The following is a 1,153,433-nucleotide window of genomic DNA, read 5'->3' on the forward strand; positions in this document are numbered from 1 at the left end:
ACAGACTGATAGCCTACTGTTTTTTTATTTATGGTATTTTATTCATTATCTTCTCAAAAGTGGTGTTATTATCAGAAATGAGCTGTGTATTTCCAGAACTGTTAATCCATCAGTTCTTTAATTCATTTCAGAAAGGCTGAAAGAATATTGATGAGGGCTGATTGCTGTAATCAGACATCGTTTAAACGTGTAAATGTGTGCAAATTGGAGCCAAAGTTATAGTTTGCTAATCAAGGGTATTAAGTTTCAACTAAAACTACACATGTTGCTTAAACTATAGCATTAACTCATACACAATGTAGTAAGGTGACCAGATTTCTGAAATGGAAACTGGGGACATTTTCTATTTGAGTGGTCAACATATCACTAAAAATCTAATAATTAATAATTTCTATGATTTAGTTTGATTATTACGATTTTTGGTTTTAATACAATTCACAGCACTCGCAAAAAAACAAACAAGGAAAACAGTTAATAGTAACCATTGTAAATCACAAGACGTTCAAAACAATATTATAACGTGACTTAAAAACACATTACAAAAATAAAAAAATATATCATGAATAAAAGTATTTAATAAATAAAATTGTATTTAATATATACAATGTATTTATGTATTTAAGTTTATACTGTATAAATTAGTCTACTTTTTTACTTCAAATGTTTTATGCTTGTGCTTAAAAAAATACCTCATCATTATTTTTGATATTTTGAGATTTGACGATAATATTGCGCTCGCGCGACCAAGTAGAGTCAGTGTATCTCACAGCACCATCTGCTGGTGAAAATAATCACTACACGATTTCTCCTATAATCAACAGCTGCTGTATATTGTTTGGGTGCTTTTTGCAAAGTATCTGCAAGTTGTTTTGAACAAGCTGTAAAACGGGGACATTTCTGGGGACAGCGCCGGTCGGGGACAGAACACCAAAAACTGGGACTGTCCCCCAAAAACTGGGACGTCTAGCCATCCTACGATGTAGGCCTATATCAAAAAGTTTATGTGTTGAAATAGAAAAATGGCACCGTTTAGAGCAGATGTGCACCCACAACAACCTTTTTTTATTCACAAAAACAAGACAACATGGAGATGCCAAAGGACTGCATATAGCTTCTATTCAGATACATTCAGAATTATTAAAGACAAAATACAGATGAAAAATAATAAAAATCTGAATGTTTTGAAGGTGATTGAAGGTGGTTTGATGCCATCAGTAAACAGTCCCCAAAGTGTACTAGCCTGACAAGCCAGACCCACATGAACAGGTCCCTTACATGACAACGAGATGCGTTTAGCAACTTAGCCATTGTTTAAAGTCACCTAAATAGTGTTTTAGCCGGCTAGTCTCGAACTGAAGTTCTGTGGGAACTCAGTTGTAGCCGGAAAAAGATATATAGTCCAGTTGGGTGGAGCCCTTGAATTTTATTGTGAAAATCTCACGATACATGACCCCATTCATTCTTTCCTTTACACTGATCAATCGTCCTAGGTCCCCTTGCAGAAAAACAGCCCCAAAGCATGATGTTTCCACCCCCATGCTTCACAGTAGGTATGGTGCACCCCAGCCATCTTGTTTTTATCTGATCATATGCCATTCTCCCAGTCCATCTAGATCATCCAAATGCTCTCTAGCAAACTTCAGATGGGCCTGGACATGCACTGGCTTAAGCAGGGAGACACGTCTGGCATTGCTGGATTTGAGTCCCTGGCAGTGTAGTGTGTTACTAATGGTAGCCTTTGTTACTTTAGTCCCAGCTCTCTGCAGGTCATTCACTAGGTCCCCATGTGGTTCTGGGAGTTTTGCTCACTATTCTTGTGATATCTTGCGTGGAGCCCCAGATCGGGGGTTATTATCAGTGGTCTTGTATGTCTTCCATTTTCTAATAATTGCTCCCACAGTTGATTTCTTCACACTAAGCTGCTTATCTATTGCAGATTCAGCCTGGTGCAGGCAAGGCCGGCATTTGCTATAGGTGAGCTAGGCGGTTGCCTAGGCGACAATTGTGTTGGGGGCGCAAGCGCGCTCTAGTGCCGCCCCTAGGCTTACTTCCCATTAAGCATAGAATCGGAACAAGTGAAATACAACATATTTAGGGATGTCCCGATCCGATCACATGATCGGAAATCGGGCCCGATCACGTGATTTCAGACTCGATCGGAATCGGACATTACCTCCCAGGATCAGGACTCGGATATATATGTATATTCTCATTATTATTTTTAAAGCAGCACTAGGTAACTTTTCAACCTTCATAATATATTTTTTAAGACTCTTGTGATGATAAATCGACTTACAATAGGTTGAATGACACGTCTGCCATAGCCTGATGGGGTCTGTATCGTTTTTAATCGTACTTTTAAGCTTCAGGTTTCGGGTAGTAACCAGAGAACAAAAAGAACTACAAAATTCGACTGCTTTACGGCATATACGTCACTTCCACTAACACACACACTTCCTTAAATTCGGACGTGCGAGCCCAACTTTGTTCGTCGGATAATATAGTCATGTCCGAAGCAGCAGAGACAAATAAGAAAGAAAAGGTTTTGTTGGAGGAAAGCAATAAGAGGAAATGAAAAAGTGATGTGATTAAAGGCAGGACTAGGATCAACATGTGACCAGCGTTTGCTCGTCGGCGTGAGCTGAAGGAGGCGTGCCCGACCGATGCTGTCATGCTTGTTACGGTGAGCTAGCACTCAAACATTGAACTGAAGTATCATATAGATTCTGTAAAACGGTAACCAATAGACTACTACCGTATTTTCCGGACTATAAGTCGCACTTTTTTTCATAGTTTGGCTGGTCCTGCGACTTATAGTCAGGTGCGACTTATATATCAAATTTAGTTCATACTGACTGACAAGAATAAACATATAGCCGCGAGAATGCGCTCTATGCTGCTCCTGTAGCCTAATATTTATAGACAACAACTTAGAAAGACTGAACACAAACAAAATGCCCCCATAAAGAAAATCTTATTCTGCAAAACACAAACAGCATGTTGTAAAATATGCAGCGGAGAACGAGTCTCACAGCGTTCGTCTCTCGCGGCTGAGCCTCTCCCGGCAGAGAGTTCAAGCGTCTGTGGACTCGTTCCTTCAGCTCTGGCCATCTTGCTTACAGTCCGCAAGTAGATTTCTTTTTCTTCTTCATCACAGTTAAAGTAACCTCTGCTTTTCGCCAGTCCCTTACAAGTTTCTCACTCACTTCAAACTTTCTTTCTTCTGCTCGGGTTATGCAGTGAAGCGGGCACGAGCGAGTGCACGCGAGCAGGTGCTCGCATGCGCGCGCGGGTGCTCGCGTGCTCGCATGCGCGCGGCTCCAGCTCTGCCCTAATGCGACTTATAGTCCAGTGCGACTTATATATGTTTTTTTCCGCGTCATGACGCATTTTTTGACTGATGCGACTTATACTCCGGAGCGACTTATAGTCCGGAAAATACGGTATAATGACGCTGGCTTGTAAACGTGAGCATCGTGATTATTTGGCGTTTGAAAAAAATAAAACCCATGAAATTATATTCATATGACATGCTGAAACATGCCACTGACTGTAACGTTACCTGGGATGAAGACATTTCACACGCGACGCCAGAAGAACTCTGAACTCCTCTTGCAGTGTTCAGGGGAACTGCTGCACCAACCCGCGGCGCCACTTTTATGAAGTTATTTGGCCCGCACCGCACCACTGTATATATTTTTACAACCCGCCGCGCACCCGCGACCATTAAATAGACATACGGGGTCCGCGGGTTATGAGACGACCCACGCATCACTAGTTCAGGGCTATCAGGGTTGTCATGTCAACAAATGCACGCGCGATGGCATCCCCTGTTGTAGGATGACAGATCTTACGACAGTAGTTGAGGACATTATTTTTTCCAAACTGTAGGGGGACCTCGAGAGCAGAAGTAGCCAAGTGCGGCTTTAACACACCAATAGTTATGCGGTGGCACAGAGTTAGACCCTTTTAACTACACACAGAAACAGCAACGCGTGCAGCATGACATCACGTTTGTTGTTTAAATCAAGCCTGCAGCACTGGCAGCACCCCTCTCAGAAACTGAAGCCTCCGCGCCTCTATCGCCCCAAGGTGGCCGGTCCCAGTATAGCCGCACTTCCGTGTTTTCTAATGGACACGAGGCAAACTAATCAAATTACACTTCAAATATTTTTTCCCCAAAATTAGTTTTTTGTCATTGTAGGCAATTATCATCACAATGATTTCATTTCAAGTGTTTGTTTTTTAAAGTTTAGTTTTAGTTGTTATTTGATGCTATTAAAACGGGTTTGTGACGTCATGATTGACAGCTGAGATCAACGTCTTCTCTAAGTGAAGTTGTCACTAAAGCACTAGCTGACTTTTTGGGGATTTTTGGGAGCAGATTGGAGCTTTAGCTTTAATTTCTACAATTCCATAACTGTTTATTTCATACCAATATAATTATTTGTTCTGCATCTGTGATCGTATGGGCGGGGTTATGATATTGCCGTTGTACTTCCTGCTCTCTACTGCGCAACTCAGATCCCGGACTTTTTTTATATTTACTGTTGCACTTAAACCCAAAAGTGAAGAATTTATGTTATTTATTACTTGATTGTTTAAGCTACCTCACAGAAGTGCTGTTTGTAAACAGAGTTTGTTGAATATTAAAATAAGGTGAATTAAATTTTAAAAAAAGGAACATCCTAGATCGTTTTTTTTTTCTCTCTTTTTTCTTTTTTTATGTATTATAAAGTATCAGATCGGGACACGGTATCGGAAGATACCCAAAATCAAATGACAAGGACTCGAGGGCAAAAAAAACCTGATCGGGACATCCCTAAACATAATGTTTATTAAACATGATCAGCCTAGGGCACCCTCTCAGCCACACGTTTAATACTTATAAACCTGATTATTAGATCTAATTGATGGTGAAAAGTATCACAAGTTTTGCACAAATTACTTTTGTAAATTTTAAAACAAATAAAATAAAATAAAATAAAAATAATTACAAATGCTCTATAGCCTCTTTACATTCATTTTAATGCATTAGTACCCTTTAAGAGGGTATAGTTAATCCAGTTTATAGGTCATAATTTGCCCAAGCTTCCTTACAGGTGCTTAAGGGTGTTTTTGCCCAGTTTATGAAGTTAATATTTGTTAAATAACCTTGAACAGTCTTTCTAGCATTTGTGTATGAACAGTTTATTACAGTGGATCCTTCAAGTCCTAATTTGCTCGATTAAGTGTGTGTGTATGTTGGGGGGGGGGGGGGGGGGGTGTCAGAATAAACATAAAACACACATCATTAGTCGTGTTTCCATTACAGATTTGTGCAAAACTTGTGATAATTTCAAAATGTTGATAAAAAAATGACTGCGAAATGACAGCGTTTCCATCAACCGCTAGCCTGGATGCCAGCCGAATTTAGCCCCGCCCACAACATTTTTAGGTCGGGCAGTTCGGTCTGGCCTTGCTCCATAGAGGAGTGATTATCCCCGAATAGAAACTGTTCGGATCAATGAAATCTTCAGACGATGATGGACAGATCATAAACAGTAACATAATCATGCACGTCATCAAAGGGCCTTGGATTATATTTGTTCAAATCCTAAACGGAGAGCTTGTTTGTATATGCATTCACCTTCACAAGTTCTCTCAAAAATGATGATCATGTTGGGTAAGTACTCTGTGTATCATTAAATTATTTTATTTTTTTACAACACGGGCAAAGATCGTTTATTGCAGCGCATGTGCAGACAGGGTTGCCAAGTTTTTACAACAAAACCCGTAAACTACTAGCCCAAACACTGCCCCTAGCCCTAAACCCATCATAGGAAACATTCTGCAATTTTAATTTCTTAAAAAAACGTATGCTGTGTAATTTATAAGCCTTTTGAAAAGTGGGGACCACTGGCTGGTTCCCACAATGTAGGTAATCTCAGCTATTACTATCCTTATGGGGCCATTTGGTCCCCACAATGTAATATAAATATAAATGTGTGTATGTATGTATCCTCCACTAAACTATGCATGCTCATGTTTTCACCATGAATTCAACTTTTAAAGAAATTTTTATATTTAGTGTGCATTTTATTTTTTAGCTATTTTAGATAAACCTGTATATAAATATCATTACTAATTTCAGAAAATAAATTTTAAAAACGCCATATATCCCCTTACAATTGCACAACATGAGTAAAAACATTAGGCTATTAAAAAAATGATATATGTTTATAAACAATTGACATGATTTTTTACAGATTCTGATCACCCAGAACAGTTGCTTACATAAAGTTTAAGGTAAAAAAATAACTGGAATTAATTAACAAACATTCATATTTAGATAATGCATTTAGATGGTCTATAGCTATATCACATACAGTCCCTGACAAAAGTCTTGTCGCTTATCTATTTTCTAGAAATACCTGATATTAACCTGACTTTTAATTAATTAATTGGTGTTAGAAATAGCTCATATGAAAAGCTAAAACCCTCCCAAATGATGTTTAATGCACTGAAATAAATAATTTTCATAGAAAAAATATTTATCATTTAATCAAGACAGAAAAGTCAAATTTTGGCAAGACAAAAGTTTTGTCGCCTATACAGAAATTGAACAAATTTACTGCAAATACAAAAATATGTCAGCAAATTAAGTTGTGGTGCAAAATTTGAAAGTCTTGTATGACTTCCATGAGCTTGAAGGACTGCATCCATGCGGTTTGGCAAGGATTCATACAATTTATTGATGAAGTCATCAGGAATAGCTAAGAAAGCAGTCTTGCATGCCTCCCAGAGTTCATCAATATTCTTTGGTTTCGTCTTCCATGCATCCTCTTTCATCCTACCCCACATATGCTCAATGATGTTCACGTCTGGTGACTGGGCTGGCCAATCCTGGAGCATCTTGATCTTCTTCGCCTTGAGGAACTTTGATGGGGAGATGGAAGTATGCGATGGAGCACCGTCCTGCTGCAGAATTTGGCCTCTTTTATGGTTGGGAATAAGAGGTAGCTAAGATTTCTTGGCATTTTAGACTATTGATGTTGCCTTCCACCCTGCAGATCTCTCGCACACCCCCATACTGGATGTAACCCCAGACCATGATTTTTCCGCCACCAAACTTCAATGTTTTCTGGGTGAATCTCGGATCCATTCGGGCACCAGTAGGTCTCCTGCAATATTTGCGACGACTGTGGTGTAATTCAACAGAAGATTCATCTGAAAAATCCACCTTCTGCCAATTTTCCTGCGTCCATCCTTTTAGCAGGCTGTGGGCCTTGGCAAATGCCACACTGTTTTTCAATTGTCTTTTGTTTAGTGCTGGCTTCTGGGCACTGATTCGACCATGGAGGCCATTTCGAGACAGAATCCGACAAACTGTTCTGGTTGACACAGGGACTTCAGGTGACCAGGTCTCGTGGAGCTCTACTGCAGTGGAAAATGGGCTGGCCTTGGATTTTCGAGCCAACAAACGGTCCTCTCAAGCAGTTGTTTTGCGGGGTCTGCCTGACCTGGGCTTGTCAAAAACGTCTCCAGTCTCTTCAAATCTTTTTTTAATCCTCTGTACTTGATGCTGAGACACATTGAAGGTGTCTGCCACATCAGCAGTGGATCTGGTCTTCAGCCTCTTGATAATCAAAACTTTAGTCTAGGGTGAATCTTAGGCATGTTTGCAGAGGTCTAGTTGCAGTTGATGTGAAGGTCTAGCGTACTGGGGTTCTTTTTATACACACTTGAGACCTAATTGATGTATTATTAGTCACAGGTGAAGCTCATATGCCAAGATGACAACACTTATGTCTTTGCAAAAATTGACTCAATGGGCTTTACCAAGCTGTGAATATTAGAATACTTTTTGAAAGTTTAGTTTTTCACTGAAACATTATCACAAAAGCTGGTGGGATTAAAATGAGCCACTTCTTGTAAAAAAAAATCTTGATTAGAAATATATTTCAGCGGCACTTTAGGTCAATTTGTATACAAGCGACAAGACTTTTGTCAAGGACTGTAGTTGCTTCAACTTGCGGACATAGAAAACAATCCGCGGGGAAAAAACACGGACTTAGCAACACAGAGCAGTTGAGCTCTGTTGACGTCGCTTTGTTGCTCTGATTGGTTGTAGGTCTATCCAATTAAGGTCTTTCCTAGTTCGGTTGAAACGCGCCCCATAATCACAGCCCAGTGGAGCAGTTTCAGACTCATATTCTGACTAGAAGAGTGTGACCACATCAGGCTAATTAGCCACAGTTATGAGACTAAAACATATTTTCCTCTCACGATAGGTCATTCCAAAAATTATGGAACCTATGTTGGTAGGTTTGTATATCTAATTCACTGCAATAGCCATTATTTTTATTGGAAGGAGACGTGTGTGTGTTATCCAAGCATTAATGGAAAGGAGCACGCAGTGTTGTAGTCGAGACCAGCTCATTCGAGTCCGAGTCAAGTCCGAGTTCAGAGAGGGTCGAGTCCGAGTTGAGTCCGAGTTCAGAGAGGGTCGAGTCCAAGTTGAGCCCGAGTTCAGAGAGGGTCGAGTCCGAGTCGAGACAGAGTTCAAAAATGTCGGTCCAAAACCCCTTTGCTTGTACCGCAGAATTTACACATCGCAGAGTCTTATTACATATGAACTCTTTGTGGCTCTAATATGCAAAGTGAATAACAGATGATGCAGCAGACATTTCCACACATAGTTAAGAGCTAGCTTGCTCCTTCCTGACCTGAGTCCTGCTACCTTTGTGTTAGTCACGTCAAGGGCGTATATTTGGTTTGAACATTTGGTGGTTGAACGTTGGTATGCTGCCTGTTATTTAAATATATATATAAAATATTTTTTTTTATGTGTATTGTTATTGGATAATTTCTGTCTGTCTGTCTATCTGTACAGCCTAACTTTACAATGCTGCTGTTTTTCTTTACCTGATCACCTGCTCCGATCTCCCTTTTCTACCCTGCTGGTATATTTACCTCGAATCTGTTATAAAAACATGTTAAAAACATGTTAAGAGATTATACACATCATAAGCTTATGAAATTTCTGTATAATCATTCCTACAATTCTAGAGATTATAAAAAGAAAGAAATTAAGTATTAAAACCGCCAGTAACGTTAGGCGGCAGCGATTCACTGTTTAAATGAGTGAGCCACTTAAATCGTTCATTCAAACAATTTGTTCAAAAGTCAGATTAATTTAGGAAGAAAACACACACCGATGTGAATACTTTTGTCATTGATAATTACAGACGCTATTGAAAAATAAACTAGCAAAACAGATGGCTGCGTTGGTAACTTGTTATACTGATATAGCTAAATACATTGCAATGGATTAGCTAGCTAAATATATGTACTTAGCTAGTACACAATATTCTCATACCTCATTCTCAGTACATGCTTTATTTATTTTTTTGCCTCCCTCTCTGACCAGCAGTTAAATATAGTCCGCTGTGCAGCACTTCTCTTTATTGATGGCGCTAACGTTTGCTCTCCCATTCAATCTGTCATGTCACAACATAAGAAAACTAAGGTGAAGACTCAGATGCGCAAAGATGTGATTTATTATGAAAAAAACAAATACAAGATAAAAACTCACGAGGGGGAAAAACACATAATCAGAACTGTAACATAACTCAAAAACATACCAAATTGAGAAATCACGGGGAACCGGAAGACGCAGACATAAAATACAAAAATACAACAACAGACTGACAAACACAAGGAGCTATAAAGGGAAGAAATCAAGAGGGGAATAAGGGAACACAGGTGGGGCCAATAAACACTAATCAGAAAACAAGGGGGAGGGATCTGACCATTACACGAGCACATGCTCAACATAACAAAACCCACATGTGCACACAAGACAGGACAGGCATGTGACATTACCCCCTCCTTAAGGAGCGGCTACCAGACGCTCCACTAGGGACAGGGATGGGAGAAACAGACCAGGAGGGCACGGGAGGGACGGACCAGGGCGGGACGGGAGGGACAGGGGAAACAGACAACGAAGGAACAGACAAGGGAGGGGTAAACAAGGGAGTAACAAGGAAAACAAAAAGTTCAAATGGCCAGGGCAGCACACCGAGTTCGGAAGGTCCACCGAGTTCAGGCAGCCAGGGCGGTGAGAGCAGGGCGCCAGGGAGGCGCGGTGAGAGCAGGATGCCTGGGAGGTGCGGTGAGAGCCGGGCGCCTCAGCGCCGCAGGGAGAGCCGGACGCCTCAGCGCCGCAGGGAGAGCCGGGCGCCTCAGCGAGAGCCGGGAGCCTCAGCGGCGCAGGCGGAGCAGGGCGCCTCAGCGGCACAGGCAGAGCAGGACGCCGTGGAAACTTCTCCGGTCCAGCAGTGTTCAACGGAACAGAGTCCACCGGCATAGGGACCACCGGAACATGATCCGCCGGCACAGGGACCACCGGAACACGATCCACCGGTACAGGGACCACGGGAAACCGATCCACCGGCACAGGGACCACCGGAACACGATCCACCGGCACAGGGACCACCGGAACACGATCCACCGGAACTGGGACCATTGAAACAGGCACGGAGGGAGCCTTCCTTCTCCTCCTCCGTTTCTAGACCACCGGAAAACAATCCACCAGCACTGAAAACACCGGAATACGATCCACCGGCACTGGGACCACCGGAACACGATCCATCGGCACTGGGACATCGGTATCCTGGATTTTGAAAAAAAATTTGACTCTTCAACCATCCCTAGTTCCATGAATTTTCCAGTAGTCCTGTAATTTTCCTGTAGCCAATTTCCTGTAGTTATTCCCAGATAACAGGATATTTGTGGATAGCATGAAGTCCCCCCCCCCCCCTTGCATGCCATATTTCAAAAGAGGCTGTGAATTCCATTTCCAGAGCACGTGTCCAAAGGGGCAGAGCTACAATCAGCAAGTAAAATATGATCCACCAAAAAAAAAAAAAAAAAAAAAAAAAAACACAAGAAAAGAAAAACACTTACTAAATCAAATACTACTAAAACAAACAACAAATTAACCTACAAATAACTGAAAGTTCTCAATTATTCAACCAGCAACTTTTATTTGTAACTCCATGAAGCGATGAGCATTTTGATTACTGAAATAGCTATGTTACTGAAATCAGAGTTCAATTTCTTCCCAGAGTCAGTCACTGTTCCTCCTCAGTACACACATAGGAACAACGAAGGCATATACTGTTTGCTTGCCCATTCCAAGACAAGACCAGTTCCTCGAGGCTTCATTTCAATCTGAAATGGTGGTCTTCCTGTGCATTTTCCCCCAGTAATTTTATTAGAAAAGGTGCATGCTTTCAGTGGAAATTGCATAAATGAAGCAAGCATCGTCAGGTTGTCAAGGTAGGCAATGCAGGCTTTTTGTCCAACCAGGTCATCATTTTCAATCTCGTCCCGTCCACTGATATTTCTGGAAGATGCTTAATATTACCGACATTTGAAGCTGCGCCACCAACTCTGCATAAAAAGGCAAAATATGAAAAGGTCTTATATTTTTGTATAGTGAAAACTGACTATTACTACAAGTACAACCCTACAACATACCAATTGTGCCTCAAATGAAGCTAGTGAATATAACATACCGTAGTTGAAGAAAAGGAATACAATCCTCATCAGAGCTGTACCCATCCTCACATAATCTTGGGTCTTTCCAACTCTCATCCATTTCTATACTGTACATAAACACACAAAAGCAAAAATTCAAAAAGACAAAATCAATAACAAACTGAAAACGCAGTCATAAGACACTTACATTCTGATTCTTGGATCATTTGCTGCCTCCTCATCTGGAGAGTCATGCTGCTCTTCTTTCTCTACAACATCTAGAGATTGCATGCTGCAGTAAAATAGAGGTAGACAATTAGTATAGATAATTAGATGTATTGGGGAAAAGTAAATTGCATTCTGTCCACATTAGTTCAAGCAAACAACATTGTCACTGTTTCACTGTAGTTGGTGGCAGGCAGCACTGGCCTACAGTACTCAACAATCCTCAAACTGTTTCAGTTTGCAATGGAGACATGACGTGTAAGACAAGGGTGAGAGCATGCCGTGATACATTTTCATGTGCTTAATTTTAACCAAGTAAAACACGACTAGTATGTGACTGTTGTGCAACAGTAGGCAAGTTTTGATGGAAAGGGCGCAAGAGATATGAGACTTCAAACCAGAGGCTCACAGCACTAACTCCAAGGAATATAGCCTACAGCTATAAAAACTCACCTGGCCTCTAATATAGCGACCTCATCTTCTCTAAGGCATTCTTCCAGGATGTGTACCCCTTCAATGGGAAATTCACCCCAGACAAATCAGAAAATATGATCAGAAAATATGAATTTTGTATTCTTCATACAAAATTGAAAAGGCTACGCAAAAAATGATGGCCCAGTAAAACCTGCAATAATACCTATCATAGTCCGACTCCTCGGTAATACTCGAGACCACAGGCTCTGGAGGTTCGCAGGATAGTTTGTGGGGAGTAGATGTATTTGATGTTTTTGAAAGCTTTAGGGAAATAACAGAGAACATTTTTCTAATTCAATTTCACAGCAACAAATAAACATTATATAATTGTAACTTAAAGATGAATGAAGTTTACATGCTAAATCAGATGATGATTTCTAAAACTAGGTGCTTGTCTATGGAAGTAAAACTGTGCGACTGGATTTTGAATTCTAATTTTTAGCACTGAATTTTTTGATATCGAATTTTTAACACTGAATTTTATTTTGCATCTAAATCAGACTTTGAATTTTAAAAGCCATCGAATTTCTAGCTCTGTTTTTTTTGCCTATGACATTTTTTCAATGTTTTAAAAAAATTCAGTGTAAAAAGAAATTCAACGTCTCAAAAAATTCAGTGTAAAAAAATTCAACGTCTCAAAAGATTCAGTGTAAAAAAATTCAATGTCTCAAAAGATTCAGTGTAAAAAAAAAAATTAATGTCTCAAAAGATTCAGTGTAAAATAATTCAACGTCTCAAAAAATTCTGTGTAAAAATATTCAGTCAACATCCGGGTAACCAAGGAGAAGCAATCGATCCCTGTATCAAATCATCCAACATCCAGCCAATCATTTACGCTCCATTGGTCATGTGACGCTGAAACAGGAAGGCGGGGAAGTTCACTATCAGGTGAGCTCCAGAGCTCAGCAGCATGGCTCAGAACACACATGATGGCGCTTCGGTGAGTTTACTCATGACCAATGGAGCGTAAATGATTGGCTGGATGTTGGATGATTTGATACAGGGATCGATTGCTTCTCCTTGGTTACCCAGATGTTGACTCTGAATATTTTTAAACTGAATTTTTTGAGACGTTGAATTATTTTACACTGAATCTTTTGAGACGGTGAATTTTTTTACACTGAATTTTTTGAGACGTTGAATTTCTTTTTACACTGAATTTTTTTAAAACATTGAAAAAATGTCAGGCAAAAAAAAAAAAAACAGAGGTAGAAATTCGATGGCTTTTAAAATTCAAAGTCTGATTTAGATGCAAAATAAAATTCAGTGTTAAAAATTCGATGTCAAAAAATTCAGTGCTAAAAATTAAATTCAAAATCCAGTGGCACAGTTTTACTTCCATACTTGTCCTAGCAGAAGTGAGCAAGTATGACTATGGCTAATCATTCTGAATGAATTTGCATTCTACAAGACACGTCTGTGTGGTTACACTCAGCAATGTTGTCTAGTTGCTAGTGATGAGCAAGAATGTGAGAAGAAAAAAAAAAAGAAGAAAAATTCACATACAAGGCTAATTACTTTGCTGATTATTTGAACAAGCAACACATTTGAGTTCAACTTTTGGTGAAGTAACTTAGTCATCATGCCAGGGTTCCTACACAATTTTATTTTCAAAATTCCATACTTTTCCAAACTCAGATTTCCAGACTTCCCAACAGATTTTTCTGACCATATTTAACTTGTTCTGACAAATTGGTTTAAAATTCAACTGTTAACAAGTATGTTACATTCTAAAGATTTTGTATGTTGCCTTTTATTAGGATAGGAAAGTAGCTAGACAGGAAGTAAGGTGGAGAGAGGGGGGCGGGATTGGGAAAAGTCCATTAAGCAGGACTCGAACTTGAGTCTCCCGAAGCACAACAGCACTACATGGCGACCCACAATGCTATCGGTGCTGACAAATATGTTACACTCTGAGTCAAAAACCTATGTAGGCTATCATGTTAAATTTGTAAGTTTGAAAATTGTAGCTACTGTTGCTTGTACAAATCAATTTAACACCAAACCAGTCAAGTTCAAGGCACAGCATTTTATTAAAACAGCAATGCTAAATCAGTTATTCATATATATGTAATTTTGTACATTTAAATAACTGTAAACCCCTACAGAAACAGAAGGAACGTTCATGTACTATTAACCAGAAAATTAGAAAATAGAGCTAAAGTCAATTGACAATGGCTAATTGGCTGTTAGGTACAGCAAACGTGTAAAGACTGTTTAGGTCATTTACCTACCCTCATGTATTCTAAACTAATACGACTTTTGTTAATCTTCAAAATCTTGGACACATGAAGATATTTGGATTAGTTCACCTCAAAATCAAAATTTCCTAATCATTTACTCACCCAATGTCATCCAAAATGGCAACCAACTCAGTTGGATGCTCAAAAACGTAAATTTCTTTTTCACTGAAGATAGTAAGCAGGGCCGTTTCTAGCCTTTCTGGCACCCTAGGCGAGAGTCATATGTTGCAACCCCCCCCCCCCCCCCCCCCGTTTTTTTTTTTTTTTAACTACCTATTTCATGGGCATATTGTACATGCATTAATCGAATAATGTAGCTAGGTTTATTATCACTGAGATCACAGATGTTGGGGGGTTCGGGGGGCATGCTCCCCCGAGAAAATTTTGATTTCTATGATCTACATAAGTGTATTTTAAGATGTTCTGAAGGCCAAAAAATTAGACAACAATAGCTTGAAAACCATGTCACTTGGCACCGCTGCGGATTGAAGAACACAGTGAGTGACACAAAGACTAAAAGACGGGACGAAGCCGTAGCCGAAGCCTCGTGCCAGTTTCATATGTTTTAAAGGTTAATCACATATTTTTTTAGGGGGGGCTGATGCATAAGTTCATAAAAAAGAGCCTAGTGAGGCCCATGGTTATGACAGTATTAGCCTACTTGATCAATTTACACTAAACAGCTATCTCTGATGTAAAAAAAAAAAAAATGATTCAAATGAACTGCTATAATGTTCTGCACCTGAAATGAGCATGGCGTGTGGTCCGTCCAGTACTAATATTCAGTGTAATGTTTTGCTCAACCTTATGATAGAGCGACCAGCTTAGTAGAGAACAAGTCCTACAAATAACCAATAAGTAGGCTAACATACCTGTATATTTCACTTTCTTTTTTTATATTTCCTCTTTTTTCTTTTTACGATACTGAGCCCCTGATGGCTTTGACCTTTTCATGATGATGAAACTAAAGCACGCTGTAACGAGTAGAAAGTCTTGAGCTCCCATGTGTGGGGATTATTATGAAAGTTCACCGGGGAATAAAGTGATGTTAATCGCCTCCGTGTTTACATCCACTCCAGTTACATTAAGTGAGCTATCCGCATTTTTCACTCGGACACAAGCGTTAAGTTACAACGCCACGGATGACGACGTTCCCTGCCGCCCTCTACAATACATGATCTTTTTTCATTACAGCAGCGCCACTATCACCATGGCGACTTCACTCCAATAATCGCAACTAATCATAATGCCTTGAAATAGCAAAAGTACGAAATATTAATAATAAAATATATATGAAATAACTAAAAAATCTTGTTGGGGCGGGGGCTCATTGGCGCCCCCCAGCTGTTGGCGCCTTAGGCGACCGCCTAGTTTGCCTATGCCTAGAAACGGCACTGATAGTAAGGCATGGATATCTTGGATGGTATTGAGGTGAGTAAATGATTAGGACATTTTCATTTTGAGGTGAACTAATCCTTTAAATATCTTCATGTGCCCAAGATTTCCAAGATTAACACAAGTCGTATTAGTTTAGAATACATGAGGCTAAGTAAATGACCTAAACAGTCTTTACAAGTTTGCTGTATGACATTAAGTGCCCAGTACACTTCAGCAAACAGAACTTCTGGCCCACTCACAAAGGTTCTCATTGAACTATTGGATGAAGTTGTAGCTGTGACACTACAATAAAAAGTTTCAGCACATTTAGTAGCGAACAGGGTTGAAACTAACCTAGAAATCTAGACACAGCAAATCTTATCTGCCGCGAGTGTCGTCTAGCAACTCTCAATACTCTTCTGAGCTGTAAACGCCTAACTCTTGCTGGGCCAATCACATCGTGTATAGAGTCGGTGGGCAGGGCCATAATGACGACGGCCGAGTTGCGTTTGCGTGCATCTAGTAAACACAGAAGCTGGTGAACGGCGGTCTTTCGAATCAGCTTTGACCGCGACTCTGGAAGACTTGGAGTTAAGCTTTTCTCTGAGAAAAGAACGGCACTGAAGTCATTCTTAAATAGGGAAGATGTGGTTGGAGTTTTGCCGACCGGATACGGCGAATGTTTAATCTATCAAAGAGCTCCGCTTCACCTTCGTTGAAATTGTAACTGCAGTGTAACTGTTCATGCCACCTGAGCTGCATTAAACATCTAAATGTAAATTCAGTTGCAGCTTCTCTGCCACCTCTGCATTTGATTTCAATTGATTTGTTATAGTCCTAAATTGCCAATGTAGTTAAACGATGTCACTTATAACTTTTTTTATAACAATGAAAAGATATGCACTCCAGTATAATGTTTGCAACACTATACAATTATTTAATTTATTAGAAAGCCTTGTAAGATGTTGTTGTCCAAAGTCTTCCAAGTATTCAACCATATTATATATTTTTTTCAGCATTAACGTTACATTTAATAGTTTACCATCTTACAGTCACCTGTAAATATGTATTCTTTCTACAGATCCACTCACGTTTACAACATGCATTAGTTCTCTCAAACTGACAACTTGCTTGAATGATAAGCAACCTTAAACGCTTTATAACGTGAATATATATTCACCTCTGACACGTATTTATATAAACACAGATGTATATTATAATTTTTCTTTTGAAGTTGAATTTAAATGGTTTGAGTGACACGGATGCGCGCACTCGTTCATTTATCAAAGGTCAAATACAACTGTTTTTGGAAAAAGACAAACTTGAGCAATAGGAATAACGTTACACGCATACTGAATTGATTCCCTGGTCATTATAGATCACTTAACAACAAAACACAATCTAATCTTAATGATTGCATGCTCCCTCGATATTTTGCTTATTTGATTGTGACGCGGATGCACGAGCTCATTCAGCGGCCCAGATTGGATACTCTAGTAAATATAGAAGTTATGCGAAGTGGAAATACACAACATTAATTTGTCACACTAAGAAAATATCAAATATAAACAGTAACGTTAAAGAGAAACAACACTCACGCCGTGTCATGCGAAAACGCAACCGCACTCTGTCAACGCACCTGACTAGTTCAAATGCTCACCTTTGATCGCTAGTTACATTATGGGATTCGTGATGTGGTTGGTCTTGGTTCCACCTTGGTCTGGGACATTAACGTTGTGAGACTTTGTGTGGTGGTGGATGCTGTGATGAGACGACGATGCTTTTGGCCTAGCATATGGCTTACAATTGCCGCCTCCCCCATGTTAGAGATGTCAAATGATTTGACATAAATTTTACAAATAGCTTTCTTGTAAATTTTTAATCTTTGGCTAACCATGCTTTATATTTAGGATTGGCAAGCCAGCCCTCGGAAAACTTGCATTTTCCCATTTTGTTTGCCGTGAAGTCCACACAATGTAAAAGCCAAAGACAAAGTTCCAGGTATTTTTGGTCAAGCGGTTTGAGGTAGGGGTGCTGTGATGGCAACAGCCGCCTAACAACGTAACAGCACAAACTCCAATGGATCAAGTGCGATCGGCAGCGCTGGCAGACTGATCCAAGTGCCAAGGGGGAAAAAAAGATTGTATATAATATTATATATTTATTATATACATTTTAGAAAAGGAAAGGGGAACAATAGTCTGGAAACATTCATATTTTTCAATACTCAGATTTATTTTTTCCATACTTTTCCAGACCTGGACATTTCTCAAATCAAATTCCATACTTTTCCAAACCCCATAGGAACCCTGCCATGCACTGATTACAACAACCCTTCTTGTTTGTAGAATCTAACCACAAAGAAGTATTGCACAAAAACAACATGAGGGTGGAAATTCGTCCTTACAAGTTTAACTCTGTAACGTTAGCTAACAATAATCAGAAAATGACACAATCAAGTAACTTTATACATATAACAAAAGAGAAGCTATAAACAATGACAATATTACAAATCTTCCTCCTTTCATACTTTGTACACGTTGAGTAGACTGCACTGTTTAGCGCAAACATTTGCTATTTGCATTTCATCGATTGTAAAGTTCAAATCAGAACGAGAATGCTAGCTATAGGCTGTAGCTAAGTAAGCTAACCATCAAAACATAATAGGGGTGTCCTCGACTAAGGATTTAGACAATCGAATCAGAATTGTCGAATCTTTCCATGGTCGACTGATAGTCGAATCATCTATGTGTGTGTGAATGGGTTGGGAGGGGCACGACACTTGTCAGCAGAAGGGTAAAACTATTTTTATTTTCCTTTACACATTGCACACAGCAACAACTTTTAATAAAGCATAAAGCGACCAAAACTGCCTGCCAACTGACAATGGCTTTCTTATTTAGGTTTAAATAGCCTATACGGTAATGTGGTGAATAAACATTAATAAACCGTTTTCTCATAACATGTTAAAGCCGCGATCGAAATACAGAACATCACACAAATATATAAAAGAACATTTTGATAAATAAACCTAAAAAAATACCTGCCTAGAGAGGAAAATAACACTTTGAGTGCGTTTATATGCAGGTTTTGAAGCCGATTGTGCCTAAAGCGGGTGAAGACGTAGGCAACGTGAAGCTCAGCCCCGCACGCCTCAGGCTCTCACACCGCCACCTGACGTGCACATTATATACACGCGAGCTCAATTTTGAATTGACTGACAGATGAGCTGCACGAAAGCGCTCTGTGGTGCAGCAGGATTTTAAACAACTTCCCGAGTGGCCGCGGACAGGCGCTGAATGCTGCCGCCGATGTGTGATGTACACTGCCGCCGATGTACACTCATTGAACGTGTTCTAATTTTAAAGGCGCGGTGCGAAGCTCAGTGCCCTTAAAGGGGTCGCACACCGATGCTCAGCCCAGCGCCGTGACACGTCTTTAAAATATTGAGGACCCCCATATTGCCAAAATGGCATGATCCTCGTTTCATAACACCCTCGAAGATTCGACCGTGAGATCGGTGTTCGAATCAGGCTCCGCATATAGATGCATCGAATCTTCGACTATTCGGGTCACCCCTAAAACATAGAATTATATCGTTTACTAGCTAACGTTACCAGATTGATAATTAGCTACTCTACTACCATTACTTGATTCATGAAGATAAACGGAGGATAATATAGTTTCCATTACATTGTCAGGAAGACAACAACAACAAAAAAACAATAGATAGTATGCAAGCAATAAGTTACACTTACTAGTCCAAAAGCATAACAGCCAAGTCAGCATCGGTCGGGCACCCCTCCTCCTCCTTCAGCTCACGCCAACGAGCAAACGCTGGGCCAATGTCGATCCTCGTCCTGCCTTTAATCCGATGGTTTTCTCGTTTCCTTTTTTTGCTTTCCTCCGACAAAACCTTTTTTGCGCTGCTTCGGCCATAACTATAACATTCGGCACACAAACAATAGTTTGGCTCGCAAGTCCGATTTTCAGGAAGTGGGGGTGGTAGTGGAAGTGACGTATATGCCGTAAAGCAGTCGAATTTTGTAGTTACTACCCGAAACCCGAAGATTAAAAGTACGATTAAAAACGATGCAGACCACATCAGGCTATGGCAGACGTGTCATTCAACCTATTGTAAGTCAATGTATCATCACAAGATTCATGAAAATATATTATGAAGGTTGAAAAGTTACCGCTTTAATATAACATGATGACTCTTACTGAAATATGTTGTAGAAAACTCATGAAAGATCTATGTTATTTAAAATATCCATTATATATTTGGACAATGGGCGGCGCCATTTTGTTTGTCGCCATGCTATATAATGCATTGTAGAATGCATTGTAACCCTAAAATAAACAACAAAAAACTAAATTTCCATTTAAAATTGGAGTGTTTTGACCCCTGCCACCCCAACCCTGTAGAATGTCAAATATTTACTTGAAAAAGTGATGGATCTGAACATGAACTTTGCTCATTTAGATGACTTTGGGAGATGCGGATTCTCATGAGTCTGTAGATTAGATGATTGGGTGAAACTCTTTCCACATGAAGAGCACTGGTACGGCTTCTCTCCTGTATGAAGTCTCTCATGATTTATCACACTGTTATCCCTGAAATTGTTTTAATTCAAATTATTTAGGTACAATAAACATAAACTCCAACAGATTTGCTCAATAACAACATGTTTTTAGTTTGTTGTACGATTTGCATGATGTTGTTCATTCTATTCTGGTTGTTTAAATTGAATGTACTGAACAGAGCCTATTTTGGTCTGTTGTCAATGCGACGCAATACAAGGAAGACGCTGATTGGCTCTTTGAACTGACGTCAGGCATGGACGCAGCTGCGCGCATTTTTATCAACGTTTGCTGGTGAGTAGGACACAGTGTTGCCAAGTCCGCGGTTTTCCCGCGGAATTGGGCTACTTTTAACCACTTGCCGCGGGTTGATTTTTTATTCCGCGGGTTAAAGGTTTAACATATTGCATCAGTTATATTTAGCTGAAATGGTTGTGTTGAAATAAATATTTTACTTTAGCCAATTCATATTCCACCAATGATAACAAGGATTCTAGGATGATGACATAAGCAATATCGTATCAGCATAACTGTGCTGATAAGCGCACACTTTGTGAGGTACAGTGGCACTGCTGGGCTTGTTCGCTAATGTGTGTGTGTGTGTGTGTGCGCGCGTGCTGCGGCTGTTTTCGTTTCCATGGTAACCGAATGCGTGCTCTCCAGGGTTGTTGCTGGTAAAAAATAATTTAAAAAATAAATGTCATACACAGAAGAATTTTCTGTAAATTAACATTTAATGAGGAATATATGAGTAATAAAATAGACTGTTTATAATTACTTATACAATTATCTTTTAGTATAAATGGTGTGTAGTGCATAACACTACCATAAAATGTGTATTGGAGTGTTATATTTAGATTTTTTTGGTATTGGGCTAGTTGGATTGGCCATTGGGCTACTTTTGGGCTATTTTTGATTGGCCATTGGGCTGGTTTTGTTGCGAAAACCTGGCAACCCTGGTAGGACATGTCATTTTACATTTTGGTCTCAAACAGCTATAATACTATTAATCCCTAATAAATAAGATGTATAACAGTTAGCCAGTAAAACTAAATGTAAGTTTAGGCTGTGTCAATACATGTCACATAGTAACTGTTACATGTCAACGTTCGTCACCAATTGCATCCGCCACTTTTTACAACGTTAATTCTTACGACATGCTCTCTGGGAAAGTGATAATCACATTTAAAATTGAATACTTATTCTTTTTTGGTCAATAATTCTCATCAAACAAACAACTGAACGCTTCAACAGCTGAGATATTCAAACGATATCTCGTTCGGTGGTGTTTGTGAATCTTGGCAGTTTAACTTGCCTTGTTAGAAATGCTCAACGTGGTTTTAACGTAAATACAGCGTAACTTTATTAGTTAGGTTTTATACGTTTTTGCATGTCTTTGTGAGTGAAGTATTAAACAAAACAGCTTCAATTGACAAACCTGCGAAAAAATACTAATCCATATCTGTCTTAAAGAAATGCAACCTCGTGCTCATCAGCGTGGTGTTAGCTAGTACATCAGTTACATGCTAAATAAATAGATGGCTAGATAGTACTTTGTTTCAAGAGACAATTTTGTCAATAACAGATCAAAAGATGTAAATTTGCCTTGTCAGCTAGTAAAAAGCACTCTAATGTGGATTTGTGTTTCTCTGCAGATTTCAAGAAGTTCAAAGCAAGCCTAATAAAGATGATCTGGAAATGTAAGTATTGCATATATGCTTGTGACAAAAGGGGATACTTATTAAAACATTACAGACTTAAACATGGGAGCTATGCAAGAAGCCAGCCTTTTCCATGCTTATATCAGGAATGTTTATGTACTTTTAAGTTTTTTTCAATAGCCTTAAAATACACTTATCTCGTTTTCATACAGCGACTGAAAAACAACAATCTGTGGGGAAATTTGAAGCTAAGTTTCGCTGTCAGCTTTGTGATTTTCTTGAACCCTGTAAGATTACAGAATATTTTGCCCACCTTCGGCACAGACATCTCAAAGACCACCAAAAAGTTAAATGTCCATTTCAAGGCTGTAGCTTTGAAAGCAGGGTATATTCCACATTCAGTGCACACAAAAGTAAGCATCACCAAGATCAAAATGAGAAAATGTTTAAACCAGAGCTAATAGTAAAAATAGAGAGTAATGAAAATGAAAATGATGACAGTGTAGTTGACACTCATGAGTGTGCTGTGCAGGAGATGCTTCCAGATTAATTGGGCCAAGATGATTTCAATGCAGAAGCAAACGAAACACTATCACAAGACTTAGGAGAACAATTGGAACATAATTTAGCAGCTCTTTTAAAAAAAAAAAATGCAAACCCTCCTTCACATACCAGAGAACTCTGTTCAGGAAGTAATTCAACAGCTTTGCCATATAATCCAGTTGTCCCAGCCACTTTTGCACAAGCATGTGAAGGCTGTTTTTCAGAAACACTTTGGACATGTAGATGAGTCAGTTGTGAAAGAGGTAGTTGAGACTGTGGCAGAGAGTGACATATTGTCCAAATCATGGCTAGATAATTATTTGACAGTTGTTAAATCTTCACAGTTCCCTGATGTTAACACATGCTTTTTTTGTTTTACTATTTCAGGTGTATCAAGAATTCAGCCGGGTAGTTGGGAAGAACCTTAAAAAAGAATTTTATGGCTCTCTTGATCGTCACTGTCCACAACTGATTCAGGTCAAAGAGAGGTCTCGCTGGGCAGATTTTGAGCGATCTTCTGCATCAAGCCAAGGTTTGTAAATTTAAGTTAATGCCATTGTTTAATTTTGAAAGCCAGATTACTTAAAAGGGATCGTTCACCTAAAAATTTAAATTTAATGTTTATCTGCTTACACCAAGGGCATCCAAGATGTAGGTGGGTTTGTTTCTTCAGCAGAACACAAATGAAAATGTTTAACTCCAACCATTGCAATCTAAACATGCGCAGACAAATCCTTATTAAACACAGTGACTTGTGATGACACATTGATGTCTTAAGACACAGAAAGATCAGTTTGTGCGAGAAAGCGAACAGTATTTATATAATTTTTACCTCTAATACATCACTATGTCCAACAGTTTTAAGCGCGTGATCACTTCCATTGAGTGAGGTCAATGTACACAATATGGTATAGAGATACACGAGAGAGAGATGATCACGCGCTGAAGGCTGTTGGACATAGTGGTGTGGTAAAAATTATATACTTTTCGGTTTATCCCACAAACCGATTGTTTTTTGTATTAAGACATCAACGTGCCATCATGAGCCGCTGTGTTTAAAAAGGATTTGTCCATGCATGTTTTTTTTTTTTACTCTCATAGATTCTGCTACCATTCACATGCATTATATGATTACATTATACAGACAGCAACAGTTGGAGTTAAATCTTAATTTGTGTTCTGCTGAAGAAACAAACACACCTACATCTTGGAGTCCTTTGGTGTAAGCAGATAGACATATAATTTTAATTTTTGGGTGAACTATACCTTTAAGACTGTTCAGTAACGCAGACAAAATTATGATTAATGTAAATTGCCTTCCTTTTATGTTGACAAATTATATTTTCTTTTCAACCTCCACACCTCAGGCTACTGATATCGTTGACATGCGACGTGTTGCTATGAGAGGGCTTCTGGTACTCCTTGGCGATGACCCAACTGAGTTCTTCAAAGCAGGCTTTGTAAGTATTTTTAATGCAGTTTTACTTTTTGTAATATTTTTCTTGATGTGCATTTAAAACCCCACCAAAAAACAAAGTTATAGTTTAGTTAAATGATGAATGTAAGGATGAGGTTTTAGTTTTAAGTCATTAAGGATAAATTTAAATTCCTGTCATAACACTTATAAAACTCTAAAATACAATCCTGGTTAATCTCATAATTTTACATAATTTTTAATGTAATCAGTAGTTAATGTCATCCAAAAATTTATACAAATGTAAACGAAAACACACATGTAATGTGTAAATATTACTGACCTTCTGGAAACATTTTTATACATAATTTGCAAAAAAATATGCCTGCATACAACTAATAAAAACATTATCAATAAAATTAATATCTAGTGCTAACATGTGTCTTGGTAATGTTCATGTTCTTGTCCAGGCTTCTGATGATGGAGACTCGTACCAGCATGTGCCAGTTGGAATCCTCAGCTTAGAAAATGAAGATGTGGCTCTGCAACCCCTGTCCTTCCGCCTCCACCCATCCTCGGTGGGAATCATTTTGGAGGGGAATGTTGTAATGGACAATTTAGACAACATACCCCAGACCAGGTCTTCTTTTTGGTTTAACTTATGCCCTGCACCTAGACTACCCAAAGTGCATGGGCAACACCTTTTTTTCATTCAGCAAGTTTTGCTTGCTTTGGGCAAGAAGGAGTTGAAGGGCAAGATTCTGGCTGTTACAAATCAGCTTACCATGTAAAAGGGTAAAGAAAAACATACTGTACTTATTAAAATTTTGGGAAAGTTTTGAAATACTGTTGTAAAGATTTACAATTGGGTAATTGGTACTTCACCAATTTTACTTTTGTCACTCTTTGAAAACTGATTTTGATAAGTGAATTCCAATAAATTGTAAGTCCAAATAAATCATTGTTATCCTTTGTCCTTGTTTGATATCTTTATTAAATCATTGACCGTAAATAGCTATTTAAATTAAAGTTTTGGGTTCTGCAACATTCATCCATGATAAATGTTAGCATATACAGGTTGATTGAACTTAAAACATTTATGGAAACTCGTTGCCCTAAAAAAGTTGATTTTGTCTTGTTGAAAAAACAAAAAAATTCCAGTTTAATGTACGTAAAATTTCAATAGCACTGAATTAAAAATTATTAGTTCAATTAACTAAAAGTTTTTAATTAAATGCTGTTAAAATCTTAAGTACATTAAACTGGAAATGTTTAGTTTTTTCAACAAGACAAAATCAACTTTTTTAGGGCAACGAGTTTCCATAAATGTTTTAAGTTAAATCAACCTGTATAGGCTTGCAGTGCAGGCTTCTTGACCAAGAGAAAATCTTTTCACACTGTGAGCACTTGTACGGGATTCTCTCCTGTATGAACTCTCTCATGTGATTTTAAACCACTGGACGTAGTGAAGGTCTTTTCACAGTAAGAGCACATATAAGGCATCACACCAGTATGAATGCGCTCATGCTCTTTTAAAGACGCAAGATGTGTAAAACTCTTGCCACATAAAGAACAAACATGAGGCTTCACACCAGTATGAACATTAAGGTGTTTTGTTAAGCTTGATGCCCAAACAAATGCTTCAGGGTTGCCAACTCTCACGCATCTGGCGTGATACTCACGCTTTCAGGCTCTGTCTCACGCTCTCACTCCGCCCAACACAATCTCACGCCAAATTGCCAAACCTGCTTTTGATATTAAACAAAGCTATAAGCTTTAATTTTTTTAAATGTGTTTTAATGAAATTCAAACAATAAATAGCGTTTTGGCGCTAATGTGGCATAATGTTAAAGCCAGAGTCGTTGAAAAGCGGAGTTGCATGCTCTCGTCTCCCTGCGGTGCGCGCTGGTCACGTGGCCCATGAGCGCTCAATACTTTTAGCGCTGTGCCAATGAATTTAAATGGCTTAAGCGGATACACAACAGTTTCACCATATAGATGTTTGCTGCAAGTTTTGGTAAACAGTACAGCATAGTGTTAGTGTTTATTGATTATTAAGTCAGCCATATTTACAGGATCGTTTTATTATGGAGAGTTATAGAGATTCAACATTGTTAACATTAATGTTATTCTTGTATTTAGCCCTCAGGTATTCCTTACTAATAGGTCACACTCATACTCATTAAATAATATTTATTGAATATTTTGAGGAGATCTTTTGGTACTAAATACTATTTGTGCAACAATTATTGTCAATAAATGACCACTTAAAATATTTTTCTTCTAATATTTGTATTTCTTCTAAAATTTATATTACAATTAGTGTAGTAATTAATATTAAAATAGAGAATTCCAATTCAAAGAGGCAAATTAGAGTCATTTTGTGGCTAAAAAATATTAATGTTTATTTGTAATGCCATTAGGTGCCTTATGGCTCTTTAATAAATATACATGTATCTAATCTAGTTGCTCAAAAATATATTGCAGTCTTTGCATTCTAATAAATATTTAGATATGATGATCAAACACTAGATTTCTTTAAATGTGAAATTTCAAAACTTAAATAACTTGCATCCTAATCTTTTTAATGAATAATGATACTTATATAAGCAGTCACAAGTGAATATTAAGGAATGGCACATATAATTTGACCCAAGAAATGTTTAAACTAGTGCCAAACCCCCCCCCCCCCCCCCCCCCCGGCCCTCAAAAAATCTCACTCCAACCTAAACTTAAAAGTTGGCAACCCTGAATGCTTTATCACACTGATCACAGCTGAATGATCTCACTCCAGTGTGACGGCATAGATGATCTTTGAGAGTCTTTTTGAGCCCAAAACTCTTTCCACATTGAGTGCATGTGAACGGTTTTTCTCCAGTGTGAATTCTCATGTGCTGGTTTAGGCGTCCTTTCTGAACGAAACACTTTCCACACTGAGTGCATGTGTAAGGTCTCTCTCCAGTGTTAATTCTCATGTGTCTCTTAAGCTCTGATTTATCTGTGAAACTCTTTCCACACTCAGAACTGGTGCAAGATCCCTTGACTTCAGTTTTTCGAGCTTGTTTGTGTGTAAAATTCTTTTCAGTTTGTAAACGAGTGTGTTTACCAGAGGTGTGGACTCGAGTCATGTAACTTGGACTCGAGTCAGACTCTAGTCATGAATTTGATGACTTCGGATTCGACAAAATGCACAAAGACTTGCAACTCGACTTGGACTTTAACATCAATGACTCGTGACTTCACTTGGACTTGAGCCTTATGACTCGAGAAGACTTGCTACTTCCCATGAAAACCTGGGGCAATGTTTTTTTCACACGGCCGCGCCGCGCAGTGTATCTGCATCTGTGAAAAAAATGTGCACCTGTATGCATGCAGAGAGCACACGCGCTGCCTGCCCGACATCCAATCACTGTAGTCCCACATTGGTTTGATTCAACAGTATCCATAGCTACCAAGTCCGCGTATAACACGTGACATATTTGGGCTTCTTTTTTTGGCAAGTCGCGGTAAAAAATCTCGAGTTGCGGGTCGCGGTTTTTTGGGCTTATTTAAAAAAATGTGGTTGCTTGTTAGGAAAATATGACAAGCAACTTCGTTTCTTTACATTTATGGTCGCTGTTTTGTCCAAATACATTGCCTGACACTGTCTTCTCACAGCTAATAGCCATAGTGCAACGATACAAGTGCTGTATTCATTCGTCCTCATACATCCCGCCTCCTTCCCCTCTTTGAAGAAAAATTGCGTTCAAAGTGCAGGCATGTGATGTGATGTTATAAATGTAATGATAGTTCGTAGACGTAAATAGACGAATACATTTTATTTTTATTTTTTACAAACAATGCAACCAGCAGAGATATACAGAGATGGAGAGGAAACAGGAGGTAAGCCACCTAATTTAATTTTTAAAATATTTTTTTATAATGTAGGCTATTTATTATGACTATTATTATTTGGCTATTATAAAAATAAATAATAAAAAAAGTATAGGCTACTAATAATAACAGTAGGTATGGTTCGAATGTATATTATTATAAACATGTCTCTATATTGCAGCACTCTCAGTGTTTTCCTATGAACTCCCAATCATAGACTGTAAAAAAAGTGCATATTAATCCTAAATAGTAGCTATGTGACATTAGTAATTTTCAACACTCTTTAGGGCAGATTACACATTGAGATGCAGGGCTTATCCTTTTTACGGTTTATAGTGTGCATGTTCACCACTGCTCCTTATATGTGTGCAATAACTCCGACTGGAGTTACCATAATCCTTCACGTCACTTTTTCTCTTTTTCCATCTACAAACCTCTTCTGTTCACAGTCTTTATTGCAACTTGAAGAATTTTGTAAAATCCCATCTCTATTTGCTTTTTAAACGCCACGAGATTTCAATTTAATATGTTGCAGGCACATTTATTGATACATTATTAATCATAAATTATACTGATGATAATAAATAATATAATAATATTGGGCTTGTTTTGGGCCCCCCACCCCTCTAGGTATTCTTCATACCTGAGAAGAATATGAAACAGATGCCAGAAAATCTATAGCCTCACATGTTGTATTTGAACTCTTTACTCATATCAATGTTGTTGTGTCAATATTCATTGTCTATTATACACTACGGTATACAATAATATTTCAGTTTCAGTGTATGCAATATTAAGAATATTTTCACTGCTTCAAAAGTCATAAGAAAGCCCTTTCCCTCAAGAAACTGAAGTCATATGCTTTGCCATGGCAAGCGGGCATAAAAAGTATAGCAAAACAAAATAATTGAATAAATAAAATTATTAAAGTAAACCAAATTAAACCAAAAATAAGCTAAACAATATTCCCATAATGGCCCTAAGTTTAGGCTAAAAGGACCCATATCTATTTGAAAGTTTAACTGTTTTGCAATATGAGGTCAACACAATACAGGACTGAAGCTGCTGTGCATTGTTCTAGTGCAATATGCTGTTGAAATACAAGCATTTTCTGTGAAAATGTACATTTTCAGTTTTTTTACTGTATTTGCTTAATGTCATTGTATAAAAAGAGGTTTAAATAAATACAAATCTTTCAGACATACATCATTTGTATAATTTTTATTTTTGTGGTAAGATGACTTGAAGTGACTCGAAACTAAAATGGTAGGACTTGGACTCGACTTGAGACTTGTTGGCTTTGACTTCTGACTCGACTCGAGACTTGACTCATCTTTGACTCGACTTGACTCGGGACTCGAGGGCAAAGACTTGAGACTTACTTGTGACTTGCATAACAATGACTTTGTCCCACCTCTGCTATTTAGAGCAGATTGCACATTGAGATGCAGGGCTTATCCTTTTTACGGTTTATAGTGTGCATGTTCACCACTGCTCCATATATGTGTGCAATAACTCCGACTGGAGTTACCATGATTAACCTTCACGTCACTTTTTCTCTTGTTCCATCTCCAAACCTCTTCTACTTACAGTCTTTATTGCAACTTGAAGAATTTTGTAAAATCCCATGTGTATTAGCTTTTTAAACTCCCAGAGATTTCAATTTAATATGTTGCAGGCTCATCTATTGATAAATTATTGATCATAAATATTATTAATTATACTGATGATAATAATATTATAATATTTGGCTTGTTCTGGGCCCCCCAGCCAGAATACCTCTAGGTATTCTTCATACCTGAGAAGAATATGAAACAGATGTCAGAAAATCCCTTAAAGCCTCACATGTTGTATTTGAAACTACTCTTTACTCATATTAGAGGATGGATGCCCGAGCATCCATAAAATTGCTTATTATGCAAGCAGCCAATGGGCCTGTTTAACTTGATGCAATGGTTTGTTTCTGTGACTAAAATAAATGTAAAATATTACCCTAACATCCGTCTTCCTGCATGCAGAAATTTGTTTATGTCGCCGTGACAACAACGCGCAACACGTGCGTGCATATTGCCCGCGGCATCCTTGTCATTCCAGTGAGCGCAACTTCAGCGCTGCTGGCAGGAGGACAGCCTTGAAGCCATCCGCAGTTGATACAATCCTTTTTCTGCATAAAACCTCGATTAGCCTAAACTTTGATGGATAGATTACCGTATTTTCCGGACTATAAGTCGCTCCGGAGTATAAGTCGCATCAGTCAAAAAATGCGTCATGACGCGGAAAAAAACATATATAAGTCGCACTGGACTATAAGTCGCATTAGGGCAGAGCTGGAGCCGCGCGCATGCGAGCACGCGAGCACCCGCGCGCGCATGCGAGCACCTGCTCGCGTGCACTCGCTCGTGCCCGCTTCACTGCATAACCCGAGCAGAAGAAAGAAAGTTTGAAGTGAGTGAGAAACTTGTAAGGGACTGGCGAAAAGCAGAGGTTACTTTAATTGTGATGAAGAAGAAAAAGAAATCTACTTGCGGACTGTAAGCAAGATGGCCAGAGCTGAAGGAACGAGTCCACAGAGGCTTGAACTCTCTGCCGCGCGAGACGAACGCTGTGAGAATCGTTCTCCGCTGCATGTTTTACTACATGCTGTTTGTATTTTGCAGAATAAGATTTTCTTTATGGGAGCATTTTGTTTGTGTTCAGTCTTTCTAAGTTGTTGTGTATAAGTAAATATTAGGCTACAGGAGCAGCATAGAGCGCATTCTCGCGGCTATATGTTTATTCTTGTCAGTCAGTATGAATTAAATTTGATATATAACGTTAAGTCGCACCTGACTATAAGTCGCAGGACCAGCCAAACTATGAAAAAAAGTGCGACTTATAGTCCGGAAAATACGGTATGTAAATAGATCCCATGTTGCAGTTTAGGAAGCATACAGTTTGAGAAAATTGGTAAGATGACTTTCATTTCAATAAGCATGTCAATTACGTTAATGTTTCGTTCTGTTAGCTTGGGCCATTTTTAGCAGACCTTTGTTCATTTAATTTCAGTTGTCTATTTGATTGGGCTCTGTGTAACGTTTGATGCCCCATGCGCGTGCTGATGCGCTTGTCTGTAACGTTAAAGATTTCAGAATGCCTTCCTTACAGTTGCTTAATAAAAGCGGGCTTTCCACACAAACAAACGTGCGTGTCATTAGTATATGAGGGGAAAAATAGATTTTAACTGTCGGGCTCGGACATAAATATTTTAATGCCTGTCGGGCTCGGGTCGGGTTCGGTTACTGCTCTGTCGGACGCGGGTCGGGCTCGGACAGAAAAATATTGTTCCCAGATAGCAAAATTGCTCTGGACCAGATCCGGCCCACACTTTACACTTTCATCTGGCTCACTACCCGCGTGGAATGATGGCACTTGGGCGGTCCGCTCCCGTTTGCCAGATTTAGGCCGCAATCAAGCCATAGCAACGCCGCATGTCAGCCATGAACAAAACGCATGAAGCGGAACTGGCCCACATCTGGCCCAGATAGCAAAATTGCTCTGGCCCAGATCCGGCCCACACTTGACACTTTCATCTGGCCCACTACCCGCGTGGAATGATGGCACTTGGGCGGTCCGCTCCCGTTTGCCAGATTTAGGCCGCAATCAAGCCATAGCAACGCCGCATGTCAGCCATGAACAAAACGCATGAAGCGGAACTGGCCCACATCTGGCCCAGATAGCAAAATTGCTCTGGCCCAGATCCGGCCCACACTTGACACTTTCATCTGGCCCACTACCCGTGTGGAATGATGGCACTTGGGCGGTCCGCTCCCGTTTGCCAGGTTTAGGCCGCAATCAAGCCATAACAACGCCGCATGTCAGCCATGAACAAAACGCATGAAGCGGAACTGGCCCACATCTGGCCCAGATAGGAAAATTGCTCTGGCCCAGATCCGGCCCACACTTGACACTTTCATCTGGCCCACTACCCGCGTGGAATGATGGCACTTGGGCGGTCCACTCCCGTTTGTCAGATTTAGGCCACAATCAAGCCATAACAACGCCGCATGTCAGCCATGAACAAAACGCATGAAGCAGAACTGGCCCACATCTGTGTTAATATTCATTGTCTATTATACACTACGGTATACATTAATATTTCAATTTCAGTGTATGCAATATTACGAATATTTTCTCTGCTTCAGAAGTCATAAGAAAGTCCTTTCCCTCCAGAAACTGAAATCATATGTTTTATAGCAGTGGTTTTCAAAGCAGTGGATGGGGACCCCTGGGTGCCACGAGGGGATGATAGGGGGGATAAAAAGTATAGCAAAAAAAATTTTTTGAATAAATTAAATTATTAAAGTAAAACAAATTAAACCAAAAATAAGCTAAACAATATTCCCATAATGGCCCTAAGTTTAGGCTAAAAGGACCCATGTCTATTTGAAAGTTGAACTGTTTTGCAATATGAGGTCAATACAATACAGCACTAAATATGCTGTTGAAATACAAGCATTTTTTGTGAAAATTTACATTTTCTGTTTTTTACTGTATTTGCTTAATGTCATTGTATAAAAAGAGGTAAATACAAATCTTACAGACATACATGATTTGTATAATTTTTATTTCTGTGGTAAGATGACTTGAAGTGACTCGAAACTAAAATGGTAGGACTTTGGACTCGACTTGAGACTTGTTGGCTTTGACTTCTGACTCGACTCGACTCGAGACTTGCCTCATCTTTGACTCGACTTGACTCGGGACTCGAGGGCAAAGACTTGAGACTTACTTGTGACTTGCATAACAATGACTTTGTCCCACCTCTGGTGTTTACATCTTCATTTGAGAAATGATGAGGTTTTTGATGTTTGTCCTCATTTACTTCCACAGAGTCTAAAATAAACATTACATTTCCATAAGTCAATAAATGAAGGAAAAATTTGAGAAAATGAAATATGGTTCAGTCTCTATTTAGCACAAATCCAGTTTACCGAGTCTAATAAACTAAGCAAAAAAGAAGCGTCCCCTTTTTCAAGATACTGTATTTTCAAGGTAATTTTGTAAAATCCAAAATAAGCTTTACAGACCTTTATTTGACAGTGTTTATATAATATTTTTCATGCTTGTTCAATGAACGATAAGTATTGCAATGCAACTGTGGAACATTATTTAAAGGGATAGTTTACTCAAAAAATAAAATTCTTTTAAACATTTTTTCTAAATATCTTTTTTGTTCAGTAGAACAAATAAATCTTTACAGGTTTGGAACTTGTGAGTAAATGATAGAATTTTCATTTTTGTGTGAACTATCCCTTTAATGCTGCGTTCACACCGCACGCGAATGACACGATTCGCGTGAGTGATTTACATGTTAAGTCAATGCAGAGACGCGAATAGGCATTCTGCGGCGCGATTCGCGCGAATGAAGCGCCAATGATCATGCAATTGAGCGTTTTAAACGCGTGATTCGCGCGAACCGCGTGAAACACGCAAATCGCTCAAGTTGAAAAATCTGAACTTTGGCGGATATTCGCGCCGCGTTAACCAATGAGGAGCCTGCTTACTGCTGTCACGTGGTGAAGTGCCGGATGGGAAACCCATAGGGGAACCCCGAGGCCAGAATAATTTAAAAATACTACTGTATTGTGTCACAGAATATACTTTTAATAGTTTTTCAGGCGAGAATGTAGTTGTTTAAAGCTCAAATATGTGATTTATTTATTAAGAGAGCTCCTATTTGAAAATTTGGTCTGGTGTTTTCGGAGGTGTGAGACCCAGGCGATCACCGGAGCTCAGCGCTCATCAACCCCAGTGAGAGCAGCCTTAACTCGGATAGTCTTTCTGCCGACTGCCACTGCCTGACAGAACCCCCTCCCATGACGCGAATTCGCGTCTGTTGTGTAGTGAATGTCACACGCGAATGAAGCGAATTTCACGCGCGAATGAAGCGAATGGATTCAAATTGTTCGCGTCATTCGCGTGCGGTGTGAACGCAGCATAAGACCCAATCAATCGGTTTCATAGACAAGGCTTAAAGGGATACTTCACCTCTTTTTTATATTAAACTATGTTATTCCCTTAACTAAAACGAGTTGATAGATACCGCTCTCGTCTCAGTGCGTGCACTTAATCTCTCTGAAGCGTGATGACATTCTGATAGCATTTAGCTTAGCCCTGCAGTAAAAAGTCCCGGCCGAAACATCTTCCCTCACATCTCCCTTTATTGACAGAAATGAGAGAGTGAGTGGGAGGTGTGAGGAAAGATGTTTCGGCCGGGACTTTTTGTGGCAAGCCAAAGTACTCTCAGAAGTGCTATTCCGCCATACGTTATAGTTCTCCTTTTTAATCCGATTAGAGAAGCGCCACGTTTTATTTGTCATCCTTACTTGATCATTCAACTATTCGTGTAACTGAATTTAAATAGGGAAAACGTGGAGGTGTTTGGTACTTTTTTTTATTTTTTTATTTTTTATTTTTTTATTATGCAAACAGACAAGTACAATATTTACAAAAGAGAAGTAAGATGCAAAATACAAATACAAGGGCCAACAAAACATAACATGCCAGTACGATGTGTGCGTGTGTATGTATGTGTGTATGTGTGTGTGTGAGTGTGTGTGTGTGTGTGTGTGTGTGTGTGTGTGTGTGTGTGTGTTTGTGCGTGTAACTGGTGTGGGAGTGTTAATGTATGAATAAAGAATCATGTAGGGAAGTACAACAGACATAACCAAAAAATATATGTGTATAAATAAGGAAATAAAATGGGGTATGAAGAAGGTGACAACAGCAATAGTAATAGCAATATTAATAGGGGTGTGCATTGGCACTGCCTTCACGATTCGATTCGATTACGATTCACCAGGTAACGATTCGATTCAATTCGATTCTACGATGCATTGTGATGCATCAAAATTCTACTGCACATAAAGCAAATTTTTCATCAGTCATGATGCAATACTAGCAGATATTAAACAACAGATTGTATTGGCTGCTATGTGTCTCCTGTATCTTTGACATAAAAGTTATTAAATAAAATAAAATGTAATTAAATAAAATTAAATAAAATGCAATTAGCCATTAAATGCATGACTGTTTCACCAAACATTCTTACATATTCAGGTTGTTAGCGACCCGGATCTATATTTAACATGGATAGACCTCTACCTGTCGTGATAATATATAAAACTCCTGATTTTAGAGTAACAGCTACAGAAGAATAAAATAAAACCTATTTCGTTACCTTTTGGAGCTTGGAAGGATTCAGTTTGAGCAGATGTTTAATACCATCATCATATGTCCTCGTCAGAGTTTACCAGTAGATTCAGCATCTGCGTCATATTCGCGATCTCCAGCATATTCTCCAAACTCATTTTCAACGTCTTCAAAATCAATATTTTGATCACTGACAGCTTCTTGACCACATCCATCATCAAGAGACAGTGACACTAACATATGATTGTGTTTAGTACTTGCTCTCTGAAGTAAATCACTAACCCATTTCAAGTTTTGCAGATTATAATTATTGTTTCGTTTTCTGTCAGAGGTAACTATGAGTGAAACGTCACTTCATCATTGGGTATCAGACATTGCCACCTTGTGGAATAAAGGGGAATTGCACATAATCGATTATGGCACTTTGCCGCATCGATGCTGAATCGTTCATGCCCCGCATCGCGATGCATCGCCGAATCGATTATTGTTGACACCCCTAAATATTAATAATAATAATAATAACAATAATAATGATAAATCCAATTAATTAGAAATGACAAATAGTATTAATAGTATTATCAGTAGTAGTAATGACAAACATATATACCAATATACTCATTTCATCCGGAATGAGGATGTTTGGTACTTCTAACTTGATCTCTGTTTGGTTCCATAGTGAATGAACTGGGCTTAGTGGGCTTAGCTAATTGCTATCAGAATGTCACAGCTAGTCAGAGCAATTAAGGGTGTACTCACATTAGTCAGTTTGAACCGTGCCCGGGTGCGTTTGACCACCAAAGCATGGTTTGTTTGACTAGTGTGAGTGCTCCGAACCGTGCCCGGGCGCAGCTTGATTAGCCGGCCCTGGCCCGCTTGGAAGAGGTGGGCCAGAGCACGGATCAGTTGGACTCGGGCGCGGTTCGCATGCAGTGTGAGTGCTAACCGTGCTGGAGTCCGTAATCAAAGCTGCAAAGTCCTTGCTGCACTTCAGCTGGTACCTTGCAAACCTCATAATACGAGCAGCACAATTACGTGAACATTTTTCGCGCCACTAAGGCGACACATCGGTTTAACAACAGGCTGTGAGAGGGCTGTGGACCAAACGACACAAAATTATCCACAAAGAAAACAGAGCGATGGACTCCAATGTGTTCAGAGAGCGCCGCTCTTCCTGTTTATCCCGAAACCGTCGCACCATAAGGACGTAAGCGTGCTCCGGCACGAATGCTGAAACCCTATGTGAGTGCAGGCCAGATGGGAGGGGGGGACAATCGTACTCGGGCCCGGTTCATGGCAACCGTGCCTAGTGTGAGTACACCCTAAGTGCACGCACTGAGAAGAGAGAGGTATGTATCAACTCATTTTAGTTAAGGGAATAACATAGTTTAAAATGAAAAAGCGGTGAAGTAACCCTTTAAGCTTAGTGTTAGACTAAAATACATGTTTTTACAGCCATTTTAACTGAAAGTAACTTGCACTGACATATCTCTGCCACTGCAATGTTCTCGATAATGCACAACAGTAATGTTTTTAAGGCAAATTTATAAAAAGCTATTTGTTCAGTTTATGTCTCAGTTCTTGAATCTTTTTACGTTCATACTAAGAATTGTTGGGGGGAAAATGTTGAAAGTACGCTTCTTTATTTGCTGTATTGTTATATATTTGTAGTTGTTGTTAAAAACCTGCTTGTTTCTCTGTATCTTCATCTTTTATTGTGCAGGGTTTTTCCTCAAACTCCATTTTTACAATAGTATATCAGTAGTTTCTTCTGGAGTAATTCCTCCTGCTTCTGCTGCTTCTTCTGTGGGAAGATGGGAATATTCCTCAGCATTTATACTCTCATGAATGTCTGTGGGAACAGCTTTACTGACTGAAGGTGTGAATTGGTCGTCGTTTCTCATTTAGCAGATGCTCATCTCACTCATAATCACTCTCAATTATACAGGACAACTCCGGTGAGAAATGACCCTAGGGGTAATTAACAGATGGTTACCCAGTAGATCGTTCTCTGGGATGCGTTTTGATGACAATCGAATTAAAGAGTTTTATCTCTAAAACCAGATTAGTTTATAACTCTTGTCTATGGGGCACAGAGTAGTGAAATTAAATCGCTAGTTAATACCACTAACAAGGCTAAAAATAGCCTCACACTAACACGGTAGAATAATGAGGGTCCCTACATGCAAACCGAAGGATTGAGAACTTTGTAAGTGTGCAAACAGTTTAATAAGGAGATACTTTATAAACACAATACATTACGCATTTATGGGCAGGCGCCATCTTAGAAAACAGTCTCGATGAGTCAAACCACGAACGAATCAAATGATTCTGACAGTTTTTGCCTTTGAAATTACTGGGGGAAAAATTACCCCAATCAACCTGAATACGCACTATACTCCTTCAAATCAATTACATTGCATTATGGGGCTTGAAACCCCAAATAGTATAACATTATTCATTAATTATTCAAAGTTATTTGACATTGTAAAAAAAAAAAAAGTTGTTTCAATGTAGCTAGCTACTTTTAGTGTAGCTAACTACTTTTTCAAAATGGTAGCTTGAATGTAACTTAACTACTTTTACTTACAAGTAGCTTGTAAAGCTACAGTTTCAGAGTAGCTTGCCCAATACTGTGCTTTCTAGAATGTCGTCACACAGTTACATGTAAACAAATTTATCGATCACTAACCAGCATTTGTCTCATTTCAACCATAAACATACAAAAAACATTAACACTCACCAAATCCTTGTTTAGTGATAACTTATGTCAAATATTTGGTCTCAAAAAAGCGATGTTCAGACAAAAACAGCCACAGGAACTCTGCTCTAACACTCTTCTCAAAATGGAGGATTCAATTCTTCCTCTTCTTCTTCTTGATTTATTGGCGGTCGGCAGACCAGCTTTCGGTGCATTATCGCCACAACTGAACTGGAGTGTGGAGCATCTTCTTCTTCTTCTTCTTCTGGCGGTTGGCAAACAAACGATAGGTGCATTCCCGCCACCTACTGGACTGGAGTGTGGGCCATTGATGGATATGGAAGAACTAAATAAAAAAAGCTATAAAAAAAACGACATTACCTTTTAAATCCTATTAAACAGATGTACCTTTCTTAAATAATCCATTAATGCATTGTATATTTTATGATTATTCGATTCGTTATTAAGCAGTGTTTTAAGTGTAAGATTGCCTATCCCCATTTCTCTTAATTCTTCCAACAGAATTACTCATTTTCATTTTCATAAGCAGTACAATATAATAGTACATGTTCTACTGTTTCTGCTGATCCACATGAATTACAATTCCCAGACTCATGTTTACTCATTATATATAGATTGTAATTTAGAGCCGTATGCCCAAGTCAAAGTCTGGAAATAACTGTATCTTCTCTTCTACTGCCAAAATGATTCCTTTTACCCTTTACTTGATTTTGAATATTATAAAGATGTCTTCCTTTTCCCTCCTCATTCCAATGTTCTTGCCATTTTGCTTTTATTTCAATTCTAATTTTAGCCTTAACTTCATCTTTACTTAATGGTATCTTGATTTCTGTGTTTTTTCAGAGCCTGTTTTGCAACTTGATCAACTTCCTCGTTTCCATCCACTCCCACATGTGCTGGCACCCACAAAAAAACACATCTTAATTCCTCATTTATTCACTCTATACATACTTAAAATAATTTCATATAAAATATCTTGTCTTGATGATCTTCCACTAATAAGGCTAGACAATGAAGAGAAAGAATCTGAACATATCACCGCGTTCACTGGCCTAGTATCCTCCATCCACTTGATAGCTAATAATATTGCTACCATCTCTGTTGTATAAATTTCTATTTGGTCAGATACTCTTTTGCCAATTTTAACTTGACAATGTGGTACATATACAGCTGCTGAAGCTCGACCTGTTTCGGGATCTTTAGAACCATCAGTAAAAATTTTAATCTCAGAGTTGTAATTCTGCTCAATATACTGCTTTACCATTACATCCTTTGCCATTACTCTTCATTATTAAAGAGGGGGTGAAACACTCAGTTTCAGTCAATCTCAAGTCAATCTTGAGTACCTATAGAGTAGTATTGCATCCTTCATATCTCCGAAAAGTCTTTAGTTTTATTATATTTATAAAAGAAATATAGGCTAACGAGTATAGGTAACGAGTCTTTCTGGAAAAAACAGAGCGCCTGGAGGCGTATTGTGTGGGCGGAGCTAAAGAATGACGAATGCGCACAAAGCGATGACGTCCTCAAAGCTTGGAGAAACCCATGGCTATCGATTCTCAGCTAATACAGATATGATCCAGAATCAAGAAGAAGGAGGCTGAATTAAATTGAACAGGAGAAACAGCAACAGCAGGACGTCCGTCTCTGGTATGTACTGTATTTAGTGCCCTGTCAACATTTGCACTTGTTTACTCGCAGTTTATGAGGACATGATTCGGTTTATGGACTATTGTATGCGACTAAACATTAGCAGTAGCAAGCAAAACGGTTTTGCACGTCAGACTAGTGTAACGTTATACATAGAACAACAATGGAGTAATCGTTAGCGTATTTGAATGACGAAGCACGTGATCGTGTCGTTTACTGATGTTTACTCACGTGACGATAGCCAACAGCACAGACATTTGAAGCAGTTTTACTCACCGGCTGCTTCCAAAGCAGGACCGAACCTTTATCGCTGGGACCGCTCCGTCAAAAACACACTTCTTTGGTATGATTTGGTGAAGTCCTGTGACAGCAGTGACCGTGGAAATCCACTTTGCGATGCGACTGAAGCGATGTTGTGAAGCTTCCCGTCATTTCTGCGGTCAAATCGGTTCAAATGCAGCGCTGCCTTCCCGGAATGCTGTGCTGAACAAGATGGGCCGCCGTGTTCGGTCGCCGTTCTGGTCGCTCCTCTGAGACTTTGCTTTTATTTATTATTCTACAATCTTTTGTTCTCGATTTTTACTAATCTATCATTAGCCTTGGTCTGCTATGATAGCAAAACACTTTTGGATATAGTTTATCGCTACACTGACCTGGTTCAAGACGCTTTCATCAATCCTCTGTGGCCACCTAAAATTCTTCGGAAGGCTGAGTTGAACAAAGGCCACTCGACTCGTAGGCCAAGATTCAAAAAACACTGCGGGAAACGCGCTGGGATCCGCAACAGACTGAGGAAGAGAGCATTCAGTCCACCTCTCCCGAGCATTCCATAAGATGGACGATCTTAGAGCCAGGATAAGTTTTCAACGGGACATGAGAGACATCTATTGTTTGTCCGAAACATGGCTCACGCCCACGGTCCCGGACACAGCTGTGACGTCGTAGGAGAACTTCTCTGAGAACACCTGAGTACAAACAAAGGCTCGTTCAGGAACCCCCGGTGAGGCGGGAAGTTAAACGCTGGTCACCTCATTCAGAGATCACGCTACAGGCAGTTCTTGATGACGTCGACTGGGACATGTTCCAGGCGAGTTCATCGGACGTCAGCGAGTTCACTGATGTGGCGCTCTGCTTCATCAACACACTGACAGAGCAAGCCACACAAACAATAACTATAACGTCCTTCTCTAATCAGAAACCGTGGGTGGACAGTTCAATCCGCGCTGCAGTGAACGCCCGCACTGCCGCATACAACGCCGGTCTACTAACAGGGAATATGAGTGATTATAAATCATCCTGCTATGCTCTCCGATGCGCCGTTAAAGCCGCAAAGCTCCGTTATAGGGATCGGGTGGAGTCTTATTTCCAGCTCAACGACTCCCGGGGGATGTGGCAGGGACTGAGGACCATCTGTGCTTTTGGAACGAAATCCTCTGCAGAAGTGAGAGCTGATCCGTTGCTTGTGAACGAGTTAAACTCTTTCTATGCTCGCTTTGATGGCAATTGTGGCAGCGCAACGCCGCCGAGTGACGCGTCAGAGAGAATCACTCAGAGCTGCAATAATCACGGGATCTCTGTCTCGGAGGATGAGGTTCGTAGGACACTCAAGCGTGTGGATGTTAAGAAAGCTGCTGGGCCGGATGGCGTTTTAGGTCGTGTCCTGCGGTCCTGTGCTGATCAGCTTGCCGGACTCTTCACATCCATCTTCAATGAGTCCCTTGCTACATCTGTGGTCCCAACCTCCTTCAAAAAATCCACCATCATCCCTGTCCCTAAGAACAGTAAACCCTCTTGCCTAAATGACTATCGCCCAGTGGTTCTCACGTCTTTAGTCATGAAGGTCTTTGAGAGACTCATCAAAAACAACATCTGCTCCTCCATCCCTGACACCTTGGACCCTCTTCAGTTTGCCTATCGTCCCAATAGATCGACTGAAGATGCCATCTCTCATGTCCTCCACTCCTCCCTCAAACACATCGACAGCAAGAATGGGAACTATGTAAGACTGCTATTTATTCACTATAGTTCAGCCTTTAACACCAGCTAGTTCCCATTAAGCTAACCACCAAACTCCTGGATCTCGGACTGAACTCTTCTCTCTGTCACTGGATTGAAGATTTCCTCACTGGCAGACCTCAGGTTGTGAGAGTAGGACAGTTCACCTCCACCTCCATCACTGTGAGTGTGGGAGCTCCACAGGGCTGTGTCCTCAGTCCATTGCTCTACTCTCTCTACACGCATGACTGTTTGTCCACACACAGTCATCAAGTTTGCGGATGATACTGTTGTCCTGGGCCTCATTTCCGACAACAAAGAGACCGCATACTTCGACGAGGTGGAGCAACTGACATCATGTTGCCAAGACAACTGTCTCCTTCTGAATGTTAACAAGACCAAATAACTGATTGTGGACTTCAGGAAGAGACAGCAACGGTCATATTCCCCTCTCATGATTAGCGGGACACCAGTAGAGAGAGTGAGCAGCTTCAAATACCTGGGTGTGAATATCCAGTCACAGGTGAAAAAGGCAAGGCAAAGACTGTACCACCTGCGCCAGCTGAGGAAATTCCGGGTCTCACCAGCTATCCTGAAAACTTTCTATTCAGGGGCGATAGAAAGTTTACTGACTCAGTGCATCACAGCGTGGTATGGTAACATCACCAGTCATGACTGCAAAGCCCTGCAAAGAGTGGTGCGCTTGTCCGAGCGCATCTCAGGGTCAGCTCTCCCGTCTCTGCAGGACATCTACATCAAACAATGCAGAGGTAGAGCTACAAAAATCATCAACGACATTAATCACCCAGCTAATGGGTCCTGCACACTGTGCGATTTTCAAAATCCTTTGCGGATGTCCCTTGTCAGACTGTACGAGCATGATCCCCGTGTCACACTGTAAGATCTCAGTTGACATTAATGTCAGACTGCACGATAGTTTAGGCGCGCTAAAAACGGACGCGCGCAAGAAATCTCACCCGGAGCTTTATATCATCAATGAATGACGCGTTCAGTGACAGTGAGCTGCATTACACGCGGGACTGAAATGCTGGCTACAAATAAATTTCTAGCTCTCGTTTTGGTCATAGTTTGCCTTGAAAACCGAGATATTTGACTGTTGTCGTAGGAGAAGTCACACTGCAGGATTCTGTGCCAAATCTTCTGACACTGCCAGAATTTAGTCTGAGGTAAAATTTGATCGCAGAGCCCATTAATCGGCGGCCGGTGAACATGTCAAACTAACGACCAAAGACGTCAGATTTTAGCCTAGGATCTGAGGAATCTTTTAGGATTTCCTAAATTTGTCTCAGACGGCCAAATCGTTGCCAAAATCGCACAGTGTGCACCCGGCTTAACCCCCACTTCACCCGGCTGCCATCTGGTAAGCGCTTCCGTAGCTTGATGGCCAAAACTGAGAGGCTCAGGAGGAGTTTCTTCCCACAGGCCATCAGACTCCTGAACGCTGTCATTTAACAACATGTGACTTCACCTCACTTCAGTACTAACAAACTCACATACTGATATTGCACTGCACTTTATTCTTGTTGTTACCATGTAACTACTCATTATAATGCTGTTTGCACATTACACTCCTGCATTTCTGTTATCCACGTATTTATTTTTCTAGTCTCCAGTTTACTTTATCTCACTTATTTTATTCCACATCTCTTATTTCTTTTACTTGATTTATTCATAATTCTACATACATAGATATCACCTTATCCTATTCCTATTTTATAATTTATTGTGCTTTTTTTGTTAATTGTTATTTGCTGTCCATGGAGCAGACCTGTTTACATTTCACTGCCGGTTGTATTCTGTATATAACTGTGTGTGTGACAAATAAAACTCTTGAACTTGACACATTATGGTTGTGAGAGTAGCAGTATCCAAAAATATGAAAAAGTTGAAAATGGGGTCTTCAGGAATGTAGTTGATCCTGTAGATGCCTGATTTTAATGCTTTTTATAAATATTTGACGGTGGTGACGAATATGTGGGATACATTGTGAGCAATCACAAAATAATAGTCAATATTGTTCACAACTCACTGTTTATAGTTTTTAATACATATTACAATGTACTCTTTCATGTGGTAAATTTATTATTCAATTAAATTATTAATTAAGTTTTTTTTAAATCAAGTTGAAATGACTATCTCTTATCCGAGGACAGCTGATTTTGTAGGCAATGGGCCAGCATATAATCATTAAATTAATAAAAAATAAACCTGTAAAAGAACCTTACATATGTGAAATGGACACCCTGATTATAACATTGATTCCTTTTCTTCATGAAAATGTTAGTAATTTCAAACAGAATTAGCACTTTTCTCATTGGGACATGTTTTTGCCAAAGTTTCAAGAATTAGTGATAGGATAGACTTACAAGTCAATGAATGAATGCGTGGCACTGTTTCCACAATTGCACATTTTACACGTTGCACGCACAGATTATGTTAAAGGTGCACTATGCAACTTTCCGTCCACTGGAGGGCGCCTATTTAAAACAAATGCATAGTTTGATGACGCAAAGTGTGAGCGCAGCATCTTGGGAGATGTGGTCTTCACCTCACAGCCGGTGGAAAATAGGACTCGGGCAGAAATCACGTTCATTCATGCGGTTATTAACGTTACTGTAGTCTAAAGCAGAGCAGGACAGAGTGTTGTGGACCTGAGCACAGCTGCTGGAGCGATTGTTAAACAAATACCCGCCTCGCGAATACCGGGACTTTTATTATGACGGGACGGGACACAGTCGCCGGGCGCCTGCACAGATCCGCTCTTCCGGTTATGATTTTGAGGTAATGCATCTCTGTTTATTAATTAGATACATTTAAGTGTGTTTAAAACGATGTTATGACGTTACTCCGTGCGTTCACTTGTTCACACTGCAAAAAGTAAAACGCTCCTGCCAAATAAAAGCCGAAACCGAGGGTAGCGCAGATATGACGCAATTGACAGGCGACTTCCTCAAATGCAATGCTGAAACGCCCCTGTCCTCAGTTAAAATAGCAATTTTCTCAAAATGTACAAATAGTTGGAAACATCTGGGATATTGTAGGTACTCAACTGAACAAAATATATAACACCGGCCTAGTAGTTTTTGGATATTTTACTGCAAAAATACTACATAGTGCACCTTTAATCATAATGATCCAAAAACAATCCCATAGAGAGACGAACACCACACAACAACGACGCAAAAAAATAATAATAATTGCACAAGTCAGAATTTGGTTCGAAGTTGGACTAAAATCACAGTGTATGCCAATCTTAAGAAATAAAGATGAATAAAAATATGATATGGTTTGGTGAAAAACAACGCAATGTATTAAGATTATCCTGGCCAGTTCACTCTGACTCACCCAGGAGAAGCACACAAGTTGTAAGAAATAAAGATAAAACACGAAATGAAAAATTGAGATGAATTGTATTCATATTTTTGTACTTACCTCTAAAAAACGCTGTTGTGTCCTGTGTCTGTCTTTTTCGCGCTTGAAGTCCGTTAAACAGCGCTTTGTTCTGAATGGTGGTTGGCAACCAGATTAAAGGTGCATTACCGCCACCTACTGGATTGGATTGTGGCGCATTCGATAGGTAGGGAAAAATATTCTAAATTCTTTATTAACTGTATTCTTTTGATAAATAATTAAATGCATGTAAATTCTACATCATTTTCAATAATAACAATTTTAACAACAAGCCTAATTTTTTTTAATTAAAACAGATTTATTTCTATCACTGTATGTCCACAAGAATTAAGGACTCAATTGCATGCGCTGTAGCTAGCAGAAAAACAGTAGGGCCTGACGCAAAATGCGGCACTAGCTTCTCGAAGCGGCACTTTGGGTGGTATCTCCAGTGGCCATGGACGTTCACCGCCAGATGTCAGTGTAGTGGCATCTCCAGCGGCCGTCAGTGTACCGGCATTTCCAGCGTCCATGGACGTTCACCGGGAGATGTCAGTGCAGCGGCATCTCCAGTGGCCAGCGACTTTCTTCGACAGCACATGCCGGATATATATTTTGATTTAATATATATATAAAATCAACATTATATAACTTGGCACTTTATTAAAAAACATGTTGTTCAATAGTAGGCTACTAATATTATTATTTATAAGAGTCATTGAGTAATTGAATGTGGCTCAATCGTAAACTTTTGTAGAGACGATTTATTTTAGGGATTAATGTGTTAAAAAAAATTAACAAGCTATTAGCCTACAATTATAACATTATGGCCTTTATTTTGGCATTTGCATTAAAGGGTTACTAAACTTTTTTTTTCTTTTTTTTTAAAGGTTTTATTTGAACAATCAACAACATACATACACATATCAACACAACCAACAACAACATGACATATATACACATACATTGTGTTTTTACATCTTGCGTATATAAAAGAGGAGAGAGAAAGAACAACATCAGTATATCATAAGTAAAACCTGACGACAGCACCAGTTTGTCCAGTTACAGCTATAATTGGTTTTGGAGATATTTTATGAAAGGACGCCACATGGTAGTGAACTTAGACCCAGAGCCCCTTAGATTAAGTCCTATTTTTTCCAATATTAGGAATTGTAACACATCTCTGGCCCACTGTGTAAAAGAAGGAGGGAAGGACTGTTTCCAATTAATCCAAATTAAGCGCCTTGCCAGCAGAGAGGTAAAGGCTATACAGTTCAATTTGCTTTTTGATAAAGTGTTTTTTTCACACACAATACCAAAGATGGCAGTTAAAGGATTTGCACAAACATCTTTGCTAAATATTCTAGAATAAGATACAAAAATCTGCGACCAGAAAACAGACAGCCTGGGACATAACCAGAACATATGAGCTAAGGTAGCAGGGGACTGCTTACATTTTGTACAGGAAGGGTCAACAGAGGGATACATCTTAGCCAACTTGGCCCTGGATAGATGAAGTCTATGTACCACTTTGAATTGTATAAGGCTGTGTCTAGCATAGATTCTGTATTTAGCCTCATTCCATTCCTCGTCCGTCAGATAAATATTGAGGTCTAGTTGCCAGGAATCTCTTTTTGCATTAACAGAAGAGGATAATAATGATATAAGTTTTATATATAAGCTAGAAATAGTGCCTCTTTGCTCTGGGTCATCAGGAAAGAGTTGGTCAATAGGTTTTGGATCGGGAAGGGAAGGAAAGGAGATAAAATTCTTGCATGTGAAATCACGTGCCTGTAAGTATCTGAAAAAGTGGGTTTTGGGTAAATTAAATTGAGATTCTAATTGCACAAAAGATAAGAAGGAACCATCAGGGAAAAGATTTCTAAACGTTGAGATTCCTTTTTCTTGCCATAGCAAGAATGCCTGGTCATTTAGAGACTGAGTAAAACGATGGTTCCTGGCAACTGGAGCACAAATTGAACCTCTCTGCCATCCAAAAATGTGCGAATTTGAACCCAAATCTGGATGGAGTTCCATACCATAGGGTGCAAAAAATGAGAATCTAGACCAAGTGGTAAGGGTGAGAAAAGGACGGCTGGAAGTGAAAAAGGAAGGCAGGCTGAGGATTCTATCTGGACCCAGTCTGGTAAGTGACTTATGTGATGTGAATCTTGCCAGTATGTCATAGCTCTTAGGTTACAAGCCCAATAATATAATTGAAAGTTTGGGAGGCCAGTGTGGGAATGGCCAGTGTGGGAATTATCAGGCACATGGGAGGAAAGGCATACAGCAGCACTCTGGGCCACGGGTGGGCCAGTGCTTCCACCCCGAGGGGCACGTCCAAGTCTTTTAGCGAGAAGAACATAAGACAATGGCTGTTTCTGCGCAAGGTGCATAGGTCTATGGACACCCATCCGAATCTCATCCATATCATGTCTATCTGAGGGTGGAGGCGCCAATCTCCGACGAGCGGGTTCCCTCGATAGAAGATCCGCGCCTCTGTTAAGAATCCCTGGAACATGAGTCACGCGTAACGACAGGAAAAATCACCTGCTCCATACCAAAAGCTTTTAAGCTAGGGCATGAAGCTTCGGCTAGTGCACGCCACCTTGACGGTTGACATAAGCCACTGCCGTGGTATTGTCGCAGCTCTGAACGTAGTTTGCTCGGCCACAAACCGTTCACAGTTCTGCCTTCTTGGGTGGAACCCCAGCCTGTTAAGGACGCGTCCGTTGTCACGACTTTCCGCAGCATGACAGTCCCCAGAGGGGTACCCTGTGCGTAAAAGTCTGCACTCTTCCAGTGGCACAGAGCTGCAGCGCAGGTGCGCGCCACTGTTACAGAGCGGCAAAGATCATGTAACGGGCTGAAATGAACCCATTTTATGAACGCCCTCATTCTCAGGAGTCCTAGTGGCAAAACCTGGATAGATGAAGCCATAAGACCCTGTAGCCTGAGACATGTGCGATATCGCCCCTTTGCCCTTTCTCTGAACTGTGACAGACAGTTTATCAGAGAGAGAAAGTCCAGGAGTTCAGCTCCATGCCCAGGAAGATCACCCTCTGGCTGGGTGTAAAATTACTTTTGTTCACATTTACCCTGAAGCCCAGGGATGTGATGTGTGCGAGCACACGGAAGGTGTCCTGCAACACCTTTTCCCTCGAATCGGCTATGATGAGCCAATCATCTATGTATGTCAAGAAATGTAGACCAGACATTCTTAGGGGAGTAAAGCCCACTTCCGCACACAGTCAGAAGCAGCGAGGCCTTAGACTCATTCCGAACGGCAGGGCCAAATTCATAACAAATGCCCTGATTGGCGAAACAAAGAAACTTCCTGTGTGGTGGGTAAATGCTTATGTGGAAAAAAGCATCCTTCAGATCGACCGATGTGAACCAGTCATTCCGTTTAATTCCGAGCGAACCATAGGTTAACATTCTGAAATTGTATTTTCTCAAATGTTTGTTCAACACCCTGAGGTCCAGAATTGGACGAAGAGAACCGTCCTTATTAGGGACCAGGAAATAACGAGAATAAAAACCCTGGTTTATCAGATTGTGGGGTACCACCTGAATCGCACCTTTGCTCAGCAGAGAGGAGATTTCCTCCTTCAGAACATGCGCTGTGGTTTCCTCAGTGTGAGAAAAACGAACGCTGCTGAAACGTGGGGGTTTCACTGCAAACCGCAGATGATAACCCTGCGATATTGTATGCAACACCCATTAGGGTGGTTCTGCAGTTCGCCAAGCCGGCACACAGCTAGCGAGGAGCCCACTTGCGCCGTGCTTGCTTCATTGCCCAGCTGGCTTATTTGTGATGCAATGGCACCCTCTAGTGGAGAAACTAGGGACGGAATGCGTGAATTCAGAGAGCTATCCACTCCTTGCAGAGAAAACATTCCCTGCAGAGAGTGTATCTCTCTGTAACAAATTAATTTGATTGGTTAGATTTACTGTGTTTTTTGTGATTTTTTTGTGTTTTGTTTTTGGGGGATAACTGGGGCTGAAACCTTTATTAACTGGGTGAGAGGAACACAATGAGTGAGGTGTGGTGACACTGCTTGGGCACATTTCCTCACAAAAGACCCCCTGAACGGGGGGAACACACATCGTCCACTAAAGACATGGGCTGGGCAGCCATGGAAAGGGGGCACCCCTCAGAAGAGACCCTCTGTCTTTTGGACAGGGGTTCTGGGCAGGAAGAGGGTCCAAAGAGCTTGTTGCTCGCGAACGTAGACCACAATCCCCCATCGGCCAAACATCAGGCCGGCCGCTTGCGTTTGGAGTCGGTGGGGGTAGAGCTCAGGGATTTTCCCGCAGCGGCAGGAGGTGGTTTCCCCCAGGACTTAGCAGAGGGTGGGTTGCTCTGCCGTGGCATGGGCTTGTTGGGGGGCCTTCCTTTGCCTTACTGAAAGCCACTTCCCAGGGCCGGGGGGTTAGGCAAACGCGCAGGGCGAGCCTGGCATGGGGTGGCCTTCCTAGGAAGGCACAGCTTGAAGGCCTCGTCCTCCTTCTTTTTGTCGTCACACTGTTGTTGCATCAGTGTGACGGCGGGGCCAAAGAGAGCCCTTCTCACTATCCGGGAGCCCCGAGAGGTTGAGCCAGAGCGCGCATTCTCCCACTACAGAGAGCGCCATAGAGCGCCTGCAGGCTTGGACGGCCTGACGAGCGTTACGGAGGACGACATTGTTAAGCGGGATAATCTCCTTCCATAGCACCGGCGAAGGAGATCCCTTATCCAGCTGCTGGCCCAGGTCGTCCAGAATCTCCGCCTGGTAGGCGGAGAGGAGGGAAGAGACATTAAGGGCCCTCACAGCCAAGGCCGAGGATTTATAAGCGTCCTGGTGCACCAACGCAGAAAACCGGTCCATCTTGTTAGGAAGGGCCGGCTTAGGGGCGAGGAGTGGACTGGGTTGAGGTGCCTGGCGATGGAGGGTTCGATAGCAGGCGGTTCACCCATACCGAGAGCAGCCATATCCTTAACCTCCAGACCCACAAGACCGTGTTTGAAGTCAATCCAGTAGTGCCTCATGTGCTTCGCGCATGCTAGGAGAATGGGAAAAAGTTGTTTCCTAGGGCCATGGTGAGCTCCCTGTACTTTCCCGTCATAAATATCCCTCTCCTGGTCGGTGGCACTCTGTGGCGCCAGCCACTCGATGTTGAGACGAGCGGCCGCTCGCTCACACACATCCAGGAGGATGGACTGAGGCAAGGCCGCAGGGGCGCTGGCCTGGGGAAAACCAGAGGGCGGGATGGCCTCCTTGCCCTCTGAAGCCCCAAGAAGGCCCGCATCATCTTTGTTACCGGACCCGGCCTGATCGTCGGCAAGCGAGGAGTTTCCCGCTAAGATGTCCTCTTCGGGGAACTCAGGATTGGGCTGGTCAGCCCAGATAAGAGCAGTCGCATCCCGGGGGGTCCCGGGTAGCGCGCTGTCGTCACCGTGTCCCACATCCAAATCTGAGCAGTCAAGCTTTCCGCACTGGGTAACGGCAACTTTAAGGTGGCATCGCATAAGTTTCTTAGGCAGCACTAGGCAGTGACTGCAGTTCTCCGGGTTCTCTAAAGCCCAAGCAAACCACGCAGAATTGGTGAAGGTCCTTAGCAGCAATAAGAGCGCCACACGCAGTCGGGCAGGCCCATGATGAGCTAACATTACCATCGGAAGAAGCAGAGATAGAGAGCGACATACCGGCGAAAAAACTCCATGGCGGCGTGGTTTCTTGGTGAGCTGTGTTAACGGCAAAGCTTAACTCAGGTAACCACTGGTCCCAGGCTTGATGGCCTGCCGTCATATATGGCATGCCGTCATATGCCCCACATATGATGCAATCATAGTTTTTAATGTCCTGTTTATCCTCTCTGTCAAGTTTGTCTGTGGGTGGTAACTGGTGGTGAGTTTTTGGATACTTCCCCAGGTCCTGCATAACTCAGCTAGTATGTTGGAAGTGAATTGTGCTCCCCTGTCAGATACCAAGTATTTGGGGACACCCCAGCATGTAAAGACTTCTTCCCTTAGAATTCTGACAATCTTCGGTGTCTTGCTATCCCTAAGGCGGAACAACAAGACCACAATCCCCCATCGGCCAAACATCAGGCCTGCCGCTTGCGTTTGGAGTCGGTGGGGGTAGAGCTCAGGGATTTTCCCACAGCGGCAGGAGGTGGTTTCCCCCAGGACTTAGCAGAGGGTGGGTTGCCTCCGAGAGCAGCCATATCCTTAACCTCCAGACCTGCGAGACCGTGTTTGAAGTCAAGCGGGTCGCTCCATTAGTGCCTCATGTGCTTCACGCATGCTGGGAGAACAGGAAAAAGTTGTTTCCTAGGGCCAGAGGGAGCTCCCAGTACTTTCCCGTCATAAATATCCCTCTCCTGGTCGGTGGCACTCTGTGGCGCCGGCCACTCGATGTTGAGATGGGGGACCGCTGCTCACACGCGTCCAGGAGGATGGACTGAGGCAAGGCCGCAGTCGCGTCCCAGGGGGTCCCGGGTAGGGCGCTGTCGTCACAGTGTCCCACATCCGTGTCTGAGCAGTCAAGCTCGCCACACTGGGTAGCGGCAACTTTAAGGCGGTATCGCAGAAGTTTCTTAGGCAGCACTAGGCAGTGACTGCAGTTAAGATAAGAGCTCCACACGCGGCCGGGTAGGCCCGTGATGAGCTAACGTTACCGACCGGAAGAAGCAGAGATAGAGAGCGACATACCGGCGAAAAACTCCATGGCGGCCGCCGTGGAACAGGAAGACGAGTGCGAGCGTGGGCGGCTCTGATAGCAGACACAGCGAACTGGTAGAAATACAAACTGTCACGCCTGGCGGATGCTGATCCGAGGATATTTCCTCCTTTAGACAAAAGGTGAACAGCGCAAATCCAACCGAACTGTGTCAGTGGAGAGATCGCGAGAAGCGAATGTCAACTGATGTACAGTAGCGTATGCAGCCTACATATGGCCGCAGGTAAGGGGTGGGCCTTACTGGGCATTGGCTGCGCGCTTCTGCCTGTCTTGTCAGACTTGGTTCAATTGGATGCTCTTGCAGAGGTCAGGTACAGATGCCCTTCCCATAAGTGGATCTTGAAACGAGATGATGAAAGAGAACCTTATTATGGCAAAATTATGGCAAACCTATGTTGTATGTTCAACATGACATCATGACTTCGCGTAAATATACTTTCTAAAGGCAAGTGGCGTGTTATCTATACGCATTTTGAGCTATCCGCATGTATGTCTACGCCGTGTGATTTCGCGTCTATGTCTACGCCTAAATGAAGCATCATCTCCGCGTGTATGTCTACGCCTAAACGAAGCATCATCTCCGTGTGTATATCGACCCCTAAACGAAGCATCATCTCCGCGTGTATGTTTACGCCGTGTGATTCTGCCAACCTGATCTGCCAGAATTAGTATTTATAGCCTAATTTTAAATTTTGAAGCAACTAACTCCACTCCTACCCTAAACCTACTCACTCTCAACAATAATGTAACAGGCAAATAAATTTACAGTCACATGTATTTATTGCAAAAATGGACCAAAAAACAATATAAAATAATTAACTCATGTTGCATTCCAGGTCTTCTGATGTCATACGATATCTTCATGTGAAGAACAGAGTTGATAATAATGTTTTAGTCATTGAAATGATGATCATGCCCCTTCGTGAACAGAACACACATGCACTCATTAATATTTCTGATTCAAATGATACACGAGACTAGCCTGACGTGGTCATACTCAATTCTAGTCAGAATATGAGTCTGAAACTGCTCCATTGGGCTGTGATTATGGGGCGTGTTTCAACCGAACCAGGAAAGACCTCAATTGGATAGACCTACAACCAATCAGAGCAACGAAGCGACTCCAAAAGTCAACAGAGCTCAACTGTACAGTGTTGCCAAGTCCGCGTTTTTTTTCCGCGGGATGTTTTTGATGTCCGCGGGTTGAAGCGACCATTATGTGATATATAGACCCATGGGTGAGAATTTTAGCAGGCAACCTTGCCAAAATAACACACATTTTACCCCACCCACATTCTGATCCCTTTTGGGGTTTTTCTTCACACAAATCAATCGTTTGGCCCCGGAACACTCAGAATATTTGTACTTTCTGAATAAATTGTGCCTGCAGTTGTATCTGCCTGTTATCCTGGTTTTTATAATACACAAATGGGTAGAGTTTGAGTTAAACCTTCAAAATGTGTCTGAATATGTGTGTGTGTCCACAAGGTAAATGGATTTATAAACATACTAAATTATATTTTTTTGATAATGAAAAAATGCAGAATGTTTCTTGTGATGGGTAGTTTTAGGGGCTGTGTGTGTGTGTGTGTGTGATGGGTAGGTTTAGGGGCTGTGTGTGTGTGATGGGTAGGTTTAGGGGTAGGGGCAGTGTAGGGGGGTAGAATGAAACGGCGTTGATAAACACGCTAAAAAGTGATTATGCGTCTTTATAGCACCCCAAAATTGCATACAAATTGATGTGTCATACATACACCATTTCATGAGATCAGTCTGCTATGTTTGTATATCCCACCCACCGCACTAGCCATTATTTTTAATAATTATCCAAGCATTAATGGCAAGGAAAGCCCCTTACTTAAGCGGCACGTATATGAGGTGTTGTGTGTTTCTCCCTCAGATCTGCTTCAAGGAGTTCATGATAATGTGGCAATTCTGTGTTTAGAATCCAGTATTCCTGTAATTCTCTTGTCTTATAAGAGTTTATTAAAGAACTCTGTCTCGTCTTCTATCCAAACATTCTTCTATCCATCTATAAAAAAGGAATGACTTTTACGCTTGCCAGGTTATTGTGACGCATTGCCACATATACAGTAGAGAAGAGGGAAATGTTTGAATTTGCATGGTGGTAACTCAAAGTTTTATTTTTTACTTCTTTGTTATTTTGGCTTGAAATTTCATTTGTTGGAAATATGAACTGAAATGCTTTTGAGATGAAAAACTCTGCATTTAATAAACAAAATACATTTTTGAAATGAAGACAGCGTTTGGAGTACAGTGCAGGCAAGTCCACGGCCTTTGATGTTTTTTCTGAGTGTCCACAAATAAAAGTAGACCGTTTATAGTTTATAACGAGTTATTAGTGTTGTCACGATACCAAAATTATGACTTCGATACGATACCAGACCAAAATACCTCGATACCAATACTAAATCGATACCACGGTAAAAACAAAACAAAACAAAAACACACAAAAAACAGATAATATGATTAATATGACACCAGACCTTATTATTCATTGGTTTTTTAATTTTTACAAAAAAATCCCTTTGTTTAGCATGTTTCTGGCCTGGTTTTTGACCATTCCTCCTCTTATAGCTATAATTACGGCCAGTGTGAACATCCTTACAGGGATCATATTATCACTCATGTTATCTATCACTAACCTTTCACTTCTGAACAGGTTGGGATGACCAAAATCTTATTTTATGATACCAGTAATTTAATATTTTTTTTAGTGTAATTTTATAATTATAATATAGATTTTTAATTGTATCTTTGTTTTTAAAAATAATCAAAAAACCTAAATTACAGACAATATGACAAAAACACTGCTTTATTTTTCAGCTATTAGGTCTATTTAACAGTAGCAAGTCAAGAAAGAAATTACATAATCAAATATAAAACTGCTTACATAGTCTTCACTCAATAATTTAACAATAAACTGATTCTTAATAAATATATTTTAGTTATTTAGCCAAGCATGTGGTGTTTTTTTCTTTTTCTTTGGTGTTTGACATTAATCACAAAGAATGTCTGTATTAAGACCTACACGGATCTAATTATTTGATGGGCAATGGAACGCGCCTATTGTTGTCAGTGGTGAATCTGACCAATTGTGGAACCGCTGTGTCCACAATCAGAGCTTGTGTAGCATGTCTCTCTTTATGAATGAGTCATTGAATCATTGGTTAACCCGAATGATTTACTTAAAATGCAAAATCATTAAGAAATTTTGTCCTTGAAAAAATTGCTCATGACTTAAAGAGAGATAACACATAGTTTCATCTCATGTCAATCTTGAGTAGCCTACCTACAGAGTAGCATTGCATCCTTCATAACTCAAAAAAGTATTTAGTTTTATTAGATTTATAAAAGAGAAATAAGCTGTAGCGACTCTTTCCGAAAAAAGCCAAGCTCCGGGGGCTTGCAATGCGTGGCGCCAAAGAGTCACGAGCATATGCACACACACACACACACACACACCACATCATCGCATCACAGACTCTCTATTTATTTCGGTTAAATCACAAAATAAAATGTACACAAACGTGTCCCTGCTCAGAATCACAGAGCATTTTTTAAGACTTGTATGGCTTAAGTAACATAAATGATGACTCTTACTGAAATATGTATTAGAAAACCCATGAAAGAGCTATGTTATTTAAAATAGCCATTATATTTTTGGACAATGGGCGACACCATTTTGTTTGTCACTATATTTACTCCCTAATATAAACAACAAAAAACAAATTTTCCATTTAAAATTGGATTGCTTTGACCCCTGCCACCCCACCCCAGTAGAATATCAAACTGTTTACTTGAAAGGGATGGATCTGATCATGAATTTTGCTCAATTAGAAGTCTTTGGGGTGATGCTTTTTCTCATGAGTCCGTAGATTAGATGATTGGGTGAAACTCTTTCCACATGAAGAGCACTGGTATGGTTTCTCTCCTGTATGAACTATCTGGTGTTTTTTTAACCCACTGGACGTAGTGAAGGTCTTCTCACAGTCAAAGCACATATAAGGCTTCACACCAGTATGAATACTCTCATGGTTTTTTAAAGACGTAAGATGTGTAAAACACTTTCCACATAATGAACAAACATGAGGCTTCACACCAGTATGAACTTTAAGGTGTGCTTTTAAGTTTGATGCCCAAACAAATGTTTTATCACACTGATCACAGCTGAATGCTCTCACTCCAGTGTGACGGCGTAGATGATCTTTGAGAGTCGTTTTGTGCCCAAAACTCTTTCCACACTGAGTGCATGGGAACGGTTTTTCTCCAGTGTGAATTCTCATGTGCTGGTTTAGGTCTGCTTTATGAATGAAACTCTTTCCACACTGAGTGCATGTGAATGGTTTTTCTCCAGTGTGAATTCTCATGTGCTGGTTTAGGTCTGCTTTATGAATGAAACTCTTTCCACACTGAGTGCATGTGAATGTTTTTTCTCCAGTGTGAATTCTCATGTGCTGGTTTAGGTCTGCTTTATGAATGAAACTCTTTCCACACTGAGTGCATGTGAACGGTTTTTCTCCAGTGTGAATTCTCATGTGCTTGTTTAGGTCTGCTTTCTGAATGAAACTCTTTCCACACTGAGTGCATGTGAATGGTTTTTCTCCATTGTGATTTCTCATGTGCTGATTTAGGTGTCCTTTATGAACGAAACTCTTTCCACACTGAGTGCATGTGAACGGTTTTTCTCCAGTGTGAATTCTCATGTGCTCATTTAGGTGTCCTTTCTGAACGAAACTCTTTCCACACTGAGTGCATGTGAACAGTTTTTCTCCAGTGTGAATTCTCATGTGCAGATTTAGCTGTCCTTTATGAATGAAACTCTTTCCACACTGTGTGCATGTGAACGGTTTTTCTCCAGTGTGAATTCTCATGTGCTGATTTAGGCGTCCTTTATTATTGAAACTCTTTCCACACTGAGTGCATGTGAATGGTTTTTCTCCAGTGTGAATTCTCATGTGCTCATTTAGGCGTCCTTTATGAATGAAACTCTTTCCACACTGAGTGCATGTGAAGGGTTTTTCTCCAGTGTGAATTTTCATGTGCTGATTTAGGTATCCTTTATGAACGAAACTCTTTCCACATTGAGTGCATGTGAAGGGTTTTTCTCCAGTGTGAATTCTCATGTGCTCATTTAGGTGTCCTTTGTGAATGAAACTCTTTCCACACTGAGTGCATGTGAAGGGTTTTTCTCCAGTGTGAATTCTCATGTGCTGATTTAGGCGTCCTTTAAGAACGAAGCTCTTTCCACACTGAGTGCATGTGAAGGGTTTTTCTCCAGTGTGAATTCTCATGTGCTCATTAAGGCGTCCTTTCTGAACAAAACTCTTTCCACACTGAGTGCATGTGTAAGGTCTCTCTCCAGTGTAAATTTGCATGTGTCTCTTAAACTCTGATTTATCTGTGGAACTCTTTCCACACTCAGAGCTTTTTGGAGCTCGTTTGTGTGTCAATATCTTTTCAGTCTTTGAAATGACTGTGTTTACATCTTCATTTGAGAAATGATGAGGTTTTTGCTGGTTGTCCTCATTCACTTCCACCGAATCTAAAATAAACATTAAATTCCCATAATTCAATATAAGAAGGAAAAATGAGAGAAAAAGAAACATGGTTCAGTCTTAATTTAGCACAAATCCAGTTTACTACGGAGTCTAATAAACTAAGCAAAAAAGAAGCGTCCCCTTTTCAAGATACTATATTTTAAAGATACATTTGAAAAATCCAAATAAGCTTTAGAGATCTTTATTTAAATAATGTTTTTCATGCATGTTCAATGAACCATAAATAATTATTGCAATTGTAATGGTAGTCACTGTGCAAGTAATCCTCACTCATCTGTCCTGTCAAGAAACGCTCTAGCGACTAACACTAGAGTTACAGCCTTTAGCCTCCTTGTTAGAGCGTCCGACTAATGCCGGCGGACCCGGATTCGAGTCCTGCTTGGAGCGGGCGGCTCGAACAAGAGGGGTTACACAATGCACCTATTGAAGATTCTAGATTCTACTAAGGGATAGTTTACTCCAAAATTAAAATTCTGTCACACATTTTTCCAAATATCTTCTTTTGTGTTTAGCAGAACAAAGATATTTATACAGGTTTGGAATAACTTGTGAGTAAATGAAGACAGAATTTTCATGTTTGGGTGAACCAACCCTTTAAGACAATCCACCGGTTTCACAGACAAGGCTTACACTTAGTCTCAGACTAAAATACATGTTTTTACAGCTGTTTTAACTGAAAGTAACTTGCACTGACATATCTCTGCCACTGCCATTGTCTTAAGATGCACACCAGTAATGTTTTTAAGGCACATTTATGAAAGCTATTTGTTCCGTTTATCTCAGTTCTTGCATCTTTTTATGTTATTACTAAGACATTTGTTGGAAAAAAAGAAGTTGAAAGTAGGATGACGCTTTTTTTCTGTTTTGTTATATATTGTAGTTGTATTGTTATATACAAACCTATTTGTTTCTCTGTGTCTTCATCTTTTATTCTGCATGGTTCTTCCTCAAACTCCATCTTTACAATAGTATGTCTGTAGTTTCTCCTGGAGTAATTCCTCCTGCTTCTGCTTCTTCTGTGGGAAGATGGGAATATTCCTCAGCATTTAAACTCTCATGAATGGCAGTGGGAGCGGCTTCACTGACTGAAGGTGTGAATTGGTCGCTGTTGCCCATTTAGCAGATGCTCATCTCACTCATAATCACTCTCAATTATTCAGCTTTAAGTGTTTTGATCAAATAGTGCAAACATTTGCATAAGTCTGCTGTTCCCATATGGAAAAGTTTCGCTAAAAACGTGTGATTCTTATATGTTCCAACAGAAAACTATAAGGATCATATGCTGCAAAAACCACATATACAAATTGTACAATATTCATGTATTTTCAATCATATATGTCCTACACTGTAAAAAAATATATATGCTGGATTGTGTTAAACACAACCCCTGCAAATCAGTAAAAAAATGGGTAACCCTAACACAAAGAAAATATTTCCTTATATATGTGAATGATAAATATATTAAATTATTTAACAGCATATTAAAAATACACAGGATAAATATATTACAATATTTAATAATACATGAGGAATTGCTGCTTTCAATTAGAAAAATATGTGACAATATATTTACTTATACCCTACTTATATATTTACTATATCATAATGTATGTCATTTTATTTGATGGGCATGTGATGATATACCCCAAAAATATATTGAACAAAATAATATATATATTACAAAATAAAAGGAACTGTAATCTGTTACAGTTACTGAGGAAAAAAAAAGTGCTATTATATTACAGTTACTTATGAAAATGTTAACAATTACTAAGGATGTATATATATAATATATATATACACACACACACACACACACACACACACACTTAACAATAACACAAGTCAAGCACACCGGCAGGTTCCTAAATATTTAGCAAAGAGCTATAACTGTACTGCAAAGTGCACTGTAACACTGGTGATCCACTGGAGAGACGAGGTTGCTGAACCTAGGGATGGCTGACGCGAACCTGACGTTTCGACACTGTGTCGAGATCCCGAAGCGTATGGCGCTCGCTTTGTGTCATTTCTTTCCTAACCACGCTTAAAGGCGTGTTAACGTGCGTGTGACATGCGTGTGGAGAACGTCTGCCCGTCTACACGTCTGCCCCTCCAATGCCCGATAATTAAGCTATTATTAAAAAAGATTAAGCAATTTAGATGAAGTAGTAATTATTAAATTACATTAAGTAAAAGCACATAGCTATAACATTATAGTAATGAATTGTTCCAATTCTTTCAAAAACACAAATATATATAGTTAATAATACCCACACAACTCCTGTCAGACTAGTGCAAGTGTTTTCTACTGGTGTGCTGTTTGGAACTATATTTTCATTGACTATTGTGTGAAATCATGCCTGTCCTTAACAGTTTATCTGCAGGCATTCTGGTTTTCTAATGATTTATTTTTTTATAAGCTAAGAAATGCACATATTAAACAAATATTTACAGATTTGTTTTACTTGGTATTTTCCCTTAACTTTTGTCTCAATTGGCAGTTAAGTTTCATTATATATATATAAATGTATTATACAATTCTGTCATTATTGGAATTCTTGTAAGAACAGATTGACATTAATAGAAGTCAAATAAACCGCAGCTTTTTGACTGTCTCAGTTTGGGTAAATCCACTTGTGGTTCATTTATCCCCCCCCCCCCCCCCCCAGCTAAACAGCAGTTAAAAAACATAATGAATAATTTCTGAACATTAACTCTGTCATTATTCACCGTTTTTAAAAGAATTCATAAAAGTATAGAATATAATAGTTTAGGCCTATTTCTAATAGTGTTACAACCATAACGCACCCCATCTGCGAAACTGGGATTTAAACAGCGGCTCATGTTTTCTGCTGGTTAGATCAGCATTAAAGAACGATCTCAACTGTTAAATAACAGATATAAGATTACAATAATATCAGATGTCTTATTTTTAAATAAACACAAAAAGTTGAAAAAATAACTTAAATTTACTATGGTCTATGGTTAAAAAAAATGTTCAGTAATATCTTCCAGATTTTTAAACTTTGGATTTAAACAATATTTTCTCTATATAATATTAATATGGCAACTAGTAAACACACTAAGTTTAATCATCCTAGTATGTATGGAAAGGGTTAAACCATGCGTGTTACATCTAACCCCACATAAGGTTGTGCCCCCCCCCCCCCCCCCCCCCCAATTGTATAAAAGTCTGACTACAGCTATGGAATAACAGTCATGTTTACAATACTTCAATAATGATTAACCAATATCAGGGGTGGGACCCATTTTCAGCCCGGGAGCCCAAGAACACAAATGTAAAAGAAGCAAACAATACACACTATAAATAAGATTTTATAAACAAAAACACAACAACAACATTGGGTGGGCCAGGCTGGTAATGATCAGCCAGGCTTTTTTAGGCTACCCCAAAAACTGGTGAGTGAATAATTGCAGAGGTCATGAATTTACAAAAATCTTCATATTCATGCCCAATGGGCAACTTCAATGTAATCACGTTGACACATTTACTAAATACATTAGCACATACTTGCCCTGAATGTCCTTTTTGTTTTTCTCAGTCACTTTGGTACATTTCTTGAATCATCCTTAAGATTTGCAAACCAGTAAAGGCATTTCTTAAAATAATTTATTCAAGCAGCAGCAATAAATGGATTACCCTCAAAATCCTTCTCAAAGTGAGGGCAGTGATTGTGTGTGTGTGTGTGTGTGTGTGTGTGTGTGTGTGTGTGTGTGTGTGTGTGTGTGTGTGTGTGTGTGTGTGTGTGTGTGTGTGTGTGTGTGTGTGTGTGTTTGTGTGTGTGTGTGTGTGTGTGTGTGTGTGTGTGTGTGTGTGTGTGTGTGTGTGTGTGTGTGTTACATTGTCTTTATAAAGTATATTTACTGTATCATCTAAAATACAAATGGACTACTGCAATACAGTAAGTATACAGTACAGAAAGCTGTCTGATTATACCCGTTCTGTCTACAAACGTTTTAATTATTAAAGACACTGTTGTTCTCCCAACATTCGGCTATATAACTTTTGACACACCTCAGTTGTTTAAGGTCATGGTTGAGAACATAATCTGGAATAGTGTCCCTTATTTCAACATGTCCACAATCTCCACCTCTTCTACTGTTCTGCCTACCCTTCTACCACACATCCTTACTCTTCTTCTTCCCAGCTGTTGGCCTGTTTGTTTCATTTGTTGTTCTTCCATTATTTTCATGTGTAACACACTCTGTCTATTTATGCTTGCCAAATGAAGCTTCATGAGATGCACTCTGATCTACTTCAAAGAACTGGCTGATCATTGGTTGATTTAATGCTTTGCATTGCCCTTCATTAGAGAAATTCAAAATGTATGGCCGAGAAAAGCTTGCTATCATCAAAACATTAAAATATAGCATGTCATGGGAACCAACAACTTCACATCTTCACATTTAGGCTATATTAAAAAGGTTTATAATGATTCACTTCTGGGTAATAGAATATATATAAATTATATTACCCAGAACTGAATCATTCTTTTCATTTTATATATATATATATATATATATATATATATATATATATATATATATATATATATATATATATATATATATATATATATATATATATATATATATATACAGGGAGTGCAGAATTATTAGGCAAATGAGTATTTTGACCACATCATCCTCGTTATGCATGTTGTCTTACTCCAAGCTGTAAAGGCTGGAAAGCCTACTACCAATTAAGCATATTAGGTGATGTGCATCTCTGTAATGAGAAGGGGTGTGGTCTAATGACATCAACACCCTATATCAGGTGTGCATAATTATTAGGCAACTTCCTTTCCTTTGGCAAAATGGGTCAAAAGAAGGACTTGACAGGCTCAGAAAAGTCAAAAATAGTGAGATATATTGCAGAGGGATGCAGCAGTCTTAAAATAGCCAAGCTTCTGAAGCGTGATCATCGAACAAACAAGCGTTTCATTCAAAATAGTCAACAGGGTCGCAAGAAGCGTGTGGAAAACCCAAGGCGCAAAATAACTGCCCGTGAACTGAGAAAAGTCAAGCGTGCAGCTGCCAAGATGCCACTTGCCACCAGTTTGGCCATATTTCAGAGCTTCAGCATCACTGGAGTGCCCAAAAGCACAAGGTGTGCAATACTCAGAGACATGGCCAAGGTAAGAAAGGCAGAAAGTCGACCACCACTGAACAAGACACACAAGCTGAAACGTCAAGACTGGGCCAAGAAATATCTCAAGACGGATTTTTCTGAGGTTTTATGGACTGATGAAATGAGAGTGAGTCTTGATGGGCCAGATGGATGGGCCCGTGGCTGGATTGGTAAAGGGCAGAGAGCTCCAGTCCGACTCAGACGCCAGCAAGGTGGAGGTGGAGTACTGGTTTGGGCTGGTATCATCAAAGATGAGCTTGTGGGGCCTTTTCGGGTTGAGGATGGAGTCAAGCTCAACTCCCAGTCCTACTGCCAGTTTCTAGAAGACACCTTCTTCAAGCAGTGGTACAGGAAGAAGTCTGCATCCTTCAAGAAAAACATGATTTTCATGCAGGACAATGCTCCATCACACGCGTCCAAGTACTCCACAGCGTGGCTGGCAAGAAAGGGTATAAAAGAAGAAAATCTAATGATATGGCCTCCTTGTTCACCTGATCTGAACCCCATTGAGAACCTGTGGTCCATCATCAAATGTGCGATTTACAAGGAGGGAAAACAGTACACCTCTCTGAACAGTGTCTGGGAGGCTGTGGTTGCTGCTGCACGCAATGTTGATGGTGAACAGATCAAAACACTGACAGAATCCATGGATGGCAGGCTTTTGAGTGTCCTTGCAAAGAAAGGTGGCTATATTGGTCACTGATTTGTTTTTGTTTGGTTTTTGAATGTCAGAAATGTATATTTGTGAATGTTGAGATGTTATATTGGTTTCACTGGTAAAAATAAATAATTGAAATGGGTATAAATTTGTTTTTTGTTAAGTTGCCTAATAATTATGCACAGTAATAGTCACCTGCACACACAGATATCCCCCTAAAATAGCTCAAACTAAAACTTCCAAAAATATTCAGCTTTGATATTAATGAGTTTTTTGTGTTCATTGAGAACATGGTTGTTGTTCAATAATAAAATTAATCCTCAAATATACAACTTGCCTAATAATTCTGCACTCCCTATATATATATATATATATAATGAAAATTAACTGCCAATTGAGACAAAAATTTTGAGGAAAAATACCAAGTAAAACACAAATTTTGAGGAAAAATACCAAGTAAAACACAAATTTGTAAATATATATATATATATTTTTTTATGTTTCCGTAATAAGCAGTTTTAGCTTAGAAAAAAGAAATCATTAGAAAACCAGAAGAATGCCTGCAGATAAACTGTTAAGGACAGGCATGATTTCTCACAATAGTCAATGAAAATATAGTTCCAAACAGCACACCAGTAGAAAACACTTGCACTAGTCTGACAGGAGTTGTGTGGGTATTATTACATATATATTTGTTTTTGAAAGAATAGGTTGAACATTTTCCAATAATCTTAATAGTACAGTTCATTGCTGCCATCTATTGGAGGTTTTCATTTCGGCAACCCGGTTCAAATGAGCTTTCAAGAAGTGCACGATTTTTGAAAAGAAATTCAGAATATACTCAAGTAATGCATCTACTCTACTATGATTCTTTTTATTTATTATTGTATATAGGCTATGCTAAACCCATGTTAGTTTTTACTGTTGTGATGTTAGTTTTTATATTTATTATTATTATAATTTTTTTTATTAAATCACAAACCAAATAGTATTTTCTTGATATTCTTCAAGGAAAGATATGCTTATGCACTATATGTTAAATAGCAATTAATGTGCTTATCGGGCATTAGACGTGCAGACGTTTAGACGTGCAGACGTTCTCCACACGTTCAGACGTCCAGACGTTCTCCACACGTTCAGACGTAATCCACACGTTAACTTCTAACGTGACGCCACCGTGACGTCTGCATAGATCAACAGCTACACGTTACTGACGTGTCTACGTCAGGTAATATTTGCGTGTACGTCTCCATATAAAACAAATGGAGACGTACACGCACGTATACACGTGTGTTATCTGTCGTGCTTTTCAGTCTCGTCGCCGAATGGAACATTCCGAGCGCCATAAAGCGCAGATGTTTCGAAACGATGCTCCGAGCTGTGATTCGACACACCCATGTCACGTGACTACCGCTAAACGAAGCGCTGAAGTGTTTCATCAGGTGCGCCTGTCGAAACTGCTTTGATTAAAAGGGGCGGGAACAAACCACACAGTCACACATCTGAATGAACCTCATTCCCCACAGTTTAAAAGTGAAGATAATCCATCTTCACCTCATGGGTTTTGTGAGAGAAGATACATTTTGTGATATAAGTGAGATTTATAGTGCACTTTGGTTAGTTATATTTAGGCTAGATTTAAATGAGATATATTGACTGATAGTTATAGACAGCGACAGATAGTTAGGATAGATAAAGGCTAGTGACACATTCATATAGGCTACGTTAGACTTATAGATATATAATATAGAATATATAGATATAGAATATATTCTTAAGTGATATATATAGATAGTCTAGATATGGAGGCTCCACATAAGAGATGTCACATAGACACTACATCTGGTGTGGGAGCGTTTCCATTTGGAAACGCCACATAAAGTGAGATGTGTGTAGTGTGTATTTTATTGGCCCAGAATGCATGATCCATTAACTTAATTTTCAGTAATTTTCCCTCATTTGTATGTACTTGCAAAAATAAAAATAAAAAATTGTGCATGCCAGCAACAAGTGTCCCGTCTTGTGAGATAATTTTTTCAAAGGCTGGAATATATATACACACACACAAGTTGACTAAATCCTTCACCAGCAGAGCAATTCATATTTATGAATAAAAATGTTATGTAACAAATGACACATTTTATTTTTTTAATAATCTTAATTTTTCATGACAAAAAACAAAAACAAAAGACTAAAGTTATTTACAATGAGGAGGCTACAGGTTACAAAGCCAAGTAGTTGTCAGACAGATGTTAAAAACGTGTTTGTTGTTTTGTTTTGCTAGTAGTAGATCACTGTCAAGGTTATTTTAGATAAATACACGCAAGTGTCCACTAGATGGCGTCATGGAGACGAGTGTCAGGTGTTGTTTCGAAGCTTCGGCACATTTGCTTCAACTGTTTCAGTGCTTCACGAAGCCTCGGTCTGCCCATCACTAGCTGAACCTAAGTGCAGTTTTATTAAACAAATCCAAACATAAACAAAAGTCTTGGCGAACAACGTAAAACTTGACTTAGACTTAGACTTGACACAAATAAACACTCACCAAACATGGGTTACACATACATCAATAACTGACAAAGACTATGGCAAACATGAGGGCTTAAATACACAAGGGCTAGTGACAAAACAAGGGACACCTGTGAACAATGATTAACTCATAAACCAATGAAAACAAGACACGAGAACACAAGGCAGGAACACATGAGGGCATGGAATCACATGGCAAAAGACCACATGACAAAACCAGGAAGTGCATGACAACATGACAGTGAACATGAAAACCTAAAACATGAAACATGAAACCTACACCAAAACACCTTGTGACATGCACAGACATTATTTTTAATAAAAGTAACAGTTTTATTAGTTTTTGGCCAGACGTCAACCTCACTATATCCACTATCTCAACCTATCTCCCTCTATTAAATTGAGCAAAAACACATGAAATAACAATTAATTTTAACATTAAACCTCCTTTAAACCAGAAGTAAAGCATGATGGGAAATAGAAATTTGTCTTGTCATTCTGTAAAAGTGTTTATATGTGTGTACATGTATGCATTAACATTAATATGGGAAATTCAATATACAGTAAGGCTACACAATAAAGGATACAACTTAATGGATATTACATGTAATGCTATTTATATCTTAATTACTAAATATTGTATGTGTTAAAATATAGCCATACAAGGTCAATGCATACATTGCAGTAGCTATATTAAAAAAGGCTTTAGTTTCCTTTATTACTTTTTATTTCCTTTAATATAGGCTATTTTGCATATAATTGCAGTTTATTCCCATATATTTGTTTCGTAATGTTCTACCTATACAAACTATTTGTTTACAGTAATATCAGCAATATTTTAAAAAAAATAATTAAACACTCAAAAATAGCTTTAGTTCTGTCATCGCAAACTGCGCATGCGTCAACGCGCCACGACCAGGCGGAAATCAATCCGTGATATGATTGCCTCCCAGCGGGACCGCGAAGTGTCGAGCTCCAGGTAAGATTTGTGTTTGTCATGTCATTCTCAATCCAAATTTTAACTTATTTAATGGCAAGATTTGCCAAATTATGCTGCGCACATGCAAAAATTAAATTACAGTATTTAATGTGCAAAAACAAGTGAACATTTTTATATTTGTATTAAAGTTATTAAACTATATGATTGGTCTCCTCATTTGTTAGTCCCTTTGAATAAAAGCATCTGCTAAATGATCAAATGTAAAAAAAAAACGACTATTCTTGTTGTTTAACTATGTAATTTGGTAACTAAACCCTAAAGCTCATGGTTTGCATAGATAACGTTATACAACGATTGTGTGTGACACCGTGAAAGCTGTGTGACACTGACAAAAAGCAAAAGTTAGAATAAATGTAATGTGATTTGTTTACCGGTATGTTCCTTTTGTGATCATTAATAGTCTATTTTGTGCCAATTCACTTTAAAAGAGATGTATCAGGAGATGTAAAAGGAAGAATGTATCAGACAGGCGTCAGACGAGTTTTACTGCAAGAAATCAGAGGCTATATCGATAGTAACATTTGACAGGGATAAAGGCAGAGAAATGGCTCAAATCTGTAACCGTGGCTAGTGTAGTGGTAAGATGCATGTCATCAAGTTTTGACACAACTCAATCAGAAGATCGAATCTGCCTTTTGCCACACTCGCTCTACTTCCTTTTCCCATCACATATCAGATCGGAAAGGCATTTATTTTCAAAAAGAATTGAGAAAATGTTAGTGGAAATAAAGCATCTAACATGTGTTTATTAATAAGTGTTTTTCGGTTAGAGTGTGTGGCAAAAGGCGGACTCGAACCACTGATCGATATGCGTCAAAACTTAACGACATGCGCCTTACCCCTACACTACAGCCACAGTTAAGGAGTGTACCCACATCTCTGTCTTTATCCCCTTCGAACAGACGCACAGTACATCCACAAAGACGACCCCGGCAAACAGAAAGTGTGCCCGAACGACTTATTTCATTGGAGGCAACAAGATTTGCAAGAATACTTTTCTGTTTCTTATGGATTGTTCCAGAAACACCGAAGTTTGTCGTTTTGTGTTCATTCTAAGAACACACACACACGTTATCTCATGTTTAGACCTTCCCATACCTACCTATTGTTCTTAACTGTCGTTTTAATTGTAATCGTTAACATCGTATCACTTGCCAAAAAACCCATTACTATAATGGGCTTTTAGATGGTAATGTTAGCATCTTTATTATTAGTAGTATAGGGTCTGATTTTTCCCGTTGCCTCTGTCGTTACAGCAACCATGCAGCTTTACAGGGGGTATGGCTTATCTAAATGAGATGTAAATGAGCCCTATTGTCACTCCCAGCAGGTGAGAACAGGTGAGAACTGCAAAACTTTAGAGGCTGTTTTCTCTCGTTTACACTTTTCTAAAGGCATACATTCATATGGCCACAACTTCTCCAAATATTATCAGATTTTGTGTGTTACACATCGTTGGAAAGCTTGGAGACTACACTTTCAGAATCTGTGAATAACTCAAAATGCCCCAGAACCGACTTGTGTCCCTACTTTCCGTGACTGGTCACATATTACAATTGCAATCACAAAAACACAATACTATATTATGACTATACGATAGTAGCACGACCCTCCAGCTAACGACATATTACAATTATGACTGGATTAGGGTTATATAGAATGAATAGAGGAAACAAACATATGAGTATAGTATCTTACTTATTGGACACATTTTGTAAATTGATGGTTAAAACAGAAAGTAAGGAGATTTAGATGCTCCATATGGTGTGGAAATGAATGGGTCTTTATCATCGCTGAAGTGAGCCACAATACGATCGCAAATGGACAAACTAGCGAACATGACACACAAGCATATTCAAGCAAAAGCTAGTGTAACCCTACGATAGTAGTTCTGCTTATAGGCAGGCTAAAAACCTATTGAAGGAGTTATCTAAATCTAGACTCAATGATATATGTATTTTTCTAAGTCAATGGCAATCACACTATATATAACTGCTCTTGCTCCCGTTTTTTCCAGCCTCTACTTTTTGCAACGCGAAGGCACGAAAACAGTAGAAGAAGAACTTTTCATTGTGCACTGCCACCTAGTGGCAAACTAGATATCGCACTTTACTCTAGTTTGAAGTGTATTATAGGTAATTTCAGGACTTTATTAGGCAAAATTAACAGGGTTACACCCTCCCCCTCTAAACCACATGAGTCCCTGCATGTGTGTTAAATCTGACAAGGTATCTGATGGTCAGGAATAATGTCTTGGAGTTTTCCAAAAAACTGACTAAGAGCAAGGATTAGGGGTTTCCCTAGCTCTTCATAAGTGAACTTGGGTGGGGGATGTCTTTCTCTGTGTGAACGTCTGGGCTCACCTTGTTCCTCCCCACAAGTAACTTCTGTGTGCCTTTTAGAGGTTACAGGGAACCCGTTCTCTGTATCGGTCGGAATTTGACCACTGTCTGTGTCGTGAGCTAGCGTCGGGTCTGTGATCACTGTGCTTTGCAATATTCCATCTTATGGAATATCTATAATGACATGGTCACTTTGGGTTGGGGACTGATAGACAGCTGCATTTGTGTCAGGAGGTACAACTAAATGATCAAGGGTTGGTTGGGGTTCTGTTGATTTGAATTTAGGAGCCATGGGGCTCAGAGAAGACTGATATCCACTGACGGGGGTGAATTCAAACTCTTGCACATAGGGTCCCCATGTGGTGAACTGTGGAGGTTCATTCACATAGTAGCCATCATCCTCTTCTTCTCTGTCCGAATATTCACATTCCATCTCTTGGCTTTGTCTACTCTTACGGCGGATTGGAGTTTGTTTGCTTTGACATGGCACTGAATCAGGAGAAGTCTCAACTGGCAGAAACCCACATGGTAGAAGTAAGTCCCTGTGAAGTGTACGCCGAGGGCCATTTCCTGTTTCTGGCTTCACTACGTACACAGGACCACCTTCAATCTGCTTCACAACAATATGGATGGGCCTTTCCCATTTATCAGCTAACTTGTGTTTACCACGGACATTGACATTCTTTACCAGGACACGGTCTCCTTCTTCTAATTCAGCAGTTTTCACTTTGGCATCAAATCTGTGCTTATTTCTTTCTCCAGACTTTTTGGAGTTCTCTGCAGCTAGTGCATAGCTTTCTTTGAGTCTCTGGCGCAAGTTTTGGACATACTCTGAGTGAGTTGTATGAGTCTCAGTTGGAGGTTTCAGGCCAAGTATGAGGTCAACTGGCAGAGTCGGCTGCCAGCCGAACATCAGTTCATACGGTGAGTAACCTGTTGCATCATTCCTGGTGCAGTTGTACGCATGTACAACAGGCCTCACAAAGTCTCGCCAGTGATGTTTGTCTTTCTCGTCAAGGGTACCGAGCATGCTGATTAGGGTCCTGTTAAAACGCTCCACAGGATTCCCCTGAGGGTGGTATGGGGTGGTGCGCACTTTCTCGGCCCCTATCAGTGAACACAGCTCCTTGATCGTATGGCAGAGTCCTGCAACGGGTCGGGTACCCGCGGGTATCCGCGGGTACCCGCATAAAAGTGTCTAAAACGGGTGGATTGTGACATTTATAAAATTCACGGGCGGGTATGCGGGCGGATAATTAACTCTGTGCGGGCGGGTAGTTGCGCGTATGGGCGGATGAAAAATATGTGCAATATTTCTGTGGCAAAGTGAACGAGAGAGCGAGAGCGAGACCAGGGCGTGATTGTGAATGAGCGTCACCTGCGAGCCACACCGGTCTCGAGTCCTCTGAGGGAGCTCGGAAGCATATAAGGACGAGAGATCACCACACCTGGATTTGACGTTGAGTTGTTTACTTTTTATTATGTGTGTGCGCTTGGCAGATGTCGAGGGGCTGCCCACGTTACTTTCGTTTTGTTTGGTTAAAGTCTTTTAAATGTTCGCCGGTTTCCGCCTCCTTCTTCCCCCATCGAACATATTGTAGGCTTTTACAATTTCTATGTCCAAATTATCATTACACACACACGCAACAACGATATGCCATTTGACCCATCACGTCACCACCACTGCGACATTGAAACTTTTGTTGATGCCTCTCGTAGCGCAGATGAAGCGAGCGTTGCAGGAGTAGCAATAGATGAAGTAAAAGTAAAGTTGGTGAGTGGAGTAGCTATATGCAATTGTTGACAATGAGTCTTTAAAGGCACTTTTGCCTGTTTCATTAGACCATTCATGACGCTGTTGATGTTGAGAGAGGGGCAGGATAAAAAATAAAGCATTTTAATTTGAATGTTTTAGCGTGTGTGATTTATTGCGGGCACGGGTCGGGTAACGGGCCAAATATTAACGGGTCTGGGCGGGTACGGATTTAATTTTGATATTTTCACGGGTCACGGGTCGGATCTGGTGCTAAACCTTGCGGGTACGGGCGGGGGCGGGTCTCCAAAAATGGACCCGTGCAGGACTCTGTCGTATGGGATTCAAAGTCGCGTCCCTGATCACTATGAAGGCGACTAGGGAACCCATAGTAGACCAGGAAGTTTTCCCAGAGAGCTTTAGCAACAGTTCTGGCCTTTTGGTCTTTTGTTGGCACTGCTACTGCGAAGCGGGTGAAATGGTCAGTGATGACAAGTACGTTTCTGATGTCACGGTCATCGGGTTCAAGGGACAAGTAGTCCATGCAAACAAGCTCTAGCGGGTAAGTCGTTTTAATATTTACCATGGGTGCTGCTCTCTGTGGCGGAGTTTTTCTTCTGAAACAACGTTCGCATGTGTGACACTTCTTCTCAACTGATTCTTTCATTTTAGGCCAATAACATCTGGCACGAGCAAGACTGAACACACGCTCTGGCCCTAGGTGACCAACCTCATCGTGAAAGCCTTTGAGAGCTCTTTCTCTGAATTCCTCAAGTAAAATGAGCTGGTGAATTTTGTTTCCTCTGTCAAAACACTTCCTGTAAAGGACATCATCAATGAGCTCAAGCTTATCCCACTCCCGAAGGAGTAACTTGACTTCAGGTGACTCAGCTTTTACAGATTTGAAGTGGGGCTTTTGCCTTTTTTTGACCAAGGTGACGACTTTCCCAATTGATGGATCGTTTCTTTGTGCTTCATGCCAGTTTTCTTTTGTCATGCCAGGTACAGTGTCCTGTCCACTATAAGTAAATAGATCAGGTAAGGAGGAGGCATCAACAACAAGGGACTCAGCAAGGATAGGTAAGTGCATGGTTACTGAATGACGTTGACATACAGCTGAGACTGCATCAGATGGAATCTCCCCCTCTATAAGGCGTTTTGTCATTGAGTTAATCCGTTCTTTTTCCTGCAGGTACTCATGATCCTCTTGAGGAGCTGCTTGAGGTCTCCTTGACAGTCCGTCCGCATCACCATTAGCACGTCCAGCTCGATATTTGATGTTGAATCTAAAGGTTGAGAGGGCCGCTAGCCAGCGGTGTCCGGCTGCATCGAGTTTTGCGGATGAAAGGACATAGGTAAGCGGATTGTTATCTGTTAGGACTGAAAAGTCTGTACCATACAGGTAATCACAGAATTTCTCACAAACTGCCCACTTTAACGCTAGAAATTCTAGCTTGTGAGTAGGGTAGTTCTTCTCGCTTTTAGATAAGCCTCTGCTGGCATACGCTATTACTCTAAGCTTTCCATCTTGAGCTTGATAAAGAGCTGCTCCTAACCCCTCACAGCAAGCATCGGTATGTAGCACATATGGAAGCTTGGGATTTGCGAAAGCGAGTACAGGGGCTGACGTCAACTTTTCAACCAGTGTTCTGAATGAGGACTCACACTCAGGCGTCCACTCTGAGCCAAAGGGTGCTCTGGGGCTAATACCAGGGTTAGCCCTCAGTGTTTTATAAACTTTACCTCTCTTTTTAGGTGGACAGTACCCAGCGGTGAGAGCGTTGAGAGGCCTGGCGATTTTTGAGTAGCCCTCCACAAATCTTCTGTAATACCCTGAAAATCCGAGGAAACGTTTCAGTTCTTCTCTGTTTCCAGGGCGGGGCCAATCCTTGAGAGCTGACACTTTATCTGGATCTGTGTGGACTCCTTGAGCGTCAACAATATGGCCCAGGTATTTTACAGAGGACTTAAAAAACTGACACTTCTCTGGGGATAGTTTTAGGCCATAGCCTTTGAGACGATGAAGCACCTTCAGGAGCCTTGCCTCATGCTCTTCTAAAGTCTGGGAGAAGACAATGACGTCGTCTAAGAAAACCAAAACCTCGCTCAGATGTAGGTCTCCAACACACTTTTCCATCAGGCGTTGAAAGGTGCTAGGTGCGTTTGTGACACCTTGCGGCATACGGTTGAATTCGTAAAACCCTAATGGGCATGTGAACGCAGTTTTGTGTTTATCTTCTTCAACCATTTCCACCTGGTAATAACCAGACTTTAGATCCATCACCGAGAACCACCTCGCTCCACTCAGGGCAGAAAACGTCTCCTCGATGTTAGGAAGAGCATAAGCATCCTTTATAGTGCGGCTGTTAAGCTTCCTATAGTCGATGCATAGTCTGATCTTTCCGTTTTTCTTTTTCACGACAACCACTGGGGATGCAAAGGGACTTTCGGATTCCCTTATTATACCAGCATCCAGAAGCTCTCTAAGGTGTTGTCTGACAGCTTCTCGATCGCTGGGGTGTATCGGCCTGGACCTTTCCTTGAAGGGCGTCTCGTCCTGCAGACGGATGGTATGTTTCACGGCAACGGTATGGCCAAATGACAGCTCATCAAGCGCAAAAACTTCAGGGATGGAGTTCAGTTTATCTCGAATGCGTGTTTTCCACTCCTCTGGCATCGGGGAGTCATCCAGATTGAATGAATGCTTGCCAACTGATGTTTGTGAATCAACTTTTGCAGAGGAGGTCATGGGCATTACACTTTGAACTGCAGACACTTCACCAATAACACACTTTGGAGGTAGAGTGACAGTGTGATCTGTGGTGTTGTTGAGGACTACAGGGATCCTGTTTGAAGCTCTTGTATATATGTTTATTAGTGCACACTGAATGAACAACCCACCCGGCAGGAAGGAAGATTCAGGGGGTTCAACGACAAATGTCATATTGGGATTGGCTTTTCCGACTCTTACATCTCCAAAAAGATACATTTTGTGTCTTGCCGGAATAGTAATGGGCTTTTCTCCATGCAACTTCACTATACAAGCTTTTGCTTCACTCTTGCGTACTCGGGCCACATGTTGGAGTACTGCTGCAAAACTGTCTGATCTTCTGAGAAACTTGGATTTGTCATAGCTTATTCCGCGTTGGTATAACTCGAGCAAGACATTTGTGCCAATTAAGACAGGAATCTTGCTATTAAACTGATTTTCAGGGACAATGAGTGCTAGAACAGACATTTGTTCTTCTGTTCCAGTAACATTCTCAGGGAAGGTTAAGTGTACCTCCACGTACCCCAAATAAGGCACTGCTTGACCTCCAGCCCCTTCAACCTCAAGAAGATGGTGTATCGACTGAACAGGTAAGTTTGACATGTATTTAGAATGAAAGGCCTCTGAAATTGTTGTTACTTGGGATCCAGTGTCGAGAATGGCATCACATTTCATGTCTCCAACAGAGATGTTTGAAGTGCAACGAGGTCCCACAAGTCCAGGTGGCAATTTGCAGCCAGAAGAACTATTGCTTTCAGAAGAGCACTCATTATGAGTCATTGCTATGGGACATTCTTTGTCCTCAGCTCCTGGTCGCCCCAAGGCAGGAGCCTCTAGAAGTTTAAAGATGTTTCGTTGGCTGCCTGCTTGGCCCAGAATTTGCTTCGTTTTTCTTTGAGCTCTGCATTCTTTTTCCGGACGAGGCTTGGATTGGGTTCAAAAGTGCACTTTGCAGCAATGTGGCCATCACCCCCACATTTAAAACAGAACCAGGGCTTAGGTGGTGTCGGAGATTGGGGGTTTGAGTCTCTATTGAAAGTTTGCGCAAGTAAACTTTGAGTCTTAGCAGGCGGTTCACTTTGGGCTGGACGGCTCTGCACTCCCTCATACCTTTCTCCTTTCTTTCCTTGCTGTATTAGCTTCGCAACCTGTATCCTCAACTCTGCAACTTCCTTTTCTAGTTTAGAATCTCCCTCATGTTTCTTTGTTGTAGTGGGGGCAGCTTCAGGTTCAAATACTGGCAAGCTCATAACTGAATGAACATGCACAGCAGCTTTTGTGCTTCCAAGGTGCTTTTTCATGCGATCCATCTTTGCTGCTCTCCTATCCTCCTCCGTTCTCAAAAGCAACAACAATTCTGGGAATGGGGGGGGATTGGGTTTCCTGTGCTCGAGCTGCAGTCCAATGATCAGACTTTGGTCCCAGCATCCCCTACAGAACTGTCGGAGTAAGTACTTGTCAGACTCTGCAGCTGAAACTCCCCCTCTAGATACAGCTTTGGTGAGGAGAGTTTGGAGACGGCCCAAATAGACAGAGGGTTTTTCACCTGAATTTTGGTTAGAGCCCAGGAATGTCGCAAATAGCTCCTCTCCATCCTCAACTACTCCAAATGCTGATTCGAGCTGGATGAGGTAAGCTTGGGGGGTTGCATCCGTCCCAAGCGGCTTAACAATGTCCGCTGCTGGGCTGAGGAGGCTCTCCAATATTCTCCTTACTTTCTGTCACTGCATGAAAACCCTGGAATACGGCATTATCCGGGCATGGTAAACTCCTGTGTAATTTGAGGTTTACCGGACGTATGTGGGAAAAAGCGGATCAGAGTAACACGGAACGTCTCAGGTTACGTATGTAACCCTAGTTCCCTGAGGGAACGAGACGCTGCGTCGAAACGCTGTGAGAACGCCTCTGCGTTAATGCGTCGTGAAGCGCCTGTAGAACCATTCCATCGGAAAAAAGATCGATCGTCGGCGTGATGACGTCATCGACCGGAAGCTATAAAACGTCCGTGAAAACAAACAGGAACTAACTTCTGATAAAGCCTGAAGTAAGTGATCACGGACACGCCGGGAGTATGGCAGAGCGACGCAGCGTCTCGTTCCCTCAGGGAACTAGGGTTACATACGTAACCTGAGACGTTCCCTTTCGGGGAACTCGAGCTGCGTCGAAACGCTGTGAGAACGCTTATACCCACATCGCCATAGGACCAAGTGTCTCGTATGTGTGAAACCGAAGCGCACACGGTTACGAGAGAACCTGTGCCCCTACTGTAGATGCCAGGTCTAGCTCGTAGAACCTGACGAAGGTAGAAGGAGACGACCATCCGGCCGCGTTACATATATCATGGAGGGAAGCCCCCGACAAAAGTGCTTTAGAAGCAGCCATACCCCTGGTAGAATGTGCCCGGACAGCCAAAGGAGATGGCTGCCCGGCAGCTTCATAAGCAAGTGAAATGGCCTCGGCCACCCACTTGCTCATCCTCTGCTTGGATACAGGAGCCCCCTTCTTAGGGGGTCCGAAGCAAACAAACAATTGTTCAGTTTTTCTCCACAGGGCAGCTCTGTGGACATAAGTATCCAGTGCCCTCACCGGACACAGCAGATTTAATCTTTCCTGGTCTGACGTCAAGAATGGAGGAGGACAGAAGGCTTGTAGAGTGATGGGGCCCCGTGGGCTCGTAGGAACCTTGGGGACATAACCCGGCCTGGGATGCAGAAATGCTTTCACCATCCCAGGCGCGAACTCTAGACATGAGGGCCCTACTGACAGGGACTGAATATCTCCTATCCTTTTAAGAGATGAAATGGCCAAAAGGAAGATAGTTTTCAGGGTGAGGAACTTATCCGAAACCTCCTCCAAAGGTTCGAACGGAGGTCCGGACAAGCCCCTCAAAACAATGGCCAAGTCCCATGCCGGGACCCTCGAGTGCATAACTGGCCTCAACCTTAATGTGCCACGAAGGAAGCGTGTAATTAGAGGGTGTCTTCCCAAAGACACTCCACTGCAAGGGACGTGGACAGCGCCCAAGGCCGCCACGTACACCTTAAGTGTGGAGGGGGTCAACCCTGCAGAGAACCTTTCCTGCAGGAACTCCAGCACTGTACCAACCGGGCAGTTAACTGGATCCCACTGGCGTTCTCTGCACCAAGCTGAGAAAAGTCTCCATTTCAAAGCGTACAGCTTCCTCGTGGACGGAGCTCTGGAGTGTAGGATGGTCTCTACGACCTCGGCCGAGAGACCCTCCTCTATGAGCCTAGCCCCCTCAGAGGCCAGGCCCACAGTTTCCACATCTCCGGGCGTGGGTGCAGGAATCTCCCGCCCGCCTGAGAGAGTAGATCCCTCCTGGTCGGAATCTCCATCGGAGAGCCTTCCAGGAGAGATATCAGGTCCGAAAACCATACTCGGGTCGGCCAGTTCGGGGCCACTAGGAGCAGAGTCCTGCACGGGTCCATTTTTGGAGACCCGCCCCCGCCCGTACCCGCAAGGTTTAGCACCAGATCCGACCCGTGACCCGTGAAAATATCAAAATTAAATCCGTACCCGCCCAGACCCGTTAATATTTGGCCCGTTACCCGACCCGTGCCCGCAATAAATCACACACGCTAAAACATTCAAATTAAAATGCTTTATTTTTTATCCTGCCCCTCTCTCAACATCAACAGCGTCATGAATGGTCTAATGAAACAGGCAAAAGTGCCTTTAAAGACTCATTGTCAACAATTGCATATAGCTACTCCACTCACCAACTTTACTTTTACTTCATCTATTGCTACTCCTGCAACGCTCGCTTCATCTGCGCTACGAGAGGCATCAACAAAAGTTTCAATGTCGCAGTGGTGGTGACGTGATGGGTCAAATGGCATATCGTTGTTGCGTGTGTGTGTAATGATAATTTGGACATAGAAATTGTAAAAGCCTACAATATGTTCGATGGGGGAAGAAGGAGGCGGAAACCGGCGAACATTTAAAAGACTTTAACCAAACAAAACGAAAGTAACGTGGGCAGCCCCTCGACATCTGCCAAGCGCACACACATAATAAAAAGTAAACAACTCAACGTCAAATCCAGGTGTGGTGATCTCTCGTCCTTATATGCTTCCGAGCTCCCTCAGAGGACTCGAGACCGGTGTGGCTCGCAGGTGACGCTCATTCACAATCACGCCCTGGTCTCGCTCTCGCTCTCTCGTTCACTTTGCCACAGAAATATTGCACATATTTTTCATCCGCCCATACGCGCAACTACCCGCCCGCACAGAGTTAATTATCCGCCCGCATACCCGCCCGTGAATTTTATAAATGTCACAATCCACCCGTTTTAGACACTTTTATGCGGGTACCCGCGGATACCCGCGGGTACCCGACCCGTTGCAGGACTCTGACTAGGAGTACCTGGGCCCCGTCCCGGCGTACCCTCTCCAGAACTCCTGGAAGCAGAACAATCGGGGGGAAGGCGTACAGAGGCAGCCTCGGCCACTCCTGTACCATGGCATCCAGCCCCAGCGGAGCCGGATGGGTCAGAGAAAATCACCGCGGGCAGTGAGAGTTCTCTGCCGAAGCGAACAGGTCTATCTCTGCTTTCCCATAAACCTTCCATAGGAGCTCCACCACCTCTGGGTGGAGTCTCCATTCCCCGGGCCTCGGCCCCTGTCTCGACAGGTTGTCTGCTTCCTGGTTTAGGGCCCCCGGGATATATACTGCCTTGATTGACAGCAATTTCCCTTGGGCCCACAGGAGGATCCGATGTGCCAATTTGTCCAACGGACGAGACCTCAGACCCCCCTGGTGATTTATATAGGCCACCACGGACGTGTTGTCTGTTCTGACTAGTACGTGGTGGCCCCTGAGGTCGGGCAGGAACTGTTTCAATGCAAGAAACACTGCGAGCATCTCCAGCCGATTTATGTGCCAGTGCCGCTGATGTTCCTGCCATAGACCCTGGGATGAGCGACCACTCATGGTCGCCCCCCAGCCCGTGAGGGAGGCGTCTGTCGTTAGCGTTACGCGACGAACATGAGCCCCCAACACGGGACCCTGAGATAAAAACCCCGGGTTTTTCCACATGACCAGAGCACGTAGGCATCGCCGCGTGACTTTGATCGTGCGGAGCGGATTTCCCCTCGGGGAGAACCCTTGTGTTTTGAGCCACCACTGCAGTGGCCTCATGTACAGTAGGCCAAGAGGTATCACGTTGGACGCTGCTGCCATGAGACCTAACAGTTTCTGGAACTGTTTCACAGTGACGGCTCGGCCTAGCTTCTGTTCTTTGGCGGCTGCCAGGATCGACGCTATGCGTGTTGGCGATAATTGCGCCCGCATAATTATCGAGTCCCAGTTCACACCTAGAAAAGTGGTTCTCTGAGCCGGAGAAAGCACACTCTTCTTGGCGTTCAGCCTCAACCCCAGCTTCGACATATGGGCGAGAACAGCATCTCGATGCTGAACCGCCATCTGCTCTGTATTCGCTAGAATCAGCCAGTCGTCGATGTAGTTCAGTATGCGGATGCCCTGAAGACGCAGCGGCGCCAGAGCTGCATCCACACACTTGGTGAACGTGCGGGGTGACAGTGCTAGACCGAAGGGAAGTACACGATATTGGTATGCCTCTCCCCCGAAGGCAAACCTCAGGAACTTCCTGTGATGTGGACGGATGGAGACATGAAAATACGCATCTTTGAGGTCTATGGTGACAAACCAATCCTCCGATCTGACCTGCGCTACAATCTGTCTGAGTGTAAGCATCTTGAATTTGAGCTTGGCCACCGAGCGATTCAATAGCCGCAGATCTAATATCGGGCGTAAGCCCCCATCCTTCTTCGGCACGATGAAGTAACGGCTGTAAAAGCCAGACTCCCTGCTGGGAGGGGAAACCCTCTCTATAGCCCCTTTTTGCAGGAGTGTCTCTACTTCCTGTGCCATTACCAGAGCCTGCTCCGGGCCCACCACTGTAGGTAGGACACCGCAGAAAGGAGGTGGCCGACTTCTGAATTGAATGGCATACCCCTTTTCTACTATCTGCAGGACCCACTGAGATATATTTGATAGACGTTTCCATTCGTCTAGAAAATCTACTAAGGGAACCAGCCTCTCGAGGCTGGCCTCTGGTGTATTTTGAGCAACAAGCACAGTGCCCTGAAGCGGCGGACCGGCAGGGAACAACTGACTTGACTGCTCGGGGACCCCCCGAAGGGGGTGCGGACCACCCTCGGGTGGCCCGCGGAGACCGACTGCGCCCCGGCATTGCGGCAGGGTTGGCAGCGCGGCCCCCCGAGGGTGCCGTAGGGAAACGGGTACCGTAGGCAGGGGTAAGCACCGTTTCCCTACGGGGGGAACCACCCTCAGCGTCCTGACGCTTCTGGCGTCAGGAACGCTTCGACGAAGCCTTCTTGGCGATCAGGACTGTCCGCAGATCAGCCCTGCCCCTCGAAGGCTTCGTCTGAGAGCGCCGCCCCTGGTCCCCGCGCTGAGGGGGAGCCCGAGCGGCGACGCTCTGCTTTTGTTGTGCCCTGTGAGCTGAGCTCGTACTCGGCTTGGGCTGCCTGATGTCAGCGGCAGCCCCAGGGACCTGGACTCGGAGAGGGAGAAACTGCTTCAGCGCCGCAGCTTGTTTCTTTGACTCCTGGAACCTCTCGGTGACAGTGTGTACTGCGTCACCGAAGAGGCCACCAGGAGACAGCGGCGCGTCGAGCAGAAAGCTCTTCTCCCTCTCTTTGATTTCGGTGGGGTTGAGCCATAAATGTCTCTCCGTAGCCACCAATGCTGCCATCGAGCGGCCAACACATCTGGCCGTCTCTTTGGTGGCCCGGAGAGTTATATCAGCTGCTGTTCTAAGCTCATTTATGACGTCACCCCCCACTTCATCGCGTCCATCTAGATCCCTGAGCAGGTCAGCCTGATAAGCCTGCATAATTGCCATGGTGTGAAGGCATGCAGCAGCCTGACCTGCCGCCGAGTACGCTTTGCCCACCAGTGCCGACGTTGTTTTCAATGGTCTGGTGGGCAAAGTCGGGGCCTTTAGGGACGATGCCGAGGAAGGCGAGAGATGGCTCGCAAGCGTCTCTTCTACCTTTGGCATCGCCCCATAGCCGTAGTGCTTCAGCCCCATGATGTTACTATAGACCGTAGTCTGAGGGCTGAACACACGGTATGATGCCGGTCTCCTCCATGATGTTGCCACCTCGGTGTGCAAATCATGGAAGAATGGCAGGCCCCGCCGCTGAGGTTCTGAAGCGCGAGCGGGCAGGAATCTTTCGTCTAATTTACTAGAACGTCTCTTTCCTGCCTCAGATCTTTCTACGGGCCAGTCAATGTTTAATCTGGCCACGGCTCGCGTTAGAACCTCAACGAGCTCATCACTCGCAGGAGACTGAAGTGGCGAATCTTCAGTCGCGATGCTCTCAACGTCCACCTCCTCGGAGCTGGATAGTTGGAGCACCGGCGGCTCTCTCGGGGGGGAAGAAACCGCAATGCGTGCTTCCAAGCCCCGAGAAGAACCGCTGGATGGAGCGGGTGAGGGCAGAGATAAGGCAGCGCCCGTCTCAAACCCCTCCGCAACATCCAATTGTGAACCCCACGACTGCAGCCTCCGCTCTGCCTCGGCAGCAGCGGGACCAGAGCCGCGGGGAACACGAGCCGAGGCACCCTCCTCGAAGAGTGCCCGGCGGGAGCGCAGCGTTCTCAGTGGCATACGCTCACAGTGCTCGCAAGCAGCCCCCTCGAGGGCTGCCTGGGCATGCTGCGCTCCCAAGCAGGCAACACAAAGAGAGTGTGTATCCCCACTCGTGATGTAGCGTGGGCAGGGATGAACACACCTCTTAAAGTTACTGCTTTCGCTCGCCATTTCTCTATCTATTTTATTTTCTCTTTTTTGTAAAATATATGGAATATTTAACAAAGGGTGGAAAAACTCTTTCAATAGACAGACAAAAACACCAAATAGACAGACAGGTTCACACAGATCGCTTACTGAAGGCACAGAAGCTAGTTCCTGTTTGTTTTCACGGACGTTTTATAGCTTCCGGTCGATGACGTCATCACGCCGACGATCGATCTTTTTTCCGATGGAATGGTTCTACAGGCGCTTCACGACGCATTAACGCAGAGGCGTTCTCACAGCGTTTCGACGCAGCTCGAGTTCCCCGAAAGGGAACAGTATATTTCAAGATACACCCGGAAACCTCACATATGCGGACATATACAGGCATCCGTGAAATTTCACGGAAATATACAGCTGAAACACTGCTGGGTGCTAGGACTGGTGACTGTTAGGTGTGAAGAAGGCCTTTCATATGTTAATGACACTGAGGTGTTGTCTGTTCTCAGAGGGAGGGGTGCCAGGGGAGAACTTCAGGATTGAGGATTATGACTCTTAATCAAAGTTTTTATAAAAACACTACAAAATAAACACCCCGAACATATAGTCACAAAAACAGAGTATTTAAATTAAGGAATTAAATGGAACAAATAAAGGAAAATTAACCAACCATTTTAGAATAACACACATTTATTGTGAAGTTTTACAAAATGCAGTTAATAACAATAACATTTAATAAAAAGGAATGTACATTAATGTGAAATAATGAAAACATGGCTTTAAAAACACAAAAAACCCAGATATGCTCAAAATAAAATTAAAGGAATAAAAAGGTCGTTGGAAGTCGCATGGGGCTAAATCTCAAACATTGTGCAAATGGGAATTATGGCTGATACCTTTTCTTTTGTCTGACTTAACTGCACAATGTATGTACACATCTCCCTGCAATACGTTCCACAGGTAGGACCGCTGCTGCACAATCAGTCTGTGTGCCATATATACAGGGTTCCCAAAGAAACATCTGTCTGGATGAGGGTGCAACCACGAAACCATTGCAACAACATGGCGTATAGGACGTGTGTTAGTTTTTAACACTGATTATAAGAAATCTCTTAATGACTCCAGCACGCAGCTCTGCATTTGGGTCGAGGACTGGTTCGTCCAAAAATTTGTATTTCTCTCCACGCCTCTCTTTTTAAAAAACCCAGGTCTTTTTTACCAAGGTCTCTAATGACTGAGTTACTTTCTTGTAACAATAGGTTAGTTTGGGGTACAGATATTCCTTGCCATTGAAGCTTTTCATCTTTTTGGACAGACAGCATATTCAGTGAAGTTGTCGTGGTATATTTTCTTAGTTAATATAAAGTCTTGGGAATCATACCAGCAAATTGCATTAATCAATCAACTTTATTTATATAGCGTTTTTACAATGACGATTGTTTCAAATAAGCCTCACAGTGTCAAACGAGACAGTATTGCAACAAAATTTTAGTTAGCTGTAGGGTCAACAATGTTGGCAGATCAATATTATAGTTTATAGAACTAAATAAGACCTAATTAATTCATTTTATTTGTATATTTAGTTTAATAACTTAGATCATAAATTTAGTGTTATAATTTGTGTGTCCCCAACTGAGTAAACCAAAGGCCACAGTGACAAACCCAGGAGACACCAATCAACACTGAGAATATTTCCAATGAGCCATCAGTTGTCTGAGGCATAGCAGCAGTGCAGTGATGGCATTGTCTGAAATGTTGAACAATGCTTGCCAGGTTAAAAGCATTATTGCTAATAGCTTTACAAGTAGGCTAATAAAGCAGAGCTGTCTCTATTGTCATTATCTTCTTCAGGTTTGTCATCTTTAAAATCCAAATGTTCACTGTGCTGACCATCTGTAAAGACATGTTGCCCTTCATGGTCACTGTCATCATCTGAAGACGTTTCACTGAGCTCCAAGGAAAGCCTGAGCAGCTCATTGTGTTCTTCTTCTTCTTCAAAAAAAAGACATTTGTTAGAGGTTTTTTTTTTTTAGAAAAAATTAATAGAAGTGTAACAATAAACATCTGTCTGTGTGCATCAATTTAAATGTAAGGAGCCTTGCCTTCAGATCTGCCGAATCTTGGTTCTCATGTAAATGCTTGGTTTCTTCAAATATGCAGAAATCAACTTCAATGTCCCCTGTAACAATTAAAGAACAATACAACGATTTTAGCTACACACAAATTTACATACACAAGCTAAATACAAAGATATAGTTTAAACAGTGAAACATCACAACACCAATTGATTAATGGCTGGAGCTATGCATTTGTCTAGCATTATCTTAAAGTTAGCAGCTGTTTACTAAAATCCCTTAGAATCACATATCATGCACTTTACAGTACAGCATGTGTACGGGTCATGATGGGCCATAGAAATGTTAATGGACCATTCGTAATAGTTTATCCAAATAACTTTAGTTATTGTTATGAATGGCCCATCATGATTTAAATGTTCAGCAAATACAGCTATGACCAAATTTGTAATAAATAAAAGTTACAATGTATTAACAAGACTTATGCCTATACTGAAAAAAAACAAACTTACTATATTCTGAAAACAAGCAAATCACTATTGTGTGTCAACTCTAACCAAAGCAGATCATGAACATCAGTGTAATGTTGCACGACATCTGTAAATATATAAAACAAATGCTGATGATCACCATCTTATTTTACTTGTCATTTGGTTTTACATTAAAAAAAATGTTCAGTAACTTACCCAAATGAATACCAGCATCTTCCCAGTCCACAGGTCTCATTTCGGCTGGATGAAGTTCATCACATGCACTCACTTCCAGCACTGTGTTGTGATTTGTCTCAGCTGTAATCGCTCCATTGTGAAAAAAAAAACTTTTTTTTGTGAAGATAAAAATATGCATGTGAAACATTCTCGTTGCAGTGGTCGCAAAACCGCCGAGCTCTCGTTCTCGTATTATTATCAACAGGTGGTTGTCCTTCCATGTTGATAGATAATTATGTCCAGCATTATATTTTTGCACCAAATTAAAGATACACCTGCGACGCGTCATACCGAGGGCGTGGTTTGAGTGGGGATTAGCAACCCAGACAGCAAAATGTATTTGGGCCAGATTTGGGCCAGGTCTTCATTAGCATTTGGCGCTGGTCCGCTAAACGGACCTGGGCCGGGGTCATCCTTTCCAACGGCCCAATACCGGAACAGGTTGGAATTACGGATCAGAGACAGATCTGGGCCAGAACTGGCCCAGTACAGTTATTAAAGCCATGACGTGTGGTGCGGATCTGGCCCAGATCCGCTACTCATATTTTACATCTGGGGCTCATCTGGCCCTGGTCTGTGATGCATATTTAAGCTATCAGACAAACACGGCCCACACAATTTGTACATTTCAAAATATTTTTATTTTATTTTAAAAAGGCAAAAAGAGAACAGTATGAACAACGGTAATCAACAACCATCTACGTGAATCCAGATGAAAAAAAAGAAAACACAAAACAATGCCAACCAATATATAATCAAGTGAGAGAAAAAAGATTAATGTTAAGTATTCAAATGACAAAAAAATATATATAATAAATAAATACAAAACCAAGTAAAACCTATTTTGAACACAATATTAATGTGCACACATTTTACAGCACATTTGTTGGGTGCGATCGGGCACGGCGGCCACCCCCGCGGTCGCAAGCCAGATTAAACCATCTGATGGCGTGGTGATTGATCTCCATGTCAGTCGCTTTCTCTGACATGCGATTCTTCTTCACAGCTCCTGTAAGACGTACAAAAAGCACACAAAGCAAAGAAACAAATAGTGAATATTAGATTCAATATTCAAAGATTCTTTATTACATGACATTATAGTAAAATGCTCGTGCAAATAAATAATAAATGTGACTAAGTGGTGTAGAGTGAGTGAATAAATGAGAGAGTGGTGATTAAGTAAAGACAGTGAATACTTACGAGCCATAATGGCCTTGGTTGCCATCTCGCTGAATTTTTTTTTATTATTCATTCCTTTCCAGTTTATTAATTTGGCTACACTGTCTGCAAAAATGTGTGCCAAAATGTTAAAAATTATGTTTTTAGTATCTCTTCCCCCAATGGAGGCCAGCATCCCCACCTGTGGAAACAAGAGACAAAATTGAAGTAAGAGACTGATAAATGAGCAACATATCAAAGAGTGTGGGACATATTTCATGTCATGAATTACATTGAGGGAATAAGCTTTCTAGTTTATGGTTGAATCCGTTTTCCCGTTGTGGGATAGGCTAAAATGTGTTAGCTGTAAACCTGTAGGCTACCATCTAAATCCAAAAAATCCCATTCATTCCAATGGGAAAATGTACTTTGAATAAAGAATTAACACATCCTTCCTGAATAAAATTATTGATTTATTTCAAAAAAAGAAAGAAAGAAATGACTGACCCCAAATTACAAAAGATACAACTAAAAATCTATATTATAATTATAAAATTACATCTAAAAAATATGAAATTACTCATATCATGAAAATAAGATTTTGGTAATCCCAACCTGTTGAGAAGTGAAAGGTTAGTGAATGATAACATGATTGATAATGTAAGGATGTTCAGACTGGCCAACGTTATTAAGAGGAGGAATGGGCAAAAACCAGGGCAGGAAAATGCTGGCCAAGTGCATTTTTTAGTAAGTTCTGTTGTCATATTATTCATATTATCTGTTTTTTGTTTTGTTTTGTTTTGACCGTGCTATCGATTTAGTATCAGTATCGAGGTATTTTAGTATCAAAGTCATAATTTTGGTATCGTGACAAAACGAATATATAGGCCTATATATAAATATATATATATGGGCGTAGATTACGCGGGGGACGGGGGGGGGGGACGTGTCCCCCTCACTTTTAATAAAATGTATTTTCGTCCCCCGCACTTTTACTGGGTCTCCTAGTCGACCCGCTCCGAGCGGGATTCGAACCGGCGTTCCCTGCGCGGCTGTGGGCAAGTTAACAGGGACGCTAAAGACTTTCTCTACCTCGGTTGATAGAGCTTTTTGAGGTCACGGGCAAGTGTATTTACATAGAAATCGATGTGAATACATTAAGATTTAAATTCAGAGACAAAAAATGACCTGTCATTTTATTCGTATCTAGAAATGAGGAGGGCGCTCTCTCACAGAAAGTCCAAAAGTGGATTCGTAAAAGTAATACCCTGTCACGCTGGAGCTGCAGCTGAAGGAAAACAATCGTTATGAGTGATGAAACGTGACGACGACAATCAGACGAGTGCGACAATATATGCTTTATGTGTTTTTCATGTCATCTCAATATAGGCTATTATTGACAATAAAGTATCATATGAATAATGCAGCTTTTTTAATGTTTTAATTTTAGTATCTTCTGCTCACCAAGGCTGCATTTATTTAATCAAAAATAGTTAAAACAGTAATATTGTGAAATATTATTACAAATTAAAACAGCTTTAATGTGAATATATAGTAATTTATTCCTGTGATCAAAGCTGAATTTATCATCATTACTCCAGTCTTCAGTGTCAAATAAAAAAGTGGGTCCTCTCTCTCTCTTTTTTTTTTTTACCGGAGTAACGTTAGATGCCATATTATTTACATTAAACACAAACATACTATAGTTTACTGAACGATTGATTGGGCCAGACAAAATTACGGAACTCGCCAGGTTTTTAACCCTGGCTATAGTGTAGGGGTAACACGCATGTCTTTAAGTTTTGACGCAAATCGATCGGAGGTTCGAACCCGCCTTTAGCCACACTCGCTCTACTCCCTTTTCCCATCACATATCAGATCGGAAAGGTATTTATTTTCAATAAAAATTGAGCAAATATTAGACACGTGGAAATAAAGCGTCTAACGTGTTTAACAATAAGTGTTTCTCGGTTAGTAGACAGACATGTGCTGAATTAGAGATGATAAAAGTGAGTGGGTCAAATATCATTGGTCGTAAAAAGTGGGTGGGTCTTGTCCTCACACACACACACACACACACACACACAAAGGTTCCGATAATATATATATATATATATATATATATATATATATATATATATATATATATATATATATATATATATATATATATATCCGTGTATACCAAGTGTTAGTGACTAGACTAGTTAGTTAAATGTTATATAAGCATAAATACCAAGTGATGCTTTTTGGCTGTGTTGCCTGGGTTTTTCAACCACCCTTCAAATTGATCAACCTCCTCGAGGGAGGCTAGGGGCAAGGAGATCTCCTCTGGCATCTCCACAACCGGCTCAGCAGCTGCCATTCTGGCCATGATCACACTTATGTTCATGGACAGCTGGTTCATCTGCTGCTTCATGGTTTCTATTACTGTCAGCATGTGGAGGTCAGCAGCTACAAAAACAACACCACATTTAGGATGACAACAATGTAGCAAAAGCAGACAACACAGAAAATACTACATAATTGAATCAACTAATTTTTTAGAAGTATTATTTTAACATTGGTTGAAACTTTCTGAGTGAATCTCTCAATGTTAAAATTTTCCGTATTGGTTTTGTTTGATATATGTCCATTTCATGTGATTCAACATTTTGTAAGCATATGTTAAATTGTTAATGCTATGTTGCTATGTCTGCGCTATAATTCACTTACGTGTACAGATAATTGGGTCCTTCCCAGAACGGCCCATATTCAGGCTGGGCACAAATATTTCAGTGGCTCTTTCTCTGTAGCTAGTTGACAAAGCATCAGATGACATCCCAGGAGGTGGAGCAGAGTAGTTCTGAGATGAACAGTTGAAAGGAGATTGAATAAACTGCTGAGGAGGTATAGAAAATGCGGGGGGCCTTGAAGGGGAGTGTGGTGGCGGTGGAGAAAATGGAGGGTCGAGTGATGGAGGAGGAGAACAGGAGGATGGCCCAGGAGGGGGTGGTAGTGGAGGTTGGGCGAAGTAGGATTGCCCTGGAGCTGGTTGGTTGCTAAGCAATAATCATACAAACATAAGGGAAGGGATATAAGGGAGATATATTAGTGACATTTGGAACAGAGGAGTTCTAAAAAAAACAGCAATTTAATAGTTCAACAAATTGATTTCCACAAACGGACAAATACTGGTTCTATTTACCATCGTGACATTAATGGGGGTCCTGAAGATGGGCGATGTAGAGTTGATGATGGTGTTGGTGCTTTCTTGGGTGCAGGATCTTTGTCACTATCAGTATCACCATAATGGTGGCTAATTTTTAGGAGAGATACATTTCAGTGACACCGACACTTGCACTTTCCACACAGAACACACACACACAAAACTACATAAATCCCATCAATTGGTACTTGCATTTTCACACACTAGCACCTATTACACTAACACCGTGGACACTTTGCACTTATACTCCCCTCTTTTTGCTATTTTTTAAATTACTTTCCTGATCCTTCTTTCTTTCACCCCATGTACAGAAAAGTTGAACATTCAAATGCTAATTCAGTACATGTCTTACGTGAGTATTTCTATGTACGTGACAAATAAAATCATTGTATCCTTGTATTATATCCATTTAAACCTGACAAATATCATAAAAATGATTCTCGCTTACATAGGTTTAAGTGTTCTTTTGCCTCTACCAACTTCCTCATTGTCATCATCGGAGTCTAGTTCCGATGTGTCACGTGTCAGTGACTGTCTCATCCCTTGCCAGGCCGATAGGAAATCACCTGAAAGAATATTTACATAGGTAAATCACCTGCATTAATCTTGACTCAAGATATTAAGAAAATAGTTACTATTGGGAGACACAGTACAAGGTAATAATAACAACTACGTGATTCAAATGTATACCATATGTCTTCAGAAGTTTGACTGGATGCTTTGCCCAGTTGTGACCTGGCACCTCAGCGAACTTTACAGCTTTGTTTATCCTCTCATCGCTTGTGTAATTTGGCCAGAAAGTATAGCCATCATTGTACCATGATTGAGGCACCACTGACACAGACTTCTTGCCATCAAAATATTGCACAAGACAGAACATTCTTTTGAGAGAGAGAGAGAGAGAGAGAGAGAGAGAGAAAACAACATTAGCCATTTACTGTGCCAAACAAAAAGCAGTGAAAACTTTTCATAAACACTGTATATTGATGGTGTGTCTGTTGTGTATTCATGTTTATTAACAAAACATATTTTACTGATGTTATGAAAGTTTACTTACATGTACATAAAAAATTGACGTAACGTAGAAGATGACGCTTAAGAAACTAAAGTCACAACCACAACTAAGAACAGACTATCAGCTGCAATACAGCCCTACCCTGAAATTTTAAACTAGAATTTATCAAACAACTGATCCTAACTCAAAAACAGCAAACTACTTTATTGTTTCACAGAATGTAGAATTGGTATGGCTGCAAAACCTCTTCTATGGGGGAGTAATACACATTTATATGCAACTGCACACACTTTGGCATACATGTATTGTTCTGACAATTGAGAGACACTGCAGATATTCAGAAAGTCTGAACTGAATGGATAGGTAAAGAGGGTGGACTTGTCAGAAAACCTTCTATAAACTAAATAGATGCCATCATGACACTCAACAATATTGTCAACCTTGCAAATGTCACCAGCAATGGCAAATACATTGTTTCCTGTTGAGACTTTGATAGTCCACTGGTTAGAAATCATTTGGCTGTACTGCCCTTTAACCTTTCTAGAGGCAAGCTCATTTGGAACTGGTCCAACAAAATGTGGCTTTTTCAAGGAGGCCGATGTTCTGTCAATTATTGGATTTTGTTGATTTTGCTCAGACAATCGACGTAGCATTTGGGCGAGGGGGCGTTGGGGTTTTCTGACAAGCTTCTTTAGTTTCTGCAAATGGTTCTCATATGGGAAAGCTGATATTTTGTCGAGACAACCATGCTGTCTCACATCTTGGGCTAAGTGTACTAATGAATGTACATTGTACACAATTGCCTCTTTGCCATATATTTCCCCAAAATGCGTCACAAACATATGGAGCAATTTTTCAGCATACTGCCAGTGCATCAAGGACAAGGTTGGACTGATTAAAATGGCAATGCTGGAAAACAACAACATAAAATTCTTGCAAATATTTGTGTCCAAGTATGAAGGCAGAATGACAGGTCCGATGTATAACAAAAACATCCTAAATTCCATTGCCTTCCACCTGTCAATGTCCCTCAATGTTCTGGGTTTTCGTGCAAATTCCAAAGGAATATAGTTGCGCAAGCCTGTTAAAGTGTCAGACATCCGGTCAACAATTGAAGAAGGTAAACGGAATCTGAGAGCTCCTCTAAGCCAAATGTTCAGAAGCTTCCTAACGACACCTAAACAAACAGAATGCATATAATCACCAGGGAACTGAGATACCATCCCTACGTTCAACCCCTGGAAAGGGTTAGGGCGCTGGTGATGCTCTTCATTATGTTTTTGGGCAAATGATTCATCTGTCCTTAGTGGGCAAGAGACTAAGGGAAAGGTCATTCTGCCAGATAGATACTCTCCTTTCTGGGCACATTTATCACATCCAAAATATCCATTGTGGCTCTTAATGTTTTTTTAAAAAGCCCGGGCAGGCGTATCACATATGACAGAATCTAACTTCACAAAAATCCTTTTGCCCTCAAAGTCAATACCACTCTCCAACTCTTTCAACTCAGAAACAAAATCTTCCAAAAAGACTTCTGCTGGCTTTGGTTTATGTGGTCCACAGAACAATGCAATCACAACAGGTTCTTTAATTGAAAAACTTAGTAAACACCCTAAAATTGGCCACACCTGAATCCCAGTACTCTTGAATAAGGGCAATCCATCAATATTGACTTGGAGTTTTAGTGTGCAGCTATCTGCAATTGACTCAAATGCCTGCCGTAGCTTCTGCTTAAAGGAGGACAGGATGCCAATATAGTAATAGAGTCCTTCACATTTGTTTTCTATGCTATACGTCATTCTGGTCTTGAGGAGGGTTCTAGCATCCTTTGGCAGGTCCGGGTGATGGAGCCTCAGCAGGCAAAGTAGAGCTGTAAGAGCCACCAGGGAAACTCCAAAAGTTAACGCCCAGTTGCGTAGACTATCACCAAAGTTACAGGTCTGATCTGTTTCATCAGAATCTTGATCTGAGTAAGACTCCTCCTCAGATCCAGGCAGATCCATCCTAAAGGACTGAACGTGGGATGTGTCCTCCTCTCCAATGTCCTCCTCTATCATCTGTTCATTTCCAGTCTCCTCTCTCTCCTCCATGTCACCCTGCATATTCTCCAAGACTGTCTCTGCTACTCTTTCCCTACATCCAGACTGTCCTCCCACTATATTTTCCACTATATTTTCCCCACTACAACACTGGGAAGCAAAACTTTCGCTCTGGGTATCCCTAATTTGTTGAAGCCGTCTCTGAACTTCTCTACGTGCTCTCCATCTCATGGCGGCCCCAGAGAGGAGTGTTTCTCTTGAATCCATCCCTCGCAAACTGTTGAAATTTGCAGGGGGAAAAAAATCCTTAATCGAAAGTACGCATGTGGTGGAGACCATGTGTCAAGTGCAAAAACATTGGAAATAATTGACAACTTACATTGCAGTTTGCAAAGGGGGCAGGAACAAAACCTAAAGGGCACACAGATAAAAAGGGCACACAGATAAGTGAGAGACAAATAAATTTTTATCTACACAAAAGATTTATCTTTTAGACCTTGGTAAACACTGACTGCTACTGCAAAAAAATCTGTGTAGTATAGTGCAAATAAAAAAAATTAACAATACTGTCCTCTTCAAACTATTAAAATATGAGTTTGAAATGAATGTAGCTCAGCCTAATTGTATTTGTAATCATATTAGGGAGCAGGTACAATCTTACCATGCAGTGCATGCAGTACCCGGAAGCACTTCCCAAAATGATAGTGAAGTTACATTTAATACATGTCGTTAAACAGGTTATTGGAGGGCAGCAGCACAGAATTATGTTGTTGTATTTTTAATTTCAGGACTACATATTACCTCGCTGTGAAACAAGTGTGCCAGCTTGTACAGACAGAAAGAAAAAAATAAATAGCTAAGAAATACATCCGGACTTCACCCGGAGGTAATTCCTTTAAAATTATTGTAAGATGCTAACCTATCACTGTCTACCGCAGTATACTGTAGCACATCAGAGCACATTACATGTTCATGAGTGTGGTTAATGCCTAGTAGTGCTACAGCTGTATGCTAACTTTTTTGGTGCTACAGAGGTAGGACATTTTGTAGCACAACCCAAACAGTTGTAGCACATGTAGAGGGGTGGGCGATATGGCAAAAGTATCATATCAAATTTTTTATGATATTAAAAAATTAGTCATAATTTTATCACAGTTCTTTTGCATGTTGTTTTTACTATTTTGCAAGTGACTGAGCAGTACACAAATTATAAAAATACAAATCCATATACATTTTTGACATTGACGAATAACATAAATGTTATTTTGAAGAATGTGGGTAACCAAACATTTGCTGATCACCATTGTATTAGATTTCCATTGTTTTTTTGTTTGTTTGTTTTTCATATTATGAAAGTCATAGAGCACCAGCAGCTGTTTGGAAGCACATTCTTGTAAAATGTTTTCTTACTAAAGAAGAAAATCCTCCCAAGTAACCATAATTGCCAATTCACGCGACTTTGGGCTTCTTTTTTTTGGTAAGTCTCGTTTAAAAAATCACGCGTCTAGTTTTGCGATTTTGTGGGCTTATTTTAACAAATAATAAGTAACTTGGTATCTTTACATTTATGGTTACTGTTTTGTCCAATACATTGGCTGAAACATGTCTTCTCACAGCTTATAGGCCAAGCCAAGTGCAACGATACAAGTGCTTAGTAGTAATTCGTCCTCATTCATCCTGCCTCCTTCTGGTTTGCTCAGTGGTCTAATGGCACTCATCAATGTCAAAATGATTGAGATGGCCAATCAAATCAAAGTAGGCGGAGTTTGTGTTCTTTTTTGGCAATTGTCCTATTAGTAAGCCCCTCCCCTCAAACGCGGATGAGCCAATAACAGTTGAGCATAAGTTGCATACTATATATATATGCTTACATATATATATATGTGTGCGTGTGTGTGTATATGTGTATATATGAGAGAGAGAGAGAGAGAGAGAGAGAGAGAGAGAGAGAGAGAGAGAGAGAGAACCGCATTTATATGTTTATATATTTAACTGCGGTTGCTTATTTGTCTCTCTCGCGAGAGTTGGCAACTGCAAAGTAACTTCGAAATACGGCGGGAGATTCATCGGGAGGATTGCAGTGATGTTCAAATTTTGCAGTGTGGGCCACACTGACCATATAACGTTACAGTCGATGAAGGACTGGCGAACTGAGTAGCTGCTAAATTATTAGCTTAGATAACATGACAACTGGACGACCGAGGCAGAGCAGAGATCAACTTTGCAGTTGTGCAGTCATGGATGAATATTCTGAATCTGAAGAATCGATAATGGAGGAGGACGGGGCAGGATTTACGAAGAAATACAAATCCAAAACGCAAGAAATAAGATAGCGGGAATATAATGGTAACTATACAAGATACAATTTAAAAAAAAGACCAAAGCAAATCAGGAACACCCAGGAACGGAAGAAGAACTTGCCGCGGATATTACACTTAATATTTTGCAGCGCTAAGGTTGTTACAGGTAAGCAATTTTACTATGTTCTTATTTTTTGTTCTTATTTTTTTGCGAATGTTGTATTGTTTTTAGTGGTCTGATTTGTCAGTAATGTGTGCATTCAGCTAAGTAACGGTACTTAACAGAAACAGATAAAGTGCATGCACATAGAGGCGCCCGTTGCGCCATTAACGTTTGTGGGAGATTCTAGCTGCAAGGAAAAATAAAGATATTCCTTTATATGATCAATGTTTTAGGGAGGTTTATTGCGATTCATTTGCTTAACTGGCAAGCTCAGTGTAACTTTAGCAGAAAACAGCTTATAGTTTTGCGTTTTGCTTATAGTTTTGCGAACCGCGCCGAAAACGACGCGTGCATGCGAGAAATAGAATCAAGGCCGTGTCCGTTTTTATTTCGGATCCACCATGCTAACAAGGTAGCTTACAGACACTGCCTATTTTTCAAGCGTTTCCAGGCAGAATACAATAAGAAAATAGATGTAATTTTATTAAAGTAAATTGATGCCATAAAAAAGTGCATGTGCAGGGTAAGATTTGTGAAAGTGTACATAAAATTGCAAGTGTAAATTAAATTTGCATGCGCAGGATAAGTTTTGTAAAGGTGTAAATCGTCTTTCAAGTGTAAGAAAAAAATATTTGCAGCATTTTACTGTTATTTTTAAGTGTAATTCGTGTATTGTGAAATTTCATCTTCATTTGGCCCATCATCGTTCTCGCTGGCAAAAGTGTACTTTTATGCACACATACATGTTAATAAATAAATAAATGAATAAACCTACATGGGTATTAAAGAATGGGTATTAAATGGTTTTATTGTAAAGTTTAACATCAGCTCAGTGGTGTAAGCAGATTATATAATATATAAAATTTCAATGCAATTCCAAACCAATCCAATAACGAAAGAATGTAAATCCCGCCTACTTTGATTTGATTGGCCATTTGAGCGTTAAACCACATTCATTTCGACTGTCTGATTAGCCTCTGTTCATGTCAATCACGCGGTCTCAACCAATTATACTGCATGAGAGAGGGCCGAGCTAACTCTCATATAATACACACACACACACACACACACACACACACACACACACACACACACACACGAAGTGAGGCATAAAGCGCGTCACATGCAACGACTCCCCCAAAATGGTTTTCAGAGCAACGCGCGGGCCACACTAACACTAAACTTTGATGTCAAGTAGGGGGGTGATATACAAAATGCAAGTGGCCCGCGGGCCGGGAGTTTGAGACCCCTGATTTACAGTGAGATGACTCTAAGCTTTCAAATGATACCACATATGACATCGTAGCTCCTCCACAGACATTTAAAATTGAAAGTATATACATGACGATGTCATTCCCGTCCCTGTACAGGGTCCACGGAGTTTAAGTGGTTAAGCAATCATGCTTTATTTATTTATTTATGTATTTTTTTATTTATGTTTTTATGTTTTTTTTTATGTATTTATTTATTTATTTATTTTTTATTTATTTATTTGTATGTATGTGTGCATAAAGTACAATTTTGCCAGCGAGAACGATGATGAGCCAAATGAAGATAAAGATGTGTTCTAGCGTCTAGGGTGTTTATGAACCAATCAGATAAGAGTAAATCGAGAGTCAGCAGCAGCTCATTTGATTGGCTACAGAAGAAGTTGGTTCCGCCTTCTTCCTCGCGCTTGCAAAATTCAATGCGTGACCGTGGAGAGCCACTTTTGAGACACGACTGAAGCGTGATGTTGTGACCCTTCCCCTCATTTGTGCGTTCAAACTGGTTTAAATGCAGCGCTGCCTTCCCGGACTATGCTATGCCTTACAGTCGCTTGACAGCACCTAAGCAATAAAGGGGAGCGTGGCGCGACAGTGAGTGTTGCACGAACAAGTGGATTTGCACCTTGAGAGAATCTGCAAGCGCACCTAAAAGAAAGATGGAACTGTACAAATCACTTCGGATTTAAGAATAACAGTAAAATGTTGCAAATATTACAGACATCTCAGAAAACACTAAACCGTTAACAGCACTAATAGTGTAGTAGGGTAATACACATGGTAATACACTTAAGGTTCGAATGCGCCTTTTGCCGAGCTCGCTCTCCCTTTTCCCATCACATATCAGATTGAAAAGGCATTTAATTTCATTAAAAATTAAGAAAATATTACAACAGTGAAAATAAAGCGGCTAACATGTGTTTAATATTAAGTGTTTTTCACTTAGGACTAGGTATACAAACATGTTTTGAATTACAGACGATAAAAGTGAGTGGCTCCAATATCATTGGTCTTAAAAAGTCTTGTTCCACCTAATTTCCGACTTCCATTTAAATTCATAATATTTTAGACCATTCGTATTGCCACCGCTGCGGAGTAGCACAGTACCTGTGTGTCCCGTCATAGACAGAAACAGAGAAAAGCCGGTTACATTGTTCTTCTGCGAGACACATGCAAAAGACCCTCATTATCATGTCCTCAGTGGTCCTGCGCTGGATATCCATTGTAATGAATAGCAATGCAAACAGGTAGCTGGGTCCAGATGGCTCTTTCAACGTCATAGTTCCCAATCTCGAATGGTTCCAACTTCCAATATGTACCGTTTAGTAAAAGAAGTGTAGTATCCACATTCTCATAATTTGAGGAGTTTAATGCATTATGGTTCCTATCATTGTGCGTACAATGGGTTTCCCCTTTTCCTGATGTTCCCACTTTTCTGTGATTTTCCTCACTGTAAAGGGAGCACCAGCCTGCCTACCACTTTTACACTTGACTTGGCACTTTTTCTAATGACTTGGAAGGACCAAGTGTCAGTGTCAAATGAATACCACAGAGGATGGGCTAGTGCCACAGATGTACCCTGTTGCTTATTGCTATTGGAAATGGGAAGTCCATCTTTATTGAAGGGTAAGTTGACTGAGTTTCAACCAGCTTTATAATGCTAAAATGTCAGTATGCTTCAGTTCTATTTTCTAGTACAGTTCTGTATGTAAGGGATAATTCACTGCTATCATATTGTGGAGGCACAGAATGTGACGCTTGCATGATGGTCATTTGTCAGCATTTGACTGGAAGGGTAAAAATGAGAAGTGGCACGTTAGATCTAGCATTTTCACTTTTAATTAGACACTGAGATAAAGTCAAATCTAAACAAACTTTTATTTTGTATGCAATTAATCAGAATCAAGCATTTGAACAGACCATGGTGCAATTATTATTACTTATTAAGTATTATTATTATTATTACAAAAAAAACAAATAGTTTCTATGCACAGTTCTGATGCATGATACATGAAATTGAACATAATGTCCTTTAACTGAATATAAGAAGGAAACTGCTAAAGTAACTACAACATTAACAACACTGAAATAAGAGCATGTGGTTTATATATCAATCAAAGCACTGGTGTGTTTTCTTTCAGAGCCATCATAAAGAAAATGTTCTGTATAAATATTCTTTCTATTCCGTGAAGAAAAGTTAGTTTAGGATTAGCTGGAAAAGTGCCTGATATTCTAGTGTCTCCATGGAAGCATTTCATATTTAATGCCTGGAAACACTTTAATAAGGTTGTATAGCCATGAACACTATCATAAACTATAGTTAGCATAAACTAACAATACTTGTAAAGCTTTTTAAAACTTTGTCTTATGTACATTTCTACAAATGTCATTATATACAGGCTATTACGGTAAAGTAAAGTGTGTAATAATAAAACAATAAAGTAATAATATGAACTAACATCAACAAGGGACAAAAGTTTTTTTTTTTTGTAAAAAACTTTACAATAAGGTATACAATAAGGTTTACCATAAACAACAACTCTGTTTAGCATTAGTTAATCTTTGTTAACGGTAAATCCAGCTGTTCTTAGTTTGATCATATTAGTAAAAAAAAAGTCAAAAGCAAATCGAATTAATTGAAGTGTATCAAATTATAATGTGAATCGCCTCGAAGCGAATCTTTCTGAATTGGCAAAAATCGTTCCTGAAATGAATTGAATCAACCTGTGAATCGCGAACCGAATAAATTCGCTGCCTACCCAAAAAATTCACAGCCCTACTGAAAACACATGACACAACCAAGATCACTACATAAATAATAAAAATAGTGAATCAAAATCAAACATTGTTGAGAGGACCTTTAAGTGAAGCTAAAGAATATTACTTAGAATTATTACTTACCTTCAAATGAAAGATGACGGAATTTTTTTTGGAGGAGGCAGTGCAAAATGCAAAGGCTCTGGCTGGCTGTTACAAAGTCTAAAAAAACAAAAGAAATAACAAAATATAATTAAAATAATTACTTGGTCCTGTGCAGTGCTGACTAGTGTTGGGCGATATGCCTAATTTTCCAATCGTCATATCGTCAGCCTGTGAGATCGCCGATACACGATCTTATCGCGTTGGGGCGGAGCAATCAGTGGCTTAACTTTGTTTTAAAAAGTGGGTGGGACAGTCTCACGAAAATGCGTATAAATAGTAGGAGTGTGCAATCTCGTGAATGAATACGTCAAAATGAGCTTTGGCTTACAAATGGTAGGCTACGCAGGTTTTTGTGTGCATATGATACACACTTTATGGCGTATTATAAGGGGATGCATCTAAACACAATATAGCGTTAGTGTCCAGATTTTTCACGTGAATAAAGGCATAGATTTGCACACTTTAAATCCTCGTATTTTATTCTCATTAAAACCGAATATCATCAGTGATTGTACATCAAGAGCAGGGACAGATTTTGTGCATTTTGTTTAGTGATTTTACCAGAACGAATAAAAAAGTTAGATTAAAGTGCTCTGCACATGCACAAGCCACGAGAGAAATCTGCAGCACTGAAAACAGCGGCAACGAGCGCCAGATCGCCTCTTATTTAACAAACGAAATGATGCTCTTCTAGTTAACCAGATGTGTTGTGTTTGTATTAGTTAGGTTCATCCGTGAAGCAATCCGTGTGCAACTGGTCTGCTGTTGCATACCACAAACAGCATTTATTCATTATTTTTTATTTAAAATCCAAAAGTTTTTACTGAACATGGCTCGTCAGAATTGCAATTCTCTTTGTTTACTCTTCTAAGTCAGGTTCACGTACTAGCCTACATAAACAGCATTTTATTAAATTAATTTATTCATATTTAGATTTAGCTCATACAAGTGGCAAAACATTTAAACATAGGTTATAGCCTAAATCACAAACATTTTAAATTAGAAACTTACAATAGGCTATTCAAAAACAGCCGACTCTCGTCTCATCTTTCGTTCTTAAACCTTTTAAAGGAAATCCTGCAGTCTCGTTTCCTTGCTTAACTTGAGAAAAAAAGCCATGTGTTGACTTTGAAACAAGAGTATATTTTAAATTATATGCATCTGTGGTTAAATTAGGCCTACTAGATTTTCGCGTCAGTACATGTTTATTTTAATGCGAACAATGTTCTATCACTTTAATGCAGCAGCGCAGCGCAGCAAAGAATAGACTCGGTACGAAAACGATCCGTGCACTGCTGCAGACGCACCGCTCCTGGAACGGACTGACGGACAGCATCCGCGTGCAGTGTGACGCCCGTTTCACACATACTCCGTCTGCAGTGCGTGTGCGTTGCGTATTTTTTTCCGTACCCATGTTAACGGATGACAGCGTTCACACTGCACGCGGATGCAGTCCGTCAGTCCGTTCCAGGAGCGTTGCGTCTGCAGCAGTACACGGATCGTTTTCGTACCGAGTCTATTTTTTGCTGCGCTGCGCTGCGTTGCGTTGCTGCATTAAAGTGATAGAACATTTTTCGCATTAAAATAAACATGTACTGACGCGAAAATCTTGTAATTTCAAAGCGGATGCATATCATTTAAAATATACTCTTGTTTCAAAGTCAACACATGGCTTTTTTTCTCAAGTAAAGCAACAAAACGACACCTTACCTGGCATTGAGGTAAAAAAAATGTGCCATAATGGAGAGCACTCTTACTTTCTTGGAGGTGAAAAGCAAAGTTCTTTTTGACCTGCAGGATTTCTTTTAAAAGGGTGTAAAAACGAAAGAAAAGACGAGAGTCGGCTGTTTTTGAATAGACTATTCTAAGTTTCTAATTTAAAATGTTTATGATTTTAGGCTATAACCTATGTTTAAATGTTTTGCCTTTTGTGTGAGCTAAATCTAAAGTATATTTATATATAAATATGAATTAATGAATTGAAAAAATGTTGTTTAAATGTAGTAGGCTATGTAACCTGACTTCTGTTAAAGAGTAAACAAAGAGGATTGGAATTCTGACGAGGCATGTTCAGTAAAAACTTTTGGATTTAAAAAAATAATGAATAAATGCTGTTTGTGATATGCAACAGCGGATCAGTTGCGGACTGCAAACGCAGCATATGTGAAAACACTACAGGGTGTGGGGCTCCTGCAACGCACACGCAACGCAACACGCACTGCACACGCACTGCAGACGGAGTATGTGTGAAACGGGCGTGAAAGTTGTAATCCGTTAACATGGGTACGGAAAAAAATACGCACCGCACACGCACTGCAGACGGAGTATGTGCGAAACAGGCTCCATCGGAACGCGTGTTCAGTGCAGCGGGCAACATACTCCCCACCGCAACCTTCTCAAACCTGAGAGAGTAAACCAGCTGGTTTTCTTATACAAAACATTTTTGGGAATAGATAATTGCATAACAATAATTGTTGTCTTAATTGTTTCTGGCCTTGTGTTTGTTTTAGCAATAAGTTCATTCGAGTAGCCTATACATTGGAGGTGATTTAATTGTTTTGCCGTTTTATTTGAGTTCTTTCATTGTGTTTTTTATTCATTAAAGCCTATTTCGTTATTTATTATTTTTAGGCTACCGTCAACCTGGTGTCGCAGCCTGTCTATTTTAATGGACTATTTATTTCTGTAGCCCATACAGCGGGCAAGGGCTAAAACACATTATTAGAAAATACATTGTCTTCTGACATTTAAGTATTTCACTGCACTTTAACAAGAAATCTTAGCTTAACGGCCAGTGCAATATTTTTTGTTCAATGTTGTTCAGTCGTTAAGTCGTTTGAAATAAAGCTGCTTTTACTTTTTGACTGATCCCTGTTCAAATGTATAGGCTATATAGCCTATAATTATAATATAGCAATTTGTTATTGTATTATTATAAGTATAAAATAAATGTACATTTATGAAAAAAAAATGCTTTAGCCTGATGATGATGCCGTTTTCGCCGTGGCTTATGTGAATTTGTGAATAGGGCCGCTAGGTTGATCAGCTTGCAATTAAATTCTGAAACTATGTAGTTTTTAGTCTTTAAAAAAACATTTTTTAAATCTTAATTAGTTGTTTATGGAACTGTCATATGAAATCAGTGTCATTTTCAATCCTGATGGTATTCAGGAAAACAGCACATGTGGTTGTGTGATGTTGTTTAACTGTATCATATGTTATAAATATAAAAGGTTCACATTTTGAATGTTTACAGCGATTTCTCTGTGTGAGCAGCGCTAGTTTGTTTTGATTTCTCCTCGAGATGCGCAAGCGTCAAAAGCGTGTTGTTACCGTCAGTTCATTATATATTATCCACTTTCAATCATCACCTACAATAAATAAATGCAGAATCATTCTTGCATTTTGGTGATTCTTTCTTTTTTTTTTTTCCACATTTTTCACATTTTTTTTCACAAACATTAATTCACTAAATGTTGATACATTAGTGTAAAAGCAGTCGCTAAAAGCATAACGATATCTTCATATTATATCTTGAAAGATACATATATTAAGACCGATGGCTATAACTTGCTGCATGACATCTTCAGTTAATCTGTACTTACTGAGGAGGTGTTTGATAGTAAAAATTCATACTTACAAAGCCAAAGACTGTCTGGGCTTCTAAACGAGTCCTTGGGTGGATTTAGCAGCTATTGAGACACAAGCAAAAGAGAAGAAACATATGTTTTGTACAAATTAAAATGAGTGCGTTGTGATTATATAGTGGCACAGGGATAAAAACATCGAAAGACTCTCTTTATGTAGAAATTACCTTTTAAGTAAATGTAACAGTGGATTGCTGTGATGGACTAGATGCAGGATGACTATTAAATATTTATATAATTTATACATATAAACCTAATAATGAGAAGGTGTTTGACAGTCAAAACATATACTTACAAAGCCAAAGATAGCCTACACTTGGTGTTGTGGCTCTGAAAAGAGCCTTTGGGGGTTTATTTTAGCGTCTGTTGAGACACAAGCAAAGGGGGTAAAAAGAAGAAACATGAATATAGCGACATATTGCAAATGTCTGTAACTTACAAGTTAAAGATCCATTTAGTTTTCATTGATCATTATTGACTTACGTTATTTGCAAATTAGAAATCCAGGATTTCTGCTAAATTTCACTGTTCATATAAAAAAGACGAATCGCGAGTCTTTTCTGGCAGCTCGCGCGCTCATTAAGCCTGAGACAGCGCGTTAATTTCCAAACAAAGTGAAGATTATTATTATTAATGATAATTGTACAAATAATTTATTGTAAAGTTATGTTAACATGACAGAGCGTAAAAAAACAAAGGAGCTTCTAATGGGTGATACGATTGATAGCGCACACGATCAACGTCACTCAGGTAAATTAACGGATTTTAACGACAACTATTAATATTATTATAACTTATAGCCTATAACGGCGTTTAACAATGCGGACGAGTGGTTATAGCACAAAAAAAGACGGAATCGCAGTTTGTGTGAGAAGTAAATGTGGTAACATTACATTTACTGGAAAAGACAGTCCGTCAATTTGATGACAATTTATAGTTTGTTTTTTTTTTTTAAGCGGCCGTTATTAACGCTAACGTACCTTGAGAAAAACGAACTTCCGCTCAGACTATCCAATTTTATTATTATATTATGAACTTAAACTTATATATAATGTTGTTTCGTTGGACATATGTTTTGAATAATTTAATTTAAATAAAACGGTTAAGTAAACAAAAATTTACCTCAGGAAAAACGGACGGTTTTTACCCTAAGAAAAACGAACTTCCACTCAGAATAACGTTACCCCATTATATTATAATGAACTTATATGTAATTTTGTTTCGTTAGACATATGTTTTTAATAATTAAATTTAAATAAAACGGTTAAGTAAAAAACCTTTACCTCAGAAAAACTGGCGGTGCTGGAGATATGCGTATGCCGGTGATGATTGTCCACTCAGAAGTGAGTCGGGCTATGTGCGCGATGGTCTTATATATGCCCGCTGCCAGGTTTCCCGGGCTTGGCACGCGAGCAATAATTTGTGAATTAAGTATTACATTTTATATATTTTATTTTTTGAAGAATTTAATGTATATTTAGATCATTATACATTTCGTTATATTACTAATAATTGCGTTATTTTTTCAAGTAAATGTACTTTTTCAATTAAATGTATACGTTATGTCACTGTTTAATGTTTGTTGTTTTTGGTTTTTGTGAGCATTATTTAGTTTATCACATAAAAAATTGTGAAAAAGATTTTGGAAGTGCAAAGGGACCTGTTGCGTTATTTTTCCAGTTGTAAGATTATCTTGTTTAATTTGTCTTATAGATACATTACTTTAAATGTGACAATAAACCCACCAGTAGGTTGCAGGAAGTCACTGTTAATGAGTTAGTCATTGAGATTCAAACAATTCATTCAAACAGCTGATTCATTCAGGAACAAATCATTTAATGAGTGAGTGAGAGAATAATTGATTCAACAGATGCACTCAAAAAGTGGATTCATGCAGTAAGGAATGTGCTTCTTTGAGACGCAGTTACAGTGGTGTGACTTTGTTTCAAACTATTTACATTGGGAAACCAGCAAAATTAGGCAATATGATGTCTAATATGGTAATTTAATATTGTATTGTTTATTGAACTTCAATATCATATTTGTTTCTATGTTGATACCTGGAGAAAAATGGCACTTTTTGTATGATATTGATTAACTATATTAGGCCTAATTATAATTATATAAATTAACAATACACACGGGCATTTTTGCCACCTTATCTTGAATTTGGGAAACATGTTAGCATTTGAATAGACTAAGTCACGAAGTGAAACCGTAAATAATCAAACCTACTAGATTACATGTAGTGTATGTGTGCACCCTCTGGGTGTGTGTGCGGGATATACTTGATAATGTTAGATCACACATTGTTAAAAAATCAATTATGATATTATCGCAGAAAATAATAGTGCACACCCCTAGTATGAACTTTAACTTGCGGCATATACACTGTAAAAAATTTCACGTGCTTTCAACTAATTATTATTTAGTAACTAGTTCCACAGATTTTTTACGTTCACTTAATATTTTTTAATTGGCTCAAACTTGCCTGCAACATTAAAATGTACGTTTACTCAATTATTTTTAAAGTGAATTGAATTAATAATTTTTAGTTGGCGCAAACTTGACTTCAACTTTAAAATGTACGTTTACTCAACCTGTTTAATAATTAATTCAACTAAAACGTTTTAATTAGGGGTTTCATATTTAAACTGTTTTAATAATTACTAGATATTGCTGTGGAACTAGTTACAAAATGAAAAACACATTGTATCCTCTGCATTTATAACATTTGTTATACAAACAATACATTTGCATTACAACAAAATGAATTATAAAATTTCTTTAAAATAATAAAAAAATGACCAAAGCCCTTGTAACTTTTCTTTAGTGCACCTTTAATGTCTTTAATACACCTTCAGTTTTGAAACTACACACACAAAGTAGATACAGTGGAGCGTTCTTGCTATTTCCCAGTGTTTCAACTGCTTGGATGAGAATCATTTATAACGACGACAAAGCATCAATAGATATCTTGGTCACACCCTGTTGGAGAAAGAAAGTGAAAAATCAATTTATGCTCTTTAAACATTTTATCAATAACTAAGAATTTACTTGCATGTGTGACTTAACTAAATTTGCAAACTAAAGTAGTTTTTCCCCCTATATTGTAATGTACATCATGGATTTCATTCTTTATTCGTGGTTATGTCGTTCTCTTAACTTTACGGGACAATTGTAAAAGTTGGAACACCAAAAATCACGTTCAACACAACCACGTAACCCTAAATAGCGTAAATTATTGGGCTTACATTACACGTTTGACATGTTTCAGTAAATTTGCTCGTATAAAAATCAGTACTAATGAGCTTGGCCTATCTCATGAGAGAAAGGCCGTAACACAAAAATAGCACACACAACACGCAGAGATTAAATCTAAAATACATTATAGAATTATAGTTTAACATTAAATTAAGCTGCATTACGTAAACATGGTTAGAGACCACATATGTTTGACACATTTGTCTGCAATTTAATCATTAACGTTACCACTTACCTGACGCGTGAACTGCACCCTCAAAATTGCTGCTGCTGTGCTGCTGCTGTCTCCTGCTGGTGAAACCCGCGAACTGCGCGAAGTCCTTTGATCTGTAACAATCCTTCCGCGAATTCAAACGAGCAATACAGATCCTTCCGTGAAGTCAAATGAGCTCTTGTACGTTCATTAAATTTAGGCAGATTAAATGCAACAATTAACTACATATGCTATGACCTATATATTTATATGTAATTGGCCCAATGTAAATAGAAGTGTTGTATCCATCTTGAACAAAACATCGAAAATAGCTTGGCTACATCTAATTTCACAAATGTTGTTTTGATATAGGCTATTATCAAATGTTTCTAACAGCTCATTTCAACAGCACAAACAAAAATCTATTTACCGTAGTAAAATATTGTGTGTAAAATATTGTGTTGGCCCTAATAGCCTACTTTTATAAAATATTGACTGGATTTGCGTTTTTTAGTCCAGTCAACATTTGCAATTCTAAATGTTACCTGGATTCGAAAATATCAATTAATTTAATGTTTTTTAAATATATTTCTGCAGACTTAATATAATATGTCTTCTTAACTAAGCACAGGTAAGAAAATTAGTTCAACATGTATTTTCCTGCACTTCCAACATTGTATTAATTGGCGTTTTTAGAGTGTACTGACAATTTTCTTTCTGTCTTGCATGTTAAAAAAACCCTCCAAAATAGACGTAAATATTTACCTTCATATCTACGTCCAAGAGGGGTCATCGTTGTTAGACGTCCAGATACCGCCCCGGATTTGCACGTTGTGTAGACGCATATACGGTCCTGGACCAACAAACGCAATATAAATATGATCTACGTCTGGCGGACATCTCGTTTGCTGGGTGGTCCTTTATCACACTTCCACGTTCTTACCTGTGTTTTCCCATCTTCTTTTCTAGTGATATGTATGTGCATTGGGGAGCAAGACTCATCCAATTCATCTTTCTTCAATTACCTCAAAACCTTTCCTGACCTAAGTCGCTTGACTGGAATGAACTGCAAGCATCAATCCATTGCTTCTGCTGATACATGTACTAGATGATAGGTTATGCACTATGAAGTGATCGCCACGAAGTTAATTTTGTTTGTTGTATTTGCTCAGCAGACATTCACACCTTTTTGTCTCCACAACCTACAGCTGATTGGTCAGGATTTACTTCAGCACCCTCCTGCCAGTGTACAAAGAGCAAACTAGCACAGGTCAGTTACCTTTCATCTGTCAATGTCCCCTCTTAAATGTGAACGTGTTAGAAACAGACAACTTTAGTGATACATGTAGTCAATCGGAAATTGCTTTATACACTAGAAGTCTCGATAGTGTATTAGGTCAAGCCACCACTAGGTGAAAAGGTGACTAAGGAAAAATACAATAGCGGAAGTTTTGATCATGCTGTCTGCAACGTACTTGTGTGTGTGTGTGTGTGTGTGTGTGTGTGTGTGTGTGTGTGTGTGTGATGCACGGGTCGCGGTTATATCCACCAAATGTGCGGGCCAAAATATGCAAATATAAATTTCCAATCAATCGTGGGCGGATGAGAGATAAACCATTGTGTTTGTTTGATAAAGACATTTTGCGAGCCCTGTGACAAAAAATATTCCAGTTGGTTTATTCACATGCATATATAGTGCCACATAGAAATTGTAACATTTAATCATGGTGACACTGCAACAATACACGCTACCATGCCCTACAATACAATTGGCCTCAAAAACATTGATGCCATGCTACCCTCAGTTTGCCCTGGCTATGACTTAAAACAAATGTGTGGGCCCTTGTAATTACTATTATTAATCTATTATTATTTTTGCAGGTGTTAATTTTTTACAGATTTCCTCATTGGCTGGTTTAGAAGGACCGAGTATACAGAAAAGACAGGATGGGTGGAAGGTAAATGAGACGAGTGTTTCCCCTATATATGTATTTACTATGACAGTTGGATGGGGCTAGTATGAAGCACAATAGAACTCACCACATATAGGTGGCAAAAATATTGGGAAAACACTGTAAAAATACAACCTATATACATTAATCCTCACAGTGTCGGTCCAAAACACAGATTTCCTCTCTGAGCTGAGGTATAAATGTTCATTGTAAAACTTTGGTTTGTTCTATTTGTTCCTATTTTAATAAAAATGTTCAACACTGTTGTGTAATTGTAGTGTTTTGTTTTTTTCTAGACCAAAAGATTGTGGCCCGACGATGTGTATGTAATGGTATACATTGAAAAACTTTGCCTGATTGCCTAATGTTTTTTCCTCTAGTGAGTACAAAAGTGTTCTAACACACCTAATGGCATAGTTTTTTGTTTTTGTTTTTTTAATAATTTATATTATTCTGTCCACATTTTCATAGTATTTTATAACTGTTCTCTTATACAACATGATACAGATTTATTTAATATGCAGCATTTTGGTCCCCCGTACCCCAATGTGTCTTTCAGTGACAGGGCTCTTGGTTATTTAAAAGTAACCACCCTGCAACGTTCTGGGATTGGAAACGTTATTTCCCTTTCGAAAGGGAACTCGAGCTGCGTCAGCTGACGCTATGGGGAACGCCTCCAGCGTGACCGGTGTCTGAGCTACTATCAAACCACAGCAATCCTATTGACCGGCGACAGCCTATGATGTCATCAAGGTGCGACCAGGAAGTATATAAGGGCGCCTTGCAAACATGACACCAGCATTTTCGTCTTCAGGGACTGTTTTTGTCTGAATGCTTCAAGTCAAAGGTAATCCAGATTCATTTATTTTCTGCCTGGGATTAAGAGCATGCACAGTCAAGCTCTTGTGGAGTCATTTGTTCGATTGTGTGTAATGTGAGCGAAGTTTTCAATCCGAGATCGCTCCGTTCTCGTCTAGCGCTCTTCCTGAGGGAAGAGCGTTTTTGCCTCTGAGATTAGTGATGTGATCCCCGCTCACGCTGAGGCTGAGTGCGGATGCACGTCACAGTCCCTCGGATGGGGTCGCCGATCGCCGCGAGGGGATGTTTCCCTCCGGCGATCTAGCGACTGACGAGACTAATCACGAATGCTCGTAGGGATGGCTGGTGAAAAGGGAAATTAATTTCTCAGCCATCCTGACTGTGTATGCTGAGCCGATGGCTGTTATGAGCGCGCTGCATGCAGGCTGCGGCCGTCATGTGGGCGCATTAAAGGAGAGATCGCTCGTTTAAACGGAACGATCGATTTCTCCCCGGCCATAAAACCGTCGGCTCAGTTGAGCTTTTCCATTCCTTCCTGATCTCCTGACTGAGATCGTGAGGGTATGGAAGAACCCATATTCAGTGTATTCACGGACATCAGCGGGTGTTAAATGCTGATGTTTGGAGGATGGGTGGATGGGTGGATATGGGTATGTGTTCTAGCTCCAACCCTGCCATCTGAGCTTCTTTCAACTATGTTTCAGGAAGTTTAGATGGCGGGGCATACACGGCAGCGGGTCAGCCTGGTGCTACTTTTACGCCGTGTCGGTGTTGCAAGTATACTGGGAAGACCTGCTGAGGGATCTCAATCAGGGAAAATACCCTGACCGCGGCGCAGCTGTGCGCCATATCAGCGATAGCAGGGCCTGAGGGCCAGTGTCACAGAAGCGAGGGTGGTGGTGTTCGAGGACCCGCACACCGCTGAGATCCGGGTCCCAGGCAGGCGGGAGGCGTCACGGTATACGGACCAGTGACGGGGCCTGAGTGCCAACATCGCCTCTCATGCTCCCCGCGGTTAAGGGCGGGGCGCAAAGAGGCGGACTCCCACATAAGAGGAATAGTATCACAACGCTGTTGGCGTGAATGAAATATCCCTCCCTTAGGTGGGTGAGTTAAGAATTACATCTCATTTACTGCTCTTCTTCATTTTCTCCCCAGGCGCTTCTTACATCCGGCCCTGAGGGGGGCCATGACGATGATACTCTAGACCCCGCCTGGCTGGGCTGTGAGAAGCGCACCCTCAGGCGGTTGTGCTCCTAAACATGCATACTCTGAGTAAAACTTATGTGTGGATATCGTCGCGCAGGAGGCGAGCTAGTAAGTCCCCCTTGCGAGGGAAACATTTATTATTTATGTTGTGTGAGACTTCATGCTCCCCGCCAAGGGTTTGGGGATCACGGTATCGATGGAGGACACCATAGGGCCCTGTAGTTCCCCTGTCCGGTGGCTAGAACGATTTTTTAGATGCCGTTATGTGGTATGTCTAGAGCTAGCTTTGCTAGGAGAGAATAGCCGCCATTGTATGTACAGCTGTGCGAACAGTTTTTTTGCCTTCTCTCTGTGTGATGAAGCAGTATTGAGGCAACCGCTCATTCTTGTAGGAATGGGCTGTTGTTTTAGGCGAGTGTGCTCTCCTAGTCAAACAGGAAGCTCTTAGCCACCCCAGGGTAAAGCGGTCAACGTTGCCCCTCGTGGAATTTCATAGACGGGAGGGTGAGTTTAGGCTTACGCACGAACTACAGATTTATGTCTAGCCTCGCAGGGCTTGGACGGGGTATTATTGAGGTTTTTTCGCTCCCCCGAGCCGCGTATAATACTCTTATGTAGGCTGGCCCTCTCCGGGCCACTGCATCGGTTGGCCTAGGCTTTTGCGGGATGGGGGGCATTTCTTTCCAAAGAAGGAAAGTAATTATCGCCCGAGGCCCTTGGTTTGAATATTGCAGGGCATTTTCTTTCACATCCCTAGTCAGCCTCCTCTTACATTAGAGTCGTCCGGCCAAGGCCCGCCCCCTTCTCTGCGTTTTGGGGTTTTTAGTAATGCAGGTTGGTGTGAAGTAGAATGAACAGCGACTTAGCCAGTGGTCGTGGGGCGGGGTTTGGCGTCCCACGCTTGTACGCAGGTGGGCTAGTTTTGCGAAAACCCCGCTTTCCAGAGCTTGTGTGGCTGCCACCTTCTGGCGGCCCCTGGCCCCATCCTGGAGGATGTTGGGCCGGTGGGTAGCATATTTGTGAATATTTTTTGCCCTCTGCTCTGTGTCTTCTGCTCCACCTTTTAGGGCTCGGGTTGAGCTGCACTCGCAACCTGCGTGCTTCGTAATGGTTCGGTCGGATGCTCCCCTGGAAGCCGAAGCATTGCCATGGCTGACGCCCTAGCGTGAACGGTAGGCCGCTGCATGAAGGAAGAGCGGCCGCCCTGACGCAGGTGACGTAAGTTGTACTCCCCTCGCTTTGAGGGTCTAGGTACTTTCTGCTGAGTACACTGCTTTTGGCAATGTGTTTAGGCTATGTCTGTAGGCACTGCCGGATGGGACTGCGTCATCGCATGGAGGACCCCGTGAGCTCCGGGATGAAGCCAGCCCCGGGAGGGGCATGGGCTACCAGCTGGCTGTGAGCAGCCAGCTTGGGCAGTCCTGGCAGTGGACTCTGAGCAGGAGGCCTCAGCAGGCCTCCTTGCGGGTGAGTCGCGACATCGGGCCAATGTGCGCCTGGGAGGAATATCCCCGACGATGTCGGCTTCAGCAGTACCTCGTCGACAAGCAGGACCATCATGGCCTCCCTGGGGTGATTCCCCAGGTGGTAACTGGATGTCTAGGTCTTCGTCAGCCAAGCAGACAGCCACTGTCAGCCCGACTTGGAGCGGCCAGCATTCATCCGACCTGCCAGCGAGCATTCGTCGCTGGCATGGCTACAAGCCCAGTTAGTAGGCCTCCCTAGGCCTCCCTGAGGGCCTGCTGGGGTGCAGCAGGCCTTGCCGGGCTTCCCTTGAGGGGGTATTCCCGTGCTTCAGGTGTTAGACGGCAGGTAGTAGGCCTCACCAGGCCTCCCTGAGGGCCTGCTGTGGTAGCAGTAAGCCTCGTCTGGCTTCCCCCAAGGGGTCGTTCCTGGGCTTCAGTCACTGGATGATAGGTAGTAGGCCTCGCGGGGCCTCCCTGAGGGCCTGCTGGGATGCAGCAGGCCTCATCTGGCTTCCCCTGAGGGGGTACTCCAGGGAACTAGCGCTGGATAACAGTTCCTGGGCTCCAGTCACCAGATGGCAGGTAGCAGGCCTCACCAGGCCTCCCGGAGGGCCTGCTGGGTTGCAGCAGGCCTCATCTGGCTTCCCCTGAGGGGGTGGTCCAGGGCCTCGGCCACTGGGTGACAGGGATTAGGCCTCGCTAGGCCTCCCGGAGGGTGAGCCCCGGTTCCCGGTTCCTATGACAGTGAGCATGGTTGCTAGCCAGGGCGGCTAGCATGATCTGCTATCAGGTAGCAGGTCTCACCAGGCCTCCCTGAGGTCGTTCCCTGGTCTCAGTGCCGGCTACGAGTAGCCTGGCAAGTAGTAGGCCCTGCGGGGCCTCCCAGGGGGAATGAGTTCCTTGGATGGAGACACATAACTGGCTCAAGCTGACAGCTAGTGGTTCCTGCCATCAGGCTTCGGTCCTAGCCGGCAGCACCTGATGGCGGGCGCATACTCTAGCACGACGAGTTTATACTGCTGCTATGCGGTCCTTACAGGACAGGGACTTGCATAGGTTGCCTACAGCATGGTACCTACCAGGCAGGCTTAAGAGCTCCCCTCTTAGGAGGGTTGTCTGTGAGCTTACGGCCGCCTGGGCCTGGTCAGTTGGTCGTAGGCCCCTCGGGGCCTCCCTGTGAGATCAGCCTGTAGGCCTTCTCAGGCCTCCTGAGCACCCCTGTAATGTATGTGCTCGGTAGATCCTAGGATCGAGCAGCTGACTCCCCTCGCTAGCAAGGGTGGGAAAGCACTACGCTGAGCGCTGTTCTCCAGGATAGCCCGTCTCTGAGTTCCGGCCTGAGGGGACACTGCCAGTTCGCAGTCCCTCAGCTTGATGCCTCTCCAGAGGCGAGTTTCCAGAGGCTCTGTTGTTAACAGACTGGGCTGGCAGACGGAAGCGTCCCGCATAGTGACGCCAGGTCAAGCCTCCCTGGTGGCATTCGGTGAAGTTCTTCCCGAATAGTGACTGGCTGGGGCGCCCTCGGGTCCCCTAGCCACATTCCCTTAAAGGAACCCCTTCTGTCGAACAGGTTGGTTCCAGGCCTTTGAGCGGCCGGGGTAGGGTACATGAAGGTGCCCCAAGGCCACAGCTCGGGCTATGACCGTAGGGAATGCTGTCACTGACAGCCTAATGTGACCAGAGGGGGAGTGGTTCAGGCATTTCAGTTGAATTTGCTTGTCCTGACAGTTGTCACTGCCAGTAGGCATGCACTCCCCTCGGCATGGCGGCGTGGGTATATCGTTCCCCATAGCGTCAGCTGACGCAGCTCGAGTTCCCTTTCGAAAGGGAACGTCCCCGGTTACGAATGTAACCTTAGTTCCCTGAGAACAGGGAACGAGACGCTGCGTCACTTTTGCCATGCCTCGGGGCCTGCCTGCGAACAGTCCCTTCAGACGAAGAAGCTGGTGTCATGTTTGCAAGGCGCCCTTATATACTTCCTGGTCGCACCTTGATGACATCATAGGCTGTCGCCGGTCAATAGGATTGCTGTGGTTTGATAGTAGCTCAGACACCGGTCACGCTGGAGGCGTTCCCCATAGCGTCAGCTGACGCAGCGTCTCGTTCCCTGTTCTCAGGGAACTAAGGTTACATTCGTAACCGGGGACGTTTCTGTGTTATTTTATGGTTGCTAAAAAATAAAACCTGAAAAGAACGTTACCCGAACCTTATATTTCAGTGGTTCTCAAACTTTTTATACCAAGTACCACCTCAGAAAATATTTGGCTCTCCAAGGACCACCATAATGACCAACATAAAAATACAGTATAGCGTAGTAGCTCTAACTATTTAGCTACAGCTCTGCACAGTTAAAAAATTAGGCAGTTTATTCCAAATAAGAATAATTATTGTTGTCAGCCACTTAACCACTTAACATTGTAAATACACAGTTTGTACATTAACAGTGCACTGTGCTTACATACAGGTAGATAAAATAATTAAATAATGATTAAATTACAAATGTGCTGTACCTAAAACTTTATTTAAAACTGTACTGTACTTAAATGTGAAAAACTTTACTAAAATAAAGATTAAATTAAAATGTATTGTTTTAACATTAATTTATATTTTAAGTCCCTGTAAAGTCAAAATTAAATATTTGTTCTGAGTTTGTCACACCACAGAAAAATGTGTTATCAAAATCTTTAAGCAGCATTCTCTGCTTTCAAACACTGGGCCCGCTGGCTGTGCTGAAACCACGCCCACTTGCGGGAAAGCTGCAGTATGCACCCAAGACAACACTGGTGGGCATGTACTGCCAACGACGGCACCAGATGTTGGCGGGACGGGAGGATGAAGGCTGGGGCGAGAGATAGTCGGTTTGGCCCCATTCTGCAGTGAATTATCAATGAATCCCAGTTGTCTCAGATGAAAGTTTCTAAAACTATCCGGTATAAAATGGACACTGCAGAGGCAGGTGTTGGAGGTGATCAAGGATAGCTGTTCACAAAATTAATCTACCTTTTCCTGATATCATCGATTTTGTTTTATAAGCTTTTTTAATTTTGTAATTTACCACAACTAGATAATATGCATTTACATGACGAAGGCATAACTACCTAGCTAACTGTAGGCTTTAGTAACTAACGGTAGTGACAGTAACTTGCGATTGAACGTGCGAACTGATGCAGATGTGCTCTAGTTATTATAGTGTTGGGGGAATGGACAGGCTCAGTGGCTCCAGTGCATCATCGAGCCACCGTTTTTAGTCATACACAGTTCACAGTCTTTGTAACGTGTTTCAGCAATATATTTCTAATATTTATGTGTTTAGAAACAAAATTTAGAATTGCCTTAAAGGGGACTTTAAATTTGTGATTCCTCTGCGTACCACTAAAGGGAGCCTGAGTACCACTTTTGATTCCCCCAAAAAATAACCAAACGAACAAAAACTTAACGTGAACGCTCTTGCTGGGGTCCGGCCCACACCCGCCGGACGGACTCAATTCAGCTGTGGCGCGTATGGTCTGCGCAGCTGCCCCGGTTCGGCACCCAACCCGCCGAACGGACTCAATTCAGCTGTGGCGCGTATGGTCTGCGCAGCTGCCCCGGATCGGCGCCGCGCCCGCCGGACGGACTGCCATAGTTGAATCTACAGACAGGTCTGGCGCAAAGTTGGTGCAGATCTGCATAGTGAGTGTGACTGCTGCGCGAATCTGCTGATTCGAAAACGGATCTGGCACAGATGTAAATGCTGTCTGGGAAGCAAACAACACGCGCCAAAGAGGGAGCGTTTGGAGGTTTGAAATCAAACACTCACAATAAAGGTGGGGACGGAGGCGCACCCAATAGTAGTGTATTGTTTCATGCGCGCGAAAGTTGAAACCTCCGCATTGTTTCCGGAAGTACAGAGAACGGATTGTTGTGTTTTTGTGGTGTTTGGTTGAGATTTGGAATCGATCATTTTTGACAGATTTAATATGGAGAGTAAAAGCAACCTTAGTTTTTCTACTCCACTGAACAAAGGAGGACAAGCAGCCTCAAGCTCAAGCCCAGTTACTGTGAATGCCTTGATGAAGCAGCTGATCTCCGGCCAGAATGCTATATCTCGTCAGCTTACTACTTTAATATCTGCACAGCCTGAACGGGCTGATCTTCTCCAAGAGGCTCTCCAGCGTCTTTATTCTCTCGAGCAATAGTATGAGCAGCACGGACTAACTTACAGGAAGAGGCTAACAACACAGTGAAAAGATTTAAAAGGGCATGTAACGTGAGGTAAGTTCAGTTATTGTTATATAATGTGTCTGTAAACCAAAGTTGGCTTACAATTAACGTTAGCCTAATAACGTCATGTGTTTTGTCTCCAGCAGTTACTTTGATGGCCATCTTATTCAAACTTGAAAATATTGTGGTTCTTGCAGATTGTGAATCCGTTTAAACGCATTTTAATTTCAAACTTAACAGGAATCTGTAAGGTGCCTTTGTGTGAAACCCAATTCAGAGAACAGCCCACACAAATACGATCCACAAACTGGGTAAGACTGCTTATTGTATACTGTAAATGTTAGGTTAACCTACTTCTAACGTCATATGGATTTGAAATGCCAAAACTGAATTTCATTAATTATAACTGCAACTTTTCCCCCCAGAATAGTCATCACAACCTCGCTTTGACCATTTTCCTTTGAAGAATTAAGGACAACTTTTACAGAGGTAGACCCTGAATGTGTAAAAGGTAATCTTAAAGATTGTATTATTTTTTAAAGTAATTTTATATTAATATTTACCATGTGTGCTTTGTTTTGCTTACTTTTATTGGTATTACAATTATTCATGATTTATTTAGCAGGTTGCAAGACATATTGAGACACAACGGAGGAAGTATTCTGTGGCTCAGCCTGAAAAGGCCCAAAAAAAGACACACTATGAAGAACATGGCAAAGAACCGTCAAAGAAAGTGAAGGGTAAGTTAAGAAACTTGCTAAGCATTTATTTTCTCTTTAGGAGATATGATTTTGTCAATATTGTGATTAAACTTATACATTAAACCCAATACTTTGATCAAATCTGAGTGTGACATAACCATACTCATTAGTGAATAATGCAAATTGCATGTAAACAGGAGTGAAGAGTTCAGTGTCCCCTATCATCAGTGTCATGTGAGCACCTTCCACGATTAAGACCTTACTCTTAGAATGCATAGTTGCATTATTGTTGCACATGTAAACACAGTCTGTGTTTTAGTGGTTAAATTACTGTCATGTTTTGCAGTTGCTGGAGACCAGGTCCAGGGTTGTACAAGCTAACGCAGAAAGAGACCTGTGAGAGACCGCAACAATAGAGCAGATGTCTGATAAAGATGATGCTGTTGTTGATGGAAGGCCAGTGTGGATGATGAGGTCTCCACCAAACAGAACCACGGTTGTCTGCGCTCTGCCAAGTGCTACGAACCAGACTAGAGGCTGACCCACGCTACACGTCACATCATCAGTGCATCATTATAATGTATTTTTACAATGCTCTTTGGAAATGTTTCTACGTATGTATATTGTTTACTTAGAACATAAATTATATGCTTTTTTTTTCTTTTATTCCTTTACATCGCCGTCCTTTAAATAGAATTTGCTCACTTTTTTTCCCCCATTCATTTTATAATATATGTTTACAATGCTCTTTGGGAGTTTTTTTTTTTTTTTCACTTATTTTTATTGTTTACTTTTTTTTTTACATTTATGTATATTATATAACCTTTTTTTAACATTCTGGTTCTAATTTTATAATTTTTACATTTTTGCATTCTCATTTTATAATGTTACATTTTTTAGATACACTGTGTATTTATTTCTTTATATCGCCAACTTTTAAATATGTTGTGTTAATTTTATTTTTCATGCCTTTTTTACCCTTTCATTTTAACTTATGTTTATTTTATATAGTTATATTTATATTGTTTATTTGTTCCTTTTAGATGCCTTTATTTTTGTATTTTTTTTTTGTTCTTTACATTTTCATCCCTTTTAAAAACATTTTGTTCACTTGTTTTTGTTTCTCCATTCTATTCTTTTGCTTGTTTAAAAAGCTCTTGGTAATGTTTTATGTACCTTAATAAATATTCCATATTTTCCTAAATTGTTTTTTGTGTGTATTTTTCCTTTGGGGGGAGAGGGGGGTGGGGTTTATGGTGTATGAGCAGTATCTGCATAGCTGACCTATAACCAATCAAATCACTAAACTATAAGGCCTTGGGTGGGCTAAGTTTTAAAAGTAACCAATAAAATCACTTTACTGGGTTTTCAATGTGCCCTGTCCTCCAATAGCAGTTTGGGTTTTGGGAGTGGTTTTAAAAGAACAACCAATCCAGTTTGAGTTGAAAGGCCAATAGGGGATGGGAGGCAAAGCTGCTCAGAGGTGTGAAAATGTCTCCTGAAAAAACCTGATGGGATTACTTGCCATGGCAACAAATGGCTGTAGCATGGAAGTATACGGCCACAACATACATCCGATTTGGTATCATTCCGGATGTATACGGATATATACCGATCCATGGAATTTGACCTATCCGGCCAGTATACTCCCGGATTCTTCCGAATTTCAGCAGTGTATACAGGAGTATACGGGTCCGGATACACCTTTTTTCATGCAGTGTCTTAAAGGAAGACCCTACCTGCTTAGCTCAGCCCAGCCCTGCTTAGCTTCAGTGGGAAACCAGTCTTGGGCTACAGGGTGATATGGCTGCTGGCGTGATAAAAAGTGAGCAGCATGAGGAAGAGCAGCATGAGGCATTCTTAAAAATGTATTTAGTTTTGTATAAATTGTGTTAAAATTTTAATCGATGTTTCATCAACTAATTGCCTGTACATTAAATAAGAAGCAAACCAAGATCATCTGGAATGGATAGACGTGTGTAACTGAACTGTGTTTCCTCGGTCTTTGAGTAAGGCTGAAATTATAGCGTGTTTCTGTTTAACAACATTTATTGAATATATGTCTTAATTACAGTAGGCCTATTATGATATTATTTGTGGCTGCACTGGGGTCCGTTATTAAGAGGATAAAGTTACGCGACTGTCCTTATTATGTCATATTAACATCATAAGATCTTGTTATTATGAGAAAAGATGTTGATAAAACACATAACATCTCATTATTATGACACAATTGAGTGGGAAAATAATATATAGGCCTTATGTGGCAGTAATGCCTCACCGCACCAGGTGACCTGTAAATGTGGAAAAAACGTGTCCATTGCAGTTTTGAGAAAATGTCCTTTTTCGATTTTTTTTTTGCAATATATGGGAGTTTTTGTGAAATTAAAGCATTTCCATTGAGCATATTTTAATTCGCAGTTTCAATTTGCGCAATTTGATGGATAATGGAACGCGCCTATTGTTGTCAGTGGTGAATCTGACCAATCGTGGAACAGCTGAATCAGAGCTTGTGTAGCATGTCTCTCTTTATGAATGAGTCATCGAATCATTGGTTAACCCGAATGATTTACTTAAAATGCTAATTCATTAAGAAATTTTATCCTTGAAAAAATTTGCTCATGACTTAAAGGGGGGATAACACATAGTTTCATCTCATGTTAATCTTGAGTAGCCTACCTACAGAGTAGCATTGCATCCTTCATAACTCAAAAAAGTCTTTAGTTTTATTAGATTTATAAAAGAGAAATAAGCTTTACCGACTCTTTCCGAAAAAAGCCGAGCTCCATGAGGCTTGCAATGCGTGGCGCTAAAGAGTCACAAGCAAATGCACACACACACACACACACACACCACATCATCGCATCACCGACTCTCTATTTATTCCGGTTAAATCACAAAATAAAATGTACACAAACGTGTTCCTGCTCAGAATCACAGAACATTTTTTTAAGACTTGTATGGCTTAAGTAACATAAATTATGTCTCTTACTGAAATATGTATTAGAAAACCCATGAAAGATCTATGTTATTTAAAATATCCATTATATTTTTGGACAATGGGTGACACCATTTTGTTTGTCACTATATTTACTCCCTAATATAAACAACAACAACAAAAAAAACCGAATTTTCCATTTAAAATTGGATTGTTTTGACCCCTGCCACCCCACCCCAGTAGAATATCGAACTATTTACTTGAAAGTGATGAATCTGATCATGAACTTTGCTCATTTAGAAGACTTTGGGCGATGCCTTTTCTCATGAGTCCGTAGATTAGATGATTGGGTGAAACTCTTTCCACATGAAGAGCACTGGTATGGTTTCTCTCCAGTATGAACTCTCTGGTGTTTATCTAACCCACTGGACGTAGTGAAGGTCTTCTCACAGTCAAAGCATATATAAGGCTTCACACCAGTATGAATACTCTCATGGTTTTTTAAAGACGTAAGATGTGTAAAACACTTTCCACATAAAGAACAAACATGAGGCTTCACACCAGTATGAACATTAAGATGTGCTTTTAAACTTGATGCCCAAACAAATGTTTTATCACACTGATCACAGCTGAATGATCTCACTCCAGTGTGACGGCGAAGATGATCTTTGAGAGCCTTTTTGTGCCCAAAACTCTTTCCACATTGAGTGCATGTGAACGGTTTTTCTCCAGTGTGAATTCTCATGTGCTGGTTTAGGCGTCCTTTATTATTGAAACTCTTTCCACACTGAGTGCATGTGAACGGTTTTTCTCCAGTGTGAATTCTCATGTGCTCATTTAGGTGTCCTTTATGAATTAAACTTTTTCCACATTGAGTGCATGTGAATGGTTTTTCTCCGGTGTGATTTCTCATGTGCTGATTTAGCTGTCCTTTATGAACGAAACTCTTTCCACATTGAGTGCATGTGAACGGTTTTTCTCCGGTGTGAATTTTCATGTGCTGATTTAGGCGTCCTTTAAGAACGAAGCTCTTTCCACACTGAGTGCATGTGAACGGTTTTTCTCCGGTGTGAATTCTCATGTGCTGATTTAGGCGTCCTTTAAGAACGAAGCTCTTTCCACACTGAGTGCATGTGAACGGTTTTTCTCCAGTGTGAATTCTCATGTGCTGATTTAGGCGTCCTTTAAGAACGAAGCTCTTTCCACACTGAGTGCATGTGAACGTTTTTTCTCCGGTGTGAATTCTCATGTGCTCATTTAGGTTTCCTTTATGAATGAAACTCTTAACACACTGAGTGCATGTGTAAGGTCTCTCTCCAGTGTAAATTTGCATGTGTCTCTTAAACTCTGATTTATCTGTGAAACTCTTTCCACACTCAGAGCTTTTTCGAGCTTGTTTGTGTGTAAAAATCTTTTCAGTCTCTGAAACGACTGTGTTTACATTTTCATTTGAGAAATGATGAGGTTTTTGCTGCTTGTCCTCATTCACTTCCACCGAATCTAAAATAAACATTAAATTACCATAATTCAATATAAGAAGGAAAAATGAGAGAAAAATAAATATATGGTTCAGTCTTCCCTTACGAAACAAAAATATATTGCAATATACTAGAATTTATATTGCAATACATTAGAAAATATATTTCAATGTATCAGAAACTTCCTCATATATTTGAAAATATATAGCAATATATGGATGGACAACCTATGCTATATATTGATTCATATTGTAACAAAGTTCGATAATAGAAGGAAGGAAGAGGACACGGGGGTCGGCTGGACGGTTGATGCTTCTTTAATTATAGTCAAAACTTAGTATAACTTCAACAACACACTGCTGTGTGAATTCTCATAGACATTCGATCACTTCCGGGTCGGCACTTCCGGCTTCCGGCAACTCAGTCTCTGGGGTTTCGCAACAACCGTCCGATCTCTCTCTCTCTCTGGTCTCTGGTTCCGCCGAGGTTTTATACCCTCTCCGCGCTCATTACTAGAACAAGAGACAGGTGTTATTAATCTGCGTCCAACCCACTCACTTACCGCTCGTCCCGCGGCTCTCTCTCCCGCTGCAGACCTCGCTGAACCACGCCCCCCTTGCCACATACCCCCACCGCCCGACTCAGGCCGGGGAGCCGTCCGGCCTGCAGCCCCCCCCCCCCCCCATTTCTGGAGAGGAAATCGGCCACAGCCATCTGAGCACCCGGCCTGTGGACCACCTTGAACTTAAACGGCTGAAGAGCTAGATACCAACGGGTGATCCGCGCGTTGGTATCCTTCATGCGGTGGAGCCACTGGAGAGGAGCGTGGTCCGAACAGAGGGTGAACTCCCGCCCCAGGAGGTAGTAGCGGAGGGTGAGAACGGCCCACCTGATGGCCAGACACTCCTTCTCTATGGTGCTGTACTTAGCTTCCCTCTTGGAGAGCTTACGGCTAATGTACAGCACCGGCCGCTCTCCCCCCTCCACCTCCTGGGCCAGGACTGCGCCCAGCCCCCTGTCCGACGCGTCAGTCTGCAACAAGAAAGGGAGAGAAAAGTCAGGGGAGTGTAAGAGCGGCCCGCCACATAGAGCCGCCTTTACGCGGGTAAAAGCCTGTTGACACGGCTCCGTCCACTGGACCGTATCTGGTAGCCCCTTTTTAGTAATGTCAGTCAAAGGGCTGGTGAGGTCCGAATAATTTGGTATGAACCGTCTATAATATCCCGCCAGCCCCAAGAACTGCCTAACCTCCTTTTTGGTCTTGGGTCTCGGACAGGTTGCAATTGCTGCGGTCTTATCAATTTGGGGACGCACCTGTCCATGACCCAAGTGGAAGCCCAGATACCTTACTTCCACCCGCCCAATCGCACACTTCTTTGGGTTAGCCGTGAGCCCCGCTCCCCTCAGCGACCTCAAGACCGCCCTGACATGCTGCATATGCCGCTGCCAATCGTGACTGTAAATCACGATATCATCTAGATAGGCAGCAGCATATGCGGCATGGGGACGCAAAATCCTGTCCATGAGGCGCTGAAAGGTAGCGGGTGCCCCGAACAACCCGAAAGGAAGCGTGACAAATTGGTGCAATCCAAACGGCGTGGTGAAAGCTGTCTTTTCTTTGGACAATGGAGACAAGGGGATCTGCCAATAGCCCTTTGTTAAGTCCAGCGTCGAATAAAATCGAGCCGTGCCCAACCGATCAAGCAACTCGTCAACCCGCGGCATTGGATACGCGTCGAATTTCGACACAGCGTTCACCTTGCGGTAGTCCACACAGAACCTGACCGAGCCGTCTGTCTTGGGAACCAAAACTATCGGGCTCGCCCAGTCACTGTTGGACTCCTCGATTACTCCCATGTCGAGCATTGCGCCTAATTCTTCCTGAACTACCTTTTTCTTGTGTTCAGGCAAGCGATACGGCCGGCTGCGAACTACCACGCCCGGCTCGGTCTCGATATGGTGCTGAATCAAGTCGGTACGTCCCGGTAGGGGCGAGAACACGTCCGCGAACTCCGCCTGTAATTTTGATAAATCAGTGAGTTGTAACGGTGAGAGGTGATCTCCCCCAGGGGCCAGCGCGACTGATTGCGCTTTAATGCTCGCCTCTGGCCCGAGATCATCCTCTCCCCCGATCACCGTTGCCAACAACACTGATTCCACCTCATTCCATTTTTTTAGCAGGTTGAGGTGGTATATTTGACGTGCCCCGTTCCTATCGGATCGTATCACTTCATAATCGAGCTCTCCTACCTGTCGTGCGACCTCAAACGGCCCCTGCCACTTTGACATTAATTTTGATCTCGACGTAGGGAGTAGAACGAGCACTTTCTCTCCCGGTGTAAATTTGCGTAGTTTTGTACCCCTGTTATATGACCGGCTCTGGCGGTCCTGGGCTTGCAACAAATTCTCCCTCGATAGCCGCCCCAAAGTGTGGAGTTTTGTTCGCAAGTCCAGCACATACTGAATTTCGTTCTTGGCCAAAGAAGGCCCCTCCTCCCAAGTTTCTCGTAGGACGTCCAGCACCCCCCGTGGCTGTCGTCCGTAGAGAAGCTCGAAGGGGGAAAACCCCGTGGAGGCTTGCGGGACCTCCCGCACAGCAAATAAGAGGGGTTCTAACCACCGATCCCAATTTTTGGCGTCTTCCTGTACGAATTTACGGATCATGGATTTAAGAGTGCGATTAAATCGTTCGACCAAGCCGTCTGTTTGTGGGTGATAGACGCTTGTTCGAATGGATTTAATGCCCAATAATCCGTACAATTCGCTTAACGTGCGTGACATAAACGCCGTGCCTTGATCAGTGAGGATTTCTTTCGGAATCCCCACTCGGGAGATTAAACGAAACAGTGCGTCCGCAACACTCTTCGCAGAGATGTTGCGGAGAGCCACTGCTTCCGGATATCGTGTGGCGTAGTCCACGATAACTAGCGCAAAACGATGTCCGCGTGTGGATCGCTCTAATGGCCCGATGAGGTCCATCGCAATTCTCTCGAAGGGGACCTGCATTAATGGAAGGGGGCGCAATGGCGCTTTTGGGGCGGCCAGTGGGTTCACCAACTGACATTCAGGACAAGACGCGCACCACCTGCGCACGTTGTCATGAATGCCTGGCCAAAAAAATCGGGTCATTAAACGATTCAGCGTGGCCGCCTGTCCCAGGTGGCCCGCCATCGGGTTAGAGTGAGCCGCCTGGAAAAGCATTTCCCGGCGGCTCTTTGGCACTAACAATTGGGTTGTATCTACTTTTGTTTGAGTGTCTTGGGTCACTCGATACAACCGATCCTTTATTATGGCAAAATAAGGATAGGAGACCGGCAAGGCAGGTTGGAGAGACTGTCCGTCGATCGATCGGACCTGCTGAAAAGCGTTCTTAAGGGTTTCATCCTGGGACTGCTCCAGAGGAAAGTCATCGCGGTCCGAGAGAATTAGTCTCTCAATCCCGCTCGGTTCCTCTGGAGTTGTCGCCGAGGGTCCCGGTTCAGTCTCCCCAAGCTGTACTCGCACCGCCCCCTTCCTTGCCTTTTTCTCCCAAGCGGCATCCGCACACAACGATCCCAATAAAGCCGTAAAGGCGGGCCAATCCGTCCCCAGAATTAGCGGATGCCGGAGGTGTGGACTAACCGCCACCTCTACACTATGCTTTTGACCCCGAAACTGTATCGTGACTGGGACAACCGGATATTCCACCACATCCCCGTGCACACACCTCACCTTAACCATGCGGCTTGTATCCAATGCCCCAGGCTGCATCAGGCTTTGATGGATCGAGGTTTGGTTGCATCCTGAATCCACCAAGGCCTGATATGTACCCCCCTTGATACTTACAGGAATTTGGTACTCTCCTGCTTGATCGGGGGTGGTCCGCTGGACGTCCGGATCACCGCACCTCCAGCAGGCCAGCCCAGGCCTACCCGGTGCCCCTGCGGCGGGGAGTGGGTTGGAGAATGAGCGCGGGGAGGGTGTGGAACCAGAGCCATTGTCACCCCCCACCCCCAGGAGCTCCGCCCCCCTGGGCGGAGCCCGCGAATTCCCGGATGGTCCAGGGCCTGGAGGACGGGACCTAGGGAGAGGGATAGGGCGAGAGGGAGATACAGAGGGGGGAGAGAGAGAGCGAGAGGTTAGAAGGGGTTCGCCGACCCCCGGGCACGCCACCAGGTGGTCCTCCGCCAAGTGGATGGCCGTCTCCAGCGACGTGGGCCGGTGGCACTGGACCCAATCGGCAGTTTTCCTGGGGAGCCGAGCGATGAGCTGCTCCAGCACCACCAGATCGACGATATGGTCCACGTCGCTTCCACCGGCCAATAGCCATTTGCGGCACGCGTCCCGGAGCTGTTGGGCCACCGCGAAGGGTCGGTCGGCCTCACCCCACTCCAGCGAGCGGAACCGCTGACGATGCTGCTCGGGGGTCCGGCCGACCCGCTGGATGATGGCCCTCTTCAGGTCTTCATACTCCAGGAGGTTCGCCACCGGCAGTTGTTGGGCGGCCGCCTGGGCTTCTCCGGTCAGCAGAGGTATGAGATGCACCGGCCACTGTGCCCGGGGCCACCCGCAGGCCTCCGCGGCCTTCTGAAAGAGGTCTATGAAAGCCTCGGGATCGTCCTGTGGCCCCATCTTGTGTAGGGGCACGTGGACCGGTGTGCTGGCGAGCCCGGCGGCTTCGGTGCGAACCTCCCGGTCGAACCAGCTCCGGAACCTCTCGCGGTCCTCTTGCTGGCCGCGGACAATGGCCTCGAAGCGGCGCTCCTGGTCTGCCCGCATGTCCAGCATGGACTGATGTTGTTCCTGATGGAGGGCCGCGAGAGCGGTGATGATGTCCGCAAACGGCGAGGCGGAGGGCGTCGGTGTTGTCATGGCGGCGGCGCGGTCCTACTTCCTTCCCGGGTTTCGGCACCAGTGTAACAAAGTTCGATAATAGAAGGAAGGAAGAGGACACGGGGGTCGGCTGGACGGTTGATGCTTCTTTAATTATAGTCAAAACTTAGTATAACTTCAACAACACACTGCTGTGTGAATTCTCATAGACATTCGATCACTTCCGGGTCGGCACTTCCGGCTTCCGGCAACTCAGTCTCTGGGGTTTCGCAACAACCGTCCGATCTCTCTCTCTCTCTGGTCTCTGGTTCCGCCGAGGTTTTATACCCTCTCCGCGCTCATTACTAGAACAAGAGACAGGTGTTATTAATCTGCGTCCAACCCACTCACTTACCGCTCGTCCCGCGGCTCTCTCTCCCGCTGCAGACCTCGCTGAACCACGCCCCCCTTGCCACACATATATTAAAATACATTGATATACAAACAAAACTGAATTATTTCATGTATGTTTATTGAAACAAAGTATTTTTTGTGAGTTAAGCAAGCTCCTGCATATGTTTACAGAGGTTGATTAACAATAGCCCAAATCAGATGGTGTATGACATTCAATATATTTTCTATATTTAGAAAATATTTCTATTAGGGCCGGGACTTTAACGCGTTAATTAAGATTAATTAATTACGTGACTTTAACGCATTAATTACGTGACTTTAACGCGTTAATTAATTACGCAAAAAAAAAAATTTTTTACCACACTTATTTTTGCACCGCGGAACGTTTTTCAATGAATGAGTTTCCACGGACCAATTATACTGGAACACCAACAAGCGCTCCGGAGTCACGACAACAACGAACCATGTGAACATGAACGAAGCTATGGAACGAAGAAGCTGATGAGACCGCTTTGCTTGGCCCCGTGGATGGGAAATTTTGTTTAAAAAAACGAAAGAATGGAAGCGTCGTCAAGAGCATGGTTGTGTGCAAGCTATACAACAAGGAATTCGCGTATCACCGCAGCACATTGAGCCTCAAATATCACAAAAATGCTTTTGCTAAACTGGCAAACATGCACTGGTCTGCTGGACTGAAATAAATAAACAATATTTTGTTGATTAAGCTTATGTATTCAGTCATTATTCAATGGTATACTAAAAATACATGTGAAAAATTACTTCTCATTGTTCTCAGGTCAAATATTTATATGCAATTAAAATGCGATTAATTAATTACAAAGCCTCTAATTAATTAGATTAATTTTTTTAATCGAGTCGTGGCCCTAATTTCTATATTATATTTTAATCTGTTATATTTTAAAATATAGGACAGACAGTGTACATTAGATTATTTCATATTTACCATGTATACAATATATATGATAATTATATACTATGTAATATAAATCAATATATTTAAGACATATGTTCCCATATAAATCTGATTATATTATCCAGTACATTGAGGTATATTATCTCATATAATTTTACATATATATTTACATATATATACAATGACTTCCAATATATAATTTCATATATTGTAGGATATATTTCAATATACATAGCAATATATTGAATAGTATAATGATATGTATTTATTCAATATATGAAAACGGCAATAATTGCAGTATTGTCCCATATATTGCAATATATAACTTGCATATATAATATATTATTATATAATATATCATATGATATATTACCATGTAAATTTCACAATATATGGAGACACATGAAATATATTGTCAACTAATATATTGAGAAATATATTGTCAACTAATATATTGAGAAATATATTTTTGTTGCGTAAGGGTTAATTTAGCACAAATCCAGTTTACTACGGAGTCTAATAAACTAAGCAAAAAAGAAGCGTCCCCTTTTCAAGATACTATATTTTAAAGATACATTTGAAAAATCCAAATAAGATTTAGAGATCTTTATTTAAATAATGTTTCTTCATGCATGTTCAATGAACCATAAACAATTATTGCAATTGTAATGGTAGTCACTGTGCAAGTAAACCTCACTCATCTGTCCTGTCAAGAAACGCTCTAGCGACTGACACTAGAGTTACAGCCTTTAGCCTCCTTGTTAGAGCGTCCGACTCTCATGCTGGCCTGACCTGGATTCGAGTCCTGCTTGAGGCGGGCGGCTCGAACAAGAGGGGTTACACAATGCACCTGTGGAAGATTCTTTAAAGGGATAGTTTACTCCAAAATTTAAATTCTGTCACACATTTTCCCAAATATCTTCTTTTGTGTTCAGCAGAACAAAGATATTTATACAGGTTTGGAACAACTTGTGAGTAAATGAAGACAGAATTTTCATGATTGAGTGAGCTAACCCTTTAAGACAATCCACCGGTTTCACAGACAAGGTTTACGCTTAGTCTCAGACTAAAATACATGTTTTTACAGCTGTTTTAACTGAAAGTAACTTGCACTGACATATCTCTGCCACAGCCATTGTCTCAAGATGCACACCAGTAATGTTTTTAAGGCACATTTATGAAAGCTATTTGTTCCGTTTATCTCAGTTCTTGCATCTTTTTATGTTATTACTAAGACATTTGTTGGAAAAATAGCAGTTGAAAGTAGGATGACGCTTTTTTCTGTATTGTTATATATTGTAGTTCTATTGTCATATACAAACCTGTTTGTTCCTCTGTATCATCATCTTTTATTCTGCATGGTTCTTCCTCAAACTCCATCTTTACAATAGTATGTCTGTAGTTTCTCCTGGAGTAATTCCTCCTGCTTCTGCTTCTTCTCCTTCTGTGGGAAGATGGGAATATTCCTCAACATTTAAACTCTCATGAATGGCTGTGGGAGCGGCTTTACTGACTGAAGGTGTGAATTGGTCGCTGTTGCTCATTTAGCAGATGCTCATCTCACTTATAATCACTCTCAATTATCCAGCTGTAAGTGTTTTGATCAAATAGTCATTTGGAAACGTTTGCATAGTTACTCTTATGAAAAAGAAGTCTGCTGTTAGTATACTTTTTTAAACTAAAAAATAAGAAAACATACACCCAGTCTACGTTTTATGTTCTTCTCAGAAATATGCTTAATTGCACCTAAAGTGGTACTTCACCACTGTAAAGATGAATGTGTATTTAAACTGGGTCATTTAGAAGTTGGTGCCTTCTAGAATGAGAAATGCCAGAAAATGTATTTTTGGCTCATATGGATGAAAGACAACAACTCCCAGAAAACACTTCCTTCGCTGACCTACGAGGCCACTCCCACTGGTTACATCACTTGCCCACCCCACCATTGTTTTTATTTTTATAGAAATAAAATAATTTAGTTCAGTTAGAGAATAGATACTAGAATGAAAAACTGAACATGTCTGCTCAATACAGCACGAGCCGAATGAGTGTCGCAGCAGAACATGAGTCAGATTTCATTCACCAAGAAAGTGAAGAGCGCTGACAGACATGATGATCGCGGAAGATTTGGTTTCAAAACGGAATGCACCTATTTAAGGGAGTTTGTCATTGTACTGTTTTGTTGTCGTGTTTTTCATGAAGAATAATAGCCTAACAGACCAGAGATTCTCAGTGCGCTCATGTCACGCTTTAAGTTGTGTCAAGCGTCAACTCAACCCTTGCATGCAGATGACTGCTGGGCAGAAGCGATAGTCTACAGTTTAAAACATGTAAAATATTTTTATTTTTCTTACAAACACTTATTGTTTAACTTCAGAAGACACTGATTCATCCATTGGGATTGTATGGATTACTGTAGTTATTGCAGTATGTGCTGTTTGATGCTTCAATTTTTAGGGACCCAAATTAGTTTTCATTAGCAGAGTGTCACAACGTTCTATTTGTGTTCGTTTTCATGGACTATCAGTTGTTTTCATTGGTCACATGCCTCCCTTTGTTATATTTTCCCGCCACAATCTGTTACCATGGACACTGAGCACATTATTCACAGCTGTTCGTCATTTTAATTAATCATTTGTGTATTTAAGTTCCAGCTTGTTTTCAGTTCGTTTGTTTGGTATTGTCTGTATTCAAGTCCACACTGTTCCGCACCTTGCCTTCTTCTTTGTTAATAAACCTAGTATTTACCTTAACTGTAATCTTGTCGTCATCTTCTTCGGATCCGAGCCTTATAGAATACCAAACCTTATAGAATACCGAGAGATTCCCTCGACGTCACTCCCGTCGGCCATCAGCCACTTACGGCCTGAGTACCGGAGCTGGTGCACGAACATGAAGGGCCGGCCGAACTCATCCAGGGTCAGGGTCTGGAAACGTTGACGGTGTTGTTCTGGGGTCCGGCCGACCTGCTGAAGAATGACGCCTCCTCCGCCACAGTATGGTATGGTACAAAATTGTATTAAAACACTGTTAAGCCTCTGGCAACTCTATAGCAAAACTGAATTAGCTTGTGCTGTTACACGCATATACATTTATCTATGTATCACAGCTCATGCATGTAATAAAGTTAAGTAAGCAAATACGGCCAAATCAAAATAAATTTCACAAAAGCTATGGACAGCAAATAGTTTTCTGACATTAGAAAGTCTATGGCTACAAGATTTCCCAAACACTAAAAGTTATAAACATTAATGGCAAAAGTGTCTGTAATGTAGTTCATTTGTTTAAGGAAAAAGGAGGCGGGAACTGGCGAACATTCAACAACTTAAATCAAACAAATAAACAAAACGAAAGAAACGTGGCCAGCCCCTCAGGACGACTGCCCCCATACACATTATAAAACATAAACAAAACCATAACATAAAATCCAGGCCTGGTCCTAACATGTATGCATGTTTTTTTTTTAAAAAACAAAACACACAATAGATATGTGTCCACAGGCCTTTTGACTAATGGGTGTTATTGCCTGGAGTTTTTGCTTCAAACTGATGTGAGAATCATAGTGCCTACTCATTCACGTAAAACAATATATTGATTTGCACTTCTTCTTTACAAACCCTGCATGTGAAGGGGTGTGAATGATCGTGAATTATGTTGTGATTTACACCTGAGAAGACAAAAGAACCCATAATGAGCCGCATAATGAGCTGCATAATAAATGAGCCATTGAGTCACAATCCAAAAAATGCTTTGCTTAATTAGTATTTTTTACTTGTTTCCAGTCCAAATATGATATATATTTTTTAAACCAATATAATTCTACAAGAGAAGTAAAATTACTGCGGTGAGTTTAGCTTCAAACAAGCTCAATTATCACCTAATGGGATAAGAAAAATAATCTTATTTCTGTTTGGAACTTTGAGATTTCAATGATTATTAAAGGTGTCATTAATTGGCTTTTTTGTGTTTTTATACTGTTGTCTGAGGTCAACTAATGACGTTTATGTGTTTTTTACATTCAAAAACATAATGTACCTAAAATGGCGGAACCTAAAATGGCGGAAATTTTTCTAAGAGCCCAGTGTACCGCCTGTGTACTCACCTGCACGCCCAAAGCTAAGAGCCCAGTGTACTGTCCTGTATACTCACCTGCACGTCCAAAGCTAAGAGCCCAGTGTACTGTCCTGTATACTCACCTGCACGTCCAAAGCTAAGAGCCCAGTGTACTGTCCTGTATACTCACCTGTACGCCCAAAGCTAAGAGCCCAGTGTACTGTCCTGTATACTCACCTGTACGTCCAAAGCTAAGAGCCCAGTGTACTGCCTGTATACTCACCTGCACGCCCAAAGCTAAGAGCCCAGTGTACTGCCTGTATACTCACCTGTACGTCCAAAGCTAAGAGCCCAGTGTACCGCCTGTGTACTCACCTGCACGCCCAAAGCTAAGAGCCCAGTGTACTGTCCTGTATACTCACCTGCACGTCCAAAGCTAAGAGCCCAGTGTACCGTCTGTATACTCACCTGCACGTCCAAAGCTAAGAGCCCAGTGTACTGTCCTGTATACTCACCTGCACGTCCAAAGCTAAGAGCCCAGTGTACCGTCTGTATACTCACCTGTACGCCCAAAGCTAAGAGCCCAGTGTACTGTCCTGTATACTCACCTGTACGTCCAAAGCTAAGAGGCCAGTGTACCGCCTGTATACTCACCTGCACGTCCAAAGCTAAGAGCCCAGTGTACTGTCCTGTATACTCACCTGTACGTCCATACTAAGAGCCCAGTGTACTGTCCTGTATACTCACCTGTACGCCCAAAGCTAAGAGCCCAGTGTACCATCTGTATACTCACCTGTACGCCCAAAGCTAAGAGCCCAGTGTACTGTCCTGTATACTCACCTGTACGCCCAAAGCTAAGAGCCCAGTGTACTGTCCTGTATACTCACCTGTACGTCCAAAGCTAAGAGCCCAGTGTACCGCCTGTATACTCACCTGTACGTCCAAAGCTAAGAGCCCAGTGTACTGCCTGTATACTCTCCCGTACGTCCGAAGCTAAGAGCCTAGTGTACCGCCTGTATACTCACCGTAAGCCTAGGCTCGTACGAGGAAGAGAGAGAGCTGGGAAGATCCGTGGAGAGTGAGAGTCGACTCAGATCCCAAGGCCCCAGTCCTAGAGGGCCGGTTCCCCTTTTGTTTAGTATCCCTTTCTCCCCCCTTTCCTATAACCCTTTTAAATCAATAAACATTGTTTTAACCTACCTGTCCTCGTCTGTCTGGTCATTGGGGTGTTTTGGGACCTCCTCGGGGTGGAAACTTAGGGAGGAGTGAGACTCGCACTAGTGGTGGTCCGCTCCGACCTGTGACACTATAAAAAAACAAGTTCGGTGTTTCCCACAGATTCGAAAGCAATGTGCGGTGGTGGAGGTAAAGTTTTATATTAACGTTTTAAAATTTCACATTTAAAGAAATCTAGTATTTGACCATGTCTAACATGTATTAAATGTAAAACCTACAAATAAGTATGCAGTTGTGATCTGCAATACTTTAAGCAACTTGACTATTATTTAATTAAAGAGCCATACAGGCACTTTGTGGGTAATGGCATTACAAATGAAAATTATTATTTTTCCGGCCACAAAATTACTCTAATTGGCCTCTTTGCATTAAATTTCTCTATTTTAACCTTAATTACTACTAATTGTAATATAAATAATATAAATATTGAGTGGTCATTAATGGACCATAATTATTGCACAAATAATATTTAGGACCAAAAGATCTCCTCAAAATATGCAATAAATATTTCTAAACTAAAATATAGTTTAATTAATAACATTTATTTACTTGAAAAATGGTGTACGGTCACATTTGACTATAATAGTTAGGAATATCTCAGGGCTAAATACAAGAAGAGCATAACTTTACAATGTTGCATCTCCGTCACTCTCCATTTTAAAATGACACTGTAAATGCAGTTGATGTAATAATCAATGCACACTATGCTGTACTCTTTACCAAAAATGTCTGCAAATACATGTATAGTAAAGCTGCTGTCTATTCCAGTGTTTCCCAAACTTTTTTAAGTCATGGTACAGATTGCTCACGTATATCACGGTTTTAGGTTCACGGTTTCAGTACAGTTCGATGCTATGTTCGGGGGAAAAGGACTACTGTCAAATGAAAATAAGAACAAATAACTTAAATACAAGCAGCAGCACAAATAAATACTATTGAGCAAATATAAGAATAAAATAACCCATGATTTTCAGGTTTTTCAGGTAGGTTTAAGGTAGAGAAATGGAATAAAGTAATCAAATGTAAAATAACTGCATGTTTAACAGTTTAAATTAAAAATTAATCCTTACTAAACTTACAAAAGCTATTCAGACAGCAGTAAAGGCTACTGCCCCTTTAAGACCTAATGGAATGATAGTTGTCTTTTCTGTATACATTTCACTTAAGGCATATAGAGAGTAGGCTACAGACTACTTCTGCTTGGATGCTCATCAAGATGGACATTTTGTCATACTTTTTGTGTGAGTTTATCCGTTCAAGCACAGGCTTTGAAAGATAACTCAATATTTATGTGCTGTGAGACGTGTGCACGCTTTGGGACGAACGCACAGAGACAAATCTTCTCATTCGCGTCTTCTGGCTACATCCGGTAATGACGGTAAAAATGACTGGTCATATTCAGACATACGGCAGCACTCGCATACATTGAACAAAGATTACAAAGAGAGACCGTTTTGCCTACAATTTTCTTTTATTATCGCTGTTGTTGTAGTGTATAACTGAGGAGCCAGCACGTCTATCCATCGACAGAAACAACCCATATAAGTTACAACCCATATTAAAGATGCGTCATCAGATGTGAGATGTACCCGGTGCAAGTGTGTCCCGGCACCTTTTACACCGCACTAGGGCTGTCAAAATTGCTCAAAAATGATGTTCAAATATTCCTTCTAAACAAACACAAATATTCAAACTATTCGAACATCTGGGCGCGCATTTTGTCAATGCGCATTACGTCAATAATAGGACAAATTAATACAAAGAGACATTAACTACTTGTATAGGTAGTCTATTTAAGTTTATACATATTTGACAACGTATTACTTACACAAAAACAATTAGATTGTTATTATAAATTATATAATTATTATTATTATATATAATTATTATAATATAAATTAACTAATGGCCAAGACCGCAGAGCGCAGACCTCTCTACCTCTCGCCCTCACTGCGGATAACGGTTTAAATGAACAAACTGAGTGCTGATCAAGAGTTTTGTGCAAGCAATTTAAGGTTGCGAGACTCGCGACTCTTGTCCCAAATATAGCAGGCTTCATTCAGTGATTGAAACAAATATTATTAATATTAATTGAAGTTTTACAGCATATTGAGCGCTCCGAGCGAGCTGTGCTGTGGTAAACATGGAACTTTTCACTGACATGGTAAATAATCACACTAGTGAAAGCAGTGCATTTATCCTTTATTTATGCAATATCTCTTCAGTCAGTACAGTAGCCTACATTTTAGTAATGTTTCTGTTTAACGTTAAATAAAATGAGGCATGGTATGCTAACAGTATCTTACATAGCTTGCATATAACTTTATCTCGCCGCTACATACATCGCCATACAATTTTACCTCCTACCGAACAAAATCCAACGTACTTCCAGACATGGCTCTTTAGATTATGGAGTTAAAATCTCTTTCTCTGCTGCGGTCGAGTTGGGATCTACACTTTCTGCCATCTTCCCTGCAAGACGCGCCCACTTTCAGCAGTGACAGTGCGACTCCTGTGACCTGTCCCTGAACCCCCATGCGCGCGCTCACTCGCAAAGCAGACAGCCACGCCTCTACTACCGCGGCGGGGGATTTCTTTCCGCCTTTTTTTTTTTTTTAAATTCAAATATTAATTTTCACCTTCGAAATTCGTTTTTTAAAAACTATTTGAATATATATTCGAATTAATTCGAATATTAATTTTCACCTTCGAAATTCGTTTTTTAAAAACTATTTGAATATATATTCGAATTTAGAATATTCGTTGACAGCCCTACACCGCACCCCTGCTAACGGCATCTCGGTTGGGAAACACTGGTCAATTCAAATGTATTGATTGACACAGTGCTGGTTTGTTTAGAACTATTGAGAGCGCTGTGACCATGCGCGCTGCCGCGTGATGAACGCGTGTCGCAACTCTGTTATTCAACTGCTCTGGTTTTAACTGTTTGTAGTAAAGTTCGTTATTCAGGAAGGAAGAAGACAGGGGTCGTCTTTGACTGGGACTCGCTTTCTTTATTCAGTCTTTCAAAATAAATCAAAAACACACTTTCAGTGTGGTATCTCAGGTTCTCCACGATATGGATCGCTCCGTGTATATCACTGTCTCTGTATATCATTCAGTCTCTGTATATCACTCAGTTTCCCCAGTAAGCACATGCAAAGTCCCCGTCCAACTGTCTCTTGACTCTCTCCCGACCGTGGCTTAAATGCGCTCTCTCCACGCCAATCACTGCAATCAGAAACAGTTGTTCGTCATCTGTGCTTGACCTACTTACCTGCCGTTGTGCTCTGTGCTCTCTCTCCTGCTGCAGACCTTGCAGAACCACGCCCCCTTCGCCACATACCCCCACCGCCCGACTCAGGCCGGGTAGCCATCACAAAGAGCCGCCTTTAACTGAGGGAAAGCCTGCTGGCACTGCTCCGTCCACCGAACTGTATCTGGTTCTTCCTTTTTAGTTAGATCAGTCAGCGGGCTGGCGAGGTCCGAATAATTAGGTACAAACCTCCTATAATATCCCATCCCATTCGATCCATCAGGCACTGAAAAGTCGCCGGTGCCCTAAATAACCCGAAAGGAAGTGTAACGAATTGGTGCAATCCAAACAGCATGGTAAAAGTGTTTTTTTCTTTGGTTACTGGAGACAAGGGGATCTGCCAGTAACCCTTTGCCAAGTCCAGCGCTGAATAAAAAAGTGAGCTGTACCAAGCCGATCAAGCAATTCGTCAATCCGTGGCATGGGATATGCATCAAATTTCGACACCGCGTTGGCTATTCTATAATCCCCGCAGAACCGGACCGAGCCGTCAGGTTTTGGTACCAAAACGATCGGGCTCGCTCAGTCCCTGTTGGATTCTTCTATCACCCCCATCTCTTGCATTGCCTCTAATTCGGCCTGAACCACTTTCTTTTTGTGTTCAGGCAATCTATATGGTCGACTGCGTACAACCACGCCCGGCTTGGTCTCAACGTGGTGTTGGATGAGGTCGGTCTGCCCCGGTAGGGGCGAGAACACGTCGGCGAAATCTGCCTGTAATTGTTTGAGGTCTATGAGCTGGGAGGGTGAGAGGCAGGGGCGTGGGACTGGGGGGATAAAGGGTACTGAGTAACCAGGGCCCGAGGCAGGGAAGTCCATTTTATATACATACACATATATGGTACGGGGGCCCAGCAAGATGGTTTGTACCCAGGGCCCAAAATTTGGTGCTACGCCAATGGTGAGAGGTGATCTCCCCCCGGGACCAGAGCGTGAGATTGTGTCTTTTGAACCGCCTCTGGTCTGAGATCATCCTCTCCACTCACTACTGTTGCCAGCATCACAGCCTCTGCCTCAACCCATTTTTTAAATAAATTGAGTTGATATCTGACGTGCCCCGTCCCTGTCGTGATCCCCTTCTCGTCGTGTGACCTCAAACGGTCCTTGCCACTTGGCGAGTAATTTAGAACTCAAGGTGGGGAGTAATAGAAGTACTTTCTCTCCCGGTGAAAATTGTCTAAATCTAGCCTCTTTGTTGTACAACTGTCTTTGTTTGTCCTGGGCCTGTAACAAATTCTCCATTGAAAGCTGCCCCAGCGTGTGGAGTTTTGTTCTCAGGTCCAACACAAACTGAATTTTGTTTTTATTCGCGGATGGCCCGTCCTCCCAAGCTTCCCTAATGACATCCAAAACCCCTCGGGGCTGGCGGCCATAGCGAAGCTTGAAGGGGGAAAACCCCGTGGAGGCTTGGGGGAGCTTGCGGACAGCGAACAAGAGAGGTTCTAGCCATTTGTCCCAATTTTTGGCGTCATCGTGAACGAATTTACGAATCATTGTTTTCAATGTGCGATTAAATCTTTCGACCAGCCCGTCTGTTTGTGGGTGATAGACACTGGTTCGAATAGCTTTAATGCCCAATAATTCGTAAAGTTCGCGTATTGTCCGTGACATGAATGCCGTGCCTTGATAGATGAGAATCTCTTTCGGGATTCCCACGCGGGAGATTAGGGAGAACAGTGAACTCGCAACACTTTTCGCCGAAATGTTACGCAGTGGCACTGCCTCGGGATATCGCGTTGCATAATCCACTAGGACTAATGCAAAGTGATGTCAGCGGGCTGACCGCTCTAATGGCCCAATAAGGGTCCATGTAAAAAAGGCCACCAGGAAGGTTATATTGATATATATATATTAGTATGCCAAGTCACATCATCCATCCAGCGAGCCAATCAGCGCTCAGAACAGAACGTGCAGAGCAGTGCACCCGCCCAATAAGTTGAGTCAGATCGATCAGTGATGCAAAGGGATGCGAGCTGTACTGTAGCGATTCATATTTGCTAAAGTTGTGTGCGTGCCTGCAAAGTAAGTAGCAGTCTGTTTATGTATATATATATATAGATATATAGATATAGAGATATTGTTTCTTACTCCGTTGAGGACCGGTTCGATTGCCTCGAGTGTGTAAGTTAATGTATGCGAGTGACAAATGCGAACTAACGTGTAAAGATGTTCGTGTGTATATTTACATACCAGTTTCCTCACATATATCATTGTCATGTAGCAAAGACATATTCTGTGCCATTTATTTAACATATGGTTTATTTAATATGTATATATCGCTCATTTCCAAGAGTTAGAGCACTCTGTAAGCGCATGCGCACTAATAAGCTAGACTGAGTGGCTCTGTCTCTGTATTCAGCATTCAGCGCTAAAAGGTGTCGAATTTCAACTGCACTATATCAGTAATTTGTTATGGTGTTTATTTTTCCTATATAATGGCACATTTCATTCTTACTATTTACTGTATTAACCATTGTATTTAAATATTCCTTGTGGAGATTACTGTTCCCATTTATTGGGATTGCTGTTATTTGTCATTGTTATTTTGTACTTATTTTCCCTTTTATCTTCCAATTGTAGAAAACCACACACATGCAAAGAAGAATTTATTCGATGTACTGAGTTGTGGTGACAATAAATGGGTTATTCCCGTACACCAGATCTTCTGTGTTAAACGTCTCTCACCGGACGCTCTGTAGTGGGTCTGTTATCAACCGGCAAATTCACATCAGGAGAGCTTCTAATAGCCATCCTTTTTACAGTCCATACCAATTCTTTTGAAGGGGACCTGCATCAACGGAAGGGGGCACAATGGTGCTTTTGGTTGGGCCGGTGGGTTTACCAACTGACATTCCCGACAAGACGCACACCACCACCGGCGTACATTCTCGTGAATGCCCGGCCAAAAGAATCGGGCCATGAGGCGGTTTAGTGTCGCTGTTTGCCCTAAATGCCAATGGATTGTGATGAGCTGCCTGGAAAAGCATTTCCCGACGGCTTTTTGGAATCAACACCTGGGTTGTAGTCTGTTTTGTCTGGGCATCTTGGGTCACCCATTTATCAGGACGAAGGGGATGGCCGTCGATGGCACAGACCTGATTAAATGCATTTTCCATGCATTTTGGCCCATGTGTCCTATCAAAAGATGGCCTGTGGCCCATGTGTCCTATCAATAAGATGGCCTGTGGCCCATGTGTCCTATCAAAAAGACTGCCTGTGGCCCATGCGTCCTATCAAAAAGATGGCTGTGGCCCACATGTCCTATCAAAGATGGCCTATAGCCCTTGTCTCTATGTAATATGGCTGCAATAAGTTACACGTCAGTAAGTCATTGTAGCCGTGACTCTCTCGTCAGGAATTAGGATTGCCGACGGTCTGAATCTTTTACCGTTAATGTCTTAAAAACCTAATTGTTTTCTCATTTTCTCTCCTCTAGGAATTCAGGATCCAGAACCCGTGAGTAAAACTCCATAAAACTTTCTTGGGGGTGGGCCCTGTTCGCGGTGGATCCTTCTTCCACCTATCTTTGGGGGTGGGCTGCGCCCCCGCCTTCATCTCAGGCGGGATACGCAGATTCCGTACCCTCGGAATGAAAATTATGAATGGGGCCTACGCCAAAGAACTTTGATTGCTTGCTGAGCTCCTAATAAATGTCTACTGTTACAGCATTAATTCTTCCGAGTCTTTCTGGCAGAAATGAAGTTAGCGCAAGTTCTGCCAGGAAGACTTAATCGTTATGTCACTAACTACCTTCTCATCTATCCTATCAAATCCTGTTTTGTAGCATATAAAGGTCGTACTTACTCATGTCTGAGTTCGCAGATACTGATGCTCCAATTCCACCATCCTCCCCACCACCACCAAGATGGGACCTCTTCTTCCAATTCCCCCCTCACAACAGCCGGGCCCTCCTACCATCCTCAAACCAGACGGGCTATCCCATCTACCTAGAGTCCCCAGGAAGTACTTTTCCTCCATCTACCCCACCACCACCAGATGGCCCCCTTCATTATCCCGGGGGGGTGGGCTGTGCCCCCGCCTTCATCTCAGGCAGGATAAGCAGATTCTGTACCCTCGGAATGAAAATTACGAACGGGGCCTACGCCAAAGAACTTTGATTGCTTGCTGAGCTCCTTAATAAATGTCTACTGCTACAGCATTAATTCTTCCGAGTTTTTCTGGCAGAACTAGTTCCACAGATTTTTTACGTTTACTCAATTTCGTTCTAGAAATTGTTACCTGAATTAATATTTTTTAATTGGCTAAAACTTGACTTCAACATTAAAATGTACGTTTGCTCAATTATTTTTAAAGGTAATTTAATTAATATTTTTTAGTTGGCTCAAACTTCAACATTAAAATATGTTTACTCAACCTGTTTTATAATTAATTTATAACTAAAACATTTTAATTGGGGGTTTCATTTTTTAAATTGCTGCACTGTCGGAAAAAAGGGTACGGGTAAGGTCTGTTTGTGAACACTTAGGGTACAAATGGTGAAGTTGTACCCTCAATGGGTCATAATTACACCTTATGGTACTCATATGTACCATTTTGGTGATAAAAAGGTACACATATGTTTCCAACTGTCAAAGGGTCCATGTTTGAACCATTTAATCCACAAACAAAGGTACAATTACATGTGTGACAAAATGAGGACGCCAAAGTGGACGAAACAGTAAAAGCTTATTAGAGGCTTAACATCCACAGTGATCTGATTTGAACAATTCAGTGAACAAAAAATTATTCAACCACAAATAGATTCAACATTGAGCAAGAGATTAATTTTCTAATTTCCGGAGATATACAAAATATAAAAATATATATTTAAAAGCCCACATCTTTAAAGGTGCACTATGCAACTTTTCGTCCACTGGAGGGCGCCTATTCGAAACGGCTCGCGAGTACCGGGACTTTTATTATGACGGGACCGGACACAGTCGCCAGGCGCCTGCACTTCCGCTTTTTCCGGTCAGGTAAAAACAGCTATTTTTTATCATATCTGGCCATCCATCCACTCTCTTCCCTGAACTGAAATGAAGTAGTGGGCTGTACTTTTCACACAATTGACATCAGGTTCAAGTACGCCAGGTTGGCTGGTGGTTATTGTAATACGGTTTGTACATGGGAAGGAAGGAGGCGGGAACCGGCGAACGTTCAACAAACTTTATTAACTCAAAATCAATAAACAAAATGAAAGTAAAACGATCACGGCGGCCGCGGCACCTGGGGGTAAGGACAGAGAGGCGAGAGAAATGTAGACGGGAGCACGAGGACGAGAGAGGGGAGAGAGGGGAGAGAGGGAAAAAAGAAAGAAAGAGGAAAAAAAAAATTTGGTCCGGTTCCCAGACACACTGCCGTTCGGCCCTCCGCCCGCCGAGAGGCTCTTCCTCGCGGTGCTGTGCGATGGCACTGGACGCCTGGTGGGCAGCTCGATCCTCCTCCGCCCCCTGGCGGCCGGCGGTGACTCCTCCTTCTGAGGGACCCGGCAGCGAGCCCCGCGCTCCCTGCTCCTCCCCTCTCAGGCGGATGGCAGCAGGCTCCGGCTCACGGCAAGCGCGGCGACTCCTCCGCTCCCTCTCGGACGGCAGCCACCCCACCTCGACCCAGGGGCACGGCAGCGAGGTCTCTGTCCCACCTTCCTCGCTCCAGCACCATCGCCTCGGGCAGCCCTCGCGGTCTTTCATCATTCGCGCTGCCCGAACCGCGATCCCCCTCAGCAACGAGGGCTCTCCGACAGCGCGTCCCTCCTTCCTCCCGGGCTTCGGCACCAATGTAATACGGTTTGTAGATGGGAAGGAAGGAGGCGTGAACCGGCGAAGATTTCACAAACATTTATTAAAATAAATAAACAAAATGTAAGTAAAACCGCGGACAGCCCCTCACGGACGACTGCCCGCAAACACACAAAATAAAACGTGGGCAGCCCCTCACGGACGACTGCCCACAAACACATAATAACACTAGGGTTGCCACCTTCAATACAGAAAAATAAGGGACGCCTGCCGGTGGCCACACCCCTCGGGGCCACGATGACCACAGTCCCGATGGTGTGCCAGTGCAGTGGTCGTATATCATAACTTAAAACCTAATTTGTATATATATATATATATATATATATATATATATATATATATCTTAAGATTGATACCAGTGGACATTATAATCTGCGATTGAAATCAGTGTGAACAGATGCACTCAGTATAATACACAGCTATGACAATGAAAAACAAACTCAGCTGCTGTAAAGGGGAGTAGGATAAGAATTTGCAAATTAACTCGAGTAATTTTATAGTGTTGTGAACAAAGATTTTGACTAAAATATTTGTCATTTGTAGTAACACCATCCAAACAGTGAAACCACACCTAAATAACTGTAAATGATATAATATCTATAATCATTTCTTATTTTAATAAAACACTACACAACATTTTTATTTTTGGTAAGTTAAGTAAATATATTTATGTATTATTCCGTTTTTATAGTCTATTGTTAATTCTATAGTATTGGATGATGCAATTATAATTTGTTAAGCATAACAAATAGTTGTTTATTTTATTCCTAAAAGGTCCTATTTTGATTTTATATATATATATATATATATATATATATATATATATATATATATATATATATATATATATATATATATATATATATATCTCATCTCTTATTAAAGTAATGCTTGTGTCTGACTATAGCCTACAACTTAACCTTAATAAACAAATCATACCATAACATCATTAATGTAGCCTACATTATTAACATTATATCTTAATAGGCAGCATTTATGAAATCTAACGTTATCAATCAAAAAATTGAGGTGATAAAAAAAAAAAAACATAACACTGTCTGCCTCAGGAGATGCTTGAGGTATGAAGAACTGTGCGACAGTGCTTTGATTTCGGTGAGCTCTTGCATTTAGTGAATGTTGCTCTCCCGTTGCATGCTGTCTCACATCTGACGGGCCAGCGTGCGCCACTGAAAACACTCGCCGACAAATAATTATTGTGCAATTGGCTTGGTATTCATTGCCGCGGACACTTTCCAGCCAAATATTTATTTCTTCCCACTCTCGTCTGTACCTCTGCATCCACTTGCGTTTCTGCTCTGAAACTTTTACAGCTGGACGCGGGGAGGTATTTGGACCTGCCTCCGCCATCGTTTCAAATGGATTCTGCCCATATAGAAAATAACCTATACCTCTTCTGGCTCTGATTGGCCGTGATTCACGACCGTGAACCTGAAACAAACCAATCAAACAAACCAACGACGGCAGCGACCCAATTAGGGGCAGAATAGGACGTGTCTTCACACAATGCGGGTGGACCTATGTAAAATACGGGACAAATCGCGTCCCGTATTGCTTTGATACGGGACGCGTCATTTTTCCTGAAAATACGGGACGATTCCGTATTTCAAGGGACAGGTGGCAACCCTAAATAACACGTAAAACATAACATAAAGTCCAGGCCTGGTCCTCTCTCGTCTTCCGCAGCTCTTGCTCCTCCTTATATGCTCCCGTCACATGGCTGCGAGACGAGACCGGTGTGCCACGCAGCTGGCCCTCGTGAACATTAATCACCGGCCCGCTCTCGCGGTCCCTCGCCCCGCTGCCTGTCACACCACAGTCATGTTGCCCGCATACCGCCTCCCATGGCCGAGACTGGTATTACGATACCTGTCGGGCCGGGGCTAGTAATGCTACTGCTAATTAAGGTTGATATCTCTGCAGCACTAGAACTTGACATTTTTTTAATGACATCATCGCCCTTATTTCTTCTCATTCTTGATTATGCACAATCTAGATTAAACTATTTAACGTTTATTTAACATGGATAATGGATACCTTTATATGGATACTTTTACATTGACTCAAAGTTCAAGCACGCATATTTGCAGCCTGTCCTCTTTAAATTCGTGTTGTCCAATGGGATTGTAGCCCGGGCGCATTGCATACAATGCGCAAAGAAGTTGAGATTGCATGGCGGTTATTCGACAATATGGCTCATTTCTAATTCTGACACTGTCAACAGAGGGTTTTCTTCAAAAAATGAAAGAAGCTGGAATACATGTTACTGAAGACGAAGCACAGAAACTCAGAGGTAAGTTTAGGTTTAAGTAACTTTACAGTGAAAATTATTTGGTTCACTTTCGAGTCATGTTCACCTTCACATTGCCTCTGTAACGTTAGAACGTTAACGTCAGACCTGCCTTACGCGTGAGGGAAAAATGTATTCGAAAACACTGACCTGACAAACCAATGCATTACGTTTTTTAGCTTATTGTTGTTATTTAAAATTATTTTTAATCATAAATTAAGATATAACATACTCTACCGCGAGACATTGCTCAATGTGTTGTGAAAAAAAGCAATGAAATGGCCATATAACAAATTAAACTACCGCACTTTGGGTGAATAGACTTTTCTATTCATTAAAGCTTGGTCTCAATATGTAACCACAGATTTTAAAATTCAGTTTCCCAGCATTGTCTTACTACACTAACGTTAATACGTGTTCTCTCTGGATACGAGCGAAAGCCTGTCTGGGTTAATTTTAACTTGTCTCCTGGACATTCTAAAATCATATGACTTACGAATATTATCGAAGTTGATTTTATATCAGTTTTATTCTATAAATAACGCTCTTAACTTATGTCCACGTGAGTTATAATCATTTAGTCCTGTCAGTCATCAAGAGCGAACAACGTAAGCAGCAGACAACTGAGGCGTGCCCAGAATTGTGCGTTGGACGGTCGACATCGAGCCCTTCCAAGGACAGCAAGTGGAATTAGTTTACCCTTATTAAGCAGAACTGGTTACGGTAACTAGTGAAATAAGTTTCTAGTCTTTGAGCTGCTAATTTAAAGGATTTTGCCTCTAATCTCACTCTCAGAAAAAAGTTAATTTATCTGTTACTATGTTAAAAGGTACATATAAGTACCTTTTATATTTTGTACCATAGGGTACTACTCCAGTGAAATATTTGTACCTTTTCTCAGTGTGTACAAGTAGTGTTATGTATTTTTCAAAATTACAGTAGATTTTTTTATATACTGCTGAATGGTTATACGACAATTCACCATGACGTCACAACAGTAATAAACGATCTTCCGGGTGGTAAAAGCCTATGGCAACATGAAGGTGAAGGAGGTGGTAACAGTAACACTAGAACCAGTGCCAGCAGAATCCTATCAACAAACTTTGATTAAAGGAATGTAAGTATAATATTTTTTGTGAAGTTTGTGTATTATATTTGCCTTATGTTTAGTGATCAGCCGATATTGATTTTTTTTCTTTTTATGCCTGATGCCGATATTTTAGAAATCATGGTGGCCAAGCAAATGTGAGTTATTAAATTTATAGCATTTGATACAGTTAATTTGTGCCCAATTTTTTAAACAGCATGCAGAACACCATTTTATTTGGTCTCTATGTAAACTGAAAATAGTAAGTCATAACAGCAGGGACATCTGAAAAGAAATGACTTCACTGGGCCCACTTCTAAACAACGAGACGGCAGCGCGATTATTTGGACTTTTGCAGCAAATTTTTACACAGCACTATAATATGGTTGTCAGTCCCATATTTTGTGCTTCTCAGCGCTGTCAAAATAAGTAACATCGACCAGCCAGAAAAACGTACAAGCCGATGGTGAAATTTATAAATGCCAATTATCAGACAATATGTGCTTTGGCAATATATCGGCCGACCACTACTTATCTTCGTTGGTACATTAGTAACCATATGCATGTGTCAGAGTAGAAAATTGTTCAGCATTGTGGCTAATCATCAGTATTACTACTAATGCAAGTTTTTAACTACTACTCCACCCTCACTGCAGAAATGCAACTAGAGGAAGACTGCCTGCTGGATTTGCCATTCCAGCCTTTTCTGGAGATCTTCAGGCCAAGCTTGATTACAAAGAACAATGCCAGAAGGACAGACACAGAATCATTAGAGTTCTTCATGAATGAACACACAATGTAAGTCAGCAACTTGTAAAGCAACATAAATACTTTGAATGTGTGAAGCAGTGCTTCGTTGACATGCATTTGAAGTATTTGTTACTTAAGTAATAAGAATTAAAAATGTTTAAAAAAAAAAATTCTAATTGATTTTAAATTAATCTTTTAGGTATCCAACAAATGCAGAACATGTGCAGGTGGCAAAATAACTTAAGGTGAAATACCCTTTTCTAAAGGATATTGAAGGGAATGGCTATGTAAGTTACAAGGAATGGTAGACTTTACATCATGTGAAATGACTTTACCGGTGAAAATATTAGTTCCTTAAGGTTATTGTTCCATTTATTATTATTTCCATTTATTCCATTTATTATATGGTCTTAGATTTTGTTTACATCTTAGCTATTCTAATTGACAGAAAGTGGTAGATTCTGTTTATATGAATTCAAAGTATCTTGCCTGTATTAACTATACCATATTTTTCCCTCATGTGTTAGGACACTTGGCACCAGTCTCTCAAGGGCAAATTTAAAGCTGAGCATGCAGCTTTGGTCCATGAAGATGAGGTAAGAAAGAGTAAGGAGAAGTTTGGGCACAAAAATGTGAGACTCCCTGTACAATCTCCAGCAGAATCTCGCAGATCTGTGTCAGGGGTAAGTGGATTCCTGTATTTAAAAGTAGTTATTTAACAAGAGCCAAATATAATTTGACAACTAAAGAGTAATTTAATTAAAAACTATACAATAGGTTGTCTGCCTTTAGGTCATGAATAAAGACTTAATTTAACTACATCTTCTCTTCTGTATCATTCTCATGTGCTGTTTACATTCAGCACTTCCAGGTTCAACTTCAGAATTCCAACTCTTTATTGGCCGATGCTTTCAAAGGGTTAGTTCACTAAAAAATAAAATGTATGTCATTAACTCCTCACCCTAATGTCGTTCCACACTGGTAAGACCTCCGTTCATCTTCAGACACAGTTTAAAGGGGGGGTGAAACACTCAGTTTCAGTCAATCTCATGTCAATCTTGAGTACCTATAGAGTAGTATTGCATCCTTCATATCTCCGAAAAGTCTTTAGTTTTATTATATTTGTAAAAGAAATATGGGCTGTACCGAGTCTTTCTGGAAAAAAAACGAGCGCCTGGAGGCGTATCGTGTGGGCGGAGCTAAAGAATGACGAATGCGCAAAGCGGTGACGTCCTCAAGCGTGGAGAAACCCTTGCTATCGATCTCAGCTAATAGATATGATCCAGAATCTAATTCGGAGGCTGAAATATAAACAGCAACAGCAGGACGTCCGTCTCTGTGGTATGTACTGTATTTAGTGGCCTGTCAACATTTGTCTATACTCTCAGTTTATGAGGACATGATTCGGTTTATGGACTATTGTATGCGACCAAACCTTAGTAGCAAGCAAAACGGTTTTGCACGTCAGACTAGTGTAACGTACAGAGAACAAAAATGAAGTCCGTTAGCGCATTTGAATGACGAAGCACGCGATCGTGTCGTTTACTGATGTTTACTCACGCAACGATAAGCAACAGCACAGACATTTGAAGCAGTTTTACTCACCAGCTGCTTCCAAAGCAGGACCGAACCTTTATCGCTGGGACGGCTCCGTCAAAAACACACTTCTTGGAGTGTGGAGATCCACTTTGCGATGCGACTGAAGCATTTCTGCATTCAAATTGGTTCAAATGCAGCGCTGCCTTCCCGGAATGCTCTGCTGAAGCGTTGAAGTCGCTTAATGTCAAAGTGGAGGAATGAAGTGGAGCACGGCGCGGACTATAACCGACATAAGTGTTCATGGATGACTGGATCTGCAGCTGAGAGCAGTGTTTACGGCCGTGCATTTCCTCTCTCGCTCTATTCACCCGCGCGCGCGCACCCTACAGGGAGAAGAGCCCGTATGGCCCATATAAGGACCTTCCGCTCTATTAACGTCAAGTCGACCCATACTCGAAAAAAACTCTCCGAAACTTGTAAGAAACCGGAAGGAGTATTTTTAGTTCATTAGTTTTTGAAACTTTGTCTATGTTTAGGATGGGAATCCAAGTCTTTAACAGTGTAAAAAGTTCAGTAAGCATGAAACAGCATTTCACACTGACTGGAGATCAGTCTGTTGTTCAGCAAGAGGCAGCTTCCGACATGCTTCACCATAATTTTCTATGAAAAACATAATTTAAATATCAAAACAAAAAATTGTTTACCATTTAACCTTTTTAACTGAATGTATTGTATAGAAAAGGATTTATACATACTTGCACTATACAACATTTTAACTTTATATGCAGACCAAGACTCGTGGGGTTGCTCCAAACACTTGGTTGCCCTTTGAATTCCTTCACCTTTGTAAGGAGACCATACACAAACACCATTTTTCACCCAGATTGCAGGCACAACCTTGACTTCGTCAGTGTCAACAAAACTGACAATGTGGTACATGATTTCTGCAAGTAAAACAAACATGTACAAGTTATTTTAAAAAGACAAAGGAATACAGTAAATCAACCATGACTCTTAAGTGTCATACCTTCTTGTGTAGATTGTGTTCAGGCGTAGCACAAAATCTCTCACAAATCTGGGAAAAAAAGAAGACAGGAACACATGCATACCATACACACACTTACACTTCATTTTAAATGTAGAAGGGGGAAACGGCAAACTTGCCCCGTCCCTCAAGCGGCAACCTCACATACTTATGTATATTTTGTCCAAGCCTAGCACATTTCAGCTCCAATGACAAATCTGAAACAACAAAAATTCCTATTTCACAGGAATCTATTGGGTAGTCAAACAAGCTTTCGTTCTTTGAATACTCCCTAAAAACAACAAACTCGCTACCTTGAAACAAAATGACGTTTTGTACCAGAACAACAACATTGTTAATGTCAATACAGTTATCACTGTCTGAAATTTTAATGACCACACCATCCCTACTTAATTCTCTGAATTGCTTAATAGTTCCATCAAACATCTGTGGTACTGGCCCATCCGTGTGCATGAATTTTGTCTGCGTTTTCAATCGTTGTACTTCACTGCAGCTTTTTGACTCTACGGCATTCATTTCAGACAACCTTCTAATTACTTGATTTAAGGGGCTGTGTGGTTTCCTGATCATTTTTTTTCAATTTCTGCAAGTAATTTTCAAAAGGAAATGCAGATATTAGGCCTAAATGACCATGAAGTCTGACATCTCCACTAAGGTGAATCAATCCATGTATATTGGACACTACATATTCTGGGCCATACAACTTACTGAAATGTTAAACAAATGACACAAGCAATGTGTTAGCAAAGTCATTCATGGAAAAACAGAAGGATGGATTTGCTAAAATGCAAATTGCTGCAGACAAAAGCATGAAATTATTATAGACTTGATCTGCCAGAAAACCTCTAAGAACAATTAGAGTTGCTTTCCATTTCAGTCTTTCTTCCAGACTCCTTGGTTTTCTGGCAAACTCAACTGGGAAAAAAGCTTTTAAATTACATAATCGGTCAGAGATAGCTTTAACCTGACTTCCAGTAAGACGACATTGTAAAGGTCCAATACTGCTTCACAAATCCAAAAGTCTTCGTACCACACCAAGACACACCAAATACATATAATCATGGGGAAAACAACTAACCATCCCTATATTGGTTTTGACCAGAGGTGAATGTCCTAAGTGGTGATCTTCATCCACAGTGCACTTAAAAGACTCATCCCATATGAAAAAAACCTATATGGTTCATATATAGTGACCATATATGTTCCTTACTTAAATCAGTCAGAATCATCTTATATGTTTAATGTAAGTCCCATATATGTCATACACAAAATCAGACCGTTTATGGCCCATTTCATACTAAAAAGCACACAGAAAACTTTTGGGCCATGTATGAATCCTGCAAAAATCTTATATGAGTTTTACATGTAAACTGTATGCAATGGTATATGGTATTAGTAGAAAATACATGATATTCATATACAAATCATATAAAGTTCTTATACTGAATCATATGCTAGTCATATTAAAGTCATATAGGATTTATTTATATTTTGTGTCATTTGTTTATATGCTTTTTATACAGATTTCATATTTTTTTAATAGGGAAATGATGTGTTAGCTCTTCAAGTTTATATAATATACATATAAACTACATACAATAATCATACATGATTTCAGTCAATATTACAACATCTCTGCATATACTAACCATATATAATTTCAATCAATGACATACACACATTTGTGATGGAAACACTTTTATTTCAACACAAAATTAAACACTCAAATTATACTCCACATGAGTAATTTACAATTCCAACTTGATAGCAAACTGAACTTTGCTCAGGAAAAAAACAAAACCCAAAAAACAACAACAAAATACATTGAAGACTGTGTCATGGCCATCAATCAAAGATAATGAACGGATAAGTTCACCCCAAAATAAAAATTGACTGATCATTTACTCACCCCCATCTCATCCAAGATGTTCATGTCTTTATTTCTTCAGTGGAAAAGAAATTAAGTTTCTTGAAGAAAACATTCCAGGATTGTTCATCATATAATGCTTTTCAGTTGCAACCAAAATGTTGAAGGTCCAAATCAACGCCGTTTCAAAGGGCTTCATAGCCTCTGCGTGATCCCAGAGGAGAAATAGGGTCTTATCTAGTCAAACGATCAGTCATTTAAAAAAAAAAAATGTATATACTTTTCAACCTTAATTGTTCAACTTGCTCAGCTCTGCGAGGTGCCAAGGATGACGTAATCACGAAATCTGAAAATAAATGAACGTCTTATGGGTTTGGAACGACATGAGGGTCATTTTAACAACATACATTTTTGGGTGAACTAAACGTTAAAAATTGACAAAGTTGAATAAATACTGTAATAATGTATTGCTCATTGTTAGTTCATGTTAGTTAATACATTACAATAAAGTCTCATTTGTTAACATCAGTTCAAGTCTTACAACTCAGAGTACATAAACTTCTTTAACACTTCCCATTCAGAACTGAACCTGTCCTCATGGGATGAAACAGTCTGTGGCTGAACCTGTTCTTCTTGCGTGGTCTTCAAATGTTTTCATGAAGATCTTTCTGTGGAAGAAAAAGAAAATCTTCTTTACCACCCCATTTACATACAGGAATATTACAAACACGTTTCAATATAATGTTTTTTTCAGTATAACAATATATTCTTATACAGTTACTTACTTTCTATTACAAAATTGTAATATTGTACATCATTTAGATTCATATATGTTGCAGTTACATGAATGCAAATTATAGAAGTTTATATTTTAGCTATATTTTAAATACATTAGAGCAATTTGCAAACTCAAGTTCACTAAAACATTAACTCTTTTAAAGTGAATTGGCACAAAATAGACTATTAATGATCACAAAAGGAACATCCGGTAAACAAATCACATTACATTTATTCTAACTTTTGCTTTTTGTCAGTGTCACACAGCTTTCACTGTGTCACACAATCGTTGTATAACGTTATCTATGCAAACCATGAGCTTTAGGGTTTAACTTAGTTATCAAATGACATAGTTAAACAACTAGAATAGTCGTTTTTTACATTTGATCATTTAGCAGACGCTTTTATTCAAAGGGACTAACAAATGATGAGACCAATCATATATAGTTTAATAACTTTAATACAAATATAAGCATTTTTCACTTGTTTTTGCACATTAAATACTTGTAATTTAATTTTTGCACGTGCGCACATCATAATTAGGCTTAACGTTACCTGTACGTTACGGCTGTGGCACCGACATGATAACAGAAACGAACAATTTACAAATCTTTTAGCAAATCTTGCCATTAAATAAGTTAACATTTGCATTGAGAACGACATGACAAACACCATTCTTACCTGGAGCTCGACACTTCGCGGTCCCGCTGGGAGGCAATCATATCACGGACACGGAGACAACAAGAACCCGCGATTGATTTCCTCCTGGCCGCTGCGCGTTGACGCATGCAGCGGCCAGAAATTTATTTTATTTATTGAAATTGTCAGAGCAGAGCAACGCGGAGTCCAATGAACAGTTTTCACACCCAAATCTTGCTCTCTATAGCCTTTACTCTGGTTTCCTGAAAAAGAAAATATTAGGATTAATTTTTTAAAATATTGAAATGTATATTTCGTGTGTGTGTGTGTGTGTGTGTGTGTGTGTGTGTGTGTGTGTCAAATTATTACCTTACTCGTAACTTGTGTTCATCATTTAATTTTTCTCTGAGTGCTAGCTGCCCTGATAAACTTTATTGGAACATCTGGGAATTTTTTCTGTACTGTGTCTGTAAGTGCAAGTCCACTCATTAGTGATTACAATTTGTCTCTGTAACTGCAACATCATGTTTGTGCAAAAAAAAAAAAAAAAAAAACTTTTACTCACCCAGGATTAGCACTACTTTGTCCTGGTCAAGAGCTGGTTTTGCTATAGTGCCTTTGTTAGCATTGCCAGTCCTTCCAGACAGCCCATGTGTGGCCAATGTCTCTCTCCCAAACACTGCCACTGCCACTGCCAGATCTTTCACCATGGAAGTACATGATGTGCCACCCCTTCCACAACTTGCCAGGACAGATGGACTAAGTCCTAACCCCTGTGTCTGTCAAGAAATAAAAAGTCAAGGACACTAAGACTAAATGCATGTAAAATTGACAACATACACATGGCTGTGCAAAAGTGCTTGTCAGATAATTCATTAAAAAAGTTATATCTTTTGCTTTCTATCTAGTCTATCTATCTAGTGTTTTAAAGGCAAAGGGTTGATCTTACCACATTTGGATTTAGCTACAAAAGTTAATTGATACATGAAGTTAACATGCCTTCTACGACTTCTGCACAACACTGTTCATGCAGGCTATGAACAAACAAATATATTTGTATTCACCTTTTCAGGGGGATTTTTCTGGCTTGAATGATCTGTTTTTTGGTGATTAAGAGTGTCCCAGTTCATGGACTCAATCATTGGAAGAATTTCTTAAAAAAAAAAAAAAAAACAGTGGGGGAAAAAATTATTAGCAGATAACAACACTGACAGAAAAATGTATAAACAGATGGATAGACATAAATACAGATAAAAAACAAATGAATACTTTGTTGCAGAGATACATTCAGTGCTCTTAGATTTTCATTTTCTTTTTGTAATTTGAGAATTTCTTTCTCAAGTTGAGTTTCTCTGCTTGAATGTTCTCTTGCTTGACTGTCCATGCTGTTTATCTCTTGCATTAGCATGTTATCCTTTCTGTGAACAAACTAAAGACAGACACACAATATTGGTATCTCAGTATTTGATATTTTTTTTAAAGCATAATGAAAAGTAAAAGTAGAAATTTAAAAGATGTAGGCATTACTTGATGTTTGCATGGAGGCTCTGCATCGGATGATGGGGACTGAGTTGGAGTATACATTTTTTTTTTCTTTGCCACTCTTTTTTCAGCATTTGGCAAACATGATTGTTTATTTCTTTTCCCCTCTAGCCTGAACATCTTCCTCCTGAGATTTTCTTTGCTCTCTAAAGGGACAAAAAATACTCATAGAAAATGATATATCTTCTACATAATGAGTCTTGTTTGCAGAACATTTTACCATCAATGTCTATAATTGTGGCTGGCGAACTTTCATCTTCGTAGGCCACATCCACAACATCCCCAGGTTCAAACTTTTTTTTCAGTATGTCCTTTTTAGGGACAATGTCATAGGTGGGAGGCTCCTCCCTCCATTCCACCAGAACCCATGTTTTGCTCATTTTCTAAGATCAATAAATAAATAGATAAATAACAGTAACACAAACAAATTAATGTCAACATAAATACATTTATACTTTAATTAAATATAAATTAATCCAAAGGTCTACAAACATAGTCGCATCATTCACATTCATTCATTGCCTTCAGCTGACTGTATCCATGACAACAGTGTTACCTTAAATGTCCTGCCAGCGATCTCATCCGCTACTGATCAAATTGATTTCTAAGGTAACAAAAAAGTACATAGACATAATTTATTAGCAGTGAAAATACAAAACAATGTTTTTGTTAGCAATGTATAAAGCTAATTTCATATAGTTATTTATTAAAATGAGTTTTCATATAAGCCATATATGGTTTTAGTTACATAGGCCTATATACATTTATGTAGCCATATAATGAAAAAAACGGCAGAAAAAAAACGGAATTTCTTTTTTTCATATGTTAATTACTGTTACAAATACACAGCAATATATTAATGTAAAACAACATTAATTTAGAGCAGTATAACAATACAATTATTTAATAAAAGTAGGACTATACCTTGACAAGACGGTTGGTGACAGTTGATTGACGTGAATTCGAATCATTACGTGAAGTGAGTCGAGTAGGGCGCCAATGAAGCACGTCATCTCAGTGAATCGAATCTTTAAGAAGATTCATTTACCGGCCTTTATGTAGGCCTACGATCGTCTTTTTTGTAAGTGAAAGACTGAAACATTATTCAACAGGTTCCTTAAAACAGTCTTTCACGGTCAAACTTTTATTTAAAAAAAAAAAAAATTCTAAAATTTTTTTTATGTTTCTTGTAATGTTCATATAGGCAAAAAAAAAAAAAAAAATAGCAAATAGTTTTGTCAAATAGCATACACAGATTCGTTATGGACTATACTATTATTATTTTTTTTAGAAAATGTTCTGATATTATATTTTGAATGACACACCCCTATAAATCTTCAGTTATTGCATAAAATATTCTTTATTGTATTTACAAATAACACTAACTTATTTCTTTTTAAAGGACACATGGAGTATAAAGTGTACTTAAATGATGAGGCACCCGTTCCAGCAGCCACAAAAAGACGATGGACACAGAATAATACAATAGGTTGCTGAATTCAGAATAATCTGCAATTAAATTAATTAGAGATGCACCTGCCACTGAGTAAATACTTATTTTTATGAACATTTTCTAAATGTAAAACTACTGAAATGCTTATTTGGACGAAATGCATTCAATAGAGTCTCAGTGAGGGTAAAGTGAGAGGTTTGATTTAGAAATGAGGTTTGAATAGAACAGTTTGAATAGAGAATCGTTAGTAATTATAATGCAGACAAAAGAATAATAATTGGAGCCATAACCAGTCCGCAGAAGTGTGAATGTGTGCCGGGGAGACAAACTGAATGGGGCAGTTTGCACCTCTAAACAATAGAGGCAAAATAGCGAATGAAAGCTGAGAAGATGTGGCAATAAACATCAGTTGATATTTCAGCGATATCTCAAAATAAAATCACATGAAACGATCTTGTAAAACGTTTAATAAAATTCAGAGTTTTAGACTGATCATCTTCAGATCTGAAATATAACATGGTCAGACTTGTGGCTTTAGCTGTAGTGCATTTCTAGATTTCTCCAAGGCCCACTTCAATTTTATTTTCATAAAGATATTTCATACAAATAAATTTCTAATAACTTTACAAAACTTTGAAGCTTATTATAGCTTTTTTTGATTATAAAAAATATTATCATTTTGACTTTACAGTAAACTGCTAGGTGTCTGCTTTCAAATGAGACCATAATTATGCTTTTAGTGCAAAGGATTCACAAACTGTATTTGTTTTAGTCTGAGTATACATTTCTTAGGATTTTTTCAAAATTTGGAAGTCACCTTTTCCTCATGTTGCTTCGCTCACTATAAGCCCACATATTTTCCATTAAAATCCAACCACACAAAACACCTGCACACCAAAAATCTAGTTTTGCGCTGTAGATGACCGACTAAAATCCACATGCTAGTTGAGATGTTAAATAAGAACCAACTTACCTTGATCGTGTATTAAAACTCCAAGATAAAAACAAGATTGTTTGATTGTCGAAGAATGGTCGGCAATTTGAATTTTACCGCGAGACTGCGTTCTACTTAACTTCCGGATCCTCAGGTAGGTGGGAATCGGGATGGAAACACGTGATGCACTCTGGGAAAAGTAGTCCTTTTTTAGAGCGGATTTAACACCATATATGTAAATCAACTACTATTACCATGATCCACTGCAAACTGCTTCATCGTATCAGGAACCACAGACGTTGCATTGACCCGTCTGCCATATTAGACTGAGCAAATCATCAGCTCTAAAAACGGACTCGAGAGCCGCGGACAGGGGCGTAGCACCAAATTTTGGGCCCTGGGTACAAACCATCTTGCTGGGCCCCCGTACCATGTATGTGTATGTATAGAACGGACTTCCCTGCCTTGGGCCCTGGTTACTCAGTACCCTTTATCCCCCCAGTCCCACGCCCCTGGCCGCGGATTTTAAAAAACACAAATGTTTTAGTTTTCAACCGATTTCACTGGCTTACAGGGAAAAAACGTTTCTTCTCCAAATACTTTTAATCTGTATCTGGATATTATATAGATCATTCATGGTTAAGGAATTGTCAAGCATTTAGGATTTTTGCCACAAAAACCATAGTTTAAACGTGCAGTATGCAACTTTTGGCCACTAGGGGTCACTCATTCAAAATAATAACAACAGACGCACTTTGATGACGTCAGGAAAGTGCGTGGGCTCATGGGAGTTGTTGTCATTGTCACTGTCAACCAGCGAATCTGGCATCTCCAGCAGAAAACATGTTCACTGACAAGGTAATGTATTGTTATATTACATCTGTTGTTACGTTTAGTTACGGCTTTTCACTTTATGTAATGTCAATCTAATGAAATAGCAGCGAGCTACCGTTACTTAACAAACTTATCAGTAACGTTAGTTAATGTGTGAGACAGAATGTTGTGCAGGCGGTCGCTATGTCAACATACCTATAAGTTGAGTGACTTATAGGTATGTTGACATATTAACCGCGCATCATAATTTGAGTTACTCAAATTATAGATATGTTGACATGGCATCCGCGCTTGTCGAACATTCTGTCTATCAACTTGTGTCGCTGCTACTAACGTTTAGATCAGGCATCTACTACCCTCGTCCTGGATAGATGTTCTCCAGACTCTTTTTGCTACAAAACATGTTTCATCACATGTAATTGTAATAATTATAGGTTTCATAAGCCGAATCAGGTGTCATTGTGTGTGTTTGGATTGAAAACCTAACGTTGGTTGGAGACTTCAGCTCGCTGTGAAATTAATTCACAATTAGGTACACATGACATCATCGTGTCACCAAAAAAATACGGATAGAAATATACTTTTGAATCAGTTTTAAAAAATAGCTGTTTCAGTCTCCAAAAACACAGGATCCGTCTGTTTGAAACGCCGATCCAATACAAAATGTATATGTATTCAGCTAAACGCGTCTCAATGTGGTCAAGATCGCTATGCAATATGCAAACATACAGCATGCTATGATTATATGATTATTATGTTAGCTGAATGGTTACTTAACTTACCTGTTTATTAAAACGCAAGTGAGATCAGCATCTCTCTGCAGTCCGAGCTTGTCACAAAGATTTCACCATCTTTCAAAGGCTTCTCCAAGGTTTACACGTCTCTTGCTTCTTCTACTGTCCCAAAATCTTCTCGGGTCATTTTTTTCACCCATACGTTTGCGCTTTGTTGAGCTGGCAGAACGTACAGGCAAAGAGTAGTCATGATCCATTATCATACAGACTTTTTTATACGGGTGTTCCCCTTATACTGTCAGTGTTCCTCTTTGAGTTTGGCGGTTCTGCCGAGTTCTGCAGGAAGCGGATATGACGTGATAGACGGGCGACATAACGGAAATAAAGACACGGTCCGTGTCTTAGAATTAAAATATTAATTTCTCTGGATTTAGAAGTTAATTGGGACTGTCGGGATAATGTAAACACACAACTTTAAAAAATATATAACATAGATATAGTGATTTTTTATATTTTTAATGCTGAAACATTACATATTGTGCCTTTAACCATGAAATTTTTTAGTAAAACTGCTGTGGTTATACAAATATAATCAATTCGCCAAAAAACAACCTTTTAATTACTACAAAGTATTCATTCAATCTCGTTTTAGCCCCATTCTGCACATTGTCACCTCCTGGACTGTCCATTAAAATAATGTTGCTAAAAGAATAATCAAGTCTTCTTTCCTTTAAAAACTGCCTTCTTGTGTGTAAAATTGGTCTATTTAAATAAATATATACATATTTTTAACTAAGCATACAAACATATTTCATTTTATCATTTTTGACAACATTATCCTTATAATGATGTATAAAATATGAACCAATTAACACCACATCTTCGCGACTGTAGAACACATTCATGCCAGATATCTTTTATTTATTCTCCGGCTAACCAAAACCTAACCAAACCAAACAAACCGAACTTAAGCCAGGGCCCAACCAAACAGATACAATTTTATTTGTTTTTCTTTTGGTTAGCCAGACTCCAGCCAGAGCTTAGCCTAGTATGTTTGATACAATAGCTTGAAAAAAAAAACTGTGCCAGAATTAAGCCAGAAGCGCCTAATGTAAGCCAGACTCGGCCCAGACTTTGTTGCTATCTGGGTGGGAGGGGGGTCTCCTCGGCTACGTCAGGCTCTGTGGAGGGAGAAACAGAAGGGTAGTGAGGTTTAAGCAGGGAAACGTGAAACGTGGGGTGAATTCTGAACTCAGGTGGGAGCTGGAGCTGGTATGTGACGGGGTTGATCTGCTTCACTATGGAATAGGGACCAATGAACCTGGGACTGAGCTTCCTGCATTGCAGACGTAGATGGATGTCTCGTGTGGACAGCCAAACCTTCTGTCCTGGTTGGAAGGTGGGAGTGGTAGAACGACGAAGGTCCGCTGTCATCTTACCTCTGCGCAGGGCTCGCTGGAGTTGATGGTGAGCAGAGTCCCAGACCCTCTCGCTCTCCCGGAACCAGTAGTCGACCGCGGGGACATCCGATGGTTCCCCCGACCAGGGGAACAAGGGGGGTTGGTATCCCAGTACGCACTGGAAGGGCGTGAGTCCGGTGGTAGCCTGGCGAAGGGAGTTCTGGGCGTACTCTGCCCAACCCAGGAACTGGTTCCAGGAGTTCTGGTGGCTGTGGCAGAAGGTACGGAGGAATCTGCCAATCTCCTGGATCTTCCTCTCCGTCTGCCCATTCGTCTGTGGATGATAACCAGAAGAGAGACTTACGGTCACACCTAGGAGCGACAGGAATGCTTTCCAGACCCGGGAAATGAACTGCGGTCCTCGATCCGACACGATATCCTCTGGGATTCCGTAGTATCTGAAAATCACATTAAACATTAATTCTGCAGTTTCTAGGGCCGTGGGCAGGCCCTTCAGGGGAATGAGCCGACAGGACTTGGAGAATCTGTCCACAACCACAAGGATGCATGTGTAGCCATCTGACACTAGGAGATCTGTGATAAAATCCACCCCTAGGTGTGGAGCTTACCGGCAGGGAGGTGCCGTGGACTCTTCGAGATGGCACACTCCCGGCACCCTCTCACGTACCTTCTCACCTCTTCTGCCATGTTGGGCCACCAGAAGCTGTCTCGTGGTAGCGAGAGGGTTTCATTGATCCCTGGGTGGCCAGTGCCCAATGATGTGTGAGCCGAGTGAATTAGTGGAGTGCACTGTGTCTGTGGGATATACTGGAGTCCTGGTGGGCAACCCGGTGGGGGTTGGAGGAGGAAAGGGTCTCCTCTGACCAACTGATGGGGCTCACGAATATCCTGTTGGACAAGACTGGTTCTGACCTCTCCAAGGATTCTTCGGGAGCGTGAAGGCAGGAGAGGGCATCGGCCTTCACATTCTTTGACCCGGGGCGATAGGGGATAGACAAGTTGAACCTGGTGAAAAAGAGCGCCCACCGGGCTTGGCGCAGATTAAGCCATTTGGCATCTCTTAAGTACTCGAGGTTCTTATGGTCGGTCAATACCAGAAACGGATGTTGAGCTCCCTCCAGCCAATGCCTCCACTCCTCCAGGGCCAGCTTGATGGCAAGCAACTCCCTGTTCCCGATGTCGTAATTGACCACCGCCAGGTTGAACTCCCGGGAGAAGAAGGCACATGGATGGAGTCAGCTGCTGCAAGAGTACCGCTCTCGCTCCTGTGGTGGAGGCATCGACTTCCACGACGAAGGCCTTGGTAGGATCTGGATGTACTAGGAGGGGAGCGGTGATGAAGGTTTTCTTCAGGTCTTCAAACGCCTTTGTGGCCGCAGGGTTCCAGGACTTGGGCTTACTGCGCAGGAGGTGAGTGAGTGGACTGGAGATGATACTGTAGTTCTGGACGAATCTTCTATAGAAATTGGCAAAACCTAGGAAACGTTGAAGCTCGCCAGGGTTGGCCAGGTCCTGATGGCATCCACCTTCCCCTCGTCCATCCGGATGCCACTGCTATCGATGTTGTATCCGGGGAACTGCACTGAGGGCTGGTGGAAGGAACACTTTTCGGCTTTCAAGTAGAGCTGGAATTCCCTCAGGCGTTGCAGGACCTCCGCAACGTGGTGGCGATGGTTGGCCAAGCTCCGGGAGTAAATCAGGATGTCGTCGATGTATACCAATACGGACTTATGGAGAAACTCCCGGAGCACCTTGTGTATGAAGTCCTGGAATACGGAGGGGGCGTTAGCTAGTCCGTAGGGCATGACCAAGTACTCGTAGTGGCCAGTAGGGGTCATGAAGGCCGTCTTCCATTCGTCCCCCTCACGTATCCGGATGAGGTTATACGTGCTGCGGAGGTCCAACTTTTGAAAACAGTGGCACCACGGAGATGTTCCAGTGCTGTGGGGACGAGAGGAAGGGGATAATGGAATTTTACTGTAATCTTGTTTAATGCCTGGTAATCAATGCAGGGCCGCAAGCCTCTGTCCTTCTTGGCCACGAAGAAGAAGCTGGAAGCAGCAGGGGATGTAGATGGTCGGATGCAGCCCTGGTCGAGTGCCTCCTGGATGTATTCCTCCATGGCCTTCTCCTCCGGCAGGGATAGGGGGTAGATCTTCCCCTTGGAAGCCTGGTGAGGGCAGAACACATCGCTAAAGGGGGCGTAGCAGGGTGGAATCTTCACTGACTGCTGCTTGATGGGGCTTTCGATGGACGTAGCACAGACGGGAAGCCTCCTGGAATGAGACATGGAAGGAACGGGAAGTGCAGACAGGCAGCTAGAGAAGCATTGTTTGCCCCACTTTAGGATCTCACCGGACTTCCAAGAGATGGCAGCGATATGCTGCTCCAGCCATGGGCGCCCTAAGATCACATCAGCGGTGGAATCCTCCAGAACCAGTAGATGTATCTTCTCCACACGAAGGATGCCGGTTTTGAGCTGCAGGGGACCGGCGAGGAGACCAACTTTGCGTCGACTGAGTGGTTTTCCGGTTATGGATTCAACCAGGTAGGTGGACAGAGTGTGAGTCGTCGGGAGGTGGAGCTGACGGCAGAGGGCATCGGAGATGAAGTTCGCAGTGGAACCGGAGTCGAGGAGGGCAGAGACTGGCAAGGAGACATCGCCAATAATGAGGTTCACAACTGTGGTTAATGGCTGACTCTCGTATGAAGAAGGGTAGATCACACTCACCAAACGACGAGGAGGACGTGTGGGACATTTGACGATGAAATGATCAGGCGCTCCACAATATAAACATAATCCTTGCCCTATCTGTCTCCTCCATTCCGTTGGGATTAACCATGTGTTCTCCACTTGCATCGGTTCAGATACTGGTTCTGGAGGGCTGACGGATTCTGGTCGGCAGAGGGACGGCAGACTCGGGAACTGGCCCTGGTGTTCTTCCGAGACACGCCTGCATACGAGTGGCGAAGCAGATGGAAAGTTGGATGAAACGTTCGAGCCCGATGGTATCCCCGTATGCAGCGAGATGCAACCGCACACGTGGATCCAGCCCTTGACGATAGGTGGTGAGAAGAGCCTGTTCGTTCCACCCGCTGTTGGCGGCCAAGGTCCGAAACTGTAAAGCATATTCATTCACAGACATGTCATGTTGCTTTAAATGATACAATTTCTCACCAACTGAAGCATGCCAGGCGGGCTTTCCGAAGACATCCTTAAAGTGAGAAAGGAAACTTGACAATGATTGTACGATGGCATTATCTTGTGAATACAATGTTTCCGCCCAGCGCAGTGCCCTGCCGCTCAATTTGAAAACGATGAACGCCACACGGGCAAGATCATTCGGGTACAGGTGGGGTTGCATCTCCAGGACCAGTGAGCACTGCAGGAGGAATCCGTTGCAGTCCTCCGCCGATCCAGAGAAGGGCGCTGGTTTGGCCATGGGACTGGCGAACAACGGGGACGTGGAAGTGGTGCTGGTGGATGCAGAAGCGCTCGCCGGCGCTGAGGATGGTGGACTGGAGGGTAGAGCTCGGCGAACTGCATCCACCAGTTCTTGAAAGAGATCCGGGTGACTCATACTGGTGCTCGCGGTGTTGGTCCGGTCTTCTGTTACGGGGTACAGACACTACAGAGACAAGATGTTAGTGAGTCAGGTTTATTGAGCAACCAGTAGAGTAATAACTTGACGGAATGTTGACAGGATGGTGAATGTCTTTGGTTTGAGTTCTCAGGGTGCACTTCGGAGGTCTTAGGAGAGGCTCAGGAGGGGAACGATGGAGAACACAGAACACACACACGCTGGACACAGGAGATCGCTGGAGACTTGGGAGATGATGTTGGAGAAGGGTAAGTATCTTCGAGGGAGTCCTTAACCCTCTGGGGTTCTTCATTTATGGGTCACACTCAGGACCTTCGGGTCTAAAAGGACCCGGAGGTCGGGAATAATAAAAAAAAAAAATTGAGTAAAATCAATGAAATATATTTTTGTTCAATAATATTTTTTCTTTTCTTTTTTGGTGTTTTGAGATAATTTTATGATTTATAAATAATATTTATGCAATAATTATGACCCATTTTTCCCATTGAATATAATAGAATTTTTTTTTTTTTTTTTTTCCTTTTTTTATTAAAGCTGTATTTCATTTTACAGTCAAGCCTAGGCCTCATGAAAGCATTTTTTTTTATTTGATTGGTGCCATCTGGTGGACACAGTGAGCATTTTTATCACGCAATAGCACATTTTTACCACTAGAGTGCATTACAGAACCTGTGTGTGTGTGTGTGTGTGAGTTTTTGTTTGTCTGTTTTGCACTCTTGATGTTATAGAGATTCACCCCTTCACTGTTGAGTCCTTTTTTTCTGCATCCTGGCTGATTTGTAGATTATATGCACAAAAAACTCTGTATTTTCATATTTTTGCCAATTTCCCATTCATTTCCTATGGGGGTCTTTTTTGACCCGAAGGCCCCGAGTGTGACTATTTTTTTTACGACCACTTAGACTTTTCCAATCCTGTCCCCAATTTTTTTTTCTGTCCATATACCAAGTACCAATACCCTCACCAAGTTTCGTACCATTCAGATGAAGCTACGATTTTTAACATTTCTTTCAAAAAAAAATTCGGGTCAGAAATGACCGAAGAACCCCAGAGGGTTAAGGTAAGCATAAGAGGTTACTACCTTATTGCAAACGAGACCGGACAGTGTCTGGATGCGTGTGTGTGTCTTTTGTGCTGCTGGTGATTGGAGTGATGATGGGCTGCAGGTGTGTGTGATTAGAACTCAGGTGATCATGATCGCTGTGTGACTGTGACGTGGGAGCCTGGCGTGTCTGGGACACCTATCCTATAGAAACACATTAAAATTATTCTGAGGATTGAGACCATGAAAAATCAGCTTAAAATATGATGCAGGTAATTAATAATTCCTATAGACTTTTTTTTTTCTCCAAACAGTTGAACAAAACCATGAGGTAGTTTAAATTATCTTAAAAGTTAGTTCATATTCTAACCACTAGATTGCAGCATTAAAAATACATTTTCCCCAAGCAGTTTCATATTTCCAGGGTGGTGTTTCATATTATGAGACAGAGGATGCCCGTCTAAATATATATAACAAGTAAATAAATAATACATCTGCAGTTTTTTTTAAAATGATTTATTACTAAGTTTCCAAGTAATGTTGAATACAGTATTAAACCCCTTGATTAAGGAGTACAAAAACAAGTTGAGGGGAAACAAATCATTTAAAGGGGTACTTCAGCGCTGGGAAGATGAATCTGTATTTAAACTGGGTCATCAATGTAGTAGAAATGTGAAATTATTTTTGAATTTGGTGTCTTCTAGACTGAGAAAAGACAGAAAATGTATTTTTGTCCCATGGGGATGAAAGACTACAATTCCCAGAATGCTTCGCTGCCCTGTGCCATTGCCAACGCTACCAACTTGATTACAGTGACTGAGTTATAGAAGACTCTACAATTAAAAACTGAACGTGTCTGTTCAATATAATGAGTGAGTCACCGCGCGAGTATCAGAGCACTGAGCACTAACTGCACGAGTGATGAGAGCTGAGGTAATCGCGACTACACTCGCGGCATACATTCACAACGCGAGTTCAGTCTGGCGCGTTTCAGTTCATGCCTTTACAAGCTTAACTTTCATAGAAATTAATTTGAGAAGTTAAAAGACTTACATTGCAGACCATAGCTCCGTTTAAATGAGTGCCTGCAGGAATGAGCTGCCAGCTGAGCTCTCCCTGCAAGCTGAGTGTTATCTCCCATCCCCCATGCGCGGATTCAAAACATGCGGAAATGGCTCCCTCTGCTGACTGTAGTCTTTAGCCTTTGGGCAAACATTCCTCCTATGATGCAAAAATCGTCAATTTGCATTATAGGAGGAATTTTTCCAGAAATAAAATACATAAATCTCTTGTCTCAGGGAGATATGAGGGGGGAAAGCACAATAATTTGAATATACTCCAGGGTTTCTACTGATACAAAGCCATATGCTAATCGCTGAAGTAACCCTTTAATGTGTTGAAATGTAAACTGAAAAACATCTGCTTCATGTTTAGTTAATGGACAACTTACTAACACATGCAGTCAATTTAATTACAATGTATTCTTCAAAATAAAACATCAAATTAAAAAAAGAATATTCTCAAATATAAACTCATCAAAAAGTCAGTAAATTCCACTTAAACATTTATTTACAAAAGACAATGGGCAAAAAGTATTTAGTCAGCCACCAATTGTGCAAGTTCTTCCACTTAAAAAGATGAGAGAGACCTGTAATTTTCATCATAGGTACACTTGAGAAAAAAATCCAGAAAATCACATTGTCTGATTTTTAAAGAATGCTTTTTTTTTAATTGCAAATTATGGTGGAAAATAAGTATTTGGTCAATAACAATAAGTTAATCTCAATACTTTGTTATATCCCCTTTGTTGGCAATGACAGGGGTCAAATGTTTTCTGTAAGTCAGCACACGGTTTTTACACACTGTTGCTGGTAGTTTGACCCTTTCCTTTATGCAGATCTCCTCTAGAGCAGTGATGTTTTGGGGCTGTCATTGGGCTATACAGATTTTCTTTTCTTTTGTTTATTCTGTTGTTTTAGAAGAATTTTACATGTGTATATAGTAAACAAGATGAACAATAAACATAGGGTGTACATATTACAGGATTACACTGATACAGGAAAAGCATTGAATCACACAAAATCTGGTCTTCTTTGCAAAATATAAGCCCTCCATTTCTCCCACATGTTGTCAAAATAGACTTTTTAAAACCTTTTCTGAAAAGTAATCCTCTCCATGTTAACCATTGTATATACAATATAATAGTCATCTAGTGTTGGGAGAATCAGAATCAACCATTTCTTTTTTTGATAGCTTTCTGTGCTGCTAAACTCAACATACCAAAGAGACGTTTGGTCTCTTTATTCATGTCTAGTGTGTACAAAAAGCAAAATACCAGTTTGTCTCTATTAAGTGTCATTTGCATTTTGAAGACTGAGCAAAACTCGGCCGTGATTGTGGTCCAGAAATTTCTGTATCAGTGGGCATGACCAAAACAAGTGAAAATGGCTTACACCCCTGGACCCCACAGTTTCTCCAGCAAATTGAGGTGCCCATGTAATGAGAACTTTGTGCGGGAGTAATAAAATATCTGCACAGGCTCTTCCAGCCAAAACACCTCCATGAATTTGAGCTGTTAATTTTCCATTGAAATTCATAGTGTTTTAACCAAATGTCATCAGATATAAAAAGATTTGAATCCCTTTCCCATTTTTGTTTAATACAAACCAACTCTTTCGATCTGCTCCTTAATTAATTTTTTGTCTCAAAGTATAGATTAAATTGGACCAACACTAGACATGTTTAATTCTATTTCTTTTACCATCTAACATGGTAATCTATGTTGCACCAACATATCAGGATCCTTAGCTGGGCTGATGTGTAATAGTCTTTAAAGCAGGGCAGGGACAACCCCCCTTATCCTTTGCTATTTGAAGAGTTTGAAGCTTTAGCCTAGATTGTTTCCCCTGCCAAACAAATTTTGAGATTAATTTGTCCCAGTCTTTGAACTGCTTATCGGTTATAACAATTGGAAGTGTTTGAAACAAATATAGCAGCCATGGCAAAATATTAATTTTAACCGTATCAATGAGTGATTCAAAATTGGAATTAAACCCCATCTCCTAATATCTTTATTTATTTTCTGGCATAGGGGCTTCAGGTTTACATCATAAAGTTTTGATAAATCTTTTGGTATATTTATTCACCCCTAGATACTTTATATAATCCATATCCCAATTTAACTGAAATTTAGAGGACACTGTTTGACTGGGCTTGTAATTAAAACAAAGTATCTGAGTTTTAGAAATATTAATTTTATATCCAGAAACAGTGCTAAATGAATCCAAATAAGATATTAGGTTAAATAAAGAGGAATCAGGATTTGTCAGGTAAATTAGAACGTAACCTGCGAAGAGTGAGATTTTATGTTCTTGATCAAACATCTTTACTCCTGTGATATTACTGTTCTGAATAACTCATTGGCTCAAAGCCTCAATAAAAATAGCAAAGCAAAACGGACTTATTGAAGACCCCTGTCTTGCTCCTCTTTCTAATTCAAATGGTTTTGAGAGAGCTCCATTTAGTTTAATTCTTGTTTTTGGAGATATGTATAGGGCTTGAATTGTTTCTATGAATGATTGGTGGAATCCAAATTTTTCTAATACTTTGTACAAAAATTTCCAATTAGCCCGGCCAAATGCCTTTTCTGCACCAAGGCTTATCAGTAACATCTTAACTATTTTTTAACTACATGATCAATTATGTGCAATGTTCGACGAATATTATCCTGTGTCTGTCGCTGTTTAATAAAACCGGTTTGATCCAAGCTTACTATCTGAGGGAGAATATTTTCAAGTCTTCTGAAAATAATATGTGTAAATATTTTATAATCTTGATTAAACACACTGTGGCAAGCAGCAAGGAGAGGGACCGTGAGAGCGGGCCGGTGGGGAGTGATAATGAGCGCCAGCTGCGGTCTCGGCTCACCATGGCGGAGTGACGAGAGTGTAAAAGGAGGAGCAAAGACAGTGGTAGACGAGAGAGGACCAGGCCTGGACTTTATGTTGAGTTTTGTTATGTGTGTGCGGGAAGTCGTCCGTGAGGGGCTGCCCGCGGTTTACTTTCGTTTTGTTTAATTATTTGATTAAAGATGTTGAACGTTCACCGGTTCCCACCTCCTCTCTTCCCATATTAATGAACTTTATTACACACATTAATAGGGTGGTAGCTTCCACACTCCAATCTATCCCTTCCATCTTTAGCTATCACGGAAATAGATGCTTCATTCCATGAGGGAGGTATTATTCCTGTTGTCAAGACATAGTTAAAGGTTTTCAAAATCGGAATCAAGAGATCTTTCATCTCCATATACCATTCCAAGGGGAAGCCGTCTGGTCCTGGTGCTTTATTATATTTAGAGTTCGAAATTGCTTTTTTAATTTCCAATTCTGTTATATCTGAGGTCAAAAATTTGATCTGGTCTTCACTTACTTTGGGCAAAATTGTTTTATCGAGAAAATCTGACATACATTCCACTTTGGGTTGAGCATATAATTGGCTGTAAAATAACAAAAAGGCCTGTTGGATAGTATCCAATTTAGAAATTATATTATTTGTTTGGGGGTCTCTTATTTTGTGAATGGTATTTTCTAATTGTTGTTTCTTTAATTTATAAACCAATAGTCTGGTTGGTACACATATGCTTTGCTGTCAAAAAAGAAATGAACAAAAAATAATGAAATTAATCAAATTCTGTCAAGTGAAATAAAATACAAAAATTTACTATGAAGTTCATAGTAAATTTTTGTATTTTATTTCACTTGACAGAATATAACCTTGTATGAAAATTCCATATGAAAAGGTAATGTAGGATTTAAAATGTTTTTAAAAGACATAAGAGCACAAATTTAGCAGATAAAGTGGCCGTTTTGTTGGCTGTTTGTAAAAAAACGCTGTTTTTCTTCAACATCGCGTCATATTATGTCACGAAAGGAAGTCGTCTGCCAAGCTCTGCATTGGCTCAGTGCAAAAAGTTCTATTTTGGTTTCATCTGACCATATGACATTCTCCCAATCCTCTTCTGGATCATCCAAATGCTCTCTAGCAAACTTAAGATGGGCCCGGACATGTACTGGCTTAAGCAGGGGGACATGTCTGGCACTGCAGGTTTTGAGTCCCTGGCGGCATAGTATGTTACTGATGGTAGCCTTTGTTACTTTGGTACCAGCTCTCTGCAGGTCATTCACTAGGTCCTCCTGTGTGGTTCTGGGATTTTTGCTTACCATTCTTGTGATAATTTTGACCCTACGGGGTGAGATCTTGTGTGGAGCCCCAGATCGAGGGAGATTATCAATGGTCTTGTTTGTCTTCTATTTTCTAATAATTGCTCCCACAGTTGATTTCTTTGAGGTCATCACGTTCTCCTCCTCAGCCACAAACCTAGGGGTTCGGTTTGACCCACAGCTGACCTTCAATGACCACATTAAACACGTTTGTAAAACCTCCTTCCACCACGTTCGAAACATCTCCAAACTTCGTCCCCTTCTAACCCTTCCAGATGCAGAGAAACTTGTTCATGCCTTTTTCTCCACCAGGCTGGACTACTGCAACAATACTCTTCAGTGGGATTTCTGGCAGAAATATCCAAAAGCTACAATACATCCAGAACAGCGCTGCCAGAGTCCTTATGAGAGTCCATAAATATTATCACAAAACTCCCATTTTACACTCCCACCCTCAGATCATCAGGCCACCTGCTTCTTCAAGTCCCCACCGCCAGGCTTCATACCATGCAAGGCCAAGCTTTCTGCTCGGCTGTACCGCGGGTTTGGAACCGCCTCCCCACTATATCACTATATTTACTATATATCACTATATTTACTCCCTAATATAAACAACAAAAAACTAATTTTCCATTTAAAATTGGATTGTTTTGACCCCTGCCTCCCTACCCCAGTAGAATATCAAACTATTTACTTGAAAGTGATGAATCTGATCATGAACTTTGCTCATTTAGTTAACTTTGGGCGATGCTTTTTCTCATGAGTCCGTAGACTATATAATTGGGTGAAACTCTTTCCACATGAAGAGCACTGGTACGGGTTCTCTGCTGTATGAACTCTTTGGTGTTTTTTTAAAGCACTGTACGTAGTGAAGGTCTTCTCACAGTCAATGCACATATAAGGTCTCACACCAGTATGAATACTCTCATGTTTTTTTAAAGACGTAAGCTGTGTAAAACACTTTCCACATAAAGAACAAACATGAGGCTTCACACCAGTATGAACATTAAGGTGTTTTGTTAAGCTTGATGCAAAAAAAAAAGTTTTATCACACTGATCACAGCTGAAGGATCTCACTCCAGTGTGACAGCGTAGATGATCTTCGAGAGTCTTTTTGTACCCAAAACTCTTTCCACACTGAGTGCATGTAAATGGTTTTTCTCCAGTGTGAATTCTCATGTGCTCATTTAAGTGTCCTTTATGAATGAAACTCTTTCCACACTGAGAACATGTAAATGGTTTTTCTCCAGTGTGATTTCTCATGTGCTGATTTAGGTGTCCTTTCTGAATGAAACTCTTTCCACACTGAGTGCATGTAAATGGTTTTTCTCCAGTGTGATTTCTCATGTGCTGATTTAGGTGTCCTTTCTGAATGAAACTCTTTCCACACTGAGTGCATGTGAACGGTTTTTCTCCAGTGTGAATTCTCATGTGCTCATTTAGGTGTCCTTTCTGAACGAAACTCTTTCCACACTGAGTGCATGTGAAGGGTTTTTCTCCAGTGTGATTTTTCATGTGCTCATTAAGGCGTCCTTTCTGAACAAAACTCTTTCCACACTGAGTGCATGTGTAAGGTCTCTCTCCAGTGACAATTCTCATGTGTCTCTTAAGCTCTGATTTATCTGTGAAACTCTTTCCACACTCAGAACTGGAGAAAGATCCTTTGACTTCAGTTTTTCGAGCTGGTTTGTTTGTAAAAATCTTTTTAGTCTCTGAAACGACTGTGTTTACATCTTCATTTGAGAAATGATGAGGTTTTTGCTGTTTGTCCTCATTCACTTCCACCGAATCTAAAATAAACATTAAATTCCCATAATTCAATAAAAGTAGGCAAAAAGAGAGAAAGGGAAATATGGTCTCAATTTAGCAGAAATCCAGTTTACTACTGAGTCTAATAAACTAAATAAAAAAGAAACATCCTCTTTTCAAGATAGTGTATTATAAAGATAATTTTAACGATAGTCACTGTGCAAGTAAACCTCACTCCTCCGTCCCCGAGACGCTCTAGCGACTGACGCTAGAGTTGCAGCCTTTAGCCTCCTTGTTAGAGTGTCCGGCTCATGCCGGCGGACCCAGATTCGATTCAAGTCCTGCTTGGAGCGGGTGGTTCGAACAAGAGGGGTTACACGATGCACCTTTGGAAGATTCTTTAAAGGGATGGTTTACTCAAAAATTAAAACTCTGTCACACATGTTTCCAAATATTTTCTTTTGTATTCAGCAGAACAAATACATTTATAAAGGTTTGGAACAACATGGGCGTAAATTATGACAGAATTTTCATGTTTGGGTGAACCAACCCTTTAAGACAATCCACCGGTTTCACAGACAAGGTTTACGCTTAATCTCAGACTAAAATACATGTTTTTACAGCTGTTTTAACTGAAAGTAACTTGCACTGACATATCTCTGCCACTGCCATTGTCTTAAGATGCACACCAGTAATGTTTTTAAGGCACATATATGAAAGCTATTTTTTCGGTTTAAGTCTCAATACTTGCATCTTTTTATGTTCATACTAAGACATTTGTTGGGGAAAAAAGCAGTAAGAGGACACTTCTTTTTTTCTGTATTGTTATATATTGTAGTTGTATATACAAACCTGTTTGTTCCTCTGTATCTTCATCTTTTATTCTGCATGGTTTTTCCTCAAACTCCATCTTTACAATAGTATGTCTGTAGTTTCTCCTGGAGTAATTCCTCCTGCTTCTGCTTCTTCTCCTTCTGTGGGAAGATGGGAATATTCCTCAGCATTTAAACTCTCATGAATGGCTGTGGGAGCGGCTTCACTGACTGAAGGTGTGAATTGGTCGCTGTTGCTCATTTAGCAGATGCTCATCTCACTCATAATCACTCTCAATTATTCAGCTTTAAGTGTTTTGATCAAATAGTCAATTGGAAACTTTTGCATATTTACTCTTACGACAAAGAAGTATGCTGTTAGTATACTTCTTTTAAACTGAAAAATAAGAAAATATACTTTCAGTCTACATTTTATGTACTTCTCAGAAATATGCTTAATTGCACCTAAAGTGGTACTTCCCCTTACGAAAGGAAAATATATTTACCAATATATTATTTTGAAATATATTATAATATATTGTAAATACATGGAATAATATATTGATGGTATTATACAATATATATTCCTGTAATATATTGCAAAATATACAAATGATTGCCGCTTTCATATATTGTAATATATTGGAGAATATAAATTTTAAATACCATATATGTGAATATATTGCCTAATGTATTACATGATATTTTCCAATATTCTGCAATATATTTTTGTTTCGTTAGGGTCACCACTTTAAAGATGAATGTGTATTTAAACTGGGTCATTTAGAAGTTGGTGCCTTCTAGACAGAGAAATGCCAGAAAATGTATTTTTGGCTCATATGGATGAAGGACAACAACTCCCCGAATGCACTTCCTTCGCTGCCCTATGAGGCCACTCCCACCAGTTACATCACTTGCCCACCCCCACCATTGTTTTTATTTTTATAGTAATAAAATAATTTTGTTCAGTTAGAGAATAGATACTAGAATTAAAAACTGAACATGTCTGCTCAATACAGCACGAGCCGAATGAGTGTCGCAACAGAACATGAGTCAGATTTCATTCACCACGAAAGCAAAGAGCTGACAGACATGATGATCGCGGAAGATTTGGTTTCAAAATGAAATGCGCCTATCTAAGTGACTTTGTCATTGTAAATATATTTTTTTTTTTTCATGAAGAACAATAGGCTAACCAGACCAGAGATTCTCGGCGCGTTCACGTCATGCTGTAAGTTGTGTGAAGTGTGAATTTAACCCTCGCATGCAGATGACTGCTGTTCCAGCTGGATCTCACAAAAAATGTGTATAAATAGTACGAGTGTGCAATGTCGTGGAATGTATATGCCAAAACTTATTTTGGCGTGCATATGATACGCTGTTTTTCGCGTGCATATGATACGCACTTTATGGCGTATTATACATACGAACCCCCCACCCCACTACCCTAAACCTACCCAAGAGAGCGTGTCATATATATGCCATAAAGTGCGTATCATATGCACGCGAAAAACAGCGTATCATATGCACGCCAAAATGAGTTTTGCCGTATACATTCCACGACATTGCACACTCGTACTATTTATACGCATTTTTTGTGAGATCGGGTTGGCTGGTCGGATGTGATAGTCTACAGTTTAAAACATTTAAAATATATATTTTTTTCTTAAAAACAATTATCATTACAATTCAGAAGAGATTGAACACCATTGGGATCGTATGGATTACTGTAGTTATTGCAGTATGTGCTGTTTGATACTTCAATTTTTAGGAACCCAAATAAGTTTTCATTAGCAGAGTGTCACAGCGTTTGGTTTGTGTTAGTTTTCATGGCCTATCTGTTGTTTTCATTGGTCACATGTCTTCGTTACACAGAGATTATTTTTCTGTGTTCATAAGAAGAAATAAAATCGTATACATCTCAGATGGCATGAGGGTAAAAGACGAGTAAATGGTGAGGACATTTCTGCATGCACTATATTTTTAGTGTAACAGTTTAATACAGAATAATAGCTAGAGGCATGGGATTCCTTCTTAAAATTCATCTGTAAAAATTATCTTTCAGTATTTCCTTTTACTGAAACACTAAAGTATCAAGATGAATATTTCCTGTACTACTGTCTGTAACTTTTACTGAGAGAAAGCACATACTATCAGTACGTTCTGGGAAAGAACTGGAGCTCGATCAACTCCAACCTTGGAGAGACTGTTTATCTGTGTTTGTTCGCAATATTATGTGTTACAGATCAGTGTTGAGGTGGATTATGGGCATCCTAAGAGATGGGGTGGACTTGTTGTTCTGGGCAAGCTGGCGCCTGCTCCTGGAAGGTCATTACATCTCTAATTCCGGGGTGAAATCGTCAACAAGTGATCTATGGAGACGTGAATCTGATTAACTGACAACGTGTGGAAATTTACCATGACTGTTAATTTTCTCTGAGCCAATTAGAATTATCCACCTTGCAGTAATGATGTGGATAGACCTTGAAAACAGTATAGCAGTTGGGACAATCGTATGTACGATAGACGAAACAGGTAGACAGTGGGAGCATGGTCTACAAACTCCTTGTGAGACTTAAAGCTATTCTTTAGTACATTTTTCTTTAATTAATAGCACTCCTGACTCTTGGTCTTCATTTTTCACTACTGGTCTTGGGTCCTAAACTGTTCCTCTAACACCCTGTAACTACATGAAACAAGAGGGGAACAAGCACCATTTTAATTTACAGCCCATAGATTCATACTTTAGAGTGCGGATCGGGCTATTTTTTTTCCTTATATACTAATGACACGTACGTTTGTTTGAGTGGAAAGCTCGCTTTTATTAAGCAACTGTAGGAAGGCATTCTGAAATGTTTACAGACGAGCGCATCAGCACGCGCATGGGGCATCAAACGTTACACAGAGCCCAATCAAATAGCCAACTGAAACTAAATGAACAAAGGTCTGCTAAAAATGGCCCAAGCTAACAGAACAACATTAACTTAACACAATTGAAATGCTTATTGAAATGAAAGTCATCTTACAAATTTTCTCAAACTGTATGGTTCCTAAACTGCAACATGGGATCTATTTACATAATCTATCCATCAAAGTTTAGGCTAATCGAGGTTTTATGCAGAAAAAGGATTGTATCAACTGTGGATGGCTTCAAGGCTGTCCTGCTGCCAGCAGCGCTGAAGTTGCGCTCACTGGAATGACAAGGATGCCGCGAGCAATATGCATGCACGTGTTGCGTGTTGTTGTCACGGCGACATAAACAAATTTCCGCATGCAGGAAGACGGATTGCATCAAGTTAAACAGGCCCATTGGCAACTTGCATAATAAGCAGTTTTAAATTTAAAAGGTTCAATGCCTTATCGTGCTGACGTGACCGAGCCCGAACCCCGAACGCCATTTCTAAATATCTGTCCGAACCCGGCCCGACCCGTCGGGTACCGTCGGAACCCGTCAGGCTCGGGTCGGGTATCCATCCTCTATCATACTTACCCCATAACTACACGGAATACAAGCACCACTTACCCTGTAACTACATGGGTAATTACCGCTTAATTAATTTGATCATTTTCCTGATAGTTACCCCTTTATTCCCCAAATATTATATATTGTTCCCTTATACCTACACATACTTACTTTATAGTAGCTCTATAATTACCAAAAGTTATGCTATAAATTTGTTTTACTTACACAGTACTTTCTAGGCTGTGATCTAAAGTGTTACCATTTGGACTATACTGTACATATTCTTGATAAAGATATACAGTTGCAATCAAAATCATTCAACCACCAGGAGACTGCAATAATTTACAAATGTAGGCTTTTCTAAACATACAATATATATTTTTTAATATATAACATTTTAGTGGCAAATTAAAATTGATAACTCAATAATAATGCAATGCTTTTGAGTTATTTTTTAAAATGTATTTTTTAAAACAGCTATGTCGTAATTCAACTCCTATTCAATGCTGCTGTTTTTATGTCACTTATTTGTAAGGTATGGTACAAAATTGTGTTAAAACACAGTTAGGCCTTTGGCAACTCTATAGCGAGACTGAATTAGCTTGTGCTATTACACACAAATACATGTATCTATGTATCACAGCTCATGCATGTGCTAAAGTTAAGCAGCAAATACGGCCAAATCAAAATAACTCTCACAAAAGCTTTGGAGAGCAAATAGTTTTCTTACATTATAAAGTCTATGGCTACAAGAAGATTTCCCAAACACTAAAAGTTCAGACAGAGCCGGCAGGCTTAAAATTTGTTGTACCAAAAACCATTGAGGGTTTTGAAGAAAAAAATATCATTAATTATATTGGACATTAGAGGAATGAACAATTTTGGGGCCCTTTAAAAGTTTTGACATGCTCTGACATTTGTGTTTTTTACAGTTGCTTATAAACATATTCATGGGAAAAGTGTCATTACACTGTATTCAGCACAAACTATGCTACCATAAGAGGTGAGCAAATGCTTGTATTTTTGAGAGAATAACATTTATGTGTGTTTTAATTAAAAAACACACACACAATAGATAGTCCTTTTGACTAATGGGTGTTGTTGCCTAGAGTTTTTGCTTCAAACTGATGTGAGAATCATTGTGCCTACTCATTCATGTAAAACAATATATTTACACATTTTCTTTACAAAGCCTGCACGTGAAGGGGTGTGAATGATCATGAATAATGATGTTATTTACACCTGAGGAGACAAAAGAACCTATAATGAGCTGCATAATGAATGAGCCATTGAGTCAGACTGCAAAAAGTGCATTTCTTTAAAAGTATTTTTTTTTATTCGTTTCCAGTCCAAATATTAAAAAAAACTACAAAAAAACAACAATATGATTGTACTAGATAAGTAAAATGACATATATATATATATATATATATATATATATATATATATATATATATATATATATATATATATATATATATATATATATATAATGTGTGTGTGTATTTATATACATATATTTCTTGTTTTCTGGGGGGAAAATTAAGTTAAAATTAAGTTTAAGTTATCTTAAAATAAGCTAAATTATCATAGTGTTGTAAAAAAATTTAAGAATTTAATGATACACAGAATACTTACCCAACATGATCATCATTATGAGGAAAATTGTGAAGGTGAATGCATATACAAACAAGCTCTCCGTTTAGGATTCAAACAAATATAACCCAAGCCCCTTTGATGACGTGCATGATTACGTTCTGTTTATCATCTGTCCGTCATCGTCTAAAGCCCGCCCTTATGATTTCATTGGTCTGAACAGTTTCTGTTCGAAGATAATTACTCCTCTATGGATCGAGTCCAGACCGAACCGCCCAACCTAAAAATGTTGTGGGCGGGGCTAAGTTTGGCTGGCATCCAGGCTACTTATTTCTGTTTGGACTTGTAGATTTCAAAGATCATTAAAGGAGTCATGAACTGGCTTTTTATTTTTTTATTTTATATCTTAGGTCAACTTAATATGTTCATGTGGTTTTACATTCAAAAACATAATGAATAAATACAAGGCTATTTTCTAAATAGGCTAAAAAACAAGTTTTACTCACATAAGTGTGTTGCACTGTTACTGTCTGATCCAATATAGAATGTACAGCATTGTTTTAATCTTAATCAGTCCCTCCAGGATTTCACTAGCCTGGATGCCAGCCGAACTCAGCCCCGCCCACAATTTTTTTAGGTCGGGCAGTTCGGTCTGGCCTTGCTCAATAGAGGAGTAATTATCCCCGAACAGAAACAGTTCGGACCAATGTAATCATCAGGGAGGGCTTTAGACGATGATGGACAGATGATCAAACGTAATCATCCACATCATGAAAGGGGCTTGGATTATATTTTTTCGAATCCTAAACGGAGAGCTTGTTTGTATATGCATTCACCTTCACAATTTCTCTCAGAAATGATGATCAAGTTGGGTAAGTACTCTGTGCATCATTAAATTATGTTTTTTTTTTTTTACAACAACGGCAAAGATCGTGTATTCCAGCCTGATACCAGCACGCGTGCAGACAGGGTTGCCAAGTTTTTCCAACAAAACCTGCCAACTACTAGCCCTAAACAATAGCTTCTCGGGGGTTCTCCAGAGGAAAAATGCCGTTTGGGGGGAAAAATGTGTGTTATTATGGCAAGGTTGCCTGCTAAAATTTGCGCTCATGGGTCTATATATCACATAATAGTCGCTTCAACCCGTGGACATAGAAAACAACCCGCAAAACAAAAACGCGGACTTGGCAACACAATGGGCAACACAGTGCAGTTGAGCTCTGTTGACATTTGACAATGCGTCGCTTCGTTGCTCTGATTTGTTGTAGGTCTATCCAATTGATGTCTTTCCTGGTTTGGTTGAAACACGCCTCACAGCCCAATGGAGCAGTTTCAGACTCATATTCTGACTAGAATTTAATGAATAAAAAGTTTTTCTTAATTAATGAGATCCCTCACGGACGACTGCCCGCACAAACATAACAAAACATAAACAAAACTCAACGTAAAGTCCCGGCCTGGTCCTCTCTCGTCTTCCACTGTCTTTGCTCCCTCCCTTTATACTCCCGTCACTCCGCCATGTTGAGACGAGACCGGTGTGTCGCGCAACTGGCGCTCCTTACCACTCGCCACCGGCCCGCTTTCACGGTCCCTCCCCTCGCTGCTTGCCACAGATATGTTATGCTTTGCGAGCCCGATTTCACAAAAATGCGTATAAATAGTACGAGTGTGCAATCTTGTGGAATGTATACGCCAAAATGAGTTTTTGATGAAGCATCTGACTGCCTTCTATCTAGCGCGCGCGAGAGAGAGAGAGAGAGAGAGAGAGAGAGAGAGAGAGAGAGAGAGAGAGAAAGCGTGTGCCAGGGAAAATCGCTCGTGTTGGTCAGACGGCACAAGACAGCGCGACCGCGATCTCACTGCTGCTGAGAGAGCTGCTGTTTTCACAGCAAACTTGAGAAACTGAGCAAATTGCACTACACACACACACAACACACAGTTGGTTCGGTGGGTCTGTTCCATAGACCGTAAAAAAATATGGACGACTCGACATCATCCGTTTCCGCTTGCCATATTTGAAGCTTTCAGGCAGCCTTGCACGGCGCGGACATCTTGGGACCGAGTCTGCGCAGTAGCGATTTCGGGACCGGAGTTGCGCAGTAGAGCGCAGGAAGTAGAGCAGGAAGTACAGTCGCGATATCAAAAGCCCGCCCACACGCTCGCAGATGCAGAACAATTAATTATGTTGGTGTGAAATAAACAGTTATGGAAATGTAGAAATTAAAGCTAAAGCTCTAATCTGCTCCCAAAAATTTCGAAAAAAGTCCGTTAGTGCCTCAGTGACAACTTCACTCAGAGAAGCCGTCAGTCTCGGCTGTCAATCATGACGTCACACCCCCGTTTTTATAGCATCAAATAACTAACTCAGACTAAACTTATTTTTAAAACGAACACCTGAAATGAAATCATCGTGATGATAACTGCCTTCAGTGACATATACTAACTTTGGGGGAACATTTTTGAAGTGTAATTTTATTATTTAGTTTGCCTAGTGTCCATTAGAAAACACAGAGGGGCGGCTATACTGGGACCGGTCGCCGGGGGGCGATCGAGGCGCGAAAGCTTCAGTAAATGAGAGGGAGACTGCAGGCTTGGTCTGTTCCTTTTCTGGTGAGAGCAGAAACAGGCTGCACACAAAACCTGTCATTCTGCCGCGGTCGATCCCTGGGTGCTTCAACACTAAAAGAGCAAATTTTCCTCACAAAAGAGCTACACGGGTGACGTGCCGTCTTTTCACCTGTGCGTTTCTGGATGCGATCGTTCCCTGTCGCCCGCCGTCGGTCACAAGTGCTGTATCACGTGCCTGGGCTTAGAGCACGCTGAGGTGGCGTTTGTGGATAGCTCGTGTTCACGGTTATTTTTTCATGTTGATTTAATTATCTGAATGAAAAAACAAATTCCTTGACATTGCAATATGTTTATTGCTCTTAAAATTCCAAAGTAAAAGACTATATAAGAGCACTGCATTCAATAAAACCTTGAAAACAAAATGTTCACACACACACACACACACACACACACACACACACACACACACACACACACACACACACACACACACACACACACACGTTGGTCTATGTGGTGTACAGGGACTCTACAAAGGCGTAATGGTTTTTATACTGTACAAACCATATTTTCTATCCCCTTACACTGCCCCAGCCCCTAAATCTACCTATCACAGGAAACATTCTGCATTTTTACTTTCTCAAAAAAAAAACATCATTTAGTATGTTTTTAAGGCCATTTGAATAATGAGGACATTTGATATGTCCTCATAAACCACATAAACAGGCTCACACACACACATACACACACGTTTCTAGGGTGCGTCTCAATCAGCTCCCTAGTTTAGTTGTCAGGGCACTGATCCAGGGCACAAAGTCAATGGGCTGATCCAGTCAGCCCATTGACTTATGTCCTGATCAGTGCTCTGACTAGTGAACTAGGGAGCTGATTGAGACGCCGGGGCTAGTCACCGCTTTATGGGGCCCTCAAACACACACACGATCCTAGTCTTAACATTACGGGGCCCTGTCTCAAAATATTGAGTTTACATTTCAATTCAGACACACACACATGTTTCTAGTCTCTGCTTTATGGGACCCTCAAACACACACACACGTTTAGTCTCTGCTTTATTGGGCCCTCGCGTGTGGATCTCACTCAGTGATTTTGCATCCTTGTAACTTCACCTGTCATTTGTTAAAATAAAGTTATTGCAGGTATTATTCAACACTTTAGTTGCTGTTACATTTGTTAAAATAAAGTTATTGCAGGTATTATTCAACACTTTAGTTGCTGTTACATGTTCAGGATGAGTATTTTGAATACGACCCATTGTACCACCTGATATGCTGCTGTGACGCTTGCTATTACATTAGGGACTTTAGTTATATATTTATAATTTTTTTGCTCTGATTTCCAGGAGCCAAAGAATCAGACTGAACATCCAGAAGCGCCTCACTCATCCAATGAGAACAGAGCGGAGGATGACGCTGCCATCTCACAAGTAAGGGTTTAATGTAGACACTTTCATCAAAGTCTGTTCATACTGAGCTCTTTTATTGTGCCTTTGTCATTCAGCTTGGTCACATGTTCTCATTGGGTGATGGAGTTAGATATCTGACTGAAGAAACACTGTTTAATGTAGCAGGAGAGACAAACTAGAGAGGATTCTAGCTGAGCATTTACATACACACGTTTCTAGTCTGCACTTTATGGGGCCCTCAAACACACACATTTCTAGTCTGCGCTTTATGGGGCCCTCGTGTGTGGATCTCACTCAAAGTGATTTTGCATCCTTGTAACTTCACCTGTCATTTGTTAAAATAAAGTTATTGCAGGTATTATTCAACACTTTAGTTGCTGTTACATGTTCAGGATGAGTGTTTTGAATACGGCCCATTGTACCACCTGATATGATGCTGTGACGCTTGCTGGTACCTCTAGAATAGACTGATGCTTGTGTTCAGGTTTTAACTTTGCCAGTTTCTACATGAACTGACTTTTGTCACTTGTAAATGTCTGAATACAGCATGTTAGGCACTTCATAGTTATTTTGTTCTGATTTCCAGGAGCCAAAGAATCAGACTGAACATCCAGAAGCACCTCAATCATCCAATGAGAGCAGAGCGGAGGATGATGCTGCCATCACACAAGTAAGGATTTAATGTAGACACTTTCATCACAGTCTGTTCATACTGAGCTCTGTGTAGTTCAGGCACTACTACTATAAGCTCCTCATCTGTTCCTTTTTGGTAAATGTAGGTGTAACAATGTTCGTGGATGGAAGGAAGAGGACAAGGGGGTCGGCGTGACTACTGACGCTTTTATTAGGTAAATAACTCAAAACAATGTGCACACTTCAGCGTGTGTCTTTCTCAGTCTCTATCTTAGTTCACTTCCGGGTTCGCGGTTCAGCATTCGGTTTCCGGTTTCTCAGTGTCTCAGGGTGTGGAGCGTCAGCAGTTCGTCTCTCTCTCCCCTGCTTCCGTTTCTCCAGGCGTTTTATTCTCTCTCCACGCCCATTACTGAAACAAGATACAGGTGTTATCAATCTGCGTCCAACCCACTCACTTACCGCTCGTCCCGAGGCTCTCTCTCCCGCTGCAGACCTCGCTGAACCACGCCCCCCTTGCCACATACCCCCACCGCCCGACTCAGGCCGGGGAGCCGTCCAACCATTGACAACAACACGGATTCGACCTCATTCCATTTTTTTAAGGAGATTGAGGTGATAAATTTGATGAGCCCCGTTCCTATCGGACCGTATTACTTCATAATTGAGATCCCCGACTTGTCGTGCGACCTCAAATGGCCCCTGCCACTTAGACATCAATTTTGAGCTCGACGTGGGGAGTAATACAAGTACCCTCTCTCCCGGCGTGAATTTGCGTAGTTTAGCTCCCCTGTTATACGACCGGCTCTGGCGGTCCTGGGCTTGCAACAAATTCTCCCTGGATAGCCGCCCCAGTGTGTGGAGTTTTGTTCGCAAGTCCAGCACATACTGAATTTCATTTTTCGCCAAAGATGGTCCCTCCTCCCAAGTTTCTTGCAGGCCATCCAGCAGTCCCCGAGGCTGGCGCCCGTAGAGAAGCTCGAAGGGGGAAAACCCTGTGGAGGCTTGCGGGACCTCCCGCACGGCGAATAAAAGGGGTTCTAACCACTTGTCCCAATTTTTGGCATCTTCCTGTACGAACTTACGGTTCATGGTTTTAAGCGTGCGATTAAACCGTTCGACCAAGCCATCCGTTTGTGGGTGATAGACGCTTGTTCGAATTGATTTAGTGCCCAGTAACCTGTACAATTCACGTAGTGTACGTGACATAAACGCCGTGCCTTGATCAGTGAGGATTTCTTTCGGAACTCTGGGTATCGTGTTGCGTAGTCCACGATGACTAACGCAAAACGATGCCCGCGTGCGGATCGCTCTAATGGCCCGATGAGGTCCCTCCCAATTCTTTCGAAGGGGACCTGCATTAATGGAAGGGGGCGCAAAGGCGCTTTTGGAGCGGCCAGTGGGTTTACCAGCTGACATTCCGGACAAGACGTGCACCACCTGCGCACATTGTCATGTATGCCTGGCCAAAAGAATCGGGTCATGAGGCGATTTAGTGTGGCCGCCTGTCCCAAGTGGCCCGCCATAGGATTGGAGTGAGCCACCCGGAAAAGCATTTCCCGGTGGCTCTTCGGAACTAATATTTGGGTTGTATCTACCTTTGTCTGAGTGTCTTGGGTCACTCGATACAACCGATCTTTCAGTATGGCAAAATAGGGATAGGTGACGGGCAAGGCGGGTTGGAGAGACTGGCTGTTGATGAAGCGGACCTGTCGGAAGGCATGTTTTAGTGTTTCATCCTGGGACTGCTCCAGAGGAAAGTCATTGCGGTCCGAGAGAATTAGTCTCTCGATCGCGCTCGGTTCCTCTGGAGCCGTCTCCCGTGGTCCCGTCTCAGTCTCCCCAAGCTGCACTCGCGCCGTCGCTACCCGAGCCTTTTTCCCCCAAGCAGCATCCGCACATAACGACCCCAATAAAACCGCAAATGCGGGCCAATTCGTCCCCAGGATTATCCGATGCCGGAGGTGAGGACTAACCGCCACCTCTACACTATGATTTTCTCCCCTGAACCGAATCGTGATTGGGACAACCGGGTGTTCCACCACATGCCTGTGCACACACCGCACCTTAACCACGCGTCTTGTATCCAATGCCCCCGGCTGCATCAGGCTTTGATGGATAGAGGTTTGGTTACATCCTGATTCCACCAAGGCCTGATATGTACCCCCCTTGATACTCACAGGAATTTGGTACTCTCCAGCTTAATCGGGCGTGGCCTGAGGGACGTCCGGAACCCGGATCATTGTCCCAATCTCCATCATCGGACACCTGTCTACAAAATGATCCGGATCCCCGCAATGCCAACAGGCCAGCCCAGGCCTACCCGCCGCTCCAGTGGCGGGGAGTGGGTTGGAGAATGGACGTGGAGAGAGTGGAGACCCGGAAGCATTATCCCCCCCCACCCCCATAATTCGAATTCGAACACCCCCCCGAACTGCCCAGGGCCCATTCCCCCCCGGCCTCTGGGGGGAATGCGAGGAGGGCCCGGTGGGCGGGACCTAGGGAGAGGGACAGGGCAAACGAGAGAGACAGATGGGGGAGAGAGAGAGGAAGAGGTTAGTATGGGGTCGCCGACCCCCGGGCACGCCACCATGTGGTCCTCTGCCAGATTGATGGCCGTCTCCAGCGACGTGGGCCGGTGGCAATGGACCCACTTGGCCGTTTTCTTGGGAAGCCGAGTGATGAATTGCTCCAGTACCACGAGATCGACAACATGGTCCACGTTGCTTCCGCCGGCCAGTAGCCACTTGCGGCAGGAGTCCCGGAGCTGCTGGGCCAAAGCGAAGGGCCGGCCGGCCTCACCCCAGTCCAGGGAGCGGAAGCGCTGGCGGTGCTGCTCTGGCGACCGGCCGACCCGCTGGATGATGGCCTTCTTGAGGTCATCATAAACCAGGAGGTTCGCCACCGGAAGGTGTTGGGCAGCCATCTGGGCTTCTCTGGACAAGAGTGGTATCAAGCGCACCGGCCACTGCGCAAGGAGCCACCCGCAGGCCTCCGCTGCCTTGGGCCTCGGGATCGTCCTGTGGCCCCATCTTGTGCATTGGCACGTGGACCGGTGCGCTGGTCTGCCCGGCGGCCTCGGCGCGAGCCTCCCGGTCGAGCCAGCTCCGGAACCTCCTGCTGGCCTTGGACGATCGCCTGGAAGCGCCGTTCCTGATCCGTCCTAAGGTCCAGCAGAGCCTGATGTTGTTCGCGGTGAAGGACCGCGAGGGATGAGATGATGTCCGCAAGTGGGGTGGAGGACGAAGTCTGCATGGCGGCGGCGCTGTCCTGCTTCCTCCCGGGTTTCGGCACCAGTGTAACAATCTTCGTGGATGGAAGCAAGAGAACAAGGGGGTCGGCGTGACTGCTGAGGCTTTTTATTACAACCATGCCCCCCTTGCCACAGTAGGTATTTAAAGAGTTTTTCCTAGTGAATTATTCTGACAGTGAAGAGTCAGAAGAGGACTGTGTTCAAGACATCCCTCCCACTCCACACTGCAGTGCTGTTCGAAAGAAGACGAGGAGTGAAAACAGTCAGGTATCACTCAGATACAGTACCATACATGTTTGTGTAAGATTTACGGTACCATGCAAAATTCAACAGTACAAGTATAGGTTCTTAATGAATCTTAACTGTCTTTTACATTCTTAAAGGGGGGGTGAAACACTCAGTTTCAGTCAATCTCATGTCAATCTTGAGTACCTATAGAGTAGTATTGCATCCTTCATATCTCCGAAAAGTCCTTAGTTTAATTATATTTATTAAAGAAATATGGGCTGTACCGAGTCTTTCTGAAAAAAAAACGAGTGCCTGGAGGCGTATCGTGTGGGCGGAGCTAAAGAATGACAAGCGTGCAAAGCGGTGACGTCCTCAAGCGTGGAGAAACTCATGGCTATCGAGCTCAGCTAATAGATATATGATCCATAATCATTCGGAGTCTGAAATAAATTGAACAGGAGGAACAGCAACAGCAGGACATCTGTCTCTGTGGTATGTACTGTATTTAGTGGCCTGTCAACATTTGTGTGTCTTTACTCGCAGTTTATGAGGACATGATACGGTTTATGGACTATTGTATGCGACTCAACCTTAGCAAGCAAAACGGTTTTGCACGTCAGACTAGTGTAACGTTATACATAGGCAACGCATACGACGAAGCACGCGATTGTGTCGTTTACTGATGTTTACTCACGCGACGAGCCAACAGCATAGACATTTGAAGCAGTTTTACTCACCGGCTGCTTCCAAAGCAGGACCGAACCTTTATCGCTGGGACTGCTCCGTCAAAAACACACTTCTTTGGTATGATTTGGTAAAGTCCTGACAGCAGTGAATGGTGGAGATCCACTTTTGCGATGCGACTGAAGCAATGTTGTGAAGCTTCCCGTCATTTCTGCGTTCAAATCGGGTCAAATGCAACGCTGCCTTCCTGGAATGCTGTGCTAAAGCGTTGAAGTAACCCATAGGAAAGTGGAGCACGGCACCTGGATCGACTGGATCTGCACCTGAGAGAGTCTTTATGGGCGTGCATTTCCTCTCTCGCTCTAGTCACGCGCGCAGGCACCCTACCGGGAGAAGAGCCCGTACGGCCCATACAAGGAACTTCTGATCTAATAACGTCAACCCGAGCCATACTCGAAAAAAATTCTCAGAAACTTGTGAGAAACCGGAAGGAGTATTTTTAACACAGAAATACTCCATCAAACGTCCAACATTAGTTATTGAAACTTTGTCTATGTTTAGGATGGGAATCCAAGTCTTTAACAGTGTAAAAAGCACAGTATGCATGAAACTGCATTTCACCCCCCCCCCCCCTTAATGTATTTCAGATAAGTCTCTTATCAAGACTTACAATTTAAATTGGCTTTAAATGATATCCTTTAAAACGGCTCATTTTCTTTTTTTTCCTTTTTCTTTTGAAAAATGTACTTTTCCTGTTAATTTTTATTTTTGATAATAGAAATAGAAGTCCATATGTGGGTAGTTTTAACATTTTAAACTATAATAAATTACAAACTTGCTGTAATATTTCGGTAGTACAGTTTTTTAGTGAGATTTCTTTGAAAAACATTAAGAATCTTTGTTTCCAAACTTTTGACCAAATGTGCATCATAAATAGTTGAAGTGTTCTTTACCTGTGACACAGCTAGAGAAAAAAATTGTAACCTTTCACTGAAATAACTCTCTTTGTAGATGGATGAAGTACCTGATTTTTCGGATCTTCTATTTGATTCAAATGAAAGTAATGAAGATGAGACAGATGAGGATTCAAATTTACAGTCCGACAATGACATCAGTTCCAAAAGACAGAAAGGATATCGGTATGTCTCTGACACTCTGGATACCAACTGCATGATAATCCATTTCTACGGTAAATTGTTTTAATAGAATTTGGACAACAATGGACAATCATAACTTGACACAACTTCCTTTTTGCAGATGGAGAGAGTGCCAGATTTTTCTGCTTCAAGTGATGATGGCATGGATGAACCTTCCTCGAAGTCTGAAATGGCTTCAAAAAGGCTGAAGAGAAACTGCCGTCATCCTGTAAGTCTTATTCATCCTCTTATTTATCATCTGACCCTAATAAACTTAATGTAAAAGTAGCATATGGGAAATATGAGGCCATTTGAATATATTGCTGCAAATAATGCCAAACATTAATGTAAATTTCTCTATAGTTGGCACATTTTTTTTGAACGTTTTTAATCCAATTGGTCAAATGAACAGAAATCAACAGTACATTTGTAATTTACTTAGATAAAACAATGCTCTCCCTTACAGAACACGTCTTTCCAACAGTTAATCATATAGTCAGTTTATCATACTGAAGGCTTAAAACTTAGGCTTGCATGTGTGCATGACTTAAGAAACCATTAGATGTTAAGAGACATCAAATGGAAATTAAGGGTTGCTAACAATTTCAAGACTTGTCATAAAGGCTATGTCTATCCAAATAGCTAAATAAGCTAAACATTCTTTGTTTGTAATATACAAGTCCTTCGCAAAAAAAGTTCATTATTTTCCATAATGTAATGATAAAAATTAAACTTTCATATATTTTAGATTCATTGCACACCAACTGAAATATTTCAGGTCTTTTATTGTTTTAATACTGATGATTTTGGCATACAGCTGAAAACCCCAAATTCCTATCTAAAAAAAATAGCATATTTCATCCGACCAATAAAAGAAAAGTGTTTTTAATACAAAAAAAAGTCAACCTTCAAATAATTATGTTCAGTTATGTGTAACCAACACTTGAGGTATACATTTTATATCGATTCTACAACTGGACCAATATGATCAGAAGACTAGGTTTGTCTGCTGAGAGAGATGGTGCAACAGGAGTGAACAAATTCAGACGATCAAGAGTTTTGGTAAGAGCAAGATTTAACTGTATTGAAAACAACAACAATTGATTTCATTTGAATGCAATGACAGATAAGTATTTACGCTACACTAAATGTGCACATTTCCCTTCTTTCCAGGAATGATATGGATGTTTCACTCTATGGAAGCCGCAAATCAACCTTAAGTCAGCCTTCAATTAGGTCAATTGAAATTTGCATATGTAGTCAGATTAAAATGAACTTTGCCTCTTTCGTCTCTGAGTCTTTTTCTTGAATTAAACCCTATTTAGTTTTCACTCTCTAAACAAGAATCCAATCAGTTTAACATGAACAAATAAAAATAAAACATAAAAACAATTCAGTTATTGACTGAATACCCAATAACCACAAGGTTCATTCACAACGAATTGGAAAACCTCAAAACGAAAAGAAAAAAAATGAAAATAATATCAGTCCATGAATTCAGTTCAGTTTCTTAGGAAAATGGAAAAATCCTTGATGTGTGTGTAATTCACAGTCTGTGCAGCTGATCCAGGATTAGGACGAATACAAAAAAAAAACAAGTTTGTTGTGCAATTCCTCTCCTACCGTTCGATGACAACACGTTCAAGTTCAGAAGAAGTTCTAAGGATTCACTCTACAGGTGGCCCGCCAGTCCAACTCCACCAAGATGCATAAAGTGCAGAAAGGAGTTGAGACGATTCACGAATCAGAAGGATTCACACTTGGATCAATCCACATCAGGCAACATTCAGCTGCTGGCTCCACAAACTCAACAAACATCACAGGAAGAAAAAAAACCTGGCCTTGAACATACAGGCCACAAGGAAAATTAATAACGGATGCTATAAAAGCACATATTACTCAGTTCGAACCCAATTCCTAATAAAACATCAAATAATATCCACTTGTATAGTGTTACATCAATTTGCATAACTACTTATTTATGGAATTATTTCTCTTACCATTAAAAGCATTTTGTTTAACCCTTGTGCATGTATCTTTCAGTTAACACTAGGCCTGCACGATATTGGAAAAAAATTACATTGCGATATTTTTTCCCCCAATGATATATATTGCGATATTGAGAGCCATCAATCCAGGCTAAAGTCAATACCATTCCGTGATATTAATAATTTCACTAATAAGCAAGCTTCATTACAAGTGACAAAAAGAAATGTTGGAAAATATGTGTAAACATGAAACTAAACCTCCAGTAGGTGGCAGCAGATGACCGTCTTAATGAGTGAGTCACTGAGTCGTTCATTCAAACGATTCATTCGAACGCTGAATCGTTCACACTTGTTGCTATGAGTGAGATGTGTTACGGGTCTGCTGTGAACGATTTTCGCTGCTGAAATAGAACAAAAACACTAAATATTGCAGCTAAAATGTAGGTGACTAAGTGATTGTTAATTAGTTGTTTATGGAGAAATATGAAATCATATGAAATCAGTGTCATTTTCAGTCGTTATGGTATTCAGGAGAACGCTCAAGTGTTGTGATTTCTCCTCGAGAGGCTGCACGAGCGTCAACAGCGCGACCTTATTATCGTCAGTTCATTATATATTATCCACAATCAATCGCCATTTACACCAAATAAATGCACAAACATTCTTGCATTTTGGTGATTCGCTAGTTATTTTTTGTTTTAATCCGGCTCTTGTACGTCATTCAAGTAAAATTCTCTTTCACTTGTCCCTTCAAAACACCCACATGTCCTGGACAAGCGTTAATGTCGAGCCCTGCTTTGTATTCGTCGTAAAGATCTTTGTGGTGCCGTTTTAAAGTGATCAGACAAATTGGTGGTGTTTTCTTGTTTTGTGGCCACAAGACACTCCATGCAAAGTACCTCTTTTTGTTCAACATCCTCTTTTATGTAGCCGAAATAGTCCCAAAAAGATGATTTCTGGTACAAACCTTTTTTTTCCCTCTTTGGATCCTCTTCGTTGCGCATTTTAGCAGTGAATGTTTGGCCGTGAGCGGTAAGCACCGGCACAGCGAACCAATCACTGTGCAGGCATGAGGAACGTGCATGTCACTCCAGCAACAAACTCGTGTTTACTGTGTGCTTCCTTAATACACCATGGGCTACTACCATAGACCATAAAAAAATACTTCTACCCTTCACATCGAATGTTCCGGCGATGTGACTATCGCACACGCGCACATCGCGATGTCGATGTTAAAACAGAATATCGTTCAGCCCTAGTTAACACACAAACTGCACCTTAACACAACATACAGTGTCTTTTCTGCTTCAAGTTTACACATAAGGCTGTAATCGCCATCAATATTACACCAGTAACAGGCCTAAACTCACCAAGGAACTCACTCATCACATGTAAATCGGCCAATGGGAAATTTCCAGAGCACACGTGTTCCAAAGTGTCACTCTTCACACAATCTGGGATTGTGAACCAAAAAAGCATCCGTTTGCATCAGCGGTTATAGAGAAAAGAGAAAGATCTCAAACGTGCTGGATATAATAATCCCGCGACGGCAGAGCTTTAGTGACGTCAGACGCGATCTCATTGGATACATCGTAATGTGAAAATATTATTGATTTTAAACCTTTCAATATTTTATACGTATACATATTTGTTTATATATATACATATACATACAATTTTATGTAATTAGTCAAAATAATTACATTTATGGTTTCAGCCTCTGTATAATTTTTTTCTCAGCCACTAACCACTAGTAACCTGGGCCTGGTTTTTCAAAAGGTTTAATCCGGATAAAATTGATCCGGATTTAGTAATCCTTTTTGTGTGATCCGTGATCACGTAATCCAGCTTACTTTTGGAGCCAATTTTTTAAAGCAACATCGGATTGGATCAATCTGATCTGGATAGGAACTTTTCAGGATCACTAAATCTGGATAACCAGTGCTCAAACATGATAGGAAATCAAAAAGTAGAACTATATGTAAAGAGCAACAAGTAGAATAGCCAGTGTAAGGTCAGTATAAGTTTAATTTTATTTGTAATGAATACACACACATTTAAAAAAACTAAAAACAAGAAAAACCCCACTCTTCCAGCAGTCCGCTCATCTGAGACCTTCAACACAAACACTGGACATTGAGGATATTTATAACAAGTATCAAGTATAGATGTACTGTAATCATTGCATGCATCACTAATAAATATTCTAAAAACAAAAATATTTTCGATTGTGATGAATATATATATAGATTATGTCACTGTTTATTTTCTGGCGGACAATACAGTTGTGAAGTTTCAAATACTTCCGGTTCCGGGAGAATAACAACAACAACAAGCAAGATGGCTGAGGCGGAGGGAGATGACCACGATAGACGGGTTATTAAAAACGGTCCCAAAGCTTGGAAGGCGGACATCTGGGCACATTTCGGATTTTATGAAGGGAATGGGAAACTAGACAAGTCTTACGCGGTGTGTAAAATCTGCCACACTAAAATTAAGCACGTTGGCAATACAACTAACTTTACAAACCATGTCGATTGTTGGCATCCTTGACAACAACAACACAAAAAGTCAACACATCCCAGCCAAGAATTGACGAGTCGCTGGTGTCAGCATTGCCACACAACTCCAAGAGAGCAAAGAGGATCACACGATCGGTGGCATGTTTTATAGCGAAGGATCTACGACCCTTGTGTGCAGTAGAATTTTGATGCATCGCAATGCATCGTAGAATCGAATTGAATCGAATCGTTACCTGGTGAATCGTAATCGAATCGAATCGTGAAGGCAGTGCCAATGCACACCCCTAATATATATATATATATATATATATATATATATATATATATATATATATATATATATATATATATATATATCAATTAGTGACAGAATAAAAATAGTATTATTTGATACATTTTTAAAGTTTTCATTACATTTTGGGCATGAAATCCACACTGAATCCACCCTTCTGATGGGATCAGTTTAATCCAGATTTTTGGTATCAAAATGATCCAAATCCTACAAAAAAGTTCTGAAAAACCCAAACTAAAGGTTTGATCTGGATCAAAACCAAGATTGGATTACGTGATCTAATCCGATTATGTAATCCGTTTTTTCTTTTGAAAAACACATTTTCAATATTTGATCCAATCCGTTATCCAAAATCCTAGTGGATTACTTTTGAATAACTGGGCCCTGGGTTACATATGCACTCAATACTTGGTCGGGAATCCTTCTGCAGAATTGACTACTTCAATGCGGCGTGGCATGGAGGCAATTAGCCTGTGGCACTGCTGAGGTGTTATGGAGGCCCAGGATGCTTCGATAGCGGCCTTAAACTCATCCAGAGTGTTGGGTCTTGCGTCTCTCAACTTTCTCTTCACAATATCCCACAGATTCTCTATGGGGTTCAGGTCAGGAGAGTTGGCAGGCCAATGGAGCACAGTAATACCATGGTTAGTAAACCATTTACCAGTGGTCTTGGCACTGTGAGCAGGTGCCAGGTCGTGCTGAAAAACCAAATCTTCATCTCCATAAAGCTTTTCAGCAGATGGAAGCATGAAGTGCTCCAAAATTTTCTGATAGCTAGCTGCATTGACCCTGCCCTTGATAAAACACAGTGGACCAACACCAGCAGCTGACATGGCACCCCAGACCATCATTGACTGTGGGTACTTGACACTGGACACTGGGCATTTTGGCATTTCTGGTTCAAAAGTGGCTTGACCTGGGGAATGCGGCACCGTAATTTCCTGCACACGCCTGTGCACGGTGGCTCTGGATGTTTCTAGTCTAGACTCAGTCCTCTGCTTCCGCAGGTCCCCCAAGGTCTGGAATCGGACCTTCTCCACAATCTTCCTCAGGGTCCGGTCACCTCTTCTCGTTGTGCAGCGTTTTTTGCCACACTTTTTCCTTCCCAGAGACATCCCACTGAGGTGCCTTGATACAGCACTCTGGGAACAGCCTATTCGTTCAGAAATTTCTTTCTGTGTCTTACCCTCTCGCTTGAGGGTGTCAATGATGGCCTTCTGGACAGCAGTCAGGTCGGCAGTCTTACCCATGATTGCAGTTTTGAGTAATGAACCAGGCTGGGAGTTTTTAAAAGCCTCAGGACTCTTCTGCAGGTGTTTAGAGTTAATTAGTTGATTCAGATGATTAGGTTAATAGCTCGTATAGAGAACCTTTTCATGATATGGTAATTGTTTGAGATAGGAATTTTGGGTTTTCATGAGCTGTATGCCAACATCATCAGTATTAAAACAATAAAAGACCTGAAATATTTCAGTTGGTGTGCAATGAATCTAAAATATTATGAACGTTTAATTTTTTGAGAAGGATCTAATGTCTATCAATGACATCTAATGTCTTCTCAATAAATGTACTTGTGCCTGATGAACTATACTCATACACATCTAGGATAAAGGTACATTTTTTATTTTATTTTTTACGAATCCTTTTAACTTTTTTGTTTGAGTCCAGGCAGAGCAGAAGCAAGTCAAGTCAGAGCCGCTTTGAGTCCAGTCAGAGCAGAAGCAAGTCAAGTTAGATCCGCTTTGAGTCCAGTCAGAGCAGAAGCAAGTCCAGTCAGAGCCAGTGTGAGTCCGGTCAGAGCAGAAGCTTTGGAACTAGTCATGACTCGTCGTAAAGATTTTCTAGTGGCAGAAAAAAAGAAGCAGAGAGAAAACAGTGGCAACATGTAGTAACAAGGAGATGATCGTGTGTTTCAATTCCATTGGAAGAAGAGCCATCTGTCTATTTTAATCCAGTTTTAAAAAAGGAGGATGGTTCTAGAAGATATAACAAGAAACATCCAGGCTTTTATTGTGGGCGCATAGTTCAGAAAATGTCAAGACACTTGTCGCGTAGGAACAGCGATGTTGTTGAGGTTGCGAAGGCATTAAGTTTGCCAAAGAACTCGAAAGAAAGGCGACGGCAATTAGATTTATCCGAAACAAGGGGAACTTTGAAAGAAACGTTGAAGTTTTGGAGAGCCCCAAAGGCAAACTCATCACGTGCAAGCAACCAAAGAAAAAAAGAAAGGACAAGAATTTTTGCACTTTGTTTACTGCTATGGATGGTTCAGAAAAACAGTGATGTGGTGACATTTTCAGGTCTGCAATTTTAAGCCTCAGGGTAAGACATTTAAACGAGGTAAAACAAGAGTTCTAGCATTGTGCTTTTGCTGAACCTGCTCCGACTGAATTTAGCGAGACATACTGGAAGTTCTTAAGCGATATGAATCAAGATGAGGTTGCAGTTGCAATTAAGGAAGACCACTGCATTCTTGAATATGGTTTCAGACTGTTCAACAAGAATGAAAATGTAATCAGCCATCACCAATATTCTATATTCGACAGAAACTTAGGGAGCTTGGAAGACTGGTACTGGAAGCAAAAAAGCTTGCACACGTGAAGGCTATCAAAGAACTCATAAAACCTGAAAAGTACACTCATGTTGTCAGAGCTGCAAGATGCCTCGCTGGATTCAGTGATAAAACTAGCACATATCGAACTCCATCTCTTGCCTGCAAAGTTGGGCATGGCTTGCACGCGCTAGCCATGTTTATCAAATCTGAAGCACTGAAGATGAAAGATCAACAGACTGCCAAAGATGCTGAGGAATTTGCGATGCTTTATCAAGAGCTGGAAATTTGACATTGCGAGTCAAGCGCTATATCAGCTTAACCAGGCCAAGTGGAATTCTCCTTAGATTCTTCCATTCACGCAGGATGTCCAAAAGCTGGTAAAGGACACAAAGATGTTAATCTAGCCCTAACAGCTCTCGGGCAGAGGCTTTGCAAACATTTTGTCCGAATTGCCATAGTCGGAAAGAGAGGAAGGAAATTCCCTGTTCTCCTTTCTCCAGTCATGAAGGAATCACTTGATACTCTGACTGAGATGCGAGACAAATGTGGAGTGTTGACAGAAAACACATACTTGTTTGCATTGCCACACTCTGTCCATTACTTGAGGGGTTCAGATTGTCGACTGTTCTGAATCTCGAAACAACAGAGCTTGACCAGTAGGCAGATTTCCTTGGCCACAAGATTGAGGTACACAGAAAGCATTAACGTCTTCCAGAAGGGACCCTCCATGCTATCTAAAATCAGTAAGGTACTTTTAGCTTTGGAACAAGGATGGCCAGGAGAGTACAAAAGGAAGAATCTGGATGAAATTCAGCTTGACGTGACTGGTATTAAAGTCTTTTTCCTCTTTTTGAATTGAATATACCCTTTGTCCTATTTAATTTAATTCTATTACTTATTCAGAGTAGAAGCATTTGACCATATCATAGTGACAGGGTTTTTCTAGGGTTTATAGTTATTCAACCTAAACAGTCAGCAATTTCTGTAGTATTTTTGCTTACTTTTGTTGGAGCGATCACAGTTTCAGCTTTCTAACTCATTCATATTCTATCATTTACCATTTTAGAGACTGTTGACATGGACATGGATGGGTGTTCTCAAGAAGAAGGTATATTTGTATGATTTTTTTTTACTGGTTGTGAATAATCTCATTTAAATTAATCCGCAACTAGTTAGTTACTACAATCTTTAAAGGACAACTCCGGTGAGAAAGGAATCAAGGGGTAATTAACAGATGGTTACTGAGTAGATCGTTCTCTGGGATGCGTTTTAATGAAAATCGAATGTAAAGAGTTTTATCTTTAAAAACAGATTAGCTTATAACGCTAGTCTATGGGGCACAGGGTCGACACAGGGTGGTAAAATTAAATTGCTAGTTAATACCACTAACAAGGCTCAAAATAGCCTCACACTAACACGGTAGCATAATGAGGGTCCCTACATGCAAACCGAAGCATTGAGAACTTTGTAAGTGTACAAACAGTTTAATAAGAAGATAATTTATAAACATAGTGCCTTACACGTTCACGGACAGGCACCATCTTGGAAAACCGTCTCGACTAATCGATCCACGAGGTTCTAAGTGAGCTGGTCGATAGGAATTAAGTTTGTGAAATGTAATAACATGGACATTTTTAGTTTTATTTATTTATTTTCTCTGTTGTGTTCAGTGTTTTCTTCCGGAAACAACGGACCATATGAGATTCCAAGTCACAGTTCATCACTTAGCAGAGAGCGCTCGTGGCTCGATGAGTCGAGACTGTTTTCCAAGATGGCGCCTGTCCGTGAACGCGTAATGTACTATGTTTATAAAGTGTCTTCTTATTAAACTGTTTGTAGTATACTGTTTCCACAGTATATTCCCATCAACAACCGAAGCTGGCCAAAAAGAGAGGTGAGCTTAGAAAAATAAAGCAGATTGATTGTGTAAATATACAGTGTTATATATATATATATATATATATATATATATATATATATATTAGGCATTTGACAATTTATCAGGTATCAATTTTCATGCTGTGATTAAGGTTATCACTGTGTGCTGTATTAGCACGTTATTTGATTCCATGAGGAAAAAAGGTTGAAAATATAAAAACTTCAGTGTTGTCCTCTTTAAAACGACTTTATTTTAAATAAAATTACCTTTAAACATTTAAATAAAAATAAATAGAACATGCAGCAATAATGATTAAATAAAATGGTGTAAAATAACCTTTGTTAGTTGGTTTTAAATATATTTCAGAGCAAAAGAAAAGAAATATAAAGTATGATTTTCAAGCATTTCCTGGTATCTCTTGTGGTCTGCCATGTTTTAGTCCTCCAGATTAAAATGCAGCATTGGTATAATGTCCTGGGCTGTTTACTCTGTTATGGCATGATTTCTTTGGCCTGAAGAGATGCGGATGTTTCAAATGACATTTTCATTCAATACTTTATGTACTGTTTAATAAAGTGTCTATTCTTATTTACTCACAAAAAAAATTATTGCAATGCTAAAGCCGGTTTGAAAGACCGTTGTTCGCCGGCTTTTTTGTTTACAAGTAGGGGAGACCAGGGACAGTTGTAACGCTTTGAATTCCTCCAATCAGAGACGACCTAGAGTGATGACACTCACTCTGCACATGCTCAGTTAGTTTCCCTCCAATTTTTTAAAATGGAGGGAGCAACATTGAATCTTTCTGACGGAGTTATTCACAAAAGACTGTTTTTGAGGTAAAAAATGTACTTTTCTTTCTGATGTACTTTTTTGGATAATGTTATAAGATCAAATGTCTATGAATTTGTAGTGGACAGCAGAATTTCAGGGCCCAGTTTATGGCTGGGTCCCTCTTTGCCCATAACAGTGGACAAAGGTTTGCTACATTTTGATTGGATCTTGTTGGACTAGCACAAACAAGATGTCCAACGCCATCAGATAAAGATGCTTGGACAACAGCCAGATACCTCTTTGAGGGCAAGAAGAAGACCTCTAGTACCAAGTCCAGGAAGAACAGGAAGTCTCATTGGTCCACATGCAGTTTCTGCCCTTCACCCATCCAGAGACGGATCCTTAATGTCCTGATTTGTGACGGCCATAAACATTCCTCAGGACCTCAGCAGTAGTGGGTGAAACAAAGAAAGACCAAAACTGATCCATCCAAATCCATTCACAACTATATTTGGAAACCTTAAGACTGATGTAAACTACACACATCCATCTCATACTTATTCAGAGAAATAAGTATTCTCAGTGACAGCTATTTGTAATGCAACATCTTCCACAAATTCAGCTGTTAATGAACAAATTAATGAACACATGACAGTTCAATCTTTTTCCATCATGTTTGGTGTCTATGTGTTTAGTATATTGCCAAGGGTATTCTGATGGTGGTTTGGAAAGTGAGAAATGCATTGATGAACTTTAAAGACCCTTTAAAGACTTCTAATTGTGTACAGTATGCAAATGAGTTCCACAGGGGAAAGAAGGGTGGGCCACACTGTGTGCCCTCTCTGATGCCAGCAGCCAATTGCAACACTGGAATGGAAATTCCAGTGCCAAATTGCAATCTCCTCCTATTCGGAAAAGGATAAAGGTACCCTTTCAATAGACACTCCTTGTTCTGAGTCTGTCTGCCGAGGATTAGACTGTGACAGAGCAACCAGGTTCTGAGTCTCCTCCACGCGAGAGACAAACAGTTCACCAAGTTCTGAGTCTGTCTGCCGAGGATTAGACTGTGACAGAGCTACCAGGTTCTGAGTCTCCGCGCGAGAGACAAACAGTTCACCAAGTTCTGAGTCTGTCTGCCGAGGATTAGACTGTGACAGAGCAACCAAGTTCTGAGTCTGTCCGTTGAGGATTAGACTGTGACAGAGCAATCAGGTTCTGAGTCTCCTCCACGCGAGAGACAAACAGTTCACCAAGTTCCGAGTCTCCACATCTGAGAGACAAACAGTTCACCAAGTTCTGAGTCTGTCCGCCGAGGATTAGACTTTGACAGAGCAACCAAGTTCTGAGCCTCTGGTTTAACCAGAGAGACAACACAAGATCCGAGGATCTGAATCTACAGCTTGTGAGGCAGTGACAGATACAACGATCTGAGCCTCCAGCCTGTGAGGAAAGAGACATTAACCAACACTACGTTCAGAGTTTAATCCAGCGAGATGACTACAGCATGTCTCAAGTCTCCATGCTAAAGAGATCAGAGCAGATTGACCAACTTCTGAGTGTCTGGTCCAAAGAAGCAGAAGACACACAGAGACATTTGCAACAAGGTTAAGCTCAGGAGAGCAAACCTTCACTTCAAGGTTCCTTCGTCTGCGTGTTCCAGGTTAAGGACCTTCTGCACCTACTTCAGGGCCTCATCTGCGTGTTCCAGATTTTAAGACCCTTTGGTGCCCCAGGAGATCAGCATCCTACAGATCTTCGTGTTCAAGGCTGTTGGAACAGATTCCAGCTCCTTTCTTCACTGCACTGTCTCCCAGCAAAACCATTGGAAGAAGTCATCACCATCGGACTGCTTACTCAACCACATGGAACGTAAATATCACTTATCCAAACCTCTTTCTAGAGACCTTGGCATTGTTGTATATTATTAGTATATGATTTTCTAATTTACATTAGAGGTAATATAACTGATGCTAGTTAATAACAAATAATCTGTCGTTTATTTGTTTAATGCATAATAAGGTTCTTCACCTTAGTTTCAGAGAAACAACAGTTTATCTTTCCATAAGATAACGTAACTCTTCTATAGCCACACTTAACTTACTCACATGTATTTTATGCATTTTACGCACTTTATTCCTTTATCATTCATTGTATTCATTTAGTAGTTGTGTTAATTATCTTTTGTTAATAAAATCTATTTTATTACAATTGTGTCTTCCTTGTGCTGATAAGGCAGAAAAGGCTCTACAAGTTAGAAATCTCACCAATCTTTCAGATAAATCAGCTGACCAACTCTCCCCCCTTTTCATTCATTATAAATGACTGGGCAGCCTCCTGTGCGGAGTGTTCTCATACAGCCAAGGTAAAAGACCTTGACTAGTGTCCCAAACTAACAGGGGGGAAGGTGGTCATCTGATGTACTCATAACCACACCTTAAGTGACGTGTGATCCAAATTCACAACGTCAGCGGTGACGTGAGTACCAATCACTCTCTTACTTAGTGTCCTTGGGTGGACAAAAGTAAAAATCACTACAAATTCAAACAAGTATTATTAGAATCACTGTGTTGTAAGCTAAAAATAGAAATGGCTAACAAGTGTCAATGGACACTGTTAATTGCAAATTAGATGTAAAATATAAGGTAATTATTATTACGGTAATATTAATGATTAAGTAACCTTAATTATTAAGGTAATTATCTTTTTTTTATATAAACATTGCTTACAGCATGCCAAATATCAGAAAGAGGAAGACAGACAGGGGAGTCCCATTGCCTGTGCTGGAAAGGGCTTCTGATGAAATCAGACCGGGAAAGTCAGTCAGGGGAGTGGTCAAATCATATGGCATTTGCCATGTGACCCTGCACCGATTCCACAAAAAGAGGAGCCAGGGATCAAAGACCCTTCCCGGAGTTGGTTACTGGACTCCGAAAAGGGATTTTACAGTAGAGCAGGAGCTCCTCTTAAGGGAGTACCTAATGCAGGCAGCTGATTTGTATTATGGGTTGAGGTCAAAGGAGGTAGGCTAGATAGGCTATATATTAAGCTAGAGTAGGCTATGCTATAAACATTTGTTGTGCATTAAACAAATTAACAATTTATATAATATAGGTCCGGAAGTTTGCGTATGATTTGGCAAAGACCTACAGTTGCAGGTACCCCGAAACCTGGGCAGAAAACGGGATGGCTGGAGCCGACTGGTTCACAACATTTTTGAAGAGACACCCCACTCTCTCCATTAGAAGCCCTCAGGCTACAAGCCTCTCACGGGCTACGAGTTTCAATTCCACAAAGATCAATACTTTTTTTGACAACTTGTTTTCTGTCCTGAACAAACATAGATTTGCTGCACAGGACATCTGGAATATGGATGAAACAGGTGTGGTGCAAATTATCTATATTTCCCTTAGAAACACCTTCCAGTAGCTCACAGCCTTACAGCTTAAAATAATTACAGAATAAAAGTACTAAATTACATTATTTTTTCTATACAGGAATCACCCCAGTACAAAATCCTGAAAAATTGTCGCCAGAAAGGGAGTCAAGCAAGTAGGTGCAGTTACCTCTGCAGAACGGGGAACACTAATTACACTTGCCTGTGCAGTGAATGCCATGGGGAATTCCATCCCACCAATGTTCATCTTCCTCTGGAAAAAAATCCATCCCTTCTCTACCAACAATTGCCCTCCTGGCTGTATTGGGACAGCAAATGGGTCTGGGTGGATGCAAGGGGAGGACTTTTTGGTCTTCCTCAAGCACTTCCAGACTCACACCGAGTCCTCACTGGAGTCAAAAGTGCTTCTAATTCTGGACAACCACACATCCCACCTTTCTGTGGAGGGGATTGATTTTTACAGGAGCCATGGCATCATCCTCCTCTCATTCCCCCCACACTGTTCCCATAAGCTGCAGCCTTTGGATCGCAGTGTGTATGGGCCACTGAAGAGGCTGGTTTACAACTGCTGTGACAGCTGGATGAAAACTCCCCCAGGAGCCACAATGACCATCTATGATCTGCCGGGCATTGTGAAGAGTGCCTTTCCCCGTGCTGCGTCACCGTCAAATATTCAGGCAGGGTTTGCATGCACTGGGATTTGGCCTTTTAATAGGAATATTTTCAGTGACAGTGACTTTGCACCATCCCTAGTCACAGACCGCCCACTGCCAGCAGTGACACCAGAGGCTCCATCTTCCTCTGCAACTCTATCACCCAATGTGGCAATGGTGGCATCCTCCATGCCACTTGGAGCATCATCCCCTGTCACACCATGTGTGGTGTCCGAGCCTGAGCCATCATCCTCTGCTATGGACACAACTTTCACCCGTGTCGATCCGTCCACACTCAAAAGCTGGCCCAAGAAAGCCGACGACAAAGGGCAGGAAAAGAAGGGAAACCGCTATCCTTACAGACACTCCCGTAAAAAAAAACAAAAAACTTGAGGCTGAGGTAAGCAGGTCTGCTGCTAAAAAATAATAATTTTGGCAACAATAAAAAATCCAAACCAAAGAAGCAGAAAATGCAGGACTCATCAGATGATGAAAATAAATTTTGTATTGTGTGCTTGGAAAGCTTCTCCAGGTCAAGGGAGGTCTGGTTCCAGTGCTGGTCCTGTAAAGCCTGGGCACACAAGGACTGCACAGACGGAAGGGATTTCTACACTTGCCACAACTGTGATTCAGACCAGGCCTACCGAGCCCCCCACCCCCTCTCTCTGTTGTTGAGAATGTTTTTGTTCAAGTTTAAACTTCGTTGAGGTGTTCTACCCATTAAATAATTTTCTTGCATTATAATTTGACAGTTTCCCCTCTTTTTTGTCATGTAGTATGAAAAATGTAATCATTACTTAAAAACATGAAATAAATAGTCACAAAAACATTTTGAGTATAGAACTGGTTCATTATTTTAGACATGTTACAATCGTCCACCTGTACATATTTCATAAAAGTAAATACATTGTTTCAAAAGTTGACAGATTGAAGTTTATAATATAACAAATTGGTTATTCCAGTATAAATGTTTTTTGATATATTGGTAAAAGTTGCAAAAAGTGTTACAACTGTCCCTGGTCTCCCCTAGCACGCGGAACTATCGCAACTCTGCCGTCATTATGTTAAGCCCGCCCACCGACTCTATGTACGATGTGATTGGCCTGACTAGTTTGGTTTTTGGTTATTTTGGTTGCTAGACGCCCTGGCTGCAAATTATATTTGCTCCCACTAGGGTGCGTCTAGATTTCTAGGCAACATTTGTACATAAACACTACTGATCCTCACAAAGCTTCTTCTGTGAGAGTCCATTATAAAAACTCACAAATTTTGACAACTACGCAACTATATTGAACTGTGGTCATGCAGAAATATGTTATATGGTTCAGTGAGACGAGGGTGTACATAGGCTACACGGTTTTGTTTGCGCCTCAATATCGTCCTGTCACTCTAATCATCTTTACCTTTATTACAATCATCATCCATCAAAACTTTATTAGCGGCACCGATTATCACCTTCAGAGGATCACTGTGGCCCTCTTTAGAGGTCTAGAGTTCAAAACTATTGTCATAACCAATCCTATAGAACAACCCATTTAAGTTATTCTCAGGATTGCGACGATGCAAAATCAGCTTAAAATATGATGCAGGTAAATGGACTGCATTTATATAGCACAAGTGCAAATGGACTGCATGTATATAGTGATGGAATATGAACTGCTGTCTCCATATTTACATCATGCAGGTAATTAATAATTCCTATAGACAACAAATTTTAATTTATTTCTTCTCCAAACGTCTAAAAAAATCACAAGGTAGTTTAAATTATCTTAAAAGTTAGTTCATATTGTAACCACTAGATGGCAGCATTAAACAGTTAATTTTTCCAAAGCAGTTTCATATTTCCACTGTGGTGTGTCATATAATGCAAGATGGCGCCGCCGTGTTCGGTCGCCGTTCAGGTCGCTCCTCTGAGACTTTGCTTTTATTTATTATTCTACACTCTTTTGTTCTCGATTTTTACTAATCTATCATCAGCCTTGGTCTGCTATGATAGCAAAACACTTTTGGATATAGGTTATCGCTACACTGACCTGGTTCAAGACGCTTTCATCAATCCTCTGTGGCCACCTGAGATTCTTCGGAACGCCGAGTTGAACAAAGGCCACCCGACTCGTAGGCGAAGATTCAAAAAACACCGCGGGAAACGCGCTGGGATCCGCAACAGACTGAGGAAGAGAGCATTCAGTCCCCCTCTCCCGAGCATTCTGCTCGCAAATGTCCAATCCTTGGAGAATAAGATGGACGATCTTAGAGCCAGGATAAGTTTCCAACGGGACATGAGAGACTGCAACATCTATTGTTTGTCCAAAACATGGCTCACGCCCGCGGTCCCGGACACAGCTGTGACGCCGTCTGAGAACTTCTCTGTTTTCCGGATGGACAGAACAGCCGAGGCCGGTAAAACCAAAGGCGGCGGAGTGTGTTTCATGGTAAACAAGAAATGGTGCGATCCCAGAAACATCTCCATCCTTTCGCGATCCTGCTCGCCTCACCTGGAACATTTATCAATAATTTGCCGCCCATTCTATCTGCCTAGGGAGTTTTCTTCAGTCGTCGCCACTGTGGTTTATATTCCACCACAGGCAGACACGGGACTGGCTTTATCTGGCCTCCATGATGCCATCAGCGGCTCCACAAACAGCCACCCCGATGCGGCTTTCGTCATCGCGGGTGATTTTAACAAAGCCAACCTTAAGAAAGTATTGCCTAACTTTCACCAACATGTCTCCTGTCCCACACGAGGAGCAAACACACTGGATCACTGCTATTCTCTGTATAAGAATGCCTACAAGGCTCGTTCACTACCAGCCTTTGGTAAATCGGACCATGCCGCCATTTTCCTTACACCTGAGTACAAACAAAGGCTCGTTCAGGAACCCCCGGTGAGGCGGGAAGTTAAACGCTGGTCGCCTCATTCAGAGATCACGCTACAGGCAGCTCTTGACGACGTTGACTGGGACATGTTCCGGGCGAGTTCATCGGACGTCAGCGAGTTCACTGATGTGGCGCTCTGCTTCATCAACACACTGACAGAGCAAGCCACACAAACAATAACTATAACGTCCTTCTCTAATCAGAAACCGTGGGTGGACAGTTCAATCTGCGCTGCAGTGAACGCCCGCACTGCCGCATACAACGCCGGTCTACTAACAGGGAATATGAGGGATTATAAATCATCCTGTTATGCTCTCCGACGCGCCGTTAAAGCCGCAAAGCTCTGTTATAGGGATCGCGTGGAGTCTTATTTCCAACTCAACGACTCCCGGCGGATGTGGCAGGGACTGAGGACCATCTGTGCTTTTGGAACGAAATCCTCTGCAGAAGTGAGAGCTGATCCGTTGCTTGTGAACGAGTTAAACTCTTTCTACGCTCGCTTTGATGGCAATCGCGGCAGCGCGACACCGCCGAGTGACGCGTCAGACAGAATCACTCAGAGCTGCAACAATCACGTGATCTCTGTCTCGGAGGATGACGTTCGTAGGACACTCAAACGTGTGGATGTTTGGAAAGCTGCTGGTCCGGATGGTGTTTCAGGTCGTGTCCTGCGGTCCTGTGCTGATCAGCTCGCTGGACTCCTCACATCCATCTTCAATGAGTCCCTTGCTACATCTGTGGTCCCAACCTCATTCAAAAAATCCACCATCATCCCTGTCCCTAAGAACAGTAAACCCTCTTGCCTAAATGACTATCGGCCAGTGGCTCTCACATCTTTAGTCATGAAGGTCTTTGAGAGACTCATCAAAAACAACATTTGCTCCTCCATCCCTGACACCTTGGACCCTCTTCAGTTCGCTTATCGTCCCAATAGATCGACTGAAGATGCCATCTCTCACGTCCTCCACTCCTCCCTCACACACATCGACAGCAAGAATGGGAACTATGTAAGACTGCTATTTATTGACTATAGTTCAGCCTTTAACACCATAGTTCCCATTAAGCTAACTAACAAACTCCTGGATCTCGGACTGAACTCTTCTCTCTGTCACTGCATTGAAGATTTCCTCACTGGCAGACCTCAGGTGGTGAGAGTAGGACAGTTCACCTCCACCTCCATCACCGTGAGTGTGGGAGCTCCACAGGGCTGTTTCCTCAGTCCCCTGCTCTACTCTCTCTACACGCATGACTGTTTGTCCACACACAGCTCCACCTCTGTCATCAAGTTCGCGGATGATACTGTTGTCCTGGGCCTCATTTCCAACAACAATGAGACCGCATACTTGGATGAGGTGGAGCAACTGACATCATGGTGCCAAGACAACTGTCTCCTTCTGAATGTGAACAAGACCAAAGAACTGATTGTGGACTTCAGGAAGAGACAGCAGCGGTCATATTCCCCTCTCATGATCAGCGGGACACTAGTTGAGAGAGTGAGCAGCTTCAAATACCTGGGTGTCAACATCTCCGAGGACCTGACCTGGACTGCACATATCCAGTCTCAGGTGAAAAAGGCCAGGCAAAGACTGTACCACCTGCGCCAGCTGAGGAAATTCCGGGTCTCACCAGCTATCCTGAAAACTTTCTATTCAGGGGCGATAGAAAGTTTACTGACTCAGTGCATCACAGCGTGGTATGGTAACAGCACAAGTCACGACTGCAAAGCCCTGCAAAGAGTGGTGCGCTTGTCCGAGCGCATCTCAGGGTCAGCTCTCCCGTCTCTGCAGGACATCTACATCAAACGATGCAGAGGCAGAGCTACAAAAATCATCAAGGACATTAATCACCCGGCCAACCCCCACTTCACCCGGCTGCCTTCTGGTAAGCGCTTCCGTAGCCTGATGTCCAAAACTGAGAGACTCAGGAGAAGTTTCTTCCCACAGGCCACAGGCCGACTCCTGAACGCTGTCACTTAACTACATGTGACTTCACCTCACTTCAGTATTAACAAACTCACATACTGATATTGCACTGCACTTTATTCTTGTGTTTCATGTAACTACTCATTATAATGCTGTTTGCACATTACACTCCTGCACTTCTGTTATCCACGTATTTATTTTTATAGTCTCCAGTTTACTTTATCTCACTTATTTTATTCCACATCTCTTATTTCTTTTACTTGATTTATTCATAATTCTACATATGTATATATATAGCACCTTATCCTATTCCTATTTTATCCTATCCCTATTTTATAGTTTATTGTGCTTTTTTTTTTGTTAATTGTTATTTGCTGTCCATGGAGCGGACCTGTTTACATTTCACTGCCGGTTGTATTCTGTATAACTGTGTATGTGACAAATAAAACTCTTGAACTTGAACTTGAATTATGCCCGTTTAAATATAGATATAATAAAATAATACATCTGCAGTTTTTTTAAATGCTTTATTACTAAGCAGATAAGTAATGTTGAATACAGGGTTAAACCCCTTGATTAAAGAGTACAAATACAAGTTGAGGGGAAATAAAACAATTTTTGTTGATATGTAAACTAAAAAACATATTCATTTTTAGTTACTGGACAACTTACTAACACATGTAGTCAATTCAGTTACAATGCATTCTTCAAAATAAAACACATCAATTCACTGCCAATTTTTTTTTAACAATCTCTAATATAAACTTATCATAAAGTCAGTAAATTCCACTTTTTATGTGGAGTAAAATATCCATGTTTAAACTACAATAAATATACTTGTATGATACAATTATTACACACAACATTTTTGACACTCCAAAGATAAAGTCATCATTGTGTTAAATGAGAAGACCATCAAAAAAAAAAAAAGTAGCAAAAAAATTTGCTTTTTTGATTCAACATAGAAAATTATCACAAATAAACTTTTAGGCTACAGTGACAATTTTTTTTGTTTTTAGAAGCTGCATCTGAAAGAACTAGTATTACAGTACGCACTGCCTTTGCGAACTTTATCACACACTAAGTGGATAAGACAGGATATTTGTCAAATGCACAGATATTTCTAGAAGAAAGGGGAGGCCACACATGGAACTCAATTTAACAAATAAACATTTAATAGAAAATAAGTCAAATTAATAATACAACAATTTAGAAAAAAAAGAGAAAACAATCTGAAACTGAAGAGGAAAGATGAACGGCCTCGATCCAACTCCATCATTCCTTCTGTACTTGCGGTTTCTCAAGCGCAATCTCTGGTAACACACTAAAGACTTCGTAACAAAGTCCATCTCACTACAGTGGCTGTACAATAATTGTACCAAGTGGCGAGAACAGTTTTTGAGCGCAAAAAAATCAAAATAATGATTTTATCTGCCAAGATATTGTCTTCAGTGTGGGTCTCGGACGTGAACTCACCTTGAACTCACGCGATAGCGGCGCTCCTCCTCTTCCGGATCATGTATTCGCTATGATTCGAACGGCAGAGCTGCGTCATATTCTCGCGCATGCGTCGAGTTCACGTCAATAATTTGGTGGATTATATCGTTATTTTGATTTGTGCGCACACAATAACTATTTTTGTCGCATTGTTAAATTATTGTACAGCCACTGTGGTGAGATGGACTTTGTAACGAAGTCTTTAGTGCCTTTTATGGGTCTTATGAGTGGGTCAGTCGAAATGTACTAAATCCCAATGGAGGCCTTTTTGAAGCCTTTCTCAGCCATCAGCTTTCAACAAAAATATCTTCATTTGTGTTCTGAAGATGAACGAAGGTGTTATAGATGTCCAACGACATGAGGGTGAGTAATTAATGAAATAATTTTCATTTTTGGGTGAACTAACCCTTTAACAATACCAATAAAGTGATCTGTTTATCACACATTTGAGACTTGTATGGCTTAATATAACAAATGATGACTCTTACTGAAATATGTTGTAGAAACCCCATGAAAGGTCAATGTTATTTAAAATATCCATTATATATTTGGACAATGGGCATTTTGTTTGTCGCTATGCTATATAATGCATTGTAGAATGCATTATAACCCTAAAATAAACAACAAAAAACTCACTAAAATTTCCATTTTAAATAGGAGTGTTTTGACCCCTGCCACCCCAACCCTGTAGAATGTCAAATATTTACTTGAAAAAGTGATGGATCTGAACATAAACTTTGCTCATTTAGATGACTTTGGGAGATGTGTATTCTCATGAGTGCGTAGAGTAGATAATTGGGTGAAACTCTTTCCACATGAAGAGCACTGGTACGGCTTCTCTCCTGTATGAAGTCTCTCATGATTTATTAGGTTTCTTGACCAAGAGAAAATCTTTTCACACTGTGAGCACTTGTACGGCTTCTCTCCTGTATGAACTCTCACATGTGATTTTAAGCCACTGGACGTAGTGAAGGTCTTCTCACAGTCAGAGCACACATAAGGTCTCACACCAGTATGAATACTCTCATGCTTTTTTAAAGACGTAAGATGTGTAAAACACTTTCCACAAAAAGAACAAACATGAGGCTTCACACCAGTATGAACATTAAGGTGTTTTGTTAAGCATGATGCCAAAACAAATGTTTTATCACACTGATCACAGCTGAATGATCTCACTCCAGTGTGACGGCGTAGATGGTCTTTGAGAGTATTTTTGAACCCAAAACTCTTTCCACACTGAGTGCATGTGAAGGGTTTTTCTCCAGTGTGATTTCTCATGTGCTCATTTAGTCGTCCTCTATGAATGAAACTCCTTCCACACTGAGTGCATGTGAACGGTTTTTCTCCAGTGTGAATTCTCATGTGCTGATTTAGGTGTCCTTTATGAATGAAACTCTTTCCACACTGAGTGCATGTAAATGTTTTTTCTCCAATGTGAATTCTCATGTGCTGATTTAGGTATCCTTTCTGAACAAAACTCTTTCCACATTGAGTGCATGTGAACAGTTTTTCTCCAGTGTGAATTCTCATGTGCTGATTTAGGTTTCTTTTACAAATGAAACTCTTTCCACACTGAGTGCATATGAATAGTTTTTCTACAGTGTGAATTCTCATGTGCTGATTTAGGTTTCCTTTCTGAACAAAACTCTTTCCACACTGAGTGCATGTGAACGGTTTTTCTCCAGTGTGAATTCTCATGTGCTCATTTAGGCATCCTTTATTACTGAAACTCTTTCCACACTGAGTGCATGTGAACGGCTTTTCTCCAGTGTTAATTCTCATGTGTCTCTTAAGCTCTGATTTATCTGTGAAACTCTTTCCACACTCAGAACTGGTGCAAGATCCTTCGACTTCAGTTTTTCGAGCTTGTTTGTGTGTGAAATTATTTTCAGTCTTGTAAACGACTGTGTTTACATCTTCATTTGAGAAATGATGAGGTTTTTGCTGTTTGTCCTCATTCACTTCCACCGAGTCTAAAATAAACATTAAATTAATTTAAATCTCAATTGGGCACAAATTACCGAGTCTAATTTGTAAAAAAATAAGTCCAACTAAGCAAAAAATAAGCATCCCCCTTTTCAGGATATTGTATTTTAAAGATAATTTTGTAAAATCCAAGTAGATTTAAAAAATAAGTTTTACATATCTTTTTTTTTGACTGCGTTTAAATAATGTTTTACATGCCTGTTCAATGAACCATAAACAATTATTGCAATACCACTGTGGAACATTCCTTAAACGGATAGTTTACTCAAATTAAAATTCGGTCAATTTTTTTTCCTAAATATCTTCTTGTGAGTAAATGACAATTTTCATTTTTGTGAACTAACCCTTTATGACACAATCCACCGGTTTGACAAGGCTTAAGCTTAGTTTCAGATGTTAACTTTATGTTAACTGTTTATTAAAAAGAAAAATACACAAGGCAGAAATATATACGAACCTGGAAACATGCAAACTAAAGCCACGTGTCTTTTAAATTTACGTTTCAAATTTGAAATACATATTTGTACTAAAATACATGTTTGAGCGGTTTTAACTGATAGTAACTTGCACTGACATATCTCTTCCACTGCAATTTTTTCAAGATACACACCAGTAATGTTTTAAGGCACATTTATAAAAAGCTATTTGTTCTGTTTATGTCTCAGTTCTGAGTCTTTTTATGTACATGCAAAGATTTGTTGCGAAAAACCTGTTGAAAGTAGGAGGATGCTTCTTTCTTTGCTGTATTGTTATATATTGTAGTTGTTGCTTTATACAAACCTGTTTGTTTCTCTGTATCTTCATCTTTTATTCTGCATGGTTCTTCCTCAAACTCCATATTTACAATAGTATGTCAGTAGTTTCTCCTGGAGTAATTGCTTCTGCTTCTTCTGTGGGAAGATGGGGATATTCCTCAGCATTTAAAGGGGGGGGGGGGAATGCTGTTTCATGCATACTGAGCTTTTTACACTGTTAACTGTGACTTGGATTCCCATCCTAAACATAGACAAAGTTTCAAAAACTAATGCTGGACGTTTGATAGAGTATTTCTGTGTATTTCATTTTTGGGTGAACTAACCCTTTCAGCATTCATTTTCAACATTTAGCAGCAATAGATAAAGGTTTAAAGCAGTTTGGAACTGTTTTTCTTCGCGGAAGCTTTGCGTAAGAGCTAATAAAATATTTCATCTCAAGACAATACTCTGTGTCTAATTTATTTGAGACTAGTAGCCGTGTAATAAGCGGGATAATGTACACCCAGCCGGTTGTTATCGCAGAATAAACCCCTTCAGAGTGATGCAAGATGTGAGGGTTTATTCTGCGAGGGTTTACACTGGCTGGGTGTACTTTATCCCTTACTTATGTTAGAGTTGACTGTCAAGTAATGTTTCAAACTATTTCAGAAATTATATTACAAGATGCTGTTCATAACATTATATTCACTTTACATATTGAATGCAGTGGCACAAAAAGACAAAGGGACATTCAGGTCAGACAGAGCAACTTGGAGACTATTGCAGGAGTTATTAGTGTATGCATTACCGTAGTAATCTGTGTACCGTGAACTTCTGGAGGCAGTTAAAGATGTTGCAGCTAGGCAGGGGCGTTTTGTCTGTTGTCCAGAGGCCTCTGGTACCCAGTCATCATCTGAAGTTTCATCAATGTTGAATCACACAAAAAGGATTAAAAATACACCCAACACAACTGTTTAAAAAATACATACAAAAAATATAGCAATTTACTCCCATGCCCACCCTATTGTTGTCCTGATGGCTCATTTACACCAGCTTACAGATTTTATATTCAAATTCAAAGTTTCATTCGCATACAGCAATTTACCTTCATACCCACTATATTGTTGCCCTTATTGCACATTTACACCAGCTTACAAATTTTCTATTCAAATTCAAAGAACCTTTCACATGCAGTGATCTACTTACATACACACTTTATTGTTTCCCTTATTGAAACATTTACATTACCATCTAAACAGTGGTGGAAATGGGTAAAATTCACTGGGCAGACCGTAGTTTGGAAATATGTGTGTGTTTTTTTGGGGGGTTTGCACAATTTAAGATACCTTCTAATTGAGCTGTCCCAGGTTAAGTGACGGATATGTGAACAGGGACAATGTTGTCATCTCAAAATCGTTTCAGTTTTTAGCACATCATTGTTGTGTGAACTCATAGGCATCGGAGGCTAATTAAATTAAAAAGTTGGTGAGTCCCAATACACAAATCCGCCGCGAACTTTATGGGCGCCGCCATCTTGCCTGCCGCCATTACTGCGTGCCTGCGAAGTGCGTGACGGTGTGACACTTGCCGGTGTCCTCTAATGACATTTCAATGAAAGCGGATCCTGCACATTAAATAAAATGTCTGGTGAAAGGGAACATTGGGTAGATGATGTCAGGCATTGGCCAAAACTTACAGAAAGGTAATTTATTGACAACAGGATGTATTAATGTATAAATGCGTCTGCCAAATGTAATGTAATTAAGACAGCAATAAAACTGAACACTGTCATTGTGAGCTGTGTTGCTAATATTAGGGCCCTGCTTTCCGTGATCACGGAATTGTTTTACACAAACACGTTTTAAGAACATGAAATAACGAGCAGTTATGAGGACTTAACGTTATGCTGCACTTAGAGCAGCGCGCGGCAGTAATGCACGACGCGCTGTAAATGATAACAGAAAATAAATAAAACATACGTGCCTGTCACAAAGGGACTTTAAGTCACAATTACACAAATGTAACTTCGTAGTTTTCTCTATTGTTACTGACATATTATGGTACGAGTCCACTGCCTGAAAACCTCACGACACTGATTCATACGCAGCGGCTGATCCGTGATGTAGGATGCAGTATCTGGCCAATCCATCCCGAACTCATGCCCTGTAGTTTAGGTTCTGACGCTTATCGCATGCCAGATGATTAATAAAATAATCTTATACCTGTAGGAAGATGTATTCTATTGCTACAACTGGTCGTGGCTATTTATTGCAGCTTGTGAACATATGCATGAGCACATCGGTAGGTCACGCAAGTTTACGTGCTGATTTAATAAGGCCATATTTTTTGTAACTGATCATTTCATTAATGTCTAACGTTAATTGTGACTAGGTCCGTTTGTAATGGACACGTATGCTTTAATTATTCTCTGTCTTTAAGTGGTTTTCTTTACGTTCATCACAGCGCGCCGTGCATTACTGCCGCGCGCTGCTATTTATTTATATATTAATTAATTAATTTTATTATTATTGAAAGTATCAAGATTTACAAACAAATATCTCTGCATAAAATCAACTTCTTCGAATTCGAAATAGGATACAGAAAAGATATAGCCTGAGGGAGCAGCTCTTAATATCCTGAATACAAACAGGGGGGAAAATAATAATAGTATGCATTCGTAACAAAAATAAAATTAATTTATAAGGGAAAAAAAGGTAGGCTATTATAACATGACATGAGGGGAGAATCAGTCATTGTTAAGCTATTAACCTCATTTGAGAAGTGTTTTCGTGTACGCACTGCTCTAAGTCCTTAGCAGCAAGGCACGCAGTAATGGCGGCGATGCTTTACTTCCGTGTTTCGCCGGATTTGTGTATAGCAGCTGGTGAAAAATATAATAGGTGGGGCATTTTTTTTTTGCGGGGGGTCTGGGGGTTCTCCCCCAGAAAAATGTATTATTTCCTAGATGTGATAGCCTCAAACGCACCATAATGCAGGATATCTCTTGCCTATATAATAAAAGACCTCAAACCAGTCAATACCAATAAAAAGACAATATTAATTTAACTGCCATAGAAATCAACAGTTTCACAGGTAGTCTAATGATAATGAACAATTGCATGTTTATTATGCTCCGTGTCCAGATAGAAATAGTGCCGTTTACTAGACGATTGATTGGGCTAGACATAATTACAGAAATCACTGAGTTATTTACCATGGCTATAGTGTAGGGTAAGATGCATGACTTCAAGTTGACGCAAATCAATCAGAGGTTCGAATCCGCCTTTTGCCACACTCGCTCTACTAGCCTACCTTTTCCCATCACATATCAGATCGGAAAGGCATTTAATTTTCAACAAAAATGGAGAAAATTATTAAAAAAGGGGAAATAAAGCGTTTAACGTGTTTAATGATAAGTGTTTCTAAACAGACGTGCTGAATTAGAGACGATAAAAGTGAGTGCATGGGTCCAATATCATTGGTCTTAAAAAGTGGGTGGGTCTTGTCCAGCAGCACAAATAAATACCGTCAAGCAAAGATACTGATAAAATAAACAATGCTTTTTTTTTTTTTTTTCTCAGTCCCGTGTTTCTTTTATTTCGATGTCTGTTCTCATCATTCATTGTTAGATTCTTCAGACATGTTCATTATTTGGCATTTATTTAAACATTGGAACAATAAATAAATAATAATGATAATACTAAAAATAAAATACTAAAAATAAAAATATAAAATATATTTATTTATAATAAATAAATAAACGTACAACAAAAAACAGAAAAAACAATAGTAAAATAAAAAATTAATAAACATTACAGGACATTTAGAACAAAACTAGAACATAAAATGAAACAAGTGAGACACACATTTTGATACATCACAGTTCACAGCCTTTCATTTTGTAATTTAACTTTGCTACTTTAACAAGAGTAATTCGTTATTTTGCTGGAATACAAGAACTGCCTTACACAATGGGCATGACCCAAACAGAAGAGATGGATATAGTTTAATCATCCCATGTTGTCTGGCCTACTTGGTTACAATAGTGCAATAGTGCAATTTTGTAAAAGTCTTTTAGTTTCCCTTTAAAGGGATACTTCACCGTTTTTTCATATTAAACTATGTTATTCCCTTAACTAAGATGAGTTGATACATACCTCTGTCGTCTGAGTGCGTGCACTTAATCTCTCTGAGGCGGGGTGACATTCTGATAGCATTTAGCTTAGCACACTAATCACACTTCATTCTTATGGTACCAAACAGAGATCAAGTTAGAAGCAACCAATCAACTCCACGTTTCCCCTATTTAAATACAGTTACACGAATAGTTGGACGACCGAGTATGGTGACACAAAATAAAACGTGGCGCTTTTTTAACCGAGTTAAAAAGGAGAACTATAATGTATGGCGGAATAGCACTTCTGAGAGTACTTCAACTCGGCGCAGTAAAAAGTCCCGGCCGAAACATCCTCCCTCACATCGCCCCCTCCCTCTCTCATTTCCGTAAATAGAACCAACGTGACTTTTACTTCTACCTGTGCAACTAGCAAACTGCAATCATGGAGTTTGTAGAGGATGAAAACTGGTTTGTAGCAGACCCAGAGCCATATATGTTTGAACCTGAGTACACAGAAGAGGAACTATCTCTTATGGACCGTGAGAGGGAAGAAAGATATGAACTAGAACAGACTGGAGCCGGCGAAAGAACACGAGCAAACAGCAATTGGTGGTGCAAGTGTGACTGTTGCGGACATATGCCGACTGAAATTGAAAGCCTGTGCTGTTCAGAATGGGCCCAGGAGTTGCCATCGATGGTGTGGGGCAATGTAGAGTCAGAATACCCTGGACAAATCACCTGTGTCGCGGCAAGCGACGCGTTTGCAGCAATGATTCACCCGGCAGTCGTACATTTTTTCTTTCAACGTGACAAAGTAAATTGGAGGAAACGACCCACGCCGAGTGGACCAGATGGCCAGCTATCCTCAGAGTAAGTGCTATCTGAAACCATTGAAATATGCATCATGTTTTCATATATAAATGTAACGTTATACCTATTCTATCGCTGTCTTCTCAGTCAATATAGGTTGGTGTCCTACCGGATAGTGCTGGAATGGGCGCTACAGGGCGAAACTTTGGGCAGAGGGCATCGGAAACCACTACCATCATGTGTGGTCGGGGCTATACGACAAAGATATCCTTCTGAGTCCGGTGTCTACGTTGGATTTCACGAAGTACATGCGGCAATGGATATGTAACGTTGGACCTACTGTAACTGAACATTATGTGCTGGGCCGAGTTCAGATCCAGATTATGTTTATATGTTTCACAGACATCTGTGGGACAATTGCACTGCAGCTTACGTCAGAATAGTAGACGTAATGTTTGTTTATTTTTCTATATTACAACAATTATGTATGTCTTGCTATCACTATTTATTTTAAATTTTTTAATTTGTATTCAATTCAGTTTTATATATTTGATGTATATTAATAAAGCTTTGAACCTACAACATCTCCAGTGATACTTTTATCTTGGTTGCTAAATCAAATGGCTACTGATATAATCACACATGAAACATCCAGGATCTTTTTTCAATTAAATTCAATACCATAGTAAATAAAAGAGCTCATGTGTTCTCCAGGCAAAAGGTGTTTTGTCAGATTTGTTCAATCATAAGTGAAGTCAAAACAAGGGAAAAAACGTAATTTATTTCAAAATATATAAATAAAAAATTGTCTTCATATTACTGCAATAAATGACACTTTTTTTTATTCTCCAAATTAAATAATTCACATAGTAAATACGATAGGCCATGTGTTCTCCAAGCAAACAGTTTTTTGTAAACATAAGTGAAGACAAAAAGTGGGAAAATACGTTTAAAAAAAAATTCACAATATAAAAAAAAAATTGCTCTCATATCACTGCAATAACTGATATGTGCCTTCAACACTTGCTATGCAAGTACAAGTCCCCTCCTGTGTTTTTTCAATGGCACAGGTTCCTTTTCATGTCAGCAGTAAACCACAATGGCTTACAATGTACAAAAAGTTACAATGGCTCTGATGGACCTCTGAATCTTGAGGCGTGTGATTGTATGACCTTCTCTTTGTTGGGCTTTGGTAGCAATGCAATGTTGGCAGCTAGACGAGGTACTTTGATACGGGATGATGCGTCTTTGAATCTGATAGTGGGGTCAAGTCTTCTTTGGATCACTCTGTCCATTAGGTCATCTCTGAATTTTTGAGTCGTCTTCGCATAGATTGGTCTAGCAATCCACTGCTTTGACTGCTTTTGAAAGACAACATTGTGTCTTGTGAGGCCTGAAATCAAAATAGTGTGAACAAACGTGCTGGAAGTATAGTAAATTCAGAATTTTAATATTTATTATGTTATTATACATGTTAGTACTGTGACTTTTAAAAAAACTAAATTACACTAGTCAGTCATATCTGTGTCATCAGTTATGAGAAGATCATGTTCATGCATGAATGGATGACACATTGAGAGGTCCAGGGAAATAGACAGTATCATTATAGTATTTTGCATTCCTTTAGTACCCACCGGCTGCTGTTGTTGCCTGTTCCCGCTTTGTGGAGTGATTCTCATTGTGATCCATAATCGCTAGCATAGTGCGTGCCTTCATTGAAGGGTATTGAAAATGAATTCGCTTTGGACAGTACTTCAAAAGGGCATTGTGGAACACCTCAAGTTGTCCTTAAAAATAAAATAAAATGCTTTACAACGGAAAAACAAGAGCATGAAGAGCACCCTCCCCCCTCCCCTCATACAGACCTATGGCAAAATAGTTTACCAGAATCTATTCTCACTAAGACAGACATGACTTGGAACCATATTACTTTTCTGCATGTCAAACTATTTGAAACACATACCTGTGTGTTTGAATAGTGTCATCTGTTGTAGGTCTTTTAGGAGACGTGTGTCCATAATCATTGCTTGAAGAGCTTTGAAGGCAGGGGAATTCACTTTTAGCCACCTCTTCGTTCTTTGTTCCTCTGCTGACAAGTCCTTATGGAAACATCTGTATTCCGTTCCGTTTTCTTCCCAGCGATGGACCCCAGTGATGTGGTGTTGGAGAGACATCCATCGTCTGAGCAGCTCCTGACAACACAAAAGCAGAGGCACACTTTTAACCATCTGTAATACAATACAGTTGTCTTCTGTGTTGAAGACCAAAAGTTTGATTGGCATTTGACCTGCACATAGCATTGGATGTATGTAATAACATAAAAAAAAATCACTTAGTGCTGAGCTATTTCTGTATGCTTGGGTACCTTTGCATCTCCTTTGGAGGTGCAACAGCTCCACCACATGTGGTTGCTGACACTCCTGATCCAAGGAGCAAGATCTTTGCACTCCTTTCTGTTTGATGCTGCAACCATTTTTTTTTTAAATCCTGAAAAATGAGAGAAAAGAATTACAATGGGTAATCACATTCATTGCATTGACTATGTAGTGTTTTTCAGAATTTTGTATTCTTTCATTAGTACCAATTTAGGTATATTTAGCTCTAGAAACATGGACATGAAGTTGTAATCAAACCAGCGGTAGTGCACCGCACACATTCTACAGACCCCTACAAAGTCTTGTGTGAAACATTGGTAAATGACAAAAATGGAGCCAAAATATTTGGGGTTATTCTCTAGCTCTACAGCTTAGACAATCAGTACACTAACCTTTGGCGACATGCCACGGATCAAACTGATGAATGATGTGAGGATATTCTTCTCTAAGCATTTTTCTTATGGACGGATGCCGGTCTGTGATGACCACTTTTACATCAATGCCCTCATCCAGGATCCTATCCAGGCCTTTCTTGAAGGCCAGTGGTTCCATTGCGACTGAACTGGAGGCCTGGGAAACCTAGAGAGCACAAATGTATAGATGATAAAATCTAAAAAAATATTAGAGAATTGGCTATAGACTTGTGAAACTAATTGACAATTTACCTGCATCAGCTCAAACGCCACGATCTGGTTAGTGGATTCGTCCATGAAAGAATATGTGTTGTATTTGCTGGAGTGTCCGGGGCTGTCACTTCTACCGTCTCCACATAGCTGCACTCCTTCACCGTCTTCAGTTTGGCAAAATAATCTTGCTTTGATTATGTTCTCCTGTTGTGTGTATGATTCCTCAATCACTGGGAGCAGGTAGCTTGCCTGTATGTTGTAGAAAGTTGTCTGCAGGGGCAACTGCAGGTTGAAAAGTCCAGCCCAGTCAGCTATGTCTGTGTACGTACAGCCAGTAAAGATAGTGGCAGCTGCTGCGAGAAGGTTATTTTCTGCCATTCTACGTATATTGGGACATGACTCCCATTGTCCTATATGCCCATTGCTGCATTGCCAATTTATAGCGATTCTACTGCCGAACTGTGTTATTGTCTGGTTCAGGTCACACATCACAGCACCACATGTTATACATTTCTGAAAGAGTTCCATGAGTTTGGACTCATTTACAATCCACTTCCTCTCCTTCCATCCTCTGGGTTGTCCAAAGAGGCTTGATGAACTTCCTGTGGTGGTGGTGGAGGGGCTTGAATTTGCCTCAAAGCTGGTGTCTGTGGGATCGACAGCAGGCTCTGAGGTCATGCTGACATCAAACACTGATGTTCCACTCATATCCATCACAGTAGCTTCAATGTGGTGTGGTTCCTGTTGTAGTCAAATCAGAATCAAAATAAACATTGGTTTTGCATACCAGTGCCATATCCAGTATATCTTGAGTAAACAATTACATGACTTGATAGGAAACAAAGTGTAATGGTTTCCATAAATTACATTACGGATAATCGATAGCAGACATAGAAGTTGTCCACTCACCTCAAATACAATACTTTTTCTTGGACCACACATGGTCATAATTGTGGATGATGATGCGGTGTCCTAGACATGAAACAGATTTCAAATATATGTAGGTCATATTGCAATCATACAGTAACTGTATAAAACATGAAGATTCATTAGCTTACAGATTTCATTGACCATGTGGGAGCCAGGGCAACAGCTGGTTTGCGTGAATGTGAAGGACTGGTAAACTGTACAGACAAGGGAACTTGGAACGCAGCAGTAGGCTCTTCAGCTCTGTGCTTCTGGGGGGTTGAATGAGGTACACCAACAAAAAAGGTTTCGTCTTGTTCTGGCAGATCTTGCTGTAAGTCACTCAACTCTGCCTGTATAATAATTGACACAGTTATGACAGAAATTGCAAATTTCAAATTAAAATCAAATTAAAGCACTAACATCATATTATATATATATATATATATATATATATATATATATATATATATATATATAATATGTATATTATATAAGAGGTATGTATATATATATATATATAATATAGACTTTTTAATTTATATATATATATATATATATATAAATAGAAAACACACACACACACACACACACATACATATACATACATATATGTGTGTGTGTGTGTTTTCTTTACGTTTATCAGAGTGAGAAGAAAGTATTGTTACAGTGCATAACATAAGTAGACAGTAGCCTACACTTTCAGTGTTTCACCTGAGACAAAAATACCCCTCCCACTACCATTAGTCAAGCTATTACCATGGTAGACATAAGCTTGCAGTCTCATGATACAGAGAATCAGATTTGGTGACACTAAGTTATAACGTTACACTACGGGCTTAGGCTTATACTTAATTTTTATTTCTGAGCTCACTTCTCAAGTACATCAAACAGTCAAAAACTCTGTATTGCCTGTCTCACAAGCGCACTGATTTCGCAGCAAAGTTACTTGTTTACTAGGTTAAACACCACTAAAGTTTGATAAGCTAAGGTTACTGCCACTTCAGGACAACCAAATACCATGCAAAAGGACACTTACAGTGTTAGGTGATGATCCACTTTGTTGTGTTCTTGCTTTGATTATTGTCGGTGTGGCAGAATCCTTTAGGCGTAATCCTGTGGAGGTATAGTCCTCCTGTGTGAAATGCTCGGAGCAAACACGCCATTTCTTCAGAATATCCAGCGGTGTTGTTGCATCGATGTTCAACGCAGCTAACCAAGCTTTCCGCCGTTTGTGGTGAATTGGAAATCGATGAAACATGACGGCACTAAATACCTTCGCCTTGTTCTCACAACCCTTTACGACACACGTTATAACCATGATCTTCCTACAAACGGGTACTTCGTCAACTCTGCTCAAACTACTTCTACTGATGCAGGCGTGCAGGTAACGTTGGTTCTATTTACGGAAATGAGAGAGGGAGGGGGCGATGTGAGGGAGGATGTTTCGGCCGGGACTTTTTACTGCGCCGAGTTGAAGTACTCTCAGAAGTGCTATTCCGCCATACATTATAGTTCTCCTTTTTAACTCGGTTAAAAAAGCGCCACGTTTTATTTTGTGTCACCATACTCGGTCGTCCAACTATTCGTGTAACTGTATTTAAATAGGGGAAACGTGGAGTTGATTGGTTGCTTCTAACTTGATCTCTGTTTGGTACCATAAGAATGAAGTGTGATTAGTGTGCTAAGCTAAATGCTATCAGAATGTCACCCCGCCTCAGAGAGATTAAGTGCACGCACTCAGACGACAGAGGTATGTATCAACTCATCTTAGTTAAGGGAATAACATAGTTTAATATGAAAAAACGGTGAAGTATCCCTTTAACTACATAAGTCAGTTTTTCCATGACAAGGTTGTTGGTCATTTCTTAAACCATTGGTTAAGGGAGGGTCAAATAAACAATGCTTGTCAGGTTTTTTTAGGTAGGTCTAACATTTGTTTTTTGTTTTTAGGTAGAGAAATTGAATAAAGTAATCAAATGTAAAATATCTGCATATTTAACTGTTTAAATTAAAGATTGATCCTTCTTACAAAATCTATTTAATTTAGAGCAGTGAGTGATGTTTATATCTTTTGTTTGTCATTAAACAGACAGCAGTTAAGGCTACTGCCCCTTTAAGACCTACTGCAGGGAAATGCTCATCTTTCTCGACTGTATAAAGTTCTCTTAAGCCATATTTTGCTTGGATACTCATCAAGATGAACATGTTGACATACTTTTTGTGCGAGTTTGTCCGTTCAAGCTTAAGACTTAAAAGAGAACTCTATATTTGCGTGCCGTGAGACGAGCTTTCGCTTTGCGCGCTTTCGGATGAGTGTACAGAGACAGATCTTCTCACAGTACGCGCGCTCATTCGCGTCTTCTTTTGAATATACCCGAGTGATGACGGAGAAAATTACTCCTCATATTAAACATACGACAGCACACGCGATCGCATGCATGAACAGTTTACAAAGAGAGACCGTTTTGCCCACGTTTTTTCTTTTATTATCACTGTTGTAATGTATCACCGAGGAGCCAGCACATGTATCCATCGTCAAAAACATACATAAAGCATTATTTTCAAGTTAGTCCATATTATAGGTGAGTCATCAGACGTGAGATGAACCGCGGTGCAAGTGCACCTTTTACACGGCACCCCTGCTCTCTTCAGAAGGCACCCCGGTTGGGAAACACTGCCTTAACAGAGCGTTATTCATTTAAAGTAACGGTTTCTATTCAGATTATCGGGCAAAATCATTTCAGATAATTTACCTCAGGCGGTCTGTTTTGAACTGAAGTTCTGTAAGAAATAATCCGAATAAAATGCGCACAGAATTAAATGGAGAATTATTTCCATCGGCTGCATGTCTGCCGGTACTGGCTAATCACAAAAGTCGACATTGCGCTGCCATTATCACAGAATATTCATTTTTTTATCATTATACATTACGTTACCTTTATGTGGCTATTATATTGTAGACTATTGAGTGGCTAAAATATTTTAATTCATTTCCACACACACAAAAAAAGGTAAACCTAACCATTTTGTTCTCCAACTGGAACTCCGCCCCCCCTCGAAATTCACTCCCCGGACTACGTCCCCCCGCGTACCCCCCCATTTCCACCCCTGCATCTAAAGAATCAGACTGCATTCAGACAATAATGATACCACAAAACATTTTGTTCTCTCACAAAACTACTTGCTTCACATTATTTGCTTACCACAAAGTACTGCGCCACGTCTGTCTTATTTTTTTCCCTCTTCACCTGGAACTTCTGGAGGCAGCTAAAGATGTTGATGATGATGCCAGGCAGGGATGTTTTGTCTGTTGTCCAGAGGCCTCTGGTACCCAGTCATCACCTAAAGTTGAATCACACGAAAAGGATTAGGAATACACCCAACACAATGTAACCAAGGGCGACCACTTTCTTGATCATAAAAAACACTGTCTCACAAAAAATAACTTATTTTATTAATACAAAAATTTATTATAACAAACGAAAATTTAATCAACACAAAGAACATTGTATATAATAAGTTATTTTCCCCGACTTCAAAGATGTCAATGACCAGCCAATCTTTCATAAAACCCTACACGATCCCAGCTTAAATTACACAATTCAAAATAAAAATAAAACAAATTACATTAGCGTCCCCAAAAATCATATGACACAAAAGAAACTGGAAACAAAAACATACTCCAAACCAGAAACAACGTACACTGCACAGCAACCATAAATCTCATGCAAATAAATTAATGTGGTCTCAAAGCATCAATGTGGTAACAAGGCTGTGAAGGTTGGCTGCAACATGAGGCTGGGAAATAGTTTTCAAACAAAAACACAAGGGAAAAAAGCGCTACTAGCCAGTCCAATTCATCACAACCATAAGTGCTCAATGCGCCGGAGGCATACAGCGCGCACATAAGTTACAGGGACTGGCTAGCTGAGGAAAATAAACATTTAAGGACGCTATATAGCTATATAACAAACTTCTACAGTTAGCCTACCTGCCACACGGCCGCAAACTCCACTCCTAACGTCCACGATCACACAAGAACGGGCGAGACTAACAGCAAGCAGACCCACGATCCTTACATTTGCAGTACACAAGAAGTGCTACCGGACGCGATATTTTTTTCCCCAGGATGGTAGGGGAAGGTACCGCCTTTTTCGTCTATGATTGGCTAGAAGGGCTCTCCTCTGATTGGTTACACATCTCATGGCAGGCTGTAAGCTAGTCTGTTTTTATCGTCTTTAAAACAGAAGTAAACGAAGTCAATCACATAGCCTACACACACACGTTTGTTTTTGTGACATAACCGTATTTTCTATCCCCTTACACTGCCACTGTCCCTAACCCCATCACAGGAAACATTCTGAATTTTTACTTTCTCAAAAAAAAAAAAAATTCATCCTATATGATTTATAAGCATTTAGAAAGTGGGGACATGGCCAATGTCCTCATCCTCTCCTTGTAAAACCTGTCATACCCATGTCATACACATTTGTGTTCTCATATGTCACAAAACATGCCCACACACACACACACACACAATTACTAGTTTAACATGCACTAAAATTGTCTATTACTAGCAAGTTTATGCAATTATGTTCACAGTAAATAAAATCTGTCATATTTGTATCATACTGTGGTGTCTCTTCTATGAAATTGGTCTCTTCTATAAAATTGCCAATGAAATTGTGGACTTGAAATATAAATCTGAAGACACGGATATGTGCTTTTCTTAGTATGTTGGATTGACTTCGATCGTTTCTGTTGTAAAGACGATCAAAACAGACTAGCTGACAGCCTACCATGAACGTGAGATATATAACCAATCGAAGGAGAGCCCTTCTAGCCAATCATAGACGAAAAAGGCGGAACCTTCCCCTACCATCCTGGGGAAAAAAGAATAATCGCTTCCTGCGCTCATGTCTCTTCTTCTCCTGGACTCGGATGTGTGTCATCGATTGTGTTGCAGGATCGCCCTCTACTGGAGGAACTCCAATGATGGAAATTCAAGACATTTTAACTAATCTTGAAAAGTAAGGAGGTAGCAATATTATTTAAACTCCCAAATAAAATAAAATAATAATAATACTACTAATATTTATTTCTCACGTGTGGACATTCTTTTTTTATTTCAATCTTTTTTATTGGTATTTAACAAGACATAGTTATACATTCAATGAAAAATAAGAGATCACAAATTGTCTCATTATAAACCCCTTTTAGAACCCTCCCACCCGAATTATACATGCAATATAAAAGCAAAAAAAATTAAAAAAAATAATAAATAAAAAAAAAATAATAATAATAAAAAATAATAAAAAAAACAATAAAAAAGAACATGCGTAATAGACATAAATAGCGATATGAAAATAAACAATCCTCTCTCTAGTATCTGTCCTACCTCTTTCCAATAGAAGTCAGTTATTGTGTATTGGCGCTAGTATCCGGAGAACAGAGTAAACCTTTTATGTGGTCTAAAACAGGTTCCCAAGTCTTATGAAAAGTTTTGAGAGATCCTGAAAGCAAAAATCTTAGCTTCTCAAGCCTTATACAGTTAAAGATTTCTTGAATCCACCTATCATGCGATGGAGGGGTGACATGTTTCCATTTAAGAAGAATGGCTCGTCTGGCTAAAATAGTAGTGAAGGCGATAACCTGGCGAGATGAGAGAGTCAAGTCGGGTCTCAAGGAGATGCCAAAAAGAGCAGTCAAGGGGTTTGGGTCCAAATCTATGTTAAGAGCATTATTAAGCGTGTCAAAGACATTGGACCAGAAGTCTGTCAACCGAGGACAGCTCCAGAACATGTGAATGTGGTTGGCAGGAGACTGCTTGCAACGATTGCAAGCATCACTCCTGTCTGGAAATTTTTTTGCCAGCTTGGCATTAGTTAGATGAGCCCGGTGCAGCACTTTGCACTGGAATAGGCCATGTCTGGCACATATAGAAGAGGAATGAACTAACTTTAAAATGTTGAACCACTGATCATCTGTGATAGAGATACCTAGGTCATTCTCCCACGATTCTCTCAGAGAAACAGTGGGGTCCACATTAAGTGAACTTATTAAGTTGTAAATAACTGAAATTAGATGCTTCTGGCCTGCTCTTAGAGCGAGAAAATTATCAAGAGGGCATTCAGGAGGACGGTTGGGAAAGTGAGGAAACAACTTCTGAACAAAGTGTCTAATCTGAAAGAACCGAAACAAATGACTATTGGGCAGACTGTATTTAGCAGACAAAAATAAAAAGGATGCAAACCGCCCATCATCATACAAGTCATTGAGGTGGGGAGAAGAAGTAATTATTTAAGATAGGTGTGTGAATAGATGCTCTGTGTAAGCCAAAATGTTTCCTAAACTGGACCCAAATTTTTATCGTGCTTGAGACGACTGGATTAGCTGAAATTCTACTGGACATTCTTTTTTTTAACGGAAGCCCCGAATGGCCAAGATTGTAGGCTATTATATCAACTGAATTAAACTGTCTTTTTGTTTTGTTTTGTTTTTTAAATATAAATCTGGAGTATTGCACCTCTTTTTAATGGACTAACATGTCTAGAAGTAACGCACATGATACCAGTCACAGCCTACCCTACAGGATAGTAGGATACCATAATAACAAACAAATTATGTAATGTAATTTTATTTCAACGTCATTAGTTGACCTCAGACAATAGTTTAAAAAAATAAAAAAGTCAGTTCATGACCCCTTTAAAGAAGGGCAAACAAGGGCGAGCTTTAGATGATGACGACAGCGCAGATACGGGGAAGCAGATTTTGTACATTAAAGATGGATGCCGCCGTGGAATATCACTCATTCAAATCAACTATTACGTTTGTTTTAAGCGAATTAAACTTTTCCTTTTCGTTAAAACCCGAGCAAAGAACAACATTTGGCTACTTTGATGAGGAGGATGGCGAGTGTGATCATCATTGTGAAACCAGAAATTGAGGGTATGCCACTGGAAATGGAACTGGACACAGGTGAAGCAGTGTCATTGATTTCAACAGAGACTTATGATCGCATATTGAAACACCTGCCATTATGCTCAACTGACATTGTTCTTCGTACATACACAGGACAAGCATTGCATCCTGAAAGTGTAATTGATGTAAAAATGGCCAATTAAGCAGACAGCTGTTCTTCCATTGTATATTGTGCAGGGGGACTATCCACCACTTTATGGCAGAGAGTGGTTGCGTCAGATCAAACTGAACTGGAACGAAATAAAAACTGTCAAATTGAAGACACTAGAAGTTGTGCTGCAGAAACATTCCACTGTTTTCTCTAAACATTTGGGAGAAATGTAGAGCATTAAAGCTAAAATAACATTGAAACCTGAACACAAACCCGAGTTTTGTCAGCCCATGAGTTGTTCCGTATGCTCTTCGTCCAAAAGTTGAAGCGGAATTGAACCGTCTCACTGAAATGGGAGTACTGTTACCAGTACAGTACAGTGAACGGGCTACTCCATAGTCCCTGTTGTAAACACATTTTAGGACTTGAGACTTGCTTGACAAATATTGACTAGATTAAAAAGTTTGAAGACAAACTTTAAGATGGCTTGGAAGAGAGTTGATCAGAAAGTTTGAAATAGTTTAATAAGTTTAAAGTTTGAAATAGTTTGATAAGTTTAGACAGACAGACAGATAGATAGATAGATAGATAGATAGATAGATAGATAGATAGATAGATAGATAGATAGATAGATAGATAGATAGATAGATAGATAGATAGATAGATAGATAGATAGATAGAAATATTATTTGTATAGACTATTAATATAAGCATTTTACGCTACACATAGAGCCTCAATGGTTCATTTTTATCATGAACATATTTAAAAAATCTTCTCCATTATAACAACAACTTGTAATAATAAGAAAATTCTAATGTAATAACACCAGGTAGTCACCAGGAAAATGCATATTCGACCATGGTTAAAACAAATTCTAGTACACAATCAAAATAAATCTGTGAAAATGTAAAATGTAAAAAAGTGAAATGTAAAAATAAATTAAAAGTGTTGCGGCATAACAGTTATAGATGGTCACATGACATTTACACGATTTCTTTTTTTATACTTTTTCAGCATTGAGCATTACAAACAATCACACCTCTGGAGAGCTCATGATGCAATAAACAAGCAGATTACTGTTATTTCGCGGGAGTTTTTACCGCCAATCAGTCTGTCAGTGAGAGATTCGTTGTGCGGCAACTGACTGAATTCTGCCAATTCTCTTCTGGAAAAGTGCAGATAAAATCCAAGTAAGGTATTCATTTATAATCATTTCGTTTTTCATGCTACTAGAATAACAATGTTGCGATTTTCTAATGCGTAAAAAGCAACTACCTATTCCATGAAAGGTTCTTGTCTGTGCATAGACTACAATAATGACGATTACTCTATTATTTTAATCAACATTAATTATTATTACAATATATCACTTGAAACAGTCGACAATAATTATGTTTTGCAGTTACAAAGTAAAATATTTGCTTCCACATCTCAATCTTTCTGGGAATGCTTTCTGCTTCTTAGATATGCATCATCTTCTGTGACGAATTCTTACATTTGATCAATAAATGTAATTACTTATTGTATGTGATTAAATTAGAGTAACAAGACACAATAGAGCTGATGAATTAAGTATCAAAATTCATCTTTGAAACGCTGAGGAAATACAGGAGCAATATCTGAAAAAGCAGATATTTTAATGCAGCTCACTATAGCTAATAAATATGCCATGCTTTTTACTTTATTAAATATTTATCAGGGTAGGTTTATTTTGTATGTCATAGCATTCCTTGATGTAGAAGCAAACAGTGCCATGTCTTTGTTTGGAACTATTTTAGAAATATTAGAGATAGATAGATAGATAGATAGATAGATAGATAGATAGATAGATAGATAGATAGATAGATAGATAGATAGATAGATAGATAGATAGATAGATAGATAGATAGACAGAATATAGATTTAGATAATTTTTAATCGTAATTATATTATTTATAACAACAATTCTATATCAAATAATAATAATAGTAATAATAAGAACAACTGGTATATCATAGTAACCAGAGGAATCATATAGGAAATCAAATTGCTACATTATGAGACACAATTACCCTGTCCCCTGCTAAATGGACAAAAAATGCATATTTAAAACAACATATTCAAAATCCCCCCTACACAGTAAAAAAAATCTTTATTTTACGACTGTCACTATTGAAGTTAAATGTGAGCATTTTTTTTGCATTTTTTTTTTGTATAGCGTTGACAACAACCAGTCACACACGTCTCTGTTTTGCTCGGTGCAATAACCAATCAGATGAGTTTAGATTAGTCACCCATTGTAGAAAAAACGCTGATTCGCGGGAGTTTTTACCACTTTCAAGCCATGCAGTTAATCAGTCAGTCAGTGTGCGATAGACGCTCTGACTGAATGCTGCAAATTCTGTCGCGGAAAAGTGCAGACACGATGTAAGTAAGATATTCATTTATAATCGTTTCGATTTTCATGTTATTAAAATAAAATGTCTTGATTTTCTAATGCGTAAAAAACTTTTCAGTTAACGTACAACCTTCAACAGCTTCAACCTTTCTGAGAATGCTGCATCTTTTTGGCCGAATTCGACACAAAAGAGCTGATGAATTCAGTATCCGAATTCCAGGGTGCGAACTACGGGGGAGCTAGGGGGAGCTCGGCTCCCTTAAATAAGACATGGGCTCCCCTGAAAAGGTGATTTGTGAAATTTTGGGGGGTCTCAAAAAATATTGACACTGTGCTATTTTGAGGTGCAATTTCAGTTTTGTGTGCCATCGTGGATTATTATATGTAAAATTGCTCAAAAAATATAATTAATTCATGGATGATGGCGATTTAAATCTAATTCACGTCAATAAAAATAACTATATGCTATTCTAGTCCTGACCATCAAGGTGGGGTGGCGCTATGGTGCAAATTCCACTCGTTTAGTACATTTAGTAACAGCAAAGGAAGCGTACCCCAGGCCTTTGTGGTTGATTAGTGTTAAGTTAAGGCATGTTTTTTCCAATTATGTGTTGTAGCCTAATTGAATGGAGGAATTATGGTATTCTTTTGTAGCCTGACGAGAAACTTTAACCGTTGTTCATGTGAACTCAAAGACAGCCGGATGCTTGGTTTATAGGCTATTTGAGGGTGTCTTTTTTACTTTTCAATTCGTGTTTTTTTTCTTTTTCTTCTTCATTAAAATCAAAGATGTTCATCGATGATTGTATATTAAGAGTCTCCGGAATGGCATTAAGCGATAGATTGTCATGCTTGTCTATGTGTGACGACTGTGTGCACGAACCAAAAGAGAACGCAAGCAAACCCCGCCTACTTTGATTTGATTGGCCATCTCAATAATTTTTACATTGACGAGCACCGTTAGATCCGAGGCAAACCAGACTAAAATGTAACTTTTAAACCTTTTTGGCATCCTAACATACAGATATCTGTGTACTGAAGTGAAGCAGAGCAGTGCAAGAATATCAAAAATATAGATCAATGACTATGGTGGTTACCCCCCCCCCCCCCCCCATACACAAGTGGGCTCCCCCAAAGGCCATGGTATAGTTCGAACACTGCCAAATTCATCTTTGCAACACTTGAGGAAATGCAGAATCAGCATCTGAAACTACACAAAGCACCTCACAGGGGATTAATAATGACTAAATTAATAAATAGCTAATTAACAAAGGACAATAATAATGCGTTGTTCTAAACATAAAACGCTAAATATATATATATTTTTTGCAATAATTTCAAACTATACTTAAATGTGAAATGTACCACCAGATTGCAGCAAGTCCTTTTTATTGAGTAAGTCATTGCGATTCAAACGTTTCATTCAGATGACTGATTTATTTAGGAACAAATTTAGAAATTGTTAACCCTAATTCTTTTTCTCTGTTTCCATCTGTTTAACTGGCAAATAAAGGCATATAACCAGTCAATTTTTCTCTATATATATTTTTTTTAGTGCATATCTGCTAATCCATCCCTGCCCAGTAAAACAACCTACTGCTGTCAAAAAGTCTTATGAGCTAGACATCTGCAGGCCATTGTGGCTTCTGTTGAGTAAGTAATTTTTGTACTGTCACATTCTCATTATTTGCATTAAAGTAAGAGCTCTCAAAGTTAATGTATGCAATAATTTAAATATACGTTGTTGTTTTTTTCATTGATGAATTGGACAAATCATTCAACATGCTTAGCATAAATGTCTCATTAATAATATTAGAAAAAACATCCAGGATGCACCTAATGAATTAAGAGAATGTTCAGAGGTGTTAAAAACAAACAAACTACAATGAGGATTGTGATTATTTCAGTGTGCCTGTTTTTCTGCCCCATTAAGACTTGCTCACTGTACTTCACCTCTCAGGTGCTGTGAAGCATACTGTTTTTGCCGGGAGTCTCCCGTATTTCACACCATCTGCCGGGAAGTAGAATCAAGCATCGTTGGTGGAAACGGGAGAAGACTCAGCTGGTAAATATTTATTTTCTGTAATCCCCTGGCTAGCGTTCCATTAGCAGATGGGAGTTTTACTTACTCAAACATGTTCTGAGGGCTGAAAGGAACATGATTGGTTTAAAGATTCAACCAATGAAATTGAAGCAGAGGCAGGATCAAGTGTTTTTTTTTTTTTTTTCAAAAATTGGAGGGAATTCTACAGATATCGTTGATAGACCGTTGATGGAAGATTGCGCTTGTCAGGTAATGCCTAGTTCAGACTGCACGATTTTAGCCCCGATTTTGAGTCGCCGACAGGTTTTGCAGAATCGCCGACAAATGCCCGAGATCATAGGCAAATCGGTGCTCGTGCACGCGAGTGACAATCACGCAGTGTGAATAATCAAAGACGCGATCAGAGAGAATCGCCGACGAGTCGCCGACGCCCGCGAGATATTTGGCATGCTTAATATCTGGACCTGTTGGCGATTCAAGCTCCAGCTGTGTGAAATGACTTCTGATTGAAAATTACATCAGCGATGACCGACAGCCACCCTGCTGAAAAAAACAATAGAAACCATTACAAAAATCCTACTGGTTTCCACTAAAAAACCATTACAACCCATCAGCTTTTAACCATTAAAAATGGTTTCCATCACGTAGTGTGTTTTGGGCATATTCCATTAGGATTTAATGGTTTGTATAGGTTTCCATTACAAATTTGTGTTGGTCTTTATTTGCACTTTTAATGGTTTCCATTGCAGTTTGTACTGGTTCTGATGGTTCCATTACAAATTTGTGTTGGTCTTTATTTGCATATTTAATGGTTTCCATTGCAGTTTGTACTGGTTCTGATGGTTTCCATTACAAATTTGTGTTGGTCTTTATTTGCATATTTAATGGTTTCCATTGCAGTTTGTACTGGTTCTGATGGTTCCATTACAAATTTGTGTTGGTCTTTATTTGCACTTTTAATGGTTTCCATTGCAGTTTGTACTGGTTCTGATGGTTTCCATTACAAATTTGTGTTGGTCTTTATTTGCACATATTTAATGGTTTCCATTGCAGTTTGTACTGGTTCTGATTTGTATGTTTGACTGGTAGCTGTTTAAATTATTTAAATTATTACTAAAATTATACACTGGTTTTGCCCTTGTTGCTTAAAAAAACTAAAATATATAATTTTAATTGATATAAACTGCACACAAACTTTTCAATAGCTAACAGCTAAGGTTGTGTTTTTCAAAGAATGAAGAACATGCACCTGAAATCAAAATTATACATAGGATTAAGACCAACTTTTTTACTCAACCCAGCTGAAAATAAACATCTGACACAAAAAATGAACATGACGTTTTTATTTATTTATGTACATGAAATTCTCGTTCACTGAGGCTGATTTAGACCTGCAAAAAGAAGGAGAATGCATTAGGACAATGGACCTCTTTAACCACATCATCAGTACATGAGATTATCCATACATTATATATTTATATATGGGAATCTCAAAGAAGTTGTAAGAAGTTGTTGATGAAAACAATCATGCCTAAATTCATTTAACACTTTGAGTACTTTGAGCAGATTCAAGATCTTGACAGCTGTGAGCTTTTGTTCATTAGTCATTTCATGGTCATAGCATGACGATCATCTGTTATTTAACCTTCTCCGCCAGGTATATATTTTAACCTGCTAGCCAGCACCCGCACTTTTGAAAAAAAATCCCAAGAAATGGCACATCCAAACTTAAACACATACAGTAAAAAACTGATGACTTTCATGATCATGCCATGTGATTTTATTTTGAGAACACTCTAACTGCTAACTGATGTTTATTGTCATCTTCCAAGCATTCAGTGAATTGTCTCTTGTTTTGTGGTGCAAACTAACTGCCTCATTCAGTTTCAGTCTCTCCTGCACACATTCACACACCTCCGGCCCGGTTATGGTTCTTTTTATCTCTGTTATAATTACTAAAAAATTTCCACAGATTTTATCCCTCTTTTTTTTTTTTATCAAACTTCTCACTTCACTTTCTTTAGAGGAAAGTGCTGAACTCCTGTCAGAGAAGATGGGGTGAGGTGTGTTTTTTTTTTTTTTTTTTTTTTTTTAAAGCACTATTCACACCCAGTGGTAATTCAGGGAAATAAGTTCTCTGATGCGCCACTTGAAACATTGGATGGATTCTGTCTTTTGAACTTTTAGCATCTATCTTATGCGAGTTGATTTAGATTAATATGTGCGAGGGAGAGAGACAGTGCTTAGTTTGAAGACAGAGAAAAAAAAAGTCCAATTTAAGAAAAAAACAGCAATCATAATCAAGGACTGGAACTATCCATTTTATAACACTATATGAGCACTCAAGAAGTATAGGAACTGATAAAAAAAAAAGCTGCTCAAAACATACCCAATGTGATAATAAAAATATAAATGAAAAAAAAAGATATTATTAGAGAACATTGGTATTGCATTCAGAAATGGTATGTACTTACCATTGACAGTTTTTGTACGGTTTATGTCACTTATCTTCTCCGCCAGGTATTTGCGTGCACATGGCAGGCGCTTTTTTATTTCTTCTGAGGTGTGGCCTCTTTCATTCAACCTCTGAGACAGACACTCTGTTTGAAACACACACACACACACACACACACACACACACACACACTGAAATTAAAGAACTGAAGGACTTTAAATCTGACCACTCTCAAATAAAAATCAAGTAGCATAAAATGCTTGATAGCTCAAACCTGAAATCACACAGTGACAGCCTAAAGCCCAATTTATACTTCTGCGTCGAGTGTACGCAGTAGCTTGTACGACATACCCTGACGTGCACCTCTCCAAAAATGTAACAACGCGTCAATTCAATGTGGACCGCAAGCGCTGTGATTGATTGGTGTGTCAGAACCCCTCCGCTCCCTCTGCATGTGTAACTGCATGTTGACGGATCACCATACTATGGAAGCCCGTTTCCGCCACTAAATAATAAAAAAAATAATAATAATTGCGACTTTTTATCTCACAATTCTGACTTTTTTTCTCACAATTGCGAGTTATAAAGTCAGAATTCTGAGATATAAAGTCGCAATTGCGAGTTATAAAGTCATTGATCTGCCGCGTCCCGACACAGAACGGATGTGAGGTGATAACGTTCATATTCTGATGTGTTATTATGGAAATATAATCCCCAGAACATCACCACCCTCAGAATGTGCTGTAATTCACGATTTCCTTAGAGAACGAGTGTGTTCCATAATACGAGTGTATTTCATAAATAACGAATCATTAATAGCATATTTCATTAATAACGCATCAGAATATGCTGTAATGCAGGATTTCGTTTGAGAAAGAATTTTATTGACCTCCATATGCTCGATTTTGATCATATTTGAAATAATAAATTAATTGTAAAAGGCTCTGTTACCACTTCAGTTCAAACCTCAATGTCAAGGTTATTGGTGCATGTGCGCGCACACACACACACACACACACACACACGATTGAATGGTGTTGAACCTGACAGAGAAACAGTGAGTTCTCCTGCCGAACAGTTGCAACAGAAATATGAGGTTGAGATGGAGCAGTTTTCATTAAAAGCCTACTCCTGTAAATAATCTTATAATCTTATATGTTTTAATAAAAGGCCCACGTGTCAAATTCAACCAGAGTACCTTTGCATTTATTTTCTATTCTCAAAATCCTGCATTACAGCATATGATGCGTTATTAATGAAATATGATCCCAGAATAGCGCCAACCTCAGGTGACTGTATGTAGCCTACCGACTGAGCACTGACGTGTTGTGATCGGGCAACAGTTTTCATTAAACGTTAAAAAGATAAAATGATACTGTTTCAATAAATGGCTCACGTGACACCAGAATCAGAAAGAATCAATATAGGAGCTTTATTGCCATTTTTGCACACACAAAAAATCTGTCTTAGTGACAGAAGTTTCCAGTATACCCCAGTAGCTATACACAATAGAGAATAAAAATAAGTGAATGAGTGAGATACACATATGCATAATACACACAAATAGACAAATTTGTATGTACATGTGTGCTATGGAACAGAATAGGCTATAATATAGAATTAACAGTCAGGGAATGGAGTAAGAGGTTCTTGTCAAATACATATAGTAAGCTATATAACTGCTTGTACTCAACTAACACTATACATTTAGCCTACAATACTAAGCCTGTACTAGGAATCCTTTCACTTGACCTGTTACTTGACCACAATATTCACCCTACAAATAATCCATTGCTTGCTTTGATAATTAGAGCAAATCACGCCATAACCAAAAAGATGTTTGCACTACCTAATATGTGCTCTATAGTAAGTGTTGTTAAAAATACAGACTTCGGTACGAAGTTGGTACTGAAAATTAAAAAATGTGACGATACCAACATTTCCATTTTAAAAATTTCAGTACGGACGTGGTACTTTTCAAAACACTACTCTAAAGATAACAAATATATTTCTAAATGTATGTTTCTAATTATGCATATGTTGTTAAAGGTGGTTCCCTCCTTTTCATTGTTCCTAAAAAAAGATTAATTGTGACATAAAAAATCCTTTGCTAATCAGCAAAGTAATTCAACTGTAATTGCCTTTAAAATGTGTAGTATAATTTTCAGCATCATTACTCTTTAATATCATGTTATCTTTTAGAAATCATTCTAATATGATGATTTGTTGCGCAATATTTCTGATTATTATGACAGCGTGACAGTAAATTAATTTATAATGTTACACAAGATTTTATTTAATAAATGCTTTAATAAATAATAGCATTAACCATCTTCTCATATTTATTTCTATATTGAATGTAATTGTCTCTTCAATTTAATAAGATAGTTTGAAGAGACCAACAAACAAAAAAACTAATGTTTGAATTAAAATAATTTGCATAATAAAATGTGAGTGTAAGTAATAAGGGTTGTGCTTTGATTAGATTGTGCTTTACACACTAGTAAACTGTTCAAGGCTCACCTCAACTTCAAACAGCAACCTCGGGTCATCCTTCAACAGTGCAAGAGCAAAATAGCTGGTTCCAACTGTAGGCCTTTAAACAAAATAACATCATTAGATTAACATAACATGGGGGATGCTTTTAGCCAATACTTTTTTTGTTTGTTTTAACCTTCATTCCTGTTTAATGCCCACGGTATATTTAGTTTTTTATATGTACGCTTAGTCGAACACACAGCCATTCAAAGTATACTTAATTTGACTAGTACAAATACACAGGCATTCATCACATGCACATTGGGACAAGTTGCAATACCCCTCTTTGAACTATAATGTATGGCGGAATAGCACTTAGTACTCAGCGCAGTAAAAAGTCCCGGGTCAAACATCCTACCTCACATCACAGGGGGTGATGTGAGGGACAATGTTTCAGCCGGGACTTTTTTTGAATACATACAAATGTCCTTTATGTATTATGTATATGTATAAGGCCATATTAAATTACCTTTTTACGAAGAGTACGCATGTGCGGGCGCACTCTAGTACATAAGAAAGAGTCTTTGATTGAATCAGGAAATGAAGCAAAATAACTGAGAGAAATAAGAATTAGGCCTCAGGTGCCATGTCCATAATGTATAGCAAAAGATCTAGCATGAATTCTATCTCAAAATAATTAATTAAAAGCAGTTATTACTCCACCACCTGCGTTACTTCGTTATACGGGAAATGCACTCCAGACCAACAGAACTGTAGTTAGAGCCAATTTCTTTTTTTGTTGAATTATAGCACCACCCTAATTACCTTTTTTTAGCCTGCCATCTTCACAGTCCTCAATCTTTCGCCTGAACTTGTCCTTAAGGGGACTCCGTGAAACTTGAAGGTCTCTGTGCTATTACAGAGAGCTGTGTAAGAATTTGTTGGCTAAAGTAAAAAAAAAGACATTAAAAAATAGTCATACATAAGGAGGCAATCAACACACTACTGTACTTACCATTTTCACCAGTCTGAAACGAGTCTCCTCTTTGCTATGGTTGGACACAACATTTTTCCACACCATCCTTTCTTTGAGGAGCTCTATGTTTGGTTGAAGCTTCTCTAGATGTCCCCTAATACTTTGTTCATCTTCTCCTGCATCAACCTATAGGGGTATTGAAATTGGTACAAATGTGGGTACAAATACAAAACACACTTACACAGGAATCTATAAAAAAATAATAAAATTTGTCTTAGATGAACAGACACCAAAGTTCTGCTGCTACACCAAATGTGAATTGAGAAAGTTTGTTTGACAGCCACCATTTAAATGTTTATACTTTAAAAAACTAATTTGAGTAGAAATATGTAATTTGTTTAGCAAATATTTTAACTTTATTATTATAAAAAAAAAATCCTTGTGTAATTTAAGTGTTTGTACAAATCTGTTCAATTTTACCTTCAATATTATAGTAGGCTTCAACTGACTCCCATAGTTTACAGCATCAGTTAAGAGATGTGTATCCTATTCCTTGAGAAAATTTGCCATGCATGTGGCATACCTGTTATGTAGCCAAAAATAATCGATATTGAACCAAGCTGTTCTTGTGACAATTTATTTAATTTAACTCTTATTTTTTTCTAAATTTCATAAACTAAATAGTTTTTCAGTTATCACAACTGTTATAACAGAAACACTGGCACTGGTTATTCAATAAACAGATATTATTGTTACTAAACTCTGCTCAAAAGAAATGTAATTACAAATTGATCCATATCGTGATGTGTATCGTATTGTGACATTGATGATCCACAGCCTTAACTGAAAATGATCTTCAAACCAATTCATTAACAGTTACATGCAAATATTCATGACATGAAATTGGCCAATGTTAATAATTAAGCTAATGATAAATAGCCTAAATAAATAGAGCTAACGTTAACTTTTAGCTAGTTTAGCTAGTTTTAGTAGTTAAGCTTTTTAGCTTAAAGCCCACCTCTAGGACCGTGGCTGTCATCTCTATCAGCAATTCAAAAAAAAAAAAAAAAAAAAAAAAAAAAAAGATTAAATACGAACGACCACGTTAGCCTTAATTATTACTTAACGTTACACTTCAGTGTTAGTTAAGCAACAAATATCCCTAACCGTATCTCCTTATCGTTAACTTAAACCCCCCTCTGTCTCTCGAGCTTTGTCGGTTGACGTTAACTTACACCAAAGGCGTTTCAGTGTATTTGGTTGAAATAACTTAACGTTACTAAAACGTTACTGCTGCAACTCTGGCTCGAGTGTAAGAAATTATTATCCTTTTTCTTTTTGAGCGTCACTAGGATGTTATTCGCTTTGTTTATTGCGAAAAAAAAATCGTTAACTAAGTTAAATTAGTCAACACAGTTGGTCAGGCTCCACACAGTCGGCTAACATTACTCAAAACACGGTACAACATTTTAAAATAGCAACAAAATGTCCCCCTAACAAGGAACTCAACTTTAATAGCATATTTATGTGACAGTTGGAGGTATGACACTCACCTGGTCAAGATTATTTCTCTCTCCATAACGACGCCGGCTCCAAAGGTCCAACGAGCAACGACACAAATGACGCAGTTTCTCGAGTAGGACCGCTCGCGCACAAACGGCGTACATCTGATTGGCGCGTTTATATATATATATATATATATATATATATATATATATATATATATATATATATATATATATATATATATATATATATATATATATATATATATATATATATATATATATATATATGTATATATATATATATATAATTGGCACGTTTATATATATATATATATATATATATATATATATATATATATATATATATATATATATATATATATATATAAACGTGCCAATTACAGGGGCTTTATATATATATATATATATATATATATATATATATATATATATATATAATTATATATATATATATATATATATATATATATATATATATATATATATATATATATAATTTTATTTTTATGTTTTGTTCATTTGTGTAGTCTAGCTTTAATAACATATTATGATGTCCGTATATATATATATATATATATATATATATATATATATATATATATATATATATATATATATATATATATATGGACATCATAATATGTTATTAAAGCTAGACTACACAAATGAACAAAACATAAAATTAAAATAAAATTAAGTAAATTAAGTATAAAATATTATACTTAAATAAAATATAATTAAGATAACTTTGTTTTGGCGCTGTAAATAACATTTTATAGTGGTATGATAAAGTGAAATCAGTTTCTAGCAGAGAATTTTTTTTTCAAGAGGTTTTTTATAATTTTTATTTATAATGTATTGGCTATTAATAAGCGATGTATGGGTGATGATTTGAAAATGGTTCAAGTGTGGATTTGATTTGGTAGCCGCCTACTGTTATAATTTGTGTGTATTGATTACCTAATGTGTTTTAATTTTAAAAAGTTGGGCAGGCCCCATATTCATTAGCTTAATTTTTAATACCAATGGCAAAAAGCTGTTTTAAATCACTTTGCTGGGGTCAAAAAGTGTTGTGTTTGAGGGCTCAAATATATTTGATTTGGGGGCCTTTGGGCCAAAAAGGTTGAGAACCATGTTAACTTCATGTGAATATTATTATTTTATTTAATGTTGTTTTGTAATCAATTCCCCAACTAAATTAAGAAACTAAAAGAAAGACAGAAACTAGAGGGGCTTTTTAAAATTTGATTTATGATGACAGTGGTGCTATATAGCACCTTAACCACCCCAAAGAACCACTGAAGAACAGCTGAAGAACCACACAGGGGCTTTACAGGTTCTTTATATGGTATTGGTGCTATATAGCACCTTATCCACCCTAAAGAACCGCTGAAGAACCACTGAAGAACCTTTTTTTTTTTAGAGTGAATGAGCAAAAAGTTAATTTATTTGCGTGTCTAGTTTGTGCTGTAATATTTGTAAAAAATAAAAAAATAAAAAATAAAAAGATCTGCATCTAGCCTTCATTATGTGTACACAATTAAGTCATTATTATCAAACTAAAGAAACCACTACATTTATTGGAGTCCTAATGGTTTATACTGGTGTCCAGTAGATATCAACATGTAAACTAAAACTTGCCAAAAGTGTTCTATTGGTCCTTAATGGTATCCAATAGACAATGCATGCCACCAATAGAAGAAATCAAATTACCAATAGAGACCCACTAGAACCATTACAGTTTCCATTAAAACTAATAAAGACAAATAGGCATACACATGGCACCAATAGAAGAAAGCAAATTACCAATAGAGACCCACTAGGACCATTACAGTTTCCATTAAAACCAATACAGTTTCCAATATAACCATTAAAACCATTACAAATTCTGTGATGGTTTCTATTGTTTTTTTCAGCAGGGCAATGAGAGTGAGATACAGGGCAGCGGGAGGTTCAGGGAGGAGTTATCAAGTTTAAAGACCACAACAATGACGTCGGTTCAGAAAAAGAGTCCTTCTCGTTGTATTTGGACACAAGAAATGGAACAAAAATTAGTCGAAATTTGGCAGGAGCACCCGTGTCTGTTTGACGTGTCTTCCGAGCTGTACCACAACCGAGTTGAAAAGGAACAAAGTTGGAGAGAAATTGCTAACTCCCTTCAACAGCCAGGTGAGCAAAATTAGTACATTTTCTATCCCACTATAGGGGCTTCTTTCTCATATTGTAGTTAATAAAAAAGATATAGTATGTTTTCTTGACGTAGTAAATGTTATAGTGTTTTTGAACCATAGCCTATAGTAAATATAGTACAGTTCATTGGTAAATACTGAGGTATACTATATAGTGGAACAATTTACTATAGCCTAGTTAATATTACAGTAATATAAATTAACCAAGTATAGTAAATATATAATATACTACAATTTACTGTAGTATCTTTACTATAGAATGGTTCAAAAACACTATAGTATTTACTACAGTAATAAATAGTAAACCACTAGCTACTATAGTATTTTTTTCATACCTTTATTTACAAATATGTAAACATTTCATATTCTGGAACGTTTAACTAAATAATTACTTATTTATTTTTACAGTTGAGGAGGTGAAGACCAGGGCTTTATCCTTGAGAACACAGTTCTCCAGGTTAATTAAACCCAAACCTAGTGGGAGTGGGAACAAACCCCTGACACCTAGGCAACAGTGGCTTCTCAGGGTCATGGATTTTATAAAAAAACATATTGTTCACCGTCCATGTGAAACCACTGTAAGTTTACAAACACATTTTGCTGTATGTACAGATTGAAACATTTTATATTTTACTCAGTTTATTTTGCATACATCTTTATCTGTACTTTTCATCCATTACATACCAGTTTTATTGTGAGCAAAAGCCTACATAAATAAAAGTCAATGTGCCTAAAATATGTAACTGTGCAATGTTCAGTACTAAATAATGCATACTCTACATGCCTTTTTCATGAAATTATTACAAAAAAGTATATGAGCTCTGACAGTTGAAAAAGTATTAAGTCCAAAAATTATAACATTCATTAGTAAAAAATAAATATATGAAAATGGAGTGATTACTATTATTTGCTATTTTTACAGAACTGTAATATTCACTGACACCACTGTTTACGTTTCTTCCAGCTTGATTTGCTACCCGGTGACCAGGATAACGCTGAAGACCCTGACAACTATGAACTTGAGGATAGCACAGAATCCCTCAATGAATTGCAGATACCACTATCTAGACACAGTACACCTACATCTCATACCTCATCCTCTGTTGAATGTTTTGATTCCCCATCAACTGCCAGCACAAATGCAGGAGTTGAATCAAACACAAAGGGAATCAAACGCAAAGCCAGATCAGTATCTGATGTTGAGCTGCAGAAGCTAGCCGTGTTGAAGCAAATGGCATCCAAAGTTGAGGTTGACCCGACACCAGATGCATTCACTACTTTTGGAAACCAGGTAGCAGCTGAATTAAGGCTACTCCGAGATACAGCTATTGTAACCACATTGAAAAGGAATATTATGAACATGATATATGATGGGCAAGATAGTGAAAGAAATAGATCCGCTTCCTCACATTCACCATCAGCACCATACACATTCCTCCCCACTGTTTCACCTTTGCCACCGGTACAGACCTACACACAACACATGGCTTTTCAGGGTCCTCGACCTCAAAGTTTTTTGCAAACATTGCCACCCTTTGATGTCAGTGAAAGTTTGTGAAAAGCTGTTCTTTTGAATTAACTTGTTTTACTTCTACATTATATTAGATGGGTTACTTTACTGCTGCTTTATGTTAATACAAATGTATTGTACTTTTACAAAAGTAATGTTAAGTTTGTAGAATTAAAAACTAAAAAAATCAGAGTTTCCACGGTAATGCTCAGGATTTTATTGAAAAGCAACAGCATGTTTATGTTTGTACTTTTATCAATGAATGTTTCAGAGAAATAAAAAGGCTGAGTCTGCACATGCTATTTGACACATTGATGTCAAACTACACATTAGTTGTAAGGTCTGAAGATATATACAAAGCATTTTGTGCCTAATAGCCAAGATCAAGAACAGAAGCACCATGTTTTTTTAAGAAAGCCACTTGAAAATAAACAACATTAAAATGTGCTACAGTATGAAAACTATCAGAATAAAGCACACAATGTACTCTACGGTACAAAAATAATACTGACTTCCTTACAATACTACATGTGTTTCTGCTGCCAAGGAACACAACCTGCAGGTGATACAAAGTAGTCACACAGAAGGTTTCGTTGCATTTTTGCCACAACAGATGCATTGCGCTCCCTTCCATGATCCACTGGTTGGAAAGACCCTGTTCCTTCATTCCTCCAGTTTCCTTCAACTATGCTGTGGTCATTGTTCTCCCAGTCTGCAAAGGCTGGAGGCGTGTACGCCTCAGACCTGCGCTCACGGAGGAAGTTATGGATGCATAGGCAGGCCATAGTTATTTTAACTACCTTGCCTGGCTCCAAGCATATGGTGCTCCTAAAAACTCGTAACCTGTTAGCAAGAATGCCAAATGCATTTTCTACCACTCGACGTGCTCTTGATAGACGGTAGTTCAGTATCCGTTGACTGTGGTCCATTTGCCTGTAAGGATATGGCTTCATGAGATCGGGCCTTAAAGGATATGCCTCATCACCCACGAACATGTATGGCATCATTATGTCACTGCTGGGCAATGGTTCAGGTGGAGGAAAGTTCAGCCGGCCCTGATCCATCGCTTGGCGCAAGTCTGACTGAGCGAATAATCCGGCATCAGAAACTCTACCTTGGGTACCCACACTGGCATATATGAACTTGTAATTGGCATCCACAGCAGCCATCATAATCACAGAGAAGCTGGACTTGTAATTATGGTAGAGACTGCCACTTTTTGCTGGAGGCTGTATCCGGATGTGTTTACCATCTAGCGCACCAAGGCAATGTGGGAATTGCCATTTTGAGTGAAAGTCATGGGCTATTCCCCGCCATTCTGCCTCTGTTGATGGTGTCTATAAAAAAAACAACAAAAGAACAAAATTTCTAAATTAATTAATAATCCTTCATAATGTAAAGATCATTCTGTGAATTCAAGGTTTTATTGAGTGAAAGAGTACAATTATACTGAAATTAATGATTGAAATCAAACGTTGACGCTCCTAATCTCATATTTACATTATGAGAGTGTAGCCTGGATTTCACACAGGTTCACATGTAAGTGATGCATTTATTTTTATGTTGCATAATGACATAGATGTGTACTTTTTATGGTAATTTCAGTAAAAGGTATTAACTAGTAATGTACTACATGTGCCCTTTAAGTACAGTATTTTAGTAAATCTTGGTAATCAGAGAATACCTTCAGAAAGTCTTTTTTCATGGCCTTGTACAGAGCAGCACAGGTTTCCATAACTATCTCAGAAATAGTGCTGACCCCAACCCTGTACTGGAAACTGAGGGAAGTGAACGATTCACCTGTACAAGAAAAAGTACAGAATATTCAGTAAAAAAATAAAAAAAAATTAAAAAAAAAATAAAGTACTATTGCTGAATCAATTGCTCTGGCACACACACCTGTTGCCAAAAACCGCATGGTCACAGCTAGGCGCTCTCTTGGGGATATTGCCCGTCTCATCTGCGTGTGTTGCTTGGTTATGAGAGGTCCGACCATCCCCAGCAGGATATCAAACTCCTCTGCTGTCATCCGCAGCAGCTTCCTGAACCCAGTCTGATCATCCATCTATTTGTATAGCAAGCACAATCTTAACGTTTAATATAGTTTATAGCTTTTCAATCAGAGAAAAATGAAAAATTCTAACATAATGAAGTATTGTACATTTAAACTTTACAATTATGTCAATAAAACGATCGATACACAAACATTTGCTAGACCAGCCACACATTGCACAATTATTATTTTACCTCCAACTCTCTTTGCAGAACAAACAATCCTTGCTCTTCGCGTCTCCCCAACCATTTCCTCCTCCATAATCTTCTTTTCTTTTTCTTCTTTTCGCTGCAAATCAGCGCACAGGCAATTTGTATCGCAAGCTTCTTGTAGGTTACCATTTTTATTAATAATCCCAGTCTCACGTGAGAACTCCGGTCTGATGCACACGTGATCTCGCGTTGTTTCCTTGTCACTTCTCGCGTGTGTTTGGTTGTGAAACGTAGTTTGCGGACGGGACAGAGCTGTCGGCGATTGTTCCTCCTGTACAGTCATGCAGTGTGAACTCCCCTGTCGCCGATCCATCGTGCAGTGTGAAGACAGCAGTGACTGAATGCTACCCCAGATAATCGTGCAGTGTGAATACAGCAGTGACCCGACGAGTTTGAAAATCGTGCAGTCTGAACTAGGCTTAAGTGAATTTACGATATATATATATATATATTTTTTATATAATATATTTTTGTATATAAACAGAAATAACTTAATTAACTTAAATATCGCATCTATACCAGCAAGCAGGCTCCTGGTTGGTTAACGCGTCGCGCGAATTGACGACAAAGTTCAGATTTTTCGGCCTTCAGACAATGCACAAACGCAAATGAGGGAGAATCGCGTCCATCGCGCCGTGCGAAACGCGCCGTAGGACCTCCAGACGCGCGTCAACGCGCCTTTCCATTGACTTAAATCACTCGCGCCAGACGCTCTATCTATGTAACGTTAGACCAGACGCGATCTTTTTTCGCGTCGCGCTGTGACGCATTTAGTGCACTATATGCTGCTCTCAGGGCTGCGGTACTCAATAGGTTCATAGTGTTATTTTTAGTGTACTATATGCTGCTCTCAGGGCTGCGGTACTCAATAGGTTCATAGTGTTATTTTTAGTGTACTATATGCTGCTCTCAGGGCTGCAGTACTCAATAGGTTCATGGTGTTATTTTTAGTGTACTATAACGTATGCTGCTCTCAGGGCTGCAGTACTCAATAGGTTCATGGTGTTATTTTTAGTGTACTATAACGTATGCTGCTCTCAGGGCTGTGGTACTCAATAGGTTCATGGTGTTATTTTTAGTGTACTATATGCTGCTCTCAGGGCTGTGGTACTCAATAGGTTCATGGTGTTATTTTTAGTGTAGATATGCTGCTCTCAGGGCTGCGGTACTCAATAGGTTCATGGTGTTATTTTTAGTGTACTATAACGTATGCTGCTCTCAGGGCTGTGGTACTCAATAGGTTCATGGTGTTATTTTTAGTGTACTATATGCTGCTCTTAGGGCTGTGGTACTCAATAGGTTCATGGTGTTATTTTTAGTGTACTATATGCTGCTCTCAGGGCTGCGGTACTCAATAGGTTCATGGTGTTATTTTTAGTGTACTATATGCTGCTCTCAGGGCTGTGGTACTCAATAGGTTCATGGTGTTATTTTTAGTGTACTATAACGTATGCTGCTCTCAGGGCTGTGGTACTCAATAGGTTCATGGTGTTATTTTTAGTGTACTATATGCTGCTCTCAGGGCTGCGGTACTCAATAGGTTCATGGTGTTATTTTTAGTGTACTATATGCTGCTCTCAGGGCTGTGGTACTCAATAGGTTCATAGTGTTATTTTTAGTGTACTATATGCTGCTCTCAGGGCTGTGGTACTCAATAGGTTCATGGTGTTATTTTTAGTGTACTATATGCTGCTCCCAGGGCTGTGGTACTCAATAGGTTCAGTGTTATTTTTAGTGTACTATATGCTGCTCTCAGGGCTGTGGTACTCAATAGGTTCATGGTGTTATTTTTAGTGTACTATATGCTGCTCTCAGGGCTGTGGTACTCAATAGGTTCATGGTGTTATTTTTAGTGTACTATATGCTGCTCTCAGGGCTGTGGTACTCAATATGTTCATGGTGTTATTTTTAGTGTACTATATGCTGCTCCCAGGGCTGTGGTACTCAATAGGTTCAGTGTTATTTTTAGTGTACTATATGCTGCTCTCAGGGCTGCGGTACTCAATAGGTTCATGGTGTTATTTTTAGTGTACTATATGCTGCTCCCAGGGCTGTGGTACTCAATAGGTTCAGTGTTATTTTTAGTGTACTATATGCTGCTCTCAGGGCTGTGGTACTCAATAGGTTCATGGTGTTATTTTTAGTGTACTATATGCTGCTCTCAGGGCTGCGGTACTCAATAGGTTCATGGTGTTATTTTTAGTGTACTATATGCTGCTCTCAGGGCTGTGGTACTCAATAGGTTCATAGTGTTATTTTTAGTGTACTATATGCTGCTCTCAGGGCTGTGGTACTCAATAGGTTCATGGTGTTATTTTTAGTGTACTATATGCTGCTCCCAGGGCTGTGGTACTCAATAGGTTCAGTGTTATTTTTAGTGTACTATATGCTGCTCTCAGGGCTGTGGTACTCAATAGGTTCATGGTGTTATTTTTAGTGTACTATATGCTGCTCTCAGGGCTGCGGTACTCAATAGGTTCATGGTGTTATTTTTAGTGTACTATATGCTGCTCTCAGGGCTGCGGTACTCAATAGGTTCATGGTGTTATTTTTAGTGTACTATATGCTGCTCTCAGGGCTGCGGTACTCAATAGGTTCATAGTGTTATTTTTAGTGTACTATATGCTGCTCTCAGGGCTGCGGTACTCAATAGGTTCATGGTGTTATTTTTAGTGTACTATATGCTGCTCTCAGGGCTGTGGTACTCAATAGGTTCATGGTGTTATTTTTAGTGTAGATATGCTGCTCTCAGGGCTGCGGTACTCAATAGGTTCATGGTGTTATTTTTAGTGTACTATAACGTATGCTGCTCTCAGGGCTGTGGTACTCAATAGGTTCATGGTGTTATTTTTAGTGTCCTATAACGTATGCTGCTCTTAGGGCTGTGGTACTCAATAGGTTCATGGTGTTATTTTTAGTGTACTATATGCTGCTCTCAGGGCTGCGGTACTCAATAGGTTCATGGTGTTATTTTTAGTGTACTATATGCTGCTCTCAGGGCTGTGGTACTCAATAGGTTCATGGTGTTATTTTTAGTGTACTATAACGTATGCTGCTCTCAGGGCTGCGGTACTCAATAGGTTCATGGTGTTATTTTTAGTGTACTATATGCTGCTCTCAGGGCTGCGGTACTCAATAGGTTCATGGTGTTATTTTTAGTGTACTATATGCTGCTCTCAGGGCTGCGGTACTCAATAGGTTCATGGTGTTATTTTTAGTGCACTATATGCTGCTCTCAGGGCTGTGGTACTCAATAGGTTCAGTGTTATTTTTAGTGTACTATATGCTGCTCTCAGGGCTGCGGTACTCAATAGGTTCATGGTGTTATTTTTAGTGTACTATATGCTGCTCTCAGGGCTGCTGTACTTAATAGGTTCATGATGTTATTTTTAGTGTACTATATGCTGCTCTCAGGGCTGTGGTACTCAATAGGTTCATAGTGTTATTTTTAGTGCACTATATGCTGCTCTCAGGGCTGCGGTACTCAATAGGTTCATGGTGTTATTTTTAGTGTACTATATGCTGCTCTCAGGGCTGCGGTACTCAATAGGTTCAGTGTTATTTTTAGTGTACTATATGCTGCTCTCAGGGCTGTGGTACTCAATAGGTTCATAGTGTTATTTTTAGTGTACTATATGCTGCTCTCAGGGCTGCGGTACTCAATAGGTTCATGGTGTTATTTTTAGTGTACTATATGCTGCTCTCAGGGCTGCAGTACTCAATAGGTTCATGGTGTTATTTTTTAGTGTACTATATGCTGCTCTCAGGGCTGTGGTACTCAATAGGTTCATGGTGTTATTTTTAGTGTACTATATGCTGCTCTCAGGGCTGCGGTACTCAATAGGTTCAGTGTTATTTTTAGTGTACTATATGCTGCTCTCAGGGCTGTGGTACTCAATAGGTTCATAGTGTTATTTTTAGTGCACTATATGCTGCTCTCAGGGCTGCGGTACTCAATAGGTTCATGGTGTTATTTTTAGTGTACTATATGCTGCTCTCAGGGCTGCGGTACTCAATAGGTTCAGTGTTATTTTTAGTGTACTATATGCTGCTCTCAGGGCTGTGGTACTCAATAGGTTCATGGTGTTATTTTTAGTGTACTATATGCTGCTCTCAGGGCTGCAGTACTCAATAGGTTCATGGTGTTATTTTTTAGTGTACTATATGCTGCTATCAGGGCTGTGGTACTCAATAGGTTCATGGTGTTATTTTTAGTGTACTATATGCTGCTCTCAGGGCTGCGGTACTCAATAGGTTCAGTGTTATTTTTAGTGTACTATATGCTGCTCTCAGGGCTGTGGTACTCAATAGGTTCATAGTGTTATTTTTAGTGTACTATATGCTGCTCTCAGGGCTGTGGTACTCAATAGGTTCATGGTGTTATTTTTAGTGTACTATATGCTGCTCTCAGGGCTGTGGTACTCAATAGGTTCATGGTGTTATTTTTAGTGTACTATATGCTGCTCTCAGGGCTGTGGTACTCAATAGGTTCAGTGTTATTTTTAGTGTACTATATGCTGCTCTCAGGGCTGTGGTACTCAATAGGTTCATGGTGTTATTTTTAGTGTACTATATGCTGCTCTCAGGGCTGCGGTACTCAATAGGTTCATGGTGTTATTTTTAGTGTACTATATGCTGCTCTCAGGGCTGTGGTACTCAATAGGTTCATGGTGTTATTTTTAGTGTACTATATGCTGCTCTCAGGGCTGTGGTACTCAATAGGTTCATGGTGTTATTTTTAGTGTACTATATGCTGCTCTCAGGGCTGTGGTACTCAATATGTTCATGGTGTTATTTTTAGTGTACTATATGCTGCTCCCAGGGCTGTGGTACTCAATAGGTTCAGTGTTATTTTTAGTGTACTATATGCTGCTCTCAGGGCTGCAGTACTCAATAGGTTCATGGTGTTATTTTTAGTGTACTATATGCTGCTCCCAGGGCTGTGGTACTCAATAGGTTCAGTGTTATTTTTAGTGTACTATATGCTGCTCTCAGGGCTGTGGTACTCAATAGGTTCATGGTGTTATTTTTAGTGTACTATATGCTGCTCTCAGGGCTGCGGTACTCAATAGGTTCATGGTGTTATTTTTAGTGTACTATATGCTGCTCTCAGGGCTGTGGTACTCAATAGGTTCATAGTGTTATTTTTAGTGTACTATATGCTGCTCTCAGGGCTGTGGTACTCAATAGGTTCATGGTGTTATTTTTAGTGTACTATATGCTGCTCCCAGGGCTGTGGTACTCAGTAGGTTCAGTGTTATTTTTAGTGTACTATATGCTGCTCTCAGGGCTGTGGTACTCAATAGGTTCATGGTGTTATTTTTAGTGTAGATATGCTGCTCTCAGGGCTGCGGTACTCAATAGGTTCATGGTGTTATTTTTAGTGTACTATAACGTATGCTGCTCTCAGGGCTGTGGTACTCAATAGGTTCATGGTGTTATTTTTAGTGTCCTATAACGTATGCTGCTCTTAGGGCTGTGGTACTCAATAGGTTCATGGTGTTATTTTTAGTGTACTATATGCTGCTCTCAGGGCTGCGGTACTCAATAGGTTCATGGTGTTATTTTTAGTGTACTATATGCTGCTCTCAGGGCTGCGGTACTCAATAGGTTCATGGTGTTATTTTTAGTGTACTATATGCTGCTCTCAGGGCTGTGGTACTCAATAGGTTCATGGTGTTATTTTTAGTGTAGATATGCTGCTCTCAGGGCTGCGGTACTCAATAGGTTCATGGTGTTATTTTTAGTGTACTATAACGTATGCTGCTCTCAGGGCTGTGGTACTCAATAGGTTCATGGTGTTATTTTTAGTGTCCTATAACGTATGCTGCTCTTAGGGCTGTGGTACTCAATAGGTTCATGGTGTTATTTTTAGTGTACTATATGCTGCTCTCAGGGCTGCGGTACTCAATAGGTTCATGGTGTTATTTTTAGTGTACTATATGCTGCTCTCAGGGCTGTGGTACTCAATAGGTTCATGGTGTTATTTTTAGTGTACTATAACGTATGCTGCTCTCAGGGCTGTGGTACTCAATATGTTCATGGTGTTATTTTTAGTGTACTATATGCTGCTCCCAGGGCTGTGGTACTCAATAGGTTCAGTGTTATTTTTAGTGTACTATATGCTGCTCTCAGGGCTGCGGTACTCAATAGGTTCATGGTGTTATTTTTAGTGCACTATATGCTGCTCTCAGGGCTGTGGTACTCAATAGGTTCAGTGTTATTTTTAGTGTACTATATGCTGCTCTCAGGGCTGCGGTACTCAATAGGTTCATGGTGTTATTTTTAGTGTACTATATGCTGCTCTCAGGGCTGCTGTACTTAATAGGTTCATGATGTTATTTTTAGTGTACTATATGCTGCTCTCAGGGCTGTGGTACTCAATAGGTTCATAGTGTTATTTTTAGTGCACTATATGCTGCTCTCAGGGCTGTGGTACTCAATAGGTTCATGGTGTTATTTTTAGTGTAGATATGCTGCTCTCAGGGCTGCGGTACTCAATAGGTTCATGGTGTTATTTTTAGTGTACTATAACGTATGCTGCTCTCAGGGCTGTGGTACTCAATAGGTTCATGGTGTTATTTTTAGTGTCCTATAACGTATGCTGCTCTTAGGGCTGTGGTACTCAATAGGTTCATGGTGTTATTTTTAGTGTACTATATGCTGCTCTCAGGGCTGCGGTACTCAATAGGTTCATGGTGTTATTTTTAGTGTACTATATGCTGCTCTCAGGGCTGCGGTACTCAATAGGTTCATGGTGTTATTTTTAGTGTACTATATGCTGCTCTCAGGGCTGTGGTACTCAATAGGTTCATGGTGTTATTTTTAGTGTAGATATGCTGCTCTCAGGGCTGCGGTACTCAATAGGTTCATGGTGTTATTTTTAGTGTACTATAACGTATGCTGCTCTCAGGGCTGTGGTACTCAATAGGTTCATGGTGTTATTTTTAGTGTCCTATAACGTATGCTGCTCTTAGGGCTGTGGTACTCAATAGGTTCATGGTGTTATTTTTAGTGTACTATATGCTGCTCTCAGGGCTGCGGTACTCAATAGGTTCATGGTGTTATTTTTAGTGTACTATATGCTGCTCTCAGGGCTGTGGTACTCAATAGGTTCATGGTGTTATTTTTAGTGTACTATATGCTGCTCTCAGGGCTGTGGTACTCAATATGTTCATGGTGTTATTTTTAGTGTACTATATGCTGCTCCCAGGGCTGTGGTACTCAATAGGTTCAGTGTTATTTTTAGTGTACTATATGCTGCTCTCAGGGCTGCGGTACTCAATAGGTTCATGGTGTTATTTTTAGTGTACTATATGCTGCTCCCAGGGCTGTGGTACTCAATAGGTTCAGTGTTATTTTTAGTGTACTATATGCTGCTCTCAGGGCTGTGGTACTCAATAGGTTCATGGTGTTATTTTTAGTGTACTATATGCTGCTCTCAGGGCTGCGGTACTCAATAGGTTCATGGTGTTATTTTTAGTGTACTATATGCTGCTCTCAGGGCTGTGGTACTCAATAGGTTCATAGTGTTATTTTTAGTGTACTATATGCTGCTCTCAGGGCTGTGGTACTCAATAGGTTCATGGTGTTATTTTTAGTGTACTATATGCTGCTCCCAGGGCTGTGGTACTCAATAGGTTCAGTGTTATTTTTAGTGTACTATATGCTGCTCTCAGGGCTGTGGTACTCAATAGGTTCATGGTGTTATTTTTAGTGTAGATATGCTGCTCTCAGGGCTGCGGTACTCAATAGGTTCATGGTGTTATTTTTAGTGTACTATAACGTATGCTGCTCTCAGGGCTGTGGTACTCAATAGGTTCATGGTGTTATTTTTAGTGTCCTATAACGTATGCTGCTCTTAGGGCTGTGGTACTCAATAGGTTCATGGTGTTATTTTTAGTGTACTATATGCTGCTCTCAGGGCTGCGGTACTCAATAGGTTCATGGTGTTATTTTTAGTGTACTATATGCTGCTCTCAGGGCTGTGGTACTCAATAGGTTCATGGTGTTATTTTTAGTGTACTATAACGTATGCTGCTCTCAGGGCTGCGGTACTCAATAGGTTCATGGTGTTATTTTTAGTGTACTATATGCTGCTCTCAGGGCTGCGGTACTCAATAGGTTCATGGTGTTATTTTTAGTGTACTATATGCTGCTCTCAGGGCTGCGGTACTCAATAGGTTCATGGTGTTATTTTTAGTGCACTATATGCTGCTCTCAGGGCTGTGGTACTCAATAGGTTCAGTGTTATTTTTAGTGTACTATATGCTGCTCTCAGGGCTGCGGTACTCAATAGGTTCATGGTGTTATTTTTAGTGTACTATATGCTGCTCTCAGGGCTGCTGTACTTAATAGGTTCATGATGTTATTTTTAGTGTACTATATGCTGCTCTCAGGGCTGTGGTACTCAATAGGTTCATAGTGTTATTTTTAGTGCACTATATGCTGCTCTCAGGGCTGCGGTACTCAATAGGTTCATGGTGTTATTTTTAGTGTACTATATGCTGCTCTCAGGGCTGCGGTACTCAATAGGTTCAGTGTTATTTTTAGTGTACTATATGCTGCTCTCAGGGCTGTGGTACTCAATAGGTTCATAGTGTTATTTTTAGTGCACTATATGCTGCTCTCAGGGCTGCGGTACTCAATAGGTTCATGGTGTTATTTTTAGTGTACTATATGCTGCTCTCAGGGCTGCAGTACTCAATAGGTTCATGGTGTTATTTTTAGTGTACTATATGCTGCTCTCAGGGCTGTGGTACTCAATAGGTTCATGGTGTTATTTTTAGTGTACTATATGCTGCTCTCAGGGCTGCGGTACTCAATAGGTTCAGTGTTATTTTTAGTGTACTATATGCTGCTCTCAGGGCTGTGGTACTCAATAGGTTCATAGTGTTATTTTTAGTGTACTATATGCTGCTCTCAGGGCTGTGGTACTCAATAGGTTCATGGTGTTATTTTTAGTGTACTATATGCTGCTCTCAGGGCTGTGGTACTCAATAGGTTCATGGTGTTATTTTTAGTGTACTATATGCTGCTCTCAGGGCTGTGGTACTCAATAGGTTCAGTGTTATTTTTAGTGTACTATATGCTGCTCTCAGGGCTGTGGTACTCAATAGGTTCATGGTGTTATTTTTAGTGTACTATATGCTGCTCTCAGGGCTGCGGTACTCAATAGGTTCATGGTGTTATTTTTAGTGTACTATATGCTGCTCTCAGGGCTGTGGTACTCAATAGGTTCATGGTGTTATTTTTAGTGTACTATATGCTGCTCTCAGGGCTGTGGTACTCAATAGGTTCATGGTGTTATTTTTAGTGTACTATATGCTGCTCTCAGGGCTGTGGTACTCAATATGTTCATGGTGTTATTTTTAGTGTACTATATGCTGCTCCCAGGGCTGTGGTACTCAATAGGTTCAGTGTTATTTTTAGTGTACTATATGCTGCTCTCAGGGCTGCGGTACTCAATAGGTTCATGGTGTTATTTTTAGTGTACTATATGCTGCTCCCAGGGCTGCGGTACTCAATAGGTTCATGGTGTTATTTTTAGTGTACTATATGCTGCTCTCAGGGCTGTGGTACTCAATAGGTTCATAGTGTTATTTTTAGTGTACTATATGCTGCTCTCAGGGCTGTGGTACTCAATAGGTTCATGGTGTTATTTTTAGTGTACTATATGCTGCTCTCAGGGCTGCGGTACTCAATAGGTTCATGGTGTTATTTTTAGTGTACTATATGCTGCTCTCAGGGCTGTGGTACTCAATAGGTTCATAGTGTTATTTTTAGTGTACTATATGCTGCTCTCAGGGCTGTGGTACTCAATAGGTTCATGGTGTTATTTTTAGTGTACTATATGCTGCTCCCAGGGCTGTGGTACTCAATAGGTTCAGTGTTATTTTTAGTGTACTATATGCTGCTCTCAGGGCTGTGGTACTCAATAGGTTCATGGTGTTATTTTTAGTGTACTATATGCTGCTCTCAGGGCTGCGGTACTCAATAGGTTCATAGTGTTATTTTTAGTGTACTATATGCTGCTCTCAGGGCTGCGGTACTCAATAGGTTCATGGTGTTATTTTTAGTGTACTATATGCTGCTCTCAGGGCTGCGGTACTCAATAGGTTCATAGTGTTATTTTTAGTGTACTATATGCTGCTCCCAGGGCTGTGGTACTCAATAGGTTCATAGTGTTATTTTTAGTGTACTATATGCTGCTCTCAGGGCTGCGGTACTCAATAGGTTCATGGTGTTATTTTTAGTGTACTATATGCTGCTCCCAGGGCTGTGGTACTCAATAGGTTCAGTGTTATTTTTAGTGTACTATATGCTGCTCTCAGGGCTGCGGTACTCAATAGGTTCATGGTGTTATTTTTAGTGTACTATATGCTGCTCTCAGGGCTGTGGTACTCAATAGGTTCATAGTGTTATTTTTAGTGTACTATATGCTGCTCTTAGGGCTGTGGTACTCAATATGTTCATGGTGTTATTTTTAGTGTACTATATGCTGCTCTTAGGGCTGTGGTACTCAATAGGTTCATGGTGTTATTTTTAGTGTACTATATGCTGCTCTTAGGGCTGTGGTACTCAATAGGTTCATGGTGTTATTTTTAGTGTCCTATAACGTATGCTGCTCTTAGGGCTGTGGTACTCAATAGGTTCATGGTGTTATTTTTAGTGTACTATATGCTGCTCTTAGGGCTGTGGTACTCAATGTGTGCATGGTGTTATTTTTAGTGTACTATATGCTGCTCTTAGGGCTGTGGTACTCAATATGTTCATGGTGTTATTTTTAGTGTACTATATGCTGCTCTTAGGGCTGTGGTACTCAATAGGTTCATGGTGTTATTTTTAGTGTACTATATGCTGCTCTCAGGGCTGCGGTACTCAATAGGTTCAGTGTTATTTTTAGTGTACTATATGCTGCTCTCAGGGCTGCGGTACTCAATAGGTTCATAGTGTTATTTTTAGTGTACTATATGCTGCTCTCAGGGCTGCGGTACTCAATAGGTTCATGGTGTTATTTTTAGTGTACTATAACGTATGCTGCTCTCAGGGCTGTGGTACTCAATAGGTTCATGGTGTTATTTTTAGTGTACTATATGCTGCTCTTAGGGCTGTGGTACTCAATAGGTTCATGGTGTTATTTTTAGTGTACTATAACGTATGCTGCTCTTAGGGCTGTGGTACTCAATAGGTTCATGGTGTTATTTTTAGTGTACTATATGCTGCTCTTAGGGCTGTGGTACTCAATAGGTTCATGGTGTTATTTTTAGTGTACTATATGCTGCTCTTAGGGCTGTGGTACTCAATAGGTTCATGGTGTTATTTTTAGTGCACTATATGCTGCTCTCTAATACTTATTTTTCACATAAAAAAGTTAAAATTGTAAAAACAACAACAACAAAAAAAGACAAATCTGACCGTGTGTGTGTGTGTGTGTGTGTGTGTGTGTGTGTGTGTGTGTGTGTGTGTGTGTGTGTGTGTGTGTGTGTGTGTGTGTGTGTGTGTGTGTGTGTGTGTGTTTGCGTTAATGTAATTCAGTTCCATAAAACCACCGAGTGCAAAGGTCCTTTCGGCTCTGCTTGCAGGTTTAATTTTATCTTAATATGTGATGCTTTACGATTGGTGCCAATGTTCTCTATAGGTAATGCTAATGTCATTCAATGTTTTAATATCAGCTTATCCCTCTACTTTAAAGGAGCATTTCTTTCTGAGAAAAATGAATGGTAAGTGTGCATTTTCTTTTGTTATGTGTATAGTGCATTTTTTAAGTTAGAGGCTATCTGCATACAATGTATCTTAATTAACAATGATGGGGAAACGGTGAAGTCTACAAGTAAAGTTTTTATAGGCCTGTATTTTCTGTAGAAAATGTTGTTCTGTGATGTTTGCACATTATTTTAACACAAAAATATAGAATACTAAAACAATGTAGTTAAAAAAATGTAATAAAGTGGAAAATAATCATTTATGCAGTTTTACAAATTATGAAGTCTGGAGGACTGCATGGAAGATGCATCGGAAAGATTGGACCTTATCCACTGTACATGGAGAGTTTTGAGTCTCTCATTGAAAACAACCAAGTATCTGATGAGGTAACATTTCTCTTTTATTTTATAATTCAACTTGTGTGTAAGAAATGTTTAAGTTCACCCTAGAGCTGAACGATTCTGCTCTCAGGGCTGCAGTACTCAATAGATTAATTTTACTGTTATTTTTAGAGAACTATGCTTTTGAAATATCACTTGTAATGTAGTGCTTTTTCCTCACTCTTTGTTATTTGTTTGATGGATCCTTAGATCATGGATGCCGTGTTCCATCTGTTCAGCAGGGTAAGATGTTAACTTAACTAATTTGAACACATATTCTATATATGGGGAAGATGCCAGTCTACCTTCAGTATCATCATCCTACAGATATGTGTGCTAACATAAATCTATCACATATTGCATCATGAAAATGTCTTCACATTTTACGATAGATATTTTTGCTATGACCCACCCCTATCTAGGAGTAATTTCAATACATACAATAATTATTGGAACAGTACCAGCAACAATGGTCTCTCCATTCACAAGTGTTGCTGTTACTGTTCAGATAAGAATTTATCTTTTTTCCATGCACTTTGTTGATCTTGTTAATTATTGTACTTAAACTTTGTACTTGTTTAAAACATCTGTAGTACTTGAATAATTATTTGGAAAATTATTGTCAATAACTTTTTAAAATTCATCTATAAGCGGCCAAATGTTTTGGCCATTAATAACCAGACCCTGGGTCACATTCTGGAGGGTGACGCCCGGGCAAGGAGCAGTTATTTTACAAAGGTAAGAAGTGCCCTGACAACTTGAAAAGCCAGTTCTTAACAGTTTTATGGGTACACTGTAACTAATATAGACACAAATTCATTGCTAGTCTAACACAATAGTTAATTTGCTCATGTTGACATAAAGATATAGCATACAATTTACTTTACATTTGCATCTCCTTTTAAGAAGAACATATTTGAAAATATAACCGAGGTTGTTGGACCCTTTTTGGAGGACGGAAATCATTGGACGTTTTTTGTAAGTTACTCACCAATTAATTATGTGTATTATAAACATGTCGGGCATATTGGCTCCTAGTGTAACATACTTGTATTTTCTAGCACTGCAACATATCGGATTGCTCTATAACGTACCTCAATTCACTTGGGGAAACGGATGTCAAATATAATAAATTAGCAGAAAATTGGAGGTAAGGGCATTTAATCCACTCAAAAAACTAATATACATGATGTTTTTCTATAGAAACTTTATTTTGCACATCTACTTAACATATTTTAATCTGTATCTACATTTCAGCACATTTGCTGCATCAAAAGGCCTCCAGGGGCCATGGAAAAGGGTAGTGAGGAAGCATAGCTTGCAGCAGGATATAATTTCATGCGGTGTTTTCACAGCTGTGGTAAAATGCGTTTAATTTATTATTGTTCGTATTATTACTATTGCAACAAATCATTGTCAGTTTTTTAGATCATGAAACTGTTGTCATTTGTAATGATATTGTATATATTCCATATGACTAAATGGTTTATTGGTTTTAGATAGAATGGCCTTTTCATTCTACCACAAAATTACAATTGATTATGGCATTGAACGTATTATTCTTTCTGGAACACCTTTAGTTTGCTGAGGCCATTCTAGGAGGCTCAGTGGGGTACATCGTGTGCTCTACTGTTCAGGAAGAGAGGGAGCGTCTAGCGACATTTCTTTTCACTTCACTTGGTAAGTGCCATGCCCATGAATGAATTCAGAGTTCCTATTGGTTGTTTCCTGTTGAAAGATTAACAATGAAGCAAATATGTTCATGTGTTTTAGATAAGTCAGGTATTTGTGGTATCTGTCACCACAAGGTACCCAGGAAGAACAAGGCAAGTGATGCAAATGACATCTAAAATATTTGAAAATAAGACTGAAGAGATCAAATTGTTTAATTAATTGGGGAGTAAAAAAAATAAATGTTCCACAGAATTGGATAACCTTGATCTAACCTTTTTTCATGGAATCGATATTTCTAGGAAAAATGTTCAACCTGTCTGGTAAAGATTCATAAAAAGTGTCTACCTGGGAAACAGGAGGATGCAAAGTGTCTTTTTTGCAAAGGTAGCACATTTTGGATTGAATGACCCTTGTGACTTCATTATAAAACAATCCTTCTAATATAACATAGTTTAGGGTTAGTTAACCCAAAAATGAAAAAATGCAGTTATTAATTTACACTCATGTTGTTCCACACCCGTAATGCAGAGTTTACAATGCCGATTGTAGCCCTTTTTTTCTATCATCGACAGGTTTTGTGTAATCGCCGACAAATGTCGAAATCATAGTCAAACGAGTGACAAATATGCAGTGTCAATTATCGATCAGAGAATCGCTGACAAGTCACGAACTCCCATGAAATATTCTGCATGCTCAATAGTTGATGCATCAAATGCATCACAAACTTTCTGGAGTTTATCATTTTTAATAACAATTCCAGTCTTGCCTGAGAACTCCGGTCTGACACACGTTTGATGTTGCATTGTTTCCTTGTCACATCTAGCATGTGTTTGGTGTTGAAGCATACTTTTAGATTTGTCGGTGATTCTTCTTATGGTAATAGTCATGCAGTGTGAAATACCCTGGCGCTAATAGAGGTCTCACTGAGCCAACAGATTTAATTACAAATATCTTAATTTGTGTTCCAAAGATGAACTAAGGTGTTATGGGTGTGGAACTAGTGACATACATTTTAAGGCAAACTAACCCTATATGGCATTTTACAGGCTGATAAAATATTACTAAAATTCACTAATATATAGTCTGTTCACTGTTATTTTATTGTTATAACTGTTATAATATTATGTCTAAATGTATTAATTATGTTAGAAGACAGCTCAGCAGAAAAAAACAAAGCAACTAAGGGACAAGACAGCTCAGTAGAAAGAAACGAAGAACCCGAGGGACAAGACAGCTCAGTAGAAAGAAACGAAGAACCCGAGGGACAAGACAGCTCAGTAGAAAGAAACGAAGAACCTGAGGGACAAGACAGCTCAGTAGAAAGAAACGAAGAACCCGAGGGACAAGACAGCTCAGTAGAAAGAAACGAAGAACCTGAGGGACAATACAGTGCAGAAGAGAGAAACCAAGAACCTGAGGGACAATACAGTGCAGAAGAGAGAAACCAAGAACCTGAGGGACAAGACAGTGCAGAAGAGAGAAACCAAGAACCTGAGGGACAAGACAGTGCAGAAGAGAAAAACCAAGAACCTGAGGGACAAGACAGTGCAGAAGAGAAAAACCAAGAACCTGAGGGACAAGACAGTGCAGAAGAGAGAAACAGAACCAGTGCCAGAATTGAGGGACAAGACAGCTTAGGAGAAAGTAACCAAAATGAAGGATTTCCGGAAGAAAGCAGCTCAGGACTCAACCAAGTTCAGACAGGTAACAGTTTAAGTAGGATCTTGGACAAATACAAACTTGCTTAAATGTTTGTGGACACTTTTTCCTTCATAAATTTGTATTTTGGTAGGTATTGAGGTATTATGCCATGTGCAGCTGCTCTGTAACTGCTTTATCCTCTGGAAGGTTTTAGCCATTGTAAACACGGCAGTGAACAATGTGATTTGTGTTGTTTTGTGTAGTAAAGAACCAGTTTGACGCTGATATAAACACTTTAAAGTTGGTATAAAGGAAACCAGGATAAACACATTTTATGATGCTGTAGACGAGTAAAAAAACCCAATGCATTTATTTGGCAATAGACATAGCAATTACTTTTAACGTACATGGGAAGCATGCTATGCGGTGTTGTCATACTAATACTGTTGCTCTTCTTTTTAAAAATTGTATTCGCTCTCCCAGGGGGATTCCTGGTGGAAAGTGTTTTAAAAGTGTCAGACGCGCACCAAACAAAAAGGTAAAAAATAATTAGTAAATAAAAAATGAGAAAAAGACTATTGCTTTAAATGGGTTATTAATTATAGCAAATGATACTGTATATCAATTATTTCCATTCTTTTCTTTGCATAACAATAAATTCAAATCCTAAATTCAAAGGATTCAGTTTCGTTTGTATTCGGATGCATCTGAGATATATATATGTATATATATATATATATATATATATATATATATATATATATATTATTATTATTTTTTTTTTTTTAAAGATAAAGCAATTCTGCCTTTTAAAGAATCATTATATTGTAATGCATTGATATTTCAGATACCTGGTCACACCAGAGGAGCTACAGAGGAGGTGCTCTCCTCCAGAGAGTTACTCAGCAAACACAGTTGTGGCTTATTTACGCAAAGCAAAGGGACAAAAAAAGAAAATCACAGAGAAGTTGGTGGAGTTGGAGGTGAACCCCTCAAAGCGTACCAAGTTAACATCTCAGTGCTCAAAACTTTGTGAAGGTAAAAATGTATTAGTAGTAATCACTAAGATTTCTAAGATCAATATCCTTGTTTTGTGGTTTTGGATAATTAAATCATAAGTTTCTTTATAATAGTAATGTTTTATAATATAACTTTTACTATGTGTAAAGATAAGATAATTATTGATTAATTAATCGTTTTTGTACCATTCTATGCAAACTCACTTTTGTATGAGAAACATCCCAGTAGATCAGCAGGTTCTGAAATATGACACCAATAACCAGAGCTCTTGATCTATATTTGCATTTTGTTGTTGTTTTGTTTACATTATGCTGCTGCCATATGATTGGTTAATTAGATAACTGCATGAATATACGGGTGGTGTTAATAAGGTGGACAGCGAGTGCATCCGCATACTTTGCTTTTTTTGTACTCCTTGTAAGTTGGACATAATTACAATAATTACAGACATAATGATGTTTAATTGTATTTTAGATGAATGCAGTGATCTGGCTGGTGACATAATGCACTTGGCAACAAAATTCATCCCCCAGAAAAAAGTGGGTGAAGCCTTATTAGAAGAGGGGAATGTCCATGCAGCCATGGCCAAAACAGAAGACTGCAGGTAATCTAATAACAATTTACTGCTACACTTGACGTTACAGGGATGGTTTACCCAAAAATTGTAATTGTCAAAATCCAATGGCTCAGTGAGACCTCCATTGACAGCAATAGCACTCCCTTTTTCAATGCCCAGAAAGTGACTAAAACATTTGAAAAACTATAGGGGTGACTACAGGGGTTTAACCTTATAAAATCTTATGATAGGCAATCTCAAAACACTGCTTCATAAGCTTCAGAGCTTTACGAATCAGTGGTTCAGCGCACCAAAATCAGATGTTTCAGATAAAATCACCCACCACTAGATATTGTGGAATAAAGTCATTATTTTGGGCTCTTCATAATAAAAAGGTTAAACAATTACCTTGCTGTCATTGGAGAACTCACTGAGCCACCAGATTTGAGCAGCAATACCTTAATTTGTTTTCTGAAGATTTAAGATTTAAACTAAATAGCTTTCTCTATTTTCTTTTGCAGGAAGACCATGAAAGATCTAAAGCATGCATTAGAAAAGAACTGGAAAACATTTGACCTGGCCACACATGGCCTTGGTCCAGCTGTCATTAAGGGAACCTTTTCGATTATTGATGCATGTCTTAAGGAAAAGATGAAAGCATTGAAAACCACAGTTGAATAAGGATTCCAACACTTTATTTTGTCACTTGCAGTTTAAAATGCTTGTTTCTTTATGTACAAAAAATAAAACATTAAAAAAAAAAAATTTCTTCTTTTAAACTTGCAGTTAATATTTGTTTCTTCACTTTGTTATTATACAAAACATCTGTCCAACACACATTGACAAAAGTAGTAGCAAGAAAAAAAAAACATGTTTTGGATAGGCAAAAGCAGTTGTATGAAAAGCCATGAAGCCACCATTTATTATCTCTCTACAAGATCAACCACGTTTCTTCTTCTTTTTGACTGTGTAGGTGACAGCGAGTACTTTTGCTTTTTTGACCCTTTGACGATAATTATGAAGTGCAGTCACTTTTCTTTTTCTTGACAGTTTACTAAACTGTGAAAAAACTAACTTGTGCGCTCTTTCAACTAAACTGTACACTTCATTATCCTCACAAAATGTGTCAGATTTGCTCCACTCATGGAGATCTGTAAGCATGGCTTGTATTGTAACCTGCTTTCTCTCGCTGGATCTAAAGCAGTGTGAATCATCAGATACGTTCGGACAAGATGTTGGATACAGAATGTTATGAACCAGTATACATACACATACCTCCCCATGGCTATTTGCAACACATGTGCAAAATTTGGTCCCTTTACAACTTACAATTTCTACACTCCCATCAAAATGATAGACAGTAAGGTTTTCATTGTCCCTCAGGTAGGATTCACTGTCAACAATGTTTTTTGCTACTTCTGCCCTAAGATCTTGAACTATGAGTCCTTGTTTCTCTGCAATGTTCTGTGAGAAAAGTAAGTGTTTGCACAAACATCCACATTGGAATCTTTTGCAATCACATTTGTACATGACCAAGTCCACACTGTGATATTGTGTGCTTGTGTCGGGTGGAACCAAAAACACTCCATTTTTAATCTCCACTTTTTCACCCAGGCCTTTTGCAATCATAGAATGGGCAGCATTGGTGGTCTCTTCAGTGATTGCTCCTTTGATTCGTCCAGTTTCTGTGAGGTCATCCAGGTAACTGAACAATAAAATAAGAACAAGGTAGAACAATGGTAAACTCCTACAAAAATTAAGGGGGGGGGGGGGGGGGGGGGTCATTTAATAATGTGCTTTACGGGATTGAGTTTTGCAACATTAAGCAATGCCGTGGGAGCTGACAGAACTTTTTAATGATTGTTTTCATGAGTGATATGTGCTGAGGAAAGATAATGTCATAGCGAATAGTGAATGCTTATTCAAGAGCTTCCTTTATTCAAACACGTTGATAATGGCCAACAGGTAGTGGCCAGAGGTATTGTCTATGCAATATGATCACATTATGAACGTCACATGATTTCTGTAATTGGCCATAACAATTTAGCACCATAATGTACCTGTAATATTTTTGGACATCACCACACAGCAAGCGAAGAAGCTGATCAATCCGGCTATTTATTCTTCCCTTAAGGAACTGGTACTTCATTGTAAGAAAAAATCTGTGAACAAAATTTTAACTTAAAATATCTTTAATGAATATTTTTCCCGATTATCGTGGTATTTAAAATGTCATTTGAGGGCATGGTGTTATAATTTTAGTGGCTTACCTCTCTGCCTTGTTGTTGGTTTCGCTGTTATGGTGATAAAATGATCTGCCAAAATTGGACCATAAATCACCAAAACGAATCCACTGCATTTTGAGGTAGGTTGATACATGAGAACTACCTAGACATGCATCAAGCTCCTCACACTTTCTGGCTGACATGCTGTTGAACTCTTCTTCCTGTAAAGAAAAAGACACAACATTGTAAAGTTATGCCACCGTATGCTTACACATTTAAAGGGGCAGTTCACTCAACATTTAAAATGGTCATTTTGTGATAAAATTGTGACTTTATGTCAAACCTGCTTGACTTTATTTCTTCAATAGAACAGAATATACATTTTGAAGGTGTTAAGGTATATATCATTTTTCATGTAATAAAACTTAATGCCCCACAGACTTTCATATTCTATTGGGCGGAAATGAAATATTGTATTGCAAAAAAAAACAAAAAAAAAACATGAATATGGATTGACATGAAGGTGAATAAAAAGTTTTTTGTTTTTTTTTGTGGGAATGTTTTTAAAAGAAATTTTCACACAAAGTTACACATAATATAAACTTGACCAATCCCATTGAAATCTATAGTATAAAACTCAAGATTTATTTCCATGTAATGAAATGATTTATAAAGAACGATTTATTATATAAAATTATTACCGTTAAACAGGATTTCATCGCCACCATTGCTTGAATCACAAGATTCCGCTGATTCACAGGCAAGTTCCCTCCATCTCTTTTAACCATCCACCTATGAACGGCCTACACAAACATTAAAAGGCTAGTCATATAATGACCTTTGAAAAAAAACTGTATTTGTAAAATTAATAGGTCTGTGACTTTATTTTAACTCAGTACAGCCAATTAAAGGCCAGAGATTCTTTCCAGTACAAAAGATTTATAACAAACCTACCTGGAGTACATGAAACCAGCAAAGAAGGACCTTGGTTGTTGGAAAAACTCTTCTTATGGCATTGAGTTCCTTAAGGTCACGGTCAATCATTATCGACCTACATTATAAGGAATTGAAAATGGATGAAGATGTGTCAGCAGTTTGTAAAATGAACAGCTTCTGTAAAAAGGTAGATTAAAATTTATGGTCTTTAAATTGTGTTCCATCCAATAGTAATGTTTGTACAAAATACCTCAATACATCAGCACATTTTGCTGCCAAATTTTTACTACTAACTCTACTGTTTTTTACTTCTTACCTGGGAAGAAATCCAGGATTGTGTTTTGCAAGCTTTTCTAAGCAGAGAGCAAGTATGTCCCCTGATTCTTCACTAATAATAAAGTAAGCAAATGGGACTGCTCTTCCAATACTGTTGGTCAAAAGAAGCGCATAAAATGCATAACCATATGATGTTATGGCTTTGTAAGTAGCGTCCATGAATACCATGGTATGGGGATGTTCGCTTAGTAGATCCTTTTGCCAGGGTGTCTGCACTACAATTACTAGTGGTTGATTTTCACTCAAAGGCTGGTAGTAACAAATGTTTTCTTGCAGCTCTGAGGTGATCAGCTTGTCCACACTGATGCAGTCTTTCGCATCAGGCAAACTCAGAGCATTATTGGTCTTCTTGATTAAGCGAATATCTTCAGGTGTAACATAATATCGCCGATTATATTTGTCCTTATGTCCATGACGCTCTGCCCAGTCCACGCATTTTAAAAGAGTTTCTGAATTTGACATTCCTTGATCAAGCCACATTTCAATAAAGGCTAATAACTCTGGGTCAATGCGATTTTTTACTCCCTCTACTTTCATGCAAACGTTATGTCCATTGTGTTGCAGCATTGTGTTGACCACAGCACCAGAAAAATTACAATCTTTGATGATTTTAAATGACACGTAAGCTTTGCAAGAATTAGCGCGTGTCTTTGTTGGTTCTCCTTTGCTTTTCCCACTTGCTTTGGTCGATCTTTCACATGCAAAGTAAAAGTAGTCTTTATGTGTAGACACAGGGGACTTGAAGGTACTTTTTGTTTCCTCCTCCAGTTTCTTAATGTAACCCTGCATGAAATCAGCCTCCTCCCCAGAAAAAGGTATGACATCTTGAATGACTCTGGCATCCCTTACTTTCTTTAACTTTCTCCGTATCCCTTTAAGCCAAATATTCTCCATTTAACCTGAAAAAGTAATAATAAAATATTTGTTAATATTTTCTGTTTTAATATAGTGCACTAAAAATAACACCATGAACCTATTGAGTACCGCAGCCCTGAGAGCAGCATATAGTACACTAAAAATAACACTATGAACCTATTGAGTACCACAGCCCTGAGAGCAGCATATAGTACACTAAAAATAACACCATGAACCTATTGAGTACCGCAGCCCTGAGAGCAGCATATAGTACACTAAAAATAACACCATGAACCTATTGAGTACCACAGCCCTGAGAGCAGCATATAGTACACTAAAAATAACACCATGAACCTATTGAGTACCACAGCCCTGAGAGCAGCATATAGTACACTAAAAATAACACCATGAACCTATTGAGTACCACAGCCCTGAGAGCAGCATATAGTACACTAAAAATAACACCATGAACCTATTGAGTACCGCAGCCCTGAGAGCAGCATATAGTACACTAAAAATAACACCATGAACCTATTGAGTACCGCAGCCCTGAGAGCAGCATATAGTACACTAAAAATAACACCATGAACCTATTGAGTACCACAGCCCTGAGAGCAGCATATAGTACACTAAAAATAACACTGAACCTATTGAGTACCACAGCCCTGAGAGCAGCATATAGTACACTAAAAATAACACCATGAACCTATTGAGTACCACAGCCCTGAGAGCAGCATATAGTACACTAAAAATAACACCATGAACCTATTGAGTACCACAGCCCTGAGAGCAGCATATAGTACACTAAATATAACACTATGAACCTATTGAGTACCACAGCCCTGAGAGCAGCATATAGTACACTAAAAATAACACTGAACCTATTGAGTACCGCAGCCCTGAGAGCAGCATATAGTACACTAAAAATAACACCATGAACCTATTGAGTACCACAGCCCTGAGAGCAGCATATAGTACACTAAAAATAACACCATGAACCTATTGAGTACTGCAGCCCTGAGAGCAGCATATAGTACACTAAAAATAACACCATGAACCTATTGAGTACCGCAGCCCTGAGAGCAGCATATAGTACACTAAAAATAACACTATGAACCTATTGAGTACCACAGCCCTGAGAGCAGCATATAGTACACTAAAAATAACACCATGAACCTATTGAGTACCGCAGCCCTGAGAGCAGCATATAGTGCACTAAAAATAACACTATGAACCTATTGAGTACCACAGCCCTGAGAGCAGCATATAGTACACTAAAAATAACATCATGAACCTATTGAGTACCACAGCCCTGAGAGCAGCATATAGTACACTAAAAATAACACCATGAACCTATTGAGTACCGCAGCCCTGAGAGCAGCATATAGTGCACTAAAAATAACACTATGAACCTATTGAGTACCACAGCCCTGAGAGCAGCATATAGTACACTAAAAATAACACTATGAACCTATTGAGTACCGCAGCCCTGAGAGCAGCATATAGTACACTAAAAATAACACCATGAACCTATTGAGTACCGCAGCCCTGAGAGCAGCATATAGTGCACTAAAAATAACACTATGAACCTATTGAGTACCACAGCCCTGAGAGCAGCATATAGTACACTAAAAATAACATCATGAACCTATTAAGTACAGCAGCCCTGAGAGCAGCATATAGTACACTAAAAATAACACCATGAACCTATTGAGTACCGCAGCCCTGAGAGCAGCATATAGTACACTAAAAATAACACTGAACCTATTGAGTACCACAGCCCTGAGAGCAGCATATAGTGCACTAAAAATAACACCATGAACCTATTGAGTACCGCAGCCCTGAGAGCAGCATATAGTACACTAAAAATAACACCATGAACCTATTGAGTACCGCAGCCCTGAGAGCAGCATACGTTATAGTACACTAAAAATAACACCATGAACCTATTGAGTACTGCAGCCCTGAGAGCAGCATACGTTATAGTACACTAAAAATAACACCATGAACCTATTGAGTACAGCAGCCCTGAGAGCAGCATATAGTACACTAAAAATAACACCATGAACCTATTGAGTACCGCAGCCCTGAAAGCAGCATATAGTACACTAAAAATAACACTATGAACCTATTGAGTACCACAGCCCTGAGAGCAGCATATAGTACACTAAAAATAACACTATGAACCTATTGAGTACCGCAGCCCTGAGAGCAGCATACGTTATGGTACACTAAAAATAACACCATGAACCTATTGAGTACCACAGCCCTAAGAGCAGCATATAGTACACTAAAAATAACACCATGAACCTATTGAGTACCACAGCCCTGAGAGCAGCATATAGTACACTAAAAATAACACCATGAACCTATTGAGTACCACAGCCCTAAGAGCAGCATATAGTACACTAAAAATAACACCATGAACCTATTGAGTACCACAGCCCTGAGAGCAGCATATAGTACACTAAAAATAACACTATGAACCTATTGAGTACTGCAGCCCTGAGAGCAGCATACACGTTATGGTACACTAAAAATAACACCATGAACCTATTGAGTACTGCAGCCCTGAGAGCAGCATACACGTTATGGTACACTAAAAATAACACCATGAACCTATTTAGTACCACAGCCCTGAGAGCAGCATATAGTACACTAAAAATAACACTATGAACCTATTGAGTACCGCAGCCCTGAGAGCAGCATATAGTACACTAAAAATAACACTATGAACCTATTGAGTACCGCAGCCCTGAGAGCAGCATATAGTGCACTAAATGCGTCACAGCGCGACGCGAAAAAAGATCGCGTCTGGTCTAACGTTACATAGATAGAGCGTCTGGCGCGAGTGATTTAAGTCAATGGAAAGGCGCGTTGACGCGCGTCTGGAGGTCCTACGGCGCGTTTCGCACGGCGCGATGGACGCGATTCTGCCTCATTTGCGTTTGTGCATTGTCTGAAGGCCGAAAAATCTGAACTTTGTCGTCAATTCGCGCGACGCGTTAACCAACCAGGAGCCTGCTTGCTGGTATAGATGCGATATTTAAGTTAATTAAGTTATTTTTGTTTATATACAAACATATAAAAAATATATATATATCGTAAATTCACTTACCTGACAAGCGCAATCTTCCATCAACGGTCTATCAACGATATCTGTAGAATTCCCTCCAATTTTTGAAAAAAAAAAAAAAAAACACTTGATCCTGCCTCTGCTTCAATTTCATTGGTTGAATCTTTAAACCAATCATGTTCCTTTCAGCCCTCAGAACATGTTTGAGTAAGTAAAACTCCCATCTGCGTTACATTATATTATCACAATTTTAAAAAAAATCTCCGAAAAATCTTCATCTTGTTTCAAAGATGAGACTGAGTAACTGGACAATTAATAGAAGCATGAAAACGTAGCATGAATTGGACGGGGGGGATTTTGGATTTTTTTTTTTCTATTTTGTGAACTTCAAAATTTTTCCGTTAGAGAGCTCGATAGTGGCTGTCAGGGGCAGCTCGCAGAGCAGGTAATCGCTGGTCCCGTCATACAAATTGGATTGCATTTTAAATTCCCGATAATCGAGTAGAGGAGGATGTACATGTCCCTCCTCTGACAGTCCAATAAATTCTACCTCCATCACCTTCAACATTCTCTCAGAGACCTGCAAAGAGAAATTTGTACATTAGTGGAATTAACATGTGATCTCTTTAGAAGACATGAATTGCATGATCGCTGTCATTTTTTTACAATCTCTTTTAGAAAGTTGTGAAGCATCAGAGTTTGCATAAACTTTAAATGAAGAGATAAAATACAGTATAACAGTAATTTTGTAAAATATTATTACAATTATAAGAATAATTTTCTATTTTAATATACTTCAAAATATAATATGTAATCAGTCCAGGTACGGGGTTATGGGAAATGTAGTGCAGGAAGGCTAATACGCAGGTGAAGGAGCCCTCTGGTGGCGATCGGAGGGAGCCACAGAGGCCAAGTTTGACAATATCAATGTACATTTAATACACTATTAGTAGTGTATTAAATGTTGCATTATAACAAGTGACTGTAACATTGCTAGATTCAAATAAAGACTTATTTTAAATAGGGGTGCGCCAAAATATCGATATGGCGATATCTCGCGATATTTACTCCCGCGATCGATTATCGATGCCCTCTCGCCAAGTATCGATCTTAAAGCCGTTATAAAACGCTCTATTAATTTACCCCTTGATGAGCGCCTTCTTCGGAAAATAGATAAGGGGGCGCGCGTTGCGAGTTTGGCTGTTGTGGACGGAAAAACACGTGCACACTCACTTGAAAATGGCGGAGTCAAGCGAGGAAAGTAGAAGTGAGAAGAAGTTAAAAGATGCTCCAGCAACATTTAAATCCAAAGTGTGGACTCACTTTGGATTTTATAGCAGTGCGGACGGGTCAAAGCTTGAAAGGGACTACGCAATATGTAAGAACTGTTTTACAAAAGTCCGCTACACGGGAAACACCACCAACATGCACAGCCACCTCACGCGGCATCATCCGGAGCTCTGTGAGAGAGCCGTGGTTGGTGCTGGCTCAAATCCGACACACCCCGGCGTAAACACCTTATTCCAGGCAAAACTACCACCTTGTTCTGCGAGGGCAAAATCAATCACACATGGGATCGCTGTTTACATGTGTAAAGGGCTCCGTCCGTACAGCGAGGTGGAGAACGAGGGGTTCTGCTTTTTGATGAAAATCTTAGAGCCACGCTTTGATATTCCCTCTCGGAAATATTTTGCTGAAAAAATTATTCCTGCACTTTATGACCAGACCAGGGCAAATGTCAAGTCGGCACTCGAGTCGGCAGAAAGAGTGGGGCTCACGTATGACGGGTGGACATCGAGAGCCACGGAGTCCTACATGACGTTCACTGTACATTTTATAAACGAAGACTGGGAAATGAAATCATATGTCCTGCAAACCCGAGCAATGCACAAAACCCACACTGGGACACACATTGCCGATGTACTGAAAGCCGCAGTGGGGGAGTGGAATCTTGACGCTAAGAAGCCAGTGGTTGTCACCGACAATGCATCAAACATGCGTTCAGCAATGCAATTAACAGAATACCAACATGTTAGATGTTTTGCTCATGTTTTAAATCTTGCATCCCAACGTGCGCTGAAAACAGCTGCTGTTGCCAAGGTGCTTGGCAAAGTTAGGAGGATCTCAACATTCTTTCATAGAAGCACAACTGGAGCAGAAACACTGAAAAGAAACCAGAAACTCCTTGGCCTCCCCCATCACAAGCTCATCACGGACATGCCTGTTCGTTGGAATATTGCATATGAAATGGTCTCCAGGTTTCTTGAGCAACAGCCAGCTGTCTGTGCTGCCCTCTTATCACCAGAGGTAAGACACGTTTGCAATGTAGAAGTTGTAATCTGTATGTGTAATAAATGTGAATAATTTATCCTATACGTTTGTAAATACATACTAAAAAAAAGTGTGTGTATGTGTATATATATATATATATACACATATATATATATATAATATATGTAAACTCAAAATTTAGATTGCATTATACAGTTCATACTTTATTTGCTTTAAAATAAAGAACATTAATTATATATGTTTTATTAATAAATTGTATTTTGCCTTTTTTTTATCAAGGTGAGAAAGAATGTGACTGACTGTGCACTGACAGAGAATGACATCTCAAGCGCTGAGGAGATGGTGGAAGCACTTAGACCAATGCTTGTGGCAACAAACATCATGTGTGAGGAAAAGAATCCCACCATTTCAGTGGTTGCTCCTCTTCATGCCCAACTACTGCAAGACACAACAAGCACGGAAAAAGATTCTTCTCTGGTTCGAGAGATTAAGGCAGCCATCAATCAACCCAGCTAGCAGGGAACGTTCTCAGAACTTTGGCTAACATTCCCTACAAGTTTGGTTAATGTTCTGAAGAAAACATTTGAATGTAATGTTTAACGAATATTTTAAGAATGTTTTCTCATTTAAAAAATGTTCCTATAACGTTAAATGTAAACCAAGATATAACATTTTAACTGCAACATTCAAATGATGTTTTAGGAATGTTTCTGAGGTAACAAGTTGTACAATGATCTCAATATATAATTGTCCTAATGTTTCATAACAAACAAAGGAAGAACATTCTCTCATCCACATTAGGAAACTGTTTTGAGGATATCATAGAGAGATGAGATGTTGAATGTTCTTCATAAATGTTCTTCTAATGTGACGAGTTCACAAAATTACAACATTTTGCTTGCAACCTTTCGAGTATATTTTGGGAATGTTCTTAAATTGAAGTTTTTATAATGATCTCAATATAACATTGTCCTAATGTTTCATAACAAACAAAGGAAGAATATTCTCTCATCCACATTAGGAAACTGTTTTGAGGATATCATAGAGAGATGAGATGTTGAATGTTCTTCATAAATGTTCTTCTAATGTGACGAGTTCACAAAATTACAACATTTTGCTTGCAACCTTTCGAGTATATTTTGGGAATGTTCTTAAATTGAAGTTTTTATAATGATCTCAATATATCATTGTCTTAATGTTTTATAACAAACAAAGGAAGAACATTCTCTCATCCACATTAGGAAACTGTTTTGAGGATATCATAGAGAGATGAGATGTTGAATGTTCTTCATAAATGTTCTTCTAATGTGACGAGTTCACAAAATTACAACATTTTGCTTGCAACCTTTCGAGTATATTTTGGGAATGTTCTTAAATTGAAGTTTTTATAATGATCTCAATATAACATTGTACTAATGTTTCATAACAATCAAAGGAAGAATATTCTCTCATCCACATTAGGAAACTGTTTTGAGGATATCATAGAGAGATGAGATATTGAATGTTCTTCATAAATGTTCTTCTAATGTGACGAGTTCACAAAATTACAACATTTTGCTTGCAACCTTTCGAGTATATTTTGGGAATGTTCTTAAATTGAAGTTTTTATAATGATCTCAATATATCATTGTCTTAATGTTTTATAACAAACAAAGGAAGAACATTCTCTCATCCACATTAGGAAACTGTTTTGAGGATATCATAGAGAGATGAGATGTTGAATGTTCCCTTTCAGTCGGTCACGTTCGACGTACGTCAGAACTGAACCGACGAATGGGATCTTACTTTAGAGACCAATCCTACTTCGAGCATCTAACAACGAGCCAATGAAATTTGGCATGCGATCACGCATTCCACGCTCCGCCCCACAGCGCGGGTATAAAACAGGAAGTGGAATGATAGATCAGCGCTTTCTACTTCGGAGCCGAGCAGTGCTTACTGTTTCCTACGAAGAGTGCCTGACTACGAGTCAAAGAGTGTTGAGTGAGAGAGTCTGCCAGTGCGGGTGATACGGCGCGTCAGTGAGAGACCGTCTGATCAGTGATCAAGCGATCTAAAGGAGCTTGTTGGTTCGCTGAGCGTTTCCCATACAAACTGTTGGTTCGCTGAGCGTTTCCCATACAAACTGTTGGTTCGCTGGGCGTTACACACACACAAATACACATCACTGAGAGCTCACACAGGCTTGCAGAACGAACTGTGTGGAGCCGCGGTCATCTCCCTGAGTGCTTCAGCACACTAAAAGAGCAGCTTTCCATTCACAAAAGAGCAACACGGTTTGACCCTGCGTCTTTTTCAAGATGTCATTCAAACCTTGTATTCCTGGTATGCAACTGTTTCCTGTCCTCTTTGACGGCCACAAGCGCATGTGAGATTGCGATCGTGGGTGATTCATGTTCTGGTAAAAGAACATGGTCACGTCGGCACGTTGTTCGTCTCCCCCTTCTCATAAAGGGCTCGAGTGTTCAGCGCGCCGTGTGCCGTCGAGCGGCCGGCTGACAGCGGTGGTTGTCACAACAACCGGCGCGCGTCAGTCGGCGCTCTAGATGCGCGGTCGAGACTATGAAACCTCAGATGGGGTCGAGTCCCTTCGCCTATCCCCCGATCTAGTTCATTTCTAGTGTTACTGGAAAGGGGCTACTTTGGCTGATAAGCGCTGGTGGCCTGAGGATTACAGTGGGGATTCCCCGCCGGGTAAATCCCCTCGGGCCCCCACTCCTCTATCGCATCAAAAGCATGCTGAGACTCTGTTTGTGGGTGGTACGGATTCTCTCATGAGAACACGACCACGTCAGGGCATTGTTCGCCTTGCCTTCTTCATAGAGGCTTGAGCGCTCAGTGCGCTGTGTGCCGTTCTGACGGCCACGTTCACGGTCTCGCATGCCTGCTGGTAGTTGAAGGTGGAATCGCTGATCCTAAAGAGAAAAGGGCTTAGCGTTTCATTTTTGGCTCTGGCAGAGGACAGATGTCAATTGCTGCATCGGAGAGAGGGAAATATGGAGGGTCAAAAGGGCCAAAAATGAGACAAAAAAAAAAAAAAAAAAAGTATCATTGTTTTCCCTCTCTCACTGCCCTCTGCCCTGCACGCACGAGGGTAGTCCCAGCCCAGGGGTTGTGCAGGAACTGCGTGCAGTGTTGGACCTCGCCCTATGGGCGATGAAAATCACTGCACGCTCCCTGGGTCAGGCGATGTCCACACTAGTGGTCCAGGAATAGGGGGCTAACCTGGCAGATATGCGCAAGAAAAGCCTGTCTGTCGGGCTGGCCTCCTCGGCGACACCATCGAGAACTTTGCCCAGCAGTTCTTGGTGGCCCAAAAGCAGACGGAGGCGTTGCACCAGGGTGCCGACGACCAGCTGCTCGGTCGTCGGTCGCAGCGCCTCTGCCGGCTCGTCGTCGAGGGCATCCCCTCCTGCGTCCGCCTCCACCCTGCTAGAGCCGAGCAGCAGCCTCCACTGGAGGAGCAGGGTGCTGGACGCGAGGGACGCCCAACCCGTCCAGGGCCCGCTAACCGGCAGGCAAGCGCAAGGGGACGCGGCCCTGAGACGGGCCGGCTAGGGAGAACAGGAGCTGCTCGGGGGAGACGATGTTCGCATCCCTCCCCCACCCCCCCCGGAGGAGGACTGGGGGGCCCTGACTGGTTTCGGTTCTGCCACTGGCTCTCCGGAGTCCAGCGGTACCCACATTTTAAGAGCAGTTTCCTCTCTCTCTGGGCCCCAAGAGGGTCAGGTTGGCAGTGTGCGACGCCCACGGGCCTTGTCACTCCTTTCCTACCCTCCCGTCGCCAGGGGGCAGTTGTGTGGGCCTCGAGGACGCCCCCGGGCCTTCTCACCCACACACTTCCTCTCTCGTGAGCACTCAGTCAACACTCCGGGCCGCCCACGGGCCTCCCTGGTCGGGGCTGAGTGCTTCGCTTCACTTCCCTGCCTCCGGGCAGTGGGCAGCAGAGTGGGCTCCGAGGACGCCTCCGGGCCTTCTCACCCACTCTCTGTCCAAAGCAGGAGTGCTCAGGCAACACTTCGGGCCGCCTCCGGGCCTCCCGAGTCGGGCCAGAGTACTCTGCTTCGCTGCCCCACCCCGGGCACGTCTGTGGTGCCGTTGGGCCAGCTTGCACGGTCTCTGGGGGCCTGGCTAGGTCTCCCCGGGCCGTCTCGCTGGCTCATCCGTACCATCAGACTCGGCTACGCGATTCACTTCGCGTGCCGGCCGCCCAAGTACAGGGGCATCCTCTTCACCTCCGTGCGAAGCAGCGATGCTCATGTCTTGAGGTCAGAGATCGAGGTCCTACTGGCGAAGGACGCAATCGAGCCGGTTCCTCCAGCCGATATGAAGACGGGGTTCTACAGCCCCTACTTCATTGTGCCCAAGAAAGGGGGTGGGTTACGACCAATCCTGGACCTGCGAGTTCTGAATCGGGCCCTGCACAAGCTCCCGTTCAGGATGTTGACGCAGAAACGCATTTTCCAATGCATCCGTCCCCAGGATTGGTTTGCAGCGATCGACCTGAAGGACGCGTACTTCCATGTGTCTATTCTCCCTCGACACAGACCGTTCCTACGCTTTGCGTTCGAGGGTAAAGCATATCAGTACAAGGTCCTGCCCTTCGGGCTGTCCCTGTCGCCCCGCGTCTTCACAAATGTCGCGGAGGCAGGCATTGTTCCGCTCAGAGAACGCGGCGTTCGGATTCTCAACTACCTCGACGATTGGCTGATCCTAGCCCAGTCGAAGGACCAGTTGTGCGAACACAGGGACCTGGTGCTCAGTCACCTCAGCCAGTTGGGCCTTCGGGTCAACCGAGAGAAGAGCAAACTCTGTCCTACACAGAGGATCTCTTATCTTTGTATGGAGCTGGACTCGGTCAACCGGACTGCGCGCCTCACCGAGGAGCGAGTCCAGTCGGTGTTGAACTGCTTGAATATGTTCAAGAGCAGGACAGCGGTCCCACTGAAATTCTTTCAGAGGCTCCTGGGGCATATGGCATCTGCAGCCGCGGTCACGCCGCTCGGATTGCTTCATATGAGACCGCTTCAACGCTGGCTCAATGGCCGAGTCCCGAGGTGGGCGTGGCAGAGCGGTCAGTACCGGGTCCCAGTGACTCCTTACTGCCGCCAAACCTTCAGCCCGTGGTCCAACACTTTGTTTCTCCGGGCCGGGGTGCCCCTAGAACAAGTGTCCAGGCATGCAGTGCTATTCACGGATGCCTCCACCACAGGCTGGGGGGCCAAGTACAACGGGCATGCAGTTGCTGGTTTGTGGACGGGGCCGCAATTGCATTGGCATATCAATTGCCTCGAGTTACTGGCAGTACATTTGGCACTCCGCCGCCTCAAGGGGCCGCTGCGTGGCAAGCATGTACTGGTCCGTACGGACAGCACCACGGCCGTAGCGTACATCAACCGTCAGGTTGGTCTATGCTCCCGTCGTCTGCTCCAACTCGCCCGCCACCTCCTCCTGTGGAGTCAGAAGCAGCTGAGGTCGGTTCGGGCCATTCATGCCCCTGGTGTGCTGAACCAGACAGCCGACGAGCTCTCTCGTCAGCCGACACCTCCGGGAGAGTGGCGACTCCACCCCCAGGCGGTCCAGCTGATATGGGACCAGTTCGGAGCCGCACAGGTCGACCTGTTTGCCTCTCCGGACTCGACCCATTGCCAGTGGTACTATTCCCTGACCGGGGGTACCCTCGGCACAGATGCACTGGCGCACAGCTGGCCCCGGGACCTACGCAAGTATGCGTTTCCCCCAGTGAGCCTTCTTGCACAGACTCTGTGCAAGGTCAGGGAGGACGAGGAGCAGGTCTTGTTAGTTGCGCCGTATTGGCCCAACCGGACCTGGTTCCCAGAACTCACACTCCTCGCAACAGCCCCTCCTTGGCCGATTCCCCTGAGGAAGGACCTTCTTTCTCAGGGACGGGGCACGCTATGGCACCCGCGTCCAGACCTCTGGAATCTTCATGTCTGGTCCCTGGACGGGACGCGGAGGTTCTAGATGGACTACCACAAGCAGTCGTAGATACCATCGCTTCAGCTAGAGCCCCCTCTACGAGGCGCCTCTATGCTCTGAAGTGGAACCTGTTCGTTGAGTGGTGCGCTTCCCGCCGGGAAGACCCCCGAAGGTGTTCGATCAGTGTCGTGCTTTCCTTCCTGCAAGATGGGTTGGAGAGAAGGCTGTCTCCCTCCACCCTCAAGGTAAATGCTGCGGCAATAGCAGCGTACCATGATGTAGTAGAAGGTAAGTCCGTGGGGAAGCACGACCTAATCGTCAGGTTCCTCAGAGGTGCGAGGAGACTAAATCCTCCTCGTCCATCCTCGATACCCTCTTGGGACTTAGCTCTAGTGCTCAGAGCACTTCAGAGCCCTCCCTTCGAGCCTTTGGCATTTGTGAGCTTAAGATCTTGTCAATGAAGACAGTGCTCCTGACGGCATTGGCCTCGATCAAGAGGGTAGGGGACCTGCATGCACTTTCGGTCAACGAATCGTGCCTAGAGTTCGGGCCAGGTAACTCTCACGTTGTCCTGAGACCCTGGCCCGGATATGTGCCCAAGGTTCCTACCACTCCCTTCCGGGATCAGGTGGTGAACCTGCAAGCGCTGCCTTCGGAGGAGGCAGACCCAGCCCTGGCTTTGTTGTGTCCGGTCCGCGCCCTTCGCGCTTACGTTGACCGGACCCAAAGCCTTCGGACCTCAGAGCAACTCTTCGTCTGTTACGGAGGCCAGCAGAAGGGAAAGGCTGTCTTCAAGCAGAGGTTAGCCCACTGGATAGTGGATGCTATAGTCTTGGCCTACCAGTCCCAAGACGTGCCTTGCCCGTTCGGTGTAAGAGCTCACTCCACTCGGAGCGTTGCTTCTTCCTGGGCGCTGGCTCAAGGCGCCTCGCTGACAGACATATGTAGAGCTGCGGGCTGGGCGACACCTAACACGTTTGCTAGATTCTATAGCTTACGTGTAGAGCCGGTATCTTCCCGCATCCGTTCTTCATAAATGTTCTTCTAATGTGATGAGTTCACAAAATTACAACATTTTGCTTGCAACCTTTCGAGTATATTTTGGGAATGTTCTTAAATTGAAGTTTTTATAATGATCTCAATATATCATTGTCCTAATGTTTCATAACAAACAAAGGAAGAACATTCTCTCATCCACATTAGGAAATTGTTTTGAGGATATCATAGAGAGATGAGATGTTGAATGTTCTTCATAAATGTTCTTCTAATGTGACGAGTTCACAAAATTACAACATTTTGCTTGCAACCTTTTGAGTATATTTTGGGAATGTTCTTAAATTGAAGTTTTTTATAATGATCTCAATATATCATTGTCCTAATGTTTCATAACAAACAAAGGAAGAACATTCTCTCATCCACATTAGGAAACTGTTTTGAGGATATCATTGAGAGATGAGATGTTGAATGTTCTTTATAAATGTTCTTCTAATGTGACGAGTTCACAAAATTACAACATTTTAATTGCAACATTTCGAGGCAGGTTGACTCTTCAGGGAACTCCGGTAAAACAGTTTTAAGATATCTTAGAACCTAGCAGTAGTTTTGGGAGTTCATCTTCCCGAAAGGTTCATTTAGCTCATTGATGGACCTGGTCAGCTAACCATGACTCCCTCGCCACCCTTCTGTTGTCTGACTTGAACTAGAACTGGCCAAGATTCACTCCAAACCTTTAAAGAATCAATATTCATATTTCATTAAACTTGTGACAGCTTGTAATTTTTATTAATTGTTGGTCATGCTTCAACCTTCCTTACCTTAGCAAAGTCTTTGATAGCTTTAGGCTAGTTTTGGTGATTTACAGGTTGCTGTTCTGGATTCAGGTGGCACTACAGTCTAAAAGGTGTTAATTCTTAAAACTTAATTATTTTCCTTAATTCTTTCTTTTGCAGTATGTGCATCTGTCCTTCTCAGTACGTTTTTGTGACCCTGCAATATTAAGGCATTTAATTGTCTGATAACTGTTTAATTTGCTTTTTTTTTTTACTTTTCAGTGTCAGTTAAATCTTTTTTTTTGGCCCATTTGCCTGTAAAAAAAAAAAAAAAAAAAAAACACGGACAAAAAAAGTCCACCTACTTACACTTAAAACCTTAAGTTCAGCTGCTGCCTTAAAAATGTATAAGTAATCAAATTATATGGCTGCACATGTCATTTTGACTTAAATTAGGCCTATACTAAACTGACTTTAACAATTAGTTGAATGTCATATAACAAGTTGAAATTGTTTGAAATATTTTGATGAGTTCAAGTATTGGAAAAACATGTTTCCCTGACTTATCAATGTTTTCTTTAGTGTAGCCTATGCAACATTTAAATATAAGGTGGTTTCTTTAGTTACACCACCTAACAATTACACCACCTAAATGATTATAGAGTCTCAATAGTATGCCATTGTGGAATTCTAAAATATATATTCGACTTGCCTTAAAACTATGCACGCACTCAGTATGCTTTAAATGTTAAAAAAAATAAAGTAAAATAAAGTTTAGACAACTACAATATACTTCATGAACAATAGCCTCTATTATTATTTATAATGATATCAATTTATTTTATTAATGTTAAATACTTGTATCTTTATAATTATTATCATGGTTGTTGTAATTGAAGTTATGAAACCCATGCATTTCATATTGCTTGCGCCGCACGAGGACGTTTTGTTACTGCGGTGACGCAAGCACAGCGCGCACGCCACGGTCAAAGTTAAAAATAGTTAAACTCAAAAATAAAAAAAAATAGTTCAACTTAATTGCCACTGCGCTCTGTGACGATTACCAGCGCGGCCAATAGAAACGGGGGCATCCAAAAAGTTTTGAAAACTTCGCCTACTTTGCTCTGGCGTAGCGCAACGCAAATCGCGAAGGGTAACGCTGGCCACGCATTCCGCGTCCCATGTGAAAGACGAAGGCAGCGCATTAATCTAGAACCGTGATTAAACTGACTGGAACAGCTGTTTGGACGCACACCTTCGAGCCAATTCGAATCTTCTAATGGATTAGTTCCACTCATCCTTCGAAGAACAAGCTTGAAAACCTTTATTTACCTGGCTTCCTGCTGTAAAAAGGTAAGGTAATGATAACTCAAAGTAATGTAACAGTTATATTATTATAGGTATTGTATTCATTAGGCTAATTTGTAAACCTACTAGGCCCATCTTCCTTGTTTTGTTTAAGTAATTTTTAACCTGATGTGGAAGGAAAGTTAGCCTGGGAAAAGATGATTTTAGCAGATAACTTATCTTGAACTGGGTGACTGAAAGGGTTTTCATTTTGATGAGAGACAGGGAGAGATCCTGGCTAAAAGTATTAGTTTTAGTGAATGTGTTCATGCATTTTGTTAATGCTAACTAGTGCATAAGTAGGCTACATAGGTTATAGGGGAAACTGGCTCGTTTCGGATGATTAGGCCTATTAAGATACATAATGTTAAACAAGACTACACTTTAAAATGAATAACATTTCTCTAATCGCATTATTACTGGTGTGGCAGTGGCTCAGTAGTTCATGTAGATCAGGGGTGTCCAACCCTGCTCCTGGAGAGCTACCATCCTGCAGATATCAGTTCCAGCACTGCTCCGACACACCTGTATGTAATTATCTAGCACCCTGATTACCATGATTGGCTGGTTCAGGTGTGTTTGATTCAGGTTGGAGCACAAATCTGCAGGATGGTAGCTACCAGGACCAGGGTTGGACACCCCTGATGTATGCTGCGTTCCAGTTCGTTTTTATCATGCCCTTCACTCGCAAACTTCCCTCCGTCTCGTTCACTCGGATGTGCGTCATGCCTACGTTGCATGAGTGCCCACTACTGGCGGAAACTCTGCAATGGACTGAACTGGAACGCCCTAAGCCCTTGATCACTTGGAATCCACATATGGAGTTTATATATTATTTATTTTTTACCTTTACGAAATTGCTTAATGCAGCATTCTATATGTATATGAATGTGTTTGGGTTGTTTTAAATGTTTTTAAAAATAGTTATAGTTGTTTGTGGTGGGGTAAATTAAACGTGATATGTGGTGACGTCACAATCGCGTTGCATTGTGGTATATGAAGCTGCCTGAAGTGTACATATGAAGTAGACTCGCTCACTCGGTAAAAATCGAGGGAGCAAGGGTCTGTCCATACAAACTTCCCTTGTCCACTTCACGAAGTGGAACACACTTCAAAATGGCGGCAGGGATTCCTCCAAGGGGAAGTGCTTAGGGAAGTTTGCAAGTGCATGTCTTAAAGTGGAGTGGAACGCAGCATTAGATTGTGTACAAACCGGAAGGTTAGTGGTTCAATCCCTGGTTCCACTTGACCAAGGGTGTGTTTCAATCAGCTCCCTAGTTCAGTAGTCAGGGCACTGATCAGGGTCAGAGCCCATTGACTTATGTCCTAATCAGTGCCCCGACTACTGAACCAGGGAGCTGATTGAGACGCACTCCAAGTGTCGAGATGTCCATAAGCAAGACACCTAACCCCAGTTGCTCCCGACGTCGGTGTATGAATGAGTGAATATGAGGCAACATGTAAAGCGCTTTGGATGGCCATGGGTCTCTTAAAAAAGCTCTATATTAAATCCAGTCCATTATGATGTTGCCTAAGGCCTATTATTTATTTTGTTTGCTGTACTTTCAAAAACGGAACTTAAATTCACAAAGGTCAACAATTGTATGTATGCGCTGTAATCCAAATCTTTAGAATCTCCAAATCCCGGCATAAATTTGCATAAATTAAAAATTCTGTTTGGGGCAGGGTTACAGAATATAAAATGTTAATATATATATATATATATATATATATATATATATATATATATATATATATATATATATATATATATATATATAATTATTTTACATTGTTGGAAAAACATAGTAATGTTTACATTATTGTCAATACATCAATTTTGTACATTTCAGCGTTGTACATTTTATACAGTTAATGTTACATATTAATGATGAGACCAGGCTGGGAAAATGTTGTTGATGTTAGTCGTCTTCTTGTGAAACTTTTCCAGGGGTGTTGTGTTATAGTTCTGCCTATTATTATTATTATTATTATTATTATTATTATTATTATTATTATCAACTGAATATGATTCACTTCACAAATGTTTACTCATGCTGCCATTTCTCTGTGTTCTTCTTTATTTACAGTGAAAGCATCATGGATGCAACATTGTGCTCGGTATGTTTTTTTTAATCAAATTTTTTTTCTGTTCCTCTTTAGCTTTCATGTATATTGAGTTGCAATGTCAGATAGAAAGTACTCATCTCTTTGGAAAAGGGCAAGAAGATTAGAAGAAAAATGTGCAAGTGCTCAAACAGCTGCATCAGAGTTTTTGCCAAAAAATGACTCTCCTCATTGTCCTTCAACGCTTTCCCAAGAACTTACAGAAGAAGAGAGTTCTGTCAAACTGAAAAGTGCAGATGAGAGAGATCTGGATGATATCCTGTCCCAGAGCAGCTATAGGGAAACTAACCTACCACTTAGACAATGCATTGCACAGTGGACAAATGAATTTCATGTAAAACACAATGCAGTGGATTCTTTGCTAAAACTTTTAATTTGAAAATGGACACCAAGACCTGCCAAGGACCGCAAAAACACTGCTTGGCACCAGTGAAAGTGTTGAGTTCGAGATCAAATCAGGAATGCAGTATATATACCTTGGCTGCAAAGACCAGCTCCTGAGTCATTTGAAAATGTATCCTTTACAGGATATTTCTGAATTAGATTTCATTGACTTTTCGCTCAATATTGATGGCTTGCCACTTTTCAAAAGTAGCAAGAAGACTCTGTGGCCAGTGTTGTGCCAATTGAATTTATCTCCTCCCTCAGTATTTCCGTTTGCTTTGTTTTGGTTTGTCAAAGCCCAAAAATCTTGACTTTCTTGATGATGTTGTTGGTGACCTTCGCAGCATTATAGAAAATGGACTAGAGACAGACAGTGGTTTGATTAGGATGAAGCTGCGTTGTGTTACATGTGATGCCCCAGCCAAGGCTCTTGTGAAGTCCATAAAGCTGTGTTCAGGCTATTATGGGTGTGACAAATGTACACAAAAAGGAGTGTGGGATGGCAATCGGGTGATCTATCCTGAAATAAACCATCCAACATTGAGAACTGACAAAACATTTCGAGATCAGTCTCTGGAGGAGCACCACACGTCTTCAGTTCTGTCACCATTTTGCCAGCTCCCAATTAACATGATTGAACAGTTCCCAGCTGATTATATGCACCAGTGTTACCTTGGGGTTATGCGCAAAATGATCCTCATGTGGCTGAGGGGACCACTGGGAATCAGACTGTCATCTGGTCATATTAAGCAGGTCAGTTCACAGCTTCTGAAGCTTAAAGCAAGCATTCCAAATGTGTTTGCAAGGAAACCAAGAGGCTTAGAAGAGGTTGACAGATGGAAGGCCACAGAGTTGAGACAGTTTACCCTCTATACAGGAAAAATTGTGCTTAAAGGCATAACTGCAGAACAGCTCTATGAGCACTTCCTGGTTTTTAGTGTGGCATTATCTGTCACGGCTGTAATGAGAGACAGAGAGGATCCAATAGCGAATCAAAAAACAAGTTTATTGTTCCACAGGACGGCAAGCGTCAACAATAAACCAAGCTCAGATAACAGGCAAAAGTAATAAAGAGACAGGCTCCAGGGCACAGGCAGGCGAACTGCGGCGAAGGTCAGGTGCAGGCGGTCAGGCAGACGATACGGCAGAGCAGGGAAGCAGCGGACAACCAGAGGCCGAATCCTGGACCAGGAACAGAGATAATCCCCCAGGGGAAACAGAAGCCGAAGCCAGCCACGCCAGAACGCCTGTAACAATCTGACAATGGGTGCCAGTGAGAGAGCAGTTTATATAGTGAGACTGATGAGTGCAGTAGGTGAAAGTGATGAGTCCCATAATCAGTGGCCACGCCTCCCACACAACCTCACAAGACACAAAGAAGGAGACAATGAATTCATAAACCGTGACAGTACCCCTCCCCCTAGGAGCGCCTCCTGGAGCTCCCAGGAGGACCTACCTGTCGATTGTAATCATCGATAAGGGAGTGATCCAGTATGTCCCTAGCAGGAACCCAACTTCTCTCCTCCGGACCGTAACCTTCCCAGTCCACCAAGTACTGGAATCCGCGTCCCCTCCGTCTAGCGTCCAGAATACGATTGACCGTATAAGTTGGTTCCCCATCTACGAGTCGCGGCGGGGGGGAACCGGGGTAGGCGGATTAATAGGAGCATGAAAAACAGGCTTTAATTTGGAAACATGAAACACGGGGTGAATTCTCCCGTACGCAGGAGGTAGTTTGAGGCGGACTGTCACCGGGCTAAGAATCTTGGTGACAGTAAACGGGCCAATGAATTTAGGAGCTAGCTTATTACTCACGGAGCGGAGAGGAATGTTCTTAGAAGAAAGCCACACTTTTTGACCCACGACGTAGACGGGAGGCTTAGACCGGTGACGATCGGCTTGGGCCTTGGTGCGTCTACCCACCCGGAGCAGAGTCTCACGGGCTCTACTCCAAGTGTCTCGACACCTCTGGACGAAGGCGTGCGCGGAGGGGACCGCGACCTCGGATTCCAGACTGGGAAAGATAGGTGGCTGGTACCCTAAACTACATTCAAAAGGCGAAAGGCCCGTACCTGACACTGGTAATGAATTATGTGCGTACTCAATCCATGAGATGAGTTGACTCCAGGAGGAAGGATTTCTGGAGGCCAAACATCGTAACCCTCTCTCAAGGTCCTGGTTGGCCCGCTCTGTCTGGCCATTGCTCTGAGGATGAAACCCCGAAGACAAACTAACCGTCGCCCCTAATAATTTACAAAATTCTCGCCAAAATTTGGACACGAACTGGGGTCCCCTGTCGGAAACCACGTCCATCGGAAGGCCATGTAAACGAAAGACGTGATCGACGACAGCTACCGCTGTCTCCTTGGCTGAAGGTAATTTGGGCAAGGGAACAAAATGTACCATCTTCGAGAATCGGTCCACGACGGTTAAAACGGTGATAAAATCTAGAGCGATATGGGACCAGGGTCTCGAAGGGACAGACAGCGGTTGAAGGAGCCCATCGGGAGGGCGGTTAGATGTCTTCCCCATGGCACAGACTGAACAGGCCAAAACAAAATCTCGGATGTCACGAGCCATACCGGGCCACCAGAATCGTTGCTTAACCAAAAATTTGGTTTTATTAACTCCTGGATGACAAGCAACATTGGAGCAGTGTCCCCATCGAACAACGTCGGACCGAACTCCCTCCGGAACGAATAATCGGTTCGGTGGTCCACCGTGCGGAGGCGTTACCCCTTCTAAGGCCGTCCTGACCTTCGATTCGACCTCCCATACGAGTGTGGAGACTCTAAGTCTCTCAGGTAAAATGCACTCGGGAGTAGACGGGCGTTCGGAGCGGTCAAAAACGCGCGACAAAGCATCGGGTTTGATGTTTTTGGAACCCGGGCGGTACGAAAGAGAAAAGTCAAAACGTCCGAAAAAAAGGGACCACCGAGCCTGCCTGGAGTTGAGTCTCTTAGCAGATCTGATGTATTCCAGATTCTTATGGTCGGTCCAAACGATAAAAGGAACCCCCGACCCCTCTAGCCAATGACGCCACTCCTCCAATGCCAGTTTGACTGCCAACAGCTCTCTATTACCAATGTCATAATTGCGTTTGGCTGGTGACAAGCGATGAGAAAACGCGCAAGGGTGCATCTTATCATCCGAGGAAGAGCGCTGGGATAGAACCGCTCCTACCCCCACCTCTGACGCATCAACCTCCACCACAAACTGGCGTGATGGATCAGGGGTCACTAAAATGGGAGCCGAAACAAAGCGGCTCTTCAGGTTGGTAAATGCAGTCTCGGCTGCAACCGACCACCTGAACGCCGTTCGGGTGGAGGTCAAGGCAGTCAGAGGCCCGGCTAGCTGGCTGAAGTTGCGAATAAAACGCCGATAAAAATTGGCGAACCCCAGAAACCTCTGTAGGGCCTTACGGGAATCTGGACTTGGCCAATCTATCACAGCCCTAACCTTATCGGGATCCATCCGCATTCCCTCGGACAAGATGATGTAACCTAAAAATGGTACAGACTGTGCATGAAACGCGCATTTCTCCGCCTTGACAAAAAGCCCATTCTCTAGCAACCTCTGTAACACTAGTCTGACGTGCTGGACATGTTCCTGGAGAGAAGAAGAAAAAATCAGTATGCCATCCAGGTAAACATAAAGAAACTGATCTACCATGTCTCCCAGCACGTCATTGACCAGTGTCTGGAAGACTGCGGGAGAGTCGGACAGCCCGAAGGGCATGACCAAATATTCAAAGTGCCCCCTGGGGGTGTTAAATGCAGTCTTCCATTCATCCCCCTTCCTGATGCGCACCAAATGATAGGCATTGCGTAAATCCAATTTCGTGAATATGGATGCTCCCTGTAACCTCTCGAAAGCTGAAGACATCAACGGCAAAGGATAGGTATTCTTTACCGTGATGTTATTCAGCCCCCGGTAGTCAATGCAAGGTCGCAGAGAACCATCCTTTTTACCCACGAAAAAGAACCCCGCCCCCGCTGGAGAAGAGGAAGGACGGATGAACTTGGAAGCTAGAGAATCAGAAATGTATTTCTCCATGGCCTCCCTTTCAGGAGTAGAAAGTGAATCTAACTTGCCCTTAGGCGGAGACTTGCCTGGAAGTAGATCTATAGCACAGTCATAGGGACGATGAGGAGGAAGAGAAGCAGCCCGGGACTTACTGAACACCTCCTTCAGGTCGAGGTACTCCTTAGGCACGTTAGATAAATCCACCGTCTCCTCCTGCAACACAGAACTAGACATACACGAACGAGCAGACACAAGACAAGAGGCATAACACTGATTACTCCAGGATGTGATAGTATTATGTCCCCAGTCAACCCTGGGACTGTGTTTCTGTAACCAGGGATGACCGAGGACAACAGGTGCATGAGGAGTGTCAGTGAGGAGGAATGTGATAGTCTCTGTGTGGTTCCCAGAAATGGTGAGTGTAATGTTTTCAGTGATGTGGGGGATGGTGGGTAAAGTCTGGCCATTGAGGGCGTGAACAGAAATGGTACTGGAAAGGGGGGTGACGGGAATCCTGAGTCGTTGTGCCAGAGTCTGATCGATAAAATTACCCTCTGCTCCCGAATCCACGAGGGCTTGGCAGATGTGAAAACTGGCTGCCCACTGCAATCTTCCCGGAAGGAGAGTCGCGGACGAGGCTTTCTCCAACGCAGCTCCACCCGACAGTAACCTCCTTACTACTGCCGGGCTCGATCTTTTACTGGACACTGGTTGAGGAAATGCCCCGCCGCACCACAGTAGAGACAGAGACCCCCCGCTCTGCGACGCTCTCTCTCCTCCCGGGAAAGCCGAGCTCTACCCACCTGCATGGGCTCGGGATCGTTGGTGGGGTTGACCGTGTAGGCGCCACTGGGCTCACGAAACTCAGATGTCCTCCGCATATGAGAGCGGGATTCCAGGCGTGAGTCAACTCGAAGTGCTAACGTCATCAGTCCATCGAGATCCGTAGGTAAATCCAAGGCGTACACCTCTCGCTGTACACGGTCAGCCAGCCCATGCAGGAAACGGTCCCACTGCGCTTCCTTGTTCCAACCACACTCAGCGGCCAGGGTACGAAAGTCGATGATGTAATCAGAAACGGGTCTGCTGCCTTGTTGCAGATCGGAAAGCTTGCGGGCCGCCTCGCGTCCCACGGCGGCTCGGTCAAAGACCCGTTTCATCTCCTCCGTGAGTGCGAGGAACGAGGAACAACTGGGATGGCGATTCTCCCAAACCGCCGTTCCCCAGCGTGCCGCACGGCCCGTGAGCAGGTTGATTACCAACGCCACCTTGGAAGTCTCTGAAGCGAACGTGGTGGATTGCAGAGAAAAGAACAATGAACATCTTGTTAGGAATGATCTACAAAGATCGGGCTCACCAGCGTAGCGTTCGGGCGTCAGAATCCGGGGCTCGTGCGGGTTGATGTTAGCTGGTGGCTGGGGAAACGGCGGCGGTGGTGGGGGCGCAGTGGGAATCCGTAGCTGTTGAAGTTGGTTGGAGAGCTCGGACACCTGCTCCGCCATCGCCTGTAATGCCTGGGTGGTAGCAGTCGCCTGTTGCTCCTGGCGATCCATCCGCAGACTGTTCGCGTTGAGATACTCTTGTAATTCGTTCATCTTCGCTGGATCCATAATGGTCAGATTGTTCTGTCACGGCTGTAATGAGAGACAGAGAGGATCCAATAGCGAATCAAAAAACAAGTTTATTGTTCCACAGGACGGCAAGCGTCAACAATAAACCAAGCTCAGATAACAGGCAAAAGTAATAAAGAGATAGGCTCCAGGGCACAGGCAGGCGAACTGCGGCGAAGGTCAGGTGCAGGCGGTCAGGCAGACGATACGGCAGAGCAGGGAAGCAGCGGACAACCAGAGGCCGAATCCTGGACCAGGAACAGAGATAATCCCCCAGGGGAAACAGAAGCCGAAGCCAGCCACGCCAGAAACGCCTGTAACAATCTGACAATGGGTGCCAGTGAGAGAGCAGTTTATATAGTGAGACTGATGAGTGCAGCAGGTGAAAGTGATGAGTCCCATAATCAGTGGCCACGCCTCCCACACAACCTCACAAGACACAAAGAAGGAGACAATGAATTCATAAACCGTGACATTATCCATCCTTGTTTGCCCAAGACTAGCAAAACAGTACAATCACAATGCAGAGGAGTTGTTGGTGTACTTCATTGCACAGGGAAGACATTTGTATGGAGATGAGTTTCTTGTTTACAATGTCCACAGTTTGGTACACCTGGCATCAGATGCAAACCGTTATGGCAGTCTAGATGAGTGCAGTGCTTTCTCTTTTGAGAATTACTTGCATCAGCTGAAAAGATTGGTCCGTTCTGGGCGAAATCCTCTCTCACAGATTGTGAGGCGGCTTGGGGAAGCAGACAAATCGAGGAAGATACTTCATGAACCAAAGAAGACTATAGGAATAAAGAAACCCAACAATGTCTTCACTCTTAGTGATCTAGAGTGCTGTGAAGTTGTTGAAGTGTCTGGTGAGACAGAGCATGGGGAGAAGATGTTGCTCTGTCGTGTCTATGATCAACTTGAGCCATTCTTCATGCAGCCCTGTGATTCAAGGTTGATTGGAGTCTACACAGCCAGAGATAGTCACACTCGGATGAAAACATTTTCTGAGAAGCATTTGGGCAGGCAGGCATTTATGACTGAGGCAGACAGTGGTTTGAGGATTGTACTTACCTTGCTCCATTCATTCTGAGAAGTTCTCAGACTTAAAGGATTAAATCACTTTTTTAGAATGAAATGTCCTGATAATTTACTCACCCGCATATCATCCAAGATGTTTATGTCTTGCTTTCTCCAGTTAAAATAACAATTAAGGTTTTTGAGGAAAACATTCCAGGATTTTTCTCCATGGGTTTCACCGCGGTCAAAATGTTTGAAGGTCCAAATTTCAGTTTCAGCTTCAAAGGCTCTGCACAATCCCTGCCAAGGAATAAGAGTCTCATCCAGCGAAACGATTGGTCATTTTCTAAAAACAAATCTGACCGTATATACATTTTAACCACAAATGCTCATCTTGCTCTAGCTCTGTGATGTACCACACATTACGTCATCATGTTGGAAAGGTCACACATGACGAAGGCGTGAGTACCGACCCAGTGTTTTACCTTTTTTTTTGTAAAGTGCGATGTTGGATGATTTTGAAGTTGGAGAAGATGAGATGGAGTTTTTCACCCCACAGTCGGATTTCACGTCGCGCATTACCTTTCCAATATGATATCGTAATGTGTGGCGCATCGCAGAGCAAGCATTTTTGGTAAAAAGTAAATAAATATATAAATCAAATAAATAAATAAAAATATTTACAACATGACAGATTGTTTCACTAGATGAGACCCTATTCCTCAGTTGGGATGGTGTAGTGCCAACTTGCTGGTTGCAATTCCATTATATAGAGAACAATCCTGGAATGTTTTCCTCAAAATCCTTAATTTCTGTTGGACTGAAGAAAGAAAGACATTGACATATTGGATGACATGGGGATGAGTCAATTATCAGGACATTTTAATTCTGAAGTGAACTAGTCCTTTAATACACAGTAACATAGTTGTTCATGTATTATGTAGCAAAAATATTTAGTAATAGCTTTATAATTAATATTGCTCACAGAGGACACATTTAGCTGTGTGGCATATAACTGCTAGTTGCCATTTTTTTGTTTTGTAAGACACCCCAGAATTTTTTATTTTATTTTATTTTTTCATTGTGTGGAAATCCAACACATCCAGATTCATACATCCAAGTGGTACGAACTTGTAAGTGTTTATGAATATAAATTTGCTTGGCCAAAGATCACAATGTAACAACATTTTAATTTTCCCCCCAGAACACAGTCAAACAGTTTGCAGTTGTGAAATTTGTGAAATCCAACACAGTGGATGCTGTGCCAAATAACTGGCTAGAGACAACTGAAAAGGTATTTCCTAATAATAGATAAGTTCATGTAATAGATAATGATGTAAGCTTGTACTGTCTTTAAAAAAGGGATTCTACGCTAGGGAAATATTTAAACTGGCACAGATGAACTATCAAATGCTGTTGTCAGTCATTCCTGGAAATGGCAAGTATGACTAAACATTCTGCAAATAATGCTGGTAGGTGGTCAGTTAGCCTCTTTGCAGCAACATAATACTGAAGAATATATCCTGGAGATTAAATAAATCCTTTATGTTGTATTTGACTTAAAGTGGGCTTAGTCACACCTCTGATGTAGTGTTTATTATACATAGATGCGCATTTATTTTGTATTTTTTGACTGTGTTTTGCTACTGGCCACAGAAGGATGTTACTGCCAAAGTCAAAAGGAGAGAGATACCAGACAAAACACTTTGGGCCAAATGTAAAGTCTCAGTTTTAACATACACAGGTATTGTATTGTTTCACAAGGTATCTTGAGAACTTAGCCCACAGACATCTACTAAAAAAGGACAGATTTTTCTCCACACAATGGACTTCAATCGCAACCAGAATCCAAATCAATGCATTTCCAAAGGGCTTTAAAATGCTTAAAATGACTCACCTCGATCCCAACTGAAGAATATGGTCTTATCTAGCAAATTTTATATATATATATATATATATATATATATATATATATATATATATATACTTTTTAACCAATATTGTTGTTGCTGGACTGCGACACGTGGGGCATGACGTCATCACGGAAAGGTCACGACATTAAACATTCATTACACATCCAGGATACGCACATGAAAGGACCATTTTAAACAATAATCTGACACAGACTTAAATGTCATTCAACATACAATAAAATGTGATCTATCCTCCTTCTCCATGCTAGTAAAAATGGGGCAGTATGAACACTTGACCTTTCCAATGTGATTAGGGCTGCAACTAACGATTATTTTAATAATCGATTAATCTGGTGATTATTTTTCGGTTAATCAGATAAAAAAATTTAAATAAAAAAACAAAACATACTTTTCCAACCCTTTATTCAAAACCAGTACAGATAGTACAAATTCACAGTGCAAAAAAACTTTACAAAGCGCACAAACAGGTTGCTCATTGAACATCCCTGAGCTGTTAAAGCTGTATATATAAATTTTTTTTTTTTTATTGACTAACACAAGAAACATGCACATGTAAGCTAATATTAAAGTTCTTAGTCAAGAGCAGTGAGTGATTTCCTCTTTGTGTTTTGTTGTTTTATTAACATTAAATGGATAGATCTCCCAAAATGTTTAATTGTCATAATTTACTCTCTGAAGTTGTTTTAAACCCAAATAAGTTTCTTTCTTCTGTTAAAAATAAGTTATTTTGAAGAATGTGGGTAACCAAACAGTTGATGTACCTCAGTGACTTCTATGGTATATTCTTTTCCTTTGGCAGTCAATGGGGACCAACAACTGTCTGGTTAGCCACATTCTTCAAAATATCTTCTTTTGTGTTCAGCACAAGAAAGGCAGCATGTTTACTATTAGGGCTACTGTCTCTTTAAGACCTATATGCGAGAAGTGTAATATACACGCATTTCTCTCAATTTTCTCTGTTTGCTTTCACTTTAGACATAACCAACTGTGTTTATGTAAACCTTGTGTGTATTTAACAGTATTAGCGCAATAAGACGCGATATATAACCTAGTCCAGTAACCAAGTAGCCAGTAACCAAGCGCTGTTTGACAGGCTTTTAGTGCCTGTGCGTGTCAGGTTTTTGCGCTCAGAAAAGCGCATGTTAGAACAGCGCATCAGCATGCGAATGACATGTTTAACCGGAAGGGTTTTAAAGCACATGAAAATAATGAACATTTTGTGAACTGCAGTGTCCTGTTCCTCTGCTTTAACATTTGATGTGTCGCGTTGTACAGTTGGTCTATGTTGAGACGGAGCCACCAGAACTGCAACTGATAGAATGCACGATACTACGATATTTCTACAAAAGCAAATCACATGACACAAAGAATCGATAATCAAATTCGTTGCCAACCCTTCTAATAATTGAATTTTATTAATTCGTTGTTGCAGCCCTGAACGTGATGACGTCATTCCCGGCGCGTCACAGTCCAGCATAAGACCAACAATTGTGGTTAAAAAGTATATAAATTATTATTATTATTATTATTATTATTATTATTTTTAAATGACCGATTGTTGCGCTAGATGACACTATTCCTCTGCTGGGATCGAGGAGAGCCATTTGAAGCACTTTAAAGCCCTTTGAAACTGCATTGATTTGGACTTCAACATTCTGGTTGCAATTGAAGAAAGAGTGATGTAAACATCTTGGATTTTAATAAATTTCATAAAATTTATATTAAATTTTTTTTTAATAAAATTTAATAAATGTAATAAAATTTTCTGATAAATTTTCAGAAAATATTATTTTTGTGGTGAATCCTTTAAATGGATAATTCACCCAAGAATGAAAATGACTTGAATATGAATAAAGAGACCACTTAACATTGATTTCTGAACTTGAGGTATCTTAATTTTTTTCAATACAGATATACTGTATACACACACACACATATTGTATAGAATATCTCTGCTCTGATCTCTACCGATATTTTGTAGACACCTACAATAAGGCCAGAGACAAGGTCAATCAAGCAACAATGACCTCAAATTTGGACAGTGACCAAGAAGTAGAAACAGGAAGAAAGATTGTCACTCCTGCTCGCTACCTCGACTCAGGTAAAAGACTGCTTGTTGGCTCTTTGTATTTGTTTCCATTTTTCAAAAGAATATCTAATGTTATGGTGTATGTATATATATATATATATATATATATATATATATATATATATATATATATATATATATATATATATATATATATATATATATATATATATATATATATATATATAGTATGTACAGTACAGGCCAAAAGTTTGGTCACATTACTATTTGTAATGTTTTTGAAAGAAGTTTGTTTTGCTCATCAAGCCTGCATTTATTTGATCAAAAATACAGAAAAAAATGTAATATTGTGATATATTATTACAATTTAAAATATATGGTTTTCAATTTATTATACTTTAAATTCTCATTTATTTCTGTGATGCAAAGCTGAATTTTCAGGATCATTACTCCAGTCTTTAGTGTCACGTGACATCCAGTCTATCAGATTATCCTTCAGAAATCATTCTAATATTCTGATTTATTATGAGTGTTTGAAACAGTTCTGCTGCCTAATATATTTGATGAATAAAAGGTTCAAAAGAACTGCATTTATTCAAAATAAAAACATTTTCAAATAATATAAATCTCCTTTACTATCAATTCTTATCAATTTAACACATCCTTGCTGAATAAAAGTATTGATTTATTTAAAAAATCTATTTTTAAAACATTTGCTTCTTTTTTTTCTTTCTTTTTATTCATCAAGGTATTATAAAAAAGTATCACAGGTTATGAAAAAATATTAACCAGCAGAACTGTTTCCAACTTTGAAAATGAATCATCATATTAGAATGATTTCTGAAGGATCATGTGACACTGAAGACTGGAGGAATGAAACAGAAAAATCAGCTTTGATCACAGAAATAAATTATCATAGAGCAAGTATAATAAATTGAAAACCAATTATTTTAAATTGTAATAATATATCACAATTACATTTTTTTTTCTGTATTTTTGATCAAATAAATGCAGGCTTGATGAGCAGAAGAAACTTCCTTCAAAAACATTACAGATAGTAATGTGTCCAAACTTTTGGCCTGTACTGTATTTGTGTATATATATATATATATATATATATATATATATATATATATATATATATATATATATATATATATATATATATATATATATATATATATATATATATATAATATAAAAAATATATATCCATTAGATACAGATATAGATGAGCCCTTTGCCAAGAGAGTGAAGACAATAACTGACACTGCCACGATGAATCAGACTCCACAGATGCCAAAAATGCCTTCCTGTAAGTAAATGGTACTGAGTAACCACAAAGTGTTTGATGTCTGTGAATAATCTTTTTGCCTTGTTTTCCTCAGAAATTTTTTATATATACTTTCAGTGAACTGCTTTGACTTTCTAACTTGCTACCTTGTGTTTTTAGTCACCCCATCAATGGATTTCTTTTCAGCCAGACACAACGAGGACAGCCCAAGTAAATTTCCATTTTAACATTAATCCATTTCGTTTTTACCCCTGTCTGGCTGTACATTTAGGAATTTTCTCACAAACACAGATATCACTGGAGGGGTGTAAAATGGCGGGTTCATTATTATTCTTAAAGAAAAACACTACAAAACAGTGTAATGACAAACGTTTAAGTAGGCTCTTTTACATTTCGCTTTGAAACCAAATCTGCTTTTTTAATTGTTCTGTATTCTCTCTAACTGAACTGAATGATTTTTAAGTACTATAAGAAATCAAAACAACGGTGGGGGCAGTGCAGTTGTGGACATGTGATGTAACCAGTGTTGTGGCTGAACACCAACAATCTCAGCAAGCCTACTTTAAACATTTGTAAAACCTACAGCAGATTTTATGCTTTCTAAAAGCAAGGATTATGTTATAAAAACAAAACATACACACGAGAGTATGATGAATCATATTGATTATGGTTTAGAAGCCTGGAAAGGACCTCATGGTGTGTTTTTTTTTTTTGTTTAGAAAAGGCTCTCATACTGAATGCAAGACAGAAAATATAGAATTCGTCATATTGACTGATATACTGTAAGTCTATTGAAATGTTCCCAACTGTCAACTTGAGATTTGAATCCATAGTGGAAGGAAGAGTTCTGCACACAATAGGAAAGACACTCCGTCATTGTTTCTTATTTATTAACTAACTTATGCCGTCAAACTGTTGTATGAACACAATATCACACATGTAGCCGTGCGATATGGCTGTATATCAGCAAGCTGTGATTACTTATGGCCGAATTACAGCTGAGCTGATATGCCATATGTGTCTGATTTTAATAAATTAAATAATTTTGCCTATAAATGTATCATTGTATCCCTTTATCAAGGAAAAACACATTTGCTAATTTTTCATTGTGGCCATAAAGTTTATAAATGGTCTCCTAAGATTTATTTATAATGGTCTTAAAAAGTCTTAAATTAGACACGATGAAACCTGCAGAAACACAGATGTAACCAGCTTTTCTTTTTTTCTATTTTTGCCAGCTTTTCACACAAATTTGGATGTGACCCCAACAAGGACTATGTTACAGAGCAATGACCAAGGTATGCCTGTCATCACTAGACAACTTTGTTATCGTGACATCATGTAATTGTACATCATTTAAACTTGTTATTTTGCACAAATTTAGGTCCCTCTATCACAAGCACTCCGAATACAACTCCAAACACTCAGAGTAAGTTGGATTCTTGATCATTGCCATGCAAGTACTCAAAGAATTACACAAACTACTTGCCATTGTCAGCTACCAAAGGCACTGGTACTATCAGTAATCTGGGACTTGTCAGAGCTTAGTAAATTCTGGGACAGATTTTTGTTTCCATTACTACTTAATGAACAATCAACAATGATGAAGTAGGTACAATTACACTACCTATGTAATTTCTCATGAGTAAATGTGAGATGGCAGCCAAATGGAATGTTATGTTAATCATGTTTTTAATTTTTACTCTTATGGTGAAGGTAACCACTGGGCTCAGCTGTACCTAAGTTCTTGTGGTCAAAAAGGACCATTTCTCAGATGTATTTTTATATTTCAGATGATTCTAGCACACCAGCATATGTGAGGGCCATCTTTATGAGACTGAGATCGAACTCTCTCTACAGACCATTCAGTCCATTTTAACCAAAACCATGAGTTCTGATGACCCTGAAATTGAAGAGCTGACCAGGTCACTACAGACTCCAGCTCAACTTGAAGAAGCTTCTGACAAGCTAAAGGACCTCGCTCACAGAAAGAAAGTGGTATGTGAAAATAGGACATTGCATTGGGTGGCAGTTCTCCTCTGGCAGGGCGTTATTTTGATTCAGGCAGCTGTACAGGTCAGTTTTGATCTGAACAGTCTGAGATTGTGTGTTTTTGTGTTCATTGGAAAGGGCAATCGACACTCAGTCATGATCAGTTAACAAGCTCATTCTATTTGTTTGGACAAGGTGTTTAAAAAAACTACAGATGAATTTGACAACTTTTTTAACCTAATGAAAGGAACACTGAGAGGAAAGGAATTCACTTGGAGATATGCCTTGTCCTATCAGAAAATTGTTTTTCTGCATTGTTTCTCTTTACAGGTTGATTATCTGTCACTGCAGGGAGGTAAAACTCCTGGTGACTCTGTGAGATGAATGATGAGAGAAATTGGAACAAATGGCCTTTGGGCAAATTACAGTTTGAAGGGTCGAAAGGGGAAAAGAAATTTTCAGGATTTGGCTATATATCCCATCATAATCCGTAAGTTTCAAAAGAGAAAAGAGGAGACGTTTTTTTCATAATCCTCCACTCCACAAGCGTTCGTTCTCGCTGTTGCTAGATGTGAAGACTTTAAATCCACCCAATTATACATTTCTTGCTCTGTTTTATTTAATCTTTGCAATCTGGCAACCATGTGCACATACACTACACTGTAAAAGAAGCACTGATTATCATAAAACACTGGCAAACATGTACAGTAAATAGGAGTATAGTATTCTCCATTGAGATATTCTGCTTTAATGATTATGTCATACAGTAGTCTATTTCTTCACAAGCTACTTGTGGGTTTTGCGACAAAATCTGCCATCAAACCTAATAAATCCAAAAAATTACTGTAAAGGGTTTGTTGAAATTTCAGCTTAAATTGGGTGCTTACTACAGGATGTTAATAAATAAAAGGGTTGATCTTGAAACTACAAGGCTACAACTACTTTGTCAATTACTGATTCAGCTACATTAAAGTACTTATACTTTTCTCATTCTTGTTTTTCCCTCTTTTCCTTTCTTTATATTTAGAGGCCTGCCACAAGATCCACCCGACAACTCTGCAAAAAACAATAGAAAATTGTATAGCTGATACACTGAGATATGCTCCTCACAGAGTGACTCAGGTCAGTGTTAAGCATTTGTTCAAAACACAAGGATGTAAAGTATTCGCTATTCAACGAATTATGCTGTTTTTCCAGATAAATTTAGGTGACTTTATTTTTTATAAGTATTATATAGAAATTAGTAATTCCACTATCGTGACAACAATAACTTGATTAGCTCAAAGATGAAAATGTATTAGCTTAGCAAAATTTTCTGGCTAAGCAAGAAAGCCATGTTTGGTGAACTTGAAAAAAGTAACTGACCCACTGCATAGTTTACAGTGTCATTGTAGCTGACATGTAGCTACAAATTTACATGATATAAATGTGATTTTAGTGACAGGGTAGTTGAAGATGGAAATGCAAATTTTCAAATCGAGTTTTTTCATTTGACAAAACCAAAGAAAATACACCTTTGTCAGAAAAATGTACATAATTAATGGCATAGAATTGACATTTACTTGAATGTTGTTACCTGTTTTTATTAGTTTGGTTCATTTATCCATCTTTGTTTTATAAATCAATTAATTTCATAATAGGAAAATATATGAATATAAATAAAAAAATGATAAATGATTTGTTAAAAAAAGTTGTTGCTAACTATTTTATTTTACTTTATTTTTTATTTCTATATTTACTTAATTGTAATGCATTAATTTGTATTTATTTCCCTATTTATTTGTACATGCATGAAAGACAACAGCATCTACTTTAAGATATCATAAATTATTATGATTTTAATTAATAAAATTGTCTATGCAGCGGGATAATGGAGGACCCTCCATGGATGAAAGCCAATTAATGAGTCAAGAACATGCAGCAGCAGCAGAGGGGAGCGGCCTGATTGAATTTGCTGACTAGAAGAACTGTTTACAAATACAAAATTTATAAAAATTAAAAAAAATTGTTGTTTAATCATAGTTGTTTCTTGAGCAGTTTTTGTAAATTATTATTATTATTTGTATCATGGTACAATACAAATGTTTTAAAAAAAATTATTCATAGTTGTATTTCATGATGTACAGTACACATTAATCTGTAAAGAGAACACAGCTTAAACACTTGCTAGCTGTTAACATAGGATTCCATTCATTATGCTAAGCTAAGCTAGCGGCAACCCTGCCAAACGAAAACAATGCATGCACTGAGACAAATGCATTTGCCCACATATCTAAATGTAGGAAAGAAGTTCAATAAGCCCTATTTCTAAAAACGGTGGGAGTATTCATTTAAAGATAATAAAGTTTAAAATGTTACAGAACATTTGCATGTTATTGAAGCATGAAGTTCGACTCTAAATAAAATCCCCTTTTGTCTGGGCACATTTAACAAACTAGAAAAAAAAAACTTTATAACAATGTTAGGGCATAATGTTCCAACAATGTTATCACTAAAAATTTGTTTGTAAAGTACATTATTGTATCTTTTAGGAGAACATTCTAGAAACGTTTTAAGCCTTTGGGGTAGACAATGTTCTAAAAATATTATCACTTAACATTTTAACAAGGATATTCCCAAACCATTTTATAGAACATTATCACACCTCTTAGGAGAACATTGTGTGAAGTACAATAACATTTACCACTTTATAAAATGTTAGAGGATAATGTTCTAAAATTTTTATTTCTAAACATTTAAGGAATATCACAAAACATTTATAATGTTTTTATAGAATGTTATCCTAACTTTCAAAAGAACATTCTAAAAACAAAAATAAAACATACAACATAAAACTGTATAAAAACGTTAGGCAATAATGTTATAAGAATGTTACCCACTAAACATTTTTAGAATATTTTTAGAGGAATGTTCTCCTAACTTTGTAAAGAACATTCTGGGAACAAAAATAAAACTACCCGCTGAAAACTTTATAAAAACGTTAGGCAATAATGTTATAAGAATGTTACCACTAAACATTTTTACAATGTTTTTAGAAGAATGTTCTCCTAACTTTGAAAAGAACATTCTGGGAACAAAAATAAAACTACCCGCAGAAAACATTTATAGAACAATACATGGTAATGTTCTCAGAACATTCTGATAACAAAAAATTTCTAGCTGGGAAGCTCTTTCTAAAAGATATCAATCAGAGGTGGAAAAAGATCTCCTACACATGTCCTCAGCCCTGGACCCTAGATTTAAATCCCTTTTATTTCTGTCACCTGAAGAAGTGCGAGACACTTATGCAAAACTACAATCAAAAGCTGCAGCTTTAAAGGAGGATGATCCAGTGCCTTGTGGTGATGTTCAGGGGGATTCAGAGCAAGAGGAGACCTGCACAGCAAAGAAAAGAAAGTCTGCACTTGTTGATCTTCTTGGTCAGACCTTCAAGAAGACCTCTAATGTCTCTACATCAGCAACCTCAATTGCAGAGAAGGAGATAAAACAATATCAAGATGCTCCTTCTCTGCCTCTCACTGAAGATCCACTGTTGTGGTGGAAATATCAGCAACATGTGTTCCCTCTCCTCTCCAAGCTGGCCCAAATGCATTTGTGTATTCCTGGGACCAGTGTAGCAGCTGAGAGGGTCTTTTCAACTGCAGGAGATATAATCAGTGCCCAAAGAAGTTCACTCACTCCTGAACATGCTGACCAACTCCTCTTTCTTAAGAAAAATATGAACATATAAAACACATCACATGAAGCTGTTTTCTATTTTGTTTTGAATTTTACATTTTTTTTGGATGCATTTTAAGTTACATTTTAGATGTACTTTATCCCAGATATATTTATTTTATTTTTTTATTTGAAAGCAGTAGCCCAAATGTTTCTTGCACTTAATAGTGTCACTATTCATGTTTATGGAGGACAATTATATAGTATTGTTTACACTGAATCTGTCCTCAGCCTTACAGCTATTTTGCACCCAAATGGTGTCACCGTTTGTTGAAGACATAGTATTACTGATTGCAGCAATGTTATACAAAAATAGTGTCTGTGACTGTTTTGTTGCAACTAATAAGACACAAGTTGTTTTTGTTATCGTTTCAACAAAAAAAAATGGAGATTAATTTTCCTAATTTAATTATTTTTTTCTTATGAAATATATCGTGAGTTATTATTGACAATATATCAATTATCACCATATTGTGATATTATCGGTATCGTGGACAATGTATCGCGTATCATATCGTATCGTATCGTGAGGTACCCAGTGATTCCCAGCCCTAATTTGAAAGGATGTTGGTAACCAAACAGTTGCTGGTCCCCACAGACTTCAATAGAATTGAGGGGGAAAAATAGCCTAATCTAGGGAAAAAATAGCCTAATCTAGCCTTAGATTAAAAATAAATGAACCAAACTAATTTCATTTTTTACTCACCCTCTCAATTTTTCCGCTAATCACCTTTAGTGAACATCTTCACTGCTGGTCAAAAATGAGGGTGGGCAAAGAGCCTCCTGTGCCCTTGTTTTCTCAGTCTCCGACAAAGTAAGTGGAGCACTTTTAAATTTTCCGGAAGTGGGTCCCATGAAAACACATTACTGCCCATATTTATACGGCAGGGTGTAATTTTTTAGGACTTCCTCAAATTCTGCAAGCACTCCACTTTTCGGAGCCAAATAAATTCTATGTCCAGTAGTGACTACGCTAGTTGATGTAACTTTGTATTGGGAGATCTTGACATCACCCCCTTCCTGGACAAATGTTGTACCCCTTTGCACAGTGCGGTTTGCCACACTGATGCATCTCATTGGTTCAGGCCGACTGTACGGGCTGTTTTGTTGAGACATCTGTAGATAAAAATAATACGTGTCATGATCATATAAAATATTTCTTCAGAACTTCAATATAATATAATCAATATAATGTAATTTGAATTGGTCTTAACTTCAGACTACATTCTGACAGGATGTATTTTACATGGTAATTTGTAATAAAATCCCTGTTTTATAGCATCGAATTCAATGAAAATCATCAATGTAACTTTATTTGAGGTTAAAAAATACTTCAGAAAACACTTTTCTGTCAGAAACCCCCCCACTCGCAGACCAAATTCTTACAGGATGTATTTTACATGGTAGTTTCTTATAAAATCCCTGTTTTATAGCATCAAATTCAATTAAAGGGGGGTGAAACACTCAGTTTCAGTCAATCTCATGTCAATCTTGAGTACCTATAGAGTAGCATTGCATCCTTCATATCTCCGAAAAGTCCCCGGAATGCTGTGCTGAAGCGTTGAAGTCGCTTGACGTCACCCATAGGAATAAAGTGGAGCGCGGCGCGCGACATAAGTCTTCACGGAGGACTGGATCTGCACCTGAGAGACTGTTTATGGCGTGCATTTCCTCTCTCTCGCTCTAGTCACGCGCGCGCGCACCCTACGACCACTCGCAGACCAAATTCTTACAGGATGTATTTTACATGATCATTTCTTCATAACTTTTCAACCTCTGTTTTCTGGCTGTCTTGTCACTGTCATTTTATTGTAAGAGTTAATTTTTTAGTTGTGAAGTTTATAACTTATAAACATAATTTGTAAAAAATTAAAACGTTTCTTACCTTAGAAAAAGCTGACTTGTAGATGTTAATTGCTGAAAAATGTGAAGTGAATACAATTTTAAAGGGAACAGTGGCCTTAAACTTGACAGCAGTCCAATCAACCAATCAGAATGCACAGGATAACCTTTGGCCAATTATTTTTTTCTCTCACTCTCTCCCCTCCCCCTCCCTGTTTCTGTGTTAGGAAGAATGTGTGTGCACTCTCTCACAGACTAAGGGGGTGGGGTTTGATCAGGGTTGGAGCCAAACTCTGCAGGACAGCTGCCCTCCAGGCAGTGTTGCCAACTTAGCGCCTTTGTCGCTATATTTAGCGAGTATTCAGACCCCTCTAGCGACAAATTTTCAAAAAAGCGACTAGCGACAAATCTAACGACTTTTTCTGGAGTTATTGGAGACTTTTGGAGACTCTGAAGTGAATGCACATATCATTCTTACTCTTCTCAAGGAGCAGCGGGTGCTGCCGCGGGCCCCACCCCCGTCCCAAAACACTCACAGGCGGCCTAGTCCTCGCGCAACCGCCGCTCCCAGCTGCAGTCAGAGCAGGAGTTGTTTACCCTTTCACGTCCAGACTGCAAATGAAACGCGCATGCGCGTCAACTTGGCAAGCTGCGGCTGGTGGATCCCGCCCTGGCTTACATTCAGCACACGAAAATGTTCTTTGTCGAAAAAATAATTAAATCACTGCACACAAAAAAATCGCTGCATTTTATTTGACTCACACAACCTCAGTCACTCACAACTCTGGTCCACTGTGTGTACACCTCTCTCTGAATAAAGCTAAGCTTGCTAGCATATCATGTCGCAATCTAAACTGTATAGTCAGAAATACAGAAAGGAGTGGGAATCAAACCCTGAATTCCGAGGTTGGTTAAAGCCGTTTATCGGTGATAATACAAGGGCATATTGTCTGTATTGTAAGGCTGATTTCTATGCCAAAATTAGTGATATTAAAAAACACAAGGCAACTCAAAAACACACTCAAAAGGCAAAGCCTTATAGTTCCACCCAAAAAAAACTGCCATGTATGATACAAAAAATTGACTCTACTAAAAAGGCTGAGGCCACCATGGCATTAGCTATTGCTGAACACTGCTCCATGCTGGCATGTGATCATATTGGAGAAGCATGTAGAGCTGCTTTCTCAGACTCCCCTGCTGCTGCCCATTTCAAAATGCACAGGACAAAGTTCACAGAAATGATTAATGGTGTTCTAGCACCATATTTTCTCCAAAAGTTGGTCACAGATGTGGGTGATCAGCGTTTTAGCCTCCTCCTCGATGAGTCCACAGATGTAAGTGTTTCTAAATACCTGGGAGTTGTGATAAGGTACTTTAGTGTCACCAAGCAGACAATTGTCTCAACATTTCTGGGGCTTGTTGAATTGGAGGGAGGAGATGCCAGATCCATAGCCTGTGCTGTTGTGGGTTTCCTCGAGAAGTGTGGTCTTAAAAAAGAGAAACTCCTGGGGATAGGGACTGACAATGCCTCCGTTATGACAGGGATTAACAATGGGGTCCATAAAGTCCTGAGGGAAGAGTATGGCCTCAAAGATCTGGTTCTTATTCGCTGTGTGTGCCACTCGCTGCAGCTTGCTGTAAGTCATGCTTCCAATGACACCATCCCCCGTAGTGTGGAGTACTTAGTAAGAGAGACGTATAACTGGTTTTCAGTGTCTCCAAAGCGCAAGGAGGCCTACAAGGCCATATATGAGACCATCAACTGTGGGGAAAAACCTTTGCAGATAACCAAGGTGTGTGCCACACGTTGGCTCTCTATTGAACCTGCGGTTTCACGCATTTTGGACCAGTGGAAGGAGGAGCTTAGGCTGCATTTCTCAGTCACCAAGTCCAATGAACACTACTACATGGCGGAGGTTTTATATTCAATGTACAGTGATCCTCAAAACATTTTGTATATGACTTTTTTGAAGTCAGTGCTGGGTGAGGTACAGTTGGCCATCAAGGCTTTTGAGGGAGAGCAAGTGGATCCTCTTAAGCTACTTGACAGCTTGGTAAGCCTGATCAAGTCCATGAGCAGCAGGGTGATGAATCCACTGGCAAATGTTCATGTGCTCAAAGGGCCAATAGATGGATACATCAGTCCCAAACCATACCTTGGTTACCTTTTTGAGTCAAAGGCAGCAGAGCTCCATGTCGCGCCTGATGATTTAAGCAATGTCCGTAAGCGGTGTGTAGCCTTCGCCATCTCTTTCACTAATGAGTTGAGGGTGAGACTGCCGGACAACATCGAAGCATTGCAGTACATGTCAGTTTTTAATGTGGAGGAAACTTTAAAGCACAATAAGAGACCTGGAGAAATAGAAAAAATATCCAAGCTCCTCGTCCATCTTAGTAAATGGAATGAGACAAAAAACACACTGGGTTTCTGGAATGAGATTTGGAAGTTCAGAGCTGCAGCTAATATCATCCCATTTCAAGAACTTGCCATGGCTGCTGTGTCTGTGTTGTCCTTACCACACTCAAATGCTGAAGTCGATAGAGTATTCAGCCAGATGAGTGTGGTCAAAAGCAAGCTTAGAAATCGGATGTCCTTGCAGACCCTTAACTCCATCTTGTACATTCGATATGGACTGAAGCTGTCTGGTGAGGCTTGCTATGAACACCAGCTGCCTGATAATGTTTTGCAGCTTTTTGGCACATCTGCTGCTTACTCATTTAAGTCAGCTCCCTCACTTGCTGAACCTGCTATAGGGAGCCTTGACCAAAATGACGATGACCCACTCTTTCTGTGAGCCAGCACAGCCTGTGTGTATTTGAAGGGGGATCTAAAAATAAAATAGAAAATACAATTAACCTGAATTAGGGCCAGTTACCATTTTCTCAGATTGCCATTGACAGTTTTTTTCTATGATCACTTTTTGGTCCATTTAGATTGTTAATCTAGATTAATTTAAATTTAAGAGAGAGAGAAAAAAAGAAAAAAAAAAGAAAGAAAAAAAATTATATATATATATATATATATATATATATATATATATATATATATATATATATATAATACACCTAAAAAAAATTTATGGTTAAAAATGTTCATGTTTTTCTGTGACTTGTTGTAGGCTTCTAAGTGGACCATATGGTTAATAATTAAACTTAAGAAAAAAATTAAATAAAAAGTAAGGTTAAAAATGTTCATGTTTTTCTGTGACTTGTTGTAGGCTCCTAAGTAGACCGTAAGGTTAAAAACTAAACTTAAGGGGGGGGCTTGTCTCTCCAGCGATTTTATTCCTTTCTCTCCTACAGCGTTCATCACAATCACATGCACAATGCACATGGTCAATATGCAAGTGAAGCGATGGTGTCATTTAGCGAGACATTATTGGACAGCCAATAACTACTTTCCTTACTGAAGAGTTGATTTGGCAACAGAGACGTGAATCAATCCATGAGCAAGCTTCAAACGAGCACAGTGTTGCCACGGACCAAACGGTTATCTGCTTCTCTTTCATTTTAAATTTAAAGAATTTAGTTTGACCGTTTTGATTTCCATTCTTCTTGTGTGCTTATCACTAAATTGAGATAAGAAATGAGAAGAGCTTTATTGGGACAGTCGGCTATATCATATAAAAATACAGTAGAAGGGACTATGTGAGCACGAATTTGTCAAGAAAGCACATTAGGCAGGCAGAATGCAAGAAAGTATGCAATTTAGTGGGATGACGTCATGACGTCATGAATATGCTAATTTACGCACAACGTCATCTAGCGACATTCAGCGACTTTTTGGCCAGGCTTTAGCTACTTTCCTTTGAAAATAGTTGGCAACACTGCCTCCAGGACAGTGTGTGAGGTAGAGGTCTTCACGGGTCCAAAAATTCGTACCCGAAGAGACCCGTAATGTGCTACACAGAACCGAACGTGACCCATCTATTATATCAAAAGCTGGACCCAGACCCGTGCAGATCCGAGAAATGCCAAAAATGCTTATTCCACTGTAAACTGCTCTTAACAAATCAATCCACAAGGTGTGAAAAAAATGCAACTTTTTGTTTCTGCCTACCTAACGTTATAGCCGTTGTCACCCTTCCTTGTACCTGATTGTGATGTATTACAATATTCTATAATAGTGAAAACGCGGAGGTGTTTGGTTGCTTCTAACTTGATCTCTTTTTGGTGCCATAGTGAATGAACAGGGCTTAGTGGGCTAAGCTAAATGCTATCAAACCGTCACCGCGCGTCAGAGAGATTAAGTGCACGCACTGAGATGAGAGAGGTGTGTATCAACTCGTCTTAGTTAAGGGAGTAACATAGTTTAATATGAAAAAGCGGTGGAGTATCACTTTAAAGGACAGGGTGTAATTTTTTAAGACATAGGTATCCCCTTCCTCAAAACTCTAATAAACTCTATTTCCAGTACTGACTACACTTGTTGATGTCACTTTGTACTAAGAGATCTTTACATCACCCCCTTCCTGGACAAATGCTGTACCCCTCTGCACCGTGCGGTTTGCCACACAGATGCATTTCATTGGTTCTGATCTGTAGATAAAAATAATACTTGCATGAGCCTGTATCTATGTAGTTATTTAATGAATTTGTTTAATGCTTAATGTTAAGCTTGTTTTTAATTGTATTTATTATAATAATGCATGTATTTAATGAACTTATTTAATTGACTTAATTCTGATAAATTGTATTTATTATAATAATGTAGGCCTATACTTATTTCAAATTCCACTTCAAATAATTTTGAAAAGAATCGTGTGTATGTTCTCTGTACATCATGTTAACTTGATTAATATAATCATAATTTGGATTGTTGTTCTGTTTTTTCAACAGGGTGTATGTTGTTCATTTTTAAATGTATTTGAATGAAATGTTTTTGATAAAATGTTTTTAAATAAATTATTTAATAAACTTATTTTAATTGTATTTCTCTGTACATCATGTTAACTTGATTAATATGATAATTTGTATTGTTGTTCTGTTTTTTTTCTACAGGGTGTATGTTGTTAATTTTTTTAAGTATTTTAATGAAATGTTTTTTGACAAAATGTTTTTAAATAAATTATTTAATTAACTTATTTTAAATTGTATTTATTATAATAATGCGTCTATTTAAATTAACTTATTTTAATATAATTTTATTTAATTAACTTATTTTTAATGAATTATATTAGAATAATATATAACGTATTTTTTCCAACGAAACTAACCCTAATTTACTTAATTGATTAACTAATTTAATAGTATTGTTGGTATTCTTTACTTTATTAAATGTTTATAAAATGGAAAAAATTAAGGAAGTTATATCATTTTAAACCGCAAATAAGATGACTGTTAACTCTTCAGTGATTAATAATAACCAATGAGACTGCTGCAACTGTGCGTAGGACGTAGCCTAGAAATCTAGACGCACCCTATCTGCAGCAAATTTAATCTGCCCGCAAGTGTCGTCTAGGAACTCTCAATACCCTTCTGAGCTGTATTCCTCACAATCTGGACGGGCCAATCACATCGTGTATAGAGTCGGCGGGCGGGGCCATATTGACAACGGCCGAGTTGTGTTTGCACGCTTCTAGTAAACACAGAAACTGGCGAACGGCGGCGGTCTTTTGACTCAGCTTTGACTGCGATTCTGGAAGACTTGGAGTTAAGCTTTTCTCGGAGAAAAGAACAAAGAACGGCACTGAAGTCATTCTTAAAAAGGGAAGATGTGTTCGGAGTTTAGCAACAAGCTCTGTTTCACCTTCGTTGCTCTGGTTGGTTGTAGCGCTATCCTATCGCGTGCAGAGGGAGTTTGAAAGACAACCGTTTATCCCGCCCCTCGGATTGAGCCCTGTCTATGGTGAGTTTCCAGACCAAACATCTTGATGTGGGTCTGGCTTGTCAGGCTACGTAGGACGGCTCTCCAGCTCATGAACTCATTGCTTCCGACAGGTAAGGTTAAGCGTCTTAAATTTATAAGAAACATCTGAGGATTTGTTTTCTTTTTTATTCGTAAAAGTCATCAAAATATTGATGAATTAATTAATTGGAATAAAAATACGTCCGTTTTAGGCTATTACGAGTAAATAATTGCTGTCTAAACTATAAATCAGCCAGCCTAGCCAGCAATTAGGTTACCGTTATTCTCTGAGGTAATTTATGTTTTACATGGTTTTCTTGACTTTTAAAACTTGGTCGAGTTAATTGACTGGAATTTTTTTTAATCCGTTTGGTTAATTTTACTTATTGGTGTTATGAAATGTTCTACCTTAAATAGCCGAGCTATGAATATAAAGGCCGGGCTAACGTTAAGTCGTTTAACATGTAACATTAACGTGGTCATTCTGGTCTGGTTATCAAACATTATTGATTTAATATTTTTCTAAATTCACAGGTGACTGATTTAATTTTTGACCCATCATCTTCTTGTCTATCTATGTAAGTAACATCAAATATTTCAGATTAAGTTATAATTTTTTAGTTGATGGATAAAATGTTGATGGTTTCTGTCTTTTTTTTTCATCAGTGTCATTCATACTTGCTGAAGCTCACCGTGTAAGTACTGCAATATTTGTTCATCAGTAATATGTTTATCCATGCAGACCTATGTAATATTTGACTTTTATTTTAATTTTATTTTTGTTCCCTTTTCCTTGTAAAATCAGAGCATTGCTAATGCTCAGGTATTCTATTTGACGAACGGACAGATATGATCATCTGCACATTGACTCAGATATTCAGTGATGTTTTTTTCTTCTAATTTTCTTCCTCTTTGTTTTTCTCATTACAGCAGCCAACATCCAGAAACGCAATTTAATCAAACCCAAAGGCTCTTTTTAGAGCCACCCCCCCCCCCCTGCACATCACAGGTGTGTACATGTTATTTTACATTTTTTGTTGTATGTTTTTTTTTATTTGTATTTTTTTTACTGTTTTGTTTGTATGTTATATGGAACCATGTACTACTACTGTTCTGTTACAATTTCCAATGAAGCTTGCTTTCGCATGCACCATCCATAGTGTGCAAGAATGACAACTGACTGCTGTTGTGTCTCTGAAACATGTATTTGAACCAGGCATGTCCTATGTTGCACTCAGCAGAACAACATCGCTCAGTGGACTGCACATCACTGACTTTGATAACAAGAAAATCTTCTGTGATCCACAAATAAGTGCCTCCTTGGAGAACATGCCAAAAGCAGATTTTCACAATATCCAGCCCATTATACAAATTATACAGGATTCAAATCTGAATTCAGCTCTGAAGATCATCATAACACAGAGGGACTGGAGTGTCATAAGATTTAAAATGCCACCATGATCTTCTCTTGGCTGATGTTTTGTGCCTCACTGAAACACCTGTCAGGTTCAGCTGTTCCTGCACATCTACATCTGGATGGATACACCATGTACAAACGCAACAGGCATGCATCCTACACAAACTATGCACATTTGGCAAATAAGAATGGTGGTGGAGTGGCCATTTACGTGAAGAACAGTTTTCAAGCTTGTCCTCTGATGTATATACAGAATGTCATTTCTTGGAATATTTGGTGTTGAAGATAGAAGCCCCCAAACGAGCACTTCTTGAAGTGATCTACAGACCTCCTAATTATAATTTAGCAGAGTTTTTGGCAAACCTGAACGCCCTCTTGACATCTCTGGAGATCATGGATTTCAAGCCTCTTATTGTGTGTGGCGATTTCAATGAAGATCAGATGAGTCTTTGCAACAAACCTATTCTCAATTTGTTTTAAGATAAAAGATCCACACAGCTAATCAGCAGAAAAAAACAACAGAAAAAAAACACTCTTTTGGACCCTGTGTTCATAAGCGGCACACACTCAAACTTCAGAGCCGGCGTTCTGCAGACATATTACAGCTATCATGACCCTGTGTATTGCGTTTTAGAATAGATACATATCAAAATCTGCATAAATCTTTTATTCAAACAATTAGGTAAGATACCATTATGATTTCAATGTATATTACTAAACTGTTTAATTTTCGTGTGTGTGTGTGTGTGTGTGTGTTAGTGTGTGTGTGTTAGATAAAGAATGAATGGAGAGTGAATGTCCTGGTAACACTTTACAATAACAGGCCATGAATAAGCATGTATTAATACATGAATTAATAGTTAATTCAACATGAGTCATAATGATTCATGCATGAATACAGCAGCATTAATTACATGTTAGTACATGTTTGGTAATTAATGCATTAATTAACATGTATGGGTAAACTAAATCAAACAGGTTCCTTAAAATAAATAAGAAGTACTCTGACTTTTAATTAAACATTTTTTTAATTTTGTGATTTAATACTGTCATAATTTAAACTGTAAACTGTATTAAAATCTGCCATCTGCAGCTTTGTGACAAATAACATGATTATTTAGCCATCAATTTCACAGATTTGTATAATCAAACGTGGAAAATAGACTAATAACTACCACTAATAATTTTCATTTGATATACAAACCGTTTTCGGATTTTTATAGTTCAATTACATTTAGTCTTTTTTAGCTATAGTTTTCTTCCTGGAACTACAGTATGTAGGGTTTGTTTCTGGTGGGACATTCATTAGTGGCGCTCTCGGTGCTCCTAGCGTGTTAGTTGTGTTCCTTCGGTAATGCTGGCATTTTATCAAATAATAATGTCGACTGCTTTGGTTAACCGAAATAATAATTTAAGAGATGTTTGTATGATTGTTTTATTGGGATATTTCTGGAGGTGTGTACAGTAATTAACTGTATTTTTTAATTGTTTAAATGTTTATGATTCGATTAGCATCAGCCAGTGGATGTGCTCTGCTTTACCTGTAAACGTGCCCTGTGTGTGTCTTTACAGGTATGTTTGGGCTTTATTTTAAGTCCATATAAGTTTAATTATATAAATAAAATAACTAGCCTACAAATACTTTGTATATTTATTTTATTTTTGTACCAGGGGTAAAAAGGAATAAGGTTTCTTTGTGTATATGTTAGTTCATTTTGTAATTAATGAAGTGTTAGTGCATCATAGTGTCATGACTTTACTTCAGGGGGCACATCATTACTAACTCATGGTTAACTAACCATACACTAACATCAACTCATGGCTTGTTAAAGGGGGGGTGAAACTCAGTTTCAGTCAGTGTCATGTCAATCTTGAGTACCTATAGAGTAGCATTGCATCCTGCATATCTCCGAAAAGTCTTTATTTTTTTAATAATTATATAAGAAAGATGCGCTGTTCCGAGTCTTTCCGAAAAAAGCAGAGCGGGTGGGGGCGTGTCGTGTGAGCGGAGCTAAATAATGACGTGTGCTCGCTGCTGCTATGTTGAGTCGAGTGCGTCGTAAAGCTGTGTCAACAGCGGGAAAAAAACTTTATTCAAAATAAAAATATGGCTTTTAATCAGATACAGCCATACATCTATGATCCGGAATCAGACCCAGAGGCTGCAGTTGAACAGGAGCAGCAGCAAAAACGACTAGAGCAGGACGTCTGTATGTGGTACAAGTTATACACTAACTAATATGCTTAGCGGCTTGTGTTATTTACATATTTATACTTGAATTATATCGTCGTATTTTTGTCTTTGAAGGTGTACATGTGGGAAGTGCAGTTGTGCACGTGTGTTTGTGTGTTTACGCGTGGTTTGTGTAGACAGTAAGCGGACTAAAAAAACACAGACATTTGAAGCAGTCTCACTCACCCTTCTAACGTTGGGACTGCTCCATCATTCAGCATTAGGCGATTGGGAAAATCCGGCGTCAAGCTGGGCCTTGTTTATGAAACAGTCGGCACCGAAATGCAGCGAACAGATATAAACATTCGCGCAACTCAGTTGCTGATCCGGAAAAGCAAATTACATCCACTGTTGCCTTAACGCGGGGTTTTTGGCGAATCTGTGCAGGACTGTCTTGGTCTGGCAACCAAAAACGCACTTTTTTGGTGACATTGTTATGTGCACATCACCTGTCCAGCATCCTACAAGCCAGCGCTTTGATGGGCGTAGCCTGTTACTTTCGCTCTCTCCCTCTCTCTCTCTCTCACGCGCTTCCGGTAGAATTGTCCGTAAGGCCCATACAAGGAAATTCCGCCCCCATTAACGTCAAAGGGGACGCATGATCTCAAAAAACTTGCCGAAACTTATGACTAACCGGAAGTAGTATTTTTGACAAAGAAATACTCCCATCAAACGTCCACCTTAACTTTTGAAACTTTGTCTATGTTTAGTATGGGATTCCAAGTCTTTAACAGTGTAAAAAGATCAGTATGCATGAAACAGCATTTCACCCCCCCTTTAATGTATGACTATGTCATGACTTTACTTGAGGGGGCACATCATGATTAATTCATTATTAACTAACCATACACTAACATCAACTCATAGCTTGTTAATGCGTCATTATGTCATGACTTTACTTGAGGGGGCACATCATGATTAATTCATTATTTACTAACCATACACTAACATCAACTCATAGTTTGTTAATGCGTCATTGTGTCATGACTTCATGATTAATTCACTATTAACTACTTACCAAATTCAGCTCGCTCATGATTTATCATAAACTTACTATAAAATTCACATGTAACTAGTATAACTAGTATTCAGCCCAGTTAAGAGAACGGAGGTACCGAATCATCATGGCCAATGTCTGGGTGGAGAGAGAACTGTACGGATCCCAGCAGACGTTCCCTCACTTCCGGACATAACTGCTTGTTTCCTGTCTGGTTATTTTTTGGGGACTGATTCCTCAGAAACTGTTATAAGTCACAGTATGTTTAGTTTGATAAGAAAGAGATCACAAAACAGACTGAGACCTTTTAAGATGAAATATAGCAGATTTAGATGATCAGTGAAAGTAATGAAAAACTAATCTTGGCTTTTAGTAATATTTATGATGAAGCTTTTGATAAAAAGGGTTTAAATTATGACAATAATTCATTTGAAAATGTATTTCAAAGTCAAAATATTTGTTATTCCTTCTTAGAAAGCCTGTTTAATTTAGTTTACCCATACTTGTTAATTAATGCGTCAATTACCAAACATGTACTAACATGTATTAATGCTGCTGTATTCATGCATGAATCATTATGACTCATGTCTTAATTAAGGATAGCTCCTCATTTGTTCATGATTAGTTAATATCTTAACTAATCATGAATTCATGTTGAATTAACTATTAATTCATGTATTAATACATGCTTATTCATGTCCTGTTATTGTAAAGTGTTACCAAGTTGGGCTTACAGGTTAGGACAGTTCTTTTTTTTTTGGTGAACTATCCCAAATATAAAGAGTAATTCGGCAGTTCTATCTTTGTTCAAAATGTATCTTTGTCTTTGTAGAACATGAGACTGAAGTGCCACTTGAGGATGTGTTGATGTTTTCAACTGGCCTGACATCACTTCCACCTGCTGGAATGGCACCACAGCCATGGATTGTGTTTCTTGAAGATTCACCATTCCCAATGGCAAACACATGCACAAACACACTAAAGTTACCAATCAAGTTAGACACAGTCATTTTCAAAATCAGATGGATTTTGGAATTCAGAATTCCCCAGGTTTTGGATGCTTTTAAAGGAACAGTTCACTCAAAAATGTAATTAAAGGGTTAGTTCACCCAATAAAGGAAATTCTCTAATTAATTCCTCTCCCTCGTCGTTCGACTCCTATCAGACCTTCGTTCATCTTCAGACGCAGATGATATTAGTGTTGAAATTCGATGGCATCCTAGTCCACCTGCAGAACATTTTGTAAACAGAACTGAAGGAAGCACTGGTGTTCGTTGCTGCCATTGAAGTGTCCTTCATTCCTGAGGTCCCCAAACAGTTCTATACAGATTAAAACGATTGTATTTTGTACGAGACTGTATTAACTAGATTAAACGTTTGTTTGTTTTTAGAAATATGGAGTAGGCTACTGCACCGCTTTTTAATGGAATAAAGGCTAGAAGGAAGGATACTAATAACAAACAAATTATGTAATGTTATTTCAAACGAATGAGGAAAATAAAATGGGCTGAATCGAAACTAAACGATTTTTAGAATAGAACAGAATAATCTGCCATCCTTCTGAAGGATCCTTCTCTTTTGATCATTTAAACATGTTAATTACACAAATAAAATGTGTATTAAGTGAAGCAAAGATTTTGCTGAAAGATCCAGCCCACGGTTTATTATCCATTGATCAGATGCCCGTGAAAGTTGTGTTCGTTGCTACAGCAACCGTAGACTCTGGGTGCTGTGCAGTATTTCAGAATGAAACTTGTGATCACGAGAAAACAACTTTTGTTATCTCGAGATCACGAGAAAATTATGTCGTTATCACGAGAAAACAACTTTTGTTATCTTGAGATCACAAGATAATTAACTCGTGATCACGACATAAGACAGAAAAAAAATTTATTATCCATGGCCGTTCAGGGCTTCCGTATTTTTCACTTGTTTTTGCACATTAAATACTTGTAATTGTTAAAATTTTGCACGTGCGCAGCATAATTATGCTTAACATATGTTACCTAACATTAGGGCTGTGGCACCGACATGATAACAGAAACAAACAATTTACAAATCTTTTAGCAAATCTTGCCATTAATAAGTTAACATTTGCATTGAGAATGACATGACAAACAAATCTTACTTGGAGCTCGACATTTCGCAGCCCCGCTGGGATGCAATCATATCATAGACGGACCCGGGATTGATTTCCACCTCGCCGCGGCGCGTTGACGCATGCGCAGTTTGCGATGACAGAACTAAGACTGTTTATTTATTTAATTTTTTAATATTGCTGATATTACTGTTAACAAATAGTTTGTATAGGTAGAACACCATTACGAAACAAATATATGGGAATATACTGCAATTATATGCAAAATAGCACCGTTACTTTTGTATTTTTAGAATGATTATAGGCAAATATCATTCATGATTCTGATCACCAACATGATTAACGTCACGTGATTTCAGCAGTTTGACACGCGATCCAAATCATGAATCAATAAGCTGATTCATGACCATTTGAATCTTTATTTGAGGTTTGAAAACAAACCCGGAAGAGAAGACAATGCTGAATAAAGTTGTAGTTTTTATTATTTTTGGACCAAAATGTATTTTCGATGCTTCAAGAGATTCTAACTAACTGATGGTACATATGGACTACTTTGATTATGTTTTTATTCCCTTTCTGGACATTGACAGTAAAGTGTGCATACACTTGGATACGCTTTTGGACTAAATATAAAATAGCTTAAACTATGTTCCAAAGATGAACGGAGGTCTTACGGGTGTGGGACAACATTAGGGTGAGTCATTCATGACATAAATTTCATTTTTGTGTGAACTAACCCTTTAACTAGTTGCCTGTGATGCATCAAAAAGGGAGGATGTTACACGAAGACGGCGCGGCGGAAGAATTTGTCATCTGTAAAACGAAGACCGTTCAGTGCATGTAAACAAGCAACGTAAGTGATTTAGTAAGGAAGTAAACATTGTTAGTTATAGTCTATTTGTTAACAAAAATGCTATGGTGTAAGTTCTGTGATCATGCTTTAGAATCGTTGTCAGGATTTTGCCAGAACATGAAAATCCAAAGTCATGTTCCTAATACTTTTTTCAAATGTGGTTTTCCTGATTGCTCCAGAACATTTAAAAAGTTCACTGCTTTCAAGGCTCATGTATTCAGGGATCACAAAGAGAGGCCCTCAAAGACATCTATTGAGCAGTTAGGAATTGATGCTTTAGTCTGTGACGTTGGTGTCTATCAAGAAAAGTGCAGTGATTTGAAAAACTTTGTTTTACACTTGATATTCAATACAAAAGTATTCCTGTATTAATGAACGCTACCCAAAAATACTACTAAAACAGAACTAAATGGTGAACCCTGTGAAGGGTGTTTTTAGTTATTTTAATAGTTATGTAACAGGCCGGGGAGGCCTGAACCTCCCTTGTCTCCCGCCACCTCTATTGGAGCGAACCACCCCGAGGAGATATCCAAAGACACCACGAGACTAGACAAGGTAACCAGTAATAAATGTTATATTTATTTGAATTTAAAAATAGGCTAAATTCTAAACTAAAAGCACAGGCTGATTCGACTCACTGCTCATCAGGCTGCGTAGGGAGTTCACACAGCGGTTCCTCTTCAGCAGACAGAGGTAAGTAATGGGGCAAATACTAGTAAGGGAGTCGCACAGCAATTCGTCTTCGGAAAGCCAGAAGGAAGTAACGGAGCAGACACTGGTAAAAGGGGTTCGCACAGCGATTCCTCTTCGGACAGCCAGAGGCCGGTAATTAAACAGACACTGGTAAGGGGTTGCACAGTAATTCCTCTTTGGAAAATCAGTAGTAAGGGGTTCGCATAGCAATTCCTCTCTGCCAGACAGAGAGGTAAGCAGTGAGGCAGACATGAATAAGGGGTTCACACAGCGGTTCTCTTTCGAGTCAGGGAGTCAGACAACAATGTATGAATGTTCAATAAATCCTCTTCAAATCAAGCAAACATCAGGTCCTCACGCCAGAGATCTCCTTCCGTATAACCAGCCTGTTAAACAGATAAATGGACTGCATTTATATAGCGCTTTTAACAGACCCTATGGCCATCCAAAGCGCTTTACATTTTTGCCTCACATTCACCCATTCACACACCGACGGTGTGATACTGTTTCCTTTTCGGACAATCAGAGGTAAGGGGTTCGCATAGCGATTCCTCTTTGGCAGAAAGAGGTAAGCAGTGAGGCAGACATAAATGAGGGGTTCAATACACTGATAATGCTTCCTCTTTGGGTCAGGGAGTCGAACAGCAATGTGGAAATACTCAACCAATTCTCTTCCAATCGGACAGGATGGAACTGCACTCCTGTACAGCATACACTCAACACACAGCAGTTGATTAGTTTCAATTCGGCACTCTAGATAAATAAGTAGGTCTATTGGGAACATGGACAGCCACAAAATTATAATGTTCACAATTGTATATGCATCACTCACTTCTAATGTTCACACGTGTTCACTTCACACTAAGCACTGCAACTCACAACTCACAGTGTATAAGGTCTCCACTCGCGGTCCCAGGCGACTCCCTCCTCTCAATCGACAAAACTGTACATCAAACAGACATGTATAGTCCAGGTGCCAGAAAGTAAAAATCCTGCCATGGTTTTGGATCTGCCTCTACATGTAGAACAGATGTTTTCACTAACAAGCTCATCTACCTGGTAGAGGAACTGGTTTAGTAATGGTTGGAACAGCTGCCGGACAGGATTTCTATTTTCTGGCACCTGGACTATACACCTCTGACATCCAAACTGTGTGAGAAGTGTACTATGAACACACAACTTACGTTAGAGGCTTCAAACCAGGTTTCAATGAACTCCGGGAAAATTTAACCAAATGATGGTGTACAGTGGGTGCTGAAGGCATTAGGGTTTTAAATAAGGATTCCAGATGACACTTAACTGCTTGCCTAAGTCACGTAGATCCACTGCATCTCGTCCTCAGTTAGTATTATCTCCCTTTACCGATCCAGATTCATCAAATCGCTGATTTAAGGCTCCTTCTTCCCAAAATTGGATCGCTTCCCGTCCGCTTCCCCTGCTCGCTTCCCCTGCCCGCTTCCCCTGCCCGCTTCCCCTTCCCACTTCCCCTGCCCGCTTCCCCTTCCCACTTCCCCTTCCCGCTTCCCCAGCTTTTCCTTCTCTAATCTCCCTCTCCACACAGAACCCTGCTTTTATAATCCCCCTCGCGAATACATGTCTCTCTCAGGGCCCAATCTCTGCTTGTTACACAGCTGGTGCTCATTTCCCCTTCAACTATGCCCGTCCAGACTGTTTACACGGAGGAACCCGGAACCACCCTGGTGTTGCACCAAAAATCGCTCCCACAGGGAAACACTGGGCAACAATAGTTTCGCTTTGCGTCACCCCGTGACAGTTATGTTGACAACTACAACTACATAGAACAAATGTGCAACCCACAGTATTTAATTGTAATTATTATCATTATTTATTTATTTCATTTTTCATTTACAGGTTAATCTCTTAGCAACCAGCGCTGGATGTTAAGATTTGAAGGTCAAGTTGTGTGTGAAGGAGCACAGCCCAACTTCATCACTGGCCTGGCAGCGTTGTTTGCCTCCTTCTATAACTTCAACTTGCAGTACCAGGAAAAAGCAGCATGCACCCTTGAGTTTGTTCAGAGGGTAGTCGTTAGCATATTTGCCATTAATCTATTTTAGACTGAATTGTCACTAACCTTGTCTTGATATCATTTTTTAAGTACTTCATTTTTTGTTCACAAACATTTTGTACAGCTGACTACAGGGATGAACAACATTACACTGGTTTCACTAACATTATCATGCAGTCATAATCACATTGCAAGGTTTGCAATTGAGTTAAAGTATTGAAGTCATACTGGTTTAGACTGGATTCTGGCAATGTGCTGCATTTTTATGTGGCTGCATTTCCACTGATACTCAGATTGGACCTGATATAGGAACTGAGGAGGGGATGATAGTGTTAAGCTCTACATTGTAACCAATGCAGAATTTTTTTTTAAATTAATCACAACATCCAACATTGCATTTTTCTGTAACAATTGTTTTCTTCTGTTTTTTTTAGAAGCTTTCATGACATCAATCCATAACATGGATAAAAAACTAAGAAAGGAAAAGTAACTTCAAAGAAAACTGGCCCAGTTGTGCAAAAAAAGAACACCACTGTAAACCCACAGGTTTCCTCACTTCTGCGAAAACTTGCAGACTTTGAATGGGATTTTGTTTAGATCCTGAAGAAACTTTCCATTTGTTATAAGTAAGTACATTAAAAGTAAATACGATTACGGCATTGTGAATGTTCTGTTATTTGAGAATTGCACTTATAAAAATACAACTGGCATTTCAGCCAACATGTTTATTTGTTTTTCAAATATGTTTTAATTTTTTTTTATGACTCTTTCTTGGGTCACTTTACATTTCTTAAAAAAACTTTCAATTAGTTCAAATTATGCAAGATTACTGCATTGTTAAGTGCTTATTGTCAACAGTTTAAGTATCAAACTTGCCTTTTACGTTTTAATAAAATACAGCTGGCAATTTTTTAGTGTTTACTTTTAACTAAAATAAACGTTTTAAAACCCAGATAATGTTGGTTTCTTTTTCCTATTGTAACTACTCTTATGCAACTTTAAAGTATTTTCTTAAACATTTCTAACTATGTAATACATTTGTTATTGCTGTAGAGAACAGTTTAATACTGTAAAATTACATGATATAACATTAGGATAATGTATTTGATAATTTACAATACAGTACTGTAAATCATTTTTACAGAAATAGTTCTGTAAAAATGCAATAAGTGGCTGGCAACCCAGCTGCCAGTATTTTAGTGTAAATTTACAGCTAAAAGTTTTACAGTGTAGTAGCCAAATCAAACACAGAACCATGTTTAAGTTTTACAGTGTAGTAGCCAAATCAAACACAGAACCATGTTTAGCATGCCTGTAGATAAACAATACATAAAAGCTCTAATCAAAGAATAATTTACACTAATTCCAAGTTCGCTGTCAAGATTTAAAAAATGTTTGTAACTTAAGGTGTTTGTCGGATAACGTTTGTTACAAACAGACAGGACACGGAGAACTGGGAACAGTGAAACACAGTTTATGTAACACAACCTAGAATATGAGCGGAAGAGGTGAGTGATGGCAAGTCGAATCCAAGGAGATTGACACAAGGGTAATACTGTACGTCTCTGTTGTAGGTGTTTGGCAGATTGGGAGACTGGAGCGATGGAGCCAGGGATCCAGGAGACAAGACGAGGAGTAGGGCTTTAGTTTTTAGTTTTTACAAAACGAATTTCGAAGGTGAAAATTAATATTCACCAAAAAAAAAAAACACTAGTAGAGGCGTGGCTGTCTGCATTGCGAGTGAGCGCCCACCCGAGGGTTCAGGCACAGGTCACAGGAGTCGCACTGTCACTGCTGAAAGTTGACGCGTCTTGCAGTGAAGATGGCAGAAAGTGCCGCACTCAACTCGACCGCAGCAGAGAAAGCGATTTTAACTCCAAAATCTAAAAATCCATGTCTGGAAGTACTTTGGATTTTGGTCGGTAGGAGGTAAAATTGTTGAAGCGTGAGATAAAGTTATATGCAAGCTATATAAGATACAGTTAACATACGATGTCTCATTTTATTTACCATTAAACAGAAACGCTAAAGTGTAGGCTACTGTACTGACTGAATAGATATTGCATGAATAAAGGATCGATGCACTGCTTTCACTGGTGTGATTATTTACCGTTTCATGTCAAGGAATAGTTCCATGTTTAACCCAGCACAGCTCGCTCCGAGTGTTTAATTTTAATTAATTAATATTAATAATATTTGTTTCAATCACTGAATAAGGCCTGCTATATTTGGGACAAGAGTGTGAGTGTCACAACCTTAAATTGCTTGCACAAAACTCTTGATCAGCACTCAAAGTTTATTCATTTAAACCGTTATCCGCAGAGAGGGCGAGAGAGAGAGAGAGAAGCCTGCGCTCTGCGGTCTTGGCCATTAGTTAATTTACTTGTCTCATTGTATTAATTTGTCCTGTTATTGACGTAATGCGTGTCATTGAAAAAATCCGCAACCAGATTTTGTGTTTGTTTTAGAGTGAATATTCAAATGTCATGGTAAATGGACTGCATTTATATAGCACTTTTATCCAAAGCGCTTTACATTTTGCCTCACATTCACCCATTCATACACCGACGGCGATGCCATGTAAGGCGCCATCCAGCTCGTCGGACACTTCGCCACTTGGTCAGGTGGGACCGGGGATTGAACCACCAACCTTCTGGTTTGTAGACAACCTACATGAACCAGTGAGCCACTGCCGCCCCAGTTTTGAGCAATTTTTGAGCAATTTTGACAGCCCTAACGAGGAGACACTCGGGAGACAAGGAGACAAAGGTAAGTATTCAGGTGAGTCCGTGGAAGCAAGCATCAGCATGAGCGTGTGCAAACGAGAACGGACAGTGACTGAGTGAATGCGTGGGGTATAATTGCAGGAGGTGATTGCCGTGATGATGACGTGCAAGTGCGTGCAATCAGTTCTCTGGTGACTGTGATCATTGTGTCTGGGTGAGGGTGGAGCCTGATGTGCTTGTAACAACGTTAAGTATGAATGAGCATTTAACAAACTGGTTTGCAGAGCCAAACAGCATAGTCATTTGTTTATTTCCTTGCTACAACGCACAATTAACAATACAAACTATTACAGGAAAACACATCAACAAAAAATAAATCATACTTACAGGTTGTGGCTTCTGTTTTTAAAGCTGGAACTGCTCCATCTTTCAGGACAAGCTGTTGTGCGAATCCTGCTTTGAACTCGTGAAGATTATGGAAGCTTTCCTACGTAAAATGTGCAGCACAGAGATTTGAGATTTGGGTAATAATTATGAAGGACCTAATTAAAAATTAATTTTAACTATTGGTCCCTAACTCCCCCAACCCCTAGGAAGGCTGAACAAAGTGGACCTGCAATCCGGATGAAAATAATACAGTTTTGTCTGCATTGCGGCAACAACACTCTAGCCTACTAACTATACCACAACAACTCTTCTCCACAGAAATAAAAATGGCCTTGTTCCCCTTATTTAATATTCTTGGAGGAGGGGTTTATGTAAATATTGGTGTTAGTGATGTCAGCAACCCTGGAAAGTCTGTAGTCCCTACTGGCCATTTGCTATAGTCCTTAGAAATAAATTTCTTTAAAAGCAAATATCTCCTTTTGCTTTAAACTTTGAACGTTGTAACTGTAGATGTTGTTTATGCTCAAACAGCAACATTACACACTAGCTTAAGTTAGAAAGGTGAAATCGTGTTTTACCACCCCTTTAAAACTGCCTCGGCCCAGAGAAAACACCTGCGCTTTTGCATCATGTTTGCATTAATATGGCTTCTTTTTTGAACTATAGTTTTAGCCGGCAATGGCGAATGGCATGTATCTGGAAGTATTCCTGAGCCCATGTTGTGATTTTCCGTTACAGTAGCATTCCTGTATGTGATGCAGTGCCTTCTAAGGGCCTGAAGATCACGGGCAGCCAGTATGGTTTCTGGCCTTGACCCTTACACAGAGATTTTTCCAGATTCTCTGAATCTTTGGGTGATATTATGCACTGTATAATATCTGAAGCTGAGAACTTCAATCTCTTTGCAATTTTTCACTGAGAAATTCTTTTCTGATATTGTTCCACTATTTTCGCCGCAGCATTGGGGGAATTGGTGATCCTCTGCCACTCTAAGAGGCTCTGTTTACACCCAATTATGTTGCCAATTGACCTAATAAGCTGCAAATTGGTCCTCCAGCGGTTCCTTATATGTACATTTTACTTTTTCAGCCTCTTATTGCTACCTGTCCCAACTTTTTGGGAATGTCTAGCTCTAATGACATCCAAAATGTCTCACTTTCAATATTTGATATGTTATATATTTTCTATTGTGAATAAAATATAAGTTTGAGATTTGTAAATTATTGCATTGCTTTTTTATTAACAAATTGTACAGTGTACTTTGTACTTTTTTTGGAATTAGGTTTGTATAAAACACACTCGAAAATGAAGATCAAGATAGCTAGTAATATTTAATAAATCTACATGGTGATCCAACTGAACAAAACAACATACAACACATCCAATAACAACAATGGACAATGAACTGAGAACAGAACCAAACATATACAGGTGATAATGAGGGTGATGATGAGTGCACAGCTGAACGTAATGAGTGTCTGTGACAACAAATGAGAAATGAAGGCAGACAAAGACGAAACAACAAGTCCAAACTAACGTGACTGTGACAATGTAATTTCAGTATCTGCAATTAAGTGTGTGTATAAAAATTAGACATAAAATGTCTAAGAAAAGGTTCTTAGACATTAACACATTAAACCGTACGACTTTAATACGGAACGCTTTATTGATGCCTTAAATACGGGATTATTCGGTATTATACAGAACGTTTGGCAACCCTAGAGGTATGATTCACATTAGCAGCACCATTTCCATATACTGCCCATGTTCCTGAGACTGCTGTTGAAGTACATAAACAATCTCCAGCCAAAGAAGTGTGTTATTAATGGTGCATAAATGTGTGTGAGAGAATCTTACTTGGGCATGGAAGGTTTAAGACAAATTGTGGGAGGTCCTGGTTTGGAATAATGTTTGTAATCCAATGTTGATACTGTGAGACGCGGGTGTACACATTGGGTACGTCGGGTAAACCACAGCCAATACCCCAGCTGGTGATCCCAAACTGAACCCATTTTGAACAGAGCTGACTCATTATTGGACCTCCAGAGTCCCCCTGCAGACAGGAAGAGAGCGAAATCAAGTATTAGATGTTTAAAGATACAGTAAATCTTGAGACATTCAAGGAGAAATTGTATGCAGTAATGAGTAATAATCATCTTGTTGTTGTACACAGTATGCGTCTATGCCACCACCAGGAACGCCAGCACAAATCATATTTTGGGTGATTTCTATATGATTACTCCATTGCATCAGCTGGTCATAGCACTGATTATAGTCCTCCACAAAAACTTCACTCTCCTGCAGAATCCCAGGATAAGGTCGATTCACTGGATGCACACATACACAAACACATCATCATACTGTCTTCATCTGAATTAATTAGTCAAATCTAGTAACTGTCAGGACCTACAGAGTATACCTCCATCTGCAGGTTGTCCCCAGCCTATGATCCGACTACTGGTGCCAGGAGGGAACTCACTGCCCTGGGCTAGAAGATACACTGGACTAATATAGTCATTAAAGGTGATCGGAGAAGACAAGTGCAGCAGAGCGATGTCATTGTCGTCATTCGTTGTGTTGTACAAGATGTGAATGTAGATTTTTTGTATATTTCTCACAATTTCATTCTTATTTTCTTCACGCTGTGTCATCTTTCCCAAGTACACACGTACACTGTCCTCAGGAACATTGTCATCAAGCCTATAAAACAAACATAATGCAAGAGCAATCACAAAAGATAGGTGTTTTAAAGTCTGTATGTATGTTATGTGTTGATATGGCTCTGACCAAACGAAACAATGAGCTGCCGACAGCACCCATTCACGACTGATGAGGGAGCCTCCACAAAAATGTGAGGTGGGGTCATGCAAACTAACCATCCACGGCCAAGCACCCGGACGGGCATCAGCACCACCCATAACACGAGGGTGCAAATTGACATGTGCACAAACTGTGAGAAAGAGAGAGATTGCTCAGAGACAGATATTAAACTCTAGATGGCAAAAGCTGTTCTGTTAGAATTTTTTTTATTAAAGTGCCCCATTATGTTTTTTCAAATATTCCCTTTCATGCCGTGTAATATCACTGTTTGTGAATGTAAACGTTCTGCCAAGTCGTAAAGTCTAAAGTGCACGGTAAATAAAGTTATTGTCTCCTAAATGAAAGAATCGACTCTTAACTGTCTATTTGAATCGTTTTCTAGTCCTACATCACTAAAAATTATATTTGCATAATGCCCACCTATGTTGTATGTTGTCCGCGAATTTTTTTTTACTGACGACTGCTTCTCAAATCTCAGAGTTCAATACTGGATTCGCAAAAACACTTGCTTTTGAAAGATGGGTCAGTACTCAGCTTTATTGGACCAACTTCTCAAAATCACAACCTAAGGAAGTATGAATAATTATTGATGTATATATTTTCTATGGGGTGTTCAAAATACGCTGTTTTGTTTTGTGTGTACGTTTCTGGCTAACCAACGTTATTACTGTCTTACTGAAATACTTCTGCTAATCATCTGTGGGCCACTATTACATAAATCTAAGTCTAATGCAGGTGTCTGTCGTTCTTAATACTTTGAGTAAAGATAAAGGATGGAGCAAGAATGGTTTTGCTATCTTTAATGTTACATCAGTCATTCACGTTAGTGCTGGGCTAATGCATGTGCTGTTATTGATACAGTTCACACATGTGCACCGTAATAAATTGGAAATGGGTTTGATGATGGACATACATTTGTTAATGCTGATGGTGAGGAATATACAGCTGCAACATCTCATAATGTACCTCAAAATGAGTAGCATATCACTGAGAAACGTCCTGCTTAAGACATCCTAGCAATGGAGGTTCAGGTTAAATAACTAGTTCTTCCAATGCTTCATCGCGCTTCATCATCAACGTTCAGGGTTGCGTTTCCCAAAAGCATCGTTAGCCAACTATGGTTGCTAGTTCCGTCATTATCAGCATAGTACAACCAGTTGGTGTTTTTTGAAAACCATCGTTGCAACAAACATTCGAGAACAGCATCGCAAACTTGTGTGGTTGCGACAATGGATCTCAAGCTGTGGTTCGAGTTTATTGTTTGCATGACATGTGGACTTAAAAAATCCTTAACTTGAGCAAAGTAAGCAAGCTTTTTTAGTACAATCTATATGTTTTATATTAAATACATGCAAATGTCATTTATGTCTTAGTTTTTCAAGAGATTTAAAACACATTTTTTGAAGAGTGCGCATATGCGGACATGCTCTAGTACATAAGAACGCGCCTATTTGAATTTGAAAATAGAGGAACATACCTGAGAAAAGAATAAGTCCTCAGGTGCCATGTCCATAATTTATAGCAAAAAACCTACCATTAATTAGATCATAAACTAGTGATTAAAAGCACTAGATTTTAATCACTAGTTTATGATCATTAAAAGCAGTCTCCGCCATCTGCGTGACATCAACCAACATGGTTGAACAACAGATTTGCGACAATACGGTTTCGGGAAACAGTCGACTAGTTGACTTTTTCAACGATGCAACGAACTATAGTAGTTAAGCAGTGAGTTATGTTGTTGTACAGAAAACGCATCCCTATTGATATGGTAAAATTGACGCCATCGTTACTGTCTTTAAAGTGTGAACAATTACTGAGCTTTAGAAAGCCTCCGCACAGAGCTGAAGTTTATGGTAATGACTGTTGCCCATTCTGACATGCACTGTATGCGGAAGACCAATCACATCAGACTGGGCTATCTGACCAATCAGAGCAGAGTAGCTTGCGGAAAGGAGGGATTTAGAAAGACTGATTCCTCTGATGAGTCTGATAATCACTAAAAAATGTGGTGATGTGCAATGTATATTATGAGAAAACTTATAACTTATGCATGTAAACCTGTTTTAAGAGATTCCAAAACTAATTTAAAGGAGCCTTTAAAATAGCATAACGGATGCTTTAAAGTTGCTGTAAGATGTAGTTGATGTTTGATAACTTCTGCCAGATTTAACCACTTAAGTGGACCTCCATCTCTACAAAACTTCACCCTTTAAAGACATGCCAATCATAATATATATGATTTCAGGACACCTTATCAGTGATAGGTAAGAGTGTCAGGCAAGAAGGACATTTTTACATGTTATTCCATATAAAAATCACTTTATCCAACAGAACCCGCAATAGTGACAGAGCGGTAGAGAAATAATATTTGTCTTACCTTGGACACAAACAAGCAGTGCCACAGACACACATGTCTTCCATGTCATCTTCTCACTGACTCTCTTTTTAATAGTAGGGTGGATGTCTGGCAGTTTGTTTCCCCTTTGTGCCTCTCACAGTTCCTTTAATAATGTCTCTAGTATCTCATATCACTCTTCTGCCCAGTCATTTGCCACACCCCTCTTTCCATTTTCCACAATCTTCATTCATTCCTGTAAAAAACTTACCTTTAGTCTGTTGAATAATTCCACAAATGCACAGAGCATCTGTTAACAGAACAATGCCTATTACTGATGAAACTTTTCATCATGATCCTGCATAGCCAAGCACTAGGTAACTTCTGTACAGTTGATTTCTTGTGCAAGCATGTGCAATTTAAATAAAATTTTGTTTTTTTTGTTGTTGTTTTTTGCAAGAAAAACACATTAAATAGGTAATCAAATGACTGTGTATGGATTGAAATGGGAAAAGGCATTCCCTAAAAACCGGTAGCCCCAGAAGTGCCTAAATACTTCAAATGTTCAGTAGTATTATCATTTTTAAATAATAAAGACATTTTTACAGCTCGTTCAAAACAACGTGTGTAGTGATTATATTTCACCAACAGATGGGAGCTACGCTGTCTCGGTCACACTCGCCGCTACTTCATGAAGAACATAACCAAAATGTAAACTGAGTAGAGCGCCATTATCATCAAATAACAAAGGAAACATCGCTTTTGAAGGTAGTAACGTACTAACTATTCATGTTAAATTAAAGCAATACTGTTTGTATGTGTTTTATAACAGGGACTCAACAGGGTGCGGGATTGTTTTACATGATTTTAAACGTCTCCAAAAGTTTACGCGTGATTTCTACACATCTTAACTATATAAACCTAACCATTTACACTTGCAACAAATACATTTGCAGAATGCACATACTTTATGCCTAAAATAAACCTAGAATGCAAAATAACTAGCCCAATTAAGGACAGTACAGTCATTTTCAAGCACAAACGTAACATTTGAACTAAAAAAGTTGTAATTTATACATATGTATTCATACATGTAATTTATATTTCTAGTTTTCACAGTAAACTCATGCAAATATTAAATACAATAATTAAAAAAGTTAAAGTATTTGTTAAATGACTTTATAATATCATATTTCAGTTGTTTTATTTATGTAATGTGTTTTTTAAGTCATAATTTTGTTATAATATTGTTTTGAACTGCTTGCTACAATGGTTACTATTAACAAGTTTTCATTTATTAATGTTAATAATAACATAGCGAACCCACAACAATTAAAAAAAAAGTTTTTTTATGTATTGTCCCTGTTGTTTTTTAAATTAATAGATAATAACAAATGTAATTTCAGTGATATTTTAACCACTCAAATAGGATAAGCAGAAGTTTCCATTTCATAAATCTGATCCCCTCATGGCATACGCTTAACTCAAGGTCACATCAGAGTGCTTTAACTCACTGGGGTGGCAAACAGACATACACAACTTTACTGTTCAAGAATAGTCCAATATTTTTGCATGTCAGTTGAGATAGAGACATATTTCACATATCTATATAGGTTAGTACTAATCTGTTAGATTAATGTTAAGGTTCACTATCTGCACCCTCAAAGCAGCTATCAGTCATCAGATGGAAACAGGCGCCTTAACCCTTCATGTGTGGCATGATCTCGGGAGAATGGTCAAGCTGACACAGTGACAGTTTCTCAAGTTTATTAAGGAAAAATGGTCAAATTTAAATACAAGATAAAGCAGAGTCATCCATGATGTCCAGGCCATCCAATCATAGTACTCAAAGATCAACCCCTACCATATATGGCATATTAAGAAATATAATAAGTCAGAGAAGTCAAATGTATGTGTGTGTGTTGAGCTCCCATGTGCGTGTAATTGTTTAAGTGTGTCCAAGGCCTAGTCCTTGTTTTGTCTCGTTGTGTCTATGATGCGCACAAAACATAACAGAAAGAAGCAGTCTTACACAAGGATTGGAAGCACATGCAGTTTAACCCCTTACTAGACACCCCCATTTTGACAAGTGGGGCATAAATGACATACCCAAAATAAAAAGGTTGCATAAGTCATCCAAATAGACACAACCAACAAAGCCAACAGTAAAAAAAATTATATTAAATATTTTAGATCAAAACATCCAAAAACCCCTAGAACAATGTTATATATTTTGTTGACTTGTGTATTTACATAATCCCAAATGTTTCCAAGAATGAGAAATACGCAGTTTTAATCAGGACGCAGGATGTGTCTGTGCGTCGCCTATCAATGACATCATACCTGCGTTACACTATGGTAGAAACCATAGAAAAAACAAAGACGCTTTAATATATGATGTCTTTTATTAGACAGGTGAGCAACTGTTTGGATGCATTCACTGACAGAAAACAAATCATTGTTATATCTCTCAACACAGTCTTATTTTTCAAATTTGGTTTTCTTGATTTACTGCGTGTACCATGTTTACCATGCCTAATATTTATATAGCTCACTGCAGTGTAAACAAGTGTCTCATAGAAGCCGCAGAGCGAATGCAGAGTAGCATTATATTTTCTAAGATTTTAATCGATAACTATAATTAGATGATATGTGTGTTATTGTGCTGGTACCTTGTGAGGTTTAGGACTGCCATGGTCAGCTGACTGCTACAGTTTTTGATATTCTTCAAATTCTGCTAGGTGGTCTGTTCACAGCAGTGACAGAAATAATACTTTCCCAAAAAATTTAAATAGATGTTTACCTTATATGGACACACTTACCTTTGTAAATGTATTTTTAAAACCTAATTATATGCATGCATTATCTTTTGTGTCCTTACATGGCTGACATCGCCATCCGTGTATGAATGGGTGAACGTGAGGCAAAAATGTAAAGCGCTTTGGATAAAAGCGCTATATAAATGCAGTCCATTTACAAAAATAATATAATGAGAATGTACAAGATAAATCCATTTTCCACAACGTGTTTTTGTCTTACCCTAAATCATTATGGTACACTTATTATAATAAAATATTATAAGTATTTATATTGGAACTATTTCAGGCCAGACTGGTAGGTACCGCTGCGGAGGAGCACAGTCCCTGTGTGATCCGCCATAGACATAAACAGAGAGAAGTAGCTCCGGCTGCAATGTTCTTCCGCAAGACGCATGCAATTCTGTTTATTAACCACTAGGGTGCAAAAAGTTACAGACTGCAGCTTTAAAGAAGAAGTTACGGGAGTTTGGAGTCTGACTGTTTGAGGTTGTGGACAGGTGTCTTTATACTGATAGCGAGTTCAAACAGGTGCGATTAATACAGGTAACGAGTGGCGAACAGAGGAGCCTCTTAAAGAAGTAGTTACAGGTCTGTGAGAGCCAGAAATCTTGCTTTTTTGTAGGTGACCAAATACTTATTTCCCACCAATTAAAAAAAAATTAATCTTTAAAAATCAGACAATGTGATTTTCTGGATTTCTTTTCTCATTTTGTCTCTAATAGTTGTAGTGTACCTATGATGAAAATTACAGGCCTCTCTCATCATTTTAAGTGGGAGAACATGCACAATTGGTGGCTGACTAAATTCTTTTTTGCCCCCCTGTATGTGTGTTTTAAGTTGTGTTGATATATATATATATCTGATTGGCTTAATCACTTGGTCTCCATTCCACCAATCAGCTGGTGTGTGGTGAGCATTCTGGCACATTATGACTGCCATTCAATCATAGCAGGTGGATGCTGCACATTGGTGGTGGTTGAGGAGATTCCACCCTTCTATATGTAAAGCACTTTGAGTATCTAGAAAAGACATATATAAATGTATTAGGAAAACCATACTAATACTGTGTTTGACCCCCTTTCGCCTTCAGAACTGCTCTTATTCTACGTGTCATTGATTCAACAAGGTGCTGAAAGTATTCTTTAGAAATGTTGGCCCATATTGATAGGATAGCATCTTGGAGTTGATGGAGATTTGTGGGATGCACATCCAGGGCACGAAGCTCCCGTTCCACCACATCCCAAAGATGCTCTATTGGGTTGAGATCTGTTGACTTGCCATTTTATTACAGTAGTTCTTACTGAAGAAATAAATTTGAAATGATTTGAGTTTTGTGACATGGTGCATTATCCTGCAAGAAGTAGCCATCAGAGGATGGGTACATGGTGGTCATAAAGAGATAGCCATGGTCAGAAACAATGCTCAGGTAGGCTATGGCATTTAAACAATGCCAAATTGGCACTAAAGGGCCTAAAGTGTGACAAGAAAACATCCCCCACACCATTACACCACCACCAGAAGCCTGCACAGTGGTAACAAGGCATTACGGATCCATGTTCTCATTCTGTTTACGCCAAATTTTGACTTTACCATCTGAATGTCTCAACAGAAATTGAGACTCATCAGACCAGGCAACATTTTTTCAGTCTTCAACTGTCCAATTTTGGTGAGTGTGCAAATTGTAGCCTCTTTTTCCTATTTGTAGAGGAGATGAGTGGTACCCGGTGGGGTCGTCTGCTGTTGTAGCCCATTCCCCTCTAGGTTGTGTGAGTGTGTAAATATTTTAAACATTTGTGTTCAAAACCATTCAACCCCCAAAAGTCAAATTTTGTGCAGAATGTTTTATTCTTTATAACCTCTAATAAACGCTGCTTTTAAAGGGGGGGTGAAATGCTGTTTCATGCATACTGAGCTTTTTACACTGTTAAAGACTTGGATTCCCATCCTAAACATAGACAAAGTTTCAAAAACTAATGTTGGACGTTTGATAGAGTATTTCTGTGTCAAAAATACTCCTTCCGATTTCTCACAAGTTTCGGCGAGTTTTTTTCGAGTATGGGTCTACTTGACGTTAATAAGAGCGGAAGGTCCTTGTATGGGCCGTACGGGCTCTTCTCCCGGTAGGGTGCGCACGCGCGTGACTAGAGCACGCTGTAAACAGTCTCTCAGATGCAGATCCAGTCGTCCGTGAACACTCATGTCGAGCCGCGCTTCTCTTTATTCCTATGGGTGACGTCGAGCGACTTCAACGCTTCAGCACAGCATTCCGGGAAGGCAGCGCTGCATTTGAACCGATTTGAAGCTTCACAACATCGTTTCAGTTGCGTCTCAAAATGGATTTACACGCCACTGCTGTCAGGACTTTACCAAATCATACCAAAGAAGTGTGTTTCTGACGGAGCGGTCCCAGCGATAAAGCTTCGGCCCTGCTTTGGAAGCAGCCGGTGAGTTAACTTAAACTGCTTCAAATGTCTCTGCTTTTGGCTACGGACGCATGAGTAAACATCAGTAAACGACACGATCGCGTGCTTTGTCATTCAAATGCGCTAACGGTTACTCCATTGTTGTTCTCTGTATAACGTTACAGTATTCTGACGTGCAAAACTGTTTTGCTTGCTACTTCTAAGGTCTAGTCGCATACAATAGTCCATAAACCGAATCATGTCCTCATACACTGCGAGTAAACACACAGAAATGTGGAGAGGCCATTAAATACAGTAACTTACATACCACAGAGACGGACGTCCTGATGTTGCAGTTTCTCCTGTTCAATTTATTTCTCCCTCAGATTTGATTGTGGATCATTATCTGTATTAGCTGAGATAGATGGGTTTCTCCACGCTTGAGGACGTCACCGCTTTGTGCACATTCGTCATTCTTTAGCTCCGCCCACACGATACGCCTCCAGGCGCTCGGTTTTTTCCGGAAAGACTCGGTACAGCCCATATTTCTTTTATAAATATGATAAAACGAAAGACTTTTCGGAGATATGAAGCATGCAATACTACTCTATAGGTACTCAAGATTGACATGAGATTGACTGAAACTGAGTGTTTCACCCCCCCTTTAAGTGCTTAAGAAGCGTCTGTCACGTCTCTATTGCGATCTCGGCCCATTCCTCGCTTGAATAAGCTTCCAGATCACTGATAATCTCTGGTTTTCACGTTACCACTTTCTTCAAATTCCACCAAATATCTTCAATGAGATGTAAATCTGAAGACTATACAGGCTACTCAAGAGCACGACTGAACCCTGAACCAAGCTTCAGCAGATTTTGATGTGTACTTTGGGACGGCTGTCCCTTAGGAAAGTCCATTGATCATTAAACTCCAATCTTCACCGAAGGCATCACCATCTTTGCCAAAATGGCTTGATACATCAAAGAATTAATGATGCCCTTCATACAGTCAAGATTTTTACTTCCTACAACAGCAAAGCACCCAATAACAAGACTGGACCGCCTCCATGTTTGACCGTGGAGATGGTGTTCTTCTGCTCATGAGCTTTGCCTTTTTGGCACCAGACATACCACTGATTATTGGTCCAAACAGTTCCAGTGTGGTCACATCCCTCCACAACACTGCTCCAGAACTCCACAGGTCCATCCAAATGAATGTTAGCATTTTCAAGTCAGCTTTTTAATGTTGTTCTCGGGCAATAGTGGCATTCAGTCAGATGTACCCACATGAAGGCCATGTGTGTCTAGTGTTCTTCTTATACTCTGCATTGATACGTTTGTTTGTTTTTCTCCACCTTTTTAATCAGGTCATCTTTCAAGTTTGTGGCAGTAAATTGAGGGTTTTCTCTCAGTTGCTCTGATCAAACATTTTATTCCCTTAAAGCTACACTGTGTGATATTTTCCCCCATCTTGTGGTTAAAAGGTATATGACCATCCAGTGAATAATAGTTTCTGTTCCTCTCAATTTTGATTTCGTTTCAACTCCTACGGTAGCCGATTTAGTCATGGCTTCCAGTTAGACCTCTTCGGTGAGTGTTGCTTCAACTCAAGTGATGAGGTTACTTTTGAAAACTATTATAATTTGCCGTTATTTAATTTGCCAAATGATCTATGATCAAATTAATCTATGTAAAATGAATAATAGTTTTACGTTTTCGTTATTTTTAACCATTTCATTGCTATGCTAACATCAGCTATCAGGTTCCCAGACGAATGCAAGCTAATCTTAGTAAAGTAACTTTTATCAGTGCTATCGTTATTCTGTATATTGTACGACATCACTAGCGTAAGGCAAACAAATTATAATGCAATTAAAATCTTAATCTCATGTTATCCGTCATAGAACACGGATTTATGTTATAAGGTAAACAATACTTTTTCATCATTGACGCGAGGAAAACTATCCTAGACGTCGTTCTAGTGTTATGCACAGCACACTATGATATAATTAGCCAAGCAACAATAAAACTTCCAATATACACAAATAGGCTGAATTAATATTACCTGTCGAGAAGAAAGCAGGCAACGTCGGCGTTCTTTTTAAAATCGTTGCTCCTCATGATCTCTTTCCATCTTGGAAAGGCCACTCCAATATTTAATTTTGTCTTGTTGATTTGCCTGTTGCGTTGCCGTCTTAATTCTCTTTTCCGCTTCCTTGGCGACTCTGATACATATCCCGCAATGTTACTAGGTCCCCGACCCGGGTCGAATTCGGTAATCAATTCCAGGACGTGGTTGCTTTCACACAGAAGGCGACCCGGCAATGTTCCGGGAATATTGCGGGTCCGGCGACGTGCAGTGTGAAAGGGGCTTAAGAGTGATCCTCCATCATCATATAGCAGCCTCAAGCAATCCTCCTCTTCACATTCGACACAGTGCCATCGAGTGTTAAAACGCGAAAAGCGAAGCTTGAATTTGCGGGTATGTCCCTCATTGGCAAATGTACTTTCAAGATGGAGGAGCAGCATGGCGACCGCCATCCGAACCCTCACCCGTATGTATTTTCAATGGTATATTATAAAATTACGAGAATGCATTATTACTTGAAAGAAGTAAATATACATTAATGAGCACATATATTTTTGAAAGAACTAAGTGATTTTAGCTAAGAATAAACTAAAAAAGTTACACAGTGTAGCTTTAAAGGTGCCACATGTAAAAATTGAGGTAAAAATATCCAAAAAATGATCCACGCGCATCAAAAGAATGAGAAGAAATAAGGGCGATGATGTCATTAAAAAAATGTCAAGTTATAGTGCTGCAGAGATATCAACCTTAATTAGAGCGGACAGATGGCCGAAGCCCTTGGCCCCTTAAATGTATCTGATATGATAAAAATAGCTGCTTTACCTGACCGGAAAAAGCTTAAGTGCGCTCGCCCGGTGACTGTGTCCCGTCCCGTCCTGTCATAATAAAAGTCCCGGTACTCGCGAGCCGTGTGTTTGTATAACAATCACTCCAGTGGCCATGCTCAGCCCCACAACACTCGGTCCTGCTCTGCTTTACACAACAGTAACGTTAATAACCGCATCCATGAACATGATTTCTGCCCGAGTCCTATTTTCCACCAGCTGTGAGGTGAAGACCACATGTCCCAAAATACTGCGTAATCAAAAACAAAATTCGCCTTTGTTTAGAATAGGCGCCCTCCAGTGGACGGAAAGTTGCATAGTGCACCTTTAATGATATTGTGCTTTTTCTTCAAAACCATCAATGGTTTTCTGGTACAACAAATTTTAAATGTATGAATATAAGGCTGCCAGCTGTGTCTCTAGGAACTTTTTGTGTTTTGGAAATCTTCTTGTAACCATAGACTTTCTTATGTAATTAAACAATTTGTTCTCTATAGCTTTTGTGCTATTTGCTACTCAATTTTACCAGATGCTTGAGCTAAATGCACATTTAACTGCACAAGATAATTCAGTTTTGTTATAGACTTTCCAAAGGCTTAAAGGGGTACTTCAGCGCTGGGAAGATGAATCTGTATTTAAACTGGGTCTTCAATGTAGTAGAAATGTGAAATTATTTTTGAATTTGGTGCCTTCTAGACTGAGAAAAGACAGAAAATGTATTTTTGTCTCATGGGGATGAAAGACTACAATTCTCAGAATGCTTCGCTGCCCTGTTAGGCCATTCCCAAAGCCACCTAAGTTACTGGATTACTGTGACTGAGTTGAAGACACTACAATTAAAACCTGAACGTGTCTGTTAAATATAATGAGTGAGTCACCGCGCGAGTATCACAGCACTGATCATTAACTGCAGGAGTGAGAGAAATGAGCTCATGATGACAGCTGAGGTAATCGCGACTACACTCGCGGCATACATTCACAACGCGAGTTCAGTCTGGCGCTTTTCAGTTCATGCCTTTGCAAGCTTAACTTTCATAGAAATTAATTTGAGAAGTTAAAACACTTACATTGCTCACCATAGCTCCGTTTAAATGAGTGCCTGCAGCTGCCTGCTCCTGCTGAGCTCTCCCTGCGAGCTGAGTGTAACCCATCCCCCATGCGTGAGTTCAAAACATGCGGAAATGGCTCCCTCTGCTGGCTGTAGTCTTTAGCCTTATTCCAAACATTCCTCCTATGATGCAAATATCGTCAATTTGCATCATAGGAGGAATTTTTCCAGAAATAAAATGCATAAATCTCTTGTCTCAGGGGGATATAAGGAGGGAAAGCACAATCATTTGATTATACTTCAGGGTTTCTACTGATACAAAGCCATATGCTAATCGCTGAAGTAACCCTTTAACTGTGTATTAACACAATATTCTACCATACTATACAAATAAGTGACTTTAAAACAGCAGCTTTGAATAGGGGATAAATAATTAAGACAAAACTGTATAACAACAACAACAAAAAATCCCAAAACTCAAAGGCATCACATTATATTGTCACAGGGTGTTTGGGTGTTGGGTTATGTTTCATGTTTTTAGGTTTTCATGTTTACTGTCATTTTCTGTCATGCATTTCCTGGTTTGTCATGTGCTCCCTGGTCTTGTGTTCTGTTGTGTCACATTGTCTTCTGTTTATTGGTTAATCATTGATCACAGGTGTGTCTGGTCTAGTCCTCAGTCTTTCCCTGCGTCCCAATTCGCATACTATCCATCCTAAATAGTATTCGAAAATAGAATTAGTATGTCCCAAATCGTAGTATGTTGAAAAGAGTATACCAAAGATTCCCGGATGGTTTACTTTTTCCGGTCCGAATTCGGAGTATGGATCGATGGGCACTCTAACGGCTGATATTGCCCACAACCCATTGCGAGTTGGACGAGGATTCGATTAGAACTACAAACGCGGATAAAATGCATTAAAAAACTACAAACATGACGGATGTGCGAGTCAGACGGTTAAGTAGAGAAGTTTAGATAAAGGGGTTTGAGTGACCAACTATCAATATTTAACCTGACAAAAATATATTTATTCAGTGTTGTCCACATTATATTTCACCTGCAGCAGCATTGTGAACTTTTAACTTCTACATGTCTTCTAAACTGCAAACACACGAGGAGAGTCTCTGACCCACACATGGCAGATCAACAAGCGGCTACATTTCTCTCCGATACGGTAGGAGATTAAACTGAATGTGGAGGATTTGAACTGTGACGAATCTGACGATGATTGACAAGGCAGAAAAATGGTGACGGGATGCACGTAACTAAGCAAATCCGTTAAAGATGGCGAAGTAGTATGTCCCGAAGCTTGCTTACTTTTCTGCTACACATTTCACAAAAAGAGTACTTACTTTTATGACGTAGTATAAGTAGGCGAATTGGGATGCAGCATTTGTGTTTTTAAGCCCTTATGTTAGCCATAATCTTGGCCTGTATGTGTCAATGTGTAACTATTGGTGAGGCTCAGTTTATGTCAAGTTGAGTCAAGTTTTTTGTTTGTTTTTGCTTGTTATTGCCAAGTCTTTGTTTCATGTTTTGGATTTAAGTTTTATCAAATAAAGAAGCTGCACGTCGGTTCTAGTGATGCAAATTCCAATTCATTTCCGCAAACCGTTTTTTCTTCGACAGTTTAGCTCAGGCTACGTCTACCCTAATCCGGATAAATTTAAAAACGGAGTTTTCGTCTAAAAACGCTCGGCGTCCACACTATCATTTTCAATTTCAAATGAAAACGTATTAGTGTGGACATGGCCTCAATGACCTGGTTCAAAAAGCCGATTCATAGTTTCCTGACATCATGCAATTATGTCACTATGCATTTCTTTTATGCTTTTAAATAAATGTATCTGTGTCATTTTATATCAAGGGAACATTCAAGTAAATAATAATTTGTATCAATGCATATTGAAACAATCGAATAGTTATTTGCATGAGTGCATTTTCTGATTATTGCCTTTCATTCACTTAATCTTGTTTGTGTTGTGTTCAGTTAATTAATTTATCCTTCACGCCGGATTTAACTGAAAATTGCGCAACTACAGTACACTTTGCAGGCACTGATCAGCAAACACGGATATGTTACATGTCTTCTAAACTTATAAATTTCGCTTAACAATAATCTGCATGCATAGTAAATTACAGTAACATTCATGATTTTTGCCGGTTTTAATAAAATGTTATTTAATAACAGTACTCATAAGCATATTTCCAGTATTCTACGTGCCTTGACTTGCATCGTCAACCTAATCACCCTCGCCTAGGTAATTCTCTCCAAACTTTGACAGATGTTTGAACCGCCTCAATCGGTTCTTTTTCAGTCAGACGTGCTACTTGGGCTTTGGCGTCTTGTGTCATCAACACAGAACTAAAGTTCGATTAGTGAACCCGCTCGACCGGTTACTTGCTGAGAACCGGCTCAAAAGAACGATTCGTTCAAGAACCTAACATCGCTAGTGTTTTCAAAACCTTGCCTCCAGTGGATATGTTACATATATATTGATATATTGACAATATCACTTTTAATTTGCCACTAAACAATTTTTTTAAAACTCTGGATTTTTAGAAAAGCCTTCATTTGAAGATTAATACTCTGGGGGGTTGAATAACTCTGATTGCAACATACATATGTGTGTGTGTGTGTGTGTGTGTGTGTGTGTGTGTGTGTGTGTGTGTGTGTGTGTGTGTGTGTGTGTGTGAGACCCTGCCTGAGAAAACCCTCCTAAAGTAATTTTTTGTGATTCACTGTTTTCTACGTAAAATCATTCTACAAAATGTAAAGAACATTCTGTTAAAATATTACCTTGATATCTCTTATATTAACTGTGTATGGCTATGTTAAAGATTTGCTGTATTTCGGGCTCAGAAAATCATGTTTTTGAGAAATTCCAATGTAAACACAAGCTTATTTTTAAAACTGCAACATATTTGATCCATAATTATCCTGCATATGAGCCATATACTACATTAAAGCTGAGATTCTCCCATTTTCAGTGATATATGACACATTTATGGGAAAATTCTTAAAGGTTTGTAAAACAGGCATATTTATTATGATGCGTATGTCCAAAAACCACAAAAACATTAAAACGAATTGGGGGTACAAGAGCTTGAGTGTAGCATCAATTACCAAGTCAATGAATTGAAATTATTTGTATAACTTTATTAATAAAATTAAATATCCATGGAAAAAGTCATTAATATATAAATTAATTAATATATTAACTTTCAGTAGAAAATCTCTAACTTAAATTATTTTACTCAGCTACTATGTAACATTAAGTACAATACTGGAGTAAAAAAAAAAAAAAAAAAAAAAAAAAGGGGGATAGTTCACCCAAAAATTTAAATTCTGTCATCATGTATTTAACCTCATGTTGTTCCAAACCTGCACTTTCTTCAATAAACCCGGTTATATCATTATTCGGGGTAATTCCACGAGATTAATATTGGAAAAGCTGTTTAAGCAATCAGCTATTTTCTGTTCCTGCTCGCGTGTGTTTAAGTGCTGCCATGTCAAATAGCCTAGATAACTTAATTCACTAATCCAGTGTTTCTTAACCTTTTTTCAGTCATGGCGCACTTTGAAAATGTTCTAAATTGTGTGGCAGCCCCTCACATACGTTACGCTAGGGGTGTAACGGTACAGATTGCTCACAATTCGGTTTTAGGTTCACAGTTTCAGGTTCACCGTTTCTGTTTGGTTCGGTATTTACTATGTTTATGGAAAAAAGGGCAACTGTTAAAAAAAATAAAGAAAAGAACAAACAACTTAAATACAAGCAGCAGCACAAATAATTACTATTGAGCAAAGATAATAAAATAATGCTTTTTTCTTTTCAGGTAGGTCTAAGGTCTAGTTTTAGGTAAATAAATTGAATAAAGTAATCAATAGAAAAATTACTGCATATTTAACTGTTTAAATTAAATATTAATCCTTATTAAACGTACAAAAGCTATTCAATCAAGAGCAGTGAGTGATTCCTTATCTTTTTAACATTAACAGACAGCAGTAGGCCTATAGCCCACTGCTCCTTTAAGACCCTTATCGCTTTCTCGACTGTATGTTCACTTAAGGCATATTCAGACTATGTCTGCTTGGATACTCATCAAGATGGACATGTTGACATCGGCTACTTCTTGTGTGAGTTTGTCCGTTCAAGCGCAAGTCTTGAAAGAGAACTCAATAGTTGCGCGCTGAGACGTGCATGTGCGCGCTTTTGATGACCGCACAGAGACAAATCTTCTCACATCGCAATCGCACGTGAGTTCTCAATCGCGTCTTCTTGCTCTACACCCGTATTCATATTCGAAGATACGGCAGCACTCACATGCATTGAAAAAAGTTTACTAAGAGAGACCGTTTGCCCACGTTTTTATTTTATTATAGCTGTTGTTGTAATGTATAACTGAGGAGCCAGCACGTGCATCCATCGACAGAAACATACATAAAGCATTATTTTCAAGTTACAACCTATATTAAAGATGCGTCATCAGATGTGAGATGAACCGCGATGCAAAGTGCGCGCTGAAACATTTTACGCGGCACACTGCGCATCCCGGCTGGGAAACAATCCATTAATCTGACGCACCACCATCCACAACATGTTTTATATTGACACATAGCAGGCCTAATATGACTTTAAATTAAGATGGTTATTATTGGCACACTGTTGAGCTACAAAACAAAGAAGAAAATATTAAAATATTGGCGATGAAACAAAAATTTCTCGCCAGACATCTGAACCCGGCTTAAGTCGCAATGACCTGTTTGCAGCTCGTGCCGTTTGATATTAATGTCTTTCTTTTCCAAATGGTAAAAAAAAAGAAGTTCCTGAACCGATCTATCATACGAATCAGCTGGTGATGTTGTCACGAAAAACCCCTGAGATGATTCAAATCGACGTTTAGGGAGCCTGCATCCGATATTTTTTTGTGCAAAAGTATAAAGTGTAGTGTGAATAAAATCACTAATTTCAGTATTTATAATGTTATGAATTAAAAATTGAGTATTGTATCTCAAACCCCTTGGTATAATTTATCATTTACAGCAATAAACACAAATTACCTATTTTCGTCATTTTCATGGCTATGGCACTTTGAAAATAGGCTAATTTTCCAAGTCCCTTAGAGTTAAACAGTTGAGTTTTAAATCCATTTAGAACTACAAACGAATGGTTTTTGAATCCATTCATTCAATCTCTGTATCTGGTGGTACCACTTTTAGCATAGCTTAGCATACATCATTGAATCATATCAGTCCATTAGCATCGGTCTCAAATGAGCAAAGACTTAACTTTTTCAAAGATAATATTTTTCCTATTTAAAACTTGGCTATTCTGTAGTTACATTGTGTATTAAGACCAACAGAAAATAAAAAGTTTTGACTTTTATACAGATATAGATAGGACCTATTTTCTCATTCCTGAGTAAGAATTATGAAACTTTGCGGTCGTACCATGGGTTTAGTCGTTGCAGATAATGCAGAGTTGCAGCTGGCAAATTATGTAGTGGATTTACTGTGCGATTAGCCATGGTTCTGTGTGTTGTAAAGAGCTGTGATAGTGAGTCGAAGGTGTATTCTACCATCATGTTTCACAGAATACCAACGATAAACAAGGAACAAAAGAATCTGTGGTTGACTGCTCTGAACCATAGATATCAAAACACCGGGAAATTCAAACAAAACACTTTGGGATATGGTCAGACAGGGCAAAGTGCATCATCCCCCATGGCTGATAGTATAACATTATTTATTTATTTTGTTAGCTTGAACGACCAGATTAAAAAGCACTGCTGTTGTCTGTAGCTAACATTACCTGTGAATGCAATCACTTAGCGTTGGGCTTTGTGCGGCCATTTGGTTTATACAGTATATAATGTTAGTAGTTTTGTTGTAGAGTTCTGGTGAGGTAGTGTATAGTTTGATTTCTATGGTACAAAATACAACGACATTAGTGATATTACGTTCTGTGCCGAGGATTCGGAGCGTGTCTTATGCATTGAAAATTATTTTAGCGGTTGCCAAAAAAAGTTTTCCCATCAAAGCCTTATTTGATCAGTTATTGTGATTTATGAGTGATAGATGACAGGGCGCATGTTAGTTGAGTGACAGAGAGAGCAGAGCGCACACACTCTCTCTGTCTTCATAATAAGCTGCATCATCTTAGCATATTTCATTCACATATTACGTTAACAGTTAGTCAAAATCAAAAGGTCGGAAGACCGAATCCATGTCGGACCATTTTTTCCTTAAATTTTGACTCTTCTCTGACTCACCAGTTTGAATCTGCTCTCCTTGTCTCTTCTGCCCCAGTCTGTTCAGCCACACTTTCTCTTTCACATTTCAAAAGCTTGTCTTCAGTGTAACTGTTATTCCGGTTCAAATAGATACGATTTGGGATCTGCACCAAATTATATATCTTCTGAATCGTCTCTCACAAATGTCTCCATGGTTACAAGAAGCGCTCTCTGTGCAAGCACTGGTATGTTGACAGAAGTTTGCCTATTTTCAGGCGCTGTGTAATATCATTGCGCCACTGCACCCATGACGGCCGCAAAGTTCCTACGCAGGAATGAGAAAGTAGTTCCTAGCTATAACGGTCTAAAAAAATAGATGCATTTCATTTTTTGTTGGTCTTAGTACACAATGTAACTATAGAAGTGTCAAGTTTTAAATAGGAAAACTATTGAAAGTCTTTGGTCATTTTTGAGCACTGATGCTAATGGACTGATATGATTCAATGATGTATGCTAAGCTATGCTAAAAGTGCTACCGCCAGGTACAGAGATCGGCTGAATGGATTCAAAAACTTTAAAACTCAACTGTATAACTCTAAGGGACTTGGAAAATGAGCCTATTTTCAAAAAAAAGTGGAGTGTTCCTTTAAAGAATTCACTTAAAAAATTTAAATTTTGATATGTTTTAGCTTACCTCATGGGCATCCGAGATGTAGGAGTATTTGTTTCCCCATTAGTTTCAATTTTGATCATTTAAGGTCAAACCGTTCTTGTCTGTGCCTCACATAATGCAGGTCTATGGTCATCACCTCAAAGAGCATACACAGAGAAGTCCAAATTAAACAATCGCCCATCGTAAGTACACACAGATGGCCTAAGACACGAAACGAGCGGTTTGTGTGAGAAAACTAACAGTATTTATATCATTTTTACCTCTTGTACACCACTACGTCCGACTGATCCGAGGGCGCGCATGCGTGTTTCCTGTTGTGACATTCGCACGTTCTGGCTTTAGTCTGTGCAAGTGCGGAAAGTGTCGGAAGTGGATCTCTCGCGTGTGTGCATCTCTCATTGTTACACAGAAATTTGTGAAGTGTTACCTTTCACTGTGAAGATCTAAACATATTTAGACGTACAGGACATCGCAATGGAAGAACATTTCTATATATTTACAGACAACGTTTAACAGACAACCATATTTAATGAAACAGAATACACTGATCAAGAACTCACGCAGCATCCGCTGCATCAGCATGTCTTCAAGCCTCAGAGAGACAGAGATCTCTTCAAAATTGGTTGTGTTCTTGTAGCTAGTGTTGTGAGATGCCAACAGAAGTGGAGAGCATGTGTTGTCACGAATGAAACATAGCAATGTCACAACTACAAGACGACGACGAGGACATTGACAGTATCGCATCACACACCTGCCTGACTGAAGATCCTGAGTTTTCTCCGCTGTTGAGTCGCAGCGTTTTGCACGTTGTGTTTAGTTTGCCACGTATAAACTGGAGGCGACGTCCAAGGCCAGAGGAACCCAATGGCACGCTGTCAAAAGAGTGAGTAATGTGTTGTATTTTTTTATTATTATTGCAACGATTATAGGTAGGTATGTCAGTACTATGCAATCCACTCCTTGCTTTGTAAAATCATCAGGGGAAAAATTATCACTGCAGACCCTCCACAACTTTAGTACATTTATGGGTGTGTTGATATCCAGCTGAAGAGCAATCAACCATAGCTCCAAGAGAGCACGCTCATAAATTGGGAATTTGTGAAAACTCAGCACTCCCGGATGAGTTTGCGCAAGCATACGTAATTGTTTTCTTTTACGTCGGTTTAAACATCCAGGATAAGCGCAAATTAGTACCATTTCTATTAGCCGTTTCACCTATAATCTCTGTTTTGTGTAAACAATGAGAGACGTACACGCGCGAGAGATCCACTTCCGGGGCTTTCCGCGCTCGCGCAGACTAAAGCAAGAATGCGTGAATGTCACAACAGGAAACACGCACGCGCGACCTCGGATCAGTCGGACGTAGTGGTGTACAAGAGGTAAAAACGATATAAATACTGTTCGTTTTCTCAGACAAACCGCTCGTTTCGTGTCTTAGGCCATCAGTGTGTACTTAAGATGGGGGATTGTTTAATTTGGACTTCTCTGTGTATGCTCTTTGAGGTGGTGACTATAGACCTGCATTATGTGAGGTCAACCTGCATTATGTGAGGTCAATCAACCAACACAGAAAACTGAACAGAAACAGAGCTGATGGTGAACAGAAAACAGAGCTGATGGTGGAAGTCTCTGTAAGCTCCGCAGCACACTGTGGTCCACTCCATGTTCAACATGACATCATGACTTTGCGTAAACATACACGCCACTTTCTAAAGGCAAGTGGCGTGTTATCTATACGCATTTTGAGCTATCTGTGTGTATGTCTACGCCTAAACGAACTATCATCTCGGCGTGTATGTCTATGCCGTGTGATTCTGCCAACCTGATCTCACAGAATTAATATTTATAGCCTAATTTTATATTTTGGAGCAACTAACTCCACTCCTACCCTAAGGCCGGGGACACACTGCAAGCGTGTCGTGAGCGTCTCGGCTGCGTGGCGTGTCCGTTTTTATTTCGGCTCCCATGTTAACCGGTTAGCGCTTGCATACTGCCTGCGTCAGCCGCGCGAACGCGTGCATGCTTCAAATAGAAGAGTCGCCTATTTTTCACGCGACACGCGAGCGTGTTGGAAGCGTTTCTAGGCAAAACAGCATAGGAAAAGGAGTTTATATGCCATTTTGACACGAATACATATTAATAAATGGCATTTTCATGTGTGAAAGTCTTTAGGTTAACATAAATGCAGATATGCCTACTTGTAATAACAAAAAACAACATAATTATCGTTTTGAAATATTAAACCTGTCAATACAGAACGAAATATTCTGTAGCCTATTTTGCCGTCAATGCCAAATATATGTATGGTCAATAGGCTACTGCCGACGTTGTCTTTGCTGTATCAATAGGCAATATATTTATATTTAACATGAAGTATAGGGCTTCCCATCAGCAGCAGTCAGACGTGTCAGACACGCTTCTGGTGTGCAAAGACAGAGAAAACGCTGCGCAGCCGCCCCGCGGCTGACACGCAGCAGAAACGCCACGCTTGCAGTGTGTCTCCGGCCTAAACCTACCCACTCAAATAAATGATAAATGGCAAATAAATATACAGTCGGATCAACGGATCAAAAAAATAGTATAAAAGTATTAACTCATGTTGCATTCCAAGTCTTCTGAGGTCATACCATATCTTCATGTAAAGAACAGAGTTGATAATAATGTTTTAGTCGTTGAAATGATGATCGCGCCCCTTTGTGAACAGAACACACGCACTCGTTAATATTTCTGAGTCAAATGATACACGAGATGACAAATTTAGAATGATGCGATCGGTCACGAGACACATGAGAGCCAATGGCATTTTACAATCAAAGCTGACGTAGTGACGCAATTGGTCACGAGACACACGAGAGCCAATGCTGTCAAACCTGACCTGACGTTTCTTCCGGCGGCAATATTTGAAATTTATTATTTAAGCTTTACACAAAAAAACTAATCATGATTTTCAAATGACCTTTATTTATATAGCTCTTTTTACAAGTCTAATTGTTTCAAAGCAGCTTCAGTGTTAATAGGGAGATAATGCAACAGAATTTGATTCAGCTACAGCCGCTCTGGTGAAAATGGTAATGTCATCCAGCTAATTTCAATTATCATATAGTGTCAATGGCCCTCATTTATCAAAAGTTTCCAGCGTACATCTTGCATACACCCAAAACCACGGTGACTTTGAGATTTATCAATATGGACGTTGGCGTACGGCACGCTCAAATCCTACGCTAGCTCAGGAGGTGGTGTACGCACGTTTGAGTTAGTGTGAAAATGCGCAGAAAAACAATTCCTAACACCACAAAACGCACTCACAAATATATGCTATATTATGACCCACTGTAAAAAACAACAACAACATTGTAATTATAAACTTCAGTGTTTATTTTTGTGCAACATAGACTTTGTGTGACTATACCAAAGCATTTGAGGCATGTATTCCTCCAGTTGCGAGCCTGTGCGGCAGCTGTGCACGGACTGCGACTGAATAATTCAGACTGACAAAATAATAAAAATTATATTCTTCTTTTAAATATTAATAAAATAAATAATAACGACATTCTTCTTCTAAATAACAATAAGCGTCATTAATAAGAAAAATCATAATAATGTAATAAAAAGAATCTTACAAATTGTCAGCCAATTATTAATGTGAATGAATGATAGGCTACTCCACATCACATCATCATATCGTACACCCCAATACATGTGCCGAGATACAAAATTAAATGCTAATTGTTTCAAAACATGTGCTGTAAAATAATGCACTGTGATAGGTAGGACTATCATCCAAACAGCTTTAAACTGCTGGAGTACGCTTCTCAACCTCCACACTATTAACAGTACTCGTAATTTGGGTCCATATTTGTTTGTTTTTTGGGTGCCTTTAATCCCACTCTTTAAACTCCCAAATAATTTTTTTTCGCTTTTTTCCACTTCCCTGGTAATTGTCTCGATGGGCGCATCTAAATCGTCTCACTAGTTCAGTAGTCAGGGCACTAAACAGGGAGTCAGCCCAATGACTTATGTTCTAATCAGTGCCCTGACTAGTGGACTAGTAAAATGATTGAGACGCGCCCGATATCCATGTTGGAGAAGTTTCGCTTCTTTGCCGTCTTCCATGTGTCCATGGTGTAAAATCAGGGCGTGGGGGAGGCGAAGACTTGAATATATAAGGGCGTGTTATTCTAATGACGATCGTTTTCAGCTGAGGCATTTAGGCAAGTATTACATACACCTGGATTGCAGAGGCGCGCACAGCTTCATAAATCAGGCGGTGAGAGGAGTGTAAGCATAATCTTACGCCAACATATACGCCCGTTTCTACGCAAGATTGATAAATGAGGGCCAATGTGGGCAGCCGGTAATATAGTTGAAATTTTGTCCCCAACTGAGCAAGCCAAAAGCTAAAGGCGGTGGTGGAAAGGAACCAAAACTCCTTCAGGGCAAGAAGAGAAAAATAAACCTTGGGAGAAACCAGGCTCAGTCGGGGTACCAGTTCTCCTCTGGCCTCAAACAGTATATGATTATTATTCTGGCAACATTGCAGGTCTCAAGTCATATCAGGCAAATGGATATTTGAAAGATTGGAGTTGTCATGACAGAGATGAGGTGTCAATGCAGCATTTACAGGCAGAGTTTAATTGACATGGTCTCAGCAGACACTTTAGGGATGTGTTGGTCATCTCCAGGCGCAGCTCCACAATCCCATCCGGACACGGCCTGGATCCGGCTGACTGCAGTTAACCTCGGGATAAACAGAGACTAACATTAGCGTAGATGCCATTCTTCTTATGATGTAATGAGTAAATCAGGTGTTATGGGAAGTGTTCGACAGTGTTACTGTGCGTTCACACCACCAGTGACGAGAGCGGCAAAGTGGCCGGAAGTCATTCATTTTCAACGGGAGCCGGGCGGCGAGGCGCGTTTTGTACGATTTGGGTGTCGAGGAGAGTTGAAATCAGCTCAAATTTATGGAAATGACACGGTTCAGCAGCAACCAATTGGAATGTAGAAGTGCTCCACTTGAGAGAAATCCAGAGAACGCAGGCCTGTAAACTTTGGTTCTGACGACATTAGTTCCCAAGCCAAATGTAGAAGTTGATCATTGCTGTGTGGGTTTCCCTATCATTTATGATGAGACCATACAAAGTGATGTTTCATTTGTTAAGAAGTCGCGCAACACTATTTTGTAGGCGCTAGAACGCTTGTTTTTCAGCGGGTATGCAATTCATTCTTACTTTCACATTTAAACGATTTAATGAGGTTAATTTATACCCTACTAGTGGTCAGTCTATCAATCAACATGCTTGTTTGATTTGTGGCCTCTTTAAATACAATTAAAAAAAATAAAAAACATCAGAGCGGCAGCGCGTCCACAAAGCTTTCTACAGTGTCGTTGGCAGGGCGGCAAGAGCGAATTTTGACGCTCTCGCCGGCGGCGGTGTGAACGTACGGTTAGATGGTATTCTAGGTTTTATGTTACGTAATTGGTCGTAATTTTATGTTACGACCAGCTCGATTTAAGTCGCAACATAAAAGAGGGATCAAACACCAACGTTTAATCAAAGTAAATATATTTATTGGTATTAACAAATATAACAATAATTACAAATAACAAACATAAGTCTAGGGAACTAAAGAAACAAAGATATAAACAAAATATTAAAGCTACATGATATAAGAAAGGTACAAGAAAGAAACTAAATGAAAAGCAAAGAGCCACTCCCGTGAGAAACTATCCCACAGAGAGTGCTAACTCAAATGAAAACGAAGAGCACTTAAATACCCTAATCTACAAATTATCAATTAAGAAGAGGGTGTGACTCAGTAACTCCCACAGTCTGCCACCAATGGGTAGAGAGAAACACTCAGGGTCGTTACACCTCCCACTCCAAAAAGAGGTTCCCTAAAGAACCGACAAAAAAGGAAAACAAACAACAAAGCAAATTAATATATAGATATTTCACAAATGCACGAAACATTCAGGCCGTTGATACTCATCCTAGCAATCCTGTTCCAGTTCACTCTCGGATCCCCTGGGCCCTAGGGTTTCAAAGAGAGATAGAGAAAGGGAGAGAAAGAGAAATAGAAAAACACAGCCCATACTGAAACAACTTTTACACCCGGGAAAGAGCATCTGCAATTAAATTATCCTTGCCACGGATATGTTTGATCAGCAGATGAAAAGGCTGTAATGCAAGACTCCATCTCATAATTCTCTGGTTTTTACCACGCATTCGGTCTAAAAATGTCAAAGGATTGTGGTCAGTGTAGACAATAATGGGACCACAAATTGAGCTCAAATAGACTTCGAACTGTTGAACAGCCAACACAAGAGCTAAAGCCTCTTTTTCAATCGTAGAGTATGCCAATTGATGGCGATTAAATTTTTTTGAAAAATAACTAACCGGATGCTCGATTCCATCAGCATCTTCCTGTAGGAGAACAGCACCAGCACCACAGGCACTGGCATCAACTGCTAAAAGGAAAGGTCTCTGGAAATTAGGTGTAACCAATACAGGCGCATTGGCTAACAGGGCTTTAGCATTATTGAAAGCAAACTGGCATTGTTCAGTCCATAAGAATGGTTTCTTCGGACTCAACAAATCAGTCAGAGGAGTAACTACACTGGCAAAATTCTTACAAAACCCTCTGTAGTAGCCTACCATTCCCAGGAATCGGCGGAGCTCACGGCGGGTACCAGGAGTAGGAAAACTACTAATAGCATTAACTTTAGCGTCGATTGGCTTTACACAACCCCGACCAACTACTTTTCCCAAGTATGTCACAGTAGCCTTTCCAAACTCACACTTGGCAAGGTTAATAGTTAAATTGGCTTCAGCCAGTCGTACAAAAAGTTCTCTAATTTGGTCAAGATGTTCGGACCAAGAAGAACTAAACAAAACAACATCGTCTAGATAGGCCTCACACCCTGACAACCCGGACAGTACTCGATTTACCAATCGTTGAAATGTAGCGGGTGCATTTCTGACCCCAAAAGGCATAACGGTGTACTGCAGGAACCTATCAGGTGTCACAAAAGCAGACAATTCCTTAGCACGAGAAGTCAAAGGCACTTGCCAATAGCCTTTCAAAAGGTCGAATTTGCTAACAAATTGCGCAGAGCCAACACGATCAACGCAATCATCGATTCTAGGCAAGGGGTAGCAATCAGGTTTAGTTAAAGCATTGAGCTTCCTGTAGTCAGTGCAAAAACGATAAGATTTATCCGGCTTACTCACTAAAATACAAGGAGAGCTCCAAGAACTGAAACTGGGTTCTGCCAAATGAGGAGAAAGTAAATAATCAACCTCTTTCTGAAGCAATTCCCTTTTTATAGGATTTACTCTGTATGCATGTTGTTTTACAGGTGAAGCCGTACCAACATCAATATCATGCTCAATGATATTAGTTTGGGTAGGGATATCAGAAAAAAGAGAGGGGAACGAATTTACCAACTTCATTATATCTGTCTTCTCAGAGTCAGATAAATGAGATAAATGAGAAGTCAAATTGGCAAGGATTTCAGAATTATTTAGTCGCCCTTCCACGACTCCTCGAGAAGGACCGTTTATTTCGTCCGTAGCCATTTGATCTGCATTTTCCCCCATCTTTTCAGATACATCTAAACTGCTTCGGCTAACAAGAGTAGTTGATACAACATCAACAGACAAAGAAGTCACAGGAGTCACATAAGATTTTAATAAGTTAATATGACAAACCTGTAATTTCTTTCGGCGGTCAGGAGTATTTAGTAGATAGTTGTTATTAGGGAAACACTTGGCAACTGAATATGGTCCAGCAAACCTAGCCTGAAAAGGACTTGTAACCACAGGTAACAATGCCAACACTTGATCACCAACTTGAAGTTCTCTGGACTTGACCTTACGGTTATACAATCTCTGCATCTTCCCCTGGGACTTACCTAATTTACGTTGGGCAATAGCTCTAGCTTCAAAGAGACGATAGCGAAAACTGCTTACATAGTCTACTACATTCTCTGGAGGGTCAGAGATCTTCCATTCGTCGGCTAAGACAGCAATAGGTCCCCTAACAGTGTGTCCGAACACTAGTTCATTAGGACTGAACCCTATGCTCTCCTGCACGACTTCACGGATAGCTAACAACATCCAAGGAAGTCCCTCTTCCCAGTCAGAGTCAAGCTCAACACAATAAGATCTCAAAAGTGACTTCAGGGTCTGGTGGAATCTTTCTAGCGCCCCCTGACTCTGAGGATGATAAGCACTTGAGATGTTATGGGTAACTTTAAGTTGTTGCATAACTTTAGCGAAGTGTCGAGACATGAAGTTTGAGCCCTGATCAGACTGAAGAGTATTAGGAATGCCAAAAATGGACATAAAACTCGTTAAAGCCTTTAAAATCGATTTGGTAGTAATCGATCGCAAGGGATAAACTGCAGGATAGCGTGTGGACTGACACATTACAGTTAGTAAATACGCATGTCCAGCCTTTGATCGTGGCAAAGGACCAACACAGTCTATAATGAGATGCTCAAAGGGAGTAGTAACTGCAGCAATAGGCTGTAAAGGAGCCAACGGAATTTTCTGATTTGGCTTCCCGGTCATTTGACAGGTATGACAAGACCGTATATAGTTAATCACATCTCGCTTAACTCTAGGCCAATAGAATTTTCTCAGAATTCTGTCATAGGTCTTTCGTACACCCATGTGACCAGCGACGCCCTCATGGGACAGCTGTAGGATGGCTTGACGAAAAGTAAGAGGAATCACAATTTGAATTCTGGGATCTAGCAAAACATCAGAACACATGGGTTGTTTCCTACAGAGCAATCCATCTGTAACAAAATAAAGAGGAAGTGATTTATCACCATTTACGTCATCCACCAAAGAAAACAGATCCTGAAGGGTACAGTCCGACTGCTGTTCTTTAATTAATTCATCTCGAGTGACACTATAAAGTGGAGATAAAGAACAAGCATTAACATGGTCATCATGATTAAATGGACTTTCAGGCATGAAATCAGACTTTTCCATGGTATCATCAACCACAGGCAGTAAATCAGGCACAGGAGTTTCATCTTCAAGACTAGCACACACCACATTATATTCTGGTTGAGAGGAATTCACAGACGAAAGAAAAGTATCACTAAGAATACTTTTCCCTTCATCTTTTACTTTCTTAGCCTTAGCACGAGTTATCGCACATGCAGGGAATAAGTTTGGACAGTCACGGGAGTCATCCATTTTCCCTACAACAGGATCTACTATAGGCGGAACCCCACCATCTGATTTTTCCCACACATTTCCCCCTGCTAGATCATTTCCAAGTATGAAACTGACACCAGGGACAGGAAGCACTGAACGAACGCCTACAACAACATCACCTGATACTAGTTTTGAGGCAAGATAAATACGGTGTAAAGGAACTTCCATAAACCCCATCTCAAACCCTCTCACTAGTACATGAGTTCCAGTAGCAGTACTATCAGACAAAGGCAGAAGTCCTTCCAATAAAAAGGACTGTGCAGCTCCAGTATCTCGGAGAACACGAACCCGAACAGTCTCCTCAGATCCAGGCACAGACACGGCCCCTTCTGTAAGAAATGGTGCATAATCATTATGAGTCTCTACTTCTGAAATATCCCCATGCATGTTCACAAATTGGGCAGGACTAGGGTTCTCACATGATGTAGAAATTAAACCAACCGTTTTAGCGGACCTCTCTTTTTTCTTAAGAATTACACAATCAGAAATTTTATGTCCTGCCTTCTTACAATAAAAGCAAACAATCTCCCCTTTTAATCGTGTATGAACAGCATGATCAGAGGAAGAATTAGGAGTAATATTCTGTCGTACAACAGCCGCTTTGCTCTTTCCCTGAACACTCGTCTTAGGTCTATGCAATTCATTTAAATGGCTAATCGAACTTCGGTGAGTAAGAACAAATTCATCGGCCATGAGAGCAGCGTCTGACAGTTTGTTCACTTTATGCTCATTTAAATACATAGCAACTGCATTCGGTACACATTGTTTAAACTCTTCCAAAAGAAGCAGCTCTCTAAGCTGTTCCTTTGGGTTTACTTTCATTGAGGTGCACCAACGATCAAACATGTTTTCTTTTTCTCTGGCAAATTCAAGATAAGTGCATGTCTCAGGTTTTAAAAAACTTCTAAATCTCTGACGATATGCCTCAGGTGCTAATTCATATGCTTGCAATATTGCAGATTTAACAGTATCATAATCACCGCTTTGTTCAACAGTCATCGCCGAGTACACTTCCTGTGCTCGCCCGGTTAAAACACATTGCAACAATAACGTCCAAAATTCTCGGGGCCATTTTAACGACTCTGCAACACGTTCAAAATGAGAAAAATATTTCTCTACCTCCCTCTCAGAAAACGGCGGTACCATCCTAATGTTTCTAAAAACATCAAACACAGATGAAGTCGAGACTGGTTCAGTCAATGGCGCGGAGAGTGGAGTTTCAACTGGTTTTGCCTTCAGCTCCAACTCAAGTTTCCTCAACTGAAACTGCCTTTCATCCTTCTCTCTCTCAAACTCTAACTCCAACTTTCGCATCTCAAACTGCTGTTGTAATTTCTTTACTTCAACATCTCTCTCAAACTCTCTCTCTTTCAAAGCACAAGCATCTCGCTCGGCACGAAGCTTATCAGCATCAACACATAACTGCTTTTCTTGTAAAGACATTTCGCTAAACTTTATATTTCTGTCAGTATCATGAAAAGGAGACAAAGACTCTTCAGGATCAGTAACTTGAGCTCTTACCTCTAAAACACCACGTTCAAAAAGTGCGCATTTCACAGTGTTCGTCAGAGTTTCTTTAAGCTTTTTATCGTTACTGGTCAACTCCACATCAAAACGCTCAGCAATCTGTAACAACTCCTCCTTTGTGCATCTCTCCAGTAATACTTCTGAAGGAAACACAAAGAAATCTTCGACTACCGAAGACATTTTTGCTTAAACGGGAGTTAGACTGATGCTAAACAACACCAAAACACACGCATGCGTGACTGACACCACTATAAACTACAGCGTTTAGACTACAAATCCCATAAGCCACTTCACCAGGGATCGTCACAGCATAACACGCTCCTGTTGTAAACCCGCCTAGTTACAAGATAGATGAAAACTTACCACGAATCGTTCTCACATCTTCATACTCTTAGCAGGCATAAACAAACAACACGGACATGAAAAGCAACAAAGTGTCACCTTAAACGAAAATGAGAGACTTCAGTTCCTAACTAGAAACAAAACTAACTAAACCTACCTGATCTTCAAAGGTGTACCGGACTCGAGGCAGCATTTAAACGCTAAACTCAAGACAATTGGTACATTTAAACCAAAAGCCCGAAGCGTACCCCCGACAGAGATTTAAAACCTCCGCCCAGAATAACCTTCAAAAATAAGAAAGGCAAAACAACAAACAAAATAACAAACAGTGCCTCGATGGAAGGATTGTAAACCCAGCTGAGGACACTCTAAATAACTGAAGTCTTCTCATTTACACAAGTGAACACTAAAACAATATACACTTACTTACACATGCAGCAATTCAGGACGAGCCTCCAATTTTATGTTACGACCAGCTCGATTTAAGTCGCAACATAAAAGAGGGATCAAACACCAACGTTTAATCAAAGTAAATATATTTATTGGTATTAACAAATATAACAATAATTACAAATAACAAACATAAGTCTAGGGAACTAAAGAAACAAAGATATAAACAAAATATTAAAGCTACATGATATAAGAAAGGTACAAGAAAGAAACTAAATGAAAAGCAAAGAGCCACTCCCGTGAGAAACTATCCCACAGAGAGTGCTAACTCAAATGAAAACGAAGAGCACTTAAATACCCTAATCTACAAATTATCAATTAAGAAGAGGGTGTGACTCAGTAACTCCCACAGTCTGCCACCAATGGGTAGAGAGAAACACTCAGGGTCGTTACAACTACTTGTGGAGTTTTTTTGTCCAATAATTAAAAATGTAAAAAAATTCTGAATTAAGTTGCAGGAAATTACTATTCATCCAATTTTTTATATTAGCTATGCATTCCGTTAATCTTGTGAATTGGTAAGTTTCTTCAGGGTGTAAAGAAATATAGAGCTGAGTATCGTCAGCATAACAATGAAAACTTAACGCCATGCTTCCTAATGATATCTCCTATAGCTGTAGCATATACAGGGTGAAGAGCAGCGGTCCTAACACTGAGCCTTGCGGTACTCCATACTGAACTTGTGATTGGTGTGACATCTCTTCATTTACTGCTTCAAACTGATAGCGGTTAGATAAGTACGATTTAAACCATGCCAATGCAATTCTACTAATGCTAACATACTTTTCTAGTCTATTCAGAATGCTGTGAGCGATAGTATCAAACACAGCGCTAAGATCGAGTAACACTAATAGAGAGATTTTAACAGTAAACAACTGTAAACTGGTTGACAGTTTACGTACTATATACAGTGAATAATGTACATTTAAATGTACAGATTTTTGACATGAAAAATAACTAGTCATTGTATAATTTACAGTAAAAAACTGACACTTCACATTTGATGTATTGGTAAAATATCGGATAAGGTAAAGTTCAGGGGAGGGTTAGTTCTTGTTTTATGTCACATGATACCTCCTCAAAACATATAATAACGTATAATAAACAATTTATGAATGAAAATAAAATAATTTAACTTTTTTTTTAACTTTGTACAAAACATTTCTTCGAAAAGTTTTTCTATAAAATGTGTGTGTGTGTGTGTGTGTGTGTGTGTGTGTGTGTGTGTGTGTGTGTGTGTGTGTGTGTGTGTGTGTGTGTGTGTGTGTGCGTGTATTTGCTGGATCTTTAAAACCCTTTTCTTTCAGTGGTTTTAAATTGAGCAGCCAAGCTGGTCCTTCAGAGGTCCAGGAGGAAAGTGGGAACGCATGCTGCTGCCACGACCCCGCCTCTATTTTCCTGTTTTCCCTCCTTATTACTTATAGTCTGTAATTTGAAACATAAACAGAAATCAGGTTATTGTTTCAATACAGTACACAAACAATATAGAGATATGAATAAAAAGAGGCAACATATATAAAGTTAAAAGAAATGGAAATATAAAAGCATGAGTGAAAAGCAGCACTGAAAGGTGTCATGTGACTAAATGAGGTTTGCAGCACATATTGAAAACTAGCGTAAATAAAGCCAAATGTAATGAAAACCTTAAACCAGTTGTGGAGACCGACTTTCTCCAGTTCAATCCTCTTCTTTGGGTAGACCTGCAGACAACAGCGAATCAAATCGCAGCATTCTGTGGAGAACGAAGGGAGAGACGTCTGATTATTAGCTTAAACTTCACAAATATCATCAAAGTCATCATTTATTAAGCCACTGGGCTCAGATGTTCCTTTTCCTGCATTGTTGTTTTGATCTGTCCAATAAGATCAAGAATTAAATGAGGATCTCACCTTGTGACAAGCCATTTCTGGTCCAGATGTTCTGATCTATCTCCTCCAGGTCTCGCCTCCTCGGAAAATTCCTGCACCGCATAATGAACAAGAGTACGCCGAGTGACCAAACCGTCGCAGGTTCCCCATGATAGTGGCCGCTCATCCAGAACTCAGGGGGGCAGTACTCTTTTGTGCCTGGAGGAAAACATTTTCACATTTCCGTTAACTCAACATTTGGACTAGAAATCCATCATCATGCAAGAAAGGATTTGATGCTAACAGTGGATCCCATTCCCTGAGGCTTCATGAGAGCTCGACTCGCTCAGAGTCCTGTGCGAACGGCTCACAATCGGCACCAGAGTTTGAGGCACACCTCGCAGCTTTAAGGAATTATACATACCAGAAAAGGAGCTGTAACCCGCGCTGTTGAGGAATTCTCCACATCCAAAGTCAATTAATTTGACCTCGAAGGTGTCTGGGTTAATCAGCAGGTTTTCCAGCTTGATATCCCGATGTAAAACTCCCCGCTGGCAGCAGGCCTGAGCCGCAAATGTGGCCTGCCGCATAATAATGCGTACCGAATCTTCATATTTGGTGCCCGTGTAGCTTGATAAAAACTCATCCAAGGTCTGACAGGGCATGGGCCGCTCCAGCACCATAAGGTATCGGTCAGGCTCGTCCTGCCAGTCCAAGAGCTGGATGATGTTAGGAACACTGGGCCCTCGATTGGCAAACATTTGCAGAGCCACTTCCAGTGGGATGGGTCTGGAATAACCGCTCTAGAAGAAAGACAGTTGTTATAATATATTTATCATTTATAGTCTGTGATTAATCTTAACATGAGATGTATAAAACTGAAAACAGTGACTGAGAGGTAAAGCAGAGAGAGCACAGCCGTCTTACAATCCTGGCATATCTTGCTTCCCGATTGGAGGCAAATTTCACCGCCACCTGATGAAAAATTAACAGAAAATGGTTTCGCGTTTGAATTATTTATAATACATGTGTTCAGAGTTCACAAATTACAATCATTACACCTGAACAAACATTTACATGTCCATGAATTTAATTGTAAACATGCAAAGCACGTCTGTCTATTTAAACAGGTCTGACATGTGAAGTGCACTAAATAGAGAATATAAGTGTGTAATACAAGACACAAATAATCATCTAGATAGATATGGTAAGTAATGAAAATGAATACCTGAAGGCCATCCTTCAAACGTGTCGCTGCATAAACCGTCCCAAAGCCTCCTTCACCCAATGCAGTGCCCATTTCATATCTGCAGGAACCGATGTCTGTTAAAAGAAGAAAGGTCACTTACTTGATCTAAAACTTCAGATAAAGAAAAAGTTAGATCGGAAACACACAAGTTAAAAAAAAGTTAATTTCCATGTTATCAACTACGCTTAAAGAAAGCATGAATTTAAAGTATAACCCATTAACCTGCTGATTAAAGAGTGCATGTGTGTTGGGTTATGTTAGCGTTTCTTAGCAAACTGACCCATAATTGTTCTCTTATCCTTTGCTAGACTGTCTGAAGCTGGGGTGACGTCCACACTCATGTCAGGAGCAACATGGACAGGGGTTTGGAAGGAGTCGGCATTTAATTTTGTCATGGCACGCTTGAAAACTTGGAAGGTGTTGTCAATCCAGTCCTGGTCGCCTCGAGGGTCAGCAGTGACGGGTTCCTCTGAAATGTGGAAGACTTGAGGAGGTCCGCTGCTGTCCTGAGACTGACCTACAGAGGGCAATCACACCAACATTATTAATAAAACACTCATATTACTGCAAGTAATTTTTATGTGCATATTCACCTTGTTAGGAAACAAACATACTGAGGTAATACATTCTCATAACATAATGTTAAAGGTGCACTAAGCAACTTCGTCCACTAGAGTTCGCCTATTCAAAACAAAGGCGTAGTTTCATAATGCCAAATTTGAGCGCAGCATCTTGGGACATTTGGTCTTCACTTCACAGCCGGTGGAAAATAGGACCTTAAACTTTTTGTTTGCAAATGAAGGAAAATAGGCAGAAATCATGTATATGGATGCGATTATTAACGTTACTGTAGTGTGAAGCAGGAGCGAGTGTTGAGGAGCTGAGCAAGGCCGCTGGAGCGATTGAACACAACACACGCCTCGCGAGCAGCGGGACTTTTATTATGCCCCAGTTGCCGGCGTCATTTCCGCTTGTACCGGTAATGAGAATAAGCTAACACAGCTCTGTTTTTCATATTAGACACATTTAAGTGTGTTTAAAATTATGTTCTGATGTTACTCTGTGCGTTCGCTCAGCGGCTGCTGTGACTCTTGTTCATGCTGCTAAGAGTAAAGCGCTTCAGAATAAAACCGGAAACCGAGAGTAACGCAGATATTTCACAATTGACAGGCGGCTAGTGGTTTTTGAATATTTCACTGCAAAAATGCTACATAGTGCACCTTTAATGTTCTCATTTACCATCTGAAGCTCGGGTGACGTCCACACTCATGTCAGGAGCAACATGGACAGGGGTTTGGAAGGAGTCGGCATTTAATTTTGTCATGGCACGTTTGAAAACATTGAAGGTGTTGTCAATCCAGTCCTGGTCGCCTCGAGGGTCAGCAGTGACGGGTTCCTCTGAAATGTGGAAGACTTGAGGAGGTCCGCTGCTGTCCTGAGAAGACGACTTACCCAGGGTTGCCAACTCTCACGCATCTGGCGTGATTCTCACGCTTTCAGGCTCTGTCTCACGCTCTCACTCCGCCCAACTCAATCTCACGCCAAATTGCCAAACCTGCTTTTGATATTAAACAAAGCTATAAGCTTTAATTTTTTTAAATGTGTTTTAATGAAATTCAAACAATAAATAGCGTTTTGGCGCTAATGTGGCATAATGTTAAAGCCAGAGGCGTTGAAAAGCGGAGTTGCATGCTCTCGTCTCCCTGCGGTGCGCGCTGGTCACGTGGCCCATGAGCGCCCAATACTTCTAGCGCTGTGCCAATGAATTTAAATGGCTTAAGCGGATACACAACAGTTTCACCATATAGATGTTTGCTGCAAGTTTTGGTAAACAGTACAGCATAGTGTTAGTGTTTATTGATTATTAAGTCAGCCATGTTTACAGGATCGTTTTTTTATGGAGAGTGATAGAGATTCAACATTGTTAACATTAATGTTATTCTTGTATTTAGCCCTCAGGTATTCCTTACTAAAAGGTCACTCATACTCATTAAATTATATTTATTGAATATTTTGAGGAGATCTTTTGGTACTAAATACTATTTGTGCAACAATTATTGTCAATAAATGACCACTTAAAATATTTTTCTTCTAATATTTGTATTTCTTCTAAAATTTATATTACAATTAGTGTAGTAATTTATATTAAAATAGAGAATTCCAATTCAAAGAGGCAAATTAGAGTCATTTTGTGGCTAAAAAATATTAATGTTTATTTGTAATGCCATTAGGTGCCTTATGGCTCTTTAATAAATATACATGTATCTAATCTAGTTGCTCAAAAATATATTGCAGTCTTTGCATTCTAATAAATATTTAGATATGATGATCAAACACTAGATTTCTTTAAATGTGAAATTTCAAAACTTAAATAACTTGCATCCTAATCTTTTTAATGAATAATGATACTTATATAAGCACTCACAAGTGAATATTAAGGAATGGCACATATAATTTGACCCAAGAAATGTTTAAACTAGTGCCAAAACAAACATATTATTATGTACAGTATATATACTAGATATAAACTGATACTGAATCAAAATCAAAAGCATTACCCCCCCCCCCCCCCCCCCCCCCCCCCCCCCCCCGGCCCTCAAAAAATCTCACTCCAACCTAAACTTAAAAGTTGGCAACCCTGCTTACCTACAGAGGGCAATCACACCAACATTATTAATAAAATACTCACATTACTGCATCTACGCTTGCTGTAAAAATATGAAGAGACTTTTCGGGGGAATTCACACTGGACACATTCTTTCCAGTTTTTCAGTTGTCAGTCAATGTGTGCAAACAATAAACATCATGAATGTAAGTAATATTAATGCGCACATTCACCTTGTTAGGCAACATACAGTGAGGTAAAGCATTTTAATTTCTGTGTAAATGCATTAAGTCATGAAGATACAAACTTAAAGATTGTGTGTAATGTCCTGTATCATGTGTTGAGTATATTAAGTCTGAATTTTGTAGTACATTTGTGATTGTGCATATATGTACTGTATGTTGTATTGTGACACATTACGGACACGACAAAACTGAACTTTGCCTGTGCCTGTACATTTTTGACTGTCCTCAAAACACCTTTAAACATAAAAATAAGCGTATAGCCAGCGCAGACTCCACTGATCAAAAGAGTAACGTATTGTCATAGCATCTGATTTACCATCATTACTCTCCACAGGTCGAACATCCTCGCTCTGGTCCTCGTGGTCATCTTGACCTGAGTGGCTGTCTTTGGCCTCTTTCCTTCCCCTCTGGAAATATGCATATAGCCCTATTGCAGTCAATAGCACCATTTTGACGTTTCAACTAGGCTAGCTAGCGTAGACCGCAAGATCTGCAGCAAGATCAACGGGTTGTATTTATCTGTGATGACTGAAGTCGTGTACAGAAAAAAGTTGAGTAATATTGGCATGAAATGCTACCAAATTGTTGTGAATAAAGCTCGAGTTGAGTGAGAAACACAAGAAACACTAAAATCAGCAACGAACAGCAAGAGAAGGCTTGAGCAAAGCATAAGCACTTTAATACCTGCTACTGTGATGTCACAATATTGATGGAATTCCAGAGTTCCAAGTTCCTGTTCTGTGCTGTGGGCGGGGCTTCTGCGTCAAGACTCCATTTCGTGTCTAAACTAGTTTCTTATATTTACAAACTGAGCCTAAAATAACAGAAAGAAGCCATTTAATTAAAGGTGCACTATGTAGTATTTTTGCAGTAAAATATCCAATAACCACTAGGCCAGTGTTATATATTTTGTTCAGTTGAGTACCTACAATATCCCAGATGTTTCCAACTATTTGTAAATTGTGAGAAAATTGCTATTTTAACTGAGGACAGGGACGTAGCATTGCATTTGAGGGAGTCGCCTGTCAATCGCGTCATATCTGCGCTACCCTCGGTTTCGGCTTTTATTTGGCAGGAGCGCTTTACTCTTAGCAGTGTGAACAAGTGAACGCACGGAGTAACGTCATAACATCGTTTTAAACACACTTAAATGTATCTAATATGATAAACAGAGCGGCATTACCTCAAAATCATAACCGGAAGAGCGGATCTGTGCAGGCGCCCGGCGACTGTGTCCCGTCCCGTCATAATAAAAGTCCCGGTATCTATTAACAATCGCTCCAGCAGCTGTGCTCAGGTCCATAACACTCGGTCCTGCTCTGCTTTACACTACAGTAACGTTAATAACCGCATGCATGAACGTGATTTCTGCCCGAATCCTATTTTCCACCGGCTGTGAGGTGAAGACCATATCTCCCAAGATGCTACGCTCACACTTTGCGTCATCAAACTAGGCATTTGTTATGAATAGGTGCCCTCCAGTGGACGGCAAGCTGCATAGTGCACCTTTAAAACAATGGTCCATGTTTAATAACAATATTCACAAATTTGAATTAAAATGTTGAAATTAGAAAACCGTTACTTGTTACCGTTACTCATTATACCACTACTGTTATCATTATCATTATTATTAATGTTATATATTATTGATATTACTATTGCCGTCAGCACAACTGATCACCATCTTTAGCATCATTATTGTTATATATAAATATTGACAATTGTTTAAAATTATCATCATTATTAATATACATGCTATTACTATTTAAATACTTCTATTATTATTTGTCAGTTCTGCTTATATTTGTTTTATTGCTGTAACTATTACTGCTGTTTTTTTATTTTATTTACCACTACTGTTATTATTATCATTATTATTATTAATATTATCTATTATTGCTATTACTATTGCCGTCAGCACAACTGATCACCATTTTTAGCATCAATATTTTTATATATAAATATTGACTTTTTTATATATATATATATATATATATATATATATATATATATATATATATATATATATATATATATATAAATATATATATATATATATACATGCTATTACTATTTAAATACTTCTACTATTATTTGTCAGTTCTGCTTATTTTTGTTTTATTGCTGTTACTATTACTATTACTTTTTTCTTTTCTTTTCTTTTTTTGTGTTCTGTGTTTACTCTGTTGTGTTGTGTTCTGTGTTTACTCTGTTGTAAGTTTTGCACTCCTAATAAAAGAAAAAAAGAAAACCGTTACTTGTTCATCTTCACACACAGTTCAAGATAGTTTATACTTAGTCCGAGAGCGTATGCAAGTGTATGCACACTATACTGTCCATGTCCAGAAAGGGAATAAAAACATCATCAAAGTAGTCCATATGTGACATCAGTGGGTTAATTAGTTAATTAGAATCTCTTGAAGCATCCCAAATACATTTAGTCTTCTCTTCCGCATTTGTTTTCAAACCTCAAATAAAGCAGTTTGACACGCGATCCAAATCATTAATCAATACGCTGATTCATAACCGTTTGAAGCTTTATTTGAGGTTTTGAAAACAAACCCAGAGGAGAAGACAATGCTGAATAAAGTCGTAGTTTTTGTTATTTTTGGACCAAAATGTATTTCCGATGTTTCCAGAGATTCTAATTAACTGATGGTACATATGGACTACTCTGATGATGTTTTTATTCCTTTTCTGGACATTGACAGTATAGTGTGCATACACTTGTATACGCTCTCAGACTAAATATAAAATATCTTAAACTGTGTGTGAAGATGAACCGAGGTCTTACGGGTGGGAAACGACATTAGGGAGAGGAGTTAATGACATACATTTCATTTTTGGGTGAACTAACCCTTTAAGTTTCGAAAATGGAATGACATGATGGTGCAACCCAGTCTCACGTCAGTTCGTGACATAATCACGAAATTTAATCTATTGATTCGTGTTCACGGACACGAGTGTCACTACGCACGATTTTTAATTTAAAGTATTTCAATTGGATGTACAATTCGTGCATACTCCACGTTTTTCGTTCTGCATAGCACAGACGCTGTTTTTTTTCAGGTTTTTTTTTCTCATTTCTTATTCATTTTTAAAATTTAAGCGCTACATTACTCAACATTCATTCAGGAGATTTTATCCTGTTTGTTTGTTTTGTTTTTTGCTTCTAAATGTTGCTATTTTAATGTTGCCGTTTTTTCATCGGCTTGGTTTGTTAAATCTTATAGTACTCATGAGCCTTATCATCAACCGTTATGACCATATTTGTTTATTGTTTCTTCTTCGATTGTAAGAACGGGGATTCGTTTTGGATATTAATTAGATTAAAATAAATAAGTTTTAATGTAATTAATTAGTGGACGCCAGCATTACCCATGAGCCTTATCATCCGCTGCTATGGAGACGGAGCCAGTCAGCGTTGCCATTGGGTGATTTCTTCTGTGATCTCTCATTGCGCTCAAACCACTGTCCAGGTAAGTTATGAGTCTGAGAGGCTCATAATTAATGATCATGTTTTTGCTAAAATGTTATAATTGATGCTTTATTTGCCATTAGACTCACATGATTTACATGTTAGTGCAACGAAGTGCATGCCCGACTAATGGTTTCCTCATTATAAGAAAAGAAAAAAAAAAAACTTGTGAAAATAGATTTGCTAAATGGCTAGCTACACTGTAAAAAATTCTGCTGTGATTTTACAGTAAATTACTGGCTACTAATTGCATTACTTTCACAGTAATTTACAGTAATTTTTTTAATGTAAATTACAGTAAAATGACAGTTGTATACAGTGATTCCACAGTTAAGGGTATCACATTATTACTGTTATTTCACAGTAGATAACTGTATAAATACAGTTATCAGCTGTAAATTGTACAGTCATTTATTTTTCAGCTGTAAAAATTTATGCAGCTAGTAGCCAGTAATTAACTGTAAACTTACAATTAAATACAGTAATGCAATATGACAGACTAGTAGTAAAAAAAGAAAGATCAAAAAATACTTTCCACAGTTTATTTATTTTTACAATTGGTACAACAATATCAAACAAACATGTTGCATTAAAATGTTAGGACTTCATGCCAAAGTCTAACTTAACTGGCACTATATAAATGTGCACAGGTGTCAGGTAATGGGTAAGGACCCAAGAAAGAACAATGTTTATTCATTTACATAACCACAAGCCAGAAAGCTTGGAAAAATTATTTATAAATTCTGGCAAACCCAGAAGGATGAGGCAGATTAAAGGGTTAGTTCACCCAAAAATGAAAAATCTCATTGTCATTAATTACTTACCCTAATCTTCTTTGACACCCGTAAGACCTCCGTTCATCTTCACACACAGATGATATTAGTGTTGAAATCTGATGGCTCAGAAAGGCCTTCTTTGACACCAATGTCATTTCCTCTCTCAAGACCCATAAAGGCACTAAAGACGTCGTTACAAAGCCCATCTCACTACAGCGGCTCTACTATCATTGACGAAGAGACCAGAATAGTTTTTATGTGCAAAAAACTAAATAACGACTTATATAGTGATGGGCCGATTTCAAAACAAAGTTTCGAACTGTTATTTCGTTTTTTTGGCGCAAAAAACTCTTCTGGTGTCTTCATAAATGATTGTAGAGCCGCTGTAGTGAGATGGGCTTTGTAAAGACGTCTTTAGTGCCTTTATGGGTCTTGAGAGAGGAAATGACATTGGTGTCAATGAAGGCCTTTCTGAGCCATCGGATATCAACACTAATATCTTCATCTGTGTCTGAAGATGAACGGAGGTCTAACGGGTGTCCAACCACATGAGGCTAATTACTGACAGAATTTTTATTTTTCGGTGAACTAACCCTTTAAGTGTGACAGTGGGCTGGAGCCGGCAATGAGAAATCAGTCCAATAAACACAGCCAGAGGGAAAATCCAAAACCATAGCCAGGTAGAAGTCAAGGTCTCAACCAGAAGGGCAGTCCAACATATTCAGTGGCGATATGGCAGGTGAAAATGGAGAGAGCCAACAATGAAAAAAAAAGAAGAAAATAAAACCAATCGAAAACAGCAGGGCAGAACAGAAACAATTAGTAGCAACACGAGCCTCAACACACAGGTTTCATGCGAGTACATACACAACACAAAATCTGCTTATGTTGCCATCCATTCAAAATCAACAAGTTTTCGCAGCAGAGAACAAACTTGCTGATTGATGCCTCCCTGCTTCTTTTTGGATTTAGATCCTGTATCAGGGTTGATGCCCAGGAAGCACCTAAAACAAGAAAAAAAGTTTTCAAAGTCTGAGAAAACGTAGGGACCATTTTGAACAAAATTAATACAAATAGACACCCAGGGTTCTTGCAGGTTTCAGTAAGTTAAATTTAAGACCAACACAACGCATTACTAAAGGCATTATAAATGATATCAGAAAACTCTCAAACATTCTATTTTTATTGATTCAGTTATAGAAACATTAAATAAACTCAAAAACTGATATCAAAATACTTATGACAGATGACAGAACTTGGCATCCATATTCCCAACACAAAACTAGTACAGACAACCTAACGTGTAAGGAAAAGTGTAAGGAGTAAAAATGCATGAAGCAGTCGGGTAAAGAAAACTAAAAGGTTTTGTTTCTGAACGGAAGTAAAAGTTTTAAGACTTTGGTAAATTAAATTTAAGACCTAGGATGAAAATCTGGGCGTTTTTAAGACTTTTTAAGGCCTTAAATTTAACTTTCTGAATTTTAGACTTTTTAAGACTTTTTAAGACCCCGCGGGAACCCTGGACACCAAAGACAATTCCGCTTTTGTACAGCGCTCCTCTTGTAAACAGGAACTTGATTACATGACACGTGACTAGGGTTGGGCATCGAGAACCGGTTCCAACTTGGAACCGTTTAAAAAATAACGATTCCATTGGAATCGTTTAGAAAATTTGTTTTCGGTTCCGATCATCGGTTCCAAATGCGCAAGTTTTGGTTACCATGGCCACCTGATTTACGGTGCTTGTGCGCCCGCTTGTTCTTTTAGCCATGGAAGCCCGGTAAACGGCGCTCTGAAGTATGGATTTATTTCACTTTTAAAAAGCCTGGGTCGGCACAGTGCAACTAGTGTTGTCAAAAATATCGATACTGAAATATCTGAAAAGACGATAGCCTGCTCAGTTTCTACAGTATCGATCCCCTGCGCCCTCCTCTCCTCTCTGACCGACAGCGAGTTGACGCGCAGCCGCATATTTTCACTCAGCCCGGTTAACCCTCTGAACACGACGGACTCGCGTTCTGCTGGACTTTTCCTCAGCGTGTAAGTGTTAGTGTGTGATCGGTCTGAATTTTGCGCGGGATTGCACATAATTCTACGAATCCCTCAGATTTCAAGCTCACATCTGAAGCGCACACACACACATACCGTAATAAAGCCCCCTCTGACATACAAGTGCAAATATTTGCTTCTTTTTCCATCTTATTATTGGTCAAATACAATCAACCAAATTCTCAGTGCACATTTTGAAGAGTATTCATGTAAACACAGTCGTAAACAATTCAGGAAGAAATGAAGGATGAGTAACAGGAACAGTGTTCAGGATCCATGAGTGAGGCAGTTCTTAAAGGGACCGCACTCATTTGTTATTCAAAGCCAAACTACAAAAAGACAAACGATCACACTGCTCTTGACTGATCAACGTGTGTAACTTTAATGGTTTTATATGAAACTATTTAATTTTTTGCAAAAAACATTATCCAATGTTATTTTAAATTTAATTAGCCACTTTGCATTTTTTTATTCAGTTTCTTACCTGAATGTTAGACCTACCTGAAAAAATAAAGCAGTCTATTTCATTTATATATTTTATTATATTTTATTTATTTTTTGTAATATATTTTTTTGTTCTTATTTAATTACTGTTTAGTCATCTTTTTTAATTCAATTTACCATTCGAAATCAAGCTTTCTTGAGCTGTGTGTAAGCTATTGCAACACAATTACCCCGTTGTAAAAAATACATAGAGTTAACAAATATTTGCCAGAGAATTTTAATAGTAATTGATCAATGTTTATATAGGAGAAAAAGCTTAAATACTTTATCATATAAAGTGATCTCTTCAGAAGAACTTTTTGATTGCCTAGACTTTCAAAAGACAGACAAAAAAATAATTATATAAAAAATGTCTAATTGACGGTATATGCAGCGTTTTTCCCCCCTGTGGTATTGAAAATAGCATTGAATATCGATGTGACATGTTTTGACTCCACCCCTCAAAGAATCGGAATCGAGAATCGAAAAGAACCGGAATCGAAAGTAAGAATCGGAATCGTTCAAATCAAAACGATGCCCAACCCTACACGTGACTAAGCGCACATCACAGAGCGAGGGCAGATGTGAGCATTTGCAGTTAAAAACTACACAAGTATTGCTTTGTTATTGTAAATGTTTCAATTCAGAAGACTTTTATTTGTTGCGTGGATTATTTTGATGCAGCCTAAATATATATTTTGGACCGTCAAAATATGGACTACAATCTCTTTCATTCACTTTACCTGGAGGCCTAAAATATAATCCTAAAAATCTTAAATTCTGTTCTGATGAAGAAAAGAAACTCAGCAAACTGAGCCAGTACAGTGGAAAAGCGCAACTACAGACTGTATGATCCACACAGAGATCTCATCTCACCTAGAGTCAGTCTCACAGCTCTTACAGGTTGTTGTGTTGGCCTTGTTTGTTTCGTTGCTTCTATTGCTCTACCCTTTTTTGTAAGTCGCCTTGGATAAAAGCGTCTGCTAAATGATTAAATGTAAATGTAAAATGTAAATGTCTCGGATTACATGGAGATAGAAACAACTAAGACAGACTACATCCATAAAAGATCTTGCCACAGTTAGTGTCTCTCAATTTTTTGAGAAGGTGAGATCAGACCTCAGTGAAGACCATATCAAACAGGTCTTAATCCCAAATGAAACAATGAAATGAGATAAATACCTTTGAATAAATTCAAGGGTGCATGCAGACTCTTCTGGATATTGAAGATTAAAACAGTAGTAACTGGAAAACATCGAAGCAATACCAGTGATAACGTCTGTGTGTGGCCCCATGACAACTTGTCCTTCGATGGACAGCATCCATGCAGTAGGCTTAATCATATCACCTGAAATAAACAAAAGCACCAAACATTATGTAGAACCTGTAATACCTGTACTCACAAAACAAGAGGAACAAATGGTGAAGCCTTTTAATGTTGTACAAACATGCATTGTTATAAAAAAATTTTCACCTGAAAATGAATCTTTGCTGATAATTAACTTACCCTCAGCCCATACAAGACTCCAGTCATCAAGAAGTCTTTTGAACCGAAACCATTGATCATTTTTAAAAACAAAACAACACTTAAATTCGTATTAACTGCAAATCTACACTTCTGTCCAGCGTGCGAGGTACTCGTTAGAGGTATTGCACAACATATTGTACAAGGAGACTTGGTAAAAAATTATGCGTGACGTCATCACATAGGCATAGTCATCCAGGATAAACACATGAAGGTGTAATTTTGAAAAATAATAATATAAATCTACAGCAAAGAACATTCAACTTCTGTACAGTGCTCCTGTTTTAATTGTGATTTTAGCTACTTGATGTCAGGCGTGACTTTTGCCACCGCAAGTTGTGCAAAACCTTCTCATGAACGAGCACTGCACAGCTGGATGAAAATTAAGATTTGTAGTTAAAATTATATACGAATAGTTTTGTTTTTAAAAAATTATCAATCGTTTGAGTTCAGACTTTTATTTGTCGACTGGAGTCGTAAGGAATATTTTAATGCATTTTGGACCGTCAAAAATCTCTTTAAATGTTAAAGGTGGAGGCCTGAAATTAAAAAAAATTTGATGAAAAAAGAAACTCTGAAATTTTGGATGACCTGTGGAGGAGTAAATTAGAGCAAATTTAGATTTTTGGGTGAACTATTCCTTTAACAAGACGTACCTCACTGCCAATAGAATTCCTAGACAATATAATGCAGAGGTCTTCAACCCTGCTCCTGGGGACCCGCTGTGCTAAAGCAGGTTGGAAATAAACTTTGCACTACCTCAGGAGCAGGGTTGAAGACCTCTGTATTAAAGGAACAGTCCACCGTTTTTAGAAATAGAGCTTATTCAACCTCTTTCCTACATTTAGATATGTGGGCAAATGCATTTTTGTCTCAGTGCATGCATTGTTTTAGTTTGGCAGGGTCGCCGCTAGCTTAGCTTAGCATAATGAATGGAATCCTATGTTGTCAGCTAGCATGTCTCGAGTAAAAGTGATATAAAAAAAAACACCTAATTACTTGAGGCCTTCGTATTCACGAGTACAAATATTGATGCAGATTATAGGCGATTTCCAAGGCAGATATTGACTTGGGACTATATTATGGGGATGCACAGATAAAGTACTGCTACTTGGGCGCAGAGATATCACACAACACATCGCGATCGCTCAACAGCCGGAGGATGAGAGGTGTGATATCTCTGCGCCCAAGTAGCAGTGCTTCGTCTGTGGATCCCCATAATATAGTCCCAAATCAATATCTTCCTAGGAAATCGCCTAGTCTTAATCTGTACCGCTATTTGTACTCGTTGTGAATATGCAAGGCCACAAGATGTAATTAGGTGTTTTTTTAAGTTTTTTTTATCACTTTTACTCGGGACATGCAAGCTGACAACATAGGATTCCATTCATTATGCTAAGCTAAGCTAGCGGCGACCCTGCCAAACTAAAACCGCACACGATTTGGCAAAGGCTGCAGTTATGATTAAAATTATATCCATGAAAATTAAAACAGAAAAAATGAAATTTGTGCAAAAATCAAACAGATTTTATAAGGCTTTAAGTTAGGCTTTACCTTGGACAATCAGGCGAGGTGTGTTCGGCAATCCTTTGGTCATCCTTTGGATGTCGGCGGCTGTGGCAGATGGCTGTAAAGTAAGTTTTTACAGAAAATGTTGTATAGATGCAATGGGGTGCAAAGTAAACTGCCTTTGACTTATATTCAACAAGAACTTTACTGAATGTACTTTAAAAGAAAACTTTGCCAATAGCTGAATAAGTGTTTGCAAAACGGAACTTACATCAGCTTCAAGCATGATGGCATCTTGTGGTTCTTTAAAGTATGTCCTTAGGAGCTGGAGAACACACATGGCCTTGTCTGAAGCTTCAACGTCATAACTAGCCAGGACTTCAGCAATCCCTGGATAACGGCTGAGTCCCTGGCAGAACTTAACAATTGTGCTGCCTTTACTGTGGATGGCCTCTCTAAGCTTGCTGATGATTGAGACATCTGTGAGCAGCTTAAAGTGTGCGTAAAGGCATCTTCGTGAACACAGGAAGGGCCATTCTTCTATGACTTTCTCAATGGGTGGCGCAGGTACCTGTTTGAGGTACCTACGTTGCAGTATATAAGTCTTCTCCATTAATGGCTCAGCTCTTTCTGCCCCTTCAAAGCCATCCTGTGAAAACATGCTGTGCAGGCGCATTTTCATCTCACCCAATGTAGCCTCGGTCTCGCCACTGGGTAGATCGGAAGGAGCCCATCTCACGCATCCATACTGATCCACTGGGCCTCTTGCCGTTGCCCCTCCTCCACTGCAAGCCTTCCTCACCCTCCGTCGTCGTGCAAGAGTGTTGTTTCTATTTTTGTACTCAACCCTTGTTTTAATTTGTTGAAGAAGGGACTGGCAGCCATCTCCAATAATGTCTCCTGTTTTGCCTATATCTGCAAAACATTTAGGAAACTCTCTAATGATGCCCCGAACTATACTGTGGCATGTTGCTCTAGTAGGGTTAGGATCTTGTTCTAAGATCTGTTCTACCACTGCTTGCACTATGTTTTTTCTGTCTACTGGGAGCGGCCTTGACTGATTTGACAAATATTTTTGAACAGATGAAGGCATCTGTTCCCAGTTTACTCTGAAGTCCACATGCCATGGCCTTCCAATATGTGGTACAAAGCTTTCAGTGCATGAGGAGTGTGAGGGTGGACTGCATGCGCTTCCCAAAGGGTTATGAGATGAAGAGGGAGTGGGGACAGCCTCTAAGTTTAACTGAATTACTGGAAGAAAAAGACAAGAATTACATCTTTCATAAAGTTGTCATAGATTAAATTCTAAAGTAATCATATAACTACATTTTAAACCCTCATTGTAGTCAGCTTGTTTGTCAATTGTGATCATGTAGATTTACCTTCATTTTTAAAGGCAGCCAACAATTTTCTGGTCTGTATTGGACGCAAGTATTTTTCAATGTCTTTTTCTTCGACCAGCTTAAGGTCTTCCTTGTTTTCGACTCCCAGCTCCTCCAGAACTTCCAACAGACATGCCACTGTTTCATCTGAGAGGCTTGGTAAAATTGAGATCACTAAATCCTTAATGCCTTGATCCATTTTCTGAAACAAAAAAGGTAAAGTTGTCTGTTTAGCTCAAATGAATCTGTGACATATTGCTCAATAAACCTCTGGAAAAGCATGATGAAGAGCAATTAGTAGCAAGTCAAACTTCTCATAAATTGGAAGAGGATAGTAGTCAAGCAAATGTTCTTGGTTAACACAAAGATAATCATCTTGAGCTACTCCTAATTCACAATAGACGCCAATGTCTCTCAACTTAGCAAAGGTATGTTTCTCTATAACAAAGTACACAGACTCATGTACAACAACCACCAGAATAATCCTTCCAGCATAAAGTTCACCATCATGATTTTCAAGCAAAACAAACATCCCCTTTCTGTACAATGTGCCTTTCACTGTGATTTCATTACATGCCACCGTAGACTGTGAATCAAAATTGTAACTGGCTACTGCCTCTCTAATCCTGTCACTGTAATCATCAACATAGAATTCTACACCCTTTTGTATCTGTACAACTGGAGGGAACATGCTGCCTGCACCTAGGTAAGCTTGCAGAAGTTGGTGTCTCTCTGCAAGAGTTTTGCAAAGATTTTTAAAATTGTGCAGTTTTCTGGCACACTTTTTAAAATAGCTGTGCTTGCTTTCGAATCTCAAAGTCCAGAGGCGAATTAGTGGCCCAAAGTGGTGTATAAGGTCAGGGTAATGACACATGTAATGATGCTTAGGTCGTAAGGGATTATCAAGGAAAAGCTTTTGCCTGGTGCAAATGTATTCTTCGATTAAAACTTTGAGATATGCAACCTGCCCTGTTGTTACCGCTGGTGCACAGACAAGTTCCACTATCTCTCTCAGTTGCAAAATCAGTTGCCATACCTCATTTCTACATGGATCTTTAATCCTGTCACCAATCAAGAGAGGTAGCAACCTAAGAAAACACCAATTCTCAACAGCATTTCCACTTAGCCGCTCACTTCCAGGGGAGAGGTCTCCTGGTTTGTCATATGCATCACTTCCTTTGTATTTGAACTGATTTTTGCACCGATTCAATTGCAAGTATGTAAAATGCTTCTCCTCAACTAAACGACCAACAAACAAAGCAAGGTCATAAGAAACAACACCCTCAAATAGATCGTGCCCTAGACATGGTGGAAGCCCAGGCTGGCAAACATGGAAATGTGCAAGCTCGTTAAAAGGAGAGTCCCCTTTGATACCAAATACAGATCCAACAGCAGCACAGTCTAGATCTTGCACATGACTTTTATATGACTGCACAGTTCTTGCAGTACCACACAGGTTTGGCTCATTCACAAATGTGGTTCTGTTTATCTCACAATATCGGCAGAAATAATCTGCACGACTGAAGTTTTCCAAAAAACCCCCTATGCAATGGGATCCCAAATTATCTCCTGAAATGGCAACAAGAGTCCCTTTCACAATTTTACCATTGGGCATTGAAATACCCGTTTCCTCTAGAAATTTAAGATCCTTAATCAATGGCTCAAAAACTTTGTCTATACCAAAGTATTTGAAGTCAAGTTCCCTACAAAGAAGCACAAGTTGCATGTGATCTGTAGTGGATCTATTGTGTGGCAAAATATCAGTCAGAGTACAGAGTAGACTGCTAAAACCTTGTGTTTTTTCTTCCCTGAACCAAGAGGGTTTACAACCTCAAAGGCATCCTGATATAAAATGAGGCCAAGAGAATCAGAAGCTGTGTTCATTAAAACATTACTCTTAAATCCCTCACCATCCTTAACATCACGTAAAACGTTTTTAGGAGTTGGTGGTTGAGAACGTGTGTAAGCATGTTGTTCTTGCATAGATGTGCTTTTGAACAGTGCAGCCAATGTTTCCTTTATAGGTATATACTGGGCAAAACGCTCTTTGCCATTTTCATCATTGCCTAAAAACAATGGCACAGGTTCAACATAGTCAAAATGACTTTTAAAAACAGACTTTCTTTTATGGTCTGTATTCAACAGCTCCCTGTTATAAAGCCTCAGCAGATCACCCCTATTCATTTCCTCAATGATGTTGCTAACAATAGCTTCTGAAATTTCGAGTGCCTTCAGTTTCTCACTCAGGATCTTAAGTGCATGTGACAGACCAATTTCATGGGCATTCTGAAAGTCCTCAATTATTTGTGTTATTGTACTTGCTGGTAACAACAATTTTGCCTGCAATTTCAAGTACAGAAGTGTAATATTTTGCAGGAACAATGTTTCATTGACAGCAAATGGCTCTTCACATTCAAATATTTCTTCATCAGGTGTCTCTAAACAAGATTGATTAGAAATGCATAACTCCTCAGTTGGAGCAGATACAGTGGCCAAAGAATCAAGATCTTCAACATGTTTGTGTTTCCTTGAAATATGAGCTGCTAAACTAGACTCGACTGTAAAGCTAGAACTACACTCTCTGAATGGGCATTTAATTTCGAGTCCTTCTCTTATGTGTGATTTTAAATGCTTAATGAGGGAAGTTAAGCTGTTACACACAATTTCGCAAGCTTGAGCCACACACTTGAAAGGAGTGTCAAATTGCTTGCTAAGAGATGGGCCCGATCCTCTATGATCTCTATACATATGTGCTTTCAGAACGCTATCTTTATGGTACATGCGAGTACATTGAGAAATGCCACACTGATATCTGTAATTTGGAGTATTACTGTGGAGCTTTGTGTGCTGGATAAACTGGACAACAGTTTCAGACACATGCTCACACTGACTGAATTTACAGTGAAACATAGCAAACTGAGAGGGTGAGGAAAAAAAGAATAAATAGAAAGATACCAAAGAAAAAGGGTATAGTAAAACTTTACATTAAGTTGCAGGCGTTAAAGGCGTTACAGAAAATGGTAAAAAATATCTCAGAAATTATGTTCACAGAATTAATCAAAATGGATATTGAACAACTGAGTTGTATCACATATTATATGGGGATAAGGTTGTTGTTTTTAAAACACAAATAATAAAAGTAAAAAAATTGAATAATAGTTAATTTGATCTATGAGGTGCAAGTTACAGTCAAGCAAATTATAGTAGTCTTTGAATTGAAGTTCACAGGAATTACTCAAAATGGATGCAGAACTGATGTTTTGTTCTTCCAGATAAGAAAGTCGGCGGGGAGAGTATTTTTTATATAGATTTTTTACACGCAAATAACAAATGTACGACAGAAATAACAAATTTTACCTCTGAAGCAACTTAAGTAAAGTTAGTCAACAAGGTAAACAATATCTCGGCAAATTTTCTCGTGTGCTGCGTAGTCAGTTCACAGGAATCATGCAAAATGGATGACGGTGCATGCTGACGAGCTACACTCAAGACATCCCGCTCATTCCGCGATATAGTGATGAGAATTACGATAAATCAAAGATTTTGTAACTTATTTCGTTCACCAATTTTTTTTCAAATATTTATTCACCTCTCTCTTAGTACTTTATAAATGTATATTTCATGAAAAAAGCAAACTGAAAGGGTGAGGAAAACAGAATAAAAAAAGAAAGATACCAAAGAAAAAGGAGGCTATAGTAAATGTAATAAGTTAGCCTATATTTGAAGTGACATTACAGAAAATGGTGAATATCTCAGAAATGATCTCATCGTGGCGTGCGTCGTCTCGAAATTCATCGAAATTCACAGGAATTAATGGATGACCCTGCTTTTTTCCAGATAACGTTAGCTATACGATCGACGGGGAGAATAAACACATTTTTAAAACTCAAATCATAAAAGTACACAGACGGAATAGTCCATTTTATCTATGAAGTGCAAGTTAGTCAATATCTCATAAATTATCTTTTCCTGGCGTGCGCCATAGTCTTTGAATTGAAGTTCACCGGAATCAAAATGATGAACAACTGAGTTTTTTTCTTCTTCCAAATACGAAAGTCGGCGGGGAGAATATTTTTTTAATATATTTTTAAACACAAATAACAGAAATACTAAATTTTACCTCTGAAGCAAAGTTAGTCAACAAGGTTAACAATATCTCAGCAATTGTTCTCGTGTGCTGCGTAGTCAGTTCACAGGAATAATAATGCAAAATGGATGACGGTGCATGCTGTCAAGCTACACTCAAGACATCCCGCTCATTCCGCGATAGCCCTGAACTACTGATGAGAATTACGATTCATCAAAGATTTTGTATTTCGTTCACCAAAAAATGTTTTTAATATTTATTCACCTCTCTCAAGACTTTATAAATTTATATTTCATGAAAAAGCAAACTGAAAGAGTGAGGAAAACAGAATTAAATAAATAAAAAGATACCAAAGAAAAAGGAGGCTATATTTGAAGTGACAGTACAGAAAATGGTGAATAATATCTCTGGTGAAATGGTGAAATTATCTTATCGTGGCGTGCGTCGTCTTTGAATCGAAATTCACAGGAATTAATGGATGACCCTGATTTTTTCCAGATAACGTTAGCTATACGATCGACGGGGAGAATAAACACATTTTAAAAATTCAAATAATAAAAGTAAAAAGACGTAATAATAGTCTTTTACCTATGAAGTGCACGTTACGTTACAGTCGGTCTCTCGGAAATTATCTTTTAGTGGCGTGCGTAGTCTTTGAGAAGTTCACAGGAATTAATGGATGATGAAAAACTGAGTGTTTTTTTCTTCCACCGTTCCACGGCAGGGAGAATATCTTTTAATACATTTTTTAAATGCATATAACAAATCTACGACAGAAATACTCAATTTTACCTCTGACGCAAATATCTCAGCAAGTTTTCTCGTGCAATTGTTCTCGTGTGCTGCGTAGTCAGTTCACAGGAATAATGCAAAATGGATGACGGTGCCTGAGGTATACTCAGACATCCCGCTCATTCCGCGATAGCCCTGAGTGATGAGAATTACGATTCATCAAAGATTTTGTATTTCGTTCACCAAAAAATGTTTTCAATATTTATTCACCTCTCTCCTAAGACTTTATAAATTATTTCATGAAACAAAGCATACTGAAAGGGTGAGGAAAACAGAATAAAATAAATAGAAAGATACCAAAGAAAAAGGAGGTTATAGTAAATGTAAAAGTAGCCTATATTTGAAGTGACATTACAGATAGTATCCCAAAAACGATCTTATCGTGGCGTGCGTCGTCTTTAAATCGAAATTCACGGGAAGCAAATGGATAACCCTAATTTTTTTCTAGATAAGGTAACGTTAACGTTAGCTATACGAAGAAGATCGACGGGGAGAATAAACACATTTTTAAAACTCAAATGATAAAAGTACAAAGACAAGTCTTTTACCTATGAAGTGCAAGTTACGTTGCAGTCGATCTCTCGGAAATTATCTTTTCGTGGCACGTGTAAGTTAACGTTTGAATTGAAGTTCACAATTAATCAAATGGATGATGAACGAGTTTTTTTATCTTCAACAGCGGGGAGAATATTTTTTAATACATTTTTTAAAATGCATGTACGACAGAAATACTCAATTTTACCTCTGAAGCAAACAATATCTCAGCAATTTTTCTCGTGCAATTTCCCACGTGTGATGTGATGAGTCAGTTCACAGGAATGCAAAATGGATGACAGTGCATGCTGATCGAGCTACACTCATCAGACATCCCGCTCATTCCGCCCTGAACTAGTGATGAGAATTACCATCCATCATTTTGATTTTGATTTTGTTCACCAAAAAAAAACTTCAAGATTTATTCCCCTCTTTCTAAAAACTTCATAAATTTCGATTTCGTTCACTTAAAAGAATTGCACAAAAAGATTCATTCAAAAAACTATTTGCAAGCTGTAGGACAACTTGGTCACAAAACATAATTCATACCAATGGCTGAAAAAGCACCTTTCTTTAAAATATAGTTTAAACCTTTTCAGCTGCTTTCAGCTTGTCAGGGATTTTCAAACACTATGAAACACTTGCTAGCTATAGCCATGCAGCTTTCTAACACCACATAGCCTAACGTTGCATTGATATTCCATAACTGCTTAGAAAGCCATATTTTGTTTTAACTAGGCACATTATATTTACCTCGTAGCCTACCTTAATTCCATCCGATATCGTCAGTGTACTTCCTGCGTCGTCAGCGCTTGCAAACTGAGAGCTGTTGTGAGAAGAGATGGATCAAAGAGAGCATATTAGACTTAAAGTATCGACTTTTCGCTGTTGTAACGTTATAAAATAATTTTAAATAGGCTCAACGATTACAATACTTTTTTTTTTTGAAGAGAGAGCAGTTACTTACATGTAAAGTAGCCAGTTACATAAAATAGCCTGAAGATGGCGCCTTCCTTCTCAGCTGAAAACCCTATTTTTACAGTAATTTGCGGTCATATCACTGCAGATATTTAATAGTCAGTGAGCGAATCCACATTACAGTGATATTACAGTAAAACAATCAAAACAGTATTTTACTGTAAAAAAACACAGTTAAATATTGTGAAAGTCTGGAATTTTTTTACAGTGTAACTTCTACATAAGCTAATTCTAGTTATCTAAGTTAGACGATGTCATTTTATCTCGACTACTCACCAACATCACTGTAATGTGCCAGTAATAACATTATTAGTTGGCCTAACCATGTTACTGCACATAAAGTTGCCTTTAGATCTAGGGCGAGGAACCCCAGACTTACGTCACGCGCCTTTTAATGAATTTTACGCGCCTTTAAACAGTTGAACAGGACATGGAAAACCGTGATTTTTTTATTTTTATATCCGTTTATCTTAAGTATTTATAAGGAAATGTGATTCTCTCACTATTGGGGTAAACATTATAAACCTTATATCAACATATCTACATAATTAACATTTTCTGTTCTTCCTGCAGATCCTTTTCAACTTCACCTGTCTATTATCACAACTATTGCACCTGATTTAAAAAAAAAAAAAACAATACGGCACTTTTAAGAGCCAACCTTCATCTCTTCTCATCTTTTCTATCTCTCATATTCTCACTATCTATACCTCCATCTTTCTCTCTAGTTGTATCTATTTCTTAACTTTTCCTCTCTGTCTTCATTTGTCTACTTGTCTGTCTTATCCGTCTTTGTCAGTCTGTCTGTATCTGTCTACGTTGCAATGGCCACCCAGCATAAACTGGATTCACAGGATCCCCACTACCAAGAGGGCAGACGCATGGCTCTTGAAATAAAACATGACCACATTCTAGCTGAAGCCAGGGTTAGAGTTTTTATATACCTTAATAATTTCATACTGTGACATAAGTCGTTCAACATCTTACTAACACACTATGTTGAGTTTTCATTAGTTTCACTAGTTACCTGTCCTTTGGTTCCAGTAATAAAACATTATATATATAAAATAAGTTTAATAATCTTACAAGAAATATTTACTCCCAACACACAGAGAGCAGCTGTGGAGAGGAAACACTGGAGAAGACCCTCCACAGACCTCTAAAAGGGACTTTGTAGGACGTGGTAAACCAAGGGGGAGGCGAGGAGGGCGACGCCAAGCCTCATTTACAGGTTATATTTAAATTATTTGACATTTGTAGGAATTTACCAACTCAAATTAGAACACGAATTGCTTGTTGGGAGTTTAAAATATTCCAATATCTAAAAAGACATTAAAATGTAGATAAACCATTCAGTGGCACTATAGTAAAAGACAATAACAAGTAGTTAATAGCAATATGTCTGATTTCATAAATTGTTCAGTATATATAGGTTGGAAAAAGAGGACATGAATGCAGTGATAGCCTAATTATTTTATGTACTGTTTTAGTAAATTTAGTAAATTTTAGTACATTTAGTAAAATACACATATCCACAGCTGAGTGCTCCCTGTCACCCAGTGTGGAGGTTCCACTTACTGTACCCTCTGCAAAATTAAATCCTCAAGAGGAATTTGGTAAGTCACAGGGATGAATTTAAGTTTAAATTTTTTTTTAAATCCATGTATATTTAAAGAAAAACCCCTTAGACAAAACGGACAGTCCAGTAGATGGATTAAAAACACAATTTAGTAAATATTTGGGCCAATATTTGGGAATCATGAAATGGCATGTTTATTCTAAATATTGATCAGTTGACTTGTAACTGGTCCTCATCTAAATAGTCCTTTACTACTTTTTGTATTTTCTTTACAGAAAAAAATATGAAGAGGTTGTCTTATTTTTTGGCATCATGTCCTTCTGCTGAGCCTCAAAGAAGCTCTGCTTCATCATGGTCTTTTCGACAGCAGAAAGCCTCAGAGCGCTGGAAAGAAGCAAGACCATACAAGCAGGGAGCTGTTGGTCATCCCTTGTGTTGGCTTTGACACGAGCCTGCTGTTATTAGGTTGGTTTTCATTAATGTTAAACTTTAACTGTGCTAAACACTGAGCCCCTATGCACTCCTATACAGGAATTTCAAACCTAGTATCTTAACTAATATTGGAATAGCTTAAATTGAGTTTATTGTATTTGATATGAGTTATTTATTTGAAATATTATATTATAATATTGTTCTATTTTCTCCCTAGGTGCAGAGAGTGTCTTCCTGAGGAGTGGTTCTGTGGGGACTGTGATGTATTGCATCACAAAAAACAGCCACTCCACAACAGGGAATGTGTGATTAATGGGTTTTTTGAAGCCATTCCTCCAACCTCTTGTGTCAATAAAGGGGAAGCTGGATATTGCATCCATGAGCAAGGTACGCTCTCTCAAATAGCCCTAATTTTGCTGTTCATGTGTGTCTACAACCAGTTAAAAATAATCTAAATGATTGGTTTTCTTTCTTTTTGCCAGCTTGCATTTTGCCGACTGTAAAGATGTCAGTCTGCTCCTGTGAAGGCTCAAACTTCACCTTGGTTCCAGGCAAACCAGTGATTTTAATTACCATCAATGGTAAAAAAAAAAAAAAAAAATATATATATATATATATATATATATATATATATATATATATATATATATATATATATATATATTAAACATTTTTTAAAAAACTATTTACATTTCTGTTGTAGATTCGATTTTTTCAATTATGTCTACATTTCTAAGTTTCCCCAATGAAACGTCAGAAAACTAAAATTCGCTTCACTGCGCCTGCATAAACACTAATAAAAGCTCATTCAGATGGTACAGATGAAACAGACATCATAAAGTTATCACACAATTCTTCTGGCAGCAACTTGTTCAGTGTATCTCAATCATGCAAAAAAATGAAGTAACTGTTGGATGGGCAGAATGAATTAACTGTTGTAAAATAAAGTATGTGGTAAATGTGTATTTATAATTTTTTTAATTGACTTTTTTTGTTCCAAGGGCGTTTTGAGTTGCATCAGCCACTATACATATGTCAAACATGCCAGCAGCAGTGGTACCCTGATTTGAAGGACCTACTTAGGAGTGGATTTTGGCCAGCCTCTGTAAACAATTCCACGCTGTATACTCTTGACCTCCTGAGCTCCTTTCAGGAACTAAAGGTCATAGCTCCTGGATTCTCCAGACAAGCCTTCGCAAAGCTGCTGGAGCATCGCACCAAGTGTGGAGGAAGAGTAAGTGTAATTGTTTTAACCATTTTATAAAATTCTTTCCATAAGTAGACAATATCACAAATACTATTTCACTCTATATTTCTTTCAGTCTGGAAATATCAACGGCGATGCACTGCAGCGCAGCTTCTTAGAGTTTGCCTATACAACTTTTGAGGAAGACCAGCTCTGCTGTAGTGCTCCTTTCACCTGCCCAGCCTGCACGCCAGAAATGTTGGCTGTTTCAGCAGACGGAAACAGAAAGCTATATCGCTTTCGCCGAAACGGAAGGTGGTCTTTGTTCCAGTGTTTTTTATTATTGTTTTTTAAATATTTAATTAATGGATTTTTTCTTCTTCTTCAGCTCTGATGATTCTGGCTTTTTTGAGGGGCTCTTTGTGGCTGAAGACAGTGCGGTGTCTAGATTTGTTGACACCGTACAGAAAGCAGTGAGAAATGCAAGTTTAATCATAACTTGAGAAAAACAGTTGTTAAAAAAATAACCATTTATGTCCGACCTTGATTTCCCCCCACTTCAACTACTTCTGCCAACTAACTACTACTCCAAAATCAAATTGAGAGAATAAATGCAATAATATATTGTATATAAAATATCTACAACTTTTATAATTGCTTTGTTGTGTGTGTTATGTGTCATAGACACAAGGAAGAGGCACATGTGGGGACTCCCAGTGGACAGCAGCGAGGGAGACTTCAAGGAGGGCTTCTAAATTGGATGAAGAGGGGATGGAGGTTGCTGTGTGTCGCCACGGATTCCTCCTAAAAGCCCTTAATATGTACAGAGGGGAGATATTTGCCTACCCTCTGTACCTTCAAAAGGAGCTCATGCCAGCCAGGATGCAATTCTTTGCGATGGATGTGGCCTGCAAATATTGGCCATACTTGCAGAAAGTTGCTGGTGTCCTTCCTGCTCTTCAGGAGCTGACCACGATGAAACCTTTTCTAAGTGTTATGCATGCTCAAGCCCATGCTACTAAGGCCTAGTCCACACGTACACGGGTATTTTTATTACCGGAGTTTTTCCTCCTCCGTTTTAAAAAACAATCGCGTCCACACAAGCACGGTTTAAAAAAAAAATCTGTCCACATGAGAACGCAAAACTACACTATGATTGGCTGCCTGATTTCCACATGGGTCCCATTCACTGCACCGATGCACATTGCACTGACTGAGGGATGCGAATGGGCTCAACTGAAACCCTTCTACAAGTTCCTTTACTTTGGACTCAGTGACAGGTAACTGTATACACAGGTGCAGGGCCGAAGTGGACTGTATTATTTTGTATTATTGCATTCTGGCGCCTTTGTTCTGCAATACAATGAAATAACTGAACATCTGTAGGATATACATGTGATAAGCGCTGTTAGTGGAGTCCACCGCATAGAATCGACTCACGTAAATCAAAAGGAGATGTGGAAAACCTGACGTCAAACAAAGGAGAGAACGGCGCGCACTTCAATTTAAAAAACCGAAATCTCCGGTTTCACCATCTACACGACAACGCTGTAACCGGAGTTTCTAAAAATCTTCACCCTGGCCGTAGTTTTCAAAAAAGTCCGGTTTTAGTAACCGGATACAGCGTTTGCGTGTGGACGAACAGCCAAACCGCGTAGAAAAAGCTGCGGTTTTGAAAATACCCGTGTTTGTGTGGACAGGGCCTAAGTGTGAGGTATGTATAATATTTTTGCATTATATGTACATTTGTAATGAAGAAAAAAAACTATTAAGAGCTACACTATTCTATGTATCCTTTTTGTATAACCATTTCTTGTACAGATTTTAAAGCCCTTTAAGTTGTGATACTGGGCTACTGTATATAAATGAAATTGAATTGAATTTCTTCCACCCTTTACTAACATATTAAATGGAGTGGTAAGAACCAGGAAGGAGCAGGGACAACCGCTGGTGAGGAGGTGGAGCAAGTGAACAGCTACCTCTCACGTTGCGCCCTGACAACCAAATATATGTCCAAAGCAGGTGATCAGAGTGTTTGCAATATTCCTGCATACTTTTTATAGATTAAGTGTAATCTCATTATTTGCTTTCAACAGCACGGGTGGACATGCTTACACTACACGCAATGGGGTGGAACCACAAAAAAAGCCTCTCAAAAGTTGAAAAATCTGCACTTTGGCGGATATTCGCGCCGCGTTAACCAATCAGGAACTTGCTCCAGTAGTGACGTGTTTACAAGCGGCGGCAGAAATCTGAACAACAATGGAGGACAAGATCATCGTGGCTGTTTGTGGATACCCGGAGTTGTATGACACATCGTCATTTCATTATAGAAACAGGAATAAAAAGGATCTTGCTTGGAAGAAAGTGAGTGAGGAAGTCGGACAATCTGGTAAGTTGTAAAAAAACGTCCTTTACTCAATGTATATCTAGTGATATATATCAAGACTACTAGCTAGATAAAGCTGTCAAATTTGCAAATACTTTCCCGCTGAGTTGATTTGCTTTATTCAGATGAAGTGTGCAGAAAAAAGTGGAAGGGTCTGAGGGACACATATTTGAAGGAGAGGAGAAAGGACACTGAAAAGAGGAGTGGGTCAGCAGCAGGGTCAGGGAAAAAGTGGAAGTACTCTGCGGTCCTGTCTTTCCTCGACCCCTTCGTCTCCCCACGGGAGACAAGTGGAAATATGGAGAGGGGGGATGAGGAGAATCAGGCCCCAGGGTATGACCACCCCGAGAGCCAGGGCGAGACAGCAGCAGTAGGGTACTCAGAGACAGGTTTGTTGACAAGTAAAGCAACACAGCAGGGCATATTTTGTTGTATTTTTATGATGAAAAGTCGAAAATCTTGTTTTCCTAACTCGTGTAACGTGCAATGTGTGTAATGTTGTAAATATATGTAATATTGTCATGACAGAGCCGACTGGCTCTTGTGACGGCAGTGAGGCTGGGTCCCCTCTCCTAGAACCTGCTGCTGCTTCTTCCCCTGCTGGCCCTTCAACATCTGCTGCTGTACCCATAGGTGTGTACAGGCAATAATGACCATGTTTAGATGCATATCATATCTACAGTAAGCACTCATAGTTTAATAATTTACTGGGGCTGCATAATTTTAGGAGAATCTCTTTGACAGATAAAATATATGGCATTAAAAAATGTGCGATTATAAATATGCGTATATTCTAATGATAATAAAGCATTCCTAGTTTAATCATTTGCTGCCTTTTCAATGTACAACCTGTTTCATCATTTGATACAGTGCCACCAAGAGGAAGAGCCCAGAGAAGGCGCAGAGAGCAGCCTTCAGAGGTGGAGCGGCAGCTCCTGGAAGCCCTCAGGACCCGTCCTGTGGCTCCAGCGCCGCCTCCACGCTCAGAGGATGAGCTCTTCCTCTTGAGATGGTCCCTTCCCTGCAGAGGTTACCGCCTCAGACGAAAGAGTTCGTCAAATTTCAAATACATAAAATAATTTATGAAAGCAGCACAGTTCAGCTTAATTTGGAACATTTGGAGCCCACAGAGTAATTTTATATAAAAAAAGAGGCAGAAATCTCTGCAGGGAATGAACCAGACTTTCTCTCCTTTATCCTCTCCTTCACTTTGTCCCTCACTCTTCCCTCTTCCAAGCAAGATCCTTTTTATTCCTGCATGTAAATAGTTGTAAATGTTCTTTGTACATATATTTTTATATTGTGTTTATTTTATCATTAAATTTCTATACATTGACTAAAGGTTTTGGTGTGTTACTTTGTGCACAACATGGTAAATCATAATTTATAGTTGTTACATAAATATTATTATTATATTATTAACGCATATTAGTGCACCCATATTTTAAAGCGTTACGCAATTCTAATTACATCCAATTGCAAACACACAATAGTATAATAAAAATGCATTATTTGTTAATGGAAATGTTGTGGTGTAGTGTAATGAGAATGCCGCAACGAGACAGGTATTCTTTTCGGAGGCTGGCTCCATTTATAATGTAAAATGTAACAACACATGAACACATGCAGATGAACAACACATGCAGATGAACAAAACATGAACACATGCAATATTTACAAGAGAGGTTGAAAATATGTAATTTACAATATAGATTAATTAAAGATATATGTACAGAACAAAGCAGCATTATGAGTATGTTTATCAACACATGCAGATGAACAACACATGCAGATGAACAAAACATAAACACATGCAGAAGAACACATGAACAACATATGAACAACACGAGCAACACATGAACAACACGCAGATTAACACATGAACAACACGCAGATTAACACATGAACAACATGAACACATGAAGATGAACACAGAACTATTCAGTCGGTTGCCACGCGACTGCTCCCTCAGCAGAAAAATGTGCCATGAAGCTTTCCCTGACCCGGATGGCCTCTCTGGCAGAATTGTTTGCGGCAACCCGACCGAGACTTTGGAGCGAGTCCTCTGAACCCTGCACCACCCCACTCACAGCAGGTGCCTTGGAGGATCTCCGCATGAAATTGTGGAGGACACATGTCGCCTTCACACACCCCTCCACAACATCAGGGTGAACCTCTATGAGGCGACGATACATCCTCCACTGAGAGGACAGGATTCCAAAGGCGTTCTCCACCACCAGACGGGCTCTGGAGAGGCGGTAATTGAAAACCCATTCTCACGGGGAAGGGTGCGCCCAGGGAATGGCCTCATGAGGTTTATCCTGAGGGGAAATGCCTTATCTGCCACAAAGACATGGGGCTGGGGTCCTCTGTGGTCCGCTCCTGGGAGAGGATGGTCAGGTGGCAGATGGAGGGTGCCACCACGGAGTGCCTGGCCAAAGGCTGAGTTGGCCAGTGTTCCACCATCACTCGTCCGGCCATATCCCCCGACATCAATGACCCTGAAGCAATATTTAGAATCCATAACTGCAAGGAGAACTAAAGAAAAAGTTCCCTTGTAGTTGTGGAACAGGGATCCGGTGTTGGGGGGGGGCTTGATCATCACGTGCTTTCCGTCCAGTGCTCCACAGCAGAGCGGGAAGTTCCACCTCTCCTCAAAACCCTCCGTGATGGACCTCCATTCAGCCGTGCAGGGCACAGCCATAAACTCGTCCGCCAAGCAGTCCCAGATTGCAGCCACCACATCTGGGACAATCTGGCAGACAGTGGAGACACCGACACGGAAGCTGCCAGCAACGGTCCTGAAAGAGTCTCCAGTGGCAAGATATCTGAAAGAAAGCTGTGTGTACATTAATGAGAAAAAAAAATGATTTTAGCAAATGGCTGCAGTATAACAAACAGGGAAAAATCTAAGGGGTCTGAATACTTTCCGTACCCACTGTAAACACAAAATGTTATATACACACACATTTAATTTGCAAAAATGGCAATCGCAATTTTAACCAGAAAAATCACAATTAGATATTGGCCCCAAATTGTGTAGCCCTACTTATGACCCTTCCTCTATAATTACTTGCATTTCCCCACATTCACTTATTCTTCAGTGCAGCAGCAGCGTAGGATCTTTGCTTTTTTCCCCCAGAGGGGTGTTGATTGAGTGTTTTATATGATATAACTGTTATGTAGCTTTATATTACTATACCATTGAAAATAAACATCATAAATGACAAATTCTTTCTTCACAATGGTTAATTTGTTGACAATTTATCTGTCACTGTCAGTTTTTTTTATTTCAAACACATTGTACATTGTTACAGGAAATTTAACTAACACATACATTAAGTACTTGTATAATGCATTAGATAGTATGTAACAGAAAAATACAGTTTTATGTGTTATGATTATACTTTATATTGTATATTATTACAGTTGACATAACTTGATCCCTTGTTCTGTTTCTGCTTTACAAGGTGACTTGACCTCATTGTCCAGTGTTATTAAATACAGCCTGGTGACTTGTTTGAATAAGCTTTGATGTATTTTTTACTGGTATTTTTGTGAAAGACAAAAAATAAAGTATTTTTCAAAGATGAGCCTTTAATGTTTTTACTTTTTAAATTAAAATTAAGATATATACAGATCAGGCATAACATTATGACCATTATGGTGAAGTGAATAACTGAGTATGTCTTCATCACGGTTCCTGCTACTGGGTGGGATATATTAGGCAGCAAGTGAACATTTTTCCCTCACAGTTGATGTGTTACAAGCAGAAAAAATGGGCAAGCGTAAGGATTTGAGCAAGTTTAACAAGGGCCAAATTGTGATGTCTAGATGACTGAGTCAGAGCATCTCCAAAACTGCGGCTCTTGTGGGCTGTTCCCGGTCTGCAGTGGTCAGTATCTATCAAAAGTGCTCCAAGGAAGGAACAGTGGAGAACCGGCCACAGGGTCATGGGCGGCCAAGGAGCGATCATTGATGCACGTGAGGAGCGAAGGCTGGCCCGTGTGGTCCGATCAAACAGACGAGCTACTGGAGCTCAAACTGCTCAAGAAGTTAAGGCTGGTTCTGATAGAAAGGTGTCAGAATACACAGTGCATTGCAGTTTGTTGCATATGGGGCTGCATAGCTGCTGACCATTTAGGGTGCCCACAGCTCATCCTTGTCCACCCCCGAAAGTGCCAACAGTGGCATGTAAGCATCAGAACTGGTCCACGGAGCAATGGAAGAAGGTGGTCTGATCTGATGAATCACGTTTTCTTTTACATCATGTGGGTGGCCAGGTTTTAGTCTGTGTATGTGTGAGTGTATTTCTATTGTTATGTCTGTTTTGCTTCATGTACATTAGTTATTATGTGGTAAGGACTCCATTGAAAACTAAATGAATCATCCCTTGGGGTTTATCATTTAAAAAAAACTTGCAGAAATAGTCACCAAAATAAATCACCTTTTTAAATGACAATCCAGTGCATTACTACAGACATGGGGGAAGGACTGAAGTATTTGGGTTAGGGGTGAAAACAGATCTTGCATGCCATCATAAAAATAAGGTTAATAATTAGGCCATGTCTGTGAAGCTATGCTTGGGCAAAGTTCTATCCATGAAACTGTGAGAACACTGTCATAGAACAAAACCAAATGTATTGGGTAATAAAACAGATTCTGTCATTTTATAAACTTTGGTTTGACTAACTTGGGTCATTAATCTGAGGTCTTGATCTGGAGAATAACATATGTCAGTATGAAGATTATTCATGGCTTCTGCTTTCTGAATACTGACATTTGAACCTAGAGATTGGACCATGTTTAAAGGCTTATAATCCAGCAACAAGAAGGTCTCCAGACATGGGACAAATGTTATTGAGAGTTTCAGACCTCAGCTATCATGTGAGTATTAGTCACTATTTGGCACCAACTTTGGGCACTATCAAAAATAGCCCACAAGCAATTTTCACCCATTTAAAAATAATGTTTTTACAATCTGATAACACCAATGTCTTTCCCACCCCCTAAAACCCTCAGGAATGCCCATTGTTTAATCCTAGCAACATCTGATTATGGAGAATATGCCAATGTATTTAAAAACTACAATTACCAGTAGAGACGCGCCATTAAACTTCCTATTAAGCTCCAAATCAGCGGCCATACTTGAAGTTCTTCCAGTTTCCTGAGTTTGGTTAGGGTTAGGGTTTTAAAAATGTATATTTACTTTATATATCAAAAATCTCTTACAGCTAGAACATACATTGTTATGCTTTTAGACGATTAGGGTGAAAAAAAACGCTGAGAATGTCCGTTCATCTGGGATATTTGACTGCTATTTTTAGAACAACTAAGTATCAGGGCCGTCTCCAGTGTATTTATAACTACAATTCCCACACGAGAGGTGCCATAGAACTCATTACAAAGCATATCAATGAGCCACCATACTTGTAGTTTTTCCCGTTTCCACAGCAGGACTACGGTTATCAACAATCTACTACAGCCGAAACATCCAAAATACTGCATTTAGATGATCAGGGTAAAAAAAAAGAAAAAATCGTCAGGATGTCTGCTAATCGTTTAGCTGGTAGTAGTACTGTAGAAATTAAAATCGAGTTATTAATTATATATAATTATTAGTAGGGATGTCCCGATCAGGTTTTTTTGCCTTCGAGTCCGAGTCCGAGTCATTTGATTTTGAGTATCTGCCGATACCGAGTCCCGATCCGATACTTCTATAATACATAAAAAAAGAATAAAGAAGAGCGAAAAAACAAACCAGGATGTTCCTTATTTTTTATTTTATTCACCTTATTTTAACACTCAACAACTCTAACAAACAGAGCACTTCTGTGAGGTAGCTTGAACAATCAAGTAATAAATAACATCAATTCTTCACTTTTGGATTTTAGTGCAATATTAAAATAAAAAAATTCCTGGACCGGAGTTGCAAATGCAGAACAATTAATTATGTTGGTGTGAAATAAACAGTTATGGAAATTAAATTAAATAATCTGCTCCCAATAATCCCGAAAAAAGTCTGTTAGTGCCTTAGTGACAATTTCTTCACTCAGAGATGATGTCGATCTCAGCTGTCAATCATGACATCACACAGCCGTTTTTATAGCATCAAATAACTAACTAAAACTAAACTTATTTAAAAAACGAACACTTGAAATGAAATCATCTTGATGATAACTGCCTACAATTACATAAATTAACTTTGGGGAAAAAATATTTGAAGTGTAATTTGACTGAAGTGTAATTAACAATGCTTTTCAGGTTTTTATAGGTGTAACATTAGTTTTTAGGTAGAGAAATTGAATAAAGTAGGCTAATCAAATGTAAAATGCATATTTAACTGTTTAAATTAAAGACTAATCCTTACAAAAGCTATTAAATCAAGAGCAATGGGTGATTTGATTCCTTATCTTTTCTTTGACATTAAACAGACAGCACGGCCACTGCCCCTTTAAGACCTAATGGAAGGCTCTGCGTCGTCTTTCTCGGCTGCATAAAGTCCTCTTAAAGCATATTCAGACTATATGTCTGCTTGGATACTCATCAAGATGGACATGTTGACATACTTCTTGTGTGAGTTGGTCCGTTTAACCACAAGACTTGAAAGAGAACTCAATATTTTCGCGCTGTGAGACGAGTGCGCGCTTTCGGATGATGCAGAGACAGATCAGCGCGCGCGCTCTCATTCGCGTCTTCTCTACACATGACAGTGAAAATGACTGCTCATATTCAATGACAATACGGCAGCACTCGCATGAATTGATCAAAGTTTGCACAGATAGACCGTTTTGCCCACGGTTTTCTTTTATTTGCGCTGTTGTAATGTATCACTGAGGAGCCAGCACGTGTATCCATCTACAGAAACATAGCCGCCTACATAAAGCATTATTTTCAAGTTACAACCTATATTATTGCGTCATCAGATGTGAGATGAACCGCGGTGCAAGTGCTCACTTTGTCTCTCACCCCAGAATATACATATATATCCGAGTCCTGATCGGGATGTAACGTCCGATTCCGATCGAGTCTGAAATCACGTGATCGGGCCCGATTTCCGATCACGTGATCGGATCGGGACATCCCTAGTTATTAGTGATCAATGTCGGCTGGAGTAATGCCAACCTTCAAACAGTGTTTTTTGTTGTTGTAATTATGGCCTATGAAGACTTCCAAAATGTGTGATAGCCTCTCCAATCAAGACCTTCACAACAAATCAGTAACTGTCTTTTAACTAGTGACAAAAACTGTTAAATTCTAGTAACCATTATCCAGATGGTAGGCCTATCTTTATAATTAAATGCTACCACAAATTTTAATTTCAAAATAATCGTCTTAAAACAATCAATAAAGATGTACAATTAAATTTATCACATAGATATGGTCATTGTATGTTATGGTTTTTTAGATTGTTTCCATATCACCGTCATATTGTGTTTGGAATTAACATGTTTGGAAAAGTAAAAACAAAAATGATCATCTTGTGCAAGTGTTTATTGTAGTGTATTTGTGGTTTTTCCACAAAATGAAAATACACCTAATGCATATTTATTGCTTAATTATTCACAAGAAGCTTAAAGAGTGATCAAACAATTTACTGACAAGATGCATGACAAGTAGAAACAGTACATTCTTTGGCAAATAGACCACAATGATACTTGGTGTAGAGAATTGTAGAGAAATGCATGATATGAAAAGGAAGGTCTCCCTGAGAGCTGAATGTGATGACTGGAGGTGGAAGAGGGTTGCATTGATTTGCATGAAATGAAAACTGACAGCAACAGAGAAAGGAACAGCTAACAACTATGACACAATTGGCTTATAAGGGTTGAGACAAAAATAAGAATGGTTTAATACATAAACACTCAGATACCTGATGAGTTTGGAGTGAAAGCAGGAGAGATTATGTAATGGGTGAGTACGAAGATGATCAGTCTTACTTGTTGAACTTCATATTCAAGCTTCATAATTGTTAAATAAGCCATACGGCTGTATTTCTTAACAGTGAACTCTGAGGTTAACTTTAAAAGAAGACAACAGAATATGAAATCAAGTTATATGCCAACTGTAATAAAATAACATATAGTGCAATGTATAATCATGTTATAAATATAAAAACATGTTTCAGAAGAACATCCGAAAAGGAAATGGAGTTGGATTAAGTACATTTCTATTGAAGCCTACTTGAGATTAAACTCCATGTGTCACATTTATTGGAGATTTTCACCTTTAAATAAATATGAGAAATGACTTCAAATGCACCACAGAAACAATTTAATAATAAATAGGCAGAAACCAAAATGGCTTTCAAAACATACATTTTATTTAATTTTCATTCATTTGGAGAAAATCCTTTGGCTGCCAGGATTGGGCCCACTCTTCACCACTAAAAACAGAAGAGATTTAGTTTCTGTTACTTGTTTGTTGTTTCCTACAAACATAAACCTTTTTTTATCATTATTTTCATAAAGTGTAAAGCACACATTACAAAACATGTATTTTATTTGTATAACAGTGTTTAATTTTCAATTATGAAGGACCACTACAGTTTATGAAACAGAACAATTTGCTACATTATTTTAGCAAAAAACATGAACGAAGTTAAAGTAAATTAACAATGCATGCATTCATTCATAAAGCAGAAAAACAGAAGAGTACATACCATACTGGACAGGGCTGCCAGTCAACCAAAATTTCTGCTTTGCCCTACCAAGAAAAAACAAAGAAACATTAATTCCATTCTTAACATAAGGCTATTGTGTTTGGTCATAGGCATTGAGTTCCATTTATACAGTGGGTCATTGTTAATATTTACAGTATCTGATCATGACTTTTACAGTACAGTATCCTCCGAATCTGTAATTCAAAAAGACTAAACACATAAAAAGTATCTACCTAACAATTATGGTGTGTGTATAGTATATATTGCCACAACACAAGGAAGCTTCTAAATTCTATATTACAGTCTGCATATACTCTCTACACTATGGATTTCTTTTATGACTGTCTAACCTTTGTAAGGCCGCCCAAATCGTCCCAATGAAGGCTAACGATCGGCGGGTGAAGGTCGCTGCGCGTTCGGTCTTTTCAGCGGGGAAAAGGGAATTTTATTCCAATTCCTCGTTATCTGACTCCATTTAATGATAATTTAGAATTTAGGTTAGAATGCCAATTGGTTATTTGGTCATTCATTTTTAATAGTTTAACTACACATTTAATTATTCTGTTTAACCCTTTGTTGAAATTATACCCAACCTGAATAATTCCAGAGCAAGTCAGAATCAATCAAAGTGTAACAATTTATTTACAGTCAGGTAAATGTATAAAGCCAATTACATAGTCAATTCAAAGGTAATCCATATATAACACCAAATACTCTGAAGTAAAGAATGAAATATATACCTGACTTCTGAAAATTACATAATGCTGGCTATCTTGAGACATCCAGCATTACGGGCTGACCGGTTTAAAGTGTCAAGCCCTGAGCTCTTTGTAACATTCCCTTAAATACCCAGAAACAAATGCACAAACTCTTTCAAGTGTAAAAATGAGTTCACAATGAGAATTTGCATTGATCAAGACTTGTATTGATGCAAAGGCCAAATGGCTGAAAGCCACACCCACCAAACTAAGACAAGATATCTTTAAACTCTTAAAACATTGATTATCTTTTGGTTAACTTCTGTAAGGATGAGATCTTTGTACCAGTCGCACTGAGACATTTCAAACGATACCAAACACATATAATACTGTATCGTGTGGATTGACATTGTAATATAGAGATTCTGTGTGTGTTTTCAGTGATCTCAGCATGAGACAGGGAAGGAATTGGGGGAGAGTGGGTCAAAAGGGAAAGATGTAGATTAGCTGATAGTGAGCTGAGACTTGCGTCTCCAGTGGTGTGTGAGGGACAGTTCAGATGTTAATTTCCTTTATTTTCTCAGAGAGTCCTTGTTCTTCATTCAGACATTTCGGCATATACTAGGTTTTTCAGTCTTACAGTTCCACCTCTTGATCCCGTTGGGTCAAACTCTGGTGGTCCCATGGGATCACTGTTAGACGTTGGTTAGACATTGGTTCAATCCTTGAGATGACGAAATTGTCTTAGCAGCTGCAGAGCCCTTCGGAAGGTTCTTTGTTCACCTGCAGGACACTGTCTCGCCAGGTGTGTGTATAGCTTGAGTTTCAGCTGGTGGGTGAATGTGTTCAGGTGTTCTACCTGTAGTTCAGCACAGCATATTCATAGAGTCAGTCTCGGACCTTGGTGAATGTTCAGTTAACGTGTCACTTCTTCATGGGGAAGCTTCTGCTTCTGTAGCACTTTCCCGATAATCTGACTCTCCTTGTGTAATCCTCACACCTCCAATGGTGTGGTTCACTGGGTAGACTTCAATAGGTGGAAGGCTTCTCCATAGTTGACACCTGAAAGCATCTTAATGTCCACTTAACGACTGAACACTGATGAACTTGAAGCCGTAAAGAAATGCATAAGAACATATAATGCAAGAAAACATAAAAGAAAGAACAATGTGGGTTCACGTCAGCAGTGCGATTGGTACACCTTCTCTCAAGTGTTTTTCAAGGTCATAATTGGTGGGGTGGATTAAATATATTTAATCACCTAATTCTTCACTATCACTGGGATAAAGTGAGAGTGGAATTTAAGTATTCTTGGTCTGAATTACTTAAAGAAATGCAGCAAAAAGTCAGTGCAGTTTATATATTAAAATAGATGATATGCATATAATAATAACATCAATAATATTCAATCACAATTATGAAGATATACATATATATATAATAACCACTGTGTTTGTTCAGGAATCTTCCAATGCAATTAAGGCAGATCTAAATATGTTTAGTCATACAATAATGTGGATTGTGTATTCCTTGTGTGTGTGTGTGTGTGTGTGTGTGTGTGTGTGTGTGTGTGTGTGTGTGTGTGTGTGTGTGTGTGTGTGTGTGTGTGTGTGTGTGAGTGAGCAGTCCTATGAGTTGGTAGGATGTAGTGAATAGCGTTTGCTATGTGTGTCTTTAATAGACTGTCATCATGGGACCAACTCTACTGTCCTGTGTGTGTGAAGCTATTTGGATCTGTTGGTGTGAAAAGATGGACAATAGATCTTTAGTGAAGTAACACTTTTGGACTCTATGCCATCTTTGTCATCTATGATGTGTAGTGTTTAGCCTGGATAGATTTGATCTGTTTCAGGTGATATGAGGGTGTAGTGAAGGAGGTGTGTGTTCTGTGTTTGTTTTTGGGAGATGGGTGGAGTCTTATCATTAACAATCTGTGTTGCATAATTTAGTTCCAGTGCTACACTGGGAGGTCATTTATGCTGTTTGTGAAGTGTGAATGACCCCATCAAGTGTATTCGCACCCATCTCCCTCATTTCAAGTTGCTCTGACAATTCCATTGTTTGGCTCTGATGGGGGTGTTAGCCCCATCCTGGTGTCCATCCTCCAAGGAATTGCAGTTGTCAACCTGAGACAGAAATAATGCAAAGAGAATCACAGTTAATTCTGACATTATCAACAGCTTCAGTCAGATGTGGACTTATTTGAATGGCACTATTATGCCTGTCACAATTTTCATCCTGGCTGTCACATGAAACAGAGTTTCATCGGCCAGGTCTGAATTGTTGCTGTTGTTTTAGTACAGTGTGTGACACCTTAAAACTGTTCTTACAGTCGAGCCTTCACAGTCTGCTGTGAGCATTAGAAACCCCAGTTCTGCTGGAGAATTTTTCTGGATTAATCAGAGCTTTTATCACTCATACTGTCATGAATTCCGATGGGTTGGTTCCCATGGCTTTATTTCCAGTTGCTCTCTTTACAGTCAGATCTGTGGGCAGAAATTGATTCACCTGTTTTGGTGTTGTCTGTTTTGAATTTTGTTTTACGGTGTCGTACACACATTTGATTATTTGAGGTCTCTGTGACCTGTAAAAAAAAATTGAGGTACTTCTGTGGTGAAGGGTGAATTGGTTTGCGATTATCAGTGCCACACATATAGCTGTGTTCTTGTAAAGGCAAAAGATAACAGTACAACCCCTCCCTTTTGGCACTGGGAATTAACCCAATGCAACTTAAGATTAAAATCCAATACATTTCTTTTTGTATTACCTCAATATTTTATCTGACTCAATAATGTAAACGTTTTAATTATTTCTAATACTTTATAAATATGAATAAACGTCTGATTATTCTGCTTAACTCTTTACTTTATTGAAATCATTCATTAGGTTCTTAGAGTCACAGGGTCTTCGCACTTTCCAGTATGCGGGCCCATAATCACAAACTTATCAGTCTTGGTCAAGTAGACAGAGGTTAAATCTTTTACATTGAGTTATAGTCAGTAAACCAAGATTCCGATAACATGAGTGTGGCAAGGGGGGCGTGGTTCAGCGAGGTCTGCAGCGGGAGAGAGGGCCGCGGGACGAGCGGTAAGTGAGTGGGTTGGACGCAGATTAATAACACCTGTCTCTTGTTCCAGTAATGAGCGCGGAGACGGGATAAAACACCAGCGGAACCGGAGACCAGGGAGAGAGAGTCGGACTGTTGATGCGACCCACTGAGTTATCCGGAACCCGGAAGTGCGTGACCCGGAAGTGAAACTGAGACTGAGCATATGAGAAACAGACACACGTTGAAGTGTGCACGTTGTGATTTGAGTTTGAAAATAAAGAGCATCAACAGTCCTGCCGACCCCCGTGTCCTCTTCCTTCCTTACTATATCGAACTTGTTACACTGGTGCCGAAACCCGGGAAGGAAGCAGGACAGCGCCGCCGCCATGACAACGCCCTCCGCCTCGCCATTTGCGGATATCATCAACTCCCTCGCGGTCCTCCACCAGGAACACCATCAGGCATTGCTGGACCTTCGGACCGAACAGGAGCGCCGCTTCGAGGCGATCGTCCAAGGCCAGCAAGAGGACCGCGAGCGGTTCCGGAGCTGAATGGACCGGGAGGTTCGCGCCGAGGCCGCTGGGCGGGCCAGCGCACCGGTTCACGTGCCCCTCCAGAAGATGGGGCCGGAAGACGACCCGGAGGCCTTCGTGGATCTATTCCAGAAGGCCGCGGAGGCCTGCGGGTGGCCCCGGGCACAGTGGCCGGTGCGCCTCATCCCCCTTCTATCCGGCGAAGCCCAGGCGGCCGCGCAACAACTACCGGTCGCGAACCTCCTGGACTACGACGACCTGAAGAGGGCCATACTTCAGCGGGTCGGCCGGACCCCAGAACAACACCGCCAGCGTTTCCGCTCCCTGGAGTGGGGTGAGTCCGGTCGACCCTTCGCATTGGCCCAACAGCTCCGGGACGAGTGCCGCAGATGGCTTCTGGCCGGCGGCAGCGACGTGGACCATGTTGTCGATCTGGTGGTGCTGGAGCAGTTTATCACTCGGCTCCCCAGGAAGACCGCCGAGTGGGTCCAGTGCCACCGGCCCACGTCGCTGGAGACGGCCATCAACTTGGCGGAGGACCACCTGGTGGCGTGCCCGGGGGTCGGCGAACCCCCATTAACTTCTCCCTCTCTCTCTCCCCCCTCTCTCTCTCTCTCTCTCTCGACCTGTCCCTCTCCCCAGGTCCCGCCCTCCAGGCCCTCCTCGCGTCCCCCCCAGAGGCCGGGGTGGGATGGGCCTTGGACCGTCTGGGAGTTCGCGGGTCCCGCCCAGGGGGGCGGGGCCGCTGGGGGCTGGTAGTGACAATGGCTCTGGTTCCGCCCCCTTTCCGCGCTCATCCTCCAACCCACTCCCCGCCGCCGGGGCGGCGGGTAGGCCTGGGCTGGCCTGCTGGCGGTGCGGCGATCCGGATCATTTTGTGGACCGATGTCCGATGATGGACATCGGAACAATGATCCGGATCCCGGACGTCCAGCGGACCACCCCCGATCAGGCAGGAGAGTACCAAATTCCTGTGAGTATCAAGGGGGGTACATATCAGGCCTTGGTGGATTCAGGATGTAACCAAACCTTGATCCATCAAAGCCTGATGCAGCCTGGGGCATTGGATACAAGCCGCGTGGTTAAGGTGCGGTGTGTGCACGGGGATGTGGTGGAATACCCGGTTGTCCCGGTCACGATACAATTTCGGGGGAAAAAGCATAGTGTAGAGGTGGCGGTTAGTCCACACCTCCGGCATCTGCGAATTCTGGGGACAAATTGGCCCGCCTTTTCGGCGTTATTGGGGTCGTTATGCGCGGATGCCGCTTGGGAGAAGAAGGCGAGGAGGGGGGCGGCGCGAGTGCAGCTTGGGGAGACTGAGACGGGACCCTTGAGGACAGCTGCAGCGGAACCGAGCGGGATCGAGAGACTGATTCTCTCGGACCGCGATGACTTTCCGCTGGAGCAGTCACAAGATGAGACCCTCAAAAATGCCTTCCAACAGGTCCGATCGATTATGAAGTGATACGATCCGATAGGAACGGGGCACGTCAAATATACCACCTCAATCTGCTAAAAAAATGGAATGAGGTGGAATCGGTGTTGTTGGCAACGGTGATCGGGGGAGAGGATGATCTCGGGCCAGAGGCGAGCATTAAAGCGCAATCAGTCGCGTTGGCCCCTGGGGGAGATCACCTCTCACCGTTACAACTCGCGGATTTATCGAAATTGCAGGCGGAATTCGCTGACGTGTTCTCGCCCCTACCGGGACGTACCGACTTGATTCAGCACCATATCGAGACCGAGCCGGGCGTGGTAGTTCGCAGCCGGCCGTATCGCTTGCCTGAACACAAGAAAAAAGTAGTTCAGGACGAATTAGGCGCAATGCTCGACATGGGAGTAATCGAGGAGTCCAACAGTGACTGGGCGAGCCCGATAGTTTTGGTCCCCAAAACAGACGGCTCGGTCAGGTTCTGTGTGGACTACCGCAAGGTGAACGCTGTGTCGAAATTCGACGCGTATCCAATGCCACGGGTTGCCTGAGAGCATCAACAGTCCTGCCGACCCCCGTGTCCTCTTCCTTCCTTACTATATCGAACTTGTTACAATGAGTATTCACAAACTCGTCAGTCTTGGTCGTCAGTAGAGGCCATACGACTGATATCTTGGACGCCCGTGCTACACGTTGATCATTCCAAGATATTTTTGTTCAGTCCCCTTGGGTTTGAATTCTCGTAATTAATGCAAACTGCTTTCAATCAGAGGCCCATGACCATCACCACAGATTCAAGTGACCAACTTACTATCTCTAATGGTGACTTTCTATAATCATGCCGTGGTTTTCCACGTCTACGTAATTTAGAGCAATATTACAATTTGTTATTGTTCTAAACGGAAGACGTCTTTAGTCTTTCAACCCGCAGTCCAAGTCTACGTATCTGAACGCCAATGTGTTAGTCGGAGCTCTAAAACATCAGCCTGGTGTGCTTTTATGCTCCACCGAAAAACTGTGTTCTAGTCCGTGTTACTAACCTGAGCGTAGTCTTGTGGTGTCATGGATGTACATGATCCACTGAGTTATTAACACAACATACGTTATAGCATTTTCATGGTTAATGCAATTGAATAACACTGTAGCCACATGGCAATCCTATGCTCCACCTGGGAGACAAACAAATTCAACAAAGAACCACATTTATTCAGTTTTTCTCAAGATACATGGTCTAGAATGCATATAGCATCTACAACCTTTATCCTAAGTGTTTCATACACTTACAGTAAAGCAATCTTGTGTTTTAAAGAATAAACTTAAATAGCCTAGGTGTTTTTATTAACACAAACAACTATCGTGTGTTCAATGCGCACGTGTTTAGTACAATTACAAATTTGAAAATGCATACGAACTAATTCCAAGCGTTAGGCGGAACTATAAAATCTCAGTCGGCGTGCCTCAAAGCTCCACCCAAAAACTGAACTCCAGTCCATTACTAACCTGACAGATTTGCGGTAACAATACATCCTAATGCACTAAAATCAATAATTTCAGAGTAAATCAAAATTAAATCGAACGCAACAACATATTTATCAAAGTGTCTTAAAGATAATGATTTTGATTCGGCCCTGCAGTCACAACTGGCTGGCATGTACATTGATTGCACAACAACAGTCAGGCTTAAGGCCAATGAGCGACTCTGTTGCTGTGAACATCCAATGAACTAGCAGCACATGCTGAGTGCAGTCAAATTCCTGCTCGAATTCTGTTTTGAGTGAGGTTTCGGATTTTATTTTCATGCCAATACATGTGAATATGAAAGACTGGTTCAAGACTGATGCAAGCACATTCGTTGTATCTCTTTTTAGATTACAAATGCCTATTTGCTTGATTTAGTCTATTTACAGACTAATCTAATTGGCAGCACAGTGGCAATTTTAACTGAATTTACAAAATGTGATAGATTTAGGTGTTACTTATTTGGCTAAATGCTCCCATTGAGCATAGAGAGAAAGTCTTTGTTCTCCGAGTGGGCGTGGTACGCCCCGTGGGCTCGCTGAGCCACTCAGAAACATCATGAGGTTTCTTAACAAAAATACAGTAACAACATCACGATCATTCTTAGATTTGAATCGTACCACCTCTTAATCATTTGTGGCCACGAGTAATTTAGCTGTGTAGCAATAATAGCTGTAGCCAATTTTGATCAAACAAAAAGTTCTCTTAATTTTTACATGTTGCATATGCATCAGCCTGTTTTTCCCAACTTTGTTTTTCATAAACAAATGCATCAACGTGCGTATTTATCAAATCACAAATGCCTTCCAATTGTTTACCAACTTAGATTTTTAATTCTATTGTTTGCTCGTTCTCATCGTCCATTGCTAGTTTGTTGCAGCTAATAAAACCATGGAGAAAGCATTTAGCTGATTTTAAAAACGCTCTAATTTACAAATTTTTATCGAGTCTCAGGAAATAGTTTGGAAGGTGTTTTTCCAATTTAGGTTTCGTTGTTGTAGGTCTACGCTGACAAAGAAATATTTTAAAATCCATAACACGAGTTTTAATTCCTCTACTGCGCTGTCGCTATCATGTCCCTGATATGTGATGTATCTAAATTCTTAAACCCCACCGGATTGCGGTTCCGGTCTAACATTGGGTATTCCGAACCATTCTATTAATGTGTCTATATGGGATGCGTCTGTTTTTCCCTAAACATTTCTAAAAAGGCAAAAAGAATTTTACTTACCAGAACAGCTGAAGAAAGAGAAGTTCAAACCTCTTGTTGATTTTAAAATCGAATACTTCGCTGAAAAGACGTTGCTCGTAAGAGAGTTGCAACATCACGGAGGCTGGTCACCATTTTGTAAGGCCGCCCAAATCGTCCCAATGAAGGCTAACGATCGGCGGGTGAAGGTCGCTGCGCGTTCGGTCTTTTCAGCGGGGAAAAACTCCTTTCTCACTCTTTCTCTTACTACACTCCTGATGGGGAAAGCTTCTAGGCGAGTGTGGTAGGAGCAATCTGTGAACATCAAAAAACATGTTTCAAATATTTCTTACATTAGGAACAAAATAAACACAACTATGAAGACTTAAGTAGTGACCAGACTTGTAAGGTGATGTTTATCACTAGGGGTGCACCGATCCGACTTTTTCAGTCCCGATACCGATGCTGATGCCTGGGCTTTGTGTATCTGTCGATACTTGATACCAATCCGATACTATTGTTAAATTAATAATAAACTGTATACCTTCCTTGAAGAGACTAAAGGCACCACACTTTACTAAATCAAGATAATAAGACAAAATAACAGATGTATGCAAAGTGTTGAATTCTTATTTATTTAAAAAACAATTGTGCATTCAAATCTAAAATATAATTTAGGGCTCGAAATTAAGCATGCTCCTGTCTCTCCTTCGGATAAGTAAAATGGTCATTCACTTGTCCGAGTAAAAAATGTGCTTGTCTGGAAAAAACGTTAGATTTGTGTGTGTGTGTGTGTGTGTGTGTGTGTGTGTGTGTGTGTGTGTGTGTGTCCTCCCTCATGAGAGGACTCGAGACCGGTGTGGCTCGCAGGTGACGCTCTTTCGTCATCACGCCCTCGTCTCGCTCGTCCACCTCGCCACAGTCAACACACTGATGCATCAATCATTGGATTTACATGGACTTACTCTTTTGGGGCTTTTTCTTGTCAGGCATATTCCTTGGTGCCTCTGTGGGATAGAAGATTACAATCCACTCAGAAAAAAATTATAAATCATTAATAAAAAAGATGCATTTTGTATTGTCTTTTCAACCTAAATATGGGTCCCTTGTGCTTCTAAGAGTCCCCCAAAATATGAGAAAAGACCATGCTCTCTATTTCGGTAATTGTGTGTGCAAACAAGCCGTTTATATTTGGCTCCACATTTTAGTAGTAGGCTTCTAGAATGCTTAGTCTAAAACAACTTGTTTCAGATAGACTTTGAACTTAGGGTCTGCATAAAGGCCAGTTTAAGATATTTGATTTTTTTGTAACTGCAAAGCTACTATCAGAATACAAATATAGAACTAGAAACAAGCATAATAGATCCCCTTTAAATTCTAATTAATTAATTAATTAAATTCCTTTAGAGAATCTGCTTGACAAACGAGCTATGGTAAGAGTTACTAACCACCAATAATTACACTACAAACATTATTTACATACCTGACTTTCTCTTTTTGCGACTCGTGACTGTGTCCCAGGCTGACCCTGTGAAGACAGTTGTAGGTTTGGAGAAAGAAAATTACTCACCAAATAAAGATTTTTATTTCTTATTATTTAAGACTTCTTATTTCAAATACTGGAAGATCACAACATTACAAAAGTGCTGCAGTACAAGTTCTTATAGGTGTAAAGTTCATGTATTGCTATTGCGAGTAATTTAAGGTTGGTGCATTAACTCGTATTAACTCGCTTTTGTCCATCCTGTTTGTGATAATCCCAATTTGTTTAATTTGCTGTCTTTTCAGGGAAAATGGTGTCGTGAGAATGAAATGTAATGTTTCAATTGGTAACTCTTTTTATCTGTCCTAATTACCTTGGCCCTCATTTATCAACAGTGCGTAGAAAAGGTTCTATATTTCGTCGTACGACTGAAATTTAGAATGTGTGTAAGTACACGAAAATCCGTATTTATCAAACGTGCGTACACAGTTCTTACGCACATGAGTAAGCAATCATTGTTGATAAATACCACATGTGCGTAAGTACCATGCTCGTTCACATTCATGGTCATTAGCATTCGGAAACGCCTCCAATTAACCATATATGGTGACAACACTTCCCTTTAAAAATTACGTGATTGTGTTTTTTCCTCACTGCAATAATGGCAAAGAGAGCAAAGAAGAGGAACTTCACAAACACAGAATTAGAGATACTTGTAAATGAAGTTGAATCCAACCAACAGATATTGTTTAGTTCATTCACTGCAGGAGGAATGACAAATAAAAGAAAAAATGCTGCATGGGAGAATGTCACCAATGCAGTTAATTCCGTTGGGTCTGAGGAGAGAACTGTCCCAGAAATAAAAAAAAAATGGTTTGATATTAAAGTATTGGCTAAAAAACGTGTCACAGCACACAGACGAGAAATGTCCGCAACTGGAGGAGGACAGACAACAACGGAACTTTCCCCATTGGACAACCGCATAGCCTGCATCATCGGAGACACGGCTCTGTCCGGGATTACTAAGGACGGTGACACTGATGCTCTTGCGACAGAACAAACCGGGCCATCTAACACCCAAAGTGAAGGTAAAATAAACCAACTGGAATAGGATATTGTGTTTGCATACATTTTATTTCAATTTGTAAACTTTTAATGAAATCATTCATAGGATAAACTCAATTAAATTAATGTGAACATTTGTTTCCTTAATAGCGACACCCGTTGTGCCTGAGGAGCTTGAGGAGCCGGGCCCATCCATTGCCCCTTCCATGCGCCGTGCGCCAAGAGTGCTGAGTGAGGCGGTGCTACAAAATCAAGAGGAAACAACAAAATCCATTAATGACCTAAAGGATCAACTGAGCAACATAACGAATGTATTGATTCAAATCAACGAGTCTCTGAAACAGATTGCCTCTTGCGCAAATACAATTGCTAATAAACCATAAACCGCTGACTAATGTGATTTCAGTTATTTGTTTCCACGAAGCTGCAAAACACAAAATGAAATCGCTGTAATGTTTCTGCACTTGACCAATGGCCAGACTTACCTAAAATGTCTGTATGATCCTCTGTCTTGTCTGAATGCCAGCGGCATTAGGAGGTGGCAGGGGCACTGCATCGGGCATAGGGCCGTCTGGTCTTGGGGGTTCCTGCAGAGGGATGCCCTGTCTGATGGCCAAGTTGTGTAGCACACTGCAAGCCATGATGATTTTGCATGCTTTTTCTGGCTGATACTGCAGTGTCCCTCCCGTGCTTGACAGACACAGCCATCGTCCTTTCAGCAGGCCTATTGCGCGCTCAACTGTGCTCCTTGAGCGCGCATGGGCACGGTTGTACGTCTGTTCCTGCTCGGTCCTCGGGTTGGTTAGGGGGGTCATTAGCCATGGCTTTAGCGGGTAACCTTGATCACCTAATGATGAAATAGTTTTAAGTAATTGTACATAGCCCTACAATAGCATTTTAAACATGTTGTAGCCTTAAATTCACCAATGAGCCAGCCATCCTCAACAGCGCCTTCTTGGAGACGCACACCCACAGAGCTATTCTGCAGAACGAACGAGTCGTGTGTTCCCCCAGGCCACCGCGCAACGACGTTTAATAACAACAAATTTGCATCACAAATTATTTGCACGTTAAAAGAATGAAACCCTTTTCTATTTACATAATTAAATTCGTTGGTTGATGGTGCTTTTATGGCGATGTGGGTGCAGTCTATAGCTCCAATTATGTTTGGGAATCTAGCAATGGCATGAAAGTCCCGTTTTATTGCGGCTTGTTGAGGATTTCGATAAGGGAACTGGATGTAGGTTGGGGCCAAGGAAATAATTGCATCCAACACTGCCGGCATGATCCTACTCACTGATGGCTGGGATATACCACATATGTCTCCAACCTCACGCTGAAATGTGCCAGTAGCTAAAAATCCAAGGGTGGACAGGAGTTGGATGTGCACGGGAATGGCTTTCGTGCGATTTGTTTCTCTCTCCAACACTGGTCCTAAATCACGACACAAATCCAGTAGTACATTTTTGGGAAAGCGGTACCTACTTAGAAGCCACTCTGTGCTCTCGCCAAGCAGATCAGCGCGATCTTGGAAAACGCGCTCTCTGCGGAGCGCATTGTTTGCCAAGTCTTCCAATAACGCAAGATAAGCCATTGCACTGAGACAAATATATTTCACATCTGTCTTTTAAAGGGTTTGACACCAATTAAGCATTGTGTTTAAAACTAGACAAATTATAAATTGAGTGTTTTAAAGGAAACTCAGGACATATGTGGATTGCTTAATGCTTACTGTGACACTCTTAAATGCTTTTTATGTGTAGTGTCGCTATTCTACCACTAGATTATCTGCGTAAGCATGCTCAGAGGTGTGCTTATATTTACACACATTTCTACGTATAAGTACAAGTTGGTAAATCCCACACTTTGCGTGAAACTGTTCTTACGCACTCACTACGCACAGAACTGTGCGTACGCACCCTTGATAAATGAGGGCCCTTGTCCTTCCATAGAGCTTGCCTGCTTCACCTGCCCCTCCGTAGAGCTCGCCTGCTTCACCTGCTCCTGCCCCTCTGTAGAGCTCGCCTGCTTCACCTGCTCCTGCCCCTCCGTAGAGCTCGCCTGCTTCACCTGCTCCTGCCCCTCTGTAGAGCTCGCCTGCTTCACCTGCTCCTGCCCCTCTGTAGAGCTCGCCTGCTTCACCTGCTCCGGCCCCTCCGTAGAGCTCGCCTGCTTCACCTGCCCCTCCGTAGAGCTCGCCTCTGTAGAGCTCGCCTGCTTCACCTGCTCCTCCGTAGAGCTCGCCTGCTCCAGCAACATGTTCCTCGTCTCCTCCACCTGCATGGCTCTCACCTCCTCCCAGTTGCCCGTGTTCTCCAATGGGTTACAGGGTGTGAGGTGCAGTGTAATCAGCTGATCATCATTGCCACTTGAATTCTGGGTCCAGCCTGTGCAAGTTAAACAAGTGTTATTTTGCTTACTTAAAACATTGAGGTTAACCATGAGCTTGAACTGTACTAGCCTTGCTGCGATAGTCGCTGTTACTGTTGTTCAGGCTTAGCACCGTTTACATCATGCTCCCACTGTTTTTTGTATTTGTTTATAGTAATAACGTCATATAGTTTAGTTAGAGAACAAACACTACAATTACAGCGTGAGCTGAATGAGAGTGGCAACACAGACCAGCAGCAGAAGGCAGATTTAGTTTATCATGAGAGCAAGGAGCTAAATGACAAGATGATCAAGAAGATGATGTAAAAGCGCCTATTTAAGGGAGTTTGTCATTGTACTTTTTCGTTGTTGTGATTTTCATTAAGAATAATAGGCTAATATCTGCAAATCTATATTTGATTGATTTTCTAATACTATAAAAAAATACAATATATATTTTAGGCAGGAAAAAAAAACTGAGTGCTCATAATATCTACAGTCCCTGACAAAAGTCTTGTCGCTTATCTATTTTCTAGAAATACCTGATATTAACCTGACTGTTAATTAATGAATTGGTGTTAGAAATAGCTCATATGAAAAGCTAAAACCCTCCCAAATGATGTTTAATGCACTGAAATAAATAATGTTCACAGAAAAAATATTTATCATTTAATCAAGACGGAAAGGTCAAATGTTGGCAAGACAAAAGTTTTGTCGCCTATACAGAAATTAAACAAATTTACAGCAAATACAAAAATATGTCAGCAAATTAAGTTGTGGTGCTGTGAGATCCAAATTTAATATCTTGTATGACTTCCATGAGCTTGAAGGACTGCATCCATGCGGTTTGGCAAGGATTCATACAATTTATTGATGAAGTCATCAGGAATAGCTAAGAAAGCAGTCTTGCATGCCTCCCAGTGTTCATCAATATTCTTTGGTTTCGTCCTTCATGCGTCCTCTTTCATCCTACCCCACATTTGCTCAATGATGTTCATGTCTGGTGACTGGGCTGGCCAATCCTGGAGCATTTTGATCTTCTTCGCCTTGAGGAACTTTGATGTGGAGATGGAAGTATGCGATGGAGCAGCGTCCTGCAGCAGAATTTGGCCTCTTTTATGGTTGGGAATATAAGAGGTAGCTAAGATTTCTTGGTATATTAGACTATTGATGTTGCCTTCCACCCTGCAGATCTCTCGCACACCCCCATACTGGATGTAACCCCAGACCATGATTTTTCCGCCACCAAACTTCACTGTTTTCTGGGTGAATCTCGGATCCATTCTGGCTCCAGTAGGTCTCCTGCAATATTTGCGGCGACTGTGGTGTAATTTAACAGAAGATTCATCTGAAAAATCCACCTTCTGCCACTTTTCCAGCGTCCATCCTTTTAGCAGACTGTGGGCCTTGGCAAATGCCACACGGTTTTTCAATTGTCTTTTGTTTAGTGCTGGCTTCTGGGCACTGATTCGACCATGGAGGCCATTTCGAGACAGAATAGGACAAACTGTTCTGGTTGACACGGGGACTTCAGGTGACCAGTACTCGTGGAGCTCTGCTGCAGTGGAAAATGGGCTGGCCTTGGATTTTCGAGCCAACAAACGGTCCTCTCGAGCAGTTGTCTTGCGGGGTCTGCCTGACCTGGGCTTGTCAAAAACGTCTCCAGTCTCTTCAAATCTTTTTTTTATCCTCTGTACTTGACGCTGAGACACATTGAAGGTGTCTGCCACATCAGCAGTGGATCTGGTCTTCAGCCTCTTGATAATCAAAACTTTAGTCTCTGGGTGAATCTTAGGCATGTTTGCAGAGGTCTAGTTGCAGTTGATGTGAAGGTCTAGCATACTGGGGTTCTTTTTATACACACTTGAGACCTAATTGATCCATTATTAGTCACAGGTGAAGCTCATATGACAAGGTGACAACACTTATGTCTTTGCAAAAATTGACTCAATGGGCTTTACCAAGCTGTGAATATTAGAATACTTTTTGAAAGATTAGTTTTTCACTGAAACATTATCACAAAAGCTGGTGGGATTAAAATGAGCCATTTTTTGTAAAAAAAAAAAATCTTGATTAGAAATATATTTCAGCGGCACTTGACTAAAATGGGTCTTTGTAAATTTCATTCGTTTATGTCCCTGTAAAAATCGCTTTAGTCAGGTGTGGAAATTTTAAATTATTCTTTCCATTTGCGTCTACAAGACATGTGATGTGACATCACTGTGTTGATAGAGACGACAGATAGAGGAGCCTATGATCATACAATCATTTAGCAGCAGAAAAAAAGTGATTAATTAATTTATCTTAACATTTTTTCATAATGGTCCCATTTTGTTCAGCATTTATGTGAGATAATTATAATGTATGAATGTCCTCATAATGTTCTAGCATAAATGCACATGGATTACACTGAATGTAATATTAAACATTGAATAAATCAAATTTTTAAAGGTGGGGTGAAATGCTGTTTCATGCATACTGATCTTTTTACACTGTTAAAGACTTGGATTCCCATACTAAACATGGACAAAGTTTCAAAAGTTAAGGTGGACGTTTGATGGGAGTATTTCTTTGTCAAAAATACTACTTCCGGTTAGTCATAAGTTTCGGCAAGTTTTTTGCGATCATGCGTCCCCTTTGACGTTAATGGGGGCGGAATTTCCTTGTATGGGCCTTACGGACAATTCTACCGGAAGAGCGTGAGAGAGAGAGAGAGAGAGAGAGGGAGAGAGCGAAAGTAACAGGCTACCCCCATCAAAGCGCTGGCTCGTAGGCTGCTGCACAGGTGATGTGCACAATTACAATGTCACCAAAAAAGTGCGTTTTTGGTTGCCAGACCAAGACAGTCCTGCACAGATTCCCCAAAAACCCCGCGGTAAGGCAACAGTGGATGTAATTTGCTTTTCCGGATCAGCAACTGAGTTGCGCGAATGTTTATATCTGTTCGCTGCATTTCGGTGCCGACTGTTTCATAAACGAGGCCCAGCTCGACACAGGATTTTCCGATCGCCTAATGCTGAAGGATGGAGCAGTCCCAACGATAAAGGTCCCAACGTTAGAACCGCAGGCGGTGAGTAAGACTGCTTCAAATGTCTGTGTTTTTGCCTATGCTCATCAAGTAGCCCAAACATGATCACGTATAGTTAATTGATCAATGGAGCATGCCATGTGTAGTGCGTGTACATTTGTTTAGCTGGCCACTATTTGTGTAACTTTATGTTTGTGTATTGTAAAAGCACTCCAAACAACAATACACAAAGAGGGGGGAAATATGTTGAACTAAATAAGCGCGCTTCTTCATTCAAATGCGCTACTATTCCGTGTCTTTCTATGTAAACACTAACTTAGCCTACTGTGCAAAACCAGTCCGCTTAATAACGTTACAATTGTCTACACAAACCACGCGTAAACACACAAACACACGTCCACAACTGCACTTCCCACATGTACACCTTCAAAGACAAAAATACGACGATATAATTCAAGTATAAATATGTAAATAACACAAACCGCTAAGCATATTATATAGTTAGTGTATAACTTGTACCACATAGAGACGTCCTGCTCTAGTCGTTTTTGCTGCTGCTCCTGTTCAACTGCAGCCTCTGGGTCTGATTCCGGATCATAGATGTATGGCTGTATCTGATTAAAAGCCATATTTTTATTTTGAATAAAGTTTTTTTCCCGCTGTTAGGGATGACACAGCTTTACGACGCACTCGACTCAACACAATAACAGCTGCGTGCACACGTCATTATTTAGCTCCGCTCACACGACACGCCCCCACCCGCTCGGCTTTTTTCGGAAAGACTCGGAACAGCGCATCTTTCTTATATAATTATAAAAAAAATAAAGACTTTTCGGAGATATGCAGGATGCAATGCTACTCTATAGGTACTCAAGATTGACATGACACTGACTGAAACTGAGTGTTTCACCCCTCCTTTAAGGGTGAGCTATATGGAGCCAGAATGGTGACTTTAAAATTTGGCATCACAAATTAAAATTGTCATTGAAAACAAAAGCAGAACTGAAAAAGGAAACATTGGCATTGAAACATTTGCACTGAAAACAGTTGTAATGGCATTGAAACAAGTATTGGCACTGAAAAAATAAAATAATTAAAATCTTACGATCTTATTCTTTTATTATATTGGGATTTATTTGTATTTTTCAATGACAATCTTCAGATTTTTTCTTCATGTCACTCTTTTTCAGTGACAGATTTTTTTACAATGTCAGTTTTTTTTCAATGTCACTGATTTTCAGTTTCAACTTTCTGTCACTGTTTTGACGTGGAGAGGGGTGGGTCTGGGGGAGGGGGTCTGAGGGGAGGGGTAAGTAGAGCGTAGTTTGCATATCATTTGCATATAGGTATACTAAAGAGGCCGAACGTCATTTTACTGGAACCCGTCGTCGTCAGCTCTGAAGCCTCATATGGTGGCGCGACAAAAATGTCCAGTTTAACGGAAACATCCAAGCCGCAAGTAAGTCTGTTTTTTTTCTCTGCCATTTACATGTTTATTCAAGTGCAAGCTGGCCGGTTTGGTTAACTTTTAACGGCCGTTTTGCTGTTTTTTTTCCGACGTCGACTAGAACGCGTTTGGCACATTAGTGGTTAATGCAGGGTAAGAAATAAACACCGGTCAAGCACCATATGCCACGAACAAGGCTAAAAGTCCGGTTTGGGAAAAAAATTAATTAACGTTAGGTGTCTGTCGGTATATACTTGTTGCTGCTAAGTATGAGTACATCACCACAGTGGCTAACAGTAATATAGCCTGTGACGTTAACACTGACATGATAAACAGCAGCGTAAGTTACACTACTGACATCCCCAGCCACACACACACACACACACACCGGAGAGCCTCTATAGTTCGGCTTAAACGCAGGTAACGTTACACAGTAACTGCTAGGGCCGCGATTCCCGCGAATGTGCTTCCATCTGTATTTAATGGTAGTTAGCGTTAAGTCTCCAGCCCAGGGAAAACTCCCTTTCTTTTTCTTTAGGAGTTAGAGGCCAGTGTTATTGCTGCTGCACAAGGCCTCATAAACGTGCTAACGCAAAACATTCAGCAGCATCACACCCCAGCACAGCAGAATCCAGTGCCGTCACATGAGTACCAGAATAGGCAACAAGCACAAACCTGCTCTTGCTGAAGTTGAGAGAGATGGCAGATTCGCGACCCCAACAGAGGACTGTAAGTTAATAATCAGAATATGTTTGCCTATTAGGTTTTATATATATGGCTTTAGATGACGATCCCAAGAAATTATACGTTTATTTTAATACATCTTTTGTTATCTCATGAATTGCACTGAGTTCTGCTTAGCTCTCTATAACAATGTGAAATTAAAATTTAAGCTTTGCATTTGCTCATTTCTGGAAAGAGTGTTTTTTAACATTAAATTATTTGATTTAAATGTAATTAATATTTAACGAAATGTGCGCCAATTCAACATTTCTAAAGCTGTATGACAGATCTAAGGTAGAGTAGCTTGTCATGGCAACTTGAGCACTGATACATGTCATCCCATTTGATTGTTTTTTTTTTTAATGTTAATTACATGAACCTTTGATTGTGAGGCAGTTTATGGAGAGAATGCTGAGAAGGCTTCAGGAAGTTCTGCGACGTCAGCCTGTGGATTTGGATTATTTACACTTTGTTTTAAGTCATGAAGTGGGACTTGTTCGCTCTTTTGCCAATGTAGTAGAACTGCCTCAAGGTGTTGTTCGTGCATTATCTGACTTATTAAGACTTCTCCGTTTACAAGAGGAGAGTTATCCAGCTGCTACCTATGCAGAGGTTCTGGGTGGTGATAGGGGACAGCCAAAATTTTTAATTTAAAACCTTAATTTTAAAACCTAATCGACATGCAGTTGCCCATCCCCTGTGTAGCTAAGCTCCTGGGTGTCTGCAAAAGGACAGTGTATCGGCGGATGCGTGAGTATGGATTATCAGTTACGGGATCATACAGCAATCTCACAGATGAGGAGCTGGACAATCTTGTGCGCTCAGTTAAATCGAAGATGCCGCATATAGGCTATAGAATGATGAAGGGTGAACTGCAAGCAATGGGACACCGTGTCAGATGGGACCAGGTTTCAGCATCCATGCACAGGGTGGATTCTGCAGGGATCTTGGAGAGAATAACGCGTTTAGGCTGTGTTGCTAGAAGAACATATTCTGTCAAGGGTCCCCACTCACTGGTCCATGTGGACACAAACCACAAACTTATCAGGTGTGTGTGTTATGTTTCACAAGAATATTGTTATATGTTCATATATTTATATTCATAAATGTTTGTTGAAATAGTTTGCAGAGTGAGTCTCTTAATTGAGCTTTTACAAATAAGTTCTATTCGTGTTTGAAGGATGCGGGTAGATAGGCTATAGATTGCTGGAGCTGTATTTCAACAAAAAAAAGTAAAAAAAAAAAAAAGTTTATTAATTAAGCTGCAAAAAAGTTATTTTGTGATGCCATTTTATAAAATTTCAACATGTGAATGGGTAGCTATTTAATGATTGGTGCTTAGTGACTCTTAATACATTCCACACTGTGTGGATCAGCGTGCATGCTGTAAATTAAAAACATTACTCAAGAATGCTTGATTCTATTAGCATGGTTCTTCAGCGATAGGCAGTAAATGCATTGGTGTACCATAATAAAAAAAAAAAAGAGATGAGGATGACATAGTCAGGAAAAAGTCTGCTGTTGCTACACATAATGATACATGGCTATGTGTACAACATTGGTTTAACTGTTACATGAAATAAGGAAGAGAAAAAAACAGTAATTTACACACTGAGGCTAGCTTAATTTCTCATATTGTAGGAGGATGTCCCATCTTAAGTGCAGCTTTTACAAATAATTGGACTTCACTCTGAGACTATTTCAAGAACATCACCTTGAATACTGACAGTGTTTCTTTAAGGCCTTTGGAGTGTTTTCTCCTTTGACGTGTACCTGAGGATGCTTCTCATCTTTGCTGATTAAACCTTTTTGAATACCCTATTTTTTTTTATTGTAATTTGGTTAAAGCAGAACTTTATATAGCCGCACAGTAAAAAACAAACAAAAAAACATGCAATTCTGTAGTGAAAAGATTCTGAAGGTTACATGGGTTCATGGTAAATAAAATCTGAATTGACCACCTTAATCATTTGTGTTCACAATTTAGAGCTATTATAATTTTCAGAGGTGATATACTTTCTGAAAATGTATTATTCCTTTCAGATATGGTATTGTTATCTTCGCTGGGATTGATGGTTATTCACGAAAGGTAAACATTTGTCACTTTTTCAAAACAATGTGGCCGAGCCTAGTATTACTATATTCTATGTAGTATGGCACATTCACATAAGTATTTTGTTACTATGCTCCAGATAATGTACTTGGGTTCTGTAAATAATAACAAGGCATCAACAGCACTTGGCTTCTTCATGAGCTCAGTTGAAAAGTTTGGCTTTCCATTAAGGTAAGAAAATTGCAAGAGCATGATTGCCTGTTTTATCAAAATTCATTGACCGAAAACATTTGACTTTGTCTCTGTTTCTTATGTGATTATTTAGAGTTCGAGGAGACCAAGGGGTCGAAAATGTTGGCATTGCTCAATGCATGTTCACTGTTCGTGGCTGTGGCAGAGCAAGCTACATATCTGGAAAAAGTGTGCATAATCAAAGGTAAATATCAAAGTTATGTTTCTTTTAGGTAACCCTAACCCAAATCAGAAAAGCAGTTTTTCCACACTTCAGTGTTTTTATTTATTGAAATTTCCGTCTGTCACTAACACTTGTTCTCACAAAATACAATGGAGGTGAATGTGATTTATTTTTGGATGCTCAAAGCATTAAATCATTTCATTGTAAAGATCTTAACACCAACATCTCTGTCCTAGTAAATTTGGATAATCTGCAAACAGTCTTCACCAGAAATTATTTCATTGACAAATCATTTGTACTTGGATCATTTTTATTCTTATTGATGCCTAGCCAGAGAGACTGGCAGCAGCAATACAGTGAACACTGTGTAGTACCAAATTTTAAGGATACATCCTCACAGGAAGCATTAATCCTTAATAGGTCTAGATGCACTGTGTCCAAATTAGGTTATTGTTCACATGTGTGGAGAATCTTGTATATTTTTTCAAAACAAGACACCATGCTTACCTAAGTTAACCTGAGCAAATCCCACCCATGGACTTTGCTTGGGCTGGCCACCCAGGTAGCCTGGGTATATTTGGTAACCCATTCAACATTTTGCTGAGAAACCTCCTATCATGTTACATTCAACACTTTCTACAGAGAGTATCTGTAATGAAACAAAAAATAGATTATTTCAACCTTTGGTTACCTAGGAAATGGATGGCAGTGAACCCCTGGCTGTTATTCTAGTATTAATATGGTGCACTTTTTGCATTTTTGATCTCAAAGGGTGGAGCGCTTATGGCGTGATGTGTGGATGGCAGTAACAAGGGTATATTATGAGCTACTTCATGGCCTTGAAGATGAGTGCCTGCTTGATCCCTCCAACAGCCTTCAGTTATTCTGTGCCCAGTACATATTTGTACCACGCCTCCAAATGGACCTCAACACTTTTACAGCCGGGTGGGATAACCATCCTCTGCGAACAGAACAAAACCTGACTCCTAATCAACTTTGGACCATTGGATTGCTCCAGTATCCTGTGGCTGCTCCAGAGAATCTAGAGGTAGACCTCAAATGTTGAAAATGTTAATTCCAAACTATGTTTAATCAGGTTTACCCATTGTCTCATATTTTCAGATATGAAACAAATGTGACAAATAATGCAAAAATAGATGAAGTCTAAATACAGTTTAGCAGCAATGTATATTCAATATTTCCGTACCCTCAAAATATTAGGATGAATTATTTGAAGATCAAGTGTGTGAAGTACCCAAAAGGCAATTGCAAAGTGTTATAACAAAATTACTTGCGATTTATAGGATTTGCAAGATCAATTCTTGGATTTCAACCCTGACAGAGAAGATTCTGCTGCTGCTGCTGCTGCTGCTGCTGCTGGTGGAGTAGTTCTACCACCCATCCAGTTCTACCACCCACGTGAGTGTGTAGCAGTCCTTTGATGAACTGATGGAAAGGGAACATGAAATCAATGAAAACACAGACACTTGTGCATTACAAGAGAGCAATAAGTTTCCGTTAATTGTGAATGCAAACTGTAGATGCAAAGCAACTAACTGATAGTATCATCAACCCATCATGGGGTCTCTACTGATCGATTACCAGGTGGTTCATTAACCTTTTATTGTCAATAAGCAATTTATTAAATCAAAACACTGGTGTTGTGTAAAATATGCCATAATGATTGGAACTAATGCTGAAACTTTACACCACACAAATTAAAAGAACAACAAACAGCCAGCTATGTTACTTGAGTATGTAATTATACCGAGCGGTATGATGTCCCAGTGGAGGTGGTGGGTGTGGCTGGCCCCGGTGCGTAATTGTAAGTGGTGGGGGCCTGAAGAGACATTAGCAAAATATTAGCATTATATTTAATGTTTTTTAATGTTTATATGCCCAGCATTCAAAAAACAGAGTTGAGATTGGCAAAGTAAACAAAGAGTTGTAAAATTGTATTTTATGCTTCTTGTTTTTTTTTTTACAAAATGCACTCTGACTCTGGTACCTTGTTCACATTAAATTAAATGTCTTTATCATTGTGACTGCCTCTGTCCTCCATCAGCATTTCTCTCTCTCAAGCCAAGCAGAGAACGGTTTTATCTTATGAGTAAAGGCCAGCAGGTAAATTAAGCCAAGGTGAGATGTTTGACAGAGGCAGATTTCCATTTGACCAACAATTTACAGTGTCATTTGTGGGCCTGGGGGTGACAAGTGGCCTCCATTAACGCTAAATGATATAATGCATCATGCTTTGCTGCTCAGAAAATTTGTAATTTGGATTTGGAAAACATAACGTTACTTACCGAGATGGCCTGTGGTGGCCTTTAGGGCGGTTGCTGTCGTTGTTGACACATTTTGAATTGCCGCCAGGACGGCTCTACCGATGCTCTTGGCTAACGCCGAATCGTTGGACATCTTGAACTACAGCCGTACCTGGTCAGGGGCTGGCGGGGAAATGGGCTCTTGTGGCGTTTAAGCATGCAAAGGTGACAGAGAGTGATGGCATAATGAGTGAAGACATAACATTCAGTCAAAGTGAGACCCCTCGTGGCTGCTATTATGACTACAGGTCATCATAAGTCCCGCACTTTTCATAAAAGTGACACTAGCCTAACTTACTCTTCAAATACAGTTTCTCCAAAAGTGTTTCCAGGAGAGTGACGGTAAGTAAGTAGGTCAAGTGCCAATCCTAATCCAGTGTTCTGTATTTTCCGTACGTGAGTATTTATTGTAGCTGGCTATAAAAATAAAATAAAATAAAAAAGTTGTGTACTGTGCTAATTAATTGAGATTTCTTACAGCTCTTACAGGTTGTTGTTTGTTTGTTTCATTGCTTCTATTGCTCTACCCTTTTTTGTAAGTCGCTTTGGATAAAAGCGTCTGCTAAATGATTAAATGTAAATGTAAAAGTGCATAATGATGAACACCTGTGTCTGATTGCAGTGATTGGCATGGAGAGACGGTATATAAGCCAGCAGAGAACAGGCAACAGGGGGAGATACACATTCTGGATACTCGTGGCTGGCTGGGACTGCAGAGAGGAGATTGTTGATGCCCAAGTTATATGAGACTGAGTTTACTAAGCGCTGTGTGCGCATGTTTATGTTGTGTTGCAAAAGTGACTGAATAAAAAGCCACGAGTGCCAGACACGCCGACCCTGCCTTCTTCTTCCTTCCTTCCTTCCTTCATTACTTACGAGGACATTTGCTACAGTGGTGCCGAAACCCGGGAGGAAGAAGAGTGCCGCTGCCAGTAGGCAGAGCCCGTCAGGATCGCCGTTTGCGGATGTCATCGCATCACTTGCGGGCCTCCACCAAGAACATCATCAGGCGCTCGTGGACATGAGAGAGGATCAGGAACGGCGGTTCCAGATCCTCGTCCGCGCCCAGCAGGAGGACCGCGAGGCGTTCCGGAACTGGATGGACCGGGAGGTTCGGGCCGAGCCAAAGGCATCAGCGGGCCCACCCACCCAGCTGCCTCTAACCAAAATGGGCACCCAGGACGGCGAAGGCCAGTGGGTGGGGCGAAGAGCATTGGCCGCTGCGCCTAATCCCTCTCCTAACGGGGGAGGCGCAGATAGCGGCCCAGCAACTGCCGGTCCCAAATCTCCTGGTATACCGGGACTTGAAGAAGGCCATCCTCCAGAGGGTCGGCCTCTCCACGGAGCAACATCGCCAGCGATTTCGTTCGCTGGAACTGGGGAGAGTGGCCGGCCCTTTGTATTCGCACAGCAGCTCCGGGACGCATGCCGCAAATGGCTGATGGCTGAGGGAAGCGACACAGACAAAATCATCGACATGGTGGTGCTGGAACAATTCATAGCCCGTCTGCCCACGAAAAAAGCACAGTGGGTCCAGTGCCACCGTCCGGAGTCGCTGGACTTGGCCATCTGTAAGGGTGGATCGCCTACAGTGGTTCTGACTGCAGGGTTGCCGAACGACTAAAGAAACGTTATCAGCGTGATGGTAGAAAACTGTACATTTCTTGTCTATAACCACCCACTGCAACTTATACCAACGACGGAAATAAGCGCAGTTACAATAGCAAAATATGTGGGAGAGCGTTGCTTTAATGTGACTATATTGTATTGCAATAGGGAGCACTTCAAAGTCAATACCAAACCAAAACTAGTTAGCAAATCATTTCTAATTGAAAGAATTTAATGACAAAATCCGGTTATGGTTACACTTAAAATAGTTACAAAATAGATGAATGAGATGATAAAACTTATACCATTAATCGTACCCAGCATGTGTAGAATGTTACCTGAGAGATAGAGAGTGATAGAAAGAGAGAAAAAGAGAGAAAAAGAGAGAGCAAAGAGAAGAGCCAGAGAAGGCCCTAGAAGAGACAGCCAGAGAAAAAGACAGCGTCAGAGGAAAGAGACCCCCAGAGAAAAAGAGACCTAGAGCAAAAGTTGCAATCTTCTTTTATCCCTCCTGTGACCATGTGACTGAAACCCTGAGACATTCAAACTGACCAGTCAGACCAGACTTCCCCCACTGTACTACAGGTGTGGCACCATTTGGCCTACAGGCCCTAAACATCTCTTTGTCTTTAGGAATCCCAAACAGCCCCACTGATAAGAGAGAGGGGGGTGAAACACAGAAAAACAAATGTCTTTGTTCAAAGAAAAATATCAAAATATCTTTGATTATTTTAGATTCTTTCAGTCCTCCCATGGCACCTTTGGCCACGCTCATAAAGTGTCCAGAGGTGACACAGAACACAAAGACATTCTTCCAGTTGTGTGTAGATGTCATCTTCAGACTTGTCGTCCAGAAATGTTTCAAAAGCAGTTTGCCAGTTCGGTCTTTGTTCTCATTGCAGTCCTGCAAAGGGAAGGCTCCATCAAATGGTGTTGTATCCTTCTTTGATATGCAAAACGTCCATTGAATACCTCACACCTCGAGAGAACAGTCACTGAAGGTTAGAGCAAAAGCTTGTCCCTCTTTCTGAGGACACAGGATGTGAACTTGTCCAGCAGGTATCCTGTGATTAAAAGAACATATAGCACAACAAAGAGCAAAAGCATTCATGGCATTTGTCATTGGTCAGAAGTTTGATATGGTCAGATTCAAATGGTCTCTGGCAATAAGCCCTTAAATCGATATACTTAATAAAGTGGTCAAGGTTGAGAATAAAAGAAGATCTCACAAGCTCTTACATTGTTTCTGGAAACATTAAAAAGAATTTGCATTATAACAAAACAACAATTATTGCTGGTTGTGGCAAGGGGGGCGTGGTTCAGCGAGGTCTGCAGCGGGAGAGAGAGCCGCGGGACAAGCGGTAAGTGAGTGGATTGGAAGCAGATTAATAACACCTGTCTCTTGTTCTAGTAATGAGCGCGGAGAGGGAATAAAACCTCGGTGGAACCGGAGATCAAGGAGAGAGAGATCGGACGGTTGATACGAGCGCACAGAGACTGAGTTACCGGAAGCCGGAAGTGCCGACCCGGAAGTAATCGAGCGTCTATGAGAATCCACACCGCAGTGTGTGTTGTGAAGTTTATTACAAGTTTTGAGTTATAAATAAAGAAAGTATCAACCGTCCAGCCGACCCCCGTGTCCTCTTCCTTCCTTCCATTATCGAACTTACTACAGTGGTGCCGAAACCCGGGAAGGAAGTAGGACCGCGCCGCCGCCATGACAACACCAACGCCCTCCGCCACGCCGTTTGCGGACATCATCACCGCTCTCGCGGCCCTCCACCAGGAACAACACCAGTCCATGCTGGACCTGCGGGCGGACCAGGAGCGCCGTTTCGAGGCCATCGTCCGCGGCCAGCAAGAGGACCGCGAGAGGTTCCGGAGCTGGACAGCCCGGGAGGTTTGCACCGAAGCCGCCGGGCTCGCCAGCGCACCGGTCCACGTGCCCCTACATAAGATGGGGCCACAGGACGATCCCGAGGCCTTCATCGAACTGTTCCAGAAGGCAGCGGAGGCCTGCGGGTGGCCCCGGGCACAGTGGCCGGTGCGCCTCATACCACTACTCACGGGAGAAGCCCAGGCGGCCGCTCAACAACTGCCGGTGGCGAACCTCCTGGATTATGAAGACCTAAAGAGGGCCATCATCCAGCGGGTCGGCCGGACCCCCGAGCAGCATCGACAGCGGTTCCGCTCGCTGGCGTGGGGTGAGGCCGGTCGGCCCTTCGCGATGGCCCAACAGCTCCGGGACGAGTGCCGCAAATGGCTATTGGCCGGTGGAAGCGACGTGGACCACATCGTCGATCTGGTGGTACTGGAGCAGTTCATCGCTCGGCTCCCCAGGAAGACCGCCGAGTGGGTCCAGTGCCACCGGCCCACGTCGCTGACGACGGCCATCAACCTGGCGGAGGACCATCTGGTGGCGTGCCCGGGGGTCGGCGAGCCCCTACTAACTTCTCCCTCTCTCTCTCCCCCCTCTGTCTCTCCTTCTCGCCCTGTCCCTCTCCCTAGGTCCCGCCCTCCAGGGCCCTCTCGTATTCCCCCCAGAGGTCGGGGTGGAATGGGCCCAGGGCAATACGGGAGTTCGAGGGCCCCGCCCAGGGGGGCGGGGCTACTGGGGTCGGGCGGGGATAACGGTTCCGGTTCCACCCCCCCTCCGCGCTCATTTTCCAATCCACTCCCCGCCGCAGGGGCGGCGGGCAGGCCTGGGCTGGCCTGCTGGCGGTGCGGCGACCCGGACCATTTTGTGGACCGATGTCCGATGATGGACGTCGGGACAATGATCCGGGTCCCGGACTTCCAGCGGACCACCCCTGATCAAGCAGGAGAGTACCAAATTCCTGTGAGTATCAAGGGGGGTACATATCAGGCCTTGGTGGATTCCGGCTGTAACCAAACCTCGATCCATCAAAGCCTGATGCAACCGGGGGCATTGGATACAAGCCGCATGGTTAAGGTGCGGTGTGTGCACGGGGATGTGGTGGAATATCCGGTTGTCCCAGTCACGATACAGTTTAGGGGAGAAAATCATAGTGTTGAGGTGGCGGTTAGTCCCCACCTCCGGCATCCGCTAATTCTGGGGACAAATTGGCCCGCCTTTCCGGCATTATTGGGGTCGTTATGCGCGGATGCCGCTTGGGAGAACAAGGCTAGGAACGGGGCGATGCGAGTGCAGGTTGGCGAGACTGATGCGGGGCCCTCGGGAACCGCTTCAGAGGAAACGAGCGGGGTCGAGAGACTGATTCTCTCGGACCGCGATGACTTCCCTCTGGAGCAGTCCCAAGATGAGACTCTAAAACATGCTTTCCAACAGGTCCGCACTATCGACGGTCAGTCCCTTCAACCCGCCTTGCCCGTCACGTATCCTTATTTTGCCATAATTAAGGATAGGTTGTATCGAGTGACCCAAGACGCTCAGACAAAAGTGGATACAACCCAGTTGTTAGTACCAAAGAGCCGCCGGGAAATGCTTTTCCAGGCGGCTCACTCTAACCCAATGGCGGGCCACCTGGGACAGGCGGCCACGCTGAATCGTTTAATGACCCGATTTTTTTGGCCAGGCATTCACGACAATGTGCGCAGGTGGTGCGCGTCTTGTCCTGAATGTCAGTTGGTGAATCCCCTGGCCTCCCCAAAAGCGCCATTGCGCCCCCTTCCATTAATGCAGGTCCCCTTCGAGAGAATTGCGATGGACCTCATCGGGCCATTAGAGCGATCCGCACGCGGACATCGTTTTGCGCTAGTTATCGTGGACTACGCAACACGATATCCGGAAGCAGTGGCTCTCCGCAACATCTCGGCGAAGAGTGTTGCGGACGCACTGTTTCGTTTAATCTCCCGAGTGGGGATTCCGAAGGAAATCCTCACTGATCAAGGCACGGCGTTTATGTCACGCACGTTAAGCGAATTATACGGGTTATTGGGCATCAAATCGATTCGGACAAGCGTCTATCACCCACAAACCGACGGCTTGGTCGAACGATTTAATCGCACTCTTAAATCCATGATCCGTAAATTCGTACAGGAAGACGCCAAAAATTGGGATCGGTGGTTAGAACCCCTCTTATTCGCTGTGCGAGAGGTCCCGCAAGCCTCCACGGGGTTTTCCCCCTTTGAGCTTCTCTACGGACGACAGCCCCGTGGGGTGCTGGACGTCCTACGAGAAACTTGGGAGGAGGGGCCTTCTTTGGCCAAAAACGAAATTCAATATGTGCTGGACTTGCGAACAAAACTCCACACCTTGGGGCGGCTATCTAGGGAGAATTTGTTGCAAGCCCAGGACCGCCAAAGCCGGTCGTATAACAGGGGTACGAGACTACGCAAATTCACACCGGGAGAGAAAGTGCTTGTATTACTCCCGACATCGAGCTCTAAATTAATGTCGAAATGGCAGGGGCCGTTTGAGGTCGCTCGACAGGTTGGAGATCTCGATTATGAAGTGATACGGTCCGATAGGAACGGAGCACGACAAATTTATCACCTCAATCTCCTGAAGAAATGGAATGAGGTCGAATCAGTGTTGTTGGCGACGGTGATCGGGGGAGAGGATGATCTCGGGCCAGAGGCGAGCATCAAAGCACAATCGGTCGCACTGGCCCTTGGGGGAGATCACCTCTCACCGTCCCAACTCACTGATCTTTCAAAACTACAGGCGGAATTCGCCGACGTGTTCTCGCCACTACCGGGCCGTACCGACTTAATTCAGCACCATATCGAGACCGAGCCGGGCGTGGTAGTTCGCAGCCGGCCGTATCGTTTACCTGAACACAAAAAAAAAGTAGTTCAGGAAGAATTAGGGGCAATGCTCGATATGGGAGTAATAGAGGAGTCCAACAGTGACTGGGCGAGCCCGATCGTTTTGGTCCCTAAAACCGACGGCTCGGTCAGGTTCTGTGTGGACTACCGCAAGGTGAACGCAGTGTCGAAATTCGACGCGTATCCAATGCCGCGGGTTGACGAGTTGCTTGATCGGCTGGGCACGGCTCGATTTTATTCGACATTGGACTTAACAAAGGGCTATTGGCAGATCCCCTTGTCTCCATTGTCCAAAGAAAAAACAGCCTTCACCACGCCGTTCGGATTGCACCAATTCGTCACGCTTCCCTTCGGTTTGTTCGGGGCACCCGCTACCTTTCAGCGCCTCATGGACAGGATTTTGCGTCCCCATGCCGCATATGCTGCTGCCTACCTGGACGACATCGTGATTTACAGTCACGATTGGCAGCGGCATATGCAGCATGTCCGGGCGGTCTTGAGGTCGTTGAGGGGAGCGGGGCTCACGGCCAACCCGAAGAAGTGTGCAATTGGGCGGGTGGAGGTAAGGTATCTGGGCTTCCACTTGGGTCATGGACAGGTGCGTCCCCAAATTGATAAGACCGCCGCAATTGCGACCTGCCCGAGGCCCAAGACCAAAAAGGAGGTAAGGCAGTTCTTGGGGCTGGCGGGATATTATAGACGGTTTATACCAAATTATTCGGACCTCACCAGCCCCCTGACTGACCTTACTAAAAAGGGGCTACCAGATACGGTCCAATGGACGGAGCCGTGCCAGCAGGCCTTCACCCGAGTTAAGGCTGCTCTATGTGGCGGGCCGCTTTTACACTCCCCTGACTTTTCTCTCCCTTTTCTGTTGCAGACTGACGCGTCGGACAGGGGGCTGGGCGCAGTCCTGGCCCAGGAGGTGGAGGGGGGAGAGCGGCCGGTGCTGTACATTAGCCGTAAGCTCTCGAAGAGAGAGGCTAAGTACAGCACCATCGAAAAGGAGTGCCTTGCCATCAGGTGGGCCGTTCTCACCCTCCGCTACTACCTTCTGGGGCGGGAGTTCACCCTCTGTTCGGACCACGCTCCTCTCCAATGGCTCCACCGCATGAAGGATACCAACGCGCGGATCACCCGTTGGTATCTAGCTCTTCAGCCTTTTAAGTTCCAGGTGGTCCACAGGCCGGGTGCTCAGATGGCTGTGGCCGATTTCCTCTCCAGAAATGGGGGGGGGGGGGCTGCAGGCCGGACGGCTCCCCGGCCTGAGTCGGGCGGTGGGGGTATGTGGCAAGGGGGGCGTGGTTCAGCGAGGTCTGCAGCGGGAGAGAGAGCCGCGGGACAAGCGGTAAGTGAGTGGATTGGAAGCAGATTAAGAACACCTGTCTCTTGTTCTAGTAATGAGCGCGGAGAGGGAATAAAACCTCGGTGGAACCGGAGATCAAGGAGAGAGAGATCGGACGGTTGATACGAGCGCACAGAGACTGAGTTACCGGAAGCCGGAAGTGCCGACCCGGAAGTAATCGAGCGTCTATGAGAATCCACACCGCAGTGTGTGTTGTGAAGTTTATTACAAGTTTTGAGTTATAAATAAAGAAAGTATCAACCGTCCAGCCGACCCCCGTGTCCTCTTCCTTCCTTCCATTATCGAACTTACTACACTGGTTTTAAACCCTTTTTTCATGAAGAGTATCAACAAAGTATTCAGTGTAACCAAATACAGAGATTAAATTGAATGGATGTCCAAAAACATTGTTCCAAATCAAGTGGACAAAATTCAAATAATCAGATAAGTTCAAAATCAAAAACATTGTTGCAAGTCAAATGGACAAAATACAAATAATCAAATAAGTTTCAGAAATGTTTCAAATCAAATTCATTGTTACAATACAATTATAAAATAAATGTTTGCACTTAGGTAAGAATGAGAAATACTAACGTAAATTTTGATATTTAACTTGGTGAGACAAATAATTACTAACTGAATTAGTAAATCAAAGAAAAACAAAACAAACAATAACTGGAAGAAATTCACAGTTATAATACAGTCTAGATGTAAAGAATTTTTATGAGGCAGATGTAGATTTGACTTTGTGTGTGAAGATCAAATCTATGTGAATGCATTTAGCTGTGGCTATGTGTGAATCATGCCCCAAACATGGTGAGGAGGGTTTACAATTGTGATGTAAATTTGGTCCTGTTGAACAGGCAGCCAGCTGAGAATGTGAGTGAGGTGTGGTTGGCTCAACATATCCCCCACCAATGTTTGAGTTAAGGAGCATGATAAAGTGCAGAGTGACTGAATCCTGCTGTGATGAAAGCATTTTCATGGTTAATGCAATTGTAAATTACACTGTAGCCAAAATGGCAATTCTATGCTCCTGTACATGGTTTCACTTCAGCTATATGAAAAATAGCAGAGTTTTCCACTTAGGAGACAAACAAATTCAACATAGAAACACATGAAACTTAAAATTGCTTTACAATTCAAGTACTAAAGTTATTCCAATTTTCACAAGATACATGGTCTAGAATGCATAGCATCTACAACCTTTATCCTAAGTGTTTCATACAACACTTACAGTAAAGCAATTATGTGTTTTAAAGAATAAACTTAACGAGTCTATGTGTATTTAACACAAACAACTATAATGTGTTTTCAATGCGCACAATGCGTTAATACAATTACAAATTTGAAAATACAAACAGGATCATTGCAATTTGGATGTTTAACTATTAAACTCACTGCTGTTAGGCTGCTAGCCCACTAGCCAGTGAGGTTAATAGTTGAAGGCCTTGCATGAACAATGCAGTTAACTCACTGAGAGTTTTACCTGCAAATGAGCGATAATCTTTGCCCTTAGAAAGGAATTTCCTATCTTTCTGAAAGTAAGGTGGAGGTCGACCTCGGCCCAGTGACCAGCATTTTACCTCTGAATGGCCTATTTTCTGACAGGAACTGCAAAACCTGTTCTCTTTGCCATAGGTTTGTCTGCTATGTTCTCCTGGAGTTGGAGGATTTTTATGACTCTCTAATGCTTGAACACGAAGCGTACTGGTACATGACTCTGCGCTATTGCGGTGCTGCATCACCTTAAGAACTGAAATAGGCACCCTTCCTTGAGTTGCACATGCGTTTTCTGAACTAAACGTTTCAGATTCATTAGATTGAACATGCGTTTTAGTCCCATCGCTGTTAAGCGTTTTGGAGATGGACTTTTTAGCTATTAGCTTAGCCTTGAGATCTGCAATGGTCTCCTTGTGATTTTTACACTTCTCAGTCAGGGCTAACTGATCAGCTAGTAATTTATCTAGCTGTGCTTGAAGATCTTGAATCTTTGCCTCAGACTTTTCTGCTTCAGCATTTTTAGAATCAATTACTTTACATTTAGCCTCTAGACTTGATAATAGAAATGGTGTCACAACATTATGTAGCCTTTTACAACTTATGAAGTTTAAAGCCTCAATTATTTCACCACATTTTGATTTCTTTTGGTGTTTGCCAATTATGTCCCACCATCTAAGCATTTCATCATCTGAACTGTTGATTCCAATATACTCTTTCTTAAGTTTGGACAAGGTAGGCTCAACTTTTTCGCTCCATAAAGCAAACAATATCTCACTTTTATCAGAAATGTTCCCTTCCATCCCGAGGTGATATTCTGAATATTCTCGGATTGTACAGTAATGGGACTATTGAAGCTGTTTAAAACCTTCTTCTTGGATGAAGTTCTGTTTCATGCAATTCAAAAACAATGAAAACAGACTTACCCAATCCTTAGTCAGAAGGCCAGCTTTAATCCAAACACAAGATCAATTGTGGAAAAATGTCCTCATTCTGATGAATTTCAGAAAATTCACTGCAAGGGATCCCGGGTTTCGGCACCATCTGTAAGGGTGGATCGCCTACAGTGGTTCTGACTGCAGGGTTGCCGAACGACTAAAGAAACGTTATCAGCGTGATGGTAGAAAACTGTACATTTCTTGTCTATAACCACCCACTGCAACCTATACCAACGACGGAAATAAGCGCAGTTACAATAGCAAAATATGTGGGAGAGCGTTGCTTTAATGTGACTATATTGTATTGCAATAGGGAGCACTTCAAAGTCAATACCAAACCAAAACTAGTTAGCAAATCATTTCTAATTGAAAGAATTTAATGACAAAATCCGGTTATGGTTACACTTAAAATAGTTACAAAATAGATGAATGAGATGATAAAACTTATACCATTAATCGTACCCAGCATGTGTAGAATGTTACCTGAGAGATAGAGAGTGATAGAAAGAGAGAAAAAGAGAGAAAAAGAGAGAGCAAAGAGAAGAGCCAGAGAAGGCCCTAGAAGAGACAGCCAGAGAAAAAGAGACCTAGAGCAAAAGTTGCAATCTTCTTTTATCCCTCCTGTGACCATGTGACTGAAACCCTGAGACATTCAAACTGACCAGTCAGACCAGACTTCCCCCACTGTACTACAGGTGTGGCACCATTTGGCCTACAGGCCCTAAACATCTCTTTGTCTTTAGGAATCCCAAACAGCCCCACTGATAAGAGAGAGGGGGGTGAAACACAGAAAAACAAATGTCTTTGTTCAAAGAAAAATATCAAAATATCTTTGATTATTTTAGATTCTTTCACATCCAACTGGCGGAGGATCAGCTGGTGGAGTGCCCTGGGGTCGGCGGACCCCTTACTTCAGTTTCTCTCTCCACCCCTTCCCCTCTCTCTCTCTCTCTCTCTCATAGGCCAGTCCCGATGCCACGGACTCGCCGGAGCCTGCCACCGGGAGGCCCACCCCGATGGAGGTCTGGGGGAATGAGGGAGGCCTCGCACACCGTTCCGGTGCCGCCCAGGGAGGCGGGGCTGACCCAGCTGGGTCCCAGTGTTAACCCTGTTTCTTCCCTCTCTCCAGGCCAATCCCTTGACCCACTTCCTACCAATAGAGCAGCGGGAAGGTCCGGGCCGGCCTGTTGGCGTTGCGGGGACCCGGGCCACTTCATAGATAGGTGTCCAGTGATGGAGGTTGGAACACTGGTCCGGGTCCCGGACGTTCCGCGGGCTGCCCTCGATCAGGCTGGGTTGTACCAAATACCTGTGAGTATTGAGGGGGGTACTTATCAAGCTTTGGTGGATTCAGGTTGTAACCAGACCTCCATACTGCCGTGCAAAGGCAAAAGACCTTAACTTCAATTTTGGTCAAAAATGAGTTATTGCCATTTTTGGAACAAAGGACATCAGGTTTATCATGTGGAAAAATATCTTGAGTCAATTTTGTTCTTTTCTGCTAAAAATAGGATGTTGTTTTTGCCATAACTTCCAAAAGCAGAGGGAAAGCAAAGGCAGAAAACCTTAACATCAGTTAGAGTCTTTTGGCTTGGTTCCGCTGCACTTTAGAACGCTGGAATTCAGTTACGCTTGAGTTAAGGCACTCTGCCTTTGTTTTACCAAAGTTAAGATTTTTGCCGCGCTGAAGTTACAGTGTTATGCCTAAATGTAATTGAAGCACTTTTGCCACAACCATAAACAACGCGAGTGGGTTGGGCACGCCTCACGACACACCTCTGGCGAGGAGAAAACATTACGCACAGACCAACCCTAGCAGATATAACTTAGATCGCAGCTTACCTTTGTTTTTTTGAACATGGTCAAAATCCATGGAAAACAACATCCACTGCGAAGACAAATCCATTGTTTAAATCCATCATGTGCTGGCGAGCTAGTCTAATCTATCAAAGTGCAAAGTTGTCCGGAGGTTGACCTCTATGAAATTGTCCCGATTAAACAGTTAAAATGCTGACAGCTAAACGGTGTAAAAGTGTGACTGTGGGGGATTCCGACAGCGGGACCTAGAACACAGTCTGCCGCTAAAGCTACTGTATGAGCTAAAAGACACAAACTGCTAGCATTGGTCACTCACTGCTGTTGTCGATAAAACAACACAGATGTGAATAAAGGTTGCGTTTACTTAAAACTGGTAAAACTCGTGGTGCATTTATATTTGTTGTAAAATACCCCTTTTGTCGTTTAACATATCATAGCTTTAAAAAAAATATTGAGAATTATTCCATATAAATTATTTTGAATAATTAATGTTGTATGAGTCAAACTAACATTTTTGCACCAGTATTTAATGTTACTAAAAATAAGACAATGAACAGGGGGTACAAATTGTTTTGGTAACACTTTACAATAAGGTTCATTAATGTATTAACTAACATGATCTAACCATGAGCAATATATTTGTTACTGTATTTGTTAATCTTTGTTAACGTTAGTTAATAATAATAAAGCTGTTCCTTGTTAGTTCATGTTAGTTCACAGTGCATTAACTAATGTTAACAATATTTTATTAAAGTATTAGTAAATGTTGAAATTAACATTAATAAAGATTAATAAATGCTGTATAAACGCAGTTCATTATTATTGTTAACTAATGTTAACTAACAAACTTTATTGTAAAGTGTTACTGATGAAAAGACACCATCTTTTCTATGATGTATTAATACAGAGTTTTTTCATTAATTCTGGAAAACATACACACAATGTCATCAGATATAAGCATATTCCAATACGTTTTGTCAGAAAAGGGCGAATGGTATTTGAGAAAGGACGTCTACATATTACTGGCATAGCCAAATCAAACCTTTTAAATGTAAGAAATATTTGTGGAAGGTTACTTTATTAACCTCTTAAAGTGTTATTTTACTTAAATTAAGTACAATGATAAAGTTTTAAAATGATCCAGTACAGTTGTAGCCTTCTCATAATTTTTTTATTTTGTAATATTCTATTGATGTAATATTAAGCCTTACTAGACAGAACTCACTAAATGTTATTTTAAGGCTATCATTGTTATCATATACATATTTTTATAGAGTGATAAAGTCAAAATTATCAATAAATTAGAAGTTAAGGTATTTTGCCTTTGTATGACCCATTATTGTTTTGCAGATAATGCAAAGGCAGAATACAGTAACTTCCGAATAAGGGTCAAAGGTCAAGTTTGAGCTAAAAAATATTAATGTAGATAAATATATTAATTATGACAACTACTTGGCAGATTTTCAGTGTTCTACCTGTCATACAATTGGCTGGACAACAAAAAAACTTTAAAGTCATTTTTCTCAGTTTCACACTCTGGTGAGTTAAGGTCTTTTGCCTTTGTAGGGCAGCATACACCAAAGCTTGATGCAACCGGGGGCATTGGATAGTGGCCGCATGGTTATAGTACGGTGTGTGCACGGGGATGTATTGAAATACCCACTAATGCCAGTCACTATTCAGTTTCGGGGTCAAAAGCATAAAGTGGAGGTGGCGGTTAGTTCCCACCTCCGACATCCCCTTATTTTAGGGACAAATTGGCCGGGGTTTAGGCTATTATTGGAGATGTTATGTGCGGATGTGTCTTGGGAGAACAGAGAGCACGGAAGGGGCGCGGTGGTGCAGCTGGGTGAGGCTGAGCCGGGACCTCTAGGAGTGGCTGCAGGGGCGCTGTTGAAAGGCTAAACCTTACAGAGCGTCAGGGGCGTGGGACTGGGGGGATAAAGGGTACTGAGTAACCAGGGCCCGAGGCGGGGGGGGGGGGGGGGGGGGGGTTCTATACATACACATACATGGTACGGGGGCCAAGCAAGATGGTTTGTACCCAGGGCCCAAAATTTGGTGCTACGCCCCTGCAGAGCGTGATGGCTCCCCGGCCTGAGTCGGGCGGTGGGGGTATGTGGCAGGGGGGGCGTGGTTTAGCGAGGTCTGCACGGAGAGAAGGAGCCAGGAGAGTGACGGTAAGTAAGTAGGTCAAGTGCATAATGATGAACATCTGTGTCTGATTGCAGTGATTGGCATGGAGAGAGGGGGAGAGACACATTCTGGATACTCGTGGCTGGCTGGGACTGCAGAGAAGAGATTGTTGATGCCCAAGTTATATGAGACTGAGTTTACTAAGCGCTGTGTGTGCATGTTTATGTTGTGTTGCAAAAGTGACTGAATAAAAAGCCACGAGTGCCAGACACACCGACCCTGCCTTCTTCTTCCTTCCTTCATTACTTACGAGGACATTTGCTACACAGTCCTTTATTACATCTCATCATCAGTTTACAATATACATATTAAAGCAATCTGACAATATAGCAATATTATTACAGCCTTATTAAACATTCAGTGTGTGTGATCTAGATTCAAAACTTCAAAATAATGATGGGGAAAAAAATATATAAAAAACTTATTGAATAAAACTAATTATGTGAGATTTGATGAATGTGTGTGTTTGTGGACATTAGAAAGAGGATTTACAAGTGTGTGTGTGTGTGTGTGTGTTATTTAATCTGACACAGAGACACTGATGAATCATCATAAACCCCAAATCCAGCACAGAGGGGTTCAGTGAATGTAGTGTTGAATGTGTGTAAGTGTGTGAGTGTGTGTGTGTCAGAGACTCTGTAGAAGGACAGAGTGCCGGCCGACACGTCCACACACACTCCTGCTCTCTTACAGGATGAACTGATGGCAGGAATAGCAGTACAGTTATTATGACGGACAGAGAATCTGTTACCAGAGCAGTTCAGACTCCAGGATTTGTCATTGAGTCCAAACACACAGTCATATCTCTCTCCTTTCCTGCTGATTCCTTTATATGCCACTGATATATCAGCACTATCTCCGCTCCATTCAGCCTCCCAGTAACAGCGTCCAGTAAGACTCTCTCCACACAGAATCTGAAGAGAATCAAATCTCTCTGGATGATCAGGATACGGCTGACGATCTCTCACACACTTCACCTTCCTGTTCCCCTCAGACAGAACGAGACGAGTGTGTGCTGTGTTTGGATCTAGTGTGAGATCACAGGCATCTGAACACAAGAAGAGAGAAACATCTAGAAAAACAGTCACTAGACGAGTGTGTGTGTGTGTGTGTGTGTGTGTGTGTGTGTGTGTGTGTGTGTGTGTGTGTGTGTGTGTGTGTGAGAGAGAGAGAGAGAGAGAGAGAGAGTGTGTGTGTGTGAGCGTTTGGATCCCGTGTGAGATCAAAGGCCCTTGTACACAAGAAGAGATAAACATCTAGAACAACAGTCACTAGACGAGTGTGTGTGTGTGTGTGTGTGTGTGTGTGTGTGTGTGTGTGTGTGTGTGTGTGTGTGTGTGTGTGCGCATAAGTGTTAGTGTGTGGGTGGGTGTGTTTGTGTTTGAATCCAGTGTAAGATCACAGGCATCTGAACACAAGAAGAGAAAAACATCTAGAACAACAGTCACTAGATAGGTTTAGGGGCAGTGTAAGGGGATAGAAAATACGGTTTATACAGTATAAAAACCATTACGCCTATGGAATATCCCCATTAAACATGGAAACACAACGTGTGTGTGTGTGTGTGTGTGTGTGTGTGTGTGTGTGTGTGTGTGTGTGTGTGTGTGTGTGTGTGTGTGTGTGTGTGTGTGTGTGTGTGTGTGTGTGTGTGTGTGAAAGAGAGTGTGTGTGAGTGAGTGTGTCTGTGTGTGTGTGTGAGAGAGTGACAGTGTGTGAGTGTGTATCTGAGTGAGTGAGTGTGAGAGATTGAGTGTGTGTGTGTCCGAGTGAGTGAGTGATTGTTTGTGTGTGTGTGAGAGAGTTGTTGTGTGTGTGAGTGAGAGTGACTGACTGAGTGTGTGTGTGTGTGTGTGTGTGTGTAAGAGAGTGTGTGTGAGTGAGTGTGTCTGTGTGTGTGTGTGTGTGTGAGTGACAGTGTGTGAGTGTGTATCTGAGTGAGTGAGTGTGAGAGATAGAGTGTGTGTCCGAGTGAGTGAGTGATTGTTTGTGTGTGTGTGAGAGAGTTGTTGTGTGTGTGTGAGTGAGAGTGACTGACTGAGTGTGTGTGTGTGTGTGTGTGAGAGAGAGAGAGAGAGAGAGAGAGAGAGAGAGATTACATAAATAAAAATAAATAACACTGTTTTATCTTTGTCTTATAATAAGTGCCACCATAATCAAAATCTCAATATTAAAGCCTCATGTCAGTCTCCTCATCACGCGATCAGTAACTCTGATTTCTGCTGCACACTACGGATATCTCTGCAGCTCGTGCTGGGTGAGCTGATGGAACTGAAGCGACCGTTATCCAAGACTTAAATCACGTTTTTATTTCTATAAAAAGCAAAATGACAGTGGAGGCATAATGTAAATGTAGCAGTGGCATATCCTATCCTAACTTCACCCTCACACTCTGTCTGGCAATATCACACAAGATCGCGTCACACCCCAAAACAATGGGGAAAGAACAGCAAATGGCGTCAGGTGCTTTTCTGCTCAGAGTTGATTTTTTTTTCAACTTCAGACATTTGGTAGTAAAACCAGAGATAATAGTGGGGACGAGCCAGTGGTCCAAAGGACAAAAAAATAATAAATTATGCTTATTTAAAATTATAAAAATTGAGAAAGTTTTCTGTGAAGGGTAGGTTTAGGGGTGTGGGCTTAAGCGACAGAAAATATGTTACATCAGTATAAAAACAATAGAAGTATATGGCAAGTCCCCTCGAAAGATACCAAAATCCAATGTGTGTGTGTGTTTGAAGACGTACACTTTCGTGGTCCTGCAGTTATCATGATCTCCCCTCCATGATCAACACTATAAACACACAAACGCACATTAATGTAGACATGCATCATGTACACATATTCAGTATATAAGTATCAGTGTAACACACTTGAGTTTCTGCAGTGAGCAGTTCGGATCCTCCAGTTTGTCAGAGAGCAGCTTGACTCCTGAATCTCCTGGGTGATTGTAGCTCAGATCTAATTCTCTCAGGTGTGAGGGGTTTGAACTCAGAGCTGAAGACAGAAAACCACAGCCTTTCTCTGTCAGCATACAGCCAGACAACCTACAAATGGATCAAAACAGCATCATCATCTATCTTGTGCTCTTTATATGTGTCAAAAAAAAAAATTCTCTATCACATTAACCCTTTAAAACAGAACGTGTCGTTGACGACACAGCCAACCAAGCTGCATTAAAGTTACCGTAACTCTTCAACCCTTTGCATAATAATTTAAATTGCTCATGAAAGTAGACATCCTGCGCAGTTTTCCATCAGCAAATCACTGCGGCTTTACATGCAAACATTCATGTGTTTGCGTGTGTTCATGTGTTTGCATGCATGTCATTCATGTGTTTGCATGTGTTCATGTGTTTACATGTGTGTGATATGTGTACATGAATGTTTTGGCATGTGTGTAAGTAATTATTTTTTATTATTACTTCATTGTTATTATTTGGTTGTATTTATAACTAAGTGTTTTTTTTTTTTTTTTTTTTTTTTTTTTACAATTTTGCTTTAACTAATGTATTATTTTATAATGGAAAATATATTTATAAATATATTGTGAGTTTGTAATACAAGCTTGTTTTTTTTCCCCCACTGTGGCTTATACAAAAGCAAACTCAACACCACCTCAGAGGGGCAATGGGATAAAGAAAAAGGCTCCTGAGTGAAAACTCTGCAACCCAGTGTCACAAAAAGACTTGTATATATGTATTATATTTTATTCTTTAAGTTTGAAGTGTTAGATTATTTCATTCAGTGGGTTTCTGACTTTTTTTCTCAATAAAAAGAAGTAAAATGTATTCCCGTTTTTGCTCTTTTTGCCTATTTAAATTCTATTTTCAAACCTACCACATACAGTGAGGGTCAATCAATGTAATTTATTGAAAGCCAGTTGTCTTCTGAACAAAACAACACCTTGGACTTGAGGATAGCACATTCTGTTATAATTCTACAGTCAAAAAAAAAAAAAAAAAAAAATATATATATATATATATATATATGTGTGTGTGTGTGTGTGTGTGTGTGTGTGTGTGTGTGTGTGTGTGTGTGTGTGTGTGTGTGTGTGCATTTGTGAGGGTGTGTGTGTGTGTGTGAGAGAGAGAGAGTATGTGTGTGAGTGTTTGTTAAAGACTTGGCCGGACTCACCATTGGCCCAACTGCAAACAAGGACATGATCAACTTTATCATTAGCCCCGTTTCCACCAAAATTACCCGGAACAATTTGTACCAGGAACTTTTTTACAGGAACTTTTCTCCCCCCCAGACCTGCAGCTGTCTGCGTTTCGACCGCGATCTAAAGTTCCGAGAAGATTAGGCAAATTAGTCCGGTGATGTAGGACTGCGCGCGACTGCTCCTCCAAGTCTCATTTATTTGTGTGTACCGATTGAAAGATTTAGTGGACTATTTACATGAGACGTTATCTAAACCGATCTGGTGTTTACATGTAATGACTTTCAATCGCAATCATTTTGTCACATGCAGTTTGTCTGCCGCATCAAAAATGTCGCTGCTGTTTTCTCCAGCAGCTGGAGTGTGTTTACTGTAGCCATAGCAACTCTTAACGGCCACCAGGACTAATACAGTATTATTTATAGCTATTTATTTGTTGTAAAGTGTAATAATCATCTCAGAAAAAAAAATCTTCTGTCAGGCGCAGTTAAAGTAAAAACTGCCTGGGGCAATATACGCTGTGTCATTATTCCAACATTATCTTCATAACTTACGAAATAAAAAGTTTACCCCTCAGAAAAATTAACTTTCCTCTCTTGTCAACATGAGCGCGGCGCGCGCCGTCACGTCATGTAAGGACACACACTTAAAAGTAATCGGTCAGGTCGTTTACATGGTGAAAAAAAATTAATAACGAGTATGGAAGAGATTCAAGCTGTGCTGCTTTTGCTGGTTATGTATAGGTTTACTAAGAGGTAATTAACAACGACAGAACAGAGCACTAATATGCAGATTCAGCAGCATGCAGCATATTCAGAAAGCTTGTAAAGCTAGATTTAAAATGACAATGTATATTATTATCAGCTATTATGGACATTGCATGTGAGATGGCTGAGACGAACGCGCGCCATCAGAGAGAGAGCAAGACTGATATTTACTGAACGCAGAACGAACCTCGCAAAAGACTTTTAAAAATGCCTGTTGAACTAAAATGCTGCGTGAGCTAAACCAATCAGCATGTTCAGCGCCCAAGTCCCGCCCTTGAAAGTTCCTGAACTTTGAAAAAGTACTACCTCGCGAGCAGGGCCGTTTGGAGGGGGATATATTTACCCGGAACTTCATTTAGACCCTGGTTCCTGCGGTCTAAACACACGAAGTACCACCCAAAGTTCCTAGTTCCTGGGTAAAGTTCCTGTGGTGGAAACGGGGCTATTGTTTCACATAGAAGGACACACACATTAAATTATATTTGCTCACATTTATTTGTGATCACATGTCTACAGTAAACAGCTCCATTAAGGCTTTTAGCCCATACAAGCTTACATTTAGAAAAATATTGATTTTGAATTCTCATATGATCATGCCTCATTTTTTTACAGAGAATGATCATTTCTATTAATTTTCCACCAAGTTATGCAATCTGAAAAGTTGAGCGCTCTCACACACACTATAGTCTCACTATAGTGGGGCAGAAATGTAATCAAAATGATAAATAATATCTATTCAATGTTTTCCTGTTTTATATATTTACAACATAAGTCAAGTCACCTTTATTTATATAGCGCTTTTTAAAAGTCCAATTGTTTTAACGCAGCTTCACAGTATTAACAGGAAAATAATGCAACAGAATTTGATTCGGTTCTGGAGAAAACGGTGATGTTATCTAGCTAATTTCAATTATCATATATGTCTATGATATGAGTTATCACACAATCAAGAGTGCTGTTTTTAAACATGACATTGACTTTATACACTCAGTTCAATTAACAAGTTACTGAGTGACTTTTATAGACACTTCACGAGTTCGCACTTACATCAAATTAAATAGAGTATAAGATTAAGATTATGCGTATTTGGCGTGCTGTCCAGGGGAGGGCTCCGGGCTCTGATTTTTTTTGCTACGGTTACACCTGTCGTCTACACTTTTATGGCGTTTTCGAACCTTGAAACGTTTGGAAGCAGACAGAGACCCATCTTTTTAGCGGCCTTTGCACCAGGGTTTGTTTTAATCAATCCAAACATGACAAGTGTGAATGCACCCTTAAATGAGTTAAAGTCTTCAATGAACACAGAGTTGTGAGAAAAATGGATGTGTGTCAAATCCACCACTAATGCTGTGTGTCATTAATTTTAGAACAAAGAACAAAGGTAACAGAGAAAAATGTGGCTTTAATAAGGATTTATCTGTATTTAATTTATAGTATATGCAGTGCATTCTGTTTAATAACTATATTGAATTTTTATATATCTGTTAGACAGGTAGAAAGGGCACAGGTAAATATGACATTAATTATGGGTTTAAGTGAAGATTGTTTTAAATCCACTTAAATTAAAAGTTTGTATATTTTTTTGAAGCCTAATAAATTAATAAATTTAATGTTTAAAATAGGACTATGAGTTTCTAATATTATGACTTTAGGCATTAATGCTTTATGTTCACTATGGGTAATCATTTATACATTTTATAAATGGCTATTGTTCAAAACTGTTGTATACACAAGATGCCTTTAATGGTACTCGTGCAGATATGCATTTATTGGATTGTGTGCCCCGGTTAAATAGATAGCAATGCAGAGTGAATAAATGTTACACCATCTATGAGTTACATCTACCATTTAGCTGTTTAAGAAGTGGATTCTTACATCTGTTGAAATAACCACTCTAATCACTTTATTTCACATGAAGCTGTGAAGACGTTAGCATTGTCTTACCATTATCTCTTCTTTGAGGTTGACTGTATGGGTCTCACTACGGGAGCGCACCAATTTATATAAATGCTACATAGTGCTTGAAAACGTACTCGGTTACTTTCGTAACCTCGGTTCCCTGAGAGAGAGGAACGAGTATTACGTATGGGAAAAACTCCTTTTCTCGAGAATGTGAAGCAAAACTTTTAATAAAGGTATCTATGTAAAGCGCAGTGAGCTGCATGGCCATAGCCCAGCGCGAGGAGCGCTCTGATTGGCCGGGCCGCGGCAACTGCAGGAACCTATGGTGAGGCGGCTGAGAGGAACGAACCAATGGGGGGCGTTCCAGAAGCCCGCCGAAAAAGGTGCTTATATTTGCATACAGGAGGCTATATAAGACCCTAATTCGCCATAGGTGTCAGGTTTTAAGATCGACTGAAGCGATACCTGAGAAGCATAAACACGGCACGGAACGTAATACTCGTTCCTCTCTCTCAGGGAACCGAGGTTACGAAAGTAACCGAGTACGTTCCCTTTCGAGAGAGGTTCCTCGTATTACGTATGGGAACACAATGTAAAGCGCCGTGTGTGCTGACTGACCCAGTATACCCAAAGCACATGTTATAAACCCCCGAGACACCGACAGAGGCGGCTTATAAGGGGAATGAAGAACCGGAAGAGTCGGTTCGTTTGAACAGCTGATCGGACATAGTCGGATCTTATGATGAATGAATAGTGCTTAAGGACTAATGTGTACAGGCCAAAACGTAAGGCAATCTGTTTGCCAGGGTCAAGATAGAGCCTAGATGGAGAGAAGCCCTGCTTGTAGAGCTGGAACCTCCAACTTGTAGAATCTGATAAAAGTGGACGGAGAGGCCCAGCCTGCCGCCGCACAGATATCTTCCAAAGAAATGTCACACGACCAAGCCCAAGATGAGGCCATGCCTCTAGAGGAGTGGGCTTAAATGCCTGTAGGACAGGTTAGGTCCTAGACCTATATGCTAGTGGGACTGCATCCACTATCCAGTGTGAGAGACTGTTTCATGACAGCACAAACTTTAGTGCGGCCACCGAAGCAATGAAGAGCTGATCCGACTGCCTGAAGGGGGCGGAGCGCTCTAGATACAATCTCAATGCTCTGACTGGGCAGAATAGGTTTGCGTCTTATTCTCTCTGAGACGCGGGTTAAGCAGTGAAAAGACCTGCATACTGAAGGGGTTGATAGCACTTTCAGCATAAAACCATGCCTCGGTTTGAGCACAACCTTGAAGTTGCTGGACCCAAACTCAAGACAGGAAGGGCTAACGGAGAGTGCAGGTAAGCCACCCACTCGGTTAGCCGAGGCCACAGCCAGCAGAAAAACGGTTTTGAGTGATATGTGCTTCAAGCTCGTGTTCTGAAGTGGTTAGGAGGGGGAACCCTTCACGGCCTCCAAAACCATGGCGAGGTCCCAAATAGGGACCGAGGTAGGGGCAAGGCGGGCTGAATCTCCTGGCCCTTTTAAGAAAACACACAATAAGATCACTTTTCCCTAGTGAATGTGCCGCGATCGGAGCGTGGCTAGCTGCTATGGCGGAGACACACACCCCGAGTATGAAGGGGGGACGACCCGCATCCATTAGCTCTTGGAGAAAGCGAGCAGTTCCGCCAGTTCGCATGAGTGTGCGTCGATGTTTCGCGTAGCACATTGGTTAGAAAACCACTGACCACTTCAAAGCAGAGCTGCCAGATAGCAGGGGCTCTAGCTTCCGAAATAGTGTTCATAACTTGTCAGAGAGGTTCCCGGATACCGTTGATGGGCCATACGTGGAGGGCCCACAGCTCGGGATTGGGATGCCAGACCTTCCCTTTCATTGGCAGAATAGGCCATGGGGCTGTGTCTGACAGCTGAAACAGTTTGGAGAACCATGTGCGGTTCTTCCAAAGTGGGGCTATTAAAAAGCACAGGCTTGCAGCTGGATCGCGATCGGAGGGAACATATAGAGGGAGTCTGTGCCAACATGGGCCAGGGCATCCCTGCGTTTGCAGAAAAAATATTGGGCAGCGTGTGCTGTGCGAGCTGACTCGTTTGCGGGTAAAGGGACCATCCCCCTGGGGACATGGGTCCTCTGGATAACATGTCCGGACCCTGATTCAGAATACCTGGCACGTAAGCCGCCCTTAGGGAGCTCAGATTGTGCTCTGCCCATAAAAGGAGATGCTTAGCCATGCAGTGAAGAGAGTCTGATCTCGGCTGCCCTAGCGATTTTATGTACATTATCAAGACGTGGTGGTTCTTATGCCGTAAGACGCTCGTTGAGTCTTGAGTCTATGACAATGACTGTACTGATAAGTAGAGTTTAGATTCTCTACCCGAGCCCGAGCCCGAACCTGACCCGAACCGACCCGCGGGCTGGGTCGGGCTGAGATTTCCCTGCACTATCCTCGGGTCGGGTTGGGCCGGGCCCGTGATCAAGCGTTTGTTTTTTTAATCATTAGCCTACTTTACTAGTCTAATTGGGTGGGCAGAAAGCTATGCTATAATCAGAAATTATATGTATATTTAGCAAAGTAAGAACTAATACAACAACTAAGAAACAAATGTGTAGGCTACAAAGTTGCACAAGTCAGGATTAGTGTAAAAATGCGTGTTAAACTCACAGCTCGAGCAGTGATGAAGCGCAGCATTCTGAACAGAAACGCTCTGAGTCAAGAGCTGCTCGCGTGAACACTGCACTTTGCTTAATTAAATATCTTCGAATCGTTTCGTTTAAAAGTGGACATTTCAAGCTTTCTATATGCAGATTTGTCATGTCTGTGAGGCGAGTAGCATGCTGAGTTTCGGTTTATTTATGAGACGCGCGCTCCAGTTCATGAGATGAAATGAAAGCAATCACTCCCACGACTTCACCACGCGATTGTAGTCTGCTATTTGCTTTTTATTTATTAAATCCAGGCAACTAGCCCAAGAAACCTTTTTTAAAATTAAGATACAATTTAAACAAAACGAAATAAATGCTTTCTACAAAACAAAACTTAATATTAAACTAAATATAACCACCAAAATCATTTCTGACCCAGTCGCATCTTTTCACTCATCATAATCAGATGAAATGTAAAAATAATATTATAATATTTAAACATAAATATGAAGGAAAAAACACATTGTTTAATGGCTACAACAAAGTAAGCTACAGATAAATGTCTGAGCTGGATTTGAGCAAACATCAGTTTACCGGTGAGCGGATCATGAGCGCGCGCCTGCGGATTATTGAGCGGAGTCAAGTCAACTTTATTTATAGCTTATAGCGCGTTTACAATGATGATTGTTTCAAAGCAGCTTCAAAGTGTTAAACATGAAAATATTGCAACAAAATGTAGTTTTATCATGAGCTCACCAGTCCGCTTCGCTGAGCTTTGCTCATTACAGGCTCGTTCTCGTCTAAACGCCCACGTATTGAACAATGGTCGGGTTTAAATCGGGCTCGGGCTCATAATTACAGTTAATGTGTCGGGCCGGGCTCGGACACAACGTGCACGGGCTCGGGTAGGGTCGGGCTTGATTTTTTGAGCCCGATCTAACCTCTACTGATAAGCCTGCCCCTCGAAGGCGAATCTCAAGAATGGCCTGTAGTGGGGGTGGGGGGTTATCGTAACGTGAAGTATGCGTTTTTCAGATCTATTGAGAAAACCCAATCCCCGGGGCGAATGTGCGCGAGGATTTGTTTCACCGTCAGCACCTTGAAACGAGCGTGTCATAAGTGCTTTGTTCAGATGCCTGGAAAATGGGCCTGAGACCGCCACCCATTTTCGGCATGAGGAATTAGCGACAGTAAAAACCTGACTCGCTAGCGTCGGGTGTACTGTTTCCGCCGCTCTCTCCTTTAACAGTCTCAATGCCTCAGCGAGAAGCACGTGACTGACACTGCTTCTTACAGAGGGCTCAACCACGGCTTGAATCGCGGGGTCTGCGAGCAAAACTGTAGCGAGAACCTCGTTTTATATGTTCAACACCCAATATTATATACCAGGAATGGCCTGCCAGGCCTGGGCTCGTAAAGCCAGGGGTTGAATTAGATTCGGGGGCTGGCCGCTTAGTAATAGGGGCCTGTTAGCCGGGTTGCTTGTGCTGTAACACTGCTTGTAACACTGTGGGGATAGTGTTAGTTTTGGCGGTGCAGGCTTTGCAGTGGGCGCGCGCCTCACATTTATATTGTGTGTGCGAGAGTGAACTTTGTGAAAAGTGCTTGGGTGCAGGAGTGCAGACTGTAAAGTGGGCACATTTCCTACATAGAAAGCTCTTTTGTGTGTAGTGTAAACAATGTGCAGTGGCGCACAACCTACGTAGAATACCCACGGTGCAAACCAGTGAGCAAATCCACAGGGGTAAACGCACACAGCATTAGTGTGCAGACGAGCGTGTTTAACACAGGCTAGTTGACTGCAATATTTCATCTCCAGTCACTTAACTTAAGGGAACTGGGAGAATGTAAGGAAGTGCGGGTGGTATGTGAGCCATTCCACAATGCCGTTATGCTCTAGTCTAGACTGAAAGCACGCATGCAGACAAGCGTGTTTGACCACAGGCTAGTTGACTGCAATAAGGCTAGTTGACTTTATATGGTGTAATACGGCCGCGGCGGGATTTATTTGTGATTTTGTGAGGCTGAATTAACAGTGCTTATGTAGGGGTGCACACTGTGTAGTGGACACTTTGTCTACAGTGTAAAAACCTTTCCAGCCGCCTGAATAAAGGGGACTGGAAGTGATAGAGTGAAAAAAGGGCTTAGCTTGGCAGCCATTTTCCGACGCCCTTATGCTCTGACAGTGAGCGCGTGCTATGACGTAAGCCGCGCTCTAGTCAGCAACGCGCTGTGGAAGGGGCGCGCGCTATCATGACAAGGCAGCCATTACAACTTCCTTGGCAGTAAGCGCGCGCAGCAGCGACATTGTTCTTGACATACCCAACAGCCCGAGCTCGCTCGTCTAACTTACTCTAGTATTCTCTGTCCGCAGCGCTTCAGCACGGCGGCGGTAGAATGAGCACGGCGAGAGCTTCGGCTCGAGTTTGTTTATTCACTCTAGTATTCTCTGTCCGCGGCGACAGCGCGACTGAACGAGAGAATTGGAAGTGTGAGGAAAAACTCTGTCCGCGGCGCTTCTAGCACGGCGAGAGCTTCAGCTCGAGTTAGTTTATTCACTCTAGTATTCTCTGTCCGCGGCGATAGTGCGACTGAACGAGGGAATAGGAAGCGTGAGGAAAAACTCTGTCCGCAGCGCTTCTAGCACGGCGAGAGCTTCGGCTCGAGTTTGTTTATTCACTCTAGTATTCTCTGTCTGCGGCGATAGAGCGACAGAACGAGAGAATTGGAAGCGTGAGGAAAAACTCTGTCCGCGGCGCTTCTAGCACGGCGAGAGCTTCGGCTCGAGTTTGTTTATTCACTCTAGTATTCTCTGTCCGCGGCGACAGCGCGACTGAACGAGAATTGGAAGCGTGAGGAAAAACTCTGTCCGCGGCGCTTCTAGCACGGCGAGAGCTTCGGCTCGAGTTAGTTTATTCACTCTAGTATTCTCTGTCCGCGGCGATAGAGCGACAGAACGAGAGAATTGGAAGCGTGAGTTAAAACTCTGTCCGCGGCGCTTCTAGCACGGCGAGAGCTTCGGTTTGAGTTTGTTTATTCACTCTAGTATTCTCTGTCCGCGGCGATAGAGCGACAGAACGAGAATTGGAAGCGTGAGGAAAAACTCTGTCCGCGGCGCTTCTAGCACGGCGAGAGCTTCGGCTCGAGTTAGTTTATTCACTCTAGTATTCTCTGTCCGCGGCGATAGAGCGACAGAACGAGAATTGGAAGCGTGAGTTAAAACTCTGTCCGCGGCGCTTCTAGCACGGCGAGAGCTTCGGCTCGAGTTAGTTTATTCACTCTAGTATTCTCTGTCCGCGGCGATATCGCCACTGAACTAGAGAAGAGGAAGAGTGAGGAAAAACTCCGTCTGTCCGCGGCGCCTCCTCAGCGCGACGGTATAGTGACGAGAGCTTAGGCTCGAGTTCGCCTATTCACTCTAGTATTCTCTGTCCGCGGCTGTAGCGCGACGGAATGAGAGAAGAGTGAGAACAACTCTGTGGCAGCGGCGGAAGAAGAGCCGCGGCGGCGGCAGAGTGAAGAGAGCTTCGGCTTGAGTGTGCTCATGTCCTCTAACATTCTCTCTTTCCGCGGCGCTATTCAGCGCGACGGGACGAGAGCAGAGGGAGAGTGAGAAGAGCTCCGTCTTTCCGCGGCGCTTAACGACGCGGCGGAACGAGAGAGTCCTCGAGTAGAACAAGCCTGTAAGCTCTAGAAGTGGCGTTGCAGCGGCAACACACACACAAACACATATAACACTCAACATAGACACAGTTTAAAGGATATATAACGCCGGATGGCGTAGCTGGAGCGGCAGAGAAGGCGGAGAGGGAGTCCGTCGTCCTCAGCTGCAGGTTCCGCTGGTGCCTTTTCAACGGCGGTGCTTCTTCCGGAGACCAGCGAAGGTATCGCTGAAGGAGATAAAATCTGACACCTATGGCGAATTAGGGTCTTATATAGCCTCCTGTATGCAAATATAAGCACCTTTTTCGGCGGGCTTCTGGAACGCCCCCCATTGGTTCGTTCCTCTCAGCCGCCTCACCATAGGTTCCTGCAGTTGCCGCGGCCCGGCCAATCAGAGCGCTCCTCGCGCTGGGCTATGGCCGTGCAGCTCACTGCGCTTTACATAGATACCTTTATTAAAAGTTTTGCTTCACATTCTCGAGAAAAGGAGTTTTTCCCATACGTAATACGAGGAACCTCTCTCGAAAGGGAACTTATTGTATTTGTGCCGGTTTTTATTCTCCTGTAAAATGCATCGTGCAGACCAAACCGTAAGGGCTAGAGACTTGAAACTTGACCAATAGGTAGTACAAAAATCGAGATGTTATCAAATTATGAGCCAGATTGGCCAATAGGTGGCGCTATAACGATCAAATGCGCGAAACTGCTCATAACTCCTAGACCGTTTGCCTAGCCTCAAGTGCCTTATATGTTGGAATCCTTGGCTCGAGATGGACCAGACGCACGCCTTGGATTGGCTCGTGACCTGGAAAATGTCTGGCTATTTTGGCTTTTTCCAAAAACCTACTTTTGCAAAGTAGTCCTAGGATTTTGGCCAGACCGGAACCAAACCGGAAATTTGGGTTCAGGGTTCCTAAGGGCCGCCAAGTTTGAGGGGAGAGAAGCCCCTTTTTACTTTAATGACTATAGCTCGTCAAAGGAACAAGATATTTTCAACAAGCTCAGCACACCTATGTAAGAGCTCATTCTGTGGTCACCCGAAAAAGGACGCGGCGACTGGCCTCTTGGTGGCGCTATAGCGCTTAAAAAGGTGTCAAAATGATGCATTTCTATGGAAAATCCCATTAAATGCTTGAAAGCCGCCCTCTTCCTGCCCTATTTGCATACAGATTCTCAAAATCGGGCGTGCCCATGCGTCACGTTACCCATAAGAACCTTGCAGATTTTTATGGACGTCGGACCATCGGTGGGGCTTTAACTGTTAGAAAGGTCAATTCAATTCAATTCAAACTTTATTGTCATGTGTTCCGGAGACAGTCGTCACACAGAACAATGAAAATCTTATTCTGTGAATCCTCCCAGCAGCATTAAACATCAATTAAGCAAATAAAAAGTAAGCAGCATTAAACATCAATTAAGCAAATAAAAAGTAACACAGATAACAAAGAAACATACAACAACAATGTGTATGTATGCATGTGTTCAGTGCAAAATTCACATAAATAGGTTGTCAGTAGTTATGTTATGTCGCATGTTTCTATGTTTTTTTGTGTTTGTGTGTGTGTGTGTGTGTGTGTGTGTGTGTGTGTGTGTGTGTGTGTGTGTGTGTGTGTGTGTGCGTGTGCATTTATGTGTATGCAAGGTGGAATGTAGCATTACAAGATCAGAGAGTAGTCTGTAGTGTAGGTGGAAGGGGCATTGGGTGTGTGTTATTCACAAGCCTAATGGCCTGTGGATAAAAGCAGTTTTTTAGTCTTGTTGTTCTTGATTTCACACTTCTATAGTGTCTTCCTGATGGTAGAAGTGTGAATAAGTTATTCTGAGGGTGGCTACTGTCTCTTATGATGTTGCAGGCTGTTGACCCTGGCCTGGTAAATAGTCTCCAGCGTTGATAGGGCTGTTCCTGTAAGTTTTTCAGCTGCTCTCACCACCTGTTGCAGAGTCTTGCGATCCCGTGCTGTGCAACTTCCAAACCAGACTGTGATAGAGCTGGTGAGGATGCTCTCAATTGTACACCTGTAGAAGCTGCTGAGTATTTTTCCTGGCATGCCAAATTTCCTCAGCCTTCTTAAAGGTCCCGTTCTTCGCGATTCCATCTTTCAAACTTTAGTTTGTGTGTAACGTTGCTGTTAGAGCCTAAATAATACCTGTAAAATTATAAAGCTCAAAGTTCAATGCCAAGCGAGATATTTTATTTAAGAGAAGTTCCCTTTCAGAGCCTACAGCGAACGGCCGGTTTGAACTACAGCAGGAAGTGCAGGGATGTAATGACGTCACTAGAACCGCTTGTTGACTAACCCTCCGCTCACAAGAACATGCAAAAAAGGGGGCGTGGTTTTGTTGCTCTCCCACGTGGAGAAGAGCGTGCATTCAGCATTTGCATCTCCCTGTTATGGTAAGAGGCGGGACCTTTCCGGGCAAAGTGCGCTAAGCTGCTGTCCAATCACAACACGGGAAGCGCTGGCCCAATCAGAACTCGTTACGTATTTCTGAAGGAGGGACTTCATAGAACAAGGAAATCATCAGGCCGTTTTTAGGACAGAGGAAACAGCGCTGTACAGATAAGTAAATTGTGTGAAAAATACTGTTTTTTTACACGTGAAACATGAACTCATGTTATATTGCACACTGTAAACATAATCAAAGCTTCAAAAACACGCAAAGAATGGGACCTTTAAAGTCTAAGTCGAGTTGCAAGTCTTTTGTCAAGTCGAGTCCGTACATTTTGTCAAGTCGAGTCCGAAGTCATCAAATTCATGACTTGAGTCTGACTCGAGTTCAAGTCACATGACTCGAGTCCACACCTCTGGTATTAGGATATAATAGGTCAGTTTTAATTATGTGCAAATGTATTTTTTAGAGCTCAAAATATTGTAAGTTCAGAAGACCAGGAGACCTTTAATTATTTATTTAATTAAAGTTTGTTAAATGTTCGCCGGTTCCCGCCTCCTTCCATCCCATCTAAGAACCTCGTTACACTGGTGAGGGGGATCACGGTGCTGAGGAGGTCGGGCAGCATGGATGGATGAAGACCACGAGGGCTGCCCGAGGCGATGGTGCTTGAGCGAGGAAGGTGGGACAGAGAGCTCGCTGCCGTGCCCCTGGGTCGAGGTGGGGTGGCTGCTGCCGTCCGCCGGTTAGGGGAGGAGCAGGGAGCGCGGGGCTCGCTGCCTGCTCCCTCAGTAGGAGGAGTCACCGCCGGTTTCCAGGTGACAGAGGAAGATCGAGCTGTCCACTAAGCGTCCAGTGCCATCGCACAGCACCGCGAGGAAGAGCCTCTCAGCGGGCAAAGGGCTAAATGGCAGTGTGTCCGGGAACTGGACCAGATTTTTTTCTCTTTTTTCCTTTTTTTTCTTTCTCCCCTCTCCCGTTCTGCCGCTCCTTGTGATCCCCTCTCACTTTTTTTTCTCTCGCCTCTCTGTCCTTACCCCCAGGTGCCGCGGCCACCGTGATCACCCCCCCCCCTCGTTTTGTTTATTTATTTATTTATTTATTAATGTTCGCCGGTTCCCGCCTCTCGTTAGAGACTGGCTGACTGTAAATTATATTTGATCTGTTCTTAAATACCTCAGTATCTGCAGCTGACAGTTTGAACTCTTCAGTCCATCAGAGAGCAGTTTTACTGCTGAATCATGAAGGTCATTGTTACTCAGGTCCAACTCTCTCAGGACACAGTTTGAGAATTGAAGAACTGATGACAAACTCTCACAGCAAAGAACAGTGAGTTTACAGTGAGTAAGACTGAAAGAGAGAAGAACATGTACATCAACACTCAGACCATCTACAAACACAAAAACATTATGATCGGCTGAGTGTAAATTATATTTGATATGTTCTTAAATACCTCAGTATCTGCAGCTGACAGTTTGAACTCTTCAGTCCTTTAGAGAGCAGTTTTACTGCTGAATGATGAAGGTCATTGTAACTCAGGCCCAGCTCTCTCAGGACACAGTTTGAGGATTGAAGAGCTGATGACAAATTCTCACAGCCATGAACAGTGAGATTACATTGAGTAAGACTGAAAGAGAGAAGAACACACACATCAACAGTCAGATCATCTACAAACACACACCGACATTATGACCATCGGACTGTAAATTCTCTCTCAAATGTTCTTAAATACCTCAGAATCTGCAGATGACAGTTTGGACTCTTCAGTCCATCAGAGAGCAGTTTTACTGCTGAATCCTGCAGGTTATTGTTACTCAGGTCCAGCTCTCTCAGGGCACAGTTTGAGGATTGAAGAGCTGATGACAAACTCTCACAACACTGATCAGTGAGATTACAGCCAGCAAGACTAGAAAAGAATAAATAATATAACATTAAAACAATTATGAAATAACAATAAAGGAATTGCCAATTGTCTGTCATCAGGAATCTGGAACAATTCTTTTTAACATTCTAGTCTGAATGAAAGATGAAAAAATTGAATCATTGTATCATTCAAAAGAAAATTCAATCTTTTTATCAATCAAGTTCATGAAAGGTGCAGTAAATTATTTTTTAAAAACACTGTTGAAAGTGGATTGGATCAGGCACCATAACACACTTATGCAATCAGCAGCAGAGGGCATGTCCACTCATGATGGGGGAGGAGAGACAGTGAGCCAATCAACAGTAGAGAGAGAGAGAGAGAGAGAGAGAGAGAGAGAGAGAGAGAGAGAGAGAGAGAGAGAATAATAATAATGTGTTCGATTTATATAGCGCTTTTCAAGGCACTCAAAGCGTTTTACATTGAAGGGGGGCTTTACATCCTCAACCACCACCAATGTGCAGATGGTGCGACGCAACCATATTGCACCAGAACGCTCACCACACATCAGCTGATTGGTGGAGAGGAGACCGAGTGATGAAGCCAATCAGGAGAGGGGGATTATTAGGAGGCCATGATGGACAGAGGACAATGGGCAAATTTGGCCAGGATGCCTAGAGAGAGAGAGAGAGAGAAAGAGAGAGAGAGAGAGAGAGAGAGAGAGAGAGAGCGAGAGAGAGAGAGAGAGAGCGCAAGATGAAGAATTAAAGAAAGACTATAGAAAGAGATATGGCTGAGAGACATTACAAAAGACAAAAGGTCAGAGGAATATCACCGGAAAAAGAAGGGTTATGATCAAGAAAGAGCTTTATGATACATGTTAATATTAGATCATATTTCCAGCACTGGAGAGACCTAAGCAGGAAGGCATGAAAATTGACGCCAATGTTGTTTTGATTTTGCTCTCTCTCTCTCTCTCTCTCTCTCTCTCTCTCTCTCTCTCTCTCTCTCTCTCTCTCTCTCTCTCTCTCGATATATATATATATATATATATATACATTGTTAACAAGTAAAACTGGTGACTAACAACAATCTCTTGCTTGTATATACTCTTGTGTATTGTATGTTTATTTTTTTGTTCTCCCTTGTCATTCGTTCTTCATTATTTTTCTTCACGGGATGAACTTCAAATGGCCTGCAGCTTGTCTATTGCTGGTTATAGACCAATTACCATAAAGCCATTCTAGATACCATATTAATAATACTGTTATATTTTTACCATGGCAGTTGAGTGCCATGTGTGTGTAGCGACTCAGGCGAATCAAACACAAAATCGCCAGTTACATTAAACAAATATGTTTTGAATGCTTTGTGCTTAGTAACAGACCTTCCCCCAACACAACAGAGAAAGATTCTCCGTTACCCTGGAAACCATCTGATAAGACGTTTTACGGTCCAAAAGAATTTGGCCACAGGAAAAGTTTCAGACACAAAGAGTTTAAGACACGAAGCTTGTAAAACACATGCTTTTACCTCAAATTATAGACAAACCATCTATAAATGAACATGCACCCCAGGACATTATATGTAAACACATAACTGTCTTGTAAAATGTTTCTTCTGTATGGTATTTTGCATCTTTTTGTCTTTGTCTTAACAATTTACTAGTTTAGGTAACCTCATATATGTCATGTCTCCTATCAAATTAATGCTCACTTCACGACTTACACTTCCATGTATGTCACTTATTCAGAGAATGCAGTGTATGTTTGTTGCATTAATTAGAGTATGAAAGGGCAGAGACCCATTGATTCAAGCTTGAAACAAAGAGCCATAAAATCTCCAGAGGAATTTCCCGCTTGGAAATCCCAACAATCTCATTGGTTAAGTCTAACCCAGGAGGGTGGGACTACTCCCAGACCTTAAAAAGGGAGGTGCTCGGATGCCCCCTCTCTCTCTTCTCTCTCTGGCTGAACCAACACGTCATCGTGGCTGGCCCTTGAGCCAGGCCACCAATGCAGGCCCTCCAAGCAGGGAGGGCCTCCATACACAGAGCCATGTGCTGTGTGGGACCAGAAACCGAGGCCCACACACGACTATTGGGCCAGCAGGCCCCAACACTCTCTCTCTCCCTTGCTCTCCTCGCTTCCCTACTGATCCATCAACTTCCTAGCCCCCGAGGGCATTCTTCAGAGGGAGAACACAGCCCATTTCTAGAGCTACCAGCCGCTCCACACCGACCTCGGGAAGAACCGCCGGACACGCAGGACATTTGAACTCGGAACACACGCACACACGCGAGAAGCCAAAACTAAAGCAAGTATTCTTATTTCTAAATTCAAACTGCTGTTAAGAGGGTCGTGTTATTTTCCCGTTGGGACAAGTTAACCCCTTGAGATCTCTGTGTGATAAACTGAAGTGAAGCTACAACATGTAATATTATTAATAATATGTACTTGTTTCACTTGTGGAAAATATTGGAGGGAGGTGAAACCAAAAAGAATAATAAAAGATGCACCCACTATTTTAAAGCTGATGTCTGGGCATATTTCGGCTTTTATGAGCAAACTGGTAAGCACAAACTGGACAAGACAGACGCTGTATGCCAAGCCTTTCACAAACTAATACATTTTTAAGGAAAAAGTGCAGAGAGCTGCTTGATTTATTTGTTGTTTGTTGATTTTCAAATATATAACTTGTTGAAATGTTTTAAGTGTGTGCATCTGTTCTTTTTGAACACTTTCATCTATATTTGAACTAGACATGTGCCGGTTTACAATAATGCGATTTATCACGATATAATGCATTCAAGAAAACTTTGCCCATCAACCGTATAAAATGCTCAACACCACAGTATTCTACGTCAAAGGGAAGCGCTCAGGTGTAAATGAGAAGCACATGAACGAGTGAAGGAGACATGCTGCTGAAGTGTCGCTGATTGACAACAGAGGTCGCTGATGAACTGCAGAATGCAGCGCTTACCCCGGAAACCCGCAAACAAACAAAAAACGCATGTAGTTGTTATTCGTTTTTTGTTATCTCAATGTTGTTCATCACAACACCAAATACTTAATACTTATAGACTTAAAGAGGTACTTCAGCGCTGGGAAGATGAATCTGTATTTAAACTGGGACATTAATGTAGTAGAAATGTGAAATTATTTTTTTATTTGGTGCTTTCTAGACTGAGAAAAGACAGAAAATGTATTTTTGTCTCATGGGGATGAAAGACTACAATTCCCAGAATGCTTCGCTGCCCTGTGAGGCCATTCACAAAGCCACCGCTACTGGATTACAGAGACTGAGTTCCTACAATTAAATACTGAACGTGTGTTCAATATAACGATCGAGTTGCCGCGTGAGTCTCACAGCAGACTCAGATTAGGAGTCAGATTACTTTCATAAAAAATAATTTGAGAAGTTAAAAGACTTACATTGCTTAGCATCCGTTTAAATTAATGCCTGTAGCTGAGCTGTGCTGTAAGTGTGATCTCCATTCCCCATGCACGAGTTGAAAACATGCGGAAATGGGGAGTTAGACCGAGTTTCGTAAGATGGCGCACGGTTGGTTGGGCTCCGTGCTCCCCTTGCTTTTAACTCATAAAACTGGCAATTTTATGCATTCTGATAGACTTTCTTTTGACATTAAGAATAATAAGCAGCGAATGTGTGAAAATGTCAATAAACCAGAAGCTGTAAGTAAGAAGGATAAACAATAACAACAAATGAAACGATGCGGTGGAGCAAACAAACAGTGTCAGCGTTCAGATCTGCTGTTTACCTGTTTGGTGTGGCTTCTTCTGCTGCTAATATTTGGATCACTGGTCCTAATAATTCCACAAAACGAGCCTGACAGTCAACTGTGCCACATGCCTTATCTAAACAACGTTGGATATGGCCGATTTACCATCTACTATTCCCTACTGAAGTTTGGAAATGCACGCGTAACAGCTTTGCGCACCAAAATGGAGTTGGGTGGCAGGAGGAAAGATAGCGGGCGCGCTATAATATATCTCTCTTTTCTGGTCCTGCTGGCTGGAGATGTCCAGCTTAATCCTGGCCCAGACGCTGAATGTGCGCCTTGGGCCCATGCTGCCGACGTGGGGCTGGGTCCCGGGGCGGATGCAGGGCGGGGAGTGGCAGGCTGGATTGGCGAGCGGGCAGAAGCCTTCGTGGCAGAGCTAGAGTGTCATCTGCGGCGGCCAGCAGACACGGAGGTGGATGGCGGTTTTCCGGCTGGAGCCGGCTGTGGGTGCTCTGTGCGGACGAGTGTTCGGGTTCTGGATGGTGCGGAGGTGGTGGCTCCGTGTGACGGCATCAACCGGGCTGCGGCGGGGGTTGCGCCCGCGGAGGTCTCGGCGGACTACTGGAGCGACCAGGCCCCTCTTTTTGTGGATTCTTTTGTGGACGAGGCAAAGAAGGCCATAGTGGAGACGGATTTAAAATCACTATGTGAGCAAGGATCCAGAGGTGCTCCTAACCGTAAGATTGACTATATTAAGAGTAACATCAACACAACTCATAAAGTCAAGTATAAGCGAACAAACAGGGACACTAATGACAGTATAAAAACTTTGCAGTCACAAGCAATAATAAAGCAGAGACAATATTTATTCTTCCAGACAGTAAATCATGCGAAAATAATCTGGGATAATACAGTAAAACCTAAGGGTATTTTGGGAGGGCATTTAAACATTAGAAGCCTGTATCCAAAATGTGAAGAGATAAGAATTTTGCTAATTGGTTCCAATCTTGATTATTTGTGCCTAGGTGAAACATGGTTGCATAATACAATTCCTACCTCAATGATAGATGTGCCTGGATATAAGTGCTATAGAAAGGACAGGGTAACTGGTAGAGGAGGAGGAGTACTGGTTTACATTAGAGACTCCTTTAATACCAAGGAAGTACAATTAGATGAATCTATATCAACTGAAAGTCTATGTGTTAATGTGGTTTTATCTTCACGCATGATGTTTAACATTCTTGTAGTGTATAATCCACCATCTAGTTGCCTAGAAACCTTTTATCAAAATTTGGAAAAAATTCTTAAAACTTTTAAACCAAAGAGTGAGATGCTTATTTATGGCGATACTAATGTTAATTGGTTAAATAAATCCACTAGAAAACGACTTAAAGAACTTACATCAAAATATGACTTTCATCAATTTGTAAATGGACCCACTCGCTTGACAAAAACATCGCAGACAGCAATAGATTTAGCTTTCTCAAATAAGCCGGAAAGAGTATTAAAAACATATAATTTGGTGTGTGGCCTATCAGACCATAACATGATATTAATTTCTAGAAAACTCTCAAAAAAACGTTTAAATGAATATAAATATGACCGGAAAGCCACCAAGTTAACAATCCCTCGCAAGGATCTTATTAAATTTGAGAAAGAGTTAGCAAACATTAATTGGGATGAAGTCTCCAAACATAGTCAAGTAAACGAGTGTTGTGATATATTTACTTCTACATTGAGTAATACTTTGAATAAGTTCTTAAAACAATGTAAAAGGCCACAGAGAAAAGTACAGCTTCCATGGGTTAGTGATACAGTTCGACAGCTGATTAAAAAAAGAGATTTTTCTTTAAAAACCTATCTTAAAACCAGATATGACACAGATCTGATGTTATTTAAAGGCTTACGAAATCAAGTAGTAAAAGAATTGCGTAACTTAAAAGCAAATTATTATATGAATATTTTAACTGAAGCTAAAGGAAATTGTAAAGCAATGTGGAAACAAATTAACAGTCTAATTAAACCTAATGTAAATACAAATCATTTGACTGAACTAAATTGTGAAGGAAAAAACATAGCAGAACCTGTCCAAATTGCAAATGCTTTTAATAATTTTTTTATTGAATCAGTACAAGATCTTGCTTCTAATTTTTTAGACGAAGAGCTTAATTTAAACACATTGTCATCAGCAAATGAGAATGCCTTTAAAATTAGAGAAGTGGATCAAGCAGTGGTACTGAAAGCTATTTCAGACCTGAATATTAATTTATCCAAAGACAATTACAACATAGATGCAACTTTTCTTAAAAAATATTCTCAAAATGTAATTTTACCTTTGACCCACATTATAAATGTCTCTATTAGAACTGGAGTATTTCCAGATGCTTGGAAAAAAGCACTGGTTAAACCCATCCTGAAGTCCGGGGATACCACAGATGTTAGTAACTATAGACCTATAAGTCTGGTTCCGGTAATGTCAAAAATAATAGAAAAAATAGTTTCAGGACAGCTAACCCAATATTTAGAAACACATCAGTATATCCACCCTCAACAGTATGGTTTCAGACAGAACCATTCCACTGAATCAGCCATCTGCGCATTGTTGGAAAATGTTGTGCAGCCGCTTGATCGAGGAAACATCGTGGGTGTAGTATTCCTGGACTTAAAGAGGGCATTCGACACCGTAAACCACAGCCATCTTATCTCAAGACTGTCCTCATATAATATGTCACGTCAGACATTATTATGGTTTGCGTCATATTTACAGGGTCGCGAACAATGTGTGGTGATTGATCATGTAAAATCTGCCCCTTGTAAAATTAAGACCGGAATCCCTCAGGGAACCATACTGGGGCCTATCCTATTCAGCCTGTATGTGAACGAGCTGCCAGAAGTGTGTCCTGAAGTTGGCCTTCAGATGTATGCCGACGACACAGTGGTTTATGTGTCCGGTAAAAGCCCTGTTGTTATTGGCAATACACTTACTAAAAGTCTTGAGAAAGTATCGAATTGGCTTAATAAATCATGTTTAACACTTAATCTGAGGAAAACGAAATCTATGTGTTTTTCTATAAAAAGAAAACGGATAACAAATGATCTTAACATAAAAATAAATGGTGAACTTATTGATCAGGTAGAACAAGAAAAATATTTAGGAGTAATTTTAGATTCTCAGCTAAATTTTAAAAGTCATATTAAGAAGATTTCAAGAAAAATGAAAACAAGCATGAACTGTTTCAGAATGATCAGGAGCCATTTGACATTTGAATGTGCACATGTGTTTCTGAACGCTATGATCCTGTCTCACCTGTCATACTGTACCACTGTTTGGTCCCTGACTAGCCAAACTACTCTAAAGCCTATTGAGAGGCTTTATAACCGTGCCCTAAAAATTTTAGATAACAAGCCTATTCGATTTCACCATTGTTATATTTTAAGTAAACATAAACTCTTAAATTTTGTTAATTTTGTCAATCTTAGACACATAACGTTGTTTTTTAAATGTTTGACTGGACTAGCACCTGAGCCATTGTGTAAATTTGTCAACAGATTAGAATTTTCTCGATCAACAAGAGCGGCTACATGTGGAGACTGTAAAGTTCCCTTTTGTAAAACATCTTTTGCCCAAAATGTTTTTTCTGTGAAAGGAGCTAACCTGTGGAATCGGCTTCCAACACATATAAAATTTTTAACTAAACTGTCCGTCTTTAAAAAAGTTACAAGAACTTGGTTTTTACAGCAGCAGAAGTGTGATCATGCCATATGAGGGGAATATATGAAATGTGACTTGTGTAAGTTTAAAGACATGTGCTTATCGGATACATTTATCTTTCTTGGAGCTAACTGGTTTCTGGACATTTTTTATTTATTTATTTATGTTGTTGTTGTGTTTTTTTTTTTTTTTTTTTTTTTTTTGTGTGTGTGTGTGGTTATTTCTTCATTGTCTTAATCTGTTAAAAAGCCTTTCTAGGGACAGGTGTTGCGAATTAGCCCTGGCTAAAAACACTGTGATACACGCAACGGATAATTCTTTATGTAATAATCTTTGTCGACTTTGTATCTGTCCCTATTCAAATAAACAATAAATAAATAAATAAATAAATGGCTCCCTCTGCAGGCTGTAGCCTTTAGCCTCTGGGCAATCATTCCTCTCGTGACGCAAATATCGTCAATTTGCGTCACGAGAGGAATTTTTCCAGAAATAAAATGCATAAATCTCTCGTCTCAGGGGGATATAAGAGGGGGGAGCACGATCATTTGAATATACTCCAGGGTTTCTACTGATACAAAGCCATATGTTAATCGCTGAAGTAACCCTTTAATAGGCTATTTATTTTCAAACTTAAACATTTTTATGTTCTAATCTGGACTACAACATGCCCTAATAATTAGAACTGTTCTAATTATTTGTTATTGTTCAGTAAAACTTTGAGACATACGACTTCATTAGTTAACATGTTAATTCATCATTACCAACTGACAATGAAAAAGATTTATAAAGAATTAATAATTCTAAGTAATGTTAATTTCTTAGTTACTGTTTAATAACATTAAAATCAAAATAACTTTTTTAATGGACCTAAGATAAAACTAACAATATCAGTATTTTTTAACTAACATTAAAAAAAAACATTATAGGGCCTACTTTCTGTACCAAATGTAGCTATTGCTCAATCTTAGTTAATGCATTAAATAATGAGACCTTATTGTAATTTGTTACCTGTTGTTCTTTATATCCTAATTCTTTTGCACTTTAATCTGTTTGAAAATTGTACTTTTACAGCTCTGAAAAAAATCTTAATTTTTTTCCAGAGCTATATATATTTTTGTTGCATTATTGTATTTAAACATTCAGTTATTTTTGTTCTTACAAAAATACAGTATTGTTCAAAATAATAGCAGTACAATGTGACTAACCAGAATAATCAAGGTTTTTAGTATATTTTTTATTGCTACGTGGCAAACAAGTTACCAGTAGGTTCAGTAGATTGTCAGAAAACAAACAAGACCCAGCATTCATGATATGCACGCTCTTAAGGCTGTGCAATTGGGCAATTAGTTGAAAGGGGTGTGTTCAAAAAAATAGCAGTGTCTACCTTTGACTGTACAAACTCAAAACTATTTTGTACAAACATTTTTTTTCTGGAATTTAGCAATCCTGTGAATCACTAAACTAATATTTAGTTGTATGACCACAGTTTTTTAAAACTGCTCGAAATCTGTGTGGGATGGAGTCAACCAACTTGTGGCACCTCTCTGTTATTCCACTCCATGATTCTTTAACAACATTCCACAATTCATTCACATTTCTTGGTTTTGCTTCAGAAACAGCATTTTTGATATCACCCCACAAGTTCTCAATTGGATTAAGGTCTGGAGATTGGGCTGGCCACTCCATAACATTAATTTTGTTGGTTTGGAACCAAGACTTTGCCCGTTTACTAGTGTGTTTTGGGTCATTGTCTTGTTGAAACAACCATTTCAAGGGCATGTCCTCTTCAGCATAGGGCAACATGACCTCTTCAAGTATTTTAACATATGCAAACTGATCCATGATCCCTGGTATGCGATAAATAGGCCCAACACCATAGTAGGAGAAACATGCCCATATCATGATGCTTGCACCTCCATGCTTCACTGTCTTCACTGTGTACTGTGGCTTGAATTCTGAGTTTGGGGGTCGTCTCACAAACTGCCTGTGGCCCTTGGACCCAAAAAGAACAATTTTACTCTCATCAGTCCACAAAATGTTCCTCCATTTCTCTTTAGGCCAGTTGATGTGTTCTTTGGCAAATTGTAACCTCTTCTGCACATGCCTTTTTTTTAACAGAGGGACTTTGCGGGGGATTCTTGAAAATAGATTAGCTTCACACAGACGTCTTCTAACTGTCATCGTACTTACAGGTAACTCCAGACTGTCTTTGATCATCCTGGAGGTGATCATTGGCTGAGCCTTTGCCATTCTGGTTATTCTTCTATCCATTTTGATGGTTGTCTTCCGTTTTCTTCCACGTCTCTCTGGTTTTGCTCTCCATTTTAAGGCATTGGAGATCATTTTAGCTGAACAGCCTATCATTTTTTGCACCTCTTTATAGGTTTTCCCCTCTCTAATCAACTTTTTAATCAAAGTACGCTGTTCTTCTGAACAATGTCTTGAACGACCCATTTTCCTCAGCTTTCAAATGCATGTTCAACAAGTGTTGGCTTCATCCTTAAATAGGGGCCACCTGATTCACACCTGTTTCTTCACAAAATTGATGACCTCAGTGATTAAATGCCACGCTGCTATTTTTTTGAACACACCCCTTTCAACTAATTCAACTAATTGCCTAATTGCACAGCCTTAAGAGCGTGCATATCATGAATGCTGGGTCTCATTTGTTTTCTGAGAATCTACTGAACCTACTGGTAACTTGTTTGCCACGTAGCAATAAAAAAATATACGAAAAACCTTGATTATTCTGGTTAGTCACATTTTACTGCTATTATTTTGAACAATACTGTAGTTCTTAAAGCTGTTTTTTGCAACTTATTTCAATATCGTGATAATATTGTATAATGTAATAAAACGTCAGCAATTAATCGCAACATGAAAAATTGATATCGGCACATGCCTAATTTGAACAAAACCATGATGATATTGATAACCGTGATAAATTGCCCAGAAATTAAAATGAAGCTCAGCCTTTATAAACATCCATACGCCATTCTACAACATACAGACATGAACTGCTAAATGCATATTTCTTACTGTGACTCCACGTTTACCAATCAGAACTCCATACGGTGGATAATCTCCAAAACGTTATCCCTAATCTCATCATCTTCCTTACCTTCATCTTTACTGATCCTTTTGCATTACATGCAATAAAGTTTTTACTGCTGAAGTCCTGAATTATTTTTGTTTGCCTATTTTTGATCAGTCCAGAATTGCGTTGCAAACAGCGCTGGAGCCTCTATTGGTTGATACATTCCAGTATAAATAAAGTAACAAAAATAGATATTTTAATAGTATAATAGTAATTTGATAATCTATAAAAATTCATTCAAAATAGAAAAAATGGCTAATGAGCCAATAAGTGTTCCTCTTCTGCCATCTACTGGCTATAGTGGTCATTTATTTTTTCTTCTTCTTTTTTTTAATGTTGTAAATGTCCTTATGTTATTTTGATACTCAAAGAATACACAACAGGTGAATATAAAGTAATGATGCTAGCAAACACAAAAAATGACCCCAAAAAATATGTTTTAAATAGTGTTTAAAAAAATCATTTAAACTCAATTTATTCAACTCTTTATATTGAGGAGCTATATGCTATTCCATGAATGAATAACGCATTTGCCAGAAAGATCTCAGAGAATCTAAAAAGTGTTGAAATGACAGACAGCATCTGGATATAGTAGCTGATGCAGTGCTCTCACGTTATCTAACTGCAGTTAGAGTCTGACGATCTATTATATAACAAAATATACATCAACTCTATCGTACCTCATAAAATATATCTTCTATCAATATTCCTGAGAGGCCAATGATGCCATAAAATCTCAAAATATGCCGTAATTTCATCAGTTTGCTGAGATAACCTACACTGAAATTAAAGCTGTCATGAACTGGCTTTTTAAAAAAATGTATACTGTTGTCTGAGGTCAACTAATGACGTTCATGTGGTTTTTTTACATTCAAAAACATCATAACTAATAAGTAATAGGCTATTTTCTACACTGGTTTTGAGGCCCTCTCCAAAATGCTGGGTTCTGATGGGCGTGTCACTGGAGACTTGGAAATAAAAGCTCACGCTGGTTAGGGGAGGAGCAAGAAGAATCCTTAGCCCACGGCTAGGATTGGATAATATTTGCATGTTTAATGAGCTAAAGCTCCGCTGTCAGTCCACATGACGGAGAGGAGAGAATGAGGGAGAACCGACAACCAGAATGATTTTCTCGATCACAGGGCTCGCAAACGTCTTTATCAAACAAACACAATGTTTTATTTCTCATCGACACACGATTGATTGGACTATTACTTTTATATTACACATAGCCCGCAAGATCGGACGATATAAGCGCGAACTGCGCACACACATAAACGTCTGGCGCGCGCGCCGCCCTTCAGATGTCAATGAGAGAGAGAGAGAGAGAGAGAGAGAGAGAGAGAGAGAGAAAGAGAGAGAAAAAAAAAAAAAAGGATCAAGAATGGAATATAATGAGATTCATCGACCTGCCGGGCTTTGCGAGCCCTGGCCCATACGTGTCTGAGTCCAGCGTGCTAAAGGTATGCTCTGTTAGTCACATAAGCAAAACGATCTATAACATTGCAACACTATTACATATAAAAACACATTTTACTCACGTGTGTTGCACCCTTCCTGTCGTATCGAAATCAAGCATCGACCGGAGATTTGTTTACAAACGATCCCGAAGTGAACTGAAGTGAATATATCTTCCCCACGTGAGCTGGAACTTCATTAAAAATTAAGTTCAACCACTCATTCCTAATATAAGGATCAGAAGGAAGCTTATGCAGCGACTGTGTTTTTCCACAACCAGGAATAGCGCAATATCTTAATCTTCCTCTGCATGAAATTGTTGTTGACCAGCTAGCACGGAGGGCCCATGAGTCGGTGGGCGGGGCTACTGGATTAGAGGTGCTTTAGATTCTATAGAGGCAGTGTTTCGTCACGCACTGATGTCAGTATAAAGCACAGGACCGTTTGCTTAGCCTGATGCCTATAAAAGCTTTTCTTTGACTAACAAGGAAGTTTTCAGCTCTGAAACTTACAGGATATTCTTATATTACCATGACCTTTTATATATCAAGAGCTCAAAGGAAAGTTGATTCCTCAATTCCTCACCCCTTTAATGGTGTTCAATGCTGGGACTATTGGTCACTCCGTGACATGCGCTTTGCATGCCTTAGTTCCTATGGAAGTCTATGGGAGTATCGTAAATTTGTTTTTCCAGCAGCACTGGCCAAAACGTGATTGGTTGGAGCGAGAACGTTTCGGTTACGTATGTAACCCTCGTTCCCTAAGGAGGGAACGGAGACGTAACGTCAGTGACTTACGAATGGGGGTTTCGCTTAGAAGCCTATCATCTCCGAGACTAGACAGCGCCCAACGGCAGTGCCAATGCCATGGGCATGCGAGATTTGCATGCGTAACTCCGCCTACCCACGTGGGTATATAAGGAAGTAGCTGGCATAACCGCATTATGTTTTACCTGCTGAGGAGCCAAGTTGAACTCCGTTCCAGCGGTACAGCGGATGTGGCAACGGGACGTTACGTCTCCGTTCCCTCCTCAGGGAACGAGGGTTACAAACGTAACCGAGACGTTCCCTTTCGTTCAGTCACTCCGACGTAACGTCAGTGACTGACGAATGGGGGTCCCAATGAAATAACGCCACTCGGCTGTCTTCCAGTGCCCTGTGCAAGCGTGAGAGCCCTGATGCAAGTTAGGACGGTCAAAGGCCTCTACTTAACGCAGGAACGCCAAGGTACACTGGGAGGCATATTCCAGGAGGAGATATGCGCCAAGATGCCTACCCGTAGGGAGGACTTAAGAACAAGAGGGTACGAGAGGAGCACGAGGAGGATGTAGTCTCCTCGCACCCCTCAGGAACCTGATGACCAGGTCGTGCTTACTTACCATTTTACCGTCCAAGAGGTCATGATAGGCGGCGATAGCGGCCACATAAACCTTCAGGGTGGATGGAGACAGCCTTCGATTCAACCCTTCTAGGAGGAAAGAGAGCACAGACCCGATCGGGCATTTCCAGGGGTCTTCTTGGCGAGAAGAGCACCAATTGACAAAGAGGTTCCACTTCAACACATAGGCCTGTCTCGTGGACTCGGCCCGAGCGGAAGTGATGGTAGCCACCACCGGAGGTGGTAGGGTACTCAAACCTGCCGCGTCCCGTCCAGGAGCCACACGTGGAGGTTCCAAAGATCGGGACGCGGGTGCCACAGGGTGCCCCGTCTCTGAGAGAGTAGATCCTGTCTCAGAGGAATCGGCCAGGGAGGGGCTGTCGCAAGGAGAACTAGTTCTGGGAACCAGGTCCGGCCGTGCCAGTACGGGGCGACCAAAATGACCTGCTCCTTGTCCTCCCTGACCTTGCACAGAACACGTGCAAGAAGGCTCACTGGGGGAAACGCATACTTGCGTAGGCCCTGCGGCCAGCTGTGCGCCAGTGCATCCGTGCCGAGCGTGCCCTCGGTCAGGGAATAGTACAGGCTGCAATGGGACGAGTCGTGGGAGGCAAACAGATCTACCTGTGCGTCCCCGAACTGATCCCAGATCAGATGGACCGACTGGGGATGGAGTCTCCACTCCCCAGGGATTGGCTGAACCCGTGAGAGCTCGTCGGCTGCACGGTTCAGGATCCCCGGGATATGGACAGCATGAAGGGACCTCAGGCGCTTCTGACTCCATAGAACGAGATGGCGGGCGAGTTGAGACATGCGGCGTGAGCGTAGACCGCCCTGGTGGTTGATGTACGCTACTACGGCCGTGTTGTCCGATCTGACTAGTACGTGTTGACCCTTCAGCAACGCTAGGAAGCGGTGCAGGGCGAACCGTACTGCCAGCAACTCGAGGCAATTGATATGCAGGCGGCTCTGGCTCTCTGACCAAGAGCCGGCAGCTGCATGTCCATTGCACATGGCACCCCAACCCGTGGTGGACGCATCTGTTGACACAACAACATGCCGGGAAACTCGTTCTAAGGGCACACCTGCCCGTAGAAAGCTGAGGTTCGACCACTGGGTGAGTGTCTGAGTGAAGCGGTCTCATATGAAGCAATCCGAGCGGCGTCACCGCGGCTGCAGATGCCATATGCCCCAGGAGCCTCTGAAACAGTTTCAGTGGAACCGCACTCTTGCTCTCTATCTGACGGAGGCAAGTCAGCAGTGACTACGCGCGCACACCGGTAAGCTGCGCACACATGGCGACCGAGTCGATCTCCATACAGAGAAAAGAGATCCTCTGCACTGGGCAGAGTTTTCTCTTCTCCCAGTTGACCCGAAGGCCCAGACGAGCTAAGTGGAGGAGAACCAGATCTCTGTGTTCGTACACCCGGTCCCGAGAGTGGCCCAGTATGAGCCAGTCGTCGAGATAGTTCAGGATGCGAACCCCTTGTTGCCTGAGTGGCGCAAGGGCTGCCTCGACAATCTTCGTGAAGACGCGAGGGGACAGAGCTAGCCCGAATGGTAGTACGGCATACTGAAATGATATCTCCGCACGCATGACTGGGGCATTGGACCCCACCATGGTATACCGGACACCCCGGAAGCGGGGAGGAGCTCGCGCGAACTGAATCGTGTAGCCGAGCCGGATGGTCCGTGCGACCCAGCGGGACAGTCCCGGCAGCTGTAGCCACGCTCCCAGGGAGTGTACCAACGGGGTCATGCGGAGCACCGGCGTACCCTCGGCCCGGACTCGGGTGGCGTAGCGGCCCGGTGTCGGGGCGGCGGTAACAGCTGCGCCCTGACAGAGGAGACCAGGGAAGGACTCGCGTTCCACTGGGGTCTGCTTTGAGAGGGGGCTGGCGACAGAGAGGGACGAGAGCGACGTGGCCCGGGGGCGGCGCACACTGCCGTCACCGGTCTCTGGGTGCTCAGAGATGGGTATGTCAGTTCTTTCTTTAACCACAATAGGGTGCTGCCACCCCGGGGGGCGGCAGCGGAACGAAAGATTCTCCCCCGGCCCTCCACCGGGGAAGGAGTGGCCCTGCTGCCGTCTCCTGGAAAGAACTGCCCATCTCTGAGCTGCCCATCTCTGAGCTGCCCATCTCTGAGCTGGGCTGGCGCGGGTTCTTGCGGCGCGCTCCACGACGCGGCCCGGGTGAAGGCTGCTGCTGTGGCCGCGCGGGAGCGGGGGGGACCGCAGGAGGCCGCCCTCGGCGGCGAGGCAGCTGAGGCGACTGTGCCGGCGGCGCTTTGGGTGCAGCAGCGGGCCACCGGGGCAATATATGCTTTATAGCCTCAGTCTGCTTCTGAGCGGCCGAGAACTGTTGGGCGAAGCTCTCGACCGCACTGCCGAATAGCCCAGCCTGGGATATGGGGGGCGTCGAGGAAACGAGTCCGCTCGGCGTCCCGCATATCGGCCAGGTTGAGCCATAAATGTCTCTCCTGGACCACACATGTGGACATCACCCGGCCCAGGGAGCGTGCGGTAACCTTTGTCGCCCGGAGGGCGAGGTCGGTCGCGGCACGCAGCTCATCTCTGAGCCCTGGGTCGGCTCCACCCTCGTGCATGTCACATAGCAACCTGGCCTGGTAGGCCTGAAGAGTTGCCATGGCATGCAAAGAAGCGGCGGCCTGCCCCACAGCTCTGTAGGTCTTCGACACCATGGAAGATGTGAATCTACAGGCCTTGGAGAGGTGCTTAGGATCGCCACGCCAGGAGGAGGCGCTCTGGGGACACAGTTGCATTGCCACAGAACGCTCCACCGGGGGGACCCCAGTGTACCCTCTAGCCGCCGCCCCATCGAGGGCGGAGAAGGCGGAAGAGTTTGCCAAACGCTCGCGAGAAGACACGGGGGCCCCTCCACGAGTGCGCAACCTCCTCATGCACTTCCGGGAAGAAAGGAATTGGCGGCACGGCAGGACGGCTGTCCTGACGTGGCGCACCCAAAAACCAACCATTAAGCCGCGAACGCTCTGGCCGGGCGGAGGGTTCCACTCCAGACCAAGCGCCGCGGCCGCCCGGGCAAGCATGGCTGTCAGCTCCGGGTCCGACTCGGACAATGCTGGCGCGTCCGGAGGCGGCAGCACAGCCGAATCATCATCCTCGGAGGACTCTAGCCCACCTTGTGATGCGGTCACCGACATCTCGTCCTCCTCTGGAGCGCCGAACGAAACACGCAGACCGGTCGAAACCGAGGCTGCGGGCTCCATCACAACGCTCGCGGGTACCGGTGCAACAGAGGGGGGTGTGGGCCGAGGCATGAGCGTTGGAGCTGTGTTCCACACCATCACCCTCAGGTCACCCTGGCCACCAGCCGAAGAGACGCCCCGCGGACCGGATGATACCGAGGCCGCAGACACGTCAGATCGGAGGGTGACGGAGGGGACTCTCACTCCGGCGGCCACACGGAGATCATTGAGTCTCGACCGCAACACGGAGATGGCCATGTTCCCGCAGTGGGAACATGACTCATCCACAAGCGCCGCCTGAGCATGCTGGAAGCCCAAGCATGCCAGACAGTGCGAGTGCCCATCAGAAGAGTGTAGAGACCGGCCACACCCAGACGCACACGGGCGAGACATCCTGAAAAGGACGTGCCACGTGTGAGCTCTTTTGTGAGACGATTAACCTCGCAGTCGATGCCGAAGCGCCCAGGGGACCACACACCAACTGGAAACCAATCGTCTGACCAGCAGGCAGGAAGTATGTGACCGCTGGAACGCGCCGAACACCAACACCGACTGGAAGATCCTGATCGTCTTGAAGAACTGACTTAACTCAGAAGGCTTATAGGAGTGAAAGGTATGTAACCCTTGGCTCCGAAGCATTAAAACATAATGCGGTTATGCCAGCTACTTCCTTATATACCCACGTGGGTAGGCGGAGTTACGCATGCAAATCTCGCATGCCCATGGCATTGGCACTGCCATTGGGCGCTTTCTAGTCCCGGAGATGATAGGCTTCTAAGCGAAACCCCCATTCTTTAGTCACTGACGTTACGTCGGAGTGACTGAACGAAAGGGAACGTGATATGATTGGTCAGCACAATATGGCTGTTATCTGATTGGCCTAAGTAGACGGTGGGTGGAGTCTACCTGTTTGTGGATTTGTGTGAGTCTAGAGGCTAGAAAGGTTTCAAAATCCATGTGCTGTGCTGCGATTTACAAATGTGCAAGAAGAGATCCACCAATGTAGAGGAAGCCATCAACAAATGCACAGGAACCGATTCACAAATGACCGCAAGGCAGAGTTGTGTTTGTGACATAAAAATATTTGTGTGGATATTTTTTGTTATTCACAAATGTCATTGTATTTATTTGTGAATCTTATACATTTTTGTGAAACTCCTGGATACATTTGTGGATCTCATTCTATTTATTTGTGAATGTATTTAATTTTTGTGAATCTTTTCACATTTATTTGTGGATAACAATCTAATTCTTTGGAATAATGCAACAAAACTACCCTCATATATATTAGCTAATAATAATGTACAGTTGTCACCCAGAAGTTAAGATATTATTTAATATCAATAATAAATGTATAATAGTCTCCACTAATCCGTTTAACCAGGCCTGTGAATTTTTTTAACCCCTTACAATTCAAAGATCATATACGGCCTCAGATTACTATTGTTCAACATTCACTGCTCGTTAAACATCACACCATATTACTTTATCTGGACAAACTCAGTATCATCAGAAAGATTAAAGACTCCAGCTTCGATTTTTGAACACTGTTTATGATAAAACTGGGTTGCAGTGACATTAATTTCTTAATTTATATCAGGAGTGCATTATTATCGATCCGTTATGATATTTTGAATAGATTATCAGACGCACGTTCATTCTCTCTCGTCTGCACTGGCTCAGTTGCGTTTACACAGATCGCAAAGAACAGCTTTCAGTTTAGCTCTTAGTTCAAAAGTCCTCATATTTGGAGAAATATTGACATATCACATGTTTGCAAAATATTTCGTCATACAGAATACAATTTCTATTAATTTCTCACTGAATTTTTCGATATAAGAGTTAAAACATGCGCAGACCTCTCTCTGTCTCTCTTCTTAATGATATTCGCCCTCTGAGGTGTCATTCATCTTACTGCTGAACACCGCCCTCTGCACGACGCGCACCTCCTGTCTCGGACACTTCCTCATTCTGGCTCTGTGAAGAACGAGTCTGTTCGACATTTCTACGCGTGAACTAAATAGCTAATAAACACACGCTAACTATGGAATAAGGTTTTGTGTGATTGTTCATGTGATTTCAGCTATTTTATATCAATAATGGATGTTTACATTATGACTGCTAACAGGTGTAGCGATTAGCTCCATATAAAATGATAAATATAACATGTTTTAACATCACCATTTGAATGAAAATCCCATTATATCGCGAAAGGAAACTAATAAAAACACTCGATAGTGTTCTAAAGTGAGATGAATGAAGGTGTAATTTTAATGTTTTAAATTGGGATATGTAGTTTAATGCTAACTGAAGCTGTAATGCACCTGTTGCAATAAGAGCTTTGTCTATTTATGTTACAATAATTCACAGAATGTGCCTTCAGTTTTCTTTTCTTTTAGAAAGACTCTAGATAGTTGTAGCTTACTGAATGATACTGTCAGGGCCGGGGTTTGCTATAGGCGAGCTAGGCGTTTGCCTAGGGCGACAATTGTGTTAGGGGCGCGAGCGCGCTCTAGTGCCGCCCATTACTTCCCATTAAGCATAGAATCGGAACAATATAACAATGTTTATTAAACATGATCATCATAGGGCGCCCCTTCATACTTATCAACCTGATTATTAGATTGAATTGATGGTGATTATTGATTATTAGTTCAGGCGTTAGGTCAGGCAAGTGCTCATCTTGCGCGTTCATCAAAAATGAGACGTCTAAACCCGCGGATGCACAGAGACGGAGAAAGAAAAAAAAAGAAAGGAAGAAAATCGAAAGAAAGCCCAGTATAGAGGTTAGTCTTCTTATCTCAGCCAATATGTTGTTAAACAAAATAAAATTACTTAGTATTATCAATATTATCAACTAATATTTATTTTATAAATATTATTAATATTGTCACTACGCTATCACTTTCTAGTTTTCTACGTATTACTACATATTGCAAACATAACTTCACTGACAATAATCTAAAATAACCTACATGGATGTTTTTTTAAATATCAAAAGTCCAGTTTGTTATAAATATGGATAAAGTATGCACGTTAGTTATGAAAAGTATGCAATCTACATGGGTGTCGGGAGCAAATAAAAAGTGGGGCCTCTCGTTTTTTTTTTTTTTTTTTGACTGGAGTAACGATAGATGCCATATTATTTACATTAAACACAAATATGATGTGTTTTAGGCTACTTAAAGATTGATTGGGCCAGACAAAATTACGGAAATCACCATACTCTCTACAGTGGCTATAGTGTAGGGGTAAGACGCATGTCATCAAGTTTTGACGCATATCGATCAGAGGTTCGAATCCGCCTTTTGCCACACTCGCTCTATTCCCTTTTCCCTTCACATATCAGATCGGAAAGGCATTTATTTTCAATAAAAAGTGAGAAAATATTAGAAAAGTGGAAATAAAGCGTCTAACGTGTTTAATAATAAGTGCTTCTCGGTTAGGGGTAGGCCTAGGAACAGACATGTGCTGAATTAGAGACGATAAAAATGAGTGGGGCGGGGCGGAGGCGCGCAAAACTCCATCTCGCCTAGGGCAACCAAAGAGCTAGAGCTGGCTATGAATAATGGTATTGAATAATGGCTGTTACAAAACAAAAGATTCATAACAAAACAATAATGAGGATTACGTCTCAGACTTTCAAAAGTGTGAAATGATCGTTGAGTGAGCACATTGTAACATTAATTTAGCTGCTCTCCTCGCCAGATATTAGAGAAAAGACTGCAAACGTGTCTTCAAGCCAATAAACTTATCTGATAAAAGACATCTAAAAAAACAATCCAGACATGATCTTAGAAAATGTTTCATAACATTCATAGTTTTGGGTAGCCTAGAAATCTAGACGCACCCTAGCGGCAGCAAATTTAATTTGCCCGCAAGTGTGGTCTAGCAACTCTCAATTCCTATCTGAGCTGTATTCCTCAGAATCTGGACGGCCCAATCACATCGTGTAGGTAGGCTATAGAGTCGGCGGGCGGGGCCATAATGACGACGGCCGAGTTGCGTTTGCGTGCTTCTAGTAACACAGAAACTGGCGAACGGCGGCGGTCTTTCGAATCAGCTCTGCCCGCGCCTCCGGAAGACTTGGAGTTAAGCTTTTCTCTGAGAAAAGAACAAAGAGCGGCACTGAAGTCATTCTTAAACAGGGAAGATGTGTTCGGAGTTTCGCCGACCGGATACGGCGAATGTTTAATCAGTCAGCGAGCTCCCCTTCACCTTCGTTGCTCCGGTTGGTGTACCGCTATCCTATCGCGTGCAGAGGGAGTTTGAAAGACAACCGTTTATCCCGCCCCTCGGACTGAGCCCTGTCTAAGGTGAGTTTCCAGACCAAACATCTTGATGTGGGTCTGGCTTGTCAGGCTAAGTTTTGGCCATAACAGCCTCAGATTTTAAATAAAGCATGAACACACTTGTGCCTTCAATTTAGTTGTAGTTATAAGTCGTTATACTACATTCACATAATATTTTTATACATGAAGATAAATATTTAATTTGTATGTTTCAGCCTATATATCTCTATATTAGTAACTGTCTGAGTAATTATGAGTATTCAGCTGTAAACTCTCAAGTGTTGGCTTTCTAAATATATATTGGTTATTTGTATATTCAGAATACCGTACAAGCAGCTGTCTTTATACTATGAGCATGTCTAAATGCTCCATTTGCCAAATCAGAAGATGACAGGTAAGGGGTTAATCATAGTGTAAATCCATTTTCTAAATAATGTTAACTTGACTGAATGCTTAATTTCCACATTAAAATAATGGAAAGGCACATCATGAGCCCTTTAAGACTCTGAGCTCGTTATATAGGAGAAAACCTCTCATTATTCATAATTAAACATGATTCTTCATTAGTGAATAATTAACACTCACAGAGCTTTTCTGCAGTTGATCGCAGCTGGTATCAGTCTTCTTCTGCCCTCATCTGATGTGTTGTATTTCCTGGGGTTCAGCTCATCCAGCGGCTCCTCTGAGATCTGAAGCATGTAGGCGATTGTTGAGCAGTGACCAGGAGAGAGTTTCTTCTCTGAGTGTTTGTCTGATTTCACAAACTCCTGAATGTCTCTGGACAGAGTCTGATCTTTCACTTCCAGCAGACAGAGGAACAGACTGATGGACTGATCAGCTGAGAGTTTATGTTCATCTTTGATCTTCTGTTGAATGTACTGTGTGGTTCTCCTGATGCTCTCTGAGCTTTCCTCTGTGTGTGTCAGTAGATCCTGTAAGAGTCTCTGATTGGACTCCAGAGAGACGCCCAGCAGGAACCGCAGGAACAGATCCAGCCATCCATTCTTACTCTCGAGGGCTTTATCTACTGCTGATGTTTGTAGATCATACAGAGAGACTTCACCAAACCAGTAAGATCTGAATTCATGCAGTGGTTTCTTGTTCTTGATCACATGAGAGTAAAACAGGAAGAAAGCAGCGAGAAACTCCTGGAGGCTCAGATGAATGAAGCTGTAGATTTTCCTCTGATGAATCACAGATTCCTCCTTAAAGATCTCAGTGCAGATCCCAGAATACACTGCGGCGTCAGTGACGTCTATGCCGCTCTCTCTCAGGTCCTCCTCATAGAAAATCACATTGCCCTTCATCAGCTGATTGAAAGCCACTTCAGCAAGTTTCACAATCACTTCTCTGCTGGATGGCTGGAGTTTCTCTGGATCTCTCTCTTCATACTTCTGATTCCTCATGTTGATCTGAATCAGCAGGAAGTGGATGTACATTTCAGTCAGAGTTTGAGGGATTTCTGCACTCAGATCTACTTCCAGGAGCTTTTGAAGCACAGTGGATGAGATCCAGCAGAAGACGGGTATGTGGCACATGATGTGGAGGCTTCTTGCTCTTCTGATGTGGGAGATGATTCTGCTGGCTTGATGCTCGTCCCTGATTCTCTTCCTGAAATATTCCTCCTTCTGAGGCTCATTGAATCCCTGAATCTCTGTCAGACGGTTGATGTATTTGGAGGGGATCTGATTGGTTGCTGCTGGTCTGGAGGTGATCCAGATGAGAGCCGAGGGAAGCATCACTCCTTTCATGAGCTTTGACATCAACACATCCACTGATGAAGTCTCAGTCACATCAGAAACTTCCTGAGCGTCTGAAAACCTCAGTGTGATTCTGCTTTCATCCAGACCATCAAAGATGAACACAACTTTACACTCCTCATAAATCCTTAAGTTCAGATCGTGAAGTTCAGGATGAAAGTCCAGCAGAAGTCTGTGAAGACTGTACTTACGATCTCGGATCAAGTTCAGCTCTCGAAATGGAAGCACAAACATGAAATCTACATCCTGATTGGCTCTTCCCTCGGCCCAGTCCAGAATGAACTTCTGCACAGAGACGGTTTTTCCGATTCCAGCGATGCCTTTAGTAAGAACAGTCTTGATCTGCTGTTTCTCCTCACGTCCTGGTTCAGCTGAGGCTGTAAAGATGTCATTGCAGTAGATTGGAGTGTCTTGTGAGTGTTGTGTTCTGGCTGTTTTCTCCATCTGTAAAACCTCATGTTCTTTATTCACTCCTCCTCTCTCTCCCTCTATGATGTAGAGCTGTGTGTAGATCCTGTTCAGGAGGGCTTCGTTCTCCTGGGGTTTCAGTCCCTCAATTAATCTCTCATACTTGTTCTTCATGCTGGTCTTGTGTCTGTCTTTGACTCTCTGGAGGTCATCATTTATTAGTTGATCGTATCTATTCAGGGATGCCGTAACAGCTGTGAAAGTGTTGATCAGACGAGAGACTGAGAAGGCTCCTCCAGAGATGCTTCGCTCTCCATATACTCTGCTGAAATAACAAGAAGAACAGATTACGAAATATGAAAAATAAATTAAAATCTAAATTAATACAGATGTCAATCTTGTATTTTCTGTATAATTAATGCATTAATGTCAGTTTCAGTTTGACACTTTTCACAATGCACATTGATCCAAAGCAGCTTCACAGAAAACAGAGAAAAACACAGAGAAAAGGAAAACCGTGTCTTTCAATCCTCCAGCGAGCAGCTCAAGGTGACAGAGACCAGGAACAAACTCACTAAGAGCTTTAAGAGATGATGAAGAAACCAAAACCTCATCCTCAATCTGACACCAGAGATTTCGTTAGACAATTAGTATCTTATATCTGGACATTGGGATCAAAGTTCATTTCACCAACTCCATCTTTATGCTCAGAGTTGATCAGGAGTCACTGCTTCACTGAATCCAGGAGGATTACCCATGGATCGGTCACTCCTCACAGACACACAGCTAGGTACTGCAGATGAAGAACTCTGTCTCTTTCTCTTCCTGGAGATACTGAGAAAACACAGCAAAACTATTGCTGCTTCTTCGTCTCCGCTCATGTTTATTTTGAACAGTGCCCTGTCACTTTAACTGAGTGTGAAATAGACTCTGAACTAGTGTTGTAGTACTCGAGATCGGTCTTGGTCTCGAGACCGGTCTCGAGACCACATTTTTTTAAAGGTCTTGGTCTCGTCTCGGTATCGACCGCATTTTTACTCGGTCTCGTCTCGGTCTCGGGCGAAGACTCGGGATTTTGTCTCAAGACCGGTCAAGACCACAGCTGAAGGCATATAAAGAGCAGAGAACTCCACCCTGCGCTCACTCTCTCTGTCTTCAAAATAAGCAGATAAGCTCTCTCTGACACTTCACATATTAAGCTAAATCAAAAGTTCAGAAAACCGAATCCATGTTGAACGTTGCGCGTTCGGACAACTGTTTTGAAGTACCGCTCGGTGTGAATTGCATGCGCTCAAAAAACGTTTGACAAGCTAAACAGCTGACATAAATCATACATTAAATAAACAGGAAACAATTTCTATCCAGTTATGAAGTGTTTTCTGTGTGACAAACCTTCCGCGATGTTCTGACAGCCGTGATTCACACACAACGGGTCTGCTAATGTCCGATTCACGACCAAATGACTCATTTGAACCGAATCATTTTAACGACGGTAATAAGAACTGATCTGTTCAACAATGAACTGAACGAATCAGTTTACCGTATTTTCCGGACTATAAGTCGCACTTTTTTTCATAGTTTGGCTGGTCCTGCGACTTATAGTCAGGTGCGACTTATATATCAAATTTAGTTCATACTGACTGACAAGAATAAACATATAGCCGCGAGAATGCGCTCTATGCTGCTCCTGTAGCCTAATATTTACTTATAGACAACAACTTAGAAAGACTGAACACAAACAAAATGCCCCCATAAAGAAAATCTTATTCTGCAAAACACAAACAGCATGTTGTAAAATATGCAGCGGAGAACGAGTCTCACAGCGTTCGTCTCGCGTGGCTGAGCCTCTCCCGGCAGAGAGTTCAAGCGTCTGTGGACTTGTTCCTTCAGCTCTGGCCATCTTGCTTACAGTCCGCAAGTAGATTTCTTTTTCTTCTTCATCACAGTTAAAGTAACCTCTGCTTTTCGCCAGTCCCTTACAAGTTTCTCACTCACTTCAAACTTTCTTTCTTCTGCTCAGGTTATGCAGTGAAGCGGGCACGAGCGAGTGCACGCGAGCAGGCCTGTGCTCGCATGCGCGCGCGGGTGCTCGCGTGCTCGCATGCGCGTGGCTCCAGCTCTGCCCTAATGCGACTTATAGTCCAGTGCGACTTATATATGTTTTTTTCCGCGTCATGACGCATTTTTTGACTGATGCGACTTATACTCCGGAGCGACTTATAGTCCGGAAAATACGGTAATCATTTACTCAGAACACCTCAGAAATGAGAACACAAGTGTGCTTACCCAATTTAGCAAGAGTGGAGAGTAAGATTTATTAGTTTTAACTATCCACAGTATTTCAGCTTATGTATGTTGAATGTGTAGTAAAATAAATAGTCTAAAATCATTTAGTTTAGACTGGAGTGAGGTGAAAACAGAACAAATTTGTTTGTTAGCTAGCTGATCATTTTATTAAATTGTATATGGCAGAAAATGTGGCTATTTGTTAACTGTTAATGCTATTTCTAATATTGATATGATTATATACCAAAACAATTCAACCTGTTGGAACAAAAGAAACATCAAGATAAGAGATCATACATAATAGGAGATATAAACATAAGATAATAAAAAATGATTGTTTCGTTGCATTTAAAAAAAAAAAATGGTGTGTGTGTGTGTGTGTGTGTGTGTGTGTGTGTGTGTGTGTGTGTGTGTGTGTGTGTGTGTAGGTCTGTCAGCCACCACCAAAGACCATTTTTGACCCAGGAAAAACCCTGCACATGTGAGATATTTGTTAAATCAAACTGTAGTTAATCAAAAAATGCAAGTACAGGGTTTCTTTTCCTTGTTGTTGCACAATAAAGCTGCACAATAACATTTTCAATTTGTAAATGAAAAATATGTACATATATAAAATAATTTGCTTAAGCAGCATACTAATATCTGTATGATACATATTCCACCTCCTGTTATTCACATTCATTTAAGACATAATGGACTGTGTCTGAGATTGATACCTCATCCAGATTAGCATTCTTAGGGAACTTTGAGTTTTAAAATGGGATTGAGCGCTTTTCACAAAACAAAACACAAAGCTCTGTTAGTGTCAGTTTGGTGTTTGTGTCCACCATAGACTGTAAACAATATGGACACGTCGTCTTCAGTGCCTCCCATTGACAAAAAGTTAAGTGTTATTTGCTTATATAGAAAAAATATTAATTCCCACAAAGCTGCAATGCCTTTTGATTATTTGATCAAAACTTCTCTCATGGTACACTTACACACCCACACATATGAGAGAAGTGCCAATCATATGCATATTCCACATTTTATCATAAGTGTGGGGTCATGCATTGGTCTCGGTCTTGACTCAGTCTCGGCCTGTCTTGGTCTTGGTCTTGACTCGGTCTCGGCCCTTCAAAGTCTTGGTCTTGTCTTGGTCTCGGCCCTTCAAAGTCTTGGTCTTGTCTTGGTCTCGGTTTAGGTGGTCTTGACTACAACACTACTCTGAACTATAATATAATTTACTATTCAGATATGCATTCACATTACACAAGAGGGGCGAATAGTCAACAGATTTCTTTACCCGTACCTAAATCTGACTTTATGAAGAGGACCATGTTTTATAGGTCAGTTGTGTTTTGGAACAATCTTCCAGTTAGGGTTCGTGAAATCAAGGGAAAAACTGGTTTTAAAAAAAGACTATATTTGTTTTCAATATCATAATATTGTCTGGCTTGGTTGAGTGAGGTTGTATTATGTGCTATGTTGTTTTTCATTATTATATATATATATATTCTTCTTTTTTTTCTCATGTGTATTTACATATGATATATTTGGAGTAATTGTGATTGTAATTATTGGGTTTTGTATGTATTGTTTGGACCCCAGGAAGACTAGCTGTCGTCTCGATGTCAGCTAATGGGGATCATTTTAAATAAACAAAATAAACTCAGAGCTGCTCCTGCTTTACTCTAACAGACCTGCCAGCCTTGAAGAAATTTTATGAGTACAACAATGAATTTAAATAAATACATTTAACAACTGTAGAGTAAAAACATTAATAATTAAAGCTGCAAGCAGCATTTAGCGGGGTTCAAGCGTTTAAGGCCTTTTAAGCACATAGGCATTAAAGACATTAAGTTTTATTTAGCAAGATTTTAAACACTGAAATAATAGATGGAAAAATCAATTCACAGCCAATATAGGCAATTTACCATAGGAAATGGATGGTTTTTAAAGCTTTTTAACAGTTATAGCGCCACCTATAGTCCGATCTCTTTAAAACTTTGCATGCTTCATCAGCATATCATGCCACATATACCCAACAATTTTCGTGAATTTTTGAGCTTCCCTTTTGGGTTAGCGCCAACTAGTGGCCGATTTCTTTCAAAATTCTTACAGACCTCTAGGACCATGAGTCAAACATGCCCACCGAGTTTCGTTCCGATCGACCTCCGTTAACCCCATCTAATAGGTGCTCAAAATTCATTGGCTGATGGCGGCCATGTTTTTTGAGATACACCAATGTCCTCATAGACTTATATAGTAACTTGGGCCAAGACACTGCATACCAATTTTCAGGTCAATCGGACTAGCGGTCGTTGTTTTTTTCACATTATAGCGCCACCAACTGGTCAAACGTCGCAATTTTTTTATCGAGACCAAAAAATGAGCCCATACACATGTGTACCAAGTTTGGTGAAGATATCTCATTTCCTTCTTAAGTTATAGCCTTTTTAGTAAAATAGGCTCCGCCCACAACATTCTTTTTCCACCCCTTAGCAACCGTAAATTGAAATTTCAACTTTTTCTCAATGAATATTGATATTCAGACTACAGAGAACATTTTGGCAGTGGTTTGGTTCCGATTGGGCAAAAAAACAGGGACTAGTTCGCAAAAGTAGGTATTTAAAGCATTTGACGCCTTTTGTATGAAAGGTTTTTAAGCACTGAATGAATTTGAGAGATATCAGGTGAAATGAAGTGATAAACTGACAAAATGTGATTTTAAATGTTATAATAGTGACTTTACAAAGTCTAAATATGAATTATAGAACAAAATGACTAATTTAACCAGTAGGGTGGCAGCAGAGAAACATTCATTGGCTCAGTTTCATTTACCATGATTCTATTATGATTTACCATAGTTTACCACAATTTACCACATTCTAGTATGATTAACCATGATTATTTTGTGATTTACTATAGTTTACCACAATCTCGTATGATTTACCGTGATTTTATTGTGATTTACCATAGTTTACCATGTTGTATTATGATTTACCATGATTCTAGCATATTTTACCATGATTTACCATGTTCTAGCATGGTTTACCATGATTTACCACGTTTTAGTATGATTTACTATGATTCTATTGTGATTTACCATAGTTTACCATGATTTACCATGTTGTATTATGATTTACCATGATTCTAGCATATATTACCATGATTTGCCACGTTCTAGCATGGTTTACCATGATTTACCACGTTCTAGAATGATGTACCATGATTCTATTGTGATTTACCATAGTTTACCATGATTTACCATGATTTTATTGTGATTTACCATAGTTTACCATGGTGTATTATGATTTACCATGATTCTAGCATATTTTACCATGATTTACCATGTTCTAGCATGGTTTACCGTGATTTACCATAGTTTACCATGATTTACCACCTTGTATTATGATTTTTCCATGATTCTAGCATATATTACCATGATTTACCATGTTTTATTATGATTTACCATGATTCTAGCATATATTACCATGATTTACCACATTCTAGAATGATTTAGCATGATTCTATTGTGATTTACCAGTTTACCATGATTTACCACGTTGTATTATGATTTACCATGATTCTAGAATATATTACCATGATTTACCACATTCTAGAATGATTTACCATGATTCTATTGTGATTTACCATAGTTTACCATGATTTACCACGTTCTAGAATGATTTACCATGATTCTAGCATATATTACTATGATTTACCACGTTCTAGTATGATTTACCATGATTCTAGCATATATTACCATGATTTACCACGTTCTAGTATGATTTACCAAGATTCTAGCGTATATTACTATGATTTACCACGTTCTAGTATGATTTACCATGATTCTAGCATATATTACCATGATTTACCACGTTCTAGTATGATTTACCATGATTCTAGCATATATTACTATGATTTACCATGTTCTAGTATGATTTACCATGATTCTAGCATGGTTTACCATAGTTTAACATGATTTACCATGTTCTGGCATGGTTTACCATGATTTACCACGTTCTAGTATGATTTACTATGATTCTATAGTGATTTACCATAGTTTACCATGATTTACCACAATTTACCACATTGTAGTATGATTTACCATGATCCTATTGTGATTTACCACGTTCTAGTATGAACAAATTAATTGGTCAACATTGTCAAAATGTCATTTGCAATGTAGTTTTAATGATTTTCTAAACTGGCTTACTGACCAGAATGAACCAATGAGTGGTCTTCTGCTGCCCTCTGGTGGCCGTTTATTATAGCAATTTTTGGGAACACACCATTTAAAGCAATGGTACCTCATCACATTTCTCACTTTTATAGAGGCATATATTGCCCGATCTCCATGAAATTTTTCATGCTTCTTTAGAGTAATATTCTGCACGTGCCCACCTATTTTTGTGAAGTTTGTAGTTTTCATTCAGGATTAATAGGTTTTTGAGCACGCTTTGCCAGGCCCCCTCTTTTTAAATGACCCTGTTATAGTCATCCAAATTCAAAAGTTCAACTTTTTTTTTAATGAATATTTATCTAGAGAGTCTAGAGAATTGTCCTAGATTGGTTTGGTTCCGATCGGGGAAAAAACCAGGGACTAGTTTGCAAAAGTATGTTTTTAACATAGTTGCAAATATTTAATTAATGATATGATTGACAGCAATAGTTCTAGAGGCAAAGTTGTTCAACATGAGGAGATCTATCAGGTGATATGCATATTTTGTGGATGGGTGCCACACCACGTGATTACAGAGCCATAAAACTCGTTAGCGCCAACTAGTGGCCGATTTCTTTCAAAATTCTTACAGACCTCTAAGGCCATGAGTCAAACATGCCCATCAAGTTTTGTTCCGATCAGCCTTCGTTACCCTTGTCTTATAGGTGCTCAAATTTCATTGGCCGATAGCGGCCATATTTTTTGAGATACGCCAATGTCCTCATAGACATACATGGTACCTTGGGCCAAGACACTGCATACCAATTTTCAGGTCAATCGGACTAGCGGTCGTGTGGTTATAGCTATTTTCATGTTTTTTTCACATTATAGCGCCACCCAGTGGTCAATCGTCGCGATTTTTTTATCGAGACCAAAGAATGATCCCATACACATGTGATCCAAGTTTGGTGAAGATATCTCATTTCCTTTTTGAGTTATAGTTTTTTTAGTAAAATAGGCTCCGCCCTGAGCGTCCATTTTGAACCCATGATCTTCCGTGAATCCAAATTTCAACTTTTTGTCAATGAATGTTCATATTCAGACTACAGACAACATTTTGGCACTGATTTGGTTGCAATTGGTCAAAAAACCAGGGACTAGTTCGCAAAAGTAGGTTTTTGACAAAATTCAAAATGGCGGAAAATTTTTAATGACGGAAATGAAATCGGAGATATACGTTTTGTTCGTCATGGTCTCAGCTTTCCAATGATATAAGACACTTGACCCTTAGGAGCAACGGTTTAGGAGTTATGAGCCCTTTCGCGCTTTTGGTTGCTATAGCGCCACCTATGGGCCAATCTGGCTCATAATTTGATAACCTCTCCTCGATTTTTGTACTACCTATTGGCCAAGTTTCAAGTCTCTAGCCCTTACAGTTTGGTCTGCACGATGCGTTTTTCGGCTGAATAATAATAATAATAATAATAATTAAAGCTGCAAGCAGCATTTAGCGGGGTTCAAGCCTTTAAGGCCTTTAAAGCACATAGGCATTAAAGACATTAAGTTTTATTTTGCAAGATTTTAAACACTAAAATAATAGATGGAAAAGTCAATTTACAGCCAATATAGGCAATTTACCATAGGAAATGCATGGTTTTTAAAGCTTTTTAACAGTTATAGCGCCACCTATAGTCCGATCTTTGTAAAACTTTGCATGCTTTATCAGCATGGTATGCCACATATACCCAACAATTTTCGTGAATTTTTGAGTTTTCCCTTAGGATTTATAGGCTTTTGAGTGTATTTTGCCACGCCTCTTTTTTAAATGGCCCTAGTATAGCCATCCAAATGTAAAAGTTAAATTTTTTTTCAATGATTATTGATCTAGAGAGTCCAGAGAATTATCCTTGACTAGTTTGGTTCCGATCGGGCAAAAAACCAGGGACTAGTTTGCAAAAGTAGGTTTTTAACATAATTACGAAAATTTAATTAATGATTTGATTGACAGCAATAGTTCTAGAGGCAAAGTTGTTCAGTATGAGGAGATCTATCATATGAAATGAATATTTTGTGGATGGGTGCCACACCACGTGATAACAGAGCCATAAAACTCGTTAGCGGCAACTAGTGGCCGATTTCTTTCAAAATTCTTACAGACCTCTAGGACCATGAGTCAAACATGTCCACTGAGTTTCATTCGGATTGGCCTCTGTTAACCCCGTCTAATAGGTGCTCGAATTCATTGGCCGATGGCGGCCATGTTTTTTGAGATACACCAATGTCCTCATAGACCTATATAGTACCTTGGGCCAAGACACTGCATACCAATTTTTTAGGTCAATCGGACTAGCGGTCGTGTGGTTATAGCTATTTTCATGTTTTTTTCACATTATAGCGCCACCAAGTGGTCAATCGTCGCGATTTTTTTATCGAGACCAGAGAATTAGCCCATACACACATTTACCAAGTTTGGTGAAGATATCTCATTTTATTTTGGAGTTATAGTCTTTTTAGTAAAATAGGCTCCGCCCTGAGCGTCCATTTTGATCCCCTTATCTTCCGTGAATCGAAATTTCAACTTTTTCTCAATGAATGTTCATATTCAGACTACAGACAACATTTTGGCACTGGTTTGGTTCCGATCGGTCAAAAAACCAGGGACTAGTTCGTAAAAGTAGGTTTTCAACAAAATTCAAAATGGCGGAAAATTTTTAATGACGGAAATGAAATCGGAGATATACGTTTTGTTCGCCAAGGTCTCAGCTCTCCAATGATATAAGACACTTGAGTGTGGACCAAACGGTTTAGGAGTTATGAGCCATTTTGCGCAATTGATTGCTATAGCGCCACCTATGGGCCAATCTGGCTCATAATTTGATAACCTTTCCTCGATTTTTGTACTACCTATTGACAAAGTTTCAAGTTTCCAGCTCTTACGGTTTGGTCTGCACGATGCGTTTTTCGGCTGAATAATAATAATAATTAAAGCTGCAAGCAGCATTTAGCGGGGTTCAAGCCTTTAAGGCCTTTTAAGCACATAGGCATTAAAGACATTAAGTTTTATTTAGCAAGATTTAAAACACTAAAAAAATAGATGGAAAAGTCCATTTACAGCCAAAATAGGCAATTTACCATAGGAAATGCATGGTTTTTAAAGCTTTTTAACAGTTATAGCACCACCTATAGTCCGATCTTTGTAAAACTTTGCATGCTTCATCAACATGGTATGCCACATATACCCAACAATTTTCGTGAAGTTTTGAGTTTTCCCTTAGGATTTATAGGCTTTTGAGTGTATTTTGCCACGCTTTTTTTCTAATTGGCCCTGTTATAGCCATCCAAATGCAAAAGTTCAACTTTTTTTCAATGAATATTTATCTAGAGAGTCTAGAGAATTGTCCTAGACTGGTTTGGTTCCGGTCGGGCAAAAAACCAGGGACTAGTTTGCAAAAGTAGGTTTTTAGCATAATTGCAAATATTTAATTAATGATTTGATTGACAGCAATGGTTCTAGAGGCAAAGTTGTTCAGCATAAGGAGATCTATCAAATGATATGCATATTTTGCCAATGTGTGCAGCACCACGTGATTACAGCACCATAAAACTCGTTAGCGCCAACTAGTGGCCGATTTCTTTCAAAATTCTTACAGACCTCTAGGACCATGAGTCAAACATACCCACTGAGTTTCATTCCGATCGACCTCCATTAACCCTGTCTAATAGGTGCTCAAACTTCATTGGCCGATGGCGGCCATGTTTTTTGAGATACGCCAATGTCCTCATAGACATACATGGTACCTTGGGCCACGACACCGCATACCAATTTTCAAGTCAATCGGACTAGCGGTCCTGTGGTTATAGCCGTTTTTGTGTTTTTTTCATGTTATAGCGCCACCAAGTGGCCAATTGTCGCGATATTTTTAACGTGACCAAAGACTGAGCCCTTACACATGTGTACCAAGTTTGGTGAAGATAACTCATTTCCTTCTTGAGTTATAGCCTTTTTAGTAAAATAGGCTCCGCCCTGAACGTCCATTTTGAAGCCCCTTAGCAAACATGAATCAAAATTTCAATTTTTTTTGATAAATATTGATAATTAGACACCAGAGAACATTTTGACCTTGGTTTGGTTCCGATCGGTCAAAAAACCAGGGACTAGTTTGCAAAAGTAGGTTTTCAACAAAATTCAAAATGGTGGAAAAATTTCCCTACCGGAAATGAAATCGGAGATATACGTTTTGTTTGCCAAGGACTCAGCTTTCCAATGATATAAGACACTTGAGTGTGGACCAAACGGTTTAGGAGTTATGAGCCTTTTCACGCTTTTGGTTGCTGTAGCGCCACCTATTGGCTAATCGGGGTCATACCTCCTGAGGGTCTTCCCAGAGTGAGGACTACCATCTGACAAAGTTTCAACGCTCCAGCCCTTACGGTTTTGGCTGCACGATGCGTTTTACCGGAGAATAATAATAATAATTAAAGCTGCAAGCAGCATTTAGCGGGGTTCAAGCCTTTAAGGCCTTTAAAGCACATAGGCATTAAAGACATTAAGTTTTTTTTTAGCAAGATTTTAAACACTGAAACAATAGATGGAAAAGTCCATTCACAGCCAATATAGGCAATTTACCATAGGAAATGCGTGGTTTTTAAAGCTTTTTTAACAGTTATAGCGCCACCTATAGTCCGATCTCTTTAAAACCTTGCATGCTTCATCAGCATGTTATGCCACATATACCCAACAATTTTCGTGAATTTTTGAGCTTCCCTTTTGGGTTAGCGCCAACTAGTGGCTGATTTATTTCAAAATTCTTACAGACCTCTAGGACAATGAGTCAAACATGTCCACTGAGTTTCGTTCCGATCGACCTCCGTTAACCCCATCTAATAGGTGCTCAAAATTCATTGGCTGATGGCGGCCATGTTTTTTGAGATACACCAATGTCCTCATAGACTTATAAAGTACGTTGGGCCAAGACACTGCATACCAATTTTCAGGTCAATCGGACTAGCGGTCGTGTGGTTATAGCTATTTTCATGTTTTTTTTCACATTATAGCGCCACCAACTGGTTAAATGTCGCGATTTTTTTATCGAGACCAAAGAATGAGCCCATACACATGTGTTCCAAGTTTGTTGAAGATATCTCATTTCCTTCTTGAGTTATAGGCTTTTTAGTAAAATAGGCTCCACCCACAACAATCTTTTTCCACCCCTTAGCAACTGTAAATCGAAATTTCAACTTTTTCTCAATGAATATTCATATTCAGACTACAGAAAACATTTTGGCACTGGTTTGGTTCTGATTGGGGAAAAAACCAGGGACTAGTTCGCAAAAGTAGGTTTTTAACATAATTGCAAATATTGAATTAATGATTTGACTGACAGCAATGGCTCTAGAGGCAAAGTTGTTCAGCATGAGGAGATCTATTAAATGATATGCATATTTTGTGGATGGGTGCAACACCACGTGATTACAGAACCATAAAAGTCGTTAGCGCCAACTAGTGGCCGATTTCTTTCAAAATTCTTACAGACCTCTAGGGCCATGAGACAAACATGCCCATCAAGTTTTGTTCCGATCAGCCTCCATTAACCTTGTCTTATAGGTGCTCAAATTTCATTGGCCGATAGCGGCCATGTTTTTTGAGATACACCGATGTTCTCATAGACATACATGGGGCCTTGGACCAAGACAATGCTTGCCCATTTTCAGGTGAATCCGACTAGCAGTCGCGTGGTTATAGCTATTTTCATGTTTTTTTCACATTATAGCGCCACCAAGTGGCCAATAATCACGATTTTTTTATCGTGACCTCAAATTGAGCCCATGCACATGTGTACCAAGTTTGGTGAAGATATCTCATTTCATTTTTGAGTTATAGTCTTTTTAGTAAAATAGGCTCCGCCCTGAGCGTCCATTTTGATCCCATTATCTTCCGTGAATCCAAATTTCAACTTTTTGTCAATGAATATTGATATTCAGACTACAGACAACATTTCTGCACAGGTTTGGTTCGAATTGGTCAAAAAACCAGGGACTAGTTCGCAAAAATAGGTTTTTGACAAAATTCAAAATGGCGGAAAATTTTTAATGACGGAAATGAAATCGGAGATATACGTTTTGTTCGTCATGGTCTCAGCTTTCCAATGATATAAGACACTTGACCCTTAGGAGCAACGGTTTAGGAGTTATGAGCCCTTTCGCGCTTTTGGTTGCTATAGCGCCACCTATGGGCCAATCTGGCTCATAATTTGATAACCTCTCCTCGATTTTTGTACTACCTATTGGCCAAGTTTCAAGTCTCTAGCCCTTACAGTTTGGTCTGCACGATGCGTTTTTCGGCTGAATAATAATAATAATAATTAAAGCTGCAAGCAGCATTTAGCGGGGTTCAAGCCTTTAAGGCCTTTTAAGCACATAGGCATTAAAGTCATTAAGTTTTATTTAGCAAGATTTTAAACACTAAAATAATAGATGGAAAAGTCCATTTACAGTCAATATAGGCAATTTAACATAGGAAATGCATGGTTCTTATAGCTTTTTAACAGTTATAGCGCCACCTATAGTCCAATCTCTTTAACACTTTGCATGCTTCATCAGCATTTTATGCCACATATACCCAACAATTTTCGTGAATTTTTGAGCTTCCCTTTTGAGTTAGCGCCAACTAGTGGCCGATTTCTTTCAAAATTCTTACAGACCTCTAGGACCATGAGTCAAACATGCCCACCGAGTTTCGTTCCGATCGACCTCTGTTAACCCCATCTAATAGGTGCTCAAACTTCATTGGCCGATGGCGGCCATGTTTTTTTAGATACACCAATGTCCTCATAGACATACATGGTGCCTTGGACCAAGACACTGCCTACCAATTTTCAAGTCAATCGGACTAGTGGTCACGTGGTTATAGCCCTTTTCATGTTTTTTTAACATTATAGCGCCACCAAGTTGTCAATCGTCGCGATTTTTTTATCGAGACCAAAGAATGAGCCCATACACAAGTGTACCAAGTTTGGTGAAGATATCTCATTTCCTTCTTGAGTTATAGCCTTTTTAGTAAAATAGGCTCCGTCTACAACATTCTTTTTCCACCCCTTAGCAACCGTGAATCGAAATTTCAACTTTTTCTCAATGAATATTGATATTCAGACTACAGAGAACATTTTGCCACTGGTTTGGTTTCGATCGGTCAAAAAACCAGGGACTAGTTCGCAAAAGTAGTTTTTCGACAAAATTCAAAATGGCGGAAAAATTTTCATGACGGAAATGAAATCGGAGATATACGTTTTGTTCGCCAAGGACTCAGCTTTCCAATGATATAAGACACTTGATTGTGGACCAAAGGGTTTAGGAGTTATGACCCTTTTTGCGCATTTGGTTGCTGTAGCGCCACCTATTGGCCAATCGGGGTCATACTTTCTGAGGTTCTCCCCAAATTGAGGACTACCATCTGACAAAGTTTCAAAGTTCCACGCTTTACGGTTTGTGCTGCACGATGCGTTTTAGCGGAGAATAATAATAATAATAATAAAAATCAGTACAATTACAATAGGGTTTCAGCACTTCGTGCTTGAACCCCTAATTAAAGCTGCAAGCAGCATTTAGCGGGGTTCAAGCCTTTAAGGCCTTTAAAGCACATAGGCATTAAAGACATTAAGTTTTATTTAGCAAGATTTTAAACACTTAAATAATAGAAGGAAAAGTCCATTCACAGCCAATATAGGCAATTTACCATAGGAAATGCATGGTTTTTAAAGCTTTTTAACAGTTATAGCGCCACCTATAGTCCGATCTCCTTAAAACTTTGCATGCTTCATCAGCATGTCATGCCACATATACCCAACAATTTTCGTGAATTTTTGAGCTTCCCTTTTTGGTTAGCGCCAACTAGTGGCCGATTTCTTTCAAAATTCTTACAGACCTCTAGGACCATGAGTCAAACATGCCCACCGAGTTTCGTTCCGATCGACCTCCGTTAACCCCATCTAATAGGTGCTCAAAATTCATTGGCTGATGGCGGCCATGTTTTTTGAGATACACCAATGTCCTCATAGACTTATATAGTAACTTGGGCCAAGACACTGCATATCAATTTTCAGGTTAATCGGACTAGCGGTCGTTGTTTTTTTCACATTATAGCGCCACCAACTGGTCAAACGTCGCAATTTTTTTTATCGAGACCAAAAAATGAGCCCATACACATGTGTACCAAGTTTGGTGAAGATATCTCATTTCCTTCTTAAGTTATAGCCTTTTTAGTAAAATAGGCTCCGCCCACAACATTCTTTTTCCACCCCTTAGCAACTGTAAATCGAAATTTCTACTTTTCTCAATGAATATTGATATTCAGACTACAGAGAACATTTTGGCACTGGTTTGGTTCCGATTGGGCAAAAAACCAGGGACTAGTTTGCAAAAGTAGGTATTTAAAGCATTTGACGCCTTTTGCATGAAAGGTTTTTAAGCTCTGAATGAATTTGAGAGATATCAGGTGAAATGAAGTGATAAACTGACAAAATGTGATTTTTAAATGTTATAATAGTGACTTTACAAAGTCTAAATATGAATTATAGAACAAAATGACTAATTTAACCAGTAGGGTGGCAGCAGAGAAACATTCATTGGCTCAGTTTCATTTACCATGATTCTATTATGATTTACCATAGTTTACCACAATTTACCACATTCTAGTATGATTAACCATGATTATTTTGTGATTTACTATAGTTTACCACAATCTAGTATGATTTACCATGATTTTATTGTGATTTACCATAGTTTACCATGTTGTATTATGATTTACCATGATTCTAGCATATTTTACCATGATTTACCATGTTCTAGCATGGTTTACCATGATTTACCACGTTTTAGTATGATTCTATTGTGATTTACCATAGTTTACCATGATTTACCACGTTCTAGAATGATGTACCATGATTCTATTGTGATTTACCATAGTTTACCATGATTTACCACGTTGTATTATGATTTACCATGATTCTAGCATATATTACCATGATTTACCACATTCTAGCATGGTTTACCATGATTCTATTGTGATTTACCATAGTTTACCATGATTTAACACGTTCTAGAATGATGTACTATGATTCTATTGTGATTTACCATAGTTTACCATGATTTACCATGATTTTATTGTGATTTACCATAGTTTACTATGGTGTATTATGATTTACCATGATTCTAGCATATTTTACCATGATTTACCATGTTCTAGCATGGTTTACCGTGATTTACCATAGTTTACCATGATTTACCACGTTGTATTATGATTTACCATGATTCTAGCATATATTACCATGATTTACCATGTTTTATTATGATTTACCATGATTCTAGCATATATTACCATGATTTACCACATTCTAGAATGATTTACCATGATTCTATTGTGATTTACCATAGTTTACCATGATTTACCATGATTTTATTGTGATTTACCATAGTTTACCATGGTGTATTATGATTTACCATGATTCTAGCATATTTTACCATGATTTACCATGTTCTAGCATGGTTTACCGTGATTTACCATAGTTTACCATGATTTACCACGTTGTATTATGATTTACCATGATTCTAGCATATATTACCATGATTTACCACATTCTAGAATGATTTACCATGATTCTATTGTGATTTACCATAGTTTACCATGATTTACCATGATTTTATTGTGATTTACCATAGTTTACTATGGTGTATTATGATTTACCATGATTCTAGCATATTTTACCATGATTTACCATGTTCTAGCATGGTTTACCGTGATTTACCATAGTTTACCATGATTTACCACGTTGTATTATGATTTACCATGATTCTAGCATATATTACCATGATTTACCATGTTTTATTATGATTTACCATGATTCTAGCATATATTACCATGATTTACCACATTCTAGAATGATTTACCATGATTCTATTGTGATTTACCATAGTTTACCATGATTTACCACGTTGTATTATGATTTACCATGATTCTAGAATATATTACCATGATTTACCACATTCTAGAATGATTTACCATGATTCTATTGTGATTTACCATAGTTTACCATGATTTACCACGTTCTAGAATGATTTACCATGATTCTAGCATATATTACTATGATTTACCACGTTCTAGTATGATTTACCATGATTCTAGCATATATTACCATGATTTACCACGTTCTAGTATGACTTACCAAGATTCTAGCGTATATTACTATGATTTACCATGTTCTAGTATGATTTACCATCATTCTAGCATATATTACCATGATTTACCACGTTCTAGTATGATTTACCATGATTCTAGCATATATTACTATGATTTACCATGTTCTAGTATGATTTACCATGATTCTAGCATGGTTTACCATAGTTTAACATGATTTACCATTTTCTGGCATGGTTTACCATGATTTACCACGTTCTAGTATGATTTACTATGATTCTATAGTGATTTACCATAGTTTACCATGATTTACCACAATTTACCACATTGTAGTATGATTTACCATGATTCTATGGTGATTTACCACGTTCTAGTATGAACAAATTAATTTGTCAACATTGTCAAAATGTCATTTGCAATGTGGTTATAATGATTTTCTAAACTGGCTTACTGACCAGAATGAACCAATGAGTGGTCTTCTGCTGCCCTCTGGTGGCCGTTTATTTTAGCAATTTTTGGGAACACACCATTTAAAGCAATGGTACCTCATCACATTTCTCACTTTTATAGAGGCATATATTGCCCGATCTCCATGAAATTTTTCATGCTTCTTTAGAGTAATATTCTGCACGTGCCCACCAATTTTTGTGAAGTTTGTAGTTTTCATTCAGGATTAATAGGTTTTTGAGCATGCTTTGCCAGGCCCCCTCTTTTTAAATGACCCTGTTATAGTCATCCAAATTCAAAAGTTCAACTTTTTTTTCAATGAATATTTATCTAGAGAGTCTAGAGAATTGTCCTAGATTGGTTTGGTTCCGATTGGGGAAAAAACCAGGGACTAGTTTGCAAAAGTATGTTTTTAACATAGTTGCAAATATTTAATTAATGATATGATTGACAGCAATAGTTCTAGAGGCAAAGTTGTTCAACATGAGGAGATCTATCAGGGGATATGCATATTTTGTGGATGGGTGCCACACCACGTGATTACAGAGCCATAAAACTCGTTAGCGCCAACTAGTGGCCGATTTCTTTCAAAATTCTTACAGACCTCTAGGGCCATGAGTCAAACATGCCCATCAAGTTTTGTTCCGATCAGCCTTCGTTACCCTTGTCTTATAGGTGCTCAAATTTCATTGGCCGATAGCGGCCATATTTTTTGAGATACGCCAATGTCCTCATAGACATACATGGTACCTTGGTCAAGGACACTGCATACCAATTTTCAGGTTAATCGGACTAGTGGTCGTGTGGTTATAGCTATTTTCATGTTTTTTTCACATTATAGCGCCACCAAGTGGTCAATCGTCGCGATTTTTTTATCGAGACCAAAGAATGATCCCATACATATGTGATCCAAGTTTGGTGAAGATATCTCATTTCATTTTTGAGTTATAGTTTTTTTAGTAAAATAGGCTCCGCCCTGAGCATCCATTTTGAATCCACTTATCTTTCGTGAATCGAAATTTCAACTTTTTCTCAATGAATATTAATATTGAGACTACAGACAACATTTTGGCACTGGTTTGGTTCCGATCGGTCAAAAAACCAGGGACTAGTTCGCAAAAGTAGGTTTTCAACAAAATTCAAAATGGCCGAAAATCTTTAATGACGGAAATGAAATCGGAGATATACGTTTTGTTCGTCATGGTCTCAGCTTTCCAATGATATAAGACACTTGAGTGTGGACAAAACGGTTTAGGAGTTATGAGCCATTTTGCGCAATTGATTGCTATAGCGCCACCTATTGGCCAATCTGGCTCATAATTTGATAACCTTTCCTCGATTTTTGTACTACCTATTGACAAAGTTTCAAGTTTCCAGCCCTTACGGTTTGGTCTGCACGATGCGTTTTTCGGCTGAATAATAATAATAATAATAATAAATATAGCTGCGAGCAGCAATTAGCGGGGTTCAAGCGACTTAAGGCATTTAAGCATTTAAGGCGTATTGTATTTAAGGCTCTAAAGCAGTAAAATAATTAAATCTGGGAGCTCAGGTGAAATGAAGTGATACATTGACAAAATTCGATTGCAAATGTTAAAATAGTGACTTTATAAAGACTGAATTTGAGTTGTGCTTGCAATGGCAAAACTTGTGGCCCTGTTGCTACCCTACACTGCTGACATGTTTTTAGCAAAATGCTAACACGATTAGCATGTTTTTAACATACTGGTAACACAATTAGCATGCTGAAATAATCGATGGAAAATACCATTTACAGCCAATACAGGCAATTCACCATAGGAATACATGGTTTTCAAAGCTTTTTAACACTTATAGCGCCACCTATACTCCAATCTCCATGAAATGTTGCATCCTTCTTCACATTGTTATGCCACATATACCCATCAATTTTCGTGAAGTTTTGAGTTTTCGCTTAGGATTTATAGGCTTTTGAGTGTATTTTGCCACGCCTCTTTTCTAATTGGCCCTGTTATAGCCATCCAAATGCAAAAGTTCAACTTTTTTTTGATAATTATTGATCTAGAGAGTCCAGAGAATTGTCCTAGACTGGTTTGGTTTCGGTCGTGCAAAAAATCAGGGACTAGTTCGCAAAAGTAGGTTTTTAACATAATTGCGAATATTTAACTAACGATTTGATTGACAGCAATGGTTCCAGAGGCAAAGTTGTTCAGCACGAGGAGGTCTATCATATGATATGCATATTTTGGGGATGTTTGCAACACCACGTGATTGCAGAGCCATAAAGCTCGTTAGCGCCAACTAGTGGCCGATTTCTTTCAAAATTCTTACAGTCCTCTAGGACCATGAGTCAAACAGGCCCACCAAGTTTCGTTCCGATCAGCCTCCGTTAACCCCGTCTAATAGGTGCTCAAATTTCATTGGCCGATGGCGGCCATGTTTTTTGAGATACGCCAATGTCCTCATAGACATACATGGGGCTTTGGGCCAAGACACCGCATACCAATTTTCAAGTCAATCGGACTAGCGGTCGCGTGGTTATAGCCGTTTTAGTGTTTTTTTCATGTTATAGCGCCACCAAGTGGCCAATCGTCGCGATTTTTTTATCGTGACCAAAGAATGAGCCCATAAACATGTGTACCAAGTTTGGTGAAGATAGCTCATTTCTTTCTGGAGTTATAGCCTTTTTAGTAAAATAGGCTCCGCCCTGAACGTCCATTTTGAATCCCCTTAGCAACCGTAAATCGAAATATCAACATTTTTTCGATAATTATTGATATTCAGCCTACAGAGAACATTTTGGCACTGGTTTGGTTCCAATCGGTCAAAAAACCAGGGACTAGTTCGCAAAAGTAGGTTTTCGACAAAATTCAAAATGGCGGAAAAATTTTCATGACGGAAATGAAATCGGAGATATACGTTTTGTTCGTCATGGTCTCAGCTTTCCAATGATATAAGACACTTGAGTGTGGAGTACACGGTTTAGGAGTTATGAGCCCTTTTGCGCTTTTGGTCGCTGTAGCGCCACCTATAAGCCAATCGGGGTCATAGCTTCTCAGGTTCTCCCCAAATTGAGGACTACCTATTGGCCAAGTTTGAAGTCTCTAGCACTTACGGTTTTGTCTGCACGTTCAGTTTTAGGGGAGAAGAAAAATAATAATAATAATAATAAATATAGCTGCAAGCAGCCATTATCGGGGCCAAGCGCAAAGAAGAAGACAAGACATGCCAGCATGGCTGGAAGTCTCAAGCCAACTGCAACAATGAGCCATTAAGGACCTATTAAGTTGATTTTAGGCAAAATAGCAGTCAAATTTTAAATACAGTCAATAATAATGGTTTAATGGTTTATCACTTTCGACCAATAGGTGTCACTGTTACGAAACTGATGTGGTTTAGTCAGATTGAGATGACAATGACACATGCAAAGTTTGGTGTCAATATGTCAAAGCATTGCAGAGATACAGCCTCAAGAGTAATTTTTGCATCATGGCTCAACTCTGTTGCAGTGGTATATGAAAACTGTTTTGTCTATCAATCCGAAATCCATAACTATTTGTCAGCATGGTCTGAAGACGATACGGATCAATTTTGGTGAAAATCGGACAAACGGTCTAGGATGAGTTTGAAAAAGTAGATTTTTAACAAATAACAAGATGGAGCACAGATATGTTTGCAAAATATGGCAAAATTGGTATCTATCTTCTCGGCATGAGCCAATGAATGTATTATGACCAGTCTCATTACAATAGGCTAATTTAATCAAAAGTTATTAGCATTTTTGTACATTTTATTACAACTTTTGACCACAAGGTGGCGCTGCCCCGAAACTTTTTGAATATCTTCGGGACATAGAGCGGAAGACACATACCGAGTTTTGTAATGATACACTAGTGCATTCTTAAATTATAGCATTAGCATTTTAAACCGTAATACTGCATTGAAGTCAATGGGAATTTCATGTTTTGTTTTATTATAGCGCCACCAAGAGGCACAATCCCACCAATTTTTTTATGTGTCCTCGTAGTGAGCCCATACATATGTGTGTCAAGTTTGGTGAAAATATTTCATTTTGTTTTGGAGTTATAGACATTTATATGAAAAAACACGTAAAAAATGACTGACACCTGACTTTGATTGGATTTTACTACCCCTTACTATCAATATTTTGAGATTTGGGCATTAGCGTATAGCTATCGACCTATGTTTCCGAACTTCTGAGGCTGGTTTCGTCTCGATCGGACTAGCGGTTTCGAAGATATCAGCAAATGTTTTTTAAGCACTAAATTACAACTCTGCGCAAACCATATGCCGAAACCTGGCAAGTCTGGTATCGTTGGAGTCGGCAAGGATTCAGGAGACCAAAAAACACACTCCCATCAAAATATGTCAACCACACCCAAAGTTATAAGCGTTTGAAAAAAAAAATTCTCCACTAGGTGGCGCTGTTTCGAAACTTCTCAGGCTACTTCAGGGCATCGTGGTGATGACCCATACCAAGTTTCATAACAATCTGTTCATGCGTTCATAAAATACAGCATTTTTGCACATAATTCAAAATGGCCGACATCCAAAATGGCCGACATGGTAAAATTGGATATCAGTCGACTCGGCATGACGCCCTGAATCTAATGAGACCAATTTTATGATTTTTGGATAAACGGTTCAGAAGTTATAAGCCAAAATAGGCATTTTTCGTATCTCCGGACAGGTAGGTGGCGCTGCGCCGAAACGCTGCATGTTGCTTCAAGTCATGCTTGTGATGACATGTACCAAGGTTGGTTTGAATACGATAAAGCGTTGCGGAGATATAGCCTTTAGTGTGTTTTTGCAACCTCCACGTAAAATTTGTTTGTGCGTTTATTGAAAACGATTGGACGAATCAACTTGAATTCCATAACTTTTTGTCAACATGCTCTGAAGATGATCTGTTTCAATTTTCGTGAAAATCGGAGCAACGGCCTAGGAGGAGTTCGAAAAAGTAGGTTTTTCAGAAAATTCAAAATGGCGGGAAAATTTGCATACCGGAAAATGACATCATAGGGTGAAATCGAATCGGCTTGAGCCAAGGAATCCGATGAAAAAAGAATTTTGTTTCTAGCCCTTAGGGGTCAAAAGTTATAAGCATAAATATGAGTGAAACTTTGGACAGGTGGTGGCGCTAGAGGGATTGAGTTAGAGGCACCAAATTTGCTATAGTGACAGCTCAGACTGGCCTCTATGAGTGTGCCAAATTTCACAACTTTTTACCATACGGTTCTATGGGCTGCCAGAGACTCCTATGGCGGAAAAAGAAGAAGAAGAAGAAGCAGAACAAGCAGCCATTATCGGGGCCAAGCGCAAAGAAGAAGACAAGACATGCCAGCATGGCTGGAAGTCTCAAGCCAACTGCAACAATGAGCCATTAAGGACCTATTAAGTTGATTTTAGGCAAAATAGCAGTCAAATTTTAAATACAGTCAATAATAATGGTTTAATGGTTTATCACTTTCGACCAATAGGTGTCACTGTTACGAAACTGATGTGGTTTAGTCAGATTGAGATGACAATGACACATGCAAAGTTTGGTGTCAATATGTCAAAGCATTGCAGAGATACAGCCTCAAGAGTCATTTTTGCATCATGGCTCAACTCTGTTGCAGTGGTATATGAAAACTGTTTTGTCTATCAATCCGAAATCCATAAGTATTTGTCAGCATGGTCTGAAGACGATACGGATCAATTTTGGTGAAAATCGGACAAACGGTCTAGGATGAGTTTGAAAAAGTAGATTTTTAACAAATAACAAGATGGAGCACAGATATGTTTGCAAAATATGGCAAAATTGGTATCTATCTTCTCGGCATGAGCCAATGAATGTATTATGACCAGTCTCATTACAATAGGCTAATTTAATCAAAAGTTATTAGCATTTTTGTACATTTTATTACAACTTTTGACCACAAGGTGGCGCTGCCCCGAAACTTTTTGAATATCTTCGGGACATAGAGCGGAAGACACATACCGAGTTTTGTAATGATACACTAGTGCATTCTTAAATTATAGCATTAGCATTTTAAACCGTAATACTGCATTGAAGTCAATGGGAATTTCATGTTTTGTTTTATTATAGCGCCACCAAGAGGCACAATCCCACCAATTTTTTTATGTGTCCTCGTAGTGAGCCCATACATATGTGTGTCAAGTTTGGTGAAAATATTTCATTTTGTTTTGGAGTTATAGACATTTATATGAAAAAACACGTAAAAAATGACTGACACCTGACTTTGATTGGATTTTACTACCCCTTACTATCAATATTTTGAGATTTGGGCATTAGCGTATAGCTATCGACCTATGTTTCCGAACTTCTGAGGCTGGTTTCGTCTCGATCGGACTAGCGGTTTCGAAGATATCAGCAAATGTTTTTTAAGCACTAAATTACAACTCTGCGCAAACCATATGCCGAAACCTGGCAAGTCTGGTATCGTTGGAGTCGGCAAGGATTCAGGAGACCAAAAAACACACTCCCATCAAAATATGTCAACCACACCCAAAGTTATAAGCGTTTGAAAAAAAAAATTCTCCACTAGGTGGCGCTGTTTCGAAACTTCTCAGGCTACTTCAGGGCATCGTGGTGATGACCCATACCAAGTTTCATAACAATCTGTTCATGCGTTCATAAAATACAGCATTTTTGCACATAATTCAAAATGGCCGACATCCAAAATGGCCGACATGGTAAAATTGGATATCAGTCGACTCGGCATGACGCCCTGAATCTAATGAGACCAATTTTATGATTTTTGGATAAACGGTTCAGAAGTTATAAGCCAAAATAGGCATTTTTCGTATCTCCGGACAGGTAGGTGGCGCTGCGCCGAAACGCTGCATGTTGCTTCAAGTCATGCTTGTGATGACATGTACCAAGGTTGGTTTGAATACGATAAAGCGTTGCGGAGATATAGCCTTTAGTGTGTTTTTGCAACCTCCACGTAAAATTTGTTTGTGCGTTTATTGAAAATGATTGGACGAATCAACTTGAATTCCATAACTTTTTGTCAACATGCTCTGAAGATGATCTGTTTCAATTTTCGTGAAAATCGGAGCAACGGCCTAGGAGGAGTTCGAAAAAGTAGGTTTTTCAGAAAATTCAAAATGGCGGGAAAATTTGCATACCGGAAAATGACATCATAGGGTGAAATCGAATCGGCTTGAGCCAAGGAATCCGATGAAAAAAGAATTTTGTTTCTAGCCCTTAGGGGTCAAAAGTTATAAGCATAAATATGAGTGAAACTTTGGACAGGTGGTGGCGCTAGAGGGATTGAGTTAGAGGCACCAAAATTGCTATAGTGACAGCTCAGACTGGCCTCTATGAGTGTGCCAAATTTCACAACTTTTTACCATACGGTTCTATGGGCTGCCAGAGACTCCTATGGCGGAAGAAGAAGAAGAAGAAGAAGAAGAAGAAGAAGCAGAACAAGCAGCCATTATCGGGGCCAAGCGCAAAGAAGAAGACAAGACATGCCAGCATGGCTGGAAGTCTCAAGCCAACTGCAACAATGAGCCATTAAGGACCTATTAAGTTGATTTTAGGCAAAATAGCAGTCAAATTTTAAATACAGTCAATAATAATGGTTTAATGGTTTATCACTTTCGACCAATAGGTGTCACTGTTACGAAACTGATGTGGTTTAGTCAGATTGAGATGACAATGACACATGCAAAGTTTGGTGTCAATATGTCAAAGCATTGCAGAGATACAGCCTCAAGAGTAATTTTTGCATCATGGCTCAACTCTGTTGCAGTGGTATATGAAAACTGTTTTGTCTATCAATCCGAAATCCATAACTATTTGTCAGCATGGTCTGAAGACGATACGGATCAATTTTGGTGAAAATCGGACAAACGGTCTAGGATGAGTTTGAAAAAGTAGATTTTTAACAAATAACAAGATGGAGCACAGATATGTTTGCAAAATATGGCAAAATTGGTATCTATCTTCTCGGCATGAGCCAATGAATGTATTATGACCAGTCTCATTACAATAGGCTAATTTAATCAAAAGTTATTAGCATTTTTGTACATTTTATTACAACTTTTGACCACAAGGTGGCGCTGCCCCGAAACTTTTTGAATATCTTCGGGACATAGAGCGGAAGACACATACCGAGTTTTGTAATGATACACTAGTGCATTCTTAAATTATAGCATTAGCATTTTAAACCGTAATACTGCATTGAAGTCAATGGGAATTTCATGTTTTGTTTTATTATAGCGCCACCAAGAGGCACAATCCCACCAATTTTTTTATGTGTCCTCGTAGTGAGCCCATACATATGTGTGTCAAGTTTGGTGAAAATATTTCATTTTGTTTTGGAGTTATAGACATTTATATGAAAAAACACGTAAAAAATGACTGACACCTGACTTTGATTGGATTTTACTACCCCTTACTATCAATATTTTGACATTTGGGCATTAGCGTATAGCTATCGACCTATGTTTCCGAACTTCTGAGGCTGGTTTCGTCTCGATCGGACTAGCGGTTTTGAAGATATCAGCAAATGTTTTTTAAGCGCTAAATTACAACGCTGCGCAAACCATATGCCGAAACTGGGCATGTCTTGTATCGTTGGACTCGGCAAGGATTCAGGAGCCCAAAAAAGCTACTCCCATCAAAATTTTTCACTCACACCCAAAGTTATAAGCGTTTGAAAAAAAAGAATTATCCACTAGGTGGCGCTGTTTCGAAACTTCTCAGGCTACTTCAGGGCATCGTGGTGATGACCCATACCAAGTTTCGTAACAATCCGTTCATGCGTTCATAAAATACAGCATTTTTGCACATAATTCAAAATGGCCGACATCCAAAATGGCCGACATGGTAAAATTGGATATCAGTCGACTCGGCATGACGCCCTGAATCTAATGAGACCAATTTTATGATTTTTGGATAAACGGTTCAGAAGTTATAAGCCAAAATATGCATTTTTCGTATCTCCGGACCAGTAGGTGGCGCTGCGCCGAAACGCTGCATGTTGCTTCAGGTCATGCTTGTGATGACATGTACCAAGTTTGGTTTGAATACGATAAAGCGTTGTGGAGATATAGCCTTTAGTGTGTTTTTGCAACCTCTACGTAAAATTTGTTTGTGCGTTTATTGAAAACGATTGGACGAATCAACTTAAATTCCATAACTTTTTGTCAGCATGCTATGAAGATGATCTGTTTCAATTTTCATGAAAATCGGAGCAACGGCCTAGGAGGAGTTAGAAAAAGTAGGTTTTTCAGAAAATTCAAAATGGCGGGAAAATTTGCATAACGGAAAATGACATCATAGGGTGAAATCGAATCGGCTTGAGCCAAGGAATCCGATGAAAAAAGAATTTTGTTTCTAGCCCTTAGGGGTCAAAAGTTATAAGCATAAATATGAGTGAAACTTTGGACAGGTGGTGGCGCTAGAGAGATTGAGTTAGAGGCACCAAATTTGCTATAGTGACAGCTCAGACTGGCCTCTATGAGTGTGCCAAATTTCACAACTTTTTACCATACGGTTCTATGGGCTGCCAGAGACTCCTATGGCGGAAAAAGAAGAAGAAGAAGAAGAAGCAGAATAATAATAATAGGAACACTAACGATTTCAATAGGTGCCTCCGCACCTTCGGTGCTTGGCCCCTAATAATAGGAACACTAACGATTTCAATAGGTGCCTCCGCACCTTCGGTGCTTGGCCCCTAATAATAGGAACACTAACGATTTCAATAGGTGCCTCCGCACCTTCGGTGCTTGGCCCCTAATAATAACAAGCAGCCATTATCGGGGCCAAGCGCAAAGAAGAAGACAAGACATGCCAGCATGGCTGGAAGTCTCAAGCCAACTGCAACAATGAGCCATTAAGGACCTATTAAGTTGATTTTAGGCAAAATAGCAGTCAAATTTTAAATACAGTCAATAATAATGGTTTAATGGTTTATCACTTTCGACCAATAGGTGTCACTGTTACGAAACTGATGTGGTTTAGTCAGATTGAGATGACAATGACACATGCAAAGTTTGGTGTCAATATGTCAAAGCATTGCAGAGATACAGCCTCAAGAGTCATTTTTGCATCATGGCTCAACTCTGTTGCAGTGGTATATGAAAACTGTTTTGTCTATCAATCCGAAATCCATAACTATTTGTCAGCATGGTCTGAAGACGATACGGATCAATTTTGGTGAAAATCGGACAAACGGTCTAGGATGAGTTTGAAAAAGTAGATTTTTAACAAATAACAAGATGGAGCACAGATATGTTTGCAAAATATGGCAAAATTGGTATCTATCTTCTCGGCATGAGCCAATGAATGTATTATGACCAGTCTCATTACAATAGGCTAATTTAATCAAAAGTTATTAGCATTTTTGTACATTTTATTACAACTTTTGACCACAAGGTGGCGCTACCCCGAAACTTTTTGAGTATCTTCAGGACATGGAGCGGAAGACACATACCGAGTTTTGTAACGATACGCTAATGCATTCGTAAATTATAGCATTAGCATTTTAAACCATAATACTGCATTGAAGTCAATGGGAATTTCATGTTTTGTTTTATTATAGCGCCACCAAGAGGCACAATCCCACCAATTTTTTTATGTGTCCTCATAGTGAGCCCATACATATGTGTGTCAAGTTTGGTGAAAATATCTCATTTTGTTTTGGAGTTATAGACATTTATATGAAAAAACACGTAAAAAATGACTGACACCTGACTTTGATTGGATTTTACTACCCCTTACTATCAATATTTTGAGATTTGGGCATTAGCGTATAGCTATCGACCTATGTTTCCGAACTTCTGAGGCTGGTTTCGTCTCGATCGGACTAGCGGTTTCGAAGATATCAGCAAATGTTTTTTAAGCACTAAATTACAACTCTGCGCAAACCATATGCCGAAACCTGGCAAGTCTGGTATCGTTGGAGTCGGCAAGGATTCAGGAGACCAAAAAACACACTCCCATCAAAATATGTCAACCACACCCAAAGTTATAAGCGTTTGAAAAAAAAAATTCTCCACTAGGTGGCGCTGTTTCGAAACTTCTCAGGCTACTTCAGGGCATCGTGGTGATGACCCATACCAAGTTTCATAACAATCTGTTCATGCGTTCATAAAATACAGCATTTTTGCACATAATTCAAAATGGCCGACATCCAAAATGGCCGACATGGTAAAATTGGATATCAGTCGACTCGGCATGACGCCCTGAATCTAATGAGACCAATTTTATGATTTTTGGATAAACGGTTCAGAAGTTATAAGCCAAAATAGGCATTTTTCGTATCTCCGGACAGGTAGGTGGCGCTGCGCCGAAACGCTGCATGTTGCTTCAAGTCATGCTTGTGATGACATCTACCAAGGTTGGTTTGAATACGATAAAGCGTTGCGGAGATATAGCCTTTAGTGTGTTTTTGCAACCTCCACGTAAAATTTGTTTGTGCGTTTATTGAAAACGATTGGACGAATCAACTTGAATTCCATAACTTTTTGTCAACATGCTCTGAAGATGATCTGTTTCAATTTTCGTGAAAATCGGAGCAACGGCCTAGGAGGAGTTCGAAAAAGTAGTTTTTTCAGAAAATTCAAAATGGCGGGAAAATTTGCATACCGGAAAATGACATCATAGGGTGAAATCGAATCGGCTTGAGCCAAGGAATCCGATGAAAAAAGAATTTTGTTTCTAGCCCTTAGGGGTCAAAAGTTATAAGCATAAATATGAGTGAAACTTTGGACAGGTGGTGGCGCTAGAGGGATTGAGTTAGAGGCACCAAATTTGCTATAGTGACAGCTCAGACTGGCCTCTATGAGTGTGCCAAATTTCACAACTTTTTACCATACGGTTCTATGGGCTGCCAGAGACTCCTATGGCGGAAAAAGAAGAAGAAGAAGAAGAAGCAGAATAATAAATATAGCTGCAAGCAGCCATTATCGGGGCCAAGCGCAAAGAAGAAGACAAGACATGCCAGCATGGCTGGAAGTCTCAAGCCAACTGCAACAATGAGCCATTAAGGACCTATTAAGTTGATTTTAGGCAAAATAGCAGTCAAATTTTAAATACAGTCAATAATAATGGTTTAATGGTTTATCACTTTCGACCAATAGGTGTCACTGTTACGAAACTGATGTGGTTTAGTCAGATTGAGATGACAATGACACATGCAAAGTTTGGTGTCAATATGTCAAAGCATTGCAGAGATACAGCCTCAAGAGTCATTTTTGCATCATGGCTCAACTCTGTTGCAGTGGTATATGAAAACTGTTTTGTCTATCAACATGAAATCCATAACTATTTGTCGGCATGGTCTGAAGACGATACGGTTCAATTTTGGTGAAAATCGGACAAACGGTCTAGGATGAGTTTGAAAAAGTAGGTTTTTAACAAATAACAAGACGGAGGACAGATAGGTTTGCAAAATATGGCACAATTGGTATCCATGTTCTCGGCATGAGCCATTGACTGTATTATGACCAGTTTCATTACAATGGGTTAATTTAATCAAAAGTTATTCGCATTTCTGTACATTTTATTACAACTTTTGACCACAAGGTGGCGCTACCCCGAAACTTTTTGAGTATCTTCAGGACATGGAGCGGAAGACACATACCGAGTTTTGTAACGATACGCTAATGCATTCGTAAATTATAGCATTAGCATTTTAAACCATAATACTGCATTGAAGTCAATGGGAATTTCATGTTTTGTTTTATTATAGCGCCACCAAGAGGCACAATCCCACCAATTTTTTTATGTGTCCTCATAGTGAGCCCATACATATGTGTGTCAAGTTTGGTGAAAATATCTCATTTTGTTTTGGAGTTATAGACATTTATATGAAAAAACACGTAAAAAAGGACTGACACCTGACTTTGATTGGATTTTACTACCCCTTACTATCAATATTTTGAGATTTGGGCATTAGCGTATAGCTATCGACCTATGTTTCCGAACTTCTGAGGCTGGTTTCGTCTCGATCGGACTAGCGGTTTCGAAGATATCAGCAAATGTTTTTTAAGCACTAAATTACAACTCTGCGCAAACCATATGCCGAAACCTGGCAAGTCTGGTATCGTTGGAGTCGGCAAGGATTCAGGAGACCAAAAAACACACTCCCATCAAAATATGTCAACCACACCCAAAGTTATAAGCGTTTGAAAAAAAAAATTCTCCACTAGGTGGCGCTGTTTCGAAACTTCTCAGGCTACTTCAGGGCATCGTGGTGATGACCCATACCAAGTTTCATAACAATCTGTTCATGCGTTCATAAAATACAGCATTTTTGCACATAATTCAAAATGGCCGACATCCAAAATGGCCGACATGGTAAAATTGGATATCAGTCGACTCGGCATGACGCCCTGAATCTAATGAGACCAATTTTATGATTTTTGGATAAACGGTTCAGAAGTTATAAGCCAAAATAGGCATTTTTCGTATCTCCGGACAGGTAGGTGGCGCTGCGCCGAAACGCTGCATGTTGCTTCAAGTCATGCTTGTGATGACATGTACCAAGGTTGGTTTGAATACGATAAAGCGTTGCGGAGATATAGCCTTTAGTGTGTTTTTGCAACCTCCACGTAAAATTTGTTTGTGCGTTTATTGAAAACGATTGGACGAATCAACTTGAATTCCATAACTTTTTGTCAACATGCTCTGAAGATGATCTGTTTCAATTTTCGTGAAAATCGGAGCAACGGCCTAGGAGGAGTTCGAAAAAGTAGGTTTTTCAGAAAATTCAAAATGGCGGGAAAATTTGCATACCGGAAAATGACATCATAGGGTGAAATCGAATCGGCTTGAGCCAAGGAATCCGATGAAAAAAGAATTTTGTTTCTAGCCCTTAGGGGTCAAAAGTTATAAGCATAAATATGAGTGAAACTTTGGACAGGTGGTGGCGCTAGAGGGATTGAGTTAGAGGCACCAAATTTGCTATAGTGACAGCTCAGACTGGCCTCTATGAGTGTGCCAAATTTCACAACTTTTTACCATACGGTTCTATGGGCTGCCAGAGACTCCTATGGCGGAAGAAGAAGAAGAAGAAGCAGAATAATAAATATAGCTGCAAGCAGCCATTATCGGGGCCAAGCGCAAAGAAGAAGACAAGACATGCCAGCATGGCTGGAAGTCTCAAGCCAACTGCAACAATGAGCCATTAAGGACCTATTAAGTTGATTTTAGGCAAAATAGCAGTCAAATTTTAAATACAGTCAATAATAATGGTTTAATGGTTTATCACTTTCGACCAATAGGTGTCACTGTTACGAAACTGATGTGGTTTAGTCAGATTGAGATGACAATGACACATGCAAAGTTTGGTGTCAATATGTCAAAGCATTGCAGAGATACAGCCTCAAGAGTAATTTTTGCATCATGGCTCAACTCTGTTGCAGTGGTATATGAAAACTGTTTTGTCTATCAATCCGAAATCCATAAGTATTTGTCAGCATGGTCTGAAGACGATACGGATCAATTTTGGTGAAAATCGGACAAACGGTCTAGGATGAGTTTGAAAAAGTAGATTTTTAACAAATAACAAGATGGAGCACAGATATGTTTGCAAAATATGGCAAAATTGGTATCTATCTTCTCGGCATGAGCCAATGAATGTATTATGACCAGTCTCATTACAATAGGCTAATTTAATCAAAAGTTATTAGCATTTTTGTACATTTTATTACAACTTTTGACCACAAGGTGGCGCTGCCCCGAAACTTTTTGAATATCTTCGGGACATAGAGCGGAAGACACATACCGAGTTTTGTAATGATACACTAGTGCATTCTTAAATTATAGCATTAGCATTTTAAACCGTAATACTGCATTGAAGTCAATGGGAATTTCATGTTTTGTTTTATTATAGCGCCACCAAGAGGCACAATCCCACCAATTTTTTTATGTGTCCTCGTAGTGAGCCCATACATATGTGTGTCAAGTTTGGTGAAAATATTTCATTTTGTTTTGGAGTTATAGACATTTATATGAAAAAACACGTAAAAAATGACTGACACCTGACTTTGATTGGATTTTACTACCCCTTACTATCAATATTTTGAGATTTGGGCATTAGCGTATAGCTATCGACCTATGTTTCCGAACTTCTGAGGCTGGTTTCGTCTCGATCGGACTAGCGGTTTCGAAGATATCAGCAAATGTTTTTTAAGCACTAAATTACAACTCTGCGCAAACCATATGCCGAAACCTGGCAAGTCTGGTATCGTTGGAGTCGGCAAGGATTCAGGAGACCAAAAAACACACTCCCATCAAAATATGTCAACCACACCCAAAGTTATAAGCGTTTGAAAAAAAAAATTCTCCACTAGGTGGCGCTGTTTCGAAACTTCTCAGGCTACTTCAGGGCATCGTGGTGATGACCCATACCAAGTTTCATAACAATCTGTTCATGCGTTCATAAAATACAGCATTTTTGCACATAATTCAAAATGGCCGACATCCAAAATGGCCGACATGGTAAAATTGGATATCAGTCGACTCGGCATGACGCCCTGAATCTAATGAGACCAATTTTATGATTTTTGGATAAACGGTTCAGAAGTTATAAGCCAAAATAGGCATTTTTCGTATCTCCGGACAGGTAGGTGGCGCTGCGCCGAAACGCTGCATGTTGCTTCAAGTCATGCTTGTGATGACATGTACCAAGGTTGGTTTGAATACGATAAAGCGTTGCGGAGATATAGCCTTTAGTGTGTTTTTGCAACCTCCACGTAAAATTTGTTTGTGCGTTTATTGAAAACGATTGGACGAATCAACTTGAATTCCATAACTTTTTGTCAACATGCTCTGAAGATGATCTGTTTCAATTTTCGTGAAAATCGGAGCAACGGCCTAGGAGGAGTTCGAAAAAGTAGGTTTTTCAGAAAATTCAAAATGGCGGGAAAATGTGCATACCGGAAAATGACATCATAGGGTGAAATCGAATCGGCTTGAGCCAAGGAATCCGATGAAAAAAGAATTTTGTTTCTAGCCCTTAGGGGTCAAAAGTTATAAGCATAAATATGAGTGAAACTTTGGACAGGTGGTGGCGCTAGAGGGATTGAGTTAGAGGCACCAAATTTGCTATAGTGACAGCTCAGACTGGCCTCTATGAGTGTGCCAAATTTCACAACTTTTTACCATACGGTTCTATGGGCTGCCAGAGACTCCTATGGCGGAAGAAGAAGCAGAATAATAATAATAGGAACACTAACGATTTCAATAGGTGCCTCCGCACCTTCGGTGCTTGGCCCCTAATAATAGGAACACTAACGATTTCAATAGGTGCCTCCGCACCTTCGGTGCTTGGCCCCTAATAATAGGAACACTAACGATTTCAATAGGTGCCTCCGCACCTTCGGTGCTTGGCCCCTAATAATAAAAATCTTTACAATTACAATAGGGTTTCAGCACTTCGTGCTTGAACCCCTAAAAATCAGTACAAATACAATAGGTGTTCAGCACTTCGTGCTTGAACCCCTAAAAATCAGTACAATTACAATAGGGTTTCAGCACTTCGTGCTTGAACCCCTAATAAATATAGCTGCAAGCAGCAATTTTCGGGGCCAAGCGAAATGAAGACCCTAAGACATGCCAGCATAGCTAGCTAGGAGTATAAGACCAAATGCAACAATGAACCATTGAAGACCTATTAAGTTGATTTTAGGCAAAAAAGCAGTACAATTTTTAATACAGTAAATAATAATGATTTAATGGTTAATCTTTTTCGACCAATAAGTGGCACTGTTATGAAACTGATGTGGTGTAGTCAGACTGAGGTGGCAATAACACATGCAAAGTTTGGTGTCAATATGTCAAAGCATTGCAGAGATACAGCCTCAAGAGTCATTTTTGCATCAGAGCTCAACTGCGTTGCTGTGGTGTATGACAAATGGTTTGTCTATCAACACGAAATCCATAACTATTTGTTCTCATGGTCGGAAGACGATACGATTCAATTTTGGTGAAAATTGGACAACAGTCTAGGATGAGTTTGAAAAAGTAGGTTTTTAACCAATAACAAGATAAAGGGTAGAGAGGTTTGTCAAATATGGACAAAATTGGCGTCTATGTTCTCGGCAGGAGCCAATGAATGAATGTGACCAGTCTCATTACAATAGGCTAATTTAATCAAAAGTTATTAGCATTTTGCAAACCTTATTACAACTTTTGACCACAGGGTGGCGCTGCCCGAAAACTTTTTGAGTACCTTCAGGGCATGGAGCAGAAGACACATACTGAGATTCATCATGTTTTGTTCTATTATAGCCCCACCAAGAGGCACAATGGCACCATTTTTTTAATTTGTCCTCAGAATGAGCCCATACATATACGTGTCGAGTTTGGTGAAAATACCTCATTTTGTTTTGGAGTTATAAACATTTACATGAAAAAACACGTAAAAAATGACTGACACCTGACTTTGATTGGATTTTACTACCCCTTACTATCAATATTTTGAGATTTGGGCATTAGCGTGTAGCTATCGACCTATGTTTCCGAACTTCTGAGGCTGGTTTCGTCTCGATCGGACTAGCGGTTTTGAAGATATCTGCTAATGTTTTATAAGCACTAAATTACAACGCTGCGCAAACCATTCGGCGAAACCTGGCAAGTCTTGTATCATTGGACTCGGCAAGGATTCAGGAGACAAAAAAAGTTACTCCCATCCAAATATGTCAACCACAGCCAAAGTTATAAGCATTTGGGGAAAAAAATTCTCCACTAGGTGGCGCTGTTTCGAAACTTCTCAGGCTACTTCAGGGCATTGTGCTGATGACCCATACCAAGTTTCCTAACAATCTGTTCATGCGTTCATAAAATACAGCATTTTAGCACATAAATCAAAATGGCCGACAGCCAAAAAGGCAGACCTAGTAAACTTGGATATCAGTTGACTCGACATGACTCCCCTATCTAAGTAGATACATTTTATGATTTTTGGATAAACGGTTTAGAAGTTATAAGCCAAAATAGCCCTTTTTTGTATCTCCGGACCAGTAGGGTGCACTGCGCCGAAACGCTGCATGTTGCCTCAAGTCATGCTTGTGATGACATGTACCAAGTTTGGTTTGAATACGATAAAGCGTTGCAGAGATACGGCCTTTAGTGTGCTTTTGCAACCTCTACGTAAAATTTGTTCGCACATTTATCGTAAACGATTTGAAGAATCAACTTGAATTCCATAACTTTTTGTCACCATGGTCTGAAGATGATCTGGTTCAATTTTCGTGCAAATCAGACGAACCGTCTAGGACGAGTTTGAAAAAGTAGTTTTTTTGGAAAATTAAAAATGGCGGGTAATTTTTATGACGCAAAACGACGTCATAGGGTGCAATCGAATCGGCTTGAGCCAAGGAGTCAGAGAAAATTTGGATTTTGTTTCTAGCCCTTTTAGTTCAGGAGTTATTAGCATAAACATGAGTGCAACTTTGGACTGTTGGTGGCGCTAGAGGGATTGAGTTAGAGACTCAAAATTTGCTATATTGACAGTTGTGACTGTCCTTTATATGTGTGCCAGATTTCATTATGTTCCCGCGAGCGGTTCTATGGGCTGCCATTGACTTGTGAGCGGAAGAAGAATAATAATAATAAATATAGCTGCAAGCAGCCATTATCGGGGCCAAGCGCAAAGAAGAAGACAAGACATGCCAGCATGGCTGGAAGTCTCAAGCCAACTGCAACAATGAGCCATTAAGGACCTATTAAGTTGATTTTAGGCAAAATAGCAGTCAAATTTTAAATACAGTCAATAATAATGGTTTAATGGTTTATCACTTTCGACCAATAGGTGTCACTGTTACGAAACTGATGTGGTTTAGTCAGATTGAGATGACAATGACACATGCAAAGTTTGGTGTCAATATGTCAAAGCATTGCAGAGATACAGCCTCAAGAGTAATTTTTGCATCATGGCTCAACTCTGTTGCAGTGGTATATGAAAACTGTTTTGTCTATCAATCCGAAATCCATAACTATTTGTCAGCATGGTCTGAAGACGATACGGATCAATTTTGGTGAAAATCGGACAAACGGTCTAGGATGAGTTTGAAAAAGTAGATTTTTAACAAATAACAAGATGGAGCACAGATATGTTTGCAAAATATGGCAAAATTGGTATCTATCTTCTCGGCATGAGCCAATGAATGTATTATGACCAGTCTCATTACAATAGGCTAATTTAATCAAAAGTTATTAGCATTTTTGTACATTTTATTACAACTTTTGACCACAAGGTGGCGCTGCCCCGAAACTTTTTGAATATCTTCGGGACATAGAGCGGAAGACACATACCGAGTTTTGTAATGATACACTAGTGCATTCTTAAATTATAGCATTAGCATTTTAAACCGTAATACTGCATTGAAGTCAATGGGAATTTCATGTTTTGTTTTATTATAGCGCCACCAAGAGGCACAATCCCACCAATTTTTTTATGTGTCCTCGTAGTGAGCCCATACATATGTGTGTCAAGTTTGGTGAAAATATTTCATTTGTTTTGGAGTTATAGACATTTATATGAAAAAACACGTAAAAAATGACTGACACCTGACTTTGATTGGATTTTACTACCCCTTACTATCAATATTTTGAGATTTGGGCATTAGCGTATAGCTATCGACCTATGTTTCCGAACTTCTGAGGCTGGTTTCGTCTCGATCGGACTAGCGGTTTCGAAGATATCAGCAAATGTTTTTTAAGCACTAAATTACAACTCTGCGCAAACCATATGCCGAAACCTGGCAAGTCTGGTATCGTTGGAGTCGGCAAGGATTCAGGAGACCAAAAAACACACTCCCATCAAAATATGTCAACCACACCCAAAGTTATAAGCGTTTGAAAAAAAAAATTCTCCACTAGGTGGCGCTGTTTCGAAACTTCTCAGGCTACTTCAGGGCATCGTGGTGATGACCCATACCAAGTTTCATAACAATCTGTTCATGCGTTCATAAAATACAGCATTTTTGCACATAATTCAAAATGGCCGACATCCAAAATGGCCGACATGGTAAAATTGGATATCAGTCGACTCGGCATGACGCCCTGAATCTAATGAGACCAATTTTATGATTTTTGGATAAACGGTTCAGAAGTTATAAGCCAAAATAGGCATTTTTCGTATCTCCGGACAGGTAGGTGGCGCTGCGCCGAAACGCTGCATGTTGCTTCAAGTCATGCTTGTGATGACATGTACCAAGGTTGGTTTGAATACGATAAAGCGTTGCGGAGATATAGCCTTTAGTGTGTTTTTGCAACCTCCACGTAAAATTTGTTTGTGCGTTTATTGAAAACGATTGGACGAATCAACTTGAATTCCATAACTTTTTGTCAACATGCTCTGAAGATGATCTGTTTCAATTTTCGTGAAAATCGGAGCAACGGCCTAGGAGGAGTTCGAAAAAGTAGGTTTTTCAGAAAATTCAAAATGGCGGGAAAATTTGCATACCGGAAAATGACATCATAGGGTGAAATCGAATCGGCTTGAGCCAAGGAATCCGATGAAAAAAGAATTTTGTTTCTAGCCCTTAGGGGTCAAAAGTTATAAGCATAAATATGAGTGAAACTTTGGACAGGTGGTGGCGCTAGAGGGATTGAGTTAGAGGCACCAAATTTGCTATAGTGACAGCTCAGACTGGCCTCTATGAGTGTGCCAAATTTCACAACTTTTTACCATACGGTTCTATGGGCTGCCAGAGACTCCTATGGCGGAAGAAGAAGAAGAAGAAGCAGAATAATAAATATAGCTGCAAGCAGCCATTATCGGGGCCAAGCGCAAAGAAGAAGACAAGACATGCCAGCATGGCTGGAAGTCTCAAGCCAACTGCAACAATGAGCCATTAAGGACCTATTAAGTTGATTTTAGGCAAAATAGCAGTCAAATTTTAAATACAGTCAATAATAATGGTTTAATGGTTTATCACTTTCGACCAATAGGTGTCACTGTTACGAAACTGATGTGGTTTAGTCAGATTGAGATGACAATGACACATGCAAAGTTTGGTGTCAATATGTCAAAGCATTGCAGAGATACAGCCTCAAGAGTAATTTTTGCATCATGGCTCAACTCTGTTGCAGTGGTATATGAAAACTGTTTTGTCTATCAATCCGAAATCCATAACTATTTGTCAGCATGGTCTGAAGACGATACGGATCAATTTTGGTGAAAATCGGACAAACGGTCTAGGATGAGTTTGAAAAAGTAGATTTTTAACAAATAACAAGATGGAGCACAGATATGTTTGCAAAATATGGCAAAATTGGTATCTATCTTCTCGGCATGAGCCAATGAATGTATTATGACCAGTCTCATTACAATAGGCTAATTTAATCAAAAGTTATTAGCATTTTTGTACATTTTATTACAACTTTTGACCACAAGGTGGCGCTACCCCGAAACTTTTTGAGTATCTTCAGGACATGGAGCGGAAGACACATACCGAGTTTTGTAACGATACGCTAATGCATTCGTAAATTATAGCATTAGCATTTTAAACCATAATACTGCATTGAAGTCAATGGGAATTTCATGTTTTGTTTTATTATAGCGCCACCAAGAGGCACAATCCCACCAATTTTTTTATGTGTCCTCATAGTGAGCCCATACATATGTGTGTCAAGTTTGGTGAAAATATCTCATTTTGTTTTGGAGTTATAGACATTTATATGAAAAAACACGTAAAAAAGGACTGACACCTGACTTTGATTGGATTTTACTACCCCTTACTATCAATATTTTGAGATTTGGGCATTAGCGTATAGCTATCGACCTATGTTTCCGAACTTCTGAGGCTGGTTTCGTCTCGATCGGACTAGCGGTTTCGAAGATATCAGCAAATGTTTTTTAAGCACTAAATTACAACTCTGCGCAAACCATATGCCGAAACCTGGCAAGTCTGGTATCGTTGGAGTCGGCAAGGATTCAGGAGACCAAAAAACACACTCCCATCAAAATATGTCAACCACACCCAAAGTTATAAGCGTTTGAAAAAAAAAATTCTCCACTAGGTGGCGCTGTTTCGAAACTTCTCAGGCTACTTCAGGGCATCGTGGTGATGACCCATACCAAGTTTCATAACAATCTGTTCATGCGTTCATAAAATACAGCATTTTTGCACATAATTCAAAATGGCCGACATCCAAAATGGCCGACATGGTAAAATTGGATATCAGTCGACTCGGCATGACGCCCTGAATCTAATGAGACCAATTTTATGATTTTTGGATAAACGGTTCAGAAGTTATAAGCCAAAATAGGCATTTTTCGTATCTCCGGACAGGTAGGTGGCGCTGCGCCGAAACGCTGCATGTTGCTTCAAGTCATGCTTGTGATGACATGTACCAAGGTTGGTTTGAATACGATAAAGCGTTGCGGAGATATAGCCTTTAGTGTGTTTTTGCAACCTCCACGTAAAATTTGTTTGTGCGTTTATTGAAAATGATTGGACGAATCAACTTGAATTCCATAACTTTTTGTCAACATGCTCTGAAGATGATCTGTTTCAATTTTCGTGAAAATCGGAGCAACGGCCTAGGAGGAGTTCGAAAAAGTAGGTTTTTCAGAAAATTCAAAATGGCGGGAAAATTTGCATACCGGAAAATGACATCATAGGGTGAAATCGAATCGGCTTGAGCCAAGGAATCCGATGAAAAAAGAATTTTGTTTCTAGCCCTTAGGGGTCAAAAGTTATAAGCATAAATATGAGTGAAACTTTGGACAGGTGGTGGCGCTAGAGGGATTGAGTTAGAGGCACCAAATTTGCTATAGTGACAGCTCAGACTGGCCTCTATGAGTGTGCCAAATTTCACAACTTTTTACCATACGGTTCTATGGGCTGCCAGAGACTCCTATGGCGGAAGAAGAAGAAGAAGAAGCAGAATAATAATAATAGGAACACTAACGATTTCAATAGGTGCCTCCGCACCTTCGGTGCTTGGCCCCTAATAATAGGAACACTAACAATTTCAATAGGTGCCTCCGCACCTTCGGTGCTTGGCCCCTAATAATAATAATAATAAGAACGCTAACGGTTTCAATAGGTGCCTCCGCACCTTCGGTGCTTGGCCCCTAATAAAAATCAGTACAAATACAATAGGTGTTCAGCACTTCGTGCTTGAACCCCTAATAATAATAATAAAAATCAGTACAAATACAATAGGTGTTCAGCACTTCGTGCTTGAACCCCTAAAAAAACCTGATATTACATCCGTTTAAAAACAACTCATATTTTTTGACAGTAGATCCTTCTTGCAATCGTAGCATAATGCAATTGAATATGGCCTACACTAAACATTTAAATAGACTTATTGAGCTGTTTACACTGTCATATACAATAAAAGAGCCTGTACCTGCACAGGAAATAAAAATGAACGCGAAAATCCTGCCTACCACACCAAACCATGAGCTATTTTATACCGATCGGCGCACAGGGACAAAAATAAATGGCCTAAATAAAACGCACATCGGCAAATCTGACCGTACAATTTTATCATTGTAATAAAAAAATTAATTTGGCACACCATTTCAACATGCTGTTATTTAGCCCACAGCCAATTAATGCCTATTGCAAAAAGAAAGAAAGCTCAAATAAAATAAGTAATTGACATTATACGCACTGTCATGTCAGGGTGAGGACTAGGACGAGCCTGTACTATTGGTATTTCAAATAGAGCTATTAAAAAAATCAATCAGGTTAACTTTGGTTACATTTGGAAAAAGAAAACCCATTACATGAAAATAGTAGAGATGATTAAAGAGTTTAAAGATGGAGGATTACAAGCCATTGATTTATAAGCCATATGATATATATCTCGATATCTTTGCAGGAAAAATAACCCCCTAAAAACTACAGCAAAAACAAATATGCCAAATACCACAAATTCTTTTTTTTTATTGGAGGTAGTCAGTTCATGTAGGAACAAAATGCTTTTGCGACATTTAAAAAAAACCCTCCCTGATTACATAAATATTAATAATTTAACTGTAATAGAAAATAAATAATACATTGCCTTCTTTTCATTCATTTCATGCTTTCAAAAGAAACTACACACAGCAGTCGTTTACGTGAAGGCATAGGCTAATCAGTCAACAATGGCTAGCGGAACACAGAAGAACTTGAAAGCCTCCTGCATCATTCACATCGCATGTATGAGAGCATTTTGGCTTCCCTGTGAAATATAATAATGACGGAAGGAGGGCGGTGGACAAAACTGTAACAGTAGGTCATATGAAAGTGGCATTACATTGAGCATGGCTATCTGAAGCAACACCTGCTGATGCCTGTTTCACACACAGCGTAGTCTGTTTGCGGTGCGTATTTTGTCCATACTATGTAGTCAGATTCCAGTTTGCACACTGCACGCAGTGTCGGTCCGTCAGTGCGAAGTGTCGCGATCGTTTCTGCACCGAGTCTGTTTTGCTGTGCTGGACGCGCTGAATTAAAGGGACAGCGCGCTGTCTACATTTAAACAAACATGTATTGATGCGAAAATCTAGTAATTTCCCCACATATGCATGTAATGTAAAGTGTAGGCCTACTTTGTTTCAAAGTCAACACATGGCATTTTGCCTTGGGTAAAGCAAGAAAAATGGCTTTTAGCTTTAGGTAAACAAGTGAAATAATGGAGAGCACTTTTCTGGAGGTGAAAAAAAAGTTATTTATGAACTGCAGGATTTCTTTTAAAAAGATTTTTAAAAAATGAAAGAAAAAATGAGTTGGCTGTTTTTGTCTATTGTAAGTTCTAATTTAAAATGTTTGTTATTTTAACATAGTCTAGCCTGTTTCTAAGATACTAAGCTATATAAATATAAAGTAATGTTTAAATGTAGTGTGTTTAAACATGATATCTATAAAAGAGTGTAGACCTACAAAGAGAATTGCAATGATGACAAGCCATGTTCAGTACCAACATTTGGATTTTAAATAAAAATAATGATTGTGTGTTAAACAGGCGTGAGGTCTTCTCTCTCCCCTGAGAATGTTGACATCCTAATTATGTTTTTTGTTTTGTTTTTTTCATTATATGCTCAGGCCCATTTTTATATCACAGGTTGTATTTCACGTTACACTTTAACAACTGAGTTAAATGTGATTTATTCAGCTGTTTTTTTATTTTAGCCTATATTTGTTAAAACCATAACCATATAGGTTATGCTAACACCAACATTTTTCATACAATAAATGGAAAGCAAATAAAAAATAATCTTCTCGCCCTTTTTTCTGATCCAAAAAATGATCCGATCCGTGACTAGTGATCCATGATGTGATCCAAACCGGGAGTTTTGTGATCTGTTACACCACTACCAGAAAGCTAATAAAAACATCATCAAAGTAGTCCATATGTGACATCAGTGGGTTAATTAGAATCTCTTGAAGCATCCAAAATACATTTGGGTCCAAAAATAACAAAAACTACGATTTTATTCAGCATTGTCTTCTCTTCCGTGTGCCTCCAAAAAGAATCAAACGGTTAATGAATCAGTGAATCGATCAAAGATTCGGGTCGCCAATGTCACAGTGATTTCAGCAGTTTGGCGCTTCAGAACTGCTGGAATCACTATGACATTGGCAACCCGAATCTTTGATCGATTCACTGATTCATTAACCGTTTGATTCTTTTTGGAGGCACATGGAGGAGAAGACAATGCTGAATAAAATCATAGTTTTTGATATTTTTGGACCAAAATGTATTTTCGAAGCTTCAAGAGACTAATCAACCCACTGATGTCACATATGGACTACTTTGATGATGTTTTTATTAGCTTTCTGGACATGGACAGTATAGTGTGCATTGACTGCATTATGCTCTGGGACTAAAATATAAAATATTTTAAACTGTGTTCCGATGATGAACAAAGGTCTTACGGGTGTGGAACAACATTAGGGTGAGTCATTAATGACATCAATTTCATTTTTGAGTGAACTAACCCTTTAAAGTAAACAGTAAGCATTCTGCAGAAAGATGGGGGCATGCCTGAGATCTAAATAAAGTGACTGTCATAACAGCACTTCTGTTGAATTTGTATCAAAATTCAAACAGTAGACGTCGCGCTCTTTACTAAAGCGTGACTGAGCTCCTCATCAAGCGGATCATGTGCACATGAGCCGATATTCACTTCTTTTCCAGTTACAGAACAAAATATGAACGTCAGAAGGTAGGCTTTATGATACAGTACAACTTACAGAAGAGCACTGTCTCAGGACACCGGGATGTCGCGTTTTTCCCTCTTGGTTAAAACATGAATAGACCTATTCATCATAATCCCATGATAAAGCTGACAAAATAATAATAATAATAATTATATTGCAATAATTTTTAAATGTTTTCAAATGATATGCGATCATTTTGACATTTTAAAAGAAAACCATGCGATCAGTTAGACACAAATCATAAACTGACATGAATGCGACTGTGACCGCGTCTCGCACCAATAGTTCCTGACTGTGGGTGAAACTTGCGATTTGAATTCATATGATGAACATTAATATTTCTTTAGGAATTTTAGCAAGCAGTTGTGTTAGAAGGAAAACATGGTCTCTAAACTGAGTCTTGAACAACGCACATACTTCAACATGATAAATAATCCTAACCTGGTCGCAGACGCCGCCGTGTTCAACGAGACAACACACGAGAAGAGGGGGAAAAAAGCACAGAGAAGGCAAACAAGCAAAGTGGATGAATCTGAATTAAATATAACAATATATCGTTATATACGATATGTCAAAATCCATATTGAGTTTTAAAAAGATCTCAATATATTTTAAATATCCAGATATCGCCCACCCCTAATGGGACCCTTAAAGGGATCCCCTGGTGTTGAGACTTGTATGGCTTAATATAACATAAATGATGTCTCTTACTGAATTATGTAGTAGAAAACCCATGAAAGATCTACGTTATTTAAAAAATCGATTTTATATTTGGACCATGGGCGGCGCCATTTTGTTTGCGTTCTAGGTTGATGACGTAGAATGGTGGCACTCCTCAATCAGCTGGCATTACCCGTAGCTATTTTTACCACAACGCAACTCGAAAATTGTTTCAGAGTTAAAGGGGGGGTGAAACACTCAGTTTCAGTCAGTGTCATGTCAATCTTGAGTACCTATAGAGTAGCATTGCATCCTGCATATCTCCGAAAAGTCTTTATTTTTTTAATAATTATATAAGAAAGATGCGCTGTTCCGAGTCTTTCCGAAAAAAGCCGAGCGGGTGGGGGCGTATCGTGTGAGCGGAGCTAAATAATGACGTGTGCAGCAGCACGCTGTGTGTTGAGTCGAGTGCGTCATCCCTAACAGCGGGAAAAAAACTTTATTCAAAATAAAAATATGGCTTTTAATCAGATACAGCCATACATCTATGATCCGGAATCAGACCCAGAGGCTGCAGTTGAACAGGAGCAGCAGCAAAAACGACTAGAGCAGGACGTCTCTATGTGGTAAGTTACAAGTTATACACTAACTATATAATATGCTTAGCGGCTTGTGTTATTTACATATTTATACTTGAATTATATCGTCGTATTTTTGTCTTTGAAGGTGTACATGTGGGAAGTGCAGTTGTGCACGTGTGTTTGTGTGTTTACGCGTGGTTTGTGTAGACAGTAAGCGGACTAAAAAAAACACAGACATTTGAAGCAGTCTCACTCACCGCCTGCGGTTCTAACGTTGGGACTGCTCCATCATTCAGCATTAGGCGATCGGGAAAATCCGGCATTGAGCTGGGCCTTGTTTATGAAACAGTCGGCACCGAAATGCAGTGAACAGATATAAACATTCGCGCAACTCAGTTGCTGATCCGGAAAAGCAAATTACATCCACTGTTGCCTTAACGCGGGGTTTTAGGGAATCTGTGCAGGACTGTCTTGGTCTGGCAACCAAAAACACACTTTTTTGGTGACATTGTTATGTGCTATGTGTAATTGTCACCTGTCCAGCATCCTACAAGCCAGCGCTTTGATGGGCGTAGGCTGTTGCTTTCGCTCTCTCCCTCGCTCTCTCTCACGCGCTTCCGGTAGAATTGTCCGTAAGGCCCATACAAGGAAATTCCGCCCCCATTAACGTCAAAGGGGACGCATGATCTCAAAAAACTTGCCGAAACTTATGACTAACCGGAAGTAGTATTTTTGACAAAGAAATACTCCCATCAAACGTCCACCTTAACTTTTGAAACTTTGTCTATGTTTAGTATGGGATTCCATGTCTTTAACAGTGTAAAAAGATCAGTATGCATGAAACAGCATTTCACCCCACCTTTAAACAAAACCAATGAATTGCTTTGTAATTGTACTTAAAACACACTCAAACATACATGTGCACACAAACTCACCTACACAAGTCACAAACAGATCGGCGGCCGGGCACACACACCTGACAGACTGCGCTGTCTCAATCGAGATGTTGGGCTGCTCAGTCTCCACGACGGGCTGAATCCGAAATCGACCCCCTTTACCTTGAAATAGGGCATTATTTGAAGGGACGGCCATTTGTAGTGTTGTCCGACACCAGTGGACATGTTCAAGTGCAGTCATTCAGTCTCACGTTCACCGCAATAATGAGTGTACAGCCGATTTACAAACAGCTGTCCGACTTCACCCACTCGATCGTCTTCATTCACTCCTTCAAGTTGTATTAGTGAACAAAAGTAGCGAAAGTAATTTGTGTCTTAAAAGTGAAAGTTTAAAGATTGAGGTTAATTCACTGAGCTTGTGCTCAAACTTTAATCCACAAACAATCCCATGCATCATCACCAAAACATCCTGCATCTCTTCCTCCTCACGTTAACTTATCCCATCATCCTACATAGATATTTCCCTCTGCTGGATACATTAGGCATTACAGTTAATCTACTGCATATCAACAGTCTAGATATCAACACAGGGAATAGTGATTGAGGGTTATGTATGCGCGCACGCAGTGCGTGTGTGTTCGCGCCGATCTGTTGGGGTGTGTGTGTGTGTGTGTGTGTGTGTGTGTTCGCGCCGATCTGTTGGGGTGTGTGTGAGTCTGTGTGAGCGAGAGAGTTTGTGTGCACACGTATGTTTGGGTGCGTGAAGTCGGACAGCTGTTTGTAAATCGGCTGTACACTCGTTATTGCGGTGAACGTGAGACTGAATGACTGCACTCGAACATGTGCATGATGTCGGACAACACTACAAATGGCCGTCCCTTCAAATAATGCCCTATTTCAGGGTATAGGGGGTCGATTTCGGATTCAGCCCCTGTCGTGGAGACTGAGCAGCCCAACATCTCGATTGAGAAAACGCAGTCTGTCAGGTGTGTGTGCCCGGCCGCCGATCTGTTTGTGACTTGTGTAGGTGAGTTTGTGTGCACATGTATGTTTGAGTGTGTTTTAAGTACAATTACAAAGCAATTCATTGGTTTTGTTTAACTCTGAAACAATTTTCGAGTTGTGTTGTGGTAAAAATAGCTACGGGTAACGCCAGCTGATTGAGGAGTGCCACCATTCTACGTCATCAACCTAGAACGCAAACAAAATGGCGCCGCCCATGCTCCAAATATAAAATCGATTTTTTTAAATAACGTAGCTCTTTCATGGGTTTTCTACTACATAATTCAGTAAGAGACATCATTTATGTTATATTAAGCCATACAAGTCTCAACACCAGGGGATCCCTTTAAAATTAATTGGCTGAAATCTTTTTTAAGCAATAATAATTTTTGGTTTCATATTCCCAGAGAATTGTTATAGAAATTAGGAGGAATATAATTTTTGTTAAGTTGTGATTTCACCGTTCAACGTCTCCCAATTAAACTATCTAATTTTCACCAACAGGTTTTGTTATACTGGTAGATACTTTATAGCCATAACTTTATACCACACAACACACCACTGTGGAATAATAGATATATTATAGTTAGGAACAAATCACTCTATGACAAGGACTGGATGGAGAAAGGTATTTGGATAGAAATAGTGGTATTATATCTTATGAGAATTTTTGAATTAAGTATAATTTAATTTGCAACTGGGCCAGATTTGATTCTATTACCAAGGCTATCCCCAACTCTTTTATTTTTCTATTAAAAGAAATTCTCTCTTATTCAATCCCTATGGCCGCGAATTTAGAAATAGAGTTAACAACATTTCGTATCCTTTAATTGCTATATAGAATTACCCATGGATCCCCCCCCCCCCCAGCAGAGGGAGCTATTTCCACATGTTTTGAACTCGCGCGTGAGGGATGGAGATCACACTCACAGCTCAGCCTCAGGCATTCATGTTTAAACGGTGCGGCCAGCAGAGCAAAGTAAGTCTTTCAACTTCTCAAACTAATTCTTATTAAAGTTAAAGGGGTACTTCAGCGCTGGGAAGATGAATCTGTATTTAAACTGGGTCAGTAATGTAGTAGAAATGTGAAATTATTTTTTAATTTGGTGCTTTCTAGACTGAGAAAAGACAGAAAATTTATTTTTGTCTCATGGGGATGAAAGACTACAACTCCCAGAATGCTTCGCTGCCCTGTGAGGCCATTCCCAAAGCCACCGCTACTGGATTACAGAGACTGAGTTCCTACAATTAAATACTGAACGTGTCTGTTCAATATAACGATCGAGTTGCCGCGTGAGTTTCACAGCAGACTCAGATTACATTTAACGTCATAAATGAGTTGATGAGCTCTCGTGATGAGAGCTGAGGTAATCGCGACCACATTCGCGGCATACATTCACAACGCGTTTTCAATTCATGCCTTTGGAAGCTTAACTTTCATAGAAATTAATTTGAGAAGTTAAAACACTTACATTGCTTAGCATCCGTTTAAATTAATGCCTGTAGCTGAGCTGTGCTGTAAGTGTGATCTCCATTCCCCATGCACGAGTTGAAAACATGCGGAAATGGCTCCCTCTGCTGGCTGTAGTCTTTAGCCTCTGGGCAATCATTCCTCTCGTGACGCAAATATCGTCAATTTGCGTCACGGGAGGAATTTTTCCAGAAATAAAATGCATAAATCTCTCGTCTCAGGGGGATATAAGAGGGGGGAGCACGATCATTTGAATATACTCCAGGGTTTCTACTGATACAAAGCCATATGTTAATCGCTGAAGTAGCCCTTTAAGCTTTCAAAGGCATGAAGTGAAAACGCGGCAGACTGAACATGCGCTGTGAATCAATGCCGCGAGTGTAGACGCGTTTACCTCAGCTCTCATCACAAGCTCATCCATGACTGTCAATCTGACTCCTGCAGCGTTTGGGCTGTGAGACTCCCTCAGCGTCTAAATCACACATATTGAACACACACGTTCAGTTTTTAATTGTAGTGTCTGTTCTCTAACTGAACTGATTTTATGAAGATGAACGCGGTTGCGGAGGGAAAGTGATCAGTGATTCAGTAATCCAGTAGTGGTGGATTTGGGAATGGCCTCATAGGGCACCGAAGCATTCTGGGAATTGTAGTCTTTCATCCCCATGAGACAAAAATACGTTTTCTGTCTTTTCTCAGTCTAGAAAGCACCAAATTCAAAAATAATTTCACATTTCTACTACATTAATGACCCAGTTTAAATACAGATTCATCTTCCCAACGCTTCACATTTCTACTACATTAATGACCCAGTTTAAATACAGATTCATCTTCCCAACGCTGAAGTACCCCTTTAATCTTATGTTAAATGTTAGCAATATTAATAAGGGGAAGAAAAAAAAAAATTGATTCTCTGTCTTTGAGAATCGATTTTGAAATCGTCCACAATTTAAAAAAACGATTAATCGAAAAATCTATTTTTTTTGCCCAGCCCTATTCATTACTGTCATGTGTCTCACCTGGGGTCAGAGGTCACGGCTTCATCACTGAATACAGGAGGAGTAGGCATGGATCTGTCACTCCTCAGAGACACACAGCTGGGGTCAGAGGTCACGGCTTCATCACTGAATACAGGAGGAGTAGGCATGGATCTGTCACTCCTCAGAGACACACAGCTGGGGTCAGAGGTCATGGCTTTATCACTGAATACAGGAGGAGTAGGCATGGATCTGTCACTCCTCAGAGACACACAGCTGGGGTCAGAGGTCATGGCTTTATCACTGAATACAGGAGGAGTAGGCATGGATCTGTCACTCTTCACAGACACACAGCTGGGGTCAGAGGTCATGGCTTTATCACTGAATACAGGAGGAGTAGGCATGGATCTGTCACTCTTCACAGACACACAGCTGGGGTCAGAGGTCACGGCTCCATCACTGGGTTCTGCAGATGAAGATCTCTCTCTGCTCCTGTTCTCCATAACTAACTTCAGACCTGCACACAGAACAAATCACACATAATACATTACTCAGTAGTGGCACTAAAGAGGCTGGAGCCCTGAATGTTTTTATTACCAAGCGCCATCACTGAGTTTATATGCGCATTCAAATAATTTCTATTATAAACCCAGATTTGCTCTCTGCACATCTAAGCTGCGTCCCAAAGTGAAGTGCGCGCACTTCGAAGGCCGCATTTGAAGTTTGATTACGCCATAGCGGCACTACGAAGGCTGTCCCAATGTGAATAATTATTATCATTATTATTATTATTATATATGCTCCATTTCTCTTTTTAAAATCTCCTCACGAACGTCCACTGTCAGTAGTCACAGCCTAGTCCATTAACGACGCTTTGGTTCATTGTTGCCAAGTCTGGAATGGGGTTGCATTTAGGCTACTGTTGCTTTGGGGTGTTTGTAGCCCATAGTCCACAGGTTAAGATGTCTTTACTTAAGCAATATTTCTACCGCCCGCGCCCCGCATTTTGGGATATTTTGGCCCATTCTGGCCGTGATTCCGATACTTTTGAATAACAATTGGAGGGGTTTTATCATTCAGACATGGCAACCCTGTCTCTCGGTTCGCCCTTCGTGCCGCTTCGTGCACTTTAAAGGCGTGGCCTGGCCTTCGAAGTGCATGGCCTTCGAAGTGCGCACCCTTCACTTTGGGACACAGTTCTAGTGTTGATCTTCACTCCTGATAGGATCCGCCCACTGAGGCTCCTTCTTTTAAATGACGTCTGAACTGGCCAATCACCAGTGAGGAGTTACTGAGTGATCCAGCCAATGAGAGCAGATCTTATGGAGCCAGGCGGTTCGTTGGTGTGCAGTATTTTATTAGATCAATTTATTTGAAAATTAACATAACATTTAAAAAAAATAATCTTATTTTATAAATAATTGTTGTTATATTATTTCCTTTATAATAATTTTCGAATTCGGCATTCAATAAAATTATTATTGTTAATAATTAGCCAAAAAAAATAATTACCTGGCTGGCAATTACGATTCGACTTTACGCCTCAGTCAAACGGTTAAACAAACGCGAGCAGCACCCGATGATAGAGAGAAAGCAGTCAGGGGGGGGCAGAGACAGAAAGGGCAAAGAAAAAGAACACTCCAAGAAGAAGCAGCGATATGTTGCAAAACTACAGACCTGTTCAGGCCAGGGCTTTAAATCCAGCTCACCTGTAAATTCACCTTTCACCTGTTAATACTGTAGCCTGTACTTTTTTCTTTGAATTTTAGAAAATGATGTCTGTCCATTTGTACGGGTAATTGTTTTTCCTTTTTTTTTCCAAATGAAGATAAAGATAGTCAACCTTACTCGCTGTGGTGCAGTAATCACATCAAATTCAGCCAGGCAGGGAACAGAAGCAAAATAAGAAAAAATATCTTTTTTTACATATTTTGTGAAATATATTGTTGGTATATTTTGGATATTTAAGTTATTTTTTTATATTAAAAAAAAAAACATTTTTTCATAAACATAATACTTTGATTTTTACTAATATAGCAGATGTAGATTCTGGGCAAACAAATTACAATAAGGTGGATGATTTGCACCAAGGTGGAGACAGTTTTGTTTGTAACACGAGGTAAGAAAAAGTGACATGTGAAGAATAATTTTTTTTTTGTTTAAATTTCCAAAAACACTAGTACTCCTCTTTACTTAGTTTATGAGGCTGATGATCCTGGTGGAAAGGAGAGACAGAGAGATATTAGGGAAAATTAAGACTAGGAAAAGGGAAGTGAGGGTATATAGAAAGCCTCTAATTATTTAGTTGAAAAATAGGGTTATCCATGTTCTAAATTTTATTTGGGTGCTTAGGACGGCCTGGATGGGTGTTGGATTTCCCGGCCTGAAATTTTTTCCCAGTCCTGGCCTGTCCCAGGGCAAGCTGCTTCAAACTATACGTGTTAAAGGGGTAATATCGGTCACATGATCGGACATCCCTCCCACGACTGTTGATTGACAGCAGCGTTTCATTTTAGACCCGCCCTGCGTGAGCTCGAGCTGTCCTTCAGGGTATATGCAGGAATCCTGAAGTTAATTTCAATACCTTTTTAAGACTTTTTTAAGACATTCTCAAAATATTTTAAGACCTCATCGCATTTCAAGTTCTAATCGGTAACAAACCTTTAACATAATAAACAGTTGTAGTAGAATGTAGAAATAAAATCTCTTATCGTAGGCCAATTTTGTATCGTTTATATTGCATATCTGTTTCGCAATGTATGGAGGGCAACACCTAACTGCGCATTTCGCAAAATACATGACGTCACCCGTAGACAGCATGCGCCAGGGATGCAAATTAACTTTTTTCAAAGTCTACCACTCAATGTTTTTAGCAGCCACTTTTTTGGTTTTAACTGACAATGAGTAACTGCATGTGAAAATTATTACTACAAGCTCTACAATACTTCAGCAGTTTATTTAATCTCAAGTCTCAATGAAATACTGACATTTTCTCTTTCTCGCTTATACACACACAAAACATGAACTGATATTACATTTCATTAAATAAGTAGGGCTCTGTGTACTCTTTTTTTTTTTACCTGGATGTGCTATTTGGATGATTCGTGGTCTTTTATGGCTTCCAGTTTTATGGTTTTTAGTCCCAACAATGAAACTATTCATTTTGGCATCTTCTGAAGCTTGTTGACGACATACCGAGCAGAACATTGTCAGTAGGGAATGGGAAGCACTGAAATCAAAAATTTTGGCCGAAACCAATAAAGAAGAACCCAAGGCCGAAAACCAAAAGAAATTATGACAATTATAAGTACCATTGCATTTATGGCTATTGACTATAACACTATGACTGTGTAACTTTACTAAAAATCAAGGCATTGCGATTGCATAAATTAAAAGGTTTTTAACCCTTCCAAATTTGTTTAAACTTTCTTTATATGTCAATACATAATTAAAATGTAAGTACTCTGAAAAGGAGAGTATACAAATCGAGTGACTCTAGACTTTTTAATCTGCAATAAACACAGCTCATTATTTTTGTTCGGGACGAAACAAAGGATTGGCTTGGGCGACTGTCACTCTCTCACGCTACCATGGGGACCACCGCTTTTGCTACAGGATCTGCCCACATGCGTGCGCTCGTTTGATTTGAGCAGTTCAAGAGGCAAGAAACCTCGGCAAAATAATGGCAGAGAAAGAGCATTCAAAACTCACAGTGCAGGGTTTTACAGTCAGCGAAGGCAAACAATGCAAAAAAAGCAAGACAGTACGAGAAAAGACAATGCACAGAAAGTCTTTGAATAAACAAAGAAATCAAACGCGAGCAAATATCTGCGTGGCTTTTCAACGATGGTGAGAACTGAGGGACCTGAAAAACGACTCATTGCTGGCTGTATTTCTGCTGGACAGGATATAATTCATTTTGATTTAAAAATGTTTTTTTGTTTTTTTTATGAAGCATGTATCAAGAGCACATGAAGCTGCCTAATATAGCTAACATAACATTACTTAGCATAAAGTTACAATGTTATACACTTTAGCCATTAGTAGAGATGATAAATATATATAATATGCTTAGCTCAAGTTAATCGCTGTTGTTATGAATTTCACAAAATTCAACTTTAGATAACAAAATGTATGTGTAAAAGCTAGTACACCGCATACAGGAACTTGTTTCTAGAGCTAAGTTAGCTTTAGCTACTGCTAATCAGTAGGGCTGCACGATTTGGGGAAAATATATAATTGCGATTATTCTGGGTAAAATTGCGATTGCGATTTAAAATGCGATTATTGTTATTATTATTTTTTACAAATGAAAAGCGTGTGTATATAACTGTGTTTTTATATTAACGTGACTAATAATAATTATTATGACTGCTAAAAATATTTGTAAAAATAAGAAATATTACCATTACAATAACATTTTCATAATTACAAATAAAAAAGAGTATGTCAGAATAAATATAACAATATAATACTAACACTAAGTTAGTATTTTAGTAAAATACTAAAGTATTTTTTTATTTTTATTGATTAGCCAAACGTTTTTAATTCATACTGAAAGCCAGAGGGCGCCCTTGAGCGGAAAACGCCACATTTGCGTCAAAGAAGTAATTGACGTTAGTTTTCAGGAAATCCATGATGTGAAGCTAACGCTGTGTAAACAGAAGATAGAGATGCTTTGATTAAACATGACGACAATAAACACGACTGCAGCAAAATATGGAGTATTTGAGTTCTTCAAGCCGTCAAGGGTATTTTCATAATAATAAAGTGTATTATAATGCAGTGCTGATTGGCATAGAATACTATAAAATAACGCATCGTCTGCCTCACTCTGATGAGAAGCCACATCAGCTCACACACACTCGACTGACGATATGAACTGAGGTAAAACATGTTATTAAACGTCTTTTGTTGAACAGGTTTATGAACGCTTCACTAGTTTGTGAAGATGTTTGACTCGTGTTGCTTTTTCAAACGCACGTTATGAGCAACTTTCAGACGGAGCAGCGTTTATCACAGAGCAGCTCTTCGCTAACACACTGGGCATTTATTTATTTAATTAAAATCGCAGCCTTTGAGCTTTCATAATCGCACACAAGCCAAATCGCGATTGCGGTTCGATTTCGATTAATCGTGCAGCCCTACTAATCAGCAATGCTTTCATCATGGAAACTCTTACATGCAAAACACAGTATGTTATGAATCTTACACGAAATTCATCTTCATTACAATATAACTGATGTTATTGAAAAAACATGATGCTACCCGTATTCTTTGCCTTGTAAATATATGTGTTTTGGGGGCGTGGCTTTGGAAAGAGCCCAGAAGGGAGAAGGTGAAGTGAATGGAAATAATGAGCTGTCTTTAAAACAGTCCTGAGAGGTCTACAGACACTCAACTTTTATACTTTCTTTTTCAGAGTACTTACATTTTAATTATGTATTGATATATAAAGAAAGTTTAAACAAGTTTGGAAAAAAAAGTTTTTTAACCAATTCCTACCCTACCATACCTTTCATATTAAATTTTTAAATAATAAATCAATTACAAATTATGCAAATATTTATTTAGCACATTGCAACAATGCACAGTATAAAATAAAATTCAAACTAAAATGTTTAACTCAACCTCACTCGTGTACATTAAATAATAATGTACATGCCTACTGGCCTGCACAACAATACAGAAATTGAATAAAGTAATCAAATGTAAAATAACTGCATATTTAACTGTTTATGAAAGATTAATCCTTATTAAACTTACAAAAGCTATTCAAGAGCATTGAGTGATGTCCTTATCTTTTGTTTGACATTTAACAGACAGCAGTAAAGGCAACTGCTCCTTTAAGATCTAATGCAGGGATATGCTCGTCTTTCTCGACTGTGTATACTATACAGTTCACTCAAGGCATATACAGACTATGTTTGCTAGGATACTCATCGAGATGGACATGGGTTGACATACTTCTTGTGTCGGTTTGTCCGTTTAAGTGCAAGACTTGAACGAGAACTCAGGAGACGCATAGACAGATCTCACAGCACGCACAAGTCTTCATTCGCGTCTTCACGCGGGCGATGACGGAGAAAACGACTGGTCATATTCAGACATACGGCAGCACTCGCATGCATTGAACAAAGTTTACAAAGAGGTGAAACAGCTCGGTAGGTGAAGCGAGTTTACCAATAATTAATTTCCATCCCTGGCGCGCGCGCTCCGAGCCGATCTCAGACTGAGCACCCTGTCGTTTTTTAATTCTTATGGGGATGAATATAAATATATGCATGAATACTTTTTGGAATCAAACTCTTTTGACAAAGCTTGAACAAAATTTAATACCTCATAAAATCGTGATTAAGACTAGAGGTCGACCGATAGTGGATTTTACCGATACCGATAGCTAGGTTGGACCTTGATTGCCGATAACCGATTAATCGACCGATAGTTTTTAAAAAGATACTAGATTAAAATATAATAATAATACATAAAATAACAGTTAAAAAAGCAGTGCTGAACTTTATTACAAGAAATTAAAAAAAGTACTGAACCATGAAAATGTGTTAAATTTCATAGGTAAATATGAAAATATTAAAAGTTCTGACAGAAAAAAAAATCTACAGAAAATAACTAAAACATTAAAATATTACAAATAAATGTTTCTTTAGCTATAACCTAGAAACATGTATGTAAATGTCAGGTAACAGACTGCAAATCCCATTTGTTAACAATGATGTATTTATTTAGATAGTTTACATGAACTAAATGCATTATGTAATGTACATTTTACAGCACGTATTAATATTCGATCAATACAATTCTACCTTAATCATTCATGTTAGTTCATAGTGCATAAAAAAGGTTTACAGATAAAACTAACAATGAATAATACTTCTACAGCATTTATTAACCTTACTTAATGTTACAAATGGAATATTATTGTATTATATTAAGTGTTATCATTTCATATAAATCTAAACAGTTCACTTTTTTAGAACACAACGGTTTTCTTATCAAAATAACAACATGTGTTGACGTCTACTGCATTTATATTTCTGTTGAATGCATGACTGAGTTTCTCACATCAAAAAAGTTTCTCAGTTACATCGTTTTAAATGCTTGAGGTAACTGTTGCTGCTAATATTAGCGTCCTGTCAGCCTCGACGACAAAGTACAAATACTGCTGTTCTTCCCCTGCTAAAGCATCTAGTCAACAAATCAATTACTTTATAATAATTTGGCAACATGTACTGAAGTGTTCTGTATTCATACCGTTTCTCTGTTGGTGTTTTAAACGCGCATCAGATGTGTCAGCGCGCTCTGTGCTGCGTGTGCTGTGAAGCACGCAGCATCACGTGTTAATGTAAACAATCAGTGATAGTTTTTCATTTGGTCTCTAGAGGCCGCTCTTGCGCTATATAATGCCAGCCGACCCTTCTCAGAGCTCTCTTAGGCTACTGTGTAATGACAGCAGCCTTCTCAGCCGCTCCCGCAACGGACGCAAATCAGAAAAACTATCGGTATTGATTTTTGGCGATAACCGATTGTTCCACCAACCAGCTATCGGTGCCGGATCCAATGAATCGGTCGACCTCTAATTAAGACTTTGTAATACCTTTTAAGGGTCTTAATTTTCCCAAAATGGATTTATCAACTTTTAATACTTTTTAAGACCCCGCGGACACCCTGTCCTTAGACATCATATAGGTTTCAAATCTATATGATGTCTATGGTCATGTCCTTAGACATCATATAGGTTTCAAATCTATATGATGTCTATGGTCATTACAGTCCACCATTGTATAAGTAGAGACGCTGGGCGATTGTAGTGTTCTGTTCTTAGGTGTAACAATGAACACAGCAGTCATAATGTTCCTAAATCCAAACATTTTATTCAGCTGCTCCTGAATAAAGATCTGTACCAGCTCTTTGTGTTTATGCTGCCCCTCCACAAGAAGTTGACACGCTTCACGATGAACTGCCGCTAAAGTTTACAGGGTAACGTTAAATTACGGCATGCTTTCTATGATGTTCTCAATATAATTCATAATCCTACGTTTATAATGAACAACACGTTATGGTTATTGTGTTATTACAAACTGTGTACGCTGGTTTTAAAGTTAACGTTAGCATTGATGTGGTAAGTTAACACTAAGCTTAATTATGTAACGTTAGATGGTTTATAACGGTGTCTGTTACTGTCTAAAAATAAATCGTGTTGTAACAGTTATTACAATTAGTGATCGACCGATATTGATTTTTTTATAACCGATACCAATACCGATTATTTGCATGTTTATGTGCCGATAACCGATATAGAACCAATATTTACTTAGTGTTATTTCGGTCTTTTACAATTACAGCAACAGCACTGAACTGAGCTTTTTAAACACTGTAATTTTTGCAGTTTCACTCACTTACATACAGAACAAAAGTTCTGTATGTAATGAACTAAAAATTCATGTGGCCAGCATGTTCCTTAGGGTTGGACATCATTTTGATTTGAACAATTATTGATCAATTGATCAAAATTATCTCACAAATTTTTGCTATCTCAATGTATTTTTTACAATGGGGTAATTGTGTTGCAATAGCTTACACACAGCACAAGAAAGCTTGATTTCGAATGGTATATTGAATTTAAAAAGACAAGTAAACAGTAATAAAATAAGAACAAATAAACATATTACAAACAATAGCACAAATAAATGCAATAGAATAGAAAATACAAATTAAATAGACTGCTTTATTTTTTCAGGTAGGTCTAACATTCAGATAAGAAACTGAATAAAACAAATGCATAGTAATTACATTTAAAAAAACATTGGGTAATGTTCTTTGTAAAAAATTAAATAGCCTACAGATGAAACTATTAAAGTTACACAAGTTGATCAGTCAAGAGTATTGTGATTGTTTGTCTTTTTGTAGTTTGAATAACAAATGACTGCGGTCCCTTTAAGACTAACGGACGCATGGATCTTAAACACTGTTCCTGTTACACGTTCTTCCTGAATTGTTTGCGACTGTGTTTACGTTAATACTCTTCCAGATGTGCACTGATAATTCTTTGAGTGTATTTGACCAATAATAAGCTGGAAAAAGAAGCAAATGTTTGCACTTGTATCATGTCAGAGGCGGCTTTATTACGGTAGGCTATGTGTGTGCGCTTCAGATGTGAGCACGAAATCTGCGGGGATTAGTAGAATTAATTTATGTGCAATCCCGTGAAAAATTCAGACCAATCACACACTAACACTAACACACTGTCATGAGGAAAAAGTCCAGCAGAACGCGCCGTCGCCGTGCTCAGAGGTTACCCGGGCTGAGTGAGAATATGCTGGTGTGTGTCAACTTGCTTTCGGTCAGAAAGGAGAGCGCAGCTGGTATCGATACTGTAAAAACTAAGAATCGTATCGTTTCAGATATTCCAGAATCGATACATATCGAAATATCGATATTTTTGACAACACTAGTCAGAATTTTTTTTTTTTTAAATACAGAGCAAAGTCTTATTAACATTAATGCTGTTTTACCTTTTTATTTATAAATACAGCCATATTAACAACAGGCAAAATACATTTATAAAGTTTAATGTTTTCAAATGGAGAATATAAATGAGAGTTGAGTCTATCAACTCCCCATAACTATAAGCATAAATATAAGCATTCATTTTAAACTACAGTTTTAAAAAGTTTATGTGTTTAATAGACTAAAGTGTGAATATTCTCTGGATTATGCAAACATTGTAAAAGCTGATGTATTCGTCGGTTGTTAATATGGCTGTATTTATAAATAAAAAGGTAAAAAAATATATATATATATTTTAAAAATAACAACAAAAAATATGTTGGTAGAAAATAGATTTATGGTCAGTAACTGCGTGTGGGCGAACTGCCAAACCGTACAAAGAGCTGCGGTTTAAAAAAAGCCCCAAAAAAACCTGTTCGTGTAGATAGTCCCTATTTTGTTTTTTCAAGTCAGGCCCGTCTTTTCTTCCTGGTTGCTCAAAACATTTAAGTTTGTTTCCTACAAAGCTGGATGGGCCTGATATGAGTCTGAGAAGTAAGAAGTGATAGTTGATCTAATTATTAAAACAGTCTTAATCGAGCGGCTCTGTTTATGAAACGCTTTACATAACACAACCCTAGAATGTCCGTTAAACTGTAAAGACTGAGTTTAATATGATCACACACAGAAAACACTGGACAATAATATGACATGATATCAGAAGCAGATGAATGAACTTACCGTAATGTGATATTAATGACCGTTTTTAACTCCTAGAAATGAGACTTTACATCTCGGCAGAATCGAGTCTTTACTTTCGGTTTGGACTCAGGTGTGTCCTCAGAACGTGCATGCGCAGGAGGCCTCAGGTGTCACCAACACAAAACCCCGCCCATCTCTCTTCTTCTGCTCTTACTGTTCAGTCGCTCGTTAAATGTGTTTATCGCCTCTTCCTGTACTGAAGTGTGTTCCTCAATCTCTACTGATCAGTCCAGACCATTTTTTTTTTTACAGTCTATGGACAAGACTCATGGAGAAACTTCACTAAAGCCTTTCCCACTTACATCTGCTTATTCAATATTAATATTAATTTCTCTCCACTTCATTCCAATCTGTTATCATTTCTTTCAATTTCTGTTTTCTAAATAAATGCTTATGCAATTAATTAATTAATTAACTCCATGAAAAAAGGTTGATAAGGATGTTTGTTTCTATGTATGAATGTTGATTTATATTACATGTAATTGTGTGATTTTAAGTCTCATCTGCTAAATGAATGAATGTATTAAAGCTTTCTGTTCTTTTCCTCAATTTTAGGATCCTTGTGTTTGTTCACATTGGTGAGAGAAATCAATAACATGTATGAAAAAAAGACCTATAATGAGACTCTTCATAACAACTTTATTACATTAAATATAATCCTCCATTAAATGTGAGGTGTGTGTATAATTTCTGTTCTTTTATTCATTTGTAGAGCTTGTTTTTGTGTGTTTTAGGCAGGGATGGGAAGCGATTCACTTTCACTTTTCCTCTGTGAACCCATGAACCAGTGTCTATATATTTTTAAAGCTTTATAAAAGTGTAGACATCATTTTAACAATAACTTTAATGCCATATTTGTATAATAAAATGGAGGTTAATAGTCTCTCGTTGACCTGAAGCTCTGCATTAAAAGCCCTACAATTGAATAAAATATCATATTACAGACAATTTATATTTAATGGTGTCAGATGATTTGTTAACCGCCTTTAATAGATTCGAGGTTTAATAAAACATTTGTAATTGGTTTGTAAAAGGTGTTTTTCTGTGTGTTTGGGCTCAGTTTTCACTGCATTTACACTGTTTGACCAGCAGGGGTTCTCAGAGAGTCTCGAGGGCTTCAGTGAATCATTTAGTGAATCAGTTGTTCAGTTGAACAGTTTGTGTGAATCACTCCTGCAAGATTATTATAAAGTTCCAGGTACAGCTGCCTCCATCACCTCCATCTGTGTTGTTTCAGTCACTCTTTACTGGATTCCACACATTTTCCCCATTCAGCTTGTTGGACTTTTTTCCCCAAAGTCCTCCCCAAGTTCAACGATCGGCCAGGAGTTGAGTTATTAATCAAAAGTATACATTTATTAAAGTAACAGCGAGTAAAAACGGTTTCTGAGCTCAGGATTCAGACCAGAAAAGACCAGCATCAGGGAAGTCCTGATGGCTTCACTATGGCTGCTCTCGAATGAATTCACAACTTTATCATGCATATTTTATATTCTTGTTCTTTATCCCCTTCTCCTTGTGAAGGGGTGTCCCACGTCATCAAGATTTTATCATTAGTCTACATGATTAGACGAATGTAAGCTAAATCAGCTACCGATAGCACTGTTTTCATTATACAAAGACGTTCGTTGTTTAGCAGTTTAATGAGATAGTTACAGAACTTCAGTAAATTAAAACAATGTTTTTCTCCTTTGCCAGTGTTGATATTATCAAAATTTTGTTGGTTACATAGCAAATTACTGTTAACAACTTTAACGTTAACGTTACCTTAGCTTGTCCATGTACCGTTAGCATTAATAGACTGACCATCACATGTTAAAATCTGTGTTGATTTTGCAGGAGCTGATGAACACACCCACCCGTGTTTTAACCCAGAAGTGAGAGAAAGAAAAGATTCCTTCGGCTACTAGAAATAATTGCTAAACAATGATGTTAATAAAGAAATCAAATGATACAGTGTCTCTTTTCATTTGTTTGTAAATTCACCGTCATGCTGTTTAGAAAGTTATATTACAAAACACTTAATTTCTAGGGCTTTACAGTAGCTAGATTGTCAGTGGTAAAGTGCTAATATATGGCCTTGAGTATTTTTTTTAAAGGGTTCTGTATGTTTTGAAACAAGCTAATTGCTCGTGTATCTGAAAAATATGCTGTCTAACTCTGAATACGAGTGCTGCACTGTAGAGAAAAACACACACTTCAGACACCATTAAAATGTATTTGCTTTATTTTTGTGTATTTAACTTTCAAATGGATACGTGCGTTAGGATACAAAGCTTAAAATAAAAATCACAATGTTGCCGTACAGAGCGTAAAACACCACCAAAAGCAAAGGTATCAAAATGTTTTTTATTATAGTGTCATCACGAGGAAAGAAGTTTAACTTCAGCAGCTTCGGTAAAGTAACTTTCACAGGTTTCAAAAAGATCTAAATGGGACTTTGATACTAGCAATCTCATTAATAGGGCATCACTTTATAATAGTTCAATAACGTTAAAGTTATATGTTTCTTTTAAAGCGTGTACAAGATGAAGACTTTACGATCTCGGTAATTTTTGGATTTCCACTTGAAGTAAATAATTTGTAAAACATGAAGCTCAAATATGTGATATTTAGCTAGAATTTCAAATGTTTGGCACACAAATTCACACTCAGCCTAAGCCTGTGTGCCAGTGGTTGGTGGGGGTCGCCTCTAGGGACCACTGTAGCTCCAATTATAGAGAGACGCACACACATTTATTTCTGAGGTAATATTTAAAAGCGAAATCAATTATAATACTTGCATTATTTGAGAAACTCCGCACAAGCTCTCGACATAGGCGTGACCTGCGAGGAGCTGACCGACGCCTCCTTTTGGATTGTGAGCTCGAATGATGTAAAAAGGCAGATAAAAGCGAATGTGTGCAGTCGGTGGAATAGGCTCTTTAAATCTCCGCGCTGTCATGACGGCGTCTATCATGTGACAATTCCATCATGGCGCATGTAGTACATCCGACTCCATTCATACTACCCGTATTCATACTATATAGAACATACTTTTTTAACGGTCGCGAAGTACGTTCTAATTCAAATGTAGTACCTACTCACATAGTACGCGATTTACGGACGCAGCCTCAGTCTCTGTATCTCTCAGTCTCTGTATATTACTCAGTCTCTGTAGCACACGCGAAGTCCCAGTCCAACTCTCTCTCTCAACTCTCTCCCGGCTCTCTCTTAAATGCGCTCTCTCCATGCCAATTACTGCAATCGGAAACAGGTGTTCGTCAACTGTGCTTGACCTACTTACCTGCCGCTCCACTCCGTGCTCCCTCTCCCGCTGCAGACCTCGCAGAACCACGCCCCCCTCGCCACAGTTATCTATACCAGAGTGTTTCTTCATTTCACTTGACAAAGCCCTCAATCCTGCTAAGGCCTTAGTCACACTACCATCAGGAGCAGTATTGTTTGGAATGAAGGTACAGCACATCTCTCCTATCATAGAGCACACTCCTCCTTTTTCTGCTAGTAACATATCCAAGGCCACATGATTCTGCATTGTAATTATTGAGGTCGGAGCTAGTTTTTCTGTCAGTCCTTCCACCGCATCCCCGGTCCAATTAGCCAGCCGCATTACATTATAATGTACATAATTTATTCGATTCACTTTTTTTTTTTGGGGTGATTGGAAAGATAGCAGCTACCAGGGGTATGTTCTCAAACCCTGTAGCTACTTGATCAGCTAACTTATATTCATCTGGAACTCCTCTTGGTATGCCTACAGCATCAACATAAGTAACACTGTTTTTGATCAAATCGAATGATGACATATCTATTGCCTTAACTTTCTTTAATGTATTCCTCTTTCTCCTAGCCTTACTCTGTGTCTCATCCATCTTTACAGCCCGTTCTCCTATTAGGGTTAATGGAGCAGCCAATCTAACCATTGCACACTTTCCTACTATATCCCTCGAAATCCTTACCAATAACACTTGTTTCCGACAGTAATAATATAATCCAGCTCTGGCCCATTCTCCTATCACCTTTCTGCATTACTTACAGTGGTCTTACACCAACTCTTATCTACTTCTCCCACATATTTTAGATTTTTCAGTTTTAGTGAAATTGAAACATAATAATAATTTCCCTCTCTTGGGGTAAAGCCATACCCCCATTTATCTTCTGGATGCAGTGGGCCGGGTTCAGTGTTCAGGGTTGGTCTAGCTCTTGCACATGCCACACACCCTTTCATACCCTGCTCAGATGCAGTATTTTCAATCCAATTCAACCATAAACTTTCCTCCTTATATCCTGTAGCAATTGCCAATCAGTCGTGCGGGGTCAAGTTTGTATAATCAGATGGAGTTATCACCTTTTCATTGGTTAAGTTTCTCATTTCCGCACCAATTGTAACTGGGGCATCCACACTCCTTATCCTTATCAAACCTAATGGATCTTTGCCCGAAATGTCTACCCCTATTGTTTTATAGGTGTTCACTGCATCCCCTCCATCTTTGAGTCGAATTACTATCTTATTCATCTTTTTCTTATCCCATCCATCGCCATATCCTCTAAACAGGGAGAGTCTAAATAAGATATTATTAGATTTCCAGTGTGAGCTTAGTACCTTCTTTACAAACCCTGGTTTGGTGAACCAACTAATGTCATGCCATCAATCAATCAATAATTTATTTATATAGCGCCTTACAGCAGCCAAAAGGTGCACAAGGCGCTTTCCAGAACAAACATCAAACAACAACATAAAGACAAATACAAACAAACAAGAACAAGACTAAAAGTCAAAAGCTTGATTAAAAAAGTGTGTTTTCAGATGTGCTTTGAAAATACTCAGCACCGTGATGTTTCGAAGGTGCACAGGGAGTGCATTCCACAACTTAGGTCCTAGAACACTAAATGACCGGCCTCCAAACTTTTTATACCTGTATGTTGTGGTAACCAGAGAAATTTGATCAGAGGAACGGAGTGTCCTGGCTGGCTGATATATTTTTACTAGTTCAGTGAGATATACTGGGGCCAAACCATGGATGGCCTTAAACACAAACAATAGGATTTTATACTCCACCCTAAACTGCACTGGGAGCCAGTGAAGCGAGCGGAGGACAGGGGTGATGTGTGACCGTTTAGATGTGTTAGAGAGAAGACGTGCGGCAGCGTTTTGTACCAGTTGAAGGCGACTGATAAGTGATGTATTTAGTCCAGTGTAGAGGGCCATGTATGGCACCATGGCCTAGATGGCTCTAAAGTGGTAGAGGGCCATAAGCAACCATATACATCGTACCCCGTCCAGGCTATCGGAGTTTCTCCACAATCAATAACTTCACATAAGTCAAATTCCCACATAGCATCTTTCCCTTCCATTTTTTCTAGCACTAGCTTTACTCCCCCTGGATGGTTCATTTCCTGAGTCACCTTATCTCTTTTTTGCTTACCGTCCTCCTTTTCATAGTATTTTTCTATGATACCAAATATGGTTCCTACTAATATTATAGCCGAAAGGGTTACCATTCCCAGCACTTTACAATTTTCCCACAGCCTCATTGACGTTGTTGGTTGAGGATGAGTCTTTGAAACTCCGAAACACTCTGGTCACAGTTGACACAAAATTATAATAAACAAAACAATCTGTAATATCCTTAAGCAATATAAAACAATGAGTAAAAATACTGAATATTTTGTTATGAAGAAAAAAATGTTAAAAAATGTTAACAATCACAAAATTAACCCCAAAAGATCTCCTTTTCTCTTCCCCCCTCTTCAATAGGCTTTACACCGTGATCTTTATCTCTGTCCCTTCAAACACTTCCCCCAATATCTTGATCACTTCTTTAAATTCCAATTTGTCTAATCCATAGCCTAACCGTGGTACTGACACACTTTTCACTCCGTTCTCCACGCACCACTCTCTCATCTCTTAGGCTCTCTGTGAGTGTACTGTACGAGGGCAAGCCAGTACACCAGAATTTAGTCAATCCTGTCTCCCTCTCTTGTTACTGCACACTGTCCAGGTTGTTTTCTCTGCTGTTTTATTTTGAACACCCCATATCTCTCACAAATTTGTTTTTCTATCCCTGCCCCCAATGCACAGTCTGCACTTATACAATGAGCAATTGGCTCTGATTCAGGTGTTTCAAAAATGTCTCCTGTTTTGAATTGTATGTTAGAGTGAGTTGGTGTGATGTTCAATCGAGTTACTGTCTGTCATTTGTGGTGCCCAACCTGTGTCCTCAGAATTCCCAGGAGTTTGTATCTGTTTGTCCCCCTTATCTGTTTGTCCCCCTCTTGGACCTGGGCAGCCAGGTCCATCCTGGTCTCAGTCAATGACCTGCTGGGTGGATCACACACAACACAAGAAGAAATATGATACCAAGTGTCACCACGGCCCTCTAACTGAACACAATGGGATGTCCTGGCTTTAACACACAGTGGGGCAGACCACCGCGGGGCAGACCACTTTCTCCGAAATTGTCTCATACGGACCCACTCCGAGCTGCAGGGCGGTGTGTCAGGGAGCTTGTCAGAAATCTGAGGGGAAAAACATTTATCAAAGAAGTTAGTTTGTCAAAAAATGGTTTGGCAGCCAGTGTTAGTGTATCTTCACACGGAAGTCCTGCTGCTGGACCTGGAAATTGTTGGCCAGTCAATAACTCATATGGGGGGGACCCTGTACATCTGTTAACAGAGGAACAAATAATCATTAGTGCAATTGGTAAGTCATTTAGCCAGTTCGGGCCTGTGGATGCAGATATTTTCTTGTATAGTATTGACCATTCACAGCCTCAACTACAGCATACCCTTCACATAAAGACCCTGAGGTATGTCTGTAACAGCAGCTGTCTGTAAATAGCTCCATCACCCCTTCTCCTGTCAACTTGTCTGCCTTTAAGTCTGGTCTAATTTTTTGAAACCACTTCAGTAATTGGTGAGCAGTCATGTGACTCCCCTTCACACATCAACTCCATATTCACTCCATCATGTGTATAGCTGATGTTAGTGGCTGTCAAAATTTTCATCATACGTCCTTTGTCTCATTGGAGAGAAAGTGAATGATGCAGAGCTGACACCACAGAATGACTGGTCAATATTGTCATTTGGTGACCCATGACAATATTGGAACTTTTTTCGACTATCTTGGCCAATCCTGCTACAAACCTTCAGGGAGTGCAGAATTATTAGGCAAATGAGTATTTTGACCACATCATCCTCGTTATGCATGTTGTCTTACTCCAAGCTGTATAGGCTGGAAAGCCTACTACCAATTAAGCATATTAGGTGATGTGCATCTCTGTAATGAGAAGGGGTGTGGTCTAATGACATCAACACCCTATATCAGGTGTGCATAATTATTAGGCAACTTCCTTTCCTTTGGCAAAATGGGTCAAAAGAAGGACTTGACAGGCTCAGAAAAGTCAAAAATAGTGAGATATATTGCAGAGGGATGCAGCAGTCTTAAAATAGCCAAGCTTCTGAAGCGTGATCATCGAACAATCAAGCGTTTCATTCAAAATAGTCAACAGGGTCGCAAGAAGCGTGTAGAAAAACCAAGGCGCAAAATAGCTGCCCGTGAACTGAGAAAAGTCAAGTGTGCAGCTGCCAAGATGCCACTTGCCACCAGTTTGGCCATATTTCAGAGCTGCAACATCACTGGAGTGCCCAAAAGCACAAGGTGTGCAATACTCAGAGACATGGCCAAGGTAAGAAAGGCAGAAAGTCGACCACCACTGAACAAGACACACAAGCTGAAACGTCAAGACTGGGCCAAGAAATATCTCAAGACTGATTTTTCTAAGGTTTTATGGACTGATGAAATAAGAGTGTGTCTTGATGGGCCAGATGGATGGGCCCGTGGCTGGATTGGTAAAGAGCAGAGAGCTCCAGTCTGACTCAGACGCCAGCAAGGTGGAGGTGGAGTACTGGTTTGGGCTGGTATCATCAAAGATGAGCTTGTGGGGCCTTTTCGGGTTGAGGATGGAGTCAAGCTCAACTCCCAGTCCTACTGCCAGTTTCTGGAAGACACCTTCTTCAAGCAGTGATACAGGAAGAAGTCTGCATCCTTCAAGAAAAACATGATTTTCATGCAGGACAATGCTCCATCACACGCGTCCAAGTACTCCACAGCGTGGCTGGCAAGAAAGGGTATAAAAGAAGAAAATCTAATGATATGGCCTCCCTGTTAACCTGATCTGAACCTCATTGAGAACCTGTGGTCCATCATCAAATGTGCAATTTACAAGGAGGGAAAACAGTACAGCTCTCTGAACAGTGTCTGGGAGGCTGTGGTTGCTGCTGCACGCAATGTTGATGGTGAACAGATCAAAACACTGACAGAATCCATGGATGGCAGGCTTTTGAGTGTCCTTGCAAAGAAAGGTGGCTTTATTGGTCACTGATTTGTTTTTGTTTGGTTTTTGAATGTCAGAAATGTATATTTGTGAATGTTGAGATGTTATATTGGTTTCACTGGTAAAAATAAATAATTGAAATGGGTATAAATTTGTTTTTTGTTAAGTTGCCTAATAATTATGCACAGTAATAGTCACCTGCACACACAGATATCCCCCTAAAATAGCTAAAACTAAAAACTAAAACTTCCAAAAATATTCAGCTTTGATATTAATGATTTTTTTTTTTTGTTCATTGAGAACATGGTTGTTGTTCAATAATAAAATTAATCCTCAAAAATACAACTTGCCTAATAATTCTGCACTCCCTGTAGAACATGGTGGTTGTCTCTGTTCTACCGGATCAAGCAGCACACTTATGTATTTCAAAACCCTCCTGCTACCCCGTGCTTTCTGGAATAAGACACTACATGCACTTTGACCCGATTCTGACATGTCTAGGTAGAATTTCTTTGAGTAGTCAGCACTCTGTATTTGCTGCCATGGATAGCTTTTGCTTCAATTCTATGAATGATTTTTCCCCTTCTGTAGTCCATTTCAATCGTGCCTTTGGATTTCTCATGCCCTCATCATTAATCATATGCCTTAGCGGTTCAGTCAGGAGTGCCTACATGGGGACATAGTGCCTGCTTTGGGTGATTCAAAATGTATTTTCTGTGATTTGACAGTCCACTACCCCCAGACACAATTGTTCATCCCAGGAAGGTAACCTGCTGTCTGCACACCTGTAGCTTACCCTTACTGACCTTAAAGCAAGAGTCCAACAGCTGTTTTAATATAATTTTTTTTTTTTTTCTCGCCTAAACAATCTTTCCTTGTTGTGGCAGCTAATAACAGGTAATCTGCTGTGTCTGTTAGGTTGTACCAATTTTCCTGTTCTGAAGTTAGTAAAACTCAGCCAACTACCCCCTATTTTGCCTATCAATAACCCTTGTCCTTTTACTTCCCATTTCTGTCCCTTTATTTGACTAAAATATTCTTCATAAATGATGTCCCATCCTGTCATAATTTAGGGTGCAATAAAAGGGTCTGGTGGTGGTATGTACGTTTCTAAACTTGAAATCCAGGGTTTCCAGAGGTTGTCAGGCTTAACCCCCAAGTCCAGCTCCACCCAGTATATATATCAGCCCCTCCCCTTCTTTTGCTGGGGTCAGTAGCCATTGACCATTTTGGCTTGCCGCTAACCCCCCTTCTTTTGAACAATTATGAATCGTACCATTTGGGAAGGAGATGATTATACCATCGGGTGAACACAAAAGGCTGGCTCCTAATTTGATTAACAAATCTCTGCCCAACAACGGCACAGGGGCCTTTGTGGAGTAAAGAAAGTTATGACGGAGCCTTTTTTTTTTTATAGGCCAAGTTTCTGCCTCCCCAGAGAACCCCATGACTTCAATTATTTTGTTTGTCAGCATGTCAGCTTTCACTGTATATATATCACTGTATATATATCTGGCCCAAGCCCTGAAAGGGCGCAGAGCCCTATTGTTCTTCTAAGGACAATTTAGCTTTTTCGACTATTCTGGCACTTTCGGGGCCCTTATAATGCTCGAAAACTCTTGAAACTTTGCACACACATCGGAATCTGCGGCCATCAGGGCCTGACCAATGCTGGTACCCGGGCCTGGCAGGGGGGCTCGACAGCGCCCCCTAAAGTGGGGTCTGAAAACATGGTCTATAAATCAAACACACTTGGCACGTACATGTATGAAACTCGGTACACATATAGATCTCATTGGGCCGAACAACTTTCATGCTCTAAGTTATGTGTCAGCCCAACAGGAAGTGAGCTGTTATGGGTTGTTCGGAAAACGCATGCTGTGGAATTTAAACATACTCCTCCTAGACGATTCACCCGATCAGCACCAAACTCGGTCAGCATGAAGTCAAGACACTGAGGATGCTAAATTGCGAGCAACTTTTTGATATCTCAAACGGTTAGGCTGTGGCGAGGAGATGAATTTATGGCGAGAAAAGGGAAACAGGAAGTGTGTTATAACTTCTGCATTCATTAATTCATTTTGATTAAACTTCAGCTGTGTGTTCGTTGTAAGAGCCCGATCACATGGATATGACTTTTGTGAGTCAAAGTTATAGCGCCACCAACTGGCAGCAGGAAGTGTGTCACTTTCAAAATGCTTTGAAATCACCATCTTATTTTTGCCCGATTTACTTCAAACTTCATCAGTATAATGTCAAAACATAGCAGATAAAAAGCTGGTAAGTACTTCCTGATATTGTATATACTGTTGCCACGGCAACACATCAAACTATAACATTCTTTTTCGCTGCTTTTGAGACTCTTAAAATGCTTCAAATTACATGAAACTCAACACACACATCAGACATGCTGTCCAGTAGATATGGACAAAGACTTAAAAACGGGCATGGTGGAGGAGCTCAGTAGCGCCATCTTTTGACAAAAGTAATGCAATCTTTTGTCAAAAGTGGGGGGGTTAGTTTTATCTTCAGTCACCAAACTCTGTATATATATTGTTCTCTTTGAGCCGAACAACTTTCTAATTTACAGTCATTATCTCCGACGAACAGGAACTCAGATATTTAGGGCTTAAGGTGTGAGGACCTCACTGTAATTGCTCAAACCATCATTTTTCTTTTCCCAAATGAATTACATTTTTGAGGGCCTAAACACACATGAAAACTCATGAAACTTTGCACACACATCAGAAGTGGTGAAAACATACATCTGTTATGGGTTTCAGAATTAGGTGTGGCAAAATGGTTCGATAGCGCCACCTACAAAATTTAAATTAAGCGTCATTCGTGCTACGTTTCATGTATGAGTATGAAAATTCGGTAGACGCATTCAACAGCCCAATACCTACAAAAAAGACCCAAGGCGCCAAATCTGAAAAACCAACAGGAGCTGAGATATTTTGAATTTTCTTTGGTAAATTGGTGCAGTTTTTGCCATTGCCAGACGTTGTACTTTAACAAACTCCTCCTAGAGATTTAATCATATCAACATCGTATTTGCACAGTCTAATCTAAAGGCCTTTGTGGTGTTAAATTGGGAAGATCTTGAGTTTTCCCTGAAGGGTGTGTCCGTGGCGGCCTCACAAATGTTGATGTTTCGCCATGACACAGGAAGTTGTTGTACCTCAGGCATACAATGTCTGATCTGCCTCAAACTTCACATGTTTGACAAGAGTCCTGGCCTGAAGACATAAACATGCCAATATTCAGTCAAAGTTATAGCACCACCAACTGGCAGCAGGATGTGTCACTTTTTGAAAAAAATTTGAATCACTGTCTTACTTTCACCCGATTTACTTCAAACTTCATCAGTATAATGTGAAAACATGACAGATATAGACCTACGAATGGATTCCTGATATTTTATATACTGTTGCTATGGCAAAGTGTCAGTTTAATTATCTTTTTGGGTGTTTTTGAGAAATTGTGTGTGTGTGTGTGTGTGTGTGTGTGTGTGTGTGTGTGTGTGTGTGTGTGTGTGTGTGAGCCTGTTTATGTGGTTTATGAGGACACAAATTTGTATAACTACATGGGTATTACACTGGTATTACACTATAAATGTGGTTTATGAGGACATATCAAATGTCCTCATAATTCAAATGGCCTTAAAAACATACTAAATGAAGTTTTTTTGAGAAAGTAAAAATGCAGAATGTTTCCTGTGATGGGTAGGTTTAGGGGCAGGGGCAGTGTAAGGGGATAGAAAATACGGTTTGTACAGTATAAAAACCATTACGCCTATGGAGAGTCCCTGTAAACCACATAGACCAACGTGTGTGTGTGTGTGTGTGTGTGTGTGTGTGTGTGTGTGAGCCTGTTTATGTGGTTTATGAGGACACAAATTTGTATAACTACATGGGTATTACACTGGTATTACACTATAAATGTGGTTTATGAGGACATATCAAATGTCCTCATAATTCAAATGGCCTTAAAAACATACTAAATTATGTTTTTTTGAGAAAGTAAAAATGCAGAATGTTTCCTGTGATGGGTAGGTTTAGGGGCAGGGGCAGTGTAAGGGGATAGAAAATACGGTTTGTACAGTATAAAAACCATTACGCCTATGGAGAGTCCCTGTAAACCACAGACCAACATGTGTGTGTGTGTGTGTGTGTGTGTGGTCTTTTCCATAGGAGCAACTTGTATAAAGGTGTCAGTTCACCTCTGCCTGAACTTTCCACACTCAGGGTGGATGAAGTGTACCATGATCTTCCAAGTGATGTGGCTCCGCTGATAACAACTATGGCTATGGACATTAATGTTCCTCTGGTTGCTTCTGCATTTGGAAATGTGCAAGAAGGAAGTGTGCTATCTTATCACATGCCAGCAAAGAGAGTGCCGAAAACATGTCCACACACATACCCCTTTTCCACCAGAATGAACCGGGTGCTAGTTCGGAGCCAGTGATAGTGTCAGTTCTAAGTTGGTTCGACTTGAGAGCCTTCTAAGAACCGTTTTCTTTTCCACATGCTAAGAGCCACAACAGAGCCAGGTCTTACGTCATACCAGAGTCCTGCACGGGTCCATCCCAGACCCGTTAATATTTGCCCGTTACCCGATCCCTGCTCGCAATAAATCACACATGCTAAAATCATTTCAATTAAAATGCTTTATTTTTTTTAATATTGCACTTCTCTCAACATCAACAGTATCATGAATGGGTTAAAGAAACAGGCTAAAGTGCCTTTATAGACTCGTTGTCAACAATTTTATATACTTCACTCACCAACTTTACTTTTACTTCATCCATTGCTTATCCTGCAACGCTCGCTCCATCTGGGCTACGAGTGGCATCAACAAAAGTCACAGTGGTGGTGACGTGATGGATCAAATGGCAAATAGTTGTTGCGTGTATGTGTAATGGTAAATTGGACATAGAAATTGTAATACAGTATGTTTGGGGGGGGAAGAAGGACGACCGGATCGTTTTGATCGTTTTTCGAGAACCGGCGAACATTTAAAAGACTTAACCAAACAAAGCGAAAGTAACGCGGCCCCTCACGGACATCTGCCACGCACACACATAATAAAACAAACACAACTCAACGTAAAATCCAGGTCTGGTGATCTCTCGTCCTTATATGCCGCCGAGCTCCCTCGTGAGAGGATTTGAGACCGGTGTGTCTCACAGGTGACACTCATTCGCCATCACGCCCCGGTCTCGCTCGCTCCTCCGCCTTGCCACAGCACAGAAAAATATTGCACATATTTTTCATCCGCGCTTCTACCCGCTCGCACGGAATTAATTATCCGCCCACACCCCGCCCGTGTATTTTATAATTTATGTCACAATCCACCTGTTTTAGCCACTTTTATGCCCGCGGGTACCCGACCCGTTGCAGGACTCTACTGCTAGCGAGGCAGCGGGAAACACACACACACACACACACAATTTCCAGGCGTGTTCTATCTAATGCATTGACGCTGCGCAGACCAACCCACATATGATATCCAAATACTGCGCGAGCGATTCAAAAGCATAAGGGGTCGTTGGCGCTCGCTCTACTTTGATGTCATACGCAATCAGTCTGCACAGCGCGCGCCGATGCATCTCGAACAAGCCTTCCCTCAGTGGCCCATGGCTTTATGATCCTACATCAGCATTAAAACGCCGCAAATCCAACGCATTTGTGCAGCTCTCCATGATTTGTATAGACGGAGATTACAATCCAGCAGCTGTTAGCTTGATTAGCTGCTATTGAAAAAATGGCGGTCACAGGTTTGTGTTCATCTTGTTGATCACGGTAACGCCGCCCCCAGCCGGTGACGCAAGCGGTTCTTACTTCTAGCCCAGCAATGTTTTGGTGTTACTTAAGAACCACTTTTCCTGGCTCGGAGCTGGTGCTTTGGCTGTGGAAACACAAAGAACCGATTTGAAACTAGGCTCTGGCTCCGATTTAGCACCAGCACTGCCTTGGTGGAAAAGGGGTAACAGATGCTCCTTCTCTCCCACAGCTGCCACTTCATGATTACACGCTGGGGCCCTCTACCTGCTCTTTTGTCTGCACTGAACATCAGCAGCACCACATGATGTCCCTGGCAACAACATTAGAGACAGCACACAAAATTGCCAACGGTACAAAAGAGCAAAGTTCCTGCATTGAATGGCACCAACTAAGGCGGCCCCGCATCACCTCCTCCAAATTCAGAGGTTTGTCACACCAGGGCACAGAGCTCTGCTGAAAATCTTGCAAAAAAGCTTCTTAGACCTTGCCATCAGACTGCAGACATGCGGAGGGGGCTTGACATGGAACCTGCAGCAGTAGAGGAGTACTGCAGAGCAAGGGAGGTTAACCACTATCCATGTGGCTTTCTTATCCACCCAGACGCACCCTGGATAGGGTCATCACCTGATGGCATCGTGTATGATCCAAAGGGGCAGTCTGTGTTTGGCCTAGTTGAAATTAAATGCCCCAATGTAGCAAGCTATGTTGACTGCCCATATATTAAAGGGGGGGGGGGGGGGGGTGAAATGCTGTTTCATGCATACTGATCTTTTTACACTGTTAAAGACATGGAATCCCATACTAAACATGGACAAAGTTTCAAAAGTTAAGGTGGACGTTTGATGGGAGTATTTCTTTGTCAAAAATACTACTTCCGGTTAGTCATAAGTTTCGGCAAGTTTTTTGCGATCATGCGTCCCCTTTGACGTTAATGGGGGCGGAATTTCCTTGTATGGGCCTTACGGACAATTCTACCGGAAGAGCGTGAGAGAGAGAGGGAGAGAGCGAAAGTAACAGGCTACGCCCATCAAAGCGCTGGCTCGTAGGCTGCGCTGCACAGGTGATGTGCACAATTAACAATGACATCAAAAAAGTGCGTTTTTGGTTGCCAGACCAAGACAGTCCTGCACAGATTCCCCAAAATCCCCGCGGTAAGGCAACAGTGGATGGAATTTGCTTTTCCAGATCAGCAACTGAGTTGCGCGAATGTTTATATCTGTTCGCTGCATTTCGGTGCCGACTGTTTCATAAACAAGGCCCAGCTCGACGCCGGATTTTTTTTGATCGCCTAATGCTGAAGGATGGAGCAGTCCCAACGATAAAGGTCCCAACGTTAGAACCGCGGGCGGTGAGTTAGACTGCTTCAAATGTCTGTGTTTTTGCCTATGCTCATTAAGTAGCCCAAACATGATCACGTATAGTTAATTGATCAATGGAGCATGCGATGTGTAGTGCGTGTACATTTGTTTAGCTGGCCACTATATGTGTAACTTTGTTTGTGTATTGTAAAAGCACTCCAAACAACAATACACAAAGAGTGGGGAAATATGTTGAACTAAATAAGCGCGCTTCTTCATTCAAATGCGCTACTATTCTGTGTCTTTCTATGTAAACACTAACTTAGCCTGCTGTGCAAAACCAGTCCGCTTACTAACGTTACAATTGTCTACACAAACCACGCGTAAACACACACACACACGTGCACAACTGCACTTCCCACATGTACACCTTCAAAGACAAAAATACGACGATATAATTCAAGTATAAATATGTAAATAACACAAGCCGCTAAGCATATTATATAGTTAGTGTATAACTTGTACCACATACAGACGTCCTGCTCTAGTCGTTTTTGCTGCTGCTCCTGTTCAACAGCAGCCTCTGGGTCTGATTCCGGATCATAGATGTATGGCTGTATCTGATTAAAAGCCATATTTTTATTTTGAATAAAGTTTTGTTCCCGCTGTTAGGGATGATACAGCTTTACGACGCGCTCAACACAATAACAGCTGCGCGCACACGTCATTATTTAGCTCCGCTCACACGATACGCCCCCACCCGCTCGGCTTTTTTCCCGAAAGACTCGGAACAGCGCATCTTTCTTATATAATTATAAAAAAAATAAAGACTTTTCGGAGATATGCAGGATGCAATGCTACTCTATAGGTACTCAAGATTGACATGACACTGACTGAAACTGAGTGTTTAGTTAACTGTAACTGAGTTGTATTCAGAGGATTCCCAGAGACATTGAAATTACCAAAACAATGAAAGAAAAAATTGACCATTTCTTTTTTTATTGCTACCTCCATGCTTACCTAAATAATTAGTTGATAATAGCCTGTCACACTTTTACAGAATGATTTCTTTTACTGTCAGTTCTAATTATTATTTCACATAAATTTGTACATTTGTTTGGTTAAAGTATTTTATATTGTATGTTATATTTCATAGTACTGAAAATATTGTAATGTGTGTGTATATGTTATATTATTAATTTATTAAATTACATATATTCCTTCCTATGAATGTCATGTGTGAATATATGTAATATATTATTAATTAATTAAACTTTCCTTTGAATGTTATTTTGTTGTTGTTTTTAGGTAATTCATAAGTACCACAAAAAAATATATATATATATTTTATAACTTCTTTGTAACGACCAGAATGAAATACATTTTTTGGGAGCCGTAAAAAAAAAATTGTGGTGTTATCAATAATAGATATATACCTCCAATTCTGGCCAGGAAAGGCTATTCATTATAAAAGGCTTTTCCAAAAATGTGAAGAAGGAAATTAAATGTAAAGTCAAATCATTGAAACTATTTATTATGTAAACATTTATGTGTTTATTATACAGATGGCTTAAAAGCACAGATGAACCAAAGTACATATAAAATACAAATGACTCAGTACTTTATATTCAAAGCGTATATGCAATGTACAGCAGTGCATACATAACATGAGGTACTATAAAATGAATGAAAAAATTATAGAACAAAATATATACAAAGGTACATTTAAACAAAGTGATTACAAAAAATGTAAATAAATTACCAATGAACATTTGTATACATTTGTAAAAGTTAACAATAAACATCTCATTATTGCTCGATTCTCATTAGATTTCTAGACATGTTGTGGTCAATTTTTTACATTAAAATTTGATTTTGCTATTTACAGACAATGTGTTTCTATAGGGCTATGTTGGCTTCTTTGCCCAAGCCTTTACAAGAGGCCCGTTTTCATAATTCGTCAGGAGACAAGCAACAGTGTACAGCTGATTAATGTTGCCAAAAAGCCTAAGTGGAACTTCTGTGTCAAAGAACTTGTGTTCTTTAACATGGCGTATTAGACGATAAACATGCACCCTGAGGCGTGCAATTGCTTGCGACTCCATTACATCACAGTCCGACATCTGGGATTTTCCAGAGAGAAATGCTGGCCTATTAATCTTGCAAGGGACAAGGTCATCAACAAGGAAACCTCAGTCAACCATAATGGCCATCCCAGGTCTCAAAAGGGAGATAATTCCAGACTCTCGCGTGATCTGTTTGTCACTGATGGAACCAGCATACAGGGGGGAGATAAATGTGACCGCCCCATGTGGAGCTACTCCGAGCAGCCCTTTCAGCGTACAGTGGGACTTGTATGCAGAGAACAGTTCACTCTGGAGAAAAGGTGATGAAGGGCACTGGCACCTCAGCTCCGTGCAGTCCAGGATGACTGTAGTGTCTGCATAGTCCTTGAACTCAGCTGGCAGATGTTCCCTTATTTTTTCCTCTGGTATCCAGATCCTCACAGACCCTAGCACAGTGTAAAGAAAGTTGCTCCATGTTGTGATGATCCGACTGACTGTGGACTGATGGACTCCATACTGGTCAGCAAGGTCACGTTGTTTTGAACCCAGCGCAAGGTAGTTGAGAAACAAGAACATCTCATCAATGGGCTGCAGGGAACGAGTCTGTTCAAAAGAAATAAAATGTATATATTGAAAGCAATGTTCATTAGCCCTGAACTTTAAGTTGTATTGTATGGTCCATGTAAATAACTACCGTATTTTCCGGACTATAAGTCGCACTTTTTTTCATAGTTTGGCTGGTCCTGCGACTTATAGTCAGGTGCGACTTATATATCAAATTTAATTCATACTGACTGACAAGAATAAACATATAGCCGCGAGAATGCGCTCTATGCTGCTCCTGTAGCCTAATATTTACTTATACACAACAACTTAGAAAGACTGAACACAAACAAAATGCTCCCATAAAGGAAATCTTATTCTGCAAAATACAAACAGCATGTAGTAAAACATGCAGCGGAGAACGATTCTCACAGCATTCGTCTCTCCCGGCAGAGAGTTCAAGCCTCTGTGGACTCGTTCCTTCAGCTCTGGCCATCTTGCTTACAGTCCGCAAGTAGATTTCTTTTTCTTCTTCATCACAATTAAAGTAACCTCTGCTTTTCGCCAGTCCCTTACAAGTTTCTCACTCACTTCAAACTTTCTTTCTTCTGCTCGGGTTATGCAGTGAAGCGGGCACGAGCGAGTGCACGCGAGCAGGTGGTCGCATGCGCGCGCGGGTGCTCGCGTGCTCGCATGCGCGCGGCTCCAGCTCTGCCCTAATGCGACTTATAGTCCAGTGCGACTTATATATGATTTTTCCGCGTCATGACGCATTTTTTGACTGATGCGACTTATACTCCGGAGCGACTTATAGTCCGGAAAATACGGTACTTACAACAGTGGAACTTGGCTCTGTTAAGGTGCCTCTCTGTGCTTGAGTCACACTGACCATAGATGGTAGCGAGGGTTCGATTAAGGCCCAGAATCTCATCAGCAGGTCATAGGATGCAAATCTAAACAAATACAATTAAGATATTAGCTTTTACATCTTGTATCATCATTTATCATTTTTACTTTTCAAATAGTTTAGCATTAATCAGGAACTTAAATAATTTATTAGGCATTCTGGGAGACACAACAAGTGAATAGGGAAATAAATTATGCATACATTTTCCTATGAAATATTAGATGATATTATTTAAATGTTGTTAATTATTACTCCCATTATTACTTTATATCTCACTCTCTGTCTCACACACACACACACACACACACACACACACACACACACAACTATATATGTTGCTGCAAATGCACTACGTGACAATCAGTATGTTTGACAATAACACCAATCCAAGGATACTGAGAATTATCACTCCCATTATTACATCATCTCTCACTCATTCACACACGCACGCACAGTATGTTTGACAATAACACAGATGCAAGGATACTGACAAAAGTTTAGTCAAGTCAAAGATTAGTAAGTAAACTTTATTCCAGCTGGTTATATCTTACCTCGTGAAGAAACGTATGTCCTTGTCTGAGGCAGCAAAACGATGAATCCCAAAGCGCTGAGTCATCGTCAGCTTTTCGACTTGATCCCTCAGCTTCAGGATCTCCTCTCTGAGAGACACGTTGTCTTCAAGGGCTAAATCAAAAACGGCAGGATCTGGAGCAGAAGCGTAGTCGTGGTCCATGGGGATATCAACCGCGACACCGCTGGCGGGGGCCGCTCTCTCCTCTCCCATACCCCCGGTCTTGAAGTGGGAAGGGTGAAATTGTTCCACTCAAACAATGCGGGAACAGCTCCCTTAACTAATAGCCGTCTCCCTGTCTCGGACCCCGGCTCACGAACATCCTCTTTTTTAAAATGCCGGCTACATACTCGGGTATGGGGAGTAACTGAAAAGTTGTCCCTCCGTATAGCGACAAGCCATTTTCGCCTTATTTCCGCATCAGATGGAAATGTGTGGAAACTAAGTACTACTTACTCAAGGCTTGACACAAAGGCACACAACAATGTTCAGCTGTAGTGCTGTCAGTTCGCTGGAATTTAAACGTTTTTTTTGCCATAACTATCGCTTTGCAGGTGAAAAAATGACCTCAGTAGTGTGGTAGCGGAAGTAGCTTAGCTGGCGGAGATTTTAGCGGAAGTACGTAATCGCCTGCGTGTGCATATAGGCCATTGATTTCCTCCTGGCCGCGGCGCGGTGACGCATGCGCATTTTGCGATGACAGAACTAATGCAATTTTTGAGTGTTTAATTATTATTTTTTAAATATTGCTGATATTACTGTTAACAAATAGTTTGTATGGGTAGAACATTATGAAACAAATATATGGGAATATACTGCAATTATATGCAAAATAGCCTATATTAAAGGAAATATAAAGTAATAAAGAAAAACTAAAGCCTTTTTTAATATAGCTACTGCAATGTATGCATATTGACTATATTTATAAAATATGGCTATATTTTAACACATACAATATTTAGTAATTAAGATATAAATAGTATTACATGTAATATCCATTAAGTTGTATCCTTTATTGTGTAGCCTTACTGTATATTGAATTTCCCATATTAATGTGAATGCATGTACACCCATCTTTACAGAATGAGTTACAACAAATTTCTACTTCCCATCATGCTTTACTTCTGATTTAAAGGAGGTTAAATGTTAAAATTAATTGTTATTTCATGTGTTTTTGCTCAATTTAATAGAGGGAGATATATTGTCGTATAGTGAAGTAAATATATTGTCACATATTTTTCTAATTGAAAGCAGCAATTCCTCATGTATTATTAAATATTGTAATATATTTATCCTGTATATTTTTAATATGCAGTTAAATAATTTAATATATTTATCATTCACATATATAAGGAAATATTTTCTTTGCGTTAGGGTTACCCATTTTTATTTGTTTTACTTGCTAATTAATTTACTAAAGTAAAATCTCACTGATTTGCAGGGGTTGTATTTAACACAATCCAGCATATATATTTTTTACAGTGTAGGACATATATGATTGAAAATACATGAATATTGCACAATTTGTATATGTGTTTTTTGCAGCATATATGATCCTTATAGTTTTCTTTTGGAACATATAAGAATCACACATGTTTTTAGCGAGACTTTTCCATATGGGTATGTACACAAGTTCAGGAGTGTCCAAACTCAAACTCGTTTCTGCAGGGCCACTGTAACTACTGTGTTTAGCTTCAACTGGTCTCAACACCTGCTATTCTATTTTGCCTACGAATACATCAAGTTAACGTTAGCTTTTTCAGATTGAATTGGGTCTGGAACTAAGTTTGCAGAAGAGTGCCCTTTGCAAGCTTCAATGAGAGGAAAGTGAGTCACTAACATTAGTTCTTGCCATGCAGTTAAAATGCTCCCTTGATGCGAAACTCCTTTAGCAGATGTGCTGGCCCCATTCTCCCGACCATCATCATTAAAACATTTACTATACGGAAAACAATGCCATGAAACAGAACAAACTTATTTGACCTACCTGTAATGAAGTGTGCATGTGCAAGCATGTCACCTCGTCTCTAATCAAGAAGGAGAGTGATTTACACGTGCTTCCCAGAAATGGGGGGGGGGGGGGGGAGAGAGAGAGAGAGAGACTTGGATTCCCATCCTAAACATAGACAAAGTCTAAAAAATTAATGTTGGGCGTTTGATGGAGTATTTCTGTGTCAAAAATACTCCTTCCAGTTTCTCACAAGTTTCGAAGAGTTTTTTTCGAGTATGGGTTGGCTTGATGTCGACAGAGCGGAAGGTCCTTGTATGGGCCATACGGGCTCTTCTCCCGGATGGCTGCGCTTGCCGTGACTAGAGGCGAGAGAGCAAATGCACGCCCATAAACACTCTCTCAGCTGCAGATCCACTCGTCCGTGAACACTTATGTTGCTATAGTCCGCGTCGCACTCCACTTTATTCCTATGGGTGACATCAAGCGACTTCAACGCTTCAGCATTCCGGAAAGGCAGCGCTGCATTCCGGAAAGGCAGCGCTGCATTCCGGAAAGGCAGCGCTGCATTTGAACCGATTTGAACGCAGAAATGACGGGAAGCTTCAAAACATCGCTTCAGTCGCGTCGCAAAAGTAGATCCCTGCGGTCACTGCTGTCACAGGACTTCACCAAATCATACCAAAGAAGTGTGTTTTTGATGGAGCGGTTCCGGCGATAAAGGTTCGGTCCTGCTTTGGAAGCAGGCGGTGAGTAAAACTGTGAGTGCAAAACCACTTTGCTTGCTACTGCTAAGGTTTAGTCGCATACAATAATCCATAAACTGAATCATGTCCTCATAAACTCTGAGTAAACACACACAAATGTTGACAGGCCACTAAATACAGTACATACCACAGAGACGGACGTCCTGATGTTGTTGATAGGTGGTGCGAGGTCAAGCAAGGGTGAGACAGCGGGGGTAGGGTATTACTAAGATGGAAAAATACCAGAGCTGTATTTTCTTTGTGTGTGTGTGTGTGTGTGTGTGTGTGTGTGTGTGTGTGTGTGTGTGTGTGTGTTAACCTATGTTCATAGAAATGCTGCCAGGAGACTGATGACGCAGGACACCCCAATTGGAGGAGACAGAAGGAGAAGGGGACGAAGAATATAAAATATGCATGATAAAGTTGTGAATTCATTCGAGAGCAGCCATAGTGAAGCCATCAGGATTTTCCTGATGCTGGTCTTTGCTGGTCTGAATCCTGAGCTCAGAAACCTTTTTTACTCGCTGTTACTTTAATAAATGTATACTTTTGATTGATAACTCGACTCTTGGCCGATCATTGAACTTGGGGAGGACTTTGGGGAAAAAAAGTCCAACAGGAGATATGAAGGATGCAATACTACTCTATAGGTACTCAAGATTGACATGAGACTGAGTGTTTCCCCCCCCCCCCCCCCCCCCCCCCCCCCAATGTCAATATCAAATGTCATTGTTTATTTGCTCTGGTGATATGATAAATTACAGGAAAACTACTGGGCCCTGCACATTTTGTAATTGGGCCCTAAAAAGACTAAGACTAAATTATTTTGTATACAAAACTATAAAAGCTTAATTAAATGAACATGTAAAAAACAAAAAATCTTCAAAGCTTGTTGCTCTAAAAAAAAAAAAACATTGTCTCGTGCTATTCAAATTTGGCAGATCAAAATATATTTTTACATACACATACTACAATAATGCGATTTTGGCTAACCATTCTTCAGTTTAGTTCTCTTAACTCTCAAACAACAAAACTGACAGTTAATGTTATATTGTTTCCCTAACTACAGAAAGTTGTCTATAGTGATCAGCACTCACTCAACAACAGTAGCCACAGTTGACACTGTCAAAAACAAGGTATGTGCTTGTATGTACTCACAGACTAACACATTAAGCCATTGGTTCTCCATTCTGATCTTGGCTTGGGGACCCACAAAATTACACAATATAGATGTCTCCATCTAATGTGCTGTTCTTCTAGATCATCTATTATATGAGTTGAATCGTGTACTAATGGAGACATCCAAAATGTGCAATGCAAGGGGCTTACAGGACTGGAGTTGAGAACCACTGCATTTATCAGATCATTACAATGTACTTTGTTTTGTTAATGTCTCAGCACCATGGCATGCAAACAACAATCATACTGGACATAGCGAAGAAAAGCCAAAAAGAGAAGGTGGACAAACAACTGCAGTCAATACATGCAGTATCATCACCATCATGGAGGGAGGAGGATGGTAGCATGCAAAGTGACACAAGCAGCATCGTTGATGGTGACGATGTTGAATTTATTGATTGTCTGTCCCAAATCGATGAGGCTGAATGGCACATGCTTTATATAGCAGTGAGTCTAACACAGACTCAGACACAGAGTCTGAACTGCATTCAAGTTCCCTGGATGACGACTTGGCAGCCTGGGCAACAGAGCATAAAATAACACATGTGGCACTAAATTCTTTACTTAATATCCTCCGTGAAGATGACTTGAATCTGCCAAAAGATGCCAGGACACTTTTAGGAACAGTCCTTTCCAACAGATCTGAAATACAGATCAAGGCTGGTGGCCAGTTCTATCATTTTGGCCTACTTCAATCTATTTTAGGAGTACTCCACAAGAACTTGGACATTTTGAGAAACATGAGCAATTTGGAGCTCCAAGTGAACATTGATGGTCTGCCTCTCCATAAGAGTTCAGCAACTCAATTCTGGCCTATTCTTGGAACCGTTCAAAACTTGGTGCAGGAGGAACCGGTGACAATAGGTTTATTTTGTGGTGCAGGTAAACCTAGCTCCCTGGAAGAGTATGTACAAGACTTCATCAATGAAATAAAAAAATTGGGTAAGGGTTTTGAATTTGAGGGAGTCAAGTTAACATTAAATATCATTTTGATGGTTTGTGATGGACCTGCACATGCATTTCTCAAAAAAGTGAAAGGACACACAAGCTACCATGGATGTGAAAAGCGCATTCAGGATGGGGTTTACATGGAGAACAGAATGACCTTCCCCAGAAATGACATGACTCTTAGAAATGATGAGAGTTTCCGAAATAAAACTGATGCGGATCACCACCATGACACCTCACCTCTGGAAGAAACCTCACTAGTCTCTGGATTTCCCCTTGATTACATGCACCTTGTGTGCCTTGGAGTCATGAGGCGGCTTCTCCTCTTGTTGCTTAGGCTGGGTCCTCTCACGTTCAGGCTGTCAGGATTCCAAGTCTCTGTGTTGACAGAAACTTGATATCCATCGAGTTGATGACCTCTCAACAACAATTAATTTCTGCAAGCTGGAGAGCACTGAAAAAAGGGGAAAGCTTTTTTAGTTCCTTATGACCATTATTTTGTTTCATTCCCTCTTTTAGACGCACAATAATTATTATTTTTCCTTTTGAATGCATGTGTTTTTTGTTTTGTTACAAATATTTTATGTATATGAATCATGGATACGGACAGCTGGAATTTAATGAATGTCGTTCAATATTATGGGGCTCTAGGTTGTTGGAGCTTAAAAACAAATACAACCACCAAAAAAAAAACATGTACCTGATAGTGGAGTTTGTGGGTGAAGGGCCAACTGGGCCTGTAGCAAAGTCCTGGTACGCAGATGGCTATTCATGGTGGCCTCCATTCAAAGACTTGGACTGGTTACTGAAGACTGTCAGGTTGATGGAGGCACCACAGCCAGATAAAGGCTGGACCAAACATCAGGCCAGAATTCTGCATGAGTCAGGTAAGTTAAACTACACTGTACATAAAGATTAAAACATCACTTAAAACTAAATTACCCATAGCCTAATGCTTTCATGAACTGAGTAAAGATACTTTGTTTCTTTCAGTATCTTTTGACAATATTTCAAAAAAATGGAAAAAGGCATGCTACACTTCTGACATTTCTGAATCTGAAGTTCCTGGGAAAAGAATTCACAAGTAAGTTGTCAAAATGCATATTTTACTTTTAAAATAGATACATTGAAAAGTAATTTAAAAACAACCATATTCAAAGTCTTTTGAAGCCATACAATATATTTATGTGAGTAACAAAGATACTTTTTTTTTTCTTATCGTGAATTCAGCCCGTGTCAGAAGGCACAAACAATCTAATCCAGCTTTGCAAAAAAAAATCTAAATAATCCTAATTTTCCTCTCAGAAGGAAAATATACTCATCAGATGATGAGCCTCATGATACCCCCCACAAAAAGTAGAAAAAGCTCCACCCACACCAAAAGCTCCACCTGCACCCCTAAAACACTTCAAAACGAAAGGTTATGAAGTGTATGGAGGACACATTCATTGCACATGAGTAAAATCTAACACAAAGTAATACATTTTTTCCTGTATAATTAATTAGAGAACACATTCTCTGTCCTGAGATCCTATCAAGACCCAATACCATCTACATGCCAAGGAAGAATGCAAAGTAAAAAAAATTATGAAAAATGTAATACATTTCAGACATTACTGAGCAGGGTGGAAAATTCGAAAAAAGGCTAGAACGCAGAGTAAGTCATTTATTTCTATAGAAATAAGACTGATCTTTCTGGTGAAGAAAAGCTGGAGCACAATCATTTGAATATGCTCCAGGGTTTATACTGATACAAAGCCATATGCTAATCGCTGAAGTAACCCTTTAATTGATTAATTTAATATATCACCCTGAGATTTTAAAAGCTGTAGTGGCACGTAAATCACTGTAGATGCTTTCACCAGTGTATTCCAACAGTGTGATAAGATTTGCATAAGCCATTCCTATCGCAATGCTGATGATGTGACCCATTGAACTCTATTGAGAATGCAGAAAAACGTTGTGGAGAAAGTCAAACATGATCTAAAACAGCCACTAAAATGAATGTTGAAAAGGAAAATTTCATCATGCAAGCTTTTAAAACTCAAATGATGACCACCCTAGCAATCGCCTAGCAACTACCCAGAACACCTTAGCAACCACCTAGCAATGTGCTAATACATTTAGGCATCTATTTGTTATTGATTTTTTTAGAATGTGTATTATCTACATATGTCTTCATACACATTATAATATTATACATACACCCATTCTATTATTATATTATATTAATAAAAGAGGGTGATGATTACCTGCTTAATTAAAGTTAAATAGCAGTTATAATTTTTGGAAAAACAAACAAACTAATAATAACAAAATCAGAATTTTGCCAGATCTTATCGGTGGCGGGCCACTTTTGGCCGCGACAGCAACAGCTAAAAGCTGCCTACATTGAACACAACAAAGCGGCAGGACTTTGTCAGAAATGGAACAGGGAATGTGCTTATGGGAATTTGTCACGGTGCATTCAGTCAAGTATTGAATGTTATACTAGAAAAGTATTGCGATACCCTGCTATTACAAACGGTACGATATAGACTTTTATTAGTACCGGTACTTTAAGGAGGACAGCGCTAATATGAGCTGTATTTCTTAATGTGCGTGGACGTGTGACAGCAGGTGTCAGGACGTGTGCAAAGCTCTGCTTCCACCGGTCACTAAACATTGAATGTAGAAGAGTTAAATATATACGCGCAGCACATGACAAAGAAAGCTATTTTTTGTGCAATTTTTTGCATATTTTTAAAAACATATTATTCATATTATCTGTTTTTTGTTTGTTTTTTACCGTGGTATCCATTTAGTATCGTTATCGAAGTATATATATTTTAGTCTGGTATCGTATCGGAGTCATAATTTTGGTATCGTGACAACACGATTCAGTCTACACATTATCACTGATTATAATGGGTTCTATTGTCATGGTGTAAGTGTTGTTTTTAAGACATTTATGAGCTTTTTGTGCTTGCAGCTGCTTCTGGTGTGAGACGCTGGAGTTGCATCACTGATCAGTGTACACGTATGTTAAATTGAAGTGCTAAACTTGAAACATTCTACATTTTAAAGTTTAATAAAGATACTTTACCACATAAACTTAGTGTATTGCAGCTGTTGAGAGGAAAATTCTGGAGACACTAAATGAACTGGACATGAAGATCAATCACCTAACTTCAGTGGTCCAGTCCCTTGCAGGTAACACCCATCTCAATGCTCCAATCCTGGTGGTGGACAATGAGGATGATGTCTTTCCTCTCACATCCATGGAAGAACTTGACAATCTGGAAAGACAATTATTTGAAAGAGGGATGATGCAAAAGATGGTAAGAATCATTGACTCACATTCATTCACTCACACACAAACACACACACACACACACACACACACACACACAAACTCTTGCACTCAATCACACACAGACACACATTCATTCTCTCAACACTCTCACTCACATTCATTCACTCACTCACACACACACACACATTCATAAATTCTTGCACTCAATCACACACACACACACACACACATTCATTCTCTCTCGCACACACACTCAGACACATCACACATACATTCTCACACACACTCACTCACACTCTCATTCTTACACTCACACAAACACATTCTAAAATGCTAATTTTGACCCTCAGTCTAATCCCATGAATTATTTATTTACAGGTTGAATAGGCAAGCACCGCGGCTGCTGTACCTGTTTTCAGGTCGAATGTTTGCAGAAGGTAGGGTTTTGTCTGTGCAGGCGTCTCATTACCAGAACGATGTTAGATATGACGTTTTCTCCAGAAATCACGTGCACGTGTGTTGACATTCTTGGCTAATCACAATGAAAGGATTCCGTTTCAAATGCCGGACCTCGATAGTGTTTTAGAGGATGGTGATGCGTTGTACGTCGCTGCTAAAATGCAGCTTATTGCTGAAGGACGATTTAATCTCGATCATCTCTCTATGGAGGAGGTACCGGTGAGCGTGTCGTCGTTTAACCGAGCACATCAGGTACAGAAGTCTGAAGTGACGTTGGGATATCTACGAGCCAGAGGGACCCATGAGATGGAAGGGTGGTGGATTCCTCTCACTGAAAGACTGCAGTGCCTCACTACAGATGTCAGCCATGCACAGTTCATCGTTGCTCCAGAGTGCATCGCTGTGTTCAGAGACAGATGTGGAAGGTATAGATTCTTTGACTCCCATTCCAGAGCTGCAGAAGGCTTGCCTCATCCTACCGGTCGTGGAACTGCTGTCATGTTGACTTTTACCCACCTAAGTGACATGACTGACAGACTCCTCAAGGTCTTCCATGATCGTGGTGACAAGGCGACATATGAATTCATGCCTGTGTCATTTGAAATGGAGCAACAGTCTGGCCAACTACCTTCACCATCTGTTTGTGAACAGGTATCTCAAGTGATTTCAGCTCTACCAGAACCAGTTGGAGCTGAAGAAGTAAATCTTCTTGACTCAGTAGCTAAAAACCAGGACATAATAGATAAAAGAAATAAGCACAGAAGGAGAAAATTGCGTAAATTGCTGAAAATTTCAAAACGACAACATAAAGACAACTATTTCTCATGCCGAGAGAAAAAGGTATGTCAGCTGTTGGCAATTGCATACAAAAAAAGAGAAGACATTAAGAAAAAGTACAATCAGGATCCTCAATAAAAAAAAAAAAAGAAAGACTATATGGCTAGGCGGTACAAAATAGATGAGGTTGGTCAAAAAAAGAAAGAATACATGATAAAGAGGTACAACACAAATGTCCTTGTGCAGTCAAAGAAGAAAGAGTACATGGTTAGGCAGTACAGCACCGATACTCTTTTCCGGAACAAAATAAAACATTACGTTAGGCGGTATAGCACAGATACGCTATTCCAGAAAAAGATTAAAGAGTACATGTTTAGACGGTATAGGACAGATACTCTTTACCAGAGTCAAAAGAAAGAGTACATGGTTAGGCAATATAGGACAGATACTCTGTTCCAGAGTAAAATGAAAGCTTATATGGCTAAGAGATATGCAGGTGACCCAGAGTTTAGAGCACATCACATTCTGCGATGTGCGCTGCGCAAGATGCAGAAATGTGTTGGTGATGCCTCATATAGGATTCTTCATCGGTTGCAATGCGCACTCAGGATTAAAAGGTAATACAGACAGTCAGGGCCGTACCCACCATTGAGGTCCCCAGAGGTCCGGACCTCGGTAATTCTCCGAGGTGTACGTTACATAATAGAAGTTGCAAACTAATAGCCTATTAAGGCGGTGTGTACAAACAGGTGTTTTCAATAGTTTCCAATGGATGCGCCGCACTTTTCAATAGCGCCAACAGCTGGCAGGTTTTGTCCATTTTTACACGCTATAGGCGTCCACAGTTCAACTTTGGGTGAACATCAATGTCCAATCACAGTGGAGGAGAGGCGGGACAAATGCCACAACCAGCAACCGGAGCTTCGAACAACGACTGAAGTTTGACATCACAACACCGCAAGAGCGCTTAATAATCAGGGATGCAAACTAACAACGTTTTTTTGACCTGGTTTTCTTGGAAGCCTTCAGTAAATTTACATTTACAACTTTGTTTTTACCGATACAGACGAAAATGAAAAGACTGCTTCAAACAAATCTCAGCTTTGAAAAGAGAAAAGATACAGGGCAAGAGAAGGAGACTGGGGAAAAAAGAAAGAGAAGATGATGGTGATGAGACAGAAAGAGCAGGTAGCCCACTGTGCTCAGAATAGAAAAAGCATTAGCCTACAATATAGTCCTAATTGCTACACATAATGTGATTCTTGTCTGTGAAATCCAGGCTAAAGTCTCATAATCTAATATTGAGATTAGGAGCATCACATTTTGATTTCACTCATTGGTTATATTTTCACATTAATTTCTATCTTTGACATGATCTTACTCATTCAACATTAAATATATCAAGGTTACATGTTTAAATAATGTTCTTTACATAATGTAAATCACAAAAATTTACTTTAGCTAGGTTTTCAAAGACGGAGTCACACATATGTCATCTTTGGCTCAATTTAACAACAAAACAGATTTTCTGAGTTTCTAACATTTAACCAGATTCTCATTTATAAAAATCTGTTGTCTTCTTAAAATAATTTATACTGCACACTGACATGGTTTTAAGTTAGCTAACATGGTTTTAAGTTAGTTAGTTGATTTTCTTATGTCTTAAAATGCATATGTAAAAGGGGGAAATGTTTTTTTTCAAACCCTCCAAAATTCATATTTGGACCTCGGTATTTAGAAAATCCTGGGTACGGCCCTGCAGACAGTACATCTGCTTCAGCCAGGAAACACCGCAGCCTTTGGTTGGCCAAGCGATGGAGAGTGCCATTAATGTGTTCCGATGTAAGATTCGGCATGGTCCAACACATGTCTGCACCTTCTGTCACAGAGCCCTGTTTCCGTATCAAGTCAAGGCCTGTAACAGAACGAACTACGGCAAAAAAACGTTCAAGTTGCCGCTTGACTTGCTTGACTGGAAAGTATGTCCACACCTGTGATCGTGCCTGCTCAAGTCCTTGCATCGTTCCGCTAGAGAGAAGAGAAGAGAGGAGTGGACTTGCCACACGTGTGACAGCCATCTTAAAAGAGGCCACATGTATTCAATTGCAGCAGCTAACTGACTGGAATTGCTACCCATCCCTGCGGAAATGCTTGAATTGTATGTCCTTGAACGCCAACTTGTCGCTAAAATTTTACCGTTTGCTAAAATAATTGCCTTACCCAAGGGAAGACAGAGAGCGGTGCATGGCTCTGTTGTTTGTGTGCCCTCTGATGTGGAGAAGACGGTCAACTCTCTCCCAAGACCTAGTAGTGAGTCCCAGCTACTGCAGGTCAAGCTAAAGAGACACATACATTTTAAAGGTTACCAGCACTTCCTTACCGTTAACATGCGTAACGTGCTTTCAGCTTTAGCGACGCTGAAAGCGATGCATTCCGAGTACAGGGACATCTCCATAAGAGAAACGGCGACGTTCAACTTAGATAACGAAAACGACGAGGAACAACAACAAGTCGATGTTGCTGAGCAGGACGAGCAACACGTTATTGTAGAAGAAAAAGACGAAATCCGACCGGGTCTCACGTTAGAGACTTGCATGCAGCCGCCTGACATTGTGCAAGAGATCTTGCAAATTTCCAACAAGCTGCTTCAGGATAACCGCGAAATCGAGCGATTGGTCCACAACAGAGACGCCACACGTTTCATGCAACCGCTGAGAGGTTCTCCAGCTTACTGGGAGAAAACTTTGAGAGATCTGCAGGCTATGATTAGACAGTTAATGTTGGACCCCAACATTTTTTTGCACGTTCAGCGCAGCCGAAATGCGATGGCCTGAAGTCATAACGGCGAGCAAGGCCCAGCAAGGTGAACAATTCGACTTTTCAGTGCTCGACTGGACGACGAAATGCGACGGGCTCCGGAGCAACCCTGTCACGGTCATGCGCATGTTTGAGAAATGCGTCGACGCGCTGATGACTCATCTGCTCTTGTCGCCCGCCCAACCCATCGGTAAAGTCGAGGATTACTTTTACAGAGTTGAGTTTAAAGCTAGAGGAAGCCCACATATTCATCTTCTTGCTTGGATAAAGGATGCACCAGAGTTTGAGAACGATCAGGTTAAGGACGTTTGTGATTTTATCGACCGATACATATCCTGCCGGTTGCCCGATTCCGACTCTGATCCTGAACTTCATCGCATCGTCACTGAAGTTCAGCTTCACAGCAGGAACCACTCCAAATCATGCAAGAAGGGAAATGTATTATGTAGATTTGGCTTCACTAAGCTACCGGTGACTAGCACCACGATAACTCGTCCGTGACCGCCACGTCCCGAAGAGGAGGACAACGAGGACACTTGTGCGTCGGGAAGCTGCAGGTTTGCAACCAAAAACGGTATCGCTTGTCCCCGACCGCAGCACCCCGACGTTGAGCAGAAGCGAAAAGAGGACAGAAAAAGGGCGAAGCGACGTGAGGTCGAACAAAAAGCGATGAGCGACACCAGAACCAAACTCAAGCCGGTGGCAGATTTTGCTTCTGAATGCCGCATCGTTTACGGTCAGCAAACTAAAAGGTAAAAATGTTCACCGGCTGCTAAACGGTATGGGATATTTCCTAAAAAGAACCATCAGTAAGGCTGCGGTTATTAGGTATGCGCGGTTTTCAAAAGAAAAACAACCCGAAAGATTTTACGGTAGACTAGTCAAACTTTATGTGCCCCATCGTTCCAACGAACAGCTAAAACCTCATAGATTTCCAACATATGAGCAGTTTTACAATAGCACATCTGTGGAGCTACCCACACACCCGGGTTTCCTGATGCCTGTTCGTGCCATCGTGCAAGCACACCAAGCGAAGTTCGAGAAACACAGCGAAGAAGTCGACAAGGCATTCGATCAGCTGCAACAGCAAGGACCATCCGAGAAAGCATGGACTGCTTTTGCATCTGAAGTCGAAGTCGACTGCTTGGAGTGCGTTGCGGAACGAGAAGATGTCAATCCGGATGGTGAGAATGTTGTACAAGACGATGTTCCAGAACACTGTATTCTTGAACACGGAGACGGATTCAGGGTACTCAGGAATGCTCTAGATGAGCTACGAGCTACATTGAGCGACGTCGAAATTATAATCATTGATGAAATCTCCATGATTTCAAAGGATCTTTTCGCCTACGTAAACTGGAGATTTCAGATTTCAAAGGCAGCAAGAAACCTTTCGGTGGAATCTCTATTCTCGCGGTGAGTGACTTTTACCAACTGCCACCTCTGGGTAAAGCCAAACCACTGTGCGTGTTCGAAGAGGATGTTTTGGACTTCTAGAAAAGACCATTTTCAGATGATTACCCTCACAGAGATTATGCATCAGAAAGAGGAACTTGCTTTTGCCCAGCTTTTGAACCGGCTGCGAGTTAAGCCGAAGTCTGACGACCTTTGAGAAGGCGATAGAGCGCTGTTACTTCAGGCCGTGAAGAATCCCGAAGACTGCCCGTGTGATGCACTGCACGTATTTGCCACCACCAAGGAAGTCCACAGACACAACTCAATCACAAACAATCCACGCTCTTCACACTGACATCGTCACCGTCAATGCCGAAGACTACAGGAAGGACCCAAGGACGGGAGGGATGAAGAAGAAAAAGAAGCCGGTTGTCGGAAAAAAGGACGACTTGCTCGAAACCGTTAAAATTGCGCCGGCCACCGAGCTATAGGCTTGAAGATTTTTAGGAGAATGTGAAGAGCCTTTTGGATTATTTGGAGATTGCGGAAAAACATCCCGTCATTGTCTGTGGCGTCTTCAACGAGGACCTCTTAGGTACGGGCAAAAAAACGGTTTTGGAATTGTTCCAGTCAAAGGGATACACACAACTGATCACCACAGCAACAACCAAAAAGCTCACACTCCTGGATCACATCTACGTCTCACATCCGGATTTGTGCCTTCAGGCGGGTGTTACATAGCTATCATACCTATCATAATCAGGTGTACTGTATTTTGCGTAGGTGAGTTTTTGTTGTAGATGGCTATTGTTGTGCATTTAGCTAGTATGCCATACGGAATCAACCCATTGGGCCACTGAATCTGCTTAACAACAACAGCTGGGGCAACAGCCTTAGTCCTAATGGGTTTGGCGGTGCGTATGGTTGTGTTGAGATGAGTCATACGGAACCATAACATGGGGCTACCTCAGCCTATGCTATGGGTTGGCGTGTATGGCTGGGTTGCAGTTTGATTGTGCGTTGTATGGTCAGGTCGAGGTTTTGTGACGTTTGGTACCAAAATAAGAGTATCGTTTTGCGGAGTTCGGCTCGTATTAGCAACGTATTAGTAGTGCGGCAACTCCAGGGAGGACACGGCGGCAGCGGCGGATACAGTATGGAGAAAATGTGGCAGCTCCAGGGATGACATAGACAGTGGCAGTGAGACATGAGGACAGCAAGGTAAAGCGATACATGGTAATGAACTGTTGTAATTTAATGTTTGTTGGGATTTTTTACCTTATAATACAAGTTTTAAGTTGAATTTGTGTTCAGTCTGTACAATTTGTATTTGATGCATTTTATGAAGTCCCCTTTTATCCTGTTATTGATATGTGCAGGAAGAATTTGGAGACGACAGCTGTGCTGTCTGTGACCGGATATCAGTGAGCAATACCATATAATAAAACTAAGTGTTTAAACATCTCACTTAAGTCACTGTACCACTGCACATCATAACCACATTTGGAGGAAACTGGGAAATCTAATATTGGTTTTGATGTTTTTCAGAAACCGGCCATTTGAAGTCAGAATGTCTGAGAAGAAGCTGGACACCAATATATGGGCTCATTTCTTTCTGCAAGGTTTTGTGGTGAATTTACTTTTATTTATCTCTTACTTTTTTTTTAGTACTTGTGTTTTTAGTGATCCCAATATTAATTTCTCAATTTCATGCCCAGGGGAAGTGTGTATGGCATTGAGGACAACGCTAAAGACTGTACAAGCAGAGGTAGAAGCACAGGGGTAAAGTATGTCAGCACTGAGCATGTCCATACTCAGGTTTGGTTCATTTAGTTTGATTTTAAGGTAATACAAATGCAAAAAAATAATGTGTAATACTAACCTGTTTTTTTGTCTCCTTGTGTGCATGTGTGTGTGAGAGTGAGTGAGTGAGTGAGTGTGTTAGATAAAGAATGAATAGAGAGTGAATGTTCCTTTCCAACGATCGCCACCTTGTCATCGGTGGAAAGGCTTGTGTGTTCCAGTGATCCCTAACGGCCGTTTCACACTGCAAGCATGAGCAGAGCACGAGCTTCACGTCACCAAAACTACACACTCTCTGTGTGAATGCACTCTTTGCTTGTCATGCACACTGGAAAACATACACACTGCTCATGCGATACTCAAGCTTGCAGTGTGAAACGGCTGTAAGAGTAAGCCACTCTGTTTTTACTTCGGTTTGGCTTGCTTAAGGGTGAGGTTCCAGACTAAGTGCTATCCAAATTGCCATTAATTAAATAAAAGTACATTTTGAACGTAATTACTTGGTTTTGTCTCTCTTGATCATTTTATAATCAAATATTATGCGGCTGTTACATGCAAAATTATCCATTCAATTCTCAGTTTCCAACATACTTGTGCATTACATCAACATCTGACGTTTGTGATAAATTGGCAAATGACCAGCCATAGTAATGAAATTGAGAGTCATGTTTAATGTTTATGATCCTTAGATCAACTATAATACATTCCTGGGATTCCTCATGTAAGTGAATCAGTACATATATCCATTTTGTAAATGTATGCTCCTGAATGTGATGGTGAGAAGAAAAAAAAAAAATATATATATATATATATATATATATATATATATATATATATATATATATATATATATATATATATATATTACTACACGATTATTTCTGCTATAGTCTATTTGCTGCTTAAGTGTAGGCAATCGATATTGATTAAAATAAGTATGCAATTTCTAATGAAATGTAGAAATTGAGAGGCTTTAAAGAAAACTTTTAATAAAGTGGTCAAAATAATTTCTGACCCCCTCGCATCTTTGAACTTTTTAAAAGAATAACATTACTGTATAAAATAAATATGCAACAAAATACATTGTTTAATACCTACAACAAGTAGACTATATCGGCTACAGTACAGTTAAATGTCATCTTTAAGCAAACGTCATGAGTGGAACATGCATTCATAGAGCGGATTATTAATTATACATTAAATTATGCAGTTTATTGCGTAACGAAAATATAATTAATAACCAGGGGGAAAACTACACACACACACACACACATATATATGTGCTATCAATTGTGATGTGCTCTGAAGCGCTGTTGGGCTAGCCCAGGGCTATTCATATCTTACCCTGGAGGGCCAATGCGGTGCAGAGTTTAGCTCCAACCTTAATCAAACACACCTGAACTTGCTAATCAATGTCTTCAAGATCATTAGAAAATCACAGGTGGGTGTGTTTGATCAGGGTTGGAGCTAAACTCTGCACCACATTGGCCCTCCAGGGTAAAATTTGAATAGCCCTGGGCTAGCCTATCAAATGCGCAATAGACAATGACACGTGACAATGATACTTCATTATAAATACCGAGGCAACCGCTGCTGCTTCTTCACTCTTCTTCAAGATGGCTGATCATCGCGTTCCTTGTGTCTGGGTTGTTGGTAGCTCCATTATTAGCAGGCTGCACTCTCACGTGTGAGCACAGGGCCTGGACAGGAGCCTTGGTCTTAGCGCCAAGGTGACTTGGGAAGGCAGAGGTGGCAGATGCTGGGAGCACCTGCTTCCAGTGTTGCGCTCTCTCTGGGCCAAGGCTCCTGCTCCAGAGGTCCTTGTCATACACCTGGGAGGGAACAGTCTGTGCCGGGAAGGCCTCAGCCATATGGATTTCCTTCGGGAAATGAAGGCCGACCTGGTGGAAGTCTTCAGACCGTTCCCCGACACCAGGATCCTGTTTTCGGGCATTCTGCTACGTTTGAACTGGAGAGGTCAGACTGGCAGGACGGCCTACGGGATCGAGAGGAGGCGCCGGTGGCTGAACAGCGCGATATCTGACTTCTTGGCAGGGAGACGGATACGCTGCATTCGGCACCGAAACATCGGCGTGTCTCATCTCTGCAGAGGCGGAGTCCACCTGAGCCCTGAGGGTAACGAGCTTCTGCGCAGCAACATCACAGAAGCTCTGCGGGTGGAACTCCGACAATGAAGCAGCAACAACGGCTCTTTTAAGAGCCACCCACTCATTCAATTAAAGAGCATTTTTCCAAGTGTCGAATTGTCTTCAAGCGTCTTCACGATAACTAATGTTCTAAATATACTTTAAAACAGTTGCCATATATAGCTAAAAAAGTAACCTTTTCAAGCTAAGAGCATGGAATAAAGCAATATGCCCCAATAAGTGTATAATAAATCTAAAGAAATGTTTCTATAAATGGAAAAAAATAAGATAGTAAAATAAAAGATCGCTTTTATTTTATTTATTATTATATTGCTGTAGTGAATGCAAGTGTAGTGTGCAGTAAGTTACAGGTCTGCGCCGGATTTTTTTTCTCCCGCTTTCTGACTGTTCCGACCAGACAAGGCTCTAAATTTAGAGCTGATTTAAATTTTTCTGTATTTTCTTTCTTTTTTTGTAATTATTCTACTCATTGGAAAAGTAAAACATAATGTGTTTGCATCTATAATCCCTTAATCATAAGTGTTATCATGCTGTCTGCCTTGGACTAGGGCAATGGTTGGCCCGGGAGCTTTTCTTTTAATACCTATTAGTGCTACATTGTTGTGTCATATCTAGTGGCGCAGTTAGTTAAGCGGTTGGTTTATAATGCATCGTTTTGACGCGATTGACATGGCTTCGAATCCGCGTTCGGCAGAGTCCGCTTCTTTCCCTTTTGCCATCAAATAAGGCATCAAATAACTGAATAAAGAATATATATTATCTTTATAGATTATAATTATATAATAATTATAATTAGTATAATTATAAATTATTATATAATTTATCATCTTTATTCTATATAACTGAACTGCTGCTTCTACATTGTTTAAATATATATATATATATATATATATATATATATATATATATATATATATATATATATATAACTACACGATTATTTTCTGCTAAAGTCTATTTGCTGCTTAAGTGTAGGCAATCGATATTGATTAAAATAAGTATGCAATTTCTAACGAAATGTAGAAATTTAAAGGCTTTAAAGAAAACTTTTAATAAAGTGGTCAAAATAATTTCTCCATTATTCGCAGGCTGCACTCTCACGTGTGTGCACAGGGCCTGGACAGGAGCCTTGGTCTTAGCGCCAAGGTGACTTGGGAAGGCAGAGGTGGCAGATGCTGGGAGCACCTGCTTCCAGTGTTGAGCTCTCTCTGGGCCAAGGCTCCTGCTCCAGAGGTCCTTGTCATACACCTGGGAGGGAACAGTCTGTGCCGGGAAGGCCTCAGCCGTATGGATTTCCTTCGGGAAATGAAGGCCGACGTGGTGGAAGTCTTCAGACCGTTCCCCCGACACCAGGATCCTGTTTTCGGGCATTCTGCCACATTTGAACTGGAGAGGTCAGACTGGCAGGACGGCCTACGGGATCGAGAGGAGGCGCCGGTGGCTGAACAGCGCGATATCTGACTTCTTGGCAGGGAGACGGATGCGCTGCATTCGGCACCGAAACATCGGCGTGTCTCATCTCTGCAGAGGTGGAGTCCACCTGAGGGCTGAGGGTAACGAGCTTCTGCGCAGCAACATCACAGAAGCTCTGCGGGTGGAACTCCGACAATGAAGCAGCAACAACGGCTCTTTTAAGAGCCACCCACTCACTGGTACAGTAGTCCTGAAAGATGTTCTCCCAACTCTACTTTACAACAATTTAATTTCATTGTCCATCAGCATTTATTTGATGATTTCTCCAACCCTGTGCTCATTACTGTGATTATGCAGACAACCTGATTAGGTTCTTCCTTGAACAGTTTAGGACCTTGTATGGGGTTGAGGAGATGGTCTAAGTCCAGTGTCAGTGTCATCTGGCAGATGATGTGAGGAGGTTTGGTCCCTTAGACTGTGTCTGCATTTTGTTTTGAAAACTTCTTGGGCCACCTCATAAGAAAGGTCAGAAAGCCACAACACATTCTCCAGCCAATAGCTCATGTTTTAGAGAGGCACTCTACACAGACCAAGTCCACTTACCAGCCAAATAAAACAAATTCAGTGGGAAGCGCTCAAATGGCCTAACAGTGCCAGATGGTGCATCGGAATTGCAGTACAAAAGGGTCACACTTGAAAATGCAATAAAATGTAGGACGGGAGAAAAATGCATGAGGATGATTGATGGACAACTTGGATTGGTTGAGAACATCTTGTATGACACAACCACAGATGAAACGTTCATTCTACTTAGAGGGTTTTTGGATCTGGCCCCACTGCACACAGAGGCAATTAATTCACAAGACATTGGCATCTTCACAGCTTGTGAGCTAGCTTGCTGCAGAGGTCAAACTGTACAAGCTTTTTGATATTGAGGCAAAATATGTTTTGCTTCCACTTGGATTGGGATGTGCAGCAACCCCATTCCTGCATGTATATTAGAGCTTGCATTTAAATATTAGTGTATCTCTGCCTGCTTTTTTTTAATCCGTTCTTTTGTTTGTAGCACATGAAATCATTCCGTTCTACTGCACATTGGTTATAATCACCTCAAGTGATTATGTCAAAAAATAATACAAGACTATTAACTTGAAAGACACCTAATTGACAATAATGTACACAGATTCTATGATTGTACATAAATCACACAAGATGCCAAACAACACTGATTTAAAAAGCAAGTTAGCATTTATCAGAAGTAATTCTACTTTTTCACCTTTGTATTTGTAAGACATTGCATCTAATTAATGCTGTATTATATTTTCTTTTTTGCATAAGATGAAGTGACCATTTTTCCATGACGTAGATTTCTAAGGACGCGGAGAGGTGGATGTTGTAAGCAGTAGGTGAATGGCTACTATAATTATAGAAAATAGTTCCACATATGCCACAGCAGAATACTTGCAAATGTGCGTTTCCTAACATTACAGTGAGGTATTGTGTTGCTGGAATTGTTAACGATGATTCAATGAATCACCTATTGGAGATTTTTGATTAACATCTTATGAAATTGTAATAAATTATGTGCACTGCAAATGCATGCCACTTTTCACCTGCATTAATCAGTTTGTATACGCCTAAATCACCTCAGATGCTGTAGATGGCTTTAGTTGATGGCTACTAATTTAATTTGATTGGTATGAGCCTGTGATTGTTTTATTATTCTTTTAATATTTAGTTTCACCATGTGTATCTAAAAGTGCCTTAAGAAGTTATAATTTTTAGAAATATGGTGACAAATGTTCAGCTTGCATTTCACAGTCCTGAAACTGTGTGTATATTTCTTGTTCTGTAGCAGATTATAAGAAAGCGAGACAGAAGGCTAAAAAGGCTGAGACATCCTCCTGTCTCAAATCAGAAAATGATAGCATGCTGGTAAAGTTTAATCGGAAAAGGAAGTGTGTCATTGGTTTTGCATTAATTATAAAACTTACACAGATGTAAATTCCTATAGGAATGTAGAGTGGGAAATTTCAGTTTACAACCTTAGCACCACCACCTTTTTACCACCTTTACCTCATTCAAGAAGGCAGCCAATTACATGATTTCAATTATTGTGCAAATTATGTTGCACAATAACTGTCTCACCATCTCCTTATTTGTCTGTCCATCCCTCTGTCTGTAACTGTCTCTCTATCTCAACAGCAACAGAACGACTCAAAAAGTCAGCCAGCAAATCTAAAAGAAGAGGTTGCTGTAATCAAACAATTGTTATTGACACTGACAAAGCAATCCTCTACGGCTGTAGACCTGCCAGAGGGTACCCATTTACCCCTAAAAAGATTGAGATTGGCCTGCTACAGTGCAATGGCATATTTGGTTTTATTAAATATTTGGTATTTAATACCTCTTTAAAAGTTGCTTTTGGCAGAAAGAACCTGCTAAATGAATAAATACATAAAGGATTGAACTTTTTCATTAGTTTCATTATAGCAGTCTTGTGAATGCATTAATGTTTTACTGATTTACTTTAGGCAACGTATCTGGCAACAATTGGAGGCACAAGCCAAACCTCCAACACAAAACAGGTGCTTCCCAATTCTTATTTGTGCATCCTCGTTTCCTTTCCTCGCTCCTTAGCTCCGCCCCTTCAGGATACAAGGGAAGGACGCGAGGACGGAGGAACTGAATGAAGTGAAATGATATATCCTGGCTCCCTTTAATGTCACTTTAAAGCGGCGTCATTTAATGACGACTGCACCACTGGATTTAGTCGGGATTCCTGTACATTAGAGATAACTATTTATATTATGAGCTTCACCCTCCACAAAATACCACATTTGTCCATATTTGAATTAATATTACCAGTTATTAACAACGAATTCAAGTTATTAATTTCTATTTGTTTCTCTACTTGTTTCGTTCATTTTCTTGTGCTTTGATATAATTCTGCAACTGTCAGTTGTTGTCATTTGACAAACATTTGTGTTTTATACATGTAAAAATAATAATACTAATGAATAAACTGTGCTCGATATGAAGGGAGAGGAGAATTAATGCGTGCGTCACATTTGGTCAATAAAACAATTCCACAAAGGATACTCCAGTGTCTCCTCGCTTATGACTCCTCAGGAAACCTCCTCACTCCTCGCAGTGCAATTAGAGAATTGAGATCTGAAAGATGGCTGAGGAGCGAGGAAACAAGGAGGGATATTGAGAAGTACCCCAGGTCTGCATGCTGACCACCCCACTTGCCCAGCAATTGTGCTGGAAGGGCTCTGGCCAGAAGATGGCCTTTGGGGAGATGTTGGTCTGCAAAGCAGTAATAGCATGTAATGTTTATATGGGATAAGCACTTAAAACAGGAATGAAAAAAGGAAACAGGAACAGTACTTGTTTTGCACAACCCTTGTTTTGTTTTTAACATTTGTAGTTCAATTGTTTTCTTTCTCACTTAGATGCTGTGACAAAAAGTGGCCAAGCCACTGCATATAAGGTGGAAGCCTCAATTAAAACGTGGCTCTGTAATGCAAGGGACAGAGATGGGGAACAGCATAGAAGGGCCAGAACTGCAGTGAGGGAAATACAATGAATCAATTAAAATTTACTTTTAAATGTGTTTTAAGTGTCTGTGTGTGTGTGTGTGTGTGTGTGTGTGTGTGTGTGTGTGTGTGTGTGTGTGTGTGTGTGTGTGTGTGTGTGTGTGTGTGTGTGTGTGTGTGTGTTTGTGTGTGTGTGTGTGTGTGTGTGTGTGGTTTATTGCAGTTTTAAACAGTTCAACATATTATTATTAATTATTATTATTAATGTCTGTCAGTAAATTATTAAAAAAACATGAACCTTGGTATATTACTGCGGGCATCTCTTTTAATAATGAATTTAAATAAATGTGGTAATTTGTTCATATAAAAACATTTCGATGGCTCTACTTCATTTAAAGTGACGGTGTGCTAGAACGAACGAGACGTAACTTAAGAAAACAACCGTCATTTTAACCCGTCTCTTAAAAAAACATCAGTTACAGCTTTAACTTTTTAACTTGGCAAATAACCATGGTATAAGCGGGATAATCCACGGCTAGCCATGCATTAAAGGATTTTAATGCACGGCGTAGAGGCGAAGAGCCGCCCGATGCGAAGCGGAGGGTGGTTGCCTCTTACTTGTACTCGCTCTTGTGATGCTTATGCAGGGCCGTTTCTAGCCTTTCTGGCACCCTAGGCGAGATTCATATGTTGCCCCCCCCCCCCCCCCCCCCCTTTAAACTACAACTTATTAAGTAAATATGACTTCCTTATTTCATGGGCATATTGTACATGCATTAATCGAATAATGTAGCTAGGTTTATTATCACTGAGATCACAGATGTTGGGGGGTTAGGGGGCATGCTCCCCCGAGAACATTTTGATTTCTGTGATCTACATATGTGTATTTTAAGATGTTCTGAAGGCCAAAAAATTAGATAACAATAGCTTGAAAACCATGTCACTCGGCTCCGCTGCGGATTAAAGAACACAGTGACACAAAGACTAAAAGACGGGACGAAGCAGTAGCCGAAGCCTTGCGCCAGTTTCATGTTTTAAAGGTTAATCACATATTTTTTTAGCGGGGGCTGATGCATAAGTTCATAAAAAAGGGCCTAGTGAGGCCCATGGTTATGACAGTATTAGCCTACTTGATCAATGTACACTAAACGGCTATCTCTGATGTAAAAAAAAAAAAAATTCAAATGAACTGCTATAATGTTCTGCAGCTGTAATAAATGAGCATGGCGTGTGGTCCGTCCAGTACTAATATTCAGTGTAATGTTTTGCTCAACGTTATGATAGAGCGACCAGCTTAGTAGAGAACAAGTAACCAATAAGTAGGCTAACATACCTGTATATTTCGCTTTCTTTATTTATATTTCCTCTTTTTTCTTGTTACGATACTGAGCTGAGCTGGCTTTGACCTTTTCATGATGATGAAACTAAAGCACGCTGTAACGAGTAGAAATATAGTGTGGCCCCTTTAAGAGTTGCGCGCTCCCTGCAAACGAAGTCTGCATTTTGTGTATGTACGAACTGAGTCTTGAGCTCCCATGTGTGGGGATTATTTTCTGTTTTCTGTTGCTAACAGTCAGTTATTTTGTTTTATTAAGTAATGCTGTGGACGGAAAGGGAGTTTGTGATGAGAGTTCAGCGGGGAATAAAGTGATGTTAATCGCCTCCGTATGCATCCACTCCAGTTACATTAAGTGAGCTATCCGCATTTTTCACTCGGACACGAGCGCTACCACGCCACAGATGACGACGTTCCCTGCCGCCCTCTACATGATCTCATTTCATTACAGCAGCGCCACTATCACCATGGCGACTTCACTCCAATAATCGCAACTAATCATAATGCCTTGAAATAGCAAAAGTACGAAATATTAATAATAAAATATATATGAAATAACTAAAAAATCTTGTTGGGGCGGGGGCTCATTGGCCCCCAGCTGTTGGCGCCCTAGGCGACCGCCTAGTTTGCCTATGCCTAGAAACGGCACTGTGCTTATGGAAATTCACTGCATTTTATAACTCAACAATGGTGTTAAAACAAATGCATTTTATGTGTTCAAATACATGTATGAAATATAGTGCATTGAAAAGATTCACTTAAAACATATAATTTTTACATTCAATCTATTAATAAGGGATGGGAATTTTTGTCAATTTCTCATTTCGATCATTGATAGGTCTCAAAAAACGAGTACTCCAGTGACCATGGGCAAGGCTTGTGCGGGGGGTGGGGCATCTCCGTCATGGAGATATAAAACTATTTTAAGACTGTTAAAAAAATTCATTTTTGCCAAAAACATGGGATGTCTATGAAAATATGAACATATGACTATAAAAATAACTACTAGATTATGATGCCTAAATGTCTTTGAAAAAGAAACGTAACGTATTAAATAACCCAGTCAGTAATATTGGATATTGTATTTGAGCTGAAACTGTGAATACACCACCCTGCAGACCTTTGCTAGCGGATTAATAAACTCCAAACACATCCTATATATGATTAATCAGATTAATAAAACTCATTTTGAATGTGCTCCTCCCTTAACAATGCTAATACAAGGGCAGCGAAAACCATAGATAATTTACAACACTATTACAATTGTGTTCTCATTATAATGATATGTACATGACAGATTGGTGCTGGTAATTTTATTTTTCATGATCAAAGTGATTAGACATCACTGCACATTTTCGAATCAATAGTGAGAAGCAACTTTAAATAAAACAGGCATACTGATCAAAAACATGAGAACAAAATACCACTGCTGCAAAATTAATATCAGCAATGATTTTGAAAAGAAACAGCCTATCTAGAAAGAATATGACGGGCTGTCATGCTGTTTGTTGTTCACATTTGAGCTGAAGAGAATGAATAGCACCGCTTTGCCTGCTGGTCATTAAACTCAACCAAACACATTTTATATAAGATTAATCAGTAATAGACAACATGAAAGTAATCTTACAACTTGCATCTGCAGAAAAGGAGCGGATGCGCACATTAAAGGGGGGGGTGAAACACTCAGTTTCAGTCAATCTCATGTCAATCTTGAGTACCTATAGAGTAGTATTGCATCCTTCATATCTCCGAAAAGTCTTTAGTTTTATCATATTTATAAAAGAAATATGGGCTGTACCGAGTCTTTCCAGAAAAAACCGAGCGCCTGGAGGCGTATCGTGTGGGCGGAGCTAAAGAATGACAAGCGCGCAAAGCGGTGACGTCCTCAAGCGTGGAGAAACCCATCTATCTCAGCTAATACAGATAATGATCCACAATCAAATCTGAGGCTGAAATAAATTGAACAGGAGAAACGGCAACATCAGGATGTCCGTCTCTGTGGTATGTACTGTATTTAGGGGCCTCTGTGTGTCTTTACGCGCAGTTTATGAGGACATGATTTGGTTTATGGACTATTGTATGTGACTAACGTTAGACCTTAGAGGTAGCAAGCAAAACGGTTTTGCACGTCAGAGTCAGTGTAACAGAACAACAATGGAGTAACCGTTAGCGCATTTGAATGACGAAGCACGCGATCGTATCGTTTACTGATGTTTACTCATGCGACGGTAGCCAATAGCAGAGACATTTGATGTTGATTTACTCACTGGCTGCTTCCAAGGACCGAACCTTTATCGCTGGGACCGCTCTGTCAAAAACACACTTCTTTGGTATGATTTGGTGAAGTCCTGTGACAGCAGTGACCGTGGAATCCACTTTGCGACGCGACTGAAGCGATGCCTTAAAGCTTCCCGTCATTTCTGCGTTCAAAACGGTTCAAATGCAGCGCTGCCTTCCCGGAATGCTGTGCTGAAGCGTTGAAGTCGCTCGACGTCACCCATAGGAATAAAGTGGAGCGCGGCGCGTCATAAGTGTTCACGGACGACTGGATCTGCACCTGAGAGACTGTTTACGCCGTGCATTTCCTCTCTCTCCCTCTAGTTACGCGCGCGCGCGCACGCACCCTACCGGGATAAGAGCACGTACGGCCCATACAAGGACCTTCCGCTCTATTTAACGTCAAGTAGACCCATACTCGAAAAAAACTCGCCGAAACTTGTGAGAAACCGGAAGGAGTATTTTTAACACAGAAATACTCCATCAAACGTCCAACATTAGTTTTTGAAACTTTGTCTATGTTTAGGATGGGAATCCAAGTCTTTAAAGGTGTAAAAAGCTCAGTATGCATGAAACAGCATTTCACCCCCCCTTTAACTTGACTGTGCATTGTCTAAAGTAACTGTCATTGTGGATTTTCTTTCATTGTGGAACAGCTGATACACATGTGACCGGGGATTTATATTAACCACCAGGAACACATTGAGGGGTTCTATTCGTCTACGTTTTTTTTCCAAGAAAATGATTCACTATCAAAAATGGCCTCTCAACTTTAGTTGAGATGAAAGTTCACAAAACGATCAGGAAACGTGAAAAAAAAATTCAGAGCTGAAGACTCAAATTTAACTTCCTCACAATTCCACATTGTTGTGAGTGAAATGTTATATATATATATATATATATATAATGCAAAAATGGAAAGAAATCACAACAAAAATCTCTGAAAAAGATAGAAAAAACAAAGATAAAGAGTAATGTAACATACCAAAACAAAAATGTGCACAATACAATACGACAGTGCGAATACTGTACCGAAACAACAAAACAACATGAGTACATTTTTATATTACCCACTTACACATCATTGGAGTGAAATGTAAGGAAATCACACTCACTTAACGATCAGCTCCTACATATCACCACAATTCACTTCACAAGGGCTGAAATCACCAACATTGTTGTACACTGTGTAAGCAATTACATAACAACATTACATTTATTACATTTCTTAATGCCAAATTAACAAGCCTACACCGCATGGTGTAACGTCATATAATCGCGGACATTATAAACAACATAACCTTTAAAATATTACTGTTCTCTGAATTAACACAGAAAAATATACATCGACAATTGGTATTTATCCCGGATATAATCATACAACACTGTAGTTACCCGTGGATGATCACAAAACAATTTCCCAATTTCCCGAGAGTGTGCGCCTCTCACACTGCTCACGGACAAAATGATCGATGTGAGAGGGACGCATGCGCATTGCCTTGCACGCAACACACACAGTGCCACCTGCTGACGACTCCTGGAAAATACAGATAACCACTGTTTAACCCAAGTAGAGGTAGGTAACTGATGACTGGAGCAATTGGCGTGCCATGAGGTCGGAAATGAATGGGGCGTGCCGCGAGGTATGGGGCGTGCCGTGAGGTCTTCTCGTCTTTTTAGTCTATGACCAGGGCTGCGTTCGGAACCGCATACTCATTGAGTAGGTACTCAATTTCAATAAGTACTTACTTAACGAGCGCTGAAAGAGTAGGTACTATATATCCAGATCTCGTTAAGTATGAATGCGATCCGCACTTTATGCGCCATGTTGACGTTATCATGTGACCCATGACGATATCACAAGCGCAACAACTCGTGTGACAGGTTTAATTAATCTGTATATTGGTTTAAACGTGCTAATTTTTTGTGGTCTTTTTTAAGAAACAGCTGCCCATTTATTTTGTCATTGTACTATAAGAAATACATTTTAACCCTACTAATCTGACAATTTCATCCCTTTTTATCCTTGCAAAACCCCCAAATCGTGATCTCTTGAATATGTTGTTAATTTCTTTATTTTATATGCAAAAAAATGTCATCCACAAGCAAAAGTGGGCTAAATCTCCTTTATATTTCCCTCTTTTTCTTGTTAAATTTAACTCCTGTTTGATGGCTTATGAAATAACTAAAACAAACAAATAAATAAAAATTATTGCATTATGATGATTTATTCAAGATATCTAACCTTGTTATAGTTTTTTCTCTGTATATAATGTACATAAACCCATTAGTTTTATCATTATGATTGTTCGTTGTTAAATATACCACCATGCAATTATAAAACAATTAAAAAAAAAGATATGAGTGACAGGTGCAGTAAGAGCTCAGCATCAGTAACTCCACACCCCGACCGGTGCGGTTTCCCTCAGTGTTTGTACTGTCTGCTCAGAAAAATCTTTCAGCTGCTCGGAGATCTCGCCTTTGGAGGAAACTGTTGATTGTATACTCGAAAAACGTAAGTAATACTATAAAAAATTTTTTAGATTTCACCCAGAATGAACTGCACTGCTAGCACACCCACAAACACTTACAATAATAATGACAAATGCTGACCAATACTTAATTATATTACCTTTTTATATATATATCGTTTTAGTAAAACATACAAAAGGCAACTTGTCATATGACATAGCGATGCATGCCATGAATACACATTAGACAAATGCAGCCAATGTGAATATGATGTGAATCATTTTATTTACTGACAACTAAGGAAACATGAATGAATGAGTAAAATAATTAATAAAAGTAAACATCACAAGAAATGAATAAAAGTCAACACATGAAACAACGCTTTATTCAAATGTATTGTTCTAACGATCACACATACAGAAGGTGAACGCCACATCTGCTGCCCGTCTCAACACAGGTGTGCCAGTTCTGCAGCTTTATATTCATGAAGCAGTTGACCAGCGTGAACACCTTCATCTGTCCTAGCCATCCATCATGGCCCTCATAGCGTTTGGACTTTTGCGGTGTAGTGGGCTTTCTGGTTTGATCTCCGTAACCGTCACCACCAGTGTGTGCTTGAGCAAGGCTCTTAGCTCCAGGGGGATCGTCCCTGTAATAAGTGCACTGTTAGACGCTTTTGGTCTTTTTCTAGATGTCTCACTGGCTCTGGGTTTACTGAGGATGAAGAGACCACAGCAATATCTGGCCCAGATGATGCACTAAGGGCAGGTGAAGTGATGGAGGGTCCAGGATCCTCAGTGCTCACACCCGTCTGCTGACATCTCAGATCCTACAAAAATGCACAAACATAATTCAAAAGCACTCATTTAAACAGCACAATGTCATTTGATTTCTGTATTAGAAGTAACTAAATGATATTACTTTATATTTTTGTTTCAGGTTTTCCCCACACATGACACCCGTGTCTTGCAGGCCCTGCTCCACAAAAGCTCTGCAGCAAATACAGAGCCATCAAGAATCAGAAAAGTGCTAAAATAACTGTTTGAAATAAAATACAACTTAAGATTTAAATAGATGTTTATTCATTTCTGTAGTATACTGAATCAAAGCCTTTGATGACAGCATTCCTTTATCAGCCGCTCTCCACCAGATAAACACACACACACACACACACACACACGAGCTCTTCTGTCCCTGTAACATCAGACAAGATTACCGTTACCTATGTGATTTATGTTCAATACTACATTTAAATGTAGTTGCTGATGTGTTAATGTTCATCAGTTTATCAACAGTACTAATGGACAAATTAAATTGATAACTTCTGTTTAGTTACTTTATGTAGATTTGTTTATTTCCATTGCTCAGGTTCATGTAAAGTAAGCAGAGTTGACAACAGTGAACTCTACATTATAGCGCACACACACACACATCATTCTGATCTATTCAGATGTATCAGATGTCTATTTTATGGTGTGATGTGCTCATCTGCAATACTTATCAAAAATTCCTGTCAGATGTTAAATAAACATTTAGTAAGTATCTTTATCTTTAACATGCATATGTAATCCACTTTGGAGACGTATGTGTGTTACTGGAGCTCCCCTGTTAGCTATAGCCTACACAATAAAACGTGTTTTTACAGTACAATCACAACTATTTAGACAACTTTACACCTTCAACAATTCAAAAGTTTACTCTACAGAAGCTCAACAAACGTGATTTGAACACAAGAGAATTGTGATTTTCGTTTGTAATACTCACGTTTGAAAACACCCGCATCACTTTCCTCCACCTGACGTATCCTTTCCTGTGGCCTTATGGGAAGGCAGGGATAGAAAAGTATCCGACGATGAGTGCTTCACAATCTGGGCGGAGCGCAGTAGGCCATCCGGGGATTTCTCGCCTACTCTTTTATGATTACTGAGGTTTCGAACATACTACTCCTTTCACGTACTGTTTTCGCCTACTATATAGTAGGTTAGTAGGCATATTCGAACGCAACTTGAGTACACGTACGTCCGAATCTCGCGAGAAATAGTCCAAACGCCTGGTAGTTCTCGCCTACTCTTTTATGAATACTAAGGATTCGGACATACTTTTCGCTCGCCTACTGCTTTTTCCATACTATATAGTAGGGAAGTATGCGGTTCCGAACGCAGCCCAGGACGCGATATTTTTTTTCCCAGGATGGTAGGGGAAGGTACCGCCTTTTTCGTCTATGATTGGCTAGAAGGGCTCTCCTCTGATTGGTTACACATCTCATCGCAGGCTGTAAGCTAGTCTGTTTTGATCGTCTTTAAAACAGAAGTAAACGAAGTCAATCACATAGCCTACACACACACGTTTGTTTTTGTGACATAACCGTATTTTCTATCCCCTTACACTGCCCCTAACCCTACCCATCACAGGAAACATTCTGCATTTTTACTTTCTCAACAAAAAAAAAATCATCCTATATATGATTTATAAGCATTTAGAAAGTGGGGACAATGTCCTCATATTTCCCCCTCTCCCTGTAAAACCTCTCATACCCATGTCGTACACATTTGTGTCCTCATATGTCTCAAAACATGCCCACACACACACACACACACACACACACACACACACACACACACACACACACACAATTACTATGTTTAACATGCACTAAATTGTCTATTACTAGCATGCAATGTTAGGTTCACAATAAATAAAATCTGTCATATTTGTATCATACTGTGGTGTCTCTTCTATGAAATTGGTCTCTTCTATAAAATTGCCAATGAAATTGTGGACTTGAAATATAAATCTGAAGACACGGATATGTGCTTTTCTTAGTATGTTGGATTGACTTCGATCGTTTCTGTTGTAAAGACGATCAAAACAGACTAGCTGACAGCCTACCATGAACGTGAGATATATAACCAATCGAAGGAGAGCCCTTCTAGCCAATCATAGACGAAAAAGGCGGTACCTTCCCCTACCATCCTGGGGAAAAAAATATCGCGACCAGGACGCGAAAAGCTTCCTGATCAGCATAACAGCGAGCCATAAACTGAATCACTATAATTAAACAAATAATTATACAAGATAAAATAAATTTCTTTCACTCTAGTGAACTAGGGAGCTGATTGAGACGCAGGGTATGTTACCTTCGAAACCGTCTGTATGGCGCGGGTTACGTGACGTCATCACCACCGCGACTTTTTTAGGATCAATCATTAAAAAAAACATTCATACTGTTTGTGATAAATGCACTTTTTTAACACATCACTTGAATATATGAAACATTTATTTTTGTATTGCCCTTTTTCTATTTCATTCTGGACTGACTTTAAAATAGAAATTCCTAGTATTAGAATTTAGAACTTCATGGCATTTTACTTAGTTTCCAAAACCCATATTTTTCTGAAAAACAAAATGATATAATTAAATTATTTGCGAAGTTTTGACACAAATGAAAGAACCCTTCCTATATTACCTTTTATAAGACTGATCTCACAGTATACTTTGAAACCCTTTCAAACATGAGATCACAAAACAAAACGTTTTCTACCTTGATTCATAAACTTATATTTGTGTATTTATTTGTATTGTTCATTTTATACTTGTTATTGTTATTCTCTGATTTACACACTTTGAGCTGTATTTACAATGCTTTGTAATTATCGTTTTTTATTGCATTATACTTGAAATGTCTGTACTTAAAAATAAAATAATTTAATTAAAATAATTAAAAAAACAAATTATTATTTTAAAGATAAAAATGTCTCCTGACACTATTAAAGTCATACTAATTTTGTACTTTCATTTAAAGTAGGCTACATACAAACTAAAAGTAATATTATTTTTATAACAGCAAATGTTTGTGCTGTATACAAGCATACATATATATATACATGTTTGATCAAACACTCATCATATAATATAAAATTAAGTAAAACCCGTTTAATAAACTACTTTTAAGTGACATTAATCAAGTAAGCAAAACAAACAACATTTTATCCAAAAAAACATTCAATAGTCATTTTTACAATTAAGTTTTTTAAAACGTCAGTTGAATATGTCATAAAAGGCTTGTGTTCAAGTCAAAACTCATTCCTCCACTGATTCATACTATAGTAAAACTAAGGTTACTGCTGATTGGCCAACGCAGTCGCCAGGAGGAAGCTCCTTTGACCAATGAGAAACCTCTCACCACGCCCCTACCTCCTGCCACGCCCCTACCTCTTGCCACGCCCATTACTCCAAGCTGCAGCTACCCCTGTCTCGTTTAACATGACTTAATTCACTGAACACAGTAAATAGCAATGAAATAACAGTTTTAAACATGCTAGGAGAGAAACAAACGTTAAAGGTATTTACCCCCCAGTTACACACGGGAAACTAAAGCACAGAGAATACAACATTCTATTACAATTTACAATTTTTTTCTCATTATAATTCTGTGTATATGACAATTTGGCGCTGCACATCTTGCACTGTATTTCGTGATCAGAGTGATTTCAGGTATTTCTGCAGCGTGCATTTCAGTTTCACTTTGTTTAGCGGTCTGGAAGGCGTGCTTTCTAACGCTAACCAATCAGACCTCAGGTACCTTCAAAATGCTGCAATAACCAATCAGAAAAAAAGACAAATATATTTTTCAAATATAAGTCAGGGCAATCAGCGTTTTCATGATCAATCATCACTGTCACGTTCTCGACCACTGTTGCCCATCCCTACTATTAATGTGTAGGAGCGTGTAAAATCATACATATCCACCAGTGATGCGCGCGCGGGTCAATGTATAACGCGCACCCGACCAACGTTCTCAACTAACCCGCCCGCAACTCGGACCCCCCAAAAAAGAAAGAAAATATTATACCCGACCCGCTTCCTGACCCACATTTTTTAAAAGTAGTAAATGCTCATTGTAGCGTCAATTTATTCATTTATTTTGTTTAATTTTCATAACAATTAAGATGCTGCGTGTTTATCCAGTCTAATCGAAGTGTGTGTCTCTTCCCCGACTTTCCCAAATCCTGGCCACTCTCAGAAAATACATAAAACTGACATTACTGAGCTATATGCATTTAAAAGTAGCCTATTAAAAAGGTACAATAGCAGTACTCTGTTCAACGTGTTGGGAAATCGCCAATCAGGCATTTTGTCCCGGGCCCATTTTGCAAGGGCTAATAAGATGCTGTTGGTGGCCTAAGACAGAAGATTAGCCTACTTATTTTTAGCTTTCCTTGCGCTGTGTAGAAATAATATTTAATCAACCGTACCTGGGTTGAGAAGGTTTCTTCTCGCCACAACCTGCGGAGCTGAATGTGCGCTCACTGGCTGCACTTGATGCTTGAGAGGATCCTCCTTGTCAATGTATTTCATAGTAAATTGTGTCTAGTACTATATAAATTACAAAGGTTTAATTGGCATTTTTATTTTTAAACGACCTGACTGACCACTACCCGAATATCATTAAAAAAAAATTGGGATGAAAATCAAATCAGCTGGTACACGGCACAGCTGTTTGCACCGCGCCGCAATCACACGAGTTTTCGTGTTAAACACAGACACCGGAGCTTTCAATGTTGCTGCTATAGCTTCAGATACAAAAAATGAAGAAAAAATGTGTGCAAATTATTTGTTGAAAAGCAGAGAACAGTAGCCATTCCTTTTAACCGAAACAACCAGAGGGAGAGAGAAGGGTGCACGTGAGAGAGAGAAAGTGTTTGTGTGTGTGAACGCTGTATGTTTGCAGCCACTGAGCTAATAATACTCATAGATTGAGCCTATGTGACGTGCTTGTGCATGATTTGGCAATAGGGGACGTTCATAAGTTGGTAAAAATCAGGCCGACTCCCCGAACTTTATAAACATTATTACTTTTCAAAAATTATTGTAAGGTCGGGAGTAGGGTTGCCACCTTCAATACAGAAAAATAAGGGACGCCTGCCGCAGCGGTGGCCACACCCCTCGTGGCCACGATGACCACAGTCCCGATGGTGTGCCAGTGCAGTGGTCATATATCATAACTTAAAACCTAATTTGTATATATATATATATATATATATATATATATATATATATATATATATATATATATATATATATATATATACAGTCCCCTCCAAAAGTATTGGAACAGTGAGGACTATTCCTTTATTTTTTCTGTAGACTGAAAACATTTGGGTTTGACATCAAACAATTTATATGAGACAAAAGATCAATCTTTCAGCTTTTATTTCCAGGTATTTACATCTGGATCTGATACACAACTTAGAAGATATAACCTTTTGTTTGAACCCACCAATTTCTCATGTGACCAAAAGTATTGGAACAGATTAACTTAAAATAGATTAAAGTGAATAAGACTTAATATTTAGTTGAAAATCCTTTGCTTGCAATAACTGCATCAAGCCTATGACCCATTGACTTCACCAAACTTTTGCATTCTTCTTTTGTAATGCTTTTCCAGGCTTCCACTGCAGCCTCTTTCAGTTGTTGTTTGTTTTGGGGGGGTTACTCCCTTCAGTCTCTTTTTTAGCAGGTAAAATGCATGCTCTATAGGGTTTAAGTCTGGAGATTGACTTGGCCAGTCTAAAACCTTCCACTTTTTGCCCCTGACGAACTCCTTTGTTGCTTTGGCACTGTGTTTTGGGTCATTATCTTGCTGCATGATGAAGGATCTCCCAATCAGTTTGGTTGCATTTTTCTGTAAATTGGTAGACAAAAATTTTCTGTACACTTCAGAGTTCATTTTGCTGCTGCCATCATGTGTTACATCATCAATGAAGATCAATTAAGCCCGTCCCAGAAGAAGCCATGCAAGCCCAAGCCATGACATTACCTCCACTGTGTTTCACAGATGAGCTTGGATGTTTGGGGTCATGAGCAGATCCTTTTTTTCTCCAAACTTTAGCCTTTCCATCACTTTGGTAGAGGTTAATCTTTGTCTCATCAGTCCATAAAACTTTGCCCCAGAATGTTTGAGGCTTGTCTCTGTAGTTTTTGGCAAATTCCAGCCTGTCCTTCTTATTCTTCTTGCTAATGAGAGGTTTGCATCTTCTGGTGTAGCCTCTGTACTTTTGTTCATGAAGTCTTCTGAGGACAGTAGACTGTGATACCTTCACTCCTGCCCTCTTGAGGTTGTTGCTGATGTCACTAACAGTTGTTTTAGGGTCTTTCTTTACAGCTCTCACAATGTTTCTGTCGTCAACAGCTGATGTTTTTCTTGGTCTACCCATTCGAGGTCTGTTACTTAGTACACCAGTGGTTTCTTTCTTCTTCAGGACATTCCAAATGGTTGTACTTGCTATGGTTAATGTTTGTGCAATGGCTCTGATTGATTTTCCATCTCCTCTCAGCTTCACAATTGCTTGTTTTGCACCCATAGACAGCTCTCTGGTTTTCATGTTGGTTACACGTCTAACTATAAATGAAGTCTGCACAGGCAAAACCCAAATCTGAAACTGAGTGCAGACATTTAGTGCTATTTATTGTTTGAATAATCAATGTAATAGGACACACCAGGGCAACAAAACACACCTGTCAGTCACATGTTCCAATACTTTTGGTCACATGAGAAATGGGTGGGTTCAAACAAAAGGTTATATCTTCTAAGTTGTGTATCAGATCCAGATGTAAATGCCTGGAAATAAAAGCTGAAAGATTGATCTTTTGTCTCATATAAATTGTTTGATGTCAAACCCAAATGTTTTGAGTCTACAGAAAAAATAAAGGAATAGTCCTCACTTTTCCAATACTTTTGGAGGGGACTGTATATATATATATATATATATATATATATATATATATATATATATATATATATATATATATATATTAAGATTGATACCAATGGACATTATAATATGATATCTGCTATTGAAATCAGTGTGAACAGATGCACTTAGTATAATACACAGCTATGACAATGAAAAACAAACTCAGCTGCTGTAACCTAGAGGGGAGTAGGAGAAGAAATTGCTAATTAACTCGAGTAATTTTATAGTGTTGTGACCAAAGATTTTGACTAAAATATTTGTCATTGTTTGCAGTAACACCATCCAAACAGTGAAACCACACCTAAATAACTGTAAATGATATAATATCTACAATTATTTCTTATTTTAATAAAAAACTAAACAACATTTTTATTTTTGGTAAGTTAAGTGAATATATTTATGTATTATTCCATTTCTATAGTCTATTGTTAATTCTATAGTATTGGATGATGCAATTATAATTTGTTAAGCATAACAAATAGTTGTTTATTTTATTCCTAAAAGGTCCTATTTTGATTATATATATATATATATATATATATATATATATATATATATATATATATATATATATATATATATATCTTATCTCTTATTAAAGTAATGCTTGTGTCTGACTATACAACTTAACCTTAATAAACAAATCATACCATAACATCATTAATGTAGCCTACATTATTAACATTATTTCTTAATAGGCAGCATTTATGAAATCTAACGTTATCAATCAAAAAATTGAGGTGATAAAAAAAAAAAAAAAACATAACACTGTCTGCCTCAGGAGATGCTTGAGGTATGAAGAACTGTGTGACAGTGCTTTGTTTTCGGTTAGCTCTTGCATTTAGTGAATGTTGCTCTCCCGTTGCATACTGTCTCACATCTGACAGGCCAGCGTGCGCCACTGAAAACACTCGCCGACAAATAATTATTGTGCAATTGGCTTGGTATTCATTGCCGCGGACACTTTCCAGCCAAATATTTATTCTGTACCTCTGCATTCGCTTGCGTTTCTGCTCTGAAACTTTTACAGCTGGACGCGGAGGTATTTGGACCTGCCTCCGCCATTGTTTCAAATGGATTCTGCCCATATAGAAAAGAACCTATACCTCTTCTGACTCTGATTGGCCGTGATTCACGGCCCGTGAACCTGAAACAAACCAATCAAACAAACCAACGATGGCAGCGACCCAATTAGGGGCAGAATAGGACGTGTCTTCACACAATGCGGGTGGACCTATGTAAAATACAGGACAAATCGCGTCCCGTATTGCTTTGATACGGGACGCGTCATTTTTCCTGAAAATACGGGACGATTCCGTATTTCAAGGGACGGGTGGCAACCCTAGTCGGGAGGTGCGCCTAATGCCTGGTTCAGACTACACGATATTAGCCCGAATTTGGCACGATCTGTGTGACGTAAGGTGTCGTAGGGATTCGTAAACGATAATGGACGTCTGGACGCAAGAATCGATCGTTTCATCTCGTATAGTGTGTCATAGTATACGAGAACCAAATCCGCGTCTGCGATAGTTCACGACGTCACGACAGAAAGACTAGCATGTTGAATTTTTTTGCGGTCCTTCACGACGGGTTCCGTCACGTGTGACGCTGACCAACCGGAGCACAGACAGTTTTCATACACAGCTTTCAAACACGGCGAAACGCACGAGAGATGACGGAGCAGCTAACTTTAGGTGGAATTATAAAATGGAGGAAAGGTTCGTGGAGCTGTGGCAACAGTACTCCTGCCTGTACGATGTGTCATCGACAGACTACCACAACCAAATAAGCAAAATGCTGGCGAACGATAGCGGAAGCTCTTCAGCAACCCAGTGATTAACGTTACTGGAATGTAAGCTTAATAGATGTTTTACAAATATGTTGTGGTGGCAAGCTTTTACTACTGGCTAATAACTAAATATTTAATATAAAAAGAACAATATTTTACCTCAAGTTCGCTTTGGAGAATTGACAGCCCATAATGTCCTCTTCCAGGAAGCCAGTAACATGTCTTTTGTTGGGTTTTCTTTCTATTTTTGCACTTTTCTAAACATAAAACAGCCAAAACACGCCGCTTCAGACATCGTTTGTTTACACTCTCGTTTCTGAAAGTCAGTGACATCACGCACGTCGTTACAACAAGCGATGATTGGTCGAGTAGCAACGTGTAGTCTGACATGTTTCTAGTCCAGGACACGACAAGATTTTAGGAGTCAAAATCGCATAATCTGACACAGTGACTACCGTAACAGACAAAAATATCTTGTAGTCTAAACCAGGCATAACTTACTCGTCTCGTATTTCTTCTCACACGGTGCGAGCCGCGACCATACGAGCATCCACGATGTCCATGCGATTTCTCCCGAGAAAAAAAATTGTCTGCGAGTTCGTACGACAGCAAAAATCGCACCGTGTATGCCCGCCTTTACCTCAAAGAAAGAAAGAAATAGATCGCAGCCACCTATCTGGCGTTGTCACACCCGGCAACAGCTTACAACAACTGATTTCCGACCCAGGCATAAACCATCATTAACATCTACATGAAACTTTTTGATACACAGAATTATATTTTTAAAAAATCCCACTACTAAAAATCCTTAAATCAAACATCGACAATGAAAGTTTGATTTACCTCAAACAAATAATGAAAAATCACAGCCAATTGTCTGGCATTGATGATGATTAAGTTAATTTATTACAAATTGTGTATACACAGGCAGGCATATGTGTAAAAAAATATATATATCACAGCTATATCATGAATATGCAAAATTATGTGTGATTGTTTGAGAATGCATATTAACTGAACAAAATTATAACACTTTTGTTTTTGCCTCCATTTCTCATGATTTGAACTGCACATTTTAGAGTGGCCTTTTATTGTGGCCAGCCTAATGCTGAGTTCACAACGATTTTAGCCCCGATTTTGACTCACCGACAGGTTTTGCGAAATGCCCGAAATCATAGGCAAATCGGTGCTCGTCCACACCAGGGGCGGAGCCAGACGATGTAAACATTCGGGGCTTAGCCCAAACTTAGGGGGGTCCGGGGGCATACTCCCCCGGGGAGATTTTTTTTCCATTTACATCAGCTAAATGCACTATTTTTCAGGCTGTTGGAGATAATAGAATGCCTAAAAATCTATATACTATCTGGGAAAATAAGTTACTCAGTAAAAAAAAAATCACCCAGTAGAGCCTACAACCTGTTTGGTATTTAACTGTTCTCCAGCTGTAGTGAATCCAAAACACCAAACATGTTAAGGATGACTCATTTTAACTCCTGGCAAATAAAAAAGGCAACCATTATCTGACTATTTTTAAGTTAGCCTGCATAGGTGAAATTGGAATTTGGTGTAAACATCATTATTAATCATCATTATTAATCCAAATTCAGTATGGTTTAGTTTGCTTAGCTGACAAATTTGCTACATCAGAATCCATGACCAATCAGATGTTGTTTTCGGCTGCAAACTTTCGCGGTTGGTTAGTTCTACAAAGGAAATGCCCATATTTGGATTAGACAGCGCTGTGTGTGAGACTGAGAGCTTTATAATGACACCAGGCATGACATGCTTCTGTGAATGGAGACGGCACGGGAGCTCGCGTTAGAGTAACTTGGGATGATTTCAGGTAGAAATCTAAAGGCGCACGGTGACAAAGTATAATGAAATAACCACCTTAAATGTGTAATGTTGCCTTTTTTATTGTGACATGAAAGCTTACATGTTAAGGGAGTAAACTGGCCCAAAATCTCAAAATTGACTAACGTTATGTTTTCACCTGTCGTGTCTCGCCTTAATAAGTAAAACCTAATGTTAACTCTAGCTAGCCAGCAATACAGTCATGTAACTCAAGTGTTACAACAGCGGATTCACAAACCTGTAACACTTTCGTCTGATGCAGAATCTCTCTCTGGCCAGTGAGGTTTAGTGTTCCTTTAAAAAAAATGTGTAGTGTCCATGTTAACTATAGTTAACTACGGCGCCGGTGAAATACAAAAGCCCGCCAATCCCTGATGACAACGACGAAGAAGATGTATATTCTTCTTCGTTTGTTTTTATTGGCAGTTGGCATTGGCAAACAAGCTGAGTGATGTGCGACAGTGCCGACTGCCACACACACACACACACACGGTAAAGGAGCTTTTGTTTCATTTTTTGCCGCTCCAGTCTGAAAGACTGAGAGGAAATGAAACAAAATTATTTTTATTTTTTTTGTTTTACAAAAAGATTCGGGGCTTTTGACAAAACATTCGGGGCTTAAGCCCCATTAGCCACCCCCCCGCTCCGCCCCTGGTCCACACGAGTGAAAATGTACGCAGTGTGAATGATCAAGGACGCGGTCAGGGAGAATCACAGACGCCCGCGAGATATTTGGCATTCTAAATATCTGGACCTGTCGGTGATTCAAACTCTTGCTGTGTGAAATGAGTTCCGAATTACATTACAAAATTACATGGGCAATGACCTGACAGCCAATGAAAGAGTGAGATACAGGGCCGCAGGAGGTTCGGGGAGGAGTTATAGACAGAATATATATATATATATATATATATATATATATATACACACAGAGGTGTAGTGGTAAAAAAAGAGGTGGGTAAACTATAAATTCTGGGTGACCGCATCGTGGTCACGGTAAGGTGGGCCACTGCCTACCGGCGTATGCAGCCCGATCTCACGGCAATTCGTACTAATTTTACGAGGTGGCTAATTCGTACGAATTGATACGACCTCACTCGTACGAATTCATACGTTTTGCTAATTCGTACATATTTTACGAGTTACCAAATTCATATGAATTCATACAAATGACCTACCCCTGATCCCGCCCCTAAACCTACCCATCACGTGGGTTTAGACAAATCGTACGAATTCGTACAAGTGAGGTCGCACAAATTCGTACGAATTAGACACCTTTTATTCACTCTTATGAATTAGTACGAATTGGTTGTGAGATAGCGTTGGTGTGTATCCTGATGATAGCTATTGTTCTCAGAGAGAACAAAAATATTTAAGAGAGATAGAGAGGGGAGGCTTATATCCAGGGGTTCCAATGCAATGCACTTGTACATAATGATTAGATTTGGGATTATTTTCATAGTCGATTAATCTGTTGAATATTTTCTCAAGTAATCGATTAGTTGTTTGTTCTATAATATGTCCGAAAAATGTGGATCAGTGTTTCCCAAAAGCCCAGGATGACATCTTCCAATGTCTCGTTTTGTCCACAACTCAGTTTACTGTCACATATGAGAGAACACACTAGAACATATTCACAAGCTGGAATCAAAGAATTTTACTTTTGTCTTAAAAAATTACTTGACTAATCGATTATCAAAATAGTTGTCGATTACAGTTTTTGCCAATTACTAATGAGGCAGGTGCAGAATATGACAATGTTCTGCTCGGTATGTCGTCAACACGCTTCAGAAGATGCCAAAACTAATAGTTTCATTGTTGGGACTAAAAACTTAAACTGGAAGCTATAAAAGACCACGAATCATCCAAATGCCACATCCAGGTAAAAAAAGAGCGCACAGAGCCCTACTCATTTAATGAAATGTATATCAGTTCATGGTATGTGAGAGTATAAGAGAGAAAGAGAAAATGTCAGTATTTCATTGAAACTTGAGATTAAATAAACTGCTTAAGTATTGTAGAGCTTGTAGTATTAATTTTCATATGCAGTTACACATTGTCGGTTAAAAACAAGAAAGTGGCTGTAAAACCATTGAGTGGCTGGTAGATTTTGAAATCCACCAGCCACAGTGGCCGGTGGACAAATAAGTTAATTTCCATCCCTGCTATGAAACTTTCCCAGTTGATTAAAGATGAGAAAAAAATTATTTCATGTTTAAATATGCAAATGAGGCATTATCTAATTATATATGTGCTAATTTGCACATATTTTTTAAAAAAAAATGAAATCTGAGTAGGCTATTGGATAAAGCCAGGTTCAAAATATTTTATTTTTTTGAATAAAATGTTATATAAATCAGGTTAGGAATTATATATTTACAAATCCCTCTGTAAATGTTTTTATAATATAACTAGGTACAAGACTGGAAAGTTTGGTGTATTCTGCTGTAGTTTCTTCTGAAGTGGAGATTTCGGACTTGGAGAGAAAAGTCATTTTGAGAAAATGGGTCACAGAAATTTGCATCAGCCAATGAGATTGCGCATTTAGAGTTAAATCACCCATTTTACTTTCATGATTGGTTGCTGATAAAAAGGAGATGACCATATTTGGATCCGACAGCATTGTACAGAAGAGCGAGAGCTTTGTGTTGATGATGACAGGACGCAGACAGCGATCGCTTGCGATTGCATTTAGAACAGTGGCGATTTCTTTAAGACTGCAAGGGAAGCTCGGCTTCCCTTATAATGTCACAAAATTAATGGTCAAATATGTACTATTATATTAACATTGTATTGACTAAAAATGCGTTAGAAAACGTTCATCTCAAAGACGAGTTCGTTCAGAATCAGTAACATATAGCAGGTCGGCTGACTCGATTTCCTTCTCATACATTCCCGCAGCGTCACAGTGCATTTCCCTATTGAAGCCCAGCGTCCATTGACTTCAATGGGGCTGCTTTGAAAGTTTTTTTTTCAGCGCTTCGAAACTAGACGGTCATTGGATAAACGCTGCGATTATGTCCCGCCCACGGACGCTCAGCGTCTCTGGGAGTGAATGGGGAGTGGGCTGGCCCAGACTCCGAGCTTCTGCGTGATGATTGGAGGGTCTGCATCTCCTTTTGACTGACAGCGATTCTGTACTATAAGGAATCACTGAAGCTATTCGCGCTCAGTCCCATCGCGAATTTCTCAAGTTCAGTCGAAATAAAAACTGCTGCAACCTATTTCTTTGACATTTGCTTGGCGAAATTGCTTCATTTTCATCATACATTTCACACAATTATACACCACATTCCTTGTTTCAGTTTTACAGAGTTTAATATTTTTTTTAGATCGTTCATTCATTCACAGGGTAAAAGACCATTTTCTTGAAAAGGAACGTAGGGCAGAATTTGCTATTAAATAAATAAGACAATTGGCCGAAAATGAGCTTCCCCTCTCTGACAGACCAGTAGCCGCCCCTGATTTAGAATGTAAACTTTTGATGAATTTATGAGAAATCTACAGACGCAAACAGTAAGTAAAACTCCCATTGATTTTTCTCCATAAGGATTTAGATTATCAGCCATAATGTCTAAAACATCTGAGGTAGACAGACCACGAGTTGTGAAACGAAAGTTTCTGCTTTTGTAGCTAGAGGTCTGTAAGAAAAACTACACTACCCACAGTCCTAAGCTTAACAGCGACACCTATGATTGGTCCAACTCGCTGTTACCTTAGAAACGTTTACCGTACCCGCGAACGGCTGTAGCGATGACAATTACTAGCTAGCTGACTAGCAAAGGGAGCTTGTTGTCACAAACTTTCAGTGGTTTAAATACCAGAGAATGCATATAATTACATCCAGTTATTTATCTGATAAAAATGTATCCTGAATTTTACTTGAATGCCTACATTGGCTAATGGGAAAAGGAAGAGATGACTTTTTGAGTCAGTGACATGAATCTAACCGTGAACCAAATTAACCCCAAAAACATAAAGTTTAGTACTGTTTTCCGAGCTCACTCACTTTGGGCTTGTAGCCGAGCCCGTTTGCTGGCATTAGGAGGAGGGCTGCTGTCTTGACGGCGCTTAAAAAATTGACGGATATCCTTTTTTGAATCTTTGCGTGTCGTTCATGAATGATTCGTTCATTTTGAACGAATCTTTAATATGACTCGGGACTACCGAGTTGTCCCAGTGATTCGTTCATTTTGTGTTGACTGCATGCGCATTACGCAACATATGGGTTCTGATTCTGAATCGACAGGTGAGATCTGAGTCTTTTGTTCTTCCTGTCAGTCCCATAGAGACAGAAAGAGAAAAGATTAGTTAATTTTGCTGAACGAGACTCAAAGATCTGAGTCAGTAAAATGATCCGAACTTCCCACTACTCACACTGACAGTTGCAGCGCAATATGAAAGACTTCATTTAACTGTACAACAAACGACCAATGAAAATGAACAATATGAAACTAAAACGACATAAGCTTAATTTAAAATGGCTTAGGAACTGTAGGCTATTTAGAGGTGGATAAATGCACTTTGGAGGTGGGTAAACGCTATTTTTCGCATTTTGGGAGGTGCGTAAACGGCGTTTACGTCCGTTTAGCCTCAACTACATCCCTGTATATATATATATATATATATATATATATATATATATATATATATATATATATATATATATATATATATATATATATATAATCAAACAGAAACAAAGCCCAAACATTTGCTTGTCCTGCTACAGCAGAACCACATTGCAAAATTATTTATTTAACTTAAAGTCTCTTTGCAGAACACAATCCTTGCTCCCTGCGTCTCCCCAACCATTTCCTCCTTCATACTATTTTTTTTTATTTTTATCCTTTTCACTGCAAATCAGCACACAGACAATTTGAATAGCAAACTTTCTGCAGTTTTATAATTTTTAAAAACAAATCCAGTCTGATGCACGTGTGATCTCGCGTTGTTTACTTGTCACATCGCACGTGTGTTTGGTTGGCAATATTGGGAAAAGTCGTTTGCGCACCGGAGAGAGACCTGTCGGCGATTCTTCCTCTTGTACTGTCACGCAGTGTGAACCCCTCTGTCGCCGATCCATCGGTCAGTGTGAACACAGCAGATAGATAGCAGTGGTGTAAAGTAACAAATTACAAATACTCTCGTTACTGTAATTGAGTAGTTTTTCTCAGGAATTGTACTTTTTAAAGTAGTTTAAAAACAGTGTACTTTTACTTAAGTACATTTTAAGTGATGTATCAGTACTTTTACTGCGCTATTTTCCCTAAACCTGCCGTCGCTACATTATGTTTATTTATTTTCCTGTCAACATGATTGGCTAAGATGAATAATCAGTCCTGTGGATCCATGCGTCACGTGCGTGACTTTCATCAAATCAACCATAACGACCAGTCAAGAGTGTGAGAGGCACGTGTGTATGGCGAGCCGATCGTGCCACGGATATCCTACCGAAGTAGACAGTCGTGTACTTTTACATGAGAGAAGGGGTACGTCGCTGTGGCAAGGGGGGCGTGGTTCAGCGAGGTCTGCAGCGGGAGAGAGAGCCGCGGGACGAGCGGTAAGTGAGTGGGTTGGACGCAGATTAATAACACCTGTCTCTTGTTCCAGTAATGAGCGCGGAGACAGGATAAAACACCAGCGGAACCAGAGACCAGGGAGAGAGAGAGTCGGACTGTTGATGCGACCCACTAAGAGACTGAACCTGAGCCGGAAGTGCTGTGAACCGGAAGTGTTTATTGTTCATGAGTTTTGAATGCCAACACACGCCTGAGTGTGATTTAAGTTACGATAATAAAAGAGCATCAACAGTCCTGCCGACCCCCGTGTCCTCTTCCTTCCTTCTATACGAACTTTGCTACAGTCGCCTAAACAGACGCGTGACACAAACGTTGTTGAGAATATGTCGCCTCATAAGTACGTCACCTCAACATTACGCCGCCTCATCAGTACGTTAGCAAAGCCGTGACCAAAGACGTGTGATAAGAAGCGTTACACTTTCGTCGCCCACATACTCGACTGAGAAGCTACAGGCGAGTATGTGGCTTGTATGTGGCTACGTTCAGATGACGTCTGCGCCGTGTCGTCTGAAATTTTGCCTGTTATCGAAAAAAAAAAACTTCAATGTTCTCAGTTGACGTAATTACAGTAAGCTCTGTGCATTAAAAATTAGTCTAGTGAGGAGGACCAATGTGTTTTTGCCAGTTAATCCCTGTACATTCCATAAACAAGTATATTTATTTACAACATGTAGGCTAATATAGTAGGACTCTTATACTGGAATGCGAAAGAAGTTTGCGTGTAATATATTACTTAATTCAGCCAGTTAAAAAAAAAAGGTAAATACATTTATTAAATCGTGCATTTTGCAGCTTTTATTACATCAATATGTTAAAACTAAACAGTAAGTAAACAGTTATGAAATGCCCATTTATAAAGGTGTTTAAAATCAGCCAGAAGCTAACCCAGTTAGACACGTGTTTATTAGGAGAATATGCATTTATACACATTAGATAATTTATATTGGGGAGAGTGGGGCACAACCTAAGGATTTTTGACTGTCTCAGTTTGTGTATATCCACTTGGGGTTCAGAGTATTTATTTTTTTCCTACATTAATTTTACACGTCTAATACAATTAAGTGTATGCTTTTTTACTTGATTTTCCTCCCGAAAAAATGGAAGTGAAATGTGACAACATACCCCAACTACCCCATGGGGTAGTTTATCCAAATAACAGCTTAAAATGTTATCATTCAATCAAAAAATATACAGACAAACTAAGAAAAGAAACTATTAAACTATTAAAAGAAAACAAACACAACCCTAAGTATTTATTCGATACAGTAGCTAAATTATCAAAAAATAAAGCTTCAGCTTCTGACGTTTGTAAACAACACAGCAGTAATGACTTTATGAACTTCTTTACTAGTAAGATTGATAATATTAGGAATAAAATTATAACCATGCAGCCGTCTATTACAGTATCACTTCAGACAGAGCGCTGTAGTGTCACTGAGGAAAAATTACACTCATTCACTAGTATAGGAGGAGAAGAATTGGCTAAACTTGTAAAATCATCAAAATCAACAACATGTATGCTTGACCCTATACCGACTAGGCTATTAAAAGAGATACTTCCAGAGGTCATAGATCCTCTGCTTAATATCATTAATTCATCTTTGACATTAGGATATGTACCGAAAACTTTTAAGTTGGCTATAATTAAACCACTTATTAAAAAAACGCAACTTGATCCTAAAGAATTAGTCAATTACAGGCCAATCTCGAATCTACCGTTTCTATCAAAAATACTAGAAAAGGCTGTGTCTTCACAATTATGTTCCTTCTTAGAAAGAAATGGTATATGTGAGGATTTCCAGTCAGGATTTAGACCGTATCATAGCACTGAGACTGCTCTAATTAGAGTTACAAATGATTTACTCCTATCATCTGATCGTGGTTGTATCTCTCTATTAGTGTTACTCGATCTTAGCGCTGCATTTGATACTATCGATCACAATATTCTTCTGAATAGAATCGAAAATTATGTTGGCATTAGTGGAACTGCTTTGGCATGGTTTAAATCGTACTTATCTGACCGTTATCAGTTTGTAGCAGTAAATGAAGAGATGTCACACCAATCACAAGTTCAGTATGGAGTACCGCAAGGCTCAGTGTTAGGACCGTTGCTTTTCACCCTGTATATGCTACCACTGGGAGATATCATTAGGAAACATGGCGTTAGCTTTCATTGTTATGCTGACGATACTCAGCTCTATATTTCCTCACGCCCTGACGAAACCTACCAATTCACAAGATTAACGGAATGCATAGCTGATATAAAAAATTGGATGAATAGTAATTTCCTGCAACTTAATTCAGATAAAACTGAATTTTTAATTATTGGACAGAAAAGTTCCACAAGTAGTAACCGAGAATACTGTCTAACACTTGATGACTGCTCTGTCAAGCCCTCGTCGTCAGTGAGGAACCTGGGTGTGCTCTTTGATACCAATCTTTCATTTGAAAGCCACGTTTCTAGCATCTGTAAAACCGCATTTTATCATCTTAAAAATATATCTAAATTACGGCACATGCTTTCAATGCAAAATGCTGAACAGTTAGTACATGCGTTCATGAGCTCAAGGCTAGATTATTGTAATGCTCTACTGGGTGGTTGCCCTGCTCGCTTAATAAACAAACTCCAGCTAGTCCAAAATGCAGCAGCTAGAGTTCTTACTAGAACCAGGAAGTATGATCATATTAGTCCAGTTCTGTCAACATTGCACTGGCTCCCTATTAAACATCGCATACATTTTAAAATCTTGCTTATTACTTACAAAGCACTAAATAGCTTAGCTCCCCGGTACTTAAGCGAGCTCTTAACGCATTATACTCCATCACGTCTATTGCGGTCTCAAAACTCTGGCCAGTTGATAATACCTAGAATATCTAAATCAACTGCAGGCGGTCGATCATTTTCCTATTTAGCTCCTAAACTGTGGAATAGTCTTCCTAGCATTGTTCGGGAAGCAGACACACTCTGTCAGTTTAAATCTAGACTAAAAACACATCTCTTTACTATGGCATACACATAGAACATTTGTAACTTTTTATTATTCAATTCAATTGACTGATTGTTAGGCTGCATTAACTAGGTCAGCCGGAACCGGGAACACTTCCCATAACACCTGATGTACTCGTTACATCATAAAAAGAGTGGCATCTACGCTAATGTTGTGTCTCTGTTTATCCCGAGGTTTATCCCGGATCTGGGCCCTGTCCGGATCGGATGGTGGACCTGCCTGGACATGACCAGCTCATCCTGGAGTGTCTGCTGAGCCGTGTCAAATGGTGTCTCCTCCGAATTTGCCTCACTGGCACGACATGCTCAAAACCCGTCTTCGGCGCAATAATTCCGATCTTTCATGTATTCACACTCTTGTGTAATCGACGCACCATCCCATCATTTATTTCCAAATAAATCTGTCTCTTCCGTTATACCCTGAAATTTTGAATATTCCAATCTAATATGATTTCTGACCTGTAAGGTTGCCAGAATAATATTCTTACACGGTGTGTTAATAGGCCAGAGGAGAACTGGCACCCCGACTGAGTCTGGTTTCTCCCAAGGTTTATTTTTCTCCATAACGCCCTGATGGAGTTTTGGTTCCTTGCCACTGTCGCCTTTGGCTTGGCTTGCTCAGTTGGGGACACTAAAAATATGATTAAAGTTATTCAACTTATTATACAAATAAAATGTATGAATTAGGTCTTATTTAATTCTATAAACTTAAATACTGATCTGCCAACATTGTTGCTATATGATAAATTAAACTAAGCTGATAACATCACTGTTTTCTCCAGTACGACTGTACAGCCAAATCTAATTTTGTCGCAATACTACCCTGTTTGACACTGTGAAGCTGCTTTGACACAATCGTGATTGTAAAAGCGCTATATAAATAAAGTTGATTGATTGATTGATTGACAAACTAACATATTTTGTTAATATAATACAATTATTAACTTTTTTAAATAAAATAAAGGCATTTTTTCATCATTAAAAATATACAATTTTTGAGTATGACAACAAACGCATCGCTTAATACAGCACAGCATAGTTAAAAACATAATAATATTGAATAATTTCTGAACATTGACTCCCAGTCTTTATTAACCCTTTTTTTCATGGTTTTCTCAAAAGAATAATAAAAAAAAATATCATATCATATTTCTAATAGGGGCTCATTGTAATACCGTGTTACAACCACACACCCCACCTGATCCACTGGGATTTAAACCGCGATTTCTGTCTTCTGGTGTTTAGATCATCATTAAAGAACAATCAGATAGGCCTAGAAGATTATATTAATATCAGATTTGTCTTATTTTAAATAAACACAAAAAAAAAAACATGAAAAATAAATGTAAGGAAGACATTTACTTTTGCTACACTCTAAAAAGAGTAACACATGTAGCGAGTGTGGTCAGGGAAAACGTGGTGTCAAATTTGAAATGTGTCATTTAACACAGAAATTGTGTCAGGTAATTACATACTCACATGTAACTATGAACATAAAGTGAAACTAAATGATTAAGCAGTTAATCAGTAGTCGAGTACAGAACACGTGCACACAAAATACAATGTTTCAAACTATGACTTTATCAACTCAATTGTTCACAATTTAACACCTCACCGATAATTCTGATTTTGAGATAAGTTCATGAAGAGAAAACAGTTAACAGAGTTTGCACTTTGAATTAAATTAAAATGTAGCAATTGATAAAACTATATTATAGCAATGTAAGTGTTTAATTTCTATGAAAGTTAAGCTTCCAAAGGCATGAACTGAAAACGCGTTGTGAATGTATGCCGCGAATGTGGTCGCGATTACCTCAGCTCTCATCACAAGAGCTCATCAACTCATTTATGACGTTAAATGTAATCGGACTCCTAATCTGTTTGTATTGAACACACACGTTCAGTATTTAATTGTACTTTCTGAACTCAGTCACTGTAATCCAGTAGCGGTGGCTTTGGGAATGGCCTCACGGGGCAGCGAAGCATTCTGGGAATTGTAGTCTTTCATCCCCATGAGACAAAAATACATTTTCTGTCTTTTCTCAGTCTAGAAAGCACCAAATTCAAAAATAATTTCACATTTCTACTACATTAATGACCCAGTTTAGGGTGCGTTCACACTTGTAGTTCGGTTAGTTTGGTTCGTTTGGTCCGGACCAAAAAACAAAAACAAAACATAATAGTCCTGGTCCGCTTAGCGTTCGTTTTAATCGAACCAAACATGACAAGTGTGAACGCACCCTTAAATACAGATTCATCTTCCCAGCGCTGAAGTACCCCTTTAAAACAGATAAACTAGATGAACACATTTTAAGTTTGGAGAGATGCAACATTTGAGTCAAAAATACTTAATAGATTTAAGTTATATTACCTTAATGGAATAAGTGCTATTAACTTTATTTACCTAAGTTATTTTAACAATAAGTTACTGAGTTACTTGGACACAAATGAAATATTTGTTTATGCTTAAATTGTTTGAGTTAATAAACTTAAATGATTTAAGGCAATCGGTTTCTCAAATGGTTTAAGTTGAACTAACTCATCAGGTTTTACGGTGTAGTAAAGATATCATTTCAACCTGGTTACCCATATTATAGGCCTACCTTTTGAAAAAACTAGTAGGCTACTTAATCATTATAGACTAGTACTCATTTATTAGATACTAGTGCTTTATTATAATTCACTACCTAAAAAATATTATACCTAGTGCATATTTTTGTTACTATTTACATTTTAGATAAAATATATCTAGCTTAAAGCTGCGGTAACTTTTTGCGCTCTAGTGGGTAATAAACAGAACTGCATGTGTCTTGCGGAAGAACATTCCGGAGCTACTTCTCTGTTTATGACTACACAGAGACTGTGCTCCTCCACAGCGGTTCCTACCAGACCGTCTGAAATAGTCCCAATATAAACACTTATTAGGGTAAGACAGAAACACGGTTTGGAAAATGGATTCATGTTGTACATTTAGGGGCCAAGCACCGAAGGTGCGGAGCCCCTATTGAAATCGTATGATTTCTTATTATTATTATTCCGCCATGGAAGTCTATGGCAGCCCATAGAACCGTTTGCGGGAAAGTTATGAAATTTGGACCAAATTTGGAGTCTCTAAACCCTTCCCTCTAGCGCCACCAACTGTCCAAAGTTTCACTCATGTTTATGCTAATAACTTTTTAACCCTAAGGGATAGAAACGCCATTTTTAATTAGCTGAAAACCAACTTTTTAGAACTAGTCCTAGGCCGTTTGTCCGATTTACACGAAAATTTAACCAGATCATCCTCAGACAGTGCTGACAAAAAGTTATGGAATTCAAGTTGATTAGTCAAATCGTTTTTGATTAACGTGCGAACAAATTTTACGTAGCGCTTGCGAAAACACACTAAAGGCTATATCTCCGCAACGCTTTGTCGTATTCAAACCAAACTTGGTACGTGTCATCACAAGCATGACCTGAGGCAACCTGCAGCGTTTCGGCGCATCGCCACCTACTGGTCAGGAGATAGCAAAAATGGCTTTGGCTTATAACTTCTGAACCGTTTATCCAAAAATCATAAAATTGGTCTCATTAGATTCAGGGCATAATGCCGAGTCGAAGGATATCCGATTTTCCCATGTCTGCCATTTTGGGCGTCGGCCATTTTGAATTATGTGCTAAGATGCTGTATTTTTTATGAACGCATGAACGGATCGTTACGAAACTTGGTATGGGTCATCACCACAATGCCCTGAAGTAGCCTGAGAAGTTTCGAAACAGCGCCACCTGGTGGAGAATTTTTTTTTCCAAATGCTTATAACTTTGGGTGTGGTTGAGATATTTCGATGCGAGTAACTTTTTTGTACTCCTGAATCCTTGCTGAGTCCAACGATACCAAATTTGCCAGGTTTCGATGTACGGTTTGAGCAGCGTGGTAATTAAGTGCTTATAAAACATTAGCTGATATCTTGGAAACCGCTAGTCCGATCAAGACGAAACCAGCGTCAGAAAATCGGAAACATAGGTCGATAGCTATATGTTAAAGCCCAAATCTCAAAATATTGATAGTAAGGGGAAGTAAAATCCAATCAAAGTCATGTGTCAGTCATTTTGTATGTGTTTTTTCACATAAATGTCTATAACTCCGAAACAAAATGAGATATTTCCACCAAAATTGACACACACTTCTATGGGCTCACTCCGAGGACACACAAAAAAATTGGTATGATTGTGCCACTTGGTGGCGCTATAATTAAACAAAACGTGTAATTGTCTCTTTTTTTGCTTAAAAATTGTCTACAATGTCTTTATTATTTTTGCAGTTGGTCTGCTGCTGGCTTCCTTGTTTGCTTTTCTTGCGCTTGGCCCCTATAATGGCTGCTAGTTATATATATTTTTGTAAATATTGAACACAATGTCACAGACAGCAGCTTTAATAGATACTTTTATTATTTCAATAATCAGTATGAAAATATGTTGAATATTAATGAACCAACATAATATATAGGTGACAGGAAAAGGAATTAGAGAGTAGAAAGTGTTAAGTTGCAACATAGAGGTTGTCGAACAAACTTGCAGAAAATGCAGTTATGTAGAAAGAGCACAAGAACAAGGAGTCTAATGAAGCGCATATCTGAATGCCATTCATTTGACTTCACTGAATTTAAGAAGAATTGAAGGCACACTGGCCCTCATTTATCAATCTTGCGTAGAAACGGGTGTATATGTTGGCGTAAGATTATGCTTACACTCCTCTCACCGCCTGATTTATGAAACTGTGCGCACCTCTGCAATTCAGGTGTACGCAATACTTGCCCTTGATAAATCCCGCGGCTGAAAACGATCGTCATTAGAATAACACGCCCCTATATATTCAAGTCTCTGCCTCCCGCACGACCTCATTTTACGCCATGGACAAACAGAAGACGGCAAAGAAACGAAACTTCTCCGACGTGGAGATCGGGCGCGCTCAATCATCTCTTTAGTCCACTTAGTCAGGGCACTGATTAGGACATAAGTCAATGGGCTGACTCCCTGATCAGTGCCCTGAGTACTGAACTAGTGAGATGATTGAGATGCGCCCATCGAGACCATCACCAGGGAAGTGGAAAAAACCCGAAATTGTTTTATTTGGGAGTTTAAAGAGTGGGATTAAAGGCACCTACAAAAACAAAATATGGACCCAAATTACGAGTAGCTACTGTTAGTGTGGGGGTTGAGAAGCGCACTCCAGCAGTTTAAATAGCTGTTTGGATGATAAATTACCATCACAATGCATTATTTTACAGCACGTTTTGAAACAATTAGCATTTAATTTCGTATCACGGCACATGTATTGGGGTGTACAATAGTGATGATGATGTGATGTGGAGTAAGATTCATTCACATTAATAATTACATGACAATTTGTAAGATTCTTCTTATTATTATTATGATTATTATTCTTAATGACGCTTGTTATTTAGAAGAAAATGCCGTTTTTATTGATTTTATTATTATTTAAAAGAAGAAGGCCATTTTTATTATTTTGTCAGTCTGAATTATTTTAGTCCCAGTCCGTGCGCAGCTGCCGGGCCAGGCGGGCCTGAAACGTCAGGTAAAGCGCACAGGCTCGCGACTGGAGGAATACATATGCCTACAGATCAAACACTTTGGTAAAGTCACACAAATTAAACATTGACGTTCATGTTACACAAAAATAAACACTAAATGTTGTTGTTGTGGTTTTTAACAGTGGGTCATATAGCATATCTTGTCAGTGCGTTTTGTGGTGTTAGGGATTGTTTTTCTGCGCATTTTCGCACTAACTCAAACGTGCGTACACCACCTCCTGAGCTGGCGTAGGATTTGAGCGTGCTGTACGCCAACGTCCATATTGATAAATCTCAAAGTCACCATGGGTTTGGGTGTACGCAAGGTGTACGCTGGAAATTTGGTGTACGCACTTTTGATAAATGAGGGCCACTGTCTCCTAAAACAATGGAATAACTTGCTAGTTAAACAGTTAATTTATGGTGCGACTGACCTTGAACTGTTTAGCTGAACAGGTCCATTTCTGCAAAATTCAGGTCAACATTCTTTAAAGGGTTAGTTCACCCAAAAATGAAAATTCTGTCATTAAATTCTTACCTTAATGCAGGGGTCTCAAACTCAAATTAGCTGGGGGCCATTGCTGTGATTGACATCTCATAGGAGGGCCATTTTAACATTCAAGCACAACAAGAAAGCACACTATTTATGGACATTTACTTTATTTGCTGTGATGTTAGCTCTCAATTACTTAAGTATAAAAAAAATTTAGTAATAGAATTTAATAAAAAATGTAAACAGCAGCATATATATATTTTTTTGTACAGTTAGTGCAAATATTTTTCCCTTACTTTATTTTAACTTAAATAACTTGTCAATACCTTGCATAAAACAAACAACCTTGCAGAGAACACATGCAATCACTGAATATATTTGCACACTATTCTATTTCTTGCCAGACACCTGGCAGCGTTTCTTCTCAGACAACTGAGCCACGTTTGCCCTGATTGAGGTCACAGTTGAAACCCTAAGTACAGCTTCAAGATGGGCATCACTAAGCCTGGACCTGTTCTTGCATTTATTGAAGTTCATAGTTGAGAAAAGTTTCTCACACAGCTATGTGCTTCCAAAAAGGCACATTACCCGACTGAACACTTTGGACAGCTCTGGGAAGCATGGAGGTAATTCTTTCAGAAACTGTCCTGTCTTGTCTGCTTTTCCCTGTGTCTCTCTGAATTTAGTTTTTAGCTCACTGTTGCTCTGCAATTCAATAAGTTCCATTTGCAACAAACTTGGGACACTCTCCACGTCAGCTGAGAAGGGATCTGCGAACAGCTGGAAAGTGTCACGGTGTGCTTTGAAGTCAGCAAAACGCTGGTCAAATTCCTGCAGTAGGTTTTCAATAGCAGAGGCATATTCATCACCACTGAATGATGTGCCCTCCTCCACAAGAGATCTGCATGTTGTGAAATGACTGAGGTTTTTTGCAGAAAGCTGAGTTTTCCACAATCTCAGTTTTGTGGAGAAGGCTTTCACACTTTCATATGCTGCTGTGATGAGCTGACCAGGACCCTGCTTAGCCAGCGCACCTCAGTGAAGTAAAGTACATCGCCATATGTTGACTCAATTTCTTCTAAAAGGGCATGAAACTGGCGGTGCTGTAAACTCCTTGACCTGATATAATTGATATATTTCAGGACAACAGACATGACATGTTCATATTTCAAGCATTTGCTGCACAGTGCCTGTTGGTGTATAATGCAGTGCAGAACAACTGCTGGATCTGCATGTTCCTCATCTAGCTTGCTTTGTACCAGCGCTACCAGTAAAGTTTTTTTTGCCTGTCATAGACGGGGCACCATCAGTGGTAATGCCAACCAGTCCGTTCCATGGTAAACTTGCGCGCTCAATCGCGTCGCACAGCTGCTGAAATATATCTTTGGCTGTAGTACGGCCGTGCATTGGACACAAACTCAGCAACTCCTCCGTCATTTCAAATTGGTCATTAATACCTCTGATGAAAATGGCTAGCTGAGCAATGTCTGTTTTGTCTGTGCTTTCGTCAAGGGCCACGGAGTATGCAGTGAAATCTCTAGCTTTGCCGCGCATCTGGTCATAAATGTCACTCGACAACTCGCTTATCCGCTCTGCCACTGTGTTTGCCGATAGAGAGAGATTGTTGAACAAGCTCTTCTTTTCTGGACATAAAATATCAGTGACTTTTAACATGCAGTCCTTCATAAACTACCCTTCAGTGAATGGCTTTCCTGCTTTTGCGATCAACTCACTCACCACATAACTTGCTTCAACGGCAGCATCAGCATCCTTTTTGGCTTTATGGAAAAGGCTTTGCTGGGACATTAGCTCTCTCTGCAACTGCGTGGCTTGTTTTTTCCTCTCGTCTTCTTGGTACTTGTCATACTGTTCTCCGTGTTTAGTCGAGTAATGACGCTTGAGATTGTATTCCTTTAGAACGCTGACTTTTTCTTTGCATAACAGACAGGTAGCATTTCCATTAAACTCCACAAAAAAATACTGCAACGTCCATCTTTCTTGAAACTGTCTGTGTTCACCATCCACTTTCCTTTTTGCTTTCGAAAGAGACATATTTCGTTTTCGTTAGCAGCAAAACAACAAACTCTCATCAAATATGCGGCGGGTTTTTTTACCTTCAAATCTGCCGGTTGGCTATGCGCGTTTTTTTTTAGGCGTTCATGTTTTTTTATAGAACCGATATGAAGGGGTAGTTTAAATGAGTATAAAGCAACTAGAAAAACTAATAAAAAAAACTAATTAATATATATAGAATTTTTTTTTTTTTTTTAATTGCGGGCCGGATTATTATATATATTTTTTACATCAGTCGCGGGCCGGAGGGAGGTGGAGGGGGGGGCCGTAAATGGCCCGCGGGCCGGCAGTTTGAGACCCCTGCCTTAATGCCTTACCTTAATTCGTTTTTTTGGTGAAAAAAAACTATTCTCTTCGCCTTATAAAATTATTGTAGAGCCACTGTAGTGAGATTGACTCACACCTCTCTCGTCTCAGTGCGTGCACTTATTCTCTTTGATGAGCGGTGACGATCTGATAGCATTTAACTTAGCCCACTAAGCCCAGTTCATTCACTATGGTACCAATTAGCGGATTAAAAAGGAGAACTATAATGTATGGCGGAATAGCACTTCTGAGAGTACTTCGACTCAGTACTCGCAGTAAAAAGTCCCGCCTAAAAAATCCTCCCTCACATCTCCCCCTGCCACTCTCATTTCTGTCAAAAGTGCTATTTCGCCAAACATTATAGTTCTCCTTTTTAATCCGCTTAGAAAAGCGCCACGTTTTATTTTGTCACCATACTTGATCGTTCAACTATTCGTGTAACTGTATTTAAATAGGGGAAAACGTGGAGGTGTTGGGTCGCTTCTAACTTGATCTCTGTTTGGTACCATAGTGAATGAACTGGGCTTAGTGGGCTAAGCTAAATGCTATCAGATCGTTACTGCACGTCAGAGAGATTAAGAGCACGCACTGAGACGAGAGAGGCATGTGTCAACTCGTCTTAGTTAAGGGAATAACATATTTTGATATGAAAAAGCAGTGAAGTATGCCTTCAAACAAATATATATCCACGAATTTAATAGAATTTCGTATTAAATTGGAAAAAGAACACTAATATATACAACATATATTGCTTAAAAAATACATTGGAAAAGTATATTGATATCACGTTATACCATGCACACGTCAATATACTTTTAAAGTAAAAATCTAATATACACATATATTTTTGCAGTTTTTCATTTCCTGTGATAGGTAGGTTTAGGGCCAGGGGCAGTGTAGGGGGATAGAAAATATGGTTTGTACAGTATGAAATCCATAACGCCTATGGAAAGTCAATATGTGCTTTTCCCTCAGACTCAAGTCCTGTCTGGAAATGACAGGCAGGACAGTGGAAAGATCCATGCTTATACTGTAAGGAAAGTGTCTGTCCAGATGAAATTATTGATCCATGTATCTAAAAAAAATTAAATCAACATATTACACACATTGAATTATCACACTAATTTATCACTTATTATTAAAAACACAAACTTCATACTGTACGTTTCTTAAGCGTTAAAAGTTGAGGGAAAAAACATGATAGAAACTCCATGAATGCTGTCTAAGAATCGTAATATCAATGGCAACTTAACACCAGAAAACAACAACATTATACTTAAATTCATCAATAAAACTAACTAAATTAAGCTAAGATATGACGTAATTTCAAACGATCTTGTATCATATGATCGACATAAAGTTACCTTCAGTGTTATTTTCTAACTTTAGCGAGCTTTCCTGTCAGTGGGAAGCCACGCCCCATTTTGGAGCTCCTACCCCGTTTTGGAGTTCCCGCCCCCATTTGGAGTTCTCCGAGCTGCAGTTATACCCTTCTCGAGAGTTCTGGGTATCTGTGATAAGTAAGTTAAACGCGCTTTCAGGAATACACCCCTGGTTACTAAGGATAAGCCAAAATAAATAAGAAAATTTTGTTTTATGATGTAAATGGTTCATACTGTTATATGTTGTTACTAACTGCTCCCATTGCACAATAAGCCATTAACATACTAATCTGTTACATTACTTGCCTTCTGCATCTAGAAGATAGTCCCTCCAGTAGGCTACTGCAGTGTTTTCCTCCTCCTGTCTGTTACTTCCAGCAATGGAGTAACGCATATTAAATACCTCATCAAGGGTGTCTGCAGTGAGTGGCTGTTGTGGGCTGCAAAAAAGGTGTCTGAAGGGTTCTTTGTGTTTAACAACAGCCTCCAACAGTCCAAGAGTCTTGAGGCCCTCCTTGAGTCTTCAAGAAAAATAACAACAAAGGCTTAAATATTTTGTGTGCTAAAGAAGTCTGTCAAACAACAAGTCATATTTTGTCACAAATTTGCATGACAATTAAATGAAGAGACCTCTATTCAAGAGTATCAATTCAAGTTGTAATCTACCTGTTGCTGCAATAACTAAAATAATTCTGACTGCTCATTACTACACACACACACACAACTTAAACTCTAATCAATATTTTAGGTTTTATAGATTGCAGTGATGTGAGAGGATATAAAATGTTTTTCTTTTTGTTTTGTTTTTAAAGAATATTAAGTCTACCTTACTGTGGCTAATAAAAAATATTAAAATTGATGGTGCATCTGAATCAACTATTCTCAAGAGCCATGTAATCATGATATATCATTCTTACCGTTCAAGTGGGCCATGGACTCTGGTCACAATCTGGAACATTAAAATATCTTCCACAAGCTGATGTTTGTCTTCATGGCATTTTTTACCTCGAAGACAGCCTGCATTTGCCAAGTATTCTGTAATGTTCTCAGTTGCCTGGTATAAATCATTGATGGTTGCAGCATTGGCAATCTGGAAATATATCTGGAAGTATATGCATATCTGGAAGTATATGCATTTTAATCTATTACAATGCAAATTGTGACATTTTAAATTTGCAATATCACACTCAATTAAAAAAATAACATATAGGCCCTATGTTGCAGCAATGCGTCACCGCTAGGTGCAATGTGAGAGCCGTAGACCCGGGATCCGACCCGGGACCCGTACGGGTTCGGGTCTTTATTTGAAATGGTCAGCCGGGTCCGGGTCCCAATCTATTACTTCAGGTCTGTTTAATGTTGTAGCCTATGTAATACGTCAATAGGACTCGGAGAACACCTGGCTGTGACAGTCAGCATGGCTGTGTGTTTTGTTTAACTTGCAAATTGCTAAATTAGGATAAGAAAAGTGTGAGGAAACAAGGTTTAGAAATATACAACAAAAACACAACCCCTCTCTCTCTCTATATCTCTCTCTCTATCGCTCGCGCTCTCTCAGCCATTTAGAAAGCAGCCAGATTTAATGCATGCGCACGGTAATAATGTACTCAAGAATATATTTCAAATCAGCAACAAAATCTCAAGTCAACTGTCACATAAATGTTTTTTGTGATGCTCAAATTGCGTAAAAAAGCTCATATTTCAGGTTGCTCCAGCTGATGCGCGAGTGCAGTCTCAAGTGCGTGTCATGTTTCTATGGCAACCCGAGCTTCCGCAGTGACTGTAATGACTTTAAAAATAATTTGAATGAACTGTCTTGTTCAATCTTAAAGTTCTGTTAGTCAGACTGAGCTCAGAGAGATTATGGCAAATAAATAATGCTAATGTAAACGCACTGAACTAATAGTTATTAGTTCAAAAGGGAAAACAGTCAAAGTTATTATGCGAGTTATCTCAAATCCGTCACTGTGAAATAAAGGAGACTTTTACAACTGAAATGATGAGTGAATTAAGCATGTTTGGAACAATTACAGAGGAATATTGTAATACATCACAATCAGGTAGGCTACAGGAAGGGAGACATCGGCTATATCGTTAGGTAGGCTGAGACAATAAGTTATTTTCCGCAGCTCTGTGTAGAATATCGCGGGTCTCTTCGGGTTCGGGTACGAATTTTTGGACCCGTGAAGACCTCTAGTCACCACATCAGGTGATCTGTAAATGCGGAAAAAAAACGTTTCCTTTGCAGTTTTGCAAAAATGTCCTTTTTCGAATTGCCTGAAAAACCACCTCATGAGAGCGTTAAAACTTTTTTGCGATATATGGGAGGTTTTGCGAAATTGCCGCGTTTCCATTGGGCATATTTTCAACTTGCGCAATTTGAAGGGTAATGGAAACGCGGCTAATGACCGATAGGGAAGCGATGGGTCGTTGCCTGTTGTTCATGCCTCTTGTGGTCTGACTGGTTGAAGCACTATCCAATTACATACAGAGTCATTCGAATAATGCTCGTTGATCACGCCTCTTGTGCAGTAGAAAATACAGAACAGACTCGCCAGACCAATATTCAATTTTAAATTGAGCTTGGTCTGGTGATAGCCAGACAACCGAGATGTTTTAAAACCTTATAAAACTGAGATGTTAATAATCCATTTTGTACAGTGTACAATCATCCAGACAAGATGATCACAAAAACATTATATTACAACTAAAGTCTTCTGATTTCATTTTCAATACAATTAAAAACTGAGGCGCAAAATGGCAAGTTGCAGTTGAATGAAAAGAGCGTGTCTGGGGATAAAAGAGACATGGAGGTGCGCAGTGTTATAATGTTTATGCTTAAAACAAAGGCATAGAGCTGCTAATTTTAAATGTTTGTTTATTTTCCAATATAAAACTTGTTGAAATGTTTTCTTTGTGCGTATCAGTTCTTTTTGAGCATTTTCTTTCAAATTTTAACAAAACCGCGATAATACTGATAATTGTCATTACTTTGTTCACTATTGTCATGATATGAATTTTTCATACTGCCGTATCCCTACTCACCATACAGCACAGCTTTGCACTCTTTATTGCTTACTCAAAACAGGCTTGAATATGATAGTGTATAGTTATGTTGTTTAATTAGTTGCTAATGCAAAAATGTACCTTTTGGATTTTATCTTGCAAATCCAAGTCACTCACATCCTCAATGGTTGGTGACACATTCCCCTTGCAGATCAATTCAAACAATGTTGACGAAAAGAATCCTGGCGAAGGTCCCCCGTGCACCATGCTGACTGCAATTGCTTTACCAACAAGGTAGTATTCTTCTCTGACAGCTGGAGTGGAAAATTGACAATTATTTATAAGGTTGTGAAAACAAATGGGTGAAATTTGTTGGGTGAAAAATATTAAATTAAAAAGCATACCAACTGAGTCAAGAGCAAGGTTCTTTTGGCCATCTGGGCCTGCCAGCAGTGCAGATTTTTCAATTGCTTCGATTAAAAGGGTGAGGAACTCTCCTCGGGCCTCCCAAATCGACAGCCTCCTCAAAATGTCCACATTCATCCGAGAATCGGACAGAAATTCTTCTATACGGAGCAAATGATTTTCGTTTGAATGCACCATCAAGAACATTTTTCCGGTTGACATTGAACCTGCAACTTTGGTTATAGTTTATGTGTTGGCCAAGCTCCAGAAGAATTTCCTCTGTAGAGCATTCGAGTTCTCCCATGTACCTGACAATGTTAACTTACCACAATACAATAAGCAATTAAAGGGTAGTTCGTCCAAAAATTCTCATGACACTTTCTTCTGATACAAATATTTTTAAAATAATATTAATGTAATACAAATGAATGGCTGCCACTCTTTTGACACCTTAAAACCACACACACCGGTCGGTGTTCCATACAACCCCAGCAGATAAATATATCTTCTAAGATATATTTGAAACAAATATTTTACAACTTAAGAAAAACTGCTTCCAGTCCAGTCCACTGTCATACAAGTGTTAATGAGAGGGATGATGTAAGTGTGTTGTGTAGCTTGTGTGAGAAACGGCAGTCATAGGTGCTTATGCATTACTTCTGACACAAGCTACACAACCCAGTTACATTACGTATCACAATTTCCATCTGTTGATGACTCATACAACAGTAGAATGGAAGAAATGATTTAGTTAGAAAAAACTTTTCTTACACATAGACACGTGTCCATGTTTTATGAGGACTTTCCATGGGCATAATGGTTTTTATACCGTACAAAGTGTACATTATATCCCCCTACACTGCCCCTGCCCCAACCTACCCAACACACACACACAAACAAACACAGCTGCATCAATTTACATAATACGTGTTGAAGGGGGGAGTGGGCCGACACCCTTGCCTCTTCATCATATGCATCTTCATCATATGCATCTTATCCTTTTGAATGATTTTTAATAACCTCATGAATTAAATAATCAGTTATTATCCTTTCAAAATAATGAATTATTGACAATCAATTTTATGTGATCATTAATACATTTAACTATTATTTAATATGATTTTGACTCTATGTCTGCTGTATGGTGTCTAATTTGCTTTCCAGAGACGGTCTGACAAAGACAGTCTGACCCCTATCTATGTGCCCTGACATAGATAGCCTGACCTCTATCTCTGGGTCCTGACCAACAGGGCCTTGGAGAGAAAGTTAGAACTTCCAAGAGGTGAATCCTGCCTGTTGTTAGTAACCCCAGGACAGGAAGGGGTGGGAGGATTTGAGTCTCCCAATTGTGATTTCTTCCTATTTATATAGTGTGATTTTTCCCATTGATAGAAGTACATTTTTGTCTTTATATTTCTTTATAGAATGAGGTAGATGATATTAGTCATACTTTTCTTTCTGGAGATTCGTTTGTCATGTGGTGTTGATATCCTGTCCTGTTGATAAGTTCACTGCTGCGCTAACCTTGGAGGAGAGATGTGCCCTAGAGTCTTGTGTGTGTGTGTGTTACATGTTCTGTGCAGGTCTATGGAATGCATTGGACCACTTTTTCTCACACCCTAGACCTCTTGGCGTCTTTCTAGGAAGTCAACCCTGAAGTCAACACTACCCCAAATCTTGGGATTGTCTGATGTATACATCCTGATTAACAACTACAACATCTGCTATCTATTCTCGCGTGACACATTGTTTAGACTTTATGCCAATCAGTAATATTCCACGTGTTTGTAATGATGTAAATCATGCCCTTGAAATTGGTATAACTGGTGTGGTAATTTTGTGTAGAGTAGAGTCTGGCCTGACACCGCCCCGAGAGACTCTAAAGCTGACTCTACTGATGAAACAGCAAACTATTCTTCAGTAAAATTATCTCCGATGATTGAACATCCTGACTCCTGGTCTTCATTTCGCATATCTGGTCTATGGGTCAAAACTGTAACCCCTAACAGTGTACTGACATTTTTATTGATTGGACTTAGCTGGAGCTCTCTAAGGCCTCGTCCACACGGAGACGCGTTTAGCTGTATACGTATAAATTTTGTACCGTTTCAGCGTTTCGTCCACACGGATCCGGCGTTTTAGAAGCATGCATCCGATGTATTTCGAAACCGGGTCCCAAAGCGGTTAAATCTGAAAACGGTCATCTTCCGTCTTCGTGTGTACAGCGAATTCTTATATTTTCTGAAACGTTGATGTCATCACACTACGTCCAGCACGGTAAAAGAGGTAAGGGATACAACTACGCGCACTGGGCATGCGCACATCAATATCGCGTCATTTAATTAACGTATCTGCATACCTGTAAGGGTATGTTTTGGGTTGGGGTAGGTGTAGGCATTAATAAAACACATTTGTTAAGTAGCAAATGTATTTATTGTTATTTTATTGTGAGATTTTGCCTCAACTCCAACCACTGCTTTACCCCTTCTAGCCACAACTCTTCTTCTCCGTTTTTAGTGTATTTCTGTGGCAGAATTACAGCGCCACACACTGGCCTGGCATGCAAACTAGATCGTTTTTAGTTCGTTTTTGTAATCTCAGGTGGATGCAGATATTTCTTGAAACGAGAAAAAAAAGATCGGATTGGGAAAGCGCTGGCTTCTTGTGGACAGGGCCTAATTTAGCTTTAGCACACTTCCAGTGTCCTGCTTTGCTTGTCATCTGGCTGAAATGCAAACTGTGATTACATAAGTCTGCTGGTGGTCTTTTTGCTAAAGCTTCCAGCATATTTGATTTGACAGTGAGTGTGACTCATTAAGTTCAGCCTCAACGGCGCTCCTACTTTAGGTGTGGATTTCAAAAGTTCCAATAACTTAAAACTATCAAGGAGATAGGAGTGAGGTATTTTAAAGGTCCCGTTCTTCGCGATTTCATCTTTCAAACTTTAGTTAGTGTGAAATGTTGCTGTTGGAGCATAAATAATACCTGTAAAATTATAGAGTTCAAAGTTCAATGCCAAGCGAGATATTTTATTTAACAAAAGTTCCCTTTCAAAGCCTACAACGAACGGCCGGTTTGGACTACACCCCTGCACTTCCTTCAGGAATGACGTCACTAGCCCTGCATCTCAATCAGCTCCCTAGTTCACTAGTCAGGGCACTGATCAGGACATAATTCAATGGGCTGACTCCCTGATCAGTGCCCTGACAACTGAACTAGGGAGCTGATTAAGACACGCCCTAGAACAGTTTGTTAACTAACCCTCCGCCCACAAGTACATGCAAAATAGGGGCGTGGTCTTGTTGCTCTCCCACGTGGAGAAGAGCGCGCATTCAGCGCTTGCATCTCCCCGTTATGGTAAGAGGCGGGACCTTTCCGGGCAAAGTGCGCTAAGCTGCTGTCCAATCACAACACGGGAAGCGCTGGCCCAATCAGAACTCGTTATGTGTTTCTGAAGGAGGGACTTCATAGAACAAGGAAATCATCAGGCCGTTTTTAGGACAGAGAAAACAGCGCTGTACAGATAAGTAAATTGTGTGAAAAATACTGTGTTTTTTTACACGCGAAACATGAACTCATGTTATATTGCACACTGTAAACAAAATCAAAGGTTCGAAAACACGCGAAGAACGGGACCTTTAAAGCACAGGTGACCTCTGCCATCATCCCAAAGCAATTTGTGTTCTTATTTTCCACAATACCAGCTCATTAAAATTACTCTAGGTTGCAGCTAGGCTACAGCCAGATCAGAATTTTTTGTCTGTGCTGTTTGGAAATGTACAGGACGACACCAACAATTGTACAACGGATAGTCAATACATGCATGTGTATGCATTTCAAGGTTGAATAAATGCAATCTCACCTTCAACCATCAATTTGTAGATGGCATCCACATTGTCAAGGCATTTCTTAGCGGATGTGCTATGGTGGGCATGCATTGGCAGTAGGGCTGAATGATATTCCGTTTTAAGATATCGCGATATGTGCGTGAGCGATAGTCACATCGCCGGAACATGCGATGTGAGAACGGTAGCACACAGTAAACACGTGTTTGTTGTATGGCTTGTTGCTGGGGTGACGCGACATGCACGTTCCACGTGCCTGCACAGTGATTGGTTCACTGTGCCGCTGCTCACAGCTAACATTCACTTACTGCTAAAAATGCGCAACGAAGAGGATCCGCCGCAAAAAAATGATTTTGTACCAAAAAGAAAGTCGAAATCATCTATTTGGGACTATTTCGGCTACAAAAAGGAGGATGTTGACCAAAAAGAGGTACTTTGCATGGAGTGTCATAAAGTTGTGGCCACAAAACAAGGAAACACCACCAATTTGTGTGATCACTTAAAACGGCACCACAAAGCTCTTTATGATGAATACAAAGTCAAATCTGGTTATCAACCAAAACAAACAAATATTTGTGATGCCTTTGCCAGTGTGACACCTTACCAGAAAGGATCTCAACGACAGAAAGAAATAACAGACGCAATAGCGTTTCATATCGCTAAAGATATGCTGCCATTAAATACTGTCGCCAAAGAGGGATTTAAGAAAATGATCCGAACGCTTGACAAGCGGTATGTTATACCATCCCGCACATATTTTTCCCAAGTTGCGATAAAAGAGCTGCATGAAAAATGCAAATCTAAGATTGAAGAAGAACTGTCGCACGTGGAATACTATGCAACTACAACAGACTTGTGGTCCAGCAGGACAACGGAGCCCTATATGAGTCTCACGGTCCATTTCATCACAGAGGACTTCGAGCTAAAAAGTCGCTGTTTGCAGACGGCTTTTTTCCCGGAAAGTCATACAGCCGAGAATATCGCAGAGGCCCTGAGATAAGCGGTCTTCGCTTGGGGCTTAGATGAGACACGTCAAGTCTGTATAACAACAGATAACGCAGCTAACATGGTGAAGGCTGCCGATCTGAACAAGTGGACCAGGCTACAGTGCTTCGGCCACAGACTGCATCTTGCAGTTGGTGAGTATGACCATGATCTTTATCCTAAAAAATATATATACATTTTTTACTTAATAACCTGTCCTGAACCTGACAAAACTTGTAAAATGAATTTGTTACATGTGACTACGTAGAGCTTTAAAACGTATGAAAAAATACAGACACTGAACATTTGATTTTAAACAACTTATTATTGAATCAGTGGCAAAAAACACTTTTATGAGCACATTTGAGGAGCTCTTTTCCAAAACGCGATAACTTAATTTAAATAGTTTTAAGGGAAAATTTATTTCACACATTTTGTGAATATTCATGTGTGTGTTCATGTTGAATAATGATTATTAAATCAAACAATTATATTGTTGTTGATAAATTCAAAGTTATTTTTTTCTATAAATCCATTAAAAAAAATCCCAAAATTGATGGTTCTCTTTTTTTAAAAGTCTTTTGTCTTTTATTTTTCATGTTCGCATTTAAAAACAATGTTACGTGACAGTTCTCTTTAACGGACTCGACCTTATTTTGATTAATTGCAATCAGTGTTTCATCATCCAATTTCCTTTTAATAAATAAAAAATAATAGCAAACAATAGATAATCACAACACGCAGAGGCCAGCACCTGAACTGGAACTTAAACTATCATCCATGAACTGAAACTCAGCGTAGGCCTATAAGATAGCCTACTCGCCTCACACACCTAAAAAAAAGAAAAGAAATAACGTTATATCTGTTATCTACAGAAATATCTTCTTTTAAACAGAACGATATATATATATATATATTTTTAAATGTAATTCATATGAAATGTGCATTTCTCCGCCGCGTTCACTACTGTGAAGATCACAAGTCAGTATTGTCACCTTTATCTTAGAGAATAAGATATTTTTTTTTTTTTTTTTTTTTTTACTTATTTTGAGGAATTATAGCCTAATGAACAAACAAACATCTGTTAAAAGCGCAGTTGGATTGCGTCACCGAATTCGCATTTAAGCTAAAAATACGTTTGGTGCTTATTGGGGTTTGGAAAGAAACTGCATCTTGCAGTACATTTTAAACAAGGGAATTATTGGTGTTTATCGAGTTTTGAAAAAGAGCTTTTCATTTATTGTTTAAAATAAAACAGTGTGCTTCAATAATTAAAGTTTGCAATTATTTGTTTTCTCTGCTTAGAAAATGCAGTGAAAAAGGATGGCCGCATTGATCGTGCTGTAGGAATCTGCAAGAAGCTGGTGAGCCACTTCTCTCACAGCTGGAAGGCCAGCGATGCCCTGGCAAAAGTCCAGAAAGAACTCAATCTAACATCATATAAGCTGTGTCCCAAAGTGAAGGGTGCGCACTTCGAAGGCCATGCACTTCGAAGGCCAGACTAGGCCACGCCTTCAAAGTGCACGAAGTGCACGAAGGGCGAACCGAGGGACAGGGTTGCCAGGTCTGAATAATAAAACCCCTCCAATTGTTATTCAAAAGTATCGGAATCACAGCCAGAATGGGCCAAAATATCCCAAAATGCGGGGCGCGGGCAGTAGAAATATTGCTTAAGTAAAGGCAACTTAACCTGTGGACTATAGGCTACAAACACCCCAAAGCAACAGTAGCCTAAATGCAACCCCATTCCAGACTTGGCAACAATGAATCAAAGCGCCGTTAATGGAGCAGTTTCTGACAACTGACAGCGGACGTTCGTGAGGAGATTTAAAAAGAGAAATATATATATAAGCTGTGTCCCAAAGTGAAGGGTGCCCACTTCCAAGGCCATGCACTTCGAAGGCCAGACCAGGCCATGCCTTCAAAGTGCACGAAGTGCACGAAGGGCGAACCGAGGGACAGGGTTGCCAGGTCTGAATAATAAAACCCCTCCAATTGTTATTCAAAAGTATCGGAATCACAGCCAGAATGGACCAAAATATCCCAAAATGCGGGGCGCGGGCAGTAGAAATATTGCTTAAGTAAAGGCAACTTAACCTGTGGACTATAGGCTACAAACACCCCAAAGCAACAGTAGCCTAAATGCAACTCCATTCCAGACTTGGCAACAATGAACCAAGCGTCTGACAACTGACAGCGCACGGTCGTGAGGAGATTTTAAAAAGAGAAATGGAGCATATACTACTACTTATATATATATATATATATATATATGTACGTATATATATATATATATATATACTTTTTTTGAGCTTTCTATTGGGTTTTGACATGCTTCAAAGCCTGCGACGATGGGCTGGACCATAAGCATGTAAATATAATATTCAACTCATCATCTCAGATGCATTTTTTATGGCATGCCATGCAGCCGTCGACCGATTCGGCCCCGCAAAGCTGCGGACAGTGGAAATATGCACTCATCCCAGAAGATGATGTCCCACTCAGGCCTTACCAGAGTCTCTATTGTGCATTATTACCATAGACCGTAAAAAAATATGGACGACTCGACATCATCCGTTTCCGCTTGCCATATTTGAAGCTTTCAGGCAGCCTTGCACGGCGCGGACATCTTGGGACCGAGTCTGCGCAGTAGCGATTTCGGGACCGGAGTTGCGCAGTAGAGCGCAGGAAGGAGAGCAGGAAGTACGGTCGCGATATCAAAAGCCCGCCCACACTCTCGCAGATGCAGAACAATTAATTATGTTGGTGTGAAATAAACAGTTATGGAAATGTAGAAATTAAAGCTAAAGCTCTAATCTGCTCCCAAAAATTTCGAAAAAAGTCCGTTAGTGCCTCAGTGACAACTTCACTCACAGAAGCCGTCAGTCTTAGCTGTCAATCATGACGTCACCCCCCCGTTTTTATAGCATCAAATAACTAACTCAAACTAAACTTATTTTTAAAACGAACACCTGAAATGAAATCATCGTGATGATAACTGCATTCAGTGACATACACTAACTTTGGGGAAAACATTTTTGAAGTGTAATTTTATTATTTAGTTTGCCTCGTGTCCATTAGAAATCACAGAGGGGCGGCTATACTGGGACCGGTCACCGGGGGGCGATCGAGGCGCGAAAGCTTCAGTAAATGAGAGGGAGACTGCAGGCTTGATTATTACCCATCCCGGTCCAGCTCCAGCTTCTCCCGCTCAGCGCAATGAAAGTGTTGAAAAGTGTTTTCTTCTGGTTTGGCTGATAATAAAAATGTGTTATTTCTAATGTTAAACTTAAGTTATTTTATTGGTCTATAAATAGGCTGTAGTTGTAAAAAGCCTACGTAGGCTAATAGACCAATTTATTTTCATTTACACATTTTAAATTACATGACATGAAAATATATGTATAAACATAAATGTGTTTAATGTAGCTACAAATTATAACGTGCATTACAAAAATAATAGCTAGGCTATAGAAAAAACACTTCTCTTTAATTTAGCCTACGTTTGAAGTTAACGAAAATGAACAATAGACAGCAGTTCGTTTAATTTACAAATAACTTGCATAACAAATAATAAGCTAGCCAGTTAAATTGTTCTGTGTCGGCCACGCATTCAGCCTTTGGAGGATCGATGTTTCGTTGACCGTCGTCAGTGAACATTCATTCATTCATTCATATAGGCTATAAACTTTATATAAACTTTATTTTAGCATCTAAGTCAGCAGTTTTCGTTTGTTTGTATTTTTTTTTTATAATTCTGAGTGACATGTCACATTTGATTTAGCCTATTTTTCTGTGATATTTGTTTTAGTTACGGTGTTGACATAGGCTAGGCTGTAAGAAAAATAAATGATTGCACGGACAATTCCTATCCAGTGTCTCTCTTTCTGTAAGGGAAATTTAAAAGATAGATTCAGGAAACAAAATCTAATTTTAGCTGGATCAGTCGGGTCGGGAATAAAATAATTTATTGCGGGTGAGCATGGAGTGAATTTTCCGCGAGCGTAATGGTGCGGTGCGGAATAGCGGGAGCAGGACGAAAATACAGCGCCGCGCAGATTATATTTTGAAGGCTATTTAAAGAAAGTGTATGGGGAAAAAAAGAAACAGCGAAAAGGGTGATAATGGACTGATTCCTCTTCTTGAGATAATGGTTGAGAAATAAATAGCATTTAAAAATTGGGGAAATTAAAGTTCATCTTGCTCAGGGCAGGGAACTGGGAACTGTGTGAATGCAGTAACGTTGAACGTTTTATTTACTTCTAGCGCTTGCGCTGTTGTGTTCAATAGTACCCAGGCTACACTTGAGTTACCGACCGCTACCGTCTTTAACTGGAATCTGATCGAGTGCCGCGGGAATGCGGACCAGTCAAATCCTGTAGTCACCAGTGTGCTATGAATTCTGGGATAGGGAAGGCTGCAAAGTTATGGGAAGGTCCCATCTGCTGTACCCTTCCTTTGCCTGAGAACCGAAGGGCGCATTTTGAAGTCGCTCATGAATTGCGGCAGCCTTCGTCGCACCGCTGTGACGTAATCGCACTTCAAATGCGGCCTTCAGAGGGTGCAGCCTTCACATTGGGACAGTCTTCGTAGTGCAGGTATGACGTAATCGCACTTCAAATGCGGCCTTCGAAGTGCGCGCACTTCACTTTGGGACACAGCTATATATATATATGTCGGGAACAGGCTGGCTGGGAAAGAGTCTCCTCAGGCTAATGGAGGCCCAACCGAAACCTATTTCCTTCGCCAACAGAGAGCATACCTCTACATCATTGGAGACAAGTCTCAGCTCAAGGTTACGGTCTTAAAATACACCGAATAGTGCTGTCAAATTGATCAATCGCGATAAATCGCAACCGAAATAAAAGATGTGTTTACATAATATATGTACTGTGTATAATATATATATATATATATATATATATATATATATATATATATATATATATATATATATATATATATATATATACTTTTTTTGAGCTTTCTATTGTGTTTTGACATGCTTCAAAGCCTGCGACGATGGGCTGGACCATAAGCATGTAAATCTGTAGCCGGTTAAATATTGTCAAATTGCAAATATTAGTTAACAGTTTATTTCTTATGTTAAATGTAACTGTTAAAATATATTTTAAACATTTAGCCTATATACGTCCATGTTTTTTTTTAATGGCATGCCATGCAGCCGTCGACCGATTCGGCCCCGCAAAGCTGCGGACAGTGGAAATATGCACTCATCCCAGAAGATAATGTCCCGCTCAGGCCTTACCAGAGTCTCTATTGTGCATTATTCCCCATCCCGGTCCAGCTCCAGCTTCTCCCGCTCAGCGCAATGAAAGAGTAGAAAAGGGTTTTCTTCTGGTTTGGCTGATAATAAAAATTTGTTGTTTCTAATGTTAAACTTAAGTTATTTTATTGGTCTATAAATAGGCTATAGTTGTAAAAAGCCTACGTAGGCTAATAGACCAATTTATTTTCATTTACACATTTTAAATTACATGACAAGAAAATATATGTATAAACATAAATGTGTTTAATGTAGCTACAAATTATAACGTGCATTACAAAAATAAACAATAGCTAGGCTATAGAAAAACCACTTCTCTTTAATTTAGCCTACGTTTGAAGTTAACGAAAATGAACAATAGACAGCAGTTCGTTTAATTTACAAATAACTTGCATAAAAAATAATAAGCTAGCCAGTTAAATTGTTCTGTGTCGGCCACGCATTCAGCCTTTGGAGGATCGATGTTTCGTTGACCGTCGTCAGTGAACATTCATTCATTCATTCATTCATATATATATATATATATACAAAAACTTTATTTTAGCAGCTAAGTCAGCAGTTTTCGTTTGTTTGTATGTTTTCTTATAATTCTGAGTGACAGATGTCACATTTGATTTAGCCTATTGTTCTGTGATATTTGTTTTAGTTACGGTGTTGACATAGGCTAGGCTGTAAGAAAAATAAATGATTGCACGGACAATTCCTATCCAGTGTCTCTCTTTCTGTAAGGGAAATTTAAAAGATAGATTCTGGAAACAAAATCTAAATTTAGCTGGATCAGTCGGGTCGGGAATAAAATAATTTATAGCGGGTGAGCACGGAGTGAATTTTGCGCGAGTGGAATGGTGCGGTGCGGAATAGCGGGAGCAGGACGAAAATACAGCGCCGCGCAGATTATATTTTGAAGGCTATTTAAAGAAATTTTGTATGGGAAAAAAAGAAACAGCGAAAAGGGTGATAATGGACGGATTCCTCTTCTTGAGATAATGGTTGAGAAATAAATAGCATTTAAAAATTGGGAAATTAAAGTTTATCTTGCTCAGGGCAGGGAACTGGGAACCGTGTGAATGTATTAACGTTGGACGTTTTATTTACTTCTAGCGCTTGCGCTGTTGTGTTCAATAGTAGCCTACCCAGGCTACACTTGAGTTACCGACCGCTACCGTCTTTAACTGGAATCTGATCGAGTGCCGCGGGAATGCGGACCAGTCAAATCCTGTAGTCACCAGTGTGCTATGAATTCTGGGATAGGGAAGGCTGCGAAGTTATGGGAAGGTCCCATCTGCTGTACCCTTCCTTTGCCTGAGAACCGAAGGGCGCATTTTGAAGTCGCTCATGAATTGCGGCAGCCTTCGTCGCACCACTGTGACGCAATCGCTCTTCAAATGCGGCCTTCAGAGGTGCAGCTCTCCCTTTGGGACAGCCTACGTAGTGCCGCTGTGACGTAATCGCACTTCAAATGCGGCCTTCAGAGGGTGCAGCCTTCACATTGGGACAGTCTTCGTAGTGCAGGTATGACGTAATCGCACTTCAAATGCGGCCTTCGAAGTGCGCGCACTTCACTTTGGGACACAGCTATTGTCTCATCTCAGAATGCCAAACAAGATGGGGTTCCAGACAGATGATGATCAGCAGGATATTAGAGCAGCAGCAGGCTTTAACTGTCTGCAGACAAGAAGCTGCGGCATCTAATTCCAACCTGGCAAGATATAGTTGTTCTGGAATCTGTAAGCAAGTCACTGGGCCCAATGCTGGATTTCACTGATGCACTTTCAGGGGACGAATACATCAGTGTCTCCTTTTTAAAGCCAATTATTCAGCTCTTCAACACTTCACTACTGGAAATGCGAGAGGAAGACACAGACCTGACCAAGAACATAAAGAAGAAGATATTGGACTACCTCAATGAGAAATACGAAGATGATGACACTCAGAAGCTGCTAGATATGGCATCTTTTTTGGACCCCCGGTTCAAAATGGACTTCATCAGTGCAGACAAGAAGACCCAAGTTAAGACCAGAGTGGCATCACAGATGATGGAATGTCAGGAGAAATCAAGCTGCAGCACTGACGTGGAGCCCAATGTTACCAGTGCAACCCAGGCAAAGAAAGCAAAGAAGTCATTGGGAAGCTTCTTTAAACAGAGTGAAACTGCAGCAAAGTGTGATTCCTCTCTGAGCCTAAAGGATGTTTTGGAAGCAGAGTTAAACACCTACCTGCTAACACCTCCAATAGACAAAGAGGAGGATCCACTTGCATGGTGGAAAGTACACCAACTAAGCTTTCCTCGTCTCGCCAGAGTCTAGTTATATATTCTAGTTATATTCTAGTTATATATAACGATCTAGTTATATATTCAAAATAACGAGTCGATTATAATGCACTCCTGACATAAATTATGAAATTAATGTCACTGCAACCCAGTTTTATCATAAACAGTGTTCAAATATCGAAGCTGGAGTCTTTAATCTGTCTGATGATACTGAGTTTGTCCAGATAATGTAAGAGTGCGATGTTTTAACGAGCAGTGAATGTTGAGCAATAGTAATCTGAGGCCAAAAGGCATGGGGTTAATTCATTATGATTTGAGGCCAAGCACCAATATTTTAAAATAGTTGCCCATAACTGCAGAAAGTTTGTAAACATAGCTACAACACTGAGCAACAGACACCAGTTCAGACAGTGCTGGGAGTTTTGTGGGAGTATGCTGGGTGAATTTGAGAAAGTCCCGGTAAAAAGTGTGACCACTCCATTTTTATCTTTACATGTGGAGCTGCAGAGATCTCTGATGGTCAATCACAACCTCTTTGATGTAGAAAGTAGGGACTTTGAATGTTGATACAATGACAGGTAAAGACAGAGAGCTAGTAGATATGATGCAGAGGAGGAAAGTTGACATTCTGTGTGTCCAGGAGACCAGGTGGAAAGGGAGCAAGGCTAGAAGCATTGGCGCAGGGTTTAAACTGTTTTATAATGGTCTGGACAGGAAGAAAAATGGAGTTGGAGTGATCCTGAAGGAGGAGTTTTTGAAGAATGTTCTGGAGGTAAAGAGAGTGTCAGATAGGTTGATGAGTCTGAAGCTGGGTATTGAAGGTGTGATGTTGAATGTTGTTAGTGCTTATGCTCCACAAGTAGGTTGTAAGCAAGATGAGAAAGACAGATTCTGGAGCGAGTTGGAGGAAGTGATGCAGACTGTTCCCTGAGGTGAGAGAGTAGTGATAGGGGCAGATTTGAATGGACATGTTGGGGAAGGGAATAGTGGGGACGAGGAAGTGATGGGCAGGTTTGGTCTTCAGGAAAGGAACCCAGAAGGACAGAGGTTGGTAGACTTTGCTAAAAGTATGGAGATGGCTGTGGTGAACACGTACTTTCAGAAGAGGCAGGAACACAGGGTGACATATACAGTCTTGTTCAAAATAATAGCAGTACAATGTGACTAACCAGAATAATCAAGGTTTTTAGTATATTTTTTATTGCTACGTGGCAAACAAGTTACCAGTAGGTTCAGTAGATTGTCAGAAAACAAACAAGACCCAGCATTCATGATATGCATGCTCTTAAGGCTGGGCAATTGGGCAATTAGTTGAAAGGGGTGTGTTCAAAAAAATAGAAGTGTCTACCTTTGACTTTACAAACTCAAAACTATTTTGTACAAACATTTTTTTTTCTGGGATTTAGCAATCCTGTGAATCACTAAACTAATATTTAGTTGTATGACCACAGTTTTTTAAAACTGCTTGACATCTGTGTGGCATGGAGTCAACCAACTTGTGGCACCTCTCAGCTGTTATTCCACTCCATGATTCTTTAACAACATTCCACAATTTATTCACATTTCTTGGTTTTGCTTCAGAAACAGCATTTTTGATATCACCCCACAAGTTCTCAATTGGATTAAGGTCTGGAGATTGGGCTGGCCACTCCATAACATTAATTTTGTTGGTTTGGAACCAAGACTTTGCCCGTTTACTAGTGTGTTTTGGGTCATTGTCTTGTTGAAACAACCATTTCAAGGGCATGTCCTCTTCAGCATAGGGCAACATGACCTCTTCAAGTATTTTAACATATGCAAACTGATCCATGATCCCTGGTATGCGATAAATAGGCCCAACACCATAGTAGGAGAAACATGCCCATATCATGATGCTTGCACCTCTATGCTTCACTGTCTTCACTGTGTACTGTGGCTTGAATTCAGAGTTTGGGGGTCGTCTCACAAACTGCCTGTGGCCCTTGGACCCAAAAAGAACAATTTTATTCTCATCAGTCCACAAAATGTTCCTCCATTTCTCTTTAGGCCAGTTGATGTGTTCTTTGGCAAATTGTAACCTCTTCTGCACATGCCTTTTTTTAACAGAGGGACTATGCAGGGGATTCTTGAAAATAGATTAGCTTCACACAGACGTCTTCTAACTGTCACAGTACTTACAGGTAACTCCAGACTGTCTTTGATCATCCTGGAGGTGATCATTGGCTGAGCCTTTGCCATTCTGGTTATTCTTCTATCCATTTTGATGGTTGTCTTCCGCTTTCTTCCACGTCTCTCTGGTTTTGCTCTCCATTTTAAGGCATTGGAGATCATTTTAGCTGAACAGCCTATCATTTTTTGCACCTCTTTATAGGTTTTCCCCTCTCTAATCAACTTTTTAATCAAAGTACGCTGTTCTTCTGAACAATGTCTTGAACGACCCATTTTCCTCAGCTTTAAAATGCATGTTCAACAAGTGTTGGCTTCATCCTTAAATAGGGGCCACCTGATTCACACCTGTTTCTTCACAAAATTGATGACCTCAGTGATTGAATGCCACACTGCTATTTTTTTGAACACACCCCTTTCAACTCATTTGTTTTCTGAGAATCTACTGAACCTACTGGTAACTTGTTTGCCACGTAGCAATAAAAAAAATATACGAAAAACCTTGATTATTCTGGTTAGTCACATTGTACTGCTATTATTTTGAACAATACTGTAAGAGTGGTGGCAGGAGCACACAAGTGGACTATATCTTATGTAGATCCTGTAATTTAATGGAAATTAGCCTATTGTCAAGTAGTGGTAGGTGAGAGTGTAGCTAGACAGCATAGGATGGTGGTGTGTAAGATGACTCTGGTGGTGAGGAAGATTAAAAGAGTAAAAGCAGAGCAGAAGACAAAGTGGTGGAAGTTGGAAAAGGTAGAGTCCTGTGTGGTTTTCAGGGAGGAGTTGAGACAAGCTTTAGGTGGTCAGGAGGGGCTTCCGGATGACTGGACTACTACAGCCAAAATGATCAGGGAGATGGGTAGGAAGGTGCTAGGTGTGTCATCTGGAAGGAGGAAAGAAGACAAGGAGACTTGGTGGTGGAATGAGGAAGTCCAGGAGAGTATCCAGAGGAAGAAGTTAGCTAGGAAGAAGTGGGACAGTGAGAGGACGGAGGAAAGTAGACAGGAATATAGGGCGATGCAGCTTGAGGTTAAGATAGAAGTGGCAAAGGCCAAACAAAGAGCTAGGAGGACATGTATGCAAGGTTAGATAGTAAGTAAGGTGAGATGGATGTGTATCGGTTGGCAAGGCAGAGGGATAGAGATGGAAAGGATGTGCAGCAGGTTAGAGTGATTAAAGATAGAGATGGAACTGTTTTGACAGGTGACAGGAGGGTGAGGGAAAGATGGAAGGAGTACTTTGAAGAACTGATGAATGAGGAAAATGACAGGGAGAGAAGAGTTGTAGAGGCAAATATTGTTGACCAGGAAGTAGAAAGTATTAGCAAGGGTGAAGTTAGGAGAGCTTTGAAGAGGATGAAGAGAGGAAAGGCAGTTGGCCCTGATGACATACCAGTGGAGGTATGGAAGTGTCTAGGAGAGATGGCAGGAGAGTTTTTAACTAGGTTGTTCAACAAGGTCTTAGAGAGTGAGAGGATGCCTGAGGAATGGAGGAGGATGCCTGAGGAATGGAGGAGAAGTGTTTTGGTGCCGATTTTTAAGAACAAGGGAGATGTGCAGAGTTGTGGAAACTATAGAGGTATTAAGCTGATGAGCCATACAATGAAGTTGTGGGAAAGAGTAGTGGAAGCAAGGCTAAGGGGAGAAGTGGACATTTGTGAGCAGCAGTATGGTTTCATGCCAAGAAAGAGCACTACAGATACATTATTTGCTTTGAGAATGTTGATGGAGAAGTACAGAGAAGGTCAGAAAGAGCTGTATTGTGTCTTTGTAGATTTAGAGAAAGCATATGACAGAGTGCCAAGAGAGGAGCTGTGGTATTGTATGAGGAGGTCTGGAGTGGCAGAGAAGTATGTTAGAGTGGTGCAGGATATGTATGAGAGCAGTAGGACAGTGGTAAGGTGTGCCGTAGGCGAGACAGAGGACTTCACGGTGAAGGTGGGACTGCATCAAGGATCGGCTCTGAGCCCCTTCTTGTTTGCGGTGGTGATGGACAGGCTAACAGATGAGGTCAGACAGGAATCTCCATGGACTATGATGTTTGCGGATGACATTGTGATCTGTAGTGAGAGCAGGGAGCAGGTGGAGGAAAGTCTAGAGAGGTGGAGGTTTGCTCTGGAGAGGAGAGGAATGAAGGTTAGTCGCAGCAAGACAGAATACGTGTGTGAATGAGAGGGAATCAAGTGGAACCGTGAGGTTACAGGGAGAATAGGTAAAGAACGTGCAGGATTTTAAGTACTTAGGGTCAACAGTCCAGAGCAATGGGGAGTGTGGAAAAGAGGTGAAGAAGCGTGTGCAGGCAGGTTGGAATGGGTGGAGAAAAGTGTCAGGTCTGTTATGTGATAAAAGTATATCAGCAAGAATGAAAGGAAAGGTGTACAGAACAGTAGTGAGACCAGCGATGTTGTATGGTTTGGAGACAGTTGCACTGAGGAAAAGATAGGAGCTAGAGGTAGCTGAAGATGTTGAGGTTCTCTTTGGGAGTGACGAGGATGGATAGGATCAGGAATGAGTACATCAGAGGGACAGCACATGTGAGATGTTTTGGAGAAAAAGTTAGAGAGGCCAGGTTGAGATGGTTTGGACATGTTCAGAGGAGGGAGAGTGAATACATCGGTAAAAGGATGCTGAGGTTAGAGCTGCCAGACAGGAGGTCAAGAGGAAGACCAAAGAGGAGGTTTATGGATGTAGTGAAGGAGGACATGAAGGTAGTCGGTCTGAGAGAAGAAGAAACAAAGTTTGTGAGAAGCACGTTCAAATGGTCTAATCAGCACGAAGCCAAAAGCTGACTCACCTAGTTACCTCTCCAGTGTGGATTTTCATGTGGGCTATAAGGCTACCTTTTTCAGTGAAACTAGTTTCACACTGTTGGCAGGTGTAAGGCTTCTCTCCAGTGTGAACTCTCATGTGCCTGTTAAGGTTTGCTTTTCGGTTGACACACTTTCCACACTGTTGGCAGGTGTAAGACTTCTCTCCAGTGTGAATTCTCATGTGTACTGTAAGGCTTCCTTGTTGGTTAAAAGTCTTTCCACATTGTTGGCATGTGTAAGGCTTCTCTCCAGTATGAATTCTCATGTGGACTTTAAGGCTTCCTTTATGTCTGAAACTCCTTCCACACTGTCTGCAGGTGAAAGAGCTCTCTCCAGTGTGAATTCTCATATGCATGTTAAGATTTTCTTTTCGATAGAAACTCTTTCCACACTGTTGGCAGGCATAAGGGCTCTCTCCAGTGTGGATTCTCATGTGGGCTACAAGGCTTCCCTTTTCTGTAAAACTAGCTTCACACTGTTTGCAGGAGTATGGCTTCTCTCCAGTGTGAAGTCTCCTGTGCCTGTTAAGGTTTGCTTTTCGGTTAAAACTCTTTCCACATTGTTGGCAGGTGTAGGGCTTCTCTCCAGTGTGAATTCCCATGTGGAATTTAAGGTCTCCTTTATGTCTGAAACTCTTTCCACACTGTTGGCAGGTGAAATAACTGTCAAGTCCTGTCTTTTGAGCTGTTTTTTGTGAGGAAGTCTTCTTAGCCTGTGTCAATCTTTCTCCAGTTATGAAATCATGATGTTCTTTCTCTTCTTGCCTTTCATGAATTTCATGTTCATGACTTGCCTCTTTCGATGCCATGAGGTCTAGGGCAAAAAACATACATAAAACAATTTAGACATTTAAAGCATCAATACGGGATATTGGTATTATATATAATCTATCCTAGGGATCAAGGGTGGGCAGCTTTGGTCCTGGAGGGCCGCTGCCTTGCAGAGTTAAGCTTTTTTTTAAAAGACGTCTGCCTTTAATTTTCAAGCAGTCCTGAAGACTTGGGTTAAATTTGGGGGTTGGATTGAATTTTGCAGGTGTGTTTGATCAAGGATGGATTAGTGCTGGATGGTTAGATCCATAGATATCCATAATAAAGGCTAGATGTCTCTAAATTATATATCTATCTTACCTAGAAGAAGTGATTAACTCTGTTCGTATGATAAAATGCGTATCATATGCACGCGAAAAACAGCGTGCCATAGACACGCCAAAACGAGTTTTGGCGTATACATTCCACGACATTGCACACTCGTACTATTTATACGCATTTTTGTGAGAATACCCTGCTCATTCCAACCAGATGATCCGATTGTAGCTGCTCACATCTCAACCTGCCCGACAGAAATTTCTTGCTGAATGAAGCAGGGTGGTCGCAGATCCTTAAAAAGTCTTAAAATGTCTTACGGTTTTCCTTAAAAAAGGCCTTAAATAGTCTTAAAATCAGATTCAATGGCTTATAAATATTTGTGATCACATTACTGGGAAAATTTCTCCAGTTTGAAGGACACAGTGACTTATTGGACAAACCACAGAGAGATCTCCCCCAGCTGTAACGTTAGTTACTGCGTCGTCATCAGAGAGAATTGCGGTGGCAGAATCCAGTCGAACTGCAGCAGCTGACCAGCCTCATAACTAGTTTAAATGGGTTCATGCAAGTTTACACAAATGGCAGCATCATATTACAAGAATGATTCTTCTGATTTTATTACATTCAGCGTAGTTTAGTGTATGTGGTACATGTTGTTGGGGCTCACGCTTCCTGACTGTGAGAAACTTTCATTGAGAAATAAAATGAGCATAATGGCAAAGTTAAAGAAATTCACAGAAGAAACAAACTGAGGTAAAAATTCAACAAGTTTAGTTTATTTCTAATATAGGCCTATATTTAAATAATATACCCAGACAAGGTAGCTTTTTTGCAGAGAATTTTCACAAATGCACACTACATTGATTTTTAGTTCAACAAACAAGTAAAGTTACTACTTACATTTTAGACATAATATTGACTCTTTGGTTCGGTTTCACCAACGAAAATAGTTCCAAACAAAGATGACCACAGAAGTAACGATAAGCTATTTCACATTCTCCAAGCAAGAAAACATTTAGTTTTGTACAGCGCTTTAAACAGTGACTTACTGCCAGCTACAGTTGGTTTAGTGTATTTAAAAGCATGTGTTTAAATATTTCTTTATTTGTATAGGTCTTTTCAAAACAATCTTATAACATTATTTTTTGCAGATGTAATTTTGCACTGTAATTATTATCTGCTTCCCTATAGTAATGTTTTAAAAAATATATATAAATATTTTTTACGCTGATAGAGCACCAATGAAAATATGACATCAGAATAAATTGTTACAACTACCAAAAATCTTGGTGATACGATACTTCCTGGGGATAAATTGGGCTTTTATTGTTACATTACAGAGTAGTGGATATCAGCGAACATCTCACCTATTTTATGAAAGATACAACGCAATTATTTGATATACTATTTTACTTTATAAAATAAAAAATGTGTTCTATTGGGAGTAGTAATTTGCAACTTTTTTTAAATTAGAATATCTAATATTTCATGGGAATATTGATATGTAATTTATTTTCCAGTTCACTCGTGTCTTCCAAAATGCCAGATTTTCATGCTTTAAGTTGCTCTGATGTCCAATACAGCGGACTTATGAAATCAAGGTCCTGTTTAGTAACAGTAAGTTTAGTGAGTTTAGTAAAGTCATATTCTGATTTTGAAACCCCATAACAATTTCCTGAGATATTGATTTACAACAAACTATTTGAAAATTAGTCAGATTTAAATAATTGCAAAATATAATCATATTTCCATAAGAGTGTAAAATTTGAGTTAGTGCCAGTCATATTTAGAGGCAGAAGGAGTGGTCATGGTGAAACCTCTAAAATAGTATCTCTGAAAATCCCTGAATGGGCTCTTTAAAACATAATATCCATTACAGTGGACAAAATGCTATGCTTGGGTCTCTGGAATATTTTGTTTTCTTTTTGCATTAAATATTACATATATGCATGTAATATAATGTGTATTTCCATCACAGGTTTGGTCTTAAATTTCACATAAGGTGGTATTAAAAGGTCTTAAAATGCCTTAAATTAAAAAATGTCATTTCTGTAGACGCCCTGTGAAGAACCGTAGTCCACGAGATTGCCTTCTATATTCAACGTACGAAAAAATGTAGTGCCACTTGCAGTTCAATGTCTTACAGCGTCAGACAACGGTGTACACCAGTTCCGTTTTTTTTTTTTTACTTTATAAAGTTTTAAATGTGTAATTTTTTTTACACAAACGTATAGCTTCAGAAGGGCTTTATTAACCAACCCCCCTCAAACACAGATTTGGCAGATATGGACGGGATTAAAATCCCAAAGTACAAATTTGGAAGATTGGACGACAACCTTGCATGGGTGGCAGAGGAAAATTTCTCAGTGAACAAAAAGAACAAGAGGTCTGTAACATGCATGCAGTTTCTTCCCTCGGTACATCGCAAAGGATAATATATGCTGTGATGTGGACGAGAATCTGTGGCCAGATAGACAGCAGCCTGTGGATGCCCGGGAGGGTGAGGATGGTGGCCAGGAGAGAGAGGGTGAGGACAGTGACCAGTGAAGAACTGTTATAGTTGTGAAACTCCAGCTTTATTTACAGCACTGTAGGCTGCATATAATTTACATTGTTTTTTGTTTGTGTTCATATTACAGTATATTATCCTGTATTACTTTTCTTATTACTCTGATGTATGGAAATTACTGTGTGTGTGAATAAAAAAGGTTACAATTTCAAGTTTTATACACAATTGTATTCGTTTAGCTACAGAAAAAACAGTACAGTAACCACTGTTAATGAATGATTGGGCTAAGACTGAAAGAAGGACATGATATATCAGTGGTCCTCTGCCATAGTGACAAAACAGCTAAACATTTTGACTTGCAGTGCTCACACAATGCCAAAGGGACAAATCCTTTTGGGGCCATTGACTATTTAAATGAGAAGGAAATGTAGTTTTGACACATGAGTGAACTGTTTTGGGAGCGGTATGAGCTTTTGTAGGTGAACCATGGTGTTGTGCAGAACCATCCACGTTATTTTGGCAAAAGCACCAAAAGTGTAGAGAACGTCCGGTCTGTTTCAAGAAATGAGCCAAAGCAATTGAGAAGGATCTTTGACATTTTGATGACACTGACTATTTATATGGGTAAGGAATTTAGTTCTGAAGCATGAGCGTGAGTTTTGGGAGAGATATTAGCTTTTGCAATTGAGCTATAGTGTTGTGCTGAACTGTAAGACTGTTTTGCCAAATGATCTAACAATTTTGAGAATGTAATGTAATTTGTTTCAAGAAATGCGCCAAAACATTGGAGAAAAACTGCAATAATGATAGAATGACAGAGAAAAGTTCAGTTTTGAGAATAAAACCAACCTTGTTTGTTCCTCAGTTTCTTCTCGTTTAACACTGAATGGTTCCTCAATCTTCAGGTCTTGACTCTCCTCTTTAATCAACGCAAAATTTATGTCTTCACTTTCCTCTTTAATAAATGCCATCTTTATAATAGTGTCACGCGGATCTCAGTTGGCTCTAGTTCAGTAATTCAGTCACTGGTAAAAGAGTCAGAGGGTTAGCAGACTTTAATCATCATATTCTAAAAACACTCAAAACTAACACTGTAAATTAATATTTCTGCATTTATGATTTACATTTAATGAATTACCTATTATGTTTAAATGATTACACTGTCATGCAAACATTAGCATAAGTTTGTTAAAGTTGGCATGATGTCAGTGTTTGTTATTATTGATCATTTGCACGGTTTGAACAGCACGAGTCGCGATTCGAATCAATGAATCATTTCGCAACGTATTTGAATCAATTGACTCGGAGTGTCGAAAAGCTTCGTTTATCCATCATTACTCGTCAATGACTGAACTCTTGTTTATGATGAACTGATTAACGATAGAGGGAGAGAAATGCGATGCAGCTTTCCTGTTACTGGTGTGGATGCGATTTGCTCCCACAAAATATCCTTCATTAAAGTTATTTAAAGCACTACAATGTCATTCAATAGTAAATAAACTAATTTCACATTACTTGTAAAAACTGTGAAACATTGAACGGATTCTATCAACTTAAACAGATTAAATGCTTAAAACAAACATTTCTTCAGCCAAATCACAACAGATGCAGGAGCAGCCTTATGATGTTACACCACACCAAAATAAAAGTCACGTTTACACACTGCTGTTTTATAATCAGAGCTGCAGAGAAATGTAATATCTGTCAACTATTTTTTTTTAACCAGATAATCCCTATATTAAAATGAAAACAGTGACAAATGTGATTAAAAAGTTTTTACGTGTGTCCGAATTGAAACATACAGTCAGTGTGTTTTGCCAATATTAAAAATGTGGACAAATAAAGTTAATTTGAGTTTAAAAATAAGTGTAAAATGTGTGTGTTGGTGTTATATATATATATATATATATATATATATATATATATATATATATATATATATATATATATATATAATTTCATATTGTATTAATATTTTATACAATAGTATGTAAGATAAATGTATAAAATTACAAACACACAAGAAAAATTATTGTGAAATAATGTTTGAGTAAATTTTGACTGAGATCCTCTGCTGTAAGTAAATGTGTTCATGGTTTAATATTTTACTCTGTTTACTTTCATGACTCTTTTTATAGTGTTTAGTTTCTAGTTACAGGATGCAATAATCCGTTTATTGGAAACACTGTAACTCTAAACGCACATCCAGCAAACACAAATTCGTTGTACTCCATTTTTTTACATTGTGAAAAGGTTTTGATAACGTTTTTATCTGCCATATATTTTTTCATGTTATAAAGACGTTTTTTTCCGCAATGTTGTAGATACATATAGAAAAATAACTTACCATTTTGTTATTAAACATATCTCAATAATACATTTAACTGTCTTTTCATTTTTACATTTTTAATAGATTTGTATTACATATATCGACAAACATTCTATGGACTTTTGTGATTTTAGACTCAGCAGAGTGTGAATGGTACTTTTATTTTGGTATTTATTTATGACGTCGTAATCCTGCGTCGCGCTCCTCTGTTGTGATTCGGCTGTGAAAGGTTTGTGTTTTAAGAGTGTTTAAAACGACAGACACCCTTTAAAGTGACGCATAATTATTTATGTATTATATGTATTATGAAATGTAACATTGCATTGATTTCTCTAACATTTATGAACAGTGTGTGAGTAAAGTAACATAATGAAACAAATAAAATAACACAAGGGGCGTCTCATTTCGCTCTTTATCATGAATCAATCTCTTGCGATCGTGATGAGATAACCTGGAGCTTTTGACTCTACGAGTCAATTGAATTGATTAGAAACAAATGATTCAGTGATTCGAAGCGATCCATTTCTATCGATTTCTACAAAACATTAATATATTAAGTTTTGTTAGAACTACTGAACTAGAGATTTAGATTGGATTTATTTTTATTTTTGTTAATTGTTCTTTTCTTAAACAGGACAAACACGTGACTCACTATTATAAAGATGGAGTTTATTAAAGAGGAAAGTGAAGACATAAAGATGGCGTTTATTAAGGAGGAGAGTGAAGACGTGAAGATTGCGTTTATGAAAGAGGAGTGTCAGGACATGAAGATTGAAGAAACATTCATTGTGAATTATGGAGAAACTGAGGAACAAACAGGTTAGTTTAATTCTCAAAGCTGAACTCAGGCATTTGATCCTTATTAAAATGTCCACCACTACAGAATTTATATTTTTGAAGAATGTCATATGAGTGTCCTGATTAAAGGACCATTATTTGACATTGAGTGGGATCACCCTACAGCTACATATTGAGATCACATGAACTGAGAACTAAGAAGACAAACACTGGATCCAGACACGAGATGCAGGAACACCGGGACAGCCAGGAGCCCGAGAACTCCGAAACACTCTGACAAACACAAAATAGTTGCAAAATATAGTGACTAAGTTGGCAGCATTGTGCAGGATTCATATTTTTAAGGTTTATTAAAATTCGTGATTTGATTTTAGTGTACTGCCCTACTTTAATTTTATTCATCCAAAGTTTGAATAATTCTGTGAAAACTTTAGCGTTATACAGTAAATTTTGTTTTCTCAATGCGGACAGTCAATCATTTTAGATAAGATTGCAAACGGATACACAATTAATCAGATTTGGATTGACAGTCTGAACATAGCGTGATTGTTGGGTGAGGGGTATTTTGGATTATTTATTAAAAATAGTAAGAATTGTGTCTGATCTGTCTCAGTTACTACACATTTAACACCTTTTTAAGCTAAGTGAGTATATTGCATGTTGGTTTAAATTCTTTACATATATAAATGTTTCAATGTATATTGCTTTGTGCTATTAAACTGGGGTTACATTTTATTTGTCTTATTTTCATTAGACCTGATGTCACTGAAAGAGGAGAATCAAGATCTGAATGACATGGAAGAGAAAGATATATATGAGAATCATAATTTCATAACTGAAGAAACAGCTTTTAGTTGCTCACAGACTTCTTCACAAGAAAAACTCCAAAAGACAGAAACTTATTTAATCTGCTTTCAGGGTAGAAAGAGTTTCAGTCAAGGAAACCTTATGGACCACATGAGAATTCACACTGGAGAGATAGCCTACCCATGCCTTCAGTGTGGAAAGAGTTTCAGTCAAAAAGGACACTTTCAAGACCACATGAGAATTCACACTGGAGAGAAACCCTACACCTGCCCTCAATGTGGAAAGAGTTTCAACCGAAATGGAAACCTCAATGCTCATTTAAGAGTTCACACTGGAGAGAAACCTTATACCTGCCATCAGTGTGGAAAAAGTTTCATCCATCTAGGATCTCTTAATAAGCACTTGAAAGTTCACACTGGAGAGAAACCCTACACATGCCCTCAGTGTGGAAAGAGTTTCATTCAGAAAGGACACTTTCAAGATCACATAAAAATTCACACTGGGGAGACGCCTTTCACCTGCCAAAAGTGTGGAAAAGGTTTCAACCGTAAAGGACATCTTGAATATCACACGAGAATTCACACTGGAGAGAAACCTTTCACCTGCCAACAGTGTGGAATAAGTTTCACTCTTAAAGAAAACTTTAAAAGGCACATAAGAACTCACACCGGAGAGACATCTTATACCTGCCGACGGTGTGGAAAGAGATTTGAACAACGTGGAAACTTTAAAGTCCACATGAAAATTCATTCTGGAGAGAAACCCTACACATGCCCTCAGTGTGGAAAGAGTTTCAGTCAAAAAGGACACTTGAAAGACCACATAAGAGTTCACACTGGAGAGAAGCCGTTCATTTGTGATCTCTGTGGTGAGAGTTTCCGCTATAAAGAAACCTTTAAGCACCACATGAGCAAACGGTTTTGTCATCAGTCTGGAATGAGTTTCAGATAGTAAAACCTTAAGGGGGTCGCACACCGGACGCGGAGCTCGGCGGCGTGCCACGTCTTTAAAATTCGAACACATTGTTTTCAATGAGTGTACGCACACCGGTGGCGGCATTCGGCGCCTGTCCGCGGCGACTCAGGAAGTTGTTCTAAATCCTGCCGCGCCACAGAGCGCCATTTCAAGGCTTTATATTAAAAGTATATTATCGTTAAGGTATACTGATTTCAACCTTTGCTACAAGACAAATTTGTTTTACATTCTGAGTTCAACAGCTTGAATAAAGTCTAAACATATTTTGGGGAAATGTATAATAAACGTAGCCTTTTAAAATGTGCGCGTCCGGTGTGCGATACCTGAGACGCTGCGCGGAGCGCCGCCGAGCTCCGCGTCCGGTGTGCGACCCCCTTTAGGATTCATGTAATAACTCTTATCGGAGAGAAGCATGTGGCATCACTGAAAAGAGTTGTACAAACAAAGCTAATCTTGAGGTTCACGTAAGAGTTTATTTTATAGAGAGGTCTATCACAAGCCCTCAAGGCCCTGATATACTCACGGCAAAGTTCTTTTCAGTTCTTAGGTGCAGCGGACTTGGTGAACATCCTGTGTGGCATTTAAATGAATATGTATGTTCTAATCAGGGAACTAATTATTTTGCATGCACTCACTCCAAACACTGTCTTCATTTAAAAAAAAAAAAAAAAAAAAAAAATTTTTTAAATGCCATTATTTTCTTTTCCAAAGCATTTCTAAATTCAGTTCTTCTTATTCCAAACAAACGAAATGTCTAGCCAAAATAACGAAAGTGGTATAAAAAAAAACATACAACAAACACGAGTTACCATGCAAATTCAAATATTTCGCTCTTCTCTATATGCGTCAACCTGGCGCGCGTAAAAGTCGATCATTCTTTACAGATGACGTTTGTTTGGAGAGAAGACGAGATGGAGTTCTTTTTTAAACTCATAAAAGACAATAGGATTACAGTAATACTGGATTCTAAACACAGAAATGCTACATTATCATGAAGACCTTGAAGCAGATCTGACACACACACACACACACACACACACACACACCTCATATCCGTGCCGCTTAAGTAACTTAAGGGGCTTTCCTTGCCATTAATGCTTGAACATTGGACACGTCTCCTTCCAATAAAAATAATGGCTAGTGCGGTGTATGGGATATACATTTACAAACCTACCAAGTGCCATCATTTTGGAATGACCTATCGTGAGAGGAAAATAATACGTTTTAGTCTCAACTGCAGCTATTGAAACGCTGTCATTTCGCAATAGTTTTTTATCGACATTTAAGAAATATCGCAAAAGTTTTTCGCAAATCTGTAATGGAAACGCAGCTACTGTAGACAAATTCGTGGATGCGCTGCCGCTCTGATGTAGATTGATTGAATGCTTGGTCTTTTTTTTAAACTATTTAAATGGGCCGCATAGCAAACACGCCTGTTGATCAGCATTTGTGCAGACTGACCACAAGTAGGGTATAAGTTAACCTCATGAAATAATTTAAAAAAAAAGATTGATGGAAAGAAATTAATTATAGTTACATGTTTGATAAAGAAATAAACCTATTAAAAGCCATTTGAGTGGTGTGGCTTTTGTGTTCATGGTTAAGTTTATAGGAATTTAAACATGTTTACTAGCTGTGATCTTTACTTTTAGCATTTATTTGTGTGCAGCCTACATCACAATAACTGTCCTGGTTGAAGTGTAGCATTAATGCAATTGGTCAAATCTGTGTTGTTTTGAGCAAATGAATTGCATTCCTGCTGAAAAACAACCATTCTAGCGTGAAAATGTTACATATAAATAGTGATGCGCGCCTTGACTTCACATCACTGGATAATAAGGTTGTTACGTTTGGTGTAACATTCTACCTGTGGAGAAGCTGTTGGAGATTGATGTGAGTGCATGATATTCTTCAAGCCTGTCTGCAGCTCAGGGAATATCACCGGCTGGTGCAGGAGTTGCAGCTGGATGACGACAGGTTCCAGCGGTACTTCAGGCTGGATCGGGACCAGTTTTGAGAGCTCATGTCTTAAGACGTCAATGTGTCGTCACGAGCAGCAGGGCTTTTGTGCATGGCCGCGAACTGCGAGGCAGGAAACCATCTATCGGCAAGGTATTAATGCGTCTGAGCGCCTCGCAATTTGTCTACGGCGAGTTCATAATTTTTTTATGTTTTAAGTGCCGTTAAAATGTTCAAAATATAATCAGGTATATATATATATATATATATATATATATATATATATATATATATATATATATATATATATATATATATATATTAAAGGATAAAAACAAAATCTATTTAAAGGGACAGTTCACCCAAAAATGAAAATGTGATGTTTATCTGCTTACCCCCAGTGCATCCAAGATGTAGGTGTCTTTGTTTCTTCAGTAGAACACAAATTGAGATTTTTAACTGTTAGTTGAAGTCAGCCATTCACAATGCATGCGAATGGGTAAATAACTCTATGAGAGTAAAAAAAAACAAAAAACATGCCTAGACAACATGCACAAAAGCCCTGCTGCTCGTGACAAGACATTGACATCTTAAGACATGAACCGATCGGTTTATGTGAGAAACCCAACAGTATTTGTTCTTTTTTTAACTTCTATCCAAACTAATCTCATTTAGTGTTCCCTTCCGCTATTACTTTCGTCTGGTAAGGTTAAACTGGCGCGATCATATATATATATAAGGCATGTGTCGATATCAATTTTTCATGTTTGGATTAATTGCTGAAGCTTTTGTATACGATTTTATCACGATATTGAAATAAGTTGCAAAAAAAGTGTTGTCATAGCATAACAGCTTTAAGAAAAAAATTTGTAATAACAAAAATAACTGAATGTTTAAATACAATAATTCAATGCAACAAAAATATATACAGCTCTGGAAAAAATTAAGAGACCACTTAACATTAATTTCTCAATGTTAAGTGGTCTCTTAATTTTTTCCAGAGCTGTAAAAGTACAATTTTCAAACAGATTAAAATGCAAAAGAATTAGGCTATAAAGAACAACAGGTAACAAATTACAATAAGGTCTCATTATTTAATGCATTAACTAAGATTGAGCAATAGCTATATTTGTTACAGAAAGCGTGATGTTTTTGGTAATGTTAGTTAAGAAATACTGATCATTTTTAGTTTTATCTTGGGTCCATTAACCCTTAAATGCATACCTCGTGTCGTTAGCGACCCGAGACGTCATTCACTACCCTGCTCTTCATTATTTTTCAAAGTTAGACATCAACCTTCTTATTATTCCTCAATCAATCCATTTTAAACAATATAACAAGAAAAAAAATAATACAACCCCAAATTAGAAAAAGTTGTGACAGTTTGGAAAACGCAAATAAAAAAAGAAAGTAGTGATTTCTAAATTTACTTTGACTTGTATTTCATTGCAGACAATATGAACACAAAATATTTCATGTTTTGTCTGGTCAACTTCATGTCATTTGTAAATATGCATCCTTTCCTGTCATTCAGACCTGCAACACATTTCAAAAAAAGTTTGGACAGGAGCAATTTAGGGCTAGTAATGAGGTAAAAGGGTTAAATAATGATGTGATTTGAAACAGGTGATGTCAACAAGTGATTGAAATTATGATTTGGTACAAAAGCAGCATCCAAGAAAGATCTAATCCTTTAGGAGCAAAGATGGGCCGAGGATCGCCAGTTTGCCAACAAATACGTGAGAAAATTATTGAAATGTTTAAAAACAATGTTCCTCAAAGAAAGATAGGAAGTGATTTGGATATTTCACATTCAACAGTGCATAACATAATTACAAGATTCAAGGAATCTGGAGGAATTTCAGTGCGTAAAGGACAAAGTGCGTAAAGCCTAAACTGAACAACCGTGATCTCCGATCCCTCAGGCGGCACTGCATCAAGAATCGTCATTCATCTTTAAGCGATATCACCACATGGGCTCAAGACTACTTTGGCAAACCTTTGTCAAGTACCACAATACGTATTTACATCCACAAATGCCAGTTAAAACTGTACTGTGCCAAAAGGAAGCCTTATGTTAACAGTGTCCAGAAGCGCCGTCGACTTCTCTGGGCTCGGAGGCATCTGGGATGGACCATCACACAGTGGAAATGTGTACTGTGGTCAGATGAATCAGTATTTCAGGTTTTTTTTGGGAGGAATGGACGCCGTGTGCTCCGGACCAAAGAAGAAATGGGTCATCCAGACTGTTACCAGCAACAAGTCCAAAAGCCAGGGTCTGTCATGGTATGGGGTTGTGTCAGTGCCCTTGGCAAAGGTAACTTGCACTTCTGTGAAGGCACCATTAATGCTGAAAAGTACATAGAGATTTTGGAGCATAATATGCTGCCTTCAAGAAGATATCTTTTCCAGGGACATCCATGCATATTTCAACAAGACAATGCAAAACCACATTCTGCACACATTACAAAGTCCTGGCTGCGGAGGAAGAGGGTACGGGTACTTGACTGGCCTGCCTGCAGTCCCGACCTGTCTCCAATAGAGAATGTGGGGCGCATTTTGAAGCTCAAAATGCGACAACGAAGACCCTGTACTGTTGCCCACCTTAAGACTTGTTTGCAGGAAGAATGGGACAAAAATACACCTGAAACACTTCATCACTTGGTGTCTTCAGTCCCTAAACGTCTTTTAAGTGTTGTGAAAAGGAATGGCAACATTACAAAGTGGTAAATGCTTTACTGTCCCAACTTTTTTTGAAATGTGTTGCAGGTCTGAATGACAGGAAAGGATGCATATTTACAAATGACATGGAGTTGACCAGACAAAACATGAAAAATTTTGTGTTCATATTGTCTGCAATGAAATACAAGTCAAATTAATTTTAGAAATCACTACTTTCTTTTTTTATTTGCACATTCCATACTGTCCCAACTTTTTCTGATTTGGGGTTGTATATATTATAATTGAATGCCTGTTTTTTTCACTAGTTTTTTGTCAAAATTGTATAGGGTCGCTAACGACCCGAGGTGTGTAGGATTGTACGTATATTTTTTTTTTGCACAAATGATAAATTAATCTATAAGGACGAAGTAGGGCGCAATTCTGATACGCAATGATGAAGTAACTTTCACTCAGTTACCTCTGACAGAAAACGAAACAATAATAATTATAATCTGCAAAACTTGAAATGGCTTAATGATTTACAGCAGAGAGCAAGTACTAAACAATCAAATATTAGTGTCACTGTCTCTTGATGATGTATGTGCTCAAGAAGCTGTTAGTGAGCAAAATATTGATTTTGAAGAAGTTGAAAACGAGTTTGGAGAATATGCTTGAGATCACGAATATGAGGCAGATGCTGAATATACTAGTAAACGAACTCTGACGAGGAGAGATGTTGATGGTATCAAACATCTGCTCAAACTTAATCCTTACAAGCTCCAAAAGGTAACGAAATAGGTTTTATTTTATTCTTCTGCAAGTGTTACTCTAACTTCAGGAGTTTTTTATATAATCATGACAGGTATAGGCCTATCCTTGCTAACGACCCGAATATGTAAGAATGTTTGGCGAGACATTTAAGGGTTAAAAAAGTTATTTTAATTAAGATTTTAATGTTATTAAAGGTGCACTATGCAACTTTCTGTCCACTGGAGGGCGCCTATTCAAAACAAATGCGTAGTTTGATGACGGCAAATGTGTGAGCGCAGTATCTTGGGATATGTGAGCTTCACCTCACAGCCGGTGGAAAATAGGACTTGGGCAGAAATCACATTCATGCATGCTGTTAATAACGTTACTGTAGTGTAAAGCAGAGCAGGACCGAGTGTTGTGGACCTGATCACAGCTGCTGGAGCGATTGTTAAACAAATACCCGCATCGCAAACACCGGGACATTTATTATGACGGGACGGGACACATTCGCCGGGCGCTCTTCCGGTTATGATTATGAGGTAATGGAGCTCTGTTTATCATATTAGATACATTTAAGTGTGTTTAAAATTATGTTATGACGTTACTCCGTGCGTTCACTTGTTCACACTGCTAAGAGTAAAGCGCTCCTGCCAAGTAAAACTTGAAACCAAGGGTAACCCAGATATGATGCAATAGACAGGCGACTCCCTCAAACGCTATGCTGAAACGTCCCGGTCCTTAGTTAAAATAGCAATTTTCTCACAATTTGCAAATAGTTGGAAACATTTGGGATATTGTAGGTACTCAACTGAATGTGTGATATTCTGTATTTCGATCGCCGCTTTAACATGTTATGAGAAAACGGTTTATTAATGTTTATCCACCACATTACCTTTTAGGCTATTTAAACCTAAATAAGAAAGGCATTGTCAGTTCTTCTGTCAGTTGGCAGGCAGTTTTGGTTGCTTAATTAAAAGTTGTTGCTGTGTGCAGTGTGTAAAGGAAAATAAAAATAGTTTTACCCTTCTGCTGACTGTCGTGCCTCTCCCAACCCATTCACACACACAGATGATTCGACTATCAGTCGACCATAGAGAGATTCGACAATTCTGATTCGATTGTCTAAATCCTTAGTCGAGGACAGCCCTACTATTCCTCATTAGTGCCTGCGCAGATCGGCCGAATGAGGCATCTATATAATATATATCTAATTGCGCCAGTTTGACCTTACCAGACGGAAGTAATGACGGATGGGAACACAAGATGAGATTCGTCTGATATGAGGTAAAAAAAAAAAACATAAATACTGTTCGGTTTCTCAAAGAAATAGATCGGTTCGTGTCTGGCAGCAGGGTTTTTGTCTTAGCATACTAAGCAGTGTTAAAAGCCAATGAAAATAAATATGTCTTGAGATACGTATTTAGAGAAGGAGCGACCCTAATATAGGGAGGAAGGCTATAGGCTATTCCAAAGTTTGGGTCCAGCAGTAGCGAAAGCATGATTGCCGCGATTTTTAAGTCTAACTCTAGGTACTGTCCGTAGCCACGATCACGTGATCTAAAGTCTTGTGTCAGTCTATACGGAACTAATAGATATATAAGATAGCGAGGTCCTTGGTCATTGAGGGCTTTATAAACAAATAACACAATTTTAAAGTCAATCCTATAATTGACAGGGAGTGCAGAGACATTAAAATTGGTGTTATAGGATCATATTTTCGTTTCCTGTCAAGCAGGATGCCAAGCAAAAAGGATGCCAAGATTCCTGGCACACTGTGTGTTATACGGGGTGAGAATTCCGAGATCAAAATCAAGGGCACTGGTTTCCCTAGGGCCAAACATAATTTCTCAATTTTATTTTCATTTGAAAGTAAGAAATTGCTTGAAAGTCATAACTTTAGTTCAATAAGGCAATTAAAAAGAGGCTGAAGAGAAAATTTGTTACTGCGCAGTAAGGGAAGGTAGTACCTTTGAGTATCATCGGCATACAGATGAAAGGAGACACCATATTTTTCAAAAATAGAGGCCAGGGGAAACAAATACAGGGAGAACAGCTAAGTCAAATGCAGCGACCAGAGCCATTTATTTTCCTGAATCTGTAGTGTAATAGATATCATTTGAGACTCTTAAAAGAGGGAATTCAGTGCCATGTAGAGTTTTAAAACCTGAATGAAAAATGTTATAGATAGAATTGACAGACAAGAATAATTGTAATTGTGCAAGTACAGCTTTCTCCATGATCTTTGAGATAAAAGGCTAGAGAGGAGCAATTCAATTGACTGATAGACAACTACTCTGTAAGTGTTTGTAACTTTTCTCATTTGATTGTTTGTTAATTTGTTGTTGGATAAGTGTGTCTGTGTAGTGCTGAGGTGTGTATTATTAGTTTTGGTATATTCTCTCTGTGTGTGTGGGAGTTAGCATTTGTTGAGTTAGCATTTGTTTGGTCAGTGCCACGTTGGGAAGCGAGTTTGTTGGGGGCGTGGCCAGCGAGGCATTAAAAGCCTTGTGTGTTTGAAACATTTTGGCTAGAGAGGAGCAATTCAATTGACTGATAGACAACTACTCTGTAAGTGTTTGTAACTTTTCTCATTTGATTGTTTGTTAATTTGTTGTTGGATAAGTGTGTCTGTGTAGTGCTGAGGTGTGTATTATTAGTTTTGGTATATTCTCTCGGTGTGTGTGGGAGTTAGCATTTGTTGAGTTAGCATTTGTTTGGTCAGTGCCACGTTGGGAAGCGAGTTTGTTGGGGGCGTGGCCAGCGAGGTATTAAAAACCTTGTGTGTTTGAAACATTTTGGCTAGAGAGGAGCAATTCAATTGACTGATAGACAACTACTCTGTAAGTGTTTGTAACTTTTCTCATTTGATTGTTTGTTAATTTGTTGTTGGATAAGTGTGTCTGTGTAGTGCTGAGGTGTGTATTATTAGTTTTGGTATATTCTCTCGGTGTGTGTGGGAGTTAGCATTTGTTGAGTTAGCATTTGTTTGGTCAGTGCCACGTTGGGAAGCGAGTTTGTTGGGGGCGTGGCCAGCGAGGTATTAAAAGCCTTGTGTGTTTGAAACATTTTGGCTAGAGAGGAGCAATTCAATTGACTGATAGACAACTACTCTGTAAGTGTTTGTAACTTTTCTCATTTGATTGTTTGTTAATTTGTTGTTGGATAAGTGTGTCTGTGTAGTGCTGAGGTGTGTATTATTAGTTTTGGTATATTCTCTCGGTGTGTGTGGGAGTTAGCATTTGTTGAGTTAGCATTTGTTTGGTCAGTGCCACGTTGGGAAGCGAGTTTGTTGGGGGCGTGGCCAGCGAGGTATTAAAAACCTTGTGTGTTTGAAACATTTTGGCTAGAGAGGAGCAATTCAATTGACTGATAGACAACTACTCTGTAAGTGTTTGTAACTTTTCTCATTTGATTGTTTGTTAATTTGTTGTTGGATAAGTGTGTCTGTGTAGTGCTGAGGTGTGTATTATTAGTTTTGGTATATTCTCTCGGTGTGTGTGGGAGTTAGCATTTGTTGAGTTAGCATTTGTTTGGTCAGTGCCACGTTGGGAAGCGAGTTTGTTGGGGGCGTTCCCAGCTGCTTTCAATAACGATACTCAAGTGAGTATAAATAGCGTGATAGTCCGCGGCAGCGTGAAGCCCTCCTTGTGTGAAGACCGACGAGTGTAAAGACTTCAACTCTTCCCAGTGCAACTCCTCCCGAGCAAGGACCCCGGCAAGGCACTTGAGTATCATCTTCCTTTTCATTATTTGTGTTCGGCTCTAATTCCTATCTGGCCTTTTCACCATGTGCTTTCAAATCTCAACTATAACTACTAGCACTCGTAAATCACGCTCCGTACGCACGAGACGCCGTAATCCTAATAATTTGCGCTATATCCTAACATCCTCTGCTACTTTACTCTTTATTCCAATTGGTCTCTGGAATTGCCAGTCGGCTGTAAACAAAGCAGACTTTATTTCATCTATTGGGACTCATTCTCAGCTTAGCCTCATGGCCCTAACTGAGACCTGGATCAAACCAGAGGACACTGCCACTCCTGCAGCCCTCTCAAGCAATTATACTTTTTCACACACTCCTCGGCCTATTGGGAGGGGTGGGGGTACTGGTTTGCTTATCTCAAATGATTGGAAATTTGATCCATTACCGTCTCTACCGGCCAATTCATTTGAATCGCACTCAATCACTATTACTCACCCTGTTAAAATCCATGTGGTAGTGGTCTATCGTCCTCCAGGTCACCTCGGTAACTTTGTGGAGGAGTTGGATGTGTTAATTTCTAGCTTCCCTGAGGATGGCACTCCACTGATTCTGCTTGGCGACTTCAACATCCATCTTGATAAACACCTAGCTGCAGACTTCAGCACTCTACTGACTTCATTTGACCTTAAGTTAGTATCTACTACGGCTACTCACAGATCAGGTAACCAATTAGACCTGGTCTACACACGCAACTGCTCCACAGACAACACTTTACTTACTCCATTACACACCTCAGACCACTTTCTCATCACTCTTAACCTCATACTGACTCCTGATACAAAACGTACTCCTACACAGATTACCTTTCGGCGTAATCTACGCTCACTCTCTCCCTCTCGCCTATCCACTATGGTTTCATCTTCACTCCCTCCACCTGCTCAGTTCTCAGCACTGGACACTAACAGTGCTACCGACACTCTTTGCTCCACTCTAACATCCTCCTTAGACAGTTTTTGCCCCCTTTCATCCAGACCAGCCCGCCCCACCCCATCTGCCCCCTGGCTGTCTGAAGTTCTCCGTGAACATCGCTCTGGACTCAGGGCGGCAGAGAGGAAATGGCATAAATCTAAAAACAATACTGACCTTGCCTTTTATCAGTCTCTTCTCTCTTCTTTCTCTACAAATGTCTCCACTGCTAAAACAACATACTACCACAACAAAATCAACAATTGCTCTGACTCTCGCCAACTCTTTAAAACATTCTCCTCTCTCCTTTGTCCACCTCCTCCCCCTCCTTCATCAACTCTTACAGCTGATGACTTTGCATCATTTTTCACCAACAAAACAGCTCTCATTAGCAAACAGTTCTCCTCATCACTAACTGACACGCACATCTCAACAACTAACACGAACACGCTTCCATCCTTCTCTCCACTCTCCGAGGCAGATATTTCTAAACTCATCCTTTCCAATCACCCTACTACCTGTCCACTTGATCCTATTCCCACTCACCTCCTTCAGGCTATTTCTTCTTCAATCACTCCTGCACTCACTCACATTGTCAACACTTCTCTTCACACGGGCACCTTTCCCACAGCATTTAAGCAGGCTCGGGTAACCCCACTGCTTAAGAAACCCTCTCTGAATCCAGCACTTTTAGAAAACTACCGACCGGTATCCCTTCTGCCTTTCATTGCAAAGACCCTTGAGCAAGTTGTGTTCAATCAACTCTCTATGTTTCTTGAACGGGACAACCTCCTAGACAACAACCAATCCGGCTACAAAAGCGGCCATTCGACTGAGACTGCCTTGCTCTCGGTAACTGAGGCACTGAGACTGGCAAAAGCAGCTTCCAAATCCTCAGTGCTCATTCTGCTGGATCTGTCTGCTGCTTTTGACACAGTTAACCACCAGATCCTCCTGTCAACACTTAAGAGGACGGGGATCTCAGGATCTGCTCTCCAGTGGTTCAGGTCTTACCTCTCTGGTAGGTCCTACAGGGTGTCATGGAGAGGTGAAGTGTCTAAGTCTCATAATCTAGCTACTGGGGTTCCACAGGGCTCAGTCCTTGGACCACTTCTCTTCTCCATCTACATGTCATCATTAGGTTCTGTCATTCAGAAACACGGCTTCTCCTATCACTGCTATGCGGATGACACTCAACTCTACTTCTCATTTCAACCAGATGATCCTACAGTCAGTGTTCGTATCGCTGCCTGTCTGACAGACATTTCTGACTGGATGAAAGAGCATCATCTTAAACTCAATCTTGCAAAGACAGAATTACTTGTTTTCTCAACCAACCCAGCACTTCATCAAAATTTCTCCATTCAGCTTGGTTCATCGACCATAACTCCATCAAGGACAGCAAGAAACCTTGGAGTTGTGATTGATGACCAGTTAAACTTCACTGACCACATTACTGCAACAGCCCGGTCCTGCAGATTTGCTTTATACAACATTAGAAAGATTAGACCCTTCCTATCAGAACAGGCTGCACAACTCCTGGTTCAAGCTCTTGTTCTCTCCAGACTGGATTATTGTAATGCTCTTCTGGCTGGGCTTCCAGCATGCACTATCAAACCCTTGCAGCTGATCCAGAATGCAGCGGCGAGAGTGGTCTTTAATGAGCCGAAGAGAGCGCATGTTACGCCTCTCTTCATCAAACTGCACTGGTTGCCAATGGCTGCTCGCATCAAATTCAAGGCACTAGTTATCGCCTACAAAACAACCTCTGGCTCTGCACCAATATACCTAAATTCACTTGCTCAGACTTACACACCCTCCAGAAGCTTGCGTTCTGCGAGCGAGCGGCGCCTCGTGGTTCCATCCCAAAGAGGCATGAAATCACTCTCACGGACATTTTCCTGGACCGTTCCCACCTGGTGGAATGACCTGCCGATCTCAATTCGTGCTGCCGAGTCTGTAGCCATTCTTAAAAAACATCTTAAGACACATCTTTTCCATTTGCACTTGACCAATACAGAATAGCACTTACTGATTACCACAGCAACGACCAAAAGCGCACACTCCTGGATGGATCATATCTACGTCTCTCATCCGGATTTGTGCCTTCAGGCGGGTATGTTACATAGTTATCATAACTATCAGAATCCAGTGTTCTGTATATTGCGTACGTGAGTTTTTGTTGTAGATGGCTATTGCTGCGCGTTTAGCTAGAATACAATACCAACCCATTGGGCCACTGAATCTGCATTAACGACAACAGCTGGGGCAACAGCCTTAGTCCTAATGGGTTGTAGCTATCTTAGCTATCAAAATCCAGTGTTCGGCACTTTGCGGACGTGAGTTTTTGTTGTAGATGTCTGTCTTTAAAAAAAAAAAAAAAAAAAAAAAAAAAATTGTTGTGTATTGTGCTAATTAATTGAGATTTCTTACAGCTCTTACAGGTTTTTGGCCTTGTCTGTTCCGTTGCTTCTATTACTCTCCCCTTTTTTGTAAGTCGCTTTGGATAAAAGCGTCTGCTAAATGATTAAATGTAAATGTAAATGTAAAAGGCAAGTTAGAGATTAGAGCGATATGAAGGATCAAGATAGTTTTTTTTTTTTAAGATATGGTGTTACAACAGCATGTTTAAGACTGGAACAGTGCCAGTGAGCAAGCATTTATTAATTACTGCTAACAGTCCCGGACCAACTGCATCCATAATAGTTTTGAGGAAATACAGAGGAATAATGTCCTGAGGGCATAATGTGGGTTTAAGATTATTCACAACATCCTTGCAGGAGAACAAGTTAAAGGGTTAGTTCAACCAAAAATGAAGTCACTGACTAAAGTGGGGAACACTTTTTCTTGTCCAAAAAATTGGAAATCCTCCACTCTGCACAACGTAACAAGTTGCATTGGATCTATGGAAGACCTGTTGTGTGGTGCAATCTCTGCAAGAGTCATATACATGGCCAGTATTTTGTTGTTTTTTCTGCCTGAGCCCAGTGGGTTCGCAACTTCGAAAGAATCCTGATACAAGATGAGAGACAATGAAGATGGTGAATCTCGTAAAAGTATATTCTCTTTAAAGATTCTACCATCTCTCAAATCTTCCAGAACATCAGGATTTGTTTGTGTCAGCTTTAGCTTGGGCATACTGCTCTTTAACAGAGTTTTGAGAGAGTAGTGATTTTATTGTATCCTTGATGGCCACATACCGGTAGAACCTCTCTTTACCTTTAGCATCAATGCCCAAATAAGTCTTGACTGGCTCAACATAGCTAAATCTGCTCTTAAAGAAGGTTTTACGGGTTTGATCTGTTCTAAACACTACTTCGTTGCACATTTTCAGAAAGTTATCTTTTGAGAGATTATCAAGGATCTTCTTAATATCACTTTCAGGCACATTCAGATTTGTTAACTCTTCATGCATCCTAGACAATAGATGAGTCAAACCAGTGTTGTGTACCTCTTGTATTTCCTCAATTAAGGTCTGAATTGAACTGGCTGGTAACAGCATTTTAGCCTGCATTCGGAGATAAAACATGGCCAGATTGTTCATAAAATCATGTGTCCACTTCATCATTTGTGTTGTCATTATCATCGTCAAAAGTGGTCTCAAAAGTGTGATCTAGTTCAATATCTGATAACACGGAGGCACAGGTGATGTTAGTACTAGCACTGGCAGAACTTTGGCTAACACGTGGAGAACTAGATATACTCTTGTGTTTCCGATCCAAGAGAGGAATTCAGCGAAAACGTTTCCGTGAGAGGCGAGCGCTCCGACGGTTCAACACCCTTTAACGTAACGCGAGGCAAAGGTTGAACGGACATGGAAATCTTTTAAACAACATAAGGACATGAAACTTTTGTGCCATCTTTAATATGCCAATTAAGATGTTCATGTAAACTTGGAAAATTTGCTGACACATAGCTGCAACCTTCAACAGAGCAAGCCTAATCACTCCATCAATTTTCCTTTTAAGTCCTGGTATAGCGGTCTTCTTGTGAAAGCGGTACATGTGGCTTTGAACGGCACCACGCGTCACAAAAGTGGCAAAGCATTTTGCTACACCACATGGAAATCTAAAGTTAGCTAGATTTCTGTGTATGCTCAAATGACGAACAAAAGCAGTAATTGAAGATGTGGTGAAATTACAGTGCTTGCACGAGTAATTCATTTTGATGTTAAACTAACTGGTCATACTCCTAGCGCTAGCTGTATACATATGTGGCTTTCCACAACATGACATGGGTGTGGCAGTTAACTTTTTTTTTTTTGGTCCTATTAGTGATGGCAAAGTTAACGTTACCCAGTCAGCAAATTTCCTTTGGCCCAGATAAACAGCTTAGATGTGGCCCAGATCTGGCCCACTTCTTCTTTACCACAGCACAGCCAAAGCAGTGCCATAACTCCACCAAACGTGAGCCAAACAATACAATTGTATGTGGCCCTTATGTGGAATTGATAAGCCCTTATATGGCTGAGTTTTGTTAAAATTTAATGGCCCTTATGTGGCCCACATGCAACTTTGAGCATTATGTAAAAGTCTTGATAAACTTCATGATAAATTAAACACTCAACAAAAATTTATTCAGTAATTTACTTTGGACAAATGTTTACAGTCACTCAAAAACCATTTATAGTAATATAAATAACATTCAAAGAGTCTAGACTTAATTTTACACCAAATTTCAAGTGTGTATTATGCTAAACTATTAATGAGAGTTAAAGTAGAAGGGGGGGGGGGTCACAGTAACTTGCTAAAGATAACAAACAACAACTTCACAAGAGAAAAAAAGTTTCTAATTGTAAAGAACCACTCTGAGACAGAATGTAGGAGATCCAAATGCAGTATTTATTAAGAGGGTAATCCACAATCATAGTAAAAAAACAGGCAAAATGTCATACACAAGCAAACAGTCCTAAAAGGCAAACAAGACAGGAGAGACAGGCAAACGGGTAATCCGGAAAACAGGCAAGAAATCCAACAAGCCAAGAGACATGAAACCGAGGAAAATGCTCAGAAATACAGTGTACACAAAACAAGACTTCACAGTGAATAACAGAGATAACCAGGCAGAAAACAGGATAATGAGACACAGGTGTAAACAGTGAGTGCTAATGAGTCCGGGCAAAGGATAATGGGTATTGTAGTTTATGATAGAATGACAGTCCGGATTGGAGTGCCCTCTGGTGGTGAGCACGGCACTCACACTGGTGAATTGTGTCACTAATCAGTGTTGGCAGTGTGTTGCTGGGACTGGCGTTGTTTCAACCAACTGCAGCTGCAATAAAATTATAACAGTATAACAGCAATACAACCTGGAAGCTAGGTCTGCATAATTATGATTAAAATAAATCTTACACTAAAGGCATAGTTCAACCAAAAATATAATTGTCATAATTTTTTATCTCTTTTTATCTCCTAAAATTATTGTAATTTATCATTAGCCAGGTGAAAATTTGAATTAATTAATTTATTTTTGCGCCAAAAAAAAACCTAACTAATTTTGTTGCGGCCACAACAAAACTTAACCCGGGTGCACACTTTTAGATTTATTATAGTCCTTCACAATTGTTCCATGTCAGGCTGTACAAACATAAGCCCCGTTTCCACCAAAATTACCCGGAACAATTTGTACCAGGAACTTTTTTAAAGGAACTTTTTTCCCCCCCAGACCTGCAGCTGTCTGTGTTTCGACCGCGATAAAGTTCCGAGAAGATTAGGCAAATTAGTCTGGTGATGTATGACTGCACGCGACTGCTCCTCCAAGCCAGTGACGGACAATAGGGCTGTCACTTTTTATTCGATATTCGAATATGCATTCGAAGATGACATGAAATATCCGTAATCGAACTATAAATAAACTATCCGGTTTTTAAAGTGCCATGTAGCGCAATTTTTTTACAGTCGGTGCGTTTACATGGAGCACTGTAATCAGTTTAAAAGTCCAATCTGAAGGAAAATGCTCCATATAAACACCTCAATCGTAATAAAAATGCCCAAACTGAATGAAATTGTAATCGTTTTGAGATGGGTGGATAAATCTTTTCATGAATCGATCAAACGAAACATTTCACCATGTAAACGACCTGACCGGATTACTTTTGAGTGTGCGTCCTTATGTGACATACACAGCGCGCGCCTTCACCACTGAAGAGCACACGTCGCGCTCATGCATCAAGCATGTTGACAAGAGAGGAAAATACATTTTTCTGAGGGATAATCTTTTTATTTCATAAGAAGTCATGAAGATAATGTTGGCATAATGACACTGTCCCTAAGCCTATGTAAGCAAACAATCAACTTCTTCAACTGCGCCTGGTGCACACTTCTTCAAAACCGTATAAGTCCTGGTGGCCGTTGAGAGTTGCTATGGCATCCGTAAACACATTCCAGCTGCTGGAGATGACGGCGTTGTAGATAATTGAATATATTCGAATGCATTGCTTGATATTTTAATTCCGTTCAATTAGATGTTTTTCAAAAATGACAGCCCTAGCGGACAGTAATCATTTTTGTGTGTACCGATTGAAAGATTTAGTGGATTTAGTTATTATAAGCTATTTATTTGTTTAAATAATCATCTCAGAAAAAAAAAAATTCTTCTGTCAGGCGCAGTTAAAGTAAAAAACTGCCTGGGGCAATATACGCTGTGTCATTACTCCAACATTATCTTCATTATCTTATAACTTACGAAATAAAAAGTTAACCCCTCAGAAAAATTAACTTTCCTCTCTTGTCAACATGAGCGCGGCGTGTAAGACTTTTAAAAATGCCGAGTTGAAATAAAAGGCTGCGTGAGCTCAACCAATCAGCATGTTCAGCGCCCAAGTCCCGCCCTCGAAAGTTCCTGAACTTTGAAAAAGTACTACCTCGCGAGCAGGACCGTTTGGAGGGGGAAATATTTACCCGGAACTTCATTTAGACCCTGGTTCCTGCGGTCTAAACACACCGAGTACCACCCAAAGTTCCTGGGCCCTCATTTATCAAGGGTGCGTACGCACAGTTCTGTGCGTAGTGAGTGCGTAAGAACAGTTTCACGCAAAGTGTGGGATTTACCAACTTGTACTTATACGTAGAAATGTGTGTAAATATAAGCACACCTCTGAGCATGCTTACGCAGATAATCTAGTGGTAGAATAGCGACACTACACATAAAAAGCATTTAAGAGTGTCACAGTAAGCATTAAGCAATCCACATATGTCCTGAGTTTCCTTTAAAACACTCAATTTATAATTTGTCTAGTTTTAAACACAATGCTTAATTGGTGTCAAACCCTTTAAAAGACAGATGTGAAATATATTTGTCTCAGTGCAATGGCTTATCTTGCGTTATTGGAAGACTTGGCAAACAATGCGCTCCGCAGAGAGCGCGTTTTCCAAGATCGCGCTGATCTGCTTGGCGAGAGCACAGAGTGGCTTCTAAGTAGGTACCGCTTTCCCAAAAATGTACTGCTGGATTTGTGTCGTGATTTAGGACCAGTGTTGGAGAGAGAAACAAATCGCACGAAAGCCATTCCCGTGCACATCCAACTCCTGTCCACCCTTGGATTTTTAGCTACTGGCACATTTCAGCGTGAGGTTGGAGACATATGTGGTATATCCCAGCCATCAGTGAGTAGGATCATGCCGGCAGTGTTGGATGCAATTATTTCCTTGGCCCCAACCTACATCCAGTTCCCTTATCGAAATCCTCAACAAGCCGCAATAAAACGGGACTTTCATGCCATTGCTAGATTCCCAAACATAATTGGAGCTATAGACTGCACCCACATCGCCATAAAAGCACCATCAACCAACGAATTTAATTATGTAAATAGAAAAGGGTTTCATTCTGTTAACGTGCAAATAATTTGTGATGCAAATTTGTTGTTATTAAACGTCGTTGCGCGGTGGCCTGGGGGAACACACGACTCGTTCGTTCTGCAGAATAGCTCTGTGGGTGTGCGTCTCCAAGAAGGCGCTGTTGAGGATGGCTGGCTCATTGGTGAATTTAAGGCTACAACATGTTTAAAATGCTATTGTAGGGCTATGTACAATTACTTAAAACTATTTCATCATTAGGTGATCAAGGTTACCCGCTAAAGCCATGGCTAATGACCCCCCTAACCAACCCGAGGACCGAGCAGGAACAGACGTACAACCGTGCCCATGCGCGCTCAAGGAGCACAGTTGAGCGCGCAATAGGCCTGCTGAAAGGACGATGGCTGTGTCTGTCAAGCACGGGAGGGACACTGCAGTATCAGCCAGAAAAAGCATGCAAAATCATCATGGCTTGCAGTGTGCTACACAACTTGGCCATCAGACAGGGCATCCCTCTGCAGGAACCCCCAAGACCAGACGGCCCTATGCCCGATGCAGTGCCCCTGCCACCTCCTAATGCCGCTGGCATTCAGACAAGACAGAGGATCATACAGACATTTTAGGTAAGTCTGGCCATTGGTCAAGTGCAGAAACATTACAGCGATTTCATTTTGTGTTTTGCAGCTTCGTGGAAACAAATAACTGAAATCACATTAGTCAGCGGTTTATGGTTTATTAGCAATTGTATTTGCGCAAGAGGCAATCTGTTTCAGAGACTCGTTGATTTGAATCAATACATTCGTTATGTTGCTCAGTTGATCCTTTAGGTCATTAATGGATTTTGTTGTTTCCTCTTGATTTTGTAGCACCGCCTCACTCAGCACTCTTGGCGCACGGCGCATGGAAGGGGCAATGGATGGGCCCGGCTCCTCAAGCTCCTCAGGCACAACGGGTGTCGCTATTAAGGAAACAAATGTTCACATTAATTTAATTGAGTTTATCCTATGAATGATTTCATTAAAAGTTTACAAATTGAAATAAAATGTATGCAAACACAATATCCTATTCCAGTTGGTTTATTTTACCTTCACTTTGGGTGTTAGATGGCCCGGTTTGTTCTGTCGCAAGAGCATCAGTGTCACCGTCCTTAGTAATCCCGGACAGAGCCGTGTCTCCGATGATGCAGGCTATGCGGTTGTCCAATGGGGAAAGTTCCGTTGTTGTCTGTCCTCCTCCAGTTGCGGACATTTCTCGTCTGTGTGCTGTGACACGTTTTTTAGCCAATACTTTAATATCAAACCATTTTTTTTTTATTTCTGGGACAGTTCTCTCCTCAGACCCAACGGAATTAACTGCATTGGTGACATTCTCCCATGCAGCATTTTTTCTTTTATTTGTCATTCCTCCTGCAGTGAATGAACTAAACAATATCTGTTGGTTGGATTCAACTTCATTTACAAGTATCTCTAATTCTGTGTTTGTGAAGTTCCTCTTCTTTGCTCTCTTTGCCATTATTGCAGTGAGGAAAAAACACAATCACGTAATTTTTAAAGGGAAGTGTTGTCACCATATATGGTTAATTGGAGGCGTTTCCGAATGCTAATGACCATGAATGTGAACGAGCATGGTACTTACGCACATGTGGTATTTATCAACAATGATTGCTTACTCATGTGCGTAAGAACTGTGTACGCACGTTTGATAAATACGGATTTTCGTGTACTTACACACATTCTAAATTTCAGTCGTACGACGAAATATAGAACCTTTTCTACGCACTGTTGATAAATGAGGGCCCTGGTTCCTGGGTAAAGTTCCTGTGGTGGAAACGGGGCTATAATCAGTGCTGTAAGCCATGTCACACTGTAAGATCAAAACTGTCATAAATGTCAGACTGTACGACTGGCGCGTTAAAAACAGACGCAGGCAAGAAAACTTGCAGTTGAAGAAGTTAATGAAGTTTTAAATCATCAATCAGTGACTCGTTTGGTGACTGTGTGCTGCATTACACACGGGATTGAAATGGTAAATACACTAAACTGAAGCTAATTCGACACCCTCCTCAAACAAATACATAATGCTGCACAAAATAACCTTAAAAAGACTTTGAAATGCCAAAACCTCACTTACCTGAAGATATGTGTGACCGAAAACTCATGAGAGCAGATGAGAAAATGGTGCCGTATCAGTCAGATTCACTCCACTAATGAGATGCATCCACCTGAGGTGTGGAACCTCGGATGTTAGCTGGTTTGATTTCAGGTGTCCTGTGTTTTTCTATATATAATCCAAAGGTTTACCACAAGTCAGCCTTTCTCACTTTGTGCCATAGCTCAAACACATATGGCCCTTATGTGTACATTGTTATCTGGGCCATATACCTCAAAATGAGTTGTAAACCAAGAGAACATTTCCCGCCGATTTTAAAGTTATGGCAAAACAAATATGGCCACATTCTGGCCCATATCTGTTCAGCCATGCCATATCTGGGCCATATGTGCCAGATAATACCCACTTGTGGCCCAAACATGCTTGCTATCTGGGTACTTACTGATCTTCTGGAAGTCCCGATTAAGCAGTTGGTGAAGGATCCGCGATTCCAAGATGGAAACTCAAGCAGAGGTAAAGGGTGGGAAAAATAAAAATTTAACTTTAAAGGCTGTGAAAACGTCTCCGTCGGAACTCTCACAGAAATGTTTTCGCTGTTTTTCTCTCAGACAAAAAGTGAAAGATATCAACACAAATACAAAAACAAAATAACTTTACAACCACAAGACAAAGCCATGTATAAAGAAACGTAAATTTTAGTAAAAGTCTGTTATTAACTGAGCTGTACGTTAAAGGGTGTTGAACTGTCGGAGCTCTCACCTCTCACAGAAACGTTTTCGCTGAATTCCTCTCAGGCAAAAAAATAATAATCAAGAAATCACCACAAAGACAGAAAAAAAAATACAACCACAAGAAAACGATGTGTGTAAAGAAAAGTAAATCTGAGCATTAACTGAGCTTTTATGTCACTGACGACAAGTCAGAAATTCAAGTTTGCCCTGCAGCTCAGAAACAGCACTGGAAACTCAAAATTAATCAGATTATTATTAATATTGAGATAACATATAAGCTCAAAATAAAAACGACAAATATATATTTATTAAATGTATAAAAAATATATTTTGATACATTGTAATTAAATACATTTTAATAATTGTAATATTTAATATACATAACTATGTGAATATACTATTGCAACTTATAACCAATGGTCATGCTTCATTTAAAATCTGAGGATATCTCAAAAAACTATACATGAAGCCTATATTGTTAGACGATGTCAAGGGAGACTTTGGAGAAGTTTAAGATAAGGCTTATCAAATATTTTATTAACACCCATTTACAGTTACAAAATAAACAAACAAAAAATATTCTTGGAATCTTATGTGAATTCTTTAAAGGTCCTGTTCTTCATGTGTTTTCGAAGCTTTGATTATGTTTACAGTGTGCAATATAACATGAGTTCATGTTTCGCGTGTAAAAAAAAAACACTATATTTTTTACACCATTTACTTATCTGTACAGCGCTGTTTTCTCTGTCCTAAAAATGGCCTGATGATTTCCTTGTTCTATGAAGTCCCTCCTTCAGAAACACGTAACGAGTTCTGATTGGGCCAGCGCTTTCCGTGTTGTGATTGGACAGCAGCTTAGCACACTTTGCCCTTCTCCAACAAGACCACGCCCCCTATTTTGCGTGTACTTGTGGCCGGAGGGTTAGTCAACAAACGGTTCTAGTGACATCATTCCTGAAGGAAGTGCAGGGGTGTAGTCCAAACCGGCCGTTTGCTGTAGGCTTTGATAGGGAACTTCTGTCAAATAAAATATCTCGCTTGGCATTGAAATAATTTTGAGCTTTATAATTGTACAGGTATTATTTATGCTCTAACAGCAACATTTCACACTAACTAAAGTTTGAAAGATGGAATCGCGAAGAACGGGACCTTTAAAAATATATATATTGTATGGAATAGAAAACTCCTGCGGCAGGTGCATAAGAGTAGGCTACAATTTACATGACACATTTTAATTTATTAATATGACACTTTTACTTAAAGCTCACCATCGAGTATTTATATCATATTCCAGTAATGAATTCTGAATAACAATAATCTGGGGCCGTCCATGTGAAAGGGGTACAAAGAAAGATATGACAAAAAAGGAAAATTACAGTAGTTTACTTAACTATTTACAGTACTATAGTGGCTAAATTGTGTGTTTGTTTTTTACAGTAATGCTTTGACTACTCTGATTTGAACTGTAATGCTTGGACTACTGTGATTTTTACGGTCTTACTGTAAACTTTACAATTCTACTGTAAAAATCTTTTACAGTAATGTTACTGTGAAATCCACAGTAAATAACTGCAGATTTCACAGCCATTTTTTTACAGTGTGGAGTTGGGTCTGCAATAGATTTAACGTTGGTTTCTGAAGAGATAGCTAGTAAATGTGTGTGGGATGTTTGGGAAGATAATAATATGGGTAGTGATCACTATATAATTTTAAGTAAGGTAGGGTTGAGTGTATTGGAAAATAATGTGTTTTAGCTCCAAGATGGAGGCTTAAAAAGGCAAATTTGGAAGCATATAAGTATCTAAGTGAAGTAGAATTGATAACAGTAGATTTAAATATGACGGAGGACATAGATGAATGTAATGATAAAATATTTAAAGTATTGTATAATGTAACTGATAATGTAATAGGAAAAAAAGGACAGTATAAAAAGAGGAAAGCAGTTCCTTGGTGGACAGAACAATGTAGTAATGCTGTATGTAATAGGAATAAAGCATTTAGAAAAATAAAAAAGACGCATTTATTTGAAGATTTTATTAAATATAAGAAAGCACAAGCAGAAGTAAGAAGAATAGTTCGAGCAGCTACAAAGAAATATTGGAGAGACTGGTGTAATACTATAGGTTAAGATATTGATATAAGTGAAGTATGGGGATCAATAAGAAAAATGGGGGGAATATATAGAAATCAAACTCTACCAGTTTAAAAAAATGAAGGAAGAATGGCAGTGACAGATAAGGAGAAGGCTGAAATGCTGGCTAAAGTACCAGATGTGATGATGAAAAGTAGTCATTCAGAAGACTCTTTAGATGCAGATTTTAATATGTATGAATTAAAGATGGCTCTAAGTGGCGTTAAACACACATCTCCAGGAAAAGATGATATATGTTATGTAATGATTGACCACTTATCAGATAGATCTTTACAAATTATTCTTAATCTTTTTAATAAAATATGGAATGAAGGAAAGCTTCCTACATCATGGAAACATGGAATAATAGTACCAATTGGCAAACCTGGAAAGGATAAATCCAATCCATCCATTATAGGCCAATAGCATTAACCTCTAATTTATGTAAACTAATGGAAAAAATGATTATACACAGGCAAAATTACATATTGGAAACAAAAGGATATCACCATATCAGAGTGGATTTAGGGCAGGTAGAAATACAATGGATGGTGTTTTAAGTTTAGAAGCTGATGTTAGGAAAGCTCAAGCAAATAAAGAAGTATTGATAGGTGTTTTATTTGATATTGAGAAAGATTATGATTTGCTTTGGAAAGTGGGACTTTTAATACAACTTAAATGTATGGGTATTGGAGGAAAATTGAAAATTGGATTATGGACTTCCTTCTTGAAAGAACCATACAAGTTAGGGTTGGAAAAGAGTATTCTAAGATGTACATGATAGATAATGGAACTCCTCAAGGGAGCGTATGTAGCCCAGTATTTTTTAATATCATGATAAATTACATTTTTAATAACCTTAAAGGGGATATTGGAAGGGCATTATTTGCTGATGACGGGGCAATATGGAAAAGAGGACGTAATATTCCAAGTGTATCAAACAGGTTACAAAAAGCAGTAGATGAAGTGAAAGAGTGGGCAAATAATTGAAGTTTCAGATTATCTGTGGCTAAAACTCAAGTTATGTGTTTTACAAAAGGGAAACAAGTACCAAAGGTTAAGTTGAAGTTATATAAACAGCAAGGTCCTGCCTATTACCATAACGGGGAGATGCAAGTGCTCAATGTGCGCACGTGGGAGAGCAACAAGACCACGCCCCCTTTTTTGCGTATTCTTGTGGGCGGAGGGTTAGTCAACAAACTGTTCTAGCGATGTCATTCCTGAAGGAAGTGCAGGGGTGTAGTCCAAACCGGCCGTTCGCTGTAGGCTTTGAAAGGGAACTTCTGTTAAAGAAAATATATCTCGCTTGGCATTGAACTTTGAGCGTTATAATTTTACAGGTATTATTTATGCTCTAACAGCAACATTACACACTAACTAAAGTTTGAAAGATGGGATCGCGTAGAACAGGACCTTCTTGGTGTATGGATTGAATCTTGACTGACTTTTGCAATACGTGCTAAAGAACTTATCAATAGATGCAAAATAGGAGTAAATATTTTACAATGCTTAGCTGGGGTTGAATGGGGAGCTTGTAGAGTAGGGTTGCCACCCGTCCCTTGAAATACGGAATCGTCCCGTATTTTCAGGAAAAATGACGCGTCCCGTATCAAAGCAATACGGGACGCGATTTGTCCCGTATTTTACATAGGTCCACCCGCATTGTGTGAAGACACGTCCTATTCTGCCCCTAATTGGGTCGCTGCCGTCGTTGGTTTGTTTGATTGGTTTGTTTCAGGTTCACGGGTCGTGAATCACGGCCAATCAGAGCCAGAAGAGGTATAGGTTATTTTCTATATGGGCAGAATCCATTTGAAACAATGGCGGAGGCAGGTCCAAATACCTCCGCGTCCAGCTGTAAAAGTTTCAGAGCAGAAACGCAAGTGGATGCAGAGGTACAGACGAGAGTGGGAAGAAATAAATATTTGGCTGGAAAGTGTCCGCGGCAATGAATACCAAGCCAATTGCACAATAATTATTTGTCGGCGAGTGTTTTCAGTGGCGCACGCTGGCCTGTCAGATGTGAGACAGCATGCAACGGGAGAGCAACATTCACTAAATGCAAGAGCTCACCGAAATCAAAGCACTGTCGCACAGTTCATCATACCTCAAGCATCTCCTGAGGCAGACAGTGTTATGTTTTTTTTTTTTTTTATCACCTCAATTTTTTGATTGATAACGTTAGATTTCATAAATGCTGCCTATTAAGATATAATGTTAATAATGTAGGCTACATTAATGATGTTATGGTATGATTTGTTTATTAAGGTTAAGTTGTAGGCTATAGTCAGACACAAGCATTACTTTAATAAGAGATGAGATATATATATATATATATATATATATATATATATATATATATATATATATATATATATATATATATATATATATATATGTATATAAAATCAAAATAGGACCTTTTAGGAATAAAATAAACAACTATTTGTTATGCTTAACAAATTATAATTGCATCATCCAATACTATAGAATTAACAATAGACTATAAAAACGGAATAATACATAAATATATTTACTTAACTTACCAAAAATAAAAATGTTGTGTAGTGTTTTATTAAAATAAGAAATGATTGTAGATATTATATCATTTTCAGTTATTTAGGTGTGGTTTCACTGTTTGGATGGTGTTACTGCAAATGACAAATATTTTAGTCAAAATCTTTGTTCACAACACTATAAAATTACTCGAGTTAATTTGCAATTTCTTATCCTACTCCCCTTTACAGCAGCTGAGTTTGTTTTTCATTGTCATAGCTGTGTATTATACTGAGTGCATCTGTTCACACTGATTTCAATCGCAGATTATAATGTCCACTGGTATCAATCTTAAGATATATATATATATATATATATATATATATATATATATATATATATATATATATATATATATATATATATATATATATATATATATATACAAATTAGGTTTTAAGTTATGATATACGACCACTGCACTGGCACACCATCGGGACTGTGGTCATCGTGGCCCCGAGGGGTGTGGCCACCGGCAGGCGTCCCTTATTTTTCTGTATTGAAGGTGGCAACCCTATTGTAGAGTATCGTTAAAAAGAATATATTGTACTTTAATTAGGTCTAGTTTAGATTATGGAAGTATAATTTAAGGATTTGCAGCTGAAACTACACTTAAAAAGATTGACGCAATTCAAAATCAATATGTTGTAGTATCAGAATATGTTGTGGTGCGTTCAAAACATCTATTGCAGCCATGCAGGTTGAATTTGGGGAAGCCCCTCTATACATTCGTAGGTTTAAACTTAGAATGAATTATTGGGTTCACATAAAAGGGCATAAAGAGAGACATCTGGTAAAGGGAGTGTTAGACGAATGTTGGGAACACAGGAACAAAAATGTTCAAAGTTTTGGATGGATTGCTAACAGGGAGCTGAAGTAGTTGGTATAGCAGACTGTGATGTTAGTCCAACAGTGATACTATCTAGCATACCTCCATGGATTTATCCTATGCCAATAGTAGGCGTTCAGATACAAACAGAAATAAAGAATGAAAAAGATACCCCTAAGAGCATGATTGCTCAGCAGTATATAGATCGGATTTATGCATCGTGGCTACATATACAGTATTGTTCAAAAAAATAGCAGTACAATGTGACTAACCAGAATAATCAAGGTTTTTCGTATATATTTTTATTGCTACGTGGCAAACAAGTTACCAGTAGGTTCAGTAGATTCTCAGAAAACAAATGAGACCCAGCATTCATGATATGCACGCTCTTAAGGCTGTGCAATTGGGCAATTAGTTGAATTAGTTGAAAGGGGTGTGTTCAAAAAAATAGCAGTGTGGCATTCAATCACTGAGGTCATCAATTTTGTGAAGAAACAGGTGTGAATCAGGTGGCCCCTATTTAAGGATGAAGCCAACACTTGTTGAACATGCATTTGAAAGCTGAGGAAAATGGGTCGTTCAGAAGAACAGCGTACTTTGATTAAAAAGTTGATTAGAGAGGGGAAAACCTATAAAGAGGTGCAAAAAATGATAGGCTGTTCAGCTAAAATGATCTCCAATGCCTTAAAATGGAGAGCAAAACCAGAGAGACGTGGAAGAAAACGGAAGACAACCATCAAAATGGATAGAAGAATAACCAGAATGGCAAAGGCTCAGCAATGATCACCTCCAGGATGATCAAAGACAGTCTGGAGTTACCTGTAAGTACTGTGACAGTTAGAAGACGTCTGTGTGAAGCTAATCTATTTTCAAGAATCCCCCGCAAAGTCCCTCTGTTAAAAAAAAGGCATGTGCAGAAGAGGTTACAATTTGCCAAAGAACACATCAACTGGCCTAAAGAGAAATGGAGGAACATTTTGTGGACTGATGAGAGTAAAATTGTTCTTTTTGGAATTAAAAATTCCAAAATTCTGTTTTAAAATGTTAAAAATCCCAGCTTCATCGGAATGATATGAATCTTTGTGACTTTTTTAGCATTAAGTATATAAACACAAAAAAAAAATGGGGTCATGGTTTGAGCATGCTAATTGGTCATTAAAAAAGAAGTAACGTTCATTGTCTTCGGTCATAAATGACCGACCATAGGAAATGAATGGGAAAATCGGCAAAAATACAAAAATTCTCTGAATATTTGTGTGCACAATCTACAAATCGGCCACAATGCTGAAAAAAAGTACACAGCAGTAAAGGGGTGACTCTCTAAAACATCAAGAGTGTGATACTGACACATCCACTCACACACACGCACACTTATACACACACACACCTATGAAAAATTTAACCTATGAACCACATTTAGAATTTTTAAAAATCGCAGCTTCATCTGAAAATTATAAAACTTGGTGACTTTTCTAGCATTAGGTATGTAAACACACACAAAAAAATTAGGGCATTATTTGGGCATGCCAAGTGGTCATAAAAAAATTACTTCCACTTGTGCTCTTCGGTCAAAAATGACCCCCATAGGAAATGAATGGGAAATCTGCAAAAACACAAATATTTGCAGGATATTTGTGTGTACAATCTACAAATCGGCCACAATGCTGAAAAAAAGTACACAGCAGTATAGGAATGACACTTTAAAACATCAGGAGTGTGATATCCACTCACACACACGCACACACGCACACTTATACACACACACACACCCATGAAAAACTGAACCTATGAACCACATTTTGAATTATTAAAAATCACATCTTCGTCAGAATGACATGAAACTTGGTGACTTTTCTAACATTAGGTATGTAAACACACAAAAAAATTGAGGGCATGATTCGAGCATGCTCAGTGGTTGTGAAAAAAATACTCCCACTTGCCATAGGAAATGAATGGGAAATCTGCAAACACACAAATTCACAGAAAAAAAATCACCATTTCTAAAAAAAGTAATAATATAAAAATAGTATTTGATTATTTTTATATATTTATTCAAATCCAGCTAAAAAAAAAAAAATTAAATGTGTTGAAAAATGAACTTGGGAATTCACAAGCCCCTCCATAGAGACCTCTAGTGGATTACACCCATGGTTGCATAATTTCTTAAATAATTCCAAAAGAGGGCGCTAATCTGTCTTCATTTTTTTTTTGAAGGCCTAGTCTCTATTTTAACCTAAAATACAATTAAAAAAAAATTAAATAAAATATTTTTAAAAAATATATATTTTATAATTTTAAATGGCAAAAATAGACAATAATAATTGCATAAATATTAAAAAATACCATCAAATCATCTCAAAATACAAAATTAAAAAGAAAAAATATTATTGAAGAAAAATAAATTGCATTGGTTTTACTGGGGTGGAGGAAGTTTAATTTTTAGGTGTCCGGTCACTTATGACCGGGAAGACAACCAATGTAACCCCTAAACGAGGAGCACCAGAGGGTTAAGATATCTGTAATGACGTCATAGATATCTTCAATAGATGCGTCACACATACGCAAAGGTAATTAGAGATATCTCTAATTCAATTTCGACTAGTCACAACTCTATTTTAAGATATCTAAATTGTACCTGCTGCTAGTCAAATCTGCTGTTGCATGACATGAAACTACGTTTCCTCAGCACCACCCACTTCCCCGCCTCCCTAGCTAACAACCATAGACAGTGCTAACAACTTTAGTCTGCTTTTGTTTTAAGAGAGAAAAGATATGAAGTACTGTCTTTAGGGATTATTAAACCATGGCGGCAGCTGTTCTCGACAAAATAGCAAGAAAGTGTCAACAAATTGAAAGATCTCAAAGTCAGGGAAATCAAAGTGAGCGCGAACTGCGAGCGATAGATGATTGCTTAAGAAATGCACAGAGAATTTCATATTTGCTACCTCCTGAGACGTATGAAGAATTAAACAGAAATCTGGATGAAATTCGAACAATGCTGTCAACGCATTTGCAGAGTGAGGGAACCACAGCTTTTTCTGTATCTCGAAGTAGCTCAGGTGAGTTTCTGGTTTTTAAAACTATGTCCTTTATCTGCAGTAAGGAATAAAGCTTGTTTTTGTCTTGTTTATGTGTTTGTTTATTGAACAGAACAACATACTATAAGTCCTAAGAAATCCTAGTTGAGGAAATATGTTAAATTCTCATCAATCCGAGATGTGTGCCAGTAAGGCCAGACAACAATAGACCCCAATTTGACTATTTTTTTTCCTTTACTCCTTTCAAAGTAACGCCCGTTTCACAAATACTCCGTCGGCAGTGTATGTGAGGTGCGTGTTGCGTTGCGTATGCGGTACAGGATCCGTACGCCCTGTTGTGCTTTCACATATGCTGCGTTTGCAGTCTGCAACTGATCCGCTGTTACATAGCCTACCACAAACACAGCATTTATTAATGATTTTTGATTTAAAATCCAAAAGCTGTTACTGAACATGGCTCGTCAGAATTGCAATTGTCTTTGTTTACTCTTTCATAGAAGTCAGGTTAACGTACTACATTTAAACAACATTTATTCAATTCATTAATTCCTATTTATATACTTTAGATTTAGCTCACACAAGAGGCAAAACATTTAAACATAGGTTATAGCCTTAACTCACAAACATTTTAAATTAGAAACTTACAATAGTCTATTCAAAAACAGCCGACTCTCGTCTTTTCTTTCGTTTTTACACCCTTTTAAAAGAAATCCTGCAGGTCAAAAAGAACTTTGCTTTTCACCTCCAAGAAAGTACGAGTGCTCTCCATTATGGCACTTTTTTTTAAACTAAATGCCAGGTAAGGTGTCGTTTTGTTGCTTTACTTGAGAGAAAAAGCCATGTGTTGACTTTGAAACAAGAGCATATTTTAAATGATATGCATCTGTGGTGAAATTACTAGATTTTCGCGTCAGTACATGTTTATTTTAATGCGAACAATGTTCTGTCACTTTAATGCAGCAACGCAGCACTGCAAAAAATAGACTCGGTACGAAAAATAGATACAGATCCGTGCACTGCTGCAGACGCAACGCTCCTGGAACGGACTGACGGACCGCATCCGCGTGCAGTGTGAAAGCTGTCATCCGTTAACATGGGTACGGAAAAAAATACGCACCGCACACGCACTGCAGACGGAGTATGTGTGAAACGGGCGTAAGACTTTATACAATGAAAGTATCCATGAAAAGTTTCTTTGAAAATGAATTTGAATATGTAAATGAGCTCTACACTAATCAAATAAAGACTACCCAAAATATACCCGCATAGGCTTAATTTTTTCCTTTGCTTCTACCACAACAAAACTTTACACAATGAAGGTCTACATGAAAAGTAAAACATTTTGTTTTAGAAGTTTCTTTAAAAATGATGCAAATTAGCAATATACTAATCGAATATGCCCAAAATACTCCCTAAAAGGCTTATTTTTTCCTTTACTCCTAATCACAATCAAACCTCACACAGTGAATGTATACATGCATGAAAAGTAACATTTTTGTTTTCCAAGTTTCTTGGGAAAATCTACTTTAAATATGCAAATGAGCTCAACGCCATGCCTAATTGACTTAAAGGTACAAGTAGAAAAAAACACGGGCCAAATATCTAACACGTTCATGCCCATTTAGTAAGTTAATCTATGCATAAACACGATAAATTTGAAGTCCCTTGCCACAAAAGACTTACACTCACCTAAAGGATTATTAGGAACACCATACTAATACTGTGTTTGACCCCCTTTTGCCTTCAGAACTGCCTTAATTATACTTGGCATTGATTCAACAAGGAGCTGAAAGCATTCTTTAGAAATGTTGGCCCATGTTGATAGGATAGCATCTTGCAGTTGATGGAGATTTGTGGGATGCACATCCAGGGCATGAAGCTCCCGTTCCACCACATCCCAAAGATTGGGTTGAGATCTGTTGACTGTGGGGGCCATTTTTAGCCTGACAAGCCAGACCCACATCAAGATGTTTGGTCTGGAAACTCACCATAGACAGGGCTCAGTCCGAGGGGCGGGATAAACGGTTGTCTTTCAAACTCCCTCTGCACGCGATAGGATAGCGCTACACCAACCGGAGCAACGACGGTGAAGGGGAGCTCGCTGACTGATTAAACATTCACCGTATCCGGTCGGCTAAACTCCGAACACATCTTCCCTTTTTAAGAATGACTTCAGTGCCGCTCTTTGTTCTTTTCTCAGAGGAAAGCTTAACTCCAAGTCTTCCGGAGGCGCGGGCAGAGCTGATTCGAAAGACCGCCGCCGTTCGCCAGTTTCTGTGTTGACTCAGACTGTGTTACTAGAAGCACGCAAACCCAACTCGGCCGTCGTCATTATGGCCCCGCCCGCCGACTCTATAGCCTAATCACTACCTACACGATGTTATTGGGCCGTCCAGATTCTGAGGAATACAGCTCAGATAGGAATTGAGAGTTGCTAGACCACACTTGCGGGCAAATTAAATTTGCTGCCGCTAAGGTGCGTCTAGATTTCTAGGCTAGGCCATTTTAGTACAGTCAACCCATTGTCATGTTGAGAGAAGCCGTTCATCTGCCCTCAGTGTGGAAAACGGTTCACTCAGAACCAGAACCGTAGAGTACACATGAGAGTCCACACCGGAGAGAAGCCCTTCACATGCCCTCAGTGTGGAAAATGGTCCACTCAGAACCAGAACCGTAGAGTACACATGAGAGTCCAAACCGGAGAGAAGCTCTTCACATGCCACACATACACCCAGCCGGTTGTTATCGCAGAATAAACCCAGACAGAGTGATCAGGACCCCGACGCGAAGCAGAGCATCACTCTGAAGGGGTTTATTCTGCGATAAAAACCGGCTGGGTGTACATTATCCCGCTTATTACACGGCTACTAGTCTCAAATAAATAATTATTAGACACAAAATATTGTCTTGAAAATAAATATTTTATTAGCTCTAACGCAAAGCTTCCGCGAAGGAAAACAGTTCGAACCTGCTTTAAGCCTTTATCTATTGCTGAAGATTTGCCATATGCCCTTGCTAAATGTTGAAAATTAATGCTGAAAGGCTTAGTTCACCCAAAAATGAAACCAAACCTATGATTTGCTCACCCTCAAGTCATTATAGGTGTTTATGACATTCTTCTGTCAGACAAATACAATCGGAGTTATATTTAAAAAGTCCAGGCTAACGTTAATCCAAGAAGTAGTTGTAGTTGTGTTTGAAGTCCACAAAAAATGCAGCTGTCCGTCAAATAACGTGCTCCACACGACTCCGATGGCTTAATAGAGCCTTCTGATTCGAATCGATGCGTTTGTGTAAGAAAAAGATCTATATTAAAAACGTTATAAAGGAAACCTGCCTTGAAGTCTTCCATTGTAACCCACGGCCGTTTAAGCCACAAGATGGCGCCAGCGTTAAGCATAGAAGTAGTACCGGTCAAGATAACTCATAGTACCCGTATGAGCGGGTGTTATCTGGAAATAACGTACCGCTGAAATGCACGATTGACCAATCAGAATAAAGTATTTCACAGAGCCGTGTAATAAATGAGTTTAAGTTAGTCGTATGCTAGTATGTCAGATGGAGCATCACTGACTGTCTTAAACCATGATGGCATAATGTGCATTTATACAACTATAATACAATAATGCGGTGACATAAAAAAGGAAATTTACTTTTATACTTAAGTACTTTTGAAAACAAATACTTCTGTACTTTTACTTGAGTAAAAATCTATTTTTACAACTTTCACTTGTAACGGAGTAATATTTGACCAGTAGTACTTTTACTCAAGTAATAGAGTTGTGTACTTTGTCCACCTCTGATGTTTCCTAATGTTATCTCCCAGTGGAGCATATTCAGGGTGAAGAGCAACGGTCCTAACACTGAGCCTTGCGGTACTCCATACTGAACTCCATACTGATCGGTGTGACATCTCTTCATTTACTGCTACAAACTGATAACGGTCAGAGGCCTGTTGCATAAAGCTTGCTGAACAACTCTGAGTTTCAGAGTAGGTTTAGAGTTGACAAATCCAGATAAATCCAACCTGGTTTAGATCAAGTTCAACCGTTTCTCAAAGCTCGGTATAAACTTTCTCTGTCAGCTCAGGTTTGATCCAGAGTTAGCGATTAACTCTGAAGCGCCTGAAAGTGACACGTGCGGCAAACAGCCAATCACAGCGTCTGTTTGATTCACTTCTCTTCTGAAGATTAAGAGATCGTTTCAAAAATTATCATGAAATTAAATGCGTTAACAAAGCAGGAATAAACACTGATGCTGTGGCGAGAGTTTGAGAAGGAGAATATCTGACGATATCAATGCATGATGTGAATCAAAGAAATATGCCTAATAATTATAGGTTCACTAAGAGCTCAATATAGTATTTATATGAACATATTATAATAATTTAAAGCGATTATAATTCATATAATATAAATATAATAAAGAATTATAGCTGCAAGCAGCGATGACGGGCCCAAGCCGGTGGCACCGCCACCCTGGTGGCATCAGCTTAACTCTGCACAGCAGGCAATAGGCATTTAATATGGGAAAAAAATAAATAAAAGGACTATGTCAAAGTTATTTGAATTCACCTCACTGACTGCAGCAACTGGTTTTGCTATGACCAGGAACCACAACACTCACATCTATGAGATCAATTACATTTTATTCATTAAAGGGTTACTTCAGCGATTAGCATATGGCTTTGTATCAGTAGAAACCCTGGAGTATATTCAAATGATTGTGCTTTCCCCCCTCATATCCCCCTGAGACGAGAGATTTATGCATTTTATTTCTGGAAAAATTCCTCCTATGATGCAAAAATCGTCAATTTGCATCATAGGAGGAATGTTTGCCCAAAGGCTAAAGACTACAGCCAGCAGAGGGAGCCATTTCCGCATGTTTTGAATCTGCGCATAGGGGATGGGAGATTACACTCAGCTTGCAGGGAGAGCTCAGCTGGCAACTACAGGCACTCATTTAAACGGAGCTATGGTGAGCAATGTAAGTCTTTTAACTTCTCAAATTAATTTCTATGAAAGTTAACCCTCTGGGGTTCTTCATTTATGGGTCACACTCAGGACCTTCGGGTCTAAAAGGACCCGGAGGTCGGGAATCAAAAAAAAAAAAAATTGAGTAAAATCAATGAAATATATTTTTGTTCAATAATATTTTTTCTTTTCTTTTTTGGTGTTTTGAGATAATTTTATGATTTATAAATAATATTTATGCAATAATTATGACCCATTTTTTCCCATTGAATATAATAGAATTTTATTTTATTTATTTTTTCCTTTTTTTATTAAAGCTGTATTTCATTTTAGAGTCAAGCCTAGGCCTCATGAAAGCATTTTTTTATTTGATTGGTGCCATCTGGTGGACACAGTGAGCATTTTTATCACGCAATAGCACATTTTTACCACTAGAGTGCATTACAGAACCTGTGTGTGTGTGTGTGTGTGTGTGTGAGTTTTTGTTTGTCTGTTTTGCACTCTTGATGTTTTAGAGATTCACCCCTTCACTGTTGAGTCCTTTTTTTCTGCATCCTGGCTGATTTGTAGATTATATGCACAAAAAACTCTGTATTTTCATATTTTTGCCAATTTCCCATTCATTTCCTATGGGGGTCTTTTTTGACCCGAAGGCCCCGAGTGTGACTATTTTTTTTACGACCACTTAGACTTTTCCAATCCTGTCCCCAATTTTTTTTTCTGTCCATATACCAAGTACCAATACCCTCACCAAGTTTCGTACCATTCAGATGAAGCTACGATTTTTTACATTTCTTTAAAAAAAAAATTCGGGTCAGAAATGACCGAAGAACCCCAGAGGGTTAAGCTTGCAAAGGCATGAACTGAAACGCGCCAGACTGAACTCGCATTGTGAATGTAAGCCACGAGTGTAGTCGCGATTACCTCAGCTCTTATCATTCGTGCAGTTAGTGCTCAGTGCTGTGATACTCGCGCGGTGACTCACTCATTATATTGAACAGACACGCTCAGTTTTTAATTGTAGTGTCTTCTCTAACTCAGTCACAGTAATCAAGTTGGTGGCGTTGGGAATGGCCTCACAGGGCAGCGAAGCATTCTGGGAATTGTAGTCTTTCATCCCCATGGGACAAAAATACATTTTCTGTCTTTTCTCAGTCTATAAGACACCAAATTCAAAAATAATTTCACATTTCTACTGCATTGATGACCCAGTTTAAATAAAGATTCATCTTCCCAGCGCTGAAGTACCCCTTTAATTTTATCTCTGATGATGTCAAATGTCAATTTCAAATGAGTGCAGAATACCGTCCAAATGCTGAAGTTGTATTATACTCACACTTCTCTTTATGAGTTTTTGACCTACCGTAGCTTCTGTTTGTTCACCAGTCTTATGCAGCAAAAACAATGTTTATTTTTATTTCAATATGTGTGGCATTCAATATTTTTTTTAAATTAAAAATTAAAAATTAAGCCAAATCACAGAAACCGCAATAATGATTTTAACATCAGTGTCAGGTAAGAGTAATATGCGTGCATATAATTTATAGAAGTTTATTATAAACAGCCACTTTTATAAAATCATGTGAAATTTACTTTTTTTAATCCATTTGAATCAATCAAATAATAATTAGTTTAAAGAAGTGTCAGACGTGATCTTTGCAAACACAGCACCCATGTTATAAAAAAACACATCCTGCTCTGAAAAAAATATATAATAAATTAGTACTGTCTGAATGAATAAATGATATCACAGATGTCAGGTGATAAAAATTAACTCAAATTTAATTTAGAAAACTAGTCCTGTCTGAATAGTGATATATAGTGTCAGTTTAATTTCAAATGTTGAGTTATTATTTACTGCAATATGATTTTAAATCAATTAATTGTATTAGGATATAATAGGTCACTTTCAATTATGTGCAAATGAATTTTTTGCAGCTGAGAATTTTGTAAGTTCAGAAGACCAGTGTTTAATTAAAGAAATATATTTTTTGTTGTTTTTTACTTATTTTTACACTAAAGTGATAAAATTATGACAATCAAGAGACAAGGTGACACACAGAGTGAGAGAGACCCCCTCCACACACACACACACACACACACACACACACACACACACACACACACACACACACACACACACACACACACACACACACACACACACACACACACACACACAGTATGACTGGTAATTCATGCTTACAAAATAAATGTATGATTATTAATATTAATATTTTATAATGATAGTCCGTTAAAAACCAGAAATCAATTCAAAAGTTATTTTATTAATATAAACCTCATGTTTAATTCTTGCATCTATACCAAATATCATCAGTGGTTGGACAGTTTTTATGCATTTTGTTTCATGATCTGACCGGAACAAATAGAAAGTCTCTGCAACAGCGTTAAGCGATTGAAGCGCTCGTCTGTGTGCAGACTGCACATGCACGCGCCACTGATAACAGCGGCAAGAGCGCCAGATCGCCTCTTATAACAAACGAATGAAATGATGCTCTTCTAGTTAACCAGAGATGTTTTAGTTAGGTTCATCCGTGCATGAAGATGTTTCAATGTTTCAAAAAGTGGTGGGGACATGTCCCACCCGTCCCACCCGCAAATAACGCCTATGGTTAAATGTATGTAGCGCTCCACTGTTTTAAATTCACATTTTTTGGCTATAACCCAACAGTAGCGAACAGAAATACATTACAGTCATTTAATCACACAAATGGAGATATTTTCAATAAAATCTTCCTTTGACAGTCAAACTAGCTAGCCTACCAGCTTTGTCAAAAAGTTCATAAAGAGATTATTAATCCAAATCGAGCGCGAAGCTGAGGGAGTGCTAATCTATCCATCTTTTGTATATTTGTATGTTAAACGTATGTTTCACCTTCATCTTTCTGTCAATATCGCATGTTATTAAGCGTTTAGTTACTCGTTTCATTGAAGAGGATGTTGAATTAGCCAATATTTTCCTCAGCTTAATGTATTTAAAGACTCATTTAATCAGACAAATGGAGATATTTTGATTAAATCTTCCTTTGACAGTCAAACTAGCCTACTAGCTTTGTCAAAAAGTTCATATAAAGAGATACTAGTAAATCCACATTTTCTGACCCGATCACTTTACATGGTGACCAAACAAACTGAATTCAAGCCTTCATTTTCTTTTTCATTCTCTGTCATTAAAAACACACCCTGTAAAGTCTAAGACACGAATGAACAGCTGGGTTATTCTGACCGGTTTATTAATTTTTACAGCAAGCAAGATTGTATGGTTAGAACAAACTATATTTGACAGATATTACAGATATTTTGGTCAAAAGTATTTTCTTTTTTATTTTCTGGATATAATGACACAGTTGCTGTATTATTAATCAGTGTCGGGATTGTTTTCACCCCCTCATGAAAATGAAAATTAACCATGATTTTATTATAGTAACCGCAGAGGAGAACTGACTCACACACAACCGAAGAGCACACACACACACACACGCACACAACCAAAGGACACACACACACACAACCCGAAGAACCGACTCACTCACACACCACATTCAGATAATCACAACCTTGAGGCGGATGGGCTACAACAGCAGAAGACCCCACTGGGTACCACTCATCTCCACTACAAATAGGAAATAGAGGCGACAATTTGCACGAGCTCACCAAAATTGGACAGTTGAAGACTGGAAAAATGTTGCCTGGTCTGATGAGTCTCGATTTCTGTTGAGACATTCAGATGGTAGAGTCAGAATTTGGCGTAAACAGAATGAGAACATGGATCCATCATGCCTTGTTACCACTGTGCTGGCTGGTGGTGGTGGTGTAATGGTGTGGGGGATGTTTTCTTGGCACACTTTAGGCCCCTTAGTGCCAATTGGGCATCGTTTAAAGGGGGGGTGAAATGCTGTTTCATGCATACTGATCTTTTTACACTGTTAAAGACATGGAATCCCATACTAAACATGGACAAAGTTTCAAAAGTTAAGGTGGACGTTTGATGGGAGTATTTCTTTGTCAAAAATACTACTTCCGGTTAGTCATAAGTTTCGGCAAGTTTTTTGCGATCATGCGTCCCCTTTGACGTTAATGGGGGCGGAATTTCCTTGTATGGGCCTTACGGACAATTCTACCGGAAGAGCGTGAGAGAGAGAGAGAGGGAGAGAGCGAAAGCAACAGGCTATGCCCATCAAAGCGCTGGCTCGTAGGCTGCGCTGCACAGGTAATGTGCACAATTAACAATGACATCAAAAAGTGCGTTTTTGGTTGCCAGACCAAGACAGTCCTGCACAGATTCCCCAAAAACCCCGCGGTAAGGCAACAGTGGATGGAATTTGCTTTTCCGGATCAGCAACTGAGTTGCGCGAATGTTTATATCTGTTCGCTGCATTTCGGTGCCGACTGTTTCATAAACAAGGCCCAGCTTGACGGCGGATTTTCCAATCGCCTAATGCTGAAGGATGGAGCAGTCCCAACGATAAAGGTCCCAACGTTAGAACCGCGGGCGGTGAGTTAGACTGCTTCAAATGTCTGTGTTTTTGCCTATGCTCATCAAGTAGCCCAAACATGATCACGTATAGTTACTATATATATTACTATATATAGAAATTGATCAATGGAGCATGCGATGTGTAGTGCGTGCACATTTGTTTAGCTGGCCACTATATGTGTAACTTTATGTTTGTGTATTGTAAAAGCACTCCAAACAACAATACACAAAGAGTGGGGAAATATGTTGAACTAAATAAGCGCGCTTCTTCATTTAAATGCGCTACTATTCCGTGTCTTTCTATGTAAACACTAACTTAGCCTGCCGTGCAAAAACAGTCCGCTTAATAACGTAACAATTTTCTACACAAACCACGCGTAAACACACACACACACGTGCACAACTGCACTTCTCACATGTACACCTTCAAAGACAAAAATACGACGATATAATTCAAGTATAAATATGTAAATAACACAAGTCGCTAAGCATATTATATAGTTAGTGTATAACTTGTACCACATAGAGACGTCCTGCTCTAGTCGTTTTTGCTGCTGCTCCTGTTCAACTGCAGCCTCTGGGTCTGATTCCGGATCATAGATGTATGGCTGTATCTGATTAAAAGCCATATTTTTATTTTGAATAAAGTTTTTCCCGCTGTTAGGGATGACACAGCTTTACGACGCACTCAACACAATAGCAGCGGCGTGCACACGTCATTATTTAGCTCCGCTCACACGATACGCCCCCACCCGCTCGGCTTTTTTCGGAAAGACTCGGACAGCGCATCTTTCTTATATAATTATAAAAAAAATAAAGACTTTTCGGAGATATGCAGGATGCAATGCTACTCTATAGGTACTCAAGATTGACATGACACTGACTGAAACTGAGTGTTTCACCCCCCCTTTAAATGCCACGGCCTACCTGAGCATTGTTTCTGACTACTGGCTACTTCCAGCAGGATAATGCGCCATGTCACAAAGCTCCAATCATTTCAAATTGGTTTCTTGAACATGACAATGAGTTGACTGCACTAAAATGGCCGCCACAGTCACCAGATCTCAACCCAATAGAGCATCTTTGGGATGTGGTGGAACGGGAGCTTCGTGCCCTGGATGTGCATCCCACAAATCTCCATCAACTGCAAGATGCTCTCCTATCAATATGGGCCAACATTTCTAAAGAATGCTTTCAGCAGCTTGTTGAATCAATGCCACGTAGAATTAAGGCAGTTCTGAAGGTGAAAGGGTCAAACACAGTATTAGTATGGTGTTCCTGATGAGGAACTTGAGTTCCTGAGGACTCACCGAAAGGATTATTAGGAACACCTGTTCAATTTCTCATTAATGCAATTATCTAATCAACCAATCACATGACAGTTGCTTCAATGCATTAGTGGTGTGGTCCTGGTCAAGACAATCTCCTGAACTCTAAACTGAATGTCAAAATGGGATGTCCACGCACAACCATTTCTATGGTTTACAAAGAATGGTGTGAAAAGGGAAAAACATCCAGTATGCGGCAGTCTTTGCAGGCCGGTGGAGGTGGTGTAATGGTGTGGGGGAGGTTTTCTTGGCACACTTTAGGCCCCTTAGTGCCAATTGGGCATTGTTTAAATGCCACGGCCTACCTGAGCATTGTTTCTGACCATGTCCATCCCTTTATGACCACCATGTACCCATCCTCTGATGGCTACTTCCAGCAGGATAATGCACCATGTCACAAAGCTTGAATCATTTCAAATTGAGTTGACTGTACTAAAATGGCCGCCACAGTCACCAGATCTCAACCCAATAGAGCATCTTTGGGATGTGGTGGAACGGGAGCTTCGTGCCCTAGATGTGCATCCCACAAATCTCCATCAACTGCAAGATGCTCTCCTATCAATATGGGGCCAACATTTCTAAAGAATGTTTTCAGCACCTTGTTGAATCAATGCCACGTAGCAACATGAAATCATGACTTTGCGTAAACATACACGGCACTTTCTAAAGGCAAGTGGCGTGTTATCTATATGCATTTTGAGCTATCCGCGTACATGTCTACGCAGTGTGATTCCGCGTGTATATCTACGCCTAAACAAACCATCATCTCCAGGTGTATTTCGCTGTGTGATTCCGCAAACCTGATCTGACAGAATTAATTTTATATTTTGGAGCAACAAACTCTACTCCTACCCTAAACCTACACACTCTCAACAATATAAAACACGTAACGGGCAAAAAAAAAAAGTACAATCACATGTATTTATTGCAAAAACAGACCAAAAAACTGTATAAAAGTATTAACTCATGTTGCATTCCAAGTCTTCTGAAGTCATACAATATCTTCATGTGAAGAACAGAGTTGATCTTAATTAGAGCTGCACGATTTGGTGAAAATATATAATTGCGATTATTCTGGGTAAAATTGCGATTGCGATTTAAAATGCGATTATTGTTATTATAATTTTTTACAAATGAAAAGTGTGTGTATATAACATTTTGTGTTCGTATATTAATGTTACTAATAATAATAATTATGATTATTATTACTGCTAAAAATATTCTTAAAAATAAGAAATATTACCATTACAATAACATTTTTTTAATAATTACAAATAAAAAAAGAGTACGTCAGAATAAATATAACAATATAATACTAATACTAATTATTATTATTATTTTTGTCATATTTTACAGAAAACTTATTTAAAAAAAAAAAAAACTATTAATATGCAGACAGCCTATGACTAAAAAACATTAGAAAGGTCTAAGCCTAAGGAGTTATTCTTAAAGTCTGTCTTCAATATGAAATATGAACCTCTTGTGCATCCACTGTGGGGGAAAAAACTCCTGTACATTGAAGAAAAATATGGATTGTCCAACAATTTTATAATTTTTTAAAGTTTATTTAGTTTTAAAATGTATTAAGCATTATTATTTTTTTATTATTATTATTATTATTATTTTATTATTATTGATTACCCAAAAGTTTTTAATTCATACTGAAAGCCAGAGGGCGCCCTCGAGCGGAAAACGCCACATTTGCCTCAGAGAAGTAATTGATGTTAATTTGCAGGAAATCCATGATGTGAAGCTAACGCTGTGTAAACAGAAGATAGAGACGCTTTGATTAAACATGACGACAATAAACACGACTGCAGCAAAATATGGTGTATTTGAGTTCTTCTAGCCGTCAAGGGTATTTTCATAATAATAAAGTATATTATAATGCAGTGCATATTGAGATAAAATACTATAAAAGAACGCATCGTCTGCCTCACTCTGATGAGAAGCCACATCAGCTCACACACACTCAACTGACGATATGAAGTGAGGTAAAACGTGTTATTAAACGTTGTCTTTTGTTGAACAGGTTTATGAACGCTTCACTAGTTTGTGAAGATGTTTGACTCGTGTTGCTTTTTCAAACCCACGTTATAAGCGACTCAAACTCTCAGTCTTTCAGACGGAGCAGTGTTACTCCTGACCACAGAGACGCTCTTAGCTAACACACTGGACATTTATTTATTTAATTTAAAACGCAGCCTTTGTGCTTTCATAATCGCACACAAGCCAAATCGCGATTGCGGTTCAATTTCGATTAATCGTGCAGCCCTAATCTTAATGTTTTAGTCGTTGAAATGATGATCGCGCCCCTTTGCGAACAGAACACACACGCACTTGTTAATATGTCTGATTCAAATGATACACATGACTCTTTAGCGTGACGCGATCGGTCACGAGACACACGAGAGCCAATGGCATTTTACAATCAAAGCTGACGTAATGACACAATTGGTCACGAGACACACGAGAGCTAATGCTGTCAAAGCTGACCTGACGTTTCTTCCGGCGGCAATATTTGAAATGTATTATTAACCTTTGGCGGATGGACTCAACGTTCTGATCGCTTTTGGGGATTTTCTTCACACAAATCAATCGTTTGGCCTCGAGACACTTGGAGTATTTGTATTTTCTGAATAAATTGTTCCTGCAGTCAGATCTGGCTGTTATATCCTGTTTTTTATAATACACAAATGGGCAGGTTTAGAGAAGAGTTTGAGTTACGCGTTCAAAATGTGTCTGAATATGTGTGTCCATAAGGTAAATGGATTCATAAACATACTAAATTATGTTTTTTTGAAAATGTAGAATGTTTCTTGTGATGGGTAGGTTTAGGGGCTGTGTGTGTGTGTGTGTGTGTGTGTGTGTGTGTGAGATGGGTAGGTTTAGGGCCTGTGTGTGCATGTGTGTGTGATGGGTAGGTTTAGGGGCTGTGTGTGTGTGTGTGTGTGTGTGATGGGTAGGTTTAGGGCCTGTGTGTGCATGTGTGTGTGATGGGTAGGTTTAGGGGCTGTGTGTGTGTGTGTGTGTGTGTGTGTGTGTGTGTGTGTGTGTGTGTGTGTGTGTGTGTGTGTGTGTGTGTGATGGGTAGGTTTAGGGCCTGTGTGTGCATGTGTGTGTGATGGGTAGGTTTAGGGGCTGTGTTTGTGTGTGTGTGTGTGTGATGGGTAGTTTTAGGGGCTGTGTGTGTGTGTGTGAGATGGGTAGGTTTAGGGGCTGTGTGTGTGTGTGTGTGTGTGTGTGTGTGTGTGTGTGTGTGTGTGTGTGTGTGTGTGTGTGTGTGTGTGTGTGTGTGTGTGTGTGTGTGTGTGTGTGATGGGTAGGTTTAGGGGCTGTGTGTGTGTGTGTGAGATGAGTAGGTTTAGGGGCTGTGTGTGTGTGATGGGTAGGTTTAGGGGCTGTGTTTGTGTGTGATTGGTAGGTTTAGGGGCTGTGTGTGTGTGTGTGATGGATAGGTTTAGGGGCTGTGTGTGTGTGTGTGTGTGTGTGTGTGTGTGTGTGTGTGTGTGTGTGTGTGTGTGTGTGTGTGTGTGTGTGTGTGTGTGATGGGTAGGTTTAGGGGCTGTGTGTGTGCGCGTGTGTGTGTTATGGGCAGGTTTAGGGGTAGGGGCAGTGTAGGGGGGTAGAAAGAAACGGCGCTGATAAACACGCTAAAAAGCGATTATGCGTTTTAGAATTAAGGCAGTTCTGACGGCAAAAGGGGGTCAAACACAGGGGGTATATACACTCACCTAAAGGATTATTAGAAACACCATACTAATACTGTGTTTGAGGCCCTTTTGACTTCAAAACTGCCTTTATTTTACGTGTCATAACAAGGTGTGGAACTTTTCAACTTGTGCAAATCACGCGCTTAGCTCAATTCGTGCCGCAGATTGGCTATTCACATCTTTGCATTGACTTAACATGTAAATCACTCACACTTATCGCTTCATTCACGTCTGGTGTGAACGCACCATAAGAGGCTGGATCAAGACTGGAGCTGACAGACTCTCTAGTTCCCTCGGCGTAAACCAAGCAGAGAGCAACCATTGATTGCCTTAGTAGGAGAAAATACTATGGTAGTCAATGGTTGCTTTGTTACATTTTTCAAAATATCTGAACTAAGAAACCTACACAGGTTAGGACAACTTATGGGAGAGGAAATGATGAAATAATTGTAATTTTTGTGTGAACTATCTTTATAATTTTAGTTATCTCCGACTGGCGAAGTCGGACATCATTAGGTGATAGTCACAGGCGATGGTCATCTGAAGTCCTCCAGGAGTCGAGGCACCTCTTCACAGGTGATAGTCACAGGTGATGGTCATCTGAAGTCCTCCAGGAGTCGAGGCACCTCTTCACAGGTGATAGTCACAGGCGATGGTCATCTGAAGTCCTCCAGGAGTCGAGGCACCTCTTCACAGGTGATAGTCACAGGTGATGGTCATCTGAAGTCATCCAGGAGTCAAGGCACCTCTTCACAGGTGATAGTTACAGGTGATGGTCATCTGAAGTCCTCCAGGAGTCTGTAAGGGTGGATCGCCTACAGTGGTTCTGACTGCAGGGTTGCCGAACGACTAAAGAAACGTTATCAGCGTGATGGTAGAAAACTGTACATTTCTTGTCTATAACCACCCACTGCAACTTATACCAACGACGGAAATAAGCGCAGTTACAATAGCAAAATATGTGGGAGAGCGTTGCTTTAATGTGACTATATTGTATTGCAATAGGGAGCACTTCAAAGTCAATACCAAACCAAAACTAGTTAGCAAATCATTTATAATTGAAAGAATTTAATGACAAAATCCGGTTATGGTTACACTTAAAATAGTTACAAAATAGATGAATGAGATGATAAAACTTATACCATTAATCGTACCCAGCATGTGTAGAATGTTACCTGAGAGATAGAGAGTGATAGAAAGAGAGAAAAAGAGAGAAAAAGAGAGAGCAAAGAGGAAGAAGACCCAGAGAAGGCCCTAGAAGAGACAGCCAGAGAAAAAGACAGCGTCAGAGGAAAGAGACCCCCAGAGAAAAAGAGAAGACCTTCAGAGGAAGAAGACCCAGAGAAAAGAACCTCGAGCAACAGTTGTAATCTTCTTTTATACATCCCTTGACCATGTGACTGAAACCCTGAGACATTCGAACTGACCAGTCAGACCAGACTTCCCCCACTGTACTACAGGTGTGGCACCATTTGGCCTACAGGCCCTCAACATCTCTTTGTCTTTAGGAATCCCAAACAGCCCCACTGATAAGAGAGAGGGGGGTGAAACACAGTAAAACAAATGTCTTTGTTCAAAGAAAAATATCAAAATATCTTTGATTATTTTGGATTCTTTCAAGTCGAGGCACCTCTTCACAGGTGATAGTCACAGGTGATGGTCATCGTCATCTGAAGTTAGTGTCCCCAACTGAGTAAGCCAAAGCGACGGTGGCAAGGAACTAAAATGAAGTCTTCATGATAGGCTGGATCCAGACTGGAGCTGACAGACTCTCTAGTTCCCTCGGGATGGCCGTCCAGATAAAATAAAACAGAATAGGAAAATAATTAGCATAGCTGCTGTTCAAAGCATTAAGCAAAGGCAATCATGTACACTGATATAACTGGAGTGCAAGGTGATGAGATGCATGATGTGAATGCTTGGCTAAAGAGATGCGGCTTTAATCTAGATTTTGGCGAGTCAACTGGGGGAGTGAACTGGGGGAGTCAACCCCGGGCGAGTGAACCGGGGGAGTCAACCCCGGGCGAGTGAACCGGGGGAGTCAACCCCGGGCGAGTGAACTGGGGGAGTCAACCCCGGGCGAGTGAACTGGGGGAGTCAACCCCGGGCGAGTGAACTGGGGGAGTCAACCCCAGGCGAGTGAACTGGGGGAGTCAACCCCGGGCGAGTGAACTGGGGGAGTCAACCCCGGGCGAGTGAACTGGGGGAGTCAACCCCGGGCGAGTGAACTGGGGGAGTCAACCCCGGGGAGTGAACTGGGGGAGTGAACCCTGGGGGAGTGGGGGAATGAGTCTGACCCCATTGGCTATGGCCGGATAGCAGTGCATTTTGGGAACGGGACAATGTCTTCTTTTCCTCTCTCCCCTCTCACGTCTCTGTTGCTCCTCATGCTTCCATCTCCTTCTCTCACCTCACCTGTCCAAACCCCCGAATGCTGCGGACGCCATGACTGGGAGTGTAGAGCGCCGTCCCATAAGCATCTCCGGCCTGTGAGCGGGTGAGGGTGTGAGAGTTGGGGGTTCCCCTCAAACACCCTCCACCCACAAACACCCCCCAGCACCCTCTCCACACACAAACACCACCCAGCACCCTCTCCACACACAAACACCCAACACCCTCTCCACACACAAACACCACCCAGCACCCTATCCACACACAAACACCACCCAGCACCCTCTCCACACACATACACCACCCAGCACCCTCTCCACACACAAACACCACCCAACACCCTCTCCACACACAAACACCACCCAGCACCCTCTCCACACACGAACACCACCCAACAATGCCCCATTACAAACCCCCCCCTCTCACGAATTTGACTAACACCTGCAACACCCCCCCTCCCCCGGAAACACGAATTACACCACGACGGATCCCAAACCCCCCCCATGAACGTGACTAACCCGAACACGCCCCCCCCGAATTACACCACAACGGATCCCAACCCCCCCACGAACGTGACTAACCCCTAACTCCCCCACCCAAAAAACAACAACAATCTAAACAAATTACACCGCAACGTATCCCCCCCACGAACGTGACTAACCCCTAAACCACCTACCCCCCCACCCAAAAAAAACTACTAATTACACCGCAACGGATCAATACCCACCCACGCCCACGAATGTGACTAACCCCCACACCTCCCACAGGTCAAGGGCACTCACGAGAAGTAGCTCCAGACCGCTCCAGCCACGGCATCTGCAACACCTGTGAGTCGGAACAGACGAGGCAAGAGAAAGGAGACGGAAGCACGAGGAGTGACAGAGAAGAGAGAGGAAAAGAAAAAAGGAAATGCACTGCCATCCGGGCCCCAGTGGTGCTTTTTTTACATTGCCCCTTTAATTAATACCATTCCCCCTTAACTAATGCCACTCCCCCTTAACTAATGCCACTCCCCCTTAATTGACGCCACTCCCCCGTAACTGATGCCACTCCCCCTTAACTGACACCACTCCCCCTTAACTGACGCAACTCTCCCTTAACTGACACCACTCCCCCTTAACTGACGCAACTCTCCCTTAACTGACGCCACTCCCCCTTTACTGATACCACTCCCCCTTCAACTGATGCCACTCCCCCTTAACTGACACCACTCCCCCTTTGACAAATGATTATTGCCTGTTGTTGAATCTGTTTGCAATTGTGTGTGGATCAGTGGAGTAAAGGAAGAGCTCTTAAAATTCTTCTTAAATGGGGGGTGAAACACTCAGTTTCAGTCAGTGTCATGTCAATCTTGAGTACCTATAGAGTAGCATTGCATCCTGCATATCTCCGAAAAGTCTTTATTTTTTTTATAATTATATAAGAAAGATGCGCTGTTCCGAGTCTTTCCGAAAAAAGCCGAGCGGGTGGGGGCGTATCGTGTGAGCGGAGCTAAATAATGACGTGTGCGTGCCGCTGTTTTGTGTTGAGTGCGTCGTAAAGCTGTGTCATCCCTAACAGCGGGAAAAAACTTTATTCAAAATAAAAATATGGCTTTTAATCAGATACAGCCATACATCTATGATCCGGAATCAGACCCAGAGGCTGAAGTTGAACAGGAGCAGCAGCAAAAACGACTAGAGCAGGACGTCTCTATGTGGTACAAGTTATACACTAACTATATAATATGCTTAGCGACTTGTGTTATTTACATATTTATACTTGAATTATATCGTCGTATTTTTGTCTTTGAAGGTGTACATGTGGGAAGTGCAGTTGTGCACGTGTGTGTGTGTGTGTGTGTTTACGCGTGGTTTGTGTAGACAAGTAAGCGGACTGGTTTTGCACGGCAGGCTAGTGTTTACATAGAAAGACATGGAATAGTAGCACATTTGAATGAAGAAGCGTGCTTATTTAGTTCAACATATTTCCCCACTCTTTGTGCATTGTTGTTTGGAGTGCTTTTACAATACACAAACATAAAGTTACACATATAGTGGCCAGCTAAACAAATGTACACGCACTACACATCGCATGCTCCATTGATCAATTAACTATACGTGATCATGTTTGGGCTACTTGATGGGCATTGGCAAAAACACAGACATTTGAAGCAGTCTTACTCACCGTCTGCGGTTCTAACGTTGGGACCTTTATCGTTGGGACTGCTCCATCCTTCAGCATTAGGCGATCGGAAAATCCGGCGTCGAGCTGGGCCTTGTTTATGAAACAGTCGGCACCGAAATGCAGTGAACAAACATAAACCTTTGCGCAACTCAGTTGCTGATCCGGAAAAGCAAATTACATCCACTGTTGCCTTAACGCGGGGTTTTTTGGCAATCTGTACAGGACTGCCTTGGTCTGGCAACCAAAAACGCACTTTTTTGGTGACATTGTTAATTTCTTGAAGTCACATCACCTGTGCAGCGCAGCCTACGAGTCAGCGCTTTGATGGGCGTAGCCTGTGGCTTTCGCTCTCTCTCTCACGCTCTTCCGGTAGAATTGTCCGTACGGCCCATACAAGGAAATTCCGAAACTTTAACGTCAAGTGGACCCATGATCGAAAAAAAATTGCCAAACCTTATGACTAACCGGAAGTAGTATTTTTGACAAAGAAATACTCCCATCAAATGTCCACCTTAACTTTTGAAACTTTGTCTATGTTTAGTATGGGATTCCAAGTCTTTAACAGTGTAAAAAGATCAGTATGCATGAAACAGCATTTCACCCCCCCTTTAACTAATCATCGGCTGAACCAGGGATCATTTAAAACGTTCTGCAAGGTTGTCTGCAGTTCAGGCCCTTGCTGTATTGCCAGTCGCCAGAGAAGACTAGAGCATTCTGTGAACGAGATTAGAGGAAAGCAGATTAGTCATGAGGTACGGTAATGTGTTACTATGACTAACATTCATTATCTTTATTGTTATTCATCTCACCTTGGGACACGCGCCTTTTCCAAAACGGGCACTTGATGTTGTCGACCAGCGCGTACATCACGTTGAAATAGGATTCTGCGTACTTTAATTTTTCCCACCGTTTAAACCAGGCATCGACTAAAGCTTGCTGAAATTCTGTCACATTCTTCATTGGCTTCCTTGGTGCCCGACTATTAGGGTCAGTTATTTTGATCTGGAGTGTGTTGGGGTCGATGGTTATTTCCTCCAAATAGATTGGCGGGTAAACCCCAAGATCCCAGGAGTTTTTGAGAGCCACAAAGATTCGCCTCATGATGATTCTCGCATCTTTTTCTTTCATGGAAGAGCCTTTCTTTTTAATAAATTCTCCCAAGGTGATAAAGCACACAGAAGCGCTCGTCGATGGCTGAGCATCATCACGTGTTGCCTCGGTCTCGAGTGGATCCATGGCTGCTGCAGACTCACGCTTCACAAGAGCACACATTTGGTTAGTGACGGTTTGGAAGCTTCGTTTCACCACCTTCCTCACGGTCCGTAGGCCTTTCCTCCATTTAGTGTTTTTTTCTGCAAGTTTAGAAACATGTTTTATTAGCACAGATTACAGCTTAATGATTAATGTAACACTTCTGTCATGAGTTATTATAAATCATGAACTAATCATGTACAAACATGATTAGAACATTGTGATAAAGTTTGTTTGTGTAAGGAAGGAAGAGGACAAGGGGGTCGGTTTGACTGATGACGCTTCTCTTTATTAGAACAAAAACTCAGTCTCTTCACACGGCTATTGCCAGTGTGTATTTCTCTCAGTCACTTCCGGGTTCCGGTTAAACGTTCCGCTTCCGGGTCAACGTGTCTCACAACTCAATGTCCGTGGGTGTGAGTGTGTGTCGCGTCAGCAGTCCCTCTCTTTCTCCATGATCTCCGGTTCCACCTAGGTTTTATCCCCTCTCCGCGCTCATTACTGGAACGAGAGACAGGTGTTATTAATCTGCTTCCAACCCACTCACTTACCGCTCGTCCCGCGGCTCTCTCTCCCGCTGCAGACCTCGCTGAACCACGCCCCCCTTGCCACAAACATATTTACAGCTGATAATAGGGCTGTGTATTGCCAAGACTCTGGCGATACAATACGTATCACGATACAGGGGTTACGATATGATATATTGCAATATATTGCGATATTTCTTTTTTGTGTTTTTGTTTTTTATAATTTAAAAGAATAAAGAACACAACCATGAGCCTAAAACACGAGACAAAGTATTTTATTTAATTAATACAGTATAATTTATATCACTAATCATATGCAATGTGCAATATTCTAAGTTAAGGGAAATGTAAAGTTACTGCAGGATTCTTTATGTGTATATGTTTTAAAGGTTCACAGTATAGCAGTGGCTATTTAACAACAGAAAGTGCAGTCCATTTCATAACTGAATGACTGTTTGTTTTATATTTAAAACAGTAGCCCCGATCACACAGAACGCGTTTTTGAAGGGACTGCATTTTTTAATGGATTTCGGTTGGCAGAGAGCGTTATGCGCGCTGCTTATGCGCCCTGGGCCATTCGCGTATTTGAAGGAGCGCTCCGAGCACATGAAGTTGAAAAAAAGTCAACTGAGCAGAAAAGCGCGCAACATCATCGAGCTTATTTTCTGTTGTCCAAACGAATGAATGAAGAGGCGGGCCTTCCGTTGTGTTTCATTTTTGAATGAAAAAACGCAGACCAAAAAAGGGAGTGCAGTGCGCCTCGCGTTTCGAACCTGAAAAACGCGTTCTGTGTGATCGGGGCCTAAAGCTGTTTTCTATAAAGCAGTCTATTGTATAAAGTGCTATTTCAAGTACTGAACTGCAGAGCTGGTGCATCCATATCCACATCGCTATTATCTTTCGTTCTCCTGCCACCGCTGTCAGTTTTGGCGTGTGTTTATTCTGTTACTGAGAGGAAAACGTGCAGTACAGTACATTCTATCGAAACACTTCTCAGCAGTGCGGGTGACTTCAGGATGTTAAGCAAGCTCTCTGTTTCAATGTGTTTCCCGAGTATTAGATTATAACTTGGCCTATTTTGCAAACAAAATGATTCTTGTCGATTTCCTTAGTGGCTTCTTTTTAGCTGAAGCCAAAATGAGGCCACACTACAGCTCTGTATACTGCAGGAGCGCAATAATGCTATCGTCTTGAGAGCTGGGTTTGCTAATGTAAACACTAGTGATGCACACACGCACTTTTACCTTGCGCTTCTCCGATTCCGCGTCAGGTTTACGTTCTGAGATAACACTGCCATCTAGCGGTTGGGTGTTATACCGCAGTCTGTGGTTTAAACCGAACACAAAGCCACGAATCTTGGATGTAAATAAATAAATATATAAATATCAATACAGCGTTTTTCAGAATCGATACAGTATCGCCAAACATAATATCGCGATATTCACGTGTATCGATATTTTCTTACACCCCTAGCTGATAAACCATCAAGGTGCGTTCACACCTGACGTGAATGAAACGTTAAGCGCAAGTGATTTACGTCAATGCAAAGACGCGAATAGACATTCAGCCGCCTGGCAGAAGTCCCACTCATGATGCAAATTCACATCTGTTGTGAAGTGAATGTCATGCGCAAATGAAGCAAGGAAACTCAAAATGTTCACGCTCGAATAGGGCGTTTTATTACCTTCATTCGTGTCTTGTGTGAATGCCCCATTAGGATGTCACAGCTTTCAAACGCTCTCAACACAATAGCTGCGTGTACACCTGACTTTTTAGCTCCGCCCACACGATACGCCTCCAGCCGCTTGGTTTTATTCGGAAAAACTCGCTACAGCGTATTTTTCTTTTAATAATATGATAAAACTAAAGACTTTTCTAACTAATACGAGTTAAAAATATATTGGTTTTATATTTACCCACAGAGGTGCGTCATATGCCGCTTAGCGCTAAAAGGGATGTAGTACACAAGCAGGAAAGTTTGTTCCATCATCCCGCCTGGATAGGCTGAATCCATTTCCGTTAAACTTCACCATCAACAGGGAAGGAATAAAACGACAGATATGGCTGCGTTTGGGAATAACAAGAACAGCCCGGTAAGCTACAATAACTCTTGCTCGTTGCTTGGGCCATTTTTTTACCTGTTGCCCTGACTGGTGAGGAAGAAGATTACCACGGCGATTATGTATTTCCGGTCACAAATATGGAAGTTGCGAGAAGGCTCTATTTATTGCCAGTGTTGTGCAAGTTACTTCCAAAATGTAATATATTATAGATTACTTATTACTGCTATTTAAAAGTAATTCATTACATTACAATATTACTGTCTCAGAATTGTAATGCGTTACATTAATATAATAATAAACTTTATTTTATATAGCGCCTTTAAATGTTACATCTCAAAGTACTTTACATAGAAATACACATAACATTACAGGCATTAAAAAAAAAAAAAAAAAAAAGACAGCAACAAAGTAGACAAATGAATCACGTAAAAGCTATCCTAAAATAATATGTTTTGAGTGATGATTTAAAAACACTAAGGGATTCTGCATTCCTAATCTCAGAGGGCAGGGAATTCCACAACTTAGGAGCCAAAGTAGAAAAAGCCTGATCACCCATAGTTTTCAACCGTGCTGTTAGGACAGTTAAAAGACCAGCTTCAGAGGAGCGTAGAGCACGTGTTGGTGTATAGAGTTCCCCTGTATTACTTTTGGGTTACTTTCACCAAAATAACTTCAGAAGTAGCTCTTAACATTCTAAAATGTTGGCAGAGAGCATTTTACATCCAGTAGAAGGCGATATGATGAAAAATAATGACATGGGCTATCCAGGCTAACAATAGAGAATTGGCAAAAAAGTGAATGCTCAAGACAATGCAAGAAATCATGACGATCCAACTCTGTTATAAGTATTATTTTAGAGGTAAAGTGATTATCTGGCAATATCCGGGAATAGCTTAGGTCTGTTCATAGACAGAACAGAACTGTGTAAACTCTAAGTTATGACAATATGCGCATTTGTTCCTTTCTTATTGTTGCGACATAGTTATTTCGGTTTTAGAAAAAGGTTGTATTTGACTGCATTTGCATTTGACTAAACTACGTTCTTGTCCTTATCTCTGAAACTAAGCAATGCGCATCCATCTTGCAAATGTACAGTAGGGATGAGACGGTGGGGACATTTTCCCACCGGTTAATCAAAGTGTGATGACATCACCGGTATCTGGGCTTTTAAATCACTAGTCTATTTAACCGAAAGCAACATGCGCACTGCCGCTTGGGCATTAATAACGGGAGTGAATGCAAAGCAAGTGCTTTCAATGAATTCCTATGAAAGTTAAGCTTCCATATGAACTGAAAACATGAATGACAGCTCGTTAGTAAATGCGCGCTCAGTGGGGCCAATTTTGAAAAAAAATTCAAAAGTGAAGCAGATTTTTAGTTTTGGTTTAAAATTAGCCTATTATTCTTAATGAAATGCACAACAAAATGACAAACCCCCTTTAATAGGCGCTTTTACATTTTACTTTGAAACCAAATCTTCCGCGATCATCTGCCAGCTCAAGATCACACGTTCGGATCATGCTTAGCAGACACCTTCCGTTTTTATTTGAACAGTCTGTTCTCTAACTGAACTAAATTACTGTATTACTATAAAAAATCTAAACGACGGTGTCACGGTGTGCAGTAGTCTTATTCTGTCATCTTCACCCAAGTGTTGTTTATAGGCATTAGGCCTATAGTTTGGCTCAGCAGCGCGCGCCTTGTCTCTCGTCCGTTCTTCGACGCGCTTGTCGTTGTGCTATTCTTTGAAACGACAGAGCCTTTAAACCTTCTTTAGCCACTTTTCCACAGGCCAGCGCGAGCACAGAGGCTGAAATCATGCCTGCGGCACTTCTGTAAAATCCGCAATAAACACGTACGCCTTCACTGGACTATATCACACAATATCCAAATGTACACCAGCAAGAGGGAGATGAATTGAAGTACAGAATTGAAGGAAAATGAAGTAAATCGCTATACAAAAATATATCAGAAGCTGTCATTTAGTATTTAATTACTAACCTGGACACCACACGCGGCTATTGAATGACCACGAACAGGTAATAACTTTAATGTATTAGCATTAATGTATGGCGTCTTTTTTCCTTTTTCGTTTTATTGAATTTTTTTTGGGGGGGGGATGGAAATGTACCGAGTAAAATATTACTGAAAATTGATTAGTAATGCCTTACACTACTGCGTTACAGCAAAAAGTAATGTTACTGTAATGTATTACTTTTGTAATTCGTTACTCCCAACACTGTTTATTGCTGCATTCAAGTCATAAAGTTAAGGATCGTAAAGATAGTTTTTACGAGTTAAACGCACAAGAATATCACCACAAAGTCGTAAATACCAGTGGGAAGATCTGTACGAGTTAGGGGCGTGTCCGTGAGAAACATGGCAGAAACAATGGATGAATACATTGCTAAATGAATAGATGAATACATTGATGGATGAATGGATAGATGGATACAGACGTTGGTCTGTAGTTGTATATACGGTAACGGGTATTTAGCAGTGACACTGTCAGGCTTTGTCATTAACAACAAAGTAAGCTAGCATTGTAATATGTAACGACGATACCGTTTACAGTGGCTTCATAAAAACGTAAACGATTAAAACTCACCTGATGCGCATTCTTTGTTCTTCAGTTTCTATAAGCACAGTTAACAAACCAAAAGTACCTTGCACCATATAACAGTTGAGCTGATATTTTCAAACATTATTATGATAAATACTTTGCTTGTTACATATGCGTGCAACAGTTCAGCCCTTAATAAATTATAAATGTGAGTTATATTGTGTGCGATGCTGTAATATAATGAACAATGCGTTCTGAGTGTCATTATGTGTATTGAGTTCGCTCACATCATTTAAGTTTCGGGCTTCGGAACTTCAGATTCTGCGATAGAGATAGCATTAAAATGGCCGCAGGGGCGTAGCACCAAATTCTGGGCCCTGTATACTCTCAATGTCAGTGGGCCCCCTACACATGCCATTGTACGATGCGGGTTAGCAAAATGAAAACTAAGTTTTGAATGATTTTTATTTTAATTATTTGAATATAAACAAGTATAAATAGTGTTTAAATCTATTTGGCCTACTTGTGCTCAAATACCTTTAAACCTTAGGCTACATCGGGTTTGTGTACTAACATTTTGATCCAGGATACTAATGCAAGTTTTAAATTAAAAACATTTATTTTTGAACAGGAGAACACGAGACAACTGTACCCTCAGAAACCAATCAAATAAGCTAAGCCTGCCATAATTTAAAAAAAATGTCAACTATAAAAATAAAAAAGTCAAATGAGATGTAATCTACATCCCAGAATGCCCACTGACGAGTCTTTTTGTTTGCGAAATCAGTGATGAGATCTGCTGTGATATTGCTCAAATCAATATTACCTGTGTGCACTTGAGATCACAGTTATATTAGTAGGCACATCTACATGTGCAGAAATATAGGCAGATAATTTATTAAGGAGTTTGAGAATATATCGCACATTATAAGCAATAGTAGGGCTAGTAGCTTTACACTGTGCTGCCACGCTTTCCACCACTCCAATAGCACTAGGCAATAGCACACACATTGAATCAAAAGGCTTACTTATTTAAGGTAAACAGCTTACAATTAGGAAGCAAGGGGGGAGCTCGCCCTTTGAGCAATGATCTCACCTTGTCTTTCCTCATTTCTGCTCTCAGCCTCATCTCCAGGACAGCAGCCAGTGCTGCTACTGCTGGTGTGTCACTGGTTGTTTCTGAAACTGGTTAATGTTGGCAACCTGACGGTAGCTGGCCTGGCCCATAATTTACTTACAGCAACAAGCATTCTCTCAGTTGGTGTTATCAATATATTTTTAAATGAATAATGACATTAATTGGAGGGGCCAATTAATTCGAATTAGGCTAAAAAAAAAAAAAAAACTTTTTATGGGATTTCAAAGGGCCCTCTCCCTAGACGGGACCCTGGGTAGTCAGGTCCACTTTTCCCTCCACTACCACGCCCATGAATGGCCGTCTCCCCATCAGTGTTACGCTTAGGCTGTGTTCACACTTGACGTCTTTTTTAAGCTGCCAGCGTCTGTTTTACATTATAATCCTATGGAGAAAACCGTGTTTTCAAAAAAGTCATGAGTTCTTTTTTAAACGCCTCAGCGCGCCTTTTAAAAAACGCCATGCGTCAAGCGCCTTTTTGACAGTGAGTAGCGATATTATGTATATTTATTTATATGTATTCTGTATGTATATTTTAGTCTACAATAAAACAAAATGACATCAAACACAACCCTGCCTCTTTTCATTTATATTTAAAACATTAAACACATTAATATGTGCTTTCAGACAAGTGTGCATATTATCACTGTAATAAAATTTACACAAAACACAACTCTTTTTTAAATAATGTCTGTTTATGTATTATAGCCATTATAAAAGTACGAGTAAAAGGTATAAGAAGAAACAAAGCAAACAATTCAGTCAAACATAAAGTCAGCGCTAGTGGGATAACTACAACAGTAACTTAAAGTTAGCTTAAACATAAAGTAATGACGCTTCACTTTGCCCTCAGCCTAAACGATTTGCCAGGGAACAAATTATAGATCCATGAGACCAAAGATTTGACGAATTATGTCATGTTTAACCACTACAGAGACAGCAGAGTCAGCGGCAGACGTCAGAAGGTCAAGCCGAGGAAAGGCTGCTCTCCCCGTGGTAAACGAGCGATGAGCGCCGCTGATCAACTGGATCGCAGAACTCCGAAAACGCCAAATCAAATATTCAAATATGCGCTCTCTTTAGAAACAAACTCAGGTTTGAGATTTAAAGTACATTCTCGACTGAAAAAGTCTTAAAAGTACATTTCATCCCACATTAAGTAGTATTTTAAATTATGCTGCGGGTTTCTCTTGTTGCGGCTGTTGTTATGGCAACAAAATACTCCCTCGGCTGCTATTTTGAACCAAACTCCATTTTTACTAAAAGAGCGCTCTTGCCAACTTTTTCTAGACGCACCCCAAGTGTCCCCTGTATTATTTCTGTACCCGTTACTCGGTGTTGATGTGTGTTAATCCATCCCTCACCTGTTGGGTTGTTCTGCGAGCTGTTTTCCGCCGGATCTGATGCGCTGATGCTGGGATTGCTCTCCTCAGGTAAATACTCAAACGCATCCACAAACTCTTCGTCGCTGCTCTCCATCTCCTCAGGTCTCGCTACTGTAGACGACCTTTTTAAACTGCTTACCGGGAGACTTCAGGTGTGTGTGACACTTCGTGCAGACTTTCCACTCTGATATTTGCCGAACTCAACTTGCTCCTATATGGGGAGGCTGCAGACCTGGAGCAAGACAGTTCTACGGCCCAGGCAGTTTTACGCCCCTGTTGTTCCTGACGCGACCAGTAGGGGGATATACGGCGAAATTATTAAATCCCGAGGCTCGAGTTATGTCCATTGACGTTGACTAATTACGTGTTTTTTGTGAATGTATAAATATTGGCGTTGCATTAATTCAGATAGAGTGTATGGCTGTACGACTTAAGCATAATGTAGAGTTTTTCAGGCGAAAATGGTTGTTTAAAACTTAATATATGTGGCTTATATGTGGCGGAGTTGTAAGATCCAGGCGATCAGCCCACCAAGAGCAGCCCTCGGCTAGCCCTTCTGACGTTTGCCGCTGGTGTGGTGGTTACAAAAATAAATGCATAATAAATGTGGGAAAAAATATATTTTACATTGTGTATTAACTTCTGTGACGATTGATGTTCCCTGCTCAGCCTTGAATGAATGATCGATCGATTATTTGATTGTTTTTCCCTTGGGAGTGTTCACCTGCAGGGGGAGGGGGCGCGCTGCTCAGACAATACACAGACTCTGATGGTGAAGCAGCTGCAGCTCCGTGTCCTGTGTTTTGTTAATAATTATATCTCCCCTCATCAGGTATGAAACACAAATTCAATAAGAGTATGTTCTTTACATGTCAGAATTACGATAAATGTAAAGTATGTTGTTTAAAGTGTAAAAATGAGTTACTGTTAAAGAGGGTGTAAAAGTTTGCTTCGAGTTACGTCTGTATTGCATGTGCTAGTTATGCATTTCATGCTAATGATGGAGAACATGTGGCCTCAGAAAGAGCATGATTTTCGAGTGAAATTACAAATGTAATGTGTTTTGGATAAATAAGGCAACAGTCATGAGTTATGAGTTGCAGTTTACTGTGATTTAAAAGGAAATCCAATTTTTATTCAAGTGTAAAACACAAGTAAACGTTTATGATGCTATGTATAACTTTATAAATGAGTAATATTGTTATAAATGTATATTATATTATATATGTTAATTTGTGGACTCAATAGTCAAGGTAAACTGAGTATAAGTGATTGTATTCTTATATTGTGACTTGATGCTCTGTAATTCATTGACATAATAATATTTGAACTCTTTTAAAATGTTTATAAAGACAATACACAGACTCTGATGGTGAAGCAGCTGCAGCTCCGTGTCCTGTGTTTTGTTAATAATTATATCTCCCCTCATCAGGCGGTGAGGGTACTACATTTTGGAGGCCCCAGCGAGGATGAATGCAGTGCGAGTTGGCTTCCAGTGACGACAGCCCGCTTCCAGTGCCATTCAGCCTACTACTCAGCCCAGGTGACCAGTGGAGTGAAGAAGTTCGGTGTCCGTGTCAAGCCAGGAAGGAAAGTGCCAGCAATCTAAGGTTAATCTTCGAGACCAGGAGTGCTGCAGAATTCCAGCCAGGTTAAGGACACTTATCATATCACTTTACACACATCTAAAGACTGAGTAACCCATGGATCATTTGGAGGACTTGAAGCTTGAGGTGATCGGAGCAGTGTATGCTCTCTCACAAGAAAATTTGATTGAACTATGTGAATTCCTAGGGATTGAGTGTGAACATGCCAGTAGCAAAAGTCGCTCATTTCTTATTTCTGTGATTGTGAAACACATTGAGAGAGAGGCATTAGAGGAGCTAGAAGATGCTGGTATGGCCGAGCTTTTGTGTCTAAAAGATAAAATCAGTGAAATTCAGGGGGTTAATGGAAATGGCGATTCAGAAAAACACGCAGTTAAGACTTCTAAGAGAGTAGCTGCCGATTCCGTAGCAGAAACTACAGAGCAGGAAAAATTACAAAAAGAAATTGACACATTACAATTAGCGCTGCAAAAACTAATAGAGCAAAAACAGAGAGCCGTTAATCACACACCACAACACACAGGTACACAACAGAATGCAAGCACTATACAAAGTTATTTCACGTTGCAAAGTCCAAATGTGCAGCCAGACACAAGTGCAGATCTGCAGTTAATTACACACAGACCAGTCATACCTCCCTGGAACAGAGAATTCAAGATATCAGGACAGATAGGTGAACCTGGACAAAAAGATAAGCTCACCTTTTCAAGTTTGGCCCATCAAATCGAACATGGCTTGAGCAGGGGAGTTTCAGAGCTTGAACTAGTCGATGCAGTGATTAGAGCAATTGCACCAGGCATGCAGCTGCGTAGTTACCTGGAGGGAAAACCAAATTTAACCCTTCCTGTGCTGAGACGTATACTGAGAGCACATTATCAAGAAAGAGGTGCGACCGAATTGTACAAACAGCTCACATCCGAGGCACAAAGTAGTAAAGAGACCCCACAAAGTTTCCTCGTTCGGTGTCTTGATCTGAGGCAAAAGATCCTGTTCGCATCTCAGGAAGCGGAATCCAGCTTGAAGTATGACCCAAAACTAGTGCAGAGCATGTTTCTTCACACTGTCCTCACTGGCCTACAAAATGACAGTATCAGAAGTGACCTGCAACCTTACTTGACTGCAATTGATGTGAGTGATGAAATCCTCTTTGACAAACTTAATATTGCTTGTTCCAATGAAACAGAGCGTCAAAGCAAGAAGAAGCTTCTAGTTCAACAGCAACACCCCAAGCTGCATTCAGTACAGGTCAGTGAAGTCACTGTCGAAAAGAAAGAAAAGAAGCCATGTCTGAAAAGCACAGAGAAACAAGAGTCTGACATTTTGAGTGAGTTGAGGGAAATGCGATCAGAAATGGCGCTGCTAAAGGATCTCAGTGTTGAAGTTTCTCAAATTAAAGAGTCCATTAGACAACCACAAGTCACACCCACACAGTGCTCTGCCCTTGTGAGAGAACAAACCATCATGCCATTGTCTCAATCTGCATACCCACCTCATAGTTATGTGCAGCCGTACGGCAGGAGAGGGGATGCTTTCCAACGGCAACAGTGGTTCCCTGCGCAGCGTTACCATCCACCATCGACTCGTGTGAGAAAATGTATGGCATGTCAGCCGAGTGGACTGGATGTGTACTGTACTCACTGCTATAGGTGTGGCAGTAGTGATCATTTTCTGGCTGGTTGTAGAGCACAAGGACCGACAATGTACAGAGACCAGTCGTTAAACGGGACGGGGTCACGACTGCGGGACGAGGAGTGACCAGTTATGCAATAATGTCCCCACAAAGCTGTGCACAGTGCGGCGTCACGGGTTCTGACCTTAGACTGCGACAATGTGCTGCCTGTAAGCAAACATTATATTGTTCTAAAGCATGTCAAGCGAATCACTGGACAGCCCATATGAAACAATGTAACCAGACAGCAAGAGTACACACGAATTCTTCAGTTCACCAAAAGGAAATCGACAAGTCCACACGTGCCACCTTTGTAGGAAAGCAGTGTCTAGTGCCATGTTACATTCAAGGGCTCCTTGTCGATGCATTATGGGATACAGGATCTCAAGTTTGTATAGTGGATGAGCAGTGGAAGAATGAGTACTTACCAAATATCAGACTGAGAAATGTAGCCGAGGTAATTGACGCACCTGATGGACTCCGTTTAGTGGCAGCAAACGGACAGGACATACCTTATGTGGGGTGGATGGAAGTGACTTTTGGTTTGGCATCAAATGAAGTGGAGACTGATGAACTTGTTATACCTGTGTTAGTGATGAGGGGTAGTCAGCTCGGTCATCCTATCATCGGGTATAATGTGATCGAGCAAATGGTGAACAACAAGGAAATAACGCAGCCAATCACAAGTGGGTACAAGAGAACAGTCTGCCATAATATCGCAACAGAAACAGTCCAAGCTTTCATCAGACAAGTCCATGCCGAGACACCATGTGAGTATATAGTCAAAACAACAAAGGAAAATGTGTATGTGCCAAAACACACATCGGTACAAATTGAATGCAGAGTGCAGTCACAGCGATCAAAGGAAAAGGAGATATTGCTTCTTTTTGAGCCTGATGTTAACCCACAATGGATAGAGGGGTTGGAGTTCTGTGAGACGATCGTGACACTGCAGCAACATACTTCTCCACACATCATCGTCAGTGTACAGAACCCTACAGATCATGACCTCATGTTAGCGGGCAAGACGGTCATAGGAACAGTGCAACCAGTGCAGGCTGTGTACCCAACTGCAGCTTGTGAAGGACCTGGTTTAACTTCTGTGATTGTCAACCAAATAAAGACTGAAACCAGCCATACCGCCGACATCACATGGGTTCCGCCAGTTGACTTGAGCCATCTCAGCGAGCCTGAAAAACAGATTGTCCAACAAATGTTAAAAGAGGAAGCAGCTTCATTCTCAAAATCTGAGAATGACATAGGTTGCATCGAAAAGCTGCATCTAGCCATTTCACTTAAAGACACCACTCCTGTTGCACGCACTTACCAGTCAGTGCCAAAACCTCTCTACCAAGAAATGAAAAACTACCTGCATGATCTCATTGCACAAGGATGGGTGCAGAAATCAAACTCACCCTATGCCTCACCTGTTGTATGCGTCCGAAAAAAAGACTGCAGCTTACGGTTGTGCATTGATTACAGACAGCTAAACCGTAAAACTCATCCTGATCGACAACCCATTCCCCGTGTGCAAGACATAATGGACAGTTTGGGGGGAAACTCCTGGTTTTCGCTTCTTGACCAAGGAAAAGCGTATCATTAGGGCTTCATGGCTAAGGAGAGTCGACCATTAACAGCCTTTGTAACACCGTGGGGCTTGTATGAGTGGATCAGGATACCTTTTGGCCTGATGAATGCTCCTTCGGCTTTTCAGCGCTGCATGGAGGAGTGCCTGGATAAGCTAAGGGATAACATCTGCGTTCCCTATCTGGATGACACGTTAGTTTTCAGTAACACCTTTGAACATCACGTCGAGGATGTGAGAAAAGTCTTGCAAAGATTGAGGCAGTATGGAATAAAGTTAAAGCCTAGTAAATGTGAACTATTCAAGTGTGAAGTGAGGTACCTTGGGAGGATTGTGTCTGCAGAAGGGAGCAAGATGGATCCGGCCGATACAGCTGCTGTGACAAATTTGAAAGAGAAGAGACCTAGTACAGTTGGGCAACTGAGGGCAGTCATGGGCCTGTTGAGTTACTATCGACAGTATATAAAAGATTTCTCCCGGATTGCGGGACCCTTGTACGACTTGCTGAAACAAACTGAGACAAACAAAGAGAAGTGGAAAGGAAAGAAAAGGGGAGTACCTTCTCAGACACCAATTGTATGGACGGACAAGCACCAAGAGATACTGGAGGGACTGATAGACTGTCTGGTTGAGCCACCTGTTCTTGCATTTCCTGATTTCTCACAGCCGTTCGTACTTCATACCGACGCTTCAAATCAGGGACTTGGAGCTGTGTTGTATCAAAAACAAGACGGAAAGCTTAGAGTCATCGCGTATGGGTCCCGAACGTTGACAGCTGCAGAAAAGAAGTACCACCTTCACTCAGGCAAACTGGAGTTCTTGGCCTTAAAGTGGGCTGTCACCGAAAAATTTAAGGATTACTTGTACTATGCCCCTACATTCACGGTGTATAGTGATAATAATCCGCTCACCTATGTCTTGACCAGTGCAAAGCTAAATGCAACGGGATGTAGATGGGTGGCAGAACTGGCAGATTTTCATTTTAACATCAAATACAGGCCAGGTAAAGAAAATGTGGATGCAGACAGCCTATCCAGAATGCCCCTGAACATGGAGACTATAATGAAAGTGTGTACAGAGGAATTACCATCTGACAGTGTTGAAGCGACCATCCAAGCAGTAGAGGCACCGCATTCCAACCTCTTCTGGACTGCCATGATTTCTTTTGATGAGGCCCAAACATCTGAACAGCCATTGCCCGTGGATGAGATCAGACAAGCACAAAGAAATGATGACCACATTGGACCCGTTTTACAGTTTAAGTTGTCCGACAAAAAGCCAACAGGACATCTGTTTAAGACCTTGAGTGCACAAAGTAAATGTTTACTGCGAAGTTGGGACAAACTTTTCTTGGGAGACGATGGCATCTTTCGTAGAAAGACGAATGCTCGAACACAGCTGCTCCTACCTGCGAAGTATAAGCAACATGTGCTGAGAGAATTACATGACAACATGGGTCATCAAGGCCTAGATCGGACAATGTCATTAATCAGAGAAAGGTTCTATTGGCCACGAATGAGTTATGATGTTGATCATTATGTGACCAAAAGTTGTGCTTGCCTGAAACAAAAGAAACCATGTAAAGAGACAAGAGCACCTATCCAAAACATTGTCACTACTCACCCATTTGAACCTGTTTCCGTTGACTTCTTACACCTGGATAAATCTAAAGGAGGGTATGAGTACATCTTAATCGTAGTTGATCACTTCACACGATTCGCACAAGCCTACGCAACTACCTCAAAATCGGCTAAAACTGTTGTTGACAAGTTGTTTAATGACTACGCTCTGAAGTTTGGGTTCCCACAAAGAATTCACCATGACCAAGGAGCAGAGTTTGAAAACCAGCTGGTTGCACAGTTGAAGAAGAGTTGTGGAGTTGCGGGATCAAGGACCACACCGTATCACCCCCAAGGAAATGGTCAGGTTGAACGTTTCAACCGAACGTTACTCCAGATGTTGAAAACGTTGACAGAAAAACAGAAAACCAATTGGAAAGAGTGTCTAAACAAACTCACCTTTGCATATAACAGTACTCGATGTGAAGTAACAGGATTTTCCCCATTTTACTTGCTGTTCGGAAGGTCCCCAAGGTTACCAGTGGATCTGCTGTTTGGCTTGACCTCTGAAACAGGAACTACAGACTATAAAGAGTATGTAAAGAGATGGAGGCAAGAAATGCAAGATGCTTTTGAGATTACCAGACAGACAACGAAGAAGTCAGCAGAGAGGAACAAGAAGAATTATGATGGGAAGGTGAGGAGTTCCATATTGTGCCCTGAAGATCGTGTCCTAGTGCGAAATTTGACACCAAGAGGGGGGACTGGGAAGCTTCGCAATCATTGGGAGGATGTTGTGCATACAGTAGTGCGTCAAGTGGGAGAAGGGAGTCCGATTTATGAAGTGAAACCGGAACAAGGAAAGGGAAGATCTCGTGTTCTTCACCGTAATCTCTTACTGTCTTGTGATTACTTACCATTGGAGGTTGAACTCAGGAGGGAGTCAAAGCCAAAGAAGACAGTGACTGAACAAAGGCCAGTTGAGGGAAATGAGTCTAATTCAGAAGAAGAGGATGATGAAGACCATTACTATTACTTACCTGCTACTCGGCATCAGCAACCTGTGGAAGAAAAAGGTGAATCAGATAACCTATACTTACCTGTTGTCCAGCCAAGCGAACCTGAAAGGGAAAGAAGAGAAGTTAACCAACAGATAACGAGTACTGATGAAACAGCAGCCCAAACAGAGAGTGATGGCTTACCTCAACAGGAGGGAGATGCGATGAATGAGGAACAATCTGTAGGACAACCTGATGATGAAGCAGATACTCATGCAGTCCCAGGTGAATGCAGTGAAGGAGAACAGATGTACAGATGGCCTAGGAGAGAGAGGAGACCTCCGAAAACATTCACTTACGATTACTTTGGTACCCCTGCATGCTATAACATACAGCATCCAAACGCAATATCATTTCACCCCACACCATATGACATGCAGAACCCTACATCATGGACTTTCCCAGTGCCGCAGCATCAGCCAGTGTATTTATATGCATACTAAACAGATTTGAAATCGAGTGAAGAAAAGAGGTCACAGTTGAAGAAGTCAAACGACTATGTTAATGTCCAGTATATTCCTTTATTGAAAAATAGCAAGTACAGTTAATCTGCAGTGCATACATAAATTAAAAGTTTCACTCTAAAGAAAGACAAATTAAGAAACACTAAACAGAGTAATGTCGGGACGACATTTATTTTCGAAGGGGAGAGTGTGGTGGTTACAAAAATAAATGCATAATAAATGTGGGAAAAAATATATTTTACATTGTGTATTAACTTCTGTGACGATTGATGTTCCCTGCTCAGCCTTGAATGAATGATCGATCGATTATTTGATTGTTTTTCCCTTGGGAGTGTTCACCTGCAGGGGGAGGGGGCGCGCTGCTCAGACAATACACAGACTCTGATGGTGAAGCAGCTGCAGCTCCGTGTCCTGTGTTTTGTTAATAATTATATCTCCCCTCATCAGGTATGAAACACAAATTCAATAAGAGTATGTTCTTTACATGTCAGAATTACGATAAATGTAAAGTATGTTGTTTAAAGTGTAAAAATGAGTTACTGTTAAAGAGGGTGTAAAAGTTTGCGTCGAGTTACGTCTGTATTGCATGTGCTAGTTATGCATTTCATGCTAATGATGGAGAACATGTGGCCTCAGAAAGAGCATGATTTTCGAGTGAAATTACAAATGTAATGTGTTTTGGATAAATAAGGCAACAGTCATGAGTTATGAGTTGCAGTTTACCGTGATTTAAAAGGAAATCCAATTTTTATTCAAGTGTAAAACACAAGAAAACGTTTATGATGCTATGTATAACTTTATAAATGAGTAATATTGTTATAAATGTATATTATATTATATATGTTAATTTGTGGACTCAATAGTCAAGGTAAACTGAGTATAAGTGATTGTATTCTTATATTGTGACTTGATGCTCTGTAATTCATTGACATAATAATATTTGAACTCTTTTAAAATGTTTATAAAGACAATACACAGACTCTGATGGTGAAGCAGCTGCAGCTCCGTGTCCTGTGTTTTGTTAATAATTATATCTCCCCTCATCAGGTATGAAACACAAATTCAATAAGAGTATGTTCTTTACATGTCAGAATTACGATAAATGTAAAGTATGTTGTTTAAAGTGTAAAAATGAGTTACTGTTAAAGAGGGTGTAAAAGTTTGCGTCGAGTTACGTCTGTATTGCATGTGCTAGTTATGCATTTCATGCTAATGATGGAGAACATGTGGCCTCAGAAAGAGCATGATTTTCGAGTGAAATTACAAATGTAATGTGTTTTGGATAAATAAGGCAACAGTCATGAGTTATGAGTTGCAGTTTACCGTGATTTAAAAGGAAATCCAATTTTTATTCAAGTGTAAAACACAAGAAAACGTTTATGATGCTATGTATAACTTTATAAATGAGTAATATTGTTATAAATGTATATTATATTATATATGTTAATTTGTGGACTCAATAGTCAAGGTAAACTGAGTATAAGTGATTGTATTCTTATATTGTGACTTGATGCTCTGTAATTCATTGACATAATAATATTTGAACTCTTTTAAAATGTTTATAAAGACAATACACAGACTCTGATGGTGAAGCAGCTGCAGCTCCGTGTCCTGTGTTTTGTTAATAATTATATCTCCCCTCATCAGGCGGTGAGGGTACTACACTGGCTCTTATGTCTCTGTAGTTTAGTGGTTAAACATCAGTTATTTTTCTTATCAGGTGGCTAAATGACCCGTGGCATTTTAGGAAAGAGGTGAATTGTGTTTGGCTTTATAAAATGCTATGTAGTACAGCTGATAGAATTCATCAAGGGTATGAGTAGCCTAAACTCCTTGACTGATGGGCTAAATAAATGTAACTTATATGAACACATACACACAACATTTATGATTATTATCAATACTGAAAGCAGTTTTATGTTGAAAGCAGTTGTGTTAAACTTTTTTTTAGGATTACATTTTTTTCTACATAACTACGGTCTTTGATAATACATTTTTTTTTTCTAATAATTAACAATAATAATAAATGTTTAAAGTCATTATATTAGAATAAGATTTGATTATCATGTGACACTCTGAAAATTCAGCTTTGCATCAAATAGTAAAAGGTTAATTTAAATTGTAACAATATTTCACAATAATACTGTTAAAACCTTTTGCTGTATGTTGTATTCCAAATAAATAATAATAATAATAATAAATTTTATTTATAATGCACTTTATATTAAACAAAATCTCAAAGTGCTACAGTATTAAAAAAACAAATCAACAACAATAAATAAATAAAACTGAAAAATAAAATAAAATAAATTAAACAAGTAGCAAGTCCATTAAAAGCTCTGCTAAAAAGATGGGTTTTAAGACCACGCTTAAAAGTATCTATAGTCTGTGGAGTCCGCAGGTGGTCAGGGAGAGCATTCCACAGACTGGGTGCTGCAGAGCAGAAGGCCCGATCCCCCATAGTACGGAGATTGGCTGTGGGAGTTTTGAGGCGATACAGCGAAGCAGAGCGGAGGTTACGAGTGGCTGTTTGTGTGGTGAGGAGTTCCTTGAGATAGGAGGGAGCATCACCATGGATGCACTGGTGGGTAAGGAGAGAAATCTTGTACTCGATCCTGAACGACACAGGAAGCCAGTGGAGTGATTTTAGAATGGGGGTGATATGGTCGTATTTGCGCACCCTCATGAGGATCCTAGCAGCGCTGTTCTGAATACACTGCAGCCTCTGGAGATTTTTGCTAGGGATGCCAATAAGGAGCGCATTGCAGTAGTCCAGCCTGGAGGAGATAAAGGCATGGACAAGCTTCTCCGCATCAGCCAGTGATAGAATGGGACGAAGTTTGGCAATGTTTCTGAGGTGGAAGAAGGAAGGTCTTACACAGGTGTTTGATGTGCGCTTCAAAAGTAAGCTGTGATTCCATTCTGACCCCCAGATTGGTGACTAAAGTGGAAAGAGGAATGACCTGATCAGAGAAAGCAATGCTGGTGATAACGGACTTCTGGACCTGAAGTGGAGTGCCGACTAGGATAGCTTCAGTCTTGGAGCTGTTTAGCTGCAGAAAGTTTTGCTTCATTCACGCCTTTATCTCATCCAGGCAAGTGATCAAAGTGGATGGTGTGAGGTCAGCAGAGGGAGATGAACTTGTCCTAAAGTAAAGTTGAGTGTCATCAGCATAGCAGTGAAAAGAAATCCCATGCCGGTTGATGAGACGGCCAAGGGGGAGCATGTAGAGTATGAACAGGGTGGGTCCGAGCACAGAGCCTTGAGGGACACCGCAGGTGACATTGTGTGACAGGGATGTAGCTTCTCCTAACGCAACATATTCAGTTCTCCCAGTGAGATAAGAAGAAAACCAGTTGTGGACCGAGTCAGAGAGACCAATGGTGGAATTTTAACGGTGAAGGAGGATGTTATGGACAACTGTATCGAAAGCTGCAGTTAAGTCCAGGAGGATGCAGCCTTGGTAAGCAGAAGAGACTTCTTGTAATTAATATTTTGTAATAATCATTCAAATTGTCATAAATCAACATCAGGAAATTTCACTGCTTTTCATTGAAAAAAGAAAAAAAACAGAAAACAACAGAATGAAATAATCTAACACATAACATTTGAAGAATAAACTATAATACATATATACAAATCTTTTTTTGTGACACAGGGTTGCAGTTTTCACTCAGGAGCTTTTCTTTACCCGGGTTGTCCAGGGATTTTCGATCATTCACTGTAGTCATTCAAATGTGGTGATCTCTTAAAGCAGTTTCTATCAGGTTGCAAACCTAGGCCCAGATCACACCCTTGGCACTTCCATGGGGTGGCTCCTTCTGCATCATATGCAATGACACCGTCCCATGCTGGCCCTCTGAGACAGGTCCTGAACGTCACTCACAGGAACGGGGGCAGATGATCACATCTCTCTGGGGCTGCCATCCAGGGGAACGCCTGTGAGCTGACCAACAGAAGCTCCTCTAAGTTTTACAGTGTCACGGGCTTGTCCTGGGATGTGGCACACATCTATTTGTATAAAATGAAGCTGCTGGTCACGGTAATATTCAGGGGCAACTCCCACCATATGCTTATTGTACTGTTGAACTGCTGTTGGCCTGGGAACAGGGACCGTTGTCTGTCGCATTTATACACTGATTGGACACTGGACAGTTGTGCATAGGGCTGTGCGATATTGAAGAAAAATGTGATTTGCAATACCTTGTTAAGTAATACAATATTCGATAGCCTGTGCGATATACAAAATTGCTATTAGTGTGTAAAATCTATTTCAATTATATTTAAAAAAAATATTTAAAAACAAAGAATGATACCATTTATGTGTTTTACATTCTTTCGGGGAAAAGAAAGCATCACTACAACACAAATGTATATCATAAATCTGACAATATAATTTTAACATCAAAGTAAAAATAAGATCTAAAGCAGTTTTGCATTTAATAACTCCTTTAAACATCAGGCTAGTCACAAAAGTAACAGTTGTGTGCCCAGTCTATTCTCTGCAATATGCGGCGACCTAAAACGTACACTTGTGAAGTAGAATATTAAAATCATTCAGATATTTTGTGTCGTTGTGATTTATCGCTATATGGACATTGATATTCTATATTTTTTCGATATGAACATATGATATTCCGATAATTTTCAATATATTGCACAGCCCTAGTTATATACATGGAGACCTTGCTTGTGTCCATCCACTTCACAAAAAAAAGGTCATCATCTCTGATCCAGTGAATAGCCTCTTGGGGACCTTCTGTTCAAGACCTTTTGTTTGGCCATGACTGTGCCCATGGCCCCTCTGAGGTGGTGTTGTGGATGGCCAGGCCATTTGCTTCTGGAGAAGACACACTGACAAAAAAAATACAAGCTTGTGTTACAAACTCACTGTATATTTATGAATGTATTTTCCATTACAAAAAATACATTAAAAGCAAAAAAAAGTTCTAAATACAATTCAGTGACAATAAAATAATACAAAAAATAAAGCCTGCTGTTAGAACACAAGCATATCAACACAACATACATCACAGACATACACATACACATGCACACAGATGAAGACACACACACACACACACACACACATGCAACGAATAAATTACATGCGCACAGGATTTTTGTTTTGTTTTTTTTGTTAGTTTTTTTGCATTACACACGCGCCACACACATTCTAAGATGCGTGAAACATTTTGAACTAAAACAGTAAATCTATGCCTATTTGACTGATATTTATAACAGGCTCATCGGAAATAAGACAAGCTTTCACTCACCTTAATCCATGCCTGCATCAACGCCAGCAGTAACGCATCCTCAGTATCTGAATACAGACTCCAGGTCTGAAGAGTCCCACTCAGTCTCCTTCCAAGTGTCACCAATAAACTCCATCGCCTCCTCTGTCTTTGCCATGTTTTTACGTTTTTAATTAGGCTTTGTAATCAAAAAATAATCTAAAACAGAACCTGAGGCGATCCGTATCTCCCCTCCTTCCCGCCCCTGAAAGCAGCGGTGATTTGCTGATAGAAATTATGACATTACCGTAAAGGCTTTAAAGTTATATAGGCGAAAAGCGTCAGTTAGTACTGTCGGGAGTTATTTTAATTATTTTGATAGTGCAAACGGTTGAGGAGTTTGTGTACAGCTTGGTTGAATGTGTCGCCGACGACACGGGTATAAAAGCTTTATTTAAATTCTCAAAAAAAAAATCAATTGGTCAACACCTATGGCCATTATAACTTACTGTTAGAGTTTCGAGCTTAGATTTAATATTATTTCGCCGTGTATCCCATTCTGGTCGTCTGGTCAATAGGGGCGTAGAACTGTCTGGCCCGTAGAACTGTCTTGCTCCCGGTCTGCAGCCTCCCCCTTCTCACTTGCTCAGCGCGATCGGGTTATAAGCGCTGTCCGTCTGTGACGTCACGATCAGAACTGCCGCGCCTGTGACGTCGCACATCATAGCCAATCGAGCGCGAACCTGAGGCCAATGACGCGAATTGATCCGAGCCATTCCACCGAATGGGTGACATTTGTGTCCCCATCTTTTGTATATTTCTGTCTTAAATGTATGTGATCCAAAATACAGCAAAAAACAATATTGGGAAATATTTTTACAATTTAAAATTACTTTTTCTCTCTCTCTGTGAATATATAGGCCTAGTAAAGTATAATTTATTCCTGTGATCAAAGCGGAATGTATCATCATTTTAGTCTTCGGTGTCACATATCCTTCACAAATCACTTTGATATGAGGATTTGTGCTCAATAAACATTTATTATTATCATTAATGGTGAAAACAGTTGAGTAGCCTACATTTTTATTTAGGATTATATAATGAATAGAAAGTAAAAAACACTTCCCATTTTTGGGAAACATATTCAACCAGGACGCATTAAATGTATGAAGTGACAGTATACACATTTATAATTCTGCAAAAGCTTTATATTTTTTATTGATCTTTAATATAAAGCTTTTGCATTATAAATGTAGGTCTAGGCTATCTTTTACCCTCTGCCCGACGAACGCAGGAACGTTTTTTCCTTAAAGCCCCACTGTGTGATATTTTCCCCCATCTAGCGGTGTAAAGGTATATGACTATCCAGTGAATAATAGTTTCTGTTCCTCTCAATTCTGATTTCGGTTTAACTCCTATGGTGGCCGATTTAGTCCAAGATTAACATGGCAATCCCCCTCTTCACATTCGACACGGTGCCATCGAGTGTTAAAACGCGACTCTGTCAACTCTTTGATCATGAGTTCAGGAGTTTAGCTGTGACATCGGCAGTCAACAGCCAATCACACGCTGTGGATCAGTGGGTGACATCTTATTAATTTTAACAAAGTGCCTATTAATGATTGATTAACTAAAATGATAAATGTGTAATTGATTAAGGGTATAATAATTACCTAAATTATATCTAAATTATTCAAACTTATAATAATAATAATTATTATTATTATTATAAGGAGCAGAAACAGGGGGAGTGGCTTTATTGCATCAGAGGTATGTCACTTTACTCACAGCTGATTGGTCCAATTTCAGGTTGAGATCTCTAATCCAGAACATAACCTGCCCGGGAGCAGGTTAGCCATGGATCATAAGTGACTATGGAGATGAACACAGCTAAAAGCCAAACCACTTTAATGGTACCTAAAACCCAGGATTGAAACTAAAACCCACACAAACTAAGCTTAAACATATCTGGCTAGCCAGCTAAACCGGCTTCATGGTATAGGCCACAGGATGATTAAACTTATTGTGTTTACTAGCTGCCATATCAATATTATTTAGAGAAAAAACAGTGCCAACATTAAAAAAATCTTTGGAAGATATCACTGAACATTTATTTAACCATATATAGCAAAAGTACATTTCTTACGTTGATTTTTCATCAGTTTTTTTGTGTGTATTTATTTAAAATATGACAAATCCAATATTATAATCTTATATACCTATCTGTAACAGATGAGATCGTTTTTAATGCTGATCTAACAGCGGTTTAAAGCCCAGTCACGCAGGGCGTGGTTTTAACTGCATTAATGAGCCCCTAGATATTATATTCTATATATTTCTTTACTCTTTTGAGCCAAGAAACAAGGGTGTGTAAAGACTCGGAGTCAATTTCTTAGTTCATGCATTCATAAAATACAGCATTTAGCACATCATTCAAAATGGCCGACAGCCAAAATGGACGATATGGTAAAATTGGATATCAGTCGACTCAGCATGACATCTCCAGACCACTTTAAAACTGTTCAGAAGTACAAGCAAAAATAGCCATTTTTCGTATCTCTGGGGGCGCTGAGCCGAAGCACTGCAGGTCACTTCAGGTCATGGTTATGATGACACGTACCAAGTTTGGTCTGAATACGATAAAGCGTGCGGAGATACAGCCTTACGTGTATTTTCGCAACCTCAACATAAAATTTGTTTGGGCATTTATCAAAAACGATTTGACGAATCAACTTGAATTCCATAACTTTTTGTTGGCACTGCCTGAAGATGATCTGGTTAAATTTTCATGTAAATTGGGGCAACGGCCTAGGAGTAATTAAAAGGAATCAAATGAAAAAGAATTATTGAAAATTATTTGAACCATACTATAGTGAAGATACTACAGTAAATTGTAGAATATTATAGTAAAATTACTCTAGTAAATACTATAGTGTTTTTGAACCACACTATAGTAAAGATACTACAGTAAATTGTAGTATATTATAGTAAAATTACTCTAGTAAATACTATAGTGTTTTTGAACCACACTATAGTAAAGATACTATAGTAAATTGTAGTATATTATAGTAAAATTACTGTAGTAAACACTATAGTGTTTTTGAACCACACTATAGTAAAGATACTATAGTAAATTGTAGAATATTACAGTAAAATTACTCTAGTAAATACTATAGTGTTTCTGAACCCTACTATAGTAAATGTACTACAGTAAATTGTAGTATATTATAGTAAAATTACTCTAGTAAATACTATAGTGTTTCTGAACCCTACTATAGTAAATGTACTACAGTAAATTGTAGTATATTATAGTAAAATTACTCTAGTAAATACTATAGTGTTTTTGAACCATACTATAGTGAAGATACTACAGTAAATTGTAGAATATTATAGTAAAATTACTCTAGTAAATGCTATAGTGTTTTTGAACCATATTATAGTAAAGATACTACAGTAAATTGTAGTATATTATATTATAATTACTCTAGTAAATACTATAGTATTTTTGAACCATACTATAGTGAAGATACTACAGTAAATTGTAGTATATTATAGTAAAATTACTCTAGTAAATACTATAGTGTTTTTGAACCACACTATAGTAAATATACTACAGTAAATTATAGAATATTGTAGTATATTATTAGCCTGACAAGCCAGACCCACATCAAGATGTTTGGTCTGGAAACTCACCATAGACAGGGCTCAATCCGAGGGGCGGGATAAACCGTTGTCTTTCAAACTCCCTCTGCACGCGATAGGATAGCGCTACACCAACCGGAGCAACGACGAACGCTGACTGATTAAACATTCGCCGTATCCGGTCGGCTAAACTCCGAACACATCTTCCCTTTTTAAGAATGACTTCAGTGCCGCTCTTTGTTCTTTTCTCAGAGGAAAGCTGATTTCAACTCCCAAGTCTTCCGGAGGCGCGGGCAGAGCTGATTCGAAAGACCGCCGCTGTTTGCCAGTTTCTGTTTTACTAGAAGCACGCAAACGCAACTCGGCCGTCGTCATTATGGCCCCGCCCGCCGACTCTATACACGACGTGATTGGGCCATCCAGATTCTGAGGAATACAGCTCAGATAGGAATTGAGAGTTGCTAGACCACACTTGCGGGCAAATTAAATTTGCTGCCGCTAGGGTGCGTCTAGATTTCTAGGCTAGTATATTATATTATTTACTACACTTTGTTAATTTATACTACAGCATACTCTAGAATTAACTATATTCAATTGCTAAACTACAGTCCCTGACAAAAGTCTTGTCGCTTGTGTACAAATTGACCTAAAGTGCCGCTGAAATATATTTCTAATCAAGATTTTTTTACAGGAAATGGCTCATTTTAATCCCACCAGCTTTTGTGATAATGTTTCAGTCTCCGCTCTAATTCATCCCAAAGCTGTTCTATCGGGTTGAGCTCAGGACTCTATGCAGGCCAGTCGAGTTCCTCCACACCAAACTGAGAAAGTTTGTGACTTCTGCGTACTGTGGGCCTGAGCATGCGCTGACCCCGCTCTGTGATCTTCGTGGCTGAGTTGCTGTTGTTCCCAATGGCTTCCACTTTTTTATAATCCCACTAACAGTTGAGCGTGGAATATTTAGTAGTGAGGAAATGTCAGGAATGGACTTATTGAACAGGTGGCAACCTATCACGGCCCCACGCTTGAGTTCACTGAGCTCCTGAGATGGGCGATACCACATATTTTGTTTTCGATACGATACCTATACTTTCACGGCCAGTATCACTGATATCGATACCTATACCTCTAAACTGAACATTTTAATTATTAAAGTATTAAATTATTACATTTACTTAGAGTAAAATGGGTAAAGATACCCAGTTAATATATTTGAAAGGTATTTTAACATTCAAGTATGCCTTAATTGCAACTTATTAGATCATATTTTTGTTTTCACATGGTTAAAATATTTACTTGTAGTGGTAACCGTGGAAATCTGCAAATACTAAGTTGAAATACAGTCACTGTAGTAAAAAATAACCCATGGTTCATTTTCAAAAGGAACTGCCAGTGACTGGCCCATAAAATGCAACCTTAGGTGTATTGATAGTGTATGATTTATATTAACAGTACACAATAGAACATGATCAATATCAACGTTTAACATTAGTGTGTGTAACTGCACTATGTAGGCAACAATTTCTAATTGTTTATTGTGAATTAACTCAAACGTATGTTTTTCTGTCTTCTGGTGAGCATTGCTCTGGGCTGTGTTTTCAAAAGCATCAGTGGTTTATGATGATAGTTTTGGAAACGCAGCTCTGTTTGAATACAGTTTTCATCAATGAGCCAACTCTCTCTCTCTCTCTCTCTCTCTCTCTCGCTCTTTGTGATCGATTGCTTCCGTCGTGTGCTTTCGGATGAGCAGGAAAACGGTCCTATACTACACAACTATTCAGCAACATGGGTTATTCGTTTTTATATGTGTTAAATCATCTGTTGAAATAAAATTACTGGTTAAAAAAAAAAATGCTCACATCAGTATTGATATATCGACACTTCATATCGATACGCCCATCCCTACTGAGCTCCTGAGAGCGACCCATTCTTTCACTAATGTGTGTAGAAGCGTCTGCAGGCCTAGAGCTTGATTTATTCACCTGTGGCTATGAAGAGATCGAACACCTGAACTCAGTGATTTGGAGGGGTGTCCCAATACTTTTGGCAATATAGTGTGCATGTGTCACTTGTCGCCATCTTCTGGCGTAATGATTTAACCAGAAGAAAGAGCTGCTATAAAATCCCCCTCACTCAAAATCAGTCTGTCCAGAACAAACACAGATGATGCTTTTTTATACTGGTGTAAACTGGTGTATCCACAAAGAGCAGAGACGTGTAGACAGAAAGCACAGCTTTATTGCCTGCACTGGTGGACCACAGCCGATGACGGGACGGGAGCTGTTATTAAGGCATCACAAACAGCATGCACATACAGTCACATGAACATTATATTGCTCTAAAGACTGCTTAACATGGAAAATGTACAAAACGGAAAAATAGGTTTTTGCATAGATGAAAAATACTTGTTTTTCCCCCCTTCTATAAAGATTTTCAATACAAGAAAATAAATATCGCAAAAAAAGGTAAAATAATTATTATAAAAATAGCTATTTTTTTCTCTAATATGTTCAATAGTTCTCTCTGCTATTAACAAATGGCACAACATTCTTTGAAACAAAGAACATAGAAGGATAAACTCCTGCAACATTAATATCATCATATCGTAACCGTTTCGAGCGGAAGATGTCGATAGATTTACAGGACACAAGTGATTCTGAATAGCCACATCTCCTGTGCCTTATTCACTTCAGATTTGAGTTCAGACTTCGATGCGCCAGCGAAAGCACTGTTGGACAGAGATCTTTTAAAGAGCATCAGTGACCTGGCCGACACCGGGAGGGGGCCAGAGCTAAACCTCAGTGAAAATGCAAAAAAAAAGAGAGCTTTAAAATTGCTCCTAAAAGTTGTCGTCATTTTCTTTATACAAAATATTTCGGTGGATGAAGTATGACTCTTCTTCAGCCAGATTTGATTATTTGCATTGAGGAATCCACCAGAGGAATTGATTATTATTCTGCCAATTGTAACATTACTCCACAGATGAGAGGGCAAGAACAGAGGCGTCCTCTCAGGCCGAACCACATGCGTTAAAAAAACACACAAAAAAAATACTCAAACCAAAAGAAAAGGGGTGTGCGATATCTATCACCTAAAGGAATTGCTTCAACAATGTGAATAGTCTCTCACTTTGCACAAACCAAACACCTCTTGAGAGAGAACTCGTCTGCTACGATTTAGCCAAGTAGAATGACCGCGAAATTCAAGATATACAGGCAAAACATTTCTTTTATATTTGTGACTCTGGACCATAAAAAACATCATAAGGGTACATTTTCTGAAAGTGAGATTTAGCTGAATAAATAATCTTTCATTGATGTATGGTTTGTTAGGACAATATTTGGCCGAACTATGTGAAAATCTGTAATCTGAGGGTGCAAAAAAATCTAAATATTGAGAAAATATCCTTTAAAGTTGTCCAAATGAAGTCCTTAGCAATGCATATTACTACTAATAATACATTTATGATATATTTACGGTGGGAGATTTACTAAATATCTTCATGGAACATGATCTTAATATCCTTAATATGATTTTTGGCATAAAAGAAAAATGTATAATCTTGACCCACACAATGTATTGTTGGCTATCGCCACAGATATACCCGTAAAACGCCTACTGCTGAAGTGCTCCAGGGTCACAAATATATCATGATTCAGTAAAGCAATGTCACATGAGCAATTGTTTTCCCAAATATCAGCACGACTGCAAATGTGATATTGATTTTATACAAGTCAACCAACAAGAATTGTCTAAAAGTAACTCTTTTAATATTTACAGTATTGAGTATTTGCTCTATTTCAGCAACGACAATAGTTTCCGTTTCTAGGGTTTTTTGCCAATATCACACACCCCTTGTTGGTCTAGATGATCCCCAGCAGTTTTAAAAATAAAAGCCAGCAATAGAAGCAAAAGAACAACAAGTGCAAAGATGTCGAAGTGGATAGCTCACTAGCAACATGTCTGCCAAGAAACACAAGTGTCAAGATCTACTCGTGTCATTCTCGTCCTGAATGATTGCACAGAAGCTGAACATTTACAGAGATTACGTAGAGTATATGTAATAGTTTTGGTACACGAACGGCAACGAAGCATGATAAAGAAGCGTGAACTCTTGCAGGTGGCTGAAACTAGGTCACTAAAGGCACAGTATCTGCGTTTGGTGCGTACTGAACCAGAAAACGGCATCTATGATCAGTCCCTATTAAAGCAGCTAAGATACATGAGATCTGTACAGGTCGCTGTCTGTGCTCAGACAGCCGTCACGGTTTAAGCCAATGAAGAGTCAGAACGAGGAGTGTCATCGTTCATCCACCATTCGTTCCAAACCCGTACGACTCTTCTATGGTCCACAAAATGGCAACCACTTGTTTGTTTATCAGAAGAACCACTGGTTGCGATGCTTTTCGCAAACCTGTCACGGCATGACGGAAGGGAAGGTTTCCAGTAAATAAAAACTTAGTTCACACTTGTCATGTTTGGTTGGATTAAAACGAACCCTGGTGCGATTGCTCATTTAGTGCGGTTCATTGAACACAAGTGAACGCTGCCATCCGAACCAAACAGCGGACCGAGAGCGCTAAAAAAGAGGAGTCTCGATCCGCTTCCACATAAACTCTGCTGCGGTTCAGTTGATATATGAACGCAACACGGACCAAAGATATGTAAACGAACCAAAAACAGGATGTAATATCACAAGATGCGACGCATAGTCAGCTGATTTGACGACGCAGAAAGATCGGTGTATCCTAAATGAATAACGTTAATGTTAGAGGGCAAACGTAGAGCAACGAGGAGGTGCCTCATCAATATTTGGTCCGACGAGCATGTTTCGAAAATGCTAGAAAAAACGCACAAAAAGCATTCCTGGTTCTTCTCATCAGAGGACCTGTGCTGCCCTTTAGTCGGTACAGACGACAGAACGGCCGTCTCTTTTCTGCACAACCGAGGAAATCCTGGAGCTGTTTTGAACATTTTATGAGCTCTTCATGAGTTCTCAGCTGGTAAAATAATGCCATATGTACACGTATAAAATGACCGTGTGTAATCCAGCACACAGCATTGTTTTGAATGTTCGGTAAGCGAGCTCCTACAGCATATAAGCCGACCAATCAGGTTGTGAGCGTCTTCCTGTGCCTTTGGTTCGGTAACTTTAGGTTCGCTGTTACAAATGCCAGTGTGAACGCTAAGCGGACGAGGACTATATGTTTTGTTTTTTGGTCCGGACCAAACGAACCGAACTACAAGTGTGAACGCACCCTTACATTTGGGCCAGTCCTCAGACTTGGAATGTAGCGCATTGGACAACCAACAACTTTTTGGACTCATTTACTTTCACTGCTTGGAGGGGAACGTTGATACGGGTTTGGAACGTCTTTAGACTATAAATACATGGTAACAGAAGCGTCCTTGTTGGGTGAACTAACCCTTTGTTGCTCCCTCGGGTTTCCACCCATTGACACGCATCTTTGTTCCTCATTTGATGAGGACGATGCTCGATTGATGATCCAGGAGTGTACAGATGTACATCAGTGCAGGCCGAGATATTCAGAAGATCTAGACACAATGTTTACATCCACTTCAGAGCGTATGCCGACTTGCTTTTCTTTGGCATCCTCATAGACACGAAAAAGAAAGAAAGAAACTGAGTGTTTCGTCATTATATCCTCTCGACACAGCTTTGCGTGTTGTACAGGTTTGAACTCTTCAGATGATTGCGATCACTTCTCCTCTTTAACCCTGAGATTAAACACCGTGAGTTGAGTTATTAGACGCCACAAATGTCAACTGAAGCACTGAATGAGTGCAGGATTGAAGATTTCAGCGTTGGATGCTGTTTCCTAGGCACCTAGAACTATCTGCGGCCTTTCATACGAGCTTTTGGACCGAGCAGATTTTCATTTCTGATTGCCATCGTTGTGTTAAAATGGTTGAACTTGCTGATTATTAGCTTGATTTGGGGAGGGGGGCTACAGAAGGCATGCTTTAATTTCAGACCGATCTGTGGCTGACTTGAAGCAGTGCATGCCGGTTAGAAATTTTGTCCGACTTGAGGCAGCGCCGACGGCACGTGACTGTGATGTATGTCAACAAAGTACCGCGAGAGCTATTCGAGAGTAGCCGCTGATGCAGCCGCTGCAGATTCTCAAGGAGGACTGCAGGAGGATGCACGAGCTCTGATGACGACACAGCTGATCCACGATTGGCCGATTCGCCGCATGACAGCGATCACATGCGTTTCGTGTTAATTCTAAAACCTTATGTTAAGCTAATGCTCACAAATGATTTATTTATAACAGTAAAACCTCTTTTCATGTAGTCGCGATGTTATATTGTCATGTTTATCAAACTAAAACTGATAAAAACCGTTGACAACACTTCATTGATAGTGTAGGTTTATATGTTGAACTTTAATCTTGTCCAAATAGACGCTTTATTAAGCAGTATTGTCTGTGTATTGGAGAAATATTGCATTTATTTAACTTTAGCTGTGATAAAGTTTGCAAACGCAGCGCAAGCGTCACTGCGGGAAGCAGAAAGTGTCCGACTTCATGTCTCGGTTTGCAGCTCCTCCCCGCCTACTCTCGCCGATCGCATGCTTCCAGCCTCAGCCGATGTCCAGCACACCTATAATTACTCCTCTATGGATCAAGTCCAGACCGAACTGCCTGAGCTCAGATTTTGTGGGCGGGGCTGAGTTCGGCTGTGGGCGGGGCTGAGTTCGGCTGGCATCCAGGCTAAAAAAATACAGGATCTAGCAAGCATGTTATTGGTTTTGATGCTTTAATGCGTTCAGGTTGGTTTTGATGTCTGTTGCTTTGTGTCGTCAACCTGCTGTTAACTTGTTTTTTTTTTTTCTTTAGACCTGATGACGCTAAGAGAGGAGAGTGAAGTACGGGTTGGCATGGAAGAGCAAGATCACTATGAGAAGAAACTCTGTGATTTCACGAACGGAGAACAATCCACAGAAACTGAAAAGGCCAGATCGAATAGCCACTTCACCTGCCATCAGTGTGGGAAGAGTTTCACTGAAAAAGGAAGCCTTAAAAACCACATGAGAGTTCACACCGGAGACAGGCCGTACACTCAATACCGCCCTCAGTGCGAGCTGAGCTTCAGTAAGAAAAACCTGTACACACACATAAGAATCCACACTGGAGAGCAGCCTTTCACTTGCCCTCAGTGTGGAAGAGGTTTTACACACAAAGGAAGCCTAAATGACCACATGAACACTCACACCAGAGAGAAGCCGTTCATCTGCCCTCAGTGTGGAAAACGGTTCACTCAGAACCAGAACCGTAGAGTACACATATGTAAACAGTGCGGCAAGAGCTTCTTGCGTGAGGAAATTCCCGAAGCTCAGATAGGAACTAACACTGGAGCGAGCACACTGACCTGCCAACAGATATGCCACCATATGTGCTCAGCGTGGACTGATTTTCACACATAAAACAAAAACCTTACCACGTATTCTGAAAAACTGGAAACCGGATGACTAATTTTTCAGCCCTGGAAAACATGGAAATTAAAGAAAATGTCAAATACAGACTGATCTCATGAAATGGTATATGTATGACACGCCAATTCGAATGCGTGAATGACGCATAATCGCTTTTTAGCGTGCTTATGAACGCCGTTACATTCTATCCCCCTACACAGCCCCTAAACCTACCCATCACACACTGCCCCTAAACGTACCCATCAAACACACACACTTCCCCTAAACGTACCCATCACACACACACTGCCCCTAAACCTACCCATCACACACACACTCCCCCTAAACGTACCCATCACACACACACTGCCCCTAAACCTACCAATCACACCAACCCATTCTCACTCCCAAGGCGTCAAAAACCGAAGCATGGTCAAGTGCCTTCCGCGTCACAATAAAGACGCTAAAGGTGCCCCAAGGCGTCATGTTTCGACGCGCTGGGTGCTCCATTCATTTCAGTGAGAAACCTTTGGCGTCATACACAGACGCGCTGGGTATTAGTAATGTTATCGTCATGGTGAAATTGTATTAGTTTATAATTTTGCCATTATGACATGTTGGAGTGTGTTTTTCAATTTAATCAGCAAGCATAATTTTATTTACATTTATTTTATTTACGCTATTTAGACATGCTTAACATGTAACCCAACCCCATCCCATCCCTAAACCTACCCATTTGTCTGAACATGATATAAAACACAGGATATAGCCTGACATATACGACTGCATACACAAGTTATTCAAAAAAGTTAAATAATCCAAGTTTTCCGAGGCCAAACGATTGATTTGTATGAAGAAAATCCCCAAAAGCGATCAGCATCTCCATCCGCAGAAGATCATCAACAAACAGAATCAAATTTCAAATATTGGCGCCGGTTACGTGAGATTTCATAGTGAAATTGCATTGGCTCTCGTATGTCTTGTGACCAATTGCGTCATTACGTCAGCATTGATTGTAAAATGTCATTGGCTCTCGTGTGTCTTGTGACCGTTTGCGTCATGCTCAGGAGTCTTTTGAATTATTTGAATGAGAAATGAATGAGTTCGTTCACGGGGCAGCGGGATCATCATTTCAGCGATTAAAACATCAAGATCGACTCTGTTCTTCACATGAAGATATCGTATGACTTCAGAAGACTTGGAATGCAACATGAGTTAATACTTTTATGCTGCTTTGGTCAGTTTTTGCAATAAATACCTGTGACTGTACATTTATTTGCCTGTTATGTGTTTTATATTGTTTAGATATGGGTAGGTTTAGGGTAGGAGTGGAGTTAGTTGCTCCAAAATATAAAAGTAGCCTTTAAATATTAATAAAATCATGTCTGCTTTTATAAACGCAAATAATTAAATGCGTCTGTTTATGACGCCAAAGGTTTATCATTGTAATGAATGGAGCACCCAGCGCGTCGCAAAATGACGCCCAGGGGCACCTTTAGCGTCTTAATTGTGATGCGGAAGGCACTTGACTATGCTTCGGATTTTGACGCCTTGGGAGTGAGAACGGGTTGATCTCACACACACACTGCCCCTAAACCTACCCATCACACACACACACACACACACACACACACACACACACACACACACACACACACACACAGCCCCTAAACCTACCCATCACACACACACACACACACACACACACACACACACACACACACACACACACACACACACACACACACACACACACACAGCCCCTAAACCTACCCATCACACAAACACACACACACACACAGACCCTAAACCTACCCATCACACAAACACACACACACAGACCCTAAACCTACCCATCACACAAACACAGCCCCTAAACCTACCCATCACACACACACACACACACACTTGTTTTTGTGACATATGGGGACATTCCATAGGCGTAATAGTTTTTATACTGTACAAACTGTATTTTCTATGCCCTTACACTGACCCTACCCCTAAACCCTAACATTCTGCATTTTTACTTTCTAAAATAACGGTATGATTTATAAGCATTTTGAAAAGTGGGGACATGGCCAATGTCCTCATATTTCACCCTCTCCTTATAATACTTATGTCATACCCATGTCATTATACACATTTGTGTCCTCATATGTCACAAAAACATGTTAATTGCCGGTGTTGTAAAAAAAAGAACGAGGATACACAGTTACTTACCGACATGATCATCACATGAGCATATACAAACAAGCTCTCCGTTTAGGATTTGAACAAATATAATCAAAGCGCCTTTGATGACGTGCTTGATTACGTTACTGTTTATCATCTGTCCGTCATCGTCTAAAGCCCGCCCTGATGATTTCATTGGTCCGAACAGTTTCTGTTCGGGCATAATCACTCCTCTATGGATTGAGTTCAGACCAACCTGCCCGTCCTCAAATGTTGTGGGCGGGGCTGAGTTTGGCTGGCATCCAGGCTAGTTTGAAGCCATTATCCGTGCCTTTTCGAATAAGGTATTTGGCTTCGGGCACACCCCTAGTCACTAGACTTTAGTATAGGTAATTGATTACAGTATTTAGATGGCCGCTTCAATGCTTGCTCTCTCTAAAAGTATGTTGTTTAGTCCACCATAAAACTGTATACTCTTGAGTAAAACACATTATTTCTAGACAGACCTACTACAGCTGACCAATATTACTTTGTGTGACTTAAGTAACAGAGGTAAGGCTCACCCTATTTAGGATGGTCAAAAAACATTCAGTTGTCCTAAACACAGGGCTGCAAACGGGTGAGGGGTAGGGTGACCACCCGTCCCGCGTAGCCCTTGCACGCACAGCGTTTGAAGCAAAATTCATGCGTCCCGCAAATTGAGACCGTGTCACGCATAATTAATGCTTGCTCAAAAAGAAGTTGGTCGCTCTATATCCTCGTGCCTCAGGCAGCCAAACCAACATTACTTGACAGTTCAGCATGCTACTGTTGCCCCACCCACCCCTCGGTTGAACTGCTGTTGTCAACTTTTTCGTTGTTGTCATGACAGCGCACGCACGTGCATACCAGAGACTCTTACAACTTTTTAGATGCGCACTTTCCTATTCGAAAAATGGAGTCTTTAGGCTCCGCAATCATCAATTAAAAAGAGATGGATTGGGTACAAGAAATACTGGAAAAATTAATATTTGTGACTGAAAGGTGTTCAAAAAAGAGAGCTTTTTGTGACCTTTGCAAAACGTCTTTCTCGATCGGACATGGAGAGTAAAATACGATGTCAAACGACACAGACTCACACTGCAAAAAATGCTTTTCTTTCTTAGTATGTTTGTCTTGTTTCTTGCCAAAATATAAATAAAAAAATATCAAGCAAAAGTAATTGTCTTGTTTTGGGAACAAATAACTCAAAACTAAGAGAGTTTTTGCTTAAAATAAGACATATAATCTGCCAATGGGGTAAGAAAAATAATCTTAATTCAAAAAGAATACAAGAATAATTTTCTTACCCGATTGGCATATTGTTTGGCTTAATTTTGAGCTATTTTTTCCCAAAACAAGACAATTTTTTTTTTAAATGTCTATTACATGTTTCTTAATGTAAGAATTTTTTGATATTTAGACTTGAAACAAGACAAAAATACTAAGTAAGAATGCTTTTATTTTTGCAGTGCAGACTTTACTAACATGGAAGTTCACCATTCTTTCTCTCCTTCTCGTTCTGTGAACTGGAGTTAACTTTACTTTTAGTTTAACTTAAAACATTTTTTTTTTTTACTGTTCCTGTGGTGTTGAGCGACTACAATTTCTGTTAATCCCATAATTTTATATTATTGATTTAAAGTGAATAAATTGTAATGAAAAATAAGTAAAGTAAATTAGCTGAAGTAAATCATAAGTGGAAGTGCATCTGTCAGTTCATTGAATGTTCAAAATATTATGTTAAAAATACACATTGGTTGGCCTATATTCATGAGCATACATCAGCAATTAGCCTACACATGTTTAGGGGAATAGGGCATTATTAATATACCATGTAAGGTGCTATGTGCTAGAAATGGGTAAACCTCTATCTGCCCGTCTGCCCGTGGGGTGGGGCACCCGTGGGGTGGGCCAGGCAGTGTCCCACATTGTCCCTCAGAAACATACCCTTTGTCCCCCCTTGGGCTAATTAGCAGGTGGTCACCATAGACTGTAAAAAAATATGGACGTAGTGTCCATGACGTCACCCATAGGATTCTGATAAGCCGTTCTGAAGCTTAAAGTATGGGCGAGCTGGGCGTTGCCATCTTGTGAGCGAGTCAACGCGTGTCACTCCCGGATAACAGAAAATGGGCAAAAAGGCGGGATGTGCGCGGAGCTGAGGTGACGCAATAACTATAGACGGCGGATAAATGGCTATCCACTTGTAACCACGCCATTAATTATGCAGAACCTTAAGGCTTTATATAACGGAAACGAATGAGTTATAAAAAAATTCACCCCCCTCAGAGTTGTCATGAAGATCAAAATTAGCCTTATAAGCCAAAACCACAATTTGTACCAGGCTGTAAACATGTTTTTTTCTGCTTTAAAGTTGAGAATTTTAACATGGGGCTCTATGAGCTTCTGCTCCCTTCTGGAGCCTGTCCCTAGTGGCCAGTTGAGGAATTGCAGTTTACATTACTTCCGTATTGGCTTCAAGAGAGATCGCGGGAGGTTGCCGCTTGGTGGTCACCCTAGTGAGGGGTAAAAGGTGAGAACATTGTATGGATAGAGAAATCACTCTCCAAGGTTGTTTTTTTCCCCAATATATATTTACTTTTCCTGCTCATTTCTAGACACTATTAAGTATCTTTGCATCTGCCTGAAAACAAATTCTAACAGGTGAGAGGTAAAAAGTTTTGTTTTATGCAGGGCAAAACAACCCTTGATAAAACACAAAAAAAGGGTTCAATAGATGTGGGAGCTGAATACATAACCAAAACAAAAACAAGAAGACAACAACCAGATAAAATGTGTTGGAAACCCCCTTAGCTTCTTTATTAACAATCAAAACTGAAGATCCCACTGGTTACAAATGCATCAATATGGGATACTTTGTACACTGCCATGTAAGTTAAACCCTATTTCTTCTGACGTTTCACTACTGTAATGCGTCTATACACAGGTTTTGTAACCGCCGGTGCTCACTGGAAGACTACATTATCCAGCATTGGAATTTAAAAATAATAGTAATCTGTTTTGATAGTTCAATACACTGTTAAGCATAACAACTAGCTGATTTTTTTGTTGTTGTTGCTAAAAATAGAAAAAAAGACTTGACTTCCACTCCAAAGACTTGACCTGACTTGGACCACAGGGACTTGAAAACATGTCTGTCTAAAAATGTCTGTGTGAAAGTCTTCTCACACTAAAGATAAGTGAAAAGCCTCTTTCTGGTGAGTTCTCATGTGGTTATAACAGGTACTTTTATTTGTGAAATTCTTTCCACACTGAGGGCAGGAGTACGGCTTCTCTCCAGTGTGAAGTCTCAAGTGACTCTTAAGACTTTCTTTTCGTGAAAAGCTATTTCCACACTGTTGGCAGTTGAACGGCTTCTCTCCAGTGTGAACTCTCATGTGAGCCTTGAGGTTTCCTTTGTTTGAGCAACTTTTTCCACAGTGATGGCACATAAAAGGCTTCTGTCCGATGTGTGTTTTTACGTGTGTCTTAAGGTGTTTCCTGTCTGTGAAACTCATTCGACACTGATGACATATAAAGTTTGCGTTTAAGTGAATCATCATCATGTGCTGAGTGAGGCTCTCTTTACGTGCAAAACATTTTTCACACTGACCACATAAGAAAGGCTTCTCTCCAGTGTGAACACTCATGTGAGCCTTAAGATTTCCTTTTCGCTTCAAAGTTTTTCCACACACTTTGCAGGTGTAAGCTCCGTTTACAGTATGAACACTCATGTGAGCATAAAGGGATCCTTTTTGTGTGAAACTCTTTCCACACTGATTACATATGAATGGTTTCTCTCCAGTGTGAAGTCTCATGTGGTCTTTAAGAGTACCTTTTCGAGTGAAACTCTTTCCACAATGTTGGCAGTTGAACGGTTTCTCTCCAGTGTGAATTCTCATGTGGACTTTAAGGTTTGCAATTCTTTGTAAACTCTTCCCACACAGTTCACAGATTATACAACTTCTAGTTTCTGTCTTTTTAACTCTTTTTTGTGAGGAAGTCTTTTTAGTCTGTGAGCAACTAAAACGTTTTTTTTTAGTTATGAAATCATGTTGTTTCTCATACTGATCTTTCTCTTCTGTTTCATCCAGATCTTGACTCTCCTCTTTTAGGGCCATCAGGTCTACGGCAAATAAAGACAAATATATGTTAGCTTTAGTTTAATGGCACAAAGCAAGACATCAAAACATTTAAAGCATAAAAAACAACAATATAGCTGTAGGCAACAATAACAGTGTAAAGCACTAAGGCACACGGTGGAGAAATGAAGTGGATATGTCTTGAGCCTTGGTGACCAATTGTCTACATTTTCTGCTCATTATTAGTTTATTCAATAAAGACAGTTAACAATTTAGCTTCTGAGTACTGTTACCAACCCGCATATTACGTCTAGTAGACTATGAAGCCAAATTTTATAATTACCATTGTCATAAAAAACAATAAAAAAACAACTTTTTAAACCCGCCTTTCAAAAAGTGCTACAGAAATATTACAGAACAAATGTTTATAATATAACATTTAACACATAACTCTCTTGGGTTATCTCTTGACTTTTTCTCTCGTCCTGCAAGGGTTTGCTGCAGTGTTTGTTGCCGAATGTGCTACTACTGCTAGCGGAAAATTTTCTGTGCTCCTTTTTTGTGTTTTAATTTAAGAAGTTTTATCAGGTTACTTGTATTATATGTACTGGGTTTTGTATCTCCTCTTGATATTAATGCAGAACTAAGCATGCAGTTTGCAATGTGTGGGCGTAGCTTTATAACGTCATACATCCAGACCAAAATAAAAGTCCTGCTCACGCTCTGCTGTCTACTATTACAGAAGTACATAGAAATGTACTGTATGTCTTACTATTTTTACCAGATAATCCTTGTATTCAAATATAAAGTAACAAACGTGATGAACAAGTTAAAAAGAAAGCATGAATGATCTAATAAAGAACTGACAGACAGAGTGTTTTATTACCCATTATCTAAATGTGGAAACAATTCACACCTGCTCCACAGAAAGCTCTGCAGTTCACAATTATGTATTTAAATCAGCCAGTTCAATAAATGTCCTGACCATAAATTATACACAAATAAAGAATGTTTTTTATATTTATTTTTTATTGTATTGTATTGTATTAAAGCAGAGGTCTTCAACCCTGCTCCTGGGGACCCACTGTCCTGCAAAGTTGGCCTGTGTATTTTCAGCAAGTGATCCCGAAGAGGTTGATTAGCTTCACCCGCCTTTAATTAGGGTTGAGGCTTTAAGCTTGGAACATACTCTGCAAGAACAAAGAAATTTGTTCGTTTTCTCGAGGTGGCAAGAACAAGAACAAAGTTTGTTATGGCCAGTACATTCATACTTCACGAGAAAAGCAGGTGTAGGTCATCTGCGTTTCTCCGCATTAACCACGCCCACTTTAAATGTCTGACCAATCACACAATAGTTCTCGGACACCTGCAAGAAAAAAGTTCTGCGAGTTCTAGAGAACAAGCTGCAAGAACTCCCAAACCAGGGCTGCGAGAACAAACTGACGTCATTTTGTTCTCGCAGCCCTGGGAGCGAGAACTTTTTTCTCTGTTCTTGCGGGGTATGTTGCAGCCTTAACTCTGCAGGAGATTGGCTCCCCAGGAGCAGGGTTGGTGACCTCTGTATTAAAGGGTTTTCCTGAATTTTTTTTTTTTTTAAAGATTCGTACTAAACTGATTCATACAAACACAAGTAAAAGGATTGTGAAATTACAATTCAAACAGAATTCAACAATTTAAACAGTTTGTTCTTGCTCGTTGACTTAAATCAATGCCCCAGGAAGAAACTTTTGTTATAAAAAAGTGTATTTATTGATTACAATGAATCACCCTAGCAGTACAAGTATTCTACAAATATTGTCTAAATGTATTAAATAAAGTACAAATATCAAAGAGTTCTTTACTTAAGACAACATCAGCAGTGGTTCTGGTGCCAGAGAAGCTCTTCAGATGGTCAAAGCTGCATCTAATGTCCATGTACTGGTCACAGATATTTAAACAAGTGAACTCTCCAAATTAGATCATCCAGACTGGACTCTGCCTTTATATACCCTATCTCATTATCTCTTGTACTTTTCCTCCGGACTCCGCTGCTGTCTCCTGCGTCTCATCCTGTAACCATCCTATCATCCCATGGCAAGGGAATCTCTTTCCCTTCTTATTAGAGCTCTTTCTAATACATCTTTATTTCTCTCTACTAGATTTCCTTAAAGAGTAGACAAGAGGTACAATAGAGTTTTCAGTGTTAAACTTACCCTAACAATAACGGTTTTGTTAATACTCTTTCAATCCATCTGTCCATGGGCCCTGGAGCTGCCAGATACATATACTATTAACATTGTAACAATACAAAGCAGGTTGAAATCTGCAACGTTAGACTTTAATTATATGAGCCCGATCTCACGACAATGTGTATAAATAGTACGAGTATGCAATTGTGTGGAATTTGTACACCAAAATGAGTTTTGGCATGCATATGGTACGCGGTTTTTCACATGCATATGATACGTGTTTTTTCACGTGCATATGATACGCACTTTATGGCGTACTTTATGTTTTAAAGCCAAGTTAAATTAGTGTCTTAAAATGTAAAATAGTTTCAAAAGTTGGGTCAGAATAGATAGATATTCTGTGTTTTTGTGTTGCTATGCATTTGCTTGGATATTCTGGGTGGTTGCTAGGTTGTTCTGGATGACCACCCGTACAGTGCTTTGATAATTAATAAATTAATAATAAATGAATTAATAAATTCTTACCAACCCAAAACATTTAAATAGTAGTACAATGTTACAAAAGCTTTTTATTTCAGATACTATTCTTTTGAACTTTATATTCATCAAAGAATCCTAAAAAAAATTACACATCTGTTTCAACATTGATAATCATAAATGTTTCTCGAGCAGTAAATCGTCATATGAGAATGATTTTTTGAAGGATCATATGACACTGAAGACTGGTGTAAGGATGCTCAAAATTCAGCTTTGCATCAATGGAATAAATGACATTTTAAAATATATTCAAATAGAAAACAGTTGTTTTACATTTTAATAATATTTCACAATATTACAACTTTATTTGTATTTCTAATAACATAAATGCAGCTTGATGTGTAGAAGAGACTTCTTTAAAAACATTTAAAAATCTTACCGTTCTAAAACTTTTGGCCAGTAGTGTATATCAAGAGTAAGTCTGTGCGATTGTTTTGTCTCAAGATGCACACCAGTTTTTTTAGTTTGTTTTTTTAAGGCAGGTTTATAAAACATACCGTAATTCCTCAAATAAAGACCGGGGCCTTTATTTACCTGGACTTTGGAACCGGCTTTTATTTGAAGCAGGCTTTTATTGGGGGCAGGCCTGTATTTCTAATTCCATCTGTTTGAAAAATAATTGCTTTATGTAAACCGTTTTCAATTTAAAGTGATTGTTCCAGTGGACAAATATCATTGATTTTTTTTTAAAGAAACATTTGCAAAAATATCACCATACAAAAAAATAATACACATTTTTTGTAACTGCGCGCAGCTCCGCATCCGAACATGAACGAGTTCGGCCCCCAGTTTGCACATACAAATTAGGTGCTTATATTTACTGAATGAGCCTACAAAAGCAGACATAAGCCATTTTAAATAAAGATCCATGTTTAAGCAAACAAATAAATAAAACACGACATTAAAGTTTAGTGCAATTAGGAAATATTTAAGACATTGTTAATTTAGTGCATATTTTGTTCTGATGTCACAAGTCTCAAGCCTCAAATAATATCAAGCCAAGGTTTACTGGGTTTTACACGATTCTTTTGTAGTGTGGTTTTTGGTGAAATGTACTAAAATACATATCACCTGTGCACGTTAGCCCACTTCTTCTCGATGCGTTGGTTTATAGAACAATTACTCCGAATCGCTCTCTGTCGTTTCAATAAATAGCACAACGGCGAGCATGTCAAGTATAAATGCCTCGTCCGTTTGGGGAGGAACGAGAGCAGTCAGCGTAGGCTCGCGCAGTGGAGACAGGCGAAAGTATAAACAAGGCTTGAGACGCGGCGCTGAGCTTCGAGGCTTGGGTGCGACACCCTTAAGACATAAAAGAGACGAGAGGCTAATATCAGGTGTGTCTTAATCAGCTCCCTAGTTCAGTAGTCACATACTGGACATTCAGGACATACTGGTAAGTCAATGGGCTGACTCCCTGAAGATCGATATTTGTAGCCTGCATGACACGGCATTTTCACAGACATCGCATCTCTCATAGACTACAGTAGCCTATTAAAATGGCACATGCATCCGTTATATTCTCAATTTGATTTACAAAGCAATCCCTGTAAAGTTTTTAGGTTAACTATAAGAGACCAGGATTAGTGTGTGTCGCACTGGCATGACTCGCATCGGGCCGCGTGGCATCAGGATGGTTTCGCATTAAATTAACGGCATTTAGGAGATTATCCACTCATTTTCCCCCGGCCTTTATTTGTTCGTGCTGACCACACCCCCAGCCACAATCAGAGGTCCGGCGTTTAATTGTCTACAGGCTTCTATTTGAGGAAATACGGTACTTGAAAAAAAAAATCTGATTGCAAATGACTTTTCAACTCTATTTGACGCATGAATCTCCACTCACACTAAAGATACGTGAAACGCTTCCCTCCAGTGTGAACTTTCATGTGGCTATAACAAGTTCCTTTATGTGTAAATCTCTTTCCACACAGTTTGCAGGAGTACGGCTTCTCTCCAGTGTGACTTCTCATGTGAGTCTTAAGACTTTCTTTTCGTGAGTAGCTCTTTCCACACTGTTGGCAGTTGAATGGCTTCTCTCCAGTGTGAACTCTCATGTGGACTTTAAGGTTTGTGTTATTTGTGCAACTCATTCCACAGTGATGGCACATGCACTTCTCTCCAGTGTGTGTTGTTACATGTGCCTTAAGGTGTTTCTTGTCTGTGAAAGTCATTCCACACTGATAACATAAACAGCATCTGTCTTTTACATGAATCCTCGCGTGTTTACTAAGGCTCTCTTTACGTGTGAAGCATTTTCCACACTGATCACATGTGAAAGGCTTCTCTCCTGTATGAATTCTCATGTGAGTCTTAAGATTTCCTTTTTGATTCAAGGTTTTTCCACACACTTTGCAGGTGTAAGGGCTCTCTCCAGTGTGAATTAACATGTGAGTTAAATAGGTTCCTTTCTGTGTGAAACTCTTTCCACACTGTTGACATGTGTAAGGCTTCTCTCCGGTGTGAATTCTCATGTGAATTTTAAGACTTCCTTTTTGAGTGAAACTTCTTCCACACTGGTGGCACGTGAACTTACTTCTATTCGCTGTCTTCTGAGCTCTTTCAGGTGAAGTCTTTTCAGTCTGTGAGCAACTAAATGATTTTTCTCCTGTTGTGAAATCATCTTTCTCATTCTGATCTTTCTCTTCTGTTTCATCCAGATCTTGAGTCTCCTCTTTAAGCGCTATCAGGTCTAAGGCAAAAAAGAACAAAAATGGCACAAAGCAACAGACATCAAAAGATTAAGACATCTGAAACATCAAAACCATCAATATAACTGCAAGCAGCAATAAAAGGCTCAAGCACTACAGCACCATCGTCACATGGTAGGCAGATGCATTTAAGTGGGTAAATAAACAAGGCCAACTGGTTGCGATATGACCCTGAAACCACAATAGCCACATCCACGTGATTTTGAAAGTTGTCTGGCTTGAGGATAACAATATACATACAAGGTTTGGTGATTTTAGGACAGGGTTGGGCAACTCTGGTCCTAGAGTGCCACTGCCATGAATAGTCTAGATCAGGGGTGTCTAATCCTGCTCCTTGAGGGCCACTGTCCAGCAAAGTTCAGTTCCAACCTCAATTAAACATAGCTGAACCATCTAATCTAGATCTTACTGGGCATACTAGAAACTTTCAGACAGGTGTGTTGAGGCAAATTGAAGCTAAACTCTACAGGACAGTCGGCCTCTAGGAGCAGGATTGGACAACCCTGATCTAGACTATGCAGGGCAGTGGCACTTCAGGACCAGAGTTCCAGGAGTTTGGAAGTCCCTGGTCTAGCTCAATCCCTAATCAAACACACCTGAACAGTCTAACCAATGTCTCTATGGTAGCTTGAAAATTACAGGCAGATGTGTTTGATTAGGGACGGAATTAAACACAGTAGACAGTATCCATCCAGGTCTGAAAGTACCGTCCCTGCTATAGGTTAAATCAGGGGCGTAGCCATCTTTTCAGCAGTGAGGGGGACAGAAATGTCGTAATACCTTTTTTTGTTTTGTTTTTGTTTTTTGACCGATATAATTTATCGCATCTCTTGCTTTTAATTTGGTAAGATATCAAACACTGCTGAACAATAACCAATAATATCAATAATATTTCCCTTTTTTTAAATGCCAATTTTATGATTGGTTTATATACTACAAACACTTGTGCATTAAGTCTCCATAGATTTTATGCAATGTAAAAAATAAAAATAAAATTCTGATGTAAACCAGCTGTTCTCCTTATGTGAATATATAGTAAAGTGCAATTTATTCCTTTGATCAAAGCTGAATTTATCATCATTACTCCAGTCTTCAGTGTCACACGATCCTTTACTAATCATTCTCATGAGGATCTGATGATCAACACACATTTATGATTATTATCAGTTGTGCTGCTCATGGTGATGCTTAAATTTTGTGGAAACCATCTAAACATTTGTGGTAAAATTAAAAAAGAGAGAAATTAATACTTTTATTGATCAGACATGCATTCAATTGATCACAAGTAATATTTTTAATATTACAAAAGATAATAATTTATTTAATAAATGCAAATAAATGTTGTCCATTGAACTTTCAATTCACCAAAGAATCCTGAAAAATAAAATGTATCATGGTTTCCACAACATTTTTAAGCAGCACAACTGTTTTCAACACAGATAATAATCCTAAATGTTTCTTGATTATAAAATCATCATATGAGAATGATTAGTGAAGGATCATGTGACACTGAAGATTGGAGTAATGATAAATTTAGCTTTGATCACATAGGAAAAAAGCTGTTTTAACTTGTAATAATATTTCACAATATTACTTGATTTTTGATTATATAAATGCAGCTTTGGTGAGCAGAAGATAGGCTACTAAACATTAAAAAAACTGCATTATTCATATGATATAGGCTACTTTATTGTCAATAAATAAGCTACATTGAGATGGCTTGAAAAACACACATAAATAATATATTGTCGCAATCGTCTAATTGTCTTCGTCACGTTTCAGCTGATAACGATTGTTTTCCTTCAGCTGCAGCTCCAGCGTGACAGTAAGTTTCTACGAATCCACTTTTGGACTTTCTTTGGAGCGCCCTCCTCATATTTAGATATAAATAAAATGACAGGTCATGCATAGCTTATTTTTTGTCTCTGATTTTAAATCTTAATGTATTCACATTGTATTCACATGTATTCACATCACATTCTATGTATAAATACACTTGCCCTTGAAGTCAATACGCGCGCAATAAACCGAGGTAGAGAAAGCTGTCTTTAGCGTCCCTGTTAATTTGCCCGCCGCCATGCAGGGTAACGCGGGATCGAATCCCGCTCGGAGCGGTTCGACTAGAATCGGGGAGACCCTGTAAAAGTGCGGGGGACGAAAATACATTTTCTTAAAAGTGAGGGGGACACGTCCCCCCCGTCCCCCGCGTAATCTACGCCCATGGGTTAAATTTCAGTACTTCAGTCAAAAGGGGGGCACTACAAAGCCACCTGCTTAACGTCCATGATTTACCTTTTTCCTACAACTAATGGCCAACAACCCTATGATTGTGCTGAATTTCATGAAATGTTAAACATGCAAAGAGCATCGAAATACCCAGAACTGACTGGTACAGAATGGTAACCTGACGCTCCTCAAAACTGGCTAGAAATGACTGAGGTGCCCTTGAGTAAGGCCCCTGACCCCCAATCACTCACAGGCACCACAGCAAAAATGGATGCCCACTTTTCTGGGTGTGTGTATCCACGGTTTGCAGTGTATGTTTTCACTACTTACTGATCCTAATGTTTGTGCACTAGTGATGCATGAATCGTGGTTATATTTGGGCGGGTCAAGTAATAAAACAAATAACATAAAAAAAATTGTGGGTGGGTCACGGGTGGATGAGAGAAATCATTAACATGTTGATTTTAAGGTAAAATGCAATGAACACACAATTTCAGCTAATTTCAAGATCAAAGGCCACAATGAGATCAGCATAAGCAATAAAAAATATAATATAGTAATATAATATTTTTTAATGAAGACAACGGTGTGTTAAGCATTAGGATGAGATGCTGACCATCATTTAAGTTTCATTTGCAGCAGTTTGCTCTACTCAAAACACAGCATGAATGGAGTATCTACATGCATCACTGTCATTGTTTGAATGTTTAATGGGACTTTACATACTGTATTTTCCGGACTATAAGTCGCTCCGGAGTATAAGTCACATCAGTCAAAAAATGTGTCATGAAAAGGAAAGAAACATACATAACTGTAATGAAGAAAACAAGGAAAGCTAATCGCGGACTGTAAGCAAGATGGCCAAAGCTGAAGGAACGAGTCCACAGATGCTAGAACTCTCTGCCGGGAGAAGCTCAGCCGCGCAAGACTACGCTGTAGCAGTGTGAATTGTTCTACTCTAATTGTACAACATGCAGTTTGTATTTTGCAGAATAAGTTTTTCTTTATGGGGGCATTTTGTTTGTGGTCAGTCTTTCTAAGTTGTTGTCTTTAAGTTAATATTTCAGTTAAGAGTTTTTTTTTTCTGTTTTCAGTTTTTTTTTTTTTTTTTAGGGTTAGGCTACAAGAGCAGCATAGAGCGCCCTCTGGCGGCTATATGTTTATTCTTGTCAGTCAGTATGAATTAAATTTGATATATAAGTCGCACCTGACTACAAGTTGCAGGACCAGCCAAATTATGAAAAAAGTGCGACTTATAGTCCGGAAAATACAGTACTTGAAATCTCCAAAATGTATACCATTAACCAGTCCCTCCATGATTTTGCGATGTTGCGATTTTTTTTTTTCATACAAACTGTGCCCATTTCTGAACTAAACTGCCAGTGTAAAAACTCCCTTTATTTATATTCCCAAAATGAGAGAAATCACTGCTTTTTCTGAATTTTTAAGCTTAGGCTTAAGAGAAATGAAGTAGTTCTTTGAAAAACAGCTGTGACCCATGTCTAGTCTTCATGCTGTATAATTGAATAAGTATGATTTTACTAATAATAAACGTATGCTTGAAGTATTCAATGAGGCCTAATAATAATAATTATATATATATATATATATATATATATATATATATATATATATATATATATATATATATATATATATATATATTATTATTATTATTGTTATTATTATTTTTATTTTTTTGTGGTGGTGGTGGAACAAGCAATGCTATATATAAATATATAGTTAGCATCTTAATTTAATCTTTATTTTATTATTTTATTAACTAAACTAATTTAATGTAAAGAGCTTTCATTGCTAATTAAATATAGTAAATGTAAAAAATAAAGAGTTAAACCTAATTAAAAAGTGTTTCTAAATCAGTGTTGGCTGCAGACTTAACTCCATACATCTCTGCTTTCGATCATTATATAATCAGACATTATTTGCTTTCGATTAAACATTTTTGTTTATAATGGACATTTAAGTTTTTGCAGGTGCAGATCTTGTTTAAAAATAAAGCTTAGTTTGTTCTATTTTGCTGTGTCTTTAAATCTTTTATTTTGCCTTTTTATAATGTTACTAAAGGTAAGTTTTGTTCTCCTTATCAATATTTTTTATTTGAAAGCTACCTCCGCCTCACTCAAATGTCACCGCTACAGCCGGAATGGATGCTCCAAGCAGCTTATTAATTGGGTTTACAAAGCCATTCACGTTTGAACCTCCAGAGCCAGAAACAAACTTAGAGGACATTGACATATTTGATAACCAACATTATCCCCCTCGATCTGCAACAGAATGGTCCGTGCTAGTTATGTAACGTTAGCTAGCATAAACGTAGCCAAATACTGTTAGGCTAGCAATAAATAACATAGAATAAAGTGTATTTTGCCACTTTATAGTCACATATTAAACTAAAAAATATATATTACAGATATAATATATGGGCCATTCTACAGAATTGGTGCAAAGTCAGAGGTGGAAACATCTTGAAAATTTTTATTTTTTCCCCACAAATTTTGCATGTATGCAAATTGTATAATATCCAAGGTACACATTTATAGTAATTGTGCAGTTAATTCTCATATTGTATTTTCAGAAAATGATGAAATATTTTCCTTCTCCCCAAATTTGTCACTACCGAAACACAATAATATATCATTTATTAAGAAGGCTTATAATGACCTATTACGATTTTTTTGCATCTACCTACTAAAAATATTTTGTTTCTATTTTTAAAAAATATTTTTACAGGTTAAATCAATAATAATTACAATTTTAAGAATATTTAAAGTGTAATTTATGAGATTTGTTGTATTTTGAATCCAATCTTTTTATGTAGAAGGCATAAAGTTTATCATACTGATTCTAAACATAAGGATTCATTAGTTCACATATGCATTAAACCAACACTGTCATAACATATTATTTAATAATTTAATATATGTTATTTTTGACAAAACATCCCACGTTTCGGTAGTGACTGCTCATTTTCGGTAGTGACAGTACTGTTTTGGTAGTGACCACAATACTTAAATTGTCATAGCTTATTCAGACTGTCAACATTTTATGTTAATACAAATAACTAACTATGTTGCACATATGCAGTCAGCACATATAGCAGACACATCTGACAGTAAATATCTGATAAGATCACCTAGAGCTATTCTATACTTTGGGTCTTGAGGTGCAAGTGAGATGAGGTATGCACAGATTGTTCTACCTAAAAACATCTTACAATGTAGATTGTTTCAGAATCACTGTTTTATTTTTACAAAATGTCCATTGCAATAGACATCAGAATTATTTAAGTGTACAAAATGGTCTCACTTAAAAATGACATAAAATGGATTCCATCTATAGCCTAAAATTACAGTAAATTAAGGAACAAATATAACCTCCATTCCAATATTTCATGTTAATTTTGAAGTGAGGGAATGTGAGTGAGTGAGTGAGTGTGTGAGTGTGTGAGTGAGTGAGTGAGTGAGTGAGTGAGTGTGTGTGTGTGTGTGAGTGTGTGAATGTGTGAGTGTGTGAGTGAGTGAGTGAGTGAGTGTGTGAGTGAGTGCGTGTGAGTGAGTGAGTGTGTGAGTGAGTGAGTGAGTGTGTGTGTGTGTGTGTGTGAGTGAGTGAGTGAGTGAGTGAGTGAGTGAGTGAGTGAGTGAGTGAGTGAGTGAGTGAGTGAGTGAGTGAGTGAGTGAGTGAGAAATGTAATTCTCCTTGTCAAGTTAATTATATAAATTAACATTACTGACAACAACCTAACAACCCTTCGCTAGTTTCATGGACTGCACCTTTAAGTAATTGTAATGTGATGAGGTTACAGAATTTAAACTTGCATACTAAACCACTACTAAAACATACTACAATACTAATGATTTGCATAACTGTACTAAAATTTAGTTTAATCCTCAAAATAAAGGATTATTTGTTCCCTTTTGTCACTACCAAAACAATGATGTCACAACCGAAACTTCAAGATTTGTTTTGGTTGTGACTGTTTTGGTAGTGACAATTTTAGATAATTTTGAGCCTAGTTCGAAGATGCTAATCAGCACACGGTTAGCAATTACTGGTCAGAACAGTTGTACACATATAAAAACGAAATTTTATGGAATAACATCCAAAAAAGTGTTCTTAATCTCAGAAAAAATGTGTTTGGTAGTGACATTCCTTAAAGTTACACACAGATTTTCAGACTTTAAAACACAATTACATCAAAATGATGGGACAAATCTTTTCACCAAGTAGCATATGAGACAGAGGGACACAGGAATATTTCCTGATCCAAAAATTAGGGGTGTGGTTAAAATCAGTCTCAGCCAGTGGACTAAAACATTCACTGTTTCGGTAGTGACATGAAAATGGGGGACACATTTTTTTACATACATTTTCATGATTTAAAACTAAAATATAAAATGTATATTTTTTTATACTTCATTTTTTTAAAACAATCAAAAAGATATGTTTAAAAACAAGAAAGAAAAAAATTACAAAAAATGTTTAAATATAATTTTCACAAGTTGAAATTTAGATGTTAGGGTTAGGGACAGCCACCTCCCAATTGAAAGTACCCAATAAATGATGAGTTTATATATATAAAGCTTACTGATATTTGAAATGTTATAGTGGGTTTCAATAGATAATTGAAGGATCTTAGTAAACATCTAAGATTTGAATAATTAAATGCTTTTAAAATGTGTTTTTTTGATGTAGGACAGCAGTTTGCACCAGTTCTGTAGAATGGCCCATATACAGGTTTACAGATATAATAGTTGAAATCACTTGTCTAAGGAATCATATTGATGTAACTTATATAAACAAAACAAAATCACGTTAGAGGGTTTCAGGATTTAGTTACTGTGGACTAACATTACCTTCTGTAATTATAACAAGCACACAAGGAAACTTACACTCATTGGTGGGCATTAATGTTATTGCGGATGATGTCAGCACCTGCTGTCGGCGAGACGGGAGGATGAAGGCGGGAGATAATCGGTTCAGCCCTATTCACCAGTAACAGCGGATTATCGGTGAATTCCAGTTGTCTCCGACGAAAGTTTATAAAACTATCCTGTGTAAAATGATCACTATAGAGGCGGTTGTTGGTGGTGATCCTCAGATCTGCATCAAAGTGGCTCTTCACAAAATTTATTTACCTCTTCTTGATATGATCGTTTTTCGGGTATTTAAATAAGGAAACTGATCTGTTAAATGACTACATCCAGGTAACGCATTTCCGTAATGAAGGGATAGCTAGCTAGCAAACTGTAGGCTATAAGTACTCGCGATTCAGAGGCAAACTGATGCGAATGTGCTCTAGTCATAGAGCCTCAGTGGCTCCAGTACATCATCGACAGTAGGGGCGGGACCAGGCTCAGAGGCTCCAGTGCGTCATCGAGCCACCGTTTTAGCCCCGCCTAGAAAATCCGGAGCACAGCAATGGTGAAAAACTGTTTAAAGGGGGGGTGAAACACTCAGTTTCAGTCAATCTCATGTCAATCTTGAGTACCTATATTGCATCCTTCATATCTCCGAAAAGTCTTTAGTTTTATCATATTTATAAAAGAAATATAGGCTGTACCGAGTCTTTCCGGAAAAAACCGAGCGCCTGGAGGCGTATCGTGTGGGCGGAGCTAAAGAATGACAAGCGCGCAAAGCGGTGACGTCCTCAAGCGTGGAGAAACCGGAGAAACCCATCTATCTCAGCTAATACAGATAATGATCCACAATCAAATCTGAGGGAGAAATAAATTGAACAGGAGAAACGGCAACATCAGGACGTCCGTCTCTGTGGTATGTAAGTTACTGTATTTAATGGCCTCTCCACATTTGTGTGTGTTTACTCGCAGTGTATGAGGACATGATTCGGTTTATGGACTATTGTATGCGACTAGACCTTAGAAGTAGCAAGCAAAACGGTTTTGCACGTCAGAATACTGTAACGTTATACAGAGAACAACAATGGAGTAACCGTTAACAGTTAGCGCATTTGAATGACGAAGCACGCGATCGTGTCGTTTACTGATGTTTACTCATGCGTCCGTAGCCAAAAGCAGAGACATTTGAGGCAGTTTAAGTTAACTCACCGGCTGCTTCCAAAGCAGGACCGAAGCTTTAGCGCTGGGACTGCTCCGTCAAAAACACACTTCTTTGGTATGATTTGGTAAAGTCCTGACAGCAGTGGTGTGTAAATCCATTTTGAGACGCAACTGAAACGATGTTTTGAAGCTTCCCGTCATTTCTGCGTTCAAATCGGTTCAAATGCAGCGCTGCCTTCCCGGAATGCTGTGCTGAAGCGTTGAAGTCGCTCGACGTCACCCATAGGAATAAAGAGAAGCGCGGCGCCACATAAGTGTTCACGGACGACTGGATCTGCACCTGAGAGACTGTTTACAGCGTGCTCTAGTCACGCGCACACGCGCGCGCACCCTACCGGGAGAAGAGCCCGTACAGCCCATACATGGACCTTCCGCTCTTATTAACGTCAAGTAGACCCATACTCGAAAAAAACTCGCCGAAACTTGTGAGAAACCGGAAGGAGTATTTTTGACACAGAAATACTCCATCAAACGTCCAAAATTAGTTTTTGAAACTTTGTCTATGTTTAGGATGGGAATCCAAGTCTTTAACAGTGTAAAAAGCTCAGTATGCATGAAACAGCATTTCACCCCCCCTTTAACAGTCTTACTCCACAATTTAGTACTTCACAGTTCACAGTCTTTGCAATGTGTTTTAGCTATACATTTCTAACATTTATAACGTGTTTAGAATTGTTTTATAGAATTGCCTTTACAGGGACTTTAAGTGAGTGTAAATGAGAGTTAAGGGTCGGTTAGTGGGCGGCCCAGACTATCATAGCTCAGTCTACTGGTCTTATGTCTCTTTTGGGGACGGAATGAACAGTATCTACTACTTTTTTGGTAGAATTAGCTATGCCAGGCTCTTCCCCTTCTAAACCGGGATCTCCCATTTCACTTGGACTCTGATCTGAGAGTTCCCCATGGTCTTCCTTAGTAAACATTGGCTCTGCCATTTTTGCAAAGGCTCTATCCAGTTTACCTCCACGGCAAACATTTTCCTCCTCCACTGCAGATTCCTCCAGTGTGATACACTCTGGCCTGTGCTGTCTCTCAACCATCAGTGGAATAATACCACAGGTCATCCTCTTAACTTTCAGAATATTTCCCCAAATTACTTCCTGTCCTAGCCACATTCCTTTCTCTTAATTATCTTCTCCGTTTTCTCTCCACAGATCTTGTCCTGGTCTCCAGCGGTGCAGAAACTTTCTTTGGTTCTCCAGGCTCAGACACATACTGTTGATGTCTACCAGGTCCATTTCCACCAGGCAAAACCCCAAAATACACATCCACCAGTAGACAAGCCTCTCTTCCGAACAGAAGATAATATGGTGAGTACCTGGTGGCCTTGTTCTGAGAACAGTTGTAGGCATGTACAAATCTATTAATATGTTGGCTTCATCTGTTTTTCTCTGCAGGCATTTAGGGTACGGAGCATGGAAAGTAGCGTCCGGTTGAACCTATCCGGCTGGGAATCCCCTTGTGGAATAGGGAGACGTTCTGGATTTTCTAAATCCCAGCATACTCATGAGATCTTTTATGATACCACTCTCAAAATCTCGTCCATGATTTATTTGAGTGGATGCGGGAGGGTAAGCCATAGTGAACAGAATTTGTCACACAGAATCTTGGCCACAGCAGGAGTTTGAAATGCAGACAGGTCCAGATATTTAGCATGCCAAATATCTCGTGGGCGTCTGTGACTTATCTTATCATTCACTCTCTCTTTAATCATTCACACTGCGAGATTGTCACTCAAGTGCATGAGCACCGTTTTGCCTATGATCTCGGGCATTTGTCTGCGATTTCGCAAAACCTGTCGGCAAGTCAAAATCGGGGCTAAAATTGGGCAGTGTGAACTCGGCTTAAGTCGAATGGCCGACTACTGGTCATGTGGTTCAATGGTGCAACCTTCTTGGGTAATGGATTTCTTGTTATGCAACAGCCAAAACTCTTAACATACTGCTCTTTGTATGTAGACATTCTAGGCCAATAGAAACAATCTTTCAGAAGTTCAGTAGTTTTCTCTACTCCCAAATGACAAATGAGTCATTGTGGAAGAAGTGCAGTACTTTGGACCAGTACCTCTTAGGTAAGATTAGTTGAATTTTTTCTCTACCACAGGAACATTTGGTTACTCTGTACTGAAGTTGACTTTTGATCTTTAATTTGGGTCCCTACCGCTGTAACGGAGCAATGGTAGTATCAGAACTCTGTAAGTATTTTTCCTGACTCCACTTCTCGCTTCACTACACCAACTACAAGGGCTCTACTCTTAAGCTTTCTTCAACTCCATTAGTCAGCTGTTCCATGTGACCCAGACCCAAAGCTGTGGGACAAGATAATGCTTCTGGAATACTCTGAGGTGAAATGCCTAAGTGATCCACAAGCCTGGATGATGACTCCTCACTTTCAGTAGTCCCTGCTAACTAACAGATGGCGCTTACTCATGACTTTTGAATTTCCTTCCATTCAGAGCGAGCAGTGGATTTACACAGATAGTGAGACAAGACATCCTCATCAATGTTGTGAATTCCTGTTATAAGTAGCTAATGCAGCTAACAAACGATGATCAGTCACACTCAGCTTGGCACTTGACAACACATAGGTAAGTGGATTGTTGTCCGTTTTCACCCCCATATAGTCATGGAACTTGTTCACAACTGCTCATTTTAGCACCAAGAACTCAAGCTGATGAATGGGGTAACGTTGCTTGGATGCACTCAGCTTCCTGGCCTCAGTCCACCAGAAAGCTCCTGATTCAGAACAGCTCCAAGTCCGGTCAGACTGGCATCTACATGCAGTACATATAGTTTGCTGGGATCGGCGAAGGTGAGTACTGGGACATGCGTGAGACAGTAAGGTATTTTATGGAAAGCTGCTGTACAGGTGTCATCCCAACGCTCTCCATTGAATGGCTTGGATGCTTTGAAGTATTTCTTGCCATCTGTCATTTTCCTGTTTTCCCCAATGTTGGTGGTAATCTTTAGTAGGATCTGTCAAAGGCCTCACAATGGTGGATTAATCCTTTATGAATCTGCGGTAATACCCACAAACCCCAGGAAGGATCGTAAAGATTTTAGGTCGGTGGACATTTTTACAGCGTGTTACTGCTTCAATTTTGGCTGGGTCTGGTGATGCTCCAGCAGATGACACAATGTGTCCCACATACCGAACCAGAAACTGGCATTTGTCAATCGATACTTTCAGGCAACACTCTCTCAGAATGTCTAGGACTTTAAACAGCCTCTCTTCATGTTCTTCAAGTGTGCTCCCAAACACGATGATGTCATCAAGGTACACCATGACTTGGAGGAGGTGCATGTCACCAACGGCTTTCTCCATTAGCCGCTGGAATGAGGCTGGTGCTCCAGTAATTCTTGAAGCATACGTTCAAACTAGTAAAAACCCAGAGGACAGATGAATGCTTTTTTTTTTTATCCTTGTCCTCGTCAGCCATCTCAATTTCAGCAGATCTATGGAGAACCATTTACTTCCAGACAGACAATCTAAAGCATCATCAATCCTGGGAGTGTTGTATTGGTCAGGAATTGTTCTGGAATTCAAAGTCTGGTAGTCTATGCACATATGGATGGTTCCATTTTTTTCTGAGCAATAACTATTGATGAGGCATAAGGGCTCCTGGATTTTGTTATGACTCCTGCAGCCTACAGGTCTTTTAAGTGCTGCCTCGCATCATAAATGGGTGCGTTTACATGCACGTTCTTACGCCGATTATGCCTAATAAACCGACAATGAACATGGTCATGTAAACGCGGTAACGCGTTTTCTTCTATCGGAGTAAGGTCATAAACGGTGTAAGCATAAACCGGTCGGGACAGGTAGTTTTTTGCGTCTTACCTCGATTTCAGGCTGCATGTAAACGCATTAACCTGCTTTCTGTCAGCTTATTGAACTGCGTAGGCGCGATAGGTGACAAAAACACAAACTTAGAGCAGATTTAAATGCATCCAGACTAGGGATGCATGATATTATCGGCACGACATCGGAATCGGCCGATAAACGCTTAAAATATAAAAATCGGCATCGGCCGATATGAAAACATCATGCCGATATGCCTTGCCGATATGATAACGTGTTGATATGCGCCTGCAATAACTCACGTGTGCAAGGAGTGCTACAGCGATAAGACCATGTCAGCACTGCGGTCATTCTTCAAGTGAAAACAAGAAAATACATTGCATGTACAGTGATTTATATTGACTGTTTTTAAATGCTGCCTTGAATTTCTGAATGCACGTACAGAAGGACGTGACCGTCAGCAGCAGATTTGCAACGTTTTCACAACAAAACTAGCCCGAAACAAGCCCAATCGCGTCTCCCCACTCTAGCGCGTGCGGCAGCCTCCACAGCAGCAGAAGCTCCTCCAGGTCCTAGTGCCCTCCAGCTAGACCGCTATATATTTATACATGTAGTGGCGGCGCTGTTGTTACAGTAATACAATGAAAAGTAGAATACACAAATAAATTGAAGTTACTTCTAGTTCTGAATAAACAAATCAGTAACGATGTCATAAATCACAAGCATGACACTTGTAAATTAAATACTTTTATATACAGTGTATTAATCTGTAATAAAATTTTACAAAATGGATGATGAAAAATAATCCAAGGAGCTCTAAAATAATTGTAGAATTAAAAGACAGCATCAATGGATGTGATGCCACCCCCACTTCATGTGCACAAACGTTAAATCCAAAAATACAATATTTAGGTTACAGCTGCATCTGGGGTGAAAAATGACTGACTTTATTATTGTTATTTTCAGAGCTTTTAATATACTCTTATCATAAAAATAACTTTATTAACATTTATTTATCTTCAACAAGAATCCTTTTAGTAAGGATACCTCAGAAATCTGAAACCAGAATAAAAAAAAATATTTTTTGCTCAAAATGGTGTTGTTTCCAAACAAAGGGAAAAAATAAACATTTATCAGCATCGGCCAAAACGAGCTGAAAAATATCGGCCTATCGGATACTGGCAAAAATCCAATATCGTGCATCCCTAATCCAGACAGAGCGAGCTAGCATTTTGCATGAAATAATGACATATCACAAATGCAGACTCGTTTAAGACCCAGAAAATTGTAAGGATGTGTTCTCTTCTCATACCGCAGAAGTAGAAGAGGTTTAGTCAAAACGCTGTATCTGTAACTGATGAGGGATAATATGAGCCATAAATCTCCCGCTGACATGCTTTATTTAACAACCGACGTAACAATCACAACCAACGTAACATTTGACAAACTCAGAGTCAGATATACTGACATTATTATTTTTGACGTCACTACATGGAAATAACCCTGTTTATTAAAAGTCATGTAAACGCGGTTTACTTGCATTGTCAGTTTACTGGTTTGCATGTAAACGGGGAAAACTGGTTATTTCAATAAGCTGATTTTTTGAGTTATCAGCTTACTGGTGTGCATGTAAACGCACCCAATGTCTGCAGGTGCAACACATCTGGATTGTTCCCTAAATGGTCAGCTGTCACTCAGTCTGATAGTATGTTTCATGCCTTTGGCTCTTCCCACATCCCACTCCTCAAGGGAAGACACGTTTCCGTGCTCAGCTTGTCAGGAACTCAGAGAAATAGGAGGACTTAATTGCTGTGATGATCATGAGAAAAGTTTATTAGAAAACTTGGAGAACAGAACATAAGCAGTCTCAGTGTGGCAGTAAAAGTCTGTATTTTCTCTTATGGCGGTTCCCGTGCGCACAGCACAAATATCAGCAAGCGTGCAGGAAGAGGGGACCACCAACAGGCAGAGAACAACAGGTAGTAGCACCAAAAGACAAATCCCTGACTCAGCAAGTGAGACAGTCTTGCTACCAACCCCTCGTCTTAAGGTTCCTGTACACAAAAGTCAGCAGGTAATCACAGAAAAACATACACAGGAACACAGAACATGAGACGGTCACACGACATACGCATATGATCAACTGGGAAAAAGAGGTAGATACAGCTGGGCATATAAAGGGAAGAGGGAACAAGTGACAGGTGTAGGAGATCAGCTTGTGATCATCTGATAATCCAATCACAAGCTGCAGAGAAATGACAGGACAAACAACAGGAAGAGCCAGTGACACAGCTAACTTCTCCCTAACGGCCATTTCTGGGAGCAGGAGCACCACGTGAGCGTCAAGCAGGAGTGTCGCGTGAGCAGCAGTCAAGCGGGGGTTTTGCCGAGCCTATTTTTGCTGCGCTGCTGACGCTCAATTAAAGTGAAAGCACACTTTTAATGGACAAAATAAATGTGATTTCACACAAAAAGTGCTTAAAATCAACACAAGGAGCATGTGTAGTGTATTTTAACAATAACTGGAATTCCTCTTTTCTCTGGATCTCCTGTAAACATGGTTTTAGGAGGGATGACTGAATCCTCAGTGAGTGTGCTTGTTTGATACACTAGAGTCCTGACTGAACAAGGTCAGACATTAAAAGAAGCTTGCATTGGTTCTGATTATTGCAAGAACTTGCTGGGGACCCTGACATTCAAACTTGCTATATATGATTGCGTCCTTAAAGGCATACATACACATGAAATATCAACGTAAAATTCACTCACATCTAAAGGAACTGTATGCAAGAAATGTATTTCAATGAATCATAATATGGCCCTGATATGTCAGTAGACATTAGGAAATCATGTTAATTTCAAATACAAATATCGCTGACAATAGAAGTCCAGCCAGGATATTGTCATTTAAAAGTTGTTGCAGCTCTCAACTGATGTTGACATGAAAAAAAATCTAATCAAATCAAATAATAATAAAAAAAAATTAAAGTGTTTCGGCATCCGGGTTGCCAGCTCAGCTCTAATTACCACAGCTGCAGCTACAAATGTTCCTGCAGCTTATCTGGCAACCTCGACTCAGGGAGGAGGGGGGAGGGGATACACCTGCAGTACCAGTTTTGGCCACAATCTTACATGCACTTCCTTTAAGCTCTGGTTTAAAACCAAATTAACCAAATAAATCTAAAATAAACACATTACTGTAAAATTGTATTTTACAGGTTTACATATGCATGTACGTCTTTCTGTGGTTAAAACAGCATTTATGTTAGCGTTCATTCATGTTAATTGATTCTCATCAATGAACCAGAGTTCTGACCTATTAGTTCACAAGCAGCTTCAACTGAGGCACTACAGCGATCACAACAAATTAAAGAGCCCCAAAACTTATTTATTGTTTAAATTTCTTTCTTTATTAATTACAAAATTTGAAAGCTAAGACGTCCTATTGTCAATTGTGTTAATAATCTTGAAAGTACATTAGCCAACGAGGGACATACCCATAAATAAAGCTTCGCCTTTCACGTTTTAACACTCGATGGCACCGTGTTGAATGTGAAGAGGGGGATTGCCATGTAATCTTGGACTAATTGGCCACCGTATGAGTTAAAACGAAATCAGAATTGAGAGGAACAGAAACTATTATTCACTGGAGGGTCATATACTTTTTCACCACTAGATGGGGGAAAATATCACAGTGTAGCTTTAAGGACTGAAGACATTTTTCTTTTTGTCAATGTACTTTGTATTGATAAGTAATTGAAACTGATGGGTTTTTTTAAAAAGAAAAATATCCATATTTATACAGATTATAAAGTAAGATATCTAGCTTCCACCAGACCACCTTCTGTATTCAACTTACAAAAAAGCAAAAACTGCAAAAAAAGCAAAAAACTGGTGTGACAATGACATTGGACGTACTGTAAGTCTTTCGCTTGAATATGGAAGGTGGTCTGCCAGCCCAGAAGCTAGATATTTTACTTTATAAAAGTTTTAAATATAGATATTTTTCTTACACAAACCTTCATGCTTCAGATGACCTTTATTAACCCCCCCCCCCCCCCAATACAATTTTAATATAACTAAATATGTATTTGTCTGAAAGAAGAATGTCGTATACACCTAGAATGGCTTAACCGCGAGTAAATTATAGGAAAATGTTCACTTTTGGGTCCACTATGTCTTTAAACCAGGCGTGTCAAACTCCCTGGAGGGCCGCAGAGTTTATGCTGCATTAATGCCTTGTTGTAATTGCCGTTGTTAACAGAAACAGAGTTCCAGCACTAGTTTCTTACTTTTATCTGTGAAGCCAAAATTTAATTCAGAACCAGATAGGCCTTCTGGGTTTAACGTTACACAAATTGAGGGCTGTCATAATTCCTCGATTAAATTTGAGTACTTGATTTAAAAAAATTTAAAAAATCCTCAAATGCAATTTGCTCATGTTGAGTAATTGCAAAATACCAGAAGTGGCGCAATCCAGAGACGAAAATCCATTAACCGCACTCTTAAACTGTTTCTAATGGGTCCTGCACACTGTGCGATTTTTCAAAATCCTTTGCGAATGTCCCTTGTCAGACTGTACGAACATGATCGCCATGTCACACTGTAAGATCTCAGTTGACATTAATGTCAGACTGCACGATAGTGAAGGTGGGCTAAAAACGGACGCGTGCAAGAAACTCACCCGGAGTTTTATATCATCAATGAATGACGCGTTTGGTGACAGTGAGCTGCATTACACGCGGGACTGAAATGCTGGCTACAAAGAAATCTCTAGCTCTCGTTTTGGTCATAGTTTGTCTTGAAAAACTGAGATATTTTACTGTCGTCGTAGGAGAAGTCCCACTGCAGGATTGTGTGCCAAATCTTCTGACACTGCCAGAATTTCGTCTGAGGTAAAATTTGATCGCAGCGCTCATTAATCGGCTACCGGTGAACATGTCAAACTAACGACCAAAGACGTCAGATTTTAGCCTAGGATCTGAGGAATCTTTTAGGATTTGCTAAATTTGTCTCAGACGGCCAAATCGTGGGCAAAATCGCACAGTGTACACCTGGCTTAAGGCTATGTGATGTATTAAAACCAGTTAAAAACCATAGCATAATGCTGTTGTAAATTCACAGACATATATGCCCCACAGGTTTAACATGCGCTTCATTTACATGGGTGTAGACTACTTGAGTGTGTTTGAGCATTTTTGTTCTGTACTTTGCTTAGGTGTTTTTATATTACCACAAAAAAAAAATCAGATTACTCAATCGCCAAAATAATTGACTGATTACACGATTACAAAAATAATTGATTGTGACAGCCCTACACAAGTTGGAACATGTCATAATCACGTCTGGTCATGTGATCTCAACATCTACGAGGCGACCCGCTCCGTGTTAAACCCGTTTAATTAGGACATTTCAACATTAATTTCTGTAAAGCTGGACATTTTAATAAGTAACAAATGACCGAGTTCAGCTTTGAGAATGAAACCAACCTGTTTTCTCCTCCTCAGTTTCTTCATCTTTCACTCTAAATGTTTCTTCAATCGTCAAGTCTTCGCTCTCCTCTTTAATAAATGCCATCTCTAGAGTAGTGATTTGTCCTGTTTAAGATGAGAACAATTAACAGAAAGAAAAACAAATGCAAACTTAATCTCTGGGTGCGTTTCAATCAAATTTTTCTCTCGCTAACTTCCCTCAGTCTCGTTCACTCGGATGTCCGTCATTGTTTATGTTGTTCGAGCGACCACTACCGGCAGAACCCTTGACATGTGTTTAAATGAATCACTCCAAGCAATCTTCTACGAATCTGGTTTATTATTTATAGCTTTTCCTCATGAATTAGTTTACACAAATTCTATAGGCCTGCTTGTTTGCATGCTTGGGTTGTATAAATATAAAAAACAAGTATTTATTATGAAGTGTGGCATATTAGACATTTCATGCATTTAAAGGGTTAGCTCACCCAAAAATGAAATTTCTTTCATTATTGACTCACCCCAAAGTCGTTCCACACCCGTAAGACCTCCGTTCATCCTCGGAACACAGTTTAAAGGGGGGGTGAAATGCGGTTTCATGCATACTGAGTACTTGGATTCCCATCCTAAACATAGACAAAGTTTCAAAAACTAATGTTGGACGTTTGATGGAGTATTTCTGTGTAAAAAATACTCCTTCCGGTTTCTTACAAGTTTCGGAGAGTTTTTTTCGAGTATGGCTCGGCTTGACGTCGATAGAGCGGAGGGTCCTTGTATGGGCCGTACGGGCTCTTCTCCCGGTAGGGTGCGCGCGCGCGTGACTAGAGCGAGAGAGGAAATGCACGCCCATAAACACTCGCTCAGCTGCAGATCCAGTCATCTGTGAACACTCATGTCGTTATAGTCCGTGCCACGCTCCACTTTATTCCTATGGGTGACATCAAGCGACTTCACCGCTTCAGCACAGCATTCCGGGAAGGCAGCGCTGCATTTGAACCGATTTGAACGCAGAAATGACGGGAGGCTACACAACATCGCTTCAGTCACATCTCAAAGTGGATTTCCACGCCACTGCTGTCACAGGACATCACCAAATCATACCAAAGAAGTGTGTTTTTGACGGAGCGGTCCCAGCAATAAAGGTTCGGTCCTGCTTTGGAAGCAGCCGGTGAGTAAAACTGCTTCAAATGTCTATGCTGTTGGCTGTCGTCGCATGAGTTAACATCAGTAAACGACACGATTGCGTGCTTCGTCATTTAAATGCGCTAATGGTTACTCCATTGTTGTTCTATGTATAACGTTACACTAGTCTGACGTGCAAAACCGTTTTGCTTGTTACTGCTAAGGTTTAGTCGCACACAATAGTCCATAAACCCAATCATGTCCTCATGAACTGCGAGTAAACCCAAATGTTGACAGGCCACTAAATACAGTACATACCATAGAGACGGACGTCCTGCTGTTGCTGTTTCTCCTGTTCAATTTATTTCAGCCTCCGGATCTTATTCTGGATCATTATCTGTATTAGCTGAGATCGATAGCCATGGGTTTCTCCACACTTGAGGACGTCACCGCTTTGTGCTCGATCGTCATTCTTTAGCTCCGCCCACACGATACGCCTCCAGGCGCTCGTTCCCCCCCCCCCCCCCCCGCCCCCCCCCCCCCCCAAGATATTTTAGACCGGGGGCTTTCTGTCCTTTGAATGCAAGTGTAATCCATCTTGCTGTCCACGTCCAGAGGGTAATGAAAACATCAAAGTAGTCCATATGTGACATCAGTTGGTTAGACTCTTTTGAAGCATCGAAAATACATTTTGGTCCAAAAATAACAAAAAATATGACTTTATTCAGCATTGTCTTCTCTTCCGTGTTCCTCAAACAAAGATTAAAACGGTCATGAATCATGATTCAGAACACAAACTGCTGAAATCATGTGACATTGGCGATACGAATCACCAGACATGGGGACTTGTGACTTGGTGACTTAAACTCGAGTCGCTATTTTTATGACTTGTGACTTGACTTGACAAAATAGAAAATACTTAAGACTTGACTCAGACTTGGAAGTTAAAGACTCGGGACTTGACTTGACTTGACTTGAGACACGATGACTTGAGTGTTAATCACATCATGTTTTCAGTTTGAATATAAAATATATAAATTATTTAATAAACATAAAAATTGACCCAGCTGGAGCGCAGACTGAGAATAGCGTTGTCATGACTGGATGTGTGTGTATGTGTGTGTGAGAGAGAGAGAGAGAGAGTCTGCTTTGAGACTGCTGCGAGAGGGTGCACTGGGCGAGCCAACACGCATCATAAATTCACACCGGAACGAAAGACCTGCCAGGAGGATCTACCCCAGAGCCAAAGTCATCATCTCAAATCTTCTACCTCGCAGATACGTGCCGCAAAAGACCATCAACACGGAGATAGCTAGAGTCTGTGCTCCAATACCAAATGTCCACATAGCCGACCATCAGCACATCACACAGAAGCATCTGTATGACCACATCCATCGAGAGGGCATGAGACTGTTCGTGAAAACCATCAAGGAGTCAGCTCTGAGAAGGCCTCAGAGAACCCATCCTGACCTCGAGGTCAGGCAGACAGACAGCTACGCCGCTGTAGTGGCAGTACGAGGTAGAGCAGACACCAGCGACCTCACCCAGATAAAACACATGCTGAAAATCATATGTGATAACCTGTTAACTTAAGTTCTCACAGTGTGTCTGTAGACAAGAATCAGAATTACTTCTCAATTAATTTAAATTGTTGTTGTTTTTTATCTGTTAAATTTGTAAAATTGATTCACTCCCTTTACCTTTTTTTAATTGATTAATCTATATTTTAAAACATTATTTGGTCATGAATTCATACATTTTTCTGGTATAAAATATCCCTCAATGTCATTGTTTAAAATAACATGTTATAATATTCAAGGGATGTTCTCTTCAGCTTTTGGAGAGAAAATTACTAACCCTGATTTTGTGAATACTGTATATAGTTCAGATATAATTATTTTACTTGAGACATGGAGTAGTTTAGACTCCAAATCCCGCACCCCTTCAAACTACAGAGAGCTATGTGTCCCCTCAATCAAACAGCCTAACGTTAAAAATTGAAGAGACTCGGCAGGAATTATAGTTTAGCTCAAAGACCATCTGTGGCATTATATTCAGCCGGTAAAAAAAAAAGGGAAAACGCATATTTGGCTAATACTTCAGAAAGAGCTTTTGTGTTTAGATGAGGACCTGTACCTGTGTGCCACATACATCCCCCCATACGAGTCTCCTTATTATGATGATGACATCTTCTCAACCCTACAGTCTGAGATCATTTACTTCCAGTCTCTCGGATCGGTTCTGTTAATGGGGGATCTGAACGCTAGAACGGCAAAGGAACTGGACTTCATCAGCTCAGATGGAGACAAATATATAAACGGTTCACTTAACCAACAAAAATGGTTTAGTAAACCACAGCAGAATTACGACAACACAATTAACAGACATGGAAAACAGGTCCTGCAGCTCTGCAAAAGCCTCGGCCTTTATATAGCTAACGGCAGAACAAGGGGTGATTCTCTGGGTCGATTTACCTACTGCTCACATCTAGGCAGCAGCACAGTAGATTACGCCATCACAGATTTAGACCAGAATAAAATAAATTATTTCACTGTGATGCCACAGCTACCTTTATCAGACCACAGTCACACAGTCCTGAGTCTGAACAGAGCAGTGAATCTTCTACCACCTTCAGATCAGAAGGTTAAACTGTACCCACTCCCCCCCAAATATATATGGAGTAAAGAGAGTCCTGCCCTGTATGAAGCCACGCTCGACAGCACTCGTGTTCAGAACATGATAGACTCATTTCTATTGACCAAATTTAATGAAGAGAAGAAAACCACCAATCTAGCAACTGAACAGCTAACTGAAATCTTCTCTACAGTGTCCAAAAAAGCCCTGAGGAAAAGAAAAAAATACAGATGCAAAAAGGAAATGGCTAATGCTGGCTGGTTTGATAAAGAATGACAAATAGTAAGAAACGATCTGCGGTCGTTATCAAAGAAAAAACATAGAGACCCGGCAAACCAACAAATATGAGCCACATATCAGTAAACCCTCAAAATCTACAAATCACTACAGAAAAAAGCTGATCACATGAAAATAAAACTAAACAAGATCAAGGAGGCAGTCGATCAAAATTCTTTTTGGGAATTATGGAATAATTTAGACAATTTCAAAAAAGCCAGACAGCTTCCCAATGACCCAAAAATCTGGAATGAATATTTTGAAAATCTCTATTCACCAAATAAACCGACCCTCACCCAAAAACATCTAACCTCCCAATTACATCACCTGAAACGCACTATAAAAGACCAGCTAAACCATTTAGACCAGTCCATAGCATTACATGAACTGACAGACAAGATGAGATCCTGCGGCGTGGATGGAATATCAAATGAGATGCTGAAACAAAGCAGCTCCAAACTGAAAGATGCTATTCTAAAATTATTCAATCGCACATTAAAACCAGGACACTTTCCTGAGATATGGAAAGAAAATTTGATTTCTCCAGTTTTTAAACAAGGTAAGAAGTACGACCCAAATAATTATAGGAGCATTACAGTGAGCAGTAACCTGGGAAAACTATTCTGCTCCATTATTAATGACAGATTTGTACAGTTCATTCAAGAACACAAGATTTTAAAGAACTGTCAAATTGGATTTATGCCCAATCAGAGAACCTCAAACCACATCTACACACTCCACACACTAATCCAAAAACATGTTCATCAAAATAAACACAGGAAAATATTTGGCTGCTTCATTGATTTCAAATGAAAAGGAGAAGTCCCGCACACTATCAACTCGCAATTAAAAGAACTGGGCAGATTCCCTCTCTTATCTGAGATCCAGAAGAGAGCGGCAAAGTTCTGGTTCCATCTCTCAGACTCGCCTACAGACGCCTACCATCACTGCGCGCTCACATACAGGGCAGGACACCCAGAGAATGACCCCTTGCATTATTTAGTGGAAACACACCAACTCAATCCAACAATTCGGCCAAAACTCACAAAATTTAAAGAAATAGGGGGAAAAAAAACCAAGATTACATCAATGACTGGAAAATCAAAACAGCCCAAATAAACAAATTGAAGTACTTCTGTAGAATAAAGACTGATTATCAATTGGCACCTTACTTGATCCAAATTAAAGACTATCGTCAGAGAAAACTCCTGATGAAGTATCGTTTGAGCAGAGGTGGACAAAGTACACAACTCTATTACTTTAGTAAAAGTAAAAGAACTACTGGTCAAATATTACTCTGTTACAAGTGAAAGTTGTAAAAATAGATTTTTACTCAAGTAAAAGTACAGAAGTATTTGTTTTCAAAAGTACTTAAGTATCAAAGTAAATTTCCTTTTTTATGCCAATGCATTATTTTATTATTGTTGTATAAATGCACACTGTCATCATGGTTTAAGTCATTCAGTGATGCTCCATCTGACGTACTAGTATACGACTAACTTAAACTCATTTAAATACTTGCATATAAGTTACAAAGCTCTTTACAAAGCTGCTGTCACTTTAAGGCCAAATGCATGGATCCAATACACTGATACACATCTGATATTCTCCCAACTTTCCTCTTCTCTTTCTCCCAGAAGTTTATATTTTTAATATTTTATAAGACATGCACCAAGTGTATGCCAACTAAACTAATCTTGATTTTTAAACTGAAACATACTTTCAAAGTATGGCTATGGTATTCTTCCATTTTGCTATGACCTGATCAGTGTTCAGAAAAAGTTGGGAAAATGTATATGATCCTATAAGAGTGATTCCTGATAGACTCTGAAACAACAACACCAAAAAAAACTTTTAAAGATGGAATAAAATCATCATCCGACTTTCAGAGCTGCAACAGAAACGACTTTCGACCTAGATAGAAATGTAGTGGAGTAAAAAGTATGATATTTGTCTTTCAAATGTAGTGAAGTAAAAGTATCCAGAAAAAATTATACTCCAGTAAAGTACAGATACTCAAAAAGTGTACTTAAGTACAGTACTCAAGTAAATGTACTTAGTTACTGTCCACCTCTGCGTTTGATTGAGCACAGTCTGAGTGTGTGTGGAAATGGGCCGACACAAGCAGAGCTGGAGAGCCAGAGAGCTCAGACTGTGCTCACACTGCTCTGATTGAGTCATAGAGGACGAGCTGCACTTCCTCACACACAACATCAGAGAAACGTACTTCACCCAAATCACTCAAATGTTCCCCGAGTCCAGCAAGCAAGTGAAATCCCCAAACTGTGTTATATCTTAGGAGAAGAAGAGAAATGTCTCCACTTGGCAGCACAGTATGTGTCCTCCTGCCATATCATGAGGGACAAAGGCTGAAACCTCTTTAGTCTCCTCAGTGCTCTCTATAACCATTTACCCTGGATTTTACAACCGATTGACTTATGGCATAATATATTTACAATATAGCAATGTATGTTTTTTTTTTCTTCTTCTTCTTTAATTATATTTTGTATTTAGATATCTATACCTGTATAACTTGTTACATGTTTAATGCTTTGGCAACATTGTACTATCTGACAGTCATGCCAATAAAGCTGAATTGAATTGAATTGAATTGAGAGAGAGAGAGAGAGAGAGAGAGAGAGAGAGAGAGAGAGAGAGAGAGAGAGAGAAGAAATGTAACAAAGTTTAATGTTGTATGTAAACTGTGTTTGAGAGAGAGAGAGAAGGTGGTGTTCAAAAAGGAGTCTGTTGGATGTTAAGGCGTTGATTTGCTTTATGGACTCAATGTTGAAACTTTAAAATGTTTCAAACTGTTGGCAGAAATGAAAAATAAATTTTGCTTGATTCCATAATGTATCTTAGCCGAACATGAGTATTTACAATGCAAATCCAAATTATTGTAATTTACTGACAGTAACTTATATATTGTCTTTTCACTTTATTAAGATCAGATTCTGCAAGTAAAATTACAATAATAAGGTGGACTTAGCTTGACATACCCTGGGAAAAAAATACTTGGGACTTACTTGAGACTTGCACGTGTGACTTGGTCCCATCTCTGCGAATCACGAATCAATCTGCTGATTCACGACCGTTTTAATCTTGATTTGAGGTTTGAAAACAAACGCAGAAGAGAAGACAATGCTGAATAAAGTTGTATTTTTTGTTATTTTTGGACCAAGAGTCGAACTAACCAACTAATGACATATGGACTAAAAGCCCTCGGACTAAACCTAAAATATCTTAAACTGTGTTCCGAGGATGAACGGAGGTCTTACGGGTGTGGAACGACATTGAGGCGAGTCATTAATAAAAAATTTAAAAAACTCATTTTTGGGTGAACTAACCCTTTAATGGTCGCAGCTTCAATTGCATAGAAAAAGTAGAGCAGAGATCAGACTCTAATGGCTGTAGCAATAGACGACATTGTGCATCGATGATAATAATAAGCAATATCACAAATAGCTGATGCTTTTGACAATATAGCTAATGTTACCAAATTATCAAGTTAGTACATTTTAAGGCCATCACCACATAATTGACATGGAAACTGGAGACTCCAATGAAAATGATTTAAAAACAGACCATAAAACTGCATCCCACTGCAAGCTGATAAAAAAAAATCACAAATTGTCAAGAAAGCTTGTTAAACAAGAGACATCATTTTTATAACTACCGTATTTTCCGCACTATAAGGCGCATTTAAAAGCCTTTAATTTTCTCAAAAAACGTCAGTGCACCTTATAATCCGGAGCGCCTTATATATGGATCAAGGCACTCTGTCAACATGTTTCAGTATGAATAACCAATAAAAACGATTTAATAGTAATAAAATGTTTCAGTACGACTGGTAAACTACAAAGCCACACCGCGTCTCTACAGTCACTATTTGAATGAAGGCAACAGCACTAGTACGAGGCATGAACATCGATGAATTTCGAGGCGATCCTTCTTGGTGCTTTCGTTTTACGAAAAGACGTAATCTCGCCATACGCAAACAAACTACCGTCTCGCAGCAACTGCCAAAAGATTACCAAGGCTGGGAGATATTGTTAATGCACATCAACGTTTGAACAACGTTACCATGGGAGTGAATGGAGTTGTCAGAGCGCTTAATAAAGTTTGATTTCGCATGAGATTAGTATTATCTGGGACTTCTGTGATTTAGAAATTTCTCCTCCACATCTGAGTTTTGCGTGGCAGTGGCACATTCGCACGTGATAAGCAAACCCTGTGATTTTACTCGAATTTACTGACTTCTCCCGGATATGATGTCAGGACTTGTAAATGTTATTTCGTTATAGCTGTATGAAATCATAAACAGTCATATGTATCGATATCGTTTTGATAGTTTTATAGTAATAAAAATTATTTCGTTCAGTTAGAGAACACGCTACAATTAAAACTGAACTGAGCACAGACCAGCGGCAGGAGTCAGATTTCATTCATCACGAGTGAGAAGTTGACAATATACGGCGGAAGATTGAGTTTCAAAGCTAAATGTAAAAGCGCCCATTTAAGCGAGCTTGTCATTGTACTGTTCTATTGTTATGTTTTTCATTAAGAATAGTATTGATGTTAATATTTAACACACCATTCAAGCAATTTGCTCCCAAATTGGTACTCATTCAAAAGTGAAAGTATAATCCGTGCGGGAATTCATAACGGTGCGCATAATGAATGCAGCCTCCATTCTTCGTGAAAGATAAAGATATACGAGCTATATACGAGATATACGAAATGATATACGAGCCGCCTAATCCTGGCCAAATCACAGAGATGCCGATTCGCACGGGACTAATATTATCACAGGACCTCGGTTTTCGGCGAAATATGGTAGGTAATTTGCGGGGGAATTTTTACTTTACAAATTACAGACATGGCCGATTCGCACGGGATTAAGATCACAGACATTCTCTGCAATAATTAAAAAATCACCAGAGGTCCCCAGACAATACTAATTCCGTGCGAATAGTCAGTTTGTCTGACTGTTTTGTTGACATTCCCTTTACCACAGCTCCATCTAGTGGATGCATAACGCAAACCCAGTCAAACGTTTGACTGCAGTAGTTTCTATTCTATGCGCCTTATAATCCGGTGCGCCCTATATATGAAAACAGTTTTAAAATAGGCCGTTCATTGAAGGTGCGCCCATAGACAGTAAAAGAAATGGACAGAGCTATCCCATTGACTTCAATGGCGGAAAGTGAGGTCAGTAAAGGAGCACTCATTTCCTGATGGCTGAGCGAACTGCGCAGGCTCAGACTGATCTTGACAACGTAGATGTGATGTGAGCAACCTGTCTGACAGCTGTATGTCTTCTAGGAGTTGTGGAAAGTGAAATCTGAATCACGTTGTTTAAATATTTTCTCCCATTGCTTTTGGCTCACTATGGGCTTCTCCCCATTCTTCCCCCTTGACTTTATCAGACTTTATGCCTCCACGTCCCCCCGACTGTCTCATAGACAGTAAAAGATTGCCTTATGGAGCCTTTTATGCATTGTCGTGTTTCTTTAGAAATAAACAATAGACAAATTGAGTCTTTAAACCCCTCAGATGTAAAGTTATTCACTGTCAAAGTGACTCAAAAATGAATGGGAGTCAATGGGATGCTAACAGCAGGTGATGGCTTGGTTAGCAATGGTAGCCCCTATGGGTGGAACGCTTTCCGAGCGCTAGATTACCCCCTTGGGTGCGCCTTATAATCCGGTGCGCCTTACAGTGCGGAAAATACGGTTACTCGAGATGAAAACGATATCATTACTAATCAGCATTTTGTTTTGTTACCATAACACATTATCAAAACATTTTAATGACACTATTGCATCAAATCATTATTAGTAATATTATTAATATAACATTATAACAATATAACATTATTTTATAGGCCCAAACAGCACAATAATCAGTCATTGATGAAAATCAAGAGCAGCTCAAACACTGACTTTAAAAACGCATTATTTGATTATTTTATATTTCCACTATCATTAATGTTCAGGACACAAGAGAAATATTAAGACAATGAATTAAGACATAAAACATAGCATGTGCTGCATATGCTGATAAACCCCTCTCATCAAATGTTGAGTTAGATTCAGCTCGTCGTGTCTGAGTGTTCGTGCGCTGTAACGTTACAATTTAACTGTTACAGTGAATACAGTGACATAAGTCAAAAGCTCGCTCAATATACTTTAACTTTCTGTTTTATCTTTGCTCGCCAAATGATAACCCGTGACTCTCGTTTCCCGTGATAGTAAATCAATATAAAGGAGTAAATAAACCACCAAATAAATGAGTAGCCTTACATAATTTTCACAAGTAAAATGTTGTTTATTTTAATAACGATACAGGGAGCGAAATGACCAATGTTACTGTTACTCTTGTATGGACTAACAAAAATAACGTGTTAGATAAAGCATTACAATGTTCAAAAGCAGTTGTTTCTCGGTTAATGTGAAAACTGTATAGTTATCATAACGGTCTGCGCAGATTTAAACACTTTAAATGATTAAAAACACAAACCTTTCTCCAGCCGAATCACAACCAATCGCAGTCTTATGACGTCAAACGGGCGCACCAAAATAAAAGTCCCATTTACACGAAATTAAAATCATAAAAGCGCACAGAAACTTTTGTTGTAGAAATGTTATTTCAAAAACACAGAAATGTTTTTGAAATAAATGTCAAAGGAAATTAATTTGTTGTGCAGTTCAAATTTACCATATCATAATGTATTTGAATGTTTATATGTGAATTAAAGCATCAATTCAATCTGTTCATCATATAAAGCGATCATGTCTATTCAGAAATTGTGGACTAAACCGAATTCATTTTCGGGAGAATTAACCGTTTAAGCCCTGCAGCAAGTGAAAATTATAGAAAGGTTATCAACATTGTACTACCGTTCAAAAGTTCTGAATCAGTAAGAATTTAATTTATTTTCTGGGGGCATGAAATGTAAATTAATACATTTATTCAGCAAGGATGCATTAAATTGATCAGATTCAAAATGTTTTTATTTAATGCTATGTCAGCATGTAAGGCTATATTCATGGCAAAAACTCAATTACAAAAAATACAAATATCACATAAATACAATAAAACCAAGCAAACACACAGCAAATCAAAGATGTTTTAAAATTAACATATATAAAAATAAACCTTTTCAGGCATAATCTTTCTAAATACATTTTTGATTGAACTAACTTCATAAAAGAGCATTCTACTTGTATTAAACACAGGACATTCCAATAAAATATGTTTGTTTGATAGAAAGAGTCTTGCAAAACTTGGCATGAGACAAACATCTGGTGAAGATCACTTGATCACATCTAGTTTTAAAAGAAATTATCCCATTCCTAGATGATTCCATAGCTTATTATTCTTGCACGTATCCCACTATTCTTGCCACTTATTTAAGATTTAACGATTAATAGGTCTGATATCTGAGGGAGGAATTTGACATTAATTTACTTCCTGAATAAAGCTTCCTTTGCAGCTGCATCAGCTTGTTAATTTCCTGAAAGTCCAACATGGCCTGGAACCCAGCAGAAGATAATACTAAAGAACTGATTCTGTAAATAATACCCTTTAGTCAAATGAAGTCCACTAGATGATGATCAACTTTTAGTGTCCATTGCTTGAAGACATGATTTGGACTCTGTAAAAATTATAGAATCATTTTATACATTTTATGATGGATACATTATCAGGGACCCCAAAGCTCCCCAAAAATGGGGTGAAATATTTTTTTCCCCCTAAAATGAAAAGTCATGCCATAGAGGGTTCATTTTGGGTGAACCATACCTTTAAAACTTAATCAGTCCTTGAGGTCCACATAAATGCACATCAGTGTGAAGGGGTATACATAACACCACATACACACACATAAAGAGAAAGAGAGGGAAATGGGCAAATAAAAGAAAGATGAAAGGCAGATCAACTTTTGGACTCTAAGAAAGTTTACTGTTAAATGAAAGAGTATTTTGAAACCATCCCACAGTTAGGGTATAAAAGTGTCTGTCTGAGTCCCTGCACACAGCTCATTCTGTGGCAGCACCATGGCCAAAAGGTACAGTCTTGAGGAGACCATGGATTTCATACTGGATCAAAGTGACAATGAAGAAAGCATGGAAACACTGACCCAGATAATCCTGAGGACTTTACTACTGACACAGAAGATGAAACCGAGTTTCAAGAGGATTACCAGGAATCTGAAGAGGAGGATTATGAGGAGGAAGGCCATGCAGACGAAATCTCTGTCAAAATGGAAATATTATCTAGAATACTACTCTACTTCCACAGAAGCCAGGAGGAGCTTCAGCATCAAGGATCATGAAACTCACACTTGGAACAACAAGTTATGGATATTCTCGCTTCAAGGACATAAAGTCTGCTTTTTTTAAATCATTTTTTTTCAACGTCAATCCAGAACTTCTTGATTGAGATAACGAATTTGGAAAGCAAGAGAGTGTATGGCTAGGGATTACACTCTGCAGAGACTGCAGAGACAAGATGGTGAGTTTGCAGGTTTATTTGAACACCAGTGAGAGTGAAACTAGATGGAGTGCAGGTGGATGGGTGATGGCTTGGTCTTGGTTAGGCTCAGGGCAGGGGCGGAGTGGCCATCGGGAAAATCAGGGGGAACTCGGCTGCTTCATTTTTATTTTCTCTTAATTTTCTCTGTACGTCTATATGTGTTTAGTTACTGTGTGTAACAGCGCCGCTAATTACACTAGATTTCAATTTAAAGCAGCGCATGATCGTCGGACCGTGCATTAAAAAAATGCCGCTTTCTGTTGTCACAGCTATCTCTCTCTCTCTCTCTCTCTCTCTACGCCGCATTCACACGGAGCGTAGGCGTTAACGCTTGACGGAAGGCGTGGCTGAAGCTGGGTGCTGACGCGATCGTCATAGTGACAACAGCCAATCACATTAACTTGCCGCTTGGACCAAAACACAACACAAAAAAGCGCCTTTTTTGGTTGTATGTGCGAGTACGATTGCCCGTGTAGTTGTTGTCAGCGCACTGCACAGGTGCACGAAGCTGTTAAGTACATTAAATCCCGAAAAAGCGCCGACAGCGGGAAGAATATCACGTAGTGGTCCAGGAGCTGCGTCTGGATTTTTAACGGTCTATGGTCTGGATGGTTCACGGAGCAGTAATGAACGCAATTGGCTAGCGTCTGCTGTAGGATATTTGCATACGGCGATCTGATTGGATGACGCCTGCGCTGGCGCTTGAAAAGTTGAGAATTCTTCAACTTCTGCCGCTTGCAACGCGAGTGAAGCGCCGCGACGGAACCCACAATTCAGTTCGGCAACGGATGATGTCACCCATTCAAAGTAAATGGGAAGCGTTAACGCCTACGCTCCGTGTGAATGCGGCGAACTCTAGCGCGTTGGTGTACTCAGCTTGTTGCCATGGAGAAACAAAACAAAATCGTAATTTAATGCTGTGGAGAGAATAAGCTAATCGCAGAAGTATAAAATGTATAGTAAAAAGTTGCCAGGGGAGCTGAAAAAGCCAGGTTAAAAAAAGAAAGGCGTTGGAGGATGACGCGGTCAAATGTGCGGTCTTGGGCTCCCGGGCTGAAAATGGGTCCCACTCCGCACCTGGCTCAAGGTGCACTGGGGAATTGTCTGAGGGATCACTGGAGAGGAAAGCTGGAGAACATGGAACACACACACGCTGGACACAGGATTTCGCTAGAGACTTGGTAATAGACGCTGGAGGCTGGCGGGTAACATCGAGGGAGTACTAAGGTAAGCAGAAGAGGTTAGTACCTTTCTCTTAACGCGACCGACAGTGACTGGCTGTGTGTGTGTGTCTTTTGTGCTCCTGGTGATAGTGGTGGTGATTTACTGCAGGTGTGGGTGATTAGTATTCAGGTGAGAGCGTGCGCTGTGATTCGGTGACGTGGGAGCCCGGGCGAGTCTGTGACATTACCCGTCTGTCTACCACAACAAGGATACAGGTATTGCCATCGGACACAGGTAGTTCAGTGATAAAATCCACTCTTAGGTGTGACCATTGGCGATTCGGAACGGGCAGCGGGAGGAGCTTACAGGCCGGGAGGTGTCGGGGACTCTTGGAGATGGCACACTCCCGACACCCTCTCACGTACCTCCTGACCTCCTGAAACCCTTCAACATTAATCAAACATATAATACAGTAGCCTAGTTTGAACCAGTGTAGGATTCTTGGTAACACTTTATTTTAAGGTTCAGTTATTAACAATTAACTAGTTTTATTAATATGCACATTACTAGGATATTTGCTTTTTATTAGTACTTATAAAGCACATATTAATGCCTTATTCTGCATGACCTTATTCTACATTCCTTAATCCTACCCAATACCTAAATGCTACAAAAACTACCTTACTTACTATTAATAAGCAGTAAATTAGGAGTTTGAGGCAAAAGTCTTAGTTAATAGTGAATATGTGTTCCCCATACTAAAGTGTTACCGGATTCTTTAATTCACAACTTTTTATTACAAAAAATTTAATTTATGTATCTGACAGTCCTAGTAGTTATTAACGCTGAGCATTTATTTTTTAACTGTGCATGCTGAAGCTAAGGCCTTGTCCCCACGAACACGGGTATTTTTATAACCGTGACTTTTTTTACACGGTTTGGCCATTTGTTCACACGGAAACGCAGTATCAGGTCACTGAAACCGAACATTTTTGAAAACCCCTGCCAGGGTGAGGATTTTCAGAAACGCCAGTTGCAGTGTTGTCGTGTGGACAGTAAAACCGGCGTTTTTGCCTTGCGACGTCAGAGTGTGCCCCGTTATCCGCTGTGTTTGACGTCAGATTGTTCGCTGCTGACTGCTTTGTTGATGACGCTATGGTTGACGATTCTGTGCAATGGCGGACGTAGCCCTCATATTGCTGATAGTAACTGTGCTAACTGGGCTGCTTGTATCATGTACATAGATACATGCTCAGGTATATTATTACATTGTGAAACAGAGGTGTCAGAATGAAATTCTAGGCTTCTGATTGGCCAACATGCCTTTACGATTAGGGTGATATCGCTGCCTGCTGGTGTGGCATACTCTTGACAGCGTTTGATAGCAGGTTTTTGCTTTTTCATGTAGATGGAGATTTTTTAAAAACGAGCATGTGTGGACGGGATTTTTTTTTAAACGCAGGAGGAAAAACTCCTCATTATAAAAATACCCGTGTCTGTGTGGACTAGGCCTAAGACCAGTAGCTTTACTGGATCACTAATTAACTCAACCAAACGCATATGAGATTCAGATACACAGATTGAATAAATATAATATTACTATAATATAAACTTACTATAATATAAAAATATAAACTTACAATGGCACAAAAGGCTGCGAATGCACAAGCAAACTCATGCTTGTCATGAAGGTGTAACTGAACTCTTCCCTCATCAAACGCGCTGAAACACAATCTTTTACAGCCGTGTTCTCATAATAATATTATGTATCTTATATATCACACTTGCACTGTACATGTTGCCCATATTGTTGGACAGCGCATCTGTAGCGTCTCAGCTGAAGGAAATAATACATTATCTATTGGCCTGTATATACAGGTAAAATATACTAATGAACCAATGAACTAATCATGATCAATGAGGAGCTATCCTGAACTAAGACATGAGTCATAGTGGCTGCGTCCGAAACCTGGAAAATGCTGCCTTCGGAGGACACATTTGAAGGCAAGAAGGCATCAAGCTGCGTCCGAATCTAATGTTTGCTTCACTTCCTATCTCCTGAGATACCTTCATCTGATCAATTTTTGAAGGCAGCGTACATGTGTCCTTCGCTGCCTTTGATATCCCACAATCCTGTGCTTTCCATTCAGTGACAGTTGAGCTGGGAAAAAAAGATGGCGTCCAGAAGTTGCGTTTGCGGGTCAGTTTGTGTGTAAATGTACGATTTTTACCAACATATTACACTTCTGATGTCATTTCTAGTGAGAAATCACTACTGTAGTAATTAAATATGTGTTTAGTTCTCACCAAAGCTCTCTCTATTTTGCTGTAGATCATTAAACTGTTACACTGCCTTAGAAGTCTGTCCGAAATTAGTTTCATGAGATGCCTTCATGCAAAAAACGCTGCCTTACAAGTCATTGTCTGATGAGGCAGCGAGGGAACGAGCCAGCAGCCTAGGTTATCGGACGCAGCATTAATACATGTAAGTACTTGTTTGGTAATTAATGCATTAATTAACATGTATGGGTAAACTAAATTAAACAGGTTACTTAAAATAAATAAGAAATACTCTGACTTTTAATTAAACAGGTGATTTAATACTGTCATAATTTAAACTGTAAAACGTATTAAAATCTGCCATCTACAGCTTTGTGACAAATAACATGATTATTTAGCCATCAATTTCACAGATTTGTCTAATCAAACACGAAAAATAGACTAATAACTAACACTAATAATTTTCTGATTTTTTTAGTTCATTTACATTTAGACATAGCTATAGTTTTCTTCCGGGAACTACAGTATGTTTGGTTTGTTTCTGGTGGGACATTCATTAGTGGTGCTCCTAGCGTGTTAGTTGTGTTCCTTCGGTAATGCTGGCATTTTATCAAATAATAATGTCGACTGCTTTGGTTAACCGAAATAATAATTTAAGAAATGTTTGTATGATTGTTTTATTGGGATATTTATGGAGGTGTGTACAGTAATTAACTGTATTTTTTAATTGTATATGATTCGATTAGCATCAGCCAGTGGATGTGCTCTGCTTTACCTGTAAACGTGCCCTGTGTGTGTCTTTACAGTTATGTTTGGGCTTTATTTTAAGTCCATATAAGTTTAATTATATAAATAAAATAACTAGCCTACAAATACTTGTTTTGTTTTTTTTGTACCAGGGATGAAAAGGAATAAGGATTCTTTGTGTATATGCATCATAGTGTCTAAACTCATGGTTAACTTGTTAATGTATGACTATGTCATGACTTTACTTGAGGGGGCACATCATGATTAATTAATTATTAACTAACCATGCATTAACGTCAACTCATAGCTTGTTACAGCATCAGTCATGACTTCATGATTAAGTCACTATTAACTACTTACCAACTTCAGCTCATGATTTATCATAAACTAAATTTCACATGTAACTAGTATAACTAGTATTCAGCCCATGTCACGTCACAGATAAGGGAAAATGGTGCGAGGACTCATGTGCAAAAGAAGTGATAATTTATTATAAAAAGAAACAAATACAAAACAAAACCCACAAGGGGGCAAAAATACATAATCAAATAATGTTAATGTCAAATAAAATTAAATTACCCCCTCCTTAAGGAACGGCTACCAGACGCTCCACTAGGGACAGACCAGGGAGGGACGGGAGGGACAGACCAGGGCGGCACGGGAGGGACAGGGGAAACAGACAAGGAAGGAACAGATAAGGGAGGGGTAAACAAGGGAGGAATACGGAAAATAAAGAGTTCAAGGGGCCATGATGGCCTGCAAAGTTCAGGGGGCCAGGGCGGGAGCAGAGCAAGATGCCTGGGTGGTGCAGGAGGCACTGGGACCACTGGCACTGGGACCACGATCCACCGGCACAGGGACCACCGGCACACGATCCACCGGAACTGGGACCACCGGCACACGATCCACTGGCACAGGGACCACCGGCACACGACTCACCAGAACATGATCCACCGGCACAGGGACCACCGGTGTTGTGGATGACACCCTGTGCCTTTCCCAAGCATGAAGGACTGCCACCACGAAGCATCCCATTACAGCCCTCCAGGCTGTGTCTGGACTCGGGACCACCGGCACAGGGACCACCGGCACACAATCCACCGGCACTGGGACCACCGGCACACAATCCACTGGCACAGGGTCCACCGGCACACGATTCACCGGCACAGGGACCAACGGAGTTGTGGATAACACCCTGTGCTTTTCCCAAGCATGAAGGACTGCCACCACGAAGAATCCCATTACAGTCCTCCAGGCTGTGTCTGGACTTGGGCCCCCGGACTCGGGACCCCCGGAACTGGCACAGAGGGAGACCTTCTCTGCGGAGTCCTCATTTTCTTGGTTGGATCCTTCTGTTACGTCACAGATAAGGGAAAATGGTGCGAGGACTCATGAGCAAAAAAGTGATAATTTATTATAAAAAGAAACACAAATACAAAACAAAACCCACAAGGGGGCAAAAATACATAATCAAAACATAAACTCAAACAACATACCAAACCAGCATCACAGGGAAGACGGGAGACACACATTTCACAAGGATCCAATACAGACTGACAAACACAAGGAGCTTATAAAGGGAAGAAATCAAGAGGGAACAGGTGGGAGAAATCAACACAAATCAGATAACAAGGGGGAGGGATCTGACAATGACAGGAGCACATGCAAGACATGACAAAACCCACATGTACACACAAGACAGGACAGACACGTGACAGCCCAGTTAAGAGAACGGAGGTACCGTATCATCATGGCCTATGTCTGCGTGGAGAGAGAACTGTATGGATCCCAGCAGATGTTCCCTCACTTCAGGACTTAAAGGGGGGGTGAAACACTCAGTTTCAGTCAATCTCATGTCAATCTTGAGTACCTATAGAGTAGTATTGCATCCTTCATATCTCCGAAAAGTCTTTAGTGATTATATTTATAAAAGAAATATAGGCTGTACCGAGTCTTTCCGGAAAAAAACGAGCGCCTGGAGGCGTATCGTGTGGGCGGAGCTAAAGAATGACGATCGCGAACAAAGCAGTGACGTCCTCAACCGTGGAGAAACCCATGGCTATCTCAGCTAATACATATAATGATCCAGAATCAAATCTGAGGCAGAAATAAATTGAACAGGAGAAACAGCAACATCAGGACGTCCGTCTCTGTGGTTTGTACTGTATTTAGTGACCTGTCAACATTTGTGTGTCTTTACTCGCAGTTTACGAGGACATGATTCGGTTTATGGACTATTGTATGCGACAACGTTAGACCTTAGCAGTAGCAAGCAAAACGGTTTTGCACGTCAGACTAGTGTAACGTTATACAGAGAACAGCAATAGAGTCCATTAGCGCATTTGAATGACGAAGCACGCGATCGTGTCGTTTACTGATGTTAACTCACGCGACGAGCCAACAGCACAGACATTTGAAGCAGTTTTACTCACCGGCTGCTTCCAAAGCAGGACCGAACCTTTATCGCTGGGACCGCTCTGTCAAAAACACACTTCTTTGGTATGATTTGGTGAAGTCCTGTGACAGCAGTGGCGTGGAAATCCACTTTGAGATGTGACTGAAGCGATGTTGTGAAGCTTCCCGTCATTTCTGCGTTCAAATCGGTTCAAATGCAGCGCTGCCTTCCCGGAATGCTGTGCTGAAGCGTTGAAGTCGCTTGATGTCACCCATAGCAATAAAGTGGAGCGCGTCGCGGACTATAACCGACATAAGTGTTCACGGACGAGTGGATCTGCACCCAGAGTATTTACGAGCGTGCATTCCCTCTCGCTCTAGTCACGCTCGCGCACACCCTACCGGGAGAAGAGCTCGTACGGCCCATACAAGGACCTTCCGTTCTTTTAACGTCAAGTAGACCCATACTCGAAAAAAACTCTCCGAAACTTGTGAGAAACCGGAATGAGTATACTTGGTCTATGTTTAGGATGGGAATCCAAGTCTTTAACAGTGTAAAAAGCTCAGTATGCATGAAACAGCATTTCACCCCCCCCTAACTGCTTGTTTCCTGTTTGGTTATTTTTTGGGGACTGATTCCTCAGAAACAGTTATAAGTCACAGTAGGTTTAGTTTGATGAGAAAGAGATCACAAAACAGACTGAAACCTTTTGAGATGAAATATAGCAGATTTAGATGATCAGTGAAAGTAATTAAAAACTAATCTTGGCTTTCAGTAATATTTATGATGAAGCTTCTGATAAAAATGGTTTAAATTATAACAATAATTCATTCGAAAATGTATTTTAAAGTCAAAATATCTGTTATTTTTTCTTAGAGAGCCTGTTTAATTTAGTTTACCCATACTTGTTAATTTATGCGTTAATTACCAAACATGTACTAACATGTATTAATGCTGCTGTATTCATGCATGAATCATTATGACTCATGTCTTAATTAAGGATAGCTCCTCATTTGTTCATGATTAGTTAATATCTTAACTAATCATGAGTTCATGTTGAATTAAATATTAATTCATGCATTAATACATGATTATTCATGTCCTGTTATTGTTAAGTGTTACCAAATTTACTTATTGGATCGATAACGCTAACATCAAAAATGATAATGTATTGATATGTTGCCGATATATTGTGCATCCCTAATGGTGACAGCCAGAATGATGTAGATTGGACAGAGTTTGAAGCTTTTATTGTTTTGATCCTTCTTGCGGGAGTTTATCGATCACGCAATAATGCCTCAACAAGATTGTGGGATGCTGAAACTGGGCTGTCATGTCACTGAAAAAATTCACAATATTGTAAAGAATCATCCGATTTGACAACAAGAACACAAGATCAGGTCAATGTGAGATTGACAAGTTGGCTACAATCCGTGACATCTGGAATCTGTGGGTTGAGTGTCTCCCTTTGATGTACAACCTTGGCCTAGACGAAGATAAGTGCTTGATTCCATTCAGAGGAAGATGTGATTTCAAGCAGTACATGCCCAGAAAACCTGCAAAGTATGGAATCAAGATCTGCTCAGCATGTGATTACAGACCATGTAATGCTTGGAATATGCAGTTGTACACAGGGAAGCCTCAAGATGGACAGCCTGAAAAAATGCATGTTGTCCTTGACTTGACCGTTGGTCTTCAGGGACACACAATAACCTGTGACAATTTTTTTATATTATATGCCCTTGGCCAGGAGCTCCTAAAAAACAGCTGACAATGGTTGGGACAATAAGAAGAAACAAGCCTGAGCTACCACATGCTCTTCTTTCAACAAAAGGCAGAGATCGCTTTTCTTCTGTCTTTGTCTTCACTGACACACTTTTTTTTCTTTCTTGTGTCTTATTGTCCTAAAAAAGGCAAAAATGTTTTACTGATGAGCACCTACCACAAGGAGACCAAAATAAGTGGCAGGGAGGACAAGAAGCCTCAAGTAATCTTTATAACAAAGGAGGAATTGACAACATTGACAATGTATTTCCAAATATTTATCTTTATATGCATTATTTGCTAAATTTATCATGCATTTCTTGTGTCAGCGAATTTATTAATTTGTGTGCCTTTGTAATATTGCTGAGAAAATCAACTTGTTGGCCAATGGCTATTTTCTCAGCCATGATTTATGTTTGCTATAAATGCTTCATAAATGCAGCATTGTAAAAAAACGCTATATGAATAAAGCTGACTTAACTTTAAATGTAGAAATGCACATTTGGTATTTGTACATATATTAATAATTAGCACAGGTATAATTACTAGTAGTTGTTTGTGTGTGGGTTGTGAAATGCTTGAAAATGTGAAAAGTCTCAATATTTATGTCAATAAATGCACACATGCCACATGATCCACAAATGCACATCTTTGTTGCATGTGCAAATTATGATACAGTAATGCAAAATAAAACATTTATATTCACAAAAATGTCTCTATTTGTACAAATAACTGTACATTTGGCTCGCTGAAAGGCATTTGTTTGTGAATAGTAAAACAAATCTGCAACATTTATCAAGTTCATGGATAATTTTGCGTGCATTTATTAATCATTCTGATACTAAAAATCATCCCATAAACCACATGTTGTGTAAAATTGCACACCATGTAACAACGATGGGGCTGAAGTCTGGGCTCAACTTGAGAGCTTTAAAAAAGATGGACCTCTAGTGGGTCTTTAGCATGCTGAGTGCCCTGTCAGGGTACATTTACACTTGTCATGTTTGGTTAAATTAAAATGAACCCTGGTGCGATTGCTCAGTTAATGCGGTTCATTTGAACATATGTGACCCCGTCTGTGAAACCCCGGCTAAAGTCGCAAAATTTAATTATGAGATTTTGATCGTCAAAGTGCCATAGCCATAAAAATGACGAAAAAAGGTATTTTGTGTTTATTGCTGTAAATGATAAATTATACCAAGGGGTTTGAGATACAATACTCAATTTTTAATTCATAACATTATAAATACTGAAATTAGTGATTTTATTGACACTACACTTTATACTTTTGCACAAAAAAAAATTATCGGATGCGGGCTCCCTAAACGTCGATTTTAATCATCTCAGGGGTTTTTCATCACAACAAGACCAGCTGATTCGTATGATAGATCGGTTCAGGAACTTATTTTTTTACCATTAGGAAGAGAAAGACATTAATATCAATCTGCACGAGCGGCAATCAGGTCATCGCGATTTAAGCCGGGTTCAGATGTCTGGCGAGATATTTTCGTGTCATCGCCAATATTTAATATTTTCTTCTTTGTTTTTTAGCTCAACATTGTGCCAATAATAACCATCTTAATTTAAAGTCATATTAGGCCTGCTATGTGTCTATTTAATACATGTTGTGGATGCATCTTTAATATAGGTTGTAACTTGAAAATAATGCTTTATGTATGTTTCTGTCGATGGATACACGTGCTGGCTCCTCAGTTATACATTACAACAACAGCGATAATAAAAGAAAAACATGGGCAAACTGGCTCTCTTAGTAAACTTTGTTCAATGCATGTGAGTGCTGCCGTATCTTCGAATATGAATACGGGTATAGAGCCAGAAGACGCGATTGAGAACTCACGTGCGATCACGATGTGAGAAGATTTGCATCTGTGCGGTCATCGAAGCGCAAATGCACGTCTCACAGCGCGCAACTATTGACTTCTCTTTCAAGTCTTGTGCTTGAACGGACAAACTCACACAAGAAGTAGCCGATGTCAACATGTCCATCTTGATGAGTATCCAAGCAGAACATATGCCTTAAGTGAACATACAGTCGAGAAAGCGATACCCCTGGGTCTTAAAGGTCCCGTTCATCACGATTCCATCTTTCAAACTTTAGTTAGTGTGAAATGTTGCTGTTGGAGCATAAATTATACCTGTAAAATTATAAAGCTCAAAGTTCAATGCCAAGCGAGATATTTTATTTAACAGAAGTTCCCTTTCAAAGCCTACAGCGAACGGCCGGTTTGGACTACACCCATTGCACTTCCCTGCATGAATGACGTCACTAGAACAGTTTGTTAACTAACCCTCCGCCCACAAGTACATGCAAAATAGGGGGCGTGGTCTTGTTGCTCTCTCACGTGGAGAAGAGCGCGCATTCAGCGCTTGCATCTCCCCGTTATGGTAAGAGGCGGGACCTTTCCGGGCGAAGTGCGCTAAGCTGCTGTCCAATCACAACACGGGAAGCGCTGGCCCAATCAGAACTCGTTACGTTTCTGAAGGAGGGACTTCATAGAACAAGGAAATCATCAGGCCGTTTTTAGGACAGAGAAACCAGCGCTGTACAGATAAGTAAATTGTGTGAAAAATACTGTGTTTTTTTACACGCGAAACATGAACTCATGTTATATTGCACACTGTAAACATAATCAAAGCTTCGAAAACACGCAAAGAATGAGACCTTTAAAGGGGCAGTAACCTATACTTCTGTCTGTTTAAAGGGGGGGTGAAATGCTGTTTCATGCATACTGAACTTTTTACACTGTTAAAGACTTGGATTCCATCCTAAACATAGACAAAGTTTCAGAAACTAATGTTGGACGTTTGATGGAGTATTTCTGTGTTAAAAATACTCCTTCCGGTTTCACAAGTTTCGGAGAGTTTTTTCCGAGTATGGGTCGAATTGACGTTAATAGATCGGAAGGTCCTTGTATGGGCCGTACGGGCTCTTCTCCCGGTAGGGTGTGCGCGCGCGTAACTAGAGCGAGAGAGGAAATTCACGGCCATAAACACTCAGGTGTCGATCCAGGCGCCGCGCTCCACTTTATTCCTATGGATGACTTCAACCCTTCAGCACAGCATTCCGGGAAGGCAGCGCTGCATTTGACGCGATTTGAACGCAGAAATGACGGCAAGCTTCACAACATCGCTTCAGTCGCGACGCAAAAGTGGATCTCCACCATTCACTGCTGTCAGAGGACTTCACCAAATCATACCAAATAAGTGTGTTTTTGACGGAGCGGTCCCAGCGATAAAGGTTCGGTCCTGCTTTGGAAGCAGCCGGTGAGTAAAACTGCTTCAAATGTCTATGCTGTTGGCTCGTCGCGTGAGTAAACATCAGTAAACGACACGATCGCGTGCTTCGTCATTCAAATGCGCTAATGGACTCTATTGCTGTACTCTGTATAACGTTACACTAGTCTGACGTGGAAAACCTTTTTGCTTGCTACTGCCAAGGTTTAATCACATACAATAGTCCATAAACCGAATCATGTCCTCATAAACTGCGAGTAAAGACACACAAAGGCCACTAAATACAGTACATACCACAGAGACGGACATCCTGCTGTTGCCGTTTCTCCTGTTCAATTTATTTCAGCCTCCGAATGATTCTGGATCATTATCTGTGATAGCCATGAGTTTCGCCACGCTTGAGGACGTCACCGCTTTGCGCGCTTGTCATTCTTTAGCTCCGCCCACACGATACGCCTCCAGGTGCTCGTTTTTTTCCGGAAAGACTCGGTACAGCCCATATTTCTTTTATAAATATAATAAAACTATTAGTTTTAATAAATATTAATTAAATATAATAAATATAAGGAATCACTCACTTATATGAATGCAACAAGGACCAAAGACATGTAAACAAACCAAAAAACAGGACGTAATGTAACAAGATGTGACGCTACAAGTCAGCTGATTTGACATCGCAAAAAGATCGGTGTATCCAAAATGAGTAGAGGGCAAACGTGGAGCAACGAGGAGGTAAAGTTCCTCATCAATATTTGATCCAATGAGCATGTTTCAAAAATGCTAGAAAAAATGAGAAAAAAGCATACCAGTTTCTTCTAATCAAAGGACTTGTTGCCCATTAGTTGGTACAGACAACAGAACTTACGTCTCTTGCAGCAGATCTTCGCTTCTGCATACAACGGAGAATCAATCCTGGTTTTAAATATTCTATGAGTTCTTCGTGAGTTCTCAGCTGAAAAAATAAAACCATATGTCCACGCATAAAATTATCGCATTTAATCCAGCACACAGCATTGTTTTGAATGTTCGGTAAGCAAGCTCCATCGCGAAATATCAGGCAAAAGATAGTCCTGCTGACAACCCTGTGCACTGTTGACTTGGAGATACCAAAGTCTGAGGCAACAACCCGATAGGATGCTAGATGGGCCAGCTAGAACAGAAACATCACCACTACAAAAAGGCTCCAGTACAATGTCCTTTCTTTATATATAAATATATTCTCAACATTGTATTCATAAGCCCCTTTCACACTGCACGTCGGACTCGCAATATTCCCGGAACATTGCCGGGTCGCCTTCTGTGTGAAAGCAACCATGTCCCGGAATTGATTAACGAATTGAACCCGGGTCGGGGACCTAGTAACATTGCGGGGTTCGATCCGGGATGAGGGCTGTGTGAACAAAAGCCAAAACTAATGCAGCAACAGATGTGACGTAGTGATGACGTAGTTATCGTGCAACTCCTAGAGCTTGTTTTTTCAATAATACAACCCTGCAGTGCCAGAAGAGCTAGTCGGCGTTTTAAGCGCAGAGAGTGTGCGACGCCACTGATCGGCGGTGAAGTTTTCTAGGACATTAGTCCAAAACACAGCACCTTGAGCTCTTCGTAGCATCCACATTCTTCTATCAGAAACACCCAGTTGCATGAGCCGCGTACACAGAGTGGTAGCTTTTAGCATCCGATGGCCCCTCTGTAGTCTCGCTGCGTCACATTGTTTCCTACTCTCAGCAAGCTTTGCTTCCAGCGTACGTGTTATCTCATTAACTCTCCGAAAAGAAGTCAATATCGACAAACATGAAGTAATTTGAGCATTTAGCATAAACAACAATGCCGCTAGTTGCTGGTCAACAGCCATATTTACAAAGTAATGAGAACACTTCAGTTTTTCCTTTCCTTATTCTTTGGCCTCAATCTTGTTCGACTCATACATTATATGTCACACGGATGTCACGTGTCAACTCGATCCGGGACCGTTACGGGTTGTGTGTGAAAGTGCACATATTACGGTATTTCGCTGGCAGTGTGAATGGACCAAATCTAGAGGCCGGTCTATTATAATTCATGATGAATACAGCTGCACCAATTTGACCAGTTTTTGGATCTTTGAATGTTTCTGTGTATATTTGTATTGACTCATCATATCTGGTTTCTTTATACTGTTGGATATTTTAATATACAGTATGTCTCTAGATTTTACAATTTATTTTGTTTCCATATATATATATATATTTATTTAAAAAAATGACTAAATAAAAAAAGAGTTGAATTTATTATTGAAATAAGTTTAATTACATACTTTTTAAATACTGATCTAAAACTTTGTGTGGGAAAAAATGTGTTTATATCATGAAAGAAAATATGCCATATAAAAATTATCACAACCTTGTCACAATGTAAAAAAAAAAAAAAGCACAACACAGTTGTTTGCTGGGTGAACCCCTTTTACACAACGTATCACCACAATACGATACGAAGAAATAATTCTTTATTTGTGTATCATTTATAAACAGGAGAGTTATTGAACTGGCAGATTTTTATAAGAATATAAATTGTTATTATAGATTAATTATAGATTATATAATAGAAACTGGAGCAGGTGTGAATTGTGCCACTTTGAAGACTTGACTTTTAAATTCTGTGAAATATTACATTATGTTTTTGGACTGAACCTTTTAGCAATAGTAGTTGGTATTTAATAAATTACACATAAACATTGGAAAATGAATATTGAATCAGTACAAGTAAAAGAAAATAGAAGAAATTTTTATATATATATATATATATATATATATATATATATATATATATATATATATATATTTTTTTTTTTTTTTTTTTTTTTTTTTTTCTGCAGCTCTGATTCTAAGATAGCAGAACGTGACTTTTATTTTGGTGTGGTGAGGTGAGGTAGTGTGGCGTCATAAGGTTGCGCCGCGCTCCTGCATCTGTTGTGATTCGGTTGAAGAAAGGTTTGTTTTAAGAAATATCTGTTTAAGTCGATGGAAACCGTTTAATGTTTTACAGTCTTTTACAAGCAACGTGAAATTAGTTTATTTACTATTGAATATCACATTGTAATGCTTTATCTAACTTTAATGAAGGATATTTTGTGTGAGTAAATCGCATCCACACCAGTAACAGAATATGAGTGGGAGTAACTTAAGTTATCTGTAAAGGGGAGAGAGGAACTGCTTCAAAATCTCTCACTGTTTTACAGCTGCCAGACACATAGATTGATGTATGAAAGCAACATACAGTGCTTTTATGCTCTTATTTTACTTATTTGCGACCCTACCAGGTGTTTTAATCCACTTATTTTTTTCTGTAATGGACAAGCATCGCGCCTGCCTCAAATTCTTACTGCTGCCAGACGCGGATAGATACAGGAGCGCAACAGACAGTGCAATCATTACCTTGTTTTACTTTTTTGCGACCTGACCATGTATTTTAATCCACTTATTTGTCTGTATTGGAGCGCACATCCCATCACCTACTAAGCATTAGCCTCAAAATCTGTCACTGTTTTACAGCTGCCAGACACAGATCACTTATGTAGGTATGTATAGTGTATTTAGACTGTGAAATTGACAGCATTTTGATGATGATAAATAAATAAATAGAGAGGACACAGCAATATTTAGAATTTGCCATTGCCAGCCAGCAAAGATACTAGGGTTTAAAAATATCAACTCAAGCTTTTGACTCAAGTAAAAGTGAAAAAGTACTGGTTTCAAAACTACTTAAGGTATAAAAGTTTAAAAAAAAAAGCCATAAAGGACAAAAGTTTAGGCTGTGCCACTGGGGTCTATAGTGCACTACCCCAAAAAAGAAATAATTAAAAAAATAAAATAAATGAACGCATTTAAGTACAATGCAAAATAATTGAAGAACCATATGTGACCCTGTCTGAGAAAACCCTCCTAAAGTCATTTTTTTTGTGATTCACTGTTTTCTACATAAAATCATTCTACATAATCTAAAGAACATACTGTTAAAATATTACCTTGATATCTCTAATATTAACTGAGTATGGCTATGTTAAAGATTTGCTGAATTTCGGGCTGAGAAAATCATGTTTTTGAGAAATTCCAATGTAAACACAAGCTTATTTTTAAAACTGCAACACATTTGATGAATAATTATCCTGCATATGAGCCATATACCACATTAAAGCTGAGATTCTCCCATTTTCAGTGATATATGACACATTTATGGGAAAATTCTTAACGTTTTGTAAAACAGGCCTATTTTTTATGATGCGTATGTCCAAAAAGTACAAAAACATTCAAACGAATTGGTGGTACAAGAGCTTGATTGTAGCATCAATTACCAAGTCAATGAATTGAAATATTTGTATAACTTTATTAATCAAATTAAATATCCATGGAAAAAGTCATTAATATATAAATGAATTGATGTTACATTTCAGTAGAAAATCTCTAAATCTTAAATTATTTTACTAGGCTACTATGTAACATTAAGTACAATACTGGAGTAAAAAAAAAGAAAAAAAAGGGGATATTTCACCCAAAAATGAAAATTCTGTCATTTATTTACCCTCATGTTGTTCCTGCACTTTCTTCAATAAACCCGGTTATTTCATTATTCGGTAATTCCACCGAGATTAATATCGGAAAAGCTGTTTAAGCAATCATCTATTTTCTGTTCCTGTTCGCGTTTAAGTGCTGCCATGTCAAATAGCCTAGATAACTTAATTCACTAATCCAGTGTTTCTTAACCTTTTTTCAGTCATGGCGCGCTTTGAAAATGTTCTAAATTTTGTGGCACCCCCTCACATACTTTACGCTAGGGGTTTAACGGTACAGATTGCTCACGATTCGGTTTTAGGTTCACAATTTCAGGTTCGCGGTTTCTGTATGGTTCAGTATTTGCTATGTTTATGGAAAAAAGGACAACTGTCAAATAAAAATAAAGAAAAGAACAAATAACTTAAATACAAGCAGGAGCGCAAATAATTACTACTGAGCAAAGATAATAAAATAATGCTTTTTTCTTTTCTTTTCAGGTAGGTCTAACATTATTTTTAGGTAAATAAATTGAATAAAGTAATCAAAAGTTTAAATTAAATATTAATCCTTATTCAACTTACAAAAGCCATTCAATCAAGAGCAGTGAGTGATTCCTTATCTTCTTTGACATTAAAGGGGGGGTGAAACACTCAGTTTCAGTCAGTGTCATGTCAATCTTGAGTACCTATAGAGTAGCATTGCATCCTGCATGTCTCCGAAAAGTCTTTATTTTTTTTATAATTATATAAGAAAGATGCGCTGTTCCGAGTCTTTCCGAAAAAAGCCGAGCGGGTGGGGGCGTATCGTGTGAGCGGAGCTAAATAATGACGTGTGCGCGCGTCGTAAAGCTGTGTCATCCCTAACAGCGGGAAAAAAACTTTATTCAAAATAAAAATATGGCTTTTAATCAGATACAGCCATACATCTATGATCCGGAATCAGACCCAGAGGCTGCAGTTGAACAGGAGCAGCAGCAAAAACGACTAGAGCAGGACGTCTGTATGTGGTACAAGTTATACACTAACTATATAATATGCTTAGCGGCTTGTGTTATTTACATATTTATACTTGAATTATATCGTCGTATTTTTGTCTTTGAAGGTGTACATGTGGGAAGTGCAGTTGTGCACGTGTGTTTGTGTGTTTACGCGTGGTTTGTGTAGACAGTAAGCGGACTAAAAAAAACAGACATTTGAAGCAGTCTCACTCACCCTTCTAACGTTGGGACTGCTCCATCATTCAGCATTAGGCGATTGGGAAAATCCGGCGTCAAGCTGGGCCTTGTTTATGAAACAGTCGGCACCGAAATGCAGCGAACAGACATAAACATTCGCGCAACTCAGTTGCTGATCCGGAAAAGCAAATTACATCCACTGTTGCCTTAACGTGGGGTTTTTGGCGAATCTGTGCAGGACTGTCTTGGTCTGGCAACCAAAAACGCCATTTTTATGTGACATTGTTATGTGCACATCACCTGTCCTACAAGCATCCTACAAGCCAGCGCTTTGATGGGCGTAGGCTGTTGCTTTTGCTCTCTCCTTCGCTCTCTCTCACGCGCTTCCGGTAGAATTGTCCGTAAGGCCCATACAAGGAAATTCCGCCCCCATTAACGTCAAAGGGGACGCATGATCGAAAAAAACTTGCCGAAACTTATGACTAACCGGAAGTAGTATTTTTGACAAAGAAATACTCCCATCAAACGTCCACCTTAACTTTTGAAACTTTGTCCATGTTTAGTATGGGATTCCAAGTCTTTAACAGTGTAAAAAGATCAGTATGCATGAAACAGCATTTCACCCCCCCCTTTAAAGATGCGTCATCAGATGTGAGATGAACCGCGATGCAAAGTGTGTGCAGAAACCTTTTACGCGGCATCCCGGCTGGGAAACACTCCATTAATCTGACGCACCACCATCCACAACATGTTTTATATTGACACATAGCAGGCCTAATATGACTTTAAATTAAGATGGTTATTATTGGCACAATGTTGAGCTACAAAACAAAGAAGAAAATATTAAAATATTGGTGATGAAATGAAAATATCTCGCCAGACATCTGAACCCGGCTTAAGTCGCAATGACCCGACTGCCGCCCGTGCCGTTTGATATTAATGTCTTTCTCCTTCAAATGGTAAAAAAAATAAGTTCCTGAACCGAATAACAAACGAATCAGCTGTTGTTGTGATGAAAACCCAGATGTTTAGGGAGCTATATTTTTTTGTGTGCAAAAGTATAAAGTGTAGTGTCAATAAAATCACTATTTTCAGTATTTATAATGTTATGAATTAAAAATTGTGTGTTGTATCTCAACCCGCTTGGTATAATTTATCATTTACAGCAATAAACACAAAATACCTATTTTCATCATTTTTATGGCTATGGCACTTTGACGATCAAAATCTCATAATTAAATTTTGCGATATAGCCAGGGTTTCACAGACGGGGTCACATGTGTACTGCTGAGCATTATTTGTGTTTCATGGAGCGGAAGATATGATGACTAGTTGCCTCTAAGTATTGTAATGGTGCAAAAATTCTAACTTAGAGGCATGAATGTAAATATACAAGTGTTGCTAGATTGGGTCGATGATTTCCAGCCCAAAAGCTCACCAAAACCTGCACACTCCAAAAAACACCCAAAACTTTAACTGACAAACTAATGTGATATTATTTTATTGCCATGTCATCAAGGTTGATAAAAAGCCTACCATTTTATCTTAAAACATAATGTTGATGCTAAAAAATTCCCAGGAAAACAGATCAAATATGACTTAAGTTATATGTCCAGGTGGAAACTGTCATAACGGCAATCCCTCAGAAAAACACGTGTAATTTTTTCAATGTTAACAGTAAGAATAAGCCAATTTAATTGCAAAATTAAGTGCACAATATAAGAGATCGGATAACGCAACATAATAAACAGGCATTTCACACACCTTAATGCACACACCACTGGCAAAATGTGTTCTTCGTTGATACTGTACAATAATCTGCCAACACAAAATCACAATAATGCACTTACCTTTGTGTTGCACTTTGCTCTGACTAAACTACAGTTTATCTTTCATGAAGTTCATAGAACACACACTTAGCACTGTCAAAACTGATTAATTGTTGATTCAAACCTCTTTCAGCAGCTGTTAGAGAGGCTAGTTGCAGATGTCCTGAGTGTGTACATGACAATGGACAGTCACAGGAGTCATGGTTATATTTATAAAGAGTCTTCGAGTCACAGGTGTAATCCATGTTTGAGAGTTGGGTCACTCCCACTCTTTACTGTAGATACAACTTAAAGTATATTTATACTATTTATGTATACTGGCATAGCGATCACTTGAATATACAGCTACAAGTTAAATATAAATATGTGCATGTCTACCTGCTGATCGCTGATTGGCTAAAAGTGCGTTCTTGTAGGCTGGTACCTGCCCAATCTGGCAACACTGTAGGCTTGTTCGACTTCACCTAGCGATGCGCAGACCAATCGGCGGCTGACTTAAAGCAGTGCATGATGGTTAGAAATTTTGTCCGACTTGAGACAGCGCCGACGACACGTGACTGTGACGTATGTCAACAAAGTACAGCGAGAGCGATTCGAGAGTAGCTGGCTGATGCAGCCGCTGCAGATTCTCAAGGGTGGCTGCAGGAGGCTGCTCGAGCTCTGATGACGACACAGCTGATCCACGATTGACCGATTCACCGTATGACAGCGATCACGTGCGTTTCGTGTTTATTCTAAAAACGTATGTCACGCTAATGCTCACAAATCATTTATTTATAACAGTAAAACCTCTTTTCATGTAGTCGCGATGTTATATTGTCATGTTTATCAAACTAAAACTGATAAAAACCGTTGACACCACTTCATTGATAGTGTAGGTTTATATATTGAACTTTAATCTTGTCCAAATAGACACTTTATTAAGCAGTATATAAAGTATTGGATGAAAGTATCATTTGAAACATCTGTGTATTTGAGAAATATTGCATTTATTTAACTTCAGCTGTGATAAAATTTGCAAATGCAGTGCAAGCGTCACCACGGGAGGTAGAAAGTGTCCGACTTCACGTCTCCTTTTGCAGCTCCTCCCCGCCTGCACTCGGCTACTCTCGCCGATCGCATGCATCCACCCGCAGCCGATGTCGAACACACCTTGTGTGTGATTTGTCATATGCATGCGCGATGGATCTGTTATAAACCAATAGGGTGTTGGAATGGTATATGTTTATATTTTCATCCAACCACTATCAAATTCCAGGTGACATGATTTTTCTGCATAGTTTTTTTTAACAAGCCAAAATGAAATAGGAGTAACAAGGCTAGTTTTAAATGTAAGAAGTAGAAAATACAGATAATTGCGTGAAAATGTGGAGTAGAAGTAAAGAGTCTACTGAAATATAATTACTTCCCCAGTAAAGTATAAATACTAGGGGTGTCCCCGACTAAGGATTTACACATTCAAATCAGAATTTTCGAATCTCTCTATAGTCGACCGATAGTCGAATCATCTCTGTGTGTGTAAACCATAGACCGGAAAAAAATAAATGGTATAAACGGGTTGGGAAGGGCAGGACACTAGTCAGCAGGAGGCTAAGACTATTTTTATTTTACTTTACACACGGCACACAGCCACCACTTTTAATAAAGCGATCAAAACTATACACTACACATTCGTAAATGAACCGTTCTCTCATAACATTTAAAGGCCGCGATCGAAACACAGAACATCACACAAATATATTATTTTGATAAATAAACCTAAAAAAATACCTGCCTAGAGAGGAAAAGAACACTTTGAGTGCGTTTATATGCACGTTCTTAAACCAATTGTGCCTATAGGGGGTCGCACACCAGACTGAAGCTCAGCGCCGTGTCTCAGGTATCTCACACCAGGCAGACGTGAACATTACGCGCCGCGCGCGAGCTCAATTTTGAATCACTGCACGATGAGTGTATCTTGTAGTACAGGGTGAAATCAGTATATACATTCACGATTTGAGGGAAATATACATTTATCGCCGCGGACAGGTGTCGAATGCCGCCGTCGGTGTATGTGTTTGAATTTTAAAGGTGCGACACATCTTTATAACTCTAATATTGAGAACACCCATATTGCCAAAATGGCATAATCCTTGTTTCATAACACCCGCGAATATTCGACCATGAGATCAGTGGTCGAATCCGGTCCTGCATATCGATGCATCGAATCTTCGACTATTAGGGGTTACCCCTCATAAATACCCAACTTTTCTACTTAAGTAAGGTAACAAAGTATTTGTTACTTGACACCTCTGCTAAGCAGCTGTAAAACAGTGAGAGATCTTGAGGCAGGCACGGCGCCAAGTTGTGGTTGACGCGCCGCTTAAATGACGAGAGGCGCACTCTTAATACAAACAAAAATAGGGTCATAAAATATAAATTAAGCTGGTAAATGAAGGTATGATTATACTATCTGTAGCTTTCCTGCATAAATTTTGGTCTTGAGGCAGGCGCAATGCTTACCTATAGGTGACGGGATGCGTGCTCCAGTAAGCAATAATGGGTTTTGTGACAGCTGCCTTTAGTCCTGGCAGGTTTGTGTGGCAGCTTCCCCTGCTACGCAAAGATTTTAATCCTACTGCAGAAAAGCTGTGTCTCATTTCTCTCCCTCTATCGTGAATCAGTTTATTACAAACACGCAGTGATGGAGAAACTGAGCTTTTCGACACTCCAAGTCAATTTAATCAAATTCTTTGCGAAAAGATGAATTGATTCAAATCGGGACTTGTGCTGCTCAAATGAATGATAACAACAAACACTAACATCATGACAACTTTAACAAACTAACTGCTAATATTTTCATGACAGTATAATCATTAAAATAACATGCAATTTGTTAAATGTAAATCATAAATGCCTGAGTATATTATGTGTCTGTATAGTTTGTTCTTTTAATAATTTGTAGTGCTTGTAGTTTTGAGTGTTTTTAGTTTAATCAGATGATTTAGGTCCTTTAACTCTCTCTTTCTCTGACTCTCTTACCAGTGACTGAACTACTGTACTAAAGCTGATTGAGACACTTTTTGAAAAAATCCTGTTGAAGCGACTGAGATCCACGTGACACACTATTGTAAAGATGGAATTTATTAAAGAGGAAAGTGAAGACATAAAGATTGCGTTTATTAAAGAGGAGAGTCAAGACCTGAAGATTGAGGAAACATTCAGTGTGAAACAAGAAGACAGTGAGGAACAAACAGGTTTGTTTTATTCTCAAAACTGAACTTTCGTTTTATCATTATCAAAATGTCCAGCTCTACAGAAATAGAGAATATACAGAAATATAATCATACAGTGATTTAATCCTTTAGTAGCCTAAACAAAACTATTTAGTGTTTTAAATCCAATATCTACTTGCTCTAAACATTTTAACATCCCTGAACATAAATAGCAATAAATAAGTCATAATTCGGGGCTCCAGACTAACATTTGAGAGCAGTAACACCGGTGCCACTAACTAGTGCTAAAGGGCCGAGGGTTTTTATTTATTTATCATAAAGGTCATTTAATTATAAAATTACTGTTGTTTTGGATTGATTAGTGCAGTTACTAATAATATTACGGCCTGGTTTCACAGACAGGGTTTCCAGGATTAGGCCTTAGTTCAATTAGGACATTTAAGTAGCTTTAATAAACGTGTCTTAGAAAAAAGAAAAAAAACATTAATGATGTGACAAAACAATGGTCCTATTCGAACAACATTAGTTTCCCAAAGGGACGTTAGAGAAATTTATGCTTTGTGATTTTATTGCTGCTGTTGTATTTTCCTAACACTTCTCCTTGTTTTTTTTTTTTTTGTTGTTGTTTTACCTACCTGAACTACCGTTTGCACGTGTTTTTAGCTTACTTTCATTTAGTTTCAATATGCATGATATCCGACGAAAAAAACATACAATCAATATATAGATCCAAATCGCTGAAACTGCAAAGACTGGCCATTTTAATACTAGTGTCAGGTAAGAGTAAGATGCTTGTCTACATTTCTCACTTATGCAAGTCTATTATAAATAGACACTCCTATAAACTGGTTAAGTTTACTTAAAGGGTTAGTTCACCAAAAAATTTAAATTAACTAATGATTTAATAAAGTCCTCTGAAGCATTTGTGTATCTTCTTCTGATGCGTTTGTGCTTCTTCTTTTGTGCTTTGATCTGGAGGTTCTGTACTGGTTCAGAAGATGTCATAGCGCCCCCCACTGTATACCAGTGAAAGAAACTGTCAATGGTGGGAAAGCATTGTGTCAGAATTTATAGAAAATCTCATCATTGGCAGGAAAAGAGTTAATCAAGTTTTCTAGGTAATACAGATTTTTCATACGTTTTTTTAAATTAAAATGTGTCTTGAAACAGAAGTACTGTGCCTTATTGATGAACAGGAATTGTAGTTTGCGAATTTGCGAATAGAGCTGCAAATTTCTCCACCATTCAGTTATCTTCTAACGAGCTGATGATCTTAACCAGATATGATAAATAAGGGAGACATTCAAAATGCCCAGTGGTGTTTGAAAACCACTGGGTGTATTGAGTATGAGCTATGTAGAGGAGACAGGAAACTCTGGTCCTGGAGGGCCATTATTCTGCAGACTTTAGCTCCATGCTAGTTCTGGGTGGTAAACCAGTTCATCTGGTAAACTGGTTTTAATTTTACAACCGATAAGAACTGCAATACATATACATACATACAGCTGCTGTTTCTATTAAGTGGCCATGAAGAGCATTCTAAGTGTATAAAGAGCCGTCCTCTATTAACTGCATATTTACTTACACTAACGGTAATACATTTATAACACAACAATAAATAACTCCCAAAACTAGCTCTTTAAAACTCCAAATACCACTTACAGCCATATAATTTTGAGATGTGGAAAACGAATGAAATCACAGAATCCAGTCACAAGTGGAGCTTACTCTATAATGCGGAAGGTCACCGAAATCTTGGATGAATAGATCAAAAGTGTGACTGTACGATACATCAGATATTGATACGGACTAGTTTCTGTGAACATTAAAGCTCATAAAGACTGCTGTTGAAATCTGAACTAAGTTTGTTCTGCTGTGTCTGTGTGAATGAGGGCTATGGTTTCATCTACTACTACACAAGCTGTTCAACTGTCTCCTGTCACACTATACGAGAGCTCATCAGTGTTGCAAACTATTTTCCAAGGAAAGTTGCTAAAGCCTGCCCAAAAAGTTGCTAAATGTCACTAGATGACGTCATGCACCAATTAGCATATCCGTGACGTCATCACGCCGTCCTTGTGTTCAGCCTGCCTAACGTGTTTTCTCTCTTAATCCGTGCTCATTTACTGTATTTTAAAATAACGTAATATAATACAGCTGACTGTCCAATAAATGTTTTCATTTCCTATACCTTTTTGTCACACAATAGGAGTATGATGTAGTGAATTACAACATTTTATATGTGTAAAATCTGAATTTAGAAACTGGATGAAATAAAGCTCTGTGAGTAATGTAAGTGACACGCACAGGAGAAGAATGGAACTCATCATAACTGATTTCTTTAAATAAATAAAAAAGAAGCAGATAACATTCAGTTAGAAATTCGTGGCAACCCTGTGTGCCCATGTGTACGTCGCTCATTCACGTCTGTCAGCTGCTGTCTGTGTACGTTTACATGCATGCTCTGCAGCTCCTCTTAGTCTCAGCCATTCTTTGAACAGGGCAGACACAGAGAGAAGTGTGTGTGACGGCAGAGGGAAAAAAGACCATGCGCTAGCAGGACAGTACTAGCGACATTTGTAAACTAAAGTAGCTGACGTTTGTCCAAAAAGTCGCTAGATTTGTCGCTAGTCGCTTTTTTGAAAAAATTCCCTAGAGGGGCCTGAAAAGCCGCTAAATATAGCGACAAAGTCGCTAAGTTGGCAACACGAGCTTATGAGCTTCATGTCGAATGTCAAATATGGGAGAGTTACAAAATGTTGCAGGGCTGGGGGTCCTCCAGGACAGGTAAAAAAAAAAAAAAAATTTGACTTAAAGGGTTACTTCAGCGATTAGCATATGGCTTTGTATCAGTAGAAACCCTGGAGAATATTCAAATTATTGTGCTTTCCCCCCTCATATCTCCCTGAGACAAGAGATTTATGCATTTTATTTCTGGAAAAATTCCTCCTATGATGCAAAATGACGATTTTTGCATCATAGGAGGAATGTTTGCCCAGAGGCTAAAGACTACAGCCAGCAGAGGGAGACATTTCCACATGTTTTGAATCTGCGCATGGGGGAGGGGAGATTACACTCAGCTGGCAGGGAGAGCTCAGCTTGCAGACAGGATCATTTAAACGGAGCTATGGTGAGCAATGTAAGTCTTTTAACTTCTCAAATTCATTTCTATGAAAGTTAAGCTTGCAAAGGCATGAACTGAAACGCGTGCCAGACTGAACTCCTGTGTGAATGTATGCCGCGAATGTAGTCGCGATTACCTCAGCTCTCATCACTCCTGCAGTTAGTGCTCAGGGCTGTGATACTCGCGCGGTGACTCACTCATTATATTGAACAGACACGTTCAGTTTTTAATTGTAATGTCTTCTCTAACTCAGTCACAGTAATGAAGTTGGTGGTGTTGGGAATGGCCTCACAGGGCAGCGAAGCATTCTGGGAATTGTAGTTTCATCCCCATGGGACAAAAATACATTTTCTGTCTTTTCTCAGTCTAGAAGACACCAAATTCAAAAATAATTTCACATTTCTACTGCATTGATGACCCAGTTTAAATACAGATTCATCTTCCCAGCGCTGAAGTACCCCTTTAAGCACTATTCGCACGGGATTAGTATTATCTAGGGACCTCTGTGATTTAGGAATTACTCCCCCACATCTGAGTTTTACGTGGCACATTCGCATGGGATAAGCAAAGCCTGTGATTTTACTCAAATTTACTGACTTCTCCTGGATATGATGTCAAGACTTTGTTATAGATATAGCTGTATGAAATCATAAACAGGCATCGATATTTTGATTATTTTATCGTAATAAATAAACATAATTTCTTTCAGTTGTATAACAGACGCCATGAACTGAGCACAGACCAGCAGCAGAGTCAGATTTGACACACGGCGGATGATTCAGTTTCAATGATAAATGTAAAACTGCCCATTTAAACTTGTCATTGTAAGTTTAAATGGGCTTGAGCTTGTCATTGTACTGTTCTGTTCTGTTTCTCATTGAGAATAGTATTGATGTTAATATTAAACACACCATTCAATCAGTTTACTCACAAATTGATACTCATTCTAAAGTGAAAGTATAATCCATGCAGGAATTCATAAATGGTGCGCATTATGAATGCAGACTCCATTCTTCGTGAAAGATAAAGATAGAAATGATCACAGAAAAAATTATAAACAATCCACCTAATCCTGGCCAAATCACAGAGATGCCAATTCGCACGGGATTAAGATCACAGACATCCTCTGCAATTATTACAAATCACCAGAGGTCCCTAGATAATACTAGTCCTGTGCGAATAGGGCTTTAGGGTGTATTCACACTCTCCCGCTGGCCTGCACTCACATTGGCCGGAGCACGCTTGCATCATTCACAATGCAACTTTTTGTTTTGAAGAAAACAGGACTGCCTAATAGATTTATAATTTATGCCACGCAGCGATTTTCACTTGACTGCACTGCACGTATCAGAAGATTATTACGGAGGTAGCTCACTTTGATGGTGGAATTTGCAGCTTTACTCGGAAACTACAATTAATGTTCCTCAATAAGGTGAGAACCAGGACTTGTATAAGCTTAAATATACTTGAATTAATTGAAAAGTGTATCCAGGTAGTAATAGTTTGGTGTTTTCTGTCGTAATGACAGCTTTAGGAGCTGTGCCTGGATGACGGCCGCTTTCAAGGGTACTTCGGCCTGTCTTGCACCCAAATTCAGACTTGCCAATTCCAACTCAGGGAAACAAACTCCCGAGGACGGGAGGACACAAGTCCAGTACTCTGCTAATGGAACAGCAGCGTCATTGATAGCGTCACTCGTATCAATTTTTTCACGCCACATTTTTTCATAGGTTGAAAGGGGGGCAAAAAAGTTTGAGAAGCACAGCCCTAAATTAACATTTCACTGTTTAATTTGATACAACTGTCAACATTTGTCACTTCACAGGTCTCCAAGACAACCCATCTAAATAAAGGTTTGGTACAACATGAATGAACAAATATATCACTATTGTACAGTAGAGTGTACTTCGATTAATAAATAAACAAATAAATAAATATACCATTTGTTAAAACACACAAACTCAAAGTTTTTCATTCCAAATAAAAGCTTTGTCTGTTTTAATTACATAAATCGCATATAACTACACCACTACTACTTATTATTAATTATTAGAAATATTATTAATTATAATTGTAAAAATCTAAAATGTTAGATTATATAAAAACTATGATATACAGTGGAACCACCAAAATCTTGCAATTTTTTTTTTTGATTTTTTTGGTCAAACTGCCTTGCACTACTCCATCCTTGATCAAACACACCTGCATAATGCAACCCAATCCCCACACCTGCATAATTTAACCCCAAGTCTTCAGGACTGCTTGAAAATTAAAGGCAGGTGTCTTTTTTATTAAAGCTTAACTTAACTCTTAAGGCAGTGACCCTCCAGGACCAAAGTTCCCCACCCCTGATCACTAGGATTGGATAGGTTACATATCATACTACCCTATACCCTGGTATTGATGCTTTAAATGTCTAAATTGTTTTATCCATGTTTTTTACCCTAGACCTCATGGCATTGAAAGACGCAAGTCATGAACATGAAAGTCATGAACTTAATGAAAGGGAAGAAGAGGAAGAGAAAGACCATTATGATAAACATCATGATTTCATGACTGGAGAAAGATCGACACAGGCTAAAAAGACAGGAACTGACAGTTATTTCACCTGCCAACAGTGTGAAAAGAGTTTCAGACACAAAGGAAACCTTAACGTCCACATGAGAATTCACACTGGAGAGAAGCCTTTCACCTGTCAACAGTGTGGAACTAGTTTTACTGAAAAAGGAAGCCTTAAAGCCCACATAAGGATCCACACTGGAGAGAAGCCATTCACCTGCCAACAGTGTGGAAGGAGTTTCAGACACAAAGGAAACCTTATAGCCCACATGAGAATACACACTGGCGAGAGCTCTTTCATCTGCCAACAGTGTGGAAAGAGTTTTAGACATAAAGGAATCCTTAAAATCCACATGAGAGTTCACACTGGAGAGAAGCCTTACACCTGCCAACAGTGTGGAAAGAGTTTCACTGATAAAGGAAGCCTAATGATCCACATGAGAATTCACACTGGAGAGAAGCCTTATACCTGCCAACAGTGTGGAACGAGTTTCACTCGAAAAGAAAACCTTAAAAGGCACATGAGAGTTCACACCAGAGAGAAGCCTTACACCTGCACTCTGTGCGGGAATGGCTTCACACGAGAACTAAGCCTTAGGAAACACATGAATATTCACACTGGAGAAAAGCCATTTACATTTGATCAGTGTTAAAAAACTTTCAGATCAGTGTTAATTTTGTTAAATAATTTATCATAATTTTCATCTACAACCTTTTTTCTCTGAAAGTGCGACGATGACTAAATAAAAACTAGTTTTGGACAAAAATCTACTGTTATTTTCACCAACAAATAAAAAGTAGATGAAAATGTTAGGGAGGGACGTTAGGAAATCCAGTCAGAACTGATGTTGTGTTAAAAATGCGCTCATTTAAATTATAATGTGCGGATCTAACCGCGAGTGCCTGTCGCTGTTGCGCTTCTAAAGGCTCATGCAACAGTATTTCAGAGCGGCTCAATCAATCAATAACATACATTTATGACAGGCGATTTTTTTATGAATTAATGCTAATGAATAATGACAACTTTACGATGTTTATATAGTACTATGGTTTAGATGGTTGTAACAATGCATATTTATCTCCCTCATTGGAGAGCAGCTGCAACTGCAAAAGTGAGGCGCAGACATGTCAAAACCATATTTATATATTATTATTAAGTATCAGGGTTAACTAACACCATTAAGAAATCTTCATTACTTGAAATTAAATGTTATTTGAAATTGTAAAAATAATTAAACTTATTTGAAGCTTTAACTTAACCTGATACTAACGAAATCAGAAATACAAAGTTATAAAAACTATATAGATGTTTTAAACAAATGGAATTGAGCTCTCTTGTGTATTTTTAATGTCAACATGATGTCAAAATGTTGGTTCAAGTACCAGTCAGTTATGTAATGCTTAAATGCTTAAATAATGCATTACAATTTAGCTAAGATCATAAGATTTTAGTTGACTAAAATGTGACTAAAACTAAATCAAAATTTGCTGTCAAAATTAACACAAGATAACCTTAAGTGCCATAAGGATTCAGAACTAGAGAGAGAACTAGAGAGAGAACGAGAGATAACTAGTAGATATGGAAATTAAACTACCCCATTCCTTTAGTTATCATCAGTGTGGAATAAGTTTCACAGACAGGAAACACTATGCGAATCATGTGATAACTCCATAGACAGTAAAAGAAATGGACAGAGCTATCCCATTGACTTCAACGGCGGAAAGTGATGTCAGTAAAGGAGCACTCATTTCCTGATGGCTGAGCAAACTGCGCAGGCTCAGACTGATCTTGACGACGTAGATGTGACGTAGGCAACCTGTCTGACAGCTGTATGTCTTCTAGTATTTGTGGAAAGTGAAATGTGAATCACGTTGTTTAAATATTTTCTCCCGTTGCTTTTGGCTCACTATGGGCTTCTCCCCATTCTTCTCCCTTGACTTTATCAGACTTAATGCCTCCACGTCCCCCCGACTGTCTCATAGACAGTGAAAGATTGCCTGCGAACGTCTCCTCATGTCTATACGGTAATTTCTCAACTGTGAGACAGAGTCGCGTTGGTTATGACGCAATCGTTAGCCTATTTTTACAAAAACAGCTTCTGCAGGGCGATAGTGTAAGATACAAGGTAACGGAGCCTTTTATGCATTGTCGTGTTTCTTTAGAAATAAACAACAGACAAATGGAGTCTTTAAACGCCTCTGATGTAAAGTTATTCACTGTCAAAGTGACTCAAAAATGAATGGGAGTCAATGGGATGCTAACAGCAGGTGATGGCTTGGTTAGCAATGGCAGCCCCTATGGGTGGAACGCTTTCCGATAACTCACACCAGAGAGAAGTTCTCATGTCTTCAGTGTGAGAAGAATTCCCCATATCAAAGAGACCTGAAACAGCATTTGAAAACTCATTCTGGAAAGTAATCACAGTGTTTATCAGTGACAGTGTTTAAAGCAATTTCAATAATCAACTGATTTGTCTTTTGCCATCACTTATGGATACTCCAGAAAAGTCATGCAGATCTGAGGCCCTGCCATTTAAAATGGCACTAGAAAATATGTATCTGTGTGAAATCAGGGCTTTATTCACATTACAGCTGAACCAGATTTTTCACTCAAAATACTTTTGGTTGTTGTTGTTGTTTTGGGTGAGGCTATTCACATGACCTTTAAAGGGGGGGTGAAACACTCAGTTTCAGTCAATCTCATGTCAATCTTGAGTACCTATAGAGTAGTATTGCATCCTTCATATCTCCGAAAAGTCTTTAGTTTTATTATATTTATAAAAGAAATATAGGCTGTACCGAGTCTTTCCGGAAAAAACCGAGCGCCTGGAGGCGTATCGTGTGGGCGGAGCTAAAGAATGACAAGAGCGCAAAGCGGTGACGTCCTCAAGCGTGGAGAAACCCATCTATCTCAGCTAATACAGATAATGATCCACAATCAAATCTGAGGGAGAAATAAATTGAACAGGAGAAACGGCAACAGCAGGACGTCCGTCTCTGTGGTATGTAAGTTACTGTATTTAATGGCCTCTCCACATTTCTGTGTGTTTACTCGCAGAGTATGAGGACATGATTCGGTTTATGGACTATTGTATGCGACTAGACCTTAGAAGTAGCAAGCAAAACGGTTTTGCACGTCAGAGTCAGAATAGTGTAACGTTATACAGAGAACAACAATGGAGTAACCGTTAGCGCATTTGAATGACGAAGCACGCGATCGTTTACTGATGTTTACTCATGCTACGGTAGCCAATAGCAGAGACATTTGAAGCAGTTTAAGTTAACTCACCGTCGAAGCTTTATCGCTGGGACCGCTCCGTCAGAAACACACTTCTTTGGTATGATTTGGTAAAGTCCTGTGACAGCAGTGGCGTGTAAATCCATTTTGAGACGCAACTGAAACGATGTTGTCAAGCTTCCCGTCATTTCTGCGTTCAAATCGGTTCAAATGCAGCGCTGCCTTCCCGGAATGCTGTGCTGAAGAGTTGAAGTCGCTCGACGTCACCCATAGGAATAAAGTGGAGCGCGGCGCCGTTCACGGACGACTGGATCTGCAGCTGAGAGACTGTTTACAGCGTGCTCTAGTCACGCGCGCGCACCCTACCGGGAGAAGAGCCCGTACGGCCCATACAAGGACCTTCCGCTCTTATTAACGTCAAGTAGACCCATACTCGAAAAAAACTCGCCGAAACTTGTGAGAAACCGGAAGGAGTATTTTTGACACAGAAATACTCCATCAAACGTCCAACATTAGTTTTTGAAACTTTGTCTATGTTTAGGATGGGAATCCAAGTCTTTAACAGTGTAAAAAGCTCAGTATGCATGAAACAGCATTTCACCCCCCCTTTAAATGTGGTTTGTTTCAGATACTCTTCTACAAGACTTCACCCAGGAATGTTTTGTCCATTCTCACTTTTTATTTTCTTTCTTATTGTGTACATGCACACCTGACCTTCTTAGTAGATATATATTTTCTGTTCTTTTGTTTCAGCTCATATTTATATCTAAGAAATCTATTAGATTAATATATAATCTATTAATGTATATAGTTACTAATCATGTTTATATGGTTTCACTTGTTCCTTGTTTATTCTTTTGTATATATGATGGCAGGCAGCGTGTTTGTTGGGTAGACAGAGGTAGACAGATACCTGGTTACACGTGGTGGTGGTCTCTTTTTTTCTACTCGAAGGGAGGGTCTATGTGCAGGTAAATGTATAGGCCTTTTCAGGTCTTTCAATATAATGGACGACATAAGCTCACGCAATTTGCATAAGAACACGAAAGGTGATGGCAGAAAAACATACGGAGAGCATCATCCTTGGCCACAAGATCATGCTGAACACGATGAGTGTGTTTGAAATCAGGAATGGTGAGAACATTGTGCTTGATGTGTTTTTCATCTTCAAACTAAAGTTTTAAGTTTAAATCCTGCCTGACTAGCTTGCTTTCCATAATACACTTTTAAACTTTAGGCCAAAGCCGTTTTTTTTTTGTTGGCTGTTTGAATGTATTCGACTACATAATTGTCTACACTACGAGAGCAAGCCGGTTGAATGCATTTTTTAACTACTTCTGGACATGATAGAAAGTGGACAAGCACAAAATATTGTAGATGTTTATTTTACACAAATATTTAGTATCATCCACATTTGATGGGATCAATCAAAATGCATCTTAATACCAGGTGTAAACAGGGCCTAAAATGTACTTTAATGATGTGCGTCCCTGTGGAAGTTAGACGTTCATGGCTGGTACCTGTCGATCCGGATGACTTGCTTCCAGCAATTCGGAAAGGCCGCCAGCGTTTGTATCATCTGAAAGAATGAGTTAGAGCTTGTCATCTTCGAGCACAGAAATGCCCACAAATTAATAATACCATCTTAGTAAAGATGGCATTAATAAACGTGAGGTCTCTGTTAAATAAAACTTCTATTTTAAACAAATAAAATTGTTCTTCCTTTGGACTTCCTTTTTGTGACAAACTTGGATTGATGCTTTGGACTTAAGGGTAGAAATGTACACACATGAACAGAAATGTAAAGTTTTGTTTTATTTTGATTATACAGAATGAATATTAAGCAAACTACTGTTAAAAACATTGGTGAATAGCACTTGTTATTGCAATGCTTTTTTTTTTTTTTTTAAATGTTCTTATTTGGTCATGTTTTTTTATTTTATTTGTGCAGTCTTTAAAAAGTGGGATACAGCTCTGGAAACAATAAAGAGACCACTGCAAAATTATCAGTTTCTCAGATTTTACTTTTTATAGGCATGTGTTTGGGTAAAATTAACATATTTGTTTTATTCTATAAACTACTGACAACATTTTCCCTAAATTCAATATAAAATGTTTGTAATTTAGAGCATTTATTTGCCAAAAGCAACAACTGGTCAAAATAACAAAAAAGATGCAGTGTTGTCAGAAGAAAATAAGTTCATATTCATTTTTAAACAACACAATTCTAATGTTTTAACTTATTTCATAAATCAATATTTGGTGGAATAACCCTGATTTTGAATCACAGCTTTCATGCCTCTTGGCATGTGAAAGCCACATCCCTTTCTGCCACTCCTGGTGCAAAAATTCATGCAGCTTGGATTTGTTTGATGGCTTATGACCATCCATCTTCCTCCTGATCACATTGCAAAGGTGTTCAATGGGGTTCAGTTCTGGAGATTGGGCTGGCCATTACAGGGCCTTGATCTGCAAGACAAGGTTTGTCTTGCAAACCTCAGCCTGGCTCTTCTTTGCTTCTCATTGATGAAGGGCAACCCGACGCTCACTGTATCCCTCTGCCAGTAAAACCAGAATTGAACCCTTCTTTTCCTCACTCAAAACTTTCCTTTTCAACTTTTTTTGGCATGGTCAATAGTTAATTTTTTATTCCAATTATTTTTGAGGTAGTACTAGTACTGTTTTTGCCAGCTGGTCCAACTGCAAGAGGATAGTGATGACCAGAGAAGTGTTTTTTTTAATCCTTATTAAAGGTCCTGTTCTTCGCGATTCCATCTTTCAAACTTTAGTTAGTGTGTAATGTTGCTGTTAGAGCATAAATAATACCTGTAAAATTATAAAACTCAAAGTTCAATGCCAAGCGACATATTTTATTTAACAGAAGTTCCCTTTCAAAGCCTACAGCGTACGGCCGGTTTGGACTACAGCAGGAAGTGCAGGGATGTAATGACATCACTAGAACAGTTTGTTGACTAACCCTCCGCCCACAAGAACACGCAAAATAGGGGGAGTGGTTTTGTTGCTCTCCCACGTGGAGAAGTATGAGGCGCCGTACATGACAAAAGCGAAGCGAACCTCGCAAGACAGACCGACAGTGCGCGAGAGATGCCGAAAGTGCGCGAGAGATGCCCAGCGTGTCCGTGAGAGACCGACAGTGCGCGAGAGGCCCAGCGTGTCCGCGAGAGAGACCGACAGTGCGCGAGAGAGGCCCAGCGTGTCCGCGAGAGAGACCGACAGTGCGCGAGAGATGCCCAGCGTGTCCGCGAGAGAGACCGACAGTGCGCGAGAGAGCTGCAAACGTTCCAGCCATATCTATGATGGACTCTATATTGTTGAAGGCATCATAATCCCCAGAAGCTATGACGAGGAAACAACAGATTATTAAGACACTATTTACATGATTAATACTATTTGATACAAAGCAATTGTGAGGGACCTTACTCTTTGCAAGTTGGTGCAAAGAATCTGATCAGTGACGTCTTCAACGGCAATGACTGTGGCCTCAGGGTTAGTTGTCAGTGCTTTAAAGAGGCTTGGTGAGAGAAACTGTGGTCCTGGTCCCCCATGCACAATGGATAGGGCAATGGCAACACCAGCATAGAAGTAATCATCATTCTGCATGGCTGAAAAACAATTATTCAAGACAGATTATTGATTACTGATTATAATTTATTCTAAACAAACATCAAGATGTATCTAAATATATTTGAATGTGTCAGTGTATGTTTATACAGTAATATCCAGTGCTTATTTACATTTAATGTTGAAATTCAGGAATTTGGCTTCATCAGGACCAACAAATAAGCCCCCTGTTTAAAATTCTCCATAAGCAGAGTGAGGAACTCCCTCCTTGGCCCACCAGAATCTATTGCTCCCTCACTTGCAACCAGGTCATCCATAAATTTGACATCTATCCTCTTTGATGGGCAGAATGTTTTCATGGACAATGTATGGGAAGCCAAACAATCCAAAAGTGGGATGAGTCAGCGGGCTGTTACAGAGCTCGCGCCGCGCGGACATGTCATCTGCGCGGTTCAATAGACAGAGCCGCGCGGCCGACTCGTCAGCGCAGCGCGGACGTGTTTACTAGCGCTACCCAATGGACAGCGTAGTGTTGGAAAACTGTATATCTGCTTTGTTAAGAAATGCTCTTGTCTGTATGGTAATCAGAAATTGCAGTTTTTTAAATTAGATCCTCCAAACATTTTTTACTATTTTTCATGAGGTAACATGATAACACTGGTAACACACAGCTATACTGTGCAACATATGTATATATAAATAAATAAACAAATTAATTAATAAATAAGTAAATATATCATAAACAAACACAGTATAAACAGAATTTAAAAATGCAACATTTTTTATTTTAATATTAACAAAAATATAAACTAAGTTAGTTTAGTACACAAACACACAATACATAGCACACATTTTATTAAAAATGTGATATTTTATGTTAACAGATCTAATATTTTATTACCAAGCATTTATACTTTAAAATGTTTTAAAATGTTTTATGAATGAAATCACAAAGACATTAAAATAATAAGAGTCACTATTTCTTTGACATACTTTCAATGAGACAAACTAATGCTTGCCCTTGCTGTTGCCGAAGTAGTATAGTCTGCACTGCCTGCATTTGCTGTTATTGGATTAGTTGCATCTTTTCACTCATCTGCCTTTGTGCCTGTTGTGCTTCTTTTAATTGCTCTTCAACTTGTATTTTTTTCAGTGAGAACCCTCTCGGTCTGACTTCTCTCCCTCAAAAACTCAATAGAGTCATTCCCACTCCTCCGTTTGTTTGTTTTCTAGTCCTCTACCTCTTCACTAAGCCTCCTGTCTGTCTCACACTCTCCATGGCCCTCTTCCTCGCCTCTTCTGGTTTGGCCCTGTCTGTCTCTAACTTCCTCATATTCTCATCACTCCATTTGTTTTCCTCAGGTGCTCTTTCTTTTTCTGTTATTTCTTCTATGAGATCATCAAGCTCTGTTGTTTCTGTTGATGTGCTACTGCTCTTCTCATCTTTTTTCTGGCCTTGTATTTCACCTGTATCAAGGTGAATCTCTCCCTCACTGACCTCTGCATAACTTTTAATGTAAGAGCTTGAGACCAATTCAGTGTCTGCTACTGTAGACCAGGCCTTGCTCTTGGTCAACACTGCCATTCTTGTACCTGTATGGTTCTGTGAGTAGGATTTCTCTGTAGGATGTATATGTCAGGGTGTGAAACAAGAGGATCCAAAAGCAAAGGTATTTCAATGTGTTTCAAAGTCTTTAATGATCAACAAACAGTCAATATGTAGACAGCTCAGGCCTGGAACTAAAGGGCTCTTCAGAAGACTGCTTCACAGTGGTGTCTTGAAGGAGCGAGATAATGATGAACAAAAAAGCTCTCCGAGAGAGTAGACCTTGAAGAAGGCGACTAAGCAGAGAAATCTACAGAAATCAGCTCCCCACTGCAGGTACAGGAAACAGGGTACAATCTGGCAATAACTGCTACACAAGACAAGACAGTGGTAAGAACTCAAACTGGTAAAGACAGCGTACTCACACAATAATCCGACACTGATCAGAGGGGACAAACACTAGAAGTAGGCTGAGTAATTAGACAGAACACGGCACTGGTGTGGGTGCTGAGCGGCGGGACCGCTGATGGTGATGATCATCAGGTGAAGCCAGAGTGTGACACAAGACAGTATGTGTGTGCGCTGGGGAGTGAGAGAGATGGGTGTGTCAATGAATGTGTGTAGTGGTAATAGAGAGAGGGTGTGTGTGTGTGTTTGATCACAGTTAAGTTTTGATATCCCCTTCCTCTCATCCCAACAGCGCTCGAACATCTCCGTGGTGCCACTTTCTTCACCAAGTTGGACCTCCGCAGCGCATATAACCTCATCCGGATACGTGAGGGGGACGAGTGTAAGACCACCTTTGTGACCCCTACTGGCCACTATGAATATTTGGTGATGCCTTGTGGCCTGACAAACGCCCCCTCCGTATTCCAGGACTTCATCCATGAGGTGCTCTGGGATTTCCTCCACATGTCAGTCCTGGTATACATAGATGAAATCCTGATCTACTCCCGGAGCCAGGCCGACCATCGCCATCACGTTGCGGAGGTCCTGCAATGCCTGAGGGAGTTCCAGTTGTATCTCAAGGCAGATAAATGCTCCTTCCATCAGCCCTCAGTGCAGTTCCTTGTATATTACATCGACAGCAGTGGCATCCGGATGGACGAGGGGAAGGTGGACGCCATCAGGACCTGGCCAACCCCTTCCACAATCAAAGAACTCCAGCGCTTCCCTGGTTTCGCCAATTTCTACCGAAGCTTCATCCAGAATTACAGTGTCATTTCCAGTCCCCTCACTCATCTCCTGCGCAGTAAACCCAAGTCTCTGTCCTGGAATCCAGCGGCCACGAAGGCCTTTGAAGACCTAAAGGAAGCCTTCACCACCGCTTCCCTCCTGGTCCATCCCGATCCTGCCAAACCCTACGTCGTGGAAGTGGACGCATCTACCACCGGAGCGGGAGCGGTGTTGTCTCAACAGCAGGGGACGCCTAGCAAACTCCATCCATGTGCCTTCTTCTCCCGGAAGTTCAGCCCGGCGGAGGTCAACTATGACATTGGGAACAGGGAGCTACTTGCCATCAAGCTTGCCCTAGAGGAGTGGAGGCATTGGCTGGAAGGATCTCAACATCAATAACTGGTACTCACAGACTACAAGAACCTTGAGTATTTGGGAGACGCCAAGCGACTCAATCCCCGCCAAGCTCGTTGGGCCCTCTTCTTCACCAGGTTTAACTTTTCCATCTCCTATCGACCCGAGTCAAAGAACGTGAAGGCGGATGGCCTCTCGCGCCTTTTCACCTCTGAAGAACAGCCTGAGCGGTCCGATCCCATTCTGCCTGTCAAGAACTTCATAAGTCCCAAACCCTGATTCGAGGAGACCCTGCCCTCCTCCAATGCCTCCGCCAACGCCCCGCCGGGCTGCCCACCAGGACATCACACAAGCACGGTGCACCCCACTTATTCACTCCGCTCACACTTCATTGGGCACTGGCCACCCCGGGGCCAATGAAACCCTCTCGTTGCTACGGGATCGCTTCTGGTGGCCCAACATGTCAGGGGATGTCAGGAGGTACGTGAGAGTGTGTCGGGAGTGTGCCATCTCCAAGAGTCCCCGACACCTTGTTGGTAAGCTCCTCCTGCTGCCCGTTCCGAATCGCTCATGGTTGCATCTAGGAGTGGATGTGTCTGATGGCAATACCTGTATCCTTGTTGTTGTAGACAGATTCTCCAAGTCATGTCGCCTCATCCCCCTGAAGGGCCTGCCTATGGCCTTAGAAACAGCTGAGTTAATGTTTAATGTAATCTTTCGGTATTACAGAATCCCTGAAGACATCGTGTCAGACAGAGGACCACAGTTTACCTCTCAAGTCTGGAAGGCTTTCCTCTCGCTCCTAGGTGTGACTGTAAGTCTATCGTCTGGCTACCATCCACAGACAAACGGGCAGACGGAGAGGAAGATCCAGGAGATTGGCCGATTCCTCCGTATCTTCTGTCATGGTCACCAGAACTCCTGGAACCAGTTCGCACTTGGGAGTGCTACGGACCAGAGGAATGCTCATGGGTACCCAGAAATGATATTCTTGATCCAACTCTGCTTGAACATTTCCATGCCTCTCATCCCGACAGACCTGCACCGCGAGGCCGAGGTCGACCACCTCAGTAGTGGGCCGTGGCGGGGGGGATAATGTCACAGACACGCCAGGCTCCCACATCACCAAATCTCAGCGCACGCTCTCACCTGAGTATTAACTACACACACCTGCAGTTAATCACCAGCACAATCACCAGGTGCACAAAAGGCACACTTCCACGTAGTCACTGTCGGGTCTCGTTAAGAGAAAGGTACTAACCTCTTCTGCTTACCTTAAGGACTCCCTCGATTTTACCTACCAGCCTCCAGCGAAATCCTGTGTCCAGCGTGTGTGTGTTCCGTGTTCTCCAGCGTTCCTCTCCAGCGATCCCTCTGACGATTCCCCAGTACACCCTGAGCAAAACCAAGATCAAGCCATCACCAGTCCACCTGCACTCCATCTAGTTTCACTCTCACTGGTGTTCAAATAAACCTGCATACTCACCATCTTGTCTCCGCAGTCACTGTACCAGTAACACCAGGCCTTAACAGGCTAATATTGAAAGAATATAGGAAAAATGTGCTATAGTTGCTAGTACTTGGATGGGATTAAACGAAATCCACAAACTAGCCTATATCAGTATATTTGAGCTTAAAGTGCATACTGCTTGTTTGAACATATGAAAAAATATCCTTGAATACCTGCGCATTCACTGAAGACCTCAGTGAGGAAAGAATGTACTTGAGGCATTAAACTGTGCGCTCTACACTGCGTTGCGTTACTGGTAGTGCAACATTCATGAATCAAATAAACACTTCATGATTGGTCACTGAGAACGATAAAATAACGTTATGAACCGGTTAATGGTCATTTCAAATAAACGCTTCTGTTCAGAACGATTAAAAATGGTTTTGGTTTTGTTTTCATTTTTGTTTCTGTTAAAATACCTTTCGTTTCCAGTTTTCGTTTCTTGAACCAGTTCAGAGCCCTGCTTGGAATACCAAATCACAAAATGTTGTAAATAAGGGTGAAGATATTGTTCAATACATTTTGTTTTTCTATTGCAGTCTAAAGAACAATGTTTTTAAAAATGGATATACAGTTCATACTAAATAATTAAGGGGAAAAGACAAAAGCAGTTCAATTTAATTAACTTTATTTTACCGCCAACCTCTCCAACAGCAAATTTTTTTTAAAAAAAAACAGTTTGACCTCTCTCTGGCCTCTGCTTTCCTCCTCTCATCTGCCTCCCTCTGGCAGGCTCCAGAATTAAACAATAATTATGTCCACAATCAATTTCTATTTAGTTTTCCTCCTTATCTGACTCCGGAAACGGTTGTCGATCTCATCATTCCCAAACACTTAACCTCGGTGGCTGCATTTGGCGTTCACGGTTCCACTCAACTAATGAAGGTACAGCATCTTTTTTCAGACGCCTTCTACTTGTTTCTTCCACAAAATCATCTGGTTTGAAATGTACACTGCATACCTTTGTGTGTGCCGTGATTTGGAAGTTGATACTTCTAATGTTTACAATCCATGTTTTCCTGATCTCTTCCTTCACTGGAAAGGAATGAAAACTAGCACAGGAGTTGTAGCGTGAATACACAGAGCACAGCGGGACACTACAGTGCTCCGGCGCTGCCTTCATTTGCTTTTGACGTTGGAAAACATCTTTATCATGCTTATGGAGAAGATATAAACTTGTATAAAATTTTAAAACCATATAAAACTATGTTGTTTTCTTTATTGTTTTAGTGAGGGGGCGTGTCTCTCGCACAGCTGATGGTTTCTCTTGGTTACTAAACAAACCAGAAGCGCCCTTGTCGGTACAATAAAGTATGAGCAAAAATACATCACAATTCTCGTTGCTTAGAACCCATTGGTGCAAATTTTGAAAGTCAATGACCCATTACATTTCGTAATGTAGCTTGTTTGTTTGCGTAGAATTTTGGCACCTGTGAAAGTTTTGTTTTGTAGTGTAGTTTTGTTGGGTAATGTGACACTTGGCACTGTTTTTTTATGGTAAGTGAGCTGCCTTCTATTGATTATGTAAGTGTGTTTATTTTTGTCGTAAAATCATTTGTGTTTGATGTGGTCAGCAATACAATTGTTGTGTTTTGAACGATGGTGGTGTTGCAGGTGGTGGTCAAATTGGTTTTTCCACTGAAAGGTTTGTGAACTCATAATTTTACCAAGCTTCATACGGCCCATTTGAGTGACCCACAGGGACAGTTGAATTGTCTGTTTCGTTTCCAATGTGGCAGGTCTTGATTTTGCTCTATGTGACTCGAATCGTTACCATGGAGTAAATACCATGAGTTTCAAAACCTGTAAAGTAGACTAATAGTTAATACAATTTATTTAAAATATTTGTATAGTTGTGTTTGAGTGCAAAATGTTATGCCAAATTATATGGTGATAGTTACAGAACAACTACCACTTTGGTAGGTCACTTTAGTCTATAACATAATAGTCAATTAATTCTTGTCGCCTTTAAACACACCACTTTCCTGAATTTTTGTAACATAACTTTCATTGTTACCCTTCTGTCGAAGTACAGGCCTGATTTGGGAAGGAGTGGTCCCTTCAAAATGAGCAATCACAGCATCCCTGTGAACACAAAAATAAAACCTTTTTATCCATCCATCCATCCATCCATCCATCCATCCATCCATCCATTATCTTCCACTTATCTGGGGCCCGGTCGCGGGGGCAACAGTCTAAGCAGAGACGGCCAGACTTCCTTCTCTCAAGCCACTTCCTCCAGCTCCTCTGAGGGAACCCTGAGGCATTCCCAGGCCAGCCGGGAGACATAATCCCTCCAGCGTGTCCTGGGTCTTCCCTGGGGCCTCCTCCCGGTGGGACGTGCCCGGAACACCTCCCTGGGAAGGCGTCCAGGAGGCATTCGAAATAGATGCCCGAGCCACCTCAGCTGGCTCCTCTCGATGTGAAGGAGCAACGGCTCTACTCTGAGCTCCTCCCGAGTGACCGAGCTTCTCGCCCTATCTCTAAGGGAGTGCTCAGCCACCCTGCGGAGAAATATTTTATAAAACCTTTTTATTTTTATGATAATTACTGTTATTTGATTTAGATGGAATGGTTTATGTAGGATATACATTTGTGAAATAGAGATGAAAATATATGCAACCTAAACATTTTAAACACAACACGTACATTGTCCAAATAAACCTGTAATGTTCTGTGTAGTACAACAGCAATAGATGTGTTGCAATCCACACAGTTTGTATGCAGATTAATGATAATGCATTAATAAATTAATAAAAAAGACCATGGCACAAAATCAAATCTATAAATGTTCAGAAAAAGTTTAGACTTGTCCTTCACATAAAATGAAAGCTAAAAATTAAATTTACTGTTAAAGTGGTACTTCAGTGCTGGAAAGATGAATCTGTATGTAAACTGCGTCATTAATGTAGTAGAAATGTGAAATAATTTTTGAATTTGGTGCCCTCTAGACTGAGAAAAGACAGAAAATGTATTTTTGTCTCATAGGGATGAAAGACTACAATTCCCAGAATGCTTCGCTGCCTTGTGAGGCCATTCCCGCCACTGGATTACAGTGACTGAGTTAGAGAACAGACACTACAATTAAATACTGAACGTGTCTGTTTAATATAACAATCGAGTTGCCCCCTGAGTCTCACAGCACTAACTCCGATTAGGATTCAGATTACATTTAAGGTAATAAATGAGAGCTGAGGAAATCGCAACCACATTCGCAGCATACATTCACAACGCGTGTTCAGTCTGGACGCGTTTTCAGTTTATGCCTTTGGAAGCTTAACTTTCATAGAAATGAATCTGAGAAGTTAAAAAACACTTACATTGCTTAACATCCGTTTAAATGAGTGCCTGATGTCACTACATGCACTCCGCTCGTCTGAGGTAAATAATGCATCTTCCAGCTAAGTGGCCGGTGTGGCGCGTTCATGTATTTTGGGGGCGTGGCTTTGGAAAGAGCCCAGAAGGGAGAAGGTAGAGTGAATGGAAATAATGTGCTGTCTTTAAAACAGTCGTGAGAGGTCTACAGACACTCAATTTTTTTTTTGATATGCTGGCGGAATAAAGTGGAGCGGCACCTTGAGGGGAAGCGTCACAACATCGCTCTTCAGTCGTGTCGCAAAAGTGGATCTCCAAGGTTAATCAATGAGTGCATTCACACCTAGAGCAGGAACAGCGCGTGAGCGTCAAGCAGGAGCGTCACGTGAGCAGCAGTGAAGTGGAGGTTTCGGCGGCGAGCCTATTTTTGCTGCGCTGCTGACGCTCCTGACGCTCAATTAAAGTGAAAGCACACTTTTAATGGACAAAATAAATATGATTTCACACAAAAAGTGCCTAAAATGCACACAAGAAGCACGTGTAGTGTATTTAAACAATAACTGGAGTATGTCAGAAAAGAAACCGAAGAATATAAAATATCGGTTGGAAGATTTACCAATTTAAACTTGTTTTAATTATTCAGTTTGGGTGAAAGTATTATAAAAAGTAAAGTAAGCTAGCCAGAAAATATAATAAACTTTAGTTTAGTTTAGTATTCAATACTCAGACAGGTATAGGCTCTCGGTCTGCAGCTGCAGTCACGGTGTAAAGTGAAAGCTCACTTTTGATGGACAAAATATAATATCAGAAAAAAGCGCTCAAAATGCACACAAGAAGCACGTGTGGTGTGTTTTAACAAAAACTGGATGTCATTAAAGAAAACAAAGAATAAAAATCATCTGTAGAAGATTTACCCATTTAAACTTGTTTTAATTATTCAGACAACTATCATTGTGGGAGCCGCTGCTGTGACGCTGCATTAACGCTTCCAGTGTGAATACTCTCGTGCAGCTGCAGTCACAGTGTAGTTACGCTGACGTGCAGCTCATGCACTGCTCACGCTTGCGGTGTGAAACGGGTAATGATCCCTGCCTGCTCATTCTTCCACGCCTGCATGATGGTAGGAACTGTGTACAAGCGCTGGTGGCGGAAGAAAGTGCTTACACTCTAGTTGGTCAACATTCTAATGGTCTGGGTAGCCATGCAACCTGAAAAGTGGATGGCTCCACTCAGTAAGAGGTTGCAGGCCAGCATATTTCGATGCAGTATTGGCTGGTTCTGCCAAAAACGCTGAAAACCACATGCTGAACAGACCAAAAATATGTATGTGAAAGGCAGAAAATGACTAATCTATACCATAAAAACAACTAAGTATATAAATATAACAAAAAATACAAGTTATGGTACAATTTCTTTTTGCACAAAAATCACAAATAGCCTCTTACTTGCTTTATTTTTTACAAAAGTTCCCTCTTTGCTTCTCTATAATTCCTTGTCTTTCCCCACAAAAGGCTGGGCAAATTGTAAAGAGAGACATCAGCCGGCTCTGGCACACAATGAACTTGTCAACAGCACTGGAAAAAAGAAAAACATTAATTTAGACTTAACACAATTTGGTCATACACAATCTAAAATTTTAAGATTAAGTCTTACTCGAGGTTAGGGTGAGATTCCTGCAGTGATCAGATGAACCACTTCCCATGTCCTCCTCTGGGATCCATGACATGTTACCAGGTTTGTCCATGAAAACAGCATATGATTCATCATCACTGTGAACAGGACTTGGTTGTGGAGTAGATGTGCTTTTCTAAAAACCTTGATGATTGAGAGGCAAATGGAGAAAAAGTCTCTTGCTCTGGGTCAACAAGCACTCAGTGTTGCCAGATTGGGTGGATTATTTAAATTACCTAGTTGAATATAAAAATAAGAGAAAACCAAGATCTCTTAATATTTAAAGCTGCTGTCCGTAACTTTTTTTGTGTTCAAGATTTACAAAAATTATATAATGACAATGTACAACATGAATCCATTTTCCAAACCGTGTTTTTGTCTTACGCCCGTTTCACACATACTCCGTCTGCAGTGCGTGTGCGGTGCGTGTTGCGCAGAGGTGGGTAGTAACGAATTACATTTACTTCGTTACATTTACTTGAGTACATTTTTTGGGTAACTTGTACTTTTAGAGTATATTTAAAAATGGGTACTTTTACTTTTACTCAAGTACATTTCTTGTGAAAAAACTGTACTTTTACTTCGTTACATTCGGTGGCGTTCCTCCGCTACTGTCAATGGTGATAATTAATTATATATTTTAAAATAAGTTATGACTTGTTCGCAAGTCTCGCGAAACGTTGGAGAGGCTGCTTCGCGAGAGGTGGATACGCATCACCCGCATAAAATTAGCGCGCGTTTAGTCAGAACATGATGGCCGAAGCAGAGGGAGATGTGTGTGAGCGGCAGATCACCCGTACGTGGCCTCAAGTTCAGCCTGTTTTCAGTCCAAGATGTCAAAAAGAACAGTTTCATAATTTAATGCATGCTGTGTGCACCAATATGAACTGACATCTCAGCATAATTCCAGCTCCAACCTGAGAAAGCAGTGGTAAGTGTAACAATGATGCCTATATTTGAACACTATTAATGGTAATTTGGTAACTATGGGCACTTTTCCTTTATTGTAATACTATTTCACACACTGTCCGAATGTTTTCCTCATATGCGCTCTTGTGCAAGCATTGACAAATCGTTTGAATCCTCCGAACACACGTCCCCAAACAAACGTTCACATCTGCACATTTACATATCTTTTTTTTCTCATAAAACGAGCAACCTCATTGGCAAAATGTACCTGTGGCAATGTTTTTGCAAACCACAAAATACATACCAATACACACTGCAGAAATTCCAACAGAAATGAACACTATAGGCAGAAAAACTGCATTTTTTTAGTCTATGGTTTGTAAACTAAAACATTTTGAATTTTGCGTCACAGCTCCATGTTCTGCTTTTCTGATTCACCAGATTTGCTCGATAGCTCAGCTGATACAGATTTGTATTTGCAATGCGAAAAGCTTGAGAACGAACCCCATGAAGAACGAGTCATGATAAAAGAGCTCAAAGACGAGTTCTAAACACAAGCTAAAAATACATGGACACAATTTTATTTTTGTCACATTTGCTTTTGTTAACACTTTCGGGTAGGTTTAGTGTGGGTGTACGTTAAAAACACAACGTAACAAAACATGTCAGATTCACGCAAATCTGTTCTGGAAAAAAATAAGCTTTTAGCGCCACTCAGTGGACATTTCACTTTGAAACTGTCGCAATGTGTACGTATTGGTACATATTTTGTGGTTTGCATAAACGTTGCCATAGGTACTGATGGATCAGGCTAAAAACGAAACAAATTGAATAGCCTAATGTGACATCTTGCATTTATACACATATCCGGACAGACAACAGTCTACATTTAAAAATGGGACTCTATTTTTAAGAATGCATATACTTATAAAAATATAAGAACAAAGTATGTTTTAAAAAGAGCTGTGGTTAGCCCAGCACACCATTAATTTACACTGTTTAACCATTAAACACACACACACACACACACACACACACACACACACACACACACACACACACACACACACACACACACACATATATATATATATATATATATATATATATATATATATACACACATATATATATATATATATATGTATATGTGTATATATATATATATATATAGTATATGTGTATATATATATATATAGTAGTCTGAAATTCAGGGTTTTTGGATCTTATCAATCAGATCGAAAGTAACTAGTAACTAAGTACTTGAGTAGTTTTTTCATCTAATACTTTTTTACTCTTACTCAAGTAACTATTACAATTGTTACTTTTACTTTTACTTGAGTAAATATTTCCGTAAGCACTTGTACTTTTACTTGAGTAAAGATTTTGGCTACTCTACCCACCTCTGGTGTTGCGTTGCGTGTGCGTTGCAGGAGCCCCACACCCTGTAGTCCTTTCACATATGCTGCGTTTGCAGTCCGCAACTGATCCGCTGTTGCATATCACAAACACAGGATTTATTCATTATTTTTTTAAATCCAAAAGTTTTTACTGAACATGCCTCGTCAGAATTCCAATCCTCTTTGTTTACTCTTTAATAGAAGTCAGGTTACATAGCCTACTACATTTAAACAACATTTTTTTCAATTCATTAATTCATATTTATATATAAATATACTTTAGATTTAGCTCACACAAAAGGCAAAACATTTAAACATAGGTTATAGCCTAAAATCATAAACATTTTAAATTAGAAACTTAGAATAGTCTATTCAAAAACAGCCGACTCTCGTCTTTTCTTTCGTTTTTACACCCTTTTAAAAGAAATCCTGCAGGTCAAAAAGAACTTTGCTTTTCACCTCCAAGAAAGTACGAGTGCTCTCCATTATGGCACATTTTTTTACCTCAATGCCAGGTGGGTGTCGTTTTGTTGCTTTACTTGAGAAAAAAAGCCATGTGTTGACTTTGAAACAAAAGTATATTTTAAATGATATGCATCCGTGTTGAAATTACTAGATTTTCGCGTCAGTACATGTTTATTTTAATGCGAAAAATGTTCTATCACTTTAATGCAGCAACGCAACGCAGCGCAGCGCAGCAAAAAATAGACTCGGTACGAAAACGATCCGTGCACTGCTGCAGACGCAACGCTCCTGGAACGGACTGACGGATTGCATCCGCGTGCAGTGTGAACGCTGTCATCCGTTAACATGGGTACGGAAAAAAATACGCAACGCACACGCACTGCAGACGGAGTATGTGTGAAACGGGCGTTATACTAAATTATTATGGTACACTTATAATAAGTGTTTATATTGGGAATATTTCAGACCGGTCTGTGGAGGAGCACAGTCCCTGCGTGACTCCCCATATACATAAACAGACAGTGCTGGGTGGATTTGAATTGGATTGTGCAGGTAAAAATGGATTTGGGCGGGTGGACAAAATTTTGGCTGGTTTGGGGTCAGTTTGACGGTTTTCAAACATCTAAATTTTATAGACTAATGGGTTAATATCAAACTCAAAAGTGCATGTACTCCATAAAAACAGACATCGTGACACACACAGGCCCAGCGTAGTCAGCTTGCAGGTGTTGACGTCGCCAACGAGCACGTGCTTTCAGCCAATCAGCGAACAGCAGGGAGATGTCTCATTCATGACAGGTTTTTAGAGCACAATTGTAGCTGGACATTCAAGTGATCGCTATGCCAAAGTGACATAAATATACAGTAATGAGTGGGAGCGTGAACCAACTTTCAAAACATGGATTACACCTGTGACTCGAAGATTCTTTAACAAACTAAGAGCACAGTTGAATGACTCAAATATACTGACTCGTGCACACTGGCCTGATCAGGACAAGCACCTTTTAAACCTGACTGCGTTCTACTCGTCCTGACAGCTGATGAAAGAGGTTTGAATCAACGATTAATCAATTTGTTCTGCGTTACGTTCTATTAAGTTATGGAATTCATAAAATTATTCCACAAATATCACAAATATTGTGATAATGTATGTGCTATTCTTAGTTTAAAAATAAATGGAAAATTAATTGAAATGCATTGGTAGAAATGTGTATGAACCATATGAATAACACAACTGTCCTGTAACAACTTTTCATTACAGGTTTGATGAAGAAAGACGGGCAAGAAAGAGACAAATGAGGCATATTGATATTTAATAAGAAACGTTTTCTCTTACACTATATATAGACTGACTTGTTTTCTCTATCCTTTTAGGAACAAAAGGCAAACATGACTCCTGACTTGCACCTTTTGAATGTAAGATGTCTTTTTATTTATTTAAAGGACTAATCGTTTTATAAATACTTTCCAGTTACCCATGGATGTCTTGGAGATGATACTCCTAGAAGTAGTGCTACAGGATGGAGATGCTGCCTACATGAATCTGTCTCTTACTTGCAGTTGCTTCAGTGAAATTGTAAACAAGGACCTGTTCAGACAGAAGGCACACTACGCATGGCTTAACAGTAAGTTTGTTAAAGTTTAAATGTGTGCAATGAAGAATGCATAAGGCCTAATGGGTATAAGTTTTGGCTTTAAGTTATCTTGCTGCTTGCATTTACTAAAGCAGTACCATGGGTAACATAATCTTATATGTGCCTATGAAAGTGTTCTCTTTTGTGTTTTTGGCTACAGGTGTTGTGAACTGGGTGAAATGGAGTGAAAGATCTAAGGCTGAATTGCGGGTGCCTTTTGAAATGAAAGAGTGCCAAACATGTAAAACTTTCTTCAAATCCTGCGTAGGTTTTTATGGAAATGGGAAGCGTGGTTGCCTGAGAGGATTCTACGACAGCATAGAGGACCCAGACTACTGTTTCATGTACCAGTACTAGAGTGTCAGGGAAAGTGTGTAAAGGAAAGATTAATGATTGAAGGTGATTTTAAAGGAGGAGAGTGTGTAAATGGGAGAGAGCGATGGATAGACAGACCAGAAATTACTTGAGTTGTAACTTAACAATATAAATACATTAAACGTTTTACAAAAAAATAACAAATTTACAATATATTGTGTTTGATACTATATATTATCACCAGGTATAACTGATTACCGGGTTCACATTTTTGTTTTATACATGGTAGTACTTCATGGTTGAAACTATAAGCATTGTTGTCAACCACATTTCCTGTTGACACCGACGTCAGACTTGACATCACTAACCAATGCATAGCTGTCAACCCTCCCGTTTTTCCCGGGTTTCTCACGTATTTTAGCTCTTTTCCCGCTGTCTTCCCGTTTTAGTATTTTCCCGTAAAATATCCCGTTTTTTACGCTCTGATTGTGTTAACTCAGAACACGCAACTACATCTGTGTCTGAAGCTTTTAACGGTCTATGTTGTGTGAAGTGGCTTTTGCACTTGGGTTGCTAGACCTCCAGTCAAGCAGGTGGCAGTATACAGACAGTAGCTTACTATCGAAGAAGAAGACAGTTGCAGCGACGGGCGGGAGAAAGAGGGAAAAGGTAAGTAGTGAGAAAAAAAATCAGTATTTTTTTTTACAATCTAAGGCGGGGAAACTTCAAGTTAGAGTAGTAGAGTAAATAAATGAGTGTGATGATAATGGATCAGGAGGACGCAGACGGCCAAGATCACAGGTTTAACCAACCAAAACCAAAACCGAGGACATTGTGTCTCTATTTAACTAAATGGGAGACCACCTTCCACTACCTGAAAAGCAGCCATATAGGCCCAAACTATGCATTCTGCAAAATTTGTCGTTGCAATTTCAGTGTTAGTCATGGGGGGAAAAATGACGTTTCACAGCACGACAAATCAATAAAACACAAGCGTGCGAGTGAGTCAGCTAGACACACAACGTCGTTATCATCATTCATGGTGAACCGTCCAAGTGGTTGAAACGTATAATTTTATGAATTGAAATTACTTTTGTTTAAATGTTCAAATTCCAATGTTGTGCATTTTTGAGTCAGTTTTTTTTACAATCACGTTTTTTTTACAATACAACCAAGCTGTGGAATTTTAACATGTCTGTTTTTAAATGTTAAAGTAATTTTAATTCATACAAATATGTTTCAACTGCATGGTGGAATTGGCAGACGTTCCCTTGGGCATCAAGCGCCTGACAGCGTGTAAAAGCGTTCACGAGTATAAATATGCAGCTATAATGCCTGTAGGTGATTTTGAATTGATATTTCATGTCGATATACACACTTGAAACTGATCGTAGTGTTTATATCTTTGTAAGACTGGCCAATCTATAGAACAATGGCAGGGAAAACTAACTTTACCGCACTCTAAGAGCCCCCTAGTGGTCGGGAGCATTTCCGTTGTGCTGTGGTTTAATTTGGTACGGCTGCACTACTGGGCCACCATACTTTCTCATTCTGTCCCCCAACATTAAGCTAAAACATGTAGCAAATGAAAATGTGTAAGTAATGTTAATTTGTTCCTAAATAAAGCACTTCAAACATATACATTGGTCTGTCATTCTTTAATAGATATTGTGTAGTTATAAACTCTAGACTGTTAATGATTAGTGCTTTTTTTGTTTTGTTTGTGGGATCATGTATAAGAATCATGTATAAAAAAAGCTATACTCTTTACTGGTAAATATTACAGTAAACAAACATCACAGACAATAGACCAAGGCAGCTCTGGCATAATGTCAATAACATTATGCTTAATATATATTGTGTAGTTATAAACTCTTTAGACTGTTATGATTAGTGCTTCTTTTTTTTTCTTCTTTTTTTTAGTTTGTGGACAAGAATCGTGTAAAAAAAAAATCCCTTATTTTGGGGATGGATTCCGGAAAATCTCCCTTATTTTCAATGTTCAATGTTGACAGCAATGAACCAATGAGAAGATTTGCGGGCGGGACGAGTTGTGCAATCCCGCCTCGAATGACGTCACTCTTTGCCACTAAACAATGAGAAGCGCTGTGGGCGGGGTGACATTTGCATCCAAGATCTAGTAGGCAGCAGCATTTGTGGGAGAGAAAAAAAAGTGCGGGATCAGGTTCCTCCGCTGATCTCCGCAGTGTGCATGGATTGGAGTGGCTGTAGACTCATCCCGCCAATGGTTTACCCACCTATGTTTTTTTTTTTTGTGTGTGTGCAGGGGAAAAAGCTGAAACTATATAGGTCTCTTTCTTAAGTTAATGTGTGTCTCAATATATTGCTTAACACCATGTAATCAAATGAGTACAATACAAGTGGGCACTCTTAACTTGAATGGTTCTAGAGGTATTCAAAAAAAGAACAATGTTACAGCAAGAAAGGTGTGGATGTAATGTTCATACAGGAAACACACAGTGATTACTTAAATGAAATTGACTGGAGGACTAAATAGCAAGGAAAAGTGTATCTTACACATTTGAACACTGTTAAGGTGGAGTGGCCATTTTCTTTGTAAACACTTGCCTATCGATTTGATGTGAAAAAGCAAGTGATACCTGGTAGATTATTAGTCCTACAAGCAAAATTTGAAAAGTAAATTTTTTTTACTCGTAATTTATATGCGCCGACAGACGGTAATGAAAAAAGAAAATGTTTATGTTGGTGTCTTTACAAAATTGTATTTCAGATGATTACCTCTTTTTTGGGGGTGGGGGCAATTGTACAGCAAATGATCTTGATAGGAATCATTTGGAACCTCACAATGCCTCAAGTCGTGTTATACGGGAACTGATTGAAACCCACAATTGGAACAATACCAATAGGCAGTATACATGGACACACTCTAGAGATAATGCTATTTCTATGGTCAGGCTTGATAGGTTTTATTGTTTTCAGCATCATTTGAATATTGTTAAAAAGTGTTTGATTACCCCAGTTGGATTTTTGGATCACTGTTTGGTTTTATGTGTTTATAGCATGTGTTAAATTAAAGAGCGCTTATTAGCATTTGAATGAGTCATTGTTGAGTGATATGAATTTTAGAGATGTTTTTTTGTAACTTTTGGGCAACTTTTAAGAATAGGATTTTTTTTTTAAAGATTTAAGACAGTGGTGGGATTGTGGGAAGGTGGAAATAAAATAATTATGTCAACTGTACACTTTCAATGTCTCTTGGGACATAACGCACACAATGAGAAAACTTGAATCTAAGATTATTGAATAGGAAAAAGTGGCTGAAGTTAAATGAAAAAAAAAATTGTAATTATGTTCTTGTATAAGATGTTGCTGGGTATAAAGACACAAGGGGCGCTGGTAGATCACGCAATCAGATGCTCACACATAACTTTGCGGCCGTCCCACAGCTGCAGCGGCGCAATGATATTACAGCCCCTGAAAATAGGCAAACTTCTGTCAACATAATCAATGTGACAACCTGCTTGCACAGAGAGCGTGTCTTGCAACCATGGAGAAGTTTGTGAGAGACGATTCAGAAGATATTTACTTTGCTGCAGATCCTGAACTGTATCTATTTGAACTGGAATAAAAGTTATGCCGGTTTCACACTGCACGCGCAAGCAATGCGTTGGCAGGGCAGGAGCAGTGCTTATGGAGAGCGGGAGCTGCGCGCTCCCGTTGTGCATTCACACTGCCAGCGTTCGTCTTACGCAGCTGAACCGTGGCTTGTGTATTGCAAATATAGACAAATATTGTCCATTCTGTCACATTTCACAGTGAAAGGCAAGAAAGTGTGGCTGAACAGGTTGGGGCAGAAGGGAGGAGAGCAGATCCAAACCGGTGAGTCAATTCACAACCAAGAAAATGGAAAAATTGTCCAACATGGATTCGGTGTTCCGACCTTTTGATTATGACAACATAATATGTGAATGAAATATGCTAAGACAGTGCTTATTATGCTAAGACAGTGCTTATTATGAAGACAGAGAGAGTGCGTGCACTCCGCTCTTTCTCTCACACAGTTAACATGCACCATGTCATCTATATCACTCATAAAGCACAATTACTGATCAAATAATCCTCGGCTTTGACAGCGCTACACCAACCAGAGCAACGAAGTTGAAACAGAGCTTGTTGATAGATTAAACATTCACTGTATCCGGTCGGCTAAACTCCGAACACATCTTCCCTTTTTAAGAATGACTTCAGTGCCGTTCTTTTCTCAGAGAAAAGCTTAACTCCAAGTCTTCCAGAATCGCAGTCAAAGCTGATTCGAAAGACCGCAGCTGTTCGCCAGTTTCTGTGTTACTAGAAGCACGCAAACGCAACTCGGCCGTCGTCATTATGGCCCCGCCTGCCAACTCTATACACGATGTGATTGGCTCGTCCAGAGTGAGGGGAATACAGATCAGAAGAATATTGAGAGTTCCTAGACGACACTTGCAGGCAGATTAAATTTGCTGCCGCTACGGTGCGTCTAGATTTCTAGGCTAGGAGACCCTTTTCCCAAGCATCTGATTACACCAGATTTAAAGGAGATGTCTGGGTGTTTGTTAAACTTGAGTGGGCTTCAGGACTCTGTGAATTCAGTGGAAAACTAATGTATGAGTGTTTTATTAAAATATTGTACAAATCAGTACTGTGTGGGAGAATGGATAACGTCTGGAGAGAGAAATTTGAGGTTGGAAATTGTTAAACCATATTGGAGGTGTAAATTAGGTGTAAACTGACCAAGTAATACTGTCAGAACTATGACAGGTTTGACAACCACCTTGAACCTGCCAAAACAAAACAAAAAAGGAGAGAAAAAAAAGTGCACATCAAGAGATAACTTTAAAAACGTGTTAAATGAATTTATTTATGCCGTAATAGTGCACTTGAAGTCACAGACAGACAGGCATTTAGATTAGTGTGTATTTAATTATGAAAATCTGCTTGTTTATGGTGGAGAGTTTTTTTATTAATGGTACTTGGTACAAACAATCATGAGAGGTGCACTCAACAAATTCTTGAAGAAACACAAGGCATATACTACTGTAAGAAGAGAAGCATCAGAGGCAAGCCCCAGTCCTAGCTGGAAGTGTTTACTTCTTGTTTACAGCTTTAGCTATATAATAGTTTCAAAAGGGGTTAAAGTGATATGTCCCAAACCATGTTGGATTGTGTAGGTGAAGAGGACACATCAAACTCAGGGACAGCCACTGGATTCTGGCCAGTCTAGGCCATCAGCAGGTGTGTGTGTTTCTCATAATGAAATACTGCTCTACAAAAGTTACTCTCATACACTAGATAGGGTAGTAAAAAATATAGAACACAAATTAGTTGTGTAGTGCTATTGAACCCATGTTTGTTTAACTTAAAAACATTCTTTAAGAGATTTTTATTTCTGTACATTAACACTAATGTATTATCTTCATCAGATTGTATTTGGTTAAAGGTCCCATGGCATGGATAGTTTTATTATTCTATAATGTTTTCTGGGAGTACTTATATTGTTAGTATGGTTTTTACATAAAAAAATGTAGAAATAACAGGCATTTTTTCTATACTGATATTAGCCCTCTGTCTGGAATGCTCTATTTCAGGAGGCATGTCTGCTGTGAGTTTTCAGTGAAAACACCCACTGCTGTGATTGGCTGACATCTTTGCATTTGAAATTAGATTATAGGCTTGTTCGACTTCACCCAGCGATGTGCAGACCGTTCGGCGGCAGACTTGGAGCAGTGCATGCCGGTTAGAAATTTTGTCCGACTTGAGACAGCGCCGACGGCACGTGACTGTGACGTATGTCAACAAAGTACCGCAAGAGCGATTCGAGAGTAGCCGCTGATGCAGCCGGTGCAGATTCTCAAGGGGGACTGCAGGAGTCTGCACAAGTTCTGAAAATGAAAATATCATTTGAAACATCTGTGTATTTGAGAAATATTGCATTTATTTAACTTAAGCTGTGATAAAGATTACAAACGCAGTGCAAGCGTCACCACAGGAAGCAGAAAGTGTCCGACTTCACGTCTCCGTCTGCAGCTCCTCCCCGCCTGCACTCGGCTACTCTCGCCCAAAAGGTAAGACGTTTAATCAGTAAGATTTTAAATTATCAGCACATCTTAATTCCGTTTCATCCATCGTTATGGAATTAGAGAAAATTATTCTTTTTTTTGCAAGGTATGGAAAGTTACATATTAGTTAATGTTGAAAACATTAAAACACCTCATTAAATAAAAATGTCATGCCATGGGACCTTTAAACTATTAACAGTTTCATCTAGTTTATCCTGTTAACCAGGACGAGGACGCACTGAAGCTCTCTTTGCTTAAATTAGCTCAAAATTACTATCAGGTGTAAGTAATTACCTTGACAAACTATACATCATTAAAAAGATCTAAGACTAAAGTTTAATTTTTTTACCTCTGTTTTATTCTCAAAGTCTTATAATGACCATAATGTGTTACAGGCGCGGCGTTATGGGTGGGCCTGACGGGCCTAGGCCCACCCACTTTTCAACAGGCCCACCCAAAACTTTTCTTTCAAAAAATTTAAAACTTTTAATATATTTTAATTTAGTAAAAAAAAATGGTTGAGAATGGCAAATAAACTCATAATTTGTAGTAATAGGCAAGTCTAAATGTTTTGTTTTTAACTAATTTTAAACAGTTGTTTGTGTCTATTTTGACGTTTCTGCGCAAGTGACAGTGAGGTTCGAGATCGGATATTTGTGAACGTGAAAATAATTTCCAGTAAAGGATGTTGCAGCAGTCGTTGTTTAAGTACCTTAAACGTATGCGAACGGTATCGGAGTCATCGCTGCAAACAAGAGATAAAGGAGGGCATCAGGACACAACACTTGGCACATCTTCTTCTCTGCCACCCCTGGATGCTAGTGCGGCTAATGTGATTTGTGCGACTTTGCGCCGGTGCTAGTATAGCGTCAGCGCCTCCGCCTCTCAGCACCTCCGCCTCAGCCTCGCGAGTGGATAGCCCTGTGGATCTGTCTTCTGTGGATGAGCCCGCAACTCAACCAGTGCTTAAGTATCCGGTCACAGTGATAGGTGACAAAGCAAGGAGTTTCTCCACAAACTGGTATAGCAGATACAATTTCCTTGAGTACAGCATTAGGAAGGATGCAGTCTTCTGTAAGATGTGCAGGCACTTTGGTGAGCTAGGCAGGGAGGAGAAGTTTAGCCAGACTGGATATCGGGACTGGAAGCACCTCAATCACGCTTGTTTAAAGCACCAAAATAGCAAATCGCACACATTTGCACTGGATAAATGTAATAATTACAGGTTGTCACTGTCTGAGCGTGGCTCTGTGATTCATCAACTTAACAACATAGATGGCAGACAGGGTGAAATCATAGAGAGGAATCGGGAACACATTAAAGTCATTCTGGACGTTCTAATCACTTGTGCCAAACAAGAAGTACCCCTGCGTGGTAACCGGGATAACGATGAGGTAAAAAACGCAAGCAATTTCTTGGAATCTTATAGACTTGTCTGCAGGCATGACAAAGCAACTCAGGAGCGACTAGATGCGATCCCTAGCAATGCAAAGATGCTCAGTCACGAAATTCAAAATGACCTGTTGGATGCTGCGTGCACTCTCCTGTTGCGACGTATTAAACATGAACTACGTGAGGGATCTTTCTATGCTATTTTAGCAGATGAGTGTAAGGATGTATCTAAAAAGCAGCTGGTGTCCGTTTGCTTACGGTATGTACACATGGGGACTGTGCGAGAACGCGCTGTTGGCCTCGTAGCCACAGAAAACATGACTGCTTATGCAATAGCACAGACAATACTGGAAGTTGTCACACCTTTTGAGCTAGACCCAAACCTTTGCGTTGGTTTTGGGTTTGATGGTGCATCTGTAATGGCTGGGCATAAGGGGGGTGTCCAAGCCATCCTTAAGGGCACCTTTCAAAACGCTGTATACATGCACTGTCACTCGAATAGGTTAAACCTCGTCCTGTCAGCTGTGGCCCGGACATCGCTGGATGCCTCAACTTTTTTCGATTCTCTGAACACCTTGGACACCTTCATGTGCGGCAGCGAATGTCATGCCCGTTTCCTTAATGCGCAAAGAGAGATGCAGCCTGATCAGAGGTCATTAGAATTGGAGCGAGGGTGTGACACCAGGTGGGATTCAAGATCAGCCGCAGTGACAAAAGTTTTCATTCTGTATGATGTTATCGTGGAAGTGCTGGCACAGTCCGCGGAAGAGGGTGGGCAGAGTGAGATTGAGGCAGTCACTCCTTCTGCAGATCAGAACAAAAAAGTTCATATTCCTCCTTGTACTTTTTAAACAGCTGTTCTGTAAATCAGACTTCACGTCTAAAAGCCTCCAGTCCATCGACACATCAGTGACGGACACGGTTGATTTGATCGAGAACCTTAAACAAGAACTGACAGACATTCGCTCCGGTGACTGTGCGTTCTCAGAGATGTTGGCAACAACAAAAAAGATGATGGGGGATCATGATGTCGAGAACTGGGATGTACCCAGTTTGCCCCCCCCCCCCCCCCCCGCGCAAGAAAGCTCCCAGGCCGATTTGAGGGAAGTACTGTCACATGCACGTTGGGGAAATCGACAAGGGTGAGAGGTGACAGTGACCTGCGCAAGCGTTAATAGACTGCCAGCTTAATTAACTGAACACTCGATTCCACAGTGACACCTATGGCCTCATGGCATCTGCGGCAATCCTCATGTCCCCTACCCTTGATACAAATGACACCACCCTGGCCACTATAGCGAAGTCTCTCAACGATGCAGGGAAGCGCTTCCACATAGCCATATCAGAGTCGGAGCTCGCGGTGTTTGTGCAACTCATTGAGAGGAAGAAAAAAAGAGGAGAACGTCTCAAAAGTCTTGTTGAAGTGATGGACATATGTAATGAGGACGTTTTCCTGAATATCCATGCTTTCTTAAAAGCTCTGATAACACTGCCAATGACTTCATGTACAGTTGAACGCGTCTTTTCCAGTGTCAACCGAATTAAAACACCAAATAGGAGCACCATGCTTACTTCTCGCCTTATGTCTCTCAGTCTGTTGACATTTGAGAGAGAGCTTACAATAACTCTTGACTTCGATGAAATCATTGACATTTTCAAGAGCAAACCCCGCCGACTACTCCTGTAATTTCGGAGAGATAATAAAGGCCCTATACTTTTTCTTTTCTGTTAAATAATTTTATTTGCAACGAATGAATATGCTTCTCACATTCTCTCTTCTTCCCATGCCTATCATTTGGCAATCTTTTAAGCCTGTCTTTTGACGCAAAAATATGAGTGTCATTTAGCCAATCCAGTTGTTATTTTTTAGATTGACAAGTTAATGGCTTCTGAAATGTTTTGTTTGTTTGTTCAGTATGTTGTTCATGAAATAGAAAGAAATTAATGTTGTATGAAATCATTAAACATTGCCAACTATTGAATGAAGCTGTCGAGAAGTGTGGTTTATAGGTTATGTATGGTTAAAATTGAAACACAATTGTCAATTATTCGGCATCATGTTATACAAGCAGAACTAAAATTTGTTTTGGGGAAATATTAGACTCCTGGCCACTTTTACAGTCTATATGCCGTAGAGAGATGCGCAAGCTCAGCCAGGTGCGTAATAGAGATTCCAAAGCACTTTGGTCAGAACCACGGAGAGCGATCGCGGACAGGTCCGTCCTACGCACCGAAACTTTTTACAGTGCAACAAAATATTTAAATAGCATGAAGCTATTAAAATCTCTATTATGTAAGCACAGATATCCTAATATAACTATGGAAGCCTGTTTCCGCCACTATAAAAATAAAAAGTGTAATTGCGACTTTTTATCTCAGATATCTGATCAGATATTTTTTTCTCACAATTGCGAGTTATAAGTTCACAATTATGAGATATAAACTCGCAATTGCATGACAAAGTCAGAATACAGTATATCAGTCAGTCATTTGTATTAGGTTAAACAGTGACTTGATAACGTTTTTAATTTAAGGCCCACCCACAATTGGTCTGGCCCATCCAAAACTGGAATCCTGCCGCCGTGCCTGATGTGTTAATATGTGCCAGGAGTTATGAATATGATCTTGGGCGTCGCTACCTTTTGATTGTAATATGCGCGTCATTTGCTCCCATTCATAAAAAACTCCTCTGTGGTCGTCATGAAGACACTCAACAAAACAACTTCCCTCAGGGCTTTTACTTCAAACGTGTGCAGATGTGGAGAAATATTGATAGATTCTCACATGTTTGAGTCAAATTTCTATACAGAGAAGTATTATTTATTAAATCTTTATCCAAAATCCACGGATGTATGATTATGAGAGCAGTAAACTGTGATATGCTGTGTTTTCAATTCATTCTGGCAGCCGGAGGGCGCTGGAAAGCTGTACTACTGAAAATTCACTCCCAAATGGAATAGATGAAGAACAGACACACCATGTGACATTCAGGAAGTATCTGACATAACCAAAACTGCTTCCAGAGATCGTCAGATCATTATTTTATGCAGATAGACACGTTTTAAGACCATAAACACACAATCGCGGCAATATATGGTTGGTCTGTGTTCTTTATGCTATGTTGGGTGGTTTCATAATAGATGATATTTATAATGCAATGCTATTCCACATAGCTTTTAGCATTGTATATTTTCTGTCAGATTTTTTGACCCGAAGCTATATGAGATCACATATTGTTATATAAAACACTCTACTTATAAATTATAAAGTGATATGAAGCAAGTTTTGAATAAAACATGATTTTAATCGTATAAATTGTTGTTTTGCTGGTGTGCTAAGCTAACATGTAAGCTTGCCCTAGATGCACCTGCCATTGAGTAAATACTTAATTTTTATGAACATTTTCTAAATGTAAAACTACTGAAATGCTTATTTGGACGAAATGCATTCGATAGAGTCTCAGTGAGGGTAAAGTGAGAGGTTTGATTTAGAAATGAGGTTTGAATAGAACAGTTTGAATAGAGAATCGTTAGTAATTATAATGCAGACAAAAGAATAATAATTAGAGCCATAACCAGTCCGCAGAAGTGTGAATGTGTGCCGGGGAGACAAACTGAATGGGGCAGTTTGCACCTCTAAACAATAGAGGCAATATAGTGAATGAAAGCTGAGAAGATGTGGCAATAAACATCAGTTGATATTTTAGAGATATCTTAAAATAAAATCACATGAAACGATCTTGTAAAACGTGTAATACAATTCAGAGTTTTAGACTGATCATCTTCAGATCTGAAATATAACATGGTCAGACTTGTGGCTTTAGCTGTAGTGCATTTCTAGATTTCTCCAAGGCCCACTTCAATTTCATTTTCATAAAGATATTTCATACAAATACATTTCTAATAACTTAACAAAACTTTGAAGCTTATTATAGCTTTTTTGATTATAAAAAATATTATCATTTTGACTTTACAGTAAACTGCTAGGTGTCTGCTTTCAAATGAGACCATAATTATTCTTTTAGTGCAAAGGATTCACAAACTGTATTGTATCAACTATCCTATTTAGTAGAATAACATTTTTATTATTTTTCAATTTGCTATAAATATAAATTATAAAAAAATATTTTAAAAATTATAAACAATTATAAAAATATAACTATAATATAAATATATTTGTTATGCATCTTTTTGTAAACATGTAACACAAAGGGAGCTAGTAGAATTCAGTAGTATAGAAGCTAGTAGTGTTTTGCTTTGTTTTAGAGATGAGGGACTAAGTTCTTCATTGTGTGAGGTGGCTGCTGCTACTGCTACACATCTGCATGCTGCTGTCCATTTACAACCATTAGAAAGTGAGTTAACTGTGGCAGGACTTCTAGACCCTGCTGACTGGCCAGCCATGACAGACAAAGTTAGAACAGAACTAGTGCACCGAGGACCATGTCAGTTGACACCAGACTACATATTTCCCAAAAGAGAAGATGGGAGAGGGTGCCATCACCATTACTTTTTTAGAAAATTAGAGAATGGTGAAAAAATGAAGAGAAGCTGGCTGGTCTATTCTAAAAAAAAAGCCAAACGTCTTTACTGCTTCTGTTGCTAGATCTTCTCAAACAGATTATAATCTAATTACCAAAGGACTAAAGGATTGGAAAAATTGTTCTGACATCTTGAAAAACCATGAGAGTACTCCGGAACATAACAGGCATATGGCATAATTGAAGGAATTAGAGATTTGTTTGGAAAAAAGGCAAACAATAGATCAGGTGGAAATTATGCACTTAGAAGGGGAGAGAAATACCTATAACTTTATTACAGGCTCTAGGCCCAACAACAAGACATACAAAATAAAGAAAGAAAAAATAGATGTGATCAGTCACTAGAAAATGTTAAATTGGAGACCTGAATTTTTTTTTAAATGTATGACAATGTGATGCTGATGTGCCAAAAGATTAAGTATGTCCTTGTTTGTGAAACCATACTGAAGAACAATTCCACGAAATGCCCCCCAGCTGTCATTTTAACAGCTGTCCTCCTCTAAAACAACGGGTTACAATACTATGACTTCATTCTCAAAGCCTGTGCATTTTCTTTGTTTTATATATAGCCTTATAGTCTATGGGAAACTGTAAATTATCTAATAATAGTAACATCATCTGAAAATCCTAATTTATCCAAAATGAATGAAATGAATGATCACATTTTAATATTGACAGTGGGTCTAGTTATATGCGATAACAATGTACAGTGGGCAGTGGAATAACAATTGTTTTCCGTTTGTGGTGACTGCTAACTGACATAAGGGATGAGATTAAATAGATCCTATAATTTAGCCTGGTCTGGAACAGGCTAGCTCCACAGAATAAATCTCCATGGTAATTGATTTCCGAATGACATGCAAAATTTGCTTTCATCCGAAAAAAGTACTTTGGACCACTGAGCAACAGTCCAGTGCTGCTTCTCTGTAGCCCAAAAGTGGCTTGACCTGGGGAATGCGGCACCTGTAGCCCATTTCCTGTGCACGCCTGTGCACGGTGGCTCTGGATGTTTCTACTCCAGACTCAGACCACTGCTTCCGCAGGTCCCCCAAGGTCTGGAACCATCTCCACAATCTTCCTCAGGGTCCAGTCACCTCTTCTTGTTGTGCAGCGTTTTTTGCCACACTTTTCCCTTCCCACTGAGGTGCCTTGATACAGCACTCTGGGAACAGCCTATTCGTTCAGAAATGTATTTCTGTGTCTTACCCTCTCGCTTGAGGGTGTCAATGATGGCCTTCTGGGCAGCAGTCAGGTCGGCAGTCTTGCCCATGAATGCGGTTTTGAGTAATGAACCAGGCTGGGAGTTTTTAAAATCCTCAGGAATCTTTTGCAGGTGTTTAGAGTTAATTAGTTGATTCAGATGATTAGGTTAATAGCTCATTTAGAGAACCTTTTCATATGCAAATGTTTTGAGATTTTTGACTTTTTGAGATTTTGATGAGCGATATGCCAAAATCATCAGTATTAAAACAATAAAAACCGGAAATATTTCAGTTGCAATGAATCTAAAACATATGAAAGTTTAATTTTTATCATTACATTATGGAAAATAATGAACTTTATCACAATATGCTAATTTTTTAAGAAGGACCTGTATACTATAACATCCTACTGCCAACCTATCCAGCTTTAGTGCAACCGGATCACAGATAAATTGAGCCAGGATCACCAAAGACCCTTTCACACTGCACGTCGGACCCGCAATATTCCCGGAACATTGCCGGGTCGCCTTCTGTGTGAAAGCAACCACGTCCCGGGATTGATTACAGAATTCGACCCGGGTCGGGGACCTACTAATATTGCGGGATTCGACCCGGGACGAGCGCTGTGTGAACAAAAGCCGAAACTAATGCCGCAACGTGTACGTAGTTATCGTGCGACTCCTAGAGCTTGTTATTTCAATAATACAACCCCGCAGTGCCAGAAGAGCTAGTCTGTGTTTTAAACGCAGAGAGTGTTCATATACAAAAGAAACTAAAATTAAACAAGCAGAAACGTGCGCAAACTGGACACAAGTCGAGACCACGGAGCGCCTTACTATCCGCGCTGAAGCTGAGATCGCTCGCCATTAAACGTCACATCCAGATGTAACGTGTCAACTCGACCCGGGAGCGCTTTGTGTGTGAAAGCGCACATATTACGGTATTTCGCTGGCAGTGTGAATGGACCAAATCTAGTCGCATTATCCATGTATTTGCCGGAATCGCAGTGTGAAAGGGGCTCAAGATATCCCGGCGTAACCCTTTATCCTAGTTTTGTGCAATATGCCCCTGAAGTGTTACTAAAACAACTATAATGTATAATGTAACCACTATAATCGAATATAATGTACATAAATAAAGTGCTACTAATAATGCTCCTTAACTTTTTTTTTAGAACAGAAAGAACTGAGGGAGAGATGAGTGCAAAAGAGAGGACCAGTATAGGGAGCTGATTAAAAAGGATCTACAGAGAAAGGAGGCGATCCTAAGAGAACGACGGAGAAAGTAAATCAAACTGAAATGTTGCCATATATATCTTAAAATAATTCAGGGATTTTGCTGAGTGACTGAATGACAGCTAATTATTCAGTATCAAAATAGACCTGTGGGAGGTTCATGTTCAACAATAGTTACATAATAGGCTTGTTATAACAGAATAATAATCTATATTGTGTTTTATAAGAAATTGACAAATAAGTGGTTACATTTGTAGGAAAACACAGTAGGTTCATGAGTTCATAATTGAGTATACATTACATTAATTTCTCTGTTGATCAATTCATCAATATTATATCATTATTTTAAACAGATATCATGAAAAGAAGGTTCTCTTGGAATTGGGAACATTCAACATTAAAGCACTAGGAAGGAAAAGCACTAGGAAGGAAGAGACAAACTGAATTAAGGAAGATTTAGAAGGCATCCAAAAAAAGATGTAGGGCAGAGGAAAAGGCATTATACTATATGCATCAATGTTTCCTTATTGATGTATATATGAAGTTACATTTGGTGTGCTATTTTTTGCACAGTTTATATTGTTGAAAAATAAAAACAAATGTCCTCTTTTTTAATTGTTACAATAAACACTAAATATTCTTACACTTTTTATGCAATGACTATCTTTGTCCTTTGGTGTGACGTTTTCTTAGCCTGACAAGCCAGACCCACATCAAGATGTTTGGTCTGGAAACTCACCATAGACAGGGCTCAATCCGAGGGGCGGGATAAACGGTTGTCTTTCAGACTCCCTCTGCACGCGATAGGATAGCGCTACACCAACCAGAGCAACGAAGGTGAAACAGAGCTCGCTGACAGATTAAACATTCACCGTATCCGGTCGGCTAAACTCTGAACACATCTTCCCTTTTTAAGAATGACTTCAGTGCCGTTCTTTGTTTTTTTCTCAGAGAAAAGATTAACTCCAAGTCTTCCAGAGTCGCGGTCAGAGCTGATTCGCCGTTCGCCAGTTTCTGTTTACTAGAAGCACGCAAACGCAACTCGGCCGTCGTTGTTATGGCCCCGCCCGCCGACTCTATACACGACGTGATTGGCCCGTCCAGATTGTGAGGAAGGGTATTGAGAGTTCCTAGACGACACTTGCGGGCAAAAAAAAAAACTATATATATACGTATATATATATATATATATATATATATATATATATATATATATATACCAGATCAGATCAACTTCATCTATTCATGGTGAAAATGATTCTAATTAGTACTTTCATTTAAAATAAATATCACTTAATAATGTGAACAATTATTAAAAGTATTTTTTATGTTATTTAATATAATTTCTTAGTACTTTTTAAATGTCACACCATAGGACACATTTACAGTACTGTTGAGGGGAAAAGTGAAAAAATATGAAGTCATTGACAAAATGAGTGACCACTACTATTTTCTGAAATGGCAGTTTTCATACTCCACAAATATTTCTATTTTTTCTTAAAAAGTTGATTTCCAAAAAAAGTACTTTTTCTTGGTCATTTGTCAACTACCCAGATACTGTTTATGCTCAGGCAGCAAAATTACACACTAACTAAAGTTAAAAAAGTGAAATCGCAAGCAACCACCCCTTTAAAATACTGACATTCTGGTCTATAACTCTTCCTTGAAGCGGCGCTGTATCTCACGCTCTCATTGGCTGTCGGTTATCGCTGATGTAATTTTCAGTCAAAACACATTTCACACAGCAGGAGTGTCTTATCGCATCTTTAAAGTCTTCATGAAATCAAAATTATTTACTATTTACATTGTTAGCACACATTAATGATCTTAGCGTGAACAATTAATCCATGTAAGTTAATACACACAAAAAAAATTGTTTGCTGTGGTAATCTTTAATCAAAATCTGAAAATTTACTTCTGGTCTGGAAACGGCGTTCCTTCTCAGATGATGTCAGTTTGAAGCTTTGGTTCTAAAATGCATAACCACTCCCCTCCAACCGTTAGTCAGCAATGAGCGAGAGATGGAGAGGAGGAGCGCTGAGGTTAAACTCTGTTCAATATTCCGTTTCCCTTGTAAAAATACGTCACAGCACTGAAGAAAACTTACATGCTACTCTGTAGATGTACTAAGTTTCATTTCTCTATTCCAAAGGGTTCAAAAGTTATAACAGTTTAAATGTTGAATTTTTGGACTGGTGGTGGCGCTATGGAGTTGGTCTTAGAGACTCCAAATTTGGTATATGCATTATTGATGAAGATATCTACAAGTGTGCCAAATTTCATCATTTTCCTATATACGGTTCATAGGGCTGCCATTGACTCCCATTCGGGAAAAATAATAATAAAAGTAAACCAACAATTTCAAGAGGTTAGTTTTAGTTAAAATTAGTTTTATTAAACTAATAATAAAGTTTGCAACAATGACTTTGCAAAAGATTAACCTGGATGAGACATTAAACAAAAATAGAAAAAAAAGAACCTCACCACAGTTCACCTGAAAAATGTTAGACACCTTTTAATAGCAAACAAGTGACTGAAGTTTAGCCAAGTTTAATAAAAAAGTGTTACAGTGGTTGTGAATAAAGAAAGGAAATGCTTGACCAAACTTACACTAAATTCAAACTTCACCACTTATTTGAGCAAATTACCCTTTTGGAATAAATTGCTCTTATTTATTAATCTGAAGAGCAACTTATTTGTAAACACAATATCTGTAAATCATGGATCTGAACATGAACTTTGTTCATTTAGATGACTTTGGGTGATGCTTTTTCTCATGAGTCCGTAGATTAGATAATTGAGTGAAACTTTTTCCACATGAAGAGCACAGGTGCGGCTTCTCTCCTGTATGAACTCTCTTGTGATATATCAGGTGTGCTGCCTGAGAGAAACTCTTTCCACAGTGTGAGCACTTGTACGGTTTTTCTCCAGTATGAACCCTCTCGTGTGATTTTAAGTTGCTCGATTTAATAAAGCTCTTTCCACAGCTAAAGCACACATAAGGTCTTACACCAGTATGAATACTCTCATGCTCTTTTAAATACCTTAGTATTGAAAAACTCTTTTTACAAAAAGAACAAACATGAGGCTTCACAACAGCATGAATTTTAAGGTGTTTTCTTAAGTATGATTCCACAACAAATGTTTTCTGACACTGTTCACAGCTGAATTTTCTCACTCCAGTGAGAGTGTGCAGATGATCTTTGAGAGTGCTTTTGTGAACTATCATGTGATCATTTAGGTGTCCTTTATGAATGAAACTCCTTCCACACTGAGTGCATGTGAACGGTTTTTCTCCAGTGTGAATTTTCATGTGCTCATTTAGGTGTCCTTTGTAAGCAAAACTCTTTCCACACTGAGTGCAAGCATGAGGCCTCTCTCCAGTGTGCATCATCATGTGTCTTGTAAGGTTTGATTTGTGTCCGTAACTCTTTCCACACTGAGTGCATGTGAACGGTTTTTCTCCAGTGTGAATTCTCATGTGCAAATTTACATACTCTTTGCGACAGAAACTCTTTCCACATTCAGAGCAGGTGAAAGATCCTTCTACTTCGGTTTTTCGAGCTTGTTTTTGTGTGAAACACTTTTCACTCTTAAAATGACTGTTTCCATCTTCATTTGTGAAATATTGAGGGTTTTGAAGCTGATGTTGTTTGTTCACTTCCATCGGGTCTAAAATCAACACATCAACTTTTCAAAATTCAAAAAAGAAGAGATTAAAGAACAAGAAATGTACTATAGTGAGTCACATGTAAGCAAAAGTTTAGTATTTTTTCAGTTTTCATCTTGTTTTTCTTCAGTCATTAAAGAGAATAAAGGAAAACACAAACCTGTTTGTTCCTCTGTATCTTCATCTTTTATTCTGCAGGGTTCTTTCTTAATCTCCATCTTTACAATAATATGTCAGCAGATTCTCCTGGAGTAACTCCTCTTGCTTCTTCCTCTCCTGTGGGAAGATCAGAATATCCCCTAGCATTTAAACTCTTATGAACGGCTTCACTGCCTGAAGGTGTGAACTCTGGTCATTGTTGCTCATTTAGCAAATGCTTATCTCAGGCATGGCTAGAAGGGGTACAGCAGTGGTTGGAGGTGAGGCAAAATCTCCTGATAAAATAACAATAAATACATTTGCTACTTAAAAGATGTGTTTTATTATCACCTACACCTACCCCAATCCTAAACATACCCTTACAATAATGTAAATACAGTAATTAAATGACGCCATATTGATGTGCGCATGCCCAGTGCCCGTAGTTGTATACCTTTAGCCTTTCATTGTGCTGGACGTAGTGTGATGACATCACCGTTTCACACAATATACGGATCACACGAAAACGGAAGATTGTCGTTTTCAGATATATCCACTCTGGGACCAGGTTTCAGAAAATTTCGGATTCATGCTTCAAAAACGCCGGATCGTTGTGGACGAAACGCTGATACAGTACAAAATGTAAATGTACAGCTAAACGCGTCTCAGTGTGGACAGGGCCTCAGTTACAATTGCTCTGAATTAATCAAGTGCATATGTTTGCTCCGTTTAGAAACAACTCTTTTAGCAAATTTTTGTCTTACTCTAATTAATTATTATTATTTAAAAAATAAAAATAAAAGATTTTAAAATTACATATTTTGAACCCCACACTTTTCAGGGCTTCATAGATCTACCAGTGGATGGTAAAGACGGAAAAAAAATAGGGTGATCATTTCTGAATAGAATAGGGAGCTATACCAGTATGAAAATGACTACCGGTATTATGTTGCACCATGATTAATTTAGCTATACCGTAGATACAGTTAAATGTTCATGAATAAAAAAAAAATAAAAAATAATTGTGACCTCATGTTTGTTTTTTAAAAACATAGGCTAATTCAACATATACATAATACTTTTAAAGGGCCACTTAAAGTGTTTAACAACTAGTAGAGCGTGGCGCTAGCAACGCCAAGGTCATGGGTTCGATTCCCAGGGAAAGCAAGAACTGACAATAATGTAAAATGTGTACCTTAAATGCAATGTAAGTCACTTTGGATAAAAGCGACCTGCCAAATGCATAAATGTAAATTATTAAATGCCAAAGATTAATTTATGTAAATGAACAAAAATTTGCATTGCATTTCCAATCTTGTGAAACCAGGGGGTGCACCCCACATCCCGCACCCCAGGGCCTGTAATCTCATTATTTTATTATTTAAAACTATTATTATTTAACTCGCATTTGTATAGGTGGTGCTGATTTGTTTTTAAGAATTTTAAAAATATAAATCTGAAAACATGCTTCTGTAAGCTTTTATTTTAATGCAATTGTATCAATTAACAAAATCTCCAATCTTTCACATGCATCTCAAAGATCGTCTTTAATTTTGAGTGCGCAAACTGTGTTTTTCCTTGAGCAGCAGTTAAGCTTGTGCCGGCCCTCATTTATGTGCAATTTGTTCAATAAAGATTTTACAACTTTATCTCTTTGATTTCTTTATTCAGTAGGAATAGGCTATTCAATGTTTAGGTTCTATGTTTGCAAAGAACCTATTAAAGCACAAATACCGTCATCGCAACTTTTCCTCATATTGTACAGTCCTAATCAGATGTACTGCTGTCAGTGATGCGCGGGTCAATGTATAAACAACCCGCACCCGACCAAAGTTTTCAAATAACCTGCACGCAACTCGGACCGCAAAAGAAATGAGAAAATATTGTACCTGACCCGCATTTTTTAAAAGTAGTAAACGCTCCATGGCATAATATCCATTAATCCAGCCTGCAGAGGAGAAATGTTTCAGGCCCTTGACGTTCGCTCAGATGTGTGGAGGCGAGAGCACGTAGTTCTTGAGGCGGCCCATCAGTCCATTTCAGCTCTAGATGTGTATTACTGATGAACGCGATGTTTATGTTTCGACCCTGCTTGGAGAATTCATCAGCAGGTCAACTGAGAAAGAGCCCACTTTTGGAAAAGTGTGAAAACCCTTAGGAGCACAAAGTCACAAACTGTTCTTTTTCTGAATACTGTATGATGTAGCCTAGTGTTGTGTAATAAAGTCTTGATTCATTGGAATATACGCCAAAAGGAGTTTTATGCACGCGGTTTTTCGCATGCATATGATACGCACTTTATGGCGTATTATACGCATGAACCACCCTCATGATCCTACCCAAGAGCATGTCATGCCATAAAGTGTGTATCATATGCAGGCGAAAAACTGAGTAGCATATGCACATCTCATGAGATTGTACTATTGATACGCATTACCATGTGATCGTGTTGGACATTACTGAGCTATATGCGTTTAAAAGTATAGCCAGTTAAAATGGTACAATGGGATTGCTCAGTTTAAAGTGTTAGGAAATCAGGCATTTTGTCCCACGTCATTATTTCATGACTCGTAACCGCGGGTGACCGCAGGCATCCGCTCATTTTGGATCAACCCGCGCATCACTGACGGCTGTATCATTGTCTTTGTTTGCACATTTATTTCATTTGAAAAAGGCTTGATTAAATATGTGAGCATACATTGTGCTGGTCCATGTTAAGAGCACTAGAGTGCATGAAATATATCCATAAAAAAAAAAAAACCTTAACATTTGTTCCATCCAATCTGTATCTGATCTATTTGATCCATATGGTGAGCATCGTATTATATGTTAAAATACACATTTTGCCTGTTATTTCTAATATCTACTAAAATGTGATTCCTAATTTTGTTCTCATGTCACAATATAATCAATATCATCTGGACAGTGGAAAATATTGTGATATTAATTTTAGCTTATATCGCCCATTGCTACTCTGACTAAATGCACTTTATGTTTGTTATTCTTTCTAATGTTATGTCAGGAAACACTAATCAATGAAAAATCATACCTTCCGTTCTCTTCTTTTTAAAGAAAGTCAAAAGATACACTTGACCCACTCAACTGGTATTACAATATTGAGTTCTGACTGGTCAGTTGCTGTTATTTATAGTCTGTTAATTATCATATGTAGAGAATTGTAATATTTATTTTGCATGATAAGTTTAACATAATAGCCACTCAACGCCGTTAATCTAATGGGGATGGATGGTAAAGGTTTTTTTTACAGAGAGGATGCTTTTTGTCATTTTCTCAACAAGAGGGATTCCATTCCCTTTCAAATTGATCGGTACAATAGATATGATTTTTCATTTAAAACTTTGTTATCAGATAGTTTGTTCATTACATAAAAATAAAACAACTCATAATCTTTACAAATTGTATTGTGAAGAACCAGTCAATAACGAGCTAACGTTTCACAGGCATAATGTAGCTACTGCAACATCAGTCATTTGAATTTAGATCTCTCAATAAATAATAAAATGAATATACTCAGTCTGAAAACAGCAGATGTAGATCAGCATAAACGGCTGTGTTCCACTTCTCATTGTTTATTTCCCCTTCTCCCGTTCACTTCTCTTCTTCCCCTACTAGACTTGGATGTGTGTCATTGGTTCGGTTGCATGAGCGCCCCCTGGAGGAGCTCCAATGAAACAACGTATTTTACATAACGGGCAATGTTCAACTGAAAGGGAGAAAGGTGGCCATTCAAAGAAATGCCGAGACATTTTAGTCGATCTTGAAAAGTTAGTACGGAGGAAGCAATATCATGTAAACCCACAAATGAAATGTAATAGATCTTTGTCTGTGTGATTTCCACGTTGTGGTGGTGTGGTAATGAACAAACTAAAGAATCAGAGAATCAAATTCAAACGAAACTTTAATGCTCAGCAACAGGCTGAGGGGCAAGGAAACACACCAAAGCGGTCTAGGTATGGTAAACCTTATTTTTTTGCCTGTAAAATTAATTGTCTATGCATGCTATTTGTCACCCAATTATTTGGCTTCACTGACTGAAAAAATCTCAAAGCCTAAATGTAAACATGTTCATGCATTGACAGTTGTCATCATACAAATATAAATAATAAATGTATTCTTTGTTTTAGATGTTTTTTATTAACTTAAATTATTATGAATAATATATTTTTTATTTTTATTATATTTATATAATATAAAGATTATGCTTGAGTTTATGTTTAGGTCCTACTTGCGCTGCAAACATGATGGAATAGCACAAATTACACAAACATTTTAATATGCTTTCAGGTTCTTAGAACAAGAAATATGCAACATGCCTTTATTCAAAGTTTGGTGGTAGGCTAAATTTACATCGTCATTATAATACAATATAATGCAGGATATGTGCTCACTTGGTTGAGAGAAGATCAAAACTCTAATAATAAAGCCACGAGAAAACTGTATTTTTTAAAATCATTGTCATAGTTATGTGTCCTCTAATAGCCATACATGTTGTATATTGTGTGAATGAATGTGAGTGTGTGAGTAAATGAATGAGTGAGTGTGTGAATGAATGTAAGAGTTAGACTGTGTGTGTGTGTGTGTGTGTGTGTGTGTGTGTGTGTGTGTGTGTGTGTGTGTGTGTGTGTGTGTGTGTGTGAGTAAATGTGCGAGTGTGAGTGATTGAATTTAAAGGGTTAGTACAGCCAAAAATGAAATTGATGTCATTAATGACTCACCCTACTGTCGTTCCACACCTTTAAGACCTCCGTTCATCTTCAGAACACAGTTTAAGATATTTTATATTTTAGTCCCAGAGCATGTCCAGTCTATGCACACTGTATTGTCCATGTCAAGAAAGCTAATAAAAACATCATCAAAGTAGTCCATATGTGCCATCAGTTAGTTAATTAGAATCTCTTGAAGCATCGAAAATACATTTTGGTTCAAAAACAACAAAAACTACAATTTTATTCAACATCAGTCTTCTCTTCCTTGTTTGTTTTCAAACTTCAAATAAAGATTAAAACGGCCATGAATCAGTGAATCGATCAATGATTCGGATCGCTAATGTCACCTGATTTCAGCAGTTTGGATCACGTGTCAAAGTGCTGAAATCACGTGACATTGGCGATGACAATAGGGACTTACTTTGAAAGTTATCCCGATGTAACGACTGTTTAACCTTAAAAGATAAATCCTGCAGTAGTCTTGGGTAGAAAAAACTGTTAAACAACAATGAAAGACACTGTGTATTTTTTTAACTATTTATTTTGTCAAGAAAATAAAAGTATAGTTAAATGAACTGTTCTCTGGATGAGAGTATAGAACAATGAGAAAAAGTAACTAGTAAAGATTTAGAAATTCATACCTACAAAACACAATTGGCCAAATGGATTCTTTTCAAAAACACATATTGTTAAATATGTACTAAATCTTTATTTCAAAATAGAACACATTTTTCTCAGCACACACTAACTTTACCAAAACACTGGAAATCTGACTCAAAATGAAGAATGTCATAGAATAACACTTGTTTTCACTTCACAAGGTACATGCATTCAATTAAAGTACACCAGGGGCCTGTACCATGGTGGTAGTTTAACAAACTCAGGGTTACAGGACCAGTTTTGATTTGACAAAACCAAACCATTGTTTAAGGCTTTGTTGGTCTCATGATGCTGATCATCAGCTTTCTCTGTCAACTCAGGCTTTGATCCTGAGTTCAGAGGTTTAGCTGTGACATCAGTAGTGAACAGCCAATCACACGCTGTGAAACTGAGATTAACTTCTCGCGAGACAAGCAGTGAGATTAATTTCTCTCTTCTGCAAAATATTACATGATTGAAAAATATTAATATAAAAAAATACACAGCAAGAAGAAAAGCTTTCTATGAAAGAGGACAACTTAAAGAAAAAAATAGTATACATCAATGCAACTTTTTGTTTGTCAAAATAGAGAAAATTTAACATTTAAGCTCAGTAAGATTATTTTTTAAAATAGTTTACTTATTGATTTTAAAGCTTATTTATATGACTTTCTGTAGGCTATTTACATTAATTTTAACAAAGTGCCTATTAATGATTGATTAACTAAAATTATAAATGTGTATTTATTGATTAAGGATATGATAATTACACAAATTATATCTAAATCATTCAAAATTATATATATTTTTTTATAAATAAGCATTGATAAAAGCCAGACGCTTTAATTTGGAGTAGAAACAGGGGGAGTGACTTTATTGCATCAGAGGTGTGTCACTTTACTCACAGCTGATTGGCCCAATTTCAGTTTGAGATCTCTTATCCAGAACATAACCTGCCCTAGAGTAGGTTAGCTGTGGAGTGTAAGTTACTATGGCAATGAACACAGCTGAAAGGCGAAACACTTTAATGGTACCTAAAACCCAGGATTGGCACAAACTAAGCTTAAACAAATCTGGCTAGCCAGCTAAACCAGCTTTATGGTACAGGCCCCTGGTTTCAAAATACTAGCTATTGTTGACATTACAAAAACTGCATATTCTTTTATGTTGCAGTTTTACAGGTATTTGCTTGCAAAACATGCCATCCACCGTTTTACACTACATTTCTTGGTTGGGAACTGTATGTCCACATGTACAGTAATGATAACATTCAAAAGCATTCCAGTAAAAAGCAAATCAGATTTTTTTTCATTACTGTTTACTACAGGAGGTACAGTAGAAACATGGTATGTACAAAATATCCATGAAATACACAAGAGCATTCTGAACAAAAAAAACAACAACAGCAAAAAGCCCAGATATAAAGGAGGGGAACTAAAAAAAAAGCAAAAAATTACTGTCATTAATCTCTGCGATCTTTAGGGTTAGGCCACATGTTTTCATCAACATCACATCTGTTATTATCCAAGGCGATGCACCTGGGATAAAACCGCTTGGTATGTCGGATCCACCCTTGGCAATCATGAACTGTGATGTCCCTGCAGCCAACATCCATGGCAGGGGCCTGGTTGGCCTCCAATTCCATAACTCGCTGAAACAAATTTTATGTAAATCATGTCATTATTGTATACCATACTGTACAGTAACCTATTAAAGCTTATAGAACTGGACATTGAATTGAATATACACTATACCTGAACATATTGTCGTCATAGCTCCTTGACTCTCTTCTTGTTCCTCTCAAAGAGAACAGTGTAGAGCTGCTTCATCTGCACTCTTTGTTTGGACAATGTCCTCGTAATGGTTGTGAGGCTGATGCTATTAATATTGTCAATTTTCTCACGGTCCTCCACAATTCTAGTTTAAAGTTCATGCAGTTTTATGGCAAGCTCTTGATCATAATTGAGGAACTTTCCTCTTCCCCCAGAGAGTGGAAGACATGCATTCTTTAAATGGACGGGGAAAAAAATTGATATATATATTACTGTATGACCTTATTGTCATCTCAAGTGAGAATATGGTAAATGGACTGCATTTATGTAGCGATTTCAAAAGACCCTATGGCCATCCAAAGCACTTTATATTTTTGCCTCACATTCACCCATTCATACACCGACGGCGGTGTCAGCCATGTAAGGCGCCATCCAGCTAGTCGGGATCAGCTGGGATTAGGAAACAATCTATGTAAAATGCAATACTTACCGGTTGGCTTGTTGAAAGATGCGTTTAATGGAGGCAACCGTTGGAACGCTTCAGATTGGGCTGCACTCTTTTACCAGCCTATCTTAGTGAAAAGCCGTGGTTGATTACATGGTCTGTTCTTGCAGCCCTTGGAATACCACCACACATTCTTACACCTCTACCATGCCCTCTCCTTGAGCCTGCTCTTCTCCCTGGCCCTGCTCCTCTCACTGGGCCCCTTGCTCTTACTCTTCCTCGTCCAGACATTACAGTGGTTATCTTTTTCTGTTTCTGGTTCCAAAAACACTCCTCAAAGTTCTCCTTTTACTGTATAAGTGTTAATTTAATAGTCTAAGCCAGACTGGAAACAGCTGTGTTTGGCCCAATTTACCCAACATAAATCAGCTGTGTATCATTTATTAAATTGTTTGTTTATTATCAGCTGAGATGTATTATTTTTGAACTGATATCATTGCAGAAGCAGATATTTTTATACTGTATCTAAGGTTTGGAATATTGTTTTTTCTATTGTGGGATGTTGTGTGTTAGCATTCGTAAATACTACATAAACAATCCATAATTTATTGGGAGGTATAGCTTGTCTGTTAAGAAAATGTAAGCAGTGTGGAAATATGTTCACTGACTGCATATTGTGTGAAAACAACAAGAAATGTGTGAATTGGCCACAAAAGACCGATGCTGTGCTAATTGTGTTTAGAGTTTTGAAAATGTGACAACTGATTGGACAAACGCTTGTTAGCGACTGAAAAAAAACTGATAAACAACTATTTCTATTCAAATGTACAAAATAAACTGCTCTATTTAAAAGAATGATGAATATAGAAACAAATAACAATAGCAATGGTCTAAAACTATGCCAAGGTATTTATAGTGTGTTACTCGTTGTATTTGTTCACAATTTAATGATGTAATATGGGTTATATCCTGTTCTCAGCCTCTAAAATCAATAACCATCTCCTTAGTTTTGGAGGCATTTAAGAGGAGACTTGATTTTTCATACCAATTTAAAAATAAATCCAAGACAGGTCCATGCTCTTCATCCCCATTTTGTAGAAGGCTCACTAAAGCGGTATCATCTGCATAATTAATAATAAATCTGTTTTTAAAAGAACTAGAACAAGAATGTGTATCAGGGATGCAAACACATGTATGATCAAAAAAGAGAGAGGTACATTTTGTGGCACCCCCTGGCATACGTTACGCTAGGGGTGTAACAGTACAGATTGCTCACGATTCGGTTCGTATCACGGTTTTAGGTTCACGGGTTTCAGTACGGTTCAGTATTTGCTATGTTCAGGGAAAAGGGACTAATAAAAGTTCAACAAATAACTTAAATCCAAGCAGCATCACAAATAAATACTACTGAGCAAAGATAATAATAAAATAACTAGAAAGTACAATTCCTGAAGAAATTGTGAGTGGTGCTTGCCGTGGCAAAACTCGGGGCCCTGTGGCATTTGTGATGCAAAAAAGCCAAGCAACATGTCTGTACGATGTTGTGGGGCTGAGATATGGCTTCTTAATGTGTCTGTATGGTTGCTAGGGTGGTCTAATTGGTTGCTATGGTGTGGCCATACAGTTTAAGAGTCAAAAGAGCCCAACTCTGTATGTGTACAATGGTCTGGTACTGAGATATGGCTTATTAATGTTGAAATACGGTTGCTAGGGTGGTTTAAATAGTTGCTAGGGAGTGGCTATGAAGTTGTGATGTCACTACGGATTGTCAACTTGATAGGACGAGTCAAAAGAGCCCACCCTCAAGTCTCTATGACCTTCTGAACCGAACATATGATCTCACACAGTACTGCCAATGTTAAGTCTATGGGACTTTTCCGGGAGGATTTTTTTCCCGCCAAAACGGAGATCGTTCATCCGATCCCTTAGAAAAGACATAGCACACCTCTCCTCGATAAGTCGGTCGATTTGACACCTCATCCGTGGGTCTGTGACAAACGGTGCCGGAGGAGTAGCGTGCCAAAGTTTTGAAAAAGTGAATAGTATTTACAATACTAGAAAGTACAATTCCTGAAGAAATTGTGAGTGGTGCTTGCCGTGGCAAAACTCGGGGCCCTGTGGCATTTGTGATGGAAAAAAGCCAAGCAACATGATGTTAGCATGATGCTAACATGATTAGCAAGTTGTTAGCATGATGCTAACATGATTAGCATGTTGTTAGCATGATGCTAACATGATTAGCATGATGTTACCATGATGCTAACATGATTAGCATGTTGCTAGCATAATGCTAACATGATTAGCATGATGTTAGCATGATGCTAACATGATTAGCATGATGCTAGCAACATGATTAGCATGTTGCTAGCATTATGCTAACATGATTAGCATGATGCTAGCATGATGCTAACATGATTAGCATGATGTTAGCATTATGCTAACATGATTAGCATGTGGCTAGCATAATGCTAACATGATTAGCATGATGCTAGCATGATGCTAACATGATTAGCATGATGTTAGCATTATGCTAACATGATTAGCATGTGGCTAGCATAATGCTAACATGATTAGCATGATGTTAGCATGATGCTAACATGATTAGCATGTTGCTAGCATAATGCTAACATGATTAGCATGATGTTAGCATGATGCTAACATGATTAGCATGATGCTAGCAACATGATTAGCATTTTGCTAGCATGATGCTAACATGATTAGCATGTTGCTAGCATGATGCTAACATGATTAGCATGTTGCTAGCATGATGCTAACATGATTAGCATGTTGCTAGCATGATTAGCATGTTGCTAGGCGGTTGCTAGGGTGTTCTGGGTGGTTGCTAGGTGGTTGCTAGGGTGTTCTGGGTGGTTGCTAGGGCGTTGCTAGGCGGTTGCTAGGGTGTTCTGGGAGGTTGCTAGGGCGTTGCTAGGTGGTTGCTAGGCGGTTGCTAGGGTGTTCTGGGTGGTTGCTAGGGCGTTGCTAGGCGGTTGCTAGGGTGTTCTGGGTGGTTGCTAGGGCGTTGCTAGGGTGTTGCTAGGCGGTTGCTAGGGTGTTCTGGGTGGTTGCTAGGCAGTTGCTATGGTGTTCTGGGTGGTTGCTATGACGTTGCTATGTGGTTGCTAGGGTATTCTGGGTGGTTGCTATGGAGTGGCAACATCCCATAATGATACCCCAAAATCACCTTGCCAGTACTAATTATATAAACCAACCCCCATGTCTGTATGATTTTCTAATGCAGAGATCTGAACAGTTGCTAGGGTACTCTGTTTGGTTGCTATGGAGTGGCTTGGCAGCATCCCATAATGATATCCCAAAATCCCCTTGCCAGTATGAATGATATAAACCAACCCCCGTGTCTGTACGATTTTCAGATGCAGAGATCTGAACAGTTGCTAGGGTACTGTGTTTGGTTGCTATGGAGTGGCTTGGCACCATCCCATAATGATTCCCCAAAATCCCCTTGCCAGTATGAATGATATATACCAACCCCCGTGTCTCTATGATGTTCAGATGTGGAGATATACACTGTGGATTTGGGTTGTTAGGGTGCTTGATAGTGGTTGCTAGGGAGTGGCTAGGAGGTGTTGAAGGTGATTTGTGATTGGCCGTTGATGCCCTGAGTCAATCAAACCCACCCCCATGTTTCTATGACACTCCTATCCAGAGATATAACTTTGATCTTTTTCAATGGAAGTCTATGGGATCGGTTGTTAGGGAGCTCTAAACGGTTGCTAGGGCGTGGCTTAATAACATCATGATCCTGAGATAGTGATTGGTTGTCTGAGTAGATTGGGCCCACCCCCTTGTCTCTGTGAGTCTGTGAAGCAGAGCTATGCTCAATACAAAATCCCTATGGGATTTACAATTGAATGAGAAACGCATGCGTTGCATGCGTTTCATGGGACGACCCTCCCCATGTTAAGTCTATGGGGTTTTTTGCGATTTTTGGGGAGCTCTAGCACCCCAGGGGTACAACTTACACCCCTTTGAGATGTGTGTTCTGAGAGATCCTATCAGGATCTTCAAATTTCGTATAAGAGACGAGTGTTTTGGAATTCATCGTTGGGCGCTACGAGTGGTCGAAGTTTTCGCAATGTTAAGTCGATGGGACGTTTTGGCTACTTTTACGCCCCTGGGGCGCACACCGTACCCCCGATCCCTTAGCAGAGATATAGCACACCATTCCCGATGAGGACGCACCTTTTGTCAATTGCTTTGTTGGGTCTTTGACAAAATCTCTGGGAGGAGAAGCGCGCCGAAATTTTTGTCCAGAAGGAAGAAGAAGAATAACTAGAAAGTACAATTCCTGAAGAAATTGTGAGTGGTGCTTGCCGTGGCAAAACTCGGGGCCCTGTGGCATTTGTGATGCAAAAAAGCCAAGCAACATGTCTGTACGATGTTGTGGGGCTGAGATATGGCTTCTTAATGTGTCTGTATGGTTGCTAGGGTGGTCTAATTGGTTGCTATGGTGTGGCCATACAGTTTAAGAGTCAAAAGAGCCCAACTCTGTATGTGTACAATGGTCTGGTACTGAGATATGGCTTATTAATGTTGAAATACGGTTGCTAGGGTGGTTTAAATAGTTGCTAGGGAGTGGCTATGAAGTTGTGATGTCACTACGGATTGTCAACTTGATAGGACGAGTCAAAAGAGCCCACCCTCAAGTCTCTATGACCTTCTGAACCGAACATATGATCTCACACAGTACTGCCAATGTTAAGTCTATGGGACTTTTCCGGGAGGATTTTTTTCCCGCCAAAACGGAGATCGTTCATCCGATCCCTTAGAAAAGACATAGCACACCTCTCCTCGATAAGTCGGTCGATTTGACACCTCATCCGTGGGTCTGTGACAAACGGTGCCGGAGGAGTAGCGTGCCAAAGTTTTGAAAAAGTGAATAGTATTTACAATACTAGAAAGTACAATTCCTGAAGAAATTGTGAGTGGTGCTTGCCGTGGCAAAACTCGGGGCCCTGTGGCATTTGTGATGGAAAAAAGCCAAGCAACATGATGTTAGCATGATGCTAACATGATTAGCAAGTTGTTAGCATGATGCTAACATGATTAGCATGTTGTTAGCATGATGCTAACATGATTAGCATGATGTTACCATGATGCTAACATGATTAGCATGTTGCTAGCATAATGCTAACATGATTAGCATGATGTTAGCATGATGCTAACATGATTAGCATGATGCTAGCAACATGATTAGCATGTTGCTAGCATTATGCTAACATGATTAGCATGATGCTAGCATGATGCTAACATGATTAGCATGATGTTAGCATTATGCTAACATGATTAGCATGTGGCTAGCATAATGCTAACATGATTAGCATGATGCTAGCATGATGCTAACATGATTAGCATGATGTTAGCATTATGCTAACATGATTAGCATGTGGCTAGCATAATGCTAACATGATTAGCATGATGTTAGCATGATGCTAACATGATTAGCATGTTGCTAGCATAATGCTAACATGATTAGCATGATGTTAGCATGATGCTAACATGATTAGCATGATGCTAGCAACATGATTAGCATTTTGCTAGCATGATGCTAACATGATTAGCATGTTGCTAGCATGATGCTAACATGATTAGCATGTTGCTAGCATGATGCTAACATGATTAGCATGTTGCTAGCATGATTAGCATGTTGCTAGGCGGTTGCTAGGGTGTTCTGGGTGGTTGCTAGGTGGTTGCTAGGGTGTTCTGGGTGGTTGCTAGGGCGTTGCTAGGCGGTTGCTAGGGTGTTCTGGGAGGTTGCTAGGGCGTTGCTAGGTGGTTGCTAGGCGGTTGCTAGGGTGTTCTGGGTGGTTGCTAGGGCGTTGCTAGGCGGTTGCTAGGGTGTTCTGGGTGGTTGCTAGGGCGTTGCTAGGGTGTTGCTAGGCGGTTGCTAGGGTGTTCTGGGTGGTTGCTAGGCAGTTGCTATGGTGTTCTGGGTGGTTGCTATGACGTTGCTATGTGGTTGCTAGGGTATTCTGGGTGGTTGCTATGGAGTGGCAACATCCCATAATGATACCCCAAAATCACCTTGCCAGTACTAATTATATAAACCAACCCCCATGTCTGTATGATTTTCTAATGCAGAGATCTGAACAGTTGCTAGGGTACTCTGTTTGGTTGCTATGGAGTGGCTTGGCAGCATCCCATAATGATATCCCAAAATCCCCTTGCCAGTATGAATGATATAAACCAACCCCCGTGTCTGTACGATTTTCAGATGCAGAGATCTGAACAGTTGCTAGGGTACTGTGTTTGGTTGCTATGGAGTGGCTTGGCACCATCCCATAATGATTCCCCAAAATCCCCTTGCCAGTATGAATGATATATACCAACCCCCGTGTCTCTATGATGTTCAGATGTGGAGATATACACTGTGGATTTGGGTTGTTAGGGTGCTTGATAGTGGTTGCTAGGGAGTGGCTAGGAGGTGTTGAAGGTGATTTGTGATTGGCCGTTGATGCCCTGAGTCAATCAAACCCACCCCCATGTTTCTATGACACTCCTATCCAGAGATATAACTTTGATCTTTTTCAATGGAAGTCTATGGGATCGGTTGTTAGGGAGCTCTAAACGGTTGCTAGGGCGTGGCTTAATAACATCATGATCCTGAGATAGTGATTGGTTGTCTGAGTAGATTGGGCCCACCCCCTTGTCTCTGTGAGTCTGTGAAGCAGAGCTATGCTCAATACAAAATCCCTATGGGATTTACAATTGAATGAGAAACGCATGCGTTGCATGCGTTTCATGGGACGACCCTCCCCATGTTAAGTCTATGGGGTTTTTTGCGATTTTTGGGGAGCTCTAGCACCCCAGGGGTACAACTTACACCCCTTTGAGATGTGTGTTCTGAGAGATCCTATCAGGATCTTCAAATTTCGTATAAGAGACGAGTGTTTTGGAATTCATCGTTGGGCGCTACGAGTGGTCGAAGTTTTCGCAATGTTAAGTCGATGGGACGTTTTGGCTACTTTTACGCCCCTGGGGCGCACACCGTACCCCCGATCCCTTAGCAGAGATATAGCACACCATTCCCGATGAGGACGCACCTTTTGTCAATTGCTTTGTTGGGTCTTTGACAAAATCTCTGGGAGGAGAAGCGCGCCGAAATTTTTGTCCAGAAGGAAGAAGAAGAATAATAAGTATGGAGGAGAACAATAGTGATGCCTTGCTAAAGCAAGCACCACTAATAAGTATGGAGGAGAACAATAGTGATGCCTTGCTAAAGCAAGCACCACTAACTAGAAAGTACAATTCCTGAAGAAATTGTGAGTGGTGCTTGCCGTGGCAAAACTCGGGGCCCTGTGGCATTTGTGATGCAAAAAAGCCAAGCAACATGATGTTAGCATGATGCTAACATGATTAGCAAGTTGTTAGCATGATGCTAACATGATTAGCATGTTGTTAGCATGATGCTAACATGATTAGCATGATGTTAGCATGATGCTAACATGATTAGCATGTTGCTAGCATAATGCTAACATGATTAGCATGATGTTAGCATGATGCTAACATGATTAGCATGATGCTAGCAACATGATTAGCATGTTGCTAGCATGATGCTAACATGATTAGCATGATGCTAGTATGATGCTAACATTATTAGCATGATGCTAGCATGATGCTAACATGATTAGCATGTTGCTAGCATGATGCTAACATGATTAGCATCATGTTAGCATGATGCTAACATGATTAGCATCATGCTAGCAACATGATTAGCATGTTGCTAGCATAATGCTAACATGATTAGCATGATGCTAGCATGATGCTAACATGATTAGCATGTTGCTAGCATGATTAGCATGTTGCTAGGCGGTTGCTATGGTGTTCTGGATGGTTGCTAGGGCGTTGCTAGGCGGTTGCTAGGGTGTTCTGGGTGGTTGCTAGGGCGTTGCTAGGCGGTTGCTAGGGTGTTCTGGGAGGTTGCTAGGGCGTTGCTAGGTGGTTGCTAGGCGGTTGCTAGGGTGTTCTGGGTGGTTGCTAGGGCGTTGCTAGGCGGTTGCTAGGGTGTTCTGGGTGGTTGCTAGGGCGTTGCTAGGGTGTTGCTAGGCGGTTGCTAGGGTGTTCTGGGTGGTTGCTAGGCAGTTGCTATGGTGTTCTGGGTGGTTGCTATGACGTTGCTATGTGGTTGCTAGGGTATTCTGGGTGGTTGCTATGGAGTGGCAACATCCCATAATGATACCCCAAAATGACCTTGCCAGTACTAATTATATAAACCAACCCCCATGTCTGTATGATTTTCTAATGCAGAGATCTGAACAGTTGCTAGGGTACTCTGTTTGGTTGCTATGGAGTGGCTTGGCACCATCCCATAATGATTCCCCAAAATCCCCTTGCCAGTATGAATGATATAAACCAACCCCCGTGTCTCTATGATTTTCTGATGCAGAGATCTGAACGGTTGCTAAGGTACTCTGTTTGGTTGCTATGGAGTGGCTTGGCACCATCCCATAATGATTCCCCAAAATCCCCTTGCCAGTATGAATGATATATACCAACCCCCGTGTCTCTATGATGTACTAATGCAGAGATATAGGTCTTGCTAAACAGTTGCTAGGGTACTCTGTTTGGTTGCTATGGAGTGGCCTGGCACCATCCCATAATGATTCCCCAAAATCCCCTTGCCAGTATGAATGATATAAACCAACCCCCGTGTCTCTATGATGTTCAGATGTGAAGATATACACTCTGGATTTGGGTTGTTAGGGTGCTTGATAATGGTTGCTAGGGAGTGGCTAGGAGGTGTTGAAGGTGATTTGTGATTGGCCGTTGATGCCCTGAGTCAATCAAACCCACCCCCATGTTTCTATGACACTCCTATCCAGAGATATAACTTTGATCTTTTTCAATGGAACTCAATGGGATCGGTTGTTAGGGAGCTCTAAACGGTTGCTAGGGCGTGGCTTAATAACATCATCATGATCCTGAGATAGTGATTGGTTGTCTGAGTAGATTGGGCCCACCCCCTTGTATCTGTGACTCTGTGAAGCAGAGCTATGCTCAATACAAAATCCCTATGGGATTTACCATTGAATGAGAAACGCATGCGTTGCATGCGTTTCATGGGACGACCCTCCCCATGTTAAGTCTATGGGGTTTTTTGCGATTTTTGGGGAGCTCTAGCACCCCAGGGGTACAACTTACACCCCTTTGAGATGTGTGTTCTGAGAGATCCTATCAGGATCTTCAAATTTCGTATAAGAGACGAGTGTTTTGGAATTCATCGTTCGGCGCTACGAGTGGTCGAAGTTTTCGCAATGTTAAGTCGATGGGACGTTTTGGCTACTTTTACGCCCCTGGGGCGCACACCGTACCCCCGATCCCTTAGCAGAGATATAGCACACCATTCCCGATGAGGACGCACCTTTTGTCAATTGCTTTGTTGGGTCTTTGACAAAATCTCTGGGAGGAGTAGCGCGCCGAAATTTTTGTCCAGAAGGAAGAAGAAGAATAATAAGTATGGAGAAGAACAATAGTGATGCCTTGCTAAAGCAAGCACCACTAACTAGAAAGTACAATTCCTGAAGAAATTGTGAGTGGTGCTTGCCGTGGCAAAACTCGGGGCCCTGTTATGCAAGAGACTGCAAAATAAGTCAGCCCCATGTCTGTAAGATGTTGTGGAGTTGAGATATGGCTTATTAATGTGTCTGTATGGTTGCTAGGGTGGTCTAATTGGTTGCTATGGTGTGGCCATACAGTTTAAGGGGTGATATTCATAGAGTAGTTGTCAGTCTGAGTCAAAAGAGCCCAACTCTGTATGTGTACAATGGTCTGGTACTGAGATATGGCTTATTAATGTTGAAATACGGTTGCTAGGGTGGTTTAAATGGTTGCTAGGGAGTGGCTATGAAGTTGTGATGTCACTACGGATTGTCTGCTTGATAGGCCGAGTCAAAAGAGCCCACCCTCGAGTCTCTATGACCTTCTGATCCGAACATATGATCTCACACAGTACTGCCAATGTTAAGTCTATGGGACTTTTCCGGGAGGATTTTTTTCCCGCCAAAACGGAGATCGTTCATCCGATCCCTTAGAAAAGACATAGCACACCTCTCCTCAATAAGTCGGTCGATTTGACACCTCACCCGTGGGTCTGTGACAAACGGTGCCGGAGGAGTAGCGTGCCAAAGTTTTGAAAAAGTGAATAGTATTAACAATACTAGAAAGTACAATTCCTGAAGAAATTGTGAGTGGTGCTTGCCGTGGCAAAACTCGGGGCCCGGTTATGCAAGAGACTGCAAAATAAGTCAGCCCCATGTCTGTAAGATGTTGTGGAGTTGAGATATGGCTTATTAATGTGTCTGTATGGTTGCTAGGGTGGTCTAATTGGTTGCTATGGTGTGGCCATACAGTTTAAGAGGTGATATTTATAGAGTAGTTGTCAGTCTGAGTCAAAAGAGCCCAACTCTGTATGTGTACAATGCTCTAGTACTGAGATATGTCTTGTTAATGTTGAAATACGGTTGCTAGGGTGCTGAAACTGGTTGCTAGGGCGTGGCTATGAAGTTGTGATGTCACTACGGATTGTCTGCTTGATAGGCCGAGTCAAAAGAGCCCACCCTCAAGTCTCTACGACCTTCTGATCCGAATCTATGATCTCACACAGTACTGCCAATGTTAAGTCTATGGGACTTTTCCGGGACAATTTTTTTCCCGCCAAAACGGAGATCGTTCATCCGATCCCTTAGAAAAGACATAGCACACCTCTCCTCAATAAGTCGGTCGATTTGACACCTCACCCGTGGGTCTGTGACAAACGGTGCCGGAGGAGTAGCGTGCCAAAGTTTCGAAAAAGTGAATAGTATTAACAATACTAGAAAGTACAATTCCTGAAGAAATTGTGAGTGGTGCTTGCCGTGGCAAAACTCGGGGCCCTGTGGCATTTGTGATGCAAAAAACCCAAGCAACATGATGTTAGCATGATGCTAACATGATTAGCAAGTTGTTAGCATGATGCTAACATGATTAGCATGTTGTTAGCAGCATGATTAGCAAGTTATTAGCATGATGCTAACATGATTAGCATGTTGCTAGCATGATGCTAACATGATTAGCATGATGTTAGCATGATGCTAACATGATTAGCATGATGTTAGCATGATGCTAACATGATTAGCATGATGTTAGCATGATGCTAACATGATTAGCATGATGCTAGCAACATGATTAGCATGTTGCTAGCATGATGCTAACATGATTAGCATGATGCTAGCATGATGCTAACATGATTAGCATGTTGCTAGCATGATGCTAACATGATTAGCATGTTGCTAGCATGATGCTAACATGATTAGCATGTTGTTAGCATGATGCTAACATGATTAGCATGATGCTAGCAACATGATTAGCATGTTGCTAGCATGATGCTAACATGATTAGCATGTTGCTAGCATGATGCTAACATGATTAGCATGATGCTAACACAATTAGCATGTTGCTAGGTGGTTGCTAGGGTGTTTTTGGTGGTTGCTAGGCGGTTGCTAGGGTGTTCTGGGTGGTTGCTAGGGCGTTGCTAGGTGGTTGCTAGGGTGTTCTGGGAGGTTGCTAGGGCGTTGCTAGGTGGTTGCTAGGCGGTTGCTATGGTGTTCTGGGTGGTTGCTATGACGTTGCTATGTGGTTGCTAGGGTATTCTGGGTGGTTGCTATGGAGTGGCAACATCCCATAATGATACCCCAAAATCACCTTGCCAGTACTAATTATATAAACCAACCCCCATGTCTGTATGATTTTCTAATGCAGAGATCTGAACAGTTGCTAGGGTACTCTGTTTGGTTGCTATGGAGTGGCTTGGCAGCATCCCATAATGATATCCCAAAATCCCCTTGCCAGTCTGAATGATATAAACCAACCCCCGTGTCTGTACGATTTTCAGATGCAGAGATCTGAACAGTTGCTAGGGTACTGTGTTTGGTTGCTATGGAGTGGCTTGGCACCATCCCATAATGATTCCCCAAAATCCCATTGCCAGTATGAATGATATAAACCAACTCCCGTGTCTCTATGATGTTCAGATGTGGAGATATACACTGTGGATTTGGGTTGCTAAGGTGCTTGATAATGGTTGCTAGGGAGTGGCTAGGAGGTGTTGAAGGTGATTTGTGATTGGCCGTTGATGCCCTGAGTCAATCAAACCCACCCCCATGTTTCTATGACACTCCTATCCAGAGATATAACTTTGATCTTTTTCAATGGAAGTCAATGGGATCGGTTGTTAGGGAGCTCTAAACGGTTGCTAGGGCGTAGCTTAATAACATCATCATGATCCTGAGATAGTGATTGGTTGTCTGAGTAGATTGGGCCCACCCCCTTGTCTCTGTGAGTCTGTGAAGCAGAGCTATGCTCAATACAAAATCCCTATGGGATTTAGCATTGAATGAGAAACGCATGCGTTGCATGCGTTTCATGGGACGACCCTCCCCATGTTAAGTCAATGGGCCTTTTTTGCGATTTTTGGGGAGCTCTAGCACCCCAGGGGTACAACTTACACCCCTTTGAGATGTGTGTGCTGAGAGATCCTATCAGCCCCTTCAAATTTCGTGTAATATATGTGTGTGTTTGAGATCCTCGCTCGGAGCTACGAGGGGTCAAAGTTTCGCCCCATCAATCGTCTATGGCACTTTTGGGGTACGTTTGCACCCCTGGGGCGCACACCGTACCCCCGATCCCTTAGCAGAGATATAGCACACCATTCCCGTATAGGCCGCCGACTTTGGCTATTTAGTGGTTGGGGTTTGACAAAATTTGTGGGAGGAGTAGCGCGCCGAAATACGTGTCCAGAAGAAGAAGAAGAAGAATAATAAGTATGGTGGAGAACAATAGTGATGCCTTGCTACCGCAAGCACCACTAACTAGAAAGTACAATTCCTGAAGAAATTGTGAGTGGTGCTTGCCGTGGCAAAACTCGGGGCCCTGTGGCATTTGTGATGCAAAAAAGCCAAGCAACATGATGTTAGCATGATGCTAACATGATTAGCAAGTTGTTAGCATGATGCTAACATGATTAGCAAGTTGTTAGCATGATGCTAACATGATTAGCATGATGTTAGCATGATGCTAACATGATTAGCATGTTGCTAGCATAACGCTAACATGATTAGCATGATGTTAGCATGATGCTAACATGATTAGCATGATGCTAGCAACATGATTAGCATGTTGCTAGCATGATGCTAACATGATTAGCAAAATGCTAGCATGATGCTAACATGATTAGCATGATGCTAGCATGATGCTAACATGATTAGCATGTTGCTAGCATGATGCTAACATGATTAGCATCATGTTAGCATGATGCTAACATGATTAGCATCATGCTAGCAACATGATTAGCATGTTGCTAGCATAATGCTAACATGATTAGCATTATGCTAGCATGATGCTAACATGATTAGCATGTTGCTAGCATGATTAGCATGTTGCTAGGCGGTTGCTATGGTGTTCTGGATGGTTGCTAGGGCGTTGCTAGGTGGTTGCTAGGGTGTTCTGGGTGGTTGCTAGGGCGTTGCTAGGCGGTTGCTAGGGTGTTTTGGGAGGTTGCTAGGGCGTTGCTAGGTGGTTGCTAGGCGGTTGCTAGGGTGTTCTGGGTGGTTGCTAGGGCGTTGCTAGGCGGTTGCTAGGGTGTTCTGGGTGGTTGCTAGGGCGTTGCTAGGGTGTTGCTAGGCGGTTGCTAGGGTGTTCTGGGTGGTTGCTAGGCAGTTGCTATGGTGTTCTGGGTGGTTGCTAGGCGGTTGCTATGTGGTTGCTAGGGTATTCTGGGTGGTTGCTATGGAGTGGCAACATCCCATAATGATACCCCAAAATGACCTTGCCAGTACTAATTATATAAACCAACCCCCATGTCTGTATGATTTTCTAATGCAGAGATCTGAACAGTTGCTAGGGTACTCTGTTTGGTTGCTATGGAGTGGCTTGGCACCATCCCATAATGATTCCCCAAAATCCCCTTGCCAGTATGAATGATATATACCAACCCCCGTGTCTCTATGATGTACTAATGCAGAGATATAGGTCTTGCTAAACAGTTGCTAGGGTACTCTGTTTGGTTGCTATGGAGTGGCCTGGCACCATCCCATAATGATTCCCCAAAATCCCCTTGCCAGTATGAATGATATAAACCAACCCCCATGTCTCTATGATGTTCAGATGTGAAGATATACACTGTGGATTTGGGTTGTTAGGGTGCTTGATAATGGTTGCTAGGGAGTGGCTAGGAGGTGTTGAAGGTGATTTGTGATTGGCCGTTGATGCCCTGAGTCAATCAAACCCACCCTCATGTTTGTATGACACTCCTATCCAGAGATATAACTTTGATCTTTTTCAATGGAAGTCAATGGGATCGGTTGTTAGGGAGCTCTAAACGGTTGCTAGGGCGTGGCTTAATAACATCATCATGATCCTGAGATAGTGATTGGTTGTCTGAGTAGATTGGGCCCACCCCCTTGTCTCTGTGAGTCTGTGAAGCAGAGCTATGGTCAATACAAATTCCCTATGGGATTTACCATTGAATGAGAAACGCATGCGTTGCATGCGTTTCATGGGACGACCCTCCCCATGTTAAGTCAATGGGCCTTTTTTGCGATTTTTGGGGAGCTCTAGCACCCCAGGGGTACAACTTACACCCCTTTGAGATGTGTGTGCTGAGAGATCCTATCAGCCCCTTCAAATTTCGTGTAATATATGTGTGTGTTTGAGATCCTCGCTCGGAGCTACGAGGGGTCAAAGTTTCGCCCCATCAATCGTCTATGGCACTTTCGGGGTACGTTTGCACCCCTGGGGCGCACACCGTACCCCCGATCCCTTAGCAGAGATATAGCACACCATTCCCGTATAGGCCGCCGACTTTGGCTATTTAGTGGTTGGGGTTTGACAAAATTTGTGTGAGGAGAAGCGCGCCGAAATACGTGTCCAGAAGAAGAATAATAATAATAAGTATGGTGGAGAACAATAGTGATGCCTTGCTAAAGCAAGCACCACTAACTAGAAAGTACAATTCCTGAAGAAATTGTGAGTGGTGCTTGCCGTGGCAAAACTCGGGGCCCTGTTATGCAAGAGACTGCAAAATAAGTCAGCCCCATGTCTGTAAGATGTTGTGGAGTTGAGATATGGCTTATTAATGTGTCTGTATGGTTGCTAGGGTGGTCTAATTGGTTGCTATGGTGTGGCCATACAGTTTAAGGGGTGATATTCATAGAGTAGTTGTCAGTCTGAGTCAAAAGAGCCCAACTCTGTATGTGTACAATGGTCTGGTACTGAGATATGGCTTATTAATGTTGAAATACGGTTGCTAGGGTGGTTTAAATGGTTGCTAGGGAGTGGCTATGAAGTTGTGATGTCACTACGGATTGTCTGCTTGATAGGCCGAGTCAAAAGAGCCCACCCTCGAGTCTCTATGACCTTCTGATCCGAACATATGATCTCACACAGTACTGCCAATGTTAAGTCTATGGGACTTTTCCGGGAGGATTTTTTTCCCGCCAAAACGGAGATCGTTCATCCGATCCCTTAGAAAAGACATAGCACACCTCTCCTCAATAAGTCGGTCGATTTGACACCTCACCCGTGGGTCTGTGACAAACGGTGCCGGAGGAGTAGCGTGCCAAAGTTTTGAAAAAGTGAATAGTATTAACAATACTAGAAAGTACAATTCCTGAAGAAATTGTGAGTGGTGCTTGCCGTGGCAAAACTCGGGGCCCTGTGGCATTTGTGATGCAAAAAAGCCAAGCAACATGTCTGTACGATGTTGTGGGGCTGAGATATGGCTTCTTAATGTGTCTGTATGGTTGCTAGGGTGGTCTAATTGGTTGCTATGGTGTGGCCATACAGTTTAAGAGTCAAAAGAGCCCAACTCTGTATGTGTACAATGGTCTGGTACTGAGATATGGCTTATTAATGTTGAAATACGGTTGCTAGGGTGGTTTAAATAGTTGCTAGGGAGTGGCTATGAAGTTGTGATGTCACTACGGATTGTCAACTTGATAGGACGAGTCAAAAGAGCCCACCCTCAAGTCTCTATGACCTTCTGAACCGAACATATGATCTCACACAGTACTGCCAATGTTAAGTCTATGGGACTTTTCCGGGAGGATTTTTTTCCCGCCAAAACGGAGATCGTTCATCCGATCCCTTAGAAAAGACATAGCACACCTCTCCTCGATAAGTCGGTCGATTTGACACCTCATCCGTGGGTCTGTGACAAACGGTGCCGGAGGAGTAGCGTGCCAAAGTTTTGAAAAAGTGAATAGTATTTACAATACTAGAAAGTACAATTCCTGAAGAAATTGTGAGTGGTGCTTGCCGTGGCAAAACTCGGGGCCCTGTTATGCAAGAGACTGCAAAATAAGTCAGCCCCATGTCTGTAAGATGTTGTGGAGTTGAGATATGGCTTATTAATGTGTCTGTATGGTTGCTAGGGTGGTCTAATTGGTTGCTATGGTGTGGCCATACAGTTTAAGGGGTGATATTCATAGAGTAGTTGTCAGTCTGAGTCAAAAGAGCCCAACTCTGTATGTGTACAATGGTCTGGTACTGAGATATGGCTTATTAATGTTGAAATACGGTTGCTAGGGTGGTTTAAATGGTTGCTAGGGAGTGGCTATGAAGTTGTGATGTCACTACGGATTGTCTGCTTGATAGGCCGAGTCAAAAGAGCCCACCCTCGAGTCTCTATGACCTTCTGATCCGAACATATGATCTCACACAGTACTGCCAATGTTAAGTCTATGGGACTTTTCCGGGAGGATTTTTTTCCCGCCAAAACGGAGATCGTTCATCCGATCCCTTAGAAAAGACATAGCACACCTCTCCTCAATAAGTCGGTCGATTTGACACCTCACCCGTGGGTCTGTGACAAACGGTGCCGGAGGAGTAGCGTGCCAAAGTTTTGAAAAAGTGAATAGTATTAACAATACTAGAAAGTACAATTCCTGAAGAAATTGTGAGTGGTGCTTGCCGTGGCAAAACTCGGGGCCCGGTTATTGCAAGAGACTGCAAAATCACCTTGCCAGTATGAATGATATAAACCAACCCCCATGTCTCTACGATTTTCAGATGTAGAGATCTGAACAGTTGCTAGGGTACTCTGTTTGGTTGCTATGGAGTGGCTTGGCACCATCCCATAATGATTCCCCAAAATCCCCTTGCCAGTATGAATGATATAAACCAACCCCGGTGTCTCTGTGATGTACTAATGCAGAGATATAGGTCTTGCTAAACAGTTGCTAGGGTACTCTGTTTGGTTGCTATGGAGTGGCTTGGCAGCATCCCATAATGATTCCCCAAAATCCCCTTGCCAGTATGAATGATATAAACCAACTCCCGTGTCTCTATGATGTTCAGATGTGAAGATATACACTGTGGATTTGGGTTGTTAGGGTGCTTGATAATGGTTGCTAGGGAGTGGCTAGGAGGTGTTGAAGGTGATTTGTGATTGGCCGTCGATGCCCTGAGTCAATCAAACCCACCCCCATGTTTCTATGACACTCCTATCCAGAGATATAACTTTGATCTTTTTCAATGGAAGTCAATGGGATCGGTTGTTAGGGAGCTCTAAACGGTTGCTAGGGCGTGGCTTAATAGCATCATCATGATCCTGACATAGTGATTTGTTGTCTGAGTAGATTGGGCCCACCCCCTTGTCTCTGTGAGTCTGTGAAGCAGAGCTATGCTCAATACAAAATCCCTATGGGATTTACCATTGAATGAGAAACGCATGCGTTGCATGCGTTTCATGGGACGACCCTCCCCATGTTAAGTCTATGGGGTTTTTAGCGATTTTTGGGGAGCTCTAGCACCCCAGGGGTACAACTTACACCCCTTTGAGATGTGTGTGCTGAGAGATCCTATCAGCCCCTTCAAATTTCGTGTAATATATGTGTGTGTTTGAGATCCTCGCTCGGAGCTACGAGGGGTCAAAGTTTCGCCCCATCAATCGTCTATGGCACTTTTGGGCTACTTCTGCACCCCTGGGGCGCACACCGTACCCCCGATCCCTTAGCAGAGATATAGCACACCATTCCCGTATTGGCCGCCGACTTTGGCTATTTAGTGGTTGGGGTTTGACAAAATTTGTGTGAGGAGAAGCGCGCCAAAAAAAGTGTCCAGAAGAATAATAATAATAATAAGTATGGTGGAGAACAATAGTGATGCCTTGCTACCGCAAGCACCACTAACTAGAAAGTACAATTCCTGAAGAAATTGTGAGTGGTGCTTGCCGTGGCAAAACTCGGGGCCCGGTTATGCAAGAGACTGCAAAATAAGTCAGCCCCATGTCTGTAAGATGTTGTGGAGTTGAGATATGGCTTATTAATGTGTCTGTATGGTTGCTAGGGTGGTCTAATTGGTTGCTATGGTGTGGCCATACAGTTTAAGAGGTGATATTTATAGAGTAGTTGTCAGTCTGAGTCAAAAGAGCCCAACTCTGTATGTGTACAATGCTCTAGTACTGAGATATGTCTTGTTAATGTTGAAATACGGTTGCTAGGGTGCTGAAACTGGTTGCTAGGGCGTGGCTATGAAGTTGTGATGTCACTACGGATTGTCTGCTTGATAGGCCGAGTCAAAAGAGCCCACCCTCAAGTCTCTACGACCTTCTGATCCGAATCTATGATCTCACACAGTACTGCCAATGTTAAGTCTATGGGACTTTTCCGGGACAATTTTTTTCCCGCCAAAACGGAGATCGTTCATCCGATCCCTTAGAAAAGACATAGCACACCTCTCCTCAATAAGTCGGTCGATTTGACACCTCACCCGTGGGTCTGTGACAAACGGTGCCGGAGGAGTAGCGTGCCAAAGTTTCGAAAAAGTGAATAGTATTAACAATACTAGAAAGTACAATTCCTGAAGAAATTGTGAGTGGTGCTTGCCGTGGCAAAACTCGGGGCCCTGTGGCATTTGTGATGCAAAAAACCCAAGCAACATGATGTTAGCATGATGCTAACATGATTAGCAAGTTGTTAGCATGATGCTAACATGATTAGCATGTTGTTAGCAGCATGATTAGCAAGTTATTAGCATGATGCTAACATGATTAGCATGTTGCTAGCATGATGCTAACATGATTAGCATGATGTTAGCATGATGCTAACATGATTAGCATGATGTTAGCATGATGCTAACATGATTAGCATGATGTTAGCATGATGCTAACATGATTAGCATGATGCTAGCAACATGATTAGCATGTTGCTAGCATGATGCTAACATGATTAGCATGATGCTAGCATGATGCTAACATGATTAGCATGTTGCTAGCATGATGCTAACATGATTAGCATGTTGCTAGCATGATGCTAACATGATTAGCATGTTGTTAGCATGATGCTAACATGATTAGCATGATGCTAGCAACATGATTAGCATGTTGCTAGCATGATGCTAACATGATTAGCATGTTGCTAGCATGATGCTAACATGATTAGCATGATGCTAACACAATTAGCATGTTGCTAGGTGGTTGCTAGGGTGTTTTTGGTGGTTGCTAGGCGGTTGCTAGGGTGTTCTGGGTGGTTGCTAGGGCGTTGCTAGGTGGTTGCTAGGGTGTTCTGGGAGGTTGCTAGGGCGTTGCTAGGTGGTTGCTAGGCGGTTGCTATGGTGTTCTGGGTGGTTGCTATGACGTTGCTATGTGGTTGCTAGGGTATTCTGGGTGGTTGCTATGGAGTGGCAACATCCCATAATGATACCCCAAAATCACCTTGCCAGTACTAATTATATAAACCAACCCCCATGTCTGTATGATTTTCTAATGCAGAGATCTGAACAGTTGCTAGGGTACTCTGTTTGGTTGCTATGGAGTGGCTTGGCAGCATCCCATAATGATATCCCAAAATCCCCTTGCCAGTCTGAATGATATAAACCAACCCCCGTGTCTGTACGATTTTCAGATGCAGAGATCTGAACAGTTGCTAGGGTACTGTGTTTGGTTGCTATGGAGTGGCTTGGCACCATCCCATAATGATTCCCCAAAATCCCATTGCCAGTATGAATGATATAAACCAACTCCCGTGTCTCTATGATGTTCAGATGTGGAGATATACACTGTGGATTTGGGTTGCTAAGGTGCTTGATAATGGTTGCTAGGGAGTGGCTAGGAGGTGTTGAAGGTGATTTGTGATTGGCCGTTGATGCCCTGAGTCAATCAAACCCACCCCCATGTTTCTATGACACTCCTATCCAGAGATATAACTTTGATCTTTTTCAATGGAAGTCAATGGGATCGGTTGTTAGGGAGCTCTAAACGGTTGCTAGGGCGTAGCTTAATAACATCATCATGATCCTGAGATAGTGATTGGTTGTCTGAGTAGATTGGGCCCACCCCCTTGTCTCTGTGAGTCTGTGAAGCAGAGCTATGCTCAATACAAAATCCCTATGGGATTTAGCATTGAATGAGAAACGCATGCGTTGCATGCGTTTCATGGGACGACCCTCCCCATGTTAAGTCAATGGGCCTTTTTTGCGATTTTTGGGGAGCTCTAGCACCCCAGGGGTACAACTTACACCCCTTTGAGATGTGTGTGCTGAGAGATCCTATCAGCCCCTTCAAATTTCGTGTAATATATGTGTGTGTTTGAGATCCTCGCTCGGAGCTACGAGGGGTCAAAGTTTCGCCCCATCAATCGTCTATGGCACTTTTGGGGTACGTTTGCACCCCTGGGGCGCACACCGTACCCCCGATCCCTTAGCAGAGATATAGCACACCATTCCCGTATAGGCCGCCGACTTTGGCTATTTAGTGGTTGGGGTTTGACAAAATTTGTGGGAGGAGTAGCGCGCCGAAATACGTGTCCAGAAGAAGAAGAAGAAGAATAATAAGTATGGTGGAGAACAATAGTGATGCCTTGCTACCGCAAGCACCACTAACTAGAAAGTACAATTCCTGAAGAAATTGTGAGTGGTGCTTGCCGTGGCAAAACTCGGGGCCCTGTGGCATTTGTGATGCAAAAAAGCCAAGCAACATGATGTTAGCATGATGCTAACATGATTAGCAAGTTGTTAGCATGATGCTAACATGATTAGCAAGTTGTTAGCATGATGCTAACATGATTAGCATGATGTTAGCATGATGCTAACATGATTAGCATGTTGCTAGCATAACGCTAACATGATTAGCATGATGTTAGCATGATGCTAACATGATTAGCATGATGCTAGCAACATGATTAGCATGTTGCTAGCATGATGCTAACATGATTAGCAAAATGCTAGCATGATGCTAACATGATTAGCATGATGCTAGCATGATGCTAACATGATTAGCATGTTGCTAGCATGATGCTAACATGATTAGCATCATGTTAGCATGATGCTAACATGATTAGCATCATGCTAGCAACATGATTAGCATGTTGCTAGCATAATGCTAACATGATTAGCATTATGCTAGCATGATGCTAACATGATTAGCATGTTGCTAGCATGATTAGCATGTTGCTAGGCGGTTGCTATGGTGTTCTGGATGGTTGCTAGGGCGTTGCTAGGTGGTTGCTAGGGTGTTCTGGGTGGTTGCTAGGGCGTTGCTAGGCGGTTGCTAGGGTGTTTTGGGAGGTTGCTAGGGCGTTGCTAGGTGGTTGCTAGGCGGTTGCTAGGGTGTTCTGGGTGGTTGCTAGGGCGTTGCTAGGCGGTTGCTAGGGTGTTCTGGGTGGTTGCTAGGGCGTTGCTAGGGTGTTGCTAGGCGGTTGCTAGGGTGTTCTGGGTGGTTGCTAGGCAGTTGCTATGGTGTTCTGGGTGGTTGCTAGGCGGTTGCTATGTGGTTGCTAGGGTATTCTGGGTGGTTGCTATGGAGTGGCAACATCCCATAATGATACCCCAAAATGACCTTGCCAGTACTAATTATATAAACCAACCCCCATGTCTGTATGATTTTCTAATGCAGAGATCTGAACAGTTGCTAGGGTACTCTGTTTGGTTGCTATGGAGTGGCTTGGCACCATCCCATAATGATTCCCCAAAATCCCCTTGCCAGTATGAATGATATATACCAACCCCCGTGTCTCTATGATGTACTAATGCAGAGATATAGGTCTTGCTAAACAGTTGCTAGGGTACTCTGTTTGGTTGCTATGGAGTGGCCTGGCACCATCCCATAATGATTCCCCAAAATCCCCTTGCCAGTATGAATGATATAAACCAACCCCCATGTCTCTATGATGTTCAGATGTGAAGATATACACTGTGGATTTGGGTTGTTAGGGTGCTTGATAATGGTTGCTAGGGAGTGGCTAGGAGGTGTTGAAGGTGATTTGTGATTGGCCGTTGATGCCCTGAGTCAATCAAACCCACCCTCATGTTTGTATGACACTCCTATCCAGAGATATAACTTTGATCTTTTTCAATGGAAGTCAATGGGATCGGTTGTTAGGGAGCTCTAAACGGTTGCTAGGGCGTGGCTTAATAACATCATCATGATCCTGAGATAGTGATTGGTTGTCTGAGTAGATTGGGCCCACCCCCTTGTCTCTGTGAGTCTGTGAAGCAGAGCTATGGTCAATACAAATTCCCTATGGGATTTACCATTGAATGAGAAACGCATGCGTTGCATGCGTTTCATGGGACGACCCTCCCCATGTTAAGTCAATGGGCCTTTTTTGCGATTTTTGGGGAGCTCTAGCACCCCAGGGGTACAACTTACACCCCTTTGAGATGTGTGTGCTGAGAGATCCTATCAGCCCCTTCAAATTTCGTGTAATATATGTGTGTGTTTGAGATCCTCGCTCGGAGCTACGAGGGGTCAAAGTTTCGCCCCATCAATCGTCTATGGCACTTTCGGGGTACGTTTGCACCCCTGGGGCGCACACCGTACCCCCGATCCCTTAGCAGAGATATAGCACACCATTCCCGTATAGGCCGCCGACTTTGGCTATTTAGTGGTTGGGGTTTGACAAAATTTGTGTGAGGAGAAGCGCGCCGAAATACGTGTCCAGAAGAAGAATAATAATAATAAGTATGGTGGAGAACAATAGTGATGCCTTGCTAAAGCAAGCACCACTAACTAGAAAGTACAATTCCTGAAGAAATTGTGAGTGGTGCTTGCCGTGGCAAAACTCGGGGCCCTGTGGCATTTGTGATGCAAAAAAGCCAAGCAACATGATGTTAGCATGATGCTAACATGATTAGCAAGTTGTTAGCATGATGCTAACATGATTAGCATGTTGTTAGCAGCATGATTAGCAAGTTATTAGCATGATGCTAACATGATTAGCATGTTGCTAGCATGATGCTAACATGATTAGCATGATGTTAGCATGATGCTAACATGATTAGCATGATGTTAGCATGATGCTAACATGATTAGCATGATGTTAGCATGATGCTAACATGATTAGCATGATGCTAGCAACATGATTAGCATGTTGCTAGCATGATGCTAACATGATTAGCATGATGCTAGCATGATGCTAACATGATTAGCATGTTGCTAGCATGATGCTAACATGATTAGCATCATGCTAGCATGATTAGCATGTTGTTAGGTGGTTGCTAGGGTGTTTTTGGTGGTTGCTAGGTGGTTGCTAGGGTGTTCTGGGTGGTTGCTAGGGCGTTGCTAGGCGGTTGCTAGGGTGTTCTGGGTGGTTGCTAGGGCGTTGCTAGGTGGTTGCTAGGTGGTTGCTAAGGTGTTCTGGGTGGTTGCTAGGGCGTTGGTAGGTGGTTGCTATGGTGTTCTGGGTGGTTGCTAGGGCGTTGCTAGGGTGTTGCTAGGCGGTTGCTAGGGTGTTCTGGGTGGTTGCTAGGCAGTTGCTATGGTGTTGTGGGTGGTTGTTATGACGTTGCTATGTGGTTGCTAGGGTATTCTGGGTGGTTGCTATGGAGTGGCAGCATCCCATAATGATACCCCAAAATCACCTTGCCAGTACTAATTATATAAACCAACCCCCATGTCTCTATGATTTTCTAATGCAGAGATCTAAACAGTTGCTAGGGTATTCTGGGTGGTTGCTATGGAGTGGCAGCATCCCATAATGATACCCCAAAATCACCTTGCCAGTATGAATGATATAAACCAAACCCTATGTCTCTATGATTTTCTGATGCAGAGATGTGATTGGTTGCTAGGGTACTCTGTTTGGTTGCTATGGAGTGCCTTGGCACCATCCCATAATGATTCCCCAAAATCACCTTGCCAGTATGAATGATATAAACCAACCCCGGTGTCTCTGTGATGTACTAATGCAGAGATATAGGTATGGCTAAACAGTTGCTAGGGTACTCTGTTTGGTTGCTATGGAGTGGCTTGGCACCATCCCATAAGGATTCCCCAAAATCCCCCTGCCAGTATGAATGATATAAACCAACCCCCGTGTCTCTATGATGTTCAGATGTGAAGATATAGACTGTGGATTTGGGTTGTTAGGGTGCTTGATAATGGTTGCTAGGGAGTGGCTAGGAGGTGTTGAAGGTGATTTGTGATTGGCTGTTGATGCCCTGAGTCAATCAAACTCACCCTCATGTTTCTATGACAGTCCTATCCAGAGATATAACTTTGATCTCTTTCAATGGGAGTCTATGGGATCGGTTGTTAGGGAGCTCTAAATGGTTGCTAGGGCGTGGCTTAATAGCATCATCATGATCCTGAGATAGTGATTGGTTGTCTGAGTAGATTGGGCCCACCCCCTTGTCTCTGTGAGTCTGTGAAGCAGAGCTATGCTCAATACAAAATCCCTATGGGATTTACCATAGTAGGAGAAACGCATGCGTTGCATGCGTTTCATGGGAGGACCCTCCCCATGTTAAGTCAATGGGGCAATTTTTCGATTTTTGGGGAGCTCTAGCACCCCAGGGGTACAACTTACACCCCTTTGAGATGTGTGTTTTGAGAGATCCTATCAGCCCCTTCAATTTTCGTGTAATATATGTGTGTGTTTGAGATCCTCGCTCGGAGCTACGAGGGGTCAAAGTTTCGCCCCATCAATTGTCTATGGCACTTTTGGGCTACTTCTGCACCCCTGGGGCGCACACCGTACCCCCGATCCCTTATAAAAGTCATAGCACACCATTCCCGTATAGGTCGCCGGATTTGGCTATTTTGTGGTTGGGGTTTGACAAAATTTGTGTGAGGAGAAGCGCGCCGAAATACGTGTGCGGTGGAAGAATAATAATAATAAGTATGGTGGAGAACAATAGTGATGCCTTGCTAAAGCAAGCACCACTAACTAGAAAGTACAATTCCTGAAGAAATTGTGAGTGGTGCTTGCCGTGGCAAAACTCGGGGCCCTGTGGCATTTGTGATGCAAAAAAGCCAAGCAACATGATGTTAGCATGATGCTAACATGATTAGCAAGTTGTTAGCATGATGCTAACATGATTAGCATGTTGTTAGCAGCATGATTAGCAAGTTATTAGCATGATGCTAACATGATTAGCATGTTGCTAGCATGATGCTAACATGATTAGCATGATGTTAGCATGATGCTAACATGATTAGCATGATGTTAGCATGATGCTAACATGATTAGCATGATGTTAGCATGATGCTAACATGATTAGCATGATGCTAGCAACATGATTAGCATGTTGCTAGCATGATGCTAACATGATTAGCATGATGCTAGCATGATGCTAACATGATTAGCATGTTGCTAGCATGATGCTAACATGATTAGCATCATGCTAGCATGATTAGCATGTTGTTAGGTGGTTGCTAGGGTGTTTTTGGTGGTTGCTAGGTGGTTGCTAGGGTGTTCTGGGTGGTTGCTAGGGCGTTGCTAGGCGGTTGCTAGGGTGTTCTGGGTGGTTGCTAGGGCGTTGCTAGGTGGTTGCTAGGTGGTTGCTAAGGTGTTCTGGGTGGTTGCTAGGGCGTTGGTAGGTGGTTGCTATGGTGTTCTGGGTGGTTGCTAGGGCGTTGCTAGGGTGTTGCTAGGCGGTTGCTAGGGTGTTCTGGGTGGTTGCTAGGCAGTTGCTATGGTGTTGTGGGTGGTTGTTATGACGTTGCTATGTGGTTGCTAGGGTATTCTGGGTGGTTGCTATGGAGTGGCAGCATCCCATAATGATACCCCAAAATCACCTTGCCAGTACTAATTATATAAACCAACCCCCATGTCTCTATGATTTTCTAATGCAGAGATCTAAACAGTTGCTAGGGTATTCTGGGTGGTTGCTATGGAGTGGCAGCATCCCATAATGATACCCCAAAATCACCTTGCCAGTATGAATGATATAAACCAAACCCTATGTCTCTATGATTTTCTGATGCAGAGATGTGATTGGTTGCTAGGGTACTCTGTTTGGTTGCTATGGAGTGCCTTGGCACCATCCCATAATGATTCCCCAAAATCACCTTGCCAGTATGAATGATATAAACCAACCCCGGTGTCTCTGTGATGTACTAATGCAGAGATATAGGTATGGCTAAACAGTTGCTAGGGTACTCTGTTTGGTTGCTATGGAGTGGCTTGGCACCATCCCATAAGGATTCCCCAAAATCCCCCTGCCAGTATGAATGATATAAACCAACCCCCGTGTCTCTATGATGTTCAGATGTGAAGATATAGACTGTGGATTTGGGTTGTTAGGGTGCTTGATAATGGTTGCTAGGGAGTGGCTAGGAGGTGTTGAAGGTGATTTGTGATTGGCTGTTGATGCCCTGAGTCAATCAAACTCACCCTCATGTTTCTATGACAGTCCTATCCAGAGATATAACTTTGATCTCTTTCAATGGGAGTCTATGGGATCGGTTGTTAGGGAGCTCTAAATGGTTGCTAGGGCGTGGCTTAATAGCATCATCATGATCCTGAGATAGTGATTGGTTGTCTGAGTAGATTGGGCCCACCCCCTTGTCTCTGTGAGTCTGTGAAGCAGAGCTATGCTCAATACAAAATCCCTATGGGATTTACCATAGTAGGAGAAACGCATGCGTTGCATGCGTTTCATGGGAGGACCCTCCCCATGTTAAGTCAATGGGGCAATTTTTCGATTTTTGGGGAGCTCTAGCACCCCAGGGGTACAACTTACACCCCTTTGAGATGTGTGTTTTGAGAGATCCTATCAGCCCCTTCAATTTTCGTGTAATATATGTGTGTGTTTGAGATCCTCGCTCGGAGCTACGAGGGGTCAAAGTTTCGCCCCATCAATTGTCTATGGCACTTTTGGGCTACTTCTGCACCCCTGGGGCGCACACCGTACCCCCGATCCCTTATAAAAGTCATAGCACACCATTCCCGTATAGGTCGCCGGATTTGGCTATTTTGTGGTTGGGGTTTGACAAAATTTGTGTGAGGAGAAGCGCGCCGAAATACGTGTGCGGTGGAAGAATAATAATAATAAGTATGGTGGAGAACAATAGTGATGCCTTGCTAAAGCAAGCACCACTAACTAGAAAGTACAATTCCTGAAGAAATTGTGAGTGGTGCTTGCCGTGGCAAAACTCGGGGCCCTGTGGCATTTGTGATGCAAAAAACCCAAGCAACATGATGTTAGCATGATGCTAACATGAATAGCATGTTGTTAGCATAGGATAAGCAAGTTATTAGCATGATGCTAACATGATTAGCATGTGGTTAGCATGATGCTAACATGATTAGCATGTTGTTAGCATGATGCTAACATGATTAGCATGATGTTAGCATGATGCTAACATGATTAGCATGTTGTTAGCATAATGCTAACTTGATTAGCATGATGTTAGCATGATGCTAACATGATTAGCATGATGCTAGCAACATGATTAGCATGTTGCTAGCATGATGCTAGCATGACTAGCATGTTGCTAGCATGATGCTAACATGATTAGCATGTTGTTAGCATGATGCTAACATGATTAGCATGTTGTTAGCATGATGCTAACATGATTAGCATGATGCTAGCAACATGATTAGCATGTTGCTAGCATGATGCTAACATGATTAGCATGTTGCTAGCATGAATCTAACATGATTAGCATAATGCTAGCATGATTAGCATGTTGCTAGGTGGTTGCTAGGGTTTTTTTGGTGGTTGCTAGGCGGTTGCTAGGGTGTTCTGGGTGGTTGCTAGGGCGTTGCTAGGCGGTTGCTAGGGTGTTCTGGGAGGTTGCTAGGGCGTTGCTAGGTGGTTGCTAGGCGGTTGCTAGGGTGTTCTGGGTGGTTGCCAGGTGGTTGCTATGGTGTTCTGGGTGGTTGCTAGGGCGTTGCTAGGGTGTTGCTAGGCAGTTGCTAGGGTGTTCTGGGTGGTTGCTAGGCAGTTGCTATGGTGTTCTGGGTGGTTGCTTTGACGTTGCTATGTGGTTGCTAGGGTATTCTGGGTGGTTGCTATGGAGTGGCAGCATCCCATAATGATACCCCAAAATCACCTTGCCAGTATGGATGAAATATACCAACCCCCATGTCTCTATGATTTTCTAATGCAGAGATCTAAACAGTTGCTAGGGTACTCTGTTTGGTTACTATGGAGTGGCTTGGTAGCATCCCATAATGATTCCCCAAAATCACCTTGCCAGTATGAATGATATAAACCAACCCCCGTGTCTCTATGATTTTCTGATGCAGAGATCTGAACGGTTGCTAAGGTACTCTGTTTGGTTGCTATGGAGTGGCTTGGCACCATCCCATAATGATACCCCAAAATTCCCTTGCCAGTATGAATGATATAAACCAACCCCCGTGTCTCTATGATGTTCAGATGTGAAGATATACACTGTGGATTTGGGTTGTTAGGGTGCTTGATAATGGTTGCTAGGGCATGGCTAAGAAGTGTTGAAGGTGATTTGTGATTGGCCGTTGATGCCCTGAGTCAATCAAACCCACCCCCATGTTTCTATGACACTCCTATCCAGAGATATAACTTTGATCTTTTTGAATGGAAGTCAATGGGATCGGTTGTTAGGGAGCTGTAAACGGTTGCTAGGGCGTGGCTTAATAACATCATCATGATCCTGAGATAGTGATTGGTTGTCTGAGTAGATTGGGCCCACCCCCTAGTGTCTGTGAGTCTGTGAAGCAGAGCTATGCTCAATACAAAATCCCTATGGGATTTACCATTGAATGAGAAACGCATGCGTTGCATGCGTTTCATGGGACGACCCTCCCCATGTTAAGTCAATGGGTTTTTTTGCGATTTTTGGGGAGCTCTAGCACCCCAGGGGTACAACTTACACCCCTTTGAGATGTGTGTGCTGAGAGATCCTGTCAGCCCCTTCAAATTTCGTATAAGAGACGAGTGTTTTAGAATTCATCGTTTGGCGCTATGAGTGGTCGAAGTTTTCGCAATGCATTCTCGATGGGACGTTTTCGCTACTTTTTCGCCCCTGGGGCGAGCCCCGCACCCCCGATCCCTTAGCAGAGATATAGCACACCATTCCCGATGAGGACGCACCTTTTCACAATTGCTTTGTTGGGTCTTTGACAAAATCTCTGGGAGAAGTAGCGCGCCGAAATTATGGCGGAAGGAAGAAGAATAATAATAATAAGTATGGAGGAGAACAATAGTGATGCCTTGCTAAAGCAAGCACCACTAACTAGAAAGTACAATTCCTGAAGAAATTGTGAGTGGTGCTTGCCGTGGCAAAACTCGGGGCCCGGTTATTGCAAGAGACTGCAAAATAAGCCAGCCCCATGTCTGTATGATGTTGTGGGGTTGAGATATGGCTTATTAATGTGTCTGTATGGTTGCTAGGGTGGTCTAATTGGTTGCTATGGTGTGGCCATACAGTTTAAGGGGTAATATCTAAAGACTAACTGCCAGTCTGAGTCAAAAGAGCCCAACTCTGTATGTGTACAATGGTCTGGTACTGAGATATGGCTTATTAATGTTGAAATACGGTTGCTAGGGTGGTTTAAATAGTTGCTAGGGAGTGGCTATGAAGTTGTGATGTCACTACTGATTGTCTACTTGATAGGCCGAGTCAAAAGAGCCCACCCTCAAGTCTCTACGACCTTCTGATCCGAATATATGATCTCACACAGTACTGCCAATGCTAAGTCTATGGGACTTTTCCGGGACGATTTTTTTCCCGCCAAAACGGAGATCGTTCATCCGATCCCTTAGAAAAGACATAGCACACCTCTCCTCGATAAGTCGGTCGATTTGACACCTCATCCGTGGGTCTGTGACAAACGGTGCCGGAGGAGTAGCGTGCCAAAGTTTTGAAAAAGTGAATAGTATTTACAATACTAGAAAGTACAATTCCTGAAGAAATTGTGAGTGGTGCTTGCCGTGGCAAAACTCGGGGCCCTGTTATGCAAGAGACTGCAAAATAAGTCAGCCCCATGTCTGTAAGATGTTGTGGAGTTGAGATATGGCTTATTAATGTGTATGTATGGTTGCTAGGGTGGTCTAATTGGTTGCTATGGTGTGGCCATACAGTTTAAGAGGTGATATTTATAGAGTAGTTGTCAGTCTGAGTCAAAAGAGCCCAACTCTGTATGTGTACAATGGTCTGGTACTGAGATATGGCTTATTAATGTTGAAATACGGTTGCTAGGGTGGTTTAAATAGTTGCTAGGGAGTGGCTATGAAGTTGTGATGTCACTACTGATTGTCTACTTGATAGGCCGAGTCAAAAGAGCCCACCCTCGAGTCTCTATGACCTTCTGATCCGAACATATGATCTCACACAGTACTGCCAATGTTAAGTCTATGGGACTTTTCCGGGAGGATTTTTTTCCCGCCAAAACGGAGATCGTTCATCCGATCCCTTAGAAAAGACATAGCACACCTCTCCTCGATAAGTCGGTCGATTTGACACCTCATCCGTGGGTCTGTGACAAACGGTGCCGGAGGAGTAGCGTGCCAAAGTTTTGAAAAAGTGAATAGTATTGACAATACTAGAAAGTACAATTCCTGAAGAAATTGTGAGTGGTGCTTGCCGTGGCAAAACTCGGGGCCCTGTTATGCAAGAGACTGCAAAATAAGTCAGCCCCATGTCTGTAAGATGTTGTGGAGTTGAGATATGGCTTATTAATGTGTATGTATGGTTGCTAGGGTGGTCTAATTGGTTGCTATGGTGTGGCCATACAGTTTAAGAGGTGATATTTATAGAGTAGTTGTCAGTCTGAGTCAAAAGAGCCCAACTCTGTATGTGTACAATGGTCTGGTACTGAGATATGGCTTATTAATGTTGAAATACGGTTGCTAGGGTGGTTTAAATAGTTGCTAGGGAGTGGCTATGAAGTTGTGATGTCACTACTGATTGTCTACTTGATAGGCCGAGTCAAAAGAGCCCACCCTCGAGTCTCTATGACCTTCTGATCCGAACATATGATCTCACACAGTACTGCCAATGTTAAGTCTATGGGACTTTTCCGGGAGGATTTTTTTCCCGCCAAAACGGAGATCGTTCATCCGATCCCTTAGAAAAGACATAGCACACCTCTCCTCGATAAGTCGGTCGATTTGACACCTCATCCGTGGGTCTGTGACAAACGGTGCCGGAGGAGTAGCGTGCCAAAGTTTTGAAAAAGTGAATAGTATTGACAATACTAGAAAGTACAATTCCTGAAGAAATTGTGAGTGGTGCTTGCCGTGGCAAAACTCGGGGCTCTGTGGCTACCAAGAGGCAAAAAAGCCAAGCAACATGTCTGTACGATGTTGTGGGCCTGAGATATGGCTTCTTTATGTGTTTGTACGGTTGCTAGGGTTGTCAAAATGGTTGCTATGGTGTGGCTATATAGTTTAAGGGGTGATATCTAAAGACTAACTGTCAGTCTGAGTCAAAAGAGCCCAACTCTGTATGTGTACAATGGTGTGGTACTGAGATATGGCTTATTAATGTTGAAATACGGTTGCTAGGGTGGTTTAAATAGTTGCTAGGGAGTGGCTATGAAGTTGTGATGTCACTACAGATTGTCAACTTGATAGGCCGAGTCAAAAGAGCCCACCCTCGAGTCTCTATGACCTTCTGATCCGAACATATGATCTCACACAGTACTGCCAATGTTAAGTCTATGGTACTTTTCCGGGAGGATTTTTTCCCGCCAAAACGGAGATCGTTCATCCGATCCCTTAGAAAAGACATAGCACACCTCTCCTCGATAAGTCGGTCGATTTGACACCTCATCCGTGGGTCTGTGACAAACGGTGCCGGAGGAGTAGCGTGCCAAAGTTTTGAAAAAGTGAATAGTATTTACAATACTAGAAAGTACAATTCCTGAAGAAATTGTGAGTGGTGCTTGCCGTGGCAAAAAAAAAAATGATTAGCATGATGTTAGCATGATGCTAACATGATTAGCATGATGTTAGCATGATGCTAACATGATTAGCATAGAGCTAGCAACATGATTAGCATGTTGCTAGCATGATGCTAACATGATTAGCATGTTGCTAGCATGATGCTAACATGATTAGCATGTTGCTAGCATAATGCTAACATGATTAGCATCATGTTAGCATAATGCTAACATGATTAGCATCATGTTAGCATGATGCTAACATGATTAGCATCATGCTAGCAACATGATTAGCATGTTGCTAGCATAATGCTAACATGATTAGCATTATGCTAGCATGATGCTAACATGATTAGCATGTTGCTAGCATGATTAGCATGTTGCTAGGCGGTTGCTATGGTGTTCTGGATGGTTGCTAGGGCGTTGCTAGGCGGTTGCTAGGGTGTTCTGGGTGGTTGCTAAGGCGTTGCTAGGCGGTTGCTAGGGTGTTCTGGGAGGTTGCTAGGGCGTTGCTAGGTGGTTGCTAGGCGGTTGCTATGGTGTTCTGGGTGGTTGCTAGGGCGTTGCTAGGCGGTTGCTAGGGTGTTCTGGGTGGTTGCTAGGGCGTTGCTAGGGTGTTGCTAGGTGGTTGCTAGGGTGTTCTGGGTGGTTGCTAGGCAGTTGCTATGGTGTTCTGGGTGGTTGCTATGATGTTGCTATGTGGTTGCTAGGGTATTCTGGGTGGTTGCTATGGAGTGGCAACATCCCATAATGATACCCCAAAATGACCTTGCCAGTACTAATTATATAAACCAACCCCCATGTCTCTATGATTTTCTAATGCAGAGATCTAAACAGTTGCTAGGGTACTCTGTTTGGTTGCTATGGAGTGGCTTGGCAGCATCCCATAATGATTCCCCAAAGTCCCCTTGCCAGTATGAATGATATATACCAACCCCCGTGTCTCTATGATGTAGTAATGCAGAGATATAGGTCTTGCTAAACAGTTGCTAGGGTACTCTGTTTGGTTGCTATGGAGTGGCCTGGCACCATCCCATAATGATTCCCCAAAATCCCCTTGCCAGTATGAATGATATAAACCAACCCCCGTGTCTCTATGATGTTCAGATGTGAAGATATAGACTGTGGATTTGGGTTGTTAGGGTGCTTGATAATGGTTGCTAGGGAGTGGCTAGGAGGTGTTGAAGGTGATTTGTGATTGGCCGTTGATGCCCTGAGTCAATCAAACCCACCCTCATGTTTGTATGACACTCCTATCCAGAGATATCCCTTTGATCTCTTTCAATGGAAGTCTATGGGATCGGTTGTTAGGGAGCTCTAAACGGTTGCTAGGGCGTGGCTTAATAACATCATCATGATCCTGAGATAGTGATTGGTTGTCTGAGTAGATTGGGCCCACCCCCTTGTCTCTGTGAGTCTGTGAGTCTGAGCTATGCTCAATACAAAATCCCTATGGGATTTACCATTGAATGAGAAACGCATGCGTTGCATGCGTTTCATGGGACGACCCTCCCCATGTTAAGTCAATGGGCCTTTTTTGCGATTTTTGGGGAGCTCTAGCACCCCAGGGGTACAACTTACACCCCTTTGAGATGTGTGTGCTGAGAGATCCTATCAGCCCCTTCAATTTTCGTGTAATATATGTGTGTGTTTGAGATCCTCGCTCGGAGCTACGAGGGGTCAAAGTTTCGCCCCATCAATCGTCTATGGCACTTTCGGGCTACGTTTGCACCCCTGGGGCGCACACCGTACCCCCGATCCCTTAGCAGAGATATAGCACACCATTCCCGTATAGGCCGCCGACTTTGGCTATTTAGTGGTTGGGGTTTGACAAAATTTGTGTGAGGAGAAGCGCGCCGAAATACGTGTCCAGAAGAAGAATAATAATAATAAGTATGGTGGAGAACAATAGTGATGCCTTGCTAAAGCAAGCACCACTAACTAGAAAGTACAATTCCTGAAGAAATTGTGAGTGGTGCTTGCCGTGGCAAACCTCGGGGCCCGGTTATTGCAAGAGACTGCAAAATCACCTTGCCAGTATGAATGAATTAAACCAACCCCCATGTCTCTATGATTTTCTAATGCAGAGATCTAAACAGTTGCTAGGGTACTCTGTTTGGTTGCTATGGAGTGGCTTGGCACCATCCCATAATGATTCCCCAAAATCCCCTTGCCAGTATGAATGATATATACCAACCCCCGTGTCTCTATGATGTACTAATGCAGAGATATAGGTGTTGCTAAACAGTTGCTAGGGTACTCTGTTTGGTTGCTATGGAGTGGCTTGGCACCATCCCATAATGATTCCCCAAAATCCCCTTGCCAGTATGAATGATATAAACCAACCCCCGTGTCTCTATGATGTTCAGATGTGGAGATATACACTGTGCATTTGGGTTGTTAGGGTGCTTGATAATGGTTGCTAGGGAGTGGCTAGGAGGTGTTGAAGGTGATTTGTGATTGGCCGTTGATGCCCTGAGTCAATCAAACCCACCCCCATGTTTCTATGACACTCCTATCCAGAGATATAACTTTGATCTTTTTCAATGGAAGTCTATGGGATCGGTTGTTAGGGAGCTGTAAATGGTTGCTAGGGCGTGGCTTAATAGCATCATCATGATCCTGACATAGTGATTGGTTGTCTGAGTAGATTGGGCCCACCCCCTTGTCTCTGTGAGTCTGTGAAGCAGAGCTATGCTCAATACAAAATCCCTATGGGATTTACCATTGAATGAGAAACGCATGCGTTGCATGCGTTTCATGGGACGATCCTCCCCATGTTAAGTCAATGGGGCTTTTTTTCGATTTTTGGGGAGCTCTAGCACCCCAGGGGTACAACTTACACCCCTTTGAGATGTGTGTGCTGAGAGATCCTATCAGCCCCTTCAAATTTCGTGTAATATATGTGTGTGTTTGAGATCCTCGCTCGGAGCTACGAGGCGTCAAAGTTTCGCCCCATCAATCGTCTATGGCACTTTCGGGGTACGTTTGCACCCCTGGGGCGCACACCGTACCCCCGATCCCTTATAAAAGTCATAGCACACGATTCCCGTATAGGCCGCCGACTTTGGCTATTTAGTGGTTGGGGTTTGACAAAATTTGTGGGAGGAGAAGCGCGTCAAAATAAGTGGCCAGAAGAATAATAATAATAACTAGAAAGTACAATTCCTGAAGAAATTGTGAGTGGTGCTTGCCGTGGCAAAAAAAAAAATGATTAGCATGATGTTAGCATGATGCTAACATGATTAGCATGTTGCTAGCATGATGCTAACATGATTAGCATGTTGCTAGCATGATGCTAACATGATTAGCATGTTGCTAGCATGATTAGCATGTTGCTAGGCGGTTGCTAGGGTGTTCTGGGTGGTTGCTAGGCGGTTGCTAGGGTATTCTGGGTGGTTGCTAGGGCGTTGCTAGGCGGTTGCTAGGGTGTTCTGGGAGGTTGCTAGGGCGTTGCTAGGCGGTTGCTATGGTGTTCTGGGTGGTTGCTAGGGCGTTGCTAGGCGGTTGCTAGGGTGTTCTGGGTGGTTGCTAGGGCGTTGCTAGGGTGTTGCTAGGCGGTTGCTAGGGTGTTCTGGGTGGTTGCTAGGCAGTTGCTATGGTGTTCTGGGTGGTTGCTATGACGTTGCTATGTGGTTGCTAGGGTATTCTGGGTGGTTGCTATGGAGTGGCAACATCCCATAATGATACCCCAAAATGACCTTGCCAGTACTAATTATATAAACCAACCCCCATGTCTGTACGATTTTCAGATGCAGAGATCTGAACAGTTGCTAGGGTACTGTGTTTGGTTGCTATGGAGTGGCTTGGCAGCATCCCATAATGCTACCCCAAAATCACCTTGCCAGTATGAATGATATAAACCAACCCCCGTGTCTCTATGATTTTCTGATGCAGAGATCTGAACGGTTGCTAAGGTACTCTGTTTGGTTGCTATGGAGTGGCTTGGCACCATCCCATAATGATTCCCCAAAATCCCCTTGCCAGTATGAATGATATATACCAACCCCCGTGTCTCTATGATGTTCAGATGTGAAGATATACACTGTGGATTTGGGTTGTTAGGGTGCTTGATAATGGTTGCTAGGGAGTGGCTAGGAGGTGTTGAAGGTGATTTGTGATTGGCCGTTGATGCCCTGAGTCAATCAAACCCACCCCCATGTTTCTATGACACTCCTATCCAGAGATATAACTTTGATCTTTTTCAATGGAAGTCTATGGGATCGGTTGTTAGGGAGCTCTAAACGGTTGCTAGGGCGTGGCTTAATAACATCATCATGATCCTGAGATAGTGATTGGTTGTCTGAGTAGATTGGGCCCACCCCCTTGTCTCTGTGAGTCTGTGAGTCTGAGCTATGCTCAATACAAAATCCCTATGGGATTTACCATTGAATGAGAAACGCATGCGTTGCATGCGTTTCATGGGACGACCCTCCCCATGTTAAGTCAATGGGCCTTTTTTGCGATTTTTGGGGAGCTCTAGCACCCCAGGGGTACAACTTACACCCCTTTGAGATGTGTGTGCTGAGAGATCCTATCAGCCCCTTCAAATTTCGTGTAATATATGTGTGTGTTTGAGATCCTCGCTCGGAGCTACGAGGGGTCAAAGTTTCGCCCCATCAATCGTCTATGGCACTTTTGGGGTACGTTTGCACCCCTGGGGCGCACACCGTACCCCCGATCCCTTAGCAGAGATATAGCACACCATTCCCGTATAGGCCGCCGACTTTGGCTATTTAGTGGTTGGGGTTTGACAAAATTTGTGTGAGGAGAAGCGCGCCGAAATACGTGTCCAGAAGAAGAATAATAACTAGAAAGTACAATTCCTGAAGAAATTGTGAGTGGTGCTTGCCGTGGCAAAACTCGGGGCCCGGTTATTGCAAGAGACTGCAAAATAAGCCAGCCCCATGTCTGTATGATGTTGTGGGGTTGAGATATGGCTTATTAATGTGTCTGTATGGTTGCTAGGGTGGTCTAATTGGTTGCTATGGTGTGGCCATACAGTTTAAGGGGTAATATCTAAAGACTAACTGCCAGTCTGAGTCAAAAGAGCCCAACTCTGTATGTGTACAATGGTCTGGTACTGAGATATGGCTTATTAATGTTGAAATACGGTTGCTAGGGTGGTTTAAATAGTTGCTAGGGAGTGGCTATGAAGTTGTGATGTCACTACTGATTGTCTACTTGATAGGCCGAGTCAAAAGAGCCCACCCTCAAGTCTCTACGACCTTCTGATCCGAATATATGATCTCACACAGTACTGCCAATGCTAAGTCTATGGGACTTTTCCGGGACGATTTTTTTCCCGCCAAAACGGAGATCGTTCATCCGATCCCTTAGAAAAGACATAGCACACCTCTCCTCGATAAGTCGGTCGATTTGACACCTCATCCGTGGGTCTGTGACAAACGGTGCCGGAGGAGTAGCGTGCCAAAGTTTTGAAAAAGTGAATAGTATTTACAATACTAGAAAGTACAATTCCTGAAGAAATTGTGAGTGGTGCTTGCCGTGGCAAACCTCGGGGCCCGGTTATTGCAAGAGACTGCAAAATCACCTTGCCAGTATGAATGAATTAAACCAACCCCCATGTCTCTATGATTTTCTAATGCAGAGATCTAAACAGTTGCTAGGGTACTCTGTTTGGTTGCTATGGAGTGGCTTGGCACCATCCCATAATGATTCCCCAAAATCCCCTTGCCAGTATGAATGATATATACCAACCCCCGTGTCTCTATGATGTACTAATGCAGAGATATAGGTGTTGCTAAACAGTTGCTAGGGTACTCTGTTTGGTTGCTATGGAGTGGCTTGGCACCATCCCATAATGATTCCCCAAAATCCCCTTGCCAGTATGAATGATATAAACCAACCCCCGTGTCTCTATGATGTTCAGATGTGGAGATATACACTGTGCATTTGGGTTGTTAGGGTGCTTGATAATGGTTGCTAGGGAGTGGCTAGGAGGTGTTGAAGGTGATTTGTGATTGGCCGTTGATGCCCTGAGTCAATCAAACCCACCCCCATGTTTCTATGACACTCCTATCCAGAGATATAACTTTGATCTTTTTCAATGGAAGTCTATGGGATCGGTTGTTAGGGAGCTGTAAATGGTTGCTAGGGCGTGGCTTAATAGCATCATCATGATCCTGACATAGTGATTGGTTGTCTGAGTAGATTGGGCCCACCCCCTTGTCTCTGTGAGTCTGTGAAGCAGAGCTATGCTCAATACAAAATCCCTATGGGATTTACCATTGAATGAGAAACGCATGCGTTGCATGCGTTTCATGGGACGATCCTCCCCATGTTAAGTCAATGGGGCTTTTTTTCGATTTTTGGGGAGCTCTAGCACCCCAGGGGTACAACTTACACCCCTTTGAGATGTGTGTGCTGAGAGATCCTATCAGCCCCTTCAAATTTCGTGTAATATATGTGTGTGTTTGAGATCCTCGCTCGGAGCTACGAGGCGTCAAAGTTTCGCCCCATCAATCGTCTATGGCACTTTCGGGGTACGTTTGCACCCCTGGGGCGCACACCGTACCCCCGATCCCTTATAAAAGTCATAGCACACGATTCCCGTATAGGCCGCCGACTTTGGCTATTTAGTGGTTGGGGTTTGACAAAATTTGTGGGAGGAGAAGCGCGTCAAAATAAGTGGCCAGAAGAATAATAATAATAACTAGAAAGTACAATTCCTGAAGAAATTGTGAGTGGTGCTTGCCGTGGCAAAAAAAAAAATGATTAGCATGATGTTAGCATGATGCTAACATGATTAGCATGTTGCTAGCATGATGCTAACATGATTAGCATGTTGCTAGCATGATGCTAACATGATTAGCATGTTGCTAGCATGATTAGCATGTTGCTAGGCGGTTGCTAGGGTGTTCTGGGTGGTTGCTAGGCGGTTGCTAGGGTATTCTGGGTGGTTGCTAGGGCGTTGCTAGGCGGTTGCTAGGGTGTTCTGGGAGGTTGCTAGGGCGTTGCTAGGCGGTTGCTATGGTGTTCTGGGTGGTTGCTAGGGCGTTGCTAGGCGGTTGCTAGGGTGTTCTGGGTGGTTGCTAGGGCGTTGCTAGGGTGTTGCTAGGCGGTTGCTAGGGTGTTCTGGGTGGTTGCTAGGCAGTTGCTATGGTGTTCTGGGTGGTTGCTATGACGTTGCTATGTGGTTGCTAGGGTATTCTGGGTGGTTGCTATGGAGTGGCAACATCCCATAATGATACCCCAAAATGACCTTGCCAGTACTAATTATATAAACCAACCCCCATGTCTGTACGATTTTCAGATGCAGAGATCTGAACAGTTGCTAGGGTACTGTGTTTGGTTGCTATGGAGTGGCTTGGCAGCATCCCATAATGCTACCCCAAAATCACCTTGCCAGTATGAATGATATAAACCAACCCCCGTGTCTCTATGATTTTCTGATGCAGAGATCTGAACGGTTGCTAAGGTACTCTGTTTGGTTGCTATGGAGTGGCTTGGCACCATCCCATAATGATTCCCCAAAATCCCCTTGCCAGTATGAATGATATATACCAACCCCCGTGTCTCTATGATGTTCAGATGTGAAGATATACACTGTGGATTTGGGTTGTTAGGGTGCTTGATAATGGTTGCTAGGGAGTGGCTAGGAGGTGTTGAAGGTGATTTGTGATTGGCCGTTGATGCCCTGAGTCAATCAAACCCACCCCCATGTTTCTATGACACTCCTATCCAGAGATATAACTTTGATCTTTTTCAATGGAAGTCTATGGGATCGGTTGTTAGGGAGCTCTAAACGGTTGCTAGGGCGTGGCTTAATAACATCATCATGATCCTGAGATAGTGATTGGTTGTCTGAGTAGATTGGGCCCACCCCCTTGTCTCTGTGAGTCTGTGAGTCTGAGCTATGCTCAATACAAAATCCCTATGGGATTTACCATTGAATGAGAAACGCATGCGTTGCATGCGTTTCATGGGACGACCCTCCCCATGTTAAGTCAATGGGCCTTTTTTGCGATTTTTGGGGAGCTCTAGCACCCCAGGGGTACAACTTACACCCCTTTGAGATGTGTGTGCTGAGAGATCCTATCAGCCCCTTCAAATTTCGTGTAATATATGTGTGTGTTTGAGATCCTCGCTCGGAGCTACGAGGGGTCAAAGTTTCGCCCCATCAATCGTCTATGGCACTTTTGGGGTACGTTTGCACCCCTGGGGCGCACACCGTACCCCCGATCCCTTAGCAGAGATATAGCACACCATTCCCGTATAGGCCGCCGACTTTGGCTATTTAGTGGTTGGGGTTTGACAAAATTTGTGTGAGGAGAAGCGCGCCGAAATACGTGTCCAGAAGAAGAATAATAACTAGAAAGTACAATTCCTGAAGAAATTGTGAGTGGTGCTTGCCGTGGCAAAACTCGGGGCCCGGTTATTGCAAGAGACTGCAAAATCACCTTGCCAGTATGAATGATATAAACCAACCCCCGTGTCTCTATGATTTTCTGATGCAGAAATCTGAACAGTTGCTAGGGTACTCTGTTTGGTTGCTATGGAGTGGCTTGGCACCATCCCATAATGATTCCCCAAAGTCCCCTTGCCAGTATGAATGATATATACCAACCCCCGTGTCTCTATGATGTAGTAATGCAGAGATATAGGTCTTGCTAAACAGTTGCTAGGGTACTCTGTTTGGTTGCTATGGAGTGGCCTGGCACCATCCCATAATGATTCCCCAAAATCCCCTTGCCAGTATGAATGATATAAACCAACCCCCGTGTCTCTATGATGTTCAGATGTGAAGATATAGACTGTGGATTTGGGTTGTTAGGGTGCTTGATAATGGTTGCTAGGGAGTGGCTAGGAGGTGTTGAAGGTGATTTGTGATTGGCCGTTGATGCCCTGAGTCAATCAAACCCACCCTCATGTTTGTATGACACTCCTATCCAGAGATATAACTTTGATCTTTTTCAATGGAAGTCAATAGGATCGGTTGTTAGGGAGCTCTAAACGGTTGCTAGGGCGTGGCTTAATAACATCATCATGATCCTGAGATAGTGATTGGTTGTCTGAGTAGATTGGGCCCACCCCCTTGTCTCTGTGAGTCTGTGAAGCAGAGCTATGCTCAATACAAAATCCCTATGGGATTTACCATTGAATGAGAAACGCATGCGTTGCATGCGTTTCATGGGACGACCCTCCCCATGTTAAGTCAATGGGCCTTTTTTTCGATTTTTGGGGAGCTCTAGCACCCCTGGGGTACAACTTACACCCCTTTGAGATGTGTGTGCTGAGAGATCCTATCAGCCCCTTCAAATTTCGTGTAATATATGTGTGTGTTTGAGATCCTCGCTCGGAGCTACGAGGGGTCAAAGTTTCGCCCCATCAATCGTCTATGGCACTTTTGGGGTACGTTTGCACCCCTGGGGCACACACCGTACCCCCGATCCCTTAGCAGAGATATAGCACACGATTCCCGTATAGGCCGCCGACTTTGGCTATTTAGTGGTTGGGGTTTGACAAAATTTGTGGGAGGAGAAGCGCGTCAAAATAAGTGGCCAGAAGAATAAGAATAATAAGTATGGTGGAGAACAATAGTGATGCCTTGCTACGCAAGCACCACTAATAATAAGTATGGTGGAGAACAATAGTGATGCCTTGCTAAAGCAAGCACCACTAATAATAAGTATGGTGGAGAACAATAGTGATGCCTTGCTAAAGCAAGCACCACTAATAAGTATGGTGGAGAACAATAGTGATGCCTTGCTAAAGCAAGCACCACTAATAAAATCTTTTCAGGTTTTTCAGGTAGGCCCTAGGTCTAAAATTTTTAGGTAGAGAAATTGAATAAATAATCAAATGTAAAACAACTGCATATTTAACTGTTTAAATAAAGATTAATCCTTATTAAACTTACAAGAGCATTGAGTAATGTCCTTATCTTGTTTGACATTAAACAGACAGCAGTAAAGACTTCTGCCCCTTTAAGACCTAATGCTCCCTGCATTGTCGTCTTTCTCGACAGTATAAAGATGTTGACATACTTCTTGTGTGAGTTTGTCCGTTCAAGCGCAAGACTTGAAAGATAACTCAATATTTGCGCGCTGAGACGTGTGTGCGCTCTCGGATGATGCACAGACAGATCTTCTTACAGTTCTTACAGTTCTCATTTGCGTTTTCCTGCGAATATACCCAGATGATGATGACAGAGAAATGACTGGTCATACGGCAACACTCGCATACATTGAACAGTTTACAAAGAGAGACTGTTTTGCCCACGTTTTTCTTTTATTAGCGCTGTTGTTTTAGTGTATCACTGAGGAGCCAACACGTGTATCCATCGACAGAAACATACATAGAGCATGATTTTCAAGTTACAAGTTTGTTAACGCGCAGTTTGAATGCTGAACGGAGATGATGATTGACAGCTGCAGAGGAAGACGAGTTTCTGTAAACTTTAATTTAACGATGGAAAAATATAATATCCTTGTCCTGCACGTTCAGCTTTAGATGACTTTGTAGCAGCATATCATAATATAAGAGTGATTGCTGCAGGATCATGTAATGATATCCTACAGTCCCTGACAAAAGTCTTGTCGCTTATCTATTTTCTAGAAATACCTGATATTAACCTGACTTTTAATTAATTCATTGGTGTTAGAAATAGCTCATATAAAAAGCTAAAACCCTCCCAAATGATGTTTAATGCACTGAAATAAATAATTTTCACAGAAAAAATATTTATCATTTAATCAAGACAGAAAGGTCAAATTTTGGCAAGACAAAAGGTTTGTCGCCTATACAGAAATTGAACAAATTTACTGCAAATACAAAAATATGTCAGCAAATTAAGTTGTGGTGCTGTGAGATCCAAATTTAATATCTTGTATGACTTCCATGAGCTTGAAGGGCTGCATCCATGCGGTTTGGCAAGGATTCATACAATTTATTGATGAAGTCATCAGGAATAGCTAAGTTCATAAATATTCTTTGGTTTCGTCTTCCATGCGTCCCCTTTCATCCTACCCCACATATGCTCAATGATGTTCATGTCTGGTGACTGGGCTGGCCAATCCTGGAGCATCTTGATCTTCTTCACCTTGAGGAACTTTGATGTGGAGATGGAAGTATGCGATGGAGCAGCGTCCTGCTGCAGAATTTGGCCTCTTTTATGGTTGGGAATATAAGAGGTAGCTAAGATTTCTTGGTATTTTAGACTATTGATGTTGCCCTTCCACCCTGCAGATCTCTCGCACACCCCCATACTGGATGTAACCCCAGACCATGATTTTTCCGCCACCAAACTTCACTGTTTTCTGGGTGAATCTCGGATCCATTTGGGCACCAGTAGGTCTCCTGCAATATTTGCGGCGACTGTGGTGTAATTCAACAGAAGATTCATCTGAAAAATCCACCTTCTGCCACTTTTCCAGCGTCCATCCTTTTAGCAGGCTGTGGGCCTTGGCAAATGCCACACGTTTTTCAACTGTCTTTTGTTTAGTGCTGGCTTCTGGGCACTGATTCGACCATGGAGGCCATTTCGAGACAGAATCCGACAAACTGTTCTGGTTGACACAGGGACTTCAGGTGACCAGGTCTCGTGGAGCTCTGCTGCAGTGGAAAATGGGCTGGTCTTGGATTTTCGAGCCAACAAACGGTCCTCTCGAGCAGTTGTCTTGCAGGGTCTGCCTGACCTGGGCTTGTCAAAAACGTCTCCAGTCTCTTCAAATCTTTTTTTTATCCTCTGTACTTGATGCTGAGACACATTGAAGGTGTCTGCCACATCAGCAGTGGATCTGGTCTTCAGCCTCTTGATAATCAAAACTTTAGTCTCAGGGTGAATCTTAGGCATGTTTGCAGAGGTCTAGTTGCAGTTAATGTGAAGGTCTAGTGTACTGGGGTTCTTTTTATACACACTTGAGACCTAATTGATCCATTATTAGTCACAGGTGAAGATCATATGACAAGGTGACAACACTTATGTCTTTGCAAAAATTGACTCAATGGGCTTTACCAAGCTGTGAATATTAGAATACTTTTTGAAAGTTTAGTTTTTCACTGAAACATTATCACAAAAGCTGGTGGGATTAAAATGAGCCATTTCTTGTAAAAAAAAATCTTGATTAGAAATATATTTCAGCGGCACTTTAGGTCAATTTGTACACAAGCGACAAGACTTTTGTCAGGGACTGTATTTCTAAATTATCACGACAGGCTGAATCTGAGCAATTGTCTGCCTGTCTGAGTTTTGTCGACAGACGAAGGCGGCCGTCTCGTAATTCTCTATGCAGGAAAAACCCTGTATAACATTATTAACCAACAATAACCTAACCTCCGGTGATCTCACCAGAGCTTTGCCAGTAAGAGGGGAAGGCGCAGCGCCGAACTCAGGTCTCGGGGAGAACTGTTGAAGTGGCAGATACCACAGACATTAAAAGATGCGCAGCCAGAAGAAACACTAGCGGTTCACCTGCGCTCATTAGTGCTCAGTGTTCTGATTTACTTAGCTCATATTATAAAGCTTAACCTGCTGGATTCTACAACTAAGAAAGTCTATCACCCATTTTAGCAACCTACTGTCTAATGAGAAATCTTTTTCCAGGATATCTGCTAATGTATTGGGGCAGGCCTGTCACACAGGTCCACAAATAAGATTTTTGTGTGAGTCTTTGGTTTCTCTAAATGTGTGTACAATAGATGCAGTACAGTTAGAATGGCATCCTTTACACCCCTATAGGCTTGATAGCCAGATTGCAGAGGATCTATGAGATGCCCTGTTTCAGATACAATATATTTTTTGACTAAACGCTCTAAACTTTTCATCACTAGAGATGTGAGAGCTATTGGTCAAAAATCACTAAATTCTGAAGGTCTAGGGACTTTTGCTACTGGAACTATTGTAGATGTTTTCCATAGAGCAGGTACAATACCGGAATTATGGGATGCTCTAAAAATATAAGTAAAAACTGGTGCTAACTGAACCGCACAATATTTTAAAATATGTGGTAATATAATAATATATTACCACATATCTTATCTGGGCCTGGACCAAAAATAACCTGGGCCAAAATTAACACTGCCAGGTACTTGCCGCTCTGCCACGCCCACCTCGGGACTCAGCTGTGAAGCCAGTGCTGAAGAGGTCTAATATGAAGCAATCCAGGCGGCGTTACCGAAGCTGCAGATGGCATATGCCCCAGGAGCCTCTGAAAATTTTTCAGTGGGACCACTGTCCTTTTTTGAACAAATTCAAGTAGTTCAACACCGACCAGACTCACTCCTCTGTGAGGCGTGCAGTCTGGTTGACAAAATCCAGCTCCATACTGAGATTCTCTGTGTGGGGCAGAGTTTGCTCTTCTCCCAGTTGGGAAGCATAGCCATAAGCTCTGGGTCAGACTCTGCCAATGCTACCACACCCAAAGGGGGCAACGCAGTCAAGTCTTCATCCTCAGACCCCATTAGCTCGCCCCCCGATGCAGCCGGAGCCCCAAAAGTAACTACTGGTCTTCCATGGGAAGGGCCAGCACGCACTTCTGAAAGCTCCACCGGCGCATTGGAGGGGCCCAATTTGACCCGTCGGAGAAACCCTCACAGTAACCCACAGGTCTCCACCAAAGTAAGCAGCCAAAGTAGCAGTCCTCTGCAGCGGGAGGACCACTAGATTGGGGGATATACAATTAAACTCTAACCCGTTTGAGGTATTGGAGCCTAGACCGCAGCATGGCGATGGTCATCTTCCTGCAATGAGAACATGAGTCATCCACGAAAGCTGCCTCAGCGTGCTGAATGGCCAAACACGTGAGACAACTATCATGACCGTCAACCTTGGACAGAAATTGATTTAATCCAGAAACACACAATTGACATCTTGAAGAAGACACAGGGTCAAACCGTGTTGCTCTTTTAAAAAAAGGAAACTACTCGTTTTAGTGCTGAAGCACTCATTTTGGTGAAAAAAGATTTGTTCATTTTGCTGAACGAGACTCAAAGATCCGAGTCAGTAAAATGATCCGAACTCCCCACTACTACAGGAAAGTGACATCCATGCATACCCTTTATAACACTTTTGTTTACATTATTTGAAAATGTTATCACTTTTTATCTTGTTTATATTCTTTGATTTATAGAAATATCTTACCAGTAATTTGCCGGTAGACAATGTGGCTGTTCAGTAAAACTGTGTCAAGTAGGTGAAAGAAGATATTTTTGTACCACTTGGTAGACTTTCTGGTGCATTCAAGAAAACCAGTCATCATGCCCGCTTTGTCAACTGCTCCCATCTTTTTGTTGTACTCCAGCACACAGACTGGCTTCATCTTGGCTTGCCCAGTGATGTGATCCAGCTTCCCTGTGGCTGCCATACCAGTTGGGTGGACAGTGGTAAGGACATGGACATATCTCTTATCATGCCATTTGACTGCCAACTGTTATCCATTTTCCTTGAATTCCACCTCACCCTTTGTCATTCTACAGGTGAATGTTGGCATCCCTTTACGGTTTTCACGCACAGTCCCACAAGCTCCAGTGCCAAGAGACAAGAGGTGCTGGAAAAGTGTGGGACTACTGTACCAGTTATCCACATAAAGGACATGACCCTTTCTGAGGTAAGGTCCTAGTAGTGTCATTACAACAGACCCAGAAATCCCAAGTCCTTGGTGGTGTTTTATGTCACTGTTAGATCCGGAGTAAATGATCATGTCCTGCACATAACCAGTGAGCACATCACACAAAACAAAAAACTTGACCCCAAATCTGTGCCCTTAAGATGGAATATAATGACGAAATGCCAGCCTGCCTTTCCACTTCATCAGAGATTCATCAACACACAGATCCCGGTATGGTACAAAAATGCGACGAAAGGAGGAGGTGAGAGCAGTAAAAATATTTCTGATTTTTTTCAGAGGGTCATTTAAAACTGCTGTTGCACTGTTTGCAAAGTAAAGACACCGGAGGAGCAGAAGGAATCGGTCCTGTGAAAACAAAGACCCGAAAAATGGTGTCAAGAGCATGGGGTCTGTGCTCCAGTAATCCCGAAGTGATGGCTTTTTAATCACCCCCATAAGGAGAACTGCCACTAAAAATGTATACATTTCAGGGATATTTGTTGGAACCCATTTAACCATTTTTCCCCTCACTTCTTTTTCTTTCAAGTCAGAGGCATAGCGGTTCGTTTCCTCCACTATTTCTCCGACAACTTCTTCAGTGAAGAACAATTTAAAACAATTTACCTCACTGGGGGATTCTGGTGGATTTTGCACTCCACACTGTTGGTCCTCAAAAGTGCCTGGGCCAGGAGGATTAAAAAGGTTGGTTAACTTCCAGGATGACGAGCTTACCTCAGCTGCGTCATTTTATTGTGAAATATGCTCTGGCGTTGTGGAAAAAGTCTCCTCTTCACCCTCGATGTTGTCAAGAGCTTCAAGGTTCGGGGGAAGGTCTTCATCACTGTCACTCTCTGCCTCACTGTCAAAATTCTCCTCATCAGAATTAAAAAAAAATCTCCTCCATTTCCTCACTTGTCAGTTGTCTTCTTTTGAAAAAAATGTCTGCCATTTTCTCTTAAGTAGTTAAAAACTGGTAAATTGTATTGAAGTTGTGTCTGCAGTGGGTACCAACGCGAGTGTGAGGTAACAGTGACGTCAACAGTGACATAACTTGTCAGCGGGAAAAAATGCTTGCAATGCATGACTGTTCAAATGTTTTATTTTATTATTTTTTATTCAAATATTTTCAAACTTCTTAACTAAATTAAATGGATGCAAGCTAACTCCTAATGGTTTATATATTTATTAAAAATATGTATGTTAGTTGCTCTGTAATTTATCACGGGCTGTGGGTGTGGCGTCGTCATGTGTTTACAACAGTACCAGGGAGGCAGTCAGCTGGATTTGCGACACAAGATCACCCACTTCTCCTGATTATATGTGACATTACATGAGGGAACAGCTCTAGACTGATCATATACATCAAATGGTAGTAAATGATTGTGTTAGTTGATATGTAATGTTAAAGCGGGCTAACGTTATGGGCATTTGTGCCGCGATTATGTGTTTACAACAGTGCCAGGGAGGCAAAGCTAGCTGGATTTATAACACAAGATCACCCACTTCTCCTGATATATGTGACATTACGTAAGGGAACAGCCTAGACTGATCGTTCATGTCAAAGGGTAGAAAATGATTGTTATTTGATTGGTAATGTTATCACGGGCCATTTATAACACTGATATCTTGCTGTTATATATATTAGTATGCAGTTACAAACTATATTTAGTGTTTGCTGATATTTTTGTGGTTGTGTAATATAATTTGAAGTGTATGAAACCTAAAATAAACATTAAAAGACACCGAGCTAAGTCAGTCTTTCATTCACTCAGTCTTTGGGTCAGCGCGCTAAAACAGATTTTAAATTTTGATTTCGGCAGTTGATCACTGAGCGTTCTAATCGCACCGGTATGATCGTACGCACCAGGGACCAGCACAGAATGATCATACGGGTTTGATCGTACGTGTCAAAGGGTTAATAAAATAGTACCATTAATAATACGGGGGAAAAAAACTCATTTTAGCACCCCTATGGACAAGTTGCGCCCCTAGGATTTGCCTATTCCGCCGTTTAATTGACTACAGGCTTTTATTTGAGGAATTACGGGTAATCGTCTAATGTAGACTAGGATAAAGTAGGATAATTATAAATGTAGCTAGTGATGTGAGCAGACCAGGAAAGATGTCTGTCACACCTAGGCTAGTTGAAACCTTTAGAATTCAATATTCAAATTCTCTTCAGAAAAAAACATAGAGTAATGTAACAACATGTTTTCTTCTAATGTTGTGAATGTTGGGGGGGGGGGTGAAATGCTGTTTCATGCATACTGAGCTTTTTACACTGTTAAAGACTTGGATTCCCATCCTAAACATAGACAAAGTTTCAAAAACTAATGTTGGACGTTTGATGGAGTATTTCTTTCTCAAAAATAATCCTTCCGGTTTCTCACAAGTTTCGGAGAGTTTTTTTCGAGTATGGTTCGGTTTGACGTTAATAGAGCGGAAGGTCCTTGTATGGGCCGTACGGGTTCTTCTCCTGGTAGGGTGAGCGCGCGCGCGTTACTAGAGCGAGAGAGGAAATGCACGCCCATAAACACTCTCAGCTGCAGATCCACTCGTCCGTGAACATTTATGACGCCCCCGCTCCACTTTATTCCTATGGATGACATTAAGCGACTTCAACGCTTCAGTACAGCATTCCCGGAAGGCAGCGCTGCATTTGAACCAATTTGAAGGCAGAAATGACGGGAAGCTTCACAACATCGCGGATTTCCACGGTCACTGCTGTTACAGGACTTCACTAAATCATACCAAAGAAGTGTGTTTTTGACGGAGCGGTCCCAGTGATAAAGGTTCGGTCCTGCTTTGGAAGCAGCCGGTGAGTAAAACTGCTTCAAATGTCTGTGCTGTTAGCTATCGTCGCGTGAGTAAACATCAGTAAACGACACGATCGCGTGCATCGTCATTCAAATGCAAATGTCATTCAACAGAGAGAGAATATTTTGCACATGTTGGACATCACCTTAAAAGTAATGAGACTGTTTAGTGTGTGTTTGAAGGGTGTGATTTTCAAACTAATATTTACAGCACACAAACACAGGAAGCACACTCCTCATATTCTGAGCGATTTTAAAGGAGCGGTTCTTGAGGAACCAACTTCTGAACCTGATAATACTGGAGCCTCTCATGATGAGAATATGGATGAAGGTAGTGGAGAAGGAACCAGCTCAGGTGCACATTCTTTGGAAAAAGATGACAAGCACTTAATTGTGGACCATATAGCTTCTTTACTGCTCAATCTGGAAAGTGTGCATAATGTCTCAAACAGGTGTATTGATGAATTAATAGATGAAATGCAGTTTGTGTCATCAGCATCCATACCAATTATCAGAGACTTTGTTGAATCACACTTGAAACAAAATAACTGTGTGATTGATAGCACAGTTGTCACATCTTTATTTGAGGAGTTAAATGAATCCAGCCCCATAAGCATGGCTTTTGATAAGGCTGGCCCACTGTCGTCAGCTTTCAAAAGGAGATGGTACTTTCTAAAAAGGTTTAACGTTGTAGAGCCAGTTGAATATATTCTTGATCCGAATGAAAATAAGAGTTTTCAGTATGTTCCTATCCTTGAATCATTAACACAAATTTTAAAAAATGAAGATATCAGAGAGAAGTTCCTCACAGATGATGGACACATAAGTATTCTATAAGTATTCTATTATAGTATTCTATACTTATACTTATAAGTATTCTATATTTATATAATAGTATTCTATTATATAAGTATTCCTGCACAGTACAGATCATTCTGTGATGGTGCCATTTATAGAGAGAGTGATTTTTATTCTGAAGAGCAGAGAATCTGTATATTCCTTTATGTAGATGATTTTGAGGTATGTAATCCCTTATCCTGACATTTTGCACAACCTATTTGAAAGGATTATTCCCATGGAATTAGCAAAGCCAAAAAGTACATCACACTTGACGAGCTTAACAACACAATCCAATCATTTCCTTACAAGTGGGGAGATAAGAAAGATAGTCCACAGCCCATTCCCATTGCATTCTCCACTCGAAAAAGTATTGGAGGAAATGCCCATGAAAACTGGACCCTCATCAGACTGCTCCCACTGATGATAGGACACAAGATCCCACTGAATGATCCTGCATGGAATGTAATCTTGTGTCTTAAAGACATAGTTAAACTTGTGGTAGCACCAGCCCAAACTGAAGCAAGTTTGTCATATCTTGACACAAAGATTTCTGAGCATCGACTTATGGGTCCTGCACACTGTGCGATTTTTCAAAATTCAAAACATGGAGGTGTTTGGTGGCTTCTAACTTGATCTCTGTTTGATACCATAGTGAATGCACTGGGCTTAGTGGGCTAAGCTAAGTGCTATCAGATCGTCACCGCACGTCGGAGAGATTAAGAGCACACACTGAGACGAGATGTGTGTCAACTCATCTTAGTTAAGGGAATAACATAGTTTAATATGAAAAAGTGGTAGAGTATCACTTTAATTAATGTGGACTTTGTATTGTCCTGCGCTAATCATTACCTCATGAGGTATATCAAACAGTGTAGTGTGCACAATTTGGGAGTTCTTAAAAATAATAGAGGTTCAAAACAGAAATACTGTAATAATTTTTGACATTGCAGTTACAGTTTGATACAATGTGATATGTCACATTTACCTTTTTCTAAACAATGCAGATTGGGCAGTTTGAATATTTCACTTTACTGTTCAGAGCAGGATAAAAATACACTTATAAAGTGTTTGTTTTATGTTTGTATACATGTGCAGCCACATTTATTGGCTGTTGGTCACTGTTAAATGTGAAACTGGTTCACATTGAATAAATGTTATTGTCTTCAATCTTTCTTCGCATCTTTTTTTCTTTAATTTAATTTGTAATTGTTATTAAAGTCTGTTTATGTAAAGATGATCACTGTAGCGATTTAGAATATAAATATTTAGAATTATTTTCTGAGGTTATAGCCATGACTCAATTAAAATTAATTACATGATTATAGGTTAATTTAACTAAGAACATAAATTTCATAAAACATAATTAAAATGAGTTTTACTTGTAAAACACATAAATAAGTTATCTGTACCAAGAAAAGTAGGTTTATCTAACTGAGTAAAACTAGTATTATTAGTTAACTCAACTTGATTTTGTTGCGTTTGTATTAAGTAATGTTACAGTGTTTATTTTACTTAAAAAATGCTGCAAGTTGACTCAACTTAAAACATCCAATGCAGCCACTTGCCTCACTTTTTATGAGTTATATATAGGTAGTACTTTTTACAACGCAGATTGGATTTAAAAGAATGTATTTGATCAGCCATTCTTATCTTAGAACAATTTAACAGCAAAAGCAAGATTACCTGAGGAAAAAAAGATATTCATTGCTTTAGTCCATTTAAAGATATATTCATTTGAACTAAGTAGAAAATTTAAATGGAGTTAATGTCTCAATTATCAAGACTTTATTTTTATTATTGGATGAATCTGCATTTGTGGATAAATCTGCATTTGTGAATAAATTTAAGTCTGCGTGAAGCGCTGTGACGCATTTCTAAGTGAAACAGAATATTGACTAGAGGGTGGGTTTTTGGTTTAGTGCACCCAGCCAGCCATCATTCGGTAACATAGGCAGGGGCTTACCATCTTTTCAGAAGTGATGGAGATAGAAAGTCTAATTGACAGATTACATTTTTCATCTCTTGCTTTTTACACACGCATACATACATACATACATGTGTATGTATATATATTAATGTAACTGAACAAGGCAAATATACAAGGAAAATATATATCTACATTACAATTGCTGATAGGTAAGAAGTCTTCTCCTCACCATGGCATTTAATTTAATAAAAATGCAGTACGAAAGTAAAACAATGAAATATTATCCCAATGTAAAGCAGCTGTTATCTATGTGAATATAGTTTTTTTTTATTGTAATTTGTTCCTGTGATCAAAGCTGAATTTTCAGCATCATTAATCAATAAGTCTTCAGTGTCAAATAACCCTTCAGAAATCATTCAAATGTGATTTAATGCTCAACAAACATGATTATCAGGGTTGAAAACAGTTGTGCTGCTTCATTTTTGTGGAAACCATGATAGTATTCAAACATTCATTATAACATTCAATAACAAATTTTATTCATCAAACACATTAAATTGATCACAAGTGGCATTTATATTAGAAATATTTATATTTAATACATGCTTTAATAAATACTGTTCATTTAACTTCCTATTCATTAAAGAATCCTGAAAAATAAAATTAATCATGGTTTCCACAACATTTAGCAGCAGGACTGTTTTCAACAATGATTACCGTATAAATCATATATGTTTGTTGATCATCTCATAAGAATTACTTGTGAAGGACCATGTGACACTGAAGACTTGAGTAATGTTGACAAATGCAGCTTTGATCACAGGAATAAAATACCCTTTACTATACATTCACATAGAAAACAGCCATTTAATTAGAGATATTTCACAATATTAACTATTTTTGATTAAATAAATGCAGCCTTGGTGAGCACAAGATACAATAAACATTAAAAAGGCTATTCATATTTTAGTTTGTCAATAAATACCTTGAGATGGATTGAAAAAACTATATATTGTTGCAATCGGCGTTTATCAGTCATAACGATTATTTTTTCCTATATATTTCTATACATACACACACTTTTATAATAATAATTGAAGAGCTCGATTGTGGTCTCAGCCTCGATAACGTGCACGTAAGTTTGCCGTGATACACAACTGCACGATTAAGTCGTTTATCGAAATGAAAAGCTGCAATTTCAACGTATTAAAGCATCCAGATTTGTAGCCATGTTAATAACGTTTGTAAGAAATCAAACCATTTGTAAATCCGTCAAGATTTCAGTGAGATAAGAGTATTTATGTTCGTACAGATCACTCACCTTACATCAGGTTCCACAGAGGTAACAGTTACACAGGTACAGAGCCCGACAGCTTTCCTGTGACAAAATGGCCGCCGGTGATGACGATGGTGTCTTTATTATGGATATCTATGGTTCAGATCCCCTCTACGTAAATACACTTGCTTGTGTAACAGACGTAGGCAAGTAAGAAAGATGCGAGTAAGGACGGTGAGTGTCTCGGCTGCGTGTAGTGTCCGTTTTTATTTCGGCTCCCATTAGTTTGTCCGTGTGACCCACGCGGAAAAGGCGTGCATGCTAGTAATAGAAGTGAAGACTATTTTTCATGTGAAAGTGTTTGGAAGCGTTTTCAAGGCAAAATAAAAGTTTAGATGTCATATTGACACGAATACATATTAATAAATGACATTTACATTGAAAGTTTCTAGGTTAACAAATAACTTGTAGTTTTTACTAAAAGTGCGGGGGACACGCCCATGGGTATGCTGTTCATGCTCAGCTGACGCCCGCGATGTGAAACACGAGCATCAGAGACTCGTGGTCATTTAGGAATTTTTTAACGATGCAGATCTACCACAAATGTGCGACAAATTCTTTGCCAAGCATCAACGAAACCAGGAGCTGACAGCCATAAGTTGTCATAAGTTACACAAATAAAGTCTAAACGGATGATAATGACCTCAGCAACGTAAGTTTAGTGAGGGAACTCGATTGAAACCATACTTTGCGTGGAAATGTTGACTTTTTAAGGAAATGGAACACAAGACTTACCTCAACTTCACCGTAATGGCGCAGGATCAAAAGGGGATGAGAGGTGTTGAGTTTTATATCACCCAAAGTGCGTGCTCACGTCACTCCAGTGATGACGAGCGTGTACGTGACGCTTGCTGCAGTAACGGTTGAAATTGGCTTCATTCTGCTAAAAAATTTCTGAGCCGAGTGTACCGAGTTTAACAGACGTAGCCTACCAATGCTAGTCAAAAATGTTTTAATTGGACAGTAACATGAATTGCAGACTATATTGATAACAAGACGTTTAACACAAGAGTACTAATCCTCTAATTATAGTCACGAATTATCATCACATCTAAAATAATATTTTTTTTTACATCTTAAAAATTATTTTGGCCAGCAGAAAAATACTTTGGCCAGCATGTTTCCCATCATTGTTAGACGAGACAAAATTAAGTTGTTGCGGGATGCCTGTCTGCACAGTCTTGTCAGTACTTTGTCTAATGTATGTGGTGTAGTTTGTTGTTGTTGTTGTGATGTTTTCCCCCTTGTGGGTTTTTGTTTTGTATTGTGTTGTTTTATAATAAATGATATCCCTTCCTGCACTTGAGTCCTCACCTTAGTTTCTTAAAGTTAAACGTAACAAGTTCTTACTGAATTAAAACATTTTTATAATTTTTATCCTACACAAGCTCTAACATTAATACAAACATACACAATTATTATGAAATATGAAATTCTTTATTTAAAATATAAGATAAAATATGATTAAAATATAAAATATGAAACGTCCACCGGAGGCGCTAAGTGGTAATATTTTTTCTTCATTCCAGATGTGTGGTTATTAAAGGTTATAAAAGCGTCAATATCAGTAAATGATGTTCAGTCTTCTCAGTATATGCTAAGTTTAATATCCAATAATTAATTCCAAGCTTATAGGTGCCAAGGATTCGTGTCTAAGGACAATTCGCAGAGGTAAGTTGGATCGCAATTTGCAGAGGTAAGTTACCTTGTTAACCGAAACAATTATATATATATGCCGTAGTCAACGCTGCTGTGAGGGTCATCGATGGATGGCGTATCTTTCTTTTATGACTGCTGTTATAAATCTCTTACTATTTGTTTCCTTTTTTTGAAAGTTGTAAAAACACTATTGTTTTTTCTATTTATTTTGCTATTTGAGCAAATGTGAAGAAAATAATATTATATGACAAAATATATTTAAGTTTCTCATAAAACTGACAACTTCCGCTCGGAAATGTAAAACGTGTCATGCTTTGAGCTTGCTGTAATAATGGCCTCCAATGACCATCCAAATGCAGAAGACATGGAAAAGGAATTAGAGCTTGACATCGATGAGATAATGGCTGATTTGCAGGAGATGCAGGAAGTAAATTGTTTCTCAAACAGTCTAAGATCAATGGTACTGTTTTAACATTTTCTTCAGGTTTCATAGCTATTCTTTTCATTATGGCTAGGAGGAGACTGCTCTTAAATCACAATCTAAAAAGAAAAGGAAAGACGTTCCAAAGATCAGGTGGAAAAAAGAGGCAAAAAAGGGCTCAGTATATTCTAAAAGAGAAGCCAAACCAGAAAAATCAGGTAAGTAATATTATCATGTTTATTTTCTCCTCATTTTCCTGTTTTCCTTTTCCATTTTCCTCACAAATCTTAAAGAGGCTTATCACTGTTACACTGACGTAGCTACAGGTAAATCCAGAGCTTCAGTGGTCCATACATCTAGCAGGCAAACTGTAACTGATCCTGGTAAGCCACTTATGTACATTTAGTGGAGAGTTTTAAAAAATAAAAAAAAATATACAAGAAGGGTTTATCTGACACATTATAGTGATTTATTCTAGTGACTACAAGCGCCGCTGAGTCATCAGTGAATGACTTTGTTTCTTCAAACATAGACATCAATGCACAGTGTGCTATTGGTAAGTTACAAAAGACTTCTATCTTGTCAAGAGTTTCCTTGTTATTAACTGTGTTTTGGTAAATTAAAATACAATTGAATTTAGAAAATTTGTGTTTTATTTTATATGTCTTTCAAGATGTCTACAGCAGCTCCATGATGCTCTTCTCTCAGAGAAAAGTATGTCTGCATCTCATAACTGAACCTTGAGACAAATAGTGTCTGAAAGCTATTGGATAGAAGCAAGAAAAACACTCTTGGATTGCTCGCTTGCTGCAGACAGGGTAGATATCTGTGATCACTGCAGAGTGAGGCCGCAGTGATAAGGTGCAAGGACTGTTTGCCAAAACCATATTACTGCGAGAACTGTGACGTGTCAACTCACCAACACATTGCTTTGCATAATAGGGAGTGTTTTTTAGAAAATTTCTTTAAACCTATCCCTCCGTCAAGTGTTGTAAAAGACATCAGTGGCCAACACACATTATGTGAGCAAGGTAAGAAAGCATATTTATGAATACACAAGTGTAATTTATATGTTAGTTATGTTTTTTCTTTTTCTTTAGCATGTTTGTTACCCATCCAAGAGCCTAAAGGTTTTTGTGATTGTGTGCCTCAAAACATGTCTGTAAGTGCTGGCCGATAAGTACAGCTCATCAACATAAACGGTATTTACTCCATAAAACTGAAATATTTATTTACTTAACATTTTTATTATTCATTGTAACTTATTTGAATTGCATTTAGGTCGTTTTGATTTCTCATTGCCTGTTTGGAGCTGCATTACATGCTGCAAATCTTGGACACCTGAGCTGCAGGGCCTTATACAAAGTGGTTACTGGGCAGGCTCTGTTGCATTTCACACTGTATACCAGGTTGACCTCTTTACATCTTTTGAGCAGTTCAAAGACAGTGCACCAGGCCTGTCAAGGCAAGCATTTGTAAAGATGTTAAAGCATAGATCATGAACATTTGGACAGGTAATTATTATTTTTTCAAATGACATTGCATTTTATTAATGAACTTCTCTTGCCCTCAATTAATTAAATAGTTTTTTCCACTGCTAGAGCAGTACTATTTGTGGCAAAACATTCCAAAAAGCATTTTTGGAATGGACGTATTGCCGTCATGAAAAAGAGAAGCTCATTGGAATAGATCACTTCTTGTGCCCAGCATGTGTCCCAGATGCAGTTGCAGTGTCTGCAGATGGAAACCGTAAATTATAGCAGTTTAACAAAGCTAGAGAGTAATAGCAATACCAAGATATCAAATGATTACTATTATTATTTTATTATAGTATTTATTTGCCTTATAATACAGTTTGTTGCACTGTAATTAATATAGAGTAGAGGAGCAGCATTTCTTTGATGGTGTTTTCATTGCCAAGGATAAAGATGTGGCAACATTTGTTGATTCAATTCAGCAAAAGACCAACCCAGTATGCTTCCATAATTGTATTATTTTTTGGTTGTTTAACTGAAACATTACCCTTTACTGATATTGGTTTTATTTATTTTTATTATTACTCTCGTACAGGTACAAGGGAGAGGCAGAGGAGAATCCACATGGGCTGCTGCCAGGGAGACCTCAAAGAAGTCCAGCAATAAATTGGATGAGGAAGGGTTGGAGGGGGCAGTTTGCAGACAAAACATCTTGCTTAAAGGACGGAACATGCAGAGGGGTGAAATATTTGCATATCCTATGTTCTTGCAAAAAGAAGTGACCTCAAAAACAAACTGCAGATTCTTCTGCACCGACATAATGTGTCAGTATTGGCCCTATTTGCAAAAAGTTGCACAGGCAGTTCCATGTCTGCAGCCATTAAAGGGGGGGTGAAACACTCAGTTCAATCTCATGTCAATCTTGAGTACCTATAGAGTAGTATTGCATCCTTCATATCTCTGAAAAGTCTTTAGTTTTTTTATATTTATAAAAGAAATATAGGCTGTACCGAGTCTTTCCGGAAAAAACCGAGCGCCTTGAGGCATATCGTGTGGGCGGAGCTAAAGAATGACGAGCGCAAAGCGGTGACGTCCTCAAGCGTGAAGAAACCCATGGCTATCAATCGCATTCAGCTAATACATGATCCAGAATCAGATTCGGAGGCTGAAATAAATTAAACAGGAGAAACAGCAACAGCAGGACGTCCGTCTCTGTGGTATGTACTGTATTTAGTGGCCTGTCAACATTTGTGTGTTTACTTGCAGTTTATGAGGACATGATTCGGTTTATGGACTATTGTATGCGACTAAACCTTAGCAGTAGCAAGCAAAACGGTTTTGCACGTCAGACTAGTGTAACGTTATACATAGAACAACAATAGAGTAACCATTAGCGCATTTGAATGACGAAGCACGCGATTGTGTCGTTTACAGATGTTTACTCACACGACGATAGGCAACAGCACAGACATTTGAAGCAGTTTTACTCACCAGCTGCTTCCAAAGCAGGACCGAACCTTTATCGCTGGGACCGCTCCATCAAAAACACACTTCTTTGGTATGATTTGGTGAAGTCCTGTGACAGCAGTGACTGTGGAGATCCACTTTTGCGACACGACTGAAGCGATGTTGTGAAGCTTCCCGTCATTTCTGCGTTCAAATCGGTTCAAATGCAGCGCTGCCTTCCCGGAATGCTGTGCTGAAGCGTTGAAGTCGCTTGATGTCACCCATAGGAATAAAGTGGAGCGCAGCGCGAACTATAACGACATAAGTGTTCACGGACGAGTGGATCTGCACCTTGAGACCAGTGTTTATGGGCGGCGTGCATTTCCTCTCTCGCTCTAGTCACGCACGCGCGCGCGCGCGCACCCTACCGGGAGAAGAACCCGTACGGCCCATACAAGGACCTTCCGCTCTATTAACGTCAAGCGGACCCATACTCGAAAAAACTCTCCGAAACTTGTGAGAAACCGGAAGGAGTATTTTTGACACAGAAATACTCCATCAAATGTCCAACATTAGTTTTTGAAACTTTGTCTATAGCCCCGTTTCCACCAAAATTACCCGGAACAATTTGTACCAGGAACTTTTTTACAGGAACTTTTCTCCCCCCCAGACCTGCAGCTGTCTGCGTTTCGACCGCGATAAAGTTCCGAGAAGATTAGGCAAATTAGTCCGGTGATGTAGGACTGCGCGCGACTGTTCCTCCAAATCAGTGAAGGACAGTAATAATTTTTAAGTGTACCGACTGAAAGATTTAGTGAACTGTTTACATGAGACGTTATCTAAACCGATCTGGTGTTTACATGTGATGACTTTCAATCGCAATCATTTTGTCACATGCAGTTTGTCTGCCGCACCAAAAATGTCAACGCTGTTTTCTCCAGCAGCTGGAGTGTGTTAACTGTAGCCATAGCAACTCTTAACGGCCACCAGGACTAATACAGTATTATTTATAACTATTTGTTGTAAAGTGTAATAATCATCTCAGAAAAAAAAATCTTCTGTCAGGCGCAGTTAAAGTAAAAACTGCCTGGGGCAATATACGCTGTGTCATTACTCCAACATTATCTTCATAACTTACGAAATAAAACGTTTACCCCTCAGAAAAATGTACTTTCCTCTCTTGTCAACATGAGCGCGGCGCGCGCCGTCACGTCATGTAAGGACACACACTTAAAAGTAATCGGTCGTTTACATGGTGGAAAAAAAAAAAACGAGTATGGAAGAGATTCAAGCTGTGCTGCTTTTACTGGTTATGTATAGGTTTACTAAAGAGGTAATTAACAACGACAGAAAAGAGCACTAATATGCAGATTCAGCAGCATGCAGCATATTCAGAAAGCTTGTAAAGCTAGATTTAAAATGACAATGTATATTATTATCAGCTATTACGGACATTGAACGTGAGATGGCTGAGACGACCGCGCGCCACCAGACAGAGAGCAAGACTGATATTTACTGAACGCAGGACGAACCTCGCAAAAGACTTTTAAAAATGCCGGTTGAACTAAAATGCTGCCTGAGCTCAACCAATCAGCATGTTCAGCACCCAAGTCCCGCCCTCGAAAGTTCCTGAACATTGAAAAAGTACTACCTCGCGAGCAGGGCCGTTTGGAGGGGGAAATATTTACCCGGAACTTCATTTATACCCTGGTTCCTGCGGTCTAAACACACGAAGTACCACCCAAAGTTCCTAGTTCCTGGGTAAAGTTCCTGTGGTGGAAACGGGGCTTATGTTTAGGATGGGAATCCAAGTCTTTAACAGTGTAAAAAGCTCAGTATCCATGAAACAGCATACTGAGCTTACCGTTGTAGTCCAAACCGGCCAATTTTGAAGGCAATAAACCGCCATAACTTTACTAGACAATATCTCTGTTTGCATTGAACTTTCAGCGCCGTAACTTTGCAGATACTGTTTATGCTCAAGCAGCAACATTACACACTAACTAAAGTTAAAAAAGGGAAATCGCATGCAACCACCCCTTTAAAGGTGCTGTTATAATCATTAATTCTGTCAATTTTTTCTTTAACACAGATCGCAACAAGCAGCCTGCCGAAAAGTCCGGCAACGGATTGTTGAAGAGAAGAAGAAGTTTGTCCCATGCCATATCACACTACAACTCCCTTCCAACCAGCACCAAAGCTTTGAATTCTGTGGATGCCCATACGGAAATGTAATATATGTCTATATATGAAATATCAATATATGTGATATATAAAGTAAAAACATATATGAAACATATTAGAAATTGGAACAAATCCATATATTGACATTGTAACAAGTTCGATATAGTAAGGAAGGAAGAGGACACAGGGGTCGGCTGGACTGTTGATGCTTCTCTTTATTTTAGTGTAGCAAAGTCAACAACACACTCAGGCGTGTGCCTTCAGTCAAACTCATGAACAATAATAACTTCCGGTTCACAGCACTTCCGGGTCAAACTCAGTCTCCTGTGTGTCGCATCAACAGCCCGACTCTCTCTCTTCCCGATCCCCGGTTCCACCGATGTTTTGTACCCTCTCCGCGCTCATTACTGGAACGAGAGACAGGTGTTATTAATCTGCTTCCAACCCACTCACTTACCGCTCGTCCCGCGGCTCTCTCTCCCACTGCAGACCTCGCTGAACCACGCCCCCCTTGCCACAGACATATAAATGGATCCCATATATTATATATGTTAATGTATGTTAATACATATTTTGACATATAGGTCTCATATATGAAATATCCGAATATGCTCATATATAGTAAAAACATAAATGAACATAATATGCACAGCATCAGAAATACCATATATTGACATATATCTTTAGTCCACATATTATATATGTTTAAATTATATATGTGACAAATCATTATCACTGTCAAATGTCGTAGAGTCTTAAAATCTATACTATGTATAAAAAAATGACATTTAAAATATAAAATATTTATAATGTTACTTATTGTCAGGTGAGGCAAGAGATGAAGGACTCAAGGGTGCAGAGGTTAATGGGCTTTTTATTAGACTTCAAAAATAAACAATCGAAACAAACAAACCCCTTCATGCTTGTAACTGGTTCGCCTTAGTTTTTTATACAATAAGAAATACTCAAAAAGACTGGAATTCACTTTTGCAAATAGTTTGTGTTCAAACTAACTGTAAGATTCTCAATGAGGGAGTGAAAATAAATTGTATATGTGTGACCGGGGATTTAAATTAACCACCAGGAACACATTGAGGGGTTCTTTTCACTTTGTAGTTTATTCATCTGCGTTTCTTTAAGAGAATGATTCACTATCAGATATGGCTTCTCAACTTTAGTTGAGATGACAGTTCACAAAAATCTCAGTGAAAAAGATAGAAAGCTCAAAGATAAAGAGTAGAATAATGTGACACGATTCCAAAATCAAAATATGCACAATACAATACGACAGTGGGAATACTGTACAAAAAGAACAAACAGCATGAGTACATTTTTATATTACCCACTTATACATCATTGGAATGAAATGTTAGAAAATAACACTCACATCACGATCAGCTCCTATACAGTATACCACCACATTCAATTCACCAGGGCTGAAATCACCAATATAATGTTGTACACTGTGTAAACAATCACATGAACATCACATGAAACATTTGGAAAACATACATTTATCACATTGCTCAATGTTAACTGAACAGGCCTAGACCGCATGGTGTGACGTCATATATTCGCGGACATTATACACGACACTACCTTTCAAATATGACAATTCTCCAAAGTAACACAGAAAAATATACATCCACAATTGGTATTTATCCAGGATATAATCATAAAACACTGTATTTACCCGTGGATGATCACAAAATCTCCCCAATTTTCCCGAGAGTGTGCGTCTCTCTCACACTGCTCGCTGCACATCGGACAAAAATGATCGAGGTGAGAGAGGACGCATGCGCATTGCCTTGCACCCAGCACACACAGTGCCACCTGCTGACGACTCCAGGAAAATACAGATAACCACTGTTTAACATGACTTATTTCACTGAGAACAGTAAATAACAAAGAAATAACAGTTTTAAACATACAACAAGAGAAACAAACGTTGAAGGTATTTACCACCCGGTTACATTCTCCCCTGCAATAAGTCAGCGTCCTCGATGACTCACTCAATCACGAATTTCAGCATTCATGGCACCTTGTAACGCCTTCTCGAACAATGCAGTGCCAATACTAGCCAGTACTTGAGACACCATGTCTGTGCTGACACTCACTGCGTGACAAGCCGACCTGGGTGCATGAAAAGGATTTGTGTGGACACCCGCAGTTGCTCGCTTGCTCCTACGCACAGCTGGTACTGGTACCTCCCTCTTGACTGGGTTACGCACCTCACCAGTCTCTAGCTCCGGTGATTGGACACACTCTTCTGGAGCCTCTGCATTCAGGACCACATCATCCGATTCTACAGAGTCTCTAGTAGTATCTGCTGATACTCGCACCTGGATACCTTTAGAGCGGTCACCTCTCAACTCTGGATTCATGGGAGAGTTTGCAGCCACGCCCATTGAGGGTTGCACAACCTCCTCTACTACCACAAAATCTGGTCCAGAAATCTCGTTCCCATCCATGACGACAGGCTGTATATCTGGCAGGGATTTCGCTCCACTCCTAGGCCTAGGAGTTGGCACGGCACCTGGACGCAATTCTGATCTGTGCACCCTTTTTGAAGGCCCTCCCTCCAAAGGTTCAACAGTGTACGTTGTGCCTACTACTTCCACTACTCGAAACACAATCGGGCTCCAGGCATCTTGAATCTTGTTCCTGCCTGGAGACCGCTGGCGCAGATATACCAACTCGCCCACACTGACTTGGGGACAAAATGTCTTTTCATTTAGACGAGTCACTCTCTCAAGCGCTTTCTCTTCTGAGTGCTCCCTTGCTTTTTCATGGGCGTATCTGAGTCTTTCCTGATGAACAGCCAACCAGTCTTGTTTTCTCTCCGAGACCTCCTCACTACCCAACAATGCATCAATGGGCAGATGTGGTTGTACCCCAAAAAGGAGATAATAAGGGGAAAACCCTGTAGTTGCATGAGGCGTTACATTATATGCGTGAACTAACTCTGGCAAGTACTCAGGCCAACGACGCTTACGTTCTGGCGGTAATGTACGTAACAGGTTGTGAAGTGTTCGGTTGTATCGTTCACATTGGGCATTTCCCTGCGGCCTGTAAGGGGTCGTACGGGTCTTTTTCACCCCATAGAGTCTGCACAGCTCAGCAATTACCTCGCTTTCAAAATTTCGACCTTGATCGGAGTGCAACCTCTCTGGAACTCCGTACTTCATAAACCACTCTTTTAACAAGACCTTTGCTGTGGTATCGGCCTTTTGATCTTTTGTGGGGAACGCCTGTGTAAACTTTGTGAAAACGTCGGTGACAACCAAAACATTTTCACGCCCATCAGAAGCAGGCTCTAAGACTGTGAAGTCCACCGCAATCACTTCCAGAGGTCTGGAAGCCAAAAATGCTCTCATAGGGGCACGAACTTTGGGCTGAGGCATCTTTGTGAGGATGCACCGTTGACACTTCTTCACCCATTCCTCCACATCCTCATACATACCGGACCAAAAACACCTCTGCTTCAACAACCCCAACGTCCGTTCAATGCCCTGATGCCCCAGATCGTCATGAATACTTCGCAGCACTTGTTCTTTCAAACACCTGGGCAACAACAGTTGCCAGCAACTCTCCTCAGAAGGGTCAGCTACTACCCGATACAGCAACCCATTTCGTTCTTTTATAAGGCTCCACTGCTTAAGAAGGCATTTCACAGACCTAGACAGAGACTTTCTTTCCAAGTGAGCTGGTTTCTTTTTCTCATCCCAGAACCCTCGAAACACTTGCAGAACAGGGTCACTTTTTTGAAACTCAACTAACTGTTCCCTGGTGTAACTGGGAAGTGTACAAGTGTTACCTTGGAGAGTAGTGATAGCCTCTTCTCCAGCCTCCAACGCACGAATTTGCCTCAACCTGCTACATTCAACACCCTTCAACACAAGTTCAGGTTCCAAGCTGGTACCTCGCCTTATCGCACCACAAATTGCTACACACTCATCCCAGTCAGCATCTGGATCAGGTTCAGGCTCCCCTGCAAACTCCTGCCTAGATAGAGCATCAGCTGCTGCATTACTCTTGCCCGGTCTGTACTTCACCTCAAAGTTGAAGACCGACAGTTGTGCTACCCACCTCTGTTCGATTGCTCCTAACTTAGCAGTTTGCAAGTGACAGAGTGGATTATTATCAGTAATCACCTCGAACCAAGACCCAAGTAAGTAACCGCGAAATTTCTCGACGACAGCCCACTTAAGGGCCAGTAGCTCGAGCTTCATGCTACTGTAATTTCGATCATTTCGCTCTGCATTACGCAACCTACGGCTGGCATATGCAATGACCCTCTTCTCGTCACCCTGTTTCTGGTAAAGGACGGCTCCTAAGCCGTTCTGGCTTGCATCGGTTTCAAGAATGAAAGGACAAGAAAAATCTGCAAAACCCAGTACAGGTGCTGTCGTCAACTTCCTCTTTAGCTGATTGAATGCATGGTCACATTCAGTAGACCACAGAGTCCTAAAGTGACGACCACTCCTTACACACCTGCCTTCACTCAAGCAAGCATTTACTAGGTCATGTAAGGGTCCAGCTATCTTTGAAAAGCCCTCGACAAACTTCCGATAATAGCTGCAAAACCCCAAAAATGATCTTAACTCCTTGACGGTTTCTGGGGTCTTCCAGTTACTGACTGCAGTGACCTTGTCTGGGTCAGGAGAAATCCCATGCGCTGACACCTGGTGACCAAGGAAACGCACTGAGTCTTGGAGAAAACGACACTTCCCTAACTTGACCTTTAACCCAGTCTCAGCCAACCTTTTTAGCACCACCTCTAATCTTTCCAGGTGTTCCTCAAATGTCTGTGAAAACAGCAAAATGTCGTCTAGATACACTATCAACACCTGAAAGATCAGATCACTCATAACAGCCTGCATCAGCCGCTGAAAGGTCGACGGTCCATTACAGACCCCAAACGGCATCCTCCGGTACTCAAATAAACCAAAAGGTGTGGTGAACGCTGTCTTTGCCCTATCCCTGTCACTCACTGCAATCTGATGATACCCAGAGGCCAAATCTACGGTTGAGAAAAACTTTGCTCCACTAAGGGCATCGAAGCTCTCGTCAATTCTGGGTAGCGGAAATGCATCACGCCTCGTCTTGGCATTGAGTTTGCGGTAATCTACGCACAGCCGTAGCGACCCATCAGTTTTGCGCACCAGAACCACAGGCGAGGCGTAAGCACTCACACTCTCCTGAATGACACCCTTCCTTAGTAACTTAGTGATGTGCTCCCTAACCTCTTGGTACTGAGTTGGGGGAATTCGTCGGTAAGGCTGATTCACGGGTAAGTCATCAGTTAGATGTATCTCATGCCTAACCTTATCTGTATAACCCAAATCATCGTCCTCCAGGGCAAACACACTTGAATACTTGCTCAGCAGAGCTTTTAACTGAACCTGCTGTTCAGGTGTGCCTCCCATGTCAATGTGATTTAAAACTGACTGGGCCTGAGGCTCAGAACCAGGACCTCCACCCATAGTGACCTGTTCTGTGTCCGCCGAGATTCGCTGAAATCTTACTTCGCAGGACGAACATGCACTGCTACCATCTACTGGGGACAACAAACCCAAACGGGCCCTAGGTTGAAGCCAAAGGTCTTCCTGAGACAGGTTAAGTACTCTCACTGGGCACACAGGTAACTCTGACGTGACTAACGTAGGTACTACAACCAAACCTTCTGGTAAGGGCAAATTTGCTGGTTCTACCAACCACACAGAACCTTCCTTTTTATTGCATTCAATCCCCTTAATCAGGACAGTGGCTGCCGACCAAGCTGGCACATGAGCAGGAGTCTTACTCACGACTCGAGCACACGAAACTCGCTCAACTAACTCCACAGATTGTGCCTGCTGAAAGACTGCCCTCCAGTCAGAATCCAGCTTACCATCCAGCGTGGTGTCAAATTCAGCATGAACGATCTGTCGGCACTTACTGATAATGTTCATCCCTATGAGCACTGCCACGGATGATGGGCTAGGAGCTTCTTTCACAATCAAGAACCCACACTCAGCCAGGGTCATCCCCATAACCTCCACATCCAACTCCATGTAACCCAAATAGGGAATGTCTAAACCGTTTGCTGCTGTGATTTTCAGCCAGCCAGAAGTAGACAGCACGTCACTCTCATCCCCAAATAGATGCTCTCGGAAAAACTCCTCAGTAATAGTACTAACCTGACTACCAGTATCAAGCAAGCAAGACACTGGAACACCCTTGATTTTCAAGTCTACCATTGGGCATGTTCCAACTGCCCGTTCCAGAAAGCGGTCTCGACTAGTTCTCTCAGGCGGTAAACCAGAAACTACCCCCTGTGCAGCCTGACTTAAAGCAACAGAAGGACTTTGTGTTTCTTGACCTTCAGTGGTCTGGGTAGCACTCTTAGGTCTCCCACCCCGTCTTACAGTGCAGCGTCTAGCAATATGCCCAACCCCGTTGCACCTGAAACAGATAGGTTCTCCCTTTTCTGTAAACCTGGGAGGAGATCTTGATGAAGACGTGAAATTCGGCTGAACCGACACTGACCGCTGCACAGTCAACTCTTTGACCACTTTAGTGAGCTCTGAAATAGTCTGCTCTTGCTCACTTATCCGCTTGTCCTGCCGGGAAATTACTTGCAAAATATCATTCAACACGGAAGAGTTTTGATTCTCAGACCCGACAGAAGTGCCTTCAGTTTCCCTTAACATTTCTGAATGGACCGGTCGACTAGTCGCTACTCTGGTTGGTCTGCTCTCTTCCATGGACCAAAGAATAGCCTCATTCCGAATCTCAAGCAGGGTTAAATAGGGCTTTTCCCTGATTAACTTACGCAGCTCTCGCCTCAATGCGGCATCGCGCACACCTTCCACGAACTGATCACGCAAAATCCCCTGCTCATTAGCCAAACCATCTGGGGATTGTTTTACAATGGAACTTAACAGGCGAGAGAGAGCATGAGAGTAGTTTCGGAGATCTTCCCCCTCCAATTGTCTGCGATTGTAAAACATTTGCAACAATTGAGTCCCACTACGCCGTTCCCCAAATGCTTCTCGCAGGAAAGTAAACAAATCATTGGCCCGTCTGGAATGGTTTCCTACACATAAACGCACTTCCTCTAATGCGGGTCCCCGCAAAAGTGAAATGATAAAGTCCAGCTGTTCTTCTTGTGTCTGGTCTCTGGCCCGTAGAACCCTTTCTACCTCTTCGATAAACTCCTCTACAGACCTCCCATCTTTGTTATACTCCCCGCTAAAAGGTTGAATCTGGCGTTCACGAGGAACATAAATGTAGGAGCGTGTCGAGTTACCCCCACCAACAGTCCTATTGGCTAGAGTATCGTTCCTCCAATCACTTAACTCTCGAATTTGACCCCTCATTTGCTCTATGACATCATCTCCCACAGCCCCAACAACAGGGACGTGTACCCCCTCTTCAGGCAGTTCGTCATGGTCAGACATTTTCTACAAAAGTAGGTCACAAAGCATTAATTCTGAATTAACTCAACTCAGTCCAAAATTAATGTCCTGGATGCAAAACTTGTCCCGCTTTCTCAGTCTTTTTCAGTACCTCAGACACACCCTCACGCTAATGCACAGTTCCTGGGATGCAGGGATGAAATTCTGGAAACCAACACGTTGACAGCAGGAACCTCTTCACGCCGGACCAGTCTCCTCAGCAGCTGTTACGCCGGACACACTGGAAACCGATCAGTCCAGCGCTGGCCCTCTCGTCCGCAACCGCATGGCTCCACACTCTGGACGTCCTCTGCCTCTGTAACATATTCACCACTGCCGTATTGTTGCATATAAACCGCTTAAAAATAAATAAATAAAATGAATCAGATCGAATAAACAACCCCACTCCTGGTACCAAAATGTGTGACCGGGGATTTAAATTAACCACCAGGAACACATTGAGGGGTTCTTTTCACTTTGTAGTTTATTCATCTGCGTTTCTTTAAGAGAATGATTCACTATCAGATATGGCTTCTCAACTTTAGTTGAGATGACAGTTCACAAAAATCTCAGTGAAAAAGATAGAAAGCTCAAAGATAAAGAGTAGAATAATGTGACACGATTCCAAAATCAAAATATGCACAATACAATACGACAGTGGGAATACTGTACAAAAAGAACAAACAGCATGAGTACATTTTTATATTACCCACTTATACATCATTGGAATGAAATGTTAGAAAATAACACTCACATCACGATCAGCTCCTATACAGTATACCACCACATTCAATTCACCAGGGCTGAAATCACCAATATAATGTTGTACACTGTGTAAACAATCACATGAACATCACATGAAACATTTGGAAAACATACATTTATCACATTGCTCAATGTTAACTGAACAGGCCTAGACCGCATGGTGTGACGTCATATATTCGCGGACATTATACACGACACTACCTTTCAAATATGACAATTCTCCAAAGTAACACAGAAAAATATACATCCACAATTGGTATTTATCCAGGATATAATCATAAAACACTGTATTTACCCGTGGATGATCACAAAATCTCCCCAATTTTCCCGAGAGTGTGCGTCTCTCTCACACTGCTCGCTGCACATCGGACAAAAATGATCGAGGTGAGAGAGGACGCATGCGCATTGCCTTGCACCCAGCACACACAGTGCCACCTGCTGACGACTCCAGGAAAATACAGATAACCACTGTTTAACATGACTTATTTCACTGAGAACAGTAAATAACAAAGAAATAACAGTTTTAAACATACAACAAGAGAAACAAACGTTGAAGGTATTTACCACCCGGTTACATCTATTTAACCACTGAATGAGATAACAGAGTAACAATTAGCACATGGATGGAAATCAAGACAGCATTGTGAATATCAAAGCTCAACACTATAAGTAAACAAATAAACAGTAAATCAATTCCAAACCCAAAATACTAGTGATACACAAACAAAAAACAGTACCAAACAATTCAAAATGCCCTAGAGGGAAAAGGATATAGTCTGCAATGCAAGTCTCTTGAGTGTTGTAGAAGTCCAAGTCCCAGCAGGCAATGAAGATATACAATCCTAAATCCTAGATTAGGCACTGGCACAATCCAACACAGGTAAGAAGTAGGTATCAGTGCACTCAAGCCCCATAACAGAGTCCTCTGCGAGCTCTCTGCAAACTTTCAAACAGTATGAATTAACATTTTTATGGGTACATAAAAATGTGCATTTAAACAAGATTGTAAAGCATTAGAATGTACGATTCACTTAACTCTCAAACACAATGTGATTCCAGGCAATTTCACCCATTCTCCATTGTCATGCCTCTCCTCTATGCTACTCGTAACCTTAAAACCACTTCCTCCATTTGTTGCCCTCTAGAGGACAGGATGAAAAATGTCACCCATGTACCAGGGTAACCGTTACATGCTACACAGAACAAAACATGAAAGTACACGCCATGGCTAAAGATGAGCACAAGCCGCATGCTAAACAAACAACCCTAAACACATGGACAAAAGAGTGAATACTGCCCAAGCAAAACTAGATGCTCACACGAGACCAAGCAAATGCTCTCACAACTGGGAGAAAAACACACATGGAGCTTTTAATGTCCGAAGCCGGAACCAAAACCCAATTATGAAATGCCAGAATTCAAACACCACTATATAAATCCATATAAAATCCTATACAAGCATACTGATTGTTTGCATATATTATGTTTAAATAAACTTACATATATAAATTCGGCATATATTGCTTACATATATGGGATTAACATACAGTACCATATAAAAAATCATCATATAAATAATTTTAATATATGTATATATAATAATTATTCTATGGGTATTTCATACATGGTATAAACCTACATCTTCATATATCGTGAGAATGTATATATGCGCTAATAATGTATTGCCTTATATGAAACATATGACATCACTACTCGGATATAGGGACATATATGTACATATATTACATTTCTGTATGGGTGATTTGCTTGCTGCAGAAACAGCTATATGGCCATGGGAAATGGGTATGACCTTATTTTATATAAAATATTTTTTAGGGTGTGTTCACACTTGTCGTTCAGTTCGCTTGATTAGCAAATTTTTATCGTGACATTGGGATATTTTTACGACCAGATTGGTCTGCTTTTATGGCTTATTGCTTATTTTGAGACGGAACTTACCTTACATTCAAAACTGTGTGCGGGGATAAATGTGCTTTTATTTTTGTGTAGTCTACATATGATGGTATTTTGACCAACTGAGAATTTGCTAATAAAATGAGTAAAAGAGTCAAAACAGCGGCAGGAATCCCTCCGTCACACAGACAAACAAATATCTGCAGCGAGAATACACGGTTCTGATGCCTGTACCGAACTGTGATGGCAACATCACGACTATGTTGAGAAGAACACGATATACATGAGCATCCTGTCCTTTTTAGGGTCTCATCTTCCTGTTTATGGTTTGTTTACATGTCTTTGGTCCTTGGTGCATACATATTTCATTCGAACCGCACCAGAGTTCCACCAGAGACTCATATTATATTTTCAGTGGTCTTGGTTTGCTTCCTTGGTGCGCACCAGGGTTCAAATGGCAGCTTTTACTAACAGAGCAATCACAATTTTTAGGGTCAGGGTTCATTTTAATCAAACCAAACTTGACAAGTGTGAACACACCCTCAATTGATAAACTTGCAAAAAAAAAAACTGCATCAGATCTTTTTTTTTTTTGGCTTGTTATATACCAAACTCATTTTTCATTTCAGTTGATGATGCTTCCATTGCCATGAAAAAAAGGTCTTTGACAAGCTGATGAAGTTCGACAGACTTGAAGAAGAAGAGGCCATACTTGTTGAAGAAATGAAAAGACACTGGAGTCACATCTGCAGAACAGTTAAAGATGTAAACAATCAGACTGATGAGCTGTCAGATGGCCTAGCTACTAAGAGTAAGTGTTTTTGTATTCTCTTAAGTCATTGATTTAATCAATTTGAAAAATGGTGCTTCTCAGTGGGTTTAATAAAGAACTTTGTCAGGCTTGTCTTATTTATTGTATTGATATAAATTGCTATGTTGCCTTTTAAATCATGTTATTTATAGTGCCTTACAATTTAAGCAATTAAATCAATAATCATTATTATTCACAATAATTATTAATCACAATTATCATAAGTGGTTTTTTTTTCTGTAGTTGTTTTTTCCCCCATATTTATTTACTTTATTTTTAAGCCTATCCATCAGGACTGTCGGACAATGCATATTATGGCTTGCTCTGGGGTGCGTTTCCCGTACAACGATGCAACTTGCTGGTTTAACTTCCATAGTACGATGCATCTTTAAAGAAATCGACTAGCTAGTCACTACTGTTTCCCGAAACCATGGTACCTGTGTCGCAAAACCATTGTTTGAACCACATTGGTTGGAGCTGTCGTTATGACGTTCTTCTTCTTCGATCTAATGGCGGACTGGTGCTATGAGCACATATCGCCACCTGCTGTAAATTTGGTTCTTTTCTCTTTTCGACTGCGGTTTCTTAGTGACGATGTGGAATAATTACGTTAACAACTCAACATTCATTCTTTGACAATAAAATATAAATATATATAAACACAATGTTGTCTTCTCTGATCCCAAAAATATATAACTATTAATTTCACAATTTCATATTTATTAATTTCTTATTGAATATTAATAGATCAGCACAATCAAAATGAAACTAAATGATGGGTTTTACTGTTGATCAATGATCACTGTGATTATTATACTATTGTGTACACCTGTTGCATATTTTGCTTAAGATCATTAGCTTACCTATTTAAGTCCCCTTGCCATACAGCTATGTGTTCATATGACCTATTTGAAAATGACGCGAAAACCACAATTTTTTTTTCTCAAAGTTGCAGTTCTTTTGGAGGAGGTGGAGAATAAAAAATACAGCTGTTTTCAAAGTTGAAAAATTGTGTAACAAATGCTGATAAAAAAAATCCTGGGCAGAAATCACCCAAAAAATAAATGCTGCTGGCTATGGTTATGAGCGAAGCCCAGAAGAAGTTAGAAAAAAGTGGACAGACTTCGCAAGTGTTACAAAACGGAGGGCTGCAGCACGTAGAGGGGAAGCAAAAAAAAACTGGTGGGGGTATCAACTCCCTTCCTCCTCTGACTGCAGAGGAAGAGAGAGTTTTGGCCATCCTGGGGCCTGAGGCCTTGGAAGGGATCCCTTGAGGCATAGATGCATGTGCGTCAAACAGGCCTTTGAATTCAAAGTTGAGCCCTGGAACATCAGGCCCCCTCCACCCTGGTCCTGGAACATCAGGCCCCCTCCACCCTGGTCCTAGAACATCAGAACCCCTCCAGTCTGCCCCTGGAACATCAGCAATGGGTCCTGGTCTTGGGCTATTGCTTCCTTCTCCTGACTCCCCTCAGTCTGAGGCCTCCTCATGTGCTGGGCAATGTCGTTCTGGCATTCCAGAAAACCAGCCATTATTCTCCCGCCAAAGGAGAAACAGGGGACGTTGTGGCTGCAGTGAGAAGCTGCTTCAGTCGGAGAAGAAGAAACTATCTGAACTCCAGGGAATCAGGAGAGAACTGAGGGCCCTGAAGAAGCAGAAAGTCCAACATCATCAGGAGGTTATAGCCTATAGGAGGGCTAAATTGGAACTCCTGCAACAACAAGCCAGCAAGCCCTCTTTAACCATGTTTCTACCAACCGACAGTAAGTGAATATTGTGTTATTTACTCAGCATGTAGTCAAATCATGTTTGCCTGACAGCCATGTAATCTTTTTTTCTTTTTTTTCAGATCCACAGATGTAACCCTTTTCTTTTTCGGCTACATTGTTGGCCATCATGCCTCACTTCTGGCAAATGGGGCTCTGGTTAAGCTGTGTGGTGCATGGCATTCAATTTGTTTTTGAGTGATGTTAAAACCCTTCAGCAGTTGAACTGAAATTCAAATAAATAAAAACTGTTATGGCCAAATATACTCTTTTGTAATATGTATTCCAAGTGCTTTTCTAATACACTGGGCATTCAGTTTAAAATGAGGAAAAGAGCATACTATTGTAACTTGGCTCAAAGTAGTATATTAATGCCATATAAAAATGCAGGCATTACTGAGTGAAGCTGAAGCATGTTTACCATGACATGTCATCCTTTATTAAATACCTGAATAATGTGACCAAGCCTGATAATGAAACATATAAAATGGAACTTTGATTTTATTTTAGTGGTTAGTGGTTTAGAGCCACCATACCATAGACCATGACAATTTAAGCCAAACATAACACAAAACACTCTTAAGTACTAAGACTATAGAGAAGAATGAAACTTATGAAATAACAGAATGACAACAGTCTATTTTAAAGCAAATCAACATATAAAATATATTAATGTTGTACCTTATTACTATAACAAATCAAAGATGGTAATAATTAATTGTAGTAATTTAATTAATTTAGAATGATTATTAGCCAAGGTGTTTCTATTAACTCAAAAGCAAGTGTACTAATGCCTCTCCTAATAAAACAGTGTGTATGTGTTTTTCAAGTGCTCAACAATGGCAGCTTTACAAAGAGTCTTACAGCTGGAGCACAGAAGGCGACTGAGAAGTCAATCAGTTTATATAAATGCCCACATAAGGACAAATTTTACCCCTCTTGACTCACTATCTGATGATGCAATTTTAAGAAAATTCCGTCTTCCAAGGACCAAGATCCTTGAATTATTTCAGATAGTTAAACCACACCTTCAGAGGGCAACAAGAAGAAACTACGCCTTAAGTCCAGAGGTGCAGTTGTTAGCTACACTTCGTTATTTTGCTGTTGGAAGTTTTATGGAGGTGGTGGGTGATGGCCTGGGGCTCAGCAAGTCTTCAGTCAGCAAAACTGTGACAACAGTAACACCTTTGCTTTTACAGCTGATGAAGAGCATCCTGGTTTTCCCCAAAACTCCCGAGGAAATACAGCTGGCCAATCAACAATTCTATGATCTTGACAACATCCCCAGAGTGATTGGCATCATTGATGGCACCCTAATCCCAGTATTAAGCCCTAAGGTAAATGAGCCCTTGTACATTTGCAGGAAGGGCTATCCAGCCATTAATGTTCAAGTAGTGTGTGATCACCAGGGAATGTTCACTGACATTGTGGCAAAATGGCCTAGAAGTACACATGACTATTTTGCATGGGCCAATTCGGCAATTTGCCAGATGGCTGAAGAAGGTGGCTTTGGTGATAGCTGGCTCCTGGGAGACAGTGGATATCCTCTTCGCCCCTACCTCTTGACACCTGTGCAGCATCCAGCCACCATTGCAGAGGAAAGGTTTAATCAGGCCCATGGAAGGACACGCTCTATAGTGGAGAGGAATATAGGACTGTGGAAACAACGTTTTCGCTGCATCAGCAAGTCCAGTGGTGGCCTGAAGCTAAATCCCACCAAAAGCTGTTCTGTTATTGTGGTTACTGCAATTCTCCACAACATTGCAGTCAGGGAAAATGTCCAGCTTCCTGAGGAGGAAGTTATTGCCGTTGGAGCCGATGGTGAGGAAGATGCTGTTTCTGATGATGATGACGATGATGATCCTTTGAACCCACATCAAGGCAGAATGCATCCTGCAGGAGCAGAAGTCAGAGAACTTTTAATTCAGAATATGTTTGGATGGTAGGCTAATACAGTATTTTACAGTTTGGATACTGTGTTTTCTATTATTTGTTTAATTTAATCTGACATCACTTGTGTTAATAGCCTACATAATGTTGTTTATTTGCCCATGTTTTCCTCCAGCAGACTTCACTTAAATACTTTTGCAAACAATAAATATGTATTTGTTTCTTATAACACCATGAGAATATGATATTCTACTACACAAAACTGCTTATTTATAAAAAAAAATTCTTCATCCATTGACAAACAATATTGTGGTTTGAGTGTGTAATATTTTAAATAGCCTGTTAACGTATGTAAATTAGCCTAGGCTAATTTAGGATAGGCGCAATAAGCTTTTGCTTCTGCCTATTCCTTTTCAGACTTTATGTTGATTTATTTCATCATTTGTTAAATGTTTAAATGTCAGAATACAATTAATCTGAATCTGCCTACGTTTCCTTAGCGCTAAGCACTGCATGTGTTGCATAGGCCTAGTATGTGTAATGCTACAGTACAGATACAATTTAATATTTAAGGGTAAAACCCTTTTTGTAAAATATTGTTATATGACAATTTGTTTTTGGGAATTTAACAGAGCTACTCACGTGTACACTCACCGTTTCTTCGCACAAATGAAACGAAGACTGCGTCCCAACCAGCATAAATAATCCTTTCGGAGGGCACTTCGAATGGAGAATAATTGCGATCATCACGCTATTATATCTATCTAATATCTATTATATTATCGCTATTATATTTTCCTACTGTCATTATTGGCAGGCAGAGCCGATCCTGGGGCCCAAAGCAAAATTCTTCTCCTCCATTTGCCTTTGCCATGCAGTTACACCTGACATCTTAGTGCTCCCAATACAATTCTCCCTCCTTTGAACAAAACAGTCAAAGAATGAGGTTCAAACAAACAATATTTGTTGAAGAGTATTTTCTATAGAATCTTAAGATAGTACTTGCTGAAGACGGCTTTACTGTTGGTGAATCTGGCTGTACTGGGTCTGTGCTAGTGCTGGCTGAGGCTCCCTGTACTTCACCTGGGTCTGTCACTGTGTTAGTATTTGCTGAATACGGCTTTACCGTTGGTGAATCTGGTTGTACTGGATCTGTGCTAGTACTGGCTGAGGCTGGATTTGGATGATCTGGGTCTGTGCTTGTACTGTCAGATGATCCAGCATCTCCTCTACTTACAAACTTACGCCCGTTTCACACATATTCCGTCTGCAGTGCGTGTGCGTGTTGCGTTGCGTGTGCGTTGCAGGAGCCCCACACCCTGTAGTGCTTTCACATATGCTGCGTTTGCAGTCTGCAACTGATCCGCTGTTGCACACCACGAACACAGCATTTATTCATTATTTTTTATTAAAAATCCAAAAGTTTTTACTGAACATGGCTTGTCAGAATTCCAATTCTTTGTTTACTCTTTAATAGAAGTCAGGTTACGTAGCCTACTACATTTAAACAACATTTTATTAAATTCATTTATTCATATTTATATATTTTAGATTTAGCTCACACAAGTGGCAAAACATTTAAACATAGGTTATAGCCTTAAATCACAAACATTTTAAATGAGAAACTTACAATAGTCTATTCAAAAACAGCCGACTCTCGTCTTTTCTTTCGTTTTTACACCCTTTTAAAAGAAATCCTGGAGGTCAAAAAGAACTTTGCTTTTCACCTCCAAGAAAGTACGAGTGCTATCCATTATGGCAAATTTTTTTTACCTAAATGCCAGGTAAGGTGTCGTTTTGTTGCTTTACTTGAGAAAAAAAGCCATGTGTTAACTTTGAAACAAGAGTATATTTGAAATGATATGCATCTGTGGTGAAATTACTAGATTTTTGCGTCAGTACATGTTTATTTTAATGCAAACAATGTTCTGTCACTTTAATGCAGCAAAGCAGCGCAGCAAAAAATAGACTCGGTACGAAAACGATCTGTGCACTGCTGCAGACGCAACGCTCCTGGAACGGACTGACGGACCGTATCCACGTGCAGTGTGAAAGCTGTCATTCATTAACATAGGTACTGAAAAAAATACGCACCGCACACGCACTGCAAACGAAGTATGTGTGAAACGGGCGTAAGGCATAGCACCTGCAAATTAAAGATGATACATTTTATAAGCTGCATCAGACCCATTCAAACTTGCTCCCCCAGATTTCCTTTAATACATTTTCAAATATAAAATACTATGTATACTATGGCATGGCTCTTGTAATATTTAACTAGTGAATTTAGTGAACATGTAATCCCTGATATCCAAAAGACATAGTTACTAGTACAAATTCCATACCTAGTATCAATAATTCACATTGTAAATAGTGAACATTTAATTATTGATATTAAAAATGCAAAAATTGTGAATGAATAAAAGCTAAAATGGCATACCATAGCATGCTACTGTGTTTTATATTATGCATGTTAAAGCAATATTTGATTTATGGTTATTATTTACTGAGGGGAGGTGCATCCATATTGACAAGTATGTCCAGCTAATTAATATCAACATTTTAAATTCAATATAGCCTATAAACCAATAGTCAATCAATGTCAAATTGTCAATATATTGCTTTCCATCTTGCATAATTTGGGCAGTAGTTTAGAGTTGTAACTAAACTCTATTATATTAACTAAGACCAAGTAATCACTGTCTTGTTTTAAAAGTATGTAGCCTATGTGTCTTTATGATGAGGAGGAGGACCATCACGCCCATATATTGTTCTGTCGGTCTGGTATCCACACAGATATTTCTGCTGAAAACTACATGTTTCATTTCATGCACGCGCGTATGAACGCAGATGTTTTCCGAGCTGCAGTAAACAAACACCGCTGCCCTTTGTCGTTTATCAACAACAACAACAAAAAAGTATTTCTCAGGCACAAAGACACATAAATTGCGGGGCCCTACGCAGCTTGCGTAGAGCGTATAGGGCTGTTCGGCTCTGTCTCCGCACCGTTGACAATAATTAAACAATTACAAGACCTGTTAATTTTCACAAGGCCAGGAAGAGAGTATTTTGCCAACAAAGATGTTAGTTAGCAGAGTTTATTGAGCACCAGAGAGTCAGACGGGGTGAAGTGCAGGTGAACAGGGTAGACTTTGTGCAGTGAAGGGAATCGCTGGAGAATTCGAGGGACACAAACACTGGACATTGAAAGACTAGGAGACTTGACAATAGACGCTGGAGATAATCAGATATCTTCGCAGGAGTCCTTGAGGTAAAACAGAGACAGTTAGTACCTTCTCTAGACGAGACCGGACAGTGACTGTGAGTGTGTGTGTGTGTGTGTGTGTGTGTGTGTCTTTTGTGCTGGTGGTGATTGGGGTGATGATGAGCTGCAGGTGTACGTGATTAAAACTCAGGAGAGGGTGTGCACTGTGAGTGGGTGGCATTGGAGCCTGGCGTATCTGTGACATTACCCCCCCCCCCCCACACACACACACACACACCCCCAGCCCGCTCCTGAGGGCCGTGGACCCCGACGTCGTGGTGGTCTGCCTCAGCCTCATGGTGCAGGTCTGTTGGGATGAGAGGCATGGAAATGTTCAAGCAGAGTGGGATCAAGAATGTCATTTTTGGGTACCTAAGAGCGTTCCTCTGAACCGTAGCCCTCCCAGTCCACCAAGTATTCTAGGAGACCACCACGGCGCCGGGAGTCCAAGATATCCTTAACACTGTATGCCGTCCCTTTCTCGACGATGAGTGGGAGGGGGTTCTCTCTTCGGTCACGCCTGGCTCTGTGGAGGGAAGAACAGAAGGGTGGTGAGGCTTGAGGAGTGACACATGGAATGTGGGGTGTATGTGTAACTGAGGGGGGAGTTGGAGCTGATAGGTGACCGGGTTGACCTGCTTCAGGATATTATAGGGGCCAATGAACCTGGTACTCAGCTTTCTGCACGGCAGGCACATCCTGATGTCCCTAGTTGACAGCCAAACCTTCTGTCCCGGCTGGTAGGTGGGAGTGTCGGACCTCCGAAGGTTGGCTGCCATCTTGCACCTGCGCAGGGCTCGCTGTAGTTGGTGGTGCGCTGAGTCCCAGACCCTCTCTCTCTCCCGGAACCAGTAGTCGACGGCAGGTACATCTGATGGTTCTCCCGACCAGGGGAACAGGGGGGGTTGGTAGCCGAGTACGCACTGGAAAGGGGTCCCATAGAATCGGAAGATGGCGTTGAACAGCACCTCTGCTGTCTCTAGGGCTGTGTACAGGCCCCTCAGAGAGATGAGACGACAGGACTTTGAGAAACAGTCTATAACCACTAGGATGCAAGTATTGCCATCTGAGACTAGAAGGTCGGTGATGAAATCCACTCCTAGGTGTGACCATAGACGGTTGGGAACGGGCAGCGGGAGGAGCTTTCCTGCAAGGAGGTAACGGGGACTCTTGGACATGGCGCACTCCCGACACCATCTCACGTACCTTCTGACATCTCCCAAGTTGGGCCACCAGAAGCGATCTCGCAGCAGCGAGAGGGTTTCATTGACCCCAGGGTGGCCAGTGCCCAATTAAGTGTAAGCAGTGTGAATGAGTGGGGTGCGCCTTGCTCGTGGGATGTACTGGAGGTCGGGGGGGCAGCCGGGCGGGGGGTTGGTGGAGGCATTGGAGGAAGGCAGGGTCTCCTCGAACCAATATTTTGCGTCTCTCAAATATTCTAGATTCTTATGGTCTGTGAGTACCAGGAAGGGGTGTTGAGCGCCTTCCAGCCAATGCCTCCACTCCTCTAGGGCGAGCTTGATGGCCAGTAGCTCCCGGTTTTCGATGTCATAATTTACCTCCGCCATGCTGAACTTCCGGGAGAAGAAGGCGCATGGATGGAGCTTACTGGGCGTCCCCTGCTGTTGTGATAGCACCACTCCCGCTCCGGTGCCCGCTGGGTTCCAGGACAGAGAATTGGGCTTACTGCGCAGGAGGTGAGTGACGGGGCTGGTGATGACACTGTAATTCTGTCTGGATGAATCAACGGTAGAAGTTTGCGAAGCCAAGAAACCGCTGGAGCTCCTTAATGGTCGAAGGTGTGGGCCAGGTCCGTACGGCATCCACCTTCCCCTGGTCCATCCAGATGCCACTGCTATCGATGGAGTACCCAAGGAACTGCACTGAGGGCTGATGGAAGGAACATTTTTCGGCTTTGAGGTAGAGCTTGAACTCCCTCAGGCGTTGCAGGACCTCCACAACGTGACGGCAATGTTTGGCCAGGCTCCGGGTGTAAATCAAGATGTCGTCGATGTATACTAGGACTGATTTATGGAGTCCTATGGAGTCCTAGACACCTCATGTATGAAGTCCTGGAATATGGAGGCGGCGTTTACCAGGCCATAGGGCATCACCAAATATTAAGAGTGGCCTGTAGGGGTCATGAAGGCGGTCTTCCACTCGTCCCCCTCACATATCCGGATGAGGTTGTACACACTGCGGAGGTCCAACTTGGTGAAGACAGTGGCACCACGGAGATGTTCGAGTGTGGACGGGACAAGAGGAAGGGGATATCTAAACTTGACTGTAACTTGTTAAGGGCTGGATAATCTATGCAGGGCCGCAAGCCTCCATCCATCTTGGCCACGAAGAAAAAGCTGGACACAGCAGGGCACGTGGATGGTCTGATGTAGCCCTGGTCGAGTGCTTCCTTGATGTAGTCTTCCATGGCCTTCTCCTCCGGCAGGGAGCATATGGCTTTGTATCAGTAGAAACCCTGGAATATATTCAAATGATTGTGCTTTCCCCCCTCATATCCCCTTGAGACAAGAGATTTATGATTTGATTTCTGGAAAAATTCCTCCTATGATGCAAATTGACGATATTTGCATCATAGAAGGAATGTTTGGCCAAAGGCTAAAGACTACAGCCAGCAGAGGGAGCCATTTCCGCATGTTTTGAATCCGCGCATGGGGGATGGGCGATTACACTCAGCTTGCAGGGAGAGCTCAGCTGGCAGCTATACAGGCATTCATTTAAACGGAGATATGGTGAGCAATATAAGTCTTTTAACTTCTCAAATTAATTTCTATGAAAGTTAAGCTTGCAAAGGCATGAACTCAAACGCGCCAGACTGAACTCGCGTTGTATGCCACGATTGTAGTCGCGATTACCTCAGCTCTCATCACTCGTACAGTTAGTGCTCAGTGCTGTGATACTCGCGCGGTGACTCACTCATTATATTGAACAGACACGTTCAGTTTTTAATTGTAGTGTCTTCTCTAACTGAGTCACAGTAATCAAGTTGGTGGCTTTGGGAATGACCTCACAGGGCAGCGAAGCATTCTGGGAATTGTAGTCTTTCATCCCCATGGGACAAAAATACATTTTCTGTCTTTTCTCAGTCTAGAAGGCACTAAATTCAAAAAATAATTTCACATTTCTACTGCATTGATGACCCAGTTTAAATACAGATTCATCTTCCCAGTGCTGAAGTACCTCTTTAATAATTGCTGGCCTTTCAAGAATGGTTTGCCACTAGCCTATGTGCGCGCTGGTACGTAATCAACCGTTCATCAAGCGCGCAATTCCCTGCTGTTTAATTTCATTAAACACAGAAAACTAAAACATACACATGCCTTTTTATAATTCATTGTTCCGTTTGCGAGGCAATAACCAGCTGTTTCGGTTAACAAGGTAACTTACCTCGGCGAATTGCGATCCACGGTCATCGGATGTTGTCCTTAGACACGAATCCTTGGCACCTATAAGCTTGAAAATAATTATTGGATATTAAACTTAGCATATACTGAGAAGACTGAACATCATTTACTGATATTGACGCTTGTATAACCTTTAATAACCACGCATCTGGAATGGAGAAAAAATATTACCACTTAGCGCCTCCGGTGGACGTTTCACCCAAAAAGTGCAGGGAAACGTACCTGGAGGTACATATTTCGGGTGTTGCAAAAATGTAGGCAGAGTCACGTATTTCCAATGAGCCTGGGTTGTATATAAGTGCATATTACAGACAGGTTTCTATATAGAGTAAAAAACTAAAGAAAACTGTCAGTACATAATAGTAGCAGCACACACTACATCCTCCAAAATTATCATATTATTGAATCACCTCAGCATGAGTTCACAAACTATTTAATCAAAAACAACATTATTGCAGGATGGATTACATGTTTGTATTCTGTATTAGCTTTAGTTAGGGATCCTTAAAAGAACATGCTGACTTTTTGGGACTTCAGCTTATTCACTGTATCCCCCCAGAGTTAAATAAGTCCATACATACCGTTCTCATCTCTGTGCATCCCATAACTCTGTCTGACGCACACACCACTAGCCTAGCTTAGCACAAAAACTGAAGGTAAACGGCTCCATCTAGCCTACTGCTCAATAAGTCACAAAATAATGGCAACATTTTTCTATTTACATGTTGTGATGTGCATAGTGACATTGTGTACTAAGGCCAACAGAAAATGAAAAGTTATGATTTTCTAGACCGATATGGCTAGAAACTATACTCCCATTCATGCGTCATCACTCCCGAACTTTGCTGCCGTACCATGGGTGCGTGGCGTGGCGCCTGAAAATAGTCCCCAGCACTCTCTGTGCAAGCAAGCTGTCACGTTGGCTATATTGACGGAAGTTAGCCTATTTTCCGGTGCTGCGTAATACCATTGCATTGCTGCCCCCATGGGACGGCAGCAAAGTTCCTGGAGTATTACGCAGGAATTTATGGGCACGCAATGATATCATTATGTATGGACTTATCTAACTCTGGGGGATACGGTGAATAAGAAAAGGTCCCAAAAAGTCGCCATGTTCGTTAAACTTAAAAGTGTCTGTGTATGTTACATATCCTATTAAAAAGTGTCTCACCTAGTCCAAGTTTTTCCATTCAAACTCCATTAGGTGGCAAAGGAAGGATGACACTCTGTTGTTGATTACAGTTGTCTTCCTGTTTACAACTTCCCCTGTTTTCCGACTCTGTTTATCCGCACGAAAAAACTTTAAGCAAGAAAAAATGAGGTGAGTGAAAAAAGATATTTAGATTTCTTTACCCTAAATGGTAACACTTTAGAATAATGATACATCACTAAATGGATAGTTCACCTAAAAGTCTGTCATTTACTCGCCCTCAAGTTATTCTAAATCTAAAAAAAAATGTACACACCTTTCGAACAATTAAATCAAAGTCAGGTTTTTTTGTGCATGTTAAGATAAATTATTTAGGAAAAGTCACAGAGTCCCATGCCCCTGAGATGAAGGAAACACTTTTTAAAAATAAAGGAATAGTCCAGCGCAAACAAATCACTACATTATATTGAGGTTAAACCACTGGAGTCACTTGGATTACTGAGATGTGCACACACACCCCCACACACACATATACATTCCTTCAAGGTTGAATCGCTCTGTGATACTGATAACAAAGTAACAAATCATTAGAATAGCTTTAAATTAGAGATATTTCCTTTATATTTAATGAATCTTTCTTTTTTTTATGGTTCTTCTTAAAGTGGGGGCTGTTTTTTCACATGTAGGAGTAGCCTGTTGTCCATCTCAACATTTTCCCAGAATGTTTTGTTGTGAGAAAGTCTGACTATCTCTGTGTTGGTCAGATAGCGTAAGGTCAGAGTGGATGAAGAAGGAACGATTTTTGAGTAGTGACTTCTCAAGAGTTTAGTGAAACTATATTGAATATGTCGTGAACAGGACTTTAATCTGTTGTCACAGTCGGACTTGGATCTCTCACACTGTAAGATGGTAAGATATAAAAAGGGCAAACGATGTGCAAGATCAGATCTATGGGCGGCCGCAGGAGGGATAGATTCTATCGTAAGCACTCTGCTGAAAGCTGATATTTTGAATACAAACAATGAACATTCCTCTAAGATATGGTCACAGCTTGCCATACAAATTTTTAATAATGACACACAAAAAAACCGTCTCTGGGTAGAGAGGGTTTGGACCGAAAACCGCAGAGGACTGAAAGAAAGAGTGCACCTGGCCGCAGATGCTGTGGGATGGGGACACCAAATTCAACCAGAAGAAAGACTTCAAGGTAAAATAATGAAATCACTATATATATATATATATATATATATATATATAGAGAGAGAGAGAGAGAGAGAGAGAGAGAGAGAGAGAGAGAGAGAGAGAGAGAGAGAGAGAGAGAGAGTTTTTTTCAGTGGGCTTAGTAGTTAAATAATGAAATATTTTGTTTTATTTGTTTAAGATAAAAAAAGTAACTATCAAAGGGATAGTTCACCCAAAAATTTAAATTCTGTGTAAATTACTTTGTTCTGTTGAAAACAAAGAAAGATATTTTGAAGAATGTTTTAAGCTATGCAGTATTATGTTATTCAATAGGGGATGGTAATAAAGTAATAAAGAAAAAAAAAAACATTTATGTATCTCAATTATACTTTTCACAAAAGTGGCCCACTTTACCCTATATAATGTTATAGCTATGTAATGTAATATATATATGGCTATACATACACACTGCCTTTCAAAACTTTTTGTACCATTTGTTCCATCTTTTAGAACAAGCCTTCTCTAGAAAAGGGCTAGCCTAAGTTTAAAACAGTTTATTCCTGCGATCAAAGCTGAATTTTGAAGCTGACTCAATGTGACATGATCCTTCAGAAATAACTATAATATAACGATTTGCTGCTCTAATAACTTTTATGATTATTATCAATGTTTAAAGCAGTTGTGTAAAAAAGCAGGATCATTTGATGAATAGAAAGTTTAAAAGAACAGTATTTATCTGAAATAGAAAGCTTTTGTAACATTGTACTACCGTTCAAAGTTTGTGTGTGTATGTGGAAACAAGTTAGAAATTATTAATGTATAGAAATTAATATATTTATGCATCAAGGATGCATAAATTGATCAAATAACAGTATAGACATTTATAATTTTGCAAAAGCTTTATATATATTTTAGATAAACACTTTTCTTTTTAACTTTCTATTCATTAAATAATCGTGCAAAAAAATGTTTTCAACATTTATAATAATATTAAATGTTTGTTGAGCAGCAGATCATCATATCAGAATGATATCTGAAGAATCATGCAAGACTAGAGTAATGCTGAAAATTCAAATTTGAGTCACAGAAATAAATTCCATTTTATAATAAATTTAAATAAATAAAAATTCACAATAATACTGTTTCTGCTGTATTTTGGATCTGGATCAAATAAATGCAGCCTTGTTGAGCAGAATATACTTCTGTCAAAACCATTACAAAATCTGACTGATTCCAAACTTGACTGGATGTGTATGTATATATAATTGCTGAGCTCTCTGATTTGAGTCAAATACTTATATCATCATCATCATCATCATCATATAAATATATTTCCCTGCTGTTGTGTGCAAACTTACACAAGCCTCACTTCAGAGTCAGACTATGGGGGTATTTTTGTTGCATTATTCCAAACAAATAGATTATCCACAAATAAATGTAAAGAGATAAAAAAATAATTAATTCACAAATAAATAGAATGAGATCCACAAATGTATGCAGGAGTTTCACAAAAAATAATTAGATTCACAAATAAATACAATGACATTATGTGAATAACAAAAAATCCACACATATATTTTTATGTCAAACAACTCTGCCTTGCATTCATTTGCAAATCGCTTCCTGTGCATTTGTTGATGGCTTCCTCTGCATTGGTGGATCTCTTCTTGCACATTTGTAAATCGCAGCACAGCGCGTGGCTTTTACAACATTTCTAGCCTCTGGACTCACACAAATCCACAAATAGGTAGACTCCACCCACCGTCAACTTAGGCCAATCAGATAATGATCATATTGTGCTGACCAATCATAGCACATTCTCGCTCCAACCAATCACGTTTCAGCTAGTGCCGCTGAAAGACAAAGTTATGATACTCCCATAGACTTCCATAGGAACTGAAGAATGCAAAGCACATGTCATGGAGCTACCAATAGTTTCAGCATTGAATACCATTCATCTCAGTGTAGGCTATCTCAAGCACACTCGCTGGAAAACTGATGAAATTACGGCATATTTTGAGATTTTATGGCATCATTGGCCTCTCAGGAATACTGATAGAAGATGTATTTTATGAGGCACGTTAGAGTTGATGTATATTGTTATATAATAGATCGTCAGACTGTAGTTAGATAACATGAGCAGCACTGCATCAGCACTTCAACAATTTTTAGATTCTCTGAGATCTTTCTGTCAAATTCGTTTATATTCATTCAAGGAATAATGTATAGCACCTGAATATAAAGCTTGAATAAATTGTTTGCCCTGTTTTTTTTTAAACACTATTTAAAACTTCTTTCTTGGGTAAATTCTGTGTATGCTAGCATAATTCCTCCATATTCACCTGTTGTGTATGCTTAGAGTATCAAAATAACACTAGGACGTTAACGGCATTAAAGGTGTCATGAACTGGCTTTAGATAAATAAATAAAAACTAATGACCTTTGTGTGGTTTTTACATTCAAAAACATCATAACTAATAAGTAATAGGCTATTTTCTACACTGGTTTTGAGGCTCTCTCCAGAACGCTGAGTTTTGATTGGCGTGACGCAATGGAGACTTGAAAGTAAACGCCCACGGCTAGGATTGGATAAGATTTGCATAATTAATGAGCTTCAGCTCTGTTGTCATATCTAGCCCCTGTCAGTTCAGTTCACATGAGGGAGAGATTTTTTTGAAAGTGGAAACTGCAAAGATTTTCTCAACTACAGGGCTCCTAAAACGTCTTTATCAAGCAAACACGATGATTTATTTCTCATCCACCCGCGATTGATTGGAATATTTTTGTATTACATGGCCCGTAGGATCGGTTGATATAAGCGCGAATACACACACACACCCAAACACGTGCGCAACCAGATCAAGAAAGAATTTCTGCCAACAGGCGTACGTTTTGGTAGCCTTTCTGGAAAACACACAGCCCCCGAACTAATATTACTACATATATAAAAGACGTTTTACTCACATAAGTTTGTTGCACCATTCCTGTCTAGTCCAATATAGAAGGCACAACATTGTGCCTGCAAATCCAGTACTTGAGACATGTTTACAAACAATTCCGCAGTGAAATGAAGCGAAGACACGTATATGGTCTTTTGATCGATACTGAGAGGATTCTCATTCACGGTAAATTAAACATATTATTGGTCATTATTTTCAACAGAAATGCCCGTGATTGGCAACGTGAACACTCAACGCTGTAAACACATGTTGTACTGACTTACATGTTGTAAGTCGATGCACATATTGTGTTAATATTTGCAGAAATTGCTGCAAATATAGCCTAATGAAAATGCTTTCTATCTTGCTATCCTATTTAAAGAGCATATTGCAGGTTAGAGACTCCAGTGAGTCAGTGTATAGAAAAATAATGTAGGACCTAGATTTTCTTTAAAATATACTTGTTAATACGCTAATAAGGCTTTTTGAGACGTTTTTGTGAGAAAATTTTACTTCCGCATCTAAAACTGCGCAAACCGGAAGTGACATAACGAAAGGGAGTGCGGTGACTTTCAACCATAGGAAAACAATGGATTGCAATGGCAGTTCGGACGCTGTGGAAATTATAATTTTTTATTAATACTCATATGGCAGACCACAGCCATGCAATTATGACACACAATAAGGGACAGGCCAGGATTAGACAGAACAACGATTAGAGGAGATGATTTGAATTGTTGAGGAGAAACAGTGGAAAACAGAGCAGGTGAGAGTCGGCTCATAACATTATACGCTAACACTGTGCTCAGATTACAATACTACAGATAATTATCATGTATCAGGCAATCGCAAAGCTGGTATTGGTCATCTAGGAGTATTGATACCAATAACAGAAACTAATAATAAGTTCAGACCATCTGGCTTAAGTCACACTCGCTGTCCACATTAGACGTTAAAGCCGGGCACGGGGCGTAACGTTACTCGGTGCTGTTTTTGCTCGCAGACAATGTTTTTCCCTCGCGTGGACATTGTAGATGCTCGTATGGTCGTGGCTCGCAGCATGTGAGGATAAACGACGAGCCGAGCGCGTTTCTCGCAATATTTTTTAAACATACAAAATCAAAAAAATCGGGAGTCGGCTTGATTTTCACCAGCATGGCTGTCCCCTATTGCCAAATCATGCACAACCATGTCACAGGCTAGGTCTATGAGTATTCTTATGCTACAGCTCAGTTGCTGCAACCATACGTGCCTTTTTACACACACACACACACACACACACACATACATACGCACGTGTGCTCTCTCTCCCTCTCTGGTTGTTTCTGTTGAAAGGGCTGCTGTTCTATGCTTTTCAACAAATCATTTGCACACAAGTAATGTTTTCTATCAAAGCTAGCAGCAACATTGAGTCTCTGTTTTGAGTCTCCAGTCTCAGTTTAATGCGAACGCTCGTGTATGTGTTCGCCTGGATCGCCTCAGTTACGGTGCCCTGCAAACAAGCCTGCACTGGCCCTTTAAGGGCCTACTTAGGGCTAGCCTAAGGGCCCCCAGGAGGCTGCCCGTGCAGGGCGCCAGAGAATTTGCTCATTGGCAAAATGTTGGCCCCTTAGCGCTGGCCCTGCGCAGGCAGCCCTCACTTAGCCCCCAGGAAGCCCTCACTAGGCCCGCACTATTAAGCGCTTGTCCTGCGCGGGCAGCCCTCACATAGCCCCACAGGAAGCCCTCACTAGGCCCACACAGGGCCTGCACTATATTAGCTACATCAATATTTCACTATATATACTTGTACTATACACCTGAAATAGATGCATACACTATATTACTAATGTCTGTATTGTCAAAAATGTACAGTAGTCAAAGGGATTTCAAATCAATGGATTTATTAAATGCAAAAATAGCTCATAAAATCATTAGAAAAAGTTTAATTCATGTCAATACAGCAAATGTAACACTCTGACAGGGAACATTATTTATACAAATATAAAAATAACACAAATAAACAACAACAAAATTATAACTTCAAACTTGCCATGGATTCCCAAATATGAACATACTCGTGTGAGGGACCCCCATCCTTTCTTTTACAACGTAACACATCATTAATTTAATAGAATAATAACAAAAGTAATCATGTATTTTTACCCAATTTATTTATGTATTTTAATTTAATGTTTTTAATTAAATTAAAAACATTAAACTTTTGCAGGTTTTTTTTAAGTTAATTTATTTATTAATTGTATTATGATTTTAATATTCAGATTTCCTTTAGGTTTTCCATATATTTAATTTCATTTATTTACTTGATTTACAGTCATTTATATATTTTATTATTATAATATTCACAGAGGTTTTTCCACATATATTTTAATCTCATTTATTTACAATAATTTATTTATTTAATTATTATTACTTTAAAATATCTGTGAATATTAATTAAATAAATGATTGTAAATAAATGAGATTAAAATATATGTGGAAAAGCCTTTATGAATAATAAAATAAATTAGATTAAAATATATGTGGAAAAACCTGTGAATTTTAATCTCATTTATTTACAATCATTAATTTATTTTATTTTATTATTACTTTAATATTCACAGGTTTTTCCACATATATTTTAATCTCATTTATTTACAATTTATTTATTTTATTATTATAATATTCATAGAGGCTTTTCCACATATATTTTAATCTCAATTATTTACAATTTATTAACTTTATTATTATAATATTCATAGAGGCTTTTCCACATATATTTTAATCTCATTTATTTACAATCATTTATTTATTTAATTATTATTATTACTTTAATATTCACAGAGGCTTTTCCACATATATTTTAATCTCATTTATTTACAAGCATTTATTTATTTAATTATTATTATTATTACTTTAATATTCACAGAGGCTTTTCCACATATATTTTAATCTCATTTATTTACTTTATTTACACTCATTTATTTATTTAAATCTTATTTATTATTTTAATGTTTTTTGCGGCCCCCTGGGGGTCCCCGGACCCATAGTTTAAAAACTAGAGTATTCATTGGCAAAGCTCACTCTTCCCCCGAGGTCTCTCGGCTAGTCAGCAGACGGTGGTGGCGCTCCTTTCGTCCACCCGCTCGGTCTCTTGAATTCCGCAGCCACACCTTGATCTCACTCTCAACTTCAGAATCAGGTGGACTTGGCTGAAAGGAGCATTTTCTTACAGCCTCTGAAAAGCAAATAGGCTTATATATTATATTCCTTCTCCACAATCTTCCTCAGGGTCCGGTCACCTCTTCTAGTTGTGCAGTGCTTTTGGGCTACAGAGAAGCAGCACTGGACTGTTGCTCAGTGGTCCAAAGTACTTTTTTCGGATGAAAGCAAATTTTGCATGTCATTAGGAAATCAAGGTCCCAGAGTCTGGAGGAAGACTGGGGAGAACGAAATGCCGAAAGGCCTGAAGTCCAGTGTCAAGTACCCACAGTCAGTGATGGTCTGGGGTGCCATGTCAGCTGCTGGTGTTGGTCCACTGTGTTTTATCAAGGGCAGGGTCAATGCAGCTAGCTATCAGGAGATTTTGGAGCACTTCATGCTTCCATCTGCTGAAAAGCTTTATGGAGATGAAGATTTGGTTTTTCAGCACGACCTGGCACCTGCTCACAGTGCCAAAACCACTGGTAAATGGTTTACTGACCATGGTATTACTGTGCTCAATTGGCCTGCCAACTCTCCTGATCTGAACCCCATAGAGAATCTGTGGGATATTGTGAAGAAAAAGTTGATAGACGCAAGACCCAACACTCTGGATGAGCTTAAGGCCGCTATCGAAGCATCCTGGGCCTCCATAACACCTCAGCAGTGCCACAGGCTGATCGCCTCCATCGCCACGCCGCATTGAAGCAGTCATTTCTGCAAAAGGATTCCCGACTAAGTATTGAGTGCATAACTGAACATAATTACTTGAAGGTTGACTTTTTTTGTATTAAAAACACTTTTGTTTTATTGGTCCGATTACATATGCTAATTTTTTTAGATTTTCATGAGCTGTATGCCAGAATCATCAGTATTAAAATAATAAAAGACCTGAAATATTTCAGTTGGTGTGTAATGAATCTAAATTATATGAAAGTTTAATTTTTATCATTACATTATGGAAAATAATGAACTTTATCACAATATGCACATTTTTTGAGAAGGACCTGTATATGCAAGTTATTCACAAGTGTGTATGCATTCATTACTAACATAATGTGTATTGGTATGGATTTCATATTAGTGTGCACGTGTATTTCATATATGTATTTTGAACATCCAATAGTATAAATGTATATGCGAGTCATTTATAGGTGTATATGCACGTGTGTTAATGTATGTATTGATAAGCGAAGTTTGATTGAAATCCTACGTGGTGCCTCATAACTATCTGCTGTCTCAGACGACTACATCTTTGCCATGTGTCAGCCACCGTAGTTTATGTGCCTCGAAAGGGAGTGGTCGGCGGGCAGTTGTAATTCACATCCTCAACGCTAGATGCTAAAATTTACACACTGCACGTGTAATTTTCTAACACTTTCTATCACTCAGCCTAGTCATTTTCTAACAATCTTAACTGCTCATTGCTCTACCTTGAAGATCCTGGCTTCCTTTGGTACTCAGGTGGTACTTCTGTTTGTGTGAGTGTGTGAGTGACTGACTTAGGGTGCGTTCACACTTGTAGTTCGGTTCGTTTGGTTCGTTTGGTCCGGACCAAAAAACAAAAACAAACATAATAGTCCTGGTCCGCTTAGCGTTCACACGGGCATTTTTAACAGCGAACCTAAAGTTACCGAACCAAAGGCTCAGGGAGACACTCACAACCTGATTGGTCAGCTTATATGACGTAGGAGCTCGTTTACCGAACATGCAAAACAACGCTGTGTGCGGATTACACGCGCGGGCATTTTATGCGTGTACATATGGCAATATTTTTTACCAGAGAACTCATGAAGAGCTCATGAAATGTTCACAACAAACAACGCTGTGTGCGGATTACACGCGCGGGCATTTTATGCGTGTAACACATATGGCATTATTTTTTACCAGAGAACTCATGAAGAGCTCATGAAATGTTCAAAACATTCAAAACAACGCTGTGTGCTGGATTAAACGTGATCATTTTATGCGTGTAACACATATGGCATTATTTTTTACCAGAGAACTCATGAAGAGCTCATGAAATGTTCAAAACAACGCTGTGTGCTGGATTAAACGCGATCATTTTATGCGTATACATATGGCATTATTTTTACCCGCTGAGAACTCATGAAGAGCTCATAAAATGTTCAAAACATTCAAAACAGCAGCAGGATTTCCTCCGTTGTGCAGAAAAGAGTCGGGCGTCTCTTATGCAAAAGAGACGGCCGTTCTGTCGTCTGTACCTGCTATGGGCAACACAGGTCCGAAACATGCTCGTCAGACCAAATATTGATGAGGCTCTTTCTCGTTGCTCTACGTTTGCCCTCTAACGTTAAAGTTACTCATTTTGGATAACGTACACCGATCTTTCCGCGTCGTCAAATCACTAATTAGTTCGTTAATTAGTTAGTTAGTTACCCCTTTTCCACCAGCATGAACCGGGTGATAGCAGTTATAGCACTTTTGAGAGTTCTTCGACTTGGCACAGTAAAAAGTCACGCTTGAAAAATCATCCCTCACATCTCCCCCTCCCTCTCTCATTTCTGTCTATAGGAGGGAGGGGGAGATATGAGGGAGGATTTTTCAGGCGTGACTATTCGTGTTAGCCTAGAAATCTAGACGCACCCTAGAGGCAGTAAATATAATCTGCCCGCGAGTGTCGTCTAGCAACTCTCAATACCCTTCTGAGCTGTAATTCACCTATCTCTTGCCGGGCCAATCACATCGGGGCCATAATGACGACGGCCGAGTTGCGCTTGCCTGCTTCTAGTAAACACAGAAACTGGCGAACGGCGGTCTTTCGAATCAGCTTTGACCGCGACTCTGGAAGACTTAGAGTTAAGCTTTTCTCTGAGAAAAGAACAAAGAACGGCACTGAAGTCATTCTTAAAAAGGGAAGATGTGTTCAGAGTTTAGCCAACCGGATACGGCGAATGTTTAATCTATCAACAAGCTCTGCTTCACCTTCGTTGCTCCGGTTGGTGTACCGCTATCCTATCGCGTGCAGAGGGAGTTTGAAAGACAACCGTTTATCCCGCCCCTCGGATTGAGCCCTATCAATGGTGAGTTTCCAGACCAAACATCTTGATGTGGGTCTGGCTTGTCAGGCTATATTCGTGTAACTGTTTTTAAATAGGTGTTTGGTCGCTTCTAACTTGATCTCTGTTTGGTACCTAATGAATGAACTGGACTTAGTGGGCTAAGCTAAATGCTATCAGAATGTCACCGCTTGTTTAACCGTGATTAAATGTACGCACTGAGACGAGAGAGGTATGTATCAACTCGTCTTAGTTAAGGGAATAACAGGTTAATATGAAAAGGCGGTAGAGTATCCCTTTAAAATGTTGACCTCAGGTGTTGGCAAAAGTGTTAGCAAAAAAAGCATACAATATAATTTATGGCGTATTATCCAAACCTGAGTATTTTCTTTATTTTAGTGTTATATGAAGGCCTATTTTTTATATTTTTATGCTTTCGTAAATGTACGGTTCATGTACTAAATGTATTTGCCAACACAATACACACCTTTTTACAATCATAAACAATATAAAATAGCCAACAAGGAAATATATTTATATGACAGGGATGTGATTTTTCCGGATTAATCCGGAATTCCAGATTTTCCGACCTGAAAATGTGACCTACATGAATCATGGTTGGCCGTCATCCCGCAGTCGCCACCATGGTAACCCGGGACGGAACCACAATCGTGGGATGCGCAACAAGGACTGTATCGTGACAAGAACATCGCCGGATCGGATTATCTGGGTATGTATTATTGCTTGTGTCTATATATATAACCTATAAATTACTAATTTGACTTTGTTGTTGATTGATTAGATGATCGATTTTGATTGATTTTCCATTATGGCAGGATGTTTAAGCTGCTTTTAACATTAATTTAGCAGCTAACGTTACTTGTATTTGCTTAGCACTAGCGTAACCCTTAAATGCATGACTGTTTCGCCAAACATTCTTACATATTGGGGTCCTTAGCGACCCGGATCTATATTTAACATGGATAGACCTTTCGCGATAATAAATAAACTCCTGATGTTAGAGTAACAGCTACAGAAGAATAAAATAAAATGTATTTCGTTACCTTTTGGAGCTTGGAAGGATTCCATTTGAGCAGATGTTTAATACCATCATCATATGTCCTTGTCACAGCTCATTTACCAGTACATTCATTATCTGCCTCATATTTGCGATCTCATTTTAACGTCTTCAAAATCAATATTTTGCTCACTGACAGCTTCTTGACCACATCCATCATAAGAGATAGTGACACTAATATTTGATTGTGTTTAGTACTTGCTTTCCGCTGTAAATCACTACGCCATTTAAAATTATAATCAGAGTATAATTATTATTGTTTCGTTTTCTGTCAGAGGTAACTATGATAAAACGTCACTTCATCATTGTGTATCAGACAGCTTGTGGAATAAAGGTGAATTGCACCCTATTTCGTCATTATAGATTAATTTATCATTGTGCAAAAAAAAATATACGTACAATCCTACACACCTCGGGTCGTTAGAGATCCTATACAATTTTGACAAAAAACTAGTGAAAAAAAAAACGGCATTCAATTATAATTCTATTATTTTTTTCTTGTTATATTGTTTAAAATGGACTGATTGAAGAATACTAAGAAGGTTGATATCTAACTTTAAAAAATGAATGAGGAGCAGGGTAGTGAATGACATCTTGGGTCGCTAACGAGAGAGCTGGATTTCAACATGAAATACACAGGTGTATATAATTGTTGGAATGCCATTTACACAGATTCTTAATAAGTCAAATGTTTGATTATTTTGCTAGTAATATAATGTAGCCTGTTGTTTGTAAGGAATTCTTTTATTGTCAAATAATGAGCTTAAACTGTTGTTTCCCATCCTAGATATGCAAGTGACATGACACTACCTCAGATGACAGAGGAGGCAAGAGTTGATTTATGGTGGAATGTTGTGAGAAAGACTCAGATGTACCCAGCGCTCTGCAAGCTTGCACTGTCTGCACTATGCCCATTACATGGTCCACAGGTGGAATCAGCATTCAGTGTAATGTCCAAAATCCTGCAAGCCAAAGCTGCAAACCTAAGTGTTGAGACATAGGAGTCCTATCAAGTGGTCAAATACAATCTGAAGGCCATGCAGGTGTCGGCCATTCAGCACTCCCGGAAGACAAAGGAGAGTCCTGTTAATGTACAGCTGTGCAGAAATGTAAAACGATCGAGCCAAAGGTACAGAGCTCTGCTCAGAGATAAAGAAGAACTAAACAAAAGGCCTTATCACTCTGAGAAGCCAACGGCAAGAAAATGGCAAAAATGCCATCGTGGCAGCAGCTGTGAGTGCCAGGCGCATATTCCAAAAGAAACCGTGTAGAGGCTCTTAAAAAAAGCTTGTTACAAAAGCTAAAGAGTCGTACAAAAATTGAGGCCTTCTTTTGACATGAAAATGTGCATGTTGCACATTTAGCTGTTAAAGTTGGGTAAAAATGCATCCACCAAATAATTTGTTATTTTTCATACTGTACAAAAAAAGTTGCACGTTGCACATCTAGCTATAAAATAAAATGTATTTTTTTGTTCAAATAAGTTGTTATGGGTCCTGCTTTACTGTCCATATTGATCCGCCACCAGTTTGATCGGTGTGGCAGCGGCTGGGGGGTGGTGGTGGTGGGGGGGGGGGGGGGGGTGTTTGGTCTCAGTATATTTTCCTGCTTTTTTGTCCTTAGCCAATCACATGCCTGATATGATGATGATGATATAAGTATTTGAAAATAGTAGTTATACTCTGGAACTACAGCTTGAATGGTGTGACAGTTTCTTTGTTTTTGCTGGGGGAAAACAGCCATGATAATAAGCAGATTGTTTCAGTGGGAAGTCAAATCAGACAGCTCAGCTGTAATTTTGTCATCATGCAAATACTAGGGCTGTCAAAATTCCGTTAACATAAATTTACGTTAATGTAAATTAATTTTATTAACGCACGATTAATGCAGCGCACATTTTCTGTTTGATCCGTGGTCTAGCCTGTCATTGGAGAAATCAAGAGCAGCCATCGACATTAAGGAAATCACGTTATATAGGCTACATAAGATACAATTTTTTCTGTTTAACTTTTATTAGACTCCAGGTCGAAATAAATGAAAATGTTTTTTTTACACTGAGCATATTTGCTGCAGTCCAAGTCTGAACGCAGTGATAGTTCTCGGTTTTCCCCGCAAGCGCCGGTCAACTAAATTCTGTTAAACCCTGGTGCATTTGGGTGCATCTTACATAATCACAAACATCCACAGGGTATAATAATAATAATAATAATAATAATAATAATAATAATAATAATAATAATAATAATTCATTACATTTATATAGCGCTTTTCTAGACACCCAAAGCGCTTTACATATAGAAGGGGGGAATCTCCTCAGCCACCACCAATGTGCAGCATCCACCTTGATGATGCGACGGCAGCCATTTTGCGCCAGAACGCCCACCGCACACCAGCTATGATAGAAAACAAAACACTAGTGTTGTCACGATACCAAAATTATGACTTCGATACGATACCAGACTAAAATACCTTGATACCGATACTAAATCGATACCACAGTAAAAAAAAAAAAAAAAAGATATAATTTTTTTAACTTATTATTCATTGTTTTATTTTTTTTAACCAAAAATTCACTTGTCTAGCATGTTCCTGCTCTGGTTTTTGACCATTCCCTCCTTTTTTTGCTATAATAATGCTATAATATGCCAGTGTGAACATCCTTACAGAGATCACATTATCAATTATGTTATTATTATCTAACCTTTACTTCTCAACAGATTGGGATGACCACAATCTTTTCATGATACAAGTAATTTTATATTTTTTAAGTGTAATATAATTATAATATTTTTAATTGTATCTTTGTTTTTAAAAATAGGCAAAAAAATGATAAGATGACAAAAACAGTGCTTTATTTTTCAGCTACATTACGTCTATTTAACAGTAGCAAGTCAAGAAAGAAATTAAATAATCTATTTTAAAACTGCATACTTAGTCTTCACTTTATAATTTAACAATAAACTGATTCTTAATGAATTTATTTTAGTTATTTAGCCAAGCATGTGGTAGTTTTCTATTTTTCATTAGTGTTTGATTATATTAATCACACAGAATTTTAGCTCTGGCTTAAGACCTGCACTGATCTAATTACTGTAATTACTATAATTAATCACTGTCGATTGCATGTATGATGCGCAAATACACTGCAAGCTCGCTCTCGCTCATATACGATAATCATTAACACCATCATAAACACCACCATATGTTTTTTATTGAACTATACATTACAATCGGCTAAAACGAATGCGCAGGTTACTTTTCTGAACAAGAGCACTCCTGAGTCTGTGTTTATCACACTGTTCACATGAATCGTGGCACAGTTCGCGTGCAGGTCTGCATGACAGCTTTCACATGACCAATTTTTAATGCAAAGTATGCCCCGTTCTGAACTGAACTGCAGTGTACAAACTCCTTTATTTATATTATTAAAACGAGAGAAATCACTGCTTTTTTAAGCTTAGGCTTAAGAGACATGAACAAGTTCTTTGAAAAAGATGTCCTTTTATACATGTCTAGACTTCATGCTCTGAGTATGGTTTCACTAATAATAAACGTACATTTACATAAAGCATGCATATTTGTTTATACCCATGTTAATAGAGTATTAAAGCGTGAAAAATATTAATTTAAGGTACATTTAGAACTGATAAAAATGTGCCATTAGGTTGCGATTAACCACGATTAAATAATTTAATTGATTGACAGCCCTAGTATATACAAAAAAAAAACTATCTGTAATTTTCCATTTATTAAAATGTGGGGTCAATATGACACCACACATTGAAAAGATTGTTAAAAATTTTACATAAAAGGAGGGTGAATCTAAATGTGTTGGAAAATGTATTATATGTATTGATTGAAGTGATCTGTACTTCCATACCACAGCTACAGAAGTGGGAAACGTGGAAACCAAGTATGACACAGAGACGTTGGAAAGAGAGAAAGACTTGGACTCACAACCTTTCACTCAAACCGAGTATGACACTTTGGAAAGAGAGACAGAGTTGGATTCACAACCTTTCATTCAAACCGAGTATGACACTTTGGAAAGAGAGACAGAGTTGGATTCACAACCTTTATACCAGGAGCCAGGCAATGACTCAGAGGGTCTAAAGAGTACACACAAGGCCATGAAGGTACAAGAGGGAGAGCCTGCACTAAATGTTTGGAGACGATGTCCAAAGGTAAAAAATATATTTTATATCTCAATGGCGAGAAAAATGTGGGATAGGATCAGGCCACAAAAAGGGTCCTTAAAATTGAGACAACCTTGGACAAACCATGTGTATGACCGCTTTAAAGAAAAAAATCCATGTTGTACTCTCTCATTTAAATATCAACATGTCAAGTCTCCCAGGAGCAGAAAAAAAAATCTTCCATATTTACAAATTAAAGCAGTCTGCACATTCCCCTCTTGCCAAGCCAAATACTCATTCACAATGCAAAATTATCCTGTTGGGCTGGGTCAAGATGTGAAAATGTTAGTCCAACAAACTGGAGAGATACAACACAAACTGTCAGAGAAAAAGGCAAGGCCAGCAACCCACCTGAAAAGAGGAAAAATAGCAAAGGCCCTAGAGCAGGGAGTGAGTCAGCATTTTTACAGCTCACTTCAATCAACACCAACCAACCAACTCCTGGCTGGGAACATGACTGAATGTCTCAATAAAAAAGTGTTGAAAGTAATAGGTTTAGAAATGAGGAAAATGAAATCCATTCACTCCGACATCATGATGGAAGTATCCTTAATGCAGAAGATACTCAAGGAATGTGGCAAAAAATACTTCCAAATACCAGGCTACATACAGCTTTTCAGTATGAATCCGTTCATTGTTCATTTGTACACAGAGTGTGGAGTCAGCATTCTTGTGCATCATTTGCGAAGTAGGTCTCCTGTGTCCCTCTATCTTGATGCCACTGGAGGAGTTGTGTCAAAAATACCAGAACAGCCAAAGCGTGTGTTGTACTATGCGCTCGTTCTTCCAGGAAAGGCTCGAAATGCGCCACCTCTTCCCATTTGTGAAATGCTCTCCAATGATCACTCAATACCACCAATCACATTTTGGCTCATGCAATTTACACTGCATTTGTCAAAATACACACAAATACATATTCACCAGGTGGAGACTGATTACAGCTGGGCTTTAATCCAAAGTGTGATGCTTGCTTTCAACAAAGAGCACATCAGCTCTTACCTCGACAGAGCATACGAGTTCTGCATGGGGAGAAAACCATGGCATGAAATGAAGTCATATACTGTCCTGCACATTTGCTCTGGGCACATTTTGAAAGCTGTCAGACAGGCAATCTCCAGGCAAACCGATGACAACGGACTGAGAGATTTTGCCATGTATGCCTTTGCAAGACTCCAGAATGCCAGCACCATGACTGAATCAAGAATTGTGTTTCGTGCATTATGTGCCCTGCTCACAACCCCACAAAACACAAACCTTGTCAAAGAAAGTCTGGTTATTTTGGAGAGTGTCATTTCAAGATCCAAAGAGGATACACAGGAAGACACTACCCAATCCAAAGACTGGGAAATGTGTGAAAATGAAGACCGAAGACATGCAACAACCATCACTGACAAATCACCATTCTCTGCTTGTTTTCAGCAGATCATGAAAGAGGTGAAGGAAGAAGTGGCAGCCGAGACATGCTTGGCAACAGAGGACAACCCGTACTTTTGTCCAGGCATCCTCACTGTCTTATTTGATACCTACCTTGCCATTTTTCCTCTTTGGAGTGGCTTGCTGTTGGGAGACCTGACTAGGTATGAATCTCATGAACAGGACTTGGTGACAACAAAGAAACTACCAAAAACAAGAGATACCAACTGTCACATAGAAGGGTGGTTTAGAATTGTCAAACATTCCATATTGCAAAACAAATTAAAAGTCAGACCAGGAATCTTCATAAGAAAAATGCATCAGTCTCTGCAAGCAAGATATACAGAGAATATAATTCAGCATAAGCTTCCTCAAAAGCTGTTGCTCCAACCTGAGTTACCCATGAACCTTGATCAGTCTCAAGAAACTTGGATGAAGAAGACAAAACGTCTCCCAGCCACTAAATCTAAATTCTTTTCTGTTCCACAAAACGTGCCTATTCCCCAGAAAAAGAAAAGAAGGATCCACAATGATGTGACAAAGAGCCTGAAAAGTTCAAGTCCTGAATCAATTCCTTTTCCTGCAGAGGCAGTCCCAGAGCAAGAGGTAATTATGTTACAGTTTTCCTTTTTTTAGTCACTTTGGTACCTTTACAAGTAAGGTATACAAAAATCCAAACTGATCAAACTAATAACACAGCTAATCATTCTTTCAAAACCTGATCTCATGCTTTCATTCAGTTGCACATAATCATAATCCACATACTGTATTTCCTCAAATAGAAGCCTGTAGTCAAATAAACGCCGGGCCTCTGATAGTGGCTGGGGGTGGGGGGTGGGTGGTCAGCACAAACAAATAAAGGCCGGTCTCAAATAAAGGCCTGGGGAAAATGAGTGGATAATCTCCTAAATGCCGTTAATTTAATGCGAAACCATCCTGATGCCACGAGCCCCGATGCGAGTCATGCCAGTGCGACACACACTAATCCTGTTCTCTACTATAGTTAACCTAAAAGCTTTACAGGAATTGCTTTGTAAATTAAATTGAGAATATAACGGATGCATGCGCCATTTTAAATAGGCTACTGTAGTCTATGAGAGATGCGACGTCTGTGAAAATGCCGTGTCAGGCACGCTACAAATATCGATCTTCACAATGCGTGCACCTCAATCTGCTCCGTCAGTAGTCAGGGCACTGATCAGGGAGTCAGCCCATTGACTTACTGGTATGTCCTGATCAGTGCCCTGACTACTGAACTAGGGAGCTGATTAAGACGCACCTAATATTAGCCTCTCGTCTCTTTTATGTCTTAAGGGTGTCGCACCCAAGCCTCGAAGCTCAGCTCCGCGCCGCGTCTCAAGCCTTGCTTATACATTTGCCTGGCTCCGCTGACTGCGCGCGCTCCTCCCCAAACGGACGAGGCGTTTATACTTGACGCACTCGCCGTTGTGCTATTCTTTGAAACGACAAAGGGCAATTCGGAGTAATTGTTCTATAAACCAACGCGTCAAGAAGAAGTGGGCTAACATGCACAGGTGGTGATATTTATTTTAGTACATTTCACCAAAAACCACACTTCAAAAGAATCATGTAAAACTCGTTCATCTTCGGATGCAGAGCTGCGTGCGGAATTACCTATTATTTTGTTGTATGGTGATATTTTTGCAAATGTTTCTTAAAAAAATCAATGATATTTGTCCACTGGAACGATCACTTTAAATTGAAACCGGTTTACATAAAGCAATTATATTTCAAAAAGATGAAATTAGAAATTTCTATAATTAAAATAGTAGAATAAAATAAAATACAATTATTTTATATTATTTATAATAATATATTATTATAATAAAAGCCCCTAATAAAAGCCTGCTTCAAATAAAAGCCGGTTCCCATTGGCTGTTCAGGTAAAATAAAGGCCCTGGTCTTTATTTGAGGAATTACGGTAATCATTTTTTCAAACACAAGATTATTTTAATTTGTAATGAGAACTTTCAGTTTAATAAACAAAACACAACAGTATGATCTTTAAGTTTAGTTTTTTTTAACAATCATACATTTAACAGCAAAAAATGTCAGATACATGTTTCAAATCACTGTTTTTGCTAAATTTATTACAGTAATAGAGCCGATAGTTGCCACATAAGAAAATACACTTACATTACCTAACATATGTACATAATCCATAATGTTATTTGTGTTATCAAAAGTTGTGATGAACTATGACATGGCCATTAGGATTTGATCCCATCTGTGTCCCTTTTACAGATGCATCTCTGGTCAATCTGATGAAAAGAAAAGGAAATTGCAAATAAAACTATCTATATAATCAATATGTGGAAACTTATTTAGTGTTGTCAAAAGGATACTTTGTGGCTTTGTGTACTGTATTAACACAATTGAAAATATGCACTTTTGATGATCTGTTGTGAGATTAGTACTAACAAGTACTAATGTAAAGTAAATGTACACCTTGTTTGTAAAAATAGTACCAAAGTGAATTAAGAAAATCAACTGTAGTACAATAAATAAAACGTTTTATTGCATGTATTAAGGAAAGCTATTATTTACAGATGTTCATATCATTCACAGATTGACATGCTATGGAGTAAACCGGCCTCTGAGCTGCTTGTAGCCATTGTGAAGTCTGGCAATCTGGAGTTTCTGTTACATCATAAGGAATTCCTAACACTGAAGCCACATGAATGGTTATATGGAGAGGTAGAAATATCATAGTAATATATTATAATATATATATCACATATTCAGTAAATACAAAATTATACAGGTAAATATTTTTGTATTTTAGAAAATGCCATGTACTAACTCTCAATGTATGTACTAATTGAAATAAATTGAATAATTCCAATGCTTTATCACTTTTTCTCAGACTATTGAGTGCTATGTAAGAGCTATACTTAATGCAAAGGGTGCAAATGTCTACCAGCTAAGCCATTACACTACAGGTGTAATTATAAATGGGAAAAGGGAGCAGATGGCACGGCAAGGACTGAGTCAAGTGAGTGCAACTACTTATGATTCTGCATTTTCATATGTACATATATTTTACAGTACATGAATATTATAATTTACATTTCTGATATACAGGTCAAATTTGACCAATATGATGGTGTCATCTCTTTTATAAATATCAACAAAAACCACTGGAAGTTTGTGGTAAGTAAAATGATTGCAAATAATAATATTGTGTAATAGGGCTGCACGATTATGGCAAAAATCATAATTGTCGATTCTTCCCTTAATATTAATTACGAGAATCACAATTTACATTAAATGATGTTTATGCCATAGTTTGAAGCAACTGCATGCCATATTATACATATATATATATATATATATATATATATATATATATTTACATTTACATTTAATCATTTAGCAGACGCTTTTATCCAAAGCGACTTACAAAAAAGGGGAGAGTAATAGAAGCAACGGAACAGACAAGGCCAAAAACCTGTAAGAGCTGTAAGAAATCTCAATTAATTAGCACAATACACAACACATTTTTTTTTTTTTTTTTTTTTTAAAGACAGACATCTACAACAAAAACTCATGTACGCAAAGTGCCGAACACTGGATTTTGATAGCTATGATAATAACCCATTAGGACTAAGGCTGTTGCCCCAGCTGTTGTCGTTAATGCAGATTCAGTGGCCCAATGGGTTGGTTTTGTATTCTAGCTAAACGCGCAGCAATAGCCATCTACAACAAAAAATTCACGTATGCAATATACAGAACACTGGATTCTGATAGTTATGATAACTATGTAACATACCCGCCTGAAGGCACAAATCCGGATGAGAGACGTAGATATGATCCAGGAGTGTGCGCTTTTGGTCGTTGCTGTGGTGATCAGTAAGTGCTATTCTGTATTGGTCAAGTGCAAATGGAAAAGATGTGTCTTAAGATGTTTTTTAAGAATGGCTACAGACTCGGCAGCACGAATTGAGATCGGCAGGTCATTCCACCAGGTGGGAACGGTCCAGGAAAATGTCCGTGAGAGCGATTTCATGCCTCTTTGGGATGGAACCACGAGGCGCCGCTCGCTCACAGAACGCAAGCTTCTGGAGGGTGTGTAAGTCTGAACAAGTGAATTTAGGTATATTGGTGCAGAGCCAGTGGTTGTTTTGTAGGCGATAACTAGTGCCTTGAATTTGATGCGAGCAGCTATTGGCAACCAGTGCAGTTTGATGAAGAGAGGCGTAACATGCGCTCTCTTCGGCTCATTAAAGACCACTCTTGCCGCTGCATTCTGGATCAGCTGCAAGGGTTTGATAGTGCATGCTGGAAGCCCAGCCAGAAGAGCATTACAATAATCCAGTCTGGAGAGAACAAGAGCTTGAACCAGGAGTTGTGCAGCCTGTTCTGATAAAAAGGGTCTGATCTTTCTAATGTTGTATAAAGCAAATCTGCAGGACCGGGCTGTTGCAGTAATGTGGTCAGTGAAGTTTAACTGGTCATCAATCACAACTCCAAGGTTTCTTGCTGTCCTTGATGGAGTTATGGTCGATGAACCAAGCTGAATGGAGAAATTTTGATGAATTGCTGGGTTGGTTGAGAAAACAAGTAATTCTGTCTTTGCGAGATTGAGTTTAAGATGATGCTCTTTCATCCAGTCAGAAATGTCTGTCAGACAGGCAGCGATACGAACACTGACTGTAGGATCATCTGGTTGAAATGAGAAGTAGAGTTGAGTGTCATCAGCATAGCAGTGATAGGAGAAGCCGTGTTTCTGAATGACAGAACCTAATGATGACATGTAGATGGAGAAGAGAAGTGGTCCAAGGACTGAGCCCTGTGGAACCCCAGTAGCTAGATGATGTGACTTAGACACTTCACCTCTCCATGTCACCCTGTAGGACCTACCAGAGAGGTAAGACCTGAACCACTGGAGAGCAGATCCTGAGATCCCCGTCCTCTTAAGTGTTGACAGGAGGATCTGGTGGTTAACTGTGTCAAAAGCAGCAGACAGATCCAGCAGAATGAGCACTGAGGATTTGGAAGCTGCTTTTGCCAGTCTCAGTGCCTCAGTTACCGAGAGCAAGGCAGTCTCGGTCGAATGGCCGCTTTTGAAGCCGGATTGGTTGTTGTCTAGGAGGTTGTCCCGTTCAAGAAACATAGAGAGTTGATTGAACACAACTCGCTCAAGGGTCTTTACGATGAAAGGCAGAAGGGATACCGGTCTGTAGTTTTCTAAAAGTGCTGGATTCAGAGAGGGTTTCTTAAGCAGTGGGGTTACCCGAGCCTGCTTAAATGCTGTGGGAAAGGTTCCCGTGTGAAGAGAAGTGTTGACAATGTGAGTGAGTGCAGGAGTGATTGAAGAAGAAATAGCCTGAAGGAGGTGAGTGGGAATAGGATCAAGTGGACAGGTAGTAGGGTGATTGGAAAGGATGAGTTTAGAAATATCTGCCTCGGAGAGTGGAGAGAAGGATGGAAGCGTGTTCGTGTTAGTTGTTGAGATGTGCGTGTCAGTTTGTGATGAGGAGAACTGTTTGCTAATGAGAGCTGTTTTGTTGGTGAAAAATGATGCAAAGTCATCAGCTGTAAGAGTTGATGAAGGAGGGGGAGGAGGTGGACAAAGGAGAGAGGAGAATGTTTTAAAGAGTTGGCGAGAGTCAGAGCAATTGTTGATTTTGTTGTGGTAATATGTTGTTTTAGCAGTAGAGACATTTGTAGAGAAAGAAGAGAGAAGAGACTGATAAAAGGCAAGGTCAGTATTGTTTTTAGATTTCTGCCATTTCCTCTCTGCCGCCCTGAGTCCAGAGCGATGTTCACGGAGAACTTCAGACAGCCAGGGGGCAGATGGGGTGGGGCGGGCTGGTCTGGATGAAAGGGGGCAAAAACTGTCTAAGGAGGATGTTAGAGTGGAGCAAAGAGTGTCGGTAGCACTGTTAGTGTCCAGTGCTGAGAACTGAGCAGGTGGAGGGAGTGAAGATGAAACCATAGTGGATAGGCGAGAGGGAGAGAGTGAGTGTAGATTACGCCGAAAGGTAATCTGTGTAGGAGTACGTGTTGTATCAGGAGTCAGTATGAGGTTAAGAGTGATGAGAAAGTGGTCTGAGGTGTGTAATGGAGTAACTAAAGTGTTGTCCGTGGAGCAGTTGCGTGTGTAGACAAGGTCTAATTGGTTACCTGATCTGTGACTAGCCGTAGTAGATACTAACTTAAGGTCAAATGAAGTCAGTAGAGTGCTGAAGTCTGCAGCTAGGTGTTTATCAAGATGGATGTTGAAGTCACCAAGCAGAATCAGTGGAGTGCCATCCTCAGGGAAGCTAGAAAGTAACACATCCAACTCCTCCACAAAGTGACCGAGGTGACCTGGAGGACGATAGACCACTACCACATGGATTTTAACAGGGTGAGTAATAGTGATTGAGTGCGATTCAAATGAATTGGCCGGTAGAGACGGTAATGGATCAAATTTCCAATCATTTGAGATAAGCAAACCAGTACCCCCACCCCTCCCAATAGGCCGAGGAGTGTGTGAAAAAGTATAATTGCTTGAGAGGGCTGCAGGAGTGGCAGTGTCCTCTGATATATATATATATATATATATATATATATATATATATATATATATATATATATATATATATATATATAATTCCTGAAAACCTTTTAATGCTTTTCTATAGCATTAAGTCTCCTGTCATCTATGCATTTATTTGGTTTCTTCTTGAAATACATAAAAAAATAAAACGTATGCATGGTACAATAATAGGGGCTGTCACCCCCGGTAGTTCAAGGAACTTATAGTAAATAACCTTCAGGGTGGTTCCTCGAGAACTAAAGGTTTCCCTAGGATAATTTTCCTGATTGCATTTGCACCACCAGTAACTCTGAAGTGGCGTAAGCCATGCTTGTTGTTTAGACTTTTATTTTGACGTGCTGAGAAGGCCAGAGATTGAGCACACAGCGCTCACATTTTCCGTCTTCATTAGCTTACGATCTGTTTAACAGTTCTGTCTTATGCTGCGTTCCAGGCAGGTTTTTTCAGCCTGTAAATTACGACTGTAATCTACTTGTATTTTCTTCCTCACAAAAGTAAACAGTTTAACAAGAAGTGCTGTCAAGTCTTGTTTTTTATGGCGGGCTTACCCACTCTCTCGCGGGAATTTTTGCAATGATCTGACTCAAATGCCGACAACGGCAGCATGTCCTCAAGTATATTTCTAGATATTATTTTGTTAAATTCTGTCTACGTGATAAGAGTTACGGTGGAGAAAAACCTAGTTTTGGTTGCTTTAATGTCATGGCTCTGTCTCCTCCTTTGGTAGCGGAGCTCAAGTTATCCTTTGCGTTCTTATCTACTAATTTTGTGGTGGCATGTAACGATGTGAAGTGCTTCATTAGATTAGAATTACTTGCCAACGACGTGGAGAGACTCTTCGTGGGCATAAGTTGCACGTTACATAAACATTCTTACCTTTCACCTCAACGAGGGAAAAGTAGTGCTTATACTTCCAGTTTTCGAAAGCTACCGAAAGTTTAAAGTCATTGGACATGCCATCGCTCTGACTCTGCTGGTCGTCGGTGTGTGCGACAGCGCACATGTGTCTACCTAAGCCAATCATGAATCATCAAGTGTGTTCGACATCGGCTGCGGCTGGATGCATGCGATCGGTGAGAGTAGCCGAGAGCAGGTGGGGAGGAGCTGCAAACGGAGACGTGAAGTTGGACACTTTCTGCTTCCCGTGGTGACGCTTGCGCTTTGTTTGCAAATTTTATCACAGCTGAAGTTAAATAAATGCAATATTTCTCAAACACACAGATGTTTCAGATGACGTTTTCATTCAATACTTGATGTACTGCTTAATAAAGCGTCTGTTTGGACAAGCGTAGGTATAAACCTACACTATCAATGAAGTGGTGTCAACGGTTTTTATCAGTTTTAGTTTGATAAACATGACAATATAACATCGCGACAACATGAAAAGAGGTTTTACTGTTATAAATAAATGATTTGTGAGCATTAGCGTAACATAAGGTTTTAGAATAAACACGAAACACCCGTGATCGCTGTCAAGGCAAGGCAAGGCAAGTTTATTTATATAGCACATTTCATACACAATGGCAATTCAAAGTGCTTTACATAGAAAGGAATTAAAGGAATTAAATGTCATGCGGTGAATCAGCCAATCGTAGATCTGCTGTGTCATCATCAGAGCTTGTACATCCTGCTGCTGCCACCCTTGAGAATCTGCAGCGGCTGCATCAGCCGGCTGCTCTCGAATCAGTCGCGGTACTTTGTTGACATACGTCACAGTCACGTGCTGTCGGCGCTGCCTCAATTCGGACAAAATTTCTAACAAGCATGCAGTGCTTCAAGTCAGCAGGATACAGGTAAACAGTAATTTGTTTGATTACTCGTTACTGAAAAAATTAACGCCATTAGTAATGCCGTTTATCTATAACGCCGTTATTTCCATCACTGACCACAACTCACAACTTTGTAGTGTTCCAGACAAAGTCACACCAAACTGCTTGAGCGTCAGGAATTGCGGTATCTAGATGCAATCACAGCATGGTGGAGTGTAAGGGGTTTATGCTCATTTACAATCATTTATATCGCCAAAGGTGCATATTTCTTGCTTATATGAAAGAATTTTATATTTTATTTCACTTTATTTGTATATTTGAAAATGCATTTAATTTATTCCTGCACTCAATGTACTGAAAACTAGCTAACGCCAGAAAAGCTGCTGATAATGCATAACACTTGCGGATAAATAACGTTTGAGCAATACCTTATTTTAATAAACGATTTGGTTTTTTAATGTATGACTTCCGTAAACACTGCATCTGTAGGAACTGCCATTGTTGTTTTGCGGGCTATGTGACATCAGACCTCGTAACTGGGAGTACATCGATCTAGTATGAGTTCACAGGTGGGAAGTCATGTGTTTGATGGCCGTTCCAGTGCACTTTCATGGGTAGAAGGTTGGAAACACAGGTTACGGGTTGGCTGGAACGTAACATTAGTGTAAAATAGCAATTATAAGTAAGAAAATATGCTATTTTATGCTATGTAAATAGCATCTCCTGCTTTAATATACAGGCTGTGTAAACGGCTTTTTTTTTAATGACGGGGGCTACTGTGCTAGTGTTTCGTGTGCATTCGACCAATCAACGTATCATGCTCTAAACACACCTCTTAAGCACGTAGAATAAAGTAAGTGGATTTTTTTGTTTTGTAATGGCGGCTTTGAATGATTACATAATCCTGGCATTTGTAATCGTAATCGCGATTAGAACTTGATTAATTGTGCAGCCCTGTTGTGTAGTATGAGCTAAAAATGGATACACCCATATATAGGTGTTTATTTTTGTCTTGTTTTTTTCTATTTAGTATCTACATGCTTTAACTAAAACCCTTTTCGTGGCTGACCCTCAACGTGGTACTAATGAGATGGAAGAAGCCACAAAAGCATGCAGACAATTCGAGTATGTTCGTTTATTTTAAAAACTAACCTTTTTAGCTCTAGAACAGTAATATTGGTATATTAGCATAGTTAATGTTGCTGAAGACCACCTCAACCACATACTGTATTTTACCTACAAAAGGGAATATTTTAAGATGAGAAGAATCCAGTGTGGAAGAGAGGACTGGGTGGACACTAAATGGAAGCCTGCCACAATCCACCATTCATTTCAGGAGGATGATTTCAGCTGTGGCGTCTATGTGATGCTGGTAAATGGAGGGAAAAGTGGTTTATATAAACATTTCGGTCACCTTTTCCCGTATATGAGACTATTAATGTTCACCGCTCTACTTATAGATGGCCAAGCAGGTGGTGGAACATTTTCCAAAAATTCCTGAGAGCATCAATATAACACCCGGTGAGGAAATGATGCGCCACACCAGGAGAAATGTGGCCAAAATAATTTTGCAGGCATCAGGTATTTGTAAACTATTTTGAAAGAACAGTTTATTTCCAGAGACAGAGTGATGAAATATAATTATCTACATTATCATAATTGCAGTGTCAAAAGAGGAGTATTGCTCTGTGTGTGGACGAAAAGATATAAAAAACGAGGACAGATACAACAACACAGAGGAGCACTACATCTGGGTATTCACTATGCCATTCTTGCCTGTTGACTAATTGTTGAAAGTGAAAACGGGTTTTAAAATAAATCATATTGTCATATTTTCCTTTCAGATTCAGTGTGAATTATGCCTGAGGTGGTTTCATGATAAGTGCCTCAACATTAATCTGCCACCAGCAGATAAACCATGGATTTGTGGTTTGTGTTCGTAAGCTATTCAGTTACAGGAGTGAGTGTTTAAATTTTAAGAAATATGTATTGCCTATTTGATATGTTATGGAAATATTTTAAACTTTTGAAGTATTTTGTTTATGTTATATTGATGTCGTCTGCTGGTGTTTTATGTGAATGCATTTGTAAGAAAACACACTCAATTGTGACTTTTGAAGTTTTATTTAGTATGTACAAAATGCTTATAAGACCTAAATTATTATTTCCTATTTAGGGTGCAAAAAAAAAAAAAAAAAAAAAAAAACATTAGTTTATTTGGCCAGGGAAATGTCTTGTTTAAGTATGTAACCCTCGTTTCCTGAGGAGGGAATGGAGATGTAATGTGAGTGACTGACGAATGGGGGTTTCGCATAGAAGCCAATCATCTTTAAGATCTAGAAAACGCCCAATGGCAGTGCCAATGCCATGGGCATGTGGAATTTGCATAGCGTAACTCCGCCCCATCACTTGAGAATATAAGGAAATACGCTGGCATGATCGCATTATGTTTACCTGCTGAGGAGACGATACGGCTGTTCCAGTGGTACAGCGGATGTGGCAGAGGGACGTTTTGCTCCGTTCCCTCCTCAGGGAACGAGGGTTATATACAAAACCGAGACGTTCCCTTTCGTTCAGTCACTCCGAGTAACGTCAGTGACTGATAAATGGGGGTCCCCATGTAATCACCCCACTTGGCTGTCTTCCACTTGAAGTCTAGGGAACCAGCCGAAGGTGGACTTTTAACCCCAGGGGCAGCGAGCTTGCCAAGGGAAGATACCTGCTCAAGGAGACTTGTGGTAGAAATACACATGTGGGGGTCGCCAGGAATGGACACGGAGGCACCTAGCCTGACACAAGGGTCTGGGCTAGCTAGGGCAGACTTACTGGTGTTTGCGCCGACAGTGCTGGAGGAGCTTAGGGCTTCCTGAAAGCTCACCTGAGGAAATATCGCACGTATCCAGTCCAAGGAGTGGAATGGCAAGCAAGTGACGACACCTGAGCCATTACTGGCCACTAGTAGAGGCGATTACATAGTCGGACACAGGCTCCACTCAAAGATTGTAGAATCTTGTAAATGTGTTAGGTGTCGCCCAGTCTGCAGCTCTTTAGATGTCTGTTAGTGAAGCGCCATGTGCTAAAGCCGAAGAGGAGTGAGGCCTAACCCCAATGGGACATGGAAGCCCCAGCGTCTGTGTAGCAAAGTTCGTAAAGAAGGAAGGAAGAGGACACGGGGGTCGGTTGGACTGTTGACGCTTTCTATTTATTAAATGCTCAAAACACATCAGCACACTCAATGGTGTGCTTTTCTCTCAACACAACGATCACTTCCGGGTCGGCAGTTCCGGCTTCCGGTAAACTCAGTCTCTGGAGTTTGCGTCAACAGTCCGGCTCTCTCTCTCCCTGTCCTCTGGTTCCGCTGGCGTTTTATCCCCTCTCCGCGCTCATTACTGGAACAAGAGACAGGTGTTATTAATCTGCGTCCAACCCACTCACTTACCGCTCGTCCCGCGGCTCTCTCTCCCGCTGCAGACCTCGCTGAACCACGCCCCCCTTGCCACAGTCTGGTAAACCAAAACAATGGTGTCCACTATCCAGTGAGACAAGCTTTGCTTTGAAAGAGCTTCCCACAATAACAGACAACCCATAACAGAGCTGGTCTGAGGTCCTGAAACACTGCGTGAAGAGCGCGTACTGAACACTGAACTCAAGGGCAGCGCTTCACCACCTGGTCTCTGAATGGCGTGGTGGGAACCTTGGGCACATATTCAGGCTGGGGTCACGTGAGAATTGCCTGGCCCGAATTCCAGGCAAGCTTTGTCAACCGAAAATGGCTGCAGGTCCCCTACTCTCTTGATGGAGAGCAATGCGGTCAGAAGCGCTGTCTTTATAGACAAGAACTTAAAGATCTACTGATCCCAAAGGCTCAAAGGGAGCCCTCTGCAGAGCATCTAAAACTACTGCAAAGTCCCAAGAGGGCACGAGGGGAGAGCAGGGAGGATGTAGTCTCCTAGCTCCCCTCAGGAACCTGATGATCAGGTCGTGCTGACTTGCCGGTTTGCTTTCCAAAAGGTTGTAGTTGGCAGATATAATGTCCAAATAAACCTTGAGGGTGGAAGGAGACACCCTTCAATCCAACCCTTCCTGGAGGAATGAGAGAACAGACCTGATCGAGCATTTCTAGGGCTCTTCTTGGTGAGAAGAACACAAGGTGAAAAAGAGGTTCCACTTCAAAGCATAGGTGTGCTCTGAGAAAAGAGATGCTCTGCACTGGGCAGAGTTTGCTCTTCTCCCAGTTGACCCGAAGGCCCAGATGGGCTAAGTGTTCCTGCAGTGGGAACATGGCGCATCCACAGACACTGCCCGAAAGTGCTGCAGGAGTAAAGAGGTCCTTTTGGCTTCAAAGCAGAAACATAATGCAATCATGCCAGCGTACTTCCTTATATACCCATGTGGTTTACCCACAAGTTATATATCCACTAGTTATGCTATGCAAATTATGCAGGCCATGGCATTATCACTGCCATTAGGCTTTTTCTAGATCTTGAAGATGATTGGCGTTACTCGGAGTGACTGAACGAAAGGGAACTTTTTTGATATAATGCATGTGGATTGCAGCAACAGTGCAGCTGTGAGCTGTTTCTTTCACCATATAAGTTTTTTTGAGATGTATACATAGTTGAATTTCAGAGTTGATTAAATGCAATAAATCTGCCAATCCCCATGGTGTGGTGTATTTTTTTGGATGGTGCTTAAAGGGTTAGTTCACCCAAAAATTAAAATGATGTCAATAATGACTCGCCCTAATGTCGTTCAACACCCGTAAGATCGGAACAAAGTTTAAGATATTTTATATTTAGTCCGAGATCTTTCTGTTCCTCCATTGAAAATGTATGTATGGTATACTGTCCCTTTCCAGAAAGGTAATAAAAACATCATCAAAGTAGTCCATGTGACATCAGTTGGTTAGAATTTTTTGAAGCATCGAAAATACATTTTGGTCCAAAAATAACAAAAACTATGACTTTATTCAGTATCGTCTTCTCTTCCATGTTTTTTTTCAATCCACGTTTGCGACTGCGCAGTCTCCCTCAGACTATAAACTAAGCTTGGACGCTAGAGCCCTGTATGGGCCTCAAATCTAGGCCCTGGCCCGAGAACTGAGGCCCTAGCCCAGCCCGTGTCTGACAGCTTATCAAAATTCTTGGCCCGAGTCACGGAGACGAACCCCGTGATTCCCTCTGCTGGCCATCTCCCGAATACTAACATACACGCTCCCATTCACCCATCTACACTGACTTGCTCTACACTTCCCATAAGCCCCGTCCTTGGACTTTGATCACCGCCCAGCTGCAGATCATCAGGACTGTGTATTTAAATCGTAGATCGATTAGTCAAGATTGTTTTCCAAGATGGCGCCTGTCCGTGAAAGCGTAATGCACTGTGTTTATAAAGTATCTTATTAAACTGTTTGTATGCGTACAAAGTTCTCAATGCTTCGGTTTTAGGGGTGTAACGATTAGTTTTAACAACGATTCGATTCGACTGAAATAAATCAGTCACACTGATTAAAATTTTTGGCTAAAAAGTTACTGAATCGATTTCAAGTCACTGAATCGTTTCGGATCATATCATTCTAAATGAACCAATATCGTCCTTAAATCGTATTGACAACCTCAAATCATGATACGAATCGAATCATTGTTAAAACGAATCGTTACACCCCTATTCGGTTTGCATTTAGGGACCCTCATTATGCTACCATGTTAATGTGAGGCTATCTGCCTTGTTAGTTGTATTAACTAGCGATTTAATTTCACTACCCTGTGCCCCATAGACAAGCGCTATAAGCTAATCTGTTTTTAGAGATAAAACTCTTTACATTTGATTTTCATGAAAATGCATCCCAGAGAACGATCTACTCGGTAACCATCCGTCATAACGTTATTTGAGTTATCGAACCATGTTAATTACCCCTAGGTTCATTTCTCACCGCAGTTGTCCTTTAAAAAGTTGAGTTTTACAGTTTTTAAAATCCATTCAGCCGATCTTTGTATCTAGCAGTAGCACTTTTAGCATACATATTTGATTCTGATCAGTCCGTTAGCATCTCGTTCAAAAAATGACCAAAGACACTTTCAATATTTTTCCTATTTAAAACTTAAATCTTCTACAGTTACATCGTGTGCTATGACCCACTGAAAATGAAAGGTTGTGTTTCTTTTTTACAATGATATGGCTAGGAACTACTTTCCCATTCCTGCATAATAGTAACTGTAAGACTGAAAAAACTAGTAGATGCCGAATTGTCTGAATGAGGAACAAGGACTCTCTGAGAAAATAACGGAGATTAACATCTGAACTGTCCTTCACGCACCACTGGTAGAGTTTAGATTCTCTGCCCGAGCCCGAACCTGACCCAAACCTGAGATTTTCCTGCACTATCCTCGGGTCGGGTAGGGCCGGGCCCATGATCAAGCGTTTGTTTTTTTTAATCATTAGCCTACTTTACTAGTCTAATTGGGTGGGCAGAAAGCTATGCTATAATCAGAAATTATATATATATTTAGCAAAGTAAGAACTAATACAACAACTAAGAAACAAATGTGTAGGCTACAAAGTTGCACAAGTCAGGATAAGTGTAAAAATGCGTGTTAAACTCACAGCTCGAGCAGTGATGGAGCGCAGCATTCTAAACAGAAACGGTCTGTGTCAAGAGCTGCTCGCGTGAACACTGCACTTTGCTTAATTAAATATCTTTGAATCGTTTCGTTTAAAAGCGGACATTTCAAGCTTTCTATACGCATATTTGTCATGTCTGTGAGGCAAGTAGCCTGCTGAGTTTCGGTTTATTTATGAGACGCGCGCTCCAGTTCATGAGATGAAATGAAAGAAATCACTCCCACGACTTCACCTCGCGATTATAGTCTGCTTTTGCTTTTTATTTATTAAATTCAGGCAACTGGCACAAGAAACCTTTTTTCAAAATTAAGATACAATTTAAACAAAACGAAATAAATGCTTTCTACAAAACAAAACTTAATATTAAACTAAATATAACCACCAAAATCATTTCTGACCCACTCGCATCTTTTCACTCATCATAATCAGATGAAATGTAAAAATAATATTATAATATTTAAACATAATTATGAAGGAAAAAACACATTGTTTAATGGCTACAACAAAGTAGCCTAAGCTACAGATAAATGTCTGAGCTGGATTTGAGCAAACATCAGTTTACCGGTGAGCGGATCATGAGCACGCCTGCGGATTATTGAGCGGAGTCAAGTCAGCTTTATATATAGCCTATAACGCTTTTACAATGATGATTGTTTCAAAGCAGCTTCAAAGTGTTAAACATGAAAATATTGCAACAAAATGTTATTCGGCTGTACAGTCGCTGTGGAGAAAACTGAAAACTAAATGTAGTTTTATCATCAGCCTCACCAGTCCGCTTCGTTGCACTTTGCTCATTACAGGCTCGTTCTCGTCAAATTTTTCTCGTCTCCCTTTATTTAAGGGAATGTTACAAAGAGCTCAGGGCTTGACACTTTAAACCGGTCAGCCCGTAATGCTGGATGTCTCAAGATAGCCAGCATTATGTAATTTTCAGAAGTCAGGTATATATTTCATTCTTTACTTCAGAGTATTTGATGTTATATGGATTACCTTTGAATTGACTATGTAATTGGCTTTATACATTTACCTGACTGTTAATAAATTGTTACACTTTGATTGATTCTGACTTGCTCTGGAATTATTCAGGTTGGGTATAAATTCAACAAAGGGTTAAACGGAATAATTAAATGTAGTTAAACTATTAAATATAATGACCAAATAACCAACTGGCATTCTAACCCAAATTCTAAATTATCATTAAATGGAGTCAGATAAAGAGGAATTGGAATAAAATCCCCTTTTCCCCGCTGAAAAGACGAACGCGCAGCGACCTTCACCCGCCGATCGTTAGCCTCCATTGGGACGATTTGGGCGGCCTTACATCGCGTATCTTCGCAATGATAATACGCAGGGCCTGAAAGTAGGCTGACTTTCATCACCATAACCAACGTGATGAATTGCTAGCAAAGTGAGCGTGTCTTATCCATGGAGACGTTTGTGAGAGATGATTCCGAAGATATTTACTTTGGTGTAGATCCTGAACCGTATCTATTTGAACCCGAATACACTCAAGATGAGCTTTTGGAACTTGAAATGCAAGAAAGTGTGGCTGAACAGACTGGGGCAGAAGGGAGGAGGAGAGCAGATTTGAACTGGTGGTGCAAGTGTGAGTCTTGCCAATCTATGCCGATCGAGATTGAGTGCTTTTGTTGTAGCGAGTGGGACCAGGTCTTACCATTGATGGTAAGGGTCGATCAAGCTGATGAGGAAATTACATGTTTCGCATCATCTGATCTGAGGACTTCTTAGCGATGCTGCATCCTGCAGTGGTTGTCTCCCCCCCCCCCCAGTTTAACTAAATAAACTGGGGAAAAAAACGTCCCATGCCGAGTGGACCTGGCGGCCAGCTATCGCTAGAGTAAGTGATTCCTGCTAATATTACAATGCATGACTCAGATTTAGAATGCATACTGTTAGCATGCATTTTCAAGCTTAAATTTATGATGTGCTATCTTCTCAATCAATCAGGGGCGGCTGATCTATTATGGGCGCTGCCCCTGCTACCAAGTAAAAAAAAAAAAATTACGTTTGAAAAAACCGTATGTGTTTTTCACACTAGAATGGGGGGGGGGTGCTGCTGCTATAAAACGTCACTAAACAAAGCGCCCATCGGAGAATAACATGAGTTTGGTGTGGCACGGTGGCAGTGAGATTCGAGTTGACAATGGCGCCGGCGTCACACGAGAAAGAAACCGTGCAAACTCTGTTTAAAAGAAGACCACTGGCTGAAAAACAAAAAATAAAAGAAATGGGACCGGACCAGCCACAAATTAACATCAGACAGCAGGTGAAAGACAAGGAAGCGTCTTATACTAGAGGCTTTTCGCAGACATGGTACACTAGGAGGGAGTAGCTAACTCGCTGTTTCCCTTGTTTGCTTTTTAAAACTGCAGCGACCGATCGAGCCTGCTGTGAAAACGGTGCTCAGGACATGACACATTTTTCGGAAAAAATAAAAAAACACGAACACACAAAGATGCATATGGACAACTGCCTGAAATTTGCATTGCTGGGGAAGGCTAACATTGCTACTCAGATGGATGATGGCCATCGACTTAGAAGGCACAATGAGGAAGTGGACAAAAATCGATATATTCTTTCTAAACTGATTGACTGTGTAAAATTTTGTGGTGCCTTTGAATTGGCTTTGCGTGGCCACGACGAGAGCATTTTTAGGGGCCTTGTTAACTTCGTCGTTGGACGCTGCTCTGAAGGAGCACTTAGAGGGAGCTACTGTGTTAAGAGGTACGTCCAAAACGATTCAGAATGAGCTGCTGGACTGTATGCTGATTGTTGTTAAGGAGTACATTCACAAGGAGGTGACTGCCGGTGATTATATTGCCATTCAAGCCGATGAAACATCTGACGTGTCTGTCCAGTGCCAACTTGACCTTGTACTTCGCTACATCGACAGCTACAAGGTCATTCTTCGCGATTATATTTTTCAAACTTTAGTTAGTGTGAAATGTTGCTGTTAGAGCATAAATAATACCTGTAAAATTATAAAGCTCAAAGTTCAATGCCAAGCGAGATATTTTATTTCACGGAAGTTCCCTTTCAAAGCCTACAGTGAACGGCCAGTTTGGACTACACCCCTGCACTTCCTTCAGGAATGACGTCACTAGAACAGCTTAGCTGTGTTCGAAATCGGCTGCGGCTGGATGCATGCGATCGGCGAGAGTAGCTGAGTGCAGGCGGGGAGGAGCTGCAAACGGAGACGTGAAGTCGGACACTTTCTGCTTCCCGTGGTGACGCTTGTGCTGTGTTTGCAAACTTTATCACAGCTGAAGTTAAATAAATGTAATATTTCTCAAACACACAGATGTTTCAATGACATTTTAGTTCAATACTTTATGTACTGCTTAATAAAGCGTCTATTTGGACAAGATTAAAGTTCAAAATATAAAACTACACTATCAATGTTGTGTTGTCAACATTTTTTATCAGTTTTAGTTTGATAAACATGACAATATAACATCGCGACTACATGAAAAGAAAAGTGGTTTAACTATTATAAATTAATGATTTGTGAGCATTAGCGTAACATAAGGTTTTTAGAATAAACACGAAACGCACGTGATCGCTGTCATGCGGTGAATCGGACAATCATGGATCAGCTGTGTCGTCATCAGAGCTTGTGCAGCCTCCTGCAGTCCCCCTTGAGAATCTGCACTGGCTGCATCAGCCGGCTACTCTCGAATCGCTCTCGCTGTACTTTGTTGACATACGTCACAGTCACGTGCTGTCGGCGCTGTCTCAAGTCGGACAACATTTCTAACCGGCATGCACTGCTTCAAGTCAGCCGCCGATCAGTCTGCGCATCGCTGGGTGAAGTCGAACAAGCCTTTTGTTGACTAACCCTCCGCCCATAAGAACACGCAAAATAGGGGGCGTGGTCTCGTTGCTCTCCCACGTGCAGAAGAGCGAGCATTCAGCGCTTGGATCTTGAAGAGGCGGGACCTTTCGGGCAAAGTGCACGAAGCTGCTGTCCAATCACAATACGGGAAGCGTAGGCCTAATCAGAACTCATTACGTATTTCTGAAGGAGGGACTTCATAGAACAAGGAAATCATCAGGCCGTTTTTAGGACGGAGAAAACAGCAGTGTACAGATAAGTAAATTGTGTGAAAAATACTGTTTTTTTTACACGCGAAACATGAACTCATGTATTAGGGCCGGGACTTTAACGCGTTAATTAAGATTAATTAATTACGGGACTTTACCGCGTTAATCAAGATTAATTACGCAAAAAATAAATAACAATTTTAAACACATTTATTTTTGCACTGTGGAACGTTTTTCAATGAATGAGTTTCTACGGACCGATTATACTGACACCAACTAGCGTTCACGAATGGTTTACGAGACGAGTCACGACAACAACACATGAACAAAGAAGCTGATGAGACCGCTTTGCTTGGCCCCATGGATGGGAAATTTTGTTTTTAAAAAACGAAAGGATGGAAGCGTCGACAAGAGCATGGTTGTGTGAAAGCTATACAACAAGGAATTTGTGTATCACCGCAGCACATAAATAAAATGTTTAGTGCATTCGCACAGTTCCCAGTTCCCTGCCCTGAGCAACCAAGATAAACTTTAATTTCCCAATTTTTAAATGCTATTTATTTCTCAACCATTCTCTCAAGAAAAGGAATCAGTCCATTATCACCCTTTTCGCTGTTTCTTTCTTAAAATAGCCTTCAAAATATAATCTGCGCGGGACCGCTATTCCGCACCGCAGCATTCCGCTCGCGCATGTAAAATTCACTCCGTGCTCACCCGCTATAAATTATTTTATTCCCGACCCGACTTATCCAGCTAAATTTAGATTTTTTTCCAGAATCTATCTTTTAAATTTCCCTTACAGAAAGAGAGACACTGGGGATGTCTCTTTTTCTTATAGTCAACACCGTAGCAAAAACAAATACCACAGAAAAATAGGCTGAATCAAATATGACATCTGTCACTCAGAATTATAAGAAAAACTGCAAATAAACGAAAACTGCTGACTTAGATGCTAAAATAAAGTTTTTTATATGAATGAATGAATGTTCACTGACGACGGTCACCGAAAGATCGATCCTCCAAAGGCTGAATGCGTGGACGACACAGAACAATTTAAATGGCTAGGCTATTATTAGTTTATTTTTATTTTTTTAATGCAAGATATTTGTAAATTAAACAAAGAAACTACGGTCTATTGTTCATTTTCGTTAACTTCAAACGTAGGCTAAATTAAAGGGAAGTGGTTTTTCTATAGCCTACATTGTTTATTTTTGTAATGTACGTTATAATTTGTAGCTACATTAAACACATTTATATATGTTTATACATATATTTTCTTGTCATGTAATTTAAAATGTGTAGGCTAAATGAAAATAAATTGGTCTATACATTAGCCTACCTAAAGTAGGCTTTTTACAACTATAGCCTATTTATAGAGTGCCGAAGTCATGACGTCACTTTTTAGGCCAACCCGGAAGTTAGCGGCGATCAGTTCCCTCAAACAAAAGCCTATGCATTTTTCCCATAGACTTTTGGAAAATCGCAAAAAAATAAGATCTGTGTTCAACAAAGAGTTACGACCCTTACACGTTTTGTCTATCAAGATAATCTTTACAAGTGTATCTAAAATGTATACATTTTGAAGCCTTAAAAAAAACGTCAGATATAAAATGCTAACGGTAGGCTATAAACGGACTACAAGAGCACCATGGTCGCAGATCAACGTCATCATCAAGCGTACTCAAACTGTATTTAAAAAACACGCTCGCTCATTATGATCTGTGCTGTGTGTGTTTATGTAAACCTTAATATTATTTTATTTGTTATTAAGATTATCATGGCTGATTATTGTGACCCAATAAACTTAAAAGATTATCTTTCACTGTATTATGTTTGATTCTGTGTTTGTTTACCATTTGCTAATAAAAAAAACCCGCGCTTTTACCATCTCAGAAACACTAACGACGCTATGGCCGTATCAATTTCAAATCTTATGTCCTTTTCCTTAGACGATAGAAAAACCATAGATCGAGGAGAAAACCACTATGAATCAGAACATGTAGAACAAGTGCAGCTTAGCTGCTGGTTTACTTTCCGGTATTGTAAGGACCAGCATGGGGTCCATGCAGCATAAAACTAGGGAGACATAGAGGAGTTATAATAGTGTTCTCTGTATTTAAGACAACTATACAAACGATCTCTGAAGAAGCATAACAGTTAAATTCCAAACATTTAATATAATAGTTGTATATGTTGAATTTAAAGAGAATTGTCCAATAGCATCAACAAATGCTTGTTATAATATATTATAATTAAACCATGTTCCCTAAATAAACCATATATACTCATTTTGTTCACATTTTCTATATATTTTTACCTGGTAATCCAAAAGCCCTAATGTGAGAGCCAGTGTAGTAAATGTTATATCACATTCACATTACTGTGAGCTGACTTGTAGTCTAGTTACTAATCACTGAGCCACAGAAACCTTACAGCAAGAGTTGTAGTAAACATCTTTATTATCATAAAATAAGTGAACTGAAAACAAACTATACTAATTGCAAAAACATGACAGGTCTCTACAGGGAAAGATGGCATTGTTGCTACACAATGTGAATACAATGCAGCCATGCAGCTGCTTTGGCCATCTTTGCCATCCACAATTTCAGCTGCACAGACACCACATGTCAGAGTGGAAGAAGCCCAAAGCAGCTAAGAGCACACACTCTGTAGAGGAGCTGTTCCCTCCACCAACTGAGCCTTACAACCCACCGACACGAGAGCCAACAGCAGAGGTTGGCAGGTTCTCAGGAATGTCCTGGCTTCTCTCACCTGAGCCTGAAGAGAATCCTCAACCCTTGGAAGCACATTCTGTTCCTAGAATTGTAGAGTCTGTAGGTTTTCAGGGGTCTAAAGCTATCCTGGCCAGTATGGCTTTGTCAGAGGAGGAAAGGAGGGCTATTCAGGTGGCAACAACTGGCCAGCGCAACAATCCAAACTGGCATTTATTTAGATGGGGAAGGCTGACTGGCAGCAACTTTGGAGCTGTCCTTAGGTCAAAGCATGTGACTGCTTCACTTCTTGCAAGGGTGCTGGGAAAGCAACAAGCCCAAGATGGTGTTTTGTCTGTACAGTGGGGTATTGTGAGGATCGCCTACAGTGGTTCTGACTGCAGGGTTGCCGAACGACTAAAGAAACGTTATCAGCGTGATGGTAGGAAACTGTACATTTCTTGTCTATAACCACCCACTGCAACTTATACCAACGACGGAAATAAGCGCAGTTACAATAGCAAAATATGTGGGAGAGCGTTGCTTTAATGTGACTATATTGTATTGCAATAGGGAGCACTTCAAAGTCAATACCAAACCAAAACTAGTTAGCAAATCATTTATAATTGAAAGAATTTAATGACAAAATCCAGTTATGGTTACACTTAAAATAGTTACAAAATAGATGAATGAGATGATAAAACTTATACCATTAATCGTACCCAGCATGTGTAGAATGTTACCTGAGAGATAGGGAGAGATAGAGAGAGATAGAAAGATAGAAAGAGAGAGAAAAAGAGAAGAACCAAAGAAGGCCCTAGAAGAGACAGCCAGAGAAAAAGACAGCGTCAGAGGAAAGAGACCCCCAGAGAAAAAGAAACCCCTTCAGAGGAAGAAGCCCCAGAGAAAAAGACAAGACCTCGAGCAACAGTTGCAATATTCTTTTATACATCCCTTGACCATGTGACTGAAACCCTGAGACATTCAAACTGACCAGTCAGACCAGACTTCCCCCACTGTACTACAGGTGTGGCACCATTTGGCTTACAGGCCCTCAACATCTCTTTGTCTTTAGGAATCTCAAACAGCCCCACTGATAAGAGAGAGGGGGGTGAAACACAGTAAAACAAATGTCTTTGTTCAAAGAAAAATATCAAAATATCTTTGATTATTTTGGATTCTTTCAAGAGTGAAGCCATCCAGGCATTCACCACAGCAACTCAGATGCCAGTCCAGGAGTCTGGCTTGTGGCTGTCTCCATCAGGAGTGTTGGGAGCATCTCCAGATGGTCTGGTGGGGGCATCTGGCATATTGGAGGCCAGGTGTCCCTATGATGCACGAGAAAAGACAATTAGTGAGGCAGTGCAAAATAAGGGCTTCCTCACTGCAAGAGAAACCTGCTACTTCACTGTGTGAACCACAAAACAAAGTGTCATCATCCCCATATCCAGAGATGACACTTGGGAATCAAACCTGCAAGTCCTGGAAGACTTTTTTTTACGTCCCACATGCTTCCACAGCTGGCACAAAAGTAAACTAAATATTGTTCAATATATACATAGATTATAAAGAAAACTGTTTATTATTCAATTGGCTAAAATGTACAGTTATTATTAAAATTAATGTTAGTTATTGTTAAGTTATTTTGAATGATATAACGGAATTGTAATTTTTGGGGTACACTTTCAATTTATTTTTTGGCGGGTGGAGTGTCCTGAATGTGGGGTTATGTTTCAATTTGTTAAGAATTAAAAAATACTTGTAAAAAAATTGTTGACATTACTTACGTATGAGGTGCAATGCTGGATGGAGAGCAGGAGCCTATTGAGAAATATATTGTAACAGTTACATTTAACATAAGAAATAAACTGTTAACTAATATTTGCAATTTGACAATATTTAATTGGCTACAGATTTAAATGCTTATGGTCCGGTCTCCCATTGTCGCAGGCTTTGAGTCAAAATCCAATAAAAAGCGCAAAAAAAAAAGTTTTAAATAGGCTATATTATATATATATATATATATATATATATATATATATATATATATATATATATATATATATATATATATATATTATTATTATTATATATGCTCCATTTCTTTTTTTTTAAATCTCCTCACAAACGTCCGCTGTCAGTTATAACAACCTGCTAGTCCATTAACGACGCTTGGTTCATTATTGCCAAGTCTGGAATGGGGCTGCATTTAGGCTACTGTTGCTTTGGGGTGTTTGTAGCCTATAGTCCACAGGTTAAATTGTCTTTATTTACGCAATATTTCTACCGCCCACGCCCTGCATTTTGGGATATTTTGACCCATTCTGGCCGTGATTCCGATACTTTTGAATAACAACAATTGGAGGGGTTTTGTTGTTCAGACCTGGCAACCCTGTCCCTCGGTTCGCCCTTCGTGCAGCTTCATGCACTTCGTGCACTTTGAAGGCGTGGTCTGATCTGGCCTTCGAAGTGCATGGCCTTCGAAGTGCGCACCCTTCACTTTGGGACACAGCTTGTGGTTGGTGTTTGGGAATGGGTTGAGCCTGGTGTGTTTGTGACAAAGGGTGCGTCTGAATCAGCTTCCTAGTTCAGTAGTCAGGGCACTGATCAGCGAGTCAGGCCATTGACTTACGTCCTGGGGTGCGTTTCCCAAAAGCATCATTAGCCAATTATGGTCGCAAGTTCCGTCGTTACTTACATAGTTCAACCATTTGGTGTTTCTCAACACCATCGTTCCAACGAAAATTCGCAAACTGCATCGTAAACTTGTGTTGTTGGAACGACAGCTCTTGGCCTGTGGCTAGAAGCATAGTTTCTTGTTTGCATGACATGTGGACTTAAAAAAATTCTAATCTTGAGCAAAATAAGCAAGCTGACATTTAGTACAATCTACATCTTTTATTTTGAAAGCATACAAATGTCTTATGTCTTTTAAATTTGTCAAGAGATTTACATCACCTTTTTTGAACAGTGTGCATGTGCGGACGTGCTCTAGTACATAAGAATGAGCCTATGATTGTGAATCAGGAAATAAAGCAAAATAACTGAGAAAAATGAGAAATAGTCCTCTGGTGCCATGTCCATAATTTATAGCAAAAGATCTAGCATGAATTCAATCTCAAAATAATTAATTAAAAGCAGTTATTACTCCACCACCTGCGTGACATCATTAACCAACGTGATTAAACAACAGATTTGCGACAATACGTTTCGGGAAACAGTCGTGACTAGCTAGTTGATTTCTTCAACGATGCATCATACTATGGTAGTTCAGCAGTGAGTTACATCATTTTACGGGAAACGCACCCCGATGAGTGCCCTGACTACTGAACTAGGGAGCTGATTGTGACACACACAAAGACTACATGGTAATGGAATACTGCTTTTCTGAAGTTTCAATGCACAGTTATGGCCCATCCTTGGTAAAATTAAGGAGCGACCTAGCTCAAAAGAGTTCATGATAAGTCTGTGTGCTGGCCCATCCAAACCACCATCAGTTCATGAGTACATGAAAGATTTTGTTGCAGATTTTAAAAGACTAAAAAAGGAAGGTTTGTACTTTAATGAGAAACATTACAGTGTCCCTTTGCCTGATGTGTTTTTATGTAATGCTACTGCGTGAGCTTTTCTCAAATGTATAAAAGGTCACTCGGGTTACAGCTCTTGTAAGCGTTGTGTGCAACCTAGTGTTCATTTAAATAGAAAAATAGTGTACCCAGACATGGAAGTAGCCTTGAGAAAAGATGCCCAGTTTGATGAAATGTTAGATGAGAAACACCATCGTGATATGTCACCTCTTCGGGAGTTGGGAGTAGATTTTGTGACATCTTTTGCCCTTGATTACATGCATTTAGTGTACTTTTCTGTAAGCTTGTTTCACTGTGGGTCAAGGGACCATTGATATGTAGGATTTCATCAAGTGTTCTTTCTGTTGTATCTGAGAACTTGAAACGACTTAGGCAAAATTCACTCAGAGAGTCGCCACTACAGGACCGTACGTTACAGGACCTACCGTTTAGAAAGTCGCCATTATGGGACCTGCCACTCAGAGGATCGCTAAAACAGGATCTGCCACTTAGAGAGTTGCCATTACAGGACCTGCCGCTCAGAGATTTGCTACTTCTGATTGTAATATGTTCATCAAACTATTAGAATAAGTGAAGGAGACCTGGAGGGTGCAAAGCAAAATGATGAGTCTTTGCCAGAGGTTCTTGAAGGAATTGTCTTCCCTAAAACAACAACTGAAGACTTGGAAGCAGTGAATGAAAAGTTGCATGACCCAAGATTAATGTCCATTGTTCTAAGTTCACAACAAGCACACAGCTTGCTGATCTTATTTTTGTGTGGTCATCCAGGCCTTGAATTTCAATGTGGGTAGTATGCTTGTGTGCTTACTAAGACATAATTTCATGCTCTATTAGCAGCCGTTTGTATGGGCCACAAAATGCAAGCCGTCCACCAGATTAGAATGATTTGAGCCATTCTGTGTACATTGAGAGATGCAACCATAGTTATACACATAAAATAATGATTTAGCTAATCTATCACAATACGAGATGATGAATCCTTTATCAAACAACCTTAAAAAGTTACTATAGTTTCAAAAGCTGTAGTATTGAGTTACAGTAAAACAAACCAACTCTTATATAAGAAAGCTAATCCAATTTTTCAGGGAATTAAAATGTTTTTGTGGAATCTCACTGATTGATAAAGCCACACATTGACTATTCTGAGATGGCAGATGCGTTGACATGTCTACCTACATATCTGTAGCGTGTTAGTATATCATATCCATGTGTGAGATCTTAAAGGGGTCATATAATGCCATTTTTGTACATGTTAATATGATTCTTTAGTGTCTAAATGAAAACTTTTTAATATACTTTAATAAAAAATTCTCATTAGTATTGTAAGAAAACTTAACCTGGTCAAAAACAGCTCTGTTTTCACCAAGCCAGCCTCTGCCAGCCTCCCAGTCGGCAAGTGGAGCTGTTGCCCTTGACAACAGTAGAGGCGAAAGAATGGCGATGTGAGTTTCTGAGGACAGATCTGTGCAACCGTATCAATTTGAACTGGAGTCGGACCCAGGACAAGATGACAGCACCAACGAAATTCGACAATTAAGGCTAAACATGATGTTCTGAATGCTTGGTTAATGTAATTCCACTTTGATCTGTCTTTATGTACTAGCAGGGTAACGTTAGCGTAGTGAGATACAAATGCTTTGTGTTTACTGATGTATACGTTAGTTCACTGACAGATTCATGTTACAGCTAATGCCAATAAAAACGTTTTTTTTCTGTTAATGTCGGTTTGTCAGTGATGCATCACGTTATATATGCATTGTAATAACTGTTACAACACAATTTTTTTTGACAGTAACAGACATTGTTATCTACATAATTAAGTTTAGTGTAGTGTTACCACATCCACGTTAACTTTAAAACCAGCGAACACAGTTTGTAATAACACAATAACCATAATGCGTTGTTCATTATAAACGTGGGATTATGAATTATACTGAGAACGTCATATATAGAAAGCATGTCGTAATTTAACTTACCCACTTTAGCCGCATTCATCGTGAAGTGTTTAAAACTACACCAATCTTTATTCAGGAGCAGTTTCTTAGCAAAACCTGCTTTATCCTTTTAGGCTGCACCCCCACTTTTGAAAAATATCCTAAGAAATGCTAAAACAGATACAGTTCATGAATCATTTGCACTAAAAGCATAATTATGATCTCATTTGAAAGCAGACACTTGGCAGTTTACTGTAAATTCAAAATTACAATCATTTTCATAATAAAAAATAGCTATAATAAGCTTCAAATTTTTGTAAAGTTATTAGAAATGTATTTGTATGAAATATCTTTATGAAAATAAAATTGAAGTTGGCTAGATCTAGAAATGCACTACAGCTAAAGCCACAAGTCTGACCATGTTATATTTCAAATCTGAAGATGATAAGTCTAAAACTCTGAATTGTATTAAATGTTTTACAGGATCATGTCATTTTATTTTGGGATTTCTCTAAAATATCAACTGATGTTTATTGCCAGGTCTTCTGAGCTTTTTTTGTTTTTGTTTTACAGTGTATTGCCTCTATTGTTTAGAGGTGCAAACTGCCCCATTCAGTTCGTCTCCCCAGTGTAACAAGAATGACTTATGAGTTTAATGTCTCGGGGAATAATTAACTCAAAAGGGATTCAATATTCAATATTCATGAATTTATGAATATAATTTGCCAGTCATTCATTACGTATTAAAATTTTCCGATAGGGAAAATTGTTTAATTAAATACAAGTAACCCTTTATGAAATTGCTTGAAATTATCCTACTAAGTTCGTCCACCAAATTAGTTATAGACTTTTCAAATCAATTCTCAATAAGGGATTACTGCTTTACTAGCGCATAAGAAACATTAACTTTACTGATCAGGACAAGTTCAATATTTCAAATGGTCATACAGTTTACTTTACTAACCTAGTAGCATAAGCAGTGAGGTAACGTTAAATCGCAAGTTTCATTGACTTCGTGTATGTGGGAGAACAACAGACCCAACTCATTAAATGTCTTTTGGAGGTTTAATAAACACAGACTAAAAATAACACTACGATTCACACAGAAAGTACACACTAAATATGCATCAAGAAAGTAGACATGTAGGTATTAACGAAAGAATACATAAAAGAGAATAATGAATAGACTGAAATTAGAGAGAGATAAAAGAGAGAGATGAGAGAGAGAGAGAGATGGTACAAAGCATTAGAGGTGAGAAGCAGCTTTCCTTCAGTTTATCACATACGACCTTCACGGAGTTAACTTGTCCCAACGGGGAAATACACACCCTCTTTACAGCAGTTTGACTTTTATAAGAAGAAGAATACTTGCATTCTTTTTGGTTTCGTTTTGGCTTCTCGCTTGTGTGTGTGTGTAGTTCTGCGTATCCGGTGGTTCTCTCCGAGGTCGGGAGGTGACGTAGTTTTTCCTTTAGCGGCGCTTCGGGTCCACCTCCTGAAGAAGCCCGTGGGCTAGTAAGTTGATGGAACGAGGAACAAAGGGTTGTTGAAGACCGGATTGTAGAAGAGAAGATTTCGGAAGAGCGGAGGTTTCCAGAAAAGGAGTTTCTTGAAGAGGAGTTTTCAGAAGAGATGAGTTCAGAAGAGATTTTTAGAAGCCAAGAGAACGATTGTGGTCTCCACTGGTCTTTTAAGACGATTAATCCGCGCCCCCTTTTGGCTAACTCACCCAATCCAGAGGGTGAATTCTGAGCGGGAAAAGTTCTCTTTGTCTTAGTTTTATGGCCTGTTTTGCATATTTCTGAGGTGTTGTAAGGGGGTGTTGATTTTGTATGGTTTTACTCCCAAGTCGGCTAAACATATTAATGATACATTTCACAATCCCATTTTGTGCATCGTTGAGTAAGTCAAAGAAATAGGAATATTTAGGTATCAAACACCTTATGGCTGGGAGATATTAAAACAGAGATACAATTTTACACAGAAATACAAGCATTTAAAATGAGCTTACATTGTTTCTATGCCATGACTGAGTAGGCCTGAGTCAAGGAGCATGCATATACACACCAAGCTACCTCGTATACAGTCTAGAATAGTCTTAATTAAAGCTTCATAAGGAATGTGTGTGTGTGTTTGTGAGTCCTTGTGTATTGACAGGAGCCTTGGCGCCTTTCAGTCTGCGGAATGAAAAGGGGGGGAAACAGGGTTCGAGTCGTGTGACCCGATCATGGCCTGGTTTATTTGGACGGGGTCGTAAAACTGCCGAAGTTGTCACTTCCCCCAGACTCTGTGGCGTGGCTCTTAATTTACATGCGGCTAAAAGCTACCCCCCCCCCCTTTTTACAATCAACATTGGGTTCCTCTTTGATCCTCATTGTAAGAGACCACAGACGCTACACCAGCACACCTTGTTATGGCTCTAATTATTATTCTTTTGTCTGCATTATAATTACTAACAACTCTCTATTCAAACTGTTCTATTCAAACCTCATTTCTAAATCAAACCTCTCACTTTACCCTCTCTGAGATTCTATCAAATGCATTTCTTGAAAATAAACATTTCAGTAGTTTTACATTTTCAGAAAATTTTTTCATAAAAATTAAGTATTTGCTCAGTGGCAGGTGCATCTTAGGGCAAGCTAGCATGTTCTTTAGCACACCAGCAAAACAACAATTTATAATATTAAAATCATGTTTTATTCAAAACTTACTTCGTATGCGAAGTATGTATACCCTTCCGAAGTATGTATACCCTATATATGTATCAGGGCTCTACGCTAACTTTTTTCTTGAGGAGCACTTGTCCTCCTAATTTAAAAAATTTAGGAGCACAGTCAAAAATTTAGGAGCACATTCTAATCCATCAAACACATTCCAATTATAACTTTCCCATTACAGGACGATATTTGTCCTTTAATGTCCAGGGTCATTTTTACCATTATAAGAGCAATGTTTTCTAATCTTATTAAATGTATGCATCATCTGTCAATTTCTTAAATTCAACATAATTCTGACATTATATTATCCTTAACTTCTGAGAGTACAGCACAAATACACACAAAAAGCAGAACTGGACTTCATACTATCAAACACCTATGCATTTAATGCATGAGTTAATGTTGTATGAATGTTTTACATATACGTTTTTTAATTTAGAAATATGTACAAATTATTAAGTCCATGCAAAGTATAAATATGAAAATAAAAACCGCCAGTAGGTGGCGGCAAGTCATTCAGTCAATAGTTCAAAACACAAGATTCATTTGAATCGAATCGCTTGGAGATGCGAATCAGTTCTGGTGAGGCTTTGATTTTCACAAATAGACAGTGTTGTGGCTAAAACGTTGTTACTTAATATCAACTTGTCTATTAGATTTTTGTACGAGATCAGTATCACACATGCAATCATGCCAATACTTGGAGCTATAGCAAGCTGTAACTTTTGGCGCTTCTGGCGCTTCATAAACAGAACCGCATGCGTCTCGCGGGGGAACATTGCAGCCGGATCTACTTCTCTCTGTTTGTGGTGAGTCACGCAGATATTGTGCTAATCCGCAGCGGGAATAATTTATTTTGTGTGTAACGTTACAGTGATTCAGAATAAGACAAAAACCCGGTTTGGAAAAAATCTTCATGATATACTCGCTCATTATATACATTTAGTATTTTTTTTAAACAGCATGTGTGATAAAGATTAACTCAAGGGCTTTTTAAATGTATTATTAATACATTATTGTTTGATGGCATTTATGCCCCAAGCAGCCGCTAATTTCTGGGCTTGTTTATGATAATCCAAACGTGGTATTTCCAGTTAATTTTGATTTGGCTGATAAACAGCGCGAGGCGTCTGGTAAAGTGCGCATGGCTGCGTCGTCAGACTCGTCACACATGTTTCACTTCAATCGTTGTAAACAATCGTTGTTTGAAGTGTAGTCCGTCGCACACGTTTTTGCACTTCTTCTGCTGAGTGCTGACTGAAGGCATGAAAAGCAGTTGATTGCAGTAGGAAACATAGCCTAACAGTTTCTCAGTGTTGATTCAGTCAGTGTTGTAGTTTGTATTCCGAATGTACACATCCATTCACGAGAATCGATCAGGTCACTCGCACCGGTGCGCCTAAATATTTTTTCACAGTCGCACGCAGTAATTTTTAGGCGTAAATGCGCCCAAAATGGGCGTTATGTAGAGCCCTGTGTATACATATATAATACGTATACGAAGAAATGTATACCCGCATACTTCGACTCACTCCTATGCGTCTACACACCCGCCAGAAGCCTTCACTCAGCTAATGAGCAAAGGCTTGTGGTACCATCACAGAGAGTCATGAAATCCCTCTCTAGAACTTTTTCTTTCATTGTTCCTGGTTGGTGGAACGATCTTCCGTCCTCCATACGCACAACAGAATCACTCACTTCATTCAAAAGACAGGTAAAAACTCATCTCTTCCATGAGCACTTAATCTTACATTAAAAAAATATATATATATATATGGGTAGTTGACAAATGACCAAGAAAAAGTACTTTTTTTGGAAAACATAACTTTTTAAGAAAAAATACATATATTTGTGGAGTATGAAAACTGTAGTTTCAGAAAAAATTACTGGTCACTCATTTTGTCAATGATTTCACATATTTTTGTCACTTTTTCACTCAACAGTACTGTAAATGTGTCCTATGGTGTGACATTTAAAAAGTACTAAGAAATTATATTAAATAACAAAATAAATACTTGAGACAGATTTGTTCACATTATTAAAACATTATTTTCTTAAAGTGATATTTATTTTACATGAAAGTACTAATTAGAATCATTTTCACCATGAATAGATGAAGTTGACAAACTTTTCCCTATGAATGTCAATAAAACTTTTTCGCCAACCTTACAAAACTGTTTGAAATTGTACCTATCTAAGAGGAGATATTATTGTAACTCCCCTAATGCCAAACTTGACTCTTTTTTTAAAAGATATTTTAAATAATTATATTTTTCTGTTGTTTTATGTTTGTCACACCATAGGACAAAACGTCACACCAAAGGACAAAGAAAGTCATTGCATAAAAAGAGTAAGAATATGTAGTGTTTATTGTAACAATTACAAAGGAGGACATTTGTTTTTATTTGTCAACAATATAAACTGTGCAAAACATAGCACACCAAAAGTAACTTTGATACTTATGCATCAATAAGGAAACATTGATGCATATAGTATCTTTGAGAAATTCATAACATTTCCAAATAATACTGTGACATTGTCAAACTGCAAAATTCATTAGTTAAACAGTAACAGTGACATGAAAATAAAATAACATGAATACCATTTCATCTAAAACATATTTTTCGAACAGTTTTTAATCATACTTAAAACATTTAAACACATTGAGAAAATCATGAAGATCGCACATTTCCTTTTTCAGTTTTTAGGAACTTTTGAAAAAACAACTTTTTTTAACAACTTAAAATATTACCAATCATGTATGAAATTTCTATTATAAAACAATTCCAGGAACTATATTTTTAGATGATATGATTATATTAGAACATATTCAATAGTGAGGTCATCTTAGCACGTGGCAGCATTCATCAATCAAGAATTGAACATCAACCAGTCAAGGGGTGCGAGTCGAGCAGCACGGTGCATTGGCTCCGGTTCAGATATAACACCAATTATCTTCTGCCGTGAATAGTAAATGCAGTCAAGTTTCTCCGGCCACACAAATGAATTCTCACTCTTTTGCTTCATGCAGTTTATTTTTAGTTCATCTCCATGAGCCTCCACGATCTGCCCAACATATGGTCTGCCATCATACTCCACAATGACAAATTTTCCTTGTGTGCATCTATCTTCTTCCTCAAAGAAGTCATTTGATTCAGTCTCCAAAGCATTTCCAAAATCCACCTTCTTTGATTTGTGGCAAGAACAGACTTCAGGATATGAACAGAAACAACTTAAGTCTCTGTGCAGGATCACTCCTGGTAATGATGACAAGACTTGGTGTGTACTTAGAATCCCTGTAACTGGTTTGACAGATGGAGGTATTAGTTTGTCGTAGGCCTCAATATCTGACTCTTCAATCCATTTGAATTTCACACTCGTCTCTGTTTGGGAGGATAGAAACTCGTAGAAATCTCTTGGAGATTGCAAATCACTGCCTCTCAGAACATACTTGTCTGCTGTTCTTTTGACTGCTCCCCCAACACCATCTGGGGCTCCCTTGCCATGTGACCTTTCTGAGAAATTCCAAGTTACATGTTTAAAGCCCATTGTGAAGGGAACTTGGCTTAACAGAAAGCAGTTGGTTTTGTTCCTGTATTGTGTTACAGGACCATCACTGATCACATGCAACATGTCAATGGCTTGGTTATGTTCCAACATCACGTCTTCCAGAACAGGCACGATGTGTGCCCAAACAGCTCTCTCGTCATGCCTTAATGATGGTGACAGAGTTGCATAGCTCTGGGTTCCTTTTGATGTGTAGGCAACTGCAGTATGCAGTGTGACTTGCTTTCGGCTTCCCGCGAAGTGATAAGACTGGATTTCTGAATTCAGCTTGCAGCCATAGTTCTCTGAAAAGTCTATGTGCAAGACAATTTCATTTTGAGCAACATTTTCCTTCATTTCCCTAAATTTTTCTGCCTGATGCAACCAGTTGAATTGATGGCTACCGATGGATTCAAGCTCAAGTCTGAATTGCTCTACCAGGTTTTCGACTGTGCCAGACTTTGACTTCTTTACCCAATTCTTAAAGACCCTATCACCAACAGTCACATCCTCTTTTGCCCAGCATTCCCACCTGGCAGAGTCAAGGGGGTTGTACTCTGCCAGCTGAACTTCTTCAAAGCAGCATTCAGTGCATGTTCTGTACATACACTCTTTCTTATCAACATTACATGTAATGCTTTTGAGCAGAGAGGATAGGCTTTGCGTTTGAATTAAGCCCCTATGTGCCATGCTGTCAATTAGTAGGCGCATGTTTTCATGTTGAAAACAGGCGCAGGTATTACGGTCGGTTGCTCTGGCCTCTGTTATATAAAATGGCCTATATCTAGTAAATTGCCTGTAAGACATTCCGTATTTGCATCTGGGATCTTTAAGGTAGTCACTGTGGAGGTCTCGCAGTGATTTTGTCAGAACTCTCCGCTGCTTCTTGTTCACCCTGCCCACAGTGTCTTTTTTCCCCGCAAGCAGTCTGCTGTTGGTGTCTCTTGACAAGAACAACTCTACTTCTTTTCTCTTTTCGACTGCATTTTGTTTCAGCTTTGGCTTGCTGCGTTTCTCTCTGACATTCTTGTTTACTTTATTTTCACAAAGACGGTTTAGTTTTTTTTCGCATTCTACTGTTCTTTTTTTGTTCCATCCTGAATTTTATTTTTAAAAGTTTGTTCTCCCTCTCTAGACTGACAAGCTTCCCCTTGATTTGTTTTGTATGTTCATTTAATTTGGCTACAGTGGCCTGTGTTGGCAATATTGGAGGCGTTGTTGGTGGCAACACTGGAAGTTCAGGGGGAGGTTGGGCCACAGGTCCTGCAGGAGGTTCCACTGGCTCCTCCAGTACACTGTCAGGAGACGGTGGTGTTGTGTTAAGAATGGCAAGTAATGCCTTTTCCTCTGCTCTACATCTTTTTTTGGATGCCTTCCAAATCTTCCTTAATTCAGTTTGTCTCTTCCTTCCTAGTGCTTTAATGTTGAATGTATCCAATTCCCCGAGAGTCTTTTTTTCATGATATCTGTTTCAAATAATGATAGAATATTGATGAATTGATCAACAGAGAAATTAATGTAATGTATACTCAATTATGAACTCATGACCTACTGTGTTTTCCCTACAAATGTAACCACTTACTTGTCAATTTCTTATAAAACACAATATAGATTATTATTCTGTAATAACAAGCTTATAACTATTGTTGAACCTGAACCTCACACAGGACTATTCTGATACTGAATAATAAGCTGTCATTCAGTCACTCAGTAAAATCCCTGAATTATTTTAAGATGTATATGGCAACATTTCAGTTTGATTTACTTTCTCCGTCGTTCTCTTAGGATTGCCTCCTTTCTCTGTGGATCCTTTTTAATTCGCTCCCTATACTGTCTGGTCCTCTCTTTTGCACTCATCTCTCCCTCAGTTCTTTCTGTTCTAAAAAAAAAAGTTAAGTAGCATTATATGTAGTAGCTCTGTATTTATGTACTTTATATTTGTTTATAGTTGTTACATTATACATTATATTTGTTTTAGTAACACTTCAGAACATTTTATGTAGTCTCCAAAAAACGACAATAAACATTAAAATGTAAGTCATTATTGAATTTAAAATCATCAAAACTGGTAAAAAAAGAATGAAAAGTATGTAAACAAACTTTATCTATTTGCTTTAATAGCTTCTTAAGGAGGTCTTGTCCTATTGTGTGACATCTGTGTCCTATGGTGTGACAAGCCAAAGTGTCACACCAAAGGACATTTCCTGTCACACCATAGGACATTTGAGCTTTTGTGGCAGTTAATAACAATGCTAATACTAGCTGAACTGTCATTAGCAATTAGCATGATTTATTTGCATAATATTACATAGTCCTGCTGTTAAAAATACAAATTTAAATTAAAAAATGTAATTTAGGGGTGTCACACCAAAGGACAAAAAAACTTAACAACTTCAGTGATCTTAAAACATAGTTAAATATTTAAACAATTCTGAGAGAAATACTTACCATGTGCAATTCTCATAGCTTTCATAGGGGTCTTCAGTCACATGACCTTGAGTGGGGGTCTTTCAATTGAATGTAGTTGTCCATGATATTGCCCAAATTAAAATCAGGTTTTTGCATAACACCAAAGGACATTTTTTTCTGTGACAAACTTTATGAAATTCCTACACTTTTAGAAATGTATGTATATGAAAATTGATGGCCACTTAGTGAAATAGACACTTGCACAATTATGCCAGGAGTGTTCATTAAGATTTTTAAACATTATTTTCTTTATTTATAAAATGTCATATTTATGAAATAATGTTGTCTACCGTCACACCATAGGACAATTTTGAGATTTGGCTCAAAGTTCTAAAAAAACTAACAATAACTTGGGTATTAAAACAACAAATTCATGTAAACCAAGAAAATGTTTAACCATTTACAGTATTCTAAATTATGAAAATATGAAATAAATTATGTTTTATCTTCTGTGACAGTGAAAAAGCCATGTCACGTCAACTACCCACATATATTATATATATATATATATATATATATATATATATATATATATATATATATATATATATATATATATATATAGACCATTTCAACGGCTATTTGTAGATGTAAGGAAGTGACGTGTGTGGTCCTTGGACGTTTCCGGTTAGTTAGCGCGCACATTCTAAACATCAGCGAGAGGATCAACATAGACGGTGATATTACGATAGTTTACTCATTCATGCGATTTAAAATGTCAACATTAAAATTAGGACCATGTTGTTCGGTGGTCGGATGCTCTCTCAGGCCCGGGACAAACTTGCTGTCGGAAATCAAAGCGTTTAGATTTCCGAAAAACAAAATACAACGCGACGCCTGGATTGCAGCAGTGAAGCGAGAAGGCTGGCTACCAACTAGCAACTCTAGGATATGTAGCACACATTTTATCTCTGGTAAGTGAACATGTTTGTCACTGGATTATTTATTTCAATTCGTTATCTAGTTAATGTATGATAATGAATCATAATGTATACTGAGGAACAGTATATGATGATGAATCATAATTTGAGCTAGCTAGCATTGTGGCTCCGTCATTGTTTTCATATGTAACGTTAGATAGCGAGCGTTTTGATATTTTTGTAGTGAAAATGCTGTGGGATGTAATTAGGAAAGTAGCCGTACATTAGTTGTTTAGCTATCTATTCAGCTGCAATGTGTAATCCTCCCTTTACACTAATGTTTTATAGTGTAACGTTAGCTAACTGCATTATTTCACAAAAGATATCGATACACTGCAAAAAAACTAAAATGCTTTTCTTACATAGTATTTTTGCCCTGTCTCTTGTTTTTTACTAGACTATAAAAAGTCTTGTTTTGGTGGAAAATAACTAAAAAATGAAGTGGGGTTTTGCTTAAAATTAGAGCAATACTCTGATAATAGGGGGAAGCAAAATAATCTTAAATGAAATAGAAAAAAATATTATTTTGCTTACCCCATTGGCAGCTTATTTTAAATGAAAACTTGTGTAATTTCCACCGAAACAAGACAAAAGCGTTTGCTTGTCTGGTGAAAGCTTCTTGTCTTTGTAACAGATTCACAGAGGCAGGATTTAATTGCAAGTAACTAGTTTATTGACAGAAGTGTCACAGAAGCCAAAACTCAGAACACAGAAGAAGTCCGGATAAGACGGAGCAGTGAGAGTTGGCGACACTGGCAGGCTGTGAGCAGCAGTGACTCGGGAGCGCGGTTGAGGTAATCCGGGAAGGGATCCAGTGTTTCACGGAAGGGGGAAACGACAACCAACACGGAGACACAAGGGGAAACATCCAACAACGCTCTGACAAAGACAAGAGAGAAACAGAGAGACTAAATAGGGTGAAGGTGATGAGTTGCAGCTGGTGCAGGTGATCAGCCACAGGTGCGTGATGAGCCAATCCCAGGCTCCGCCCTCACCTACATTCAACACGCACCCAAGAGTGAGACAGGGAATCCATGAACCGTGACAGTCTTCTAATTTTTACATGTTTGGACCAGAAACAGGACACAATACTAAATAAATGAAGCATTTTTTGCAGTGTAAATATTTACATCACTTTAACTTGTTTAATGTAAATTCCAACATGCACTAAACAACAACAGGTTATTATTTTTAACATTGTGCATTTAATATAGTGAAATTAAATAGTAATTAAAGAAATATTAAAGTAATACTGTGTGTACAACACTGTTTTATGTACATTTTTAAATGTATTAATTAAATTCATAAACGTTATAAAATGTTAATTGTTCATGATACCTAAAACATTTACTAATTTAAGAACCTTTTTTTAAATGTTGTGGGTAGTATGCAGTGGTAATGCTGATAGCTAGCTAGTTTATTTATAGATATTTAAATATACACTCAACTGTTTGCATGAAGTTGCTAGAATGCCAGTTAAGCTTTTATTATATGTTCATCATTAACCAAAGATTCTCTTGGCCATTGTCATCATCTGTCTTTAACCAGTGATGTGTGAAATCTATAGCCTATCCCAATCATGTTTTCCTATGTTTGTTTTTAGGAAAGCCATCAGATGACCCTCTAAGTCCAGACTACATTCCATCAAAGCTTCCTCACAGACCTGACACCTCCAGAAAAATGGCCCGATATCAGAGATCTCTGAAACGAGTATCAGAGGTCTCTGAGATGAGCATTAGAGTTCAGCATACTGAGGAAGTAGCAGAGGACATGGACATAGATGTAACAGAAGTTAAGTCTTACAATGACATGTGTGTTGGAACAGATCTCACGATGAGGGATATTGAAGATATGCAGAAACTGAACACATCTTACAAAGAGCAAGTAAGAAGCCTAGAGTCAAAGGTACAAACACTCAGCTGTGAGAGGAAACAACTTAAATCTGATGTGGATTTAAAGGATGATCATATCATTCACTTCTACACTGGCCTTCGCTCATCCAAAGTGTTCTTCGCACTTCTGACATACCTCACCACTGCTTGGAGTCCGAGAACACAGAGTCCTCCAACAGCTCTCCAGTTTTACCTAGTCTTAATGAAACTGAGACTTGGTCTCACACATAAAGATCTTGCCTTCAGGTTTCATTGCAGTTGTGCAACAATCTCTGCAATATTTCATGACTGGTTGAACGTAATGACACAGCGTTTCAGCTCTCTAATTCATTGGCCTTCTAGGGAAGAGATTAAAAAGAATCTTCCTGCCCTTTTCAGTGCCCCCCCATTTAATTCAGTGAGGTGCATCATAGACTGCAGCGAGATTTTTATTGACCGACCAACATCACTCAGTGCAAGAACAATGACCTACTCCAACTATAAGTCCCACAACACCATCAAATTCCTGGTTGGCATCAGTCCTACAGGGGCGATCACATTCCTTTCCAAGTCTTGGGGTGGGAGAGCCAGTGACAAAACAATCACCAAATCCTCTGGTTTGATTGATCTTTTGGAGGAGGGAGACATTGTCATGGCTGACAGGGGGTTCAGTTTCCCTGAGTATTTTGCTGCGAAAGGAGTCCAGCTACTCATACCAGCTTCAACTCGTGGGAAGACACAGCTTTCAGGACAGGAAGTGTCTGTGTCCCGTCACATGTCAAGGTTGAGGATTCATGTGGAAAGAGCTATTGGTCGTATTAAAAAATACTGCATTTTGCGACAAACACTCCCCATAAACTTGGTAAAGCGAAGATCCAAAGACACAGTGGCAACTGTTGATAAAATTTTACTTGTTTGTTCTGCATTATCTAATTTGGATAAGTCATTAATTCAGTAGAAAAATATATTAGACACTGTCAAGTGATTGTAAACCTTTTATTTTGTTGTTGATTGAATGACTGTGTACAGTATTAACATTAGTGGCAGATTTAACAAATGAAATTGTTCTATTGCATTGTAAATATCTGTTGTATATAGATTGTTCTTGGATTTGTTTAATCTATTTTATTTCTAACTATCTACAATTATTTAACACGAACATTTGCTGTCCTGCAATTGATTGAATATATTTCAAAACAAAATTAAATTAATTTTTAACATTACTAAGAAGGTTGTGTATGATTTCCTATTTATGTGGATTATGGTGAACACACTGAGCAAAACCATTCCTCACCAGGGTGCCTTTTTAAGCCTACACATTTCAGATGAAACACCTTGTGACAGACAGAGCACTGTGTGACAGATGTTTTAGAACTACTTTTACACAAACAGGAAGTGTCTGCCATCATGATTTCTCAATGTTAAGTGGTCTCTTAATTTTTTCTAGAGCTGTTCATGGAAGCATTTATAGATCTAGTCACTATATAGTGACTAGATCCATAAAAAAGAAAAGTCAATGTCTGCCACTGGTTTTGGATCTATCTAAAACAAAGTGGGATTATACACTAACTAATCTGCAAGTATCGTCTTTTATCTAAAAGCAGCAACACATCCCTTATGAAAATTAACTATGGTTTATTGACCTGGTAAAAGTCCAGTAACCATGTTGTGTTTTTTATTTATTTATTTTTTTACTACAAATACCATGGCTAAACTAAGGTTGGTGTAGCAAAACCATGGTTACTTTTTGGTTATCATGGTATAACTACAATTATTGTCATGGTTAATTTTAGTAGGGGATGTGATGAATTAGAATTTAATATGAATTAGAATAAAAAAAGACACCAGCCAGAATTAAATTGTATTCACCTTCTTGTTTATTTGTGACCACATGCAGGGCTCAGATGGAGCATTCAAACCCTCTCACACACATTGTTCCACAGCAACAAGAATCGCAGCAACATGGCTACACACTTCACCTTACCTAACCACAAACATTTTGAAACGTATACAATAATTTCGTATGCACTAGTTAATAATGAAACAACAATTCGTTGACTAGAATTCGGTTAGCAATGTGATTTATTATTTACATAGACATAACGTTACCTACTTACCCTGCCATGCAAGTGCAATGCCCACTAATAACCTCCCCGGTCACCTTTGCAACAAACCATGCAGAGTACGTTTTTGACACAGTCTGACTTGCTCCAACTTCACCAAACACAAGACAAACATCGTCTACGTTGTAGGAACAAATGTTACCAACTTTTCCGCTAAGCCTTTACCGCTTCTCTCGTGTATACGCACTCGGTCTCAACCAGATAATGGTACACGTCTGGATAAGTTAGTTCAGGTAAAGATTTTACGTTTTGAATGAAAAGTTGTCGCCTCAACGTCTGACTTAAAGGGTCCGGTAGTTCCACGTTATCGTTTATTTTTAGTTTCTGTAAATATCTTATCTGTTCTGTTTTAGCTAGACTTAAAAAGTATGCGCTAGTCATTTTGTTTTGAATGCTCTGTGGCGCCACCGGAAATGCTTCAGGACCAGACATGCGCAGTAGCGTTCCAACGCGTTTGTTATTGTTTACGTCCTTGAAATGGTCTATATATATATATATATATATATATATATATATATATATATATATATATATATATATATTTCCCCCTCTATTTCTCCTGTCTTCTTTCCTTTTCTGGTCTTTGCTACTCTGAGCAGTGTACAAATCTTGGTATTTAGGGCACTTTTTGTGTTTCGTTGCCTCTTCTTGACGGATCGCTTCCTGTTCTCCTGAGTTGTAAGTCGCTTTGGATAAAAGCGTCTGCTAAATGCATAAATGTAAATGTAAATGTTTTATATAACCATCTGTGATCTCATGTGGCTTCGGGTCAAAAAATCTGACAGAAAATATACAATGCTAAAAGCTATGTGGAATAGCATTGCATTATAAATATAATCCTTTATGAAACCACCCAACATGGCATAAAGAACACAGACAAACCATATTGTCGCGATTGTGTGTTTATTGTCTTCAAACATGTCTATCTGCATGTAATAGCGATCTCTGGAAGCTTTGGCTGCCTCCGAAATTGTGTACTATGTGAGTAGGTACTACATTTGAATTAGAATGTACTTCACGACCGTTAAAAAAGTATGTTCTATATAGTATGAATACAGGTAGTATGAATAGACCCTGGACGTACTAAAGAGCCCATTCCACTGACTGCACCAACTTCGCGAGGATGTTTTGAATTCTGCTTTCTGTTTTAATTGGCCTTTTTACGTTGTTCAAGCTCACAATCTAGATGAGGCGTCTGTCAGCTAGCCTGGATGCCAGCCGAATTTAGCCCCGCCCACAAAATTTGTAGGTCGGGCAATTCGGTCTGGCTTTGCTCCATAGAGGAGTAATTATCCCCGAACAGAAACTGTTCGGACCAATTAAATCATCAAGGGCGGGCTTTAGACGATGACGGACAGATGATCAACAGTAACGTTATCATGCACGTCATCAAAGGGGCTTGGATTATATTTGTTTGAATCCTAAACGGAGAGCTTGTTTGTATATACATTCACCATCACAATTTCTCTCAGAAATGATGATCATGTTGGGTAAGTACTCTGTGTATCATTAACTTATTTTACAACACTGGCAAAGATCATGTATTACAGCCTAATTTCAGCGCGCGTGCACAGGGTTGCCAAGTTTTTACAACAAAACGCGCCAACAACTAGCCCTATAGCTTCTCTGGGGGTTCTCCGGGGAAAAAATGGCATTTGGGGGGTAAAATGTGTGTTATTTTGGCACGGTTGCCTGCTAAAATTCGCACTCATGGGTCTATATTCGCGGACTTGGCAACACAGTGCAGTTGAACTCTCTTGACATTTGACAATGCGTCGCTTCGTTGCTCTGATTGGTAGTAGGTCTATCCAATTGAGGTCTTTCTTGGTTTGGTTGAAACGCCTCATAATCACAGCCCAATGGAGCAGTTTCGAGAGTGTCGAGAGCTTTTGTGGAATTTCTCAAATAACGTAAGTATAACATTTTATTTAGCTATTAAATTTTACCTCAGAAAAAAAACACACATAAACGTGAACAATGACTACGTTTACATGGACAGCAGTAATCTAATTATTGACCTTATTCTAAATAAGACAATATTCTGATTAAGGTGTTTACATGAGTTGCTTTTAGAGTACTCCGTTCATGTTCCCGTTTTACATGTGATAGAACAGCTCGATTATGGCACGTCATTACGTCCCCATGCAACGCTATGTTCTCCAATATCCAATCATAGCGTGACTTTGGCAGGTGTGTTAATTTTATGGGCTCAGGAAACCTGCTAACTTCACCTGCGGGTGTCGCTGTTGGACAGTGTTACTTTACATTAAGAAGTATAAAAAACATGCGTTTTAATGTTTTATATACATTTACGTTGATTTATTTTTGTAATATTATGTATTGTCTCTTTCGTTTTTTTTGAAGAGACACTACCCCTCTTTCCTCCTTATTGACAGCCTACATTTAGAACAATAGCTTTGATTAATGATGAAAAAGGTTTAAAAATCGTGACTGTTTGGATTGTTTTTCCTGCCGTCGAGCCACAGGCATTCACTGAATGACCCATCTGGTCTGCGATTACAGATTCAAACTTATTGTATTTTACTTTTACAATGACAATAATAATTACAACAAAAATAAAAATATAGAGAGAGGACGCAGTGTTCAGAATGAGCAGTCAAGTAAAACACACACCGCCCATAGCAACGCGTCGCGTTATGGCAACGGGCAACGACATTTCAGACTGACAGATACGTAAAAGATCAACGGGACATTTCCGCCATTTGTTATTGGTTTGTAGACGTTGTTATATTAATTCTAATTTCAATTCTGTTTTATTGGCCACAATATTTTCAATGATTGTTGAAAGGGGCACTTTTGATTTATTTTCAAAAAGGGCAGACGCTTGAACCCATAAAGCCTCCCCTCTGCACTTCCCTGTTGTGCGTAACGTTATGTGTCCTGTCACAAAATGCGGCGAAATCTCCGACACGACATTAATAGTTAGATTAAGGTTTGTACATGTCTCCAATAATGCGACTAAAATAGGCATACTCCACATGTCTTAATCCGATTTATGTTTAGTTAGATTATGATTTTAATCAGATTACGGTTATTCGAAATCGCTGTCTACATGTCTTAATCAGATTAATATCGGAATATTGTTGTCCATGTAAACGTAGTCAATGACAGATGTTGATTTTTGGCAAGGAAAAACACTTTATTTGCTTGTAATATCATCGATGAATAAATAAATTTAGATACATATGTGTGTGTGTGTGTCTATTGATTCATTCATTGACGGCAATATCACAAGCCTGGCAGATACGATACACATGTATACATATGTATATATAAAGACTTCAGATGTAGAAGCCTCTTAATGCCGTCTGTAATTTTCTTCTAAAATGAACATTTTTATCAAGCACGTATGTTTAGGTTCAGTAATTTAATTTTAATGGCAATAGGTTTTTCATTGTCATTACATGATAACTAAACGTAAATATACAAGCTTGATACAAATTATAATTCTCTAACAAAATTTCAGATGGCGCTTCAGAAGACATCTAAAGTCTTCATTTTATATATATATATATATATATATATATATATATATATATATATATATATATATATATATATACATACACACACATACACTTACACACACATATATATAAATAAATGTATGTATATATATTTTTTATTTTCAAAAGCTGTTTGGGGAATAAATATGCACACCAATTCCTCTTTTTTTAAAGTTTGGTTTTAAAACAAGGCTTCAGTTTTACATTCTTAACTCACAACTCTCTTTGTTTGGTTTCTCCTGCTAGCCGTACACACTTCCTGCTTCCACTAAGGCATGCTCAGGTATGGCCATAAGCGAAAGCTGCTGCCAAATTTGGGCCATTTAAGGCATTCAAACACTGTTATTTATTTTTATTTAATTGTTTTCTTTCTTCAAAATTAAAAAGACTTTTTTTTTTTCAGCGAGATGGATGAGAGTGTTATAGACTAGCTGCTCTGATTCATATATCTGTCCACAATTTGTCACATAACATCAAGTAGCTTGCCTGCATATTCACACTGTTCCGAGCACAAGGCTGGACTGAGAAGTATCCTCATTGCAACTGAGAGTATCATAAAGTTTTTGTACAGCCTTGTTGGTAGGCATCAGGGGCGGTTCTAGAGGCGGGGCCCTGGCCCCTGCTGAAATCTAATTGGCCCCTAAATAGCTCCCATTCCGTCAATCGTTGACTAGACGAGCAACAGGAGAATTCTTCACAACGATCAAAGTCCTTTAAAGGTGAGAATGTAGTTGTTTAAAGCTCAAATCTGTGGTTTGTTTAAAAAAAAGAGAGCGCCTTTTGGAACATTTGATCTGGCGTTCTCGGAGTTGTGAGATCCGGGCGTTCAGCACTCGTTAACCCGGCGAGAGCAGCCTTTCCTCGGCTAGTCGTTCTTACGTTTGCCACTGACTCTGATGTCTCTGTAGAGGTTAATATTCGTCCTGAGATATTGAGATATTATGCGTTTTGTGTAGATCTAACTGGCGATCTTTGGTCTCATGAATCTATAATTTGTTCCTTGGCAGATCGATTTGGCTGAGGGCAAAGTGAAGTTTTATATTTTTTAGGTATAACTTAACCGATGTATATAGTACTAACTTTGTTTGACTAAATTGTTTGCTTTGTTAATTAATTAACATTAGTTAACATGAACTAATAATGATTTGCACTTATAAAGCATTAATTTATCTTTGTTAATGTTAATTTCAGCATTTACTAATACTTTATTAAAATCTTATTAACATTAGTTAATCGGCTATGACCTAACATGAACAAACCATGAAGAGCTGTATTTTTATAACGTTAACAAAGATGGACTAATGCTGAACAGAGGTGTTCATGGTTAGTTCATGTTAACTAATGCATTAACTAGTGTTAACTACAACCTTTTTGTAAAGTGTTACCATATATATATATATATATATATATATATATATATATATATATATATATAATATTAGGGCCGGGACTCGATTAAAAAAATTAATCTAATCAATTAGAGGCTTTGTAATTAATTAATCGAAATTAATCGCATTTTAATTGCATATAAATATTTGACCTGAAAACAGTGAGAAGTAACTTTTCACATGGATTTTTAGTATACCATTGAATAATGATTGAATACATTAGCTTAATCATCAAAATATTGTTTATTTATTTCAGTCCAGCAGACCAGCTTGCCATTAAGTGTAGCAAAAGCATATTTGTGATATTTGAGGCTCGATGTGCTGCGGTGATACGCAAATTCCTTGTTGTAGAGCTTGCACACAACCATGCTCTTGTCGACGCTTCCGTCCTTTCGTTTTTTTAAAAACAAAATTTCCCATCAACGGGGCCAAGCAAAGCGGTCTCATCAGCTTCTTCGTTCATGTTCACTATGGTTTGTTGTTGTCGTGACTTGTGAGCGCTAGTTGGTGTTCCAGTATAACACAATTTTTATATTTAATTTTGTTATATACATGCAGTGAAGATAAGTAAAGATACTACATTTGTGTGGCTATGTTTAATTTTTATTTTATGAAAATGAAAAGAGGCAGAGTGGTGTTTTATCATATATTTCATTTTATTGTAGCCTAAAATATACATATATACACTGAGTGACGCTATCAAGGTGACTTGTGTCCTCCCATCCATAGGAGTTTGTTCTCCAGTTGAACTTGTCAAGTCTGAATTACATGGACGCAAATCAGAAGTTTGCTTACTTAGTACTGAGAAACGTATACTGTAGGCTACAATAAAACGAAATAGGTCATAAAACACCAGTCTCATCCTTTTTTTCCATAAAAAATAAAAGCTAAAACATTTTAGGCTACAATAAAACAATATATGTCATAAAATACTTTTTTCTCATAAAAAAAAAAAAAAAACGAAAGCATTTTAGGCTACAATGAAATGAAATATGCCATTAAACATCAGTCTCTGCCTCTTTTTCTCATAAAAAACAAAAACAAAAAGAATTTTAGGCTACAGTAAAGCAAAATTATGCCATAAAAGGCCACTCTTGCTTCCTTTTTTTTAATGTACCCTGTATGTGGTCCCTGAATGTAACGTGGCCCCTTTATGGCCCGTTACAGAAAAATACTAGACCCGCCACTAGTAGGCGTCCTTTCAGTACCACAGGACCTGCGTACAACAGAAACTGCCGATATTCAGTAGCCTTCCAATTTCTGTATTCTCTAAGTGACCTTGGCTTACGTGAAAAAATCTGAGGGAGATTTGCTCTGATTGCTTCCAAGTGATCAGAAATCATGTTGATTGTGGAAGCAGAAAGACGACTACTTAAAGGTCCCTTGGTCCAAAGATGAACCATTCTAATGACAAGCTTTTGTAGCGGTGAGACTATATCATTATGGTGATGTTCACTATCGAGCTGGTGATCAAAGTTCAAGTCTGTTCGAAGTGGTGCAGTCAATTCTGGAAACACAACTGTACCTAAATGAACCCCATATTCACTACATCGCTTGCAGGAGCTGTAGCCAGTGTGACCTTTGGGCACGAGCAGGTACATCACAGATAAATGCATCTTGAAGAGCAACATTGTAATGTCTTTCATTGTATTCTAGACCAGCGTTTCCCAACCAGGGTGCCATCTGAACGTGAGCGTGGTGCCGTGTAAAAGGTGCCGGTAACACACTTGCACCGCGGTTCATCTCACATCTGATGACGCAACTTTAATTTGGGTTGTAACTTGAAAATAATGCTTTATGTATGTTTCTGTCGATGGATAAACGCTCTGGCTCCTCAGTGATACATTACAACAGCAATAATAAAAGAAAAACGTGGGTAAAACGGCCTCTCTTTGTAAACTGTGTTCAATGCATGCGAGTGCTGCCGTATGACCAATAATTTTTGCCATCATCAACACCCGGATATATTCGCCAGAAGACGAGAATGAGGACTCGCACGCGCTGTTATTAGCGCGCAAATATTGAGTTATTTTTCAAGTCTTGCGCTTAAATGGACAAACTCACACAAGAAGTATGTCAACAATGTCTTTTACCCACCTAAATGACATGATAGACTGACTCCTCAAGGTCTTCCAGGATTGTGGTGATAAACCCAGCTATGAATTAATGCCGGTGTCATTTGAACCTGAGCAACAGTCTGGGCAACTACCTTTACCATCAGCTTGTGAACAGAAATCGCAAGTGACGTCAGCTCCACCAGAACCAGAGACAAATGTTGGAGCTAAAGTAAATATTGTTAGCACTGGAGAGAAAAAAACATTATGCGAGACACAGGTATGTCACTTCTTTGGAATACCAAACAAATAAAAAAAGCATCAAATAGCATAAAGTATAATCAGGATCCTCGCATCCGAAACAAAAAGAAAGATTACATGGTTAGGCAGTATAGGAAAGATACTCTTTTCCAGAGTAGAATGAAAGAGCACATGGCGAGGAGATATGCGGATGATCCAGAGTTAAGAGCACATCACATCCTGCTATGTACCCTGCGCAAGACGCAGAAATGTGTCAGTGATGCTTCATATCAGATTCTTCATCGGTTGCAATGCCCACTCAAGATTAAAAGGAAATACAAACCGCTTCACCAAGGAAACACCCCAGCCTTTGGTTGGCCAAGCGATGGAGTGCCATTAATGCCTTCCGATGTAAGATTCAGCATGGTCCAACACATGTCTGCCACAGAGCCCTGTTTCCGGATCAAGTCAAGTTCTGTAACAGAACAAGCTATGGCAAAAACGTTCAAGCTGCCATGTCTTGCTTGACCGACGCCTGTGATCGTGCCTGCTCAAGTCCTTGCGTCGTTCCGGTAGAAAGAAGAGAGGAATGGATTTGCCACACGTGTGACAGCCATCTTAAAAGAGGCCACGTCTTAAATTGCAGCAACTAACTGACTGGAATTGCCACCTATCCCTGCAGAACTGCTTGAATTGAATGTCCTCGAACGTCAACTCGTCGCCAAAATAATTTCTTTACCGAAAGAAAGGCAAAGGGCTGTGCATGGTTCTGTTATTTGTGTGCCCTCTAAAGTGGAGAAGACAGTCAACTCTCTCCCAAGACCTAGTAGTGAGTCCCAGCTACTGCAGGTCAAGTTAAAGAGACAAAGTTTATAGGTTACCAGCACTTTGTTTCTGTTAACATGCGCAACGTGCTTTCAGCTTTAGCGACGCTGAAAGCGATGCATTCCGAGTACAGGGACATCTCAATAAGAGGAACGGCGACGTTCCACTTAAATGCGAAAACGACGACAAGGAGGAACCACAAGTCGATGTTGCTGAGCAGGACGAGCAACATGTTAGAGTAGAAAAAAAAGATGAACTCCGACCGGGTCACGTTAGACACGTGTGCAGTCGCCTGACATCGCGCAAGAGATCTTGTCGTATTCTTGTTGGAGTATTTAGCATCGTGCCTGCACAAGGACAAAAGCCTGTTGGGTTTTTCAAGATCCCGAAGCTGGAAGCCATGGCGTTCCCTGTTTAATTTCCAACCGGACAGAACATGATCGATGAGGTGAGACAAGTATTCATAACTCCTAGTATGTATTTCAGCATCAGATTGTTCTGCGTGGATACGTGTTTCGCCAAAGATCAGAGCTACCTTTTCTTTGCAGTTTGTGACGGAAACGCAAATAGCTAGAAACAGATGTCTATGCAGTTGCGAAAAGGTAAACCGGTTACGAGAGATGGCAGAAGAATTTCCAACAAGCTGCTTCAGGATAACAGTGAAATCGAGAGGTTGGTTTACAACAGAGACGCCACGCGTTTCATGCAACCGCTGAGAGGTTCTCCAGCTTAGTGGGAGAAAACTTTGAGGTATCTGCAGGCTGATTAGACAGTTAGGGACCCCGACTTTCAGCGCAGCCGAAATGCGATGGCCTGAAGTGATAACGGTGATCAAGGCCCAGCAAGGTGAACAGATCGACTTTTCAGAGCTCGACTGGACGACGAAATGCGAAGTGCTCCGGAGCAACCCTGTCACGGTCATGCGCATGTTTGAGAAACGGGTGGATGCGCTGATGACTCATCTGCTCTTGTTGCCTGCCCAACCCATCAGTAAAGTCGAGGATTACTTTTAAAGTGTTGAGTTTTAAGCTAGAGGAAGCCCACATATTCATCTTCTTGCTTGGATAAAGGATGCACCGGAGTTTGAAAACGATCAGGATAAAGATGTGTGCGATTTTATCGACTGATACATATCAATTTTATCGACTGCCGGTTGCTCGATTCCGACTGATTCTGAGCTTCATCGAATCGTCACTGCAGTTCAGCTTCACAGCAGGAACCACTCCAAATCATGCAAGAAGGGAAATGTAGATTTGGCTTCCCTACGCTACTGGTGACTAGCATAGACATAATATACGTAGACGCCTCATGACGTGCTGCAGTGTGATCCAGCGTCGCCGCCATATTGGTTGGGTCTCTCCACTCAACGCTAGCATTCAGAGTCAATCGGAGTCAACAGAGAGCGAGCAATTATGCCTGTATTTTATGCAGCTTACGGTTGCAATAACACAATATTGATACCAGATTGCATGTGATTACATTTCACAAGTAAGATTGAACAACAATTTAGGTTATTATACAATTTATACATCATCATTTCATGCATGTGTCATTTGTGGTGTCTGTAGGCCTGCAACACATCGCAAAATTAATTACCCTGGAGTTACAGAGTGCAAGCATACGCAAGAAGCTGTGCAAAACAGATCTTTTTAAAGGATTTTAGCTCCCCAGTCCCAGTTGCAAGCCTGACAGGGTAATGTAAGATGCTGGAATGACCTGGAATTATAACGTTTACTTTAGGCCTTTAAAAAAATAATAATTCTACAGTACAGTATATATGGGAGCTTGTATGTGGTACAGAAGGTGAGTGTGTGTGTGAGAGAGAGAAATAAATTCAAGTGAAAAATCAAACTTGTTTCTTTATTAAAATTCAAATGAACAATCAAACTGGTTTCTTTATTAAAATATAAAATTCATTCATTTATACATTTATCAATATGTCATAGTCTACCATATGTCTTAGTTAAAGCTCGTAATACAAAGTCTTTCTACATGAAAGCAGAATTTTTCAATGTGTGACAGCGTCCTGTATCATAACTAAGTCTCTGCAGTTTGTAACAAACCAAACCGTGTGAAAGTCCGGTAACAACTCGGGGAGTTATGATCATTGTAGTTGAGAATACATCTTCCTTAGTAGAAATAAATGTGGGGGGCGGCACATTGGGCGACAGAAAAAAGGCGAGGCAACGTGAGGCCGAACAAAAAGCGATGACCGACACCAGAACGAAACTCAAGCCGTTGTGGGATTTGTTGAATGATCCCCAAGCCTCCTTCAACAGCCTGTCACAGCTACTGGCAAAGTGTAAGATGAGCACAGATGACTACACTAATTTCGTCGAAACACTGTCCAATTCCAATGTGATTTTGCTGAAGCGTGAGCCAAAGGAGGCTTGGGTGAGTGGATACAATCCCGATTTGTTGAGGGCATGGATCGCCAACATGGACATTCAGTATGTCCTTGATGCTTTTAGCTGCATCATGTACATGTTGTCATATATTTCGAAGCAGGAGCACGAAATTGGCGACTTGTGCGCGAAAGTAACGTAAACGAAGAAGACGAAATTAAACATAATACAGGCGTACTCCAAACATAGACAAGTAAGCGTGCAGGAGTCTGTGGCACGAACATGCAGCTTACCGTTGAAGTTGTGTTCATACCGACCAACAACGATGAGCTTAAGATGAGTCTCCCCTTTAATGCCCTAATCCCGATTCAGAGGACGTCTGGATGTCAGGGATCATCGATAAATAAAGAGCAAGGCCTCGAACCCAAGAGTTTGAAACAATGTGTCTGGCAGATTTCGATTCGGAATGCCGCATCGTTTGCGGTCAGCAAACAAAAGGTAAAAATGTTCACCAACTGCTAAACGGTATGGGATTTTTCCAAAAAAGAACCGCCGGTAAGGCTGCGGTTATTAGGCATGCACGTATTTCCAAAGAAAAACAACCCAAAATTTTTTACGGTAGACTAGTCAAATTTTATTTACCCCATCGTTCCAACAAACAGCTAAAACCTCATAGATTCCCAACATATGAGCAGTGTTACAATAGCGCATCTGTGGAGCTTCCCACACCACCGGGTCTCCTGATGCCTGTTCGGGACATCGTGCAAGCACACCAAGAAAAGTTCAAGAAACACAGTGAAGAAGTCGACAAGGCATTCGATAAGCTGCAACAGCAAGGACCATCCGAGAACGCATGGACCACTTTTGCACCTGAAGTTGATCGCTTGGAGTGTGTTGAGGAACGAGAAGACATCAATCCTGATGGTGAGAATGTTGTACAAGACGATGTTCCAGAATACCAGATTCTTGAACATGGAGATGTACCACAAGTAGAGGAACCCCAGATGAGTGCTAAATTTGTTAGGACGTTGTTTCGAAGTCTCAACGAAATGCAGGCAGCCATATTCTACAGTCTGACAGTGGTGTCAGCAGCGCACGTGGAGTCAGAATCCAGAACCGTTTTACTACTTCGTATCAGGTGGTGCTGGTTGTGGCAAATCGCACGTCATCAAGTGTATCTACACGGAAGCTTCAAAAATTCCGCGACAACGGCCTCAACTCTGAGAGGAAGAGGATCTCTCCATGCCTACGGTGATCTTGAGCGTGTTTACTGGAACAGCAGCGTTCCATTTTAAAACTTCAGAGGAACCTGAAGCCGCCATATCAGGGACTGGAGAATGCTCTAGATGAGCTACATCGCGCAACATCGAAATTCTAATCATTGATGAACTCTCCATGATTTCAAAGGATCTTTTTGCCTACGTAAACTGGAGATTTCAGCAAATCAAAGGCAGCAAGAAACCTTTCGGTGGAATCTCTGTTCTCGCGGTGGGTGACTTTTACCAACTGCCACCTCTGGGTAAAGCCAAACCACTGTAAGTGTTTGAATAGGATGTTTTGGACTTCTGGAAAGACCATTTCCAGATGATTACCCTCACAGAGATTACGAGTCAGAAAGAGGACCTTGCTTTTTTGCCCAGCTTTTGAACCGGCTGCGAGTTAAGCAGAAGTCTGATGATCTTAGAGAAGGCGATAGTGCACTATTACTTTAGGCCGTGAAGAACCCTGAAGACTGCCCGTGTGATGCACTGCTCGTATTTGCCACCAACAAGGAAGTTCACAGTTCGAATATTCGTGTTTGTTTTAGAGGGAATATTCGAATGTCATTTTTGAGCAATTTTGACAGCCCTAATGTAAACGCACCCAATAACACTCACTCTCACAGTCACTTTCTCACACTTTCTCTCTCACACAAACACGCACACATGCTTACTCTCACAGTTTTTATGCAGGTTTAGCTTGCTAAAGGGTGAGACTTGTTGAAGAAATTTTTATAATTTATGTTTGAGTTCACACAAGAAGTCAACTTCTGTTTCTGTCATAAAACACCATTAGACAGTGTCTTTTGAAACCTAGGGGGTAGGGACGGGAACCCTAGTTTGAGAGTTTTCCCTCATCAGAGGTGTCGGCTATTCTAAATTAGATCAAAGACCATTGTTTGTTGCTTTTCATTTAAATTATTTCTAAGACAGAAGGGGGGCCATGTATGTGTGTGTTTCTTACTTTCCCTCTGTAGGTACAGGGACCATTGTGTCCCATGACAAAAGGGTTGGGGGGAGACATTTGTTTCACCTTTCCTCGGTACGGAAAAACACTACTGAGACACTGAGGGGTATAAAAGCTTGGGCCTTCTTTGTTTCCTCAGTTCGCACTCGATGCAGGCATTACCTGGGTTGACTGTGGATTCATTCTTGCAAGGATTAAATCTTTATAAAGACACGATTGGCTAAGGTTTGTCTCTTATTCAGAAATGCAACGGAGTTAACATATTTTTGCCACAACAGACTAAGTGTGGTTGAAATTGGCATTAATTAAATTAAAATACATTTAAAACATAATTACTTGGTTTTGACTTTCTTCATAATTTTATAATCAAATGTTGTGTGGCTGTTACATGCAAAATCATCAGTTTCTGTCGGGCATACTTGTAGATTTCATCAGCATCTGTGACATGGAATGTTTAATATTTTATCCTTAGATCTGCATCATTATTCTTCAGTCTAATTTAAAACCAAAGTACATGTAAGTAAATAACCAGTAAGTGCACAAACCACTGCACAATGAAATCTCAGTCTTAATATTGACAAACTGTATCATTAGATAAATGTAGGACTACACCTTTTGTAGTGTCATGACAGTAAGGAGTATGTCAGTCACTTCTGTTCCAGTTTATTTGCTATGACAGCAAGTCCAGGTTGAGCTTTGAAGAACCAAACAATCCGAGATCTGGGTCTCAGATCAGATCGCAACATCAGATTATCTCATCTGTGCAGAGACGGAGTGCACCTTAACCCTGAGGGCAACGAGCTGAAGCTCTGCGGGTGGAGATCCGAGGATGAAGCCACCAAACCAGCAACAACGGTTCTTTAAGAGCCATCCAAGTCATTCAAATAAAGAGCATTTTTCCAGGTGTGTTTATTTTTTTTTCTTTAGGTATCCTCACTTTAACTAATGTTCTAAAGATACTTTAAAACGGTTGCTCTATGTTGCTAAAAATATTTTTTTCTAAACATCACGCTAGACAAATGGAGTTAAGCAATGCCCAAAGATCTGCATAATAAACCCAAAAAATTTCTATAACTGAAAGCTAATAAACATATAACTTTTATTGTTATTAATTAGAACATTAGTGTATATATATATATATATATATATATATATATATATATATAGGTCTGCGTGGGACTTTTTTCCCCTCCCGCTTAAAATTTACTTCGTCACCAGAACAAGGGTGTTGGTATGGGTGTCTTGCTCTTTTTCTTAATTTGTGACCATATTATCTGTCAACAACAATGGTTGGTAGTCTCTAGGCCCACAAGCTTTTTCTAACACCTATTACAGCTATTTATGATGTGTAATGCCTTCAGTGCAGTGGCGGCTACTGGTCTGTCAGAGAGGGGAAGCTCATTTTTGGCCAATTGTCTTATTTATTTAAAAGTAAATTCTGCCCTACGTTCCTTTTCAAGAAAATTGTCTTTTACCCTGTGAATGAATGAACGATCTAAAAAAATATTAAACTCTGTAAAACTGAAACAAGGAATGTGGTGTATAATTGTGTGAAATGTATGATGAAAATCAAGCAATTTCGCCAAGCAAATATCAAAGAAATAGGTTGCAGAAGTTTTTATTTCGACTGAACTTGAGAAATCCGCGATGGGACTGAGCGCGAATAGCTTCAGTGATTCCTTATAGTACAGAATCGCTGTCAGTCAAAAGGAGATGCAGACCCTCCAATCATCACGCAGAAGCTCAGCGTCCGGGCCAGCCCACTCCCCATTCACTCCCAGAGACGCTGAGCGTCCGTGGGCGGGACATAATCGCAGCGTTTATCCAATGACCGTCTAGTTTCGAAGCGCTGAAAAAAACCGTTCAAAGCAGCCCCATTGAAGTCAATGGACGCTGGGCTTCAATAGGGAAATGCACTGACGCTGCGGGAATGTATGAGAAGGAAATCGAGTCAGCCGACCTGCTATATGTAACTGATTCTGAACGAACTCGTCTTTGAGATGAACGTTTTCTAACGCATTTTTAGTCAATACAATGTTAATATAATAGTATATATTTGACCATTAATTTTGTGACATTATAAGGGAAGCCGAGCTTCCCTTGCAGTCTTAAAGAAATCGCCACTGCTTCAGTGGCATAGTCAGTAAAGTGTACGTTTCGTAAGACGAGTTCTAATCCACGCTGCGTTCGCTCTTTTCCCTTTTGACATCACTTATCAAATTGTAAAGGTATTTACTTTAAATAAAAATAATAAACCCAAAGACAACAATTAACAAATGACAATTTGAAAATAAAATATGGAAGCTCCACAACATTGTACAGACATGGGGATGGGCTCTTTTGCATAACCGGGCCCGAGTTTTGTGACGGCAAGCACCACGCACATTCTAGTTTTTGGGTTATTATTTTGCAACCATAGAACGCAACCATAAAACAACATCCCCAGAACAATGCTTGAAGGTTATTTTTTAAATAAACGAACAACTTATAGAGAACCTTTCATAATGGTTATTTTTAGGTTTTTTGTAACCATAACATTCCCAAAAACTTGCAGGGTGTTTTTTATAACCTATAAACGACTTACAGAGAAACACACTTTTCTCCATTTGCTAATGTCCAGGCCACACACCTAGCAAATCCCCTGCAAAGGTGTGATTTGTTCGTTGGTTCCACCTATTAATATGTGTATACCTGCAAGATTTTAAAAAGCAACAAACAAAAATTGTATCTTTACAGTGGCGGTTTGATTGCACTTTTAAAAACCTTTGAAACGTGGATTTAAGAAATTGTAATGCTAATTAAGGCCTTATTTTACATTATGGAATTTAAGACTTTTTTTAAAAAAAAACTTTGAAACGTGGATTTAAGAAATTTTAATTAAGGCCTTAAAGACTTTTTAATAATCCATGGACACCCCACCCTGTAAAGAAATACTTTAAGTATAAACAATTGTTAATTTTCATGGTAGTTACCCCTTTATTTCTCAAATATTACATAATTGTTCCCTTGTACCCATATACACACTTTCTAATTACACTGTAATAGGGCTGTCACGATATTACATTTTTCACACTATGGTTATTGTGGCCAAAAGAATTCACAATATAGATATCTATAGAAACCTTGGGGGAAAAGTTATCAAATTAATTTATACATTTTCTTCAACAAGCATCATTGTATACTGATGAACACAGGCCACATGCATCTTTTTTGAAGCTTCCTATGAAATAAGACAAACTACTGAATAAAGTTCAACAGCATGATGAATGTGTTTTTTTCCCTCTGAGATAAGGGACAAGAGTGAATGGTTGTTTAAACCACATATTTTACTACTGGCAAATTGTTAAAAAAATAAACATCTGAGAGCGTGTTATAGATATGACGGCATTACTGCAACATGCGTCATAATGTTACTTTTCAAATGAGTAACATTAGCACTAAAGCATTAAGCCAATAGCCAGTGAAACTAATAGTAGCCTATAGTCTGAGATAGTCAAAAACACAATCATCTTCATTAAAGCTAATGAGACTACATGATCATACCAGTGCTTAGCTCGCTCCTTCTCCTATTGCAGTCTTTGATCTTGAAATCGAATGATAATAAGATGCAGCTCGAATGTTTTACTTTTGTTGATATTAACTCAAGTTAAATGTGAATATATAGAGCAGGAACTGAAGATCAGATTTATATTCATTTTGCGGAGAGGTGTAAGGTAAGACAACCTGCATGGTTATTTTAATTTTGTTTATTAATATTGTGTAGCCAGTTTCGTTTGCGAGCCGTTGTGAGCAGCATCAGCCTGCCTCAGCTTCTCAAAAATGCCTTTTTACTGTGATGGTAATAGAAAACTTTTAAACTAGAATTGTGATACTTGAAGTTTTTTATATCTATTGGTTTTATTATAGGCAAGACAAGTGTTGATTTGAGAAACTAAATTGATCAAACATGTGGCTCACTCACTATCGGCCGCTGGACACTTGGTTGCTTTAAAAAACAAAAACTTGAATAAAAAAATTGCTCCAATTTTTTTTTCTTAAATTAACTTAATAAATAAATTAAATTAAATATAACTCCTTAGACATTAAAAACTAAGCTGCACTGTTTTTATGGCAGCAACAGTCTGGGACTAAGAAGAAAAACACAGGTTCCAGTCGGACTCGGGACACTGGAGTATTTACGTTTCATGTTATCATAAGAGTCCTATTCATTTATAATATTGTGGTTATTGCGAAAACCAGTATATCGCCATACCCTAAATTAACAGAATGTTTATATTTTGTGCTTTAAATATAACGGTAATCGTCAAAACCGGTACATTGCAACACCCTACACTGTAATTACCAAACATTATGCTTTAAATTTGTTTCTATTTGCGCAGTACTTTCCGGGCTGTAATCTAAAGCATCATTACCCAATTGTTTTTTTTTCTGTGTATTAACATGAACGGATTAATTGTTCAGCCTAAAACCATTTTAATTTCATGAGGACTTTAAAAAAAAAAGAACCAGAAACGCAGGACGCTGGTAATGTATGCATGGCTTTATTCCATGCCATCTTCTCCACCAGTTTCAAAACATGTCTGTTACATTGTCATTTTATGCTTTTCTGGCACTTGCAAAACAACACAACCTTGTTCCAGCAGCGATTTTCAGCATGTTTCCTATAACAACCTCCAAGGTTTACGATTTACGTGGTGAGAAAGTCACTTAAACCATGTGAAATCGGATCACAGCAGTCAGAATGAAACAGATTCCCAGAAATGTGATTTGAACCCACATTTAAATGTAGCTCTAAACGGATTGCCCATTACATTTTTGGCCATTCACACTTGTTAAATCTGATCAGATTTCAATCGGTTATGCACAAAAATCAGTCTGAATGTATCCTTATTGCATCACATCTGAACAGCTAGACTTAAACTAGTTGTGTGTGATATAAATGATGATTTAAAAGACCATAATGTATGACAGATTTTTTGAAATTCTCAATTTCATGTTTAAGGAAACAGAATGAAAATTAATAGTGTGGAAACAAAAATTGTCCATACTTATCCAGACTTAGTGTCAATAGACAATCAAATTCTTAGGGTATTGAAACCCTAAGAATATCACACTATTTAAAGGCCACCTATTATGCAAAATTCACTTTTATAAGGTGTTTGAACACAAATGTGTGTGTACACAACCACCCAATAATGGTAAAAATCCACCCACTCCTTTTTTTAATCCCCATAAATCATAAGCAGTGTCTCAGAACAAGCCGTTTCCAGATTATTGCAATGTGACATCACACTGCAGAGGCCCCGCCCAGACGTGTTGATGGACACTGACATACTAGCACAGACCCCTCCCTCAGAGAGCTGTACACAGTCCATGGTTATCTCCTTGTCAGAGCATTAAAGCTTGGCACATACTTTGCAAGAACAAAGAAATGTGTTGGTTTTCTCGAGGTGGCAAGAACAAGAAAAAAGTTTGTTCTGGCCAGTACATTCCATACTTCACGAGAAAAGCAGGTGCCAATCATCTGCGTTTCTCTGCATTAACCACGGCCACTTTATGTCTGACCAATTACATAATAGTCGGACACCCGCAAGAAAAAAGTTCTGCTCAGGCAATGTGTCAAGAACAAGCTGCGAGAACTCTCAAACCAGGGCTGCAAGAACAAAATTACATAATTTTCTTCTCGCAGCCCTGGGAGCGAGAACTTTTTTCTCTGTGAAGTATGTTGCAGCCTTAACAGCAGCATTCAAGTAAGAAATTTGTTCTTATTAATGCTACTAAAGTTCAGTCTGTTTATCTTCTGTTGTTTGATTCATATTAACACCAAATAGAACAGCAGGTACTGTATTACACTGCTTTTACTTTAGTAAAGTTAGACAGACAGATCTAATATACACACAAGATTTTTGTAACTTAGGGTGCGTTCACACTTGTAGTTCGGTTCGTTTGGTCCGGACCAAAAAACAAAAACAAACATAATAGTCCTGGTCCGCTTAGCGTTCACACGGGCATTTTTAACAGCGAACCTAAAGTTACCGAACCAAAGGCATAGGGAGACGGTCAGCAACCTGATTGGTCAGCTATTATGACGTATGTTTCGGCGACGGAGCTGCTTACCGAACATCAACACCATGCTGTGCGCTGGATTACACGATCATTTTATGCGTGTGTATATGGTTTTATTTTTACCAGCTGAGAACTCACGAAGAGCTCATACAATGTTCAAAACAGCACCAGGATTTCCTCCTCCGTTGCATGCAGAAACGAAGATCTGCTGCAAAGAGACGGCAGTTCCGTCGTCTGTACCGACTAATGGGCAACGCAGGTCCTTTGATGAGGAGAACCAGGTGCTTACATTATGTCCTTTCAAATCAAAGAATAAATAACTACTTACACGATCAGAATTGCATTTCTTTGATAAATGTTAAATCAAGTTATTTTCGGTGATTTTCCTGTGTTTATAGCTGTTCTTTTGGAAATAACAGTTCAGTTGAATATTACTTGATCAAAGACTAATTATTAAAACGTAAAAAATTACATGTGATTTTTAAAAATTAATTAATAGATGAAGGACAGCATAAAACAACATTGTATATAACATTCGTCATCAAGATAGATAGATAGATAGATAGATAGATGATTGTAATATAGTGTTGTTTTATGCTAATTTATTTAAAACAAACATTTGATATCTTTTAAAAAATATATATTCAGAATGTTGAATAAAATAATTGACTCCTTTAATTCTTTTGTCAAACTCAAATATCTATAATTTGTCATCCACAAAGGAGCATCTGGGTGTTGCCACGATCCAGTGTTTGGTGGCAGAACATTGTAAATAACTGGACAGATGAACAATGGTTGGAGAATTTTAGAATGAGGAGAACAACGTTCATGCACCTCTGCAGCATTCTCCAGCCGTCCCTCACTCACTGCAATTCAAGGTAAATATTTATCAAGCAATGTATCCTGGATCAAATTATATTATGGGTTGAAATACCCCCGCTTAATATTAACGTAAACTTTTTATTTAATTTTTTTTTTTTTTTTTAAATATCTGCTTCAGATTTCGGAGATCACTACAAGTGGAGCTGAGAGTTGCAATTTGTCTCTGGAGGCTGGCAACCAATTTGGAGTTCCGATCAATTGGTCATCTTTTTGGAGTTGGAAGGTCAACTGCCTGTATGATCACCCAGGAGGTTGTTGCAGCCATCAACAAGATCATGAGACCACTGTACATAAAAACACCCTCTCCTGCAGAATTAAAGAAAATTGTACAAGGTTTCAAAGACAAATGGAGATTTCCACAGGTTGCAGGTGCAATAGATGGAACACACATATGCATCACAGCCCCCCCTGATTATTCTGCCGATTATTACAACAGAAAAGGATTCTATTCAGTGATACTGCAGGCAGTGGTAGACAACAAACTGAAATTTTGGGACATAAACATTGGCTGGCCTGGCAGAGTTCATGATGCCAGAGTTTTTGTTAACTCATCTTTATACCAGAGAGGACAGGATGGAACTCTGTTCCCTGCATGGACTGAAAGGTTTGAGAATGTAGATGTACCACTGTTCATCCTAGGTGATGCTGCTTACCCTCTGCTCCCCTGGCTTATAAAAGCATATACGGAAAACACAGGGATGACAGCTCAACAATCCAACTTCAACCACAGGCTTAGCCAAGCTCGCATGACAGTTGAGAGGGCCTTTGGTCGTTTGAAGGCAAGATGGAGATGCCTCTTGAAAAGATGTGATGCTCATATTAACCACATCAGCCACATAATATCTGCGTGCTGTGTTTTGCATAACTTTTGTGAAATCCACAATGAGGAGGTAATGCCACTCGAAGAAACCGAGAGTGCTTTCCAAGAAGACAATGAAGACCATCAATTTTGCAGAGACAGTCAGGGTGGCCATGATATTAGAGATGCACTCTGTACATACATGTCTAGACTGTAGGTGTACTGTTAAGGTTTAAGAAAGAAGAAGAAAACACTAAATGAAACAGTTGTACAAATTAAATGGTTTCCAATGTTGCTTTAATTTGATTTCAGTAGTATTGCTTTTTGTTTTTTATTTCAGAAGTATTGCTTTTTGTTTTAATTCTTTCTTTTAAACTTTAAAAGAAAAAACAGAACCACTGAATGAAACGTTCACTGTTTAAAGTTAAATTAAGGTAATTCACAAGATCAAATAACAATCTTAGGAAATATTCCGATGTGCAAAGTTTGTTATCTGTGCAAAATAAGTGCAAACTAACATTTGTTGTTTCTCTTCCATACAGTCAAACATACTGTATATGATCACATTTTGAACAAGAGTCTTAAATAAAGACATATAAAGAATAAAGACTATTTTTTTGTACAAATTAGAAGTTGTACGTTCTGTAAATTAATTGAATACTCGCTGAAACTACTCTATTTGAACTTTCTCTGAAAGTCACATAAAAACCCTAACAGGTGACCATCTGTGCATAACTAAAACCAGAAAAGAGTAGAGTTTATAAACTTAAGCCTCATCTAAATAGAAAGGTCTAAAGATTAAAAAAGTGTTGAGTAGAGTTTGCCTCATGTAGCAAAGAAAACAAAGGCTGTTCAGCATCATTTTGGGACTGTGGATGGTACAGTGGTGGTCGCATCATTTCACATTGGGAAGGCTGGTGTACTGGAATGTACTGCTGCGGCTGCAGATTAACCTGTGTCAAGTTGCTTTGAGGAACTGACACTGAAGGGGTAGGTATTACTGGGCCTCCTGGAGGTGGGCTGAGATAGGACTGTGGTGGCCCTTTTGATTTGTCCTGGCACACTCCGCTTATTAAAGTACCCATTAACTGGAAAAACATATTGTTTGTAGCCTGCTGTTGTGCTTGTAAAGCTTGAAACCTACGTTCTTCGGCTTCTTGGCTTGCTTTCATGCATTTCTCAAAAGCTTCCATTTCATGTTGCTGCAGATTATGTTCAGAGTCTTGAAACTCCTTCAGCAGCTCCCTCTGATGGTGTAAGAAGGTCTGGAGGTCAAGACGATCACTCTTTGCTTTCCTCTTACGTCCATGAATCCTTGGGGTGGCCTGTCCTTGCATGCTTTCTCCACTGTCCTCAGTAGATCCTGCTCCCCCTAACAAGAAAAAATGTAATATTAAGTCATACTGTTGTATTTTTAAGACAAGTATATCCAAATGTTATAATCATATTCACTCTTTCACATTTCCAGATAACCAACCCTCACTCACGATTTTAAATTAATTAAATAATAATAAATAAATAAAAACTGTTGACCTGAGAAAATTGTCTTGCATAGGAAAAACACACTTTTGAACACAGGTAAGACAAGTAATAACACATTATTTTTGTCCTGGGAAAAAGCGCATACTCAAAGTCTGCACCTCTATTAATCTTGTTTTATTGGTAAGTTTTTTATTACTGTTTTCTTGTTCTTATGTTAATACTGATTGCTAAGCCTTCGTTGTAAATACAATAATTATGTTTGTTATCTTAAACAGCAAATGGTTTAAATGCTCACCTGATTCTTCATTGTCAGCAGTTGAGGATTTTTCTGTATCGTTCAGTTCCGAGGATTCGTCTGTAGTAGTCTCTGTGGACTCTTCGAATGACTCAATTATATTTACTGGGCTGGAAGTCGGACGTGTGCCAAGAATTTGATCCATTTCGTCATACCATAAAAATTTCTCCTTTTCATCACAAGAGTTTCCACTTCGACGCAGAACATCACGCACTTTTATATACTGTTGACGCAGCTTCTTAACTTTTATGCGGCACTGTTCCACACTCCTGTTAAACCCACAATCCGTTAACTGATCACTGAACATTTTGAATACTTCAGCATTTTTGTGGGTTTTTTCTAGCATTTGTGAAACCTGCTCGTCGGACCAAATATTGATGAGGCATTTTACCTCCTCGTTGCTCCACGTTTGCCCTCTACTCATCTTGAATACAATCTGATTTTTCCGCGTCTTCAAATCAGCTGAATCGTAGCGTCGCAGCTTGTGACATCACGTCCTGTTTTTGGTCCGTTTACATGTGTTTGGTCCGTGTTGCGTTCATATATCAATCGAACCGCACCAGAGTTCGTTTGGAAGCGGACCGAGACCCATCTTTTTATCGGTCTCGGTCCGCTTGTTTGGTGCGCACCAGGGTTCGGGTGGCAGCGTTCACATATGTTCAAATGAACCGCACTAACCGAGCAACCGCACCAGGGTTCGTTTTAATCGAACCAAACATGACAAGTGTGAACACACCCTTAGTCACTGTAAACATGCACAGACACAACCAACTTTTTTTCATGTGAACTTTGTGTGTTTCTGACTTAAAGGACAGTTCACCCAAAAATGAAAATTTGATGTTTATCTGCTTACCCCCAGGGCATCCAAGATGTAGGTGTGCTTGTTTCTTTAGTAGAACACATTTTATTAGTAGAAAAATATTTTTTAATCCAACCGTTACCGTATAATGCATGTCAATGTTTTTTTTTTTCTATTAGAGCCACTGAGAGTAAAAAACACATACATACAAACCCATATTAAACCCCGTGGCTTGTGATGATGTTTTAAAACACGAAACGATTGGTTTCTGTGAGAAACTGAACAGTATTTATTATTTTTTTTTACCTCATAGTAGGTGAATCTCATCTAGTATTCCCAACCCCATTACTTCCGCCGGATCATACAATCATAGATGTGTACATAGATGCCTCATTTGACAGATGTGCCATCCGGGCAGGCACTAATAAGGCTTCTATGTACTTTGACTGCACCGGATTTGACCTTTTACGGTGGAAGTAATAACAATAAGTGAGCAATCACTTAGAAACCTTTGGGCAATGATTTTTCTTATGAGTCTGTAGACTAGATAATTGGGTGAAACTCTTCCCACATGAAGAGCACTGGTACGGCTTCTCTCCAGTGTGAACTCTCTCATGAACTTTCAGGCTTCCTGACTGAGAGAAACTCTTTCCACAGTGTGAGCACTTGTACGGTTTCTCTCCAGTATGAACTCTCTGGTGTTTTTTTAAGGCACTGGACGTAGTGAAGGTCTTCTCACAGTCAGAGCACTCATAAGGTCTCACACCAGTATGTATACTCTCATGCCGTTTTAAATGTTGCAGTCGTGCAAAACTTTTTCCACACAAAGTACAAGCATGAGGCTTAAAACCAGTATGAACATTAAGGTGTACGTTTAAGCTCGCTGCCAAAACAAATTTTTTATCACACTGATCACAGCTGTATGATCTCACTCCAGAGTGACGGCGCAGATGATTGATTAGAGCACTTTTGAAAGTGAAACTTCTTCCACACTGAGTGCATTTGAAAGGTTTTTCTCCAGTGTGAATTCTCATGTGTCTCTTAAAGGCTGATTTATGCATGTAAAAACTTCCACACTCAGAGCAGGTGACTCCAGACCTTCCAGCTTGTTTTTGTGTGAAATTCTCTTCAGTCTTTAAAACTACAGCATTTCCATCTTCATTTTTTAAATGAGGTTTTTGAAGTGGATGTTGTTTGTCTTCATTCACTTCCTTTGAGTCTAAAATCAACAAATTAAATTCCCACAATTTAAACAGGACAAATGTAAAAAAAGAAAAAGATAGATAGATTAACTAAGTTATGTTGTTTGTCCGTTTCATCAGTCATTAAAGAGAGTTCATGTAAACACCAACCTATTTGCTCCTCTGTAGCTTCATCTTTTATTCTGCAGGGTTCTTCCTTAATCTCCATCTTTACGATATTATGTCAGTAGATTATCCTGGAGTGATTCCTCCTGCTTCTTCTTCTGTGGGAAGATGGAAATATTCCCCAGCATTTAAACTCTCATGAATGGCTGTGGGAGTGGCTTCACTGACTGAAGGTGTGAATTGTGGTAGTTGTTGCTAGGCATGTGCCGATATCATTAATTGCGAAGCTTTTATCACGGTATACGGTATTATCACGATATTGAAATAAGTTGCAAAAAAGTGTTGTCATAGCATAACAGCTTTAAGAACTATTTTTTTAATAACAAAAATAACAATGTTTAAATACAATGATGCACCAAAAATATACACAGCACTGGAAAAAAATTGAGAGAATTCAATGTTAAGTGGTCTCTTAATTTTTTCCATAGCTGTAAAAGTACAATTTTCAAACAGATTAAAGTGCAAAAGAATTAGGCTATAAAGACCAACAGGTAACAAATTAATATAAGGTCTCATTAACTAAGATTGAGCAATAGCTACATTTGTTACAGAAAGTATAATGTTTTTGGTAATGTTAGTTAAGAAACGCTGATCATTGTTAGTTTTATCTTAGGTCCATTAAAGAAGGTAGCCTGACAAGCCAGACCCACATCAAGATGTTTGGTCTGGAAACTCACCATAGACAGGGCTCAATCCGAGGGGCAGGATAAACGGTTGTCTTTCAAACTCCCTCTGCACGCAATAGGATAGCGCTACCACCAACCAGAGCAACGAAGGTGAAACAGAGCTTGTTGATACATTAAACATTCGCCATATCCAGTCTGCAAAACTCTGGACACATCTTCCCTTTTTAAGAATGACTTCAGTGCCGTTCTTTGTTCTTTTCTCAGAGAAAAGCTTAAAGGGGGGGTGAAATGCTGTTTCATGCATACTGAGCTTTTTACACCTTTAAAGACTTGGATTCCCATCCTAAACATAGACAAAGTTTCAAAAACTAATGTTGGACGTTTGATGGAGTATTTCTGTGTTAAAAATACTCCTTCCGGTTTCTCACAAGTTTCGGCGAGTTTTTTTTCGAGTATGGGTCTATTTGACGTTAAATAGAGCGGAAGGTCCTTGTATGGGCCGTACGGGCTCTTCTCCCGGAAGGGTGCGCGCGCGTAACTAGAGGGAGAGAGAGGAAATGCACGCTGTAAACAGTCTCTCAGCTGCAGATCCAGTCGTCCGTGAACACATATGTGGCCCGCCGTGCTCCACTTTATTCCTATGGGTGACGTCGAGCGACTTCAGCACAGCATTCCGGGAAGGCAGCGCTGCATTTGAACCGATTTGAACGCAGAAATGACGGGAATCTTCAAGGCATCGCTTCAGTCGCGCCGCAAAGTGGATTTCCACGGTCACTGCTGTCACAGGACTTCACCAAATCATACCAAAGAAGTGTGTTTTTGACAGAGCGGTCCTGCTTTGGAAGATGCCGGTGAGTAAATCAACTTCAAATGTCTCTGCTATTGGCTACCGTCGCATGAGTAAACATCAGTAAACGATACGATCGCGTGCTTCGTCATTCAAATGCGCTAACGGTTACTCCATTGTTGTTCTGTATAACGTTACACTAGTCTGACTCTGACGTGCAAAACCGTTTTGCTTGCTACCTCTAAGGTCTAGTCACATACAATAGTCCATAAACCGAATCATGTCCTCATAAACTGCACACAAAGGCCCCTAAATAGAGTACATACCACAGAGACGGACATCCTGATGTTGCCGTTTCTCCTGTTCAATTTATTTCAGCCTCAGATTTGATTGTGGATCATTATCTGTATTAGCTGAGATAGATGGGTTTCTCCACGCTTGAGGACGTCACCGCTTTGCGCGCTCATCATTCTTTAGCTCCGCCCACACGATACGCCTCCAGGCGCTCGGTTTTTTCCGGAAAGACTCGGTACAGCCCATATTTCTTTTATAAATATGATAAAACTAAAGACTTTTCGGAGATATGAAGGATGCAATACTACTCTATAGGTACTCAAGATTGACATGAGATTGACTGAAACTGAGTGTTTCACCCCCCCTTTAACTCCAAGTCTTCCAGACTCGCGGTCAGAGCTGATTCAAAAGACCGCCGTTCGCCAGTTTCTGTGTTTACTAGAAGCACGCAAGCGCAACTCGGCCGTCGTCATTATGGCCCCGCAAAAGTTAGGCGAATACAGCTCAGAAGGGTATTGAGAGTTGCTAGACGACACTTGCGGGCAGATTAAATTTGCTGCCGCTAGGGTGCCTCTAGATATCTAGGCTATTAAAAATGTTATTTTGTTATTAAACAGTTACTAAGAAATTAACATTACTTAGAATGATTAATTCTTTATAAGTATTTTTCATTGACAGTTTGGTAATAATGAATTAACATCTTAACTAATAAAGTCGTATGTCTTTTGGACAAATAATCCAAAAAAAATCTAATTATTAGGGCATGTTGCAGTCCAGATTAAAACATAATACTTAAAGACTTAATAGGCTATTTATTTTCAAACTTAAACATTAAAGGGGGGGTGAAACACTCAGTGTCAGTCAATCTCATGTCAATCTTTAGTACCTATAGAGTAGTATTGCATCCTTCATATCTCCGAAAAGTCTTTAGTTTTATCATATTTATAAAAGAAAAATAGGCTGTACCGAGTCTTTCCGGAAAAAACCGAGCGCCTGGAGGCGTATCGTGTGGGCGGAGCTAAAGAATGACAAGCGCGCAAAACGGTGACGTCCTCAAGCGTGGAGAAACCCATCTATCTCAGCTAATACAGATAATGATCCACAATCAAATCTGAGGGAGAAATAAATTGAACAGGAGAAACGGCCACATCAGGACGTCCGTCTCTGTGGTATGTAAGTTACTGTATTTAATGGCCTCTCCACATTTCTGTGTGTTTACTCGCAGTGTATGAGGACATGATTCGGTTTATGGACTATTGTATGCGACTAGACCTTAGAAGTAGCAAGCAAAACGGTTTTGCACGTCAGAATACTGTAACGTTATACAGAGAACAACAATGGAGTAACCGTTAGCGCATTTGAATGACGAAGCACGCGATCGTGTCGTTTACTCATGCGTCCGTAGCCAAAAGCAGAGACATTTGAAGCAGTTTAAGTTAACTCACCGGCTGCTTCCAAAGCAGGACCGAGGCTTTATCGCTGGGACTGCTCCGTCATAAACACACTTCTTTGGTATGATTTGGTAAAGTCCTGACAGCAGTGGCGTGTAAATCCATTTTGAGACGCAACTGAAACGATGTTGTGAAGCTTCCCGTCATTTCTGCGTTCAAATCGGTTCAAATGCAGCGCTGCCTTCCCGGAATGCTGTGCTGAAGCGTTGAAGTCGCTCGACGTCACCCATAGCAATAAAGAGAAGCGCGGCGCCACATAAGTGTTCACGGACGACTGGATCTGCATCTGAGAGACTGTTTACAGCGTGCTCTAGTCACGCGCACGCGCGCGCGCACCCTACCGGGAGAAGATCCCGTACAGCCCATACAAGGACCTTCCGCTCTTATTAACGTCAAGTAGACCCATACTCGAAAAAACTCGCTGAAACTTGTGAGAAACCGGAAGGAGTATTTTTGACACAGAAATACTCCATCAAACGTCCAACATTAGTTTTTGAAACTTTGTCTATGTTTAGGATGGGAATCCAAGTCTTTAACAGTGTAAAAAGCTCAGTATGCATGAAACAGCATTTCACCCCCCCCTTTAAGTGCTGAGCCTGTGATGAACAACATTGAGATTACAAAAACGAATGGCTGTTTTTAAAACTTCTTCACTAGCAGTTGCTTTTGTATGCGGGGTTTCCAGGGTAATCGCTGCATTCTGCCGTTCCACTGCTGTCACTGAGCGGCACTTCATTCAGCCCGTCTCCTTCACCCGTTCAGTCATGTGCAAACACACATTGGGCTTGTTTACATCTAGGCGCGTGTCCCTTTGACGCAGAATAGCGGTGTTGAGCATTTATACGGTTGATGGGCAAAGTATTCTTGAGTGCATTATAAAAAATGTAATAATTGTTAATATATCATTATTTACGATATTTTGAAGTGCCCACGATAACAATATCGTGCATATTCATTATCGTGATATATCGCATCACCGAAAATCGGCACATGCCTAGTTGTTGCTCATTTACCATATACTCATCACACTTACAATAGCTCTGAATTAACTGATTTGTATGTCGCTCTCACATGTAGAGGTCAGACATCACACATTTGCCTGTCTGCAAATAATGAAGTTGTTCCTGATCACAATATAAAATTCATTCAAAACAGTTCAACACAATTTAAACACTAAAGATTGTATTGTGCAACAACAAATTATAGGCTACTAGATGTTTTACACTAATTAAACCAATGATATTCAAATGCTGCATCCGGACCCCAGCATGTTTCCACCCGGACCACGAGACAGAACGGTAGAGACCCATTTTCCTGTTTCCAGTTGAAGTTAGCAGGACGTGAAAACAACAGTGTGGATCACACTACAAGCACTCAGGGTCTTTTATGGTAATGCTTTTTCAGCAATATATCCTCTAGTAGCTTTATTTAAAACCAAACACGCTTCATACAAGATCTTTCAGCTCTGTGCGCATTCTTTTTTTCTCCAAACGCGAACCACATTAATATAGCTTAAAAGGATAGTTAACCAAAAAATGAGAATTCTGTCGTCATTTACTCATCCTCAAGTTGTTCCAAACCTGTATTTATTTCTTTTCCTGAACACAAAATAAGATATTTTGAAGAATGTTTGTAACCAAGCAGATAGAGCAACCATTGACTACCATAGTATTTTCCCCCCGTCAATGGTTGCTCTATCTGCTGTCATATGTGACTACATGGGTGTACATGGGTGTCTTACGGGTGTAGAACGACATTAGGGTGAGTCATTAATGATATACAATTTAGTTTCTGGGTGAACTAATCCTTTAAACTTTCACCATATCCGGTCGACAAACACATCTTCTTATCTTAAGAATAATTTCAGTGCCGTTCTTTGTACTTTTCTCAAAGTACTTTTCCCAAGTCTTCCAGAGTCACGGACTTAGTTTTTAAGTAGCACGCAGAACTTCCACAAACTCTGACCAGTTTTGTTTTTCCAGTTCACAAGTCTATGGAGTTGCTAAACGACACTGGCTGCAAATTAGAATTGCTGCTGCTAGGGTGCACTTTAAAAAATGCTGGGTTGTTTTTTCAACCAAACGCTGGGTTGAGACTGTTGGGTAAGGATGCTGAGCTGATGTAATCCAATTTGGGTTGAAAATCGTTCTTAATCTGTAAACTAGCGGTAAAGCGGGCCATTTTCTTAGCGCCTTCAGGTGGAAGGTAATAAAAGACGTTAATGCAGTTTACAGTAAATTAAAAAAAAATTAAAGTAGTTATCTATTTGTTTTTATTCAAGAGTATTGTGAGATTTTGTGGAAGGTGGAAAAGTCAGAAAAGAGCTTATTTCGAAATATTCGTGTTTTTTTTGTGCCTCAAGTCTTAAACTGCCGCTTTTATGGGTTTTCTTATGTCTTATTTTCAAATGCTCTGTTAATAGTCTGTTATCAACATATTCAATATTTCTCTAATGATTTTACTGTATAGCAGTTTTACGCTCTCAGCTCAATTGAGTTTAAGTGAACAGTTACCTTATGGTCACGGCTGAATGACAGCTGATGGCCCACGCTGCGCCTCATATGACACTGCTCAGTGGACTAGGTGCCACGCTGGCCTTTGGAAGGGAAAATGTAAGTCCATTTTTAAAATTCTTAACATGTTAACTAGGGATGAGCGAGTACAGCATTATCTGTATCTGTTAACCATATGAATTATCTGTACTCGGACTGGGCGTGGCCTAACCCGGAAGTGGGCAGGATTTAACCCGGAAGTTTCAAAATGGTTTGGGTACAAGGTGATCGCGTTGAAAATAAAGGCATTTGTCTAGCGTTAGAAGGTCATTTGAAACATTGCCGCGGCTCATTTAAGAAAATGACAGCTCCAAAGAGACACCTTAGTTCGAGGTAGTGTTAACAACAATAAAGAAATATGATGTGCTTCTACTGTATTTAAGCACTGTATCACACAAGTTGCAACTTACATCTGTATCGTTCTTTTTGTTAAAATGGTCTGACACTACTTTTCTTTGCACGCTTCATACTGTCGTCTGCCCTGGCTCTAACCTCGCGTGTTTTAGTCTGTTTACTTTTTGTAAACCTTGTGAACGCTCAACCCCAAACACTGTGACCTTGCGCCAAATGTTTTTATTGATTTATTAAGTACAAACAGGCGAGTTATGAAAAATTGAATGTGAGGGATTTTTTCACTTCACACAAAAAGATTTTGGAATGAGATGGCTAACAGTAGTAGCGTTTAGTCCACTGTCTAAAATAGCCTAATTTAGAGATCTTTTTTTTTTTTTTAACCGACAACATTGATCGGTTAACGTTGATACGGTCAACCATCAGTCAAACGGTCATCAGTTAACATCCCTACTATATACAGTTCGAACTAAGTACGAACAAGTTTTAAAACAATGAATACAACATGCGTTTGCAATTATGAAGAAATATGTAATGAACAAGAGTTAATCTAAACATAACATTTTTTTTTACTTTAATTTATTTATTTTATCAGTGACTTTTTTTTGTTGGTTCTTTTTTAAAAATTTCCACACCAGGTATGTGTGAAAGAAAAAGAACCTCAAAAGACAGGCAGAGAAGGGAGTGTGTGTGTGTGTGTGTGTAGCTAATTATTATTTTGTACTATAGTTTTACACCACTAATTCCTTTTTTTTTTTTTATGAAATACAGCAAGAAAGTGTCAGACACAGATTGCTTTAAGTCAAACTGGTGGTTAGAGCCAGCAGACAAGTTAAAAAAAACTCTGATGACAGGCAGAGAGGGAGTATGTGTAGCTAATTAATTTGTAATATAGTAGTTTTTATAACATTACTTTATTTTATGTGTGAAGTCAAAAAACTGGTTAGCCAGCAGACGGTTTAAAAAGAAAATCTCCGACAGCCAGACACGTTAGTCGCATTCTACCAATCACCGCGCCTGAACAAACCCACATTTACCAGAACCCTACTGGTTAATAAGTACTACAAACAACCCGAAATAAAAAACAAACCTGAAGCTGAAGAAACCGTACGGAAAAGACGTTAACGGAAAAGACCCGCGAACCTGAGTGACAGGGAGAGACAGAGAGAGAGAAAGAGCGCTGTTCTCCTCTCAGTGTTCTGTGTGTGTGTGTTTGTTTTTATTACATAGTGGGGTCCTCAACACATTTGCACACTCACATAGTGGGGACCAAAAACATAGTGGGGACCAAATCGCCGGTCCCCACAATGTTTTGCTTGTAATCGGCTCAGGAGGCGGTGCTGATATGCCTACTGCAGTTTTTTTTAATGATCCCCTCCATGAACAAAAACCGGACTTTTGTGTATGAGTGTGTGTGGCTGCACTGCTCTACAGCGCCCCTGTAGCCTGGTCGCGGAACTGCACCTATGCACACAGATATGACGTAATACATGAAGGTACACATTTTTTCAACTGCTCATGCGCGAATCGCTTAATTAAACGACAAAAAACTCTTTAAACAGTGTCTGCCAACGGGGAAAGTACATTCGTACAGGTAATTAACCTACTTGTAAATATTAAATTACATAATTCAATAAATAAACATCACAAATTCGAATTATTTTTAAGAATGTTGATGCAATGGAGTTTTCTAATGAGATTAATTAACGTTAACGTTTTTTTTATCAGAATCATAATATTGAATGTGTCGAATGAACTATTGATAAATTAAAACTTCACATCGTTATACAATTTGAAGTGTTTACATGTGCATGTTACTGCGTATTATAAGTGTTATAAACTGCGGCGTGTTGGGAGATTGTGAGACCGCGTGACATCGCTGAATCACTGGAACCAGAGGAACGACGAGAGACGGCCTGTTGAAATGAGACCCGAGAAGAATAAAACCATTAAAAGAAGCGGAAGATCATGTTCTCCGTGGCATCGACAAGACCGACGCACTGGAGGCCAAACACATAAACGATTATAAAGGTAACTGTTAGGTTTGTAAAGAACTTTGTTGTTGTGACTGGATTGTGATTAGAAGTACGGCGCTCCCAACATGGCCCGGGAAATATAAATATATATCATGGCCATGAATAGGAAATCTTCCACCAATTAATTATGAATCTGCTATTTCTTATTTTTGTTACCATGATGATCTAGCAGAGCCTAGTATTGCTAGCAGGACTCGTTTCTTATTGGTAACATGAGTGTTAAATATAAAGTTAATAACATATGTTTTAACTATGATTAATAACATATGTTTTAACTATGATTTAAGTGGTTTAAAAATACTAAATAAGTAACCATGATTATTTTATGGAATTTGGGTCCATTGGAATATAAAGAATAATGTTTGTTTCAGCAGTTTAAATTGCTCTTTGTGATAGTATCTGTAAATTAATGAAAGAAATAAGCATGCGTTGTGAAAGCATGTTGAATACATTGGTTAAACAGTTTAACCTAAGTTAAAACAGTTTAACTTAAACTATTACAAAGCTTAAAAGTTGTTTACATTTTACTTACCATAAATGTATTAGTTACATGTCTGCAAGGAATTCAATTGTCTCTCTCTCTCTCCCACTCCCCCCTTTTTTCAGGTTTTGGAGTGTTTGCCTTAATTCCTTTTATTAAAGGAGATTTTGATTGTCGAATATAGGGGAGAAACGGTCACCTTAATTGAAGCTGAACAAAGAAGAGGGGCCAATCATGACACTTTTTTTTTATGTTTGACTTCCTCTGGCAGAACAAGAAGTGGAGGTAGGGTGTTTTGTTTTTTGTTTGTTTGTTTAATGAATACACTTTAAAATTTACAGTAAAAAAGTTACTTTCATTTTGTTCACATTCAAATTTGTCTTGCTGTGGTTTATTAGACAAAATGATTATTTTTTGTTTCCTGAAGCATTGATGCTACTCATGAGGATGGCTCCCTTGGCCGCCTTATATATGATGATCACATAAACCCAAATTGTACAATGAAAAGGATTATCGTTGAGGGAAAACCTTGTTTGTGCCTATTCGCTGCAAGAGATATCATTCCTGGAGAGGAACTCGCATATGACTATGGAGGAAGTCACTGGCCTTGGAGAAAGGTTTGGCAAAATTTGACAACTTTTATAATTTGTACAATAGAGGAAATGGATAAAGTATATAAATAAACAACTAGAACAATGCTCTATATTTTTGTTGACCTCCATACATTATCCCAAATGTCTCCAACTATGTTTGAAACCAAAGAAATTCTAATTCAAATAAGAAATTTTAGCCATTGTAGTGGTGTCATTGCATATATATAAAATTTATGACGTTTCTATGCGGGTATGTCATTGTTAACAGGTGATGCAATGACACCACTACAATATTTTTTTTTTTTTTTTTTTTTTTGTGGTGATAAATGTATGTGAGGGAATAAAAGCCTTTAAAATTGCTTAAAATACATATATAATAGCAATGAAGCAATAATAATTTTGGTTCAAATCAAGTATCAAAGCATTGTTTTATGGTTTTCAAGTTTGAAATTATTGTTCAAGTTGTATGGTTTTATTAAACAAAAATGTCAAAATATGTAATATTTAAAAAATACTGACTAAACAACAATTAATTCAAATGTTGAATGTTGAAATGTTAATGTCTTGATCATTAACATTTGGCCAATTCTGTACAACAGAATTGCTACGGCTACTGTCACTACCTGAACAAGAATATGTGGCCGTCAAAACATGCAAACTTCAATGAACAGAATATTTAGTAAGATAATATATTGTCCTGTGTTAGTGAAGGTTTAATTTAATTTATCTTTTATTTATTGGAATAGTGGACTTAGTGAATTAACAATAGCACTTTGCTAAACTAAGAGTTTAAAATGGTTTAAATGCATAGTGCAGCCGTAGAAAAGTGGTTTAATGCGTTTCATGGATTCTCATCCATAGAATGCACCACTTTGGGTATTTTGCCAGTTAATCAACAGTTAAACAAGTAATCATATATTTTTTTAAATCAAGTACTCCTTAATGTAATCATGGAATCATGACACCCCTTATGTAAGCCATTCAAACCCTTTGGTACACACACTTCACAGGTTTGGCATGGTGGGGAAATATAAGTAATAGACTTGTAGCTATTTTTTATATAACTTTATTACAGCCTCCATGCAAGGATGATGACAACATGACAGCCATAGAGAACTGCTCTGAGGATTCTGTAACTACTGCAAGCACTTCACGATTCACAGCTGAGGTATGTGTATTTATTATCTGTCTGTGCCTCTTTATCTGTCTGTGCCTCTTTATCTGTCTGTCTGTGTCTGTGCCTCTTTATCTGTCTGTGCCTCTTTATCTGTCTGTCTGTGTCTGTGCCTCTTTATCTGTCTGTCTGTGTCTGTGCCTCTTTATCTGTCTGTGCCTCTTTATCTGTCTGTCTGTGTCTGTGCCTCTTTATCTGTCTGTGCCTCTATATCTGTCTGTGCCTCTTTATCTGTCTGTGCCTCTTTATCTGTCTGTCTGTGTCTGTGCCTCTTTATCTGTCTGTCTGTGTCTGTGCCTCTTTATCTGTCTGTGCCTCTTTATCTGTCTGTCTATTAATTTCTTATATTTGGTTTTGACATGGGAAAGTCTTACACACTGTTTCCAGTCTAATGTGCATTGTGGGGTCCTTTAGTTTTAGGAAAGCCATTCAAACCCTTTGGTACACACACTTCACAGGTTTGGCATGGTGGGGACCTTGTCTAATAAGTAAAGACTTGTAACTATTTTTTATATAACTTTATTACAGCCTCCATGCAAGGATGATGACAACATGACAGCCATAGAGAACTGCTCTGAGGATTCTGTAACTACTGCAAGGACTTCACGATTCACAGCTGAGGTATGTGTATTTATTATCTCTGTGCCTCTTTATCTGTCTGTGCCTCTTTATCTGTCTGTCTGTGTCTGTGCCTCTTTATCTGTCTGTGCCTCTTTATCTGTCTGTCTCTGTCTGTGCCTCTTTATCTGTCTGTCTGTGTCTGTGCCTCTTTATCTGTCTGTGCCTCTTTATCTGTCTATATCTGTCTATGCCTCTTTATCTGTCTGTCTGTGTCTGTGCCTCTTTATCTGTCTGTGCCTCTTTATCTGTCTGTCTCTGTCTGTGCCTCTTTATCTGTCTGTCTGTGTCTGTGCCTCTTTATCTGTCTGTGCCTCTTTATCTGTCTATATCTGTCTGTGCCTCTTTATCTGTCTGTCTGTGTCTGTGCCTCTTTATCTGTCTGTGCCTCTTTATCTCTCTGTCTCTGTCTGTGCCTCTTTATCTGTCTGTCTGTGTCTGTGCCTCTTTATCTGTCTGTGCCTCTTTATCTGTCTATATCTGTCTATGCCTCTTTATCTGTCTGTCTGTGTCTGTGCCTCTTTATCTGTCTGTGCCTCTTTATCTCTCTGTCTCTGTCTGTGCCTCTTTATCTGTCTGTCTGTGTCTGTGCCTCTTTATCTGTCTGTGCCTCTTTATCTGTCTATATCTGTCTGTGCCTCTATATATGTCTGTGCCTCTATATATGTCTGTGCCTCTATATATGTCTGTGCCTCTATATATGTCTGTGCCTCTTTATCTGTCTGTCTATTAATTTCTTATATTTGGTTTTGACATGGGAAAGTCTTACACACTGTTTCCAGTGTAATGTGCATTGTGGGGTCCTTTAGTTTTAGGAAAGCCATTCAAACCCTTTGGTACACACACTTCACAGGTTTGGCATGGTGGGGACCTTGTCTAATAAGTAAAGACTTGTAACTATTTTTTATATAACTTTATTACAGCCTCCATGCAAGGATGATGACAACATGACAGCCATAGAGAACTGCTCTGAGGATTCTGTAACTACTGCAAGCACTTCACGAATCACAGTTGAGGTATGTGTATTTATTATCTCTGTGCCTCTTTATCTGTCTGTGCCTCTTTATCTGTCTGTGCCTCTTTATCTGTCTGTCTGTGTCTGTGCCTCTATATCTGTCTGTGCCTCTTTATCTGTCTGTGCCTCTATATCTGTCTGTGCCTCTATATCTGTCTGTGCCTCTTTATCTGTCTGTCTGTGTCTGTGCCTCTTTATCTGTCTGTGCCTCTTTATCTGTCTGTCTGTGTCTGTGCCTCTTTATCTGTCTGTGCCTCTTTATCTGTCTATATCTGTCTGTGCCTCTTTATCTGTCTGTCTGTGTCTGTGCCTCTTTATCTGTCTGTGCCTCTTTATCTCTCTGTCTCTGTCTGTGCCTCTTTATCTGTCTGTCTGTGTCTGTGCCTCTTTATCTGTCTGTGCCTCTTTATCTGTCTATATCTGTCTATGCCTCTTTATCTGTCTGTCTGTGTCTGTGCCTCTTTATCTGTCTGTGCCTCTTTATCTCTCTGTCTCTGTCTGTGCCTCTTTATCTGTCTGTCTGTGTCTGTGCCTCTTTATCTGTCTGTGCCTCTTTATCTGTCTATATCTGTCTGTGCCTCTATATATGTCTGTGCCTCTATATATGTCTGTGCCTCTATATATGTCTGTGCCTCTATATATGTCTGTGCCTCTTTATCTGTCTGTCTATTAATTTCTTATATTTGGTTTTGACATGGGAAAGTCTTACACACTGTTTCCAGTGTAATGTGCATTGTGGGGTCCTTTAGTTTTAGGAAAGCCATTCAAACCCTTTGGTACACACACTTCACAGGTTTGGCATGGTGGGGACCTTGTCTAATAAGTAAAGACTTGTAACTATTTTTTATATAACTTTATTACAGCCTCCATGCAAGGATGATGACAACATGACAGCCATAGAGAACTGCTCTGAGGATTCTGTAACTACTGCAAGCACTTCACGAATCACAGTTGAGGTATGTGTATTTATTATCTCTGTGCCTCTTTATCTGTCTGTGCCTCTTTATCTGTCTGTGCCTCTTTATCTGTCTGTCTGTGTCTGTGCCTCTATATCTGTCTGTGCCTCTTTATCTGTCTGTGCCTCTATATCTGTCTGTGCCTCTATATCTGTCTGTGCCTCTTTATCTGTCTGTCTGTGTCTGTGCCTCTTTATCTGTCTGTGCCTCTTTATCTGTCTGTCTGTGTCTGTGCCTCTTTATCTGTCTGTGCCTCTTTATCTGTCTATATCTGTCTGTGCCTCTTTATCTGTCTGTCTGTGTCTGTGCCTCTTTATCTGTCTGTGCCTCTTTATCTCTCTGTCTCTGTCTGTGCCTCTTTATCTGTCTGTCTGTGTCTGTGCCTCTTTATCTGTCTGTGCCTCTTTATCTGTCTATATCTGTCTATGCCTCTTTATCTGTCTGTCTGTGTCTGTGCCTCTTTATCTGTCTGTGCCTCTTTATCTCTCTGTCTCTGTCTGTGCCTCTTTATCTGTCTGTCTGTGTCTGTGCCTCTTTATCTGTCTGTGCCTCTTTATCTGTCTATATCTGTCTGTGCCTCTATATATGTCTGTGCCTCTATATATGTCTGTGCCTCTATATATGTCTGTGCCTCTATATATGTCTGTGCCTCTTTATCTGTCTGTCTATTAATTTCTTATATTTGGTTTTGACATGGGAAAGTCTTACACACTGTTTCCAGTGTAATGTGCATTGTGGGGTCCTTTAGTTTTAGGAAAGCCATTCAAACCCTTTGGTACACACACTTCACAGGTTTGGCATGGTGGGGACCTTGTCTAATAAGTAAAGACTTGTAACTATTTTTTATATAACTTTATTACAGCCTCCATGCAAGGATGATGACAACATGACAGCCATAGAGAACTGCTCTGAGGATTCTGTAACTACTGCAAGCACTTCACGAATCACAGTTGAGGTATGTGTATTTATTATCTCTGTGCCTCTTTATCTGTCTGTGCCTCTTTATCTGTCTGTGCCTCTTTATCTGTCTGTCTGTGTCTGTGCCTCTATATCTGTCTGTGCCTCTTTATCTGTCTGTGCCTCTATATCTGTCTGTGCCTCTATATCTGTCTGTGCCTCTTTATCTGTCTGTCTGTGTCTGTGCCTCTTTATCTGTCTGTGCCTCTTTATCTGTCTGTCTGTGTCTGTGCCTCTTTATCTGTCTGTGCCTCTTTATCTGTCTATATCTGTCTGTGCCTCTTTATCTGTCTGTCTGTGTCTGTGCCTCTTTATCTGTCTGTGCCTCTTTATCTCTCTGTCTCTGTCTGTGCCTCTTTATCTGTCTGTCTGTGTCTGTGCCTCTTTATCTGTCTGTGCCTCTTTATCTGTCTATATCTGTCTATGCCTCTTTATCTGTCTGTCTGTGTCTGTGCCTCTTTATCTGTCTGTGCCTCTTTATCTCTCTGTCTCTGTCTGTGCCTCTTTATCTGTCTGTCTGTGTCTGTGCCTCTTTATCTGTCTGTGCCTCTTTATCTGTCTATATCTGTCTGTGCCTCTATATATGTCTGTGCCTCTATATATGTCTGTGCCTCTATATATGTCTGTGCCTCTTTATCTGTCTGTCTATTAATTTCTTATATTTGGTTTTGACATGGGAAAGTCTTACACACTGTTTCCAGTGTAATGTGCATTGTGGGGTCCTTTAGTTTTAGGAAAGCCATTCAAACCCTTTGGTACACACACTTCACAGGTTTGGCATGGTGGGGACCTTGTCTAATAAGTAAAGACTTGTAACTATTTTTTATATAACTTTATTACAGCCTCCATGCAAGGATGATGACAACATGACAGCCATAGAGAACTGCTCTGAGGATTCTGTAACTACTGCAAGCACTTCACGAATCACAGTTGAGGTATGTGTATTTATTATCTCTGTGCCTCTTTATCTGTCTGTGCCTCTTTATCTGTCTGTGCCTCTTTATCTGTCTGTCTGTGTCTGTGCCTCTATATCTGTCTGTGCCTCTTTATCTGTCTGTGCCTCTATATCTGTCTGTGCCTCTATATCTGTCTGTGCCTCTTTATCTGTCTGTCTGTGTCTGTGCCTCTTTATCTGTCTGTGCCTCTTTATCTGTCTGTCTGTGTCTGTGCCTCTTTATCTGTCTGTGCCTCTTTATCTGTCTATATCTGTCTGTGCCTCTTTATCTGTCTGTCTGTGTCTGTGCCTCTTTATCTGTCTGTGCCTCTTTATCTCTCTGTCTCTGTCTGTGCCTCTTTATCTGTCTGTCTGTGTCTGTGCCTCTTTATCTGTCTGTGCCTCTTTATCTGTCTATATCTGTCTATGCCTCTTTATCTGTCTGTCTGTGTCTGTGCCTCTTTATCTGTCTGTGCCTCTTTATCTCTCTGTCTCTGTCTGTGCCTCTTTATCTGTCTGTCTGTGTCTGTGCCTCTTTATCTGTCTGTGCCTCTTTATCTGTCTATATCTGTCTGTGCCTCTATATATGTCTGTGCCTCTATATATGTCTGTGCCTCTATATATGTCTGTGCCTCTATATATGTCTGTGCCTCTTTATCTGTCTGTCTATTAATTTCTTATATTTGGTTTTGACATGGGAAAGTCTTACACACTGTTTCCAGTGTAATGTGCATTGTGGGGTCCTTTAGTTTTAGGAAAGCCATTCAAACCCTTTGGTACACACACTTCACAGGTTTGGCATGGTGGGGACCTTGTCTAATAAGTAAAGACTTGTAACTATTTTTTATATAACTTTATTACAGCCTCCATGCAAGGATGATGACAACATGACAGCCATAGAGAACTGCTCTGAGGATTCTGTAACTACTGCAAGCACTTCACGAATCACAGTTGAGGTATGTGTATTTATTATCTCTGTGCCTCTTTATCTGTCTGTGCCTCTTTATCTGTCTGTGCCTCTTTATCTGTCTGTCTGTGTCTGTGCCTCTATATCTGTCTGTGCCTCTTTATCTGTCTGTGCCTCTATATCTGTCTGTGCCTCTATATCTGTCTGTGCCTCTTTATCTGTCTGTCTGTGTCTGTGCCTCTTTATCTGTCTGTGCCTCTTTATCTGTCTGTCTGTGTCTGTGCCTCTTTATCTGTCTGTGCCTCTTTATCTGTCTATATCTGTCTGTGCCTCTTTATCTGTCTGTCTGTGTCTGTGCCTCTTTATCTGTCTGTGCCTCTTTATCTCTCTGTCTCTGTCTGTGCCTCTTTATCTGTCTGTCTGTGTCTGTGCCTCTTTATCTGTCTGTGCCTCTTTATCTGTCTATATCTGTCTATGCCTCTTTATCTGTCTGTCTGTGTCTGTGCCTCTTTATCTGTCTGTGCCTCTTTATCTCTCTGTCTCTGTCTGTGCCTCTTTATCTGTCTGTCTGTGTCTGTGCCTCTTTATCTGTCTGTGCCTCTTTATCTGTCTATATCTGTCTGTGCCTCTATATATGTCTGTGCCTCTATATATGTCTGTGCCTCTATATATGTCTGTGCCTCTATATATGTCTGTGCCTCTTTATCTGTCTGTCTATTAATTTCTTATATTTGGTTTTGACATGGGAAAGTCTTACACACTGTTTCCAGTGTAATGTGCATTGTGGGGTCCTTTAGTTTTAGGAAAGCCATTCAAACCCTTTGGTACACACACTTCACAGGTTTGGCATGGTGGGGACCTTGTCTAATAAGTAAAGACTTGTAACTATTTTTTATATAACTTTATTACAGCCTCCATGCAAGGATGATGACAACATGACAGCCATAGAGAACTGCTCTGAGGATTCTGTAACTACTGCAAGCACTTCACGAATCACAGTTGAGGTATGTGTATTTATTATCTCTGTGCCTCTTTATCTGTCTGTGCCTCTTTATCTGTCTGTGCCTCTTTATCTGTCTGTCTGTGTCTGTGCCTCTATATCTGTCTGTGCCTCTTTATCTGTCTGTGCCTCTATATCTGTCTGTGCCTCTATATCTGTCTGTGCCTCTTTATCTGTCTGTCTGTGTCTGTGCCTCTTTATCTGTCTGTGCCTCTTTATCTGTCTGTCTGTGTCTGTGCCTCTTTATCTGTCTGTGCCTCTTTATCTGTCTATATCTGTCTGTGCCTCTTTATCTGTCTGTCTGTGTCTGTGCCTCTTTATCTGTCTGTGCCTCTTTATCTCTCTGTCTCTGTCTGTGCCTCTTTATCTGTCTGTCTGTGTCTGTGCCTCTTTATCTGTCTGTGCCTCTTTATCTGTCTATATCTGTCTATGCCTCTTTATCTGTCTGTCTGTGTCTGTGCCTCTTTATCTGTCTGTGCCTCTTTATCTCTCTGTCTCTGTCTGTGCCTCTTTATCTGTCTGTCTGTGTCTGTGCCTCTTTATCTGTCTGTGCCTCTTTATCTGTCTATATCTGTCTGTGCCTCTATATATGTCTGTGCCTCTATATATGTCTGTGCCTCTATATATGTCTGTGCCTCTTTATCTGTCTGTCTATTAATTTCTTATATTTGGTTTTGACATGGGAAAGTCTTACACACTGTTTCCAGTGTAATGTGCATTGTGGGGTCCTTTAGTTTTAGGAAAGCCATTCAAACCCTTTGGTACACACACTTCACAGGTTTGGCATGGTGGGGACCTTGTCTAATAAGTAAAGACTTGTAACTATTTTTTATATAACTTTATTACAGCCTCCATGCAAGGATGATGACAACATGACAGCCATAGAGAACTGCTCTGAGGATTCTGTAACTACTGCAAGCACTTCACGAATCACAGTTGAGGTATGTGTATTTATTATCTCTGTGCCTCTTTATCTGTCTGTGCCTCTTTATCTGTCTGTCTGTGTCTGTGCCTCTATATCTGTCTGTGCCTCTTTATCTGTCTGTGCCTCTATATCTGTCTGTGCCTCTATATCTGTCTGTGCCTCTATATCTGTCTGTGCCTCTTTATCTGTCTGTCTGTGTCTGTGCCTCTTTATCTGTCTGTGCCTCTTTATCTGTCTGTGCCTCTTTATCTGTCTGTCTGTGTCTGTGCCTCTTTATCTGTCTGTCTCTGTCTGTGCCTCTTTATCTCTCTGTCTCTGTCTGTGCCTCTTTATCTGTCTGTCTGTGTCTGTGCCTCTTTATCTGTCTGTCTGTGCCTCTTTATCTGTCTGTCTCTGTCTGTGCCTCTTTATCTCTCTGTCTCTGTCTGTGCCTCTTTATCTGTCTGTCTGTGTCTGTGCCTCTTTATCTGTCTGTGCCTCTTTATCTGTCTATATCTGTCTGTGCCTCTATATATGTCTGTGCCTCTATATATGTCTGTGCCTCTATATATGTCTGTGCCTCTATATATGTCTGTGCCTCTTTATCTGTCTGTGCCTCTTTATCTGTCTGTGCCTCTTTATCTGTCTGTCTATTAATTTCTTATATTTGGTTTTGACATGGGAAAGTCTTACACACTGTTTCCAGTGTAATGTGCATTGTGGGGTCCTTTAGTTTTAGGAAAGCCATTCAAACCCTTTGGTACACACACTTCACAGGTTTGGCATGGTGGGGACCTTGTCTAATAAGTAAAGACTTGTAACTATTTTTTATATAACTTTATTACAGCCTCCATGCAAGGATGATGACAACATGACAGCCATAGAGAACTGCTCTGAGGATTCTGTAACTACTGCAAGCACTTCACGAATCACAGTTGAGGTATGTGTATTTATTATCTCTGTGCCTCTTTATCCGTCTGTGCCTCTTTATCTGTCTGTGCCTCTATATCTGTCTGTGCCTCTATATCTGTCTGTGCCTCTTTATCTGTCTGTGCCTCTATATCTGTCTGTGCCTCTTTATCTGTCTGTGCCTCTATATCTGTCTGTGCCTCTTTATCTGTCTGTGCCTCTTTATCTGTCTGTCTGTGTCTGTGCCTCTTTATCTGTCTGTGCCTCTTTACCTGTCTGTGCCTCTTTATCTGTCTGTGCCTCTTTATCTGTCTGTCTGTGTCTGTGCCTCTTTATCTGTCTGTGCCTCTTTATCTGTCTGTCTATTAATTTCTTATATTTGGTTTTGACATGGGAAAGTCTTACACACTGTTTCCAGTGTAATGTGCATTGTGGGGTCCTTTAGTTTTAGGAAAGCCATTCAAGCCCTTTGGTACACACACTTCACAGGTTTGGCATGGTGGGGACCTTGTCTAATAAGTAAAGACTTGTAACTATTTTTTATATAACTTTATTACAGCCTCCATGCAAGGATGATGACAACATGACAGCCATAGAGAACTGCTCTGAGGATTCTGTAACTACTGCAAGCACTTCACGAATCACAGTTGAGGTATGTGTATTTATTATCTGTCTGTGCCTCTTTATCCGTCTGTGCCTCTTTATCTGTCTGTGCCTCTATATCTGTCTGTGCCTCTATATCTGTCTGTGCCTCTATATCTGTCTGTGCCTCTTTATCTGTCTGTCTGTGTCTGTGCCTCTTTATCTGTCTGTGCCTCTTTATCTGTCTGTCTGTGTCTGTGCCTCTTTATCTGTCTGTGCCTCTTTATCTGTCTGTCTCTGTCTGTGCCTCTTTATCTGTCTGTCTGTGTCTGTGCCTCTTTATCTGTCTGTGCCTCTATATCTGTCTGTGCCTCTTTATCTGTCTGTGCCTCTTTATCTGTCTGTCTCTGTCTGTGCCTCTTTATCTGTCTGTACCTCTTTATCTGTCTGTCTGTGTCTGTGCCTCTTTATCTGTCTGTGCCTCTTTATCTGTCTGTCTCTGTCTGTGCCTCTTTATCTGTCTGTGCCTCTTTATCTGTCTGTCTGTGTCTGTGCCTCTTTATCTGTCTGTGCCTCTATATCTGTCTGTGCCTCTATATCTGTCTGTGCCTCTTTATCTGTCTGTGCCTCTTTATCTGTCTGTCTCTGTCTGTGCCTCTTTATCTGTCTGTCTCTGTCTGTGCGTCTTTATCTGTCTGTACCTCTTTATCTGTCTGTCTGTGTCTCTTTATCTGTCTGTGCCTCTATATCTGTGTGTGCCTCTTTATCTGTCTGTCTCTGTTTGTGCCTCTTTATCTGTCTGTGCCTCTTTATCTGTCTGTCTGTGTCTGTGCCTCTTTATCTGTCTGTGCCTCTTTATCTGTCTGTCTCTGTCTGTGCCTCTTTATCTGTCTGTGCCTCTTTATCTGTCTGTCTGTGTCTGTGCCTCTTTATCTGTCTGTGCCTCTATATCTGTCTGTGCCTCTATATCTGTCTGTGCCTCTTTATCTGTCTGTGCCTCTTTATCTGTCTGTCTATTAATTTCTTATATTTGGTTTTGACATGGGAAAGTCTTACACACTGTTTCCAGTGTAATGTGCATTGTGGGGTCCTTTAGTTTTAGGAAAGCCATTCAAACCCTTTGGTACACACACTTCACAGGTTTGGCATGGTGGGGACCTTGTCTAATAAGTAAAGACTTGTAACTATTTTTTATATAACTTTATTACAGCCTCCATGCAAGGATGATGACAACATGACAGCCATAGAGAACTGCTCTGAGGATTCTGTAACTACTGCAAGCACTTCACGATTCACAGCTGAGGTATGTGTATTTATTATCTGTCTGTGCCTCTTTATCTGTCTGTGCCTCTTTATCTGTCTGTCTGTGTCTGTGCCTCTTTATCTGTCTGTGCCTCTTTATCTGTCTGTCTCTGTCTGTGCCTCTTTATCTGTCTGTCTGTGTCTGTGCCTCTTTATCTGTCTGTGCCTCTTTATCTGTCTATGCCTCTTTATCTGTCTGTCTCTGTCTGTGCCTCTTTATCTGTCTGTGCCTCTTTATCTGTCTATATCTGTCTGTGCCTCTTTATCTGTCTGTCTGTGTCTGTGCCTCTTTATCTGTCTGTGCCTCTTTATCTGTCTGTGCCTCTTTATCTGTCTGTGCCTCTTTATCTGTCTGTGCCTCTTTATCTGTCTGTGCCTCTTTATCTGTCTGTGCCTCTTTTTCTGTCTGTGCCTCAGTGTCTCTGTCTGACAGAGATTTTCTTTTTTCCACTTCATTTTCATATTTTTATTTCTTTTTTGTTCTTAACAGCCTTTGGTTGATTACTCAGACAGCGACGATGGCGTTGTGTGTTCTAAAAATATGAATTCTTATAAAAAGTAATAAATTTTATTTACTTCCATTTGTTTTTATCTTCTCATACCGAAATTGCATTATTTTTAGCTGAATAATGTGAAGTACATTTAAAAGGACAAATAAAAGTATTTTGGACCACCTTAAAATATGTTTTCTAAATGCAAGTTGCTATTGTGAATAATTCAACAATTTCGTACATATGCGGTTTATTTTGATTGGTCTTAATTAAAATTCATCTAGTGACATGGGAATTCTCCAGTCGTTTATTGTGCATAAAATACAACACAGCTAAAAATCCAATTAATAACTAACTGTATAATTCTGATGTACAATCTACAATTGTCTAATACAATTTCACTGCAATATTAAGTTATAGTCAGAGGTGTATAATTTCTAATTTCACTAGAATAGTCTTAAGGTGCTTGGTTACTATATTGTTTGTTTTTAATATTGTTTGGTAATGGTTCACGACCTGTTTTGTTAAAGGGATAGTTCACCCAAAATTTTTAATTTTAATTAATTGCTCACCCTCATGTCGTTTCACACCCATAAGACATTCTTGGCCACAAGATATTTTTGGTGATATCCAAGTGCTTTCTTTCTCTCCATCTGGAGTTAGAATGACAGGCAAAAGTTCAGATTTCATCAACATTATTTCAGTCTGTTTTCTGAAGATGAATAAGGGTCTTATGGGTTTGGAACAACATGAGGATGAGTAATGTTAATGATAGAATTTTCATTTTTGAGGGAACTATCCCTTTAAATTGATAGACATGGATAGAGCGTTTAACAAATGTTGACTTAAAAGATACAGATTTTACACATTCATTTTAAAGTGTAAAAAAGGCAACAGTTCTTTTTCATTATATGAGAAACATACATTTTTTAGATCATTTAAAACTTGTCATTGTGATGTTTTTGTTTTTAGAGATCCGTGATTCGTGATGATTCGGATGATCTCTTTGAAAATTCCAGTGTAAACAGTGATGATGACCATACAGACATTCAAAATGACATCAGAAGGAATCGTGCACCATTTGCAATTAGTGAACAACATTCCGCTTGTACCACAACATCCAAAAGAGCGAAAAACACCAGAGTAAGTGTTAATTACTTGAATAGCTTGAACAGAACAGAACAGATCAGAACAGAACAGAACAGAATAGAATAGAGAATAGCCTATGATAGAGGATAAAATTAACTGAATGGTCATTGTCTTTCAAGGCTAGAGGAAAGATTGCTGAGTACTCAGATGGATCGAGTGAAGATGAGTTATCTGTCAGTGAGGAAGAGTACATTCCTGACACATCAGAGAGTTACACATCAGATAGTGGCATGAGCTTTACTGCTTCACCAAAAGGTAAAGAAGAAAAGTTACAGATTTTGCCAGTCCGGAGCAGTTCAGCTGTGAACAGAATCAAAAAGTTCAGTACTCAAAGCAGCAGTGATATTTTTATTTATGCTGAATAAAGTCGTAGTTTTTGTTCGAATCATTGATCGATTCACTGATTCATGACCGTTTGAATCTTTTTTTGAAGAACGCGGAAGAGAAGACGATGCTGAATAAAGTCGTAGTTTTTGTTATTTTTTGGACCCAAATGTATTTTGGATGCTTCAAGAGACTCTAATTAACCCACTGATGTCTCATATGGACTACTTTGATGATGTTTTTATTCCCTTTCTGGACATGGACAGTATAGTGTGCATACACTTGCATACGCTCTCAGACTAAATATAAAATATCTTAAACTGTGTGTGAAGATGAACGGAGGTCTTACGGGTGTGGAACGACATTAGGGAGAGGAGTTAATGACATTTCATTTTTGGGTGAACTAACCCTTTAACATGCATTTGTGGTCTCATGAATCTATTTGTTCCTGGTCATGACGTTTTGACTGAGCACAAATGATGTTTAACTTTATATATTTATTTTGAATTTTACGATAGCACACCGCTGATTTTGTAGCATACTTTGACTGAAATCTTTGCTTCCTTAATTTATTTCTTCTTATATAAGACTCTTATACTTTGTACTTATACCTTTTATAATGGATATTATTGTTCATTAAAACTGACATTAACAAAAATGTCGTGCTTTCCAGCATACACCCCGCCTACCAAGTAAGGGTACTATTGGCAGTGAAAACACAAGCCTGATCAGGGTTACCCAACCGTACTGTACTGAACTGTACCACTCAGTGAAATAAAACCACTGGTTGATGCATTGTTGATGCAAGTGCTTGTCATGAGTAAAATGCTAATGTGTTCCCCCCACAGGTTACGTTAAGAAGACGGACTGGAACAAACATGAGATACAGGCTGTGGAGAAGCATATGATGATGTTTATTAACAACCGCAAAATTCCAGGAAAGGCGGACTGCATGAGGTGTAAAGAGGCGGAACTTGCACTTAAAAATAGAGAGTGGTCAACACTTAAATTTTACATCAAAAATCTCCGCTCTAAACAGAAAAGATCTGACACATTAATTGGCACACTGGCAGATTAAATTGTTCATTGGTAGAAACAAGCTTTTATAGCTTTAAAACAAGCGTCCATAGTCACATGGTTATAACTAAATAGACCATCAGTTCCATATTATTGTATAATCCTTATCTGCTTCAAATGTATAATTTTTTTTCTTCTATAAACGCAGGCATGGTAGACTTTAATGCTAAAGTTACTTGAGAATGCAGTGTTGGTCATGAAGGGTTTTAGTAATTCATAATTTTTTTAAACTCGTATAGTGTTTACTGTGAACATCTTCATGAATGTTTTAAGCTAATGTTTCTTGACTTGGCTATGGTGACGTACTAATGTTATGAGTTTTGAAAATGTCATATACTGTATTACACATTTTTTTACTCAACCTTGAAAAGTACTAACAATGTTGTTTATACATATAAAACAAGCATCTACAAAATCAATTAAAGCATGGAGCAAATTAGAGCTCCTGTTTTGTCTAAAGTACTGCAGATTGTCTTTTGTGTGTGAGTTCGGGTGTTTGGTGTGTGAGTTCGGTCCCCACAGTGACCAAAGACGGGTGTTTGGTGTGTGAGTTTGGTCCCCACAGTGACTAAAGACTGGCGTTTGGTGTGTGAGTTCGGTCCCCACACTGACTAAAGACTGGTGTTTGGTGTGTGAGTTCAGTCCCCACAGTGACCAAAGACTGGCGTTTGGTGTGTGAGTTCAGTCCCCACAGTGACCAAAGACGGGTGTTTGGTGTGTGAGTTTGGTCCCCACAGTGACTAAAGACTGGCGTTTGGTGTGTGAGTTCAGTCCCCACAGTGACCAAAGACTGGCGTTTGGTGTGTGAGTTCAGTCCCCACACTGACTAAAGACTGGCGTTTGGTGTGTGAGTTTGGTCCCCACAGTGACTAAAGACTGGCGTTTGGTGTGTGAGTTCAGTCCCCACAGTGACCAAAGACTGGCGTTTGTTGTGTGAGTTCGGTCCCCACAGTGACCAAAGACGGGTGTTTGGTGTGTGAGTTCGGTCCCCACAGTGACCAAAGACTGGCGTTTGGTGTGTGAGTTCGGTCCCCACAGTGACCAAAGACGGGTGTTTGGTGTGTGAGTTCGGTCCCCACAGCGACCAAAGACTGGCGTTTGGTGTGTGAGTTCGGTCCCCACACTGACCAAAGACTGGCGTTTGGTGTGTGAGTTCAGTCCCCACAGTGACCAAAGACTGGCGTTTGGTGTGTGAGTTCAGTCCCCACAGTGACCAAAGACGGGTGTTTGGTGTGTGAGTTTGGTCCCCACAGTGACTAAAGACTGGCGTTTGGTGTGTGAGTTCAGTCCCCACAGTGACCAAAGACTGGCGTTTGGTGTGTGAGTTCAGTCCCCACACTGACTAAAGACTGGCGTTTGGTGTGTGAGTTTGGTCCCCACACTGACTAAAGACTGGCGTTTGGTGTGTGAGTTCAGTCCCCACAGTGACCAAAGACTGGCGTTTGTTGTGTGAGTTCGGTCCCCACAGTGACCAAAGACGGGTGTTTGGTGTGTGAGTTCGGTCCCCACAGTGACCAAAGACTGGCGTTTGGTGTGTGAGTTCGGTCCCCACAGTGACCAAAGACGGGTGTTTGGTGTGTGAGTTCGGTCCCCACAGCGACCAAAGACTGGCGTTTGGTGTGTGAGTTCGGTCCCCACACTGACCAAAGACTGGCGTTTGGTGTGTGAGTTCAGTCCCCACAGTGACCAAAGACTGGCGTTTGGTGTGTGAGTTCAGTCCCCACAGTGACCAAAGACGGGTGTTTGGTGTGTGAGTTTGGTCCCCACAGTGACTAAAGACTGGCGTTTGGTGTGTGAGTTCAGTCCCCACAGTGACCAAAGACTGGCGTTTGGTGTGTGAGTTCAGTCCCCACAGTGACCAAAGACTGGCGTTTGGTGTGTGAGTTCAGTCCCCACAGTGACCAAAGACTGGCGTTTGGTGTGAGTTCAGTCCCCACAGTGACCAAAGACTGGCGTTTGGTGTGTGAGTTCAGTCCCCACAGTGACCAAAGACTGGCGTTTGGTGTGTGAGTTCGGTCCCCACAGTGACCAAAGACTGGCGTTTGGTGTGTGAGTTCAGTCCCCACAGTGACCAAAGACGGGTGTTTGGTGTGTGAGTTCAGTCCCCACAGTGACCAAAGACGGGTGTTTGGTGTGTGAGTTCGGTCCCCACACTGACTAAAGACGGGCGTTTGGTGTGTGAGTTCGGTCCCCACACTGACTAAAGACTGGCATTTGGTGTGTGAGTTCGGTCCCCACACTGACTAAAGACTGGTGTTTGGTGTGTGAGTTCGGTCCCCACACTGACTAAAGACTAGCGTTTGGTGTGTGAGTTTGGTCCCCACAGTGACCAAAGACTGGTGTTTGGTGTGTGAGTTCGGTCCCCACACTGACTAAAGACTGGCGTTTGGTGTGTGAGTTTGGTCCCCACAGTGACCAAAGACGGGTGTTTGGTGTGTGAGTTCGGTCCCCACACTGACTAAAGACTGGTGTTTGGTGTGTGAGTTCAGTCCCCACACTGACTAAAGACTGGTGTTTGGTGTGTGAGTTCGGTCCCCACAGTGACCAAAGACGGGTGTTTGGTGTGTGAGTTCGGTCCCCACAGTGACCAAAGACGGGTGTTTGGTGTGTGAGTTCGGTCCCCACACTGACTAAAGACTGGTGTTTGGTGTGTGAGTTCGGTTCCCACAGTGACTAAAGACTGGCGTTTGGTGTGTGAGTTCGGTCCCCACACTGACTAAAGACTGGCGTTTGGTGTGTGAGTTCGGTCCCCACACTGACTAAAGACTGGCGTTTCGTGTGTGAGTTCGGTCCCCACACTGACTAAAGACTGGCGTTTGGTGTGTGAGTTCGGTCCCCACACTGACTAAAGACTGGCGTTTGGTGTGTGAGTTCGGTCCCCACACTGACTAAAGACTGGCGTTTGGTGTGTGAGTTCGGTCCCCACAGTGACCAAAGACTGGCGTTTGGTGTGTGAGTTCGGTCCCCACACTGACTAAAGACTGGCGTTTGGTGTGTGAGTTCAGTCCCCACAGTGACTAAAGACTGGCGTTTGGTGTGTGAGTTCGGTCCCCACACTGAATAAAGACTGGCGTTTGGTGTGTGAGTTTGGTCCCCACACTGACTAAAGACTGGCGTTTGGTGTGTGAGTTCGGTCCCCACAGTGACTAAAGACTGGCGTTTGGTGTGTGAGTTCGGTCCCCACACTGAATAAAGACTGGCGTTTGGTGTGTGAGTTCGGTCCCCACAGTGACCAAAGACTGGCGTTTGGTGTGTGAGTTCGGTCCCCACACTGACTAAAGACTGGCGTTTGGTGTGTGAGTTCAGTCCCCACACTGACTAAAGACTGGCGTTTGGTGTGTGAGTTCGGTCCCCACACTGACTAAAGACTGGCGTTTGGTGTGTGAGTTCGGTCCCCACACTGACTAAAGACTGGCGTTTGGTGTATGAGTTCAGTCCCCACAGTGACCAAAGACGGGTGTTTGGTGTGTGAGTTCGGTCCCCACACTGACTAAAGACTGGTGTTTGGTGTGTGAGTTCAGTCCCCACACTGACTAAAGACTGGTGTTTGGTGTGTGAGTTCGGTCCCCACAGTGACCAAAGACGGGTGTTTGGTGTGTGAGTTCGGTCCCCACAGTGACCAAAGACGGGTGTTTGGTGTGTGAGTTCGGTCCCCACACTGACTAAAGACTGGTGTTTGGTGTGTGAGTTCGGTTCCCACAGTGACTAAAGACTGGCGTTTGGTGTGTGAGTTCGGTCCCCACACTGACTAAAGACTGGCGTTTGGTGTGTGAGTTCGGTCCCCACACTGACTAAAGACTGGCGTTTCGTGTGTGAGTTCGGTCCCCACACTGACTAAAGACTGGCGTTTGGTGTGTGAGTTCGGTCCCCACACTGACTAAAGACTGGCGTTTGGTGTGTGAGTTCGGTCCCCACACTGACTAAAGACTGGCGTTTGGTGTGTGAGTTCGGTCCCCACAGTGACCAAAGACTGGCGTTTGGTGTGTGAGTTCGGTCCCCACACTGACTAAAGACTGGCGTTTGGTGTGTGAGTTCAGTCCCCACAGTGACTAAAGACTGGCGTTTGGTGTGTGAGTTCGGTCCCCACACTGAATAAAGACTGGCGTTTGGTGTGTGAGTTTGGTCCCCACACTGACTAAAGACTGGCGTTTGGTGTGTGAGTTCGGTCCCCACAGTGACTAAAGACTGGCGTTTGGTGTGTGAGTTCGGTCCCCACACTGAATAAAGACTGGCGTTTGGTGTGTGAGTTCGGTCCCCACAGTGACCAAAGACTGGCGTTTGGTGTGTGAGTTCGGTCCCCACACTGACTAAAGACTGGCGTTTGGTGTGTGAGTTCAGTCCCCACACTGACTAAAGACTGGCGTTTGGTGTGTGAGTTCGGTCCCCACACTGACTAAAGACTGGCGTTTGGTGTGTGAGTTCGGTCCCCACACTGACTAAAGACTGGCGTTTGGTGTATGAGTTCAGTCCCCACAGTGACTAAAGACTGGCGTTTGGTGTGTGAGTTCGGTCCCCACACTGAATAAAGACTGGTGTTTGGTGTGTGAGTTTGGTCCCCAAAATGACCAAAGACTGGCGTTTGGTGTGTGAGTTCAGTCCCCACAGTGACCAAAGACGGGTGTTTGGTGTGTGAGTTCGGTCCCCACAGTGACCAAAGACGGGTGTTTGGTGTGTGAGTTCGGTCCCCACACTGACTAAAGACTGGCGTTTGGTGTGTGAGTTCAGTCCCCACAGTGACTAAAGACTGGCGTTTGGTGTGTGAGTTCGGTCCCCACACTGAATAAAGACTGGCGTTTGGTGTGTGAGTTTGGTCCCCACACTGACTAAAGACTGGCGTTTGGTGTGTGAGTTCGGTCCCCACAGTGACTAAAGACTGGCGTTTGGTGTGTGAGTTCGGTCCCCACACTGAATAAAGACTGGCGTTTGGTGTGTGAGTTCGGTCCCCACAGTGACCAAAGACTGGCGTTTGGTGTGTGAGTTCGGTCCCCACACTGACTAAAGACTGGCGTTTGGTGTGTGAGTTCAGTCCCCACACTGACTAAAGACTGGCGTTTGGTGTGTGAGTTCGGTCCCCACACTGACTAAAGACTGGCGTTTGGTGTGTGAGTTCGGTCCCCACACTGACTAAAGACTGGCGTTTGGTGTATGAGTTCAGTCCCCACAGTGACCAAAGACGGGTGTTTGGTGTGTGAGTTCGGTCCCCACACTGACTAAAGACTGGTGTTTGGTGTGTGAGTTCAGTCCCCACACTGACTAAAGACTGGTGTTTGGTGTGTGAGTTCGGTCCCCACAGTGACCAAAGACGGGTGTTTGGTGTGTGAGTTCGGTCCCCACAGTGACCAAAGACGGGTGTTTGGTGTGTGAGTTCGGTCCCCACACTGACTAAAGACTGGTGTTTGGTGTGTGAGTTCGGTTCCCACAGTGACTAAAGACTGGCGTTTGGTGTGTGAGTTCGGTCCCCACACTGACTAAAGACTGGCGTTTGGTGTGTGAGTTCGGTCCCCACACTGACTAAAGACTGGCGTTTCGTGTGTGAGTTCGGTCCCCACACTGACTAAAGACTGGCGTTTGGTGTGTGAGTTCGGTCCCCACACTGACTAAAGACTGGCGTTTGGTGTGTGAGTTCGGTCCCCACACTGACTAAAGACTGGCGTTTGGTGTGTGAGTTCGGTCCCCACAGTGACCAAAGACTGGCGTTTGGTGTGTGAGTTCGGTCCCCACACTGACTAAAGACTGGCGTTTGGTGTGTGAGTTCAGTCCCCACAGTGACTAAAGACTGGCGTTTGGTGTGTGAGTTCGGTCCCCACACTGAATAAAGACTGGCGTTTGGTGTGTGAGTTTGGTCCCCACACTGACTAAAGACTGGCGTTTGGTGTGTGAGTTCGGTCCCCACAGTGACTAAAGACTGGCGTTTGGTGTGTGAGTTCGGTCCCCACACTGAATAAAGACTGGCGTTTGGTGTGTGAGTTCGGTCCCCACAGTGACCAAAGACTGGCGTTTGGTGTGTGAGTTCGGTCCCCACACTGACTAAAGACTGGCGTTTGGTGTGTGAGTTCAGTCCCCACACTGACTAAAGACTGGCGTTTGGTGTGTGAGTTCGGTCCCCACACTGACTAAAGACTGGCGTTTGGTGTGTGAGTTCGGTCCCCACACTGACTAAAGACTGGCGTTTGGTGTATGAGTTCAGTCCCCACAGTGACTAAAGACTGGCGTTTGGTGTGTGAGTTCGGTCCCCACACTGAATAAAGACTGGTGTTTGGTGTGTGAGTTTGGTCCCCAAAATGACCAAAGACTGGCGTTTGGTGTGTGAGTTCAGTCCCCACAGTGACCAAAGACGGGTGTTTGGTGTGTGAGTTCGGTCCCCACAGTGACCAAAGACGGGTGTTTGGTGTGTGAGTTCGGTCCCCACACTGACTAAAGACTGGCGTTTGGTGTGTGAGTTCGGTCCCCACACTGACTAAAGACTGGCGTTTGGTGTATGAGTTCAGTCCCCACAGTGACTAAAGACTGGCGTTTGGTGTGTGAGTTCGGTCCCCACACTGAATAAAGACTGGTGTTTGGTGTGTGAGTTTGGTCCCCAAAATGACCAAAGACTGGCGTTTGGTGTGTGAGTTCAGTCCCCACAGTGACCAAAGACGGGTGTTTGGTGTGTGAGTTCGGTCCCCACAGTGACCAAAGACGGGTGTTTGGTGTGTGAGTTCGGTCCCCACACTGACTAAAGACTGGCGTTTGGTGTGTGAGTTCGGTCCCCACAGTGACTAAAGACTGGCGTTTGGTGTGTGAGTTTGGTCCCCACAGTGACCAAAGACTGGCGTTTGGTGTGTGAGTTTGGTCCCCACAGTGACCAAAGACTGGTGTTTGGTGTGTGAGTTCGGTCCCCACAGTGACCAAAGACGGGTGTTTGGTGTGTGAGTTCGGTCCCCACAGTGACCAAAGACGGGTATTTGGTGTGTGAGTTTGGTCCCCACAGTGACTAAAGACTGGTGTTTGGTGTGTGAGTTTAGTCCCCACAGTGACCAAAGACGGGTGTTTGGTGTGTGAGTTTAGTCCCCACAGTGACCAAAGACGGGTGTTTGGTGTGTGAGTTCAGTCCCCACAGTGACCAAAGACGGGTGTTTGGTTTGTGAGTTCAGTCCCCACAGTGACCAAAGACGGGTGTTTGGTGTGTGAGTTTAGTCCCCACAGTGACCAAAGACGGGTGTTTGGTGTGTGAGTTTAGTCCCCACAGTGACTAAAGACTGGTGTTTGGTGTGTGTTTAGTCCCCACAGTGACCAAAGACGGGTGTTTGGTGTGTGAGTTTAGTCCCCACAGTGACTAAAGACTGGCGTTTGGTGTGTGAGTTTAGTCCCCACAGTGACCAAAGACTGGTGTTTGGTGTGTGTTTAGTCCCCACAGTGACCAAAGACGGGTGTTTGGTGTGTGAGTTTAGTCCCCACAGTGACCAAAGACTGGCGTTTGGTGTGTGAGTTCGGTCCCCACAGTGACCAAAGACGGGTGTTTGGTGTGTGAGTTTAGTCCCCACAGTGACCAAAGACGGGTGTTTGGTGTGTGAGTTTAGTCCCCACACTGACTAAAGACTGGTGTTTGGTGTGTGAGTTCGGTCCCCACAGTGACCAAAGGCGGGTGTTTGGTGTGTGAGTTCGGTCCCCACAGTGACTAAAGACTGGCGTTTGGTGTGTGAGTTCGGTCCCCACACTGACTAAAGACTGGCGTGTGGTGTGTGAGTTCGGTCCCCACACTGACTAAAGACTGGTGTTTGGTGTGTGAGTTCGGTCCCCACACTGACTAAAGACGGGTGTTTGGTGTGTGAGTTCGGTCCCCACACTGACTAAAGACGGGTGTTTGGTGTGTGAGTTCGGTCCCCACACTGACTAAAGACTGGTGTTTGGTGTGTGAGTTCGGTCCCCACACTGACCAAAGACTGGTGTTTGGTGTGTGAGTTCGGTCCCCACACTGACTAAAGACGGGTGTTTGGTGTGTGAGTTCGGTCCCCACACTGACTAAAGACTGGCGTTTGGTGTGTGAGTTCGGTCCCCACACTGACTAAAGACTGGCGTTTCGTGTGTGAGTTCGGTCCCCACACTGACTAAAGACTGGCGTTTGGTGTGTGAGTTCGGTCCCCACACTGACTAAAGACTGGCGTTTGGTGTGTGAGTTCGGTCCCCACACTGACTAAAGACTGGCGTTTGGTGTGTGAGTTCGGTCCCCACAGTGACCAAAGACTGGCGTTTGGTGTGTGAGTTCGGTCCCCACACTGACTAAAGACTGGCGTTTGGTGTGTGAGTTCAGTCCCCACAGTGACTAAAGACTGGCGTTTGGTGTGTGAGTTCGGTCCCCACACTGAATAAAGACTGGCGTTTGGTGTGTGAGTTTGGTCCCCACACTGACTAAAGACTGGCGTTTGGTGTGTGAGTTCGGTCCCCACAGTGACTAAAGACTGGCGTTTGGTGTGTGAGTTCGGTCCCCACACTGAATAAAGACTGGCGTTTGGTGTGTGAGTTCGGTCCCCACAGTGACCAAAGACTGGCGTTTGGTGTGTGAGTTCGGTCCCCACACTGACTAAAGACTGGCGTTTGGTGTGTGAGTTCAGTCCCCACACTGACTAAAGACTGGCGTTTGGTGTGTGAGTTCGGTCCCCACACTGACTAAAGACTGGCGTTTGGTGTGTGAGTTCGGTCCCCACACTGACTAAAGACTGGCGTTTGGTGTATGAGTTCAGTCCCCACAGTGACTAAAGACTGGCGTTTGGTGTGTGAGTTCGGTCCCCACACTGAATAAAGACTGGTGTTTGGTGTGTGAGTTTGGTCCCCAAAATGACCAAAGACTGGCGTTTGGTGTGTGAGTTCAGTCCCCACAGTGACCAAAGACGGGTGTTTGGTGTGTGAGTTCGGTCCCCACAGTGACCAAAGACGGGTGTTTGGTGTGTGAGTTCGGTCCCCACACTGACTAAAGACTGGCGTTTGGTGTGTGAGTTCGGTCCCCACACTGACTAAAGACTGGCGTTTGGTGTATGAGTTCAGTCCCCACAGTGACTAAAGACTGGCGTTTGGTGTGTGAGTTCGGTCCCCACACTGAATAAAGACTGGTGTTTGGTGTGTGAGTTTGGTCCCCAAAATGACCAAAGACTGGCGTTTGGTGTGTGAGTTCAGTCCCCACAGTGACCAAAGACGGGTGTTTGGTGTGTGAGTTCGGTCCCCACAGTGACCAAAGACGGGTGTTTGGTGTGTGAGTTCGGTCCCCACACTGACTAAAGACTGGCGTTTGGTGTGTGAGTTCGGTCCCCACAGTGACTAAAGACTGGCGTTTGGTGTGTGAGTTTGGTCCCCACAGTGACCAAAGACTGGCGTTTGGTGTGTGAGTTTGGTCCCCACAGTGACCAAAGACTGGTGTTTGGTGTGTGAGTTCGGTCCCCACAGTGACCAAAGACGGGTGTTTGGTGTGTGAGTTCGGTCCCCACAGTGACCAAAGACGGGTATTTGGTGTGTGAGTTTGGTCCCCACAGTGACTAAAGACTGGTGTTTGGTGTGTGAGTTTAGTCCCCACAGTGACCAAAGACGGGTGTTTGGTGTGTGAGTTTAGTCCCCACAGTGACCAAAGACGGGTGTTTGGTGTGTGAGTTCAGTCCCCACAGTGACCAAAGACGGGTGTTTGGTTTGTGAGTTCAGTCCCCACAGTGACCAAAGACGGGTGTTTGGTGTGTGAGTTTAGTCCCCACAGTGACCAAAGACGGGTGTTTGGTGTGTGAGTTTAGTCCCCACAGTGACTAAAGACTGGTGTTTGGTGTGTGTTTAGTCCCCACAGTGACCAAAGACGGGTGTTTGGTGTGTGAGTTTAGTCCCCACAGTGACTAAAGACTGGCGTTTGGTGTGTGAGTTTAGTCCCCACAGTGACCAAAGACTGGTGTTTGGTGTGTGTTTAGTCCCCACAGTGACCAAAGACGGGTGTTTGGTGTGTGAGTTTAGTCCCCACAGTGACCAAAGACTGGCGTTTGGTGTGTGAGTTCGGTCCCCACAGTGACCAAAGACGGGTGTTTGGTGTGTGAGTTTAGTCCCCACAGTGACCAAAGACGGGTGTTTGGTGTGTGAGTTTAGTCCCCACACTGACTAAAGACTGGTGTTTGGTGTGTGAGTTCGGTCCCCACAGTGACCAAAGGCGGGTGTTTGGTGTGTGAGTTCGGTCCCCACAGTGACTAAAGACTGGCGTTTGGTGTGTGAGTTCGGTCCCCACACTGACTAAAGACTGGCGTGTGGTGTGTGAGTTCGGTCCCCACACTGACTAAAGACTGGTGTTTGGTGTGTGAGTTCGGTCCCCACACTGACTAAAGACGGGTGTTTGGTGTGTGAGTTCGGTCCCCACACTGACTAAAGACGGGTGTTTGGTGTGTGAGTTCGGTCCCCACACTGACTAAAGACTGGTGTTTGGTGTGTGAGTTCGGTCCCCACACTGACCAAAGACTGGTGTTTGGTGTGTGAGTTCGGTCCCCACACTGACTAAAGACGGGTGTTTGGTGTGTGAGTTCGGTCCCCACACTGACTAAAGACGGGTGTTTGGTGTGTGAGTTCGGTCCCCACACTGACTAAAGACTGGTGTTTGGTGTGTGAGTTCGGTCCCCACAGTGACCAAAGACGGGTGTTTGGTGTGTGAGTTTGGTCTCCACAGTGACTAAAGACTGGCGTTTGGTGTGTGAGTTCGGTCCCCACACTGACTAAAGACTGGTGTTTGGTGTGTGAGTTCAGTCCCCACAGTGACCAAAGACTGGCGTTTGGTGTGTGAGTTCAGTCCCCACAGTGACCAAAGACGGGTGTTTGGTGTGTGAGTTTGGTCCCCACAGTGACTAAAGACTGGCGTTTGGTGTGTGAGTTCAGTCCCCACAGTGACCAAAGACTGGCGTTTGGTGTGTGAGTTCAGTCCCCACACTGACTAAAGACTGGCGTTTGGTGTGTGAGTTCGGTCCCCACAGTGACTAAAGACTGGCGTTTGGTGTGTGAGTTCAGTCCCCACAGTGACCAAAGACTGGCGTTTGTTGTGTGAGTTCGGTCCCCACAGTGACCAAAGACGGGTGTTTGGTGTGTGAGTTCGGTCCCCACAGTGACCAAAGACTGGCGTTTGGTGTGTGAGTTCGGTCCCCACAGTGACCAAAGACGGGTGTTTGGTGTGTGAGTTCGGTCCCCACAGCGACCAAAGACTGGCGTTTGGTGTGTGAGTTCGGTCCCCACACTGACCAAAGACTGGCGTTTGGTGTGTGAGTTCAGTCCCCACAGTGACCAAAGACTGGCGTTTGGTGTGTGAGTTCAGTCCCCACAGTGACCAAAGACGGGTGTTTGGTGTGTGAGTTTGGTCCCCACAGTGACTAAAGACTGGCGTTTGGTGTGTGAGTTCAGTCCCCACAGTGACCAAAGACTGGCGTTTGGTGTGTGAGTTCAGTCCCCACACTGACTAAAGACTGGCGTTTGGTGTGTGAGTTTGGTCCCCACACTGACTAAAGACTGGCGTTTGGTGTGTGAGTTCAGTCCCCACAGTGACCAAAGACTGGCGTTTGTTGTGTGAGTTCGGTCCCCACAGTGACCAAAGACGGGTGTTTGGTGTGTGAGTTCGGTCCCCACAGTGACCAAAGACTGGCGTTTGGTGTGTGAGTTCGGTCCCCACAGTGACCAAAGACGGGTGTTTGGTGTGTGAGTTCGGTCCCCACAGCGACCAAAGACTGGCGTTTGGTGTGTGAGTTCGGTCCCCACACTGACCAAAGACTGGCGTTTGGTGTGTGAGTTCAGTCCCCACAGTGACCAAAGACTGGCGTTTGGTGTGTGAGTTCAGTCCCCACAGTGACCAAAGACGGGTGTTTGGTGTGTGAGTTTGGTCCCCACAGTGACTAAAGACTGGCGTTTGGTGTGTGAGTTCAGTCCCCACAGTGACCAAAGACTGGCGTTTGGTGTGTGAGTTCAGTCCCCACAGTGACCAAAGACTGGCGTTTGGTGTGTGAGTTCAGTCCCCACAGTGACCAAAGACTGGCGTTTGGTGTGAGTTCAGTCCCCACAGTGACCAAAGACTGGCGTTTGGTGTGTGAGTTCAGTCCCCACAGTGACCAAAGACTGGCGTTTGGTGTGTGAGTTCGGTCCCCACAGTGACCAAAGACTGGCGTTTGGTGTGTGAGTTCAGTCCCCACAGTGACCAAAGACGGGTGTTTGGTGTGTGAGTTTAGTCCCCACAGTGACCAAAGACTGGCGTTTGGTGTGTGAGTTCAGTCCCCACAGTGACCAAAGACTGGCGTTTGGTGTGAGTTCAGTCCCCACAGTGACCAAAGACTGGCGTTTGGTGTGTGAGTTCAGTCCCCACAGTGACCAAAGACTGGCGTTTGGTGTGTGAGTTCGGTCCCCACAGTGACCAAAGACTGGCGTTTGGTGTGTGAGTTCAGTCCCCACAGTGACCAAAGACGGGTGTTTGGTGTGTGAGTTTAGTCCCCACAGTGACCAAAGACGGGTGTTTGGTGTGTGAGTTCGGTCCCCACACTGACTAAAGACGGGCGTTTGGTGTGTGAGTTCGGTCCCCACACTGACTAAAGACTGGCATTTGGTGTGTGAGTTCGGTCCCCACACTGACTAAAGACTGGTGTTTGGTGTGTGAGTTCGGTCCCCACACTGACTAAAGACTAGCGTTTGGTGTGTGAGTTTGGTCCCCACAGTGACCAAAGACTGGTGTTTGGTGTGTGAGTTCGGTCCCCACACTGACTAAAGACTGGCGTTTGGTGTGTGAGTTTGGTCCCCACAGTGACCAAAGACGGGTGTTTGGTGTGTGAGTTCGGTCCCCACACTGACTAAAGACTGGTGTTTGGTGTGTGAGTTCAGTCCCCACACTGACTAAAGACTGGTGTTTGGTGTGTGAGTTCGGTCCCCACAGTGACCAAAGACGGGTGTTTGGTGTGTGAGTTCGGTCCCCACAGTGACCAAAGACTGGCGTTTGTTGTGTGAGTTCGGTCCCCACAGTGACCAAAGACGGGTGTTTGGTGTGTGAGTTCGGTCCCCACAGTGACCAAAGACTGGCGTTTGGTGTGTGAGTTCGGTCCCCACAGTGACCAAAGACGGGTGTTTGGTGTGTGAGTTCGGTCCCCACAGCGACCAAAGACTGGCGTTTGGTGTGTGAGTTCGGTCCCCACACTGACCAAAGACTGGCGTTTGGTGTGTGAGTTCAGTCCCCACAGTGACCAAAGACTGGCGTTTGGTGTGTGAGTTCAGTCCCCACAGTGACCAAAGACGGGTGTTTGGTGTGTGAGTTCGGTCCCCACAGTGACCAAAGACTGGCGTTTGGTGTGTGAGTTCGGTCCCCACAGTGACCAAAGACGGGTGTTTGGTGTGTGAGTTCGGTCCCCACAGCGACCAAAGACTGGCGTTTGGTGTGTGAGTTCGGTCCCCACACTGACCAAAGACTGGCGTTTGGTGTGTGAGTTCAGTCCCCACAGTGACCAAAGACTGGCGTTTGGTGTGTGAGTTCAGTCCCCACAGTGACCAAAGACGGGTGTTTGGTGTGTGAGTTTGGTCCCCACAGTGACTAAAGACTGGCGTTTGGTGTGTGAGTTCAGTCCCCACAGTGACCAAAGACTGGCGTTTGGTGTGTGAGTTCAGTCCCCACAGTGACCAAAGACTGGCGTTTGGTGTGTGAGTTCAGTCCCCACAGTGACCAAAGACTGGCGTTTGGTGTGTGAGTTCAGTCCCCACAGTGACCAAAGACTGGCGTTTGGTGTGAGTTCAGTCCCCACAGTGACCAAAGACTGGCGTTTGGTGTGTGAGTTCAGTCCCCACAGTGACCAAAGACTGGCGTTTGGTGTGTGAGTTCGGTCCCCACAGTGACCAAAGACTGGCGTTTGGTGTGTGAGTTCAGTCCCCACAGTGACCAAAGACGGGTGTTTGGTGTGTGAGTTTAGTCCCCACAGTGACCAAAGACGGGTGTTTGGTGTGTGAGTTCGGTCCCCACACTGACTAAAGACGGGCGTTTGGTGTGTGAGTTCGGTCCCCACACTGACTAAAGACTGGCATTTGGTGTGTGAGTTCGGTCCCCACACTGACTAAAGACTGGTGTTTGGTGTGTGAGTTCGGTCCCCACACTGACTAAAGACTAGCGTTTGGTGTGTGAGTTTGGTCCCCACAGTGACCAAAGACTGGTGTTTGGTGTGTGAGTTCGGTCCCCACACTGACTAAAGACTGGCGTTTGGTGTGTGAGTTTGGTCCCCACAGTGACCAAAGACGGGTGTTTGGTGTGTGAGTTCGGTCCCCACACTGACTAAAGACTGGTGTTTGGTGTGTGAGTTCAGTCCCCACACTGACTAAAGACTGGTGTTTGGTGTGTGAGTTCGGTCCCCACAGTGACCAAAGACGGGTGTTTGGTGTGTGAGTTCGGTCCCCACAGTGACCAAAGACGGGTGTTTGGTGTGTGAGTTCGGTCCCCACACTGACTAAAGACTGGTGTTTGGTGTGTGAGTTCGGTTCCCACAGTGACTAAAGACTGGCGTTTGGTGTGTGAGTTCGGTCCCCACACTGACTAAAGACTGGCGTTTGGTGTGTGAGTTCGGTCCCCACACTGACTAAAGACTGGCGTTTCGTGTGTGAGTTCGGTCCCCACACTGACTAAAGACTGGCGTTTGGTGTGTGAGTTCGGTCCCCACACTGACTAAAGACTGGCGTTTGGTGTGTGAGTTCAGTCCCCACACTGACTAAAGACTGGCGTTTGGTGTGTGAGTTCGGTCCCCACACTGACTAAAGACTGGCGTTTGGTGTGTGAGTTCGGTCCCCACACTGACTAAAGACTGGCGTTTGGTGTATGAGTTCAGTCCCCACAGTGACTAAAGACTGGCGTTTGGTGTGTGAGTTCGGTCCCCACACTGAATAAAGACTGGTGTTTGGTGTGTGAGTTTGGTCCCCAAAATGACCAAAGACTGGCGTTTGGTGTGTGAGTTCAGTCCCCACAGTGACCAAAGACGGGTGTTTGGTGTGTGAGTTCGGTCCCCACAGTGACCAAAGACGGGTGTTTGGTGTGTGAGTTCGGTCCCCACACTGACTAAAGACTGGCGTTTGGTGTGTGAGTTCGGTCCCTACACTGACTAAAGACTGGCGTTTGGTGTATGAGTTCAGTCCCCACAGTGACTAAAGACTGGCGTTTGGTGTGTGAGTTCGGTCCCCACACTGAATAAAGACTGGTGTTTGGTGTGTGAGTTTGGTCCCCAAAATGACCAAAGACTGGCGTTTGGTGTGTGAGTTCAGTCCCCACAGTGACCAAAGACGGGTGTTTGGTGTGTGAGTTCGGTCCCCACAGTGACCAAAGACGGGTGTTTGGTGTGTGAGTTCGGTCCCCACACTGACTAAAGACTGGCGTTTGGTGTGTGAGTTCGGTCCCCACAGTGACTAAAGACTGGCGTTTGGTGTGTGAGTTTGGTCCCCACAGTGACCAAAGACTGGCGTTTGGTGTGTGAGTTTGGTCCCCACAGTGACCAAAGACTGGTGTTTGGTGTGTGAGTTCGGTCCCCACAGTGACCAAAGACGGGTGTTTGGTGTGTGAGTTCGGTCCCCACAGTGACCAAAGACGGGTATTTGGTGTGTGAGTTCGGTCCCCACAGTGACTAAAGACTGGTGTTTGGTGTGTGAGTTTAGTCCCCACAGTGACCAAAGACGGGTGTTTGGTGTGTGAGTTTAGTCCCCACAGTGACCAAAGACGGGTGTTTGGTGTGTGAGTTCAGTCCCCACAGTGACCAAAGACGGGTGTTTGGTTTGTGAGTTCAGTCCCCACAGTGACCAAAGACGGGTGTTTGGTGTGTGAGTTTAGTCCCCACAGTGACCAAAGACGGGTGTTTGGTGTGTGAGTTTAGTCCCCACAGTGACTAAAGACTGGTGTTTGGTGTGTGTTTAGTCCCCACAGTGACCAAAGACGGGTGTTTGGTGTGTGAGTTTAGTCCCCACAGTGACTAAAGACTGGCGTTTGGTGTGTGAGTTTAGTCCCCACAGTGACCAAAGACTGGTGTTTGGTGTGTGTTTAGTCCCCACAGTGACCAAAGACGGGTGTTTGGTGTGTGAGTTTAGTCCCCACAGTGACCAAAGACTGGCGTTTGGTGTGTGAGTTCGGTCCCCACAGTGACCAAAGACGGGTGTTTGGTGTGTGAGTTTAGTCCCCACAGTGACCAAAGACGGGTGTTTGGTGTGTGAGTTTAGTCCCCACACTGACTAAAGACTGGTGTTTGGTGTGTGAGTTCGGTCCCCACAGTGACCAAAGGCGGGTGTTTGGTGTGTGAGTTCGGTCCCCACAGTGACTAAAGACTGGCGTTTGGTGTGTGAGTTCGGTCCCCACACTGACTAAAGACTGGCGTGTGGTGTGTGAGTTCGGTCCCCACACTGACTAAAGACTGGTGTTTGGTGTGTGAGTTCGGTCCCCACACTGACTAAAGACGGGTGTTTGGTGTGTGAGTTCGGTCCCCACACTGACTAAAGACGGGTGTTTGGTGTGTGAGTTCGGTCCCCACACTGACTAAAGACTGGTGTTTGGTGTGTGAGTTCGGTCCCCACACTGACCAAAGACTGGTGTTTGGTGTGTGAGTTCGGTCCCCACACTGACTAAAGACGGGTGTTTGGTGTGTGAGTTCGGTCCCCACACTGACTAAAGACGGGTGTTTGGTGTGTGAGTTCGGTCCCCACACTGACTAAAGACTGGTGTTTGGTGTGTGAGTTCGGTCCCCACACTGACTAAAGACGGGTGTTTGGTGTGTGAGTTTGGTCCCCACACTGACTAAAGACTGGCGTTTGGTGTGTGAGTTCGGTCCCCACACTGACTAAAGACGGATGTTTGGTGTGCGAGTTCGGTCCCCACACTGACTAAAGACTGGCGTTTGGTGTGTGAGTTCGGTCCCCACAGTGACTAAAGACTGGTGTTTGGTGTGTGAGTTCGGTCCCCACACTGAATAAAGACTGGCGTTTGGTGTGTGAGTTCGGTCCCCACAGTGACCAAAGACTGGCGTTTGGTGTGTGAGTTCGGTCCCCACACTGACTAAAGACTGGCGTTTGGTGTGTGAGTTCAGTCCCCACACTGACTAAAGACTGGCGTTTGGTGTGTGAGTTCGGTCCCCACACTGACTAAAGACTGGCGTTTGGTGTGTGAGTTCGGTCCCCACACTGACTAAAGACTGGCGTTTGGTGTATGAGTTCAGTCCCCACAGTGACTAAAGACTGGCGTTTGGTGTGTGAGTTCGGTCCCCACACTGAATAAAGACTGGTGTTTGGTGTGTGAGTTTGGTCCCCAAAATGACCAAAGACTGGCGTTTGGTGTGTGAGTTCAGTCCCCACAGTGACCAAAGACGGGTGTTTGGTGTGTGAGTTCGGTCCCCACAGTGACCAAAGACGGGTGTTTGGTGTGTGAGTTCGGTCCCCACACTGACTAAAGACTGGCGTTTGGTGTGTGAGTTCGGTCCCCACACTGACTAAAGACTGGCGTTTGGTGTATGAGTTCAGTCCCCACAGTGACTAAAGACTGGCGTTTGGTGTGTGAGTTCGGTCCCCACACTGAATAAAGACTGGTGTTTGGTGTGTGAGTTTGGTCCCCAAAATGACCAAAGACTGGCGTTTGGTGTGTGAGTTCAGTCCCCACAGTGACCAAAGACGGGTGTTTGGTGTGTGAGTTCGGTCCCCACAGTGACCAAAGACGGGTGTTTGGTGTGTGAGTTCGGTCCCCACACTGACTAAAGACTGGCGTTTGGTGTGTGAGTTCGGTCCCCACAGTGACTAAAGACTGGCGTTTGGTGTGTGAGTTTGGTCCCCACAGTGACCAAAGACTGGCGTTTGGTGTGTGAGTTTGGTCCCCACAGTGACCAAAGACTGGTGTTTGGTGTGTGAGTTCGGTCCCCACAGTGACCAAAGACGGGTGTTTGGTGTGTGAGTTTGGTCCCCACAGTGACCAAAGACGGGTATTTGGTGTGTGAGTTTGGTCCCCACAGTGACTAAAGACTGGTGTTTGGTGTGTGAGTTTAGTCCCCACAGTGACCAAAGACGGGTGTTTGGTGTGTGAGTTTAGTCCCCACAGTGACCAAAGACGGGTGTTTGGTGTGTGAGTTCAGTCCCCACAGTGACCAAAGACGGGTGTTTGGTTTGTGAGTTCAGTCCCCACAGTGACCAAAGACGGGTGTTTGGTGTGTGAGTTTAGTCCCCACAGTGACCAAAGACGGGTGTTTGGTGTGTGAGTTTAGTCCCCACAGTGACTAAAGACTGGCGTTTGGTGTGTGAGTTTAGTCCCCACAGTGACCAAAGACTGGTGTTTGGTGTGTGTTTAGTCCCCACAGTGACCAAAGACGGGTGTTTGGTGTGTGAGTTTAGTCCCCACAGTGACCAAAGACTGGCGTTTGGTGTGTGAGTTCGGTCCCCACAGTGACCAAAGACGGGTGTTTGGTGTGTGAGTTTAGTCCCCACAGTGACCAAAGACGGGTGTTTGGTGTGTGAGTTTAGTCCCCACACTGACTAAAGACTGGTTTTTGGTGTGTGAGTTCGGTCCCCACAGTGACCAAAGGCGGGTGTTTGGTGTGTGAGTTCGGTCCCCACAGTGACTAAAGACTGGCGTTTGGTGTGTGAGTTCGGTCCCCACACTGACTAAAGACTGGCGTGTGGTGTGTGAGTTCGGTCCCCACACTGACTAAAGACTGGTGTTTGGTGTGTGAGTTCGGTCCCCACACTGACTAAAGACGGGTGTTTGGTGTGTGAGTTCGGTCCCCACACTGACTAAAGACGGGTGTTTGGTGTGTGAGTTCGGTCCCCACACTGACTAAAGACTGGTGTTTGGTGTGTGAGTTCGGTCCCCACACTGACCAAAGACTGGTGTTTGGTGTGTGAGTTCGGTCCCCACACTGACTAAAGACGGGTGTTTGGTGTGTGAGTTCGGTCCCCACACTGACTAAAGACGGGTGTTTGGTGTGTGAGTTCGGTCCCCACACTGACTAAAGACTGGTGTTTGGTGTGTGAGTTCGGTCCCCACACTGACTAAAGACGGGTGTTTGGTGTGTGAGTTTGGTCCCCACACTGACTAAAGACTGGCGTTTGGTGTGTGAGTTCGGTCCCCACACTGACTAAAGACGGATGTTTGGTGTGCGAGTTCGGTCCCCACACTGACTAAAGACTGGCGTTTGGTGTGTGAGTTCGGTCCCCACACTGACTAAAGACTGGCGTTTGGTTTGTGAGTTCGGTCCCCACACTGACTAAAGACTGGTGTTTGGTGTGTGAGTTTGGTCCCCACAGTGACCAAAGACGGGTGCTTGGTGTGTGAGTTCGGTCCCCACACTGACTAAAGACTGGTGTTTGGTGTGTGAGTTCGGTCCCCACACTGACTAAAGACTGGCGTTTGGTGTGTGAGTTCGGTCCCCACACTGACTAAAGACTGGCGTTTGGTGTGTGAGTTTGGTCCCCACAGTGACTAAAGACTGGCGTTTGGTGTGTGAGTTTGGTCCCCACAGTGACTAAAGACTGGCGTTTGGTGTGTGAGTTGGTCCCCACAGTGACCAAAGACGGGTGTTTGGTGTGTGAGTTCGGTCCCCACAGTGACTAAAGACTGGCGTTTGGTGTGTGAGTTCGGTCCCCACACTGACTAAAGACTGGCGTTTGGTGTGTGAGTTCGGTCCCCACACTGAATAAAGACTGGCGTTTGGTGTGTGTGAGTTTGGTCCCAACACTGAATAAAGACTGGCGTTTGGTGTGTGAGTTCGGTCCCCACAGTGACTAAAGATTGGCGTTTGGTGTGTGTGAGTTCGGTCCCCACACTGAATAAAGACTGGTGTTTGGTGTGTGAGTTCGGTCCCCACACTGACTAAAGACGGGTGTTTGGTGTGTGAGTTCGGTCCCCACACTGACTAAAGACGGGTGTTTGGTGTGTGAGTTCGGTCCCCACACTGACTAAAGACTGGCGTTTGGTGTGTGAGTTTGGTCCCCACAGTGACTAAAGACTGGCGTTTGGTGTGTGAGTTGGTCCCCACAGTGACCAAAGACGGGTGTTTGGTGTGTGAGTTCGGTCCCCACAGTGACTAAAGACTGGCGTTTGGTGTGTGAGTTCGGTCCCCACACTGACTAAAGACTGGCGTTTGGTGTGTGAGTTTGGTCCCCACACTGACTAAAGACTGGCGTTTGGTGTGTGAGTTCGGTCCCCACACTGACTAAAGACGGATGTTTGGTGTGCGAGTTCGGTCCCCACACTGACTAAAGACTGGCGTTTGGTGTGTGAGTTCGGTCCCCACACTGACTAAAGACTGGCGTTTGGTTTGTGAGTTCGGTCCCCACACTGACTAAAGACTGGTGTTTGGTGTGTGAGTTTGGTCCCCACAGTGACCAAAGACGGGTGCTTGGTGTGTGAGTTCGGTCCCCACACTGACTAAAGACTGGTGTTTGGTGTGTGAGTTCGGTCCCCACACTGACTAAAGACTGGCGTTTGGTGTGTGAGTTCGGTCCCCACACTGACTAAAGACTGGCGTTTGGTGTGTGAGTTTGGTCCCCACAGTGACTAAAGACTGGCGTTTGGTGTGTGAGTTTGGTCCCCACAGTGACTAAAGACTGGCGTTTGGTGTGTGAGTTGGTCCCCACAGTGACCAAAGACGGGTGTTTGGTGTGTGAGTTCGGTCCCCACAGTGACTAAAGACTGGCGTTTGGTGTGTGAGTTCGGTCCCCACACTGACTAAAGACTGGCGTTTGGTGTGTGAGTTCGGTCCCCACACTGAATAAAGACTGGCGTTTGGTGTGTGTGAGTTTGGTCCCAACACTGAATAAAGACTGGCGTTTGGTGTGTGAGTTCGGTCCCCACAGTGACTAAAGATTGGCGTTTGGTGTGTGTGAGTTCGGTCCCCACACTGAATAAAGACTGGCGTTTGGTGTGTGTGAGTTCGGTCCCCACACTGAATAAAGACTGGCGTTTGGTGTGTGAGTTCGGTCCCCACAGTGACTAAAGACTGGTGTTTGGTGTGTGAGTTCGGTCCCCACACTGAATAAAGACTGGCGTTTGGTGTGTGAGTTCGGTCCCCACACTGAATAAAGACAGGTTGTGTGTTTGCTGGACCCCAGATATACTCAATACCTGAAATGTCCCCACAAGTGACCACTGTGTCAGGTTTATAATTTTTTTAGTGAAATATTTAAAATCTGAAGTGATACTTTTAAACAGGCTTTTTAGTTTTTGTCAATTAATTTTTTTTAGGTCTGTAGGATCATAGGAAAGGGTGGTCCTCACTATGTAGCATTCTGACAGGTGATCCCCACAATGCACAAAAACAAGTATGTGTGTGAGTGAGCAGAGCGGCTGCGGGACAGAGGCAGCAAATCTGTGTGTGTGTGTGTGTGTGTGTGTGTGTGTAGGGGAGGGGCGCTGTGAGCCTATCACAGAACACAGAAAGTCAGCTACCCAATGAGGATTTTTATTCAATCCGAGCACAGACCGTATGATTTTGACTAGTATCGTACTCGGCAAAAGTGCTTTATCCGTACTTTCCCTTACGAAACAAAAATATATTGCAATATATTTGAAAATATAATAAATATTAAATCCCATATATGTGAATATATTGCATATGTTCCAATACATTGCAGTATATTGAAAGCGGCAATCATTTGTATATTTTGCAATATATTGCATGAATATATAATATATTTTATAATATCATCAATATATTATTCCATTAAAATATATTTCAAGAAAATATATTGGTAAATATATTTTCCTTTCGTAAGGGTTACTATATGACTTGGTGTATTAGCTACAGGTTTGATTAGGTGGAGTTAAACTTACTTTGCTATTAACGTTAGCTTGGTCATCTGTCAAAACATACTTCACAAATGTTCCTCTCTGCTTTCATTTAACTGTACAATATTAACAGTATTATTTACTATGGCACTACCTACTATACTGATTTTTTTGTTGAAATGTTTACCTTTTTTATTTCTAGCTCAACCGACATTTTGTCCGTGCCACTCTCAAGATAATTTGGAAAAGAGCTTTTCTCAAGTTTTCTGTGATAAAATGCCTTTTGACTAACATCAATTTTTGTTTTAGAGAATGTAAAGGCAGCAAGCATCTGTGATCTGAAATGACTGGAAGGTACATCGTAGGCAGTGTTGGGTAAGTTACTCTAAAAAAGTAATTAATTACTAGTTACTTATTACATCTTCAATAGTGTAATTATATTACTGTACAAATTACTCTCTCCAAAAAGTATTTAATTACTTATTACTAATTACTTTCTAAATCCTTTATCCACCTCGAGTTAAGCAATTCAAGGTTAGACATGAAACGGCTCTTTTAATTCATTCAAATACATAAAATAAAACTACATAAATTATTCTTATTAACTGTCGAAAGTATTACAAATGTGAGAAGGATACATAAAAACATGCATTTTAAAGTTAGACATTAAAATGTTGATATTAAGTCCACTATTGAATTATGTATAATTATATTCAGTATTTAGTTCAATTACATCAGAAGTAACTGTAATTCAATTACAGAAAATATAAGAGTAATCCCTTACTTTACTTTTTCAAGGGAAAAGTAATTAAATTACAGTAACTAATTACTTAGTAACTAATTACACCCAACATTGATCGTAGGACATTGACAAATAAATGCAAAACAGTAAGACTTTTTTATTAATGTAAAATTATGTTGTTTATTTCATAAATACATATTTTGCCAAATGCTGCTTTGATGCAAAAAAAGGTTTAAATCCAGCTAACTGTTCCTCTCATTTTCCCCCTTCTAATTTCAACTCTGTTAAGCCTTATATATTTGACATCATTGACACTGATTTCATTATTATTAAAGAGCAATGAGACATTTTACATGTTTTCAGTTCTATAAACCTGACTAAGTTGCCTAGTTCAATAATTTTATCTAGCATCATGACCGCCAATTTTGCCGTGTCACACTGTAATTGGGATGTACATAATTTAGTCATAAAATGTATTTTATATTAGATGGATGAAAATGTGAAAACCAAACTAAGAGAATGGAATCTTAGAGTTAAAGGTAGCCTGACGTGGTCATACTCAATTCTAGTCAGAATACGAGTCTGAAACTGCTCCATTGGGCTGTGATTATGGGGCGTGTTTCAGACCGTAAAAAAATATAGGAGCAACTCGACATCACCTGTTTCCGCTTGCCATTTTTGAAGCTTTCAGGCGGCCTGCACAGCGCTGACATCTTGGGACAGAATCTGCGCAGTAGCGATTTCGGGACCGGAGTTGCGCAGCAGAGCACAGGAAGAAGAGCAGGAAGTACAGCTGCGATATCAAAATTAATTGTTCGCAGATGCAGAACAATTTATTATGTCGGTGTGATATAAACAGTTATGGAAATGTAGAAATTAAAGCTAAAGCTCCAATCTGCTCCCAAAAATTCTGAAAAAAGTCTGTTAGTGCCTCAGTGACAACTTCACTCAGAGAAGCCGTCAGTCTCAGCTGTCAATCATGACACCCCACCCCCCCAACCCCCATTTTTATAGCATCAGATAAAGAACTATGAACTTGAAATTAAATCATCGTGATGATAACTGCCTTCAAATGACATAAACTAACTTTGGGGAATAAATATTTGAAGTGTAATTTTATTGTTATTTTGCCTCGTGTCCATTAGAAAACACAGAGGGGCGGCTATACTGGGACCGTTTACCGGAAGGCGATCGAGGCGGGAAAGCTTCAGTATCAGAGAGGGAGACTGCAGGCTTGGTTTCAACCGAACCAGGAAAGACCTCAATTGGATAGACCTACAACCAATCAGAGCAACGAAGCGATGCATTACGCTAGTTGTCAAATGTCAAGAGAGCTCAACTGCACTGTGTTGCCAAGTCTGCGTTTTTTTCCGCTGGTTTTTTTATGTCTGCGGGTTGAAGCGACTATTATGTGATATATAGACCCATAAGTGCGAATTTTAGCAGGCAACCTTGCCAAAATAACACATATTTTGTCCCCCAAACACCATTTTTTCACCAGAGTGTAGTCAAAAGTCACACCTGAAAAATCCTCCGTCAAATCCCCCTCACCCTCTCAGGTTTAAATTTAAGAAATAAAAAATTGGCTCAATATTTTCTTTTGTTTTACAACTTTGTTTGCCATGTTGGCCTTTGTTTTATGTCTTTTAGATATCCCAGGATTTCTTCATTTTGAATCCAGACTCTGCTTCAAAACTCACTGAAAACTGGGTACCTGTGTTTAAGGATATGATTCTGCAGTTTGCCAGCAGGTAATGGGTATTAAGAACACTGTTACAAGAGAATAATTCAGTCTAAAAATGAATTACAATCTCATGTCACTCTAAAAAAGGAGATTTTCCCTGTTAACAATTACTTTGTCATGACCATTTTCATTCAACTATTTCTTTGTAACACAATTTAATACATGAATGTCATACATCCAGATTATTGCAGTTTTATGAAAATGTTTTTTATTTTGAGTGATTTTTGTTGATTTTTGTTAATTTTTTATCATTGTATTCTAAAGAGTCGCAAAGTTATGTTGCCTAGCAAGTACTTCCTGTAGTACTTCCAGCATCAGTGTAAAAGATTGGAAGGAAAACGTTTAACCCAACTTTCATTGAAACCCAGAAGGCCTTCATACACATCAGCGTTTCCCGATACATAGACTAATTTAAGGCGGTCCACCACAGAATCAACACCGGCCGGCACATATTGCTTCGTCATTCATTTTTTTAATGCTATTCAAGAAACGCATGCATATTCGTTCAGCTGCATTTCTTCAGCTCTTCCTCCGCCTCTTGTACACGTCTCTTACTTACACACACTCGGTGCGTTGCATTCGACCATAAGTCTTGAATAAGTTTTGTCGCATTTAGTGCATAACAGTAGGACTGTTTCGAATGCCATTTTTTGAGCTTCGAAGCTTAGGTGGCAATCAATATCGAATATTCAAAGCTTCGGTGGGTGGGGCTAAATATATAATAATAGTGTCGGTTTGCATTTGTATCATCTTTCACGACTTCACGTTTCACTCTTCGGCATCGTAAATGTGTTGCGGCAGACCCAGTGGAGTGCAGTGTTGCATTTGGTGCAATATGATCAGGTGGCACACATTCTTTAAATATTAATAAACATTTAATAATCTTTTAAATAGAACAGTTTCCGGTACGCATTACACGGGCAGGTTTATGCTCCGAAAACGGACAGTGCACAAGTGATACAAAACACAAAGTCTGTTGAGAGCAAGAACTTTAATAAGGTATTAATAACGAACCTTTCTTTAAAACAAATGAATCCCAAAACAGAAATTAAATTAGTAACACACAGTGATTTCAATGAACTGTAATAAATAAAGAACACGGTAGCATGCTTATAAACAGCTGAATAAGAATAAATGAATTGTTTTTAAAATGACACAAAATGTAATATCTATTACAATTAGTTTTATTCTATATAAGGGATTTATTTTGTCTTATTCTAACTTTTTGTTAATTTAAATCTTTAAAATGCGCGATGCTTTTATTCAAAGCATGTTGCGGTGTTTTTTTAATTTATTATTATTATTTCAAGCATGAGTGAGAATGAGTCCGCGACGGAAGTCACGTGTTGAAAAAAAAAACACACGAATATTCGAATCTCAAAACTGAAAATCGAATGCCACCTCACCGAACGAATATTCGATTATTCTAGTACAGCCCTACATAACAGTTAAAACCAGAGCAGTTGAATAACAGTTGGGACATGCCTTCATCTCGTGGCGGCGCGCATGGTCACAGCACTCTCAATTGAGAATGAGGACATACATCATGGTAGCTTGATGTCACGTGACAAATTGGGCGGTGTTTGGGCCCGTCCACCATTTTGGGATCCGACGCTATCGGTTGCCAGGGGCAACACTGCAAGAGCGATACAGAGATGGGAGCAGGAAAGGAAATGGTTAACTACAGGGAGAAATTGCTACCAGCACCAGGCAGAGGTATTTAGAGGAGCTGGATGATATCAAAAACGTCAATCCATACGAGCTGACTGCAGCAGAATGGAACAGAGACCTAACGTTAGACACTTTAACTTACTACCTTGCACGTTCCTGAAATGTTTCTATATATTTTTTGTGCATTCTGAATAATAAATAAATATATCTCCCCACTATCCTGCAACAATCTAGTGCTCGTCCTCTCATTAACAGCGTTTTTCTCATACTGACCATATTTTATACCTGATGACAAGTTTACATTTCTAAATTAATTTAACTAATAAAAAGGAACGCTTGTGTCCGCTGCTGCTTTTAGTCCAGTCTTAAGTAGTAGACTAAATGCTCAGTACGTACATGACGTTAGAGGAAAATGACAGTAAACTAGGCTAGCTATAGGCCTAAGTTACTTTGAATATGAATCATTTTGGCATTAACATGTAAATTACATAGAATAAAATTATTGACAATGAAAAATGACAGAATAGTTTTCAAAATGTTTAATACAAATAAATAAAGGATTGTGTTCATCAGATGTCAACACACTCCAGCATCGCGGCACTAGTAAGACGATGACTGACACCCTGTGGTGAAATAATGGCGTATGTTTACCAGCAGCTGCTTTCTCAGATCGTCTGGGGTGGATTAAAACTTCATGTCCCATTGAGTTTGGAAAATTATGTACATGGTAATCATCAGAATCTCTCTTCTCAAGTCTCTGTCCGGATACAATACCTGGCGGACCATCCTCCCAAAATGGCGGAAGGGGGCGGGACGCGGTGACGAGATCTCATTCTCAATAGTTCTAAACAAACCAGCGCTGTGTCAATCAATACATTTGAATAGACCAGTGTTTCCTAACCTGGGTGCTGCGAGCAGGGGTGCTGTGTAAAAGGTGCCGGGACGCACTTGCATCTGATGACGCATATGCATGTTTTCCTAACTTTTTTTTTAGGAAACCTATGGACTCAATGTCCTGACAGGCAGGACACATTAATTTACCATAATAATGATACATTTAAATAGAAAAAAATACCCCCCAAAAAAAACACAGACTGGTACTGAATACCAACCTATTCTGCGCTGAGGCAATGCAGAGCCCAGCACACAACTCCATCTCGTGAGGTAATATGACAAGATGTTAAAAAAGGTGTTTTTTACAAACAGCCACTGAAACGGCCACCTTATCTACTGAAATTGTGTTCATGTGTATTTTTAAAACATTTTAAATCCTGCATTACCTTTTCATATGGTATTTTCATGCAAGGTTATATATTCATTTTGGGGAAAAAATGTAACCTGCAATATGCTCTTTAAAAACTGTCCTGTTCTGAGGCTAATCTAAACTGCCCTGTACTAAATGAAAAGATACTTAGTAATGATCAAATGTACTTACAGTCTGAAAAACAGCAGCTGTGTTCCACTTCACGTTTATGTTTGCTTCCCTCTCACTTCTCTTCTTCTCCTAGACTGGATGTGTGTTATTGCTTTGGTCGCACGAGCGCCCTCTGCTGGAGGAACTCTCGTGATGGAAATTATTTTAGATTTTGACAACAGGAAATGCATCGCGTTAAAATGACAGCTGCTCATTAGATGCCAAGATATTTTAACCCATTTTGAAAAGTTAGGAGGAAGCAATATTTTTGTAACTCCGGAATGAAATACATTCCCAGGTGAAAAGTCCCAGGACTTTAAGTACTATTAAATATATTAAAAATATACTTGAAATTCTTAAATATTCTTAAAAATATACTTGAAAGTAGTATGCTTATAATACATTTGTTTTTCCAACATCCTTATTTGAAGTGCATTCAAAATATATTGAATTGCATTTTAATATATTTCTAAAAAGTATACTAAAAATACCTTGGTAATAAATATATGCGTAATTTTGCTTTTTAGAAATATGCTAAACAAGCATACTTTTAGTGAAGTTTTAGTATATTTATATATGCAATATATTTATGCAATATATAATACTTATATAATGCAATATATATTAAGTATGCACGCATTTATCATTTTAATATTTTTAAAAGTAAGATTTAAAAAAATAGCACTTAAAATATACCAAATTATAATGTATTATAAATATACTGTCAACTAGTATTAAGCATATGCATACATATTAATATGTTGTTCACTTTTACTTCTTAAAAGGCTGTTGTCCATTACATGGTACGTTTGTAACAGGCTACTACTGAAATTCCCGCAATGATTTTAACATCATATTATTTGAAATGCATGATAAACACTGATAAATATATATATATATATATATATATATATATATATATATATATATATATATATATATATATATATATATATATATATACATAAATAATAAATCTTTATTAAAAATCCCTGTTAAATCTTGTGTTTAAATTCAAACCACACATGATTAAACCGGATTGGTTCCAGAGCAGTTCAGCGGCTCTGATTGGTTCTCATGATCATGAGCTTGTACTTCCTCAGAGATTCCGTTTATCAGATATGATGTTGCTTGAATGTAATTATAAATCTAAATTTAAACTGTAAATCTGCGATTGTGTCTCTTCAGAGGACTTGGAGGAGGAACCCATATGATTTATATAGATTACTTTGGCGATGTTTTTGTGTTTTTTGTTATGAGCTTCTTGAAAGATTTCTTCAGGCGAGTTGTCTTTTATCGGAGGGTTATACAGCTATCATTATTTTGTGACTACAGGTAAGATTTGTATTTAATTAACGTTACTCTCTGTGCCAGTCGTATTTTTGACACAAAATGTAACTGTAACGCACTTCCTTTTTGTTTTTTTAGCTAACGTTAAGATACATTCAATTTCTCTTTTCAAATCTTTATAGGGTTTGTTCACAAAAAATAAATAAATTCTGTAATTAATTATTTACCCTCATGTCGCTCGACACCAGTAAGACCTTTGTTCATCTTCGGAACACAAATTAAGATATTTTTGTTTAAATCCGATGGCTCAGAAAGGCCTTCATTGACACCAATGTAATTTCCTCTCTCAAGACCCATAAAAGGCTCTAAAGACGTTGTTACAAAGTCATCTCACTACAGTGATTCTACAATAATTTTATGAAGTGACAAGAATAGTATCTAGAAAACACTGTGATTGTTCAGAGATAATCCTGATTGATTCAGTTGCACTTTCTCATGGTATGCATGAGTGCTCTGAACAGCACCTTGAAATGCCATAGGACCTGTGCAGTGATACGGATGGTGTGGAACAAGACACCTTCGGTGAAAGTGTGGATGAAAATAAGTTTAGACATCTTTCTCTCTTTTTTTTAAATCTCAAATTGCAATCAGAATGTCTAATTCCATCCTCCACTATTCAAATAATTGTTGAATTGATGAAATAAGTCACTAACACAATTAAGATTAGAAAAAAAATAACAATTAGAAAAATTAAGTGCATTTGTGGTTGCAGAAGCAGACATAAATTAGCCTAGAAATCTAGACGCACCCTAGCGGCAGCAAATTTAATCTGCCCGCAAGTGTCGTCTAGGAACTCTCAATACCCTTCTGAGCTGTATTCCCCTAACTCTTGCCGGACCAATCACATCATGTATAGAGTCGGTGGGCAGGGCCATAATGACTACGGCCTAGTTGCATTTGCATGCTTCTAGTAAACACAGAAACTGGCGAACGGCGGTCGTTCGAATCAGCTTTGACCGCGATTCTGGAAGACTTGGAGTTAAGCTTTTCTCTGAGAAAAGAACAAAAAACGGCACTGAAGTCATTTTTAAAAAGGGAAGATGTGTTCGGGGTTTTGCTGACCGGATACGGCGAATGTTTAAACTATCAACAAGCTCTGCTTCACCTTCGTTGCTCTGGTTGGTGGTAGCGCTATCCTATCGCGTGCAGAGGGAGTTTGAAAGACAACGGTTTATCCCGCCCCTCGGACTGAGCCCTTTTTATGGTGAGTTTCAAGACCAAACATCTTGATGTGGGTCTGGCTTGTCAGGCTAGACATAAATGCCATTTTGCGTGAGAATCTCTTTCAGACTTGTAATTCACAAAAACTTAAAACTGATCAAAAAAAGAAAGACATTTTTTCAAGAATACCTTCAACTACGTAGCACCAGTTCCACTTTGTCTCGGGACAAATGAGGCAGGCAAATATTGGTTTGCTCAATGTTTCGTTTAAAGAAACAATTGTTTATCTATTACAGACTGACACAGTTACATATCATCGCAAACAAGGGTTTTCTGGTGTCCGTCCTCAGAATGCTCTTCAGGATGTATAGGATGGTAGCAACTTAAAAGGTAATAATCTTCTCAATACAGATGCCTCATCCTTTAGTTTAATCCTTTATCAGGATACTTTGGAAGTTGCAAACCCACTGGCATCTGGCAGGAAAAAGCATAAATTACTCTGTGTATATGCAATTTATATGTGTAATATTCTTCCACATCATAGATCACGCATTGACCAGATGCAGCTTGTTTTGCTATGCAGGGAGCAAGTATTTTGTCCAGGACAAAGGGTTAAGCCCTCTCATCAAAGACCTTAAAGTCATAGAGGTAAGTGGCATTAATTTACCTGATGGAACAGTGTACAGGGGAATGCTATCTGCAATTTGTGGGGATAATCTGGGCTCCTGTGGCATTGGTGGATTTGTAAAAAAATTCCACAAAAAGTGTGCATTTTTGCAGATACTGCAATATTGATAGGGAAACGTTTAAAAAACGACCCCTCGTTCAGTCATACAGGGATCTAGTTCAAAGTCCGACAAGTAATGCCACAACCAGAGCCCCTAGAGGTGTCAAATTTGACTGTGTTCAATTAACTCTGTTACTTTCATGTATGTCAGCCAGGGCTACCCCCCTGTCTGGGGCATGATTTTTAAAGGTGTTGCATCATATGACTTAGCATTGTACAAAAATATCTTGTCACAGAGGATAAGCTGTTCACTTAGCAGGAGTTAAATCGACGAATAAAGAATTCATAACATACTTGGGTAATAATGAAAACAACAAACCCATCGACGTTGTTCCAGAGATTGGCAAACTTTCTTGCCACAGTAAAAAAAGTAAGAAATGCAGTTCAAAACTGGTATTTTCTTAGGATGTTCCTAGGATTGATTGGACACAAGATTGTAAACCCATCTGAATATGAGATGTGGCAGCTGATTTTGCAACTACGAGAAATTGTAGAACCAGCTGTATATGCACCAGCTGTGTCCAGTGGTCAGATAGCATACTTGCAGGATCTAATTGATGAGTATTTGCAAACTCGATGGCAGTATTTCCCCAATCATTCACTCAAACCAAAACACCATTACATCAGTCACTATCCTGACCTGATTTCTCACTTTGGCCCTTTAATTAGTTTGTAGACACTGCGATTTGAGAGCAAACACTCATATTTCAAACAGTGTGCTCGGAAAACACATAACTTGTGTTACTTGTGCGAGGCAACGTGGGGGAGAGGACGCTGGCGTTGTCTGTTCACCGCTTCTCCACCCACAAATCATGTTAATGTACTATTTGATTTAGATTTTATTTTATTTCCTTATGTTTGTGACTAGTCTAACAGTCAGAGCTACAATTGGGACTGTTGCTGACTGCTGGCAGCCACTGAGAGGACGTTGTTCGTCATTTTGCTGTTTTCCACCGCTTCTCTGATGTTTATGTTTGAATTGCTGCGGTTGGTTCTGGTTTGGAGGACTTAGTCAAGGGGAAATCACGCCTTAAGTATCATACTTAAGGGAAAAACTTAAGGTGTTTTATTACAACCGGCACTGACCCACAAAGACCTGTTAGTCTGCCTTTAAAATGTCCACCTCCACTCCATTATTATCCTAAATTAGATGCACGTGTTTGAGATTGTTAGCTGCATAAAGACACCTGTCCACCCCATACAATCAGTAAGAATCTAACTACTAACATGGCCAAGACCAAAGAGTCATCCAAAGACACTAGAGACAAAATTGTACACCTCCAGAAGTCTGAAAAGGGCTACAGGGAAATTGCCAAGCAGCTTTGTGAAAAAAGGTCCACTGTTGGAGCAGTCATTAGAAAATGGAAGAAGCTAAACATGACTGTCAATCTCCCTCGGACTGGGGCTCCATGCAAGGTCTCACCTCGTAAGGTCTCAATGATCCTAAGAGAAATCAGCCCAGGACTACAGGGGAGGAGCTGGTCAATGACCTGAAAAGAGCTGGGACCACCGTTTTCAAGGTTACTGTTGGTAATACACTAACTGTGCGTTCACACTGCCGGCGGCGAGAGTGGCAAGCTGGCCGGAAGTCATTCATTTTCAATGGGAGCCGGGCGGCGAGCTCCGGCGAGAGCGGCGCGGCGCGTCTTGGACGATTTGGGTGTCGAGGAGAGTTGAAATCAGCTCAACTTTATGGTAATGAGCTATGGCCCGGTTCGGCGGCAACCAATTGGAATGTAGCAGTGCTCCGCTTGAGAGGATTCCAGAGAACGCAGTGCTGTAAACTTTCGTTCCGACCACATTAGTTCCTAGTCAAAATGGAGGAGAGGTTGATTATTGCGGTAGCGGGTTTCCCGATCATTTACGACGTGTCCCTGTTTACAGGGATACAAATAAAAAAAAATTATTCGTGGACCAAGGTGTCTGAAATTGTTGGAGTTCCTGGTGAGTTGTTGATGTGCATTTACGTTTTGATATATTTAATGAAAATAAGCGGGAATTGCAAGCTGTCTTTAGCGCCACTTTAGCCCGCCAAAATGTACATGTAATATTATATATATAACGTTATATATATAATGTGTGTGTATATATATATATATATATATATATATATATATACATTTGGACATAGCATGCAAACAAGCTATTCTGAAATGTGGGTAATGAGGTGTTTATATTGAATATGTGTTTTCCATTGTCTTTTCACTAGCGGATGAGTGCAAAAAGCGCAGGAAGTCTCTTAGAGACACTTACCGAAAAGAGAGGAGGAAGGAGGCAGAGAGAAAGAGGAGTGGAGCAGAGGCAAGCAGTGTCCGGCCATGACGCTACAGTGGGGTCATGGGCTTCCTCAACCCCTTCCTAGATGATCGATTTACTGCCAGTAATATGGTAGAGGGGGTTGGGGAAGCCCTGACCCCAGAGTACAGAGATGATGCCATGGCTGGACCATTTAGCCAGGGCCACACCAGCAGTCAGAGTCAGAGTCAGAATGGACCATCGAGCCATGGCCACACCAGCAGTCAGAGTCAGGATGGACCATCGAGCCAGGGCCACACCAGCAGTCAGAGTCAGGCTGGACCATCACATAGGAGAAAGCGACCGCACAGCAATGAGTTTGATGAAAGGCTATTGATAGCTTTGGAGGCTGTAAGCAGGAGAGCTAGCACTCATCAGGAGGACAGTGACAGCCTTTTTTTTAAAAGCCTCCTGGAGGACTTCAGGACATTTTCGTTTAGGACCAGGCAGGACTTAAAATTTAAAATGCACAAACTAGTGTATGAGGCAAAGTGTCTTAGAGGCTGGAGACACTGAACACAGGGGAGAGAGTGACGGGGTGCAGCTGACAAGTCTAGAGGGGTGTTTGTAAGCTCATTTCCCTCGCAGTCTTGTCAGCTGCACTTTGTGCTTTCTCCCTAGTGTTCAGTGTGAACTGAAAAGTGTCTCTCTCACCTTGTATAAAAGTATTTCTTTTACCAGTGTTCAAAACTGTTCAGTATTAAAGTGTTTGGTCCAGCAAATATTTTCTTAAAGTTATAAAGTTCGGAAACTTAATTTACAAAGTAAATATATCAGAAATAAAATATTGTTCTATTAAATATATTTCTGGTTATGTGTTTTATATTATTACAAAGCTATCATATTCTACCATATCATGTTGAAAACGTGTAGCAGACCCATGTGCTCTATTTTCACACATTATTTTTTTACTTATACTAAATTAGTATTCTTTTAGTATAATTATCTTAAGATAATCTTAAGAACATAGTGTACACTTCTGTGGTATTTTGAGACGCCATGAATATGAACTAAAATGTGCTTTTGACATACGCTGTAGTAAAAATGTTTTTTTTAAATACATGTTTAGTACATTTTAGTTCATATTCATGGTGCCTCAAAATAGCACAGTTGTGTTGTCACACTTGATATCATATTTATAGAAATGCTTTTTTTGTGATTAATTGGTGGCTCTTAAAAGAGCCTTTTAAAGCCATGGCTTATGCCACAGGTTGCCAAGGGACAGCCCCCTCTGTGGAGAAATATGCCATGAATTTCTCTGTATGGCCTCACGTGTGGCGTTGTTGCTGCCGAGTGACCTCCTGTAGGCCAGCAGCTTCGCCGTCTCCTGCCGATGGTATGGGTACCCTGATGTTCTTGGACCTCCTCAGGAAGTTGTGCAGGACGCAGGTAGCCTTCACACAGGCGTCAACGTTGGCAGGGTTGATCTCAATAACTCCTCTGTACATACGCCACTGAGCTGTGAGAATATCAAAGGTATTCTCAACAATCAGCCTTGCCCGTGACAACCTGTAATTAAATACTCTGTGCCTGCTGGGTAGATCCTGTCCAGGGAACGGCCGTATGAGGTCTCGGCGGAGTGGAAAGGCCTCATCAGCCACAAAAACCTGTGGCTGTGGTCCCAAATGCTATGCACCTGGTAGAAGAGCATCCTGTGGCAGGCCAAGGGTCCCATCTCGGGAGTGCCTTGCCGAAGGTGGAGTTAGCCAGCACACCGCCATCACTTGTCCTCCCGTAGCTGCCCACATCCACTACCCGGAAGCAGTACTGGGCATCTACCACTGCCAGGATGTCACATGCCTGTCCTGTCTTGTGTGCACATGTGGGTTTTGTCATTCTGAGCATGAGCTCATGTAATTGTCTGATTCCTCCCCCCTTGTTATCTAATTAGTGTTGATTTCTCCCACCTGTTCCCTCTTGATTTCTTCCCTTTATAAGCTCCTTGTGTTTGTCAGTCTGAGTCGTATCCTTGTACTGTCTACGTCTTCCGTTCCCCTGTGACTTCCTTGTGGTATGTGTTCAGTTTCAGTTTATGTGTTTTCTAGTTACGTTTTCCCCTTCGTGGGTTTTGTTTTGCATTTATGTTTTATTTGTTATAAATAAATATATTATTCTTCTTGCACTTGAGTCCTCGCACCACTTCCTTTGTGTGTACGTGACATAAGGATACGACCCTTGAGGACTCAGCAGAAGATGGGTAGCTTCCTTTTTCCATCTCCCTCCAACTACCTGCAAATTGCAAGATATGTGAGCTTTAATTACATCCGCCAGCAGGGGGCTGACGTGAGGGACTTCGCCTGCAGTCTCCTCATTAAGGTTGATCACATGACTTACACTGAGGCAGAGATTAAGGAAGTATTGAACATCTGTTTGGACATGCCTCTCAGCCCGGGGGAGATGGAAAAGCTGGGGCATCTGGGATTCTGGGACTTTGTCCATCATATTTACCATCTTGGAGAGCCTGAACATCCTCGGCTAGCAGAATCCCAGCCCACTGACGGTTCCCTTCCATCTACTGTCAGTGGAGGCCCCAGCCCTCCGATGACCCGGAAACGGAGAAGGAGGAGGAGGAGCAGGCCTACCTTGTCAGATAACTCCATTGGAGAGGATTCAGCTTTGGGGGTCGGAGAGCCGGTGGACTGTGTTCCGGTGGTCCCTATTCCGGTGGATCGTGTTCCAGAGGTCCCTATACCGGTGGATCGTGTTCCGGTGATCCCTGTACCGGTGGATCGTGTTCCGGTGGTCTCTATTCCGATGGATCGTGTTCCAGAGGTCCCTATGCCGGTGGACTGTGTTCCGGTGGTCCCTGTACCGGTGGATCATGTTCCGGTGGTCTCTATTCCGATGGATCGTGTTCCAGAGGTCCCTGTACCGGTGGTCCCTGTGCCGGTGGATAGAGTTCCGGTGGACTCTGTGCCAGTGGATCGTATTCCGGTGGACGCCGCTGGGCCGGAGATGCCTCCCAGGCGTCCTGCTCTCACCGCGCCTCCCAGGCGTCCAGCTCTCACCGCGCCTCCCAAACGCACAGCTCTCACCGCGCCTCCCAGGCGTCCAGCTCTCACCGCGCCTCCCAGGCGTCCAGCTCTCACCGCGCCTCCCAGGCGTCCAGCTCTCACCGCGCCTTCCAGGCGCCCTGCTCTGCCTGCGCCGTTGAGGCATCCTGCTCAGCCCGCACCGCTGAGGCGTCCTGCTCTCCGTGCGCCGCTGAGGCGTCCTGCTCTCCGTGCGCCGCTGAGGCGTCCTGCTCTCCGTGCGCCGCTGAGGCGTCCTGCTCTCCGTGCGCCGCTGAGGCGTCCTGCTCTCCGTGCGCCGCTGAGGCGTCCTGCTCTCCGTGCGCCGCTGAGGCGTCCTGCTCTCCGTGCGCCGCTGAGGCGTCCTGCTCTCCGTGCGCCGCTGAGGCGTCCTGCTCTCCGTGCGCCGCTGAGGCGTCCTGCTCTCCGTGCGCCGCTGAGGCGTCCTGCCCTGACCACGCCGACTCGGCATCCTTCTCTGACCGTGCCCCCCTGGGCGCCTGAACTTTGTGGGCCACCATGGTCTCCTGAACTTTTTGTTTTCCTCATGTTTCCCTTGTTGACCCCTCCCTTGTCTGTTCCTTCCTTGTCTGTTTCCCCTGTTCCCCCCGTCCCACCCTGGTCTGTCCCTCCCGTCCCGCCCTGGTCTGTCCCTCCCGTCCCGCCCTGGTCTGTCCCTCCCGCGCCGCCCTGGTCTGTCCCTCCCGCGCCGCCCTGGTCTGTCCCTCCCGCGCCGCCCTGGTCTGTCCCTCCCGCGCCGCCCTGGTCTGTCCCTCCCGCGCCGCCCTGGTCTGTCCCTCCCGCGCCGCCCTGGTCTGTCCCTCCCGCGCCGCCCTGGTCTGTCCCTCCCGCCCCGCCCTGGTCTGTCCCTTCCGTCCCGCCCTGGTCTGTCCCGCCCATCCCTAGTGGAGCGTCTGGTAGCCGCTCCTTAAGGAGGGGGTAGTGTCACATGCCTGTCCTGTCTTGTGTGCACATGTGGGTTTTGTCATTCTGAGCATGAGCTCATGTAATTGTCTGATTCCTCCCCCCTTGTTATCTAATTAGTGTTGATTTCTCCCACCTGTTCCCTCTTGATTTCTTCCCTTTATAAGCTCCTTGTGTTTGTCAGTCTGAGTCGTATCCTTGTACTGTCTACGTCTTCCGTTCCCCTGTGACTTCCTTGTGGTATGTGTTCAGTTTCAGTTTATGTGTTTTCTAGTTACGTTTTCCCCTTCGTGGGTTTTGTTTTGCATTTATGTTTTATTTGTTATAAATAAATATATTATTCTTCTTGCACTTGAGTCCTCGCACCACTTCCTTTGTGTGTACGTGACACAGGAGCACAACAGAGTAAGTCCCCTTGTAATTGAAAAACAGGGACCCTGAATTTTCAGGGGCCCTGATCACAACATGCTTTCCATCGATGGACCCAAGGCAGTTGGGGAAGTTACACCAATGGAGGAAGTCAGTGGCGATGCTTCGCCAGTCTTCAGTGGTGGGGACTGGCATGACCTCCTTTACCAAGGCATCCCATATTGCCCTGGCGACCTCTCCAACAATCCCTGCCACGGTGCTCACTCCCACACGATAGCTAAACGCTATGGTGCGGCAAGAGTCTCCAGTGGCCAAGAATCTGCAACAACAACAAAAAACTAATAACTACTTAGGCAAAATAAACAAATTTTTTTTTAAAGTACTGTAGCCTACTGAGGCTTGAGTTTTACTCATGCCACTTTTCTATTCTCTATTTATTCTACTTCTACTCAACTGCATTTTCAGAGGGAAATATAGTACTTTTTACTTAAACTCCAACAGTAAATTTCTAATTTTACTTTAATGTATAAGCAATAATAATCTTAATAGTACTTTTTACTTGAGCTAAAATTTTCCACATCAACAACTTCCTCAACAGTCTCCCACAACCAATCTCCATACTATGGGAGATCGGGCCTTCTGCTCTGCAGCCCCCAGTCTGTGCAATGCTCTCCCTGACCACCTGCGGACCCCACAGACTGTAAATGCTTTTAAGCGTGGTCTTAAAACCCACCTTTTTAGCAGAGCTTTTAATTTACTTGTTATTTTTTAATTTTGTTTTATTCATTTATTTATTGTTGTTGATTGTTTTTAATTCTGTAGCACTTTGAAATTGTGTTAAATATAAAGTGCATTATAAATAACATTTATTATTATATAATAGTAATGATATAATAGTGAGTACACTTTTAATCCTTTAAGTGATTTTTTTATATACATTGAGAAATCAATCTTTTTATTTTGTTCCAGAGCTGTATATACCTGATTATACTTGTCACATTTTTAACATTGGAAATTGGAAATTTCAACTCCACTTAAAATAAAGGGGGAAAAAATGAACTCACTGTAGTCAAATTGCGAGGCGCTCAGCCGCATTAATAGCGCGCCGATAGTTGGTGTCCTGCCTCACAATTCGCGGCCCCACTTTTGACAGCAAGCTGTCAAACTGGTCCTGGTCCAGCCTGAAGTACCGCTGGAACCTGTCAACATCCAGCCGCAGCTCCTGCACCAGCCGGTGATATTCCCCGAGCTGCGGGCGGGCTTGGAGAATGTCATGCACCCACACCGATCTCCGACGTCTTCTCCGCAGATGGAGCAATGGCACAGCAAACGCAACAACTTGATCATCCATAGTGACGTGAATTTGATACTGCGCGCAACACTATTTATAAGTAACATTTTCGCACTCGAAAGCTTTTTTTAAGCGGGAATGCAATCCATTTGCTCAAAACAACACCGACCAATTGCATTAATGCTGCACTTCAACCAGGGCAGTGATTGTAATGTAGGCTGCACACAAATTAATGTTAAAGACCACAGCTAGCAAATGTCATAAACTGCATGTTGAAATTACACTAGCACTTATCCATGAACACAAAAGCCACACCACACAATGTTTTTTAAATGGTTTATTTCGTTAGAAAACATGCAACTATAAGTTAACTTTCACATTTAAATTATTTCATGGAGTTAACTTATATGGTTATACCATAATTGTAGTCAGTTTGCACAAATGCCGATCAACATGATTGTTTGCATTTGCGGCCCCTTTCAATACAGTTTTTTTTTTAAAAAACAAGCATACCATCTACGTCAGAGCGGCAGCGTGTCCACGAATCTTTCTACAGCGTCGATGGTAGGGCGGCCAGAGCGGATTTTGACGCTCTCGCCGGCGGCGGTGTGAACGCACAGTAAGACGTCATGGTTTGAAATCCAGCATGGCATGGAAGGTTCCCCTGCTTAAACCAGCACATGTCCAGGCCCGTCTTAAGTTTGCCAATGACCATTTGGATTATCCAGAGGAGTCATAGGAGAAAGTCATGTGCTCAGATGAGGCAAAAAATAGAACTTTTTGGTCATAATTGCACTAAACATGTTTGGAGGAAGAAAAATGATGAGTACCATCCCAAGAACACATCCCTACTGTGAAGCATGAGGGTGGTAGCATCATGTTTTGGGGTTTTTTTCTGCACATGGGACAGGGAGACTGCACTGTATTAAGGAGAGGATGACCGGGACCATGTATTGCAAGATTTTGGGGAACAACCTCCTTCCCTCAGTTAGAGCATTGAAGATGGGTTGAGGCTGGATCTTCCAACATGACAATGACCTGAAGCACACAACCAGGATAACCGAGGAGTGGCTCTGTAAGAAGCATATCAAGGTTCTGGCGTGGCATAGCCAGTCTCCAGACCTAAACCCAATAGAGAATATTTGGAGGGAGCTCAAACTCTGTGTTTCTCAGTGACAGACCAGAAACCTGACTGATCTAGAGAAGATCTGTGTGGAGGAGTGGGCCAAAATCCCTCCTGCAGTATATGCAAACCTGGTGAAAAACTACAGGAAATGTTTGACCTCTGTAATTGTAAACAAAGCTACTGTACCAAATATTAACATTGATTTTCTCAGGTGTTCAAATACTTATTTGCAGCTGTATGATACAAATAGTAAAAAAAAATCATACAGTGATTTTTTATTTTATTTTTTAGATCGTTTCTCACAGTAGAACATGCACATACATTGACAATTTCATACCCCTCCATGATTTCTAAGTGGGAGAACTTGCAAAATAGCCGGGTGTTCAAATACTTATTTTCCTCACTGTATATGCAGTTGATACCACTACGCTGTTTCTTATGCATAATTTACATTTTTCCAAGACTGTATAAAAAGTGTTTTATTTATTTTTTGTTTTACCCCACAATAAAATAAATGTATAAATATTGACCTGTTTGTGTAATATCATTTCTTGACAGGTAAACCATATGGACACGTACAAGTACACATCATAAACATTGTTTATATGGCATTTATTAGTTTCAAAATCAACAAAAAACACACCAAAAACATATATCATATAACATTGTGCTGTTTCATAAATTCCTGACCCAGGTTGTTTCACGAGTTCACACTTACATCAATTAAATAGAGTAAAGATTATGCGTATTTGGCGTGCTGTCCAGGGAGGGCTCCGGGCTCGGAAATTTTGCCCGAACCCAGAGTATCCCCCCGTCTCAGCAGCTTCCACCTGAAGAGACATCAGAGACAGTAGAGTCAAAACATCCGAGACTACTAAACATTTACAGCCATTAAGTAACTGGTGACATAGACAGAGCAGAAGTAAAAACTCTTATTGAGACTACATTCCTTCTTTTGATTCAGCAATTAAATTCCATACCAGCACCATCAGTTGAAGACATTAGGAGCCAGTGGCCATACAGAAGACTATCTGTGCCCACTTCAAGTTGCTAACTGAAAATGATTTTCAGAATGCTTTTGAAATGTCCATGGTAGAATGTGGAAAGGCTATCATTGAGTACTTCAAAAACAAATCAAAAAATGAAAAGGGGAAGGATGTCCTGTCCCAGCCTAAAAACACAGATGGCATACCTGCATATCAAGCTTCTAATGTCCCATTTTCAGGAATATGAAGATGGACTGATCTTGCATGTAGATGTGAGTATTTAGTTTACTAATTTATATTATGTATTCTGACTATGTATTGTGTGTCCTCTACAGGTTGCTGCATCTGCAGCTGATGTTGAGAAGAAACTGCAAGTCCTTGTCTCGTTTTGCTGGGTTAGTGTCTTATCAGGATGTTAAAGGGTTAGTTCACCCCCCCAAAAAAAAATTGAAATTAAAAATTAAATTAAAATAAAAAATTCTGTCATTAATTACTCGCCCTCAATTATTCCAAACTTTTCCATATTTTATTCGTATATAAAATACGCCATAAAGTGCGTATCGTATGCATGCGAAAAAACGCGTACCTTATGCACGCCAAAACTCATTTTGTAATTGTTATTTGCTCTTATTTTCTTTATTTTTATTTGACAGTAGTTATTTTTTCCCTGAACATAGCAAATACCGAACTGTACTGAAACCGTGAACCTAAAACTGTGATACAAACCGAACCGTGAGCAATCTGTACCATTACACCTCTAGCGTAACGTATGTGAGGGGGTGCTACAACATTTAGAAAATTTTCACAGGGTGCCATGACTGGAAAAAAGGTTGGGAACTAATCAAATGGTAACTAATCAAACCATATTGTAATGTGTTACAAACAAATAATTTATTAAGAACACCTCTTGAAATAAGAATATAAGTGTGCTTTCATTTGTTTTTAGTAAGAGTGGTTTATAACATTTAATCTTAATGAACTATAGTATTTTCAGGTTATTTATATGACAATGTGTAGAAAAATTACCTTAAAAAATAATTTTGCCTGTTTAGACTGGAGTGAGGTAAAAACAGGAATAAAAGTGCAAACAAATTGTTGTTAGCTAGCTGTTAATTGTATTTAATTGTACATGGTAGAAATTTAGACTATTAGTCAAAATAAACATTTTGGTAATGAAATATAATGTTCAAACTTTTGACTACTTTCTTTAATAACTACATAACACAACACTTGTACTTTTACTTTCAGTACTTGAGTGAAATTTTTTGAAAAAACTACTTGCAACACTTAAGTACAAACAAGTGTGGAGCTTAAAGAGGACTTCAACTTCTACTCATGTCACATTTTTGATAGAGCACTTGAAATTGTTGGAAGTTGTGGTCTACATATCCTCCATAACTCTTTCAAGAGTGGATTTGAGGTGTGGCAGGTACAGAAGGTGCTTACATCTCTCTCACAAGAGAGAGATGTCCCAGCCACATCATTAACAACATTCCCCTTACCCTTCTGTGGTCATCCATGGCTTGAGAACTTGACAACTGTGCAAAGAGCACTAGAGATTTGGCCCTACATTGAGAAGACTGTGGACCAGGTGAAGACAAAGAAGCTGTAGAAACCAGGGACATCTTCATTTGAAGTGAAGTTAATAAACGTAATTTCGGGAGGAAGTACGCCCATCTAATCTTTCAATTAATACCAAGGTATAAAACCAGCAGCGTACCTCTTCCCCTTTCTAGTTCCTGCAGCATTTGGGCTCGCCCAAACCCGCACGATGACTGACTTCCAGGAAATCGAATTGTTTCCCTCCGACGACGAACTTTCTAACGTGCCAGAGACACCTGCACGTTTTTCTCCAAACACCTTGGATCCTCCTTCACGGCACATTTCACCTGTTGATCGTCCAGGTCGCCGATCTCTCCGCTCCACAAGTCAGCACCAAAAACCTCGCTCAAGGAGACCTCTTTCTCCCCCTCCATCTAGATCATCACGGGGCTCGGCTGATCCTCGTCATGATTCACCTCGTCCTCCAGCATCTTCATCGTCATCATCATCATCTCTACCATCATCTTCCGCAGCAAGCCCTTCAGTCCCTCCGGTTAAGAAATGGACCGTCAACGCGCTCAGGCAAGCGTTATCCAACGCGGGTATCCATTTCTCCCGGAAAAGTTCAAAAGCGCAACTTCACGATCTGCTCATGCGCTCCCACCAGAACACCCAGCGTCCTGCCAGCTCCATGCAAACCTCAACGCAAGCAACCGTACGATCCATACGGTTCGCCTCCAACCCGCGACAGATTCAGCCAGCAGCCGCAGCTGCCACAGCTTCCTTGTCCGCCGCTGAAAGTGGCCGGGTGTCTGTCGCGGCCGCGAACATTAGTTCCGCGGTCTCTAGCGGTAGTTTCACGGCAGCTCCAACAGTGAACGTTACCTTCCCTCCTGCTACAGGTGAGTTGCACAGAGCTTCAGCTGTCCATGCCTCCAATACTTCTGCTCCTCCTGTATTCCATCCTCAGTTAAATCCATCTAGCCATGGAATAAATACAAATTTGAGGCTACCTGTACCAACTCCACAACTTCCCCCCTACCCCCCCTCTTCCATTCCACTCCCCTCCTCTATCAGCGCAGGCCCTAGCGTGAGGCTGCCTCCGCAAACGGTCATGCCCCCCCCCTCCCTTCTTCCCCTCTCTCTGATTTCTCCTCTGCAATCTGCGCAGACCCTAGCGTGAGGCTGCCTCCGCAAACGGTCATGCACCCCCCTTCCTTCCCCCCTCTCTCTGATTTCTCCTCTGCAGTCTGCGCAGACCCTAGCGTGAGGCTGCCTCCGCAAACGGTCATGCCCCCCCTTCCTTCCCCCCTCTCTCTAATTTCTCCTCTGTAGTAAGCACAGACCCTAGCGTGAGGCTGCCTCCGCGAACGGTCATGCCCCCCCCTCCCTTCCCCCCCCCCTCTCTCATTTCTCCTCTGCAATCAGCGCAGACCCTAGCGTGAGGCTGCCTCCGCAAACGGTCATGCCCCCCCCCTTCCTTATTCTGCCGTCTTTGGAGCCGATCAAAGCATGGGGTCGCACCCCCAAGCGATGTATAATCCAACTTTATTTCTTCCAGCTACCGCTTCCTCAACAGTTCCTCGACTCCCAACATATACTCTCTCAACTGCATCCACTCTTCCAGTTCCTCCCAACGCCCTTGCTATGAATCCACCCCCCGTCTCCACCCATCTACGGTCCCAGATTTTAGCAGGTGCAGACTTTGACCTCTCTTCTCTCCTTCCCTCTGTCTCTATAAGTGAACCCAATCGCACCCTTGACTTTGGTCCTTTGACTATCAATCTGAAAACCCCAAATTCCAAACCAAATCGCATCCTTACCATGGCTGAGTTTTGCATCGCGTTTGGTAGATATACAGAAATAATTTGCTCTGTCTTCCCCGCCAGACGTAAGGAGTTGAATGATTTTTTAGCAATTATCGCAGAATTGTCACACACCTTTGGCGGTACCCATTTCTTTACATACTACAGGCTTTTTTCAGCCAAATGTTCAGCTCGAGTCACCCAGTGGAATCAGTGTCCTTACTGGGGAGCTCTCGACTTGGAGCTGTACAATAAAGTTTTTCTGGGCTGCCGTAATGTGTCCTGCGTCCTGTGTAGCTCCGCCACACATGAGCCTTCCTCGTGCCCCCTCTTTAATCCCACCCCTCCAAGCAATACGGGCACTAATCCTGGCACCTCTCAAATCGTTAATTCCACGTCTTACGTACCACAGTCCAGGGGCGATTCGAAGAGCCGCAATTTTAGGTTCACTTCAGGCAGACAAGTATGTAATAATTTCAATCAGTTTGGTTGTACCAGACAACGCTGCAAGTATTTACATGTGTGTAATTTCTGTGGTGGAGCTCATGCTCGTTCTGTATGCCCTGTCTATCGCTCCTCAGCAAATTCTAATAAAGAATTTCGAAAGTATCTGTCTTCTCCCATCATTGTCTCCTCTCTAGCTCAGGAACTAGCTAACCATCCAGACAAAAACTTCACTCAATATCTACTCAAAGGTTTAGAGGAAGGCTTTAATCCGGGTCTGGAAAGCCTCCCTACCAGTAGTCTCATTTGCAAAAACCTTCAATCGGCAAACGCTGAACCTGAAGCAGTTGACACCTTAATAGCCAAAGAGCTAGAGTCAGGGTTCATGATCGGCCCCTTTGATTCCCCTCCTTTCAAACTTTTTCGGATAAGTCCCATCGGTGTAGCTACAAGGAAGTTCTCAGGGAAAAAACGCATGATCATAGATCTCTCGGCCCCCCACAACAATACTCAGCCAAGCATAAACAGCCTCATCCCACTAGAAGAATTTTCCTTGTGCTACCACAACATAGACCAAGCCATTCACCTAATCAAAAATGCTGGTTACGGAGCGTGGTTAGCCAAAGTTGATATCACATCCGCATTTAAAGTCATGCCCATTCATCCAGACTTTTGGCATCTTTTTGGCATTCGTTGGAGAGGGAAATTCTTTTTCGCAGTACGCTTAACTTTTGGCTGCAAGAGTAGTCCCAAAATTTTTGACATGCTGTCAGAAGCGCTTTGCTGGATCCTGCAAAACAACCATGCGGTCCCTTACCTAGTGCATCTCCTGGATGACTTTCTCACTGTCTCCCCCAGTTTTTTCCCTCCAGCAGCTCACCTTTCTACCATTCAGAATGTTTTTTCCACATTGGGAGTTCCACTCTCTCCAGAGAAGACACAGGGCCCTACCACATCTCTAGAGTTCCTCGGCATTAACCTTGACTCCGTCAAATTCCAAGCTTCCCTTCCAAAAGATAAAATCGACAGGATAATCGCTATCTCTTCCAACCTGCTCGAGGCACCTCAGTGCAGCAAACGAGATCTGCTATCCCTGCTAGGTCACCTAAACTATGCCATGCGTATAGTGCCTCAAGGCCGCCCTTTTATCTCCCATCTGCTGTCTCTTGCATCGTCCATTCAGGAATTAGACAACACCATTTCCCTAACCCCATCTTGCCTTACCGACCTGAAGCTATGGATCATGTTTCTTAAACAATGGAACGGTCTGACCTTCTTTTACGATGACTTTCTATCTCAACCATGCGATCTTCCGCTGTTTACAGATGCCGCTCCCTCAGTAGGCTTCGGAGGTTTTTACAAGACCCACTGGTTCGCATCAACCTGGCCCCCCGAACTCTCCATGTCAAATCAACAAACTGCATCCTCAGCTCTTTTTGAGCTTTATCCCATCATCATAGCAGCACATTTGTGGGGTCACGAGTGGTCTTCGAAAAACATAGTAATGCACTGCGATAACCTAGCCACCGTACATTGCATCAACAAAGGTCTTTCAAAGTCCCCCAAAATCATGCCCCTCTTGAGACGCCTTACCTGGTTATCTGCCTGTAACCAATTCACTTTCAAAGCTGTTCACATTCCAGGACACCAAAACCAAATAGCTGACGCACTCTCTCGCCTTCTTTTTCAGAAATTCAGAGCATTAGCCCCGGAGGCGGACCCAAACCCAACCCCAGTTCCTCCTTATTCAGACTTGACATTCCAGTAACTCACCCACTCAGAGACCTCCACACCTCTTCTCTGGATTTAATATTTCATGCCATCTCACCCAGAACACTGCAATCTTACTGGACTGCGTGGAAAGCTTTCAAACAATTCCATTCCTTCTACAACCAGTTTTTCCCCAATTTTTCCCTCCTATCAATTTCTTCTTTTATCTCATATCTCCACAAGATCAAGTCCATTCAACCCAGTACAATCAAAGTCTACCTTAGTGGCATTCAGTTTTTCTTCAAGCTAATCTACGGCCATCCATGTCCTGCCATCACAAACCCCCAGATCTCACTTCTAATCAAAGGAATTCAAAAAACGAATCCCACTCATCCGGATTCCAGACAACCTCTAACCAGTGATCTTTTAGCCAAATGCCTCACCTTCCTCCGTTCTGGTCACATGCCTCCCGATACAGCTAGAACGCTGGATGCCATGTTTACCCTGGCCTTTTTTGGATTCCTTAGAGTTTCTGAGTTCACAACCAATTCAAAATTCAACCCAACCATCCATCCAACCTTCTCCGACCTCCAAGTTTTAGACAAGGACACCATCCGTTTCCTGATCAAACGCAGCAAAACTGATCAATTTAAAAACGGCCATTTTATCCATATCTTCAATCTCCCGACACCCATCCAGCCATATCAATCCCTCTCCTTCTTTCTTGCGCACAGGGAGGCCCAGATCTCCTCTCAGCTCGACCCACTTTTCATTGACGAGAATAACTTGCCGATCACCAGGCATTGGTTCCACAAAAAACTCAAATACATCCTCACCAACTCTGGTATCCAAGCTCATTTGTATGCATCGCACTCCTTTCGTATTGGAGCAGCTACTACCGCAGCTCAAAAAGGTCTGCCAGATCATCAAATCAAACTACTGGGCCGATGATCCTCAGATGCTTTTCAGTCTTACATTCGATCTGACCTCTGCCTCATCAAACAAGCCCATCTAAAGCTCGCTTCCCTGTAAAATAGCTGCCTTTGAAACTCAATCCAACTCGCGCCCGCAAACCTTGTTTAGTAAATACTGCTATAGTCCACAAGGCTACCGCAGGACTCTGATACTACCTCTGCAGTGCCCTGCCAAAATTGAAACCATCTCTGCAATACCCGGCATATTCAAGACTGCTGCTGCAGTGCCCTGCCAATTTTGAGACTGCTGCTGCTGGTCCCCGCCAATTTGAGACCGCTGCTGCAGTACTTTGCTCGATACTGCTGCTGCAGTACCCTGTCATTTCGAGACTGCCGCTGCAGTACCACCACAAAACTTGAGACCGCTGCTGCAAGGCCTCACCAATTTATGACTACCTTTACAGTGCCCTGCCAATGCATGACCACTCCTGCAGTAGTGCCCTGCTTTTTTGAGACTGCCGCTGCAGTGCCCCGCCATTTTCGAGACTGCCGCTGCAGTGCCCCACCATTTTGAGACTGCCGCTGCAGTGCCCCGCCATTTTGAGACTGCCGCTGCAGTGCCCCGCCAGTTTGAGACTACTGTTACAGTGTTTGCTCGATGCTTCTGCAGTACTCCGCCATTTTGAGACTGCCGCTGCAGTGCCCCGCCATCTCGAGACTGCCGCTGCAGTGCCCCGCCATTTTGAGACTGCCGCTGCAGTGCCCCGCCATTTTGAGACTGCCGCTGCAGTGCCCCACCATTTTCGAGACTGCCGCTGCAGTGCTCCGCCATTTTCGAGACTGCCGCTGCAGTGCCCCGCCATTTTCGAGACTGCCGCTGCAGTGCCCCGCCATTTTCTAGACTGCCGCTGCAGTGCCCCGCCAATTTGAGATTGCTGTTGCATTGTTTGCTTGATGCTACTGCAGTGCCCCGCCAGTTTGAGAATACTGCGGCAGTGCCCGCTCAATGCCAGACTGCTGCTACAACACCTCACCTGTTTCATAAACTGCCACGGCAGTTACCTACCTCAATGATGTCGCAGTGCCATCTCCAATTCAATCCATTTAACAATCTTGGGGGGTTTCGGAATAATTATGCAGACTCCTCCCGTAATCATGAGCGGTTCAAATTGCCATGATTCTCGCTTGCTGTCTATTTCTGCATTATGTTTTTGGGGGGCAATCGGAGCTCGGGTAGAACATCCTCTCCGAGCCCCTCTATAGCAGACAGCAAGCCAAATCTGTTTTACCACGTTCACCAAGATTATATGGGCACACAAACTCGTGAAGTGAAGTTAATAAACGTAATTTCGGGAGGAAGTACGCCCATCTAATCTTTCAATTAATACCAAGGTATAAAACCAGCAGCTTACCTCTTCCCCTTTCTAGTTCCTGCAGCATCCCTCCTCCTCCCCTGCTCCTCCTTTTATAACTGCGTACACCACACTGGTGGTGGTTGAGGAGAGATCCCTGATACAAGTGAAAAGCGCTTGGGGTTTACAGTAGTACATATGAAAGCGCTATATAAATGACTCATTTTATTTTATCCATTCAATTTGCCTGTTATAGGGGGGCAATCGGAGCTCGGGTAGAACATCCTCTCCGAGCCCCTCTATAGCAGACAGCAAGCCAAATCTGTTTTACCACGTTCACCAAGATTATATGGGCACCAAACTCGTGAAACCCTGACTGAAGCTTGAGTGGATCCCCTTCTTCGAGCAAAGCTCAATGTCTTCATGGGTATATCAACAACCTTCCAACCATTTCTGGAGAAATAGCAGACAGATGCTCCAATGATGCCCTTTCTGTGGAAAGACCTGGATTTGATCACCCTTACAGAAAAACCACATTAAAAACCACATGAATTTGGAAAACATGTGATCACATGTGACCTTCTATGATCACATGTGAACTACATTTCACCACATGTGAACAACATTCACCACATGTGAACAACATTTACCACATGTGAACAACATTGCACCAAATGTGAACATGTCAGCACATGTGAATTTCACCATGTGTGATTTTAACACGTGAATGTCAGCACATGTGAAGATTTTAACACGTGAAGGTCACCATGTGAAGATTGACACATGTGAACGTCACCACGTGAAGATTTTAACACATGTGAACATGTCACCACGTGAATATGTCACCACATGTGAAAATTTCACCACATGTGAACGTCATCACGTGAACGTCAATGTTGGAATATATTTGCACATGCTGTAATAGGTTAACATGTAAATCATGTTACCATGTCACAAATAAGGTACATTTTCAACTTCATGATGGGAATTTCAGATCATTTTACTAGATCTTTGAATCTTGTTTATAATTAAAATCTTACATCATAATAGCTAAATTCCTCAACACATTAAAAAGTTACGTTATGGGCAAATCCCCAAACACAAATACGTATGCAATGTTGATGTTTTGTTCATCCCGTGTTCATCCCCATAAGCTAAATTATGCAGCAGTTACAAAAGCGATAACCAAGCGGTAAGTACAAACACAAAAGTTGTGCAAAATTGATTAATGATTGTGGCGAGGTGAACGAGCGAGGGACATGGGAGGAGCGAGTGAGACCGGGGATGTGATTGCGAAGGAGCATCACCTTCGAGCCACACCGGTCTCAAGTTCTCTCATGAGGGAGCTCGGAGGCATTTAAGGACGAGCGACACTAGTCAAGGACGAGAGAGGACCAGGCCTGGATTTTATGTTATGTTTTGTTTTGTTTGTTTTATTATGTGTGTGTATGGGCGGGCAGTCGTCCCTGAGGGGCTGCCCGCAGATTAATTTCGTTTTGTTTATTTATTTTCAAATTAAAAAGTTTGTTGAATGTTCGCCGGTTCCCGCCTTCTTCCTTCCGTCAACAAACCTCGTTACAATGATATAAACCCATATTAATTCTGTATAAAGGGAATACATACACCACACAAAGGCTTTTTAAAATATTTATTTTGACAGAATGAGCTATTGACCAAAGTAAAACTGACCAGATGCAGATTCTTTTAAGTTGTACAAAATATACACAAAATACAATAACAGGATTGCAAAATTCACTTCAAAATCAAGTCATTCAATGGCATTAATATGGAGTTAGATAAAAATTGATGTGAAATTCATATTTATATTATATATATATATATATATATACACACACAAACATAAAATATATGCTTGTGTGTGTGTGTGTGTGTGTGTGTGTGTGTGTGTGTATGTATATATATATATATATATATATATATATATATATATATATATATATATATATATATATATATATATATATATATATATATATATATGAGACCTTGCTATAAAAGTTGCTAGTTATAGCATCAAATAAACAAACAAACACCAGGGATAGAATGTTGAAAGATACAGTATAACTAGGCAGGCAATAAAACAATAATTGTCGAAATATAATTTTAACTAGTTTGACCAAAAGTGGAAGGGAGCTACGCTAACCATTTATCATAAACTACGACAATTCTAAGTACCATTGCGTTTATGACTAATGCTATGACTTTAACTTTACTAAAAACAGTTACAAACTATGCAAGTATTTATTTAGGACATTGCAAGAATGCATAGTATAAAATAAAATTCAAACTAAAATGTTTAACTGGGCCTCACTCATGTGTAGCCTACATTAAATAATAATGTACAGGCCTACTGGCCTGCAGAAACATACAGAAATTGATTAAAGTAATCAAATGTAAAATAACTAAATATTTAACTGTTTAAATGAAAGAATAATTAGGGGCCAAGCACCGAAGGTGCGGAGGCACCTATTGAAACCGTTGTCGCACTTTCTTCTTCCGCCATGGAGGTCTATGGCAGCCCATTGAACCGTTTGCGGGAAAGTTGTAACGATTTGACATTCTGATAGAGGGCAGTCCCAACATTAAATACACCAATTTTGGTGTCTCCAACTCAATCCCTCTAGCGCCACCACCTGTACAAAGTTGCACTCATGTTTATGCTAATAACTTTTGAACCTTAAGGGCTAGAAACAAAATTCTTGTTTCCTCAGATTTCTGAGCTCCTGCCAATCCGAAAGCACCATATGACGTCATTTCCGAGATTATATGTTTCCCGCCATTTTGAATTTCCCCAAAATCCTACTTTTGCAAACTCGTCCTAGACTGTTCGTCCGATTTGCACGAAAATTGAACCAGATCATCTTCAGCCAGTGTCGACAAAAAGTTATGGAATTCAAGTTGATTCATCAAATCTTTTCCGTTAAACGCGCAAACAAATTTTACGTAGCGCTTGTGAAAACAGACGTATGGCTGTATCTCCGCAACGCTTTATCGTATTAAGACCAAACTTGGTACATGTCGGCACAAGCATGTCTTGAGGCAACCTGCTGCGTTTCGGCGCAGCGCCACCTACTGGCCCGGAGATAGGAAAAATGGCTATTTTTGCTTTTTTTTGCTGAACCGTTTGGCCAAAAATCACAAAAGTGGTCTCGTCAGATTCGAGACGTCATGCCGAGTCGACTGATGTCCAATTTTACCATGTCGGCCATTTTGGCTGTCGGCCATCTTGAATTATGTGCCAAAATGCTGTATTTTATGAACGCATGAACGGATTGTTACGAAACTCGGCATGGGTCATCACCACGATGCCCTGAAGTACCCTGAGAAGTTTCGAAACAGCGCCACCTAGTTGAGATTTTTTTTTAAAAAGTGCTTATAACTTTGGGTGTGGTTGACTTATTTTCACGGGACTCATCTCCTTAGACTCCTGAATCGTTGCCGAGTCCAACGATACCACACTTGCCAGGTTTCGGCGTATGGTTTGTGCACCGTTGTAATTTAGCGCTTTAAGAAAATTAGCCGATATCTTCGAAACCACTGGTCCGATCGAGACGAAACCAGCGTCAGAAGTTCGGAAACATAGGTCGCTAGGCACAGTCGTGAGGCCAAATCTCAAAATTTTGATAGTAAGGGGTAGTAAAATCCAATCAAAGTCAGGCGTCAGGCTGAAACCCTATTGGAACTGTTCATTTCCCCATGATGCATCATTTTCCAGCTAAAACTGCTCGGGCAGACCAAACCGTAAGTTGTAGAGACTTGAAACTTTCAGGGCTGGTAGTACTCACAACCACTGCAGACGTCACCGAAGCCCGCCCCGATCGGCCTGACGGGGGCGCTACAGCGATCAAAAGTACGAAACGGCGACCAAAAGTACGAAACGGCTCATAACTCCTCAACCGTAAGGCTTAGCCGCGAGTGTCTTATATTGCTGGAATCCTTGGCTCGAGACGGACAAGATCCATATCTCGGATTTGCTCGCCCTTCAGGCGCCAATTTCGAGATATTTTAGGTTTTTTGTAAAACCTACTTTTGCAAATTACTCCCAGCTTATTTGACTGATCGGAACCAAACCACTGCAGAAATGTTCTCTGGAGAGAGACTATCAATAATTATCAAAAAAAAACAAAAAACATTTTGATTTATGGTTGCTAAGGGGAGCCAAAATGTTTGATGTGACCGGGACCTTATTTAATAAAATGGCTATAACTTGTGAACAGAACGAGTTATTTCCACCAAATTAAGGTCACGTGTGAGTGAGATCAGTCTGAGATCACATGAAAAAAATCGTAACGATTGATCACTTGGTGGCGCTATAACAGGGGAAAAAGTCATGAAACTGGCAATATACGCACCCAAACATTAGTCAGATGAAAATGGGCATTCATTGTCTTTATCCTTGGTGCCATGATAGTCTATGAGGACAATGGCGTATCACAAACAAAGCATACTTCATTGGTGCAATGCCCTGAAGGAGCCTGAGAATTTTCAAGCCAGTGTTTTTCACAGTATTCACCTCATTAGACTCCTGAATCCTTGCCGAGTCCAATAATACCAAACATTCCTGGTTTCACCTTATGGTTTGTAAAAAGATGTACTTTAGCACCTAAAAAACCTTTGCAAATGTAGGAAACAGTTAGTCCAATTAAACGTGCAGTATGCAACTTTTGGCCACTAGGGGTCACTCATTCAAAATAATAACAACAGACGTACTTTAATGACGTCGGGAAAGTGCGTGTGCTCATGGGAGTTGTTGTCATTATTGCCACTGTCAACCAGCGAATCTGGCATCTCCAGCAGAAAACATGTTCACTGACAAGGTAATTGTTATATTACATCTCTATTATTGTTAAGTTTAGTTACGGCTTTTCACTTTATATAATGTCAATCTAATGAAATAGCAGGGAGCTACCGTTACTTAACAAACTTATCAGTAACGTTAGATAATGTGCGAGACAGAATGTTGTGCGGGCGGTCGCTATGCCAACATACCTATAAGTTGGTAGGCTATGTTGACATATTAACCGCGCATCATAATTTGAGTTACTCAAATTATAGATATGTTGACATGGCATCCGCGATTGTCGAACATTCTGTATATCAACTGTTCAATAAGGAAATAAATTTCAATTTAGTTTATCATTACCAACATAAAACATAGTAAATGAGTGAACCAGGACCAGCAATACGTTGTTCATTGGAACACGCGCTGTGTCGCTCCCCACGTTCATCAATCATTCTAATAAACATTTATTTTGGAACTCAGAGATAACGTTATATGAATAAGTAGATCATTATTAAATCAATATTATATGTAGCTAGTATTAACATATGAAAAAGTGACGGTCACCTTATATTAATTGACCAAGATAGTGGCATATTACCTTATGAAGCTAACGTTACCTTCTCCAGCTACATATAAAACCAATAATAGCTAGTCCATCTGCGTTTTACACATGACATCATCGTGTCACCAAATATACGGATAGAAATACTTTTGAATCAGTTTTTAAAAAAATAGCTCTTTCAGTCTCCAAAAACAGAGAATCCGCCTGTTTGAAACGCCGATACAAAATGTATAACATTACGTATTCAGCTAAACGCGTCTCAATGTGGTCAAGATCGCTATGCAATATGCAAACATACAGCATGTTATGATTATATGATTATTATGTTAGCTGAATGGTTACTTAAATTACCTGTTTATTAAAACGAAAGCGAGATCAGCATCTCTCTCGGCAGTCCGAGCTTGTCACGAAGATTTCGCCATCTTTCAAAGGCTTCTCCAAGGTTTACACGTCTCTTGCTTCTTCTACTGTCCCAAAATCTTCTCGGGTCATTTTTTTCACCCGTACGTTTGCGCTTTGTTGAGCTGGCAAAACGTACAGGCAAAGAGTAGTCATGATCCATTATCATACAGACTTTTTTATACGGGTGTTCCCCTTATACTGTCTGTCAGTGTTCCTCTTTGAGTTTGGCGGTTCCGCCCATAGATATCTATGGTTCCGCCGAGTTCCGCAGGAAGCAAGACGCAAACGTGGATATGACGTGAAAGACTGGCGACATAACGGAAATAAAGACACGGTCCGTGTCTTTGAATTAAAATATTAATTTCTCTGGATTTAGAAGTTAATTGGAACTGTCGGGATAATGTAAACACACAACTTTAAAAAATATATAACATAGATATAGTGATCTTTTATATTTTTAATGCTGAAACATTACATATTGTGCCTTTAAAACAAAACCACAATAGGAAATTCTGAATACTTACATAGGTCAATAGCTAAACAATAATGACCAAAACAAAGCCAAAATTTTGGAAGAAAAAAAAAATCCAATCAATGCAGCCCATGCTCTCAAATATATTTTGCTATAACTTTAAAAGAAAATTAGATATTTACAACAAATTTGACATATATTTATGGACCCCTTTGAGGACACCTAAAAAAGCTATGATATTATATTTTTCCTTAGTTAATTTACCCATGAATGCTCTTTCCCATCTATGATCTAAGTTTATTTGTTTATTTGGATCCCCATTAGCCAATACCTAGGCAGTGACTACTCTTCCTGAGGTCCCAAAAAGTAAAAAATACAAAACTACATTGAAGCTGCAAGAGGAATAAAAGGGTCCTCGCAACTGTGCCACCACTACCTTGTGGTTGTAGGAACACAGAGCACGGTGGGCAATATGCATTTAAGTATATAAAAATAGGAGGACTATATCAATCATTTGTATTTGCCACACTTCCTGCTACTGGGCTGTACTCTGATCAGAGGGTGGGTGGACCTGTGCCAGGACATGACCAATGCATCCCTGAAATGTCTGAAGAGAGTGTATCAATTAAACTCTGCCCTGTAAATGCAGACTCGAAAAGACATCCTTATAAACCTGTCTCCGGCACGACAACTCCAATCTATCAAATGATCTTACAAATATCTATTTATCTAATATGACTTCTAAACTGTAATGTTGCCAGTTTAAAAGGTAAAAAATAATCCTACACTGTTATACGCAAAATAATAATCATACACTGTTTGTTCGTCGGCCAGAGGAGAACTGGCACCCCGACTTAGCCTGGTTTCTCCCAAGATTTTTTTATCTCCATCCTGGCCCTGAAGGAATTTTGGTTCCTTGCCACCGTTGCCTTTGGCTTGGCTTGCTCAGTTGGGGACACCTAAATTTCAACTATATTACTGATCTGCCCGCATTGACACTACATGATAATTGAAATTAGCTGGATAACATCACCATTTTCAACAGACCAGTTGTACAAAATCTGTTGCATTATTTTCTTGTTAAAACTGTGAAGCTGCTTTGAAACTGGACTTGTTAAAAGTGCTATATAAATAAAGGCGACTTAACCAGCTAGTGGCACTATGAATAACTAAAATTTTGCCGAAACATCAGACTTTGTCAGGATACCACGGACATGTTCAACAAAACTCAAGATCTTTGAAATTTAACATCATTAAGTCTATTAACTATTAGGCTGACCAAATATGATGTTGTTTTGGTTCAATCTTAATTAGTGGTTAATCACAATTTACTCTTGCCCACAGGTGACAATATAACTGACTAAATATTGACATGTAGACCACCATCAGTGCTCGGGCCCTAATTAAATCCACAACAATAAAATGAAACATACAAATCCCATTAAATGTCCCTTCCTTTTAAAACTCATTTTACTTCTTAAAATATGTAATATCTAATAGTAGTTCATTCTATATTTTCATTCCGATCGAGACGAAACCAGCGCTGGAAGTTCGGAAACATAGGTCGATAGCTATACACTAATTCCCAAATGTCAAAATATTGATAGTAAGGGGTAGTAAAATCCAATCAAAGTCAGGTGTCAGTCATTTTTTACGTGTTTTTTTCATACAACTGTTTATAACTCCAAAACAAAATGAGATATTTTCACCAAACTCGACACACATATGTAGGGGCTCACTCTGAGGACATATAAAAAATGGTGGGATTCTGCCTCTTGGTGGCGCTATAATAGAACAAAACATGAAATTCCCATTGACTTGAATGCAGTATTAGGGTATAAAATGCATATGCTATACTTTACGAATGCATTAGTGTATAATTACAAAACTCAGTATGTGTCTTCCGCTCTATGTCCTGAAGGTACTCAAAAAGTTTTCGGGCAACGCCACCTTGTGGTCAAAAGTTGTAATAAAGTGTACAAAAATGCTAATAACTTTTGATTAAATTAGCCTATTGCAATGAGACTGGTTATAAATCATTCTATGGCTCATGCCGAGAACATAGATACCAATTTTTTCCCATATTTGGAAAACCTCTCTCCCCTCTATCTTGTTATTGGTTAAAAACCTACTTTTTCAAACTCGTCCTAGACCGTTTGTCCAATTTTCACCAAAATTAAATCGTATTGTCTTCAGACCATGTGAACAAATAATTATGGATTTCGTGTTGATAGGCAAAACAGTTGTCATATACTACAGCAACGCAGTTGAGCTCTGATGCAAAAATTACTCTTGAGGCTGTATCTCTGCAATGCTTTGACATATTGACACCAAACTTTGCATGTGTCATTGTCTCCTCAATCTGACTACACCACATCAGTTTAGTAACAGTGCCACCTATTGGTCGAAAATGATAAACCATTAAATCATTATTATTGACTGTATTTAAAATTGTACTGCTTTTTTGCCTAAAATCAACTTAATAATTCTTTAATGGCTCATTGTTGCAGTTGGTTTGACACTTCCAGCCATGCTGGCATGTCTTGTCTTCTTCTTTGCGCTTGGCCCCGACAATTGCTGCTTGCAGCTATATTTCTTATTAAACTTGCAAAAGCTATTAAATCAAGCGCAGTGAGTGATGTCCTTATCTTTTGTTTGACATTAAACAGATTGCAGTAAAGATTACTGCCCCTTTAAGACCTAATGCAGGGATATGCGTCTTAAATAATAGTGATTTATCCTACCTGAGATTCATAATTCGGTCTCCAGTCTTCCTCATCACTGTCATCTACAGTTTGTCCACTGGGTTGCTGGAAAAACAAAACATTATGAAGTGGAATCTCAGTCATTATAAGTAGATATGAAGAGAAATAGAATAAAATAAAATGTATTAGAATATAATTTTAAAAAAATAAAATAAAAAATAAAAGCGCTTTATCCTAACTGAGGTTCATTGTTTGGACTCCACTCTTCCTCATCACAGTCATCTACAGCGTGTCCACTGGGTTGCTGAAAAAAAACAAAATTATAAAGACACTAAAAACCCACGTACAAAAACACATAAAACCACTATTTCTCAGATGTAAAAACTTTGAACGCACCTCGAAGTCAAAGTCCAAACTTGCAGCACCTGTGCCATCACTGTCTCTATCTGTATGGTGACCAATGGACTGCTGTTAAAAGAGGAGAAAATATGCCCCAACCATTTAAAGTGGAATCTCAGTCATTATAAGAACTAAATATGAAGAGAGAGAGAGAGAAAAAAAGTGAGTTATCCTACCTGAGGTTCATCGTTCAGTCTCTACTCTTCCTCATCACAGTCATCTACAGCGTGTCCACTGGGTTGCTGAAAAAAACAAAACAAAATTATAAAGACACTAAAAACCCACGTACAAAAACTTATAAAAATCACTATTTCTCAGATGTAAAAACCTTGAACACACCTCGAAGTCAAAGTCCAAACTCGCAGCACCTGTGTCATCACTATGGTGATCAATGGACTGCTGTTAAAAGAGGAGAAAATATGCCCCCAAGTGGAATCTCAGTCATCATAAGAACTAGATATGAAGAGAGAGAGGGGGAAAAAAAGTGAGTTATCCTACCTGAGGTTCATCGTTCGGTCTCCACTCTTCTTCATTACAGTTATCTACAGTTTGTCCACTGGGTTGCTGAAAAACAAAACATTATGAAGTGTAATCTCAGTCATTATAATAAGTAGAAATAAAGAGAAAAATCAAAAATAGTAATTTATCCTACATGAGGCTCATCGTTCAGTCTCCACTCTTCCTCGTCACTGTCATCTACAGTTTGTCCACTGGGTTGCTGAAAAAACAAATTATAAAGACAGCGGAAAAAACGCTTTGGTGGACACACGGCCTCACTATTCAGAAATAACGTTACTATGTGCTTTTGATTTGTTATTTTATAAATACGTTTTGATTTATCACAGAGAACCTTGGGGAAATAAAAAAGACTGAACATCACTGGATAGAGACGCACAAAATGGCGACCTCATCAAAAACAAAAGTTACTTGTGTTACACTATCATTGAGAGATATCACCCCTACAATAAAATATGGCTTTATTTTCATTTCAGGGTGAACCATCCCTATTATATTCTTACCCTTTGAAATGCACTTGCTGTTTTTTCAGACTACAACTGACAAGGAGGAAGATAGGATTACTCACTCTTGATGAAGAGGATGGAACTCAACATCAGGTGCAGATATGTTGTCCAAACACATGTTCATCTAGTCTCTTCCTTTTTCAATGACCTTTTATTTGACTTAATTAATTATAATTTACTGTGTTTTTTGTGTGTGTCATGCAATGGTGGCTTGTGCCTTTTATATAAATTATCCCCTGTCGAGGATGATATTGAAAATGATTATTATTATTTGCAGGACTTTAACTGTTTAAAATGGCTTTTAGTCACTTTTAGACAGAAAAATACACATAATCAGCACAATAATACAATTATAATTTCACTCACCTATCACTTGGAAGCAAACATCCATCGCTTCTTAAATGACTGTGTGAGAGCGTTGGACTGTTTAGTGAAGCAGACTGCTGTAGCGGAGTCTTCCTTCACTTTAATTTGTGACAAGCGGGGTGGGGTGAGAGCCGTGAGAGAACAATGCAAGGCCAGTGGTGTGATTGTAACGCCGGCTTCACACTGCACGCGTAAGCAGTGCATATTTTTTTGGCGCTCATGTTAACATATGAGTGCATTCACACCGGCAGCAGAGGCAGCGCAGCGGCGCGTAGCAGGAGCAGAGCAGAAGCGTCAGTGTCGCGATCGTTTCGGCGCCGGGTCTATTTTTGACGCGCTGCTCACGATGAATTAAAGCCACAGCACATTGTTCTGATCAAAATTAACCTGGTTAACATGAAAAATAAAACATTTAACCATGAAATAATTTAGTGAAGTGTTCCGTGTTTTTCTCAGTCACCATATGACATCCGGCGCTGTAGAAAAAAAAAGATCTACACCAAAACCAAAGTCACTGCCATAAGTTCTTGCCTGAACTACAAAACTAATTTTAAATAATGTATGCCAGTTTAGCTTAAATTAAATATGAATTAAATTATGTATATATTATAACTATATGCTGGCATAAAAACAGAAACGATAAACAAAAGCACGTGGTGTCACAGGCAGTGTTCTTCAGAGTGCATCTGTAAAGACAGCAATGGACGACACTCGTCTCATCGTGAAGGTTGAGAAGCACAAGTTCTCTATGATCTACACAATTTGCTTTATAAAGACTTGCAAGTGAATGAAAAAGCATGGGAGGAAGTTGGTGAGAGTGAGCGGCTCTTGGTGCTGATGGTTAGTCATTTTTAAGTGTTTTTGACAATCTTTCATTGTCTCACGAACGAACAACTAAATATGAATAGGTAAATAGAATATACACACATTAATATAGCACACATACAGTATAGACATGTAGATAGACTATGATGTGCGTTATCTTGTCATTTTTTAAACAAAAATGTTTTAAATTAAAAAAAAAGTTTTTAGATAATTTGCTCATTTAGCCTACAATATATCATTAAGAAGTTTCCTCTTAGTTATTACAGTCATTTATGAATTATCTTCAATAGGTTTATGATGGGCAATGCATGTAAATTTGATGCCTATCCAATATTTCAAGACAATTTCCTGAAGTTTCTCTTTTTAGCAGTGTGCTTTTCATATAGTGCGATGGCCTTTCTTCTATCAAAAACTCGCACTAAACGAAATAAAAAACATCAGAAACAAGTAAAACAATTTTTAAAAATAAAATTAGCTTCATGATAAATCTTTGCTTTATTTCCATTTCAAATACATTAAAGAGAAATGCAAACTTATTCACTATAGAGTACTCTGTACACAACTGCGCAACAAAAAAAAGTGCGTGCGCTGCTACTGCTTTACACACGCGCTGCTTCGGCCCTGCCTACGCCCTGCTTACGCGTGCAGTGTGAAGCCGCCGTAAGGAGCATCACCTTCTACCATTTTCACATCAAAATCTTGGGTAGACTGTGCCCTTCTTGCCTCGAAGAGCCGCCACTGGTCATATGTTTTTCTTTGAAGTTTTTACACACTTGAACTATTTTGGATGGTACTGTTATTATTTATCATTACTGCTGACCTTTACCCCTCATTTACACTGAACACGTGTGCGGCGCATTACGGCTGCCACACTGCTACCGGAACTGATCGCGCCCATTCTAATCAATGCTTGTGTTTACACCGGCCGCGACGCGGCACGTTTCAGAAGCTTCCCAGAAGCGGCTCTCCGCGCCGCTTCGCTAAATATAGACTGTGCCTAGCCTATTTTTGACGGACGCGCATCCAAGTCGCACCGGAAATACAAAATAAAAGTCAAAAATCCCTGTCGATTTCAAAATAAACACCCTGTGCAGACTCCCAAACGTATTGCATGTATATTGGCAATATATCCTTGGTAGGAGACAAGAAATGGACGTCGGACAGGCAAATCACGTGGTCTCACGCATCCAGTCGCTCCGCTTCTGATATGCTCCAGGTGTGAGTTAGCACCGTGTGGAGGACGGAATAAAACCTTGTCGCAGCCGTAATGCGCCGCACACGTGTTCAGTGTAAATGAGGGGTTACACTCCATCCGTTGTTTTTCAAACAACAAAAAGGATGAGTCAAACGGGACTCCAGAGCATGATTCAGTATGGACTCCAAAACTGCCAAAAGGTAAATGTAAAAAAAAAGAAAAGAAAAAAAGACTTGTTTAAACTTATTTCTCTGGTAAAAGTGTCTGTTTCATACATTTGTCACCATATCAGGACTATACACAGCGACTGTTTGGGGCTGAAGATTTGGCCTGAAAATAACTGTGCGACTGTAAAAAAAATATTTAGACGCACAGGTGCGAGTGACCCGATCGATTCTCATGAATAGATGTAATGCAATCGGAATAAAAACTACAACTGCCCTATTTCTAAATTCAGAAACTTTATTTACTTGTGAGCTGCATTAAACAATCTATGTTAATGTGTCTGAATACCAGATAGAGCTGCTGTGCCACATCTACAGTGCAAAGATTGATATTTTAATGCGGATTTCATTAGATTGGTAACGATCTGATTGTGTCTTATTGCTCTAACTGAATTAATAGTGTAAATTAACATTTAAAAACAAGTTTTCTATTTTAATTGAAGAAATTGACAAAAGATGATGCATATATTTAATAATATTAGAAAACATTGGTCTTATAATGGTAAAAATGCCCTGAACATTAATTTAAAGGGACAAAGATTTTTTTTAAATTAAGAGCAGAAGTGCTCCTCAAGAGCAATGTTAGCGTAGAGCCCTGTATATAGGCAGAAAATGGTGAGAGAAAACAAAACACAATTCATTAGATGTCTCTAAACATCAAGTTTCTTTCTCTTGTACACTTTTCTACACTGATAAAAGGGTTAAAACCAAGGAAAAGGAGATTAGGCGTTTGCGCAGACTAAACTTTCAAATGCAGGAGGGTAAGGGGAGCCTTTAACCCATTTCCATTGTACAGTCCCACCAGTATTTTGCAATTTTTGTCCTTTTTTTTTCCTAATGAGTTTTGCGATCAAACTGATTTTTGTGGTGGTAATTTCAAGAAATGTGAAAAAACATTTCTTTAAAGGGATTGTTCACTCAAAATTTACCCTCAAGTTGACTTGAGTCAGATGTTTTTGATTTCATTATACTTTGTGATGTTAATTAGCCTCTATATTAAACACTTAGGTACAAATAAAGTAACAAAAATAGATATAGAAATAGCGTTATATTAGTGATTTAATCATCTATAGCGAACATTCACTCATTCATTCAGAAAATAAATGGTAAATTGCTAGACTAACTAAAATTGTCACTGCACTTACTGCTGCTTCCATACTCTTCATTTGTAAGTTGCTTTGGATAAAATTGAATTGTACATGTATAAAATATTAACTGCAATGTTACAGTAGGCTATAAAGATAATTGTCTTTTAATGTAGATATTTTTGCACATTATAAATTATATACAAAGCTTGTATTTTCTACAACGGAAGTAACTTGACATAGGCCTATGTGTTATGTACAGTGACTAATAATGTTAATCTGCAGTTTCTGTAGCCTACTATATTTTGTAAATTTAACAGAAATTGGCTGTAAAGGTTGCTATTATGTACAAGCAGGCCTACTAAATTTAGAGGTTGAGTGTGAGTGGTTCTGTTAAAATAAAGATTAATACTGAAAATATGGATCACACAATATATGTGCTTCTAACATGTTTTTACATGTTAAATTTCACATGTGAAAATTCACATGTACATTTGGTCACGTGTTTTTTTTTGTAAGGGCAGGGTAATTATTCGACTTAATAATACACCAACACAAATAGCCAGGATAAAGAACAGGTTTAACTTAAATTATTATTTACAAAGACTTTTCAAACTTTTCATAAATTATGATGCATTGCCCAGTACTCTATATAAGCTGGTGAGGCTTGATGTCACCAACAAGAAGCTTCTGGCTTAGTCCAAAGAACGCTGAGATTGGCATGGGTGCTATTATCAAGGTGGGACATCCAGTATATTCAGAACATTAACCAACAGAGCAATTCTCTTGATACCAATTCCCAAAAAAACACATGATCAAGTCTAAGATATTAGGCTAATTTAGAAGGTATCACAGATCATTTAATAAGCACAGCTGAGTTCATGCTTCAACTTACTACTGAGCATTTATAGAAATTCTGGATATTTGACAAAGTTTTTTTTTTTTTTGTCAGGAGCTGACAAAAAAGTCAGGTCCTTTTCAATGAGGCCAAAACTGTCAATTTCATGTCCTTCAAGCCCTCAGAAAAGTCCAGAGTGAATGTGTATTTGCATCAACATATTTAGTCCTGCACTCTGAAACTTTTGTGGAAAAAATACTTCTCGTCCCACGGACAGGCTGAAGTTGAGTGGGGGTTGTCCATTAATAAAGAAGTGGAAACCTACATGTTTGAGGAGATGCGAGAACTCATGCGCGTTGTGTACTTGTCACATCGCCCGTGTAGTTAGGAAATATAGTTTGCACACCAGAGAGAGTGAGTTGTTGGCGATTCTTCCTCTTGTATAGTCACGCAGTGTAAACCCCCCTGTCGCTGATCCACCGTGCAGTGTGAACACAGCAGGGACTGAATGATACCCCAGACAGTCATGCAGTGTGAAAAGAGCAGTGACCCGACGAGTTTGAAAATCGTGCAGTCTGAACTAGGCTTGGGTCTCGATTTTTCATACACTCAGATACATTTTTTGGACTTAAAAATCCCTAAAGAAAGTAATGGAGTGTTGCATACCACTATCTTTGGAAAAGAAACTGATAGATACTATATTAAGAGCAGATAGTTTTCATCTTTTATGGATGACCGTTAACATTCCTTTTGGACAGTTTCAGAGGTTGAAAAGAATATGCGACAAGCAAGATTTTGACATCAGGGCTCAAAAGTTGACTTAAAGATTTCAGAAATGAGGATATAAAAATAGCGTGATTAACAATGCATATAATAAAGTAAGAAACATTAGTAGAGAATAATTATTAGTACAAAAACGTAAATCGCAAGATTCAGATAATTCAGGTTATTTTGTGGCACAGTATAGCACAGAGGCGAATAGAATTAAGATAATTATAAAAAGTAATTGAAATTGTGATGAGTGATCCTTATCTCAGGGAAATCATGCCTGAATTGCCCTCCATTGCATTCCAAAAAGCACCTACAATTAAAGATAAATTAGAGAGAAGTCATCTTCCTTCTAATGCTGCGTTCACACCGCACGCGAATGACGCAAATAAATCGCGCTATTCGCGCGAAGTTGGACGAGTGAACAATTTGAATCCATTCGCTTTATTCGCGCGTGAAATTCGCTTCATTCGCGTGTGACATTCACTACACAACAGACGCGAATTCGCGTCATGGGAGGGGATTCTGCCAGGCACCGGCAGTCGGCAGAAAGACTATCCGAGTTAAGGATGCTCTCACCGGGGTTGATGAGCGCTGAGCTCCGGTGATCGCCTGGGTCTCACACCTCCGAAAACACCAGATCAAATTTTCAAATAGGAGCTCTCTTAATAAATAAAACATATTTGAGCTTTAAACAACTACAGTCTCGCCTGGAAAACTATTAAAACTAAATTTTGTGACACAATACCGTAGTATTTTTTAATTACTCTGGCCTCGGGTTTCCCCTATGGGTTTCCCATCCGTCACTTCACCACGTGACAGCAGTAAGCAGGCTCCTCATTGGTTAACGCGGCGCGAATATCCGGCAAAATTCAGATTTTTCAACTTGCGCGAATCACGCGTTCAAAACGCCCAATTCGCGTGACCATTGCCGCGCCATTCGCGCCGCAGAATGCCTATTCGCGTCTCTGCATTGACTTAACATGTAAATCACTCGTGCGAATCGCGTCATTCGCGTGCGGTGTGAACGCAGCATGAGGTTAAGTCAAGCTGCAGGAAACTACAGGTGTGGTAACTATTATTGCGATAATATGGTTAGGACGAACATGTTTAAAAATGTAACCTCAGGCTTTGAATTTAATATAAAATCATTCATTAATTGTAATACCTCATTTGTAGTGAATAGGTTGGAGTGTCCATGTGGTTGCTTTTATATAGGGATAAATACAAGGAAATTAAAGATCAGATTATCAGAACATTAAACCATCATTCGAGTCTGTAATCTGCTATACCCTATGGCCGTACAATATAGAGAAACAAATCATGGTAGCCCAAGCACAGATAATCGGCATAGAACATGTTCCTTGATCAAAAAGAGGAGGAGACCTGGTTAATAGGCTTTTACAGAGAGTCCTTCTGGATCTTTACACTGAAAGCTACTACATTTTGAATTTAAAAACTTCTATGTTATTTTGAAGTGGACACATTAGTGATTTTGTTTTTTGGTTTGCATATGTAATTGTATTTTGATATAAATAATAAGAGTATATATATAACAGAAAATTGTCCAGATACAGTTTTACAGGTCCATTAACAACCCCAGAAATTGTCTAGATGTAATGCTCTGTTTTTGCCCTATTTGGAAGAGTCATTAACATTAAAATTAGAGCTCTGCTCGGATTGGCTTATTTCAGCAGCCACAGCTCACAGCAGTTCAGTTGTTCAGCGAAGCGGCTGGTCACAGACAGACTGAATGACCCTTTAAGCAGAACATCTCAATTGGAGATTGAATAAATGCTGCCTACTTGTTTATTGGTGTTTTCAGATCATCCGCGAGAGAGAGAGAGAGCTCACATGCATATGGTTGCCAGATTGTACATGTTTAAGAAAAACACCGGATAGTATACGTTCTTTTCACAGAAAAGCTGTTTGGGGGATTTAAATTAGGGAAATCTGGCAACCACACGAACGCTCTTTTTCAAACCAAAACCAGTGATTTTGACTTGTCTTTTTTCATCAACGATATTGCAAGTTTATATAAAGTTAGTCACAATGTAGGGCTACACAGTGACTGTGATGTACTCTTAAAGGTCCCGTTATTCGCGTGTTTTCGAAGCTTTGATTATGTTTAGTGTGCAATATAACATGAGTTCATGTTTCGCGTGTAAAAAAACAGTATTTTTCACACAATTTACTTATCTGTACACCGCTGTTTCCTCTGTCCTAAAAACGGCCTGTTGATTTCCTTGTTCTATGAAGTCCCTCCTTCAGAAAGACGTAACGAGTTCTGATTAGGCCAGCGCTTCCAGTGTTGTGATTGAACAGCAGCTTAGCTCACCTTGCCCGGAAAGGTCCCGCCTCTTACCATAACGGGGAGATGCAAGCGATGAATGCGCTCTTCTCCACGTGGGAGAGCAATAAGACCACTCCCCCTATTTTGCATGTTCTTGTGGGCGGAGGGTTAGTCAACAAACGGTTCTAGTGAGGTCATTACGTCCCTGCACTTCCTGCTGTAGTCCAAACCGGCCGTTCGCTGTAGGCTTTGAAAGGGAACTTCTGTTAAATAAAATATCTCGCTTGGCATTGAACTTTGAGCTTTATAATTGTACAGGTATTATTTATGCTCTAACAGCAACATTACACACTGACTAAAGTTTGAAAGATGGAATCGCGAAGAACGGGACCTTTAAATACAAGCATTCAAAAACATCATACTTACGTTCTCAAAAATATAAATATATATTTTTACAAAATGAATAGCCTTGTCAAATGACTGTCGTTTTAAGTTATATGGTGGAAAAGGTGACGTTTGCTAGAAGGATCGAGTGAACGATCTGTAACGTGGGCTATATACGGTTGTATTTTGTAATACAAAATAATATTAACCTTTGTCATTAGACACAATATTTAGTATGCATGGTACTTGGTTGTTACTGTTGTTACTGTACTAGCATCTTGCGCTATCTAGACAATGCTGTCTCTCTAAAGGCATCTTTACACAGCCGAGTTAAGGCGGGTCTAACGCGGGTCTGTGTCTTCTCAAAATTCTGTGTAAATACGCGATGCCGCATTAAAGCAGACTTAAAATATGCCGGGTCTGACCCACCTCGGCCCCTAGTATCAAAGGCGACATAGAAGCGGTTTTGATTCAGTGTAAATGAACGCGAACCTGTGCCGCCTTAAACTACATCATTGTCATGACAACCACCTGTCAGCCAGCTCACTAGGCGCGAGAATCAAGAAGCAGCAAGGAGAACCATCTAGGAATTAAAGTAAATGCTTTCTGTACTCACGTCAAGCTAACCACTAGTGTTCCCCGTTTGTAATCTTCCTTTGAAAAGACAGGCAAGATCAACGCACTGCAACATTTCCCCTCAGAAACGGTAAATGCTTAACCCAGTCGGCGTCACTGCAACCCAGTATTATAATCTCTTGGAGAGAACGATATTTTATATTAGATTTGATATTTTCTGATATATTCTATCTGTTGTCCTACATTTCGTTAAAATAGACTGAAGTTTGGATTTTTCCCTTAGGCATAGTGCAGCCTAAAAACTTGAAATAGCCTAGGCACTCAATCATTATGGTTGTAGGCTAATTTGTCTATAAGCAACATTGTAGAATATTTGAGTTTATTTAAAGTTGTGTATTTTTTAATTATCATTATTATTAGGCTATGTGAATATTTATTTAGAACATTTAGCTTATTACCGTTAGTTCCCCGGTTGGGTTGTAGCCTAACTGCCAGAGAAGGGCTAAATTTAATTTGCATGGTGGTAGTTTTTACCATTTCGTTATTTTGGCTCAAAAATTCGTTTTTTGGAAATATTACCTTAATTTAGAAATGCTTTTGAAAAAATTTTATTAGCCTAATAATAAAAAAATTAATTAAGACAGCGTGTGGAAATTTTGAAGTGCATAAACAATATTCCCAGAATCTTTTTTGTTATTGTGACATTAAAGTAGAAAATGTATAGTTTATAATTATGTATATCACCTAGGCTATCTGTATCATATGGCAAAAAATTACAGAGTGAGTTGTTCCCGCTGTCATAAAGGAACGGAATGCGCCGGCGCTTAATTTCGTTGGACAAAGGGTTAAAGAAAACTATAATGTCATAGTTAGGCTATGTTTAAATATTAGCCTATAACATTATTTTTTAATTAAATAGCCTAACTGTCTGTAGGCTACAGGCCTATTTAATAAAGACCCGAACAAAAATCGTCGGTAATTGACGTGTAACGTTTTTCTGTTCACAATTAGACAGAACTGTCAAATATTCGGGTTCATGTTATACGAGCTGTGAACTAAACTTCGTTTTGGGGAAATATTACAATCCTGACCACTTTTACAGTCTATGGGCTCAGAGAGATGGGGTATGCAGCCTGGTGCTATAATGGAGATTCCAGATCGCTCTTCTTTGGTCAGAACCTCGGAGAACGACCGCGGACAGGTCCGTCCTATGCACCGAAACTTTTCACAATGCAACAACATATTTAAAGAGCATTAAGCTATAAAAAATATGTATTATGTGGGGAGGGGAAGCAGCCGGTGCGAGCGCAGACACAGAGCGGCCAGAGAAACGGGGGAGCAACTGCAGTAGGCTATGATGTTTGTGCAAAACTGCGGAAAAACTGCAGAAAAAGAGCGGGTGTTGAAACCTGTCACCGAGAAAAGAGTGGGTGTATCCCCCACGGATGCGACGCCCCTGTAGCCTAGCCTACATGTTGTGAATGCTCTAAAGTGACTTTCTGTTTCTTTGAAAAAAACTTTGGACCTCTTTTAATATGCGGTATTCTACCCGTAATAATGTAGGCTATACTTTCTTTATAGCGTTGTCAATCAGGCACAATTTTATTAAGAAATATAAAATAACTATACCGTAGCCTACAATAGAAGAATCGCAGAATTACAGGAGGCTAGACCTACAAAATTATGCCAAACATCAAAAGCGCTTTATAGAAGGCAGAAAAAAAACGATTTAAAATTCCGTATTTTTATTTTAGGTCTATTTTTATACATTTTATTATTTGTTTTAAATTAATTTATAACACTTTGTTAAAACTGTAGTTTTAAATAATGTTCAAGGCATTGTGACCCGCGATTTTAATTCCTGTGTAAATGCATTTATGCCGCTTCAGAGAAGGATTAAAGGGTCTGTGTAAATGCACATTTTTGTGATTTTATGCCGCTTCAGAATCGGTTTCTGTGCCGCGTTTGCTGTGTAAAGATGCCTCAAGACACTTTCAATTTAATCAGAATTTGTTAATCAGAAACAGTCAATAAGTGGATAAATCGCTACTTACTGCTTGCAGGAATATAGTTGTAATTTCCACTTTCTTCAGTTTAAGACGCTGAGCGAAGCTTGCTTGAAATGGGCCGAACAAACGAACGACGTTTTCACCATCCTGGTGTGACGCATGTTTATCTGCAGTCCCCGTCAGTTCCGCCTGACAATGAACATGTTTGGACAAATGCAAATGTTGGGGGCGTGCATATAAATGATCCCCAACGCTTGCATCACGGTTGGGTTTATGTAGAGAATCACTTATTTTTCACTTATTTTTGTGGTATTTTTCATTCACAAGATTTACATATGAAGGAGGAGGCAATGGTGTTTGAGACTCACAGTATGTGATGTCCATGTACTGAAATCGTATTATTTCACTATGGCAAGGTTAATTAATTAAATTTTTCATTCTAGGGCACCTTTAAACATTATTAGGGGCCAAGCACCAAAGATACTTAGGCACCTATTGTATCCTTTCCGGAAATGCGTCTCCGTCTTCCGGATATGACTCCTCCTAGGCCGTTTGTCCGATTTTCACCAAAATCGAATCATCATCTTCAGACCATCCCAACAAAAAGTTATTGATTTCACATCAATAGATGAAATCGGTTTTGTTTACCACAGATTTTTTTTTTTTTTACCCATAATTTTTTTTTTTTTTTTTTACTTTATGTATAATTGTATATTTTGTCTCTGCTTATGCTAATAGGTCATTAATGTTTCATTGTTGCAGCTGGTCACTCCCAGCCATGTTGGCATGTCTCATTTTTTTCTTTGCGCTTGGCCCCGGTATTGCTGCTTTCAGCTATATTTGAATTTGCATACTCTTTGATTTGTATATTTTCATTTGGATATTTTGTTATTGAATATCTCAATTGTGTATTATAATTTGTATACTTTGACTTGGATATTTTGACTTGGGCATTTTGTCATTAAATATCTTAAAATAATTCGTTTTTTTTTTTCCCTCCCTATTATTATATACCACTTGAATTAATTTATGTAGCATGAGATGCCCTCATTTGTTGCACTTTCTTTCCTCAGGTTGCCTTGTACAGCACCAGGTGATTGTCATGATACTAATTAACTGCTGCTCTTAATGAGCTCATGTTTGCTATTCACACCCTGATGAAGGCTTGAGGCTGTAACGCGTAGGTGTATTTGTCACCTGTTATTAAATGAATATTGCCATGACATATTTTAGAGGCTTTTTAATTCTTTCTACATTACAAAGTGCCTTGGAAATCCTTCAATTTTTTTGAGTTGTACTGCACCAAAATAAGGAATCCACACCCCGTGTAGAATCTTTTTGCATTCTTAGTTTTGATCCATTGAGGATGTTTGCAAGTCTCTTGAAAATATTGCAGATCGAATGGTAAAACAGATTGAAAATTCTGCAGCCTCGAAAATGGCCACACTGATAACCAAATCAAATACATTGAGACGATGGACACGTTCGGTTTTTATTTGTAGTGTCTTCTCTAAATTAACTAAATGATTTTATTACTATAAAATTATTTTAATTACAGCAAATAGTATCAGTATGTTTGTTTATTCTATCATGTTTTATATAGTCCTAAATGGTTTCAATTAATCAAGAACATGACAGATTTTTACACTAACTGTACACACTAGTGTTTGATGTCTATGTCAAGGATTACCAATCAACTGCAGTTCTTATACTAATAACACAGAATATTATTACTTATCCATTTTTACAGGAACCTGAATTAAAAAAAAAAAAGCTGAGATGTTTCTCTGCCAGTTTAAGAACTTAAAGTTTGCAAGTACTTTAGAAACCACTGGGAGCCAACTGGTAATCTGTGGTCTAATTTCAGAAGATGTTATAAGCATGGAGACTCTAACACAAACAATCTATTAGAACGGTATGCCATTTTCATACATGTTCTACCATAGTGTTGAAATACCAATTCCTCTGTGGCATACAAAACACAATACAGGATTTGCAGTCTGCTGGGAGGGTCTATAACCCTCTGGAATGTCAAATGGAAGAAATAAAGAAGTCCGCTCAGAGAAGGCTAGACAATGGTTGGGCCATGACAGTTACTGTAGCTTCAACAGGAACATACATATACAATGTTCCATCTGAGAATAACCCACATGTAGTTATACTGTGTATGACCTGCAGAACAGATCTGCAGCTGTATAGCTGGTACAAGGGGACGTACATGTAAGTATGTAAGCAAACTTTGTATTTGCTCACTACATCTACAAGTCCAAAGAAAAAGTTACAATAAAATGATTGACTATGAAAATAAACATGCATTCGGTCTTTTGTGCTAAACTTTATTTCAAACAGTCCACTAAAAATAAAATAAAAATATCAGCTGCTGTCGACCCAAAGCGGTTGTAAGGGTGGCAGCCTGATAAATAAATTTAAAAAAATCAACAAATTATTCAATTTAATTTCAGGTCAATTAATTTGGGCCAGACAGGCAAACCTGTTAATAGTTTAAGCACATATCCCCATATAGCAGGGGTTTCAAACTCAGTTCCTGGAGGGCCACAGCCCTACAGAGTTTAGCTCTAACTCTGTTTTAACACGCATACCTCTTTTTTTTTTTTTAAATAAGCCTGAAGGACTTGATTAGCTGGATCAGGTGTGTTTAATTAGGGTTGAATCTAAACTCTGCAGGGCTGTGGCCCTCCAGGAACTGAGTTTGACACCCCTGCCATATAGCATAAATACCACTCGTTACATAAATAAACTCAGATTTAAAAAATATACATAGGATTTGGTTTTAGAAAGGATTTCTCACAATAAACTCTCAATCTCAAACACATCAAACAAACAATCAACAAACTGAATAAGCAACTGCATTTTCATTCTAAATGTCACAGACTCATAATTCTCCCATAAACAAAATAAGGAAGCAGTCAAAAATTTTGGGGCAAAGAAAAAAATTGCAAAAACTTAAGAAATCAAAAGGGAAAAACTAATAAATTAATTAAATACGATGAAAAACAAAAATGTAGATATACTGCTCACGTCTTAGTTTGAGTAAAGCTGGGCATACACTGTGCGATTTCTATGGGTTTTCAGCAAGGTTACCTACTCACACTGTACGAGTAGATCGCATGCGATGTAAAGCCAAAGTTCACGATTGATGTGCTCTCACTGTGCGGTCCGACCGTCGAGCGCGTCTTGACTGCTCACACTGTACGGGTGAAAAATGCGCAATAAAACCCCCGTGGCGACGATAGAACATGGTGTATTATAGAGAGGTAAATGCATCAGCTATTGATATCAAGAGTATTTAGAATTTATGTATAAAATTATTATTTTTATTATTATTATTAGAGTAGGCCTACTTTTATTATTAAATTGATATTACATTAATTTGCCCCCTCACCCCGACAATAATGCATAATCGACACACTGCATAATAAAATAATATAGATTACTCCTCACTATTTAAAAACATTTAGCCCGACTAAACAAGGAATTATAGGTCTAATTATATGATTATAATGTCAGAACACTGCAATAATAATGTCCGTCTCAATGAAAAGTAAGAGCAGATTTATCTAAAAACAACTTGTTTAACACAAAATGGGCCTAGCCTACTTCTCTTCTATTTTTTTCTCACAATATGGACCAACATAGAAATATTAAGAAAATAAATAAGAAAGAAAATAAGGCAATAGGCTACGTTATCAGTATGTTGAATTACATTTATCTCTCGTCGTCTGAGAATATGCGGCGAAAGCTTGTCAGATTTTACTTTCACTTTCTGTAGTGAATAATTGACTGGGTTTGAGACTGCGTTTGCGCATTGCGTGATATCCACTGACTCGCGTTCATGAAGAAAAAGAACACATTGCAACATGACATTGTGTCAAGATGGACAAGGTTAAATATTAATTAATATTAAAAAAAATGTGAAAGTAAAACAAGAAAATTAATGATCAACTAGCTAAATTAATAAGAGGCACTGGATATATATACAACAAAAACTGGAGGCACAACAGTTTACTTAATTTCTGCTATTTGATATAGCTGCCTACATAATTAAAGATCTCCCTCTTTTCGTTTTCTTCCTTAATGCTTTTAAAAATTAAATGGTTGAACTTCTGCTTTCGCGCAGGCGCAGTGAGGGGAAATAGGGCAATCAGTTCGTGGCTTTGCTTCAACTGTGCGATAACCTCACGAGGGGCGAGCAGAATTTCTGACACGCCAGAAATTCATCCGACCATCAGATTCCCGATCGTGACAGGTTTGACGGCTTTCGTTTCCCCCTGTACACTGCACGAGCACCTCACGACAAACGACGCACGATAAACCTGAAAATCGTCCTGACCCAAAAAAGAGTTGCACGAGTCAGAATTCGGCTCGAAATCGGACGAAAATCGCACAGTGTATGCCCGGCTTAACTGGGAGTGTGGAAAGTGCTGAGGGAAAATTGTGTGTGTGTGGGGAAAGACCAGCCGGCTTGTATGCAGGGACGCTAAAACTTTCAGCAATGTTCAATGTGACTTTTTTGGGGAAACCGAACGTGAATACCGTTCAACCCAGCGTGAATAAACATTCTGTGCTGGAAACATTTTGGGGGTATGAGTGTCATAACTACACTCCCGCGTGCGTCCACTTCAGCAATGGCACTTCAGCAATTCCATCAGCTAAGGAATAACGTCACTGCCGCCCAGGTAAGTGGAAAAACGTTCACCTTCACCTACTTTAAGTTAATACCACACAGCAACAGTTCTCCCATTTGAGGCTTATTTGTTTGGGTTTTCAGCACACATGGATTAAGGCTTTACAGTTCTCACCTCTTCCGCCCTTCAGCACACACAGTATTGCTGGAATGTCCTTTTCGGGTATCCCACTAGTAGTTTCTTTTTCGGCACGTTTGGCCAGTGCCATGTCAAACCCCTTGGCAAGGTCTTCCGCCTCTCCCTCTGTTAATGTGCTGAATATTGTCACCTTTGTCTTTGCCTTCTAGACTGCTGCAGCACATTGGGTGGAACATCTTTTTTGCCAACCTATGTATGAACAAGTACAGTGTCACAGATGCAAAGCATGAGAGCAGGGCTTTCAACCCTATTAACAAACCCTTCAACCCTATTAACATTCGGAATATGTTTGTGGACATGTTTTCTCCTTTGACCCTCCTCCTCAACTCATCTTCATCTACCTGGTAGCTCTTTCCTTGTGCTGTTAGCCTCCCTAAAACTTTATAGCCTACACTTTCATTCCTTTTTCTTCCACTCCCTCATCTTTCCTATGTCTTTCTTCATTGTGTTGCTCATGCTTCTCTTTCTCCTTGTCCTCCTCCATTTCTTCCCCACTGCAACATGGCCTCCAAAATGGACATAACAGTCTCTTCTGTTCAAAAATATGTCAGAACTCATGTCAACATTATAAGTTTACAATGTTGGAGTCTACAAAAATGTAACTATTAGCTAAAACCTTCCTGAAGAGGAATGCCACTCCTTTATATGACTTTACAAAGATGTTTGCTCTTCCTTTGTCCCAGGTCAGAGCATGTAAACAATACTTGTTTATATTGTTTATAACAATATAACAATACTTGTTTATATAACAATATAACAATACTTGTTTATAACAAGAACGAGCGAGCGGCAGTGCTGTCTCCTAAAGTTGATTCAGCTGCAGGATCGGGGCACCACCAGTGCAGAGCTTGCTCAGGAGTAGCAGCAGGCAGGTGTGAGTGTGTCTGCATGCACAGTGAGGTGAAGACTTTTGGAGGATGGCCTAGTGTCAAGAAGGGCAGCAAAGAAGCCACTCCAGGAAAAACATCAGAGACATGTGCATCGTATGTCATTGTGAAAAAGGGACAGAGGTGAATTACGTCAACTGCACACGGACTGCAATCTCATGCCACTAATGGCGCAATGGAAGAAGAAAGCACGACAGTGGAGTAATGCGGAGGTTTCATGTCTTTTAAGCCTTTGAGGCCAAGACACTGTGCAGGGGGAAATGCAGGGTTGTTACAGGAATAAATCGGTATTTGAACAATTTGAAGAAATTTAGGGGACTGTCTGGTGGGCCTGTGGGTGGCTGGAGTGGACCGGTCCACTGGAGGAAATCCGTGAAGCAGGGAGGCATGGGCAGACACGGTCGGCTGGAACCGGAACCCACAGGACACACTGCAACGATGTGACACAAGACTGAGTAAGACAGGAATATATGGACCCGGTAATGAGGTGCAGCAGGTGAGAGTGATCGTGAAGAGCAATCAGTGACCACGCCTCCAACAACACCACACAACACAGACAGAAGGAGACGGAGAATTCGTGAACCGTGACATAAATGAAATGTAAGGCGTATATCGAGCAATAAAAAAATCCCACCAGGATCTCTCCCTTTCTTTCTCTCTCTCTTATATATACAGTCCCTTCTTAAAAAAATTGCATATTGTGATAAAGTTCATTATTATGTAATGATAAAAATTAAACTTTCATATATTTTAGATTCATTGCACACCACCTGAAATATTTCAGGTCTTTTATTGTTTTAATATGATTTTGGCATATTATCTAAAAAAAAAAAAGCATATTTAATCCGACCAATAAAAGAAAAGTGTTTTTAATACAAAAAAAGTCAACCTTCAAATAATTATGTTCAGTTATGCACTCAATACTTGGTCGGGAATCCTTTTGCAGAAATGACTGCTTCAATGCGGCGTGGCATGGAGACAATTAGCCTGTGGCACTGCTGAATTGTTATGGAGGCCCAGGATGCTACGATAGCGGCCTTAAGCTCATCCAGAGTGTTGGGTCTTGCGTCTCTCAACTTGCTCTTCACAATATCCCACAGATTCTCTATGGGGTTCAGGTCAGGAGAGTTGGCAGGCCAATTGAGCACAGTAATACCATGGTCAGCAAACCATTTACCAGTGGTTTTGGCACTGTGAGCAGGTGCCAGGTCATGCTGAAAAATGAAATATTCATCTCCATAAAGCTTTTCAGCAGATGGAAGCATGAAGTGCTCCAAAATCTCCTGTTAGATAGCTGCATTGACCCTGCCCTTGATGGACCAACACCAGCAGCTGACATGGCACCCCAGACCATCACTGACTGTGGGTACTTGACACTGGACTTCAGGCATTTTGGCATTTCCTTCTCCCCAGTCTTCCTCCAGACTCTTGCACCTTGATATCTGAATGACATGCCAAATTTGCTTTCATCCGAAAAAAGTACTTTGGACCAGGCGCGCAGATGGCACTGGGGACGGGGGGGACATGTCCCCCCCAGATTTATAGTGACCCAATCCGTCCCCCGTCCTCACTATCGCTGCGAACGAGGCAGACGCAGGGTGACACAATAATAATCTACACCGGTCACTATTACTTTGTACCCACGTTCTCACTACACGCTGTTCTGTTGTCAATAAACACACGATGCCACCGACGTTTACTCTCTCTCTCTCTCTCTCTCTCTCTCTCTCTCTCTCTCCCCATCTCTCTCTCTGTGTGCTTGCAGAGAAACTCCGTTATTAACATACTGCGGTGAAAATTTTGAAATGTGGAGTATTTATATATTTTTTTATATTTATAGCATGATACAGTCCCAACGTCACACCACCAAGAGTGCCGTTTTCCTGAATAACATCATGACTGAAAATGATACTGATTTCACATGACAGATCCATAAACAATGAATTAACATTAGTCACTTACATTTTAGATGCAATATAGACTGTTTTTGCTCCATTTCAGCAGTGAAAAAGTTCCAAAGATCACAGCAGAACTAAAACGCATCTCGCAGCAACAACGTGTTAATGAATGAGTCAGCTTTTTGAATGAATCGGTTGAATCAAAGATTCAGTGACCTGTTCGTAAACGACTGCGTCATTCTTGAGTGAAACAGCCGTTTCAACGAATCGACTCAATGACTCGTTTACTAGGACGGTCACCTACCGCCACCTACTGGCGGTTAAGTTTCATGTTTAAACATTCTTTCCAAAATTCTTATTTGTATAAAAAATATTTAAAACAATTTCAAAACATTTATTTAATGCAGTTGTAATTTTTCAGTGTAAATTATTTAATTTGATTAGTAACAAACAGCCCTATAGGGTCTTATTCTAATTTAATTTATTGATCAAATGTAAGTAAATAAAAGGAAAGCTGAAGCACTATATTTAATAAGATTAGAGGAAAAAAATGCCTTTATAAAAGGTAAAAATATCACAAATATGCAGATTTAAATATGTCAAAGCTGACTGAACACTGGTGAGAATATTGCTTCAGAATAAATTATATTTAAAATAAATAATTAATAAAAAAATTCCGGACAAGCAATTTTTTTTACTTGGACAAGTGAACGACAGATTTACTTGTCCAAAGGACAAGCACCTGAACAGGCTTAATGTCGAGCCCTGCTGTATAAATGCCACATAAAGACAATGAAGAGACAAAAAACACAACGAACACAAAAAGAATGGGATAAATCAAAAAATGTATCGTCGTCAGGAAATAATGTTTTATCTTTCCAAAGCCCAAATTACGGCAAATAACAAATTGAGTTTAAATCATTTGCTGACAGCTTGTCCCCCCCCCCCAGTTAAAAATTCCTATCTGCGCCCCTGCTTTGGACCACTGAGCAACAGTCCAGTGCTGCTTCTCTGTAGCCCAAAAGTTGCTTGACCTAGGGAATGCGGCACCTGTAGCCCATTTCCTGCACACGCCTGTGCACGGTGGCTCTGGATGTTTCTACTCCAGACTCAGTCCACTGCTTCCGCAGGTCCCCCAAGGTCTGGAATCGGTCCTTCTCCACAATCTTCCTCAGGGTCCGGTCACCTCTTCTCGTTGTGCAGCATTTTTTGACACACTTTTTCCTTCCCACAGACTTCCCACTGAGGTGCCTTGATACAGCACTCTGGGAACAGCCTATTCGTTCAGAAATGTCTTTCTGTGTCTTACCCTCTGGCTTGAGGGTGTCAATGATGGCCTTCTGGACAGCAGTCAGGTCGGCAGTCTTACCCATGATTGAGGTTAATAGCTTGTTTAGAGAACCTTTTCATGATATGCTAATTTTTTAAGATAGGAATTGAGTTTTCATGAGCTGTATGCCAAAAATCATCAGTATTAAAACAATAAAAGACCTGAAATATTTCAGTTGGAAAGCAATTAATCAAAAATATATGAAAGTTTAATTTTTATCATTACATTATGGAAAATAATGAACTTTATCACAATATGCACATTGGGAAGGTCATGTTGTGCCACGGAAGAAGGAGTCTCACCTTCTGATGAGGTGCAAAGTTGCATGTTATCCACTTGTGGTGTCCAGGTCAGAGTTTTCACGGGAATGTGCTGCCATCTGAGGATGTACCTGGGGCCATACTGGAGATGAGATGTCTGGTGGAGGCTCAATTTCTACAAAAGTAGATAGGGAAGGAGGGGTAGATGCTATATTTGTTTGAATGCAAGAGTGTGGTGTGGAATTGTTTTTAAATATATGAGTAAATGAATATACCTTCTCACCAAACTTTAAACAAAATAAAACAGAGAAAACACTTTAAATAAATACTTAGGGGTTGAGAACCCAAAACAACTACAAATTTCAAATTAGCGATAATCATTATAATTAAACCAAACAAAACATACAGATAGACAATAGAAAAAAGTGCAGAAGTGAATGGATTGTGTGTGTGTGTGTGTGTGTGTGTGTGTGTGTGTGTGTGTGTGTGTGTGTGTGTGTGTGTGTGTGTGTGTTTTAACATGCATCTTTGAATGAGTGTTTGCATGAGACTGCAGCGGTGGGCACACTGACCAATTTGGTGTGAATGGTAAGTTTTAGAGGGACCTCATCAGGTTCCAGGATGAAAAGGAACAGCCTTTAGACTTGTCTAGTTAACAGCCGATCTTAGAAGTGCATCACATCTGAAGTCACAGACTCTGCGTCTTACCAGACAGCGTGAGATGAACAAGTGGCCGTCTTTCCACAGTAAGGCAGTGTGTACACTCAAGCGTTTTCAACTGGCTAAAACGCTAGGCGCTCTGCTGAAAACGCCTCGCTGTGAGAGCGTTAGTTTATATAAACCTTAAAGGTGCACTATGACTATAACTTTCTGTCCACTAGAGGGTGCCTATTCCAAACAAAGGCGTAGTTTGATGATGCCAATTTGGGACATGTGGTCTTCACCTCACAGCTGGTGGAAAACAGCACACGGGCTGAAATCATGTTAATGGATGCGTTTATTAAAGGGGGTGTGAAATGCTGTTTCATGCATACTGAGATTTTTACACTGTTAAAGACTTGGATTCCCATCCTAAACATAGACAACGTTTCAAAAACTAATGTTGGACGTTTGATGGAGTAGTTCTGTGTCAAAAACACTTCTTCCGGTTTCTCACAAGTTTCGGAGATTTTATTTGGAGTATGGGTCGGCTTGACGTCAACAGAGCGGAAGGTCCTTGTATGGGCCGTATGGGCTCTTCTCCCAGAAGGGTGCACGCGCGCGTGACTAGAGCGAGAGAGGAAATGCACGCCCATAAACACTCTCAGCTGCAGATCCACTCGTCCGTGAACACTTATGTCGTTATAAATGTTGACAGGCCACTAAATACAGTACATACCACAGAGACGGACGTCCTGATGTTGTTGCTTCTCCTGTTCAATTTATTTCAGCCTCTGGATCTGATTCTGGATCATATATGTATTAGTTCAATCTGATTGATAGCCATTTATTAGGGTAACGTTTTAATCTCCACGCTTGACGATGTCAGCTTTCAGAAGCTCTATTCTCAGCTACAGCCTATATTTCTTTTATAAATATACTGTAGTGTGAAGCAGAGCAGGACATAGTGTTGTGGAGCTGAGCACGGCCGCTGGAGCGATTGTTACACACACACGGCTCGCTAGCCCTGGGACTTTTATTATGACGGGACGGGACACATTCGTCGGACGCCTGCACTATTTCCGCTTTTCCGGTCATGAGTATAAGGTAAAGCAGCTCTGTTTATCATATTAGATACATTTAAGTGTGTTTAAAATGATGTTATGACGTTACTCTGTGCGTTCGCTCGGCACTGCTGTTACATATTCACACTGCTAAGAGAAAAGCACTTCTGCAGAATAAAACCGAGAGTAATCCAGATATGATGCAATTGACAGGCGACTCCCTCAAACGCTATGCTGACACGTCCCGGGTCCTTGGTTAAAATAGCAATTTTCTCACAATTTACAAATAGTTGGAAACATTTGGAATATTGTAAGTACTCAACTGAACAAAATATATAACATTGGCCTAGTGGTTTTTGGATATTTTACTGCAAAAATACTACATAGTGCACCTTTAATATTATTTTCTTTGTGATTAAGATTATTATCCCTGATCATTGTACCCCAAATAAACTTTAAAGATTATCTTTCACTGTATTATGTTTGATTGTATGTCTGCATGCCATTTGCTAATTCGCCAGAAAAAAACCACACTTTTACCATCTCAGAAGCACTAACGACGTTAGCTATGGCTGTATCAATTTCCAATCTTATGTCCTTTTACTTAGACGATAGAAAACTAGATCAAGGAGAGAACCACTATAAATCTAGACATGTAGAACAGTGCAGCTTAGATGCTGGTTTACTTACCAGTATTGTAAGGGCCAGCATGAGGGTTTATCGAGTCTCTGTAAGTAAAACTAGGGAGAGATAGAGGAGTTATAATGTATTTAAGATAACTATATAAACAATTCTGTTATAAAAAGCATAACAGTTAAATTACAAAAATATAATATAATAGTTATACAGGTCCTTCTAAAAAAAATAGCATATTGTGATAAAGTTCATTATTTTCCATAATGTAATGACAAAAATTAAACTTTCATATATTTTAGATTCATTGCACACCAACTGAAATATTTCAGGTATTTTTTTGTTTTAATACTGATGATTTTGGCATACAGCTCATGAAAACCCAAAATTCCTGTCTCAAAAAATTAGCATATCATGAAAAGGTTCTCTAAACGAGCTATTAACCTAATCATCTGAATCAACTAATTAATTCTAAACAAATGCAAAATATTCCTGAGGCTTTTTAAAAACTCCCAGCCTGGTTCATTACTCAAAACCGCAATCATGGGTAAGACTGCCGACCTGACTGCTGTCCAGAAGCCCATCACTGACACCCTCAAGCCAGAGGGTAAGACACAGAAAGAAATTTCTGAACGAATAGGCTGTTCCCAGAGTGCTGTATCAAGGCACCTCAGTGGGAAGTCTGTGGGAAGAAAAAAGTGTGGCAAAAAACGCTGCACAACGAGAAGAGGTGACCGGACCCTGAGGAAGATTGTGGAGAAGGACCGATTCCAGACCTTGGGGGACCTGCGGAAGCAGTGGACTGATTTTGGAGTAGAAACATCCAGAGCCTCCGTGCACAGGCGTGTGCAGGAAATGGGCTACAGGTGCCGCATTGCCCAGGTCAAGCCACTTTTGGGCTACAGAGAAGCAGCACTGGACTGTTGCTCAGTGGTCCAAAGCAATTTTTTTGGATGAAAGCAAATTTTGCATGTCACTCGGAAATCAAGGTGCCAGAGTCTGGAGGAAGACTGAGGAGAAGGAAATGCCAAAATGCCTGAAGTCCAGTGTCAAGTACCCACAGTCAGTGATGGTCTGGGGTGCCATGTCAGCTGCTGGTGTTGGTCCATCAAGGGCAGGGTCAATGCAGCTGGCTATCAGGAGATTTTGGAGCACTTCATGCTTCCATCTGCTGAAAAGCTTTATGGAGATGAATATTTCATTTTTCAGCATGACCTGGCACCTGCTCAGTGCCAAAACCACTGGTAAATGGTTTACTGACCATGGTATTACTGTGCTCAATTGGCCTGCCAACTCTCCTGACCTGAACCCCATAGAGAATCTGTGGGATATTGTGAAGAGAAAGTTGAGAGACGCAAGACCCAACACTCTGGATAAGCTTAAGGCCGCTATCGTAGCATCCTGGGCCTCCATAACACCTCAGCAGTGCCACAGGCTGATCGCCTCCATGCCACGCCGCATTGTCATTTCTCCAAAAGGATTCCCGACCAAGTATTGAGTGCATAACTGAACATAATTATTTGAAGGTTGATTTTTTTGTATTAAAAACACTTTCTTTTATTGGTCAGATGAAATATGCTAATATGCCAGGTTTTCATGAGCTGTATGCCAAAATCATCAGTATTATAAATAAAAGACCTGAAATATTTCAGTTGGTGTGCAATGAAATCATTACATTATGGAAAATAATGAACTTTATCACAATATGCTAATTTTTTTAGAAGGACCTGTATATAATAATATATGTTGAATTTAAAGAGCATTGTCCAATAGCAGTCACAAATGCTTATTATAATATTTAATAATTAAACCATATATGTTCCCTAAATAAACCATATATAATCATTTTGTTCACATTTTCTATATATTTTTACCTGGTAATCCACAAGCCCCAATGTGAGAGCCAGTGTAGTAAATATTATCTCACATTCACATAACTGTGAGCTGACTGGAGTGTAGTTACAATAGTATACAAGTAGTATAAAATAGTTTAACATTTAATTTTTGGTATTTGTCAGACAGGCAACTTACAGTGCATTCAGGTTATACATATCAGCATGTTCTCTGAGAAATGAACTCGCAACCTTTTGCACAGTTAACAAAATGCTCTAATCACTGAGCCACTGAAAACACAGTATATACTATTTGCAAAAACTGATAAGTCACATGACATGTCTCTACAGGGAAAGATGTCATTGTTGTGGACAATACAAATGCAGCCATGCAGCTGCTTTGACCAACTTTGCTATCCACAGTTTCAGCTGCACAGACACCACATGTCAGTGGAAGAAGCCCAAAGCAGCTAAGAGCACACCCTCCACCGAATGAGCCTTATAACCAACTGACACGAGAGCCAACAGCAGAGGATCGTGATTGGCTGAGGAACAGACTCAGGGGAAGGTTACCAGAAATGTCCTGGCTTCTCTCACCTGAGCCTGAAGAGAATCCTCACACCTTGGAAACACATTCTGTGCCTAGAATTGTAGTCTGTAGGTTATCAGGGGTCTGACCTATCCTGGCCGGTATGGCTTTGTCAGAGGAGGAAAGGAGGGCTATTCAGGTGGCAACAACTGGTTCACGCAACAATCCAAACTGGCATTTATTTAGACGTGGAAGGCTGACTGCCAGCAACTTTGGAGCTGTCCTTAGGTCAAAGCATGTGACTGCTTCACTTCTTGCTTGGGTGCTGGGAAAGCAACAAGCCCTAGATTGTGTTTTGTCTGTACAGTGGGGTATTGTGAACGAGAGCGAAGCCATCCAGGCATTCACCACAGCAACTCATATGCCAGTCCAGGAGTCTGGCTTGTGGCTGTCTCCATCAGGAGTGTTGGGAGCATCTCCAGATGGTCTGGTGGGGTCATCTGCAATATTGCAGGCCAAATGTCCCTAAAGTGCAAGAGAAAAGTCAACTAGAGAGGCAGTGCAAAATAAGGGCTTCTGTGTCAGTATTTACAGTCTGCGCAGAGACCAACCCTACTGGCATCAATTACAGGGGCAGCTTGACCTCACTGGAAGAGAAACCTGCTACTTCACTGTGTGAACCACAAAACAAAGTGTCATCATCCCCATATCCAGAGATGATACTTGGCAATCAAACTTGCAAGTCCTGGAAGATTTTTTTTTACATCCTACAGTACATGCTTCCGCAGCTGGCACAAAAGTAAACTGTAAATATTGTTCAATATATACATAGTTTATTAAGAGAACTGTTTATTATTAAATTGGCTTAAATGTACATAGTTATTATTAAAATGAATGTTAGTTATTGTTAAGTTATTTGGAATGATATGACAAAATCTTAATTTTTGGGGTAAACTTTGAATTTATTATTTGGCGGGTGGATTGTCCTGAATGTGGTGTTATGCTTCATTTTGTTAAGAATTAAAAAATAGTTGTAAAAAATTTGAACAATCAAAAATTTGGTGACATATTTCTTACTGTATGAAGCCGCGGTGGAATGCGAAAATCCCATTAGAACAAGCTGTGTGTCAGATCACAGCTAGTGTAGACAGTGTAATAGAAGCTGGGGTGAGCTTAACTGAACGATGAGAGACTGGAGAGCAGGAGCCTGGTGTTAATGGCTGGATGGAGAGCAGGAGCGTTTTTGCACTATTCTGTTGTCACTTTTATGAGAGGACTTTGGAGGTTCACTACTGTACAGCACACCTGAACCAGTTTATCTGCAAAGTGCCACATGTATTTTAAAATCTTTTAAATGGCCATTTACCTTCTCTACATGAAATCTGTTCTGTGCAATCAGCTTTGTAGCATGGGCTTCACTGTGTGTCAGTTGGCCTTGTCTGAGCAATGGGGGAATGTTTACTGGGACTCCTTCTGGCAGAATATTGTGGATTATGAATCCCTTGTCAGCCAAAATCAGGTCTCCAGGCTTAAAATGGTTCACAACACCAGAATCAAGCACAATCTCCTTATCACTTACAGATCCTGGGTAGAGTTTGCTGCAGCATGTAATGACAGCATTTGGTGCAACATATTTACACACATCACTGAAAATATCTCTATCTGGCAATCCTGCCTCCATCCGAATCACACTTTCACTCATCTGAGAGGCTGAAAGCCTGTCATGACAGTTACTCGTTTGCCTTTGGAGAAACTGAATCTCTGCTATGGAATGCTCTAACTCAATCTCAAGCTGGATACTTTTTCTTCATTTAGACTGTAGCTCTTCTTTAGTTGTACTACTATTTGGTTGTTCCTCAGAATTGATAGTGAGGGTTTGATCAGCCAGAGAGGGTTCATCATCTTTGTCAGCCATAAATTGTTGTAGCCATTTCCTCCTATTCATCCATGGGTGGTGGAACATTTTTAGGCACATCAGTGTTATCCTGTCTGAGGGATTATGAATGATCTTCCAAAATTTTTCCAGTGGGAACATTTATGGATAAAAACAAAGCAGAAACAAAAACAAAGTAAACAAGCTTTTAGATATTTTAAGAGGCAAGGCAAGTTTATTTGTATATCACATTTCATACCCAATGGCAATTCAAAGTGCTTTACATAGAAATTAATTAAAACAGCGGTAACAAATGCATGAGAAAAAAGAATAACATATGGACGAATAAAAAATTAAAAACAAGCATAGTTAAAACAGTTGTAAAGATAATAATTGTAATAAAAAAAATAATAATAATAAAAAAATAAGATAAAATAAAATGGTCAGATCCACAATAATGGTCTGATATAAAAATAAACATTCTTCAGTTTACAGCCTACATACATGTACCATCTTTATTAGAACACCTCTCTTTCATTTCTTTCTCAAACACGTTCATAACATCCATTTTGATCACTTTTCCCTGATTTTTACTCAGGAACCTTCTTGTTAAACCCATACTCACTCATCATACCCTCCACAGATTTACGCATACTCAAACCTTATTGTCAAACTTACTTTTCCATCAAACCCAGTTATCATTCATCATATTTAACTCAAAAGAACATATAAAATAACAATAACCAACGATAAGAACAAAGGTAAACTAAAACAATTATAAAGAGATAAGATAGGGTGCAATCAGTCGGACGTACAGTGCTCAGAGCTCATTCAGTAAATGCACAGCTGAACAGATGTGTTTTGAGTCTGGATTTGAATGTGGCTACTGTTGGAGCAAATCTGATCTGTTCAGGAAGCTGGTTCCAACTGCGGCTGGCATAATAGCTAAAAGCAGACTGTCCTTGCTTTGAGTGAACTCTTGGTATTTCTAACTGACTTGATCCTGCTGATCTGAGTGATCTGTTGGGTTTGTATTTAATCAGCATATCTGCGATGTATTGAGGTCCTACATGTTGCCCCTTGTCAAACTTGCTCAAATCCTTGCGCTTGCCCATTTTTCCTGCTTCTAACACGTCAACTTTGAGGACAAATTGTTTACTTGCTGCCCAATATATCCCACCCACTAACAGGAGCCGTGATGAAGAGATAATCCACCTGTCAGTGGTCATAATGTTATGCCTGATTGGTGTATGAATATAATACATGTGGTCTTAGTTGGAGTTAGTAGTATTGTTTTTGTATTTTTTGATGTAAAATAAAACTTTATCTAATGAACATATTGCTTGTTTTCCCTATTCCACCTATGTAGAAAACCTTGGAGTTTTAGTACCCTTATAGCACAGTGTTGCCCTGAGGCAACAAACCAAAATCTGGTTCAGGGGTGGGGGGCGACATTTTTTATGATGGATATATTATCAGGGACCCCCAAGCTCCCAAAAAATGGGGTGAAATAGTTTTTTCCCCAAAAAATAAAAAGTCATGCCATAGAGGGTTAAGTAACGGTTTTCGAATTTCACTAAACATTTTAATTCAAATTTGTGAATATTGGTTATTAAACATTTTAAAACAATTGTTTTAATTAAATGGCTTCTTTGTGTTATTTTAGGCTCATTTTGTAAATATAAGAAACTTGTTTAGACATGAAATGGAGTCTTGACGCAGAAGCCCCGCCCACAGCACAGAACAGGAACTTCTCTGGAATTCCATCAATATTGTGACATCACAGTAGCAGGTATTAAAGTGCTTATGCTTTGCTCAAGCCTTCTCTTGCTGTTCCTTGCTGATTTTAGCGTTTCTTGTGTTTCTCACTCGACTCGAGCTTTATTCACAACTTTATTTGCTAGCATTTCATGCCAGTATTACTCAAATTTTATCTGTACACGACTTCAGTCATCACAGATAAATACAACCCGTTGATCTTGCTGCAGATCTTGCGGTCTACGCTAGCTAGCCAAGTTGAAACGTCAAAATGGTGCTATTGACTGCACTAGGGCTATATGCTTATTTCCAGAGGGGAAGGAAAGAGGCCAAAGACAGCCACTCAGGTCAAGATGACCACGAGGACCAGAGCGAGGATGTTCCACCTGTAGAGAGTAATGATGGTAAATCAGATGATATGACAATACTTTACTCTTTTGATTATTGGAGTCTGCTCTGGCTATACGCTTATATTTATGTTTAAAGGTGTTTTGAGGACAGTCAAAAATTTACAGGCACATGTAAAGTTCAGTTTTGTCATGTCCATATGTGTCACAATACAACATACATATATGCACAATCACAAATGTACTACAAAATTCAGACTTAATATACTCAACAAATGATACAGGACATTACACACAATCTTTAAGTTTGTATCTTCATGACTTAATGCATTTACACAGAAATTAAAATGCTTTACCTCACTGTATGTTGCCTAACAAGGTAAATGGGCGCATGAATATTACTTACATTCATGATGTTTATTGTTTGCACACATTGACTGACAACTGAAAAACTGGAAAGAATGTGTCCAGTGTGAATTCCCCCGAAAAGTCTCTTCATAATTTACAGCAAGCGTAGATGCAGTAATGTGAGTATTTTATTAATAATGTTGTTGTGATTGCCCTCTGTAGGTCATTCGTCTTCTCAGGACAGCAGCGGACCTCCTCAAGTCTTCCACATTTCAGAGGAACCCGTCACTGCTGACCCTCGAGGCGACCAGGACTGGATTGACAACACCTTCAATGTTTTCAAACGTGCCATGACAAAATTAAATGCCGACTCCTTCCAAACCCCTGTCCATGTTGCTCCTGACATGATTGTGGAGGTCACCCGAGCTTCAGATGGTAAATGAGATCATTAAAGGTGCACTATGTAGCATTTTTGCAGTGAAATATTGAAAAACCACTAGGATTTTGTTCAGTTAAGTACTTACTCTATCCCAAATGTTTCCAACTATTTGTAAATAAAGAGAAAATGGCTATTATAACCAATGAACCGGGACGTCTGAGAGAGCCGTCTGTCAATTGTGTAATATCTGCATTACTCTCAGTTTCCGGTTTTATTCTGAAGCGCTTTACTCTTAGCAGCGTGAACAAGAGTCACAGCAGCCGCTGAGCGAACGCACAGAGTAACGCCATAACATAATTTTAAACACACTTAAATGTGTCTAATATGATAAACAGAGCTGCGTTACCTTATTCTCATGACCGGTAAAAGCGGAAATAGCGCCGGCGACTGTGGCATAATAAAAGTCCCGCTGCTCGCGAGGCGTGTGTTGTGTTCAATCGCTCCAGCAGCCTTGCTCAGCTCAACACTCGCTTCTGCTTCACACTACAGTAACGTTAATAATCGCATCCATATACATGATTTCTGCCCGAATCCTATTTTCCACCGGCTCTGAGGTGAAGACCAAATTTCCAAGATGCTGCGTTTGAATTTCGCGTCATCAAACTACGCCTTTGTTTTGAATTGGCGACCTCTTGCGGACAGAAAGTTGCTTAGTGCACCTTTAACATTATGTTATGAGAATGTATTTCCACAGAATCTTTATTGAAGTGCGTTTGTTTCCTAACAAAGTGAATATGCACATAAAAATGACTTCGGGTAATATGAGTGTTTTATTAATAATGTTGGTGTGATTGCCCTCTGTAGGTCAGTCTCAGGACAGCAGCGGACCTCCTCAAGTCTTCCACATTTCAGAGGAACCCATCACTGCTGACTCTCGAGGCGACCAGGACTGGATTGACAACACCTTCAATGTTTTCAAACGTGCCATGACAAAATTAAATGTCAACTCCTTCCAAACCCCTGTCCATGTTGCTCCTGACACGAGTGTAGACGTCACCCCAGCTTCAGACAGTCTAGCAGAGGATAAGAGAACAATTATGGGTCAGTTTGCTAAGAAACGCTAACATAACCCAACACATATGCACTCTTTAATCAGCACGTCAATGGGTTAATACTTTAAATTCATGCTTTCTTTAAGGGCAGTTGATAACATGGAAATTAACTTTTTTTTGAAAGTGTGTGTGTGTGTGTTAGATAAAGTTTTAGATCAAATAGGTGACCTTTCTTTCTTCTTTTAACAGACATCGGTTCCTGCAGATATGAAATGGGCACTGCACTGGGTGAAGGAGGCTTTGGGACGGTTTATGCAGCGACACGTTTGAAGGATGGCCTTCAGGTATTCATTTTCATTACTTACCATATCTATCTAGATGATTATTTGTGTCTTGTATTACACACTTATATTCTCTATTTAGTGCACTTCACATGTCAGACCTGTTTAAATAGACAGACGTGCTTTGCATGTTTTCAATTAAATTCATGGACATGTAAATGTTTGTTCAGGTGTAATGATTGTAATTTGTGAACTCTGAACACATGTATTATAAATAAATCTAACGCAAATCCATTTTCTGTTAATTTTTCATCAGGTGGCGGTGAAATTTGCCTCCAATCGGGAAGCAAGATATGCCAGGATTGTAAGTCGGCTGTGCTCTCTCTGCTTTACCTCTCAGTCACTGTTTTCAGTTTTATACATCTCATGTTAACATTAATCACAGGCTATAAATATGTTATAACAACTGTATTTCTTCTAGAGCGGTTATTCCAGACCCATCCCACTGGAAGTGGCTCTGCAAATGTTTGCCAATCGAGGGCCCAGTGTTCCTAACATCATCCAGCTCTTGGACTGGCAGGACGAGCCTGACCGATACCTTATGGTGCTGGAGCGGCCCATGCCCTGTCAGACCTTGGATGAGTTTTTAACAAGCTACACGGGCACCAAATATGAAGATTCGGTACGCATTATTATGCGGCAGGCCACATTTGCGGCTCAGGCCTGCTGCCAGCGGGGAGTTTTACATCGGGATATCAAGCTGGAAAACCTGCTAATTAACCCGGACACCTTCGAGGTCAAATTAATTGACTTCGGATGCGGAGAATTCCTCAACAGCGCAGGTTACAGCTCCTTTTCTGGTATGTATAATTCCTTAAAGCTGCGAGGTGTGCCTCAAACTCTGGTGCCGATTGTGAGCTGTTCGCACAGGACTCTGAGCGAGTTGAGCTCTCATGAACCCTCAGGGAATGGGATCCACTGTTAGCATCAAATCGTTTCTTGAATGATGATGGATTTCTAGTCCAAATGTTGAGTTAATGTAAATGTGAAAATGTTTTCCTCCAGGCACAAAAGAGTACTGCCCCCCTGAGTTCTGGATGAGCGGCCACTATCACGGGGAACCTGCGACGGTTTGGTCGCTCGGCGTACTCTTGTTCAATATGCTGTGCAGGAATTTTCCGAGGAGGCGAGACCTGGAGGAGATAGATCAGAACATCTGGACCAGAAATGGCTTGTCACAAGGTGAGATCCTCATTAAATTCTGGATCTTATTGGACAGATCAAAACAACAATGCAGGAAAAGGAACATCTAAGCCCAGTGGCTTAATAAATGATGACTTTGATGATATTTGTGAAGTTTAAGCTAATAATCAGACGTCTCTCCCTTCGTTCTCCACAGAATGCTGCGATTTGATTCGCTGTTGTCTGCAGGTCTACCCAAAGAAGAGGATTGAACTGGAGAAAGTCGGTCTCCACAACTGGTTTAAGGTTTTCATTACATTTTAAAGATTTTGACACTTAGCTTTATTCACGCTAGTTATCGATATGTGCTGCAAACCTCATTTAGTCACATGACACGTTTCAGTGCTGCTTTTTACTCATGCTTTTAAACTTCCATTTCTTTCAACTTTACCATATTTTCTGGACTATATGTCGCTCCGGAGTATAAGTCGCATCAGTCAAAAATGCGTCATGAAAAGGAAAAAAACATATATAAGTCGCACTGGACTATAAGTCGCATTAGGGCAGAAGCAGCGCGGAGAGCGGGAGCCGCTATGCATAATCGAGCAGCAGAAATAAAGTTTTAAGTGAGTGATAAACTTGTGAGGCAGTGGCAAAAAGCAAAGGTCACTTTAATTGTAATGAAGAAAACAAAGAAAGCTAATCGCGGACTGAAAGCATTATGGCTAGAGCTGGAGGAACAAGTCTACAGATGATTGAACAAGTCTCAGCCTCATGACAAATGCTGCATAAACGCTGCATGCAGTTTTTAATTTGATGAATAGGATTTTTCTTTATGGGGGGAATTTTGTTTGTGTCCAGTCTCGCTCAGTTTTTTTCTGTTTTCAGTTAATCTTTTCAGGGGTAGGCTACAGGAGCAGCATAGAGCGCCCTCTCGCGGCTGTAGATGTAGCTACATGTTAAAAACATTTTATTCAAAAATAAAATGTTTATTTTTGTCAGTCAGTATGAATTAAATTTGATATATAAGTCGCACCTGACTATAAGTCGCAGGACCAGCCAAACAATGACAAAAACTGTGACTTTTAGTCTGGAAAATACGGTATATGTTGCCTCTTTTTATTTACATCTGTATATTGTTTGTGTACTGTATTTAAACAATAACCTGATTTCTGTTTTTGTTTCAAATTACAGACATGAAGTAATAAGGAGGGAAAACAGGAAAACAGAGGCGGGGTCGTGGCAGCAGCATGCGCTCCCTTCTTCTGTCCGGAGCGAGAGGAGCGACAGCTGCGTTTCTAGCTGATCATTTTCCCAGGGCCGCTGAACTGAGGGCCAAAGCGCTCTGGCCATCCTCATCCAGGTCTGCCGGCTTTACGGCATTGCACTTTTCTCAGAGAAAAGCTTAAAGGTCTCGTTCTTCGCGATTCCATCTTTCAAACTTTAGTTGGTGTGAAATGTTGCTGTTAGAGGATAAAAAATACCTGTAAAATTATAAAGCTCAAAGTTCAATGCCAAGCGAGATATTTTATTTAACAGAAGTTCCCTTTCAAAGCCTACAGCGAACGGCCGGTTTGGACTACAGCCCTGCACTTCCTTGCATGAATGACGTCACTAGAACCGTTTGTTGACTAACCCTCCGCCCACAAGTACACGCAAAATAGGGGGCGTGGTCTTGTTGCTCTCCCACGTGGAGAAGAACGCGCATTCAGCGCTTGCATCTCCCCGTTATGGTAAGAGGCAGGACCTTTCCGGGTAAAGTCCGCTAAGGTGCTGTCCAATCACAAAACAGTAAGCGCTGGCCCAATCAGAACTCATTACGTGTTTCTGAAGGAGGGACTTCATAGAACAAGGAAATCATCAGGCCGTTTTTAGGACAGAGAAAACAGCGGTTTACAGATAAGTAAATGGTGTGAAAAATACATTTTTTTTACACGCGAAACATGAACTCATGTTATATTGCACACTATATATGGCGTTATTTCCCTGTCAAATGTCGAGAGCGCATTATTGTAGCACGAAAGTACATTAATATAGTGTGCGAGCGCGAATCTCTCTGCTCTCGCGCGGAATATAATGCACAAGTGCAAATCTCTGCTCTGCGTGTGCTCTCAGGATCAAGTTGCGTTTTTTTAATAAGAGGTTTAATTATGACCAACTTAAAAGTTTTTGGTACATATCCTAATGTCAAGGATGAATTAATGATATTAAGCAGAGGATCTATGACCTCTGGAAGCATCTCTTTTAATAGCATACATGTTGTTGATTTTCATGATTTAACAAGTTTAGCCAATTCTTCTCCTCCTATAGCAGTGAATGAGTGTAATTTTTACTCAGTGACACTACAATGGTCTGTCTGAAGAGATACTGTAGTAGACGGCTGCATGGTTATAATTTTATTCCTAATATTATCAATCTTACTAGTAAAGAAGTTCATAAAGTCATTACTGCTGTGTTGATCTAACACTGTCGAACACTTCCCATAACACCTGATTTACTTGTTACATCATAAGAAGAATGGCATCTACGCTAATGTTAGTCTCTCTGTTTGTCCCGAGGTTAACTGCAGTCAGCCGGATCCAGGCCGTGTCCGGATGGGATGGAGGAGCTGCGTCTGGAGATGACCAATGTATCCCTAAAGTGTCTGCTGAGAGCGTGTCAATTAAACTCTGCCTGTAAATGCTGCATTGACACCTCATCTCTGTCATGACAACTCCAATCTTTCGAATATCCATTTGCCTGATATGACTTGAGACCTGCAATGTTGCCAGAATAATAATCATACACTGTTTGAGGCCAGAGGAGAACTGGCACCCGACTGAGCCTGGTTTCTCCCAAGGTTTATTTTTCTAATCTGGCCCTGAAGGAGTTTTGATTCCTTGCAACCATCGCCTTTAGCTTGCTCAGTTGGGGACACCTAAATTTCAATAATATTACCGGTCTGTCCACATTGACACTATATGATAATTGAAATTAGCTGGATGACATCACCATTTTCACCATTTTGAGTGGCTGTAGCCGAATCAAATTCTGTTGCATTAGCTCCCTATCAATGCTCCGCATGTTCTGCTTCTGCAGATGTCAAGCGTTTGGGCCGTATATCTGAACAACATAACCGGACAGCTGGAATTCCGACCTTAGTCGGCTGTTATACTACTCACCTCTTAGTATTTCCGACGGACATAATGTAAATGAGCTCACATGTACTGTGGAGTAAGTGTATGAAAGCAGTTAGTCTTTCGGCTAGGACGGGAATATGCTGTTCATGTAAATACAGTCATTGTAACAACGATCTTTTATTGATTCACCATTGTGACAACTCAAACCTACTATAACTATAATTACGATAACGACAATCTCTATTTTCTGTTTCCACCTCTCAAGACTACGTAAACCCACACTGAGAGCCAGGGCTGCAGCGCCTATGTTTGCCTGTCGTTGCGTCATATGACGCGTTCTCTGGGAAAAGGCGGGTTTTTGGAGTGTAGCTTAGAACAGGCACTTTTTTTTTTTTAATTTCTGCGTGTGGGTGTTGTAAAACATATGTATTCTTATGTATGTCTTTTTAAATTGACATTTTCATACAATATTCTGTATAAAATTAGTTATAAAATTAAATTGAAAGATGGCCTTTAAACAACGTGGAGCTGGATGTGAAAATGAGAACTGCGTATGGCTGAAACTAGCAAAACACACTTGAGACTGGCGTCTCATTGCACAGGATGTGTGATGAGGCTCACTGAATTTATTTATCAAATGTAGGAATTTGACATGACAAATGATACATATGTTTAATTTAAAAAAAAAGTATTTTATAAAGGTAACGAACGTCCTGGGGTAAATATGCAGATTTAAGTATAAAAGCTGATAGAAATTATGAAAATATTTTATGTGTTCTAAGCGGTCCTCCTTTTTTGTTTACGCTTGTTCTCAGTAGCCCGGTAAAGTTGGTTTTATATTCGCATTCAATAACTTAATTAATCTGAATTTAAAAAAGGCAAACTTTGGTTAATTCTCATTATCGACTGTTATGAGCACATACTACAACACGTGTTTCTGTAGAACTCGATGTCTTTCAAAAACAGATAAACACGCTTACCTCTATGGAGTGTTGTTTTTTTTAGGGACCATCTACAAATTACGTATCTTCTTCGGGTAACGGCAGCTTGCATCCTTGATCTTGCAATACTGCCATCTTCTGGTTCTATGTATTTCCCATATACTTAAATCATCATATTAGTGTCATTAATCCCGTTTTATTCCTTGTTCACTCCTACTGCAGTCCATTATAAGAGTTACTCCTGTTTTTTGATGTATTGAATAGAAATTAGCTACATGTTTACCTCCTCTCTTTCCATGTAACAATGTTTGGTCAGAAATTCTGTTTATTTATTCTTTGCTTGTATAAATTTTTACTTTGTTGTAGAAGGATGTTGATAATGTATATAATGCATATAATGTTGATAAGACTGCAAAGGACAAATATTTTTTAATAAATCTATTTATTTTACTAGATAATTTATTTTACATAAATAGCCATTTTATTTTTTGTCTGTAAGTATTACTTGTCTTGGATACAATACCTCCAGCAATGTTAAAGCCTTATAACACATAATATTGTGTACATCTTATAATATCATTTTTTTCCCCCTACAATTTACACGTGACTGTATGTTTTGTGTAATTTTGCCTGATTTTTAATAAGTGCCTCTTGAGAGGTTTTATATAATGTCATTTATATTATCCCTGGCTCTTCATGCATTTATTTGCATTTTCTGTTCTTTTTTTGTTCCATTTATGTTGTTGTCAAATTTTTTGTTTATATTCCTATACTTGAAATACTTTATTATATGAAATATAATTTTTTTTAAAAACTAAAGAATGACTTGCATGATTTATACAAATAAATAAATTTGCTGTTGTTATAAATATTAAAAATTGTTCAGTGGGGAAAAAAATTACGTGTTTTGATGATTCATTTCCATGGTAATAAAGAACATGACATCATAAATGAGGTTGTAACACAACATGTACTTAACCTTAAACAGGGACGGTTGGAATATGATCAGCAAAAAATAATTATATATATTATTAATATACCAGCAAGAATGAAAAGACAGTATTATATATATATTCATATTCCAGTTAAGTAAACATTACATAAGGATTTGTTAAAATATATATGTTATGTGGGTTTAATTTTTATTCTGTTGAAAAGCAGATCTTGGGCCCCATAGACTGCCATAGTTGGGAAAACATGATGGTGATAGTCATGATGAAACATGATAGTCAATGAGGAACGAGATCTGCTTGCTTAGAAACATAGGTAATATACAGTGGGTACGGAAAGTATTCAGACCCCCCTTACATTTTTCACTCTTTGTTATATTGCAGTAATTTGCTAAAATCATTTACAGTTTTTTTTATTTACAGGCTTTCCTAATAAAGTCCAATCAAACACAGCTGAACTCAAATGAAAGTGTAGAACCATCTCAAAGATGATCAGAAGAAATGCCCAGTACCTGAGTTAGTTTTTTACAATTGCTATGACAATTTTGTCAATGCATTTAACAAATTTCCTAAACTTTCAACGCAGTTAGCAAAACATCTGTCTGTGTGGGCTATACAAATAACACATTTCTTGTTGCTTTGACACAAAATGCATATAGTTAACAAAAATTTTAAATGCTTAAACTTCTTTTGCTCACAAGCTCAACCAAGACCACAACAATGGATTATTACTGTCAAATTTATCATATTTACCTTACCAAACTTACCGTTACTGTCAAAATTAACCTTCATTCCTCTTCTCTCCAGAGCAAACCTCCATCTCTCTAATCATTCCTCCACCTGCTCCCTGCTCTCACTACAGATCACAATGTCATCTGCAAACATCATAGTCCATGGAGATTCCTGTCTGACCTCATCTGTTAGCCTGTCCATCACCACCGCAAACAAGAAGGGGCTCAGAGCCGATCCTTGATGCAGTCCCACCTTCACCGTAAAGTTCTCTGTCTCACCTACGGCACACCTTACCACTGTCCTACTGCTCTCATACATTTCCTGGACCCCTCTAACATACTTCTCTGCCACTCCAGACCTCCTCCTACAATACCACAGCTCCTCTATTGGCACTCTGTCATATGCTTTCTCTAAATCTACAAAGACACAATGCAGCTCTTTCTGACCTTCTCTGTACTTCTCCATCAACATTCTCAAAGCAAATAATGCATCTGTAGTGCTCTTTCTTGCATGAAACCATACTGCTGCTCATAAATGTCCACTTCTCCTCTTAGCCTTGCTTCCACTACTCTTTCCCATAACTTCATTGTATGGCTCATCAGCTTAATACCTCTGTATTTCCACAACTCTGCACATCTCCCTTGTTCTTAAAAATCGGCACCAAAACACTTCTCCTCCATTCCTGAGGCACCCTCTCACTCTCAAAAACCTTGTTGAACAACCTAGTTAAAAACTCTACTGCCATCTCTCAGACACTTCCATACCTCCACTGGTATGTCATCAGGACCAACTGCCTTTCATCTCTTCAAAGCTCTCCTAACTTCTCCCTTGCTAATACTTTCTACTTCCTGGTCAACAATATTTGCCTCTACAACTCTTCTCTCCCTGTCATTTTCCCTCACCCACCTGTCAACACATTTCCATCTATCTTTAATCACTCTAACCTGCTGCACATCCTTTCCATCTCAATCACTCTGCCTTGCCAACCGATACACATCCCTCTCACCTTCTTTACTATCTAACCTTGCATACATGTCCTCATACGCTTTCTGTTCGACCTTTACCATCTCTATCTTAACCTCATCTGTATCCAAACCTTAGATGCAGTATAAAAACCTCTGCTTCTGCAATGATATCAGTGAGATGAAGGAGCAGTGAGAGATGCAGGAGCAGCGAGAGGTGCAGTGAGGCGCAGGAGCAGTGAGAGGTGCAGTGACATGAAAACGTGGCCTAACCCTGATGATCTTTGAAAACTACTTTTTACTGTAATGCTTTTGAATGTAAACACTACTGTACATGTGGACATACAGTTCCCAACAAAGAGATTTAGTGTAAAAATGGTGGACTGCATGTTTTGCATGTAAATACCTGTAAAACTGAAACATAAAAGTCCATGCAGTTTTTGTAATGTTAACAATAGCCAGTATTTTGAAAGCTGGTATACTTTGACTGCATGTACGTTAATTGTGAAGTGAAAAGAATCTTTCACAGAATTATTTCCTTTTGAGTCAGATTTCCAGTGTGTAAAATGTGTGAGTGCAGAGAAAGATGTGTTCTATTTTGAAATGAAGAGTTAGTATATATTTCACAAATTGTGTTTTTGAGAAGAAAATTATCCATTTGGCCAATTGTGTTTTGTAGGAGTGAGTCTATGTTAAGAGTTTAGAAAAAGTATCTGAACTATGTGCAAGTGCTTGCTAGCAATTGAAAAAAAAAATTGTATTGAATTTCTGCAGCAAAAGAAACACAATTCATGCAATTTACTAAACCCAACAAAACCAAAATGTGGAGAGGCTTCAAAAGACACATAATCTATCATCTATAAAAAAAATTGTAAGTTCTTTTTTTTCTCATTAATGTACAAAAAGCACCCCATATTGACATAATTGTTTTTCAATTCTGAAAAAACAGAATTGTTGACATTTTTGCAGATTTATTAAAAAAGAAAAACTGAAATATCACATGTTCCTAATTATTCAGACCCTTTGCTGTGAGTGTGAATCTCATATATTTAGTTTTTTATATGACAATTTGACAATATGACAATTTTTTCAATACTTTTAACAAATTTCCTAAACTCTTAACACCACACAATTGACAAAACAGTAATTTCATGCTCAAAATCACACATTGTAAACTAAACTCTAACATTAATTTTCACAATACAATAACATACACTATGTTTACCAAAACACTGCAAACATGTTTCAAAATCAAATTACACAAAACACTAACACATTCTCTTCCAACAGCAACATTTAGTCAATCATAACACAATGTCATAAAAAACACTAACACTAGATGGAATTACAGAAACTGCATCTAATTCGAAAAGATGACCCTGGGCAAACTGAGCTATTGGAGGAGAAGAGCCTTGGTGAGAGAAGTAAAGAAGAACCCAAGGATCACTGTGGCTGAGCTCCAGAGATGCAGTCGGGAGATGGGAGAAAGTTGTAAAAAAGTCAACCATAACAGCAGCCCTCCAACAGTTGAGGCTTTATGGCAGAGTGGCCTGACGGAAGCCTCTCCTCAGTGCAAGACACATGAAAGTTTGCTAAAAAAAACACCTGAATGACTTCAAGATGGTGAGAAATAAAATTCTCTGGTCTGATGAGACCAAGATAGAACTGTTTGACCTTAATTATAAGCGGTTTTTCAGGAGTAAAATATCACCTGTCCAATACATTCCCAACAGTGAAGCATGGTGGTGGCAGCGTCATGCTGTGGGGTGTTTTTTAGCTGCAGGGACAGGATGACAATCGAGGGAAAGATGAATGCGGCCAAATAAAGGGATATGCTGCACGAAAACCTTCTCCAGAGTGCTCAAGACCTCAGACTGGGCATAAGGTTCACCTTCCAACAAGACAATCACCCTAAGCATGCAGCTAAAATATGGGGTGCTGTGTGTACATTAATGAGAGAAAAAAAATGAAATTAAATGTTTTTAACAAATGGCTGCATTATAATAAAGAGCAAAAAAATTAAGAGGGTCTGAATACTTTCTGTACCCACTGTATCTGTGCATTTTCATAACAATCAAATTAAACTTTAAAAAAAACTCAACACTTAATTATATTTAATAGCACATTTATTACACTTAATAGAAATAATCTGTATAGTCGCAGAAATAAGTCTTCAGGCCTTTCGTTGTCTGCAAAAATCTCCAATAGGCTACTGGACCTGCACTGAGCATTCAGCACACACAAAAAAAACACCACAGAAATAACACACACGCAGAGGTTGGAGCTAACTCTAATCAGAAAGTTTTTCTTAACATACTGATATCATGTGGTTTCTCTAAGCAAGAGGTACAGAGAATATTACTCTGCATACTTTAGTGTTTCAATGTAAATAAATATAAAAGGAATAAAATATAATATAAAAATAAAAGTTCAATACATATTTCCTCTCTGGATGCCAGGCTAAATGAGCAATCACTGTCACTGCACTTGTGGCATGAGCCAAACCCTCACTTACTCCTCAAAGTACAAAAAACAACTTTTTAAAACATACAAGAAGAAACAGACAATTGACTAAGTAATATTCTATTGATTAAGCAATATCTGCACAGAATCACTTAAAATCATTATAATAATATAGGAGGAAAAATATAGATTAAGACTGATTGTAAATGTAATTACAGTACATCAGGCCATCCTTAAAAATATTTTGGTTTGCAGTAACAGTAAACATTTGAAAAAAAAGGGTCGGTAGGTAGGTCTATATTTTTTTTTCTTCAAATTTTAATACAAAAAAAAGTAAATTTTTGGTGATGGTGATTACATAGGTATGAATTTAAACAAATTGGCATATCGTGACATCACTGACTGGGTCTTCAAGCCGTGTAGGCTAATTGCAGGCTATAGACCACAAACAAATTGAAATATTTGTCAAAAACATGTTTATTGCATAAATTTCAGGTGCATTCTTTAAGAAAAGGGTCCAACCACCGCTAGCTGTCATTGACTCATAGCTGTCAACCCTCCCTTTTTTTCCGGGTTTCTCACGTATTTTAGCTCTTTTCCCGCTGTCTTCCCGTTTTAGTATTTTCCCGTGATATGTTTCTTATTTTTACGCTCGATTGTGTTAACTCAGAACACGCAACTATCTGTGTCTCTGAAGTGGCTTGCACTTCTTGCCAGACCAACGCATCTGGTGATATAGACTAGTGCATTTGAATATTAAAAAGCAAAAAGTTGTTTTTATGAATTCAATTAATTAAGTAGCTATAACCAGCTATTCAATCAAGAGCAGTGAGTGAGTCCTTATCTTTTGTTTGACAGACAGCAGTAAAGGCTACTGCCCCTTTAAGACCTAATACAGAGATATGCATCGTCTTTCTCAACTGTATAAAGTTCTCTTAAGGCATATACAGACTGTCTGATGGATACTCATCAAGATCGACATGTTGACATACTTTTTGTGTGAGTTTATCCGTTCAAACGCAAGACTTGAAAGAACTCAATATTTGTGCGCTGTGAGACGTGCGCGCGCTGCGCAAAGAGACAGATCTTCTCTTACTGCAGAGGGTTCTCATTCGCGTCTTCTGGCGAATATACTGAGTGATGATGGCGAAAATGACTGGTCATACGGCAGCACTCGCATGCATTGAACACAGTTTACAAAGATAGACCGTTTTGCCCACGTTTTCTTTTATTATCGCTGTTGTAGTGCACGTGTATCCATCGACAGAACCATACATAAAGCATTATTTTTCAAGTTACAACCAGTGCCGCTGCTCCCACCACGCGCTGGGGTCGAGCAGAACACACGCTACCCATAGCAACGCGTTATGACAACGACATTTCAGACTGACAGAGACAAGATAAACGGCTTTTCCGCCATTTGTTACTGTTTTGTACACGTTGTTATATTAATTATAATTCAAAATCTGTTTTATTCGCCACAATAGTATAGTAATAGTATAGTAATAGTAATGATAAATGTTGAGAGGGGCACTTTTGATTCATTTTCAAAAAGGGCAGGGGCTCAAAGCCCTCCCCTCTGCAGTGCACTTGCCTGGTGTGTGTAACGTGTCCATGGTCCTGACTCCTGTCACACAATGCGGCGAAATCTCCGACAGGGCTTTAATAGTCTAACGTTACAGTGAATGAGAGTATGAGCCGAGCCGAAACGAACGCACGTGCAGGCCATAGTGTGACATCCGTTAACCATAGTGTAAACATAGATGACGTCACGGGTTTTTCTATAAACGAAAGAACGTAGCCTTCGTTTGTATGGCCCAGGCAATTTATACATTTATAATACTTACTAAAATATAATTCATATTATTTTATTACTGTTGTATTAGTTGTTTGAAAAGTAAAAAAAGAAATTGGTCGGTCTTAAAGCCAATTTACAACCGGCATGTCGGTCGGACTAAAAGGGAAAAAAAATAAAAAAATTGAGTCGGCCCTAAATTGACAGGGTCGGTCGGGTTACGGCAAACAAGAATATTTTTAAGGATGGCCTCAGGAATGTTAATTACTGAGGATTTAAAACATCATAATGTTTCATAGCCAACAAATTATTTAGATCTAAATTCTAAATATCTAAATAATATCCACATTTTTCAGTTTGCCAAATTGAATTTCTGCAGGGTTCGTACACCTTTTCAAAGGTCAAATTCAAGCTCTTTTCAAGCACTTTCAAGGTCAATTTTAAAGATTTTTCCAGCACCTAACACCGCTGTAAATTACATACCAATACATTGTCAAAATTATTATTTGGTGTTATCGTCACATTAAAAAGATAATGCTATAAACAGCCAAAATTGTGTTTCGTAAAGCAGAAGGATCAGATATTTAACCAAATCACAAATTGTATTTCTTTGAAATGTATCACTCTCTAAGTAGACTGTGCTTACTATCTAACCTGCCTTTGGGGTAATTGTAAAAACAATAACCCTAAATAAAATCACTCGACGGGTTCACTTAACTTTCAATTCATTTATTGAAAATTTTAAAAATGAAAACATTCGTCTTTGAGGTAGACAGTCAATCAGATTCAGCTCATTGAACTTTTCTCTTTTTAATTAATTTCTTTTTTTTGTGTAAGTCTATTAAAAGTCTAGGCAATCAAATATTTCTTCTGAAGAGATCACTTTATATGATAAAACTTAAGCTTTTTTTTCATAAACTTCGATCAATTACCGTTACAATTATCTCACAAATATGCTTACAGTGCATGTTCTACAATGGGGTAATTGTGTTGCAGTAGCTTACATACAGCACAAGAAAGCTTGACTTCAAATGGTAAAAAGAAGAGAAAACTGTAATAAAATAAGAACAAATAAGCAAAAACAATAGCATAAATAAATCAGGTAGGCCTAGGTCTAACTATATTCAGGTGAGAAATTTAATTTAAATTAATATGTAAAAAATAATTTTAATTTTAATTTAAAATAACATTGGATTTTCATTGTAAAAATTAAATACATATTAATCTGTTAAAGTTACACAAGTTAATCAGTAAAGAGCAGCAAGTGATCTTTTGTCTTTTTGTAGTTTGAATAACTGCTGCCCCTTTAAGACCTGACAGAGTGGAATCAAAACACTGTTTCTGTTACTCATTCTTCTAAACTGTTTACGACTGTATTTACGTCAATACACACCCAGATGAACATTGTAAAAAAAATTGTGTGTATTTGACCATTAATAAGCTGGGAAAAGGAGCTTTTAAAAAAAAAAAATTATTTACTTGTATGTCAGAGGTCGGCTTTATAACGGTATAAGCGCACTTCAGATATGAGCGCGAAATCTGCAAGAATTTGTAGAATTATGTGTCACATACCGTGCGAAATCCAGACCGATTACACACTAACACACTGTCATAAAGAGGATTAACCTGTCGGCCAAAGAGGAGGCGGAGAGGAGAGCAACAGGTGTAAAGAGGAGAGGTATCTTTTCGGATATTTCATTATCGATGCATATCAAAACAGCACTAAGTTACTTGTATGACCATCTGACATTATTTTTATGCATTATTTTCACTGAGCTAACGTTTGTAGATTTTAATTTGCGGATTTGTGGCTACGTTTACTGCCTAGTTATTCCACAAATGAACATGCCATAACGGACATGCTAATCTTACATTATCATATTATACATGATATAAGTACTCTGTCACTACTCTGAATTCCTAGCTAGCAGTTAATAGTGCAAGTTAAACAAATAGGCGCTAATGTGTATGCTAAGTAAACTACTTAGCTTGAAAGTCTATGACTTAGCCTACCTTTCATGTGACTCGGAAGAGCAGACTCGCCCATATAAGTGAAAAGCTGCAAGTGGGTTTGCAGACTTTACAAGAGGCATAATATGGGGGCGGAGTCACACATGGAAATAGACGGTCAGATCGCGAGCACAGCAGGTTTAATTTTAGGCTCTCCAACATTTTATTTCTACATTTAATAAACTAACTATTTAGTCAGGTAGGTATTTGTTGTAAAAGAAATAGTTACAATTTCAAGCATTTTTAAGCACTTTATCCAAAATTCAAGCACTTTCAAGGATTTCAAGCACCCGTACGAACCAGCTGTTTCTGTGAATTGATGCAATTTAATTCACAGAAAATCAATTTAGCCAACCTTTTTTAAAATTTTTATTTTATTAAGAGGCAATACTGTAAATTAATCAATTGCTGTTGTGAAAAGGATACTTTATAGTTTTGTGAACTGTACTAACACAAGAATATGCTGAAATGTTTTAAAAAGTGCAGTTTTGCTGATTTGATGTGAAAAATTACACCTTACTTGTTAAATTTGTACAAATAGTAAAAAAAAAAAAAAGTGCATACAAAGCCTGTTGTACAAAAAAATAAATATATTTGCGGCATATATTCAGGAAAGCAATTTTGTTGCCGAAGATCAAATCACTAACAGATTAACATGAGTAAGCCAGCTTCTTAGTAGCTCGAGCTGCTTGTAGCCACTGGCCATTGTGAAGTCTGACAATCTGGAGTTTAGTTATATCACAAGGAATTCCTAACACTGAAGCCAGAAGGGTGGTTATATGGAGAGGTACACATATCATAACAGAAAATTGTACAATTACATATTTTGGTATTTACGAAAAATGCCTAACTACTAAATGTTTTTTTTTCACTGTATGTACTAATTGAAATAAATTGAACAATTGCAATGCTTTATCACGCTTTTCAGACAATTGAGTGCTATATAAGAGCTGTACTTAATGCAAAGGCTGCAAATGTTTACCAGCTAAGCCATTACACTACAGCGGCGATGTGTCACAGGAGTTTGGTGATGGTACAGTGAATTACAGTGAAGTTATTGAATATTGTTCATTATGAAAAATCATAAAAATATGATTTAATATTCTTTTTCAAAAACAAGTGCTGTGCTATAGCTATCTGGGTAGCGGTAACGTGTCAGCTGAGTAATGTAATGAGTAATGACCTCAGGATTGGAATCTGCGCAGTAGAGAGTTGGAAGTGGAGGTGTGATATCAAAAGGCCGCTCACACACTGAAAAAAACCCATATACTTTTTTACACAAACAATTGGGCCAAATTAGTTCTGAAATAGTAGGCTTACAAGTTTACTACTATTATATTAATATTAGAATACATACAAAGATTAAAATATACTTAATTACGTAAATACTTATAATTTATGTGCTTTATCAAAAGCTTAAGGGAAAGTTGATTTCTCAATTCATGACCCCTTAACCCTTACGCATTCATTTAAAAAAGTTACACATAGGTTCATAGAGGACAAAAATGTCCATGTCGAAAAACTCTCATAAAAAAAAAAATCATCTTGGGAGCACAGACTTCAGTTTGGTCTCATTTTAAAGAAGACCCGTGGCAGATTATTGTTGAAGTCAAAAAAGTTTAAAAAGTGACACAAAAAAAAGTTACAAATGTTTAAGTTTATGAAAATGATTTATGAATAATATTTTATAAAATAATATATATATATATATATATATATATATATATATATATATATATATATATATATATATATATATATATATATATATATATATATATATATATATATATATATTTTTAAAACGTTGAGTTCTAAAACTAGAAAATCAAAGCCATGATTAGGCTATATCATAAAATCTAGGCTATAAGTACATTTTACAAATGTATTATCAAATTAACAGTAACTTACTGGCAACAATTATCCAGTTAGTAGTTGCTGCATTTCATTCAGCAGTAAAGTTACCATAAACACTAAATACAGTAGTTAAGCATACTGTAAAAAAAAATTATTTAAAGCTACACTGTGTAACTTTTTTTAGTTTATTCTTAGCTAAAATCACTTAGTTCTTTCAAAAATATATCTGCTCATTAATGTATATTTACTTCTTTCAAGTAATAATGCATTCTCGTAATTTTATAATATACCATTGAAAATACATAGAGGGTGAGGGTTCGGTTGGCGGTCACCATGTTGCTCCTCCATCTTGAAAGTACATTTGCCAAAGAGGGACATACCCGTAAAATCAAGCTTCGCTTTTCGCGTTTTTACACTCGATGGCACCGTGTCGAATGTGAAGAGGAGGATTGCTTGAGCCTGCTATATGATGATGGAGGATCACTCTTAAGCCCCTTTCACACTGCACGTCGGACCCGCAATATTCCCGGAACATTGCCGGGTAGCCTTCTGTGTGAAAGCAATCAAGTCCCGGAATTGATTACCGAATTCGACCCGGGTCGGGGACCTAGTAACATTGCGGGATATGGATCAGAGTCGCCAAAGAGAATTAAGACGGCAACGCAACAGGCAAATCAACAAGACAAAATTAAATATTGGAGTGGCCTTTCCAAAATGGAAAGAGCTCATGAGGAGCAACTATTTTAAAAAGAACGCCGACGTTACCTGCTTTCTTCTCGACAGGTAATATTAATTCAGCCTATTTGTGTATATTGGAAGTTTTATTGTTGCTTCGCTAATTATATCATGGTGTGAGTTTTCCTCGCGTCAATGATAAAAAAATATTGTTTACCTTATAACATCATAAATCCGTGTTCTATGACGGATAACATGAGATTAATATTTTAATTACATTATAATTTGTTTGCCTTACGCTAGTGATGTCGTACAATATACAGAATAACGATAGCACTGATAAAACTTTACTAAGAATAGCTTGCATTCATCTGGGAACCTGATAGCTGATGTTAGCAATGAAATGGTAAAAAAATAACGAAAACGTAAACCTATTATTTATTTTACATAGATTAATTTGATCATAGATCATTTGGCAAATTAAATAACTGCAAATTATAATAGTTTTCAAAATAACCTCATCACTTGAAGCAACACTCACCGAAGAGGTCGAACTGGAAGCCATGACTAAATCGGCCACCGTAGGAGTTGAAACGAAATCGAAATTGAGAGGAACAGAAACTATTATTCACTGGATGGTCATATACCTTTTCACCACTAAATGGGGGAAAATATCACACAGTGTAGCTTTAACTGTTATAATACTATTATTTTTACCATGTTGAAGTACAGTATTACAGGTATGAAATTTTATTTGATTTATTTTATGGTGCTACTTTGTAACCTGTAGAATATGTCAAAAATCCGTAGAAATATTATTTTAGGGAAACAGAAAAAAAGAAAAATTGAAGCTTTAACTCCACAACAAGGTTCATTGTGTATTTTTAAACAATACATTAGTACTACTAATGTATTATAATAAAACAATAAAAATCTGTATTAAACAATTTATAAATTATAATTAAACCATTGAACAATTCATGTATTTCAATTCATCATGCAGAAATTATCCTGAACAGGTAAAAAAGAAAAAAAGACAGGTGAGGATGAAGGCCAGAAGAGGGAAAACGTGGAAGAATAGCAACAGCACTTCTGATATTCCTGCAAGAAATTATAAGCACAAATCAATTTGAGGCAAAACATAAAACTAATAAAAAAAATAAAAAAAACCTAACTCACATTATCAAAACCTTTCTAGGGGAAGTTGTTTTGCCTACATTATCCACCTTATTGTAAAGGGGGGTGAAATGCTGTTTCATGCATACTGAGATTTTTACACTGTTAAAGAGTTGGATTCCTATCCTAAACATAGACAAAGTTTCAAACACTAAGTTGGACGTTTGAAACCGGAAGGTTTCTCACAAGTTTTGGAGAGTTTTTTTCGAGTATGGGTCCGCTTGACGTCGAGAGAGCGGAAGGTCCTTGTATGGGCCGTACCGGCTCTTCTCCCGGAAGAGCACGTGATTAGAGTGAAAGAGCAAATGCACGCCCAAAAACACTGCTCTCAAGGTGCAGATCCACTCGTCCTTGCAACACTTCTGTCGCGCTGCGCTCCACTTTATTCCTATGGGTGACGTCAAGCGACTTCAACGCGTCCGCATAGCATTCCGGGAAGGCAGCGCTGCATTTGAACCGATTTGAATGCAGAAATTACGCGTGTCACAGTCACAGGACTTCACGAAATCAACAAGAAGTATGTTTTTGATGGAGCGGTCCCAGCAATAAAGGTTCACGGTCGTGCTTTGGAAGCAGGCGTGAGTAAAACTGCTTCAAATGTCTGTGTTGTTGCTATCGTCGCGTAAGTAAACATCAGTAAACAACACAATCATATATAGTTAATTTATCAATGGAGCATGTGATGTATGGAGTGTGTTTAAATACATTTGTTTAGCTGACTATTATGTCAGTTTGTTTATTGTAAAACCACCCAAACATAAACCTATGCTAGGGGACGTTCTCACAAAGCGTGCTTCTTCATTCAAATGCGCTAACGTTACTCCATTGATTTTTTTATACACTATCTGACGTGCAAAACCATTTTGCTTGCTACTGCTAAGGTTTAGTCGCATACAGTAGTCCATAAACCGAATCATGTCATCATAAACTGCGAGTAAACACACACAACATGTTGACAGGACACTAAATACAGTACATACCACAGAGAAGGACATCCTGCTGTTGCTGTTTCTCCTGTTCAATTTATTTAAGCCTCCGGATCCGATTCTGGATCATATTAGTTGAATCTGATTGATAGCCATGGTTTATTAGGGTAACGTTTTCTTCTCCACGCTTGAGGATGTCAGCTTTCAGAAGCTCTCGTCCTGTAGCTGCACGCTCTCCAGCCGCTCGTTTTTTTCCAGAAAGACTCGGTACAGCCTATCTTTCTTTTATAAATATAATGACGTGAGATTGACTGAAACTGAGTGTTTCTCAGTTTCTGAGTGAAACAGTATGTCACAGGCAATTTTTTTAATCAATTTTATCAAATTTACTTGCCAACGCCTGGTTTAAGTAATTTCCTTTTTGGATTTTTCTAAATACAGATTTAGATACAAATCATTTAAACAGATATGGCCTCCACTGCAGATCCCTAATATTAATCTTACCTCAATCATTTTGCTAATCATATTCTGCAAAGTCTATGATGAAAGATGCAACGTGTGGATTCAAGGCCATTGTCTTCTTTCAAACAACTTTCCCACTCTTTCTGCTCACATGGAACTGTGATGTGCACTTTGAATTTTCAGGATTTATCCTGACAAGAAACCTGTACCGTATTTTATGCACTATAAGGCCCACCCAATTATAAGGCGCACCTTCAATGAATGGCCTATTTTAAAACTGTTTTCATATATAGGGCGCACCGGATTATAAGGCGCATAGAATAGAAACTACTGCAGTCAAACGTTTGACGGGGTTTGCGTTATGCATCCACTAGATGGAGCTGTGCTAAAGGGAATGTCAACAAAACAGTCAGACAAACTGACCATTCACACGGGACTAGTATTGTCTGGGGACCTCTGGTGATTTTTTAATTATTGCAGAGAATGTCTGTGATCTTAATCCCGTGCGAATCGGCCATTTCTGTAATTTGTAAAGTAAAAATTCCCCCGCAAATTACCTACCATATTTCGCCGAACACCGAGGTCCAGTGATAATATTAGTGCCATGCGAATTGGCATCTCTGGGATTTGGCCAGGATTAGGCTGATCGTATATCATTTTTGCAAGGTTTTTTTTTTTTCTGTGCGCATTTCTATCATTATCTTTCACGAAGAATGGAGGCTGCATTCATTATGCGCACCGTTATGAATTCCCGCACGGATTATACTTTTGAATGAGTACCAATTTGGGAGCAAATTGCTTGAATGGTGTGTTTAATATTAACATCAATACTATTCTTAATGAAAAACATAACAATAGAACAGTACAATGACAAGCTCGCTTAAATGGGCGCTTTTACATTTAGCTTTGAAACTCAATCTTCCGCCGTATATTGTCAACTTCTCACTCGTGATGAATGAAATCTGACTCCTGCCGCTGGTCTGTGCTCAGTTCAGTTTTTAATTGTAGCGTGTTCTCTAACTGAACGAAATAATTTGTATTACTATAAAACTATCAAAACGATATCGATACGACTGTTGATTTCATACAGCTATAACGAAAAAACCTTTACAAGTCCTGACATCATATCCGGGAGAAGTCAGTAAATTTGAGTAAAATCACAGGGTTTACTTATCACGTGCGAATGTGCCACTGCCACGCAAAACTCAGATGTGGAGGAGAAATTTCTAAATCACAGAAGTCCCAGATAATACTAATCCCATGCGAAATCAAACTTTATTAAGCGCTCTGACAACTCCATTCACTCCCATGGTAACGTTGTTCAAATGTTGATGTGCATTAACAATATCTTCCAGCCTTGGTAATCTTTTGGCAGTTGCTGCGAGACGGTAGTTCGTTTGCGTATGGCGAGATTACGTCTTTTCGTAAAACGAATGCACCAAGAAGGACCGCATCGAAATTCTTCGATGTTCATGCCCCGTACTAGTGCTGTTGCCTTCATTCAAATAGTGACTGTAGAGACGCGGTGCGGCTTTGTAGTTTACCAGTCGTACTGAAACATTTTATTATTATTAAATCGTTTTTATTAGTTTTTTCATACTGAAACATTTTGACAGAGCGCCTTGATCCATATATAAGGCGCTCCGGATTATAAGGCGCACTGTGGTTTTTTGAGAAAATTAAAGGCTTTTAAGTGCGCCTTATAGTGCGGAAAATATCGTAAATACAAAAATATAAAAAAATATTTTCCAACTGAATCTAGATAGTAGGTATGCTCACCGAAACCTGGTTTTAAATGGGCCTCAGTGCTGAATTATGAAAGACCGCTGTATCGATAAGCTCGGATGTTATCGGTTTTGCTGTAAGTACTAGAAAAATTAAGAAAGTACGTATGTATTATTGTTATAAAGACGCTATCTTGCAAATTTAGGGGGTGCTCACCCTGTGGTCTGTGTGGGTCCTTACACACCCCAGTATAGTGATGGGGATACTATACTGTCAAAAGAGCAGCGTCTTTCGGATGAGACGTTAAACCGAGGTCCCGATTCTCTGTAGTCGTTAAAAATCCCAATAAAGAGTAGGGGTGTCACCCCAGCATCCTGGCCAAATTTGCCCATTGGCCCCTGTCCATCATGGCCTCCTAATAATCCCCATATAATGATTGGCTTCATCACTCGGTCTCCTCTCCACCAATCAGCTGGTGTGTGGTGAGCGTTCTGGCGCAATATGGCTGCCGTCGCATCATCCAGGTGGATGCTGCACATTGGTGGTGGTTGAGGAGATTCCCCCTTCAATGTAAAGCGCTTAGAGTGACTAGAAAAGCGCTATATAAATGTAATTTATTATTATTAAACATTCTGTCAGGGTCTAGAAAGAGACTGAAAGATCCAAATGCGATAAACTCATTTATTGACAGAACTGCAAGAAGTACATAAAGTCCGAAGACCACTGAGAACTCAGAACGGGCAGGCAGGGTACAGAACAGTCAGGCAGGTCCAGAACACGGAGAAGGCGGTGAGCTGGTCAGGGGCTCGTGACGCAGGTGAAACAGTGGGCAGAAGAACCGAAGGAATCCTGGAATCCGAAACAGAGGCAATCTCCCGGGAGAAGCACAGCACACAACAGGGACCACAGAAGCCTGCAACGATCTGACAATGTGTGCAGTCAGTGACACGTATATAAAGGCAGCGGTGATGAGTGCAGCAGGTGATAGTGCTCAGGCAATAATCAGAAACCATGCCCCCAACACAACCACACAACACAAAGTGAGTGAGACGATGGATTGATGAACCGTGACACATTCAAACCAAGCCTGCAGTCTCCCTCTCATTTACTGAAGCTTTCGCGCCTCGATCGCCCCCCCGTGACCGGTCCCAATAAAGCTGCCCCTCTGTGTTTTCTAATGGACGAGAGGCAAACTAAATAATAAAATTACACTTCAAATATTTTTTCCCCAAAGTTAGTTTATGTCCCTGAAGGCAGTTATCATCACGATGATTTCATTTCAAGTGTTCGTTTTTAAAATAAGTTTAGTTTTTAGTTAGTTATCTGATGCTATAAAACGGGGGGGGGGGGGGGGGGGTGTTGGGGTGACGTCATGATTGACAGCTGAGACTGACGGCTTCTCTGAGTGAAGTTGTCACTGAGGCACTAACGGACTTTTTCCGAAATTTTTGGGAGCAGATTGGAGCTTTAGCTTTAATTTCTACATTTCCATAACTGTTTATTTCACACCAACATAATTAATTGTTCTGCATCTGCGAGAGTGTGGGCGGGCTTTTGATATCACAGCTGTACTTCCTGCGCTGTACTGCGCAACTCCGGTCCCGAAATCGCTACTGCGCAGACTCGGTCCCAAGATGTCCGCGCCGTGCAGGCCGCCTAAAAGCTTCAAATCTGTCAAGCGGAAACGGATGATGTCGAGTCGTCCATATTTTTATGGTCTATGATTCAAACGTGTGGTTACACTTTAGTAAAGAAATAGTTGCTAAGCTACATAGAATGTGTAAGAGTGTTTATCTCTGAAAGAACTCCAGGGTTGAAACTCTAGCCTATATTTAACACAAAACGATCCAAAGAGCAGTCAGTGCAGAGGTGAAGACAAGGAACTCTATTACCGCCTTCACCTCCAAAGCCAGCATCCATTTTTTTTAGAACCAGAATGGAATCTCCTGAAAAACATATTCCTGTAACACACTTTAATTGTTCACATTTATGGTATGACAGTGTCATAAAACAATTACTGTACTTACATCAGCCAGAAGGAAAAGTGAATCTTCTTTTTCTTTGAAGAATGCCATCACTAATATGGAAGCAAGGCCAGATCCCCATCTTCAGATACTGTTTCTGTGTCTGCGAGGACTGTCCTCACCTCTTTTCTCCAGTGCATTAACTGAGACTTGAAGAAATGGAGCACCCTTCTTCCATGTCCAGCGATGGATTCCTTAAATCTTGATTCTAGTTTGATGCCAGTTAGAGTACTGATATGCTGGATCAGAAACCTCTTCATGGTTCATAGGTGCAGGTGATGTATTAATGGTACGTCGCTGGACCTTGTATGTAATCATCATTAGATCATTAACTTATCTGCTCCCTTTTGGCCTTCTTGATTGAAAGTGCTTTTCAACTCCTCCTTCTTCTCACTTAAAGAGTGTCTTGTTTCTTCCTCTGGTAACTCGCTCAGCTGCCAGTTTATAGTCATAGCTGTCGGTTTTCGGCATGGTCGCCATATAGGTGGAAAGTTAGAACAATTCCAAGCGCCCCTGAATGACAGGGGCCCCAACAAATAGGTAAAAACTAATTAAAAATGTTATATTATACACTATATAAACCATCATCATTGAGTACATTTCAAATAATAATAAAATAAAGGATGTCTTTGATTTAATTTATTTTGGCAATAAAAGTTAAATATCCCCAATTGACCAAAAAGTAAACATCCATATTGACCGACCACACCTCTGTATCTGCATGAAATGGTTTGGTCCTGCCTTAGCGCACTCATCAGCGACGATGTTGCAGAAAATCAGTCTGCCGCGCCTGAAACGCAGAGTAGGGTGACCAGACATCCCCGTTCCAGGGACAGTCCCAGTTTTCGGTGTTCTGTCCCGGACTATAGCTGACCCCGGAAATGTCCCTGTTTTACAGCTTGTTCAAAACAACCCACATATATATTATATATTGCAAAAAAGCTCCCAAAGTTATAGGAGCAATTGTGTAGTGATCATGTTCACCAGCAGATGGCACTGTGAAATACACGGACTCTGCTACTACATCCTAAAGAATGTAACTGAGATCAGAGCGCCATTATCATTATCAGGTACACTGTAAAAATAAAAGGTGCCCAGAGGAAACTTTGGGGTTCTTCACTTTGCCACACTGGCGGAACTGTCTGTAGATCATCTAGGCACCCTTTCAAAAAGGCAGTTCTCTGAGGAACCCGTCCTTTAGGAACCACCCTGTGCTCCCCTCCCCCTTTATTTACTATTAAGTAAAATTGATATATTTACAATTGACAAATTTGACAAATGAAAAACTAAAATCATATGCAAAGAAAACATTGTTTATTAATAAACAACAATATTCATAGAATAAAAAGTTCAATAAATATTTACCTTGTATAGTCAATACATCAACATTCAATTCATGGAAGCCCATAATGTTAATATTGTTAAGATAAATTACACTTTTATCTTACAACATAGATATTTAAATATCTTTAAAATATAGATCAAAATAGTACCATTTAAATTTACTATAAAGCTATGTACTATGCAGTCAATTGTAACATTTTCACTCTGGGAATATTCACACTGGGCATTTTAAGTAATTGATAAGCCTCAACACAACTATCGGTAGCTTGATGCTCTCCTTCTTAATGCCTAACAGATACTGCAGAAAAATCTGGGTACTTTTAATTTGTTTCTTGTACTGTTTGTTGAATAGGAAGTTGACACCTATAGTGAGGCCTACACCCATGGTCATCAGGTTCATCAGCAAACAGTTCTTCGCCATCAAGAAAAAACGCAATGCTGCTTTCAACAAATGGGTCTCCTGTAATCACCATAGTTGGTGTGAGGTTCTGTGAAGACTGTTGGTTGAAAAAAAGGGGCTGAGATAAAATGAATTACAAAACCTTTACCTTTTCATTTTCCACATGCAATATCCAAAGTGACTTAAAAATAAGGATGGTCACAAAGCTAATATACTAATTACAGAAATTGTGATCATCCATCTTCCTCTTGATCACATTCCAGAGGTTTACAGGTCTGGAGATCGGGCTGGCCATAACAGGGTCTTGATCTGTTTGCTCTCCATCCACACCTTGATTGACCTGGCTGTGTGGCATGGAGCATTGTCCTGCTGGAAAAACCAGTCCTCAGAGTTGAGGAACATTGTCAGAGCAGAAGAAAGCTAGCTTTCTTCCAGGACAACCTTGTACGTCTTTTGATACATGCATCCTTCACAAAGAGAAATCTGCCCGATTCCAGCTTTATTGAAGCACCCCCAGATCATCACCAATCCTCCACCAAATTTCACAGTGGGTGCAAGACACTGTGGCTTGTAGGCCTCTCCGGGCCTCCGTCTAACCATTAGATGACCAGGTGTTGGACAAAGCTGAAAATTGGACTCATCAGAGAAGCCAGTCCTCTACAATCCAATCCTTATGGTCTATTGCAAACCTCAGCCTGGGTCTTTTTTGCTTCTCATTGGTGAAGGGCTTTTTTCTAGCTTTGCACAACTTCAGCCCTGCCCCTAGGAGCCTGTTTTGAACTGTCCCCGCTGTGAACTTCACCCCAGCTGCCTTTTGCCATTCTTTTTGTAGGTCACTTGATGTCATCCGACAGTTGTTGAGTGAAATTGAGTTTGTGGTCATTCCGGTCAGTGGAGAGTCGTTTTCGCCCTCTGCCGGTCTGTAGCTTTGTTGTCCCCAATGTCTGCTGCTCGACCTTGTTGTTCTTTTGAACCGCCGTCTTTGAAATTAGGAAGGAAGCAACCCAACGCTCACTGTATCCATCTGCCAGTGTATCCTAAAGGCAGAATTGAACCTTTTTTGGCATGGTCAAGAGTTATTTTTTGATTCAAATTACTACTTATAGCACTGTTTTTACCATCAAGCAGGTCCTACTGCAAAAGGATAGTGATGACCACAGAAGTGTTTTTTTAATACTTTTCCTTCAGGTTCAGGTGATCACCTAATCAGCACCTCATTCAGTAGAATGTGCTGTGTTGGAATTTAACAGCCATTGTAATGGAATGGCTTCCATACTTGTAGAGATGCTGATTTAAGAAAAAACTGAAACGGTTTCGGAATTTTTCCGGAATTTTTTTTTACATGCCGGCGGCATTCGGCGCCTGTCCGCAGCGACTCAGGTGATTTCACCCTGTGCTACAAGATACACCCATCATGCAGTTCTTCTTTCAGAATTTGATTCAAAACGGAGCTTGTGTATATAATGTGCGCGTCCGGTGTGAGATATCTGAGGCGTGGAGCTTCGCTTCTGGTGTGCAACCTCCTTTAAGTTAAATCGGCTTAAGAACGTGCATGTAAATGCACTCAGTGTTCTTATCCTATCTAGGCAGGTATTTTTTTAGGTTTATTTATCAAAATGTTCTTTTATATATTTGTGTGATTTTATATATTACCTTTTATTTAAACCTAAATAAGAAAGCCATTGTCAGTTGGTCTGTCAGTTGGCAGGCAGTTTTGGTCGCTTTATTAAAAGTTGTTGCTGCGTGCAGTGTGTAAAGAAAAAGAAAAATAGTTTTACCCTCCTGGTGACTAGTGTCGAGCCCCTCCCAACCCATTCATACACTAAGTTACTATCCCTGAATTTTACCCATTGGCTGGCGAATTTTGGACAAATTCGAGGAGCTGACCTTACATTTTGCATTGGCTGCTAATGCTAATGCTTGCATTGTTATGTCGCTTATCTCCTCAGCGAGATGTACAAAGACAAAACAAAAAGTCTGTACTTGAATTTTCTACATCCGCTTCTGTTTGAAATTAAGGACGTGAACAAAAGATTCCAGTTGGAGACTGGGGGAGACCCTAACCAGCTCTACCTGTCAACAATGAGACACATTATCAAGCCTAGCGTTTTCTGCATGAATAATGAAAAACAACTCAGAGAATTGGACCTAAAGTCCACCAGTGTCTATATCTCACCAGCAGATGCTGACTTGGGGACCACATTCAGCCAAAAGCTGAAAGCAAGCACCTTGTCCCCTGAAATGAAGCAACTGATCCAAACAGCTTGCACACTTTATGAGAGAACTTCTGGTCCAATACCAAATGCGTCTGCCTGCATTCACGGAGCTGCTCACAAAGCTGGAGCTCCTATGTCCTGCTGCCATGATGTCCTACAAGCTAACAGTCCGAGAGTTGCCATGGGAGTTTTTTCTGGCTCTCTAAAGACTAAGTTGAGAAATGTTGGGGAATTCGTCTTGCCTATCGGAAAAACACAGCAATTACTCGTGCTCTCACAACACGGCAACCAAACCCCCATTGTGAACACTGCAGGCTGACAGCCGAACCACCACCACACACACAGGACAACCAGCTAATACTGGTACCCCAATTCTGAAGGGAAAAAGAAAACAGAATGAGACAAACACATGCACGTTATGGTTTGGCCAAAAGAACACTAATCACATGCTGTCAGAATGATCAATGTCAAAAACAATGGTGGCCATTGTGAGCCCAAAATCAGTCCAATAAGTCACATATGCATTAAACAAACAACAACATTTAAAGCACAAAACAAAAACCATTTCCAAATAAAATAAAAATAGAAATGACATGTACAAAAAGAGCACAGTAGTAGTGACAACAGTTTCGCCACTAATTACCACTTTCAAGCCTCGGGTCGCTAAAGTTCCAGCCTCTTAAATCTCGATGTGCCACCGGTGACCGGAAATGCACGATCGTTCTGCTCGTCAAGTGATGACATGAATTAGTGTTACCTATATCTGGTATACAGCAGAAGAACGGTCAAAGAAGCAGAAGACGATCAATGCTGAGAGGGAAAGAAACAATCCAATCTGTCCAAAATGGCCCAGTTGAGGTATTCGTTTACACACAGATGATTCATAGTGCTCAACAATAATTATGACAATCCCGCGAAGCCTGCTGCAAACACCGCCTGGCCCCTGTGTCACTAGTAAAACATAAGGCATGTTGCATTAAAGGTGCCCTAAAATGATTTGAAACAACATGTTAAATTGTTTTCTAAAATCTAAATAGAGGGTATGGGGCTTATTTAAGGTCAAAATTTGTCCAGTTTTACAGGTCCATTTACAACCCTAGAAATTGTCCCTAGGATGTAATGCTCTGTTTTTGCCTTATTTGGAAGGGTCATTAATATTAATGCAGAGTTCTGCTCTGATTGGCTGTTTCACTCCACTGCTGCTCAATGACAGCTAACACATCTATACCATCCATCATGGCAATAATTTTACAATGATAGCTTCTCAACTTTGAATCACGAACTGGGTAGCGCGTAAATATGTTGTTTGTAGAGTAACGTTATAGTTTGACAGTAGAGTACTGATTTAAAAGTCGATTTATTTAGCCAAACAAAGTAATGTAGAAGCCACAATAGTCAGTGTCATGTTTACTACTCACCCGCTGCAAAATAATCATACTTCAATTCTCAAAAATGTATATTTATTTACAAATTGACTAGAAGCCTTGTCAAAAGACTATTGTTTCAACTTAGATGGTGGAGAAGGTGACGTTAGCTACAAGGCTCGAGTGAGGGATCTGTAAGCAACTAAACAGTAGTAGTAAACATAGTTAGTTTCTGAGTTATGTTTTAATGAAGAAATGTAGGCTAATTTAGATTTTAATCCGTCAAAAAGGATTTACATATGCATCTACTGTTGTATTTTATGACAACACTGGAAAGAAATATTAACTTTTGTCATTTGACAAACTGTTATGTGAGCTACTTGGCGTTTCCAATTGTTATTTTACTAGCATCTTGTGTTGAATCTAGACAACACAGGGGATATTATCATGATGTTATCTTACTAAGAAACGTTCAATTTAATCCGAAATGGGTTCGACAGTCAATAAGTGGATAAACTCACTACTTACTGCTTACAGGAATACGGTTGAAATCTGCCCTTTCTTCAGTATCAGACGCTGAGTGAATACTGTTATATTGCCCCATGTTAGAAAAACTGTGTGGTGAAATGGGCCGAGCAAACAAACAACTTTGAATTAAATTTGCGGTAGCCGATTGTAAATAAACATCCACCATGACTGTTGACATTGTTTATCTGTGGGAAGGCTATGAAAAGTCCTGCACAGCCTGGAACATGACATCTGTGATGATCTACCGTTTTCGCTACGGTCGCATGACGCTTGTTTATCTGCTGAACTCCCGACGGCTGCGCACTGCACAGTTCCGCCTGAAAATGAACATGGGCTGACATGCAAACAGTGCCGTTTCTGGGCATAGGCAAACTAGGCGGTCGCCTAGGGCGCCAACAGCTGGGGGGCGCCAGTGAGCCCCCGCCCCAACAAGATTTTTTAGTTATTTCATATATATTTTATTATTAATATTTCGTACTTTTGCTATTTCAAGGCATTATGATTAGTTGCGATTATTGGAGTGAAGTCGCCATGGTGATAGTGGCGCTGCTGTAAATGAAATGAGATCATGTAGAGGGCGGCAGGGAACGTCGTCATCCGTGGCGTTGTAACGCTTGTGTCCGAGTGAAAAATGCGGATAGCTCACTTAATGTAACTGGAGTGGATGCAAACACGGAGGCGATTAACATCAAACAGATCGCACTTTATTCCCCGCTGAACTCTCATCACAAACTCCTTTTCCGTCCACAGCATTACTTAATAAAACAAAATAACTGACTGTTAGCAACAGAAAAAATTCCCCACACATGGGAGCTGAAGACTCAGTGCGCACATACACAAAATGCAGACTTCGTTTGCAGGGAGCGCGCGCAACTCTTAAAGGGGCCACACTATATTTCTACTCGTTACAGCGTGCTTTAGTTTCATCATCATGAAAAGTCAAAGCCATCAGGGGCTCGTATTGTAAAAAGAAAAAAGAGGAAATATAAAAAAAGAAAGCGAAATATACAGGTATGTTAAACTACTTATTGGTTACTTGTTCTCTACTAATAGGCCGTGGGCCGGACCCCGATATTGTGAATTTCACAGATCCCTGCCAAGGAACTAAGTAATTTGTTTAAAGATGGCATGTAAAAAATCTTACAAGTGGTGTAAGCATTGTTTCCAACGTTGATTCGTGCACATTTTATGAAGAGATCAATTTAAACTCTTAATTTTTTTAACAGGCAAATTTGTAGGACCACTAAATCGTTGCGTCAGAAAACGTAAACAAATAAACCCGTCTCCTTGACAACTAACATTGTTGATACTGTAACATTTCTCTTTAATAACGAAATCCTTCCATTATAATAGGCTTTATATACTTTTTGTTTATACAAACTATACTATACATTGTGCACTTACCATCAGAAGACTTCTAACGCTGTTGATCACCCGTAGGTGGGCTTGTCACGCAAATTAATTTATTTACATTAGACCGCATAACAACAAAGCGGGTCGCGATTGAAAGCCGGTGCGCGTCAATATGAAGTGCTGTATACATGTTGCTTCTAAGGCAAAAAGCCCAATAACTGTATTTTCGCAAACAAGTTGGGCATCATTTGTTCAGTGTGCCCAGAAATGGGTTGACCTCAACACTGCTGAGAGTTTAGTTGCTGAAAAAGCCATAGCAACATTTAACTTAACAGAAACCTGGAGAGACCAAGATGTGCCAATCAATGTGGGCTTCCATAGGGAATGCTACATGCTTTTCACCAATAAAGATCATATTGCAAGAGCATGTAGGAGGAGAGAAAAAGCAGCCAAAGATACTGAAGGTATATATCAAATCCATTAATTCTACCAGTTGTCTATTAAAATAAGAGTGTACTGGTGCATCATGTATGTGTGTATTCTAGTTAATTAAAAAATATATGTTAAATAAACCACTCAATACCAGTGAATCTTAATTACACTGTGATTTTTAATTAATTAAAATTTTTTTTACATTATCTTAAAAATTGTACAGAAAAACTGGACATTTAACAAGGGTAAAAAAAAAGATTCAAAATAAGATTACAGTAAATATTGTGAAGTTGACATTGACTTGAACAAGTCATTGTTTTTTTTGTTTTTGTTTTTTAGAATTTTTTTATTTGAAACAAAGACATCACATGTTATTACTAGACTAAAAATAATCACCTTTGATAAACACATTTCTGTCCCCTTTGTAATCTTATAGATAAAGCCCACTTGCTGCCAGAGGAAGTCAGTGATGACACTGCATCCAAGGTTCGGGTTTTGCGTTCTGCATCAGATTGCCCAAGCCTCACAAAAAGAGCTTCCCATCTCCTGCCTGTTGGATGCCTGATATGCAGAAAGAACCAATACATAACTGATAGTCACAGCAGAAAAAGGTCAAAAGAAAAACTAGCTCAGTGTGAAACATTAACTGCAGGCAAGCTAATGCTTGCTGCAGAGGAACGGAGGGATGAAAGTCTACTAGTGCACATACGTGGGAGGGATCTTGTAGCATCAGAGGCCATGTATCATTTGAGCTGCTACAGACGTTATACGAGACATCTGCCCAAAACTTCTCGCGAGGGAAATCCAGAAAGTAATCCATATCAGGCAGGCTACAACCATTTCTGTGAGTCAGTGGTGGAAGAGAGGTTGCTGAGAAACCGTGAGGTGTTAAGGCTGTCCTGGCTAAATGGCTTTTTTAAAAAAATAGTTAAAGAACAAGAAGGTGTTGACATTTCAACTTACAAAGCTTTTTCCTTAAAAGCCAGACTTCAAAAGTCACATCCATTTTTGAGATTTCTGAAATCATCGAGAAATTATTTAGTATATGTTGATGACTTAACTGCTGATGAAGTAATCCATGATGAAGTAATCCATGATGAACCGTCACAGCCATCATCATCATCAGACAATAGTGAAGATGACACAGAAACAAGTCATGTTGGAGCAGGGCAAGGAACAAAAGACTCAAGACTTCTGTATCATGCAGCCATGTCACTAAAGGAGATTATAGATGCCAAGTGCAAAACTACTCCTAAACTGCCATGGCCACCCACAGCGCAAGACCTTCAGATGGACACTGCCTTAAATATGGTACCAAATGAATTATACAATGTCCTGGCCTGGTCAACAAGTATGACTACAGAATTTAGAAGTGATGGTTTGTGTGCCAATGTTAGTGTTGAGAATAATCAGAAGATTGTGTCATTGTGTCAGGATATCATGAATCTTGCGATGAGAGGACGCTGGCTAATGCCAAAGCATTCCTCCTTAGCCATGGCTGTACGACATACGACAGGATCAGCTCAGTTGATAGGAATACTGAATGGTCTAGGGCACTGTTCCTCCAACTCACAAGTACTGGAACATGACACCGCTCTAGCAGAGCTGCAATTACAAAGAGGTGATACATACATTCCACCAAACATTACAGTTCAAGTGCAAGCAACTCTTGTATGGGACAACAACGACTTTGGTGAAGAAACACTATCTGGAAAGGGAACAACACATAACACAAATGGTATTGTAATTCAGAGGCCAATTACCTGCGGTGTGTCTACTTCTGAGACAGTATCTCTGCAAAGAACAAGGAAAAGGTCTCTTCAACCACCTCACGCCCATATTGACACCTACATTAGAAAAAAGAGGACAGGGCCAAAACCTTTTGGATCAAAAGTTAAACTGGAACAAGAGAAATACATGTATACACAGGACTCTGCACGAAGACTGGATAGCGCTTACTTTTTCATGAAGACTCAAGAAGTCCATGGCAGTGTTTTACCTGGATGGACTGGTCACAATACACTGCTACAGAGAGGTACGATTCCACAGCAGTCTAACATTGGTTACCTGCCTGTGATTGACGCCAGTCCAACAGACCTAGACACAGTACACACCATCCTCACACGTTCAATAGAAATAGCAGACAAACTGGAGCTTAATGAAATTGTGTTGGTAATGGATCAGGCCATATACGCAAAAGCACAAGAAATTCGTTGGATGAACACCACATTTATGGAACGACTAGTCCTGAGAATGGGGGAATTTCATACAGCCATGGCATACCTGTCCTGTATTGGGAAACACTTTGGGGACGCAGGATTTCAAGATGTCATCATTGAAGCTGAAGTTGTTGCTGCAGGATCTATAGAAGGAGTCATAACTGGACATCAGTACAACAGAAGCATTCGTACCCACAAGTTAATGTGTGAGGCACTTCAAAGACTCCGTTGGCAGGCATACCTTGACATCCTTTCAGAAGACGACCGTGAATCTGCAAAGAAGATAGCTGCTGATCTGCAGATAGCCTTCCCTGGTGAAGAATTTGATGTTTTGGTAATGTCTGAAAACTTCTTGACAGTTATGAGAGGTTACGAAAATTATATCAAAGACAACACCACCAACAAGACATTCCACTTTTGGGGCACATACATATCAATGGTTGAGGATCTTCTCCTCTTCATCAGAGGAACACGAGAGGCAAATTGGAGTCTCCATCTGTCAAGTGTCCGTTCCATTTTGCCATGGTTCTTCTCTTATGACAGGATCAACTATGCCCGATACTTATCAACATACTGGATGGAGATGATCAGTTTAGGGGACACTCATCCAAGCATAAACGACCAGCTCCAATCTGGAGATTTTGTTGCCCAGAGACAGCAGACCTATGGCTTTGCTTATACTGCATGTGACCAAGTGATTGAGCAGACAGCTGTTAGGGGTTAACAGCTTATGACCCAGGACCAGTAGTGAAGAAATGAAGACAGAGTCAGGATTCCAATTAAATAAAAGAAAAATTTACTTAAGAATAGTTTGCAGTTTCAAAAGCAGAAGCCAGCTTTAAGTCTCACAAGGAGTTCGTAGGCCGCGCTCCCTCTCTCACCGTCTCGTTGCCTCGCCCCATCGTACATACAATTGTCCCAACAGTTATACCGTTTTCAAGGTCTTATCCCCGTCATTACTGCGATGTGGATGCTTCTGATTGGCTCAGAGACAATGCACAGTCATGGTAAATTTCCACTCGAGTCAGTTAATCTGATGCACGTTTCCACTGACGTGTCACTTGTTGATGCTTTCACCCAGAATTAGGCCCGTAGTGACCTTCCAGATCTGGAGCAGGCGCCAGCTTGCCCAGAACAACAAGTCCACCCATCTCTTAGGGTACCCATTGAACACCATTCTGATCTGTAACATAGAATATTGCGCACATACACAGATACACAGTCTCTCCAAGGCTCGAGCTGATTAAGCTCCAGTTCTAACTAGTTCTTACCAAAACATACTGATAACATGTGCTTTCTTTCAGTGAGAGGGACACACAATAGTACAGGCAATATTCATCTTGAGTCTTAAGTGTTGCAGTAAAAGAAAATATAAAAGGAATAAAACATAATAAATTAAATGAAAGACAAATCCATATTTCATATCTGGAAGCCGGGCTAAGTGAGCAAACCCTGTTACTGCACTCCTGACATGTTAGGGGTGTGTGATACCTCAAATCCAAACACACAACCTTGTTGCCAGTGTTTAGTGACACATCACACATCTCTAGGCCAGACCCTCAGTCACTCCTCAGAGACCAAATACACACTTTAGAAAACAAGAAACTAAAACTAAATCATAACTGGATAGAATCATTATAATAATATAGGATAAATATTGATTAAAGTTTTGATTATGAAGTTAATTAGGATATAAATATATACAGGTATATTGAAGCGGCAGTGGATTTCAAAATCCCCCCTTCACAGCAAACCGTGACTCAAAAACAAAAGGTGGACTAACTGGGTTTTCACTCAACAAAAGCGCAGTTCATAGATGGACACTTACCCAACATGAGCGCGCAGCCATCACTATGGGGTGCAGAGACATGGCTGGACACAGCACCACAACAAGGCAACGAGCGGAACTAGATGATGCACGAAGAGAATGTGACAAGAAGGATGTAAATAATATCATGTCCACCATTCAGAACATGATTAATCCATTTGATCCTTCCATAGATAGCGAGGTCCTTTACCACATTACATCAGGTCATGTAGCATCAGAGCCCATTTTCACAGATCTGCATGAAGCAAAAGAGAGAGGTGAGAAAGCCTTCTTAGATTTTTGTGAAAAGAGGCTACAAACTGATGAGATGGGAATCTATGAGCCAATAAAAAAAATTAAACTCAAGACTTTCAAAGACACTGCAACAACAACTGTGACAAAAGCAAGAGGCAGAGATATAGCACTAAAAGCAAACTGTGATCTGTTCGCCAGACTAATTGTAATTGGAACCTCTAGAACGATTGACATGAGTGAGATGCTTGTATATAGTTTAGGGCCCTTACCCGCATCGCTGGCTCATTATGATGGTTCCCTCATGAAAACGGACAAAGCAAAGCTGATGCACTTTCTGGAAGCAGAGGTCAACCCACCGGCGACAGTGGACAACATTCCAGATGGTTCAACTTGGGTGTGGGATGCTATGTCACTTGTGCAAGTCATGAAACCCCAAGCAACATTTGGGATGTTTGCAGACAGCGCTCTGAGGTTGATTGTCAGTGTGGCTAAAGCAAGCAAGTCCAAAGTAGTGCATTTTGTACCAGACACCTACAGAACCATGAGCATCAAGAATGCAGAACGAGAACGACGTGCTGTGAAGGGCTCTCAAGTCATTAAAATATATTCTGAAGAACAGAGGACACCAAAGCAATGGGTTAAGTTCTTGGCATGTGGTGAAAACAAAGAAAATCTCCTACAGTTTTTCTTTGAGAGATGGTGCAAATCCGGAAATGATCTAATGGATGACCTCACTTTAATCGTTGGACATGGAAGAGAGTGCCATGCTCTAAGAAAAAGACAAAATACAGCTGATCTGCAAGTCTTACCAATGCCAGATCTGTTCACAGTACAGGAAGAGGCAGACACCCGACTTCTGCTACACTGTGCACATGCTGCTAATTACAGCAGACATATAGTCATCAGAAGTCCTGACACTGATGTGTTTGTTCTGGCCCTTGCTTTTCAAAAAGAGGTTGGGACTAATCTATACTTTCACACGGGAAAAGGAGTCAACATGCGCACAGTTGAAGTTAAAAGGATCCATGACCAACTAGGAGAAGAAGTGTGTGATGCCCTGATTGGTCTACATTGCTTCTCTGGCTGTGACACAGTGAGTTCCCTGTATGGCATAGGAAAGGTAAAGACAGTTAAGACACTCTTGGCTAATCGTGAACACTGTGCTACATTCAAAAAAATTGGCACAGCTTTCACTGTACCACCAGAGTGCTACGAGGCAGTGGAGGCATTCACATGCAAGCTCTACGATCAGAAGGGCATAACAGATGTCAACAAGGCAAGGTGGCAAATGTTCAAATCAGGGAAATGTTTGGAGAGAAGTCTTCCTCCAAATAAGGACTCCCTTTACCTTCACATTCAGCGAGCAAACTACCAGGCTGCTATATACAGGTAAAGAACCTAGGAACAGAAAAAATAACAAATTAGTACTGTAAGAACAAGTGATACTAAGAATACTAATGTTACTTAGAGGTTGTCAAAAATACATAAAAATGTATTTTGAAATAAGATACAAAAAATTCAAGCTGTAAAGGTATCTAATTAAAAATACAAATTAAATCAACCATGACATGTATCAAAATAAACAGTCATTTGTATTTTAAAAATACTCAAATATTTTTCCAAAACAACACAATTTTGATCATAATTGAAAGCTCTTCACTGTTTAAAAATTAATTTTACATGCATGTATCAAAAAAATACTGTCCATGTCTGCCTGACCTTGAATATATACCAACATACTTTCTATTCCTCTGTTCTACAGGAGAAGTTTGCAAAGCCTGCCAGACATACCTCCCCCAATGCAGCATGGATGGAGGATCGAGGGGGAATTCTACGCAGTTCATTGGATGACACTTCCACCAGCACCAAAAAGTGTCTTGGAGCTTGTGCATTGCCAGTGCAAAGCATCACAATGTGTGGGGGGAAACTGCACATGTAGAAAGCACCAGCTACCATGCACAGACATGTGTCTATGTAGGAACTGCTCCAATGCTGTCTAAGTGCAACACAAAACATTGTGAGCATGCAGCCATGGGCTTAATGCATCTTTCAATAAAATGACACTGATAAAGTTAATCTGGTTCAAGTTCATTTTTGTCTGGGCTCCAAACAGTATTAGGGGAGGATCACAGGCTTAACTTTAAATAAAATAAATTCATACAGCTAACGTTACCGGTAATCTACACGGAAGGAGTACAAAACTTGAAATCTTAATTTATCTTCTTCTGCAAGACAAAAAAAAACCTTCATCGTAGATCATTTTAAGACTAATGCAAATATGCCATTGCTAAACTCTTTACAGCAATAAAGCCAAACATACAGTTAAATAAATAATTAACTCGCGGTATCCACAGATAAAAAGCTAACGTTAATCACACCATACTAAGTTACCTCAGGTGCTAACGCTAGCTTAACATTACCCACGTGTGTAGCATTCGGTACTTTGCTTATATTAGTTGTACAAATACTGATAGTAGTAGCTATTTTGACGGCGAACATGTGCCAAGACCCATGCATTCAGACTTTTTACAACGTTTCGGACAATGCTAGTGCTAATCAGTTACCTACCGTCTCCACGAGGTGTGGTGCAGCCATACACTGTAGCCAAAACAATGGTTTGCCGCTCCGCTTTCAGTTCACATCCGGGTCTTCAGGCACTGGTTCAAATAATGATGTGATTGGTCAACTCAAGTTGACAAGGTAACAACACGAGCTTTGATTGGTTCTTACTCCGGCTAACCGTTTGTGGTTAGATAGCGAGATTATATCTACATTATATTTTTAATGTGCAACATTTGATGTTGGAAACAAGTAGTAATGTACTCAACAACGGTTAATATAACCAGTTATAAAAAATGAATCAGTTCCCTGGAGGAGATCTATCAAATCGAAAACTAAAGGAGAAAAATGGACTTGGCCCACAGCCTATAAGCTGGTCGCTCTATCATAACGTTGAGCAAAACATTACACTCAATATTAGTACTGGACGGACCACACGCCATGCTCATTTATTACAGCTGCAGAACATTATAGCAGTTCATTTGAATATTTTTTTTTTTCATTAGAGATAGCTGTTTAGTGTAAATTGATCAAGTAGGCTAATACTGTCATAACCATGGGCCTCACTAGGCCCCTTTTTTATGAATTTATGCATCAGCCCCTAAAAAATATGTGATTAACCTTTAAAACATATGAAACTGGCGCGAGGCTTCGGCTACGGCTTCGTCCCATCTTAGTCTTTGTGTCACTGTGTTCTTCAATCCGCAGCGGCGCCGAGTGACATGGTTTTCAAGCTATTGTTATCTAATTTTTTGGCCTTCAGAACATCTTAAAATACACATATGTAGATCATAGAAATCAAAATTTTCTCGGGGGAGCATGCCCCCGACCACTCCAACATCTGTGATCTCAGTGATAATAAACCTAGCTACATTATTCGATTAATGCATGTACAATATGCCCATGAAATGAAGTCATATTTACTTAATAAGTTGTAGTTAAAAAAAAAAAAAACATGATCTCGCCTAGGGTGCCAGAAAGGCTAGAAACGGCCCTGGTTCTATTTATAACCATTTTCACTACTAAATATAGGACACTGAAAACCCACAATTCAGTTTGTATCAAAATTTTTGTGTCACAATTTTCAATTCTGTACAAATTTTGTTTTTGTTTTCTTTTCCTTTTTTTAAGGCCACAGAACTTTATTTCAGCATATGATCTATACCTTAATTATCCACAATTTATTATGCAGCATTAAATGTTATCATGTTATCATGCACAATATAAATTTACTTCACTTTAAATACATTATTAGGACTTGGCATGTGCTGGTAAAAATTTTTAATGTTGCAATTAATTGCTAAAGCTTTTATCACAGTATACGGTATTATCACAATATTATATAAGTTGCAAAAAAAGTGTTGTCATAGTTTAACAGCTTTAAAAACTCTTTGTAATAAAAATAACTCTGAATGTTTAAATACAAAAATACAATGCACTAAAATATAAAAGTTTCAAACATATTAAAGTACAAAAGAATTAGGCTAAAAAAACAACACAATAATGTATCATTGTTTAATGCGTTAACTAAGAGCAATAGCTACATTTGTCACAGAAAGTTACAAAACATATTGAAGGGGGGATTCTGAAATCCACTGCCGCTTCAATATACCTGTATATATTTATATCCTAAATAACTTCATAATCAAAACTTTAATTAATATTTATCTTCCTATATTACCTATATTATTATAATGATTCTTTCCAGTTATGATTTTGCTTTGTTTCTTGTTTTCTAAAGTGTATATTTGGTCTCTGAGGAGTGACTGAGGGTCTGTGCCCGGTTGCATAAAACACCTTAAGTGAAAATTTCCCTTAAGATCGCCCTTAGGTTTCCCTTAAACTTAAGGGTGTTGCATAAAATAACCCTTAAGTGTCACTTAAGGGTTTCTTAAACTGAAACGTCATAAACCCTTAGAATTTTCCTCAAATATCTATTTTTCACTTAAGTAATCCCTTAAAAACCGTTAAGCGTTGCATAAAGCCCCTTAACTGTCATTTTCCTAAGTATAGTTTAAGGTTAGGAAAAGTTTACCTTAAGAGTTGACGAACATTAATGAGAAAAAAATGGCTGAGTTTATTGATCCTGTTGAAGATGTAAATGTGCCAAGGCGAATTTTTCGCGATAGAGAGAATCCTCTGGACCATCTTAGCGATGAAAAACTGCTTCGCGAATATAGATTTGATCGCCGCGGGATATATGAGATCGCTAACAAACTGGAAGGCGATCTTGATCATGTTACCCAGCGTAACCACTCACTACCCTCTGTGTTACAGTTGCTTATAGCACTTCGGTTCTTTGCAACTGGGAGTTTCCAGTCTGTAGTGGGAGATGTTTTCCATGTTCATAAATCGTCAGTTAGTAGAGTTATTCACCGGGTTGCAGGGGCTCTCTGCCGTCATTTAAGCCAAACTGTGACATTTCCATTGCGTGTTGAAGTGGATGCCATTCAAACCTCTTTTTTTCGGAAAGCGGGGTTTCCTCGAATAAGTGGTGTAATCGATGGCACACATGTCAGAATTCAGGCTCCCCGCACGCATGAAGATCAGTATGTTAACAGAAAAAATTACCATTCTGTTAATGTGCAGCTAGTGTGTGACCATCTGTGCAGAATTAGAAATGTTGTTGCATCATGGCCAGGGAGTACACATGACTCTAGGATTTTGACAGAGAGCAAGATCGGAAGAGATTTTGAGGCTGGGATGCACGGTGGTCTTCTGCTAGGGGACAGTGGTTACCCCTGCCGACCATGGCTCATGACGCCCTTCATGAATCCCCTTAACGCTGCACAGGCATGTATTTAATAATGTTACAGACAACTTAAATTTACAAATCATTTCAACTTAAATTACGTTTAACTGACGAGATTTTTTTTATATTTAGACTATAGCTTATTAACTTTAAAAAGTTGAAAATTAAGTAAAAACATATAGGCTATTGTCAACTTATTGATCATATTTTTCAATGTATTAAAATGTATTTTGACTTGTTGATACTTATGGTCATCGTTTGATCCTAGGAAAGATACAACAATGCGTTGACACACACACGGTCTATAATTGAGAGGACGATCGGACAGCTCAAACGCAGATTTCACTGTCTCCACAGCGAGCTGCGCGTTGAACCTCCAAGGGCCTGCAGAATTATTGTCGCCAGCGTTGTTCTTTTTAACATGTCAAAGATGTATTCTGAAGAGGGAGATGATGTCGAAGAAGAGGCTCAAGAAGCAGAAGCAGAAGAGGCTCATGAAGAAAATCAACAAGATTTTCAACGGGCTGGATTTGTTGTCAGAGATGCCATCGTAAATGCATTCTTTAATTAGTTTAGCTAGTAGCCTATGGACAATACTCATAAATATAAATAAATAAAATATAAATAAATAAATCATAAATAAATACAAAACCTGTCAGATCTGTCATAAAAAAATGTATTCGTCAATTGATGTGATTGTTATTTTTCCTTCACTTTGTAGCTGCATTAGTTTGTTATTAAGAATGAAGTTGTAAATGTCTTGATTTTCCTTCTCCTTTTTAAGTTTTTCGATCTCTAATTGCAGTTTTGTCTTTTGAAGCTGTAGGACGTCTCTTTGCAGTTCTAGCACTTCTTCTCTTGTCGCGGCTGGAGAGGATATTTGCGTCTTTCTGCAATTCACATGTCTTTTGAAGAAATAATGAAAAAAAAATATCAAGGCTGTTCTAAGTAAATTTAACAATAGACTAAAATAATTGTTAACGAAATAAATAATAAAACCTTACTTCGCTGCATGGTTTGGCGTGCTGCTGGCGCTCTGCCGGTGTTGAAGCTGATTTGATTGCTGAGAAGCTCTAACGTGTGAAACAAATAACGTTACAAAGCATATTTTATTTTGTCGTGATCTTCAAATCGTTTATCCTCAGTAGTGATATTTTTTATTTGATTTAAGACAATAATGTTCTCACTCCGTGTAATTATCCTCTTGTTGAATCTCAGCTTCACTCTCTAACCCGCCAGGGATGCCAGCTAGGACAGGTGAGTCCGCCCCAATGATGTCTTGGACTAGTTTCGTTGAGTCTGACAGTTCAGAAGGCGGCGGTCCTCCACCTGCAGTTTTGTTATCGGTAGCTCTTTGACTCTGTGATATGGTATCAAAACGCACTCGGTGCGAAGAAAAAAGAACTTGTTTTTTTTTTTTTCTTACCCGTTTTGTTGGATTCCCTCCTATGGAGGCTTATTTCTTTTTTTGCCACCACAGAGACGTTTTCATATTTTTTTATTACCTCCGATACGGTCCTCTTTACACCTAGATTACGTGCGTTGATCTTCTCCGTTATTTCCTCCCACTGTTTATTCTTTTTGGCCGCAGTCATTTGGGGATTGAGTTTGCTTTTTAAAATTGCCCTTCTTTTCCCATATTCATCCAGAAGGATACATTTCTCCTCCTCTGTCCAATTTGGCTTTCTTTTTTTGTTTTCTTTATCCATATCTATTGTAGGCCTATCCATTGTATTACAGTTCCTATAGGTTAATGTGTACAGTAGCGTGTCTATGGCAACAATATAATTTTATAACGGTAAAACCTGGGTTGCAGTCGTGAAACACTTAACGGTTTCCCTTACCTAAGAGAACCGTTTAAGGGATTATATGCAACACCCTTAAATCATTCCCTTAGATAAGGGGAAATCACGCCTTAAGTATCATACTTAAGGGAAAAACTTAAGGTGTTTTATGCAACCGGGCACTGGCCTAGAGATGTGTGATGTGTCACTAAACACTGGCAACAAGGTCGTGTGTTTGGATTTTTGAGGTATCACACACCCCTAACATGTCAGGAGTGCAGTAACAGCGTTTGCTCACTTAGCCCGGCTTCCAGAGATGAAATATGGATTTGTCTTTCATTTAATTTATGTTTTATTCCTTTTATATTTCCTTTTACTGAAACACTAAAGACTCAAGATGAATATTGCCTGTACTATTGTGTGTCCCTCACTAAAAGAAAGCACATGCTATCAGTATGTTTTGGTAAGAACTAGTTAGAACTGGAGCTTAATCAGCTCCAACCTTGGAGAGACTGTGTATCTGTGTATGTGCGCAATATTCTATGTTACAGATCAGTGTTGAGAATGGTGTTCAATGGGCACCCTAAGAGATGGGTGGACTTGTTGTTCTGGGCAAGCTGGCGCCTGCTCCAGATCTGGAAGGTCACTACGGGCCTAATTCTGGGTTGAAAGCATCAACAAGTGACACGTCAGTGGAAACGTGCATCAGATTAACTGACTCGAGTGGAAATTGTCTCTGAGCCAATAAGAAGCATCCACATTGCAGTAATGACGTGGATAAGACCTTGAAAACGGTATAACTGTTGGGACAATGGTATGTACGATAGGGCGAGGCAACGAGACGGTGAGAGAGGGAGCGCGGCCTACGAACTCCTTGTGAGACTTGAAGCTGGCTTCTGCTTTTGAAACTGCAAACTATCCTTAAGTAAATTTTTCTTTTAATTAATTGCAATCCTGACTCTGTCTTCATTTCTTCACTACTGGTCCTGGGTCATAAGCTGTTAACCCCTAACAATATCTATAAACAAACTCTTCTCTAAAGCTATATTTTCTAGTTAACTAACATTAAATTAAATGGCTTTCCTAAAGTAAACAACATTCTGTGAAAATTGTTCTCTTGCAATTTTATTGACCTCTTTTTGTACCCTCATCAATCAATATAATTTATGAGGCCTATACCTTTCAGCAAAGTGTACTATTGTTTAAATAAACGTAAAAATTGATTAGTTTCCTTGCACTGAGGCACTACAGATAATTTTTTTATTTACGTTCATCTCAAACTAAATGAATGAGAGTTGACATACCTGCTTTTAACATACATGAATCATCAACAGCACTCCTTCAGCCACACTTCTCCTATAAGAATTGTATACATTACACTAGTAGAAACGTGCTTTATGCAACATACACTATTATTCTTTTTCTTTTAGGAGTTAATAGCAAACAATGCACATTTGGAGAATCTAATTTCAAATCTATTTTTTAAAATTTTGACGTGTATACAATAACGATTTTGCATGTTCATTACCAAACACCACTACATATCTAACTCTCAAATCTCAATTAATTACTATATTAAATAATTTTAAATAAAATAAAAAATAA

At 40.3% G+C, this 1,153,433-nt stretch overlaps 25 protein-coding genes and 9 long non-coding RNA genes across 48 annotated transcripts; 18 read left to right on the forward strand and 16 right to left on the reverse strand.

Annotated features, from left to right (window-relative positions):
* Positions 1-20,246: 20,246 nt before the first annotated feature.
* LOC137075830 (zinc finger protein 850-like) lies at positions 20,247-208,786 on the reverse strand. Its single transcript, XM_067444782.1, has 15 exons — positions 208,681-208,786; positions 169,863-169,984; positions 168,382-169,051; positions 130,082-130,100; positions 118,776-119,787; positions 55,472-57,012; positions 51,584-51,720; positions 51,314-51,489; positions 49,796-50,532; positions 49,463-49,658; positions 48,607-48,730; positions 47,565-47,720; positions 26,814-27,071; positions 25,556-25,668; positions 20,247-20,424 (listed from the first exon to the last, which is right to left on the reverse strand). The coding sequence occupies exons 2-15, from the start codon at positions 169,918-169,920 to the stop codon at positions 20,324-20,326; spliced, it is 5,298 nt and encodes a 1,765-aa protein (XP_067300883.1). The 5' UTR covers positions 169,921-169,984; positions 208,681-208,786; the 3' UTR covers positions 20,247-20,323.
* Positions 20,476-25,001, forward strand: LOC137075062 (uncharacterized). Its single transcript, XR_010904983.1, has 5 exons — positions 20,476-20,723; positions 22,085-22,129; positions 23,021-23,165; positions 24,001-24,093; positions 24,518-25,001. It is a non-coding gene; the product is annotated as an uncharacterized lncRNA (long non-coding RNA).
* LOC137075065 (uncharacterized) lies at positions 114,512-116,221 on the forward strand. Its single transcript, XR_010904985.1, has 4 exons — positions 114,512-115,120; positions 115,235-115,320; positions 115,432-115,549; positions 115,857-116,221. It is a non-coding gene; the product is annotated as an uncharacterized lncRNA (long non-coding RNA).
* Positions 150,635-152,399, reverse strand: LOC137075058 (uncharacterized). Its single transcript, XM_067443239.1, has 7 exons — positions 152,240-152,399; positions 152,005-152,165; positions 151,747-151,906; positions 151,542-151,630; positions 151,043-151,256; positions 150,847-150,944; positions 150,635-150,740 (listed from the first exon to the last, which is right to left on the reverse strand). The coding sequence occupies exons 1-6, from the start codon at positions 152,397-152,399 to the stop codon at positions 150,868-150,870; spliced, it is 861 nt and encodes a 286-aa protein (XP_067299340.1). The 3' UTR covers positions 150,635-150,740; positions 150,847-150,867.
* On the reverse strand, positions 204,220-625,690 carry LOC137075054 (gastrula zinc finger protein XlCGF57.1-like). 3 transcript variants are annotated; one of them, XM_067443227.1, is made up of 4 exons: positions 219,913-219,947; positions 208,681-208,785; positions 207,919-208,028; positions 204,220-207,125 (listed from the first exon to the last, which is right to left on the reverse strand). In XM_067443227.1, the coding sequence occupies exons 3-4, from the start codon at positions 207,974-207,976 to the stop codon at positions 205,894-205,896; spliced, it is 1,290 nt and encodes a 429-aa protein (XP_067299328.1). In that variant the 5' UTR covers positions 207,977-208,028; positions 208,681-208,785; positions 219,913-219,947; the 3' UTR covers positions 204,220-205,893. The 3 variants fall into 3 exon arrangements, with proteins under 3 accessions (XP_067299328.1, XP_067299330.1, XP_067299329.1); XM_067443229.1 differs by lacking the exons at positions 207,919-208,028; positions 208,681-208,785; positions 219,913-219,947 and adding exons at positions 209,012-209,022; positions 624,906-625,690 and having other exon boundaries at positions 204,220-206,940; XM_067443228.1 differs by lacking the exons at positions 207,919-208,028; positions 208,681-208,785; positions 219,913-219,947 and adding an exon at positions 624,932-625,690 and having other exon boundaries at positions 204,220-206,983.
* On the reverse strand, positions 213,569-218,527 carry LOC137075048 (uncharacterized). The gene is made up of 9 exons (XM_067443218.1): positions 217,746-218,527; positions 216,859-217,059; positions 216,710-216,772; positions 215,840-216,541; positions 215,567-215,753; positions 215,165-215,286; positions 214,763-214,991; positions 214,434-214,586; positions 213,569-214,192 (listed from the first exon to the last, which is right to left on the reverse strand). Exons 1-9 carry the CDS (start codon positions 218,025-218,027, stop codon positions 213,921-213,923), a joined length of 2,211 nt encoding a protein of 736 aa, XP_067299319.1. The 5' UTR covers positions 218,028-218,527; the 3' UTR covers positions 213,569-213,920.
* On the reverse strand, positions 233,961-234,746 carry LOC137075067 (uncharacterized). Its single transcript, XR_010904987.1, has 3 exons — positions 234,593-234,746; positions 234,152-234,298; positions 233,961-234,081 (listed from the first exon to the last, which is right to left on the reverse strand). It is a non-coding gene; the product is annotated as an uncharacterized lncRNA (long non-coding RNA).
* LOC137075066 (uncharacterized) lies at positions 237,569-238,923 on the forward strand. Its single transcript, XR_010904986.1, has 3 exons — positions 237,569-237,810; positions 238,239-238,408; positions 238,795-238,923. It is a non-coding gene; the product is annotated as an uncharacterized lncRNA (long non-coding RNA).
* Positions 238,449-242,020, reverse strand: LOC137075056 (uncharacterized). Its single transcript, XM_067443236.1, has 4 exons — positions 241,588-242,020; positions 241,240-241,405; positions 241,025-241,140; positions 238,449-240,677 (listed from the first exon to the last, which is right to left on the reverse strand). The coding sequence occupies exons 1-4, from the start codon at positions 241,732-241,734 to the stop codon at positions 239,865-239,867; spliced, it is 1,242 nt and encodes a 413-aa protein (XP_067299337.1). The 5' UTR covers positions 241,735-242,020; the 3' UTR covers positions 238,449-239,864.
* LOC137075049 (uncharacterized) lies at positions 259,522-262,872 on the reverse strand. Its single transcript, XM_067443219.1, has 6 exons — positions 262,060-262,872; positions 261,762-261,858; positions 261,509-261,610; positions 260,853-261,028; positions 260,643-260,744; positions 259,522-260,287 (listed from the first exon to the last, which is right to left on the reverse strand). The coding sequence occupies exons 1-6, from the start codon at positions 262,866-262,868 to the stop codon at positions 259,522-259,524; spliced, it is 2,052 nt and encodes a 683-aa protein (XP_067299320.1). The 5' UTR covers positions 262,869-262,872.
* Positions 362,078-374,816, reverse strand: LOC137075053 (uncharacterized). 3 transcript variants are annotated; one of them, XM_067443223.1, is made up of 6 exons: positions 374,764-374,816; positions 368,586-368,787; positions 367,475-368,454; positions 367,249-367,321; positions 365,352-365,517; positions 362,078-362,641 (listed from the first exon to the last, which is right to left on the reverse strand). In XM_067443223.1, exons 2-6 carry the CDS (start codon positions 368,782-368,784, stop codon positions 362,521-362,523), a joined length of 1,539 nt encoding a protein of 512 aa, XP_067299324.1. In that variant the 5' UTR covers positions 368,785-368,787; positions 374,764-374,816; the 3' UTR covers positions 362,078-362,520. The 3 variants fall into 3 exon arrangements, with proteins under 3 accessions (XP_067299324.1, XP_067299326.1, XP_067299325.1); XM_067443225.1 differs by lacking the exon at positions 374,764-374,816 and adding an exon at positions 374,207-374,223; XM_067443224.1 differs by lacking the exon at positions 374,764-374,816 and adding an exon at positions 373,465-373,540.
* On the forward strand, positions 378,362-379,049 carry LOC137075061 (uncharacterized). The gene is made up of 3 exons (XR_010904982.1): positions 378,362-378,488; positions 378,562-378,655; positions 378,858-379,049. It is a non-coding gene; the product is annotated as an uncharacterized lncRNA (long non-coding RNA).
* On the forward strand, positions 408,432-413,298 carry LOC137075782 (uncharacterized). The gene is made up of 7 exons (XM_067444736.1): positions 408,432-408,807; positions 409,803-409,848; positions 409,952-410,043; positions 410,138-410,248; positions 410,999-411,275; positions 411,532-411,646; positions 413,174-413,298. Exons 1-7 carry the CDS (start codon positions 408,440-408,442, stop codon positions 413,296-413,298), a joined length of 1,134 nt encoding a protein of 377 aa, XP_067300837.1. The 5' UTR covers positions 408,432-408,439.
* On the reverse strand, positions 427,084-467,415 carry LOC137075047 (NACHT, LRR and PYD domains-containing protein 3-like). Its single transcript, XM_067443217.1, has 7 exons — positions 465,584-467,415; positions 443,961-444,134; positions 443,682-443,855; positions 443,405-443,578; positions 429,579-429,752; positions 429,453-429,499; positions 427,084-427,756 (listed from the first exon to the last, which is right to left on the reverse strand). Exons 1-7 carry the CDS (start codon positions 467,338-467,340, stop codon positions 427,224-427,226), a joined length of 3,033 nt encoding a protein of 1,010 aa, XP_067299318.1. The 5' UTR covers positions 467,341-467,415; the 3' UTR covers positions 427,084-427,223.
* Positions 467,436-526,331, reverse strand: LOC137075783 (uncharacterized). Its single transcript, XM_067444737.1, has 5 exons — positions 526,204-526,331; positions 516,001-516,475; positions 467,895-468,000; positions 467,628-467,787; positions 467,436-467,491 (listed from the first exon to the last, which is right to left on the reverse strand). The coding sequence occupies exons 2-5, from the start codon at positions 516,459-516,461 to the stop codon at positions 467,436-467,438; spliced, it is 783 nt and encodes a 260-aa protein (XP_067300838.1). The 5' UTR covers positions 516,462-516,475; positions 526,204-526,331.
* Positions 543,837-545,944, reverse strand: LOC137075785 (uncharacterized). Its single transcript, XM_067444738.1, has 3 exons — positions 545,712-545,944; positions 545,089-545,206; positions 543,837-544,313 (listed from the first exon to the last, which is right to left on the reverse strand). The coding sequence occupies exons 1-3, from the start codon at positions 545,942-545,944 to the stop codon at positions 543,837-543,839; spliced, it is 828 nt and encodes a 275-aa protein (XP_067300839.1).
* On the reverse strand, positions 574,453-576,475 carry LOC137075060 (uncharacterized). The gene is made up of 3 exons (XR_010904981.1): positions 576,071-576,475; positions 575,228-575,297; positions 574,453-575,135 (listed from the first exon to the last, which is right to left on the reverse strand). It is a non-coding gene; the product is annotated as an uncharacterized lncRNA (long non-coding RNA).
* Positions 625,691-630,977: 5,287 nt separating the features above from the next.
* On the forward strand, positions 630,978-632,466 carry LOC137075064 (uncharacterized). The gene is made up of 3 exons (XR_010904984.1): positions 630,978-631,030; positions 631,436-631,620; positions 632,354-632,466. It is a non-coding gene; the product is annotated as an uncharacterized lncRNA (long non-coding RNA).
* A 1-nt stretch (position 632,467) lies between these two features.
* Positions 632,468-633,357, forward strand: LOC137075831 (gastrula zinc finger protein XlCGF57.1-like). The gene has a single exon (XM_067444783.1). The coding sequence runs from the start codon at positions 632,548-632,550 to the stop codon at positions 633,355-633,357; it is 810 nt and encodes a 269-aa protein (XP_067300884.1). The 5' UTR covers positions 632,468-632,547.
* Positions 633,358-714,290: 80,933 nt separating this feature from the next.
* LOC137075832 (gastrula zinc finger protein XlCGF49.1-like) lies at positions 714,291-714,872 on the forward strand. Its single transcript, XM_067444784.1, has one exon. It carries the CDS (start codon positions 714,291-714,293, stop codon positions 714,870-714,872), a length of 582 nt encoding a protein of 193 aa, XP_067300885.1.
* Positions 714,873-719,856: 4,984 nt separating this feature from the next.
* LOC137075055 (gastrula zinc finger protein XlCGF57.1-like) lies at positions 719,857-745,746 on the reverse strand. 4 transcript variants are annotated; one of them, XM_067443231.1, is made up of 4 exons: positions 744,669-745,746; positions 744,166-744,273; positions 726,377-726,532; positions 719,857-721,179 (listed from the first exon to the last, which is right to left on the reverse strand). In XM_067443231.1, the coding sequence occupies exons 1-4, from the start codon at positions 744,745-744,747 to the stop codon at positions 720,239-720,241; spliced, it is 1,284 nt and encodes a 427-aa protein (XP_067299332.1). In that variant the 5' UTR covers positions 744,748-745,746; the 3' UTR covers positions 719,857-720,238. The 4 variants fall into 4 exon arrangements, with proteins under 4 accessions (XP_067299332.1, XP_067299333.1, XP_067299335.1 ...); XM_067443233.1 differs by having other exon boundaries at positions 721,048-721,179; positions 725,687-726,532; XM_067443232.1 differs by lacking the exon at positions 744,669-745,746 and having other exon boundaries at positions 744,166-744,658.
* A 15,767-nt stretch (positions 745,747-761,513) lies between these two features.
* On the reverse strand, positions 761,514-762,439 carry LOC137075059 (uncharacterized). 2 transcript variants are annotated; one of them, XM_067443240.1, is made up of 2 exons: positions 762,405-762,439; positions 761,514-762,257 (listed from the first exon to the last, which is right to left on the reverse strand). In XM_067443240.1, exon 2 carries the CDS (start codon positions 762,148-762,150, stop codon positions 761,674-761,676), a length of 477 nt encoding a protein of 158 aa, XP_067299341.1. In that variant the 5' UTR covers positions 762,151-762,257; positions 762,405-762,439; the 3' UTR covers positions 761,514-761,673. The 2 variants fall into 2 exon arrangements, with proteins under 2 accessions (XP_067299341.1, XP_067299342.1); XM_067443241.1 differs by having other exon boundaries at positions 761,514-762,260.
* An 8,786-nt stretch (positions 762,440-771,225) lies between these two features.
* On the forward strand, positions 771,226-786,705 carry LOC137075057 (gastrula zinc finger protein XlCGF8.2DB-like). Of its 2 annotated transcripts, XM_067443238.1 has the most exons (4): positions 778,965-779,090; positions 780,048-780,187; positions 783,722-784,046; positions 784,642-786,705. In XM_067443238.1, exon 4 carries the CDS (start codon positions 784,647-784,649, stop codon positions 785,403-785,405), a length of 759 nt encoding a protein of 252 aa, XP_067299339.1. In that variant the 5' UTR covers positions 778,965-779,090; positions 780,048-780,187; positions 783,722-784,046; positions 784,642-784,646; the 3' UTR covers positions 785,406-786,705. The 2 variants fall into 2 exon arrangements, with proteins under 2 accessions (XP_067299338.1, XP_067299339.1); XM_067443237.1 differs by lacking the exons at positions 780,048-780,187; positions 783,722-784,046 and adding an exon at positions 771,226-771,291 and having other exon boundaries at positions 778,879-779,090.
* Positions 786,706-822,802: 36,097 nt separating this feature from the next.
* LOC137075069 (gastrula zinc finger protein XlCGF57.1-like) lies at positions 822,803-827,781 on the reverse strand. Of its 3 annotated transcripts, none has more exons than XM_067443245.1 (3): positions 827,653-827,781; positions 824,144-824,259; positions 822,803-823,985 (listed from the first exon to the last, which is right to left on the reverse strand). In XM_067443245.1, exons 2-3 carry the CDS (start codon positions 824,199-824,201, stop codon positions 823,057-823,059), a joined length of 987 nt encoding a protein of 328 aa, XP_067299346.1. In that variant the 5' UTR covers positions 824,202-824,259; positions 827,653-827,781; the 3' UTR covers positions 822,803-823,056. The 3 variants fall into 3 exon arrangements, with proteins under 3 accessions (XP_067299346.1, XP_067299345.1, XP_067299347.1); XM_067443244.1 differs by having other exon boundaries at positions 822,803-824,003; XM_067443246.1 differs by lacking the exon at positions 827,653-827,781 and having other exon boundaries at positions 824,144-827,640.
* A 50,092-nt stretch (positions 827,782-877,873) lies between these two features.
* Positions 877,874-878,501, forward strand: LOC137075073 (uncharacterized). The gene is made up of 3 exons (XR_010904988.1): positions 877,874-877,943; positions 878,056-878,137; positions 878,231-878,501. It is a non-coding gene; the product is annotated as an uncharacterized lncRNA (long non-coding RNA).
* Positions 878,502-906,279: 27,778 nt separating this feature from the next.
* On the forward strand, positions 906,280-907,110 carry LOC137075833 (putative nuclease HARBI1). The gene has a single exon (XM_067444786.1). It carries the CDS (start codon positions 906,280-906,282, stop codon positions 907,108-907,110), a length of 831 nt encoding a protein of 276 aa, XP_067300887.1.
* Positions 907,111-992,211: 85,101 nt separating this feature from the next.
* On the forward strand, positions 992,212-993,773 carry LOC137075070 (uncharacterized). The gene is made up of 2 exons (XM_067443247.1): positions 992,212-992,349; positions 992,472-993,773. Exons 1-2 carry the CDS (start codon positions 992,282-992,284, stop codon positions 993,367-993,369), a joined length of 966 nt encoding a protein of 321 aa, XP_067299348.1. The 5' UTR covers positions 992,212-992,281; the 3' UTR covers positions 993,370-993,773.
* A 680-nt stretch (positions 993,774-994,453) lies between these two features.
* LOC137075072 (zinc finger protein 154-like) lies at positions 994,454-1,047,932 on the reverse strand. Of its 3 annotated transcripts, none has more exons than XM_067443250.1 (4): positions 1,047,888-1,047,932; positions 997,081-997,193; positions 994,930-996,947; positions 994,454-994,524 (listed from the first exon to the last, which is right to left on the reverse strand). In XM_067443250.1, exons 2-3 carry the CDS (start codon positions 997,136-997,138, stop codon positions 996,226-996,228), a joined length of 780 nt encoding a protein of 259 aa, XP_067299351.1. In that variant the 5' UTR covers positions 997,139-997,193; positions 1,047,888-1,047,932; the 3' UTR covers positions 994,454-994,524; positions 994,930-996,225. The 3 variants fall into 3 exon arrangements, with proteins under 3 accessions (XP_067299351.1, XP_067299352.1, XP_067299353.1); XM_067443251.1 differs by lacking the exon at positions 1,047,888-1,047,932 and adding an exon at positions 1,004,247-1,004,316; XM_067443252.1 differs by lacking the exon at positions 1,047,888-1,047,932 and adding an exon at positions 1,002,767-1,002,782.
* On the forward strand, positions 1,004,417-1,008,061 carry LOC137075952 (uncharacterized). The gene is made up of 6 exons (XR_010905125.1): positions 1,004,417-1,004,750; positions 1,004,988-1,005,187; positions 1,005,799-1,005,958; positions 1,006,101-1,006,290; positions 1,007,342-1,007,434; positions 1,007,969-1,008,061. It is a non-coding gene; the product is annotated as an uncharacterized lncRNA (long non-coding RNA).
* LOC137075954 (uncharacterized) lies at positions 1,017,431-1,020,933 on the forward strand. 2 transcript variants are annotated; one of them, XM_067444903.1, is made up of 4 exons: positions 1,017,437-1,017,525; positions 1,018,988-1,019,158; positions 1,019,284-1,019,419; positions 1,020,337-1,020,933. In XM_067444903.1, the coding sequence occupies exons 1-4, from the start codon at positions 1,017,457-1,017,459 to the stop codon at positions 1,020,564-1,020,566; spliced, it is 606 nt and encodes a 201-aa protein (XP_067301004.1). In that variant the 5' UTR covers positions 1,017,437-1,017,456; the 3' UTR covers positions 1,020,567-1,020,933. The 2 variants fall into 2 exon arrangements, 1 of the variants encoding a protein (XP_067301004.1); XR_010905126.1 differs by lacking the exon at positions 1,019,284-1,019,419 and having other exon boundaries at positions 1,017,431-1,017,525.
* Positions 1,047,933-1,062,937: 15,005 nt separating the features above from the next.
* On the forward strand, positions 1,062,938-1,067,452 carry LOC137075834 (uncharacterized). Its single transcript, XM_067444787.1, has 2 exons — positions 1,062,938-1,063,610; positions 1,064,336-1,067,452. Exons 1-2 carry the CDS (start codon positions 1,062,938-1,062,940, stop codon positions 1,066,723-1,066,725), a joined length of 3,063 nt encoding a protein of 1,020 aa, XP_067300888.1. The 3' UTR covers positions 1,066,726-1,067,452.
* A 42,033-nt stretch (positions 1,067,453-1,109,485) lies between these two features.
* LOC137075835 (serine/threonine-protein kinase pim-3-like) lies at positions 1,109,486-1,111,322 on the forward strand. The gene is made up of 6 exons (XM_067444788.1): positions 1,109,486-1,109,584; positions 1,109,785-1,109,879; positions 1,110,133-1,110,180; positions 1,110,298-1,110,676; positions 1,110,882-1,111,058; positions 1,111,216-1,111,322. Exons 1-6 carry the CDS (start codon positions 1,109,581-1,109,583, stop codon positions 1,111,320-1,111,322), a joined length of 810 nt encoding a protein of 269 aa, XP_067300889.1. The 5' UTR covers positions 1,109,486-1,109,580.
* Positions 1,111,323-1,139,714: 28,392 nt separating this feature from the next.
* Positions 1,139,715-1,143,395, forward strand: LOC137075836 (uncharacterized). Its single transcript, XM_067444789.1, has 2 exons — positions 1,139,715-1,140,484; positions 1,140,889-1,143,395. The coding sequence occupies exons 1-2, from the start codon at positions 1,140,193-1,140,195 to the stop codon at positions 1,143,393-1,143,395; spliced, it is 2,799 nt and encodes a 932-aa protein (XP_067300890.1). The 5' UTR covers positions 1,139,715-1,140,192.
* A 1,129-nt stretch (positions 1,143,396-1,144,524) lies between these two features.
* On the forward strand, positions 1,144,525-1,147,655 carry LOC137075068 (uncharacterized). Its single transcript, XM_067443243.1, has 2 exons — positions 1,144,525-1,146,122; positions 1,146,496-1,147,655. The coding sequence occupies exons 1-2, from the start codon at positions 1,144,525-1,144,527 to the stop codon at positions 1,146,731-1,146,733; spliced, it is 1,836 nt and encodes a 611-aa protein (XP_067299344.1). The 3' UTR covers positions 1,146,734-1,147,655.
* Positions 1,147,656-1,153,433: the final 5,778 nt, after the last annotated feature.

Source organism: Pseudorasbora parva, chromosome 5 (genome assembly GCF_024679245.1).
Source record: "Pseudorasbora parva isolate DD20220531a chromosome 5, ASM2467924v1, whole genome shotgun sequence".
Taxonomy (NCBI): domain Eukaryota; kingdom Metazoa; phylum Chordata; class Actinopteri; order Cypriniformes; family Gobionidae; genus Pseudorasbora; species Pseudorasbora parva.

What these genes read in the sequence shown, in the direction of transcription:
- LOC137075048 (XM_067443218.1), bottom strand. Translation starts at nt 218,027, where the DNA reads ATGGTTATAACGTGTGTCGTAAAGGGTTGTGAGAACAAGGCGAAGGTA. An exon ending in CCACATGGTCAATGAAATCT is followed by an intron (nt 216,773 to 216,858) that starts GTAAGCTAATGA and finishes TTTCATGTCTAG; the next exon opens with GACACCGCATCATCATCCAC. An exon ending in GACACTATTCAAACACACAG is followed by an intron (nt 214,587 to 214,762) that starts GTATGTGTTTCA and finishes TTTATTTTTAAG; the next exon opens with GACAACTTGAGGTGTTCCAC.
- LOC137075836 (XM_067444789.1), top strand. Translation starts at nt 1,140,193, where the DNA reads ATGAAGTGCTGTATACATGTTGCTTCTAAGGCAAAAAGCCCAATAACT. An exon ending in AGCAGCCAAAGATACTGAAG is followed by an intron (nt 1,140,485 to 1,140,888) that starts GTATATATCAAA and finishes GTAATCTTATAG; the next exon opens with ATAAAGCCCACTTGCTGCCA.
- LOC137075832 (XM_067444784.1), top strand. Translation starts at nt 714,291, where the DNA reads ATGACGCTAAGAGAGGAGAGTGAAGTACGGGTTGGCATGGAAGAGCAA.
- LOC137075833 (XM_067444786.1), top strand. Translation starts at nt 906,280, where the DNA reads ATGGAGGTGGTGGGTGATGGCCTGGGGCTCAGCAAGTCTTCAGTCAGC.
- LOC137075055 (XM_067443231.1), bottom strand. Translation starts at nt 744,747, where the DNA reads ATGAAACCGCATTTCACCCCCCCTTTAAACTGTGTTCCGAGGATGAAC. An exon ending in GGGTGTGGAACGACTTTGGG is followed by an intron (nt 744,274 to 744,668) that starts GTGAGTCAATAA and finishes CATCTTAAACAG; the next exon opens with GACAAATCACTACTCTAGAG. An exon ending in AACTGAGGAGGAGAAAACAG is followed by an intron (nt 726,533 to 744,165) that starts GTTGGTTTCATT and finishes TTTTTGCCTTAG; the next exon opens with ACCTGATAGCGCTTAAAGAG.
- LOC137075831 (XM_067444783.1), top strand. Translation starts at nt 632,548, where the DNA reads ATGGACCACATGAGAATTCACACTGGAGAGATAGCCTACCCATGCCTT.
- LOC137075056 (XM_067443236.1), bottom strand. Translation starts at nt 241,734, where the DNA reads ATGGTAACCTACAAGAAGCTTGCGATACAAATTGCCTGTGCGCTGATT. An exon ending in CATGCGGTTTTTGGCAACAG is followed by an intron (nt 241,141 to 241,239) that starts GTGTGTGTGCCA and finishes TTTCTTGTACAG; the next exon opens with GTGAATCGTTCACTTCCCTC. An exon ending in TGAAAAAAGACTTTCTGAAG is followed by an intron (nt 240,678 to 241,024) that starts GTATTCTCTGAT and finishes TTTTTTTTATAG; the next exon opens with ACACCATCAACAGAGGCAGA.
- LOC137075053 (XM_067443223.1), bottom strand. Translation starts at nt 368,784, where the DNA reads ATGGATCAAGGCATTAAGGATTTAGTGATCTCAATTTTACCAAGCCTC. An exon ending in ACCTCGCCTGATTGTCCAAG is followed by an intron (nt 365,518 to 367,248) that starts GTAAAGCCTAAC and finishes TGTTTATTTCAG; the next exon opens with GTGATATGATTAAGCCTACT. An exon ending in ACCCTTGAATTTATTCAAAG is followed by an intron (nt 362,642 to 365,351) that starts GTATTTATCTCA and finishes TTCTTGTTTTAG; the next exon opens with GTGCTTCCTGGGCATCAACC.
- LOC137075072 (XM_067443250.1), bottom strand. Translation starts at nt 997,138, where the DNA reads ATGGAGATTAAGGAAGAACCCTGCAGAATAAAAGATGAAGCTACAGAG. An exon ending in AGCTACAGAGGAGCAAATAG is followed by an intron (nt 996,948 to 997,080) that starts GTTGGTGTTTAC and finishes TGTTGATTTTAG; the next exon opens with ACTCAAAGGAAGTGAATGAA.
- LOC137075782 (XM_067444736.1), top strand. Translation starts at nt 408,440, where the DNA reads ATGCAGTTGCCCATCCCCTGTGTAGCTAAGCTCCTGGGTGTCTGCAAA. An exon ending in TTGATGGTTATTCACGAAAG is followed by an intron (nt 409,849 to 409,951) that starts GTAAACATTTGT and finishes ACTATGCTCCAG; the next exon opens with ATAATGTACTTGGGTTCTGT. An exon ending in AAAAGTGTGCATAATCAAAG is followed by an intron (nt 410,249 to 410,998) that starts GTAAATATCAAA and finishes TTGATCTCAAAG; the next exon opens with GGTGGAGCGCTTATGGCGTG.
- LOC137075834 (XM_067444787.1), top strand. Translation starts at nt 1,062,938, where the DNA reads ATGACTGACTTCCAGGAAATCGAATTGTTTCCCTCCGACGACGAACTT. An exon ending in TACCTTCCCTCCTGCTACAG is followed by an intron (nt 1,063,611 to 1,064,335) that starts GTGAGTTGCACA and finishes CCACTCTTCCAG; the next exon opens with TTCCTCCCAACGCCCTTGCT.
- LOC137075783 (XM_067444737.1), bottom strand. Translation starts at nt 516,461, where the DNA reads ATGGAGAACAGGAGCAGAGAGAGATCTTCATCTGCAGAACCCAGTGAT. An exon ending in GCCGTGACCTCTGACCCCAG is followed by an intron (nt 468,001 to 516,000) that starts GTGAGACACATG and finishes GTGTTTTCTCAG; the next exon opens with TATCTCCAGGAAGAGAAAGA. An exon ending in CTCCTGGATTCAGTGAAGCA is followed by an intron (nt 467,788 to 467,894) that starts GTGACTCCTGAT and finishes CTCTGGTGTCAG; the next exon opens with ATTGAGGATGAGGTTTTGGT.
- LOC137075059 (XM_067443240.1), bottom strand. Translation starts at nt 762,150, where the DNA reads ATGGGATTCTTCGTGGTGGCAGTCCTTCATGCTTGGGAAAAGCACAGG.
- LOC137075068 (XM_067443243.1), top strand. Translation starts at nt 1,144,525, where the DNA reads ATGGGGTGCAGAGACATGGCTGGACACAGCACCACAACAAGGCAACGA. An exon ending in TACCAGGCTGCTATATACAG is followed by an intron (nt 1,146,123 to 1,146,495) that starts GTAAAGAACCTA and finishes TCTGTTCTACAG; the next exon opens with GAGAAGTTTGCAAAGCCTGC.
- LOC137075058 (XM_067443239.1), bottom strand. Translation starts at nt 152,399, where the DNA reads ATGAGCAAAACATGGGTTCTGGTGGAATGGAGGGAGGAGCCTCCCACC. An exon ending in CACAATTATAGACATTGATG is followed by an intron (nt 152,166 to 152,239) that starts GTAAAATGTTCT and finishes TTGTCCCTTTAG; the next exon opens with AGAGCAAAGAAAATCTCAGG. An exon ending in AGAAAAATCCCCCTGAAAAG is followed by an intron (nt 151,257 to 151,541) that starts GTGAATACAAAT and finishes ATTTCTTGACAG; the next exon opens with ACACAGGGGTTAGGACTTAG.
- LOC137075830 (XM_067444782.1), bottom strand. Translation starts at nt 169,920, where the DNA reads ATGGAGTTTGAGGAAAAACCATGCAGAATAAAAGATGAAGATACAGAG. An exon ending in AGCATCACCCCAAAGACTTC is followed by an intron (nt 51,721 to 55,471) that starts TAATTGAGCAAA and finishes TTTTGTCTAAAG; the next exon opens with GAGGAAATATCCTCGGATCA. An exon ending in CCTCTCGGGGCTCCCGGATA is followed by an intron (nt 48,731 to 49,462) that starts GTGAGAAGGGCT and finishes TTCCGTCCCTAG; the next exon opens with TTTCTCCACTAGAGGGTGCC.
- LOC137075069 (XM_067443244.1), bottom strand. Translation starts at nt 824,201, where the DNA reads ATGGAGATTAAGAAAGAACCCTGCAGAATAAAAGATGAAGATACAGAG. An exon ending in AGATACAGAGGAACAAACAG is followed by an intron (nt 824,004 to 824,143) that starts GTTTGTGTTTTC and finishes AATTTTGAAAAG; the next exon opens with TTGATGTGTTGATTTTAGAC.
- LOC137075954 (XM_067444903.1), top strand. Translation starts at nt 1,017,457, where the DNA reads ATGACAGCCATAGAGAACTGCTCTGAGGATTCTGTAACTACTGCAAGC. An exon ending in CTTCACGATTCACAGCTGAG is followed by an intron (nt 1,017,526 to 1,018,987) that starts GTATGTGTATTT and finishes TTTTGTTTTTAG; the next exon opens with AGATCCGTGATTCGTGATGA. An exon ending in CTTTACTGCTTCACCAAAAG is followed by an intron (nt 1,019,420 to 1,020,336) that starts GTAAAGAAGAAA and finishes TTCCCCCCACAG; the next exon opens with GTTACGTTAAGAAGACGGAC.
- LOC137075049 (XM_067443219.1), bottom strand. Translation starts at nt 262,868, where the DNA reads ATGCAGGGTTACATTAAGAAACTGGAGGAGGAAACAAAAAGTACCTTC. An exon ending in GCTGGTTTCATGTACTCCAG is followed by an intron (nt 261,611 to 261,761) that starts GTAGGTTTGTTA and finishes ATGTTTGTGTAG; the next exon opens with GCCGTTCATAGGTGGATGGT. An exon ending in ACCAACAACAAGGCAGAGAG is followed by an intron (nt 260,745 to 260,852) that starts GTAAGCCACTAA and finishes TTTTGTTCACAG; the next exon opens with ATTTTTTCTTACAATGAAGT.
- LOC137075047 (XM_067443217.1), bottom strand. Translation starts at nt 467,340, where the DNA reads ATGAAGAACAAGTATGAGAGATTAATTGAGGGACTGAAACCCCAGGAG. An exon ending in ATCAACTGCAGAAAAGCTCT is followed by an intron (nt 444,135 to 465,583) that starts GTGAGTGTTAAT and finishes ATTCTTTTCTAG; the next exon opens with TCTTGCTGGCTGTAATCTCA. An exon ending in AACTGCAGGACCACGAAAGT is followed by an intron (nt 427,757 to 429,452) that starts GTACGTCTTCAA and finishes TCTTGTGTTCAG; the next exon opens with ATGCCTGTGATCTCACACTA.
- LOC137075785 (XM_067444738.1), bottom strand. Translation starts at nt 545,944, where the DNA reads ATGGGAGAGGAGAGAGCGGCCCCCGCCAGCGGTGTCGCGGTTGATATC. An exon ending in GACATACGTTTCTTCACGAG is followed by an intron (nt 545,207 to 545,711) that starts GTAAGATATAAC and finishes GTATTTGTTTAG; the next exon opens with ATTTGCATCCTATGACCTGC. An exon ending in CAGAGCCAAGTTCCACTGTT is followed by an intron (nt 544,314 to 545,088) that starts GTAAGTACCGTA and finishes TCTTTTGAACAG; the next exon opens with ACTCGTTCCCTGCAGCCCAT.
- LOC137075054 (XM_067443228.1), bottom strand. Translation starts at nt 625,683, where the DNA reads ATGGCATCGAAAGAGGCAAGTCATGAACATGAAATTCATGAAAGGCAA. An exon ending in AAGCCTTACACCTGCCAACA is followed by an intron (nt 206,984 to 624,931) that starts GTGTGAAACTAG and finishes ATCTTGCACCAG; the next exon opens with TTCTGAGTGTGGAAAGAGTT.
- LOC137075070 (XM_067443247.1), top strand. Translation starts at nt 992,282, where the DNA reads ATGAGGAGAACAACGTTCATGCACCTCTGCAGCATTCTCCAGCCGTCC. An exon ending in CTCACTCACTGCAATTCAAG is followed by an intron (nt 992,350 to 992,471) that starts GTAAATATTTAT and finishes TATCTGCTTCAG; the next exon opens with ATTTCGGAGATCACTACAAG.
- LOC137075057 (XM_067443237.1), top strand. Translation starts at nt 778,970, where the DNA reads ATGGAATTTATTAAAGAGGAAAGTGAAGACATAAAGATTGCGTTTATT. An exon ending in AGACAGTGAGGAACAAACAG is followed by an intron (nt 779,091 to 784,641) that starts GTTTGTTTTATT and finishes TTTTTACCCTAG; the next exon opens with ACCTCATGGCATTGAAAGAC.
- LOC137075835 (XM_067444788.1), top strand. An exon ending in GTTTGAAGGATGGCCTTCAG is followed by an intron (nt 1,109,880 to 1,110,132) that starts GTATTCATTTTC and finishes ATTTTTCATCAG; the next exon opens with GTGGCGGTGAAATTTGCCTC. An exon ending in CAGAAATGGCTTGTCACAAG is followed by an intron (nt 1,111,059 to 1,111,215) that starts GTGAGATCCTCA and finishes CGTTCTCCACAG; the next exon opens with AATGCTGCGATTTGATTCGC.